Raw genomic sequence first — 1,153,433 nt, forward strand, 5'->3', positions numbered from 1 at the left:
AAAAGACCTGTCAAAACGAAAGGTTCTCAACCCATGAGATTATCCATATTGTCATCGATACTTTTGATCCTTTTGGACACTTACATAAAAAAGATCGATATAACTGATAAAGCAACTAATGGCTTTTTAGTTTTCAAAACAAAACCAAGAATAACAAAAGCATTGTAAATAATTACATTATTAAAAAAATTAAATTATATTTATAAAACTAAAATTAATTAATTGTTTTAATGTAGCAACATGCATTTTTATCCACCTGTTATCTATTTTCTAAAAATAAAAACTTAATCATTTCTCTCTTATTAATTTCTCTCTATCTGTCGCTTTTCGATAAAATAAAAGTACTTAAATGGAGCAAAGAAACATTAGAAAGTTCAAAGAAGCCGCCTATAAAGATCAAGCTTCGTATCATCAAAAGAATGATGTCTTTTCCCGCGACATCTTTACTTCTTCGTTACTTAAGTATTAGTTTTACCACACTTTCGCCTTTTAACATTCTTTCTTTGATCTTTTCTCTATTTTAATCGATCTCTACAGTTTTCTTATTTTTACGCATTCATAACTCACTTATTCTTAATAAATATAATTTTACATTTGCTATTCTATCACAAATGAAAATTGGTTTCGACGAGAAGAAAAAATCTATGGGTTTATTGTTTTGAAACGGCACAAATTTGGTATCGTGTAGAAAATTAATTTACCAAAAACATCCGCATTACTTATAATCGGGGGAATTATACACATATTTCGCAGCGTAAACTAGTGCGCCACTTTCAAAGAAAGGACAAACAAATAAGATTTTGAAGATATTCCTCACTATGATGATATCCATCTGGTTTGGGCAAAAAGGAGGCGAGAGGAGAGAGAGAGAGAGAGAGAGAAAGAAAGAGAATGCGCGAGGATAATCTGTCAGCGGCTTTCGTCTCATCCGACAGAGAAAATAAAGCCATACGCCGCAAAGATAGTGGGTCCCTCTCTTACGTGTTTCCCGCACGCCGTCTTCATCTTAATCCTCCATGTGATTGCACGCCCGATATCAGTTGGAACGCTCACGTAGAAAGAAAGACGAGCGGCACATATCCGAAACCGACGGAGCGTAAACCCTTTACAGCTGCGGGGGTTCTCTCTTCTCTTCCCTTGCTTGCCCCTTATATCCTCCCCCCGGTTTCGCAACTGTCAAATTTTTCATCTTATTTCGACCGTGGCAACCTCCATTCTCGATCAATTTCGCGACCGTCTGAAGCATTGCTGGCTGACTGATAACGCTGCTTAACGTGTCGATCTTAAGATCAAAAATATATTCTTATATCGAGTACATCGTTGGAACGTTTATCAATCTAGCTATCTATCGATCTAATGGATCCATCCTGCGGATACATCGATTGTTAATCGATGCAGATGCGATTACTGCATTTTAATGAAAATTTTCTTCCGTCATTTATGTACTTTAACAATTTCTTAGTAGATAGATTAAATAACGCAACTTTTATATAAATTCCTAAAAATATAAAATTACAAATAATTATTTTGCAGACAAAAAATTTCTTTAGACGGGGGGAGAGTAGCATCCCCCAAAAAAATTTTCTCGTGTTCAAATATATAAAATTTTTAATTTCTTATTCTTTGATGTTTCAAATTTCTCCAAGTAATACAAAATGAATATTGTATGATTTATTTTCAGCAATCAAACCTGTTTCGACTGAGCCGAATTAATTATCGTTCAGTGACGATTGAAAATATTTTTTAGCTCGCGCTATCTTAAATCGGTTTCTTCACGGGGGATATCGAATTGATCGGGGGAAAAGATTCGCTTTGTTGCTAAAAGCTATTAATGGAATTATCAGACAAAACGCATACTTTCTTCTTTACGTGGGGAGTAGTCATTGGAAGTCTTCGTAGCTGTATCGACGTAAGTGATAACGCGCCGCGCGGATCTGACAATGAGTAGAGTAGATGTATCTTAAAGAGAACGTTGCGTCATGTGGATTTTGAAGAGTATTATTCGTGTTCGCAAGCCTCAACAATGTCGCCATTACACGCGTGACACACTCGCTCACGCTCTAATAAAACTCACCGAAAACCTGTCCGAGGCCGACAATGCTTGGACTTAATGCATCGGTCAGTTGGTATGCGCGACATATTTCTTCGTGAGATACATAATAAGCTATCTCAGTCAGCCAAGGTCTTATCCTCTCATGGTAGAAGACACTTGTACAGGCTGTGAAGAATATTTTTACTGGGCAAAGATTTCCTTAAATATTTCTAAATAAAAAAAAAATATTTATACATATAAATCTTTCCTTTCTTTTTATTTCTTACTTATGCTTTAAAGTTTAAATGCTCCGACAACTATTATTAGAGAGTTCAAGCCCTGCTGTGTACGGTATACGTAGTTAACGTCTCTGGTAGCCGATAACACCTGCCATAACCGTACGTTAAAAGTCGCGTATGCCCACGATCTTTATCTCGGGCACGGTGCTATCTGTAACAGTGAATGCGCTCTGTAACAACGCGATCGACTCGTATCGAAATAATCGCGCGTCACTGGTTCTCTATGCACAAGAAAGAGAGAGAGCTGAGAAACTCCTCGAGAAGAGAGATTGTCGATAGGAGAAAGAGCGCGCATACGAGACATAGCCATGGTCCCTTGTACACGCCAAGCCGGTGCTTCCAACGTGAATGCGATCGGACACTCGAATTGACACGAAGCCGGCAGTAGGCTATGCTGTGCCGCGAGCACGCAATTATAGCAAGTCATTGGGTCCATTGTGCCGGGTCCACTGGACCTTCTCAGGGAAAGAGAGAGAAAAAGAGAGAGATATGCCTGTCTTTCTTATTATTCCTTTTTAGCGGATAGTGGCTGTTGTAACGATGCCCCACTGTATTGATAAAACAGATAAACGCGTTAACGATTCTCTATAAGTCTTGGATCGAGAGTACAAAACTCGAACATGTAGATATTCCGCAAAAAAAAACTAGTTTGTTCCCTTATTATGTTTAAGAAACTGTAAATTAAACAAAAAATATTTTAATAAATGCAGTGTGCTTATATATCATCTCTTTCATGATTCAAGTCTTTAGGTCACATAGATTTTACTTTAATTAAAATCAAGTATGGCATGGAAATCAATTCCTTGATATATGAGTTAAACAACTGAATTTTTCGTAATAAATAAATTAAATAAATAAAAATAAATATAATAATAAATAAAATTAATTAATTAAAATAAACTACTTATTTATCTATTACATCCTAAATTCTATTTCTGACATTTGGAAAACTTTCGCGTGCGATATTCTCTCAAGGGTTTAAGAGAGCGAAATGTTTTTCGAGCGATCAATGGTTGTGTGTACTATTGAGCATTGTGTCTACGGCATTTAAAAAACTCCCACGGGGGGAGAATGAGGTTGATTGTGAGTGAGTGGAGAAAAAAAATCCGACCGACTTGCGCGCCAAATGAAGTCACAACTCTGGCAGCGGGTGGCCAACACGGCGCGGCGGATTCCTTCGACTTGGTCGAAGCACACATCACAAAACTGTATTGTATGAGACCGCGAGAGGAGAGAAGGAACGCGTCGCGCCGTGGGATCTTTCAAAGGCGGCGTCTTTCATCTCTGCCAAACCCCCTTTGGACGCGCTGCGCTGGCCGCCCCCGCAAGGTTTTCTCTCGCGCATTATATGCCGCTGCGACACCATCATCGGCCTCTTCGACGAGGACGAGACGCGTGTGTATACATATACGTGTGATCGCGCGCTACCGTGCTCATGATCATGAAGAAAAGAGGGAACGCGAGCGGAAAAATGACACGACGAAAGAGCCGAAAGAGCTTCTATAAAGAGCGAAGGTGTCAAACGCGCCGACACCTAATCATTGAATCTTTCTCGCAGCGTCTCCTTTTCGAGAGAAAAGCTTAGTTGACGATCTCTCAGATATTCTTATATTTTTGTATCGCTCCGCAATTTTATATAATTTTTAAAATTTTTTATGCTTTTTTCACACATAAATTTTAACATATTTAAAACATATTATCTTAATATTTTCAACATATTATATGCACCTCTATTACCGCTACAGAAAAATGTTATAAAATAAACAATTTCTCACTCACCGATACGTAGAGTAGCGGAGTTGTAGTACACAGCACACATCTGAAAACAAAATATTCAAATTATGTATGTACATATGTGCACTAGCGGATCCTGACCTCGATAATGGGGGGGGGGGGTGCAAAATTATTTTATTTAATATTTTTAGTTTCATGATTAGCTTTTATTCCAGGATCAACGACGTCGATAGCTCTTTAATGTTTGTTTTTCTTTATTTATATTTTTTAAACAAATTCAGCAAATCTGTTTCTTTTAATTTGCAAGGGGGGGGGGGGGTTAACCCCAGGATCCGCCAGTGTATATATATATATATATATATATATATATATATACATATATATATATATATATATGTATATATTATACAGATATAAAAAATTTCTCGCCTAATTATTTTCATGCAACGAAATTATCTCATCATTTCGTCCTATGTCTGACTTAATCTATACTTAATTCCTTGAATGCGTAATGAGTGTAATTTACAGTGTATCTTATACATACATATTGTATATATTATACAGATATAAAGAATTTCGCCTAATTATTTTCGTGCAACGAAATTATCTCATCATTTCGTCCTATGTCTGACTTAATCTATACTAAACTCCTTGAATGCGTAATGAGTATAATTTACAGTGTATCTTATACTTATATATATACACTAGCGGATCCTGACGTCGATAGCTCTTTAATGTTTGTTTTTCTTTATTTATATTTTTTAAACAAATTCAGCAAAACTGTTTCTTTTAATTTACCCCCCCCCCCCCCCGGATCCGCCAGTGCATATGTGTGTGTCGAATATCTCAACATATCTCAACATCTCAAATAATGTAGTTTAGAAAAAATGTTTTTATATTGCATACCTTACAGTTGCCCCACTATCGCCCGATGCCTCCCTGGGCCTCCTCCTCCTCTCTTGGTCCATGGTAGCACTCACGACATTCGCGAAAACATGAATAATTACGATTGTCCGACACTTTACGCGGCACTCCCGACACGCGACACTTTACACGGCACTCCCGACACGAATCGCACTATGTACCGCAATGCTACCTGTAACAAATAAAATACATACATATATTAGAATAATCTTATTATTTCGCATTATAACATACACAATATAAATATAAATATGTAAGCTAGAATATTTAATTAGCAAATTTTCGCTTTATTAATATTTTTTGACAGAAATCAGCTGATTAAAGCGTTAATTTGCTAATTAATTTTTAAAATAATAATATATTATAAAAATTAAAATAATATAATATGTTTTAAATAATATACTATATAAATTATTAAATTATTAATATTAAATAATATAATATTTAAATAATACTTTAAACTCGATTAATATTTTTGACAGTTATCAGCTGATTTCTGTCAAAAAATATTAATCGAAAATAAGGTATTATAATATATTATTTACAACATATTACTCTTTTAATTTTTATAACATATTATTATTTAAAAATTTAATTAGCAAATTTTCGCTTTATCAATATTTTTCGACAGAAATCAGCTGATTAAAGCGTTAATTTGCTAATTAATTTTTAAAATAATAACATGCTATAAAAATTAAAATAATACTGTGTTTTAAATAATATGTTATAATACTTTAAACTCGATTAATATTTTTGACAGTTATCAGCTGATTTCTGTCAAAAAATATTAATCGAGAATAAGATATTATATAACATATTATTTACAACATATTACTATTTTAATTTTTTAACATATTATTATTTTAAAATTTAATTAGCAAATTAACGCTTTAATCAGCGAATTTCTGTGAAAAAATATTAATCGAGTTTAAACAAACTTTATATTATTTCTTTTTAAATATGTTTTTAACATAAAACCGAAGAATAGCGCGCGCTTGTGTTGTTCTAGTTATGTAAAATAAAACACATAATTAACGATAGTACAAAGTGACTGTTGTGCCGGGGGGATTTTCTCCGTGATATGACGAGGGAGCTATGTAGATTTCGTAGATCGTGTTCGTAGATCGTAGAGAGCGAACGGGAAGCGTCACCGCGGTTTCTAGCTACGTGTCAGCATGCTCCGATCGTTTATTTATCGGAAGCGAGATCACCACGCAATATGACTGATGGTTCTCTATCCTTGAATTTGTTTCGTCGAATCACAAAGGAGAGGCTTACGGAGGCGCGTGTCGGTGATCTTTGTTGCGCACGCACATATATATACGCTTCCGAAGTTGATCCTAACGATTCCTTACTTCGATTCGTTTGACCGATCGGCTCGTCGTCGAGATATTTTTTTGGTATCGCGCGTTTCGAATACCAACGTGCAACGTCGGTCTAAAGATTTTGTCTCTCGTTTTGAGCTATCTTAGAAAAAAAAATGACAAATAAATAATGCGCGCATCTCTGCTATCTGGATCAGATCTATATAACAGTTACTTGCTATATGTCAAAATTTTATTCATAAATTAGTTATATCAAATAAATAATTAATATATGTATATCAAACACACATGCGTATTACTTATTTAATTTTCTGCAAAGATAATTTTGTGAAAACATGTATTGGAAAATGATAGAAGGCTGCGAATTTTTCGCCCGTCTATTAACATCGATCGTATAATATATGCTTCTGAAAGAAAGAAAGAGAAACAGTATTGTGTGAAACTAAATCATCAACAATAAAACAATACATTGTATCCATGTTTCCACGTATTTTGGTCGCTAATTTTAAAGCACATCACAAGGCTGCACATAAATTCTACCGTTTCTCATGATAATTTTTAAAATGCCTCTTACGTAACTTGCGTCTATCAAAACCGACTGTGAATACCAGCGAGTAATATGTATAAATGTGTTTTTTTTGTCTATGTGGTCTACACGTGCACAGTTACGTAACATCGTCAAAAGTAATATTTTCGTCTCTCGTTCATTGTACGATACATGAACCAAAAGAATCGCTTTCAATAAAGATTTCGCGGTTTTATCTTTGCAATGTACCGGGTATAATATATAAAGTATATTTTACGAAAATGTATTCAGTGCCTTAAAAAAAGAAACAAAATATAAAAATGTGTGACGTTTGCATTTGTAGTTAAAAGAATAATCATTCTTTCACGAGACTTAATGTAGAACAGAAACTTTTAACACATATGAATTCTTGAATATGTTCAAAAATATATCAGGGGATTCACGTTCATAAAGAACGTATTGAGCAGTTAATGTAATCACTTTTATTTTGTTAGACAATTAAAATAAATATTTTTAAATATGCATTTGCATTTATATGTGTGTATATATAATTTTATATTTTCTTGTTTGATTTTCTGAATCCTGTAAGTATATATACACTTTGCATTTATTAATATTTATTAATATTTAATAATATCTTGTAGTAAAAGAACGCAAAATGTCATTTCTTATTTTTTTCATATACATATTTATGTATAAACCCCAAAAGGAATCAGTTGCACAATGCATATCGTTTGTCCTGTACACTTTGTATAGGTACATACGTTTAATATTCATACATAAGTGAGAAAAAAAACTCAACTCAAGAAGATCACGGCACAATGGCGCCAACCTTCGTTTGTCGCCGAAAAACTTTGAAAAATAGCCACGCGAAGACAGAGTGTCTCTTTCATAATATTCCTCTAAAAAGACACACACACTCCGTGCTATTTCTCGATCTTTTCTTTTCTTCTTTTTTCGAATATGCTACGGCATCAACCTTCATTTGTTTGTTGCGTCATCGTTCTATTCGTTTCATAAGAGGGGCCAAGTGCCAAAACATTGATTTCAGCCAATTAATTTTGCATGCCGACGTTGATTAATGGAAAATGAAGATACGGAAGATCGGAAAGGATCTCAATGTATCGGCCAAGATGCGCTACCTGACCGTACAAGACAATATCTTCTAACTGCGTGTGCCGAAACCCAGGTATAAGAAATATTTAATTACTATATTCTTTACCAAGATAAATAATTCCCTGCTAATAAATAAATAAATACATATATATTTATTTATTTATTTTGTGGCAATAAATCAATGTACATATATGTATATAATACATGAGAATTTCGTCATAAATTTCGTTTACGATTCAATGAAACACGTTAAGAGAAACAAATATATTATAATAAATATATTTTGAATGTGTTGCATATTTGTAGAACATTATTGAAATAAAATAGAAGACAAAATCATTTTGCTGTTTTTTTAGCTCAACAGAAGAATTGATTATTTGATGAAAATATCGCTCATTTTTTGCATATTCTTCGATCAAAATAAAAATTTTCCAAAGACTCTAAACAAGTCAAATTACTACTAAAATTGATATAATTATAATAAACACATTGCTTATTATAATTCTTGAATGGCACCATAAATCAATGAGACTTAAAATCGAATAAAAGTCTTACACCTTGATATAATATCTCAAGAATTAAGAAATTAATTTTTATATTTACATTATATCATATCAATTCACACAAAATTGAACTCGTAAGATAAGAATAATTTCTCAATTCGAATATACGATACAATTATATATGAATTTATGTAGAACGGGGATAAGTCTTGATTCGATATAATAATTTGTATGTCGATAAAAAAATCAGTGTTACAATCGTCGACACGTGGTCGGCCAAAGTTCTCGAGGAGCGAAGGATGCCGGAGTGAATAAGTGGTCTCTCTTCAAGAATCGAAGATGGACGAGCCGATAACTGCTTCGCATATACATGATAATGCTCTTGGAGCGCAGCACTCGCACGCGTTTACTCGTGTCCATTATACAATTCAATTTGTTAATAGCGCTATCGATCCATCGTGATCGATAGATAGGTACCTGACTCGATAGAAACAATGGGGCAGTACGATCGGGAATCCTTTTAGCTAGCCGCACTCTGATACAACCCGATCTATCGTCTATTGATGATGATCGATATCTATCGTCTCTCTTCTTTCGTCCTTCTACTATCTGAGATCAAACATACATACTCGATTCTCAATTCCTAACGCTAACGTGTTATTGCAGTATTAATCCAATCTATTGTTGTATTAATCCAACCTAACCGACAACGGGACGAAGGTATCCACCAACAGGACCGGATCCCGACAACGAGCAATATCCACCCTATTGTCCCCAGACGCGGGGGAGGTCGGGGGAGGAAGGGGGCGACATTGTGCGCGTCAAAAAGGAGATTCGCACGACGGTAACCTGATCGACTTATCAATAACCACGTAATTATAGTACCAAAGAGTTGGTAGGGCTCAAAACAAGCCATAATAAGACGTAGGCGTCTTTCCCACAAGTAACCTTATATCCCTGTCGATGGAGACCCGTGCCGCGTCCGATGTCTTTCAGCCCGGAGCCGAAAAAGGTTCCTTTGGAGAGACGGAGGATTCTTTGCCTGGCATACACACGTGGACGTACCTATACGCCAAGTATCTTCCGTCTCTCTTCATCCTTCTTCTTCTTCATCCATCCTTCGATCGTTTCGTCCTCGATCCTTCTCTTCGTGCCCTTCCGTCGAGGAGAGCGCAAGCGATCGAGTTTTGTGTTAGAAATCTCCATTCTTCTGCGTTATTACGCTGCTTACGCGTTATTTCGGTCCCGCTGCCTTTGTGGACGAATTAATTTATTACGACCCAATTATCAGCGCGTTACCTGCGCGACCACATTTGCGGCTCACTTCCTCCACATCCTTCACGTGATAGAGACCACCATCGTGTCCTTTCAAAAGGAAATACAACTCTTCAAATTTTGAGGAAAACTTAAAAAAAAAAAGATAGTTCCTAGAGTAAAAATAGGCCCAAATCTAAAGAATGTTCTGATATAATGAAAAAGATGCGGTCTGAAGGTATTAGATTATCTCTGAATTATACCTAAGCTATTTAAGAGGATATGTAACAAAATTTTGACGCACTTCTTTCTCTCAGGGGGATTAAATAATATTAATTTTGGGATTACAAAACTTAACACTCTTAAAATTACATATCCTCGATAACAAGGTTTCATCGTTATCATAATTGCATTACGAAACATGAAGCAAAATCGACGAGGGTCTCCAAATAATAAAAAGCATGATGCTGCTCGAGCTGCACAGTTCGATGGCTTGTCTATATGTAACGTGAGTGACAAGCTATGAGTCTCATGGAAGCATAAGAAGGCTCATCTCGAGATCTGCGGCACATCAAAGACGCTAATGCTCATTTCTCTTTCTCTCTTTTTCTCTTTTATGTGCTTGGTCTCATACATATACCGTTGCTTTCTCTCTCTTCCTCTCTTTTTCCTTCTCTTTTTGCCTCACTCCTTCCTTCCCCCTTCCTCACTCTTTCTTTCTTTTTTCTCTTCTCCTCCATTTAAATGTCCTTTCACTGAGAATCTATATCTTGCATATCTTTCTCTCTACCGTTCGTTGTTACGTAAATTTAAAGATTTGCAAATAATAAGTATATGTAGATATAACTGTAAATACAATATACATATAATCTTTCTTACACGCGCAATATTGTATAAAAAAATATTTTATAAAAAATTAATTTTTCAAAAAGAGGAAATATTAAGAAACAAAAAAAAATCACAGAATGAGAAAAGATTTTTTTGAAACACATTTCAGTTTTTTTTATAACTTAGATTATATTGTCGACACTTAATATTCGCGAATATTAATATAAATATTTCGAATCAGAGATTTATAAAGACGGCGATAATGGGAAGACGACGATGTTAATAAATGCAGGATCTACATTGGGAAAATAGCGCGTTAATAATGGCTCAGGTACCTATATACAGCTCGTCGAATCGGTTGTCCGACGACGGGCGCATAAGATCGCATTAAATTCCAAGAGAATCGCCGGGCCAATAAATCTGTTTGCAATTAGCATGGCTCTGCACGTGAGCGGAGCTCACATCGACCGTACGTCAGCTCCGAGAATAAATGCCGTCATAAGGAACGAGACCCCCGATGACCGCCCGTAGCGAGGAGACGTTTCTCCCCGAGAGGAACCGGGAGATCGCAAAAAAGCAAAGAGATGTGTTATTCAGAATTCTACAATGTATTTACCTATATATACTCGTAAACACAAATATCTTTGCAATTGAAAATAATCTAGCGAAAATCGAGTTTCCACAAAATTGATAATAACACACATATATATTTTTTCCTCTTCTCTATCTCTTTATGAACATTCCTGTCAATTATTGATCAATTCCAGGAGAATCAGGGGAAAATGTCAAACGTGAATGAATAAAATTTCTATTCTACTGTATCTATAGAAAGATAAACACAAGCTCAACTTTCAAAATGTCTCATTCTTTCTCTTAAAATGTTTTTTACACCGCATCTTCGTCTCATTGATCTCGATAAATATTCCGCGAGTGCAAAAGGGCCCAGCGGGACCTGATCTGCAACACTTGGGAGAATCGATGAGAAGGAAGGATGGAAGGGAAGAAAGAAGAAGAAAGAAAAGGGTGGGTAACGCATGTAATGGAGATATCGCAGTCTCGTGGCGGTAACTTGCGCGGCGCGTTATGCAAATAGGATTACCCTCTACACACCAAGTCGGATCGTAATTGGCTCTCGCAGGCAAGGGTCGGCTTTCGATTTCTCTGCTCGATTCTGCTTTCTTTCGTTCCGATGGTGTGTTGCGGCAGTGCTTCTTCCCATCAATGTCGCATCGTGTTACTCATAATCATGAAACTCTCGTCTCGCACATACGAGATTAATGAACGCGCTTTACAAGGGACGTTATCATCAGTTCGTTCAACACTAATCATCTTTATCGATCTAAGTTGCGTCAAGAGATTAGCGTCAGAAAGGCGTGAAGAAGATTTAAAGTTCCAGAAATGTTTAAAGATATTTCTCGTTGTGTTATTTAATAACTATCCTTTTATATAATTTTTTCAATGTAATAAATTTTTTCAGCACAGAGAATACCTAATGAGAGTGTTTAACATATAAAAGATTTGATAAACACATATGTGTGTTGCTCTAGTATTAAAATATTATAATCATGCATGTAAAAGAGTTTATTCTTATCCTCTTTTCAACAACCCTGCAACAAAAATTAATGAATAAAAGAAAAATTATTTTAACTCTCAGTAATCTCTGAGTTTTTTAAGGCACAAGCAGATTTTCATTTTTTTCTAAATTGCTGTTCAAATTTGGCTTTGTATAAACAATTGGGTTTAATATTTGGCTTTAAAATCTATTGGATATTGTAATAGAGATATTAACAAATAATCCAGAATTTTGGGGGATTTTTTGAAAGTTTGGGACATAAAAATACTATAAGATGAACTGGGAAAGGATCCAGTTTGCTGACGGATGATTAATACAAACAAAATGATGAATTTGTAACTAATCAATCGCGTGAAAGGTAGAAACGTTGACGACTTGTTGATAAGCTTCCGGTGTTATCTTCTAATCGACGCAATTATTATTATACACCTTTTTACCTCGCAGTAGGATAATTACACAAACGCGCCTTTATTTCTGAAATATAGTTATCGCGGTTAACGCAAATAGACTGTTGTTTAAAAAAGTTTCTCGGCGCACGATTATAACGCCGATGGATAGTATCGTATAATATAGTCCAATCACGATATCGCGTGCACTCGATCCGCGAGATCTTAATTAGAACGCATGACTGGCGAATCGCTCTATTCCCTAGGCGGCTGCTGTGCGCTCCTGAATTTTTCCACGGAATGCGATCCAGTATCCGGTCAATTCTCCCGCGCGCAACTTTCTACGCGATGCAATTAAGTCGCACGGGTGCACTTCCGCCGTGAATGCAATTATGGCAGGATCGCGCGAGCGAGGTGTATGTATATACCTACGATCTACGATTAATGATCGAGCGAGTTATGGACACTATTCGCCACTGAAGTCGATAAATAACGGATATTAATTCGTGTACCACGGTATCACAGTATATCACGACACTTTTAACGATCTGATATAAATATAGCACGCATACTTATTAAACTCGCGGGAATCCTACGTCGTGAATACATATAATATCGCACAGATCTATTTTCTAAAGCGTAACAGATCAAAGAGCGTTGGATTAACTTTTATAATTCATCGTATATCATAGCTTATGTTTTTAATTTTGTGCATATTCATTAATGTATTTATCTCTAATGTATTGATTATATATACATATAAATGCGGTGTAAACATATACACGTTTTGTGCATTATTGAATAGTTATTTACTTAGTTGTTTAATTTTATACAAGTATAGCTTTAATTTTAGTCATTTTTTAAATAATAACATATAATATACATATATAATATGTCATTAAATCCATCTAAAACAGCTTCTCTCTCTCCCTATTTTGTTTTGATTTATGGCGTATATTGTGTCTAATGCTATATTTTATAATGGCTTAAAGATAAGTATAATAAATATTTTAAAAAATAGTAAAAGTCAAAGAAACCATTAAACAAAATCAGGCATGTAAAGAATCCTTAAATTATATATGTATATAAAATGTTACATTATTAATCTATATTTTCTTTCTCGCGTGTCATTTGAAAAATATTTTTCTATACTTGATTAAATTAACAAAACAGCACTTTTCGTTGAAATATAAAAAAAGCTTGCTTGAAACAAAAAAACAATTATATTATTAATTCTATTGTTTTTGGCATTGCTATTTCATAAACACTCTTATCATTCAAGAGAGCGGGGGAAAAACGACGTTGATTCGATTGAGGACGCGTGAAAAGCTGGTGCGAAGACTAGCTGCGAGCAAGACTTGTCTCAGGATGGCTTAACATGGTTTGTAATTGCCCGTGGAGATTTTTAATCGATTGGTCAATTTCACGGTGTCAAAAAAGTCGATTTTACGACAACGTATATATACTCATTACACGATTTGCGCCTCGTATATGCAGGCCAGGTGTCGGTTCTTGCTCACCGGGAGTTCGATGCTAACCGTCTAGATCATTATGGATCCGTGGCAAAACAAAGACTCATTTTGCCCGCAGAACGATTTCCTTTTCTTTCCTTCTCTCTCTTTATTTTTATCTTTATCCTCCATCTATCTATATACCTCTCTCTCTTTCCGCTACGAGGCTGGCACCCGACTATCGCTGGCCGAGCTGAGACCCTTTTTCTCATCCCGTGATTTATCGAGATTTCGCCCAGAGTATCGCCAATTCTCCGCCAAGTCTCATAATTCGTCGCAGATCGAAAAAAGATATTTTTATGTATCAAGTATCATATATAAATTATGACTTTATATGCACACGTATATATATATTTATATATACATATGATTAATGCATATGATTAATTCTTGTTAATATTTTACAGTTCAAAGTTCTGAGCTCTATAAGCAAAAGATTGTAAAAAAATGTACATAAAAAATGTACATTGTAATAGATAATTACAAACTCAAAATTGTCAAAATAAATTAAAAGAGATTCTTGCGACATCTGCTTCACCGTGAAACGGTGGAATCGATTCGGGAATCATTGAATAAATTTCTTCATGCACTGTTGAGTTGGAACCATGTGATGTAGTTTTTCAAACAACCATCTATACACGACGAGACTAAACGGCATATGCGGTACGTGCTCCGGCACGTTTTTCGCTCGAGTATTTTGATAAGGCAACTAGTCCGACTCGTCGACTGTATTGTCGCAGAGGAACCCAACAGAATCTAACTAAGGGATTTACATAATTAGAATGCCATTATTTTTCCAAATACTGTCGTCGAGTAACATTGATTTCTGCGACACGTGCGCGAAGAAAATAAAGGACTACTGTCTCCTTTCACGACAGCGCGTGCCATTTGATAAATATTATTTCAAGTACTATTAGACCTCCGTTTTTAATTTTGCAGCTCTCAGTTTTGTTTATTTCATCATCCTGCACAAAATATATATGTATACACACATACAAACACATATGTGTGTGTAATTAAATTGTAAACTAAAATGATCATTTTGGATCTTATCATGACTAAAATTTAGATGTCTTTGAAGGTCGATCCCGAAGGCACAAAAGGATGCTGCGCCTCGGCAAAATGGAGATTTCAGGGTAAAGGGTGTGTATGTACTCGCGCGCGTACAAGAAGTAACAAATCTCCTTGAAGTTCTTCATTGGGTACCACGTGCCCAAGTGGTACCACGACAACGTATATCCACTTCAAGATCTTGCCGGCTCTTGCGCCAATCCGGAAACGGAAGGCGGCCCTTCTGGCTAAGCAAGGGAGAGGAAAGTACTTAATCCTTTGTGAACCAGCGTGAAGGGCAAAGATAAAAGCAACCGAGCTGAAATTCGATCATTACCTTTTCATTGTTCCATACTATCTAAGGCAGTTTATTGCAGCGTTCGAATTTTTATTTACTGATATATTTTTATGAATTTCAAAAGTTACTTGTCAAGTTTTGTCAAATAATAAAAGTGACCGAGAGAAGCCTATGCAATTTATATCCTTTTTTAAAGTCAAAAAAATTTGGATTCTGTCAATTGTTATATTTTTTCAATAATGGTTTTTTGTTTTCTTATTTTCGTTTACTCTTCAATTTTTTATTTCTGCAGATCGAAGAAATGTGTGATAAACATAAATTATTATTTATAGACAATATTATGAATGTAATCTTTTAACATCTTTTAAACAAATATTTTAATATTAAAATAAAATAAAATTTTGTTAATTAATTTAATGAGAGAAAGAGAGAGCAAGTGAAAACCTTTTTCTTATAATATATATGCTATTATAAAAATATAATCTCTGAAATATATATGTATAGAGATATAATAATTAAAAATATAAAGAAAATTTTTATCAATGCACGCAAGTTGTTAGATAATTTATAACAGACAAGTCGCATTTATAATAAAACATGAAAGTTAAGAATATACAATGTTGTATAAAGACATCATACAAAAATTAATAATATCTATGTGAGATTACAATTTATAATATTAGAGTAGAATAGAGTTAGAATAGAAAAATAGCATATAGAGATGGGAGATACTATTAAAAAATATTATGCTAAAAAATCCATTAAATATATACAATTGACGCAACTTGCGTTCAGAAATTTTTCTCTCAAAATATATGTAATGCGGAAATATCCAGCTAACATATTGACTGTCGTATACTCCACAAAATATACCTATATATAGTCATTAATACGGATTACCGTCGGCGTTGCGTTACATTGCCTTAACTTTCCTGCGATCTATTTTCGAATAATCCCTCGCGTAAACCAACAAACAGCAGCAGCTGTTGACATACATATATGCCACACAGATATACATATGCATTTGCTTCGACACATCGGTCAGGCAAATGAAAGAAATGTAAAAAACATGAAAAATTTTGTGACTAGACAACCGATCCAGAATAAATCATAAAATAGTATCTTTCAAAGATGTAGCATAAAACGAGATTAAAGCTTTTGTCTGACTAAAAAAACTTTTAAACTAGTAATATTAAATACTACTAATATATTAAACTACATACATATTAAAAAAATTTTGTCAATCTCTATGAAAGATTTTAAATAAATTTTACGCAATAAGTTGCTAATTTTCATATAAGCTTTATTTCATGAAGACAAAGAGAAAGAAAAATTATTTTAATATAAATTTAAAAATTATAACAAACACAATGTTATCTTTTTTTGTTATTTACTTTGATATACCTTCTGCAGACCTATAGACGGACCGTGAAAAATCTAGATCGGGGGCTTTAGAAGATGGTGACATATCGCGGGCAAAAAGTTTTTCAGCGAACACTGTGTATGACAATCCTTTTCAACCACCGAAAAATACAGAGCCGCATTTTCCGTGCTTTTGAGCCGCTCTCTCGCGTAAATCGTTTTACCCGTTGATCGCCAAGGATCAACCGAGGATCACTCGGGATTCCTTTTGAAGGACGCATCATCGAAAAACCACCTGGCCGTGGGTCGGCTTTCACGCGCAATAAGATCGCCCCTTCAGATTAACGTGACCATTATCTCACTAATCGGAAAAGAGTTTGATCGAAACGCGGTGTAACTGTGTGATAGGTATCGTATATATATTTTTATCTACCTGAAGATGTAAATATTGCAACAACATATATATCATACACACATTTTACTCGAAAGAAAAAAATATATTTATTATATGAATACAAATCATGTGTAGTCATGATGACTTTGATCTTTTTCCATAATTTTCTTCACATACATTACAAGAATAAATAAATTATAAAAAAAATTAATGAAAGAATAAATAAATCATGAAAAAAATCAATGGAGATTATGAGAGTTTAATAAGTCAGATGCATCACAAATGTGTGAAAAAAAGATTATCAAGCAAAGCACGTGATAACAAAAAAAAAACTTGATTTTATTTACAGTTCCATCCATGAATTTACAGATATGTGAGAGTATCGCGAGAGTATGCGTGGAACAGATGCCGAAGAAGCCAGGGGAACGTTGCCAAGGTAGAAAAAAAAATAGTAACAGGAAACGCGATGGGGACTCGGCAGAGGGTGGCTAATCTTACTGGCAAATATTTGGATTGTCGCATTCATGGCATTGATATATCGAGTGGAGTATATTCCATCCCACCTCTCTCTCATAGATCGAACTGAGGAAAGCTGAAAAGTGTAGGAAAAAGCGAGCGAGTTGCCGCGAGACTACCGTATTTACATTGCGTTTCGCTCGACTATTGAAAACGCGCCGGATTCGAGCATTAAGATGCTTGAGATAGGACATCTTTTATCGATCGCAAGTTGCCATGATGAAGCTGTTTTCCGGATATCGATAATCTGCTAATATGGGAATGAGAGCCGCAGCCGGCAGATGTAATTGAAAGTCGAGTCGGGGACAGGAATTTTGCTCGACTGCCGCGATTTGAATCTCTGTATCCTTGTGGGAATATTCGTATTCAAGTATAGCACCGCAAACATAGATAAAATCATATTGTTATTGTTATCGCAAAAAATATTTTACAAAATTTGTAATGATAATAGTGACGTGCGATCGCATTGTAATTGTTAAAACATAATTTCTTTTGTTGGAAACATTTAATAATAATTAATTTTAAAATTATTATATATATATATAAATTTTACTATTAAAGATTTTAGAATGTATTTCGGATTTATGAACTTAGAAGACACATTGGCAAAATAAAACCATAATCTGTCATTAATGCGCATTAAAGAGGAAAATGATCCGTGTCGGATCACTTCTCACAAGTCTCTTTTTAAATCCCACAATTCCTCCACTTTTATAACACGATCAATTTCTGATCTTGCAGGTGAAGGGATAAGGGATTCTCCACGGAATCGAGACTGCAGCTATGCGGACAACTGTCGAGCAAACTCGTTGATAATCAAGCCCCGGATGTACTGAATGGGATCATCGCGCAAGGATGAACACTGATCTGCCTTCCTATGCTGAGTTAAAGGAACCACTCGGCAAAATGAACCAAGAAGAGAAAGAGAAACGAGAGGGAGTCTGTGCCTCTCCTACGCGCGGGAGAAGGAGAATCCGGTCCAAGTTGAGCTGTCACGTGAGAATCTCTCGCCAACGTCCTGCGTCACGACGCATGTACGCACGCATTCCGTGGCCGGGCAGTCGGCAAGGTAAAACGAGGGAAAAAGAGAGGCCGTGAGAGATTAGCTTCTTAACCAAATAGGTCTCGGCTTAGCATCTCCCGTCGTCCCCCACATCGCGTTCGGCTCGTCCTCCTGCTGTTGTCGTCGTTGATTTTCGGCTGTCCGAAGAGAAATCGCTGTGCAGGACGATACGCCGACCACGTTAATCTGTTTAGTTTAAGGCTCGTCGATCACGAAATTCCAAACGTTGCGGTGCATTTCGAATTTCAATTGATATAGAAACGAAGTCAGGCGAGTTTGTCATACACTTTTTATAAAACTAGCGATCTCATTTTCGAAAACATGCAAGTGAAAAATTAATTAAAAGAGAAAAAAAGAATTTGGCAGTTTTTAAAAATCTTCAAACAGAAACACTTTGTGATTCTCATTTTTAGAGTAGGAATATATATTTGTAAAAATATATAACGAGTATAAAAAAATAATCCCAATGTTATTATATGACTTGAACAAGACTGCAAATATTAATACTGCAAATACTAATATTACGAGCACATAATTACATGTTTTGGTAGACTGCAATTTTAGTAGATGTATAGTGCATCGACAATAATATTAGAAAGAATTATTTAATGCGTTATGGTGCATACGAGAAGAAACAAACAAAGAGTCAGAGATACCCCTGATTATTCGAGCTTGAAAGTCATCGCGAGAGTCGAGGTTGTCGTGACGAGTTCCTTTACCTTTCAGGGCGATCTCTGAGAAAAACTGTCACTGACATGGTCTAGGGAGTTATAGTTTCGTGACGATCGCCACGCCGAGTGTTCTTAGGTGGATGAATCATTGATGAATTAACGATGGGATCGTGGGACCTGGCAGCTGCGATTCGAGTCTTCTTTTGCACGATAGTCAAGCCTCCTCTTTCGTCCCTCTTCAATCACTCTTCATAAAAGACCTGATGTGCATTTGCCCCTCTGATCGCTTATGCAAAACACGAGGAATTACGGCCTATTACGATGCGGTTTACCGATATCCGTTGTTGTATTTACATTATGTACACTAAGACACCGATAAGTCGATTCAACTTGCGGAGAGAAAGAGAGAGAGAATCTTTATCTACAATATATTTCCGCTATATGTATATACATACATATACATGTACCTTAGTAAATACGGATACGGTCTTTGACCTCTCTGTCTCGCACGCACGCGCATACACACATAAACACATACACACAACACACATAGGTCTAAGTTGTTTATTTCAAAAAAATATATTTTAAATAAAATAAACAGATAAATAAATAAATATTTATATAATTATTGTGCATATAATAGAAAAAAAATAATTTAAACAAAAGTGTATTAAACGGCAAGTCAATGTAGATAAAGTAACAATAGGTATTTACTTGATCCTTACTAGATATTTCTCGATATATCTCTCTTTCATCCCTTAAAAAACCTATATCGACAGTTACAGCGTTATAATTGATACATTCAGAAGACTAGCCGGGAATTTCTAAGCGATATTATCAAAGTGGAAGAGCTCGATGACATAACTGATAAACCATTCGACCAGTTGATTCAATAAATCCGTGCTGCGGAGCAGGGTTGCGCCTTACGACGACACTGATGATTAATTCGACTGAATTAATATGAACCGTTGACACCGTGCCGCGGGGTTAAGTCATCTGGTTCAAGTTGCGTATAGCGACAAGAGGACGATAAGCGGATTTGCCTGTACTAATGGTCGTTAATTTCTTGCCATGTAGCACCTTTGCGAAACAATCATTCGCATGCATTAATATGCGCGCATCAATGAGAAATATAATTCTAGTTGCAATATACACATATATAATTTGTAAGTATTATAGTTTTTAAAAATAATCCATATCGTGTATTATGATTTATAAATATATGGATGAAATAATAATATTTTTAACTCTCTCTCTCTCTCTCTCTCTCTCTCTCTCTCTCTCTCTCTCTCTCTCTCTCTCTCTCTCTCTCTCTCTCTCTCTCTCTCTGCGTGTATTTTGCAATTACATTTAATCATCAATATAATAATAGTAATCATTTATATACACTCTTTCTTCTCTCTAAAGTATTTCAATATTTTATCAACTCATAAAAATGTGAATAATAACAGGTTCCCGATCAACGTTACAATCTTTGAGATTGTGAGTAAACAAATTTTCGACTTTATTAATATCTTGAAGATTTCATCAATATTTTGAAGATTTTCCTCGGTCTTAATCATTATTCGACCGTGATTTATCTAACAAAGATAAATAAGAGATGTCATACAAGTATGTGACGATGCGTGGGCCGCGGGGTACCACTTGATCGCTTATTGACCACTGTTGACTTGTGTTGACACCGCAGACCTTAGTTAGATGGATAAATATACCGTCGAGGCGCAGGTCAAGTGGATATCTGCACTGCGTTCGCCCACGTCAGGTTTACTCGATTCATAATCGCGATATTATTTTGTAAATCACATAAAAAATGCTCCACATCGAGGAAGTTGCGCCGAATGAAACATTTTTTCTCAGAAAGAGGGAAAGAGAAAGAGTCACATTTTCTTGTTTTTTTCTTCTACTTCTACGTAAATATGTTTAACATTTATTTATACATATATATGTATATACAAAGTAGAATATTAGATTATGTTCATAAATAAGATCACAAAAGATATCGGTTTATATTTTTATTAAATTTTCCTAATTGGATTATCAGAGAAAAAATAAAAATTAAAAAAAAGGATTTATTACAATTTAGATTATATGCTTTGACAAAAAAAATATAGGAACAAAATTTTTAAACTTGAAAAATATGATACAAGTCACAATTTATCTTATAAAATATAAACGATCAAATGCACGAAATATGGACAAGCAAACGAATCAAAAGAAGGCGAACTAGTAAGTTTCTTTAATCTTCACATAAAAATCTTGTTTTTGTCAAAATAATTATCTTATTTTCCAATTTTCAATTAATATTAATTTTACGCATCACTTTGATCCATTTTACTTTGCACTCTCAAACTATTGGTGCTGCTAATAATAATAAAATATTACATTTAAAAAGCTTTAAGATATTTTAAATGACTGGAATACTCTGGAGAACATTGGAATAAATTTTCGATCTCTTTTTGTCAGTCACTCTATTACATAGCAATGTTACAATAATTAGTACCTTGAGCCTTGGCGCGTCGCAGTATTATGAGCCAGCAAGAGAGCATCAATCTATTTGGATGCTTAGCGAAGAAGAGGCAGCAATTATGATATTTGTCCCTATTAGACGAATTAGGGTGGTGACTTGCGTGACCCCAACTGATCGCGGCAGTCCGCTAACTCGCGCAATAAGCCCGGGGTCAAATAAGAGCGCCTTTCTCTCTCTCTCTCTCTCTCTCTCTCTCTCTCTCTCTCTCTTTCTCTCTTTTTCTCTCTCCCTTCTCTCCCTCTTGTTTTCCCTCCTACCGATTCTATTCCCTCACCCTGTGGCATACGGCTCCTCCCTTTTGCGACGATCGTCACAAAAATTATTTGAATGTGTCCTCATGCAACTTATGTATCTCTACAGACTCGTCAGATTCTCATCACGTCTTTGACGGATTCCACGGATACTTGTCTAAATAAATGGTTAATTTATCTAATTGGAGCAAGAGAAGACGTTCCAAGCCTTTCGATACTTATTAGTGTAACGAATCATCTTTTAGGTATATAGATCGTACGCCTCTTATCAAGATGCAATTAATCGATTTCAAACTTCATCGAATTGCAGATATTCTCAATTTATTTATCTTTCTTAGAGATTTAAAACTTGCCTTTAAATTTTTGCGCAAAGCACATAAAATTATTATTATTTTATAATAATAATAAAATTATTATTTATATTTATAATAATAATAAAATTATTATTATAAAATATTGGTATTATTTTTCGTAATAGTCAAATAATCATCTCAATCTGAATGCATATTTCAATTTTCGAATAAATTCAATTTGACTAATATCGTAAATCTTTAATATCTTGATCATAAGTTTTTTAAAAAGAGAGATGAACTTGTTAACTATTACGAACGTGATAAAATAATTTTTGGTAGAAAATATATTATAATTAACTTTATAGTTGAGAGTAAAATACCTGTGTAATATTGCATATTCTAAGAGATTATTAGAATGATTTTTAAAAAAAATTAAAGAGAGAATCAAACCAATTTTTTTTAAGAAGAAATATTTTCGACAAAATTGAAAAATAGTTGTATTACTTCTTTAGAGATATGTAGTCTTTAGATGCATGCATGTCTCATGATTTAAACATCGTAATGACTTCATAGCTGTAAGCGATGCGTTGGATTTGTGAACGCAAGCTCGATCAGATTTTTTTGACAAGAATACAGACAAAACGTGTCAGATCGTACCTAAGAATAGTGAATACAAGAAATTAGAAATGCCAACGTGAAAATTGAGTCCGCTCTGCGAGCGGTAACGAGTGTCGACCATATATACATCCTTTACCACCATATATACATCCTTATACGTTCTTTTTGTAAACGCATGACAAGGATCACAATGCTCGCACTTTGACGCACGTTGATCTAGCGCACGCAACGTGTGCATCTCGGACACGTGTGCTCGAGGCAAGCACGCGTGAATGTCCCTTGTAAGGAGGCATTGTAATAAGGGAACCGCTTGTGACCCGCTATAAAACGTGCTCGAATTTTCGTTCATTTGTCATATACCTTACCATATATGTAAGAGATGTCTTCATAGTGTTAGTTACATATACTTACACGTTACATATTTTATCACGACCTGATGGTAAGGGTTTCTTTAAAATAAAGAATCGAATCTTCTATGTATAAAAGTGACAAGAAAGCCCACGATTGAATCAATATGCAAAGTCACAAAATTTCATTATCTGCTATAAGATATTACACATCGAATTTGAATAGGCTATAAATATTTGTAGACGTATAACTATGATAGTTTTAGATAATAAAATTACAATAAAATAAAATTAATTGAAATAAAATATTAAAATAAAAATCTTAAAAAACACGCTTTTTTCTATATTCTCTACAATTGATAAATATTCACGAAAGATCAATATTGCTCTGCTGATGTAAAAGGTTAAAAGAATTGAACATCTTTCCAATATGTTACACTTAATTGCATACTCATCCTAGAATTGTCCGCGTGATGGATCGGAAGGTAGCCTTGAAAGGTGTTCTGATTTATTTGGCCATGATAATAGAGCGAGAGGGACCGGTGTCGCTGTCACTCAAAGAATACAACAAGAAAGAAGCGGAGAGGAACGAAGAGACGAGAAGAGGAAGTGAAGAGAAGAGGAAGTGAAGAGAAGAGAGGAGAATCCCGCCCGATTCGTGCACCTCGACAGGGGAATTTGTGTCTGATTCGTCGGTCTCAATTGGTGGAGGCGGTGCGGACAGGTATCCATATCCGGTATGGGCTGGGCTCGGGTTTTACCCTCGGTCTCGTCTTCCTGTACGCGAATACACGACTACACAGCCTATACATAGACAACACTCGCAACACCGCAGCTTCCTCATTCCCTACCTCTTGTGTGTGCCGAGTTTCAATATCTAATCTTATACAGAGAGAATTTTCTCTTAGAATTTACCCTGAAAATCATGATAATCGTGGAACAATATGATATAGAAAGAATTTTATGAGAATTTCTCTGATTAATATTTATCACAATAAAAATAATATCTATTACAATAAAATATCAAATATGCTTGATTAATTTTATTATGCAATTTAGTAAAATTAATCAAACATGTTTTATAGTTTATTGTGATAGATATTATCATTTTTATTGTGATAAATATTAAGCAGAGAAATTCTCATAAAATTCTTTCCATATCATATTGTCCCACGATTACCATGATTTTCAGGGTAAATTCTAAGAGAAAATTCTCTCAGTGTACATATATGTATCTTCTTCTGCTTAGTATTTAGCTTCATATAATGACGATTTAAGGTAATTTTCTAACTCAATTATATATCGATTAAAAGTATCAAAATTCTTTTAAAAATCTTGTAAAAAATAAATAAACAACCTTAAAAACTTTGCTTCGTAAAATTTTGAATAAAGATATGTGTGTGCGTTATTAAAAAAAATTTTTGAATTTCTTAACTTAAATCAAAACCAAATTATCTTGCTCATGTATGTATTCATTTTAATATAATTCCGAATAATTTTACAATTTCACACTTTTGAAAAAAAAATTATTATACATATAAACAATTCTCTTAAAAGAAGAGAGTTACAATTTTGTAATGACGATATTTTTTGTTGTCAAAATGACTTGTTTTTTCTTGTATTATTTAATATTTAATATTTTTATATAAATATATATATATGTATGTGTGTGTGTGTGTGTGTGTGTGTGTATGTATAGAGTATCCTAAAATTCACGAATCAAAATACAATAGCAGAAAAGTTCTCGAAAAATTAAGTAAAAAAATTATTTGCGACTTTTTATTCCAAGCAGTAGTTTTTGAGATATAAGGGTTGAAAGCTGGTTAAAAATTATAGACTATGTTTAGAAGGGCCTCTGTTCGTGAGTCGTATGTATAATACATTAGTAACATATGATTTACAAACAGGCGACTGTCTAAATATATCTGATGTGATTGACTAGCTTTAAATCTTATTTCAAAAATTATTTAACATTTACTGGTTGAAATAAAAATTTCGCAAATAATTTTTTTACTTAATCTTGCGACAACTTTTCTATTATAATATTTTAATTCGCGAATTTCGGGACACTATATAATTAATTATCTCTTAGTTATTTGAACCTATATGATTTGATGCTAAAGACATTTTATTATTTTGCTTCACGTAATTCAGCTCAGCAATACATACATAAATCTAAATAGCGATATTTCCAAATATATAAAACTCGTCTTAATTTATGATATTTATTAATAATTTTGCTAATGAGAATTTATCTAATTAATATTTTGTAAGTTATTAAGAAAAAAAAAACGCTATAGGAGAAACAGTTTCGACCAAAACAAGGGCGGGTCGGCGGGTCAGTGTTGCGATTACATAGATTAGCGCCTGCGCGTGCAATATTCATTAGCTATTGTCGATATTCTTGGGAAAGCCCCACAAGGTAGTCGACACGCCCACGTCATTTTCTCTTTCTGAATATTGCAGCAAACGTGACTTCATACAATATCGTTAGTAAAATATCTTTGCAAATTAAATATTTCTTTGAAATATCCTTCAATTCTGTCAATATACATATTGTCTTTTGTCATTTTCAATATTATAAAAAAAAACTCACTTTTTACAAGATATAGTATGCTATCAGAAAGATTCTTGGATTTTTATGATGGCATATATGTATAATGAAATGATTGAGTGAAACTAAAATCTTTATTTCCAATCGTGCATGCCTTTATTCAATCTTTATTTTTATTCTGATATATTTTGCTAAAAAATATATATAAATTAATTAATTAAAACCATTTTAACTCTATTAACTAATTTAATTAATATTATTTGTCCATCTATCTATTGTTTAGTTTACGGTATGCAATTAACTATATCATCGGCCAAAAATTTTGCAGATACATCGTAAAATATATTGCGTATGTGTGCTAATTTTTTTTTAATAATAAATATTCAAGCACTAAATATAAATTTTCTTTATATTAAAAAAAAATATCGTTTTAATCTCTCTCTCTCTCTCTCTCTTTCTTTCTCTCAACTACGAAATATGTATATACCATATTTATGAAACTCATAGACATAATCTTTCAAACTCTAAGGTTAACACGCAGCAAAAAACTTTCAATAAATCTTCCTATGGTTAGACATGTCACATCATTTGCAGTTTGTATGAAAATTTTGCGGTTGCGGCGTCATTGTGCAGCTAATCCTTTCAGCATTTTCTTAAGGTTTATTGTAATATTCAGTAAGCTATCCTGTTTGGCTTAATGTCAGAGTTTCGTTTATGTTGAATTTCGTTTGACTCCGCCGGCACAATATCATATAATAAATTATCTTTATTTTCTTAGTTTCGATCGGCTAGGGTTGAACACAAAGCTTTCATATTACCGGCATCCTTTTGTTGCGGTTAACATTGTTTCTCTAACAGAAATCCTTAAGCCTTTCCGTTTTTACTTTCTTGTCAGCATTTCCTTTGAGTTTTTGGGAAAAATCAAAATAGTGTAACCCCCCAAAAACCCAAAAATTTTATACCTGCCTTGCGGTAGGTAGGTATACACAACAATGACCTAGTGAACAATAAAAGTGAGTGTGTTAATTTTTCTAAAACTTTTGCATTTGCTATGGTTACGGATATAACATATCTAACAGCAAGAATCAGCATTTTCTTATTCGTTAACTATTTGTTTACAAGGTAACTCTGTGAGTTCCAGCTCCACAAACGCACACATACACTTTGTATGGACAACAATGTAACGACAGCATACCCTTTTATATGAATAGACGAGAAAGAAGAATGCGTTATTTTCACCATTTCTTTTTCTCTCCTTCTATTTTCTTTTCTTTTTCTCTCCCTCTCTCTCTCTCTCTCTCTCTCTCTCTCTCTCTCTCTCTCTCTCTCTCTCTCTTTTCTCTCTATCTTCTTTTCTTTTTTTCTTTCTCTCTCCCTCCCTCTCTTTCACCCATCCAGAATCTAGAGCAATCAACATTTCAAAACCACCGAATATCACTGATTGATATGTGAATGGAAAAGAGAAGAATGTTTATATCTATGTGAATGCGTGGAAAATCCGGGAGCCATTAACATTTGGCTTGCACGATATCATGGATCGACCCCTCTCGAAAAGGAAGATGTCATATTCACAATTGTTAAGACGTCATCCTTGCGAAATACAAAAGTGACGAAGAGGCTGGGGTGAATCCAAATAAAAAAATCGGAGTGACATATTCTCATCGTTTTGCTCACCCCTCTATTTTCACATGCTATGTATATCTGCTTGCCCCTGTTTATTCCATATTATTAAACTCATTTATTATTAATTAATATCATGGGGAATATCACGAGGTTATGAATAGAAATGCGATTCAAATTTCAAACTGAAACTCGTTGGGTTGTTAAATAGTTTCAATGTTCGAAGATTTATAGCAGAAAATAAATTTATTCTATTTGCAATGCATTAAAAGATGGATTTCTCAGATTAATATTTTCTTAATAAAAATTTACTTAACAAAAAATTTATTATTTTAATATATGTATAAATATTTATATTATAATTTATATATTTAAATAAATAATTTATTTAAAAAAATATTTAGACTACGATTATTATATCGCGATTTAAAAACATTCATACGAAATTCGAAGTGCAATTTTTTAACTTAAACAATGTGCAATACAAGAATAAAAGGCGCAATAAAGTTGACAATACAATTGGCAATTGCTTGTCATTGCTTGACATAATCCTGTTAAAGCAATCTTGAGCAGCTAAGAGGATGTGCCTTTAGGGAGGAGTCGACAAATTGTACGAAGGGTAGTTGGTATTCGAAAAATATTTCCGACCCTGTTAAGTCTCACGATCGAGACACTCGAAAACCCAAATTCTGTAAAGAATCGCCGCTTTCAGATAAGTGCACGTTTAAAGCTATGCAAGTGAAAACAGAATGGCATAAAAATCCGATTTAACTGCGTGAGATGCTAATACTAGAGTAATTGATCGAATGTTTGCGTCTGATTTAATTTGGACTCTCCAGCGACTCTCGATATCGAGAATTATGTGATTTGCGTCTTTCTCAAATTTCGAAAGATTTAGCCTAAATATGATTCATAAAAGAGTCGCACAATTGAGAATATTCTGTGTGGGAACTGCTCCTCAAAAATTTACATCTATATATAATTAATTAATGTATTCAAATATTTTATACACAATAATTATGAGAGATTTTCAAACGTATTCTTACATTGCGCTTTTTGCTATTTTAAAAATATGTAATACCTACTATAAACTGTTACTAACTACTATTACGATCACTCAAAGTATTATATTATTTATAGCAACACTAAAAAAGCAATAACTTTTCCAATCATAAAAATCTTAAGAGAAATACATATATATATGAATTACATATTATACATATATATAATTCAATTCTGCTTCGCTTTTTTTTAATATGTACCCGTTGAAAACCACAAAGTACACTAAATGCTTAGAAAATCCATCTCAAGATTTCGGAGATTATAGAATTGTCAAGATGAGACTTTATTGGCCGACCTCTTTTTAGCCGTGCAGCATGATTCATTCAAAAAATCTTGACACACAAAACCTACGAAAAGGTTGCCTATTATAAGGTGGAAACAGGAACACACACGAGCAACAAGACACAGAACTATTCCTAACACGCAATATTTTTTATTTAAGAAATATAATCCATATATATTTGAAAAAAATTCTGTAAAAAATTTTTCGCTGTAAATACGATATCAGACAATTTTACAGATGATCGTCTAACATCACACACAGGCAAATAAATAAATAATAAATGTAATTTGAAAGAATATTACTTAACTCTGTGCAGTATAAATGAGTTAACAATATATAAAATGTATTAAAGAGCAAATTTTTTCCACCTATTCCGGAAAATAATTAAATTGCATAAATGTAAATTTATTTTTGATCACTAACAATAAGAGTTACGATTTAATTTTTTTTTTTTTTAAGATGGCAATAAATCATATTTTTAACACATATTCAATACTGAAAATAGTAGCTGTTTAATTTCCATATTATTTCACGTTGAATTCTCATAACATTCACAAATAGATAAGACAAATAGATATTTAATAGATATTTAATTTTATATAAATACATAGTTACATTTAGCGTCAAAATAGATGAGATCTTTTTATTTTTGAAAAATAGCTTATAAGTCACAAAAATTTAAATGTATAGAATATAATTTTCGAGTCGTGTGCAAGGACTCGCAGACAGGAACATCCGATTCGAAATTGGATTAAGGTTTAATCGAGCGTGAGCTGCACAGAAGTACAAGCGAGGAATACGGATCGTCCAACATGTCAATCGAGAAGCACGAAGGCCAGCATTCAACCGAGATAAATAGAGTTATATGTCGCCGAGTTTGCCACACATATATAACCGCTTCCCACATAAGTGGACGTATTGTGGGTCGCCGCGATGGCAAATATTTTCTCTCGCCCGGAGCACAATCCGCGTCGATTCTCGGGGGTGACAAAGGACCGACAGCGGGAAATCCTGTCGATTGTACAGAAGCGGCTCTACGAGAAGAATTGGCTTCACCTCGTGCCGCTGGTAAAACTAGTACAAAACACCATTGCTGGCGCGGAGCTCGAGATTAGTCGATAGACGAACGAGGAACTTCGTAGAAAAGTACAGTAGAGAAGGTCGGTTAAAGTGACTTCGATTTCACCCTTTCGTGCCGTTGTCGGAAAATCGATTCCGGCGAAATATCTTTATAAGAAAATTTCGATCGATAAGAACGCAAGTGTATATCTAGGCGAACAGCTACCGGGACATAGATATAAAATAACGTTTTCAAATAAAATATAGCAATAATTCGACTGAAAATTAAATCTTAGCTATGTCATCGTTGCAAATTAAAAATAATAGAATAAAGTACGAAATTGTGAGAAAGATTTCTCTTTAATATAAGCGAACTTATCAATTATACATCGCCGATCGGTTCTCCGAAATAAAGAGAAATAATTGATTAGTTTGTTATTATAATATTGTCCGATTATTATTGTTGTCCGATTGTTATATGTTACCACAAATGCTGCGCTTCGGAAAAGAAGAACTCACAAAGCGGAAAATCAAAAGAAGAGTGAAAGAAATAGAGAAAAAAAGAAAAAAAGAGGGAGGGAAAGAAAGAGACAGAAAGATAAAAAGAGAGAAAAAGGAAGAGACAACAGCTGTCCCTTTCGTGTGTGGTTACCTTCTGTGCCTTTAACGGTGTGAACCAGTCGGCACTGCGGTCCCGTGATATCATAACACTGAACGCCTATTTGTTATACGATAAATATGTAACTGGAACACAATGTTCCCTCCCCTTTTTCGCTAGCCTGCCAGTTCGTTCTGTCCTGTCCTCACGTCTCGGGGCCGGGGGGGTAAAGGGGGCAAAACGCACTGTATGCACTTTGAACGCGACCGTGTCGATGATGGGAGAGAGCACGCTACGAAACATTAAATCACATACACGCACATACGTAACATGCGCACACATAGTAACGCGCGGGTAGTTTTAAACGTTCACACGAGGCACCCAGGGTGCGAGATACCCCAAACGATAGTGATGGATCATCGCATAAACACGCCCGGAGATTTAGAATTCACAGTTATATAGAGATGTTTAAAAATCGAAATCTGGGGTTTTTTTTAGAATTAGAAAAATTGTTTTACTAAATGTGTTTAGAGTAATAATATTTAACATATCCTATAACAAATTTTTCCTCGGTTTTTATGCCTTTACAAGACCTTTAATAGATAAAGAAGCAAAAAGAATCAGAGATCAAAGAAAATCTTTATAGGGGGGTTTCCACGTATCTTTATCCGTTACTGACAAACACGCTTGTGTGTGTAAATCTTTACTCATGCACGCAAATTCAGGATAATGTATGTAGAAAAAGGGACAGATCGCCCCGCGAAGGCAGATGGCATTCGCGAAGTCAAAAGTTCTCCAATAAGGGTTTAGTTACAATAACATTGCGCGTATTCAGAAAATTAGCCTGTGAATGGCTGCCCTTGTCGACACTGTCAAAATGAGCCGCGATCCACGAATGAATGGCGTTTCGTTAGAGATTGTGTCACGATCAAGACAACGACAAAGAATTCACCATCGGTTGAAGAAATTGTCATCATCTTTGTTACTACTGATGTGGTCAGGTGTAAAAATGTATATCTACATTGTAAACCCAAGACGATATGTAATGATGAAAAGATTCACTTCTATTGTTAAGCAGATCCTGGTCACGGAATCAAAGGTGAGTTAAAAGTGAATCAAGATTTACGATCCTTTCAAGTTGTAAAAATGTCAGTCTTTATAGAATGACAGTGCGAATAAAAAAGTATTTAAAATATATTAATCGTTTATGCATGTTTCATAGTTTTTTAATTACACGCACACATATACACATAAATTTATTGTTTAATTAAGAAAAGAATACAAAAGTCTTTTTTTTTTGGAATAAAATTTAAAATAAAATATTGCTTGAAATCAAGTTTAAATGTATTATAATTTGGATATTTTTAATTAGTTTTGTTTCACAAACAGCCTATATTTAATAATTGTATATATATTATTGTTATATAAAAAAATAGTTATACTTTTATAGATTGCCTGCATTTTCACTTTTCAAACGGGCAACTTATGCGAACACTATGGAGCACAATGCGAATGTTTCTTGAAAGAAAACATCGAGAAATCCAATGCATGCAACGGACGGACTGTCGTCGTCTTTAACATTTCATGTATGCAACTAACGGGTCGTGACTTACGTGATCGATATCGCAACATTTTGCCTCATGTCGTGCTGCTAACAAAACTTCCGCAATGTACATCTATCGAAACAAACTACACATATGCGCGCCGTATTTCTCTTTCTCATCCTACAAAAAATATATTTTATCGTCATAAAATCACGTTACGTGATAATTGTGTAACGTATGTGTTGTTCGTATCTCTAGATATCCATTTTAGTTTCTTTAGACATAGTTTCGCAAGTCATTATAACATATCTGCTCAATTCCGAAATAGGTATTAATAATAGTCAGCATTAATATTTGTTTAACAAAAGTGTGTACGTATATACATATTTATATAAATTTATATACATATATACATATATAAATATGTAATCATTAATATATATATATATATATATATACATATAATAAATAAATATATATACATAAATATATACATTTATTTATTATGCACACACTTTATGTTTTTATGTTATGTTAAAATTTTTGTTCGTAAAAAGCACTAGATAACAAATGACGGCAAGTAAATGAAATTTAACAATTATTTAGAAGAAGAAACTGCTAACAAGTTTCAGAACTAGCGTTATTAAAAAATAAGAACTACAGTATGCGGTTATAATAGTTTGACAAATGGTAAGCAGGAATGCGTAGTTACGCGATAATCTTTCCAACACTTACTCTGTACAACAGTTTCCTTCTGTTACACAACAAAAGTAGTATAGACCTCGTTATACTATTCTCATATCGCCCGTGAACTTTTTATGCGAGACGTATCGATCGGATGATACCGTAAAAGGGACTCGCGCTATACATGCAAGAGGCCTTTGCTTACGACAACCAAGCCGTAAGCCGAATGTAAGCTTACGAATAATTCTGCACCGTTGATATTCTTAGATCGCGAAATCGATAGATAGCAAAGAAATGTGTCACGTTCTTACGTTGTCAATAGTAGATTTAATCAATATACTGCGACACATCTTTAGCAGCTTTTCAAAGTCCTATTATAATTTTTATCCCTTGATGACGAAAGTTTTTTATTGAAGACAATCTCTTTAGCTATTTTCTTTCTTTCTTTTTTTAGCTATACTCCTTCTAGGAAACATATTTACAAATCATCACATTAATTTATTATAGCAATTTAAAAATAAACTGACATTATTTGTATGTTCTTTATTTATAATATTAAAATTTAAGAGTTTAAGATTGATTCTATTATTTATATTTGTTACGCTGCAGCTTACATTATTATTTAGAAAATTAGTTTTATTACACGAGATATTATTACAATTTAGAAATTATTTTAAATAAATTATAAATTTAAAGTTTCATAGAAAAACTTTATTTAATAAATTTAAATGATAGTTTGATAAATTAATTTTTCTGACATATGAGAAAATGTCTGATTATTTTTATAAAAAAAAATCTTTTTTTATTCCTCCTTTCATAAATGAAAATATTCCAAGACCATTATATCTCATTCTAGACATTAACAAATCCTTTAGCTCGTAATATTCGAAACAATGTTCTCCACGATATGTTTTCTCCTTTCTGTTTGTCAACTACTAACCAATATCGACGAAAAGAAATTTCTCGTCGTGAAAGCAGATCGATTTTAATGGAAAAAACGAAGTGTCATCTATGTACAGTCTATAAGCCCTGACAGTGTTACTAACAAACACTTTGTACAGTTGTAACGTGAATGCGTATGTAAATGTATGTGCCTACGCACGATGGACGAAGGTGAACGCGAGTGCAGGTGCAACGACGAGGCATAGACGTCGATGTTCCCGGACTATCATTACACTTCTACCGGTCGTAAGGGCGTATCTATGTGGCATTCGTGCCACATAGAGGCGGTGATCCACGCTGCCCTGGCTGTGGGAGCGAATTCACCTGTGCTGACCCCGCGTATGCGCGCGCGGGTGAGTAATGACGGCTCATCTCTGCCAGCAACGTATTGCTGGAACGAGGTGGTGTCTCGCTGACGTCCGTCGATATAGCAGTACATGTATAAGTATCGCGAGCCAGCCTTCTTCTGAGCGAGAAGGGAAAAAATTAAATTTTTAAATAGTAATGTATAGCGAGCTCTCTGTCGCGCATCTGGCAACTCGCCGTTGTTGCCTCGCGATGAAGGATCAATCGTGTTATTATCAAAGATCTTTTGATTGTAATATATCGTGACAATTCTATCAAGTAGGTGCCTCGCGCAAATTATAACCGTTGGATGATTGTAAGTGTAAATGTCTCTGGTTAATTATCAGACAACTTAGTATTCTGTTAAGTATAACATGCTCGTCAACTCGTCAACTATACGCTATAATATTTCATATTCTGCGAGAAGAGATAGAGGATATATGCATCTTAATAAATTAATTGTCTCGAATATAAATTGAGCGGTAATAATAATTAAAAAAAAAAGATGAAAATTTATTTCATCTTGTTTCAGTCGCGTGATTCGCTTTGCCAGAGAATGCAGATGTCAATTGTGAATTAACGGATAAGAGTGAAAGTAATTCGAGAAAAGTATATATATTTTCTATGTAGGTATACTTGTGGTTCTCCTCCATAAATCTAAAATCAGGATTCGGCACGCCATCCGAGCCGAGCCAATATTCAACCGCTTTCTCTCCTTTAATAACATCTCAATCCCGGGTTCAGGCCGGGACACGACGCTGCTGAAAGTCGGTTCAGTGCGGCGCCTTTGTGTCATTTAATATTTAAAAACAAGCCATAAATATGTCGCATCCGCGTGCAGCCCGCTTAAAACGCGGCCGTCGGATTATGCGTAGAAGAGAACGTGCGAGCCTCCGACACGAAAAGTAAGACGAATGCTATGTTGAAACCTGCAAGGTGTTAATGATATTGCCTCACACCCGTTGACACGCGGCCAGATTTCCCTCCCACGATGTTACACGTGATATCAAAATAAATAAAATACGAAGATAAAATTATAAAGTAGAAAGCAAAACATGAAAAAAAGATAGGAGAATAAGAGAAAATTATATATCCAAAATTTAACACATTTATATAAGTGCTAATACATCCGCCACACTTATATAAATACCTAAAAACAATACAGTAAAAATAAGATCGAATATTCAGCGGCAATAATGAGAGAAAAATTTCAGAAAGCGATTAATCAAATGTCTTGGATAGCAATTTTTTATATTGAAATTTTATATTAATTTATGCGATAAAAATAAATTAAATACGTATTATATGTCGTAATTAAATTGAATAGTTTAATGTGCGGAAAAATTATATGTATAATGATCTATATATACGGATAAAACTTTAAAGCGCACTAGCGAAGAAAGAGAGAGAGAGGTAGAATAAAAAATTACATAAACGTCATCTCATAACTGCGATCCAACAATCATGAGCCCCGAGCGATAGTCTCGCGTGAATCGACGTTCACTGAACGAGTTACATGCAAACCCGAACGACTCAACAGAAACCTGTTTCAAGCAAAATGGAGAAGTAACATGTGAATCATCTCAATCTTACTTTGCTCCGCCTTCTTTCAACAAATAGAAAGACAACAAAAGATTGTACTTTACATACGTGCAAAGATTTAAAAATTTAAAGTATCATATGCGCAGAAATATACTCGCACAAAAGAAAAAACAAAATCTTTTAAAGCATGCGTAAACGACATTAAATTATATTTTAGAAAATCAAGAACTAATTAAAAAAATTAATAATCTTCTAGTCTACTATAATTGCGATAATTCTCATTTTCTCTTCCATGTGCGTAGAAAATAATTAATAGTAACATGAGAGAAAAAATAGAATGTTGACACGTACTTATATAGTAGATTATTATTAATTTTTTAATTTTTTTTAAATCTGCTTTCTTTTAAAGTAAAGAAAATTTTCCTTTCTTTCTTAATTTAAAGCTATCAACGCAAGCTAACGCATGCGGCGAAAGTGTCATATAGAGACATCAATTTGTTGCTTTGCATAGAGAAAGGGTGCTTGAAAACGGGGACGTGTTTCCTTCGGGCACCCTGTTGCGAATGGTGGAATTATTTAGTCTAGAAAATCTATGCACACACATAGACTCTGTACCCACCGTGAAACCGCCCCGCCTAAACAGTGCGTTAACCGATGATTTACGAGCACTATACGCTACATTCCTGCTCCGCTCTTGCCAACCCCTAATCATAACGCGCGGCCAACCCTTTCGTCCTGCTCCAGATCTAGTTATGCCTTCATTGTCAGCGGTACCCATAGTACACGTATGACCGATACTTATTAAAAGCCGACCTCTTTTTCGCTCGAGACTTCAACAAGAACACCATGCAAATCGTTGTATGTGTGTCGAAAATCTTCAAAGCTATACAAACAGCAAATTCTTAACTTTACGCTAATTATCATAATAATATAGATATGTCTTTATGTAAAATATGCTTAAATTATATATTTTACTTTTATTATTTATATATTAATTATATATTTATAAACTTTATATATTTTTATATGGATTTTTAAATTAATATTATAGGATATATATAAATACACATAATATTAATTAAAAAATCCATATAAAAAATATATAAAATTTATAAAAGTTTAAAAGCAGTTTGTGATATATTTAAATCTTTGTAATATATAAAAAAAAAGAAATGTAAATGTGGCACAACATATTGCGTCATTATAAAGACAAAGAATTTATGTAACAATGATTTATGGATTTTGTTAGTTTTCATTCTCGCATCGTCATTACGAAATATGCATACATATAAACATATATCAGTACATACATACACATCCATATATGTAGATTCAAACTATAAAAGGTCCTTATAGGTGCACGAACGGAGTTGTACATCATTTTGACTTATGAGAGGCATTATCGTCCATATGAGAGTTTTGCGAAGCGCGAAAGAAGGGAAAGACGAGGAATGGTGTCGCGAGAAAGTACGGAGGGACACGTATATACCATAGTGTTATATCCGTACAAGCGTTAATATATCAGATCTCAAGACAGTAATCAAGACGTTTTACAATGACAATATATTATTACTCATAGCTGTTGTTTTTTCTTGTGGCTCGAATTTGCTGGACTCGAACGACGTCTTAAATTTTAATTTTTTAAGTTAATTAATCTTTCTTATTTTGTATATGTCACATATATAATATAATATAATATAATATAATATAATATAATATAATATAATATTTATGTTATAATATATAATATAAATAATAATTTAATTATTTTGCACGCTTTTATAGTTGTAAGAAAAATGACGAAATCGCGTGTTTATAAGACTGTTGCGTAAAATACAACAAATCTGGCACATTATTATTATTTGTATGTATATTTAAGTAGAGAGAGAGAGAGAGAGAGAGAGAGAGAGAGAGAGAGAGAGAGAGAGAGAGAGAGAGAGAGAGAGAGAGAGAGAGAGCGAGAGAGAAAAAACTTGCGATATACTGCGAAAGATAATGATCTAGATGTCGCAAAGAATGGAAAGGAGGAAAGGGAAAAGAATAAGAGTGGCATAAAAGGAGCAGCATTGAATAGTAAAAGACGGGATCCAATGCTAGTGTTACTATTATGTTGCCATGATGTTGTTCCGTATTATACCTGCAATTTTCACCCCTTATCTGAAGATCCGATCGCCGCAACTCCGAATCTAAGTTCTGTGGGATACAAAGTATCTCTTTCTAACTATAATCAAGATAGCGATTTATAGGCTAATAATAAAGATTAACGACGTAATAATATTTTCGTGTCGTTATATTTTTAATATATTTTTGATAACTCTTTTAAAATTATCACAATGAAAAATATGTGTGTGTATGTGATTAATAAATTATTAAATGTAAAAATACTTTGTGTTAATGCTTAATATTCAAGAATAAAAAATAAGAGTATTCAAGAGTAAAAAGTTTGATAATTTTTATAGCAACCATTTCGACAAATTTATTATATCAAAGTGTTAAACATACACAAAAATAATTTCTGTTTATAATAAAGAAAGATGATTATCAACGTTACGTGCAATTAAATCGTTTTTCAGCATCGAAAAATTTTAACTTATCAAAAACTGTACCGGCTTTAAATTTTCATCATTTTGATGTGTCTATTACTTGTGCAATATTCGATCGCAAAATATCTATTCTTCGACAACTCTCATATTCCGAAACTCGATACATCTCGAAGCTGCACCCAAGAGAATATGCAAGCGCAACAAGAGGACAGACGGTATTCGGTTTACAAACACATCAGACATTACAGAGAAAGAGGGAGAGAGATAAAAGATAGTGACACCCCCTGTCCCTTTCAACCCCTTTTCTCTTTCTCTCTCTATCAATCTATCTATCTACAATATCTATTTGCCCCTCTTCGCCATGACATCCTTATAACGCGATACGAAGAGATACCTATAATCGTTCCCCCGTCGCGCGCAAACCTCTCCTCATTGTCGACCAAGATTATGCTCTCGACCGCAATGACGCGGGGAGATAACGCATTGATAGAGCACACACGTCGTTTTGGGTTTCACTTTTACACTCGTGCGTGCACGTGCGGCCGCATCCCGTAATCGAGTGCCCGTGCATGGCGCACATGGCTTTTCGCCATAGCATCGCGACTTCCATCCTCTCTTTTCTCCAGTACTTTGTGCTTTATCTTCGAGGAATGCTGCCTCTCCATGTTGTTAGTCGAAGAATAATTCTATGCATACAGATTCATCCTCTAGATGTTACACAGTGAGAATTAATGTCCACGGGAATTTATACTTTGAATAAATCGGTTTACATCTGTATTACACATGATTTGAGCTAAACTACAATATTTAATGCATCTTCGTTTCTTATATCCGTCTTGTTTGTCAACGATGTCGTGTATCATGTCAGAGGGGTTGACTTCAGAATCGTTCTAACACTTACTTATTGACCCAACAAACGAAGAGTATGTAATTCGACTCAACGTCGTGCATCTAGGAAACGCGAAAACAAATCATAAAGATGTTCGTCGTCACGTCATAAAATTTCCCGAGTTAAATGCGTAGTTTTGTCACTCGCTTTTAACGGGGTGAGAATTTATTCGCAGGAGACGGGATTTTGCCGTAGAAGAAAACCGGAGGGTGCAAAACAAATTATAATTCAGTGCCAATCTAAAGAGAGAAACACTTTACGAGCGTCGCATTATCCACCGCGTTGCTCGCATTGTCGTCGTCTTGCTTTATGATGCGGACACGAAGAACGTACGGAGGCTCTCTGACTCGCGTTATTTCCGGTTCCCTGGCCGCATTTAACGTTTGTTTCTGCCTCTGAATATGAGTACACACACATATGTATAAGGGCAACTACCCTTCGGTGAAGAGCCGGAGATCAGTGCGTAATAACTTAAATCGAAGAGCTTGTAAAAATCCGTTCACCATTTAGGGATCAAGCTTTTGAGATAACTTTCTCTCTCTTTTTTCTTTGTTTCTCTCCCCCTTCCTCTTTCCCTCTTTTTTGTAGTAGCTTTTATTTTATTCGTATAAAAATAGTATATATTTATATTGTTAGAATTAATTTTTTGATTGCCATATTTCATCTAATAAATAATGATTAAAATTTTTAAAAGCATAAATAAATACTGTATTATTTTTTCCTTCTTTGTGTAAAAAATTATCAAATTATAAATCAAATGAGCTTTGTGACGCGTTTAATATGATCAAATAATTAATATACAAAATGCAAAGTAGATACTAATTATTTTGAAAGCCTGTAAAGTCTAAAGATCGAAAGTCAAAATGATATTCTAGAAACTTGTGATGTAATTGAACATTAATTCTAACATGATTTTAAATGCGATCATAATATTACACCATTGTAAGAATAGCGCTAACGTTACAACAGTCATGTAGCTATCTTATATAAACGATAGAAATCTTCATTTAAAATAACGATAAATTAATTTTGCTGGAAAGCTAAAAGTGACACAGCACAAAGCCATTGTGCTGTCAATCTATCCCTTTTACGCTGAACCAATCCAATTTCATTAATTATACAACATATACATATATGTATAGTCGGATGTACCCATATATTTGCGTTCACAAGAACATTTTGTGGCAATGATTTACTGATTCTTCTCGTTCTTTGCAAGGGTAAAACAATTGAATTATAGTAATTAATTATAGTAATTAATTTAAGTGAAACAATACAGTTCTTAAGTATTACAAAAGAATTTGATGCCATTGTAGCCATATTTATTGTTATGTGTATGTGTGTGAAAACATTTCAACATTCTCATACTCATGTATACAAAGATTGTTCTCTCTCCCTTTCTCTTTCTCTTTTTCCTCCTTCTTTTCTTTCTTTTTTCCCTTTCTTCCCTCTCACTAAAAAGAAGGCCATCATTTTGGCAGTCGACGAACGACATACGTTTCCTTTATTTGTTTTAGCGCGGATACGAGACGGAAAAAACATAAAAAGATGTAACCCTTTTTCGTTCTTGACTGACAGACCGACAACCGACAACCATGAATTAACTCGTTCCTCTTCTTCCCTTCATAATTGCACCTCGACCCGACGCGGCCATTTTGCATTAAGAAATTGAATAGAAACGTACAGGAAACGCGGCCATGTTGATTGGCTCACTGAACATGTCTGCACTTACGCATCAGCAATCCCGAAAGTGGTATTATCCTCTGACAAGCGTTTCTCTATTTCAAATTTTATTTCCTGATTATTCCTTTGGCGGTTTACTCAGAAACATTTGGTATTTTATGTATCTACATTTTATATACTCGCAAAATTTTGAATTTACATAAACGGGTATCAACTTATGAGCAAAAGGAAGCAAAAATATTAATATAAAAATCGAGCGACAACGTTGTGATACAAGATAGAAGATACGCAGCGAAGGACCTCAATTGTGGTAGGGAAAATGATCTAAAGTATCGTCCGCGGTTCTACGAGAAAGCTTGTCATTAATTTCTACGTTCTCCACGCTCGCGGGTGGTCATCCTCTGTTCTTCCATTTTGTCAGCGGCGTGTCCGATATTAATGTTTCCTTGACAGGGAAAACGACGTCGACCTCTATCGTACGACCTCGAGACTCGACTTAACTTGCCGACCATGCACGAATATGTGTCCGCGGGGTGCTAATGACAATCGATTATCGCGTTTACCGCAATCATCTTCCGCCGCTTAGTTCTTCATGTTCCTCTCGTTCTTTTTTAAGTTTCTCTATCTTTGCGCCGACTGGCGTAAGACACTGGCTATTTATTGCGAGCACCTATTTAGGAGCCCGATCAAAGGTCTTCATATTTCACGGAGTTTATAAAACTGTATATGAGAGAAACAAAACAAATTTTTTCACGAGTAGAACACGATAACGTGAAGAACTATGGCTCAATTCGAGCTTCCATTCTCGATCGAGTATCTATTGTCGTATTTATTAGTTTTATTTTGTAACACTTTATTTGTTTTGTGCTTATCGTAATCCCGATATATATGTTTATGTTTTTAAATAATTATATGGAGGAATACATATATACTGGCTAACTTTACATGTCCTTAAATTAGATACGTATAAATGAAATTATGCAGGCAACCCGAGTTAAATTGTGTTGAATTTCAGTGACTGAATATCTTATTTTAACATAAAAATTATATTCTGTGCAAAGAAATATTAAGCAATCTAACGGAGTAAATATTAATCCTTTTTTAAACTTGAAAAAAATTAATCTTTTTCTATAATAAATATTTTATTAAATAATTGTTAACTTTTTATATGTATATTTCCAGCCACACGAATAAATTGATAAATATAAATATATTCCTAAGAGTGTGTGTGCACGCAAGTAAAAAGATGCGTCGTTGAATGCTACGTCACAATGGCCGATTGAAGACACCCCATCACGGCTTCTGAAACAGTTAGTCAGAAGCGTAACCCGCATTGTAAGGAAATTTTATCGCGCTTCGATGGATAATTAATAAGCGAAACTCATCATCACGAACTATCATCACATCGTGCCCAGAGACTACCGAAGACAGTAATTGTTTTGATTTGTAAAGGCGCCGATCATTGTGCAACGTGCCGACACAATCCACCTGTCTAAAGTCCGAGATGAGATACCTGCTATACTACCTCTAACTATAACTTAATCATAGCCTGAGTCAGCCTCTCAGAATTCATGGTCACTCTCCTTTTTCTTTTTTTTATTTCTTTTCTCTTTTCTTTCACTGCCACAGTCGACCGAGTCGATCTCATGCCCGGTTACTTTTATTCACAAACACGAGTACATAATACGTCATCTCCGTCACAATGAAGGAGCAAAGAGAGAAAAAGAAAAGAGCGAAGAGATGAGAAGATTTTGGTTTCTGTTGCCAACAAAAATTAAATACCAGGCATACCTGATATGTATATCAATCAATCTTATTTTATGGTTTTTTATTTTGTGTGTTTCTTCATACTCTCTCGAAAGATTGTAATCGAGGATGTTTCAAATTTGTAGCATACAATTAACGTTCTGTGAAATGTATCTACATACTTTTACCAGATTTTATTTAAAGAAGAAAGAAAAAAGATGACAAATTCTTTATAATTTGAAACTCATATTCTCATGTAAAGATACTACAATATTTTTATAGGTATAGTTATAAAAATTAAATATAATATAGCATAGAGCATAATATAGAGCAATATGCATTATAAATATTAATAATGTAAATAGATGACAAAATTTTATCCTTTATAATATTTTAAATTTTATTCTAATAAAAGTTTAATTTATTTTATGATTACAAAGATATTACATAATAAAAAATAGAAAATATTTAACTATCCTATTTTGTATTCTATTTCCTATTAGCATTTTTATCGTATTTGAAAATGGGTGTCTCGCGAAAAAAGTTTAGGGCTAACTCCAAAAAAAAATTGAAAGACGGAGTGTTGTGTGTGCTTTTATCTCGGAAAAAAATCTACGCTCTACTCTCAAGCATATTTCAACGTGCTCAGCATCACTCGAGAAAGAGAAAAGAGGAAAGAAGAACCGTGATCGCTAATCCATCAATCAGAAAATTCCTTCACGCAGCAAACAAAGAAATATGCACTGGTTGTTTAGATATATCCACTACTACTAGAATAATAGTAGACCTATGGGATATTGCTTCAAGATAAAACCAGTTATGCCTTTGACTTGTGGGTGTCCATTTACTTCCGGAATCTGCCTACAATTGGTTGATGCCAAAACAACATTCAGACCACTGTCATATAGAACAATATCGTGGTGATGGATGACTCCGACATCGTCTGGATCTTCGTTTATAAACGATTGATATAATCCTCTTATTGTTAGACAGAAAGATAAGTAGAATACACTAGAGAGAGAGACAGATTTTATTTCAGCGCTACCTTCCAAAATACACACGCGCACAATACATATAAATAATCTTTAACCTCTGCGTTAAAAATATATCTAATATGTGATTGCGAAAAATATCAGGAGATGCTAAACGCAATGATTGATTATGATCACTACAATTAGCGATTTAAATCGCGCGAAAGATTAATTCCGGCGATAAAAATAAGAATATCGCGGCGATGATTATTTATTAAAGCGCGCCTTACAAAAAAATTATGTGAAAGCTTTTATATCTATTTTTATTTATAAAAAAAAAAAAAGATACGGGAATTTCTTCATATTTATACATCTATAGAAAAGATGTGATACTTGCAATTTTTTTGTCGAAATTCTTCTAATGTGACTAAAATTAAACTTCTTATTACAGGAAAATATATTATATTTTAAAAGTCACGAATAATATTGTTATATATAAGAATAATATTATCTCAATTATCTATTTCAAAATATTAATAATCAGAAGACAATAATTCTCACATATATAAACCAGGCACGAAATTTTTTGTCTAACGCATTTTTCCTATTCTTTTTCATATTTTTTTTTATATTCGTTTTATTATTCTCGATAATTATATATCGCGCATAAAATTTAATGAGAGGTGCTCAGAAGAGAAATATCATGACAAAATTAATTATGGTGGAATAATGATTAAATAAAAAATGTATTGAAATGCATTTGTATGGTGCTTTTCATAGACTGATTCTCAATGCTAATTAAATTAAAATTTTTTTTCAATTCATCGTTATAGATAATGATAATAGATAATATTACAATATCTTATTACAAATATGTACTAACAAATACACGCATAATGTGACGTTTCAATTTTTTCGGATTTTACACGCGAAATTTCAAAAGAATTAATTAAGCGCCAGAATCGTCCACTCAACTTTTCTTAGGATTTGTTACAGCTCTCATAATCAGTTACGTACATACTTTAAGAATCGACATTTATAAGCCAAGAGTTCAGTTATAAGTTTACTGAATACAATTTACTGAACCCCGTGCAGTTTGTAGTTCGCTATTGTTATGGAGTCGTTTCGTGAAAATAGCACAATAAGGTTAAAGAATTGGCAGGAGATGGACAGTGATCGAAAGTGATGTATTGACAGTCCTTTGACACGCGAGACATGCTACGTGCATAAAATTGCAAGAGTCTTTAAGTCTTCAGTATCCATCAATTCATCGAAAGAATTCATCTATACCACCGTAAAAATTCAAAATCTAACCCAAGATCTGGTATAAATAACATCAATTTTTCAATTGCTCCCATGGGCCACATCGATCGTATTGATATACGACTCGTTCTAGACGAGTTTTTAAAGTGTATTTGTATCTCTCTATTACTAGAGCAATCCGGAACAAAAATAATTTCTAGACTTATCTCGCGAAAAAATGCGAGAATGAAAAGGAATAAAAAATGAATTGGAGTAATCGCTTTTAATAGTAATAAACTTTTTAATTCTAATAAATGATAAAGTAAAATTGCTAAAATATAAGAGAGAAAACAAGAGAGAAAGTAAACAAATAATGATTAAATTAAATTTGAATAAATTAATGATCAAAGATTATGTTGATTATCGATTCATTATTGTATCGAGACAATCCGTATTGCAAGAAACAACTATAATCGTAACCATATATTTTATTTATAAAAATGTTTTAAATATATCAGATCCATATGATTTAAATTGCCGAAACGTATGGAACCACCCCTTGTACGATGCGCGCTTAAATAACGCTCCTTTCCTTCACAACCCTCGAGAAATTTATTACCAGGAAAAATATGGAGTTTATAGACGAGTAAGAACGGTTCGAATTAACGGCCGCTTACTTTAACGTGCGAATTTGTTATTGCATTCTACAAAGCTCTGTGTAATAAATATAGAAAAATAAAGTTGCGCAAAAAAAATAGAAAAATAAAGATGAGAAAGATGTTAAACTTTAAAAACTTATAAACCGAAATTGAATGTGAACAATTGCCGAATATTATTGAGTTTGTGGTGTACCAAATTAATTTTAATTCGGCTATAGAAAAACATTATTCCTTTTGTGTGTGTAATGCAAAATGGAAGTATTATTATATATTATATTATTATTAATAATACGAATATTTTTATTAATACGAAACCTAAAGAAATTTCGTTTAAAAGAAAAATTATTCACGCCACAAGGATTTGCGTATATCGCTTAAACAATGAAGAATTTAATCCTAGATTTGTTCATCTTTAATTAAATATCGAAATTTATAGATATAGAAAATAACTGTAATATAGATAGAAAAGTAAGACTCACATTAATTAAATCTATGCAGACAAAAATTTAATAAGCCGATATAAAATTCTATATTATTAAAAATAATCGCATTCTCTTTGAATGTAACACTCTCATTCTTTCCCTCTCTCTTCGCCATTGCCATTTATTAATTATTATTATCACTATATCTATAATTTTAATTTTTTTATTATATTCTATACTTAACAAGTTATTATTTTCTTAAATCTTTATATGTTTAATCTCGAAAGAGATTGTTTACTTCCTTTCTTTTAAAATTCAAAATTCAGAAAAAATGAAAGATTAATTAACTCTGACTCGAGTTAATCAATATTGATGAGAATGAAATCGATTCTTATTTATACAGTATAATTTTAACACTGTCAATACGATATATGATTTTGTGCGAACTAGCTTAAACATTTTTCTACCCATATATCAACCGTCTAACCGTTTTCCAAAAATGCACAATTCTTCCGAGGGATAATAAGGAAAAAGGATACGTTTCTATGCGGGAGCCTGGTAGGTAGGTCCGCGGGAGATTTTTCCCGAGGTTGTTATCAAAAAATAGTCTGATATGTGGCATCAATGGGTTATGAAATCGAGGTTAAATACGGCTGGGAGAGATATTCGGGATAAAAAAAACCTCGTAATTCTCTCCGCGAAAATCTCGTCGCAGCTGCCGCTCAAAAAGGTCAGATTGTTCATGCACCTGAATCACCCCTTGCTGAGGGGTCATAGGGTAAAGTTCCAAAAAGAGTTCAATGCTCTAGTCGGTTACTCGCTTGATTACGCGTAATGATGGCCGATTGATATCGAAAAAGCTGCGGATCACGTTACTCGCGCAGGTAGACGAAGGAATAAAAAAATCCCCCCAAAATTTTTTACTTTGTAAATTATTGCGCAAATATCTCAAAATAATTTATTTTCTCTTATACTCGCGTCTATATGAGATAAGACAGAGCAAACATATATCGTATATATATAAATTTTATTTTTCACTACTTGTCTCTAATAATTATGTACAAAATAAAGCTACAAACATGCAGATATGGGGTACACGTTAAATATACAACATAATAGAAACGAGATTTCCCCAATCTTCTGATACTTTATCTGATATATGTATGTGCTGAAACAGTCTGATACTATTGAAATGAAATAATTTTATTTTTGCGTGATCAAACTTAATAAAATTATGTAGAATTTCTATCTAACAAATATATCCGCCGAGAGGAGAAAACCGAAGAGGAAAAGATAAAGAAAGAAGTTAGTCGGCATTTCTGAGTTTTACTCTAGTGTACCATATAGTACCCTTAGTTCTCTAAGGAACAATGACTACTCTGATGATGACAAACGCCTAGTAATACGATACTCGGCCATATGCCGCCGTGAACGACCCTCTGGTATCCATACTGATACAATGAAGCGTGTACGCGCGTACATGCCGTGCAACCTTGCGACCAATAACGGAGCGAAACAACATCATCGGCCAACAAAAGAGGCCATGACCTGAAACCCCGCGGCTCGATACAAATGTGCAGATATGCCAGGTTATAGAGTTACATGTTACATGTAGACTACATGGGTCCCGAGGGGGAGGGGGGAGAGGGATGAAAAAAGCGCGGCTTCTCGCGACTCGAACGCGTTTCCTTTACCCCTCGCTGTTATTAGCGTAAAGTTCTCTCTTGTTAGGTCATTAAGAAAAGAGTTATTCTCTTTTCCAACTAATTTCGATTATTTGCAAACAGTATGTATAATGATAAGTATTAATCGTATATAATAGTAAATAATTAATTTTGTAATTAAAACGAGTATATCAAAGAAGAGGTGACGGAATACACGAAATCTTCAAGTTCTCTCTTCCTCTAATATTAACAAGACTATAATAGTTGTATACTTTGATTATAAAAGATGTTATGATTAAACATATGTATATGTGACATCTATATGTATTTAATTATATTGGTATAATTGTTTTTAATATTAAAATTTTTATAATTCCATAAATTTTTTTCTTGAAATAAAAATTCAATAAAATTAAATGTTTGAGACAACAGATGGTTATGTTCTTTTCCATAATATGTGTAAAGCGTTTTCTATTACTTTACAAACTTACTAGTAGCTATAGCTATAGAACAAGAAAAAGAGCGTCGACCAGATGAAGGGGTTTCAGAACAAACCTGTCAGATATAGCCGATGTGCAGCTGTGGCTGATCGTATTAAATATGTAATTATTGAATCGTTAAGTTTTCGTTCTCTTCTGACAAGCGATGAACAGACATATTAATTGACAAATTATCCTTTGTCAAGCTTGCTCTTTCTGTCATAATGAGATGGTAAAAATGTAAACCCGCATATCATTTAAACTACCTGATATTGTGGGGCCATTACTTTTCAAATATTATTCCAATATTATTAACTTCTTGAAATATGTATGCGCTTGATGCTCGTTTGCGGAATCATATATAAAACAGACACACGAAAATGAAAAATTTCCTATTACGCTTGTTGAATAAACGACCGTGGCAAACATGTTGATAACGACTCGATATGTTTCACGCGTATAAGGAATACGATAGAGAAATTGAGAATACGATAGAGTTACTGATCTTTTTAGGTCCACGAACGAGCACAGAAGATTCTCTTGAAGATCTTTCGGACCCTTAAAGAGGCAGTAACAGCTGCATTTGTCATGATTAGCCCTTTTAGTCATGGTGACCCGCCATTATCCTCTCAGGATGCGGCACGATCCTGCAGGAGAATCCGCTGATCACCGTTAATAACGCGCTCGCTAGAGATATTTTCGATCTTGATGTTCTCGCATCGTTGTATCAAATTTTTACCATGAACAAATTAATCCTTTTATGGTCGAAAAATATTAAAGAAAAACTAATCTTTTTATATTATATTAGAAAGTGTATACGTTTTTTTTAGAGAACATACATACATATATGTACGCATCTAATAAATTAATGTCTTAATCTTACTTTGTCGAAAAATAGAATCTTGTAATAAATTTTATTATATACGCTCAGTTACAATATATATGTATTTACGAAGCATATTGCAGTTCGTAAATTAATTCGAGAAAATCTTATACATAATTAGCATATAGAAATTAAAAATAAAAATTTTATTGATTCTAGTAATTTAGATTATTTTTTACAATATATGTAATTAAAATGATTAGTGAAACGTGATTTAAATAATCTGTAATTTCGGTTAAAATGCTTGATTATTAGTCCGTGGCTAATAAAATAAACAGCCTATTATCTGCGAGTTTGAGCTTAATATGTGTTGTACTTTTCGGATATAAAACCCTCCGTGGATAATCCAAAACAATAACAACAGAGAAGAAAAACTGCTTTGTCCGCGTATATACACCTCGGGCTGTGCACCAACTATGCAAATAGCGGCTATGCAACAGCGTCGTTATTCTCTCGTGCGTCTACATAAATTATGCAACGTTTAAAGTATATATTCAGTGAATTTCTATATACAAAATATATTAATTTTTATTGTAGAATTGTAACTAAAATCTTTTTAACGCGCTAAAAAATAATTTATTTTTGCTAGTCGTATGTTAGTTTTCTCACGTGTAATTTCTTATCTTAAAGTTCCATAAGTTTTTTAAATTTTATTTTAACTTTTCACATAATTTTTAATTTTATTCAGAATAGATATAGATTAGAGAAAATAGATATTTTTATGCTGAAAAATTTGCAACACGTCAAAAAGACATTGATCTTTAATAACACTGTGATTCAAACTCAAATCATAGTCATAAAATATGTAGCTGCAGAAAATAAAATAAATCTAAATGAATCAATGTGGTCAAAGATACACTTGGAGCAACGAGCCGAAAACTCTGTTGGTGCTCTCAAACGGAAAACGAGAGTGCAATCATTCGAGAAATTAGGGACGACTCTTAGTGGAGAGTCGACAAGCTGTAGGTGTTATTTTAGGCTTCTCACACAAAGCATTGCGACTAAGTGAATCGAGCTCGAATGAAAAGGGCAGCAATGGATAGAAAACAAACCCCTATTTAGCTTTAAAATTGATACTCCTCTTTGATATACTTTTTTCGCGGCCAACTAGACTTTCCGTCGCCATTTTACGTGCGCAAGATTTAATTTGGACATTTCTTCAAAGCCGCATCGATCTTCATCTAACTAGTAAAATCGGTAAAAAGAAACGGCGATGCAGCAAAAATCAAAATAATGGAAAAGTTTTCATATTTCTCTCTATGGCATTTTAGGCACTCTCACAAACGCGATTAATTGAATTTACTGTTTCTGCAGCTCGCGATTTCAATAGTTATCTTAAAACTCTTGAAAAAATTACTTGCTATTTTGATTTTACAATTAGAACAAAATTACATATGTTAAGAAATTTTTTGTAAAATAAAAGACTCTTTGTTGCTCGATAAACAAGAGTTAATGTTTTTTAAAAAAACTAGTATAGAAAAAACTGATAAGATATCCTTTCTAAAAGAAGCATGTTAAGTCGATTCTTGCAAGTATTGTTGCCTCTTTTCCGCGAAGAAAATCGCAGAAAAGAGGCAACAATACTTGCGAGAATCGACTTAACATGCCTTTTTTAGAACGGGATGTTATAATATTTTAAATTCGATTAATATTTTTGACACTTATCAGCTGATTTTTGTCAAAAAATATTAATCGCGGATAAGATATTATAACATATTATTTAAAACATGTTACTATTTTAATATTTTCAACATATTATATACACCATTATACACACCCATTATCACTATAGAAATGTTATAAATTTCTCACTCACCGATACGCGCAATAGCGGAGTTGTAGTACGCAGCACGTTGATCTGAAAACAAAATATTCAAGTTATAATGTATATAAAATATTGAAATTATGTACATATGTGTGTGTCGAATGCAGTTTAGAAAAAATGTTTTTATTTTGTATACCTTATAGTTGCCCCGATGTCGCCTGATGCCTCCCCGGGCCTCCTCCTCCTCTCTTGGTCCATGGTAGCACTCACGACACTCGCGAAAACACGAATAATTACGATCGTCCGACACTTTACGCGGCACTCCCGACACGCGAAACTTTACACGGCACTCCCGACGCGTGAATCGCACTGTGTATCGCAATGCTACCTGTAACAAATAAAATACATACATATATTAGAATAATCTTATTATTTTGCATTATAACATACACAATATAAATATAAATATGTAAGCTAGAATATTTAATCATTAGCAAATTTTCGTTTTATTAATATTTTTTTACAGAAATCAGCTGATTAAAGCGTTAATTTGCTAATTAATTTTTCAAATAATGTTATAAAAATTAAAATAATATGTTTTAAATAATATGTTATAATACTTAAAACTCGATTAATATTTTTGATAGTTATCAGCTGATTTCTGTCAAAAAATATTAATCAAGAATAAGATATTATAACATATTATTTACAACATATTACTATTTTAATTTTTTACTATATTATTATTTTAAAATTTAATTAGCAAATTAACGCTCCAATCAGCTGATTTCTGTGAAAAAATATTAATCGAGTTTAAACAAACTTATATAATTTTTTTTAAATATCATTGTTTTTAACATAAAATCGAAGAATAGCGCGCGCTTGTGTTGTTCTAGTACATAAAAAAATACAGAATATAAAAAATAAGTTAAATAAAAAGCTCGAATAATAATAATATAGCTAACGATAAACGAATTAATTAAGAACCTGGCGCGGAAACCTATGCTCAAATGTTATATTTGAAAAAAAATTTGTTAATAAATTTTCTTTATTGAATTGAACGTTTCAGTCCTCAGAATTGGATCATCTTCAGCATCGAAAAAGACTGGAATCGACCAACCGTCGGATGGGTTACTAAAGGTCATTGACCGATATAAGTTAATATTATTGATATTCTACAGTCATACGCGTAAATTAATCTCTTATATGTTAAATTGTTATTAAATAATAATTTGTTACTTCATGTAATTGACAGATGCTGAATATAAATAAAATATATCAAACATAACTCTTGAGAGGAGGAAATATATGTTTCTGATCTATTTTGTATCGCTTCTATATTCACTACGAATTTATTATTCTCGCATATATTTATTCTTCTTTTTCTCTAAAATTTTGTATTTTGCTATATATTCTCTTATATTTTTTCTTATATTGCATTTTATATTTATTTGGTTACAAATTTCTAACAAATGTCTTTATATTATTACTGAAAAATATGCGAATTTGAAAATTCCTCTCCGTACTGTGGTAAGTGAAATTATTGCAAGTTTCGTGTGTGTGAAATTTTGTTCGATAAAATTTTGAGCAAAAAAAAACAATTAAATTTTTTATGTCAACTTTGCAATTTCCCACTCTGATGGGAGCGACAGACCCGTGTGTGAAGACTATTTTATTATATTTCTTGTTTATAGAAACAACTGTGCGAAACACGACACCCTCGTGACAACCACCCCATCTCTACGACTCGCTTCTTTGTAAAGACTGCTCGCTCGCAAAATCCCAGAAGCACCTATTGTTGACGCAACGTTGCATTCTCGGATCGATCGTCGAGGAAGAAAAAAACGAAGAAGAAACGTCCGTCCTTCATTATGGAATTACGTAACTGTAAATTGAGCAAATACAACGGGGGCACCCTTGGTCCGCGGGCCCGAGCTTGTATTTTGCCTGTGCTACCGGATCCCTACAGTGTGGCCTGAATATCGAATTACGCGTGCAACCAAAGTAACTCCTATCTGAACGAGACATCTAACGAGAAGAAGTTCCCGGGACATACATAAGCATCACCTGAAAGAACAGGAACGGTAACGTTTGTGTTGCATGCGCATAAGAAAAGATAGGAAACATTGCACGTTGCAAGATATTTTCAAAGTACTTTCTGAGAAAGACTCGCCGAGCAGTAATAATTTAACTATTGAAATCACACAATTCTTCTCTTTTATATATAATAATAATCATGTTTTTTAAATATCGTTCTACAGAAAGATAAAGTAATAATTTTCATCATTGAAATCAACCGAAAATTCTCATAATTAAAATTAAAAAATTCTCATAATAAAAATTAAAGAAGATTAAGCTATAAATGTTGTTGCTGCATCTCCTCAATCCTGAATAAAAATTACATTTGGATGATATCCATTTAAAGGTTTTTAAATCTCTCTCACTCTTTGTCCCCCATTTTTCCTTCGCAATATTCTTTTTATTACGTAACTAAACATTTAATTCCCAGACACTCAAGATGTCGTCGTAGCGAATAAGCACAGCCAGAATAAGATTCAAATCCATATTAATACGAGACATACATCGATCGGCACAAAAGAAACGCATGACATTGTCTGCTAAGTGGAGCATTTACACTCGAAATTCGCGCCATGTCATGCTATTGAGATCAGATTATCCTTAGCCAGGATTACATAGGTCGGATTCTCAACAACGGGAGTGGTGTCGGGATACGAGCTAATTCCTAGGATGCTACAGAAATTACCGATGCGCGTAAGACCGTCACAATGACACCATTGAAAGTGCTAATAGATACATTCAGAATGACGATGGGATCTATCGCGGTGGTCGTGTCAGTTTGCCTTACCTTTTTCGTCTTATTTTTAACACAACTCAAAATGGTAGTAATTATATCATTAATTATCGACGCTTTTTAAAATAATTAATTGCCTACGAATAAACTGTTATACAACAAGCTATTATACATAAGAACATTGATATTTATTGTTTCCACGAAATAATGTGGCGAATACAGAGAAGTAAATTGTACAAGGTGATGGAAGGTATAAATAAGATAGTTTTAAGGAAAAGTGTGTAAAGATTTATGAAAGGCAATAAGATATAATGTGATATGTGATATGTGATAAGAGAGCAGGAGTATGGATAAACTACTATTTATGTAGATTTTGTTAAGTTCTCGGTTAAGTGCTTGTAAATTGTAAATGATAAGGAATTAAAATGAATTAATGATGTAATGATTTAATTAGGTAAGATATTTTTGTTAAATATACACGTTTTCATAGGTATTTAAATTTATGTACAAGTTGAATATTGTAAGAAAGTTTATATAAAGTTTATATAAAATATACATAAGGCTATTAGTCACTTAAAGAGATAGTATAATATAGTTTTGTCTATTATAGGCTTTAGAGGTAGTAATAAGAAACTAGAAGAGAGTATGTAAGGAAGTGTGGATGGATGAGTGTGGTTAAGATAAAGTTATGTAAACCAAGTTCCTTTCCTGGCGATAAGCTGAAATAAACGAATTATATATATATAGAGAAGTAAATTTCTATTTCTAAACAACAAATAAATTCTACATTCTAATTCTACATTGTAATTTTACCAATGTATTGTTATATCTAGATAGATATCTAGATCTAGAAAATAATTTAAACATAATTCCAGCCAGCAATTTAATTTAATATTGACCATTAAGAAGAAACGATCAATTAGAGATCACAATTAAGAATAACTGTAAGAAAAAAATCCCGGCAGAATTAATCAGAATATTTCTGGGCTTTTCTTTGGTAAAATTTTGATGTTGTATTGGTAACTCCGAATATATGATATGTATGTATGAACCCCCCCCCCCCCCGCAAAATGCGCTGTCATGGGATTCCGAAGGATTAATTTACAGGATGACGGTGTAGGATAGCAACGTTGATAAATACAATTGTCAGTTATTGTGACGTGACAATCGAGATATGTGTTTTTATTATCTAGTTGTTTGTGACTTGAATAAACTGCGTCACTGCGCATTATATATTTATCTTTTTTTTACTGATGTTTCAAATCTTTCTCTTTCTCTCCCCCCTTTTCTCTCTCATTAAAAATTTTACTTATATAAAAAACATTTGCAAAATCTCTATAAAAATATATTGCCAAGAAAAAAAAAACTAAATTGGACCTACAATCAAACTATTTACGAATACTAGTTGATAATATGTTTTTTTATTATACACGTCTTGCTCTTAATTGCTTGATCGTGTAATTAGAATACAGAAATTATTTCTTTCATGCGGAAAAAATGCTTTTATATTAGATCTTAATTGAAGTTTCTCGAGTTCAGTTTCTTCGTAATAATTATATATAATGTATACGAAAACCGGATCTGAAGAAAAGGAATTGTAATTAAAACTAATATTTTTCTTCTCAGATATTATCCTTGTAAAATTATAATTATTCATAGCTGTAGCATTAACGGTGTATATCATGTGACGCAAAATATTTCATTGCATATATTTGCATGAGTTAATAAGTTTCTTCGCAGCGCTTAATAAATTAAAAATGAGCTTCCGTGACTTAATTGCAATACTCTAAATTCTAAACGAATCCCACGATAATCGTTTTCAATAAATAAAGTTGTGCTAATTACCATCGTAACGTCATCGCGAAATGAGTACGCCTACGCGAAGCAGAATACAAAATAGTCGGAGCCTTAATAGTAAAGAAAACATGTTTCAGTTTAGCCTACTTTATATTTCCTACTTGTGCTATATATTTTTTTTTCATCGCACGCACACGCGCGCATATGTAACATAATCTTTCAATTTATTAACAAAAATGCAGACAGTTTCAATTTTGCATTTTACGATAATTTAATTTGAATATACATTTAAATATATATCTTATCCCAATATAATATACCCAATAATATGCAGATTTATATAATAAATTAAGATAAAATAATTATTTCTATTTTTTGTACTTTTATATTTTTATATTTATATTATTACTTTTATATTTTTGTATATGTCTCTCTGTAAAGAGCACCTGATTTAATAATTGCATTACTATATGTTTTGACACATAAATCAGATCCCTAGAGAAAAATGTGTATATTTATTTTTTCTTAAAACTTTGAATTTAATATAAGAAAAACATAAATTATATCAGAAACACAAGAAATAAATAAATTTATTAAAAATTGTGTTGCAAAATTTTTATTTATGATAACAACGGATAAAAAAAATGTATAAAGAAATAGAGAACAGCATGAGATATTAAAAGAATAATTCAATATCGTACTGAAGAAGAAGAGATTAAATTACGAAAAAATACGAAACTTCGATACTATTATTAAGAAAGAAGTTAAAAGAGATTATGTTGCCATAAAAGATAAAAGAAGAGATTTAATTCAAAGAGTGGGAAAATTATGCACACTGTGAACATATATATATATATATATATATATGTATAGCTAGAAAAAGAAAACCAGCCGTGCTTGACAATAGAATCGCATAAACTGTACGTCACCCTGTTGTGTGTAAACTCGTGGGGCGCAGCGCGCGACAATTGGTGACAACACGTCGACAAAGCGTCGGAACGAGCCAAAACGAGTCGAAAGAGCAATGTGGTAAATGGTGACAGATTCGAGTTGCACTTGGACTCGAGCGATTACTCGAGTCAACCTTATTCATGATACTTTATTTTTAACCCCTGCCTAACTCAAACAATATTTGCAAGGATATATTAATAGTCAATAATGAATAGTTGATAGTATGATAGTTATTACAAAACGTTTAGATATAAAAATAGGTATTTTTTAAAATATATATATATAAATATTTAAAATATATATTTTTTTGTGTCTAAATTTTTTGTCATTTTTAGAATCTTGGATATCACATGTTATTTAAAAAAAAATTATTAAACAAATACTAAAAAAAATTATGCAACTTTACATATCTTCTTGTACAAATTCGAGAGATATTCTACTATGATACTAGTGGTACGGTTCGTGAACAAGTCATTAATCACGACTGTGGGTCCCCGTTTTTCCATCACGTCAGGGGTAGAAGTGGAGAAAGATAAAAAGAGATCGTAGCACGTTCGCGGCAAGCAAAAGCCTCGGAGGTGAGTTTCTCTATAGCGGGCAATAATAAAGCCGTAACTGTAAGCGGGCGCAGCTAATAGTAGTAATGTTAGACCGAATACTGTAAGCCATGCGACACGTTGTGGGGGCAGTACAACAGATGCGTATGTGTATGCCTAGTGTGTATGCACGCGTGCGACACGCAAACACGGAAATATACTGTCCGAAAACATGGATATCGCGGCAGATCACAGAGAACACATTCAACCAACCGATTTCTTTCTTTCGTCTTTTTTTACTTTCACATTTGTCAAATCCGAACAGCGATGTATCCCACAAACGTTCCATCATACAGCCCTCGTGCCATCGGAATCTCATTCAGAAAGCTCGATTGCTGTTTTATATATATTTTGCTGTTTATTTTTTTTATCTCTAAACACACACTGAAGATTAATTGTCTGGTAGCCCGCTGTTAGATTCGTAATCAGCTAGCAGTACGAACTGTTGAGTGAATGTAATATAATTTACAGCTCGAGCAAATTTATAAAGTTTGCGAAATGTTCGAATGACTTTCTCCGCGTCAAAAGCGTAAATCACACGAGTATTCACACACGTGTAAAGCTTACATCTTTTTCGATTAATACGGTACAGCAAATGCAGGAACCGCCAAATCATTTTTGCGCATACAGAACGTGGCACAATATGGGCAATCGAGCGTGAGGGATGAGAGGTGGATCGGTATCTCTCCCCTAATGTAGAAAAGAGATTCGCGTCCGTCGGTTTCTGTGCGGTAAACACGTTGTGTTAGCGAAAGTAATGACGGTCCATCGCATCATTGATTTGTGGCTCCATTAGTTCTGGGCTCGTCGGGTTCACACCTGGCCACTTTCTGCCTGCCCCCCTCTCCCTTGTGTGTGTGTGTGTGTGTTTGTATGTGTGATGTGTGTGCTGTTCGATAAATCCAAATTACTTCTTCTCGAAGAGCCCGCTAGAGCCGATATGTTACAATTGTAACGCGCGTTTTCACAAGCAAAAAAGTAAATCTTCCCAAACGTAGCGTAGAAAATACACACGTGAATCTCATCGAAAATATACAGTGCATGGATTTGAAATTTGGATTTGGAATTTAATTTGCGAAGCGTTCAAAGAATCTTCCGTAGCTGTATCAACAATTATAAATTACAACGTTAAACATTAAAAAATACGAACAAACTATATATCGTGTATATTATATTTATACATATGAATACATTTTTCATTTCAACATGTTTGTTTTCAATAAAGTAAGTAACTACTAAATAATAGTATGTAACTACTAAAATGAGTTTCGAAAAAAAGAGAAAAAAAGGAGAAAGAGGAAAACAAAGAAATTTCAAAAATTTTGAAAATTATTTTACGTTTTTGTATCATGTATCAAGATAAAAATGGTATTCCATTTATAAATGTATTTAAACATGCTCTACATTCAGACGCACATAATAATTTCGTAGACAAAAATGATTTGTGAAATTAGAAAGAAGTTACTTTTGTGTAAATATTCTTACGCTATTTTTTTTACATTTAATCATAATTTCTTTAATAATTAACATAAATATTGAAAATTTTCTAATTAGAGGAAAAAATCGCTCTTATAGCAAATATATTTCTGCAAAACTTATTAACATTTAATATGTTATTCATGCTCATTTCAAGCATAATATCATATATTTTATTATTGTCTTTTAATAAAAAAATAATGTTTTTATTTTAAAATAACGTACAACTCCTTTTTGTACCGCATATGTATAATATTTACTGTATGCAAATAAAAAATAAAAGATAAGAGGACATTTACATGATACTTGTAAGTTTGATATAGACGTCTTATAGAAGTAATATTTCCTTCTCTGTACGTTTCCTGCCATCGTATTAGAAAAATGTGGGAAAAGCACAGGACACAATCAACATAAAAGATGCCGAAAAAGATGAAAGCACCGCGGGGCCACCCTGAATTTGGCCGGCTATTAGATGAGGACCTATTACGTCTGGTCGAAATGTAGTGTCCATATAAACAACTTTAGATAACTTTCAAGCTAACAAGTTAATAATGAAAGCGGCTTCTGCTGTTTTCTGTCAGTGAGTAAAGAGCTAAAAACTGTGCAGGCACACAGTTCTGGAAGATTGTGAAAACCAAAAAGTCTTATTCATGATTCAGAGAGATTATGAAAACTAAAAAGTCTTATTTGGTGTAACAAGATAATTCTGAAATATTTGATCTTAAAATCTGTTAATTATGAGAAACAAACATATAATGACTTATGGATTATTTCAAATCTTTATGTATTGCTTGCAAATACTTTGCTGAAATTTTAATTTTATATAATGTACCACTAAGGGAAAATATTACACTCACATATTTCTTCCTTCTTTAAATGTCTCTATTTCCTGAATATTTGTTTTGTGCACGTACGATTTTAATTTACTTTTTCTTTGTCTAATATTTTCTGAAAAACACAGATTAGTCACTTCCTCAAACTCTCTGGATGGAAGGGAGTCGGGAAATCGGGGTAGAACCCCTGGTACGAGTAAGGTTTAGGGTTTTTCGGCGTTCTCTCTGTAGTTTGATCGTGGGCGTGGCGTCGTGATGCAGGACGTCGTGTGTAAAAGAAATTGTCAATGAACGATATTGTTGGAGATGAATAATAAATGGCTGTGTTGCCATGTTCCGTAAACGCTTACGCGCGGATATTAGCTGACACCCCTCATTTCTTTCCTTTGGCCATTTGCGTGAATCAGTGCGAGATTTTTTTCTCGTTACTTTTCGACATCTCGCGATCGAATAAAATCATTGACAATATTCGACATAATAAAAATAGAAAGAAAACTTTTGGAATGTGCGCGAGACAGGATTCTTAAACGTGTCTTTTATTGAAATTTTTAATATTGTGCACGGATTTTACCTTTTCATAATTATTCTCTATTTTTGCAATAAAGTTTTATCACATAAATTCATAATTCGAGCAATTGGCCAATTTTTTCATAAAATAATGAATGCTTTATCAATAAGATCGTGGAATCATTGAAGATAATCTGGATTTTCATTCAATGCTCGATGTACGCAATTCAAATAAATAAATCATGTATTGTAAATATATGTATATACATGATTTTCGTATATCTTTGTCAATATCAATTGTCGTTTCTTCATAATTGAATATTAGTGTTTTACGATAACGCATTATATCGATGTCGTTACGCGCATCACTGAGAATCATTGTCGCCATGTGATTGCGAAGAAGGGAAAGAAAGAATGCGACTTATTTCACGGGACATCATCCGACCAACTATTGTTCCTGTACGTCCAAAAGCAAGATCAAGAGCAAGAAGCCGCTGCCACGCAATAGCTTCCGTTCTCGGAAAATCGTATTTTCAATGCCCGTCATCTGATCACAATGAAGATCATTAATTTATAGCGGTGAGACTTCCGTAAAAGATCCTACTCAATTTTTCTTTTTTTTTTTTAAATCAGCACGTTTTTATACAAACAAATTAAATGCTCCAGCACGCACATTTTTGTATATCGTACATATATATATATATATATATATATATATATATATATATATATAACGCTCTCTATACAAAGTATACGTTTAAAAAATACATAAACAAATAAAAATAACTTAAAAAAATTAACTTAATGTATAAAAAAATATTATTGATTTAAAATATACACAAATAGGATTTATTAAAAAAACTTTTTCTAGTGCATCCTAGTATATATGTATAATAGAGAGAAAGAGAGCAGATTCAATTTATATATGCCACCTATACATATAAAATCAAGAATAATTAACAGATGTGTAATATCGTTCGAAATTTTTAGAATTCTCAAAAATTGTGGATGGATCATTCTGCAATTTCTTTTGTGAATCTATGACTTCATCGAGTTTGGCTTTGCCATTTATACCTGGACAGATAAATAAGAAAAGCCAAAAAAGTACCTACCACGATGCTTCTTGATTTCGATAAACAAGAATAAGTAACGAAGAGTATCTTTTTCATCATGTTCTCCACGGTACGTCGAGAATTTTTCCGACCTATACCTGAGCGGATTCTAGAAAATAACATCACCGGCATCTGGGTCCATCGGCAAAGATCGGTCGCGACAAACAAAGGCTCTTACAAAACTCAGCAGCCCCGCCCCCGTTAGAAACGAGTCAGAGGACTCAACAATGGCTGGCATGTTTTTCAATATTTAGCCATCATGACTTTTCGTCAGGCCTTTTGCCCGAAATCTCCGAGTCGAATTGAAAACTAGATAATTCAATTAGACGACAGCTGCCGCCGTAGCTATACGCACACAGGTAGACCCCGCCATAAGATTATAGAACGACCGTGAAGACATACAAGATAGAAGAGGAAGGGAGGAAACCCACCCTCCGTCACGGTAACGGAAGCCTTGATGTGTTTATTTGCACCGCCTATATTCCCGCAGAATAATCTGCGCACGCGCGATCAATCTTTCTTTTTTTTATTTTTATTCTCAAACTGTCTGACAAAAATTAGACTGGAAACATTGAAAGTGATTAAAGGTTTCTGTTTGAAAAAAAATTGAAATATATATATATATATATATATATATAATTATATATATACATATATAATATTAAAATAGCATTTAATACGTCATCAGTTTTATATGAATAGTAAGTAGCCAAAGTGCTAAGTCTTTACATATTACGCTTAGTCATTCGCAGCGAAAAAGCGCTCCGTCAAGTGGCGATTTTCGACGGGTCCAACAATCAAACCACTGGCGACAATAGAACGTTAGAAATGCCGCCGAGTGCGAATGACAATTGACAAAATTCCCGATAGAATTTATATTTGGTCTCCCAGGAAAGAGAAACTTGAACTTTTGATTTTCGCCTATTACAGAGTTTTAGGTAATTTTTCTCACATTTTAAACATTTTTTAACTACGACTTGAAGCACTGTTTTATATTAACTCTAAAAATAGAACTGTTTAAAATAATTATACAAAAATTGCGCATATTAATGGCGGTTTTCTAAAATTTTCTTAATTTTATATGTCTAACAATAAGACAACCCCCTAAGACACGATAAAATACAAAAAAATCGGCAAAGTACGAAACTTGCAACAAGCACTAGATAAATGAATAAATATTTTCGTTATACATTCAACAAAATATACATACATAAGTACGTATATGCATTTTTTTTTAAATATTAGTTTCAAGCCTTCACAAATTAGCCATTAAACAAATTTGTTATCTAAAAAAGATAATGAAAAGAAAAGAACAGAATGCTTTACGCTATTTATGTGAGATAATTTTTAGATATATAAATAAATAAAATGTTTACATTATCAAATATATTTACCTAAAAGATTTAATCAAAAAATATCAGAGATTGTTGACTTTTTAATGTTAAAAATAAAGAAAGAAATAAAGAGAGGTATAATATGAGGATAAAAAATATACAAAGAAAAATTAATATTCTTTAAAACACTAATTAAAACTTCAACAATCTCTGATATTTTTTGATTAAATCTTTTAGGTTAATATATTTGATAATGTAAAAATTTTATTTAAAGATTAACAACAGCATCTTTCAACGAAGAAAATTCTTGTCGCTAAAAAGATAAGTTTTCCTAATATACATATGTAGTTCGGAAAAGAGTCGTTCAGATAAATTTGAGTCTACTGGGTTGTGCACGCAATGAGTATAGATTATCGACTACATAAACTTTCATGGTGGGTGACGAATGCGTTTGAATACGTTGAAAATTTGTCACGAACTTTGCCGGTACGGATCAAAGCAAGAATGACAAGGAAAAGAATGTACAGAAAAAGAATGTGGGCGACTTTCCTCGGCAATCGTCAAGCCAAATCGCCCAAAGTTAGAGGCATCTGTTACTAGCCTTTTCTTCTTCCTTTTTTTATTTTGTTATAATATATGTGCACGCGCTTGTTGGGCTTAGATTTCGGAGTGTCAAAATCTGGATAGAATGTAATAATCGTAAAAAAAACTTTATTAAAACAAAGGAAACCAGGAAAATGCATTAAAAAGCAAATAAAAAACTTTTTAAAATTTTGATAAAATTTTTACATTATCAAATATATTATTCTAAAATATTTAATAAAAAAATATTAAAGATTATTCACTTTTTTAATGCTAAAAATAAGATTAGACAAAATTTCATGGATTTTTTATAAGTCAAGCAATATGTAAAAAATAGATAGCTGTGTAACAAATTTTTGAATTCCAAAATAATAAAAACTCAAATAAAAAATAATATATTTTAACGTTTATCTCATAAATATATTTTTTTTCCTACAAAATAATATACATCTTATTTTTCCAATCAGCAAAAGAGAATGTTATAATCATTAAAGAATAATGCAACTTCTATTCAATCTGTGTGTGTGTGTGTGTGTGTGTGTGTGTGTGTGTGTGTGTGTGTGTGTTTCATTCTATTACATATTTAGTTATGCCATTACAAATTTCATTTCATAGATAAAATAGAATATACACATATATATTTTGATAAAATTACAATCTTTTTGTATTAGCTGTTCTCTTTTCGAGAGATGACTTTTGACTTTTACGATCAAATAATTCACGTCACAAATTTCAACTTAGAACATGTATCCTTAAAGAAAATGGGAATGTTTTTTCGTGAAAGTAAATCGTCGCATGGCGTTTTTATTATGTTGATGTAAAATCCCGAAAAAGTGACACCTACCATAAACTAATAAATAAATAAATAACTAATAAATAACTAATAAAGGCATTAATTAGGCGAGACAAGGTTCCTATCGTCAACAAACCATAATGGCTCATAATATGTGAAAGGAGAGTCTTTTAAAGATTATGAGAGAATATTAACCGATGGCATTGATTTATAGCCGAGTTTAGCCACACTTTTGTTTATTATTATTATAAGGGGAGTAATTAGCTTTTCGAGGTTGCGGAACATTGATACGTGAGGTCAAGTCTGGTCTTACAAATATAATACAGCATCACTGAAAGAATATATTTGTTCTTTGAATATCCTGCACGCATATGTAGATATTATACTTGAATCTATGTAGGTACTTGGATATAAAGATGATAACTTGTATAAAAAACCAATCATATGTATTCCTAAATTTTAAATTTATTATATATACAATGAACAAAACAATTATAAAAAAAGAGACTAAAAATCATCAATGATATATTTATACATATAATATTGCTGTTTGATATTTATCTCTCATCTTGTGTCATCTTGTTATTTTAATTGGTATTAATTTTCTTGATGGCTATTCACTTTTGTTTTACTATAGTTTCTTTTCAAAATTTGCGATAATTATCTTACGAATTTTTTTCGGTCTAATAAATTTGAAACATTTTTTTCTGTTCAATAATATAGACGCTCCAAAAAGAAAAGTGTCCCTTGGTTCACGTGAAGTATACTCGCGCAACTCGGGCGGACAATACCGCTATATTGTGAAAATATTGATTACAATCCACCAACATACACTAAAGACAATGCCATTGGTTTTGTGGCGATATTCTAAAGAAAAAAAAGAGAAGGACCTTGAGTGTCATCTTCTCTGCCATGATGCGACGGTCGCCACGTCAAATATGCATAATGCATCTAGCAAACGAAAGTATCCGAAATAACTTTGATTTATTGCTCATCAAGAATTTCCCGCGAAAAATCTGCATGAAAAATAATGAAATATTTACATTATTACTATGCGTATTTAATAATCAATAAATAATTAATCAACGATTAATAATCAATTAAAATTTTTAAAAAAAATTAATAATCAATGCAAATAAAAATTATACCCACACTCATTGTATAGTATAGTATATAAATCAAATTTCTTTTTCCATAATTTATTATTATTAGGACACAGAAGTTATTGTAAAGTTTTTGACAGCGAGTAGTAAAGTGCACATTTTTTATTTTAACTTTTTTTATTCAATGAGATTTGTATGATTGTTTTCTAATATTGATTATTATTAAGATTTTTGAGAAGATTGAAAACAATTCGTAAAAAATTTATTTTATTATGCAAATTTGACACGTTTTAGACTCTTGATTTAAGCTCGTTTTTCTCGCGGTATTGAATTCGAATCACGATGTGTCGCGACTGCAACATTTAAATATTTTTCTCTCGAGAGAGATCAAGAAGATAGGTAGGCAGTCGACTTCGTGCTCGGCAATAAGCCACGACAGCACTTGAAAGGTCCGGGTATACGTGTGTAACTCAAACTTGCTGACGTGTTTCTAGGCATTCTCCGAACTTTAAACAGAACGAAAAGTGACGAGAAAAAGCCGAAGAGAAAAATTTTCCCCTTGCAATAAATAATAAACAGCAATATATATTAACAAATATGCAGCGTTCAGATTTGAATTTAGATGGAACTATACAATATACAGATATTAAATAAATATTCTCAGAATCTATTAAATATTTAAAGTATATTATAACAAGTTGCTGCATATTTATTAATATGCCGTTATTCTTCTTAATTTATTGTCTAATAAAAAGTAAAGAGAGAGAGAGAGAGAGAGAGAGAGAGAGAGAGAGAAAGAAGAGAGAAAATTAATTAATTAAAAATGACTTTTTGTGATTTCCACTCTGATTATCCAACAAATTTGTTCCACGAAATTACAAATTACGCGTTTTTCAATTAAAAAACTATAACTTACACCCGCATAGAAAATGCCGGCGTGACTTGAAATGTTCGAATCTTTGATCGTGATCGGAAAATCTACAGAAAAAGATAGAAAAAATAGATAAATTTATATAGGTATATAAATACAAAAGAGAGAACACATTTATCATATTTCGTAATCGAGAGCCGCAAACATATACAACAGCAGATGCATTTAATCGTAGTCGCGGACTTGCGGCTCCACTCTCCTTTTCGTGCCTCCACTTAGTTTTGTGCCAGAAAGGATAAGCGGGACGAACAGGAGGCGAACGATTACGTAAAGTGTGGCGGCATTTAGCCCGGCTAATTGCGCGAGAACTACGGCGAAAGGGAAGGCAACGCGCGCATCGCATGTGACGTCCCTTTGACACGCGACGCCAACCTATTAGTAACGCACACGACCAGCATATGTCGCCTCTCTTGGATGACATCAACTCTCTCGATTTATTTCAATACTTATGTGTGCGCACGAAATAATTTCTATAAATTTGTGTTACATGTACGGCATTATTGTGTGTATTTAAAAATTTCAATGGCATTATCTCGCCCATGATAATGCAACGAAAAACGAAACGTCCATCTAAAGCGCGATTACTATAACGTAATATAATATCAAATAATAAAAATAATTACAAAAATAATAATGGACATATTATATAGATTAAACGACACAGTTGTGTTTTGCGCCAAACCGCGTGCGCAGCAAACAGTATCATAATTGTTCCAACAATGATAATACATCTCTACAATAAAATATTTATAAAACAGTTACTTAATAATAGTTTATTACTTACCAATTGATGTGCAGCAGCGGAGTTGGTTGCATCGAAGCTACGTTGATCTGTAACATACAAATAGAACATAAATTAGCAGGCGCTTTAAACTTTAAATAATTATAATATATATCTCTAAAAATTAATATTTTACACATTAAATTTTATATTCGACGTGTACAATAATCAGTAGATATATAATTGAATAATTTTATAAATTATTCAATTATATTTATTTTGTAAAAGATTATTTAAATATTATAATATAAATTTTATAATATTTATACAAAGTTATTTCTCTGTAATTTTCCTTTATTTAAATTATTCAAATATATAAATAGAATATAATGCGTAAAAAAATGCGTGATTTATAACAAGTCAAATATATTATACATACATATAATATTATATAAATATAAGTTTATATAAATATCACGCACAAATATTATATAAATAATAAATACTCACCACAGAGTTGCTCAGCCGGTGCATGATGCCTATCCTAGGCCTGCTCCTCCTCTCAGGTTAGGTTGATCAGGATTGCCCGATAATTGTCGATCAAAGTCTGTTAATTAAACGCGCGATACTTGACGATACTCCCGCACTTGAACGCGCGATACTTATTTATACGACACTCCCGGACTTGAACGCGCGATACTTCGATCTGTAACATATATAAATAACATACAAATTATAGTCCAAAATAATTAATATTTCAGAAAATTATTACTGTATGCATCGGATTTTATTTTCCATGCGTACACAATATCGAGCAAAAATATAATTAAATAATTTTATAAATGTTTATTTAATACAACTAATAAATTTTAATTTATTATAATAACTAATGAATAAATAATAAATACTAACCTTAGAATTGTTCCACCGACGCCTAACGCCTGCCGTTCCACGTCTCCTCCTTCTCTCTTATTTCACCATTGTCGCCCCTTCATCATGGCATTCACTACAGAAAACAATTAATTTACAATATGCACACACTCGTAAAAACAAATAATTACGTGAGATTACGCGCGCACCGGCGCGGCGCGCACTTATCATACTTTAGGTTAGGCAGGCGACGCGCGCACTCGATTATGGCGGAGTAATAACCGGAAGACTCGATACTCACGACCGCGATATCTCGATATCTCGATATCTCGATGTCTCGAAAGAGACTAACTTTACGTATGTACAAATAGCGGAGGTTAAATGAACAACGAAGTCGAAATGATTAAAATATGATTTACTTACCAATTAAATGCGTCGCGATTTAGAATTGATCCGTCCTGCGTTTACGATATTTCGTTGCTTATGAACGATGTTAGCAGCTTTAACATTGATACGATGCGTCAAATATATATATATACTATCGCGCGAATAAAGCGAGCGAAATATTTGCTTCGATACACTTACGAGTTATTTAATCGTAAAAGTTAAATAATTGCACCAAATAATATTGACTAATTATTCAGAGAATTAATCCCGTAATCCGTAATATACTACTCGCAATCGCGGCTCGAAAAATCATGCGTAACATACGGAACGCGGCGCGTTGCTGCCTACCTGTTCGAGAAGAGTCGCCGAATGACAATAACAATTGTCGTAAACAATGAATATGCCGCGCGTTGTTGAACGCCGAGAGTTTACATACTCAGGCTTGAGCAATCTAGAATTATTAAAATACGATTCCAATTATAACTTACTCAACAATTAAATGCGTTGCGATTCAGAATCCATCTGTCCTCTGTCCCGCGACGTTTCGCTCTGTCCTCTGTTTGCGACGTTTCGCTAAACTCCGGAACGACGTCACAGCGTCACGTTGATGACGTATGACAGGAAAAGCTGGAAAAGCGCGCAAAGTTTAATTATGGTTACTCGCGATTTCTAAAGACTAATTTCATATGCGCGCGAACAGCAGAGATTTTAACAAATCATTAATCGCACAAAAACGTTGTATTTATACGATTATATGCAATCAAAAATTATTAAAATATATTTTTAATATTTGACAATAATTCTAAATATATGATATACGATGTCGTATCAAATTAATAGCCATTCAGACAAATAATTAAAACATAACATATTATTATTTACATTACTGTTTTATTTCTTTTAACATATTATTTCAAAATTTAATTAGCAAATTAACGCTTTATTAATATTTCTTTACAGAAATCAGCTGATTAAAGCATTTAATTTGCTAATTAAATTTTGAAATAATATGTCATAAAAATTAAAATAATAATATATTTTAAATAATATATGCTGCAATACTTTAAACTGGATTAATATTTTTGACAGTTATCAGCTAATTTCTGTCAAAAAATATTAATCGCGAGGATAAAGTATGATAATTGACAGAATATTGATAGTACTTTGATAACTATTTAATCGACATCGAATATAAAATAACGGCTGTCCACTTAAAATCAAGTACAAGTATAAGAAGAAAAACGATTGTGGCATATATCAAGCATGCGCGACCACCATGCATTTTACAAAGTGGAAACAACCATCAGGCAAGATGCGTTTTATTCTGCTAGCAATTCTCTCGACATCAACCATCGTGAAAAAGACCAGCCTTCTCTCCGCCCTGATGGCACAAACAAAACGCCTCTCCACAGATTCGCGAAATGCCCTTCAATGGAATCTATGCGCACATACGCGCACCGCAAAAGCGCACGTCGAGTAAAAAGCGCATACACTCGGCCGAACAACTCGAAATTGCTTGCGCGCGATCGCGTTTTTTGTTTGTGGTCACTCTTGAGGCTGGCTAGGACAAAAGGGTGCCCCTCAGCCCCCGATATTTTTGCTTTCATCGAGCATTTTTTTCTATCCGTCTCTTTCTCTCTTGTAACACCCTTCTTTAGGCAGCCGCATTTTTTTCGCGTTTTAAAAACTACGAGAGCATTGTCCCGCTGGTGTTCCTCCGGCTTGAATTAATTACTTATTTTCCCTTATTCTATCGTGCCCAGAAGGAACCATATCTCACAGACAGTACGGTCTGTACCGTAAGTATGTCACCACAAAACGGCTTTTTTATTCAAGTGCGTTCACTGAAAACAAATTCATGAATTGCCGATGCATTCCGCATCGAGAGATTGTGAATTTTATTGTTGGTTCAGCAAAATATCCACAGCATTTATACTTATGCTTTGATAATATACCTTTCTACAGAAAGAACAGAGAGACTAAATAAAAGAGCTTTCTCGTATAACTCTTTATATGACGCGTTTAAACTGATTAAAATGATTAAAAAATTGAAATTTTCGTTACTCGTTAAGCGAAAAATAGTTGAAAAGTTTTTTTGCTCTATATGTTCAAGTGTCATTTTTATTTATTCACAATTTTTTGTAGGAAACAGCTTATATCTACTATATGTGGCTCTTTCTTGATGTTTTAATATTATAATATTATAATATAAAAAAGACAATTAATAAAAATAACTGATAAGATTTAGAAATTATAAGAATTCTATCTAATCCGAATATTAAAATAGTTTTAACAATTTTTAAATATATCGTATAATGTAATACATATTTATAAAATTTATAAAAATAGAATTATAAAAAACTTATAATTAAAGTAGCGAAATATTAGCAATAAAGAGTTTGGGGACGTATTAAAACTTCGATAATACAATAAGCACGGAATTTTTATGTTATCAATATTAATGCAATAAAGTACAAATAAATATTATGCAGTCCCTTATTCTTATATCCAACTTAAAGTTTATATATATATATATATATATATATTTATAAAATAAATAATATATTTATATATAATACGTATTTTGTATTTTCTAGTTACATACTAGTTTGAATATATACATGTTCATATACCTATGTATATACAATAAAAATCATGTACAATAAAAAATATTGTACACATTTTTTAATATAATTTAATATAATTTTTCTTCAAAAAAAAAAAAAAAACAACGTATCGTCTATATATAACTAATATATATAATTAACTATAACTCCTTCAAAAAATTAAATTGATTTTGTAGATAAGAGAAATATTTTTGCTTTATTCTACTGATTAAACTTTTTTTTTGTTGCTATTTTTTGATTCTACGTGTTAATGCAGTTGTGGGCTATTCTATTAATATTATCTATTAATATACTCCCTAGCTAGATCTATATATATATATTTATTTATTTATATGTTACGATTCTTACAATCTGTCAATATATGTTTACTATTTTGATATAGCTTGAGCTGGCTTCATCATTTCATATATATTCTTTCTCTACATCTATACATTCATACATCTATACATTCATAATCTCTATACGAGATATATTTTATACAAATATAAAACCATGAATATCATATACATTTTTTCTGAAAAAATGTTATAAAGATTCGTTTGAATCAGAATCGCAATAACTTTTTGTTTGAAACATTAACACTTTTGTTGATTTAACATCATTATGTTGACTAGTTGCCGAATTCTTAAATTTGTCAGAGATATGTTTACTTTTTGATAAACTGCTAAAATTATTCTTTTCAAGGGAAATATTTGAAAACGTTTTTTTTCGCGTAGTTGTATCTCGTATCGATGTATCATTTATGAAAGAAGAAGACATGTTTTTTCTTTTATTATTAACTCTCGAATTAATATTATCATTAAATTCTTTATTGGCCAATTGTTTGTTTATTTTAGTTTTTTTACTGGTTGATCTTAATCCATTTTTTATATCGTGTATTCGATTGGCGACATTATGATTCTCAAATGAAGAATTTAATGAGCTTGAATGTTTTCTACTGTATATCTTTGCAGAATCATTAACGAGTTCTTCAAAATTGGCATGATTATGATATTGCGATTTATGATGCACGAAAGAATTTTTGGTCGTCTTACGAATAGGTGCAGTGTAACTATTATTTTCTTCAGAATCTGAAGAATTTGTATTAAACATTTTTGTTTGGAAGAATACGACACCGGTGTCATTTTTATAATTTATCCTATCCTTCTTCATAAGGGGGTCATTTGAACATCTTTGGTTATTATTATTTACTATTCTTCTATTGCTTTTGTTGTAGTTAAGAGCAGTTCTTTTCTTTCGTTTATTTAAATTCTTAATGACACTATCACTGTCACTCTCATTTGAGATCAAAAATTTTCCATTTTTACGCATCTCTAAGGAAGCAGTTGTGTTATCGAAAGATTTTTCTATTCTATTTGATTCTTTTCTTCCTTTGCTTGATTCAACAGATTCTTTTGTTTTAGCCTCTTTTGAGGAAAATGTTACTGTTCTTAAGTTTCTGCTGTAACATTTGTCTTTATTAGTAGCAAGATTAGTCTCATTACATAAATTCTTTCCAACGATGTTTGTTTCATTTAATAGCTCGTCATTTTTGGACAATTTTACTCTTTTTTTGGGACGTTGTATCAATCGAACAAAATCATCTTCATCTGATGACGTTAAACTTAAAATTGAATACTTATTATCATTACATTGGTTTACTTTACTATCATTTTTATATTGAAATTGAGAATCCGATTTCGTCTTATCGAAAATTTGATCTTCTGCAACATTATCCGATGTATCACTTATTCTTGGATTATTATATTTCTTAGATTTAGTATCAACTTTATTAACTGTTTGAATAGACGCTTCTACGTTTTCACATATCGGAATTTTAGATATTTTTTCAATTCGATGTCCTCGTTTATTATTATGCAGATTTGTATTTTCCGAAATTATGTTTTTATAATTAAAACATACATTTGGAGGTAATCGTTCAATTGCAATTTTAACTTCTTGAAGTTTTGCATTATCCGTCCGATTTTTTCCATATAGATTAGAAGAATGTGTTTTAAAGTTATTCAATATCTCTTTTTGCTGAGTATCATAGTTATTCAAGATTTCTGATTCCATTGTATTTGTATAATTCTTGTTTATCAATGCTGGTAATCGTTCCAATGAAACTTTGATTTCTCGGAATTTCACGTTATCTATCTTGTTTGCTCCATATGAATTAGAAGAGAGTGTTTTAGATTTATTTAATACATTATTTTGGCTAATAGTGTCATCTTTTTTCAAGATTTGTGATTCCATTGATGATGGTAATCGTTCCAATGTAACCTTAACTTCTTTTAAAAACCTCATATTTGTGCAATCCTTGTTTACTGATAATTGTGGTGGTAATTCTTTTAGTGTAGTATATGGTTTTTTGTTCCGACTGATATCAGTATTCTTCAAACTTGATAGCTCACTATTTTTCTCTTCTGTACTTGAAATGGGAAAGTCGTCTGCAATACTTAGTCTTAAATTAACAGAGCAATTACTCTCTTTTGAAGCACAGCATTGCGAATTCGTTTTACATTGATAAATAAGAATAGTACTTGCGTCACTATCTATCGTTTCTAATTCTACATTTTCGATTTCGCAAGTGTTCAACTTATTAAATTTGTTTAAATATTTGTAATTATGTACACTATTTTCTCGCGTGATGTGATTCTGTATATTCGCGGCAGATTTGGATTCATGTCGTTTAAAAGGTGTGATCCGCTCCAAAAGAACTACTGGATTTATATTAAGGGAAGCTAAATTTTGTTTGCGTGTTTCATTTTTTACAAAAATATTTGCATTAGGCTCCGAAAACAGAATATTGTCTCGTTTATCTGAATTATTACAGTCTGATGAAATCTTAAAAGAACTGTCGATAATATAATTTTGAATTCTGTTATTATTTGATAATTCATTATTAGTATCTGTAATATTTTTGTCAAAAATAAAAGAACGTTTTCTTTTTTTCCTTTTCGTTTTTCCAGAACCAAGATTTCTTTTGCCATAAAGAGACAATTTTTTGTTTTTGCGAACTAATAATGCTTCTCTCCTAGTCATACAATCAGAATCTAAAGCTGGATGTAAGCTTTTCTTTGCTCCTGATGTATTCATACTGAGTCTATTTATACTGTGTTTTTCAGTTAATATTAAATCTACGGGGGAATTCCTACCTGTATACAATTTTTTACGATATAAAGTTGATAGACTTGTATCTTTTGTAGTAATTTCTTGTGAACCAATATTTTCTGACATTCCCTTTTTAGAAACAGTATCTTCTTCTAACATCTCATCTTGATTTGAAGAGCTGTTGTTTACATCATCTCCAGTCAATTGTTTTGATGTTTGGTCGAACTGTAGAACAATGTTGCTTTTACTTTGGATGTCTAAACTTCTTTTGCTGGTACTCAACACATTCAGCTTATCAATTTTTTCATAACTATGTAAATGCATGTTATGCTGTATTATGTTACCAGATGTTACTATATTAGTGGTCGATTGACCACTTGGTTTTGATGCTACATATTCTTTTGACGTCAAACACAATTCATTATCTGGAACATTAGTATTAACATTGCTATTGTCATTGTCTGTCACACAATTAATTCTTGTATTTTCTATGCATTGAATCTTATTATCAAATGCAGCTTTTACATTATTAATACAAATATTTTTTAAAGAATTAATATTTTTGCCACATTTTGCACTCTCTATAATAGCTATAGTATCTGCTTTATTTGTAATATTTGCATTTGATAAAATATAAGCTGCAGTATCTACAGAACTACAGGATGACTCACTCTTATATTCTTGCATATTGCCTTCATTATTTATTATTTTTGCAACTGACGAAGACAATGAGACTGTAATTTCTTTCTCGCTTAGAGATGTTCCAGTTTCAGACAATTCATTCTCATCTAGAAGCGCTTCATAGGGTGAATTGCCTGTGTTTATCCAATATTGTATCAAGTTTCTTGGCTTACGCATAGGTATTCGCTGTTCGTAACTTTCTTCCTCACTATCTTCTTTTTCTTCTTCATCAGGCTCTAAAGTATCAACATTTAGTTCTATATCATCAGACATCTGAAAACAAAATATGTATTTGGTTTTAATTATTATTAATGTGTTGTCAAAAATACTTTAATAAAGACATACAAAAAGAGATACATACATCAGAATATTTGTCAAATAAATTAACCCAAGCCTTTTTTCTGACTTCCAGAAGTTTTTTTGGTATTTGAAAACTAAAGATGTGATCTCTGATTCCTGCAATCCTACACATGAATCAATAAATGTTTATTAAAAATAATTATAATCATACATGTATTTCATATATATATATATATGAAATACATGTATCAAAAATGTATTAACTCACCTTTCGATGCTTTGTGAATAAGATTGCGAAAGGAAATCATTATTGATGCTTTCCACCGTACAATTTTCCATAAATTACGTTTAGTGGATTGCGATTATCATCAGTGAAATCGAATAAAGCATGTATGTAATTTATGAACAAATTCACAAGTACAAGTCAAATACATCTTAATTAGACAATTGTTTTCTTTTTCATTATTTTAATTATTTATTCTTCTTCCTTCTTTAATTATTTGGACTTATCAGCTTGTGTTACTTGTGTATATTTATTTCTTATTCTTCTTCTTCTTTTTGGCTGGAAGGCTTCAGTAAATTTGTGTATATTTATTTTCTCTCACAACCAAAGAGTCATTAATATCTAGACATGTTACGATATGTTAAAGCGTCTAGTCCTGGATAAATTTTTTGACCAATCAGAAATCCTACTTGTGGGAAAAGTATTTCATTGACCAATCAAAATAAAGAAATCTTTGCTTCTTTTGTCCTGATTGGATCATTGGATGCATCCAATCGGACGCTTACTGTAGAGGCTCTAGTTACTTCTAGTAAATTCTAATTTACTGAGTGCTAGTGAACATCTTTGGTTTATCTACTGAATGCAAACGTTAGGCTAGTTTGGTAATATTTTGATAAATACACGTGATATTTAATAAAAATCATGAAAATTAAGAAGAAATCAGGTATGAACATTGAAATTATTTTTCGCTTTTATATTTTTTCCTCACTTTTCAACGCTATAAATGATATGTATATGTATATAAAGATTATGGATTGAGTTAGGTTAAGTCACGTGTATATTACAATAAAAAATATGTAATAAATTTATAGAATGCCAATTTTTTTTACATATTGTTGTTCGAAATATTTAATATTGAAAAGAGAGATGATGATTTGTTTTATAAATAATTTCAAAAATCTAGATAATATAATTTAGAATATTGAAATATATACATGAATATTAAGATAATTGTAGACTGTTAATTTATATTTATTCTATTTCTAGCCGATAGAAATGATCGTGGAAGGAGACTAATTGATAAAAAATTCCCTGGAAAGGCACCCATTGATAAACAAACATTAGCAAAATACTCTAAAGGTCCTGGGCTTGACTTAAAAAGAAAAACAAATCCAATTAAGAATAAAGTTGTTAGAAAGAAACTACAGCGGAAAGAGCAAATTATAGAGGAACAGGTAGAAGCTTCTGCTCGGGCAGAATTACTACTGACAGAAGATCATGGCTATTTGGAAGCTGATGATGGAGAAACCACTACCGAATATCGACAGAAACAAATTATAGACAATGTAGACATAACAAGCGCAGCTAAACGATTCAAATTGGATTTACAATTTGGTCCATATTGCTTTAGATATACTAGAAATGGTAGACACTTACTTTTGGGTGGAAAACAAGGTCATGTGGCAGCTTTTGACTGGGTAACAAAAAAGCTGGCCTGTGAGATAAATGTGATGGAGTCTGTACATGATGTTACATGGCTGCATTTAGAAACTATGTTTGCCGTAGCACAGAAAGATTGGGTTTATGTATATGACAATCAAGGAATAGAGTTGCATTGTTTGAAAAGAATGAATGGTGTGACAAGATTGGAATTTTTGCCATATCACTTTTTGCTCGCCAGTGGATCGAAAGATGGTCATATGGCTTGGTTGGATGTGTCTATAGGCACGCTTGTCGCTCGTTATAACTCGCATCTGGGCAGAATATCTGTAAATTTAATTTTTTTAGCTCCTTGTGATTATATTTTAAATATTTATTCATGTAATTATTAATTCATTATAGGTGATGACACAAAATCCAAGTAATGCAGTGTTATGTGTCGGCGATTCGAAAGGAATAGTATCCATGTGGTCTCCAAACTCTACTAAACCATTGGCAAAAATGCTTTGCCACCATCAATCAATCATGACATGCGCCATTCATCCATATGGAACTTACATGGCAACCAGTAGTTTAGATAAATCTGTGAAATTGTGGGATATTAGGCAGTTAACAGGGCCAGTGAGTCACATGCATCTTTATTCTCCTGCTCATCGTATGTCTTACAGCCAGCGTGGCTTGCTCGCACTTAGTATGGGCAATGTGGTAGAAGTTTTTAGGTAATATGCTGATGAAATAAGTGTTTAATATCAAAAGTTTATATATATATTATATATATATATATATATATATATATATATATATGTATATTAAATATATATAATATAATAATAATGTTCAAATTTATTTTTGTCAGGGAAACATCCGGTGATTTTAAGCCATATTTGCGACACAAGACTGCTCGCAATGTAGGCTGTGTAAGATTTTGTCCATATGAAGATGTGTTGGGAATTTCTACAGCAAATGAATTTTCGTCGCTCCTGGTGCCAGGAAGTGCGGAAGCAAACTATGATGCACACGAGATTAATCCATTCCAAACTAAAACACAAAGACGAGAGGCGGAAGTAAAAGCACTTCTGGAAAAGATACAACCAGAATTAATTACTCTCGATTCGACTGAGATACTTGAAGTTGATGTACCTTCTTACAAAGAAAAAATGGAATCAAAGAAAAAACTTTCGGTAAGTAAGAAATATTTTACATTATAGATTTTTATTTTATAATCGTAGGATTATGTCATTAACTATGCCAATTTAACAATTAATTTTCTTTTCAGTATGTTAAACCAAAACCAATAAACTTTGAACCCCGACGAACGAAAGCTAAAGGAAAGGGTGGCACTGCGAAAATAATAAAAACTAAAAACATACTGAAAGAATTAAGTCGTCGGGTAAGAAATTTTCATATATTTTGAATTATTTTCTATTTAATATTAATTTATCATCAATAATATAAATTATTATCATTTTTAGGAAATGATTGAATCATTTCGCGAAATTCATAAGGAAGCGGCGCCGAAAAAGACTGATAATCAAAATAAAGATTATGGTGTATTAAATAGATTTCTTCCGAAAAAATAAAATTAATTCTGATAAGATTTAATTTTAATTAAATAAAATATTTAATATTAAAATTAAATATTAATATTAAATATTAAAATTATGTATAAAATCATTGTACAGGTATATTTTTAATATACAGAGTATTATTATTTGATGTCTAATTCTTTTAATTAAATACAGTTCTATATTACATGCGAAAATTGAAAATGTGTAAGAATACACGTTTACTCGCGTATGCAAATATCTTCTGTGGGAATTTTTCATAAGCAATTTGATTTTATATTTATTATCTAAGATTAAAATAAATAAGATTTTACTTTTTAATGATCAATATTAATGAAAGTTACGTACAACATACAGTACTATACAGCCTACAACTGACTTGTATGAATTTTTATCGAAATAAAGAAAGTTAAGAAACTAAATTTTTATTTTTTGATTACTTATGAGAAGAAGATTACTTAAAACTTATTTGTCATTGATATTAATGTCCTAAAGTCCTAAATTATATTTTATTATAAATATTAGTTTCATGTTTCTTTTTTTTTTACTTTAGACTAGAACAACACAAGCGCGCGCTATTCTTCAGTTTTCCCTTTCTAAAAAAAGGATGTTATTGACATTGTCGCTTTTACGCGATGCTAATTAGCTGTCTCGATTCGCGTTCTGCGTTATATTCATATAGCATATTAGCATATTAGCATATTCTTATAGCATTGAGCAGCTGTCATCGCGAGAATTAGCAGTTTAAGTTTGTCCAAAATAAAATAAAATAAAATAATATATTATGTTTTAAATAATATGTTATAATACTTTAAACCAGAATATGTATATACATATATGTATATGTATATATATGAATATGTATATATATGAATATCTATATATATGAATATGTATATATATTATATACATATATATATAGTATATGCATTTATATATATATACTCTTTATGTACTCATTTATATATATATATATATATATATATATATATATATATAATATATATATATATATACATATATATATACATTTATGTACACATTTATATACATATATATGTATATATATTTTTAAATATACATATATTTGTATATACATATATCTCTCTTTCTATATATATATAATATATTTTTATTTCCTCATTTCGTTTAATCTAACCGAATATAATTACGCGCGCGAAGTGAAGTTATATTATTCTTTGATAATAAAATCTCAAAAATTGCAACGCATGCATAAAAATATATTAATTAATTAAGCAATGCATACAAATATAATATTTAAATCTTTAACAGGGAACAAAAAATAGGATTTTCTAAAGAATCTTTTGAAATCAAAATATCTGCGCTTTCATTAGACTAACGCATCTAATACACATCCACCGCGCTGCACGTGTTGCGTAAGACTAGACTGAACTGGACGACTGGACTGACCGCAAGACGCTGAGCGAGCAGAGCGAGCAGCGGTGTTCGTGTCGCCACCTGACGGTGATACCTAACTTTACAGCCAAGAGTGAACCGGACCCGGCGAAACATCTCTCTCTTTTTATCCCTTCCATTAGACTAACGCGTCCCATACGTTCACCACGCTGCACGTCTCGCGAGAGACTAATCCCCACCACCGACCACAAGACTCTGCGCAGCGGTGTCGCCAACTAACAGCGCAAGCCAACTTCACAGCCAAGAATGAACCGGGTTCGACATCTCTCTCTTTCTATCCTCTCTATTAGATTAACGCAACCTATACGTCCGTCACGTTGCGCGTCTCGCGCAAGACTGATTCTCGTGCGAGATATCTCGATCGCGAGACGCGAGACTGGTGATCAGTCCCGCGCGAGACGCGCAGCATAGCAGATGTATGTAGAGGTGTGTAAGTCTAATGAAAGCGTAGGTATTTTGGTCAAAAAATTCTGTAGAAAATTATATTTTGTTGTTCGCATTTTCTGTTAAAGATTTAAATATAGTATTTTTATGCATTGCATAATTAATTAATATATTTTCTTTATGCATTAATTGCAATAATAATTTTTATGCTTGCGTTGCAATTTTTAAGATTTTATTATCAAAGAATAATATAATAACTTCGCTTCGCGCGCGTAATTAGTAATTATATTCGGTTAGGATTAAACAAAATAAGAAAAAATATATATATACATATATACACAGGATGTTTCAGGAAGAAAATATGATCAGCATTCTAAGACATGATTATACATATTATTTTAAGCAAGAAAGTTTATATAAACATGTGTCCTATTCTGGTTAGAAAGATACAACATATTCAGTTTTAAGAATGAATACATTCATTAACTTATTAGAACTAAATTCTATGAAATACAAAAATTTAATATAATTGTTTCATAGCATTTGGTTCCACTAAGTTAATAAATGTATTCGTTCTTAAACTTGAACGCGTTGTATCTTTATAACCGTCCAGAATAAGACACATGTTTATATAAACTTTTTTGCTTAAAATGTGTACAATCAAGTACTGGAATGCTAACCATTTCCTCCATTTCCTTCTGAAACGCCCTGTATCATTTATATATATATACAAAATTTTATAAATAGGCTCGTATATTGTAAACGCAAAATTCGAAATCATAGGCCAACTAAACGAGCAATTATTTGGATGGAGATGAAAATAAAAATTAACTAATAATTATAGATATTATGTTAATCATGAGATTTACAATACTTTATTAAATATATACATTTCGGCTTTACTAAACCTTCTTCAGTATAAAAATAGTCGATGCTTTGTAAAAAACAAAAAATATGTGAAGTACATTCGTGTCCGATGACGCTAGTCGTGCGCATTATTACAAAAATGATTATTAGAGGCCCATTAAATCGTTATCTATAGAGCATCGTTGTTGAAATGGTGATGGGTAACACTGTATGACGTTTATCACTCGGTTTGTTAGACACTTCATCGTTGGGAAGCGAAAAATAGCAAGTCCGAAATGACAACGTCCACCGTGTGTGGATTATTTCGAATGGTATAAAGTGTATAGAAAGATATTTAGTTGTCTAGGGCCTCCTATCTCTACAGTTCCATGAACAGTCATGACCTAGACACTTTTAGACTATTTTTATACTGAAGAAGGCTTAGTAAAGCCGAAACGTATATATTTAATAAAGTATTGTAAATCTCATGATTAACATAATATCTATAATTATTAGTTAATTTTTATTTTCATCTCCATCCAAATAATTGCTCGTTTAGTTGGCCTATGATTTCGAATTTTGCGTTTATATATATATATACATTTATGTACACATTTATATATATATACATTTATATGTATTCATTTATATATATATACATTTATGTACTCATTTATATATATATATATATACATTTATGTACTCATTTATATATATATATACATTTATGTACACATTTATATATATATACATTTATGTACACATTTATATATATATATATATATATATATATATATATATATACATTTATGTACACATTTATTTAATTAATATACACGATTAATATATCACGATTAATATTTTTGACAGTTATCAGCTGATTTCTGTCAAAAACTATTAATCACGGATAAAGTATTATAACATATATTATATATTACTTACAAAATATTATTATTTTAATTATAATAATATGTTGTAAATATGTAAATAATATTATACGAGTATAATATATACTTATAATATAAACTTATTTGTCCGCGATTAATATTTTTTGACAAAATTCAGCTGATAACTGTCAAAAATATTAATCGAATTTAAAGTATTAAAACATATATTATTATTTTATTTTATTTTATTTTGGATAAACTGTCAAACTGCTGACCCTCGCAATGATAGTCTATCGATGCTATGAATAAAACGCATAACGCAAATCGAGGCAGCTAATTAACATCGCGAAAAAGAGACAACAATACTTGTGAGAATTGATTTAACATGCCTTTTTTTAGAAAAGGACTAGAACAACACAAGTGTGCGTTATTCTTCAATTTTATGTTAAAAAAGAATTATACAGAAATCAGCTGATAACTGTCAAAAAATATTAATCGAGTTTAAAGTACTATAAAATTTTATTTAAAACATATTTTAATTTTTATGACATAATATTATTTTAATATTTAATTAACGCTTTATTAATATTTTTTGACAGAAATCAGCAGATTAAAGCGTTAATTTAATTTGCTAATTAAATTTTAAAATTAGAATGTTATAAAAATTAAAATAATATGTTTTAAATAATATGTTATAATTTTCTTGAAACTCGATTAATATTTTTGACAGTTATCAGCTAATCTCTATCAAAAAATATTAATCGCAGATAAGGCATTATAACATATTATTTACAACATATTATTATTTTAATTTTTATAATCTATTATTATTTTAAAATATTTAATTAGCAAATTAACGCTTTATTAATATTTTTTGATAGAAATCAGCTGATTAAAACGTTAATTTGTTAATTAAATTTTAAAATAATAATAGTATAGAATAAAAATTATAAAATAATAAAATGTTTTAAATAAAATGTTATAGTATTTTTTAAACTCGATTAATATCTTTTGACAGTTATCAGCTGCTTTCTGTCAAAAAATATTTTTATACATTGTATAATTAATTATTACATATATTTTTTTATGCGTTGATTACAATGCATGCATAAAAATCTATGGATTAATTATACAATGTATAAAAATTCATTAAAAATTTATTTAAATCTTTAACAGAGAACAAAAAAAATAGAATTTTCTACAATTTAGCCTGATCTCATTTATTTAATCGAAAATACGATTTTTTCGTAAAGAATAATTGTTAATAAAAATTTTCTATTTATTTTTATCAAATATACTTTATGGAAGGGCATTGTACATGTATGCAACTGTACGAGAACTGTTTTAAAAATAGCTGAACTCTTGAAATTTAGCCTGATCTCATTTATTTAATCGAAAATACGATTTTTTCATGAAGAATAATTGTTAAGAAAATTTTCTATTTATTTTTATCACATAAACTTTATGGAAGAGCATTGTACATGATTGCCACTGAACGAGAACTGTTTTAGTGAGAAATTGTTGACTCGTACTACTTAATCTATCTACATTCTTACTTTGCGCATAATAAAATTACGATATATAAAGTTCATATAATTTTTTATTATTTTTGATTGGCATTAATGATTTTATGTTAATAATTAAGTAATTGCGCGACGAAAAGACTGAATCCTTTCCTTTTCTAAAAAAGATATATAAAATCGATATTCGCATATATATCAAAGTTTATTGTTGTCGCCTTTCCGCGATGCTCATTGGCTGTCAAGATACGCGTTGTGTGTTATATTCGTAGCATCAAGAAACTGTCATCGCGAGGATTAGCAGTTTGACAGTTTCTTCAAAATAAAATTAAATAAAATAATAATATTAGTTTTAAATAATATGTAGTAATACTTTAAACTCGATTAATATTTTTAACAATTGTTTATAACTTTTGAACCGCTCAACTACAAACGAAAGGAAAATCGCTACAAACAACTACAAACGATTCTAGAGAAGACTGCGCAAGCAGATTCGCGATATCTTTAAAATTAACAAATTTACCTTTTGGACAAATAAACAATTGTTTATAACTTTTGAACCGCTCAACTACAAACGAAAGGAAAACCACTACAAACAACTACAAACGATTCTAAAGAAGACTGCGCAAGCGGATTTGCGATATCTTTAAAATTAACAAAGTTAGCTCTTGGATGAATAAACAATTGTTTATAACTATTGAACCGCTCAACTATAGACAAAAGGAAAATCACTACAAACAACTACAAACGATTCTAAAGAAGACTGCGCAAGTGGATTTAAAAAATCTTAAAAATTGACAAAGTTAGCTCTTGGATGTATAAACATTGCTTGGATTGTTTATAACTTTTGAACCGCTCAATTACAAACGAAAGAATTAATTGAAGAATATGATTTTGTTAATATTTTATTTTTACAAAACTTAGTTTGTGAAAAATCCTTTATTTTCAATTGCTTATAACTTGAAAATTATTGGTGCCTCGACATTTTTGCTGAGGAAAAATCGTCTCCAAATGATTCCAGGAATCTGCCATTAACAAGGTGTACCACTAATTCTGAGACACCTTGTATACAAATCTGCAGAAGTATATAAAAGCGAAATATATCTGGCTTCGTTCAAATGTCGTATACTCTGCAACAATGTGTTTCCTCCATCGATCAATTTTTTTCTGTGCGATATTAATCTATTGCGGTAAGAAATTTACTGATTGTTCACATTATCATCGTTTGTGCAATCGTACACACACACACGACTCTCTCGCTGCTCATTCATTATTTTTTTAAAAATAATAGCACATTAAATTTTAATTGAACAATGATTTATTTAAAATAATATTTAAATTTGTGAAATAATATTTTTCCTTTTTTTTTTGCTCATCTATTCCTCAGTTTAAGGTAAGAACTGTTCAAGAATGTGTTCTTTTTCATAATGTTCAATAATGAATTCTCTTGTAATGCATTACGTACAATATTTATATTTCTACACTTATCTATGTGTGTAAGAAAATATATAAATTAAATAAACATCTGTGAAACAACATTTTATTCAATGTTATGTATGGATCTACGTAACACTTCATTTATTCATTTTTATACAAATGCATTGTTAATCTTGTATAATAAATTCTATTGACAAAATTGCGATGCAAATGTGCTACTTAATATTTAATTAATTAGCACATAAATAAAGAAAGCGGAATCGATTAGTTGCAGAGGTACAATCGCAGATCGAAGATAATGTGGTCCCGGTTAAAGATACGATATCGATCAAAAGTTCTGCGAAGATTTTGAATGATATTTTATCGAGACGTATAATCGGAGGAGTTGATGATGAAAGAAAAAAAATAAAAAAAAATTGTTGGATTAAAGTGAATCCGACATCTAATCTTCCTAATTTATCAAGTCCTCTTGAATGTGCACGTACATGCAACGATCACGAAAAACCCAAGATATGTTATTATCGTTTTGAAGCAGAGGTATATTCTTCACTTACCAGGTGAATAATATTTAATAATTATTTTTTAATAACAATAAATTAATAGTATTATTAGCAATATTATTATGATTATTATATATTACACAAACTAACGTATTTAAAACATTATATTTGCTTGTAATCTCTATAATTTATCTTATCTTTATATCTTATTGAATTTATCTTATAATTAAGCTTATATAAATAAATAATTAAATATATATAAAGACAATTAATTATATTATAATTTATTTTAAATTTATCTTAGTTGCAATTTTTTTATAAAATAACTTTTACACATAATATTACATATAAACATAATATTACATATATATATATTTATATTTAAGTAGCATAGAAAAAGAAAAATAACTTATAATAAATACTTTTGCTGTCTCAAATTATTCAATTCTCGACATTAATAATTTATATATTTATATATTTTAATTTATATATTTGTGTTGTTATGCATACACATGTTTGCATCACAAATAATTCATGTAAGTGTACATATATATATTGATAGGATATAGCATCTATAACATGTAGAAATTTTTAATATGTCGAAACATGAGAATATATATTTCAACGTATTAAAATAAGTAGTCTATCACACATATTTCAGATCTTATATTTCAGAGCTTGCGATTACTGTAAACCAAATGCAACCAACGCCTTTTGCAACAATTGCCAATGCGTACCTGTCGACGGAGTGGACCGACCTATTTTGACGATAAATCGTATGATACCCGGACCTTCTATTGATGTTTGCGAAGGCGACAAAATAGTGGTTGATGTTATCAATAACATGGATGGTGAGGAACTTACAATCCATTGGCATGGAGTATTTCAAAAAGGCTCCCAATATTATGACGGTTCACTTATGACTCAATGCCCTATTCCTGCAAAAAGTACATTCAGGTAATTATTTAATAAAAAAAATATCGAATTGATTTTTTAATGTTATATTTAAAATAAATATGAACGTTTGTATGCAATTATACGAATGAAACAGTACCTAGATTTTTTTGAGAATGGAGAGTTCGCGATTGGAAACTTATAGCATGTTAGTGGTACATTTCTTGTCATTAATTACGTGTTCTTTAATAAGCGCGCAATTGTGTTAGTGAAAATCAGTTGAGATAGAAAACTCCTCGCTGAAATATTATATAAAAATATATAAAATATATAAAAAATATATAAAAATATAAATAATATCTTATTTGAAGCCATGTCAATTTTTAATGAGCCAATTACGACATTAATGATTTTATCTTTGTGAACATAATATTTAAATACTGCGATATCTTAAGATTCTACTTTGGGTTACATATTTCACTGAATATGTTAATTGATTCTGCTATATCTTTTTGCTTTGTACAAACAGCATAATATTGCATGAAACATAAAAAGTTTCGACAGACATCATGTGGATGTTGACTGTAAAAGAGCAACATATAAAAAAACATATAAAAAGACGTAAAAAGAGAGAGATATATATATGCATTTTTTAAATAAAATATTTCTCCAGATATCAATTTAATGCGGATAATGCGGGCACACACTTGTGGCACTCTCACGTCGGATTACAAAAAATGGATGGTATTATTGGAAGCTTGACAATACGCCAATCAGCAAAACGCGATGCAAATAGTTACTTGTACGATTTTGATTTATCCCGTCATAATATCGTAATCAGTGATTGGATGCATGAACTGGCTTCATCACGTTCACTTGGTAGTCTTCATAATACAAAATTTCAAAATCCGGATTCGTTTCTAATCAACGGCAAAGGTCGTTACAAGGTAACCATTTATCTTTCTCCTCTATATACATATATATAAAATTGTGTAATTATTTTTAATAAGAGAAGAACAACTAATTTATGATAATGCAAATTATTCTATCAAAATATGATAAAATAATATAGAGAATGTAACAGATAATTTAATTTTAGTAGATTAAAAATATCATATACAAAGCAATTTTAATTATGTTCAAAATAAAAGAAATAATTAAAATTTTGATATTTTGCCGCAAATTTTTTCAACAATATTATATTAGCAGCATTGACCTAAAAATCCTACAGATTTATTATAAGCGTAATATTTGCAGGATCCGGAAAGTGGTATTGTTATTAACACGGAGATATTCCGTGTGAAACGCAATCATCGTTATCGATTTCGTATGATAAATGGATTTTGTACGACCTGTTCATCACTTTTAACCGTCGAAGGTCATAATCTTACTATTATAGCTGCAGATGGTGTCCCAGTTAAATCCATCGTAGTGGATTCCATAATTAGTGTTTCAGGTATTATACCATATTCAAGACTTATTTATGCAACAAATTAATTAACGAGATAATTAATTATAAAAAATTACGAGATAATTGATTATATAAAAAAATTAATTAATAAAACTAATAAATTCTTCGTATTTTTCGTGCCAGCTAAGATTTGAATATTTTTTAAATTTTATTAATAAAATAACTGCACAATTAACATGTAGTTTTTGTGGATTCATATTTGATTTCGATATTTTTCTCAGAAATATACATGCAATATGCATTAATAATATATCTATACACCTACAAATATAATAATAAAAAATATGCAAAAATGCAAAAGATATTTGCTTTTTAATTTAAATTAACATAAAAAAATAATGAAAGAGAACTAAATAAAGCGCGATCAAAAATTAGTTCAAATATGATGTCTTTTAAACGATGTCTTTTGGAACTTCTATTGTACTTTTTTTTAATTAAATTTATCGATCAATTATCTCTGATATTAATCGGTAATAGATAGGCTATTCGAGCCGTACGCGGATGTCGGTGCGTCGATTACCGATTTATATTTGATATATATCGAGCCTTTATATCCTTATTAAAATTATCTCTGATAATGAATTAAATTTATAAATCAATAATCTTTAATGATGAATCATATCCGGGATAATTATTCATAAATATATGATAAATTACACATATATGCATAAATATGTGTAAAGAATTATTATTATTTTTATTTTCGATAAAACATATGTATTCAATGAAAAACAAATTGTATATTTTATCAGATATTTTAACATGAGTAGATTAAAACGATATTTTATATCAAAAATTAAAAAATATTATTTACTGACTATGTAAACATGCATTATTGCGATAAATATTGTTATCTAAAATAATCTTAAAAGTGATCATCCATTTTGGTAAGCGTTGATTTGCGATTTATATACATTTATTAATTATATACATAATTTTGAATTATAAACATTTTAGTCGTTTTCTAAAAATATTATTGGATTTATATTTGCATCTTATATTCTACTAAAAAATGTTAAATTTTATTAATTCAAATGATGTAAAATAGACTAAATATATATATCTTAAAAGATATAAATATCTTTAAATATTCGAATGATTTTATAGCGGAACGTTATGACTTTGTTATAAACACGAACAATCGAGTTGATTCCTATTGGATTCAACTTCGTGCAGTCGGATCATGCCAAAGAACAGCTATTCAACAATTGGCTATATTACAATATGACAATGCATCAGATATCCCGTCCACACCTCCGCCTACCTTGAATGCTTCACTTCCTGTAGGAATCGTAAGTAGCGTGCAAATATATTTCTCTCGCATAGATTGTCACGATAGAAACATATTTTTGTGCAAATGTAGAATCAGTCTCATCATCTATTACCTCTTACATTCAATTTTAATAGTGAGTCATGTATTTTAACAGCCTCTATTTATTTCCCTTTTTTAAATCGATTAAAATAATATAATTTTGCTACAAAGATTAGAAGTTCAATACATAAATTATTATTCGCTGTTATTTATTTAACTATTTAATTTTTTAATAAATAAACTTCTGAAATATATTTGTGTTGGACCAATTTGATTCAAACTTTTCCTTTATATTCTTTTTTTCTATAAAATTAATAAAAGAAACTAATCTTATTGTCAATAAACTTTCATTAATACAGCTTGATAATATATATAAAAGAAAAAGAACAATATTTGATGTATCTGTTTATTGTTGTATATTTTTTTCAGAATGAGTACCCAAAAATTAATAAGTAATCACTGATTATTAATCACTTCTTTGGAATTTCCGTTTTTGATTAAAACTTATCTTTGACAATTAAATGACTGTATTGTTTTACTTTTTTGATAGGTACTAAATCCACTTGATGATAAGTGTGATCGTTCAAGAACTGATGCGATTTGCGTGAGCAATATGGGCAGTGCAATTCCAGTCGACAAAGGCATTTTTACAAAAAAACCAGATGCCCAATTCTATTTATCGTTCAAATTCTATCAATACGATCTGCAAAATCTCTTTGCGCCTAATCATTTTTATAAATTTATAGGTAAAATTATTTTACAAATTCTTCTCCATGAAACTTTTAATATTGTATTAAATCAGATAAATCTTGATTTTTGAAAAAAAATTATAGAAAAATTGACAATATATATATATACATATATATATATATATATATATATATATATATCAAACTTTTCTTAAGAAAAATTTTATTTTAAAATAGTTAATAAATTTAATTATTATTACATGTGTGATTCTAACAATAAGTATTCTACAATTATATTTTATAATTTTATAACATTGCATATCTGTCATTGTAGTTGGGCCTGGTTTCACACATACAGCTGCTGTTATTAATGATATTATGTTTCAATTTCCGTCGTCACCGCCACTCTCGCAATTGAGAGATATTCCACCTGATACAATCTGTAACGATACCCACAAACCAGATAGCTGCGGGGACATATGCAGCTGTACGCATATCATAGATCTTCCGTACAATGGTATTATCGAACTCGTCATAGTTGATGAAAGTAAGCGTTTTTATCATTTTCGCGTACACATGTCACTTACAAAAAATTGCACGAGATATCATATATGTATATAAATTATATGTATATACTCGAGTCTGTATACTATATTACAATAGATAAATGTGAGTTGATATTAACGCGAGTAGCATTTTTCTTGGTTCTCTCATTTCATTCATATTATTTTATATAAATTATATGCCTACATTTAAAACGTAAATAATTTATTTATATTAAAAACGTAATGTTTAATTGCTTTTGCGGTCTTTTAAATTTTTAATCATCGCATGCTAAGAAAATGCAACTAAATGGATTTAATATGGATTTAATATTTTGCTGAAAACATTCCCAACAAAAAGCTCACATTTTATTTCGTATAATTATTTCTTATTTTCAACACATAGGAAGTTATCATATTATTATTACATTCTGTTTTTAGCTAAAGTTCCCAATTTACATCACCCGTTTCATTTACATGGCTACGCTTTTAATATAATGTCCGCGGGTGCGCCAAATAATGGAAAAGGAACTACTGTAGAGGAAATAAAAATATTGGACGAAAAAGGGCTTCTACCCAGAAGGAAATTCTCACCACCGTTTAAAGACACTATAGCTGTACCAAATAACGGTTACGCAATCATACGCTTCCGCGCGAATAATCCTGGTAAGATCTTTTGTGTTTTATTTTATTTATACGGCCTTAAACATTTTTATTATACAATACTTTTATTCAATCCATCGAACAATAGGTTAAATTAAAAGAGTTGAAGTGATATATAATTTCCATAAATTTTCTATTTCGATACTTGAGTTATTATGCCGATCTATGGCATTCTCAGTGATTTTCTACTTTAAGCATATATATTTTATTTAAACATTACATGATACAATGCACTATATGCGCAATTATGAAGCGTATAAAGAAGAAAAATATAAGTTATAAATGTTTGTAATTAAATTAATGTTATAATATAAGTATATGTATACACTCTTATACATTTTTTACGCAAATTGCGTACAATAATTACATTACAAATGTGTTTATGAATGATTTTTGCCGTAATAAATAATTACAAAAAAGTAAATTATTTTATTTTATTTATAAAAAACTTTTTAATATTATTTAAAATAGCCCGATCAAATTTTAATCAGATATTTTATTTACAGGCTATTGGTTGTTCCATTGTCATTTTATTTATCATTTAACAATAGGTATGGCTAATATATTCCACGTCGGAGGACCAGATCTTCCACCTGTTCCAAAACATTTCCCCAAATGTGGAAATTTTGTACCGTTTATATCTCAGCATTAAATAAACAATAAGAATTACTATTAAGGCTCTTCCGTATTAAATACAAATATAAGTGATAGGCCTTAAGAGCCGAACGCGGATGTTGATGCGTATTCCAACGAAATTTAATTTTTCGCTGGAATTAAATTAATTGTGTACAGGGCACGAATTTTTTTTTTTGAAGACTTGGCAGTATACCAAGTAGTAAAATTCGTGCCCTGTGCACAATTAATTTAATTCCAGCGAAAAAATAAAATTTCGTTGGAATACGCATCAACATCCACGTTCAGCTCTTAAGGCCTATCACTTATATTTGTATTAAATAAACAGTTGATACAACTCCATCCAAAAGTTATCCAAAAGTGTTGATTATTAAAAACATTATTTATTTATATATTTAATTATAGCATTCGCGATATAATCTAAATATTAGTATTTTATCTGAAAATACACAAAATAATACGACTAAAAGAAATTTCATAAAATAAAATTAATATATTATAAAATATGTTATGAAAAGTATAGATTTTTTAACATAATTGTATGTGTAATATTTGTTTTACATACATCATCATACATCCCTTATAAAAAGAGTGATGTAGACGCGAGAAGTGATTGATCGGTACCAGCAAAATAATCTATAGACATAATAATAACAGTTCGTATCATGTCAACTTTATTTCTTTCCCCATAATTTAAAGCAATAGCGGCGATAATTAATTACTTCATAATTTTAAAGTTGAGAATATTGTTATAACATGTCACGTATTTTTTAAATATTTTTTATTATCGAACGGAGTAACATTTTTATCAACATTCACCTATATTTTTAAACACGTTAGTTCATTTTTTAAAAAGTTTAAATCATTAGTGACGATACTTAATCTTTTCATAATTTTAGGGTCGCCATTTAGACATCATAACGTTACGTTAAATCACGTCTTTTAATATTTTTTATAATCGAACGGCAGATTATCTTCTTTTGATTTTAAATGCGCTTTTTCAATTAACTAGACAACGCAAGCGCGCGCTATTCTTCGATTTTATATTAAAAAAAATATTTTTTTAAAAATGATATAAAGTTTGTTTAAACTTTTTTCACAGAAATCAGCTGATTAAAGGATTAATTTGCTAATTCAATTTTAAAATATTAATATGGTAGATAATTAAAATAGTAATATGTTGTAAATAATATGTTATAATACCTTATTCTTGATTCATATTTTTTTTGACAGAAATCAGCTGATAACTTAAGGAATTATAACATATTATTTAAAATATATTATTATTTTAATTTTTATAACATATATTTATTTTAAATTTTAATTTACAAATTAACACCTTATTAATATTTTTTGACAGAAATCAGATGATTAAAACGTTAATTACGATAAGTAAAAAAACGTTAGTTTTATAATACTACATTATATATAGATTATTTTTATACCAAAAAGATAAGAACTTGCAAATTTTTAAATTTAATAAACATAATATAAGTATGCGCCACAAAAAGTCCTCTCGCTTAAATATACAAGAGATGAAGTTTTGGCACGTCTCAAAATATTAAAAGTTGACACTATGTTGCATAGGATCCTAAGCGGTGCGCAATCTTATATTATGTATATTAAATAAAAAAAGTTGTACGCTGGTGTCTGCGTAGAACCAAAATATTCTGCAAACAAATGTATTATCGAAATATATAAGCGATGAATTTTTGGCTCGGCTTAAAATATTAAAAATTGATACGTTGTTAACGCGGACCCTATACTGCGCATATATAAATTATGTATACTAAATAAAAGAATTTGTACGCTGGTGTCTGATTCGTACGAAAATATTCTGTAAACAACGAACTATAAAAATATATAAACAATGAATTTTTGGCTCACCTCAAAATATTAAAAATCGATACTTTGTTATGGCGGACCCTATGGGGCGCATTTTCATATTACGTATATTACCATATTTAGAAAAGCCAAAAATTCATCGTCTGTATATTTCAATATTATATTGTAAAAAGATTATTTTTATATTAAAAAGATAAGAGCCTACAAATTTTTTTATTTTTCGTACATAATTTATGTATGCACAGTAAACAATCCGCGGCAACAAAATGTCGATTTTTAATATTTTAAGGCGAGCCCAAAATTCATCGCATATATATTTCGATATTACATTGTTTGCAAAATGTTTTGGTACCAAGCAAACACCACCGTACAAATACTTTTATTTAATATACATAATTAATAAATAAGCAGTATAGGGTCTGTGGCAACAAAATATCGATTCTTAATATTTTAAAGCGAGCAAAAAATTAATTGCTTATATATTTCGATAGTACATAGTTAGCAGATACATATGGTACCAAGAACACAAGAACCTACAAACTTTTTGATTTAATATACGTAAATTTAATATGCGAAGTAAGGGTTCCGCGGTGACAAAATTTCGACTTTTAATATTTTACAAGCGCGCAAAAAATTAATCGTATATACAATTCAAGAGTACGTAGTTAGCAGATAATTATGGGTCCAAGAGGACAAGAGCCTACAAACTTTTTGATATAATATACGTAATATAATTGTGCGCCGTTCGGGATCCGCGGTTTAAAAATTTTAATTTTTAATCTTTTAAAACGCGCCAAAAATTAATCTTTCATATGTTTTAAAAGTACATTGTCTGCACATTATGATGGTACCATCAGCATAACAGCCTACTAACTTTTTGATATAATATACGTAATATAATAGTGCGCCGTTCGGGATTCGCGGTTTAAAAATTTTAATTTTCAATATTCTAAAGCGAGCCAAAAATTATTCTTTCATATATTTTAACAGTACATTGTCTGCACATTATGATGGTAGCATCAGCATACCAGCCTATAAACTTTTTGATCTAATATACGTAAAATGAATCCGCGTAGTATGGGATCCGCGGTTTAAATTTTAATTTTCAATATTTTAAAACGAGCCAAAAATTAATCTTATATATATTTCAACAGTACATTATATGCACATTATGATGGTACCATCAGCATACCAGCGTACAAACTTTTTGGTATAATATACGTAATATAATTGTGCGCCGTATGGGATTCGCGGCATAAAAGTTTCAATTTTCAATATTTTAAAACGCGCCAAAAATTATTCTTTCATATATTTTAACTGTACATTATCTGCACATTATGATGGTAGCATCAGCATACCAGCCTACAAACTTTTTGATATAAAGTACGTATAATTAATATGCGACGTATGGGTTGCGCGGTGACAAAATTTCAATTTTTAATGTATTTAAACCGCGCCAAAAATTAATCGTATATATATTTCAACAGTACATAGATAGCAGATAATTATGGTACCAAGAGCACAAGAGCCTACAAACTTTTTGATATAAAATGCGTAAAATTAATATGGGACGTATGGGGTTCGCGGTGACAAAATTTCGATTTTCAATATATTTAAAGCGCGCCAAAAATTAATCGTATATGCATTTCGAGAGTACGTAGTTAGCAGATAATTATGGTACCAAGAGCACAAGAGCCTACAAACTTTTTGATATAAAATGCGTAAAATTAATATGGGACGTATGGGGTTCGCGGTGACAAAATTTCGATTTTCAATATATTTAAAGCGCGCCAAAAATTAATCGTATACGCATTTCGAGAGTACGTAGTTAGCAGATAATTATGGTACCAATAGCACAAGAGCCTACAAACTTTTTGATATAAAGTACGTAAAATTAATATGCGACGTATGGGTTCCGCGGTGACAAAATATCGATTTTCAATATATTTAAAGCGCGCCAAAAATTAATCGTATATGCATTTCAAGAGTACGTAGTTAGCAGATAATTATGGTACCAATAGCACAAGTGCCTACAAACTTTTTGATATAAAGTACGTAAAATTAATATGCGACGTATGGGGTCCGTGGTGACATAATTTCGATTTTCAATATATTTAAACCGCGCCAAAAATTAATCATATATACATTTCAAGCGTACCTAGTTAGCAGATAATTATGGTACCAATAGCACAAGAGCCTACAAACTTTTTGCTTCAATCCCCTTTCTAAAAAAGGCATGTTATTGACATTGTTGTCGCTTTTCCGCAATGCTGATTGGCTCTCTGTCGATTCGCGTTGTGTGTTATATTCGTAGCATTGAAAGGCTGTCATCACGAGGGTTAGCAGTTAGCAGTTTGACAGTTAGTCCAAAATAAAATAAAATAAAATAATAATATGTTTTAAATAATATGTTATAATACTTTAAACTTGATTAATATTTTTGACATTCGCCTTATGTGTCATAGTTGTAGCATGAAGAGGCTGTCATCGTGAGGGTTAGCAGTTAGCAGTTTGACAGTTAGTCCAAAATAAAATTAAATAAAATAATGACATGTTTTAAATAACATGTTATAATACTTTAAATTTTGATTAATATTTTTGCGGAAAAGATGCAACAATACTTGCGAGAATCGACTTAATATGTCTTTTTTAGAAAAAGACTAGAATAACACAAGCGCGCGTTATGCCATTCCTCGATTTTATTAAAAAAAGTATGATGTATTTATATAAAGTTTGTTTAAACTTCATTAATATTTTTTTACAGAAATCAGATGATTAAAGCATTACGTTGCCAATTAAATTTTAAAATAAAAATATGTTATAAAAATTAAAATAATATATAATTCCTTAAACTCGATTAATATTTTTTGACAGATATCAGCTGATAGCTGTTATAAATATTAATCGAGTTTAAGGAATTATATATTACATTATTTAAAACATATTATTTTAAATGTTATAACATATTCTTATTTTAAAAATTAATTAGCAAATTAACGTTTTAATCAGCTGATTTCTGTAACAAAAATATTAATCGAGGATAAGATATTACAACATATTATTTACAATATATTGCTATTTTAATTTTTATAACATATAACTATTTTAAAATTTAATTACCTTACTATATTAATATTTTCTAATATATTTATTTAATTAAGAAGTAGTATATTTATTAAGTTAAGAAGAGAAGTGAGACATGAATACAAATTTACAATTAATATTAATTTTTTAATATGATAAACATAAAATAAGGATACGTCGCACAGGGTCCGCGTCAAAAAAGTATCAATTTCTAATATTTTAAGACGAGCCAAAAATTCATCGATTATAAATTTTAATAGTACATTGATTACAGAATCATTTGGTACCAAACAGATACCAGCGTACAAATTTTTTAACTTGATATACATAAAATAATTTTGCGTCGCATGGGGTCAGCGGTAAAAAAGTATCGATTTCTAATATTTTAAGACGAGCCAAAAATTAATCGATTATACATTTTAATAGTACATTGATTATAGAATTATTTGGTACCAAGCAGACACCAGCGTACAAATTTTTTAACTTGATATACATAAAATAAAGTTGCGTCGCATAGGGTCAGCGGTAAAAATGTATCAATTTCTAATATTTTAAGACGAGCCAAAAATTCATCGATTATACATTGTAATAGTACATTGATTACAGAATCTTTTGGTACCATGCAGACACCAGCGTACAAATTTTTTAATACGTTAAACATAAAATAAGGATGCGTCGCACAGGGTCAGCGGCAAAAAAGTATGCATTTCTAATATTTTAAGACGAGCCAAAAATTCATCGATTATACATTTTAATAGTACATTGATTATAGAACCATTTGGTACCAAACAGACACCAGCGTACAAATTTTATAACTTGATATACATAAAATAATTTTGCGTCGCATGGGGTCAGCGGTAAAAAAGTATCGATTTCTAATATTTTAAGACGAGCCAAAAATTCATCGATTATACATTTTAATAGTACATTGATTTCAGAATCTTTTGGTACAATGCAGACACCAGCGTACAAATTTTTTAATATGATAATTATAAAATAAGGATGCGTCGACAGGGTCCGCGTCAAAAAAGTATCAATTTCTAATATTTTAAGACGAGCCAAAAATTCATCGATTATACATTTTAATAGTACATTGATTACAGAGTCTTTTGGTACCAAGCAGACAACAGCGTACAAACTTTTTCATTTGCTATACATAAATTAAGGATGCGTCGCATAGGGTCAGCGGAAAAAAGTATCGATTTCTAATATTTTAAGACGAGAAAAAATTCATCGATTATACATTTTAATAGTACATTGATTACAGAATCATTTGGTACCAAACAGACACCAGCGTACAAATTTTTTAACTTGATAAACATAAAATAATGTTGCGTCGCATGGGGTCGGCGGTAAAAAAGTATCGATTTCTAATATTTTAAGACGAGCCAAAAATTCACCGATTATACATTTTAACTGTACATTGATTACAGAATTATTTTGTACCAAACAGACACCAGCGTACAAATTTTTTAACTTGATATACATAAAATAAGGTTAGGTCGCATAGGGTCAGCGGTAAAAAGTATCGATTTCCAATATTTTAAGACGAGCCAAAAATTCATCGATTATACATTTTAATACAACATTGATTACAGAATTATTTGGTAACATGCGGACACCAGCGTACAAATTTTTTAACTTGATAAACATAAAATAATGTTGCGTCGCATGGGGTCAGCGGTAAAAGAGTATCGATTTCCAATATTTTAAGACGAGCCAAAAATTCATCGATTATACATTTTAATAGTAAATTGATTACAGAATTATTTGGTACCTAACAGACACCAGCGTACAAATTTTTTTACTTGATATACATAAAATAAGGTTGCGTCGCATAAGGTCAGCGGTAAAAAGTATCGATTTCCAATATTTTAAGACGAGCCAAAAATTCATCGATTATACATTTTAATAGTACATTGATTACAGAATTATTTGGTACCAAACAGACACCAGCGTACAAATTCTTTAACTTGATTAACATAAAATAAGGTTGCGTCGCATGGGGTCAGCGGTAAAAAAGTATCGATTTCTAATATTTTGAGACGAGCCAAAAATTCATCGATTATACATTTTAATAGTACATTGAATACAGAATCTTTTGGTACCATGCAGACACCAGCGTACAAATTTTTTAACTTGATATACATAAAATAAGGTTGCGTCGCATAGGGTCAGCGGTAAAAAGTATCGATTTCCAATATTTTAAGTCGAGCCAAATATTCATCGATTATACATTTTAATACAACATTGATTACAGAATTATTTGGTAACATGCGGACACCAGCGTACAAATTTTTTAACTTGATATACATAAAATAATGTTGCGTCGCATGGGGTCAGCGGTAAAAGAGTATCGATTTCCAATATTTTAAGACGAGCCAAAAATTCATCGATTATACATTTTAATAGTAAATTGATTACAGAATTATTTGGTACCTAACAGACACCAGCGTACAAATTTTTTAACTTGATAATCATAAAATAAGGTTGCGTCGCATAGGGTCAGCGGTAAAAAGTATCGATTTCCAATATTTTAAGACGAGCCAAAAATTCATCGATTATACATTTTAATAGTATATTGATTACAGAATTATTTGGTACCAAACAGACACCAGCGTACAAATTTTTTAACTTGATATACATAAAATAAGGATGCGTCGCATAGGTCAGCGGTAAAAAGTATCGATTTCCAATATTTTAAGACGAGCCAAAAATTCATCGATTATACATTTTAATAGTACTTTGATTACAGAATCTTTTGGTACCATGCAGACACCAGCGTACAAATTTTTTAATACGATAAACATAAAATAAGGATGCGTCGCATGGGGTCGGCGGTAAAAAGTATCGATTTCCAATATTTTAAGACGAGCCAAAAATTCATCGATTATACATTTTAATAGTACATTGATTACAGAATCTTTTGGTACCATGCAGACACCAGCGTACAAATTTTTTAATACGTTAAACATAAAATAAGGATGCGTCGGACAGGGTCCGCGGCAAAAAAGTATGCATTTCTATTATTTTAAGACGAGCCAAAAATTCATCGATTATAAATTTTAATAGTACATTGATTACAGAATCATTTGGTACCAAACAGACACCAGCGTACAAATTTTTTAACTTGATATACATAAAATAAGGTTGCATTGCATAGGGTCAGCGATAAAAAGTATCGATTTCCAATATTTTAAGACGAGCCAAAAATTCATCGATTATACATTTTAATAGTACATTGATTACACAGTCTTTTGGTATCAAGCAGACAACAGCGTACAAACTTTGTCATTTGCTATACATAAATTAAGGATGCGTCGCATAGGGTCAGCGGTAAAAAAGTATCGATTTCTAATATTTTAAGACGAGCCAAAAATTCATCGATTATACATTTTAATAGTACATTGATTACAGAATCATTTGGTACCAAACAGACACCAGCGTACAAATTTTTTAACTTGATATACATAAAATAAGGTTGGGTCGCATAGGGTCAGCGGTAAAAAGGATCGATTTCCAATATTTTAAGAAGAGCCAAAAATTCATCGATCATACATTTAAATAGTACATTGATTACAGAATTATTTGGTACCAAACAGACACCAGCGTACAAATTTTTTAACTTGATATACATAAAATAAGGTTGCGTCGCATAGTGTCAGCGGTAAAAAGTATCGATTTCCAATATTTTGAGACGAGCCAAAAATTCATCGATTATACATTTTAATACAACATTGATTACAGAATTATTTGGTAACATGCGGACACCAGCGTACAAATTTTTTAACTTGATATACATAAAATAATGTTGCGTCGCATGGGGTCGGCGGTAAAAAAGTATAGATTTCCAATATTTTAAGACGAGCCAAAAATTCATCGATTATACATTTTAATAGTACCTTGATTACAGAATCTTTTGGTACCATGCAGACACCAGCGTACAAATTTTTTAATACGATAAACATAAAATAAGGATGCGTCGCATGGGGTCGGCGGTAAAAAAGTATCGATTTCTAATATTTTAAGACGAGCCAAAAATTCATCGATTATACATTTTAATAGTAAATTGATTACAGAATTATTTGGTACCTAACAGACACCAGCGTACAAATTTTTTAACTTGATATACATAAAATAAGGTTGGGTCGCATAGGGTCAGCGGTAAAAAGTATCGATTTCCAATATTTTAAGACGAGCCAAAAATTCATCGATTATACATTTTAATAGTACATTGATTACAGAATCATTTGGTACCAAACAGACACCAGCGTACAAAATTTTTAACTTGATAATCATAAAATAATGTTGCGTCTCGTGGGGTCGGCGGTAAAAAAGTATAGATTTCCAATATTTTAAGACGAGCCAAAAATTCATCGATTATACATTTTAATAGTACATTGATTATAGAATCTTTTGGTACCATGCAGACACCAGCGTACAAATTTTTTAATACGTTAAACATAAAATAAGGATGCGTCGGACAGGGTCCGCGGCAAAAAATTATACATTTCTAATATTTTAAGACGAGCCAAAAATTCATCGATTATACATTTTAATAGTACATTGATTACAGAATCTTTTGGTACCATGCAGACACCAGCGTACAAATTTTTTAACTTGATATACATAAAATAAGGTTGCGTCGCATAGGGTCAGCGGTAAAAAGTATCGATTTCCAATATTTTAAGACGAGCCAAAAATTCATCGATTATACATTTTAATAGTACATTGATTACAGAATCATTTGGTACCAAACAAACACCAGCGTACAAATTTTTTTACTTGATATACATAAAATAAGGTTGCGTCGCATAGGGACAGCGGTAAAAAGTATCGATTTCCAATATTTTAAGACGAGCCAAAAATTCATCGATTATACATTTTAATAGTACATTGATTACAGAATTATTTGGTACCAAACAGACACCAGCGTACAAATTCTTTAACTTGATAAACATAAAATAAGGTTGCGTCGCATGGGGTCAGCGGTAAAAAAGTATCGATTTCTAATATTTTAAGACGAGCCAGAAATTCATCGATTATACATTTTAATACAACATTGATTACAGAATTATTTGGTAACATGCGGACACCAGCGTACAAATTTTTTAACTTGATATACATAAAATAATGTTGCGTCGCATGGGGTCAGCGGTAAAAGAGTATCGATTTCCAATATTTTAAGACGAGCCAAAAATTCATTGATTATACATTTTAATAGTAAATTGATTACAGAATTATTTGGTACCTAACAGACACCAGCGTACAAATTTTTTAACTTGATATACATAAAATAAGGTTGCGTCGCATAGGGTCAGCGGTAAAAAGTATCGATTTCCAATATTTTAAGACGAGCCAAAAATTCATCGATTATACATTTTAATAGTATATTGATTACAGAATTATTTGGTACCAAACAGACACCAGCGTACAAATTTTTTAACTTGATATACATAAAATAAGGATGCGTCGCATAGGTCAGCGGTAAAAAGTATCGATTTCCAATATTTTAAGACGAGCCAAAAATTCATCGATTATACATTTTAATAGTACTTTGATTACAGAATCTTTTGGTACCATGCAGACACCAGCGTACAAATTTTTTAATACGATAAACATAAAATAAGGATGCGTCGCATGGGGTCGGCGGTAAAAAAGTATCGATTTCTAATATTTTAAGACGAGCCAAAAATTCATCGATTATACATTTTAATAGTAAATTGATTACAGAATTATTTGGTACCAAACAGACACCAGCGTACAAATTTTTTAACTTGATATACATAAAATAAAGTTGGGTCGCATAGGGTCAGCGGTAAAAAGTATCGATTTCCAATATTTTAAGACGAGCCAAAAATTCATCGATTATACATTTTAATAGTACATTGATTACAGAATCATTTGGTACCAAACAGACACCAGCGTACAAAATTTTTAACTTGATAATCATAAAATAATGTTGCGTCGCATGGGGTCGGCGGTAAAAAAGTATAGATTTCCAATATTTTAAGACGAGCCAAAAATTCATCGATTATACATTTTAATAGTACATTGATTACAGAATCTTTTGGTACCATGCAGACACCAGCGTACAAATTTTTTAATACGTTAAACATAAAATAAGGATGCGTCGGACAGGGTCCGCGGCAAAAAATTATACATTTCTAATATTTTAAGACGAGCCAAAAATTCATCGATTATACATTTTAATAGTACATTGATTACAGAATCTTTTGGTACCATGCAGACACCAGCGTACAAATTTTTTAACTTGATATACATAAAATAAGGTTGCGTCGCATAGGGTCAGCGGTAAAAAGTATCGATTTCCAATATTTTAAGACGAGCCAAAAATTCATCGATTATACATTTTAATAGTACATTGATTACAGAATCATTTGGTACCAAACAGACACCAGCGTACAAATTTTTTTACTTGATATACATAAAATAAGGTTGCGTCGCATAGGGACAGCGGTAAAAAGTATCGATTTCCAATATTTTAAGACGAGCCAAAAATTCATCGATTATACATTTTAATAGTACATTGATTACAGAATTATTTGGTACCAAACAGACACCAGCGTACAAATTCTTTAACTTGATAAACATAAAATAAGGTTGCGTCGCATGGGGTCAGCGGTAAAAAAGTATCGATTTCTAATATTTTAAGACGAGCCAAAAATTCATCGATTATACATTTTAATACAACATTGATTACAGAATTATTTGGTAACATGCGGACACCAGCGTACAAATTTTTTAACTTGATATACATAAAATAATGTTGCGTCGCATGGGGTCAGCGGTAAAAGAGTATCGATTTCCAATATTTTAAGACGAGCCAAAAATTCATCGATTATACATTTTAATAGTAAATTGATTACAGAATTATTTGGTACCTAACAGACACCAGCGTACAAATTTTTTAACTTGATATACATAAAATAAGGTTGCGTCGCATAGGGTCAGCGGTAAAAAGTATCGATTTCCAATATTTTAAGACGAGCCAAAAATTCATCGATTATACATTTTAATAGTACATTGATTACAGAATCATTTGGTACCAAACAGACACCAGCGTACAAAATTTTTAACTTGATAATCATAAAATAATGTTGCGTCGCATGGGGTCGGCGGTAAAAAAGTATAGATTTCCAATATTTTAAGACGAGCCAAAAATTCATCGATTATACATTTTAATAGTACATTGATTACAGAATCTTTTGGTACCATGCAGACACCAGCGTACAAATTTTTTAACTTGATATACATAAAATAAGGTTGCGTCGCATAGGGTCAGCGGTAAAAAGTATCGATTTCCAATATTTTAAGACGAGCCAAAAATTCATCGATTATACATTTTAATAGTACATTGATTACAGAATCATTTGGTACCAAACAGACACCAGCGTACAAATTTTTTTACTTGATATACATAAAATAAGGTTGCGTCGCATAGGGACAGCGGTAAAAAGTATCGATTTCCAATATTTTAAGACGAGCCAAAAATTCATCGATTATACATTTTAATAGTACATTGATTACAGAATTATTTGGTACCAAACAGACACCAGCGTACAAATTCTTTAACTTGATAAACATAAAATAAGGTTGCGTCGCATGGGGTCAGCGGTAAAAAAGTATAGATTTCTAATATTTTAAGACGAGCCAAAAATTCATCGATTATACATTTTAATACAACATTGATTACAGATTTATTTGGTAACATGCGGACACCAGCGTACAAATTTTTTAACTTGATATACATAAAATAATGTTGCGTCGCATGGGGTCAGCGGTAAAAGAGTATCGATTTCCAATATTTTAAGACGAGCCAAAAATTCATTGATTATACATTTTAATAGTAAATTGATTACAGAATTATTTGGTACCTAACAGACACCAGCGTACAAATTTTTTAACTTGATATACATAAAATAAGGTTGCGTCGCATAGGGTCAGCGGTAAAAAGTATCGATTTCCAATATTTTAAGACGAGCCAAAAATTCATCGATTATACATTTTAATACAACATTGATTACAGAATTATTTGGTAACATGCGGACACCAGCGTACAAATTTTTTAACTAGATATACATAAAATAATGTTGCGTCGCATGGGGTCAGCGGTAAAAGAGTATCGATTTCCAATATTTTAAGACGAGCCAAAAATTCATCGATTATACATTTTAATAGTAAATTGATTACAGAATTATTTGGTACCTAACAGACACCAGCGTACAAATTTTTCAACTTGATATACATAAAATAAGGTTGCGTCGCATAGGGTCAGCGGTAAAAAGTATCGATTTCCAATATTTTAAGAAGAGCCAAAAATTCATCGATCATACATTTAAATAGTACATTGATTACAGAATTATTTGGTATCAAACAGACACCAGCGTACAAATTTTTTAACTTGATATACATAAAATAAGGTTGCGTCGCATAGTGTCAGCGGTAAAAAGTATCGATTTCCAATATTTTGAGACGAGCCAAAAATTCATCGATTATACATTTTAATACAACATTGATTACAGAATTATTTGGTAACATGCGGACACCAGCGTACAAATTCTTTAACTTGATATACATAAAATAATGTTGCGTCGCATGGGGTCGGCGGTAAAAAAGTATAGATTTCCAATATTTTAAGACGAGCCAAAAATTCATCGATTATACATTTTAATAGTACCTTGATTACAGAATCTTTTGGTACCATGCAGACACCAGCGTACAAATTTTTTAATACGATAAACATAAAATAAGGATGCGTCGCATGGGGTCGGCGGTAAAAAAGTATCGATTTCTAATATTTTAAGACGAGCCAAAAATTCATCGATTATACATTTTAATAGTAAATTGATTACAGAATTATTTGGTACCTAACAGACACCAGCGTACAAATTTTTTAACTTGATATACATAAAATAAGGTTGGGTCGCATAGGGTCAGCGGTCAAAAGTATCGATTTCCAATATTTTAAGACGAGCCAAAAATTCATCGATTATACATTTTAATAGTACATTGATTACAGAATCTTTTGGTACCATGCAGACACCAGCGTACAAATTTTTTAACTTGATATACATAAAATAAGGTTGCGTCGCATAGGGTCAGCGGTAAAAAGTATCGATTTCCAATATTTTAAGACGAGCCAAAAATTCATCGATTATACATTTTAATAGTACATTGATTACAGAATCATTTGGTACCAAACAGACACCAGCGTACAAATTTTTTTACTTGATATACATAAAATAAGGTTGCGTCGCATAGGGACAGCGGTAAAAAGTATCGATTTCCAATATTTTAAGACGAGCCAAAAATTCATCGATTATACATTTTAATAGTACATTGATTACAGAATTATTTGGTACCAAACAGACACCAGCGTACAAATTCTTTAACTTGATAAACATAAAATAAGGTTGCGTCGCATGGGGTCAGCGGTAAAAAAGTATCGATTTCTAATATTTTAAGACGAGCCAAAAATTCATCGATTATACATTTTAATACAACATTGATTACAGAATTATTTGGTAACATGCGGACACCAGCGTACAAATTTTTTAACTTGATATACATAAAATAATGTTGCGTCGCATGGGGTCAGCGGTAAAAGAGTATCGATTTCCAATATTTTAAGACGAGCCAAAAATTCATCGATTATACAATTTAATAGTACATTGATTACAGAATCTTTTGGTACCATGCAGACACCAGCGTACAAATTTTTTAACTTGATATACATAAAATAAGGTAGCGTCGCATAGGGTCAGCGGTAAAAAGTATCGATTTCCATTATTTTAAGACGAGCCAAAAATTCATCGATTATACATTTTAATAGTACTTTGATTACAGAATCTTTTGGTACCATGCAGACACCAGCGTACAAATTTTTTAATACGATAAACATAAAATAAGGATGCGTCGCATGGGGTCGGCGGTAAAAAGTATCGATTTCCAATATTTTAAGACGAGCCAAAAATTCATCGTTTATACATTTTAATAGTACTTTGATTACAGAGTCTTTTGGTATCAAGCAGACAACAGCGTACAAACTTTGTCATTTGCTATACATAAATTAAGGTTGGGTCGCATAGGGTCAGCGGTAAAAAGTATTGATTTCCAATATTTTAAGACGAGCCAAAAATTCATCGATTATACATTTTAATAGTACATTGATTACAGAATCATTTGGTACCAAACAGACACCAGCGTAAAAATTTTTTAACTTGATATACATAAAATAAGGTTGCATCGCATAGGGTCAGCGGTAAAAAGTATCGATTTCCAATATTTTAAGACGAGTCAAAAATTCATCGATTATACATTTTAATAGTACTTTGATTACAGAATCTTTTGGTACCATGCAGACACCAGCGTACAAATTTTTTAATACGATAAACATAAAATAATTATGCGTCGCATGGGGTCGGCGGTAAAAAAGTATCGATTTCTAATATTTTAAGACGAGCCAAAAATTCATCGATTATACATTTTAATAGTACATTGATTACAGAGTCTTTTGGTATCAAGCAGACAACAGCGTACAAACTTTGTCATTTGCTATACATAAATTAAGGATGCGTCGCATAGGGTCGGCGGTAAAAAAGTATCGATTTCTAATATTTTAAGACGAGCCAAAAATTCATCGATTATACATTTTAATAGTAAATTGATTACAGAATTATTTGGTACCTAACAGACACCAGCGTACAAATTTTTTAACTTGATATACATAAAATAAGGTTGGGTCGCATAGGGTCAGCGGTAAAAAGTATCGATTTCCAATATTTTAAGACGAGCCAAAAATTCATCGATTATACATTTTGATAGTACATTGATTACAGAATCATTTGGTACCAAACAGACACCAGCGTACAAAATATTTTAACATGATAATCATAAAATAATGTTGCGTCGCATGGGGTCGGCGGTAAAAAAGTATAGATTTCCAATATTTTAAGACGAGCCAAAAATTCATCGATTATACATTTTAATAGTACATTGATTACAGAATCTTTTGGTACCATGCAGACACCAGCGTACAAATTTTTTAATACGTTAAACATAAAATAAGGATGCGTCGGACAGGGTCCGCGGCAAAAAAGTATGCATTTCTAATATTTTAAGACGAGCCAAAAATTCATCGATTATACAATTTAATAGTACATTGAATACAGAATCTTTTGGTACCTTGCAGACACCAGCGTACACATTTTTTAATACGTTAAACATAAAATAAGCATGCGTCGCACAGGGTCCGAGTCAAAAAAGTATCGATTTCTAATATTTTAAGACGAGCCAAAAATTCATCGATTATACATTTTAATAGTACATTGATTACAGAATCATTTGGTACCAAACAGACACCAGCGTACAAATTTTTTAACTTGATATACATAAAATAAGGTTGCGTCGCATGGGGTCGGCGGTAAAAAAGTATAGATTTCCAATATTTTAAGACGAGTCAAAAATTCATCGATTATACATTTTAATAGTACATTGATTACAGAATCTTTTGGTACCATGCAGACACCAGCGTACAAATTTTTTAATACGTTAAACATAAAATAAGGATGCGTCGGACAGGGTCCGCGGCAAAAAATTATACATTTCTAATATTTTAAGATGAGCCAAAAATTCATCGATTATACATTTTAATAGTACATTGATTACAGAATCTTTTGGTACCATGCAGACACCAGCGTACAAATTTTTTAACTTGATATACATAAAATAAGGTTGCGTCGCATAGGGTCAGCGGTAAAAAGTATCGATTTCCAATATTTTAAGACGAGCCAAAAATTCATCGATTATACATTTTAATACAACATTGATTACAGAATTATTTGGTAACATGCGGACACCAGCGTACAAATTTTTTAACTAGATATACATAAAATAATGTTGCGTCGCATGGGGTCAGCGGTAAAAGAGTATCGATTTCCAATATTTTAAGACGAGCCAAAAATTCATCGATTATACATTTTAATAGTAAATTGATTACAGAATTATTTGGTACCTAACAGACACCAGCGTACAAATTTTTCAACTTGATATACATAAAATAAGGTTGCGTCGCATAGGGTCAGCGGTAAAAAGTATCGATTTCCAATATTTTAAGAAGAGCCAAAAATTCATCGATCATACATTTAAATAGTACATTGATTACAGAATTATTTGGTATCAAACAGACACCAGCGTACAAATTTTTTAACTTGATATACATAAAATAAGGTTGCGTCGCATAGTGTCAGCGGTAAAAAGTATCGATTTCCAATATTTTGAGACGAGCCAAAAATTCATCGATTATACATTTTAATACAACATTGATTACAGAATTATTTGGTAACATGCGGACACCAGCGTACAAATTCTTTAACTTGATATACATAAAATAATGTTGCGTCGCATGGGGTCGGCGGTAAAAAAGTATAGATTTCCAATATTTTAAGTCGAGCCAAAAATTCATCGATTATACATTTTAATAGTACATTGATTACAGAATCTTTTGGTACCATGCAGACACCAGCGTACAAATTTTTTAATACGTTAAACATAAAATAAGGATGCGTCGGACAGGGTCCGCGGCAAAAAATTATGCATTTCTAATATTTTAAGACGAGCCAAAAATTCATCGATCATACATTTAAATAGTACATTGATTACAGAATTATTTGCTACCTAACAGACACCAGCGTACAAATTTTTTAACTTGATATACATAAAATAAGGTTGCGTCGCATAGGGTCAGCGGTAAAAAGTATCGATTTCCAATATTTTAAGACGAGCCAAAAATTCATCGATTATACATTCTAATAGTACATTGAATACAGAATCTTTTGGTACCATGCAGACACCAGCGTACAAATTTTTTAACTTGATATACATAAAATAAGGTTGCGTCGCATAGGTCAGCGGTAAAAAGTATCGATTTCCAATATTTTAAGACTAGCCAAAAATTCATCGATTATACATTTTAATAGTACTTTGATTACAGAATCTTTTGGTACCATGCAGACACCAGCGTACAAATTTTTTAATACGATAAACATAAAATAAGGATGCGTCGCATGGGGTCGGCGGTAAAAAGTATCGATTTCCAATATTTTAAGACGAGCCAAAAATTCATCGATTATACATTTTAATAGTACTTTGATTAGAGAATCTTTTGGTACCATGCAGACACCAGCGTACAAATTTTTTAATACGATAAACATAAAATAAGGATGCGTCGCATGGGGTCGGCGGTAAAAAAGTATCGATTTCTAATATTTTAAGACGAGCCAAAAATTCATCGATTATACATTTTAATAGTACATTGATTACAGAATCTTTTGGTACCATGCAGACACCAGCGTACAAATTTTTTAATACGTTAAACATAAAATAAGTATGCGTCGGACAGGGTCCGCGGCAAAAAAGTTAGCATTTCTATTATTTTAAGACGAGCCAAAAATTCATCGATTATACAATTTAATAGTACATTGATTACAGAATCTTTTGGTACCATGCAGACACCAGCGTACAAATTTTTTAACTTGATATACATAAAATAAGGTAGCGTCGCATAGGGTCAGCGGTAAAAAGTATCGATTTCCATTATTTTAAGACGAGCCAAAAATTCATCGATTATACATTTTAATAGTACTTTGATTACAGAATCTTTTGGTACCATGCAGACACCAGCGTACAAATTTTTTAATACGATAAACATAAAATAAGGATGCGTCGCATGGGGTCGGCGGTAAAAAGTATCGATTTCCAATATTTTAAGACGAGCCAAAAATTCATCGTTTATACATTTTAATAGTACATTGATTACAGAATCATTTGGTACCAAACAGACACTAGCGTACAAATTTTTTAACTTGATAATCATAAAATAATGTTGCGTCGCATGGGGTCGGCGGTAAAAAAGTATAGATTTCCAATATTTTAAGACGAGCCAAAAATTCATCGATTATACATTTTAATAGTACTTTGATTACAGAATCTTTTGGTACCATGCAGACACCAGCGTACAAATTTTTTAATACGATAAACATAAAATAAGGATGCGTCGCATGGGGTCGGCGGTAAAAAAGTATCGATTTCTAATATTTTAAGACGAGCCAAAAATTCATCGATTATACATTTTAATAGTACATTGATTACAGAATCTTTTGATACCATGCAGACACCAGCGTACAAATTTTTTAATACGTTAAACATAAAATAAGGATGCGTCGGACAGGGTCCGCGGCAAAAAAGTATGCATTTCTATTATTTTAAGACGAGCCAAAAATTCATCGATTATACATTTTAATAGTACATTGATTACAGAATCATTTGGTACCAAACAGACACCAGCGTACAAATTTTTTAAATTGATATACATAAAATAAGGTTGCATCGCATAGGGTCAGCGGTAAAAAGTATCGATTTCCAATATTTTAAGACGAGCCAAAAATTCATCGATTATACATTTTAATAGTACTTTGATTACAGAGTCTTTTGGTATCAAGCAGACAACAGCGTACAAACTTTGTCATTTGCTATACATAAATTAAGGTTGGGTCGCATAGGTTCAGCGGTAAAAAGTATCGATTTCCAATATTTTAAGACGAGGCAAAAATTCATCGATTATACATTTTAATAGTACATTGATTACAGAATCATTTGGTACCAAACAGACACCAGCGTAAAAATTTTTTAACTTGATATACATAAAATAAGGTTGCATCGCATAGGGTCAGCGGTAAAAAGTATCGATTTCCAATATTTTAAGACGAGTCAAAAATTCATCGATTATACATTTTAATAGTACTTTGATTACAGAATCTTTTGGTACCATGCAGACACCAGCGTACAAATTTTTTAATACGATAAACATAAAATAATTATGCGTCGCATGGGGTCGGCGGTAAAAAAGTATCGATTTCTAATATTTTAAGACGAGCCAAAAATTCATCGATTATACATTTTAATAGTACATTGATTACAGAGTCTTTTGGTATCAAGCAGACAACAGCGTACAAACTTTGTCATTTGCTATACATAAATTAAGGATGCGTCGCATAGGGTCGGCGGTAAAAAAGTATCGATTTCTAATATTTTAAGACGAGCCAAAAATTCATCGATTATACATTATAATAGTAAATTGATTACAGAATTATTTGGTACCTAACAGACACCAGCGTACAAATTTTTTAACTTGATATACATAAAATAAGGTTGGGTCGCATAGGGTCAGCGGTAAAAAGTATCGATTTCCAATATTTTAAGACGAGCCAAAAATTCATCGATTATACATTTTGATAGTACATTGATTACAGAATCATTTGGTACCAAACAGACACCAGCGTACAAAATATTTTAACATGATAATCATAAAATAATGTTGCGTCGCATGGGGTCGGCGGTAAAAAAGTATAGATTTCCAATATTTTAAGACGAGCCAAAAATTCATCGATTATACATTTTAATAGTACTTTGATTACAGAGTCTTTTGGTATCAAGCAGACAACAGCGTACAAACTTTGTCATTTGCTATACATAAATTAAGGATGCGTCGCATAGGGTCAGCGGTAAATAAGTATCGATTTCTAATATTTTAAGACGAGCCAAAAATTCATCGATTATACATTTTAATAGTACATTGATTACAGAGTCTTTTGGTATCAAGCAGACAACAGCGTACAAACTTTTTAACTTGATATACATAAAATAAGGTTGCATCGCATAGGGCCAGCGGTAAAAAGTATCGATTTCCAATATTTTAAGACGAGTCAAAAATTCATCGATTATACATTTTAATAGTACTTTGATTACAGAATCTTTTGGTACCATGCAGACACCAGCGTACAAATTTTTTAATACGATAAACATAAAATAAGTATGCGTCGCATGGGGTCGGCGGTAAAAAAGTATCGATTTCTAATATTTTAAGACGAGCCAAAAATTCATCGATTATACATTTTAATAGTACATTGATTACAGAGTCTTTTGGTATCAAGCAGACAACAGCGTACAAACTTTGTCATTTGCTATACATAAATTAAGGATGCGTCGCATAGGGTCGGCGGTAAAAAAGTATCGATTTCTAATATTTTAAGACGAGCCAAAAATTCATCGATTATACATTTTAATAGTACTTTGATTACAGAATTATTTGGTACCTAACAGACACCAGCGTACAAATTTTTTAACTTGATATACATAAAATAAGGTTGCATCGCATAGGGTCAGCGGTAAAAAGTATCGATTTCCAATATTTTAAGACGAGCCAAAAATTCATCGATTATACATTTTAATAGTACATTGATTACAGAATCATTTGGTACCAAACAGACACCAGCGTACAAAATTTTTATCTTGATAATCATAATATAATGTTGCGTCGCATGGGGTCGGCGGTAAAAAAGTATAGATTTCCAATATTTTAAGACGAGCCAAAAATTCATCGATTATACATTTTAATAGTACTTTGATTACAGAATCTTTTGGTACCATGCAGACACCAGCGTACAAATTTTTTAATACGATAAACATAAAATAAGGATGCGTCGCATGGGGTCAGCGGTAAAAAAGTATCGATTTCTAATATTTTAAGACGAGCCAAAAATTCATCGATTATACATTTTAATAGTACATTGATTACAGAATCTTTTGATACCATGCAGACACCAGCGTACAAATTTTTTAATACGTTAAACATAAAATAAGGATGCGTCGGACAGGGTCCGCGGCAAAAAAGTATGCATTTCTATTATTTTAAGACGAGCCAAAAATTCATCGATTATACATTTTAATAGTACATTGATTACAGAATCATTTGGTACCAAACAGACACCAGCGTACAAATTTTTTAACTTGATATACATAAAATAAGGTTGCATCGCATAGGGTCAGCGGTAAAAAGTATCGATTTCCAATATTTTAAGACGAGCCAAAAATTCATCGATTATACATTTTAATAGTACTTTGATTACAGAGTCTTTTGGTATCAAGCAGACAACAGCGTACAAACTTTGTCATTTGCTATACATAAATTAAGGTTGGGTCGCATAGGGTCAGCGGTAAAAAGTATCGATTTCCAATATTTTAAGACGAGCCAAAAATTCATCGATTATACATTTTAATAGTACATTGATTACAGAATCTTTTGGTACCATGCAGACACCAGCGTACAAATTTTTTAATACGTTAAACATAAAATAAGGATGCGTCGGACAGGGTCCGCGGCAAAAAAGTATGCATTTCTAATATTTTAAGACGAGCCAAAAATTCATCGATTATACAATTTAATAGTACATTGAATACAGAATCTTTTGGTACCTTGCAGACACCAGCGTACACATTTTTTAATACGTTAAACATAAAATAAGCATGCGTCGCACAGGGTCCGAGTCAAAAAAGTATCGATTTCTAATATTTTAAGACGAGCCAAAAATTCATCGATTATACATTTTAATAGTACATTGATTACAGAATCATTTGGTACCAAACAGACACCAGCGTACAAATTTTTTAACTTGATATACATAAAATAAGGTTGCGTCGCATGGGGTCGGCGGTAAAAAAGTATAGATTTCCAATATTTTAAGACGAGTCAAAAATTCATCGATTATACATTTTAATAGTACCTTGATTACAGAATCTTTTGGTACCATGCAGACACCAGCGTACAAATTTTTTAATACGATAAACATAAAATAAGGATGCGTCGGACAGGGTCAGCGGTAAAAAGTATCGATTTCCAATATTTTAAGACGAGCCAAAAATTCATCGATTATACATTTTAATAGTACATTGATTACAGAATCATTTGGTACCAAACAGACACCAGCGTACAAAATTTTTATCTTGTTAATCATAATATAATGTTGCGTCGCATGGGGTCGGCGGTAAAAAAGTATAGATTTCCAATATTTTAAGACGAGCCAAAAATTCATCGATTATACATTTTAATAGTACATTGATTACAGAATCTTTTGGTACCATGCAGACACCAGCGTACAAATTTTTTAACTTGATATACTTAAAATAAGGTTGCGTCGCATAGGGTCAGCGGTAATAAGTATAGATTTCCAATATTTTAAGACGAGCCAAAAATTCATCGATTATACATTTTAATAGTTCATTGATTACAGAATCATTTGGTACCAAACAGACACCAGCGTACAAATTTTTTTACTTGATATACATAAAATAAGGTTGCGTCGCATAGGTCAGCGGTAAAAAGTATCGATTTCCAATATTTTAAGACGAGCCAAAAATTCATCGATTATACATTTTAATAGTACTTTGATTACAGAATCTTTTGGTACCATGCAGACACCAGCGTACAAATTTTTTAATACGATAAACATAAAATAAGTATGCGTCGCATGGGGTCGGCGGTAAAAAAGTATCGATTTCTAATATTTTAAGACGAGCCAAAAATTCATCGATTATACATTTTAATAGTACATTGATTACAGAATCTTTTGATACCATGCAGACACCAGCGTACAAATTTTTTAATACGTTAAACATAAAATAAGGATGCGTCGGACAGGGTCCGCGGCAAAAAAGTATGCATTTCTATTATTTTAAGACGAGCCAAAAATTCATCGATTATACATTTTAATAGTACATTGATTACAGAATCATTTGGTACCAAACAGACACCAGCGTACAAATTTTTTAACTTGATATACATAAAATAAGGTTGCATCGCATAGGGTCAGCGGTAAAAAGTATCGATTTCCAATATTTTAAGACGAGCCAAAAATTCATCGATTATACATTTTAATAGTACTTTGATTACAGAGTCTTTTGGTATCAAGCAGACAACAGCGTACAAACTTTGTCATTTGCTATACATAAATTAAGGTTGGGTCGCATAGGGTCAGCGGTAAAAAGTATCGATTTCCAATATTTTAAGACGAGCCAAAAATTCATCGATTATACATTTTAATAGTACATTGATTACAGAATCTTTTGGTACCATGCAGACACCAGCGTACAAATTTTTTAATACGTTAAACATAAAATAAGGATGCGTCGGACAGGGTCCGCGGCAAAAAAGTATGCATTTCTAATATTTTAAGACGAGCCAAAAATTCATCGATTATACAATTTAATAGTACATTGAATACAGAATCTTTTGGTACCTTGCAGACACCAGCGTACACATTTTTTAATACGTTAAACATAAAATAAGCATGCGTCGCACAGGGTCCGAGTCAAAAAAGTATCGATTTCTAATATTTTAAGACGAGCCAAAAATTCATCGATTATACATTTTAATAGTACATTGATTACAGAATCATTTGGTACCAAACAGACACCAGCGTACAAATTTTTTAACTTGATATACATAAAATAAGGTTGCGTCGCATGGGGTCGGCGGTAAAAAAGTATAGATTTCCAATATTTTAAGACGAGTCAAAAATTCATCGATTATACATTTTAATAGTACCTTGATTACAGAATCTTTTGGTACCATGCAGACACCAGCGTACAAATTTTTTAATACGATAAACATAAAATAAGGATGCGTCGGACAGGGTCCGCGGCAAAAAAGTATCGATTTCCAATATTTTAAGACGAGCCAAAAATTCATCGATTATACATTTTAATAGTACATTGATTACAGAATCATTTGGTACCAAACAGACACCAGCGTACAAAATTTTTAACTTGATAATCATAAAATAATGTTGCGTCGCATGGGGTCGGCGGTAAAAAAGTATAGATTTCCAATATTTTAAGACGAGCCAAAAATTCATCGATTATACATTTTAATAGTACATTGATTACAGAATCTTTTGGTACCATGCAGACACCAGCGTACAAATTTTTTAATACGTTAAACATAAAATAAGGATGCGTCGGACAGGGTCCGCGGCAAAAAATTATACATTTCTAATATTTTAAGATGAGCCAAAAATTCATCGATTATACATTTTAATAGTACATTGATTACAGAATCTTTTGGTACCATGCAGACACCAGCGTACAAATTTTTTAACTTGATATACATAAAATAAGGTTGCGTCGCATAGGGTCAGCGGTAAAAAGTATCGATTTCCAATATTTTAAGACGAGCCAAAAATTCATCGATTATACATTTTAATAGTAAATTGATTACAGAATTATTTGGTACCTAACAGACACCAGCGTACAAATTTTTTAACTTGATATACATAAAATAAGGTTGCGTCGCATAGGGTCAGCGGTAAAAAGTATCGATTTCCAATATTTTAAGACGAGCCAAAAATTCATCGATTATACATTTTAATAGTACTTTGATTACAGAATCTTTTGGTACCATGCAGACACCAGCGTACAAATTTTTTAATACGATAAACATAAAATAAGGATGCGTCGCATGGGGTCGGCGGTAAAAAGTATCGATTTCCAATATTTTAAGACGAGCCAAAAATTCATCGTTTATACATTTTAATAGTACTTTGATTACAGAATCTTTTGGTACCATGCAGACACCAGCGTACAAATTTTTTAATACGATAAACATAAAATAAGGATGCGTCGCATGGGGTCGGCGGTAAAAAAGTATAGATTTCTAATATTTTAAGACGAGCCAAAAATTCATCGATTATACAATTTAATAGTACATTGATTACAGAATCTTTTGGTACCATGTAGACACCAGCGTACAAATTTTTTAACTTGATATACATAAAATAAGGTTGCGTCGCATAGGGTCAGCGGTAATAAGTATAGATTTCCAATATTTTAAGACGAGCCAAAAATTCATCGATTATACATTTTAATAGTACATTGATTACAGAATCATTTGGTACCAAACAGACACCAGCGTACAAATTTTTTTACTTGATATACATAAAATAATGTTGCGTCGCATAGGGTCAGCGATAAAAAGTATCGATTTCCAATATTTTAAGACAAGCCAAAAATTCATCGATTATACATTTTAATAGTGCTTTGATTACAGAATCTTTTGGTACCATGCAGACACCAGCGTACAAATTTTTTAATACGATAAACATAAAATAAGGATGCGTCGCATGGGGTCGGCGGTAAAAAAGTATCGATTTCTAATATTTTAAGACGAGCCAAAAATTCATCGATTATACATTTTAATAGTACATTGATTACAGAGTCTTTTGGTATCAAGCAGACAACAGCGTACAAACTTTGTCATTTGCTATACATAAATTAAGGATGCGTCGCATAGGGTCAGCGGTAAAAAAGTATCGATTTCTAATATTTTAAGACGAGCCAAAAATTCATCGATCATACATTTAAATAGTACATTGATTACAGAATTATTTGGTACCAAACAGACACCAGCGTACAAATTTTTTAATACGATAAACATAAAATAAGTATGCGTCGCATGGGGTCGGCGGTAAAAAAGTATCGATTTCTAATATTTTAAGACGAGCCAAAAATTCATCGATTATACATTTTAATAGTACATTGATTACAGAGTCTTTTGGTATCAAGCAGACAACAGCGTACAAACTTTGTTATTTGCTATACATAAATTAAGGATGCGTCGCATAGGGTCGGCGGTAAAAAAGTATCGATTTCTAATATTTTAAGACGAGCCAAAATTTCATCGATTATACATTTTAATAGTACTTTGATTACAGAGTCTTTTGGTATCAAGCAGACAACAGCGTACAAACTTTGTCATTTGCTATACATAAATTAAGGATGCGTCGCATAGGGTCGGCGGTAAAAAAGTATCGATTTCTAATATTTTAAGACGAGCCAAAATTTCATCGATTATACATTTTAATAGTACTTTGATTACAGAATTATTTGGTACCTAACAGACACCAGCGTACAAATTTTTTAACTTGATATACATAAAATAAGGTTGGGTCGCATAGGGTCAGCGGTAAAAAGTATCGATTTCCAATATTTTAAGACGAGCCAAAAATTCATCGATTATACATTTTAATAGTACATTGATTACAGAATCATTTGGTACCAAACAGACACCAGCGTACAAAATTTTTAACATGATAATCATAAAATAATGTTGCGTCGCATGGGGTCGGCGGTAAAAAAGTATACATTTCCAATATTTTAAGACGAGCCAAAAATTCATCGATTATACATTTTAATAGTACATTGATTACAGAATCTTTTGGTACCATGCAGACACCAGCGTACAAATTTTTTAATACGTTAAACATAAAATAAGGATGCGTCGGACAGGGTCCGCGGCAAAAAAGTATGCATTTCTAATATTTTAAGACGAGCCAAAAATTCATCGATTATACAATTTAATAGTACATTGAATACAGAATCTTTTGGTACCTTGCAGACACCAGCGTACACATTTTTTAATACGTTAAACATAAAATAAGCATGCGTCGCACAGGGTCCGAGTCAAAAAAGTATCGATTTCTAATATTTTAAGACGAGCCAAAAATTCATCGATTATACATTTTAATAGTACATTGATTACAGAATCATTTGGTACCAAACAGACACCAGCGTACAAATTTTTTTACTTGATATACATAAAATAAGGTTGCGTCGCATAGGGTCAGCGATAAAAAGTATCGATTTCCAATATTTTAAGACAAGCCAAAAATTCATCGATTATACATTTTAATAGTGCTTTGATTACAGAATCTTTTGGTACCATGCAGACACCAGCGTACAAATTTTTTAATACGATAAACATAAAATAAGGATGCGTCGCATGGGGTCGGCGGTAAAAAAGTATCGATTTCTAATATTTTAAGACGAGCCAAAAATTCATCGATTATACATTTTAATAGTACATTGATTACAGAGTCTTTTGGTATCAAGCAGACAACAGCGTACAAACTTTGTCATTTGCTATACATAAATTAAGGATGCGTCGCATAGGGTCAGCGGTAAAAAAGTATCGATTTCTAATATTTTAAGACGAGCCAAAAATTCATCGATCATAAATTTAAATAGTACATTGATTACAGAATTATTTGGTACCAAACAGACACCAGCGTACAAATTTTTTAACTTGATATACATAAAATAAGGTTGCGTCGCATAGGGTCAGCGGTAAAAAGTATCGATTTCCAATATTTTAAGACGAGCCAAAAATTCATCGATTATACATTTTAATAGTACATTGAGTACAGAATCTTTTGGTACCATGCAGATACCAGCATACAAATTTTTTAACTTGATATACATAAAATAAGGTTGCGTCGCATAGGTCAGCGGTAAAAAGTATCGATTTCCAATATTTTAAGACGAGCCAAAAATTCATCGATTATACATTTTAATAGTACTTTGATTACAGAATCTTTTGGTACCATGCAGACACCAGCGTACAAATTTTTTAATACGATAAACATAAAATAAGGATGCGTCGCATGGGGTCGGCGGTAAAAAAGTATCGATTTCTAATATTTTAAGACGAGCCAAAAATTCATCGAATATACATTTTAATAGTACATTGATTACAGAATCTTTTGATACCATGCAGACACCAGCGTACAAATTTTTTAATACGTTAAACATAAAATAAGGATGCGTCGGACAGGGTCCGCGGCAAAAAAGTATGCATTTCTATTATTTTAAGACGAGCCAAAAATTCATCGATTATACATTTTAATAGTACATTGATTACAGAATCATTTGGTACCAAACAGACACCAGCGTACAAATTTTTTAACTTGATATACATAAAATAAGGTTGCATCGCATAGGGTCAGCGGTAAAAAGTATCGATTTCCAATATTTTAAGACGAGCCAAAAATTCATCGATTATACATTTTAATAGTACTTTGATTACAGAGTCTTTTGGTATCAAGCAGACAACAGCGTACAAACTTTGTCATTTGCTATACATAAATTAAGGATGCGTCGCATAGGGTCAGCGGTAAAAAAGTATCGATTTCTAATATTTTAAGACGAGCCAAAAATTCATCGATTATACATTTTAATAGTACATTGATTACAGAATTATTTTGTACCAAACAGACACCAGCGTACAAATTTTTCAACTTGATATACATAAAATAAGGTTGGGTCGCATAGGGTCAGCGGTAAAAAGTATCGATTTCCAATATTTTAAGACGAGCCAAAAATTCATCGATTATACATTTTAATAGTACATTGATTACAGAATCATTTGGTACCAAACAGACACCAGCGTACAAATTTTTTAACTTGATATACATAAAATAAGGTTGCATCGCATAGGGTCAGCGGTAAAAAGTATCGATTTCCAATATTTTAAGACGAGTCAAAAATTCATCGATTATGCATTTTAATAGTACTTTGATTACAGAATCTTTTGGTACCATGCAGACACCAGCGTACAAATTTTTTAATACGATAAACATAAAATAAGTATGCGTCGCATGGGGTCGGCGGTAAAAAAGTATCGATTTCTAATATTTTAAGACGAGCCAAAAATTCATTGATTATACATTTTATAGTACATTGATTACAGAGTCTTTTGGTATCAAGCAGACAACAGCGTACAAACTTTGTCATTTGCTATACATAAATTAAGGATGCGTCGCATAGGGTCGGCGGTAAAAAAGTATCGATTTCTAATATTTTAAGACGAGCCAAAAATTCATCGATTATACATTTTAATAGTAAATTGATTACAGAATTATTTGGTACCTAACAGACACCAGCGTACAAATTTTTTAACTTGATATACATAAAATAAGGTTGGGTCGCATAGGGTCAGCGGTAAAAAGTATCGATTTCCAATATTTTAAGACGAGCCAAAAATTCATCGATTATACAATTTAATAGTACATCGAATACAGAATCTTTTGGTACCTTGCAGACACCAGCGTACACATTTTTTAATACGTTAAACATAAAATAAGCATGCGTCGCACAGGGTCCGAGTCAAAAAAGTATCGATTTCTAATATTTTAAGACGAGCCAAAAATTCATCGATTATACATTTTAATAGTACATTGATTACAGAATCATTTGGTACCAAACAGACACCAGCGTACAAATTTTTTAACTTGATATACATAAAATAAGGTTGCGTCGCATGGGGTCGGCGGTAAAAAAGTATAGATTTCCAATATTTTAAGACGAGTCAAAAATTCATCGATTATACATTTTAATAGTACCTTGATTACAGAATCTTTTGGTACCATGCAGACACCAGCGTACAAATTTTTTAATACGTTAAACATAAAATATGGATGCGTCGGACAGGGTCCGCGGCAAAAAAGTATGCATTTCTAATATTTTAAGACGAGCCAAAAATTCATCGATTATACAATTTAATAGTACATTGATTACAGAATCTTTTGGTACCAAACAGACACCAGCGTACAAATTTTTTAATTTGATAAACATAAAATAATGTTGCGTCGCGTGGGGTCGGCGGTAAAAAAGTATCGATTTCTAATATTTTAAGACGAGCCAAAAATTCATCGATTATACATTTTAATACTACAGTGATTACAGAATTATTTGGTACCATGCGGAGACCAGCGTACAAATTTTTTAACTTGATATACATAACATAATGTTGCGTCGCATGGGGTCAGCGGTAAAAAAGTACCGATTTCCAATATTTTAAGACGAGCCAAAAATTCATCGATTATACATTTTAATAGTACATTGAATACAGAATCTTTTGGTACCTTGCAGACACCAGCGTACACATTTTTTAATACGTTAAACATAAAATAAGCATGCGTCGCACAGGGTCCGAGTCAAAAAAGTATCGATTTCTAATATTTTAAGACGAGCCAAAAATTCATCGATTATACATTTTAATAGTACATTGATTACAGAATCATTTGGTACCAAACAGACACCAGCGTACAAATTTTTTAACTTGATAAACATAAAATAAGGTTGCGTCGCATAGGGTCAGCGGTAAAAAGTATCGATTTCCAATATTTTAAGACGAGCCAAAAATTCGTCGATTATACATTTTAATAGTACATTGATTACAGAATCATTTGGTACCAAACAGACACCAGCGTACAAATTTTTTAACTTGATAATCATAAAATAATGTTGCGTCGCATGGGGTCGGCGGTAAAAAAGTATAAATTTCCAATATTTTAAGACGAGCCAAAAATTCATCGATTATACATTTTAATAGTACCTTGATTACAGAATCTTTTGGTACCATGCAGACACCAGCGTACAAATTTTTTAATACGATAAACATATAATAAGGATGCGTCGCATGGGGTCGGCGGTAAAAAAGTATCGATTTCTAATATTTTAAGACGAGCCAAAAATTCATCGATTATACATTTTAATAGTAAATTGATTACAGAATTATTTGGTACCTAACAGACACCAGCGTACAAATTTTTTAACTTGATATACATAAAATAAGGTTGGGTCGCATAGGGTCAGCGGTAAAAAGTATCGATTTCCAATATTTTAAGACGAGCAAAAAATTCATCGATTATACATTTTAATAGTACATTGATTACAGAATCATTTGGTACCAAACAGACACCAGCGTACAAATTTTTTAACTTGATAATCATAAAATAATGTTGCGTCGCATGGGGTCGGCGGTAAAAAAGTATAGATTTCCAATATTTTAAGACGAGCCAAAAATTCATCGATTATACATTTTAATAGTACCTTGATTACAGAATCTTTTGGTACCATGCAGACACCAGCGTACAAATTTTTTAATACGATAAACATAAAATAAGGATGCGTCGCATGGGGTCGGCGGTAAAAAAGTATCGATTTCTAATATTTTAAGACGAGCCAAAAATTCATCGATTATACATTTTAATAGTAAATTGATTACAGAATTATTTGGTACCTAACAGACACCAGAGTACAAATTTTTTAACTTGATATACATAAAATAAGGTTGGGTCGCATAGGGTCAGCAGTAAAAAGTATCGATTTCCAATATTTTAAGACGAGCCAAAAATTCATCGATTATACATTTTAATAGTACATTGATTATAGAATCATTTGGTACCTAACAGACACCAGCGTACAAATTTCTTAACTTGATATACATAAAATAATATTGCGTCGCATGGGGTCAGCGGTAAAAAAGTATCGATTTCTAATATTTTAAGACGAGCCAAAAATTCATCGATTATACATTTTAATAGTACATTGAATACAGAATCTTTTGGTACCATGCAGACACCAGCGTACAAATTTTTTAATACGTTAAACATAAAATAAGCATGCGTCGCACAGGGTCCGCGTCAAAAAAGTATCGATTTCTAATATTTTAAGACGAGCCAAAAATTCATCGATTATACATTTTAATAGTACATTGATTACAGAATCTTTTGGTACCATGCAGACACCAGCGTACAAATTTTTTAATACGATAAACATAAAATAAGGATACGTCGCACAGGGTCCGCGTCAAAAAAGTATCACTTTCCAATATTTTAATACGAGCCAAAAATTCATCGATTATACATTTTAATAGTACATTGATTACAGAATCTTTTGGTATCAAGCAGACAACAGCGTACAAACTTTTTCATTTGCTATACATAAATTAAGGATGCGTCGCATAGGGTCAGCGGTAAGAAAATATCAATTTCTAATATTTCAAGACGAGCCAAAAATTCATCGATTATACATTTTAATAGTACATTGATTACAGAATCTTTTGAAGCAACTTTTTGCTTCAATATACTTAAAATTAATATGCGACGTATGGGTTCCTCGGTGACAAAATTTCGATTTTCAATATATTTAAAGCGCGCCAAAAATTAATCGTATATGCATTTCAAGAGTACGTAGTTAGCTGATAATTATGGTACCAATAGCAGAAGAGCCTACAAACTTTTTGATATAAAGTACGTATCATTAATTTGCGACGTATGGGTTGCGCGGTGACAAATTCAATATTTAATATATTTAAACCGCGCCAAATATTAATTGTATATGCATTTCAAGAGTACGTAGTTAGCAGATAATTATGTTACCAATAGAACGAGAGCCTATAAACTTTTTATATAAAATGCGTAAAATTAATATGCGACGTAAGGGTTCCGTGGTGACAAAATTTCGATTTTTAATATATTTAAGGCGCGCCAAAAATGAATCGTAAATATATTTCAATAGTATTTTTTCTGCAGATTATGTTGGTACCAAAAGCACAAGAGCTTACAAACTTTTTGATTTAATATTCGTAAAATTATTATGCGACGTAAGGGTTCCGCGGTGACAAAATTTCGATTTTTATTATATTTGAAGCCCGCCAAAAATTAATCGTATATATATTTTAACAGTATGTTTTTCGCAGATTATTTTGGTATCAAATGCACAGTAGCCTACAAACGTTATTAATAGGTTATAGTTCTTTAAACTTTATTACTATTTTTTGATTGTTATCAAATGATTTCTGTCAAAAAGGAAATATTCGATTTTAAAGTATTATATAACATATTATTTACATTATTATTTTAATTCTTATAACATATTTTTATTTGAACATTTAGTTAATGTTTTAATAATTTGATTTTGTCAAAAAATATTATGAGTTTAAATAAACTTTATAATATCTCTTTAAAAATATTCTTTTTAATATAAAATTGAAGAATGCCACGCGCGCGCTTGTGTTGTTCTAGTATACATAAAAATTAATGCGTAGATTTATTCGGTGTATATTCAGTGCGTAAATACCGGATAGATAATTAAGGCCGTGACACATGTTACATATAAGAACGTAGAGAACCGTAAGTGATAATGATGACTTCTGCACACAGAACTTGGAAACGCTTATCGCACAGCAAGATACGATGCGACAACCAATAAATATGTCGTTTTTCCTTAGGAGCTGTAAGTTTATTGACTATCACTTAAAGAGATGCTTGTATGATATGCCATTTACTTATATAGATACTTATATACATATACATAATCCAATATATCTTATGTGTGTATATGTAGATAGTGTATTATGTAGATTTTCTTTAATAATTCCCATATAGGCATTTATCACTATTCAATAAATCTCATAAATGTAAAAATAAAAAAAAGACATCTTATAGACACATCTGAAATATATATATCCTACCTTAAACATAAATATTAGAAATAAAATAAAAAATGTTTAATGCCTTTGTGTGTATCCTACCTGTTTCTCAGCAGCTTTACGATGTCTCCAAGTATTTTACACATTTATCCACGTCGGGGTAAGAAATTTCCTGAATATCTTATATGAGAATATTTTTATAATTTACTTATTATAATAACATACTGATAATATTTTTAGAAAATTGAGATATATTTCATATATCGTACATCTACGATGATTTCAGTATATTCTACAGATCCCTATTCCCACACAGTAAATGGAAATCTATGGAATTTTGTCAAGATTATCCGACCAGGATATTACAATATCCTAAAGATATTCATGTCTTGGATATGTGAAAGATATTAATAGAATATACTAATGCCCGCTTGTATGATTAAGAAAGCGTATAAAGATATCATAAATTTTAGTGAAATATATTTTTACGTTATTTCTGGATCTCTGATTATTGCCGCTTACAGTAAAATCTTGATGAGTTGTGTATCGCAAGTATATTATAAAAATATATTAGAGATGATTATATGGTAGTTATTCGAAATTTATCTGGGAGAATTTTTAATAATAATAATGGCTTATTATACACTGATTATTTAATATACATATCAACTAGTATATTAGTATGAAATTTGCTCAATAAGTATTTTGTACCAATATACTAATTAATATGAATATTAAAGCGTTCGGTATAATCTAGATACTAGTATTTTATCTTAAATACATTACATAAAATAACACAAAATAAAATTTCATCAAATAAAATTAATATATTATGAAATATTGTATATTATAAAAAGTACAATTTTTTAACAATAATTGTGTGTGCAATATTTATTTTACATACATATGCATAAAAATTAATGCGTAGCTTCATTCGGTATAATTCAGCCCGTGGATACCAAATAGGTAATTAAGACCGTAGCACGTGACACATATATAGAGAACCGTAAGTAATAATGATGACTTCTGCACACAAAAAACGTGCATACTTATTGCGCGGCAAGATACGACGCGGCAACCAATAAATATGTCGTTTTTCCTTAGGAGCTGTAAGTTTATTGACTACCACTCAAAGAGATGCTTGTATGATTAATATGTCATTTACTGAGGGTACTTATACATATATACATAAGTATATATTATATGTAGTATATCCAGTATATTTTGTGTGTGTGTTGTATAGATTTTTTAAATAATTTTTTAATAATTCCCATACATTTATTACTATCCTATAAATCTCATATAAATATAAAATAAAAAAGGGACATCTTAGAGACATCTAAAATATATATCCTATCTGTTTTAGACATCTTTAGGATGTCTCCAAGATGTATTTTACACATTTATCTATCGGGGTAAGATTTCCTAAATATCTTATACAAGAATATTTTTTTTATAATTTACTTATTATAATATACATATATTGATATATATATAATGTTTTCAGAAAATTGAGATATATTTTGTATATCTACGATGGTTTCAGTATATCTTACAAATCTTCATTGCTGTGTGGGATTGTTGTAATATATTGCAATAGTAAGTTGTTGCATGAGAACAGACAATATCTATTATATAATTTACTTGCAAAACATGCGTTGACAAGAAAATATGCATTATCAGAATCTGAGCTTCGGAGATCTTCTATGCAACTCTATATACACACATACACAGATATATACATACTTATACAGATCTTCAGAAGTATATAAAAGCGAAATATATCTATCTGGTTTCGTCAAATGTCGTATATTCTGCAACAATGTGTTTCCTCCATCGGTCGATTTTTTTTTGTACGATATTAATCTACTTCGGTAAGAAATTTTATTAATTGTTCACATTAACATCGTTTGTGCGATCGTATACACGACTCTCTCGCTGCTCATTCATTGTATTTTTTTTTAATTCTAATACATTAAATTTTAATTGAACGTTGAAATGACTTGTTTAAAACAATATTTGAATTTGTTTTCTTTGTTTGTGCTCATCTATTCTTCAGTTTAAGGTAAGAAATTATTCAACGATGAGTTTTCTCATAATGTTCAATTTATATTTTTACACTTGTCTGTAAGAAAATATAAATTAAATAAACATCTGTGAAATATTTCATTCAATGTCATGTATAGATCTATGTAACATTTCAATTATTCATTTATACGAATATATCGTTAATCTTGTATAACAAATGCTATTGACAAGATTGCGATGCAAGTGTACTGCTTATACGAGTATTTATTAATATTTTGTTAATTAGTACATAAATAAAGAAAGCGGAATCGATTAGTTGTAGGGGTACAATCGCAGATCGAAGATAATGCGATCCCGGTTAAAGATACCATACCAATCAAAAGTTCTGAGACCGGAATTTTGACTGATATTTTACCGAGACGTATAATAGGAGGAGTTGATGATGAAAGAGAACAAATAAAAAAAGATTGTTGGATTAAAGTAAATCCGATATCTAGTCTTCCCAATTTGTCAAGTCCTCTTGAATGTGCACGTACATGCAACGATCAAGAAAAACCTAAAATATGTTATTATCGTTTTGAAGCAGAGGTATATTCTTCACTTACCAGGTGAATAGTATTTAATAATTATTTTTTAATAACACAATAAATTAATAATATTATTAACAATATTATTATATGATAATTATTATTACACAAAATAACGAATTTAAAACATTATATCTGTTTGCAATCTCTCTAAATTTATAATTTATCTTATCTTTATCTTATTGATCTTAGTTTATAAATAAAAATATATAATTAAAATATAATTTAAAAAAATTAAGACAATTAATTATATTATAATTTATTTTAAATTCATCTTAGTTGTAATTTTTTGTTATTTATAAAATAACTTATACATAAACATAATATTACATATTTATATATTTACATATTTTTAAGTAGCATAGAGAAAGAGAACTTGCAATGAATACTTTTTGCTATCACAAATTATTCAATTCTTGACATTAATAATTTATATATTATAATTAATATATTTGTATTGTTATGCATGTATATGTATTGTTATGCATGTATATATGTACATGTTTGCATAACAATTAATTAATATAAGTGTACATATTGATTGAATACATGTAATATCTATGACCTATGACATGTGTAAATTTTTAATATATCAAAAAATAAAAATATAAATATAGCGTATTAAAATAAATAGTCTATCACACATTTCAGATCTTATATTTCAGAGCTTGCGATTACTGTAAACCAAATATAACCAATGCCTTCTGCAACAATTGCCAATGTGTACCTGTCGACGGAGTGGAACGATCTATTTTGACGATAAATCGTATGATACCCGGACCTTCTATTGATGTTTGCGAAGGCGACAAAATAGTGGTTGATGTTATCAATAACATGGATGGTGAGGGACTTACAATCCATTGGCATGGAGTATTTCAGAACGGTTTCCAATATTATGACGGTCCACTTCTTGTGACTCAATGCCCTATTCCTACAAAAAGTACATTTAGGTAATTATTTAATAAATAAAATATCGAATTGATTTTAATATCATATTTAAAATAAATATAAACAATTGTATGCAATTATACAAATGCTAAAACAGTAAATTTCGTTGAGAAAGAATAGACAGTTCACGATTGGAAACATAGAGCATGTTAGTGGAAAACATTTCTTATCATTAATTACGTGTTTTTTAATAGACGCGTAGTTGAGTTAGTGCAAATTAGTAACGAGATAGAAAATTCCTCATTGAAATATTATATAAAAATATAAATAATATTTTATTTAAGGCTATGCAAATTTTTGATGAGCCAATTACGTCATAAATGACTTATTTTTGTGAGCATAATGTTTAAATACTGCGTTATCTTAACATATTTTACTTTGGGTTATATATTCAATTGAATATTTTAATTGATTCTGCTATACCTTTTTGCTTTTTATGAAACAGAAGAAGTTTCGATAGACATTATGTAGGTGTTGACTGTGTAAAGAAGCAATGTAAAAGACATAAAAAGATATATATATATATATATATATATATATATATGCATTTTTTATAAAATATTTCTCCAGATATCAGTTTAATGCAGATAATGCAGGCACACACTTCTGGCACTCTCATGTCGGATTACAAAAGATGGATGGTATCACTGGAAGCTTGACTATACGCCAATCAGCAAAACGCGATGTAAATAGTTACTTGTACGATTTTGATTTATCCCGTCATAATATCGTAATCAGTGATTGGATGCACGAACTGGCTTCATCACGTTCGCCTGGTAGTCTTCATGATACAAAATTTCAGAATCCGGATTCATTTCTAATTAACGGGAAAGGTCACTACCAGGTAACATTATCTTTCTCTTCTATAATACATATATGAAACTGTTTAATTATTTTTAATAAGAGAAGAACAAATAATTTATAATAATTTGCATTGCAAATTATGACGTCAAAACATGATAAAATAATATAGAAAATATAACAGATAATTTAATTTTAGTAGATTAAAAATATCATATACAAAGCAATTTTAATTATGCTTAAAATAAAAGAAATAATTTAAATTTTTATATTTTATCGCAAATTTTTTTTAGGAATATTATATTAGCAATATTAATCCTACAAAAATCCTATAGATTTATTATAAGTGTAATATTTGCGCAGGATCCGGAAAGTGGTATTGTGATTAACACGGAGATATTTCGTGTGGAACGCAATTATCGTTATCGATTTCGTATGGTAAATGTATTTTGTACGACCTGTTCATCACTTTTAACCGTCGAAGATCATAATCTTACTATTATAGCTGTAGATGGTGTCTCGGTTAAACCCGTCGTAGTGAATTCCATAATCAGTGTTTCAGGTATTATATCATATTCAAGACTATTATGCACTAAATTAATTAAAGAGATAATTTATTATAAAAAAAATAAATTACGAAACTAATAATTCTTTTTATTATTTCTTGTTCGTACCAGCTGAGATTGTTTAAATTATTTTTAAATTTTATTAATAAAATATTGCACAATTAACATGTGTTTTTGTGGCTTCATATTTGGCTTTGATATTTTTCTCAAAAATATGCATATAAAATATAATTAATATATCTCTATATTAATAATATATTTATGCACTTACAAATATAAATAATAATAAAAAATACGCAAACATGCAAAAGATATATAAGATGTTTAATAGATACTTTATTTAGATTAACATAAAAAAATATATGAAGGAGAACTGAATAAAACGCGATCTCGAAAGTTATTTCAAATATGTCTTTTAAACATCCTATTTCTTTCCATTGTATTTCTTTTTAATTAATAAATTTATCGATCAATTATCTCTGATAATAAATTAAATTCATAAATCAATAATCTCTAGTAATGAATGTATTCAATGAATGAAATTGTTTATTTATCAGATACTATTCTAACATGAGTAGGTTAAAACGATGTTTCATATCAAAAATTGAAAAACATTATTTATTAACTATGTAAATATGCATTACTTTGCAATTTATATTAATTTTACAGTTATTCATAATTTTTCATTATTTTGAATTATAAACAATTTAGTCGTTTTTTAAAAATATAATTGGATTAATATTTGCATCTTGTATTCTACTAGAACGTTAAATTTCATTAATTCGAGGCATTCAAATAATGAAAAATAGACTATATATATATATATATATATATATATATATATATATGTGTGTATTTCTTTACAATAGATATTAATACCTAATATTCGAATGGTTTTATAGCAGAACGTTATGACTTTGTTATAAATACGAACAATCCAGTTGATTCCTATTGGATTCAACTTCGTGCAGTCGAACCATGCCAAGAGACAGCTATTCAACAATTAGCTATATTACAATATGATGCATCAGATGTACCGACTACACCTTCGCCTACCTTTAATGCTTCACTTCCAGCAGGAATCGTAAGTAGTGCAAAAATATTCTCTCGCATAAATTTTCGTGATAGAAACATATTTTTATGCAAATGTAGAATCAATGCCATCATCTATTACATTTTATTTCAATAGTATAAATTATGTATTCTAACAGATGTATCCCTATTTATTTCCTTTTTCTGAATCAATTAAAATAATATATTTTTTTGTCAACAAGATTAAAAATTCTATATGCATAAATTATTATTTATTTAACTATTTAATTATTTTTTAAATATATTTGTATTGAACCAATTTGATTCAAAATTTTCTTTTATACTCCTTTTTTTCTATAAAATCAATAAAATTTCATATAGTCTAGTACTATTAATGTATTTTTTTAATTTTTCTAAATTTAATATTAAATATCTATGAAAAAGAAAGAAAAAAATAATTGATCTATCTGTATATTTTTTCAGAATAATAATCCAAAAATTAATCACTGATTATTAATCACTTCTTTGAAATTTCCATTTTTAATTAAAATTTATCTTTGGCAATTAAATGATTATATTGTTTTTTATAGGTACTAAATCCACTTGATGATAAGTGTGATAGTTCAAGAACTGATGCAATTTGTGTGAGCAATATGGACAGCGCAATTCCAATCGACGAAGGCATTTTTACAGAAAAACCAGATGCCCAATTCTATTTATCGTTCAAATTCTATCAATACGATCTGCAAAATCTCTTTGCGCCTAATCAATTTCATAAATTTATGGGTAAAATTATTTCACAAACTCTTCTCCATGAAACTTTTAATATTGTATTAAATCAGATAAAGATTTTTGAAAAAATTGGCAATATATAAATCAAACTGTTCTTTAAAAAATTCTATTTTAAAATAGTTAATAAATTTAATTACGATTGGAGCATCTCTTACTATATAACATAATTCTAATAATAAGTATTCTACAATTATATTTTCTAACATTGTATATTTACCCGTCATTGTAGTTGGACCTGGTTTTACACATACAGCTGCTGTTATCAACGATATTATATATCGATCTCCATCATCACCGCTACTTTCGCAATTGAGAGATATTCCACCTAATACAATCTGTAACGAAACCCACAAATCGGATAGCTGCGGGGACATATGCAGCTGTACGCATATCATAGAACTTCCGTACAATGGTATCATTGAACTCGTCATAGTCGATGAAAGTAAGTGTTTTTTAATAATAATTTTCGTATACACATGCCACTTACAGTTGTACGAGATATCGCATATATACATATATATAAATTAGATATATTCATCTGTGTACTGTATTATATAATAGATAAAGAAGTTGATATTCATGAGTAGCTCTTTTCTTCGTTCTCTCATTTTATTCATATTATTTTATATAAATTATATAGGCCTAAATTATATAAGCCTACATTTAAGATATAAATAATTTACTTATATTAAAAACGTAATGTTTAATTGCTTGTGCGGTCTTTACAATTTTTAATTATTGCATGCTAAGAAAATGCAACTATGTAAATGGATTTAATTATATGAATTTAATATTTTGCAAAAAATATTCCTAACATAAAGTCACATTTTATTTGTATAATCACTGCTTATTTTTAACACATAGAAAGTTATATTATTATTACATTCTGTTTATATATATATATATTTTAGCTAAAATTCCCAATTTACATCACCCGTTCCATTTACATGGCTACGCTTTTAATATAATGTCCGCGGATGCGCCAAATAATGGAAAAGGAACTACTGTAGAGGAAATAAAAATATTGGACGAGAAAGGGCTTCTACCCAGAAGGAAATTCTCACCACCGTTTAAAGACACTATAGCTGTACCAAATAACGGTTACGCAATCATACGCTTCCGCGCGAATAATCCTGGTAAGATCTTTTGTTTTATTTTATTTATACGGCCTTAAACATTTTTATTATACAATACTTTTATTCAATCCATCGAACAATAGGTTAAATTAAGAGAGTTAAAGTGGTATATAATTTCCATAAATTTTCATCTTTCGATGTTTGAGTGCCGATCTATGACATCCTCAGTAATTTTTAATTTCTACTTTAAACATATATATCTTTTTTAAACATTACATGATTGCTCATACAGTGCAATTATGTAGTGTATAAATAAGAAAAATATGTTTAAGTTATATTTGTAATTTTATAATATGAGGGATACGTATACACTTATATTTTCTACGCAAATTGCACATAATAACTATTATATACATATATACAATGTGCTTACAAATAATTTTTGTCCTAATAAATAATTATAAAAAAATTAATAATTTAATTTAATTTCTAAAGAACTGTTTAATCTTATTTAATAGCCTGTCAAATTTTCATCAAATATTTTATTTACAGGCTATTGGCTTTTCCATTGTCATTTTGTTTATCATCTAACAATGGGTATGGCTAATATATTCCACGTCGAAGGACCAGATCTTCCACCTGTTCCAGAAGGATTCCCCAAATGTGGAAATTTTGTACCGTTCGTATCTCAGTATTAAATAAACAATTAATACAATATATATTAACTTGAATAAAATATTAGTTTTATTAAATATAATTTGTCTCTCAAAATTCTCATTTTGCGATTCTTTATCATGCCTAAAAATCTATTAATCTCGTATTATTATTTGATTGTACAACTATAAATTAAAAAGTAGTTATTTATTAAAATTATATTATTACTTTATTTTATATACTTTTACTATTTTTTCATTATTTTATGTTGAAATTGGTCTTTTTCATGACAAGTATACAAAATAAATATAAATATAATACATAACATATAGAAAAAAAAGAAAATAACACACGTGATAAAAATCTTATATATGTGATAGAGATATTATATTTTTATTTACAATAAAAGATATTTTGTTATATTCAACAATATTTTTTACTAATCAATTATTTACTCATGCAAATCTATGTTACATTAAACAGGTGAATACATCTAAAAATCTTGTCAGTCATATTAACAATCTGACATGCAATGTTTAAATAACTAAAACAACACAGCGCGCTATGCGCGCGCCATTCCTCGATTTTATATATAAAAAAAAAATGAAATGTTTATATAAAGTTTGCTTAAACTTGATTAACATTTTATGACAGAAATCAGCTGATAACTGTCAAAAAATATTAATCGAGTTTAAAGTACTGTAACATTTTATTTAAAACATATTATTATTTTATAATTTTTATTACGTACTATTTTAAAATTTAATTAACAAATTAATGTTTTAATCAGCTGATTTCTGTCAAAAAATATTACTAAAACGTTAATTTGCTAATTAAATTTTAAAGTAATAATATGTTATAAAATATAAAATAGTAATATGTTGTAAATAATATGTTGTAATATTTTATCCTCGATTAATATTTTTTGACAGAATTCAGCTGATAACTGTCAAAAATATTAACTGAGTTTAACGTAGCTAATTTCTATATCAAAAAATATTAATAAATCTTTTCGTAATAAAATCGTAATTAGTCTCGTAGTAATTATCTCGATTATCAAAAGATTCTTGTAGAAAATTCTATTTTTTACTTTCTGTTTTAGATTTAAATACTGCATTTTTATGCATTTCATAATTAATTGTTATATCTGTATATTTTTTTATGCATTGATTGCAATGCATGCATGAAAATATGTGAATTAATTACGCAATGCATAAAAATTCATTATTTGAACCTTTAACAGAGAACAAAAAAAATAGAATTTTCTACTAAATTTTTCGATCAAAATATCTGCGTTTTCATTAAATTCGTGCGTCTGTACACGCACCGACATAAATGGTGTCCGGCGTTAGATGTGTGCGAATACGTGTATGACAGCCGAAAGTCATACGCACACATACGTAACGCGACATACGTATATGACTTTCGGCTGTCATACACATATTCGCACACATCTAACGCCGGACACCATTTATGCCGGAGCGTGTACACATTCACCACGCTGCACGTCTCGCGCGAGACTGACCGCAAGACTCTGAACAGCGGTATCGCCAAGCGCAACCTATACATCCACCACGCTGCGCGTCTGGCGCGAGACTGACGATCAGTCTCGCAATCGCAATGTCTCGATCGAGAATCAGTATCGCGCGAGACGCGCAGCGTGGCGGACGTATAGGCTACGCTTGGCGATACCGCTGCTCAGAGTCTTGCGGTCAGTCTCGCGCGAGACGTGCAGCGTGGTGAATGTGTACAGACGCACGAATCTAATGAAAGCGCAGATATTTTGATCGAAAGATTCAGTACAAAATTCTATTTTTTTTGTTCTCTGTTAAAGGTTCAAATAATGAATTTTTATACATTGCATAATTAATTCACATATATTTATGCATGCATTGCAATCAATGCATAAAAAAATATATAGGTATAACAATTAATTATGAAATGCATAAAAATGCAGTATTTAAATCTAAAACAGAAAGTATGAACAAAAAAATAGAATTTTCTACAAGAATCTTTTGATAATCGAGATAATTACTACATCGAGACTAATTACGATTTTATTGACAAAAAGATTTATTAATATTTTTTGATAGAAATTAGCTACTCTAAACTAGGTTAATATTTTTGACAGTTATCAGCTGACTGCTGTCCAAAAATATTAATCGAGGATAAAGTATTATAACGTATTATTTGCAACATATTACTATTTTAATATATTTTTAACATATTATTAGATTAAAATTTGATTAGCACATTAACGCTTTATTAATATTTTTTGACACATTGCATTGACATTTGACATTTTTGACATCAGTTGATTAAAGCGTTAATTTGCTAATTAAATTTTTAAATAATATTATGTTATATAAATTAAAATAATAGTATATTTTAAATAAAATGTTATAGTACTTTAAACTCGATTAATATGTTTTGACAGTTATCAACTGATTTCTGTATTATTCTTTTTAACATAAAATCGAGAAATCGCGCTTGTATTGTTCTAGTCCCTTTCTAAAAAAGGCAAGTTAAGTCGATTATCGCAAGTATTGTTGCTTTTTAGCGATGTTGATTAGTTGTCTCGATTTGCGTTGTGCGTTATATTCAGCATCGAGAGGCTGTCATCGCAAGGATTAGCAGTTTGACAGTTTGTCCAAAATAAAATAAAATAATAATGTGTTTTAAATAATATGTTTTAATACTTTAAATTCGATTAATATTTTTGACAGTTATCAGCTGATTACTGTCAAAAAATATTAATCGCGGACAAAGTATGTATTATAAGTACATATATATTATAACATATATTATTTACAACATATTATTATAATTAAAATAATATTTTGTAAGTAATATGATATGTTATAACACTTTATCCGCGATTAATATTTTTTGATAGAAAATCAGCTGATAACTGTCAAAAATATTAATTTACATTATTATAACAATTTAAAGTATTATAACATATTATTTGAAACATATTATTTTATTTTATTTTATTTTTAACAAACTGTCAAACTGCTAACCCTCGCGATAACAGCCTCTCGATGCTACGAATATAATGCACAACTGCACAACGCGAATTGAGACAGTCAATCAGCATTGCGGAAAAGAGGCGACAATACTTCGAGACTTTCGAGAATCGACTTAACATGCCTTTTTTTAGAAAGGGATAAAGTATCAATCTCTGCCCGTCGCAATTATGTACTCAACTGTATTATATATACGTGTTTTACTTAATAATAAAAACGCGCGTACAAAAGAATCGTATAAAAGCCGTATTACTATATATTATGCAGCGCCAATTAATTACATTGTTCACGATGCAGCTTGCAACGCAGGTAATTTTATTGTATTTATCAGTTGTGTTTTGTTTGCATCTTTTTTTGCAATCTAAAGTTAATAATAATTAAACAAAATTCAAGAGACTTATCTTTCAATTAGAGCGATTAAATTTTACTCTTTAAAATTTTTTTAAGCGCATTTCTTAAGAAAGTGTATACTTTTCAGGAACATTGCGCGCGTACCTGTAACACAATATTGATATATTACAATTTTATATAATAACAAAATTAACAAGAATATTTTGATTAATATTTCCGAGATGATTGTGATAAGTAAAGTTTGATATTCTGCAGATGGATCAGGAAATGGAGTTTGGCTTAAAAGATGATTTGAAGAAAATAAACTATAAAGGATAATTTATATAATTATAATATAATTTAATAAAATAAAAAATTTTAGGGATACAAATATGTGACTGAAGATGCGCACGTGGATATAATAATATAATTATCATCTGTAAAATAATATAATTTTTGCTTATTAAGATAACATCTATTCTTATTAAGATAACATCTAAACATAAGTATATAATATCCCTCTAATAATTAGTCTTGATTAAATATGCTTAAGTATGTATACACATAATGAAGCATATGCATCTACAAAAACTGAACATATGCTTTGTGAAAAAATCGTGAATAATGTTTGAATCACATCTCGCATATTTTATGCATCATTCAGATCCCTGTGTGAAAGTTAATCCACTTCCTGTAGTGAAATACTCTGGTGAACACATCTGGGTTTCCGCTACCGCATGGAAGCACACCAAAGGACACAAGGCCAATCAGGACATTATCAGCAACGAGCGGACCACCGGAATCACCCTATCGAAACAATATATTTTATACATATATCTTGACGCCTCTGTCAATATTTTTCATCAATATGTAATATTAATTTCTCGGACTCTATATATACAATTGTGTAAATATACGAGATTCAAATTATTTCGTAAGAAGAAAATAATAACTTTATTTATTAAAAGCGATTATTGAAGAAAGCTATCGAAACAATGAAAATTTCCATCTTTCTTTTTTAATATTATTTTATTAGAGATAAAGTAGTCTTCTTATATAAACATTACGACGAAATATACATTATTTTATATGCAATTTATTTTACGATTATACTTACGTTGCACATTCCTTCACCCTGTATCGTAAGAGTACATATTTGGGTTTTTACGATACTTTGATAATGTTTGTTGCATTTCTTTTGAGAATATCCCTTCACCACAATCTGTTGCAAATGATTAGGACTTGGACCGTCCGCCTAAGAAATTATTTTCTATTTAGATGCGCTGTCTCACCTTATGTAAGAAATGCTTATGCTGGATTATCATAACGATTATTGTAGTATAGTATCTTTTCATAACTCTTTTTTAAAAGATTTTTTTCAAAGATTTTTTTTGAAAGATTTATTTTGTATTTTCTTTATGTAAGAAATTTTTGAAATAAAAATTTTTAAAAATCTGCTTTTGAAATTAAAATTGTATTCGTCGGAATTCTGTTTACATCTTTTAAATCATATAATGAATTTTTTTATATTTACCCAGAGTCTTCCCCAGCCAGTAACTACAAGATTACGATTGTCATAATTAGAGTTTGTAAATGGCAAGGCGATCGGTTGGATATTCTTGTTAAATTTGATATCTTTTACTACACGGATTATACCGATGTCGTTAATATACAGATACTTGTCGAAACCATCGTGTCGTATAAAATTTGCAACTTGATGCATAGTACGCGGTGCATCAAGGTAATTGCTTCCAACAGCAACAAGAACATCGGATGGATGGTTGAGACTAATAATCGATAAAGATTATAATCAATTGCATAAATGTTTAATTAAAGAATTAATTTAAAAAATATAAATGTCTGGAATAATATAAAAGTTGGGAGAAATTTTTATCAAATAAAATAGGCTACATTTTTACAGTATATAAGGCTACATTATTACAATATAAGAATGCAAATAACTACATTGTTACTATATTCTCCAGACTTTGCAATTATTAGCGTACGATTGTTTCAAATTACATATAATTAAAAATTATTGCGTATATTATTTAGTATATCTTATATAAAAGTGCAATTAATAATAATTATTTTATACTCACATTTAATTTAAAAAATGTTTTATATATATATATATATATATATATGGAAATAAAAGATATATAAATTTTCCATTTAAAATTTAAATATTTTAAATTTGAAAAGAAAGAGGACATACATACTTATTAAAACAGTGCGCTGCGGTAATAATGTATCTCTTACTGATGATAGCTCCACCGCAAAAATGCCTATTGTTTTTTGAATTTCTCAATGATGTCTGATAAGGATATAGGCCATTTGGAGCATCTTTGCCGCCGATGATTTGTGAAATTGGCAAACCTATTCATTGAAAATATTTTTATTTTATTTTTGCATAATATGTTGTTAAAAAAAATCGATTTGAGATTGATGCAAACCGTTAATTGTTATAACAATATATATATAAGTTTTGTTTTAAAATATAATAAGCATTTTAAGTGATCAGTTTTAGTAAGATTTTTAATATCACATACTCATATTTTTTAATTATACAATGCTAAATGTTAAATAAATTATTTGACAAATAATTGTTGCAATATTAATAAGTGTATATAATATAATAAAAGGAACAAATTTGATAGGCACAGAGATAGTACAATTTATTCGAAGCCTAGATTATTCACGATTGAGTTCACGAGTAACATTGTTACGATACGAGTTCAATTTTTGTATAATAATTTCTGTATTCATCTTTTATCCATCAATAAGATTTTAATTAACAAATGTGCTTACCATGGGCACTGAGCGCCAAGCAGGTTATTATGAGACCGGTGATAGCTTTCATAGCGATAAGCACTGTGGCATATCGAGCGTGTTGTCTTCAATTTATATATGTATCCTGCTGCGTTAATCGAAATCATCATTTAACACATCTCGATATTTAGGATACGATTATCTTATTATGGAGGTAGAATATGAATCGTGTACTAATAGAAATTGATAATAGTATTTAGTATTGATAACTTACAATACTGCTAGCTGTGAAATAAAATATGATAATAATAAATGAGGCAATTAGATAATAATATTTTCTCACATATTTTTTGCTGAAGTTGTAAAAATATCATAACTAGAGTTAATTACATTCTAGTGTAATTTATAATTATTATTTCTTTATAAGAAATATATTTTTATAAAAAAAATTTTTAGAATATTCTCATTTTCCTTTCTTTTCCAGATCATACAAATCTAGATGTACATGTAAATTTCATAATTTTAAATGTTATTTTATAATAGAATTATAAGCATATATGTATGAAAAAATTTTATTTAAATTAAAATTGTTTATTACATTTATCTATTATACATTTTATTTATTATATATATATATATATATATATATATTGTATATATAAGTAAAATATTTTTTACAATTCCATTACTGAATAAAGTTAATTAAAAGCGTTATTAATTTTATTAGCACTATATATTTCTTCAAAATATACTTTTATAACATATTCTTTTTAATATACATATATTTGCATAATTTGTTATACAAAGTTCAAAGTATTTTACATATGTATGTACTATAGCTGTATCAATCTCGCAAAATTTAGATAAAAATCAAGTTATTTGCGGGTAAATATGATAACTGCTGGTATTTAATCAATGATCTTGATTACTCAAATTATTTCGGGGAATTTTACAAATGATGTATCATTTCAGATGATGTATTATTTCATGCAAAATATCGATATAATCAGTCATCTACTATATGCAAACAGCTTATATATATATATATAGGACATATATATATATATATATATATATATATATATAGGAAATTCTTAATGTTTCAAAAGTACCAATAATTATTTATTGCTAGTATTAACTATTGATCTGTTGCATAGAAGTAAGCGATTATATTTTACCTTCCATTCGCTAGATATTTTTTAACTTTTATTATATTTATCTTTTTTTTGTTAAACAAATAAATATTATAATTATCAAATAATTATCTTTTTTTTGTTAAACAAATAAATATTATAATTATCAAATAATATTCATGATTATTATAATAAAAGATTATTATTTCACATTATCTTCTTTGTTTAAAAGTTTCAATTTAATCTTCGACCATATTTTACAATAACATAAATTTATATTAACGCTTTTGTTAATATATATTGGATAATATTTTATATATTTTTTAAATTAATGTAAAAGCATATTTACGTCCTTCATTATAAAACTTTAAAAGATCTTCAATTACTCTTCTTTGCAGCAGTAAAATACTGTCTGTTATGCGATAAATAAGGACATTAAAGAAAATTTTCATTTACACCATTATCATTGAATGTCATAAAAATCTTTATAAAAACAAGCAAAATTTTATGTGTCAAATATTTCCAATGTACAGCCAGATTATGTCAGTATATGTATAGTTTATTTAATTGCCATTCATAAAGACATACATATATCGATTATAAATCCGTAACGACAATAGATCCATAATTGCCTAAATATACAAAAAACAATCTGTACATTTATGAATACATGTACGAAATTACTAAATATATACAAAAATGCAATTCTAAGACATCAAAATAATCAAAAATAATCTAATTATCATTCAATCAATGATATAATTTTTTGTTAAGAACACCTGTGCATCCTGTCGCAAATACGTTATCAATGATTAATCTTGATGATACAAGCATACAAGGAATATACATATCTATATATACATATCTATAAAACTGAATGTATACGCAAATATATTATAAAATGGGAAAATAATATTTTATTGGAGAATATATTTTTAATGAGGTATCGTTATTTGTAAATCAGAGATCCCTTAGTATGGAAGTTAATCCACGATTTATAATAAAATATTCTAGTAGACACGTCTGGAAAACCTGCACCACATGGACCATAACTGTATGACACGAGACCAACCAAGACACCATCGGCAACGAGTGGACTGCCGGCATCACCCTATCGAAAGAATGTATTTAATATACCTATGTTAAGCTATGTTCAAGAATGTATATTATTATTTTTTTAAATAATCTAATGTGTAATATATCCAAATTTCTATTGTATAACGTATAATATTAAAACTATTTTCATAAAAAAGAGTAACCACGTTTATTGGAAGCAACAAGTTCTGAAAAATAATATTCAAATAATAAGAATTTCGATTTTCTGTTTTTTAATGTTCATTTTTTCGTTTTTTAAAATTCATAGATTAAATATATCATAGATATTATGCTATTTTTAAATTATTATATAATAAAGACATTTTATCTCACACACATACACTGTTTATTTTATACGATTACTTACGTGGCATATTCCTTCACCCTCCATTGTAAAAGTGCATATAGTTCTCTTAATGTTATTGAAACTGCTGCTGCTGCTGTATTCTTCTTGAGAATATTCTTTCACAATAATCTCTTGCAATTGATTAGGAATCGGACCATTCATCTAAAAAGAATTGTTTTTAATTTAATTGAGATCTTACTTTACAAATGTAAGCCGGATTATTATAATAATTTTTATTTTAAAACATTGCTTTTATAAGTTATATCTCATAATAATCTATAATTTTATATTTTAATAATATATAAAATTGTTTTTCTTTATTTTTATCAATTGGTAAATATTGTTTTTTAAAATAATAGTTAATATATTGATATTTGTGCTTTTAATTTATCAGTTTATTAAAATAATTGTAGAAATAGAAAACAATAGAAAATAAGTTCTTAGCTTCATACGCAAGATCTGATATATTCTGAAGCGAATCAAACTATGAACTTCTAATACTTATTAAAAAAATTTAATTTCTTGACTTTTATTTTATTGACCATTTACAGTAAATAAATAAGTTTAAAATCAAAATAGTAAAGAAACTATATTATTCTTAACTATAAAGTTCTCAAGATCAAAACTGCATTCGTTAAAGTGTGCGTGAACACAGTTTAGATTTTACAAAATATATCATATTTTTTTACCCAGAGTCTTCCCCAGCCAGTAATTAAAAGAGGATAGTTGTCATAATTCCGATCGGCAGTTGGTAGATTAATCGGTTGTATATTTTCATTAAATTTGATAACTTCTGATATATAGATTAAACCAATATCATTAATATTTAACAATTTATTGTAACCAGCGTGTATTATAAAGATTGTTGCTTTATATAATGCCGAAGGCGTATCAAGGTAATTGCTTCCAACAGCGATTTTAACTTCGTTTGGATTCGTGATTCTCCTAAAATAATAATTATTATTTTACATGTTTAAATAATAATTATTTTGCATATTTCAAATTTCACATTTAATCTGAACGATATAAATGTTTAAAACGTTTTAATTGTGTATAAACTAAATAAACGACGTCTCTAAAAAGTGCTAAAAATTATTGTTACATAAATATTTCTCAAAGTTTAGCATTTCTCATTCTCTATTATGTACAATAGAGCAATATTCAATTATTTTTACAGAATTGAATATACAAGGACTGGGACTCGATTCTTGAATTCATTCGCAAGAGAAACGTATACGCAAATTCGGCTCTTACAGAAAAGTTGCAAGTTGATTGGCTATCGCATGGCTTTTAGCCAATCAACTTGCAACTTTTCTGTAAGAGCCGAATTTGCGCATACGTTTCTCTTGCGAATAAATTCAAGAATCGAGCCCCTGTTCTATTGTGATTTTTGTCTGACAGCTTCAAAAGCATTATCTTTCGACTATCATTGCATATGCAACGTTTTTATATAATCATCATCAATCACTGATAACACAATGAGGAAATACACGAGTAGAATTATAAACATTCATATTTCTACAAATATAGCATTTTGTAACGCTGGTTTGTCAATTTTCGCTATATTTATTGAACGGTATTAATTTATTATTATTTATATTAATTTTGCTCATAAATCTCATTTGATTATATTTGATTATGAATCGGGTAATTAAATATTAAGAAATTAAAATCTTGACATTTTTTTTAAGAAAAAATATACGTACTCAGTAAGACATTGCGCAGCGGTAATGACGTAGTGCGCACTAATGATGGCCCCACTACAAAAATATTTGTTGTTATTTAATGAATCTCTCAATGATGTCTGATAAGGATATAAACCATCCACAACATCCTTGCCGCCGACTATCTGTGAACTTGGCAAACCTGATAAAAAAAAAATAAATAATCTATCAAATAAATATTTATAATATAAACATTCTTAAACACATTCTTAAATTTAAAATTTAAAATTAAAAAAGTATTAAAAATAAATTCAGTACAAAGAAAGTACAAATTCATACAAAGAAAGATAGTACATCTTTTACGATTAATTCGTGTCATGTACGCGATGAAAAGATTACGTATCATGTAATGTTAATATATAATAAGCATTATTAATATTATAAAAACAACTTTGTGTAATGTATTAAAATGTATAATGGATTAGATTTTTTCTTCTTTAATAGTATTTTACGTGAATAGACTTACCATAAGCGTTGAACGCCAGGCACGCGACTATAAGACCAGCGAGAACATTCATAGCGATAAATATTGTGTGACATATTGCACATGTTATCTTCAATTTATATAAGTATCCTACAATGTTGATTGAAATCATTAGTTGACACGTATCTATATTTAAGTTACGTTTATCTTGGCATTCTCAGTATAAAATGTGTGATCGAATTGTCGAGCACGTATACAATGTTGCCATTTATACAATTGCTGTATAAACGATTTGAAGCAAACATCAATATTTAGCAATCACATAATAATATAATAAGTATACAATTTTCAATTGAATTCTGTAATAGAACATATAGCAATTAATTTGAAATATGAATCATAAAATTATATTCACACATTTCCATATATTTTTATCATAATATTATAAAGATGCTTTGACGTAAAATGTGACGATGATTTGTAAAATATTAAAAAAGAAAAGTGTAAGTCTGGCATTTTAATGCATTATATAAAAATCATTTTTAACACGTAATATTAAGACAATAATCGGTTTAAAGTTTCACAATATCGTAACTATAATATAATATATAATATAATATTTTTTCAGATATTAAATTCGTGATAGTTTTTGGATCTCTAAAGTCACGATGCCTTCCAAAATGTATCATCGCATAAAGTTAATTAAATGTATTGTTTAGCATGCGGTTGTACCTATTATTCCTACAACTCTTTAATATTTATATAAATATATGTATTAGTTTGTTTAATAAATTGGTTTTATGATAGTTTTATATTATATATTAACATTATCAAATCATGCGGTTTTAATTTAACTTATCATCACTTAATCGATACATCTATAGATAAAAATTAAATTATCTTTTTACAAAAGATGTATTTATATAAAGTGATATATATCCTTATCACTAAAAATATTTAAAAAAATAAACAAGCGTAAGAGATATATCATTTCACATAAAATATGTATATACTACTAAATATACTACTAAAATAGTAATTCATATAAATTTTTTGTCCCATTTTTATATCATGTTTGCAATAGATGCTTCGTCGCGAAAAACTTTCATAACGCTCTTGTATAAGCGATAAGAATCAAACAACTATATTTGTTATTAAACAATTGCTTGTTTAGTAATAATAGGAAGGAAAAATAAATTAATAAATGTCTTTAAAAAATAATGTTATTAGTTTTTATTATTATGAATTATTATCCTATAGTTATAAATAATTAGCTAATAAAAAAAAAATATATTAAAATATGATATTGAATTAATTTGTACTCTTAAGAAAACGTTACAATTAATTTGATATTAATTAACAATATAAAATGTTCAAAAAAATTGTAAATTAAAAATACAATACGGAAATGCTTATCTTTTTTATAATATTAAAAATCCATCAATTTAGTTAATAAATTTATCGTATAATACTTTTGTCTTCAGACGAGTTATACAAGATTGCTTGTCATCGCGTTTATATAAAAATAATGTCCTATTAAATATTTTTTGAGTTATTAAAACGATGTATCAGTATACAATTTAAATTATTTTATTTCATATTTGATGTCAATGACGTGCTCTTCGAGCCAATCTGTAATTATTTAATACTGCTAATTATGTGATTTTTACTTATATTTCAAAGAATTTTCCTTATTGATCTCAGATACGTTTTTATATAATATCATAAAGATTTACAAAAAAATTTTGACTTTTTGCAATAATAAACCTATAATATGAAATAGATTATTGTGAATAAAGAGGCAATCATTATAAATAAAAAACATTATTTTTATTGTACAAAAAACATAAAGACGTTTTAATAGATTTATTAATTACTCTATCGTGTATTATTTGCATTGACAATTTATTTGATTGATAAGAAAATGTAATACATTTCTTCAGAAATAATTTATACAAACTATATTTAATTTGAATTATGGATTATACATAAAGATCGGCATTTTAAACAACTTAAATAATTTCCTATTTCAAATTCTCTATAATCCAAGTTACAAAACTGGACACTCTCGTGTATACATCTGGATATCCAACCGCGCATGGTCGACCGAAAGAAACAATTCCAACTTGACTTCCATTGACCACTAAAGGACCACCGGAATCACCCTGGAATGACGTTGCGCGATTAATGAGATATCAATATTACGACAATTATAAATTGCTCATTATTGTAAATCATGATTTTAAATTATTATTAGATAAGAATGTAATTGATGTGATTATATATAGAGATTTAATATTAAAATTTTCTTTTTTTTAAATACATTATTATTTTTTTCATATCAACTATAACGACTTACATGGCACGCTCCTTCTCCTGCTTTAGTCAAAGTGCAAATATGGCTACTTATTATTCCTGTGTGTGCTGAGTTACATCGTTGTTGAGAATAAATTGTTAAATTAATTTCTTGCAAACTGTTCGGAGGATTGCCACCCAGCTAAAAGGATAAATGCATTGTTATTTGTTAAGAATAATATCGAAACAAATAATAAATAATTTATGACAAAATTTATTTTTCACAATTTATTATACGCAAAAATAAAAAATTTTTTATATCTTCTAACAATACTGACTTTTTTATATATGTATATGTAACTCGGCATATATGTACACATATAGCGAATTTTTTTTGGAATATTCTATATATTATGAGGGTTCAATATTACCCTAGTAGTTCCCCATCCGGATAACGTACAAGGACTGCCTTCAAGACCTGTATTACTTGTCGCAAGCTTTACCGGCTGCACTACTGTGTTGTAGTTGATAGTAGTTGCAAGATGAACTAGAGCGATGTCATTAATAAGCAGTGCTCTATTCCAATCTTTATTAATAGTAACATTCGCTACTTTATAAGAATATCCTTGTTGGTTCAAATAATTTGTGCCGGCATGGACCGATAAATATTGTAATTGATTTTCTCCCCTAATAAGAAAATTAATTAAATAATATTATATGTTTAATTAATATTAAACTTTATTAATAAAAAGAATGTCAATAAAATTTCTGATTAACATTAAATTATTAGAAGCAAAATAATGTCAGAAAATAATATAATCGCTGTAAAAATAATATATACAGAAAAAAAAGTATATTACAGTTATTCTGTAAATATATACCATAATTCTAGAATTCTATATTTCGTTATTTCTCTTATATAATTCGTAGTTATTTTATTTTAAATAATTTAGAATAATATATTATGTATATATATACACATTTTGTAATTAGTTTTAGGTCCACATTAAAAGCAATATTTTAAATTTATTGATAAAATTTTCATCGAAACCAGCATGATTAGAAAGAATTAAAATTTTTTTATACCAAAACAATTTTATTTTTAAGAGTTGATTATTTCGTATATTGTATATATTTGACATATTAAAAAGTTAGTTAGATTTCAATAATACACTAAAATAAAGATTTTAATAATATTTAAAGTACCCTTCAACACAATGTGCTGCGGTAAGAACGGTACGAGAATTTATGATAGAACCTCCGCATGTGTGTGAACCGAGAAATCTCAATGATATTTGATACGGATATTTGCCAATAGGAGCATCCTTGCCTCCAACGATACGAGGAGTTAGGCCTCCTTTTAACAGGAATAAATTAATTATTTAAGTGTCACAAACCATATTTATATTACTGTACATGTATTCTTTTAATAACGATATCAAATAAACGACATCACGTTAACAATATTTAGAAACTTTACATTCAAATAAACTTTGAGAAAATTACAGATTTATTGATTTTAGAATCAAATTTTCTTTTTCTTCAATAACAATTGATCTTATTAATTTTCTATAATTTATTTACATACCTTGTACTTGTACGGCGTATGTCAAAGCGACGAATAGAAGACAAACGAATGTATACATCTTTGATTGAAGATTTATTGACACTGACTGATGCGAAGATACATTCATAGGTTTATATATATTTCTAAAGTATGTGCAATAAGATATGAATCACGTGTTCGTGACGTTTCTGAATGCTCCTCATTACGATATCGCATATGATAAAATACAATCAATCTTATTTATTTTTAGCGTATACTTCGAACGTTTGTAATATAGATTGAGGTAAAAGTATTAGAGAACTTTAATTAAGATCACATTTATCAACATTATAAGTTTTTTTAAAGAATCAGAAATTACATTCTTTATCTAGGCTATCTAAAGAGTACATAGATATACAGTTAATTTATCATTTATATTATATCTATCACATTATATCTAGCACGTTTTTTATGATAACGTCAATAAAAAGATAATGCCGTATTCTACAATAAATTGCAACTATAAATATTATAACATGATTATAACATGAAGAGTTAAACAAATTTGGAAATAACAAATAACGAATAAAAAATCAAATTTTATTCATTAACAGAATAATTATCTATTTGAATATAAAAAGTTATTTGTAATAATTAGAAATAAATACTTTATTTAAATAAAATTTTTATTTAAATATTATGTGTATTTGAAAATTTATATATGTATGTACAGATACATATATGTATATGTATAATATCTGTATTCATATAATTATATTAATAATTATATTATTATTTAGTTATAAAATAAACAACTTTCAGTACTCTACTATAATAAACTTTCTTTCATTTAAATCATCTGTATACAATTAAGCTTTAAATTTAAATGTTTCTTATGATAAATAATAAATAATAAATAATTATTTCTTTGTCTTTATTTTATTATTATACATATGTATAATATGTACATATAATATTATATATATATATATATATATATATATATATTATATGTAAATAATATATGTATATTATGTATTTATAAATCATATTTAAAAACTTTATTATTATAAATATAAATAAATAAATAAATATAATTTATACTTATATTAAAAAAAGATATATATAAAAATGATATTTATGTGTATCAAAAGATTTGTCTACCAAATTTTTCAAATATTTTTAACGCAATATTTTATACCATGAGAGAATTTATTTTGTATTTTATTTATAATACTAGAACAACACAAGCGCGCGTTACGCGCGCACTATTCTTTAATTTTATATTAAAAAGAATGATATTTTTAAACAAATAATATAAAATTTGTTTGAACTCGATTAATATTTTTTGACAGAAATTAGTTGATTAAAGCATTTAATTTGCTAATTAAATCTTAAAATAATATGTTATAAAAATTAAAATAGTAATATTTTGTAAATAATATGTTATCATACTTTATTCTCGATTAATATTTTTTGATAGAAATCAGCTGATAACTATCAAAAATATTAATTAAGTTTAAAGTATTATAACATATGGGTGGACTTCCGAATACGACCCACGCCCGATTGCTATGAATTTTTGTAGAAACATTGTAAATGATGTCAAATGAATGTCCTTAAGTGGATTTTCACCGATACAAACATTTAATGCTAAAAATATTAAAATAATGTTCTGTATAAATTATTGTCTATTTACGATTTACGAATTACGAAAGACAATATGGCTGATCATTTGTGTGAGTTTCTGTGGAGGCGAGATGTAAAAAAACATAAATTAGATCCATTAAAAAAATTAATTGAAGACATTAAAGATGTATATTCTGGCTAAAAAAAGAATAATATAAATTGTTTCTTGTTGACGTTTTCGTTCTGATATTCTATTTTTGTATTTCTTAGGATTCTTTATATATGTATATTGTATATCTTAGGACGCTTTATATATATTTGGTATTAAATGTGTTATGTTATTTGAATATATCTTTCTTGATTGTCTATTGGAATTCACTGTGTTTAGGCATCTCAGGTGTCCTATTTTAAAGGACCCACTCAAATATCTCATTGTCATTAGCATTAAATGTTTGTATCGGTGAAAATCCGCTTAAGGACAATCATTTGACATCATTTACAGTGTTTCTACAAAAATTTATGGCAATCGGGCGTGGGTCGTATTCGGAAGTTTATCCTAACATATTATTTAAAACATATTATTATTTTAATTTCTATGACATTATTATTTTAAAATTTAATTAGTAAATTAACGCTTTAATCAGCTAATTTCTGTTAAAAAGTATTAATAAAGCATTAATTTGCTAATTAAATTTACAAATAATACAATAAAAAAATTTTTTTAAATAATAAGCTGTAAATAATATATTATAATACCTTATTCTCGATTAATATTTTTTGAAAGAAATCAGCTGATAACTGTCAAAATATTAGTTTAGAGTATTATATCATTTAAAACATATCATTTTATTTTGAACAAACTGATTGATTTTTTCAATAAATATATTGAACATTCATTAAGATTCATCGTTCTGATATTTAAGAATGGTACGAGAAATCGCGATAATTCATTGTCAAAGCGCGTCTTGAATGAACTGACTTTGGTAAAGAACGTTCGAAACTACTACGAGTGCAATCGCGAATATAGGTGACTAAAATGTATGAAAGAAAAAGTTTGTGTAAGTAAATGGAAACATGAATCATGTAGGTATGCGCGAAACAATTGAAGGTCGTTGAAAGATATATTTTTTGCCTCAGTTTTTATCTGCGTATCGAGTATCGGATGCGCGTTTCGAGTTTCCGAGCCGCGCTCACTCCAGCATGAAGAAATTAGAGATAACGCGAGAAGGACACGACGAGAAATAAAGAAAGACGCGAGATGTTAAGTTTCGAAAGAGAAGGACGCGGAAAGGAATAAAGAAGGAAGCGAGATGTTTCGCGAGTCAATGAATCTCTCTCTTCTTTCATTGAATAAAGAATTGACCGATACCGGCAATTTCTCAATGATTTCGCATGTACATAAAAATATGTACATATATATTTTTTAATCAGGAAATTATTACAAATATTGGTTTTGTGTCATTCATTAGAATTAAAAATCAATAGAATATATTAAAATATAATATATTGTTATAATTATCACATTGTAATGATTATCACATTTATTTTAATCATTACTCTATTAGTTTTATAATGGTATTATAGGTTATATAAATGTTATAATAGTCAAAAATGTATATAAGTACAAAAATGTATATAAGTGTAAGATATATCTTATTTTATTTTATTTATTATTCATCATTTTATTTATGCTTCAACATGTGCTTTTAGCCAATCTTTGAAAGCGGCTACTCTAGTATATACATCAGGGGATCCGCGAGCGCATGGTGTGCCGAAAGAGACAATACCAATCTGAACACCATCAGCAACAAGAGCACTACCGGAATCACCCTGAAAATTTAATACAGACAATAATTATTTGCTAAATAAAGATTTCATCCAATTTATATCATTTATAATTCATGATTGATGTCATACATTTAAAAACATGACATTACAACGATATTATATAATATCTACTTTCAATATATTTAAATTAATAAACAGATTTATAATAATTGTGAAATAAATAATATGAAATATATCGTAAGAAAGTTTATACAATTGAATTTATATTTGCAGTCAATGACATATTTAGTATTTTTATATAATATGAGTCTTATATATAGATTTCTAAAACTACTCTGGAACACTCTATATTAAACAAATTATTATGATGATGTACTTTTTCTCATTTATTGCATGCGTGTCTCTCTCGTACAGGCAATATTTTAAATAATTAAATGTTTAGAAAATCAGTACTTACATAGCACGCGCCTTCGTCTTCTTTTGTTAGCGTACAAATATGACTTGGCTGTACATTCTGGTGGGCTGCTTTGCATTTAACTTGGTCGTAAACATTCAACTCGATTTGTTGCAACTTATTAGGAACTGTACCATCAAGCTAAATAATGAATTATATATTATAAAATTATATGTTGATAATAAAATTTTATAAGTATAGATAAATTTTGTTAATATATATGTATATATATATAACTCTTTATATAAGCTTAATAAACCTTAATAAACCTTAATTAACTATAAAACTAAAGTAATATAATTTTTTTTTATTATTGATTCCACTTTAAGATTAATAACTATTAATAACTATTAATAACTATTGAGCAACACAGAAACTCCTTTATTTAATTTTTGACGGATTTAGTTCAATAAATATTAGATAAAGTCAAAATTTGTTGTGTATATGTATGTGTAATTTTATTATATAAAATAATCTTGTTTTATTTGATGAACTTACCGAAGTTCTTCCCCATCCAGTTAAGATGCAGGAATGACCAGCCGGAGCGTTGTCACTTTCTGCAAGTGCTATAGGCTGTACCAGTGGCTGAAATTCTACAGCAGTTGATAGAATAAGTAAACCAACGTCATTGACTAGTTCATAAGGATCGTAATTCTCATGAACGATGGCTTGACTCGCTGTATAAACGACACCAGACTCGCTTAAAAGATTTGTGCCGGCATGGATAGTTAACTGTTTCAAAGCCGCGGGATTATTGGTGTAACTGTTAAACAAATGCATTTTGATTATTAATCGTTTTTCGCTTTTAGGCACTGCTAAATATTTCTCTTTTAGTATTTTTAGGCATTAAAAATCTAGTCGTATCTACGTCGTATCAAATATATGCTGGATTATCAAGTATATTTATAAAAAAAAAATATGGATAGTTACATTTACACGCATATATATAATTTAAAAGAAAAATAAAATTATAATATAATAAACAAATATATATGTATATAATATAAAACAAAAATAAAAAATTCATACCTTACTATACAATGAGCGGCAGTGAGAACAGTGCGATGGTTGACGATGGATCCGCCACAACTGTGAGATCCTGATATTCTCAATGACACTTGATACGTATATTTGCCGGCCGGGGCATCTTCCCCACCAACAATATGAATATTTGGATAGCCTGTGTAATCATATGAAAACATATGTGACATAGCACAAAATGTCTAAAGCAGACTTTTGACCCATAGAAAATTTTCAATTGTGTAAAATGTAAATACTGACCATGGGATGTACATCTCTCATTCATAAATTGTTACTCAATATTAAACTTCTTGCATTTAACAATACATTTTTTCTTTAATATCAAAGAATTGAAATATATACATATGTAATATTTTTATTTCGATATATATTGAATTATTGCATCACTTATATGTATAAGAAGGATACGAAATTTTGTGAGAAATACTAAATACTTTAAACATTAAACATTTTTTTTATTTGGCAATTATTACAATAATTTAAAAAATCCTATACGTCAATTCTAACGTTCTATAAAATATTATAATATAATGTCTTTTTTTAAATAAGAATAATTATATAGAATAATTAAAATATATATATATATAGATTTTATGGATTTTGCTTTAGTCATTACAAAAATAACAAAAATTTAGCAAGTTCGTTTATTTATCAATTTTCTTAATTTGAAGCTCGAAAAGATTAAATAAATCTTTCGAATAATTATGTTTAATAACATTAATTATATTTGTCCTTGCTCTTTTTTTCTCTCTCTCTCTCTCTCTCTCTCTCACTTTTATTCTTCCTCTTTCTTACCGTGAGCGGCTACTGCTAAGCAGGCGACTACGAAAGCAAAAAGTGCGTACATAATGAGACGTTATACTGTAATAATTAAGCTTTCGTTTTATATATACATCACCTAAGCACTCTACTACATAGAAATATATTTTGTATATATACATATTTAATATACATAAATAATGAAATCTCTGCCTAATCTTCGACAGATTTAATCATTAGACGATATTATTTCTTGATATTATAATCTCAATAATTTGTCCTTAATGATCAGATGCGAAGTCAAATTACATATCTGTGAAGATCTTTATCGATTGTGTGGAAGAAGAAACTTCTGAAATGTATTACGTATAATAAATGATCGCTTTGCTTATCAACAATACTTTATATTTCTTTTATCGCAATCATTTCCATTGGTATCAATATCATATTAAAAAAGATCTTAAGACTAATATTTTTAATTCTATGTACAACACATATGTATCGACACGAGAAATAATCAATTTCTTACTCTTAAGAATTAAAAAAGTTTATAGTTTTAAATTTATATGCATAATATATTATCAGTGTTACACATACACTCCTTTCTCTAAAATTAATCTGTCTATATATTTTTTATAAGTATACTTGATAATGCAGTATATATTTTATGTAATTTTTATTATAACTTTTTCAAATTTATTTTACACCAGTTCCGTATTTTTTCATAGAGCATAATAGAAATTAATATAAATTATTATTATAATAATTAATATAAATATGTACGTAATTTTTAATTATTATAAAATATAATTTTTAATTATTCTTACAATTAGTCTCTTTAGTTTCTATACATGATTTTCTCTGCAAAGAAACAATTGATTTTTAAAATTGTAAAATATAATAACATTTCTATCAGTATATTATAAAATATCTTTTGTTTTTGTTGATATTTTAGCACATGATTATCAAAATAAATCAATTAGTCATGCACATGTATATACTTAACAATTAGACATCATGCAAAGCTATTTTGATAAATAATGTTATTAGATATCATTCACAATATCGTTTCCTTTTTTTATCTAAAGCTATAATCAAATGGATTTTCCAACTCGTTATCCAGAAAAAAATTTAATCTATCTACGAGAAATCGTGCCTGAGATGTTATCTACTTTGACAGTCTGTTAAATTTATCATTTGATATCGTAATTGTAAAATTGTTTGGTTTATCACAAAAAATAACGAATAAAATGAGTATTTTATGTGTAATGAATGTACTGTTTAATTATTAATTATAAGCATAATTAATGTTAGAATCTCTCTCTCTTACGATTACATAATAAAAAATATAAATAAATATTATAAAATATTTTAATATTTTATATATATATATAAGTCTAATATAATATAATAATATTAATAAATTATATTAAATATTTAATAATATCCAAAATATTTTTATAATATTAAAATATTTTAATATTATCCTAGATAGCATCACATGTACAAAATCGGGACAAAATCGGGTCTTTAAGACGTCTTTAAAAGATGTCTTTTAGATATCATATCAAAACGTCTTAAAGACATTTTATGTCCCAATTTTAGACATAATATGCTGTCTAAGATAATATTAAAATATTTTAATATTATAAATATTCTAATATTATAAAACAAAAATCTCAAAGGAGAAGTATTTATAAGTATTTCATCATTTACACAACTTGAAAAATTAATATTGTCAAAATTTGTCAATGATTTTATTTCTTCAGTTATTAAAAAAAATTAAAAAAGTATTTTAAACATACAAATATAAGATATTATATATATATTATACGATTTTTTTCGACTGAAATCAATAGAAAATTCGTATCACAAATTCGTAGAACAAAAATCAAATTTGGTGCCGATAATGTATCTTAAGATATACGACAATAACAAATTAGAGTGATTTTATGATGGAATCTCTTATGGTAGAAAAGAAACTGTCGAGCAAAATAATATATAAACATGATATATGTTCGCTTTTAACCTTGATATGGTACATTCTCTCCACCAAAATTCCTATCATGCTTTGTGTATGTAAGACGAAAAGATAATTTATTTTCTCAAGAGATGGCGCCATTTTGTATTCAGTGTTATACAATAACGAAGACAGCATTCAATAAAAAATATAACACACAAAGACAGTAATATAATAATATAAAAATACAACAGCAAACAGTAATGTAGATTATAAAAAAATAACGCATGATGTTATTGTTCGCTGTTGTATAGTTTATTATTACTATATGTCTGTTTATGTTGTATAACATTATTATATATGTACAATATACACATATAACTTTTGATTTATATAATCTATTCAAATTACAAAATAATGCATCTATGATATTATTGTTTGCTGTTGTATTGTTTTATATTATTATATATATGTTTCTGTTTCCATTATATCTGTTTCCATATAACATTACATGTATACATATAATATTTAATTTGTATAATCTATTCAGATTAAAATATTTTCTGTAACTTTATGTAAATTAAAATCTAATGTACGTTATATAATATATACAAATAATATGCAATTATTTTCATGAACTAAAAGAAATGAAAATATTGCAATAATGAAAAATAGAATGTGTTAGTATTTGTATTATTTTAAAATGTGCGAACTATTAGTATTAAAAGTATTAATATTAATATTAAACAGTTTTATGCATAATTGCGCCAATTTCTTATATTTCAAAAGATTTATACACATATATGTAATCAAAAGTAATCTTTGCTTTAAAAAAAAATTCTCTAAATATAACAAGAATAAATTTTGTATTTAAATTTTACATTCAAATAAATAAAATAAAAATAAATAAGATGTTTTTCTATAATAAAAAAATTAATGTAATATGGTATGTGTTTGAATGAAATAAATCAGTGCGTTAATAGATTAACGTGGACTTTTTATAATATGTATTTTAGATTTGTTTACATAATTTCAATAACTTTTTCTGTAGATACGATTTCAGAAAACATTTGCACAAATAAAGTTCGGACAGTAACGTAAACAGAGCTTAAGGTAGCTAAAGATTCTTTTACTCTTCAAAATCTCAAGATGCTTGTCTTGTTCACGTACGACACGCCTTGTGAAAACTTTGTAACAAGAGCGAGCTGAAAGGCACTGTTTGCAAATCATTAGTCTGACGATAGAGGTGCGCTTGAGATGAAGAGGCGGAAGTCTCTTCAACATGATGTCTATATAGAAACAAGCGAATTGTGAAATAGCTTTGACAATTTAGATTCGTCGCCATTGTTTGTTCTGTAAAATTGTAACTTCTAGTACAACTCCTAGAAAACATACTCGCTAAGTGAAAATCTTTTCTTTGATCTTATATAAATATTTGAGAGAATCTAGGCTATTTTTTATTCAGATGAGGGATGAAAATGTTTCAACGAGATTTTTCCAAGATAAAATTTTAAATTACATTTTACAGAGAAAGAGAAAACAAAAGAGTCTGTGTCTTGCAGAGTGAGTATCCACGTATCGCTCCATCTGATAATTCATATTATGCGCATTTATTTATCTCTAATTATTCTTTAAATAATATTAATTTAATTTTAATTAATAATATGTACATTCTATATTAAGATTGTTGAAAAAGAAATAAAATAAGTCATATCATTATGAATCATTTAAATTTACGAATCCTGAGCAATATGTTTCTTTATCTGTTTAATTAAATTAATAAATTTTTTCATATAATATATTATCTAAAATAACTAATATACAATATGATTTAAGTTTAATTGCATAGTTTGCTTGTACATTGAATAAATAAATCATAAAGTAATCCATAATAAAAATAGAATATTTTTTAAATGGAATGCTGAAAACTATGTATACATATACATATTACATATACATACATATATATAGCGAAATAAAAATAAATAAAGAAATAAAAAGTACGCTAAAACAAAATAATTTCTTTTATTGTGTAGCACGCACCGCAAATGAACATCCTACTATTTAGGTTGATTCTTATAGCGTAGCGGGAAATAAATATGAGGGATCAGCAATCCCCAAGGATCGGGTGCGAAGGCGATTGCGAATAACAAGAACCCTTCGTCTAGAGCGAGTCCTGATCCTGTTAACAGGATCATCCCAACATCGTCGATGGAACCGTGAGAGAAAATTAGACGCATTTGGATTTCTTGTCGCGTTGCATGAATATATTATTTTAATGGTTCGATTAAACAAATGCAGATCGCGAATTTGTTGTTCACGGTGCAAGTTCATTCTTGCACTCTGCAATAAAATATACCAAGAATTATTTAATTATGAATTATTTAGAAAAGTATTATTAATTTGATAATTATTTAGTGTAATATAATTTATTATAAAAGAGCGTCATATATTAAAGATAAAAGTTCATGCAACATAAATAATTCTTTAAGACACATTATGAGACAAAAAGCGATCGATTGTAGGATTCTTTTTTTCACGTGAGACATTTATACTGTACGTTAGGGCGATTCACAATATGCAGCTATGATATTTACATATGCATATCATTTATCGTATCACTAGGGAAAAGGCTCCACGCCGATAACATCCCATAGGACTCTCTATATATCCAAATCGCATTACCGTGCTGCCCATTTCGGGCTAAGCTGCGCCCTGAACGATTTGATATGCGTGAGCTATAACTGAGTTAACAATCCGATATGACAGATGGTGTTTCATGCATACCGCATCTGATCCGACCCCATTGCTAACTCGAATTGTTCTAGTCTCGACAAACGTCAAATGACTATGACCAATGTCACATTTCTGCTATATAGATTGCAATTTGATCTTATCCGATAAAAAGTAAAGTATGTATATAACGAAAAAATAATATTTGCATTTCGCAAAAATGTTAAATTATATACTATTCTTTTTAATCATCCACTCTATGGTACATTTATTATATTCTCTACAAAATAGGTAAATAAATATACATAATGATAATTGAAATAAATAAATCTAGGAAACAAAGTCTATTACGGAATTGTTTCGAAGATTACTGCTTTTAGAAAAGATTTGTGAGATCTCTTCCACTCTCGAATCAGGTTGAATCAACGTGACAGTTGGTGTAATTCTAGATTTTTTTCAATATCCACCCTATTCCACATGACAGTCTCTGATAATTTTACATTGGGAGGAGAGGGGTAAAAACCTCGGCTCTCCTCGTAATAAATATCACCGTTTTTAAGGAAAAAATTGCCGAACATCTCGAACCAACTGAGAGACGGATAGGAATTTGCGAGAGTCGTCGTGGGTACAATGACCCTCGAAAAGACGATAGTTACTTTTATGCTCCGTAATTATACATTCCTCTCTGACCGTCGGTTGCGAATTTTAGGGTTGCATTTAGACCCTTCGAAGCAGCGCGAGGCGACTTGTCGGCATTTTACGCGCTTCTCCCACGTTTCACACAGCCGCGGCGTCATCGGGTCGGCGAAACGCTTTGGTTCGCGTTACAATCGACGAAAAAATCCCAACTTATTTGCGAATATTTAGTAAATTACATAATTTTGAAATTATGCAAATTGTACCACGCCTCAACAATTCATTGTCTTGGAATGTCGTCAAAATTGCAAATATTTGTTAAACATCTTAAAATTACAAGGTTGTAAAAAATTTTATTTCGAGAAAGAAATATATATAGATTATTACGATTAAATACAAAGAGAATTGATCCCGTATTCTATCTTATATGTTCTAATAATCTTTCTAGAAAAGCATTCGAAAAACTATTCAATATATTAGCGCATTCATTATTTTTACAGTTGCGAAGAAAAAATGTTGTATAAGAGAAATTAATGATACTGTTACAAAATCAAGCTTTATTAGTTCATCAAGCATCATTAAATAATATAATGCGATATAAATTAAAGTAACTTGTAATTACTACTTAAATAGTTAAATGTACCTAAATGTCAGGTACCTATATCAGTTATAAATCAAACGTTTTTTCCGCCTGATTATCTCATTTAAAAAAATATAAATTAATTTGATTTATCGTAAGAAAATTTTCAGATATCGCAAAAAATATTTACAAAACTTGAGTAATATCACGTGATTTGTGGCTGACAAAATTGCACGAAAAGTGTCTAGAGAGAGATGTCTTCCACGAATTCTATTTTTCGATAATCTACAGGAAATTATGAAATTCGTGATATATGTGCAATGATATCCGTTATCTTCAGTCAGATAACGTTATCGATAAACGCGCCAAGGCGTAGCCACGCGGTATATGACGATAATTATTAGTATACGAGCTACCCTGTACTTACGAAGGACCTATTATTAGTACGAACACGTATTACATCGGGTTCTCCGCTCATGGTCCGTAAGTGATTTTCACCATAAGCGTCCGAGGAAAGTATCGGTAAATTGAGTACTTGAGCACGAAGAAGACGTCAGCATGACAGCTCTTTCTTCTTACCTGCATTTAAGGTTTGTTTTAGAGTTCATTAGGTCATTTGTGCGCGCTTTCACTATCACGAAACGCGCAATACGCTTTCGATGGTAAATTAACATTTCTTTTAAGTATTTTCCATCATCATTGCAATTTTTTAAATATTTTTAGGCAGATAAAATATAAAATGATGACAAATAGATTAATTGTCAAATAATTATATGGAGAATGTTAGGGCAAATTAATGAGGCATATTAATATCATTTTTATTCAATTGAACTAATGCAGAGAAATAAAATTAATTTTTCGATTTAAAATATATAGCAATTGTCCATAATTTAATGAAACATTTTTTGTTATATATTTTTATTTAATCGTTTTAACATTAATCGCTATATAAACCAATAGAAAAGTTGCTTTTTACAAATCGAATATCTGGCTTATTTTACCGATATAAATTTTAATGCATTGGCGACTATCGTAATATTTTGTGTGTACGCGTTATGACTGTTTATTATTTATGTAAATACGGATTATCCTTTGGATTTCATCAATTAATTATTAATGCTGTCGGATTAGCAGTTTTCAGCATCAATTACGCAAATAGCACTATGATTTGTTGATATCATTAAATGTAAATATTGAACGCAGCTAACTGCCCATCGTCACTGTGTGATGTTGTAAGAGCAGCAAATTATTATATGTTTAAATATACATATGCAACATATAAATATATATATAATATACGTATAATATAATATAATATACATATTTAATCAATTTACTGTATTCAATAATACACCAGAATCATCTGATTCGCGATTCACCTCTTTAAACAGCATTACCGCATTTCATTAATTTAAATGAGATAATATTCACAATTAAAATTCTTTTAGAATTTCGTAATATACTTTATATATAAGACACGTATTCGCATAAACATTAATGCCCGAAGAATTAAGTCAGATTAACATGTTTTATCTTTTTAAACATTTTATGTATCTCATATTTTTCTAAATTTGATGTCCGTATTTTTGATGCATATTAAACAATAAAAATACATGGCAATTGAATAAAAAACAAGTTTAGATACTGGAAAACAAAATACACACACATACATATATATGTATATCTTACAGAGCATATTGTCTAGTTTTCAAGTAAAAACACATTGACTTAGCCATCCTTTCTTGTCTAGCTTTCAGATTTCAAGGACGAAGCGGATGTATCTACGCTGTCCGGAAGGGTCACAGCGGCGAATCCGTAGATCGTGATTAATGGAGCGGGCCGGGCAGGATCTACGTGCCGACGAATCGAGGAGCGCTTAGCGTGAAATTTACCCGATGAATTGTTCTCACAATTATCATGATCTACGGGTTCTTGGGGATCCAAGAAACACGAAAGTCTCGAAGCAGTCAGCTAATCTCTGTTCGGCGAACCCTTCACTTTGGCCACCCCCTTCCCACCCTCTCTCTTCCTCCCCGCCAGCGCGCGGTCTTCTCTTCCTCAGCCGCTGGCATCACCCTTTCGGGGCACCTTCTCACCCACACTCGCATTGCGGCGATACTTTTCGGCGAGGAACGGTTTCGCCGACGCAAGAATCTCGGAAATTTTTAAGTCGATCGCGAAACTATAATTATCCTTTAGGCTATGCGCGGAGTATGCAGTGAGTAGGTGCGCGCCGACCTTCACAACACGGTTGCCCGCGTCGAGACGTCTGATTCTTTCTTTTACGATGGGCCACAATATGAATTTGCCTACGGTTTTCTGCAAAAGGTTTAGCGGGAGCTGCCAAAAGCAACAATAGTCTATAATCTTATAAAGATTATTATTTTCGATTATTTAAATTTATGCCGTATGCCTATGTAACGTACGATTCTTCATATATACGTATATATAAAGAATTATTGCGTATATACGCATATGATATAAATTTAAATAATATAATATAAAAATAATAATCTAATATATATGTATATATATATATAATGAAACTCTCTCAAATCTTAAGAAAATTAAACTATTAAAATTTTCTGAAATATCGGATTATATCAAATATCGTTCATAAAATATCGAGTAAAGCAATACAATCAATTTAAGGTAAAATGACGTGAAATGTTTTTATACAGATTTTTTTTCTCTTAACATCATCATCTAAATAGTCCGTTGGGAAGAAAGGGAATTGGTTATATGCCACTGGTTTTATTTTATGATATCTCGCATGTCGATATTATTTTTTTGGCACTAGCCGACGCAAGTGTTTTTTTTCTCCTGCTATAGAACCGCTTTTATTCCGCTTTACGGACAGATTGATCATCGACGAAGACGGAACGCTGTTAGACACTTTCAAGTATCTTCCGAGGTTGCTTCCCCACATTATAGAAGAATTTTGGATGTTCGTGCAAAGTGATTTATGAAGGATTTCTTGCCCGAGCTTCAAAACCATTTTGACCGGTGCAACGGCAATCTCGGTCATGGTGATTTGATCAAATCAACCCTACGTTATTATCTGCAATTAATGAAAATTGCAAGGATTATCGCGTGAGTAATATCGTTTGTGATTTAGAGAAGAAATTTAGTTCTAAATAAAGAAGCACGTCATAACTCAAATAACTTGAGAAGTTGTTCATAATATTGTAATATACGAGTATATGTGCAATTTTACACATTACATATTATTTATATCATTTATATCTAAAACTTAAATTTTTAATATCAATTAAATGTGTAATAAAACATATCACGTAATATTTATAAAGAGATATGTTAATGTCAAACCACAACAGAAAATTTTATCTGGTAATAACATGAAATTAATAATAAAAATTAATAAAATATATAAAATTAATTCATGATTCTAATATATTTGCCATTTATACATCTGCCATCATATGTAATTTATATTCTGCCATTTATATTCTGTTCATGGTAAAATTATATTTAAAATCTCAAAATTATCACACATCGAAGTATTAAATTTAATTATTCGACAAGAATAATGTATCTTTTTTAAAATTTTAGTTTTTTCTAAATGTAAAAAAAATATAAATCTTTCCCTGTGTATGTTATAATTAAATATAATTAATTTGAGAGAACATTAATCAGTCAAATCGATACCTATTATCAAATATCCTCTTATAAAAGACTTGAGCTTTCGGTGGATCCGCGAATAAATCCGTCATCCCTTTTATCGTCTATTTTCTAAACTAGGATTGATTGTTGTCAGACATGGGAGCGAGAATACTCCTTCTTCATTTGAAGGACGACGTCACGCGAGTGTGTGATGCTCAAATTAGGGTTATAATCCCCGTGCCATCTGATGTAACGTCCCCCTCGTCGACCCGGTCACTATTTACCGATAGCATTTTAACCCTCGATTTGTCGTCAACAGCTTTCGAGTCCATTGGGAATCTCACTGCATGATTTTGCTTCACGGGAATAACGTGCATACTCGCGTACCGTTACTCCAAAGTTGCCTACATACCTATGCACGGTGAAACATTACGTGACATTACGATTTATATTTTTATACCAAACTTAACAAGAAACTTGATCATTTGAGACTGGTAATATTGTGCAATTTTCATAAATAAGAAGTAAGTAAAACTTGGAATTTTTTTTTCAAAAGTCAAGTTTGCCGCTATGCTTAAGAATATAGATTTATCTCTCTCTGTTTAAAATACTCTACTTATATATTACATTAAAATGCAGTACATATTTTAAAAGCATTTTCAAGTAGAATAAAAAATGAAGGAATGTACAATTTTCATGTATATGTATTTATACAGTTAATGATCTAAAAAAGACTGTTATATGAAACACGAAAAATTGTAGCTGATGTAGCGACGACCGTAACATTTAATTTGCAAACTAATTTTCGAGTGAGAATGGACTGTTAAATAAGTATCTACAATTTCTTTTTCGCAGTGCCTCATTTTTTTTATATACATAATTGGCTCTTTGTAACGTTGATGCGCACTAAAATCCTTACATTTGCTCGACAACTTTATGTTATAATAGCATTTTGCATAAGTATAAACCGCTCTTCTTGCAATGTTACATTTCATAATATAAATACAAAACAATTTTTCATCAAGAAAAACAAATGATAATTTGAAGATTGGAACTGGAAGTCGATAATTTTTAGAGCTTTCATTGTTCTTATTCATTATGACTAAAAAATAATCTAGCGTGTTAAAATAATACTTTTTTTCTGAACGTGTAAACTTAATACTTCGAGATCTTTCAATATATTTAAAATTTAATTTTATCCTACAATTTTATCATTGACAGAAAACATGGTACTCGATATATAAATGACAAACCTGTCAGAATCGTAAATTACTGGCACATAAATAAAATATGTATGCAAATTCTCGTCGTTGTCTGAAGTACAATGTCACGCGATACACATCGAAATTGGGTCATCATGTATATAATACAAATAACGACATATTATGCGAACTGAAATAAAAAGGTAGGCGTGTCGGGGAAAACATTATATATATATATATATATATATATATATATCCACCAGGGACACATAAAATGGCAAATATATAAGTCTCATTTATTATGCATTTATTATGCAGCTGCTCGATAATTTCGACGTCTTCGATAGCTGTATTATTTGGAAAGTTAAAAAAATGAGTTATACACATAATATTTAAAAATAAGTTGGCTGTATACGCAATGTATTTTGTTACATTGTCGATTAATTTCTGCAAGCTATAGCATAAAACCAGTAGCAATTAAAATAATACAATCATTATAAAGAGAAACACACTGCATATGCGACTTATGACGGGTTATAATAGCAAATGTATAATAATAATAATTGTACATTCACTGTGTCAATAAATATTCATTTAACTTTAATCACATAAATATGTCATACAATAAAGATCCTTTATAAGTTACATGTAATAATAAACTTCTGCAGTACTTAACATGTATATAAATACAAGTATTTATTCAGTAACAATAAACTTACTTGTATTTTTTCTTTATGCGGCAAAAAATAATAAAAAATAGATCGATCAGTTTTACTTGAAGCTTAGAATTATAACTGAAACTCTAAGGAAAATTAAAATGCTATGTTTGATAACATATAATGCGAATACGATACAACACATCGCGGTGGTCGTCGCCTCCGAAATTGCATCGATCCTTCCGGAGCGATAGTCACGACCAGTCGGGATATTTTGATAATTCCCTTTTTTGTGAGAGCATGCGCGTGTAACGCGGAAGAGATCAAAGGCTTGCCAGTAGCACCTGTCCTCTATCCCCGTCTTGTCATCCAGCGGGACTGCGCCAGGGGGCTGGAGAACCCAATGAACTCTCTCTTTCCGTGCCTCCGTTTCTCTGACATTCTCTCCCTTTCTCTCTCTCATTCACCCTCTCTCATTTCTTCTGTCTCTCTTTCCCCATTCTCTTTTCCCCTCTCCCTCTTTCTCTCTCTTTCTCTTTCCCTTGGTCCCTCCGCATCGCTCGTCACAACTACACGCGCTACACAGCTTGATCAGGCTCTCCTCTGGCTGCGAGAGATTGTCTTCCTTTCGCCGTACTTTGTGGCCCCTGTCCGACGATCCCTGGATTAAATTGCAATTACCTTTATTGCGAGCGCGCGGTCTCCCTCGACTCCGCCGCTATGCTATACAAAATAACGAAGAGCTGATGATTTTCGGATCGAAACGCGCGCGGACCTCGACGCGAGATGCGATCCTCCGGCAGCCTCCGGTGTCGCGGGTCGGTGGAGATTCTCCCCCTGTCGCGTCGGAGGGCCGACGACTCGGCGGAAGTGGTAAATTGCTTTTAAGCCTTTCTGCCTCTCTTGCACCGCTCGCTTGATTGATAAGATTATAACGCGCCGCGAATCGAATAAACAAGCGCGCTCGCATTTAAGAGAGAAAGAAAGAGAAAGAGAGTTCTCTCGGTTGTCATCGTCGTCTCCTTATTGCATGCAGATATTAAAGCGCATCTAGTTTAGAAATACGCAAATCTCTGATTATAGACCCTGGCAAACTGATACCACACGAAACGTCAGGTATAATGAATGTAACGTAAAGAGGATAACAGCTGCCAGCTGTTTAATTATATGTGAAGAAGTGTGTGATTATCGCGGTTGTGATTTATATACAATACAAATACAAATACGAGAATTGTTTGCGCATTATATCATTTTAATAGAAAATTGAAGTGCTCTGATTGCAGTATCTATATTTGTCGATTCAACATTTAATTGTAGCTTTTATCAATATTTATCAAAGTTTATTATATTATGCAATTTATATATATAACATATTTATTTTCTTGTGTCATAAATCGAGCTATGTATTTGTTTTGAAAATATTGTAAGATATTAGAGACACTCTTGTTACAATTGATACACTATTGTCATTTCATATACATCCTATTAAAATTTATAATTTTAAAATAGAAACTGTTGTTATTTATATAGAAATTACAAAAGTAAATTAAAACATTTATCCGTATCCACATGCGTTATGTGGATTGAATATACAAAATCATCATTGATAATGCTTAAAGTTAAGTTTAACGATAAATTTAATATATACAAGATAAAGAACTGTCAATATGTTGTATATTTTATTAAAAAAATAAAATAAAATTATACACAAATTGTGTCGGAGTTTTTTTGTTTGTAAAAATAAAAAATTTTATATTTTATATACTTACTTCTTAAGAAATATATTTACTTCTTAATTCAATAAGCCCGATTCTGATTTAAACACACACTTATAGCGTATTAAACACGCAGTTGCACTATGTATGTTACCGATATGTGGCAACAAGAGGTACATGCGGTTTTGAATGCCGCGCACAATGCACCAAGGAGTCCAAATAACTCCAGCGAGCATAAGTCATCCGTAAGGCCCGAGGGGTCGCGCGGGCCGGGTACCCTAGAATTATCGCTAAACGTTATTGCCTAGGCTCTATAGATCTTGCGTATAAAATGCTAGGTTATCGTTGCCGCTTACGCTATGGTTAAAAGCGAGGGTGGACCCGTAGCGGCGAAACCGCCAAAGTCTAGACTTTTGTTAAATCGCATTTTGTTAACCGTCATCTCTCGTACAGCCGATTTAACGACAGTTTCCGGCTCGCATAATTTGCTATAACTTTAGATCATCGCAGCCGGAAATATCTCTCTCGAAGAAAATAATTGATTATAATAAAAATATACTAAATTTAGAAATATTTTAATAAGCACAGAGTCCGATAAAAATTATATTACATTTACAATCTAGTTTAAAAAAAAAAATTCTTCATTTTACATTGCAATTTATTAGGAAGAGCTAAAAGTCTCCTCGTAATCAAGTTGGTCGTTGGAAGTGAGTTTTTGAATTAAATTCACAAGAGTTTTGTATTAATATTAAAGCATAAATATATGAATGTGCGAAATTTTCGTCAAAAAATTTTGTGACTTAATCCTCTCGATTTTATTTTATATATTAATTTTCTATAAATGTAACAATTTATAGTGTAATATTAAATATTGATACATCCAGGATATTTATGATACAAATTTTAAGTTATTTATTTTCTATCGAATCATTGATTTTGTATCAAGTTTTATTTGAACGTTTTGTATGAAATAAGTCATATCTTTTTCGAGAAGCTACCCTGCTCGAGACACTTCATGCTTCATGTCCTCGTGTAAATCTTTGCATTACAATTTTTATATTCAATGTCTCATTAATTTAAACACTTGTATGCTCTATCCTTGTGTAAATCGTTATACACGATAGCTTTTAATACCGGTCGTCTCACTGTCCGCTACGCTACTCTGATGCTTTTAATAATTTGTTCACGATGGAGTTATATTTCCATTCCCGCGCGTGGCGCGCCACATGACGCGACATTAACTCATTTTCATCTTTTTCCAGAAGACATAATGGTTCGGCGAGTCGTAGTAAAAAAGAGGGAGAGAAAGAAAAAAAAAGATAGAGAAAGAGAATGTGAAAAAGAGCGAGAGACAGAGAGAGAGAGGGAAAGATGGAGACACGAGAAGAGCAACAGATAGAACAAAAACCGAGTGAAACCGGGCTTTGTTGTTACACGACAGTGGTTGGAGGGTATAATTCATCGTTGTAACAGACTCTCTCTCCCTCTCACTCTCTCACTCTCCGTATACGAGCACAAAGGTCAAAGCTGGCCTGGACTGGTCTCGGCAACGCGTTCAGAATTACGATATTTTGAACAACGGATTCGGCTGTATGTGTGTTTGTGTGCATCACACGCGAGTGTGCGCGAGCGTTCGTTACTTTTCGAGCGACGTGTCAATACCAGACGATTTCTGTCGGACAGGAGTCGTCACGCGGCTACAGCGTACTATTACCCATGTAGCCATCATATCGATATATATATTTGTGTGTGTGTGTGTATATATATATATATATATACATATATATATTTTTTGCGTATAACAATGCGTGATCGATACTCGCAACGAAGGCTGAGTCCAGTCGCTTTTCCGTGTATATGCAACTTGTTGAGAAATCGGTTAAAATACCGCGCTTTTAACAATCCCTTTTCGTTTCGCGTTAGAATAACTAGATAACCACCAAGCTTAATCTGTAACGGTATGCGTTTTATATCCTGTACTTGGAATGGTCATCTCATTCCTGTGTCATTTCTAGGACGATATTATGGATAAACAAACGCGCGCTCTTGGGAAACTTCACGGCGTAACAATCATTTTCAACTAAATTTTCATGATTTTTATTCGATGTCTACGTGCGTATTATGGCGCAATATAATTGGAACATGACGACGTCATGTCTTTGCACTGAGAAAATGAAAAACCACGCGTATTAATCTATTACATTAATCCTTCTGCCACGATGGTAGTAAGGGGTTTCTCATGGAACGTATGAACGCTGTAACCGAGAGGGACACGTTGACTGATTGTGGTCGCGACGATCTTGACATCCTGCGGCGAAATCTGTCGCTTCTCGTTTGGATTTATTTGAAAGAATAGAATTGATTTTTCATATCATTCGTTTCGCAGGAAACAGAATAATTCGCGTGGCTTCCTATCTTTATAATCTTCGCAATATATCGTTTACGTTTACGATTCTAGTTTCATGTTAAATCAGTTTCATGTTGATCAATCAATCATGTAATTTCCATTTTTTTAAATCCTATAATATACTTCATATTTGTTCACACAAATATTTTTTTATAAAAAAAATTATAAACAGTTTTCTTTTTACAGTTATCTTTAACATATCTAGGTCCATCCAGCGCTTGGCCATTCATTTCCAGATTATGATGTTCAAGATTTAAATTTTATATATTAAATTTTTATATTAAATCATAATGAGTTATTATCGTTTATTAATGAATAATTTGCTAGTTTCATGAAGCATTCCTAATCAAATTTAATACAGCTTAATCAAAAGCATGATTCAGAAGAGAGATGCATCTTTATTTGTTCATTTTATAATGTATAACTTTTTTAAACTTAAAAATTTATAAGAAAAGAATGATACAGTTATAAAAAAATAATATATGAATAGTGTCAAGAAAATTTGATCGAAATATAAACAGAATTTAATTAAATTATTTGAATATAAAATATGAAATATTATATGCATAATTATTGACTATGCCGTGTAAGCAATAATCGAGCTGCGTTATTTAATAACAAATTCGAACCCATTTTGCGACTTTACTTACATACCCTGCGAATGACAGTAGGATGCGACGTGACGATTTGGTCTGCTCAATAATGTACACACTAGCGCTTTAATTCAAGCCATCTCTCTCTCCGCGGGCTTCGTGTAGATATCTCACAGCGCATTAAATTCGCCGCCAACGCCAGCGCAACGCCGGCAACGTAGAACGGAGTTTGACGAGCTATTAATTTATTGTTTCAAATTATCAAATAACGGTCTTCCACGAAGCGGAGATTACGGCGCGTAGGTTCGCTTTGCGGTGCACCGGACCGTGTGATTACCGAAGTTCGGAGGCTATGGTGCCTCAGACATTTCGTGGGCGCCATTCGCTTCAGCGGACAAAGTTACGAGAGAGAGAGAGAGAACAAGAGAGAGAAAGAGAGACAGAGAAAGACAATGAGAGAAGATAGGAGAGAACGAGCACGGCACAGTGCTGGTACCAGATCTCTCCATCAAAATTGCGTGCGCGAAAACTCCCACGATTTTTGACCACGTAATTATTATCTGTTGTAACTTCGACGCCGCCAGCGCGTTAAAGATCGTCTCAAAAGAAGAATGCTGCCGATTCGAGCGTGTTCGAATGGTAGCGCGAGATCTCGTCTCGTGTTCTTACGCAAGGAGAAAGTCTCTTGTCGATTCGAATGTCGTACGCAACAATTTCGCACAAGAATGAATCAAATATTGTATGTAATATAACACGTAGAAATTGTTACGACAATTGAATGAACTCAGAGATAAATCTTAAAAAAAAAAAAAAATAATATGCTTTTGCATTTTTTTCAGGGGTGCATATATTTTTTTTAGTTTTTCAACGTTTAATTTCGCGTTTACGCTTTGGATTCTGTATTACACACGTTTCAATAAATTTTAATATTTTTTTACAGAATTCTACATCATGTCTTGTAATATATTTAACCTGTCTCATATATATATTTTATCTGCTCCTCGATCACGGGAATATAAGAGCTAAATCGCAAGAAATGAAAACGTTTCTTCGGTGAATAATGTATCCACAGAGTTGATGATATAACAGAGTTCGATTTCTTTAATGAACATATGTATATTCGATTCGTTACATGAGGTCGTATTTGAAGCGAGGATCGCGGATTGTTATTCCGGGATAAATAATGTGTTACGCGATCTCGTAACATTTGTCGTCGACCGTAGGGAGATAGCAATTTTATTAAGCCTTTGGCGAATCAATAAGCGCGCCACGATCGAACGCGAAATAAGCGGAACGCGAATTTGACGCGCCCACAACTGTGACGGACCCATCCGATTTATTTACGAAGAGGAGAAGGAAAATGTAAAATCAGGATTCCGACAGATGGCTCGAATCTCAGACCCCGGGCCGTGAATACGTGGGCAGCGTCGCGCGGGGGTAGGAGCACACCCGCTCCCGACCTCACGATTTTACGCCCCCGGGGCATACCGCCGATGGAAAAGTTGCGCGCTCCGAGTACTCCACCTTGTTTTTTTGGAACCCGTGGAATCGTAGCAGCTCTCGAAATTTCCGAAACACCCCGGCATCCCGCCCCCGTTACGTCGTAACATGCTTCTCGCGTTTGCCGCGTACAACCTCTACACGAGCGTTACTTATCTATTTATTAACCGGTTGTGTACTCGGCATAGACATGTGCGCATCCGCGCGTACGTCAATCTCAAGGGCTGCTGAAGCCTTTATTTGATATCATTTGTCTGAGTTAAATTTGTGCAAACTAGAGCTTGCAATTGCAATTGATTTGGTTAAAATTAAGCATGCCAATTTATAATAATGTTTGTAAATATATTTATAAAAATAGCATATATAGATCAGTTTTACTCGATAATAAAGTGAAAATTATTACTTAATAATGCGGGACAAAATATCTGAAAGTTTGAATTAATCTCGAAAAATGAGCGTATTATAATTTTTATTTGTAACATTTTTTAGCGAGAATGATAATGATGAAGTAAAGATATGTATTATAGTAAGATAATAGTGATATATTAATATAAAGACAAAGATAGAGAAAGAGAAAGAAAAATAAAGCATGAGAAAATCTCGCTGGAAAACTGATATAAACATGGAGTACATGATTGGCAAAGAATAATGCAAGTTTTGAACATTAAATTGAAAAAGGAGTCGTCTCGTGTAAGTGTTATCAAAACCTTCCCTTCGCGTGCTTTTTTTTTTCACAGAATCTTTCTTCATTTAACGCACAGAAAGATACTCAATTACCAGCAAAGTTTTACAAATCCATTCGACCGAAGACAAAGAACGGCACTCTCCATCGCCCTTTTGCCAATGTATTTATCCGGAATTAAAAGAAAAGAGTTTTTCTTACGCTCCCGCAGTTTAAAACTTTTTCCTTTTAAAGGCGCGCTTTACCTCGTCTCGTCTCGTTGAGAAATAAACGTCCGCGAGACATTGGAGAAAAATACCGGTTATATCCGAGCTTTGAGAAAGTTCGCTATTAGTTACAATGAAAAGAGTTGTTTTTGCGCCCTAATGGTCGAGATTAAATCGTATAACTTGCAACGCGGAATATATAAATCGACCGGCGCGAAAGTTGGAGTTAGAGTGGGCGAGGCGCAGATCTTTCGCGAAACTCGATGAACAAAATTAGCGACTGTGGGATCTCGGGGAGTTCGTGATTTTTCATCGCGACGCTTCCTATACTTACGAAATATTTTTTGCCCATTATCGAGATGTGACACGTAATAATTCCAGTGTTTAGGCTCTACTCTTATGGATATTAATAAACGATGTAATATATAGTTTCGCGAAACAGGTTTAGCAAAATTAGCGATAAATCGAAAGAGAGACGCGGGTACTTATTTGGAATTAGCGCGTTGTGCCGATGTTAGATAGCCATATTATTGAATAGTATAGTTATTGGATATTAAGTACGAATAAAACGTATAGGATACACGAGTGAATGTTAGCTTGCAAATTTTTATTTGAAACAGAATCACTCTTATACCAATACGATCGAGCTATCATTATCATTTATGCGTGATTCGCATGTGCGTAATAGCATCTATGGGCAGAAACTGTTAATCACGAATGTCCACTTTAATGAGATATCTCTTTCATAGTATAGATAACTACTTCCATGAGAAGAGATAGGCGGCACAGAAATCTTTTTGAAATCCGAAGCTTATGCAACCAACTATTTTCTAATGCCGATAAAGTTTGATTTGTTATAACGCATACAATATTGTATTGTATTTTCAAATCATATTTAACGAATATCAATTAAGCGATTAATATATATATATGAAATGGAAACAGAGAGAAATATAGATATTTTGATTTCAAATCAAAATTGGCAGCGCTATCAATCGCGATTCATATTAATGCAAATTGTGAAACCATCACTTTTAAATCACGACAAATCAAAATTGTGAAATTGTTGAGAGTTATTTCGATGAACTCCTTAAGCTATACTTAGGTCTTTTTTATATACATATAACACAGTAAAGCATCATGTGTGATATAACAATTAGATAACAACAATTTAGAAGCGAAGAAACAAAATAATGTAATAAAAAAAAACTAAATAAAAATAAATAATGTAATAAGAGATAGTTGTGTTTGTGCGAGGAAAAAATATCCAATTGCTCGTATATTGTTCGTACTTTCATCGTAGAGTAAACCGCGAAGCTCACATGAAGTGGCAAATGAAATAACGGCGGTTCGTGCTTCTTTCACGAAACAATGGTCGGACTACCAGAAACGGTTGTCCTTAACTACGTATCATGCGGATATGCGGCTGGTGTAACTGCACGATATGCACGTAGAGAACGCGTGGCGGGCGAGCGTATAAACAATGCAAGTATCTAGCGAGAAAGGGTAAGAGAGAGAGAGAGAGAGAGGGGGTGGTTGGAGCACTTGGCACGTAGGGCTCCCCGCGAACCAACATCCAATTACTAGTTGGGCGCGTATCTTCATGGGGGGTCCCATACGCAATTGTTGTATTTCGCTATTGTTCCGCAGCGTGATTGGATCCATTGTTTTTGCTCCTTATAATTATCAGCAAGCAAGGGAACCCTCAAAAGGATCTGTCTCACAAGTTGCCTCTTCTTTCGATTCGATCGCGGATTTATCACACATTATTTAACGAGCGATGAAGTCGTCTTTTCGTAACGACCTTAGAAATTCTCAAAAAAAGCTGGTGCAAAAAATATAATCGTGTTTTGCCCGAAGAGAAGGACAATGTGTCGCCCCGACGGCCACTGAAATTGTAAATATTATGCCAACGTGAACCTATATTACCGTAATATCATGTATGTTTGATGTTAGATTTTTCCTATCCGTAACATCAATCAAAGTTGTTGCTATGGTGAAGGTAATATCACACATGTGGAGGGTGCCCCAGGCATGTTGCGTATTTTCTCTCGATTATAGATACTAGAGGCTAGACTAAGAAACGTGTCATTTATTTCAATGTCGCGGCATCACTAAATTTTAAGCTATAAGCAATGAATTATATACGAGATTTGTCAAATAAAGTTTTAAGTTAAATAAATTGATTATGAAAACTTAATCCTTGTTTAATTTTAGAAAAGATGGCTATATAGCAGATTTTTTAATTATAGAATCGGGTAAAAATTAATCCGAAATATATTCTAATAATCCGAAAAATTTGCATATATTACACAGAAAGTTTTATCGGTCCTATGATAAATTTAGAAAAATGATTTTATTAATTTATATATATTTTTCACTCAAATATCTATCTAGTATCTTTAAAGTGTAAATTAAAGACAAGTAGTTAACATCTATTATTATGGAATAAACTATAGAATAGATGAAATTCCATGTTGACCAAACATGTTATTGCTTTTAACTCTTTAAAGTTTTTAAAAAATATGTTGACCAGGGTCAGATATGTTTTTTTCACATATTATTTGACTTTGTTTAAGCAAGGTAAACCACCGATATGACTCGCTCTATCGTAAAAGCATATTTTCGCGGCGCCTACTTTTTATGCGCGTAGCAGTTAAAAAGGAGCATAAAAATGTATTTGGAAAAATGCAGTTTCTGCAATCAAATTCATTTGTTATGATATACTGTTGTTGTGTTTTCGTGGAAAGATAATTTCTTAAAGATACGGGATGTGAAAATTTCACCTCTATTAAGCTAGCAGAACCAAATGGACAAAATTAAACGGGACATATCACATTATTTAGTACCCATTTTGTACTAATTTGTACCATTAATAAAAATTTTGTACCCCGTGCCGTTTTCAAAAAAACCGTGGCGCTGCCACCTTGAAAAAAAGCTAGCAGGACCACAAAAAAAAAGAAAAAAAATAATTAAGAGCAGGAAAACAAAGTACTGAATTTGTACTAATTTGTACCATCAAAAAAAATTAAATATTTTTATTTATTTGGCAATAAAACAATCCCAATTGATCTCAGCCCTATTAGGTTCAAGAGTAAAGTATTCTTTCTAATTAGCAGAATCAATCGTTACTTGTACACGCGACGCGGCATAATATGTACCGTAAAAATATAAAGTTTTAGATTTTGTACCCCCGCCGTTCCTTCGGAAACTATCCCCACCCCTATCAGGCTCAAGAGTAAAGTACTCTTTCTAATTAGCAGAATCAATCGCTACTTGTACACGCTACTCTTGAACCTAATAGGGCTGAGATCAATTGGGATTGTTTTATTGCGAATAAATAAAAATATTTAATTTGTTTTGATGACAAATTAGTACAAATTCAGTACTTTGTTTTCCTGCTCTTAATTATTTTTTTTCTTTTTTTTTTTGTGCTCCTGCTAGCTTTTTTTCAAGGTGGCAGCGCCACGGTTTTTTTGAAAACGGCACGGGGTACAAAATTTTTATTAATGGTACAAATTAGTACAAAATGGGTACTAAATAATGTGATATGTCCCGTTTAATTTTGCCTATTTGGTTCTGCTAGCTTAATAGAGGTGAAAATTTCATTTATTCGTCACTATTTCAAAGGATTTAAAGTTTATATTTTAAATTTAAAAGCATATTTTCACGATAAATGTGCAAATCTGTTGGAGTTATAACTATTATCAATCATAATCAGATGCGTGCAAATAAAAAAAATCTGTTATAGTCATATCATTCTCTGATAATATCAGGGAATAAATGTCTGTTTAATTTATGTCTTTAAAATGTTGACAAGCATTTTAATTTTTCGCGATTTATAACACAAAATATATGTACTGATTTTAAAAAATAAGTGCCATACGTTTTATTTTAACAGAGTTGTCAAGAAGTTACACGATTATTTAAAAAAAACACATAAATATGTTTTAATATCAGAATTTTATTAAAATCTCGAATCAAATTTTGATTTGCAAAAATTTAACTTATATTTATTGATTTCTTTTAATTAATAATTATCCCTATTTAAAATAACTAATTAAAATTTAAATAAATTTGTATTACTCCAATATTTATTGCAAGTTTTTCAAAGGATTTATTCGGAATTTTTTTTACATGTCCATTGTCTCATTTTTTCCTTACCTTGCTAGGAAAGTGAAGAAAAGTCGTTCTGGCGACTTGTTCACGATGCAATCGTACGTAACCGAAATTCTGCGCGGTGCGACACTCACTCCGTATCACATTTCCTTTTCGCCCGAGGCGCTATAGTGTATTATACGTCCACGTAGAATAAAGATCCTTTGACAAAATTCTCCCGAGGGACCCTCTTTAGGGACGGCTATATGGCCACCAGGAAATGACTGAACCGCGTTAGGATATTAAGTTATGTTAAAGGCGTCTCTCCCTGTCTCTAAGAAAAATGTGTGTAGGTCCTCGCGGACCTATGATCGAGAGAATCCTGCTGGCTCAGGGCGATTGCAACTGAATCACTGAACTATTTTAGTACTTCCCAAAATTTTACTTCTTATATTTCGCGTTATATATGTATAACAGAATTTTTTTAAACGTAATAAATTTAAAAAAATTGAATATACATTCACATTCAGCCAGAAGCAAGATACAACTATTTACAGTATATTTATTCATTCTCTCTCTCTCTCTCTCTCTCTCTCTCTCTCTCTCTCTCTCTCTCAGTTAAATTATTAAAAGTTTTGCGTAACGTGATATAAAACGTATCACGCAAAATAATCCAAACTTCGATGTATTGTTCTAGCTTGGTTTCGCAGTCTAATAAGAGTGTAATGAAATAAAAATTTCAATAAGTTTAAAATTATATATACGAAGATAAAAAGATTATACACAGCAATATTCACAGTGCAAAGAGTTTCTCTGATACTCAAAGTGTGTTAGGCAGTTAAAAAAAAAAAAGATTGCAAAACACGACATATATATTTTTCCATGTCTATCTATTCTGGCTAACTGGCGTAACTAAATAATTATCCAATGGTTCTCGAATGCAACCGCCGGGCCTATATTTTACGGCTATGGTTCGCGTAACTGGCGGGACTTGCAAAAAGGCGAGAAATATCAATAATAAAGATACGAGAATAACCACATAACGTCAGTTCTTCGGAGACCGGTCGTTGGCTGTAACCAATGAAGACGTAAACCCATGTCCGCGCGTAATTTAGAGTTCTTAAGTCCCAGTAGGTGGTTGGCCACCACCTGGGGCTCGAAACACCTTATCGAGCCCAGGGCTACTACTCCCCATCCCTCCGCTCCTCTTTCTTTCTACGATCAACCAAAATCTAAACAGCAATACGTCTAATTATATTCCGATATCAGCCTAATATCGTGGCTATATAATAAGAATACTACCTACCTGCTCGTTATCTTGTGATATTACATTTAAAACTTTCCATTTTATCTTTGAAATACTTATTTGTTGCAAAATCAGTGGTGACATTAAATGTTAATCTTTCTGTTTCAAATAGAACCAAAAAAATTAAAATTGATTAATGTTACAATGACGCAATGTATCTTAAACATAATATATTTGATTTACATTGTTATCCCCCATGAGCAGTAAATTTATAAATGTCTGTGTCGCATAAAAAACATATATAACTTTTCTATTTTATTGTTTAATTTTCAATTTTAATTTTATCAATATCGCGCGTAAATTTTTCAGATCTATTTGAGATCACAAAATATTATATAAGGTATGATTTTTTGTGTCTTTCTTTATTTGTATTTTCTTTTTTATATTTTCGGCCAAATTCTAGATGCGTGGGTCACGCACGCTCATGAAATGAGATTGCCTTACACAAGCTGCCGTGCTCGAAGATCGTACTACGCGTATTAGTCGACACGCGCGGACATCGCCTAGAGGAGGGAAAAAAAGGGTTCCTCTCTCGCGGCGGCTTTCGTGAGAGGACAACGTTTGCGCCGCAGGGTCAGGATGGTCGCAGCGAGCGGTCAACGGGGCCTGATGCCGCGGCCGACATTCGACCTGACGCTGGTGCACACACCGCGCCCATTACTTTCAATTTATGCTCCTCGCGATCTTTAAATCGGCAAACTTTTGGGGACCGCCCGCAAGGCTCTGCGAAGCGCCACTAAGATATACAGGGTGTTCTAAGCGTCCGTAGACGTTTCATTTTGGAAATTCTTCGATTAATTTGCAATCATTGTAAAAATTAAGTTGACTGTTACTTTTCATAATTTTTCACAATAGATAAATATTAGACATTTATAATAGCTAACCATTTTAAAAAATCCTGCAGTTATTAAGATTTTAATTTCGATGACAAGATTACTACTTAATCTCGGATTAATTGAATATTTTGAAAAATTCTTCAAAGTTAAAAAATAAGACGTTAATAATTATCGATAATTATAAATTCCGGCTTATAAACTTTGCATGCGTGTAGATCTTGCGTGCAACTTTGTATGTGTGTAGATCTTTGTACACAGTAAATCAGCGAATGATTAAATATATTTCAAAGTTGCATATTCACATATTAACCTGTATCAGCATTTCTATTTCGAAGTAATAAATTTCTTATATTTTTATAATTTATAAAAACATTATTTGTGTGTTTATAATATTCTTATTAACTTTAATACTTTTAATTTTCTTTTAATATAATATATATAATATTTATAAGATATATAATAGTATAATATTTTATATAAATACATACATACATACATACATATATATATATATATATAATACATATAAAAAATATATATAATATATATTATATGTATATACACAGAGAGAATTTTCTTTTAGAATTTACTCTGAAAATCATGCTAATTGTGGGACAATATGGTATGGAAAGAATTTTATAAGAATTTCTCTGATTAATATTTATCACAATAAAAATAATAATATCTATTACAATATTGTGATAGATATTATTTTTATTGTGATAAAAATTAATCAGAGAAATTATCATAAAATTCTTTCCATACCATATTGTCCCACAATTAGCATGATTTTCAGAGTAAATTCTAAAAGAAAATTCTCTCAGTGTATCAATTATATATAAAGTATTTTCAATTTTCTTATATAATATATATATGTATAATAATAATTATAGAAATAATTATATGTATAATAATAATTATAAAATCTGAGTTTAAATAAGTTAAGTTCAGATATCAAGCAACTAAATAAGTATAAATAATATACAATATTGTTTTACTGTTGTTTGTTGTTATCATTACACAAATCTATTACTTCGAAATAAAAAAAAAAAAAATAGTTTAACTCACCGGTACGATGCGCAACAGCGGAGTTGTTTCATACAGCATACTGCTCTGTAAAATAAATATATATATTTAATTTAAAACAGTGTATAAAATAATTAAAATAACTCGAAAAACAATATATTATTATGTTCAAATTGATAATTTTTCACTCCTTTGTTCTTAAATCAAGTAATTAATCGAAAAATTACATAACCGCCAAAATGTTTTCTGAATTCTTTCTAAACATCTTTATATAAAATGTGTGATAAATAAATGTATAATTATTACATAATTTTAATGATTATAAATTTTAAGCAATGTCACTTTATATATGTATATGTATATATGTAGATATACTTATGTATATCTATGTGTATGTAAACATATTAATTATTATAAATATTTTATTAAATATTTTAAATATACATTTCGACATAAAATTTAGAATATTTCTTATACTCTCATAATTATATATAATATATAATTATATTAGATAACAATATGTAATAAAATTTATATTATATCCCGAAAATAAACGAACAATTAACTTCACAAATAACAAATAATAAATAATGAATTGCTCACCTCATGGTTGTTGCGTTGTCGCCTGATGCCTCCCCGGGCCTCCTCCTCCTCTCTTGTTTTACTTTGCTGCTTCTTCATGGCACTCACTCGCGAAAACACGTATGTTAACTACGTTCTATGATAACTGCGCTAATTACGTATACTACGATCGCACGACACTTTGAACGGCACTCTCGACATTAATCGCACGCGATGCATACTTTATTTATTATTTCGCGACGGAAAAACAATGCTGAAATTATAATTTGCTCGATACACGAAAATTATGCGGCAAATGCACTTGTCGCGACAGTGCTACCACTATTATGATAGAAAAGTCGATTAGCTGCACTGACGCGCACATAAATTCACTCTCATTTACACCGCACTAATGAATACTAAAGGCTGCTATATATGAAGTATCTAAATGCAATGGTAATGTAAATATTTTTATAATAAAGTAATTAATGTATATATGTATACTAATAAATAATGTGGTAATATATTATATTTTGATTTTTTAATTCTTTAAAATGTTTCTATTATTTTTTTATATTTAAGTAACTTGTACAGTAATCTTTAATATACACTAGTGATATAATTCGGGTAACTGATTCACGATCAATTTTCTATATCCGGTTAATAAAATTGATAGAAATAAATAAATTAGTCGGTCAAATTCTGCACTTTGACTAATTGAAGACGGAAGATCTCTTTGTCCTGATTGGTCGAGCGTTTCACCCTAGGTAAATATACTAGGTAAATATTTGCGAACACACCCCAGATTGCTGCTGCCCACTGGTGCCAGTCTCGGGACGCGCAACACGCAACACGCCAAGATGGCGGAAACGCGGCGTACGTGCGGACGTGTGAGCTCGGCGTCCTCGGCGAATCATTACAACTTGGTGTGTTGCGCGTCCCTAAACTGGCACCAGGACTGCTGCTTCCTGGTGTACTTTCGGTCGCGATCAACATTTTCGTGCTCCGCGCCGGTCCGGGCCGCGAATGTGAGTATAATATCAAGCTGAATCTCGGAATGGCGTCGAGCGTTGCTGTTCGGGCCGTTCGGGCGATCTCGGTATTCGTGGCGGCCATTACGATCTTTATCTATCCGAATTTTAACGACTTTTCGACGCTCAGTTCGGAGATATCGCGCGTCGAAGATATAGCTCGGCAATTACGACGATCGCGTTTTTCTTCCAAATCCGGCCGACAATTGTTTCTCCGAACAAGTAACAATGCTTTCACGTCGTCGAAATACGATACGCGCTCGACAATAAGTGTAGTGGACCAATTCGAATTTCTGAGTGTGTCGTGCCGTCGTCATTCGATAAGGCTCTCCGATAAGTGGCCTTGAAAAAAGCGGCGACGCGAAAACAGAGCGTCGGTTTTATTCGCGCGCGAATAAGCTCTCGCGTTTCTCGCGTTTTACCGAAACGCGTCGAAGATTGTGATAGCTAAAACCCGGGCGTCGCCGCTCGTCGCGAGTCCGTCCTGTGCAAAGTGTCGCGCGATCGTCGACGTGTTTTCGCGAGTGAGTGCCATGAAGAAGCAGCAAAGTAAAACCAAGAGAGGAGGAGGAGGCCCGGGGAGGCATCAGGCGATGGGACAACAGCCGTGAGGTGAGCAATCCATTATTTATTTGATTTGTTATTTTTATTTGTCAGGTTAATTGTTCGTTTATTTTCGGGATATAGTATAAATTTTATTGTATATTTTGTGTGTGTGTGTGTGTTATCTAATATAATTATATATTATATATAATTATGAATATAAGAAATATTCTAAATTTTATATCGAAATATATATTTTAAATATTTAATAAAATATTTATAATTATTAATATGTTTGCATACACACAGATATACATGTGTATATCTACATATACATATATATAAAGTGACATTGCTTAAAATTTATAATTATTTAAATTGTGTAATAATCTAATAATTATACGTTTTATAAAAAGATGTTTAGAAAAAATTCAAAAAAAATTTTGGTAAATGTTATGTAATTTTTCTATTAATTACTTGATTTAAGAACAAAGGAGTGAAAAATTATCAATTATGAACATAATAATTATTTTTCGAGTTATTTTAATTATTTTATACACTGTTTTAAATTAAATATATATTTATTTTACAGAGCAGTATGCTGTATTAACAACTCTTCTGTTGCGCATCGTACCGGTGAGTTAAACTATTTTTTATTTTTATTTTGAAATAATAAATTTGTGTAATGATATCAGAGAGATGCAGCAGTAAAACAATATTGTGTATTATTTATATTTATTAGTTGCTTGATCTACATTTATTTGTTTAAACTCATTTTTTATAATTATATTTTTTTCTATAATTATTATTATACATATATTATATAAGAAAATTGGAAATACTATTTTATAAAAAATAATATTTTATAATTATATATATATATATATATATATATATATATATATATTGTAATAATTGTTAAAAGAATATTTACGTTTTAGTACTTTTTTAGTACTTCTAGCATGGAGAGATTATATAATGTCATAAAAAACGGAATTTTGCAATGTATAGAGCAAAGATCTATATATTATTTACGTTCAATCGTCTTGTTATCATTCACATGATGAGACTGAAACGAGCAGTCGTAGCACAAATCGCTTCATTTGTATATGTATGTTATGCATATTATATTTCTGTTTATTACATCTCGCGAGATGTAATCGCCTGTATGTGAAAATAGTTGGCAAAGCACCAAAACATGATTTCGAGTATTGTGCATTTTACAGATATTTATCATTATCTTTAATGTATAGATTTATTCACTTACGTTATAATGCGAATTATATACTCTTCGTTAACATTATCACAGTAAATGTCTCGTGAATTTTGGCTGCGCGCTTTTTGAGTACCGTGCGAATTATAGTTATTCTTTCGTTGCAAAAAAAAAAATAATAAATAAAATACGTCCGTACGATTAATGTCGAGAGTGTCATGCAAAATGCTGTGGGATCGTAATTAACGTGCTTTCGCGAATGAGCCATGAAAAAGCAACAAAGATAAAGAAGAGAGAAAGAAGACCCGGAAAAAGGTATTAGGCAATAAACAACTGTAAATTATTTGATTTATTATTCGTTACTTTTGTAAAATTGTTTATGCATTTATCTCTACGGTAGTGATTTATTATGCAACATAATGCATCTAAAACATCCAAGAAAATTTTTTACAATACTTAAAATATTTATAATAATTTGTATACTATATACATATTGTGTTGTATATAGAGATATATAAAAAATATTGCATAACATTACATGTTTTAAATATATTTAATAAATTATTTAAATTATTTGTATATTACAAGAATTAGATTTTTATTTATTATGTTTATATTTTATAAACATAGATTATTTTGAAAATTTGGATGCAATTTCTTACATATTTGTTTAATAAATAAAACAAATATAATCGTGTGAAACAATTATTTTCTGAAATCAATCACAGATTTTGGCATTTTGTAGCCTCCAGGCACATAACTTGATTTAACTTTATTTCTAATATTATATATATATATATATATATATATATATGTATATATATTATTCCATTGTTTCCTTTATCTTTCATTTCGTGTAAAAAAAATAATTTCGTATATAATTTTATAAAATCAGTTGCATGTTTATATGAAATTCATCGATCACAAAGAAACTTATATATATGTATACATATATTACAAAATTCCGTTTTTTATTATATGACATTATATTATCTCCCTATGCTAGAAATACTAAAAAAGGTACTAAACGTAAATATTCTTTTTACAATTATTACAATACATATATAATTCTAAAATATAATTTTTATAAAATAGTATTTCGCATTTTTTTATATAATATATATGTATAATAATAATTATAGAAAAAAATATATATATAATTATAAAAAATAAGTTTAAACAAATAAATTTAGATATCAAGCAATTAATAAGTGTAAATAATACACAATATTGTTTTACTACTCTGCATCTCTGATATTATTATACAAATATACACACATAAATAAACTATTAAAATTATGCACGTTCTTCACGAATCGCTCTATATATATGGTATATTTCGTGTATATTTTGCGCAAATGCGTATGTGTGTGCTTGACGAAGGTACAGGCATATGCGTGTCGGAATCGTTTTTCGGGTAGGAAGAGAGGAGAATCGCGCGCGCGTTTCAGGGAGAAAAAGATCGGTTTGGTGGTGAAGGGACGGAAAAGGATAGGGGACAGAGAGATAGCAGCGCAGGAATATCGTGCCTGGTGCGTACACGTGCACGCGCACGATCGCGTGGTGGGTGAGCCGATATCCCCCTCGTAACTCTCTCTTCGGTCCGTATTTTTGCGGATCGTACGCGGGGACGTCACGTCGAGAGTACCCGGGATCCGATAAACAGATTTCTGGAGGACGCGCTCGCGCGTTGCATACTGCGCTCGCTCACGCACACAAGTAGACGAAAAGGACGATCGCGCGGATTGAATTCTTCGTCGTAAAATTTCAGCGCTCGTGATACGGGAAGGGAATTCGTTTTGATTTTTTTTGCTTTTTTTTGCTGCGTACTTTACAAGCGTTTACAAGCGTTCAGCGAATATGTGGAGGAATTAAACGAGGAATGCGTGAAAATTATGCGAGAATTTCTGAAGCTAATAAAATGAAAAATTCAAGCATATGCATTTAGAAATAACGCGATTTTAATATTATTAATTGGTGATTATGTTATGGACAAATATTATTTATAATTTTTCGTAACCAAGTTATTTTTAAGAATTCACTGAATCATTTGCATTCGACTGATTTAAAACGTTTTGTTGACGACAAACTATATCTTAGGCAAAGAGCATGATATAGTATTTTATAAATACAAAAAAAATATTTAGACATTTCTATATATAATTTAAATTTAATTTGAGTCTGGTTTAATAAAAATGCATGTTTGACGAAATCATACGCAATAAATCATTCGTGAAAAATTGTAATCCACAAGATGTAATTTCTCTTAATTTACACACACGTGGTAAAAGCATAAAAATTTCGCGAACGCGTGAAGTATCAATAACAACCGAAATAATTTGCACGTAAGATTTTTTCGGTCACCAAGCAAAAATCGTACTAAACGTTAATCGTCCTCGTCAACGATGTCGTCGGTTTTTAAGAGCTGAAAAAAATGGGGGTAGAAAATGGGACGTTCCTCTTCAAGGGCGTGATCCTTGAACAGGACGACTCCCTAAGAAGGTCGAGCTGGTTTACGTCCATTTCTCGGAGTCGCTTTTACCAGCCGGCAATGCGAGACCCGGCCGGAGAATAAGAGAGTTGTCTCTCACAATGCGATCCCTTCCAACCTGATGGATCGAAGTGAGTTTTGAAAATGTATGCGCACACGGCCAGATTCACAAGGAGGGCTGTAAACCCCGCCTTAGGCCAAGCTCTCGGGAGGGTCCCTTACATTCAGCGCTGAATTTCACCCTATACCCCGCAAACGGGGAGCAGCACCCTTCCGCACACCTCATGTCGCTTCGTTTTCCTCCCTCTTCCTCCGTTGCCTTCCCATTTCTCTCTCTTTTTCTCTCTATCTCTCATCCATATTGCCTCTCTGTCTTCTGTGTACGAGTTTCATGCCAAGGCAGTGACCCACGAACCAACATATTGGCGTTGTTTGAAGAACGAGAATTGCTTGGCGCGCCGCTATAGGGTTGTTCCCGTGACACACACGAATGCCGATCGATCGATTCTGCGACCGCACGATTCTGTAAATCGCCATAAATAGTGGAGGACTTCTCTTCACGTAGTTTCTCGCGTAATAAGAAATACACGTGCGTTGCTCGCGTGCGGATAGAATTCTCTAGCGCACTATCGAGACCCTTAACGAAAGTCACGCGAGAACGCTCAAGTGAGAAACTGGCGTATTCGATGGTATAATGATCGTAGGTATCTACTTATTCGCATATAAAGTTGGAGTTGTGAAAGAAAACGCTTATTATACGTACTTTTATTTATTTATTTATTTTTAACAATAATATGGAATTTTGCTTGTCTGAATTTTGTAAATTTTTCTATACACAATTACGCACAATTATTATTATTATACACAAACAGTATGTGTGAATATATTTGATTAATGAAGATAATAATACTGATGATATTTGATATTGATAGTTAAATTAATATCTTTTTATGAATATAAAAAAATTTTTAGTAATTGCATTTTGATAATAAATGTTAATTGCTTAAACGCAACGTGGTTGTGGCGACAAGCTTTTGAATTGAAAAAATAATATGTAACAATGACATACTCTTCAGAGTATGAAATTGATTGTGGATTTAAGCAAAAATAAAATAGTTTAGCACCATTTACACTTTAGATACAAGTACACAGAGAATTTTCTCTTAGAATTTACCCTGAAAATCATGGTAATCGTGGAACAATACGGTATGGAAAGAATTTTATGATAATTTCTCTGATTAATTTTTATCACAATAAAAATAATAATATTTCGTAATATATATGTATTACAATAAAATATAAAATGTTTCATCAATAAGACAATTTCTATTAAGGCTCTTTTAATATAAATAACTAAATATATATATATATATATAGATGGGCATATAAGAGCCGAACGCGAGATGTTAATGCGTGTATTCCAACGAAAATTAATTTTTCGTTGAAATTAAATAAATTGTGCACAAGGCACGAATTTTTGCTTGGTACACAGCCAAGACTTATATGTGGAATAATCTCTAACTTGAGATTTGATTCCAAAGTTCCCCTCTGACCCCCCTAAAGATTTAAATGCAAGAAAAATCGGGTTCGATTTCCGATTCAGCGATTTTCGGATCTATATTTTTCTCGCATTTAAATCTTTAGGGGGGGTCAGAGGGGAACTTTGGAATCAAATCTCAAGTTAGAGATTATTCCACATATAAGTCTTGGCTGTGTATCAAGCACAATTTATTTAATTCCAACGAAAAATTAATTTTCGTTGGAATACACGCATTAACATCTCGCGTTCGGCTCTTATATGCCCATCTATATATATATTTAGATATGTTTGATCAATTTTATTATGCAGTTTTAGTAAAATTAATCAAATGTGTTATATATTTTATTGTGATAGATATATTATCATTTTTATTGTGATAAATATTAATCCGAGAAATTCTCATAAAATTCTTTCCATACTATATTGTCCCACAATTACCACGATTTTCAGGGTAAATTCTAAGAGAAAATTCTCTCAGTGTATAAATTCGCAAGTTAATTATCCGAAAACAATATTACTCTTAACTTCTTCAGCATTTACATATTAAGAAACTCATCAATTTACGATTATTCAAATCGGTTCCCTTTCTGCGAGAGAACAGCACGTCGATGAGCATCAGTACGTGGCTTGCATCGATTGCGCGCGATTTTAGTCTCGAATTTATCCGCCCCCGCCTCGGTATCCCATCAACGTTTCACCTCCGCCACCGCGGGATTCTTTGATAATTGAGGTCTATGCCGGCGCATGCATAAGGAGGGATATTTGTTCTCTCCACTTAAAATCGAACCGCCTCACATTCCCATATTACGCGGGTTTCGTGCCGCATTTCGCGTCCCGCATACCCCGCATCGGAATGCCGTAGCGTGTGCGCGCCGCCCACGCTGCATCTCGCGCACGCACACGCACACACGCGTGCACATACATAGATGATATGAAGCGAGATTGAGAGAGAGAGAGAGAGAGAAAGGGGGGAGAGAGGTAGAGTATTCACGCACACGCGCCTGCGGCCCGCACAGATTAAACTCACGCACAGTCCGGCCCCGGGGGCGGCGTGCCAGCCAACTAATGAGAGAGACGAGCGACCGCGATGATAAAGTCTCTGGCTCGCTTGTTCCATACTAACGCCCGAATCGTATCCGTCGACCGCTACGAGAAGGGGGCCTTTACTCCTTCTTCAGGGGCACCGCCGGTGTTTCGTGGGTAGAGCGAATTTAACCCTTTAAGGACCCAGTCTCGCAAGTCACTATACTTCTTCGAGAACAATGATAGCGTTGACGAGAAGGGAGGATTACATACCGAAATGTAATGTTTTTGAATCATACAAGAGATGTTTGCAAATCTTTATTCAAATATATTTGTTTAAAATTTACATATACATATATTGTATACATATATGTATGATGTATATAATATATAAGCATATATATTATATAATATATAGCAGATATGCTAATATATTTTTATGTACAAGTATCTTCAAATAAATTTCAATTACGTTCAATCAATTTGAAAATTATTGATTCAAATCACGTTTCTTCTAAAAAATAGGGGATAATTATTGAAATATATTAATTTTTTTAACGTTGCAATATTTCGACATTACATATACCTACACGGAGAGAATTTTCTCTTAGAATTTACTCTGAAAATCATGGTAATCATAGGACAATATGGTATGGAAAGAATTTTATGAAAATTTCTCTGATTAATATTTATCACAATAAAAATAATAATATCTATCACAATAAAATATAAAACATGTTTGATTAATTTTACTAAACTGCATGGTAAAATTATTCAAACATGTTTTATATTTTAACGTGTAGATATTATTATGTTTATTGTGATAAATATTAATCAGAGAAATTTTCATAAAATTCTTTCCATACTATATTGTGCCACGATAACCATGATTTTCAGGGTAAATTCTAAGAGAAAATTCTCTCTGTATATATATGTTTATATAAAATATCGTGTATGTGTAATTTAAATATATTTCAATAACTGTCCCATATTTTTTATAAATGTGATTTGAACCAATAATTTTCAGACTGATTTGACATGATTAAAATTTATTTTTAAGATACTCATTGTACATGTAAAAATATGTTAGCATATATCTGCTATTTATTCATAATTTAAATTTTAGAAATAGATAACGATAACGATAAGAAATAGATATTACTCTGCTAATATTTTACTGGCCAATCAAGCAAATTATGTGTATTGTGCAATCGAGAAGGTCATGACCCAACAAAACGTATTGTATCGTATTGTTTATGAGAGTACTCTCCTGGCAATGTAGAATGCATCACTAAACCGATGACCAAAGAAGCCCTACGGTGTGTTTGTTATTTGCAACAGCCCAATTTGCCCATTGATCCAAGTTTATTGCTGTAACATGTACCGGAACAAAGAGATATCCACAGTAGAAAATTAGAAACTGAGAAAATGCTATTTCTAGTTTAGCGGGTAAATAGAACGCAAAGCGCATAATTGCAATTGAAAAATATTATATTAAATATTATATATTGATTATATAAAAATTTTTAGAATTTCTTCATTTCTCAACAATATTTATTTTGGGTATTGAGTTTTGGCAGAAACAAATTTGATTATATATATATGACTAATAACTAAATCATAATATTATGAAACGAGATCAAATTAACATAAAATAAAATTTCTAAAAAAGGCATGTTATTGCCATTGTCGCTTTTTCGCGATGCTGATTAGTTGTCTCGATTCGAGTTATGCGTTATATTTATAGCATCGAACAGTTGTCATCGCGAGGGTTAGCAGTTTGACAGTTTGTCCAAAATAAAATAATATTATGTTTTAAATAATACTTTAAACTCGATTAATATTTTTGACAGGTATCAGCTGATTTCTGTCAAAAAATATTAATCGCGGATAAAGTATTATAACATATTATATATTACTTACAAAATATTATTATTTCAATTATAATAATATGTTGTAAATAATATAATATGTTATAATATATGTATACTAATGTATATACTTTGTCCGCGACTAATATTTTTTGACAGAAATCAGCTGATAACTGTCAAAAATATTAATCGAATTGAAAGTATTAAAACATATTAGTTTATTTAATTTTATTTTGGACAAACTGTCAAACTGCTAATCCTCGCGATGACAGCTTCTCGATGCTATGAATATAACGCACAATGCAAATCGAGGCAGCTAATCAACATCGCGAAAAAGAGGTAACAAAACATGCGAACCTTTTTTAAGGATGAGACTATAGAACAACACAAGCGCGCGCCATTCTTCGATTTTATATTAAAAAGAATGATACAGAAATCAGCTGATATAACTGTCAAAAATTATTAATCGAGTTTAAGGTACTAAAACATTTTATTTAAAACATATTATTTATAATTTTTATAATACTATTATTTTAAAATTTAATTAACAAATTAACGTTTTAATCAGCTGATTTCTGTAAAAAAATAACAATAAATTGTTAATTTGCTAATTAAATTATAAAATAATAATAGGTTACAAAATTTAAAAGTTATATGTTCTATATAAGATGTTATAATACCTTATCTTCGATTATAATAATTTTTGACAGTAATCAGCTGATAGCTGTTAAAAATATTAATCGAGTTATAGTATTATAACATATATTATTTATAACATTATTTTAATTTTTATAACATATTTTTATTTTAAAATTTAATTAGCAAATTAACGTTTTAATCAGCTGATTTCTGTCAAGAAATATTAATCAAGTTTAAACGAACTTTATATAAAAATATCATTCTTTTTTATATAAAATTGCGTAGCGCGCGCTTGTGCTGTTCTAGTAATAAAAAAATGTGACTTCCTTCTTATAATATAAATTCGCAAATCTCTCTTCGAAGATTAAAAATGAAAATGAAAGAAAATAATAGATTTGACGATGCAAACACGCAATTTTATTAAAGATAAATTGTCCGCCGAGCGTGCCGGTAAATTCAAAATATGACAGATAACGCGCGCATTCTCAGTAGGTTAATCTCTCGTTCCGGTTCCGGCCGTTCCTAAATTCCGTTTCGCCGTAACAGTCGTGTGTGTGTGTTCGCGCGGTGAGTACACGGGATGGATCGGAAGCGAGTTCACGGTCGAATAATTCGGGAACGGCACGAGAAATGTTTTATCGCGAATTAATCGAGACGATATACGACGCGCGCGGTTTCTTCTTTGTTCCCCGCCCTCCGCATCGCGCCGGTTTCGACCAAGTTTTCGAGAATGCGAGGACGACGCACCGACATGGCGCACGCTGACTCAAACGCTACTTGATCACGCTATACGGGGCTCTAGCTACGGGCGATATTTCAGCGAAAAGCAGGTATATCACGCTCTTTCTCCCTCTCTCGCACGGTGGAATCGAAATTGTCGGGAATTGATACGCGATTATTAGTTATTAATATGATTATTAGTATTGGAGTATCAACGGTATAAAGAAGGGAAAGAGGGGCGAGAGGGGGGGGGACGCCGCGGCGGTGCGCCGTTTTCCCGCGCGCGAGAAGTCGCGATTCGCGCGCCATTTTTTTCCGGAAACGCTACCGGAACGCGCTGTCGGCGACGACGCGAGTCGCCAGTTTCTACTTTCTACGCGCCGCGGGGAGAGACGCGAGGAGTGAGGTTATACTACGACGGGCCACGCGATGTTGTGTATGTATACGCTGGTGCGCGAAAAGCACGACGTTATTGTTATTAGAATCGCTATGCGCGCCTCGGAGGGCGTAGAGAACGGACAGTCGGTTCGATCGTTTCCACGTTTCGCTTCGCGAGATACGGACTAATAATTCGGAAAGTGCGTCGGATTCGGCGATATCGTTGGCAGGAGAGTGCTTCGCGAGGATTCGAGGTGAGTCGATTTATTATTCTTGCGTTATGCGCATGTTATCGAGAATTATCTCGTCTCGTGAGATTCACTCTCGATAATTAAGTCACAGTTGATTCCTAACCTCCTTCTCGACGTTAATATTAAGACGTTGGCATTATTTTATTCGATTGGTTTTCTATTTTCGATTATATAATTATATAAATATATAATTATATATGTATACATGTATATACATTTAATAGGATTATAATAGAGGATTACAGTTATTACAGTTAATCTAACCTAACCTTGTTATACATAATTACGTTATCTATTTGAGATTAGATATTTTATTATACGATTGTTGCAACAATAAGTGTTGTGAAAACAATTGATAGTGCGTAAACAATTAAATGCGCGTCTCGTAATCATCGCGTCGTGATTATAAATAAATCTCTGCGATAAAAAACCGTCATATCGATATTCCGCTGGCGGAGATCTACGCGGCCCTCTCTTATAAAAGTACACGGGGGACTTCAAAGGGCGCCTCTCGCGCGCGCCGTTCGGATTCAAAGTAGCACAAGAAATCACATTTCAAAAAGAACTCGCAAAGTCCAGACGTCAGGTAAGCCGGCAATTTGCATGCTATTACCGCGAGGCGTTTGTACTCTTGGGCGACGATGGGGCGCGTTTTGCCGCGTGCGGCAACCGGGACTTGTTTATTGTAATTACGAAAGTTTGGATTCTCTCTCTCACTCTCTTTTTCTATCTCTTTCTCCCAAGCTCTCGCTCCCTTACCGCGTCTCTTTATCCGCGCCTACGCAGCCTCCGCGAAATGAAGTTTCGGGAGGATAAGAAAGAGGAGTCACCGAGTTGTACGCCGGAAAATGGACGTTTGAATAAATACCGATTACGCGCCTTTCTCTCGGAGAAGCTGTAAATATTTATTCGTCGCGTCGCGGAGAAAAAAAAAATCATTCTCAAGCGAACGCGGTATCGTCGCGTCGTCTGGACAATTCGCTTTATATTGGCTATTCCAAGAACGAGGTATGGGATCCGAGATAGAGACGAGTAGATTGACGTAACAATGATGACGGAGCCGCGATACGTATTACGTAGGTGTAATCCCTCATCGATGCGTATCGAGAGAGAAGAGCGTTTGAAAGGGTATCAAATTTGCCACGCGCTTGAGTCAACAAGCTTCTACGTCACGCTTTAAGGATTGGGGGGGTGGAGGGTATATATATAACGTGATCTCTCTAGAGTTTGTGCGGACGTGTTTATAGAAAAATCAGCTCGCGATCTTCACGTTTTCGGAACAAGAATGAGGTCCTGGCACCTGACAGCCCGGAGCGTTCGCTATGTGAAAGGATACTCGGGGGACGCTCTTCGTTTGCGGTCCTCTCAATCAATAGGGGATCGATTTGTGGTAGTATCCTTTTACATCGGGAAATTTGTGGATCACCGGGTATTTATTGATCCGTAGTTCTATTGATTGTTCGTTCTTTTTACTGACGCACGGAAGGATTTGCTATCGAGCTGAGCGATTGAAAAACGTCTCTTCTCGATCAAAGCATCATTTGTCTACTAAGATAATCTCGGATAATATAAATTATAAATCAAGGATGTTTAAGAAATTGTTTTTCGTCGATTTATTATTAATATAATATCAAATTTTTTTATTAATAAAATCTGCAGTAAAAAAAGAATATGAATTTATGCGCAATATTTTTCCATTAATATGTATGAAAATAATATATATAATTTTAAAAAAATCTATATATTACACAGAGAGAATTTTCGCTTAGAATTTACCCTGAAAATCGTGGTACCTAATCGTGGAACAATATATGGTATGGAAAGAATTTTATGATAATTTCTCTGATTAATATTTATCACAATAAAATATAAAACATGTTCGATTAATTTTACTAAACTGCATAGTAAAATTAATCAAACATATTTTATATTTTATTGTAATAAATATTATTTTTGTTGTGATAGATATTAGTCAGAGAAATTCTCATGAAATTCTTTCCATACCATATTGTCCCACGATTACCATGATTTTCAGGGTAAATTCTAAGAGAAAATATTCTCTCAGTGTAATGATAACAAAATAATAATATAAAAGTAAAACGATATATTAATATAAAATAAAATATAAAATATCTGTAATATGTAACAAAAACTATTAATATATTAACTGAACACGTAACAAAAATTATATATATATTAATATAAAATATTCGACATATATAGAATATTTTATATTAATATATAAAATAATAATATAAAAAAATCTATATGCTTGTAACAAAAACTGTGTAAAGAGATTATAATGCTTACGATTTTTATCATATATATAATCGTGAAATTTCGTATATATTTGATATTAGTAAAAAAAATTTCCGTACATCAATGGGAAAATATTATGTATAAATTCATACTCTTTTTTTTATCGCGGATAAGAAATTTGTTATTATCGAGTTTGGATGTATATACAAGGGGATGATACACACGTCAATCGCACTTTAGCAGTTATAGATAATATCGGTCTTCTCGCGACGGGCGCAAACCACTTAGGCGTAGTCGAAGTTAGGCTATCGCCTCGAATTATTAGGTAATTAGGCTAAGATGGTCCTGGTGACCATCCCGATGATGGAGAGGCAAGGTATATGCACGACTACCTACCGATGGATAAACACATGGGCAGATTACACGGCGCTCTCGGCTCTCGCATAGATATATGCAATTTAACTAGTAATTTCGAACTTACAGCGGCTTAACTTCGGGAGTAATGATGTGGTAGTTAAATTGCATCACACGAACGACTTACGGCGTTATAACGTCACGTCCTCTAAAACAAAGTGGATTATAGTGGATTTCTTGGAGAATATCTTCTACGACAGGGGTTGAATATTTCTCTAGAGAAAATGCTTCTTTTCCACTTTAAGAGTAGTATGAGTTTAAACGAGATAAAAAGATAAATCGTTAAAAAATTGTAGAATATTATGTCAATATAATATAAAATGTCAAGAGAATTGTTTTGTCAAAGGAATTTTGTGAAGAAAATTTTATGTTATTAAAAGACCACTCATGTGTTTTCTCTCAATAAAATAATTAAAAAATTTAAACATGAAATATAGAATTGAAAGCAGGATTAAAAATTAAAAAATAAGACTTAAGCATACTATATTTTATCTATTAACATTTTAATTTTTATTTTATATAAATTATTTATACTAAAAAAGATAAGAAAATTAAAAAAGGAGAAATTTTAATGTCAAATTTTTTTACTTCTATTTTTCTTGTGCGTTTATATCAAACTTACTAATATCTAAATCAATTTTTCATTAAAACTTTTTAAATATATTTGTGGTTAAGATATTGTATTCTGAAAATCATGAAGCTGGTTAGTGAAAAGGTAGTAATTTTATCATATATTCGCTATTCATGCAGCAGTGTAGTATTCATAATTTCTAATTAACAGTAAAAGTAAGGAATGACTTTCTTTTTATAAAAAAAGATCAAATCGCGATCGGTCGTCGTACGATCGACGAAAAATGCAGCGAAAGAACTCTGCCTTCTCTCTTCTACGCGTTACTCGGGGGGATATAGATGGACGTGGTAATCCGCTTGGTTGTTTCCATTTATATACGCGAATCGCAATTGTAGCCGGGATATCGGAATGTTGTCGGCACGACAATGTTTGTATGGCACGAGTGACGACTCGTACCACGCGACTCCACTCTCGACTTGACCCCACTCGACCTCTCGCCACACTCGACTTGCGGAGTCGAATCGACGGAGTCTCGTTAATTGCGCAACGCCGGCCCTCGTTGTTTGTCGATCTTTTACTCGCTTCTCTCGCTCCTTTCTCTCCACGGGCGATTCACGAACCGCCGAACCGATGAATACCGACGAAGATCGGCATCAGGTTGTTCCCGGGCGCTAATATAACACCGGCGCTCTTCTTCTTCCTCCTTCTCGATCGAGTCACGATTCAACATAGGCGTGGTGCGCGGCGCTTTCCAACGAGAAGACGGACGGCTTGACCTCTCTCCCGTAACTTAACGTAGAGTTCGATCTGCGGCCGGACGCCACGATCGAGACTCGCGAATGGCGATTCACCGTCATCCGTCCGTGAAATCGTCGTTTACTTAATGCTTGACTACGGTCTCTTTAATGCATTAACGATTCGCGCTGCGTGTAGGATATATATAGCTAAAGATTTAAAATTAACGCGCAAATAAGTTGATAAACTGTCACTATAATTATTCGTACGATAACGTACGATTTATAGAATTGATTTCAAACATTTGATATAAAACAAGCATCTGTTTATTGCTAACAATAAGTATTCGAAATCTCAACAAAGTGTGGCGGATATTAATGGCTTTTTTCAATGAAAATTATACTTGGACATTGAATCGTTACAAAAAACAGTTAATTTATAAATAATAACGGTTAATTTAAATTTTTTTTGCATTGAATCGATTGGGTGGTCAGTCGCGGGTACACATAAATGGATCGGCGAGCGACATGGCGCCCAAGGGCACTGCATCGAGGACCGTTGTATTAAACTGCCATGACATTCGTAGTCTCGACCGAAGAGAATTACATGGAAATGAATCTGTGACATACCGCTATTTATTGGAAATAATCAATATTTAATGTTGTTAAGCATAGCATTGTGGTCGACGATATAGATCCCATTAGGTATATTATATTTGATATATTAAAGATGAATCTCTTAAATCTCTTAAACAGCTGCCGATCGCTCAATATATGATCTTTTGAATGAGGCTGTATATAAAGTACTCTCTTCTCTCTCGATGCAGTGCTAGATTTTATATACAGTTACAGATTGTCAATAATTGTTTCAAAGGAATGTTTGAAATAAATTTCAAATTTAAAGGCATTCTGTCTCTCTCTCTTTCTCTCTTAATGTTTTGTTCATAAATGGTAAAATTAAATGACGCGCGAATAAATTTTTAGAGAAAGCTTGCTGACAATTGCATATTTTATCATGGAAAATGTGTTTTCTTATCTCTTAGCATTTTCCAATCAATCTTAATGAAAAAAATCAAATGAGAAATTTTCGGTTTATTGAAAAACCGTGAGAAACTTTGGAAAAGTTTTTTGCCCATTCGTGAGAAAATATCGACCGACTCTATACACGAAAATACACTTTCCAAATGGTTGCATTCCAACGTAAAATCAGCGGCGCTCGTCACCGCTCGCTCGCCCACCCCCGCAACGTGTAGGGAGCAAACGAGCTCGACGTATAGATACGCGAGACCAAACACTGCAAGGAAAGAAGAAGAGAGAAGCGAGAAAGAAAAAAAAAAAAAGGAAGCCGACTCTAAAAGGCGAAGGGGAGAAGAAAGAAGAGAGGGCGGTAATAACGCCGGTGTGAAAACTCGTCGAAATCTCCGGGATGTAAGGGCAGGGGGGTGAGGGAGAGGAAAGGGGGAGGGAAGGGGGAGACAGAAGCTGCGTCTTGGCGTACTCGTAGAGGAGATTCTCTCTTTCCCTCCATGCCGCCACTTTTTCCCACTTCCACTCTCTTCCTTCTCCTCCTCCTTCTCTTCCTGCGCCGCTCCCGTTTTCTCCTTGACGCGACGGAGGCAAAAGGTACGAGTGGGACGGGCGAGGAGTCGTGGCAGCGACAACAGGAACGAAGAAAGGGGCTGCAGCGTGGTAGCTCTCAGTGCGCTGTGCACACAGCAGCATGGAGGGGTTAACGGAGAGTTGAGGGAGGAAGGGAGGGATGTGCGGTAGTGGCAGTACATCCAAGGAGCAGCTTATGGATCAGAGGGTCGGGGAGGAAACGAAGGGGGAATGAGGGAGGGAAAAGGGGGGCATCGATCGGTCATGCGCAGACTGTGCTTAGGTTCCTGTCGTTTCCATCGTGTCGTGTACATTCGCGTGCGGATGTATTCGTGAATTGTGCGACGCTGCCGAGGTAGAACCGGGATGCTGCGGTACCGTCTCTCTTGTATATACAATCCAAGCACATCGCAGATACGCATCTTTCAAGATACCAGTCTATCTCCGTGTCTTCCCTTTCCCTTGATTTTCTATCTTGCTATATTCTTTTACTCACTGATATATATATATCTGCTGAATTTTTCGGATAGATTTGAATATTGTTTGCGAGAGAAGTTATATATAAAGCAAGTCGAGTAAAAGAGTCGCGAGAAACTAAACTTGAAAAAATTAATGAAGTGATATCTATTGTGTGAATATTTATCAGAATATTTACTACAACAAAAATAAAAGAAAAAAGTTTCGTAAATTGATCAAAGTTTTTGTTTTCTTTTTATTCAATATTATAAACATTTCTTCTTTAGGTATAGAATAAGTAAAGAGAGAGAGAGAGAAAGAGAGGTTCAAAGATATAAAAACCAAATTAATTCTCTATATGCGTGGACTTCAGTTTTTGCAACATCATAATACACTCTTTAAAAGTAGAACTTTGAGTATTTTTCTAAATATATATATTTGATATTCTGTATCATGTTATCTCATTTTGTTTATTCAAACTCTTGTTGAACTTGTTTGACATTGGACAATTTTAATGTTAAATACCCTGCCTTGTTAATCTCATATTCATATAGTTATTACGTTATTGTATATTGTGGTACCTAATATTTATTAGAAAATATATCAAGATAAACAATTATATTAATGTCTAATTATTGTATAAAATGTTTAATTAATTTTTTTAATAAATCAGATATTTTGCCGATATTAATACGACATTGTTCTTGGCATATTTTCTAATAAATATTAAAAGATCAAAATTGCAAGTATTTATTTTGCATAGCGCAATGGTTCGCTCATTGATACGATATAATTAATTACTAATATGTGTATTCTTTTTTAATAAACTAACTTGATATCTCTCTCTCTTTTCAACTTTCTTTTTAATAATCATATAAAAATAAAATTTGTTTTTCTTATCTTTGTAATTCTTATCTTTTTTCAAGTCAGATATAAGATATTTAATAATTACTAAAGCATTCGTACAGAAGTTTTATACTTATACATGCGTATATAAGCTACTAAATGAATTACTTATTGATTAAAAAATATAAAAAGTAACTTTGATTATACGACTTTTAAAGAATAAATTTATTTCTCTAACAAATATATATCTCTGAAATATGAATAATAAATAAATCTGTCCTCATTTATTGATAGCAGTAAAATTTGTTCGCGCCTCTTTTATACTCTCTTTTCGTTTCCGTCCCGGGGACGCGTTCACCGTGAACTTTTCTCGCTAAATCGCCTGCTATTCACATTCGCCGTGGATAAGCAATCCTGACGCTCTCACCCTCGTAGGGTAGGTAGGTAGGTAGGTAGGTTATATCGTGACCGCGTCGCCCCGTGCTCGCAGGGTTAGGTTAAGTTAGGTTAGACCAACCCGTCATCCCTCTCTGGCTCCAGCAGGCAGGTATATGGAATAGAGCCGCGCAGGGTCCGTCATGTGACTGTAGGCGGAGGCACCACACCCCCGCGGGGGCAGGCAGGCGATAGTACGCGCCGCGGGTGGTAGCAGAGGCGCATCGTCGCCACTGCTGAGGGGGTTGCACAGGGGTTGCCGGGTGGAGGCTTGGAAGGGTAAAGGGGGGGGAGGCGCCGCGGCGCCTCTCTCGCCTGGAGCGCAGTGCGACGTCGCGACGCACCACGTGCGGTGCGCCAATACATATCGGAAACATACGGCACGGAGAGACGGAAAACGCAACGCGACGCGAAACCGGAAGTCGCTCACGGTGACTGCGTGCCGTTTTCTCCTTTACTTTCATTGCATCCCCTCGTGTCGCGCGCTTCCTCGGATTCGTCGTCGCGTCGCGTCGTTCTGTACCGGCTCGTCGTCTGCCATCTTCGACGAGCTACCGAGTGATTCCAAGGTGCGATCGAGAGTACCATACACTGTCTGGTGGTATTTGCGACCGGAGGAAAAGAGGGAGAGGAAGACAGACGTAGACCGTCCGCGAGCACACGGTGAAGAAGGTATAAGCGAGGGTGGAGAGAGGGGATAAGAAAAAGAAAGTCATAGAAGGGAGCCGGTTGGTAGGACCACGCGAGAGTAAGAGAAATAAAGAGAGAGACAGGGAAGGGAAAGAAGGACAAGGAGAACGAAGGTGTGAGAGAGGGATGTACTGTGTGACTGACTGCGTTTCGAATTAGCCTCCGATAATCCGCTCGTGGATTAAGTTACGCGTGTGCGTACGTGAACGCACGGTTTTCGCTCGCAGAAACGCATTTTCCTGTATTCATCAGACACTCGAGTCTGGTGCAAAAACGCGAGTTTTCCCGATTACTGTCGTCGCCGTTGTCGCCCGTCGGTGGATCGCTTCGAAACCGGAAATACAAGGCGAGGTGAGTTCGCATCACGTCTTCGAGACGTCGCCGCGTTCGGTTTTAACCCTAACAAGACAACGACGGGGATGAAGTGTGTTTCGGAGAATATATGAAGAATCATATATATGTATATATTTAGTGTCTCGTATATAAGTGATTGCCGTGAATTGCGTTGCAGTGACCTTGGGTTGTTATGTTTCAAAGTGAAATCCTCGGAGCAATCGTAGGCTATACGCATAGAGTTACTTTCTGGAAGGTTTGACAATAGCTATTCTGATCTAGAGTTACTTGGACACATTCTTTCACAAGTATTTTTATCCATGGAGATATAACAGTTTGTTAGAGTCAAATACTTCAAAGAATATATATTATATTGAAGAATCATTAAAAAGTTTATCTTAATTTCCATCTTTTTAATAAATGTGACATTTATTTTTAGTGTCACGCTCTTTGTTTTCAAAAATTATAATTCAATAATCAAGCAATGAAAGAAATAAAAAATAATGCTATTGTTGTTATCACGAGGTATGACCAAGTGATATCAAATTATAATATATTTCTCAATTTAATGTCGAACTTTCTAGCGATTTGGTGTTTACAAATGTATTTTTATTTTATTTGTGAAAGATAAATATAAATAGAGGTAAAAATATAAGAAAAATATTTATAATACGGAGGCAATCTTTCGTTATTTGTGTACAATAATTTTTCAAGAAAAATATACAACTTGTTTATTCTAAAAGCTTACAAATTTTATGATTTAATAAACATCACATTACATTTAGGAAAAATAAATAATGTTCAAAAGTAGTATAACATAGCACAAGACTCGTCTTAATTATTCAATTATCGGGTTTAATTTCAGGAAATTAATTGTTTTCGACTGTGAAAAATATCTCACTTAATTTATGTTTATATTTTTGTATAAAGATGATACGTAAATTTGATATAATAATATCCAATACAGAGGTAGCAATTTATAGGTTAGATTAGTTTGTTTGTTGCATGATATCAAATGTGTGCTAAAATCAATGGTGACGCCGATAATTCGATCGCTGTTTGATGTTTAAATGCAGGAGGATACAATCAATGTGTAAAGTGGCTATGAGGATTCTGATTGAAATTGTACAATACTATACAGAAAATATGTTACATTTCCTGTGTTTAAATAATAATGATATCCTTTGATTCGATGAATCACGGATATAGATATGCGGTGAAAGATGTGGTGTTATTAGGTGTGTTTTAATTTTGAAAGCGAGAACAATGTAATCGCATTCGCAGTAGAGTCTTTTATGAATATAACGTTGATGAGATTTTAATAATAAATTATTCTCTGAAGAGTTTCACTACCATTATTGACTAGATTCATCGAACGATGGAAATATTGTTCATCCGAATACAAATTTTTCTCTCCAATATAAATGTTTTTGCTATTGAAATGGTTATATTTTATTAGTTTATATATTTTTATTTATTTTCGTATCCAAATTGGAACGATATGATTTTTATTACATCTAGCATTAATATTATTCTTTGGAATTTATTATTACTTTATTTACTTACTAAAGATTTTGAAACGTTTTTTGCCTGGAATTTTAAATAATTCTTAATTTTAGCATATTGGCCTTATATAAAATGCTTTTATTTACTAATTTAAATATATATTTATAATAAAAATAGATCTACAAATTATTCTGGTAAAATTATGAGAAGACTCATAAAATTGATGTTAAGTGTAGCTACATTTTTTTTTTACAAAGTGCCGAATTGTGCTTTATAAATATTTCAGAAAGTGCAGATATTTATATTCGTAGACATTTTGTAGCAATAGCGAGAAGAAGGACTATAATCTCCGCTTGCCGAGCGTCTTGAGATATCTTCTCGTTTTGTGAAAGTGTTTGCAATTAAAAAGCGGTCGTGCCACCTCGGGGAGCCGCATTTAACTTTGCTTAACTAAGTTCTCGATCCGTTGACGCGACGCCTCAGGGATTCCGGCCGACGAAAGTAATTCGCATTTTTGTTACTCATCGCAGGAAATTTTCACCAAATCTTACTTTAATATTCACGCCTCGCATGATTCTGATACATGCAAAACTCAACTACAATGAAAATTTGAAGAAACAGTCTCTGATAATGAGAAACATATTTTCTTTTTTCATTCATTACGTACGATTTTATTAAACTCAATCATTTAGTTTTCATGAAAGACATAGTATTTCTTTCGTAATGGGAGAGTAATGGGAAATAAGAAAAAAATTAGATTAAATAATTATTTCATTAGGTATTCGAATTTATTTTATTAATATTTCTATTATAAGAAAAAGCACAATTATTTGCTGGATTATATCCTTCTTAACGTGATATTTTAATTTTAATTGGATGCATCTGTTATTTTTTACACTTAATTTGTCTTTATTGTATTTTAAATACTTTTATGTAATATTTCGATACGTTCTTACATTCTCACTCATCGTTTTAATAATTTTTTTCAGTACAACTTCGTTTTGACGAAGCTGCCGACGGAAGATGTCGCCTGCCGATCATCTCGGTACGTGAGTGACAAGCTGGATCTTGGTAGCGTGTCGATCGGCGAGGAGTTCCTGGATACTTCAGAAATTTTGCAACCACGGAGGACACTAACAACATGTCTTACCTCGCTCTGGACTCCAACGCCTGGCAGGTAAGTGTTATATTTGTATGTCATGGCTTTGTATACTATGTGGTTTGTGCATTTTTAAATAACTGTCATAAATGTGTTTACTGCAGTTCTATATAACTCAGAGAAGTAAAACTCGAAATATAAAAATAAAAGTAAATTAGATAAAATAAAAGATGAATAATATTTAAATAATTCATGATAATTTGGATAATAAAGTGTTAGAGTTTTGCTATATCTATTGAATATAAAAGTCAGCGAGAAGTTTTAACAAATTCTTATTTGTATATTCCACCGGCGTTTGACATAAAATCACGATATAAATGCATATCTTCAATGCTTAACAAGATTCTTAAAAATCTTTATGATCTGCTACACTTTGAGAATAATCAGCATGTGACAAATTAAATTTTCCCTGCTCTATCCATCACATATTTAATCTGCTGATTGTAGCTGAAAAACGCTACCACAAAACTATATAAATTTTCAATTTGGAGGGAAAATTTTTCAACAGTAATTTTTATGGAGAATAAACGTTCTATATATTTTAAATAAATTTATATTTTAAAGCAGATATTATGTACGCGCAGGCTTTTATCAATCGATTTTGAACGATGATATTATAAATTTGCACGTGCATAAATCTTACGTAATAACTTGTTATGTAATGGAATTTTCACTTAAGGCGAAAAAGTTTTACATATTTCTTAAGATATCTAAATTCGCGCGTACATAAATTTTACGTAATAATTTGTTATATAATTGAATTTTAACGTAAGGCGAAAAAGTTTTATATATTATTTAAGATATCTTTCTCACAGTTATTTATAATATGATCGTAAGAATACCAGAATGTACATATCTTCGGGTAATTTTCGCAATGGCTGCGGGTTGAAATATTGAATTTGAAGCTCGTGTTACCTTAGCTAAGGTATCAAGACACGTCGCTGCAGTAAACACATTATCCTCCGTGAATATATTCTGGATATTCAAGCTCTCTACTGCTATGTGACATGAATATTTATACGTGGTACAGAGACACCATGCCACATGAGTATTTAATTCTCCCGTCCGCGAATGCTGCGCTCTCTCATTATTTTATTATTCGAATATGTAATTCTAACGAGGCATTTGCGGAACAGAAAACTGTTTAATTGAAACATTTGTCCGATTGCATCGATGTGCATCGATAAATCGTTGGTTTCTCGTCTGCACCTGGCTCTCCGAGTCGATCAAATAAAATTAATAAAGCGCCAATTTTTTTTTTCACAATTAAAGATTTATGAAATTTGTTTTATGCAATTTATATGCATTAATTATATATGCGAGACAAGCATATTCATATATGCAACAGCACCTGATTACGAAAGAGAGGCATGCCCAAAGTGTTATCTACTAAATTATTATTTCTCTCCCGCGCACGCAATCGCGCACAAAGGTTCTTCTCCCAACAATCCGTTGGACTATCGAAAAAGCGTATAAAAAAGCCGCGTTACCAGTCGCTGAACGCTTCCTGCATACTTCCCTTAATCGCCTTAATCACTTCCGCATACGGAGCCCGCGCGCCGCCGCGAGCAAAGCGCGCGCTAAACGGGCCCTATTTACCGCGAGCCTTTTCTGATAAACGTAGATCACCGAGGACAGATCAATCTACTTTCTACGATCGTGTTACGACGATCGAATCGACACGCGGATCCCACCTCGTTCATAAATCGGCCAACCAGACGTCAGATACGGATATCGAAAGAAAGCAGGCACCCCTCTTTATCTTTCTTCCTTCCCACCTCACCCCTCTCCCTATTTACCGGCTAATTCTCCTCCTCGTAGAGATGCGGTCATTACCGACGCAAATTAGCGACGCCCGATCCACGTTCTGACATTTCGCATGCGATGCATAGAACGAGTTTACGCGATTACGCGCGTGTACCCGCGCTGAAAAACGATGCCAGTGGGTTTTAATACGTGCACGCGATCGCGCGAAGCCCCCCGTATACCGTACGCGGTATCCCTAAAGCAGGAGCCTTACGTGCAACGGGCTCTGTCGTTATCTAAGGAAAAGGGGAGGGTGAGCAAACGCCAAGTTTCCATGTGTACACATGAGACTCTTACGCATATTTATACGAATGCGGGAATAACTGTCGAGACTCTAAAAAATGTCTAATTCTCCTGGAGACAGCGAGCAAATGTGTGTGTAAAAAATATTTATATCTGAATCTCTCTTTCTCGCTAAAATATAGACGAAATTATAAATGCAACTCTATTTTAAAATACGGAGATATGAAAAATGCAGCTTTCTTGTTGAAAAATATTGTTTGTTAATAATATATGCGTCTCACGTGTTTAATATTGATGGAGGTTATCGAATCTATTAACTTTATGAATGGCGCATATTTGGTTACTCGTCCAGAAATCGTATTTTTTTATCATTGCGCCGCACCGTTATTTTATACGAGAGAGAGAATTATTTACAATAAATTTCTCTACACAGTTTACAATTAATCACAATTCATAAAATTATTCAATCTATTTTCTATTGTTTAATAACTCTTGCAAAAATTAACTATGCAACATTTTATGTCCGACAAATATTGCTTGCACATTTCATCATTTTTGTCTGAATTTTCGAAACGATATAATGCGCGAGTCATCAACTATTTTTATTTATTATTAATCAATGATATTGATCGATCCAATAAAATAAAATTTTATCTTTTTATAAGTTTTTCATTAGAAACTTTTACAATATTTGTAATGCGATAATTTACATACTGTTTTTTTGTAATTTAATTATATCATTTCACATAAGTTTGATCATTTTGGGTATTATTACGTTCGGGTAGATCACATATGTCACGATTAACGGAGTCGACATTAATCGTCCGCTCAGACGACTTAAAAAACTTGCGCACAAATGGCGAGGAGACGGATAAAAAGTCTTCGATCGGGTAAAAAAAAACTCGCCGCACTTTGGACACGGTATGGCGCGCATCAGTTCTCCCCTTTGTGATGGTCACGGAAATCACATAGTAACAGCAGGAAATGTAAGTTCTCGAGCATGGAGGATAACGGAAACACGTTTAGGTAGTAGCCCCGTATTGAATTATGTTGTTAGCCGAGTTCGCTAGCTTCGCCTATGTCGTTTGAAAGGCAATCCCGCAACGGTCGACTATTACTTGTCGTCTTAGCCTTATCTGCTGACGCTTTAATTTGTTCCTCTGATAACAAGTACTTGAAGGATGCTTCCTCAGAGAGGAATACTCAATCATTTATTTAAATTGTGTGAAAGAGATTGCATTTAACATGTCCCTAGAACGTTATACGTCCTATTATGGAACGATACTGTATATATAATGATGAGGGGGGGGGGGGTTTCATATTTTCTCTTTTCATATATATTCTTTATAATATAGTGCGTTTGCGCGATTAAATTTCGTTGTACGAATTCCTACAATTCTATCGTTATCTCATATAGTTAATAATTATATGATATATAATTACACACTTATAATTAAACACTAATGAAAGAAATGTAAAATACACTGTATTTTTATATGCTCGAGATAAATTATTTCTGCCATAATGAGTATAGAATAACATGAAATGTTCAAAATTATATTTTGAAATTGGTGATTTATATATACGCGCAGCCACTGACTGGGTTATCAAATAGAGGGAATGTTGGTTCTATTCTACATAAAAATAATTACTGTTGAAATTTTCAGTTTTACCGTTTTGTTTTGTCGTTTTTGTTTACACACAGAAATATACAGGCTTGACAAAACAAAATACATCAAAAACGCTGCTTCATTGGAAACCAGATTCGTCGTTATAAAATTGTCGGGTATTGAAAAAGCTTCGTAGCCAAAAAATATGGTGGAATAATAATACGCGATATATAGAAAGAAAGTCGTCGAAATGCGGGAACACTCGATGCGCGGAGTGACGAGTATTTGCACATTTTCCAATAAAGTATGATCCGGGGTCACGTGCCAAAGCTGAGTGGCGGGTTGTGTCTTTGGCTGAAATAACAAGGGTCGTCGTACCCGTCACGCCAGGAGGATTAATACTTTGCTCTCACGTGCCATCTTTGCCGAAGATCACTCTCGTGTCTTTCGCGTCCCCTTTCTCCTCTCGCTTACCGCAAGTCTCACCGCGGATACGCATTGACAGAGCAACCACGAATAATGTGACATCTCGCGATACACTATCATGAAACATGTGTGCGAGGCACGTATGTGCATTTGAGAGAACGATCTCGTTAAACTGTGTCATTTTATCGCGTCGCGATTCGGTAAAATTTATTTTTCTTTTAATGCAACGCGATTGTAATAAAAAGTATCGTCTTATAATTAATTCTTTTATTGTATGTATAAAAATCAAAATTCTTGTAAGAGGTCTTTGAGAGATCGGAAATAGTCTAAAAAATACGTTCAAAATTTTTGCTTTTTCGTATTTTACAAGCATTTTCTAGCGCGCACAAGCTCAATTAACATTTTTAAAATTCTCGAAGTTTTCCAGAACAGGCAAATTTTATTTTGAAACGTGTAAAAAGAAATACTGCGCTTTAAATTCGGGTGCGAATAATCGTTGATACAATAGTGTTAGATAATATTGAATTGTTTGGCTATAAAATGAGAATATTTTTGTTCTATACTTTCAACTTTCAAATATCAAAGATAAATTTTCGAATATTGTTGAACAAAGACATTTTGCGGATCCGTTTCCTGCTGAAAAAATATCGCTAGATTCGACTGACTTAAAATCGTCTAATCTTGCCCGATGCGCCGCTCGATTTAACGAAAGAAAACATTTTTCTATCAGCTGACACACCGGTTTTGCTTTCAGTGTAACCGAGCGTTACAATCTTCTATCTATCCGTCCAATATACTCGAGTTATTTGTCGCTTTATCTGCGCTTAATGCGTGATTCACTATTTTGCATGGCGGGAACAGTTGGTGGCTACATCAAAAACCCACCGGCACTTCAAAGTTGGTAGATTCGTGCGCGTCCTCGTTGACGGGGATAGAGCTTCGTTTGCGACGATAGGGAGGGCGGTAGAAGAAAGGAGAAGAAGGGTGAACGAAAAATAAATGATACCCGAATTAGCGTAATCGCGTGATGGTTTGCGAGGGAGATACACGGCGAGGGCAACGCGAGGGGGCGGCATGGGGAACGACAAATTGCGTTTCGATTTCATTTCGCGCGGAGACGTCCGTCATCACGGAGAATCGAGGAGTCGTGATCGTAATAGTCAGAAAAAAAAAAGAAATGTATAATTGAAATCATTGTTCACTCGATCGATAGGAACGTTTTGTATTTTGAAAAAATAATGTTATGCTTTATTATTATGTTTATATCATAATACTGATATTTAATGCTAATCATAAATCGATATTATCACACCGTGTCGAGGAAACTGTATTATTTAACGTGAAACATATATGATAATATTTTCGTTAACACGTTGCAGTTATAAAATGTTTATCTCGAAAAATTTTAATTTTATTAATAACGGTTAATCGAAATTATACAAATAATGATTAATCATATTTTTAACACACAAATATGAATTATATAATTTATATAGATAAAATCAGATCTCCAATCTCGCGTTATTACACGAGTGTATGAAACCTGAGAATTATTTTTGAACCAAGCGTGTTTCAGTTTGTACAAATAGCTTCGTGAAAACAAAGTATCGATAAACTTGGAGTAAATTTCTATATAGAAACTGAAATCTCAGCTTCCCATAACTATGAATGGACCCCAAAAAATGATTTCATAAAAAAAATTGTTAGTTATTTTTTTAGAACACGATAGATATATACGTAGACTAGGGAATACATTGCTTTTAATATCTCTTTATTCTCTTCATCGACAATCTTCAAAAATGGTTAGCTACAAACTCTGTAAACTCATCACTTGTTTCTCGTCGATAGAGCATGTAAATAGAGCAGTTATTGACTGGCGTACCTTCGTCTGTCCAAATACACGGGATCGAACGCGAGGCGATTGTAGCGGGAAACAGTCGAGGTAGAATCGCTGCGCTGTATGGCGGCGCGTTGTTAATCATGTAAAAGTGTGTATCTAATACGCTGCAATTACAGTTCCGCCGCGATTCGCGGGGCGTATTCGGATTGAATAAAAGACGGTGGCTGTCGGCGAGCCAGGACGATGCCAAACATCGGCGATAGCCCCCTCGAACGTTGGTTAACCCACGTGACAATGCTGAGAGCGAGGTCCATTGTCACCCCTGGCACTGGCACAAAGGGCTACGGTACTTTGTTCGTACGTGTCTACATGCCGCGCGTGTCGCACGACACATTTCTGCATAATATACAGACGACATATTTGGACGTGCGACGTTTTGCCCTGCAGTGTTGCGTAACCTCGCGATATTAAGACATACGTAATTTGCAAGGATATTTTATATCTTTTACTTTAAAGCATGTTTTCTGTTTTTTTTTTTTTAAGTTTCAAAGTTAAAGCAATGGATGCATTATTGAATGATTTCTGTGATGCAGCTTTCAGATTTTAAGTAATATATTGTGTAGTCTTTATTTCAAAATGGATATTATAATTATGTAATTAGAAATTATATATACATTAAAGTGATATAGACTCGAGCGTAGTTAAGATTTTAAAAAATTAACATTTTTATATGTGAATTTGCAGTACTTTAAATCTGTAAATTCTAATAAAAATTATAATTGACAATTATTTTAAACTTTGAAATAATTAATTTTAAATTATAATATATCTGTCGAGAAAAAATCGTACGCGATTTCTGAGATATCCTTGCAGATACTTATCACGACGCAGTGAACCCTGAAAATATCTGATAGGATTTTTCGGCGAGATTTCGGAACAATGAAAAAACAGGGAGAAAAAAGGATGCAGAATGCGCGAAATGAAGAAGTAGGAATGTGGGGTGGGACGGGGAGGGAGAAGGACAAGGGGAGAAAGGGAGACAGCAGGTGCCACGTATCTTCCGCGATAATAATTTTTCTGGACTGTTTTCATTTGGTATGGCCGTCAGTTGTGACGCGCCATGATCAGTCAGCCGACGTCGGCTTGTGTTTTAATCCTTAACTCGTTCTGCTTCCAGTAATTAAGACTCGAGCTTAAAAAAAAAAGGAGAACGATGAAGCCGTGGGTGGTTAAGGGGGATCCGAGACCAGGGTTAGATTAGAGGTAGGGAGAATAGAAGTTTGAGGAGACAGGAATAAAAATACACCGCGCGCGATGACACGCTCCTTTGTTCCGGCTTTTTGCGAAAGATACCGTAGCGAGTGGCATTTGCGAGCACAAAGAGAAATAATAACTGGGTCCGCCGTTCACAACTAATATTTGCGTCTAACTTTTCTCCCTGAGATTTTTTCCGCTATGGTATATATATATATATATATGACGCGCGTTTTTCTCTTTGTCGCGAAAGTGGGAACGCGGACCGGTAGAACGACATAGATGACGGTGGCGTGCTTGTCAGAGAGACAGACGACGGTCCGCGTGTTTCAAACTGCGGAAAGATATCCCGGCGGTTGCGGAATAAACCAGTGCTTAAGGTGTCTCTTTGTCGTCTTACACGACCGTGTAAAAGCGTGTTCCTGATACTCGTACATTGTGTGTCTGGGCGTTTTTTTTTCCGCGGCTCGCAAGATAGTACGTGGCGCGCGTATACAAGAGTATAGTTCGTACAAATAACAAAGGACTTTTCTATTTTACTGTTAACACATAGAGACATTTTTTTTTACGACATTGTTATATATTTCGTATTTCTTTCTTATCTGCGTTTTATCTTTTTTTTTTGTCTTTGTCGCGAATTCTGTTATACATACCTATATCACGTTTTTGAATATTTTTTGATTAAATTTATTTCACGCGAGAACTTTATTAATTTGCATAATGGATAGATGTTGAATATTTTATTATGTTTTGTACGTTATTTTTTTTTTATTTTGCAATTTTATTGAGATATGAGAATGGGAAAGCATATTTATTTTCGAGTATTTCTTGAGTATTTCTGCACATGGATAACTGTTCATGGAGTTTAAATATTTTAACGATATATTCTCCATCGCATTCACACACGCCCAATACACACATTCATACAATGGGATTTCCATTAGAGCTACTGTTTCGCATTTATTGCTTACCATCGATTGCAATTTATTGGAAGTGCGTCGGTCGTTGTTATCTACCTTCAGTACAAATAAAATTGTAAAATGCTGTGCTATTTTTTATTACAGCTGAGCTTTCATCAACATTATTTTACACAAATAAAAAAAGCAACGAATCTCTGGCGTGTTTTTCGAAAGTTATGATTTTTTTTTCATAATTTTTTGTTAAAAATTATAACTAAAAAATTCGTCCGCTCTGTATGTAAATTTATTATCGTAACGACATCTTCTTGACAACTGCACAGTAACATGTATTTATTCAAAGATATAAATAACCTTGCACATGCACGAGAATTAACTTTCGTTATACCACATTTACTTTATTGATATTTCGCTGAAAGTCGTGTACAAAAGTCGCAAATTATTTTTGCAATCACTCGAATAACTTGCGCAATTCCCGACCGTTTCCGTAGACAAAAATTCGCGAGCAATGCGTTAGGGTGGCCGTTGAATTCACCCTATATGTAGTTTAGTGGCCCTGGTCTTTCGAGGGTGGTGGTGGGTTGGTCACGTTGGTGGTGGTGAAATCGAGTTAGCCAAATTAACCATGAAATAGACTCCCTCCCTAGTGTCTGTCTATCTCGTCAGCCGCTCGTGTCGTTCGCATCGCTCCAGGACCACTAACCAAAGCTAACCAGTCCCGTAGGCCCTTTTAGGGCCACTGCACACAAAATTGAACCTTTGCCTCTAAAGGAAACACGACTCTATCACTGAAGGTGGAAAAATCACCAAGTATCTAAGCATATAAAGCGCATTGAAAAGAAATTTCACAATGTTATAATATTATAACAATGATATTATATCGAATGTGTGTGTTTATAATATATTACCTGATTAATTGTGATTAGAACTCGGTTATTTAATCAAACAGCTTCATTATCGTGTGTACCGACTAAAATTTGAATTTGTTTGTTTGTACATACGGAGTGCGAATCAACACAATGAATGAAGTAATATATAACAATATTTATATACGTACACGCGCACTATAATAAAGTAGTATAAATTAATAGCAATACATATTATATTGTAAAGTATAATTAATAGCAGTATATATATACTATATATATATATATATTTTATGATTATAATTATGATTATTACTACTATTCACTTTCACGAAAGCATAAATATTTTCTTTGCTTACATTTTTATTTATTATATTCTCGTCAGTTCATGATTATTTATTAATCCTGAGTTAATGCATATGCAAACCTGTATTATTGAATGGTCGACTAAATTTCGAATTAGAGACCCCGTTATTCCGCTAAATCAAGAGTATATAATTACATTATATAGATAAATTGGTAAAGGCCGTGTGTATAGGTATATATAGTAAAAAGGAACCATATTGTCAACTTTAATAATCTACAAGTTTTTAATATTATCACACTCAAGGAAGGAAATATTATATCTTCTAGATAAAACAAAATAATTTTATTTCCTGTGCAGTTCTGTTAATGCGCGCAGTTAATCGTGCAAAAATAAAATGTCATGTGCCATATCGTCCGTTCTTTCCCGAGCGAATTCCACCTACAGCATGCGAGATTCGAGGCGAGCGTCTCCCGGCTGTGATTCATGGGTACGATGATCCCATTGACAAATAAGAAAGACGCGGGTCGGCCTTTTTCTCATTAGCGGCACTTTGAACTAACCCGCCCACGTTATGACAAACTAGATTAATTTTCTGTCCAAAAGGTACCGCCTTCGCGATCGTTTGTTATGAAATTTCAACTGTCAGCCGTTACTTTATCGCGCTTCGCAACGTGTTTCAGAAATTGGCATTTAATTCGCCGCGTTTGAGAAACATCATTACGATCGGCAGAGCCACAGGCGCATTAATTCGATACTTCGTATATATATCGTGATATAAAATATAAGAGATACATTAAAATTTTTTACTTTCATAATTATTTATTTAAAAAAAAATTGTGAATGAAGAAGATAACTTTTTCAATTAAATGTAATAATTTAATTAACGCAAAAATGGACATTATGAAATTCACTTGGCCATCAACTCGTAATATACGGTCGTAAAAATCAAATCGCGGTCTGCAGTTACAATTTTTGAAAGCGCGTGTGATGTACTTTGTGCATACGCGATGAATACACCGGTATATATATATGTACACATTTAGGTCGACTCGCAACGCTGTAAAACTCTGGAACGCAGACGCACGACGTTTTCATTGTAAAAATCGAGATACCGGTTAAAAATATTCAAAGAAGGGAGCGATGGCCGAAGAGGGGTTTATAACTCACGTCAGGCAAGTAATTAGCCGCTTTTGCCCAGCTGTAATGGACCCGCTAAGGCACTAAGCGAGACCCTTAACTTATTTAAATGAACCGGTAACCCATGTCCATGTCCAACGTGAGCCAGACACGAGGCAATATAGAAAAACCATTTATAAGGGCACTATTCCGGATGCCTAAGCAACTTCTTTTCCTTTTGCTATACTTTGGACTCTGCAACGCATCAGGCGATCTATTTTTTCATGCCAACAGGTACATGCCAGCGTGTACAATGATCCGTTTCACGGTTATTATGATATATGAAATATTTTAGCACGCGATAGAAATATGAATAAGTCTATCATATACAGAAATATATTGTTTTTTTCGCAATTATAACTTTTTCGATACATTTTCGATATATTCATAAATTTCGATATATTTATATATAAATTAAAATTTTATAATAAATTTAATACATCAATTGAAATACAAAGTATATTTCAATATGCTTATTTATTTTTTAAATATTTTTTAAAATCAATAATATTTAATGCAAAATTTATGAGTCGCGCTATTTGACAGGTAGTATGCTTTATGGAATATTTTAATATTGATAATTGTTCAGATAAAATATCATAGTAACCGTAAAAAAATAAAAAAATATCGTCACATCGAGAGAGGTGAGATGTTGAGTTATTATCATATTGAAACGTCGACTTTAACTGTCAAAAGAACATTGATTTGTTTTCGACGGAATTTAGGGGGGCGCGTCCAAAAGGGCGAATATTGATTTTATGTTCAGCTGTAAAAGTGTGATTTGAATTTTGATTGCGGGCTGGGAGAGATCGCGTAACAGGATAGTGCACGCTTTGCCAGACGCACAAGGGCCCTTCAAACGTCGCTTACTCGACTAGAAAATTGAAGGAATATACGTTTTCAAGTGACGAAACATCGTGGACCTCCTGACCGAGTACATTGATGTGTGTATGTTCACTATGTTTTTAGTGTCGCTTCTCTCAAATAGAGTATCTATCGCTCTATCGCGAATTGAATAAACCTTTAGCCATTTTTTTCACGATATTTTGTTATATTATTAATTATTAATTCATCATCAATTTTGATATTATATTATTAATTCATCATCAATTTTACAAGAGAGAAATGTTTTATTTTTTCTTTAGTATTTTTAAATTTTTAAAAATTTTATTCTGTATATAACTTCTTATACTCACAATATTTATTTAATGCAAATAATCTCAAAAATTGGACTTTACTTTTTTTACTGCATTATTTATTGCATTATTTATTCGCAACAAATAGAAATATTAAATATCAATAAATACAAGAGAAGCGACAAAATATATGGCATTCTTCTCTTTCGATTTGTTTTATTCAAGATTTATTCAACAAGTTTTATTCATTGCGATTGTTTTGTTTGTTTCTCGGGAACATAGTTTTTGCTTAGAAAGTAGAAGAAGTGCCACCTGCATCTCCCTATACATTCTTGTTGCACAAAAAAAGGAAAAAAGACAAATACCGTTACGATGTAGGGTTACTTTCCTAGGCGAATCGTTTTAGTTCGATTACGATCTTCAGCGCAGCATAATTCGATAATGATATGAGGGCACGGATTTTATCATAAAGGCATGCTAATTCTGCTTTTGTCGTAACCCGAGATCACTATAATTTGTGAACGTAAAAATAGGTATTAAAATATCATCATAGGCCGTTTCCAAGTATTCAAGAGACAGGGCGATCGTTTTCGTTGTCAACTCACACTTTGTAATGATAGACGTCTTTGTCTTTTTGGTCTCCACGCCGCTGATTATTACAAGAACGTAATGAATGTTTTTTATTTTCTAATGTTTTACATCTTCAACGCGGTTTCGTGGCAAAATATTATATCATGACCATATGAATTTAAAAGCTTATGGAATGCTGTACATTATTTTTAATTCAGACAACTTTTTAAGTTTAGTATCATTTTCTAATTCATTAGCGATTTTTTAAAAATAGAGAATGAAATTTTATATATATTTTAAGTAAAGTATTATAAAAAGAGGAGCGATAATTTTCTGAGATTTTATGAAATATTTAATAATAATTTTAGTTTAGCAATATTACTCATAACAATTATTATAAAAAAACTTACTTTATTTTTTATTTTAATTTTATTCTAATCCAAAATCAATCATTAAATTAATTATAGATTGTAGACACTTAGAGTAACTAGAATCTGCATATCTTTAAAACAAGCTCTGAACTCGATGCTGCGTATTCTGTTGTATTCTGTGCATTACATGCAAAGAACGGGGAAAATAAGCACCGCAGCTTATTCGAAGCATCATTTAACTTGAGGATACCGGTTGTATTACTAGGCGTCTTGCAATATCGTTAAACAAACTCATAATGTGGACAAACTAGCTGTTAATATGGATATCGGTGGGCTGATCCGCGTACACCCATCTAAGTATTCTCGCAAACACCTTTCTTCCTTTAACCATTTTAACCCCAACCCTTTCTCTCGCTGTCCACCTCGTCGCTTGCACTTCTTCGTCTTCCTTCCGCAAACGCGCCGCTCTGTCCTTCTTCGGCTCTCCTAATATCTCGTGGCTCCAATTAGTTCTGAACGTCGGACTGTCCATCCCGCGTCCGTCTATCCCTCCGTCCATCCGTTCGTACGTCCGTCCATCCGTCGGTTCGTCCGTAGTTGCCGTTTGCACAGTTCGTTCGTTGCCTCTCGGCTCGTTCGTATCCCTCAGCTTCATTAAGAAACGCTAATGCGTTTTGTTTCTCTTTCACCACGCTCTCCACTCCCGAAGGGGAACGAGCTAGGGACTCTTTTAATAATCCCGCAGCACGCTCAGAGATTTATTATTTTCGGGCTACGTTGCTGGATAAGTCCATATGGCTGACGCCCTCTTCTCCCTCCTCCCCCTCCTCCTCCCGTTGCACCCGTCGCCCCCATCGTCCCTCTTTGCGTCGCCTTTTTCTTTTTCTTCTTCGGGCTGCTTCTATACTGCGTTCAGTCGTCCTCCCGGCTCGCGAACTTCTGTACAGGGTGATCTGATAAAGTCAGAACGCGCACTTTTGGGATATTTGATCCGAAGCAAAATACTATTCGAGAGTTTCCATATCTGAATAAAAAAATTAATAATATATTTAATAATATTCTTTAATTGAGATTTAAAAAAGTAATATTATTAAATGGGCGAGTATATGAATTTGGTCTATTTCTCTCATTATTCTCTCGTGGATTTCTCGAAAATAATTTTAAATAATTTTTTTGTAATTTTCACAAACATAAAATACATCTCCCGAATAATGCTTATATAAAAATCACCTTTGCAGCTTGTCGCGAAAAATATATTTGTCCATTTAGATCTTGAGATAGTTTACGCAATTTTATGTAATTTCGAACATACTCTGATTTTATGTGTGATTTTGATATTCACTGAATAATATGATTAAAACAATACATACATTTTTTGGATTTCGACGAATTGCTTTCTCAAATTAAACTATCGCAATTATCGCTTCTGATCGAAGATCTTGTTACCGAGGTACGTCGTTAACCGAGACAATCTTGAATGCAGAAACGGTATAAAATCGATGCCAACTCGCAGACTCGTTACGGAGAAAATGGAAATAGCGTCTGCGTTTCGGGCCCAACCGAGGCGCAGAGGAGAGACGCTTCTTTCCTATGGTTATAATTCTTGGTGAACGTATAAGCTATAAGCATATTCCAGTCCTTTGATTTAACGAGGTGTGGTGGTGTCGGTTATACTATAAACGGTACATTGGGGCCCCTATAAACCAAACGGCCGAGTCGGTAAATTAGGAACTGAGATCTCTCGCAGGAAGCCCCTAAAAATACAATTAACGAGTCGTTTAACGGATATATACCTGGCGCGGAGGTCACCGTCTCTTTCTCCGACAGGACAGGGTTGCATCCGTGCAAAACGAAATAAGCCGCGATTTTTCTGAGCCGCACCCGTGTTTCGGGTGTGCGAAGAAACGACGGGGATTTATTGGCCGGCTGCGTTTAATAGGAGCTCGATTGTGCATTCCAACGCATGTTCTGACCATCACCAATTCCAATTAACTTAAAGGGATATATAATATAAAGCAGTTTTGCATATCTCTAAAATTATTCAATAGAGTCCCGAGATGCTTGTACGTTTTACTACTACTATATTTTTTATAAAAGCTATATATTTTTCAGAGTTCTACTTAAAATAATAATATATAAATTAATTAACTTGTGTTTATCGATGTGGGTACAATTCTATACGTGATATACGTTGTTTTAAATAATTTTAAATAATGACATTACACATTGAAAAAGTTAAAATTTAACTAAGTAAATTATAAAATAATTAGATGATTTAATTAGATAGATTAATTAAAAACAAAGGATAAAAAATAATGAATGATTACAGCAATGAAACAAAGTGAATATATGTATGCTATGTATGCTTACAGCCGCGATGCATTTCAATAAAGTATATAGTCATGCGTCATTGCTCAAGAGAAAGATACAGCTACACAAGTATTCTTTTGTCGCGGAAGACATTTATTATTGAAGCAATAAAAAAAATCGCATTATGTTAACCGGTAGTTACATAAATCGTTATAATAATAATCTCTAGCAATAATAATCGAATAAAAGATCCATATTTATTGTGTTAGTTGACATAAAAAAGCTTTATAAATCTTGACGAGAATATATTTACATTTTCGCATTTTGCGATTATATAAATTATGAAAAAGAAGTAAAAAAATATGTTTTAGAACACTGAAACAAATATATATATTGACTATAATTTGTTAAATTTTTATTTTTTGTTTTTTTATTTGAAAATTTACTTTCCGAAGTATAACGATCGATAAATATTTTACCACCAGTTGCGCGCTTTGTTAAGCGCGTTCTATTTAATAAAGAATATTAATATAATATTTATACATCGCATACATATATATACATCTAGATAATATTTATTTTGTAATTAATATAAAGAATATAATGTTTAACGATTGTAAAAACTTTAATAATATTTCTGTCAGAAAAAGCTAATCGGTATTCAAGAAGTAGGCATTTTATCATACACAGTCGAATGACGATTTATTCGATCTCTCAATTGGCGATTGTTTTTCCAACACGGTATCATCCGTCCGCTAATTTATATCGCGCGCAACTTAATGCTGTGTCTACGCTGTGTGCGCAGGTAGTGGTATACGATAATCCACGATAAATCACCGGTGGAATCTTTAGCTTAATGAGTTTTTAGTAGCGGGTTTCACCGGGTCGTGATTCATTTTGTGTTTTAATCAATTCATTAACGCCGCGCGTAGATAGCTTTTTTCGTGCGTTCCGCTCACTACCACTGCCGGACGTGTTCCGATATTCGATCAGCTTACGTTTCCACCAAAAACGTCCTCGCGAGAATAATATAGCTTGCTAGTTTTCAATTAATTGCAATCACGATATATGTATGTATGCACAATGTGTATCAGATGCGTAAGCACGTTTCAGAGCTCCGAATTTCGTTGTATCTTTTGGATATTTCATTTTTTTTTGCTCGATAATTTGGATTTTCCCGATTACTATACACTCATTTCTCATGCAGCTTTAAATTAGAACGAGAACTACAATCAAAGTAAATCGAGGCTTCTGATTTTAAGATTAAATAAGAGATGTGGAGATAAGAATTATATATATATATATATATATATATATATATATATATATATATGTGACGGATTATAATAAGAGAGGAGAAAAAAGAGAAAATTGGAAAATAAATATTTATAAATATTTGTGATAAAAGTTATATTTTTGCAAAAAAATTATAAAAATATTAAATAACATATAATACATATATATGTACGATGAATAGCATATAATATTTACATTAGTTGCTCATATAGTTAACAGAAATACGAATTTTTTATTATAATTAACATTGAAGGATTTTAGGTCTGGTATTTATTAAAGTTGAAGTAATTTTTGTATCATTTAATATAAAATCGCGCAATGTTCATGTCTAATCAATGATGCATCATTGCATATAACAATCTGTCATTATGCCTAAATATATAATACGAAGTGGTGACATATCTGTGTTCTAATAAAAATGATAAAAAAAGAGAAAGAGGAGAAAGAAAGAGAGACGCGCATGTCGATTAAAAATTTTCTTCGAACTCGGGCTAGACGTTGCGGGCAAATGGAAATTTCACGGAACGACGACGGAGAGCGACGGAGATATTCGTGATTCGAAGGTAGCTCTATCGAGCGGTCGCATCCGTCATGCGTTTTAAGATGGAAGAGATGGGGGGCGAAGGAGTATCCGGGAGAGGGATGGTGAAAGGGAAAGAGAGACAGAGGCAGAAGGTGTCGGTGTTAAAGCCCTGCGGGATACGACCCCCGTTGCGAGCATACGACTCCCGAAAGAGCCTCCGTTCGGGAATCGCGCCTCCTCGTCCAGCGGAGTCAACCTGTCGACCATTGCTCCAAGTCGGCGGTCGAAATTGATGACGAACGAGGCTTGAAAGAGATTATAGATTGCGGCCATTATTAGGTGCCAATATATTACTTTCGCCGACCGGATATCGGTGTTTGCATTTTGCGGTCGGCCGGGCGTTCGAGTTTGTGGAGTACGCGTGCGGATTTACTCTCCGATTGATTTGTAGTATAATATTGCGGCGAACGTCTGGAAATAATTGCGCACAAACGCCGGTAACTAATTTACCACACATGACAGAAAAAAATTTATTGAACGCAGAAGAGGTAGAAACAAAGATAACTCACCTGAATTTGTGAAAATATATTAAACGATAAATTATCTGGAAAAAATAACATATATTATCAATTGTTTTATTATATATATCGAAAAATTATTAATTGATTTTAATTAATAAAATAAGACGTAAATACACTTCAATTAGTAAGACCAAAATATTTTTAAACTTACAGAGACTATTTTTTTTATGCACTATTTTCGAACGATTCTTCGTCAATATTATTTATTATTTTGAAATTTACATTTCTATATATTAGCATACTTATCATTATTGCTCGATTAGAAAAATATATATTAATGAGTATAATATAAACTTTTAATTTTTTTCATAAAAAATTGTATACTGTAGAAAAATTAAAAAGATTATTAGCTTCTCCCCACACAAGATAACGTCCGGTGTTCGTATGAAAAAAAAAAAAAGTTAGATCGTATTTCATCACGTATAACACGGGCCCTTTACTTAATTACACATTCGCCTGCCGCGCGCATGCAGCTTTGTAATTCGTTCGCTCGCGTTTAATCGTCGTCGAAAATTGCATGTGCACGCGGCGGAGATTGCGGAGGCGCGAGCGCGCCGAAAGACGGATCTATTAAGTCTGTTCGGGATACGGTGTAGGGTTAGACCTGTAATTAACCGGTAGCTCTTTTACTCGCGAAGAGCGTAACTCCGGTCGTTTAACGGTCCGCTTTTATTGGGCACTTATTGGTTATTTTTGGGCCCGCAGTGCCCCCAGGCCGTCTCTACGGGCGCCTCCGGCTGGCCGTTGAATACATCCGGAAGCCGGAAGCGAGAGATCGAATCTGTACGAAACGCATTTCTTGATGTAACACTTTCTCCTCTATAATCTTGGACGTAAATTCTCGTGAATAATCTTCGGAGTTGTGAATACAGTGTATCTTTAATTTTCTAAATTCACTAAAAATAAGTACAATAAAAATTAAGATATTTACGAATCTCTAGTGCAGATCGAATTTGAATTTTTCTTTAATTACGTGATATTTTATGATGTAAAAAGTTTAAAATTAAATATTACTTTTAATGTGACTAAAAAATTTCCAAAAATAACAAATTTTATTTTTTTGTTCTTTAATATTCTAATTAATGGAAAATTATTGTAACGGTTATTACAACTTTTGTTAATTTATCAAATCGGTACGTAACAATAATTAGCATTATTATTTTTCAATCTGTGAAACCCACATCTTTCGCTAAATTTGTTCGGACGACCGAAATTATTTGCCTCTTCGTTCTAATGTTGGCGTATCTACTTGAGACGCGATAGTCTCAACTAGGGGTGGCTGTAACAAAAGTGAAGCTTACAGTATCATGATTTTAGCTTAGCACGTGTCCAGTCGATGCGTTATGTTTGCTAAGTGAAGAGCGTTAGAGGACCCTGTTTTGTTTATTGGACGGCACTACTAAGCGTAAGAGCCGCTCGAGTTCGAGTACTCCTTCCACAAATGTTCACCGATTTAAGATCAGAAGTGGACTCGACGATGTATCTTCTTTAATCAACGAACCCTACCTTTTGATTAATTAAACGGGTGTAATAACTGATGAGAAAGAGGACGGGGAATTAAATTGTCGAAGCATATATATGTATAGTATACTAAAATTGTTATTAATTTGTTATTAATTTATGTAGAGATGATGATAAATCTGATTAATTTTATCCATTAATGATATACATTTTTATGCATACGGTGAAAAAATAGAATTGGATTTCTGAAACAAAAAAAAAAGATCATTTTCTCGTGATTTTCTCGATATGATCTATTACCAAGATTCGCGCGCGAAAGTCTTGATAATTTTACGACTATTACTCGGTTCGATGGATATAGCTCTGGGGATGAAGATTATACGTAATTAGCGTTATAACGACCGCCTTGGCCAAATTGGATTATTTTTTTTTCAACTAACATTTCAATCAAGCTCGTCAACGTCCCCTTAAGCTATATCGAAGGATTCGATCCTGCAATTACTTTGCTAATTAAATCAAGACCGTTTCTGTAACCAGATGTTCCTTGGATCGTTTTAACGCATTGAAAAGATCATTCACAAGTCTCTGTTTCATTTATATTTTTAAGTTACATCGCGTATTTTAGGGGGGGAAAAATTGATTTTGTGCTTAGAAACCGTGATAAATCAAAAACTTTAAATATCAGCTGATTTTGAAAGTCTTTAAACAAGCTTCGAAGAGGGAAAACGTTTATATACATTCTTAATAATTAATGAACGTTTGAAGAAATTTTCCTTAAAAATAGAAAATTGAATTTTTGAAATTGAAAGTATACGCGAGAATTTCAAGGCTAACAATAAGTGTTAATCATGATACTGATGCTAGTCAGTTAATTTTAAGCGCACGAACGATAGGTAAGGATCGAGTTACAACGCCTAATTAGTTGCATACACGTTTACCTATTGATCTCACTTCTACTAAACGCACGATTTTTTCGCGGCTCTTTGGCTGCACGATGGCTCTCTTCTCTCGTTTCATCGATCTCATTTATGCGAACTGTTTCGAGCTGTAAAATATATTCCGCCTTTTTAGCTGCTCGTGTCCCTCCTACCGATTCTTCTCTCCCTCCATTCTTTGGCTACGTCGATCCCTTTTCTCTCATTCACCGCCTTTCTCGCTCCGTTTCGCCTCTTGCTGTCTTTCTTCTGCACTCTTTTGAATAGCTCGCGCCACGAGTGCGCGCCGGGTGTTGTTCCTCCGAAGAAACCCAAAACTCATGGTTAATTATATTCGTCCCGCGACTGAACTTGGACTCTCTCGAGAGCACGAAGGGTCTTTTTTAGTTTGCGGCACGCGCCGCCACGTGGCTTCACCGCCGACCCCGTGAAGAGGAAACGAGCAACCAGCTCGGTTCGCGTGGGGCCGAGTTAGTGTTACCGATATGCTCGGGCATCATTCTCTCTTGCCCTGTGTTAGGACGAGAAGTTTCGCGTACGAACGCTCGGCACGATCCTCGTGAAGCAAAGGGCGGCCATTATCGCCCCGTGAGATTAAATAATGAAATCGTCGCGCGGCATTTTAGGCTTGTCCTCTCTCGATGATACTCGTGGTTTTCTTTCTTTTCTTGTTGAGGATCACTATTCTCATGTAAAAGCGATAACTGTCCAAATAACCAAAAGTAATATATGATTGTATATTATTATACATATAGCATGCATAAACGATTTAGAAAACTGTAAATTATACTTGTTTGAAATTGATCAGCAAATGAATAAAAATTAATTTTATTTAAGGATGGGAGCTTTTTTGAAGTTTATAATTAAATTACTTTAATTTTGATATATATTTAATTTATTTGTAACGCATATGTTCGTAAGCGGTTAAATTCGAATTTTATCCGATTTAAAAATCGTAATATTACGTAGCAATAATTACATACACAGTTGGAAAATTTGTGTTTTCTTGTTAAAAACGGTCCCCGTTAAAATTTTTGTGTTAAATATTTAACACATTCATGTGTTAATTTAACATATTGCTGTTATGTTAATTGAATTCAAATGTTAAATTATTAAAACAACTAAAAAAAAGTGTAAAAATAACACAATGTATATCTATTTTTAATTTTACACAATAAATATGTTCCGCATTATTAGTGACAAGATTTATCTGTTAATATTTACAGAAAAAAATGTTAATTTTACTTAATAATATAAGTGGGGATGATAAAATGTAAAATTAACAATTTTTTAGTTAATTTTTACATTAAAACTGTGTTAATTTTACACAAAATTTATTTGAAGTTTACATTTATTTTATGTTAAAATATTAACACAATATCCGTGTCACCATTTAACATATCCGTATTATGTTAAATTAACACAAAAATTTCTGTGGACCGTTTGGGACATGTAATATTTGTTAAATTTAACACAAATTTTTCAACTGTGTAGAGTTACGTGGGGGCACATCTACGGTTTATATCAGTAGAGAGACATATGCGAATGAAAATTGTATATGTCAATAAACTGTCAAAATTGTACATCGATACGGGACACGCATCATGCATATACGATATATGTATATGAAATGTATAATAATATATAGCTGATCTGGCGATAGACATTCATCCGTGAATATATAAAAGCTTCACTCAAGCGATGGTACGATCGACCAATTAAATTCATCGCGCTTCGACAACGGAGAGTACCCATTATCGCCCCGTAAGATTAAATAATGAAATTGCCGAGCGTCGATTTATGGCAGCTTCATACACAAGGTTTCACGTTAAACGAGTAATTAATTGCGGAACTTTAACAGCCCGTTTTATGCATCTAATAGTGAATCTTGAGCGAATATTTCCGATGGATAATTTGGTGCTCTATAATTGCTTCGTTTTTAATCATTAAAAGATTTACGAGATATAGATATTATAAAATCCAAGAAATATATAAGAATAAAATATGAGACATCTAATAATTTTCTAATTCGAAAGATGATTTGTTACATATAAAGTTATTAGAACATTTGTTAATAAAAAGTTTTTTATACGCATGCTTTTATATTTACAATCTTTCAAATATTGACATAAATATATTACGATTAGAATTGCATTCTAGATTATTCTAAATAAAAGATATTTTGGAATATACGATTTAGTGGTAAAGAGCGTATCTTCTAAAGCTAAAGCATAAAATCTTACGTAAATGATATAGGAGACTCATTCTAATTTTTTGCTTATTATCGCTTAATTCTTGTTGATCACATATTACATTCCACGGTTTGCGAAACCGTAATAACGCCGCTTGCTGCGTATATCCGCCATTAGATTCACAAAGATCGGGATCGGGGCAAAATGCCGCTGATGTAGAAAAAAACGTACCCCCCGGACACAAAAGGGGTTCGCGTTAGCCGCACGGAGACGATAATGCCCCGTTGAGTCTGCGCGCCTAAGTACAGACTCCGAAACTGTTCGAAATGTTTGTCCCGCAGCGAAATGCAATCACGGCGCGTGGGATTTGGGACAGCTGCGCGCGTGCTGAGGACAATTAACATGAATTATGGTAAACGCTCGCGGACTGGACCATCCTCCCTCGCTCCCCTTTCCTCCCTCTCCTCTTCTCCTCACCCGAAAGATCCGAATCGTCCGAGGTGCATCGCGGAGCCGCGGTGCATATACGAAACCACATTCGCGGATACGCATTCCGGCGTTGCCCGCGGCGCGAATATATCACAATGCATTTTTTTTTTGCGGTGAATCGTAAGTGTCGATTATTCTTTATTTCGTCCAAGACCGGATCGTTTTCAAGAGTGAATCGCAAAATTGTTCTCGTTATTAATTGTGATTAATTGAATCGGCTAACGATATCTATATATAGACGAAAAATAGTAGAGAATGGAATGGGTGTGATGTTAGTTCGACAAAAGTTTACAAATTATGTCTTTGGGTTTAACATATTGATAAATCTATTTAAACAATCTCTTTGTAAATATTTTAAAGCGAAAAATCGGATTCACAAAATGTGATGTCATTAAAATATATGTCAATTGCGGCTTATTTTCTGTGATGTATTTCTACATAAAAATAGAATTTAAAAACTAGACTTCTAAGGTTATTTCGAAGAATTTTGAAGATATATTAGAAAATTATTTCTTATTCTCTTAATTTTTGTTGCAAACATTCGCCTGGAATTCTGAGTGTGATTATGAAAATTAACGTTGGCTATGGTCGCGGAAGTTACACGATGAATATAAATGGAGCTCTTTCACTTTCGTTTAAGATTTGGCCCGGTCGTTGCTAGTGTGCCAGATGTGCCCGCCAGCACGAATGTTAATCGGAGGAATTTTCGTATGCGATTTGCCCGCAGGTGTTCCTCGTATCGTACGGATGTGTCAAGCGTCGCGAAACGCCGAGATAAACTACGTGCGTGCTTTCGCGCAAAATTCGCCAGATAATCAACAATATCTTACTGCCGTAATAAATATAATTTGCATAATCGTTTCAGGAGATCGATCGAGTTCTAGGTTAATTAATATTTTTCTAATGTCGTGTTAAAGACAGACTACGGGGTGCATTTTATGTACATTTTATCAGTTATGTTTTTATTATTCTTACACTCAGAATTGTGTTGTACATCGAAAGATTGGAAATTTTAATTTGAAAACTGAGAAATTGAAAAAAAATCTAAGATTTACAAGTGTTCAAAAGTGTTAAACAGAAGGTAACAGAACATTTAAAGAAGAAACATATTACGAAAAGCACTTTTAATATCTAAAGATTTATCAAGATCTTACATTTTCAGAATTAAAAATAAACTATAATTAATAATAATTTAAGGATAACACACAACAGATCGGAGATTAATTTTCTTACAATTGAAAATTAAGTCTCTACGTTTTCCTTTTTACATTTATGAATTATGTGAGTTATATTTAGTAATTTTACAATAAAAAATAAAATTGACTTGTAGATATCATAAATTCAAAATTAAGTAACGTGCAACAGCAGGCGCTAGCTATATCATATTCTTTTTGCGGATGATTGGTTGCAGGTGCAATGGTTGCTTGTTTCGAGACTCACATTACGTATTGTATAGCATGCCATCTGATAAGTTAGCAGAAACGGGGTAATGATTTCCGAGGTATAGAAATATTATACATATAGCGCGCAGAATAATTAATATAATGTAGAGCTCGTGCTACACATTTCAAGATTATCTCGAAACTCTACTGATTGTTCTTAGAAATTTCATATTGCATACGGCACGCATACTTTTTATTAATTCTCGCCCACAACCAGTGCGCAGGTGTTGTCCACTCGACGTGAAAGGTAGATCGCTTCAGGAAATTTATTGCGTATATTTGATGAGCAGATAACTAACAGTGTGTGTTGCATATTTTTGAGTATCAGATGACGCTATCGATAATTGACCACTTTCTTAGATATTGTCTCGCCGACTCTCAAATTCATAACAATAATTAAAAATTTACATTTTCTTTATACTTTATTTTTTTTTTACGAAGGAAGATATTGTGTTCATTTCTTTAATAATATTACGTAATACTTCCCTATACACATCTTTTTGTATTACAAAATTTATAAAATCTGTTTGCAGTATTTTTGATATTATTTGTAAATTTATAATTAGCAAATTAATGCTCTATTAATATTTTTTAATGGAAATCAGCTGATTAAAGCATTAATTTAATTTTAAAATAATGTCATAAAAATTAAAATAATATGTTTTAAATAGTATGTTATAATACTTTTAATTTGATTAATATTTTTGACAGTTATCAGCTGATTTCTGTCAAAAAATATTATCGAGGATAAAGTGTGATAACATATTATTTATAACGTTACTATTTTAATTTTTATAACATATTATTTTAAAATTTAATTAGCAAATTAACGCTTTAATCAGCTGATTCCTGTCAAAAAATATTAATCGAGTTTAAAGAAACTTTATATAATTTTTAAAAAAATATTCTTTTTAACATTAAATTAAAGAACGCGTAGCGCACGCTTGTGTTGTTCTAGTTTTATATAAAATAGAAGTTTTCGAAATATTAGTCTCTACGTTAAAAATGCTTCTCAATTCGCAATTTCCTCAGTATAAACAATCGGATATCTCTGGTAATATCAACACTCGATGATTGGCAAGGTTTCCAACGCCGAGACACGTCAATAGTAGACAATAGATGAAAATTAATATTTGTAACGCGGAGCGGAGCTTCGGTAAACGGTGAATTCAATATTTCGAGGGACGGATCGTTTGACGGATGAGAAATCGGCTTCAGTGTTCAACTGTCGATTCTGGCTACGGCTCGTCGAAATGCAACTGACAAAATAATTAGTTTCGGAAGTTCGCCGCGCGCACCAGAGAGAGGTTTTGTTTGTCAAAATCGCGTGTGGCGGAATTTCGACGAGAAAAAAGCGCGCACCACGCACCTGCCTGCCGACGAGCACAGACTGACTGTATCTCGTAATTAGCACGCTCCCTTTAACGTGTACATTATCAATTACGTGCATCGAGTGGAGCAATAATGGGAGATATTAGATCATTATATATACGAAATGTCGGACATTTAAACCTCGAATGTCACGGAACGTGTTCTCACATGATAAACGATTTTAATCATTTTGGCAAAATTAATTCCGATCTGAAATAAAACAAACCAACGCATCTAATAACTTGAATTTAAAATTATCACGTTATTTTTTATCAAGATTTAATAATTTATTTGATATAAATTTATATCAGTGAATATAAAATATATTATAAATGAAAAATTTTTATTGGATTCGGAGAGTTTATTAGAATATAAATTCACATGGTTTATTAGAATTGTTTGAGAAATATGCTAAATTTCAATTTTTGTAATTACAACTGTACAGAGTAAATATTTGACGATAAATTAGTTCCTAATGCAGTGACATTTATCAAATTTAGCGATAATTAAGAAAATTGATATATTCGTTATTAGATACATCTGTGTTTGTTATTCTATATCTATGCTTAATAGATCTATTACATTATTTCCATTTTTGGTTTTGAAAGAGAAGAAACAGAAAGAGAGGAGAGAGATAAAGAGAGAGAGAAGCTTTTAAAGTTTACAAAGATTTTGTATTATCTTGTTATGTACAATGACATCAAAGCCTTGCGAGAAAGATACGTTTGTTTCGATGAAAGCATACTTATAACAGACATTTTTCCTTCACTTGATAGATAACTCGTTGCTATAAGAAGACACAAATGCCATATGCAATGTTGTGTCGAGGGTGGTTGTTCGGATACAGAGCTGATAGCTCCGGGCTGATAGATGTTGGCTAATTATGTGCCCGAGAAGTCCTGGCCAGGAAGAGAAGCCCTTCCTTACATTCGCCCTTTGGACCTCGTCATATCGCTCGCGACCACCCATTGACAATAAAATCGCCTCGTGGATTTCGCAAAAATATCGCAACTATAACGACATAATTACAATTTAATGAACAGACGTATCTTGCGTTAAACTTGTGTGGAGAAAGAGATCAGAACGGAAAGATAAATTACATAAAATTGTTTGATCGTAAAGCAAATCCTTCGTGATATGTAAATTGTATAAATGATTTACATCTAATTTAATCAGACATTTTTCCCAATTTTTACTCAAGGCCGTATATTTAATTACATAAAAGAGGCGTGCGAATTCGTAATGTCATTAAAAATAAATATAAACATTTTCATTGCAAAAGTTTAATATAACGAAAAGATTTTAATTTTTTTAATTAAAAAAGAAAGCCAAAAAAATGAATTTCTTCGAACTTAATTAATTCAGTTTGAAATCTCTTCAATTATTTAATATCGAATAGGATCATTTTGACCATTTAACTTTATTGTTTTATGTAATTTTGTTGAATAATTCCATATATCGGATACTACTCCGGATATCACGCTGCATGTATCTTTTCCACCTTCAGTTTCTGGCGCATTCATTTTATTCCGTGATATAAGCATTTTAATATTATCGCCACCGTCATCCGTGAATAGCTATCATTTCCGCGCGAATATTCCAAATACTCTTATAAAATCGTTAATATTTGTTTCGATAATTGTTACGGGTATGGCACCTCCCACGGTTAATTTACACAATTATATCGCAGTTTCGATTATAATGCATGTTGATTATGTACCTCATTTGCTCGCAATTACAGAAACGCTATCCGTATTTAACACTTTTTAGCGCCAGAATAATTATTGACCCGTCACGAATCTGTTTCATCCAATAACACATTTCATATTTCGCCAAAATTACAATTTCACTTTCGTTTACTAAATTATATCCTTCTAACGTTTGTTGCATTGTGATTTTCCGTATAATGTAATGCGTTAATTAATTAATGTGTTTAAGCTTATGATAGATGTCCCTTCCGAAAATAAATAAATGTTTCTCTAATTTTTTGAAAAACAAAATAATATTCAGAGATAAGAATTTTCCAAAATGAGAGAGTTTAAGGCTTGTGCAATATTATTTTTATAAATATCGATTATTAAACAATCATAATTATTTCTTGTTCATAGAAAACTAATAAATAAATGGGAACACATTAATGTTTGTCTAAACGAGAGTGTATAGCAAAAATGTATTTTAAAAATTTTAAATTGCGTCTATTTCGCGTTTAACTTTTGTTAATAAATTCAGTTCAGTATCAGTTTACATAGATCACTCGATCTGCTTATCATATATGAAAGACAGTAACGATCCGATTATAAAAATAACAGAGAGATGACTCGAATTTTGTTATTATCGTTTATCTCTTTTTCTACGTGGCGGATTCCTTTTACAAATTCCTGTACGCTCATCATTCTGCAGTATGATGAACCGGCGCTGTACATTTATATGCGCGTATACACACATACCGTCGCCGCAATCGCGATCCTCGAAAGTTTCGAAGGTGAAGACGTGCGTTCGTTCGTTCGTTCATTCTTTCTTTCTTTCGTCCGTCCGTCCGTCCGTCCGTCCGTCCGTGCGTCCATCCGTCCGTCCGCTCGGTGGTACTGGCCCTGTAATTGGGCCCAAACTCTTAGCTCCGCTCGACCGACCAAAGATTATACACCCGCATGTCCCGAGGGGCTTGAGCCAAACGTTCTTGTGTGATATATTATGCTGCAGATACCTGTATCTGATCCACGAGGTGAAGCTGGCGTAAACGGAGTAACATTTTCAGTCGTGCTATATAAGAGCACGTTTCTGGTAAGGCCCGACAGCCGCGCGATACCCTCGCCGAGAGGGCCCTATCCTAGACGACCGACAAATAACAATGGTGAAAAGAGGGGGGGGATGAGGAAGGGAGGAACCGCGACGCTTCATTTAAATATAACCCAAAGTGTATCCGACGTTGGTTTATCTCTCGTCTCTTCTCCCGGGCCTCTCGGCGCGCGAGCCTCCCTTTCGCGCGGACCCCGAGAGAGATCCGGACGGCGGATCTCTCGATAACTCTCCGACCGCCCGTTCGATCGATTTCGTCGGGCACGGGATTCGACGGAATTCGCTAATAACACGGCAAGGGCTGCTCTCTGGGTGACCTGATATATTCGAGCTCCGCTCGTTACGTCTTTCGAGTATTACGTAACTAAACTCCACTCTCTGTGTGCTAACTATACATCTCGAATTTATACTTTTCCTCCGCTCCTTCGTCGCTCCTCCGTCGCGTTCTCTTCGCGCCAAGTTTCAAACGAGCTATCTCGTTAGTTTGAATACACTTCCCGATTATTCTCCTCGAAAAGTTTATATTAATCTTTTCCGAGTTATATATGCATTTTAGCTTTTGCAAAATTGTCAATGTTATATGGATTTGCGATTATGGAAATTTTAACTTTAACCCTAAAAGGGGATTGCATTATTTCGATGAAATGATAAGGATATAAGATTTTTCACGACTATCTTGCAAATTCTCGCATCTAACTCGTGGTATCAAGAAATCTTTAATTTTCTCTCTCTTTGTTCTCTCCTCTTTTCCAATTATTAAAATTAAAATTTTCACGTCATTGAATACTAAACATACGCGTATGTAAATGCAAATTGTTAAAGTTTTATACATATATAAATATAACAATTTATGACTCGATATATTTTAAAACAAAAATTTATAATTGAATTTATATTAATATATTTTATTGTCTCTCATACGTAGGTATATAATATAGATATTGAAACTCGTGGTTTACTTGTTTTTATCACATGTTTCGAAATTCATTCGTAGTCCAAACTGCGCGATGCGACGTTCGATTCTTCGATGCTTAACATTCTTTCTCTCCTTTAATTTCGGGGTATTCAAAGTTTAGCGATCGAGGGTGATAATCGCGCGGCGATTCCATCGGAGCGCTTACGTTGTAAGCAGATGATGAGGAGCGATTCGTGACTTGGACATGTGCGTGGCTCAATTATGTTCCTTTGTTGCCGCGATGTTCTCGAGAGAAAATTACGAATTGCCGTGCTTATGTATATGCATATACATATATGTAACATATTTCCTTGGGCGTGCAAACAAGAACGATGTGACCACCGAGTGGCGACATATCATTTATCCACGTGGTCGTGCTGAGGTGTGGGAGGGACACGACATATTGTCTCGGAATAACATGTTAATACGGCAAATATAGTCTTTGTTCCGCGATCGAGTAACCCGATAAGATCTCCGGTCGCGATATCGCGGAACTCGTAGAGAGAAACTTCGGTAAGCTCATCAGCGGGTGGATTGCTCGAAGAGAAGATAATTAGCTGTGCAATTTATACGGTTATCTTGCGATCTATGTCTCGATTTGTATATTTTCGCATAGCTCTGACGTTATATCCTCCTGATCATTAATGAAGGACATATTTATACAGGGTTAAATAGGCAAATAGCATACGTGCGAATATATAATTGCGTTAGATTTATTGCAGGAGGCAAACTGACAGCTGCGATTGTTATAAAATTACATCTATGCGCGGCAATGGCAGTACATAATTGTCCCTTGCAGCATCGCGATTTTTTTAGCAATAAGTGTTTATAAATTAGCAAGAAATATAAATGATAGAAAAAAGTCAATTGATATAAAGTACACTGAGAAAAAAAAGTTGTTAACTTGACTAAATTATTCAACTAATTACTATTTTGATAATTGAATATACATATACATATAAATATTTAAGTCAAATACACATTATGTTAGATTTAATATATTGTACTTAATTTAAATATTTCTACCTATGTTCAATCAATAAAATAGTAATTTAGTTGAACGATTTAATCAAGTCAACAACTTTTTCTTCTCAGTGTATAAGATAGAAAAGTGAAAAATATATTTATTGGAAGATTTCAATATGCTAGATTTTAATTTTAAAGATAATTTTATATTAAATTATTTTGTCATCGGATAAATAAATCTTGAATATTGAAGACAATTTAAAAAATATAAAAATAAAATTTTTTCCCGAGAAGATTAAAGCAGATGTATTAGTTCGATTTTTTAAATTGATATTTCTATAGCTTCTTTTATTTAATTTGCAATCGTATGCATCGATGCAATGTTAATTACAATTAATGATGTTTAATCTGTCTGCAAATTTTCGGTAGATTGGATAGGAAGGAGGTTAAAATATTTTAATTAAACTATATTATTTATTCCCGGAAAATTATTCACCGATTACATAATTTTGATCATACGATAAAGTCATGCTAGAATACAATATGACGAGAGTTGCATGGCTTGGTAGATGCATTTTACAGATGCTAAGGAAACTCGAGTCATATTTCTACGGAGTCGATCGGTTGGGCGTAGCTACATTGAGAACAAAGTACAACTGCAACGCGATTGGTAGCGCGATTTCCATTCAATGATGCCTACATCGTGTCGGGACGAATGATCGACAGATCGATAGGTTTCTATGGCTCGTCGAGCCATTACGTCTTTATGACGGATCGAGGAGATCATTTCTAATCCTATCGTCTCGAACCGAACAAGGTGCAGATTGGTCGCACGTAAATTGTTAGCTGGAAATGGGCGCAATTGCATGTCTCGATAGTGCCTTGGGTCGCAGCAGATCTGTAGTAATCGATGAGATGTACGTAACATGCGAGATTTTGTTGCAAACGCGATAGATCACGTCTAATCTTGCTGCCTGGTACGACGCGTAGATCGGCGAATACGCAGTATCTGGAGAACGTAACTCGTAACCTGCCCTGTAGCGAAATCCGCATGATGAACTTGCAAACATGTGCAAGGCAGTTTAGTATAGGATTTTACATAACTATCCACGTCTTAAAGCTAATTTGCAATATGTTTGATGATAACACGGATTATAATTATATGCTCCTTTATTTTACATCTTGAAAAACAATTTATTAAACATTCTAAAATGTATATAATCTTGGTTTTCTATTTGTGAATTTATTATTTCTTTCATTTTCCTATTTAAAGACTAATGCACATGCATATACAATATGCAGATAGTTATATTAATACTTTCTATCAAAAATTTCACTAGAGGATCGTATAAGATTTATATTAATTTTATAGGTATGTGTTGGCTAAAATGTGTATACAAATTGAAACAAAAATTATATTTCTTTTATATATAATTATAAAATTGTATACCATTTATATTTATTATTAAGGCACAAACTTGCTTCAATTCCATCTATTCGGAATAAATTTTTAATATCTACGTTTTTCGAAGTATATTTATTTTATTTATGTTTCTCTCTCTCTCTTTCTCTCTCTACACACATATTTTCATGAACTTTGATTCCTATAACTATATTTAAGACTGAATGCGCGAGATACGAATATGCAGTATATATTATACATGACTCCCTATACATAGTACTGGATACAATTGGAACCCGCCCTGTGTAGCTCACTCCACAAATCAGCATGCGGCATATACACATACAATATACACGCATGCATCGGCGACTCCGATACTGCACCGGCGGCTCGATATCTGCCCGAGTATCACGCGTATATGCACAACCGGCTCTGTAGGTACCGGTCCATGGTAGTCGTCCATGTATGCACAACTCGACTCTTTCAGCCGAGTCTCAATGCCAGGGTGCCATATCGGAGTGTAGTATACCAACATTGCAATACCATTACGATGATGGCGTATAGCTAGGAATACAGAAAAAAATACTTTATTTCGACATTTTTCTTTCACACACACATCTTATTTCGTCTACGATATTTTTTACTCAATTGCTCGCGTCTCTAATTCATATCGATATTTAGGATCTAATATTGTATAACAAAATTGAAAAAAAGAGAGAGGAAAACGAAAGGAGAGAAAAGTCTTTGATTTAAAAGATTACAGATTTAACAGATTACTATAATAATCAAGCTCTTGTAAGATATGCAAATATTATTTTAATCGTTGGATGCATAAGAGTGGTCTTTGAGAATTCGCAGTGTTTATTATTTTCTAATATTTCCAATACATTTTTTGATCGAACTTTTCCCTCTTTTCTAAGTAATTTTTAGAAGAGTTTTAAAGCTTATCTATCAACAATAATTATATCGATATTTTTGTGTTATTTAAAAATTTCTGCAAACGTTTATTAGGAATAAAATAATTATAAAACACGCATTTTGATTTATGTACGAAATATGTAGTTTTACAAAGAAGCAGATTAACCGCAGTGTGTCGAATTGCTCCGCATAATAGTTGACCGTACTCTCGAGATAACTAAAATATCGCTATTTTTCTCTCCCTGTATGTATACGTGTAATGCCGCGCGCGGCTGGAAAAAAAAGTAGCGACGGGAAGAGAAGAGAACTTCTCTCCGCTCGCGTACTCGTTGATGTAGCCACGCCCGTGGCGGATTCCTCATACGTAACTCGTGCGGTGGCTCGACCTACCAGACCCTTTCTCTCCTTCTCCTACACCTCGCCATCTAAGATTACGGACACGGTGCTTTTATTGCAATTGAATCCCTCTCGGTTTTCCTGCACTCTCTCTCTCTCTCTCTCTCTCTCTCTCTCTCTCTCTCTCTCTCTCTCTCTCTCTCTCTCTCTCTCTTCTCTCTTTATCCTTTCGCACTCTGTACTCTCCCAAATCTCTTCTTTTTTTTGTTTTTCCTCTTTGCACTCGCCTTCTCTCTTGCCCTTCCTTTATATCTGCTTCTCTTTCCCCTTCTTCTATCTTCTCTATTTCTCTCTCTTTCTTTGTCCTTCTGTTTCTTCTTCTTCTTCTTCTTCTTCTTCTTCTTCTTCTTCTTCTTCTTCTTCATGAAGTTCTGCATCTTGGTGCGCTGTATCTTTACTCGTTTCTCTTTAACTTCTCTTTTCTATTCTCTCTCTCTCTCTCTCTCTCTCTCTCTCTCTCTCTCTCTCTCTCTCTCTCTCTCTCTCTTGCAATGCACGTTTCTGCTGTCCTCGCTTTTCTGTGTCGTTCTCTCCTTCTTTCTCTTGGCCTCGTCTCTGTCTTGGCGTATGAAATACTTTGCTCGAGCACACCTTTTTGCTCCTGCGCCCGCGGTTGGCCGTGTGCTTTTATATTACGAGTTTTGCTCTTACACGTTCCGCGCATTGCGCAGCGCGAACGGACGAGCGAACGAGCCGAGCCCGCGGCTCATTAAAGCGCGATGCCTCCTTGATCCCCTAATTACAAGATGGCGGGCGCGACTACATGGCGTCCGTAGAACTTATGCGAGATGAGCCCGTGTATGCTTCTCCGGCCGACTCGTTTGTCCTTTCGCTCCGATATAGTTTCGTAAAAAAAAAGATTGCTCTCCTTTTGCGTCTACATGGGTGGAGACGCAGATTCTTAACGCATTTGGTAATTAAAAGTCTCGCGATTCGAACGTCTTGAATCGCATCTCGCGGCGCGCAAGATAATATTGTGCGCAATATTTTATAATGGAATATTTTCCGTCTAAAGTGTAACTGACAAGAGATAAATTAAAAATGAATACTATTATGAAGACAAAGAGATACTTCTAATTTAAGAATGATTTACGTGTATTTTACCTCGCATCAAAAATCGCAAATATCGAAAGTTGAACACTATTATAATATTTAAATAATTTTACGAAATAAGCTCTAGTGTATCTTCTCAAAGTATATGCGTTTGTAAATAGTTAATTTTGCAGGTCATTTGATAGATGAATTTGTTATTGATCTATTATATGTATATGATGGTGAATTGATAGTGAAAAGATGAAATCTGTTGATGAATGTCTTATATATCATCTATTTAGAAGAAGTATACATATGTATATCAAACTCGAAAAACATGTTGCAAAATTTAAGAACTTATGGTTAAAAAATGTGCATGTTCTTTAAAGTTTTTCTCTGAAGTCGAAAAATCGATTTCATTATATTAATTTGCAGATGAAGGGGACGCGATTAATTCAGCATGATTGTCGATGCGTATTTGAAAATGTATATCTTTTTTATAAACTTGTTAATTAAAAATCGCGCGTATATTTTATCATGCAAGTAATAATTCAATTGAACAAGGAAGCTTTAAACAGTAATGGTAAATAGTAATAGAATGTAAATGTTACCGTACTTATCTGACATTTGAACTTTCATGAATTACTGAGTGAAAGTATGCAGCACGAAAGTATGCCATTCTAAGTATTTTAACCCTGTATCGCAGAAGACTTCGCGGACGCAAACGGATAAGTCTATTAATTTTTTATGGTATACTCTGAAAAAGCGAATGCGATTTACCAATTAAGATTCATCATCAAGAATTACAAGGTTAATGCATACGCTATGCATATCATTATAATAGGTATAATAATTAAGTGTGAACGGACAAGTTAATTTAATCGGTCGATCATAAATAAAATTAAAGCAAAATTTCTAATTTAGTAGTTATTAAAATTCAATTTAAAGATTTTATATTACAAAACATTTAAATTGAAAATACCGTATCTTTAATTTCTAACTAACGCGCTGCATGTAAAATTTTAGAATTTATACCTTTATTTTGAAAGTGAGAATTTATTTTACACATGGACAGATTATTTCTTTATTTTTAGTAAAAAAAATTTTATAAATTTATCAATATAAAAAAATTGTCTTATTGTGTAAAGTCGAAATTTTACAATTTTTCAAAATTGATATACGAAATAATTTTTCAGGGCTCTTTTAAAATTTACATTTTTATTAAAGATATTAAAGATAAAATAATAACGGTAAAATTGATAGAAACAAACTCTATTAATTCTGCATATAAAGAGAGCACAGATTTTTAGTTAAAAATATTCCATTTAGTAAAAATTTTATCGTTTATTTTTCTTGAATATTTTATTATTAATATGATTGATTTTCTATTGTTAGAGAATTATTCTCTAAATCATTTTTATATATAGCCAATAAAAATAGTCGAGAAAGTTTGTGGAGGTGGTTGCTATGTCGAAAATACAGAATCTTGCGTTCCTACGGGATCCGGGAACAAATACATATGGGGATGAATAGTGATGAGACAAGAGAGTTCTAATATGTATATACGTGCATGCATATGTATGAATGCATATTCGACAGATTTTCTACCGAATGAGAGGAGCAAAATGCGGGAGAGAAATTTATTCATCGCGCAGATAATTCACCCAGAAGTAATATATATCGAAAATCAAGATTAATCAAGTAAAAACGTGAACGATGTCTTTATAATATTAAAATGCTCGTGTAAAAAATGTTAGCGCATTATAAGTTGATTGTAATGATGCGATTGTCATCAATTTTTATTATCATTATATATTTTATCTATTAAAACTTCATACGCGAATTTTGTTAATCGTTTTGATATCAATTATGCATATTTACATTTTGTTTAAAAACGTACGAAAATTCGCTTTAATACTTTGGGAAATAATTTCAGTTTCTATCGAGAGCTTTTGATCTTTTAATTATAATCAAATAAATTATAAGATATCATGAATCAAAACACGCAATTTTCCATAAAGTGGCAATTTTGTACCGTCACAAATTATTTACACGCGGAAAATGTAATTGTGCCAGATATAATAGTCAACAATTTAAATTTACGTGTTAATCATACGCGATATGTAATATTTTTGTGCATTATGATTTTAAGTTTAATTACGCGTTTGCTCTTTGCCGATTTTTCATAATACTATAAGCGTACGTATACGAGAATACGCATTGCGTGTGACATTTGATTAAGCCACCCGCGCGTTAAGGTCCTCCTCCTTTTCCTACAATGTAAAATGAGGTGGCCTCATCCGGGGGAGGTGTGCAATGTCCCGCAGGTTGTGGGCATTGTTTCCGAGCGAGTTCGCCCGAAGGGCGCGAGCTTCTTCAGGTTGCTGGCGTCCTACTGAGCGACCCACGCCGACTGCCGCTCATCGACATCCCGACAGCCCCAGGACTCGAATCCAGAACGGCTCTTCGCGATCCTCCCCATGTTCGGACCCGTCCTTCTTCTTCATCTTCTTCTTCTTCCTCTGCAGCTTCTTCCTCCTCTCGTACCACCTTCTCTGCGAATAACCCTCTTTCTTCCTCTGTCCTCGAATTCTCTCTTTCTCCATTACTCTCTCCCGCTTCCCCGTCACCGTATTCCTTTCCTCAGGGTCCGCTTCTCTGACTGCTGGTCCGGTCCGCTGCTCCCTTCTTTTCGTTTGCGTGGCGTGGGTGTGCGTGCCTTCACTTTGCCCGGTAATCGTATGTAAATCGTATAGCAGATCTCTCCCGTCCTGGTCGCGCGACCGCCTGGATGAAGGAGGCCCCGTATAGAATCTGCGGCGAGATGGACCGTGCGGCTTCTTACCCCGCGGCGGATACAGAGGATAGCCGCGTGCGTTGCTCATAAACAAATTATCCGGACTCAAGGGTCGAAGGTCTATTGAACCGAGGCGATCCGTTCTCCGTTCTCATTTACATAGTTAGCCCCGGAGCTGCAGATGCCCTCCCCCACCTTCTACTTTCCTACCTTCGTTGCCCTCTTCTTTGCCTTCTTCTTCTTCTTCTTCGTCTTCGTCTTCTTCTTCTCATTCTTCTTCTCTTTTTTCCTCCTTATTGTTGTTTCTTTTTCTGCTTCTTCTTCTTCTTTTCTTCTCTTGTCGGTTTCTCGTTTTTTTCTACCAATTGACACTTCTGACAACTCCAACTTTGCTGCATTTACTCTGACATTGTTGCATGACGATGATCTTCCGGGCTGAGGGCGAATTGTACACGTACGCGTTTGTTGATATCTCGGGAGATTTCCCTGAATCACTGCTTAGAAATGCTATTGTCAGGTGTATTTAGGAAAATAGTGATAAATCATATACATATATGTATATATCAGAAAATTTATAACATAAAAACAGTCATTTTTTGTATTTATATTTATGTAAAACATTAATTTGTTACATTTATTATATAACAGATTAATAATAATATTCCACGATTTGCAAATAGCAATGTTTTCAATTTTCTGCATATGAGAAATTTGTTAAAAATATTATATCTAAAATATATTTTAACATATTGCATTAAAAAGTACAAATTGTTTTTTTTTGTAATATGTGATTATAAACTGTATAATATTATATAAAATCTTTTTATCTGCGATACATCTTTTTTTAAGCAACTTATATGAGAAATATATTTCTCGTATATTTAATAATCTATCTCTCTATAATTTAATGTTTGTTCTGTTGTTATTTCTTGTAAATTTTCTCGAAAGTTTAATGCAGTCTTTAAATCGTTGTAAATTCGCAAGTAAACTTACGATGCAGATTCGAGTTTCGAGGCTTCTTTGTTAGTTGAAATATCACGACCGCGAACATATTAAGTGCTAAGTGCTACTTCTACATACTGTAACAGTTTTCTGTAACGAAACTATGCGAAGAATACTGCAAAGATAAATCAATTCCAGTTTCCATGGGTGTGTATCGATAAGATGAGTTAACTAACGAATCCTGGGATAGGAAACGAGATAGGTACAGCCTCCGGAGGTAAACTAGACGCGTAGAGGAGCGATCGGTTGTTATGCGATCGGGGCCGGTAATTCTGCTTGTAAACGACTGCGTGGATACATTCATCACAGAGAATGGTATTACGGTTCGCTGATGACGACGTAACTAATACCCCTGCGAATACCGAAGTCGAGTTCGAATAACGAAGCGGGCATCAGATACACGTTTCGCCTATTTCTACTTCGGGGAACGCGGAGCGCAATGTAGCAAATCACACGGGAGTAACAGCTCGCTAATTGCGACGGCTAATTCCACGTGGGCGGGAAATCTGTTGCTCTCGGTTCGGAGCTCGCCGCTGCTATACTCACGAGTGCCGGTGCTTCATGTTCCAGCGATAAACATGTCGACCGGTCGATGCAAATCGTCGACTTTACCGGGAAGGGCGGGGGAGGAAAATGACCGAAGGGTGCGTAGAGGAGCGACAAATCCTGCCCGGACGTCGTCGCTATGTACGCCTCCGACAGCACTTAGGCCGATGCTCATTACGCGAACGGACGAGAGAGAGAACACGAGGGAGGGGTACCCCTTAGACAACGCGCCTCATCGCGCTCGCGTCTCGTTTTGTCGGCGGTGGTCGGTACCTCTATGCAGCGTAATCACAGTGCCCCGTAGCGGTGCGCGCTGGGGCCCTGAGTAACCCACGGGTGCAGGGCAAGGGATGAGGCAGAGTGGATCGAGGGGGTTGTTCGGCCGCGACTGCGTCGGCATTAGCTACGAGAGAGAAAAAGAGAAAGAGAGAGGCAGGGGGATTATTTTTTCCCTCGTATTCTCTCTTCTCGGCGCGCAAAGAAGGGGGCGAAAGAGATGCTGCCTATCAAGGTGGAGGAAGTAGAAGGGTGAAGGGGGGGCCCAACAGGGTGGGGTTGGAGGCGCTGGCTGGCAGGTTGAGGCGGCTCGACGCCACCGGAGGGGGACTTTGCTGCATGTTTGCCGGGGGGGAGGTAAGGGGGTAAATATGGGGGAGGTGGGGCATCGTTGTACGGGAAGAGGGATCCTGCGGAGGTGTAGGAGGGGTAGCGAACAGGGTGGAAGAGCTCAACGTGGTCCCCCTTTCGAGGGCCGCCCCCGCCGCCCGCCGCGTGATTGCTTCCCCGGGGCAGGCATCGCGTGTCAGGCCCCTCTTACACACTACCCCCTCCGGCCCCACTTCGCCGGAGCTGGCGCTCGCTCGTTCGGTCCATCCGTCCGTCCGTCCGTTTGTCCGTCGGTCCCCCTGACCATACTGGCTCTCTCCCTACTTTGATGCTGCGGTTTCCTCGGGCCCCGCCGCCCGCGCAGTCCGTATCCGATCGCAAATGAACCGCCGACTTTTGTACTCGTGCGGATGACATTGTAGGATGGAAAGGATGCTCGGTGTCTCGAAAATATATCTAAGTGTTGCGCGTTAATTTTAGATAGAGATTATTAGCATTTTTTCAATTTGGGTATGTAGGATAATTCCTCTCTGGATGTGTGTTATGGGTGGGAAGGAATTTGCAAACTATCATCTTACATTTTGCAAATTACTCTTTGATACTTTTTTTTGCAATAATTTATTAATAATAATATTTTATATTATACGCGTTTTATATTATCTACACTCGCTTGTAATATTTTCTACGTGATTAATTATTTTTATAATTTGATGTAAAATCTCTATATACTATATTCATTGGTTGGAATTATAAGCGAACATGACATTACATAGTGAAGTTCGAATAATATATGCAACTATATATATATGTACCAAGTTTTACATACAATATTAATATAAAATTTTTAAAATTTATTTATTAAGAATATGCTTAATATAATTTTATTATTAGTTCAATATTTCTGAGCGGCTAAATCATTCTCTTTTGTCGCATAGGCGACATTTAGATATAGCTTTATTTGACATATAATATACATTATTATCTCAGCTTTTGATAACAGCAGACATAAAGACATTATTTTGTTTTTATCGTGTCATTTTAAAGCTTCTAACAGATGGCAGACTTGATAAAGAAATAGACCATAAATTAATCAAGCTTATTATCGTCATAATTCGATAATGCGATGAGCTGGAAATGACAGTTTATTCGCAACGGATGAAACAATAAGCATAATGCACTCTGAAAAACTCTTTACTTTATCTGGAAAATGTAGAAAATAGCACGAAATATTTAATTTTGCCGATTGAATGATTTTATTAAAGCATTTGTTCACGTGTTATTGTGAATCTTGAAACTTTGAAGAGTTGTCGAATTTTCTTATACTTGTTGCACGGAACAAGCGACTTGTGAATTCAAAATAGTACTTTATTGAAATATTTTTATATACATATATTGAGAAGATATTATTGGAAAATGACTTAGATTTAAAGCTAAAAAGTAATATCTGGACTTTTATATAATTCTTATTATAAATTAATTACAAACTTACTTAAATTCATTACTTGATTATCGATTTTTTTGTTGATTTTAAATATAAAATATAATAAAATATAATAAAAATTATATTAATATTAGATTCAAAATCGATAATCGAGATATATATAACTATATATACAAATATGTGGCATAGAGCTTGATTGATTATCGTCGCGAAAAATGAAACATTGCGGAAAAAATTCGATAGCCGGATCCAGCGAGAGAGGACAGGCATCGTGTCTTTCGTTGCTTGGCTTTAATAATAGTCTGGCGTATAATTGGCCTAGACGAACCCACCTGTTCCCGAGAGTTAGTCACGGCATTGGTAACCGTGGCGTATCGTTCGGCGTTTCGGAACTATTACGAAATATCCCAGACGTCGTTTGAGAAAAAAAATAATTTCTTACCCCCGGTCGCGCCTATAATTTTCCAATTTCGGTTTTTCGATAATTTTCTAAATAGTCCACCCTCATCTTCTGCCGTCAAGCTGACATTAATAATGAAACATACATACCTTCGCTCCGTGAGAGATGGAATCATATATTCTTTTCGCGGAACTTATCACGACCGCGTGCGTTCGAAGGTAGAAACATATAATAGTCGTGCTCTACAAAAACGTATTTATCGTTACGCTTGCTAATTCGTGTTGAATCTTAACACATGCTCTGTTTATTCCGGAAAATAATTGTTGTTGATTGTTATATCTACAGGCTGCACCGATTAATAGTAGTATCATTAATCTTAATCGTTATAATGTAATGAAAAGCGATTCTATCCTTGTTGGATATTTTTTCAACAACAATGTGTAAAATTAAACATATTTTTTAGACTAGAAAATAATTCCCAATTTAATAATATAAAGTATGAATTATATATTAACTTGATCAACTTGAATAATTTAATTTAATTATATCTGCATGTGAGATTTATTTAAATTATTGAAATGATATGAGTTGAACTAAGAGATTTGAAAGAGAATAAAACGCGAGATGTTATATTTTATTGAATAATTTGATGTGGGTATCTAGCAGGTATCTTGCAAAGTTCAAATCATATCTGAGTCTAGAAGACAAGTCTAGAATTACCGGTTATAAAGATCGTGTCATTTGCGTGCAGCTCTTATAAACGACTCTTTATTCGATAATAATTGCGGCGTAAGAGCCATAAACACTCATTTTCGAAGATTTATACTTAATACCCGGTATTTCTGTATCCCTGCCTTGTTTTGTCATTTCACCTCCCATTTCGGCGGTATGGCTCACACTATCCCTCTCTCTCTCTCCTTTTCTTCTCTTCCTTCTCCTTTCAGCAATCACACGATTTCGAAACGTTTTTGTCCACAGATAGTTCTCGTCACGCTAACTGGTGTAACGATCAACCATCTTCTAACGATTTCTTTACGACTCTAATAATATCCTTCGCGTCAATGAATTTTTTTTATTTACAAAGGTAAAAAGAATAGATTTGCTGCGCGGTATTTTAGTATTTTTGGGGGGCAAAAAACAATGAAATATAAATATCAGAAAGAATAGAAGCTATGATTTTTTCAATATAATGAATTGTTTTTATTGCTTTATAATTGTTTTTGTAATATATCAATAAATACATCATATCGTGTGCATCGATGATGTTATAAACTCGTTATAATATCACCTTTCAAAGAATCAGACCGCGATGGCATAAAACAATACGAAACGAAGCGCAAAAAGATTTATGAAAAATATAATTAATAGATATAATTAATAGAGTATATATATATGTATATAAGCGCTTCAATATGTTCAACAACTTATGTCTATCGAAATAGTATAATGATTTTTTTGTTCCTTCTCGATAGTAACAACGTTTTTACTCGTTTTGCGAAGTGGTAGAAAACTTTGCTCTGGATCTCTCTCTCTTTTCTTTTATTTGTCTCGTTCCATAATCTTCTTTGCCCTCTCTTCTGTACATACAAGCATCTCTGTCGTTTTAAATCCTTGGCACGTCCATGTAGATTAGTTTTTATATTCGTTTTTGCTATCTAATATCTAATTTATTCTTTCGTTTCCTCTCATTTATGTAAATCGATATTACTATTTCCGTCTTGATCTGGTTTATTTCCTTGGAATATACAATCAATTTTTTCGGTATTTCTTATATATCAAGATTTCTTATATATCAAAGTACCTACATATTATTATTTCCTTGATCCTATACACACCTTTTTCATTCTTACAAAGTCCGTCTTTGAGATCATGTTTTGTAGCTATTATTATTACATCGCTGACACAATAATTAATCCAATTAATCAAATGCGCACGCTTTTCTGAAAAAATGTTTAATTGGTACAATATGTACGGATATGTTTTTCTTCAAACTTTGTCTTATTGTAACATACAACACTATCTGTGAATATTAAGTTATATACAACATTATCCGTGAATATTAAATTATATGATTATTTTTCTTAGTTTTTTTTTCCTTCTTTATCGTTTGTCTGTATCATAACTTAATATGACATTTTTTTATTGTATAATTTTTAACATTAAAACATTGTATGTAGCTTTCTATCCGCGATAAACACTTCTAAGCGTTAAATTTCTATCTCTATCACATTCCTTTTTCTATGCGTTTCTCGCTGTGCTCTTCCTCTCGCTTCTCCTCGATCTGATGCGCCGAGGATCGCAGGAACACACAGTCGCAGGAACCACAAATCTATAATTTGCCTGTTGGGATGCGTATAATCATTGAATACCAGAAATTATGCTATTTATTATTTCATTCGGCGCATTTGCTACCAGAGCGCTCTTTTCGCGAAGACGCGCAATATAAATCCCCCGGTCATTATGCTAATCCGCCAAATGATACAGTCCCCACCTCGATCCTGCGAAGTACTAGCGGGAGATTCGGATCTCCACCACGGACGATACCTGTACGAACTTTTGGCTAAGGTCATTTCGTATTCTCGCGGCCGCTACCATTTCGCAATTCTAATATAGGTTATTTTATATCGATTCTTCATGCGTGAAATCACTGAGAGGTCATGTAGCAGATAAGCTTTTTATATCGTACGGTTTATGAATTTTAATAGCATTCGATTGTTTCGTTTCTTTTCAATTTTTTTTCCGTTAATGGATTTTAATCTTTAATGTATTGTTGTTGGAATTTGTATAAAAAACATTTATTCGCTATAATTAGGCTAGAGAAAATAAAAACTGAAGAAATGTAATAAAAATAGAATTAATTATTTAAATTATTTTGCATTGTTGGATTTTTTATTCTGTTTTATTTGATTTTTTTTATCAGAAGACACTGAAAATTTTTAACAGTAATGCAGATTAATTTTAGTAAATAATTATTGAATTTTTGGATATAAATATTTTTTTATTAAATATTTAATATAAATAATATAAATGAGATAACCGTAATTGTTGAAATTTATATATAATATAAATTTATTCAACTTATCTTTAATATTTTCATAGTTGTTTAAAAGCTATATATATGTAAAATCTTTTTTAGTTGGAGAAAAGAAAGCAGATATTCCTACGAGATCCTTCGCGTTTTGTAATTCCGATCAAAATGCCCCGAATTAAACAAATCTCCGAAACTGAAATCTCATGTTGAAATCCGGCGCTTTGAGAGAGATTTGCTTTATAAGTCTGCGTTTATTCCAACGTTATTAATTAAGGATCACCCACTTAATATCTGAGTTTACACGACTTTCAAAAAATCTCATATAATATGTACGATTGATCGATTCTAAATCTTAGTCCAAACTGACAACCATAGGCCTATAAATGTTCAGGTGTCTTAAAATCGTTCTTCCGAAAACCCCAATTAGGGGGCGGATATCTAGAAGTTATCGATTGTAGCAAATTTATAGTTCGATCGAAGGCTCGAAACAAGACTACGTGAATTGCCTATCGATGGGGGAGTATATTATCCATGATATAAGAAAGAAACGTAATATTATAAGAGTTATGTAATAAGAATTTATGTGGAACAACATACACAATATAACTTATAATTACTTATCTCTTTTGATAGTTATTGAAATAATTTTCGTTTTGCGCGGACAAAAGTTTTTTCAAAAAATGTTTTCGTAAGGAACTGACTAAAGATGATCGATTTTTTAAAGTCGATGCTTATACTAGGAAGTTTTCGCTCCACCATCTGGTAACAGATAAAAGCCACCCACGCGTCGGCTTGTCTGAGTTACGGTCGAATATGCGCGCACCTGATCGCATGATAATCGCTCTCTAATCTTCCACTTTGGCCTTTTGTTGGGCATTATCTCATCTTGCTTAACCGCCAATCCAGCTTGAGTAGCATATAAATCATTGGTGATGGTAAATCACACTCGGGCGAAAAGCGCGGAAAGTTTTTGGGGAAAAAGACTTTACAGTTAAGAGATACCGGACCCTTCGTTCCGAAAAGTTAAAGATTCGCTTTTACATTTTCACCCGCCAGCATTGAAGAGTATGGTTAATACTTTTATCTTTTCTTGCCCTCTTGTACTGTTGAGACTATGATAATCATCGCATTGAAAGCTATTGAAATTTATTTTTATAATTAATTACAATTTATGCCGCGTTTCTCAGTTGCAATTTTATATATTTTATATATTATATATTATATACATACACCAATTTATATGTATATACCCCGTTTATATCATATTTTGTAATATTAAAATTGCATTTGAAATACAAGACATTATTCCATTATTACATTGTGAAAAGATTGCGAGTAGAAAGTATCGGCGCTTTTCCGCGACTGCGGATCTTTTGGCTTCAAGCGACGTTCAGCGGGTTTACTTTTCAGTGGTTTATCCTTAGGTAACTACCACTCGTTCTCCAACCTTGGGGTTCTACGTGGAAACACGTGTAAGACGTAGCACCGCCTACGCACGCGCATTCTGTACCTTCGTCCGTCCGTCCATCCGTCTGTCCGACCGTTCGTCCGTCCATCCGTCTGTCCGTTCGTTCGTCCGTCTATTCGCTCGGCTTCGTCCCTTTGCCGCTACTCTCGCTAGAACGAAGAGCGTGCATGTCCTTAGGGCTCGCCGATACAGGATCCGGCAATTTGCGCGGATACGTACGTACATGTGGGAGCAGTTAAGTGCTTCACGTATGCACGCGTGCTCTCGCTCCATTTCAAGAAAATCAAGCGATGTTTAATTCGCGACTAACTGATACGGATTTCACACGCAGGAAATTGAAGTGTCGACATCGATTTTATTGTAACGGACGTAATTTATTTCTGCCCGGTTTGAGAGGATCTTCGTTTATTTGTAGAAAGTATTTTAATTCTTTCAATTTTTCAATTTTTGCAATATTTAATCCTTAATAAGAAAGATTGCTTTTCTGATGATTGAATTTCTAATTATATTTAATTCTTTTAATATAGACATAAAAAGAAAAATTATGTGAATGATTTTATATGAAAAAGAATTCAGACACAGACTTTACTATGCTACAGTTATTTTTATGCAATATAGGCACACTTTTACATATGGAAACAAATTATTCTCTTTCGCATATTTATATAAATATTATATCGCATATTTGAATCTTTTGAATACATATTTTGATAATATTAATTTTATAAATATGTTAGAATTTCTTTTTAAAAGTGAATAAAAATATATTAACTAATGTTAAGTCGTATCCATCAACTTTAACGACACTTACTGTTAGACTTCGATTCTTAGGGAAGAAGATAATGATTACTTCAAAGTAGAGTCGGGCAACATATTTTAATACGCACTACGTAATTCGAATTTCAATGCGTATTTTTTGCGTGTACCAAGTAGTGCAGAGTGCAATTGGATCTAATATAGATAGTCGATTTGCTATCTTTTTCTGTCTCTCTCTTCACGTTTGCATCGCCTCGGGCAAAGGGCTTGTCTGTCCGTTGTTTGTCTGCTGTTAACTTATCTACTTACGACCATATTGTATAAATGGATATAATTTAATAACAATTGTTAGTTGCAAAGTGTTGCCTCTGTGGCCCCTCTGAAAATCGTGATTTATTATTTATTGACGCGCCCGGTAATCCGCCGTTTTACGTCTGAGCCTTGAAAATATCTTCCGATATAATGCTATAAACTCAAGAAATTGGGCCAAACAGAAAACTGCTTCATACTTATATAATATTAATGCAAAATGGTAGATGAAACTTTAAATAATGCCAATATGCGACAAATCAGATATTGATTTGTGCGAAAGTATTAGCCAAGTTTGTAAGTTCTTTCTGCATTTGCTCGCGCGAAACGAATGGATTTCGCAATTATAATATCGCGAAAAGGCGAACACATACCAGTCCGTATAATTTGCAGGCAATTAGTTTTACGAGCGACGGAAATTGCATCGTTATTGCTTTTTAAATGTTGTCGCGCTTGTGGCCAAGGTAAACTTCTTATTGTGACCGGATCGTGACTAGGTGAGCTTGCACGCATTTACTGATTATGCATAAACGTGTAGCGTTGTTTAACAGAGATATTTCCTCATCGAGGACGGTTATTATCGCGTCGTCACATCATAAATTGAGTTTAACAATATATCCTTCAAAGTTGGAGCTATGAAATTAGCTGTCGATTTCTACGAATATAATTAGGCAAAATTACATTTTGTAAAAAGCGTGACGTGAGTGTAGCAAAAACCTCGCACATAGTACGCTTGTCATTTGCAGCATCGGTTGTCATTTGCGTCTAAAAAAGAAAGAGAGAAAGAGAGAGATCAAGTTTTCTTTTCTTTTTTATAATACAATTGATTCGTATAATGATTACGTTGGAATAGGCTAGTTTCATGAAACTTACAATTAGTATTAACAAACGGTTAGATTCTGATTGCTCGCGTTTTTTTAAAGAAATAGTCTCGCGGTGATTATTTGATAAGCCGTGCGTCAATGTATTATTTTTTTTTTTGCATAAAATGAATTATATTACGTTAGGGATGGGCAGATAAATATCCGAGCATCATGCGTAAAAACGACATACATCGTGTGAAAAAAATCTGAGCGAATCTTATTCATCTGATGCATAAGAAAACTTTGCGTGTCTCCAAGCAATTAAATACGCATGCGTTAAACAGTCACATACAATTTATGTACGATATAAGATCTGAAATCGATTCGAGTCAATATTGGCAATCCGCTATAATAATAATATTGATTAATGAGGTCTTGAATATGCTATGGAGATAACTGCTTGGAGAAGCGAAACGATTCGCGTATTGCACTTTATAACTATACGAACGAATAAATCGATAAGTGAATGGAGATAAAATGAAACCTAATCTTAAAAAAAAGCTTTAGAGAATAAAAATCAGCTAGTATAATACTTGTTAGCTCGTGCAATAAAGGTAATGGAGCGTACACTTAAATATATTCACAATTGGATAGATTGCTTACATAATATTTTACTAAGCGACAAATCTTGATGTTTCGATCTTGAGATGTTGGATTTCTCCATCATATTTTACATTTTCTTCTTGTAGAGAATTTTTTTCGCTCATTAATTCCACGGGCAATAAGGAAAGAATGTATATCGCGCAGAATCTTGGGGATATCGGTAAAGACAATCTCTAATGTCTAGAAAGAAGACGAACAAAACCCCCGATCTATACGGCGTGTTAGTAATCCATAGACGGCTTTAATCGCCATCCGACGCGTGGGTGGAGATGAGACGCGATGAAGAACGAGAGATCGGGGCCCCTCTATCTGGTTCAGGTGATAATTACCGCTCGCGTGTCTCCAAACGCCCGAGTGTTCCATGGCGCCACGAAATTATTAGGCTTATCCGCGGCACGCTGATAATTATATACTTGTCCGTTGCTGCGCTGGTCGGTCCCGTAGGGGATCGCGTCAATGTTTTAGGACTTTATAGGCCGCGGTTGATGCGGCCTGCACGGGGTTAGCTAATGAAAAGGTTAGTTGACCCCGCCAGAACGCCCTGGCGCCTCCTTCTTCTCTAGCCGGGGATCCCCTTTGGCCCGGATATACGTCTACTTGCCGAGAGACAAAAAGGGGAGAGAGAGAGAGAGAGAGAGAGAGAGACCTCCTCGAAACGAAAGGTACACCGCTAATCTGGCTCATGAGAAATTTCGCGGCGGAGTTTCAGGTTTCCGCGAATCGTCACCCCGCCGATCGAGGAAATAGCGTGGTGCCCGCAAATCCGCCGCCCACGTAGATTAAACGCTCCTAGATTCCTATTTTTGCGTAAGCATCTTCGGCAAAAGTCTCTCATTTAATCCCTGCGCTCATCACGTTTGAAATTTATTTGCGTCAAATGAAAAATTATATCCAAGGAAAAATATATTTTTGTTTTTCTGTTTTCATTCAATTTTATTTTTTTGTCACAAATTTTTTAAAATTATTTTTTTAACTAGATTAAATATTACTATTTCATAGAATATATAATATTATGATTCTTATCATATATTAATTGTATAAATATAAAACTCCTATTTCTATAGAAACAATTTTGTTAAAGATAAAAATGGTAGCTTTGAAATAAATTCTGTGATAAAATCGGAGTAAATATGTTATGATTGACGATCAGTGTGGATAACAGATAAATAATGAAGCCGATTATTTCCGTGAATATAATGATTGACCCTTGTCACTCTTGTCATCCTATTTTTACTGTAGGTATCTGGTTATTAGGAATGCTAGTAGAAAGTAGTATAGACTAGTTTAGATTCAATATTGATAGTTTCCTAAAAAAGTGGCGGTAGCAGAAGGAAAACACTCACTTTCAATAAATAAATTTATAGTCTTAAGAAACTAAAATATAATCATTACGTGATTTCGAAAACGATTGATTGTCGTTCAATTAAAGCTCACAGAATTACTGTATAATAAAAGCAGAATAAAATGACTTAAAGGTGAAGTTAATTGTTGATTAATCTGTCGAATATATTTTTTTAGATATATATCGCTGTAATTTCTTATTTACGTCACTTTCTTGGAGCACCTCCGGTTCTCTTTATGTTATCTTATACTAAATCACGGTAACGGAGCTTCGTAAGCAACGAGTTTCTTATCTTGTAACTATACAAATATGGAATAATCATTGCTTTTAATGACGATGCTTCTAGATAAATGCAGCTCTTACCAACATTACGTAATCAATTCTATCGACATGAGAAATAATCTTCCACTAATACATGTCAAATAATAATAATTAAAAAAGAAAACGTATGAAGAAAAATATCTTATTATTATATATTAAGTAATATCTTATTATTATATATGCATATTAAGTAAATACTGAAGGATAATAATACATATGCTAAAGTGAAAGAAAATTTGTAAACAACTTATATGAAAATTATAAAATTAATTCCCCCAAAAATGTAGATATTTTTAATTGATTAAATTGAACATTTTCCTTGTAATTTAGCGCATTATTACTTTTGCAAATTTTCGCTTGTATATTTTACGTTCGCCGCGAACGCGTTAAGTAGGTTTTTAAAAATATTTCAAGGTTTCTTTTCATTCTCCCGGTTTTCGGATAGCGCGGCATGGGAGAACTTCCAATTTGGAATCGCGAATTCGCGGTTTCGTGCGCAATGGCATTTCGGGGCGTAGAGTATCCGCGGCCGAGACTATTCTTCGTGGCGAGTACACACCAAAATCCCTAATGGAAATTACAGTGGTTCCTAAGTGGCGCAAGGATATACTTACCGTTCCTCGTGAACTCCGTTAGCGCTTTTTAACTGAGTTTGACTTGTTCCGACTGCGAGACTGTGTGGGAAGCGTTTCGGTAATCAATGGTTCTGGCAGGTAGGCGCCCTTTTAGTGGCTCTTGAAGAGCATAACCACAGTTTTCGACTGTGTTTCGGCTAGGCAATCGCTCCCTCTCTCTCTTTTTCTCTGTGCCTCCCTCGCTCGCTTTCTGAGATGCGATTCTCTCGGAATCTACTGTATTCTTGTGGGAGAGTTTCATGACCAGCGATGAAACGCTATGAAAGAATGAGAGTTCTAAGAAAATTTGTTAGCGAGAACAATTTTGTTATTTCGATTCGCGCAAGTTTGTCTTTTTTTATTTCGATTTTTCTTTATGTACAGCGGATGAAGAAAATGATCGTGCTTGTACAAGCTTGCCTTGCGATGATTTTTAAATCTACCACACGTACAATATTAATTTTTGTCGTATTCATTGCGTATGCAGATTGCGTTATATCGCATTCATAATGGAATATTGATTTGCAATCTGATTGATTTGCTATAAAGTTTTTCCCAAGTCTTGCTTTTTTTCGATCAGCAAAAGGCGAATGCTGAAAAGATGGAGCATTGTGGAAAAATCTCTAGCCCCGTTCTCTCTTTCTTCTTTCCTATTCTCTTCCGCCGAATTGCGGACAAGATCGATACCGACAAGAATGGGCCAAAGTAAACAATCGCGACAAAGCCGAGTACGATATTAGACCCACTCGCGATCATTGTGTAGGATATTTGTGCATATATATATGTATGTATGTATGTACATGTAAGCGGAGAGATATGTGGACGAAACCAGTATACACACGGCACCTTGGTCTGTTTGAACAGAAGAGCACCGGGCTCCCAATTCAGCTACGCGGCGATCCGTGATGGAGCAAATGTTTCACCGGGCATTCTCCTCTCACTTACTTATTCTAAAAAGGTATATAGATCAGAGGCAAAGAACAATGTTCGTCATTTCGGATAATCTTTAGTGTGCGATGTAGCAAAGTTTATTAAATAGAAGAAAATCTACGATTTCTTATCGAGATTGTTTCGGAACGTTTATAGGAGATATAATTTAATTGTATGTGCAATATTTTTGCAATATATAGAAAAAGTTAATGTCATACTTGATAAATCTTGAATTAAAAATTATTTTTATAGTGAAAAGATTTTTTTAACGAGCGATTGAAATGTCTTTTGCAAATGTGCTGAAATTTCTCGGCGGTCTTTATCCAATCGGATCGTAAATTTGGCATATATTCGCGCGTGCATGACTTCTTTTCTTTTCGGCCCTTCGTATCTTCGTCGGCTCGTTAGATCGACCTCCGACCCTTTGAAGACCCGAGACCCCCACCACGATCGCGTTTTTCGAAACAAGCAAAAGGTGCAAGACGAACTCGAAGGGGGCGTACGATGCGCCACGTCGTAAACATATTTTTATTAAATAATTAGAGATTAGGGCTCTCCTTAATGGGTGGTTAGCCTACTCGTGCCCTCCATTCCACACATTCCACCGCGGTGTACGTGAGATTCCCACACTACGGTATCCCTTTAACTTCCTCGAGTTAAAGTACGTGCAATGTAAGGAATGCTCACGTGATCTCGGAGCACATTTTCTCTATTATTATTATTCGATAATATTTTTTAGCGTTTTGTAATCAATGTCAAATTGTCAAAATTTCATCTTAAAATTACGCTGTAAAAGTATGATGAGAAAATAGATATAGAAAATCATTTAAAAATCGATTTTTAATTTGTCTTGTAATGAGTAAAAAATTATTATAAAAGAACTAAGAATTTTATTCTCTTTTATCTATAAATAACTTTATTCATAAAATCTGATCAAGTTTGACGAGCGGATGAATTACTAAATGATGAATTTAGTAAATGAACGGTAATGTTTAGGCGAAGCGTACAATTACGTGTTTGCTAAACAAACGACGATAATTGCTTCGGTGCTAATAGTAACTGTAACGTAAACGGAATCAATTGCTTGCATTGACTGATTACAATCAAAGGTGTATGAGAGCGAGAGTTTCGCGAAATTCTCTGTAACTCCAGTTACTTTAATTTCCTTTGCAAAAACGAGCTGTTGAAAAGCAACATATATACATATATATTATATATAATAGTAACAAAGTGAGGCGCGCTCTTCAAGATATTTACGCGTATATAACGACGGAGTTTTTAAACCCATCTAGAAATAGCGTCACACTGAGATTGTAGGTCAGGTGATGCATAAAAGGGACTACTTGAGAGGAAGAGGTGAGTGATACATTACAGACGTTTGTAAGAAGACGCAAAGAAAACTCTCGGCGCTTACCGAGTGATGTTTTATTTAAATGTTCCCGGATCAAAGAAGAATTGCCGTCTAGCACGGTAATTGAAATAGCTCCGCAAGAGTTTGTGGAATTAGAAGAGAAATAGGACATCGCGTGCGCGACCGGTTACATTTGCTCTAATGAATGCGAGTCCTGTACAAGGACGTCCCGTTTCACAAAAGACAACTTGCGAGCAACGTCAAAAGCAGCGTGACATGCGAGCGCTCTGGCTGCGCGTTTTTCGTTTCCTAAATTCTCGCGTAGAAAAACTCTCTTTCGCAATATAATTAGATTTTTAAAAATTGACCTTTTTTCAATAATTTTATTTTAAACACACGCCATTATATAAATATTTTTGTTTGATATTTTAAATTGTAAGGGCATTTCTAAATGGGGGAAAAACTTTTTTTTCTAATTTTTAATCTACAAAAGAGATGGTGATGTTCTAAAATAAAGTTTCAAAGCTTTAAATATATATTTGTAATTTAAAATATAACTTCTCTAAATCGCGTAGAGATATAATGTTTCTAAACTTTGTTAGCGCATTTTGACTCAATTCATGTCTCGATTAATTGCATGTAATCCGGAATTAACGCTCCCGGTGTGTTAAACGGTATAATTTCATTGTAAGCTGCATTTACAATCAGTCCAAACTGTCCGACACTATGGAATTTATATAATATATAGAGTATCTTCTAAATATATATATATACATATAATCAACTAGCTGATTTTCGAAATAAATACATTTAAAAAAAATAACTCTTCAAGAATTCGTCGAAAAATTAATAAATAAAAATTATGACAATAGATTTTTGCGAGGTATCTTATTGAAATTTAGCAAAGGTAGCAAAAATTTATAGAAATAACAATCTACGGAATTGAGACGTTACAAAATAAGAAGGGATCTTTGTGTATAAATCCCACGCGCGAAATAGAATCTTCATCAGAGAATTCGCCCTTTATCGGCACGTGACAGCATCGCTCGAATCAGCAGAAACGACCCCACAGAAAGGGGGAGGCTCGAATCGATGAAGGAACGCTCAGGACCAATTCCGGAGCTGACGTGCGGACCTGCGTCCCAGGTGTTCGCCGTTAATTGATCGCAGGTTTAGGGTCCTAAACCCGTGCGCGCGTACCCGCGAGCGGCGGAATTAAGAGCGAGGACAGCGGCGGCGTTTGCTACGGGCACTGACGCAGGTACCGGCCACTCATTCAATTACGTTTCTGACACCAGGCACATCAATCTTACCTTTCCGGCGCTAACACGTTGGATTTCGACGACCGCGGCGGAAGTCGGTACGGGGCGACCTCACGGCACGTGGCTATACATACATGCGCGATTTGACGGGATTCGCGTATAATTCTGCAAAATTTATTGCTTAAGAAATTATTAAAATATAATAAGCGATGAATAAGAGAGAAACAATACGGAAATGGCGAAATTATTTGATGAAAAATGATTCTGTTAAGCATTTAGATCTTATGGTCTCATCAGTTGAACATTTAGTGAAAAAATGTTGTTGACCAAATCTTTCTTCGCTAATTTGGAAATAATATTACATACTTTTTTAAGACTTGGAAAATATATAAATTTTTTACTGTTAATTTTATTTCAAGGCTAAAAGTTTCGTTTTCTTTTTAAAGCTCTTTTTATTTCTAAAATTTTTCATTGTTTAAATTATAGATTTAAAAAAGCATTAAAATTAAAAGTATAAAATTATTAGTGAAGGAAAAATGAACAATAAATAATAGTTTTGAATTAATAAATGTATGTATGAAAATTCGTATTAATTGGATATATTTTTTTGAAAAAATAATTAGGTCACTATATATAATGAATAACAATTCAAAAAATAATTTATAGAAAAGAAATTTTATTTTATTATCATCGATATTAAATACTAAAAAGTTAATTTATAGATACTAAACTCTAATAGTTTCGCGACACGAATTAATAATAATATATATATGTATATATTACATTTATTATATATGTTGTGTGCAATTAATTATATTACATTACATTTAACACTTTAGTATGAAAGCGCGCGCCAGGGCACTCAAAGTTTACTAACGTTGCAGTTCTACCGGCGAAATTTACAGTACTAGAACACGTAAAGGATATTAGCTCAATGATAATCTTCTGAACGCCAAATTAATGTTCTAAACATAATCCTCCGAATTTAGTAATTGCCTGTGTTTACGAACTGTATTATTATTGCTTTGAAATTGCAATAGCTGTGTCAGCTGCGTACCGAACTACAATGTATATGCAGCCTGAGGGAACGAGAGTGTGTACTGTTCCTTTGTTTAATCATTTCTGCTTTATTAGATATTACATCGTGGGCACGTATACCAATGATTAAGCAGTCCGATGATCAGTAGACTCAAAGGTACGAAAATTTGGCCGCGCTCGATGTTTGTTCGCCGACGCCGATATTAATTTTAGATCCACAAATGGGACTATGAGTATTTGTGTGTGCGTATGCAACAACTTTATAATATAATAACGTTGTTCGTTATGCGATACATTGTAATAACAATGCATATATTACCATGTAACAATATCAGAATTTAATATACAGCATCGCGTATATATACTTTACTATATTATAACTTTATAATAATCTATTTTTACGCGCGCGCGTATGTGTATATATGGTTTCTTTAACATCATGATCATATCGAATATGATGGCTCATTATAAAAAGGAAATATATGTAATGATAAAAGCAAATTAAAATATGCATCCATAACCAATCTAGTTCAACTTAAACCAATTTTAATCACTTAAATCATTTATTTATTTATTGACTTATTTATATATTTATATAATGTATAATGATTTTAAAAAGGAAAGAGAAAGGGAGAAAAGGGCATTAGTTACACATCTGTCTCAAGTGTTTATATAATTTATAGTAATATAGAAATTTATTACAAATCAGAACTTTAAATTCTTGTGATAAATGAAAACTATTAGGGTTGAAATTCCATAATATGCAACTCGCATGAGCCATTTTCGGAAGCGTAGAACGGGATAGCCAATGAAAGACGCGACTAGGAAAACGAGGTAGAAATACGAATGCACGGAATGGAAGGGGATAAGAGGGTAAGAGAGACAGTGGTAGAATCATGTGGGGAATGCATCGCGGTATACCATTGATGGCATTGGTCTCGCTCGCTCGCGCGGGAATTTCGCTAACCCGCGGGACACAAAGCGGAATGTAGTCACATCTGGCCCGCTCTCATGCGGCGGCGGATCTCGGTTTACGTTGGGCGTCGATGCGGGGACGGAAAATCACGATTGCCGAATAGCCGGAGAGCTGCGCAAACGGGAGGAAATAGAGAGAGAGAGAGAAAAAGTGGACGGGAGAGAGACGAAGCGAGAGAGATCGAGGGTGGTTCGAACGAGGGGAGAGAGAATGGATAATGATCCAGCCGACATTAGCAGCAACCACCCTACTGGAGAGTATATCAGACGAGAGAAATGACAGAGAGAGAGAGAGAAGGATAGTAGAGAAAAAGAGAGAGATGTGAGGAAGCGAGGGTTGCCGAGAGAGGGACAAGGACGAAGTCGTGGTGGACGAAGGGGTGAAAGAACCGCGCACCACATGCATATTGAAGCGTCATTTCATGGTCACCGCAGACTGAAAGTCCCCACTTGAGGGTGAGTTCATAGGGCATGCTGGTAACGATGCGTATCGTACGCGATCGCCCGGAACGTTTCATACGGTTGGCGTTTGATGAATGCTAAAGACTATCGCCATTTTTTTATCCGTAGCCATTAAAATCAGAAACGTTATATAATTTTTATATATTTCGAATATATTCGCAATTTTTTTATGAATAAAAAACAGGTCAATTCTCTCGTTTTTATATTAATTGTAAAAATAGACATGTGTGATAATATCGAGAATTTCGATTGAAAATGTTAATCAGATTGTTTTACGTAAAAAAAAAATTTTTTTATTTTACAGAAAAAGGTTGATATTTACATTTATATGCAAATAATTATAAATATTTCATTCATCGTGATCGATAAGATATATCGTAGATTTATGACAGATTTAGTAAACATGCATCAAAGAACGCTAGACAGATAAAAAAAGATTTATTCTTTTAAATAATCGTGCGCGATAATATCGAAAATATAAAAAAGCCAATATTGTATGATATAATATACGATGTTCTGTATTTTATGGATGCGCGTGGATCATGACACTTTAATACCGGGCAATCATTGTGGATACCTAGCAATTCGCTTCGCTGTGATGCGATAATAAGCGAGGAAGTCCGTTTTTCCATATGAAAACAAGTTTTAATACTCCTCATCATTATGCGCAGCTGGAAAGTCACATCGCAATTTCAAGAGTAATGTTTACGAATGATTAAACGTTCATTTCTTACCCTAATTTACCGCGTATAGAGATAATTATTCTCAATTATCACGTATTTTGCTAAAGATCGAAATATCCAAATTAATAACGTCTCAAATTAACAGATACGAAATCGGCAAATTAATTTCGACACGTTTTGTAATCTGATTAACGCGTGAAAAATAATAATCATAATAATAAAATGAAATTAATACATAGCTATTTCCACAAATGTTATCAGGCTTAAACGTAAATCGTAATCGTATCAGCTATTTTGTGAATAACATGTAATTGTCATCGACTGCTAACGTTATAATCTCGCTCACAAATACGTACAATCGTTGAGCTCGTACGCGTCAATATTGCAATAGGATATGAACGGTAATTGAAATTTCCGCAGTGCATTTTGCATCTTTGGTTCGTTTCTTTTACTGTCAAAATGCTCGTAAAAAAAAACGAGAAGTACCTGTTTCAGGGCTGTAAAATAAGGCGCACCATAGACGCCGAAGATCGCTGAATTCTTTCGTGAATTCTTGCCTCGCGTTCTCTAACACAACGCAGCAATATTTAAGCCCTATTATCCTGCCCTTTAAGTACAATATAATACCGGTCGTGACTTCGCGATGGAGGTTCGGTGTCAGGTGCGCGTACTCGCATGCACGACATTATCGCTCGTCTTATTATAATCGGCGACTTTGTTTATAGCGTTTCTTAATATTTATGGCGCGGGGATCGAGCTCTCTTTCTTTCTCTCGGGGAAAGACGCGCGCACATCCATTCTTATGCTGTATGTATGTATGTATATGTATGTACAAGCTATGGGAGGCCACAGGCGATGCAATGAGCGTGGAACGTCTGTGCGATCAGACTCCTCTCGAGACATTGTAGAGACGCGCGTCATAATCGATGAAATTTGCAATCTGGATCGAGTCGAGGAAGTGGGTTTCGCTTTAGCTCGTTTGTCAATCTGCGCGGGTTTAATGTCCCTTAAAATAGTATCTTTATTTCTTCAAACTCTGAAAGTGAGGAAATAAAATTCACAAAGATGGTTATAAAGAAAAAAAAAAATTTATCTAAGACTGGAAATTACTGTTTTTAGTTTAATAACAACAATATACACACGAGTATAGTGTGTATATTGTTGTTATTATATAATCATTTTATACTCTTTCGAACTCTTTCTCTCAGTTTCTTCCCAATTCAAAAGAATTTGGTGATGAGAACATAAAAATTTGCATATCAAGTTCAAAATTGAAAAATATATACTTTAAATGTATATATTTTTGAAGTTACGCGTGTTTAACGGCAATCAACGCCTAATACAAATCTCGCTTTGTACATATTATTCAGCATAGCTACATCACATTATTGCGCTTAATTATTTAAGAGCAACTCACACACAGCACAATAATTGTGCAACATAATTCACAATCGGCAGCGTTGTTCCTGATGGACGAACAGAGAAAGCTTTGCGTTCTATACTACGTCGTCTAATCTCGGTAGGCCGCGGCAACCTTATCCGATAAACGGTTACATCGTCAGTATCGGATTAAGATTCACTTTAGACAGGCAGTTTATCTTTAGAGGTTGCACCTTCCGCCTCGGTTGATAATTCGATTCCTTCCGCGCTTGTGACTCTCCTTCGTTCGCTCAGCCAGCCAACCAGCCAGCCAACCAACCAGCCAGCCATCCGGTCGTCGTCGTCTCTTCTAGGCTGAAGCTAGCGAGATTATGCGAGAGAGACTAACCCGCAAGCTCTTCATAGTTCCTCCAAGGTGCATCGATTTCCTCACACCGCCTCGCCGACGCCACGGCAGCCGCCCTTACGTATATTCGCGCATACATATACCCCCTTAGACAAAGAGACCTAGATAGACGGAAGCCTACTCCGTACGAATAGCAAGGAAGGAATGGAAACGCCGGCGGCCATTTTGTAAGCTCTTCCCGGAGGAATCAATGTGACGTCGCCTGAGGGGCGCTTGCGCTGCGGGCGACCCTCCGCGTTCGTCCCTGCAATCCTTCCTCCTCCGATCAATTCCAACTTCGGTGCCTCTCCGACTCGATTCTCCCCCTTTCTCTCCCTCTTTCCCTTCCAACGTCGAACCCCCGAGTTTCTCTCGCTTCGTATGTACGCTTTTCCGCACGCTTCCATCTCTTTCCGCTCGACTCTCCCTTCCGAAGCAATCTTACATCCTGTTTCTTTGTCCATATGTCCCATCGTCCTTGTCTCGAAGGGATATCTTTCATCTTTCTCCCCTTCTATCTTAAGACAGAGCTCCTTCACTTACTCCTGCTCCGAACTCTCTATCTTTGCTTCATTTGCGATTTGGGTTCAGAGTCTTGTCAGGCATTACTTTACATAGGAGATGGATTAAATGACGCGTAAGAATCACCGTATTATATATATTTTTTCATAAGTACTAGATAAATTAAGAAAAATGGCGATTGGATGAGAAATATTAGTATATAGATTTTTTTAAATTATTATACATCGAGTACGTAAGTGATTATAAGTATAATAAGATCTTTATTTTAATTTCTAATAAAATCGCTTTGTTCAAAACTTGATAAAATAGCAATACAGTTATATATAAATATGAACAATTGTTTACGAAAAGTAAACATTCTTTTTAGCACTGACGCATAAAATATAACCAAAACGCAAGGACTATATTTTTGTATTTTTGCTTTCCCATGGATGTGGGTTTATAGATATGAGTAAAAAATACTTTTAGTTAAAGATGACTTCCATTTCCGGTATTTTGTGTTTTCTGCAAAAGCTATAGGATTATATATAGCTTGCAGATGTGATGACAAATCGTACAAAAATAAATCACGCTTTCGTATAATTTTAATAAAATTCTCTTAAAAATAAAGGTGTCAAAAATTGCGATGGGTTGCGAGAGGTGAATCGTTAAAATCGCTAATGAATTGAAATATTCCTTATTGCATACGGCTTATCATTGAACGATCCGCCATTCGTTCGGCCGATCGCCATAGCTTATTTCCGTCGCGACGATCATGAGGATGGCTGGAAAGGACGGCGAGTGAAAGAAGCACCAGTACTACATCTTCGCAGGAGAGCCGAGGGACGGCGGGAGCGACGGGTATATGTGCGCGTCGAGGGCAACTGAAATTTATAATGTCGGGTAATCGTAGCAGGGCGTGCACGCACCTGGGTACCAGGGTACCGGCACGTTATTATGATTAGCTACTTTCGGTCCGGTCCCGAGAAGCGCCGGAGATTCCGATCGGATACGCGATACGCGACGCACACCTCGGATTACGGGCCGGAGAAGATGATCTTCCTGCGGATGCCCGGGGCCGTCGTCAGGTACCTACACCCTACCCACCTCCTACCAAGACATACTTCATTTATTATGACTGTGATCATCGATTATGCACCGACGTCTAACCCTTTGCGTCTCCTTTCCCCCTTCTTCTTCCTCACCGCGATCTACCGCCCCTTCTACGCTTTCGTTCTTCATCGTCATCGTCGTCGTCGTAGTCTTCGTCCTGATCCTCGTTGTTTCGTTCTTTTACTCGTCTTTCTCGCACTTCTTCATGCTTCCTCTTCTTCGTGCTTCGAGAGAACCGCGAACAACGTATTATAGCAACTAGAGGATGTACGAGGTGGATTGTGTCGAGGGAAGGCATCAAGAGTAAGAAAGAGAACGTATAAGTGCTTCTTCATCTCCTTTCCTCCTTTACCTTCTCCCTTCCCTTTCTTTTGATGAAGGTGCTGCGTGGATCCGTTACGAATTTTCGAGAGTTTCGAGAGTAGATATTGCGACTCGTCTTTTTCGCCGCGGTTCGAAACTTACCATGGATTTCGAAGATTCGGTGTCCAGATTGTCTCAGATGTATTAACGACGAGCGATGCTGTTCCCTTTTCATCTTTTTCGTCTATCCCTCTTTATGGATCTTAAATTCCAAAAATGGGACTCGATCTTCGATTGCTCAGCATCAATTTCCGCTGCGATAAATCGATAGATGACATGTGTGAAAGTACAATCCGAATTTTAAATTAAAATTTTTTTATTTAAATGTTCTCATTAACTTTAATATTAATATTTTTAGTTGCAGAGAAAATTTTATTTAACCAACTGATCAATTTATATTGTATTGTTGCAAAAAAAAAAATCTTTTTAAACAATTAAGGTTTTAAATTAATACATGTGTTTTGCTTTATTTAACTTTCACGAGACTTATTAGATCCAGTACGCGTACGTCATTTTGCACCTTTCATTATTAGCTAGTTCCGCTATTACTCGCGCCGTACGTCAATTTCTTTTCTCGAAGTACATATACTTCTCTCTTTTGACGCGAATTATAACCTGCCTCTACGCACAATGTCTTCCGCTTTTTTTTACCACGGCAATCTGTGCACGCACTGGATACGATGGTTCTCCGACGCTTATCTTCGCATTTGTATCTAACGATACAACGCGCCCGATTTATCGGGATACGATAACGATCGCTAGAGAGAAATAGAGAGAGAAAGAGTTTAGAATGCCGCTGGCAAGACTAGAGGTTTCTCTTTGCACGCGTATTATGAGCTACATATCATTGCTACATATTTCTGATGAAAGCATCCAGCACAAAATCTGCTCAATCTATATCTTCCAATATCTGCCTACTTTATTTATTCAGTTTACATCTCCCTTTTTGAGTTACACATTTTTCCCTTATATATATATATATATATATATATATATATATATATTTTTTTACATCTATGAAAATGTAAAGTGAAAATTTGCACGTATATTTTATATCCGGAATATCTTACTTTTATCTTTTCTGAAGAGGAAAATCAGATATTTTCTCATGAATGTGTATCTAATTTTTCTTATAATTTTGTTCACAAATTTTAAATATTTTTCGTTAAAATGGGTGTGAATTTTAATGTTATATTATTATATATTATTAACTTCGAAAAAATATCGGTGATAAAAATAATATTTGAGAAATATCATTCATCGCATTCTATTTTGGCGATTATGTTCATTTTTTTTACTCTCACTTTTCGTCACAATAAATTGCGTTTATGTAATGCGACGTATGTATAAGTTAACGTAGGCATGTTATAATAGATACCGATAGCGGAAATTTTCGATTAACTGCTCCCAATGTATTTACCGAAACCGAATTCAGTACACACAGCAACTGAACTGCCGGAATCGAAGTCGATATTTGCCGAAACCGTATTTCAGTAGGTTTACATCGAAACTAGGTTCGGTAGTTACACGCAGCGTCACTCGATCGGGACGATGAGGATCTTTGCGGGCGATTTGCATTGGAATTCGTATTAGCGTACCGTGCTATCATCGTGTATTTAGTAATACACAACCTTAAATTTAATAAGCAACCGTGCGAAAATAAATATTGGGTGTATGTCCGATACATATTTAGATAATTATGTAGAGCGGAGAGGCGATCAAATTTGAATATGTGAATACGCGTGCTAAATTTTTATAAAGATTCCACGATAACTTTGTAAGCTCGTCGATTGTTCAACAGCAAATAATTCGATTTTTAATTTTTAAATCTTTCAAAAAGCATCAGTTTCGAAGTATTAACTGTCAGTCAATGAATTATTGATAGCATCGTAATTGTTTCGTCAAGCTAGATCTGATGATATACAAACGTCAAACTTTTTACTTTACATTATCATAATTTTACGTTATTTTTGCGCCTCAACACATCAGTATTCCTTTTCAAATAACAAAAAATCACTTTGAAATTTAATATCGACTTCTCCCCGTCTTAATGCGTATTCATTAAATTTGAAAATTTATTTTATTTTATTTTTTTATGTAAGATATCTGATTTAAGCTACTTTTAATAATACGAATACAAAGAAAATTGAGCAAATTTTGCTTATGATTGTGTACCAAAAATTATTTGCTCCTCTAAAGAGAGGAAAACTCTTATATAAATTATTTTTATAGATTCTGTCGAGAAAGAAAAAGAGGAGAGAGAGAGAGAGAGAGAGAGAGAGAGAGAGAGAGAGAGAGAGAGAGAGAGAGAGAGAGAGAGAGAAAATGCAATTTTTCTCTACCGATCTGTTTTAAACTGTTCCGTTTGTGAAGCGGTCTCCGGTCGATATCTTACGATAGGCGCGTCCTGGTGGAAGCGCAACGCGTCGACTTGGACGGTGATTTACGACGGCCGCGCGCGCCGCGGGCCGACGTTTCTTCGAGGCGTAGAAAGAACAAGAAGGGAACGGACTCTCCGAAAGAAGTCCATAACGCGATGCGTGTAAACACGGCGGATAAGTACCAATAGTTAGCGCGCTCGTTAAATATCGGCATTCACGCCCCCGTGCCGTTCGCTCGCTCGCGCGCGCTTTCGCGGAGCAAAGTCTCTTTAATAGCCCATAACGTTATCGCTACGTTAACCCCCGCGTGCGTACGTACCTATATACGTGCGCATACTCTGCGTGAGTCAAGGGTCGCGTCTTTAACCGACTCACCATTCAGGCGTTGAATGAAGACCGGTGTGCGTTCTTTGTGCAAGCAAGGTTTCCTAGAAGCACCGAGTAGGAGTAGGAAGATACATAAGCGTGTTTGATTGATTAGTTACTCCTCTCGTTGTTACCTCGATTAAGACGTGCCCTGCTAATAAAGCCTTCAGCCATTTAACTCTGAGAAACTCTTATGGAATGTAAAGTGTGACTTTTGTAATAATTAAATTTTTGGAGCAATATTAAATTTAAAGATATCTTCATATTTTTTTTAATTTTAACAGAACACTGAATGTAGTTTTTTTATTCCTTAGATCTGCCGGCTTTCGAGAATCTTGTAAAGATTCTTTAATCGAATTTTGAGACTTGTTTATTGTGGAAGTATCACGCAGAATCGAGAATAATGTTTCTCGCACATGCAAATTATATGAAAACTTGCAACACGCGAGAATAATATCACGCTGACGTGAAATAATTCTGCGCATTGGACGAAATATAAATACGCGTAATGTAAATTTGCAATAATTCACTCTTGGAACATGTCATAATGATAAATATCTCGGGACTTAGAGAATATGCGTTTCTGTCGACGATCTTTTCTATGCACGTAAGCGCAGTCTTGCACCTGGTATGTACTCGTCGGTATCGATTACCCACAATAAACTTGCGCCATTTAACACTTCTATACGTCAATAGCTATATAGCCCCCCGGTCTACGGATGTGAGAATGTATCTGGTAAAATTATGACTATTCTGACAGCCGTAATTACGATGTTATGGGCGGGATATCTTTATATGCGCTTGAGCAACTGGTTTAGAGTCGTAGGCGATGCGCATTTTAAATCGTGCGCTTCTTTTTATTTTATGATAACATAGTTAACTCTGTATTTGTACTAACATTGAATGTAGCATCTATTATTTCGCGATACTATTCTGTCAAAAAAGAAAGGAGAAAGAGATTTAGGATTATTTATTACCAAAGCTATACATATATCTAATAACGTGTATTATAGAGATTATGCTGTGCTTATTAATAATAATTAATTAATATATCGAAATCAAATGTTGCAATTTCAATAATTTTGTACAAATCATTGCATATAATAAAAACTATGCAATGAACCAATACTTTTCGATAATAAGATTAAGAACATTTGCGGACGAGTTTTCCGTCGATTCAGTCGCCTCGTCTTCGGGAAATTTTAGAAGGTAGGACATTTGGATAGAGATGAATTCGGAGAGCAGAACAATCACGAAAGAGGGAGAGAATGAGACAAGAGAGAGCAGGCGGCAAATATATAGTTTTTCTCCCCTTTCAAGAGGGAAGTTCTTAGAGGACCCCTCGGCGAAAAGGGTTTCTAGCTTCTGGTGATTGGTGTAAGTTAGCCCTCTGGGCAGAGAAAACGGTTTCTCGGGCGCATGCGCGGCGCTACAGGGATCCCCCTTTGCTTTAGGGTTAGCCGCGGTCCTCCCTGCGGCCAACAGCCCAGGATGACACGCCCCGGGCTACCAGATCAATAAGATCCCTTATACCTACCTACCAACTACCTATCTCTTTGGTTACGCCCTGAGATATATACCGTCGTCGGTTTAAATTCGCCAGTAGAAACTTACGTATACTACTAGAGCAGCCGCGTAGCATATCTCGCAGATACGTCGGGCACCAGGGTGCATCACATGTAAACGGCATCAAAAATCGCCTTCGCGGTCTTGTATTATTTGACATATGAGAGATAAGCGTGAAATGCTGGCCTAAAATATGTTTTACAAGCTCCGGAACTGTGTGACGACTGGAAAAATCTTTATTCGATTTCATCGCGAGCGATGGAGCTTTATCTTACGGGATCATTTTTTTCTGAAAATTCTTCCTATTGTACTATAGGAAGGGGTACAAGTTTGGTGTAACGAAATATTGCTCACAAATATATATACTTTTCAGAAATAATATTTTACATAAATTTGTTATACCTATGAAACTTGAATTTTGTACTGTTTTTGTGAAATGACTAAAAATATCTGGATACATATAATACTAATCATAAAAGGGAGCATATTATTGTGCATTTTATTTCTTAGAGAGACAAAGAGAAACGTTTTTATTTTATTTTTATTCTTTTTTAAATTTTATTTTGAAACTTTAAAATAGCAATACTTAATTATTTCCCTTGTATATTATTGAAATTATGCTGGGCATCTTACTGTTAGAGCAAAATTGTCCCCTATTTTAAAAAATATAATTGTATGGAAATAAGTTTAGCGAAGTCATATTCCTGCATTTTCGGTTCGTTTATTTCATCTCGGTGAAGCAAAACGATTCGATCCTGAAATTTTAGTTGGGTTCTTTCGTTTGACAAACAACAATATGCGCTTATTACTCGTGATTCGCAACGCGTAACATTTTTCATGTCAACTATTCGCGTATGGCCGCGGATACATAGGTATACCTACCCTTGGAACACGATATGATACCGCAGAAAATACGCGGGTTTGTTTGTGACCCATTAAACGCGAACAACAATTTTCCATTGCGAATAGTGCATTCGTGAAAATATACGAACTGCATTACACAGATGCGATACGTTACAAACAGAGTCTGCAAATGGGTATGCGTAAAGCGTAACGGGAGAAAAAATTGCGGCGCGGCGCGGCACGATATAGCGGGTGTGCGCAATTGAAAAGCCGCGGAGATGAAGTATCGCAAAAGTAATTACAATCGTCGGTCGGTTGGTCGGCGAGGGAGAGAGAAGAGGAGAGGGAGGGGGGGGGGAGAATACACGCGTCGAAAAAATGACCGTAAAAAGATGACCACATATCGGACCGCAACGATGACCGTATCTCGTTAAAAGACCTCCCTTCCAATTTCGCCAGGTCGATCTGAAATTTTCTTGTAAGCTCGCGTGCATGCCCTGGGCTGTCACGATTCGGACCTAACTGCCGCGTTCGTATAACCGATTCAGGAATTCCTCGTAAGGCAATTTCATCTTCGGAATTCCTCCGCTGCCCTCGTACGCATACCTCTCGTACCTCGAGCTACTCGTTCATAAGTGCGTCTTAATCTTCTTCACATGTCTATGAAGTGACGAGCGATCGCGTAGAAATTACACGATGCGCTGATGGCGGAATAAATACGAGTAGAAACGAACAGACCTCAACGGAAAACGCATATCATATATAGGATGATTTTACAGTTATCGTTTCGAAACTATGCAAGTTGAAAAGCAAGATGTTTGATTAATCCACATGTAATTTAAACATTTCTGTCCATAGGCTTATGTCAGAAAAAGATTTCACAAAGTAATACGAATGAAGAGAGATATCCAATTTAGAATATTTAATTTCTTTTCAGAATATACTCAAGAGTATACGATTATGTATATGCACTCTCATTTATGTATATAACATTCGCAGGAAAAGATTACAATAAGAAAAGTGGCACATTTTAGATGCACTGTTTAAACTGTATAAACTTTTAAATTAACGAAAAAATAGTATTCTTTGCAAACATTATATAATTATGATGTAAGGGAGAGGATGGAAGAGTTTTATCTAAAATAATTTATTAATGAAAAATTAGGAATTTTTATTATTATTATTCGAAAGATAAAATGTAATTTATAAAAAATATATTGCGAAACAGGAAAGCATCCTTTATGACAGCTTACGATCGTCCACAAATTCAGTTATCACATTTCATTCTTGTAAAAAAGAAAAAAAATAATAAAATTAAACTGCTCCAATAATGGAGCTCCCTAATTCTTCGGCGGTCTGACACAAGGCTAATTAAAAGCATAAAAAAGAGCCATCCGGGTGTCTTCATCAACATCATCTGACGTGCATCTGGGACACCAAGAGCTTAGGCTAAAAATCAAAAAACAGGAAAGACATGTCCTACGGGAATGCCGAAGGAATTCCATTCATTCGTTTATTGTTCAGGTAGCTGATCAAAAATCTACCCTCGAAACCGCCCTCGGCCGAAACCAGGTCGTCGACCAGAACGATGGTCTGGTCACATTCAGTGTGTTTGCGTGGTCAACGCGGTTCGTGTAGATCGAAGCTATACGCGGTGTAATTAGTGAAACGACGCGAGTAATGCTTCCCAGAAATATCGACGCGACAAAATTGGCGTATTAATTTCGTTAACATGTTTGTCAGCATCGTATCGCGCGTAACTTTTGTTTTTAGCGCATAGCTCAATAATCTTCTAATTTTCCAAGATAATTAATGATACACGAAGATAGAAAATAATAGCATTGTATAACTTTTGAGATACTATTTCGTGAATTCATTAATTATGAAGATTCAGCGCAATAAATTAATGGGGAAATACCGTATGAAAATTTGTTTTCTGATATTTATTTTATGTATTTTTCTATAATTTATGTAGAAAATAGATGTGCCATATAGATATATTATATATTATTTAAAAAAATATTTTTTTAAAGAATGATACAATACTTTTATACTTTAGTGATTAATATTACTAATTATTTACTCCGTAATATTACTAAAAAAAACAAAGCGCAAAAATATTATTCTAGTGCAATATTTAATGCACGATAATGCCTAAATATTATTTCAAAGTTTATTTAAACACAGACAGTTTTGCAGAAACTAAAGTTTGTCCAAGAAATATAGAAGCAAAATTTTCACAATATTATCTGACAGGTTTATATATGTATAAGTGATATGCAACAATCCATTGCTCGTTTATCAAGTTCCACATGTATCACTTGGTAAAAAGTATTAATTTTCTACGACAACACGTTTTTCATCGATCACAGATTGTAAAAGAAAAAAATTCGAATTATATATTACCGCGATAATAGATCAAGATTCTGATCCTTGGTCTCGAAATTCGATCGCAGGATCCAGGCGCGATCGCGCGGCGAGATCCTCGCAAGAGGAGGAGACGGCCGGCGATCAGCGATGCAGGCGGAGCGCGCGGAGCAGATGCTCGCGAGATAGAGACCTATTCTTTATTCGAGAAATAAAATCTCCACGACATTATCCGGAGGTTTATCCGCGAGAGCTTGCCCGCGCGAGTTGTTGCGGTGCGCGAGCCAATCCGGACCGGTCTGGGCGTCCCATCTCTTCGCATACTGTGGTGAAAGACGAGGTTCTATTGGGCCTGAGCTCGTACTGGGCAACCAATACGGGCCCAAGCGGGAAATAATCCGGGCCTTGAGGCCCGTCCCAGTTCCTACCCCGATCGTTCCGCTGGTGCGTCTATCTGGTAGCTAAGGCCCCGCGGGCGCAGTAACCCTCGAGTCCTCCTGCGCGTACGACGGTTTAAGGCGAATACCTATACAAAGGTCGAGATATCGGAAAACAATATCCACGGTGCCAGTAACTCGATATATCTCGGACTTACCCATCCTATACCTTTTGCTCTCTTTCTCTCTTTATTCTTTACCTTCTCTCTGTCTCTCTTCTTCTCTTTACGCACCTACTCTCTCATTACTTCATCTCCCTCTCGTCCTTTGCCAATCGCCAAACCCAGGAGGTGTTTAGAGCACTCGGAATAGTCCGTCGAAACCGTGAATTTATATGAAGATCGCGAATCGAGATTCGCCGCCGAGTTACGAAATCTGTGCATAGTGATCGGGCTCCATCCCACGTACTCTGCCCTGTTTTTTGGCGGGCCCGTCGCATCCCAACGCGAGAGCACACGTGACGACGGATATCTTCGGTGTACGCCGAGCCGGTCCAGGATGCCGCTGGCTCGTCGGTGAGAGCATCCGGACAATCGGGATTGATACTGCGAATGATTCGCATTTTACACACCGGTGCTTAGTATCTGCTGGATTCTGAGAGTAGTGCATGTACAGTGGGTGTCATCGAGTGCTTTTGCGGCGGACAGTTTTCGCGCCTCGGGCAATGGACGAGCGAGCGTAGGAGATTCGAGCGGATATATAGATCATATCGCGTTCTTGCGGACCGATGGACGGTCGATCGATCGATAGTGGATCGGTTTGAATTATCGTAAACGTTCTTTACATACAAAGCAGTCGAATGCCGAACCTAGACTACTACAACACCGCGAGAATGCATCAAATGGTAAACTCTTTTCAAAATATAATTAGCTTAGATATAAGTCGTTAGATTTTTTTTATTGGGTGTAATAAAAGATGCAGTTTGTAATAATATATTATGCAAAGAAACATACAAAGTCATTATAATTAATTTTGAGAAAGAAAGAGGATCTTGATTTTTACCCTAATAAAATCTGGAGAGAGAGAGATTATCTAAAAATTAAGTTTACAATTCACTAATATCAGAAAATATTACAGAAAAACGTGATAAATTAATGCAGTAAGATAATTAAATATTTACATATATATATATACAGCTTATAATTTATTGCAATAATTAATTTCACTTTAACTTAAAAAAATTTTTTAATTTTTCATACATATTATTTGTGTCAAATATAGGAACGGAGATCTGTTTACACGCTGCGTTTTCTTGCATTTGAAAGCATATTTTAATGATTGCGTCTAACACAAGAATCTTAATGAGTCGATATTTGGAAATAACGTTAAATTAGAAAGTCCATCCACACACACAATTGACATTATCTTAAATCTGAAACGTACACCTGGTCGCGAGTAATAAACGGCTATGACGACATTACGACACGCAATTCGTCACGCGCCCCGAGGACGCGTTTAAGTGAAATAGATACGTCAGTCTTATGGAATATAAGTTCATAAAATTGAGCGGTAAATCATTGAAGATTTCTTTGGAACGTACCACACGCGAGCGCTTACATACCCGCCGCCAACCACAGATGCCGTATAATGACAGACTTTAAGAGCGACTCGTAAAATCTTGGCACAATGGAATTATTCCGCAACGTGGCCGTTGCGCGATGTTCTTACTATATTTTCACTTTGTACGATCGTTAATAGACACTAAATAGCGAATGCATCCATATGCGTCTGATTCCCTACATATATAAAATATTATAAATTGAGTAATATGAGGAAAAATATTTTTTTTTCTATATTCGCACATACACGTCTTCACCACGATTTGTTTTTCAGTACATTTCTTAAGCGTGATGGCAGGACGTAAATGGTGTTTTGATAGAAAAAAATTAAAAACTAATGTGTGACTTTCTCTTTAAGTTTTCACAAATATCTATACATTTTTTATTAAAAGAAACAGTCTAAAAATTGCTTGATAACAATCTTATATTTTTGAATTTAAAAGGACTAAAAATTTGGGTTTAAATTAAAGGATTAATTAAAAAATTAACATAAATTTAATAAATGCTTTATTTTTCAGAAATATATATATATATAAATTTTTATCCTTATTATATTTGTTTATATATTCATATATTATAATCGTTTATAAATTAGAAGAATATACGTTATAAACTATCAGAAAAAAATATATATGTCTTCTGCTGTGTTTTAATATGTGCACTGCATATTGAGGGAGATATTATATAATTAGTCTGCTAAATTAGTGGATCCTAATTAGTAAAAGAACAAGTATTAAGAAAATGGTTTTCTTCTCGTTATTTATTTGCGATAAGTAATGATTCAAAGTAAAAAATATTTATTGCATTGCATCTTATATTGCACTAGTGTTTTCAGATGCATATACACATACGATTATGTATTAAATCTTATTGTAAATATAGAAGCAAAATAGGCCCGTATTCCCAGCTGAAGTTAAATGTTTGATATCAAATTAACAAGTCCGATCGACTAACGGCTTCAATATTGACAAAGCGAAATGTAATGCTATTACCGCAAACCAACCATTAAATGCTGCAATTTAACAAATTTACTTTAGCTGTCGTAATGAGATATCATGAAGCGAATCTACAAGCGCGCACTTAAAATTTTTTTAAGTATATTAACAAATAAATAGTTTGCTATATTGCAAGTTGCATTTCTTCGATGGAATATATATAATCATAAAAAGATAAAAGTGAACATTTCTGATTATAAATATTTAATTTTTAATATCTAGCTATCCAGATATTTAATATTTAAAATTTGCGACGAAAAAGAAGAAAAGAGGAAGAAAATTGCCGCTATCAATTAAATTCTTTCTTGTAAAAAAACCAATTCTAGATTTATCAAATCAATAGATCTAGATTTAGTATACATTTTACAGAATATATTTTTTTAATCAATAAAATCAATTTTCTTTTCTCTATTTTTATTGAGAAAATCCTTCATTGAATACATTAAAATCCGTTGTCACATACACGCGTCTAGTATATTATGTAATGTATATAATTAAATTATATACAGTATAATATAAAATTTACATTAGCATCGTACTTTACACTAGTTGCAATTCATAATTGGAAACTTTAAGTTGAGTTTTTATTAGATTATTATAGTTCGACTGCGAACGAATGAGTGAATGCGTCTGCAACATTTCTGTTATATGTTAGCACCTTCGATGTTTTACGACCACCAATTACTTGGACGGTGTAGTCAGAACTGTTGCACCGTCGTATGCATCGTTTCACGTGCGTGCTTTGATAAGATTGGCCAAAATGGACTGGCCAAAACGTGAGACGCGGCAGGTGATTCTCGTCGGAAAGAATAACGAAAGGTGCAAAGTATAATATACAAGTATACAATGCCTCGAAATTTAAATGTTTATTAGAGAGAGAAAGAGATTGATTGTCAATTAGTTGAACTCTTGATAACTATACTCATAAATTTCCATGAAGTAAACATTGATAATTTATCTTGGCTTCTTAATAGGATACATTATTCTTTTATTTTTACTTCTTTCATCTTTATTAAATAAATTCTTTTGTTTACAAGTAGTAAGAAAAATATGTATTCTGTGCAATTATGTCGCGACGAAGCACATGATAATGAATCAGTTCGCGACGCGTCTGTAGTTTGTAAATTAAGTATCGTATGCGTGCATATAAATTTTGTATAGTGCGTTCGAAAGACTATACGTGAACTATAGTACATCACAGGCGCATAATTTCTCTTAGCTGACGTTTCAATCAACCGCGCCTCGTCTTTTGCCCTCCTGATTTTTGTTGCACGTAGCATTCTTCTTTATGGTCAGCGATGCTGACTTTGCCACTCGCCGTTGTATTGCGAAGAATATTCTCACAATATTATTTTTAAAAGAATTTTCTTTGTTTCTATACATTAAATGATTAATATTAATTAATTATTTAATTTATAGAAGCTAAGCAAATTCTTTTAAAAACAATTACACGTGCAAACAAATTGAATAAATAAATAAATAAATAAATAAATATAAATTATGATGATAAATTATATTCTATCATAAAAGTTTAAATCATTAATCACCATTTAAGTAATAGACACTTTGAATTCTTTGATTATTACAGAATAATCAATGGTATCTCTTTATTCGATTTTTCTCTAAGTTCGATTTCATTAAATTATTTTCTCTGAATGTATTAGTGTTTGATCATTTTGCTGGCAAACATGATTCATACAATCACACGTGATATCTATATTCTTAGAATTTAAGATCAATTATCTTGATCGATGGAAATACAATAATACCGTATTTAACGATATTCGATTTTAGCGACGGGGAAAATTGATTTTACCGAGACATTTATTTGTTCTGGAATAAACGGAAGATAACATTCGATAACATTTTGAATGCAGATTATTTCGCCAACTCCGGCATCAAGCGCATCGTGTAAAGGAGTCGCTGTCCTGAAGTTATCTATCTATCTCTACGTCGAGAGATTAAAACGGGTGAATCGCGTATGTAACTAAATGAAACGCGCAGTTTGTCGTCAAAACACGTTTCGCAATCTGCTCGCGGGTATATCATCGTGCTCGGACTAATCAAGATTAACTTATTCATTCCCGGACGAGGGGCGTCGCCAAAGTGAAAAACGGAAACGCTCATCGCGCTCGTATTTCCTGATTGGGGATTCGCGTTATTAAACAGCCATAAATTAGCCGGCCGATAGCCGGCTCGCGAGCAAGTACTATTGAAAATGATGTAACGCTCGTTAACAGAACACGGTATTAACGGCAGACTGGTAAGAAATAAGATCGATGATAGACCGTGTTGTCATCGCTATTTAAGCCCGTCTCCTTTAGCCTATGTCCGCGCGGTCTGGATAGACTGTTCTCGGAAATTTATAAGGCGTGCAAATTATAACGAGAACATGCAAATGAAATTCAAACTGGACGTAAATCATGTAACAACGTATACACAAAATAGAAAATCGTATAACAACGCACGATAATAGGGATGCAATAAGAGCGGATGCATCGATATAATGCATCGTCGCTTTTATTCTCTCTCTTTTTTTTTTGGCTTATAAAAAAATATAAAGTGCAGATGGATTTTTGTTGATTGCGAGATAGAATATAAATTACTATTGTGATAGCGAATTAATTAAACAATAAAAATACGGGAAGGATAAATCTTTATAAAATTTATAAAAAATATTTATATAAAATAATTTGCAAACGTATGCATAAAAAAAGTTGTACACACACGTGTGTGTGTGAGTTAAAATTTACATATAATAAAATCAATAAAACAATGTCTAAAATTTATAACATTCGAGATTTTATGTCATACATTTTATTATAGAGTCATGCCATTAGAAGAAGAAAGCATAGATGTGTTTTCAGCAATTTTAGAATTTCAGCAATCTAAAAGAACGATCAGTAGTTGAAATCATAAGAAAACGTATATAAACATCTCGTAACGACATGCTCGTAAAAGTTGATAATTTTCGCTCATGCGCAACAAAAAAAAAACGAGAAAGTATGAGAGAAAAAGAGAATGTGTATGTCGGTTATTGTATCTATTATAATATTTATTTATGATTCTTCTCGCTGAAAACATTCTTCAATAACGAATTGTACATTGAATTAGCACATCAATCTTTTCACTCTAAACGACAAAAAAAAATATAGGATTTTTCTTTTTTTATTATCCAACTTTTTTATATTATAAATTTGAATACGCATATAAATATGTTACACCATCTTCTGCACTTATTTCTTTTTTATCACAAAATATTTATGATTAGTTTAAACATGAGTTTTTTTGGATAACAAAATTTAACTAAAAATTTACTCGATGATAAAAGTGTTAACGATATTCACTTTTTATATATACCTTAAAATATCCTCGGTGAAGAGAGCGAAAATATTTACAATGATCTATACATCCCCTCGTCAATGACATTTCGTTCGTGATGCCGAATGAGACGGTATAGGAATCTCGGCACGTCACATATTTTTTTAAAAGAAAAAGGACGAAAAGGAGAGACACATGCATAGAAAAAGTAGGCGAGAGACGGAGGATGAGGCGAGAAGGTGAGCGAGGCGCGTTTCTTTCACCTGTGCCACCGCGAGCAATAAATAACCGCCAGCTTAGCTGATTTTACTGCCGTGTGTTTGGGTGATCCCAATAACGCCGCCCGACGAAGGGACGAATAATGCGAAGAAAACCAATCTTCGTGCTAACTAGCCATTCAGACGGCAGAACTGCCAGACGTGTACTGAAGGGACCCTGGTTAACCTCTGAAACGAAACGGTTTCAAGCCTATTTCGGTATTAAAAGAATTTGTGCGAGCAATGTCATAACCGCGTCATAGCCGAAACATTACATCGGGAAGACATCAGATTTACAATCTATATATTACATTTAAATTTTTGCGCGAATAAACTCTCGCATTATTTCGTATTATTTCGATTATTCCGAAATCAACGTTGATAATTTTTGTAAATCTTTGTATTTTGCTATGGAAAAGTTATTGATGACGAAGATATTGGATTAATCGAGTATGTTCTTGAGTTATTATCGTCCAGGATGCTGTATTATATGTATATATCGACGTGTATCAGCGAGAACAATATTTTTACGCATACTAAAATAATAGCAAACCGTATATGCGATATGTTGTAATCTCACTCACAGAGCTACTCGCATCTGACGCATTTTTCTTCGTAATGTTTTTTGAGGAATGATACAGCGCAAACAAACGCTTCCGCTGTTGGCGAACGAGCGCGGGGCTTCGTCGGTATCTCGTATCGCATATTTTTTTCGATATCACGTATTCGATATCGCCGAATCTGGCATTTCACGGCGGAACACGGCGCCGCTACTCCCACGTATGAAAACAAACTTCAAAAATTGATATCGGGGGGGGGGGGGGAATGAAAATGTAAATCTCCGCGCGCGCGCGGAGGCGTCGTCGAGAGGTAAGCCATTACAATTTTTTTTCGGCCGCGATATTGCCGTGGCAACGCTACGCATTCGATTGCACTTCAAGCGCCAAAAATTGTGCAGACTCTAAGTCACACTCTTAACAAAATAAATATTTCTATTCGAGACCTATTGTACACAGAGAGAATTTTCTCTTAGATTTTACCCTGAAAATCATGGTAATCGTGGGACAATAGGGTATGGAAAGAATTTTATGAAAATTTCTCTGATTAATATTTATCACAATGAACATAATAATATCTACACATTAAAATATAAAACATGTTTGAGTAATTTTATCATACAGTTTAGTAAAATTAATCAAACATGTTTTATATTTTATTGTGATAGATATTATTATTTTTATTATGATAAATATTAATCAGAGAAATTCTCATAAAATTCTTTTCATACCATATTGTCCCGCATGATTACCATGATTTTCAGGGTAAATTCTAAGAGAAAATTCTCTCCGTGTATTGACACAATCCAAGAGAAGAGCCAATGTCTGAATAAAATGATCGACAGATGATTCACCAGTTTATGCAATTTATTTATTTGAAATTTCAAATTAAAAAATTTTTTATTTTCTGAAAATTTTTCTAAAGATGGAAAAATTGTCTCAAGTATGTATATACAACACGAATATTTATATATTACTTTATTATAAATTTTATTATTGTAAATTTAGATGTGTTCGATTTGACTTGATTATACCCAAAATCCGTCAAGTTATTTCTTATTTGAGAGAAAAAAATGCGAAACAATTAAAATTAGCTAAATTAGAGGAACTCCTCTTTTTATTTTTTTCTATAAAATTTGCTTTTTATATTTATATCTTTTGGCAGTTTAATTTCTATTTATATTTCCTACATATGTATGTATATATATTTTCTATATATATATATATTATACATTACATTATCTTGTATTATTCGTGCGAACGCGTTCTCGATTCAGCACTTTGCGTGGGCAGTAACGCATCGCGCAAGCGAACTTGGCGCAACAATAATTGCTCCGGCATGAGGTAGCTATTAAATCGTGCGATTTATCACCGTAGGCATCATAATTCAAACAAACGCCATGAGTCTATTGTCTTTAATGAAATTATATCGTCAGACATTAATTATTGGCGAAATTGGGAAGACCAGTCGTTACTCGTACATCTCGAGCACATCAGCTTTCTGCTCTATCGCATCTTCCTTCGTTACGATTTTCTTTTCGCGTATTTTTGCAATATCGTTGATAAAGTGCTTTTCAATAAATTAATTTCAAATATGGCTCTCGTCATGTTCTGCAACGGATCGTCCATTGTTTATCGAATTTTCGCTGTCACAGCACAAGAAATTGTTTTTCTATAGTCGAATGCATTTAATATGTACAAAGTACAAGTATTTAACATCGATTAAATATAAAGAAAACATTCTATGTCTGAAAATTTCGAATAATTAAATTAATGTTGATGAGACTTATATATTCTACTTATATAAATAATATCGTCAATTTGTTTCCGATTTTAAAATCTATAAAAACTCTGTTATTTTACTCTTGATACTAATGCAATAGCGCTAATGAAGTGATGTCATTAGTGCGTATGCGAGAAGAATGAATCTTTCAAAGCGCACGCATTAGAAAGGAAGGGAAAAAGGGTTCGTCCACAAACACACACAAAACACATATACATACACGGTCCGTGGTTCACGCGATCAGATAAATCACACGCACGGCATTTACTTTATATAGTTAACGCGATCGCGTTGTCTCAGCATTTTTGTTTTAATAATCGTGTATGAGCAACAGGGCGGATAATTTTGGCAGAACGGCTCGGTCCGCGCCATTTATCTCCGTTAATAAAATGGTTTAATTACTCCGTAAACAAGTGGATCAATATCATCGTCCGCCTCGTTTGAGAGCGTGATATCGTGGCTAAAATTATCGTCATTATTGCCATCGTCAATTCATCTGTCCTCTAACATTTTATCAATTTTGCTATATATTTATATTTCTATTTTCTTCCTCGCGTGACTCAGGCAAGATAGACGACGCGCGACGAGACATCACGTCTCAGGATTGCAGAATTAAATAAAAAGCATAGTGAATCGGAAGTCACCGCTTGCATACCGCACTGAGGTGCAAGAAACCGTGAAATAACGTGAGCAGCGTGCAAACTTTGATTCTCTATGACATAATTACTGACCTGCCGCGGCGCTTCCCATGCAACGCATTCGGCAATCTAATTTTGTGTGGAGCACGTTTTCTTTTAACGCGCCCGTATACGGGCTCTCTCACTCCCGTAGAGAAAGGCCGTATCTATATAATAACTGGTTAAATTCCGGTAGTGGCTATCCTGACGAACGGTAGCCTCTAATCAACCTAATTTCGGGTTCCTTTCCTTCAATGTGGGCCAACATTGGAATTATTCGGTAATTGTAATGGATCGGAATGTTGCGCGTTCGCTCTTTAGGGTAGGAGTTGGTTCTCTCCCAGACCAATTTCGGATCTTGCGCGTTTATTTTATTTTTTTTTTCTTTTTCTCTTCATTCCTCGCGTTCGCCATTATCGAACCCGCTGCAAATCTAATTTTTTTTTTTTCCCCCCCCAATATACGAACGTCTCCCATCACGCATTCCGATTTTGCGATGCGCCGCACGTGGTAAATTTACGCGTAAACATGCCTCTCCATTTACACATAGTGCTCGAGATTTATCTAAAAATATTTCAAGTACAGATTCTTCGGCAAAATTGTTTCTTCTTGACAGAAATATTGAAAAATCGTTTAGCACAATTTTTCAATTTTTAATTATAATATTTTTACGTCTTACAAATTTCCGGTTACACGAACTTACACAATAGACGGAAAAAAGGGGGGAAAAAAAGGAAAATATTTATACCGAACTTCGTATCTACGTGTGATAAAAATATTCGCAGAATAATAATTATTATATTCTTGACGCATAATTTTGTTCCAATAGCAATTTGCGCCATTACTTTGGCGAACCATTACAACCTGTCTCAAAAGTTTTAGGAGGATAAACTCAATACCCTAGACGCGAAGATCACCCGGACGCTCCGCGCTCGAAGTAATAATCGGGGCCAGAAGTAAACTAGGTCCACGCCGTATCGGACAGAAGTAGGGAACACCCGATGTAGTTCAGCCGGTCGATTTAGAAACGCCTTCGGGGCGTATAACCGGCACGGCGTTACGCTCCTACAAGCTGAACCACTCTAGTCGCCTATTCGAGATATTCAATATACCGGCGGCAAAATTGTCGCCGGTCTCGTTCGCAATAAAGCACGACGAAATAATCGGGCGAGAGAAAATCGCGGCGGGATGAAATGAATGCACCGGCTTCGTAAATCATACGGCAATTAAAAGCAGTAACGCGCCGATACAACGTAATTATTATGGGAGATTATCTCTTGAGTATTCGCGTTCCATTCAACCCAGATCCGCGACTATTTTCTCTTCAGCGATTATACCAAGTATTATCTCTCGATAAAATAAGCTCAATTTTAATTCTCAATTTTAATTATTGATTCTCAAATACGTGATCGTGTGTCAAAGAGATTTAGCGTTCGAGATTTGAGAAATGTGTTTATAAAAATTTTATCATACATTTATTTCTATATAATAAAAAAACGGGTACTTTTATTTTATTTTTTACTCATATTTTTCTCTAAATATATTAACGACAAAAATTTATTGAGCTTTTCGCACATATTATACTTTTTCTAGTATTGTTTAAAATCCAAGAGTCTTTCTATAAATCTTTTCATGCATTATTAAAGTATATTTTTTTTACAATGCTTAACTAAACTTATATTTTTTTTTACAATGCCTTTCTCTTTTAGTGCTCAACTTATCCACTTTCACGATATTAATATTTATGAACAACAGTAACAAATGTGTTAAACTTTTTATGGTAATATTTGAAGTGCTCTCTTATTTATCTTTCTTAGCGAGATCGAAAATATAATGTACGAAGGGAAGAAGTAAGATTGGCTCAGCGTCGCGATCGGATAACCGTCGTCTGTAATTATGCGCCTGAAATAAGAGGATGGTAGTGTACCGAATGAATAAGTAATAGAAAAGGTATAGGGTTCCGCGCATTAAATGAAGCTTGGGATAATGGCGGAATGTAATCGTCCCTTTCATCGGACTCATAAATCAGCGTCTCGTGACGTATGATGGTACCAACGAGCTATAAAGCACATTGATGAAATGTGCCTTGCTTATTATTATCGTTAAATAATCGAATAGCTTTCTATGATTTGTGCGTTGCGATGTTCGCTTAACCTTCATAAATCGCGCCGGGTCGGCGCGAATGAAAGGATTATTCTAATGATAACGCGATGTATACTTTATCGCGCTAAACTTGTATTGCGCTAAATTAATTCGGTGCATTCTGATAATATTCAGTTATCCCGGTTATAATAACGATCACGAAATTTATATATGAAATTTATAATTTATTTATTATATAATTTATACATTTATATATCTCAATATTGCTTACTCTTTTATAGAAAATTATAGAAAGTACTTAAAGATGCTTTTCATAACATGTATTCCATCAAATAATCGAATAGATATTTTATAAAGCGTTCAAGGAACCTACTATCAATCAAAATCTTGACACAAATCACATTATTCCTCCACGAAATACAGAATTAAAAATGAAATATAGATTTGCAAGTAATTTAAACAAGTGTCTAACATAGTCTTAGTTGAATGTATTAAAGAAGTCAAGCTGTGGAGAGTCTGTGCGAATTTTGCATTGATTAATTCATTTTCAACGATACACAAATTCCCGTCGAAGAAAGATACTTGGATCTCCTTACTTTAATTGATTCGCCCAAGGATAATCGTCAAGAATGAATTGTTAAGGTGTTCTTAACGATCGAAAGGATCGATGACGGCATCGAATTTCATAGATCTTGGCGAAATAGCGAGGAAGAGACGCGCTGCACTTTGATAAAAAAAGGAATCCATTCTCATTGCGAAACGAACCGAGACAGCCTGTCGCGAAAGTGTCCACGGAAACGTTGCTGTTTTCTCTGAAAGGCCGCGCCGTTTGTGGTTTACCGATGCCGAGGCGAAACGATCGCGGCGGCTAGGAAATAGCTCGGCAAATAGCGCGGCTATCCTCGTTAACTCGATTTAATGGCACGTCGTTAGCAGTCGTATACCCCGGGATCGCTCTGGTGACCATAAAAAACGCTGGTGCATTCGGAATTTGGGATACGGGGAATCGTTAACGCTCGAGAGAGAAAGAGAAGGAGACTCTGGAATCGAGATGCATAACGTGTTATTGTATGTTCCTTACCGGTTTCCCCTTGTATCTCCAATTCTCCCGCGCGCGAACAATATCTATAAAAGATGATAGTGCCGAAGATTGCCGGCGTAAAATTTTTCATTCGACCCCGATATATATTTCGGTTAACTCTGTCTCTCATTAGTGTTGCTCGCGTGCGGCGCCCCATTGCTCATCAGCTGTTTATGACATTTCGAGTGAAGTATTTAAATATTAATTGTGCCAGTAGGATAAATAGTAGGTTTACACTAAAGAGAAATGTCTTAAAATTATTTGATAGGAGCAACTAATTAATTTTATTTAATATAATACGATGTAATATTTATAATCGGTTTGTGATGGAAAATATTATCTGATGAAAAATTTAATGCAAATAAGATGAATGTCAAATAAAATAAATATTTCCCCTTAAATGAAGAGCAGTAAATTCTGTAGGGAGATTCTAGATTTGGTTACAACATTATTATTCAAAATTAGGGATAATCGTTTTATGGCTACTTAAATCGTTCTATATCGCGATTGTACCTCTTCGCTGCATTGTATTGTGAAATAAATTTATATGTTACAATTGACTATTTCATAGTCATAGTCAATAGTCAAGACTATGCTGTAACGATATTTGCATCTCAATCGATGAATTCCAATCTTCATTGCATAGTTCGTGGCTAGTCTATAGTAATTTTGGAATTGCAAGATGTATCTTCAAAGGAGACGCAATCATGTAACTCTAACATATCTTTGAAACATGTCTCACGATGTGTTAAATTTTTAAGAATACTTCTAGTGAAATTATTCGCTGTTACATTAATATTATATACATATTTTTACATGAACATTGGAAAAAAATAATAAGATAAAGACACGAAGCATATTTTTACTTTGTATTTTCGAAAAATATTTTCGCGCTGAAGTCGGATTTGACTCTTTCGTACAGTAGTCGAGGATGAAAATATGTATAACCGAAAGGATGGAAAAAAACGAGAGACGGCATAGAAGAGAAATACGATTCTTAGATTGAAAAATCCCATCTTTCGCAGCAGAGTCGGCTTAAATTCCCGAGCTGGCGCAAAAATTCTCCACACTTGAAACGTATCCCAGATTAAACCTGCCCGCGCAGCTTCGACGATTACACACCGTCGGGTCGCGCTGTAACATGGATGACGAGGGGCGGCACCCTCGTGTCTTCGTGTCCTCTCTGATGAAACGAGACTTGGAGGGATGTGCGAGAGCAGCACAGATCGAGGAGACCCTGGTCGCCTCTCTTCCCTCTGCCTCCCTCTTCCTCTCTCTCTTCCAAACATTTCGCCACTCCTTCCCCTAGAAGAGGGTAGGCGACAGTTTCAATCTGGCGGTCCAATTTCGAGCGAGAGTCGGATGGAAATGCGCGTCTACATACGCAACGCACGCACGTACGTACGCATGCGTGCTCGCGTTTACACGGCGTGTATATTCGATGCTTATTCGAGCGAGTTTAACGCGGCTCATTTCATATTCTAGCGCGGTAGCCACTGTCTCAATGGCGCACTTGCAAAATAAAGTGGTATATGAGAAAATATATCGGAAGGAAGAGGAAAATGTCAAGTGTCACGAAGTGACAGTTCTTCAAAATATTTGTATGAAGTAATTTTATATAAATCCACCTTTTGCCAAATTCCCTCCGTTTAAAGAATCTATAATGCATCTTCACATTTCCTTCCTCAAAATATTATAGGATCACGAAATACGAAATTCCAATTATTTGTCATTTCGAATTAATTGTTCTCCCGTGAAGAAAGAGAAAAAAAACAGATGTACAGAATTTTTATAAATTATTAAAGTGCGTCTGCCAGAGCGAGAAATTCCCGAGTAACGTTACTACTTATTGCGTTGAATGTTGAATACGTAAAAGCACCAATAGTTGATTAAATTTAAGCGTCCCTCTGACTCGCGGCGCTGACCATTGGCATGCGCGGTTTGCCTCTCTCGATTCGGCTCTCGGTTAGGCTGCGGCACACACGCGTGTGTAAGCACGCACGCGAGCGAGCCACGCGTGCAGCAGAGGCAAGGAGCATATGCATCACGCGGCATGGCCAACGAAACGGCACATTCTCTTGCGCACGCGCACACACGATCACACATACACACAGACGCAAACCCGTGTGCGTTATCCTCATGCACGGATGACGTGGAGATGCATTATGAATATTCAATCGAGTGTATCCGGCATGGCCGCGCGCGGATCCATTATTCATTCCCGCAGCGACATCAGCAAGGGCTCGCGCGTTTTCCGCGCCGAAATGCGGAACAGATGACGGAGGATGAAGCGGGAAAGTCTAATTTTTTTTTCAGAATGAAAAAAATTTGCCAGACTATGTGCGAGATTGATTCGATTGAGAGATAAATTAATTCTCAAGCACGTGCAAATTTTGGAAGCTTTTCCCCGACTTCTGTCTCGGTCAGAATTTAATTTATCTCAAAAATTGTGTGTGTGTGTTAAAATAATTTATTTATTTACTTTGTATTGAAACAAATCATCGCTTGGGAGAATGGAATAGGATTCCGTCAGATGAGAGAAAGAGCGTGTGTAGTCGCTGTCCCTTTCTTTCTTGCAGAATCTCATCTCGGCGCGATTCGCCTCTTTTTCTATACCGTCTCTCTTTTACTCCTTCTTCTATAGGTCCACGTAGGCCTCCTCTTCTTCTTTTACATCTCCTTTTCATTCCTTCGGTTCCTCCTTATAGTCTTATTCGGACGCGCGAAAGAATGCGCTCTGCGCTCGGCCTAATAACCCCTTCGAAAGGGACGAGGGGAGAGATCTCCGCTTACGCAACAGTCTGCGGCCGGATTTTTGGGATTCCTGGCCGCGCGAAACACATCGTGATCTCCCCGTATCTCTCTCTCGATTGCTCCTGAATTACTGACATTTCAAACGGCCGATGACGGAATCGCGACTACCTACCAACCGGCCTACCGAGATGAACGCGATGATGATGAAGAACGCGCGATGAATCATGTTCGGAAACACAATGCCGAATATTTCAGAATATTTTCTATTCCTTTCGCTTCTCGAATCTTTTCTTAAATTTCGAATTTTGATTAAATATTGTGCGTTTTTATTAGCGATATCAAATATTGTATAAAAGGGCTTTGAATGAAATTTCTCTATTGTGGTGAGAAACCGAGTTAAAATAATTTCACGTTCCCACATTATTTAATTCATTTAACTTCTATCATTTTCGATATTAAGCAATTTTGTAAAACTAGCGGATATCTCGATGTAAAAGCGTAGAATCACCATTATTTTTTGACGAAACTTTGTTTATTTGTAGTTAAAAAAAATAGAAATTTACGCAAGAAAAGTGAAGAATGCAACAAAATGTGAGCAGCTTTGCAATTTCCTGCGCCGACGGTTAACATACCGTGAGCTACTGAAAATGAGCCGTCGCGACGATTATAGCCTCTTCTTAATGTGTATCACAATAATCTCAATTTACCGCGTAAATGCCAGGCTATATCCGCTTAAAGGACACGCGCGTTCGCGCGCTTAATGAGCCTCGGATAATCGGACCCTTCTACGACGCGCCCTCGCTTATCGCGAAGATCTTTCGGTTATCTAGAAGCGCGATCGCGAAGGGCGCCGCTGATACCGGCGGACTCTTCGTTCTGTGTGCAATATATACATATATACAATATATTGCTCGCACGTATTTTCCGCGGCATCTGCATGACGTTATGCAGATTCGGTACGCCGGGAGATAATCGACGAACGATGCGTTACCAATCGCGCGCCTTGCGGAACGTTCGAATGCAGGATCTTGGAAGCATCAAGGATGGAAGGAAACTTGAAGAAAAGAGAGAGTTACTTACGCGTTTATATCGTAATCTCGCATCGATATCGGAAAGATCGCAGGACGTGAAATATTTCGCAAAAAGGGGAAAGAGGGTTGGGGGGTAGTAAAACTATGCAAATTTTTATATATAGATATACTGTAATTTCTATATTGTATGTTATGTCCCCCCCATAATGAGCAAAATCCGTCTGATCGCTAACTAAGTGTTTCGCTTTGTTCTAGGTAAGTTGTGACCGGAGAACCCCGCGGTCAAGTTTTGGATAATAATTCGGCGGTAGAGCTCAGAATGACGTTCAGATGCATGCCGACCTTTCAGACTCTCGGAGGCGGTGCTGACTGCGGCGCATCTTGGGTGAGTGCGTTGCACTTATGTAAGACAGACACATGCGTGTGATTTGCCGCGATAATCGCGCTCTCGCAAATGCGAGGGTGGCAAATGCGCTCGCGCGCTTGATGACCTTTCTTCTGCGGATTCATGAAATACTTGGGCAGCACCGCCATTATTCGTTGCTTTCGACCACCCTTTTGTGACGTCTTCGCATCCTCGTCGTGTTTCTCTCTGTGCATCGCATGCATCGGCGTTCTATCCACGCGAAAACGTTGAATATATATACGTCGATAAATGCACGCGACACAAAGGACTTGTATATCGACAATATTTGCGTATACATTCGTATTTTTATTCAATTAATAGTCTGTCAAGTTTTTCAAAGCGTTGCTACCGGCTTGACGCGTATCGATGAGCCTTGGTAATTTTATCGAGATTTTCACCGCTGAAATATGCGGTGTAGCGGCGATATTTTTACACGTCCGACGGTACCCAGGGTTTTCTGTTATCAGAATCTCTCTTTCTGTCCCCTTTCTCTCTCTTGCTCGCACATGGAAACTTTTTTAATTATACCGAAAATGTAAATTATTTAATTACCAGCAAACGCTTGGAGTAATGGAAGCGCCTTTTGTATTTTTAATGACTCGCGGTTGAATTAACGATGATACATTATGTATTTGAAAAATTGCTCTCTTTTGCGCGCCACAAACGCGCGGTTTATACGTGGAAAAATCGTAATCGATTAATAAATTTCGTCGCGATAAATTTGTGATTGTACAACAAATATTTATTACCGTAGAAAATATATCCGCGCGATCTCTAGCAGTTTCAGCGATTCCCATAAATGTTTATTACGACGTTTACAGGTATAACGTATAAAACTCGATTATCCTCTCGATAAGAGCATTATAACTGCTAACTGCAACAAAGTTATTGGAACTTACGTGGTTGAAAACAGCATTAACATAATAATTGTTTAGGGATTAGCGACGTTGTAAATCTTTATAGGATGAGAAATTGTGCGAGATGTGATAATTTACGAGATTTCAACGCTCTTTATATATTAAACTTTAATAATAAACGCAAGAATACTACGACGATATTTAATAACGCGATGAGAAATATCGAAAGACGATATAACAATTTTAAATAGCATTTTAAAGGAGAGGTATTAGCTAACAGAAAGCGAGAAGATTTCAGATATCGGTCTCTCTCTCTGTGTTTTCAGACGTTATTATCCGGAAAATCTCCGGAATATATTATTATATAGTACGTATAAGAGAGCGCTCGAACTCTCGTGTAGAAACTCGTACTACACAAAGTTCAGTACGTCTAGACGTATCGATTATATTTCTCGCTCGTGTGAATATATACATTCGAGAGATCTGGATTGATTTATAAAGAAATAACATAGGGAGGGTTGATGTTATAATAACAACGGAAATTGCTGGAAACACTTGTCGGAAACGATATGAACGCGCGCGAGGAGCGTTTAATTACAAAACGGTCTTTTAAAACAAAAACACACGACACACTCTATCGCGAAAATTGAAGCGAATTTTTACACAATACGATATAAACATAGAGAGAGAGAGAGAGAGAAACTCTGTACGCATCAGCAGACAGGTGTTATAATTCGCGCGGCGTGCGAAATTGAAAGGTGCAACCTCGGTGATACACTATGTCCTCGAATTATCCTCGCGAACGAGCCATCGCATCGGTGGTGCGATGAATCGGTACCGTATCTCGTCATAAGCATGACGCTTAATGACGTTGGAAATCACGATGGCCGCGTGTTCCACGGTTTTTCACGGAATTAGACGAGAAACGACGACGACGACGTTGTGGAAGAGAAGAGAGGAGAGAGGCCATTTGCTTTGGATAATAACGCGGCGCGCAAGCAAGCAAGCAAGCAAGCCAAGCCTCCCTCCCTTTAATGCGCCTACGCGACTTCAAACTCGGTACGATTCTCAAACCTTCCTTCTTATTCTCATTCCATTGTTATTATACTTTGTATTCCCTTTCTCCCCTCTTTCCGAGCCAAGTAAATAACTCCTCATCGTTTACTTACCCTACCCCCGAGTTTATAATGGAGATTATCTTATTTGTGTCGAGTCTCGTTTTAGTCCGCGGCAAAAGTCCAAGCTCCTCGACGGTAGAAACGACGGAGGGTGAAGGGGGAGGAGGAAAGAAAAAAAAGGAGAAAAAGAGCGTAAGAAGGAGGAATCGCGAGATAAGGGAGAGCGAAAGAGAGAGAATAGAAATAAGCAGGAGAAAAAGGCGAGAGTAAGGTGAAATAAAGGAAGGATAAAATGGCGGGAGCTCGGTAAAAAAGAAAGGAAAAAAATCGGTATACTGATGTTCTTCATTCTTCACCCCATTCCATATTTTATTTCCGCAAATAGAGATTTTAATATGATAATTTTTCGCAAATATGATAATTCTTTTTTTTTTCCATTTGTAGTAATTTTAAGTGTCGCCATTTGTCGCTAATTAATTTTTGGATCGCTATTTCTTTCGCTCGACTCAACATAATATTTTTAAGGGTTGATCTACTAGTCTTAAACTTTCATTTAAGCCATCATTTAGCTAAATTGGAGATGGTGGAAAAAAGGGTGACTTGGCTGCACCTTTTGTGAATTTTTCGCAAATTTTCTCGAGTGGGGGCTCTCTTTATATTGTTTTGGTAAATTGATTCTTAGCGCGATCATTCGCTTCCTCCTTCGTTTTTAGTTTCCGTATCGTTCGTTCTCTCGTCTCCGCGGCAGTTTTGTCTGAAAACAATCATGCTGCGCAGTCGATTTTAATTTTCAAAGCAAACAGGCATTATCACCCACGGCGAATCGTCCTTTCGTTTCACATTCTTTCTTCGACTCTTGAATTTAAACTCAAGCGCATAGCTTTACGCAGACAAGATTTCTTTCTTCTTATATTTTAGAAAGCTGCTTTACCAGTAGCTGCACATAATCTTCACTCTTTCATTATGAACATTTCTCATGTTTTACTTACGAATTTTTGTAATTAATATTATAGAATGATATGTACTATTTTACCTTTCTTATAAAAGTTGAGAAGAAGCTTATTTTGCTTCAAGCTTTGCTTGGATAACGAATCTAATCTCGAGGAAAACGACAATGTTTTTATTCGATTAGCAGAAATCAACAGGAGAAACGGCGAGAAATGACAATTTCAAATTATACTTTAACATATTTCGAATTCTCTGTCACTAGTGATATATTTACTCAAACAGGATTATTATACATGTCAAAATCATTAAAAGAAAATAATATCTTCAATCATACATCTCAATATATATATATATATATATACATTTCTTTAATCATTCCTTCTACATATAAAACCGCTAAAATATACAAGTTTTCACTATCACAAGTAAAAATAAAACGGCGCTAGCAATTAGCCAATTTTCTTAGCGAGAGCTATCCGAGAAAGAGAAAAGATCGGCAAAGAGTCGAGCTCTACACACAGAAAAAAACTGCGGGGGGAAAAAAGAGAGAGAAATCTCAGACTGCAAAAGTTGCGCGCAGTGATGCAAGAAATTTCGAATCGCATGCAAGATCGCGCTTTAGATTAGATCATCAGGAGGCGAACGCTCCTCAAGACGTCGCGGGACCTCGTGAAGGCGTAGCTGCACCGCGGCTCTCCGGCACGTTAATGAACGGTTAAGTACAAGTCTCGGAGTGTTACACGCGTCGGGATATACCTAACCATTCCCCTGCCGCCGTTCGGAGTCCCTCTCTCTCTCTCTCTCTTTCTTTATACACATATGCACATATATATGTATTCGCGTTTCTCTAGTTGTTCTCCGACATCCACCATTCTGCGGCTCGGGCGAATCGCACGTAAAGCAGCGCGTCCACACCTTGCAATTACGAGAAAAAGGGGGTCCACCCACATCGCGATCCTTTCAACGTAACCGGGGTTGGCGCGGTTCTCTCTCCCCCTCGAGTTTCATTATTAATTATCAGGTCGCCACTATGTTATTAGTACGACTAGGAGAAACCGCCCCGGCTGTTTCAGACTTGAAACGCGACGCTCAATCCTCGCGTCGTGCCTAAGTCCTCGCTGACAAATACGGACGTGCGTATACGTGCGTGTACGTGCGTGCACGTGTATGCTGTAATCTGCCAAAGGGTATCTGCGAACTTTGGCATGACTCGTACGTGTGTAATTACTGTTATTAATTAGTCCAAAGACTGAGGCGTTTTAAACTGCGATAGCGGATAAAAAGTCGGCGTTGTTGCGTTCCCTGAAATAATAGACAATGATGAATATTTTATCTGTGTATTAGGGTCAGCACAAGGCATAATATACGACGACTTGCTAAGAGTTCTAAAAAGAAATTGTAGGAGTTATCAATAATTTTTACTGCTGAAAGCTTAAAAACTGCGATATATATATTATAAGAACTATGAGCTTAAAAATTTTAAAAGATCAATTCCAAATATCCCTACGTCATTTAAAATGTTGTTTGAATTTGTTAAGTTTATAAATTTAAACTTTCATAAAGTTTCAAATTCTATAAGTTTGCAAATTGCCAAAGATCGAACGAAAATTCAAAGATTTACAGATGCAAGAAAGAATGAAATACTCTGATACTGTAATTTATATATGCATTTATGTATTGATCCCAATATTATTAATTTTGTACATTTAAAAAAGAAAATTTCATTTATTATATATATAAAAAAAATAAAAATCTCTCAACTTTTCTTTCATTATCGTAGCAGCTCGAGCATACCTGTTGCATTGTAAATCTGCTTCATTAGGTGTTTGTAACATACGTTGAAAATAACGCAAGATGATGTTGCTATGTAAACTATGTGTGCATTGCATCTCGGAAATCAAATAACCGCAATATTCCATGACTCTTTTAGATTTTTTTATTAATTAATGGGACGCTCTATTACGGAACGATATAAGAGCGAACTAAATAATAATCGATAAAACACAGGTTACTATTATAATAGTTAACAGTATTGATATTGATAATTTTGCTATGTTTTTTTAATTCAAAAACAGATTTTTTTTTATAAACATTCGCGCGCGGACCAAGTATATTATTATTACATATAGATTTATCAATTATTATTTTAGCGATACACGACAAACATCAGATATTAAGCTTGTTTGTACTCTACGTCAATTAAGTATATGCACGTATTTCGACGACAATTCATCCAATCAATTTGAATAACAATTGATAAACATATTTTATGAATAATTTTCATAAGAGTTTATAGAGGAAGATAAAGTGACGCGAGTTTCGTTTATCGTAGTGCAAATTACGCTCGGCGAATCATTGGGTTAATTAAGGGGAAAACAAGGGGGATGGAAAATTCTTTCTGGATAGCAAACTCGTTGATGCGCGTTCATATGTGCTCATTAATGTTTTTCCGCGCGACAAAGACGAGCCGCGCAAAGGAAAAGCGCGCGACTCGTCCCTGTTACTACTCCTTTGGCGATGGCGGGCCGGGCTTTGTGAGAGAGAGGCATTTGCGACTGTTTGTGTATACACACGCTGCGACAGTGCAAGAGTCGATCTCCGACTCTCGTATATACGCGAAACAAAGCGCGCCTCGCTGGCAAACGAGCCCGTCCGGGATCCCCGAGGGGCGGCGAGTATTTCACCAGAATTTACGTTGCATTTCACGCTGCTAATACTCTCGTGGTATAATTATAATTAGCGGGCTACGCCCTTCACACCGCCCCGTTCGAAAAGTTTGCCGCGGATATATACCTGGCGTGTGCATCCTTCCACCTTGATATCTACTTGGAGAGAGAGCAGTCGCTCGTATTCGTTATGTGTGCGTACATGTGTGCGTTTCCACACGGACACGCGGCTATACATGACTATTAGTGTGACATTGCTGTATTATTAAATAACGTCAAGACGAGCGTAGCGCTCGGGGCGGTCGCTGCAGCTATGTTGTTTTGCGAATTTTTGCATATTTTATATATACACTTGTAGAGTCTGCGGAAAATCTAAATATCTGGGGATCTTGGGGAAGATTCAATTATTCAAATAGCGAGAAACTTTTCTTTGAATCTAAATATTTAAAGAAATAAAGAGACGTATAAAACACTTTCTTTATAGCGTAAAAATATTAATCCATCGCTAACTCGATAATCCTCCGGTTCCAAGTATTACAAATTCGCGTATCAAGAGATCGGACAAGAAAAATTCCTCGACACTCAACAGTTAAAAAGAAATCTAAATTCCAAAGATCCAAGATTATCAAAAAATGAAGGAGGCGCGATTTTATAACTAATACGCTATCTCTTCGTGTAAGACTTGGACGAACGAAAAACATAGCAGAGCTTGAGCTAATAATAATATAACGTGAACATAATGTGCGTTTCGATCATGATTTCGAGCGCAACGCGTCAAGCTCAACTCGAACTCCTCGTGTGTGTAGCTTCGCCGACCATGCATTAAAGATCATAGGCAGATTCTGCTCGTTTTCCGAGACGACGCGAAGGGAAGGAACGTGGATGTTGCGCGAAGCAACCACTGTTCGTCTCTCCATCCGCCACTTAACGCAACACATCATGCAGTATGCAGGCATCAGAGCTGCGCGCAAGCAAGCATGACACCAGCCAATCGCGCAGAATTACGTGGCGAGAGCGAGCGAGAAGGGCGCGGGAGGCCTCCCTTCGAGGGTGAGGATGAACAAAAAAAAAAAGAAAGAGAGAGGTAGAGAGAGGAGAAGAGAGAGATACGCGAACGAGAAGGGAGAGGATCCTGCGCGTGCCTCGGGGCGAAATCTTGGGCCTCGCGTGCCCAGGCATGGCCTCGTCTCACTCTTCGGTCTTCACGGTCAGAGGTCATCCTCGAGCACGAGCCACCTTCGGGTTCTCAACTTCCTCCCTCGCGAGAGTCGGCGATGCCGACGAATAAACCCGCGTTAAATTAACGACTCAACGGAGGCTCGAAATTCGCGGCGCTCGACATTAATGAACTCGATAATCAGAATCGCAATCAGTTCGAGTATAGGTTTGTGATGATGTTCGTGAAATCGTGGAAAAGTCGATTTCTTCTTATATTACTAGATTGTCTCTCTCTTATGCATAATAATTGCATACGTTTAATCATGTTTTATTATCTATTATTGAAACGATAACTACTTGGTTTATTTTTTACTTTGATATTTTTATAAGCATCCCCGAATCGAAATTACTTCTACTTTCGATTTTATTTTTCACTCCAACATCTATTTTGATACTTTAAGCAATGATCACTCAGATCACTATATTTTTAATTTACACACAGAGAGAATTTTCTCTTAGAATTTACCCTGAAAATTATGATAATCGTGGGACAATATGGAAAGAATTTTATGAGAATTTCTCTGATTAATATTTATCACAATAAAAATAATATCTATTACAATAAAATATAAAATATATTTGATTAATTTTACTATGCAGTTTAGTAAGTAGTTATGTCACGATTACCATGATTTTCAGGGTAAATTCTAAGAGAAAATTCTCTCTGTGCAGTTTTACCGAAAGTTTCTTTTTTAAATTTTAAGTTATTCATTTCCTGTCTATATTTGAGGTACAAAATTATAAGCTCAAATTTCCTATATAATTTAAACCTATCGAAATTCTCTAGACTTCATAAATATAAGAAAATTTAGATTGAAAATAGAAACAAAATTTCGGGTCACTCAACGACAAATTTTAATAACAACAAATATTTAATCGTGGTTGTATCTTGATGAAAATTGAGTTTATCGTGACATGATAAAACGTCATTTTTAGCGATATTCATTTGAATTTAAAAAAAAAACAATCAGAGAAAGATAATGGTCTATAAATAAATATTTAATTAAATTGTTTATATTTATTTTGTTTGGTGAATTGTAATTGTAACAGCTCTGAACGATTGAACTTCTGATTGAATTATTTGTATGTCGCCAGAAGGTGATAGATTAACGAGAAGTTCAAATAATTTTTTTAGAATAACGGTACATAATTAAAAAATTTTTTTTAATTACACATATACATATATACAATTCGAACGAGAGAAATTTAAGAAATTAAGTCCAACATGCCCGTCTATTAATATATAATATCGCCTATTGCTAGTGCAATCAATTTTTGTAAACGACGCAATCTCCAATCAAGCTTCGATAAATAATTACGCATCGAAATTATCGTTGATGTTTTAGAATTAGAAAAATGAATAAAGAATCGATGGCGTGTATCAGAAAAAGCGCTTTTTGCACAACGATAATGGCAATATCTGCCGCGTTAAACCGAATTAACGATAGGTTGATGCGTCCAGGTACTCTGGCATTTTCTACCTTTTCACGTGAGAAACGGAAAACCTTTATGTCGCCGGAGATAAGACGCGTGGTGATCGCTTTAGCGGTTTCACTCACGAAGATGTCGAGCCGGCTCTCTTCTCTACGCGCGCTTACTCGTAGCCTTCGCTTTACGCGTACTAATTGAGATGGATGCGAAATTTGCGTAATTACATATTCCGAGAGGTCGAAAAAGCGCGGGCCACTTTCGGGCGGTTCGCGCACCTCGTCGATTTACGGTTTGTTTATTATATGAACTGGTCCGCGTATGAGCACGCGCGCGTTATAAAGTCGAAGGTACATTTTGCCGTTAACTCAACGTTATTTCCTATAAACAAATATTTCAATAACTTTGTTTGCATTATCAATTTTTTTATTAAAAATATCCGCCTGGGATGATTTGTATTTATAAACTATCTTTATCAATTTTTTTCAAATGCACACAAATAAATGATTTTGTTTCTATCACTTCTCTGAAATGTATAACATCTCGATATTACAGATTCGCAGACTTATTCGAAATCTATAGGGCAAATATTATCTAAATCAATTTACGGCTTTTGATTTATACGGTGAATCGCATTTACATGTGATTGATTTTCTTTAAATGAAGCTAATAGTATACAACTGAAATACATATCAAATAGCAGTGTAAATGTATCATCTATATGTGCGAATCCACGAATACATATTTTTAAGATCTACCTCTTCAAGAAATATTTTTTGCAATAAACAAACTTTTGCCACGTGTGTATACAATTTTTTTATCACTTGGGATGTAGAATTATCGGGAGATTATAGCGATTGATAGACAGACAGGAATAATAATAATTACGGTATACCACAAAGCGAAGCTTTCAAGAAGACCGCATTAAGCGATTTCGAAAGATCTCTGCGCGCAACAATCATTAACAAAAGTCTTATACGAGCCCGTTCGCAGGATCGAATGCTCATTTATTTTGCTTAATAACCGCAAATTATAGGTTATTGCGACTTCATGGCCTACAACTTCTATAGATTTAAGTGAGGTAATGTGGCATTCCGTAACCTTGACGGCATCTAACACGCGCTTCAGATTCTCATCGACTTTGTATCTTGCTTGAAATAAGCGAAATTATGAGCGTTTCATTTTCCCCTCGTGTCACTCGTATGGAATAATTTAAATCGAGATCAATATAATAATCAATTCGATAATGGAAATGCTCCTCTTTTCATATCTGTCAAATAATCTTATTTTAATTTAATGCATTTTATTTTTATAAGTTTATTATATATATATTAAATTTTCTCATATGTATATTAAAACTATCCATATTGTAGTTGATTTAACAAATCTGATAGATTGGAAAATCTAATTTTGCAAGCTCATGCAAATTGATATATAAAAACGTTTCTTTTTTTATTAATATATAAGTTTAATTCTGTTTCTCTCTCTCTATCGGAAAACTAAAACTAGAATATTTAAAGCGAAGAAGACATCGCTCACCGTAATATTCTACTTTAGCCGTTGCATATCTGTTTTCTTTTTCTTGTCAAGCATGCAGACACACAGAGGAAACAAATTTTTCACATTTTTTACCATGTCTGCTGCTGTTCTTGCAACCATGCTTAAGTAACGTTTTTATTCTCATGTAAAAGATATAGTATCAACTTTAAAATATACTCGTGTGTCAAAAAGACTTTTAAATTAGAAGAAAATGTTTAAAATGTTATATTTATAATTTATACTAGTCTCTCTCACAACCACGTGCAAGAGTTTCAAAATGAATATGAATATACAGAGAAGAAATGCGATATTACATTATATTTATCATATTATAATATATTCACATTTTCTTTAATCATTGTTTATTAACGCAAATAAATTTATATCCATCTATATAACGACACGACAGGGCGTATTATTCATACATATAGATCGTTATTCTCTACGATATCTTCCTTAATGATCAAAGTCATAGTAAATTTCTGGGAAATGATCTTAAATCATAGATCCGGTTTGAGATGATGATAAAACGCTGGGAAAGCTTGAACCGGTTCTCGCGTGATAGATATCCAGTTCTTGTTGGAAAGTCGATTTTTTCTAACGAGTTTCAGCTGGATATAAGGAAAGCGAAACAAACTTCTATGCAATATTGAGATATATATTTGTAAGTCTTAATAATTACCTAAATTAAAATATTTAAAATTTTAACATGTATTCTAATTTCAAAAAAGGAAAAAAGTGATACTGTTCTTGGAAATAATGCTGTTCTTAGAAGTAAAACGTAATTTTCTCAGGATAATGATACAGCTAACATTTGATCAACTTTTCATAGAGCATACGTATCGAATATTATTAATTTTTAACGACAGAATTAATCGTAATAGTAATTATTATTTTATGCGTGTGTTGTCACATATATATTTCTTCTTTTTCGAAAGAATAGCTATTATCCGTCTCCCACAAGATAATTTAAACGTTGAAGATAACAGAAGAACTCTATATCTTCATGTTTCTCTTGGAAACTAACCGGGTATCTTCAGTAGTCGGTAATATAGTCGGTAAGCGGGATTTCTGTTCCATGTAGAAAGATTCAACACAGGAGATCATGTACCATTTCCCAGCAGATGACTCCAGCATCCGCTACTGCTGGCTGGATAGAATGTTGAAGCTAGCTTTATCGACCATAAAAAGATCATAAAAAGCTTTTGGCTACGATATATTTATACTTATATCATCTTCAAACAAATTATCAAGCCTTTTATCTCAAAATTATATAATTAATACAGTTTTTTATTTCTTCTTAATAAAAGTTTTTAAAAATTATTTTAGGATTATAAACAATGCAGGCATTTTTGTAAATTAAGCTTAAATGTGTAGATTAATTTCATTCTTCCAAATCGACTTTACATACTTTAACAGAAGTTTGAACTTCTCTACAAAAACAAATTTTAATGAAGGGTAGGAAGGCCATTATCGTTATTAAAAATCAGTCCATTTTAATTTAATTTAATCTTTAAAAGTCGTCATAAATATTGCAATAGTTTATTTTCGTGTACTTAATTTTATTTAAAATATTATTACAAGAAAGTCCATCGAATGCAAAAGTATTTGATAAATACTGTGAATAATGAGTAAAATAAAATCAATGATCAAGGTTTCGGAATTATTGCGCGAGCGGCTTTTCTTTAAATTATAATAAAATAATATCATATTTAAAATTTAACATTGCATGTGTGATTTCTGATTAAGTGCACTACGTGCGCTATTAATGATCTGCGATTACTGCATCAGCAGTAAAGCTAACATGCAAATCACTCACGACTATTGTGCCTCTTGTAATCCGTCGTCATTTCTTTCATCATCGGATGCAGATAGTAATACAAATGAAGTGAGATATCACAATTTTTGTCTGACCGTCAGCAACGTTGCCCGCTCGACAAAGAGAGATATGCGAAGCTAAGAGGCAAAACATTTAATGAGGCAATTCATCGTACATACATCGCGCATCTCGCAAGATAAGGAATGATAAGTGCAATTATACATATATGTCGATCCAGCATCTCTTTTTCTATGTATTCGTTCAAGTTCATGATTAATTATCGTACAGAAACTAAGTTCTGTATTTCTTTACTACGTTTAAAATTAGATAGTCTTCCCTTCTTCTGGAATTGCAGAAAAGAGATCTTTTTATCGTTTAGAAAGTACGCGTTCAACTTTTTTATTTCGATTCATAAATGAGATAAAATCTCAAAAAAATTATGAATATTATCTTACAGTTTTTACGAAGAATAAAAAATTCTAGATGTATTTTATGAATTGTACTTAATTTTAAATCGCACTTTATAAATATTAATGATATATTTTTTATTTATTTAGAGTCATACATTGCACAATTTATGATGTATTTTAATTATTATCGTTCTATTGACGAATTATCTCTTTTCGGAGCAAAGTATCCTATCTGACAGATAAATGACGTTAGCTTTTTTGGGGGAGCCCTCGATTGTCGACGATATACACAAATATATGTGCGTGTGTGTGACACGTATATCGGCGTATATATGCATATATTGTAGTCGTACAGATTACACGAGCCTATATCGGGACCCTCGGCTGCATTGTGCTCCATCCAGGAAGGAAGGAGCACTATACGTGCCTCATCTCGCCTCACCGAAGGCGGATTCTTCGACGGGTACAATGGCTAACTCAACGTGGATTGAGTTGCACCTTACCAGCGATACCGATGCGACGAAGAATGGTCAATTGTTGGTCGCATTGGCGATGTCGCGTCGGACAGCTCCCTCTCTCTCTCTCTCTCTCTTTCTCTCTCGAGATTTTACACGCAGATATAGTAGCGCGAAAGACGCCTTCCTCTTCTCCGTTGGAGGACTTTTTTTTCCTCGCGTGCGCTGGGATAAGGGCAAAGACATCTTCTACCGTTACCGGCGATGCTATCTCCTTATTGATAGAGGTTGTGCGCGGAACGAAGAATTTTTAATTAGCCTGAAGCACTTCGATTAAATCTTGTCGCGTAATTACGTTGGCGGATTCTGCACACCACATATTTACGAGTTATAAAATTGCGTTTTTTTTTTTTTTATACTCGAGCACGTGTAGAATGAGTACACGTCGCATCTACGAATAAAAGATTGATTATAAATAAAGATTAAGAATTGGTGGTCTTCTCCAAAAAAGACTAGAGACTAGAAAACAAGAAAGAATTAATCTCATGGGTTCCTAAAAAGGCAATCGTCTTTATATTCTATGGTAACATTAGAATCGTATCACCTTTTTAAGATACAATAATTAATTAAGATATATGATACTATGCTTTCCGCATATGATTCCAACGACTTGATTCATTTGATTTATACTAGAAATAACGCATGTGTATTCACGTGTGCTCGCATTATATTCGTTCAAGCGTAAACCCTATAATCAAAGGAATTATTTCTTCATTAAAAATTTAGGAATGAATTGGTGAAATAAAATTTTAATATGCGAACCCGATTAATTGGAGTATGCTGCAGTTTTCGTCTCGCTACATTGCTTATGATATATTTTATTTGAACAGCTGCGTAAGTTAATTTACATTATAGAGTGCGAGAAATCATTGCGTGATCGCCTCTACCGCATTAAAGTAGTCACGCAATAAATATTAAAGAACCGTAAAAATAATTGTAATTTTAATTAATTCACACTCGAGTAGAGCGAATTAACATTCTGCTCTTCGTTACGTGCCTAAAGAAGACGAAAAGTGGAGAGGAAAAAAAACGTCAAGGATAATTTATACTTAAATAAATATCCACCGTTGAAAACTTTTACGAAGATACCAACTACATCCAATTATATAAGAACGCATCGAAACTTACGAGCAGGCAATATCTCGATGGCACGTTATTATAGGAAGCAGCAAAGAGGGATGCAATCAACGAGTGTTGATTTGCGCTTAATGGCGTGACCACTGATCCTTGATGATCCTTGGCATCCAAACATCATATTCCGATAATTAATCCGTCCGGTTTGATACGAGATTTATGAACTTCACGACATGCTGCTTGCGAAATACTTACATTATTTACAATACAAGATCGACGATCGAAGGATTCTGTTTGAAAAAAGGCATTCTATTTTAGCTCCATTTTAGATTTCAATAAGAGAACAAGTCTTCTTAATTCTAAAATGTTATAAAAATGTGAGCAAATTTTGACATAATGCATATATTATAATCCACAAATTATAATTAGATATAAAAATTAATAATAAATTATAATAAGTATACAAATTTTCCTGGCATATTTTATATAAATATTAAAGAAGAGACAGACGTTAATTTCTCAAAAATGTATCTCAGTATGATTTTCTGATTTGGACGAAGTTGAAACTAGTTGTTTGAGTTGAAATGAAACAAAAAGGAGGCGAACATGAAATAAATTAGGACTGTCGTGGGCAGCGGCGAATTAAGGCTGCCAGCGCAACTGAGTGCTCCTTTTTTCTCAACGTGTCACTTCTGTCGTCGATCACCGATCTTAAAAAGGAACGCGTACAATCAAATATTTCACGTTGTCAGCCAGTTAGAAAGTCCTGCCTGTCCACTGAGTGAGTGCGGCGAGTCACTCCTCAAAAATGTCGCACTCTCATGCATTAATCATGTCTGCTCGCGTGATTCTCTAACGACATCCTATCTCAATGACTACCGCGTTATGAGCAAACTGAGTTTGTATCTATCGGGCTCATTGAGCGTTCCAATGTAATTGCCGTGCAAACGCGAATGTAAGATCCTCGAGAGCCAATGCTCTCGTCGCTTAGGCTACATGAGAATAGCTAGAGAAGTGGTTTTGCAATCAATGAGGGGGATAAGCAACGATCAGTACGCATCTGTCAACGAATGCGAACTCCTATGACTAGTAGTCGTTTGTGAATAAAGTAGGATTTTTTCATAACGCGTGTGTGAATATCGTTGGTAACTTTGATCCATATACATGACCCACATAATGCTAAACATCTCCGTGTCTGAAATTGGGAAATTTTGCTCTATATGAAGGATATCAGAAAATTAAATACTGCAAAAGTTTTGTTAGGCTGTTACAATATCGAATACACTGCAGATTTTATTAACAGATTTAGATTTATATATCAAAAATTGTTTAAAAGTTTTATTTATTTATTAGAGATATTAAATAGTTATTTTATATATCGAGAAGGATTTTATCTTGTGATATGAAAAATTTTCTATGCAAAACATATAATAAAGATTGATGATTATTAATAGAATTATATATTTATTTACATATTTATTGTGAAATATATATATTTCTATATTTAAAAAAGAGAGCTAAACGAAAATCTCTAAATTTGAGATACAAATAAATAAATCTGATCTGGTGCATTGAAGATACAAAAAAAAGAAGAATTATTTCCGGTAAAACTTTATTAATAATTGTCAAAGAAAACGATCCTCGGGCTACTCGCGGCGTAATTAAATGTCACGCAAATAATTAAGCCGTTTTCATAATAATTCTTTTATTCGCTCCCAGAGTTTAGATTTCAAGGGGCTTTGTGAATGCCCGTTTATAATTGCAATAAAAGCATAAAATAACAGATTATCAATTGTACCACGCGATGCTTTCACATTTATAAAAAAAAATGCAGAGAGACATGACACATATCTACCATGTAAGTCCGCGAAACGAGACTTTTTCCAGATTTTTTACAATAATATGATTGTGAAAAAAAATGTTTCAGTATAAATTCTGTAAGCTTATTAAAATGACGTTTGCGCTTACAATTAGTGGCATTCGTAACAACGAATATAAACGTATATCGAAAAAATATGGAAATTTTATTTAATTAAAAAACGCAATAATATACAATAATTTATCATCACTTAATGTGTGATAATGATTTGCTAGCTCAATATTATATTAAAATTTTATATAAATAAAATATTCTTTTTGTTCTTTATCTATAATAAAAATTATTCGAGTATACATGCATGTACAATATATGAGTGTTGCAAACTCGTGCGTTTCATCAGTGCATCGATTTGCCGAAACTTTGCATATTTTCCGAGCGTATAAGCTTAGCACTTGTAGTTATTCATACCACTCACTTACGCGATGCACAGACACGCTCCGGCAAGCCATACCATAATTTCCCTAACCATAACGTTCCCTTTTTTCCGCTCGCCGGATCCTGCACATGGGGTGGCCCTAATAACGCCGGGAAATAATCGGTCAGGATCCGCGATGGGGTGGGTGGGCTTTCCTTTCCTCTCTATCCGCTTCCCTCCTCTCTGTTCCGATCTCGAATCGCGGGGGAGCAGACGCGGCATACCATTGAAATTAAAAGCCTTGAGGGAGCGAGCACCAAACGGCGTAATTTCTGTCCCGCCCGTGTCATTGGCGAGGAGAGACCGTGATCTCTGCTGTAGCCGAGTAGTGTCATGGTAAATCCTACGATAATTTTACGATCCTGCGATTATCCTACGTGTCCGATTGTGTGCGACTGATGTTAGAACTCAGCTGATGTATGAGGAATAAGTGCTTGCCACACATACCTTTTAATTTTATTAGGACTGCTTTATCAATATAATATATTGTGTTGATCATTTGTCTTATCAGTGCGATACAAACAAACACTATTTAGAGATATCATTAGATTCCCCATTAAATAGCCATGGAAATTAATACACGAATAAAGATTAAAAATTATGCAATTATTTTTTAAACGTATCTCGCACAATAAAAATGTAATTTATTATAAGTGGAAAAATCTATTTTATTAATTTCTTGCTTTCGTATATCGAGAATTATTCGACAACATGACTTGTACGCATATATCTCTACTTCCTACTGCGAAGCGTTATGATTGAACAGATTTAATTGAAAAGAAACTTAAGTTACTTATAATTGACTTTTGGAAACTAAAAAGAAGCTGCGATATTACATTCTAGCATTAAAGTAAAATGACCATATCTAAGTTTCATTCAAAAGCCAATACAAGAGACGCGATGGCTTTTCATTAGTCATTACAAGTTGAAACATTGATTATATACATGTCTCAGTTGGTTTCGAAAGACCTATTTTCAGAGTCATTTAGAGAAGCACTAATATTCTCTCATACTTACTCATTTTAATAATTAATTATCGGGAATATTTAAAAAATTTAAAACTGTTTTAACTTCAAGATGTATAGCTTAAACCGCGAATGTATAATAGGACGATCAGCTAATCACGATTTTAAGGATCTTACAATCCATAAATTTAAATATTTTTTTTTTTGCTTTTTTACTTCTTACGTCTAATTAATTTATTCTTAAATATTTTTCAATTATTAAGAATTAAAACAAAACGATAATTTAAATTTGATATAAAAATCATCTTTTTGAGAATTGTAGCATTAAAACGCGCGAAGAATATGATTCAATTTTAAAAACTTTAAATTTTTGAAATTTATTTTGCATATCATATTTACTTTTATTTGTCTCACTTAATATTGTCTCTGTTCAAAGTTTCAAACTTATTTAGCACAACGCGATATTTGGGATAGGCGATGATATAGAATACATAAAGAATGTTTGTTTTTTTTATATTCTCCTTGTTTAAAATATATAGCAAAAGTCGTACTAATTGAAGAAAAAATTATATATCTCGTGATTGCGAAACTACAAGTTTTCAACTCTGCTACTGTAACTCGAGTTACTTGGAACTCACAATATTATCCTTCGGGCCAGCTTGCCGTGCTCAGCATGCAAGATAATATTCACGTAATAACATACTTCTCCACCACATCTCTAATCTTTCGACCCTAATCTACAATTCCTACGTAATCTCGATAAAAGCAGCAGGATCTTCACTCTTATAAGGGGAGTTGTACGAACAACCAAAACGCGATTAATAGCCAGTTAAGGCTATTAAAACGAACGTGTTATAAATTAGTTCCTTAAAATTTCATCTCTGGTGTATATAAAAGGAGCGCTAAAAAAAGATGATGCATTAACCTCATTCTCTCTCTTTATGTAAATATTTCTTTCAATTGAAAAAAAGGATTATTTAATTTGTCTATATATTCATCTTAATATTTATATATTTAATTTTTTTGTTATAGTCATTACTTATATAGATTCATTCAGAGTCGAATTTATTCATGCAAAATCTTGATACACAAATTAAATTTAAAATAATAAAGCATGCTCTCTTAAAAAATTGATGGACAAATTAAACTTTACTATCTTGAAGCGAAACTCGTCAGGGGAATTTAACTCTCAAATTCGATCACATACGATACTGTGAACAACAACTCTAATAGGCAACCAATTGTTTAAGACAGTGTTCTCGTCCCGCACGATCACGGGGGCAATTACCGATTATCCATTTTTCACCACGTCCTTCCTTCGGCGCGCAAATGCCTGAGATGGTGCGCACGACAGTCGGAGTGGAACATTGGACAGCGAAATGCACGGAGAAAATGAGGGACGAGTCTGTACGCGAAACGTTGCTTCGTTGCTCGTTTTACAGCGCGACCGTCTGGCAGAAATGATTACGTTGAAAATCCATGTTACCGCTACATACAGAGAGCATACATCATTACAGAATACACCACATACATTAAGGAACATCCTTCCAATAAATCATTACAAATAACGAACTAGTTTATAATCTGGGCAGACGAGGTGTCTAGATGTGCATTGGAAGAATGTATTTACTATTGTCGGATGCTGTGTGAGGAGTCATTTGAATACAAACGAAAAATATTTGACGTTTGTTTACCCGATACGCAATTTATTTTATAATATAATATATAAGCTTACAATAAGTAGATACAGTTAAAGAAATTTCAAAGAAAAAATCAACATTTGACAAAAGCAGACGAAAACAATTGATTACACTCGAAAACTATATGCATAAATTTATTATTTACATAAATAAAAATTAATTTAGTCATCGTGCAACTTAAAAATAAAAAATATTATGAGGACTCAATTTTGCAAACATTCCCGCATAATTCTGACATTACATTTACATGAGTTTAAAATGCTGAATTGGGCTTTGCTGACGGAAATCGCGATTGAAATAGGAAGGATGCCCGACCAAGTCGGCTTCCCGAAATCCATCAATCTTGGGCGATCCATCTCGTACGCGCGATGAATACCTTCTGCGTTTTTCGATCGGGATCTCGTTCGGTTCCCCGATGCCACGACGCGAGTAGATGAGGAAAAAGCTTGTGGCCGCGCGCTCCAGCATCTGCCCGCTTGCCCTAGATTGGACCCGTGCGCGTGCGAGGCGCAAGATCACGCACACGCGCGAGAGGGACAATCACACGTATACACGCGTTATGAACGGACGAACAAGGTGCGTTGGTCACTAGGGCGTTGACCTGATGCTGGGCTGGACCAAACGAGCGCGAACCGAGCGGAATCTCGGCGGACGAAGAAGGGACGAAAGGAGCATGAGATCGAGAGAGAGAAAGCATCGGTATATCGGGAGGGAAAAAAGGGAGAGACCCGGGCAGATACTTGGAAACTTCGCGAAAGAAAGATAGGTGAAAAAAAGAAATGAGGAAACGTGTATAGAAAATATAGGAATAGTATTAATAAGAAAACCAGGAAATGTGTTCTCCAAGGAATTATTATGCGAGCGAAAGCGCGCAGTTTGCGGAAGATAATTAATTGAAGATAGCGATCGAATGTATGCTGAATGTGTCATATTTGCATGTGAAATTTGATTAATGATTAGCTCAGGCAGTTTCTTTCATTAAATTTTTATTATCGATCTTCAGTGTTGGATCTTTCGTATCGATCTATGTTAGAGTGTTAGAGTTTACGTATTTTTTTTTTCTTAGATGATATGACAAATGATCGTGAGATTCTCGTGAGTGAAGATGAAAAAGCTCGACAAATATAAGATATATTGAATAGATCGCTTTATATTGTTGAGGGAAAAAAATAAACAAGTTTTAAATTGAATTAAAAAGAATTTATTTTAGATAGATACCAAACTATTTAAAATTATTTATTTCTAACTGAATAAATTACAATAATTATACTTGATAACTGTCTTATTGATTCGCATCCAGGCGGAAACGTTTTTCACGGATATATTCTCGCCCGGTGATTCTTTTAGTACGACAGGTTTTTCGCTTTATGACTGAAAAACGAAGGCGATTGCCTCTACCTTGGGACACGGAGTCTCGCGCATATACCCGCGTAAGAAGCCGTTCACGTTGTAAAATCGCATTAACACGTAACCGGACATACCGCATTCACCATACGCGTCGTTAATGTTTGCCCTGTCGTTCTCTATCATTCTCGCGGAACTCGGCGCTCTCTCGGTCGCCCGAGATGGCTCCGCCGACAATAAGTTTACGCGCCACCTCGCAATTTATTTTACTCGCCGCCGCGCGCAATGAAAACGAAGTAAATGCGCGTGTGTAGCGCGCGTTTATTGAAGAATTAACGGGGAATAAAACCGGGGAATAAAAGCCCGCGTGTACCGCGCGATTATCCATCAACTCGCACCGCGCGGCACAAATGCCGGTTACCGTAAATATTGATGCTGGAAATAAAATGACGAGTGCATACATATATAGACGTGCGCGCGAGATTCGCGTACGTATGAATTATAGCACCTTGCTTCTTTCTCTGTGTACATACGGTAATTAAGACACACGTTCATAGGCACTCCCGGCATCCGATACAATGGTACATGTGTAAATATGATCGCGAGGCACCGTTATGCAGCTTTAAAAATATTGAATTTTATAGCCGCGTAATTTTTCAACAACGTATCACCGAGGCTTTCGAAAACTCGTACAAGACACGCTTGTCTTATTTCGAATTCTGAAATTGATCGTAAATCGCTATCATTTTCTGGTCGCTGTATCTATAAAGATCGCCTTTATACCTTGACGTACGGCAGATAAAATTTTTGTTTGTTAGATTCTGTTCTATCACGATGACAGGAGCTTTCTTGTTATCACGTTCATGAGAAAAAGGAGGCAATATACGTCATCCTGTAATAATTTGCAAATATATGTGCATCTCTGGCATTCATTACGTCGCCTGATCGTTGACTTATCAACTTTTACAAAATAAATTACGACGCGATCAACGAGGGGACTCTTCGAAAATCGAGAACGACGAGTCGTTCACGACATGGTAGATGATTCTCGGGTTAATCTCTCCATTCACAGCGAATTCGTCTTCGAGCACCGATCGATTCGTTAAATGATGCGTGGCTGGCCTTAAAGCTGAAGCTGCTCGATTCGTGTATTAGGTATGATGCTACGGTACGGAACGTGATTGCGTTGAAAAGCAAAGAGAGTAAACTTGCGAATAACGCAGATGCGTTACGGGCGAGCGCGATATCGCGCGTTCACGTTCGCGACTATCCATCCGGATACTCGCGCAACCACTTCTCGATCGCGAAACCGCAAGCAGTCCACTCAGGACGATCTCGCGGACGCGAGATGCTGCGTGCTCTAATAGCCGAGCTGGATTCTTCTCGTCGTCGTCGTCGTTTTTTACGACGCGGCTGCACTAACAATAAGTCGACGACGTATACGAGATGTTGAACGCAGCCTCCCGAAAGTATCTTCAAGTTTTGAAATTTTATTTCGAAAATTATAATGACGTGGAATCTCGTATGAAAAATTGATCGAAACTCTGCAGAACTCAATTTAAATTTATTATCTATTTTTTTATTTTTACACACGTGGTTAATATGTCACGTGTTAAAATAGCGAGATGCACATTTGGGATGACAAGTGGATATAGAAAAATATAAACATAATAATTGTATAAATATGAAAATTGTATTATTTATATATGTATATACATATACATATAAAGATATAATTTATATTTATAAAATTATTTTGCTTATATTTTTCTATATCAGTGTCAATCAGTTTTATCAGTCAATATCAGTTTTCTAACACACACACACATACACACGATATATACGAGTCTTCTGAATTTAATTACGTGACAACGTGATTTCGTGCATAAATGATTTCATATGACTGATATTATAAACCGGTTAATGAGAGAATTCAATCCATGTGGTTAAGAGATTTTACATTTTCTTTTTGTGATATGTCAACGCGCAAACGACAGTGAGCGCATCGCCGAACAAAGTTAATGATACGAAGAAGGATTATATGATCGTAAAGATAATAATGATTAGCGTGCGTGAACTAATTACGAGAGATATCACTAGCGATTTAGAGTCGTTTTGTGTGGGATCTGGAATGTAAATGTATATTCCGAGAGAAAGAAAAATGCATTTTATAACATAGTATCGATCGCGTGACTGGTCTCGTTATGTTAAGATACAGCATCGACACCGAGTGTGGCAGAAGTCATCCGACTTTAGCATTAACTTATTGTTATCATAGGTGCTACATCTATATTTTATATCGGAGTTTTTTCAAAATCTATTTTACACTTTTCATATCTTAATATATTAAATTTAAAAAATATATTTTTTAATGTATATATATATATAAATGAAAGTAAAAGATACATATTTTGAAGGATATGTCAAGAATGCATAATGTGTTATTAGAAATATAATAAAATTCTTTTTATTCTCTTTTAAATAATTGAAAATATCGTATGTCTAATCGTTCCATAATAATGGTTTATACAAATTATTAGAAAATATATAAGAAAACTCACCGGTTTTGTCATCTCTCTTGATTAAGTGTCATCGAATAAATTTTGTGTCATCAATTAAAATGAACATTAAAAAAGCAAAATTATTGATCTTGAAAGTCGCGATTTTTCGTTTCGATAGGCAACAACTTATTCGAGAATAACGCGTCACAATGCGATTTCACAATCGTGCAGCAGTAACGGCCGGTACTCTCAACACAATTCTAAATCGCGTGATCGAAGACGTGATTGTAATAACAAATCTCTCAACACAAGACACGCCTATCTACCATTATCATTGGTCGAGCTTGTGGGATAAGAAATGAAATAGGAATGGACGCAGCGGAACCGTCGCTGATTGCGATCGCAAAGTCGAATGGCAACGACACGCAATTGGCAGTGTAATTTCTAGTAGTCGACGCTCGCATTTATCACTCGAGTTATCGATCGATTCTCTATTTAAGCGCGCCTTCACCGACTTGTTTAATCCACAGAATTTCATCGTAACTCACGATATGTATGAGGAATAGGACACTATTTCGACAGACTTGACGGGTTGTTTTAATCGCGTCGGTGAATTCTGACAGTTTTCTGTTTTTTAATTCATTTTCAATCACGTGTGACGGTATATATATATTTTTGTCGTATCATGAGGTTTTCGAACTCGATAATGATACAAAGAAAAGCTTCTTGTTACATCGAAGGGGAAACTGCGACAATTTCCGTATTTTAAAGAAAACGAATTAATTGTACACCCTACAAGAGAGAGAGATATACTGTTTGCAATTTCGCTTCGCCAATTTCGCATTTCCATAGAGACCACCTACGACAACGCGACGTCGCTGACGGCGAGGTTGACGACACTGTCGTGAAAATCGAGCGGAGATAAGCGAACGTATGCAGGTATATACGCGCGTACGGGGGAGAGATGCAGGGGTTAGTGCCATTTGTACAGCAATATATTATCCCGGCGAGTATTACATCGTATCGTGCAGGTTGGATGGCCTTTACCATCAGGGGGATATTGTGCGCCACCCATACGTGGCCACACATCCCGTGACACGGCCGCTGCTATCTGCATCCGGCAGAGACGCGCCCTCAGAATAGACGTGAAAATATGCTCCAAGATTTCTCTCGGGAATGCCGGCGCTCTCTGTCGCTCTCACGTCATTCGTCATCTCTTTCGGTGCCATCTAGGTATATACTTGCTCGCATTATCGCTCGAAGAACGGCAGTCCGTTATAATCTGAAAAATGTATCTTCCTCTCGGCACCCTTTCTCTCTCTTTCCCTTTTCCCCTCGCGCTCTGGATAACTCGACGCGACGCTTTTCCTCCCGATCCATCGTGCAGATTTTTTTGCACGTGGTCGACGCGATCGCGTTGCTCAGTAGCGATCGGTTGAACACGTGGGTGGCGGCAAGAAAGCATTCTTAGCATATACGGCGATAAGGATTTGGCTTCTCCAAAAGAAACTGGTGAATGGAGAAAGGGAGAGAGGATTACAAATCACGCCATAGAACTCGTCAAACTGTGCCTTTTAAAATGTGTGTCTGCAAACACTTCACAAATAACTATCGCCGGTAACATCGGTAGCTTTCTTTTAATGACAGCATACATTTTGATGTCTTTCAAAATTTCTTACCTGTCTCACATCGCCCAATTATAGTGCCAGTTTGAATTCTAGTTGATGTCACAACACACAAATAAGACACATACAAATAATAAAATATAATCTATATTTTTTTCTTAAATTTTAAACTATATTTTTAAATATTGTTCCTTTTTATTGAGATATAATTTCACTCGCTTAAAAGTACACGTTTAAAAATGAAACGAGCTATTATCTTTAGTAATTTTCACAATCTGTTCCACTCTTACTAATTGGAGCATGCATACTTATTTCTCGGGAACATTTTGCATCTCGGTGATTAAAGAAAGCATTACGTTTCTTTTTGATAAGGAAAAATGTTATCCGTTAAAAGCCTTTTGCGCGTTTGACTTGAAAAAGAGGCGCCAGCTTTGCTCGCAAGAACCAAGATCGGAATATATCATCCATCCAGTCTGGACAGGTGCACATAAAGCAAAGGGGAACAGAAGGGAGACAGAGAGGGAGGAGAGGGAAGACGAAGGAAAAGAAATGATCTGTCTTGGTATGCCGAGGGGGCCAGCTTCGTGAATCGTCGGAATCATCGGGCCCCGCCGTTGCCAGTCGCTACTCACCTGACCCGAATATTTTCGTTCGTTAAAGGGTATTAATCACCGCAACAAATTCGGTTTTGTGCGCGTGAAAAATTTCCGCGACATCTTTGTCGGCGCGCGTACAATCGAGATGAATCACAAGATGATTATACAAGTCTATCGACACTTTTATAAAATGTCATTAGTTTCATCATCTATAATTCGTCTATTTAAAGCTCTTAATTCCTTCGTTTCTACAGATATATATGTATAAAAGATAAATTGGTCGTGAAATTAAATCGCGAATACTCATCAGACGATATTTAAAACCCTGTTGTGATAGCGAAAAATTGAATAAAATATAGAATGCTAAGAAATGAGATAAATCAAACTTTCTATCGTTATTATAGAAGAATCATCTATGCGATGCTTGTATAATCGAGCGATGTAAAAGGTTGAATTACGCAGAAAATGATAAAAATATTAAAATTAGAATCGATTTAGAGGAAAGAGGGATCACACACATACACATCTGTGCAAGTATATGCATTCAGGCTCGCAATTTGATACAGCCAAAGACTTTTGCACACTGCCAATGTTTCAGTATACATGTGAATTGATCTAATGAAATTCCAATGAGACCGCATACACCGCGTTAATATCGAATCGATGTATTTTAAACGATCGATTATTCAATCTGTAATCCGGGGCGGTGGCGAACCGCGCTTTAAAACCGTTAGTGTCTTGCTCTTTCTCTCTCTCCCTCGCTTTTTGCAGGCGACGCGAATTCAGCACACAGACTATGCGGAAGAACACTCGCCGCTTAGACGAGATTTTATTGCAGTTGAAATTATATATCGTCGCTTATTGCCGCGCGGCACTGCATTCTTTCCTAATGAGCGTCTCATTTCGCCTTCGCTGTTCGCATTTCGGGTAATGGATGAAGGAATGTTCGCGTTCACATTCGTGCGGATTAATCCCGTTGACATTTGCTTGACCAAATTGGTATGGTTGAATGTAACGACGTAACCAGCGCGATCGAGTTTTATTGATTATATCGTGTTGATTTAATTGCGGTATTAATGGCCTGATAATTGAAATTAATTATTTTTATATTATTAATTCCCGTATATAAATAATTAGCTATATATCAATAATTGCCATAGAGAGTATATGAAAGGACGACTTTTCATGATGCAGAAGTCGTGCATAAGCCATATGCGCAGCACTAACATTATTGCGTTTTACTGATTGCACTTTGAACTTGGTGAGCGAATGGTGTCCCAGTTCTATGACATCGGAAATATATGACTAATTAAACACAATTTATTACTCTTTTTTAATTATATATGTATGCCTATATAAGTATTACTTATATTAATACATATTCGATACTTTTTACACGTGTCTTTTTAATTCTTAATCTAACAATGTACATTTTGACATTAGTATTTTATTTCATACACGATCTTTCTTTAATTTATGTAGCAGGATATGCACGAATTATGTTAACGTTAACTATTATTTCAAATTTTATTATATAGAATTTTTTATTAATATTTCTATTTTTTTATGCGCCCGTAAACACATAAATACATTAAAAAACAGTAGATTTTTAAATGTCATCTTTTTCCCTTCTATTTTATTTTTATTCAACTCGTCGCTTCAGAAGCTTCTCAACAATCACTTGTAAATAAATCGATTATCGAATTGTATTTTGCTGCGACGCCACTGGTATTAGATCCGAGTTTGGTTCTCGCTCGCGCAACATCGGGAAGCGTGTGTGCGTATATACGCGCGAAGCTAATTGGGAAAACAAGTAACGAAGATAACGAGAGAAAAAGAGAGAGAAGGAGAGAGACCGGTTCATAGTGATCTGGTGTTAGGTCGGATCTGTGTGGACTGCGCGAGAGTCGACAGATCGTACGTTGTTAGTAACGATCTGCGATTGAGAAAAGACAAGAAGCTCCGATACCTGTTACGGAGATACCGCGCTGCCGTAATCTGAAACAAAAATGAAAATATCTCTTAATCAGAATAGGAAAGAAACGAGAAAAGGCAGAAGGGATAATTAGGCATTATCAAGAAAGAAAGGAATAACATTATTTACGATGCTAAAAGAAAGAAATTAATTGACTACGGACGAGTTTGATTAAATGGGCATATGATAATCTCTGAAAGTTATAAAATCAATAAATAGTACATGAATAAATTATATATATAATATTGAAAAAGAATTTGATCTCATCCGAAATTTAAATTTATCTGACCATGTCTTGACCCTGACATGACGTAACTTGGCCGTCATCCATGAAGGTAGTGCGACAAAGCAATCCGAAATAAACATACACTCAAGTTTTGTCGACAAGCACGTCCTCGCGTCAAATATATCCGGCAATCAGAAAGAAGAGATGAATAAACGAAACGTATAAGAGGGAACATCCTACTGAAAGGAAAACATTAAATTATTCTTATCTTTGTGCGGCGATCCTTGTCGATCCGCAGGACATACCGTATATACTCTTGTATAACGAAACGAGAGAAAGAGAGACACCGAGTGATCTAGCAACAACTGTTGAGACCAACAGAGACGACGAGGATCGAGATCGAAGAGGAGGAACGCTCGTGCGGTGGAGGAAACGACACGAAAGGGGGGCAGGCAGGACAGAGAAGAGGAGAGGAGAGGAGAGAACGAAACGTTTGGAGCGGAAGCAGCATCGACGGAATCGAGATCGCGTAGGAAGGAGACGGAGAACGTGACAGCTGGCATCGTTGATGGTGTTGGTGACGGTGGACGCACCACGTGGTACCAACGACGCGAGAGACGGTAAGTGTGTGATGGTGATGGTCGCCGCGCGAGATGGGATGGTGGTGGTCCACCGAGCATATATCGTGCTGCGGAACCCAACTCCAACACTTGTTCCACGTAAGAAGGAGCGAGGAAAAGAGAGCGAGAGATGGACAGAGGGCGAGAGAAGGAAAGAGGGAGAATGAACAAGAAAGAGGAAAAGAGAGAGACAAATCTGCCCCCTCCTGCCGCGGGCGGCGCTACTCGAGGAGATCCTTTCCTCTTTTCGCCTCTAGGCCATTCTCGAGAGGCGCGCGCCAACGCGGTGTCGTTCGATCGGGATCCTCGCCGACCTTCGATCAATACGCGGACGTTTAAAAAAAAGTGCGTACCGCGATTTTCCACCGAGCGACTTTCCCGAAGGTGACCTCGCGTCGTGGTTCCCGCGGATTCGCCCCCTCCTCCCTGAAATCGCCGGTCGGATCCACGTTAATCAACGACGACGTCTCCTCTTCGCCCCCCACGTGACACAGTGCACGACCACGTGGCCTACGATTAATCGATCGCGGGACATCAACATTTCGAAAGGTTACCAAGCGAGAAAGATCCCGAAAAAGCGATTTCCGTCAGCAGTGTCTTTTTGGAACGCGATTATGTAAGCGGAAATAATGAGATTCATGTGTAATGCACGAATCGAGCGCTGACAGTGAAGGTTTTGAGTATTCGAAATCGTGATCGCTCGACAAGAGATAGATTTTTGCAGCGAAAAAAAAATCGTCATGATTTATATACGTGAAGATTGAATAACATCGGCTTTGTAAGCTGAGAGAGGATATCAGAGCATGTCTACACGTCGTGCGCGTCGATCGATCGGCGGTATTTCGCTACTGTCCGCCGTCTACATCACGATTCCGCGAGTGAAATCTGGCCGGGTCGAGCGGCCAAGCGTGTTGTCGATTGTGAGAACGGTAGCCCGCACCGGTTCGCCACCAAGGAACTAGCCTACGGCCACGTGACTTTCGGTGGTGGCCTCGCCAGTTTCTACGTCGTTTGACACACGCGAGCATACGCCATTGGATCTCCGGATGCTGACCGATCTCGCGTCGATCGAATCGCGAAGAAAATCCCAGAGAGAACCCAGGAGAGTATCGCGGATCGCTTCATCACCCTGATTCTTTTTAAAGTTAGTTAAATTCATTAGTCATCCCGTCGACGGCTGGAGGAAAAGTTTACGGTCTGCGGAACGAATCGCGAATGACGCGCGTCGCTCCGCGTTCGACTACAAGGAAAATCCGCGCGTGAGATATGCCGCTTAATTACGCATCAACGTTCTCGCCCAAGCAGTCGAAGCTACTTTAGCTGTGACTAAGTGCAAACGGGAGGAAGAGAGAGAGAGAAAAAGAGAGAAGCAAATAGGAAGGATTCTATACCGCGCGTTGCGTATCGCGCGCGGAGTCGGAGAGTTGAATGCGCGCACAAGCGCGAGGTCGTCCCTCTCTCGTCTCGATCTCGCCTCCTCGAAACTCGAAGCGTCGAAAACTCGTTCGAAAGCTGACGCATCGCATGAATACGAGACACGGTCCGCAGGCAATCGTGACGCAAGAATCGGGGAGAACATTGAACTGTCTTCCCGCGAGTTTTTTAAAACGCGACGAAATTTCACAAATATCGCGAGATGAAAAATCTCGCAGCGCCTGGGGATCAAAATTCCGCTAAATATTCCGCGAATTATTTTGCGATGGTTATTGCTCATGTACGATTACCTGCGAAGCACGAATCCATCTCGCTCGTGCAGTATTACTGAGAGCTTATTAAAGCGACTGCGGGTGCGTGATTCCTCGTTACACGATCGAGATATCGAAGCTCCGCTGGCAGACAGCGCGCTGACAGCTGTTCGCAAATACCGCAGACGTGTTTTAAGCTCTCTTAATTGAGTGGGATATAACGCGCGCGCCGAGAACAGCACAGTTCCCTCGATGACTCTTCAGAAATAGAGTGAAAGTTACATCTGACAGTAAATTTGCATACAATTATAGCGATGCCATTGCAGCTCGTTACTTTGAATACTTCGACGGATATGTCATTTAATAATGTGCGTTAGTATATTAAAATTTGTCCTTTGCAAAATTTTAAAGAATCTGTCGTACGTTCTTCAGAAGCGCAATAATTGTGTTTCTTAGCTTTAAAATCAGTATTTTGAGAAAATCACGTATTCGTACGCGCTTGAAATTAGATGTAATCAAACGGTAATGATGCGCAGTGAAGCGCATTACCGCGATTGGTAGCAAGTTTAATGCTTGTATCGTACGTGAAAATTAAACGGAGTCAAGGCAAAAACCTCTCTCCAACTTACGAGACATTTCGCTAAATATATATACAATTTTGTGGTTTAACCTGTGCAACCACTTGTTGATATTTCTTTTAAATAAATGAAGTTTATCCGGTTAATGGACGATCATTATACTATCAAGGGGAATAATCAAAAGAGATTACTGCCGACGAAGTAACTTAACAAATATATGTATATACACATGGACATTACCGGCAGTCGTAATTGGCCAAAGTTTCATGGCGAAAGCGAGTCCCCGGCGCATTCCTCTCTCATCAAACGATCATTACCAGATGATATTCGCATCGGTCGTCGAGCATAACGACAAATGTACAGAGAGATATACCGATCGAATTGAAATTTAATCGTATATGAGGCCTCTCGTATTTCTCATTATCGAGACCACGCCATTACTGTCGGAAATAGCAATAGCAAATTGGCACAAACTCGATTTCCGAATTTCGCCGCGATAATGGTACGACTTTATTAAAGCCGAACAATACAGGATTAATTAGTTAATATCCTTGGGGACTCTCGATAATCGAACTCGCGAACACACGAGATTCAACGGTGAAAGGAGGCTCTATGCGTGCGCTTGATTCGTGCTCGCTTGGTCTCTATCGGCGATTATCTCGTCGGATCTGCACGAATTCCGGCGAATGAAATAGCGGCGACATCAGCGGACCCCGATGTCCACCATGTCCGTCCTGGAGACCGGTGACACCGACCGGACCATGTCACCGCTCGACGAAGTCGTGTCCCCGGCAAGTGTCAAATCGGAGCTGATGATCACCGACATGCTAGATGAGCACGAAACCGCGCTTGACGCGCATCGGAAACGGAAGAGAGACACAGATGGCGAGGAGCTGACGCCCAGGAAGCTACCGTCACTCACGAGGAACAACAACGAGGTCGGATTCGTCCTCGAGGAGAATCCTGACGACGACGATAGAGACGACGTGAGTCTATAATATCTTCTCGTCTCAGCAATGTTGAATCTACGCATTATACAAAATTTCGAATCACGTATAATATAGAGATATAATCGTGATCGAGAAAATAATGAAAATATTCTCGTTGTTTTTTTATAGGCGCACGTAGAAAGAATTTCTGAAAGCATCAAATAATACAAATTATTTTCAATATAATTTCATATATAAAATATAACATTATATTATTTGCAACATCGAATTTATCGAAAATATAAATACCAAGCTCAAGTACGCAGATAAAGTTACATAACATAGGATTTTAATTGTTTAACATTGTCTTGCATTACAGACGCACGTATCAATATTGTTATTAATGTTTCTCTTTTTAAATCATAATTAAATCATAAGCGGAATTACGCTTTTCTTTTTTCAAATGTATTTTATTGTAATATTGTGACAAACAGGTATTAAATAATGTTGCGCAGAATTCTCACATGGCAAGAGAGAGAAAGAGAAAGAAAAAAAAAAGAAAAAGAAAGAGAGAGAACAGCTGACGTACCCGCGCCTACGCACGGTTATACCTGTTTCGGAGTCTGTATTCTATTCTGACACTCGGCAACAAATCACACACACGTAGATGCTCAGATCCACGGCTACAATAAAACGTAGTCATTAATGTGTATTTGCGCTTTAGGAAATCTGCATCGTCAGTTGCCCTTCTCGCATAATTATTATTTCTATTGTAAAGACTTGACATGATTCAAAACGTAATGCGTTTCTACAATCACTGATGTTTATCTATGCTTTTTTCTCTTATTGTTAGATTTAGTTCCGTAAATTTAATAACTTTATTATCTATATGAATGTGCTGCGTTCTACAAGCTATTGCTATTCAAAGAAAAGTTACATTTCTCGAACCGAAAATGCAGCTATTTTATTTAATTCGCATTAATTACGTCGTCAATCAATATCATTACAATCCAAAAAAAATAAAATAAAATAAAATAAAATTTTTACACAGAGGATTATCAATATGCTGTCGTATTTTATTTTTATATAGATGAATTATTTCAATTTTTAGACTGAATTTTTTATTTCAATTTTTAGACAATAGAATTTCTGACCAAGTTTTCACTTGAGAATTTCTTTCGAGAAGCCATCACTACGAATTATTTGATAAGATTTTTGCGCAGTAATTGCTGTTACAAGGGCAATTCATCAATCTCTTTGAGCTAAATGATCGTCACGTATTACTTGTCTTTCGTAAATCTTCGTTTCTCGATCTTAGTATTCGTGTCGACAAAAATCAATCGGAAAACGAGGCCGAGCGGATTAACTTGTAAACAGCATCTTCGTTTAAGATATAAGCCGATGGGGTCGCGATACGTGCGAAATGGGTTTCAGGAAAAATCCAGACGTAATTCTGAGATGTGACGATGCCGACATCTCTCAACGTTCAATGTAGCACGTTGTAGCTACGTCGATGATTCCGCTATAAAACCGTAGAACAGCGTCGGAAAGATTCCATTAACCGCGTTTCCAGTCGGCGAGCGCGAGCGCAAAAATTAACCCTTGCTACCGACTCAGGCTCGTGTCGTTAATTATATCCTTGGAATCGGCGCTTTCGCGGTATCTAACGATACCATGAGTTATCTTAGGAAACTTCACGCTTCTCGTGCACGAGATGAGGGAAGATTAGTGCAACATCTTTCAGTGAACGTTTCGTTTAGGAAATGGTGTCTTTCTTCTTTTTTCAGTGAGGAATTTAGTATCTTCTCTTTTTGTTTAGTTTTAATAATTATTAATTTTTTTGCGAGCGGAAATTGATATATATGATTTATTTCATGGAAAATAAGGAAAATGAATCATTAATTAATAAAATATAATATCTTTAATGTTGAATCAAACGAGAGATAATTAAGAGTAATTAAAAGTAGAAAAAATATTTTTATTTTTAAAGAAACTACTTTTAATATGGAATATTGATTAAATTAAAATTTTACTTATGTATAGATTTCATGTAGGAAAGAGAAAGGTAGAAGTCATCGCATGATAGAAGTGTTAATGTTTTATAAGCTTTTTCTAATTGTTGCTACACGAAGCGGCAATAATATGTAAATACGCATCGACAAATTATCAACGATAAATATCTTTGTACACATAGAAAATATGTGTTGTAAGTTCTTAAATGATCAACTTTGCTTAACTTTGATAACCAACTTCTAGCTTAGAATTTATCGCGCAATCTTAATGCCAGCATGCGCAAAGATATAACCATAATGATAAATCATAGTTAGTAATGTAATTTGACAGCAAGATTAATAACTTTTAGTGAGGTAAAATTTAGATTTGTACGATTAACCTCTGTTTTGCGGTGTTTCTTGACACGATCTACCATTGTACATTGAGCTGCATATATATATGTATATATATATATATAATATTTATTTCTCTTCAGATAAAAAATGTGAGGATTCGAACCGTAGTTAGAGATTTATAAATGTATGGAGAAAGCTGTGTTGCCTCGAATGTCGCGTATCGTCAAATATGTCGATCTTCGTTATCGCAATTTTATAAGACGTGCGAATAATCATTTCAATTTCGCGTTGACTGACAGTCGCGGACTCGAGGAAGTGAAAGTACCGAAAATAGTGCGCTAAAATCGGCACGTTGAACTTCGGATCCGTGGATAATGTCGTCCCGTTTAAGAAGTCAGTAAACACCGCAATTGATCGCCGAAAGATTCCTCGGTATGACAGTTTTAATGGCTTTGCAAGTAATCGCCTTCGCGCCAGGAATTTAAAGGTGAAGCTGATGGTGAAGCGCCTTTCACGTGGTTATACCATAAGACGCACGTATATGCATGAAGGCGTGTGTATGCGAATGTATGGCGAAGAGTTTTTCCTGTATGCGATTGCTCATGAGAGCATGATGGGTTGAACTTCGCAACTTCGCACGAGATGCCACTTTAATTCGCGAGAAACAAGGAACTCCTTATATTACATACGTCGGTTGTGCAATAAAATTTCAATAATTAATACTTGGCGGTTCTCTGATCAAGATGGAGTCTTGCACGCAACAATAATTGATACGTTGGCAAATAATTAAACGGGATTTACTCGGTTTTCGTTGGGTAATAACGTTTATATTAAGACGATTATCACGCGCTTATATGTTTTTATCCGCTTCGTCTCTTATAATCATGCTGATGATGCAAAGAAGAGGAATTCTTCCATAACGATGTCTGTCTATCGTGATGATAAATATGTATTTAATACTGATAAATGAATGGCAATTAACCTATTAATAATTATCGACATCTATCTAAATAAATAAAACATTATTGGTTTGATTAATCTTGTCACTGTTGATATTTAACATCACAAGTCGTTGATTTTTATGATTTAATAAATATATAATTGCTAAAATAGTTGACATCCATATCACTAATACGATTTATATCAATATATTTTAATTAAAGAACTTAGTCCTTTTTTTCAAAAATTTATAATTACAGAACATTTCAAAAATAGACTTTTAGTATTAGAGCTGCATATAAGTGAGAATGTTTTTTTACTTTGTTTTTTAGTTAAATCCATTAAATTTGTAACAAATTGTTGTCGTTTAGCATGCAAAAGTATCAAATTAATATTATTCTACTAAAATTATCAAGAATATTATTTAAATTTTTGTTGAGAAAATATTGTCCCGCATATATATGTTATCAGAAGATACCTATATTCTTGTGATGGATGATTTAAATTTTTCAAAGTATTATTTGCATCCGCTGCTTTTTTTATTCTCTGGATATTATTACCAGCTACCGATTATAATGTCCATAGGAGTGCCGTTACCTTGTTCCATTAAGCGGAGAAGCTGCCGCATAACATCATCCATAACGCAATTTATAAAATTAAAATTAGGCATTCTCTTGTAAAATATATTATTATGATAAAAATGCCGTCAATCTTCAGCTGTGCCATGTCTCATATTATCGTGTACGTCTTGATTTCTCGCAATAATTATCTATTACATCTCAACATATACAGGGTATTCCCCAAAAAATAGTCCCGATAAATTTAAAATCAAATTTTAATCTCGAAGGGAAATGTCGAAGAAGATATTTGTTACAGTTTTTAACATTAACAATTTGAAAATCGTTAGTGCTGCTAACAACTTAATTCAGAAAAAAATTGAGAATTATCGTGGATCGTGGGACCCTCTGTATATATACTCAGCGTGTGGTGGGTCGAGTATCGACAACCGGAATTTGCTATTTAAAATCGGAGATCAATCTTCGTGACGTCTTAAACGCTTTGCGTGTGACGAGTGTCCCTGACTTTCGTTCGCGGACCGTAATGACTACCTGTGGAAAAATTTAAGCCCGAAACGCGGTAGTCTCTAAAGACCAGAGATAAATCACCCTTGGCATCGCGGATAATGATAGGTGGTGTAAGACGACCGTGTGATATATTGTTGGCAACTCCTAAAGATAGCGCTTGAAATTCTCGGTGAGTGATAATATACTGTATGCCGCCGATTGCGCATGCGATTTCCGATGCGATCTATCCGAGGATAGATGATTACGGTAACGTCGCTGAAAGGGCGATCGATCAGAGCGAAATGACGCTCTTCCGGTTATTGACGTCGCCCTTTTCGTTGCGCGCATCAACATCAACCGGGGAAAAAAAAGACGTTAATGGGAAAAAGAGAGAATTGCACTTTATACATTAGGACTTGTTTGCAAAAAGAAAGAAAAAAAAGCATCATATACCTGTGGCCTTTATCATGCAACGCTTACATAAACTTTTACAAATTTTATAATAATAATCTGTAAATTGTATTATATTAAAACAAAATATGTATAAATGTTTTAAATTATATATGTTATAAAAGTTAAAATATATGTTTTAAATAATATGTTGGAATTCTTTAAACTCGATTAATATTTTTGACAGTTGATTTCTGTTAAAAAAATATTAATCGCAAATAAGGCATTATAACATATTATTTACAACATAGTACTATATTATATATATAATTTAAAACATGTACGATCGTAATATTTTCTACGAATTTTTTTTTTTTAATTGTGCGTTATTTAATGCATTGATCTGTAACTTTATCTCTATTATTTATACATGCAGTATTTCTTGCAACATAGTCTATTGTTATAATTTCATGATAAGCTAAATATCATTTATATAACTTCGTTTATACGTGAGAGCATTTTATAGTATGGATATTATCGTAATTTTCGCTTGGTTTTTTATAACCTCGCAGTATTTTAACACAAATAATAATGACAGATCTCTGAGGCGTATTAATACAAATCTATGTATTGATACATGTTTGTAACTTTATCTCTATTATTTATACATGCAGTATTTCTTGCAACATGGTCCATTGTTGCAGCTTCATGATAAGCTAAATATCATTTATATACATAGAACTTGGTTTATACGTGCGAGAGCATTTTATAGTGTGGATAGTTTTATCGTAATTTTTTAATGCAAATAAAATTGACAGATCTTTGAGGCGCGAATGAATAAGATAACATTTTTTATTTTGCATACCATTTTTATTTCAGTAATATAACTGTATTGAAATTCACGACGTGAATTCCATGATCATGATATAACGTCACGAGAATCATCAGAGTCATAGCTTTATCTACGCGTAATTAATTTTTATTTATACACGCATCTCTCTCATACCTGTCGCCGGGGACAAGGTTACTAGAGGCTTCATTCGTTAATTCATCTTTCCATTCTACGCTTAGATCTCTCGTCTCTCCGACGAGAGGCGAAGCAAGTTCGTGCAGAGAAGGCGAATCTGACAAAATTAATATCCCGTATCATGGCATCCTATATGCGCTACGATCTTTTTTTTTATATATCAGTTAACCGAGAGGTATACCATTACTCAATCGAATATAAAATCTTCTCGTGCATCGTGAATATATATTGCAACGTGTGAGAGTGTTTCCGCATTTGTCATCGTAACATTATAGTATCATTTGTGATTCTCTGTATTATATAAGATCACTTGCTGCCTCTCATCAGTACATTATATTATCTTCGTAAAATTTTTATTTATCTCTGTCATTAATATTTGACTTTTAAATTCTAATGGAATATTTATTAAATTAATGGAGTATTTATCTTATTTTTTGTTAAAAACATTAGCGTATCATTATACGTCAATATATAAATACATTTTATTTAAACAAATGTAATAATATACTTTTTCTTTATACTTTTTTTTTTTTATTTGTGTCTCCATCTATTAATTTGTATAAAAATGTATGTGTAAATCGCGTACACACGCTTATAAATTCTTCTTGAACAAGAATTGAGTCATTATAGAGAATCTTCTCTCGATACACATTACAAAGGCAACAATGAAGTTGTAGATAAATATCTCTAAGCGGTATCAGAAATGATTGCTTAGTAATATTTTAAAATCTCACGAGAATTATCGTGATTTTAACATTATGTATATAAGGAGGACACGTGTGCCATGTGTGGCGGTTATTGCGGACGATTATCGAAATTGCCACGTTGCGTTCAATTTCTCACGTGGCAACCAGGAAACTCGCTAAGAGGGAATACTAAATAACGCAGATAGACGATAATGAAAAGTGCGTAATCATCGGTTGGAGCTTTCGCTACTAAAATATTCTTTCTGCAAGTTGAAAATTCTGACGATAAATATTATATCGCAGTATGCCATTAAAAAATAAATATGTGCATTTTGACGTATTACTCCATTTAATAAATATATTTTTGTGTCTGAGAAAAAAATGTCTTTTTTTTTTGTTATTAACAGAAATGCAGATATGTAATTTATATTTTTCATGAAACACAATTTTCGTTGATAAATATTATACATGTAAACGTGATAGAGGATCATTTTTCGACAGTCAGATAATATACATTCAAAGCCAAGCGTGTAGGCGGATATTTCGCGAGGACCTCGGACGGTCTCCGCGATTCTCGCAAAATCCTCTTATTTTGTCAGAGTCAGCTGCGGAGGGAAAAAGCTGCGTCGGAATCGAGTCGGAGTCTTGTTTGACAAGCCGGGACAAGGGCGTCGACGCGTTCGAAGGAACGCACCGGTGCGGTTCTTAACGACTGCCGCAGCCCCGCTGTCGCGAGAGAGACGACGGGGCTTTTTCTCCCCGCGAGGCAATAAAGATCTGGATTAAAATCCCACGTCGCGCGGCGAATGCGTAAACGCATAAACACACCCGCGGCGCGCGCCGAGGCGCAACCTCCGGCTCCGGATCCAATAAACGACTACGTAGCCGGCAAATTTATCCGCGTAACAGGCGCTTTACTCTCTACGGGTGCCGTATATTATTACTACGCCCGCCGGTTTATCTCCGCCACGCGGTTGCGCCGTCGTTCGGTAGCTAGGAGTCCAAGTCTTGCTCCACTTGGCTCTTGGTCTTTCTTTGCCATTGCACGCACTTAAGCCAGTGCGGGATATCGGGGTCACTGTTTATCTTTCGATAGTGAATTTCGATAATGCAAGATGAATTTTAATCCTTGGAATGTACAACAAAAGAATTTTGAGCCACGCATTAGAAGCTGTCGCTTTAATGCGGACCAAATTAGGAGAATGTAACGTTTAAATTGATGTCGAGATTAAGATTTCTCTTACTGAGCGTGCTTGTTATATATTTCTCTTTTAGACATTTTGTTAAGTACTTTAAAAAGATTACTCTTTTTCTTTTTGTAGAAATTTGTTGAGTTTTAAAGTTTATTTTATCGCATCCGTTTTTAGGTATTTGGTTTATTAACATTTAATTAGGGAAAAAATATTTTCTTAAAAAATATTGACATTGAATAAAAGCGATTGTGCATTTAAACTGAGAGTCTCTTGCTCTTAAAAGTGCATTATATTAATTGTTGCATTTTTAATTAATCATCTAATTTAGTTTTCTAATACAATATATGGCTAATACAAGAAATACAATACATCACAAAACATATGTAAATACAAGTTATTCATTTCTGATTGAACAATAAATATCTGAATAGATTTTGAAAACTTGTAAAAAATTTAAAATACATTTTAATTCATTAAACGTTAATTAAACTAAAATATTATTGCGTCGCGAATATGAAGCACGCTGATCTCTCGTTGATACAATAATAGTGCCTCATTTACGACGAACTCGGTTGCATTCTGCATCTCGTCGTTGCATCTGGTATCACTTTGTGCGACCGCGACCACTCCGGTCCGCAACCGCAGCGCATCAGTTAAACGCAACGTTAAAATACGCGGTGAGATGCAGCGCGTGTGTCACTTATATTCCTTAGTAGGATCTCTAGTAGGATCTATGGACGGAATTAGGTATACCGGGTGATTTAGGTGTGCGGAGGAATCGGCGAAGATAAATGAAGAGGAGGCCGGGGACGATATATTTAAGTACGATGCATCTCATCGTTTCGCTCCGGCGAAACCGCTCCGTTTCCGAGCTCGGCGATATTAACGAAACGTAAAATATATCGCGATAAGGCATCTGTCGTTTAAATTACCTCTTCTTACCTCGCTCTTATCGCGAGCAGTACACATTCCGGAATGTCCGTTCCACTTGAATCTGCGCGCAGAGAAATATGAAGTCGAGATTAAGTGAATATTCTTTCTCGCCGCAAGGTAAAAGCGCGAGAGAGGCTAATAATCCGATATTTATCGCGAAAGATTTGCATCGATTGCGCATCGACTCGCTATCAATTTCTGAATAGGATTACTTTGTGCAGAAATAACGGTTACAAACAAAGTATATATGTGTATGTACATTGAAGTTGGATTTTGTCCGATGGTCTTTCAGAGAGAGAGAAGAGCCAGCGCGCTTATAAAACGGATGGCGGCGAAAAGGTTACCTGTTTAACTTCGCGTGATCTTTAAGGGAATAATATTGTACTTACATCTCTCTCTCTCTCGTTGTGCATAAAGAATATTCTGGAGTTTTAGCCGAGCAATTGCGCTCGATCTGCAACGCGACGCGAGGAATATTAGCTGAACGTAACTTCGGCCGCGCGAGAGATAATAAACGCGGGGTAAGAGTCGCCGTAAAAACTTTTTGCGGGACTCGGTTTTTCCTTGCCAACCCGCAACCCGACGAGTTACCGCTCGTTTTATTGCGCGCGCTTTGCACTCCATCCTTGTTGAAAGGCGACTAGAAGAGACCCCGGATTTCGCGCGGCGGTTTTTCGTCGTTCCGCTATACGCGAAACCAGGACAGCGAAGCGACCGGGGCACGCGTTTATGAGGGAGCGAGAGCTTTGTTAAAATTGGATAATGAGGTTAAACATGCTGTAAACTGCGTAATGTTTTTAACTATAAATAGCAAAATAATTATTTTTACAGTTAACGTCACGATTTTATAGCATTTGTATGGAAATCACAAATGAATAATATTTTCTGCGTTTTCTGGTTTTGTATTGTTTTCGAATTTCAAGAGTTTAAAGTAAAATTCAAACGTGCCTAGCTCTCCTTTTTTGCTTTTTTTTATTTATTTATTTTAGACATCAAATTTTAATTTCAATTTAGGATGTTAAAATGTCTCTCGGGAAAAACAATTTTTGTCAAATTTATTTAGGAAAAGGGTGATATAAAAATTCAAAGAGCAGAATATAAAAGGCTGCAATGTTGTTTATGAGTCTTTAAACAGCTGTTTTATTATGATGTTGCATTTGTCTAAAAAAACTATATGCTTTTTATGTTTAGTGAGAAATCGGGTTTCCCCTCATTTTTTCCCACGATTATACCATCACGAGAAAAAAGTAAAAACTCTTCTTGTGCTATAAATAATGGAAATATCACGAAATTTTAATAATCATTTAAAATTGACCGAATAAAAAGATTACAAAAAGTAATTCTCCTAATAATTATTAATGATTCTAGATTAAGATTTCTGTGTTGTCGATGTAATTTACAAATTTATTAAAATTTATGGCATCATTTCTCGGTTATTCAATGTATGCGTAACCTGATTGACGCTCGGAGGCATCTGACAGCACGTTACCTTAAAATATGTAAAAGATGAAATTTAACTTTATATTCCCGTACGAGATGAAAAATCCTTCGGCATGGAAGTGTCGCGGAAACGATATTTGTCATTTTCATTTGCACATTATTTTGCGCTATAATATAATTTCCCGTCATATTCAATTAATACATCTAGTTAATACAATGCTGATCATTTTTTAAATGAACTTTATATTCGCCATCACTATTATAATCCCGAAATAATCGCTCCCGATAACTTGCAAATTATACCCGCACGTACAGAATAATTTGGCGGACGTGTTTGTGTGTATGGTATGCGGTAACAAGCACGAAATAAGACGCATACATTACGACCTTAATAAAGCGAAGCCGATTTACATAGTAATTACTAAGTTTTCTGGATCCAAATTACCTGCGTAGCGAGACGTCAAAGAAAAGACGAGCGCCTGACAACGCGTTCAAATAATGAGCAAACGGGACCGACGAAACAAACTGCAAACATTATAAGCTAGAGAAACTGTACAAGTTTTTAATTTTTTTTAAATGCATATGCATTATATCGTAATTTTCTTTAAAATTTACTAAAATGTGTAATTATTTTATAGTACGATAATATCTTTTGATATAACTTGACAGTTATAATAACTATTAAAAATTTTTTTTTTTTCATTATTTCAAATTAATATTATGTGTCACGTATATTGTTTTTAATTTTTTATCAATCAAATGCTATCAGTAGTCGTACGAGAATATATTTGATTCTTCTCTAGTTACAATATTATATCACAACTTCATCTCACTGTTACGAAACCCGAATGTTTTAAATCAGAATAAATTTAATTCAATTTATTCCATCTGAGTCATTATCAAATTTGAATCTGTATCACAAATTTTAAATTTGAATAATTTTGCGAGGAACTAAATTCACTTTTATCACGAGAAGCTCATTATCGGGAAATTTCACGTATTATTCGCGCGATCATAGGCTTATTTAGAAGCTTAATTAACTTTTTAACGATCGGATAGTCTTCTGTGATTGCGGATCAATGTTTCGAATTAATTTCATCACGACGCGACTTTCACGCGACGATTTGGCGATATAATTTCACCTTTCGGCTTCTACTGTTAAGCATTATACGGAATTGAAGTCGTTTCGCATCATCACAATTGGCAGTTTCGATTAGACTTGTTTCAGACGGATCCCCTCAATTTGACACTATCAATAGTCCAACCTATACACACGGATATAACCGTTAACCTTTTGGCGTCCTACTTTGAGATCCTACCGCGAGGATCTTATATACAAATGTGTGCGTATACACATACATAAACATGACTCATAAAGATTCGTGTAAGTAATATGAATTATAAATCGCGAGGGTTTTCTCGTGAGACTCTACAAAATTACCGCTCAGACAGTTAAGACAATATTTTTCAAGACAGCGACGAAAGAAGAGAGAGAGGAGCAATGAGATAGAGATTATATAGATAGGGAGAAAGTGTGCAACACAGTACAAAGGCACTAAAAGTACAAACTCAGAAATATTGCGCGAATCTAACATATTATTTTTGATGCAAGACGACGCTTTTAACAAATGACAGTTATGGTGGAATAGAAATCACGTTGGAAATCGGCATCGTAGAATGTTAGGAAATTTTTGGAGAGCAGGAATGGATTGCGGAAGGGTTTAAGGAGAGAAAAACCAGCAGCTCTATATATCTCGATTTAAAAGTCCACGGATGAAAGCGTATATCGTCGTATAAAATGCAGCCGTGTCGTATACACGAACACGCGTGTCACGTTCACACGGAAGTCTCTCTCTCTTGGTCGTGTGTCCTGAAAAATGCTCTTTCACCTTCGGGAGTGCCTCTCTGATATATTTTATGCGTTGCTGCGAGCGCCTGAGAGAGCCACCTGCGCTTACGTGTGTATGTACACGCATATTCGTCGACGTATTACACACCCGCGAATTCAAGTAGCTCCGTCCAATATATGCCTCGCATAAATAAATACATAAATTCAGATGCCAACGAGCAAAGTGCAGAGACGTACGAGAGATTGATTTGTTTCTTCATACTTTTCTTTTTACTACGATTCAAAATTCTTTTGAACTTGGTATCAAGATGTTCAGGATCCTCGGCATCAGAGATAGGATGCTGCACTTATGAAATATCACGGATCATCATTTAGCATGATATATCTATATTACGTTACATGTTACATCTATATATCCGCATCATAAGCAATGCGCATAAATAAAGATGCGTGTTCTCGCTCGCATTGTTTATGAAGCTATGCTATGTTTGTAGTAGCGATATCGCACACGGAAGAAATCACTCAAGCTGATTTTTAACATATATACATATACGCGACGCGAACGCGGTTTGTCTTCCCTCGTAATGCGGAAGGCGTAATGTGCCACGCCGTTTCGCTCCGAAAAGTGCTCTTTCACCTTCGAGGGTTGTCTCGTTGAGCGCGGGATATACTTTATGTATCGCCGCGAGCACTTGGAAAGCACCTGCGCATGTCGGCCTATACCCGTCGGCATGTTACGTAGGTAACCTGTGCCTATGTTTCGCCGCATGTATTTAAACATGAGGCTGGGTCCTGTCCCGATCCACGTGCACGCACACGCACCCGCTCAGGCCGCTCCATACACAGTGCGTGGATGTTTAAATATTGCGCCCAGGCTGTATGTATATAGGTACGACGCAGGGCGTGGAACCTGTTACCGGTTCGAGTAGGCGGGTGTTGGGTCTCTCTTTCTCTCTCGGTCAAAACCGATCGATCGAGGCCTTCGACGAGGCGCTACATTGCGTGATCCTACGTTGGCGATCGGCACTCGCGAAATATGCTCGCGTGCGGATTTGACTTTTAATTCAATTCCGAATCGAATTCAATTTTCTCTTAGAATTTACCCTGAAAATCATGGTAATCGTGGGACAATATGGTATGGAAAGAATTTTATGAGAATTTCTCTTTAGATTAATATTTATCACAATATAAATAATAATATCTATCACAATAAAATATAAAACATATTTGAATAATTTTACTAAACTGCATAGTAAAATTAATTTTATTGTGATAAATATTAATCAGAGAAATTCTCATAAAATTCTTTCCATACCATATTGTTTCACGATTACTATGATTTTCAGGATAAATTCTAAGAGAAAATTCTCTCTGTGTTCAATTTGATTCTTGATCGGGTATTTTCAAAGAAGCTTGTTTTCTCTCTTTTCGAATCATATAAATTTAAAATTATAGATCTTTAAGGAAAATAAAAATAAAACGGAGATTGCCGAAATTGCGCTCCGAGATCTTACGAAATTTTTTGTCTCGCATTATTACCATCATGATTTTCTAAAGCATTTTGAAATATATATGTTGCGTAAAGTTGACAAGATTATATTGATTCATAAACAGCATTCGTAATTTATTGGACTAGATTCTTTTCTCTGACAGAGTAGAATTCATTATATTCTTTTCCTTGTCAGAAAGATATACATCTCCGAAAATAAAAACATGTATTACGTCATTAAGTGACTATATGAAGTGATGACAAATTAAAAACTGGAATTAAAAATTTATTCGTATAAGAGATTACGGATACTTCCTCTCCAATATATACAATTTCATTATTTATATTTACATTTATATTTTACACTCTCATATATTCTTGTATTTTATTCTGGCATTTTATTAGTCCTTATATTAGCACGAAATTACTTTTCATCGGCGAAACATTATTATCCAGAGATTCCATGAAAGGAATCAAGCGTGACTATAGGCTACAGTAAGAAATATCGATGCATTTTCTGATCCCTTCTTCGATGTAACAATACGCGCCTCTCGCTACACTTCCGTAATATCGTGGAGATGTATATGCAGCAATAACCGTCCACTATCCGATACTATAACCCGTATCAGAAAGTCCGAGACAGACACTCGATAGCAGGATATTCGACTATTATGAATGCGAAATTTAAGAAAAATCGTTGCAATAAGGTCGACGTAAATAATTGTAATAAAATAAATTAATGAGAAAGATAAAAATAACAAAATTCACTGTTAGAAAAAGAATCTAAGTCAATAAATTAATATATTATTGGTAATTTATAACATGAGATATATTATATCCTATATATATTTCCAAATGCTTTAAATTTTCATGGGAAAATAAAGTTTTTTATTTTTAGAATTTTAGGGTTTTCTGAAATTCTTATATATGTATATTACATACATATAATTAATTGTATATTTTACACATATATTACATATGTTTTTGTAATGGAATCACGTCTTCGGAGACAATCTTATTTATTGAACGATACGTGCATGCTCGATCAATTGATTCGATCTATAAATTATTGAGCAAGTTCAACAAATATCTCCGCATTATGCATGATGAATATAATCACTTCAGTTGTCAATGTGACAAACAGCGAACACTGATTACGAAATCTTATTGCTGTCATTTCTTTTTTGCTAAGTTTTGTAGCATGTTGTTTTACTCGAACTGATTCGAGAATGAATATGTATCGTGATAAAATATGGAGATGAGATTACGCTAAGGAATTTCCTTAATACCATTTCGATTTAAGATACAGTGATTGTCTAATATATACCGTATGTTATTATTATATCGACATATGCGTTGCTGTTATCGATGCAATACGATAGAAAACGTGAATTACAGATGCAAGTTAGACACGCAATGTATGCTCGAGCGAGATGATATACTGGAACGCGATCATTTTTTATTAGCATAGCGCTTTTTTAGTACGCAGTTCTCTTATTATAGGATCCGCACGTCTTTCAATGATTCTTGCAAAGTAACCCTGCGTTTCACAACTATCTTCGCTCCAATATATTTTTTGTACAGTATTTTTTAATATCTTGATTCATTTATCTAACGTATTAAAAAAAGTGATGTCGCGGAAATGTGCATGTACATCATGCAACTTGCAAGATTTCACCCCGGAGATCATTATTAATGAAGCATCGATCACAGATATCGACGTAATAGAAATCTCTCGAGTCGGAGAAACGTCGCGATTTAATTAATTGTCCACGCGATAATTATTAAATAATATGAAATGAATTAATTGTATCAACAGGTGCGATTAATCTCTCAAGCTGAACGCCTTTGTATGCAGTGCTTGCTTGCATTGTGGATTGTATTAGACACAGTTTGCAACGGTATTCGCGCACGAGCGAACGTTATCACGATTAAGAGAAAGAGTGCCAGCCGTGAACTTTGGCTCGTCCTGTTCTTCCTGCTCTTTCGATTATCTTGACGCGTATCCCCTTGAGTATCTTTACATCTTGACGCGAACGCAAATGGTGTTCTCTCGCCGTCGATGTTCTGATTATCGCCGATGGCGGTGCAGTCGAGATCGACATTGAAAGTATTTCGGAAAAGTTTAGATGCGAGTTTAGATGCAAGTTTTTTTTAATCACTTTTGAAATCACTTTGTTGAAACTAGCAGGATATGTAATCAAAATTATCCATGATTTTTCGGTAGAATTGATATTGTTAATTAGACTCACTAATCACTTATAGATGATTCTCGAATCTTCCTTGATTTGACATAAATTTATATCTTGCAAGTTTGTATATAAAATATTTAATTTTTAATAAATTTTGATAATCTAATTGAATCTTATATGTGAATGTAAATAATAGAGTTGTCTTTTAACTGAATAAATGTTAACATTTTTTATATCATTTAATTATTATAATTTAGGATAATTTTGGATAAAAAATCAATCTTGTTCGTTTCACGTATTGTCTAAGTTAAAAATTCATAATTCACGTTAAACAGTCGCGAAATATTATATTATATAATTTTATGCAAATATTGAGCGGATGGCTAACACTTACATATACTTGTGTTAACTTTATCAAAGAACATCCGGGCTTCTTTTCCTGCGTATATGTATAACGATAAAGTCCGAGATCCTCCGAACTGCATCCGACAGGGATTCAGTTGGAAGGCAAATCGCTAATCCTCGTAACAATGTTCCTCGCCGCATAACAGACCCACCTACCACGATGCACACCTGTCTCTCTCGCTTCGTCTCTGTCTCCCGTTCCTAACAGCAGCCGTCCACCTCGGATTATGGTAGCCGGCCGCCTACGGGTCGTGAGATGATTGGTCGCCGGTACGTACGTACGTACGTATGGGCGATATTTGCATAACACGATCTAATTGATGCTGGTCGGATTATACGACTTTACCTGGCTGCCTGGCTGGCTTGCTGGCTTGCTGGCTATTGCTGCAACGTTCTGCATATCGAAACCAAGTCGACGTGCAACACACGTAACTTGGTGGACGCGTATATACTGTTCGCATGCGTGTTTACATTTTGTATCGCAAAGCGCAAATAATCCGAAAAACATCACGAATAAATTTATAAATTCGTCGATTCCTCCTCTTTATAGGTTTGTGAACATAAATTCTTGGGGTGTATGAAGTTGACACCCCTATGTTATGCTATCATAGTTCTGTTAAGAGTTCTGAGTTATTTAGAACCATAGGAAGAGTTCTTGATAATTTTTAGAAATAATTCGGGTCATTACAATAACGTAAATCAGTTTCAAAAAATAGGGGTGCCAACTTCACATTTTTTTACACATCGAGTTCTAATAGTTTTGAGCAGAGTTTTAAGGTTCTTTTAAATAGTTATATAGTTGCTGATTTTTTTTTGAAAAAGTTCTGCAGTTTTTAGATAAAAAATAACTATTAAACAATTTAAATTTACTCACCTCACGGTTGCGCATTTGTTGCCCGATGCCTCCCCGGGCCTCCTTCTCATAGAAGTTTCAAAACATACTTGCACTCGCGTTATTTTTTCTCGTTCGCGACGCGCGGCGACGCCCGGGTCTAGCTATCACAATCTTCGACGCGTTTCGGTAAAACGCGAGACTCGCGAGAGCTTATTCGCGCGCGAATAAAACCGAAGCTCCATTTTCGCGTCGCCGCTTTTTCCAAGACCCACTTCTCGCAGGGGCTTATCGAACGAAGATGATCAAGAGAGCGACTTGGCCGCGACGCACTCAAGTCGCCGAAGGATGCAGCGAGACGAACATTGAACGCGATTCACGATCGACGAGATCAATTTCACGTGTGTGATCGCGATTACGATGTCCGTACGTGCGACGCGATCGAATTTATATACGATAATTAACCGCCAAAGACGCTAATTAATACACTCGTCTTTTCGCGAACCGGCAAAAAGCGCGCGACCGTTGATGACGAAAAATCGAAGAAGAGCACTGGAGGTGGAGCTAGACTGGCACTGCCAGGTTCGGAACGCGCAACGATCGTCGCGCCGAGTCGTAGTGGTGGGGCATTGTAGGAGTCGCGACGCAACGTAATACGTGCGAGGTTGAGCGAATCACGTCGCGACTACATGCCCCTACCAGGTCGTAGTGGTGGCGGTATGTAGTCGCGATGTGATTCGCCGAGCTCCCACGTCGCAACCTCTACATACCCCCACCACTCCGACGTGGCGCGCGTGTCGCTGCGCGTTCCGAAACTGGCAGTGCCAGTCTAGCTCCACCTCCAGTGATCTTCGATTGTTCGTGGTCAATGGTCGCGCGCTTCTTGCCGGTCCGCGAAAGGACGAGTGTATTAATTAGCGTCTTTGGTGGTTAATTATCGTATAAATCCGATCGCGTCGCACGTACCAATATCGTAATCGCGATCGCACACGTGAAAATGATCTCGTCGATCGTGAATCGCGTTCAATGTTCGTCTCGCTTGCGTCCTTGGGCGACTTCAGTACGTCGCGGCGAAGTCGTCATCTTCGTTCGGTACGTGCTGCTACATTCTCGTGGTACTTTCCATCGTTCATGATCAACGGTCGCGCGCTTCTTGTCGGTCCGCGAAAGGACGAGTGTATTATTAACGTCTTTGGCGGTTAATTGTCGTATAAATCCGATCGCGTCGCGCGTACCGACATCGTAATCGCGATCGCACACGTGAAATTGATCTCGTCGATCGTGAATCTCGCTCAATGTTCGTCTCGCTGCATCCTTTGGCGACTTGAGTGCGTCGCGGCGAAGTCGCTCTCTTGATCATCTTCGTTCGATAAGCCCCTGCGAAAAGTGGGTGTTGGAAAAAGCGGCGACGCGAAAATGGAGCTTCGGTTTTATTCGCGCGCGAATAAGCTCTCGCGAGTCTCGCGTTTTACCGAAACGCGTCGAAGATTGTGATAGCTAAAACCCGGGCGTCGCCGCGCGTCGCGAACGAAAAAAAATAACGCGAGTGCAAGTGTTTCGAGACTTCTACGAGAAGGAGGCCCGGGGAGGCATCGGGCAACAAAGGAGCAACCGTGAGGTGAGTAAATTTAAATTGTTTAATAGTTACATAGTTCCTGATTATTTTTTGAAAGAGTTTTGCAATTTTTATAGATATTTTAGAAATATCTTCGATATTGAAGGTACGTTTTTTTATCTAAAAATTGCAGAACTCTTTCAAAAAATAATCAGGAACTATATAACTATTTAAAAGAACCTTAAAACTATTGGAACTCGATGTGTAAAAAAATGTGAAGTTGGCACCCCTATTTTTTGAAACTGATTTTCGTTATTGTAATGATTGGAACTATTTCTAAAAATTCATCAAGAACTCTTTCTATGATTCTAAATAATTCAGAACTCTTAACAGAACTATGATAGCATAACATAGGGATGCCAACTTTACACACCCAAATTCTTGTCCAGTTAAATATCCAGTTTGATTGAGAATAATTTTTTCTTTGAATATAATAGATTATGTAGACAAATCAAATGACAAGTTTATAATTGCATAAAATAATGCACGAATTTCTATGAAAAATGTATTATAATTTTTTTAATACATTATATAAGAAGAATATATTTATATATAATACTATATTAAAAAGAATAAGAAGAGCTTATAAGACTAATTGTGAAATTTATTTAATCAGAAATTAACAAACCGTTCAAAATTATTCCATCGTCGAATATTGGCAATGATTGATTATTATCGACTATTCAAGATAATCACGTTAATAATCATCGATGCTGGCACTGACTGTCGTAAAGACTAAATGACTACACTTTCTCTCTCTCTCTCTTTCTTTTTTTCTTCTCGCACTAAGCTACATGATCAAACAAGTGTGCGTGCCATACATTAACATAACACGATCTAATTAGTGGTTGAGAAATCGCTAAGGAATATTATCGACGAAAGCATCGACAAAACCGCGCACCGGCCAAAAAACTCGTCTATGTTCTACAAATCAATACCAGATTAAAGATAAAATTGATTGAAGAAACTAGACTCTTAAGCGTCCGACTTACTGTCTGTTTAATTGTAAATAATAGCGGTCTCTCGTTTTGTTGTTAATACTCATAACGAGTACTAACATTGGTATCTTTTTTTTTTTGTTATAAAATGCGAAACAAGGCACATAGCGATTTTACTTGAATTGCATGGGATCGGATATATATCAATCATGACATGTCCCTCCCCATTGGTTGAAATATTATTATACTATACGTTACGTGAGAAAAGAGACAGTATCTAAAAGCTGCACTCGAAAAATCTACTGTCCTAATAATAGCGAGAAACTCTTACAATTATTTTACAAATATCATGATATTTTATTTATATTCATGGTATTTATTTTTATACGGAAATTAAAAAATAATTTTATCTAATTTGGATTTTAGTGGATTATAATGGTGATAGTATAAAACTTCGCTGTACGTAATTGTTAGCACAATTTTTAGCATAATAACATCATCACGACACAACAAATGTTAAGAAATACATCTGTTGTTGCATTGCAAAATCCCGTTTATTCGCGTCAATAATTGTTAAATGTCAGGACATCGATAAATTTATATTGTCACGTATTTCTACATTTGCATCATATAATGAATTGCAAGTTTGTCACAGAGATACGATATTTTATAATTATATATTTTATATATTATATAAAATATTGCCTATACATATAACCTATAGTTTTCAATCTTAATACACAGTTTGAAAATTTGTGTTTTCTTGTTAAAAACGGTCCCCGTTAAAATTTTTGTGTTAAATATTTAACACATTCATGTGTTAATTTAACATATTACTGTTGTGTTAATTGAACTCAAATGCTAAATTATTAAAACAACAAAAAAAAAGTGTAAAAATAACACAATGTGCATTTATTTTTAATATTACACAATAAATATGTTCCGTATTACTAGTGAGAAGATTTATTTGTTAAAATTTACAGGAAAAAAATGTTAATTTTACTTTATAATTTAAGTAGGGATGATAAAATGTAAAATTAACAATTTTTTTAGTTAATTTTTACATTAAAACTATGTTAATTTAACACAAATTTAATTTTAAGTTTACTTGAAGTTTGCATTTATTTTATGTTGAAATATTAACACAATATTCGTGTCACTATTTAACATATCCATATTATGTTAAATTAACACAAAAATTTCTGTGGACCGTTTGGGACATGTGTTAAATTTAACACAAATTTTTCAATTGTGTAAAAAATTATAAAAGACATTATTTATTAGATAAAAAAATTTAATGAAATGATGATTACCTCCAGTAGTATATTATTGTTTTTATGGTAATTAAATATAATTTGTATTACATTAGTTGTTGCAAGTCATTATTTTTAACTATTTTTTTTTTATTTATATGTCATATTCGCCAAATTTGGCGTTTGCAGCATTTTATATCTCATGAGGCATATATTATATTAAACATTTTTCCGATCGAATATTTCTTTTTAGAATTGACGAGACGCGCGCTCACGTGTGTCTCACGTGTAACCGAGCGTGCGCGCGCGCACAAATACACATACACACAGGTGTAATCACAATCGACTTTAGTCCCGTTAGCTTGAACCCTCTGGACCGGACTCCTGCCTCTGCCTTCTGCCGTATATACGCGAGTTTAATGCGCGCGCGTGTGTTCGTCTCGCGAAAAAAACAGACACACACGCGCGCGCAACATCGTCCATTAACGTCGTCATCGAATTAACGGTGAATATCATTGTTGAATGCCGCGAATGATCGAAGCCCGGCGTATATACGTGCAAAATTTTGCGGACGGACATGCCTGTAATTACAGTTTTAGCAATCAAAAACTGATAAGCGAGTAAATTTCAGATGGCCTAAGGGGAAATATCAGTGATGAGGAAAAGTTTCTTCTTGAATTTGTCAAGAAACGCGACCGTGATAAACACGAGTTATGAAAAAGCATCTAATTGGATATTAATATTAAAAATTATCATTTTTTAATGATGTTATCTAAATCTGATCCTAAATAGCCTGAATTTTTATAAAATCTTTTTATAGGAAAATGATTATACTTCGTTAAAAATTTTACAACTAATCTATTAACAAGCATTTCTCTGCAATATGAGAGATTGTAAAATTTCAATATTTTTGGATCTATTTATTGATTTAAATAATTATTGTGATAAAGCAGCACACACACACACATCTCTCTTTTTTTCTTTGTTTCTCTTTCTCCTTATTTTTCTCTCGGCTTACAGAAACAGTGATATAATTATAACGCTAATTTGATTTAATTACATTTCAATTGATTCGATTCAATTACGTAGATACGTATTCTGCAAAGTTCTTTCATTCTTTATCATTATCAAGAATCTAAAGTCTTTACCTTTTCATTTTGGCGAGAAACGTCCGGATAATAATTCCGGTTTAGCGCGAGCAAGAAAAAAAAAAAAAAAAAAAAAAGAAAGTCACACGAAAAAGATTTCATACTTTCAACAGGATATAAAATTTACAAGGTGCCACTCGTTTATAGCCGTCATAAAGGTAGGATGTCAAACGAGGGACAATTTGGCGGCTGAGCGGTAGCCTCGCGACACCATCCTCCTTCGCTCTCGTAGACGATCCGTTAACTGAAGTAAAGACGACGCACAGGGAAAAGCGCGTGTGGTAAGATAAGGGCGTCATGCGTTGGTTACCGTTGGGTGGCGTTGGATGGTCCGCTTGGAATGCCGTTTAGCGACTTCCCTCTCCTACTATGTTCATCCATGAGTTGTCTTTCTCTCTCCTTCTCTCATTTCACCTTCTCTCCTTGCCCTTTTTTTTCCTCTCCCGCGTGTCTTTCATACTTGCACTCGTGAGTGCGTATTCTCGCAGTCACCGATCGTTGTCCAAGTTCCGATCTCGACTCTCTTCTTCTTTTCGATCGACGCTTCAGCGAAACCATGTACTTTATTTTCTGACAGTAATTAGTCACGGCGGGAGGGTAGGGACATTCCTTATGAAATTTATATACTTTGTAGAGAAAATTTCGCGCGAGGTAATTTTTGATCTTTAATTATGTAGAAGGAAATATGTAACTGTGTAATCTTTTTTTTTTATTCGATGATGGAAGGATATTGTGTCTCGTTTATTCGGTAAATTCTTATTGAAGGCATACGTGTTTAGAATTATCGCGAAGCCTGGATAATCTCTGTCAGCTGCAGGTATATAAAAATTACGGCGACATATAAATCTCTGCGAAAATGCAGTTTTGTTGCTCCAAAGATGTATGATTAGAAATGCGCGAACACTCCCATGTGGAAATTTCCTCCGAGAAAGGCCTCGAGCGCGAACGATTATCGAAAGTTCGTGAAGTATGATGGAGCGGGATAAAATCTCCACGATCGGCGAAAAACTGGGATGAAAAATCGCGCGGTGTATAACTACACCGCACGATGACCTATAAATTTATAATAAGCGCGATATAGTGTAGACAGATATTAACAAAACGACAAAACGATGCATCAGCATATTTCTGCGCTTACCAAGTCTTTTATTCTCCAATAAGAGAACTCGTAATGTATATATGTGCGTTATAGAAATTTTTCTTACGTGGGATTAACGGTTAGCAAAGGCTAATTTGAATCATCATAAATCTCATATATGAGAGATACCCAAGTGATTATTTCAGTCGATGCTTTTGACTGTTCGTATACATACATATATGTACTAAATGAAAAAGTAGTCCCGATGGATGTTTTTAGTTTCAAGAGAGATTCCCCTAAAACATCTTATTTGGATGCGTTAATTTATTGATCCGCCTTATTCGATATTCGGGGTCCGTCAGTCGGAGGATGAAAAAAATTGAGAAGATAAAAAGAAGATCTTACGAAGATTCTCGCGCGCGGCGGATAAACTGGTTCCGAAGAAACTGCTCCAGGAAGACATTTTTGTATCGGATGACAACATTGTGGCCGATCGCGGCGACTCTGCGCACTGACAGTCTATCGATATATTTACAATGTTTCGCCATTTCGTTGCGCGAAGTGGGAGGGAGAGAGCGTGTTTTTCTTTACCTTACTGATTTATATTCATGACTTTTTAGCCGCCGAAACGAAAGCCGTGATTAATCGAGAGCGGTCGTGAACGCGCGCGTATGTCAAATCGAGTACCCATCAACGATCGTCCGGGTGATTAACTACCTATGGAGGTATCGAGTTTCTATCTTTCAATTATGACAAAAAAAAAGAATGAGAGAATCAGGGAGACTCACGCACGGTCCTGTTTCCGGGACCTGTATGTCATAATTAATGTAAAGATAAATTTTCTTCCATAGTGTATCGATAACAGATAGAAAACGTATCGTCGGAATTATATATAACGGTCCTGATCTACCTTGCTTTGAAAATAATAATTACTACCAGGTGGACCATTCGTCATAGTCAAAATGATCGTTTCGATTTATGCCGTATCGGCATTCATCGACGAAAGAGAGCCTCTCGAGAATAAAATATCTCTTTACTTATATTCTCCTCTCCCTCTGCATCCCTGAAAATAATATGCATAATCCGTGTCGCAAAATTACAACACTGTTACATCCTTCTATGTATCGGTGAGCAAGGAGCGAGACATCAGGATCGCGCGGATATTTTTTCCCCCTTCGAAGGAAGGAGCATCCGGGTTTTATACAGAAAGAGCGCGACGCGTTCACATCGGACGTTTAACTTCGGCGTATAAGATCGTGAATGGCGCTTCGCCCCGTAATTACGTTGCAGAATTTACACCGGCATAAATTACGCCCAGAAGTGTCGACGACCCGCAAGCAACGGCTTGGTATCCCCACGTACGGTCTTTTTCACCTTACAAATTAATAGTGACTCCTACCGCTGTGAAAGTTTCCCTCTCTCTTTCTCTCTTTATCCCGTTTCTTCTCTCTCTTTTTCCTTTTTCTTTTTTTCACTATACGCGGCCGAGGATGCATCTATGAATGAGCGTCAACGGGACATTTTTATGCGCGCTTCCACACAAGTCGGCCACGTTTGATTTTGCACCGAATGACCAATTTAAATTCGTTTGGCAGCAAACATTAATCTTGGATCTAATAAGCGGTAGTATTGGCAGTGCGCTCCAATTTCTATCTCTCGCCGCGCGTTAACAAATGTGACGTTTATGCGATAACGAGCTGCAACGATCGCGTGCGGATAAGGTTTACGTTTCTTATCTCTCGCACGGCATGCCAGCATAATACTGTTAGCACAAGATGATTTAATAACTGAAAGAAACGTTAGCACGAATTAATGGGAATATGCTCCGAAAGAGAGAGAGAAAATGATCCTTTTTTGCAATATATAATGTATGCAGATATAGAGAGATAATTTTAAACAATGCAACGATATAAAGTTTCTTTTTAATTGCGCGCACACACCATCTTTTGAACATTTTTAGACAATAAATTTTTAATAATAGCAAAAAAAATATATGTTCCCTGTCATATTGATATTATTTTCTCGTTGCTGCGATGTAAAATGCGACTTAGTTGTATAGTTGATAATTTCTACTAAACGAGTGGAGAATACTGAATCATGAATACTGAAATTATGTGATGATGTATTTGCATACGAAAATCAAACAAATGTGATTCATGATAAATTTGAGAACTCGGAATCTTGACATCTTTAATCTCTAGTGGCTGATGATGAATCATAGCAAACGTTACCTATTGGCACATAGTCATAATCACATACAATTAATTAGGCATACATATTTTACATTATATCTCTTAACGATATTATTCTACGAAGATATTAATGAAGATATAATTAAAATATAAATAAATGACACGTTTTATTCCAAGTTCCTTTAATTTTCTTACGATTTAATTTAAATCTTTATCATCAGAGTGATATTAAATATATAATAATTTAATTAATAAATTTTGAGATCTTTCATCTCTCTCAAACAATCCGTCGTTTCAGTCATAATATTAATTCAGTCAAATTAACTTTACTATGCATCACATGAAAATCCATTATTCCAAGATGTGCTCAGTACACAAGAGACACGGTACAGCACACCCCTATTTAAGCATCCCTACGTAACGTAGGTAGACGAGCACGAGGAGAGCGGGCGCGAGGCGCGCGTTCACCGAGCACCTCGCCGACTATATCAACTCCTATTCGCTCAATCGTGGGACGTCCCATCGTCCATCGGATGGTGGGGACGCCGGTGCTAGGTCTAGTGCCACGTGGTGGCGCGTACCCTGGGGCGAAATTTCGGTCGTCGGTACGCGTGCACAAACGGAAGACCCTCTCGCTCTCTCTTCCTCCGCAGCACCATCTTCTCTCCTTCCCCGGGTGTTCCTCTCCTTCTATTTCTCTCTGTCGCTCCTTTGTCGGCGCTGGGACACCCGGCCGGATGGTAGGGCAGGATACTAAGGTGGTGTTCGCAGTAGGTGGTGGTAGTTGTAGTAGTAACTCTCGGCAAGAGCGCGCCGTAGCACACCTCCCGTTTCGTCCGCGTCGGCCAGTAAACGGCTCTGTTAGGTGTACACTTTCATACGCTTCGCCGACGTCCCCGTCGCTCAGTCGGTCGGCCGCAACACGACGCTCGATCAGCTGTTTCGTTCCCCGGTCGCGAAGAAACCGCGCGAACGCGAGCTCCTCTTCTCTATCTCCCGCGCACGCGAGCTCCCACCTCCCTCGTTCATCACGTTTTCCCGATTTTCGCCACTCGGTTTTCTCAGAGAAAACTGAGAATGTGGAGATAATCTCTGGAGGAATATATTAATAAGTCGCTACATCGCTTCGTCAGAATCGAGATTTTTTTTTATTTTCTTTGCAAAAAGATCGAAGACAAATTGATTAATACGATCGATTTGAAGATTCGAGTCGATTCTAAAGAATATTGTGACAGAAAAATTATCACAAGCTTGTACGCTAAAAATAATAGCAATCGATCAATGAAATTCTACGTGTTCTGATTCAGCTAAGATATTACTACCTTTTTTGTTTTTTTAATTTAAAAATTTACATAATCGTATTTTTTATTTAACATTCTTACTGACAGGATTCGTGCTCCAAATGTCTCACGTAGAAACGTCCTATAAAAGTTGACCTGTAATCTTTGTTAATACTTTCCCTCTGTTTTTCATCCCCCTTTCCTACAATCACTTCTTCGATCTTGTAATAACGACGCGACGCTCCAAATCGTCACGCAGTCTCGCTAGGGATCAAAGCGCAGTGCGAACAGTGTCTATCGTCACAATTTCGTGATTCAATGTGCCCGACTCGACGTAGTGTACAGTGTATTTGTTACGCGGATGCGACGGCCGACGAAGGAACGGAAGTGGGCGTGGGATGCGTTAAGACGTACGGACGAGAAGCGACTTGCGACTGTGCCATGTGTACGAGAAGGTGAGATCCGAGTGTTTGAAGTGCTTCTCGGGTGACGCGAATTCTTCTCGGTCTATAGTGCCGCCGTTCGCGCGCTAAGTTCTTCCTGCTAAGTTCCGGAACCGGCAAGCTGGAGATCCTAGGGATGTTTCCGCCGCGCACGGAAGCGCCGACAGCCGACAAGCTGACACTCTGTTACGCGCCCCACGTTGACATGACCACGGTCATCGAAGTCGAGGTGCGATATGCTTCAATTTTTTCCCCTCGTGTCCCTTGCACACGTGGAACACCTGGTGAAAAACATTCCCCGATTATACGGAGAGTGTCATTATTCTCTTTCCCACAGCTTTGTAATTAATTTGAAATCTCCACGTTGAATTTTCCAGGTGAAATTAAAAATGCGCGAGAGAAATAAGATTTTATTTTATACGTACTTCCTCTCTGTTATTACCTATATTATATTCGCGAGGGATTTCCCTAGGTGCGTTATACGTACGCGTGATAATTATACATAGCTGTTATATGAATATATGGGTCAAAGTGCGCAAATATATGCGGCAATTACCTTTCCACTATAGGGATTATGCAGACAAGGCGGTTACGTATTTTTAATTGTACGTGCATTCATAACGTTAATGATATCCTGTCAAACTTTAACTGATATTAATGCAAAGATAGCGGTAATTATTGTGTACTCTTTCTCGAGGGCATTAATTTCGCTATTAATTTCTTTTTTTTCCCCCATTTACTTGCTTTACGTTATTTTTCACAAGTGCTTGTCTCTCGCGTATGAAATGATTTACATATATTACACAATTACTTTGTCTCCAATTCACTTTTATTCGTTTTTCTAGAGCTAGAGGAACGAGCGGTTTTATTTCTTCGAAACACAGGGCGCATTTTTATCTCTTTATTCGAACGAAACTCGCATCTATTCGTTTCGATACAAGCAATTATTATTATACACAAGTTCGTTTTTAACTCCAGCTAAATCAGCGATCGATAATTTCACGAAAATAGAGAAGGACCTTTTTAGATTTAATCACTGTTTCTAATACATGAAATATAATTTAACGGAGAGCGTACAGTTCTTGAATAAATTTAAACTTTATTAACAAATACAAATTTATTTTTATTTGAATTAAAAAAATATTAAATTTATTATACAATCGTTGACCACACGAGAATTTTGTGTTAGAGAATGTGGTATTAATTTCGTTTAATTACGTTTTCGGTACCGTTACATTTGACATAACTAACGCTATAAAGTCTCCTCTTCTCTCTGTGATCGCAAGATATTCGTGCCGACGAAATAATCGTTAAATAAATCGCCGATGAAAATAGCGTTTATGACACATATACTCCTAGTTTATTTTTCTATCAAATTATTTATACATTTATCTAATCTATAATCGATGTATTTCTCCATACCATAAGTACTATCGACTGTTAATTATGCGTGTGTAGCAACGGAGAACATACTTTCTCCCACCTTATCAACGGTGATCTCAGCAGGAAAGTTCGGCAGTGCTCTTTGCGAAAGAGGCTGCTGTTGCGTTTGCGAATTGTTCGGCTTAAAATATCACGCGCGCCCGCGTTACAGATATATATCGTCATATAGAATTTCCATCATGTCATGTGCTTATACGTCAACGATTTCTCCTCCTCGCTCTCGCGTAACAGTATTACGATTGATATCGGTTTATTTGGCAATGAGTCTGAGAGCGCACAAGTTACAACGTTGCTAGTTTGTAGGCGTCTGAAAACGTCATTCAGCAGCGATTCAACATGCTTGATTGCTCAAAGCGAGGAATGAGTACAAGACAAATACGCGTACACGATATTTAAAATTCATTCTTCTCGACTTTCGACTTTCCTTTCTCGTCTTTAATCACATGTGTATTTATGCTATGTATACTTATCGCGTTTAAATAATCTTTTATTTCTCGCCTATGATTCATTATATATGTATCCTCATATCATTTAACGTATATAAAGTATAAAGTGTGTATACTTTTTTTAAATATTAAATCTGAATTATATATTTGCAATTTCTCTCTGTTTAAAACAACGTGCAAATTGAGCTTCGCGATGAATTATTTTTGATGTAAAAATTACACGGGGCAAACATTACACTTTTCGTGATACATTAACAGTGGTTTTTAAAGAAATACATTATTATAATAATTTATGCAAAGAAAATATACTCAAAATTACAACTTTTATCTTTCACTGAAAGTTGCTTTATATGTATAACAATAAATTTTGTAACGCTTAAAATCGTGACGCAAATTTTCATGTGTCATTGAAATTTTAAATTGTATTTTCCGAAAGCTTAATTTCAGGAACTATGAAAGAAAGAAAGAGAGAGAGAGAAATTTAACAAATACATTGATAAATATACATTGATAAATATACTGATAAAATTTCATTCAGATTAGAATCTCTGATTCATGTAGTGATTCATTTGTTTTCAATGAAACAGTCAGTGAAACATTTTTATTTTGAAATATTAATTATCGTAGCTAAAATAGGCGTGATAACTAAATTTCTGGTGTATAGGAATATCTAAAATTTAGCTATGGTAGCTAATATTTTTTTCCATGTATTAATGTCATTTAATAACTCCAATTAAAAATAGATTTAAATTTTTTATAAATACTTTTAAATTCTATAAAGCACTGTGCAATCATATAACACAAAGTGATCCGGGCACGGAGATTTTGTCTCGAAATATATTTTGTCCATATTTGTTTCCTATTTATATATAGGTAATATATGCAAGAGTAATAAAGTTCTATCTCCTTGTATATTTATAGAGAAAAATATTAAGAAAAATATATAATAATTCATATATTGCACAGCAATATATTTTTTACATAATCATTTACATACACAAACGAATAAATAAAATATCAAACAATTTGTGAATAATATTCGTTTATTAACTTTTGTCGGTATTAATCGCGAGCAATAAAATTTGCAAAAATTCTGCGTTTTCGAGCATTAGTTGTACTTACATCACGGTAGGCCCTATGGCGATTTGTGCGGCAATATTTAAAGGTCAATTATAGGAAAGATAGATACGCATATCTTCGTGTTCCATCATCCTCAACCAATCCCGTAGAATTCGATTCTCTATGGAAGGGTGAGTGGCATTCTGCTCGTGGTCCCCTACTTGTTCCTAACAAATTCAAAGGAATTCGATGCGCTCAGCATCGCACACGCCTTCTCAGATATGCAGATGCATAAGGGTATAACATCGTAAAGGCTGAAACTAGCGGTTGGCCCTTTTGCGGCTTATAGAGACGTATCGAGATCGTATCGTGCGAAGAACGAGAACCTAATGCGATGCCGCAAGAGCCTCTCTTTCCGATATCCCCGAGACACATAACTCCGGATGATATTATCTATGAATCTATGTAATATCGTGCAATCGAGAACTCGGATCGCGAGATTACGCGGACCAGACAAAATGCATTTGCCGCGCAGAAGGTGTCGATGGACTTGGTAAATCGAGATTTACGGATCTTACAATACGGAACTTAAATAATTACGGAAAGATGTAATCGAGTTCTCTCCGTCTATAATTTTCCATAGATAGATCTCTAAATAAATTTTTCCATCGAGCACTCGCTTATTATATTAAAGAACCGGAAACATTTTTCTTTTTCGTCTAATATTTTGTATACTCGATTTAAATCCACAGAAAAATGAAATGTTATATAGATCAGCAAAAGTTTTCAAACATACGCGGATGCGAACTGTAATTACAAATATTATTTTAATCAAATATATCGCAAAAATCATGTGAAAAAATTTAGACATATTTATTGATATTATTAATACGATTTATCAAAAAGAAATGTAATCTGTATCATTTATAAAACAAATGTGATTTTTGACATTTTTTGAAATAATAAATAGAAAAATGTACCTCACTTAAAAAATAGGCATTATATATATAATTATTGTTGTTTGTTATCTTTTATTTTGTTTTATAGAGAACTCTGTTTTATTAGATATTAAGACAAAAGATTATTAAAAAAGCATCAATGTGAATGGATGGGAGTTTAGTTTAGGCAAATAAAAATAAGTGTAAGGTCAGGAATCGGGCTAATTAAGAGCCACGCACTGTAGACTGTGCGCAGTAAGTTCTGTTTAAAATGCTTCTTTATTATTCGATTCGAACGTTTCAGTCCTTATTTCGGACCATCTTCAGCGTCTGTTACAGATACAAATTGGAAATTAAAGTTAAAATCAGAAAGAAGGATATTTCGCAATTGTTGTCGTATATGTCATCTATCCGTCACGACAAATTAATCGGAATTTCGCAAGTGGAGAACTAGGCTACGTACATGTCATTTGTCGGTTCTGTCTATATTATGCAAAACACAACAAATAAATCTGTCGTCACTGACCACAGGTTAATGAATCACGAATTTGGTTGGGATAGAGTTGAAATTTTGGATAAAGAGCACATATACGGGAAGCGATTAGTGTCGGAGATGATCCATATAAAAAAACAGAAAAACAGTCTGAATGACAAACAGATACAAACAATCTGCATCCGGCATATCTAGCGACGGTGGAGAACTTATCCAAAATTTTAACATAGCGCGTTTATAATTGGAATAAATATACAATAATTCGTAACAAAACAACTTGTTTATACGCTCTATCACAATGTCACGCGTCGTTTAAAATAGTCAGTTGCGGCTCATATCTCGTGGCTCGCGGTGGGCTTGTCGGTCGGGCGAAGTGAGTAACCTCCACATAAACGTATTATAGTATTGGGTAACTAAATTTACACATGCATAATTTTCCAACAAATTTCTTCATCCTAGAACATGCATATAACAACAGCATGACTACAACGAAACCTCCGCAACAGGAATTGTGAGAGGCCTTATTTCCCCCTTCATCGCGGAGCACACCGTTAACCAAAAAATGTCGACATTTAGAACCTACGAATTACCTGTACGTAGCCTAGTTCTCCACTTGCGAAATTCCAATTAATTTGTCGTGACAGATAGATTACATATACGACAGCAATTGCGAGATATCCTTCTTTCTGATTTTAACTTTAATTTTAATTTCCAATTTGTATCTGTGACAGACGCTGAAGATGGTCCGAAATAAGGACTGAAACGTTCGAATCGAATAATAAAGGCAATTAATTAGCCCGATTCCTGACCTTACACTTATTTTTTATATTTTGAGCCTTAAATTTATATTATTAGGCAAATAAATTGCCGCAAGAACTTTTCAGCTCTGAGATTTATCCCTTATATTTTATCGAGTTATCAGTTGCAGGGATATGATACTACAACACACACACACACATCGGTCGTAGACTTTTGTAAATCGGAGATTATATTTCTCGCACTATCTAGAGCCAAGACACACCTGTACATTACCTGTAAACTATTTGTGCACGTGTCAATTATCGTGAGATTTGCATAGTTACGCATTTGTATTCGCCTCGATCTGTTATAATAATCGATGCCTTTGTTGTTAGATGGTAAATTTTGGAACACATTTATTTCGCATTTGCTGCTTCCCGAAATTATTAAAGTGATTAGGACGGTTCATAAATGTAAACATATAGAGATAAGATATATGTGATTAATTATATCACGAAAATTTAAATGTACCATTGCAATTTTTTTAAAATTATTATTATTAGTTCTACAATGTTGTAATAATAATAGTTTGTAGTAATAATAGAAATTAATATTATATATGTGTATTACTAACAAATATACATATAACATTAATAGTAATAACCACTATATTAAATAAATGTATATTTGTTATTTGAACTTTGGATTGTTTGATGTTTCTTTTATCTATAAATGTGCCACAATTAGGCAAAGAAGTCAATGAATTAATCCTAAATATAAACTTTGTAAATTTTAATTAATAATATATGAACAACATGATTTTTATGTAGTTTATGTTATAACAAAAGTCAGAATATTAATCTGAAAAAATTGTATAAAATTATTAAAATAGACTTTTCAAAAGAGTCTAAGGATTACGTGTGAGATTTGATCAATAGAGGAAATTTCCGTGTGTTTACTATGTCTGTTGCTATGTTGGTTACCATGTAATTTCGGTCCGCTCTAACTAATGCGCGATGCTTAAGCCTTTCGCATCGGATGCAACGTGCGGTGCGTGACGTATCTCCTATCTCAGATCGATCAGATGTGCGAAGTAAATAGTCTGTAATTACCGTCATGAGAAGTGAATCCTTTTACAGGTGACTGTATGGAAGACTTGTAAATGGAAGGAGATTCATTTTCTTCTTCAGCAAAACTAATTGATTAACCTTTCGGGCTTTTCTAGTAGCAAAACTTAACACGATATTACACTCTAATTTAGTACCAATAAACCAGGAATAACTTAAACTTATTTCTGTTCTTTCGCGATAAATGAAAAATCACCTATTTTATTTAAAATTAGTTTTTTACTTTCTATAAATCTGTAAAATATATATTTAGAATTAGAATTGTATTAATAAAAATGTTCATCTTTTTCTGCTTAATGAATTATACGGAGTTATACAAAAATTATAAATATAAAAAAAAACTTTAATCTTTGTTAAATCTCTTTAAAGTTTTTTTTAACAGAGATTTAACAAAGAATAGCGTTCACTTCTAAAAGAGTTTCGATTAGTACGTGTCACTTCAGGAATTAATATTTATGTATCCAGTAAATTAAGAGAATTCATGTAAAGAAATGAAGAAATCTTAATTGTAATAATTAAATGTTAATATATACATACATATATATATATATATATATATATATATATAGTATATAAAATTAAATTAATAATTGAAGTAATAATTAAATATATATATCTCTTCGAAATGTTATTGTTTACTCTCTAATGTTACATAATAATAATATACATATACCGTTTTATGTGTTTGCAGGACCGTCTGACTGGTCATGGGGGCATCTCCTCACTGGGCGGCGGAAATTCGTCGCCCTATTCCGGTGCCCATCACCATGGACATCGGGGAAACGGAAACGGGGGCGGCATGCCCCACCACGGAGGCGCCTCTCTGCCGACCGCCTCCGACTTTCAACCCCCTTACTTTCCACCCCCGTTTCCCTCGCATCACCACGCGCCCGCTAGCCCCCAGCATCCTGGTCTCGGCCAACCGCAACACCTGGATTACCTCGTCAGCGATCCTTATACGCAAACGCTCAACACACTCCACCAGCACCACTATAATCACCTGAGCGCTGCCGTTACCGCGGGCCAAAGGAGCGGCGATCTTAGGAGAGACGCCGAGCTTCACGTGGTAAGTGCTCTAAATATCTTTCTTGGCAGTCTCTCCCTTTCTAGAATACACTAACATTATGAAAGACCAGAAAGGAATCGTATAATTATCATGTTTTTCGTCGTTGGGGTAGATAACTATATTTGATGCATTATAATACGGTTTAAAAAAGGATCAAAGATGATTTCAGAAGCTTTTCAGCACCTTTATATAAAAATAGAAAAACATGACATTTAGAAAAATATAAGGCTATATAAGAAAAAAATGTCGCATAATTATAAAGAATTATATGTTATGCAAATCTCGGAAATTATTGCTAGAATAGAGTGCACATTGATCGATAAAAATGTTATTCATGCAAGATTAAAAAGTACGAATGAAAAAACGATGACGGTATTTCGCAGTTATATTCAAATTGAAGACTCGGTGCGAATAACATTTAATGACACACGTTCTGCAAGGTTAAAGACAGTCGTATATAACTCTATCGTAAAATATAGTCGACCGCAAAAAAATTCTACAGCCGAGTAACATACTTGACCGATTCGCATATGAGTCTTACATTCCTTAACCCTTTGACTCTGAAACTGTTTGTTCAGCAGTAACATATACATATAATCAATCTTACGCACTCTACGGACAAATGTCAATGTCATCCACTTACATTGAACATTCGAGACTTAAATGAAATTCGATTCGTTAACTTTTTGCACATACTTGATATATCCTTTTTATTACTCCATAATGCAAGAATTATGATCGTTAGTTTTAATCGATAGTTCGCCCATTATTAATGTTACGATTATATTATGAATGAGCTATGAATGAGTTTTGCATGTTTTCTGAATCTAAAATTAAACCTGTTAGTTAGAAATTTGATATTTTCATTTTTAAAAGACTTTCGGAAAGCATTTTGAAAAGTCGAGAAATACAATATCATACTGTTAATTAGACATCTCAAATTTTCTGACGATAATGAAGAGACAAAGAAACAGACAGAGAAAACTTTACCGCGCATGTTTATAAGTTTTTAATTATCAAACTTGATGTACTTTGTAAAAATATCCATTCATATATGTATATGTATTTATAATTAAATATACAATATATATACATATTGTATATTTAATTATAAATACATATACATATAATAAATTATTCGAAAACAATTAAACATACGTTAAATGTGCATGCGCGATAAAAAAACTCAGATTTTTCGTACGTCCAATTGAACAAAGGTGACAATATCTCAGTTTATTTTTGTATATTATCCGATATCGTGTTAATTAAAAAATAATGATTGTCGTGCTAAATTGAATAATGCTTGACTTACTATTCTGGACAAATTTATCTAATGTTATTAAATTTGCAATGTCGATACATTTAATTCAAAAAGAGAAGAATTACATAAAGTGAAAAGCAGAACTCAATTTATTGTATACAAAATGCAAATCAAATTAAATTTTGTTTACATTATATATAAATTATATAATTTAATTTATTATCATCGTTTTTCGTATCTAAATATATTCCAGAAGAATTGTATTTGGAAAGAGATAAGAGTTTTGATTTTGTCATATGATATTTATAAATTCTAATTCAGTTTCAAGTCTCAATCCTCAGTTTAACCGAAGATTAATCGTGGTTCGCCATTAATCGAAAGGAAAGCTCGTGCCTTTAACAAATGCGGTGCAAATCGCGGCGTGTAATCTTGGTTGGGGCGGCATCCTTCTTTCTCGTGGATCTCCGGCGAGATATCCGGCGTGCACTCGGAAGCATATGGAAATCGCGGCACAGTCGGTCGATGGTATTCGTCGCGGGGAAATGAAAACCGGCAGAGATCCGGTCACGTGCGTCGCTCGGATACCTCATTAGCGAACCGTCCGTCCGGCGTGTTATTTGTAGGACGCCGCCGCGTGCAGCGTCTCGAGTTGGACACGTAATGACGGGTGGTATCGATCTATTAGACGGGTCGCGGCCAATAAGTCGTCCCGTGACATCGGTGATTGCGATCGTTGATCCTCTCGCGAGCGCGGCCGGCCGTGGACGACCTCGTCGGCTGGGCTCCGTTGCCGTGCGCGACATTTGCATTTGCCACGGTACGGAATGCCCTGCTGCGTGTAATGCGCCCTTCGTGGACGAGCAACGTGTCGAGCAAACGTGTCCCGTCCTTGAGAGATGTCTTTCATACAAGACGCGTCTTTCACGCTACCCATGAATTTTACGAAGCACTCCTCTATTATTTTTTACACATCTCGTGCACAAAACTTTAATTTTGTTAGTATTGTTTTTTTATTTGCGATACATTTTTAAAATAATTTTTGCTTTTATTATACTCATGCGAAAAATAAATAAAACTTTTTAATATAATTGTTTTCTGCAGAGGCAATTACTTATCTTTTTTTTTAATATAGATATTAAATAATTCTTATATATAGATTACTCTACATACGTTCATCTAACTGAAAAAATATATATCTCTATAATTAGATACATTTAAAATATAAATCAGTTTAAGATAATGGGAGTATAGCATTGTTTAATGGTAATAAAATTCCTTAAGAAATGACACGTTTAATTTAATATACAGTTTGCTTGCATTTTATTATCATATGCTGTCACATGCAGATGTTGGACAATCGGCTTCTCTCTCTCTTAAAGCCTTAATAATTATTATAAAAGTAGTATTTGTGGTCCACCTTGCGCTCGGTATTCACGGAAACACCACCCTAATTACTGCGTCAACACACGCTACTGCCGTCATTTCTATGCGGATTACATTCGGACAATTTCCAAAGGTGTCGTGTAACGCGAAGGAAATACATTCGACGAAATTCGACACATGTGCGACACGAATGCATGCGTTTTTACACAAGTTCGTTCGTTTCGCACACCTCGAATTTTAGAAGAGCACGGTGGTTTGTCGCAGAGAGCATCTGTCCATGCCATATGCAGGCTCGAGTTGCCGTGTCGGCGTTTTATCGAAGACCATGATTATTTTCTGCCCCGTATGATTAAGGGACGTGCATATGATACCGTGTATACGATACTGCTACCGTAATTTAACTGTCGAGCAAGTTATCGTATAAGAACTAAGAAGAACTTAATAACACGGATGTTATCAGTTTGAATTTTTTCCTAATGATCGATCTTATCCTAAAAAAATAACAAAGCTTCTAAAATTTTAAAAATTCGAAATAAATTGTATTTTGTAAATTAATTTTTAGACAAGCAAATATAGATGAGAAAATATTATCCTAAATTTAATATTAATTGATAATCTTTTAATTCAATATTAAATTAAATTTTACTTTAACATATTTTTTTATTTATAATTTATATTGCTGAGATAAATCACGAGGATAAAATATTGTTTTTAGCAAAACTGATAAAATAACAAATTATACTTAAAACTTTCCAATAATAAATAAAAAGTGATTCAATAATATCACTGATTGCAATGTAGGAAAGTCTGAAAACATTTTACCCATCCGCGATCAAAAGTAAGTTATCGATTATCTCAAACATCCCCCTCGATGCTATTTCTTTCTAAGCCGACGGGCATTCTTCTAGGAAGGGTGGATATCTTTGATTTTAATCTCACATTGCCATGCTTTCGATTTCCTGCAATATTGAATCAAGTGCAAAACTAAATTTTGTAATGACACTTTTTGTATTATTTTCTGTATGAGAAAATAATTACAATAATATTATGTTATTGAACAAATTTTGATTTTGAAAAATGCATCAATTGCGAGAGGATATCGAGAAGTTTACTTAACATACACAAATTTTAAACAGGTTGAAATAACCCTGTGAGTTCTTGATAGCCATCTATCATAATTCTTTAATGCATGAAGCCAATAATAATTAATCGACATGATTGAAGGTCATCACTCAGGTTACAAAAAAGATTTTAAAATTCTGTGGTTATTAATAATGGAGTAGCAATCGCGATAAAAGGAGATAATAATGAACAATTTTGAAAAACATGAACAAGAGATTATATCATACGTACAATTATGTACTCGTACTGCACGCATGTATATATTACAAGGATATATGTAGATGACGACATGAATTTTACATCTAAAATGTTTGTATATTAATTCGTAAATTAGTTTATTACGTGTATAATAAATCAGTTATTTAATTGCGATTGAACTGAAATTTCAAAATACTCGTGTGGCCAATAATTTATGTATTGAAACGCAGCTAAAATTAGGGTGAATTTAAAGATAATTTTTGTACTAAAATGTGTCTTTTTAGATTAATGTGTTTTTCTTTTCATTTTCGAAATTTCACACAATAAGCAAAATTCGTAAATTATTTTTTGTCATTTAAATATCATATAAACTTATACAATGTGTTGTATTCATTAATACTATATGATCGAGTTTTCAATCAAATTATTTACAAATCAATAAACGGCGCCGGAGAGAAACTTGTTTCGCAATTATTGGATATCATTTTCAATTCTAATGGACGATTATCTTAATATTTCGATAAGCGTCTTTCAGAACTCGCCGTCTCGAGACTCGCGAAATGAAGTGAAGTCGTAGAAACCGATGAAATCGTGCAGATAAGCGCGACGCTTGCGACAGATAGGCGACAATAAATAGCGCGCGCGGTTTATCGCGAGAAATCCAGGAGGTTTAACGACGGGGAATGCGAGGATCTACGGTTACTTCATGCCCGTCATAAGACGTGACTTTCGGATCCGCTCCGGTGGCAAGACACTTCGGGGAGGGCAGGCAGGAGGTTATTCATGGGACACGAAGTCTTAAGCCCCAGCCAGTTCTCCGGAAACTACATACCCGGTGTCTTTGCATAGTTCGCCATAGTTAGGAAACTTGAGCGTTTTGGGTATTAAACGCGTCCCGCGTCTGCGCGTCTCATCGCGGGTCCCTCCAAGTGTCCCCGTCGTTAATGCTGATAACTAGATCGACATGAGGAACCGCGCGACAATTTGGCGGACGAAATTTCCGTCCTGTATATACATATAATCGTTGTCGCACCGGCTATAATATGTCATCGCGTGTAGATCATTGATTAGAGCCGACCTGTGCCACAATATACATAATAGCGCTCCATTAGGATCATTGATCAGATCCCGTCATACGATTATCCGATTAATGAGCGGTCCGTAATTAGATGTAAATAGCAGTGTAACCACTGTGATACAAATCCACGCTTATTTCACAATTAGCATGCTGTCCGTTTTGTTCTCTCTATTTTTATCTCGTGAAGTTTAGTTTCATAGCTTTTCCAATAAATTTATTTCGATTACGAGAAAATATAAATTAATGTTTCCTAAGTTTGAATATGTATTATAAGTCATACATATGTTAAATAATAATATATAATGTAATCGAAATGCGGTAATATCAATTTTAGAAATTTATAAACTTGTTCGTTAGTAATAATTGTTTCCAATTATTACGGCTATTTCATATAACAATAACGATGAAACAATTAGCTTTTAGTATTAATATCGAATTTTAATTGGCCTATTTTATATAACTAATGATATTATTCTGTTTCTCATAGAGAGAGAGAGAGAGGAAACGTTTTTTTTACATTTTGACAATTCCGCAAAATTCTATAGTATCTGCGAAATAAACTCTTCCCTCCCCCATTCCTCTCCCTTCGTGCGATCCTTCGTTTTCTCGCTGCACCCCGTTAAGTAATTTACTTATTAAATTTTCGGCTGACCTTTGGCATTCCCTCGGGGAAAATGCCATGGACGTTTGCTTTGAGGCAAATATGCTAAGCAGTGCAATGCCTAAGATGATGCTAAAGGTATCCCCAAAGGGTGAACAAACCCGCATCTTGCGTTATTAGTAAATCGCGTTTTACACATAATATCATCTATGCTTTATTCAAAAAATGACGACATTAATAAATCTAATTTACACTTGAAATATATTTTAAGATATATTATTAATTATATAGTTACATAACAGAGAGAGGGTATAATAATTTAATAAAATTTGATAAAACGCTTAATATCGACATAATAAACATAACAAATTCTTTAACGCTCCCCTCTTTCCCTTTCCCTCTTCAATCCTCACCATGTCTTGAACAGAACGAGCGCGTTTCTGAAAGAGATCACAATGCCAATAATCAACCAAGTGGATCGACCGATTCCAATAGCTTTATCCTTGAAAACGTGAAGGCGATGCTCCATCGTATCCTCCCCTTGTGTTTCATTGTGCGCGACGGTACCTTGACTGGGCCCCTTTAGCGTCCTTATGCTCGAGAGAGTAGCATTTGTGATGGAGCCTTTCGACTAAAAGGGGTTTGGATATTCGAGAAATCGGCACCATTGTTGCGCCTTCGCTGCTAAAAAGAGTTTGAGAGCTTGTTGTTTAATCGCCTGCGCGAACAAGTCGGGGTTGGTGGAATTTATATGCAAGATATTTTTTCTTTTTCCTTCTCCTGTGCTTCATTAACTCGGTACTTTATCTCGGTATCTAAAACATACAAAACCAGCCGATGACTCGTTGGAAAATTTATATTCGATATTTTAATGTTTCGCGTAGTATATAGGTATAACACGTTACGTGTAGTTACTTTTTTGCAATAATGCTCAAAGCAGGCATGGATATCTCCGCAACTCCAAACATTCGCGACGCGTTTCTCGGTACGTACTCGCGACGTAAATAATATATTTACTTATAACTGTACATACTCGATATTGCAACATGAAGGAATATTACATAATAGGAGATAAATCGCCGGGCACAAGAATGCAGGCGAAACATATTAGAGACGTCGCTGGGTCCGTCTCGTTGTGTGGCTCGCGAAAGATCTGATCATGCCATCATTTATCAGTATATCGACATTACCGTGGCGGTGATTTTATACGTGATTTTATTTTATCGGAGCGTTTAACGAGAGAAAGGCGATCACATTTCATCTCATTAGTTGGCATAGCACGCGGTTACATCAACGTATAAACTATCGCGGACTCGTCAATAAGTCCAGAAAGCAGTTCCGAGCACGTTAATTAACTGTACGTCGTAACTTTTTTTTATTCGTTCCCGTGAAAGTTGAAGTTCCCGGATGATGAAGTCGGCATTACGCGACACATAAAACGTATAATTTTAAATATCCTAATCACGGGATTCGTATTCAAACAGTCATGACCTTAATGCTCTCCCGCATCTGTCAAACAATTTCCTCCCACTGCGAATGCAAAATAGCGACGCTATCGATCATATCAGGCTCGTTAGACATATTTGCTGATCCGAACACGCATTACGTCTCTCGTACATTAGAATGATGAATCGATCGAATAGCCTCGATCTCACGGAAACGGCAAATTTGAAATCTGAATGAACGGATACGAACTCTCCTCGATGATTGAAATTGACATTTGACTAACCAGTGTTTAAAATGCCGACACACGATCTCCTAATTTTCTCCGCAAATTAATTGAGCGAAATTACACTCGTGCAATACATTCTGAATATCACAATTTTCGATAAAAAATAAACGTGACGTTCTAAATTAATCTCGCAAAGAAAGAGTTTTATAGAATTGCTATTTAAATTATTTGGGATATATATAAAATAAAATTGTCATATTTACACCCGAGTTATCCAGTAATTTTATTAATTTATTTAATTAAATATATTAAATAAAAAAAATTGTTATATTTACACTCGAGTTATCCAGCAATTTTATTAAGTTGTTTTAATTAAATTTATTAAATATCTTTTAAAGCAAAATTAGAAGATTTTTATGCATTTCGAAAATCTTTAAATTATTGCATTATTGAGACACGGACAATGGGTGACAGAATGCGAGCGATAGACGTAAATATATGAGGCAAGAAAGATGCTGATCACATATCCTTCGATCGAGGACATTCGGTCCAGTTTGAGAGCTTTTTCCCCCTTTACATGTATTATATGTTACATGATGATGACAGAACGGAAGATTACAACAGAGGGAGAACAGTTTGGCAACAATTTTGTGAATCGGAGAAATTCGTGATTTCTTCTCCGCGGTACGATGCTCGTATAAGAAAGATGTAGAACAATAGTGGCAAGAATTCGTAATAAAACCGTATTTGTGACACGAGCGACTCGCACAATCTGGATAAAATCACCACTTCTTCCCTTTCCCGGCAATCATGATTAAGATTCTGAGCATATATTCGTTTTATATTCGTTTTATAGTCGTTTTATATTTCTTAGAAGACACTCGCTTGGTCCTATCGTACCCGCTTATCGTTTCTTGTATCGTGCTGGATACACGTTCGTATCTATTATAAATGTCAAAATAAATTTCTACACTATCATACCGTTATATAAATAAATATGATAAATATAAACATTTATATTGCGATTTTTAACAAATAATTACAAAAGTCGGAATTGGATGTGCTTTGAAGAATTTCCAAAATCCGAATGCTTTGAAATTTGCAGAGATGATCACTTATAAAAAATAAGAGATATAAGAAGAGCTGAGGTTTAATAGCAAAAATTCAGTGCTAAAAAATTAAAAGAATTGTCGATTTTATCTGATCAAATTATTGTTTAACATTACTTTGAAGCTCGCCAAATCAAAGTAATTTAGATCTCGCGACTTCTGAAGCATCTCGTATACATATGTATATCAACAAGTATCTACGAGTGATTTTAAATTTAAACAATCGTGCACCCGTATTCATCGGGCATAGATGCTTCATAGAAAATAATTACGATCGGTGGGATTTATTAAAGCCTGGCAACTCATTCATCTTTATCGATGACGCATAAGAGAAGTTTTATAGCGAGAGAATTCCTGCTGGCGTCCTTACGTGCGCATTCGCGACTTTAACTCTATCTTCTCTTCGCTTTCTATTAAAAATATATTGATTGATACAAGCCGTCGCGCGAAATAGAGACTACTTGCGGGGCGAAAAGCTACAAATGAGCTCCGATGAAGAATTCGCGACGAAATAAAGACGAAGAAAATGAAATCTTTCGGATCAATCCAGTTTATCGAGTTTGTAGTTTGTAATTTATCGGTCGACGAAGAAAAAGAGAGAATGATATCGTGATATTTTTAATAATTTTCATTTTTTAAGAATTTTGTTTAAATACAAAGCTTTTATCGTGAGCTTAAATTCGATAATACATTGTTTTTATTACATAATAAAGTTTTTTGACGAGTCATCCATTTCTCAATTTGGCGAGAGTAATGCGAATGTTGAAATTTGTACGCAAGATAAAAAGTAAATCCGTTACCTGAAAGGATAGATTTATATCTTTCTGTTATTCTAATAGGAAAACATTGCACGCACACTCGATGTTGTAATAATTTAAAAAATGTAGTTCTATTTTCTTTATATACTTTTACTATATCTTTTGAATTGATAAGACTTCTTCACAAGTATTAAGATAAATAAAAAAAATCTTTAATTTACTGATATTCATAAACGTCTTAACGACTTGTTTACGTCTTTTGAAACTGATATCTTTATAACAATATAATCTTTGTAATATTTATACACACAATAAATTATTATATATTCGAATAAAAAATATACAATTAGAATTTGTAAACTAAATTTCTTGCGTAAAAAGATATTATGAAGAACTCATCTACATTTTTATTCTTTGCGTCAATGGCAATTTTTTATAATTTTGTATTTTAAAAAGATTGAAGATCGAAAAATATAAATGCTCGCAATTTGTGCCATATAAACAATAACTAAATAACAAACGCGGCAACATCATCCGATTTATTATTATCATCACCAGATATTACGCAGGCATTGCACAGAAATATAGTTGCACACATCACATTCAATAATAAATATGAATAAGAATGTAAATATATTCAATAGACATGTAATTTATACGCCGTGTCTGAGAACTAATTGCGTATGATGTTTCGCTAATGACAGCGCGCGCGATTATGGCTCACTGTTTTCCTCTCTCATTATCATCCTAAATACAGTACAAAATCATCACGCGGGATAGCGAAGATTCCTAACCGTCATGGATCCGTTATACCGGTGATCGAGGCAATTTTTCTCCCGTAAGACGTGGCAACCTTTTACTTCGTTATCGACCTTCGGCCTTTACCTATTTACCACCTATCGCCGCGTGTAGTTCCCCGCGATACTAAATTAACGCTTGCCATGGGTATCGAATTAGATCCCGTCCACGTGGACGTTTACGTCAGCTTCACCTGTAACTTTAACTTCGGTTTTAATCTTCGCATATTATTTCTATATCATGTACTTATGATTGCTTTAGCTTTTCAGTTTTAACCTTAGAGCTTTAATAAGAGCTGAATATTCTATGTTCTGAGGCACAAGTTTCCCAAGTCTCAATTGGCTCGTATCTCTTTAAATCAATTGTTTAAAACTTAATTTGACATTTTAAAAAATTCCCCAAAAATAAAGAAGTCCAAAAAATTAAATGAATTATATATCGCTTTTTTTCATATTCGCAATCACATCTTCAATTGCAGTTTCAGCGTAATAGACACCTTTCTATGTATATCATTCAATTTTTTTTTCGCAACTTTTACAAAATAAGTCTCCCGCTGTCGAGACCGAAAATGTGCGCCAAAAATTAAGTATCACGCTGATCGAAACGTTGTTTCTGATTTCAGAACATGCACGCTTGTCCTTCCCTTACGACTTATACACAAGTTTCCCAAGTCTTAATTGGCTCGTATCTCTTTAAATAAATTATTTAAAACTTAATTTAACATTTAAAAAAATTCCCCAAAAATAAAGAAGTCCAAAAAATTAAATGAATTATATATCGCTTTTTTTCATATTCGCAATCACATCTTCAATTGCAGTTTCAGCGTAATAGACACCTTTCTATGTATATCATTCAATTTTTTTTCGCAACTTTTACAAAATAAGTCTCCCTCTGTCGAGACCGAAAATGTGCGCCAAAAATTAAGTGTCACGCTGATCGAAACGTTGTTTCTGATTTCAGAACATGCACGCTTGTCCTTCCCTTACGACTTATACACAAGTTTCCCAAGTCTAAATTGGCTCTTTAAATAAATTATTTAAAACTTAATTTAACATTTTAAAAAATTCCCCAAAAATAAAGAAGTCCAAAAAATTAAATGAATTATATATCGCTTTTTTTCATATTCGCAATCACATCTTCAATTGCAGTTTCAGCGTAATAGACACCTTTCTATGTATATCATTCAATTTTTTTTCGCAACTTTTACAAAATAAGTCTCCCTCTGTCGAGACAGAAAATGTGCGCCAAAAATTAAGTGTCACGCTGATCGAAACGTTGTTTCTGATTTCAGAACATGCACGCTTGTCCTTCCCTTACGACTTATACACAAGTTTCCCAAGTCTAAAAATTGGCTCGTATCTCTTTAAATCAATTGTTTAAAACTTAATTTGACATTTTAAAAAATTCCCCAAAAATAAAGAAGTCCAAAAAATTAAATGAATTATATATCGCTTTTTTTCATATTCGCAATCACATCTTCAATTGCAGTTTCAGCGTAATAGACACCTTTCTATGTATATCATTCAATTTTTTTTTCGCAACTTTTACAAAATAAGTCTCCCGCTGTCGAGACCGAAAATGTGCGCCAAAAATTAAGTATCACGCTGATCGAAACGTTGTTTCTGATTTCAGAACATGCACGCTTGTCCTTCCCTTACGACTTATACACAAGTTTCCCAAGTCTAAATTGGCTCTTTAAATAAATTATTTAAAACTTAATTTAACATTTTAAAAAATTCCCCAAAAATAAAGAAGTCCAAAAAATTAAATGAATTATATATCGCTTTTTTTCATATTCGCAATCACATCTTCAATTGCAGTTTCAGCGTAATAGACACCTTTCTATGTATATCATTCAATTTTTTTTCGCAACTTTTACAAAATAAGTCTCCCTCTGTCGAGACCGAAAATGTGCGCCAAAAATTAAGTGTCACGCTGATCGAAACGTTGTTTCTGATTTCAGAACATGCACGCTTGTCCTTCCCTTACGACTTATACACAAGTTTCTCAAGTCTAAAAATTGGCTCGTATCTCTTTAAATAAATTATTTAAAACTTAATTTAACATTTAAAAAAATTCCCCAAAAATAAAGAAGTCCAAAAAATTAAATGAATTATATATCGCTTTTTTTCATATTCGCAATCACATCTTCAATTGCAGTTTCAGCGTAATAGACACCTTTCTATGTATATCATTCAATTTTTTTTCGCATCTTTTACAAAATAAGTCTCCCTCTGTCGAGACCGAAAATGTGCGCCAAAAATTAAGTGTCACGCTGATCGAAACGTTGTTTCTGATTTCAGAATATGCACGCTTGTCCTTCCCTTACGACTTATACACAAGTTTCCCAAGTCTAAAAATTGGCTCGTATCTCTTTAAATAAATTATTTAAAACTTAATTTAACATTTTAAAAAAATTCCCCAAAAATAAAGAAGTCCAAAAAATTAAATGAATTATATATCGCTTTTTTTCATATTCGCAATCACATCTTCAATTGCAGTTTCAGCGTAATAGACACCTTTCTATGTATATCATTCAATTTTTTTTCGCAACTTTTACAAAATAAATCTCCCTCTGTCGAGACCGAAAATGTGCGCCAAAAATTAAGTGTCACGCTGATCGAAACGTTGTTTCTGATTTCAGAACATGCACGCTTCGTCCTTCCCTTACGACGGCGGACGTAGTAGCGGCGGAGGCGGTGGTGGCGGAGGTGGTGGCGGCGGTGGCGGAGGGGGTGGCGGTGGCGGAAGGGGTGTCGAATCGTACGGAGCCGTACGTCGCCCTGATGCTCTCCTACCGCCCCCGGGCCTCGACCAAACCGACCTCGTTCTGCACAGCAGCCTCGTTGACGACCCCCAGGTGAGCGACGATGTACGTAATCGCAACATATTTTCTCTATTATCACATCCCTCGATGTCGCCTCTTTCGACGACTCTTTCTCACCCCAAAGAATAGTCGCGAGAATCTCGGAATACGAAAGCGTTATCAAAAACATTATTGGAGAACTACCCCAAGATTGCGTACATCAAGATGCACGCGAGGGTGGTTTAGAAACACGATGTTTTAAATATATCATTAATTTTTGAAGTATTAGTACGTGTAATAATAAAAAATAGTAGATAAAATCGTTCTTTTATTTTTATTTGAATTTTACATGGAGTTTATTCTAACAAGATCTAAATTTAGTAGTATCTAGAAAGTGAAAAAAGTGAGGAAAGGAAAAAGAGTTATAGTGTTTAAAAGCTTAAAATTATCTTCTATGGATAATTTCTATTATTAATCTGTCGCAGAATAAATTCTTGTCGATTCTTTCGCATTAGTTTGTTTTTGCAAAATGATTACAGAGGTAGTTATTTTAACAACAAAAGTTGTAGCATCCATTAAATAGAATGTCATACGCTTGCGGGACGGAATATGCGAAATATGCCTTGCTTTGCTGTGGTTAAAATATTTTTCTTTGTTTTACACAAGCATATATCGTACGGTGCATACGTGAAAAGTATGTGCTTTATGAAAAGAGTATTGTAATAAAGGTGACAGCTATATTAGTGCTATACTAAACTAGCGCAATATTAAAAGTTCTTGCATCAGCTCTTTGATTTTTCTAAAATATACACATATCGAAAATATATATTAAATAAAGATTTTCTTTGAATATTAAATATTAAGACTCAAACTTTTCTTGGAAAATATCTTGCGATTGGTCCGACGTTAGATTGAATGATGTTGGAATATCATAGCATTATGATATCGATTCGAAATTTAAAGTTGGCAAATTCTGTGATCAAACTATATACAAACTCAGTTTTAAGGAAACTTTTCCGAAAAAATTATTTGTAACATTTTATATATATATATATATATATATGTATATGATTATCAAAATATTTAATATAAAAGTTAGAGATTAAATTTTTTATTTTTTAGAACACAAACGTGGACGATGGAGGGTTCATGAACGACCTACCACTACTAAAAAGTGAGTAAAAATACTTATTTTCCTATATTTATCTTCTTATTTCATTCTATGAATCTTAACAAAAACAGAAAAAAGTGTTTAATCATAAAATACTATCAACGATCGTTCTAATTATTTCTGTCATCTATCAAGTTTTAAAAAATAGAGCCAATATTATTTTTTTACATACGTATATCTAACGTATTCCTTAATAAAGCTCGAAATGCGACCCTATAACGCAAAGTTAATAGTATTTTATAATTTGGATATCCGCCTCCCGATCGCGAGGTCATTCGATTCGGAATTTATTCCTCGAGTAAATTTACACATCGCAAGAACATAAAACGCAAGGCGCACGTCTCCGATAAATACGCGCAATAGCAACTCGAAATAGCGAGCAGCAGCATAATCCCAATATAAAATGATCGCTGTGCAGCCGGAAATATAAAGTAAGCGACTTGTCGCCCTTAATTAAAATTTATCTCTCGCTTACTCTCCGTTGTGTCAAGGGCACGCAGACTAGATTTTTAACCGTTTGTGAAAATAAGTTTAAGCGCATAAAAGTGACGCACCGGTACATTCTTATACGAGCGATCGTTCCTCTCGCAATAGAGAGATCGCAAAAAGCTGCACACAAGCTGGACTTTCTGTCGAAGAGCATCGCGTGAATTGCAGTACGATAAATTATCTATACCACAGTCCACATACGGTCAAGTATAATTCTCAGCTTCTTTTCTGTAGAAAGTTTCTGTATAGCAGAATTATACTCCGTGTATATATAGTAAAATTCTTAAAAAAGATTAATCGAGATTTAAATAAATTTAAATATTAATAAAATATATTTTTCACTTGCTATATTAAAAAAAAGAGGAGTTTTCTTAATTTTCATAAAATTTACATGAATGGGAAAAGAAGACAAAATTGTCATCTGACTTGTTTTTCAAATAAGTGATTCCGTAATAGATTTTTGATAGAATGGATCAGATTTGCGTATATAAAAAATTCCACACGATTGCGTAATTCTGAGCGAGTTATTGGTCCGCTGAGAAGGAAGATGTGTTACGAATCGCGAGAGAGGCAGATTATTAAGGAAACTTGCACCACTTCCAATTTTGCGAGCGAGATACACCTCTCGTCGATCCTCGTGTCAATCCGAGATCGAATCGCGGCCAGCGTCTCTTGCGAAAGTATCACGCTCAGCTAAACCGATCGTATCCGATCACTGATCCGAGAAGACCGGTGGAGAAGTCTCGGTTTGTCATTACACCTATCGGTCTAGATATGTAACTTTCGATCTGTGAATTAATTCCGAAATCCGTACCGCTATATCCAAATATGGTAGCAGTAATTTTCGTTTATTTTAGCCGACAGAGGATATCGAAGTGGTCGCACTTTCTCTCGAAACTTTTTCTTACGCGTGACTTAAATTTTGACTTAAATTTTGCATTAAAGCTTCAATTTTTAAATAATTATTTTGGTAACCATCGGACTCTGGAGGAATGAGCTGTGATTTTATCTCAGATGTGAACAAAATTTGCGAAAAAGCTCTGTGTAATCTCTCGTTGCATATTAATATCCAAGTTAGTGGATAGAGAATCTAATTATACATCGATGTAGCGATTTAGCGACGTGATTTGGGAAACGTTGACGGAAACTTTCGGAAGTACTCGACAACTCGTACGGCCCACAAACGTATTACGAGACGACCCTCGTGTTTCACGCGTGTAATTCTTTTCGCCTCTTCGGATCGTCACGTCGCACAATGGCCGAGAGCCTGCCACGTCGCATAGCATAGAATCGCAGAAAGGAACGTAACGTAACATGCGTAGAGGAGGTGCGAAGGAAGAAAAAGAGAGGAAAAAAAATACAGTGCGTGCCCGCGGGCGGATCGGATTTCGCTCATTGTCATTGTAATTTCTTGGCGGGGTGTAGTTTTCGGGGCGTTTCTCACCACAGGGGTATTACCCTACAGATGGCTGTTTGTTCGAATGTCACCGAGGGTTATTATATGCCTCGTTACTCGTCCTGCCGACAGCTTATTTGGCCAGTCTCTTTCCTCTATTCTCGCTTTCTCTCTCTTGCCATCCCATGCTCCTTTTTATTTTACGAAACCGGAATAAGAAATATATGCGCAATGTCAATTTCGATACGCGTGCAATATTATTTCGACGTCTGTACATTAAATATCCCGGTTTAATCCGATTTATGGAACTGGAGAGAAATAAGATAAATAGCATCTGTAATTTATGATGTTGCTCCTTGCTCCGTCGTGATTTCTCGAATAAGATATCTTCGAGATTTTTCCCCCATTGAATTGGATTTGTCTAAAAATTTATATTCGCGCCATAACTTTTTACGGGCGAAAAGAGACGAGAGAGATTTAAAACTCACTACACTTGCTTCTTTTTCTGTCACGTATTCCGATCGGAGACGATATATATCGAGAGATACGTACAGCTAAAAGACGTGTTCCGCTTCTCGGAAGCCGGTTATACAATTATCGCGGCTTACCTTGGCTCCGTCACTTGACGACGACGCGCTCCAATTTAACTTTGCTACGATGGATCGAGGACGAACGGATTCTTTCTATCAGCGACGACGCGCGCTACGAAATTTTGTTGATCGTTAGCTATACATTTAAATTAGCAGTTGCGTCAAAAGACCTTTAATCATCCGCGAACCAAAATTTTTACAGGATATAAAAGAAATCATACATTATTCCTTTTTTATCTCAATATATCAAGTAATACTATAAATTTATAACTTCTTGTTAGGATAATTATATTTGTAATATAGTTTATTATGTATTGTGCTATTATTCTAAATTTTTCAGATTTTTGTATTCATTAATTACATGATTAATCACATATTAATTATATGATTAATATATCATTAATTATTTGATTTGATTCACTAATTATTAATTTTCCTAGAAATATTGTATATGAATGTATTTCTTGCTTAATAATTCATCATTTTCTTTTACTTTGATATAAAAAATGAATTTTGTTATAAATTGATTTGTGATCTTTTTGCAAACAATTCTGTTCTTTAATTATTTGCAGTGAACGTAATGAAAAATATATTATAGTGCGTATACAAAATAAAGATACGATTTGCAACAATATATAATTTATCGAAAGCATTCATTTTTGTCAGTCAGTCATATAGTATTTCTATTTTATTTTAGTTTCGTATCGATCAATATATATGTTTTTATTCCATATCTTCTAAAACAACTATGATATATATAATTCATAGAAATCAATTCGAAAACTATTTTTCAAGAAAAAAATTTATGTAAATCATATGTATAATTCTAAAGAGAAAGTAACTATCAAAATTAATAATCTTAAGTTTCAAAAAAATACTTATGTATTTTTATTTTCAAATTTTTGCAATTTATGAATATATATATTTAAAGAGATACGAATCTGTACTTTACATTTGCTTATCTATTTAAAGCATGTTGTATAACGCGAATATATATACGCGAGATTAATCTATCATCTCTGGCATAAAATCGTAGTAAGTATTGGAAGTAATTAATCGCATTCAAAGAAGGCCAACCAACGACATTACCTCGTACGACTTTAATGGTTCTTTTCGAATTACATGTTCTCTACGTTGCTATTCCTCGAGAGCCGGTGAATGCATTAGTCACCGATTCTTCATTGCTAAATCCATCTGTTTTATCTGCGATATATAGAAGATTAACATTGATAATAGTCTTGACTCCTTTTATATTTACCAGAAATATGGTTTTTTATTAAATATAGACTCGTGAATAGGGTTCGGTTTGAATCTCTTCAATTAACAATCGTCAAAAGAAAATACGCTGATCGATTCCAGGCTTCGATTATCGAAAGGGGTTTTCGAGGTGTACTTCTCGTATTGTTCGCGGATGGGACCATCCTGCGCAATGAATGGAGGGCGGCCACCATCTTTGTATAAAGGCAGCTAAACTCCTAAAATCAACCCCTAATGAAATTAACGATCACCACGTTGCTCGTAGTTGCCCCCGGGGCCCAGGTGGGATCCCCCCGCTTAGCGGAAGCCCACTCCGGCGAAGAGTCCCTTTAGGGTCGAAAAGTCACACCCTAGTCACACACCAGCTAACCAATCAAGGTCGAGAAGTAAGCGAAGTCGTTGCTACGCGTCGATTGGTTAAGTTTCCGGCCGGTTGATTGCCCAGGAAATTGTGCGTGTCCAGGACGCACGTGTAAGCCCCGGCTACGCGCTCAAGGCTATTCGCAGATGGAGATATTTTGTATGGTGACAGTCACGTATAGAGCGGCAATAATTGTTTCGCATGTTGACGCGCGTGCCGCCTTCGAGTTTTGTTCAGTAGAGCCCTTCCAGCTCGAGCTTTATCGTACAAAATCGTTAAATGATGTGCGCAGGCATACGAGAAGATGTTCGATGTAATCGGAAGAATTTTGTTAAAAGCAGATTTAATTCTCTGCTGCAACGTAAACTTCGTATACGAATTATGTGTGTTACAGATAAAATTCGACATAAATACGTGGCTCGTACCTTCGTAATTCCCCTCCCTCCCATGGAATATATCTTATCAATTAATAATTACCGAATTAAAAAGTTGTTATAGAAATATGAATTGTGAAAGACTCAAAAAATAAGATATATACATGCACAGTAATGCTTTTTTAAGGTATAAATCTTTATATATTGCTCAAATTTTTTATTAATCGCTAATCATGTTACTGATTAATTTTTCTAAGAAAACATTGAATATGAGAATTATGAAATAATTAATTTAAAACAGTACTCAATTATAAAAATAATATCTACATTATTTTATAGATAATATATAACTTTTGTTCTATTTCGAGCTTTTTAAATAAACCACAGAAAATATCTGAAGCTAATTGAGTGCTAAGAATTAATTTAAAAAAATATTTCTCTATAATAACATCTATATTGAAAGTAGATTGCTGATATTATAAAAAAAAATTTAAGAAAAATAATGCAAAAAAGTTTTATGAAAGTTACGCAAGATTGCTGGTCCAGCCTTGACGCGGATGCGATCCTCAACGAGACTAGGATCTCGTTGAGACAAGATCGATGAGTACATCCATTTGTAAAATCCACATGAATGTATGCAATAATCGTCTGTCGGTACTTCGTAAGTACCACCGGTTGTATTAATTTTACACCGATATATTGATATATACCTCAATAATAATTGCATTATATAATCACGTCATAAATCATATGTAGATGCGCGCGAGAGTATGCCTCTCATTAAAATTACGGACACGACGCGTTGCATCGCGCACGAAATGATTTCTCTAAACAGCCCGCGGCTATAGATAATAGTGAATCGGCAAACATTAGCATCAGAACGAGAGTTTCTTTTTACTAACTTATGATGTGTGGGTGAATCAACGACCGGCATCGACATGCTTATTTATTCTCAGTTTATTTGTTTACGCCATTTATTGTCGATAGCACATTCGCTTGCTTCCTTTTGTCTCTGCTTCCTACTTTGGTATTCATCAGATATATTTTTATCCGGTATTTCTTTCTATTTCTACTTTCAGTCCCTGTACTTTTAACAGTTGCACATTGAATAAAAATATTATAAGCTTAGTAATCATAGCAATCTGGATGGAATTTAATGGCAAGAGAATCATATATTCGAATACAAAAAAACAATGTACATACATAAAACAAAATACATATCTAGGTATGCCAGAATTTGTAATTAATATTTAAGTAATTTAATTATCTTAAATCTTTAAACTTTTGAATTTCTGATTATTTTTAAACAAAAAATTCACTATATACATATAAGGAAGAGTTTATGTGAATATTAAATACATTTGTTTCTTGAGCAATTGTAAAAATAGTAATTAATATAGATAATCTTTTTTTAATATGTAATATTAACGAACTCTGATATTGCCCATGTAACGCGCTAATTTTAATGCGCCCAATCTGCAAGTCATGAATATATATCAATTTGTGCTATCTGTACATCTAAATGAACATTTCAAGCTGCGTCATTGCTCAATCATTGAATGGCTATATTGATTGCACAGAGATACATGTATACGATTTTGTTCGTTTATTTTTCGGTTGACATATTTTTCATATTTTCCCTCTCTCTAATTTGAAGGAAAAATGTAGCAACGTAGTTTCTTCATAATCTTTCCATCGATATTTCTCAATCTAACAATAAATTACTATATAAAACGTGCGTGCATTTCATACTTTACATACTTTACATATTTTCTCCGTTATTTACTTAATTATTGTCACTCTCTTTCTCTTCTTCTCTCTTTTTCTACACATTATATTATTAATTTGATTTAAATAGCTTTCTAATTAATTCTAGCGCCAATCATAGAAATTATCGACTCATACATTCGATCGAGTCATTAAATACATCTTATCCACACACCTCATGTCGTATCAATAAAAATATTTAATATACTGTCGTAAGATTTTTTTTAATGTTGATATAATTTACTCTCAACTTCTGATGATGCGGAATAATATTTAATTATTATAATTTTAATTTCGAATTTTATTTCACACATGATGAGAATTGGAGAAACATCTTGTAGTTTTTAACGCAAATCGGCATGCATCAAATTGTCCCGCGTTATTAACAGCATTATTATTGTCTTTTTAAAGTCTGGATATTTATCTTTTAAATATTATTTACTATTATTTTTTTCTATGACAATAAAAAATATCATTAGTTTAACAATCGATATAGTGAAATAAAAGATAGATGGAATATGCATCTTAAAAAACGCATTGTATTTAGAGAAATATATTAGCAAAATAAGCTTAGGCAACACGAGAAAGTGACAAGATTCTTACTTTTTTCTTTCTTTCTTTCTTTCTTTTTAAATCTACAATTTCATAATGAGAATCTCAATCGAACATCATTTCCGCTCATCGATGATTACTGATCAAATTGGAGCACAAGCTGTTTTGCCTTTACTGGAACGTATCATTATATTATTATCTCGTTGTCTTACCGGATTCAATTAAAGTACTATATTTAGCATTCGATATTTTTTTATCGCAACTTTAAATGTATCAATTGAATTAACTAGTGGCGAGTTTTTCTCACATCTTATTGCATATGTAACCACAGACACAATTTCATCATACTATTTCATTGTATAATATTATTCTTTAATACAAATACTTGTAAAAAAATATTGATGAAAATTATGGTTTAAGAGACAAACTTTTTTTTATTTGACATATAAGAATTATAAATGAAAAATAAAATACATAATATATTATATTCATTAATAATTCAATTAAGTAACTTCTCTCTCTCTCTCTCTTTTACAAGTAAACTTGTCGTTATCTATTTTTATATTGTAGCAATAATAAAATATAACTTCCGTTTTATTCATGCCGCCCTAATCGCGACTCTCAGATGCGATATTTTAATGACGTAAATATCGTGCTCTTGTATCTGCTGATTCAACTGTTTGATGCACGATCGTAATATCGATGAATATTTTACGTACTATCGCGTGTCTGCATTTGATTCACACGATTGCCGATTTCCGAGATAACCGCGTGTGCGTGTCCATGCGCAATACTGCTTCATCGACGTGTTCAGGCCGCAGTAGCCTCCGCTCAATCGTTTCCGTTGGAATGAAAATTATACCGGCTCGGCCTGCAAGCACTATTAGCTAAGGATAGAACACTGTCACTGCGATCGCCGCACATACATACGTATCTTTTTAGGAATACCAACTTATTAGATCTTAGAGTAGAGATGCGGCCGAATCATCATTAGGAAGCATAATGCGATTAAACGCAAATGCCTAGACTACTACAAAGTGGTTCATCGTAATCGCGAAGAGGCGACGCACCGAGAACATTTCCTCGTTACTCTTCCACGAAGCTGACGAACTCTCGTACGAAGTACAAAGAGAGAAAAAAAACGACAGCGATTTATAAGAGACGGAGTTTGTAATACACATCGTCGGACACGAATCGCTTTCATTTGCGTCGCCGTTGCTACATTTCCTCGTACAGTGCCACGTATTTTTCTACGAGTGTCTACAAGAACGATTAATTTCTTCCTCAGCTGGTCGCAGTTGTTACGACTCCTTGTAATGTAAAAGAAATCCCGGGGCGAGATAAGAGAGAGAGAAAGAAAAGGCAATCGATGGCGCGGTCAGCTCAATGGTAGATGGTGAACGGAGAACAGTCGGCCTCTGAGCGAGCGAATCTCCGCCTTAGACCATTGTTGTTTATGATCTATCTCGTTAAACATTCTATGAAACGCGGCTCTATGACGAAGAATACCTGCGATCAAAACCGGCCGGCGCGTTATGCAACGCGATACGAGCTCTATGTAAGTTCGCTATATTACTTAACCGCCGACTATGAGATCTTTCTTTGAACGCATCGAGCTTTGCGCGAGCAAGTGGAGAATCTAATCTCGAGAATATCGCATCTTTGAACTGTGTCGATGTATACCGTACAAGCATCTTCGAGATGCTTTCTTTTCTCCTTTCACAGATGATTATTTTATTTGTACACAGAGAGAATTTTCTCTTAGAATTTACCCTGAAAATCATGGTAATCGTGGGACAATATGGTATGGAAAGAATTTTATGAGAATTTCTCTGATTAATATTTATCACAATAAACATAATAATATTTACACGTTAAAATATAAAACATGCTTGAGTAATTTTACCATGCAATTTAGTAAAATTAATCAAACATGTTTTATATTTTATTGTGATAGATATTATTATTTTTATTGTGATAAATATTAATCAGAGAAATTCTCATAAAATTCTTTCTATACCATATTGTCCCATGATTACTATGATTTTCAGGGTAAATTCTAAGAGAAAATTCTCTCCGTGTAGATCTTAAACGTGTCGTCTTCTTCAATCAAAACTTAATTTTGTAGGTTTTAGTTCGAATAAATATTGAGATTAAAAAATTTTTTTTTAATTTTAAAAGCTAGATTTTTAAATTGAATTTTTCAATCACGAAGAACCACGTGTATTTTGCAATTATTGTTGCAATATCTCGACGTCTCCTTCATCCTTATTTCAACGAACCGACATTGATTAGCCAATAATTCCGACGACGAGTTAAATCATACAAATGGACTCATTTATCGCGCTGACGGGCGATGAAATCTTTCTGCACTGATTTCATCTGCGCGATTTCGCGTCGTATTTATCTTGTTTAACAAGATCTCTGTCGCTTGTACCTGAACTATAAAATAAAAAACGGCAAACTAACTTCTGTTGATGGCTAAGCAACCACTTATTGTCATCACCTTTGACTCTCGACAATGTTATTGCGCTTTAGCGACGGTTGTAATTGCCATGCTGTTCCCAACATCATATTATAGACTGTGTACTAGACGTACACAGTTTCGCCTTTTATAGCAAACTATAATACTTGACGGACTATTACTCAGCAGCCGATGGCGAAGAGATGAGCCGCTAATTTGTGCGGCTGCATCGATTTATCACTTTTTCGTGCTATTAATTTCAAAGCAGAATTTAATTAACCGTCTCATAGATGATGATTTTAGAGCGAATTGTATAATATCAATGAACGAGGTGCATTTCTTAATACGCGAATTTAATTCTAGATTATCGTTCGTCGTTTGTATTTAATTTTTCAAGCAACATTTTTATAAATAAATAAATAAATAAATAGGCTATATAAATAAAGACAAATCTATCGCGCAATCTTATAAAATAAATATGAAGGAAACCGATATCTGGCGTTGTAATTTTTGCTATTTCCTTTTACATTTAATAATTGGAAATAAAAAAAAAGTTCGTACCTCTAAATAATCAGGTCTTCTTGCGGATTTCTTTGGAACATTCTTTGGAACATTCTTGCAACATACATAAGAATCCGAAGACGAAGGTAAAGTGCTTCCTGTGTCATGGTCGCGCATGATTCAGACTGCTACGTAATCGAAAGAATTCGCAGATGGCTGTGAACAAAGTTTACAAATCAACCATATAGATTGCGTATGGAAACATGTAAAATATTACTAAAAATCTTATTGCATTAGTGGTTGTCCGCCTATAATTTAATCTGGAGACAATTTCAATACAACATTTCGTTTCGCGACATATTCCATTTTCAGTTTGCATATCTATCTACTCATTGATAAATTATCTAATGTTAAAACTTCCTGGACGTTATCTAAATTCTGATTATAGCAACGGTAATTTCACGAGAAAGATATTCAGACGTGTATCATACATCTATGCTGCTCCAGAAGAGAAACATGTCTGGAGCAACATATGATGCTCGTGAGTATTACCGCGATGACTCAGATAATCCTTGAAGATGCAATTCACTGTTGGATAAAATTCTAAATTATCGTTCGTTGCATTTAATTTTTCAATTCTCCCGAAATCTTGAAATGCAAAGGACATCTCTGTTATATTTGTACACTTAATGCTATGAAATATTGCATTTATCAATACATATGAGATAAGAATATTAATTAATATTAATTAATTAAGAATGTAACAATATAATAATACTTTATGTAAAATTTAACTAATCACGATTTATTAAGATAATAAGATATCTCGAATAAAGTCAAGTGGATCTACTTATAGTTTTGCCATAATTATCGAATTATCAGATAAAGTGACACATGAATAATAATTAACCGGTGATAGAGAGGCGGATTAATGGTGGCGATCCGATGAGTGAGACGGTTTCACACAGCGAAAGGTTACGGCAGATCACGATAATTATACGCTCTGCACTATTCGTGTAGACCTTACGGATAAAATAAGCGAAGTTCCAGCCATTCCCATTAAATAAATTAATATACGCTCGTAGAACCGTTACTAGAGAATCGAGATAAGTGTTCGAGATAGTAACATTAGAGAAGACTAGAAATGCTCACAGGACTTATGCGTCTCTAAATGATGTTTTCTAACGACGAATACGTGCTGCCATAACAAACTAAAGCACGCATTGTCTTTCAAAAAATACACTTTCCAGTAAACTAAGATTTCGATCAAAATAATATTTTAATTCTAGATAACGCTAGTGAAAACACACAGTTTCGATAGATTATTTTGTATTATCTATAAATTTCATACTAATTATTATCATTTTATTATTCGGAAAAATATACGGATATAATCATTCGTTAATCTTTAAAATATAGGAAAAATAATGTCATTTGCATAAATTAATTCAAAATGTTAAAATTAAACAAAATACTGCAATAAAATGCATTATCAGCTGTTATTAGTATGACAGAAAAATATAACATAAATATATCATTTTAAATATTTTTTTAATAATATATACTACAATAAATACGTAATTTTTTTAATAGAAAAAATTAAAATTAAAATTTTATATTAATACTCGAAATAAGTTGATAATTATATTTCAGCAAAAATAATCAAGCGAAAAAAATGAGAAAATCAAAGAAAAAGAGAGAAAGAGAAATCAGCATACGAGAAACATTAAGGTCCCGTCGATTCTTAAGTACCAAAATATACGTTGGGGAAAAAAAGAGACGATACATAAAACCCATACTTAACATTCACTGATGTCAGATTTGGAGAAGAATGAAGAGATGTCGCACGCTTGACACGAGTCATGGAAATCGTGTACACGACACCCGTCATTTTTCCTTTTCTCTCTTTTGCTTTCCTCTCTCTTTCTCCTTCTTATCCGACATTATTTCGATGTTACCAAATTGTCCGACTAACACTGCTGCCAGCGGGCAGGACCGTTACGCAGAACCGTTTTCTTCTCTCTCTATCTTCCTCTCGAACATTATAATTTATAAGCGCGCCCGGCACGACAAGAGTCGACCCTATTTGGTAGGTACGGAAATTTATTATCCGTTTGACTCGCTGTGTATTGATCTAGACATCGACCGGAATCGATACTGGCAGTCATAGATAATGCGGACAACTTGTTCACTTTCTTTCTTTGCTCGCTTGCGATGACGTCGACGATGATTTTTTTCCGTACTTGAATGTCAAAGCTGGATCCGTTTATGTCCGAACGATGGTATGTCTTTTGGTTTACAACGGCACCGTCGCACAATCGTCGTACAACGAGTATAAAAGGAAGGCAACCGCATGAGCGAGAGTAAGAATGGTAAAGCGTAAAAGTGCCACGAGATACCTATCGGTTAGATTTATAGAGCCATCCCGTGTATCTGTCATAACACGCTGACATTAACGGGACGATGATGGTGCATCTAATCAGTGTCCCGAGCGATGAATCAAGCGAAACGCAGCAACAGTTAGCTGATGTTAAGACAATAAAATCTGCAATGAATTCCTTCGCTCCTAGCGGGACTACATTCTTTTTCTTCATTATGCCATTCAAATATTAATATGCCATGTTACATCCTTTGACGTGACGTGTACATTATGAGATTTCTCTCCAAAGAGATATTCTTAGAATATTATAGAAAATTATATAATCCTTTTTTTCTTTTGATTTATATATATATATAAAAAAAAAAAGAATTACAACATCTGTGAATTTTGTCTCGCGAAATATCTCATCCAGCGATTCTTTTGTATTGAAACATAAAATTTCGAGGCAAGATACACCCTTCGTGCACTGGCGAAGATGAAGAGTTCCGAGTTATAAGTTGACCAATCTCTTTGCCATGTAATAACGCGCTTTGTCCGGGCCCCAAGGCACGATATTAAGCATTCCAGAGCAACGATGCAATAATGCGGGGCTATCCGATGCATAGGAACTAAAACAGGAACGGTACGGGCGAATTTAAAATATTCGCCGAAGATATTGCTGATCACGGTTACGCACGCAGACACACGTACACATAGAAAGAGAGAGAGAGAGAGAGAGAGAGAGAGATATTGTATAACATAATTTCGGATCGGAAGCTTCGGTTCCGATATTCCTTGCTCCACCGAGTCGTGAATCTCACTTTGACCTATGGAAGAATGGACTAACAGTAGTCTTAACTTGATTATTGCATTCCTTCGTCCGATACTGATTATTATGGAGAAATGAAATTGATAGAGACCGAGTAATCTTGCGAAGTACGCGACATTGATCGATTCGTCGGAATTTACATTTAAATATATAATGAATTATCCATTAATAAAACTCATTTAGAGTTTGCTTGTTCGATGAGGAGAGATACGTTTGGCCACTTGATAACTTCCGGAAATCTTTCCATTCGATCCATTAGAGTTCATTTAGTTATTAAGTCGCGCCGTTACACGATGCTTATCGATAATTTGACGGGAGAAGTTCATTACCAGGTGCGAACTGAAAATATATCTCGACGTGTGCCATCGTGAATAATGTCACGATATCCATTTGCGATATTCGGCAACTTTGTGATTCACGATTACAACCCATCTTGTGTACGCAATGTGCTGAACAAAACTCATTGTGATTAACATATAAATCAAATAGATGATATAAGAAGATAAGAATTTTATCTCGAAGTAATTTATTTTTTATCTTCCTCAGATACAGACAATTTATATTTCTTTCGGTTTTATTAAACGTATTTTATATCTTTAAAAGAAAAAAATATCTATATATTTTTTTTAAATATATAGATATGTATCTATATTTTTTTATGTATACATATATATATATATATATATTTAAAAAAAATATATACATCTGTACATCTAGTCGATTTTTTAGATTGGATCTCACAACTTCTTGCTTCTAAGAGCTACAAATTAATTTTGCAGATCTGAAACCTTCGGACAGGAGCGAGAAGTCTATGTTGTCCGGAAATGCGCAACCGTCGGACGTGTTCTGTTCGGTCCCAGGACGATTATCGTTACTAAGCAGCACCAGCAAGTACAAAGTTACGGTAGCAGAGGTACAAAGACGGCTATCGCCGCCGGAATGTCTGAACGCGAGTCTCCTCGGCGGTGTGTTACGAAGGTAAGGCGTCAATTTATAAACGCTATAATTAACGCACAAATCAATTTCGCGACTCGATATAAAATGTGTAATTACATCGATTTCTCGATAAGAGCTCTCCTCTCTTCTTTCTTGCTTTTCTTCTACGCAATACTCAGAGAGCGGTTCATTCATCCGTCTTTAATCGCGCACACACTTAAAGGCCCTCGGGCTCTCTCAGCAACCCATAAACAAACCGTTAGAATAATTTGGCGAAAGATTAAATATCGTTCCCGTGAGAATCAGCACGGCTATCGGTTAGGAAGACGCCCGATATACGAGCAATACCGTTGTTTTGAGAAAAAGCTGATCACAAGTCATATGTTATAAAATTGTAAATGTTACTGTGTCGATGTCAAAAAATTTTGAGAAAAATTTATTAGCTGAAAGATTTTTCATAAATTCGGAGAAGAGGTATGAGTATATAGAGAGAGATGTTTCCTATATATTGTCTCGTACACTGAGAGAATTTCCTCTTAAAATTTCCCCCGAAAATCATGGTAATCGTGGGACAATATAGTATGGAAAGATTTTATGAGAATTTCTCTGATTAATATTTATCACAATAAAATATAAAACATGTTTGATTAATTTTATTAAACTGCATAATAAAATTAATCAAACATATTTAATATTTTATTGTAATAGATGTTATTATTTTTATTGTGATAAACATTAATAAGAGAAATTCTCACAAAATTCTTTCCATACCACATCGTCTCACGATTATCATGATTTTCAGGGGAAATTTTAAGAGAAAATTCTCTCTTGTGTACAGTGAATGAAAATGGAACTCGATCGCGATTTCCTATGAATATTCCGTCACAGGAGACTAACGGAGGACTATTTTTATTACAAGCATACATTTCCTTACAAAGCGCGATAATCCGTGGGCCACCGGATACCCCAGCTGAGCAGTTGTATCCCGGCCATTGATTCCGCGGGAGAAACAAAATACGAGATACACGGTGTTGCATTAAGCCGACATTTCCGGCCGTGTATCGAAATAATCGATGTAACTGATATGGGTCGCGATCGGGACAATGCGCGAGCTTAAAAGAAGATACAGCGGAATGGAGATCGCGATACGCACCGTTACACGACTTTATATCTATGAGACTAATTAATAAACCCGCGACGTGTTCGGCTCTCGTCCGGTTCGTTTCTTACACCGAGAGCACAGACAGCCACCTGATTTATGGAAGCTTCTCATGGAAGAGATGCACCCTTCTTTATCTGATTCGCGGCTTTTTATCCTAGCCTAGAGAACACTGTGCTCATTGCGCAATCCTTTATCACCGAAGGCGTGGATGAATTACCGTGCAAGTTGGCCAGATATTCTCCCGCGTACTCGTATGTAGATGCGACTTTTCACGCTGAATCCTTCTCTCGCAATAGACGTTGCGAAATTACCGTCAAGCCATCGCAAAATCGCGCTCCGTTATTTTATATTCGCGGTTCTTCAGCTGAATATTGTACATATATGAGAAAATTCATTCGAGATTGTAAACACGCGATAAAGAAAGAAAATCAAAGCCCCACTTCGTTACATAACATTTAGAGATTCATTAGAAAGTGTATATATGAAATTTAATAGAATAATAATAGATTAATATAAATTAAAATCAAAAGAAAATCAAAGATATATCTTCTCACATCCCCTTCGCCGTTCACAATAAAATCTCTCTTAAACAAATGTCTCAATTCTACATTCAACGTGAAATCTGTATTATGAAAGAAACGTGAGGGTTCTGTGTGTAGCAAGAGAAATATTGCGAATATATATACGTACTTTCATGTATCACCCATCGCCCACGAATTGTTTCGCTGTCAAGTGGTGGAGCGCGGCGAATCTTTCGCATATGCACATACATATATACGCGGAATAAACTGCTAATAAAGCGGACCGATCTATCCCCGATGCAAATGAGACATTAATAACGCGGCGTAGCTTCGAGTGTCAATTCTCCTCTCGGTGCGCGAACGGGGGTTTCGCTGCCTCGGGCGAGCGCGGCATCTCGCACCGACGGTTATAATTCATCCGTTCGCATAGCGATCTGACCGATAATTACACGCGTTGGGCTGAGACTTGCCACCATAGATTCTCTCTCTCTTCGCTATACAGTACCCTCCTTTTGTCTCCCTTCCCCGTCACCTTAGCCTCATTCCCGGCTCACATGTGCTCGCCCCCCATATGAAGATCCACGAGATCGTAATACGCCTCGAGAAATTCTTAAAGATCGATTGCGTGGTATCGGACCCCTCGCAAGTGCATTATATGCATGTGCGAACGCTTTTTAACACTCTGAGCGGCATTTCGTCATTTTTCGCGCTTCTCTCGGTGTGCTCTATTTTTTATTTTTATTTCATCGTACATATATGCGTTTTGGATTTATCGTACGATTTATCGTAATATTGGAGAAAATCGCGAAAGAGCTTTCGAAATTATTTTGCTCAATTTATAAATGCATCATCATTTTTTGCTCACTATATTTAAAAAGATATAAATATATGTATATGTTTCTTTTTTATAAGTTTTCTATATATGTATGTATAGTACTCTTTTTATCTCTCTAATATATTCTGAGATGTGCGATCTTTTTGAATTTTAATTACAAAGCACTTTATAATATTGTGTACTCTTTTAATCTGAAAACTAGGGATTACTAAAATCCTCACCTGCTCTACAAATTACTGATACGAATACCTTTTAGGATTGGCCAACATCTGCTTAAAAGTCTAAAAAATATTGCACGAAGATGTCGGCCAAATTAAAATACGACTGATTTTCGTCTTAAAAAACAAAAGCTCTTTTTTCGATTTAGAATTCATTCTTTTTATTTTTCTATACCGTGATGTGTGTCTTTAAGTTAGATAATGACTATGTACGTATCAATTATTATATAAGCAGCAGATATGCTAATATTATATAATTATACTATAGTCTTTATTTTACGGCAAAAAAGTTGTGACAGTGACATTTCATTATCCCGACGTGGCTCTCATTAAATTTGATAACAGCATAAGTATATCATCTTCTGACACCAGATCGTTTAATTTGCTGATTTAATTTATTGCCGCATATTCCGAGTCGATATTACTTCTTTGATCGAGTTAAATGTCCACACAAAAGATATCTTGTTATTTATCAAGTCTAGCATGACATAATTGAAACATAATAACTTGTAGATAAGAAATAATATAAAACAGCAAATTTTCTTCATTATTAAATTTTAGTTTTATTTAAATATTATATTCTTTAATATATATGGCCTCATAGAATCAAGTTTGTAAGTTTTTTTACGAATAATTGAAAAATATATGATATAAATTTTATTCATTATTATTATGATAAAATTTTGAAAAAGCATATATGATAAACCATATAATATATACATATAAATATATAATATATATTATATGATATATACAATATTATTATATATTATATGTATAATATATATAAACAAATATAAAATGTAAAATACTATAATGTTAAACGGAGAATTCTAGATTATTAATATTAATAATATGTAAAAATATATTGAAATGTACACAGAGAGAATTTTCTTTTAGAATTTACCCTGAAAATCATGGTAATCGTGGGACAATATGGAATAGAATTTTATGAGAATTTTTCTGATTAATATTTATCACAATAAAAATAATAATATCTATTACAATAAAATATAAAATATGTCTGACTCATTTTACTATGCAGTTTAGTATCAGATTTAATGAGAGCTACGTTGGGAATAATAAAATGTCACTGTCACAACCTTTTTGCCGTAAAATTAAGACTATAATTGTATAATTATAGTATTAGCATATCTGCTGCTTATATAATAATTTTCAGGGTAAATTCTAAGAAAAAATTCTCTCATTGTCAGCGTATATAGCAGAATATCTGACAAGATTTTATTGAAAATGTTTGATGCTTGATACGAAATTAGCAAAGATATTATAAAGGCGATCAATATCTCAATAAGTCGCGCACAACATCTGATGTTCGCACACGTGTTACGTTAATTGTTGCTAATCATAATTTCGCGTCATTCTCTCGCAAAACGAACGACACGAAGGATATTTGAATGAGCCTTGATCGCGTCAGAAAGTCCTTTCGGTTTACTAATGTTGCGCGGCATCCGTAGACGATTAACGAGGCCAGTCGTTTCGAGTAATTAGGGGGAACAAGGAATCCCGGCGCACCAGGATTCCTATCGACAGGATCGAAGGGGTGCAGAGCCTCGCGGAAACCCTAACGTAGTAGAGAAGAGACGATGCGTCTGATAGTCTGATTGTGAGTGGAATGAGGATCCTTCTCGGGACAAGATTCTGTAATGAGTGCAGCGTCGCTCTCGTCACGTACAAAGACGAACGGCGACAACGATCGTTAAAACGAAAATTCGATTTTGTCGTGCGTTTATTTCATGCGATCAATTAAATTCGGGGCTCGACAGAAATTCTTTCGTCATGCATTTACCATACATATATCTCGATATGCGATATTTGTGCGATAAGTTTATTAATGATCGCGAATTTTCGTGTGTCATTTCACAAAACGCAATCGTGGATCGAAACAAGAGTGCATATATTACTCAGGAGTATAGTTTCAGCAATTCTGTCAATTTAATATCTTATTTTAGATCTGGGTTGTACAATGTAATATACATACAATAAAGAATATAAATTAAGAGATAAAGGATAATTGATTGTTAATAGCATGATTTAAATTCATAAATTCTATATTTAAAAAAAATATATTTTAACGCATTATATTTTGCAAATAAATGGAAGAACAAGATAAATTTTATTCATGTTCACGTATCAGAATAAAAATTTTTGATATATTTATATAAACGAAAAATCTCGCTTTTAATCATATAGATTAAATTAACCACTTTTCGATGTTATGTTTAAAAATAAATATCTCAATGTCACCAAATACATTTTGGAAGAATATAATTTTGAGGAAATAAAATACGGAACGTAAATTCGGAGGAACCGATATATTAATAACCTATAGCGGTAAAACGTATTAATTGCCGAAAGCAAAGCGAAAGATTGTCCGGGCGGGTCGGACAGTCGAATCGAACAAAGGTAGGCGATACGCGTTACCGTTATAACAGGCCAGGATGATGGATGGACAGGGTGTGTTAAAGAAAGAAGTCGCTGCTACTATCGCATGCCTGTTGATGTTGTACAAAAAAAAATTTACTTTGCGGCTTCTTCGTCGTCGGATTAACAACAGGAAATCGCCGTGTGACGATCTTCGCGCGAGTGTGAGACGATTAAAACGCGATTTTCGATGGTGTCTTGATGAACTTTGTTCGAAAAAAACACATGGGACGTATCTACAACACGATTCAGGGGACCAAATAAAAGATTAAACTTTTTTATTCTAAAATATATTTCGCTTTCTGCTCGTCTACTTCGTAGAATCGTCTATTATTTGCTACGATATAAGTTATATTGAAAGATTAACTGAACTGTAATATATCATGGATATATAGTCCTTTTATTCTTTGACAAAGAGTCATTTATTTAGTTAATGAAGCTATCTCTGAAGTCATTCAACACAAAAATATTTTTGATCTAATACATCTCATAAAGTGCGAGATCAAAGTATTAAAATTGTATTATTTCAATCTTAATGCCACTTTATCATCGAAAACATTCTTTGAAGTAACGAAAAAGATGTATCTAATTACACTGAACGAAATCTCACACACATACATAATTATAATGATCCTTAAAAATACTGCCTACTCTGATGTTCGTGTTAGCCTGAATAGATTGCTGTATGAACATAGTTTCAGGCATGATCCTATTCCGCAAAACATGAACAGTGTACGCATCCTTAAACGTGCGTTGCCCCGCGCGAGTTGCTTAATCGCCGATGACACATGCGTAATCGCGGATTATGCTAATTCACTCGTATTTTTTTCTCCCTTTCGTTGCCGCCGTCGCTCTCCTCTCCTCGATTTCATCTTTTTAGAGATCGCGGCGAAATGATTAATGGCGGCGTTCCGTTTCGAAATTCTCATGCGTCGAGATTGCGCGAACACGCGTACGTGGGTGTTCTAATAATAAAAATATTATACGAAAAACGATAGAAAAAAAAATAATTAACTAAACATCATAAATACGACGATAATTGTTCGAATTTTTTTTGCAATATTTTATATAAAATCCTCCGCTGAGAATGAATTGATTGTTCCGCTGATTGATGTACTAGGAATTAATTTTTAAGTTGACAAAACTTAGCAATATTATTTTAAAAATGCAACACGAAATATAAAATAATACTGAAAATGTAAGCATCATTTAAAAATATTAAAACAATATTTAAAAAAATGAATTATGTACAGATAAATATAAAAATCAGAACATCTATATAAAAAATATATAGCTATCTGAGAGAATTTTCTCTTAGAATTTACCCTGAAAATCATGGTAATTGTGGAACAATATGGTATGGAAAGAATTTTATGAGAATTTCTATGATTAATATTAATTTTTATCGCAATAAAAATAATATCTATCACAATAAAATATAAAATGTTTGATTAATTTTACTATGCAGTTTAGTAAAATTAATCAAATATATTTTATATTTTATGATGATAAATATTATTATTTTTATTGTGATGAATATTAATCAGAGAAATTCTCATAAAATTCTTTCCATACCATATTGTCCCACGATTACCATGATTTTCAGGGTAAATTCTAAGAGAAAATTCTCTCTGTGTACTCAAACATTTCTATCAATATAATATCTTTGCGATTATATACGACAATGAATTTATTGTCTATTATCATATATTGTATATGTTATTTAATTGATATTATTAAAGATATGACGAAGCTTTATGCTGAAAGAGATTATTTTATATTTTCCAGGGCGAAATCCAAAAACGGCGGGCGTCTGCTTAGGGAAAAACTGGAAAAAATTGGTTTGAATCTGCCAGCCGGCAGAAGGAAGGCGGCCAATGTCACGCTCTTAACATCTTTAGTGGAAGGTGAGTGTTTTCTCTTATTTCGAAAACTCGATTATATACATATATACAAACTCATTAGGGAATTTATAAAAAACAATATCTATCACTCAAACACATCGATTAGAGATCGATAAGTCTGGTACAGCTCGGACGTTACAAACTTAATAGTGACATATTAATCCTGACATATTAATTAAATATTAATATATCGCGCAATGATTTACGATTTTACTAAGAAGATATGATCAGATCGCCACATACATTATACATGCTCGTTTCTATATTCCTGATTTTCAAGTTTTCACTGTCGCGTTATATATGAATTTCATATACAAGCTGCTGTCCTCTTGAAATGTAATGATAAACAAAAGCATTTCTGTTTGAAATTCCTCCAATTAAAATTCTTATGCTTTAAAAAAACTAATATTTGAGTTTCTAATTAATTTCAACTTGAATTTATCTTAATAGTACATTGAACCTTAAAGTTGAACTTTTTTTTAATACACAGAATTATCTAAAAGATGAAATTATAAAAAATGAGATTCAATGAAACTTTGACAAAAAAATTGAATTTAAATTCGAAAAAATCTGCTAAAAAAGATATGCAAAGGTGCATTTATGTATATTTCCAGAACAATTTATATATATTTAAAATATTAATTTACGTAAATTTCTTCATATTATGTGCATTCCAATGGAAAAGACATGACATTTGTCAGATAAAATAGTTTATAACATATTAAGCTTGTTTGTGAATTCAACAATATTCTATATACAATAAACACTATTGAGAGTTTTTTCAATTTATTTCTCAGAATTATAAGATTATCTATATACGTCTTGTAATTACTTCTATAAAAGATTTCAGTGAAAGAAATCAACAGAAAGCGATACAATAACGCGGTAATGATCTTTTCACAACAAATTAATAACATAAAGAAATTTATATCGTAAAAATGTATCGATCAATATATTTAACTTATTGATACGTTCATGTAAAGTATTGTTCGTTATGCGAATTCTGACGGGATTCTTTACTGTTGAAATCAATAATGACGCATTAACGATAATCCAACCATAATCACGCGTTTTCTCGGCAATTTATCGCGAGGGATAAATATAACGCTTTCCGATTTACTGCCGTCGTAATTTATGCGAAGTTACCTCTCCGTTCGTCTTTACACCCTTCTCTCGTCGCGACTCTGAAGAATTACATTCCTTGTGACGCCCACTTGTCTCGTAGGGCACAGTGATGAAATCATCTCTTCGGAATAGCATATGCACGTTAAGGCAAATTTACACGGTTTATGCTCGATGATGATTTCAGATGAGTCATTCAAGTGGATGAATAAATTTTTGTTTAGACACGCAATACCAGAAAGTCTCGTAAGATGAAACATCTTGTTTGACAAAGTATTATAGGAAAATAAATATTAAAATATACATATATGTATAATTCTCCCTTCTATTCTCTTCCATTTAAAGCTGCATATGTATACATATATGCGTTTGATTAGATTTTACTCTTTTATCTGATACTAGCATAAATTAATTATATAAAATAATATCTCAAAAATTATCCTGTTTGTAATTATTCATATTTCATATAGCTTTTAATTATACCGATTAAAGTTTTGAAAAAGGGGATGAAATTAGAGAAGCTAGTTGCATTTCCTTGATTTTTTGTCAATCAATTTTTTTTATCTATACACAGTTTGAAAATTTGTGTTTTCTTGTTAGAAACGGTCTCCGTTAAAATTTTTGTGTTAAATATTTAACACATTCATGTGTTAAATTAACATATTGCTGTTGTGTTAATTGAACTCAAATGTTAAATTATTAAAATAAGTGAAAAAAAGTGTAAAAATAACACAATGTGTATTTACTTTTAATTTTACACAATAAATATGTTCGATATTATTAGTGACAAGATTTATCTGTTAAAATTTACAGAAAAAAATGTTAATTTTACTTTATAATATAAGTGGGGATGATAAAATGTAAAATTAACAATTTTTTTAGTTAATTTTTACATTAAAACTATGTTAATTTAACACAAAATTTATTTTAAGTTTACTTGAAGTTTGCATTTATTTTATGTTAAAATATTAACACAATATTCGTGTCATCATTTAACATATCCGTATTATGTTAAATTAACACAAAAATTTCTGTGGACCGTTTGGGACATGTGATATTTGTTAAATTTAACATAAATTTTTCAACTGTGTATAATCTCATAATCCACTGTATTTTTGTATCGAATGATTATCGAAAGTGAACCGTGTAAATTCGCCTTTAGGAGGGTCTCCTTTGTTCTTCCGCGTTATGACAGTAACAACCTCGGAGTGCAATCTTGTTGCGCCGAATACAGGATGCGAACGGTTAATCAGAGAGAAAGAGAGACTCCTACGGGATATCCCGAGTGTGTGTTGCGCGAGAGCGGTTAATAACGAGCACACAACAAATGCGTATGTGCGTACAATCGCCCTGCCACGCACCTCGGTCAGCAGTGCTCTAATGACGCGCCTGGAAGTTCGCCGGCACGGACGTTGATTATAATTTATGGCCGGTGGTGAGGCTTTCATAAAACATCAGGGTTCTTGCTTTTCTTTCCTCGACGGCACGCGTACCGTAATCCTTTCTCGGTCGGAGAACCCAAAAACCGAACGTACGTGTATCTTTCACTAAATTGCAATATGTATGCGTACATGCACAATATTTCCAAGAAAATGTTAGATTTTCGAAAAAAAAAAAAATTATTAAGAATTTTAGAGAACTTTCAACTCAATCTTCACATCTCCGTAACAAATATTGAATATGACAGGTACACATGGGACAGTGATTCGTAAATTTGAAATAAATATCTTGGTAATAATATATTCATGAATTGAGCGATAAATTGTGCGATATTCATAAATTATGCATCTAAATTTTCAGATATTTAAATATGATTTATTTAATTGTCTCGTTATACTGATGATATCGTCGTGCAACATAATCCTATTATTGTAGTACAATAAAATGTGCATACATCAATTTGTCGATTTATATCGGTCATTAACCGTTAAACAAATGTTTTAAATGGTTTTCATAATGGATTTTCTCGAGCCACGAACTATGTCACTTTTAATAAAGCGAGATCCGTTCTCAAAATCTCTATCTTACAAATATTTACATGCCTGAATAAAAACAGAAAATAAAGCTGATTAATTGCACCCGCGGCTCAATAATCCCGTCTTTCCGGTTTAATGCAAGGGGAAGAATTCAAAAAGAATTTTAAATATATATATTTTCCATTACATTTGTACATGTGAATCATTTCGTATGCAAGCCTGAAGGTGAAGGCGATCACTATTATTAAGTCACTATTATTAATTGAAATTCATATATATTCATATGATTTTATGATTTTGTGACGCGACCCACGATTTCCTTAATTAAATATCTCAGACTCTATCACGCTTTAATAATGAAGATGTTTCAATAATAGTGATGAACTAATGGCAGTGTGTTTACGAAATTATTTCGAAATTTTTGCACTAATATGCAGTAAACTCGACGAATCTCGTGTTTTCCATATATAAGAACAAGCGTTTTGCATTTCTATAGATTTCTATAGATATAATTCAGAAATTCTAATCTATATGCTTTTGTTGAATCTTAAGATCTATTGTTAAGATAAATATAGAATTAATAGAATTCTAAGTGTGTTTAAAAAAAAATAAAAATTCAATATACAATGCAATGTGTAACAAGAACGTATCTAGCAAAAAAGGAAACAACTCTGTGAATTTGAGAAAAATAAATTTCATGATATTTAAAAGGTATCGTTATTGTTTTAACTATAAAGTAAGGACTAATAAATCGTAAAGAATTAATATTTTTTTACGTTTAATATTACCGATATCACACAATATGATAATTAACTGAGATAATGTAAAAAATGAAGTCTGATTAATAATAAAACGATAAATCAGATTAATAGATTCAAGAATAAATTTATTTCTTCATTTCTTTTCGTGTTCTGCTTACGTCATTTCTCTCATTTGTAAATCACTGTCGTAATGCCTATAATATGCATAGAATCTGTTGGTTAATTTACGAGAAACAGATCATACACGTGCCATGTTTTTAGTCTATTCTAATTATACAATAATTGCAAAAAAATAGAAAGAAAAAATTACGCGAGATATACGCACGTATATATGAGAAAAACTAACACGTTTTACAATAAAAAATAAAACTTATTAGCGTAATGATTTTGTTATGTAATGGCAATTTGTCACACTTTGTCTAATTAGAGGAACTGCAAAATCTTACGTATAGCTGGGTATAAAGAAAACCGATGCGTATAGAAAAAGAATGTTGTCAAAAGCGCTTACAGAGTACAGGCGAAAGTGTGGGAACCTCTGCTCGCGAGAAGCGTAGTTGTGAATATATTCATTATGCGTAGATATATCTATATATATCGCGTAGACTGCGTCATTCATACGTAAATTCGTGTCTGATCGTACACATCAATGACATAATGTGCCTACGCTCAGAGATATAGACGTACGATTTTTAAAAGCTGTATAATATATTAGAATGACAAGATTATTTATTTCGATTGCGCATAGGATATCTGAAGAGTTACTTTAAATAAAACTTCAGTAAAATGAAAATAGAGGACAGCGAAATATAATATTTTTGGAATTTTACTTTTTATTTTCATATACATATATGTAATAAAAAAACGAAACAAGTTGTAATATTTTTATATCCGATATTTTGTTTATCAAAAAATAATAAAATTAATAAATTAAAAATGAAGTAATTAAGAAAATTAATAAAAAATTAAATAATAATAAAAATAAAATGAAGTAAAAAAAGTTGAGATTATTTAATAATAAAATTTGTCTGAGTACTTAAATACTTATATTTAATTCGACGAAAATATTTACCTTAATTTCTCATATTTAACGATTAGTGTAATTAGTGTAATTTTACGGATTTTTATATTATTGTAAGATTTGGTTTAGATTTCATTTCATAATATAACGTATCGTAAAATGTTAGATTAGAACAATCAGGATGCAATTCAGAGTTACATAAGAACAACATGTACACGGTGATCGAAGAATGCGTATTTTAGACACGTTATATATGCCTGTACGTCGACCGCAGCCAACTCGTTGTAAAGTTTTAAACTGGCATGAAACCGCAAGAGAGGTATATCCGAACACGACGACCTCGGGGGTACGCGGAAGAGAATTCCCGAAATCTTTCTCGCAGGTTCGATTATCAGGACGTATAATGGAACGTGATTTGCGGTCGAAGGCCGAGATGAAGCGCATCATATTGATTATCGTTGTAACAGTGTTCTCTGAATAAGGTTACTCTATCGAATCTCTATCTCTATCTTGAAACGGCAAACAAATTTCTATGAACATTATTCCGACGATTCAAATGTCAAATCATATTCGCGATGAGATTCGATTATAAAAAGATATTTACAAGTGAAGATAGAGAACGTCACAAGTTTTAAATATTACGAATATCGTTTAATAGATGCAGTAGCAATTTCTACAACCTAAATTAACTTTTGCAATTTTTTAGAAAATATTATTTCATGTTTATTATGAAAACATGCAAATTGCTTAGCGTGTAAGAAAAAAAAAGTATCGTCGTTCTTAATAATGATTTTTTAATTCTATGTATATGAGATGCATTGCTCACAAGATTTTACTAAAGAAAACTTGAACAAATTCGAATACTCTACTCTACTCTATTTTCTATCTCCTCAACTCCCAAAAAACATAAATACTTTATAGTTATAGCCAACTAAATAGGCTGTTGTAGTTTTTTGCGACAAAAAATTTTGAGAATATCAATATTTATTACTCACCGGCTCACCGGTGCTGAATTTTTGCAAATCTTGTCAAAATTCTATGAATTTCGTTGAATTTCAGAGATAGCCATTAAGTGTCCAAATGTCAGTTCATGTATCTCTATAAGAAAATAATATAATATAAGTTATAATATAAAAATCAGAGCACAAAATTCCAAAAATATCATCAAAAATGTCAATTATAATGTATTTATTTAATAAATTATATCAATAAATTACTTAGACTAATAATAACATACAAATCCAGTTTTAAAAATCTTAAAAAAATTATTACATAAATAAATATATAATAATCGCATCTAGACCGCGATCGTATGAATTAAAACGATAGGCATTGTGATAAATATTACACTCCACTAAAATTACAATGTTTTGAATTATTTGATTAATCAAAATAAAAAAGACGAGGGGATTTTTTTTTTTAATTGGTCAATTAAATGCTTTGAAGCATTTATAATTTTAGATAGAGTGCACTCATATCGTTCGCTGTTTCAACGCGCTGTGTAATCGCGATTTTTAAGAAAATTAGACTTCTACATTTCGTGAATAATTAAAAAGAAAAAAAATGCTTATATATATATATATATATATATATATATACAATATATAAAAGCATTTTTTTTCTTTTTAATTATTAATGTAGAAGTCTAATTTTCTTAAAAATCGCGATTACACAACGCCCGATTACAATCATCCTCGTGTATATATATATATATATATATATATATATATATATATATATATATATGAGGATGATTTATCAATCTGGAACAACTTGTTTTATGGTCCGATTTTTCTGTATTTATTTTATTTCCGATATGCGCACACACTTCACGTTACTCTTGCAAATGCGAGACGCTTAACTTATTGTTAGTACACATATATGTATATACTCGCTACCGGTAGCGCTGTGAATTATATTGTTGCGCCGTACATACATATAATATCGACAAATAAATATGCTATAAATTGTTAAATAATTTTACATTTTCTCATAAACAATGTTATTACGAATAATCTGTTTTCTGTTCGGCTCGATTATTTCTTTGTCGGCGTACCTGAATGGATTATTATCGGAGCTCGATGTTTCTGCGTCTTTACGCCATGGCGGTCCCGCGCGAAAAAGGAATATGAAGTTGCTGCAGAAGCGCGCATAGCATGTTCGACCAATCAGAATAAAGACGCCAAAACTTCCTGCATTCTGATTGGTTAAACAAACCAAGTATTTGTAGCGTTAAGTGGAATCGATTTTGCACAATCAATTTTCAAGCAAAGTAATTTTCGATAAAAACGGCACGTATAGATATTAGACATAGTAAATTTGATTATAAATCTAATATAAACTCGACTCTAAATATACAACACTTAAAAAAAAACCGGTAGAAGGAAAGGATATAATATATGTGCTGAGCTTTAACATCAAAAGGTCTGGCAAAACAATTGTGTAAACTTTAATTAAAATAGAAATAGAAATATGTTGCAAATAATATGTTATACCTTTTCTGCGATTAATATTTTTTGACAGAAATCAGCTGATAGCCTTCAAAAATAACAATCGAATTTTAAGTATTATATTATATTATTTAAAACATATTATTATTTTAATTTTTATAACATATATATATTATTATTTTAAAATTTAATTAGCAAATTTTCGCTTTATTAATATTTTTTGACAGAAATCAGCTAATTAAAGCGTTAATTTGCTAATTAATTTTTAAAATAATATGTTATAATATTTTTGACAGTTATCAGCTGATTTCTATCAAAAAATATTAATCAAGAATAAGGTATTTATTATAACATTATTTACAACATAATACTCTTTTAATTATATTACTATTAAATATATTATACTATTTTTACCATATTATTATTTTAAAATTTAATTATCAAATTAATGCTTTAATCAGCTGATTTCTGCGAAAAAATATTAATCAAGTTTATACAAACTTTATTTATTATTTTTTTTTTAATATTCTTTCTTTTTAACAAAAAATCGAAGAATGGCGCGTGCTACGCGCGCGATTGTGTTGCTCTAGTATGTATAAATTGGACATTTTTCATATATCCAATTAAAACAGCTGATTAACGGAAATATAAGATAATATGCGTTTTTTCTTTAAAAATAAAATCGTTAATATATATTATGTTAATTTTCGAGCTAAAAAAAGATGTGATGATGTTTTATTCTAAAAAATATATCCTAAAAATTAAATTTTTTTTTAAAATAGTAAAATAAAATGATATATCATATGCAATTTATATGGAGTAATCAAATCTGAAAATAAAATGACAGATGCTATAATTTTGATGTAGAATAAAATTTACGAAAATTAATTAGAACATTTTGTTTTAATTAAATTTTTTTCTAACTTTTTAACATTGAGTGTGTGCTGTGGTTGTTAAATTCTATTTAATTCTAAATTAAATAAATCCGAATAAACGCGACAAGAGAACTTTCTCAAAGGAGGAAAATGCTAATAAAGCGCAAGCTATATTCGCATCTACGTTCATAATCGCGATTTTGCATTATACTCATATTGGAAAGATATTCTAACTGATGCTAATTTACCTAAAAGAGATTAGAGAAAGAAGCGGAAAGATACGACACGAGGGAGATATGCAAATCCGCGGAGAAGAGTCGGCTACGAAAGATTAAAGTGCAGCCGATACGACCTGTTGCATCAGGAAGGGTGGGAAGGAAAGAGGGAGGAAGGTTGAAAATTTGCACCATGTCCAACGGTATTGCGATAAGATCGCTGATAGTTAATTTAGAGTCGATTGTGCGCACCTAATACAAGAATTCCGTAGGAAATAGCATTAATATCTATATGTTAATAAATATCACACAAAACTACTTATTCGACTTTCGTGGAATATTCGTTAATTGCGTAAAGGAGTCTTTCTAGATAATAGACGTTAGCTTCGTCTGTTCTTCATCAAATTCATATCGATAAAAAAAAATCAATTAAAATCGAGATCTCACATAAATAAAACTTCCTCAATTATTTTGAATATGAAAGAGCTAATCTATTGTGTTATACATGATATCCACATTTAATTTTCATTCAAAAATATATATTAAAAAAGAAGGGAAAAAATAAGATATTTTCATCTTTAAATAATGTTTATAGATAAATCTGACACTTTTTTGAATAATTAATGATGTATGCAGAATTCAAAAATCACGCTTTTGTCTTCTTCGAATAAATAAAGATGCTTCTAGAATCTTAAACCAGAATATGAATTTTTAACTAACTTTTTTTATGATATATGATATTATTAAAGTCTATTTGTTTTATTCATACTTTACTATCTGTACCTCTCGTTAAGTACATTGATATATTAGACTCGAGTAATTTGCACACAAACAAGTTTTTAATAGAAAAAGCATAAATTATCCTTACAGTACTTTTATATCCGTTCTTATTGAATATATTAGTCGCGAGTGCATAATAGGATTACGTAAAATCAGTGCAAGCAGCACAGCGGTGCAACATTGTGTAACGTCAAACAGCATAAAACATCGGCAGTTTCAAACTACTTACATGCTTTCCATAGCTGTATTAGAAATATCTCGTTTCGCTTAATGTGTGTATACTCGCGTTTGCCATTTTTCCTTTCGTCGCGCGACCGCAGTAAAAACTTTACTACAAAGCATTACGACAAGTCCGCGGCATATAAACACGTGGAATCAATGGCGCGTTCATTAAAATAATGACGGTTGCGACTACGCAAATCGTAATTTATGTCACATAAAATAGAACAACAATATGGAAATGCAGTTCAAACTATGATATAGTTCGCGCACAATATTAAAAATTTTGAAATATTTTTTATTTTATTTTTTAAATCAGATTTGGATATAATTCTTCCTTTCGCGTTTCAATATTTTCAAAACTACTATATCGTAAAGTCTAAAGAAAAAAATGTGTATCATGGCAAAATGCAAATAATAATTATAAATAGAAAAATATATAATGTAATATAAGCAATAAGATAAACAAATTAATATGTAATTGATTTTCGCCTGACTGCCAAGATTATGATAAAATAATGAGCATAAAAAATATCTTTTATTTTAGGAACGAATGCGTTAAAGAAAAATTTATCTATGTAGAAACATATAATTACTAAATAAAACATATAATTTACAAGTCATGATAGAGACAAGAGACATATAAGATATAGTCAGATAAGAGACAAGAGTTGCACTTTGCGCGTAAAGCTAATGTTTTGCGTTAAGTTATTATGAGAACTTATTTTTCGATAATTATTATCGTCTACATTAATCATTTACGTAAATATATATGTGTGCGTCGTAAAAATCTAGAGTTAAAATTTTATACGAATTAGCTTCCGTAAATTGTTCTCCACAAAACAACAGTAACAATAAAAGAAATAAACATTACGTATACGTTCACCATATAATCGATACGACGATTAAATTTTACGAGGTTGTGTCATGCAACTTAAGTGTAACATTATTAGGCAAAAAGAAAAAATATACTATATATTTCAAATATAACTGCTGAAGCGATCTAGGTGATTGCCCCAAGGCTATGTGCGTGCGAGATTCTTGGTCGAGCAACAATCTTGCCGGCCATTAGGTTGAAATCGGTTGAAATTAGAAGGCTGTCAGTCATACACAACGGTCTTGCTAGGATCTCATTATTTCTCACGTCCAAATTGGACCAGCACTTAGGATACCGTTTGTGTGAATTAGATGGTTGTTAATATGTAAAACTTTCCTTCGTTCGAGCTCGAATTAAATGACAACTTAGAACAATCGAATATTCATAGATATATTTGTAAACCAATATGTTTCACACTTCTTTAATATCAAGCCATTTTAAATTTTATATATACATATAAATTAAATCACAGAATTGTGATTTTTATTTTCATTATAAAAAGAGAATATATATTTTATACAATTTTTATATTTTTGTAAAACCAATTTTTTTATATTTGGAAATATTAAGAATGAGTAGAAAATCGTTCGATTTTATTAACAAACAAAATCGTAATTTAGAGGGTTTCATCAGTTCTTTTATATTTTATCGCAAGATTTCTCCACATGTGAGCACGATTGTAAATATTAAATCTTCGCGCATAAAGAGAATATCGCTTCTTCGCGTTAGAAATAAGAATAAGTGTAGACGGAATTGCAAAATATTCGTTAACTGCAGACAATTTTGTTTGCCCATGTTGCTGATCTTTCATAGATAATACACTGCGGGTGGCTTTGCTCGGTTGTCAATAATAATGCTCAGCGGGTTCACTTTCATCTTGCATGAGAGACCCTAATTATAAATACTTAATTACCTGCCACCGCTCGAAAAAAGAAAGCATATACGCCATTTCATTATCTCTAATTAGTTAATTTCGCTCCGTCCAAAAATTCATTCCAATTTATCTATTTCTGCACAGAGAGAATTTTCTTTTAGAATTTATCCTGAAAATCATGGTAATTATGGTAATATGGTATGGGAAGAATTTTATAAATATGTTTGATTAATGTTACAATACTTTTAGTAAAATTAATCAAACATATTTTATATTTTATTGTGATAAATATTAATTTTTATTGTGATAAATATTAATCAGAGAAATTCTCATAAAATTCTTTCCATACCATATTGTCCCATGATTTTCAGGGTAAACTCTAAGAGAAAATTCTCTCTGTGTGATCTTTCAGTCGATACTATATTTCGTTTAATATTATTTTCCCTTTTTGCCAAAGATAATTTAATCACGCTCTTTAAATAAGAACTTAAATATCTATTAAGATAAAATCGCGATAAAATTAATTGAGGAAAACAATTTACATATCAACGTTGAAAAAAGTATCTCGACGATTATAGATCGGTGAAGCTAAGAATTAATTTATTATCAATAGAGATTTACGCAAATTTCGTATTGCATACGAATTTGGCAAGATATCTGTCATATTCGAATCAAACTATTCAGGACATGATGGATTGCGTTTCGCGAATAAAATAAAATTTCGCGATCGTTTTCATCGACCGTTATGTATACCCGTACGTAAGTTTACATAATGGCATCACGCAATTATACGTGAATATTTTATTCCTTTCAGGAGAAGCCATTCACCTTGCCAGAGACTTCGGCTACGTTTGCGAAACCGAATTCCCCGCGAAGCAAGTCGCCGAGTATCTCAGCCGGCAGCATTGTGAACCGCAGGATTCCTATAGGAGAAAAGAACTTCTTCATGCCACCAAGTAAGATGAATACAACGTTATTGCATTCTCTCATTGCGACATTATAATACGGATCATTTAAAAAAAAAAATTTACGACGCTTAATCACATGCAATCGATTTTCTGAAACTTTGCTCGCTTTCAGACAAATCACCAAAGAGCTGATGGATCTTCTGAACCAGGACAGATCGCCACTTTGCAATACGCGGCCACAACATATCCTCGATCCCAGTATACAGAGACATCTCACTCATTTCTCTCTTATATCACACGGATTCGGAAGTCCTGCGATTGTGGCCGCTTTAACGGCTATACAGGTAATGGGATGAGAAGTTATATTCTCCTATATCATCCTCACTCTTTCTTTCATCAGACCTAAATGTAATAACAGAATTTTTTTTTGATAGGACAAAGAGCTGAGAAAATTTTTATTTTTAGCGATATTTTGCAGCTAAAACTCGCGCACGCGACGCGGAAGCTAAAAAAGCGCTTTTGCGATTTTTTTATTACAGAAGTTCCTAAGCGAGTCTTTGAATCATCTGGAGAAGATGTATCCCGGGAACGGCAGCGGCGTGACAAGCAGTCAACAGTCTAATCTCGACACGAATAAGAGCAAGGACGGCACGCTGATGAACGACATGAAGAAGTGACGCACGGAAGACCAGCCTACCTCAAACGTGGTCACGTCTATCAGACACTCTTGGCCGTACAATTGAGCTTCCGAGCGTTCACCATTCTTGCGGAAAGCTCGCAGTGGACCACTGCGTACCAGGCGCTCGCGTCCGCGACGTGTCATCGTACGCCGAGGTTGGCTGGTCGGTAAGCTTCTGTAGGCAATTCGACATGCAGGCTACATTTGTGCGAAATGTGCAATCAGGGATGCCAGTTATAAGAGAAACGCGAAGACAAGAAAATTCTCATTCGTAACAGAGAAAGAGAGAGAGAGAAGGTTAAAAAGAAATTCAAGTTAGAGGAACTCCGCTCCTTGTCGCTGGTCGCCTTTGATACAATTCCTATTCATTTTATACTCTGTATTGAAAATGTTCAAGAACGTCGTAAAAATCTTAACGAAATCTTTAACAGTTTCCTCCTTCATCGGCTTATAATTGCGATTAAAATGTTATTATTGATACGATCTTATAGAAAGGCAAAAAGGAACTTTACATTAAATAGATGAGAATATATATCTGTGCTAAACATGTGCCACATACGAAAACAAGAAGAATTAGACCTATACGTTGTCCAATCGATATTCTCTATTGAATATATAGTTTCAGAAAAATAACACATAATATACTTAAAATAATATACATTTTAAAATGGCATTTAACATATTTTATAATATTTGACGATTCTCAATCTTCGTTTTTAAGTAATAATGTCGAAATTATAATTTAATTATATGTTAATAAATGTTCGCAGAAACAGTGAATATTGCGGAAAAATAATTGCTTGAGAATATCAATTGGATATTTCGTATTACTTGGAAATATATCAAACTAGTAAGCCGTATATACCGTTTTTTGTATCTAGATCTCTTCGGTTTTACTCTCAAAAAAATTATTTTAATTAAATTATGTCTATGTTCTTATAATCATCAAAATGTAGTGATAATACGTAAATAAAAAATATCTCCAATTTTTTAAAGAATACATCCGAAATATCAAAATGATCAAAGGTGTACAGTTACGATTTTTGTAATCTATTCATATGACCCGCTCTTTACATCCCACCGATGATACATCTCAAATACGATAGATCAAGTTAAAGATTTGCGATTTGATATAGCATATGTATAAATCGCATCTATGTTTTTCTCGCGCATCCGAATATTTAACTGATAAAAGTGCTCGAATTATCTGTGCTGAGGAAAGAAAAGCTAATCAAAATTATTAAACGAATCACAAATGCCAAAATAAAGATTATTATTTTTTTGGCTAATTATTCTTATTGTATGTCTTTATATATAATTGCTCTACTTTTACTAATTATAAGTATTCTATTATGACGTGTGCAAATAGATTTTTTTTTTAATTTACTTGCTTATTAGCATTGTCCGATTAATCAAAAAGAATTTACTCAGTACAGAGAAACTGTAATACATATATCAAATAACGAGTGATATAAAAAATACACAGATGTGATAAAAATACACATTTTGACAGATACAACAATATTTCCTCGCATTGTAAATTTTAATCGGAGCTTCACACAGAAAATCAATAGAAAATCATATAAAAAATTAATTTGCAAGATCGAAATAATCGGATAATTTCGTGAAGTACATATATACATATATGATAGTCGAAAAATGCAAGACATTTAGTGCAATTGTATTAATATTAATTCGCTAAATTATTATTAATTAAAATTATTTCTTACTATCCTTGCAATCCAATTATGTATTTATAATAATTGTTAGTAGGCAATCTGCAATAAAGATAAAGAACAAAAATCGTGTCAAAATATGAAAAATAGTTCATTTGCGAAGGCAAAAGCGAGTCGCAATTTACTTCTTCGATTTTCTTTCAATGTACATTTCGAATTATTTCGCGATTTTTACTTTTAATTATTTTTTGTTCTCATTAAAGAAGCTGTGCTTCCATGTGTGAGAGTTTCCTGGACCAGCAGTTCTTTATGTATAAAGCGGTCGCGTGTATGAGTATTAAAGTGCAACTTAATCCTCAGTAACCCTGATGTATCAGTCATCTTTACTGAGATTAATCATAATGGGAACGTCGTGCGATCATCCTTAGCAAGAATATTCTGCCTTTCATAGGTGCACACTCGCGTGATAGTCAGAAACGACGTTAAGTCCAAGGAACTGTCAAGAATAAAGTCCTTCTAACAGGAGTCTATAAATGATTTATCGGAAAATGAGCGATATTAGTAAAACGCATATAACATATAAATTCCATTTTACAATCTTTTAACGCTACTTCTTGATCTAGAAGAGTGCATCATTAATCGACATGTAGTTAATTAAAAAAAGAAAATCAACATAAAGATTATCCACATTATTAAATCCTCCTTTAAGGGACTTTATTCAAGGCTGTTCCTAGGATCATTATCGTGCCAATGCGAAACTTGCCATTAAAAAGATGTGCCAATTATCGATATCGAGCTATTAACGTAAGCAACAGGCGATTAACGAAAAAGAAAAATATAGAGAAAAAGTGCGATAGCATACACACACACACACACACGTACACAGCGCAACGAAACTCGTATTTCGTTGGACACGCACGTAACGAAACGAAAGTCTCGTCGAGAACGAAGCACACGTGCTCGTCGGCCGCATCTCGGACTCGCCAGTCACGAGAGATTGTATGAAGTACAATACCAGGTGAACCTGAGACATATCTAACTTTGTAATTAAATCTTAGGCGTATATATAAATGTAAGATTAAAAGTAAAACGGGGAGAAGAGTAAAAAAAAAAAAAGAAAAGAGGACGCCGGACCGAGGTCTCGTGTCGCGTCGCGTATTATGTACAGAATATTTGAATCTTTCTTGTGATATAATCGTACATTATTAAGGTGTAAACCGATAAAAAAAATACACTATACATTCCATGTTTTTTCATAGAGGTGAAAAGTATTAGAAGTGGTCGTGGACAGAGCGTGTGTGAGAGAAACCGGCTCGTTACTGTAGAATCGGATGTGACAGTGACACGACTAAGACTCACGTCTCATCATAGTGTTAGAGGCGGCTCTAGGATTAGCCAAAGTCTTAGTCAACACTCGTGAAAAACTAATATAACGTTCTTACACGCAGGGCATCTCGCCCTCCTCTTACATTCGCACGAGCTCGTGGATACGACTTGATCCTTGCAGATGTGAAGATGTGTCCCGTATACACGAGAACATATGACACTACGTAGCTCGCTGCATTATAATAGAGAGTCGCCTCTGCACACTACAAGCGTAAAACAGTTTTGTAAATGTTAAAACGCATTCCGACCAAAATCTTGAAATCTGGCGTCTCCGATATTCTATACTTGTTGTATTACATAATTTTACGTTTATACACACATATTTCGCAAATAACTTAATATAGTAAATATATAAATTTTCAGAAAACATCACTGTAGCGCGATCAGTAGTGTGATCTTTATTATGCGCGCCCTTTTATCCTGGCAATCTAATTGCATGAACTGTATCGAGAAGAAAATTTATCAGCAAGTATAAATAAGGATCACTCTAATGGTTGGCCGATGTATCGAATCATCTCAATAAATGTTAGAAAAAATTTAACTAATTTGATATTGTAAATCGTTATAAATAAAATGACGCATATACGTAATAAGTAACATAATAATTGTTTAATTATTATGCGAAGAGTGCAGCTAAAATTAGCATGCGTTTCAACAGATACAAGATGTGGACGCTCCAGCGCAATATGCTTGATTGCACACTTTAAGTGAATAAAGCATCATCTTCCGACTCCTGATTCATACGCAAGGGATTAGTTAGGGAAAAGAAAACTCGGCACCTTATTTTCACTCACGACTACTTACAATTAGATGCGACTTGTTAGAAGCTAAGGTCTCCCGTAAATTAATACTTATTTATAACCCTTATAGGACGGCCGTAGAAATACGTTTTTCTACCAGAATTTCTGTGCCAACTGCAAAGAATGTTGTAGATGATTTTTTTGTTTCAAGTTGAACCATTACTCTAATCTTGTAAGATACTCAGATATATCTTTATTAAATATATATTTGAATTTCGTAGTATATTATATTCTGATATTGATTATACAGTTCATTTTTGTATATTGGTGTGTGATAAATAAATAAGAATATTGTTTCTAAGCAATTCCTCGTGATAAAATAATCACCTGTCATATAAGCGATGCATAAGAGAATCACTATTGGCTTTATATACGTAGCCCATCTTTCTTATATTGTAATATATAATTAATTAGTTAATTTTTTCTATTAATAAAACGGAAGCATACACATGGGATAATATTTGGAAGCATATACATATTTTGATATTTTGAAAAATTGTCCTTTCTAATTTTATTTATTTCTCACGTTTGTATGAACGTCGATAGTATGCTATAAAGTAAAAAGTCACTCTAATATTATATTTTAAAAATAATAGATTCATAAATTTCTAAAGTACAATAATTTTAACTTAATTAAAAAATATTGATAAATAAAATAATAATTGGTGACTTTTTTTATTCCATCTCATCCTATGTATAACAAGTATACTTGAATAGATACAATAACATATAATTATATTTAAAAATTATAATACACGTAAAATTGTATTCACTATTTTAATTCTACTTACGTTCTCTATGAAAAAATCGTCATATATTTGTTAATTTGCTGTCGTTTTTTTGTAAATGCATGTACACATTTACAAAAAAACTGGTATAAATATTTCTCTCAATATTTTATGAAAGCACTTATTAAAAACAAATGCATTTCGTTGTGCTATTTTTTCAATAATTTAAATGCAATTTATCTTTATTTAATTAAATTTATATTCTATAATTATTATTCTTGGACATTTATTATTCATTTTTATGCAACAAATATTAGAGAAAAAAATATAATTTCTCAAATATTAAGAAAAAAGATCGTTATATATCAGCTTAACTTTGCATTTGCTTTTAACATTTATAACAAATAATTATAAATGTACTCACGTCATGCTAAAGTGTATTCACAGCACTTCAAAGTCCGTCACGATTGAAGAGGACTAAAAATCTTTCGATCCACAAAGAACGTGATTCCCACGCAATCTTCATGGCTTTTATCCACCTATATGAAATATACCAATATCAATATTAGAATATATACGATGAAATGGAATTATATACGATATATTTCTGGGGTTTTACAATATTTCAAGTTTGCAATAAAATATATAATTAGGTAACTTTTACAATTTTCTTGTGTCGAATATTTCATATGTATGTATGGACTTATATACGTTGGCTTTGTTCCGCGTGCTATATTAATTAAAATATTATTCAGAGAAAATTACCTATGTAATTAATTTTTTATTCATTTTATATGTCAATAGATTAAAAACAGTATAAAAATATTCATGAAATTATTTTGATTATTGTTATATATTACTTTAACGTACATACATACAATTTTTTTTAAATATAATTCTATAGAACTTTTTATTTTTCATCATTCTTACTTTGTTATTTAATCTCTATTAGTAATCTTTAATTAATTTACATGTGAATATTCTATTACTGCGGTAAGTTTTCATACATGATAAAAATTTTGTAATTTTAATTGGAGCTGAAACTACATATGTATAAAGATATTTTTATTCAGAATGATTAGAATCTTAGCATTTTCATTGGTTGGGGAAGTTCAATTCGACGTTTTTAAAAACAAAATATGTCTTATATTATCTCATTTTTATTTCAATTTATATAGGAGTTACATATTACATTTTACATTTGATTATTATTTTAATGACAGATTTAAGAATTACATTCATATATTTTTGGATATATATTTATATATTTAGAATTAAAATTATACTGATTATATATGGACATTATGATTTGTCATAATTCTGCATTTGTTCTACACACGAAATAATATAGATTATTACATAACTTCTTTAATGTAAATCTATAATATGCATTTTATTTTATAGAAGCTATATATTAAGCAAATAATATAGAATTATAACATAATAATATATAACTGGCTTATACAATTTATCGTCAATTTATAATTTTTATTGTATGTTTGCATTGTATGTCAATAGTTTAATTTGTCCCATTTACAATGCAATTTTATTATAGTATTTCGTCAAATAAAAATATTCAAATTACAATTTGTTTAGATAAAAAAAAATCTTAATGTATAAGCCTATATTAATATATTTGATTGAAGATTATTAAATATTAGTATGTTCGTTTTTAATATTAAAATTTCAAATTGATTTTGAAGATATTAAGTACAAAGGATGAATAAAGAAGATGACTCTAAAATATAGTTAGAATCATTAAGATTGTTATTTATGTATTGACACTTAATTTATATATAACACTGAATATACGATTATATGAATTTCAGTTTCATTTGTGTGCAATATTAAGCGCTTGTTCATTCATTTTACTTATTTCATCCCATCAATCCTCTTGGTCCTTTACTCCTTGTCAATAGTTAAATTCCTTTGTGGTCCAAATTTTAGAAAAAGGACTAAAGGAGCGGAGTTAATGTTTTGTAGACTGCCAGGTATATTGAATTAATAGTGTGATATAAAGTAAATTGTTATTTAAAGAGAATTGTCAATTAAAGGGAATTGTCAATTAAAGGGAATTGTCAACGGAATAAATTTTTATGTATGGTCGATCGCGTATAGCATATATTACTATCGCTCTTATATTTTAATTATGGTTTAGTTTCTATTTATATGTTCTTGTTTATCCAGCGGTCGCGAAAATTGAGAGATCTGAAAATTATCGAATTTGTTATAAAAAAAGTGAAAATAAAATAGTACAGTATTTATAACTAAAGGAGAGTAAAATACGGATAGAGAGAGTAAACTTAGTCTTTACAAGAAATTGACCAACAAATAAATCTCCTGCTCAATTAAAGAGAATATAGCATTTCTATTGAACGTTATTATTTTATTCGTTATATCATGAAAATGAAACAATAACGTTTGCACATCATTACCGTCTTAGCCTCCATCTCTCTGACCGGTTAAGGACGATTTCTTTCGTTTAGCGGTTTCTGCATCATAGGCCGCCGTGCAGCATTAGGAAGATTAGCCGCCATTGGATTCGCAACAACGCTATGAAATAATAATGTCAGAAAAAAAAGTTTAGAGGAATACGGACGATTAAGATAAAAAATTTAACGGATTTTTTTGTAGGTGTTTACTTAGAAGGTCGTGTATACGGGGTGGTGCGGTAGCGCGAGGCTGTGTTTCCTGATGTTGCTGTTGTCTTGTACGATTTCCAAGCGCGGCTCGACGACTCCTCTGCGAATTTCATGGATTGATACGTTTTAATTATTTTTATTTAGACAGAACACGACGTTGCGATCATTAATGGTCTACATGCTAGCATCTAAGCATGGCTCGTCATTTTCATGTTTTTAGTATGAGTTTGAAAGTTTAATCATTAACGTACATCATGCATTTTGTTATACAATCTATAGACAGGGTTTAAATTTAATTGTTATAGCAAACTTAGATTATTATGGCTTCATTTGGAATTGCATGATTCAAATATATTTAAAAAATACAAATTATTTAATATTATTTGCTTTTTATTATCTATACGAGATATAATTTCATCTTGTACGCGCGTAAGTTAAATGAATTTAATCAAAGAGCGAAATTTATGTTAAGTTACATTAAAATTAATTTTTGCATAAGAATTAAAGAATTAATTTTTAAAATACATTATATTATAATAAAGTGTTAGATATTATTAATCGATATAATAAAGGCATATTTTATGTTTTGATTTATCCATTTTGTATATAAATATATTATTAAGGGCTAAAAATATAAATTGCCAATTTCTTCAATATATAATTAAAAATTAAATAATTTTAATATTCAATGCATTTCCATGGAAGCTAATATTAACACTTTTGCTTTAAGGATATTGTGCGCATTTTACTAATAATGTCTCTCCAATAACTGCAATAATTACAGTTTATAGCAATAATTATAATCTTTCAAATTTTCATTATAAAAAAAGAATTGAATGAGAATATTGAATCTTGAGTTAATTTTGAATTTATTTTAAAATGTTTAACAAAAATATATTAAAAACTAGTATATAAAATTTTAGAGTACCATCCATTTAAATTGTGGCATAACACATTTGTGTCGTTATAAAAATTTATAAAATAGTAAAATTAAAATCTTACCTCGCATAAGCATAATAAAGTAAACTCTTTATTACTAAGCGTAATAAAATAAACCTAGCATAAGCATAATAAAGGATTTACATGTAATTAACAAACACTCATTTAAAAATGTATTATTTTATCAAAATAAAATAAAAATAAAATAAAATAAAATCTTTAAAAATCTAGTTTCATAAAAAAATCTTAAAATTTTTAATATTATAACAAACAAATAAAAATGGAATATTTTACCTGGATAATCTGATGATTCGTAATAATCATGTGAAGAATGCGGTGCAGAATCATCGTCGTACTCATAAGTTGTATATCTTGAAGAATAAATGTCATTTCTGTTAATTATGTCAAACCTATCACATAACAAATTGAACAATATGATGAAAATATCTGTATAAAAAAAAATGCGTTTATATAAAAAAAAATGAGTTATAAGAATATTTGCTGTTATGCTATCAAATATTCTCTTGCTGTTATATAAATTACAATATATGTGCAAAAGGCGTTATATTACATACCCAGAATTCGATGTATAATGTCCGCGATCGCCATATCGAGCATTACTAGTTGATGAGCCATGATAATCATAATCATGATGTGATCCAGCACGGTTTGTCGGTGGAGGAGTTGGAGTTTCGTAGCTATAAGAATAAAAAAATGTAAATATATTTAACATAGTATTTGTATCAAATGGAGAAACTATGTTATATGAATAATTAGGCTCACCCAAAATTTTGATCTATAGCAGCTCTTGCACGGTCCAAGATCGAGAACACCTTCGATTTTGGCGGTACAGGTCGAGAAAGTGGGCCACGGTTTGCAGGTGGCGGAGGAAGTATAGCTGAATAACATACATATTAGATATATATATTAGATATATATATAACTAAATCTTTTGTATTATTGATATTGCAAATTCTGTATCTCTTTTTGTATATCGTAACAAATATATTTGTTAAAGAATATTCTATTTAAATCATTCTATGCAATATAAATTTGCATTGATTGACATTGAAGAAATTAATATTATAATCTTGCTTAATTCTATATAGTTTTACATTTTGCATAATTTTCATAAATATGAAACCAACCTCTAGATGTTCTAGGTAATGTCGGTCTTGCAGCAGGTCTTAGTATACCAGGACCAGTTCCAGGACCAGAAGGACCTCTCATCGAAGGTCTTCGATCGTCCGAGATCGGATCGCTAGATACGTTCATTTCCATTTCGCGCATTTGCTCTTGACGTATGTTATCATTGTTGTCAGGGATCAAATATTTCCGTACCTCGGCCAGCGCAAATGCAACACGAGCATAAGCTTCTGCCGGTGGTGCAATAGCTGTGATCTCTACATGCAGATCGTCAGAAAGATGCGAATATTTAGGATCCAAAGAAGCACGACATTCTTCTTCCTGAGATTAAGAACAAAAAAACCAAACATAAGATAAGTCATTTTCTTCGAGTAAAAAAAAGATAAGACTCACATTTCTCACTTACTTTTTGTCTATCTTTCATCGATCCTCTACCTAACACTGCCATTTTGCACATTGTTTCTTCTTGCAAACGTTTCATAGAATTACCTTTCGGACCCAGCAGTTTTCCAACAAAATTAAACTAAAAATAAGATAATTATATAATTGAGATTTACGATAACAGCTTACATTTGTTTATAATTGAGTGAAAAATTGCTATATTAAATATATGTAACAACTTACTTTAGGATGCTCGCGAATAGGTACTAAAACTTTTACAGAAATGCGAACTGGTTTTTCACGATAAATATCCACATATTTTGGATCCCTTAATGGTTTTCCAATAGCTTGAGTTTTTTGGATCTCTATAAAATACGTAATTCTTTTAAAGGGATATCCCATATTAAAAGATTTTTAATAAAAGATTTTTATTAAAAAATAGCAAAAGAGCTTATTCTTCTTTTATATCTATATTGTGACACATAAATGCTATATGAAAAGTCAAACTAGAAGATACGCAATTCAAAAATTACAGAAATATTTAATAGCGAAAATTGAAAAACTCTAAATTATCAAATGTACTCCAAATTACCTTCCAGTAACGTTCAAATAAAATGTTTCACTTTTCACTGTTAGCAGAGTGAGCTTTGTTATATTTGTTACAAAATATCCAAGCATTGATTACATATATGAATTCAATCAAATCTCATTGTGAATAGAAATTTCGTCCTATTGATATCCGGTGCAACGATAATTCGTTAAAATTTGATGGGATTCTTCATTGGACGAGCTAAATTTCACGACCGAGATAAAATAAAAAGGACTCACCATGATCGAGCAATCGGATCGCATTGGGCCATTTTTGATTGTCGAGATCAATCTTCTCTTGGAGAAGCTCGCGTACATATTCGCCCGCCTTGTCAATTTGATGATCCTTGTCGTCGGAGTCTTTGTCGTCCAATATTCTAGGCTTAATATCGACGTCGTCATCTCTCTGATACTTGTAGTCGCCGTTACTCGATCTATCCATATCCATGTTCGCCATAATTCAGATCAACAGATTAGCTTTGACAAGCTTTCCAACTCCTTCGCTGACGATGGACGATGAGAAAAATAGCCTGAACACAACGACGCGTCCCGAAAACGAAGCTGTAATGGCTGCCTTTTCACCGCATGCACGTCCCCCGCAAATCTCAGAACGGTTCGGTTCGGTTCGTTTCGTCGCCGAAACCTCGTTTAGTAACGTCATCTGTATTCATTTAGCAAGTTACGTACAACTATGTACGACTATTTTAACCTTACCGGCTACTGGTAAAAAATCATTATTTTTTTGGTTCGTATCCATACTGCATATTATTTTTAAATATATATATTTTTAAATTATTTTCAGTGCATTATTTTTTAATCGTAAAAATTAATATAAATTTGCAACAGGTTCCTTTCTCTCTTAAAAAAAAAATTAAAAAAAAAAAAAACAATTTTAATATAATACTGAAATTCTTTATACATATATCAATTATATTAATATTAAAAAAATTATATTTCTTTTCATGTAGCTCGTACAATCCATCGTTAAATCGATTAAAAATATATGAAAAATATTTTTTGAAATAACACATTTAATATTGTATAACTTGCGCATTTCAAATAATGAAATATATATATATGTATTAATATATAAACTTGATTCTTATAAGCTATCATATGATATGTGTTAAACACGTCACTTACGATCAAGTTTGAAACTAATCTCCAAGCTAAATGATGAACTTCGACGATGTCAAATGGGTATTGACGTCAGCGCTTGTTATCGCTTTCCTTTCTGCTTCTTTCTTCTTTTCTCTCTTTCTATTTCGTTTCTTTTTCCGGTTCTATTAGTATTTCGAAGCGTATGCATATCGAATACAGTTCTCGTTCGTGCGTTCATAGATCGGCAGCGACTTTTGATCGTTTAATCACAAACTCATGCACGCGTGCACCTCGACTTCGTGGCTATCTATGAAATTTTCACACGAGGTCGAATGTAATGTCTCCATACCGAGATATCGCATTATATGCAAATAGAGATAAGACCTGCGACCTCGTGGGCACGAGCAACTAGCACTTCGAAGAAGAAACGATGCTCAGTAAGTTGGGACTGCGGCTACGAAACGCCGGACGAAAACTACTTTTGTGCCGTGACAAAAATTCCGCCGAACTCGAGCATGTCAGATCGGCGCATTTTACGTATTTTCCAACCGAGAGGTCGAATGACACCGGTAAGTATAATTATTTTATGCATGCATTGACATCGCATAAATCATCATTCGAAGTCTTGCAAAAGCAGTGACATGCAAAATCGGTATAGTATAATATGTATGCCATATAAGCAATAATATAAGATTAATGAGAGATTCGATAAAAAGCGCTTTGCCAAATTTATAATTTATCGAGCATTTAATTAATTAAAAAATTTATATATAGCTATGTAAGATATTATGTGTGTGTGGTGTGTCTTGAACATGAGATATATAAACTCATGTAATTAAGAAGAATATTCAATTATTCATAAAAAAATTGTTTATTTATGTTGTAAAAAGCGTTTTCTTAATTGTCACAAATAAAAATAAAGATTTTCATTTAGCATTGAAATCTAGACTGAATAAAATAGAATAGAAATCTTTATCTACTTTTCGCTTCACAAAGATAACATCTTTCGAAATTTTCGAACATTCGAGTATTCAGGTATTTTTAAGTCCGAATTTTTGATAATTTGACTTTGGCAGTCGTTTCTCTTTCACGTATAAAGAATCGCAAAAATACGCACAGTATGTGTGTCAAGAATGAATCGACAATTAATGAAATATAATGTGGCGATAAATTATCGAGAATTATTTATTTTTTGCTATACCTGTTATACAATGTAATAAAATGCAATATAAATGATTTTGAATATTTATATATGTGAAAACAGAAGAATATATCATTTATTATTATTAAGTCGCAATAGAATGTTCTAGGATTTTGCTCATTTCATAGTACGGAATCACTTAATACTCAATAATGCATTATTCACACGTGATTATGTAAAAGAGATATGCTTTCAGGTAAGACTCAAAAGTTGAATATGTATCAAGCTATAAATGACGCCCTTACTCTTGCATTGGAAAACGATCCACATTCAGGTAAATATCTTGTTCAAAGCCTTTAAATAGAATATACATATACAGGGTGTTAAAAAAGTGGCGGATACGCTGTATAGAGGTGAATTCCTGAGGTTATTTGGAGACGATTTTTCCTCAGTGAAAATGTCGAGGCACCAATAATTTTCTAGTTATAAGTAATTGAAAATAAAGGGCTTTTCGTAAACTAAGTATTGTGGAATTAAAATATTAACAAAACTACATTCTTCAATTAATTTCAAGTCGACTTTAATTTAATAGAATTTTAATTTAAGGCTTACAATTAGTTACCAAGCTATATAATGGCAAAAATTGGGAGCTTGCAAAAAATGATGACTTCTCTCGACATTTTCGTTGAGGAAAAATCGTCTCCAAATAACCTCAGGAATTCACCCCTATACAGCGTATCCGCCACTTTTTTAACACCTGATATAATTTATATAAATATAGAATTATTTTTTCCCTAGATATATACACTGAAAAAAAAAATTATTAACTTAACTAAATTAACTTGACTAAAACTAAATTACTATTTTGTTAAGTGAACATATATTAGTATTTAAGTCAAATACACGTTTTGTTAGATTTAATATGTTATATTTAATTTAAATATTTTTATATGTTCAATTAACAAAATAATATTTAGTTGAACTATTAAGGGCCGGTTTTTAAAATAATAGTTTAAACTTCAATCTAAGTTTAAATCATTATTAAAAAACCGGCTCTTAATCAAGGTAATAAATTTTTTTCAGTCCACCTATAATGTTTAATATATTTATGATATTCATTTTTTTATTTTCAACATCTTCAACGTTCATTACTTTTTTTTATCATAGTATCTTATTCAAATTACTTAAGAAAAAGAAAAAAAAAATAATAAACTTTTATTCAAAGCAAATTCAAAATCTCTAATAAGAAAATATTCTTGCATGTTTTTCAGAACAAATGTTTTATAAATTTTTTCCAACTTTTAGTGATATTTGGCGAAGACGTAGCATTCGGAGGTGTCTTTCGTTGCACGATGGATTTGAAAAAACGTTTTGGCGCTGATCGTGTCTTTAATACGCCTCTTTGCGAGCAAGGAATTGCAGGTTTTGGAATTGGTTTAGCCAACGCCGGAATATCGGCAATTGTCGAAATACAATTTGCGGATTATATATTTCCTGCCTTCGATCAGGTGCTTCATCATTCATGTAATGCATAAACGATAAAGATAGATAATTATAATTGTAGCAAAAAATATCTTTTTTTTATATACATGAAAAGATTCTAAAAAGATTTAATATTCAAAGAATGAAAAATCCTCTAAAAAACAGAAACATTGTTATATCTCGATAACTTCGGGAACAAGTCATATGAAATAATGCGGAATTATATCTTCGTCACGCAAACATTGTCATACATAGAATGGAAAGATTAATAATCTGTACTAAAATTATTAACGGAATTATATGTTAATTTTGTCTGCAGTTAGTAAACGAAGCGGCTAAGATGAGATACCGAAGCGGCAGTATGTTTGACTGCGGTAAACTTACGGTTCGTGCACCTTGCGGAGCAGTTGGCCATGGTGCTCTTTATCATTCTCAAAGTCCGGAAGCTTATTTCGCCCATACTCCCGGCTTGAAGGTCAGTAATACACGTGTGCTTATTTTTTATTATTTATCGAATATAATATCGCTCACTCTTTCCCGTATAATTATTTTGACCGTGTACCGTGTCTTTATTTCTGAATTTATCAGATTTATCTATAATCGATAAAAAAACAATGCTTTATTGAGATAAAGAATTTCGTAATGGAGTCATAAATAAACGTCAATGCTCGTATAAATATTTGAGCTATCAGCTATGCGTTATATTATTGCAGTGTTAAGTAACAAGATTAATATATTATTACGAGTTACGACATAATTGCTGCTTTCAAATAATTCTAATACGCGTGTAACATGATTCGTATACATATATAAAAAAAAAAAGATTCGAATATGAGTAAAAAGAAATTAAATAGTCATTAATATTTAATATACCTCGATCGCGCGAGTCAAGCAAACAAGTTTTGCTATCAAATTTTCATCATCGGGAACATTCTTCGTACCTTCGCTATATTACGCACCAGCCATAGGCATGAGTTCTCAACTTTCTTCAACAAATTCCATGAATATTGTACGACGTATACACTCTATGTATGCATGAAGAAAGTTTTGCTCGCGCACACTAATGCGCAATCGCCGCTATCGTACATCGCGATTACGAGAGAAGCGTGTCGCGTAATATCGCGTCGACATTTCCTGGAGCCGATAAATTTCACGTTTTTGTTTTGCGAAACCGTCGAGAAGAATCGCCAATTATATATATATATATTGACAGGAGAGATCGCGAACTGGGGAAAATCGCGAAAGAGACAATTTCGCGTTCTTGAAAACAGCTGATTTTTTCTAGATCGTTGTGCCTCGCGGAGCAACGCATGCCAAAGGTCTATTGTTGAGCTGCATAGACGAACCAGATCCTTGCATTATATTTGAACCTAAAATTCTATATCGTATAGCGGTCGACGAAGTGCCCGTAGGACATTACAAGATCGAAATTGGCAAGGCTGAAGTTGTAAGAGAAGGTAAATTCTATTAATATAATAATTTAAAAATTAGATTCTCTTAGCGTACTCGGTTATTAATTGAATTTATTAAACGCTACGCTATACTTGTCTATCAATCATCTACATTGTTGATTATATATTTCAAATGCAAATTATAACATAAATTTTATACGTTCGTTTATAGAATTTTATGATTATAATACGAAACGTCTTAGCATAAGAAACACAAATGATCTCTTATATTATTATTTTCAGAGCTTATCTGATATTACTTTTATCAATCCGATTATAACGATACTGATTTAAAAAAGTAATATTTCTGCTAAGTAAACTCTTGTTTAATGCATTTATATTATTGGAATCAGAGACTAAGGCACGAAAATAATAATTATGCAATATGAATAAATACTAGCGATTGCGTAAGATTTTTTTTTTTTTCATAAAATGTTTAAAAGACAAGAAATGCAAGTTCTTTCTCTCTTTTTCTCTACTTTTTACATTCATGACAGATTATAACGTTGTCCAATGAAAATAACATATAAGAGATATTATTTAAAGTCATATATAGAAAGTAACTGTTCGCACTCTCCTCATACACGCGGCTTGGAGTCTCTGTGAATATAATTTACCGAGTATAATCGTCCTTCCATTATCCAATCGCCGGAGCGGCGTTCTCGCTGATGACCGGTCCTGAAACAGGATATAACAGAAGGAGCACGTATACACTCGCTTGTCGGTTATGCGAGTCTATATACACGTGTTTGCCTATATAAGTGTGTTTCGTTGTTGCGTAGGTAATGCCGTGACACTCGTAGGCTGGGGCACTCAGGTGCACGTGCTGTTGGAAGTGGCCGATCTAGTCCAGGAGAAGCTCAACGTGTCCTGCGAGGTGATAGACCTCATTTCCATTCTACCTTGGGACGCGGAACTCGTATGCAAGGTGGGTATAACTCAATCTCTCTCTCTTACTTCATTTTATTACAATCGTTTCCTTGAGAATGAAATCGGTTCAAGAAAACGATCGCTTCAAGCATCCTTCTTTGCCTTTTCCATTCTCGTTGTTTTGATAACGTAAGCATTCGCGTTTGTTTCTTATTTCAAGAATTTCAAGCCGAAATTAATAAATAATCGTGAGCAATCTCTTTCCTTCGCCTTCTCTACGACCAATTTGATTATCAATGACAAACTATGACCATGACGTCGAAACACACGAATTTCGATGTAGAAAATCGTCGGATATATCTATACATAAGGTACAAGAGAGAGACAATTGAGGTATATCCTTCGTATCATTCGTATATTTGTCTCGTTTAGCGAAGTATTCGGATAGTGAATAATCGAAAGACCTGAGATGATTGTCGCGAGGATTCGATATTATTGCATCGATTTACGCTCGACATCCCCTCGTATCGTCGAGGATAGAAGCGGGTTGTCGTTGACTAAGAACAGGAATGAAAAGCAATCATGCGAGCGTCTAAGAACGGGAATGAGAAGCGATCATGAGCGAAATCCTCAGGCCTGGACTCTTGTCCCTTCGGGTTACGGATCTCCATAGACGCTAATATCGCGCTGATTTATGCTAATCGATCTCTGGTCGCCTAATGATATGCCAATCGCACAGTATGCACTTCTCGCGGCTTACAAACCACCGTGATATTATGTAGTGGTGCGCTCACAACAAGACGTTGTACGAGCGTAATTGGAAACCCGTTTTGCCGCAATTTCGATACAGTCGCGGAGATTCGCTGTCTTGTCTACCTGCCGATGCGATGTCTGTCTGCGAAACACGATTTCGTAATGACAGACGGACTCCGTTCGCGAAACAAAATTCATCGGCGAGGAATTTTGCGCGAATAAATAAATTTTTCGCAGTCGGAAAAGTCGTCGACTGCGTTATTAAAATGGAGCAGAGTGACTGATGAATACAGAAAGATGTAGATAATATTGAGGGATTATGATAGATTATTCAGATTATAACTTTGCGCATTGTTCCTTAATTAAATCTTGAAGAAAAATTATCCATGTGATCCAAGTAATATCCATGATATATCTTATTACAAGATTTGACCATTCTTAAAAAATAACAAGCTTATGTATTATTACATAGCATTACATTAAATAAAATGTAAGAAAAGTTTTTCTTTCTTTTTTAAATATTTAAAAATAATCAATTATAAATATTAAAAAAAAAGAATATATAAAAAAATAGTAACTTTTTCCTTAGGTACTGTTTTGAAAGCAATCGAACATTATAAAAAAATTAACGATTCATAATTTAGATACCTGCGCGATATGACAGTAAGTTGTCTATTAATAAAGATTAAAATTGTCATGGCAGTCTTATAAATCTTAATCTTATCAATATTAGTGGAATCTTATAAATATTAATCCGATAAATATATATAAACTAGTAGTAGATTTTTTTACGGGCTGTTTCCGTGACGAAAGATTGCAACTAAAAGTGTTGCAGGGAAGATGAGCGTAAATCGAAAATGTCATACGAACCTGTATTCGAACCTGTATTCAGTCGCGCTTAACTATCTTTGTTAATGATTTACAACGGAACGTACGCACGTGCACACAAGTGTGCCTACCTATCTCGATCGCCAGCGTGTATTTCCATCGGCGATCATGTTGTAGGCCTGTATTTGATAGCCGTTACAAAATGATGACTCGTGCCGTCGTCGCGGCGTTTAATGTACCCATTTAGCATCGCGGTCGTATCTATAAGTTATTATTATACCGCAACAATATGGGACGAGACGTAAATCATGCGCGAATTAAACCCAGCGGCCGACCGATAATAAATTGCCATGTGTGATATGTGCGTAAATGTTACAGTCGGCGAGGAAAACCGGGCGTGTAATTATCGCCCACGAAGCGCCGATGACGAACGGATTTGGGGCAGAAATAGCTGCAACTGTACAGGTAAGGGAATTTTTCAACAAAATCTATTGCGCAAATAACGTGAGGTAAAATGATTTAAAGACACCTGTAATAACGCAATAATCGGATAGGTACGTAAAAATATATTGTATAATCCTAAATATATGAATTAACGCTAAGTCGGAAGTTTTTGATAGCCAAGATACGTCGAGATATAATGTCACGAGATGGTAATATTATCCATAGAAGGTTGTAAACCGGTTTTTAAAGTGACCGAGGTTAATTGATTATTTTTCTCAAATTTTCTCGTATTTACTCCGATTATTAATTGATCAGTATCTGTTCTTTTAATGTTTGAGTTATAAAGTTAATTTTACATAAATAAAAATGTTAATCAAATTAATCACACATATAGATTATATAAAATCTCTATAATGTTTGTTAAATCAGGCGGAGTGCTTCTTGTATTTGGAAGCACCAGTTCAAAGGATTACAGGATGGGACTGTCCCTTTCCACATATCTACGAGCCGTTTTACTTACCGAATAAATGGCGTTGCTTTGAGGCTGTCCGAGATATCCTGAAGTACTGAGAAACTGCGGATGTTGCAATACACCACAGTGGAAAAGGGTTGCAATCTGTTGCCCACAAAGCGTTCACACTGGAAAACATAACATATTTTTTATTATTAACTTTTTATAATTCATTATCCCCTATGTATCATTATCTGAATAAGAATATTTTTACCCTATCTCTTATTTTTCATTGTTTTTATCTAAAATATATTTTATATAATCTCAATCATATATATATTAAAATATTTTTAATATAAAATTATATATATTTTATATATAAAACTTATTTTTTCCAGAATCATATATATTGTTAAGTTATTAGTTTATTTTTGTCTATCTCAAAAGAATATATAAGAAATATAAAAAGTAAAAAATTAAAAAAGATGAATATTATTTGTGTGAAATCTGTAAAATTCGCATTGTATATGTTTATCATACTGCGCTTATAAATGAATAGATTATATATATGTACACAATGTAATTCACGCATTTGCTAGTATTTATAAAGCATTAGTAATAGAAATTATTATATCTAGAAATTTATTGTTGCTAGAAAATCAGCGCATATTATTTTTACCTGGAATAATTAAATCTACAATAATATATTTTTTATTGCTAACAGATAAAGATAATGTGAATCTGTATGGCTTGTGTCTAGCATAAATTGAGCATACGGAGCCATGTCCCTGACCTAGTTTACCGCAACCCACATAAATCCATCCCTCCTGTCTAAATTAATAACGTGAAAGATGATACAAATCGTCGCCGGCGGCAATAATGACGTGCTGGTCGACGAAGATGTCAGATAGGTAGGTATTCGTAATCAGGATGGATCGTCTAAGTATCTATATATCTTTTTTTTTTCATCGATAATCTGGGTCAAGTCCTTCTTTAATAATAAAACTACGCACCGATTGTGCGCACCATGGCAATGTAATATCTCAATCAAGGTTTCAGTCTCAGATGTTGTCCTTTCCAGTCTAAACCTTTAAGATCGTCATGTTCCGCCTGTCAACAGGATGTAAGTTTTCAATATCGAGCTCGAAGGCATGAAAACGAGACTCGAAAAAAGATTGAATTTAAAGCATAACAATAAAGATATTAAATTGAAAAAAATATGGAATTATTATTTATTTTTTCTTATTAAGAAAATTAATATTTGTACAGGATTATTATTTATGATTAATGTCTATATTTAAAAAGATTCAACATTTATTATTGAATATAAATTCACATTACATTCAAATAATAAGTAATTAAACAATTTTTAAATAAAATAAAAAATTAAATTAAAGAAAAGGAAATGTGCTGAACTGTTCACTCGTGGCATATTTTGTAATTTGAAAGGGAAACCACATTCTTTCACTGTATATTATGATACGTGAAAGTTGACAGCGGTATATATACACGGAGTGCAATGAGAGAAAGAGAGAGATAAGAAAATAGTTACGAGAAAGAACGGGAGATCCGTCAACAGTGAAAAAGAGATGGAGAACCAGTCGCCACGAAGCATAGACTATATCGAAGGTCGACGAGTTACCTTTTTATTAGTCGATTTTTGCGAGAATAGAGCAACGGCTTTTACATGCTAACATATGGCACCGATGCGCTCGTAGATATCGAAAGTCGCGAGATTTTCACTCTCTTCGATTCGATAATGATTATGAGATATTACTTCAGAAATATGAGTTAAAATACTTTTACTTTCAGTAGCAATTTACATTGAAATGACACAAGCATAATAATAATATAAAAATGACACAAACAATAAATCTTTGTTCAGAAAAATATTAAATAAATAACGATTATTCACTTTTTAACTCTTTCAAAAATCTCGATTCATTTTATTTTCTTATTGTTACATCAAAGTAAGTTGAAACGTTAAATCTTTTAATCCTCGTTATATTTAGAATAATAGAATTATATTTAGTATATTTTTTGTTATTTTAAAAAATTATACACATGAATATTATTAATCAAGGGGTGTCTCACTCACCAAAAATTTGTACATGTATTGCGAATTATCGGGAATTCCAAGTAATTCCATGTAATGCGCCGTGTAATTATAAGTAATGCGACGGAATTACGTGTAATACTAAACAATATAAAGTAATTCCATGTAATACTATGCAATATAAGACAATATAAAGTAATTCCATGTAATGCTAAAGTAATTCCATGTAATTCTAAAGTAATTCAATATGTTTGTTTATAATTTTTTGTTTTACAAATACAGTAAGTAATATATAGAGTATCTTGCAGTTTTTTCCAATTAAATATTCCTCTTTATTTACTAAAATAAACACTATTTAGAAGTTTTGCAAAATGTCAGAATATTATAGAATATGTAATAACATTTTATAAAATTTTATGTATCGTTTCTGATTTCATCGAAAATAATATCAACTCTTTTCAAATAAAATACAATATATTCAAATGTTAGTACTAAAACTTTAATTTAGTAAAGAAAAATGCAATTAAAATGGAGAAAGATATTAAGAGAAATAAATTTATAAGATATTATTATTAATTATGTAATCGATATACATATTATGCAAAAAATTCAAAATTAATATTTTTTATCATACAAATATTTTTTTAGTTGAACCCCCAAATTAAGATATCCCTATATGTATAATACTTAATATATAACAAGACGTTTCCAATTATAAATAAAAATAAATGAAAAAAAATTATTTTAAACTGACTAAAAAATTCAAAAATTTTTAAAAAGTCAACTAAAAACATTTTTAATAAAAATTTATTTATATGTTTATATTAAATTTTTATTTCTTTTATACGAATTTAAACACAAAATACAAACTTTTAATACTGATCTGATCAATTATTAATGATTTTATAAATTATAATATTTTGTTATACATATATTTGTATAGAGTTGTGTTTATACATATATATATTTTAGTTAGGTAGCATGTTATATAGATAGGTCTATATATTAGTTAGCTTATATATTATACATTTTTATTACATAGTTAGTCATTACAGAGTTAGTCATTATATATTTTCTTTAGTTCTTTGTATTTTTTTTCAATTAATTTTTTTTATATAGTCTTCTGTCTCTTCCTCGCGTGATGGAAAAAGAGACGAATAAAAGAAGCGAGAACGCGTACATGTGCACTACTACCGAAGCACTGAGTGCATATGTACGCAGTACATACAAGAATAAACTTTAATTTTACACACATACAAAACTTATTTTATTAAATTTAAAAAATTATTTTTCTGCGATTATTACCCCTATTTATCTGAAATATTAATAAATAATCATAAATTTGACTCTCAAAAAAATTGTAAATCAATGCGAAGTAATACGTAATGCGAAATAATACGACGTAATGCGAAGTAATGCGAAGTAATGCGAAGTAATGCGTAAGTAATTCCAGAAAAAATGTACATGTATTGCCACAGTGAGACACCCCTTGTTATTAATATTAACATCGTTGGCTTATCTGTGTATATTCGTTTTAATATATCGACAGGAAGCGCAAAATCAAAATATTTTGATGCTACGAGATTATCATTACTCATTAAGTATACAAAAAAATCAAATCATATGTGTTAAGTAATCAAAAAGTCGAATCATATGTTCTATTACATAAATCTTATTTATCGTGGCTGACCAGTTTGTTTTCATTCCCCGATCTCTTCTCACAATCGATTGATCGGATATCGCACTCTTCTTCCACGTGTCAATGTCATACACAAGTGTTAGAGAAAGGATTCTTCGGGCCAAATTAAACATCGATTTGTTATCTTGATTTATGCCACGCAATACAGTGCGATATCTCTACGGTAACAGCACAAAGTAGCCAGTGATGAAAGTTTCCATTGGTCCTATCAGACGCAATATATTTACTGGCACTTTCGAAATTAACAGCTGCGTTTTTATCTTATCTAAAATAATGTTGTTTGCCAACGCGGAGGTTAAATGTGAATAAAATTACGTTCAAATTTAAAAAACACGCAAAAAGAAGATTTTTTATGCAATCTTGTGGTAAATAATTTTGTGGCAATTTTTAGTTTAAAATTGTGATTACGACGTTAATTACCGATGTGCGGCGTATCAAAAGAATTTTAAGTAGAACATGTACATTGACAGCTGATTGCAAATAAGCATTACTCTCTCTCTCTCTCTCTCTCTCTCATTTAATGTATCAAATGTACAAAATATATATAATACATAAAATATACAAAAATGTATATTAAAGAATGAAAAAGAGGAAGAGAGAGACAGAGAGAGAGGGAGCGCTTGAGCAATTTATTAAAGAAAATTAATTTTAATAACTTTTGTATCTATTTTATACTTGAACGCGACGCTCTAATAACAGAACGTTTACGAGTAGTCTATATTCACGTTAACATTCACGTTAAACACCTAAAAATGAGAAGCCACAGAACACTGATTTGCACGAAATTAAAATAATTTGATGCATTGCGCACATCTTGTACAAATCTGTTTCGCGAGCATTTGCCGTTCTTAAAGTACAACGCAGTTTCTAGTATAACTCCCCGAGGGCTTCTTCCTTATGAGCGCGCACACGCAATGCAACTAAGTTGCAACTAAGTTGCAACCGCAATTAACGCGCCGCTCTACCGATGCGTGCGTACAGGTAGCGCCGACTCTTAAGTATTGGGTACACCGCATTTATCATGTCCAAACTAGCGCAACTGATCTTAAAATAATATAGCAGAAGCTTCCATTTTATAATATAAAATTATTCCACACAATTAAATGAGATAAGATAGCAGCAGTACGTCAATATAATAAAGCAAGAATAGATTTTATCATACATTTTTAATACCTAAAAGAATCAATTAAAATTGTATTGAAATTATTGAACTCTTATGTGATTTACTTAAATATGTCAAATACGAACCAATCGCGTAATATATATATATATATATATATACATATACATATTATAATTACAACGCAAAATTATTTCTATGGAGTATTATTTTATTTTAAAATTTATTTCTTTTAAACTAAATATAAAATATCTAATAATGTATCATAAAAATAATAACGTGACACCAATATATTGAATGGCAATTCGCAATGTCGCACGTGTATCTTACACGCGTTTCTTATAAAATGATTAGATATGCGCATATGAAACGCAAATATAATGTATACCGACAAATAACTTTTACGATAAATTAATCGCTGATATACATTTATAGTAATACACATGTGCACACATAATCGTTCTGACCGCGGCCTGTGTCGCAAAAAAAAAAAAATAAAATGTTCATAAATTATATATTTATAAATTATACATTTTTGTTGCAAACATACTTGATGGATTATTGTAATGGTAATGGGCAAAACTGGATTGTGATAGGTTGATTACATGCTCTTTGTTCAATTTTGATAAATTGCTAACACGGCGTAATTTCTTCCAAGAAGTGAATGCCACAGAAATAATTTATCATATTTTGCAATAACTAAAAATAATCAACAATTTAAATAGAACAGAATCTCAATGCATACATTTTTTTATATAATATTTTTATCAAATTGTTTAAATTAAAAATTAATATATTTTAGACAGTCATCGTCATGTATGAAAAGAATTATGATAACAACTGCAAGAGTTTTTTTAACGAGAGCACAAAAATTTTTTAAATTATTATTTCAAACATTTTAAATTATTTAATTAAAAATCTTATCTAAAATCTTATCTAAAAATGTATCTTTATATATACGGCGCAAAAATTGAAAGATATTGCAATTTATTTACTCAAGAGTTAAACTATATATCAGTGTTTAAATTATAAATTAAATAACTCGCACATTAAGATTCAAAAGTACTCAGCATAAAAATGAGCTTATGATTGAAAAAGAGAAACTTTTTAATGAAGTGAACATTATATATGTATAAAAATTATGTCTAAAAATAACACAATTTTAAATAACAATGCAAAATCAAGACAGGATTATTCCGTCGAAATCGAGATAAATATTATTATGTTTAGCATTGATAGTTCGTTGCCTATGAGAATTAAAGGTTGTTGACTCATTCGAATAGCATGTAAGGCAGAGACGAGTAAGATGCAGGTGTGGCTCTAGTTCCACGTCTTTCTCACTAGTTCTCGTCTCATCTCAATCGGCCGCTTTTACTGCAAATTGCTTCCTCTCGACAAGATATATATATAATATATATACACACACTTATCGCGATGCGGTACGTATATATGCATGCACATCGAATGCGCAACCGGCGCTCATTAGGAAAAACGAAGAAAAAGTCGGCCGACTGATGCACGCGATGTGTGCGGCAAACACGGTCAACCTTATGCATCGTGAGCTGCAGCGCGATGCAATAATTATTGTGCCACACATTCTTCCTCAAGAAAGCGGCAAATTAATTCGCTTTACGTTCATCGGCCAATCTTTGCCAACGTCCGGGCTAGCATTGAGCTTTCCATTCCCAGTATATACATTACGATCAACGATATTTTTTTGACGCTGCGGTGTATACAAAGACGTAATACTCGATCGATTTATCATTTGCAGATATACGTTAATTATATATCCCATCTGTGTATCGTTGCTTGATCAATCATTGCTCATTTCATTAGAAAATCAGAAATCATTAAGTTTTACCGCGAGAGTTAATTAGATCGTCAGGAAGAATGAAGTAGAGCGAATCAATTTGTGTGTGTCCACAAGATAATTACGAGACGTAATACTTTTATCAATAAGGCAAAGCTAGATAAACATGTCTAGGTGCAAAATATGTTTAATATCGTTATCGATAGAAAAGACTTCTGATTGCTTCGATAAGCTTCATTCCTTTTACTCTCTCGAATATTAGATAGATACGTAAATCATTGCATTGTCCGAGCAGTTCGAGAGGAAAATTAATTATCTATAAACGATATTGTAACGAGCCTACTCTCGAATCTAATTAATGTTTAACGCAATTTATTTGCACGTTTGCGCGTTATTATTCTCCCCGGCATATTATATAATGTAATACAATGTAACATAATAAATTGCAATGTATTGACACATTATGCAAAAAGAAAAAAAAATACTATCGAATTTCTAGAGCGTGAAAATATTAATTAAGCAATTCTTTTCTAAAAAAAAAAAGCAAAATGTTATTGATATTGTTATCGCTTTTTCGCGATGCTGGCTGATTGGCTGTCTCGATTCGCGTTGTGCGTTATATTCATTGCATCGAGAGGCTGTCATCGCGAGGGTTAGCAGTTTCACAGTTTGTCCAAAATAAAATAAAATAAAATAATATTATGTTTTAAAAATCTAATACTTTAAACTCGATTAATATTTTTGACAGTTATCAGCTGATTTCTGTCAAAAAATATTAATCGCGGATAAAATATTATAACAGATTATATTACTTACAAAATATTATTATTTTAATTATAATAATATGTTGTAAATAAAATATAATATATATATATATATATATATATATATAATATATACTTTGTCTGCGATTAATATTTTTTGACAAAAATCAGCTGATTATTGTCAAAAATATTAATCGAATTTAAAGTATTAAAACATATTATTTAAAACATATTATTTTATTTTATTTTATTTTATTTTGGACAAAGTGTCAAATTGCTAACCCTCGCGACAGCCTCTCGATGCAATGAATATAACGCACAATGCAAATCGAGGCAGCTAATCAACATTGCGAAAAAAAGGCAACAATTGCGAGAATCGAATTAACAAGTTTTTTTTAGAAAGAAGCAACACAAGTGCGTGCTACGCTTATTCCTCGATTTTATGTTATTAAAAAGAATGATACAGAAATCAGCTGATACCTGTCAAAAAAATATTAATCAAATTTAAAGTACTATAACATTTTATTTAAAACATATTATTAATTTTTATAACATAATATTATTTTAAAATTTAATTAGCAAATTAACACTTTAATGAGCTGATGTATGTAAAAAATATTAATAAAGCGTTAATTTGCTAATTAAATTTTAAAATAATAATATGTTGAAAATAAAATAGTAATATGTTGTAAATAATATATAATTCCTTAAACTCGATTAATATTTTTGACAGTTATCAGCTGATTTCTGTCAAAAAATATTAATCGCAGATAAGGCATTATAACATATTATTTAAAACATATTATTATTTTAATTTTTATAATATATTTTTATTTAAAAATGTAATTAACAAATTAACACCTTATTAATATTTTTGACAGAAATCAGCTGATTAAAGAATTAATTTGCTAATTAAATTTTAAAGTAATAATATATTGTAAAAATAAAAATAATATGTTTTAAATCAAATATGTCATAATTCTTTAATCTCGATTAATATTTTTCACAGTTATCAGCTGATTTCTGTCAAAAAATATTAATTGCAGATAAGGCATTATAACATATTATTTACATATTACTATTTTAATTTTTATAACCTATTATTATTTTAAAATTTAGCAAATTAATTAGCAAATTAACACTTGATTAATATTTTTTTACAGAAATTAGTTGATTAAAATTTTAATTTGTTAATTAAATTTAAAAATAATAGTATGTAATAAAAATTATAAAATAATAATATATTTTAAATAAAATGTTATAGTACTTTAAACTCGATTAATATCATTCTTTTTTATATAAAATCGAGGAATTGCGCGCGCTTGTGTTGTTCTAGTGTTAAAAAAAAGAAATGCGCGAATTTTCGTGCTGATATGACCAAGTTATTGGTCAGTGAGAAATAATTAAATGTTTTACGATAGTTCAAAAATTTAAATATATTTAAGTTTATTTTTTTTTGTAAAAAATGTGAAAATAAATTCTACAATAACATCCCAATAAATTTGGAATATTAAAGTGTTTGCGTTGATTACTAAATCTTATACTTTATGATTGACAATGAGATGAAGGTCAGATCAGATAGATTTAACTTTAAGTTAAATTACCGGTTATATTGAAAGACGACAAAGACGAAGACGACAAAGTTTGTCTATGACTTCATTTTTTCGCTAGAGAAGGCCAATTTAAAGATAATAAATTTTAAACTAATTGGAGATAAGTATTTAATATTAATATTAATTAAGACATGAATCTTTTAAAATATTTTTCCGCGAAACAAATGGGAAATCTAATCAATCACAGATAAAAAATTTTTCAACAAATATTACAAAGCAAAATATATTTTTCTTTTTTCTTCTCTTTTATTTTCTCTTCTATTTACGATTTCGCGTATAACTAACAGATATTTCACTCGGTATGTTCGTCGGTCACGTGTAAACAAACACTTTTGTGGTTTCGCAACCGCGTCACGGTCATCTCTTTTACTTAGTTGTTATTTCAGAGGTCTCACGGTATTAGGTCTCACGATGCCTACTGAAGCTTCTTAAATATTATTAATTTGACTACCTTTCAAGAATACATCCTGCGAAGACAATACGACGGCTGTAGAAACACGAGTTTTGTTGCAGAAACAGGATAAGATTATATCTACGTTTATCTTAGATGAACAAATGAAGAAATAAAGCAGAATAATCATTACGCGCTCATACTTTCATTAATTCTAGCAAAAATAAAAGGAGCTGCCAAATGTTTAGCCATTTATATCTCTCATTGATTTACTTTTGTTGCAATTCTTGCTGATATTATAAAAAAAAAAAAACTTTTTTTGTACATTTCTTCATAAATTTAATACATTAAATTTTTAATGTATAACAATACAATACTCTTACCTCTCTCTCTCTTTCTATGTGTTTGTATATAGTATTAGATTACAAAATCTATTTTTGATAATTCAATAATGATATATATTCTTTCCGAGCATTTTTCAAAACTGAATTTATACAGTTGGTATTGCAAGATTTAAATTTTATTTCGATTCGTTCTTATACATATATTGTAATAAGACATAATTGACTTTAGATTGTCGCTGTGTTTTTTTTATTAATACTTGCTTTACAAAATGAATGTTTAGCCGCGTTATTCAGTGGCCGAGAGCGACGCGCGAGAAGTAAAGAAATATATTTGTTTTTAAATTACTAACAGAATCAAAATAGCGCGGCCATCCGCGCAAGCGTTTGTAAAATAATACTCTTTTTTTCTTTTCCCCCGGTTGTGTCTTAAAGCTAGATAGGATTCGGCGAGGTTTATCTTGTGATAGTTTTAAAGAGGAGAGAACGAAAGAGAGCGCGTTCGAAACGCGAGTAGCGAAATAAGCAGTTTTAAGAAAGGTTAGGCGAAAGAGAGCAGCTCATTTGGCAGCGTCCCGCGCTCGTGCCAACAAATGTCGGCTAATTACGGCAAGTGTGGCTAACCTTTGCTCGTCGGCTCCGTTCGGCTCTCTCATTGTCAGACGAGGATGACGAGGATGACGACGACGGATCACGATGATGGAGATGTCGACACGGACGCAACGAGAGACAGATACGGCAACGGAAGCTCTCTCGGATGATTTCGGACAGACGCGACGCGAGGCGACGCGACGCGGCGCAAAGGAGCGAAAGAGCGGGAGGGGGAGGGGGAAGAGGTACGTAGTTGTGCTCGGCATTCGGCTCACTTCGGGTGGGGCGAGCCGGAACGGGCCGAGGTGTCGGGATTCTCGCAGTGTCGAACCGAACCCCTTCGTTCGTCCCGATCGTATCGTCGTCGTTCGTCTCTTCCGTTCGTATATATCGTCCTCGAAACTCCCCGTGTACATCGCAAGCAAGTAGTGTCTAACTTTCCGTGCCTCACTTCATCGCTATCGCCGTGGCATATCGTCGGTCGTTGCGAAGTAAGGTGCTGTCCACCGTGACGTCTCTGTTTTGTGTGTGTGTTTTTCTCCGTGAGTGTCTCTCTTCCCTCCGTCTTTCTCGCCCGCGCGATATTATCCGGTATTTCGATATCGCCACCATCTATAGACTCGTAACATACTTTTACGTCGCGGTTAAGCTCTCGCGAATCGTGACCACGTGACACTCCGCTGCTCTTGCGCACGGAAACGGCCGGGTATACTTCCGCACGAAGTTAGCTCCGCGTCTCTCACTTCCTCGTTCGCGAGACGCGCAACCAAATTCAGACAATCGTTGCAGTTCCCCCGCCCCGGCGCGGCGCGATTAACTCGTCGTCTCTCCTTTTACGGATCTCTCCATCTCTCACGTCGCGACAAGTGAATCGATCCGCGTCTTCACCGGCGGCGAAGAATCATTACGTCGAGATCATTTGAAATCATCCTGGATCCGAAGGCGACCATGAAGGACGGAGCTTGCGACGACGCGCCGAAATCGCAGGAGGTCGCGATTCCCGCGATCGAGGGAAAAGAATCTACCACCAGGAAGCTACCGGCTAGATCCACCGACCTCGCGCAAGTCTCGATACCGCTGATGCAGGTAAGCTTACATAAGTCCGCATATATTCATATGTACGTACGTCGGTTGGCGGCGCATATTTAAACGCTGCCCCTCCCCCTTCTCGCCCTGAGAGTGAGAGTCGAGGGGATGGTTGGCGACGACAAAGTCGTTCAACCCTCTCTCGAGTTGGAGAGTCGACATCCCGCGTCGTTCGGCCAACGATCGATCACGATCCATTTTATTCCCCCCTTGTGTGTTTTTTCCTTCCCCTACATATTCGATTACTGTGACGCGGAAAGCGCAAATCTCTTGCGAAGCGTCGACTAACTTTTTCTTTTTCACGCGTATTGTTTACATCGCCTCTGTTCTTCGCATGTCTATTCTTGCTCGCGTCCTACATCGACTTTAATCCAAACATTATTAACTGTACATGGTCGCTCCGAATTGTCTCTGTTTGCGTTTATACGCGCAATGTATGCAGACACGATATTTTCTCTCGGAGTTGACTTTATTTTCTCTTCCTTTTTTTATATAATTTACGATTATCATCCCTTTAACGAATAATAATGATAATAATAGCGCGCGAATATTTAATAAATGTTTAATATTTAATAAGTACGTTACGTAATTTATAATTGCAATTAAAAAAGTTCTTTCTCGTCTCAATTTTTAAGGCGCAGTCTTGGAATTATAAGTCTTACGTAAACGAATTATATAATCGAAAAACAAAAAAAAACATATATGAAATGCATGATGCGATTCCAATTTTAATTTGAAGATATTAAAAATCCGAAAATTAAAATCTCAATTTAAAGTTGAGGAAATAAATTTTGATGCAAATCGAAAATACAAAACATTCAGTATCTTTTATTTAAACCTCGTGTCATATGAAAGAGACATAACACAGATTTAGCAAGAGAATATTTTAATATAATATTAATTAATGTATATCAATTAATACGTATATTTTATATCAATTAATAACGGTATATTATATGCAAAAAAATTAAATAAAATATATAATAAATTCAATCGCAAAAAATGATAGATTTTTTCGATTACAATGTGTGATTACCATGTTATAATGCCAAAAATTAATTGTTTAAATGAAAACCGATGAAAACTGAATCTACTTTACATGGATCAAAGGATTCGCAAATCAAAGGCTTCTTTATCTATACATATATAGATACATTTGCGTTGATATTTGTATATGCATGATTTATTATTTAATGAAATATGTGAGATATGTGAGATCAATCTATAAATAGAGTAGATCATCTTTCGCCACTTTCGAATGCAGTTATTCTTGAGAGAACATACTTTCTTTACACATATCTTAAAATATATTATCAAATTGGAATTTTTCTCTTTATCGCATGTGCAAGATAATTCATGCATGAGAAGATAATGTCAATTAGATAAATAAAATTGGATAGTCTGCCTAGGAATCACGTATTCGAGCAATCGGAGGTCGTCGACCTTCGCCCGAGTTATTTGCACATGCGCGTGTGAATTGAATTTAGTAGAATCACAGATGTTCTCGAATTTTCTAAATATATTATGCGGTTACAATGCAAAAAGAAAATGCTAAAAATATATAAAATGAAAAATATTCTTCTTTTTTCATCTGAGATCAAGGAATTTAAAAGTTTCAATTCAGCAGAATAGAAATTTTGTTTTCTAAAGATTTTTTCCCTATCGATAGCGATACTAACAAAATAATTATTTATTACTTTTTATTTATAAAAAGAACTGTTCTTATAGCTCTCTTTTTTACGTGTATCAATTATCGTGTTTGAAACAAATTTTTACCTATTGTTTTTTTAATTAAAAAAATTTTATTACATAAATGTAATGATTTTATATAAATTTGAAGCTCATTGATTTCAAAGCGGAAATATATTATTTTATATAATTTGATGCTAAATTATTTATAACAATGATGATAAATTCTGACACTTTTTTTAGAACGTTTTCACAAGATTTTAACGATATTTTTCATATAACGATATGACTCGTATTATTCTCACATAATTTGACCGATCGTGAGCGTGTGGACTCTATAAAGAGTTTCTGTGTAAACGCTGTTTTCCGTTTACGTGCTTGTGAACGCGCAATTGCGCTCCGATTCGATCGCCATGACGAGAAGGGAAGCGAACGAAAAAACGCGAGAATTTATAAGAAACAACACTTATTAAATTAACATAACGGGTGCTCGGCCGGCCACGATCTATACGAGGCGTTGGCCAATCAGTGCCCTGGTATGTATTAATTTGCCGACCGCAGTTTCAACGAAAGGTGACGTTTATCACGTGGTTGGCCACGCGACATTGTCCGCGTTCGCCGCGGGATTTTGCATATACATATATATTCATACATACGTATAAATATATATATATATATATACACGGAAAAAACAGTATGGTAGGTTCACTCATAAATCTGGTTTAATAGTCAATCTGGTTGGCACAATCAGATTTATGTGTGAACCTATACCATACTGTTTTTTTCGTGTATGTACATATATCCTATTTAAATCCGTGACCAATTCGCGATCGCGTTTTTTCCGTGAGTTGTTTAATTATTGAATTTTTGCGGATATTGATAAATATTTTATATCACACGATGTTTTACACATGCTTACTCTGATACCTCATGCATTGTACAATATTAATATTTATTACATGCTTATATGCAGATCAGTTACTGTGTTAATACCTCAAGCGAAACTTAAAACATAAATAAAATTTAAATTGTTTCTCCACTCACGGATGTATATATATGTATATTTTATTAAAGTATATGGTTCTCTTGCGGCTAAGTTTACGTAAGCGAAACATTGTTCGCATTTGTTTCTTACGGGCGTAGGTAGAAATAGATAAAAAGAATTCTTTTTTTTTTTTAAACGAAGTTTTCTTGCTTTTCCATTTTAAACTTGCACGATAGTGTGTTCTTATACATATTCCCCAAGGTTATTTTCCTTATCGTATCGTATAACCTTCTGTATCGTATATAGCTTTCTAATATGTAAAGAAATATTACATAATAATAAATGTTAAAAACCATTGAAATATAAACAATCGAAAAATAACGAACAATCTAGAATCTTTTTTAACAATCTAAATTTTAGCCGACAGCGTCAACATATTTAACAGAAATAATTTCCACGATTGAGAGGTCATACGTGATAAGATAATTATTTACTTACGTAGTAAGAAAGAGAATAATCATATCATATGATATCATAAATGTTTTTTAAATTTGCGTTAATTTAAATCGACGATTCATCGGCTTTTAAAACTTTTGAATAAACAACAGAGTGAGATTTAATAATCGTTGCGTTAACAAATATCGATAGAAACAAATTTTAGCATGTTCGTTAAATAATAAATTATTAATGTTTTTTATAAAAGCTCTCTCTGAAATAATTTTTAATTATATAAATACTAAATTTTATGTATAACAAAAAAGAGAGTAGGTTAATTTAATACATTTATGAAGATATCGCAATAGTTATTATATGACAACTTATTCATAACTTTTTCAAAAAATAGCTTTTATAAAAAAGAAAAATAATTTTTAACTGCCACGTAAATATTGTTTAAAATCAAACTTGTAGTTTTATATTTAAAAAAAATTAATAATAAAACATGTGTAAAAAAATTATTCCAAAGAATTTGGAGAAAGTATTGTTCGTGTGTGAGAAAGATTGTATGACATAACTCATAGGCGATTATAAAGAAAGGCGATAATCATTTATTTTCATTCAAAATTCGGGGGTATTAAGTTACAGGAAAAAGAAATACAAATCTGAAAGAAGCTATTATTCGTATCCTACGCAAGAGAGTTTCTTCCTCCCAACACATATAAATACTACTTTTCAACTGTCTTCGATTTATGATCACTGTGCGATGCATAGCGTCACTAGGGGCGATCTTTTTAATACTCCCACACCACCCACGTATCACTTCGTTCTTCAAAGTAATCACTTGCGTCCGAATGACGTCATTTTTTCCACCCTCTCCTCCCTCTCCCCGGCCTGCATCTTCGAACAAAATTACTCCCGGAGCAATGGCACGGTTATCGATTGGATGTCAGACTACGACGTGATAAACGTGGAGATGCTCTCCTACACAGTATCTTGATAGAAAAGTAATATCAATATCTTGATCTCGATATACTATTTTTTTCAATTCCTGATAAAGATAGCACTTTGCAGAGGTAAAGTACTGGCTAGCTTAAAACACTGAATAATAATAACGTTACACAACATAACAGCCTCTCTGACAGATTAGGAATATACTTTTTTATATTTTTAAAATGTAGTCATAATGTAGTTGCGGCAATTTCTGTTAATTTATCTTTGAAATAAAAATTTTTTCTTTAATTTTCTCCTTCGAATCTAATCGATATTTTTGTAATAATTGAGATTAAGTGAGATAGATAATTATAGCGACGTCTTGTTAAACTTAAGCGTCCCTAATCGTGTTACGTGCCAAACATGTTTATGCGTAATATTATTACGTAATGTTGAAATTCTTGTGATCCGTGCAAAGCATACACACGATAATAGTTTGGCGAAATGCCGAAGGTGGAGCAAACGATCGACTCGTAGAGCGACAAATAAGATTGTAACGTTGACGCTATTAAACCCGAGTTTCGAACTTTCTTACACGGTGCATTTTCTAAACGAATCAATCAATTCAATTCTCAATGTATGTAGTGACTAAATATTTTTCCAGATATGAAAGTCAAAGATTATCTATATAGACACGTGGGAGTGAGATATGAGAGTATGTTAGCGCAAATTACCAATTGATCGACCAATGACGTAAATTTTAAAAAAATTGTACCACGAACTTCCGATAAGCTACGTTGTAAATATGATTAATTTTATCATGCATGTGGAATCTCGTTTAATTTGCATATTTTAAAAAAGACATATCACTATTTATGATTTATGTTACATTTGAAGGCCCTGTATGTAGCATGTTTCAGTAAACACAATATTCACAAATTATATATTTACGAAATAATATTTGTTTTTCAAAATAATATAATGATAATCACGAAGTCGGTGATTCTTTTTTACAAAAAAAATTGTCAACAAAATGTTTAAGATTTTAAATTTTCAAGCTCTCAACGAATTAAAAAAAGAGTAGATTATTACGATTAATAATAAGATTCAGAAGTGTAAGTACTTCAAAATATTTATGTTATAAAATTTTTAATATAACGAAAAGAATGGTTTTATCAAATGCACTTATTGAACAGAATCTACAATATAATAATAAAAGTGTAATATAAAAGAATAATTCTTTTGAAACTTTTGAATTGCATTCAAAATTAATTCGAATTACATTAAATTTATTATCTTAAATTTGTTATTCAAAATCAAATTACGCAATTGCATGACGTAAAAAACGATTACGCGCGAACAGCGATGTGTGCGACTGATATAATATCTATTTTGACGCGTCGCTCGAGGCTAAGTTACAATCCAGATTTTTGTAATGTTGAATAAAAATGTCACGTTTATATTTTTTGTCAATGTCTCGTATTCTGCGTATGCGACATGCGAGATATTACACACATGTATAGATCGGTTCTCAAAAACGTTGCCAAAATTCGACAGCAGTGATTCTCTTATTTATCCGCAATGTAGTAGAAGAAAATCGCACTCTAACATTATAATGTCATACGAAAGCGAAACGAGAGTCAATTAACGGATCCTCCTTTCTTTCTCTCTCTTTTCTTTTTCTTTTTTCCTCTCTCGCTCTTTTACTCTTGTCGGAAAGGTTAACGCGTTAAAGATTATGCATATACACATACGTCATACGAAAACGCTCGTCGCGTTAGAAGCTTTAAGCCGGTCATAATAATTAATCCTGCCAGACACGAGGCTCGACCAGTTAATATATAACATGCGCGGCAAAAGGTGACTCGTGCATTCGCATATTTAGATTACAGTCGCGACGATGGCATAGATGCAGGGAGGGCGATAGACCGCGAAAAAAATTCGTCGATGCAGCTGCCTATGAATGTTTATCCTTAAAAATGGTATAATGCTTTTTTATCGAAAATTAACAACGGTATCCTCAATGCGGCCCAATTTTTAATAGTAATTTATAAGTCGGACATAATGACTTTCAAGAATTATATAGGATGTTATCCAAAAAATGTTTAGTAAGTTTTATCAAAGTATTTTTATTCACACTTCTTGTTTATCTATATTCAACATTGAAATATTTTTATTTAATTATATTTTTATATTATTATAATTATATAATTGAACGATTGAGAGAAATTTTCGTTCATAAAGATATTGCAATAAGCGTAGAAATTAAATACTTAAATTATTTCTTTATGAAAATTATAATTCTATATATGAAAATCCAATATTTACTTCACAATATTATTAATATTTATTAATACTTATTATTATGCAATTAATAATTTTTATTGCTGAGTTTATGATTAATCAAATATTTTCAATTTTAATTTACATAATAATCTGTTTGTTTCGAATTTTAACAAAATACAATTTTATCTGCTATTAATTTTCAGTGTAATTATATGAAGAACTCTGTTTTTCTTTGACTTTTGCATTTATCTTTCATTTTTCATTACTTGAAGCTCATTAATAATATCTGCTTGACTTTCGGAGTCAAATCACAAAGATGAAGTTTGTAGTCTCTCTCTTTGTTTTTTTTCTCTCTTTTTTTTTTAAATACATCGATAAATTAAATTACAAAGAAAATACATTTAATAAGAAAAAAAGGCAATAGTCTTTACATTTCTTTTTTTTTATTAAAGTTCTTATATTATTGCAGAATCCATTAATTATAACTTGTTTTTGCGTTTACTGTCATAGTGAACGGTAATACAATATAATGACTTATCCTCGCGAAAAGTCATAATTTCACTTGGCGCTTGACGATGGGATAAGTTCAATTTTTTATTTAATAAATCCGCGTGTTTTGACATGGTTGTACAACTTGCTTTACGACGTTTCCATTGCGCAGAATTATTGATAATATATAACATTGCTTATCGTATTTTGGGCAGTTGAGTACACACATCGCGGCATTATCTCTTGAGGGATAATTAAGCGAACTTGTTTGTTTGAAAGATTTATGCGTATTACGAGAACTTAAGTTTCTAAATACGCAATGTAAATTTCCCCTTATCATGGCTCGATATAATAACGTGATAATCTGTTTGCGTTATAAAATAACTTATCTTAATGCATGTAAATTATTTTTCAAGAATCCTTAAGTATATATATGAATCGTAAAAATGCCATAACAGCTAAATACATTTGCTGCTTTAGCAGATCTGGTATTTTCTCAGATAATCGAATTTTTTTTGTTTAATAGTTTGCATATAACATAGAGATCATGTTGTGCTATATATTAGATATCCAGAATCAAGAATGAATGATAAATATTTAAAGTCAAGTGAAAGTAATGACTACAACAAACGATTGTAATGAGCAGAATTTTTCTGCAAAATCTGTCAAGATAGGAAAGTTGTTCAGCAATTGATTTATAAGATTAATTATTATCAAGATTCATAAGATGATAATATTACCTGCACCTGTACATCGAGTTTGTCATATTTTTATTATCAGTTATCTCGATGCAATTTATTAATTCGACCATGTCGAGTTAACAAATTCTATCGACATTAATTATTCATATTATACGATAAAGACAGTTAATAGAATTTAGGTAAATTCTCTAATTTTAAATATCTAATTTAAAGCATTTAATTTTCTAAACAAATTGATTTGTTCCGCAAAATAAACAATATTTTGACTGTTTCTATATATGAATGAAAAGTAAGTAGGCTGCATATTGTGTGATAATATCGTTTATCTAAAAATTTACATACCGTTATATAGCGACGGTAACAGGAAGGGGAATAAAATTACGCGTGTACAAATGCTATAAATCACACTTATCGCGGCTCGTGCGATGTAACGACGACAATCGAGTTTCCCGATGATAATCCCCCACGCTTCCGACTTTAAAATCATTTATCAGCGCTTCGACTCAGCTGACATGTACATATAATTCGTGTTTGTGTTTCGACTAAAATTTGACGAGGCCTCCGAGGCTCATAGGAAATACTTTCCCACGTCTACCCTATCGATATTATCGATTCGAACGGGCGGAACATTAGAAAGGCGTCATCGGAAGTGTGCGATATCCTCCCGATGAAAATTTGCTCGCGACATTCTCGCGCGAATACCATAAACGACGATATGCATAGAATAACAAATGACTCTCCTTAGTATGTAACAAAGCGGGCGATCTTATCTTTTTGCGCGTGGAAACCCGATTGCGCGCGTCTCTCTTACATCATGAGATTTGTGACAAGCGATTGTTTCTCGTATGTAACCGACAAGGCTGAGCTCGCGGCCGTCCGGATCCTTAAAATAGAACCGGGTTTTAATCGGCGGGCGGAGTCAAAGATCGGTAATCGTATGTGAAAGTAATGGGAAAGATTAATGGAAAGATATCAGTCACTTTTTGGTGTATCCGAACAATCGTATTACTTTCATCTATTGGAAACTTCAATCTTCTACGTAATCTACGTGATTCTGTCGATTCGTTTTAAAGAATCTACGCATACATCTATTCTATGATATTCTTTTAAGTACTTATTAAGTCAAATTAAGAGAACTTACATTAAAAAATAAAAGAAGTTTTTCAATGGCAACAAATTTCATTTTTTTATTGATATTAAAAATTTTATTTTTGCAAAAAATTTAATTAAAATTAAAAAGAGATGTTTTTACTCTTTTTATGAATGTTTATAATATATAAATTTTAAATAACTAATAACCGCAATATTTTACAAAAATCGGTAACGGTAATTAAATAAAATTTTATATCGGATATTTAGAATAAATCAGTTTATACATGAAATAATCTCAAAAATTTGATAAATAAGAAAAGGCTTATAGTTTGAGTTGAATTTAATAAAGAGAGAGGATATATTTTACATAGAATCTTTTCTCGTTACAAAAAATTATAAGGTTTGTTTTAGGTTAAAGTTTTTTATATAGGCTTATTATTTTATTTAATCCATTTAATCGTACTATTGTAAAATATTAAATTCTCGAGTAAAATTATACTTTGTATCGCAAGATAATCTATTGGTAGAATTTAACAATTGAATGGCAATTATTATATATCAACAGATATACATATAATTGGTGACATAAAATACTTTACAATATTTTTAATATAAAAATACGAATGACGATGGATCATATGTACACATATGTGTGTATTCACAATAATAGATCGATCTATAAATTTAATTAAATCAAATCAAATATATATCTCAAAAGAGATCGAAAACATTGACAATTTTTTCAGTATATGTATTTACAGATAAAGAACTTTGATTACACGGAAGAGATTATTAGAAATCATTCTTTTTATTAAGTGCATATATGAGCGCGTGCTTCAAACTAATATGATTGTTATATTGAAAAAAATTATGAGCAAAAATAATTTATTGCAACGTTTACAACATTATGAATAGCAGACGGATGGGTTAATGAGTCGACGCTCCATTCGTTACTTTGCTTTAGAAGATCATAAAGTACTGGGAAGAAAGCGATAAATTAACAAAAAAATGTACGCCACGTATGCGTCAAGTTATATAGCGAGCTTTGGATCACAATGATTACTGGCAGCGAGGTGCATAAAATGCTTGAACTTTACGTAGAGGAATGTTCAGAGTTTATTATATATACTTTGCGTCGCGTTGCTTCGTGCACGCTCAGTTTTTAATTAGCCCCGATCGTGTACCACGATTATCGCGTTCAATTTTGTGAAAGCATGACGGAATCTCTAAGCGAGCACACACACACACACACACACACACCACACAACATTCTCGTCGTACGAGAGGAAAGAGATCGGCCGAGTTCCGTTGAGAGTGCGAGTTCTCGGCGGGATGACCTTATGAAACCGTAATGCCCACATAGTTTGCATGCAAATCCTTCATCCTTCGCGCGAAAACGCTGGAGGGCAGCCTTGCGTAAACGGAGAAACGCATACCACGTCGGATGTAATACTATCGATACTATCGTACTCTATCGGCGCGTGTGAATCCCGCTAACATTATAAGAAGTGGACGATAGTCTTGCGACACGATTTTACGTAAATCACAATCCTCTTATAGTATATATGCTACTACAATTCACGCGGAGCGATATAGAAATCAATAGCGCGCGCCGGGAGGATAATTTCTTAATGACTGACGCGCACACGACATAAAAGAAAGAAAAACGTATATAATGCGCGCGGCATTATCCAATTTGCCGTGCGATTATAAAAAGCTCGCCGACTAATGCGATAAGTAATATTAACGCTGACTACTTTATCATTATCTATTATACGAGCGTATATATTGGAAAAAAGCTTGACGATACAGCACGCTTTGAAGAAAACTGTTAATTCTGAACTTTTTTGTATATGTATATATCTCTTTTTTTTTAACGAGATAAAACTTATTCCTTTTTTTGCTATATTTTAATGTACATTTAAAATTCTTTAGAATTACCTCTCCTTTTATATGCAAATTCTTTTTGATATAAAATTCATTTTTGTGATTTATAATTTATATATAAACTTGCAAAATATATCTTCTCATAACAAAAGCATTAAAGCCATTTTGATTTTATATTATTTTAACAGATATAAATACAAGAGAGATTATGATATCGCATTTCCTCTAAATAAATCTTCTATTACTCAAGAAATATCAATTAATCTAGACAATGTTATTTCAATCATATTTTATGCAATTAGGCAGATATTTTTTTCTCAAGCGCCATTAAAAACGTCATAATAATTTCATCAGAGGGATATAATTCTTAAAGGAAAGTATCGAAACGCATATTTAATTTCAACTTTCTCGATAGCTTAAAAGATCCTTTAAAATACGCCAGTCGCATTCTACAGGTGCGAATGTACGGCCCATAGAGTCTCACGTTCGCTTTCACGCATGCAGAGTTGCACGTTAGTGGTAAGACGGATGCGGCTTTGTCGTTGTTTTCTCGCGTTCATTAATCAAACGCAAGCGTCATTTAAGATACGACACGTTTGTTCGCGCGTTTTCCGGCATTCGACGGACGTCTAACATCGATATACACGATGCGCGTCCGCGTGCATATTGTCTATTATTAATATCGCGGTTCGTTATACGCGTTAACGCACACGAGCGTTCCTCGATCTAGAGATAATTAAACCGTGGCCTCTCATCAACGTGTATATCGACAAACCGCAGCGGCGGCAAGAGACGATTTGTTTATCCGACCGCGAGTGACATGACTCGCGAACGAAATGATGTGATGATCCGCTCTCTAATTATAGTCATTTAAAGGAAACGACGTCGGCGCGACGAGCCGCTTACTTTCATCTTTCTCGTTAAAACGGAATTGTCACTCTCGCGTTTCGATGTACATACACGGTTGAAAAGATTTCAAACGTGCTTTGTAATTAACGCCTCGCTTAATATCGGACGGAAATTGCGTAGCAGATAGCGAGAACGTCTGGTGGAAAAGCGGGTCTTTTAATAGATACCGAGGTTCCCGCTTTGTTACATTAAATATCCGCGATACGTTAGCCTCGTAATCTCTCGTGGCCGAATGATAAACTTATATTATGCAGGAAGCACGGAAGGATGTACCCAATTCGCACAGGCGATTCGTAATCCGGTGCGGTCACGCCGAGATATATAATGCAAAACAATGGCATTGTTGATACGAAAATCAAAGCCATGATGATTAGCTCTTTCAAAAATTCTATTTCTTCAAATACCTGTCACATTGTTTCTATTATTAATCGTGTATTTTCGATTGTCGTAAAAGGAATCACGAGAATAGCATATCTCATATTATGAAACTTTTAGTATATCTATTAATAACAGATTTTTTTATGAATCTGAAAAAGTTTGTTTTTATTGAAAAGAGCGTTCTATGAACCGCAATTATTTTTGAATGTACGTATATTGCAAGAACATTCCTCGAATGTACACTGCTAAAGATGATGGCGTAACACAAGATACAAGATGTAATCAATACGGTGAGGGAGAATATTGAGAGATGGCGCAGTCGAGATAATAGGGAGAATATCGAGATGAGTTTCGATGATGACAGCCAGGCGTAAATTCTGAGTTATCGGATATTGCTCATAGATGAACTCTCGCGCGCCTATACACACATACACGCGACAAGCAAACACACACATATACATATAAAGGAGATCTTGTATTTTAGAGAAAGTCTCCATGAAGTAAAATCCATTTTGCCGGACGATCGTACGTTTTTTTCCCCCCTTCTTTTTCTATTCACATTCCTTATACCTATCACGGTGCACTGATGCACCCGATGGAATCTTCTCGTAAATTGCCCTCTTCCGTATTGTCAAAGACGATGCTTAAACCATGCAGGGAAAGTTTTTCCAATCTCCGTGACATCGGTGCTGCTGCGCGTATGCTGAGAAGCGTGTAAGATCGCTCGATCCGATCGACGATATATCTTTCCGCGAAGGCCGCGATAAATATCATTTTCCCTGATGCGAAAGAAAAAGAAAGATAGAGAGAAAGAGAGACGTAACGAAATCAGGACTCATAACAGAATTATTACGTCGTGTCCGGTGAAAAAGATGATCGTCTGCGGTGTACTTTCCCTCATCGAGAAATACTTTTTGCTATGAAAATATATTACGTGATTAAAAACTTCTTGTTAGTCTTTTAAAAGATTTTCTTCATGGATTATTTATATAAATCATATAATTTTAATGAAAAGCAGATAAATTGAAAATGAATAAAGCTTCTTACATTTTCTCAAGAAACAATCAGAAATATTCATTAAAATGCAACAAAAATTAGAGCAAATGTCGCATTTGAATGACACTTGGGCGAATCTGATAAATAGATGTGTAGGCGCGTGCATTGTGCAAGAGATAGGCATGTTGACATTAAATGGCATTGTTCCTTGTAAATGCTCGCTTGGTCGCTACTCCTGCTAAGCACCGCAGACACGGGAGCAACGACCCATTGATCCCGAGGGAGAATCTGGACCGTGTTGAGACTAGAGCACAATTCTACTCTGCGCCGTGCAATTTCCAGGAAGTTATCTTCTGTGTAACAGATTTCTCGTTTCCCCCTAACAATTTTTTTCCAATTAGCTTCTAAGTATGTAGTAGTATTGATGGGAGCTTTCTAAATCTGGGATTCATTACTTTCTTGAGATATTTTTATAAAAGATATTTTTATGTCACATTACATACAGAGATATTTTAGAATTTCTAAATAAATAATGTCGAGCTCGTATTTTGTACAAACATATTTTCGTCATTTGACTCTTGCGATGAAATAATGAAATATCGAGATTTTTCTCTTTTCAATTTTTTTTTAAATAATTTTTTTATACACTTTTTTGTCTCTTTTAAAATTGATAGATTTTTAAGATTTAAATAGGTGTGGTTACGTGTTTCATAAAGACATGAATCGTGAGATAGAAGAGTATGAAAATTGTTTCCGCTACAAGCAAATTTTTCAGGATGTTTACTGTGTTTCATGCAAATTATGTAAGGCTTGGTTTGCGCGATCGCTGTGATACTTTACCGCTTGTTATCTGATATTCTGGGAGTGCCTTACAATGAAGTTCTGATAATAACCGAGAGTGAAAGTTCGTGATATTAATTACATCAACATGATTTTTAATTAAATGAGGCCAAAGCGAGCCTGCGGTTCGTCGCCTTTTTTCGCGACGTCCGGAAAAATATTTATCTCACGGAAATGACGTAATAATATCTAATAGTTCTGTTTGATATTCGTCTTTGCCATTTACATATATTATCAGTGGATTATCAACCTCAACAACTTTCCTAATTAGGCCTCGTAATTTTAAATATTATTAATTTTACACTTTTTATGTAGAGTAAAATATTTTTCTCAGAGTTTTTTTGACTCTCTGACAATGAGAAAAGGTTTTATGAGAAAATATTGCATTGCAGCAGAAATTGTATATAACTACATAAATTTTTGCACACTTCAACACTAACTTTCAATATAATTTATATATAATATATTTTATATATATATATATATATATATATATATATATATATATGTACGTTTATCAATAGTTTGTTACTCTGATATATGTATGTACATACATACATACATGTGTATATATATATATATATATATATGTATATCATTGCGAGAAATCTTTCTCTTTCTTTATTTCTTTCTTTTTTCTATATTAAATTAATTATTGTAATCTGTGTTAAAATTTAAATCTGAATATAAAACATTTGTGCAGATTAAGTAGAAGTATCAGATTATAACATCAAAAATTAAGTTTCTACCTTTTTCAAAATTTATATTACATCAAACTCATATATATACATATATATATCGTCTGAGAAAATAAAACCATGTAGAGACCGTCTCAAGGAAACTTTCAAAAGTCGACAAGAAATATGGTTGAAAATTATATATCTCGTTGATACATCAATGGTGTGAGCAAAGACAAAATTACTCGGTTCGACACTCGTGACAAATGTATATCAACCTTGTTCAGTCAGCCAGATGTAATCTCATCAGATCCCGCGAGTAATGGAATTTCGACGGTCCGATAGTCATATGTGAAATGATTGCATTCACATACACATACACACACACACATACGCACACATATGCTAAACAGTTCCGACACACCTGTTCATCTGCGTCAATCAATTATTTTTCCTCGTTCTAATTTAATTCACGATCATGTGAAATTATTATCCAATGATCTTGCACATATTTTTGTAATTGTGTTGTGACCAGCATATTAATGATGCGATTTTTTTCAATTTATTAAATTTTTTAATTGATTAGGACTTTTATCCTTTGCGTTCTTTTGTACTTGATAATTGATTTTTTGCGATATGCAATATTTTAATATGTTTAAGTGACATTAAAAATGATGAGATAGATTTATAACATTAACTCATTAATTTTCATTAATTTATTAAAAAAGTAGAATTTATTTACGTAATTAAATTTATTTTTAGTTTAGATATATATTAAGAATAAAGATGTTGCAAAATGTAATTTTTTTCTTAGCAAAAATATATCATTAATTAGAATTAAAGAATAAATCAGACATAAGGCAGTAATATTTAAAGATTAATTTAATATACACATGCGAATTACAGATAGAATTACATTTATTAGAATCATTATATCATGGAATTTCAATTACCCAGTACAAGTATTTATGTTACGATATATCGTAAAAAATATATGCATAGATTAAACAGACGATTGCGAACTTCCGGCACTTTCCATCCAGAGAAATTAAATTCACAGCATATCTAATAATTGGGTGCTAATTTATTGTTAATTTATTATTCTACTCCGATTTTATTGTTTTTATTAAATGGTAATAATTTGATATTAAAAATAGAGAACGTTGTTTTAATGCATTAAGTTAAGATGTCGATATATAAGTTGGTATAAAAGTAAGCAGAAGGCATCTGACTTACGTGTAGATACGCAACGACACATCGTCGTTACATAATGATTAACTAATCTACCATCGTAGATAATATCTACCCGATTCATGATGTGCACGCACACATGGATATGTAACACATGGTCAATGATCGGATTGATCATGGATCGGCCAATTTCTAGCCTACCTATCGGATTTATCATATCCCGTGCACTCGTGAAAGGTTGTACGATCAGATTGAGTAACAAGAGACGATTTTTTTGCGTGACAGGTTTTGAAATAGGCAATATGATGACAGGATGAGTACAAAGAAAGTTGCTGAAAAAGAATCTCTTTCTCTGATCTTTCCTCATATAAGACGCTTGTGACAAGATGACTCATAAAAATATTTGTAGATTGTAAATATAAAATAAAGAATCAAATCTCGATAATTAAAAAAAGGACAATAAAAGAATCATGTGAAATCGTAAATGTTGTTTCGCAAACGTTTATATCAATATATTTGATTGCTTCGCCGAACAGTCAATCTTTCTTCAGTTTTCTTCATTTTTGAAAAATTGATTAAACGATAAAAGATGGAAAAAAAGAGGATGAGTTTTGCATTAGCATAACTATATTTATATGATAGACAAGGACTGAGACCAACAAGTGATTATAACGAGCAGATTAATCATCGTTTATTGCAACGATAAACTTGATATTCCAACGCGCGGCTTATAGCAATTATTATTTAATACATTAAACAGCTTATCTAGTGTGATCGATTAACACAAATTTATATAGCAAACTCGCTTTATTACTCGTGTTTAATATTTATTGAACAATAAATAAAGTTAGAAAATATATGAAGGTTGATTGACGCTCGTACGAAAAAAAATCTCATTTCTTTATATATTATTTATTGGAATTTGATTGGAAAACAGTATGAATAAAGCTTGTAATAAAAAACATAAGAAACACAATAAATATTTGTGTTATGAACTAAGTTATTTTTTTCGTAAATATATTTAAAAATTTTTAATTAAATTTAAAATTTTAATTATAACTCTCTTTTAAAAGGAAATAAAAAAGCATACACGTGTTTTTAATATCTTCACAATAAATGGTAAAAAAATATTTTTTCATGAATTATATACTATCGTAAAATATGAATTGAGACGTAAGGTCTTTATGCTCTTTGCTGATACATAGGTCATAAGATGTACAGACGTAGAAATTAGCCAGCTGTTGGCGACTAATACGTTCGCTTTCTCAATTGCTATATTATCAAGCGTGATAGTTCCTTACCAGCAATATTTAATATCAGACTTTTTAGTTTTATATACAACTAAAAAGAATATCTTTTATCTACATTACGAAAAAAAATCTTAAAAATATCTTTATGATTGTCAGATTGACAATCATCAGATTTACGTATTACACTGAATTATATGCCTAAAAATATGCAAAACAAATTAAATTGAGTTCAATTAATTATTTAATTTGAATTTAAATAATGAATTGAAATTAAATTAATTAATCATGCGCTGCATTTATACAGAAATTCATGAGTATTTTTGTTTAATAAATATAACATTTTCTCTAGAAATAATAGATATCTTTTTGCGAAAAAAATAATTAAATCATTAATTATATTTAACTATTATGTCCTTGTCATTATTTTTATTTTTAATATTACATTTATAATATTATACAATTTACGTATACCATATTTTATATTAAAATGTATTCATATTAAATTCATTGCAAACCACTGATTACAAATTGCCTGTAGTCATGAAAATTATCATTTTAATTACGTTTGATTAAATGCTATATGCATATAATCAAATAATTCAAATCAAATATCAAATCAGTTATCTCTCAAGGCATATTTTTTCTAAAATTACAAATCATTTAAAATATTCAGGAAGGAATTTACATACATAATATTTTTATTCGAAGAATTTTCATTAGTCTGGTGTGAAACAAAATTATCGATTGCATTTTAATTAATTCGTGAACGTTCACATTCGAAAACATACTATTTGAAATTAAAATAAGAAATGTTAAATATTTGTGTTTTAAATATATAATTATATATATACATATATATATATATTTTTTTTTTAAGAAAGTAAAAATAACGAATAATTTAACTTAATGTTGTCAGCAAACGTTTTAGTAAAAAAAAACCAGTTAGTGTCTAATATTAAAGATTAATCCAATAAAGTTATTTTTGATAAATTAACACGAGATGAATATCTCAAATCTTTGTTAAATTTATATCAAGAATGTGCGAGCGGTGTCAGCGTGATTTAGACATAAAGCAAAATCTTTCATTTCGATTTAAAAATCGCTCGATATCACGATCCCACGAACCTTCCATACCGCTTGCAGCCAAACAACGACGAGATTTTATTGACGCGTTCTGTCGCGAAAAATTTTGTCGATCACGACTCGTGGGCGTGTCCCGCGTATTTCTCGGAGAGAGACGTATGCGCACTTGTATGTGTGTCGCATGTTGTGCACCTCTATCTATATACGTGTGTAGTACCGTACGTACGTACCGTAGAAAGGCAAGACCTTGATATTTCGTATAATAAGCTTTGAGAATTATCTCTTCGGGATTGGTGCACACAGAGAGGCCTGGTATCAATTCCCAGTATCGATCTACCTCACTATCCGTTTCTCCGACGCACGACTGTTGTGAAGTCACGCCGTCCGTAAAACCGGCGACACGAAAGAAAAGAAAAAGAATGCGCACGAAAGAAGGGATGGAGAGAGAAAAAAAAAATCAAACTCGTTTAACCGCGACTAATTATAGAGCGCTCTCGGATCGAAGGGAAAAAAAAAAAGAACGCGAAAGTTTGCGCGGGGAGCGTAATTGCATTCTCTCTGGCGCTAACTTGTGGCAATATGTTGTGAATTTTTATGCGCGCGCGCATTTGCGTATTAATGAGGCTAATCGCTGATTAATCTGTGAGTATAATTCAACGACGATACCTCGTCGCGAAACGGGAAGGTCCGAGTCAGTCCGAGATCAGGTTCTCCTTAAACAGGATAGCCAGAGATTTTGAAACCGCAATATTTTTTCATAGAAATTATATACGCGATATTATTTGTAACTTTATACTTTTAAAGCCGCTTATATCTACACGTGTTACAGGTGTGCGCGCACACAATTTCCGTTTTAAAAAATCTATTTATAAAATATCGCGTACTATTAAGTAAAATGTCAAACCTGCGCATTGCTGCAAATTGCTGGACGGCAGCTGTCGAAAGAAATACCACGCTCAAAATCAATATTTAGCGATTAATTACTATGCGATAAATCTGTGTCGAGAGGGGGTCGCTCTGTTGTCATCATATGTCTTTCCGAAATACTATACGAAACGGACGGGTGATTGAACGAGAAAAAAAGAGGGTAATACTGAAGGAAGCTCCATCCTCTCCAATTTTGCCGAAACTTTACAATATTGTGTATATTTTTGTGCGTAAAACACGAATCTGTAAATTAAAATTATCGCTTTCAAGTAGGAAAAAAGTTACAGTGGAATTTTAATTTACAGATTCGTGTTTTACGCACAAAATTACACAATATTGTAAAGTTTCGGCAAAATTGGAGAGGACGCAGCTCTCCTTCAGTATTACTTAAAAAAGAGCTAACAAGGTGAGCCGCGCTAAAAAAGGAATTTTACTCTGAAAGATTATACACACATATATATATATATATATATATATATATATATATATATATTTTGTATATATTATACACAAAGGAGAAAATGTGCTTGTCACGAAGTATACGAGAAGTATACGAAGTATACGAGACAGATTCAATATACTGGACACGTTCCCTTACATTCTACTAAATCCAGATTCGCGAATGCAATCGTTCCGTGTACGGTCTACTCGGGTAAAATCAGCACGATTAAGCGGTTAGATCGAAAATCGTTGATCTCTCATTATCGAGCACCATTTCGAGACTACCTTTGAGGGCACCTTACATGGACGTAGCCGGAAGGGTGGAGGGAACAGAGGGAAAGGAGGGTTCAGATCTAGCGTTCACCACCGCGCCGCGACAAATTGATCATTGAACGGAATAACTTTGCTTGTCTCCAATCACTTACGCAATGTTATAATGTTAGCATGTGTGCGCTCGGTGAACCGATAAGTCCAAGCGCACACGCGCATATATTCTAGTAGCAACTAGTGATCTCTTTTTTTCTCTTTTTTTAAAGGTTATTTAGTATCCATGCGCCGACAGTCGCGCGAAAACTATTATATATAATCGGTTATATATAATATAATCGCGGAATCACCGATATTCGCGGAATCGTTCGATGATAGAATCGCTGAACGTTATCATGGATTTGCGCGAAGCGTATCGACAAATCTTTTAATATTCTTTATAAAGCTCGTTTATTTAAAACTTTTTTCTTTCTCTCTACTACCTGTTCTTTTTTATAATCATAATATTTCTTAATTCCATTAATTACATATGATTATGTCTCTCTTTTTCTCTATTTTTCAAGACAAGAGTCGCAAATCACGTTGTATATGTCGTTAAATATAATAACATTTTACTTTTACGTCCTTTCAAAAGTTAAGTAAAAGTTACGATACTCGATGTTCTACAGACGACTTTATTTTTAGCACGCGTATCTCGTTTCTGATGAACTCACTACTCCGTCGTGTATTTTTAGTCGCTTCTCATGGACTGGAATAAAGTTTGTTAGCAATTGTCAATTATTAAAGTGATCGGACACATATTGATAAAAAAATGCTATAAGTTGATACATAATATAGATTTCGCGAAAAGATAGAACAGAACTTAAGAGAAAAACATCATGAAATATATGAACGAGGTACGTAAGAAACGAAGGGGAAAAATGAGAATGTTATATGTTATTTTCAATTTTCCATATCTTATCTTAACAAACGATTGCGTTTTTATTGCTTAACTTTTTTATTAATTACTGTGGAATAAATTTCATTATCTCGCAGCAATTTTTCTATCGCACTTCTAATCGCCTCTCAAATAGATAAAGTTTCATCAACATCTCCTCCATGTATTTCTCTCTTCTCTATATCTATTAACGAAAATCATTTGTTTAACAATAAGATAAAAGTGATGAAGGATGAAAGATTTTCGTTGTCGAACAATTTAATTCTTCCCGATCACGGAGAGGGGTTAATCGACAGACAGTAGCAAAAAGCGCTAATTACCGTCTTCATTGGCGATTACACGCAATACTCGAACGGCGACATCGCGACGGTTTAAAAATACAACCACGGACTTCTAATATCGGAGCACAACAACGATGGCAAGACACTTCTACAATAACAACTTTGACAGGGTTGGGGGGGGGGAGAACGTGGAGAAACCGGAGCTCACAAAGAGTGTCTTATACGAGTCGGTTCGCGCAACCGCGTTATTTTATCGGACTTGTTGCACAAGGTAATCGCAAATGAAGAAAGAAAGCAGCGTTACAACCGCACCGCCGCGATAATTGCTAATTAATATACGTATTCTTGCTTATGAACATCCGTCGTTTCTCGAGTACCAATCCCTACGGATTTTAATGAAGAGCGAAATCGCCATAAATGCGGGTAAAGAGAGAAGAATATCTATCGCTGACGTCGTTATCCGCGGATAGTTATCGCTTTCCTGGATTATTAATAGTCGCATCTGCGCGAGACTTGTTTACACAAATTATATATTCTTACGTTTATAATTGTTGTTTGCAATACATGCAGATGTATCGCAAAGCGCTTCACGACTATCTTTATCGTACCATAATTTTACGACTGCTACTTCACTTGACACAATATTGTTCTTTAAATTTTCTTTAGTTTTTTTTTACAACGGTATATACTTGTAGAGTATAGAGTTACTATCTAGAAATAATTTTTTTTTTTTTAATTGTCTTGCACGCATATAAATTATAAAGTGCTTAAACTATGCTGACAATATAAGCAGATTTATTATTTTATTGCGTAAATAAAAAATATAATATACAATAAATTTTACTTACAATGAATATTTTTAAATCAAAAGAGAAACGTATAATAATAATTATCATTGCCATTATTTGGCATGATTAAATTATATAAAAACTTTTACGTAAAAGCTTTCTTTGGATAATCCATAATTCGCCATTATTTAGGACAGAATTCTATGTATATAATTTCTTAATTGTCGTATAAAAATAAAAAACATTTAAAGAGAGAATTAAAATACACACATTAAAAATTCTGTCTTGAGTTTTGTTGCGAATTATATATACAATATGAGTTATATTGTAAAGCTCCATATTAAAAAGATAAATCGTATACATATAATACTTTACACGTTGATTACAGTTTGACGCCGGTCAATCTGTTTTCCGGTTGAATTGACTCTGGATTAAACGCATGTTATACACTGTTTTAAACGCATGCTATTACGCAAAACCAGAAAGGCTCCGAATGATTAGACAGCATATTATTTAGCCGAGCTAAACGAACTTTGTATCCAGTTTTACACAGAGGGCTTTAGCATATTTGTATATTCCAATATCATAATATTCTAATGTAATTACTAAATATATATATCGCATATAACGTGACATTATAAAACTAGTTTGCAGCCCATTAAATAGCAATAACATTGCTATATTAATAGTCATATTCACTTCTCTCTTACTCTTAATCTTTATGACCGCGCGCGCGATTGTTAGGCTTTATTTAATTTTAACTCTCTCTAGAGTTTATTTTAACAGAATCTTATATGTATATATAAGAATATAAAATATATTAATAGGAAAATGTTAACTGGAAAAACATTCAATATTAAAAATTGAAAAGAAGATATAAAAAAATGATTTTAGTTATATTTTTTTAAAGAAAAATTTATTTTACATATTATTAAGAAAAATATTTTAAAAAATAGCAGTTTTACTGAAATATATATACCTTTATAAGAAAAGATTAATTTTCGCAACTGACAAAACTGAGTAAAATGTATGCTCCAAACAATAAATCACAACATCCTTCGCCTTCATCATGCTTGACAACGAATAATCTACAAGGTTGCAGTAGTGTGTGTTCGAAAAAAAAATAATCAGTGTGAATGGCATATAGGTAATGCAGTGCGAGAAGTCGATCAATCATGTTTGTTATGTGTGTTTCGATATTTTTTATATCGTCCTATCCTGTTCTGCAAAATTACAAGATAGTACAAAAATAAAAGCATTTAATTTTGTGATTTGATTTAGTGTTGAATTTTGCACTTGAAATAGGGAACTCTTTTTGAATTGAAATTAATCTTTTCTCATTAGAGATTTTATATATTTTTAGAATTTTTGTTCACAATTCTCTCTCTCTCTCTAGTTCAAAATTCTTCTTCTCTATTCTAATATTTTTAAAAATATTTTAGATAATTCTGTTAAAATACTTTCTGTCTGAATTAAAAAATAAATAACCTTGAATTCTTTGATTAGTAAAAGTGAAATATACGTGTTATAATTTAACTCTTTTTATCCACGAAATTAATATTATGCATTATTTTCTCTCCCTTTTGCTTTCTTCTCTCGCTGTAATGACTGGTGTGTAATTATTACGATGACATCAAGTATGATTTATCTGTTTATTAGTTAACGTGTTTAAATGGATATACTTTATATACTTATTTATACTCTTTCTGTTATCTCTCGCAGCTTGACAAAAACATTGCTAGTATCAAATTAGAATTGGTCACGTTCTCTCTACGTATACGTATATGTATTTATTCATCGAGATAAAAAGGCAACAGCCTTAATACATAATGATTTCTATGTATGATTATCAGCATGCATGATTATTGAATCAAATGATATCATTAGATAGATACAGTTATGCATTTCATCGTTACATTCAATTTGCTCTATTTCTCTAATACATGCACATATAACATATTAATATATGCAAATTTCAATAACATTCTAATAATGTCATTCTATATTCTCTATTGATTTTATGTACAAACACTGATCGCTGATAACCTTTATCATGTTGATATTTACTCAGCTTGCGGATATTTAAGTCGCACAAGTTCGTTGATTATTTTATTTTTTTCTTTCATACTTCTTTTATCTAATATGCATAGATATAAGAGCTTAACTTTCTCGGTTTAATGTTGTTTCCACAATGAATGTCTTCTTTTTGGAAAATTGAGCGCTAGTTTAAAATTTGCAACTATAATATAACTCAAGGTTATTGAGCTAACAATAAAATATCTGTTTTCCTACGATATTTTGTCTCAGCCGCATAACACATATAAAGGAAAAGATTAGCTTCCTGGAAGTGGCGTAGTATAACAATATATCAGATCTGATTGGTTAGATATGGCATAGCCGCAACATGGATAAGATTGAGAGATCACGCGAATGTAAGGAAAAAACTCCCTCTTCTCAAACCGTTTGCTGACACTTGTTGCTACAACGTTGCAACGACCTTTCGCCTTAACAACTAGTATTATCGAATATCGAACGTGCGCGAGGTTACGAGAATCATTATAGACGTTGAAAAATAAATCACCTTATCATATCTGCAAGATTTTCATAATTGTATAGTTTAAAATTATAGTACATTATGTCGAGCGCGCGTTTCTTATTTATTGCAACGATTTACATCAATTACTTAATTTCTAAATGATTACAGGATAACATTACATGATAAGTATTTGTTGTTTATGGGCAATAAAAAATGTAATTATTTAAAAAATTAAATTGTATATAAAATAATTATATTCTAAACTCTAATATATTAAAAACAAATTAAGATTTATAGTAAATATTTTGACATATATATATTAATTGAAATATTAATTATTTTTAACTTATGAATGCGATGGAAGTATAAAGAATTTATCTGCGATTTAAATTATATAAAGTGCAAATAAATAACGAGATTTGATTTTTAATTTCTTTCAAAACTCTATTTTATAAGAAGCCTAAAAAATGTCGGACTAATCTAATTCTATTTAATCTGATTATATGTAATATGATTATATCTAATCTGATGATATTCTAAAAATAAATATATAATTCTGAAAATTCGAGAATGTGCCTAATCAAATTTCTAAAACTTTAAGTAATTTTAATAATGATCGTCAGTATAAAATTGTCTATGATATTTCATACATTTAAATTTATGGTGTTTGGTATTTCATTGCGTTTAGGAACAAAGGAAAAATTGAAGAAATTCTTAGTTAATTTTTTTATCTCCCAAAATTATTACATTGTGACTTGACAGAAAGACATTTCCATTTTTCCGCATTCGTCAATGGTTCATGAATATGATATGATGCAAAACATCGAAATAAATTCCATCTATTTATAATCCACGCTCCGCTTTTAATCGCCTTGACCAAGGCGTTATACTTTCTAGTGCGGGTACCTCGACAATAACGTTACGCATCGCGATTACCTTACGCACAACGTAAAAATACAAATAAGATATAGCAATTGCACATTGTCAATGCCAGTTTTTAAAAATGTTAGTTATTATATCTTTATAATATATTTTTCTTTTTACATTATAATCTCGCTTCTTGCGCAAGACATTGCTTTGTATTTCTACGTATACACACGCATAAGTCCCTTTTATATATATAGCTTTTTTCTTATTTTACAAAGTATATATTCTTACAAAAAGCGTTTTATTCAGAGCATTCTTTAGATATTTGATCAATTTCAAATCAATTTTTTAAAATTTTATTTGTTTAGTAACTATATTTTTAATTATATTATATAATTATTTAATTATTGTTTACTTTGCTTGATAATTTTTTATTTATTTTATACCACTATATTTTAATATTAAATATTTTGATAAATATGCCCAAATTCAAAAACACTGCTGATAAAATAAAATAAAAAATAAAGTTTTATTATAGAAGGAAGTTTGTAATGACGACCAAAAACTGGTTTTATTATATACATATTTCTTAATAATTACTGCATACTTAATTATGGCATATTTTTAAATAAATTTTGCAAGAATGATATTGATTTTGGATTATCTACCATGTGTGGATTCTCTACTATTCCAACTTTATTATGAGCTAGCAGACTTCGAAATAAGAATATTTTTATCATATCTGGCCAGTCACATATCATAAAATCAGCCGCAGTGACATTGTAGGAAATTTATTTAAAATTTCATCGATACGATCGACAGTCGTTTAAAAATCGTGTGGACGTATGCCAAGGTTGCCACCTGGCACTTGAAAAATAGGAAATCGGCACAATGTGCGATGAGAATCGTGCAATGAAACAAAATGCAATATCTAGATTTTGCAAATGTGGTATTGATTTGAGATTTTAATAATAAAAATAACAATTGGAATAAAAGAAATTAAATTTAAAATGAGAGACAAAGAGAAAGAGAGAGAGAGAGAGAGAGAGAAATTTCATTATAATAAATAAAAATGCGCAAAGTGTCTTATTATAAAATTTGATGCATTAAATTCATATTCAGAAAGTACGATGCAATGTTACACATGCGTAAATAAATTTGGTTGACCGACGTCACATAATGTGATGTAATATTTATGCTGTACAAACATTAACAAAGAGAATTGAGTTACTTCGACATTACTAGGAGAATTGATAGCAGAACCGAACTAATTAATATCCTGTGTATTTGCGTCATTACCATTTCACAAGTCATCGATTGTACTCGATGTTATATCGGTCGTAATAAATAGCCATATAATATGTTAGATAGTTGTATATACAAAAATCTTATAACTAACAACAATTTTAAATTTGAAAAATAATTTTAGAAAGAAATGAATCTCTCTCGAAAAGAAATAAATAAATATTTTCGTTAAATAATTAGCATTTATGTATTTTAATATTAAAAAATAAAATATAAAAAAATATCTTGCATACACATAAAGTCAAAAAAATTTCATATTGCGATATTATTAGAGATATAAAATTATCTTTATTATTTATATATTTAATTAATTTAATTAATTAATTTAAATATCTTAAAGACAGGAGAAATTATTTGAAGAAGCATTTTTTTAATTAGTGAATAATACTATCTTTTGTGACATACGTTTTTATTTAATACACATTGCACGCGATAGAAATAATGACTTACAATCAAATATTATCGATATCATACCTTGATGATATCAATAATGTTGCCAAAAAATGTGTGTGTGAGAAATATAAGAAGCATCAAGATTTTTGAAAGAATTTTCATTTCTCCATAATTTTTTATATTATTTTTATATGTTTTTCTCTCTTTATTTTTTCCTTTTTTTATTTTTGTAGCATTTAGACTATTACGTAAATATCTTTCGCGCAGATATCTTACATCTTTTATTCTATTCTCAAAAACGTACAGCTTGTCTTGAATTGAATATTGCAATTTTGTAAATGACATTAAGAAAGAATTATGATTGGATATATATGTATACATATTTTTTCTGTAAATTACAAGGAGAAATAAGACCATTATTCTAATAATAATTCATTGTCAATGTGTATGCCATACGTTAATATATTATCATCAATTAACTTGACTTTTTTCAAACAAGAACGATTATCTATGTTGCAGACAAGTAAGTGTGTTACGGAATACATGATAACGCGATATCCGGTGTTACGACTTTGTTATCGCAATTCTGCCTTGAATAATAGTTATTCAAAGATTGCGCGATTCAATAAATGCTTGTGTCAATATATTATATTTATCATATTCTGTCATATGATAGAAAAAAAGAAGTAAATGGATCTTTTCGCGCTAAAACTTGGTTTATACCATTTTATCAATCTTTGAAATCATTATTTTTATTTTTATGCTAGGGTGACCGCGCGCGTGTTCTCAAAATGAAATCGGGGGGCATATTACGTCAGTAATGAAGAAAGCTATAAACACATGACTACAAATGACACCGGCAATATAGGGAGTTTCGTTCTGAAAAAAATATTTGTATTACAATTAAGAATCGAGGAAAGGAAAGATATTTAACAGACATTCAGAATTCTGATTACTACCCCAGTCGTTTGATCGAAAATGTGCGCCGATACATTCCGAAATTCTAGTACGATTGACGTATCCCGACAGTCTCATGTTGACGTAACATTCCCATTATTGCGGTCGATATACAGAATGTGGCAGTCGCTGTGTAGTGAGTATGACGTCAATGTCGACGCGTTAACCGCGCGTCGAAGCGGGACAGCGTTGTAAGTCGATCGTCTGTCATTTTCATCTCCGTTGCACGTCCCCATCATCCACCCTCGCAAAATTCATCCTGGTTATTGGCGATTGTGGAGCACCGAATGAAATCAGCGACGCCGTCGTCGCGTAACGGAGTATAATAACATAGGAGTTACCATTAGTGATAGAATACGCGTCATTTGTTATACAAGCTTACTAGTGCTAGGCAATTTTATTTCAAGTCTTAAGACAGAAATAGAACTTGTAGAATGAATGAGGTAATGAATTTCCTACTAATTAAAAATATTTTTATATTTCTCCTACGTACTTTTCGTATCACGGGTTAAAATAAAGGATTAAACTTTTGAATGCTGTTAACTTTACGTGAAAAAGTTACGGTATTTAAAATTGATAATAAAAAATATTAAAATGTTAAAATGTTGAAAAAATAATCGAGAAATAAACTTTAATAAAGAATGAATTTATAATTGCACGATAAAAAAGAGAGAATAGTACATCTCGTTTTTAGAAAATGAATAATTATTAATTTATACAATATCGTACAGAAACAAGCACATATTGATTGTAGATTGATTTACTGGAATTACAGACTTATTTACTAGAATCTCTAATATTAATATATTAATATTTTATATATTATGAGAAATTTAAATGTATAATTGTGGGAAAAAATTCAACTCCAAAATATTGTCCAAAAGACTTTTCGGTTACAATTATTTTCGAAGAGAGTAACACGCTATATAAATTTAACAATGTATTTTACAACACAAAGATATCTGAAAATCCAAAAATTGGTAGTTCTGCATAATTACGTTTAATTATCTCTTTTTGTAAAAAATTCGATATAATAGAGAAATTTTGTGTATAAAAAGTATAGAAACTATTTATGAAATTTTTTATGCTAAGGACACAAAAAGTATAAAGAGTAATTAAGATTATTTTAAAAGTAATTTTTAAAGATTATAAGAGTATTTTTGTGTCGCCAGTGAAGAATAAAATTAAGCAATTATTGTAAACGACCCAACTGGCTTAATTGATCTTTATTAATTCGATATCATATATAAATATACAGACTACGTTTCGACCTTTGGTTCAGGTCCTTATCAAGTCTAAAATTAAAGGATAATACTATATAGAAGGAATCATTTTATAAGAGCATAGCACAAACCAAGTTAACAATTATTATAAAGTAAATGATTAAAACATACCTTACTTGAAATTTTTTCTTTTTTCAACATGTTACAATTCTCTCTGTACTAAACGTTTCGTATAGATGGTAAAAAACGAACTAAGTTAGACATCCTTTATTATTCTATATGGTCGAAACGTAGTCTGTATATTTATATATGATATCGAATTAATAAAGATCAATTAAGCCAGTTGGGTCGTTTACAATAATTGCTTAATTTTAAAGATTATTTTACAAAATAAGCTATGTTTCGGGAGATTAGCTTTTTTAAAGACTTTTGTTTTTGACGTTCCGTGAAATCTCTGATAAAAAATTAAGCCCCGTTATCGCTAATAGTACGTGATAAAAACATTGTAGTGAAGATTATAGCGAACTGATGACATTACAGGATCATCTCTCATCGAACAATTATTTTCGCGTCACGGAATCCCGGGATTCCAAGTTTTGGAGTCACTCTGATTTACGCGTATCAGAACGTATGCGTGCTTGCGCACAATGGCGGCCACCCACCCCACCGATCGCCCACGCAATTTCGCGTCGCACCCACGCAAATTCTGTACGACGCAACAGTCTAGCGTAACTGAAACAAGCATAGACGCCAGCGTCGCTCGAAACTTGAGGGCTAAAAACAGAAAGACAGGCGCCACCAGTACATATCCGGAATGTCTCTGAATAAAGTATAATTTCTGCCATAAATACGAAAGTATAAAATAAGAGAACACTATACTCAAACATTTATATATTGTACTTCTATTGATGAATTATATTTTAATTAATGTGAAGTTTAAGTAAACATTTTATTGAAAGATACTGAAAAATTTAAGATAAAAAATAATTTTTATTATACGCTTTTTTTGTTAGCAGATTTTTTTTAATAGCAGAGGTGTGATTAGGACATTTAAAGGCACAATAAATTGTTTGTAAAAAATAATACTTAAACTCTTCTTGATCTTTCTTAATATTTTACAATTTTAATTTTTAATAAGTAAATATTTACAACAGATTTTACCTGATATATATATACTATACACTAATCATTTTTATTATCTTCGATCTGCAATGATTATTTTTTCATGTATAAATATGTATGTATAAGAGATATTTATCATGTTTATATATAAAATTATAGGAATTTTAATGTGTTTGCTATAGAAATGTCTAGGGAAGTAATAATTATGTCTGTCGTGTGATAATGGTACAGGTACGCGTATCTCCTACGCAATAGAAAAACGACGTTGGGATCCAGCAATACGTATAATGTAGTTGGTTGGAGATAATGCGTAGGAAGAGCTTACTGAGTCGTTGCCAGGCAACCAGTTGACCCAGATAGCTTGGTGTCGGTCGTGAACACGGTTGTTCCCCTGCGAACAAAGTTACTTAGGGCGTCTCGTTGTCGCCCAGGAGGCCATAGGGTTTGATAGTCGAAGGGGATGGTAATTCGCGCGATGCTGACGAGAAAGAGAACATTGGGTTGGAGGGTTAATAAAACTGGATAAATTCAATCTTCAATGGATAAAACGTATCCTATATCAATTGTTACATTATCCTATATCAAGTGTTACATTATCATGTATTAACATAGAGATTATAGAGATTATATTCTCGTGTCTATATCGAAATGTGGGCGTCGAAAATAAACGGATATAAACTCTTAATTTTTATAGTTGTTACATTACAGTATCCTTATATAGCTATCGTCCTTGATTACAATTTAATTATAGTTTAATAAAATAATTAGGACAGAAGTATGACTTAATTTATTGAAGATTATTTAATTAAGCATTATCAAATTACCGAATCGATTGCGTAACATTAGAACTCAATAGTTTATCTAGATAATTTAATTTTCGTAGAAAAAAATATGACATTTTATTCATTTATTCACTTATTTAATCCTCTCTCTCTCTCTCTCTCTCTCTCTCTCTCTCTCTCTCTCTCTTATCTCCTGCGCATTTTAGTTTTACATAGTTATTATTCCGCTTCAACATGAAATTGAGGCTTGTAGCAAACCTTTGAACTTTAATCAACTCTTGATCCAACTACACAGGATATATTAAGTTTCACTTCATCCCTTATGTCTTTCATTTCTTTTGATCGAGAGCAGGAGTCTGTATTTTCTCGACGTAGTCAAGAAATGTTGCGGTGAAATATTGTGCGAGAGATAACATTTTTTGCTTAAATTTAATTTCTTTTTCAATAATAGAGAATCGATTTTGATTATTAAAACTATGTTTTATTGTACTCTTTTATTCGTTTTATATTTTATCTCGATAATATATAAATCTACAATTTAGTGACAAATAAGTAATTAAAATCTTGCAAAACACTTGCAGTACTTTATTAAATATGGACTTAATACTTTACATTGCTATTTAATACTTGAATATTGAGTTTCTAAAATTTACGTTTTTAAATTTACATTTTTTTAAAAATTATTCTCGCACAATAGTAAATAATTATAAATATTTATCTTAAATTAAATTTTTTATATCGAGATATAAATTATTTACTTTGCGAAAATAAAAATTGATTATCACATTAGATTAAGTTGATTAAGATTAACATAGGAAGATAAAATATATGATATAAAATATAAAGTTATAACACAAAATATAAATTGATAATTTTTTTTTAGAGACTACGAATGCTTACATGTTAAAAGTTTAAACGAGGAAACGAAATAGCAATATAACAGGGAAATGGATGCGAGAAAGCAATTGCTTTGTAATTATTGTAATAAATGTTTTCGTTTCCGCATCTCACATTGTGCGAAATATTACTATTACTCCGGATAATTACTTTAGCTTAGTCGAAGCGAAGATAAATGCGTTGATTAGATAAATGCCTCGAATCCACTTTCTGTACCTTGTTTTCTTAATTAATCTGGAAGTACTCAGTATATTTTCTAAATCTATGTTATCTCTTTAATATTAAATATAGAATACAAAATGTCAAATGAACAAGTAAAAAATATTGTTTAAGATTGAGAAAAATGCACACAGTATAGAAAATATTTTCTAAATGTACATATAAATAATATATAAAAAGAAAAATGATAAGGGGAAAATTTATTTACATAAAAAAAATATGAAATAAATTGAAGAATATAAATACCGAAGGATAGAAATCTTAAGACTTACAATTCATATTATATTACTTATTTTTATAATATATCTAACTGATAATGAGATAGAAGCGCGAATTAATATGTAACTTATTAAAATTAATATTTACACAGATATAAAAGAATTAAATATTTTCAGAAAAAATATGTTATTTTATCTCTTTTTAAAATTATTTACATAATTTAACATTATCACAAAAATGTATAATATTCATTTTATTAATGCATATTAGACATTTAAAAAATATCCTTAATTATGTGTGCATCTCGTATACAAATATTTCTTTAGAAAGCACTTTCCTTCTATTCTAGCTAAGCTTTCGCGGTAAGTGATGTGCGCAATGCTCGTTCTGTATACCTGGCGTGAATCACGAAGCGAATCCTTGAAAGGAATTCTATGTTGTAATTGTTACGTTCTCACAGATATAATCGCCACGTTCCTGCTGTCGGTCGATAACGCTGAGCGACATCGTTAAAATTCGCGCCGTGATAAAAGCTATACGCATCGTATCTCTTCAAATAGCTCTCCTCTTTTAAGAATGTAATGTCACTCGACAAAGTTGATATATGTAACGGTGAACTTTTTCTTTTAAGTAAAATTAAAATAATTTTATTTAATAGATGGTCAAATTATTCTGTTAAGTTTTTATTTCTTAAATCATGTATGTCTTTTAAAAGATTTTCATAATTTTGACTCTAAAATTATCTCTGGTGTCCTTAACTTTTTTATATCTTGTGGTCTCTATGAAACGATATAGCTATATGATTATGCGATTTGTTCAGTTCGCTTAACATGTTGCTTCTATACGTTAATGTGCCTTTACGTAACATTTCGTGAAACAACGTGTTCTGATGATGACCATCGGCGTCCGCTAATGTGAAAAGCACGGCGCGTCGTCGGCGACGTCAGGAAACTACGACAATACCGCCAGGACGTCGTTATATACTAGAATATGATAACGTCAATTATACTCCGAATAGAATTAGGTCGAAAATGCCGGTGACGGATACTCCGCGTATATATACAACATCGCGAAAAAGTCTTCGATAGTATTTTAGTTAAAAAAATGAGATGAGAGACATTCTAAACTTTTTATATACATACAAAAATAAGAAAATTTTTGTTTATGTATATGTTATGTGTGTATAGAACGCAGATAAATGTTTTTAATTATATAAAAATTTACGAAACTAAAAAATTAACGAAACGTAAGAACACGCGATTTCGACATGTCTATAAAGTTTTAATAAAGAGAGAATATTAAAATTTTTATTTATTCTTGTTTCTATAAAAATTATAATTATATACACGAAAAAGAATTATTATAAATGCCGCACATTTAAATAATTCAAGAAAATAACTTTTATATAATAAAATATATATTAATATAATATACAATAATGAATTTGGATAAAGCAAAATTGCGATGAAAGTCAATTTGATAATATAACGAAGTTCATTCAACTTGTTCAGATGCGATAAATAAACCGATATTTATCCAGATCTGCATTTACCATATTTTTTGTTTTATCTTAACGCTTAATGTACGTACGTTTTACGTCAATTCAATAATATATGCATTTCTCTGTACATTTATTGCCATCAGTTACGCACCGCTTGCGCATGCACAGGTGTTATTACAATATGTTCGTTATCGAAAATGGTACTGACGTTGATCTCCGATTTGCTCAATAATTCTGTTTGTCATACTCAATGATTTCTACCATTACATGGTGATGGAATTACACGCACTGTTCTCGTCAACAATCATTTTTATCGAAACACTGCAAGCGCAGCTGTCGTGACATTATCGTTAACAAAACGCTTCATTATCATTAATTTATTGCTTACTGTCATTTGAACTTAATGGCATACATATGTACGTGTCTTAAAGCAACCCCTATTTTTTTCATTTTTCACGGATTCGTTGAATTTCAAGTTTTTCATAAACACTTGCTTTTGTAAAGTAGATAGTTAAATTAAAATAAAAAATATGGGGGATCTTTATTTATTTATATCTCTCTGAAGCGCGTCTTTACAGTATATAATGTTGATTTTGAAAGCACAGATGGCAAACACAGAGACATCAATTAACGTACATATTATGTAGTATTTCCCCAGCGATAGCGACACAGATTTACCGTAGAAAGTGTGCACACGATTCCGCAAGTGTGCGCCTATTCGTCGCCGTAAATTAATTAATAGTTCGCGCGTCGTTCGAAACGAATTACGCGTGTCCCGCTCGCGACGAAAACAAATTACCGCCTCGTACTTCCGCTCGTTCGTAATCGCGATCCTTCTTCTTCATCGTACTCTTCCGCTTCTCTCGCGTTCGGTCAATGAAGACACGTGATTAGCAGTCAGGGTCCACGACGACGGGCGACGCAACGCGCGGGTGCGTAGGAGGCGCGTAACATTGTGTGCGCCGCATGCAGAAAATCGCATTCGTATGTCCCGCGGACGCCTCACAATCAGCTGCATCCTAAATACGCAGAGGAGGCTGTCGCGCGCGATAATGCGCGCGTGTGCTGAGTGTAGTATACCGGTTGCTCTTGACATTATACATATAGCAACATCATTCGTTCACTAACGTTGACGTGATTTTTACTCGTCTAGGCGAGCCCGAGGCATTTTCGTAACGGGCATACTTGAGGTGTAATGTAATATTTGGCGAAGCCCCTCGTTGATGCCCGACGCACACTAATTTTGATGAATCGTAAGCTAGCTCGCTGCCTCTACGGCCATTACGTGACGAAACGTTAAGACATTAGGCGTGATTTTTTCCCCTCTTTTATTCGATGATAGAAAATTCACGTTAGATGATACTGCATCATCTAGACGGGTCCCTAACACGTATAAATATTACGATCGAGACTTTCTCCGCGCTCTCTAGGGATGCACAATTATAAACTGGTATAATGAGATCCTCAATGAATACTTATACTGACAATATGACTCGCAATTATGCTGTCAAACTACTTGATACAGTCAAACGAAGCTTGTCGATGTTTATTAACGCATTCGTTTTCATAGACATACTTCGTGCTATATATATGGAATGGCCTACAACGCACGATGTGAAGGAAATTATATTCCCACTAAGCTGTGATAGGTGATAGGGTCACGTATTCGATCTTCTATTTAACGAGCAGTCACACACGTCGCCGGGCATGAAATGCGCGAAATCGATTGCGACGTTTTTCTTGAAATATTTATCCGGACTTTCTTAGGACGAACTGTACTGTGGTCGATGTTTATTTCTCACTCTGCTATTATGCAGAAGAAACGCTATTACACCAGCGCACATACACACACATACCAGATGACGGCGCGCGATATATCCCACGAGATGTGACGCTTAATTTTTTAAGAGTCCTCATCGATCCTGTGTTAGTAAGGCAAGGTCATCGTCTCCGTTTATACAATATTGCGAAATCCGCATGTGTGTTCCGCATTCTTTTCTAATTATCTACTTTACATCTTCTACGCAGGAAACGAGACCTACTTATGAATTTTTTTCTAATTTATTTTTCTAATTTATGACAGAGGCGATCAGCTGAAGAACGACTCTTAAGAAAGTTAAATGTTCTCGTATATGAATTATTATTTTCATAAATGATCATTTACTATCACAGTAATGTGTTAATATGATTCTTTGCATCTGCTTTCAAGAGATATTATATACATATAAATTATTAAATAATAATTTCTGAAATACATAATCCAAGTAAAATAATATAATTACAAATATTGTAAGTGTATAAATGGATAAATAAGTATCACTACATTAAAATTAAAATTGGAATATTAATGTGACGATAGAAAACAATGTTTCATTATCTTTATATATTAAAAGTTTTAAAATCTCTCTTTATATACAGTACCCAATATTATTGTGCTTGATATAATTTTAATTCGATTTTAAAGAATATCTCTCTTATAAAAAACCCAAAACAATTTTCAAAAGAAAAATCGCGAATGTCGCTTATTATATCAAAATAATATTATATCAGTTAGTATCTTTCAAATTAATAATAGTATTATATAATAAGGATTGAGAGATTAATTATTGCTAACTTTTTATAAAGAAAGCATCTTTATTATAATCGAATTATAAAAGTTTTATATGTTGATGAAATAAATCGGGAATACGACTTTTGATAGGAAACCTTTTATTTAGAGAATTTTAAGACCTGTTCCTTTGACAATTCGTTCGAGCGGGTAGATAATGGCGTCAGCGTGAATGTAGTCAACCTTGTGCGTTACCTACCACACCCTGATTCTGGATGCAAAATCCGAGAGCTCGGTTTTCACCAGTTTCAAACAGTGGAAGGCCGTAAGTAATAGGAAAATCGATTTTTATTTTTTTCTACGTCACGTCGTTTCGTTATCTTTCTCTTCTTTTTCTCTTTTTTTTGTTTTATTATTTTTTTCATATGAATTTTTTTCATATTGAATTTATTCGCATCGCCTATTTAATAAGCATACGACTTGACATGTTTCGCATTTTATTAAATATATATGATAAAAATATACATATATATACATATATTATGCATGTATCTATTATCTTCTCGCCTGCGCAAATTTAATCAATGTATATATGTATTAAATTATTGGCTGTAATTGATGTGTTTATATCTCTATGGCAATTTATGCCGACTGTGATTTTTAATGATATGGAATATTATTACTTTGTCGACTTTAACATCTGGTTAGCTTAGGGAACTAGTCATATTTGTATAAGCAAACAGCGTAACACCATGCGTGCGTTGCCCGCCATATTCTCACATAATATGTATCGATAAACCAGTGTTGACATTTAGTTGGCATACTTTTTATGAACAAAATTGATTTTGCACTACAATTATACCTTCTAGAGTGAAATAATACAGTATGGAATTTATTAACTTATGAAAACATATTTTGTGCAGATGCTTTATATTTTTCTAAATTACTATTGTATATTGTTTTATTAATCTTGTTTTTCAAACAACTTCAATAACTTAAAAAAATAACATTTTTAATTCTGATATGTCTTATACTTTATTGTATTTAATATGTTTTATTCTAAAGTATAAATTACAGAAATTATCTTATTTAAATAATATAAAATTAACACAGGAAAAATTAATAGGAAAAATAAATTGCGAAATTAATTTTTTTATTTATATACTTTTGAAGATAATAAATTGTACGTAATGTTACTTAAATAACAAATTTTTATTTGACATTTAAAGTAAATTGACATTTTTATATATACACATATATACATATTTCAATATTATATTTACTAATTTAATATTGGCAACTACATTTGCATAATTATAAATGTAGAAAATTATATATTTTTAACTATAATATATTTAAACTTTTTATCTTTCTTCTGAGCAACTTTTCGCGTATACTGATTTTTTTATCAATTCAGGAAGTTTTGCTACAGTATCTTCCTTTATGTCTATATCTAACAGCGTTATCAGTCACAATAATTTGTGACCACGATCTTATTCCGTTTCTTAATCGCACAATCAGCAGTCTAAATAATAAGTCGAATAATTTATTACGATAAATCGCAGAAGTTGTTTACTTCTATGAAATGTATGAAGAGATAAACATTCATGTGTGCTGCGATAAAAAGCCATGTCGTTAACGACAAATGTTTTATTATTATGCAGAAAATGGGGAACATTGTACAGTTTCAACAAGTATAATTTCAACAAGTAAAATTTGAAAACGAGATAGTTATCATTAATTAAATTGCAAATTTAATCAGATCTTTTCATTGAATACGAAAACAATCGCATATTTATCAAAACTGTGTCATTGTAACGAACAGTGCCTCAATTCACGAAACGCATAAAAGTTCGCAGTTTTAAATAATTAGTATACTAGATTTCAAATTTCATCGATAATTTTTTTTGCAATGAATATAAATTACAAAGAAGAACGGAACGCGAAATATATTAAGTTTGAGAAAAGTTAAGAAATTATCGTGCGTGAAACAGGTCCCGAAACTAAATTATACGAAACGTCGCACCAAAAAATGCTAATCGTATAGAATTAAAATGTGACACGTCATGTGTGAGGTTACGCGTTTCGCAAAAGCGGTGGGCCGGATTCGATAATCCAACTTGCTTAAATTATCGTCCAACGATCCGTGTCCGGCGGATTGATTCACGTAGCACATTTCCGTTAGGAAAATTACAATTATATGAGCAACAGGTGTCGTACGAAAATCTACTATTGATAGGTAAATTGATCATAATTGCCCTTTTTTTTTTTTTTTTTTTATAAAAGTAAAAGACCGCAAAATTGCGATTCGTATCGTTTGATTTGCATAGGATGTAATTTTTTTGTTATTATTATTTCAAATATAATACATTGAATACAAGGATCAATATATGTAGATCGAGATACAAAATTAATCTTGTTTTCCGAAAAGTGTATAAGATGTCGTGATTACTATCAAATTAAATTTCAATAAAATTGTTAGTAAATCGATTAAAGGATTGCGTATAGTGAAAATTTATCTAATTAAAATTGTCTAATCTTTCATGTTGCATTTTAATATACAACAAAGTATATCATTTAAAAAATATTACGTTTTTCTTATACATTATTACTAACAACTGTTATTATTCCGGCCATTAATACAAATGTTTTTTTTGTCTTTTGCATATTTTATTGAAGTTTGCTTTTTTTATTATTTTAATTCGTCTAAGGCCCTTCGCGTTTCATTGAACATCTTTTTAATTCCACACTATTTGCTACGTTTAATTATCAGCTATTTAAACAAGTCTTGGATATTTTCGACTTGTTTCGCTTGTGAAATCATAACCCATTTGTATCATCAGGGCGTTAGCGCGTATTTTGTAATTTTCCGCAATTAACCAAACCGACTATCACCGCGAGTGACATCCCGCAACTGTTTGCGTTGCGGCTGTAAAGGTCAATTTAAAGCGATTGCGTTCTTGTTATTCAGCTGCTTATAGTAGGACAATGCGATAGGCGAATGGATCTTTGTTAGGCGCGATAAGGGAGAACGTGATGCCGTGTCGTGAACCGCCCGCGGCAGCGTGTTTGCGAGAATTTCAACGATATCCTTGACACAGAGAGTGTGAAACAGAGTCTCCTTCTAACGCATCGTCGTTTACACGAAATCGGTCCAATCTCCACTAAAATCGTTTATCGCGGCACAGCCAACTTGAAAATTTCATATATTTTAAGCGAGATTGCGCATATACAAATATATGCAAATGCAACTGTACACATTTCATCTTTGACTCGAATCTTTCATGATGAAAATAAACCGTCGAGCTTGACATAATTCATTTTTTTCTGACTTTGGGAGGGCAAAATAATTCGTGCAATCATATGTAACTATGTAATTTAACTACTATATAATTGTATTTTTTTTATTATTATTCGATTATGCAATTAATATTTTTATATTATTTTACAAGGATTTTATATAAGAATTTTATAATTATATTTTTATATGACTTGGGGTCATGCTAAAGTAATTATGCAGGAAAACAAGCGTGTGTATGTGATGTGTGTAAAAATTATATATTTTTATTTATTTTTATTCACACGTCATACACTATTTTGTTTGATGAATAATATTATACACATTGAAGTTTTAAATTCCTCGCGAATTATAAAGACTTATTAATATAAAAATAATTATCATTGTGAAAATTAAGAGACATCGAAAATCTATATTATCTTAAACTATCACCAATCTTAAACTCTTTCTCAACTATCGTAATTCCTATAAATTTAATTAATATAGAATAGTAATATGTGGTTTTCACAAGAAAAATCCGACAATTTTATTTTATAATAAAAGTTGTACGTTACATATTTAATCGATCGCGAGTGACCTTCTGAGGAAAGGTCATAGTCCTCGTTGCCTCGGTAACCACAATAAAGTGGAAATTGTAAGAGCGTGCTGCGCATTAATCCAAGTACTTCAATTTCGAGGAGGAAGCGCAAGCTGCATTCCCTTAGAAAAAAAGTTGATTAAATAAATATTTAGCGAATAATTTAAATAACTTTTCATACAAAATAGATGTAATGCATCGATATTATTAAAACACCATTAACGTTTCTCCAGTTTAATCAATTCTTGAAAGCTTGTGCTATACTACATGAATGTTGCATTAAATGTTATTTGCTTCTTTTCTAGAGAGATTATAGTTAGAGTGAGATTATAATTATGCGAAATTACGTTTTTCATAACGTTTAATACATTTTAATGCACGCCTGTGTAAAGTATAAGAATTTATTAAAGGATTTTATACATTAAATGAATATTTTAAAGACAATCACATTTTGAATGTTTTATTGAAAAAATACAAGAAGAATATTAGGAAATAAAAATATTTATAGATCAGAAAAAAATTATTTTGCATACAAAATATTTATTAAAGATGATATAATTTAATTTATCTTTAATTTATTTTGCATATTTTTACACTGCATTAAAATAATACTTAAAAAAACTGGATTACATCACTTTCGAAATAAGCGGCTTATATGTCTATATAAATCTTCTTTACTATGTGTTCTCAAGTTTTGAATTTATTTTTAAAGCAGCTGCAGCAAAAATACATTAATAATATATTTTGATAAAAAAGTATTTTTTATATTCATTTAATTTTTCTCCTGACGTGAAAAAGCATTGATGAATTAATGCTAAATTGAACTGGTGCGAAATTTTTATTCTTATGGTAATTATTTCGTGAATATTACAATTTTGCAATTAGGAGAGCTCAAGTTTTTAGGTAACGACAAAATATTCGTTGAAATATTACTAAAACTTGTCTCATATTACTAACGTAAATCTGCCGAATAATTATTCGTATATATGCGGGCTTTTATACTCGTGTGTATCATTTGTTATTGTAATAATGAGTATATAAATATATACGTTTCTACCGTTTCGCAATTGGATTTTTTTCAATATTCCAATCGGCATTATCTATGAAAGTGTGGCGGTCTATAGTCACTTTAAACGTAGTGAAATACATGCATTCGCTTATCATCGATTGCATTCCCGCTAACGTTGTACGGTTGTGCAAGATTGTCTCACCTACCGTAACGTTCGCGATTTACAGAATTATCTTACGCAAGGTAGCGCAAGTTACATGTGTGAAATGGTTTTAGTGAAGGTTGCTGAATTGATTTCGGTATACGAACATTAATCAGAGTCAAGTATTTGAGAATTTAATACATATATGTATATCATTAAATCATTACAGAGAATATCGCATGATGCAATTATATTAATAAGTAATTAATAACTATTATTATATACAAATTTGAAAAGAATTTCATTTTTATATTTTCGTAATCTGAAAATATATTTAATTGTAAAATATTTAAAAATAAATATTTTTAATTTTACACATAATCGCCTCTCAAATATTGTTTTAATAATAACAATAACAATTCGAAAAAGAATAATATATATAAAAACAAATATATAAATATGATATATAAATTATTTTATGACAGATGTTAATTAGATTTTTAGTGCAATAAAAATGAAATTCATGAAAATTAATTATATATGATTTATAATACAATTATACATATAAGTACACATATTTTATATATATGAATAGAAAATTTATGAAAAGAACGACAGTTTCTGTTCGATTTCTCGCTACGGGATAATCCGAGTTACTCAGAAAATTTACGATGGAAACACGCGATAGATGTCGAACACCCTGTACAAGTCATTCCGATGACATAGCGTAGTTACTGAAACGATATAAATTCTGAGGACGATAAAACCAGCCGCGGGTCATTGATTTAGTTGACGACCGCGCTCGTATATACCCGCGAGAAGTAGCACCAGCTGTTATACATTATGCAAACCTTTTTCCCAACCGCCTGCACAAGACCCATCCGTCCGATTGGATTCGAAGCGAAAACCATCTGCATATGCTTCTTTCCGTCTGCAAAAAAAATCACGAATGACAAAACTGCTAAAAATTCCGCTTATATTGCAAACGATCTTCACGTAGTTTCCGGTCTCGTTTGCGACATGTAATTGCAAAAACATGATATAAGCACGTGGGTGGCGGACCGTGGTTTCGACATTATCCGAAAGAATTCGCCGATTCGGCTATATTCATTTATTAGCGATTTACTTGCGCGTGTCGAGTCGTGATACAATTGACATTTTTTTTATACGAGTCTATATGCGATCGACGTAGCATTGGTCCCGCATCGATTACTTTACGGTATACTGGTAACCGATTGACCTATACCGACGTGACTATACTACAAATGTTTTTTTTCTATTCGCTTATCGAACGTGTCGGTGGATGTACAGGTTGTCTCATAGATATATGTAGCGTGATTTCCACGCGGTAGATTCTTCGATAGGTAGATTATTCGATCGAATTATATACTGTTGCACCGGGTGTACTCGATAAAAATAAAGTCGTTAACCCTTGGCAAGGAAGTTTCAAAGAGTTAACTTTGCGAAACAAACGTTTGCGTGCGGCTATAGGTGCTTCTCCTAACAGTATTTACGACTTAAGTGTAACTTTTCGAAATGCAATATTAACGGGATCAGAAATATATATATATATTGAGTCTTCGACCGTCGACTCGAAAAAGATTATAAATTAATCGAAAACTTTCACAGGCGATGTTGAATCTTTATTAAAGGGAGCAGCGCGAGAGATGTAACAAAAATCCTAAAATATCGCGATAGGTATCGAATGTCAAGTCGAAAAATTTCTAAGTGTCGATGAATAAAAGAAATCGATATCTCGGAAACTATAACAGGTAGAGCTATGCGGTTTTCACTTTTTTTTCTTGTTTTATCGTGTACAATTCAAAACTCCAGCATTTTCGACCAGAACTCGTGATTTTTAAATGTTTCGTAAAAGTGGATTAATTTAAAAAAATCGATATCTCGGAAACTATAATAGTTAGAGCCATGCGGTTTTCACGTTTTTTCTTGTCTTAACGAGTACGATTCAGAACTCTAACGTCTTTCACCAGAACTTGATATTTTAAAATATCTTCAATATTGAAAGTGTTTTTTTATCTCTCTAAAAATTGCAAAACTCTTTCAAAAAATAATCAGGAACAATAAAACTATAAAACTATTAAACAATTTAAATTTACTCACCTCACGGTTGCTCCTTTGTTGCCCGATGCCTCTACGGGCCTCCTCCTCGTAGAAGTTTCGAAACACTTGCACTCGCGTTACTTTTTTTCGTTCGCGACGCCCGGGTTTTAGCTATCACAATCTTCGACGCGTTTCGGTAAAACGCGAGACTCGCGAGAGTTTATTCGCGCGCGAATAAAACCGAAGCTCCATTTTCGCCGCTTTTTCCAAGACCCACTTTTCGCAGGGGTTTATCGAACAAAGATGATCAAGAGAGTCGCGACGCACTGAAGTCGCCGAAAGATGTAGCGAGACGAACATTGAGCGCGATTCATCACGATCGACGAGATCAATTTCACGTGTGCGATCGCGATTACGATGTCGGTACGTGCGACGCGATCGGATTTATACGATAATTAACCACCAAAGACGCTAATTAATACACTCATCCTTTCGCGGACCGGCAAGAAGCGCGCGACCAAAGAAGAGCACTGGAGGTGGAGCTAGACTGGCACTGCCAGATTCGGAACGCGCAACGATACGTCGCGCCGAGTCGTAGTGGTGGGGCATTGTAGGGCTCGCGACGTGGGAGCTCGGCGAATCACGTCGCGACTACATACTCCCACCAGGTCGTAGTGGTCGGGCATTGTAGAGCTCGCGACGCAACATACGTGCGAGGTACAGCGAATTACGTCGCAACTACATACCCCCACCAGGTCGTAGTGGTGGGAATATGTAGTCGCGACGTGATTCGCTGAACCTCGAACGTATGTTGCCTCGCGAGCCCTACAATGCCCCACCACTACGACTTGTCGCGACGTGTCGTTGGTCGTTGCGCGTTCCGAACCTGACACCACTACGACCTGGTGAGGGTACGTAGTCGCGACGTGATTCGCCGAGCTCCCACGTCGCGAGCCCTACAATGCCCCACCACTACGACTCGGCGCGACGTATCGTTGCGCGTTCCGAATCTGGCAGTGCCAGCCTAGCTCCACCTCCAGTGCTCTTCTTCGATTGTTCATGATCAACGATCGCGCGCTTCTTGCCGGTCCGCGAAAAGACGAGTGCATTAATTAGCGTCTTTGGCGGTTAATTATCGTATAAATCCGATCGCGTCGCACGTACCGACATCGTAATCGCGATCGCACACTTGAAATTGATCTCGTCGATCGATAATCGCGCTTAATGTTCGTCTCGTTGCATCCTTCGGCGACTTCAGTGCGTCGCGGCGAAGTCGCTCTCTTGATCATCTTCGTTCGATAAGCCCCTGCGAAAAGTGGGTCTTGGAAAAAGCGGCGACGCGAAAATGGAGCTTCGATTTTATTCGCGCGCGAATAAGCTCTCGCGAGTCTCGCGTTTTACCGAAACGCGTCGAAGATTGTGATAGCTAAAACCCGGGCGTCGCCGCGCGTCGCGAACGAAAAAAAATAACGCGAGTGCAAGACGTTTCGAAACTTCTACGAGAAGGAGGCCCGGGGAGGCATCGGGCAACAAAGGAGCAACCGTGAGGTGAGTAAATTTAAATTGTTTAATAGTTACATAGTTCCTGATTATTTTTTGAAAGAGTTTTGCAATTTTTATAGAGATAAAAAAATATACTTTCAATATCGAAGATATTTTAGAAATATCTTCGATATTGAAGGTACGTTTTTTTATCTAAGAATTGCAGAACTCTTTCAAAAATAATCAGGAACTATATAACTATTTAAAAGAACCTTAAAACTCTGCTCAAAATTATCAGAACTCGATGTGTAAAAAAATGTAAAGTTGGCACCCCTATTTTTTGAAACTGATTTTCGTTATCGGTTATCGTAATGACCGGGACTATTTCTAAAAATTATCAAGAACTCTTCCTATGGTTCTAAATAACTCAGAACTCTTAACAGAACTATGATAGCATAACATAGGGGTGCCAACTTCACACACCCGGTGATATAAAAAAATATAAAGATGATTTTTAGAAACTTTTGTGTGTTTCACAGAGAGCACACATGACATATAAGCGATCGAAAACATCGGCAATGCGTATCGAGTTACAATTTCAATTAATTTGATGAGAAGGAGATTGCTCTTTTTCTGTATTATATATTAGAAAGGTTCACTCCTTGATCGATAAACCCGATGGCCTTGATACACACGCCAGACTTTTCTAACTGAGTAAAAGTGGGCTGCGGAGTCTGTGAGAACGACAGGCAAAGGCCACCTTCGTGGAGTTTTTAAAAAATTGCGCGTCACCGACAGCGGGAATTTCGTCGCTGTCAAGTGTTTTAACGAGTAAAGACAAAAGAGAGACGTTTCTTGCGATCGCATTTATCTTTCTCTTGTATCAGAAATTGCTACCTCGCAAATGACGAAGAATGTTTGCCGAAGAGGCGCGCGTATTGCGCATTTCGATAACACAATAATGATTGTGTAACGTGATGGATGGAGAAAGATGGATGGATAAGCGAAAAGCTGAACGTGGAACGACAAATATAATTTAACGTGATGTTTGAGATATCATTGAATACAAAACAAATAATATTTCATATACATATATATAAGATTTTATATATTCTATAATAAAAAATTTTTTAAATATCTATAAGACTTGTGAGAATTTTCTAAAATTCTTCTAAGATTCTTGTTCTCTTCATTTTTTAAAATATTTTTTTATTGATGAAAAAGGATAAAATGGAATTCTATTTTCAATAAAATACAATACTTTTATACATTAGCCTATATAGACAATTAGACAGCGAGAACATTGAATATATCGTTATGGAAAGCGCCCTGATAATTGATCTTGCAAAGCGATCCCGCTCCAGCGCTCAAAGATCTCCGACGACGTATTCAAGGCCGCTCGAGGCCGGATTCTGATCCAGAGAGGCTCGAATTCGTTGATTTATCTCGCGAGTGCACGGATAGAGAAGGTTCTCCCTCTCGAGTTCCTCGCACTCTCTTTCTTCTCGCGTTTGCATCTCCTCTCGTTTGCTTCTCTCTTTTGCCAGCCCTTTCCTCATCTATCCTTCCGTCCCGTTCTCGCACTGTCACTCCTCATCTCTTCTGTCTTGCTCTCTAACATTTTCTTTCTCTCGACGTGGCAAACCGAGCGCGAACGTCCTTGACGGTCGCTGCAGCGACGGTGCAATAACGCAGCGCGGCCGTTGCATGCCGTTGCGCTTGTGTGCGCACTGTTTCTCTTCTCTTTTTTCTCTTCTCTCTCTCTTATAGTGCGCACCGCAGAGTCGAACTCTCCACTTCACCATGCGGATCGCAGCCGCTGCCGTGCGCATGTTACGTCATCGACACCTTCACTTCGCTCGGGCTGTCCGAGCGCGACGCGCGGCCTGAGTTCGCGTTCTATTCGCGCGGTTCCAGAATTAGCGCCGTTGTGAGAGCTTCGCGATTGTCACTTCAATTTAATTTCACTCGTTAAAGAGGCACATTTGTGTGGATGGACCGAGATCTCAACATCTTGTCATTGCTCTATGATTTTTTTATAATCTTTGGTACTCAATCAAAATAATGGATATATCCAGAATCTCTCTAAAAGTCATAGTCGCAAAGTTTAAAAGAGAAAAGTTATGAAATGTTCCTATAAAAAAATGTAATGAATAAATTTGCCGGTTCGATTCAAAGAGAAAATAAACGTGAGAAGAATCTGTAAGACGGGACAAAATAATAGAAAACGCGGCGCCAGCTTTGTTGTTTAGCAGAAAAAGGAGATTGCGGACGTAACAAGGAACGTGTGGATATGTGAATTAAAGCTTACGGCTTAACTGAAGCTACTTTCTAAAACATTACGTTATCTTGTTCTGAGAGCTTTATTAACTACGGTGCAAAGTTACCGCTGCAGGTGTAATCCTATCTTGTATGCTCTGGTATCGTGTAAATTACAAATTGAATACGTGCGCTGAGATTTAACTTGTGCGAGATAAGGAAGTTTATGGTGACTTTAGATTACATTATAATATCTGTGTTAGGTATTATGAATTAAAACGCTTAGCGAAATAAATTTTATTCACTCTCACTATTCACGATCAGATGTATAGGATGTTCCAAGATCCCTATGCTATATATATAATATCATAAAGAAAAGTCAAATTAATAAAAATGTTATTTTTTTCAATCAAGGCATCAATACGTAGTTTTCGTACAACAAACGACAAAAAATTTAGAGAATTTTGCAAAATAAATTTTAGATGAAAAAATGGATAGAATCTTATTATATTTCAATTTTAAGGTAGAGACAAAGAGAAGAATCGCCTACTCCCCCCTTTAATTCTGATAAATAATATATTAAACGTCATTTAGCTGCACGATGATGAAAATTAAGAATCTTTAAATCATTGTCGAAATATTTCTCTATAACTTTTCAAGTAAGAAAATTAAGATATTTGAAAATTTTTTTAATGATATTCGCACGATTACACTCTTACATAAACATGATCGCGAGCAATTAAGAGGGGATATCTCGGGGATCTTTTTTACAAACCCTTCTTTCATATGAAGAGACGCGCTGAACGCATCGATCTGTGGACATCTAAAAAATTTATCATCGCTTCCTTACATTCTTTGCCTAACGATGAATGGCAGGATTGTTACATCGACGGTATAGCGCGTCCGAGAATAGATTAACCGTCGCTTCGATTTAAAAGCACGACCAACACTATGACATGAAAGTAACGATCCGTGTGTGATGTCAAGTCAATAACCTGCAATAACTGTTTGACCTAAAAATGTCTTTGGAACCCCCTGCCGGAAGAGTTTTTCCCACGGATAAAGCCGCGGTATTTAATCTCTTATCCCGTGAGAATTGTGTGCTTTCAAATTATTTCATTTTCTGGGCTTTAGCACCTGCTCGAGCTAAATTAATATCTTTTGCGAGTGTGTGTGTGTGTGTGTGTGTGTGTGTGTGTGTGTGTGTGTGTGTGTGTGTGTCTGTCGTAATAATGCGATTACCATTTGTTTCCGCAGATCCGTATAATGCATTCTATTTGTGCACATTATCTTCCTAAAAGCAGTTTTCCTCTTTTCTGTGTTTTCCTTTCTTCAATTGTCAATAGCCATTCATATTAGCAACATTGTGAAAAGATTATGTGTCGATATCAATATCATCGATAATAAATATGAATAAAAATGAGTGTAGCTCGAGAAATTTAGAATTTTATCTCGTAATTTCCTTTTATTATTAACTTGAGATTATAATTTGAGCAACAATGTTGCTTTGATCTTTAAAAAAATGTATTCAATATCTCAATATTGATATTCTGTTGCAATAAAAAAATATATAAATATATAAATAAAATATATATGCATAAGTAAAGATATTTTATCTTTTCTTATATATACATGTTTTTATATATATATATTGGATGATTGCAAAAGTTCGTGCCCGATTTGCATAGATGGTGGTAATAACTTCAAATCGGGCACGAACTTTTGCAATCATCCAATATATATATATATATAATATATATATATTTATGTATTACTTATATATTCTGATATTAAGTATAAACTTAATATCCCTGCTATGTTTAAAATTATTATAATTTTGGTATCAAACTTGCAATCTTTGAGTTTAATATCAAAGTAAATACTCTTGCAGTGAGTATCGGCATTTCTAACAATAACTTCAAATGTTCTACGTTTTATTCATACCATTCTTTGCTGTATTGTTAAGCTCATTGCGAACTTTCATTACGATATTGAAGCGGAATTTCTTATCCATCCGTTATACGCACGAAAATTCACAGTAATACATATAGATATCCAAATGTGTGTTACGGATATTCCGAATATCTGATTATAGACAGCTATTATTAAATCTTTTTCAGAACGATACTTTACAGTTATATACAAAATGTAGGAAAATTATTTTTGTTGAATGTATAGAATTAAAAAGTGATTTTTATGGAGTTATAACTATATGATTTTTTTTAGTATTTATTCTATTACTTTTTGCTGCGAATATAAATTTTTTTTAATTGCACGTTTAATAGTTTTGATGTCACTGCGAGCACACCCGCAGTTAAATCGCATTGGATTAATAAAATTAATATTATGCTATTGCAAATTGCTATATCGTTATATGTTTTATATTAACATGAAATATCTAAATAATTCTTCGAAAAATGTAAAAAAAACTTATCATATCTTAATATTTTTGTACAAAATATAGAGAAAAAATTGATTTATGTAAAAAAATCATGATTCTATTTTTAAAGAAATGAAGACAATCTTTACATTTTTCAAACAATATTATTCACAAAGAAAAACTATAACTGTGTATACGATATTATTTTATACTCTATGACTTTGTTCTGGACAGTTTTTGCATATTTTTAAAGATAAAACAAAAATATATTACAGATACACAAGCATTAGGTGATTTATCTGAATGTCATTCATATATTTATATCTCTAGTAAAAACTAATTGTAATAATTTCTTATCGATATGTCATATTAAAAAAATGTCGACTCAATATCATATCTAATCATCTTCTCTCAAGTGCTTAGATATTAATTATTTTCTATAGCTTTGTCGAGTTGTCGTTAAACAAAATACATAAATGACAATCTGATGGAAATCCGATGGAAAATGCGATAACATAAAGTAGGACGATAGCTCGTGAAGCGCGGAAGGACGTATTTAGCCTATAGGTTACGAGAAACAGATGGCTATAAGCTCTTATCTGACATCGATGTCTATAGTTTGCTGCTTCTAGAAACTCTTAGAAACGGCGAGTACATTTCGAGGGAGCGCGAAATTGCCGCGGCAATGCGAATACGTATAGAATCGAGAAGAGACAATACTATTCGAGAATTACAACAATTTCGAAGATAAAGAGCGCAAACAAGACCGCGTAACAAGTCAAAGTTGTCCTACTTATAGGCAGAAGTAATTGATCCGCTATTACGTAAGAACGGGAATAAGAACGTCGCAACATTGTTTCGTAGCAATATAATGCTCGCTTCGTATCTAAGAATTATTTTAATACAACAAGCCGTCGTAATCGCATTTGATTACCATATGCGAAAACGTACAAAAGAGAAGCTTTCAGGAATCTGTAAAGTTCGTTGTGTATTTTCTCGATATAATTTCATGTTTTATATTTATAATATATTTTTAGGAAAATTTTAAATCACATTGTATTATTATTCTAAAATTTGCTCCAATATATTCATCAGCAAATAATTTCTGTAGCATATATATAATAATATATTATTTTTTCTTCTCTTTAGAAAAATTCTGTATAGGATAATATACAATACGCAAAAAGAATTTGTAACATAATAATTCAAGATGAATAATATTAAGGAATTTTTAATCGCTTCGGAATCATCGGGCAGACAAGATTATGACTAGAAATTAAAAAAAAAATACTAGATGTTGAGAGCGTCACCGGAAAATCGCGGAAGTCTCAGCGCAACGATCGATCGCGCAATACGCTACTTGCGCCTCTAACTCTCTCTTTCGGGCTTGATTCGCGATGAGATCCCACGACTACGAGCGGCTGCGAGGAGAGTTCGCTTAAGCGAGAGAAAGAAGAAAATTCGGCCATTGGAGAAAGAGAATCGAGGAAGGATAAAGTGCGGGGCCGATGCTAGGATAGTGGAACGCGAAGCGTAAGAAGAGAGTGACTCGTGTTGATGAGAGATTTATTATCATTCACCGATCGGTCGTGCGCATTTCGCTCTCTTTTACGTTTTTTTTTTTTTTCCTTTTTTTCGCGTGGTCGCATCGTATTAAAAACGATGAGACCGGGAGATCGGATCAAGTCGCGTTTGCTACTCGTAAACTCGTGAATTTTCTCTTAGAATTTACCCTGAAAATCATGGTAATCGTGGGACAATATGGTATATGAAAAGAATTTTATGAGAATTTCTCTGATTAATTATTTAACACAATAAAAAATAATAATATCTATCGTGATTTTATTGTGCTAAATAATTAATCAGAGAAATTCTCATAAAATTCTTTCCACACCATATTGTCCCACGATTACCATGATTTTCAGGATAAATTCTACGAGAAAATTCTCTCCGTGATCAACAGTCAGCAGCATCACAACGCGTGACAATAGCGACGAGGACACTGACGGCGGCCGCGAGTGCGCGAGTCGCGATCGCGCAAAGTGGGGGAGAGAGATAGAGAAGGGAGAAGAGACTCGCCGCCAAAGTGATGGGGGTAAACGCGGGATGCGTGCGCGCTCGAGTCTTACGCGCCGCTCTGTCAGTGTCAGTTGGTCCGCCGCGGTGAATTGTGGCGTCTCGTTGACGTGCAAATCTATACCTCATCGTTCTGATTAAAAAACGCGTATACATCTGCCCTGTGTGCGACATCGAAAGGTTCGTTTCTCTCGAACCCTTCGGCGAGCTCGCGAGAACCGGAGCGGTGGCTCGTGAACGGACGATCGAGGGAGAGGAAGATCGGCTACGTCGGCTCGCGTGATACGAAACCATCTCTTCTATCTCCTCCGGCTTCGAAGCGGTCCGGTTTGCCCGGAGACGGGCGGCGAGATAACACGACTCATCTCTCGCGGTTCTATCGGACGCAGACGCGAGAAAGTGTTTCTTTTCAACATTGCGCGCGCGAGATTCGATTCCTGGTGACGTACGAATTCGATACGATCGTTGGGAGAAACGCGTAAGTCCCTCTGTTCCATCGAGTATATTACAGTAAACATCGAGGTATACAAATCGGCACGTGCAAGTGTGCTGGCTTCGGAATACGTATTCGCGATAAGAAGCTATTCACCGCAGCAAGAACTGTCGGACCGGATTTATTACATGTAATATCTGTTCGTGTTCGTATATGACAGTACACTCCGAGCTCTCAGAAAATCAGTGAAACGTGTCGTGACCTTAGTGTCCCGACAACAAGAAGGGGAAGACTTGTACACATTGTAAGTACCCAACGCTCCTAGAAATTACATTAATCTCGTTCGCCATATGTTAGCCCTTTGTCTCTCACATTCGCGTATACTCGGCGACAGCGATAGGAAATCGGTTTGAAAAATCCGCGCGAGAACAAAGTTTGTTTATTATCATGCCTGCGATACTTTAATTCGAATCTTGGTGTCTTGGAACGAAATTCACAGTGTTTTGATCGAGTTAAGACTTCGTCGCATTTGTTGTGTCACGTAAGCTGTGATTATCGTTCGTCGTCCGAGACTCGGAAATTATTACATTTTATCTCTTTCAGGTCTGAAAAATAAAAACTCGAGCCGCTTTGCATCTCCGCGCAAAAGTTATGCAAATGAACGATCGCGCTTTTTCTAGAATGTCGCGACGCGCTTGCGCGAGTGAGCGACTTTTCCCCGGTTCTTTTCCTGTTCTTTCGCCGAGTTCAAGCGGAACTTTTCAAGCTTTATACTTGTGCGATATACACACATATATTCCTTTTTTTTTTTGCGCGCGAAACGCAGGGTAAATGTACCGATGGCGAACGATCGATCCAAAAACAATTCGAACAATTCTTATACTTATATTTTAAATGTCAATCGATCTTTAAATCTTGGTGATATTATTCATTTCAAAGGAAAAATGGATTTAATTCATTGTCAGATGGATAATCTTGGAGAAAAGTATTGCAACTGACAGATTTAATTTCAATAAATGATGGCTCAATAAATTTTGATTGATAACGTACGTAACAATCGGATATTAAAATTATTTCGGATATTAAAGTATCTTTTTTTTTTTTTTTCGAAAAGATTGATCTGCTTGATTTAATATAAGCAACGCATGTGGAAATTCGACTTTTATTCACATCGATCGATGATTATCGATTTATTAGTACATCAATCCGATATTGCGTACGAAATCAACTCGTTCTTCTTCGTTCTTCTGAGATAATTATAGGATGGCGGATTCACTTTGCATAGTTCACTTTCACTCTGCAATTTAAATTACCTTATGATGTCTCTCAAACGCGGAACTAATTAGAATCCGCAAAATTTTTTTAAAATAGACTAATGTATGAGTATAAATTATTTATATTCAATATATACAGAGAACAGTTGGTTACTATGTATCTTTTTTTTGTTCTTTTAATTTAATTTTATTGAATATAAATAATCATGTTTATTTGAATATATTCTACAAAATCAGCTATATATCATATATATATACATATATAAAATACTGTAGTCTGTGACATTTACAAACAGTTTATAAAACAATTTTTTTATAATAATATGAAGAAACACTTGTCTTAAACTATACACCTTATATATTCGCAATTTAAATCGTTTAACAGAATAGGGACTAAGGAAATGGAATTATAACTACGAGGTGCTACCTCGAGCGCGCGATTGTCTCTTTGTGTATACATATGTGATATTTCAAGAAATATTTTGCGAGAATAAAGTAGCCAAGGTCGAGATATATCTTACACGCAACGAATCGACGGATCGCTGGCAAACGTAATCTATGTACGTTAACTCATCCGTTACATGCAGTTGCGCACGACATATTAAAGCTGTGCCGACTTGTTTACCGTGTCTTTAACGAGTATCCTCGGCAATATGATGAAATAATTATTACGTCGCAGCGCGAGGACGGATCGCGATTACGCAAAATGGAAAGATTGAGAGCGTCCGATTTATTTTCACGCAAAGAAAATACCGAGATTGCCGCATACGATATAATATTTATCATGTGTTTCGATATGTGTGTCTCCTTACGGCATAAAATAAAGGCCATATAATTTCATCAAAATTTTTCCATCTCGCAATGTTTCAATGTCTCTAATAAATTTATAACATAAAACGCTGCGTGTGTTTCGTGTAGATTAAACAATTAACATGTGTTTTCCTTACGTATAGGTACGGAAAATTCTGTGATTAATAGCTAATCATTTCTAGATAAAATGACTAATTACAAACTGGTAAACAAGTTACAATCTCGCAAACTTAGCATTAGCGCGGATCAAATTACACTTCCGTTTGTAATACATTATTTTCCTCTCTCTCTCTCTCTTACAATCTTACAATTAGTTAGAGGTAGACGCGGTATAGTCGTTTTGTTGTCTCGAAAGAATCTTGATTTCCTAGTAGAATCGACGATTATTTTTTATTTTGTTTCTCGATTGTTGGCGAACGTCGTGAACGATCGAATGGAAACGCATTACGAGCAAATTGATTTACCTCATATCACCGTACGATATATATTTTATATTATTCAGACAATGGGGGGGGGGAGATATCCTGGGAAATAGTCGGAAATTGCCAGAATACTTAAATAATAGATGAGATATTTAAAATATCTCACGACAAAGACATCAAGCCGAAAGCTAAACTTCATCTCAATCGAATCGAGGGTTTTTTTTATTTTTTCTTTTTTTTCTTTCAACGTTTGCGACTGTCGAGACGAGAAATGGCACGAGCGGAATAATTCGCGCGAGCGAAAATTATTGCGACAAAACAGCTGTCTTGCGCGTATTCACGGCCCGTCGTTCCCTCGTTGCGATCTACTCTTAATTGTTTTAACATTGTTTGCACGAAGATAGATGGCATTGTGTCGATTTATGTCAACTGTTTGAGGAAAGTGTCAAAGGAATCTTAAGCAGATTTGTCACAAGACTTTAAACACGCGTGTGCAAATAACACGCGTCACATCATTGATTAGTCAACAGGTTGTTTCGCGCAAGAATAAAAACTCGTTTAATTCAAGTGACGTATATTTATTTGCTAGCTTGCGCGTATAATGTTGGGTGTACCATATCGGAGCTATGCGTGTTCATCTCGAGATTACAACATTGCGCAATCTCACTTGCATAATTAATTATTGGCGCACCACGATCATAATTAATATTTGAACAATTAAAAAGTAGGACAAAAGTGAAAAATAATATCTTAGAACTTGTATAAAAATTATTTTATATACAAAAAGAGAGAGACAAATACAGACAGACATGAGGTTCTTATACACATAAGAATTCATAAAGTCTATCGCAATTTTTTTTAATATTTATGCACTACCAGAGAATAATGAACTTTGAATGAGTAGGAATAAAATAAATTTTCCTTTAATAAAAATGTTATTTTTTAATAATCATTATTTTCTAAAAACAAATTTGATAATATGATAACTTTATTATCACGTACAGCTAATGTGTATAAATAAATGCAAGTAGTTGACCAATGTATAATATTGGAATATTTTTATTTCAATATATACATTTTATTTGGGATCAACTCTGTGATCATACAGTTTGTTTATCCGCTAAATATTGAACGAATGTACAAATGTGACATATTTATACGTTAAACTTTATATTCTCACGCCGATATTACGCGTTACATCATATTTGTTTCGATCCGATAAGTATATATTTGACGAACGCGTCCAGGGAACCAGCTTTATCCCAGTCAGACTGTATTACGGTCCGTATTTAAAGAGCGATACGAGATAAGCAACGTGTTACGTGTGCAACGAGAGAAAGAGAGAGATACGATGTGCACGTACATCGAAGAGTTATAACCTCGTCGTTGATTTTTCTGATCCCGCCTTTCACTGATCCAAGCACTTCCTCCTTTCTTCCCGCGAATCTTCTCGCGGGATCGCATTATGATGCATTCCTGATGTTTTCTTGACCCTGCTTCTCACCCGAATTTCCGGTCGAAGATATCGCACTCGGTTTTTTTTCTTTTTTTTTTTTTTATAGAACGTTATCGTGTTAGAGATTCGTAAGATGCCTTTCGCGCTCAATCGATCTAATTTCCGCATTTCGGTACGACGATACTTTTTTTTTCTTCTTTTTCCGTCGACGTAACGATGCGCCCGCATCGTGATTCAATGTAATCAATTTTTTTTTCCGTCGTCCTCAGGACAATAGAATGCCGTCAATTTGGAACGTGACGTGCTCGTCAATCGACCTGGGCATGGTAATCTTCGCACTTAAACGGCTCAATCCCGCCTTTCACTTCGCGAATACTTCCTCCTTTCTTCGGATTTTTTCATATCTTGCCAATCTCCGCCACACGGTTTTTTTTATTTTCGAATTTCCGGTTAGATACATTAAATCGATTAAATTATGGCGCCGCCCATATAAAGTAAATATAGCGTTTATTCGTTACCCTTTTAAATTATAATAGTCATTAACTACTACAGGAAATGGATTTTAATGGCAAATGTAATAGTGTTTGTTTGTGTCCGCGTTTCTATTATGACACATTTACGCATGCTAATAAATATCAAATAGGTTTCCTTTTATTAACTATTTCTCCTGATTTTAAATTATCCATGTCCATAAATTTATCATCGGATTTCCATATATTACGCTAATTAATTCTACTTTAAGATAATTCTTTTTTCACGGTCACGTAATTTAATTCGATTACATTTCGCGATAAAGTATTTCTTTTGCGGAAAAAAGTACTTCTTTTTTTTTATATGAATTTTATCCCACGTATCAGATAATGTAAAGCGATGTTAAATAATCTCTATACGACAATAAACACGAGTTTATTGCGATATTAAACTTTATATCCTTTTATGCATCCCGTATCTTGTGTCTTTATCGAGTGAAAATCTTCCGCACGTGACCCATGTCACATTTGTGTGTCGTGAACGGAAGATGAAACAATCGTAAATCCTGAAGAAGGAAATCAGCTGATGCTACTGACAGAGCGCTCCCTTCTCAAAAAATTACGTCGCCGAGAAATTCGCACCAAAATTCCCCTCCCTCCTTCCCCTCGGATCATCTTGCTTTACGTATGCGCAAAGATCAAAAGGTTCGCCGTATTTTCATAGGTGAGACAACTTTACGATCGGCGTATTTTTTCGCACAATAAACGCGACGCAGCGTATTTATTTTTACATCCACGCCGTAAATTCGCGTAATTCGATTTTACGTTTGTGGCATATCGTTTTATTGCTGCACCGTCTGCAGCAATTTCTTGCCGGTGTCTTCTATCTCTCTATCTCTCTCTCTCCGCGGGAATATTTAAGCTTTTGTAACGCGCGGCGATTTTCTCTCGGAGAAGGTTCATCGCGCTTTTTCTTCACGATATATCCACCCTAATCGCTGATCGAACTTCGACCTTTGCTTAGCGGACTTCGCGCTCGAACTCTATCGCCGTCGCTTTTGTATAAAACGTGTGACGCCTAGACACGTTGACACGTGACGGTAATTTCTAACAATAAGAGAGATTGTAATCGCTGAACGTGTCGCGATTACGATGTATCACGGCGCGATATATAAGACCGATGGTGTAAAGATTTCTTTCGCATGTGATCTCAAGGTCGCCCGAGTTAGAAGTAGTTCGTCGCAATTAATTTTTCAGAAAGATCAAATCCGTCGAATTCATCGGCAGAAAAAGAGGAGGCGAGAAATCTAGGACATCTCTCTGCTACGCGTCATTACGGATCGCGTTCCTCGTCTGGTGCCGAGATTCAGTGGCCGCGTATAGTTAGTAGCATATAGCCTCTCTTCGCGTTTCTCTTATTCATAATTCCAACGTCCATTATTCATCATTATTAATAGATCACCCATGCGTTCCCCGCGCGCATAACTCTTTTCTGGCGCGCGTAACCTTTCTCCTGCATATTAAGCTTAATAAATCCGACACTGCGGGTAAGCGACACAATGTGCGGCCGACACAGCGTATGTTCCAGAACGTTCCAGAACGATTATATTACGCCAAACAATGGTGCACGCGCGAGAGAGAGACGTTCGTTTGATCAAGCGCGAGATCATTTGTTGCGCGTATTATTGACGTAGGCGTGATAAGTTATGTTTCTCGAAAATATCAAACATGATACTGCATTGTGCAACGGATCTATTTGCAACACGTGTCGCGAGGCCGTGGCTGGATGTCATAGCTTTTATTATCCCCCCCCCCCCCCCCGGCAATCCCTTTCGATATCTGAATCCGCGAATTCCCGCGCGTGCACCACTTTGAGAATTAAAGGAGCAAATATGTATACAGAGAGATATAGATGATACTCTCTTCAATATATGCTTAATCTCCTTCACAAGATCTCGAATAAACAATCGAATAAATAATCCATCGCGAATTGAAGTTAATATTATGAAATATATATAAAATTGAATAATATAAATATATTATAAAAATATGACTAGGTTGTAATATGAGATTTAGAATTTGAAATCATAGACAGTTTTTTTATGGAATATTCTTTTTTTATTAAGGAGAGAAAAATTTGTTTGCTCACAAAAGAACTGTAGCTTATATACTTGAAAAAATTTTGCCGCTTTTTGCAATTGTAATATATTTACGAATACAATGGATACTTGTGAGAAAATATTTAAAAAATTCAAATTAATATCTAGATGATATTGCCATAAATTTTAAGTATGTATGATTTATATAGGCTATTATAAAATGAACAATTCCGGGAACTCGCAAATATTCTAGGCATATGTATTAATTCTAACTCGCAATCTCTTGTCGTCTTCATATCGTTCGATCATCCTCCTTTCTAGTGTTTACATTTTATTCCGATAATCTCTGCTTTCAAGCAACTTGTACACGATATAAGCTTGTCCAAGGTCAAATTTTAGAATTCATATGATTGAACAGTTGGATTAGGCAACGGTTATATACACTTAACTGCGTAGTGTTTGATGAAAATTTATGCGAAACTTTTAATAGCATCCGGTTGTATACATATGTGTGTATTATGTTCGTATAGATACGAAATATTTCCTAGCTAATCGAATCGAATATACACAGAAAAAAAACAAGTGTCAAATCAAAACTTATATACTCAATCTAAGACATTCATTGTTTCATATATACGCAACAATTTATAATCTTCTCATAAGAATTTAATAATCTTAAATTTCAACAATATTACCGTCTTATTTTAATATTATAATTCTCATCTAAAGAATACAATTTGAAAAAGTATATTATTAAAATATATATTATTTTCTATCCAATTATATTATTTTCTATCCAACATTTTTTCTTTTTCATTCAAGAAAATTATTCTTAAACAATAAGAATATAGTTTTCTTAGTTGAACTATATAAAATTGCTTCATTCAAGCAAGTTTTCTTTGTTTAACGCAATATAATTTCATTTCAAGATTACCATGTTGAAACTAAGGTTATTTTCAAAACAAGAATTACTTTTTTTTCCTGTGTAGTAATATATATAACTTATTCATCCAATCTATTAAATGTTTACTACAATAAAATGCGAAATAATCAGAAACGAAAGTCTCTATCAAGATTTACGTTGAGAATTCTCTTAAAGTCTAAATTTGCTAAAAAAAAATTTGTTTTAATATTCATTAGTATAATCTTAACTATCAGTTGAGATCGTAAAATATGTCTGATATAGGTATATATAATTATCGTAAACATATACATATACGAAATTGTCAAACTGTCGACGAAATATGATACATGTTGGATGGCCATACTGTTTGCCCGCAAGGGTTAATTTCTTTCTAGGTCGTTTCAGTATACGAAGTACATGAATATTGTACTCGCTACTGTATTTATCACGGTTAGCCCACGTTCGTATTGTTGCAAAACCGGCGCGCGTTTGCATGTCTTCCTTGACATTAAAATGTGCACTTATGTGCGTTCCATCGTCAAAGCGTAATATCTCCGCGCCCACCATTCTCTTCTTTTTTGATCATCCTTTATTCGCTCTTCTATCTTTCTTCTTCCCTTTTACGCTCGTAATCGCTGTATAATGTACGGCAAGTCAAGTGCGCCTTTTGTTCGCGAGGTCTGTGTTATGAGAAATCACCCCGTTATTTACGTCATTATTCATGTTGCCGTATTATGTGGCAAATAAATATAATAAGCATATATTTGTAGCTTTAAATATACATCCTTAAATTCAACAGGAATAAAAATCGAAATAAATAACATTATATAAGATGTATATATAAGATATTATTGATACCTATAAGGAAATATATTTGATCAAGACAGACAAAGTTGCGGACGTTCATGAATGCGTTGTCTAATTTTCTATTCTTTCGCTATTCACACGCTTCAAACTTCGAGTCTGCGCTCTCGTGTTACTTTTCCCTTGATTATGTGTGACTCCGCATAAATTGATTCGCATTGATTTCTCATTCTTACATTGGTCGAGTGTTCTACTAGCAAAATACGCCGCGCGCTTCAATTCACGTGTTATAATCGAAATATTTTTTTTTTTAATAATATGCTTTTTCTTGTCTTTTTATAGTCAAATAATTACTACTTATTTTACAATTTATTACTTTTAAATTTACTTTTACAAGTTTTTTTTAAGATTAATTTAAAGATTAATTTTCACAAGGCGTTTAGCCAGTTGTATATTAAAAATTTATAAAGAGACAATATTTAATTAATTTTCCATTGAGGAAGAATACTTATTATAGGTTGGTTTTAATAATAGATTCTTCTGGACGATAATATTCTGGGTATATTTATCATTGATATTTATCGAAGCTCGTTTTGATGCATCGCTTGCCGATACATACGATGCTGTATATTGTGATATTTTCTTTATCTTTTCCACGCGATCGAATGTTATTAATGAAGCGAGTTGTATATACATTTTGCATGCTTCTTGTTTACAATCGTGTTTTCTTTCATTGTCGTAATATTATGCGTTTATCGGTCTCTTTTTTATCTTTTATCTTTTAAAAGTGTTTGCTGTCCATTAGATCAAGTATGACTACCATTATACATATACATATGTATATTGAACAGGTGAATATCATTATACATATTTTGTTTCCTATCTATTTTTATTTATTACTCGCACAAATAGAAACAGCACGCATTTGTATTCGTTTTCCGTTGACTCCTTTTATTTCCGTTTTACTCGCTTGTTCAAATCAACTGTATTTTCTCGTTTTATATTCATTTTACCATATCCGTCTGTTCCTTGTTATTTTTTATTACTCAAAAATTTACTTTCCAATCCCCCTTTTCTTAGTACATCAATACACTAAGTCGGTACTTTTATGTTACTTGAATAAAATAAGATTACCGTCATAACCGTTTCGGACAAAACATTCTGACAAATTGTACAAACATTGGAATTAAAATTTCTGAAGATTATTAAAATATATAGTTACAGCTATGGTCTTGTAATCATTCTTTGACATTAGAATTATTTTAAACTTACACTATGATATTTGAATAGTTTCTTTAATTAATTAAATAGTTGATGTAATTTGCCTTTATAAAAATCCTCTCACTCAAAGATGTAGAAACATGCATTTTTTCTTGTAAGAAAGATAATACATCTCAAACTTACATCATTTTAGCGCAATTATTAGAAGAATAAAATTATCAGAAAAAATAAAATGAAAAGTATTTGTTACGCAACATTAACGCGGTATATTAAAGATATCTCTATAGCTGATAGAAATAGCTCACAGTTTGGAAATAATTATGATGTCTATAGTTGTTGGTATTGAGTCTATTTTTTGCCGATTAAAATGAATATCTGCAGATCACATGCAAGTTTGTTCTGTGAAATTACAGATGATTTTATTGTCTTATTGTTAGTCAACTATCTAATTTTATTAATAGAGCTCATTTAAACGCTGTGTTATTACGATAAAGCTATTAAATCTTGGCGTAAAGATTAGATGTTTTCGCGTCTTTATTTTACTCGGCATTTACTATTTAAGCTCTTTTGCATCTGTACATCCCACGCGGAATCCAATTCTATTCGAAATGTAATATTACACGCAAATCTTATCATAATAATAGAAATTATTATGCACTATGGAATTAATTCACTTTGAAACATGCCCTCTACTGGGTTCTCAACACGTACCACACAATTGATATTATAATCTTTAAAAATTTTTATTCTTCCCAAATCTTTTTTTTGATTGTGAAATTGAATCTTTTATTCCCAAAATTGAGTAAGACATGATAAATAAAACATATTTTATAAAAGCAATATATCAATAATATTTTATTATTAATAACAATATTTGATTCTTTTTATAATTCGGAAAAGAAATACGTGATTAAATATTAATGTTAAAAATTACAATTAAATTGCGAAAACAGTGCTGTGGATGCACTAATGAAAAATTCAAAGCCACGTTTCTAGCACAGAAGAAGGTTAATTTCAAATCTCGCTCTCTTTACTTTACTCATTTCACTTGGCTTACTCTCTTAAATTATGACATCAGCCAAGTTTTCTGATTACCAGGAAGTAGTTACATACTTCCGCCTGAGAAACAAGTTGTTTGTTGGAATTAGAATTTATATAATTATTATTAATATAATAATTATATTATTTGATATTAATAATAAATAAAATAGATTTATTCGACGATATGCATATAATTAATATACTGAATGGATTACTCTGTTAACGTCTCTTTCACGATTTTTTTCACATTTAAAGCGAAAGAACTTGTTATATGTATAATTAATATTATATCGAGCCAATTAGAAACAAATATAATATAGTTAACGCAATCAGTTTCGGAAAACATTCTTTTGAGAATCAATCAAAAGTAATAGAAAGTTGTGAAAAAATCTTTCAAACAATTCTTATTTCGATGTGTTGCTTCATATACAGGCTCTGTCGTATTTATCATATAATTGTCATAATAGATTGCTAAAATGATTTTAAAATGTCGAAGCTTAGCTAACTGCTAAACGAAAAGTATCTAAAACTGGCAAATCAAGTTGTCGAAGATCGTGTGTCGAAGCATATTTTAATATTTTTTGCACATTTATATAGATTATATGTAATTATATAATACAAGTATAAGTTATTAAAAAAAACATCTATTTTGAGAAAATTAATACAGATACTGCATAATATATCGATAAACGCACACACAAGTTTTTATCTACCCGAATTAATACGTTTAAATGTTTCGGGTTTAAGATTTATCGCAGTCGGTAGATTAATAAGATTAATTTTGTCTTTATATCATTTCGGAGCAATCTACCGATGACGCCTGCATAAGATAAGACATTCAGTGTATTTGGAGCGCTCATGCCGAAGTAAGATGTATAAGCATGCACATGCACTGACGTTCAAAACAGGTGATGGCCGTCTAAGGTAAAGGTGCATAATTAATGTCCATCTAAATACGGCGACCGAGGCGAAAGACTTACCTCGGTGCTCCGAAGCACGACTTCGTCATGCGCGGCCAATTAGTGGTCGAATGTTGGGTGCGGCGAAAAACGGCCCCGAAAGTGATCAGACTGAATTGCGTTATTGCAAGACTATCTCTTCTCTCTCTCTCTCTCTCTCTCTCCCTCTTTTTTCGTCCTCTCACCAGCCCTGTCACTTTGCGCCTTCCTGCCTATATCCTCTTTCTCGATCGTCTCTCCGGTCGGCCTTGATGGCTCGATACTTATATTTTTCTTTACTGTCGCGCAGTTTCGCCATCGATCGCGATCACATGTCTCACGTATGTATCTCGTAAATGCATGTGTGTGCATTTCTTTTTTTTTTTCCTTCCTTTCTGTAATGCAGAATTGGAGCGTGCAACATCGTTCTGTCGATAGGAAATCCTAGACCGTACGGTATTACATAGAAAGTAGAAATAAGGATGTGTTCTCTCTATCGCGAAGTTGAAACCGACTTTCCCTTATATGCGAACTAAGTACGCGCCAAGTTCTTTCGAGTAACGACGACCGTAGATTATAAAATCCTATTTTTCTCAAGCACAGTTTCTAGTGCAAAAAGATTGCAATTTAGTTAGCAGGAAATTTATCGTGAAATGTCGAATGTCTTGCTGGTTTTTTCTAGAGAGAAAATAATATACATATATTTTCACGATATTTTCATTTAAAATTTTTATGATAAAATTGATTTTACCAAAGAATAATTACTTCTGATTGTCAGATATATATAATATGAAATATATTTCGTGAAATTCTTATTTTTTTCTTACAAGATAATATTTTATAAGATATACCATGTGAAATTAGAATTATAAGTATAATTACTTGAAATTCATCAGCTAAGTTATATCTTATATAGCTCATAAAGTATAATGTTACACCGAAAGCGCATTAACGATTTCGAAATATTTACTATTTGATTAGATCGTTAGTTACAAATGAATATAATAGAATGATTGGCAAAAATATTACGATGTGCAGGTATTGCGAGAACCGCACGATGCATAGATGATAAAAGCAGGTACGTTGCAAGTTTACTATCACAAATTACATTCGTCTAACCGTTAATGACGTTCAATATTGTGCACGATGGCTTGTAACTTCGTTACAAGATCCATAGAGAAGTGGAACATTGCAAGCTGATCGATAAATGAAAACACGAGATATACGAGCGGCTGAATATACCGATCAGCTCGCTCGCTTCTTAGCATCATCGCGTTTTAATGCGAGAATAACGCTCTAGTTTAACCCTGCAAAAGGAATGCGACTAGATTTCAAGGTTCGTACCAGGACGTGATATGCACGTGGAAAACTGCGCGAAAGGTGAGCAATAACCGATCTCGTTGTGATTGGTAAATCGGGTGCGTGAGCGATCCAGCTTTGCATATTGCATCTTTTCGCGGTCGCGTGGTTACTTTTTTTCTTCCTCTTCATTCCTAATCTATCACACGATATGACTAAGACATTTTTTCCCTCTCAGTTTTGACCCACAAAGATAACAGATGTATTTCTTTCGCGTAGCTTCTTTTATCAGGCATCAGCTGTTATTATTTGCTGTAACATTAATTTTTTTTAAGTTATATATAATTGAAAATTAAGTTGAAAAAATAGTGTTCGAGAATGAATTTTTCCAAACTGTTTCATGTTTAATGTTAAATAATAATTCTATTATGTTCTGTCTTTCACAGAAATATTTTTCTATAAAATTCTTCGGAAAAAATTTGACATATAATACATATACATGTCATCGTGAGCGATGAAGATTGAAGAGCAATTTTTCTATATTTCACAAAAATTTCCCCGGGCGTTTGTTTTTATGACTGTGTCTCTTTCGGCGATATTTGACGCGATTATTTCGCAAGAGTCGCTCGCGTTATTGCGTCATCGCGAAACGCCATCACGATCGTTCCCTTCGCTGTTGAAATCCGGCGTGAAATCGCTTGGGCATCTCGGGAGATCTGTTTCGATCGGTCGAATCAGCTGGTCGCGAAAGAAGCCAGCGTGACTCGTGGAAGACGAAAGCCGCGCCTCTATCACTGTCCTCGCGTATTCTTATCGAGGTGGTGGCGCGCGCTAAATACCCTGTCCCACATCAACGTCAACACGAGGTCGCATAATCCGCGACTGGCTACGCTTGACTTAAAGTTACACGTGTAAAAGTCGCGCAATTTACGAAATCCGATTACGCAAGCGCCTTTCTCCCCCAAATAATGTTTTCGTGATTGAAGCAATATATCTTGTTAGAGTGAAAGAGAGTGAGAGAGAGAGAATTGGCTCCGACAATAATCTAAATCAAACTCACGCGGAAGTTTAGAAATTGAATACTCATCGTATTTCCACTTGATTGAGAAACGTAATTGATACGCTTTGTAAAGAGTTGATCTTTTTACCTTCTTCGATTCATATTTCGGTTTGATAGAATCGCCATTGTACATTTTAATGATATTATCATAATTTATCTGTTTTGGTTATCATAAGATATAAAGTTTGACGTCAATATCGACGTAAAACAATGATGTTATTCTTATCGATGCTATTTTTATAGCGATCTGATCAACGCTCGATCCGATTTATTATACATGTGCGGTGCGAAACTTCATCTGTCAATGTCTTGTTTATCGGCATAACGTGTTGAGTCCTTAACGTCGAAACTTTAAACCTATCATGAATCAATCTATACAGATTTTAATATCTATATGTAAGTTACAGAATAATAAGAGATTATGATAGATAAATTTTAAATATATTTGCTTGTGTTTTATTTGTCTGCATGTGCTGATTTTTTTTTTAATTAAAAATGACAATAGATATTTTATTTAAAAATGACAATAGAATTAATGTATAAATGTCTAATTAACGATTTGTGTTCTATCAATAAATGAAACTGAACAACAAATAAAACACGATATTCCATTCATTCATATTAGATTTGCAAGCTTGATAACAAATTCGTTAATTTAAAGCCCATCATTTTACATGAATTTGTTTTTAATACAAGTTTATTTATTGACTGCATTGTGATCACAAACGGGTTTGTAAAATATCGGGATTGTAAATATAATGGAAATTGCTTGTTTTTTTTAAACGACATTGTTTTGCTTAAAAAGTTTATCGTGTGGAAAAATCTTTTGACTTATTATTTCACATTTTATCTTTACATTGCAAACATTTTCAAAAATGTATAAAAATTCTTTCTTTTGCTTATCCACAATCTTTTTCCAGCAATCGATTCGATTCCATTTGTACGGGTATTTATTTCTATTTTTATACGCTTCTATTTATTCGCTCGTTATACGAACGTAGCGATTGAAATTGTATCGCGAGACGGTGAGAGTGAAATGATTTGCACATTCTCAACGACCGGGCGCTTGGAGAACGTCGAATCGTCGAGATCCATTTTCACTCTCGATTGCTCAAGTGCGGTCGAGAATTCTAGGAACAAAGAAGATATCAGGTTCTTTTATTTAATCAAAAGTTTGATTAAATCGTTTAATTCGAAAAAATCAGAACAGTCTAATATATTTTATACCGCGTGTTCTCTGCGAAATAGTCTTCTGCCAAACAAAATATAGCGGTGTAAAGATTAAGAAAACTTTAATAATTTTTTAAACTAAAATTATCATTATCGAATACAATTAAAAAATTAGTTTGCTTCTTTGTGCAATGTATGAGTGAAAATTAGTAAAAAGCAGTCAGACAAAAAAATGAATATAATTTTGTGTTTATATCGAATGGTATTTATATCGAGAAATATATTTCAATTTCGCGATATGAGTATATATAAAGAAGAGAATATTTTTCTTTGTTTCTAACAGATTGTCTCGATACACTTTTCGCCATGGTTGAATTCTTTCTACCATGTCTCTTATACTTTGTTCTTGTACTTTTCGTTGTATCTTACGTGTGTGTATCGAAGAGCTATATTTATCCGCTCTCTCTCTAACTCTCTAACTTCTTCGATGTTGTTCAAAGTATCACCCGGTGCTGTGTGAAGTGCCGTAATCTCGGCTCGCCATGCGACCGTGATAATAAATAAATGGCGACGACGCGATAGGAGCGAAGAAATGGACCACGGGCGGACGAGAGAGATAAACTTCACTCCGCACGCTTCCTCGATATTGTTTCGAGCGGATTTGTAGGCGGGAACCCACTCGCGCGCGCGTCCGCAAATAAGTCTGCCGTTGCCTATTATAGATACGCGATTACGTCCACATTATGTAGTAAGTCGTTGCGCGAAAAGTTTTGCTCCTTGACATGTTATATAACGAGTTTATCCTGTTAGTGACGCGACAGATTGGCGCTACAGCTGCTGCGTTATAACATTGTTGTTTTCTCATGCATTATTTAAAGACACATCTGTAATTTGCAGATGTGGAGGCGTCGGAGATTTCGATAGCAACGACGTTTAATAATCGCGAGTTTGCAGTAAATCTGTTTTGATATTTTTTTTTGTTTTCTTTCTCTCTCTCTCTCTCTAGCAGAAATCTAGCACAATTGACAATAAATTCGTGCCCGTTTTAAAGCTCATCACCGCAAACGTGAGAACATGCTGTTTCACTGATTGTGAGACGGACATTGTTCTGCACTTCACACTCTCGTTTGCAGGTGAAACAAACCTAGTCGTCGAGTGTTGATGTCTGCGTGCGCTCATTAACTTCTCTTATGAGTCAACGAGTCTCGAAAAGCTATTAACCTCTCGCGAAGACGTGCAACGTAAATGTCAAATCTCGCGAAAATTATTACATGACTGTCGTGATAAATGTAACATTAATGAAAACATTTAATTATTTTATTCTTTTATTATTTTTTATATGTTTATAAGAAATATTCAAATTTAATGTTTATATAACATATAGTCATTTAGTAAAAATTTCATTCATATTTTTTTTTTCTTTGTCACGATGTTAAAATTCGATATAAATATTTCCATATAAATAAGACTAGTCATTTATTTTTGACTGATTATTTTATGTTTCGTGCGTAAATTCGTATAATATAAAGAAAATATCGATATTCTTACAAGAAATGTGTAAAAACATTCTTACAACACAGCTAATATGTGAATTTGTAAGATAGTAAAAATTTTTGAAATATTAATTAAGAAATAAAAATAAATGCTACTTATGCTTATGCTAAACAACATAGTAGCATTTATTTAATTATAAATTCTTGTTCTTTATCCGAGAAAACAAATGTAACGAAACACAAACCTATCCTATTAAATGCGAAATTTTCGGAAATATGAAAGGGCTTCGTGATATTATTTATTAACACTACTGCCAATGTATCAATGGTGACAAAAACGGTGGTTGTGCAAATGCTAAACGACGGTGAAAGTGTTAAGCAATTTTGCTGACATTTCTTAATTCCGTTTAAACATAAATAATTATCGTTTCTTGCTTTTTCGACATCTATAATTTTACAATCATGATTTACGAAATGATTTTATAAAAACCTGTTACGATTTATTTCATTACATCGGATTATACAACTATGTATTTGGATTTTATGCGCAAACGTAGTTTTATGTCCTATATCTTTCTTGCCGATGGAGAGTGGAAAATATATAGTTCACGTAGAAATGATCCACGATTAATTTTGCAGGAATGTTTACTCGCACAAAATTATCTCTGATAATTAAGCAATAAGGTCACCTCGTAGCAAGAAAAAAAAACGAAAATAAAATACTAATATAGGAACACGTGAAGAGAGATGCGCTGTCGGCTCAAATGTAAGAATACGAGCGCGTTTATTGCTTAACAAAAAACTTTTGAAATATTTCCCGCCCGTGTAGTATGTACTTACAAGTCATTAAAAAGGCTGTATAAGTCAATTATAGTCCTTATCCTTTTTTTGCATCGATGAGGTATAAATCTATGATAAATATTAGTCTTCAAATCGTGCTGGAATTATAGTTATTTACATGATTAAGTTATTTATTATTTTTATTAAGTTATATCAATATCTTTATTATTGCAATTTTCTATTTAATATGTTTTATATGTCACGTTTAATATATCATACATACATCCATACCATCCATTATATCATTCTTTGTGCATCTCTTTCTCTCCAATGTTGATTCAAAAAACAAATTTCCAAAAAGTATGGAATGCGAATAAAAGAGGATTGTTACAGCTCACGATATATTTTCCAATGCTGTTATGAAACGCTCAGGAATGTGGCATTTTTTTTTTCCGCAATTTCGCGATATGAAATTTTGCAGAGCATATCCAAAAGCTTCTACATCCAAATATTACATCATCGATTATGTATTGATCTCGTTTCTCATTCAAAAACTATAACCGAAACCGCAACATTTTTTTTTTTACAAATACAATTTATATCAATTACGCGATGGAAGCGCGACCAGAGATACTTATATACAAATTCTATTTAATCCTACGCTCTCAAGGTTTTATTTTTATAAAATATGTAGATGAAATTATAGGATAAAAAAATTTTGTTTTCCATAGAAATGTATGAAATATGCGTGATGAAATTTTTATATGCTAAAAATTCTTGTATTTTTTTGATGTGCTATATATATATCAATATATTGCCTCGGTATCGTATAATAAAACATTGACAATTAAATGCTAAATATGTATAAATATATTATATACAATATCTGACACACAAAAATGAAGAATCTCTCTTTGTCGAGAGAAACGTTCTGCTTCGAGAAGGAGGATCACTTCCTGGTTCGCTTTCTTTGTTTCGTTTGAGAGCGAAATCTTCACGAGGCGGGAAAAAGACCTGGAGGTTGGCGCACATTCGAGCGCTCATCGCGTGAAAGTACGAGTCTAGTTCACCTGACCAACAAAGTTGCAGTATTATGGCTGCCAGCAGAACAACCCGATATTTACCGCGAACATGACCTTTTTCTGGTATTTAGAATAGCCAAGGCATTTGCCGAGGATACCCTCGCACGTTCTTTTGCTTACCGTCGAATCAATCTTCCGTGACATTCTTTTCCCTAGATCGGTATTAATGACAATGATGACGAAGAGAGAATGAGAGCGAGCGTCGTCATGCTCACTTGGCGAAATTTTCTACCTGCTCAACGTTTTTAAATTTTCACAATCACGCCTTTGGCTCGTCGACATATGCGTTGCAGGTATCTAACAATTTAAAACGCGGGAATCACTTTTGACATGCATACTTGACTGCTCCGCAATTTTCAACGTCGCACGTTGACTCCACGCTTCGCGATGTCATGATGAATGAGAGAACCGCATACGTAACAAAATCATGCTACGAATGCAAATAATATGATAGAATTCCATTTGAGATAATTGAGTGGTAGTTATTCTCTCGTATCTCTCTTTCTCTTACAATTAGTCTGTATCATTAACGCACTAACGATCGATTACGTAAGATTGTAAATTGTAATGGTCTAGTCGTTTGTTATAACTCGAGCGATTTATATCTTATATACATATATGTTATGAGAGCGATCCGCATAAAAACTTGGGTTCTTTGTTCTTTGTTCTTTTTCTGCCTGCGAGATTTGCTCCTCGAGGGAATTGCTATCATATATTACATAGTAGTTGTAGCATATTGCAGAGATTTTCAAATGGATATTTATTACATTGTGATTGATAGGAAAGATATTTTTAGAAATAGATATATTTTCATTTTCGAAGAAATTGTTTTTTAAAGAATATAATTTTTTTATAAATTACAAACTTTTATTGTACAAATATTTCTCAAAGAGCAAACTGCAAATAAAGACTCATATCGTTTAATAAATTTGTTTATTTATATAATTTTAAATTTAATTTAAAAAATGAATTATTTTGAAAAAATATAAAATTTCCGACAGAATAAGTTAACTTTGTATGTATAAATGGATAACAGGGATGTTTTACATTGTAAATAAGAGATGAATAGTTAAATATGAAAAATGGGGGAAAAAAAGGAATATATTAAATGCTGAAAACATAAATATCTGGAAAGAATTATATACCTATAGAATCCATGTGTAAGCACTAAAGGCTTTAAAAAGTCAGATAGTACTTAATTTACGAAAGAAAAATGTTTACAAATTAAGATTTCGAGTACCGTTCGATAGATCGACAAATTGATAACGACGCAAAGCTACGCAAATAGACTAAATCGTTGACATTCGTAGGATTCCAGTACAATGTCGTCGATAAATCCGTGCTTACGTGCATTCACGTAAGTCTTCGATATCTTTGTGCAACGTTAGGTCATGTAACGATCGCCGGGCTAATTAGGTTGAGTTCGTCGAGTACTTTAATTCATCGCTATACCGGCTATATCGAGGTTTTAATTAGGCTCCATTTTTCGCGATTATTATTGTCGTTTATTTAGCCATTTGAAACTAATAAATAACAGGAACGATCTATGAATGTGTTACGAACGTATACCTATCTTGAGTTTGCACATACTCTGATGATATGATATAATAACGCGTATTTAGTAATTAAGTTGAATAGCTCTGCGTTATTAAATTAGCTGGCACCTATTTTCCGTAATTTTGCATTTATTAGTTAATGGAAATACAATGTGTGCTTTTTACTTTTCATCTTTTAACATGTAGTATATACGTATGTAAATATATACTCGATATTCAATCAAGAATTGCGAAATTCTTGTACTGAAAAATATAATAGGGCAATGGGTGGATATGAATTAGTTTCTCGACCATATATTTGTCGAATGACTCGTGAAATTGCCGAGCGATTTCGCAAATTGCCTCAATTATTTTCAGCCGGTTCCATCGAGAATTTACCCGTAATTATTTCTTATCGAAAGAGATTGCAAAATTAAAGGTGACTACGATGTTTTGTCGAGTGTTTTTTTATTGTTATAATCTATTATATAGCAGATGTAAAAATAGCAATTATTTGCAAAAGTGATAATACACTTAACATAGAGTTTTATATATCACATCATATATACTGTCTCGATATAGCATTACATTTCATTATCGATTCATTAATAAAAATTGAAAGTGTTTGATAGAATGTAATCTTTTATATATTATTACGCGAATCGTGCTACTTGTTGAAGATCGAGGCTGTTGCACCGGAGGTCGTATATACACATCGAAATCGTCCCATCACGTACGATGACATGCAAAATGGAACTCGCGGAGTCGCCTTTCACGAAGTGTTTACGATGATAGAACGTCGTTTTACTTTGACGCGTTGTTTACGGAGCAAGCAATCGGCGATTCTGTTACACCTTCTTAATAGTTTGAATGAAAGTTTAAGCCGATCTCATCTTTGCCTACATTGGAACATTTTTTAATTTTTAATCAGTTTGCAAATATATGTTTGACGTGAATATACTTTTTGTACGTTTTTATAACAGTATAATTATATCGAAGCAATGAGATAACAAATCTGTTAGGAATAGATGCAATTTATATTATATATATAATTACAAATTTAAAAAAAACGGAATCTTAAAAAAATATAATTATTACACTAGCAAAATTTTGACATATTATTTTACTTTTGATAACTATAATTATTACTATGTGTTGTAATATATTTTGTCATTAATAGATTAATTATAAATTTGCTTAAGTCTATTATTTTATAATAATGTCAATTCATAAAATAATTTCGAAGTCATTAAAAAGTCATTACTTTGAGAACGATTTGACTTGCATTTTGCGCATTGTTTGCATTGTGTGTTCGGTTATGTAACTAAAACATCGCGATAAACGTGTGCTGCGACGTTCAAAATATGTGGATTATGTTGGCAATTTAGATAGAAGCACAACGAGAGGCCGTAACAGTGTTAAGCGTATTTCATATTGTTCTTTGTAATTACGCGTATTTCGGTTATTACATCGTGTTTTGCGAAACGTCATAATTCGGTAATCATCAAAATTGCGGATAATTTGCGGATATCGTGAAATTCGTAATTTCTCGCAGAACCGATCGGATTTTTGCGTGTTTCACGTTGCAACATATGGTGCATGCAACTTTGATAGTTGTTTGCCGTGTAAGGTTCACTTGAGTAAAGAAGACTGGCGAGGGAGAATCTCGAAAAAGAAAAGAGAAAAAGCTTCTGTGCATAAGAGTGCAGTCTCGCCTTTCGTTGCATAGAGATTCCGTGATGCACAGCTGCTACATTGTTTTGCGACTTTCTCGTTTGCCAGAAATAGCGTATTTCATTAATGTCGTCGCTAGTTATTGCAATTGACGTTACCGCTATTATAGTGTTATATGTTAACTGTACTGATAAAATTGAACCATCACCAATTTTCTATACATACATATGCGTCTTAAAAAGAAGCGACTGAATTGCAAATACAGTTGTTCACAATTTTTTTTAAACATATATAAATAAATATGCACACAAATAGCATAAAATAATACATGATTAATAAAATTATATATATAATGATAATGTCTTACAAAGATCTTATAAAGATTATTAAATATATATATATACAGGGTGTTACAAAAGCATCGGATTTGCTTAACACCATGCGATAGAGAATGAAAATCTAAGAAGATTTTTCCTCAATGAAAATGTCGAGGCATCAATAATTTTCGAGTTATAAGTGATTGAAAATGAAGGGCTTTTCGCAAAATAAACTTTATGGAATTAAAATATTAACAAAACTGCATTCTTCAGTTAATTTCAGGTCGAATTTAATTTAATAGAATTTTAATTTAAGGCTTAGTTACTAAGATATATGATGGCAAAAATTGGGAACTTGCAAAAAATGATGACCTCCCTCGACATTTTCGTTGAGGAAAAATCTTCTTAGATTTTCATTCTCTATCGCATGGTGCTAAGCAAATCCGATGCTTTTGTAACATCCTGTGTATATATATATATATATATATATATATATATATATTTATTTAACTATCTTCTCTCGTACCATCATCGAGAAGTGCAAAGCCGATTGTAAATGTCTTTGAAGATGGATATTGGAAAGATTTCCAGCGAAAATTACTATGATTAATGTTACTTTGACTTCTAGAAACTGAAATAATATTACATAACTTTCAGGAAGAATGTTAAACGCATTGGCTCGATAAGAAAAAAACAAAATATTATTTAAGTATCAAATTTAAAAATGTACCTTACGTATTTTCGGAAAAAAATATATTTAATAGTAAATAACAATTTATTTTACAAAGATATTTCTTTTTCGTGAACTATTATGGACGAAAATTCGAACTTTTAAACTTGCGTTTTATGTATCATATATTTTATGCATTTTATTTTTTAAAAAACTTTTAGACGACCTATAATTTGCGACAAAATTGAAAACAAAATTCTATTTATAATTTTATGTCTTACATGTTTTTAATTCATACATGTATCCTTACATATACATATATACATATTGATTTATATGTGTATTTTATGTGTTCAAATATTTTCTGTATTACACGACACATAAAATTTGTAGATAGAATACTGTTTGGAATTTTATCGCGAATTATAGATCGTCTAAAGAGGCTTAAAATGGGTATAAATTTTACGATTTACATTTATTTTATACATCGCGCTTATTTTATGCCGCATATTATTCACGATCAGGTCGTTTTTTTCTGTATACCGATTGTCAAGCTCGCTTGGACGGAAGTCTGATAATCGCATATGCGTCAACAACATTATTATGCTTGTGTGCGCCGCTGTTACGCAAGCTGAAGTTTTCAACTGTAAAGACTGGACCTCCGGATAACTACGAGGCTTCGGTTAATCAAATATACATATTTTCTTACGTCGCTGAGTGGATAAAGAATGACGCACTAGGACTATTTTCATCATAGATTCTCTTCATTGATGCTTTCTCGTCAGGTGTTTCAAAATTGCTATAACTATTGTATAAAGAACTTTTCGAAAAGTTCGCACACTTTATTGCAATTTTGATCATCGCATCGAAAAGTTACACGTCTTACAAAAGTTTGCTCAATTATTAATAATTATATTTAATATTAATAAATTATTATTAATATTAATATACTATTAATAAAAGTTCTTAGTTAATAATTACAATAAATTTAGTAATGATATATAGTGTAGTAATAAATATACGATTAATAATTTTCGCTGCGATATATATATCCGTATATTTATCATCACGATTAAGCATTAAACTACGAAATTGTTTTATCACGCAATGAACATTTGTTATATCGGAATCTTTATTGAGTGCTTTAACTTATCATTTCTATAGCATTATACATATATTCATATCTCAACGGAATTCTTTCTTTAACATAGTGAGCATTTTTGTAAATATTCGGGCTTCCGATATGAACGTGTAAAGTGTTCTAATCGCGGATTCTTTAGTCATCAACGCTCTTTTTAATAGGTCCTAAGAATATTGAAACCTCTCTAATACAGACGTCACGAAATGACACAGGAGATTAAAGCGCGAGCGAGATACTCACTGCACTTATGATTGGAGAACAAATGGAAGATGCTAATATTTTCAATGATAATTTTAGATAATGTTAGAGGCACATTAGTGGCATTTTCCATACATCTGTAAGTTTTGTCTTATCTCTCTTTTCTCTCATTTTCTTTATCTGTCACGGAAATGTCGTATACACATACAGGCGTGAGTAAAATGGAAAAGGCATTGACCGTGAAAAAGGAATACCGAAGCTACACACATGCAAAGAAAAGCGATTGATGATCCGCAGCGGATGTCTCCATTGAATCCTTTTTACTGCAATCTATCTACGATAGACCGATACGTCTATCAATGTCTATTACGAAATGCCGTCTAGCGCATTAACGACGAGAGACAAAGCGGAAACAAGCTACATCGTTTACGGAAAATTCTCTTGTGATCATATTTTTAACGTTTGATCATGGTTTATAGTCGCTTATACTATGACGCTCACACAAGTTGTATTTAGACACAATTTGTGTATTTAAAATTTAAACAAATCCCGAGAGTCCTGTAAACATTTAATTTCGGCGTAATTCGTAACTTTAGGATTGCTAATGTTGAGATTTTACAAATATTTGTTCAGTAATGAAAGCTTCTTTATATTTTATATTTTATAAAAGGAAACGAAATGAAATTATTGCTTTTATAAGAATGTATAACTTTATATGAAGCTATTCGCGGGAATATTATACCTTCTGTAAAACTGCCGCAAATATAAAAGTCGCGAATTTCTTTCTTTATCCACACATTCTTTATCCAGCTTACAATATAAAGTTAGAAAAAGAATATTATATGAAGAGTTAGAAAGAGAAGTAAAATACTTCTGCATTTTTATTCTTAATTAGAAACACGAAATAGTTATTGTGTGCAAAAAAAGATGTGCAAAAAAAAAAAGAAAAGCAGAAAAATTTAAGCTTAATATGAGAAGAGAGATAGTAATTAATAGTATTAGGAGCACTAAAAAATCGATTAAGATCGAATTAATCTGTTGATCATTTAGTCCAACTTTATTACTTCGCAATATCCTTAATCACATAACAAGCTGTAGTGTAATAAATGGCAGCCGTTTTATCACTCGATATTTTATTGCCGTTATCACAGGAAATTATCGTCGACTTAAAAACGTTACTACCGATTAATTGCTATTTCTGTCTTTAAGATACTTAAATAATCTGGTCAATCTTAAAAATATATAAGTCTTGGATTAAATGTATTATATATTTTTAATTTTCTACTCAATAAGCTATACGTAAAATAATTTCAATACTCTGAAATTAATTTTTTTATCTATATATATTGATCATCGGATCAGGTATTCTTCCATATTACGCAAACTCGTGATCGTGAAAATAATTTGCGTGTAACGAGCTTGGTCGCGAGAAATTGCGGCTTGTTTTATAATTTGTTTGCTAAGAGGTAGTCGTTAACAGACGCTTCATGAATGTAAATTCATCTAATTGAGTAATATATGCGGCGGCTTTACAGAAACGAGAAACGCTACTATCGATCCTTGACGAGAGAGAAAGAGAGAACGAATATACGGATATACGCTGTTTTTTTTTCTTCCATTGTTTCCTGTCAGCCGTATCTCTCCACAGGAGAGTTCGAGTATCAGCTTCTCTTTTCTGGGAAAAGGTCGCCGATCAACTTCGGTCAGATGCATCCACTGTCTCGCGAGGCGACGGTGAAATTATGCAAGGCTGTTATTTTACAAACCGGTCTCTCTTTCTCTCTCTCTTTTTCTTCGACCGCCGATATCATTAATGCGAGAGGATCTGTTAATTGACTGTCGAATAATTTTCCTCAGTTTGATATTAACTGCATGAATCGTAAAAACTATAAACTTCTATAAATTTCTTTGATCTGATCTTAGAAGGATTTTTACATAAAAATACCCGCTTTTATCTTTTATTCGCACAATTCAAGCTTCTTTGCCTTTTCTCATTCTTCCTCAAATTTAATGTGATTATTTCTTTAAAGCCAGTTTTTCTGATTATATACGAAGAGGTAATAATTAATTAATATATAATATTTTATCATTAGATTTATTATGATTTAAACTTAATATATATAAGCTTGCTTTTGAAAAAATAATCGCAAATTTTAATTTATTTATAACTTAATGTTATATGTGCGATATTATAGAGAGAAGAAATTAATACTTTTCTCGTCAAATTTTTTTTGTTTTTGTATTATATATATTTGAGTGTTTACAATTATTACAATTATTTTGCTAATTTGTTTTTGCGTTATCAATTAAAATGAAATTGTATTATAAATCAGATAGCAGTCAAATTAGATATTTGAATTGAATTTTAATCTTTTTAGAAACACATAAATTAAAAAAAATAATTTAAATATACATATGATTACTAATAAAAATGCATAAAAATCGAATATAATTGAACATAAGAAACTTATTAAAAAACAAGCAATTAGCAGCATTGAGATAATTGTAATTTATGATAATCATACGTTGCATTGAGATTGTTGCATGCACAAGTCGTGGAAATGATTAACTATATTGCGAATATTTTTGAGGAAATATCACTGAAAGAGTGCACGAATGAAACATGTGGTTCTCGTTGTTAACTTCTGACCTTTACATCACAGAAAAAGTTGGCTTCACAATATCTTGTAGCAATGATTAGAAAAATGCGAATATAAAATGCAAAGTATCTGCTATGCGAAAATTGACAGACAATATTGGTGCATAAATATTCTTTCTCAATACATAGCGGTACTATCAAGAATATATTTTTTTCTGCAAAAAATATCACAAATTTAAAATATCTTAAGTTTTCCATATTTTTGTTAAAAATGTGTATCAATTGTTTTTTATTTAGAAAGCACTTGTTAATTATATACAGGTATATTATAAAATTTCAAATATTGAAAGAAAAACATATATTCTAAATATGTATAATACATAAGACTAATAGAGAGATAAATGTAAGAGAGAATCTCTATATTTTGTGCGAGAGAAAGTGTGTGCACATGCTTATATTTAAGCTCAAAATACCATATTTAAGATACTTAAGGTCATAAAATTTATATTCGAATAGTTTCATTATATATGGATATATAAATAGCGGATTGTATTTTTAAATAACAAATAATATATGCCACACTCTTTCCCTGTAATCATAGGTTGCTTAACTGCGATGATTAACACTACATTCCAAACTTAAAATCGCGCCTGTTTAAAGCGAAACACGGTTGCATCATTTGCGCGATGATCGAAAGAAATCGTGCTCATGAATAACAACAATATCGTTAATCTTTTTAAATTAATGGATGTTCAAACATTTATTAACTACAATTGTGTGCCATATTTGTGACCCGAGATTATACGTTTTCGATAAGGAGCAAACAACCCAAAGGTTGTTAATGGTATCGTCATTTGTATCGCTATTTGTTAAAATGCAGCAATAATCAAAAGTACTCGAAATATCGATAAACAATTATTCGTTTTTGATCCCTCTTTAAAACTCTATACTAATGATAAATATACGTAATCGCATGTATAATATATATATATTTTTTAAATAAAAGTTTATATTTTTAACAAAATATTGATGATCTAAATTATTATATATAATAATTTAGAGAAGAGATTTTATTTTCAGTTTTAAAAGCGATTTCTATTTCAAAAATTTCCATTTTATACTCAAAGTAGTAAGAATGATTTCTTTCTACAGATAGATGCTTCTAATCATATATCTATTTATATTTTGAATCGCATTTTATAAGGTATCAAAGTTGACTTTAAGTTGTAAGTGGCTTAGCAGAAGTCAAAGGGGAAATATCATAGGTCACGATGATGTCACATTTTGGAGTGTATGATATAATGGAGAACAATGTTAAAAACATGAGAGAGTTGAATGAATGATATGATTTTCTTTAACACACACATAATAATTTATTATTTGTTAAGAAATATACATGCTTTTTAATATTAAGAAATAAGTAGTTGCAAATTAATGATATTTCTCTATCAAATTTTTGCTAAAAATAGTTCGATTTTGTATACGTAAAAAAATTGCAACGAAACAAGTGCACAAATTATGAAATCGTTTAATTAATTTAAAGAAACATAAATAATTGAAATATAATTAATATAAATATTAATATATAAATATTGAAATATAATTGAGTCTATAATGAGTATATATGATAGTAAAAGAGCTTTTTCAATGATACATAAATATTTGAAACCACATTAGAAAATATAGTTATCAGCAATATTTGACGGCGATATTAAGTTTAAGTTACTTGCATGCACGAATAATCTATATCAATAAGCCACGATTGTGTGACAGAGCGATATAATCATTTGGACATAATAAACTCAATTTACGACGCTATCACAAAATACATAAAACATTACACTATTTTCTATGTTCATTCTTTTTCTACATTGAATCTGAAAATTAGAAAGTTTACTTCGAAAGATGATGCTGGTTTCAAATCACTACTAGAGAGAGTAGGAATGCTGACAATATTGCACATCATATGTCATTCTTTCGCATAGCTTCACGTGCATACTCACTCACGTGATGCATTTTACGTGCATATGTGAAGGAGGGGGAAGATACGAGAAAGAAAGAGAGAGATCGAGAGATGAGAAGTCGAAAGCGGTCTTGGCAAAGCTCATTAGTATTATGTAATGTTGAACTCGGTTCTTAAAGCCGAAGTCTTAGGGGCACGTTGCACGCGAGTGCGTCGTTTAACATTTAATATTTAATACCGTGGTGATGTTTACGACAGCGTGAATCCGTCGCGTGCTTGTTTCACGATATCACCGTATCCGCGTGCCATTTACATGCACGTGATATAGTTGCATACGCGGTGGTTGGCTGATAAAGAGTTGCTAATATTAAGCTCACACTTTTCATTGTCATGGAAATAAAGTTACTTAATATAAAAATGCAAAATGGAAGGATGTGCATAATAGAATAGTGACGTATAGCATCATCGTGCTTGCGAACAATGCGAACAATGCGCAGCAAATGGATAAAACACAAATTTATTCACGGCTAAAGCCATTTGTGCATCGATGACAAAGATATTTTATATTCGTAATATTTTCTCGTCACGCGAAGCTAATGGATTCCCCCGATGTCTTGATACTTTACACTTTTGGTCTTATTATTTTCAATCGTTGTGCAATTATGTGAAATAAATTATCATTTCACTGTATAGCATATTCTATAATGTATTCTATGTTTATTATCTGTTTTATTTATCTTAAGATAATTAAGATTATCTTAAGATGCAAATTTGCACATAATGTTGCAGTTCGTTCTCATTAATTATATATATAATAAACTTTTTAATTTCTATCATTTTCATAATGAAATGTCACCAATTAATTCATGTAAATAACATTTATTTTTGAAACTATCTATAAAATAAAATTATTTTTTAAAACATTGAGACTAAAAAAGTGTGTCGTACATTACGCAATTAATAAATTATTTAACATAATTTCGCGAGATTGCAGTAGCATACTCTATGAATGTCTGCTTACCATAAATGTAGTAATCGTTTAATTTAGTCACGCATATATGTATACCTAATAATTAAATCATGTTGCAAACTGAATTGTTGAAGAAACAATTTGACATTTCATGTGCCTCATATATACATAGATATAATTGTGTGATAATCTTCCATCAATTAAGAGCTAATTAAATTATCAAAAATAGTACAAATTATGTTATAATCTTGTTAATAATAATTACTAAAAAAAGAGATTCGATAGCTAATCGTCGCAAACTTTATACCGAAGCCAAAGCAAAGGTTTGTCTATATAACCTCGGCAAGGTCGGCGCATTTCCTGTAGAAGCGCATAGAGCTCCTTTGGGGTTTCCCCCTCTTTCATTCAACTCTCCTTTTTCTTGTCCCCACCTTCGTACACCCATTCTTTCCTCTTCCTTTCTCTGTCCCATTCGTTTTTTCTCGCTCCAACTTGTCGATACAATGTTGTTTTTCCTCTATTCTCCGTCTCTTTCTCCTTCTCTTCCTATCAGTATTGACGTGAATTGTATTGTATTTTAGGAAAATAACAGAAACGACTTCAATTCAGTGACATCAATGACTCAGCTCGATTAATTACTAATTTAATGGTCGTTGGATTAACTGACTTCTTTTCATACGATCGTCTGTAATCGGTTTTAACTTATTTTCTTTCTTTCTTTTTTTTTTTTTTTACTTGCTTCTGTGCGATATGGTAATTTATTTGTTTATTTAAACGAGTTCTAAATAAATTTATTTAGACTTCTATTTTCATTTTTCCGTTTCATTGAGATAATGGACTTTTATCAGACTTTGAAAAGTACTAAATAACGAACGCGAAGTATATCTCAGTTTCAAATTAGTTTGAATAGATTTACACTTATTGAAAATGGAAATGATTGCGTTTAATACAGCAGCTAACAATTTAAAATACATTGCGATTTATCGTATATCATATTTTCAAAAATAAGATATGATAGTAAATAATGCATATACATTACAAATATATTTTCATGAGCTTGTATTTTTTGTTATTCTTAGATATAGAGAACAAGAATAATATATATACATTTTTATGTATATAAAACATTACTATTTTGCAGAAAATGTACTTCACTCCGTGTTAATTTAATAAAGAATAAAAGACCAAGTTTAATGCATTGTCGCAGATTATCGAAAATTCTTTACAATTTTCATCGAAAGTTTATTCATATTTACGGTTAAATGCTTTGATATGCATAAATAAGGGTTAGAAATTGTATGCTAATTTATGATAATCGTCACATTTAATATTGTGCGACGTCGTTATATATGTTGTAAATCACGTTACATCACAAAGGTCTAATAAAATGAAGTTCTGAGGGGTTGGTCACTAGTGGTTATTGATACGGATTACCTTTAAATTACCTCAGATTACTTAAGATTACCTAATACAAATTATGCCCATCATACTTAGAATTTAGAATGATATCTTTTTCGATTATTCCTTTTTTTTTAATTTAAAATTAATCTTAAAGAATTTTTTAAAATATATATTTTAATGTTTTTGTTGTAAACAGTAAAAATTTTTTCCTATTTTGAAACATTAAAAAAAATTTTTTTGATATATTTTAAAAATATTTTATTATTTCTTAACGCTGTCAATTTTATTCCCAAAAACGTTGGGAATAAAAATTTAATTTTTGTTACTGTTATTTTCTTTGCAATACATCCATAAAAATAAAGTGCGGTAAAAATGAAAATAATACCAGAATTACCGGCAGAATATTCAATACATGAAGATTGTAATATAGGTTTTGTTTTACCGTTAAATGACGATGGCTTATCAAAAGTTGTAGATAAGAATGCATTTCGCAATTTTTAAATGCTCGTGTGTTCGTGGCCTAAGAGGGAAAGACGTGGTACCGCGAAAATCTAACCACGACAATTCTTAAATTATAAAAAAGCACGTTTTTACGAAGCGTCGACTCCAAAAATCGACGACAAATGTATATTATTGTGAAAAGATACAATTCATCAATGACGTTCACTAAGTTCAAAAATTAAAGATTACCTTAGATTACCTACAGATTATTTGATATTATCCTTAGATTACTTAGATTTCCTATTAGATTACCCAAGATTACCTGAGAATGCTAAAGATTATTTAGAATTACCAAAAATTTCCTTTAGATTGCCGCTGAATTACCTAGCCCTTGTACAAAAATTACCTCAGTGACTAACCCCTCGTGAAGTTCAAGGATACTTCGATGAATATCGCAACATATAAACTTTACAGCAATGCACGAGACTTCTGTATATAAATTATAAAACCAATAACATTAATTATATATAATTAATCTGCATAAAATTATCGAATTCTGATCTTAAAAAATAGTAATAACGTATTCGATGTGCGCATATACATATATTCTACATAACGCGTTCGATGAAACATATGCAAAAAATGAAAATTGTCTACTATTATTAACAAATTTAAAGTTAAGATTTCTCTTTTAAAAAATTTAATGTTTTATGTATGAACGTCTCTCGCAATTCTTTTTAAATTTTTCAATATTAAATACTTTATCAATTAACAATTAATAAAAGACGACAATAAACTTATATTTACATATATTTTTATTTTAATATATATTTATTTCTATAATACTTTGTAATTAAACAGATGAGTGTGTCTCACTTTCAATGTTCATCAACGAATGAAGTGTTTATGATTAGGAGAGAATTATCTAGTAGAAAAATAATTTACATAAAAAAGTAAATTACCGCAGTTATGTGATAAATTACAAGCAAGATTGAAAGAAGGATACGACATATGATGCAGGAGTGGGACAGCACACGCTCTAGTCAATGCACCAAAGATCAATAACCAATGACATCACGGTTGGTTCACGTTGCTCGTGCACGTGTGCACGTAACTCGCGTTATATATGTATACCACACACGTCAGAATTGTCAGCATATCTGCATATGCATATCTATCGTAATATATCTTAGCAAAATATGTACAAGAAATGCTTTTATCTCGACCAGCTTTTTCTCAAATCACATAAGGTGTTATTATTTCACCGTCAAGCTCTTGTGTCTTTCTCTTTCTCTCTCTCTCTCGCTCTCTCTCTCTTTTTCTATTTTCTTAAATAGAAACTACACGCATCTATTTTCTTACATTATATATTAGAAAAACGATTCTCACGAACTTATAAAGATACGTGATCTAATCCGGAAGGGGAAAAGAGGAAGGATTTTAGGTATCAATTTGAGAAAATATTAAATATTTATTTATCCCACACTTGAATTTTTATTTGGTTAGTTTGATAGTTTAGGAAAAACTTAAATCTGAGAGTTACATATCTGAATTTTTTTTTTATATTTTATAGATTTTGTAAGTCATCAGGAAAGCGATGACATATTTCTTATTTCTTTTTCTTTAATTTAAATAATTTTATAAATTAATATATATTTTATCATGCACTTAATCGATATATTTTGTTACGTACTAAAATGTTGAAACAATTTGCTCATTTCTCATCTCACGTAGTTCATAGGAAAAAATATAGGAAAAAGATATACATATAAATGATATTCTCATCATGTAGATAATATTCTCCCACGTAGAGAAACCACGTGGACGTAATTTTATAGTCTACAGCAACCCTGGTGAAAACTGGTCGTTTACGTGTAATTTGCGCGTAGATTATGTAAACTATTATTTCATACCAGTCTTGGGCATCTATGCGCAAACAATAAAGTATGCGTGGGATATCTAAGGGGGAACTCCTTGAGGCTTAAAGATGTTGCAGATTAGAGACTTTTTCACTTGCTTCAAAATTAGAGATGTGGCATTTCGTTATCCCGGATATTTCAGACTTACCTACCGCGTTTCTCTTTAGTAGATAAAAATTTATTGCTACGGTACGCGTTCGTCGTTTTATATATAACCTTCCTTCTATTCCAATGGCATGTCGATTTTAATAACATAAGAATATTACTTGTTCGCGTTTCAAGTTATTGATAAGTGAAATACTCAAAGTACTTGAGATACTCGAGATACTCGAAGCATAAACACGAAAATATAGATATTAAGAGAAAGAAATTGGAAGATGTTAAAGGATAGATCGGAGATAGATTCAGTTTCCCATATATTTTATTTTAAATAGTGTTATCTTTAAAATATTAATATATTTAAAATATATTTTTATTGAAATATTAAAGTCGAAGAAAAATTTTATTTTATTATTATTTCACGAGTGTATCTTAATAAGAATATACAGACTTCTCGTTATTTGTGTGAGATTGTCTGACAAAGTAGCTTTTATACTACTTGTATTCAAGGTTTTTTTCTTCAGACAAATGCGCAACATTAACGAATATCTCAACTATATAAGCATTCATATTTGATATGTAATTTAACTTTCTGCCAATTTGTGGTTGACTTATCTGGCAGTACGAGGGAAACTTTCTACTTCATTGTCTCTCTATCTTTCAATCTGACGTAGTTTACTTAATGTTTTCGACACGGCTACGGTGTCTCGTCTGTTTTCCATCGCAACAACATAATTATATAAAGCATGCCCCATGGCACGATACACAATAAAATATAAAAACAAAATATCTAGACATAAGTAGAAATTTATATAAAACTTTAATTGACATTGAATTTTATTTACGCAGTATATATCTTGCTTTTTAAATACAAAAATTAAAAAGAATTAAGAAGACACTAAGCTAAAACAGTAAATTTTTTTTTTATTACCATATTTTTCATTCAACTTTAGATTCCCTTTAATATTTCAATTTTACACATTACATTTTCCAGCAATTTTTCTTCTTAATCCGTAATAAATCTCCGTAATTACTCTATTTGTACTTATATTTCATGTACTTTATTTTAATCCTCATGTTCTCTCTTTGCATTTTATTTTCATATTTCAACGTCTCTCTTCTCTCTCGACCTTTCCATGTGTTGAATGGTGAAACAATGATGAGTGCGATTCCCGGATGTGCGCGCGATCGCGAAATCGAAACGCCACCCCTCTCTCTCTCTCTCTTTCTTTTTCTGGCTCAGTGAGAAACATAGCCGCCAGCGCACCCGATGCACCGGCTGATGGCAGTCGGGTGCAACGACCCCCGCGGCACGAAACTGGGACATCCTCGGCTCTTCTGCGATGTCGTCTCCACTCGCGTATACACGGTGACCCCGTTTTCCAGTTACGGCGACGCTCCTACAACCGCGCCGCGTCCGAACGCGAAGGCCGAATATTCATTTCGATTTTCATCCTCCTCGTCCGCCTCTTATTATTAACTCGTAAGTAGAGAAGCCGCGGGTGCCAAGGACTCGGGCAAAAACAGATCGCTCTGCTCCGGTTTTACCTTTATATTTTAGTATAGAATACTGCTCTCTCTTCTGCGTGTCAATATATACGATGAATGCATTTTCGAAATGTTAATCGGATTATTTTATATAGAAAGTCCATTGTTTCTCATTAATAATTTTTCCAAACAGCTGTGGAGATATTTAACGTCGAAGATTCAAAACTTTGTTTGCGAATTAAGCTTTATGAATAACGAGTATGGAATTTTGATGTGGGATTGGACGAAGAGAAACTTAGAGCAAACAGAAGAACGTTTGTCTACAAAATTATAAATTTAATTTGTTTGTATTTGCCAATTTTTGTGCAGTTTAAAAAAATTGCACGTTTCTCTTATAACAAGTGATATGAAACATTACTCGATGGAATTATAATATAATCAACAGGGAGATTATATTGCGTATCAATAAATTCACTGCATAGAGAAATATCGTGTTTTCATATCGCAATGTATTTTATGTTTAATTGATCGACCTTAATTTTGTTTTGAATAAATTATTTGGATACTCATTATTTCGAAATATGATTAATAGATTTTATTTCACATTTTCAATATTTCTAGCGATTTCAAAGACATCACAGAAATCTGTCGCTCTATCTCGAAAGAATCTTTTCGAAATTTCTTCAGCTGTTCTGCATAATTTTAAGCGAAAGCATTTTTTTTTAAGCATTTGTTTAACCTTTTTCGCGTGGCCAATATACATATTTCTACGAATACTTGAAAGACGCGAGAAAGATGAATATATCCAATTACGCCTTCTTTATGCAGGAGAGAGATTTCAAATTGTTTAAGTACACTCGGTGTCCATTCAATCGAGAGAAAGTGGGCGAATTACCGAAGTACTTGTACATGTCGACTCATTCTCTTGACGCGACACACGACGGGTCAAGTCAACCAACGCAGCTATTGAGCGTTTTTCTTTTCCTTACTTGCACGTCCTTCGTATCGATCGATCCTGTACGCGTCATGGTGAAATCAGCATGCACTCTCACAATCAGTGGTATTTCCGCATTGATATCCGCTGTTATAAAATTCCACCTCGAGCTAGCTAGGCTTGGATAGGACTATCTTCGGACAGTCATAAATCGGAGTTTTTTTTTCGCTATCGTATCTCGAATATATTGATTGGTCGATTATTTGCGATTATATCATCGACATTGTACGACACGACAGGGAGCGTTATTTCTGCGAAATATGTGAAACGACGGAATTACACGAAATGTACATTTTGTATCAAATGTGGCCTATTCTCTCTCTTAATTATAGATTCTTAATTATAGATTCTTTGCTTTGATTGTGTGATGGAAAGTTTAATATAATTTAATCTTCTTTGGAAATATATAAATTTTAGTTATTACAATTTAAAAAATTAATTATATATTGTATATATATATTACTAGAAATAATTAAAAGATATGAAAAAATTATCGCAGATTTAATCACTGAGAAAAAATAATATAAATATAATTTCTATATATTCCCAAAGAAAATTAAATGTTTTATATTACTGAAAATAATTAAAAGATATGAATCACAGGTTTAATAGCTGAGAGGAAATGCGATGGTTCATTGGTACATTCTATACAGTATCGAATTTCTCTATATCGGATTTTACTAATTAGTAACTCTATGCTCGTATTGTTGAATTTAATTAATTGCCGAGAGATAATATTTGAGCATCCTGAACTCGATACGTTTATACTTCGATGTGCCATTTTCGCGCGCAAAAAGTGGAAAGAAACTGCTTATTCGTCAAAATCCGACCGCATTCGTTGTCGGACGTCCGATAAATTCGCGGAGTAGAACGAACGAGGGCGCAACAACTGGATTGCACGCTATTTCGTTGCACGCGAAGTTGCACTCACACCCGACGTTATTATTGTTATTGGAATTGGGCGGCATGGGGCGATGACAAGCGCGACTCGGTGTCGCCTACGTGTAATTTATTAAACTGCGCTTTGCGTGCTACCATGACATTTCTTCTCCTGTTGAAGGGAGAAGGCGGGTGAAATTTGGAATCTGCTCGAGAAATAGAACGTCGAAAGATATCTACACTGAGAAAAAAATCGTTCAACTAATTATTATTTTGTTAATTGAACATATACATATATAAGTATTTAAGTCAAAACACATTATATTAGATTTAATATGTTGTATTTAATTTAAATACTTTTATATCTTCAATTAACAAAATAGTAATTAGTTGAACGATTTAGTCAAGTTAACAACATTTTTTCTCAGGGTAAATGCCGATTTTTGCCCGCAATTTTCATCTCCACGTGCTTAGCCTTCAACTGAATGACACTTCCGTTAAAAGGTGTGTTTATACATATATTTGATTTTAAAGTACATTCACTTCTTATCCCACAAAATTATGGCGCTGCAACGGACGGGCTTAACTTTACAAACGGGAAAGTTTGTTCCGCAAACTATGCCATTGTAAACGATATACAGGAATCATATACGCTTATAATAACTAATAACGTTCTATAGACATGTCATTTGTCCTGCCCACTGCCGTAGATTCTATAGCCGCGACAACTATACATATGTATCTCGCAATCTTCGCGATCTTACTCATATCTTTCCACGGTTTTAGCATGCTATATTAATTTTTATCACGCGGATCATTTATTTTTTCGTTGCACGATACGCGTATCGTCATGTATGATAAATCAATCCTCCGACGTGATATTTTGTAAATATTTTGCAGTCAACATAAAATACATATTTCTCAGAAAATAGTTTATTTTAGAGAGAACAAATAATTATATCTTCTTTATGTAATCTCCATATAATTTATTAGATAATTATACCTCTTTACTAAATGGACTTTATCAAATATTTATATTTGCATTGGAAATAAAATCATCGCGCAACTCGTCTCCTTGATGCTTGAAATTGGATTTCGTTCTGACCGGCTTTCCGATTGAAATCGCTGCTTGATGTATAATCCAAACGTCCTTTCCATTACGGATCGATCGCGGATGATATACGCGAGACATCGCGCGATACACACACTCGACATTAAATTGTCTCTCTCACCCGTGAACCTACCATCTGCATATAAAGACGGGTTACCCGCGTGTGCTCGCGGGCACGTGGTTGGATTGCAATTTTTTTTCTTTTCCAAGCCGCGCGACGTTACATAGCTTCCCGCAGTCCGATGTAGGCCAGCGTATGACGTTTTTACGCTAGAAACGGATTGCGTCTTTTAAATTGTTTAACATGTCAATGCACGATCAATTATTTATCAATTCCTCGCGGCGGATCTTATAGACCCAGGCAGCAGAGCATCGCGTCGATTCGATATACAGCTATAAGCTCTCCTCGCCTCTTGGTGAGGTTCTTTCGTTCAACAACGTGCCGTTGGCTCCTTGCCGCGATCGTTGATCCGCAGCTTTCGTCATCCCTCGATCCCCAAACACTCCCTCTCCCTCGCGTGAAAATGATGCGGGGGCGACGGAGGAAGCCAAAGGTCAGGGTGAAATGGGTGGTGCGAAGTTAATATCGTGAGGAACGCGAGGACGGTGTCAGTAGTATTTCCGATCAATGATTCCGGAGGTATGGAAGCGTATATATATTGTATATGATCGATTAACTCGCAAAAGTCGTAGTTGGTGGACAGATTGGAGAAAATTTCGCCATTTTGACGAAACATCTCGTAGTTCCATTCGATATTCAGTAACGCGATATTGCGCTCTAAAGAAGGCCTTTGTGCGAATATCGGATGACACTAATATACGAGCGGCAATTGAACTTTATGGATTCGAAGTCGATAATCTCGGACTATTACAAATGCGGTGCATCTGTCATATGTCGGTTCACTCTTTTCATTATAATAGAATTCCGATAGATATCGTACGTGATTGATAATGCAACAACGCTACGGTGAGAAATTCTCGGAACAAATGCGGTAAAATAACAAGTTATCATACCGAAAACTTATTCGTACACCGAATTCTCGAATGCACAGAACTATTATGTATAACTGCATGCTAGAATCTGAATCACGCGGAAACGATGCGTCCCGAGATATATGTATATATACACGGAGATACACGAGTTCTCTCTTCGGACAACCGTATCTCGCTGACTGCCATCGCGCTCTTGTCAACAAGTATGTAACGCCGTCGTATATATCGCGTCGCCTACACGTTATAGCCATAAGACGAATGATGTATGTACCGTGTCGGATGTGTGTTGTGTTGCTTACGTCGGTACATATCGCAGGACGAAGGATCGAGTTGCGAGAAAATGGAAGAATGACAAGAGGAGAACGCGAAGAATTAGATGGATGTTATGTTGTGTCCCACGTTGCACTTATTTTAAATTATGGGGTTTTTGAAAGACGATGAAATAAATTTTCCATTAAAGATAAAATGACGGCGTGACATATATCGATAATATACTATCACAATTACAATAAATTGAGAGTGTCAAAGAAAATGAATTCAAAACAAGAGCAAATAACATAATTTAAATAGTCTCGTTTTATTTAAAGTGAAGCTATAATATACTAATAGAATTCTAATTTTAATTTGCGTTTATGGCACGCACGCCTGAATATGTTCAACCAGTGTGCCAAGAATTACGAGGTGCAGCAAGAGAATGTTATACACGCGGATCGGGAGATTGGTTGTTCCTTAACGACAACACATCATCGATAGTCAGACACGACCCGTAATATTCTCGCGATTGCGATACGCGAACACGTGGCTCATTGAAAATAGTGTATTTCGATCCTCGCGTGTCTCAATTTTATGGCTTTGTGAATTTATGCGCGCGATTGCATTCAATAGAGTCATTGCGATTGCCAATAAAATATCTCCCTATCGTGTTCAGAGTGAACTAAAAGTCGTAAACACATACTAGAGACGCATGATTTAGTGTCATACCTTTATCTTGCGGGCAACGAAACATACAGGATGTCCCAAAACTCGCGCTTTTATGACCTCCTTCTTCCCTGCAATTTAAAAATTTCAAATTATTTTTTATAATTATGCAGCGAAATGATTATACTAATTATAGAAAATTTTAGCTTCTTTCTTATTTGCGTTAATCTGTGGAATATATACATATTACATATTCGACATTTGTTTTATGCAAATAATTAATTTAAAGTTATTAGAAAGTTGGGAAAAAGTATGGCGTGCTCAATCAAATTTTTGATAAGAAATAAAGTATTCTAAAATTTGATCAAAGTAAAATAACGTTGAGTGAATTTTAGGACGTCCTGTATAAATAGATATTTCAAAGTACACCTGTCTTTGGTCATAAATTTACTATTTTATTTCTGATAAGTTTTTAACGTCAACACTCATAAAAGCACTTGATTACGTCTTCCTCATCCATCTCATTAAATATAATTTTACGATTTTGCTGTCGTAAGTAGAGTTATAAAATAATCGATAGTTTCGTTTACTAAATTTTTTTGAAATCCTTACGTCACAGAATGAACATGTTATCAATTGAACCTGCTTTACCTAAAATCATTTCGTCTTGTGCAATACAATTACAAGGCAGAGTGCAAAGTCGAGTGTTTCAGGAAAACTGAATTAAAGTTCAGCAGAACTGAATTATGTCTGACTGCCTTCGAAAAGGAGATTACGCGAGCAACGTATGAAATATTTACATTTAGGTAACGCAATTAAAACTGTGTGCCCCTCTCAGCGATCGATAAATAAAAATATACACGTTAATTCAAATTAAGATCGTATATTAAGTAGATATATATGAAATGTAAATCAGTATTTAAATATGCAAATGGCTTTTTTAATGTCAGATCAAATTAGGATAGCTTTCGATTTTCTGTATTGGACATACATTCTTTTAATATTTTTGCTATTTTCTCGTTTACATACTTTTTCGAGAAAAAGAAAGAGAGATCTTATTCAATTTGAATTCCATTACAAATTTTTTATCTATGTATATTATATTTAGATAGACTTTTGTCTCGTTTTATTCTTTTACTTTAATATTTTCAATTGTCACCTTTGAAATTTTATACTCTTCGTGTATTATCCGATAGTCTGATAGTTAAAATAATGAAAAAAAGGATTAGATTTTGAATTCTATTATCGCGTTTGTGTTTGTGTGTGAAATCCCAGTCGTGGAAAAGCGGATTCCAGAAGTGTCCGGAGATCAATAAATCTTATTACGATCCATAAAAATGTGATAGTATGGGAAGTCGCACGTGCGCGCGTGATTATCTTTCTTGCCAGTCTTATGCATGCCGGTGCTATTCGTTGACCCCGCGCGATACTTGTCTGCATTTGACGACGACGACGTCACCGAGTGCAATATTTCCGGATACAGTCGCGGGACGACAGGTAGGACACGATCTTTCCGCATTTTCACGTCGCGCAACGAGAGAGAGAAAGAGACACCTCGGATTTATCGAGTCCTCGGTTAGGATTCACTCGTGTAGCGCGACGAGGAATGCAGATGTTACAAGGAGATGCAATTTGCAGCAACCATTTGGATTCGAATCTCCCATCGACGTGTTACCTGATTGACTGCAGTAATTTTCACACACATTCGTCACTTTCCAATCTCCTTACCGGTGTGTAATTTGTCAAGAGCCAACCTGTGTAACTAACGTGATTAAACATAAATTTGAAACTTGATTTATATTTCTCACAGCGCTCACCCTGCAAGTATCGTTTTACAATTGTTATTATTTTCTGCTTTTTGTATATCTCATTACAAATAATATTACGGAGATATATGTTAATGGAATAATCAAAATGTTGCGCCATGAAATCAGAGATACAGCTTCGAATTTGCAAAATAATTATTAAAGTACCTTTTCAAATAATTGAATAATTTTATCAGATATCAATACTTAATATTTTTAAATTAAACGTGTCTTCTTTTAATCGAAAAAATGTATAATTTTTTTGTATACAAGATTACGTATAGAAATGTTTCGGTATGACGTATGAGATAATTTTACGTGGAGATAATAAAAAAACACGTATCGCGCGCGATTACAGTATATATTATTATATTTATATCCGCGGGGAGAAAAAAGCGTCGGGACGTATCGCAAATAATCAGCGGTGCTCGTTTCGCGGCTGACAGACAGGTAAAATAAGGCACAAAATGCTCGCTATTGACGCGCCGACACGAAGCATAATTCCACGCCCGGGCAATATCGAAAACGTTCTGTCGCGCCATAATGTCACCGAGTCTGCGCGGGATAAAACGGCGTAAAACCTCGGGGGCGCCTACGGTATCCGCGGGGAAACCCCCGGCGATAAATAACATCGCAGAAACTCTCCCTCGTCTCGTGGTGGCGCGAAACGGGGCGATAAAACCGGCTAGGGGAGAAACATTCTCTCTCGTTGCGCGACGAAATAGCGCGCACGTAAACCAGCGATTCTAACCAGTTTCAACGTGGGTTGACGACTGCGGCAAAATCGATAGCACTTGGCGAGTCGCCTCGTTGGTCCAGAGATTGACTCGCTCCCTCCCGACACAAAAGCGCGTAGGTGTCTAGAAATATATATCTCTGTGACGCGTTTATCTACCCCTAACTCTCTGACGCGTTCGCGTAGCTCCGGGTATACATCGGGTGTCCTAGACGTACAAGAAATGGTGAAACCGCCCAGCTTTGATTACTTGGAAACTTGACAATTGTTTACTATTTCTACGAGTTGCGCTCACAGTTTAATCCGCTAACTTATTTTCATTTGCTCCCGCAGTAAACAATTGCAACTTGTTGTATTTCTACTGATAGGGTTCGAGTTTATACGAGTTTTAACTACTTAACTCTATCGGAGTTACACCTAATTGATCCCACATTGAAAAGCATTGAAGAGATAATTATTTTTCACTGGACGTGTAAGATTGTGAAATTTTTATACGGAAATATTTTTCCGATATTCTCCAAAAGTTCTTTAAACTTTTCAATCAAAAGAAGTTCACATATCATCATTGCTTCTCTTATGTCACTGGAGATATTTTAAGATAGGAAAAAGTAATAAATCATGTTAAGTCGTATCTATATCGTGAACAGGCAAGTTTTCTTTTTCACGATGATAAAATATCTCGTAGGAATTTGTGCGTCATAAAATAGACATTTGTTAGTCAAATAAATTTTAATTAAATGTGTATGCAAAATTTTATCGTCCCTTTTACAATCTTAAATTTCGATCGAGTCTTGTCGAAGAGTCTGTTTGATCTTCAGTCTCCAATACCTCTAACTAGACATCTAAGAATGAAATCGAAATCGAAATAATCGTTATTTTATTCATATCCTCGCCTTTCAAACCTACGTGACCTAAAGAGAACACTCGGCACCTCCGGGACACCTCGTGTATCCCAGAGAATGAAAGAGTGAAAGAGAGAGGCAGAGAACCGAATCGACTTTACCCTCGCAAACTACAAGCTTCATTCAGAGCCGCCCCCGCATTCAGCCGAGTGACGTCATAGAAATATCGGAGCATTCACTACTTCGCGCCCGCGCGATAGACGTAGAAGCGGAGAGGAATAAGAGAGAGAAACGATCTAGGATGTGCGCACACGGACCCACTGGTCCAGGATTATATGTCTCCCGCTGATGGCGATGGTAGTGGTGGGTGGCTATAGTGGTAGTAGTGGCGATAGTAGAGGGCTTCGCACTGACTTGTTCTCCTGCACACCCCCCGAGTAACGCCGGTTGCTGCGGCTGCTATTGCTGCGGTTGCTGTTGCTGGTGCTGCTGCCGTTGCCGACGCCACCACCACTATACCACCACCTAACCAGGAGTCTTGCTGCTCCTCCGCCTTTCACTCGCACTGGGCTCAGTTCGCTGGTGTCCCTCATCAGCTGCGGGTCTCTTCGATCGACGCGCAACCAGTCCGACGTAGTTATCTTGCTTGCTTTGACATATCTCCTAGGTACATGTCCAGCGTCTCCGAAAGCGTTGCTGCGTTTTTCGCAGATTCTCTGTTCTCATCTCTACCTGAGCATATTTTTCATAGATAAAGAAAGTTTGCGAGTGTCGCACCTGTAGATCCAACTCCTTCGCGCGTGTCGTTTATTGCGTCTTACGCAGTCTTGCTTACGAAGAATGTCGATCGGGACACGCATTGTTCGGTTGAGGCTCGAGATAGAATTCTTGGAGGAAAAGTGGCAGAAAGTGATCTTTGCCATAATGTGTCATTATTGTTCTCCCTTATGAGAGGGAGACGCTGAGAAGTTTTTCTGTATCGCGTGCCAACATTAAAAAGACATTATCGAAGAAAATAATGGTAGCGTGACCGCTGTGCTGCACATTCCGACTCGCTACAGGTGGTGCTTTTTCGCGGTTGTGTTGTTTCGTACTTTCGAAATACAAATACGTCGTGCGAGTTCGCTTGCCCTTCAGTTTGTTATACGCGATCATTTGAATAAGCGAATAATAGTGCTTGAAAATACAACGGCTTATGTGAGTAGTAATCCTCCTGTTATGATACACACACATGACACGTATCACGAGATTGCGAAGTTACTTTATTGAAATTATTATTAATTATTTAAATAAATTTGCGCCTTTAATTTATTGCTATTATAATTTTATCGTTTTCACAAGTCGTGTTATATAAAATAATGTTGGTAAACAAAGAAGACTAATCCATCAAAATTTTTTTGTTTTGTTTTTATTAATACTCAAAATTATAATTCTCCGTGGAATTTTGACAATTTATATAAACGTAGGCAAATTTTGAAGGCACGTTTCATCGAGAATAAATAGAGTAAAAATGTAATAGAAATACGTGTTTGAAAACGCCACTCTTCCGCAATCTCTCAAGCTCTCGCGTCAATAAGCAGTAATAGCAGCTTACCTTGTGTGTGTCAAAGACATATCCGTGATCTTGATTGTGCGTAGTATCTGATAGAGATGATAGCCAACTTTGTTGTATTCAAGTGTTGCCTATCATCTTCGTAATGATAGCGAATGAAAAGGATTACATTGTAAATCATGCACATTTATAGCATGGTGTAGAACAATTCCATCAAATTTGCGAGATAATTTATTGAAAATAATAATACGAGTAAAATTGACAGAGATATGACAGCATTTATTATCATTATTATTTTATTTTATTTAGAGAGTCAGTTTCTTATATAATACTTTTAATCATCTATATTTGGTGATTTAGTGTATCGCTTCAAAGGATCCCGCACACTTCTTATGTAAAAAGCGGCTTTCCTCAAATTGTCTGATTTATGTTGTTGCTTTCATGATTCTGATCAAGTCTCAATGGACACAATCTTTGAAAATCTTAAGTGATTTCATTATATAGATTTGGAGTGATCGAGTATATCACAATAACGTGTGTGTCTTTGTTCTTTTTTTATAAACACTTCTATAAACACATCTTATCAGAGCTTTGCTAAAAACAACTTCAAGTATAGGTGATTTTGGATACTTTTTCGCACGAAGCATTAGACTCCAAATCTATGTAATAATTAAAAGAAAGAAAAAGTTTTCAAAGATTGTGCCCATTGAGACTTGATCAGAATCATCGAAGCAACAACATATCTAAAAATCAAGCAATTTGACGGAAGTTACTTTTCACATGAAAAGTGTGCGGGGTCCTTTTTCCATATTAATCCTGACGTGCAATTTTCGCTTCAAATCAACGCCAATTTTCTCAGATATATACTGGATATTCCAAAACTATCGCTATCTTTTTTATTTGTGATCTTTGATCAGCTGTGATTTGAGATGTTCTTGATAAAAACTTACTTGACGAAAGCGTCGTTTTCGCAACTTATTAACATTTAATTATTATGATTTATTAAAATTTTATATTATGATTATTTATCGAAATTATATAAAAAATAATCTGTTATCACATTTTTTTTTACGATGTTTAGTAAGTGAATCTGGTTCGGGGAATATAAATGTTTTCAAAAACAAAAAAGTATATCATTATCTAAAATTGTCATTATCTAAATACGATACGAAGAAGTCTGATAATAATCGATAAACTGTTTTTTGGCGACAAGTGGACGCCGCATTAAAGATCTATATAATCCTTAGACGAATGCGGGATACAAGTTTCATTACGAATGACGTCACTATTCATTGTGACAAATAATGACTTTTATTGCCATTTTTGTTAAGAAGAAAGATCGATTTCCAATTTTATATATATTACGAGGAATAAATTCGCGTGCGTTAATTATCTTTCGATAGATTTGCTATATTTTTTTTTTTTATTCTTGTGTTTCCGATATTTTATTGCGATAATTTTAATTGTAAAAAGTATATGTAATATTTTTCGAGCATCGAGTACGAATTGAAATTCTAATAATTAAAAAAGAAATTGAATTTACGTCTCAAAATACGACGCTCTCTTTGACTTTTCTGAAACGAGGCTCGGATGCACTTTATATACGTACGAAAGTCAATAGCCGAGGGTTTCGAATGAATACACGACTGACTCGCGTTGCGCACCCGGACGTAACCTCGTGGCATTTCTCGCTGTGCACTCGTACACTTTAAGTACCATGACATAGATATTTGCCGAAGGGCGCGCTTGGTAAGGCATTCGTTGGAATTACGCGCGATATATGCGGGATGCGAAAGCAGTTTTCACGTTTATTGACCTTTAAACTTGCGGATCATTTTGGGGGTCAGAGTGTGACATTGCAAAACATTATACATCCGATTTTCATAGTATTAGAACGTAAAACAGAAGGAGATATTATCATTATTTTATATTATATATTTGTCAAAGACATATATAATATAACATTATAATGCTTATTTATTATATTCAAATATTTATTTACATTTTTAATAATATATTTATATAATTGACTGATTGCTTGCAAGAAAGAATCGCGTAAAAATTTGGATCTTTTTGTGATTGTTGCAGTGTGGCTCTCTGGAAATCGGCGAGGAACGCCAGCGTCGAGTCGCTATGATGGAGTCGCTCTGCCAGGTGAACGGCAGTAAGACCAACGGCATCAACAATGAAGATCTTAGCAACGAGACCAACAATAACAACTCTAACAACAACAACAACAATACTCACAATAATAACAACAATAATACCAATAACAACGCCACTGATTGTCCGGATCCTCAACAGAGATTGGCGGTACTGAGCTTCGAACAGGTCCGCCGTCTGAACGACGTGATGAACGAAGTCGTGAGCATTCACGGGCGAGGAAACTTCCCCACCTTGGAGGTGCGACTGAGGGATCTCGTGACGGTGGTGCGCAGCAAGCTAGAGACTGATCCGAGCAACGGGGGTGCTGGCATGAGGGTACGCGATATCCGGTTGAACGGCGGCGCCGCCTCCCACGTGCTGGCCACCGAATCCCAGCCCTATAACGACCTGGACCTTATCTTCGCGGTCGAGCTATCAAGCGGCCGTAACTACGACAAGGTCAAGGCCGCGGTGCTCGGCTCCCTGTTTGACTTGCTGCCGGAGGGCGTGAGTCGCAAACGCATCACCACGTGCAGCCTGAAGGAGGCCTATGTGAGCAAGATGGTGAAGGTGAACAACGAGGGTGACCGATGGTCTCTGATCTCCCTCGGCAACTCCCGGGGTCACCGGAACGTCGAACTCAAGTTTGTCGACTCGATGAGGCGACAGTTTGAGTTCTCCGTCGATTCCTTCCAGATCGTTCTCGACTCCCTGTTGCTGTTTTACGAATGCAGCAAGCTGCCGATCGCCGAGAACTTTTACCCGACCGTGGTAGGCGAGTCCGTCTACGGTGATTTCCAAGAGGCGCTCTACCATCTGCACAAGAAGTTTATCTCGACGAGGCATCCCGAAGAGATACGCGGCGGCGGTTTGCTCAAGTATTGCAATCTACTGGTGAAGATGTATAAACCGTCGCAGCCGGATTACATCAAGACCCTCGAGCGATACATGTGTTCGAGATTCTTCATCGACTTCCCGGATATAGGACAGCAACGCTCCAAACTCGAAAACTACTTGTGGAATCACTTTGTCGGACCCGAAGAGGAAGCCCTCAAGTACCAGTACCTGATGCTGTTGCACAGCGTCGTCGAAGAATCCACCGTGTGTCTGATGGGCCACGAGCGACGGCAGACGCTCTCCCTGATTCAGAACCTTGCCTACCAGGTGCTCTGCCAGGAGCAGCAGCAGCGGCTGACGAGTCATCAGCAGGCGCCGCAGGGTCCCCCTGCCACCTATGTCTATGCCAACGGCTATTACTACGCGCCCGTGATACCCACGACGGCGTGCTACACGTGCACCTGCAACTGGATGGCGTGTTCGTCGTGATGCGACGGCATTGACGATAACGCCGTATCCGCAGACGCTGCCGCCACTACCGCCATCGCTATCGCTTCTACTACCACCACCGCTACTACTACAACCAGCCGAAACGTCACCGATTGCTGCGGCGTTAATGAGCCCAACCACGACAATTTCTACAATCATGGTTGCTACCAGAAATACGAGTGCGGGATCTATTATCTTTCCGCTTACGGTGTTTGCTGTCCTCTCAAGGAGCCTGGGGATTTCTGTTGCGCTTATGGTTCTTTCAAAGATCCCGCGAATGTGGAGAACGTGGGAGATTACATCGATCACTCCGACGTCAAAGAATCTAAGCTCCTCAGTTGACGTTCATCGGACGGATGATGCAAGCTTTAAATAACGGAATGGTGTGTAGAAATCTTCGGCGCCGAGGATGATCGCCGGCAGATGCGGGAACAACGAAAACAGTGGATCGAGAAAGCGGCGTTTTCGAGAACGGCGGACTATAATATCGTCGATGATAGATAGGAGGATAGGCAAGGTAAAAACGGGATGCGGAGCTTCTTCATCGCGAGTCTCCGGCCTTCCGTCGCGAGTGTTATTCTTTCTAGACACTCGTAAACACCTCAGTGGCAAAATGCTGCAGCGAAGTTGGGACCAAACGCTGGTACCGGCTACAATTGCGGCGTAACAATTAAAAAGGGACTATAAGAAACTCCGAAAACAATGTGTTGTGCCTAAAAGTAAAAAGAAAAAAAAGGCAGGTCGGAAAACGTTCGGAGAGGATTCAGGAAGACACAAACGGAAGAAACGTTTCTCCGAGATGCGTTAAAAGACAGAAGAAACATTAACAAGAAGGCAAAGATTAGCAGAACGAGTGCCGTTTTCATTGATGAAGCGCGATTTTGTCGGGTGAACAGAGATATCGTCCCGGAAAACGATCGTTGTCGACGGAATGGACGTCGACGTTGTACCACGCGGACTCTGGACGACGCCGTGTTAGAGAGGAAACTGGGAGATAACCGGAAGACGCGAGAAGATGTCAGGGAACTTCGTACAAAACAGGAAAAATAAGAGTCGAAAAAAATTAAGAGTTCACGAGATTCGAGACGCGTCCCTCCCCCCTCTGTTTCCATTATTATTATTTTTCTTTGGCTTTCTTGTTTTTGTTTCTCTCGCAGAATCGATCGCATGTCGAATAATAATAATAAAAGGGTCGCGAGAAGAAAAAAAGAGGGGGAGGGAAATATAGAACGGTGGGAAAGAGAACGCGCGAGCGCGCGGCGCGTTTTTTTTTTTTTTGTGTGGCTACGGAAATATATATATATATAAATATAAATATATTTAAATATACAGATATATGTATAAATCTCTATGTATATAAATAATTAATGTGTGGCTGTGAACACATTTTATTTAGATACTGTGTATAACGTGATAAGATTTAATTCGAGAAGATGATGTAGCGGCGGCACGACCCGAAAGTGCGCCCGGAGAGAACAGAGAAAGGACGAGCGGAGAGTGCGCGCAGATGGAGAAGGAAACGCCGTTTTCTTTCTCTCATTTCTGCGAGAAACGCGGGCGATCGTACATATACACACATACAAACGCGTGCATTTCACATATCTACGTATACTGGACGTGTCTGACCGCAACCGTGCTTTTCTTTGACGATAAATATACTTATGTGAGTAGTAAAAGATAACACATTTCAAGAAAAATGTGGCTGCAATCGCTTTTCAATGGGAGATGATTACAATATCTCGCCTTCTAAAATCCAATACAATTGTGTAACCCCCTGTAACGAGAAGCTGAAGCAAAATAATTTGAAAATCGCGTCGTATTACAGCAAGAAACATTTAAAATTTTAAAATATGCAAGTAAACACTTAGCAATCCAAGAACAAGATATAGAGAGTCACTATCAATTATTATTGTATCGTTATTTTTCTTATACACATTTCTAGAGTACGCTATCCATTGTCTCGACAATCGCACAATCGCGTAGCTCACACGGTAGTTTCATCATTAGATCACACATCTATCTTTGCGTGTGTGCAAACATGAAGACTTTGGTTCTCTCCTATTTAAAAAAAAAATTCGCTGCATCTGTCACATCTTTTTTTTAAAGCGCTTTAATCACTCGTTATTTATCGTTAAAAGAACTTGTAGTTATCAACGCGGCATCCGGTATACGATAAAAAGAAGACTAACTTTAGATTCAACGTGTTCTTTCGCGCGGTTTTGCAGCCTGAAACTCGTGGTGGTGCGCGTTAGAGTTGAAATAAGACAAAGAAAAGGATGATGACGATGATGACTGACTAAGATTGCGGAGGAAGAGAGGAGGACACGATGAGGGGAAAAGGGACGAATGAGAGAATGAGATAGAAGCGCGAAGGCGAAATCACTCAAGATTACCCTGTATATACGTTGGACAGAGATTAACTACGGACTCGTGTATAAAGATAAAGAGTGACTTTCGAGAGAAGATTCGTTTTCTTCGCATTATCGAAGAGGATAACGACGAACGCGAACGCGTCAATATATGTAATAATATCGGCCGTAATTCCGTTCTCAACCTTAAACAGGGATCTGGTGGTAGTCTATCTCGAAGGGGCAACAACTCGGAGGTTTGCATAACGTTCTTTATTAGATATCGTAAATATTTAATAGCCCGAACTCGTCTCTCGACGGTGCAATCGCATCCGCGTATGTGTGTATGTATGTATATACACGTTATACATACACGAAGGCCAATGCGTCGCGTTCTCGAGTCTGTTCGATAAATGCAGGTGTAAGTGGCTATATGTATACGCGAATATACATATACACATGTGTACACCCCTTACGTACGCTTTTCTATCTTCTCTCTTTCTTTCTCTCTCTTTCTTTCTCTCTATCTCTGTCTCTCCTCCCCGATGTCTCTCTTTTTCTCTCACGTACACCCGCACACGTACGTTGTTGTGTCCTCCGTGCGTATCCGTATCGACTGGTGACCCCGTTAGTTAGCTCGCTTGCTAACAGGCCTCGTTTGCCTCGCTCGCTCACTCTTACTTTCAATTCGCGAGCGAAAGTAAAGGCCTAATAAAAAGCCCGCAAACTGGTTTTTCAGGTATATCGCGTGTTAATGCTAAGGAGATCCAGCCATCGGCGAAGCCAGAGTGCCTCTATTGCCGCGGCCTATCGCCTATCGCTCTACTACCACCACTGATATATATCCCACCGTTGGTCCCTTCTCCCTCTTCCTGGACGCCTCGTCCAGGAGGCCGTCGACGCTTGATCGCAACGCGATGATGACTATTTTGCGCCTCGCCTCGCCTCGCCTCGCCTCGTCTTATCTCATCTCGTTAAAAGTCTCGCGAGCCAACTTTTCCGCAAACTCTTCTGGCACGGTGGAGCTTTTATTCGTCAATCGAGGTGTGGGGTGTCGCAAATTGCTGTCGGATTTACTTTATAATACGCCGTGTTGTGGTTCGATTCTAAACTTTGACGAAATCCTACATGTAGGATGTTGTGCAATGAGGGGGAAAAACATTGATGAATATATAGTAAAAATATTATTGTTATATATATATGGTCAGATATTGTACATATTTTTGAAATACAATAAGATAATCGGGGCGATGTAAATCTAAATTTTTTTTGGTATATGATTTATGATCGCGTTCATAATACTATTTTTGGAGTAAAATGTTCTTTATCTCAATATATTTCGATGAATGGAAAACATTTATTATACATATATATATCGACGGTTCGATGTGTTTCGTGATGGAAGATATTTACGCAGTGACCAGCGATTTCGCATCATGAATGCCTCAATTACAAGCGAGCTCTTAAATAACGGTCTTTAATGCAAGTTAACGTCGTACCGTGTCTCCTCTTTTGCGTCACATCCGAGCCACTCGCGGCGAGGCTCAACAGTCGAGGAATTAATCTACGATGAGTCCGAGATGAGTCGACTGTTGGCAGAATTAAGCCTTCAGTTGTAAAAGGTGTAGCGAGTTCGTCGAGCGCATTCTTTGCTTTCTTTCTCGTCGCTTTCTATCTTTTTTCTTTTTTTTTAAATAGCGCCGCGAACGAATTCGCGAATGTTTAGCGAATATTTTTTTTTTTTTTTTTTCTAAGTTATTTCTTTCAAACTATCATTTGTTTTATATGTAACAAATATTGATGTATAATAAATAGGTGACTCGTTTCAAAATTTCGACTTAACATCACGTGAATGATTTTTTTTATATTACGTCACCTGCACTTTGATTGGCAATCGAAAATTAATGTATTGTTAGAAAAAAAAACGGATAAAAAAAGAGAAACATTACAATTATAAACCGCAACTAGCTCGCGGAATATCCGAGGTGGTAGTAAGAAGCAAGGCTGATAGTAATCGAAAAAGTACGAAAATCAGTATCAGCGAATATTTTAGCACAAATGTGTCGTTTAAACTTTGTTGGTGTGTTATTTTTTACATGTGATTTATTTACCTAACCGTTTTCATGTTAGAAGGTAGGAGAGCGAGAAAGCTGTTTTGGCAATTATTATTCGCGCGTATTTACCCTGCGTAAATTTAATTAGAATATAGGAAGATCGTGTTCTTTTTTTTTGTTAATGTTTTGTTAATTGTATTTATGTATTTGATTTAAACACTTGCTTCCTTAATTATGCGAAGAAGAAATTTATACGGAATAGCCGACACATATACATATATACACAGATGCCAAGTTATTGAAATAATTGTAAGCGTCTACAATAAGTCTCGGGGTTGGCTTAATATTTATCAAGGACGCGTACATAATTCAGCGATAAACGAATACTAACTTATTCCAACTTATATAGACCAGGATTATATGTGATTACATCTATAGTAATAAAGGTAATACGGAGTATGAAACACACGAGTAAATAAGGGGTTTCTATATGTATGCGAAAAACCTCGACAAGAGCTTGTAATTAATCAATATAAAAATTAATTTGTTATTAGATTGTGCATTATTCAAAATTTAATATATTAGCGAACATGAGAAAAGAAACAGACACGAGAAATGTGAGCCGAATAATGTTGAAATTTTTTTTCTTTCTTTTGCTTTTATATAGGCAACATTTTAATCAACTCGTACGTTTGTGTCAAATGTAAAAGTTAACACATATGTACAGAGATGTATAGAAGTTAAAATATATTATGCACATAAGGATGTGTGATTATAATTTTCGTCAGATGTATACCTAATGATTGAAAAAAGGTGCCGCGATCTTCAGGCTGCTTATTAATTATCATTACAAGGCAGAAAAAAATACGGTGTCGCGACAACGTCGTCATAATATTTAGGAAACATGACGACGTAAATATATTTTCACACACAATCGAATCAGAAATGTCGCACGCATTTTCATACGCGGATGCATAAACGCACAACGTAAAAAATCATTCACATAAAAATCCATACACGTGCACAGATGCAAAACGCGGAGCGGGATGAAGGCTTTTTCTCTATTCAATCATTCAAACAAGTTTGTTACAAAGCGATAATCGAGGCGTGTATCTCCTTAAAAACGCGAATTCAGAGATGTAAGAAAAAAAAATTATACGTAATTATAAAAATGTTTAACTCTCTTTGTAAATTTTAAGAGAAAATTTGCAATTTGTGAAAAAATAACATAAAATCTTCTTGAAATACAAGCCTCGACGATTATTGCGTTTGCGCGATTGATTTCTCGAATTTCTGCGAGTCGCGCGGACAAGAAGTCGAGTCCTTCACTTTCTTAAAAGATCGACCTCCGTTAAAATAATTTCTCTCATTGCGATTGATCTTTCGTCATCGATCGAGACAGCCGATTTTTCACTAAACATTTTGAAGTCCCACGGTTGATACGTAATTTATGTACGATAAGTGTATATATACATATATATATATATATATATATATATATATATATATATATATATATATATCTTTTGAAAGGTACGGAGAGGACACACGCCCATGTTACATTGCTGTTATATATTTTACTACAGGAAATGCGACATACTCTAATCAATTTATCTCTCTATTAATATATGTAACGCCTTAATGGAACGCTATAACGTAATTACATGGTAATTAAAGGAAACTAGCACAGCCGCAGAAAGGAGAAGTGTATTTAAAGAACGCTACTGTCGTGTTTTAGTGTTTGTACTAGATTACCCGTTATACGATTTTTAATCCTTTAGTAAGTCCTACTACGCGCGAGCGGGAGAAAGAGAAGTGTTCTTCTCACACACACAATATTAGAGGATGCCGAGGGAAACTAGAAACGACAGAATGACAGGGGGAAAGAAAAAAAAGAGACGGATATATATGTACATACATATATTTCACGTACACGTCGATAAAAAAATATATGTATATGTAAAACTATACGTCCAGAGTCGAGTTAAGAATAGCTTTAGACAAATTGCGAACCGGGGTAGATTACAAGTTATCCTAAAGAGAGAAAAAGAGAGAGAGATAAACAAGAAAACCTCGAAATAATCGCAATTGTTTGGATTAACTCGCCTTCCTCAATATTTTCTAATTTCATTCATACAAAGTATTTTTTTCTTTTTTCTTAAAAATACCAGATAACGTCGTCGCGCGCGAGACTTAACTCGCCGCTGGACTTGTCCACACATCGTACGCGTGTGTGTATGGTGTGTATTTGCGTGTGTTTGTGTGTATACCTTGCGTGTGTGCCCACGCGCATCCTCGTACCAAGGTAAACGTGTTGCCTCGTTTATATTACGATTAAAAAAAAAGAGAGAAAGAGAAAGAACTGCGCAAACCCTTTTTGCGTCTTTAGGATAATCCCGGTGAAGTGCGTCCAAAAAAAATCGTGCATATTACATGTGTATATATATATATACGCTCGCGCATACATATACATACGTACTCGAGGATCTTTCGAATCGACGTCGCTTGGAATCTATATGAGAGATATATCGATAATCGATGCTCGTGTCGGCTTTGCGAGCTCGTGTATGGAATCATTCAAATAATGTAAATGGAAGGATAAAAATTAAAAAATAATTTAATTCGGCTAAAGAACGGCTAAAAAATGTTAATTATAATAGGGCCGATAATAAGTTCGGTCTAACTATGAAGCGATCTCAAAATAAGGCTTCGAAATATTTTTTTAATTGGTTGTGATTGTATATATAATTAATCTTTGACTGTGTGTTAAAGTTATCATTGGTGAGATGTAGGTACATAAATCATATATAAATATATATCATAAGTAAATATAGATATAGAGAATTAAATGAGTATAAAAAAAATTGAAAAGTTACTAAAATCACAAATAATACGAGAAATTAAAATTGCTGTTGATTTTCATAACGTTTAGATTCGGAATAATTAAGAATAAAATATGAATTAGTAATTAAGCACTGAAAAAACAGCGACGTCGACTTGACTGGATTCGCGACACACAGGTGAATAATAATATTAATAATAATAATGTAATAATAAAATAATAATAAAGCCTCAATCAACAATATTCTTGCCTCGTCCGTTAATCAGAAGCTACAATGTGGAGTTTTCTGCTTTCTTAAATTGCAAGATCATCTGGAGATCCAGATACTCCGTGAAAAAAAAATCATAAGACTCGTATTAAAGTATGTGTATAATAAAAAGGCAACGCTATTTTTTGTGGCTAGATTATATATAAGATGTAAAATAATAAAAGGAAAACGTTTTACGCGCGAAAACTAAATTCTATCGATCTATAATCGAAAAGTGAGAGAGAAAAAGATAGAAAATAAGTTGAGATAAAGAGTTGATATAAATATTAAAAATCGCGAGAAAAAAAAGATCTATCTATATATAAAATCCAATCGTTCTTTTCTCTTGTACGCCGTCGCCGCTCTGCGATCGTAAGGACAGATTGGCCAAACAATTGTAATAACCGACTCGCCGACCGCAAATAATCAAATAATGTCATTTGATAATTTTGCGCGCATTCGATCATTGCGGATTTATATAGCGAATAAGATATCCGATCCGTGAATATAGCGATTAGTGCCATCGATGAGCGGCGAACGAATCGAGATTGCCTTGCGAATGAAGATGCTTTAATTTGACACAGAAACTGAAAACAGGATGAAAACCCCAGTGAGCTCCGTTACAATAGCGTACATTACTTAGCGCGGAGTCGCACGCGTAGCTAATTAGATAATTACGACTGCAAATTATCGGGAAAATGCGCGAACGTACCTTTACTGGTCGATTCAATCACTCGTGTTAATTGTTCCAACGAGCATTCGGCTGATCGAGAGATTCGGTGAATGATTTCCAAATTCAGTTATCTGGCCATTTTAACCATTATTCGCTATCTATTGCGCGAATTATCCAAAAGATTATCAATACGAAATAACTTTCGTTCGAAAAACAAATATCATTTGTTGCACATCTAAATATATATTAATAACATACATTTACGCGGATGTATCGTTAATCAATAATTTTTATAAATTTCTAATTAAATTGATTTATTTGTTGAGCGCAATATCGATGGATATGTTTTAGGAGCAAATTTATCTTTTTTTTTTTTTATCTTGGTTTCCACATGTTTTGGTCACCTGAGATTTGACGTTCGAGATCGATAATACGCCAGATATTTCCATACTCACTTCCCGAATGCTCGCGTGGATCTTGTCAAATAAGATTAATAATCGAGACGCGTCGCTTGATCTCCTCTCATGCCCGATCGATCAAACTCGATAATCACGCGTCAATCATGACAGAACGTCGTGCCATAAAGGTGATCGTCAAGCATTGTTATGATTTCATTTGTCAATCAGGACTTCAGAATAGTGAAGAGTCGCGCGATAATGAATACCAAGTTTATTAACAACAATGACACGTCTTAATAACAACAAAATAAATTTTCAATGATATGGTGTCGTAGTTTTTGTTAAAAACGGTCAAGTTATAATATCCCCTACAATTTTATATTAATATTCTGATATTATTCAATTTTCTAGAGATTTATACGTAATATATAGAAGTGATAAATATTAATTTAATTTGTGTGAAGTGCGATTTCCCTTTCTAATATTTAGTAAACTATATATATATATATATAATTTTTTTTTTTATCTTCGATCTGTGTATAGATTATGTTTGCCCTTTTTGTAAATGATGAGATATATATCTTCAGTCTTTTCTAATTTAATTACCAAAAATATAATTCTGAAGAGAGAGCATCATACGATACCGAGTCATTGAAGATAACTTTAATAATTCCAAATTTGAATGATACTTATTACACAGAGAATTCCAACAATTTATATACGCAAAAAAATTACGTGGCATGAGGGGCATATAAACACGCGTCACGACGATAAGCATCGACGTTAGAATCGAATTTTTCCGTCGATAGATCCTCTGTGATGCCAGATACTCTTTAAAGATTTAATTTTTTACGAGCCAAATCAAATCTCTCGCGGCGGATCCAAGGAAACGGTTTTCATCGAGAAAATTAACAAAAAAATAGTAAAAAAAAAAAAAGAAAAAGGAAAAAAAAATATACGGAAAAATATTAAAGAAAGAACGAATGAGAACAAACTTGTACAAAAAAGAATTTTTTCTCGGATGTTTACACGATAAGTCTTTCTCTCTTTATCTTCTGGTTCCTCAACAAAAGACACGGGTTGAACAAATGTCGGGGTACTTGATCTGGCATCACTAACGAGGAAGTAAACGGCTTTCGATCCTCCTCCTTCCTTCTCCGGAAGTGTATACCGTTTCCGGTCGCTCTGAAACAATCGACTCGAGAATTATATCAGGCTTTCCCGGCGTTCCTGCACGCGGTTAAAACGATCGATGATGAACTGAACTTCGATCAACACATTACACTGTATGCGATTTCTTCACTTCTGATTGCGTTAATTTGTAAAAATATGTTTTTTTTATCGCGCCGCGCGTTTTCTATTTATTTAATTATCTAACTTTTTTTATTCATACGTGAAATATACCGTGAACATTTTTTGAGCCGGGATCGTTACACTGTTTCTCGCATGAATAACGTTGATTCGCTCTGTATTTCGCAACTCTTGTCGAAGTTGCCTCTGTAATTCTTTTTTAACATTTCGAGAGATGGAATAAAAGAGAATGGAATGAAAGAGAAATTTCGGCGGCAGCAATATTTCACGATTATCCGCGGCGCGCTAGGGAGAGAAAGAGAAAGATAGAGATCTCATCCCTTCAACCATCCATTACAATTAAGTTATTACACTGATTAATGGCTGTAGTAGCCATTACTAGCAGCTCTGGACGAGTATAGTAACCGCATTACGGTATCCCGCATGTTCGAATCCGCGATGTTGTAGTGACATAGCAATATCATAATGGTAGCGACAGACAAAGAAAGAAGCTATTGTAGCGAGAAAATATTGCTGCCAGCCACTCTCGCTGCCGTTCTCTTTTTTTCCAATAATTAAACAGAAATCCGTCGTAAGGGAAACACGTGTATCGATCAACGGCTTTCTTTCGATCTGTACGATCTGATCTCTAGCCAGTTTAAGTCGGAAATTGGTGATTTGCGGAAGATGACGATCTTCGGCAATGGAAAGACCTCGCGTGGTTCGAAGTTTCCGGATCAAGGATGCCGGAAGTTTGTCTCTCGTTTCTCGAGACGCTCTCGAGATTTCTATCTCGATACCCGGCGATCGATTAGAGTATTAGAGCGATCGCGAAGCCGTTAAGCTAGGAGGATCGTCCGTATTCCTTTTCTGCGCTTTCTCCCCTATTTTCTCCCCTTTCCTATCCAGCAGTATCCTTTTTTACTCGAACGTTTCTCATTCAGTCGTTTATTATCGGTTCGCCATCCTCCTCTCTTCGCATTCTCCTCGCGATGACGAAGGTCGATTCCAAGTTCACACACACACACGCATATACACATTCGTGTGTACATATACATATGTATATACGTGCGTGTGGTAGACAAACAATCTAGCACACGCATGTATAAATTATAAACGGTACACACAACACACGTGTGACATAACAATGTATCTGCATATACACACACATACATACACAACACGCGAAAAGAAAAACAACGACGCACGCATATCGCGCGTATGGAATTTATGATTATTACTGTTAACGAATGATTTACTGGTAATAATAATTATAATATTAAAGTTAACATTACCCGTTTGTATTTTAAGAAGGAGAATATAAAATGGAGAGGAAGTTAATGAAAGTGAGAGAGAGAGAGAGAGATAGAGTGTGAAAGAAAGCAAGTGAGAGAGAGAGAGAGAGAGAGTTATCTATTTCGTGCGATATCCGAATGCATAAGTGGGCGCCAATTTGGTAAATTTCTTTTTTTATTTCTTCTGACTTGCCCAGGATTATATATCCTCATATATAAAAATGTTATAAGAATATCTATAAAAAGTGAAAATAAATATCATGTAAACACCGAGAATATAAATCATGTGTCATTTATACTCTATACCTTATTTACATATTCTTCTTGGGATATATCGAGTTTTTAAAAACAAGACCATTTTCGTCTCTAAATGGTCTATGAAATATTTTAAAAATTGCACGATTTCTCAGCAATTTAAATAAAAAAATAAAATTCAATTTAAATTCTATTTGAACTATATTAAGAGTATAGAAGTAAATAATTTTGTCACACTAATTTCAAATTAATTTTATTTCAACAAACATTTGTCTCACTTAATTAACCAAAGTAAAGTTTTAACAAATAAATTTTAGAATCAAATTAAATATTGATCTAACGAAAATTCTTTCACACAACATTGAATTCAATTTCCTAAGACAACTTTTTATTTGTAACTGAAAAAAATGTGAAATAATTACAGAATACAGCTTTTTTAATACGTAATCTATGTGTATCTGCGAATATATGATAATATCATATTAGAATGCATAACTGAAAATGAAATTGGAATCTCTCGAAAATTCTTCGGCTGTAAAAATCGCTCGGACGTTTGAAAACGGAAAAGGATTAAATAACTTGGTCGCTACAATATATGCCCGATACATCAAAATAGCAACTATTTTTTTTCCACTCTGCAACATCTCCATGTGATATCCAGTGAATTTAGAATGCGTGAATCATATTTCTCGAATAAATTCTGCGTGGCGATATAAAGGTCGAATAAATTACGGCGCGATCACACATTATACAATTTCTATATAATTTCTGTCAAGGCAGAAGGCACGTCTCCGCGAATCCTGCATTTGCTGTATTGGGCTCTTGATTTTCAACAAAAAAAAGAGGGAATCCGTTCTAATCACGCTTGTTACGATATTTCCGCTCGATTGGTCACGGCCACTTTCGACCCCGATCAGTCGCGCGATTAAGTTATGCATTTATATATCGTTTTAATTTTTTTTTCTTTCTTTAGCCGCGCAACTTATATATACGTTTGCACGCACAGCTGTGAGAAACTAGTAGTTTATACGAGATAAATCGGCTTCTAAACCGGTATTCGAAAACGAAATCCCGTTTTATCATAACCCGTTACGGTAGCGTGTAATTAAACTTGTTTCTCTCTTGCGGCGGTGGCGATTATCAATTCAGAGATTGATCGAAAGTACAATCGTGTCGTGACATTCACTACTCCGCGACAGTTTCGCAATAGCCGTGCGTGGTAATTAATTACAATATGAATTGTTTTATCCGCTCTACGGTGTACGTATGTATATATCGTGTGTGTCCGGAGGCCGACAACAACGGAGAATAAAATAAAAGCTGCGGCGACCTGTATATCGTGACGCAACGCGCGAATAAATTTCTCCTTTGCACCCACGATTTCCCGAATGCTGCTGCTGCTGCGTTTGTTACCGGTTGCGTAAGCGCGCCGCAAAATTTCGAATGCAACCGTGTCGAAACTAGAATGCTAGAATGCTAGATCGCTCTTTAGTTGTACTTTTGTTTTCTCCTAGGAACGTGAATGCTTTACGAGGCCCCCGCTATTCCTCGAATATCCTCATCTCTACTACAGACCGCATATTTAATATTTTATTTTCATCGGGGTGTATCGTACAAATTTATTTATGTTATTTATTAATGTTTGCTATTATAAAAATTGATATTTCGAGCCCCTAGCGTTGTTGGCGGAGATTAGGGAAAAATATTTATTACGCGATGCGCTAAAAATAAACCTAATGTTTAGGCTACGAACCGGTTTTTGGATGAAAACAAAAAATATCTTTTGTCTGCGCACATATTATGGGCAAAGGTCGATATTTGGGTGTGTCTAGGTCACTGAATTAATTTAAATCCGGATTCTTTCACTATCTTATATCGTAAAATTTCTTATATATTTTATTTTATTTTATAACATTGATATCAAATAAATAAAGAGTTTTAAAATATATTAACACACGAAATAAAAATTTGCAATGATTCATCCTGATGAGTGAAAAATTATCTGTGCTTAAATCAGAAACGCGTTAGAGGCGCTCGCTGAATCAATAATATAATTCTGAAATAATTGCGCAAAGGCAGCACAAAATTTAGACATAACAATGTTGCAACACTAAAGAGGCCCGGAATTCTGCATTCGATCGATCAGTGATTGACTTTGCGAGATTGAAGACTGTCGCGTTAGATCGAACAATCGATCAATCTCTTTAATAAATCGGTGAGCTAATTTATATTCTATATATTGTGCCTCTCGTTTTGATTGCATTTTTATCTATAGCACATTCCTTCTGATATTCTCGAGTTAGCTCAATCGTTGCCAAGAATGTCGATCGGATGAAATTTTATAAGAAGGCGATTTACGATCGAGTATGTTAATAAGCGCAGGAATGTTCCGAATTAACGTTCTTCTTCTCACAATTTACACATAGACATAAATTTAATAACACGAATCGGCAGGATCAAAAAGATCTATCGACACATAGTTCGGTATTATGGTATATCGAGGCATTCCGATGTAAAAACGTTTGGCAAGAACTTTCAATTACTGGAATTCTCGTAATTTAATGATCGCGTGATTCGCGAGCTATTGCCTTTGAGCGGCTAATTACTCCAAATTCCTAGTTTAAAAGTGTGGATTAATAATCTGCAGATATATTTCATGCATTTTAATACGAAAATCGGTATGCGATATCGCGAAAAGTCTCTTTCAACGGATACTGAAAATATCGAAACTGCATTTTAATAATTTTAGTATTATTTATATAGAATTGCATATACCTATGTAAGCACACAAAAAAATATATGTACATTGAGAACAAATTTTCTCTACATTTCGCATTACTTATATGACGTATAAAAAATTATATCTCCCGTAAAATGAAGAAGCGCGAATATTATTTTTGGAACATAATCGGACTCGTCGAAAAGTATTTGAACCAGCACAATCTTATCCAAATAAAATACGCAAACGGTCACATAATGGAGATAAGAGGCTTAATTTAGGTTTATCTTAAATTTGGATTGGCACCGTCGATCCTCGACGGTCGATCGCCGTCGATTAATTCGGCTGCACGATCACGATTACGCAAAATCGACGAAAAGTTTCAGCTAATATTGCGACATCGCGACATAGGAATTCTGAATTCTCCGCGGTCAGTTGACCCGCGGAATGCGTCTGTGCGCGTTGCCGCTCCGCGATCGGGATCGACTCGCGAAATACGCGTTGGCATTTGCATAAATAGCGAGTGGTATCAGGTAAGATGCTATCGCAAGTGAATTTCGCGTAACCGCTAAAGGAATCTAACAAGTTGACTACACGCGTTTGTCGAGTATCGATAAAGCGTCTGTTAAAGCGATTAGACGTTTTCATCTGCACGGAAAACAGTCCGGGAATTTGTGTCGCAATTTATGTGATTTATGTGATTTATGTGATTTATATCTATATTTTTTATATGATATCCGAAAAGAACAATTATATAGATTTGTTGTTAATTAAGTTGTTTTAATTTCGAATAAATTAAAGAACTGTATATCAATAACCAATAACTTTGTAATACATCAATATATCTTAGGAGTTTTATATAAATTTTTCTGTAAATTTTTATATCTGTTTCCCTGTGAAATATAGCAGTCATAATAATGAGAATAAAGACACAAATCTATGAAAACACACGTCCGATCAGATTATCGTTATCGCAGTTATTATTACGAAGAATGCAGAGTACAAAGACGAAATTAAGAAGTGATCAATTGACTAAGAAAATGATGGACGACCTTGCATGTTGATTTAATATCATGGCAGATATATTAATGTTTTTCTACATTTGCAGAGTATCAGTGATTGATTAAACAGTTTTAATTTTCGTTAAATTACACCGATGTTCGTATACGATATGCTTGCGCGCATTTATTCATTTTCATCCGGATTACATTCGTCGGCGATTTTATATCTTAATCGTCTGAAATTAATTCTTTTCCCCAATAGATAAGAACGAGCACAATCATAATCGAGTGCGTTACATAATCGATATTATTATACGCGCGTACATATAAGTTTTGTTTATTAAGATATAAATTCTATTAATAAAATATGTGTGAATTTTAGATTGTAGATAATTTCTTTAAATATACAAAATCTGGCTAACATCTATAAAAAGATTCTTTAAGTTTTTACGCATAATAAGACACATAAATGAAGGTATATATAAGTTTCTCTTGTTATATTAAAATATTATTGATAATAATTAATTATATATAAGCTTGTATTAAAACTAATTATATATATAATACAGGAGTATTAAATATAGGTATATCTTGTATATTTGTGTTGAAAATATTTAAATACAGTATGCGCGATACATGGATAATTAAATAGTACGCGTAAGTGCATGCAGAGAGTGCATCACTTACGGTGTTTTTGTCGGGATACGATCTTTTCGCAACGTTTACTTTTACTATCACCCTTCTGCCTTTCTCTTATCTCTCCGTTTATTTTTTCTGCGCTATAGGAGAAGTGGATTTACGACCACCGCCTCCTTGAAATTTCCAGCGGCTGTAACAAACGCGGAATGTCGATTGCAGATCGGCGGATGCACCGGGAGCGAATTCCACTTTTACCAACGTGCATTTTTACGCCCCCACACGTTTGCGATGTACCGGTTACTTTTATTTACATAACCGACGTTCTTTCTCTATACCTGCAGCGTTTCATGGTAGTTAACTTTAGCAATCAAATCATGTCATGTCAATCATCTATCTATAACGTCTAATAAGCTATTTTCTGTCATTTTTTTAGCGATATAGCAAAGCGCTATATTTGATTATAATAATAGGTTCCCGAAGAAATTTTTATTAAAAACTATTTCAACACACTTAATAAAGTATTGAAATGTCAATGGTTTTCGAGATCGGTTAAACCGAGGGTTAAACATAAAAAGCTTTTAAGAATTAAATAGATAAACAAGCTATTCTTTTCCTTCAATTTGTTCTTTTTAAAAATATTAGATATGAAAAATTTGGTAAATTTTACATTAAAAAAAATCGATTATATAAACTATTTTATACCCTAGAATTAAAATTAGATATGTATATGATATTGTTATAGCTAAATGATGAGTTTGTATTTGCAGAAAATGAGAAATGAATGAAAATTTGATTTATTTCTATAAACTTTTATAATCTGTTTTTATCATTTATTTGTTGATCGTGCAATTTACTTCAGATTTAATGCTTTAGCATTGCTATTCCTAAGAACTTGAAAATATAGTATGCTTCCTTTTAACTGCATGATTAGTTTCACCGGTGCATGGTTGCATTATTTATTATGCCCCCTTCTCTCTCTTGCTCTTTGCTTTCTTGTCTTTATACTTGCACCTTCATAACTCATCCGGATGATCTTTCCTGCAACCATTTCTCTGTGATCATAAATGTCTCCTTCCGCGAAGCTGCGCATTTTATCGCGTATTACCCTGATTAATCAAAGCACAAGCTGGGATTTTTTTCTGATTGATTCGAAACTTTATCTTCGCCAAAAGTTTTCCGCAATTTTCCAGCTTGCGAGTGAAACAGAACTTTATTCGCATTTCTGTTGAGATGCTTTAATTTAGATTCCTAGCTCTTCGGATAACACTTTGTGCACGATTTTATTACGTTACTTCGTAATCGGCTCACGAGAGATAGAGAGAAAGATGTGTATCGAGCATTTTTACTCTCGCTCTTTTTTTCCTTTTCCTTTAAACGGCATTTTTGCATCGATATTCTGCCAGCGACAGTCGCATATGTAAACTCAGCTATCGACTGCGGCGGCAGAGCGTAACTCTGTGGTTTAAACTTTCGAGACAGATTTCGTATTATTTTTTTACGCGAGTCCCGCTTGCACAGCAGACGGGAAAAACGTGTACTTTGCCAAAGTTGCAACAGCTGCGTTCTTGTACGACGGATGCATCGATGCGTGGCAGAAGTTGCGAGTAGAAACCGTGTTTTACGATGTAATCATTCTTATTTTAAAAACATATCTTTATAGTTTAAGCTATTAATCTCAATTTTTTTCTTTTTTTGCTTATTATAAAATTTAGATGCACAATTACTAGCGATTAAATTTTAAGAAAGCCTTATAAGATTAGGAATATTTATGATGTTTATTGACTCAATCCTTACATAATGATAAAATTTGATATATGATTAAAAAATTATTACTACTCTCTCTTTCTTTTATATATTTTGATAATATTAAAATTAAGATAATTGTATATAATATCTAATTGAAAATTTGTTAAAATTTGCTTGTAAGGAGATCTAGGAAAATATTTTATTATTTATTTTCACATTTGACATTTGATGTACCAAAACCAAAGATATATGATTTAATTCATTTATGTCATTCATTGATCTTGAAAAACAATACTATTTTTTATCATACGCTTGAACTTTTGTAAAAGAGAACTTATATTCTAGTCGGCAAAATATCAATCCAATTATCGCGCAAATCACCGATTTGATTTATGAACAAATTGAGAAGTCAACGAACGAGTAGCGCAATGAATTAAATTGATCGAGTATATAATGGAGATAAATTGGAGGAGCATCGAGCCGAGAGAGAGAGAGACTGAGCTGCGGTGTACCACGTTTATACAAATTCGTTTATATTGGTTCGGACAAATCAAAAGTGCACTAAAAGTACCTTAATTATAAAATCAATCTAGATATATATTAATTTACTCTTTAAATAGTGATTAATTACAAAATTCGTTCGGTGCGGTCATTGAAGCGTAAAAAACAGTTTATTGAAATGATCGATCACCAGCAGCTTGTATTCGACAAGAGAAATATATTCGTGATTTACATTTTACTCGGTCAGATTGGCCGCGTAAATAAATTTTAATTCTTCGTTTATTTGATATCTTTTTCCGTAATTATTCCATATTTTTAGAATATCGACAAAATTATTATAAATTTAATTTCAATGGAGATCTCTGTGTATTTCTTCACGCGCAAAACAAATAAAATTATTAATTTAATTTTTTTCAATTTTAAATATATTTATACTATATATCATGAATTACTTTTTTTCTCTCTTTTCTTTTTCGGTCCACCTCATCATAATGTCAATCAATTGGTGGTTAAAGTATATTTTTCGCGCGTTCCTATACATGTTCACTTGTTGTTTCGAGTCGGTCGCCCCGACAATCAATCCGCTGAGGCATAAAACTGTATGGATACCCGAGGCGGATGCCGAGCAACAATATTACGTTATAAGTGGAGCGCAAGGACGTTGTATATCGCGAGATCCATAAGTGTATCGATTATTCACGCAGCTCACCCGGCACCGGGCTTCAAAGCTGCGCGGGAAAATGCATAAATCCCGATCCGCCGGTGGATATTAATAAATTTATAGAGACATCGGGATTGATTTTAGATGCGCGGAATTATTCCTACGACCGCGCGTCCTTGCCGCGATCACACGGGGTTACATAAAATCGAGTAACTACGTGTGAGGAAACTATATATCGCCCGGTATACGCGATAAATCGCGTTGAATTTTTTACACTTTCCTATACGAGCGCGAATTGCGTCGAGAGACTATAAGGAATATCCCGGGGCTACATTTCATCTATATATTAATTCATTCCTTTTTGCTCTGCCAAACCCTTTTTCAATCGATTTTGCTTCGATAAATTTGATATCTCATGCACACATACGAACGTGTGTGTATCTTTTCGAGTTTTTTTTCAAATAAAAGATTAATAGATAAATGAAATTTTTTAAATATTTTTAATCATGTTTATATTATTCTTTTTGTGTCCAAAATTTAAAAAAAATATGTATATAGGCTTTTTAATTTTTTTTAGTGAATTTTATTTAACTAAATAATTTATTAATATTATTTAGTTAAATAAAATATTAATGGAATTTTGATTTTGTAAATATTACTCGCAAAAGATATACATACTGCAAATAAAATCGGCATCCAGATTCACAATCAGGTTTTTTCTTCAGAAAAATCGATCATTCATAAATTAAATAATCCGTCGAGAGAAAATCTTTTAAGAATGCAGATTTAAAGCGTGAGTATATATGAACAAAGTTTTCTCAGTCCGATACTTATTTTACACATATTTTATTTCGCAAGAGCGATACCGCGTCGCGGATCGGCCGAATGCAGTTTCGAACTTCGTGTAAAAGTGAAAGGGGTCTCATCGCGCGTCCTTGATAAAAAATTTAGATTAAAGATTTCTCTGGCCGGGGCATGTCACATCACTCAAGAAATTACGTTTAATGGACTCCATTAAATTAAGATACCTTCGGAACGCGTGGCCGCGCGCATCCGACCAGTCTTGCACAATTATGCAGTTTCTTCGCGAGCAGCGTGTAAGCTAATCGAATCATCTCTTGTGAACTCGCTCATTTATTATGGAAAATCATTTCTCTATTTACTTTGGCGCAAGTACGTTATAAGGGTTCATCATTCATCGCGCGTAACAAAATCTCCTCGGCAGTGATTGGATCAAAATTGAGGCAAACTAAGTGCGATGAATAGTTACAAAACAAACTACCAATTCTGTATACGTGCACACAAACAGATATACTTATTGTAATTAACTTATTATTAAATCATACAGAATGCACCCAGAATTGTCGTTCTATTTTGTCTCAGTAGAATTTTTGTGATGAATTTAAAACATTATTAGACCATTCTCATCACATTTTTTAACATTAATTTTTGTCAAAATTTTTTTATAAAATACTAAAATATTGAAATATATTCTTATACAATATGAATGCCTTTTCAGAAATTTTTCATTAAATTCGATTTTTCAAATTTATCAAAGAATGTGTCAAATACATTTAAAATACTGGCCCCTCGTATTAACATATGTTGTAGTTACACATTTATCATTATTAGCGAAGGCGATAGATTCATAAAATTCTTTATAATGATACAGTCTCTATATTCATTGTATTTGTGAACGTAAATATTGAACAGCTGAATTGAAAGCTCCGTTAGCGCGTAACGTCTAATCATCACGACATGAAATTTATGTTGACTAGAATATTAGAAAGCGCGTGTTACACATTTCCGCACCATATATTTCCTTATGCTATATATAATTTAATAAACTGTAATTAAAAAATCCCAAATTTAAAACAAGAAATATCTCTTCAAAATGAGAAAATTTGGCGTAAAATAATAATATTAAATTAATTTACACACAAATAGCTTCTTGATCAAACTAATTGTAAGATAAATTATATTTTTTAATTAAACGTTAGACTTTATGCAATGTTGGTCCAATAATTGAAAATGTAAGACGACACAGAAAATATTTATCTTAAATTTATATTGCAAAATGTTGAATATTTTTAGGCGGTAATAAATTAATAAATTTCTCGGCATATTACATATTGCTAATTGTAAGACACGAGGTTGTCTTGTTGTCATTTGAGTGACGTGACTCGAGAAAGTAGTGCGAGACGCTCTGTATATTGTCGAACTTATTTTCGAAACGTGATTACGACAAGTATCGAGGAATAATTTGCTGATTATTACGATTAATGATTAATCAACTTTCGAAACAGCATGTAATTGTATCGTATCTCGCGATTTATTCATTTATTTCGAATATCTCGAAACGATAAAAATTATAAATTATTATTTCGTTGCAATCTTTACGAACAATGATTATCTCTTTAACAATTCTTGGAATCAAGTATATTTCGACATTTTAATTTTTTCGTCGATATTTATAATTTTCCATTCGGATTGAGATCGCGAAGTAAGACACTAATCGCAGAATCGAATGATTAACATAACAAAAGACTACGTGATATAATTAATATATAATTCAAGAAACATAGTTTTTTGTATTTCGTATATACATATATATTTTATAACACATAAAATATTTCGACAACGAATTAACGGTGTTCGGCCTTGACAACACAGAGCTATTGTTTATATGGTATGACCTTGTTATCATTCGCTCGATGACCCTTGAGCAATAAAGTTGTGTGTGGTACGATACACTGTATATAACGTCGAATTCCTTTTCTAAACACGCGACAAGTATCGGAAAGTAATTTGGTATGATTATTATATTTAATGATTAATTAATTTTTATAAATGACATAAAACTGTATCACAACAATAGATTTTTATTAAAAGCGTATTCCGTGCTATTATTTATTCAAGTAAAAATCGAAGTAGCAGGAAAAAAAATTATAAATATTATATTAAAAATTGTAAATTATAAAATCTTTTCATAAAAATTATTTTGTAAAATTATAAAGAATTATAAAAACCACATCTTACGATTCTTGACAAAAATTTTCTCTAATAAGGCTAATAAATTATTGTTAAAGTCAAATTGTACATTTCGTCCGATGCTTTAAATTCTTCATCGATTTAAATATTGTATAATTTGTGTTATTTGGATTAAAATTGCGTAATAAAATACAAATTACAAAATCGATTAAAGTAATTAAGTTAAAGGCATTAAAAAATAATGAAAAATCTAATAATATATTAATTATTTAAATAACTTATATTAACTTTTCGCGAATATAACGCATGAATCAACGAATCCTAACGACCCTGATGACCCTGACAACTTGAAAGGAAAAAGAAAGAGACGTCGTCGGAACAATCCTGCGAGATGTGAATATTTATTATTCATATATAATATTATTCATATAGAGTTATTACATAGATTGCGTGTACGCATAGTAATTCGGTTCGTTTCTCAACATTCTCTTTTTCTCTCAAATCTTCTTGCATAACAAAAATAATTATATTTATTATAACCCGAAAAAATCTCTACGCTTGATGCGTTTGAAAAATTTCTAACAGCGAGATTATGAAAGAAGCAACTACATAGTTGTTAAATCAATTCAGATAATAATAGGTGTAATATTTCAGCGTTCGATATTTATAATTATCAGTCAGTGCAAGCTCGATCCGAGAAAAATATCGCGCGTAACATACAGGAAGGATAATAAATTTTGAGAGAGAGAGCAACCGTATAAGATATCGTACGTCTGGCTTAAAGTAGAAGCACCGGAGCCAAAATTCAAAGCAAGATTCTGCAAGGAGAGAGAGCACGTGTACGCTTTCCTTAATCCCGGAGAGTAATAAATTTCTCCCGCCGTTATCGATTATTACTCATTATTTGAAAATATTAAGAAACGTTTCACGATTCATTAGTCGCGTAAGGAGAGTGTCGTAATAGTTATCAGTTGGTTAATAACAAAGTGCATAATTCCGCGTGCGCGTGTATAATTATACTCGTGTATATATTCACACCTGGCCTTTTACCCAGTCGACTTAATAAAAAGTGCTCGACGCGCGATACCATTTATGCGACAAGTGTATACAATTATTCAACAGATTAATTATACGATATTTGCACGGGCCGGTAATAATCGGTTATTTATAATTATAATATAAATTCTTAAAAAAAAAGAGAAACAGTATAAAAAAATACTTCAGTTTTTACCCAACTCTGCATTCCTTCTCAATATTCAATACGATTATTCACTCTCTGAATCGCACATACAGAGTTACAACATTTTAATCATTGATGCAAATAGAATCACTTTCTGAATATTTCTCGTGTCACTATAATATTATTAAGATTAGACCAGTTGTCACTTTATCATCTAGTTCAAGCGATGTAGTAATCCAAGTTCCGGATATTACATCTCCAAAGAGATATCATATCTATTTCTCTTATTTTAATTTAGAGTAACATGATTTTATTTTTGTAAAACCGCGTGAAACTTGATTTTAATAAAACTCAGACCTGCCTCGTATAATTAAGCACGATATTATCGAGACCAGTCTCTCTCTCTCTCTCTCTCTCTCTCTCTCTCTCTCTCTCTCTCTCTCTCTTTTTATCTATATTGCTTAAGAAATCCACCCGCGATCATTGCGCAGGTGAACGCAGTAGAAAAATTTGTTCGCACAGACAGCGAGAGACATAATTAAAGATAACGCGTAAGATAACGCATCGGATGCGTTCAGCATTTAATGCATTTCCCCTCTCGACTAGTTAGTCTTTTTCCTCGTGTTCGAGATATAAGGAGGACGAGCTCATTATGAAACTATCGCTTCTGCGAAGCAAATAAATATCGAGGAGAAATGTGATCGATTTTATAGTTTCTTAGAGTTTCCTTTATTTGTTAGACGCGAAAGAAATCGCGTTGATGCTGAAGGTAAAGGTAATAAAAGCGGGCCTACGTGTTCGTGGGCTATGGAGACCGCCGGGTTTCGCATCCGCGTGAAGAAAGCGCGCGAGAGATCGCGAGAGGGACCGCAGAGATCCGGGATTCCTGAAAGTAACAGTCTTCCCCCCGCGATTGGTCATAACCCACGAGCCGACTTGAAGGACTGGATTGCGGCGCAGACTGGTTTAGCAAGGTTCGCCAATGATGACAAAGAAGACACGATGCTATATTCGTTCGCAAATTAGGACCGATTCCTAGGTCGAAGTCAGCAAGACTCCCTTTCGCTTTGTGAAGGGCAGCTAAAATCGTAATACGAATGAGGACCACAAACAACAAGGTCGTTCGAGATGGCAGTTAGCAGCTTAAAGATGACTAAGAGAAAGAGAGAGATGTAGGTTTTTAATGAACTTGTTTGGATATTTAAATTAGAGAAGAGAAGTAAATTAGAAAGAATTTGTAGAAAAAAATCGATAATTTCGGAATATGAATAGCCGACAACAAGGATCATCTTTTGGAATTTTTTTTAGTAATTTTTAGAGTAATATATTAGTCAAATTGTAATTAAAACTGTTATTGTTATATTTTTTTATTATATTGCAAAATGTTGCATTAATGACTCTGGGAAAAAAGTATTATATACTCCAACTTACTTACTAATTATCTATTCCAGAATTACTTGAAATAAATTGAAATAAATTGAAATAGATAATTATCATGCATCTATTTAAATATTTATATAGATATCGTTCTTTCATTTTAATAATAAATTTGTAGTGTAGTAAATATGTGTATGTTTATAATAGAATTTTGAAAATTAAATATTAAATTAATTAATACAATTAAATATTTTATTAGTTTATTGTCAGAAATTAAATCAAATATTATAAGATTATCAATTTTCAATTTAGCGACCAAAAAGAATTTAATGAAAAATGCAATAAAATCATATAGATGCATGCGTAGGTTTTATACAGCAAGAGAGTTGTATGAACGAATTAAGAATTAATAGAAAATAAATTTCTCGACGAAAATGTTTTCATTTCGCAGAAAAATTGAATTATCCAATATTCTTTAACAATATTCTTTAGCTGGCCATTCACTTGTCATCTGGCCTACGACTCTATTATTGTCCTGCGATAAACATCTCGGGAGCTGCAAGGAGTCTTTCGCTCGAGGAAATAATCCGATTGCGTCCTGAGGAGCACGTGCTCGGCAAGAATTATCACACTCCGAGCGGAGTGTCAAATTTGAACGATCGATGTGCCGGGTCGTCGGGACAAACCTGTTGCTAACGCGACGAAATTCCCAGTTACGTCGATCGAGCAGAAAAGAGAGAATACCTTGGTGCGCGCGTTTTGCTTAAATATTTGTTCGTATAATCGTTGATAAATCACACCACCTTTATCGCGGAGGAGAACATAAGCCGCGGCGGTCAAAGATAAATCAATTCTGAGCCTATCGGCACGAAGATCGAAGAAAAACCGATATGCACTTTGTCGACGACATCGAAATAATTTCTCAACCCAACACGGAGATCCAATAGCGTCATTAATACGGACGATAATCATTGTTTCAAGTGACGCACGCTCATTTCTGTTACACAGGGTCAGTTAAAACGGCTCGAATAAATTTCACGTCAAGGATAGGTTGTATCAATATAAATAATGTCTGCTCGGGCTGGTAACATGTAATTTTTCTTTTTTTTTCGAATGTATAATGCAATTTTTAGGGCCGGTTGTCCCAACTTCTTGGTAAATTTTACCCGACAGATAGTATATGTTCGTCTTTTCTTTTTTAACTTCTGAAAAGAGACGAAGATGTGCTACCTGTTGGATAAAATTTATCAAGAAGTTGGAACAACCGGTCCTTAAACGATTAAAAAATGCTACTTTTGGACGAACGAATCGTGCAGCGAAATTCTATTAGTGCAGCAAGATTTCAAAAATTGAATCATAGATAGATAATAGATTTGTCGCTCATTCTGCATTCTTTGTCATAACCGAATCAAAATGTATCATTTAATGCGATTATCAATATTTTAATTATACGAAGCATGGAATTTATATTGATAATTATAGCTTGTACTCGAATCGACATTGAACGAATTCTTAAATATGTTTTTCTTGTTATTAATTATTAGTCTACTTTTTGTTAAAAAAAAAAAAAAAGAAAAGAAAAAACATTTAAATTACAATAAACTAAAGTATCTATATAAAATAATTAATTAAAAATATAAGAATTTTTTGAGACAATTCTGATATTGACGATAAGCATTTCGCAACATATCATGTAATATGAAGCCTCTCGAATAATTTCAGAGAAAAAATTGCAGATGCCAACGCTGTCTTTCATTCTCGATTTTCATTTGCGTTGAAATAAATAATAAATCATCCGAGAGAAAGAGAGCGACAAAAAGGAGAGAGTTAATTCAGCCTTCGTTTGCACACAGAAACGTCGTGAAATATCTGTCTCTCTCGGCGCGATTACAATTAATTACGTTGATCCAAGTTAAGGCGTGTAATGCGATGTGGCACGTGTAATACGCAGGATTAATTACGTTAATAAGCGAGCCGATTGTCGGTCTGTCGATATCGCGCGGGGGTATCGCAATCGCCGACGAAGGCGAGCGATTATCGGCGTACCTACCGGCACGACATTGCAATATCGAAAAAGTGAAAAGCACGAGAAGCGAAAAAGTTAGCAAATAGCTATTCCGGCCACCCGACGACGACAAGGAACAACGACAATGACGACGGCGAGGACAGGCGCTCTTGAGAAAATGCACCAGAGAGTGAACGGACAATGTTGTTGCAACGTTGTGCGACGAGGATTGCCCGATGCAATTTTGCTGTACACTATTCCCGAGTAAAGAGACCAAAGAGTAGACAAGAGAAATTCCGTTCCAAGAAATTGCGAAGGAAATTTTATATATAAAGGCGTGCCGAAAAAATAGGTCACTTAAATTGTAGCCGACCTTTAAATTGTAGGTGCAGGATAAATGAATACTTATTACGTAATAGAAAATGTATAATATTATTACATAATAAATTCCAATCACTTGCTAAATAAAAATTGTGTCGTCGTTTTTAATTACACGCGTACGTATTTCAGATATGAGACCTTAATTTTTGAATGCTATTAGCTTGATGTAAGAAGATAATATACGTATCTGCTGGTATACAAGATCGACGTTGAAAGAAGAAATCGTTAAAATAACGATGTGATATTATGTAATGACATCGATATCGACGAATCATGCAAAAGGTTAATGATTAAAAATTATAATAGGTCATTGGCAAGCACTTATTAGTCGTCCGATGAATTGTAATGAGAGAATATATCGAAATATGATTAAAATCGCGCGTTCACATAACAATCTCTTCCTTTCTCTAGTATTTAGAAAGACATATTTCAATAGCATATATTGATGAATGAGGAGAAGGATTTGAATCGGCATAATTAATAGTACGACACAAGAGAGAAATCATGATGGGACAAAAACAGTTAAAGAGAATGGGAGTAGGAGGACTCTTCACACCGACACGAGATATTCGCATTCGCGAAATGAGAAACCGTGCAATTCTGTATAACACATGACTTAATTCTACGCAGAGACAAATCGAAACAAGAGGTTCTTTAGTCGTCTACGTGGTATAGATATCCGTCCTCTTAACGAGAATAAATGCTGATGATGCTCCTTTGGCGAATGCTTTCATCCTTCACCTTCGATATTAAAGAGAAAAACAGGAAGTCCACTCTAAATGAAGAATTTGTAATTAAAAACGTACGATAGTTCAAGGACGTTGATGGGAATTGCCAGTCGCTGAATAAATTTATTTGCAAGTATAATCTCGTCTTCTCTTTCTCTTTCTCTCTCTACGACATACAATTCTATTCTTATATTATGCATATAAGGCAAAAGGGGAGAAGCGTTATAATTATTTTCATCATTTTCGAGAAAATATTATTCGATGATCTAATGGAAATAAAATTCAGATAAAAACGTCAATGTCTTCTTTATGAATTACACGTTATTGTAAATAAAATTAATGATTCAGATCGCCTTTTCGAAGGAAATTTTTTGGAGAAAAGTGTATTCCATTTGTAAAAAAAAAGTCGTAGCCATATTTGTATGGCAATTAAATTTATATGCATTCGTTCATTTTGCACGGCGGTTTATCTCTGGGATATGTTGGTTCAGAGAAAGGAACACGAAAGCCTTAATTGGATTTTCACTTTCGTTGGATTCATCGGAGATTCGCTCTTGTAACAGAATTAACTGACGCATAAAAATGTGACGGCGCGGCTTATTATTTGTTTGTGAATTATTTTACGCTTATAAAATATATTGCGACTCTTTAATGAAACGCTCGCGTTCACGTATCGTTTTTGTATCTTCGAATGCCGTAATACAATTAAGATAAACACGTCTGATTATGGCGTATTAGAATATATACGTTTATATATAGATATAAAATTAACTGCAATCTACTGCACATTAATTACTGTACAAGTTAGTCGAGAAAACTTAGTAAAATTATATATAATAAAATTTCATTAAATAAATATTTATAGGTACTGCTTGTACGACAAGTATTATAAAAGAAAGTCATTATATATATTGACAGTTTCAAAGTTGCACGTGCAATAAGAAAATAATATTTACGCAACATTAAGCATTTACAAATAATTTTTACAGTTATGTTTGAAAGTGCGTCAGGAAATTTGAATAATAATTTAAAAAATATACTAAAAAAGATAGATTCATAAAAAAATTCTCTATGTAATATATGTGCAATATACATTTCGTGCTCTCTTCAATTAATTTTTTTAAGAGAGCGCGAAATGTTCAAGATCCTTCTTTTCAAAACAATATGTTATATCAAGACAATGTGGGTTTTTTTAATGCAATTATTGTAACAAGTAAGCCTTCTTATTTTCCGTAGGAAGAATGTGCATTCTGTCAAAAAATTATAACGTAACTTTTGTTCAGACATGAAAGACCAGGTCATAGGTCCAGATCATCGAATAATGTGTCCACGTTTCACCATGGTTTCAATTCTAGAATTAAAGTATTGGGTACGTGTATTGAAAATGACGTGATACGATAGTATATTGATAGAAAGGATCCCCTCGGACAACGATGGTGTGGACCTTTGACTAGGTATTCAGACCGCAACAAGGCCGGCCCGCGTGCACACACGTAAAGTAAAAGTGCAGCGAAATAAAATGTGAACTGTTACATCGCTCGAGGCGTCTCACCTACACGCAATTGCGTGCGCAAAACGCGCATTCATCGCGGATAAGCGCAATAAGCGATGTGCTAGATGTGCACACCGTAAATTATTTTCGCCGCGAGCCATCGTTCTGTAATATTTTGACGCAAATATTTGCATTTTTCGACGGAGAGCACGATTGGAACCGGTATAATTTTCTGGTAAAAACGACGCGCGCGGATGGATAAAAAATGTGGAAAAAGAAAATCTACCGCGTCGTGTTCCCCGCGTTACGAGTAAACACAGAGAAATCTCTCATTTTTCCCTTGATATTTTATTTCACTGAAATATACCAGTTTCTGCTCCTGCTGCAAAACAAGTCTCTCCCGAACGAGTAAGAAATAATAATAAAATGTACGAGTGCGTTAATAGAAAATATTAATACAATAATTGCATTAAACATTTTATACATTTAATTAATATATTCTTGCACAGCATATTATAAAGCTTAATGTTACGACAACTATTACTCAATTGCGCGATATATCGATTGTATATACTTTATATCTGGGCAGACATATCCAACGAATCTATAAAGAACGCGATCATCGATGAACTCTGAAAGCAGATTTTATCTAATTGTTACGAGATGACAGATTATGAATTAGAAGTATACGTCTTATATAAGTGCTTATAAAGATCGAATGACCCGTTTGAATGACCCGTTCTATAAAGCATTAATCTGCCGCATGTATCCGCGTTTATCTGGCCGATCTCAAAAATAGACTGGTGAAAACGTTGAGAGAGACTTCGATAGTTCATGACAGACTTCCTTGAGTAATTTTGAAGACACACAAAAGTAGTAGTTCTGATAGTAAGTATATATTTAAATATGCGATTTGTATTTTTACGTCGATTAAGAATTTATATGCATGAAATTTAATTTTCGATATAAAAAAAATTACGTATATAGATTCTATTAAAAAGGAAAATAAAAACATAATATTAATTCTTATCAATAATAAATAAATAAGCAATAATATTTTTTATTATAATTGAATTAATTATTCCGATTGAAATTAGAATAAACTTTGTTAAAGAGATTTTATTATATTATACGAATTGAAAATACGAAATGTAACTATCTGAGCATAATATTATCTTTATCTACTATCATTATCTTTACATAAAAAATGCGGATATTACAAATATAACTGCGATAATGTTATAAATAGTGTAAAAGTGCATAAATAGTTTATGATAATTGATGGTATATCACGCGATGGGAATGCACGCGCGCATGTTAATAGTGATCACAAGTCAATAAGAATATTTCTTGAGATAGCATTTCCGGTTAAAAGTGGTAAGAATGTAATAATAATGCACATAGCTGTATGGATGCGTTTGCATATCTCACATGCGTAGCTATGCACACGCGATATATGCATACATTGGCAGAATATTTTGCAGAATGTCTCACAGCATACGTGACTTCTTTTAGGATTCCGAGATTTCTTGCTCGCATAATCAAATTGTTTTGCGCACTCAAACTCTTGATGGATAAATATTTTCATTATTATCGCAGATTGTAGATGTTATGTATATTTGAACAATTTCCTCTCCAACTCTCATCGATTCTTCGTGTTTTGCGATATAAAATTTGCTTTTAAATCAACCCCACGACTAGTAAACACATGCTACAATATTTATTAACGTTTCAGACTATGCGCAAACAAACTGGGCTGTTCAAATTGTTTATGACAGTGGTTCCCAAATTTTATTCTTCCGTGAACTCTCTTTTTATTGTACAAAATTTTTTTTTTAATTCGATACAATTTTCGCGTGCCTATCTTTCCTTTGTTATCGATTATAAAATTCAAATTATCAGATGTTATGCTAATTATAATTATAATTTATAATTATATATATTTATTTTATTTATTTTATATATTATATATACTTATTATATGATTTATTTTAAAAATAGATATATATGCAATATTTGTATTTAAACAAAAAATATGTTTCCATATTTTTATATCTTTTCATTTTTACAGAAATATAATACCAAGCATTCTTTATGTCCTCTGTCCCGACACTCTACCAAATTTCTGTTTATACAGCTGGAGACTTTGTTTTATATCACCGCAAACGTTGATCGAGAAGGATATTCGCGTGATACCGCGGGTGTCCATAATAAATTTCGCGGATATATCAGAGATAGGTCCTGTTTCGCGTGTATCAAAGAGAGAGAGAGAAGAGAAAATATTTCTCTTTCACGCATCTTTTTTTTCGCATCGTCCTTGTTTTCGAGGAGAAAGAGACGATACCTGTTGCTGTCGAGGATTGTGATTATGGGGAAAAAAAGAGAGAGGCAAGAGAAAGAGGGATACTTTATATCCATCCACCTCGTAAAACGTAATGATTTAAGCGCGATACAGATATGATCAACACGAAATACAGAATACCGGCAAACGCACACGTCCATATAAAGGATGATCATGCCTGTGGTTGGCACCTAATTTTTTTTTAGGGCTCTTATCATATCCGCGAAAGATTTTATCGTGACGCGACCTCGTCGTTTTCATTCTTCAATAAATGAATTGTGGAAGGACAGATCTTTCGGACACTTAAAATTTCCATATTTGAAAAGTACGTATATGGTATACATGATATATAGTGTTTTCAATTTTCTACATATGTATAGTAAAGGAAATTATATAAATTTGCATGCTTGGAATTGAAGTAAACAGTTTTTAAATATTTGCGGTAAACTCTTACAAATGATATTGAACGATCGCAATAGTGCTACAATAATAGCATTACTTACTGTTAGATTCGATCTAATATCGATATAAAGTGCAGCGATCTATCTATGTTTGAATTCTCTTACAAAGTTCTCGGTGCAACACGGCTCCGGTTTCCACATATTGCGTGATCTATTATTATTGCACAATGCTTTAATTCCCATTCTAAGATCGTGCTTTTTATTTTAACACGTTCAAGAGGTTTTGAGGGGCGTAACTCCGTCATGGTCGTTGATCCCATGTTATGACATCTTATGAATCTTATTAGTCTCGATGGCTATATAGCCGTGCAATTATAACCGATTCAAATTAACATCGACGTTAAATGCATGACACGAGTATGTCTCACAAGGGACATGTCACAACTGTCCGGAACCGATTTGATTCTTCTTCAAATATGTTGTTAAATACACAAATCTAAAAGACACGTATTTTTTTATATGTGCGGATATTGAGTTTTAAGGGGTGAAACACCCCTTTAAAGAAAAACGGTATTTTTCTTTAGGATCGAATATCTGGTAAACTATAAGAGGTAGAAAAAAAAGATGCACAACAAATTTTAATGGCTTGAAGACTACTTTAAAGTTATATGAACAAAATTTTTTTATTTTTATTTCTTTTTAAATATCCCCATCACTTAATTTTTTTTTCAAAATAAAAAAATTTTGTCCATATAACTTTAAAGTACTCTTCAAGCCATTAAAATTTGTTGTACGTCTTTTTTTTCTACCTCTTATAGTTTACCAGATATCCTAAAGAAAAATACCGTTTTTCTTTAAAGGGGTGTTTCACCCCTTAAAACTCAATATCCGCACATATAAAAAAATACGTGTCTTTTAGATTTGTGTATTTAACAACATATTTGAAGAAGAATCAAATCGGTTCCGGACAGTCGTGACATGTCCCTTGTCAGTGAAATTGAGAATATTCTTAAGTGAAAAAGAAATAGAAAATTTAAAAGCGCGCTATTACGAAGTACACATATCACTTTTTCTTCGAGTTGCATGTCGATATGTCAATAAGCTACCGGGTTTTCTCTCGTGCACACACGAAAAGTAAGATTCAATCGTTTCGAGAATATAGGATATAGCTTTCTGCGAAGAGTTTGAGTACGAGATCAAGCATCGTGATACATCTGTGCAGTTTCCGCAACGGCAACGTAAAACGTTTTGTCTATTTCACAAAGAATGCATCTTTGCAGAGTCAGCTCCGCTATAAGGCGAAACTTTCCCCCACGGGTGAGCCGCTAATAATAATAGATCGTCGAGTACAATGGAGATTCGTGTGAAAGGACTGACGTCTGCGTTTGCCTTAAATGCCATATGTATTAAGCGCGGCCGATCACAAAGAAATATAGGAACGAACGTTCCTACACGTCTCGACAGCTGATGGGAAGATGACAAATGCGCTCTTCGGGAATTGCCTCGTTAACGAATTCGCGTGACTCTTATATTTCTCATTTAAATATATAGGTCATCGCAACAAGGCGAGGACAAATACGATCGTGTGCCAAAAACTCAATACCAGATAAGTGGGCATCTGTGCGTAAACAATAACAACACGCGCTTCGCATTTTATAAAATAACAATAATCAAATATATTTATATACGCGTCTTTAGAATGTAATCGAATCGGAATTTAAATTAATTGTTCGACCCATTTTCAACCAGAAAGCCGTCACACATTTACGCCAATTTTTTTTTATTTTAAACTCTAAAAAGTTCCTTCTTTTTATAATCTCATTCATTCAATGGTCATGTCATTATTTAAAAGTAAATAAATATTCTATTACATATAGTGCATATTTGTTTAATATAAAATATGAATATGTTTAGGATCGCTTACGTAAATCATTTTGCTCCGTTTTTCGATAACAAATCGAAGCAACGAGGAACAAAAGTATCTCGCGGTATTTTATTATGATCAGCTGACTACTTGTCAAATGCAAAATGATATGGAACGGAGATAGAGACAGGTTTCGCGGAGAGAAGATTCCCTCGAAAGAGGAAAGACAAGAGAAAAAAAAGAGGCTCGCATTAACTCGCTCTCGTAAAGCAGGCGCAAACATTCACCAAGATATCCGCCAAGGGGAAGGGCATCTGGTGGGGAGTCTCCGGTCTCCGGTTTATACCGAGGGGACCCTCGTCCTGACTCCCGGTTACAAGGAGAGAACGCAAAGGAGGGATACCGCGAGCGATTGCGCAACAATGTGCTCCGCCACCTGCACTCGTTTCGTTTCACAACGACTTTAACAGGCTCGACGGTGGTTGGCCGGCCGGCCGGTCTCTCGCATTACTTTCGCCAATTAAGCCTGCACAGTCGGTCGTTGTAATTTGACTTGCGAATATGAAATTCCAGGATTATTCGGGATTCCAGACCGACGACGGGGAACGTGTCGCCGGCCGCCTAACAATAAGTCGCGGTCGCATAGAAAGGCGTATATGATACGCAAAGTGCATTGGTGAAATGCATTCCCTACACGAATAGATATGCAGTCGATATCTTTTGTTGAACATGCTTTATGTTGGATATATATCCAGAGATTTCCGAATATTTATTAATACACGGAAAGAATTTTTTCTTAGAATTTACTCTGAAAATCATGGTAATCGTGGGACAATATGGTATGGAAAGAATTTTATGAGAATTTCTCTGATTAATATTTATCACAATAAAAAACAATAATATCTATCACAATAGAATATAAAATATGTTTGATTAATTTTACTATATAGTTTAGTAAAATTAATCAAACATATTTTATATTTTATTGTGATAGATATTATTTTTTATTGTGATAAATATTAATAAGAGAAATTCTTATAAAATTCTTTCCATACCATATTGTCCTACAATTACCATAATTTTCAAAATAAATTCTAAGAGAAAATTCTCTCTGTGTATTTTTTTCTTTTATCCTTAATCAAATGTATAGAATAAAAATAGAATTTATTAATTAAACAAAAAATTGAAACTAAACGCAATGTTTATTTTATGCAATATCCTTTGCAATCAATTTCTGTTTAATTTTGAAAATCTGTAAAAAAACTGCAATCTATGCCAAAGCGAGAAAACAAATATGCGCTTTTTTAGGGGCTGCGCACAATAAAAAAAATAAAGAACAGAAAATAAGAGCAAAAAACAGGAATAGGGAACAGTTATTATAAAATATGAGATATAATTTAATAATGTAAGATAGAGGAATATAGAATGGTGCTAAAATAAAGTGATGAAATTTCTCTATTCTGCGTTACTAAATTACATTTCATGTTTTATATTGAACTGTTCTCTATTTCCTGTTACTGTTTTATGTTCTCTATTCCCTTTCTTATTCCGTTTCTTATTCCTTTTATTATGCGCAGCTTCAATATTTGTATATTTTAATACACAGAAATAATCACCAGAAAGTTTTAATCATGTTCATAATATGTAAATGTACATGAACCAAAAAACGAGAATTTTTAATACTTTTATTTGCTTGGAATATATTTTTGAATTTTTTAAAGAAAATTATGTAATTCATTGTTTTAATGAAAAAAAGTTAACATATAATTTCTTAAATTTTTTAAATATATAAAGTTAACATATAATTTCTTAACTGTTTGTTCTGAATTGCGCTCAGGTTAATTTTTGGTGATTAATCTACATATACAGATATAATGTTATAAATGTATACATGCAATACACTCACCGATACGATGCGCAACAGCAGAGCTCTATAGTACAAAGCGCTGATCTATAACATATAAAAAACACAAATTATATACATAGTATACAAAGTTAATATTTTAAAAAGTCAATAATGAGCAATTAAACTTGTATTCGTATCGTAAAATATATTTAATAAAATCATAAAAATTATTAGACCTTTCAATTATATTTTAGATCTAAATTTATATAAAATATAATTTAATTTAATTTTTAAAAAGTAAGTTAAATAATTATAAATTGTATAAAAACAATATTAAAATTATATACATATATAAATAATAAAATATAATTATTAATTATTTAATTATGATAAAGTTTAATATAATAATTTTTATTATCTTTCTGTAAATTACTTTATAAATATCCATATTTATTTTATTTTTTCTCAAATTATTTTTTTTTTTTAATTTTATTTCAAATTTATTCTTAACTTATTTTTTACTTTATTTTAATAAAAATTTAAATAAATTATATATAAATTATATATGTATACATATATGTATAATTATATATTATATATATATATATATATATTTATATAAATTTGTTTTAATTATAATCTGCTTACCGCATAATTGCTCCGCCAATGCCCGATGCCTCCCCGGGCTTCCTCTTCCTCCTCCTCTTTTGTTCGTACTTGTAGCGTCTTTTTGGCACTTACACAGCACACGTTCGCGAAAATACGATCACGCGCGAATTAATTAGCAAAGTAAAATAATCGCACGACACTTTGAACGGCACTCCCGACGTTAATCGACTCTATCTTTCTCTTCCGATTTTAATCACGCGATACTTTGTGCAGAACTTCCGACATTAATCGTACGTAACTTATTTTCATACTTCGGCACTTCCGCTTTTAATTGTACGTGTATTTTATGCGCTTTTGTTAATTATACGCGACGCATATTTGAGAGAACAGCACGCGACAATTATAATTATACGAATAAGCTACGATTCGCGCGACGCACGAATAATTTACACGGAATGTCACCTGTAAAAATAATTATAGAAATTATAGTCTTTCGCGATTAATCGAATAAATTATGTAAATTATATATAAATTATATTTCGTCGAATAAATTACATCTAAATATATATAAAATATGATAAAATATAATTTTCATATAAAAAGTTGGGTGTATTATTATAAGAATTTTATTATAATTTATTTATTAAAAATTATTAAAAGTTATTAAAAATTTTGAAAAATGAAATATCCAAAATCCATCCTATGCATTATAACGAATCGTTATCGCGGATATAAACGAGTAATTATTATAATTTTACAAGTATTAAATAATGAACGAAATAGGTTATTATAATCTACTTACGACAAGGTTGCTCCGCCGTGGCCCGATGCCTCCCCGGGCCTCCTCTTTTATTCGTACTCTATATGCGGAGTCTTTATGCACTTACACAGTCATACACGCTCGCGGAAAACACGATTGATTACGACAATACACGCGCATTTATCAACAAAATAAAATAATCGCACGACAATTTAAACGACACTCCCGATCATTAACGTACGCGACTCTACGATATTTCCAATCTTAATCGCGCGATACTTTGTGCGAAACTCCCGACATTCGTATGTAACTTTTTATACGGCACTCCCGCTTTTAATTGTACGCGTATTTGATTGCGCTTCTGTTAATGATGTGCGACGCATATTTGAGAGCACAGCACGCGATAATTATAATTATAATTATACGAAACTATGACCCACGCAGCGCGAGGCACGATATTTACGCGGGATGTCGCCGAAATGATGCCAACTGTGACAAAATACGCGCCAAGTCGCCGCAGTGATGCCAACTGTCTAATTAGAAATTATCGGTCTTTCGCGATTAATCGATCATTGAAAAGATCGATTAACATAGAGCGCCTTACTCGGCGTGACAAGCGCTTCGAATAATATTTTGAACGACACTTACGACGTTAATCGTACGCGACTCTATCTGGCACTTCCGATTTTAATCGCGCGATACTTTGTGCGGAACTCTGATACGTGATTTTTCTTACGGTATTCCCGATTTTAATCGTACGCATATTTTATGCGCTTTTGTTAATTATACGCGACGCATGTTTGAGGCAATAGCACGCGACAATTATAATTATACGAATAAGCTACGATCCGCACAGCACGAATAATTTACGCGGGATGCCACCTGTAAAAATAATTATAGAGATTATAGTCTTTCACGATTAATCGTATAAATTATGTAAATTATATATAAATTATATTTCGTCGAATAAATTAGATTTAAATATATATAAAATATAATAAAATATAATTATAAAATAAAAAGTTGTGTGTATTATAATGAGAATTTTATTATAATTTATTTAAAAATTATTAAAAGTTATTAAATTATTAAGTTATTAAAAGTTTTGAAAATTAAAATATCCAAAATCCATCCTATGCATTACATTATACATTTATGTAAAATGAAACCGTTAATCGCGGAGATAAACGAGTAATTATTATAATTTCACAAGTATTAAATATTGAACGAAATAGGTTATAATATATCTACTTACGACAAGGTTGCTCCGCCGTGGCCCCGATGCCTCCCCGGGCCACCTCTTTTATTCGTACTCTATATGCGGAGTCTTTATGCACTTACACAGTCATACACGCTCGCGGAAAACACGATTAATTACGACATACACGCGCATTTATCAACAAAATAAAATAATCGCACGACAATTCGAACGACACTCCCGACCGTTAATCGTACGCGACTTTTTATACGGTACTTCCGATCTTAATCGCGCGATACTTTGTGCGACGACTCCCGACATTCGTACACGTGACTTTTCATACGGCACTTCCGCTTTTAATCGTACGCGTATTTGATGCGCTTCTGTTAATTATATGCGACGCATATTTGAGAGAACAGCACGCGATAATTACAATTATAATTATACGAAGCTACGATCCGCCCGGCGAGACGCACGAAAACGCGCGATGTCGCCGAAATGATGCCAACTGTGACAAAATATATGCGCCAAGTCGCCGCAGTGATGCCAACTGTCTAATTAGAAATTATCAGCCCTTCGCGATTAATCGATCATTGAAAAGATCGATTAACATAGAGCGCCTTACCCCATGTTCCGATATTACTGCTAGTACTGAAAATATATAATATACGTAACGTAAACTATAGCTTTTCAGTACTGGCGGTGTATATCGGAACATGCCCTTACTCGGCGTGACAAGCGTTTCGATTAATATTTTGATCGACCAATCAGAAGAAAGAAAAATACTTTTCTCTTGCTTCAGAAGAGTTTTTTTTTTTAATCGGGACACGTGTCTTTGCCCGATCAATAATCTTGTCCCGATTAAAAAAAACTGTTCTGAAACAAGAGGAAAATATTTATCTTCCTTCTGATTGATTTATCTAAATATTATTCGAAGCGTTTTTGTCACTTGTCACGCTGAGTAAGGGCCTGTTTCACCATCTCCGATTAACTCAATCGGTCGATTAAACTATATCCTTGTCTCTTTTTAAGAACGTAGCTGAAAAGAGACAAAGATATAGTTTAATCGGTCGATTGAGTTAATCGGAGATGGTGAAACCGGCCCTAAAGGTGCCTTTTCATGCTGACGCTCGACGCTCATTTTTAGCGTCAAAAGACGTCACGTGACCAAAATTGACGAATTGGTATCTTTATTTTTGGTCACGTGACGTCTTTTGACGCTAAAAATGAGCGTCGAGCGTCAGCATGAAAAGGCACCTTAAGGCGCTCTATGTTAATCGGTCTTTTCAATGATCGATTAATCGCGAAGGGCTGATAATTTCTAATTAGACAGTTGGCATCACTGCGGCGACTTGGCGCGTATTTTGTTACAGTTGGCATCATTTCTGCGACATCCCGCGTAAATTTCGTGCGTCGCGCCGAGCGGATCGTAGCTTCGTATAATTATAATTGTAATTATCGCGTGCTGTGCTCTCAAATATATGTCGCATATAATTAACAAAAGCGCATCAAATACGCGTACGATTAAAAGCGGGAGTGCCGTATATGAAAAGTCACGTACGAATGTCGGGAGTTCCGCACAAGGTATCGCGCGATTAACAACGGAAATACCGTATAAATAGTCGTGATTAATGGTCGGGAGTGTCGTTCAAATTGTCGTGTGATTATTTTATTTTGCTAATTAATGCGCGCGCGTGATCGGATTTTCGCGAGTATGTGTTGTATAAGTGCCAAAAAGACGCTACAAGTACGAACAAAAGAAGAGGAGAAAGAGGAGGCCCGGGGAGGCATCGAACACCAGCGGAATAATTATGCGGTAAGCAGATTATAATTAAAATAAATTTATATAAATAAAAATAAGTATACAATTATATATATATATAAAATTATATACTTATTTATTTATATAAATTTGTTTTAATTATATAAATAAATAAGTATATAATTATATATATAATATACATACATATATATATATATATATATATATTATATAATTATATATATAGTATATAATTATATATATATATATTATATAATTATATATATAGTATGTAATTATAATTATATACTAAGTTTTTATATTAATTTTTATGTTATAGATCAACGCTTTGTACTATAGCAGAGCTCCACTGCTGTGCATCGTATCGGTGAGTGCATTGCATGTATGCATATACATATAACATTATATCTGTATATGTACATTAATCACCAAATATTAACTAGAGCACAATTCAGAAAAAAGAGATAAGAAATTATATGTTAACTTTATATTAAAAAATTTAAGAATTATATGTTAACTTTTTTCAATAAAACAATTAATTACATAATTTTCTTTGAGAAATTAAAAAATATATGCCAAGCAAATAAAAGTATTAAAAATTCTCGTTTTTTGGTTCATGTACATTTACATATTATTCATGAACATGATAAAAACTTCCTGGCGATTATTTCTGTGTTATATATTAAAATATACAAATAATTTACTCTACATCTGCTATGCAATTCATTTCGTTTATAATTGCATATCTTGTCGATAAAATTATCGGTGCATTTAAAAAAAAAATACACTATCTTATTGCATTTTGTGACGCAAAAGAGATATATTTAACATGACAACTATTATAAAGGTTAAATACATTGGTAAGAAATTCAAATTATCTTTTTAAAATGAATTATGATTAATAGCATAAAATTGTAATTACAGAATATTTATCAAATAGTAATGTTGAAGAGTCAAACACATCTATAGAAAGAGAGATGTTAGTGAATATAAATTGTCCGATTAAGATGATACTCAATTACATAAGAAAAGTTGCACATATGACTAGTACATGTAAATAAAAATAAAATAAAATAAAAATCTTTACGATATCGATTAGTGCGAGAAGTTAATCAAATAGCGAACGCATGTCATTTTTACGTCAAATGACTCGCATTTGCTACTTGGAAACTTTCAGGTGAATTCGATTTATGCGATGAAATAAATTGTCAGTTGAAAAACGTATCTCTCTATGGACCTTGCACACGCGGAACAGATATTCTTCAACCAGATTTAACATATTTTATCATAACTTTCGAACGTAAGTAATGTATAACTATTCATCTATTATAGAAGATATTACAAGAGACATATTTTTTAGGGGATGAGAATGGACAGATGATAAATTTTACACCACTTTTAATAGGAAAGGCAGCCAAAAGGTGTTGTGATATTTTATCTAAGGTGCGAAGATCGTCACGGAAAACTTCATCAATTAAATCTACGCCTAAAAAAAATAATAACTAATTAATCTAATGAAATTAATCTTAAAAGCCAATTAATCTGCTGAAAAAATTATTTAATAGCTGTATATTTTAGTGTATATGCTTTGATATAACATTATTTAAATTTTCCTTACATTTTATAAACTGGATCTGATAAATCAATGATGTTCAATGCACACAATGTTTTTATTATGTACAATTAAATTGTGTACAAAATAGCCAAAATAGATTAATAAAATTAACAAATTTATTAAACTTAAAATATTCAGAGAAAGAGAGCTATACTGAAATGGCTATATACATTGTTATATACACGTACTTAAATCGAAATCTTTTATAATAAAGTCTCATCTATTTCCTTAATACTTTGATCTTTAATCGTAATATCATGAAATTTTCCGTGCCTTCCTATTCCGTGATGAATGAATTTCTTGGCACCTTCAACACCTTCCTCCAATATTAAATGCGATGAGTTATCTTTTTCGAATTGCAATGCTTCTTCCATTGGCTTTGCCGAAAACGCGGCAAAATGCGCCGAGGCGCGATCTGCTAGCAAAGTCTTTTGCGGGAATTTTACGAGAGAAGTTGCTAAATTCACCGCTACACCCAAAGCTGAAAGAAATCAGATACATAAACATATATACACAATATATATATAGATCGTGTATTTTTTTTTAAATGCACCGATAGTTTTATCGACAAGATGCGCAATTATAAACGAAATGAATTGTATAGCAGATGTAGAGTAAATTATTTGTAATATATTTTAATATATAAACACAGAAATAATCATCAGAAAGTTTTTATCATATTCATGAATATGTAAATGTACATGAAAAAAACAAGAATTTTAATACTTTTATTTGCTTGGCATATATTTTTTAGTTTTTGAAAGAAAATAATGTAATTCATTATCATAAATATATATAAAATCAATGTTTTTATAATTAAATAAAATAATATATCTAAAATAATGAGAACATGAAGCTGACATTTAAAATGCAAGATTTTTAATTTGCTTGATTTTAATCCATAAATCAAGGATATTTTGAAAAAAATAAGCATTTTATATTTTTTATTTTATAAACCTGCTATATGCATTTAATATATAAAAATTTTACTCTATATAGTGTCTTTCGTTCAAGTTTTCAAATAATTCTAAAGTAAGTTTAATTCATACCTGCACCACACGATGCGTATTTATGTGCAATTCCCCACTTAAATGCTTCCTCTGCAGTAGCTATTCTTCCTGTTAGTATAAGTTCCATAGCTCTGGAATATCCAATCAGAGCAGGCAAACGGACGGTACCTCCACATAAAGTTGGAACACCAAAACGTCTGTTTAAAAAGCCCACCATTGCCGTATCCTCTATAACTCTCAAGTCGCACATTAGGGCAAGTTCAAATCCTACACCGACTACATATCCATTTAAAGCTGCGACCAGTGGTTTCTTGGATAATTCAGATCTATTTGCCTGTTTTAAAGAATTAAAGAAACTTTTAATATTTTAAATCAAATAATCTATTTCATAACTTTTATCGATATAACGTGAATATACCAATGGCCCAAAATGCGGTATGTTTTCCTCACTTTCGCCATCATACTCTGCAATTTCTTTGAGATCATAACCAGCACAAAAATTGCCTCCTACTCCATATAACACTCCCACTGATGTTCCTTCGTTATTTTCAAATTCATCTAATGCTTCTGATAGTAATTGTGCAGTTGCGGTATTTAAACAATTTCTCTTCTCAGGACGATTAATACCAATCATAGTCACTTTATCCACATGATCTACCAATATTATTTTTTCTGAAATAAACGTATCATTAAACATATTTGTAATATTTCGATGTGCGTCTATTGTTTATAGTCTGTTTGTTTCAATCATTTACCTTTGTTCTTATCGAAACTTGCATCTGCATCTGGCTGCGAGGTTAGAGTTCGTCCTACATTATTTCTCAGTGTCCGAGCAAAAGAAGCTAATTTCCTCAGAGAATGCATTTTTCTTTTCTTATTTTCGCTATGGATTTTTTCTGCGATAAATACTTTTAATATAAAATGTTATTAATTTTTATAATGCTTCGAAAACAAGCACTGTCCGTAAAAACACGCTGCCGGCATGACGTTCAAACGATATATCGAATCGTCAATATATCGCTAATCGATACATCAAAATGCGAGATCGTATTTGATTTAAAATTTAAAAGGTGTGCGATATAAAAATATAGAATTTCTTTTTACTTGTATAAATTGAAAACTTGTTATTAAATATTAATAATTTTGTGTGAAGTTAACAAAGATTAATAATATATACTAATTACTATATATAATATATAATATAGTATAGCTTAGTATATAATTATTGCTACTAAATTACGTAATTAATCAGGTATCGATATTAATATTTTTCTCACTTCAATCCTTTACAATCGATCCGCTTTTGACAGTAGCGATCGACGAAATCTGACAACTCAAACCTGACAAACGCGCGACCCAGAGTAATTTAGGCTAACGATCGTCTGAAGGAGAGATGAGGACGGGCCAAGCTGAAGCTGGGAGATGTGGGATCAGCTACCGGAGCTGATACTGACGCAGATATTCGGCTATCTGAATCGGGCCGATCGTGTCAGCGTCAGCCAAGTCTGTCGATCATGGAATCACACATTATCCTCGCCCGTGCTCTGGCGATCCTTCACAGTCCTCATCGATCGTGAGCTACGCGGTGATTTCCCTTTAGCCGGAGAATTAGCCGTAAGAGAATTTTCCGTAATAGAGACTGGTAGATTTGCTTCAAGCGAATTTAAGTCAACAACTCGTAGAATTAAATTCTCTTCGTGTATCATGATCGGAAATATTATTTGAAAGAAAGCTAAGCCATAGAATACATAAGTGAAAAAGAAAAAGAAAATTGATAAATAATAAAATTCGCTATTTCATTGTTGACTGAGATAAATGAATTAATCGTGAAATCTAAAGGCGAAGTATGGACAGCATATGCGCAGTCTGGAGCTCGCTTTTTCGCGGCCGTACATCCTGCCGAGGCAGATGAGAATCACGCGAAATACTCAAGCCGAAGCCGGTGCTGATTTTCTCGCGATCGTACGCGCCAAAGATGTGCAGCTGCGACAACTGATACTGACGAACTGGATGTTCGGTTACAAATGGGGCAACAGAGGAATGCTGTTTTGTGCCCTGGCTAATTTTCTGCGGTGATCAACTTCTGTTCCTTCCCTATCGATCTTGACGTAATCGAAAGGACTTTAGAGAACTGACCTTTTTTTCCTATTCAACTCTCAGCGGTCAACGCAATCTCGAGATCTTGAGTTTGCTAAACGCCGACTTCGGCGTGACCGACGTCTTGCGGCTGTTGGGGACAGTTGCCAAAGGATCTGGCGAACGTTTGGTCTCTTTGGACCTTCGCGGTGCTTTCAGAGAATGGCAAGCTCCTCACGATAACCCGAGGTTCGGAAAAGTGCGAAAAAAAAATAATTTATTAAAATATGCTCAATATAATTACGATAAAATTAATCGTGTAATTTAATTTTAATTATCTTCTATAATATTTAAATTGTTGATCCTAATTATTCTCCAGATATTTGCGATTGCTGGGTCGTTTCCACGCTCTAAGCTTATTAAAATTAGACTATCCAGCTTTATCGAATAATGCTCTGAATGCTCTTGCGAGTGGAGCATTGATGCTGAAGAGTCTGTATATATCTGTGAGAGATTCGGATTCCAGGCAACACATGATAGCGGATGCTGCTTGGCACAACTTGGTGTTAGCTTGTCCCGATTTGACAGTATCCTATATTATAGGTATAACAGAACGTTGCTGTATTCTAAGATCGCATTTTTATCTGCATTAACGTCGAATTTATCTTTGAGAAGAATTTATTTCTTTTTTATTGACAAGATTGCATCGCTTTACGATTACGCTCTTTACGATTTAATTCAATTAATTTAATAATTTTTAAATTCTTTTTACATGAAAAATATTTCTATAAAAGAAAAAAAAAGAAATTTATTTGAACGCAAGAATATATAAGTTTATACTCTAATTTTTATTAAATTGCGCGTCTCATTTCCGGCAGACTTGCGAAAATTTTATTGCACCATTTAGCTTTTCAAGTCTGATTTTCAGTGAATATCTCACACTATGAGGATATGTACTACTTGCTATTACCCAGTATCCCCCTAGCTAAGTTTCACATGTTCAGCGGATACGTATGGGATCAAAGCAGATCTCGGAATTTTAGAAGCACGATCAATCTGCTAATTACTCAATATACGAATACATTAGGTATTTCATAAACTGTAGTTTTTAATCAATTTTCGAAATTGATATTTAATAATAAATAAGAAAATATATTTTCTCTCGCAGTCGAAGTTATGCTGCAACTTAGAAACAATCGTGAATTACTTGACGATTTATTAGTATCCATGTTGATACATTGCAAGCGATTGACGAGATTGCAGTACGATGGAATTATAAGGAATTTCGAGACTTTACGCGAGATATGTCAGCTTCAAGCCGAACAAAAAACACGTAAGGGCATTCATTATAGCATCAATGCGAACTCTCGATCGAATAAATTATGATTGCAGGGTTTAGGATGATACATGTAAAACCTCGGAATATTAATATTCAAAATCGTGCGGTATTGAATGATATTAATTATCAGTACGATCGCAAAATGCACGAGCAAGGAGTCGATTTCCGGGTTGAAGATCCTACCTCGATTCTGTTCTTCTATTGATGACAATTGGTCCTATTTCAATGGTCAATATTTTTGAGATTTTAAAGAAATGTTTTACTTCTTTTGATATCAATGTTTTGTGACATCGTAACAAATATTTTTCTTTTTATTAAACAATGGATTTTAAAAATTGTCTAAAAATGAAGTCATATATGACTGTAATGTATAACAAGATTATAATGTATAAAAATGTAAAAATATTAAAATTTCAATTAAAAATATTGATGATTAATATATCTAGACTTGGTTTCAATCTTGATTTAAAGTAATTTGTTTTTATATACATCTTTGGACAGAGTGACATCTGTATATAAGTATCAATACAAAATTTATTATTTATTCAACATATAATTGTTACAAAATCAATTTATATAAATTCGTCGAATTCATTGATTTGATATAAAAAAATCGATTATAAATATAAATTTTGCATTAAGTCTGTATTTTTACATTACTCGCAAAAACACGAATAATTATAGCAACAATATTAAAATGGCAGTGACTATTTATAGGTAAATATATATCAAAAATGATATTAATTATAAAAATTTGATTGCACTTTAAAACACACTTTAATCTAGTGTGTTCGCGCATAATAATGAATATTATACAATCGAATGTTTCTATTAGTTTTTTTATTATATTAAATGTGATTTTATTAAAATTTGTGTCGTGAATCAACTAAATGCTAAAAAGTTCTTCTACACTGTTATTTTTTCGCAGATTTACAAGAACATGTTAGTATAAGAACGCGTAATATTTGTATTCTGTGCATGTGCACAATAGTTAAAGTAAAAAGAAATTTTACAATATAGGAACGTTGTTTGGCGACTTTACAATACAGACGATCGATTATACAAGTTAAATATTTCGACAATACTTCCTTATAAAAAATATATAAAAATGTATAAAAAAATAACTCTAAATTGTATATATATGTACGTATCAAAAAATGCATCACATTGATCTTCAAATACTTTTAACGAAAGATTGTATCTTTTATCTTACGAGTATAAACAATATAAAAAAGCTACTTCTCACGCTACGATACTACTTATCTTTCGTTTTATGCAATAGTATATATGCGTCATTATATACTACTTATAATTAACAGGAAGCATGCTGTATATTATAAATGCCACGGACGGCTTTATTGTTACTAAAATCACGAGATATACTTATCTATCATTCTGAGGTAAAAAAGTTCATCCTTAATCATATTATTATTTTTTCGCTTACCTTAGTATATAGATTTATTCATCCACACAAATCTATTAAAATCTATTGTCCATTCGGACATATAATAGATATCGCAAAAAGATATTCGAAAGATTATAACGCGTTAAATATCCGTATGATTTTTCAATGTTTGTATGGTCTAGATTTCTCCATCAGAAATTATCAATCCCATAAGTTTTCAACGACAAGACTTCATATGAGTATTAAGAACGGTTCGTGTGATGAAACCCTTACCGCATTGAGGACAAATGTACGGCCTTTCACCCGTGTGATATCGTTTGTGAACGACTAACGTGGACCTCTGCGTGAAAGCCTTACCGCATTGATCGCACGAGTACTTCCGTTCTCCAGTATGAATGACCCTGTGGGTCCTCAGCAAGGTTTCGCAAGCGAAACATTTGCCGCACACTTCGCAAGTGTACGGTTTTTCGCCAGTGTGAGATCTATGATGAATTTCGAGGCCCTTCGCGGTCTTCAGCTCCTTACCGCACTGTGCGCAAAGATACCTACGTCTTTCATAAAAAGATGGATCTCCGTGAGCCTTGATCTTGTGCTGCTTCAGCATCGACTTGTACTTGTAGACCTTGTCGCAGACGTCGCACTTGTGCTCGGATCCGTTCTCGTTGGATTCCTCGATCCTCTCATCCGACATGACCGCGGGATCGTAATGGTATAGACGATTATGCTCCTTCAAGCTAGATAATGGTTTTTTTTTATAATCGGTATCGCACGCTTTTTGCTCGATATCACCTTTATATGGCAAAATTAATTATGATTTTTAATATTTATTAGGATTATTTTTTATCAAAGAGAAAACTCGTGTTTTTAAAGCAGATCAAGTATATAAGCTGTTGCGTATTTTCTGAAATGAAAGTCAAACTATAGGAGATAGTAGATATTTTGATACTGACAATGAGGTATGATTTGAACACTTGGAAAATCTTTTTTATGAATTAAAAAAAAATCGAATTGCCATAAATAAATTTAGACGTAATAGTATGCTGTTTAATTGTCATCAGAAGTTGACATACCTGTACACGTCATTGAAGATGCTACCGCACGCGTTGCATTGCTGGTACTGCATAAAGTTATGCATGGTCGTGTGAGTAATCAGAGCGTCCTTGTCGACGAAATTCTCGCTGCAAATTTCGCACGTGAATTTCGAAGCTCGATGATGTCGTTTCCTGTGTCTCTCCACGTCGGTCGCGTTGACACCCATGAAATCGCACTCGTTGCACGGCACCGTTTTCAGCGTGTGCGATTTTTTTACGTGGGCGTTAAGCATGAATTGTTGGGGATAATTCTTGCCACAAGTGACGCATTTGAAGGGTCGATGTATGCCGTGCGCTATTCTCAGATGAGCGACTAATCTCGTAACAAAGTGGAATTTCTCTCGACACAACTCGCAAATTTTTTCGGTACCTTCGAATCTGTAATCGTTCAGTCAACAGATTCTTTTTTTTATGGAGATTTAATCAAGTGTATTATTTAATTAAAAATGCATTCAGAGATAGAATTGCTGATTATGTTAAAAAAAACCATTATATGTAATTCTCGCATTTCATATGATAAAAGCTATATAGAAAATTAAGTTTAATAATTAAAATAAATTAAATTTTAAGATATATTTAAATTTCTATAATAATTGTAAATCGCTTAAGTCTCTATATTGTAAATATGTGAGAGAAAAGTGTATATATAAGCGCAAAAAATAGAATAGAATATGCAACTCACTTCTGTCCAAGATCGGGTAGGTCCTCATTCTTCATTTTCAAATCGTGATTATTTGTCCATGAGCTGCAATAAAATCGAGATAGATACACATTTACATAAAGCATCACATAGAGATATAACTGCAATTCTACTAACACTCGTTTACTCATTTACTTAGGATAAAGTGGATGCTTTAGTAAATGCGTTTTCGCAGCTAAAAAAAATCCATAAATCATTGCTTTACACGAGATCGAACTTAGCCGCGGTTTGAACGTAATTAAAATCACTTCTCGTTTATATCGTTTTATTATAACAAAGTAATATACAATCACAATCAATCTAAAGTCAGATAAAAATCAGAACATATCAGTCTGTTTGAATCGCTTCATCGTATCTTCGGTTGCACAACCTTCTCGTGCACCTTGCGATGCCTCTTGAGCAAAGCGTTGGACACGAAGCTCTTGCCGCAATCCGGACACTGATAAGGCCTTTGACCCGAGTGATACCGTAGATGTAAGACCAACGAGGTCCTCTGGGTGAAACTTCTACCGCACTGCGGACACACGTGCGGTTTGTCGCCCGTGTGAATCCGTTTGTGGATACTCAGGTTCTCTTTGCTGGCGAATCTCTTGTCGCATGTGTCGCATTCGAAGATCTTCTCGCCCACGTGATTGCGTTTGTGCACCGTTAATCGTCTCATCGATGACAATTCCGCGCCACATAGATCGCACAGGTGTTTCGTCGACGCCTGTTCCGTGAATCCGTGCTGATTCTTCATGTGTCTCTCCAGCAACCTCTTGTAGACGAATCTTTCCGGGCAGAATTTGCACGCGTGTCTCGTCTTCGGGGTCTTCCCGGTCTGTTTGCCCGTGTGATGCGTCATCAGATGCACGGTCAGATTCTTCTTGTACAAGTAATACTTGCAGCAGTGCTCGCAGCGATACAGATTCTTATTCGTATGTGAGTTCTGGTGCTCCAGATATTCGGTCTTGTGGAAAAACCCCTTGTCGCACATCTCGCACTTGAAGCTATAATCCTTGGCGTGTCGACGACGATGGCACTCCAGATTGGACTTTTGATTGGTGCTATACTCGCAGAGATCGCAGACAAACATCTTTAGCCCGGTGTGGATCAGTTTGTGGCGTGCTATGTTCATCGGGCTGCGAAATGTCTTGTTGCACTCGTCACAGCTGAAGGCCCGATCGATATTGTGCAGATTCTTCAGGTGCTCCACGAGTTTTCGCGTGTGTCGAAAGCAAGCTCCGCATTTGACGCATTGGTGCACTGCCCGCGATTTACCCCTTCGTTGCCTGAAATAACGGAGGGTAATGAGAGATATGCGTCTCACGATAAAATCTTGCAAGAATCAAAACAAAAATTAAGTAGAATATATTTTTCTACCGAAAAAAAAGTGCTATACATTTTTAAAATATATACATGGAAATCTTCAATAATTTACTTTTTCTTCTTCATTTCGAGTTATCTATCCCTTTTCATCAATTGTCTTCGTATAAATAGATATAATATGTAAGAAACATTTTTTTTTTTTTAATAAATGTTGATACAAATGTACAAAATATATAAACTTGCAAAGCTTAATTTCTTTTGTAAAATTTCGATGAAATGAGAATCATATCTTATATAAGTTACAAAGTAACTATTTTAAATTTTTTATTCAAAATTCAAACTCATCAAATTCTTTAAGAATTCTATAATACTCCATTATATTAGCTTGTAAATTATTAAATTTGTGTATCAATCTTATAAACAAATATATGTATATATATTACAAAACAATGTATCATTATTTCATAAGTAGCAGAGACAAAATTACATTTAAATTTTGTTAAAATGTGAAAACATAAATTTAAAAAAAAGAGATAAAAAATTATGATAAAATTATACTATTAAAAAAAATAATGCATATGTCGTATATATAATAAATAAATTTATAATAAATTATTATGAATTTTCTAATGGTATTCAAGAATTTAGATATTTAAAAAAAATAATATATAGTATTTTTGTAGTTGTTAAATTTCAGGAGAATATCAAATAATTTCAAAACAATTGTGGACAATGTTTTTTTTTTATTTAAACACAGTCATTGATATACACACCATAGCGTGAATAGAGAAAGAATGTACGTTATATAATTCTTAATGAAAATTTAATATATATATATATATATATATATATATATATATATATATTGTATATATACATATAGAATCTTTGTGTAAAAATTTTCGTGTATTTTTCTGAACTACTCTTCTCTAGTTTTCTCGTTGTTAAAAAAATTATATACATATATTTGCATTCGTGTTTGTGTATATATAAATCAGAATTATGATTTATATAACAGATAATTATAATCATCATTTATAAAAATTTGTCTCTCACTACATTTTAAAATCTTACTTTTTGCCACAAACTACATCTCAGTTTAGTAATTGTATATTTGATTATTATATTGAAAACAAATATATTAAAACTCACTGAACGACAAAGATGAATATTACGTAAATAGTCAAATATGTATAAACTTAAAATTAGAAACTGAAATTATAATATAACTTCTAAAATGTTTAGCATCGATTAATCCAGCTGTTATTTTAGATACAAATTCTATATTTCAAACTAGTTTTAAAAAGATGCGTTTTTAAAAATTAAATTCTTTTCTTATGAGATAATCAAATAATTTTATAATTTCAAAAAACAAGTTCTGAAATTCGCCAATTAATCGCAATAATCGATGTCACATATTCATACGTATAAGATTGTGTGTTCTAAATTTAATCTGAACGAATTTAATTAATCTCGCGCGGTGAAATATCGTCAAACGACGGAATAATCTTTCGAATTGACATTTATTAGCTATCTAGCGTTATTTTATCTTGTAAATGTATTTTCTTGTGAAACTCCCAGTTCTTTCGTAAAGTCCATAATTATTTTTTTAATCGGTACTACAGGTAACGGCGGCAGTGGTCCAGGATGACGCTTCCTATGACAAATGAGTCCCGGCTTTTGCGCGAAAGTTTGCCCGCAAATGTCGCAGATATACGGTCTCTTGCCGGTGTGAATCAATATGTGCTGTTCTTGCGCGGTCTTTCTGGGAAAAGTCTTGCCGCAGACTGGACAGGAGAACGGTCGGATACCCTGATGGATCCTCAAGTGAAGATCCAAGTCCCTCTTCTGGCCAAAGGTCTTGCCGCAAGTGGGACAGATGACCTTCTCCTTCCGTTCGTGCCAGATCAGATGCTGGTTCAAATTCTCTTGCGTGGTCAGACCTCGTTTGCATATCTTGCACTCGTAAGCCGGCTTGTAGTGTCGGTACTTCATGTGCGCCTTGATGGCAGGCAGGTTTTTACACGCGTGTCCGCAGATGCTACAAATGACGGGCGGTTCGCCACTATGTACTTGATTCATATGTTGCTTCAGATCATTCTTGATCTTGAACTGCTTCTTGCAAACCGTGCAGGAATATTGGAAGATGCTGGTGTGTTTCCGTATAAAGTGATCCTTCAGAGTGCATTTATTACTGCTCTTGTACTCGCAAATGCTGCAGGGATAGAGTAAAGGTCCGTGGATCTTCTCGATGTGACGCTTCAGGTCTCGCTTCAAGCTAAAACTCTGGTAACAGGTTTGGCACTGGTACTTGTGCTGGCTCATGTGTTTTATCATGGTAGATTTGTCGCCGAAACGTTTGCCACACGTGGCGCATTCCAGGAAGAGTTCGGGTTTCCTCCTATCGATTTTATTCTGATTTGTATTTTGCTTTTTCGTATCTTTCTTCGTACAATCATTCTCCTGTTTCGACACCTTTCTTTTTCTGGTAATGTGTCGTTTGAGCCTATTTGGTAGCGAATCATACTCGGGCGTGCACTCTATACTTTCAATGGGCGAGTGTTCCGAAATATTGATGTCCACGACGTTCAGGGGGTCCAGACGTGAATCGCTAAAACATAAATTACGATCGAATTAAATTTTATTACACACCGCTCATGATTTATCGCTGGATATTAGGCTTACTTACTTGAGGTATTAAAAATGTGTCGAATCTTTTCCGGTTTTTTTACTCGAAAATATTTTTAATCTACAAAGAGAATGTGGAAAATATAAAAATATCGTTGCATTGAGTTAAATCGTATATATACATAGATTACAATTTACGTAATATAATTACATTTTTTAATGCAATGTTCCGATACATTGATAAAAAATAATTAAATAATTATTTGAAATTGATTTTTGAGTTAATCAAAATTTCATATAGCTTTTTTTAACAAAAATTAAATAAAATAATGAAAAATAATTCATATTTATCTAAAATCTTATTATCGAAATATTTTCTAAAAGTAAGACATTCTAAATAATGGTTAATATTGTTTTTATTTCATTAATCATTTTATATTAAGTTAATTAAATTCGCATTTATAATGGTTAATTTAGCAAAAAAATATAACATCGATATTCTCTTTACAATATTCATTTTAAACTAATAGAATATAGTGTTTTTCAATTTTTCTATGTGCTAAACTCTTATTATTATATATAGGAAGCCACAATAAATATATTCAAAATTTATAAAAATTGTAGATTTATTGCGAACTGAATACACAAAATACAATAGAAAAATTATAAAAAGACATTTAAACTTGGAAACTTGACATAAAAAAGAGAAATTCTGTATATGTATATAATTTCTATAATACATATTTCTCTGTTGAAAAAGTCCGTATATATGTCAAGACTAATGTGTAAAGATATTGTTTATAAAAATATTTATAAGAATTACAAAAATATTATATTTATATCTACAAAACATATAGAAGAAAGTATTTCTCTCTTTTATATAGATAAAATATTTTTTAAAAAAAGCAATTTTTTCTTTTGATTCTTGCAATTGCTTGCAATTTTACCTTTTTTATGTCAAATCCTTAATTATTCTCTCTTTTGTGCAATGACAAAGTATTCAAAATGCACAATTGGTTTTATCTCGTTATACATATATCTACTCGAAATATTAAAAATTATTCTATCTTTATGACTGCATTTTTTGTCGTATACTCTTTCGTAAATTCCGTGACAATATTTTTAATGGAGACTACAGGTAGCGGAGGCAGAGGACCAGGATGTCTCTTCCTGTGGCAGATGAGACCGGGCTTTTGGGCAAACGCTTGGCCGCAAATATCGCAAATGTAGGGTCTCTTCCCGGTGTGGATCAACACATGTTGCTCCTGCGCTGTTTGTCGTCGAAACGTCTTTCCGCAGACAGGACAGGGGAACGGCTTTACTCCAGTGTGCACCCTCATGTGCGAGTCAAGGTCGCGTCCTCGGAATCTCTTGCCGCAAGTCGGACAGAGCACTTTCTCCCTGGTTTCGTGCCACATGAGATGCTGCTCCAGGTTCTCCTGCGTGGTCATACCCCGTCGACATATCCGGCAGACGAATTCCGGCTTGTAGTGTCTGTACTTCATATGCGCTTTGAGGGCATGGAGATTCTTGCTGAAATGACCGCAGACGTCACACACGATCGGCGGTGCTTCGCTGTGATTCTGCTTCACGTGGTGATTCAGGGCTTTCTTGATCTTGAATTGCTTGCCGCAGATGTCGCACGAGTAATCGTAGTTGCTCGTGTGCAAGCGGATGTAGTGATTCTTCAGGGTGCCCTTGTTGTTGCTCTTGTACTTGCACACGCTGCACTCGTACATCTGCTGTCGATGATTCCTCTCGATGTGGGAGACCAAGTAACGCTGAAGGCTGAAAGTCTTCGGGCAATCGGCGCACTTGTGTCTGTGCTGCTTCAAGTGCTCGGCGAGATTGCTTTTCTTTAGGAATTTGCGGCAACAGTGATCGCACTCTACGCACGTCGGCTTTCTTCTGGTCGACCGATTCCCTTCGGTTTCAATTCGCGAACTAGGTTCCCTTGTCAAGTCTACGTTCATCCCTTCTAGCGTTCGTTCTTCGTCTTCTATTAAAGACTTTTCTCTTCTCGTTTGTTCGCATTCCAATGGTTTTTGGATGACAATGGATTCAACATTTAACGGATCCACCACTCTAAAACATAAAAAGGCAAAAGTTCGCATTATTATTAGCTATAAATCGAGGATTCAATTGCTTAAGTTTATCGATCAGAATTGTCGAGAATTCGCTAATAAAGAGGGAAGTGATTGGGAGTGATTTAATGACCATTGGATTTAATAAACAGTCGGATACTTTATTTTGACATCTTTCAAGTTACCTTCCTAACTGAGCGATTAGAAGTCTGCAGAGAATTACGAAAGACACTGTACCGATTTTAGATATTGATGAGAGTGTGGTTTATCGCAATGCAACGCAAAACTTTTTGGCCATCTAAAAAAAGAGCGGGGATTAGTATCATCATTAATTATGTGAATGGGGCAAATGATAACTTACCTGACGCATACAGCGTAAATAAATTCTCTATAAATAAATATATATATAATTATTGAGGAATATAAGATTGATCGAACGATTTGAAAAACACAATCTGGATTAATCGTTAATATATTTTAAATAAATTTACTGTACATACACGATTTGAATCGTATCTCTTCGTTAAAAATAAAACATACTATAACATAAAATCATTAACGGAAAGTATAATCGTAGCCTAATCGTAATATAATCTGAAAGAAAGAGAACAATAAATCTCTTATTTTATAACTGCGATTTGCGACGTCATAATTAAAAACGCTTATAGAAAAATTACTTGAAAAATCTATTTTTACTTTATAAAAATCCTATTTCCTAAACAAAGAACAATTTCGGATGAAATAAATTATTCACTAATACTTTATAAACTTGCTCTTTTAAACTTGCTATATCAAATTCATGATTAAGGATTTGACAGACTCTTGGTACTGTTCAAGTAATCTCTAACAAACTTGCTCACAAGACCTGTCACAGGTATAATCGGCAACGGCCCGAGCGGTCCAGGATGCATTTTCCTATGACTTATTAAAGTAGACCTTCGCGGAAATTTCGCTCCGCAAATGTCGCACGTATATAAGTTATGCATGTGCGTGAGAATATGTTGTATCTGATTTGAACGTTTTTCGAAACTCTTTTTGCAAACCGGACATACGTAAGGATTAGTCTTGCCGTGACATTTGATCATGTGTTCCGTCAAATGTGGTTTCTTATCGAAACACTGTCCGCACGTTGTACAAATGTGCTGGCTCGACACACGTTGCTTATCTCTGTGTCGGCGTAAATGGGTTTCTAATTCGACCACACTGAAGATATCCCGTCTCCCGCAGATCCCGCACTGGAATCCCGCCTTCAAGTGAACGTGTTTGTTGTGCATCCTCAACGCTGTAGAGTTACCGAATTCCCGTTTGCAGAGAGTACAAATTATAGAGACAGTGCTGTGCGAGCGATGCATATGTCTCGTAATGGCGTACATCGTCTGAAATTCCTGATTACAAATGTTGCAGATGTTGCAGAAGGGATCCAAGTGCTTGGTCATAAAGTGTTTCCTCAAGTCCGACTTACTCCAAAACGTGGTGTTGCACAATTTGCACACGTACTTGGCCTCGCCGTGCTTTAGGGCCATGTGACTCTGTAGCTTTTTCGACGATTCAAACAGCCCGTTGCAGATGCTACATGTATGCTCGTGAAGCTGCATGTGTCTTATCAAACTCCCTTTCGTTTGGCACGGGAAGGCGCAAATACTGCACGAATAATGATCATACGATGAACTTCCTACATCCTTATTTTCTTTACTGTTCTCTACGCTGTTTATCTCATTCGCAGCGTTCATAGATGTTGCCATAAACAACGCGTTCGCTTCCCGAAGGCTTCCTTCGATCTTGATTGCATCGATCTTGATTTCATCGAGTTCTAGTAAATCAGTAAACCTACGACAAAAAAAATTTTTTGTCATAAAATGATGAAATCCAAAAATATGATGAAAATGCCTCGTTTCATCTTATTTTAATTCATTTATATCCGACTCACACCTTTAACGATATTTCAATCAAATATCACATTTAAAATATGCACATGAAAAATATTATCTTAACATTTTGCAAAAGGTTTCCAAAAGTATGCGATATTTTATTTGGATATGATTTGCAAATAATGTCATAAATTTATGTTTCAATTAATATTTCAGTATGCATTTCTTTATTTCCAAGATTACGCTATAATACATTTTTAATCAATGGCATTCTTTTAATGAAGATATATAAAACGTGTAAAGATGATTGTTTGAGAAATATATTATAGAAAATAATACAGAATGAGAACAAAATTTAAGCTAATTATTATTTTAACAATTTCATAATTATTATTTGTAATATATATGATATACTAACACAATATATAATACTATAACGAATACGTTGATACAATATAAATTTAGCATATATACTTTTTTGGCGAAATACAATATATATATCAATTGATAGTTTTCAATCTCTAATTTAAAAACTTGAACATCTTCATTAAAAGAAAAAACAGTTAATTTGCGGGATATTACTTATATTATTAATTCATGAATTATGTGTTAGATTAAAATATTTTGTTATGTAGCATGTATATGACATATATATATATGTAAAATAACATTTATATATATATATATATATTTAGATATCTTTAAAAATATATTTGAAACAACAGTCCTGCAGCATTCATATTGGAAACATTCACGGGTTGAGAATTGTTATTCTCTCAATCTGAATATGTGTAAGAAAAATAAAAATATGATATTTTTTTCACGCGAAAGAACATAATTTATTACAATATAAAAAAAATTATTTCTTAATACAAAAAGTGGACACTCGCTCCTCGCTCTTCTTCTTTCTTACGAATTATCTTTTGTATCGTCGCACAATTCTGCTTAAATCCAAAAATAAGTATAGGACACATTGGACTCGCGTCTCGACTTGGCCAAACTCCGTTAAACTTTCTTCTAAAACTCAAACTTTTTCATCAGATGCTGGATGATGTGATCTATCGATATAGTGGGAAGCGGAGGTAGCGGTCCAGGATGTTTCTTCCGATGCACCAAGAGTCCCGCTTTCTGCCTGAATTTCTCACGACACACGTCGCAGACGTACGGCTTGACGCGGGTGTGCCTCAGCAGATGCTGCTTGTACGTGTTATTACTCCTGAACGACCTGTCGCAGATCTTGCAGCTAAACGGCTTAACATCGAAATGGATCTTTATGTGCTTATCCAGGGTGTCGCTGCGTTTGAAGCTCTTGTCACATATCTCGCACATAAAGCTTTTCCGACGATCGTGCAGCTTGGTATGTCGCTCCAGCGATTCCTTGGTCGCGAGCTTCTTCCCGCACACCTGGCAAGGGAATTTACGATCGCTGTGACGTTGACTCATGTGCTTCTTCAGCGCGAACGAGGTCCGATAAGTTTTGTCACAGACGTCGCAGGTCACCTCGCGACCATCACCGTGAATATATTTCATGTGCATGTACAAATTGCTCTTCACTTTGAAGGACTTGTCGCACGTATTGCACACGTAATTCCGATCATGCGTGTGCTTCCTCAAATAGTGGTCGTCCAACGACTGCTTGCATTTGCAGTCGATGTTGCATCTGTTGCAGATGTATGCCTTTCTGGAAGTGTGCACCGTATCCATATGTTTCTGTAATTTCTTTGGACACTGGAAGGTAATCTTGCAGCGTCCGCAATAGTAAAAGTTTTCCACATGATATTTCATATGCTCTCTCAATTGCAAGATCTTAACGAAGTTTTTAGAGCACACGTTACAGGTCCAAACGTTCCCGCTCAGCCTTTGTCTGATCTGCATAGGTTCTTTCTTCTGCCACAACATATATTTGTGCTTTTCAGTAGATGAAGCAGATGCATTAAATATAGTAGATGCAGTAAGCGATGACTTTCTCAGTGTATTTCTCGTAGAAACTTCTTGTCGACTTATTTCTGACTTAGACTTCTCTGTGCGATCTCCTTCCTTGTATTTTAGGGAGCCAGCAATATCGGCGTACTTTTTTTTGTTGGCTTGTGAAGAATCCGTATCAATTACATTCCTGCACGTATATTTGCGTTTTGCAGTGGATGAAGTAGATGCAGTAAGCGATGACTTTCTCGATGTATTTCTCGTAACAACTCCTAGTCGACTTATTTCTGACTTAGACTTCTCTGTGCGATCTCCTTCCTTGTATTTTAGGGAGCCAGCAATATCGGCGTACTTTTTTTTGTTGATTTGTAAAGGATCCGTATCAGATACATTTCTGCACGTATATTTGAGTTTTGCAGTAGATGAAGTAGATGCAGTAAGCGATGACTTTCTCGATGTATTTCTAGTAGAAACTTCTTGTCGATTTATTTCTGACTTAGACTTCTTTGTGCGATCTCCTTCCTTGTATTTTAGGGAGTCAGCAATATCGGCGTACTTTTTTTTGTTGATTTGTAAAGGATCCGTATCAGTTACATTTCTGCACGTATATTTGAGTTTTGCAGTAGATGAAGTAGATGCAGTAGATGCAGTAAGCGATGACTTTCTCGATGTATTTCTAGTAGAAACTTCTTGTCGATTTATTTCTGACTTAGACTTCTTTGTGCGATCTCCTTCCTTGTATTTTAGGGAGTCAGCAATATCGACGTACTTTTTTTTGTTGATTTGTAAAGGATCCGTATCAGTTACATTTCTGCACGTATATTTGAGTTTTGCAGTAGATGAAGTAGATGCAGTAGATGCAGTAAGCGATGACTTTCTCGATGTATTTCTAGTAGAAACTTCTTGTCGATTTATTTCTGACTTAGACTTCTTTGTGCGATCTCCTTCCTTGTATTTTAGAGAGCCAGCAATATCGGCGTACTTTTTTTCGTTGATTGGTAAAGGATCCGTATCAGTCACATTCCTGCAAGTTTGAGAAAAAAAAATTATAATTTCTAAAGCTTCAACAAAACTGATTAATATAAATATATACTCATCTCACAGTATTGTGTAATTTTACGAAATGTTTCGTAAAAATGTAAACTATCTTCGAAGATATTTAAAGAACACGTCAAATCATGCTGTTGCAAGATAACATATAATATCGATATATACTAATTAAAAATATACGTTATTTATAGCTTAAGATAATTACAAAAATTTGTGTCGTTAAAAATATTTATTTGAGACAGAAATTTATATGTTTGTGCACAGATCTTATTTATTTTAATTTTTATTAAACACAATTTATCTTAGCAAAAATAGTTTTGCGCCGTATTTCTATTATGTAAAGCTATTTAATAATATGCTATTATTTATAAATCGATATTAATGTTAATATGTATATTCCAGAAAATACACACGTTATTATGTATAGAGAAACATATAATAGAAATTGCTCGAGATATATCACTTATAATGATATTTTATATAATATTAATTAATATTTAAAAGATTTTAAGATTTTGTGAGAAAATAACAACTTTTACATTAAAAAAAAACTAATTTTATTCTTATATGAATTAAGGGCATTGTGTTATATGTTTCTCCATACAAAATAATAGCAGAGTTTTCCGAATAACAGAACATTTACTGTACAATAAATATAGGAAGTATAGAACAATTACATGTGTGTGTGTTTGTCTTCAGATATCATTAAATATTATATTGTATTGTATTTAATACGACGTATATCTTACTTAAAAAATTATTATTTTGTAATTCTCAAAATATGCTGATCCTAAAGTAGAAAATGAAGAAAAAAGACTTAAGAATATTATTAATATATGTATTTAAAAAATGAATTCTTCTATCAAAGGTCTTATTCGAGGGTAGAATAAAAATGTGTTTAATATTTGTTTCTCTCGTTTTTAAGATTGCATTTTTATAAAAATAATTTTTAATGTTTTTCCCATCTTCGAATTATTTCAATTTTTAAAGTTATTGCTTAATAATAAGAAAAAATATTTATATAAGTTTAAATTATATTGGTCTTACACTTCTGTAAACAATTGCAAAATTCTAAAATTATTATAGAGCTATTTACTTTGTAAATTAGAAAGTGTCAAGTATTATGTAAAATAATAAAATAAAATTAGACATATAATAAAAAATAGTGATAATCAGATAATCAAAAAAAGAAATAATAAATTAATATATATATACACATTAATGAATATATACATTAAATTTATTTTTTGTAAAATAATTCTACACATTGATTGGAAAAAACTATATATATATGTATGTATGTATATAATTTGTCAATTATATTCATTATCATTGATATCACCATGTCTAACATGTTAGGGTTCTTTTTCTACCATAAGAAATCAGCATTCAAAAAATTTAGTATTGAGTAATCATTTTACTGAATCATAATCACTTTTCTGTAACCAATAAAATAGCTTACTTATTTATCAATAAGTTGAAGTTTTATTAATAAATGAAACATATAACTGTAAAATTTATGAAAAGATTTATGCTATCGATGCTATTTGTTATCCATTTTATTGGCTGAAGAAATGTACAGAGTTTTAATTTTACTATAATGATAAACATCAGATGATCTTAAACGGCTGAAAGGCGAAACAAAAATTGAAAGATAACTTCTAAATTTTTGTTATATGCAATTTACAATTCATCATCGTATAATCATCATATAATCTATATAGCTCATATATTCGTTCATATATATATATATATATATATATATATATATATATAATTTTTTTTTTTCACCTATTCTTCAAAATTTATTTAAACTTTGAATACAAATAAGTCATCATAAGTTTCTAGTCTTCAAAAGTAATCACGTTTTTATAGTCAATAAAATGTTTCATATTATGTATACAATATAATAAATTTATATTTTCTTATTGTTTGTTTTATTACAATGAACGAAATATTTGTTTTATTTTAAAATTAAATTCTAATATGAAAAGATACAGAGTGAAGATAATAGATAAAGTACATAAACTATGTTATTCGAATTCATAGTGACGATCAGAGAAGTCAATTTTCGAAAAAAAAAGAGAAGAAAAAAAAGATTAATATTTTGTGAAAATTTATTAGGTTTTATATGTATATTTGAATAATATTGTAAAAATCAAGTTCTCTTATAACCACTTTACGATAAAAAAATAAAAGTTATGTAATCTTACGCGTGATCATAAACAATATGTGTGAACGGAAATTTTGTTGAAAAAATTTAGAATTGCCGTTTTGAGATCTTATTCTTCTATCTCGTAAAAATTGTTTTCAGTTATTTTATAGTTCTTTTTACGCAACGATCGCACATTTTTTGCTACTTTAGAGAAAAATATTAAAAAAAAAAATATTCATGTATTAAATCGAGTGTTCACATCTCTTCATCGATCTTCTCCTCAATTTCTTCCACGTATTCTTTTGGGAATTCGTTTTCTTGCACGTATTCTTTCGTGAATTCGTTAACAAGATCCGCGATCGGCATAACCGGCAATGGTGGATGAGGACCGGGATGAGTCTTTCTGTGACAGATCAAGCCTGGCTTTTGCGTAAACGCTTTCCCGCAAATGTCGCATACGAACGGTCGCTTGCCAGTGTGAATGAGCAGATGCTGGCGCAGCTGCGATCTCCTGGCGAAGGGTTTCTTACAGATCATACAGGAATGCGGCTTGCATCCCGTATGAACCACCATGTGCCTCTTGAAAGAGTCCTTCTTTGTGAACGTCTTACCACATTCGGCGCAGACTATCTTATCGCGTTTTTCGTGCTGCGTCAGCAAGTGCTGATCCAGATTTTCCTGCGTAACCATGCGTCTTTTGCAGATGTGACATTCATATTTCGGCTTATAATGCGCCCATTTTTGATGCACGTACAACGAGCCACTGTTGAGGCACAGTTTGTCACATACATCGCACTTGACCGGCTTCTCTTTATGGTGGAATCGTATGTGATTCGTTAGATCACCCTTGACCTTGAATTTCTTTGAACAAGAACTGCACTGGTGCTCATATTTGTCCGTATGCTTTCTTATGAAGTGGGACTGCAAGGAATGCTTCGATCTACAAATGAATCCGCAGGCGTTGCAAGGGAACATCGTGTTATTGGATCGCTTCCTGGACCAGGTCTCGTGCTTCCTCTCTAGATGCGTGATAAACGAGCTCTTCTTCAAGGTCCTATAGTCGCACACGGCGCATATATATGCGCCGTCTTGCCTTATACACACCTTCTTTTTATGAGTCCACGCCACGTGTTTCCTGAAGGATATCGCCGAGTCGAACATCTCTGAACATAATTTGCACTTGAAAGCTCCGCCGGGACTCTTCGAAGATATTTTCGTAGGCAACGGCGCATTATCGCTGAAAGAAGAATCAAGAATCTCTTCCTCAAGATATTCAATCTCTCCCTCATCGTTATACGCTTCCTCCGCTTCCTCCGCTTCCTCGTATTCGTCCGCTTTTGCATCCATCTCTGTTGATGTAAGTTTCTCGATAGTGACCGTACTTCCTTGCACTTTCACTTGGTATAAATCTCCAGCAGCTTTGTCGTCCGCAGCGTCGCCGTTCAACGTGATCGGTTTTATATTCGATTCTTCCGTTTCCTCGATGTCTCCGTTGAGAATGCTGTCGTCATTATATAATGTTTCTTCCATAGAATCGTAGGTCTTTTCCTCAAAATAATACTCCTGTTTCATATCATCCGCACTGATATGTTCCTCGTCCTCTATTTCTTCATCTATTTGCTCCACTTCTTCCTCTATGTGTTCCGATATATCTTCATCCGGCAGAGGCGCATCGTCTTCAGGTATAAACGCGTAATATGGCTTGCCGTCGAATTCCAAAATTTGCCATTTCTTCATCACCAAAGATTCTTTGTCAAATATAAAAATACCACGAGAATCGTAAGCGTCTGCTTCGTATCTGAAACACCAAGAAATGGAATAATTATTACAAGGAATATATGATTCATTTATGTATATCGGAGTAAATTGTACGCTAAAAGATATTATTTATTCTCGCGTGCTATGTAGATTTAATTATAAAGATCAGATCAACGAAGGTACTCACAAACAAGGAGCTAAAACTATTACCCTTCTTGTTGATCAGCATTGCAGTCCGTTGCGACCTACATTAATTACGAAACTGCCATATAAAATGGGGAAAATTCAAAGTATGAAATATTTTCATAAAACAAAACATTACTATAAACATTTAGCATAGTCAATAATATTTATTTTAACAATTTTAGAAACACATGTATCCATTGTATCAACCCTATTTCTAAATAAGTTATATAATTATATGAGTTTTATTAAGTAAAAAAAAAGTAGAGAAAGAAAAATGTTAAGTAATATTTTTTTAGAACATAAGTAAAACAATAAAATGTTTGTAGATAAAATCTGAATATTATTCATATATAATTAATGTTATTTAAAAATATTGATATACATAATTAAATTATAATTCACGAAATTATGTGTTTAACCCTTAAGTACAAATTAAGTAGCAATTAGAAGTCGAACAAACTTTACAATATAAATTTTATAAAGAGATTTTTCTCAGAGTATGCTTTGCATATTTCTAAATAAAATAATCTATTTTTTGTTAATGTCTTTTTATATTTGTGTATTTGCAATTTAAAAAAAATATAAATTTTAATCAAGAGTTAAATTTTTTAAAATTTCAATATTTTGAATTGTTTAAGCAATTTTTTATTAATAATAAAAAATTATAACCTTTAAAATTATAACGTTTCTCATCTTTTTGTTACTTAAGGGTTATACATACAATCAAATATGCTGCATGAAGTATTTAATATATGTGAAATTGGACATAACACATAAATGAAGTAAAGTATTAATAAAACAAAAGAAAATGCTTTTTATCTGGTAGATAAAAATATTAGAGAAAAAATAAGATTCGCATAACATAATATAATAATTAAAATTAAACATTAAATATAATAATGCATTATTATATTTATTATTATTCATAAGTTTTATATCTTATTATTATTATTATTATTATTATTGCATACTTTCTGATTCTCGCAAGCTGCATTGTTTCGGACACATTCTTAAAAATCACAATTAAAAATATGCTTATTACATTCATTTGATTTTCTCATATTTGTACGCTGTCAATCGTATATTACAAGCAAATCCTATGTTTCATATAGCCGGCTTTCTTTCTAACGAACAATTTTACATTTTATATAGTTATTGCACGCAGACGTCACGAGAAGCATTTTTGATTACCTATCTATTTAATTAAACGTAAAAAAAAAAAAACAATGAAAGATAATAAATATTTGGGAAGGATAAGGCACGACGTTCGGATCTCGCAGGTTCATTTCTTTATAAATTCCTTCAATATGTGATCGATATGTATCACTGGCAAAGGCGGCAACGTTCCCGAGTGAATCTTCCTGTGACAGATGAGACCGGCCTTCTGGGCGAACGACTTGCCGCAGACGTCGCAAACGTAAATACGTTCACCGGTGTGAAGAAGAAGGTGCTGACTAAGGCTGCTGTGCCTGGCGAAGGCTCTGTTGCAGACCGTACAGCTGTACGGCTTGTCGCCCGTGTGAATCCTCATATGTTTCCTCAGATCGTAATTCTCGAAGAAGGTCTTGCCGCACTCCTCGCACACCGACTTCTCCTTTCTCTCGTGCTGCGTCAGCACGTGCTGATCCAGATTCGCCTGGGTAACCAGTCGTCGATGACATAAGGGACACTCGTACTTGGCCTTATAATGAGCGTGTTTCTGATGAGTGTACAAGCTGTGACTGTTGCGACAGGTCTTGCCGCACACGTCGCAGATCACCGGCGACTCCCGGTGATTCAGTCTCGTGTGAGTGGTGAGGTCACCCTTGATCTTGAACTCCTTACCACAGTGCTCGCACGAGAAGCCGTAATGTTGCGTATGCTTGCGCACAAAGTGCGACCTTAGGGTCTCCTTGCGAGCGCAAACCAAACCGCAGACGATGCAGGTGAAGTCGCGTTTATTGTTGAACCTGTCGTTCCCTTCGTGCTTCTCGGCCAGATGCGCGATCATCGTGGATCTCTTGCTACACCGGAAGTCGCACGTTACGCACGAGAGAGCTTCCTGATTTCGCGGCACCAGATCGGTGAACGCGGAGTTCTCCTTCACATCCGGTTTGTACTCGCGTTTTATCATTTCCATCGTATGCGTGAGCTTGTGTCGTTTTAATAAGTACTTGCTCTTGAAGCGTTTAGGACAAACGTCGCACGTGAGATCATTTTTGCGAGCGTCTTCTTCAGATTTCTTCTTCTTGTCTTCGTGTTCAGACACAAATGATTTTTCTCGAGCTTTGTTTGTTGCTACTTTCTCGACGAAGTCCGCAGTTGGTTTCCTACAACATTACGAGAGAGTATCTTTATTACGGTTCTATAATTGGAAAATATATAGATCTTTGACTACTTACATTCGAATCTAAAATTTGTGATGACATTGAGCATACGAGCAGAATTAGGACTATTTCCAGCCCCCTCTGCTCGGGGATGGAAAGAGAAATTGTTGTGCAGGATGTTTAGGATAACAGAATAATTACAATATATTTATTTTTTTTATATAAAATTTTTAAATATAACAAAATACGATATATGCAAGATTGAAAGCATAATTCTTCTATAACAGATTGTTAAATACAGCATACAATAACATAATATCAACATATATTATTCATATAATATTCAAAAATAGAATTGTTATATACATATACATATATATATATATATATATATATATATATATATATAATAGTATAATTTGATATATCTCTTTGTGTTTCACAGATAAAAAAAATTCTTGATCCTTTCAACAATATTGCAATTCTATGAAAATTAATGGCGTAAAAAGTGAAAAACCTGTTGAATTATTTTCGAAAAATTAAGATTTACTCTTTCTAATCTAGCAATTCGTGAAATCTTTACAATTGTTAAAACCCTTTTTAAAAGATACTATTCTTTATATACATATATCCACAAATTATTATATAATTACTGTAACAATGATATAAATTAATTATAGGAGAGAGCATACTTTTAGTTATCCTAACCAGAATTAATCAATACAGCCATAAAAAATGCAGCTATTGATTTTGATAATAAAATCTCATAATCATGAACGCCTCGTTTATTGTTAAAGACCAGAAAGTAAAAATTATTCCAAAGATGTGCATCCAAAATTGACACCTTTTCTTCTAAAATAAAAATAAAAGATTATTAAGAACGAAGTTTGATTCCATAAAAGCAGATCAATCCTGATGTTACTTACGTCAACTGAAAGAAGAAAGAACTATCGAAACAAAAAATTAAAAACAAATAAAAAAAATTTGTTTACTAATATTTATGCAAACAAAAGACAAAATCACTGTCTGCTTCTGATTTCTGCGAACATCTGAAATTCTTTCAATATTATATATAAGTAAAAAAGTTTTTGCAAAAACTGTAAATTATAATCATATGTAATTCATTATACTTACACACAATTGCTCATTAAATTATTTGTACTAATTCATATAAAATAAAACAAATTCCTAAAAACATTTTGAATTGTTTCTCATATCAAATTGGCGACTAATCCGGTTTTACGAATAAAATACTCAGTGTTAACTTGCAAATAAATTGTCTTCATAATTCAAGATATTTTTTATTAAAATATGTTTTGATATTTATCACATTGTCGTAACTTATATATAAACATATATATACTGTTTCATGAATCAATTAATTCGATCATAAAAACAAATATACTTTACAGAATCAAATTGTCATAGATTTATTAAAAAATTTGCGAGAAGTAGTATTTTTAGCTAACAAAAATAAAACATCAAAATTAGATAAAATAAGAATACAAAAAGCTGATATTAGCGAAAGCGAAATTTGTCTTCTCTGTTTTCGTTGATGAAAGAAAAGGAAAATCCCCCCAAAATTTGCTCTTTTAATTCAAGTTTTCGATACTAAATTTTTGAGACTTCATACTTTACTACACAATTATTCCTTCTTCATGAAATCATTGAGAATGTGATCGATGTGCACTACCGGTAAAGGCGGATGCACGCCGGGATGCGATTTCCGATGACAGATTAATCCTGGTTTCTGTGTGAACGCTTTCCCGCATATATCACAAATGTACGGCCGTTTTCCGGTATGGATGAGCAGATGCTGCCTGTAAGCGGTCCTGCGAGCGAAAGCTTTCCCGCAGATGTGACAGTCGTACGGCCGATCGCCGGTGTGGGTCATCATGTGCTGCTTAAGCCGATGATTCTCCGAGAAGGACTTGCCGCACTCTTCGCAGACAAAGCTCTCCCTGCGCTCGTGCTGCAGCAGGATGTGCTGATCGAGGTTCTCCTGCGTGACCATCCGCCTCTTGCAGATCTCGCACTCGTACTTGGGCTTGAAGTGCGCCCACTTCTGGTGGACGTAGAGGGAATTGCTGTTGGAGCAAGTCTTGCCGCAAACATCGCAGATTATCGGGCTCTCCTTGTGCTTGAAACGCACGTGCAGCCTCATGTCGCCCTTCACCTTGAACTTCTTACCGCAATACTCGCAATCGAACTTGTACTCGGAGCCGTGTTTGCGATCCAGGTGTTCCTTCAATCGACGTCGACTCTGACACTTGAATCCGCAGGTGTCGCACGAGTATTCCTGCGGTTCTATAATGGTTCTGTTACGTTTGCTCTTCCGTCTGATCGCGCTCCGATTCGCGGAATGTTTCCTGTTCAGATGCGATTGAAAGGTCGACTTATTGGTACTCTTGTAGTTGCAGAAATTACAACTGTACGTCATCACCGTGTTCTCAACATTTTCCTGCTGCGGATGCACCGCGTCTCGATGATGCTTCAACATTTGGCTCATCGGGAAACAAATGTTGCACTCGTCGCAGGCGTAGACCTTGTCGTCCTCGTTACAGGACTGATCATCCTCGTCCGGGATTTCGTCCATCGACAGTGCGGCATTTTCGTTTTCTACTTTTACAACGTAAAGATTGTTCAACGCGTCCGTGTACACATTGTCGTCGTTTACAGTCGTGAAGGAATCTTCCGCGTTATTGGTCTCGTTTTTAATCCGATCGATCTTGTCCGATTTCAGATCGCGTCGACTCACTTCCATCTTTCTTGCCTGTTTCATTGGAAGGAAGGCATAATAGAGACATCCCTCCAAATCGACTATTTGCCACGGCTGCATCGGAATAGATTCTTTGCCGTATAGAAAATGTCCGTATCCATTTACGATCCTGAAAATTATACAGTACGTTAGTTAGAAATTCTACCATCGAAGAAGTGATAGTTTTAAAATGACATATTCATCTATTCAGCAATTTTATCCTTTTTACGTTTATGTATGGACAATTTGACACTCGTAACTGAGAATAAGGGTTTTTTTTTATATAAATGGATGAGAGGCGTATGTTTCAGATAAATGAAAAGTTTTTAAGAGAGAGAATTTTGATAATTATTTATATATCATTTTCTTCAGTAATCTCCTTCGATCTCTTGAAAATTACAATCGATGATATAGATAGTCACAATTATGCAATAGTAAACCAATAACTTTTTTATAGTGATTTACAAATTCTGTAATATATATATTCGACAAACAGCTAAAATCACACTCGCGATTACAATTAATTATGTATATAAAAAAGAAATTAAGTCTAGGGTAAACACATAAAAATTACTGCACTATACATAGAAAATACAGTAAAGTCTCGTATAGCGCGGTAAAAAAAGATGCAACAGCATGTAGATAAATTTCAAAGCTTATAAAAAAATTTTGTCTTTTATAAAATAAACAGCGTATTTTCAAATTTTGTACAATTCATGAATATCGTATAATGTGAAATATATTCCCCGTGTTATACGGGAATCTACTGTATATACAAATTGAAATCTAAGCACTCTCTTGCAGTTGTATATTTACGAATACAAGTGCATAAAATCTGCAATTTTATGCACATATATTTAGAAATAATGTCTTCAAAATAACGAATAAACAAATTAAATATTTTATTATTTGAAAAATATTTAGGTTCTAATAATTTTTCTGTCATTGACATAACGAATAATAAACAAATAAAGTAAAAATCATTAAGATACAACGCATGACAAAACAAATTAACAATTTTATAAAAAGGATATTTTTTTAATAAAAGAACATGTGCGTTTTGTCGGTCGTGTCGAAGAATTTCATGTAACAAACATTCTTATCGAGTATTATAATATCAAAAGATATGCGTATAATAAAATTCACAATAACATTACCATATAATTAAAAAAACCTCTGTGTGAATAACATATGTATTTTCGATTAATCTTATAATAGATTGCCATAGGCATTTCCTACCTCTAGATATCCCTGAATTAGTAAAAAAAAACTCGTACAACAGAGGAATATCTCATTCGCACAATATGTGAGAATCAATTACACAAGCACAATTTTTTTTTACACGTGTGTATTGTCACCATTTTCCAATTACGATTCATCCCGTAAATCGTAATCTTTCGCGTAACAAAACTTTACGCCGATCGATCGTTGTGTCAAGCGTTCATGACGTCGTTCAGGATATGATCGATGAGGACGCGCGGCAGCGGTGGATGAGAGCCGGGATGCGACTTTCTGTGGCTGATCAATCCTGGTTTCTGCGTGAAGGCTTTGCCGCAGATATCGCACACGTATGGCCTGATGCCGGTGTGAATGAGCAGATGCTGCTTGAGGGCGGTTCTGCGAGCGAAGGACTTGTTGCAGACGGTGCAGCTGTACGGTTTGTCCCCGGTGTGGATCCTCATGTGCACCTTCAATCTGCTGTTCCGCGAGAATGTCTTTCCGCACTCTTCGCAGACCACATTTTCTCTGCGCTCGTGTTGCCTGAGCATGTGCTCATCCAGGTTCTCTTGACTGACCATTCGCCTTTTGCATATCTGACACTCGTACTTGGCCTTGTAATGCGCGAACTTCTGATGCACGTATAGGGAGTTGCTGTTGAGACAGGTCTTGCCGCAAACGTCGCAGATCACCGGCTGCTCCCGGTGGCTGAAACGTATGTGGTTCGTCAGGTCGCCCTTGACCTTGAACTTCTTGCCGCAGGTCTCGCAGGAGAACTTGAAGTCGTCCGAGTGCTTGCGCGCGACGTGTATCTTCAGCTCGTACTTGTTCTTGTTCTTGTAGTCACACTGGTTGCAATAGAACAGTTCCGGCTGGGTGTCGCAGGCGCCTCGCGGCTCCTTGTGCTTCCGCTTGATGTGAGAGTACAAGGACGACTTCTTGCCGGTCTTGAAGCCGCATTCGTTGCACGCGAACACTTCGCCGACTTCGTCCTCCAGCCTGTGTCGACGTTTGTGCGAGTACAACGTGCTCTTCTTCACGCACGTGAAGTCGCAGAGATCGCAGCCGATACTCTTCGGGCTGGATTTCTTAGGGACGTCAGCGGCGATTCCCTCCTTCACCTTGCAATCTTCCTCCATGCAAATTTCCTCCTTAATCGTCAAGTCGGAATCTTCTCGATACGTGATCAACCCTGCCTTTTTGGTCGTTTTGTCCATGTTCGAGCAAGATTTCTCAGAAGACGCGTAGTTGCACTTGGTTATCCTGCGTCTCTTTCCGGCAGTCGGGGGATCTTTCTTAGGTCTCTTATGATTCCGCGTCAAGTGAGACGCCAGAGTGGTGCTCCTTTTACATTCAAAGTCGCACATGTTACAAGCGAAACTCGTCGTACTTTTGCCTCTGTGCTTAGACATGTGCCTGTTCAGACTTGCTTCGCTCAAACACTCGTAATCGCAGATCGTACAAGCGAGTTTCTTCGTCTTCATTGTGTCTTCCTCGTGTTTCCTCTTTACGTGTGCGTTTAAAGTCGCTTGTCTATTACAGCTGAAATTGCAAAACGTGCAAACGTACTTCGCTTCCTTCGAACGCTTTTCTGGTGCTTTTAATCGTCCTCGAGCGTTTATCTTTAGACGTCGTGCATATTTCTCTCTCGAGCGAAAATATGAAAGGAAAATATTTTCTGGTTTCTTGCCAAACCATGAACCCATCTTATGCATTATCTTGTGGCGATTCAGCATAGATTGCATGGGAAATTTCATACTGCATTTCTTACAGGTATGATTATCTATGGCTATCTGATGTACAGAGGAATCCATACTACTGTTGACATTGCTCACTCTCCGATTGTTCGATTGATCCTCGGTCTCTTCGACCTTAATGGAGGTCAATGGCGATACGTCAAGTACACTTACACCTTCCTCAGCTTTAGCGACGCTGTCTAACGCTGGTATCAACGAATATCGCAATTTACCACCAACGTCGTCATGCTGCCACAGTCTCATCGGTATCGACTCTTTTCCGACGATAAAGCAACCGGAAGCGTCCGTCTGCAAGATCTTCCTGCTGCAGTTTTGTTCTCTAAAACATATTAAAATACAACGGTTAATCTCAATGGTGTCGTTAAAGCTCGAAACATCTCAATCACTACTTACTCCAGATTTAAAAGTCGTTTCTATAAGAAAATTTGTATACAATTGAATCTTGTGGAACTATTGCATAGTTAAGTCACACGCATACTTCTTAATTAAATCAATTATTCATTAATATTACGTCTCTTCAGCACATATTGGAAAAACCTATAATTTTATTGAATACTGTAAATAATACTAAAAAATCGATTTTAATAGGCAATTCACATAAAGATATGTCTTTTGTATATATTAAAAATTTCAATATGTACATTTCAGAAACAACTTAGTACAATAACGCCATTTAATAAATATAACTTATAGCAAACGTATTTATAACTAATTAGAGTATAATTTTAATTTATCATCAGTTCACATTTTTTTGTTTTATAACATCAAGACAAGACATATACATTTATTGATTAAATATAAAAGTAAATACATCAGTCGACGCGAAATAGTTTTACTTAAGATTATATATAAAATGTTTTGTTTCTCTTTTTCTCTTTTTTAAATCATCATACAGAGATCACATAATTCTTTACGTTTATGTAATACAATTCTTGATACATACATCATTAATTGTAAGATTCTAAAGATCTTACAGTTGTGTATATACATGTAATATGACACACACATTTATCACCTAAAAGTTATTCTAGATTTGATATAAATGTCTCTTCGAGAGATTCTTATTTATTCTATACTAATATCCAAACTGTTGCGTCTTCTTCTAAAAGGTACAGGTGGTGACGATAAATGTGCATCCGGATGTTTCCTACGATGCACAGTCATGTAGTACCTCCTCTTAAACGTTTGCCCGCACAAGTCGCAGATATGCGGCTTTTCTGCCGAATGTGTGATTAAATGCATGTTCCTCATATGCGACGTCCTAAAACTCTTCTCGCAGACGTGGCACGTGTACGGTTTGACGCCTGTGTGCGTCGTCGCGTGGTTAGTTAAATATCTCTTCGAAGCGAACGTCTTGCCGCACTCTTTACACTCGTAAGTCTTATCGTGTTGCCGCATATGACTGTCCAGGTTTTCCTGCGTCAGCAGCTTCTTATTGCACACATCACAATGGAACTTGTATTCGTTCAAGTGTGCCACCTTCCTGTGTTTGTACAGGGAGTAATTGCTCGTATAGAATCTACCGCAGATATCGCACATGTGCTGAGAACCGTCGTGCGTTCCCAGATGGAATTTCAAGTCCCATTCGATCTTGAAGCGTTTACCGCAATGTTCGCAGGCGAATTTGTATTCATCAGTGTGTCGTCTGATGTAGTGGGCCTTCAAATTGCTCTTCGTTCTACCGCGATAGTTGCACTTGCTGCAGCAATACAGCGAATCGGAATCCATCTTTTGATGAATAAGTCGATGCATCTTCAAATCGTACTTATATTTAAAACTCTTGCCGCAAACTGAACATCTGAAGGGACGGTGAAAGCTGTGTTTGCTCATAATGTGACGCAGGATTTTGCTCTTCTGTTCGAACACTATCTGACAGATATCGCATATGTAATTTCCATTAGTAAGCTTCTTGTAGAGGACGTCTTCTTTTCTGCACGCTTCGTCGATAGAAGACAATTTCTCGACTTCTACATTTTCCATTGTTTTATTTTCATTAAGATGCTTACCGATGATATTTTCCGCTATTTCATTTTTCATTACATCTCTTAATGATTTTACTGAATCAGTGAATATTTTACGAGCTGTCTTCTTATCTGTAGTGTTTCTGGACTCTGATTGCTCTACTTTTGATGCTATCGTCGGCCTTTTTCCGAGAACAATCTTACACGAAATTTCACACTCATCTCTTTGATCAGGAACAGATTTCCTAAAAAATACGAATTATATCTATCAATACAACAAAAACTATTAGAAAAAGTTTTATATCCACAAACATATATAGACACACAGATATTTTTAATCATACTTGTTATAAAGAAAATATAATTTATTTTATAATTCTCTATAAATAACAAATTTTGTCATACAATATATTTCATTTTGTTAAATTAAATACGAAACATTATATGCATATATATTATAAAAAGATTGTTATATTTTAATTAATTTATATGCATATGTAAGTAAAATTTTTTAAAAGAACTTCATATATGTAAATAATTTATATATAATATATATAAAAATATAAATAATATTTAAAAAACTAATTTTTCTTTAGAAACATGATATTAAAAAATTAACAACTACTTAGTTCTATAATCTTACTGATAGACTAGCATGTGTAGCAAGTTTTATAAGATATATATCAAATGCTATCGTGTAGCAACTTTGTGGAACACTTGCTGCCTGAAATTCAATACGATAAAAAAATTGTCATTAAATTTTCTACAATGCTGAAATATCTTATCTCTTTATATATATTTCATTAAACAGAATCTTATCTTAATAGGCAGATATATAATTAGAGTCATTATATATCTTGGAAAATATATTTCCCGATTATTATACAAATGCAATATATCTTCTTATTAGCTCTGTCATATAGGATATTTATCTATATGATCATGTTTACATTCAATGTTTGAATATTCTCTCTCATTTAATGTTCCAGAGAGAGACAACGAATAAAATAATTATTTACACACACATATTAACTTATTATTTAAAGTAAATAATAAAAAATACGTTGTCTCACTATAAAACAAAGCTACATTTAAAATTATATATGTATTATATATATAACAATAAAATACTTTTTATATAATGTGTAATCACATTTATATGTTCAAGTGTGAAAGACATTTGTTATAGTATTTAATCTTCTATTAATCTCTTACGTAAAATAATCATTTGTTTTCATACTATTACGTGTCTTATTCTCGATAATATTCCTTATACAGACGATGGAGCTTCCGTGACATCTGGATGTTTCCGCAAATCGTGCAGATGTAAGGACGAATCCCCAAATGCGTCAAGAGATGCACCTTCCGACTGGTCGCACTCGCGAAAGACTTTTCGCATATGTGGCACAAGTAAGACTTCTCTCCGGAGTGCATTTTAATGTGTTTCTTCAAGACTGTCTTACGCGTCAATTCCAGCATTCCTCGCACATGTATCTCTGCTGGTGCTACTTCACGTGACTGTCCAGGCTCTTTTGAGTTTGCAGCTTCTTCTTGCACACGGGACATTGAAAATTCGCGCCTTTTGAAACAAAATATAACAGGATGTTGAATCTAACGTCATGTATGCTCCATTTTCTTTGGATTTTATCCTGTTAAAATAATTATTATAAAAAATGCAATAAATATCGAATTTGTCAATTGATAAAGATTGGAATCGAATAACAAATAATTCTATACTCTAGAATGGTATAATTATTTGCAGAATTTGATCACTACGCTCACCTGCAAATAGGAGCAATGTATCATGGAGAAGTCACAATACTGACAAGTATACAACTATAGACCTTCACTTTGTGTCTGTTCATGTTGTTCTTATGTTTGAACTTCTTCGCGCAAATGTCGCATTGAAAATTATGATAATTACTATGTTTCAGCCTATGCTTCTTATATTCCGATCCACTTATATCTTTCACCTTTTAGAAGAAGACGCTAAAGAATATCTAAATATTTACAATGTACCTCTTTTGATCATTTATTATTGAACATAAAAATATGTCTATGTATAATACACAGTTTTACCTTTCACATTTTGATTTGAGCATTTTTACTTATATATATTTAATAGTTAATTAATAATATATTAATCTATAATTTGCTATTATAATAATTTTAAGAACATCAAACATTATAATATAACTCAACCTTATTCTATGAACACAATAAAAAAAAGAAATTTTAATTATTGAATAACACAATGCACAGTAAAACAAAAAATATGTTCTACTTTCACATATTTAAACATTTTATAGTAATTATAGTTATTATATTGTACTGTTTATGGCACATATATATTATGTAATTAAACAGGCAATACTTTTTAAAACAAAACAAAATTTTAACAACAAATAGATGTTATAAAATATGTTTAAAATGTATAGTAAAATATTAGCCACAATATTTCCATTATACTGTCTAATGCAATACATAAAAAGAAGTAACACAACAGAAAAATGAAAACAAGCAACACAATAACAGAGTTTAAAATATCATTTCAGAAAGTTATGAAAAGGTATCCTGTGTTCTATATAATATAAAAATTGTTATGTAGTCTAATATAATAAATATGTTAAAAAATAAACTCGTATCATGCATCACATTGGGAACTAAGCATTTGTAACTCAACATACATACTGTGACCACATAAAAACTGGAAAAATGTCTGTGAGTCGCAAGACAATGTATGTATGTATGTATGTATGCATATATGTATGTATATGTGTGTATATGTATGAAGATACATGTAATAGAGTCACATAAAAGTTACATGTAATAGTTTACATGAAAAAATTTCAAGTTCTTCCACACTATAAAATTGTCTACGAGTATTATTTTACAAATTGATATAAATTTTTGTAAAATTGACCGTAGACTAACAAACATAAACTTAACAAAACTAGCACTCATTTTTATGTTTGTACTTGTGTTTAAGAAAACAAGCTCTATATTTAAATACTGCATCGCAATAATCACATTTAAAACTTAACGAATGTCGTTTCAAATGTTTTTTGAGCAATTTTGTCGTTCTAAAACGCCATTTACATTGTGGACATTTGAAACATATTTGTTCTTTGAATAAATTCAAATCGCTGTCCAACTTATCGAGACTTTCATCACTATATTGTTGTAACTCTATCTTTTCAACCTTGTATTTCCTTTCCTTCGTTGCATCGTGTTTCTCCACATCAACTTGACACTTCTCTTCATATTCACGACTATAATTCTTGTCGTTCTGATCATCGTGATGTTTACGTTTGTGTTGCATAAGATGATAATTATCCTCGCACACCTCGCCACACACATTGCAAACAGTATGGATCTTCATATGCTTCAGGAACATTGTCTTAGTTTCGAATAATGTAGCACAAAAGTAGCATCTAAATTTATACACGTAATCAGGGTGCCATCTGATTTGATGGCGTTTAAGACTCGCAGCTCTTCTTGATTTAAAATCGCAATTCGCACAATGAAACAATTTTTTGCCGCCTTCATGCGACGACATATGAAACATGAACGACTGTTCAGTTTTAAGACCTTGATCACAAATTGGACACTCGTATGGATGGACATCGTCGTCAGGAACTATCATGTTGCAATTCCTCTGAAAACTTTTCTGTGAACTTAAAATTTCTTCGCTCTCGGAAGCGCTTTCTGTCGACGTCAACACTAATTCATCTTTTTTATCCTTATATGTATCTTCAGGCTTTTCCATAGATTCAGGAATCTCCACTTTTATTTCCGATGAAAGACACGGCGATTGTAGAATCTCGGTTTCGTCGCCGTCTTTGAAATATTCATTAGGAGATTGCATCGGGACAAGATAATATTGATGATTGTTTTGAATCACAAGGAAATTTTGTTCAAGAGGATCACGTGGCACAGACCTAAAAGTAAGAAAAATCAATCAGTTTAGCAAAACATGATTACATACATACAAACACACATGCTACCTATTATTACTGTATAAAAAATCTTTGAATTTTTTTTCGCTAAAAATATTAAGAAGAAAATTATTAACATATAACATAAAATTACAAATCCTGTTATTATAAAAAGTATATTATCTATACGTACATCAGTAGAATTATAATTGTTTACTGCATTATATTCAAAAAATATATTCATCTTTATTATTCAAATAAATTAATAAATATTATACTTTTCTGCTATACATTTATCATTTATCTATTCACTATTTTATTTTAAAGTTGTATTATACACATTTCTCTATCTTGTTCTAGTAATATCTCAACATAATTAAAACCCTTCTGAAATCTCAAATTGATTTAGCATTATTATTGTAAATGGTGTGTGTGTGAACTTTTAAAACACTATTAATTCTGTAGCATCATGTTTGTTGTTATTATTTAAAAAAAAATTATATTAGCAAAAGTATATATAATATTCCTTAACAATATCTAAACATATATTCTCAATGCAATAAAAAAATATTTTATTATTGAAAATTTAACATCTAGTTAATCAATATAACATATTAATATATTGTTGTTATTATACTTTTTATTATAGGCAACATTATTTCGTCAATTAATTGCGCCACTTTATAATTGTGGATAGCATGAATAAATTCGCGTTTAATAAAAACATATAGTATTTATTTATGTATATTACATCAATTTTATGCTGTACATTGCATCATCCCATAAAATAAAGAAGCCAATCGCACTTAAGATCGCCAAGAATTATTCCCAAATAAAATCGCATATCCTTAACTTTCATTTCAATGAAAATTGAATGGAAAATAATATTTTCACCGCCAGAAATTTAGAATAAAAACGCGAATATATTTCATTAAATAAAATAATATTTTCCAAAAGAAATATATAACTCATTTCTTTGTATTATACATAGATAAAATGTAGTTTTATCACATAAAATTATATATCGTTGATAATAATATTAAATTTTCAGATCTTAAACTACCTAGGCAATGTTAAAAAATATTACAGAAAAATGTTACCATATTTCACTGCATTTTTATGTGTGAAAAAAATATTATCGAATCTAATGATGTGGAAGCAATGGCATATTTTTCATTCAACTCTGTAAATAAGAATTGGAAGACTTAGATGTACAAACGAATATAAGTAAACAATTAAAAAATGCAAGATTCAAGCAAAAATGTCAAAGATAAACTATATATAATATTAGATTTTTATGTGCATCACTCCTCTTACATTATATATATGTATTTACAATACATTTGGTTGGTATTTGCAATATCAAAAAAAGTATTGTAAATAAAAAAAAATATCTATGCATATGTTAAAATTTAGAAAATAACTAGAAAAATAGAGATATTTTTACAATTCCAAAACAGTCTCTATTCAAATGTTTGACATCTATAAGAGTTCAAATATAATAAATACTCGAATGAAGAATTTGGAATCTAATCGTAAATGTCATAATCGCGATAATCCAGCATATTAATTCCTAATTTGTCCTTGAATAAATACGTCGAGTTTCGATAAATATGAAAATAAAAGATCGACATACCAACAAACAGGATCACATAGGATATACTTTCAAGAACCGAATCCTCCTGAACATTGGAACAGGGCGATATACTTTGTCGCCTTATACGAGCAGGATCATCCAAATCTCTCATTACTCTCTATGTTACAAATGGACCGTCAATGAGATATAAAATTCACAATTCACATTTATTTTCACTATCTCGCATATGTTTTACGTTAAAAAGATATAAAAGTACAAGATCCCGGCAACACAAGATAGTGTTCTCTTTTCATTTCACAGTTCACCATCCTCCACACACGCATACACACACATACACACGTACACGAAAATTACTTGACACTCTTATTCACAATAATTTTATCCTGCACACCATGCAACAGATTCGTAATTTTGATGGGCGGTGGCGGTGGATGCACGCCAGGATGCTTCTTCCGATGCAACATCATCGGCGAACGCTGGGTGAAGCTCTGGCCGCAAATGTCGCAGACGTAGGGTCGCTCGCCGACGTGGGTCAGCAGATGGATTTTTTGCGAGCTGAGGCAACCGAAGGTCTTGCCGCATATCGCGCAGAGATACGACTTCTCCCCCGAGTGGGTTCTGAGGTGCTTCGTGAGGCCGTACTTGAACTTAAACTCCATGCCGCACTGCTCGCAGACGTACTTCATCTTGTGCAACTCGGCGTGGTTTTCGAGATTCTTCTGGGTCTTGAAGCGCTTTCTGCAGATCTGGCACTCGAATTCCTTCACCTTGGTCTTGTGCTTGTAATGCTTGTGGAAGTATAAGGAGCTCTTGCTGGGATAGGACGTGCCGCATATGTCGCAAACGCAGGACTCCGTATCGTGATCCTTCATATGCGTCGTATAATCGGATTGTACCTTGAACATCTTGCCGCACTGCTCGCAGCTGTAGTTGTAATCCTCGGTGTGTTTGCGAATGTAATGTATCTTCAGATACGGCTTCGTACGAGCCTTGAATTCACATAAGGTGCATGCATGAAGCTGCGCGGGCTCGTCGTGAATCTCCATATGCCTGGAGAGATAGGCCCCGGTCTTGAAGCCCTTAGAGCAAACCGTGCACTTGTGCGGCCGTGAATTGCTGTGCTTGAACATATGACTAGTCAGCTTACTCTTGCGATCGAATGTGATGTAACAAATCTCGCATATATGCGACTTCTTCTTCTGGTGCTTGCCGGATCGCGTTTTCGAGAGTTCGTTTTTCGTGTGTCGTTTCCTGAAGTCCAACGGAGTATCGTCCAAATCGCCGTCGTCCAAGTCATCGATCACAGTCTTACTCTTCTTCCTGGTCTCGACGCGACCTTTACTCTTTTCGACGCGATTATCTTTCTCTTTGACGTGATTCTCGTCCTTCTTTTCTTTTGCTGACTCGGTCTTGGAACTATTTTTCTCAGCAGGCGGCGGTTCTTTCATCATGAACACGCTCAAGGATTTTGGGATGCGAAAATAATCGTCTTCCAGTTTTACTATCAGATAAGTTGGCGAGAGTGGATCTAGTTGATTGAACCTAAAAAAATTATAAAAATTGTCAGTCCATTTTGTGTAGTAATATATGATGGGAGATATGATCGTGCTGGTTGCACGCGAGCATGCATTAGTGCAACCTCGACAAAAAATTTTACTAAACAAGGACTAAATTTCACGGAGATAATTTCTTATTATTTACAAATATTCTCTTAAATATTTTTTCTTATTACTCTTGATTTTGAAATTTATTCATAAGTTGAAAAATATATAATGCATTTGTTTACTCTTTAATAAAAATATACAAATTTTTAATCTCATTAAAATATAAATAAGCTTCATAAAATAAACACAATAATAAAATATAATTTACAGATAATATTTATTTAGACTGTTTAATTTGTGCAATTTCTATAAAATCAAATTTCTTTCTGTAAAAGTTATACAATTAAATATTTTTCTATTTTATGTGTTGCATAAGAAAAATTTTAAAGAATTTCAAATATCTCACAGATTAGCTGTGCGACAAATCCAGCTGATCGAATGCGCATTTATAATATGTACAAAGTATTATTTCAGTTTAAGTCGTTTATCATAAGTAAGATTTTGCTCCGCTATACTAAATAAATTTTATTATAATTTCGATTTTCAGAAATTTTAGCCTATACAGACTCACAAACTTGCGAGTCTTTTTATGTGATAATTTTTATTCAATGTGATAAGATTTTGCATATCTTTTGGACAGAAATTACATTCGTAGTTTGTAGAATATCACGACATAATTCTCCAACTGATTATTCAAGAAGAACTTATTGCAGATGGAATATATTTCGTATATAATTATCTAACATATTCGAACGTCGTCAACTTGTCGATTCTTATGTGTAAATTGCAAATTTTTTTCTTGCTGCTTGACAAAATATTCTGCAAGAAGAATAAGCACTTACAAATCTAATTGTATTCTTATATTCTTATATCAATCTTTGCAACATTTGCACGAATTATTAATTTATTATATTACTTTTCTTATTCAGTCACCTGGTAAGAAACTGGTTTGATTTTTGTCACTTTGTTCTTTTCTCGTAACACACAATCACTTTTATACTTATAATCATTTCATATAGTCGGCCCCTGAAAAATCAACAAGTTTAGTAAATGAAAGAAAATGTATTAATATTGCTCCGTTTAAGAACCTGATGTCACAATAATTTGTGAAAATATAAATTGTTATAAACAAAGGATAAGAGGAAGAGAAATTCTTTTCCAATATAAAAAATGTATATTAATATTTAAATTGAAATTTTCGTCCAGAAAAATATATTTATCCAAAAGCATAATATTTCGGTAGATTGCATAAATAAAGTTTTGTCAAACTTATTACATATATATATTCGAACTTGTTACTATTCATTAGATTCAATTATAAGAAATAATTTACTTTTCTTTATATAAAATTATATTCTCTTTAGTTTCTTATACATGTTACATTAATTAGAAATTAATTAATTTAGATTTATTTAATATGAGATCAAGAAAATTTTATAACTTATTGTTAAATAAATCGACAAAAGAATACACACGTTATATTTTTTTTATATAAATAAAATCTAATTCTATTTTAATGGATAACTTTATTTATGTATCTATTGAAAGACTATGGTGTGCTATTTTCACAATATTATCAGTAAATCTTATTAGTTATATATAATATATAATATTTACACAAAACATTTATACAGAAACTTCTCGTTTTCAATCTTTTTAACTTTCATTATCCATTCAATGTTTATTTTGCACATATTTAGACAAAAATTAATATAGTAATTATTCGTTCAAAAATATTCGTAATGGCAAATTAAAATTAAGAGTAGAAAGACCATTTTCTATATAGTCAAATTATATCAATCAAATATGCAATAAATTTTTTCTGATATAGTGAAATCTATAATTAACACCAAAATAGCATAAATTATATTTTCCTGACACAAGACAGTTTTAATTGACTGATAAGTTAATGTATATAAAACCTATATAAAAACCTGCAATATATATACCAAAAATATCCTTAAAAAAAAAAAAAAATCGTAGAGAATAGATATATTTTAAAAATGTATAAATATATCTAGCCCTTTAAAAAAAAGTATAATTGAAATTATCATATAAATAAACCGTATTCTTGTAGACAAGAGATATACAATCGCAAAAATATTGTTCATCAATTTTAATATTAATGTAATGTGTCTTATATATATTTTTTAAATAAAATCCCACTCTCAAAATATCATCTTTCAAATAATGTTACACTAATTTTACACGCTTCTGCTGATGATCAGTCACGATCGAGCATCCAACACAAAACTCTTCTCGATATGATTGCTTTCAACTTTATAACTTCTGACGAGCTTGGCTATCTGCGAACGCGTTATCGACGATAACGGTGGCAGTGGTCCCAAATGAATTCTCTTCTGGTTTAATAAAGTTGAGCGCTACGTTAAGTCTTCTTCGCAAATGTCGCACTTGTACGGCCGTATGTCGGCATGAGCACGTGATGATAGAAATTGCTGATGGACCGAAACCTCTTTTGACACAGGATACAGGTGGAGGTGATCGTCCTGGTTGAAACGCTTGTGACTCATGAGTCTGCTCTTATGGTGGAACTTCTTGCGGCACAAGTGACACGGATACTCGTACTTGATGTCACGATTTGACTTCTGATCCACCACTCGTGATTCCTCACGTTCTTGGTCTGCTTGCCGCAGAAGCGGCAGATTTGCAGCTGCGATGTGTGGATCCTCGTTATGTACTCCGCCAGGTCGAGCTTTAATTTGTAACTACGACCGCAGTGATCGCAAACAAATCTCGACTCGTGATCGCTATGAACGCGATTATAATGTCTTCAGTGTCACCCTGCTCTTGTATTTCACATGGTACATCGTGCACTCGAAATAATTCGAACAATGTACTCTCTTGTGCTCTTCCAGCGCTCTTGGCGTATAGAAAGTTTCCTTACATCTATAAGGCTCCACTTTGACTGAAACATCGTTGACAGTTTTTGCAGAATTTGCGAATTTAATGGCAAATCTAAATTAATTGATTTATCAACGTGTCGATACTGAGCTGTAACAGAATTAACTCTTCCGCTTGTCTTCGTGAAATTATATTCATTTTCAACGGACTTCCACGAACCCAATAAAATGAAGACTAAACGAATAGGTCCTTTTCGGTATCGCCCTCCTTTCTGCCTGATAGGCTTTTCCCTGAAACAGGGATAAATTGTATCAGCGTAAAGTATCGATAGCACTTTTTCTACACATATGTTCAAATAACGACGAGCTAATAAGCAATTGTTGCGTAAGAAAGAGGCTTCTGTAAAGAAATAGATATTAATCTCACTATTATTACATTGTTCACTATTGATCACAATCGATTCTATAAATTATCAGAAAACTTTTATACAAATTATAACATCGATAAATTACGCATAGCATCACAGTATGTTTTACATGAAATTGTTACACTTGCATTTTTTTACATCCAGAGATACAGTCTGAAACGAATATACATGTACTTATTGATACTATTTCGGTAGAACAAAATCTATTTTATAATAAAATTGTAATAATATAAACTTACTTCTATTGTAAAGAATGGAGTTGATATTTTTCCTTGAGCAAAGTAACGATGACTGTCATGCAACAAGGAGAATATTGCACATAAATCTTATATAATTAAATTGCGACACACACAGATTAATTAATATATTTGTGATGATATATTTATGATAGTAACTCACTAATTATATAAAAAAAATTTTTTTATAAAAATACAACTTCTTTATTTATTAAATTTCGGTTACAAACAATATTCGGTCCAAAAGTATAATTTATTATTAATATTATTAATATCATTAATCATTATATATCACATACACATTAACTAATCTCGATGTGTAAACATTCCAAATATGTACTTTTATCTTCTGTGTATTCACAAAAAATATGTTTACGTAACTTATAATTAAATACACTTTTTATAATTATCAATTTTTTATCAGAACAATTTCTTTAAAAAAATAAAAAAAATAATTGTATTAATAATTAATAATTGTAAAAAATTTAAATAAGTGTAATTGGGAGTAATGTTTTTTGGTCTATTACAAAAAAATAAATTAATTCTTTCACAGATATATAGGCTATTTCTGTAAACACAGTCTCCCAAATTATATATCACAATTATAACTTTTCTTTTAGTGTATATATATATCTTTCATTTAGTAATGTTGAGTTGTTGTTTTCACATATGTATAATAATAGATTATCACAATATTAATTAAATTAAAATGTATTTACCTTTTTAATATTGTATATCAAAATTTTAGAAAGATTTTCAGTCGACAATAATCTAGAACAGAAATTTAATGTATTGCATTTTATTGCAAAAAATGTACTAACAATAAGATAAATTAATTAATATTCTCTCATATCTTTTTTACATTTATATCTTCACGATTTGATCAAATGTATTTTTTGAAAAATAGATTTTTGAAAAAATAAAAATTATAACAATACATGTTTTCAATCTGGAAATCAGAAATGTTTTCTTTTTTGTACAGATAAGGATATTATATTTTCTAATAAACTATGGTTTCAAAAGTTTCTGTAAAACGTTCTTAGCTAAACTGGCGATGGGAATCTGCGATGTATAAGGCGGAAGAGGACCGGGATGATTTTTTCGGATATGCCGGAAGAGACTGGAGCGCTGGGTGAAGTCTTCGCCGCAGATATCGCAGTTGTACGGCCTGATACCGGCATGCGTAAGAACATGTTGATAAAAATTGTTACCGCTTGACACGAATACTTTCTTGCAAATCGGACAGGTCGTACCCGGCTTGTGCATCCGATCCTTATGATACTGCAACTGTCTCGACGACGTTACGATCACGTTGCACTCGGTGCACTTGTATCCCTGCTTGTGCAACAATAGATGATTGTCCAGGCGAGTTTGATTTTGAAATTTTCTGATACACAAATGGCACGAGAACTTCAAACTGGCCATCTCGGCGCGTTTCTTATGTTTCCATTCGTGGCTGAGATCCGTCACGGACTTTCCGCAATATCGGCATATGTGAACGTTGGTATTGTGCTTCCTCTTGATATGTACAAGTAGGTCCACCCTTACTTTGAACGACTAACCGCAAGAATCGCAGATAAACTGAGCAGCGGTGTCGCTATGTGCTCGTACTTGATGCTGCTTCAACGTCATCTCGCGCTTATACTTCAAGTGACATATGTCGCACTCGAAGAAGTAATCGTCACTATGACTCTTACAATGTTTTTCCAGATTTTGTTTGGTATAGTAAGACGCGCGGCACTTGTCACACTTGTAAGCTCTTTTCTGATGACTCACTATGATATGTCTTCTCAAACGCTTCTCATGATCGAAACGCTTTAAGCACAACGGACACGCATTCCGCACTTCATCTAATACTCGATCCACATCTTCGTTCTTCGCAGTATCTTCAGAGGATATTTCCATCATAAACTTAATTTTTTCTTTATCCGACTTTTGATTTACTTCTAGCGTTGTATTAAACTCTTTCTCTTTACTCTTTCTTTTCGTTTTTGTTGGTCCACCGTGTTTCCAATCATTCTGTTTAGAAGTTGTCTTTGCTACGACAGCAGTGTCACACGATACAATCACTTTCCGATACTTTTCACCATCCCACACAGTAATCCATCGTTTCCTGAAACATCCATTAATGTCAATCAGTACAAACATGGAGCATGCAGCACCTATCGCAACAGCACAAAAGTTTAGAATCTTCAGTGATCACGAAGACATTAATGAAATCATAGACTGACATTTGTTAAAACTCTTATACAATTTTAAACTCATAAATCTTTCAAAAAATTAAAAAATCAAATATTCAATTAAAAATGTATTTTAAGATAGAAATAAGATTACGGTAAGTTTCACTTATAACAATTTCTTAACAATTTTTACATATTTTTTTGTAATCTCTTCAGTAATCTTCTAATTCGAATTCCTACCCCTAATTCGACTTTTGAGTATCAAGCTCGAGTCGACTAAGCAGCAACGGTGGCGGCGGTGGATGACTGCCGGGATGTTTGCGACGATGGACCATCATGCTGCTTCGTTGCGTAAAACTCTGTCCGCAGAGATCGCACACGTACGGTCTCTCGCCCGTGTGCGTGAGCTTGTGCACCCTGAGAGCCGCGGATCTCGCGAAGGCTTTCGCGCACAGCTTGCACTGATAGGGCCGCTCGCCGGTATGCATGCGAGTATGCAGCTTCAGCGCGTGATTCGTCGCGAACTCTTTGCCGCACTGGGCGCAGAGAAACCTCTGCGAGTGCAAATTCGCGTGATTACGTAAACCGTATTCCGAGGCGAAGCTCTTGCTGCAAAGCTCGCACCGATGCTGCTTCGGCTCGGTCTTCCGTATCCGATGAATCACGCGCTTGTGCGCGACCAGATACGATTTCTGCGAGTAAGCGTTTCCGCAGTACTCGCAGACGAAGGTCTTGGCGTCCAGGTGGCTCGCCTTGTGATCCTCCAGATCGTAATTCGACATAAAGCCCTTGTCGCACTGTTCACAACGATACCGAAGATCTCGCCTGTGCACTCGTCGAACGTGAGTTCTCAGAGAGACCTTGTTCGTCGTGGTGAAGCTGCACATTTCGCAAACATACGTGACCCCGTTGTGGATCTGCATGTGACTCGCCACTTCCGATGAACGTTTGAAGGCTCGCTCGCAAACGGTGCACTTGTACGGACGCGCGTCGCTGTGCTTCACCATGTGACGTTTCAAGTCTCCTCGCCGAGTAAACTGAGCTCGACACGCGGAACATTCGTACGTCGTCCGTTTATTTTTTCTCCCAGCGTTAATCAAAGGGTTCCCGATGTCGCTCTCAGGACATGAAATTCGCACTTCTCGACACGTTATCTCAGAGGACTTTTCTGATGTTGCTTCCTCTTCTTCAGTCTTTATGTTTAGCGGGTCTTGGATTATTGAATCGGAATCTGTTTCTAATCGCTCGTGGTTCTGCTTCGCGGATTCCTCTTCTTTCTTGACCTTGGCATCGCGTCCTGTCAACACTCGGACCTCGAGGATTCTGTAAGAAACAATAGTAAGTTTTCAGCATGATATACGCAGTCACGTCACCATCTCGTTCGTCGATACCTCCTCCTCTTGAGAATCTGAAGTGTCTTAGGGGGATACATGACCCAAGGATTAATTTTTCGCAATCTATAGCGTTGGGAAGAGAGTAAATGCTCGTTCAGATCAAGGAACTGATTTAATCGACAAAACAGTTTCGTAGTCAAACAAGTTCTTTGATGTACGAATTATTTTATTAAACGTATAATAACGAATATCATCAATGATGATTAACATAAATTTATCCACATGGATGATGCTTTGTCCACATTTGAACGAGCAAGCTTGGAGTGTTACTATCACGCTTGTATAAAATTAAAAAGAAAAAAAAAAAAGAAAGAAAAGACAGAAAAATTAGAAAACGAATTTTTTTGTTCAACAACATTGGCATTATGTTCGGTTTACAAGTTATATCCTTACCTATCTACACTGAAAAAATAGAACAACAATATATTCGTAACGGAACACTTTGAGCACGGTAGTACAAATACAAATATGTAATTCATGAAGAGTCGAATGAATAAAATCGCGCGTAACATTGTCTTTTAAACGCTGCACGCAAACATTACAACCAGTATACAAAAGATATCATAGAGATTTCGTATCGATAAGTATCATCGAATCAACATCTATTGATGTTGCTTAACGTCATAGTATATATATATATATAATTTATAATAGTCAAAAAGTTCTTCCAGTCTCTTGCTAGTTGTTACGATACGTAAGTAACAACACGTATAATCACGTATACTATCGCACTATTATTCTTATCGTTAAATGTGGTCGTAGTTTAATCGTCAACGCGGCACCAACAAGAGTTTCAAGCACAGAAAAGGAGAAGTTCGTCAACGAGGCTTAGACGCAGGTCGACTTCTGATGGGCTGTCAAGTTACCCTGGCAAGAGAATCCACGATGGCATATCTGGCAGACGTAAGGCCGTTCTCCGGTGTGTCCGCGTCTGTGAATCGTCAACGTCGATCTCTGCGAAAATGCTTTCGGACATTGATCGCACTTGTACGGCTTCTCCCCTGTGTGCACCCTTCTGTGCATCCTCAGATTCTCGGAATCGGTAAAACCCTTTCCGCAGATATCGCAGACGTACGGTTTCTCCCCCGTATGAATTCGCCGATGCTTCTTCAGGTGTTCAGCGCTACTCAAACTCTTGCCGCAGTAATCGCAGAGATAGAGCTTCGTCGGATTGTGGCTCTCTTTGTGTCGAAAGAGTGATCTCTTCGTGGCTAGTACGCGGCCGCAGATATCGCAAGTGGTGCTGGTCACCTTGTTGGCCTTCAGCTCGGGATGCGTGCGTCTACAGTGCGCGGAGAGCTGTCGTCTGAGATAGAAGGCGTTGTTGCAGAGTTGACAGACGAACGGCTTTTCGCCCGAGTGAATGTTATAGTGCTCCTGAAGATCGAGTTTCTTCCGGAAACGCTTGTCGCACTCGTTGCACTTGAACGGCAGATCCGCTTTGTCCATGTGTCGCGTCATATGAATACTCAGAGCCGCTAGAACAGTAGTCTCGTAATCGCACTCCTTGCACATGTAACTCGGTAAGAAGTGCGTCTTCTCGTGCCTCGTTAGGTCGCGAAACAGTCGAAATTTCTTGGGGCAGTGTTTACAGGGGAGATCTCCTACCGTGTGGCGCAGCAAGTGCTTCTGGTAGTTGCTCTTGTGTCGAAAGACCTTGTTACAGGTCTTGCAGAGAAACTCCAGCTCGGACTTCTCTTTCTTCACCTTCTTCAACGACGCAGCAATACGACCGGCGGAGTGGCCCTTGCGACCGCTTTTACGTACCGAATGCATCTTCATGTGCTTGCGAAGACTTACACCAGTTCTGAAGACCCGGCCGCACTGACCGCATGTATTCTTCCGCTTACCTTTGTGCTCGATCTCATGATTATCCAACAAGGATTGCGAGGCGAAGAAGACGCCGCAGAGCTTACAGTGATACGCCAAAGGTAGATCGTCGTCGTCATCCATGTTCACTTCTTGTTTTACAACGGTCACGGGCTTCGTTGAAGCCGCGGCCTCATCAATCGTGTCCGCACTCGGTTCCTGGCACTTCGACGTGGACTTGACGGGCTCGCCATTCTTCTTCACCAAGTCGAGCTTAGAGAACATTTCCATCGGGTAATATTCTTCAGGAAACGGTAGCTGGTTGTACCTGGAATTGAAAAATTCAGGGGGATATCAGTATCGAATACCCTTTCTGCATCGCGACGATCTTTCTTTCATTGCTCGATCTCGTGTTGCCTAGCAAATTATTCTATTCCTGTAAGTAAAATTGCTGACCAAATTTCAAGCTTTGTTAATTATGTAATGTAAAGCGAATAATTCGATAAAAAATTTTTAGTATTGTTTTATTATATACTTAATAAAAAAGTGATGTATGTATGTACTTAAGAAATATATACTGATATATACATAAGAGCAAAAACACTTGAAATGTGAAAGAGAAAACGACACGATTCAGATAGTCATTTAATTCTGAATAACATTTTTATTCATTATAATAATACATAATGCAGAAATATATCTCATATTTAATTTAAAAAAATAATTACTACTCTTATTGCAATATTAATTTCGCATACAAAATAAACACGTTGCGTATTTTTTGTTACTCTTTTTACTGAAAAATTATTTAACATTTAATATAAAGTTCTTTTTTGCATTAATTTTTTTACATAAATTCATTACCTTTTTATCACAATTTATTTTTTGTGATATATTTTTTTATTAAACATACAAAATAAAAGTAAACACTTATGTCAAATTATGATTTAAAAAATCATAAAAAAATGAAAATGTCTAAGTAAATCATTCAAAAGTAATAAAATTCAGATTGATTCTTTAATTCTTGATACCAATTTTTGTAATGCATTTAATACAGAAACTTAAGCTATTCATTCGGTATATTGTAATGTTTCAGAAAAAAAGAAAAAAAATTCTGTTAAATAAAACGGAAAAAATATTAACATTTCCAATTTGTTTATAAACAATTAATTTATAAATATTAGCAATGTTACATTTCTTAAAAAAAAAAAATCATTAATTGATATAAAATATGTAAGCAATTATACACAGCATTATAGATGCAGTATTAAACTACAAGATGGCAGTATACAATTACTAATTGTCTCTATTTTAAGTTTTCCTCTAATCTAAGGTTTTTTCTCTTGCATTGTCTTTTTATTGTTCACATTTGAGTGAAAGCGAGTATTAAGGATAAAGTACGCAATATTTTCTTTCTGCGCATGTGCCATTAGAATAATATTAAAAGAAAATCTTCGAAAAAAATCTTGGAAGAGAAAATGTCCTTAATTTTGATGACTTTAGAATAGAGGAAATCGACTAATATCGGTTCACTTTATCTCACAAAATACATTTGGGTCTATACATACAAGTCTGATGATATCACGCAAGTGTCTCTAACATAAGACACAATTGATCTAATACAATAAAAGTTATCTCTATTTAAAATACAGATTTATAAACTATAGAACTATATGTGTGCGCTGGCTACATGACCATCACGTTAACCATGTGTACTTTATTGTGAGCGTTTAGTAATCCTTTAGATACAAACGATTTGTTACAATAACTACACTGATACGGTCTTTGACCCGTGTGATATCGTTTATGTATAACAAGGGTCGAGTGTTGGGTGAAAGATTTTCCACAGGTGTCGCACGAATAAGGCTTCTCGCCGGTGTGTGTTCTCTTGTGCACAACCAACGTTGTCCTCTTGTGAAAAGCCTTGCCGCATACGTCGCAGACCAATGACTTTTCCCCACCGTGAAGACGTAAATGATCCTGAAGAGATCCCTTAGACGACACAGACTTACCGCACAGATGGCAATCGTATTTATTTTCACCAGTGTGCGACTTGACGTGGACCACTAGCGAGTTCTTGTAAGCGAATGTCTTGCCGCAGAACTCGCACTGATGTTTCACGGGTTTGAAGTTGGGATCGTGGATCTTCAAGTGACGCACCAGAGTGTGATTGTTGGGAAACGACTTGTCGCAGGCGGTGCATACGTGCTCCTTAGCCCCGTGCTTCACGTTCATGTGCCCGTGGAGCTCGGCGTTGGTGAAGAAGCCCTTATTGCAGATATCGCAGTGTCTCGTGTACTTTTCAAAGTGACGTTTGTGATGAGTAGCTAGCTGAGAGGCCTGCACGAACGCGCGACCGCACACGTCGCAGACAAAATTTCTCTCGTGAGTGTGGATTCGTTTGTGTACCGCCAAAGTGTTGGTCCTCTTGAAGGATTTGCCGCAAACATCGCATTGATAGGGTCGAGCGTCACTATGCGCCACTAAATGACCCTCGAACAGATTCTTTGATCTAAAAAGCTTCGTACATACGTTACACTCGTAAAACGTTTCACTGGTAGATTGCTTTTTTAGATTCGAATCACTTTGAGTAATTTCTTCTTCATTTGTAGTTTCTTCGAGCTCTTCTTCTTGCGTTGATGGATCCTGAATGTTTTCGGAAGAATCATGTTCCAAATTTACAGCCTTATGTAGCACGTATGTTTCTGGCTTTACAATTTTTTCTTCTTTAAGGGAAATAGAAACCAACGCAGAATCATGTACAGACAGTTCATTTTTTATACACGTCTCTGCTGGTTTTTCATTTCTGAAAAGAAAATGAAATAATGACTATATATATTTGATTTAAATTGTTACAAAATACTTTTTAATTAGAAGAAGATTTTTATAACTTTATAAATTTATTATTATATATATTCTTTTTCCCTATTAAATATATTTGTGATGTAACTTTCACATTATATGTTATTATAAACAAAAACAGCATTTTTTTTTCATAAAAAAGCTGTATTTAACATGATTTATACATATGTAAAATCATAATTTAATGTATCGTAAATGTTAAAAAGAAAATATCTGCTTTAATTCCTTTAATATTATATAGTACATGTGTTTAGTTATTGATAATTACTATGTAATTAAATTTATTTTCAAGATTCTCAGTTTAACTTTAAATAGGTTTTTTTTGTTAAACAATTTTAGATTTTAAATTGTAATTATAGGTTCTATATACAGCGTTAAATATACATATATACACTTTTTCTAAAAATAAATTTTATATAATTTATTAAATTTTTTTATTATTTTGTACATATTAAAATTTTTAATAACTTTTTCATACTATATATATCCTTTGTTTTAAAAAAATTACAAATAAAATGAGTAAAGATAATACTAAACACTAAACTCTCAGTCTCAAAATACAAAATAATGCGTACCTTTCAGAAATTTGCAGTAAATCTTTATTACAATATTTGCAATCCAGTTGAAGTATTCTCATATTGGTGATCGCGTTCCATCATCTGCATATATTATTCATATATGACGCCTTCACTACCAGTTTTCAATATGCCTTACATAATAATTTTAATAAAGTGCCAGATAAATGTAAAAAATATCTAATATATCACAACTATAAAAAAACTATATGTATGACGTATATTTATTATACATTTTTTATTTCTAATATGGATTAATAAAAATTTCAGCAAAATATATACAATATCAATAAAAAAAGTAATACACAATGTAATATTCACAATTTTACAAAATTATAATAGAAAATAACAATAGTTTGAAAAATGTGTAATGTGTATATGTCCATTTTTTTTAATTACTATCAGTCTCTCTAATGAAAAATTAATATTTTTTACGTGCACTTGATTCGGCGAATATCACAAATTGCACAGATTGAATTCTTCATTTTATTATACTTGATTTGATAATTATATGAAATAATATAGTTCAATCATAAAAACTAATTTAAAAAATCTGATATATGTATGTATAAAAAATTTGCACTTATGCCCTTTTAACATCATGATCATGATCGCACAATCTTCAGTTACATAATAATATACGAGATGCATTTATCGTAACATACAAATTAAATTAGAGATCAAAAGCTCACATTTAACTTAAAAAAGAAGTCGAAAAATGTCCCATTCATTTACTCTCATTATGAGATTTTATATGCGAGTTTAACGAACCCTGCTGCGTAAATCTCTTTTGACAAACTTTACACTCGTAAGGTCTCTCGCCGGTGTGCGTTCTCAGATGCACGATCAGGTACTTCCGTACACTGAATGCCTTGCCGCATATTTCGCAAACGTGTGGTTTTTCACCCGAGTGTATACGCATGTGGATCTGCAGATACGTTTTGCTGCTCACGGATTTGCCGCATACTTCGCATGTGATCTGATTCTCGCCCGTGTGTATCTTCAAATGCACTTTCAGCGCGGCCTTCCAGTAGCTCTCGAAGTTGCAGATGTTGCATTTGTGCTTCTCCCTCTCGCCGTGGGACTTCATATGCATGTTGAGATAGGCTGCGCTCGCGTACGCCATGTTACATATTTTACAGATGAACGGTTTCTCGCCGGTGTGCGTAAGCAAGTGACGCTCCAATGTCTGATTCGTGTAAAAGCCCTTGCCGCACATCTCGCAATGAGTCACGTATTCCTGATTGTGCTTCTTCTTGTGGAGACGCAGATCGTATCCGGAGACCTTTGAGATACCGCATATGTCGCAGGTGAATCGTTTATTGTGCTGCTTCAGATGGATCTTCAAGAATTCCTCGGTCTTGAAACATTTGCCGCATAAAATGCATTGAAATGGTTTCTCCTTCTGATGCACCTTTATCAAATGCTTTTGTAGTTTCTCCTCATTCGCGAAGATCTTATTGCATTCCTCGCAACAATTCTCTTCGGTCTTCAAATTCCTCTTGTGATCCTTTCTGTGCTTTAAAAATTGCAGCTTCTTGAGCATTTGCTTCCCACAAATTTCACACTCGTAAATCGTCGCGCTTTTGCGATTCGATTCAGGTCCAGGAAATTGTTTTATAACGTCTACTTTATCCGATGCAGACTTTTCCAGTTTATCGTTCGATTCGTCGGCCGTATATTCGACCGTTTCCGTAACTATTTCTTGATGACTGATATGATACTCTTCCACGGCAGATACTTCGTCCTGATATCGCACTAACTGTATGTCTTGCAATTCGTCGATCGGTTGCAGCTTTGTGCTTTCTATGTGGATCTCGACGCACCTGTAATAAATAATATTCGTCAACAACGCGTGAAGTATCGTGTATAGAATAAATACAGTCCTTAATACACAATCGATTTACTTGAGCTAACACAGGCAAGACTTTTTCACACTCTTGATAAGTCTTACGGAAAGCATCTTATGGGCATTTCGAGTTAATCGTGACTGTCAATCGACTGTGAGTCATTGTTCGACTTATGATTTTTATATTCTGAAAAGATTAATACATCACGCTTCTAGAAATTATTTCTCGTAATATCAAATGTTGCAATAATCTATGAATTGTTTCAGAAAACTTTTTTTTTAGTCCTATACATCACATACCTTTTTTTAAGACCAAATATTATATAAACTCTTATTTAATAAAATTTAAGTAAACAATTTTTCTTTGAAATATTCATATTATACTGGTGCTTATCACAAAAATGCACTATATACTCGTTTTATTAAAAATATACTTGTTTCATCAATTCAAGTATCAATCAAAGTAATACACAATTCCTGTTGATATAATAATTTTATTAGATACTACTACTATCAGAACTATTAACTAATTATATTATATTAAATTATAAGGATTTTGCTATTATTTGAAGTTTTATTTTTGTAATGATACATTTCATTTTTTTCCATTTCTTTCTATTTTACAAATTAATATTTTGTAAAATTAAATTACTATAAAATTATTATTATTATAAACAATCTTTATTACATTTGAACCAACTTTAAAATAAATAAGCGAAGATAAAGAAAATAGAAAACATTATATATGAATTATAATGGAATAAAGTAGAGAATGCATATATAGATTTATTGGAATATATACATAATATATACAATCTTGCATTATGTTGCATCCGCATTGACAAAACGCATTTTGTGTATAAACGTGTATAATATTCCAGTTTTAAATAAAAAAGAAAAACAAATATTTCTTAATCACACGCAAAGTATTACAGTAATATATGTGTAAAAGTTTTAAGGCTAAATCATGTAGATCAAATATTAAATCGAAAGATAATTAATAAAATAAATAAAGACAAACATAGTAATCAAAAATAATTCTCTATGGTTTACGAAGTTAGTCTTCCAAGTTAGTTTCACCTCTTGTTTCTTTAAAAAAGAAAAAAAAAAAAAAAAGAAAAAGTTTTGAAATATAATCCATAATAATGTAAATTCTCATATTCTCACACAGTTTGTCCTGAAAAACAGAGCTTAATTTTTATATTATTATTATTATTAATTCATGCAATTATTAAATGGAACATATCAAATAACAAACATTGCAATAATAAAATAAAATAATGAAGAATCAAATTACACTAATTGAAATTAATAATTCTTTTCATAGTAAATTACATAGAATAATATTTCAAAAAAACACATGTAATATTAAATGAAATCAACGCTGTGTATAAATGTGAACAGTCATCTGAAATGAAAAGCGTTTCGTAACAAATTTTTAAAAAGAAAAGACAAATGGGAATAAAAAAAAATTATTTAGAATTCTCGTGTCTTCGAAGATGCGCACTAAGTGTGCCACGTTGAGTAAAACATTTCTCACAAATTTTACACTTGTAGGGTTTCTCGCCGGTATGTGTTCGCCGATGTTTAATCAGATACTTTCTGGCGCTAAACGCTTTCCCACAAAACTCACAAATCTCCGGTTTCTCGCCGGTATGGATCCTAATATGAGTCTTCATGTACTGTCGTCTGATTAGCTTGCCACATACTTCGCATGCAACTTGATTCTCACCGGTGTGAGTCCACACGTGCTCTTTGTAATAATAACTATAAAACGTTTCGAAGCTGCATATCTCGCATTTGTACTTTTTCCTCATCTCGGGCTGACTGTGAATCTTCATGTGATTACGAAGGTAAACTTGATTGCCGAAGGATTTGTGGCAAATCTCGCAAGTACAGGGCTTCTCATCGGTGTGCACGCTCATGTGGGTCTTTAAGGTCGCCTTCAAATAGAAACCCTTATTACAAATCTTACAAAACTCCGTGAATTCTTTATTATGTCGCCTGATGTGGATCTTCAGATAATATTCCGACGTCAGCTTCGCGCCGCACACATAACAAATATGGGGCGCACCATGCAATATTTTATGCACGTTCAAGTATCTCTTCTTCTTGAATACCTTATGACACTCGTCGCATTTGATGGGACCCGCTGACAATTCCTTATTGTCTTCTCGATTTTTCTTGATCTTCTGATCAAGACTGACTGTATTCGTGACTGTACTTTTCCATTTCTGCTTCTTCTGCGTGTGTAGAGGATACTCGCATTTGATGGGACCCGCTGACAATTCCTTATTCTCTTCTCGATTTTTCTTGATCTTCTGATCAAGACTGACTGTATTCGTGACTGTATTTTTCCATTTCTGCTTCTTCTGCGTGTCTAGAGGATACTCGCATCGAATGTGACGATGTTTGATTAATTGTAACTTGCTTGAAAATGTTTGTCTGCAAATGTTACACTCGTGTTTCTTTTCTGCTTGACGTAACGCTTCTCGAGTTCTAAGTATCGATTGCTCCGTTCTATGTACTATCAAACTGGCTTCTGTATCGAAATCTTCGTTGCACGAATCACAATTATATGCAGCTATCTTTTGAACAAGAATAGTTTTGTTGCCAATGTCTTGAAAAATAACGTAAGATGCACCTTGATTCTGCCTTTCTACAGCAATATTTTTCGGATTCTTGGACCCCGAATTTTGACTTCTGAAAAAAAATTAAAAAATACAAATTATAAATGTATAATCGAAACATAAGTAATATTTCACTTTTATTTTATTGTTAGTCAATCCACGCGATGCATTAAACGACAATCATCATTGCATTATCCAAAAGATATGGGATCATATAGGCAGGAGAAAAATTATATAATCCTTAATATATCAAGAGAGCAAATCGATAAAATTAATAATTAAGCCAAAAAATATATCTTTATTTTATACTCATAAAATCTTCAAATAACGAAGTTTTAAATTTATGATATTAAATATTAAAATCTTATTACTTACTGTATAAGTGATTTCAGAGATCTGCGTTCAGTAACACATTGTGATTCAGATACTTCATCCCATGAAATAATTATAATATAAATCAAATTTATGCAATATAAAAAGTATACGCAAATCTGGGACAAATATAATTTTTAATTTTATATATTAATTTTAATAGAGAATTTTTCATTTTTAAAAACATTTCTGTAAAGTAAAAATATAGTTTAACAGAACAGAAGTCTTAAATACTTTTCTTTTTCTATACCGTAGAAAAACACACATATATTATTAAGAAAAATTCAATATCCTAGCGTGCATTATTATACACTTATAGAAACATTTTTATTTATTACATAGTTGTAAAAAAAAATAAGGTCTCTTCTAAAGAATTACAATAGGACTTTATTAAAAATAACACTGTAATTGCTTACACAAAAGTAATACTTAATAGAATATAGTAAAAAATTATGTAAAATGGAATGTTTAAGTTTTTGTTTTATAAATAACATTTCGCAAAAAATATAACATCTTGTAAAAGTATAACAAAGCAGACTAATAAAAATTATAAGATTTGACGATTTCAATTTTTTAATAACACGAAAGAAACATTTTCTGCAAATTCTTTGTAAAAGCTTAAATTTCTCTTGATATATATCATTAAAATGTTAAAATAATGTATGATACAATATAAAATACATATTCGAAAATAAAATCTCAAAATTTAGCTGCCATTAAGTAAAAAAAATGCAAGAAAGATTCATATAATAATAATACTATTTATTATTATTTATAAATTAATATTACTATTTTTTATTTTACAATTAATTAATATTATTACTATTTAATTTAATACTACTATTTCTTATAAAGTAATATAAACAAATAAATCACACTTAAAAATTGAATATCTTTAATCTGCATTAATTAATATAAAAATGCTTATAATTAACCATTTTTTATCAATAAGCAATGAGTAAAAACATCTCAATTTCTTTTCTTTTTTTTGAAAGAAAGAAAAAAAAATAAAATAAAAATAATTATTTATTGTCTATAAAAAAATTTCATGGAACAGAATAATAAAATATACATCTCTATTATTATATAAAAACTATAGCATTTTCTTTAGGTTATTATTACATTATAATCACCTGCAGTAGAACTTTATTTTCGTGGATTTTCAAATATATAATAGCTAAGGCACACTATCGGATAGTTCAAAACATTATTCCGATAATTTAAAACATTGTTTAATAGACGTTTGTAACATTTAGGCAAGTGTCACATTCTTGTTAGAAGTGTAAATAATGATTTATGATTAATGATTTAATATATCACCGCGTGAAATTTGATATAAAAATGCGTATAAAGTAAATATCGAACAATAATTTTCGACCTATAAATCCATATTACTATTACACATAAGAATTTTAAAAAAATAGAAGCTGAAAAAATACTATTATAGTATTAAATATACTAAATAATATTAATAAAAAATATTAAATAATACTAAAAATATTAAATTAAATAATACTAAACAATAATACTAAAAATTTATGGACGGTTTGTTGCAATCTGCAAAAGATCTCTTATTTTATTGACGTAATGATATTTGAATGTAATGGACAAATCTCAAAACATTGTGAACAAATCTACGATAATTACAACTATTTATTTACTGCTTCGCAATTTGTTTTGTATAAATATAAAAAAATTCATTTTTTTATATTTATTATTTCCTCTATATAAGATTAATTATATACCAATATTTTACTGATAAAACTTTTAAAGATGCGATTTGATTAAATCTCGTAAAATCAATTTTCAACGAAGATGTTGCATGTATATATAACTTATAAGTTTTATTTTTCAACAATTCTTTTTCATAATTTACTCACAAATTACAATAAATAGCCTGTATTATTTTGTGATTTTTTCGAAGCAGATCTAAGTTAACCATATCATCTGTCAGACTTTTCAAAGGATAATTATAACTCGATAAAGTGTCTCTTTATACTTTAAACGATTAGTGCGTCGCAAACACATCGTCTAGTTTAACATGGCTTAAAATATATTATTATAAAAGCGAGTCCCTGTGCCTTATAATTTTTATCAAATCTACAAAAGAAACTGTGGTACCTAGGGATACTTCATTTTAATTTTTATGGAATTGTTTTTTGTATTTTTAAATATTGTTTATAAATAGTAATTATATAATAAAGTTATAAAATTCTAACAATTAAAATTACACAGAATATTACAGAGTATCCAAATATTTTGTAAGTTTTTAAAAAATTATCAAATATATAAAGTTTAATTCTATTAACATAAAATATATTTGCAAAAAAAGTCCAGAAACAAACTTTATAAAAACTAAACTGAAAACTAAATGATAAATGTATGGAGTATATATAATTATTCAGGTTATAAATTATTAATAAATAAGAAAAGTAGATTAAGTTTTCAATCTTCAAACATTTATTGTATCATTGAAAAAAAAATAATTGGTCTGTTCCAAGATACAATATGACCCTAAGATATCACAGTCTCTCTTCTACTTTGTAACATTCAAAGCTTACCGATATATTTACTGCAGACACTTAACAGTCGTTTCTTCTGCATATTACACGCAAGTACTATCTATATTAATATAAAAAAGTAAATAAGAGAGCTTAATTATATAAAAAAAGTATGGGATCTATCGTTGCCATTTAGTTCTAACTGGGCAACATTATAGTGACAGTATCAAGAGACAGAGAATCTTGTTGTTGCAGCTCGTGTTGCTGCTGCTGCTGCTGTTCCTGCTCCTGTTGCCGCGCGTTTTGTTTTGCATGCGTTTTTAGATGCGAGTTCAACATAGTTTTAGAAGCAAACGATTTGTTACAGCACGTGCAGGGATAGGGTCGATCGCCCGTATGACCTCGCAAGTGTACCACCAACGTAGTCCGTTGTGTGAACCTTTTGTAGCAGTGCGTGCACTGATGCGGTTTCTCGCCAGTGTGCGTGCGACGATGCACACTCAGATAGTTTTGTGAAATAAAGCCCTTGCCGCAGGTATCGCAGATGTGCGGCTTCTCGCCGGTGTGCTTGCGCAGATGCACCGCCAGATAAGTCTTGCTGGACACCGACTTGTCGCATATCGGACATACGTATTCATTCTGCGGACCGACGTTACCATGCGTCTTCATGTGGACCAACAGCACCTGCTTCCGGGAGAAACGTTTGTTGCACAGCTCGCAATGGTGCTTCCTCTGCGGCGGCACGTAGTCTGGCTGATGCAGTTTCGCGTGCAGTCGTAGACCCTGACGGTAGCGAAATGTAGCGTTGCACACGTCGCATTGAAACGGCTTGTCCGGTACGTGCGACAACATATGTACCTGGCAGTTGCTCTTGCTTCGGAATTGCTCGCCGCATGCCTCGCACTGATATTTGTACCCATCGGACGTGTGATACCTTTGATGGACAATCAAGTGCTCCCTATGCGTGGTCACGTAATCGCAATCATCGCAACTATAACACTCCTCGTGTTGCTCCTTCTGGTGCTCTAGCAGCTCCGACATCGTCGAGAAGCTGCAGCCACAATTCTCGCAGACCAATTGGTCGTCCTTCGATCGCGCTCGTTCCTCGGAACAAGATTCGTGCGTTTCTTGATGTAAACTAAGAGCCTGATCGGAGGAAAAACTGTCGCCGCAGAACTCGCACTGCCTAACAGTTTCGTGAACGAGTACATCTGTTGTTTCCATCTTCGGTGTGTTTAATGGGTCCGCTATCAGTAACTGCGTGTGGCCCTGGATAAAGACGTGCTTGATTTCACCGGATCCGCACCGCTGCCGATCCTCGGGCAGCATCGTGAGTTTTGACACAATATATCTGCAAAGAAGACAGACACAAACGGGAGTCAATCAAACGTGCTCGTGCCTCGTCGCCTTTTCGTTCTTTACCGTTGCCTTAACGAGGTAAGCGAGATATTTACAGGGACGATCTGCTGGTCACTCGTGCTCGATTATATGGAAATTGGGTAGTCAATAAAGCGCTTCTCACTAATGATATTTCTAGCATTTTCTTTATTACGCAGTCACCTCCTACCTTCTACCTTTTCTTACTGATGTCTTATCGCTTAAACAATGCTTATTTGTGAGCGAACACCGTCGCTTACTGTTGCACTAATTGTTGTACTAGCTTGTTTATGTGATTTTGTATAGAATAATCCATGACTACAACTAATTATATTCTACATTTACTTAATACTATAATAATTTTTCGTGTTTATGTCGTATTAATTAATAAGAGAGATGTGGACATTTTTACAATATTAATCTATTAATCTATTAATAGTCGCGTACTATGTCCTATAAGTGCACAATTTTATTTTATATTTATTGCTTACAGTACATAGACTATTACTATTGTTTATTGTTTAGTATTTCTATTGTTTATAGAAAACCATAAATTCAGCCTGACAATTTTGATTTTTTTTTGTAGTAAAAATTTGATGAAAAATATTTGTTATAACACTGTAATTGAGAATGTTAGATATTCTTTTAAGCATGTTATCTAAATCAAAAGTTTATAGAATTAATTCAATTAGAACTGTATGAAAAATTATCTTTAATGTCCACTCGTCGAAAAATTTAATTTAAATTTAACTAACATTTTGATTTTCTATTATTTATTATCTATAATATTTAATATATATATAATTCACACTTAATTCGGCTTTTAGCACGATTAAAAAACAGATAACAAACATCCCATATAACACGATTGTATAAATATAGCTTCATTTTCTCCGCGTCTATATTTTACACAATTTAATCATAACTCTCTATAAATGTTATTAATTAATATTGATATGCTTATTAATATTCTATAAATAATAACTTGAAATTGCTTTCCTGTTTGATCTAGAGAATGCAGTATCTAGAAAAAGGAACAAAGAATCAGTTAACTTCAATTAATATTGATAGCAATGGCTTTCATAATGCATAAATTTTATCTTTTAATATGCGTCTTTTATATCAATTAAGCATTATTAATAATTCATAAAGCAACCATGACAATTTTGTAATATTTGGACATTACAGCAAATGATTTAATAATAATATATTAATTATATAATTAAATTTCTAAAAATTCTAAATTATAAAGATTAAAAAATATCAATTAAATAATCGATTGCTGTAGATAAAGTAATAGAAATGTATTATATTGACATTTGCCCTTCTTATCAACCCCGCATTTTATAAATTATATAAAATATTTAAAAAATCTATATATAAACACAATAATTTAACTTTAAAATTAAACGTTTTAACTCTAATATTTTTTTCTAAAACTTTCTACAATTCTCTAATTATTTAAAGAAAAAAAAACAGGTAATTTATTTTTAAATTAAATATAAGACTGGTTCTCAAAAATCTGATAAAAAACACGAGTCTAAAAGATATGATCAATTGTAACTGAATGTTAACGATATAAACATACTTGTTTGCAGAAAAATGTAGTTTACGATATTACACATTAACAGAAAAAAATATATTAATAAGACAATAAAGTTAATGAGAATCTTTGCAAGATTTTATTAAATATTGCTATTTACTTTACCTATCAAAGTTTTATTTTTGAATTAACGAATAATTTTTATAACTAATTCTAAATATTTAAGCGTCTTCATACTTACATTTCACATTTATATAATTAATATTTCGAGTTCTCTTTATTTCTACCCTGTCTTTTATTCTACATTAATCAAAGGCACCTGAATTCAGTTTTGTTTAAATAAAATATTAATTTCTGTATTTTATATATTAGCAAATTATCAACGATTTAATTAATATAATTAAAAATTTAATCTCACAAAGTATAAAAATAATTATTAAGGCTCCTGGGTGCTCACCGCGGCCATATTGGATTGTGATGTCAGAGGCGAGAAAGCACACGCTGAAAATTCTTAGATGCCATTTTTTAATGAAAAGATATTTCGATTAAACAGCACTTCAGATGGCTTTAGCACACTCTTAAAAACCCCCGAAAACTATCCTTTTCCCTTTATAATCAATCAACATCTGTAAAATGATCGAGATGTCAGACTTTGACATGCGGAATGACTGCACATGTGCAAAGACCAGACGGACTGGGCTTCATAATATTACATTTTACAGCTGTTGATTGATTATAAAGGGGAAAGGATAGTTTTCGGGGTTTTTTAAGAGTGTGCTAAAGCCATCTGAAGTGCTGTTTCATCGAAATATTTTTTTATTTCGAAATGGCATTTAAGAAATTTTAGCGTGTTTTCTCGCCTCTGACGTCACGATTTCGACATGGTCGGAAAGGAGCCAGGAGCCTTAATTTACTATTTTCTCCAACAAATTTTATTTAATTTTATTTAGAGAGCTTCTCACACATAATAAATAAAAAAATTTAGAAAATTTATGACTTTTAGGCACTTTTTTCATTTGATTGTGGCGCAGGTACTTTGCTTATTCAAAACTAAATTATACACATCAACTTTATATAGGAATAGAAATTCCGCGTCACATCTAATAATATTAACATTATCCTAAATATTTTGTATAATATACAAACGATATCACAGTGATAACAACATTTATGATTACAGAATATAACTGTCGACTTGTTTTTATCGTGACTAATTCAATCATTAAATATATTTTATCCGAAACTATATTAAGTTTAGATCACACGTTAGACACGTTTGTAAAAAATTTACATATTTCAATGCACTGGTCATATTATATCTAGTTATTTATTATACTGCGATAGTAACTTGAGTATTAATAATTTTAGGCACTTAGACATCAACACTCTAAAACAATTTTTATAAAAAGTGACTAATTCCAAATAAAAATTGATATAATTTCCATATATAGAAATATATTAAAACATTTATACTTTAAAAAAATTATACATAATCATCAATTAGAATTTGTACTTTAACGAGAGCAAAATTATGCAAATATTATTTTAATCTTTTTATAAATCTTTTTTTTTTCTTTCAAAAAATCTTTTTAGATTATATCAGATTTAATATTACATTTAATTTACTGAAAATTAATATAAATTTTACAATATTCTCTTCTAGAATGTTGATGAAAAATTAGACTTTGAGATCAAATAAGATTCTTGATATCGATTCCTTTTTAGAATGTTAATACGGTCAAAAGTTGCGTCTCGAATTGAATCACGCGCAGTAAAAGATTGTATCGATCAACTGACACATCTCAGTGCTTCTTCATATGATTAAGCATAATCGTTCGCGTAACAAATCCTTTTCCGCACAACGTACAGGTGTATGGACGCTCTCCCGTGTGATACCGACGATGTACAGTGAGTGTCGATGCCTGCGTAAACGATTTGCCGCACATAGCACAGAGATACGGCCTCTCGCCGGTGTGGATGCGTTGATGCACCACGTAATACTTGCGATGCGTGAAGCCCTTGCCGCATACGTCGCAGACCAGCGGTCTCGACCTGTGCACCGCCTTATGGGTGGTCAGGGACTCGGCAGTGGTGAATTGCTTGGAGCACGAGTCGCAGGGATAAGAAGTCATGGACTTGGCGGGGATCACGGGATTGCCGATCATAGGATCGACGACAGGCAACACCGCGTTTGCACCGATGATCCTAGCGTCGTTGTTACCTGCCGGCAGCGGTCGATGCGTTTTCGCGTGATGATTGTACAAGTTGCGCGTCTCGAAGCGCATCATGCATCTCGGACAGGAGTAAGGTTTCTCCTGGCCGATCTCCTGATGCATCCTCCGATGACGTTCCAACAGGGTGCGATATCGAAAACTGGCCTGGCAAAGATCGCAGGCGAACGTTTTCTCCATATTATTACCGGACGACGGAATATTGGCGGAGGTCGACGTGCACGAGGTCACAGAGGACGCGGAATGCGTGACTTCGTGCATTTTCAGATGGCTCAAGGCAACGAAAGTCCGCGAGCAGACGGTGCAAGAGTACCTCGGCTGATTCTCGATATTGTGCTCAAACTCCGAGCGCGCGATATGACTCGTTTGCATGTGATAGTTTAGCTTGAGAGCACTTCGGAACTCTAGACCACACGTCGGACAAGGATAGGACTCGGTGAGGATTTGTACCTGATCGAGCAGGGATTGGTCTGAAGGGCACATGGATTGAAAATGCGGGGGAAACGTCGACGATAGCATCGACGACGATTGGTTCGAAAATATGGAGTTGGTCTGTAGAAGATTACAATTGACGGATACGCCGACATCCCCGATCTCGGGCGAAGGCGAAAGAATCTGACGCAGCATCCCTGACAATCCGCCGAAGGTCTCGCCTCCTTCCCTGAAATTGACAAAACCCAAGGACATTGCAACGGAGAACGACCCGTGGACACACACACACAGCTTTTTGTCTTTTCAGATTCTGCTCTTTGTGATTTTACAATATATCTTGCATACAGGCGGTGAGAAGAAAGAGAAAGAAAGAGAGAGAGAGAGAGAGAGAAAGAGAGAGAAAGAGAGAGAAAGAGAGAGAGAGAAAAAGGGAGACAGGACAGAAAAAAGATAGATCTTATGCTTATGTGAGTGCTGCAAGGTGGCCGGTGCAAGGTGCTTGGGCGTTGCTGATATCCCTCGAGACGCAGCGATAATGATGTGTGTACAAGAGCGTACGTGCGAATCGAGAAAGTCGTCGTGATTTGTCGTCAAGTCAAACAGCTTAGGAAGTTTTATCACTCGCTATATATATAATATCCATCAAGCTTTCCGAATTCTTGAGAATCTTATATAATATTTAACTACGATTAAATCATATATAGAGAATATAATTGTAAGCCTATTATCTTTTTACTCTAGTTTAATATTCATTATTAATTATTAATGAATATCGTTCGAATTATAAATAATTAGAGAAATAGTATGTACAACACACAAAAACTGTATATTAGATATTTCCTAACGATAGCAGAAGAAAAAAGTAAAGATTAAGCCATAAAACTTGGCAAAAGAGTTCGAGAAAAGCAAATTTTTACTTAAGAAATCACTCTGAGGCTGGAATAGAAAATATTAAAACGCAAATAAGTTAGTTACAGAGAAATCTCACCTTTATAAATAATCCATTACGATGAGGCATCTTCTTCTCAGCACAGAATAAAACAAAGTGTATGATTTTTTACACATACACACGTATACTTCTTATATTCAACACCTTAACAGTGTTTAATAAATCACAGGATGTATTATGTAGAACAAAATAAAAATGCAGTTAAAAACTGCAATAAAAATAAAAGATAAAGAAGACAATCAAATATATTATTCAGTATTTTACAGCAAAAAATGACAATTTATAAAAGTTTGACACGATAAAAGTATAAATAAAAAATATACAATGTCAAACTTTCATATGTCAGATATTCACTATATTCAAAACTGAATAGTATGATTTTCTTCATTCACAAATGTTTAAAAAAATCCATTATTATAAAAAAATGACATATTCAGAATATGTCTAGAAAATATCAAATACTGCAGCCGATTTGAATGGCGCATAAAAATATTTAATAAAATATGTATATTCCCGCATATAAAATATTTCGAACGTGAAAACCGGCGCAATTATACAATGCAAGCCTGGTCATTATTTACTTAAAAAAAAAATAAATAAATCCTCCATGTTCATAATCGCGATATAAATTTTCTTTTTCGCACTTATGTGGAAGCGCGCGAAATAATACGCGCAATCCAAACAATGTGCATGAAAAAAAATCTATGACTCATATAATTAGCGTTGCATCGAAATACGCAAAAGAATTCATTCGACATCAAAATGGCATCGCTTAAATCTGTCGCGAACAACGATACAAATTCGCGTACCGGCACTATTGTTACAAGTGCGTAATATTTCGATTTGCATATAAGAAGAAACACAGAAAGTCTATGTATAAAATACAGACTGTAAAATGTACAAAAAGAATGATACTCGCCTTTGTATAATCCTCTTGACTCGATGCAGTTTCTTAAGGGATGATTTTTTTTTCTTTCATTTTGCAGAATCTTCAAATTGGAAAACATATGATCCTTGATCTTCTCCAACATCGAGGTACATTTTTAACCGATTATCTTCTTCGGTTATAACTACACTATTTCGCAATTTTTTTCGCTCGAGGATTGTATACCGGCCACGCAAAATTTACTAACGATCTCATGGGATACGTATTTTTATGTCGATTAAATAATAACTCTTAAGATTAATCGCAACACTAATATATAATAATACAGTCCTGGCAATATCGTAAAGCGCAGGCATCGGAAAGCACGAAGATATAAACCAGAAACGGTAGATAGGTAGGTATACGTTGCATCAATTGAAATATCTATCGTCTGTGATTTTTGAATTGGCCGAATATCGGTCATTTAGTGCGGCATTTAGTGCCATCACGTAAGCGTGGGAATATTAATATCGACAACATGTATTTGATTTCTGAGTGGACAGAGAGATGAAACTGATTTCTCATAAATAATAACTGTTGTGAGAACAAGAAATTGTTTCTTTTCTTTTTTTGCATGACACATCCATATGCACATATGAGTAATAATCCATAGAAATCTCTCTGTCCATTTTATTGCACATTTATAAATAATATCTAACACATAAAATCCATTTCGAATAAGATTATATAAAGTTAGTATCGATTATATGTATTAATTATATCTACAGTTTTACAAAAGATATTTGTTACGTAGAGAATATTAATGTTAAAATCTTATTTTATCGAAATGCACTTTATATATATACATGCTATCACATGTAAGAGTAACAAGATGCTTAGCAATTTACACATTCTTGATATTTAAATAATCCTTTCTTTTTTCTTTTTTTTTTTAATATTCATATTATTTAAAATTTTTAAAGATATTAAAAATAAAAAATACTTGTATAAATTGCTAAACATCTAGGACCAAAGATGGTTGTGGGGTGTGTTCAAACTTACCTTGTGTTTTTCTACGCTATATTTTTATGATCAAATATATTTAAATATCATTGTTGTTTATTACCTTATTTGGTATTCAATTCTATTTTATGCAATTTTATACAAAGCTTTTCAAAATTTTAATCAATGTGTATAATTGCAAGCACTTTAAAGCAATATATATATTCTCAACTATGTACTATATGATTAATTTCTCAATAAATAGATATATACATATGCAATATTATTAATAACTTCTATTTTCAAATTTTCAAAATTATATTAATTTTCTATATCAATTTATTATTGTAATGCATCATTAAATTTTTTTCATTATAATCATTAATTTTAATCAAAACTAATAAGTGTATATAATTTTGTTCAGCGCACTTAAGTAAAAAATTAAGTTATAATAATAAAAAAAATGATAAAATCAAACAAATGTTTTGTGTTATTGTTCATGTTCACCACAACAAATAACATCTTTGGCCCTTAAATAATAAATTAAAAACAGAAAACTCACCCAGTTTTTGGATCCACGTCTGTTGTCTGTGACATTACCATCTCGGGCATATCAGCAATTTTTTGTTGTTGCAGTCCAGATGGACCTGCTTCGTCGCACGCCAGAGAAACATTAACAAATGTTGTAGGCTCAATAGTTCTATTATTAGGGTCTTCTTCACTTTCTTCTTTTATAGGTAGGCCTTAAACATAATTAAGTTTTCTTTTTTTCTTTCCTTTTCTTTTCATAATTTCAAATTTCAATTTATCTAATAATATATTAATTATATGAGTTACATAAACGAAATATAAGATGTATAACACAAGTATTTACCTTCATCTCCATCGCATTCATCATCCGAGTTTTCCTCTTCTTCACTACTCTCCTCTTCTTCTTCTTGCTGCGTGGATGCATTTGTTTGATTCTGTGTAATTTGGTCATGTGTCGCTTGTGTACTCGGTCCAGCTAGTGGTTGGACATTTTGTACAGAGCTACCACTGTTGTCTATAGGAACTGAGGTTATTTGTTGTTGGGTACTGCTCGACATCATCATAGTCAGACCCATGTTGTCCATCATACCCATCGTCATATTGTTCTGATGTTCGCTTACTTGTTGCATCACAGTACCGTCTAACCTGTTCTCGTTGCTCTGGTCTGGCTTCATTCCATTCTAGAATTAATGAAAAATAAAATATAATTTTTAGATTTACCAAAAGTTGGAAGTTTCAATAATAAATTAAATTAAAAAAGAAAAAATATATATATTTTATTTCTTAACTAGTCTAATTGAATCTTATTCATTACAATACTTATATAATTAAAATTTCTTTATACTAAATAACTAAACACACAAAATTTTATATGATTTAAAAATATTCGAAAAAACTTACATATGTACAATGTGCAAAATATTGAAACCACTAGTTATTATTTATTATCATTGCTATGGTAAACAGACAAATGAAGACTCAGACTCAGACATAAGACAATCTGTGCATTTATATAATTTGTGTTGCTAATTTTTAAAATTGTATAATGTAACAATTTTTATCTTCCATAAATTTGTGGAGAAAAAGATTACAAAGAAACAAATAGATTTATACAGTAATTACCGGATTGAGAACGTTGCCAACGTAACCCTGTTTGTCTTCCATGTTTACCTCGCCTAGCCATTGTAGTAACTGTTTCTCTGCGTTTGCTGTCGTATGCCAAAATTGATAAGTTAATTCTAGTTTATATACACAGTCGTCACATATCTTCTTGGGTAATTTGTCTTCTCTGGCAACCTATAATAATAAAAAAAAATTTATATAATACTCTAACATTATAAAATTTATATTGCAAAATTTTATTAATATCAAAAATATTTCTGTGATATATTACACGTTTCTCCTCTTAATATTATCTTTTATAAATCATTGTACAAGCATCATGCAAGAGAATAAACAGGAAACATCTCTAAATAGTGAGCTAAAAGCCAATTTATCATTCTAATGATATTAATATAATTTTGATTTTTCCACAATAAAAACCTGTACGTAAATACATATGCAAATTAGCATTAATCGCACGATAATGCGCGTGAAAACAACGTTCCGGTAAACTAGAATTTAAATGAGGAAATATTGATTTCAGGAAACAGCAGAAAGTCAACGTTGTGCATCTCGCGAGCGTAGACAATAATGTCGACGATAAGATGTCGAGGAAACATCGATGACTAAAATTTATATTGATTTCGCCGTGCGCGATATAAAGATATTAAACTTGGCTGCTTCGACAAAGATCATATATAATCATCACGTTGTTGATATCGGAGTAAGCGAGAGTTGAAACACGTTCTCAACCGACTGCATCTAGACAAAAGCGCGGCAAAAGTCCATGGAATAATTAGTGGCGTCGCAAAGCCACCGAGCAGAAATGAAGCTCGATGTAAACCCGGGTACAATAATGGATACCGTAAAGATGTGCTATCTTAATTTGCATTTTTTTTCCTCTCCCCCTCTCTCGTGTACAGGGTGACTCAAAGAAAATGATGGAACGGACAAAAAGCGATTCGCCGCGAGGCGAGGTCAAGCAGTCCGGGGCCGAGGAAGGTTCACAAGATGGCAGGTCGCCATAGTTGTACGTGATGGCGTAGTTGGCTTCTTACCTTGACCGGCAAACAGGCGGTGATCTTCAGAAAGATCTGCCGTATGTCGCCCTCGCCTTCGAAGATCGGCATGGAGACGCGATCCTTCACGAGACACAGCCGACACAGGTCCAGATAGTCGAGGGAGGACATTTTACCGCGTAAAACGCCAGCTCGAGACGCAAAGCCGCGCCCGTCCACGCGAACGCCGTTTGCAACGAAACCGAAGAGGGAACCGCGTTGTTCGCTACGCGTCGCTTGCTCAACTCGCCTCGGCCAAGCTCGGCCGCGCTCGGCCGTCTTCGGCGGGCCTCGGCGAACGTCGGGACGGCTCGGCGGCCGCGTTCGCGTATCGATCCGCTCCGGCCAAAGCCAACCGCCTTCACACACGACAGTCCCGGAACGATGCGAAGGTTCTTTACTTCAACTGTATCGCGAATCGATGATGATGCGGGACGACGCTCCGATTTTCCGCGAGATTCCTTCCCCAAATTCTTCTCTCAATTCCCAGGATCGAACATCCGATGGTTTCGAGGAAGCGATATCTCCCGCGAAAAAAATTGGCATTTAGAAATTATTTTCACTAATTAATTACTCGAGCACATTTTGCACACGCGACAGAGAGATTTTTCTTTTGTAAGAGAATGAAAGAAACTGCTCGGTAATTTCACTCTTTTTCGCGCCGGAATTGATTGATCGGGCAGGTGGCTGGAAAAGGTCGGCCGAGTGCATGCTGCTATCAAGTTTTCATGCTCAATTACTCCCACTTTAGTTAGATGTTCGACGACGCATGATCAAACCGTCGTCTAACGTTTATCGGCAAACCGAGACTGGAAAATGTTGATGTGTTCATATAGATTTTATTTCCGCTTAATTTCTGCAATACAAAAATTATGCATTTATTATTAAGAATTATTTATTTGAGCAATTTTTTTCGCATAATTATCAGTCATTTGAACATTAAATTATAAATAAAGCTTATAAAAAAGGAAGAGCACCGTAAATGTAATTGATTTGTCTATAAATTAAGAAAGTAAATCAGTAAATCCGCAGAATATATATCTTTCAACATTTTATATTAAGAAATAAAGAAGCTTCTTGCTCAATATATCTTATTTTCGGGTAGAGATAAATTGAAATTTATGATACGGCACTGTATGAAATAAGAATAAAAGAGATCAAGAGAAAGAGAAGAGAGACGTAATGTCATGTCCCTTTGTCATGTCGACTTAAGGTGCTTTCATACGAAACTCATATTGTTACATCATAATCGCGAACTTTAATTCATTTTCTTTCGATACAAACGATTTAAAAATATGAAGAGAAAAAGAGAGGCAAAGGAATGACTGATAAAATTAATTTTCGCTTAGGAAAATTCAATTGTCTATAATTCATTTACCGTCTGATTATAATACACAACAGTTTGCTCATATGTGTGAAAGCGACTTTACTCCATCGTAGAAGATATCAATGACCTCTCATGTTCTTCCCTACGCTGTATTGACTGCATTTTTAATGATGCTGTAAATAAAAGTTAATGTTTTTTTCCTTATATTAAAGATTTTTTTATCCAATTTTTGAATTAATATTTATTTAATAAATTAAATGATAAAAAGAGAGAATCATATATTTTTATCAATATACATCTAAAAATTTTCATTTCTGACTTTCATTATATAAGGAAAACTTGTGTAGAATATTTATATATAAAAAATTATATAATTAATTAGAAAGATTTTTGAAATACTTTCTTAGTGCAATATCTCAATTATATCTCGTAGATTATTGTGAATGTAATATAAAAAATTATTATCATTCTTACATATCATAACAGAGATAAATTAATTGCCTATAAATAGGAGAAAAAAGTACTGCGGCTGTATAGATAAAAAAAACTGCTTTATTGTGGCAGAGCACATGTATCATATATTATATATCAGCACATATATATATATATATATACATATATATATACATATATATATGTATATATATACATATATATACACGTATATGTATATATATATATATATATATATAATAGGAAGAGTCCATAATAATTTACAAATTACGATCCATTTAAATGTCATTATACATGGCGGTGTGTGCAGGCAGGGGATTTGAGAACCAATTCTGACCAATCTTTCGCGTCTTATTTTCAAATTTCACCCTTTCTCATTTTGTTCTTACTCTCCCTCAAACTTTTAAACGTCAAACTTTGCGTCTCGATCATGAGTGGCTTTCTGAAGGCCCTTGAAGGATACGCTATTTATAATACATGAAAAACAAGAGATATGTTAGTCTCCTTTCTTTCAGTTATTTCATCGAAACTGTGGCCATAATTATTCGAGGAACATTGTGTATGAATCTTCCCTTGCATCTTACAATATTGTTATTAATATCGCAAATCATAATATATTTCGCATGTATTCAAGATATTGAATTGAAAATCAGCTGTTTTCTGTCAACATGTCCTTGAAAGTATTTCTTCTTTCTTGAAAGAAATAGGCGATCAATTGTCTACTTGTTGAATCATTCGGTCAAATAAAATTTATTGGATGCAATCTCTTTCACGATAAAATTGTTTTACATTCCATCGTTGTTATCGGAAGATATAGCCGATGAATTATCGTAAATAGAATAGAAGCATGAAGTGTTATAAATTTTGAAGTTACAATGTCCGAATACACTTCTGCGTGTACTTATTTTATAAACTTTGTATTTTTTTTTCGCGATTTAAAAACGCGCAATTGATAAGTCGATTAAGATCATGATAAAATTGCAGTATTTCGATGCTTGTAATTAATTAATTAATTAATTAATCGACTAATTAGTTTGTTAAATTCGTAACTATGTACTTACATTTTACGCTATTATAATAATAGCAAAATTGCATGAATGTTTGAATCTTTTTTTTTTTTTAATTCCATATCTCTGTGGTTATTTCATAAATGTAAATTTACACAGCTATTACAAATATTATTGTTATATTTGTGTAAGGTAACATTAATAGTAGTCTCTTCGTGTCCGTTACCTACTTAATACAAAGTTAAAAATGCACGAAGTTTAAATCTTTCTTTAAATCTGCGAATGTGTGTTCCGCTGAGTGTATATGCATGTGCACATCTGCATATGCACGTTACACGTGCATAAAGCACATGGTTGATTTACATCTGGCACTTGCCTGTGCTGTTGCTCCTCTCTGAATTTTCCGGAAACCCAAATTAAAAGAACGAATCAAGGGCTCCACAATTGGTATTAATATAAATTTTATCCCGCATAAAAATATTGTATTAATAACACTTACGTGATACAATAAGCGGAAGTAGTAAATTATATCGTAAACGTTGTGATCAATAAAATGATTATTATTACACTATTAATATTAATATTTTAATTAATACTTTTTTTTACATTCCTCTTATATTTGTAATGTTTTACACATGAGACGTTCTTTTAATTTTAAGTATCCTAGAATTTGGAAGGCCGCTGATGTATCGTTTCAAAAATTTTCAAACCAATTTTTAAACTAAGGACTATAGTCTATCCAATAGAACTAATGAAATAAGCATCGTGTCCAAAATGAGCACATTCTTGCATTTATTCAGAATAAAAGAATATTTTATATTATGTATTTTGTACAATTACTCTCTTGTCACAATAACATGTAACAGCAATCCACGATGCGATTGCAATTTTTAAAGTTAAAGACATTGGTCACGAAAAACAATATGCAAGTAGTTCTCAGACATTATCTCTTATTACGTTCTCATTAACTAGACTATAGTCCAAAAATGATCTTATATCATCAATATTGGGATTAACTAAGTTAGCGTTGGTCGTAAAATCGTTGATAGTTTTAGCATATCTAGTACATTTCACTCTGTATTGATGAAACTTGTTTAGGAAGCTAAACGACAAAACATCAATTGGGAAAGGCATGGAAGTGAACGTAATCCTATAGCAATTTCAACAAAGCGTATGTCTCACTCTATATTGTACAATTTCCTCAAATGTAAGAAGTGTCACACGTATGCTTCGATCTACTTCGACAAAGTTTCAGCCACTACTTTATCATTTCCATATATATGTGTCACTTAAAATGTTATTAATAAAGCAAAATTAATTTCTCTGTTATATAAAAATTACAGATGAAGAAATCGTAAGTGTGTAATCCCGATGGAACATTTGATATATAATTATAAATTCTGTTTCAGGTGACTGTCGTTAAATGAAGATCGTCAAATTAGATGCGAAGCAAAGCGGTTCAAGTGTGTATTTTTTTTAGACAGAAATGCTTTATATATATTACAATATTATTATACAATTAATAAAAATTTTTTTTACGACGAACAGCGTTTTCACAATTTACAATTATTATTAATAGAAACTTCTCATATTCAGTTTTATGGCCATTTATATTATAATAATGCACGAAATTATATGTATATATTTCTGCTTCATTCTTAGCACGATACGCCAATCGAAAGCAATCTCTTCACAAAAATAGGGAAATTGCATATAAATGTACTATCCTACAAATTTGTGAACTATTTGCCATGTTGCTCTGTACGATTATTAATTGTTCGTCGATATTCAAGATTCTATTATATGACAATGAAATTTTTTTTTACTTAAAACAAAATTTATGTTAATGTTTAAATATATTTTATTAACATTTTTTTCATACTTTTTCCCTTATCAAAGTAATACAAGTAATGGCAATTTAAATATATGCGAGAAAATTATAGCACTGCGATATAATTACAGTGACATTATTTGGATACTTTTTTTCCGAACGTTGCATTCACGTTAAACAATACATCATTTCATCCTGCATTTTAGCTAAATCGATGTGAACACAGTCCATTTAACATTTATTTTATTTCGCGAAATGTTTAGATATATAGGCGAATATAAGAAATGTTCTCTTAGCAGCAAAATCATATTCTTTCAGATATATCAAATTTTCGCGATAAGTATATCTTAAGGAGAGAGAAATTACTTCTTTATAGATTATTAGAAGAGATACTAGGTCAATCACGTAAATATAGAATATGACAAATCAAATCATACTGTTATTACTAATTAAGTTATAGTCTGACGATATATTATAGCAGTTTAATATGTCATCTATTTAATTATTAGATCTATTAAATTAAGATCAAAAGCAAACGAGAAATCGTCTTTTGTCCAGCTATAGCTTTCTAATTCTATAACTTCGATTATTATAAGCTCAATTACTTGTTTTTATAGAATGTTACAATAAATATAAAATATTATATGAAAGTGTATATAATCTTTGTATTATCTTAAAAATGCTATATAATGTTCACCTGAGAATTAAAAAAATTGTATATACCCGATTATTCAAAATTTTATTACGTTACGTGAAGACTAGCGCAAAATTCGATATAATAAACTACAAGTTTAAGAACAAATGACGAACGTTGATCGTTTCAAACTGTAAAATACCTATATGTTGTTTTAAAAAGGTTTATGATCGTTACTGCTATTTAGCTTAAACGAGTTGAAATGATGCGTCAAGGAGGGCGAATCAAATAAAAAGTTACATCGACCATCGATTAATACAAGATGCATGGCTAATTATGTGTTCACTTAATTTATTTTCGTTAAATTTATTTTTTTCTCTTATTACCTTTCTTATCTCATAAAAATCCTTTGCGATCTACGCGATCGCATTATTTGTTACTACCTATATAATATATTACAGACTTAATTCGCCGTAATTAATGTTAATGAACGGGAGTAAATTCTAGCGGTTCTTTATCATCTTTTCTTTTTTTTTTTTCTCGTAGAATAAGATATTTATAAGTGAAATGGCGCAACCGATCAACGGTCAACAAGTACGGCTGTTTCATCGTAATTATTCTTGTTTGTCATAAAGCAAAATCAATTTATATTAAATTGTGTAAATAAGCGTCATCTGATATATATATAGATATATCATTATAATTGATTGAAAATTGAAATCAAAAACTCACATGTAAGAGATTGCGCATCGCAGCATCCTTAATCTGATGATCATATATCCGTATAATATTCTCTAAATTGCATTTGGTCGTGATGTGTGAACATCGATGTTTTCAAATTTCCGTGATGTTTGTGACCTAAATATTTAATTTCCTGAAAAATCTTACATCTTATAATAATACAAACACAAGGCTCGCACATTTGATTTGAATGACAAGACAATGACATTTGTCACGAGAAAATTGCCGTACCCGTCGGCGTTTCCTTGTAGACCATCGATTGGATAAAGAAATGTCTTCTATTTATGCTACTTATACATGTGCAATCCAGTATACGTCTTAAAAATATCCGAATAGGTTCTACTTTTCTCGATCAAAAGGCAAGAGAATTGTTCCGCTCGTGTTCATCCTATATAGTATGATAACGCATCTATCGGGAATACGTACTTCTTGTTTCGATGGATTGACTCTTCGTAGGTAAACTGTAAACGATCAATTCGGGGAGAAGCAAATTCGTCAATTTTTTTTCTCGCATACTCATCTCTGCGTCATGTCATCGGCCGAGCATTTGTGTTTGAGAAGAGATCTACGGCAGCTAAAATCTACAACTCTATATATAGCTGTGGCCACTTCGACAATCTCAATCTTTACTTAAATAATAATAAATGGAGAGTCTCGAATTTTTTTTGTCAGGAGAATATATATCACGTATTTCGCGAACCCGCATGATAATAATGTGACGTATCTTACAAGTATGTATTATACACATTTTCTTCGTAAGATCGGAATGCTTCGTGTGTATCGTATACCTAAAATCGTAGTTTTTTTTCTCTATATACTTTATATTATATACAAATTGTAAAATGTCTTCTCTTAATGGAAAAAGTCGTGTCGGTTTGTGTATATCTCCCTCTCTTTGGTGTGTATCTATTTATTTCTTTAATACTTCTCTCTCTCCCATGAGAACGAGAACGTAAGGTGTATATTTAGCGTTTGTATTGATGCATTCTTATATTTTTTTGCACACAGATGCATTTTCATTCGTGCACAACAAGTCACATTCGCTCACGATTTCATGCTCCAGCATGCGTGCCTCGCATTCGCTCCCTTTCGTCCTTGCCATTCGCACTTTATTTTTTCGTATCTTTCGGCTGCAAGATACATGATCACCTCCAAACACACACACACACACACACAGCCTTTTGTATGCGTACAACTTTTCAAGGTCTGCTCACTGCCTAATCGTACTTGCGACGTGGTTCCACAATTTTCGTTCTACTATATTTTAAAGAGACGACTAAATATACTGCGCGAAAATATTAGGAAACGAGTACAAGAATTATATTGCTGAATATTTCATTTCAATAATTAATGTTCAAAATATGAGCTATAAAATATATTCAGCATTAACATTATTTGCAATCGGACTTTTAATAAGAAAGGATCAATTTTCAATTGATAAAAAAAATATATAAATAAAAGAGTATATGCGAAAGAACATGCATTAATTTTTGTGATAAAAAAATATATTATTTTAATAAATAATCTTTATATATTCTTTCTTAAGGAAATAATTTCGACCAATAATAGGGTAAAGATAACTTAGCTACAGGCTAAAAGTAATTTACATGGCTATAAATGTATCACACGTGCAGAATCTCATCGCACTTGATGATGCCAGCGAATGACACAGCCATTTATTCCGAATATCAGAACGGAAAACTTCGTCTCGATCTCTCGAGGATTAATTCTCATTTCTCGCTCATCGATTCCTCATTCCTTACTTGGCTGCGCATACATGTTAGAAATTCATTTATCATTGAGTATTATATCCTAGTATCTTCGGTTATGCGAACGTGAATAAACTTGAACGACAACGGTGTAGATCGCGAGAGAGTGGAAGAATTATGCACCGCATGTCGTGTTACGAATCGGAAACGACAAACATTTTCATCGAGGAGCATTCGGCGCCGTTTGCTACCCCCTCGTAGCTCGATTCGGATTCAACAACTCGAGTTGAACAGAGTCCCGGCGATCCAATTTCTAATCACAATCCAATCTCTTAACTATCTATACGAGAGACCCTACTCTCGTTCGACGAGAGCGGAACACAGATAAGGGTAGAGGGAGAGAGAGAGATAAAGAGAAAGGAAGAAAGAAAGGGAGAAAGAGAAAGATATAGAGCGAAAGAGAACTCGTGGCGGTGATGATAGCGTCTCGACGACGATTAAAATTCGTTGAAATCGGCGGCCCTGGTCGGGCACAAAAAAACTCTCTCTCCTCAGACAGACTCTCGCCGCGGTTGCTCGTGGTAGTAATGCTGCTCTTGATCCAAGAGTACCACGCTCCTCGCGGCGGAGCAACGTCAGATGCTGGCGCGGTGCTGATACAGCGGTGGCAATTGCAACGGCGCGAGCTCAGCTCCAGACTCCAGCTCGTCGTCTTGCACGTTCAACGCCGACAACTGTTGCATCGGTAGCAAGTGCGAGATCTTGCCGGGCGAGCGACGCACCGTGAAACGCGGTCTCCGCCGCTTTCTCTGAAAGCCGTTGCAGCGGCAGCTGCACACCGACGCCTCATCGTCAAACGACAACGCGTTACCGTGATTGCCGATCTGGCCGGATAATATCGAGCCGTTCGCCGTTATCACGTCGCCCTCGAGACGTACCGCGCCCTGGGCCGCCTGCGAGAATATATTCGTTTCACGGTGTATACAGACATTTCTTATAGAGAAAAAGAGTTAAAAAATTGACTCGATAATGCAACATCTGCTACATTAGGCAATTTTTACACTGAAAAAAGTGCTACTTTAAATATTTCTTTATACGTATTAGATATAAAACAATGCAGAGAATTCATCAATACACTACGTAAAGTAGCGTCCACAGTTTGAAGGAACGCTACCTAATAATACGATTTATAGATCTGATAAAAAATACCCATTAAATATACTCGAACGTTTATTTATTCAGCATTAAATATGTGGGAAAAATGGACTCCAATATATCTGATAAAAATGAGTTGTATACCTGTAACGCTTCGGCCTCGTCTCGTCTCTCATCCTCCGTATTCATGGTCACGAATCTCAAAACCAGCAAATTAAGCGAAGCCGCCACGATCGCCAAACCGAAGAGAATAAATATTAGAGCGAACATGACGTACTCGGGCTTCGTGTTGAGCGCGTTGTCCTTTTGCAGCGCGACCATATCGCCGAAACCGATTGTCGTCAGAGTAATAAAGCAATAGTAAATAGAATCGAAGTAGGACCATCCCTCGTATCTGGAGAACGCGGCGGCACCGCCAGCGATGGTCAAGCAGGACAATGTCGTTACCACGCAGATGAGATTTATCTCCGAGGCCTGCAATAACACTATAGATTAAAAAAATAATGCCATATTAAAAAAAATATATTTTTAAAATTATCATATTAATTAAATATCATATTTAAAAAAAAATCAAATCGCTATTTGTTGTTTTGTAAACGGCCATTCATTATTATTCATTATTATTTTAAACACATATTTTTCATACACGTTTAATTAAATTGTAATTCGTGTAAAGTTAATTCGGAAGTTGTCAACAATTTTAATCACATGTCTCATACATTCGGCTTAAGATAGAATGTGTGCACTCCTAGTTTCACGGATTCCGTTTAAATTGCATGTGAAATGTCTGACGATGAATATGGTTCGACTAAGCTATTGTTACCTGGTCGTCCTTACAGTTTAGAAGCTGCTTTACACTCCGTATCACGACAGATGAGAACTTATTCAAGCGTTCTCCTATGCTCTGGAACATTACGAGTCCTAATGGGATACCAATAATTGCATAGCACATTGTGAACAGTTTGCCGTATATAGTATTCGGCGTCGAATGTCCGTAACCTGAAAAATGTAAAACATAAAAATGCGAAATGAATTTTTATTATCTTTGTTTTTGGGGGAACAATGAAAGAGAATGATATTTCGGATCGAGAGTGTAATCCAATATTTCATGTAAAATTTCAAAATGTATACATAATATAAACATATGTAAACATATTCTCTCTGTGACGATTAAACCGATTAAAAGTAAAATACTGTGGCTCAACATCACATTATATGACTAGTGAATATTTTTGACAACCCATTTATGTTGCTTGAACAATCGATTATCGGTTTATTACTACTTTCGGTTTCAAAATCACAGTCAACAAAAAAAAATCGCAAAATTAAAGTACCAAAAGCTCATAAAATCTAAAATTATTTCGATGTATAAAATACTTCATGTATTTGAAAAAATTTTTCATGTATAAAAAATAGATAGTTGTTTAAAGAGTTTCAAAAATTAAAAAGATTTGAAACATATTACAATATCAAATTGCTTTTTACAAACTCACATTCGAGCGTCCGTTAACGCGTTATTAAATAGATTTTGATGGCAATGGGAAGTAATTCAGCAATGGTTGAATATACAGCAGTGGTAGTAAATTTAGTTTGAGTAGCTGACGATATTCAGAGCAACAATAACTTGGCGATATGTACCTATCGTGGTGAGGACCGTTGTAGCGTAATAAAATGCGCCAGCGAACTTCCACTGTTGGCCAGCTTTGTGAGGTTCCGTCTTCAGCACCACTGTTTCCATGATCTTGAAGTCGGCCTCGCTTATATTATATTTTCGTATGACCATTTTTTCAACGGCTGCAATTACACAGAATAAAAGTGCAACGATTAGATTGATTTATCTTGCAATTCAACGGAAGACTCTAAAAGCACTAAGACGCTTGCATGCTGTTGTATGTTATCGGTGTTTCCAATTGGAAGCAGAGATGAATGAATCTCTAAAGCTAAATAAAAGATGATTAATGACTTTTGAACTGTTCAGAGTTTCAGAGCATGCCTTCATATCTGACGAAGGATCCCCACATCGAGATGACGAAAATTTGATATCTTTAATGAAATTGTACGTCAGGTACGCTTTCTCTCGAACAGAGACTAAGACTTGTCTTTGTAAAAAAAAAAAAAGAAAAAAGAAAAGAAAAAAAAGACAGATGTAAGACTCAAGAATCACCACTCCACTCGGCTCCCTTTAAGATTTATAAGACTTGCGGGAGAGGTTTATTTATCAACGAGACAATATATAGTCGTTACATTGTGTAAGGAGATCGTTCCTCTTCAACGATAGTGCACGATGACTTTCTTATTGAGTGCCTCTCCACATAACATATATAGCTCGTATAAATACTAATCTGCTCACATACAAGTACACATATTTCATAGTGTTATTTAATGTCGCTTATATATGTATAGTTTTTTTTACTATGTAACTAAATAGTCTACACGAATAACAACAAAAAAAACTTTTATCCCAGATAATACAAAATAGCTAGAAATATTCTAAAAATGTCTAAGGCCTGTTTCTACCAACGTCGGTTAACTTTAATCTACGGTTAAACTATATCTTTGTCTTTTTTCAGATACGTTCTTAAAAAGAGACAAAGATATGATTTAACCCCAGGTTAAACTATATCTTTGTCTCTTTTCAGATACATTCTTAAAATGAGACAAAGATATAGTTAAACCGGAGATTAAAGTTAACCGACGTTGGTAGAAACAGGCCTAAGGGATATTATAATCTTTCTGACGTTTTTTAAAAGTTTTCAGACATCTGGATTTTTATTTTCTTTAGTCTATTCATTCACAATCAGTGAAATTTTGTCAAAACAAGATTAAAAGAGAGATTGTATGAGAAATTATATAATATACATATAATAAATTTAAAAAAACAGAAACATAAATCAAAAATCAAGAATTTATATAAAATCTTTTTCTGAAAAATTAATTGTAAACTAATTATAATGCATTATTTTTGGCATTATTATTTTCTTCAACATTAAATATTATTATTAAAACGACAAAATTAATTTTGCAATAAACATAACTTATTATTTGTAATTATTATTTAAGCTGAATCGTTTATATCGGTGATAAGCGACGATTCAGCGGTGTAAATTCAATTTTAAAATCATGTTAAACATACAATAATATGCAACACGTTCCGAGATGTTTGTAAAATACAATACGAGCAAAACAATGATTTACCATCTAATGCTTCCTTGCGTAATTTCTCCGTCTCAGACTCGAGTACGTCGAAGATTGCAGCACCGACGAGGAGATAGGTAAGCGTGAAGACGATTAATGATAAAGTCCGGACGTTTTGCTTCTTCATTCTCTAGTGAGCCACATGCTCACTAGCAGGGCCCCGGCCCTAATTACTTGCATCGCTCAATGAGGTACGATTTGCGTCATCGGGTCCATGACGAACCCCCTCTTCCGCTCAGTGACTCTTGACGGGGGCCCTTTTATACCTTACCTCTATGCTACAGACCTGGTACACGATTTCTTATCTTCAGGATATCTCCTTCCTTGCAGTAGCATTCATGCAGTCGCTTCCGTTCATCTGAAACTTTCATGCCTATATATCTGACTAAAGTTTAAAACATAAAAAGATATGTAAAAGCATTGTAATATATAGCAATTTATTAATAAATCGAATTAAAAATAAATCTTTCTCTGATAAAATAAGAAGCAACCGAGATAGTAATTGGAGTATTGAATCGATTTTATGATATCCGAAAGAGAGCCAATGATACGAATGAAATTTACGAGTCCCCGCCGCGCTGCAGCAATACGTTGCGTTATTTTTAAAGATATGGGTCGTTTAAGAAAGCCTACGAAGATTGAAATCGATTTCATCTTATCTCCTCCTCATTTTCGGAATCTTTCTGCTAGCTTGAAATTAAGATGTACGACCGAAAAGATATAATCGTTCCAGCAACTAAGCGAGATGACCCGTTTTAAGGTCCCCCCTTTTTTCCTCGTCGATGAAGCGAGACTAAGCTATTTTCACGATAAGGATTAACTGAGCAAAAAAATGTGCTGATTTAAAAGGGGGCTCACCTGCAGTCTGTTCCGGGTTTTCTTTTAGGTACGACGAAGAGTTGAGCAGAATGATATGGCAGTGCTTTCGCTGCTCCCACTGCCACGTTCCCTCCATTCCTCAGCTTAGCACCCCACGTTTTCAAAGCCGACTAACAAAAAGATGAAATTTTGATGAATGATGAAGCACACATTTCGCGAGAAAATTACTTCCTATAATACATTCGGGAAACAATGGCAGATAACATTTATTTTGTCCGGAGAGTATCTGATATCGTTTTTTCATTTCAAATATTCCAAATATATTATATTTTCCTATCGGAAAATCGAAGCAGTATATACACGATTCAACAATACAAATTATGTTAATAAATTGTTTTACAAAAGCGATGAGAATACTCGAAAACGAAATTTATTATGTGTCATTTTATTATGCGTCATTTTTAAATTGTTATGTTTAACATAAAAGAAATTTGTGAGGAAAATTGTTACAATTATTGCTATCTAAGATAAAATTCTATCGTACCTATATATGAGTATATAATAGCTCTACGCATAAATATATGATTAATATATATTATACAATGTATCCATTATCATTTTCGCAGCTTATTACATCTGACAACGAGAATTTGTGTGAACATGAACGGATATAGCGTTCCATGTCGACTGTCGTGTTACACTTGTCAGTTGACGTGCACATTATACTTCGTAGTTTCGCGTATCCTGGGTACAATTAGTCACGATCATTTGCATTTGTAATTATGGTTCGAAATATCAAATGGAATAAGTTTCATTCACAGATAAAACATTATCAAACTATAGTTTGAGAAGGTTGATTAAAAGATCACATCTTCTTTTTCTGATTATAATTTTAATTTTCTATAGTTTAACACAAAGACAAAATCTTCTCATATCGTTTTTTTTTTTTTTTTTTTAAATACTTTGCCTTATTGAGTGCGTAGAGGAAAATTACTATTATCCAAAATTATTAATTAATGTAAATATAATAAAACAAAGAATAGCGGAAAAAGTAAAAAAAAAGATTAACAAAATAAAAAAATTAATGTAATCAAACAAATAAATGCAGTTGTTAAAGTAGATTTATAGATTTTGCAAATTTCTAAGAGTTTCAATCTAGCTTTTGGCGAAATTAGTTAATCGATCCTAATTAAATGTTATATTATTCATTGACTTCCTAATTCCCTTTAGTTATGTTCAAGGGAGCGAAAGTGTTAAATCCATGTTAGGATTAATGAATAGCAGGTAATATTCTTATGCTGCGAAAATACTAATAATAATGCATATTATTGGAAAATATTTAATGTTAATTGTAAATGATTAATTCTCATATTAAATGCATTTTTCGTACCGTCGTAGTATCGAAAATTAAATGAACACATATGTAAGCAAAATAATTTAAACCGTGGATACGAAAAGTAACGTTTCCATCACAGATTACAATCGGTGAACTGAAATATCAATGCACCATGCATTTATTTATAAAATTGGAAACACAATCGACGAAAAAGATATGTATTTGTAGTATTTGAAATTAAACTTACCGAAATCACACATAACGTTTAATCATTGCTTCAATATCACCTACATCCTAAATTTTTAGAAGACCTTTCTTTTAGCCTATATTTTATGGAAATTCAGCATACGCATATGTTTCCCAAAAAGGGAAAACAAAGCTAAGCGATTTCGTTACGCATTAAATATGCAGAATATATCAAATATATACGTGTGCATGCATATGCGTGCATATAAATGCGTATATATTTTCATTGTATTCAGATGTAGCTTTATATGTATAGATATGCGTTCGCATTTTCTCGATAATCACGCATAAAAATAGTACGTAGTTTATTTTGTAAGTATAATTTGCAATCGTGCATCTAATTTCATTGTAAATTAACTTCCTTTGGTGGAATTTGCCAATTCAACAAAATGCCAGTTAGCAGTGCAATTTCTTGTCTTAAAAATGTTGTAATTTATAATTAAACTTTTATAATTAAAATATATTTCTCTTTTCTCTTTAATCAATATTTTTTAAAAAAGAATAATATATCTTTTTATATATTATACACATAATTTTAATTTATAATTTATTACGGTGAAAATATAACATTCCGCATTTAGTGTCTATTAATTGCACTCATAAAATTTTTAAATTTGTATATATAATATCTGTAATCATCTAAAAAAAGAGACTATGTATAACTTACAGCTTAATATAATTAAGATCATAATTTTAATTTAAATTTAGATTCAAAGAGACATAATAATTATATCAACTCACAAAAGGACACAGAGAGTTTAAATAATATTTATGACAAAATAATAAAGGTCGTTTAGCTATTCTTATCTGATACTTTAACAGAAATTGACGATCGTTCGTCATGACATGTTGCTTGCTTCTTTTAAGCTTTTTAACTTTGTGATTTCTACCATTTTAACGTACATAAATGTGACATTGTGAGATACAATTTAATCAACGTCTATTTGTGAGTTACTGCTTTTCTTCTTATGGATTTGTTCATGATTTTGTATAAATAATTTAATCTAACCATATATATATAAAATTTCAGTATATTCACTCGAAAAGGATCACAACCACATGGTCGAAACGTCGTGAATTGTTAATAAATCATTTTCAAGCTAGTTTTGGTCAATTATTCTAAACTCGTATAATAATTATACATAAGCTCTTAAAATAAGTTTAATAAATATCAATCATTAAACAAATTCATATTTATATATATAAATATTTCGTAATAACAAAATGTAAGAAGCTGAGGAAAATGGAAAAAGAGGGAAGGAAACAGAAAGAGAGATGAATAAGGAAAGAAAGCGAAAAGGAAACTTTGCAAGACAGTATCTGGCAGGGAAATTCGAGATTCCTCATCATCCAGCCAATTCCAGATAAGCTCTGGCAATTCCGAAAGCAACGAGTCTAGCAACGTCGAGTCAAATCAAATCCTCTCAAATCCCCTCTCTCTCTCTCTCTCTCTCTCTCTCTCTCTCTCTCTCTCTCTCTCTCTCTCTCTCTCCATCTTTTTCCTTCTCGTTTAAATTAAGGTTTGCGCGATAGCCGGTTAGATTGGCGTTAGATTGGATATGCCTGTGTTTTATTGAATTTATGATAAATTGCTTCCGAAATTCTCATTCGTGATGCGGCCGATATTGAGAAACGAGAAAAGAAAAAGAAAGAGAAGGAGGAAACCATCTTCGTGCACTTAACCCGTGAAAGAGAAGCCGCAGAAATCCCTTCGTAAATCAAGGTAACGATCGCGATTAGAATCGCGGCGATTTCTTTCACGAGAGGGAGAATCTGTTGAATACATTTAAAAGTGATGCTTCCGATACGCAGTATTAGCGCTGGTAATGATCGATAAACGCACAAATCTGACGTTCTGAAGAGGGTGACTAAATCGGCATTTACGGAATTCGGAGGTTGAAATATTCCGTTTTTGTTGCTGTCAAATGGGGAGACTAAGTTAAATATTTTTAAATGTATTTAAAAATTATAATACATAAACTGTCCTAACATTAAAAATTCTATAATAATATATAATATAATAAACTCTGCTTGCTATATTTTCCTTATTCATTTATGTATTGATAGAAAGAATAGAAAGAAATAAAAAATAAGAAAAAATAAGAAATAATTTAAGTCAATAGCTTTAATAAAAAATAAATGATAATGAACTTCTTAGTAGAATATGAGATCCTCTCCCTGAGAGATGTGAGATATTATGATAGATGTTTTAAAGAGTACAAAGATAATTAATAATTTTATGCTCGCACAAGTTTTACTATTTAGATATTTAGATGTAGGAGAAAGATAAACGTGCTTTCCACAACAAGAATATATTTTGTATCCACAGATTGTCAGTTCAATCGAAAAGGTCAAGGACTGTAAGCTTTGAAGGAAGACATGTTGCAATTCTGCGCTATCCATTCATTGTCTCATGATATCGGATCTTCATTGTTATACCTTTGAATAGGTCACGAGTTTAATAACACCAGTTAGCGCCATACTGTCCACGATATGAATACCGATTATTGTGTGCTCGATCCTAAAGGGTTGTTGCAATAGTGGCTTATTTGCTCTACTGAATTAGCGAGATGGCGTTGTGTAAAGAACGATGTAGCAATCGTTTACACGATTTCACGCTTTCTTCAGAAATAAAGAATTTTCCCAAAAGCATATTAACCGGAATAAGTCTTTCAAAACTTTGTTACGATTTCATGTAATTGTATTTGTTTAATATAAAAATTGCGAAATGTTTTATTTTACAATCAGAGGGAGAGTTCTGTTTCTATAGAAAGAAATGATTTTAATATGGATTTTAAAATTGAGCTGTACGTAGTTTATTATTGAACAAATTGAATTATTTTTTGTAAATTAATATTATATTTGTTAAAAATTATTCAAATATAAAAAAGATACAATAATAATAAAATATTTAGAGAGATTAAAATCATAACTAAAAAAAAACTAGATATTTTACCTCTCTTTGCATTTTTTATAATTTTTATTTTTTTTAATGTAATGATATTATAAACTTTGTACATTTGATGTATTGACAAAATCTGTGAAAATAATGCATTTTATTGATAGATTTATAGATATTAAATCTGATGTATTTTCGCGAATAAATCGTAGAAATTCATTAAAGATCAATAAACGCGGATATATTGGTAGCATGTGCTCTGTAAATAATTATGGACTCGATCGAGATACAGCGGATTATAAGGGTCAACCATATTTTATGTTACATAGTAAGGACTTGGGACGAAAATCATCTTGGTGCTATGAGTATCGCGAAATCTTTGGACATGTTTGTGCCACGTGATTGCGACACATTTATCTTCATATGAAATCGTAAAGTTCACGTGTGGTCATATTTCCCACGAGTGCTGTGTTAGTCAAGGTTGGAGTTGCCTTTGATGGTATATTCTCGCGACCTATCGTTTTATAAATCGAACTTAACGCAAAGTACACAACAGGTTTATGTTGAAGACTTTATGTTTACTTATAACAATATTCTTGTCATAATGTAGAATAGAACTGAAATTTACGTAATTTTTATATTTGTTATTACGCGTATATATAATATAAAACACATATAATATGTATACTCCATAGAATTTAAAAAATCATGATTATTAACAAAAAAAAAATAAATAAATAGGTGGTATATTCTTTGCAAATATAAAAATGTTTAGCCGATAATCAATTTTCTAAAATAAGAAATTACTTATAACATATCTCGGATAGATTATAATGCAGAATAGAATGCCTCACATTGCGTATTTCATAAAAATTTAGTTTAAATGATAAAAATACATTTACAAAAGTACAAAAAATTTTCAGCATTTAGTATGATTGTCCTATCCTAAAATCCAATAATTTGCAAAAGTCTTAAGACTCTCAAGGACTTCGAAATACAAGCTATAATTTAAAACAAGATTCGTATATTTCTCTCGATGTAGAGATTTATAATGCAATTTGTATCTTGTAACGCACTGTAAAAATTGAAACAATCAATCTGATATGCAATATAATATGCAACGATATGTGTGCGATATTATTTGGTAAAATTGCAGTGTGCGCAATCTTCGTACGTGCAACTCTGTACAATTTCTTGAATTTCAAGAAGTTCCCAATGTAATATCGAAATTGCGATGAGTTGCAGCAATCGATCGCGCAGAAATAGAATTCGCTTTTAATTTTCGCGAGCGCAACATCTGGTTTTTAGTAACTTTTGCAGATGTTACAAATAGAGATTTCGTGCCCCTTGGCCTTCATTATTCGAATACATCGATCAATGAAACCTAATATACAGTATATGTACAATTAATCAAAATCCCTACACATATTATCGTCGAAATAAATATAATACAATACGGATATTAAATTCTATTAAAACTCTTATACATATTTTGCTGTTAATTGTGTAAAGAAAAAAATTTTGTATACATATATTCACAAAGCAATGAATTTTATCATTAAATCATTAATTATTAATAATTATTTTGAGAAATTATTACAATTATGCAGTAAAAATTTCTAAGCTGATAACTTAAAAGTCGCATAATTTAATGATAATTATATACAAACCCAATAAACATGAATATAATCGTAATTTTAAACAATAATAATTTTCTAGTAATCACAAAGAAAGCATCTTTTGAAGCTTCACATTTCGCAACTTCACAATAAAAATTCAAGAAAGTTTATACATATGTGTGTAATTACATACATATATACGTGTACACGTGTATATGTATATATTTTTAAAAATATTTAATATACGTAACTCTTTTATACTCTTTTTCATGAAATATGAAGATTTAAAGAAATTTGTAATATTTTCATCGGTTTTGCAGATACATCATAGGTTTCATGATAACGAATGCAAAAGTCATTCCCATAGGTCCTACACCGCGAGCAATTTCGCGGGCTATTCCGCCGATATCATCGGCGCCATGTTCCTCGACAGCTACAAAACTTTTGCGAAACTTCCGTAATGAAACGAGGTCGCAAAGATGAAACTCACGCTTTTCCATGAATCTTCTTTCTCGTCTTTACCTCTCAAGCTTTTCTCGGGCCGACGCTTTTCTAGGCATAATAGTACCTACAACCGCTTGCGCACTCCTTTTCAATTCAATTACATTAAAAGACATCAGGGATCTTTTCCTTCTCTCTTGGATATCGGGACGATATTTTTTTTTATTTCACCTAACCCAATATAGCTGCCCACCTTTTTTTCTCTTTTTTTTCTTTTCATACCTCGCTACCTTTTAAAGTGCCGTACAAATTCACGTATCGTGTTTCAATGAATCACATAAATGAATACATTTTGTTACAACATGTTTACTAGTATTTTTCAATTTAAAAACTTTTCAGAGCTTATATCATTTCAAGAGAAAATATGCGACTTCGATAATTAAATGTCATGGGTTTTCAACTTGCAACATTTAAATAATATTTCGTTGCAAAATCATATTTGCAAAATTTATATTTTTCTTGTTTAAATATTAAAGATATTAGAAATTTTTAATTATTAATTGTATATATGTAACAAACAACTCCTTAATTCTCAATTTGACAATATTTTCTCTTAATGGAAACAATGTCGGATCAATCTTACTTTCTACTACTGTTATTGATTATCGCGCGCAACAGTTCATTGAATTATTTTTCTGTATTATGTATCATATTATTAAATAATAGATTATTTTACGAAAATGGACTAGTTATTATTATAACTTGTATTAAACCAACTTTAAACAATGCAATAAAGTCAGGTGATATTTTTAAAATTATGATACAGCATTATAATTTCAATCAACTTCTATACATATCGCTCTTTTGTCTCGAGAGATATTCTTAGAATCTTAGGCTTCTTCAAATACATGTGGTATTATCGATACAGAGAAGCAGACAGGATTGAAGTAACCCTTGTAAACAGCACGACCGAGTACAAAAAGTACACAGCGTCGCTTAAACGCTTGAAAATTCCATGCGTCATCCCACGCAAATTATACGTATGTCTTTTTGTCGTCGCTATAGGAAAAGCGAGCATGATTTCGGAGAAAGGGTTACTAACCCTTTATACGTGTTTGCTACAACGGTGGGAGGCACTTTAGTCCCTTGTAGGTCGAATGGTAGACCAGTCGAATGATTAATGAGCGAACATTGAAAAAAAGAGCTTTCATCCATCTTTCATCCCCTTATCCTCCACACTGTCCCCCTATATTTCTCTCACTCTCTCTTTCTTGTCCTCTTTTCTTCCTCTACTGTTTCTCGTCCCTTGCCCTACGTTTGTCCAAGGACGCACGGCCACTGGAGAACAGCAAAGAACAAACATGGCGAGATAGACAGATTTATCGTGGGATATCATTTGCAGGGTGCGCTTGACAAATTTTGGATTCCCTTAACCATTCGAGTTCATTCTCCCTTTTCCCTTCACTCCCTACAACCGCCTCCACGACTGACGTTCATCCTTGCCGGTGATGGATAGCAGCCGTGAGAAAATAAAAAAAGTCGTTTTTTATTTATCGCCAACCGATCATCGCGCTATCTTTGAAAGGAACATATATCATAAATACACGTGCCTAAATAACAGAGTTCCAAAGTATCGTTTTCAAATTATCTTGCTACAAAGGGATAATGTGTAATTGCGCGTACGTTAATTACGACTTGGAAATTATTTCAGTTAATATTCTAAAATATTAATGCACAAAACTGTTAAAATAAAGATTTAAGCGACACAAAAAAGATTGCCACGAATTACTTTTTTATTAATTGTAATAAGTGTATTAAAAGCGTTAATTGTTAAACTACATTCATATTGAAACTTTAGTTCTTAAAGTTAAAATTTTATTTTTTTGCAAATAATTACTTTAAAATAAAAATGATCAGACAAGAAAAATGAATAAAATCTTTGTTTTGTTAAAAAAAATTAATACATTAATTTAATAAAATATTGTAGTATTATTTTTTCGAACATAATAAATCTGTATTTTTATGGTGAAATCCTTTAGAAAATGTCATCTCATTAGTAGAAGAAAATAAATCGCAATGAGACCATTAGAAAGATATTACTATATCATATATTTAGTACAAGTGTCTTTTTTAAACGGCTGTCTTTAGAAAAGATCTGGAGCAACGAGAGAAACATATAAAAGGATTCTCCCTAAACCCCTGTAATTTTTTCGCACAATTTCAGATACATACGCAAATATGAGCACTTTACATTTATTCATTTTAATTATTATCAAATTAATTAATGTTCTAGGTATTGTCATCTTTTTCTTGGTTAATAATAATTGGTAGTCTAAAAATAATAATTTTAATAATAATTTTATTCAAATATCTTTTTATTATAAATTTTTCTTTTAATGATAAAAATATAAATTGCTTCCTGTGATCGTGCCTAAAAACGAGAATTTAATTACTCGGAATGCGTTCGAAAATAGTCCCTAAAAAAGTGCACTGAAAGCCTAGCACCACCCAATGCTCGTTTTTCGCGAGACAGTCCATTAATTCACAAAAGAAAAGAACAATTTCGCGACCATAATATTCGTTAGCCTAATAGCTCGAACGTGGTCTCTGTCTTTTTTCTATCTCGCTCACACATTTATACATAAAGCGCAAATTTACGAACAGAGAGAAAGAGAAGGAAAGAAAGCATTGGTAAAATTTATATATTGTATATATACACAATGTATAAAAACTACTTATATTTTGCAAAGTATAATTTTCAATTAAATCACAAAATTATTCTTATAAAATGATATCCAAAGTCTTTCCGAAATAATAAAACATTCTTAGGTAGATACGCAGATAAAATAACATTAGCAAAAGAGGAATTAGAGTACAGTCCATCAATATTATAAATCAAAAACTAATTTGCTTATATGTACACTCGTCAACAAAATTAACGCGAAAAAAAATCGTACGAACTTTGCTTTTTTTTTAAATTTGTAGTAAAAAGTCCACATTTTACGATAGTTATGATAAGATTTGCGAAAAAAATTTATTCCACTCCGTGGAGTGCGTCAAAGTACGCAATTTTTTAGAGACAAAACACGTCCTTACTTTTGAAGCAGTGGCGTACGGGGAGGGAGGATAAATTAAAAATCTGACGAATGGTTGTTGAAGTAGAGACTTCAAGCTTGACAGTGAAAAAAAAATTTTTCAAATCCGATCATTTTTAGCGGAGTTATGCTTATTTGAAATTATGCGAAATTTTGACTTAAAATACATATGCGTTAATTTTGTTGACGAGTGTATATGAGTTATGAATTTTACTGCACGAAATTTGCAGATGTAGTGTGTAAATTTAAAGAAATCAGAATATATTTTTCTTGCCCATTTATTTATCCGTTATCTACAGTTTGTAGTATTTCGAATCTCGGAATTTTTGTCACGTTCACTCATATATCCACTCTGATTTCAGTACTCTTTTCTTTGACATATCCTTCGTCCTATTATGTTGCTGACCACTATTTTAACTGTCGACATGACTAAATTCACTACATGTTTGTGGTGAAACGGTGCAGCTACTTATTAATGGGAAGACTTGTTGCTCCCTCACAACACTGCAGTTGCAGTTTCCATTGTAGTTCGCATAGTTGTCCTCCTCTGAATTTGAAGAGATACATATGTATTTCTCAGAGATATGCGCGTTATGACAGATTCGGAATTGAAATAACTCGCATAATTAACTCGACCTATGTCATTTAGATACAGTAAAAAAAATTGGAGAAATTATAAGATATTTATAAAAATATATCAGAAGTCTTTCTAAAAAAGATTGTATAAAATAATATACATATTGTATGTATATCATTAATTTTAATCATTGATGTTTTTATAATAAAGACATAATTAAAATATAAAAATTTTAAATAAATAAATACTAAACTTTATTATAAATAAATACTAAGCAATAAAATAATAACAAATATTTATAGGTGTTACAACTCTTATTTAAAAATATTATATAAATTTTGAATAAAAAACATGCTCCTTTTTTATTACATTTTTATATTACATTATATTTTCATTATCTTATTGTTTTGTATAAAAGAATAACTGATTGTGAAACTGAAATTTAATACTTAGTAGCTTTAATTTAAAGGGAATGTTTCTTTCTTAAAGAAACAAACGAGCGTCATTTCTTTCTGCTCAAGTATCACAACTAGAATCGTCTGCCGATGCCAGTACATTTTACTAGTATGCTAGTTGCAACAGAGTCGAATGCATTTTTCATGAAGCTGCAATAAAACTTGCAGCGACGAAAGCCAATAACAATAAACCAGTGGCTCATGTAAGTATATACTCGTATACTCTCGCAAAGTAAACGATTCCGCTATATCCTTTTCATTACGACGCACAAAACCTAACGAACAATCTACATACTCTTAATTAATTTAATGATTAATGTATTTTAATTAATTAACTGCGAAAGGTTAGAGGCGCATTTTAGCTTTAATACGCAACAAGTTGCGTGCTTAGAAAATGCGTTTACTGCTTGATTACATTAATGACGTGTTATTTCGTTTTTTATTACTTTAAAATCATCGTACATTATGATTAATATCTCGTCGGCTGTCATCCGCTTAATAATTCTATTTAAGGAATACAACATCATTCATAACTCTTAATGTAACATGTACAAGTTACTATAAAAAAATGTGAAAAAATGATACAGTGTAATATTTTTAAAGAGAAGAGCTGACTATTTTTAGTAAAAATTTAAATAAACACGTTTAAAGAAAAATCTTAAGAAATTTTAATAAAATAAAATTATTTTATATTAAAAATGTTTAAAATATATATTTAAAATTTTATTGTACATATGTATCATATATTACAATATATGTGTATTATGTATTCTATATTAAACATTTTTTTAAATAGGAAAAAAATGTTATCTTCCAATTATGTCTTTATTATAAAAGCATCAATCCTAAATGTGATGATATTGATTTATCACTTCTCTATATTTTAATTCTCTATATTTTAATAGTAGTATAATATAATTATAATAATATAGAATTACATATTTTTTGCACAGCTCAAATTTTGTGAGACATAAAAAGGAAAAACTGATGTCATTTTTATTTATACTTATCAATCTAATAATCGATGTGTTCATAAAAGTATAAGTAAAAAAATAATAACTTTCTAACTTTCTAACATCTTGGTAAGTAACTATCTGAATATGATGTTTTATGATATGAAGAGAGAAAAAATGAAAAAGCGAAAGATAATGAGCCTTTTCTTCGATTCTTTTTGCGAATGACAGAGGCAAGGAGATTTTTCGGGCACGAGAAGAAAGGGCAGAGAGAGCGGAAAGTACGATTGCGGGATAATTGGAAATGATTCATCGACCGACCCAGCAGCGATGCGGCGTATTAATTTAAAATGGAACCGATCTGAATTATTTCCGTTCTATTACCGATGAGATAATTGTGACTTGGCGAGACCGCTAGACGCGCAGACGGCGATTCAAACGAGCGTCCGTCGTTAATTTCATCATAGTATGTCGCGAATCTATATCTGTTAACGAGAGCTTTCAGAATTAATCTCGAATCTGCACGTTTCTCCGAGATTGATGAGTGCTGACCCAGGAATATGAAGATAAATCGAAAATAAGCCAATGTCCAGTCTTATTACTCTAATAAAATTATGCGAGATCATTTTAATAAACGCAGTAAAAATAAACGCAAATTCATAATGCAAATCTATCTATTTTGAATACCTATAAATCACATTGTTATGGATCTCCATATTAAAGGCACTTGCTTCTAATTAGCTTCTAATGTTATTTTCATAACATTACAAATATCAAGTTATATTTAAAAACTTGAATCTATTTTCATCGTATGTTTGTAATTAAACGCATAGCACAGTCTTATTTTTATCTCCTATTTCAATTAAAGGCTCCTTGTGTCAAACAAATATAACTTATAATCAGACAGCCTAATTTAACGTGAAGTATGCATTGAGATTAAGTGTGCATTAGCGTATTTCTTTTTATCGTTAAAAAAGCTCTCGCCGATAGTAGATAATGTTTCGTTGGCCATATCATCACGTCGAAACGATAATAATGGCTTACGTTGCATAATCAGAAGAGTTTAACAGCAACCGCCGAGGCGTGAGAACGAGACGATCGAGACGGCGGCATCAAGACGCCGTGGAAGGTGTATATGCTTGGTTGAAAATACCGAAAACATTCTCGAGAATGACATTAAGGAGAGCTTCTCGCTCAATCTTTTCCTCTCTCACTGAACAAATTCATCCTAAAATCATTATTTCAGATATAAATATTCCAATAAATGTGCAATCGATTTTTGCTCAGGAAAAGCTTGACAAGTGACTTAATTATTAATAAAGATTACATTAAAAATTACCTCTAAATTACCTCTAAAATGTATACATTGAAATATGTAACATCTCGAGAGTGCCGACTTTTTCTTCAAGTAAAAAATTTCTTTCACAGAAAAACATTTCTTGCGCATAAATCTTTCGTAAAAAGAGTTTCTCATCCTTATGTTAAATCTTTTCAAAAAGTACGAATTAAATGATAAAATAAAGAAATAAAAGAATATGTTAAACATCGTAGATAAATGTTGAAACTTATTCAATTAAATCAAAAAAATTGTAATGCATATCCTTCGTCGCTAATATTCCTTAAAACACTGCATAATCGTTTGTAACTCTTCAAAAATATCGACATCTCGATGTCGAAACAACCATTATCTTTCTAGATTGATATTTTTATCACACGGCGCGATTAAGTGTGAAAATACCATGTAAATATGCACACATGTATATTGATATATATCGATTGGGATAAAGGGATGAAGGGAGAGAGAAGCAGGCGCCATGGCGTCCTTCTTGCAACCTCTCCAGATAACAATGACCTCGAATATAGCTTCGCCGATATGGAACTAATGAACCAATTATACGTAATAGGACCGCCGCCTTCGAGGAACGATTGTCTCGGTTTTCTCGGCTGCTTCAAGGACTCTCGCTATGCAAACAATGCCCACGGTAAGGGGACATTGCAACGGCCTGCACTCAATTGGTATCGAATCGCGCTTCTAATTGAAGCTGAGCACCATCGTATGAGCACTATCGCGTAGGGCGTAGAGAAAAAAGCGGCGTTTCCTGATATGCTATGCCTAATAGCATTATGTTATAAATTAATTAAGATGGAAATTACGTTGAGAATTTTTCGACGGAGCCAAAGTAATTGCTATTATTCCATATTAAAAGATTTGGGATATTATTTAGCTGCTTCATATAACAGAAAAAAAATGTTTTCAGACTTACAAAACTATTCTACACATTTTTAGTTAGAAAAGAAATTACTGAAAAAAACATTTTTATGCACGTAGTAAGAAATAAATTAAATTACTATATATTACATAAAATAAATTACTTATTAAAGATGTAAATTATATAATATAAAAAAAGAGAGGTTTTCTCTTTTTCAAAATTTCGTAAAATACGTCAGTACCGATTTTTAAATAAAATCAAATTATAAATGGATATTTGTACTTGATATTGTAACTACAATAAAATTTTTGCAATACATAAAAATAGAAATAATAAAAAAAATGTTAAAACAAAATTACGGAAAATATTCTTGATTTTGATTATCGATAATATCTAGGATCTGTTACGTTCTTTCTTGTTAGTATATCTCTTTATCTTCTCTTATATAGTAATACTAAATTCATATATATATAAACTGCCTAAAATAGTTTTATTCAAAATCTAAATTCTAAATATTATAAAATGTATGTATATATTTTTATTTGATCTGATTATTGCCTATAATAAATTAATGCCTAAGAAAAACGAATTAACCTAATAAGAATGCAATATTCTCAACGCTCAGTAAATCAGATATCAGATCCATATATAGACGTATATATTATAATATATTATACATTTCTGAGCGGATCCTATGATGAAAAATTCGTGTTTCGACTATCCGTCGTCATTCGTCACTTACGGTTTTTATGTTAATTACTGATGGAGATTCGTTTGAATTCTACGAACTAAACTTCTCACAGGGAACCCTAATATAGCTTTCGCAATTTGTGCAATTCCTCTTTATTTAAACTCGGTCGTCACGTCATAGCATTAATTGGTACTTATGCAAAGGGTGGGAAGAATCCATCGACCGAGAAAGAGAAGTCGCAAGTAGGGCGAAAAAATGGAATAAATTATACACAACCAATACAGACTCGCAAAAAGTTCCAATGGATGGATCCCTCCCTCGAATATAGCGAAGCACAAGAGCGGATTCGTCGAAATATATATATCAACTTCACGCACACAAAGTCAAAGCACGAGGGATTCGAGGGTGCGTCGTTACTTTTTATGTCTATGATGTTTCGAAAAGCTTCTGGTAAAAAAACGACACGCGTGCCTGTATGTCTATATTCCTGGCAGGGACATCTGATTGTGAGTGGATGAAATACATTAATGTACAGACGTACACACTGGTAGCTTCACGGCCGCAATATAAAAGACTGTCACCGATTTTTATGGCGATATTAGTTTCATTAATCAGAGCCCGTGGATCATCCCTGAATTCTTGACTAATGTCAACTAAGAATTTTTCAAATTTTCGTTGGAAATCAATTATCGTTAGTTTTGGCAATCTAAAATATTTCTTTAAAAGAATTCTCTATATAATTTTTAATAATAATTAATAAATATATTTTTTATAAAATTAATATATATATATATATATAATTTTAAATAATAAAGTAAATATAACAGTGTTTATCAATAATAGAAATAGCAGTGTTTATTAGAATAAAAATATCTTGTAAGAGATCAGCCATGGTAAAAACAATTTTATAACTAAAATTTAGAAAAAAAATAGAAATTATTAAATTCAAAAAACAAGTGTCACATGTTTGAGAATATTTTTTAATAAAACGCAATAGCAAGATCGATTTGTTTTTAAATAACTCATTTATACTTTTCTCAATATAATTATATATTTTTCACATGTATTATTTGTATGAACTACAGAAAATCAAAATTTCTTCTTCAAATTTGCAAACACATTTTATCTTCTCTTGGGTTTACCAAGCACTTCAAAAGATTTTTGCTTGAAAACGATACTTTTCTAGATACATGTTTATTTAGGCTTTAACGTTTTGATGCGTAGCATTAACCCGGATATAGTGTCTATGGACGCCAATCTTCAATGTTTTATCTATTATGTTTGTGTGGATAAACTTGATCCTTTTATTAACGGCCAAATTTTGCGAGGAAAATTTCACGGTTATATATAGAGTGCTTGAACCAATATATTCATCGCAAACTTTAACTTCCTCCGTCATGTAACAAGAAATAACCTCCTATCATTAGTGCACCTTTTAATAGCGAATTATCATTATCACAATATTTATTCTATGATAATGTTAGTCTATGATCACTTTTGAGCTTTCGCACACACATTTAAAAATTAAAATGCAAGTTACTTTGAAGACTCGTCTCATTTAAATAATAAATACAAATAATAACAAAAAACACGGCTTAAGATAATAATTTTCTAATTTACCTTTGTTTGTTTCTCCGTTAGTTTCTCAATTTCTCTTTTGAGAAATAAACATAAATGTAAGATTAAAACATTTACATAATTCTAAATAAATTTATTTTTGTTTTCAAATTAGAAATAATGAAATGCCACAAATTGCCAAAACAAATACATGCTAATTAAAGATAGAGCTGAAAATACGTAATTAAGCGATCAAGAGCAAATCGTGGGATGATCTGACAAAGATGAAAATGCAAAAGCAAAACAATTATCTTCATATTATTGATATATACCAGGCAGTATTATCATTTTTCTTGTCATTGTCAATTTTTACAGTGAGATAATAATGATGTTCGATATTTACACTTCAGAGTAGGATCCACTCTGGTTAATGAAGCTTTGGAATTATCTCCATTGAGGAGACGGTGAGTCAATCGGGGTCTTAAATGCTCCTTCATATAGTCCTATGGAAGGGCGGATATATTTAGGATATTGCCTCGTGACTACGCGGGCTGCAGCTACTCTCCGAAATTAGTAATCAAGTTCCATTCGATAAAACAGCTTATTCTGTATAATACTTGGTGTTTCTCGGATATGCAATGTACACGATTTTGAGACTTTATCGATTTCATTAAAAATCTATTGTACATATATTAGCGTAGCAGGTGATATAGATGATAATACTTCTTTTAACAATTTGAATAGCATAGCGTCAAAATTGCATATGCTTCTAACAGATTATAATAATTCATATTGTATATGCGATATATGATGCATCATATAGATACAAAACAGATAAGGACACTCTTATTTTAAAGAAATTTCTAGTACGGCTAATGCAACGATCCTGAAATGATGAAGTAAAATATGTTCGCCAAAAATGTAAAAGATAAAATATAATAATACAATGCTATATATTATTTTAATGAATAATTGATATCAATATCCTGCATTTAATAATAAATCTGACAATTTAATTCTCAATTCGAAGTAATATTATCCGAGATCTACATATAAAAAGCGAATAAAAAAAATGCGAAATTACACAATTATATTTAATAAATCTAAATCTAGGACATTGATACATTTCAATATCGTGTATATTTTGCGTCCCATTTCCATTTAACTATCCTTTTCTTGCATTATAATATAAGAAGATATCGACACAACATTCATAAATGAGAATACTAGTTAAAGAATCGTCAGTATATAAAAGCGTTGAGGTACTACTAAAACACGTATTGAAGTACAAGATACTATATACACTAAGCTAATAAATCATATAATGCATGTCGGTCGCGTGTGCGATTGATGAAATAATCGCATTATCTTTTCATGGAATTTAAAATGCAGAATAAACATTAATTCTGTATAGATATAATCAAAGATGCGTGATAATAATTCTTCTTAAAAAAAAAAAAAAAACTGTTATTATCGAGATATCTTACGTTTTCGATATAATGTGCAATGTAAATAATATGTGCTTCGTCACTCTCTGACAGAGCATTAAGATTGCACTGTATTCTTACACTAAAATAATATCGTCCCCGTTTTACTGATTTATATAACTTTGCGCCAGAGAGAAGATCGCCTCCGAAGTTTGTACTAAATAATTCCGTTGAGTGTTGATTTAATTCAATCCCGTCGCGTACCGCTTAAGTACATTCGTTGGAGAAGAATATATATATACGTATACATACATATGTATATACACACAACATACGTGTATATGTCTACACATATATAGACATAATCATATATATATATATATATATATATATATATATATATATGTATGTACACATGTATATATACACGATACTCAATGTCCCATGGCGCGGCGTTTTAGGATCCTGTGGCGCGTACCAGGACGAAGGATGACAAGGAGTCGCGGGGTAGTTGGAAGAGGGTGGTTCAGGAGGCCGTGGCCCATTTTCACGCAATGACGTCAAGCCCGTATCCCCGCGTACGTCACCAGATTCGGTGAATGTAGTTTTACCAGCTATGGGGCACCGCGTCCACTGCACCCGAAGTTTATGCTGCATGCGCACATTTCTGCGGTATATATACATTCAATAGATATACATATGTATACATGTAAGCACATATAACTGCTAAATTTGATTTTATGTATATAGTTGCATGGAGAAATTATCTTTCAAAACTAAATAAAACATATAACATCAAAATTATTATTTATTTATACGTATATTAAAGCAATTATTCACTCTCTATAGAACTATTAATTATTTTTTTAACTTGTTAATCTATTCACATACATATACATATTAAAAGCATTCAAAAAAATTAACTTGTACTCCTGTGTTTTAAATAAAGCAAACCAAGAAATTAGGTCAAAAACATATATATATTTAGGATATAAGTTCCTTAATTCTTAAAAGATTTAAATTCTTTAAATTTCTAAAGGATGAATTATATCTGACAGATGTATGTTATATCAAAAATATTTTTATTTAACAGTAGAATTGAATTCAACAGTTTTCGTTAATCCGCTATTGTATATCTACTTTCTACGTATATATAGTCTAATTGCATATCGACGATCGAAAACAGGTGCAATGGCCGCTGCGGAAATGGTCAGGAGTATCTCGGCGGAAGAAATATAATATAGATGTTTATTGATGTTCCCGGATAGTGTCCTTTCAAGCGTTAAATACGGATTTAGTAACACGGAACAAAAAGTTAGGAACTGTCGTACAATAATGTCTACAAAAAAAAAATAAAAAAAAAGAAAGAAATGTTATCTGAGGAAGCATTATTAAATTAGCATCATGTAAATGTGGCATTACTATAATAGAGTTTGGCAAAAAAAATTATAAAATTGAGATATTAATATATATTTCACATTTAATATTTTTCGGAAACGAGATTTCATTTCTCAAATTTGCGGCGAAACTCTTAAAATTTTTGAGCATTTACCAAATTAAATCGAATTTATAATATAATTTTCCAGAAAAACTCTGATGTCCCGATAGATTGTAGATTTTAATTCAAATGACATAAAATTTGTAGTTTCTAAATGCGTATATTGTTGTGAATATTAAACATGCTACAAAATATTTCTTTCTGAGATCAATTTCTGAGATCAAACTCACATATAGTTAGATATAATAATACTTTTTTATTTTGATTTAAAAAATAAATTTTATAATATAAATGTTCTTCTGTTATCTATGATATAAGTGTTTAAGGCAAAAATCATAATCATTTTCCAATCAGCAATTAATTTTATGTCATCTAAAATTCTTTTAGTAAAGTGAACATCTAATTGTAATTAAAACTCTTACAATGAGTAGTATATTGATATTGATCGCATTATTTTAAATATTCAACAATCTGCTCAACTTGATCCTCCTCTAAAAAGTTTGGAAATAATGCAAAAGAAATAGATCTATAATGCTGTACATGTTAGTACAAAGTATAACTTTCATGAGAAATACGCGGATGTGTTCAATTTTCGCGATTAAAAGTAAACACGTACTATTAAAGTTTTCAGTGCATACTGCATATTGTATCTAATGAGAAGCTTTCTCTATATCGATATATATAATCGTCTTTCTTTTAAGTATAAATTATTTTTTATACATATATATTCTTTTAAGTATAAATATATGATGATCATTTTCTTAAGTAATATTCAAATGAAAAATTCATATCAAGATTTTTTATTTCTTTTATGTTTAACATGCATTTTTCTGCATCTTTTTAATTTTTATTCAATTTCTAAAAATCATGTTTTCAATTATATAATTTTATTTTTTACAATAATTAAAAAGCATTCATGTAAGATACTCATTTAACATTATTTAGAACACATACTTTGGCATAATAAAACATTCTGAGAAAAAATAGATCTCCATTCCATCTTCGTTCTAATACATGTTCAACATGAGATGTATTTGTCACACATATAATGTGCATAATATAATTAAGATTTTTGAACGAATAGAGTGATTAAGATATATAGATAGTTAAATATATAAAAATTACTATAAAAACATAAAAAATAAATAATATGTATCTTATAAAAACCTTTGTCATAAATTTCTGTCAAATTATCAATCATTGATTGCATTTGAGTAAATAAATAACGCTACGTGTGGCTATAAGATAAATACACCGTCCATAGTATCGATAATTTACGGATCAAACAATATTAAAATCATGCTTTTCTACACTCGAAAACATATGTTGGTTATAGGATCGATGTGGTTCGATAGCGATAAGCGAATTGTCCGCTGAATTTTAATTAAAACGCAACACATCTCGTAATGACATTAGTGTTTAGCGCGTAGTCGTTTTGATACACAATGTTTGGTGCATAAATTGAGTTTATGTTGTATTCAGCGATAAATACATTTAGTACAAAATGCAATATTCTTTGTTGAAAATTAAATCAAATGTTTCTTAAGAAAAATATCAAAATGATCATTTTCAAGTTATGACTAATAAAAAAAAAGAAATTCTTTTAAACACATACATTACACAACCTTATTTTTATTAATTTTAATTATTGCATTTAGTACTATGCTCTTTAATAAACTCTTAACCCGAAGAAAAGGGAATTAATTATTAAAATATATAATGTATAATGTTCAAAAAGTGAAGGATACGATGACGTCCAATTAAATTTTGATATAAAATATATCATTTTACAGTTTCTAACAAGAAATATCATTCAGTTTAACAAATATGTTTAGTACTCCAATGCGTTTAGTATACAACAATAACTCATAACGTACTCAATAACTCATTACGTACTCCTACAGCGCACAAAAACCCTATGAAAATTGTAATAAAATGACTGCACAAATTGCGCAGCTGTTGTAAATGAATAAATTCTACGAACGAAGCGCGGATTGATTGCTTGAAAAAAGTGGATTGCGCTGATTGCAGTCATGTCGCAGTTTCGTACAGTATCACGAGCAAATTCAGCGAAGGGACGTTTATATATGTATATGTAACTAGAACAGAGAATTTTATGTGTTAAAGTCTTTATATTTCTCCGTGTCTCCTTATCAATGTATTTCTATGTTTCATGATAAATGTTAATAAGTCAGCTCTATTAATTTGAAAATATTATAATAGTTAACGTGATTTTTGTATACAATCTAATAATTGAAATAAATATCACAATTTTAATAACATATTTTTTAATATAATATATATAAAATTTTTATATTTTATATCATATATTTTAATTTTTACTTCAGCACATATGTAAATTATCAATTCTTATTCAATTATCTTAATGGATGTGCTCTTTCTTCGTATATGTAATCGTAAATCGCTAGATGTAAAAAGACAATTCTATTTCGTTGCAGACATACGTATTCTAACATTAGGAAACAATGCAATTTGTTTCAGTTTACTGTAACTTTTCTATGTGAAGATACATCGAGCGATGGCCGAGGAACTAAGGTCGTTGAAAAGTCCATTGTCGAGCTTGTACCATGCACAACAAATAAAGAACAGCTGAATCATGCTCCGTAGTAACACCTACGCGCATACTATAACCTACAGTAAAACCTATTCGAATTATGAATGAGCTATTTGCTGAAAACTTTAAGACATTATAAGTATTATAACTTGGCAACGAAGTGATATAGCGATATAAAATAAGACCGTTTGAGATTAGTAGTGAATTATATTAATCGAAAAAAGCTATCAGATGATTAAAGATTATTACAAATACATAAAAATATTATGTCATTTATTAATCAGCATAAATTAATAAAATTAAAATTTTGTAGTTTTTACAGACACGGACAAAAATGACGAGGTGTCAAAACTATCGCTCTATCATTCTATTAAATAGACACAAGTTTAATAAATGCATATTTAAAATTTCATAATAAGTACAAGTAATTATTCTTCCTAATAATTAATTTATAATTTCCTATGCAATATTAATTTCATTAGAGATATAAATTTTTATTAGACTTAGAATTTATCTAATTTTTTAATATGACTATTAAAAATTTAATGAGAAGGAAATTAAAACTCCGTACTTTTTTAATCATTTCTAACTAAAGTTAATAATGTAATTATAGTTATCACTTTCTTAATTTTGTTAATTAATTTGATTTTCAATGCATAACTTGCATTTCAAAGGAAATGCCTGATCTCTGTATATATCTGCTTCTGATATACGTCTTGTTGCAATTGCAACTGCTGTTGCCACTGTAACATCGAGACAAGGATAGCCTCGGGACAAAACTAATGAGCCGTGATAGAAAATGGAAACGATTTCCAGGGCCTAATTTAGCGGATGCTGATGGTAGCCGCGGTAACATATAAAAATGAGAAGGCGCACGTAGGAGATGAGGTTCGATGGTGTGATAACGTAGCCGCATTGCGGCACACGACCACCATGCTTCGAGCTGGCTACATCGCCGAAGCGGCCGTATAGACCTCCTATGTGCTCGAATTTTCCCCAGTTGTACTAATACTACTACCACATCGCCGCACGCTAATACATCTCTGCACATCTGCCTCTACTCTGTATGTGTGAAACATACTGCAATCACTAAGGTAGGATTGATATTTCGCGTTAAAAATACATTTTGCAAGACGGATTTCTTGGTGGTGAAATCTCATTTATCTACGGCTTCAAGAAGCCAATTCCATAATACAAAAGATATGTATACGATAGAAATTTCTATCCATTTAGAGAACTATTTAGATGGAACAATTTTTAATATGTATTATTCTAATTATTGTACAAATGTGTTTTATAATATTATATCAGTTTTAACGTACGTAGCCCTTTAATGCGATGCCCGATAACTTATTTCTTAATATCAGGCATAATAAAAAAAATTATAAAATTATAAAATATCATAATATAGTTTTAAAATAGAAAATTAAAAGTGAAAGAAAGCACCATTATTTTTATCAGTATTAATATGTTCCATATTTTTTTCAGTATTAATATGTTCCATATTTTGAACTGCATTCTTTACAAAAAGAAAAAATACATTTACGCCTGTTAAAGATAAGAAAAAAATATATAGTGTTTATATATATTTAAAAAATTTGGAGTACTTAATATTTTTTACACTTTATTTACACGTTTGTGCTAAATTCATACAGCATAACGAATAGCATAACGAGTTTAACAATTACAAGCAATACAAGTATATATATGTTATATATTGTGTAAATTTAAATATCACTTTTAATCAATATATTAGCAATACCTTTAGAAAAGATCAGATTTGTCACTGATTAAAAGACAATTTTTGTTTTCTAATAAAATAAAAGGTAATTCTCTTAAATGAAAGTTATATCTTAATTAATTTAATATTAATATTTATAATATAGTCTCAAATTATTCCAAGATATCATTTGATGATGATTCTGTAAAAATATACACACACACTCTCTCTCTCTCTCTCAGTTCTATTATTATATCTGATTTGTTGTAGTGAACCTACTGATTAATGGACCTACACATGTTGACATATGTATTACTCGACATACAGCTGCTCACCACGCATGTAACACGAGAGTACTCGTTAGTTGTTTGGAAGTATCTTCAACCCCCATATATTCATAAAATCCAAACTGTTTTGTCCCGAAACAAATAAAACGAGGAATTATACGAAAAAGAACGAAAAACCAAACATAATGTCATTTTATTTAAACTCATTTAATGAGTAGAATTTTAATAAGGATAATAAAAAATAAAGAATTTTTTATACGAATATGAGAAGTAAGCTTCTGATATAGATCAAGTAATATAATGTTATTATATGGTAAAATGTGTATCACGCGCTTTTCATACAGTTTATTCACACGTAATATGCTCAACAAGATAAGAGAAAAAGGAAGAATATAAAGAAAACGATAATTTATATATATTATACATGTGCTAGATAAACTATTATCATAATAAGTAAAAGAATTTATCATAAAAAAAAAGCAAATAAATTCTATTAACTGTGAATCAAAATGGCTTGTTTCACTTGAACATTTTATATTAAATCCACATTTCAGAAATAGAGAAAAAAAACTTATTGTTTTAGTCTTTTTTTATTACATAATTGATTATAATTACACGTGTTGTGACAGTCCTTTTTTCTCTCTCTCTCTCTCTCATTTATTAAAACGCAGTGGAGAGCCAATGTAACTGTTACTGTAGTTACAGTAAATTGCAAAATATAAGAGAGGTATAAAAGTAAAATGTCTTGAGTTATTATTTCGTTAGAAATTAAACGATTAATATCTTCCTCCTATTGCAACAATCGAGATGCCGATGTTAAACAGTTTTCTCGCTACCACCTACGACTCCACCTTTCTCAACTCCCACGCGTGACAGTTTTCCTTTCATGCGACAGATGCACAATCGTTTACATGACAACCATAGAAAAGATCGGAAAGCTCGTATTGATCTGAATAGCCTCACATAAAGTTTTCTACAAAAACGAGAGAACTCATCTACATATTTTAAAATCAAAAACATTTTAAAGATTTTTTCTACTTTAAATATTTCAGATGCAGATACTATTTCTAAATAATTATGTATGTGTGTGTGTGCAATCAAATTTTATAAAATATTAAAAGAATTAAATATAACTATATTATATTTTATTATAGGTATTATATAGAGGTATATAGAGGTATATATATATATATATATATATATATATATATATATATAATCGCAAAGAACAGCTTTTACTTTGCAATAATTTTATAAAAGCGGTTAGAAGTAATCCATAAAACCAACTTCATTTATCAAATAAAATCAAAACTTGAAAGTAAAACCTTTCCGCTCCAATATAGTTGAAGTTTAAACAATTAATATCTATCCGCTTATCGCAGATGACGAGTAACGAGATGCGAGCGCGTAATTCGATCGAAGCGATCAGCAATGAATTGAATCTTCACATGTATACACGAGCAGGTTTCCTCCGAGCTCAAATAGGACAGAATAGGTAAATAGCAGTCGATGAATAAAACGAGACAAGTAAAGAGGTGGGCGTATAGAGAACGACGCTATTATCTCTCGTAATTAAACGGACTCAAATTCGCTATCGATCGTGGCTCGTCGAATTAATTCTCGCTCCACATCGATATGTCGCATGCACATATTACAATATATTGTATATATATCCGCAGTATTTTCTTTTATGTATTGTTCCCTCCAGTTACAAAATTTTATTCAAATATGTGGGCAGATCATAAAAAATGAAGAAAATCAATACACGATATTTAAACAATTTTTAAGCACTTTTTAAGACAAAATAGCAATACGTATTGCATACATAATCTTACAATAATGTATATTATAAATAGCTGTTACATAAAATTGCTTTAAATGGTAATAAAATAAATAAAGTTATAGCTTCTTCCCAAAGTAATAGCTTCCAAAAAAGTTACATTATGTAAAATTTTATTAAATTACAAAAGTTATTTTCTATAAAATTAACTACAAAATTAAAACTTTAAAAAAGACTGAAAGAAATTTGAAGAAAATCTTAAATAACTGATTTTTTCTGCGGGAAGATATCAACTTTTCAAATACTTGTTAAAAATTATATTTTTAATAATTTTGTGCATACAATATATAAACATTAAGAATTTTTCAACAATATATAATGTGTATATGTCTAGGTATGTGTGTGCAATATATTATATTCTTCATGGGTCTTACAAAACTAATAAAAAAGCAACATTCCAAATTAGATGTAAAACACGGTATGTATTATCCTTGTTTTCAATTTAAAATCATATAAAAAAAACGAAATTATCGCGGGTCGCGGAAAGAGTCGATCTATGTATTAAGCAAAGGTGTGGGGGAAAGCGCGTCGAGATAATTCGTAAGATGCAATTTGATTCGATTTATCGATGCGAGATAGCATGCTGACGAAAACGAAGATGACCGAAATATAAACAAGTCGATCGTGTCCAATTAATCGCAGCTGCGATGCATATGCATGCACGCGTACGACCCTGGAATAACGTCCGCCCTGGCTATTCCGCGCGCTAGTTATGTATTTAAGCAATGACATTTATGTGCATATGTTTCTCTCTCCGCGCGCGCTTGGCGATTCGCATGCATGCGAGAAAATATTATTGCGGCCTTATCGCCGCGTCGAACGCGCATCGCGAGTATATTCGCACTGGAAAATTCTAGATTGGGGTGGAAAAAAAAAAAAAAAAACGCGACAATTATTACGCCGCAGGAGAGCAAATTTGCACGCGCGCTAAACGAGAAAAATACATTTGAACGTATTAGCATATTTTCGTATTCTCTAGAGACTTTCTATTTTTTTATGAAAATATAACTCATAAATATTGTGTAATTAACTGCTTCGCATTCTATTCGCTCTCCTATTTTCTTTCCTTCAGAAACATTATCATTAACGTAACCGCAATCGTCTGACTCGCCATTGATCGCGTTGACGAACGATAATTTACCGTGATATTTGCCGCAAAATGCTGCAGATTTCCTTGGGGAATCGAACAAGTACAATCGTTCCCGCGCGAGACATCGAAGAAGGAGCTTTAAGGCCAGGTCGTCAGCCAATCTATAGATACACGCCTATATTATTTGGACGGAGAAAACGTATTAAGTACCTAAAAATTATTCTGTATAATGAATAATCTATAATAAATAATAAATAATCAAATGCAATTTTTTTATATTACACATACAAGAAAAAATGTAACTATACATAAAACACAATAAATTTAAAATAACTAGTGCCATGAAATTCTTTAGTCTAAATCATCTAAAAGCCAAATCAATTTAAAAAGCGTTTCAATTATGGACTTCTACGAAACGGAGCTTCTACGAAACTCGATATCTCGTGGATGTAGAATATCATGGTTATAATTTTAAATATATAAATTACTATCTCCATACGAGCAAGTACAAGGAAAGAACGAAAAATTCATTGCTGTCAGAGTTGACGTGCATTGCTCTTATACAAGTGATCCGCATCAATTGCATGTCAGACCAACTGCACGCGCTAGATTGCGCGTGTTAACTAAAAATGATTGCGCTGCGCTATAACGGCGCCGACGATTTCAACTAGATGATCTGAAAGCGATTCGCTTTGGCATAGAAAATAAACGCATTTCCTGGAATTTATTACGTTATAGAGGAAGTTAACCCGAGTGCGATAGCAAAGAAGAAATAAAAAGAACATATATTACTCGCTGGGGGGTATAATTGCCGTTTAGAGAGACTATATTGAACATAAAGATTCTATCTTTGAGAGATTTACAGATACAAAGGAGTCGACTCGTTTGTTTTTCTCTCACTATACAAAATGTGATGACATTTAACAAAGTTTGTTTCAATATTAATCTTATTAATAAATTAAATCATACTATATTAGATTAATATAATTTAAGTAATAAATATATTTCCATCTAAAGAGTGACGACAATTTTGTTGTGATAATAGTGGTAATTAATTAATTAGGTATATAAAAATATAAAATTATCAGTATATCATATGTTAAAGAAAAACTAAAGAACAGGATTATTTTTATAGTTGAATTTCATCGATAGCCAATATTAACAAACTCTTGAAATAGCAATTTTATCCCACCATATTTTTTTTATTATTACAAGTCCATTAGAAATTAAAAATTCTATAATAAAAAAAAATTAATTAATTATTCTGAGATAGTTTTAAATCTCATCTTATTTCGATGCAACTGATCCTACGTTTACGGCTATTTGTCTACAAACGTGCAACAGCGTAACATTGTTATCCGTTGTCTAAACTAATGAACGATACGTATAACTAATCTCCCACTAAGATATGCGCCGCGTAATGCAAGCTGAATGAGAGATAAGATGATATACACCGGCAAGAACCGCTACACAATTTATAATACGTGTAGTAGTACGACGTAATTAACGATGACGTGCTTGCCACACTTACATTTTTAACACGGTCAGATAATTCATCGTGCAGAAAGATTTTCCTTACATATACAGAGGCTTCTCCTTTTTCCGAGTATTAAAACCTTCCATCGCCAACACAACGAGCGTGATAAGAAGTTTTATATCCGCAAACAATTGAAATAGTCGCAGAATTCATTAAACCGCTAAGTAATTATATATAATTATAAAAGCTAATACATAAAATCCGCAATTTTACAAAATACTCATATACAGAACTCGCGTGAAAATTTGCAAAGCGTGAGATAATCATCTTTAAATCCATCTTATTTGGCGGAGCGTTTATTGTTGTATTAAAATGACGTCACCTTTCGAGCGAATATTAAGCCTACTTCATCGGCTTAACGATAGCCGTTAAAAGTGTATTACGAACGTCTACATTCCACACAGCTCACGCTTTATAAGCACCTTTTATAACGCCCGTAAGTCGCGATTGGTATTTACGACCAACAAGAACGTACGCGAAGATGTGCGTCAAGTAATAAAAATATATTTTCGTATCTTAAACGCGTCGGATAATGACTCGACTGCGAAATGCTCGTGACAGTTATGGATGCGTAGTTTCACATTTTATGCACATACATCCTATAGGAACACTTAAAGATTCTTCAATTATTGTAGTACGTGGTATGATACGTTGTATCTGGAGGCGTTATCGGCGTTCTCACACGTGTTTTAACTCGATAAAGGACGCTTGGATATAAGTAGCAGGGAAGTTTCTTGCAAATGGGGGGAAGTACTTAATATAAGACATCTTTTTTAAGAGCTCAAGTATAAAGCGGAAAATGGAAAAAGAGAGGGACAGTCTTTTTATATCTTATTCCCAATAATATTTATTCCTGCGTATCTATGAAACACTGCAATTTAAAATAAAAAATATAAAAATATAAAGAAATAGAAATGTGTGAATGTGTGTGTCTGTGTGAGTGAGAGAGAGAGAGAGAAAGAAAAGCAAGATAAATGTGGCATAACATGTAATCATTTTTTACTGTTAAAAAATTAATTATTTTATAAATTAATAATACAAATAAATGAAATAGAAGAATGAAATAAATGAATAGAGAAAATTAAATAACTACAAGTATGGCTTTTACGTTCACAATTTTCTGCTTTCTGTACTTTTTATCACATATATACCTACTTTTATAATAAAAGATTGTTATTATAACGCGCGTTTTATAGCTTCTTTTATCATAGCTTGGTGCAGAATTAAAGGGGGACAAAGGGACAATCTACGTATTCGAAGCAAGAAATGTCTCGCACGAGAAATCGAACGGAATTTCTCTTTTTTTTTCTTTTCCAAATTCAGAGCCGATTTTCGGAAGGGATGTCGAAACCAACATTTGGTGGATCACGGAAACGCCGCAGCGGAAAAGTCGCATCGTCGAGCTCGCGCGTGCAAACGTGCCTCCCGAGAACCGGGAGAGCTGAATGGGGGATGCATTTCTACGTAAGAGAAAAGTCTCGCGCGCGCGGAGGGGATGGTGTGGCCTGGTTTCATTGAACCTGCCTGCACCGCGTACAACACCACGGTGCCACACGTCGGTTCCGCACACCCGCGGACACCCCCGCGCATCTATGAACGTTCCCACCCCGCGAACATTCGCAGTGCGGAGCGGTGCGCTCGCGACGTGGGGGTCGGCGGTCGACGCAGAGTTTAGGGGAAGAGGGAGGAGGGGGGGGCAAGGGGGTGACTGGGTCGGGGGTTGAAGCTATGCATAGCCCGCGACGGGCTATATATAGGTCGCCGTTTCTATAAATAGAACCTCGGTCGTCCCCCACCAGCGCCCATCGCCACCGTGGAGCCCCGTATAAGCTGCGGCGGCCACGAGGGGCGGTCGGTGTACCACCCCGATGTATAAAAGTTTACAGCTAAATATACAACCACCCCCGCCCGCTCTCGCGACCCAGCCGTCGCCGTTTCTGCTGCGGATCGACGCGCTGCTACTCTGAAAATACTTCTTACCCCCGGCAGCTGCCAGCTAAATAGCAGCCAGGATGATGCTACTCGTACCGCTTGCCATTCGGATAATCATTTACTTCGAAACTTCAACCATGTTCATCTTGAGAAGACATGCCCGCAATTAACCGAATATCAGACAAGAATGAGAGAATGATGATATACATATATATTCTTTTATTAAGATAATATTCTCTCTTATTGTTTTGCTTAATTTTCTTACCGTTAAGAGGGATTTAATATGATATATCGAACAGAACGTTAAAGAATAATATAGAATAATTTGCAATTTCGAATTGACAATAAAGCCAAATAAGAACATATTTAGAAATGTTTAGTTATATACTGTGAAGAAATACATTTACAGTAAGTGTTTAAAAAATATTCTTTATGAAAAATATACATCGATGGTGCATGCTGAGCTACGTCACATTATTCGTTCAAGCTCCATAAATTCGTTACCAAAGTAAAGATTTAGAGATCTGACACTTTACGTAATAGTTCTCAGAAAGCTTTTAGAAGTACTTTTTAGACTTCGTGGGCTATAATCGTATGCTGTCATTTTTATTGTGAGTAAATAAAATGTAACTCGAGCCATGTCAGTCATGAGATCAAGTTTTTGCAATGTTCGACTTTCGAGCAAGCATGGTTTGGGTGATACAGCGCATTTCCGTTCTTGCGATTATAAGAAGTTTCATATGAATTATGCAGAAACTGGCTAATAATAAGTGAAAGTATTTCTCTAACGACACAATTTTTCTATCTATATATTTTTATATCTATTTTATTCTATATCTATTTCTATATCTATTTCGATATCTATTTTTTTCAAGCCTATATAAATTCTTCAAGTTTAGAGGGAAATATTAATCATAAGGTAATGTCTTCATGGTTAAGTTTTAGTCGTGCAGTTACACAATACAATGTATTTTCGTTTGATGTAACTTAAAGAAATGTTTTTAACTGTTGTGCCTCGAATTCTATTGCATCTTTAGCGATTCTTTCGAAAAGATATTTCAGGGAAATAAATAAAATTTATTTTTATATTACATATACATTTTTTTATTTAACTTTTTTTTATTTAACTAATTATTCTAACTGTGATTCAATTTATATGGCAGCTTTTATAGAATATGGTATTTTAAATTTAGTATGTTCCGTATAAACCGAATCTAACAGAAATTGTCTTTAAAACACATCACATCGTTGACATTGATATTAACGACAATCATTAATTATTCTTCAATTTAACAAGCATATATAGATATGATAAGTGTGATATACGTGTGTATAGAAAGGTCTCATAGACATGTGGGTCTTTATATCGTATAGAAGTTTTTTGTTCATATTTATAAATATAAAAATTAATTGATTGTCTAATCTCTTTTTGTCGTATCGAATATTAAAGGGAAACTTGGCGTGTTAATTAATCGTATCGTGCGAAAATATAATACTAAATATATATATCACGCAAGAGAACATGGACATTAATTACTTTAGAAAAATATTGAAAAAAATTCATATTTTTTGTCCTCTACTTAACTAATTTAATCTTTTTGAAATCAACTTATAAAGTTTATATTTTTCTTTTAACAATAATTTAAATAAATCTGCAGATTTTTTAAAACAATTATTTCACATTTACTAAATTTTAAATTAGTATCTTATTTCAGTGCATTCATTTAAATTTAACCGAAGAATAAAATCTCTTATACAATATTAGTTAAATAATCTTATATAAGAGATACATGAAAGCGCGAGTTTTTACCCTATATAAATTGTAATTAGATGGTAGCACGCTACTTTCACAATTTACAGATTCGTTATGTAAATGGATTCATCGTGTTAAAACTATCTCTATTTTTATAATCTCGTTTATATACAGCACACATAACACATAAAACTGATGATAATTGAAATTAACAGAGAATATCATTTTATATCACGCTAGCGTCTAAATATAAGTTAAACAAGGCTGGGATCAAATACAAATATAGCATAACGTGACATAATTTATAGCGATATATAACATAATTTATATATAACTTGAGAGAGATTCTCTCCTCTCATTCTTATATTATAAAAAAATTAAAATAATAAAAAGAGAAATGTGCATTGCGCTTAGAAATTATAAAATAAAATAAAGATAAAGAAAAATATCCATTATCAAAATTTTAATTATTATCAAATTATTTCTATCGCCAATTTCGATTTCGTATATCTATAGTCTATATAAATAATTTTCTCTTGATTGCAATTTTAAGTTATTATCAATTAATCAGGAATTTGTTTAAACAATCATTTGGAGTCTTACTTGTTTGATAACTTGATTGAAACTATATACATATATAGAATATGCAGCATTCTCAACAAGGGGGAGATATATTTAGCAATAAATCATTGAGAGGGGGAGGCACATTCCTCTCCCTTTTTTTAAATAGATTACAAAGAGTGTTTTAGATTGGGACACCAAAATAGTCTCTTTCTATATAAAATAAAATACCCATATTTGGAAATAATAGACGAACACCTACACCTACGATTAGCAAATAGATAACTAATTGTAAGTAACCAGTTTAGAATTTCTATTCTCGGATAATATACGACAAAAAATATGAAAAAAATAAAAAAATAAATAAAATGAACATAATATGCCACACCATCTAAAAAAACGTAGCTAGGTCAATTTTTATAGTGCACATGCAAAAGTTTTTATCAGTAATCAACCAAAATTTCTTCCGGCTCAAATAAGATAGCGATGGCGGTAGCCTAACATTTAATGTATTGATCAACCGCGGAGCAATAAATAGAGATAGAGCGAGGGGCGTCGTGAGCCTGATTAAACCTCATTCTCCGCTAATGGTTTATAAATAGGCAACTTTTTTTTTCTTTGCCTTCCATGCGGTCATCACGACGGACGGGAGAGGTGCTCCTGGAACGAGCGTCCTTCCATTCCGCTGTCCTGCCTCTTCGCCTACACCGCCTGCCGACCTCGTCGACATTTTCCGATATTTCTCCGCCGATTTTCCCGACATGCGGCGCCGGCGTCGACGACATGTTTTCGCAGGAAATTGCGTATCGACACTTTTAATGGCGGCTGTTATTTGATGCTCTCGAATGCAGATGCCATGTGCCCGATACTTGAAATCAAGGCGATGACTGGATTGTCATATATCCAGCGTGCATTGATTTAAGCGATTGGAAAAAATGAATGTAGTTGTACTTTCGTACAGTTATCTTCTCGATTCATTGCCACTTAAAAACATAATTCCTTTGTTATCAATAATGCCTAGTCGTACATTTACAAAAATACTTTCAAATTACAGAAAATAATTTTTTATTATTTCTGTATGCAAATCGCTCAAATGCAACTATCAAACTATATCAAATATACGCGCGTATCACGCGAAATAAGCTTCAAATATTTTCTATGTTCTCGCAGAAAATATTTTTCTTTAAAATATATAGCCATTACACATGCTATTTCAATATATGATATCACCAATTTAACAAATATCTTGAACTCAAAGAGTTATTAAACAAGGTATTATTGTAACATAAGAATGTATCTTTCGATATACTTTAGTAAATATGTACTATTTGAAATATCTAATTATTCGATGTCGGAAAAAAGTTAGTATTATTCGTCAGCACTCCGATAATGAACTATGAACTTTGAAATGTCACGGAGCAGTGCACACGTGCACATAGAGAATTTTCTTTTCCGTCCCGCACGCGGGCCCCACAAATAGCCGTGCATAGGGGCGTAGGTCGGATCGATCGGGGGTAAAAGTGAAAGGACACCCCAAGGGGCGGCCGAGAGGACTATCAAATCGTGCATTGAGTCGGCCGACTCGAGAGAGTCTCGTAATCGTCCGCTGGAAAAGAAACCGGGCATCAAAATCCAGATTTGTCCCGAAAGACCGATCCGTATCGGGACCAGTGTCCGGAAGATAGAATGGACAATATTTATTTCCCACATATGGGAACCGAAAAATCCCCTTACTAAATCCGATTGAAAGAAGATTTTATGCGTTTCAATATCCAAATATCATCAACTGAAAATATTTAATATTTAATAATAGAATCTAAAGATAGAAAAATTTTCATTGCGCTAATGCATTTATTTATATGTACATACATGCACATGTCTGCGTTTAATATGTAGTTTCTTTCATGTAATTAAATGCATATCAAGTAATAAAAAAAAACAGTTGCATTAAAATAATTTTTCATAAAATATATATTTTTGTAAAGTAATTTACAATTTTTTTTTTTGCAGCATTTATTTAATTTTAATAATCAATAAAATTATCGTATTTAATTTATAATTCGATTTTATTATTATAGTCAATTGACAATAAAAATATATGCTTATCTATTTTCAGAATTTTCATGAAACATTATTCATATAATCATAAAAGCATATACATATAAAAAGGATCTTATATAAAAAGGATTTGTATATAGGGATGTGCGAAAAAATTTTCTCTTTACGACATATTTTATCTGCGGTTCGTACCTTCGCGACAATCTAATAGATCTCGGCGAAAGATGAGATTTATACGCCTCGATTATCATTTAGATTTCGGCAGTAAATTTAACTAGATGATATCGAGATATCACAAGATATACAGATATATAGAGATATACAAGCGAAATTGATGAAAAATGTGATATTAAAGATGAGGAGAACCGTTACCTCGATGAACAAATTCTTGACTTGAACACAGTAAGTGAATTACCTTTAAATTTCCTCGGTTATCTTATGTATATAGATAAACATGTAGTATCACAAATCTAAAGTTACATTTGAAAAAAAAGATAAATGACAGTAAAATCTCTAAAGATAAAATCTCTAAAGATATGAAAACAATTACATTTTGAGTTTTAATAAAGTCTGCCGCGTTTTATTCTCTTTTTGTATAGAATATTATTGTATAGAATATTAATAAAGCCAAATTCAAATCGATGCCTATATGTTTTAACAAGATTTTAATTAAATATATTTCTTTTTTTATTATGTAAATTCATGTGTATTTATTGAATACAGAGACCTAAATGTATATTTTTATTTATATAATTACGCATTTTAAAATATATATAAACCTAAATTCCCAATTCATTTGTCCATTATTATTCAAATGACAACGACAAAAATTTAGATTGTTTTTTATAAAAAATATATAATTTTTCCTTAATTTGTTGTATTTTACATAATTTTAAATTTAAATAGTTTAAATCGATTATATAACACGATAAAAACTTAATATTCATGTTCCTCTGAAACGTTTACATATTATTAGTTGCAACTGGTAAGATATACTATTTCACTAACAAAACTGAGAATTTTCAAAAGGGCTATACGGCATTTTCAAATCAAGTAATACCTGCTGCAGTTGCAAACTGCTCAACTAGGTCACCTCCGTGATTTTTTGACATATAAATGGATATAATCCGTTTAATCCATTTGATCAATATAGAAAATATACACATATTTTTAAATCTTCACATAAAATATACAGATCTAAAGTACATAATATTTCTCAAATTCTGAAGATATTCGCCTACTTTTCATAATTTTAGATATAAATGAATAGTGAATATTTGAGTGGAATTACGTATATATGTATATTACACTATGCTATACATTTTGTGTGTTCTGAAAAAATTATATTATGGATATTATTTTATTATATACACGATTTCAATTGTATGTGCAGTATATATAATTGAAATTTGTTTTGTAATGGAAGCGCATTGTCTTATAATTCAAAAATTGACAAATCTGTTAAATCGAAATATGAATAATGCAATTTTAATGCATTAATTTACAAAAATCGTGTATATTAATTCTTATGAATTTTAATGATAAAAACAAGATTAAATAAAACAAAGAAATAAATCTGACGATAAAAAAATAGAAAATAAAGAGTTTCTGAATATAAGATTAAAAGCTTTAATTATATGATGAGACAGACGAATAAATATCAAGAGATATACTGAAATCTTCATATAATATAAAAATGACCAACTTAACCCCAGTTTTAATCTGCTTTACGTCAACATGTAAATGAGATGAATTAGCATTTTCTCTCTCAATTAATAATTATTCACACGATTGAAAAATTCATTATTCACAAATAGCGTACGAAGAAAAATTGCGTTACGAGAGAAAATTATTTCGCTCCGAGAGGATGAGATAAGTGTTGTAGTTATGCAAAAATTTCCTGGTGCGAATCTTATTGGGCAGCTCCTAAAACAAATCACGCAACCATTGTCAAAGTTTATAGTGAAGCACGTGAAGAAACGACCACTCCTACAAAAATATGTCCTGATTCAATTGGGACGTTTCTATTATTGGTCCGAAGACAAGATAGCACCGCAAAGAATTCCAGTTATAGCAAAAAGGAAGCGTGATGACATTCGCACGATGGAGTTAGGAACGAAATTATTAATCGAGGTAATATTAACAATCATGAAATTCTTATACACACATTAATTTTTTAGGTTAATTTATTAACAATTTTTTGCGAAATAAAACTCAGATCTAAACTTTAAGATATTAGTCTTTGGGCTTTTGTGGAGCATAATCATATACGAGACACGTAAAGCTGTAGAGAGATCGCGCATCGCTGAACAGCTAAAAATTCAAGAATTCAACGACTTAGAAGCAGAAAAGAATCGGCTGATGCAGCGAGTCGAGGATGAAATGATCTTGACGAAACAGCTCAAAGATATCATTGTGGAGTATTCGAGACAAGTCGGGTGTACGTTACCGCGCGATCCAGAAAAAGGCGAATAAAATGGTTCGTTTGATTCGAAGCGCACAAAGAGTTGTAGAGAAATCTCATTGTCAGTCATGAAAGAATATTAAAGAATATTACACCTCCAGGTGTCGCGTTGTTAAAATATCTCATTTTCGTACGACGACGAGTCGCGCAATCGGAAAGAATTATCCTTCCATCACCGGTATAATCTCCTTTTCCGAATAAATTGACCGCATTACGTTCTCGGTGAACCACAAATTGACGAGCGGTTCGCGGGCATCTCGCATGAAGTGTTATAGACTCCGATGGTTCAAACTTTGCGCGGATATTCTTCCATTCCCGCCTGTCCGTCACATTTTGGTTAACATTAGCATTCGTTTGCATAACGAACGTTATTTCCGCGCGCGTCCCACTGCATTATCTGACTCGCTGCGACGGATTTCACAGCTTACGCTTGAAAGCGAAATCCAGGCTTTCAGCGTCAAAATCGACAAGGAAAAAAATGTCATTAAAGACAGGTAATATGCAAAATGCACAAGTGATTCGACAAGCGAAAAGTAGATTACCGTACACTTAATTCCTTCGTGTTCATATCATAATAATAATAGTTGAGACTCTATGATATTTAATGATGACAGAATCCACATTGTTGTAAATACATGAATTAAATAAAAATTAAATAATTAAATAATAAAAAGATAATATTAAAAATAATCATGCGTAAGATTAAATCTTCGTTGACAATAAATCAAATTTTGTTCAGAAATCCAATTAAAAGTAAGCTCTGCAACTGTTTATAAATAAATAAAGTCGTCTGTTGTCAGTTTGTATTTATAAACATAAAATAACCAGGGGTCGTCGGAGTTAAAACAATTCGCAGAGGAATGCTTCCGACAAAATATTTTCCAGTTAAGAGAAGAGAAACATTGAGAGGAAGCGAAATATTTCCTCGATTTCCTCCCCCAACAAATTCAGTTCTTGACCAAAACGAAAAAGTCTTTGAAGTTCCATCTCACTCAGAACATTAATACATAATATACGAAGATTTATCTCGCCGTTCCACGCAAACAAGTCTAATACACATTCGCGTCTTATTTACGCTTGAAAAAAATGTAATGCTCCCCTTTAATTTTCTGAGCACTATACATATCTACATCTGAATATTCATATCTTTATATATATTTGGCTAGATATTTATGCATCATTCATTGTACAAATGTGGCAAATTTTTGAAAAATATTTGCATGATTTGAGTTCTTTGAACAAAAAAAAAATTATTTATATATTTATATATATAAATATATATTTACATAAATACTAATAAAACAAAATAAAATTATTCCTCTTTAATCTTTGTTATCAAAATAATCTGAAAAATGTTTGCGATGTAAAACGAGAAGAAACATCTCTACTCCTAACTTTCTTTTTCGAATTATGTCAATTTTAAAGAGATTTTTCAGAATATCTTATTCGTATCAAATATTTTTAAAAAATAAGATAAATGTCATATGCACGACGCGAGAATCTTTAGATACGCCCGTAGGAAGGAGAGATCGTATTTCCGAAACCCTCAAATATTCGTGAAACTCAGGAGAACATTTCGAGTTCGGTTTGAAACAGACGTGAAATTCGATATTGATGTCTCTGTGACATCGCGACCGAGGAAACCCTTACGAGCTGGCTTCTCGCGCCATTTCAAATCGTAACAAGAGAGCGACGATGCACTCTATTGGCGTGCGATGAATATATTGCGATGAATATAAAAATATTGACAGGACCCCTGAGATAAACTTGTACAATATATTTTCGTGGTTTCTATATTTCCGATACGAGAGAATAAAATCTTCAAGATATCTTGTTTGAGACATACTTAAAATACAAAAAGAGAAATATTATATAAGACAGGTTTTTATGTATATAAATGCGTATTTATCCCTTATTATAAATCTTTGTAATCGTAACTTAGTAGTTTTATATTCATAATTATTCGCATAGTGTAAGCTTATTTTAAACAATCTATAATTCGTAGCAAAATTTAAGGCAAAATTTTAAGATGCTTAGTGATTAATGTCTACTCGAGAATAATGCTGCTTATAAGACTAAATAATTGTCTATATCAAATAAATATGTTAAAATAAGTTAGATAAGATAATAAATAAGTAAAAAAAAGATCAACTTCTTATTAATTTTTTCACGAAAAGAAAAATAGTATCACGACTATTTCAAACGCGTTAAATCATAACCAGATAATTTTTGATACTTCATAAGGTGAGAATTTGACGATAAGGCCAGGCATCTACTTCAGATATCGAGATGAATGGAACGCTAATTTCCTACAAACTACTTCCGCTATCACTCTCTAAAGAGTTGTAAGAAGCATAAAAAGTATTTCAAACTGACAACTCACGTAAATAGATCTTAATCAACAAAAGCTTCTCTTTTTTAAACATAAAGTATACAAAAAAATTTTCACGTAAAATGTTGTTTTCATAAATAATTTTTAGTATTTACAAAGCAATTAAAATTAGATTTATATTTATTTGTAATGACTGCTATGTTTCAATGTGCCAGTTTATAATTTTAATACATTTTAATCCTAAATTCAAAAAAATTTATAAACAAGATGCATACAAAAATCTCCTTTGAAAATTATGATGTACTGTCTCGTATCATGATATAATATAATATAGTTTCAATATTTCAATATAAGTTTCAAATTTACAATATAATATAGTTAGTAAGTGTTAAGTTATAAGTTATTTCTCTCTCCAACATAGTATTCTATCTCGATATGGAAACATTAGTTTTCCACCAATTTACGTTTCAATGCATTTAACGTAACTCACAAAAGCATTTTACAAAAGAGAACTTACAAAATGCATCATTTTATATGTAACGACTTAATAGAAGCAAAAATTATTTCAGTTTATCACAACAAATTGTAAATACAATTTTTGAACAGAGAGATGGAAAAGACGACATTGGAACAAGATATATATTTTTACAAAAAATTATTAAAATAATTTATAGAATTGTATGATACAAGCTGTAAATAAATAATACAAGCTAGAAATAAAGAAAATAAGAAATAAATAAATATAAGTTAGAAATATAAAATAAAAGAGAAATAAATAGATACAATTCTGGTAAAGAAGGATTAAATCTATTTCGTTCAAAACAAAAAGCGGAATTAGTATGGATCACAAAGTTTTCGTTAACTAGATTTTCACGAGACAATAATCCCTTTCAGTTTACTTTAATCACATCCGATCTTAAGAACGGCTTCCGCCCAAGTTCTACTGATTAGACCCTTAGGGATTGGTAAGTCGACCAATTCAATTCTTTTCAGGTCTATGCAGCCAGCATTCTTACGCTTCTTGAATGCCTTATTTCGGTCAATAAGCAATGATGTCTGAAATTAGGTCAAAGCTGGACTCAACAGTTCATATAATTTGCGCTGATGCTGTTAGAGTATAATATATTAATATATTAATGAGATATTATAAATATATTAAATATTAAACACATAACAGAGAGACACACACAAAGGATCAATATTGTGTGAAAATAAATACTATCTAATTTCTATTAAAATCCGTTTAAGTATTAAAATATTATTAAAGTATACTTAAATAGATTCAAATAAACATAAAATTAATTAAAATTCTTTTAAAATATGTCATTTACTTTAAAATTCCGTTATTTCCCTTCCTATCTTTATTAGAAATTAAATTTTTATCAGAAATTAAAAAGTTTTAATTTTTCTATAAGTAAATGGCTATTAATATTGATAATAAATTAAAATAGCATGCCTTTTTTAATTATTCTTTTTCTTATTACTCCCGACTGCTGCAAACCGTAGGTTATTAAATTTCCTATACATTTTTTCTCAACTTAATATATGTTCTTGATTTAATATAAACAATATCTATGATTGATGATATCAATTATGTTGCTACCAATTATAGACATTTAATATATTGTAGGTACAATGTAATTTTTTTCTCGAAAAAAAAGTTGTTTGAAAAGACTAATTTCGCACATAGAGCGACGACCTCATTAATGTCCGATTAGTTTTGGTATATATTCCAACGACAAATTTTCGAATAAGATCGATCTCTCCTTTGTCTGTGCGGAACATCTTAAATTAGGCCAAAGCCATTCGGGTCAATAAATTGCCTTCTCCGACGTCATCACGGACGAAACTTAATCTGCTCTCTATATAGAAATATGTAGAACACCTCTTCTTTTATAGTAAAAATGACATTCTATATAATTTATCCCTCTTAAAAAAAAATGTAAAAAAAACTTTATTTTATTCTGTATATTTCTCACGTTTAAAATAATTTATGAACAATAGAAAACAAGAGAGACTTTTTGTTTCAGTTACATAATATTCATTACCTTTAATTAAGTAAGGCTGGATTTCGAATTTCAGTACATTGTAGGAAAAATTTTATATTAATATATTTCATTAACATCTCTTAAAATTAAAAATTGCATATTTCTTGTACCAAGAAATGTGAATAAAAAAAATAACAATTTTTAAAAAATGCTATTTTTTTCCTTACTTAATCGCACATAAAATTCAAAATTTTACGTTTCTTTAAATTAAAGAACAATTATATAAAAACTGATCATATCTCCAAAGAGAGAAAATCCCAAATAATCACTTGACTACTTCTCTGTTTTTTAAGAAATTTTTCAATTAATTAATTTAAAGATTTAATATTTGCTATTATATATGTATATATATATATATATATATATATTATATATATAATTTTTTTAAATATATACATGAGAACCGATTGAGGATGATGTCCGATTCGTTTTAAATCATTCATCGCACGTTACAACCATATAATGATATGGATATAAGGAAAGGAGAAACATCAATCAGCGATTATTTTAACCTTTGACCTTCCTGGTGCCATTCTATGGTCGGGTGAACAAACGGCAAGATTTATGTGTGGCGAAAAGCATTGAGCGCAAAACCGGTCCTTTGATCATGGCATTGCCCTTGGACTAACAATAAGCAGTAGATATTCAAACCACAAAAGCGTCGAGTTAGCATAATGTTGTAATTTGTAATGAGCCGCGGTAACTATATGTGTGTTTATAAAATGTTTAAAAAATGACTTTCTTTTTATTGTTATCAATATATAGCTACAATTGCGATTCGCAGAAAATTTTAATTATCGATTTTGAAGCACTAGATGGTTCAATTAATTACACTCGCGATGCAAGAAACAGTAAGATTAATTAGCAGAATTTAAAAAGTCAACGTCTTGAACAGAGATAAGTGAAAATTCTTCGTAAATGAAACATAAAAAGATTAAAAAGAACCATTATGTGCAACCATATATTAAATAAATAGATCGCGCTCTCTCTTAATAATTATAATTATAATAATTATGTGTGTGTGATTCAATATAGTTATACTGCGTATTATTACTTACATATTTTTGTATTCTCTAAAATATAATATAGTTTTCCGAATAAATAAATTACAGAGTGCGTTGTCGCACTCTTCAATTAAAGCATGACATTAGCTGGTTAATGTATTGAATTATTAACAATACTTTTAATAAGCTTTAACAATGCTAAATTACATTTCTTTAACATTTTATTTGTCCTAAACATTTGTCCCAGAAAAATTGTTCCATAATGACTAGAGAAAAGATTCACAACTCTTTTTAACATCGCATTTAGTGTATTCATCTAATATTGTGTTTTATTTGTGTGACATGACAAATGCGTTCACTGTCAACATGAGATGAGAATAGAATAGCCACATTTAGCGCTAAATTCAAAATATGGATAAAAGAGCGGAAATGAAAGTGTGAAAATGAGAAAGGATGGTTATTTGTCAGCCGAATAATTCGTGGAATTTGCAATGTACTAGACAAAAAAAAGAGCACGAATAAACATAATATAGGATATAACCGAAAGAATTTGTGAATGTTGACCCTTTCCCTTACTGGCAATATCGTAACTTTAGATTTTGTCGTTGGTAAGCCATTCGTAAAATTACATTAGCCACCCTTCAATCAAAAAACAAAAAAAAAATTGATTTACCCGAAATATGCAGGGGGTTAAAATTGAGTACAACATATGTTCTCTTTTTCTACTAACAATAATATAATACACAAATTGATTCGCAATGTTTGCACATTATGTTTTGAATTGAATTTTGAAAAGAAAACATAAGTTTTTCAAAGTTTAGTCAAAATCATTAACATTTTTCGGGGGGAAAAAAAAAATATTTTTCTTTTTTCTATTAAAATTATAAATATAAAATTATTTTCGTGTAAATTACAGAATTAAAAATAGTTTGCATGAAATATGTTATAACTTATTAAAATACATCGCAACTTAAATATTAAAAATGTTGTCCAAAGGTGAGATAGAGAAGATAATAACTTAAATTTAGAAGAATAAACAGGAAATTAGTAAAATGTATCTTTGATCAGATAAGCGGGACTTCTCGATTTCTTGATATAAAAAAGAGTTTCTTTTATCAACATGACATTACGCCACCGGAAATATAAGTTATATCTAAAATTCGTGTTACTGCAGTCAAAAAAGTATGTATATATGTATATATGAGCCGTTCGCTCGAAGAACGACTTAAGTCGACTTAAGTTTTTGCACAAAAAATTGAATTAAAGATTCAACTGTGTGGTTCGAGTTATTCAATATTATGTACCTCAACTTTTATATTTTTGAACATAAAAGTATACTATATAGTAATGATTTATTACCATAAAAACAAATTTTAAGGCAATATAATTGTTTTTACCATGGATTACATAAAATATGACTTAAGCCGTTTTTCTGACGATCGACTACAACAACATATAAAACATCTTTGACGTCCGAAAAAACTATTATTAATATATAAAAGTTGTTTTTTGGCATCAATTTCAATTATACATAAAATAAAACATTAATTAATTTAAAAGAAAACTATACAGTTGTAGATTAATGTAATATAGAATAAAATAAATTTTCGTCCACCGAGATACTAAATTTTCTTTTAAATTAATTAATGTTTTATTTTATGTGTAATTGAAATTGATGCTAAAAACCAGCTTTTATATTATATTAATAATATTTTTTTCGGACATCAAAGATGTTTTACATGTTGTTGTAGTCGATCACCAGAAAAACGACTTAAAATTTTATATATGAGTTTAATGTAATCAATGGTGAAAACAATTATATTACTTTAAAATTTGTTTTTATGGTAATAAATTATTACTAAATAGTATACCTCTATATATTAAAAAAATATAAAAGCTGAAAAACATAATGTTGAATAATTCGAATCACACAGTTGAATCTTTAATTCAATTTTTTGTGCAAAATCTTAAGTCAACTTAAGTCGTTTTTCGAGCAAACGGCTCATATGCATTATATACAGAAATCTGAGCGATTAACTGTGAATTTAACGCGCAATGACATCGACAGCGCACTATTGGCGCGTTGGTGGCGGTGCGCCGTTGAAACCGCGCAATACAAAATATTATTTTAAGACCTTAAAATAGTTAGGAAATTAGCGAAACTGAACAGATTTATTGTTTAGATGAATAGTAACACAGTGGCAAGCAAATTTTAAAAAACGACTTAAGTCGACTTAAGTCGTTCTTCGAGCGAACGGCTCATATATTACAAGATATTGTACTATCAAAATTTTCCTCATTCTCTTCGCTTTTACTTTTTACCAAACATTATTCAATTCTTGTGTCTCACATATATTTGTATGTTGTACTGTTCTACAGATTGCTATCGTATTTCTTTTTCTGTGTATGTGATTGCATATGTAATTAAATCTATTATTTGAAGAACAATGTAAACTAAAAAAATCTTCCTCTTTGATATTGTATTTTTTATAATTTTGAAGAAACTTTCTAATAATTTATATCTTTCCAAGATAAATTATCATTTGTAATTCATTAATCATTATATAGATATACTATATTAATTTGAATAATAAAAAGCATCTTTCTATTTTAAATATTATCAATTATTAATATATGTAAAAAATGTACGATGTACGAATCCAGAATAAATTAATTTATAGAGTTAAAAATAGTTTATAAACTCTTCCTTTTGTATATTTGTGCGATGTTTTACCACTGACACAATTCAAGAAGGAATGATAATGTAATTACTTGAGATTGCATATATGTTATGATCATATTTCAGTTAATAGATGTTAATCGCATTGCTTAAACAAAAATTATCCCTCTAATCGACGTATTCGAGCACGCAAGTAATAATACTGATGGTACCGCAAATGTCGAAGCTTGTGTGCCAGATTGCAAAGAATCGCCCATGCATAATTCAAGAAAATTAATTTGCCGCTCGTGTCGACTGCGCCAATGATTTTGCAACCACATTATTACCCTTCTCTTTACCACCACCACAAGTTCCTCACCGTATTTCTGCCACCACAGATGCAATTTAATTTCATTAATAGTGGGCGTTTCTAACATAACCATTTTCTTCGCTTAAAGGCTGTTCGCTTAAAGGCTACTGTTTACATAGTACTATTTTTAGGCGATGTATTATAAGAGATCGAATTAAACTTGTATATAAAATACGCGCCAATTAAAGCCAATTCTACATTGTGCCATATTGCAACCTGATCTCGAAGCAGTTAAACAAAACATACTATGATGTAAAATGTTATTTAAATAAAAATGTGAAATAAAAAAACAAATAAATAAAAATAGCACTTGGTTATATATAACTGCAAATTTAAATAATTGATTCCTTCAATTATTTGAAACTTTGACATATTGACTAATAAATCTAATTCGCAAAAAAATGTATTTATTTTTTTATATTTATTTTACATTATAAGAACTGATATTTAAAATTGCAGAGAAAATTAAAGTTCACTACAAAAAGGTGAAAACAAAAGAGTTAAAAATAACATATAAGCCTAAGAAATATTTAAAAATTGTCACTTGAAAAAGCGCCTGAACAAGATTAAAATATAGTTTTTTAACATTTAAAAATATTTTTATTATATAGACATATATTTATCATTTACATATTATATCATCATATGTATCATCTAAATAATAATTTTATAATAGTAAATATTATATAATATGAAAAATAAATTTAGAGAAATTATTTATATTATTATTTATATTTTTTATTATCTATCAATTTAAAAAAATACTTAATCAGAATGTCGATTAATATGTCGATTTTTCTATAAAGTTTTGATATCGGCAAATACGTTTCTGTCCTGCATTACGAGAATATCTCTCGATATAACTCGAACATTGCTCGATGAGATAAATCGAATGCTTTTCAGATTCGCTTCCGTGTCCTAAGACGAATTCTCGAGAAAATGGTGAAACTTTAAGCTCTATCTCCTTATAGATAATCTCCGATATTTCGTAGTTATCATATCTATTGTTGTATCTATAGATACTATTATTGACATCGATATTAAAGAAAAATATCTTCGCGTTTTTTTATTGAAAGAACTCCAATATGTCCTCTTTTTGTTGTTTTTACAGAAAATATTTATTAAGCAAATTAATGCGTTAAAAATATTTATTATATTCATAACCAAAAAATTTATTTATATTTTAATCTATATTTAATTTTATCTATTTTTACGATCAAATTATCATCTTAATATTTATCGCGCGAACATGCTATAATCAATGTTATAACTTTCAGGAACTTTTGTATAAATTCATTATTTACGTAAATGTAATGTTAATGTTATTTTACGTTACATTCATTATTTGAATCAGCAAAAAAAATTTCTGTCTCTTTCTCTCTTTTTTTTTCTCTCTTTTTGAATGACAGCGTACATGAAAACTTATAAAGATCTGTCGAGTAGTTAAATGACGAAATCATACTATCGTTGGAATTCGCTGACATCTATTCTCAATTTCTATTCTCTCGTGGCATATTTCGATCTCCGAAATCTATGCATAGTGCATACTGTCGGAATCCCGCGTGGAGAAATTCGCATACGAATAATGTATCCACTCGACCGAATCTTCTCCCGAATTAGCTACATATTCTCGTAGAACACTTTTTCACGGTATAACGATAACAGTCACCACGATCTTGCTGCGGTAACATTTCTTCTGAGGTATGTACGTATATACATATATGTATACATACATAGAAAAATCGCGTATCTCTTTCTTTTTCTCTCTCACAATGATACGCTCGAATGGAACGCGTACAATCGTTTTATCGCTCGTTCCATCGACACTTCGACGGGTTCGTTTGTCTTCCCGCTTTGTCTCTTTGTGACCATTAGTTGAAGAGCGAAATTATTTTACTGCTGGCACATCGTACTATCGTATTTTACTGAAAAATGAGTTACTTTATGTTCGCAAAATATGAAGCACGCGATAATCGATAATTCTATTATCACACAAGTAATTCTATATTCTAGAGCGCAAAGCTTTGGTTTCGTATCCTTTGAACCTGGTCGCTAGATCTGATTAATTCGTACAATTAGAGCAAAACGAATATCAATGCCATTCTATCTAGCCTAATTATTATTTGAATAGCATTAATTTATAAATTATCTGTAGTGTAATGATATTACGATAGACGAGAGGCAAAGAAATTTTTGTTCCTTCTGCATACAACAATCTTGAAATAATTAAAATTTGTATAACTGTATGAGACATATAGTTGTGAAAAAATATAAAGAATATATTTTTTAAATAAGTAAACAATTTTTGGACAACTATCATCATTCACACGACCGATCCTTCTAAACTTGCCTTTGCATTGACTAAAATGTTAAATAAATGCGTTTGTTTGCACATCATCTGTGAACGTGCAGTCCCTTTCTCAATACTGGTTATACCAGTTCATTTGTTCGATTCCTCGTCGTTCTCATCATCCATCCTTTCCACGCGTGCGTCAAAACCGTTATATACGACGAGTTGCAGCATCGACCACGCGGGGTTCCTTTTGTGTGCACGAGAACGGAGTGGCCGGCGTGAAGAGGATTGGATGACGTTGTCGAGAGCAAACTGAGGGTGTTCGACATGGGGAGAGTTAATGCAGCGAATAGTCGGAGAGGGATGCTGCAGTAAGGGGACAAAACAGGAAGAAGATTGTGCTTTAGGACAAAAACACGAATTTTCTGTCAATGATTTATGAACTAATATGATTCGTAGAAGAACGTTCTGCTTTTGCCTCTAGCCTTTTCGGGCCATCAGCTATATTTATTTTTATATCGATTATATCATTGCTGATTTTGACACAACTTAAAGAGGAAATTCAAAAGTCAACAAGTTCGCGTTGCTACTTTAAAAAAGAGATAATAGTTTGTCAAGAATGAAAAGTTGTTGTCTATATTTTTTTCTATATTTTTGCTGAAAGAAAGCAAAATATACTCAACTGTGCTACAAAAAAATATTTTAATATAGAAACGATCTATTTAAAACTCGTATTATGTAAGAATCACTCGAGTTCGATTGAAGTCGCCTATGTCAGATTAACTATCACTGCAATCTATTTATATGTGTAGGTTTACGCACATCCCACGCGATTAATTAAAGATAAAATAAAATACAAACAAAAATATCTCTATTAAATAATATATAAATTTTAATAAATTGATTTTTTAAATAAATAAATAAATAAAAAAAGAATGATTTTATAACATACGTCTTTACACGTAAATATTTATTTTATCAAAACGATAATATCGATAGTTAATCAATTCAATAGTTAATCAAATCAAAGTATAATTACGAATAGAATTTTAGATGATTAATTAGATTTAGATATCCACTAACTAAAAGTTTATATCGTCACAATTCATTTCCGTTCACGCTATTATCGAGGTTATATCGTGAAAAAGTACCTTCTTGTTTCATTATATGTAAACTTCGCTTCTTTCATCAACATATTATACGCAGTGCCAAAAGAAATTAAACAGCGCGATCCATTAAGCATTTGTTGCTCTATCCGCAGGACATGAAAACACAGAACGAATTTATCGTCCCGCTTAAAAGCTTTTAACGAACAAAAAAATTTCCACATTGTTGCTTTCACTAACTAGACTGCACGCGGTATCTTATGTTAGCCAAAATTTATGATGAACTCTCACAGGACCTACTGCTGCTCTTATATGATCAAAGTTTTTTTTATATATTTTTATGGCCACAAAATACAAGAAACTCAATTTAGTTTTTATATAATAAAGTAGATATTTATTTTAAAAAATTGCAAATAATATTGAAGATTCTAATTATTTGTAAGTCTCGGAGGAAATGCTTCTAATAAATTATAAAAGTAATTATAAAAGTAACTATAAAAGTAGCCGATAGTGTTTCAGAAGAAAGAGAGAAAAAAAAGAAAGAGCATGGGATATCCTTGTAATTATAGATTATATAATAAATTTGCAAAATACACTTTCCATTAATGAACATTTAACGCGTGGTTATTGTATTATACGTAACAAATTTTCTAACTTTTTCAACTCTTTGCAATATTTTAACTTAGAATTACATTTTATATTAAAGTTACATTATAAAATAAAAAATATTTGATTATAAAGTTATAACTGAAAAACGGTTATTTAATTCGGAATCTGTTATTTAATTACACTTTTGAGGTTTAATTGTCCAGAATCATGTATGTGTCAAAATTGAATAACTCTGTAACTAAATAATATTTCAGCATTAAAAATAATTGCTTTTTAAGCTTGTTGCTTTTTTAATTAAAACTTTGAAATCCGATTGAAAAGATATCCCGTGTGATTCTATTACAGTTGTTATGATTTCGCGATAAAAATATATCAGTTTAATAACAGAACTTTTTCTATTTAAAATAAAATATGTAAAACTATATACTATCCAAAGAATATCGGATATATCAATCAAGAACTGTCCTCAAAAATGTTGCGAAAAGTTGTGTTCTTTTTGAAATCGTAAAATATCTTTCTAGTGGACGAATAAGAATTACGAGTCGCGCGAGAATTTACGAGCGCAGCGTCTCGTTTGTTTGCGGACGGTCGTAACCGCGACCTTAGTTTTTCTTTAGCATCGGCCGGTTGTAACCGGGTCGATATCGGCCCACCGAGGAAGAGCCCAGCATCCAGTCGAGTGCTATTCGGTCTTCTACACCTCGCTGTACTCTTCCACCACTTTGTTATACCCCTTCACCACCCTAATCTACCAGACTCGAGGATGGCGGTGAGAAAATAGCCATTCTACCTACCCCACTGCGAGACAGATTTAACTATACCCATAAATAATTATCATATATAATATAGCATCGATTCAAATATTAGATACTTTGATCAATTAATTTCATATCGATAAGTGTCGAGTCAAAAAAACAATATTACACAACTCGAGTTATACATATAATTTATATCAGATTAGAATAATCCTTTAAATAATATAAAAATATAGCAACGTTAATGTGTTAAACATGGAGAAAATATATTACATAGTAAAAATTACAATACAATTTTAGAATAATAATTTTTTAATTGTGGAATCTACTGACATGTAAGAGAAATCACGATATTTTTATTCAATAATATTATATGTATAATATGTATATTTTACAAAGAAAATATTGTAATTATTCAAATATTTTGATGTACAAATGCATAATTGTTAATAAACAATCGAAATGTATTTACAATTTTTATAGTAATGAATATCTTAATATCATTATATCAGTTTTACGATAAATGTTGTAAAAGGGAATATATTTTTCATTATAAAATTTTCTCCATGTATATGCACTTTGTTGTATGAAATAAAATATTAATATTAAAAAATATCTTTTCTAAATTTAACAAACTTTTGCCTATTATCTCTTTTTCATCTATATTAATTAATATAATACAGACATACACGCAAAATTAAAATGCATGAACGCAATCCATGTTCGACGTTCCATTATTCACTTTACGAAATGTCGTGATATTTTCAAAACAAACTATTCGCCGTTTGCTGTTTCAATCGTACAGTGCAGACAAAATAATATCTATGTGAATATTTTTTTTCTATGTGATATCTTATAGAAGAGAAGAAAAAAACATATTTTCTTCAATATTATAATCTCTTTTCTCCGTTTATGAGTCACGATAAATTTAAATAGAATACATATCAATATGCGCCTATGTGTTTTTTCTATATTCAAATTTCTCACTATAATGAGAAGAGTAGAACTTGTATGGTCCACGCAATAATGTAAAGATTTAATTTAATAAAGTAGGTATATGTGAGAAGCTCACGTTATATGAACACGCGAAGAATTCAATTTTCCGGATCGATATTAACCACGTGCCTAATTATTTATCTGCCAGACAACCCTGCTATAACATAGATATGGGTGTGGTTTTGTTGGCGAATGACCACACCCGAATCTATCCTTTGTAAATCATCCCTCTTGTATGCATGTGAACATGCAGGCGATCCTAATAGAAAAACAGAATATAAAATAAATATATTCTACGTTAAAATATCGAAGATAAATAAAAAAACATCATTCGTTGCTGTTATTACAGTTTTAGCCTTCGTAAGCGCTCGAATAAAAAAGAACTATGTAAAATTTTAATCGAGTTTACCTATCCTTCATTTACATATCTCTATTTCGCTTAATAAGTTTACCGTTTTATAAAACGTTAAAAATTTTACACGGAAATATAAACTCGCTTCCAATCTAATCAATTGCATTTATCAGTTTTTGAGAGCACGATCAGAAGAGATTACACATCCCTTCATTTACAACGATGAAAAATAAAAGAATAATCTTTTAAGAAAGTTCGCTGTTGTGTGAATAAAAAAAAATTAAATAACGGCAAATAAACAATAGCAAAGTCCGCGCGTTTTCTTTTATCGCTACTCTTTAATTTGGAATATTTTTTTTCTAGATAAATGCTCTTTATCATAGCATTCCGCAAACAGTCGCAATTTATTATGGACTCTGATTCTCATGATTAGACTTTTTTGAATTTCTTATTATATGATAATTTAGTTTCCGAAAACTTGAAGGAGAAGTGATCTATATATAAATCCAATTTTTTCAACTTTGAAATAAAACTTTTAAGACTTTTCAAAATAAATAAATGGGCTACGAATTAATCAGTTATATTCATTCCGTTAACTTTGCTATAAATTATCCCTAAATAATTTTATTCTAAATTTATTAAAAATTTATATTTAATTTTGATTTCTAAAAAAAACAAGTTAAAACTTTTGCAAAAACATGTGTTGAGAAGGAACACATCTACTTTTGACTTTAAATGGTTTATCGATGTAATCTGTCAATGCGTCTACCGATATTCCTCAAGAAAGCCGCACCGTGTCGAGGATTTGGTGGGTATAGAGGAAACGATGGAACTGCAATATATCATCAACTTATACTCGTCCCTTGCGTCGATATTTTCTATTCGTGTAACTCCGCATCTGAGACATGTTATAAATGTGTTACAGATATATGCTCGGTTTCTCGTACTCCCAGCAGATTATCCGCGCACAAAGAACAAGCCAAACTTGTCCCAAATTCCATTGAATATAAGAGAGATACAATAATCGATCAATACTGAAACTTAACTACCATACATATTTATATTCTACAATATATAAGAATTTATATATCGATTAAAATATTATCATATTATAAGAAATCTTCTTTCGTAAAAGTAAATTTTGATAAAAATTTAATTCGCGAGAAAGATATTGAAGAATAAATATGTTAAAAAGTTATATTAGAAAAAATGTCGTCCAATAAAATTTTTGCTAGTTATAAGTCATGTATGATAAGTCAGCTTTAATTCTTAAATTTCATTAAAAAATTACTATTTAACCAATTTCTGGTCAATCAAATTATATAGTTGAATGAAATAGAGATAAAGTATTAATAATATACAGTAATAATACTTTGTGTACCTTTGTATACACTTATATCGAACCTCTAAATGATCAATTATTGTATTCATTATACTGCTGCATCTTGACAATGCGATCTTTAACGAAAGCAACGACTTTGAATTCAAGTAACGCATATTATTACCAAGATTAGTATTAGATTTTGATTTTGTCTTTTCGACAAGAAGACAAGTATTGAAATACTTATACTCAAGTATATTAAAATACTTATAACTTATCTTATGTATATATCACATTTAAAATATTCTTTATCTTAAATACAAAATACAAGTATGTCTTTTTGTATTAAACTTAAAAAAAATTTTTTAACTATTAAAAGAAGAAATTGTGTTTGTGTGTATGTAATGATAAAAACTATATCGTATTAATATTAAGAGATTTTTATAGAGAAATTATTGTATATTGATCATTTTATTTTTGTTCAGAAGTTCTGGAAATCTTTAGAATCTTATTAAAACTACAATTCTTGTGTGAACAAAAAAAAATAGTATAAGTTAAACACAATCACAAGTAACTCAATCACAAATAGCTCAATTATGTAAAATTAACTCACAACCTCGGATAGTTTCTTAGTAGCATAATTTAAAATGTGAGATATTTTCCACTCCGATACTAAAATTGAAAAGAGATCGCTTTGATAAAATATAGGTAACTGAAATCACTTTGAGTTTTTAATAAAAGATTAAGCTCATTATCTCATTTCTTAGTTGTGGGTCAAATAAAAAGATCATTCAGTTATTTGAAGTTATTAAGTTTGATAGCTTTAAGTTAATAAACATTTGCTAAAAAATTTTTTTTAAATTGACAACTAAGCAAAGATTATTCCATGTTCCTTAGAAGCACCATGTATAAACGTGAGAACATCTCTATAACTAAATTACACTGATATCTGGGTTAACTAATTCTGGATTAGCAACACGCTATCTCTGTCGTAGTGGAGAGGGTGACGAGAGAAATTTAGTTAACTAAGTTTACCGCTAACTTGTGTTGGTACGACTCGTTTGACATCAAATGCGATTTTGTGCAACATTATTTCTGAATATTGTGTATAGTATATATCACCTCTAGGTATATCGCGTGCACGTATATTGTTACTAGAACACTTCGACCTTTATAAAGAAAATTATAACTTAACTACTTTATACACCTGCTTTCAATCTTATGTGCATTAATTAATTTCAATAATATTTCAATAATAATCACATTTTTTTTATTTCTATAAATATCTGATCCCTCAGATATTTCACGTTAATTAATTAATTAAGTTTTTGAAAATATGTTTGTATCTACGATAAATAAAGAATAAAAAAATAAGCCTTTTGCATGATGTATTGTTTTCCTGTGACAAAAATCATCAACGGAGGGAATTATTATGGAGAAAAAGATAGAGATAAAGCGGATAGAGGTAATCTGAGCGGATCACTAAGCCGATAAATCTTTATCACATTTCGACACGCCGTAGCGTAATAAATAAATTGGATAAAGGAGAGATATATATCTCTCAGTTATGCGTATAACCTAGTACCATAAACTCATAAATTTTTTTGCATGATCGGGATATGATATTCACAGCAATTGTGTCTCGTTCTTTTTAACATTTGAATGAACAAACACTATAACTGGATTACACATTTTTTCGAGTGCATTCTATAAATTGTGATGTGTTACTTTTCAATTTCGTTCCAAAGTCATCGTATTAAAACTATAATAATTCGAAATTCGTTTTACTAAATTTTTATTTAACTTTAACGCATCTTCCCGCAACTAAATTTTTTTTATCTCAATCAAGAATCCGAGATAAATCAATTCAGTTTAATAAATGATATGTATATGTACGAGCACACCGGGAAAATCGGTATTAAAATCAATTCTTATCTCCTCTCTTTGCATTACATGTTATTATATAGTGCGAATACTTGACAATCAACATTTATGCTTGATAACCAACTTTATTTCACGACAAACTATCCATAGCAAAGGAGAAGAGGAAAAGAGAAAAGAAAGAAGAAAAACGATAGGTCGAGTGGCAACCGACACCTGAAGTTGCCGATATCGTTGTGAAAAGTTGAATGCTCTGAAGAGTACTTTGTGAAGATATCGACACGGTGATCAAGCACCGTCGGGTTTACGAGTTTATACGGAAGCGACGACTATCTCGCGGTAGATTAACAAGAAGTTTCAGTGTAAGATCTAGTGAAAGACAGACCTCCCAACGGGAACCAATAAATAGCTCATTCGTAATGCAATTGATTTACGTCCAATTGCGGACTAAGTGGCTTTAATACAGTTGCTCATCGTTTTCTAGACAAAAAAATAATCGATGTCGCGACGGTTGATTATTACAAATTTAGCTGATTAAACGTGAGAATTACGAAATCGATAGTGAGTGTAAATACAGAGCTAAAATGATGAAACAGTCGGGGTCAAGTCAATTTCGGCAACAATCGTTCAGTCTAAACAAGCTGTACAAAAACGTATACGAGATACAAGAGATGTCTATTTCTGCATTGTCTATTTCTAAACTCTAAATCAAATGCCAAAGTTTCGAATGTAAAACGAAATCTTAAATAAACATGACCTATCTTATCGCATGTAATCGGCGCACTATTAATAAACTTATAAATCGAGACACGGTGTTCATGGCAGGTAGAAATAAGCAGTAGCCACTAGCCCTTTCCTTTGGCGTGCAAGAGGCTGTTGCTTAACCTTCGAACTTTAATATTAGTGGAGCAATGCTCGCGTCAGGTGGAAGCGTTAACGGGTCTCTAATCAAACAAACTCGCGGTTAGAGGTTCAGAAGCTGGAGCAAGGCAAAGCCTTGAACAGTGTTTGCACCACCGGGCGAGGCCTGTTGACATTCGTCCACTCCCTGCTCACTGATAGATAGACAAAGGACATTCTCGGCCAACCAAGTTGTCGAACGAAATGTCTGCTTGACAATAACAAAAAGTCGATTAAAGAGTAACAATGCAGGATCAGCAATCTTTGCATAAAATAGATTTTAAATCAAGCATCGCATGAAAAGTAATCAAATTAATCAAAGTTTACGTTCCAGCACGTGGAAGAAATATTAATATAAACGATATCGTTACACGTGGAACACATTCCAGGATACCATCAATATCAGTTAATAAAATTGAAATATATACGATCTACGTAAAATAATTAAAATCAGGTTATATCTTTCAGAAACCACAGAGATAATGACAAAATTATTTTTCTAAGGTTCATTAAGATCTTTTATAAGACAAATGCGCTGAACTTTCCAGCGGAACAAAAAAATAACTTCGTTTATTATTTTAAATAAACAGTATGTTTTTTTTCTTATATAAATCAATTCTCCTCATTACTTTGTATAATAATTAAAATAAGTTTATCAAAAAATGCATATTTATATATAAATTACAAAAATATATATAAAAAATATATATAAATTACAACAAAAATAAAAACTTGATAAATATATCAATTATACATAACATGAAAAATTTTCACTTGTCTCCTCTCTTTCCTTTCTCTTTTCTTTCTCTCCTACACTTACACAATTCTGAAAGAACCGTTCTATTGCAAAGAAAAAAGGAGTTTGCTACTTTGCTCCCTTAGAGAATCGGATAGCGTTAATCTATTTGTCCCCTAAAAGATCCCAGTAAACCTTAAAAAGAGAATTTTGTCACTATCCGTAATAGTATCCGAGAAAACAACTTGTAACACTTTACGTACGCAATTACCCTGTATCTAAAAAAAATATATGTATATACATATATATTAATATATTATTTAAAAACATTTTTTAAATTAAAAACTGAAGAATATCTCTCTCTTAATTGTAAAATTAAACATTTACTCTAATAAATAAAATACTCATATAAATAAAAGTTCCTTTTCAGTCTCAATAATTATATAATTAAAAGTTGTTAATTTAAACATTGATTCTTCAAACTGCACAATTAAGAATTAAGAATTGATTAAATCTCAATATTGTGTATAAATCATAAATATTTTGTAATTTAGCTTTAAAAAGCTTAAACTTTTTATAAAATGCCAGTCTATAAAAATTCAGTCTTTTAAAAAAGGCTAAATCTGACTTTACAAAAAAACTACAACGAAATGTTTCATTTTGATCTTAATTTTAATAATAGCTTTATAAAAAATTTAAAGTTAATATCTTTAAAAAAAAATCCGCGGACCACTGACACTTAAGTCTTAAAGCAATATTGAATTAATCATAGAATTTATTAGTAAAACTAAAACTAAAAATTCTAAAATCATCTATATGGATTTGTAAAATTGGAACACATTAAGTAAAAAATCATTATAACATGAATGATTAAAGAAAAAAAAGCGATAATGTGACTAATGACTTAAATTGATATACTCATTTCGCCCATCTAATGCATATAATTTTCTTACATCATGAAATATCAGATAAAGAGTGTAAAATGCGACAAAGATATTGAAAGTACAGGACACGAGAATGAATGAAAATCAGGGAGATTTCTATTGAGGTCTATCCACTCTCGGTGTAGCTTGCAAACGACAAGACGCATCACGATCGATCTTATGCAAAGTATAAGGGAATGAGGAAAATATTAACATCAGAGATGGCAGAAAAGCATTACTGCCGCACGAATAAAAATGTAAGTTTTTTTTTCAAATATCAGAGAAATATCTGATACCTTGAAGTAATCTCAATGTTAATCTCAACGAAAAGAAGAAATAATATTTGAGAAATCGTGTTTCTAACAATAAGTGTACACCAATTATAGTGTTAAAATCGTTTAGGTAATGTTTTAAATAATAATAAAACTTATTTAGAATAGAATTTTTTTAGAATTTTCTAGAATTTAAAAACAAGAGCAAAACAACCTCGGCATTACAAATAAAATCTTAAAAATTAACATTTTAGTAGATAAAATCAAGTCGCGAGATATAATTAAATGAAGAATAGAATTTTGTATGATTCGGCGCCATTCATGCTTTCAAACTTTTGAAATATAAGCTCGCATTGAGAATTTATACCGAAATGAGTTATCGTGCGAAACATAATTCAAACGTTATATCTTACATTCTCATTTCGTTTGCGCAACTTGACTAACAGTGTTTCTCAGCAACACTTTGAGAGACAAACTCGTTGACCTCTCGCGATCCTCGCTTCAACATTAAACGCGAACAAGAGTTCCATTTGTGTCGTAGGAACTTCCTAATTGTCGGGGTATAATCCGCGTCGTCGGCGTATTTAGCACAAGTTTATCGACCAGGTCCAACTTCTCCGAGATACATCTGCCTTTTATCCGCCTTTGTTTAGCCGGCTTAACACGCGGTCTTTGACAGAAGTTACTGTCGAAAATGACATTGTCGTTAGAACTTCGTCGCAGTCCGTGAACTTCATGTTTAATGTAAACTATTAAGATAAAATTCATTAACTCATATAGTTTTTTATGAGAAAAGATTTCTAAAAGATCTCGAAATTATAATGGTTTGCGTGACTGCAAATCCATGCTAACATGCTCCGCATAGTATAATCTTAATTTTTATTGGCTCTTAATATAGGATAAAATATAAATATTATTTTATATTTGATTTGAAAAATATTGCGCATTATTTGCGCAATTTGTCATAACTCTTATTGGTCGATAAATCATACAAAAAATTATTCACAAATTCAGAATATAAAAAGTAAGCAATAAATATAAAGCGTAAAATAAAAGATTTAAGAATAATACATATCTTTAAACCGAAATATTAATAATTCATCAGAAAAATATTCTATTCATAGATGAAAATTTTAGTTAGCATAAACAAAATACTAAAATGTGGAAAAAAAATTTTATTAAAAAATTAAATGTATTTCAAAGAAAAATGCCACTAATTAAACTGAAATTTAAAATCATCGAATATTCTTGAAGAATTAGAAATATTATCTTAATAATTATAAAAGTTATGCAAATTATTAATTACAAAAGCATGTGATATTAGCATTGCTAAATTGCTCGTAATTCACATAAATAAAATATATAGGTATAAAAATTTTATGTTTGTGAGAGAATAGAGAAAGAGAAAGAGAGAAAAATTTTCTTTCAATCTGTTGATTTTTACTTTTTCTTATTGGTCACTGGTAGACAAGCTCGATAATCTCAATTACCGTTTTACTTGGCGAGCGTCTATCATGGCGATTTGAAATTAGGAAACTCCTTCGTTTCCTATCGCGTTCGTGATAATAATTGCTAGCCGATTAACAAAAACGATTCTCGGTGATTTTTCTTTCAGTTCAACAATCATCCTTCTTGCAGCGAGATTTACGATTGTATAAAATGAAAAAATAAAATTCACGTTATGTATATTGTATATACATAAAGTATATTCATTTCTTAGCGCACTTTGTGTATAAGATATTTCCTAACGAGAATTACTTTTATTCGGATGATTTAATTGGACACTATCCTTTTCGCAATCTTTGAGAATTTGACATTCATTATTTTCATTAAGCTTTATATAAAAGATTAAAATTCTATGTTACAGAAAAATACGTTTAAAGTCAACTCTGTTCTATCACATAAGATTTTATTATTAAATGCTGAAACTTAATTCATCTCAATGTTCTCTCCTTAATTGTTACTGCATATGTATATGTAATACTCATTACACACATTTTTTATATGCTTTTTTTATTATCTCAATTCAAATCTATGACATCGCACACTGCTGAGCTTTCTTTTCGCACGCTTCGTAAATTAAAACGGTTATCGGGAGCGAGCACCTGCGGTTAATGAGCGCTATCCGTATTGCGATACTGCGACAGTTAACGATCGTAAAAAGTAGCTAAGGTAACAAAATAATATCAATGATCATAAATAGTGATTCAAGTATCAGACAAAATTAATTACTTATATATGGATATATATATGTTTCTCAAAAAAATATATATGTATAACAAAAATTTAAATTTATCACACTTGGACTCCATTCCTCTGTCCCTTCTTCTACACATATCATATTTGTTATTCTAATATATAGCACATATATTATTTGCTCTTATATTAACTTATTAACATTTTGATTTTCTTTTTATCATAATTATATTTTATATAATATCCACATATACATTCTAAACATGTTTTAAAGAACTAATTTAATATTTTATAAAAATCGTTTTGCAATATTTCTTACAAAATTTTCAATCTGATAATAATTTGCTGTATATCATTCTGTTCCAATTTATAAAATAAAATTATATAAATATCTACAAAAATAGAGTAATAACTTTACCTAATCTAATTATCATTTATGAATTCAATTATTTCAACTTTTTAGTATAAAGTTTAACATAAAGTAGCTGTAATTTATTTCTAAATTGTTGCACATTAGCGTACGTTTTCTATTTGTCAGTCAAACAGAAACGCATAACTAATCGAATCAACATCGGCAAACATTTGCGCAATGCAAAATTAAATCGTCAATTCCTTCGTAACATGATTGTTGTCGTATAAAAAACATTTTACAAGGAAAATAGGATGTCTAAAAAAAAGATCGTCTCCCTCAAATGTCCATTAAAGCGATTTTAAGAGGAATTCGCGAGTCCCTTCCGATCGCGTGCACAGCATCCAGATATATAAAGGAAAAATAAACATTTCGCGCCAGCAAAGGCAGGAAAAAAAACAAGATACATTCGACACTGTGCCCATGCGTGTCAACGCGTATCATGCCACACGTTTGACGCACGCGGGTATGCAGATATCGAGAAACGATATCCAAAACTAGCCCTCTGGAGCCGCCGCGGTACATTGATGACGTCACAGACAACGCGCACGCGCGAATCTCAGTTACATGTTGATCGTTACCCACCTTGTGCAACCAGCAGGCTGCTAAAGACGCGTTCACACAAAGACACACACACCGAATCGAGCAAAGATTATGACGTCTTAGATAACACAATGGCACAAATAAGGGAGAAAAAAACCTCTTTAGACTTTGCAAAAGGGGATGCAAAGCCTAAAGAGACGCGAAATAAATTATCTATATTAATCTATATAAGATTGATTGATCTATTAAGATATAGTTTCTAAAAAATTACTAACAAAAAATGCTTATACTATTTTTAAAGATTTTTGTACACAAATAATCAAAAATAGGAGTGTATAACAAATACTACAGCTCTTTGCAAGATATATAGCTCCTTATTTCTCAGAGTCATAATTCTTTAACTATCATAAAGTTGTATTGCTTGCAACGAAAAGGCTGTGTATGGCTAAGAAAAATAAGTACTTAATTAATGTTATTGTGTAATCATCCAATTCCTTAAAGTAACTAGTCAACAATCCTGATTAGTTTGTAAATGTTTCAATTTGCTTGGAAAATGATATAATGTAAAAAATTCTACAAAATTTATGATTATTTTTTTTTTTAGAAAGAACAGAAGAAAGCTAACAGGAATAAAATATGTATAATTAAATAATAAAATTACTTTTAAAATTTACGTCAATTAGAAGATAGTGTTAAAGGACATAATGGTTAAAATAAATGATGATTACGCCGTGCTTAGATTTGTTTATATGTTTACGGCGCCATGATTAATAATAGTGATTTGTTAAGAACGGGATATTCAAGAGGAACAACATTATAAGCAAGATTGATTCGATCAATCTTTCTATAATATTTCAATTCTTTAAATAAACTATGATTAACATTTCATTCGTCATTATTTATAATTATGAGTAAAAATAAATTACATATTTTCGGACACACTTCTTAAAAACTTTAAAATTTGTAAAGCATAATTGACAATTTTTTGAAGATACGAGAGGTCCGAATATCTATTGTTTTACGAAATATAGATCATCCAATCGCAAAAAAGAATGAAAAGAATGCAGATTCCATTTGTTTTTATATTAAAAATATATAATCATATTTCTTTAGCAGAGAGTCATTAATTTTGTCCAAATAATGTTGTGTGCGTATAATTTTGTAATAAAAATTAATTTACATATAATATAATAATTAATCTAAATAAAAAAATTAAATTATATAAAAATATTAAATTATATAAAAAGTTTGAAAAACTTATTCTATTTCATTATTTAAAGAAAAAAGAAGCTTATAAATGTTGCTTAGAGCTTCATTACTTAAGCTAAATTGCGCTTGGTAGCTCATGAGATATTGATTAGTAGTTTATTTATTATAGTATTATCAACTAATATGTAGTAGTATCTGTTAATAGCAATATCCAATACTATTATTATGTATAGCAGTACTCATACTACTTAAATAATAAATAATAAATATGTAACTGACATTCGTATCATATCGTGGACGTAAAAAATTGTGATTGTCCGATATCGTACATCGCGAGAAGTGGCACCCTTCATCGAACTGTGACAGTTAAAGCAGACGCTTAAGGATATCGTGGATCGGATCGCTCTGTCGTTTGGAAATTTCCGCGGAAAATTTTGCCGGCTCCCCCCAAAGGTATGCTCGCCGACGCTCGACTGAATTCCGACTTTGCGCGAAGGGAGCGAAAGCACCATTAATGCAGTTAAATTTGCATCCCGCATACATTATGTAAATCATTGGCCGCTCATAGCGAATATCTTTGGGGCGTATTTCAGCTTCTTCTTCTTAATCTCGAGCCTCACAATTTTTTTCGATCGATCAACAAATAAACATCTTGAAATAAAAATCATCACATTTCACCCACTGTTAAGATCAATCTAAAAACGAAATTTAAGATCATTCTGCTCGCCTTAAAAGTCTATTAATGATATCGAGTATAATCATCGTAAAGTGATGTTAATTGAATGTCGATATTCACTATCGATGTTCCCATCCGAATGCAAATAATAACGGCACGCTTGCAGCGCTCGTGCGTCACATTAAATTCATATATTCATGCAAATATACGCGTAATTTATATTACGGGTATGCAAATCAATATTATTGATGCAGCGAAAAAGTCAATGTTTCTCAAGCCCTACTATTTTAGGATATGATTGATGAATCGCACCCGGCAATTACAGTCCTATTTGCTCGAACAATCGCGGCATATCATACGGATCTCAAATAGCGCGAAAAAGCTAAACTTATTCCCCATGCAGAAGCAATGAAATTGTAACGTTTCACCGATTCGCCATTTGTTCTACTAAATGACGACGGTTAGTTTAGTCAAGTTGGGTCACCGAGCAGAAGACAAGGAAAAGTATAAATGGAAAAAAAGATGTTCGGTCGCGAGGGAAGAGAATTGCCTTCTCTCGATGGTAATGGCTCGCAATTTGTCAAGGATTATCGCGCTGCCAACTACACGTCCTACAAATCCTGTAGCCTTCCATCTATTTTGCATGGATCGATAATTTTGGTAGAGATCACATCGAAATAAGTAATTTTATTTATCGAACTGTCTCATATAATAATGATTTATCTATATAATAAACATTTTCTTCCTCTTTGCAACTCAGCGAATATATACCTATATTATTCATCTTACTACGGCAAACAAGTAATCCAATCAGAAGATGGGAAAAAATTAGCATTTTTAACGCGTGTTTTATACTTTAACTTTAAAAGAACATGTATGCACACTGTTCCAGCATTTGAAAAAGTAATTTTCCAACAAATTTTACACATATACGCACAACGATTTCTTATTTACAAACAAAACATTTCTTAAAAAAAAAAAAAAAAACTATACATTAAATATGAAGCATATGTAGATATAATTTTAAAAAATTTTATACACATCTTTACATAAAAATCTATAAATTTTATATTTTTGATTAGGTAAATTTATTTCTTTAATCATTAAACGATTTCGAGTAACATTTTACAAGAAAATTTTATTGTGATTTAAAATATAATAAAATCTGTAAAGCATAATCTATTTTTAATTTTTCTAAAGTTTCCAAAATATTCTCCCAAATATCAATTAAATAATTCAGTAATTATTATCATTTCGACACTTTGAAATATTCATTTTCTTCACGATTGAAAAAATATTTAATAAGTTTGGAAATCTTCGTATATAATATACACGTGCATTGATTTAAAAAATGTGTGTGCGTATGATTTTCAGCTTCCGTTAACACATTGTGATTTTTCTCACTTCTGTGAACGAATTGTGATACCACATCTACGCACACGTGGATACGTAACGGCATTGATTTATTTCTTATCCTTTGAGAATATTTCCGGTCGCACACCCTCGCAGTTCCCTAGATCATAAAACTTGATAGTAAATAGTAATCGCCCTATATGCAAATTCTTGCAAAAGATTTAGTTTCCGTCGACTGACAAAACCAGAACTTAAGCCCCTTGCACAATGCTAAGCGATAGCGATAGGAATAGCGATAACGATAGAAAAATATCTATTCTCTGTTCTTATTGGTGGAATAAAAAATATTTACCAATAGGAACAGAGGTTAGATATTATTCTATCGCTATCGCTATCGCTATTCCTATCGCTATCGCTTAGCATTGTGCAAGGGGCTTTACGATAGATTAGTTCATATGTATAATGCTCATATATAATCATATAGAATATATATTTCTCTGTAAAGATGTAATTTCTGAACGCGAATCTGAAATCATAATCGCTACTTCGCAGGAAATATTTATTGTTTCCAAACACTCGAATGTTATTTCTTTAATATGTAGTCGGAGAAATATCCATTTAACATTTTACTCATCATTTTACAATGTTTAGAACAATTATTTTTCCATATTAAAGGAAAAATATATAGATATTATATTATTTATAGATAATATATAGAATATTCTTACTATAATATACTAAAAATATTATAATTATATTTTTAGTATAGAAAATATATAAAATATTTCTATATTTTTATATAAAATGTTCTTATGTGCTTTAATAAATTACAATATAAAAGCACGGGCCCCCCTTTTTCTTATTACAATGATAAAAGAGAAATAAATTTTTATCTTGTTTACCTAACAAATGGATAAAGGGAAAGACGAAGAAGAATGTAAAAGGTTAAAGCTCTGAATCACTACAGCCATAGCGGATTATGACGTCAAAAGCAAGAAAGCATATGTATGTAATATTTTCTTACGATATAGGTCGAGTAGAATATCTTTTTTTGGCGTTCCATCATTTACGTTCGATAAAACTGTAAAATGTCATAAACTCATTTTTTTTAGGAACAAACAGATATATAACCTATATTACAGGTGCTCTTTGTTTTAGACTACAATTGATTAAATTTTACAGCAATTTATTAATTAACATGCAAAATAGAATTTTTGCAGAAAAAGAAAACAAAATTTGCGTGTGATTTTTCGCCTCTGACGTCATAATCCAATACAGTTGCGAAAACTGGTCCAGAATTTTAATCGAAGCGCATCAAAGATAGATTTCATTACCTAATGTAAACTCAGTCCGTCCCTCCTTGCACACCCCTTCACCACCCAACCATTATATTAAATTTCATTTCGCCATTTTTATCAGATCGAATCACCGCTATTACTGGCAAGCTACCAAGTCTTTCAAACATAGCAAATCATCTTTCAATGTGAAATATAGTTAAGGAAAGTCAGATAATGGAAAGATAAAATTTTTAGATAATACGAAAAATAATAGGAAACATTTATAATTAGATATTATGTACTTATGCAATGTATCATTTTACATTTCAAAGTTTCTCGTAACAGTATAATAAAAATAAAATCTACGCGTTAAAAAAAAATCAAATATTGTTCGAAATCAAAAACAAACGATATACATGTTTACAAATATCTGAAGATGCTCTCCAAATATTCACAAATAAAGTATAAAATTGCATAAATCTCATACATCATATAAGTTTGTAAATTACATTTAAAAAATTATTTTATTTATAAAAATGATTTTAAAGTAACAATATTATTTAAATATATTATTTTTTCATGTCTTTCTCTTTATCAATATCACATTATTCATTTTTATAATTCATTCTCACATGACTCTATTCCAATTATATATTTTTTAAATAGACAGAAAGCAAGAATAGAGAGAGGATGATGTTAAGAGAAAATATGAACTTTGCATCATAATGATGAACAGCGAAGAACAATTTTTTTGCATCGATCTGTAGATGAGTTATGATGTCAAGCGCGTACTACAAGAAAATGCACTCAGAAGGCAAGTGGTCGGAAAATCATTGGATATAAAGTTGGCCTAAGTTATTTAATGCTATAAGGTAGACATCTTCACTTATGATGATTGTGTCTTCATGAAATGGCAAAAGTTTTCAAAACCACAGCAACTTAGTAGATTTGAAACTGAGTTATTTAATAGATTAAAACTTATTTATCAATTTTTAAAAAATATTCTATTTTTAAAATTGTTCTTTTTCAAATTATAGCAAATCACATATCATAATAAATATATCAAAAATCATGAATTCGGTGTTCAAACGCGGATATTTACTCATAATATACGAAAAGTGATTCATTATCTAATCTATCTTTAAAAATCTATCTTCTATTATTATTCTATTATTAATCTATCTTTTATTATTAACAATTTTTTATTACACGAAAAATGATATGACCAGGATTGATTGTTAAAAAATATAGACGATATAAAAATATCAATCTTATTTATTTTATAACTTAAATAAAACAATATTAATGAAGTTTAACTTTTGCTCAATTTTATGATGTTTATCGACGATGATTCGACATTAAATTGTTCCGGTATGCGATAAATGTATCTGACGAGTTACAAAAGCAAACATTAGCGAAAAAATGAACAGTTAAGAATGTAAATCCACAATGGTCATGAAAATTACATCAAGTAGAAAAGGCTTTATTCAAACGGTAAATTGATGCGCGAATTTACTGAAGACTATTTCGCGTGTTATTTCAAGATCGTCAATTTTTCACTCAACTCAATTGCTCGCGATTATATAGATATAGACATAACCAACTCATTCACTGGCGCTTTAATAGAAAAAAATCTATCATTACAATATCCAATACAAATTTTATAAAAATATAAAATTAGAGTTATTTTTTATGTATATTATAATAATAATAACAACATAGTTAATATGCTTTGCTGTTGCTAGCAAAGTTATTGAAACGTTCGTTAAAAATTTTTATTTTATAGGAGAGTGTCGAGAGTGCATTTTAAAAACGTTTGATGTCGGATTACATCACATCGTTTTGTAAATCCTATCATTCTCATTACGACGAATCTCCTATTTATCGTGTAAATCTCCGACTCGAGAAACTTAATTGACAGAGTGTAAAATTTAACCATTTTAGACTAACACGTGTATCACAATCATTAGCGATTCATAAAAACTTTCACGTGATGTAATACCGTATAATAATATACGTTCGGCCTATCAACAAAATCCGTGTTTAACAATTGAATAAATCAGATAGACATATTTATGTATTTCTTGATTCATTTGCAACAATAACAATGTAAATATTAATAAAAATTATTAATTATTCATGATTTTATAATTAAATCTATACGACATAACGATATATCTTTCGGCCTGTTCAAATATTCATAATCAAGATGATTAAAATTTAACTGTAATAATATGAAAAGACGCACAGTGACACAAATAGCAATTAAATTTTTAAAAAATATTGAAATATACTTGTCAAAAAGTATTTGTCTTGATAGATATATACAAACGCAATTGATCCGATATACATACTAATATACCGCATAATCAAAACAACAGCCACAAATTCTCATTATTTAATACTACAATACCGCAACAGCAAGCAGATTCTATGCTCGTCAATCAAAGTTGTGTTGATTTCTAGAGTTATACCGCAATAATTTATCAAGTGATTGTGTATTGCACTGTACGTGTTTATCTGTCTTTATTAAACCTATCATATATAGCTTAAAATGCACAAATTATATATATATTTTAAAAATTTCTTTACACAGACATGTATGTATTATATATTGTTGTGTATATATATTATAGGATATATGTATAAGATACTTAACAGTTTAATTCAATAGTTTAATTAGCTTCTCCTCTCTTTCTTTCTTAATTATAGTAAATAAATTAATTAATATTAATACTAATTATTAATTATTATTAATTGCTATTATTACTAATTGCTATTATTAGTATTTCTATTATTTATATATTAATTATATGTATATATATATTACTAATTATTAATTATAAAAAAACTCCCTAATGTACAGTCATAATAATAAAGCTTACTATATTATATGTTCTAGGTTTTTTTGCTATATATTCGAGGACAGTAAAATGCAAACAGAGAGGCTATGCTGCGCAGTCTTTTTTAATAGCAGATATAAATAATTGGATATAAAGACAGAAAACAAAATTTCTCTTTGTGTTCTAGAATAATACTGGAAATATAAATAGAAATATATAAATATAATTAATGTTAGAAATTATTAAAATATTGCGAATGTAGAGATAATGTCTAATCAAGTTTTATACTACAAGTTTTAATAATTAAGATCACACAAGCATATTCCCTCTTCTATTTCCCTTTGGGAATGATTATAAATATACGACAGATTTTTCACTAATAACAATTAAGGAAGAGAATGGTTAAAATAAGAAAAACATAAAAAGATAAAAAAAGATTATTGACCCGAATAAACTCTCTCAGTCGATTGCATAGGAATGAGTGAAAGACGGGGTCAGAAAAGTACATAAAAATAACAATGTTTAAAGGACTACTTGCATTCGAGTTGTTTTTGGCAGTGCTTAAAAATAGAAATAAACTCATTTATTTGACAAAGTCATCAACGCGCGCAGAAGTACCTTTTCATAATTTAGTGCAATGCCCAAATATATCAAAGTTTTAGAATCGGTAAAAGATGGCTTGTCAATTTAAAACGTCAGAAAATTAATTTTATTTTTTCGACCTTTCTAACTACGGTACAGCGGATAAAAGACATTGTTGAAATACATTACACGTCTCCACATTATTAGATGAATTTAAAGTTAAAATTGTAAAATTTTACAACACACGACATATCTTATTCATAATAATCAATAATATTTTATATCGACACATTTTATTCGTCGCATAGTTCAACAGAAAAGATTACTCTCACACAACACATTTTTGTTTTCAACCAATTTTTATACCTATGACAGAATAAATTTTAGGAAACTCTCAAAGAAAATCGTAGAAATGAGCCATTTCTATACCCATACATAAGTTAAGGAAAAACGAGTTTTAAACGGAAAAACATTAAAGATCTTACGTAAGAGGTTTTCTTGAAATTCTCTCAGCGTATTTTATACAATATATAAGCTTAGAAGCAAACGATTGATCGTATCTAGTGAATGTTTCAGAATCGTAAGACTTAATATTTACTCGTAATTAATGTGAATGTACAATTCAATATCTGATTTGAGGGAAATAAGAGCAAAATGATGTGTAATTATTGCAATATAATTAATACAAACATTTTGCATTATATTGTACAATTTAATCTAAAAAACCTATTAAAGTAATTTAATTAAAATTTAATTTTAATGCTTAACATAAAATAGATCTCTATAATCACAGAATTTAAATTTTGCTTTTTATACAAAAAATAAATAAATAAAGATATTAATTTCAATTTTTTTCTATTTTGTGTATTCTTAAATAGCTCAAATAATAAAATCTCAGCATTATATATAAAAAATTATTTTTAAAAATCCAACAAGGAAATAAAGAATCCGAAAGATTCCTCATTATCAAATGTCATTTTTTTCTATATCAGTTAAGGTTTAATTTTTTTTAACTTATTATTGCATACAAAATATTCTAATTTTGTCAAATCTCATTGTTTACAAATATTATAAACCAAATAAGGTAATCAAAAATAATAAGGAAAACGAAATAATTAAGAATACTTCAATATCAAAATAGTGTAAAATGTATCAAAAAAAAAAATAATAATAATAATGTTATGCCATTATTCGATATTATAATTGAACGATTCTTGATGCAAATTGTTTTTAATTTATTTAAATAAGATTCGTCTAGCTGTCAAAATATACTTATTACATTTGGGTTTATCGCACTGTTACACTTTATTAAGCATTTGATGCATGCAGAAAGGAGCAGTTGAAGCGCGAGCGCCATGTGCGCGTACATATACAGAGCTTCGTAATGCGAGTTTAAATTCCGGCAGAACAGGCGCCTGATTTCGGATTCCCGTTTTGGTGCAACAACGTATGCTTGACACGCGTTATCAACGTCGCTGACAAGGAACCGAATTGGTGACGATAACGCGGTTAAAGGGCGACAGGCAAGGGTATGTAGACGGTTTAGGACGGCCGCGAATGCGACCGAGTATCGTTTAACCGGCATTCAACTCCCGACGCGACGAAATTAACTGCACACCAGATCGCGAATGGATACTACGTTTCGCGGTGCTGAATCCCGGAAAAGTACCGACAACGATATTTCGACTTGCAATTTTCCATTGCAATTTTCCATCGCCGGACAGACGCGGGGCGCCGTCTGGTCGCCTATACTCGGCATCTGTGCTTTTTCACGGCGAACCTCACACATGGATGCATCCGAATGCACAGCGTGCAGTTTAGCTGTGAATTCATAAATCGCGCATTGCGAGACAGCGCTTTACGTAGCTATATTGTATATATTTCTCTGCGCGAGAACTTATATGTATACCTATATACATATACATATATGTATGTTATATATAAGATATCGCGCAAAGAAATCGATATACAATGACACAAGATCTTTTCGCGTAATTTGTGCTCGATTTCTCGTTAGAATTTAATTACAAAGTTATTGTGACTTTGAAGAAATATATAAGATTAGCTTCAACAAGATAAAAAGTGAATAAAATATAATATATACATATGCTGTACATAAATTGCATATGAATCTGTTTCTTAATACCGAGTTAATTCGGAATTACTGAGCCAAGTAACGACATGAAAATGAGATATATCTATTATGACAAATGAAAATTTGAGTTCCAATTTCAGAGATATTCAATTTACAGTGATATCTCAGTAAACGCAATTTATTTTCAATTAGCTTTTATAGTGGAATAGTGTAGATTAAAATCAGTGATTCAGGCCAATCTAACAATAAGAGACTGATGATGAATATCATAAAATCCAAGGATAAAATTGTGAGACGGGATAAAACAAAATTATGTGGTCGTTCTACTATACGATTAGCTGCATCAAATCTGTTTTCTTGATTTAATGTCACACAACGATAAAGAAGCTCTAAAGAATTACGAGCGCCGCACATGTGTGTGTGCTATAGAAAAATATATATGTATTAATAATATCCAATATAAGTGCACACAGAATTTAATATATGAAGCAAAAATTATATTGCAATTCCTATCATTCTATATCTCGTCTAACTTATATAAATCTTATATAAATCACCTAATAAACAATAACAATAATGCTAAAAAGACAACCTAAAATTTGGATAATAAATAAAAAATAATAAATAAAATAATTTTAGAATCATCAGCATGTTTCTCGATATACTGTTAATAATAATTTTTATAAAATTTATATAGTTAATTTTTATAAAATTGATAATTTTTATAAAATTTTCACAATAATGTAATTTCATGTTCTTTTCAACAATTATAATTGAGTGAAAATGTTCAATTTATTTCTTATTCAATCATGATATCTTCTATATCATACATAAATAACTATAATAAAGATTAATTGCATTTAAACTCAAAGCTGAATTATGTTAGATAATGTTATTATGTGCACGAAGAGGATATTATTATACACGGAACGATTATATTACGTCTCATAAATACTGATAAACCTGAGCGTAAAATGTAAAACAAAACTTTATTCCTATAAATATTCAAACTTTATCTGTATCTCGATGTGTATGAAAATCATTTAAATTGATAAATTTATTTAAAGATTGACTAATTTCTTTTATTATTCAGACTAATAAATTTTCATATATCAATGTTGAAAAATCATGTATATATGTATATTTCAATTCATTGTAGTATTAAATATAAATTAATTCATAGAATAGATATTACCTATAATAAATTAATGTATTAATATTCGCTAATGTTTATGTTTCTTTGAAACTATAACATAAAAAATTATATATTATTTTATTCAAGAAAGAAATGACGAATCTTAAGATTAGAGCCTTAAAATTTTTACATGCTTTTGCCAATAAAATAGATACATATATAACGTGATGTTCCCCTTGAAACCTTTCAATTTTACATATCATATTTGCATATATTGATTATAATGGAAGACTTTATATAATAAACCGAATATAATCAAAGAAATTTATTATTGTGAAAATCGCGGGGCAGATTTCAGAATAAAGACATTCAAAATCAATATCAAGTTAAAAAAAGAATTTTAACGCAAATATTTCCATTCCTTGACAATAATTTTTACAAAAATGTATACAAACATAAAAAAAACACGCTACAGATTCTAATATGTAAAACGTTTCTCTCTTAAATTTATATTAATTTGTGATAATGTTATTAAAGAACAATATATGCTATAAATGTTATTAAGTTAACCTAAATTTTAATTATGAATTATTATAGATATTATTCGCTTAATAAAATACCTATACCATTATTTTTTAATATGCAAAACGACAAAATTGCAACATAGCCGAATCCTTTAATTTTTCATTGTACAACCTGAATTCAAAATTAGCTAAAAAAGAATGCTATGAATAAATATTTTTAAATTCAATTTTCTTCATACGATAAAACAGTGTACTTATCACATAACAGAGAAAAGAACTTCAGATTCACAAAAGAGATTGTATTATACTCGAGAGGATATCGATCGGCGTCACGTGCGATCTTCGCTTGCTATATACACCACGTTTACACCGAAGTATTCTCGTTTATTGAGTCTCGGTCCTTTTCTCTCAGCTACCAATCTCTTGTCTAGATAAATAAGTTCTTTCCTCATAAATAATGCGGTAACGAAACGCGTTTCTTTTTTTTTATCGCTGCGGCAGGAAAGGTGAAATTCGTTAAGTGTGCGGGTGCCAGTCATAAATTTTATCTACGAAATTAAACATTTTCTTAGGAGAAAGTATAGTCAAGCATTTATATTTTAGTGGAACTGTTCATAATTTCTTTATTTTGATTACGCAGCAAGAAAAGAACCTCCCCTTTAATATTATGCCTGTTACATTTAGAATTTAGAAGATACGATATACCTATGCAATATCTTAGGAAAAATAGAACATAAAAATTTTATCCGTACCATTGTAAAAATTGTTACGTCGTAATTTTATAATTCAATACATGTTTTATAAACAGAAAAAAACTAAAGGAGCTATAACTTGTTAATTTCTACTCTTTGAAATTATACGTAATATAAATTAAAGATAAAGTATATTCGCAAGAATTTCATTCGATGCGTAAACTTTCATCAAAAATTAAATGAAATTCATTTTCATAATGAAACTAACATGCTAATTATACAATGCAAAATTATGTCGTTACAAAAATTATTGAACAATTAAAATTTAAATCGCGATAATTGATTGGTCTAACAATTTGCATCAATGTGCATAATTCTGTCATTCGTGAAAAACACGTCGTTTCACTTGGTTTTCCGTATCCTTTCAAATTGATTATATTCGTAGATGAAAATAATAAGTAAAAATAAATTAAGAAATGAAAAATATAATTTTTTCGTCACATGATGGCAACGAAAAATATGTCATTCCGCGTTTCACAAGCTTCAATTTCGCTAAAGCCTTCGTCAACACAATCACAATGGAAGTTTAACATCGGAGCAAGTGAGCTTGGAGCTGTCAGTAGTAACGGCACGCGTCGCGTCAGACGCGCACGCGACAAGACGCACCGCGCGGCTCGGCATCGCGCCGGTCGAGCCAATGGATAATTAATTATTGTCATACTTGATTTCGCAAATTGGAGCCATTAGATGCGACCGGACATGAAACTGCATGATTTTTTTTTACGACCATGAACTTTGAGCGGACACGACGAATGAAATAAGAAAACAATGAAAATAGACAGAGAGCAAGAGACAAGTGTGCATTAGAAGGTGCTCTCTTACCTTGCTACGTCACGGCGAGATACACGCGAAATCCGTCCATGCCATTCTCTATCTCGAGCACAGCACCGCACTGCACCATACACAGAGCACTACTTGAGCAACACCTCCCTCACAGTCGGTCTGTCTCTATATCTTTCTCTATATTCCTCGTTTCCTCCGTCTATATCTCTCACCCCTTTATATCTTCATCCACCTGTCCATTTCTTTCTATCTCTCTTTTCTCCCCCTCACTCCCACCCTCTCTTTCTCCCTCTCTCTCTCTCTCACTCTCTCTCTCTCTCTCGGTCTATTTCTATCTGTCTGCCTTGCCTGTCTCTCTCTCTCTCCCCCTCCCCCTTTGTCACGCCGGCAGGAGAAATCCTTCCTCGTCGGCCTCCCTTTTCTCCGGCACCTTCTCCTTGCTCTCGGGGACGACGATCGGGCCGTGTTAATGAGCGCGACGCCGCGATCGAGAATGATCGCCAACGGCGACGACGACAAGGGTAACGGCGACAACGGCAACGTCGTCGACGGCGAGGGCGACGTGAGACGTGATTAGGAGGAAGAGGAAGAAGAAAAGGAAGCGCCTCCCTGCGGCACGCGCGCGCGCGAGAGAGAGAGACGATCCAGCATCCAGCTACGCCCGTGACAGCGTCTGGGCAACTACTGAAGAGAGGATCTGCGCGGTTCCGGCGCAAGCTTTCGTTCCCGTTTTGACCAGACACGGCGCCACCGTGGACCACCCGTTTCCCCGAGGGAAAAAGCAAGGGATCGGGGTGCGGAGATAAAGACACCCGGTACGGATGATACGGAATAGGGGTGGCCAATGATGTTATCGCGATATTAGAAAATATACATCTTTCTCTCTCTCTCTCTCTCATATTTTCTTCGACATTTACTTCGACATTTACTTGCCGATACTGTAGGTGATATCGATATTTAATAGGAATCATAACTAGCAACATTCTGTGCCAAGACATACATTTTTTATCTTTTATAAGTCATTTAAGAGCAACTATAGTCTCGTAAGCTGCTCATATAATTTGTAATCAACTTCCTTCGATTATGAAATATTTTCCTCGAAATTTAAATGTAACAATCCAATTAGTTATTTTTTATCTTTATTCATAACTAATTTCTATTTATTTCTCAATCTGTCATGTTTAAAAATTAGGCATCGATAACAACATTTCACAGTATCATACTTAAATGTTTAAATCTTATGTCTTTAGATGAACACATTTTCATAAAATATACAAACTTTTTATATTATGGAAAAAAAGTGACAGTAGATTTTACAAAAACAAACTATTCATTTATATTAATTTTAAATGACCATCTCTTGAATATAATTTACTTAAAGAGTTTTAAACAGAAAAGACAGATTATATAAATATATCTTTTTCAAGCGCAAATTTAATATGCTGTACTAGTATTGTAAAAAAATTTGTAAATTTAAGCTATCTCGGATGAGAGAGAGAAAGAGAGAAAGACTTTCTACTATTTAAAAATTTGAATTCATTGAGATCATAGAACCTGCTTCGACAAAGATAATGAAATATATCAGAGCATTGACTTAAAATTTCATTTAATTAAAATTTATCGAGAATAATTCGCTACGCTTCTAGATACAATGCCGATCGAGGCCGCGTAAATTACACCGTTGAGATACGGTATTTTGGCGAGATGAGTTTCGCATGGTCGATACTGCGTTACAATGTCGGAGGCGATATACTAACGCACTAACGTACTGATATCGTACGTCGTTAAAAAGGCGAGACCGCCTTTTACCGGGCGCGGCACGATCCTCAGTAAATTCGACGGACTACGTGACGGGACCTCATTACAATTTACGACTGAGAACTAACGTGTAATAGCGACGAACGGGCGATATTTTAGCGGAACAAAGTTGTGATCGGAATCATGAGCCAAATGTTTCCCTTTCTTGCATAATAATATAATTTACTATCTACTGTGTTCTCCTAATATGTTAATTATTCAAAATGTGAGAAACAATTGCAAATTGCAATCTTATTTCAGTTTCTATAATAATACAATTAAATTAAATAATCATAAAAGCGCGTTGCTGTTTCCAGAAACAGTCTATTCTGTTGCTATGTTAATTTTTTTTATTACTATATAAAAGACAGGAAATAATAAATGTCCATAATAATTTATGGATATGCACGTGAAGTAAAAAAATTGAAAAAAAGTAGTTCATGTTTATATACGTACACTGAGAGAAGTGTTTCTCTTAAAATTTACCCTGAAAATCATAGTAATCGTGGGACAATATGGTATGGAAAGAATTTTATGAGAATTTCTCTGATTAATATTTATCACAATAAAATATAAAACATGTTTGATTAATTTTACTAAACTGCATAATAAAATTAATCAAACATATTTTATATTTTATTGTAATAGATGTTATTATTTTTATTGTGATAAATATTAATCAGAGAAATTCTCATAAAATTCTTTCCATACTATATTGTCCCACGATTACAATGATTTTCAGAGTAAATTTTAAGAGAAAATTCTCTCTGTGTACAAAGATAAATGCCTACAAATTGCAAAAATTGCATAAAAAGATAAACTTGTAAGAACAATAAAATGTAACAAATAAATGCACAAATATATCAATACATATATACAGATATCAAAATATTAAATTTGTGAAGATACACATATAAAAGTTTCATAAAATATACAAGAAAAATATCAGTTTAAAGAAAATATGAAAATGTTTCACATACTTGCATCGTAATTGTAAATGCAAGTATGTGTATAAAAAATTATATAATAAATAAAAATTCGCGACGCGATGCACAAAATGTAAAATTGTTAATTTAACAATGCATGATTGTTCTTTTTTTTCGATGTTGGAAATCAATGCGATTACTACAAAATATTACTACGTGTTATTATGCAATTACTACGTATATAGTATAATCTGTTTTTTTTTTTGTACAATATTCTGCATTATGTATGTATTTCATATTTATATTTTATAAATTTATATATGCAAATAAAAAATTAGATACATTATATAAAATATAATTTTAATATTTGTAAAATTTTTTAAAGTTTATATTGTATAATATATTTATATTCGATATAAATTTCATATATATTTAATGTTATATTTTACTTTTTATTATTACTAGAAAAAAAATTGCAGAGAAAAATATTCAAATTATTTTCATAATTATTGTAATTACTATTATTAATTTCCTTATTATAATATTGAATTATATGAAATAATAATATATTAACTATATGATACAAAGTGCAGAAAAATGTTATTAAAAAACAGATTAATTATAAAATTACTCAAAACTCATCATTTCGCGACGTCCTTCGATGTCCAACGCTGTATCTTCCGCCGCAACTATCAGTCGAATCTAACCAGAAATCTATTCAGAAGTGGTGGAGCAGTCTCCATAATTTAGTCCATACATAGTCCAGCGTCGATAATCCATATTCAATTACATTTTATTTTACACACTCGCGACGCGAATTTCATTAAATCGTAATTTTAACGAATTCAATAATTAAATAATTTAAATGTGCTAATCAACGAATATTAATCATAAAATAAAATTTGCGGATTTGATTAAACAATTTTATATTCTACTTTACTTCAATCGTTATAGTCTTTCAAACTTTATTTCATACATAATATACTCGCGACATGAAAAGACTCAATTTGCAAATTTTTTTAAATCATAGTCTGTTGCGAAATATTTATAAACCGAATTTAAATCATATTTATCGCGGCACATTAAATAAAGATTATAAAGTTTTAAATATAATATAAATTTAATTTTACACATATGTATTTATATACATATATTATACTTCACAATATTTTTATGAAGATCACTTTGTTTCGCAATATCTTTGCGAAGACTATTGTCGCAGTATCTTTGCGAAGATTGCCTCGCCTCGATACATTATTTTGATACTAACTAACAAGCTTAATTTTGCAATTTCTTTGATATCGTTTGACAGATCGCAAAATTAAAATATGCATAAAAAATCAGAATCTAAATATTGGTAACAATATTCAAAACTTGCAAGATAATTGTCGAATGAAATAATCACAAAAATTCTAACACTATCGCGAAATTCTTACGGTTCGCGAATTTAATTCAATGTTATTTATATTAAATAGAAAATTAAACAATAGTAAACTAAAGAAAAGCTAAATCGCGAAATCTATCAATGTATTTATAATAATTATAATTCTCGTGAAATTCTCTCTAATTTATACAAAAATCAAACTATAAAATTCGTAATTTTTTCGCATAATAAATTATCTATGAAAATCTATAGAAAATGGAGAATCGGAAAGCACGTAAAAAATAAAAATTAAAAATCGCGAAATATAATATGTATAAAATCATCACGATTTCTAATTCATTACGATTGCCTCGTAACTTATAAAACTCCGATGTCAATTTAAAGTTTAGAAGAAAAGTTCAAAAATTGAACTATCAAGAGCAGATAAGTGGTATAAGTCAACAATAATATATATATTTATTTATGATTATAATATATATATATTTATGGTTATATAATAATATATATTATAAGAAATAAATGCTCAATTAATTTGGCAAGATATAAAATTTTTAATTATTTCTTGTTTGCAATGTTTTTCTAATATAACGCAATATTGTAAAAAAATATACGTATAAAAATTAAGTAAAATTTATAAATATAAGGTAGCATTGCATCTTTGTTAAATTATGAAAACTTCTATCATAAATTATTTAATTTATTAAAATATTGTTTTGTTATACAAAATATTAATAGAAATTAAATACGTCTTATCGTAGTGAGAATTGTCAAAATAATAAATTATCGAATTATTGAATTATCGAAATATTTGTCAAGATTAATAAATATAGAAAAAAAATATGCGTGTGTGTTTATTACACACATATGTGCGATATTTTTTCATCATTAAAATTCATAGAATACATTGATAAAGTTTAATATAAGTACTAATTATATGACATTTTGATAAAGTTTTTTTTTATATAACAATTATTAAACATTAAATTTTATTTAGAAGTCTTTAATAAAGATACAAAAAATACAAATTTAAAAATAGTTATATTCTACTAAATTATTACATGTGCGATATTGCTACAATGTAATTGTAAATAATAAAACATTTTTCTAATTATTGCAATTTAATAATAAAAATAAAACTTTAATATGTTATAAAATTCATAGAAATATATAGAAAAATTTATAGAAATATTCAATTTTATTTTTATAATAAACCGAAACATATAAGAAACAATTGATAAAAACTGCTAAATGTTGTAAGATTAATTGTTCAATCACGATATTATATTATAAATTAAATCGAAAAATTATTATGATAAAATAATTCTATCTTAAGCATGCTATTTTGTAATATATTTGTTTTTGTAAATATTTTTATTTTTTAGAAGGAAAAAAATATGACTTATACCACTTTTTTGCTTCTATACTACAAAAATCTACAAGCAATACAAATCGCATTGATTTCAAAAATAATAATTTCGGCGGGAAACAAACCATCACCTGTACCCTAAATTCTACTCACCAATACTGCCAAATTGTCTTGCATCGAGAGATCTGTAACAAAAGTATATCAATATAAAGTAGGTATATCGTTTTGTGTACATGTGTATGGATGTGAGATTTAATTAAATAAGTTTAACAAATAAATATTATAAATAAATTAATTTTTAAACTTTAATTTTTTTAAATAAATAGTGATTTTTTAAAATAAAAACTAAAAAGTGTAAATTATTTTTGTGAAAAACATATTAATTATTAAAGTTATTATTATTAGTTTAGAAAAAAATGTTTTTAGGTTTTACCTCACAGTTGCCCCGTTGTCACCCGATGCCTTCCCGGGCCTCCTCCTCCTCTCTTAGTTCATGGTAACACTCACGACACTCGCGAAAACACGAATAATTACGATCGCCCGATACTTTACACGGCACTCCCGACGCGACGCGTGAGACACACGCGTATTTCACGCATTGCACTTGCAATGAGAAAAAAACGATGCGAAAACTATAATCGCACGAATCAACGTCCATTCGACACTCGAGAATCTCGCGCACAGCTTATCACCAATACTACCTGTAACAAATAAAATAAAATAAAACATTACTATTTCAATTTTTATAACATATTATTATTTTAAAATTTAACACATTTTCGCTTTATTAATACTTTTTTACAGAAATCAGCTAATTAAAGCGTTAATTTGCTAATTAATTTTTAAAATAATATATGTTATAAAAATTAAAATAATAATATGTTTTAAATGTGTTATAATTTTTTGACAGTTATCAGCTGATTTCTGTCAAAAAATATTAATCAAGAATAAGATATTATAAACTATAACATATTATTTACAACATATTACTATTTTAATTTTTTACCATATTATTATTTTAAAATTTAATTAGCAAATTGCTTTAATCAACTGATTTCTGTGAAAAAATATTTTAATCGAGTTTAAACAAAGTATATTTTTTTTAAATATCATTCTTTTTAATATAAAATTGAAGAATGGCGTGCGCTTGTGTTGTTCTAGTATTGAAAAAAATATATAGAATATATATATTCATATATTAATTCGTATATTAAATTACAAAAGAAAGAAAATGTGCAAAAAAAAAACAAATAAGAAATTATTTTATTGTATTAAATTATTAACTATATGTAATATATTGCAATTAATTAACTTGTATTAATGAATATAATTTGATTATAAGCTAACAAAAAAAGATACTAATAAATTATACACTGCAATTTAATTACAGAGAAATATTTTTTGATGTACATACAATGTATAAATAATTTATAATGATGTATTATAACAAACTTTAGAACTTCTTAATATATTTAAGATATTAAATATTTATGCAAATACACAATTATTTAATTCTCTCTAAAAAGAATATTATAACCCTCCCCCCCTTATAAAATTAATTTATGAACGTAATTTATTAAAATAAATGTGAAATCTACCTTTGAGCCCATCCTATTTCGAACCAGATCCTCCGGTACTGCAGCCGCTAGATGATAACGAAGAACGTCACAATCGAATCCTAATACTCGTACTTCAGCGTTTTAAAATATTATTCCCGGTACAAGTATCCATATTGTTTTACTCATCACGCATTCTTTCTTTCATGAGTTCACTCAGCGTAGCATACGTTTTTAATCTTCGTGTAACATTGACCGAATGCGCGGCGGTGATGCAAAGGGATGTCCTACTCGAACACTAGATCGGAATGTATATATATACACGACCGATTGTATTTATCTTTTAGAGGATTCCCCTCTCCCTGCAACATAAAAGACAAATAAATATATATGTTTTAAATAATGTTTGTAATTGTATATGTAAATGTGTATATATAATTTATGAAATATAAATTTATTAGATATATTAATATACTAATTCATATATTCAATTACAAAAGAAAGAAAATGTGCAAAAAAAACAAATAAGAAATTATTTTATTTCGTTAAATTATTAACTATATGCAATATATTACAATTAATGAACTTGTATTAATGAATATAATTTGATTACAAGCTAACAAAGAAAAAATACTAATATTATATACTGTAATTTAATTACAGAGAAATATTTTGTGATGTACATACAATGTGTAAATAATATATACAATGACGTATTGTACAAACTTTAGAACTTCTTAAATATATTTAATATTAAATATTTGTACGTATACAATCATTTAATTTTCTCTTAAAAAAACATTATAACTCCTCTATAAAATTAATTTAGAAACGTAATTTATTAAAATAAATGTGAAATCTACCTTTGAGCTCATACTATTTCGCCCGAACCGGATCTTCCGGTACTGCACCCGCTAGATGATAACGAAATAGAAACGTCACAATCGAATCGTAATACTTGTACTTCGGCGTTTCAAAATATTATCCCCGGTATGCGAGGTGATGCTAAGGAGTGTCCTATCCGAACACTAGATTGGAATGCGTACACGGCCGAACTGTGTATTTATCTTTTAGAGGATTCTCCTCTCCCTGCAACATAAAAAACATGTTGTAAATGTATTTGAAATAATGTTTGTAATTGTATACGTAAATGTGTGTATAATTTGTGAAATATAAATGTATTAGATATATTAATATATTAATTCATATATTAAATCACAAAAGAAAGAAAATGTGCAAAAAAAAACAAATAAGAAATTATTTTATTTCGTTAAATTATTAACTATATGCAATATATTGCAATTAATTAACTTGTATTAATGAATATAATTTGATTATAAGCTAACAAAGAAAAAATACTAATAAATTATACACTGTAATTTAATTACAATACCAATAAATTATACACTGTAATTTAATTACAGAGAAATATTTTTTGATGTACATACAATGTGTAAATAATGTATACAATGATGTAAGTATATTGTACAAACTTTAGAATTTCTTAATATATTTAGAATATTAAATATTTATACGTATATACAATCATTTAATTTTCTCTAAAAAGAAAATTATAACTTTAACTTCTCCCTAAAATTAATTTAGAAACGTAATTTATTAAAATAAATGTAAAATCTACCTTTGAGCTCATACTATTTCGCCCGAACCGGATCTTCCGGTACTACAGCCGCTAAATGATAACGAAGTAGAAACGTCACAATCGAATCGTAATACTTGTACTTCGGCGTTTCAAAATGTTATCCCCGGTATGCGAGGTGATGCTAAGGAGTGTCCTACCCGAACACTAGATCGGAATGCGTACACGGCCGAACTGTGTATTTATGTTTTAAAGGACTCTCCTCTCCCTGCAACATAAAAAACATGTTGTAAATGTATTTAAAATAATGTTTGTAATTATACGTAAATGTGTGTGCGTATAATTTATGAAATATAATAAATTTATTTAAAAGCTCATATTCTCTCTCTCACTAAATATAACTGAATATTAAAATCACGAAAAGTATAAATATTCATATATTTGATTAAAAAATTTGTAAAATAACAGGACGCAGTAAATATAACCTATAATAAGAAATATGAATATATATAATGATAAAATATGAATATATAAATATGAATATATAGTTTGAAGAGCTACAGCAATATTTAATAGCTTTTCTTTATATCTTTTACTTTAATCTTTATAACCAAATATTGATGATAAATATTCAATTAATTAAGTTTCTTCTTATTGATTACACTACTGTACATGTATCAAAGATAATGAATGAATGTCGTGCGATTCTTCTCTGCATTCTGTATCATAAAAGTCGCACGAATTTTCTTGGTTATTTGATCCTCGTACTATATATATGTGTGTGTGTGTGTGTTTTTTGATACATCACACATTATTCTTGTATTCGTTAAAAGAATTTCAGAAAAAAATCGATTCTATACTCCCCATAGAATTATTTGTATTATATTTTATTTGTAAAAAGTGCAAGTATAAAGTGATCGAATTCGTACTTTTTCGCAAGACATATTAAATCCTACATTATTGCAAACATCTCAAAATATTTTTGATTTCTTTATCGATTAATCATATGTACTTCAGATATTGTTTCGTTCGAAAAGTATATTTTTGGACAAAAGAACTTTTAATTACCTTTTTTGGTGAAAAATTGTCGAGCAGCGTACGAAGGAAAGAGGCGAGTCGGCCATGTCGCCGCGTTTGAAATCGGCAACGGCAAACGGCAAAACGTCAGCATCACGTCAGCATCACGTCATCGATCGCTTCCATCGCTTCCATCGCTTCCATCAAACATCGAAGGCCGCGGTCGGGAAGACGTTACAGATGCTGCAAAGCATTCCATTAACCAATCAGAATAAAACAATATTTATTCACATTTTGTTTTAATTAATGACATATATATATATATATATGCAGTTATTAAATTCATAAAATCAAATATACATTTAATTTTTTATTCAAAAGATATATATAAATAATATATAAAATACATCAAAACATAATCATTCTCACTCTTTATAATTTACTTGATATTAATAAATAATAATTAAAACAACATAAAACATTTAAATAAAAGTTTTAAATGAATAATATAGAAAAAATTATATATATATATATAAATTAATAGATATTAATTCAATAATAATTATAAAATTAATAATGGGTAAAACTTTTATCATTTAATTTTGAGTTATTTATAATTCCATTATCCATTATTAAAATAAAATTTCACGATACTATAGTTTTAATACATTTTTTAATTATTTCGATACTTATTCGAATTTTTAGAGAGAGAACATGAATCGATTTTTTTTAATTACTTCGAATCAATACATATTACAAAAAAAAGATTTTCCAGATAATCCAGTTTGTTATATATTTTCTTCAATTTGCCTTAGTAAAAATAAAAATTAATTTGCAAGTCATTCTCCATCCAATTATCGATTGGACAAATTATTGTCCAATAAATATTGAACCAATAAATTATGATTTATGCTATTTAAATAAGAAAAATTTTTTAATTTTTTTTTAACTATATAAATAGAATAATATATAAGTTCAATAAGATTATATAAGTTTAAGGAATATTTTTTGCCAAAGTTTATTGCCAAGTTAATTAATAAAACATAAATGATATTTCAAGAGGTGTGTCAACATCAATTGTAAATGTGTCTAGCAATCTTGTTTGGAATATAATGACTAATAATTTATCTAACAAAAAAATTATATTTTTCTTTAGAATTATTCCCATCACATAATTATGGAATATAATCATGAAATTATCTTATTGGCATAGTAATATTCTCTGTAATTTTACTTCCTTTAATATCATGCTTCATATTTGTGTGCGGACAATTTAGTATATTTGCTGCAACTTAAGATACATTCAACATAATCGATATGAATTATGTCAAATATGATTAAAAGATACGCATTCTTGTACTTCGCACTTATCTTATACATATACATTGTAATAAAAGAACAAACGCTGAATCTTAAATAAAAAAATTAATCACATCTTTCGTATTTTTAGGAAATTATAATTTTTGTACCTTTATAATAAAAATTACACAAGAATCTTGCAAAAAATATTTTTTTCCATTTTATTTCCAAAATAATGATATAGTTTTAACTATTAATTAATTTTAGTTAGGACGTCGTAGAAAAATCCCTTAATAACTCCATTCTTTTACAGTTATTAGAAAACTATTAATCTAGAAAAAATGCAAATTTATCACAATAACATTTAACTAAATATGTGTATGTATGTAGTCGAAACTGTATTATATATGTAATATTATTAAAAATATATATTGTGTGTGTGTGTGTCTCAACATTGATAAATCATCAAAATATATAAGAATATTACATACATACTTATATATATTGAAAAAAAAACTAACAAGGCAGATTTCTAAAATAAATCGCCAAATTTTTCAGACTTATAATTATATGTATAATCTTCTCCCATGAGTAAAATGTCAAAGTATATCAAACTTTTGTGATATATCTCAATGAGTAAAAAGAACACATATGTAAAGTAACAAAATAATATTAACTAAAAATATTAGTAAAATATTAGTACTATACTCAACTGTTATGCTCAACTTATATACTTTTTTTCAGTTTTTTATAAAAATAAAAATAAATATAAAAACACTTTCCGTTTTTTATTAATAATGATTTATCATTGCTATATTTCTCTTTAATCGCATATTCTTTGATAAATCTAAAGTCAATTTTAAATCAAAGCTTTAAATCAAAATTTGATTAAAATAGAATCTCTAAAAAGTCAATTAGATAATAATAATAAAGCACTGGTTTACATATATTTATATCCTTAAGATTTAGTTCCGCAAAGAATCTGCGATGCATAAGAAATAAAAAGACACGCTGTAATATATCAACTTTGTAAACAAAAGATTATATTACTAAGAAAACATAAACAAAAGAAAACATAATCTAAATAACTAAAAAATAGTAACAAAACGAATAAAAAAAATTAAATATTAGTATAAAACATACTAACTTATCAAAATATAAAATTATTAATAAAATCTTATAATATTTGTATGTTGTACATCTGTGTATTTTTGTGATGTTTAAAACGATTTTTGCAACTTGTGTAAATTGTACCAGTTCACAGATGTTATATATTAGAAACCAATTATCATTGTTTAATGCATTGCACACTTATTAATCATCATGAATAAGTATGTGTCTTTGAAAAGCACGAAATCTAACATATGATTTCGAACACTTGTTACAAGTATAGTACTTCTCATAAGGACCATCTAATTCTTGATGCACCATCTTCAGATGCTGAGCTAATGATGATTTATGTCTGTAAACGTGTTTATAATAAATATATACTACCAAAATAACAAATAATGTTTCATTATTTATCTGTAATTTTACCTGTATAATTTATTGCAGACATGACATTTAAAATCCTCTTTGTCAAAGTTACAGCGAGTAAAATGTTTTCTAAACTGATGCTTTTCATTAAATATCCTTCCACATTGAGTACAATGAATAACATATAAATCTGAAACAAAAAATTATTTATTTCTATTTATTAAATATTTATTTTGCACATAATTTATATATATTAATTATATACATTATATATATATATATATATATATATATATATATATATATAAATGTATTCTAATTATATTTTTGTTTTTCTTTCTCTTTTATTTACCTTCCTTGTTTTCTTGTAACATTTCTTCAGAGTTGGAAACAGGTACATCAGCTGAGATTGCAGTTTCAACGAGTGATTTATCTTGAGAAATTACATTACTTTCTTTCATTAAACTGTTTTCTAAATTCAGATAATCTATTTCATCAAAAATGTTCATTTTTTCTGGAGATTCAAAAAAATTTATCGATCCATTAGGTTGCTTAACAAATCCTGTAGAACATGATTCTACACAAATATCATGCACTTTATCAATATGGCAAGATTGTAAATTTTGTGGTTTATTTTGTTCCATCAATGACACATTTGCATTGCTTTCAATTAGTTCTGTTATATTATCGCTGCCAGTGCATACATTTTTTTTTATAATATGCGTATCTTCAAGCTTTTCATAAGAAAGAGTTTTCTTATCTAATTCTTCCAACCAATTGTCACCAAGTATATCATCATAATAATCACTAGTATAAACATCATATGTAAAAAGTTCTGTTTCCATGTCGCTATTTATAGAGGTTGAAACTGGCTCTTCATAAAAAATAATATCTGTGTCACGTGACATACAATTTAGGCAGGTACAAGTACACAATACTTCAGGTTTCAATAAAAAATTTGAAGCGTCTCTATTTATCAATTCTTCTTTCAAGTCAGTTTCCATTATTGGAAACTCATAATTTGTAAGATTTTCTTGAAAAATATTTTTATTCTTCATTACATTAACTTCTGTTGAATTGCCAGAAATAATAGGATTATAATTTTTGTCTTGCTTTTTCTCAAGATTGTAAATCTCATTGTTACAGTAGAAAATATTAGACGACTCCACTGCTTTTGTTTCAATATCGTTTGAATCGTTTACGTAGCTTGAAGTGTTAGGTTCACAGATAGATTGAGTAAGTATAATATTATTGGGAAAATTATTAACATCTTGCACTGCAATGTTTTCTTTCATATTTACGTGTGAAATAGTGGTTAATCCAGTATCAAAGTTTGATTTTTTATAAGACTCTTTATAAGATTTTTTATGAGACATTTTCTTCGTTTTGCAACTAGATTTGCGATCTGTCAATTTTCTTGATTTCTTGTTACACAAATTTCCTTTCTGCTTATTATATTTTAATCTCTTCAATGATGCAGTCTTCTTATAGCTTAGCGGAATATGCAACGTATTTAATTGATTAACTTTTTGTAACATATTTTTATCTTTGTTATTATTCCAATCAGGCATATCACAGGATAGATTTAATGGATTGTGTACTTGTTTTCTTTGATGATGTGATTTTGATGATGCAATTCTACTATAATTGGCTTCCATCTCTAAATCAATGCTAGATAATATTGTATTTAGCTCAAAATTAGTATTTATATCTTTCGATACAAAGCAAGTATCAATCTTATCCAATGTAAGTGCTTTATAATTTTTAAATATTCTTGTATTATTATTTCTTAAAATATTAGGCAAATTCCGTATAGGTTGTGTATTATCCAATGTTTGATTTATAATAGTTTCTTTTTTAAGTATATTTAGATCCTCAACAAAAATGGGTTTAGAAGATTCCATAGAAAGCATAGATATTTTAGTATCCTTCATACTTCTTTCAATATTGCAATTATGTGTCTGGATACTCTGTTTCGATATGCATAAAACCTTTAATCAATAAAAAAAAAAAAAATAATAATTGGTGCAAACATTTCTGTAATAAGTATATATGTATCAATCAAATTATATAAACACAGATATAGAAGATGAAAATGTATGCAGAATTATTATTAATAAATTATTAAATCTATTACATTGCATAATTAAAATAATGAAACATTTAATTGGCATTTCAAAGAACATTTCTACATATTTTTACTTTTCCATTTAACGAAATAAAATCTCTATAATATAAATAATAATAAAATTAATTTTTTTCTTATCTAAACCAGTAATAAATGTTAATATAATAAAAGTCAGATACGTCACACATATTTAATATAATATTGATCGTCTATGCATAAATAATGATGATGACGACACAGAGATAATTTAAAACATCATTTTATGTACACACATGCACACAGTAAAAATATATACATATATATAGATTCACATGGAATCTATGTATTTATCAGAAAATTTAAATATTTATTTTATAAATTTTTTAATATTTCTATATCTCTTGAATTATATAATTGAATCAATTACGTATATTATTTAAATATTAACTTTAATCATAAAATGTTTTTTAATTGTATTTTCTACTTCGTTTTCAAAACAGAATATAAACAAGTATAAACAAAGCAAATAGATTCCATCATTTGTTTCTTTTTTATATCTCAAATTTGGAAAAAAAATGTGAGATGTCATTCATAATAAAATTATTATTATGAATAATCAGGTCTTATTCAGTCCTCTTGTAAAGTACATTCTAATTAAAGATTTGTTAGAATTTCTAAGTGTGTGCAATAAAACTTTGAATATCTGTGACTAAAAAAATTGTAACACCTTAAATGTTAAGTAATAAAAGCACAATAAAATATGAGAAAATGATTGCCATTTTTCTCTTGTCCTTTATCGCTTACAGACAGAAATATTAATTAAATTCGAGGTAAAAATATGTTTTTATGTCTTATTTTAATCAACTCTGCACATACTATTGTCAATTAATATTTCTTTCACAGACGTCAGTTTAATTATTAGATAAAAACGTTAATGTCAGACTCACACTATATCGACAGTAAAGAGTATTCTTCACGTCCTATTGTTCCAAGAGATTCGCCAATTTTTCACATCAATATAATTCTCACAGTGCAGGTACACATAAAAGGGAATTCGTCGCTTGCTCGCGCAAGACTAAATACTTAACTAAGGCAAAAGGCAAGCGACATACGACGCGCCTTCTTGGTTACTAAACAGAAAAAGAAACTTGAGAAGTCCTTGAGTGAGCGATAACGCTAGAAAAAAAGACGTCCTACGAACGCCGACATATTATAAACACTGTTGCCCCGAATGCGTCCCTTTTTTCTAAACATATGATCTATAGATGCGCTACGATAATATAAACATTTTCAATCGGATCCAAATATACATATATATACATACTAAAGTCTCTATGTACATACGAAGAAGATGTAGGCTGCTGCGAAGGATCCTTAGCAATTGGCCGTTTCTTCTTACATCTATCACATGTGACGCATTAAACCAGGGGTTCCCAAACTTCTTACCTTCACGTCCCTTTAGCTTATTGTTGACGCTAATATATTTATTCTTCTTGCTCTCTCTTTGATCATAACTCAGTACAGAATTAACGTAAACAGCTTATAATGTGAGATTACTAATTTTTACCAACATTAGCAATCTTTTTTTTATTAAATTATTAATAATTATGTATGTCTTTTGCGATTTGAGAACCAACATATTATGAGTTGAGTTAACCAATCATAACCTTTTTTTTAATTATACTTTATAAAATAAAGAAAGTTTAGTTAACAAAATAACATGAAACTATAAATATTGATTAAATTTTGTGAATTTAAAAATAATTAAAACAATAATTGAGATCGACATATTTTTTCCATATTTATATTGGGAGCTTTCCAACAATGACACAGTGTGACACAGTGTATCGTTCTATCTTTCTTCAATACCAGTGAACAACAAAGATAGAATGATACACTGTCACACTGTGCCCTTGTTGGAAAGCTCCTATTATTAAAAGATACAGCTGGAATTGAAAATATTTTAAAGAATTTGTTGCTTCTAGAAAATAAATCATTTTATAATGCTAATGATGTAACTTTAAATTGTGTATACTATTTTATTGAATAAATAGATAAATTCCTTGTAAATCTCAGGAAAATTAGCATATATAAATGTATAAAGTGAGATATAACATGTTAATAAAATTTTATTAAAATAAATTGCAAAAAATTGTGATATAGCAGTTTCGAAAATAATACTTTTACAAATGTTGTAAACGCATTTATATGTTACAATAAATACATGAAACAAATAAATTGTTAATCTGAATACTTATTTTATATATATAATCACTTGTGTCAATCTCATAATATAAAGTTACCAATCATTAGCATCATCTTCATCATTATTATTCTTTAAAGTTGAGAATAAGACATCTCTGACCTTGGGTCGAGGATCCTCCTTAATCTTTGTTGGTATAGCCTCTTCTTGTCCCAACATCCATTCCAATTCTATAGAACAATAAACAGAAACTCAAAATTTCCCATCTTGTGAATATTATCTTTTCTAGAATACTTTAGATACATCACCTGCTTCGGACAATTTCATGCCACGGAATTCAAGTGGTCCAATAATTTGTTTCACCATATTTCCGTTTTGATAAATGAATATTGTAGGGAGATTGCTGTCAGGCCAATTGGGAATACATGTGGTAGAGATGCTTTTCAAAAACTTTGTGGTAGGAAATTTTCGCGCTAAACTGGCAAGGTGCTGATTGACTAGAGCACAGAGCGGAATGCTAAAAGCATGTTATTCAATTAATATTTTGTCTATGTTTACTGTAAAAGTTTATATTGTTCTTGCGTACCCAGATTTATAAAGATGTAAAATAACCCATACGTCCTCCTCAGCCTTATTAATTTCTTGAACATAATCTTCCGCAGATATCTCTTGTACTTCTCCATATTTAGACTTGTTTGCTAGTTCCTTCATTTCTGCTATCCTCTTTTGTCGATATTCCTCCAGAATCCGTTCATCCTCTTCGTCCTCCAGTTCATCTAACTCGTCCAAAGTTTTTTCTTCTAAATTATTAGAAACTGTAACCAAATAACAATATATTGATAAAAACTATTTAATAAGTAATTTTGAAAAATTAAGAAACATTAATTACCACGTCCTGTTTTTTCATCTATAGTACTCTCCAACAGATTTACAATTTGATCTTCCGTAACTTCTTGCTCCTTCTTCTTTTCAGGTATAATACCTTTCCTTCTGAGAATATCATTCCATTCAGTATCCTCATTTGGATCTTGCTAAAATAGAAAAATAAATCTAAAACTAACTAACGAACAATATAAAATATATCTGAATTTGTTTTCTATATTATGACACGCTTATTAAATATAATCTAAATAAAAATAAAGCGTCTTTCTGCCTACACAGTCATATTACCATATAAGGAGTCACGCATGACTAACCTTTGCTTAACCTCTTCCTCCTTCAAAATGCTCCGATTTTTGCTACTAGTACTTACCATTTTGAAAAATCGATATTAAATGCTTGTATAAATCTGTTTGAAATTGACGATGTTTTGCATTTATTATATATAAATTCCTTTGAATGTACGCAAGAGACAATTATTATAACGCGAGAGATAATACGAAGATGACGTGAGAGAGAAACAGCAACAGCTGATCTATTTTCTACATTTCCACTTCAATGAATTAGTAGTCACGTGTGCAGTGCACATGTGTACTACAATATTATTATTGATTACATATTATATATAAACGAAAATTAATTACATATTATCTCCAAATTTTATTGTACAAAGTAATGCTGCAATGAGAAAAAATATATATTAAATATTAACGCGAAAAGAAATTTATTTATATGTACATATATGCGAAATCTCCTAAAAATATATATATTACTTGTGCATATAAAAGTAGTTAGTCATCTGTTTTATTATTCTCATTCTTTCTTTACATTTATATATTTTATTATTGAATAACTACTTATTATTTTAACTGTAACTAATTAATAAACTATTTATTATTTTAACTTTTTAATCAATGAGGTATTATTCAGAATTCTCATTTTGCATACATCACTGTTGCATGCAAAAGATATAGAAATATTATATTTTGAGAGCATTATAAAATAACTTTTATTTATCATATTTGTTATACAAGTTATGAAAATTGATATTGAATTTTCATATATATAAAAGACATATATCTCTCTCTCTCTCTCTCTCTCTCTCTTAAAACTTAAAATTTGGAAAATGTTCTGTTTTTTTCTTAAGTTGCTTATAATCATTTCTGAAAATAAGATTATGTATATATGAAAATCAAGAAAATAACAAGTGATTAACACTTTACGATCAATCACTTTTAGCACTTTTCTTGGAAGTTACATATCAGTCTTTATATATGTTGCAACCTGTAATTAGCATTCTAATCATAGACTTTTGCAATCAAAAATCTTCTGTTACCATTATACACTATAATAAATAGATAAAATATGTATTATATATATTTATATAACTTATGATAAAAATATGCCCGTTTAATTAAATAATAGATGTAAACATATTGATAATTGTGTGTCTGCATACATAATCAAACATGAATACAGATATGTGTATGTGTATGTGAATTCTTAGCTAAAAGTTGATCGTATATGTACTTGTTATATTATCATAATGTGTAATAAGAAGAATAAGTGTCTTAAATAACATGTGCAATAAAACAAATTTCGGTCAATTTACTAAAATACATAATAAAAATTATCTACTTATTTTCTTGATTTGTCGCTTCATTTGATTGTTGATTTTTTGTTTCTACAGGAAGCGCAAGGGTAGCAATTGCAGCGCACAATGCGGTTGTCGCATAAATGGCCATAGCTCCCGTGATGGACCACTGTAGAAATACTTGCGCTATGTAAGGAGTAACCATAGCACCGATTCGTGCCATGGCACTGCATGCGCTTACGCCTATGCTTCGTAAATGAGTAGGATACACTTCAGGTGTATACACATACGCGGCTTGAAATACACCGGCGATTAAACCTCTCGCTAGGAAAATGGCTATAGTCAACGCTGCTCTGCTTAGCAAGCAGGTCCTACTCAAAAAACAAATCACCATAGCGAACATTACCAACTGGCAGGCCATCGTCTTTCGTCTACCTATTTTCTCGATCGCAAAGACGGTAGAGAAAATGCCGGGAAACTCTGCCAATGTTGTCCAAAGCAAATCGATGTAATCGCCACGTTGTAATCTGCAATCAAGTTGGCACGTACTATCATCTTTGTTCGTGTCTTGTGTGCCACATTGCTCCGAGGATGTGTGAAAAAGTTCAGTAGTCATTAACACTATTCCGTAGTAACAAAATGCTGTACTCATCCTGGAAGAAGTTAATATACATGTTTACTATCAAAACCAAAAAACATTTCTTAACTTTATATATTATATAGTTTGCATTTACCACACAAGCCAAAGTAAAGCGGATGTTTTGAACATTTCTTTGCTTAAAACATCCTTTAATCGAGCATGATGAGCTTGATAAAATCGATCCAAAACTAATCTCCCTAGAGGTAATGATTTTTTATTTTCTCTAGCTACACGTTCCAATGTCGAAATCGCACGATCTGTTTTTCCAGTTGTTATATCAAATATTGTAGATTCCGGTAGCCACTGCAAATATATATTATTTATTATATCACTATTTGATGTAATTCATATTTCTAAAAAAGTTTCTAAAAAATTTATTAAATTTCCTAAGACAAATATATTTAATAATATAGATAAATAATATATACTAACAACTATATAATAATATAGATAAATATTATATACTGAAAATATTTAAATTTATTACAAACCGGCGATATTACAGCAAATATAAATAATGGAATGGATGATAATATAAGAAGCCATCTCCAGCCAAGATTAGGCATAACGATCAATGCAATTGCCACTTCAAAACAAGCCCCAAGAGCCCAAAAACACTAGTAAAATATATATATATGTTTATATTATAAAGATGTTATATATTTAATAAATTATTTTAATCTTCTCCTTCCCCTTATAAACATGATAACTCACATCCAGTAGAATAACACATCTTGCTCGTTGCTTTGCCGGCAAAAATTCTGCATATAATGTCACCCTGAAGAGAAAATGTATCAACGATAACAACATACTGCAAAGCAAACAAGTTGCTCGTCTTTAACAAACTTACCAAATACTTACGATTGTGGTACACAACCAATAGCAAATCCTACAACTCCTCTAAGCAATAGAATCCAGAGAAAGTTTGGTGCAAATGAACTTAAAAATGCGTAGTAAGATAATAACACTGCACACAAAGTTAAAGCTTGTTTACGACCATATCTGTCACTCAAATTATTCCAGAAAGTAGAGCTTAACATCATGCCAAGAAAAACCACCTGAAAATTTGATTTCCAGAGTAATAACTTAATGATTCTCATGTATATATATGTATAATAATTATTGAATTTAACAATTACTGTTGTGGTCAATGCTTGTTGATATCTAGAAATGCCCCAGTCACAATGTAAGGATGGACTTAGGATACTCAGTATTGTGATCTCCATACTATCAACCATCCAACAAAGACCCGTGAATAAAGACAATTTTACTTGAAATTTTCCAAAGCCTAAAGCATTGATAGCTTGTACCACGGTGAAGGTATCTGTCAATAAAATATTATGTAACTTAATTATCATAAATTACTCTTACATTACTTTATGTTCATATTTCTTTTACTTTACATTCACATATAGAAAACATATAAAAAAATCCTTTAAATATTATACATTTTACTTTACTACTACATAAGATTTGTGGAAAATACAGACCTATTTCCTTGTATGCATGCATTTCAAACGTATACCGTTGTTAAAGACATTTTGCAATATCCTGTGTTAACAGTATAACTTAGGATAGTCATTAGTGAAACCAGAGTCCCCAGTGTTATGTTATCTCATGCGGTATTAAATATTTACATAGTATAGGTTTTCTTCTCATCATTATAGATTAAAGTTAGGTAAACCCTTCTGTACAATTAAGAGAAAGACATAAATTAATCAACAAATAAAGATATAATTAATTGACAAATAATCACACTATAATCTATTATATACATTTTCATAACTGTTAATAACTTGATGTAACATACCATCTGGTATAACGACAACGGAAGAAAGTTCCATTGATCGTTCAGTACCATTTTCAAAGTTCGTATGACAACTTGTACTCTGAGCGCAAACATTTAATTCAGAGCCTTGTACTTCATCCAATTGACGATACGGTTCATTGGATTTTTTATCTGAATTCGACATGATTATGCGTCCAATGTAAACGTAGACTTCAACATATAACTAACTACGTTTCTTGATATCAATTTATTTTATTCGCCCAAAGCCTCTTGAAAACGGTGAATCGGACGAAATATGTTTTTCGATTTGGCCAGGAATGTCTTATTAATCTTATGCAAATCGTCAAATCTCGCATACAATTCGCGTCATACATAACTGTCAATTGCGATATCTGATAGCACGGACACGAACCAAGTGACGATTTAACCGACAGTAACGAAGAGCGATTGTGTTTGTAATCAGTGTTGCCAATTTCAGATCGCGTAACCATAGAATATATAATATATACATAATAGCGCGTGTCGGTCGCGCCCGTCGCGCCGGTCGCGCGTCGGAATTCGGTATGTGGGTGGGGGCTAGGTGTTGGCTAGGTGGGTGGTGGGGGGATGCGCGCGCGGCGGTGCGCCCCCCCACTCCGCAGCCCCCACTCCGCGGCCCCCACTCCGCGCACCGAATTCCGAATTCCGATTGAAGGTCAAAAGTCGACTATCGAACGCACCGCGCACACGTCGACACGCGGTCTCTCTGTCTCTCTCTCGTCCCGTGTTGCGCGACCTGAAATTGGCAACATTTGTTTGTAATTCCTAAAAATGGATGTAACGGCGCTATTGTACAAGCATTGAAAGTGCCGACATGACTCTCGTTTTATTATTATTTCGATAAATATGTGTTTCATTTGCCGTTCATTTTTAATTTTAATAAAAATATACTGAATGATTTTTACTTTTCCAACACAAAAAAGGTATCGAATTAGTTTATTGCATGTAAATTACATGTTTGTATACACGTGAATATCAAAAGTCGTTTTTTTGAACTCATTTTAATAGATGTCGCAACAAACGTTGTAAGAAATGCTATGATGTTGTGGTTATGTGCTGTCCAAACCATTTTATTGAATGATTCTGAATTATCGTAGAGTGAACAGAAGTGAATATATGCGATAAATAAAAAAAAAGTGACTGATTGAGTATTAAACATACTACAATCTACAATTGGTAAATTTTTTACACTCGCAAAAATGTCGCGTCGATTCGTTCCCAGAGGAAAATCGAGTTCCTTTGCACAACGTAATAGAGAAGGTAAAAATAGTTATTTTGATGAACATTATTTTTGTTTTTATGTTTTATTTGTTTGTTTTATTTTTTATGTAAATGTGCTTTATATCTATTTCTTTCTTAATAATGTACACAATGTGAATATCGACTATATATGCTTTTGGAGAAATAATGTATGAAATAAAACAAGAGAGATTGGTTTTGTGGATATATATACATATTTTTTTTGTCACGTTTTATTTATAAATTTCTATGATACAAAATCTCTCGATATTAAGAATGACCTAAAATAAATTCTAATTGGATCTTCATTAAATTTATTAAATATCCCACTAATGTTTGATAGATATCCTATTTCTAAAAAAAAACTATTTATTTTTGTAAAAAGAGGTTTTCTTGTTATTATTATAGTTTTAACTTTGACTGATATTATCTAATTATTATATCAGTTAACAAAGTATGTATTTTTTATTATATACATGTACTAGAGAGAGAGAGAGTTTGCTTATATCTATACAATTTGAAATGAATTTTTGGTTTGTATCTTTTAAGTTTTGGATATTAAATATTGTGTTAATTAAATCTCAAATAAAATTTATGTCTCAGTGTATTTTTAATCTAATTTTCTAATTTTTATATCTTTACTTTTAAACACTTTTGCTTAGAATATTAATAATGTTTCAACTATGCAACAACTGTTATCATTTTTGCTTTAGAATATTGATATTCTTGAAAGAAAAGAAAATATTTTTAAAACATAATTTATGTATTTTTCAGAACAACCAATGCAATCATCTGCATCTGGACATGGATGCTCTTACTCACAAAGAGGGGTGCGAAGACCTCCTCCTGGACTTAGAGGAAAGGAAATAGGACTATTTTATAGAGATTTAAACAGAGAGAAAAATAAAAAAAAATCTGGAATTTTCAAATTGTCACCTCACATAGAACAAAAACTTAATGTTGTTTTAAATAATTCTAAGAGCTTTTACAGTTCAATTCTTGACGAAAGGTCTAACTCTGAATATGACAACAAATATAATCATATTCAAGATTCTCAATTTAAAAGAAAGTTTTTAGAAATTGTAAATGGTGATATAGAGCACAATCTTGCCAAGGCTTTGAGTATGGAGTCAAAATTGCAGAGAAATAGTGATGTCGACAGAATATTACTAAATGAATATAAAGATAAGCAAACTCAAGATGATTATCTAAATATGTCAAAATTTCGATCAAAGTTACCAGCATATCATAAGAAATCAGAAGTATTACAATTGATTAAAGATAATCAAGTTGTTGTCATTAGTGGAGAAACTGGTAAGTTGCAAAAATTATTTACTAATGAAATAGAATGTTTTTGTGAACTTTTATCTGCATTTACGTGAGTGCAGTGTAGAAGTAAAAATAAAAACTTTTACTAAACCTTTATTTGCTCTTAATTAAATTTTCTATTTGGATTAATAATTAAATTTGTCAAAATTAAATTGTTCTTTAAACAACAAATTTTAGGATGTGGCAAAACCACGCAGGTAGCACAATTTATATTGGATGATCAATTAGAAGCTGGAAACGGTAGTATTACTCGAATAATTTGCACACAGCCTAGAAGAATTTCAGCTATTTCTGTTGCTGAACGTGTAGCTATGGAAAGAGCGGAAAAACTTGGGAAATCCGTGGGCTATCAGATACGACTCGAAAAGTATATTTATATGAGACAATAATGTTTATGATTATATGTTATTTTATAAGGATAAATATAAGATTTCTAAGTTGATTTCATGTTGATTTCTTTTACTTATAGAACTCCAGTGCGGGAGCAAGGAAGCATATTGTTTTGCACAACTGGTATATTACTACAAATTATGAAGACTGATCCAGCATTAAAAAAATTCTCTCATGTAATATTAGATGAAATTCATGAACGTACCACGGAAAGTGATTTCATTATTACATTATTAAAACAAATTATTCCAAAAGTAAGTTTGAGTATCTTTACGTTGCTATTAATGTTAATGTGGATTTATATTCTGATTGCTTTTTATTGTGTCCTGCATTATTTCATTCAAAAATGTTAAATATACATAATTCTTATAATTTTTCTGTAAATTGTTCAATATTGTATAATTTTTGTAAAACAAACGTTTTATTTTATTTTTTATAAATTCATTTAAATATTATCAAACTATGAAAACAATCCCTACATAGAATATCGCATGAATGCATATCACACATGAATGATATTACTGTATAGTAATATTAAAAATATTTAATAAAAACTAAGAGAAATGTATTTTTTAGAGGGCAGACTTAAAAGTTCTTTTGATGAGTGCAACTTTAAATTCTGAACGTTTTTCGAGATATTATAATGAATGTCCAATGATACACATACCAGGATTCACCTTTCCAGTTCAAGAATTTTATTTAGAAGATGTCTTGTCACTTACGGAGTAGGTATTGATATAATATTATCTAACATATTTGATAAAAGGTTTTTGTAATAATTAGCTATTAAATTTTTAATTAATTTTTAAAAACATAGAACATTTTTTAAAATATATTAATACCTAGTCTTTCTTCAATTTATAGATTTAAATTTCCCGAACCACCTTCAGAACCTACAGGTTACAAAAAACATCTAAAAGGATATAAAGAACAACAGCATAAGAAAGACGAATTTTTAGATATAATACAACCTTACGTTAGACAACTTAGAACTGAGGTAAAAATCTGACTAATATTTTGTACTATTTTTGTGTGTATGTGTGTACGTGCGCGCGCGTGTGTGTCATATTTTGTATATATAAATATAAAGAATGATTTAAAATTATGATGTAGAGCTAGAAATTATTCATATGTTAATGCGGTTTACATTTAATTAGATGAAATATCCAGAACATGTTATTAATCAATTACGGAATTCAAATAGCGAAAAACTTTCATTGGATCTTATAGAAAAGTTAGTTAGGCATATCTGTAATACGAAAGGTCCTGGAGCTATTCTTATTTTTTTACCTGGTATGATGGATATATCACAATTAAATAGAATGATGTTAGATTCTGGATGTTATCCAAGCAGTGAGTATTTATATTAATATAACACTATAACAATGTTATATATAATATATTTAGCATCTTTTATATCTAAATTTTTCTTTTCTTATAGGCAATTACATTATCTATCCTCTTCATTCACGCATGCCAACAATTGATCAGAAACTTATATTTAAAGAACCGCCTGATGATGTTCGTAAAATAATTATTGCAACTTCAATTGCTGAGACGTCAATAACTATAGAAGATGTAGTGTATGTAATAGATTGTGGGAAAACAAAGCTTGGAAGATTCGATGTAGCAAATAACATTCAAACCTTAAACCCTGAATGGGTATCTTTAGCTAATGCTAAACAAAGACGCGGTAGAGCCGGAAGGTGCGATGTTTTACTTTCTATATTTTAAATTCGAACAGAAATAATGCGTATTTTATTGAATTTCTATATTTGTAAAATTAAACATATGTGTTTCATAGGGTTCAAAGTGGAGAATGTTATCACATGTATTGCTTAGCTCGAGAATTGACGTTTGATCAATATCCATTACCAGAGATGTTAAGAACACGCTTAGAAGAGGTAATTTTGCAAATAAAAATCCTCCAATTAGGAAAAGCCAAAGAGTTCCTAGCTAGCGTCATGGATCCACCAGATCTAAAAGCTATCGATCTATCTCTCAGTTTACTTAGAACACTTAATGCCCTCGACGAAGAAGAGCATTTGACTCCTTTGGGTTATCATTTAGCACATCTACCGCTTGATCCTAGAACAGGTAATTCTATTTTTGTTATTGTTACAAATACCATTCTTTTTTGTTATCATATAATATATATATATATATATACAATAAAAAAATATTTTATTAGGAAAAATGATTCTCTGGGCAGCACTGTTCTCTTGCGTCGAACCAATATTTGCTATTGCTGCTAGTCTCACATTTAAAGATGCTTTCTATTGTCCGTTGGGGAAAGAGGAAGAAGCTAATAAAAAAAAGCTAGAACTCAGTATGGGAGAGTACAGTGATCATATTGCTCTCGCAGAAGCTCTAAAAAGATTTGAAATTGCGCGCCGCAGAGGATATGCTGGCCACTTTTGCCGAGAATACTTTCTCTCTTACAACACATTGAAACTTCTCTCCGAAATGAAAACTCAATTTGCACAGTATTTATATGAGATGAAATTTCTGAATAGCGATAATCCGGGCGATAGAAATGCTAATAGAAATTCAAATAACATAGCGTTGATAAAAGCTATTGTTTGTACAGGATTATATCCTAACATCGCTGTTATAAGGTACAGATTTATTTCAACTTTTGATCTGTTTGAATTGTTTAAAATAATCTGATAATTTATACTTATTGTATGCTAAGTCTAATTATAATTATATTCAATAATATTAATTTATTGAGCTTAACGTACATACATTTCTATAAAAGGAATTTTATTTGTATTTTTTTAGAAGAACTACTACAAATGGAACAATGTGTTGGACACCGGAAGATGGAAGCGTACGTACGCATCCGTCGAGTGTAAATTTCAAAGCTTCCAATTTTCCTAATCGATATTTGACATATTTTATAAAGCAGCGTTCCACCGCCATATATTTACATGACACTACGTGTATAAGTGTTCCAATTTTATTATTTGCATCAAATATATCGACAAGTACGTAAATCATATCTATTTGTATGTAAATCATTAATATATTAATTATACATATATGATCATATCTATCTATATTTCAGAACGAGAAAAAGGAAAATGCGTAATTATTAATTTTAATTTTTCCGAAAGTATTATTTGTGAATCACAAACTGCGGAAGTGATACTGGTATGTAGATATGTATGTTCTTACAATTAGAAAAAGAAAAGAATTTTGATACAATTTTTCGCAATACAGGAACTTCAACGTGCTCTAAATTCTTTATTGGAATATAAGATTACACATCCGGCAACAGTAAATTGGTCAACATTTGAAGGACAAATATTAAAGTAAATTTACATATACATTATTTCGTATAAATAAGTATTAATGATTATAATTATGTGCATTTAAATTTATATGTATTTATTATGTTATAGTGCAATCATTGAATTAATATCCCAAAAGGATCAAGAAATGGGTCACAACGAAGATTTTACTTATTATAGTTCCGATTAATATTTATATCGTGTTCATTAATTTATTCAAATGTCAATATGTTATGAAGTCAATTCAATTGTGCAGAAATATTAAAAAGGTAAACCACATTAAAAATTTTATTCTAAAAGAGTTTTTCATCAATTATGCGAAATAATAGTTTTTATTATTATTGCGCAAATATAATGTATTATAATAGAAAAAATAAATATATTATAAATATTAAATACATAATGTTATATTTAACGATATACAATATTATCAAAAAGTTATCTGATAATTAAATCAGGAAATTCCGATTATGTCTTAGATTAGATATGAGATTCAATCTGTCTAATATTTGTAAAAACGAGAATATTTACGCGCGCGTATAATCATTTTTTGATCAATATTCTTTTTGAAAAAATATTTTCTGATTCATGTAATCAAAATAATTTTTTGAATGCAAAGTTAGAAAAAATTTTGTTTTAAGATTATAATAGAAATTGTTTCCATACGGAAATAGTCGAGATTTAAACAATATTCGAGATATGTTTAGTAGTAATATATTGAAGATATAAGCAAGATTAATCAATCATTAGAGTACTTATATCTGAATGTTTTATTTTAAATTAAAACTTTATTATTATATTGAATCAGAAATATATATAGCTTTCCAAGGAGAGAGTGTGTATGTATATAGTTTTCTACATTTTTAGAAATTTATACTTGAGAAAAAAATATACAAATTGCATGTTTAAATATAAATCATATATATGTAAATATAATTCAATTATAATTGCATATTATATAAATAATTACAAAAATCACGAAAAAGATCTGAAGTAGAATACGTGTATTGTTTATTTTTTTTCTGTTTTGATACGAAACGCGTAGATGTTTGAGAAATATAAACTCAAATATAGGATTTCGGAAAAAAATACATTTAATTAAATGTTGGTTTTGTATGCATAAATAACGTAGAGTAGAATATATTATATTCATGCTTTTAAACAATTGAGATAAATAATACTTGCTACTCTTTTCTTTCTTTACTTAGATATGTAAAGTGACGATTTAGATTAAATCAATGAAGATCGTTTAGAGGAGGAGCTGACAACAATGTAACACGACGTACACGATTCTTCAAGCAACCATAATGCAACAGGACACGAACTTTGACCCATTTATACTTCACGCGATCGTCAATAAAATACTATATCTAGCCGCTGCTGCTTTGCACCGCTTTGTCATTCATGAATGTAAAATGTACTGCCACAACTCGGTTGCTTCAAGGGAAGATGAAAATGAGCTTAGAAGATACATTCCGATCACATGTGTTGTGCGATTAAAATATGTAATAATCTATGCAAGATATATTTTAAATATATATCTCTTATTTATAACGTCACAATTCCGAAGCTACTTTGTGAGTACTAAATATTTCATTATTCGTATATTTTAATGCTGTAAATTCTATATATACGCTGCTTTTTTCTTTATCTAATCCACCGCTGCAATAATACAGAATGACTTCAGCAAATTATTATCTTTCTTTTTAACGAAAATGCATTCTTTGTTAGCGCACTCTCTAAAAGAACTTTCTTTCGTCAATATTATTAAAAAAAATATTATAATCTAGAAATATTGAGTAGTTGTAGGATTTGTTTCGAATCGCGTTTTGCTTTTGTATGTGTGTTTTCGATTAAAGAATCGCTCTAGAGATTTCATCTAAATATAATGCATCGATTATGTTTAATCTGGAATTAAATCGCATTTTTCGATTATTTTTTCTTTTGTAAATTCGCAGCGAGATTAAAGAATGAGTCTGATTGTGAGAATTTAAAGTTTGGCACGAGCTGATAACCGCGAGAGTGGCAAAAGGAGCGAAAGAGCGACAGCACGTGTGGTGGGGGAGAGGTGGGGGAAGGCGCGGAGGGGTGGAAGGCTGATACATGAAGTACGGCGAGTAACGTCTGACTCAGTCTACATCCGACGTTCGCGCGCGTCGTGACGCGTGCTAGTCGCGCTCGCAGAACCCAAGTCTTGGAGCCGCGACATCGAAACGAGAACGTGTAAGAAACGCGATCGACGGTGCGGGAACGCGGCGGTAATACGTGTAATATAACCGGCCGACGCGAATCGCCGTCTTATCGGACCTGACGGACATCTTGCGCAAGAATGTGAGAAATTTGTTGAGAAATTAACACGAGAATAATCGGCGCTTTCCCCCCCCCCCCCCTTCGTCGGATTTAGAGAAACGGGATCGGTGCGAGGATCGTCCGGCGTGAAAATCGTTGCGAGAATCGAAAGTGAACGGTAGAGAATAAAGCTCGAGGAGCGGACGATCGACGGAAAAAAGGTTCGTATCGCGAAAAGAGCACGGTTATAAAAACGGGACGCACGAAATGATCCACTGGAAAAAGGGAGAGAGCGATATATCGAATGTCGCGCGAAGACTAGTGTAACGGATAGCGGAGAATATATACGAGACGCGAGTCGCGAAATAAAAACTTTGGTTCTCGCGAAGGAACCGCGATAAATTCGCCGAATATCCGATGACAAGCGGCATCATAATTCTGTCCGGGAGACTAATATGCCATTAACCAGCCGGCCGAGCACGAGGATGTTTAGGAAAGAGAGCAGGAGAAGGAACATAGAGTGCAGGAAACTAGTAGTAGATCGGTGCCGGACTTGCAGCGGCAACTTCACGTTCTTGCGACAGGTGTAAGTTATTACGGCGCTGCCGCCTCGTCTACCTCGCGCGATGATAATAACGTACGCGATTGTCATTATCCCGACCAAGTGCGCGTCGTCGTCCGGAGACATCGTCCATCCCGACGTATCGCCGATCTAAAAAGACATTTTACGTGCGCGAGTATCCGGGAGTTTACCGTTTTCGCGAATTCATCGCTCCGCGGCCTGAAAATAGCAAGAAGAAGGAAAGAAGGAGAGGAGACGAGGTATACACACTTTTCTCTCACTCGACACCCGATGAGCTGTTATCTCTCTCGTCGTAGTTTATTATTCTCTGTGCATTTTGAAGAAGAACGGAAGAGCCGGCGCGCATCTCGACGGACATACGACGAGGAGAGTCCGCTCTCGTTTTTCCCGACGAGAAAGATTGTATCGGAAAATCGAATCGGGCGCGCGAGTGTGTATGTGTATACAGATATATATGTGTGTGCAAAAGAGCTTGTGTCGGTGAGAGCGGGTCAGTGAACGATTGCGCGCCGCCGCCGTCGTCGTCGCGAGAGCAACGAGAAGGAGAAGAGGAGGGTATCTTTCTCTCTCTTTCCCTCCTCTCTCGGACGCTTCGACGCACGTATATATGCACACGTGCGAAAGCGAGGAGAAACGTGAAACGCGCGCGTGCGCCGGCCCGTGTGTACTCGGCGCCCTATCGCACACACACACACACGTACGTGAAACCTCTTCACTCATACACGCCTGACGTCGCGTATGCGCGCTCGCGCGCGATATATAGAACCTTACAGGTGCGCGAGTATGCGCGAATACACGCGCGCGCGATAGAGACGACAGAGCGCGCAGCCGAAGAGGAGCAGAGGAAGAAGAAGGAGAAGGAGTCGGAGAGGAAAAGGAAGAGTAGGAGGTGAGGGCACGAAAGGTGGAGGCAGAGGAAGAAGAAGAGAAGAAGCCAGTGACACCGGGAGGGTCGGTTGTTCCTGGTGTGTAAAGCGGCCACCGGGATACACCTATATATCTGTGTAAGTGAACGCGCGCGCCGAGGAACCGCGTGTGGAACCTCGGAAGAAGATCCGCGGATATAAGCGAGGTTCTCTCTCTCTCTCGCGCCCACGAGCGGAGGAAAGAAAAAAAAAGGGGAAAACAAAAGTTCGGGCGAAAAGAAATGCGGGTTCGTTGACTGCGCCGTCGTCGCGCGATGGCCGCATGCTCGTGCCCGGTGCTGCTGGTGTATTATAGTGTGCGCGTGACAGGAGCAACGACGACGACGACGACGATCAGGGCGCGACCGGCGGTGTTCGTGACGACGACGACGACGACGACGACCTCGACGACAGAGGAGATGCCGGCTGCTGCGAGCTGGCTGCACCACGAGAGCCAAGTCGAGGAGCAGTGAATCTACATCTACGCCTTGTTCGGGGTCTATTCGACGTCTCTCGTCTCATCATCACCACCGGCATCGACGGCAATTCCGAGGAGCACCGGTAAAATCCGTCGACGAGATTTACGAGGTACGTGTTATTTTTTGAAAATTTTCTATTTAATCGTAAGATATTCCGAGTGTCAAGTTTAGGGCGAGAGTTTTGAAAAAAAAAAAAAAAAAACAAAAAGGGTCAGTCTTTTCTTCGTAGAACGAACGACTATATCGAACAATATCGGACTGGTCAGGCCACATTATCTGACTGACGATCTCCGGTCGAATAATTCTTTGAAGAGAGGACCGCTTTTCAGAGAAATAAAATTTAGCTAAAAAAAATATAAGTTGTACAAAAGAGATATCTTAAGAAATAATAAAGATTATATATATTTCTTCCGTATCTGTGCAGACACAGATATTTAAACTGCAAGCAGAAACTATAAAAGAATACTAATCCGATACTCTTGTCGAGAGAAATTCGCGATACTTTATAATAAATAATTTTTAATTTTTTGCGATTAGTCAAATATGTATATTCATGAAGAATGGATTAGGAATAATTTCATTAATTAGCCAACCGTCACGAGATTTTCTCTCTTTTTTTCTTTCTTTCTCTCTTTCTCTTTCCGAAAATGAAAATATAAAATTCGTTATTATAATAGATGAATATTTCTTATTATGCTCACGAATGTTACATATTTATATGTAATATTTTTTTGTTCTGCCTCTCTCTCGATGTTTCAAAAAGAATTCATTAAAATTACAATTTTATTGTGTGCTTCTATTAACAAAATACAGATGTCTATTAGAAATTTTACACAAGTCTGAGTGTGTTTTAATATATTATTCGATTAAAAAAAATTAAACAAATATATTATATGTATATATTAGTAAGATAAATTTTTTAAAGATATTAGTAACAAGAAAGCTCATATACTTAATGAATATTTAATATTTCATGAAATTCCACAAATTCTTCTCGTAATATTTCCATGCACTGCTGAAAAGAGCTTCTTGTAACAAGGATTTATTGTATATGCCTGACAAACGAGTTGCAACTTGGAGAAATAAATGTCCTCGCTTGCCTATGTCAAGCGAGTTACCAGTGCTACAACTTGCATCTCTCTCGTACCGTTAATATCTCTAGGATTATCATTTCCTCGCGGTGCAATGTAAAATCTATTACGCGACATTCAACGAGGCGGTCAAGGCTACGTTCGCTATTCTCCCATAGTACACCGACCTTCGTCGTCGTCGTCACGAAAACGTTAGAATTAAGTCATCATGATAACAATTGGAGAACGATTAATGTAAGTCGCGCGCGCGTGTATTTTTTTGTTTCCTGCGTCGGAAAGAAAAAAATTCTCTCTTGAACTCATAATTTCGTACTGCTATCACTCGCGACGGTCAATTCACTTCGCGAATATCGCGAGTATATAACGTATCGTGACCTTTTGCCATTCAGTCCCCCATTGACGAGCAGACATATATGTATATTTCGCAATCTGTTTGTTCGCGCTCGAAGAATATCCCATCCCCCTAAATACTAAATACGGAGAAGACACTTTTACGTAAATCTGCGTAAATCGTTACGTCTACACATTCAATGTTATTCTGCGAAGCAGCTACAGTAATCTTGAACCTTGATCTTATCGTCGCGCGCGTTTCATCGCGTCCGTAATGACCGCCGACGACATAAGTTTCAAGTTACGAGAGAACAATTAGACGCGCCGACTTTAGCGTCGAAAGGAACAAATTGACTTTGGAACGATTCCAATAGCGCGAGTCGTACATTCTAATCGGATTCGGACAAAATATGCGATTTTTCTCACGTTCTCGCGCGCTCAAGTCCAAGGAAATTGTATAACAGCGTCTTGTACCTACAGTTTATGATCTATCGCGACGATTTTTAAAATTCTCTTCCGATACTGTCTACGTCCGCTTTCGCACATATCTGTTTTATTTATTATATATGGAATCATCTATGTTCGAATATCAGTTTTGTGATAATGAAATATGTGCTGTTCTATCTATATTTATTATAACGAAATTTTCTCATGATATTGTGTGATAATCGGGTCATATCACGTAACGAACTGAAAAGTAATTAAGTAATTATGTTGCGAAGAAAATCGGAGACGATTGGCGAACGCTTTTAATTGAATCACGCTCCCACTTGTGACGATTCTTGATTGCCGAACAAGAAACTACTAGATTAGAAACACTTGTGTCAAAATCTTGGATAGCACAATCGCGAGTGCGACTCATTTATCCGTAACTAATACTTAACAGTTGGTGTGCGAAAATTGGCACGATGCGCAAATGTAAGATGAGTTCTTACGAGTGATACACAAATCGATGTGACATCGTGTTCTATTTTTCAACTAATCTTTCCGTAGTCAATTAGTACAAATGTCACAGTAAATTAATCAAAATATATAATGGTCTATCAGAGAATATAATAAATATTCGATATAATGCAATGAATTGCTTTATAATAATGTGTTTTCGAATGCAAAATTTTTGATTAAAGATGCAAATGGAATTGAAATATATTTTAAATATTTTTTTATTTTTCTGCGTGATCTAGTTGCAATGTCCGGAAAGAACAAAAATAAGAAAGCTTTATTTGAATATTCTTCCTAGGATTTGTTCCGAATACGATTTCAAAAAACGTCTGATTGCTTTAGAAGAGAATTGAACGTAGATATTTATAGGCATTTAAAATCTATTATATATAAATAATAAATTTTCATTCGCGTTATCCCGATGGAAGACATTCATTATTTAAATGTATAAATGAATATTCAAAAATATATAATACATTTTCATTTAATTTATTTTTGACACTATTTCTGTTGTAAATGTAAAAGGTGTTTAAAGTAATATTGAATTATTCATGATGATTTGCATAAGTATAATTTGTTTAAAGTGAACATCTATATATTCAGATTCAGATTATGTGTAATATGCGATGTTAAATGGCTTAATTAAATTGAATACAAATTATATTGAAACAAAACTAATAATTTATCGGTTGTTAGTAAACATAAAATCGATTACGATCATGACTTTGATTGGTCCAAACCGAATGTGTTACACAGTGAAAAACACGTCAGAAAGAGAGAGATAGCTGAAATGTCCTTTATCAAGAAAAATGACAACACAATCAATTTACAAAAGGACACGGATAATTTAAACAACATTTACGACAAAATAATCAAGGTCGTTTAGTTTCTCTTTGCTCGTCGAATGTACCTAACGTATGTGTACCTGACAACAAAATGAATTTTCTGACATCTTAAGATTATCGCAAGTAGGTACTTATTTCCAGATATTGTAACTGAATCATATTTTGACCATTATTGGTATCGCTGTAACCTTCCTGCAATTTAATCATGAGTTGACTACTATTGTAACGCTGTATTTTTCCTCTATAGATCATTTGATAAGGATCTAAATCTATGGTCGAAACGTCGTGATGTTTATTTAATAAAATATATTTACCAGTACGGTCGAGAGAAGTCGGTGTTATTATTTAAAACTAATAAGTTATTTACACACAGAATAATTCTTTTTTAAATCATTTTATTGACAAGAGAGGGAGAGGAGGAGAGAAGAGAGCGAGAGAGAGAGAGAGAAAGAAAATATTTTAATATTATGTATATAATATTTTAACATTTTTAAACTGAGGATCACATATAAGCAAATTTTCTGAATAAATATTACGAAGCAAACTTTAGAATAAGGAAAATTAATAACATTGACGAATAAATTGAATAAATTGTACTTGTAATAATTATACGTGTAACATAATTATATACAAATACGTAAGATTATATCTGTTATAGATAAAATATAATGTACCTATTCCATTTTATATTTCAGAAGAAGTGTCCATCCAGAAGAAACGAAGAGAGATAACGATTCTTGAAGAAAAATTGAGAATAATATTTCTTGATCTATGTGCGAAACTTTGCAATCCTTTCGCGCGTATTCGTTCGTTCTTTCAAAAGTCGACAAACTATCACACTGCTCCTTTAATATATCCACGGAATCTAACGCGTAGTGCAACACATTGTACAACGGGCTTAAAGTTCTGATCTTCAAAGATCGATTGCTTCTGTCAGAGACATCGCAAGAGCTTTCTCGATTCCATCGAGAAAAGGCTTTTCCCAAGAAAACTAACACGATTCAACGAAACGATTGTGTGGACGTTTACTGTGTCCAGAATCCCGTGATCCATGCTCCTCGATCAAGCTCAGTCGTCGCGCTTAGATCGATCGATTCTGCTGAAGGAAACATCACGAGGAATTGCACATCTCATATAGTCGTCCTCGTAGACGCTGAGATCGAGCTGCGATAACCAGCACAATCAAGATTCGATCACGACCGCTGAATCATCCACCTTCGCAGTCTGGATTCCGCTCGGTATCTGCGTTCTTTTCCGAGAAGAGAGACTTGACGATCGCTCGTTCACCGTGTGAGATCAATCGTTATCGGTTCGGGTTTCGGTAAATCGCTCGATTATTACCGTGTTACGCGATATACTGCACGTCTGCTAACGTCGGCGTCGAGTGCGCGTTTTTGCCGAATAGCAGGCTCGTTTTGATCGTCGATGAACGTGATTCGGTGCCGGGAAAGTGAGACTCTAATTAACTCGTGTGTGGCGGCCACGTTGTCTACGTGCCTAAGCGGCGGATCGTCCATTTAGGAGACCGAACCGAAGAGGCAGCCAGCTGTTAATCGGCAGCCACCGCGGTGGACATGATTATTTCAAAGGATCTGTTCCTCCTTGGCGACCAGGATTATCTGCGCCTTCCCGTTAACGAGAAGCGCCAGCAACGGGCAATGGGCCGGCCGATCATCAATGCTCCCAGGTAGGAACCAGCAATAATCCTTTCATTCTTATCTCGATTTTCATTTCAAACGCTCGAAAGGCTAAAAATAAAAGAATTCTAGCGATATTTTTCAATTCTCGGATAGAAATTTTCAAAGTGTTTATTCGAGTTAAAAATTTACTTCAAAAATTTGATATTTTTCTTTAAATTCAAGATAACGTTTCACACAAGAAGATTCTATCGAAAGATGTCGAGTATGATTCATCAATTTTTATATGAAATGAAATATTTATTATTAATTTTTCTCGTTTTATTAATGACGAAAATGACGACAATATCTTAAAAATTCTTATTTATTTTATAGTTTAATTGCTAGAATTCTTTTTAAAATGTATCAAAGGGAGTCTAAAACTCTTTTTGCAAAAGAGAGAGTTCTATAAGTTGTATTAAACTTTTAAAAATGGAATTTTACGAAAATTCTTATATTGTGTGTCTTCGACGCATCGTGCGATCTTTCGAAGCACTGTATTTAATAAAAGAAAGATATATATATACACCAATTATAAAAATAAGCAATTGAAAGTCAAATGAATTGAACGATGAATAATAATTGAATAATTAAATTATTTTTTTTTATCTCTAATTTATTAAATAATCTGCCCGATTAGACCCAGGATAGATAAACCCCAAGAGAAATACGATAAGTTTTCGCAAAAATATCGCGACTTTAATTTACCTAACAGAAAAAGAATTTACTATCGATGCCTGCATAAAATGGCATCTCTTCTGCAATTAACAGTCTCGATTAGGAAAGCAAGTTTATCGTATATACAGGATAACTTGTGTACACAGTGCACAGTTATTCGTTCGCGAAATGATCATTGATTGATTTTTTATTAGGCAGTTTCTTTCGTTCGCGCGCAAAAGAGAATCGGCAAGTAGTAGAAGCGTTGAACATCTCAAGCGTACACGAGATGCGTTAAAAACGCGATGTGTTTGCACGGTGTGTCGAGATCGGGAGATTTATACCGCAACTAATCGATTCACCGCGCTATTATGAGCTTCACGATTTTTACAAGAAAAGTGTGCTGAGCGAACATTCGTCGCTCCGTTTCCTCCTTCCATCGATATAATTTTAATGATGTTGTTACCGATAACAGCAACTGGCGCGAGTCTTATCGCGGCCATGCTATACTTAGGGAATCAATGATACGCGCAATTTGCGCGTGTATAAATAATACGCCGTACGAGTTTTATCATACCAAAATCTGATCCATCCATCAATGAATCTTCCGCAAAATTTGCGCGAGATAATACGCACGTTATCTGAAAAATATTATTGTCCGTCCCATTGAGCGATATTTTTATATCGGCGCGAAACACGTGCGAGACACATGACGTTTGCATTTTGAATATGTAAACAGTGCGAGTGCAACGTTAAAGTGCTTAATACTTTTCCATATTTAACTTTTACATTCGTGAATTATTCATAATCGCGACGTAAAATATTGGGAAGCTACCATATGATTATCATAATAATGATATTTAATTCATATATTTGGAAGATACAATGATTAATTATAATTACACTTAATTATACACCAGATTTATACGCGCGTTTGCATCGGAAAGGAAATGGCTGATTCCTCTGTTTGCCTCTCGACAAATTTGGATGACACTGCGAAAAAGCGTATTTCGAGAATTTTTTTCTTTTTTTTTTACACAGAGAAAGAGAGAGAAGCGCACACACGAGGATTCACGACGCTGTTCGTCTCGTGTCGGCGAAAATTATGTCGCGGAGCGAAAATAGGGAGACATTCCCTTGCGCGATGCGTGCGAACGACGGGGCCGCTCTTATTTACTTGTAACCTAGAAACGTTCGCGATCGAAAGAAAAATCGGTAGTTTCTCCCGCGGAGAAAAATCGAGTCTTCCGCCTGGAGATGAAACTGTTCCAGTTTCCCATGCGTGACCCACTGTTAGGGATTCTCATGCGCCACTCTCGCGATATACTGCTCTCTATGCACAATCTCAATCGCGTACATTCGCCGCCTCTCGAACCGGCAGGAACTCCCTTCGTCCGAGACGGGCGTTTTCTTATTTCGCTTGTGCCGATTTTCTAATCGTAGCCTGTTCGCGCCACACTCTCCAATGTTTTTTACACCTAGCTGATAATTTCTTTTAGATTGAGATATTTTTTAGATTAAGAAATATATCAAACTCTCTGAATCTGATCCTTTCCTCGCTCACGACATGAAGCATACATACCGCAAACGTACGATTGCGATACAAATAATTGAAAATTATCTAAGATACTCGATATTTCTGGCTTTACACTTGAATAAACTTCGTAATTGCATAAAATAATGGTAGATTTATCTATATTACACGAGAAAGAGAAAATTATAAGATACATAAATATCTAATACTCGCGAAATAGGAAGCTTGTAGAAAACAAAGATAAAATAAAAAATATTGAGAAACGAGGATAAACTTCCAATGATTTAAATAGGAATAATAACATTAATAGCCGATATTTTCGAATGAGACCTACTAATAACTATCGCATTATTTTGTTTAAGAGAAATGTCTTAAGTATTATTTTTGTACCCGCACGTGAATCCAGGCAAAAGATTATATAAAAGTTTATTAGAAGAATATGTATATATTTTTTTTTAATTTTAACGCTAACAGTAGATGTTTATTTGTCTCCGCGAAGTAATCGACCTCTTAAGTATGTGTCATAGTTTGCGTGAGAGCGAGAAATTCGCATAGCTACTTTGAAATCTATGGCATTTCGCTGCAGCAGGCGTAGTATTGCCATAAAAGTCTTTCGATAAGTGGATTTCTCTTGATGTTACTCTTACAATATTGCATTTAAAATACGATCTTTCTTTCTATTCATTTCAAGTATGATTTTATATAAAAATAATTAAATATGATAAAATTTTTGCGACCCTTGGAAGTAAAAATTAATTTAGAATTAATTAATTATTTAAAATAAATACATATGAATAATATATTCTAAATTATATGTATATATAATTTAAAATATATTATTCATATGTATTTAATATTTAATATATGAAATATCAGATTATAAAAGTTACGTTTTAACAACGATACTTTTTAAAATAAAATTTGTATTTTTTTTTTGTTGTACTTTATATATGACAAAGACAATGATAAAAAATTACTTATTCCATATAACTTCTTTATGTTGATATAATTATAAAGAAACAAAAATTTGAAATACCTCACATAACAAATCTTGTCATGTTGCTAACGTGTGTCACACACGGTATTAATTTATATACCTATCGTATAGATGCAATGTCCTCGACTTGTAACGTGCAGATATCGATTTTAACGACCTCAATCATTAAATCATATTGAAAAGAGAGAAAGAAAGAAAAAAGGAGAGAGCTAGAAAACAAGTCGATATAAATATCCTTTGTACACATAAGCCTTTTTACGATATGCTGCATGCTATTCTCGAAGAGTTTCTATTAAAATGATAAATTTAGATTGTTATATTACAATATTTTTTCTTCTTTTGTTTATTCAGAAAATTGCAGTTTGCAATTATTATCGATAATTTAAGTATCTGTTCTGTCTCACTTCTGGGTATCTCTTAAAATATTACAAAATTATTATTTCTTATGTATATGTATGAAAATTTTGTGCACATATTATATCATCTCTTTTTTCAAATCGTCTTTTATAGATCGATACGCGACTATAATATATTTTGTGCTATGTACGACTAAAGAGTTTTTATTTTCTTGGAAATAAAGCTTGCAAAGTGCGCGCAAAGCAACTTACAAACTGTCATAAGTCGGCTATCGGAAAACGCATTCTCTTGGCGCACTAAGGAGACGAGTTCGCTTCTGCGTAAAGAATAACGAGAGTATTTTGTTTAAGTGAAACGAAGTGAGACAGAAGTGGAACGAAAAATAGGGAGAAAAAGAAGGAAAACGCGGTATCTCAGTGTCATCGTGTGCGGCGATGATAGATGAAATCGAGGACGGTGGCAGACCATGCTATTAAGCAGATTGAATATTACCCTATATTCGGTAGATGTGCAATCAATAGCCTAGAAAAATGCGCTATTCGCCTTCGCAGCTATGTGTCCTTGAATAAAACCTATCAGCTTCGCGCGTAATTTGCCACGGAATGATGACGCATATACATATATACGTGCTTCACCGTGTTGCGTTGCGTTGCGTGCAAGAAGCTCGCGCGACTTGTTCTCGTAATAATGTATGTATACATATCGAAGATGACTTTATCAATTGACCCGAAAAATAATCCGGGAGAGAATATTTTATTTTTATTTTTTTATTGTAATAGAACGACACATATATCACGTTTATATATTTTTTTTATCAAATTCTCTTTATTTTTATTTGATATTTTCATTAAAAAGAAATTTTTTGGAGACATTTTGAACACAATATTTTTACAGCTATTTTTTATTTCATATTAGAACACTAGAAATCGAACATTTGTGACATTAAATTGTTAATCCCGGATCTATTGATTAATCTACAATCCATGATGTAATTGTGTGAAATATTCCATTATTTGTCGCTTTTATAGTTATCATTTGGCACAAAGAACGGTGATATTTATACGCAAGTGATAAATCAGATATAAAAAATAACGTATCGGTAAAATGTTTTCAATATGCTATAGTCAAAGTATTATAAATACATTATATCGAAAACAAAATGTTGCGAGTATTTTTATTCTTGGACATGAGTTCTTAATAAAGTTTCAATTAATATTAACTTTCAAACATTACATATATCACGTTGATAAAGATACAATACAATCTTTCTCTCTCAGTATTTGTGTACCGAAATCAAAATATTTCGTATCGGAAGCAAAGTATCGCAACTTATAATAGTATAGTGAACATCCCCACACTCCCCGATGATTTCGTCGGCCACGACTTCAATCTTAACGCGCGAATATCACACGCTCGTTGGACACGAAGTGCATCACGCCGCACGTTGCGTTGCGTTGCGTCGCGTCGCGTCTCGTCGCGTCGCACAAACACGAAGGACGAATCTGCGAGGCAACGGGCGAGGCGAACGCATGAACTACGAGGAATGCGAATGGCTTGATCAAGCCCGTTTAAAACGAAGCGCTCCCCTCGTCGCGAGCCGACGTCGCTGACCTGCCTCACGCGAGTCGCTCTACTGTGTGTCTCGCGTTCTGGGTATACTCGTTCTTCCGTAGAAAGACAGCGGGTGAATATACAAGGCATACCCTTCCTAAATTGGTCGCGCTTAGAAAGAAAAAAAAAAAAAGGAGAGAAGAGAAGTGGTATCAAGGCCGATTTTCGAACGGTAAATAAGAAGGTCTGGGTATACTAGAACGTAATCACATGCTGCGATTAATTCCTTCTAAATGAACGATTTTAATTAAAAAATTATATACTCGAGATACAATAACGGTTTAAACTAATCTTTTTTTTAAAGAATTTAAAGAAATATAAATTTTATCTTTTCTCGTGATCTTAAAATTAATCTTGACAAATTTTTAGGAAATTGTTAAAACATTATTGCATCGAGCAGATCTTTCGCAATTGAAATTATATTTATTATATTTTACAAATATACACATACATACACATATTTGTGTGTGTGTGTGTGTGTGTGTGTGTAAATTGCTTGAGGCTTGTTAAAATCACGCAGTAGTAAAGTAGTATTATCTCGACAATTATGTCTCTCGATAATGTTGAGAAACAGTGGAACTTAAATGCATAGAACAAAGTCTAATGGCACAAAATATTATATATTGTGTCTGTATAGTTAATCTGTATAAAATTTATGATACGTAACAAAACCTGAAAATTAATACCTGTGAAGACGTTGTAATCTCCACATAATTGTACATATCTTACATAATTATATATTTTTGTATATAGCTGTTTCTGAACATATCTGTAGGATCGGAATTATGTTAAATTATAATATTATATCGCGTGAATAATTCTTCTTTAGAAAGCGAATCGATAATAAAAGTATTTGTCTCGACCGTTATATTTGCTCGAGACAAACTCGGTATTATAATAAGGACGCAAACAAAACAGTGTAAGTCGACTCGCATTGTTTCGTGAGACAGCTAAGTAAAAACAATATCTCCGATTACCTTGACGAGGTCGTAAGACAAAGTAATAACCGAAAATTCAAGAATAATCTAGAAGTCGAAGCGAAAGAAACAAATACAGCCGATTAACTGTCGGAAAGGACAGTCCTCGCTCGAATTTAATACCGTTGACATCGCCAAATTCTATTGTATCTTGAGCCAAATATATTCTATCTTATTTTTCACTGAGGGACTTAGAACAATTTCTTTGCTGCCGTTCATGTGTTCTTACATATCTATATATTTTTCGACATTATATGTATAAAAATAGATGCAGATTATACTAGTATACTCGTTATCAGGATTTATCTGCGATGAACGCGATAGGGAGGATAGTCACTTTGACCTTGTTTGCAAAGAGCACGAATGTCCGAGGTCGACTTTGAAAGGAATGCAAATGTGTCTCGGCTTAAGACAACCCACGAAGGGTTGGAACGAAGCGGAGCGAGCAAAAATTGCTCTCTATCCGATGTACATATTTTTTTTTATTCGACGAAATGCGCGATCATAGTACGACTTTATGATTAATAATTCACTCGGTGGAAACACGCGGTTGTAGCTATGCGAATTTATAGGATGCCGCCACGAAGTTGCACGGCAACGTGAAAAATTCCGGTAAAGTTTATCGTGTCGCTTGATATAGTATTTGCATACGTTACGAAGACGCGTAGATGGCATTTTTTTCTCTTTTTTTTAAATATAATAAAAAATAGCGTGAGAGAATCATATAAATAGAGGCTCAAAGGCGAACAACTGAAGCGAAGAAATGGGAAAAATTTTTATCATATGATTGGTATCAAAAGGTATAGAAAATATTTGTATAGAGAAAATTGATATAGGAAATACAAATAAAAAAAAACAGAACAATTCTTTTTTAACTGTCATAGAATAATAGCGGAATAGAGTAATATATTGTCGATTGGACACACATATACACACATATCTGCGCGAGTTAAAATAATTGCTTCTGTCCCAAGAAATTGTGCGTGATGATATTGCTGAATTTAACATGCAACACCATTGATCTCAATCGAAAACGCGGTTTTGCTCTCGAGGTGACAATTTTCTCTCTGTAAAAGCCAGGAGTGTCTTCCCGCGAGAAAGAATTTAAATTCGATCCTTCTGCTTTAAGAAGAAAGACGAGATGCCTAGGGAGCGTAACGCTGACCTACCTCACGCGAGAAACGGCTTTCGGAGGTGCGCGCGCGCGCTTATTATCTATCGCGTTGTTATATGAGCGGCTTGTCCTCTCTTCCATTTCGAGTTTGTAAGAAGTAAAAGAGAAAGAGAGAAGAGAGATAGAGAGCCAAGGACGTTCCGTGTGGGCCGGACGACGGGGCCGGAAATCACGTTCCCGACTGTTAAACGCGAGAGTGCGGCCCGTAAGCCGAATTGAAAGAAGCGCACACCGCTGTTATGTACTTTAGATTTAGTGGCCAATTTTACCGGGCGCACTTATTACCGACCATGTGCTGCGATTATGGTTTCGCCAAGGGACATGCTCTGAGCCGGCATTAGGCCAATAACAAAGGCGGCTCACGCTTGTTGCAGTAAATTTACAGCACAGTTGCAGCATAGTCTGTCACTAGCGTTCTGAAAGGAGGGAAGGAGGGTGAAGACTTGAATACATAATTCCAATTTAAACATACTGTTGTTTTATATATTTATCTACTTATATATTTATCTTCTTGCTTCTAAATCACAAAATGACTTATTCAATCTGTGTCTTTATAATAATAAGATTTTGCTATAATTTATATGAGAGGAAATCTAAAAATAATTATATTTTAATTTTCCGGATTATTATTAATTGAATTCAAATATTATGATTAATAGATATTAATGAGTTCAATTTTTTTATACAAGTTTGTATAAAAATATGTATATGTTAGATTTCTATTTTTATGTTAATTCTTTGAGGAATCTTTATTTTAATTATATTTCTTGTCCATATTATATAACAGGTCTATATAGATAATATTTCGATTGAAAAAAGAAAAAGAAACTAAATTATATATATATTCGTATATATACACTGTAAAAAAAAATGTGTTAACTTGACTAAACCGTTCAACTAAATAATATTTTGTTAACTGAACATATAAAAATATTTAAATTAAATATAACATATTAAATCTAACAAAACTTTTGACAAAACGTATTTGACTTAAATACTAATATATGTTCAATTAATAAAACAGTAATTTAGTTGAACGGTTTAGTCAAGTTAACAAATTTTTTTTTACAGTGTATATAAAGAAAAAATCTAATTAAACGAGCGAATGGTGTGAAGTATAAGGAAAAGACGAGATAAAACGATTAGTCACTCATTCGTTTTTACATTTATACGCGCATTTACAACATAAATATATGGATATTATATAGGTGTAAAAAAAGTATCATTATTTCTCTCAATCGCGAAATCTTTGATTAATTCATATACTAGATTATCTTTCATATAAAATAAATTACACGCTATCTTTTCCGGCAAGCTATTTCTTAATTAGACCGTAATTTAAAGTTATGTTAAGGTGAAGTTCACTTCAAATAAACTAGAGATTAAGATTTGTGATTATTTTATCACTTTAAACAAGTTGAAGCTCCAACACATCGATTTTCGATCGTCAATATAATTGTAACAGAAGAGTACTTGTAACAGAAGAGATTGTCGGCGTCGCATTTTTATTTGGAAGAAATCGATTCCGAATTAATCGAAGATTTTTTTCAGACGAAAGAAATGACGAACAGATAAACTCTCCGCATTGTCACTCTGTATTATACGTTTGCAAACGCGTTGCAGTGGCTCCTTTGTTATCGCTCTTGTTGCCGTCCCAGTTTCTTCGCTCCGATACACGCAACGCGTTTCAATACGAAGTACTGCACAATGCTATTTGCTTTGAGTCGCTCTTTGCTGAAACAATGGCACGGTTTGTGTCTTCGCTGTCATCGTTGTTAAACCGATTAAGTCAACTTTGAGAAAGTGGTGGCCACTTCGATCTGATATGCATTCGATCTTGTTGCAATTCGCTTTAAAAACAGTAGCAACATCAATATAGATGATCAAACAAATCGAAATATTTTTCTTGCATTTCTTTTTATTTCAAAATCACCTTAAATTATAATTAGAAATGAATACATACGAAATTAATGTACATAGATGTTTACATTTTATCTTACAACGAGTTATTTTTAAATCTCTGTCTCGTATTGATTCAATATTTACGTTGATGTTTCAATTCCGATGATAATCACTCATAATCAGAACGCTCATTTGCTTAGTCATTCTCGTGGATTTTTTCATTATATTCGCGCATTTAAAATATGTTATTTGTAATTCGTATTATTACTGATAACATTTTCTTGCTATTATGTAAATTATGTCTATTATTATGTCTATTATATGATTTGCTACGTTTGATAGATTTTTAATCCAAGATATAATATACGAGGATACAATAAAAAAAATATAATTAAAAAAGCCCTAAAATACAGAGAAATAGTACAGAAAGAAACTCTAGATACAGAGAGATAGATAAATAGAGGAAAAGAGAGTTTCCTGTATATACAGGGTGACCACCCGTCCACCCCTTTTATTTTGGAAATAATTCAAAATTATGAAAAATCGCGAAATACGTGTTCGATTATTTCGAGGGACTACTCTTTTAAGGGGGTTTCGATAGTTGTTCCCCTAAGGTATCCCAGAGGGACCCCAACTCAAAAATTTTAAATGGAATCACCCATATTGTAGTATATCGTTTGAAAGAGCATAAATAAAGAAACTTTTTGGCGCAAACCGGAGGTTGATACGTTGACTTGTTCAGATGTTATTTAGGATCAAAGTTTAACAAAGGCCAATTAAAAAAAATTATTACTATCATTTGAAAAATTCTAAAAAAAACGTTTGAGGTGTAAAAGTGTTTGTCTTTTTAAGTCCTTTCCATAAAAAATTCAGATTTGATCTTGAAGTTTTTTTTTTCCAATTTGAGAAAGAAATTCAAACAAGACGTGAATTTAATAAGTTGCTTGAATTTCTTTTTTGAACTGAAAATAACATCAAGGTCAAATCTGAATTTTTTATGGAAAGAACTTAAAGAGATGAACACTTTCACATCTCAAACGTTTTTTTTAGAATTTTCTAAATGGTAGTTATGATTTTTTGAAATTGGCCTTTTTCGAACTTTGATTCTAAATAACTTCTGAACGGGTCAACGTATCAACCTCCGGTTTGCGCCAAAAATTTTCTTTTTTTATGCCCTTTTAAACGATATACTACAATATGGGTGGTTCCATTTAAAATTTTTAAATTGGGATTTTCCTGGGGCATTCTCTTGGGGGAACGGACAACCATCGAAACCCCCTTAAAAGACTAGTCTCTCGAAATAATCAAACATGTATTACGTCGTTTTTCATAATTTTGAGCCGTTTCCAAAATAAAAGGGATGGACGGGTGGTCTGATACACCCTGTATATAGATAGATGATATAATCGAAGGTTTCGGAGATGATATTTCGTTTATATTGCTACAGCAATATTTTCATATCAAGCAAACTCCAAAACTTTCGATTATATCTATCTATACAGGAAACTCTCTTTTCCTCAATTGATCTATATCTCTCTCTGTATCTATAACGATGGCGTTGAGATGGTAGTTCTTTCGGAGAAGAGAAGACAGTCGGCTGGTATGAGAGAAGACACCCTCCGCGGTAACTGCTCTTGCGCCGGAGACCGCTTCGCGTTCGTACAGAAATAGCCTTAGGAGCCCGACGACTACGCACGCCGAGACGCATATTATGTAGCGGTACCGCGCTCTCAAGAATGCGATTATTTTCTCGCGATCGTCGATAGCCGTGCGCAATCCCCTTCTCTGCGTCTGCGACAGAAAATCAAACACTGCCTGTTTTGCCCCGTCTTTCAAAACAATGCGATATCTTGGCACATTCTGGCCTCTTAACGTAGAGAGAAAAGAAAAAAGTTTAATTAAATCTTTATTATTGTGGTTAATTTGAATACAATGTAGCTATAATAGACAAAATCTCTTAATGGATCAAGTTACATAAATTATATGAAATATATATAAATTATATATAAATTATATATAAATTGAAAAAATAAATTACTTAAATTAAAAGAATTACTTGATATAGAAAGGTTGCTGTGTAGCATATAAATAAAATATAAATGAAATATTGTTTCCAAGGAGAGGTAAATGTAAAAATTGAAATAATGAGAAAATTATCGCGTACTATTATACGTTTCGATTGTTATCATTTTCATCATGCCTATATTAAAAATATGAAAACTTTCGATTTGGCATTCTGAAATCAAAATGCATCTCGTATGGTATACGGTATTCCCCGACTAGTTCTTGAAAAGTTGTCCAGCTGGAGGCAATAAACATTCTTGCTGACACGATTATTGCAGCCACGCCGACAGGATCTATTAAAAGTCGTGTCGATGATGCGTGTTGTAGGCGCCCCGATCGTAAAAACTTTGTTTACGAGGGCGAAGATACGAGCGGTCGCAAACTCATTAGACTTCGAGCCTGCTCTTAAGACGAGGCAGATGCATTCCGCAAAAGGCAAATTTATTTTTCTCTGATAAGTCTGCACCGACCAGCCAATCAAGAGATCAACGAATATTTTTTTGTCGATCGAAAAAACAATTTCTTCCACTGTGTCCTAAAACGCTATTCAATTGATTGAGTATAAAACGAAATCCTTTTCTATAAAAACGATTAATTTCGTTATATTGTTAATAAAATGTCTTTAGTTTCTTCAAAATCTTTAGTCACATTTACACACACACACACACACACACACACACACACATCGTTTTTGCATTGCATCATGTTATAAGTAATACTTCGATTAAGCAGTCTGTGTGATAATCCTTTGTAATAGCAAATGTATCGCTCATCAAAAAATCTTTGCGTCTCCATTTAGGAAGAAAAAATTACACGAAATTATGAGGAAAAATATCAAATTTCTCGATTACGTAAAATATTTCAAACAATTATTTCAAATATGAAAATAATTTTTGAGATACAAAACATTGAAAATGTAAGAAATTAATTTAGCTTTAAAAAAAAATTAGGTCTCTTTGAAAATATTTTAATTGAAATTCAGTTACATTAAATAAAAATTTTCCGATTAATTTTTGTTGAAGAAAAATTGACACTAAATTTTTTACGGGAAATAAAACTGTAAGTTTGAAACAATTCTTTATAAATCCTGCATTTGCATTATATAAGTTTATATTATTACATTTTGATGTGGATGATTATTTTATTTGATCACACACACACATAAAAGAGAATCTGCTATAAATTTAAATAACGTCAAAATAAATCATATTTTTATCATTTAGCATATTTAACAAACATCATTGGCGAGCTTAAGAGATGGTCCTCGTGATCGACAAATCCGATATAGAATAACGAGGGCGAAAACGAGCGGAGGTGAAGGGGTAGAGAAATGATAGAATTTAATGTCGACGGCGCGCCGTTTGATAAGATGGGCAATATATGCACGTACAATCATGCGGTCATCGAGTCGTTAGTCGTTACTACCGCGTCGCACTGACCTTTAAGCGCGGGGGTCAATTCTGGTTGTGTTCCTTCGTCCGTGTCACGTACTTATGTGGTGATTTTCTCATGATGCGCCGTAATTGACGCGCCTACCTCAATTCCGTCACACTTTCGCCGGATGCGATTTTCGTGGCGTGTCTCGCGATGCGCGTCTCTTGGATGCAGGGATCGAGATGAGTGTAAGTCGTGAGTTTTTCGATATATAATCGCGATTTTGTTACACATTTTGGTTAAATAAAACGTGAGTTTTTTCTGTATTTATAATTTCAGATTTAAAACTTTTAAGAATGACGATCGATATCAACATTCCATATTATAAGAAGTGATTTCTAAATCAATTCGCGAAATTATATTTACGAAAGGATTTTACATTAGAAAATACAAGTTCTTAATTATTGCAATATATATTCAGAAGCTTAAAATATTTTTTATTTGTTTTATATATATTTTATTACATCATTTGTTTCAATAATTAGTTGGAGGAACTAAATAGATCCGAGATAAAGAGTAACATCTTCCAAAATCATGTACTTTGGACGGTTCTCTTACGAAAACGGGATCGGTTCGGTATATATGTGGTATCGCGTATATGAGCAGGTGTAATCGAACTGTATCAGTGTACCGGATGTAGAGAACGGTAGAATATTGCGTCGGTACATATTATACCCGCATTATTCGCAAATGCAATTCGTCTTCGACGTTTACACATGTTCGCATTTGCTCGTCTCGCGCGCACTTGTCGCATAAGCGCGCATACTATCGCACGATATATACGAGAAGTGTCGGTGCGTCTATATACAAAAGACGCGCCGTCACACACAGAGTGCGTATCTCGTAGAACTCTCACTCTCGGCGGTATTTGCACACAAACATACATACATACATACATACACACGCGCAGCATACGTAAACGCAACATGCCTATGCGTAGAGTATAAGTCGTATTGAAATACGCATCTCTCAGGGCGCGCGTCCTCCTAATCATTCTTTCTTATTTATAATTATTAGGTAAGACTTGCCGCACAATTATAAGCTGCAATTTATTTACTAAAAATACATATAAATATATTTTGAAGTATCGTATATTTTTCAAATCGTATAATCTCTATTGATTCAAATGATGAGGAGCGTTCAATAAAATCAAAGCGATGTCACATATTTATAGAGATTTCATACCAATTTTGCGAATATCTTATTCTAGTTAGTTTCATATATCTCTCTCGCGATTATCTCGTCAACTATTTTTGACAAATCTTTCATCAATTTTTAAATCTTTAATTTCGATCTTTTTAAATATCTGGTCTCTTCAACTATATCTCTTGTCAAAATTGCCACAGAGCAGTGTCTGTGTGTAACATATATATTATCACCTCACGTAACGAGTCATATGTAACGTCAGCTCGCATACCGATCGATGAGCGCTCTTTCTCTCTCGTCCTAGTCCATTAATGTCCAACGTTGTACAGTTCGATGCGTGCATCTGCGTCGTCTGCATTGCCGTGCTGTGACCGTTGCGCTAGAGAGAGGAGACGACCGAGAGTATAGATACAGAGGAGGGAACCTGCGGCAAAGAGAGAAGAGTTAGGGGGAGAGAGAATCTATAGGTGGGAGAAAAGGAGGGAAGGAGGACAGAAGGAAAGGACGAGAGGCAGGAAGAGACAGAACGAGATACGAAGTGTCGGTGGTGTTGAGGGGTGCGAGAGAAGTGGCGATACTCGGTGAGAGAAAGATAAAGGGAAAGAGAGAGCGAGGAGAGAAACTACGAGGATCGTAAGATAAAGCGAGACGGTGCGATCCGAGAGATCATTGACCTCTACCAGTGAGCGCAGCAGTCTGTGCTCAATGCGCGGCTGCGTGAATGTGCACCAACACGCGCACGTGTTGGGGCACATCGGTGCATGATGTACGCGCGATGCGGTATCGCGACCGAGAAGGTGCACGATGGGGAAGAGCAGAGAAGGAGGATGTTGATGGCGGTGACGAGACGAGAGACGACGAGGGAGAGCATCGAGAGAGGGAGAGTTGGTGCAGTGGAAAGGGAAGCGTAAGGCCAGGCCAGTCAGTAACGATGTCATTAGTTTAGTCAGTCAGCGAGTCAACAAGTACGGTCTTTCAAGTGGGTCCTGTGGGCCTCTCTCTCTCTCTCTGTCTTTCTTTCCTCTCTCCTCCTGCCCTCCCTTTCTTTCTGCTTTTTATGGGCCCTTCGCGCCGCTGGTCACCGGGGCCTTCGGGGGATATCGCGACTGCGGCTGACCCCATGCGTCGCGATTGCAGGAACACGCATTACCAAGCGTCATGACGACTTAAGTTCGATTCAAGTGCATCTCGCGATTGCTTTTCGAACAATCGACGAAGCGTTCGTTTTTCAAAGCAATTTTTTAAGAATTGTTTTCGTTTAAGAAATGTTTTGCTGAAAATATTAAAAATACAAAACTTGGAAAAAAGTTTATAGATAGCATAGATATAATAAGTTTCGTTTGTTTGGATTGATTACTTACTTTGTTGAAAAATTGATATTAAATGCTTCTCTAAGCGTTTAAAGTTGTAAGACTTTATATTATATTGCACATTATAAATTTTAGCCAATTTTTTTCATTCTTTTTGTGTTTAAAAGTACTTTATTCAATAAAATGGATCCCTTAAACATAGAGATCGAAATCGATGTAGTTTCGATTGTAATTTTGAAATCTGAATTAATCTGAATCTATTTAAGAATTGAAATTTGGGGGGAGCAAAATGCACAAGTATCACTGAAGCTATTTTATTAAGATATTGGTTTACTTAGGCGTTTAAAAAGTATTAGATTTTACATTAAATTATACACAATTCAAGTCTTTATGCATGTAAAATCCTAGGCATCACAGCCATTTCATATACGCACATCACGGTGATTACATTATAATCGAGCGGTGTACCTTTGTCACCGCAGCATTACGTTAACCGCCAATTAAAGTCGCCGTGCGGCTGTGGTTAACTCTGCTGCGCAATTTCTTAATCGTACACATTTTCACGAACAATATACACGCTGTCGTAATAAGGTTTATAGATCGTGTTTCTCTATTCCGCCGACAACTCCCACCGTAAAAAAAAATCTCACTCAGAATCTTTGTTGAAAACTTTCGGAAATGTGTGCGAACGTCCGTAAAACGCACATTGTGCGATCTGATGACATCGTTTAGTTTCGAGTAACTCTAACTTCTAACGAGTCATAATTACGCGATAATTGATACCCACCGTTTTCTCTCTGTCAGCTGATTGCGCGGTGTCATCGTAATAAGAAAATTCGTTCCCCGTACACGAGATTCTCGCAGCTCTTCATACGTTCATAATGCATCTGTTCGTTTGTGCAAATCACATGTAAGATGCTGAGGTTCTCTCGGCCGAACGGTTGAATTAATTTTTCTCATTATCATTACTCGAGAGCATAATTCGCGTTATGCGGTGGCGTTAATATATATGTCGCTATTTAGCACGCATATTTGTAACGTGCCGACATTAAAAGACATTTGGTCGACCTGTTTTCTATTTACGTTCTGAACTGCATTCGAATTTCATTATAACAAATTAAGTTCCTCAACCACATATAACAATATACATATAAAATATGTTAAAGTTATCGCCAAATCTTTTATTTATGGGCCACTTAATCAATTGGAATTATGAAGTAAATAAAATGACATTTAAAAATAAAAAGAACACATTTAGATTTACCCTTAAGAAACTTTAAAGAAATTTTTGGTACATCTTGATATAAAATCTTTTTATTATTGTTACAAAATGTGTAACTATTTTTAATCTAAAAAAAAATATCAAGTTAACAAAATATCATAGAATTTGATCGATATCCTCAATTATATGATAATCCTCAAGTTTTACATTTTTTTTTTACCGTTCATTTTTTATTATTCACCTACTCAAATTTATTTTTTACGCTTTCCTGCATTATTTACACATTTTTCCTTATTGTCATTTTATTTTCTACAGGTTGAAAAATAGGCTCTTATCTATATCTAGTTATACTAAATTCTTGTATCAAATTTCATACAGATTTATTCGTTTTTCATATTCTCAATAATTAATAGATATACAAATATATTGATAACGAGAAATTCTCTTCGCGAGATAATATCGAGCACGATGAACATTGAAAAATGCGCGGTCCGATTCTCCCAAATTCGCAAAACTCTCGGACAAAACAAATTTGTGCTCGCGAGAAAGTGTCCCTGCAGGATGCTGATGCGTAGAATCATACATGTCGGTAAATTCCGTAGCCGGCTGTTCATTGGAAGTTTCCCAATGCGTTTTCACGCAACAATAATAACCACGAGAAGCACACACAATCCCCGCCGCGAACGTCGCGCGTTGTGCAACGCTATAACCGCGACGCGCTGCTGCACCCGCCGTTGCACCCATCGCTGCACCACCATCGTCGGCACCTCTGCCGTCGCCACCGCTGCCGTCGTCGTCGTCGCTAGACGAGAGGACGCGCGCGCGCGCGCGTCCACTCGTTCGCACGGGTGGCGGCAGACGCCTACGTGTGAGTGTTTTATACGCGGGTCAATGACTCGGTCGAGTGCATAGTGCCGCGCACGCGCCGGTATGTATGTGCATATATATGCACGTGCAAGACGACGCGATATTGCGCGCGCGCTGCGCAATGCGCATGTATATAGTGCATTAAATATGTTAATATACAATGAGCTCTCTCTCCCGCCCCGTGCCTTCTGTCTCTCTTTCTGACTCGATAGTGCGACTAATATTCCATTGCCGCGTCGATCCGACAGGAATATTGCATTTTTATCCTGGACCGGTACAGTGCACCTGGAAAAAATCCAGAGGCTGGAGATAGAGAAAAAGATTCTCTCTTATACTCTTTCTCGTGTGTATATCTTTCGCGGAGTTGATAATTAGAGATGTAGAAATAATTTCACCCTATCTTTAATTTTAGTGTTTCTATTTTTTTACAAAACAACTCAGATTATAATTTATATTAATTTAAATTAAAATTAAAATTATAATTAAAATTTTTTTCTTTTTTTCGTAAAGCATCTAATAAATATTGTCTCTACATTTTTATTATTTAATCTCTTAACTCAATTTTATTCACATTGCATCACATTTTTTAGACTCAAGAATTTTATAATTGAAATTGTATGATATACAATCTGCAAGATATATCGTAGTGTAAAAATAAGAAAAATTCTGGTCGTATAATTTAATCACATTTTCTTCATTAAAATTTCGAGTCTTTATTCAATTATGTTTCATCTTTAAATAATCTATGATTGAAATAATAGTTCAACAACATACGATTCTTATACATAAACTGATTTTGCAATTGAAATATTAAAACGTTAATACACGTAAAATATTATTTATAATGGTCTCTAAATACTAGTCAGTACAATTTCTGAGAGGGAAAGAAAAAGTACAGTTTTCTAGACATACGCGTGATATTTTATTTTCTCCGAGATTTCGCTTTCCTTAAATGTTTAACTTCCCAATTTGTCTTACTTTATACGATGGAACTTTCTGCAATTTTCGTATCGTCGCGTGCAGTTAAATTGGTAGAAACCAGATGCTTCTGGATAATAAGAATTTACCGCGTCATTTACTTTGCTTTCCGCTTCGATCCTATTAGAGAGGCGATACGTGTTGCCATTAGAATCTACGATGTCCCTGATATGTATATACCTACCATGTCTATCGCGTGTATACGAACAGCATTTGCGCATACACACACGTCTCTTATGTCACGGTTCATTAAGCAGTTAATTAAGTTGGGTAGTTAATTAGTTTAATAGTGCACGGGTGGTGCACGTGCGCGTGAATTCGGTGCGATTAAAGCTACCGAAATTCATCGTCAATCTTTTCAACATATTTATGACTGGAGTTCTTGTCGATTTAAATGGAATCTAATCGCTTCGCGCTCTGAGCAATCTCATTGGAATTCGATTCCCGTGTTCCATTAACGACTTTCGTGTCGTTCGAAAGTAAAATGTGCGCAAAAAATGACAAAGTAATTATGTCGAACGATACTTTTCGCATTGCGTACTTTTTGTCTTGGAATTATAGTTTATTTGGTAAATTATAACATACTTTCGATCGCAATCGATCATTACGCGAGATGCAATCGTATTATATAGTCTATTGTGTATCGATAAATATACAAAATATCTCTTTTTAATAATGTACACACAGATATATTGCTTTTATTTTTCAAATAATATATAAAAAAATTCTTAGATATTTTTTATAATAATAATTATACATATATAAATATAACTGGTTACTCTCGTTAATTAAGGAGTTCTCACGAATTTTCAACTAGATTTATAATTTAAAATTGAACGGTCACAAAAAAAAATTATTTTAGAGATCTTTTTGGATATAGGTCTTATAACGGCTCATGTACCTTCTCCGAAACACCTTGAATAGATTAAATTCCAGACTGTCCGTGATGCAATCATCAAAGATGAAGGTCGCTATATGTACGGAATTAATAAACCGTTTGTTAGCGATTGCCGTAAGGACATTTATCTCGTGATGTGATTCGTGACATCGAGTAAATTCATTCACATCGATAACGTTTAATGTTTTATACGATACCTAATGAATCTAACCGCTGGAATATACCGTGGAAGGTGAGTGACCTGCTTGAAAGTGCCGAGACACATTCGTTGGTCTAACAGTCACAATGAAATTACTGTTAGACGCATCCAAATATAAAAACCATCGTCATTAGGAAAATCTCGATAAAAAACTGTTACTTTGATGATCGATTTTGAAGTGTATATATTTTTTTTTTTTGTAACTTTTATTTTTATTTTATGACATATTTTTGAAGTTGAAAGGGTATATAAGACTCTTTCTCGTATTATTTTTTTTGTCTATATAAAAATATTATATCGCAAAATAAAATTTAGCAAAATTAGTAATGACATTTCATATAATAAAATATACATTTTGTTATTCTATACATTAACTCAAATTTTACAATTATATTTCGTTAAAATATTTTGCCATAAAGCAAATATACATGTGATAATATAATTTTGTAAAATTTAGTGCTATTATAAAAAACTTTTAGGAAACTATGGTAGAAGAATACTATATACATATTATACGCGACAATAAAATACTGTCACAATAAAATACTAAACAGGACGATCGCTACAAAGCCACATAAAGTTTATTATTAAAGTTGTTTGCATATAAGATTTATGATAAATAGATACATAAAGAATGAATCCGCGAACATTCCCTGTTAGCAGAAAATATTTCTCTGACATTTATTATATTTAAAGCTATTCAAATGAGTAACGCATTGCGAAAGAAGAAGACGGATAGAAATCGAGCCATCGCGTAACGGAGAAACATTACGTTCTACGGTCGCATTTATCATTTTGGCAGCAGAAGAGGCGCTGTAGGAATGTAAATCTTATCGGTAAACGTCTGGCGTCTAACGATCGTGAATATTAGGAACGAAATTGGGCGAGTCGATGGCCTTTTCAAATATTTCGGAAATGTGATCTCCTTTTTCGAGTATCCGCGCGTTATGATAAAATTCCTTTTTGATAGTTATATGACGGTATAATAATCCCCATTAGAGAAATGTAAAATATCGAACTGTCTAAAATTACAATAATAAGGTGAACGAACTCTATGAGATAATGTAAATTAATAAATTAATAGTACTAAGAGACAATAACGCGTGGAAAAGGCAAAAGTTCTTTTTTTTTTATTTATTTACTGTAATTACTTACCTACATAATAAAATGTTTACTTTATCGACGTATAATATACTATTATTAATAACAAAAAGGGATAATGTTATAGGGCAATATAATTGTCGACGACGATCGATGAGCCTCACTCCTAAATTTTTGATCGCTAAATTAGAGTAAATGGTATTTCTACATGGTACCCGATAGCGTCTGACTTGTTTGAGTATTAATACTAATTTCGCTAAGTATCCGGCGACTAATGAAATGAACGTTAAGTGCTTCACGCCGCGCAGCGGTCAGTGACCCGTTATAGTTTAGACTGTAGCGGCGAGAGATATATTCTCTGGTTCAATAGTCACTAATGTTAGATAATGCAGATGTACGTCGCGGAAAGGAGATAGTATATATTCGCAAACTACGTACGAGTATATATATTCGTGAATTTTTATACAAACAGTTCGTAAATATTGCTCGAGAAACCGAAGTATATATACGTAAGCGTGAATCAATAACGAGTATCAAAAAAATATTGTAGAGATATTTTTGGCGATTTAAAAAATATATTCCACATACGCGCGAGGTGAAAAAAAGAATGAATTAAATTTTGATCGAAAGAACGGAATCTCATGAAAGACCACCGATTATAACGAAAATATCACGCAAGGGCGGCGATATCGTGCAGCTTCGTGTTGCTTCTTACGTGGAAATGAAGCCGTTAAGCGCAAGTCTTACCGGAGAATCGATTTCGAACGATGATTCCACGTGTCATTATCGATTCCAAAGATCGATGCATATTGCGAACATATACAAGGGGAGGGGTAAGGATTGACAAAGTTGGCCGGCGTGGGCAACATCCGAACGCTAATACGTGAACTTACTGCGGCAGGTCAGTGGCCTCGTTATTGAAGATTCTCCTGTCTCTAATAGTCATTCTAAAAATTACTGTTAGTTACACAAATTCCGAGATGGTCCTCTAAAACTCTCGCTGTTGAGTCAGGCCTTGTAGGCCGACAAAGGGCTTTGTACCAAGTTGTCATACGAATGTGACGTTATATATATACGTTTCGTATGTATACTGTGTATAAAAAAATCGTTTTCCCAAAGTATGGTGTTTTATGTCAAATTTTTATGCCATTCTGCCGTTGTCTAAATTCAAATTTAGAGATTTAATTTAAAGTATTAGTTTTAATATTGAAGATTGAGCTGTCTAAGTAAGAGACGAATTAAGTTGCAAAGATGCAAATTGATGATAAAACTTTATTTATCATAATTTTAAATAAAAGTTTTAATTCAAGAATAGAATTTTATTTTGAGAAATTTTCAGTTACCAAGATATTTAATACTTATTATCAAGCTGTTTAATATATTGAAATAATAAAGTTTTGTTTTAAGAGACTTTGTCCTAGTAATTTTAGTATCTTCACTGTTTCCGTAAATATTATTTCGTCCTCTTTTCTCTCTCGCTTATTACAGAAATTTTATCCAATATTCGTTGAGTTATATCTTTCTGAAGTTGTGTAACTAAAAATATGAAAGTTATTGATTTTAAGTCGGTGAAATTGTTACGTGTACTTGAAATCGATTTTAAAAGCTTTGTTATAATTTTCATTTATAATACTCATTTTTTTATAAAATCAACTTTTAACTGTACAAGATGTTTGTACAAAAGGGATGCGATAGCGCTGTAGTCTTTTCACATAAAAATTAGTTTAATCTATACTTATATATTATTTTCGAACAAATCGGAAACTATAAATTTAGTTAGATTAATTTAACCCAGAGATTTCGAAAGAAACAAATTTAGAAAAATTTTACTCGATTATGGTTTCAAGTTACAGACTACGTATTCTTTTAATTTTATACTTTATCCAGATAAATGATAGAATAGCGATAAAATCTAACTTTTTCAAAAGGAGTCTCTTATAGAGAATTTGTCGAAACGAAAACTCATTTGCTAGATATCTGAAAGTTACAAAGAGTAAACTATAATTCCAATTTGCTCAGCATATTTTACTTTTTCGAAAATTTGAATATTTTTCGCGCACCGCTTATAACGAAGAAAAATCGATTACTCGAATTTTTCGTTCAAAAGCATTATTGTATCGATGATTATATCGAATGAAAATTTATTCAGGGAATAGAATTTGAGGACGTATCTGTAGAGGAGAAAATAACGTGTAAAAAGCTCTCTTGTCGTAAAAAGCTCCCGCGTGTAAGTACATGGCCGAAACATCGGCGACATCGATCGAGGAGCTACTTTCACCAAGGGTGAATGCCTTTCGACTTTATCCTCGCCTTCATCCGCCTTCGCGGAGTCGCGGGGAGGAAAGAGAGGAAAGAAAGATAGAGAGAAAGAGATAAACGCGCCAAGTACGTCACGTCTCACTTCGTTCTCGAAGTCACTCGCACGATAACGGCGCTCTGACGGAACCTGTTGCTCTTTACGTTTCTCGATCGTTGAACGACGTTCATTTTTCTACGTGACCAGTCACAATCGAGCCGCTAACAATAGTGCATTAACCGGCTGCCCCGATTACAGTGCGCCCGGTCGCGAAGGAAGAGAGCTATAAATCCCCGAGATACAACGCTCGATTGACGATTTCAGCATCAATTCGATTACGACCGATTAATTCTGATGAACGATGGTTTTAATCACGCGTTGCGAATGAATAAATGGAAACATAATCGCGTTTCAGATATTGTACTCCGATACTAGAGATTTATGTTTTTCGTTTCATTAATGTCGGCTAATGTATTAACTTTCATCGATTTTCCATTTCTAAATTAATTTTAGTTCTAAAGAAAGAAGCGAGAATCAATCAAAGAGTTAAAATCTGAAATCACCTTTAATAATGTCTAAAAATTGCATTTTTTGACGTGTATTCTTCAGCTTGATCAATTATTTAAAAATTCATGGCTTTTTCAGAGAGTACAACAATATTAAAATGATTACATGATATTAAGTCGTTATTAGTAGAATTATTTACAATGTAATAAAAAAAAAATCTCTACATACACACACATACACATTTTATACAATATATCTCGATTTATAATTAGATATTTTATTTTGCATATAACTGTGTAGCTACTTGTAAAACCATATCTTTACTGTCGTATCCTTGGATTACCGACTTCACCGTCAAGTGCGTTTCGCGTCGCCATTGTCGCACCGGTTGTCCGTCAAGGTACGATTCCCTTATTAAGGTATATCCAACGAGGTCTCTCTGATTTCAATCGACGAACCTTGCACGGCGCAATCTACTTTCGGGACTCGTTTTTAGGATGGCCCGTACTTGACAGACTAACCGAACATTTTTAACCATCGAAATAACGAGAATAAAACTGTTGCCGTATAATTTTTTTTATTTGCTTATTTTGTATTGCTTCAAATCGCATGGCAAACAGTAGAATATTTCTTGAAAAATTACTTTTTTAGTTTTTCGTTATATTTTTTCACGAAAATTATATATGAATATAAATTATTTAAATTTAGGCAGACTTTTCGTATATAAACGCAATATAATATAGTTTGTTTACAACACATTACTTTATTCGATATTTCGGAATACAAATTTTGGGACAAACATTTTCGGATTATTTACATCTTTGCGCAGCACAGTTGAATTACAATTTATTAATGTATATATATCATCTATAAATCTATATCTATATATAATAAAATCAGGAACGATGCTGATAGGGAAATTTTATTAACGATTCTCGATAAAGGATAATAATCATTAAAAATTGATCTGAAATATGATTGAACTCGTGTACGATCGGTGTCTATATCGATAATTCGATATAACGATGTGCTCCTATATAACAACGCTATAATATTTCGCTCGTCGTCCTTTTGTATCAAGGGTTCGATATTCGATTCTCGTGGTCGCTCGTCGATCAAACGTGTTATACAATGGGATACTCGGGATGATTCGCTGGGTCATAAGCACTTTTCTCCGCCTGTCGTTTGGCCGAGAACGAGGAAAGACGCGATAAGCAGAGAGAAGAAGAGGCACGTGGCGAAAAGAGAGGAGGCGCCTTCGACGTCCGGATCGGTTCGAGAGAGAGTCCTTGACTTTTGGAATGCGGACCATTGGAGCCCGAGCACATCCAGGTAGTCCAGTAAGGTTACAAGTGCGTGTGCGTAATGCATACATGTCGTGCTTGCACTGACACACGCGCATTCTTGCCGGTATCCAAACCGACAAACCGAGATAAAAGGCTCTCGTAGCATAATTACCGGCTCTCTCTCTCTCTTTGCCTCTCTCCTCCTCTCTCTCTGCAACTGTTAAAATTGAATATTGAATTTTTCTTTAATTTCTATGCCTGTATCTTTATATAAGCGATGAATCTCTCAGGAAAGCTTTAAAAGCTTTAAGAATTAATCGAAATGAAGATAAAACGAATTTACTTATCATTTGCTCAAAGGAAACGAATTTATTTATGGTTTGTCTAAAACAGAAATTAATATTATGGATTAAAAAAATTATCGAAATTTATTTCTAAAGAAAGAAGACATGCATTTTGAGTGATACGTGTAAAATTAATCGTTATTCAAAATGAACTGTGTTTATAGTTTTGGTTAATTTTAATTATATTTATGTTTTTGCTATTTATAATTATATTTTTTTCACTTAATTGTCTTCAATTTTTTGCTAAATGACACACGGTTCTAATAATTATATATAGAAAAGTTTAATATACATATAGTATGTACAAAAAAAAATTCTTATTTAATCATGTAATTATGATTAAATAAGATATTTTGATAATTTCAATAATTAGGACTTTAATTGAATAGATAAATAGATAATTATTAATCCATAAACATTGATGAGCTTATTTGATGTCTCGGTAAATATTATTATAGATAATTACTGTCTACATCGATGTCATCTACATGTGACGTTTGATGTATCAAGCTAAATATATCTGAAGATACATCTAATGAGGATATAGAGATTTGATAAGAATGTATACAATGCTCTTCTGTTAACTTTGAGCAAGCGGTTCGAGATAAGAACTTAGTTGATATCAAAAGTGCAACCACTTCTTCAAAAATCTAAAGCTATAAACATGATGTTGAATTGAATATTTCAAGTCTTGTAATGGCTACAAAAAAGATCAATTAGTATGATAGCAATTCTATCACGAAAAAGTTGTTTTTACTTTTTTTAATTAAAAAATTTTTCTAAAGGTCTGTTACAAATTAATGAAAAAAGAAAAAAAAAATCTTTTTGTAAATGTAAATTTACTTCTATACGATAATGTTTAAAATATTTACTACTCGTGTATAAATATGAAAATTTTTAATCATCTAATCATCAGGCTAATAAATATCCGAAATAATCCATTTATTCGATATCGTATAATTTTCTATTATTTATTAATCAAACTCATTTTTAGATTCTCTAATGCATTTAACAATTTTTCTATATTTCATTTATTAAATTATAAATACAATATATACAGTTTGTGCTTGAATGTATTTCTCTCTTCGCCCTTTAATATTCATAAAAAAAATATAGAGATTCCTCTTGAGATTTGCATACTTTGATAAATCGCTGAATTATCAATTGATAGATTATCTCGTGTATTTTTCTGTTAACAATCACGCTGACATTGAAGTTTCTTGCATGCGGATTGAGATTCTACGCGGATTGTTACGTGAATGAAAGTCGCATTACTACGTACAATGAATCAGCTATTTTTGAATCTAGTATGCAGAACAGGCTAATAAATATCATTCAAGGTTTAGTATTTACTCTACATACTTAGAACGCAAAGCACTCGTTCTGCTCTCATTCGCAAACTATATATATGATACAAAAACAATATTTTTATATTCGGAAAAATTTAGAGACTTGGTTGCACTTTGTTATTTACTATAATACATTCTGCACTATCTGTGCAATAATTAATTAATTGGTTAAGCATATTGGAAAAGTTATCTTTGTCATAGTTTACAATCTGTCTTATATTCATCTTTTGAATGAGTGTAGCTGAATTTTATATGAATATTAGTTAATTATATTTCCCTTTCTGATACTGTAATTATAGCTATAAATAAAATAGAAAAAAATAATATTTAATTGAACGAGAATAGTTAAATTTCGGCATATAGTCCTATGTATGTCGTCTTTATGAGACGATATCAAAATATTCTCTTTCCGTCTACATTATATAAACACACTTATAGTATTTACATTATAAATATCACCACGTCTACATCGATCGATCTGTTCATTTTGATCTGAGAAATTTTTCCAAATTTAGATGGTCGATTTAGGACAAAACGCTTTTTAACATTCGGGTCTTCCTGGGGATCTTCGTTTTCTTCATCGGAGAAAAATCTCGTGCGCGCACGGAAATTTTCGATCGAACCATTATTGGAAGCGCGTTGACAAATTGACGGACCCCGCCCTATTGATCTTCGAAAATCAGACGCGAAATTCGAGGTCGTTGGCGACGCGCACCCGAGATACTTCGCGACACCTCAAGGCCTAGTTTCGTCTCGGTCAAGTAGTGCCGAGCTTTCCGTCGAAACGTCGGCAATTTTTGCCAAGATCGCGGACCACGTCATTGCGCGCTCTCGCACGCCACCCGTCCTGTATTCGCGCCCAACAAGCCGCACGCACGCACGCACGCACGCACGCACGCACGCACGAGAGCGTGTGGAAGCAGAGACACGCGCGAACGACCTTGCATTTGCTTTGCATATATACGACATGGCTTTGAGCATGGTCACACGGAACACAACCTTGGCGAGAGCATAAACGACCTGTGCGCCGCGAGAGAGGAGAAAGAGTGAGAAATGAGACGGGGAAGAAGAGAAGGAGAGAGACCAGGAGGAGGGGATCGAAGGGGACGGGGAAGACTCTCGGGGCGCGGACTCCACCACGTCACGCCACTTTCGGTTTTATCGTCGTATATCCGGTCACAATGCGATTTTCTCGCTTCTCCGAGAGAGCCTCCGCCGACTTACAATACATGCGTGTTCTCGTAATAGGCCACCGCGCGATAATCAAACGATCCCGCTTAATCGAAACTTTTTTTACACGCTAAATTCGTCTTACAATTAGAGATACATTGCAGTAATTTTACGCAATTTTTTCTTCACAACCGGCTGCGATGTGAATACCGCGATAGTACGCTATGTACTGTAAGATGTTGCGTAAGCTTGCACACATGATGGATAAAAATCTCTTAAAAATTTATCCTGCAACGAATCTATGAATGTGCGATCTCGACATGAATGCATTGCGAATTTATTTCGAATATGACGAGACGTTAAAATCACACGTTGACAGATTTCTTCCTCCGTGACGTTGAATATCAGATTTTTTTTTATGCACATGCAATTTATTTTGTGCGTATTTACACTTGTTTGAATAAAATCCACTTGAAAGTGTAAATTTATTTTAATTATTGCAGTGCAATCATATACACAATCTACAGACACATACATACACGCAGAGTTGAAATATATTAGTTAAAAAAGGACATTGTGCTTTCTGACGTTTTCTATTGTCGTATTTTCTATTGACCTATTCTACTGTGTCTTTCTTTATAACTTTATAAGAAGATATGTTAAGACTTACAACATTATATAATCTCATTACACCTTTCATAAATCATCGTGTTGACAAGAGCTGTAGATTTTTATCTATTAGATAACGTTATAATTAGTGTTATAAATTATGAATAGTACAAGCATGATTGAGATATATTAATTTGAGATATATCAATCAAAAGTAAAGTATCATTAAAATAATGCGATAATGATTTTCTTATCTTTGACAAAAATTAATAGTTTTTTTTTAAAACTGTCTCATCTCTTACAAAACTTTTATTATAAGAATACACAATTAAAGTGATTTTTATTACAAAATAAATTTCTGATATCATTAAATCTCACAATATCAGCTCTACGATTGAAAAAAAATCTTCAGGAAAGCTCATCTATGGATAGTTTATAGATTTATCCATCATTATATATATATAAACTCATCGTTATTCTAGCATCAGACATTAATTTGCATTTCTCTCAAAACCAATAAAGTTGAATTTAATTTTATTATATCGTCGCCGATATTCTTAGATCTGACGATTGCATGCGGCTAGTGCAGTTAGCCGGGCTAGTGCGAATTTGTCAAAATATGCAAGGCAAACGTCGTTCACACTAATCAATATTACTCAAAGTCGACAAAACGTCTGGCGGACGTGCCGACGCGGAGTTGTTTTGATCGAAAACCGCGTTGCGAATCGCCATTGAAAATCCGGCCTTGCAAATATCCTTTCGCAACGAAAATCGGACCAACGCAAGGCGTTACGCGTGTCACGAATCATCGCGCGCGTAATTAATAATAAACGAGGCGTCGCGCGCGAGATACTCTCTCACCATCCTCGGGATCTCTTGATACTGCGCGCGCGCGCGCGATATGATGAATCAGCGCTCGGAATTTCGGCTAGGTCCGTGCGAGCGGACGTGCGGGCTGACCTCAACGAAATCGAAAGTGAGAATTTTAGCGCCTACCAAGGCTACCCAAACGCAGCCACTCGGATAAACACACACGCGACAATCGTCATTGACATTCAACGCGCAACCACCGTGGACCCACCGTGCGGCGGAGAGGAAGGAAAAAAAAAAAAGAAACCTGTGGCGGAAAACGATGAAGAAGAAGAAGAACCGGAGGAGGAAGGAACGGCGACTGCGCCCGGTGTGGTACATCCATCCATTTCCCTTGACCTTGAAAAAAAGAAGCTGCGATTGTTGTTCAGGATTACTTGCAACTTTTTCGAAAAAGAAGAAGTGGAAGAAGAGCAGGAGGAAAAGACGACGAGGAGAACTGCACGCGGGCTCTGCCTTGTTTTTCGGGCGTCGGTGCACCGGCGCTCGCGAGAATAAGCATCGTAAAGATCGAAATTGCTTCTCGGAACGTTTCGACTCTCGCCAGATGAATCTCTTAAAATATACCCGAAATTCCACGTCCCGCCAATATTTGCACGGACGAGGCGGCAGGATATATATCCGCGCGGGTTGCACCGCGCCTTTAAAACCCCCAAGCGTCTCGACGAAGCGGCGGTACGGGCCATGTGGACGCAGTTTTTATTGTTGCAGAGCAACTCGATCCGGATTGAGGAAAAAAAGTCACGCGCAGCGCGAGATCAAGAGATTTTTTTTTCTTCTGCGACGTTTCGAAGCAGGACTCGATCAGTCGTTTCGGAATCGACACGATAGAGAGAGAGGGTTAATCGCAAAAATAACACCGACGAACGGTGCTTGTTATTTCGACAGAAACACCATCAATAGGATAATAGTTGGATTATAATGCACTTTAGATAAATTATTAAGGTTTATGTGCTTTGGGTGGGAAAAATTCTAATTCTTTATTTTTGACACGTCTGACTCATCATGTATTAGGGTATGATTGGAATGCATCGAATAGTGCCTATTTAAAATACTTTAGAATCGAGTTCTTTTACAGAATGCCCTTGTTAGGAATCAAGAAGAATAAATTTTATCTTCGATATTGCATTATCTTATGTTAGGTTACTGTATTCTCTATCAGCCTCTAAAAATTTAACAATTTATTTATATATGTATAATAAAAATTAATGAGTTATAAAACATTTTAAAATTATTATCATTGTTCATTATTTCGTCTGTCATGCTCAGAAACAATAGTTAATTCTGGAACACGAAAATGCATGAAATAAAAGAAAAGGTCGATTCTAAAGGTGAATAAAATTAGACTATAGAATAAAGAAGTTAATGATATTATGTTATCGGACTAAAATGTTGCACGCATGACTAAATGTTTTTATAACTCATCGGAAAACGTTCAAGTGAGAAACTTTAACAAATCGATAAATAATAATGAGGTCACAATTTATTAAATATAGCATATGTTATTTACATCTTTGAGCCTTAAAATGTAATACTTCATAAATATGCACCAGATATGTCCTGATAAAAATGATGATGCAGCGTCTTCGTGTTGCATAACAGTGCACTCTCTGATAGAGATTTGGCAACGTAAATGCACATACTACTGTCTTTCATACTGACAATGACAATCTCCTCATAGGAAACATATGTATGGACAATTAGTACATTACCGATAACTGCATTAACAAACGTGTCAAGAGATAGCGGTCGACTTTATACCAGAACAAGGACGAACGGACAACTGTCACCGATATAATAAATTTGTGTCGCTTTGCAAAGCTGAAGACGAGGCTTATTACTTTGTACAATACTCGAATTACGCTTATTAAGTTGAATGTCACACAACTGAAAATCTGGGTTAATTTAACTTACGAGTTTACCGGTTCTTTCTAACAATAAGTTACAATCTTGTAGCTTAAATAGAGAAAGAAAATCTAGTTAACTATTTAATTGAAACGATTAAGCAATCTTTAAAATATCATAGTAAGATCTGATCAATCATCTATTTTTATATATAAATATTTTTAGATGCAATAATTTATACCTTTAAATTCGTTAATTGATAAGAACAACTGCTATTTAATGGCTATAAATTTACAAGTAAATTTGTAAACATTATATAACAGTAATTCTGTATTTTGACGAAAATGTCAATTGTATCAAGTTTTGAAATTATTTGCATCGTCAGAAATTAATAATACAATATCCCGAAGAAATTTAATTCGAATCAAATTGCAATTATAATTTGATTATTACATGGTCCAACTTGTACGCTTATTATTTAGCACTTTTAATATGAAAGCAATGAATGAAAACTCGTCGGCCTATTTTCCCGAACGACGGCGAAACGAACAACACCCTCTGCTCCCCGTTTGTGGCTCGAGAGTCCTCAAGTGAAAGTAGAACCTTCCTTCTCTAAAGTAAACTGGTGTGTGCTTGCTTGCAAACAGACAGAGAAACGACATTACCGGGAAAAAAAAGAGAGAGGAAGAAGGAAAGAGAGAGGGGGGGAAAGAAAGAAAGAAAAAGAAAAGCGCATACCTTCTTCGTAAAGAGATAAACTAGTATGCGAAGACAGAGAAACATCATGAAGAAGGTGAGAGAGCCAGAGAGGAGAGAGTAGTTGCATACTTGTGTGGTGTCCTATAACTATCGTTATTCTTTTCTTTTATGAATTTTTTGATGCGAACAGTTGATTTTCTTTGACAAAAAGAGATGCATTTTATTATAATCTTTTAATTATTAATATAAAAATAACAATCATGTAAAAGAATGAAAATAAATGAAAACTTTGCTCTACAATTATTTTTAAGTAGAAAGAGAGAGACAAAGAGCTTTAATATAAGATTTATTAAGATATTTAATGCCGCGTAAAGACAATGTCGAAGTAAGTAAACTTCTCTCTTTTCGTTAGCCAACAAAAAATTATAAATGATGGGAAAAAGATGACAGGACAGTCTATAGATCGATCCCGCTGATCGAAGTCCCAAGACCACACGTTCACATGTCGTGAATTTGCGGCGACTCGGGGCAGCCGTCCGCAGGTATGTACGGACGGATATATATGTATGCGAGCTGCGTTTACGTGCAAACTGATCGTGGCGCACCTGCGGATCACACGACGACAGTGGCCATGATGAAGTTGCGGCTCGTTCGTCCGGTACGTTCTCGGATGCTTGACGAGTTCCCAGGTGACCGGTTGCTCACTTTTCTCTCTCTCTTTCTCTCTCTTTCTTTCTCTCTGGTGTTGGTGTAGGTAAAGGATGCGAGCGCGCGACGATACCGATACCAGCGAGGTCGCCCCGCGGCTAACTGTAGCTCTGGGCCCCGAACGAATGTCATGCGAGGCCCTTATTACCACCGCTCCTTGTTAAGGCCCTACCGCGCATAAAGCTATAGCTAATCTCATAGTTACGAGGTGTTTCACCTCAAGTTTCGAGGTCACGCATTTTTAAAATGTATTAGGGACAGAGAAAGATACACGTGGAGAGCAAAGCCTTACCTTAATTTTAGAAAATAATGTAATTAATAATTAAATTTGCTTTTTTTTATACAAAATATTTTTTTCAATTTTTAAGCTTTTTTTTAAGATACGCGGATGCTATTATACGGAGAGAGATATTATTTCCACACACACACATTCTATACTAATATATACATACAATAAAATTCTCTAGAATATTTTATTCATTTATGCGTGCGTTGTTCAAATAATTATGACGGTAGACCAGTCATATAGGTTTTTTACAATACTTTAGACATATTATATTACACGTAATTGTGTAATGAAAGGAGAATTTAGCATTAAAATGTGCAGCAATAATAACGAACATAATATTTGCATAGAAAAAATTTAGGAAACCAAAAACATATCGTATCCAGCATTTCTTGAATTAATACACGATCCGCTCTTTGTCATAGTATATTTTAAATCCTTGACGTACGGATATGTTATTTATCGTCGGTGAATATACATTTTCCAGAAACGCATGAAAAAAGTTTGAATTATACGCTAATTATATGCTCCTGTGATGAAAGCATAAAGTGCGTTCCGCTGTTATATTGCAGGAATACTACGGGAGTACAGGACACGGGGTCGAGGATAACTGTACACTGTACAGTGATCACATAATGACTGTGCGGTATTAAATGCAAACCAGAGATATAATCGCGTTTCTATGACTCTTCTATGAGTCTTATTGATGCATTGTGGTGTCGGTTTGTGTTAACGTCATGGTATACGCACGATACGTGGCTATTGATATCGAAAATTCAGTCTGAAGATTATACTTTTGTGTCCATAATATATCGTCGAACATTGAGCCGACATCACAGAATTAATATTTTGTTCGTGTTGTTAAATATCTATCTCGCAGACATATCTATCTTGCAGAAGCTTATTTTCTCTTAAAATGTGTTTAAATGAATAAGGGACAGTTTTTAATATATTCCATATGCAATAGATATCTCACAATATCTATATAATCTATATAATATCTCAATATCTATATGATCTTTTATATGATATATTAATATTCTCTTTATTATTGTCATTGGTTTTTATATCGGGAATATAAATAGCTTTCAGTATTAGAATCGGTTCACATTATGCAACACAGCACGACAAAGTATTCTTCTATGATATATGAATGTATTCACATTGAAATACAACAGCATGTAAAGACACACTTATGGAGGAATATTGTGTCGTGTCATCATGTCCTTGTCGCGTATAATGTGAATCAACGCTTATTATTGCAATAGAGGCTACAATATAACATTTCTATTATGGAAACTGGAGCGAATTCGCAGAGAGTAATTATTACGTTTTTTTTCTCTGCTTTAATTTCGAGAATTACCCTACTTCTTCTAACAATTGCTAAAAGATTCAAGAAAATTGACAACGCAGTCTCTTCTTTCCAAGTCTTGAGAGAGATCGATTTTTAAGATTGCATTTATATGCAATACATCAATAGAGTGAGACTTGACTCGTATGAGGTCGTTAGGAACACAGTAGACGAGACAGTAGCTTCGACAATAAGCGCAATAAGCGGCACGATACACACGCAAACTGTGTCACAAGCGCTCTTGAATGCAGGTCTCGAGCAAAGCGGAAGAAACATTTGCTTCGCGGGCGGATGTAAGACGTGGGAAGGTGGGAAATAATAGGAATCGTTAAAGTACAACATCAGCGGAATGACTTGGCAATAATACAATGTTGCAGTGCCTCCTGCGGCCTACTTCCGGCAAGGAATTCTAATCCGTAACGTTGTAGTGCGGCGTGTTCCCGATATCTCGAGCGCGTCGCGAAATAAGATAATATTAACGCCATCGCACTTTCTAAAATAGGAAAAGATACTTTTCTCCCGAGCAATACCATATATTATCGATTAATTAGTTTAATGCCTTTCAACGCAAAATAAATATTATGAATTTAAATAATTTTTTGTTTTTAAAAGATAAATTAAGATTAATTAAACAAGAATAAGACAAAGCGATTTAAAGTCTCTTCCTGAAAAATTGAATTATATATTTAAAAAACGTTAGAATAAATTTTAATGTGTGTTATATATTCTCTATTATTAACTAATTGTAAGTATAACTTGTTTCCATTTAAATATTAATTTGTTAATTTCTTTGTTGAAAAATTTTGGGGATTCTAATGAAAAAAATTTTTTACGAAATCAAATTCATAATTAATATAAATTTTTTTAATGTCTATTTAAATAATTATTTAATGAATTTTGGAGTGACCTAAACGGATGGAAATCTTATAGGGCAAAGTCCGAAAAATAAGGAGAGAGAGGTAGAACCAACTAACAATAAATGATCATATATGGGGAAGATGCACTTTTAAATAATCCATTTTAGGAATTGAATTCTACACTTTAATATAACGATCTGCAACAGTATAAGTACTGATTTGTGAATGATACATTTTTGCAATAAATACAATAATTAGATACCGTGAATAATATATATAATATAATAATAATAAAATATAAACATTTATATTATAAGTGCATATAAAAGGATTAATCGCAATTTCGTGTCACTAGTTTGTATTTTTTCAATTCTCGGGACCACCCGTACGCGGAGGCTTTCGCGAAAAATGATTTACGACGGGCGATCGCGTCTGCCGAAATGAGCGACACCGAATTCGCACACGCTGCCCCGCCATCGAGAGCGCATCTCCATAAGCTGAACCTGTCAAATTCTGACCGGATCGAAATATATTAACATTGGTAGCGAGAACGCACAGATCCGAACCGATCGTCTCGATTCGCGACTCGGTCTCCGACGATTTTTGATACGAGCTTGTCGGTTCGTACATTAGCTTTAAAATAGAAATTCATCAGAGCGAGGACACGTCCCTTTTATCCTCCCCCACGATCTCTCGTCTTCTCCTAGTCGTTCCTAGAGCTCGAAACGATCCTCGGAACTGCAGCCGGGCGGATAGAGAAAAGAATTTTTCCATCGGCGTTGTACGGTGAAGGATCGCGAAATTAACCGCATGTGAGTGCTCTAAACAAGCTATTACCATTGCCAGGGCGTTTACATGGTAGGTGGTGATTATACAGCGCATTCAACGCCGGGCGAGACCAGACACTCCCCCAAGTCCGATCGCGCACATGTACATGCGCAATGCACGTGTGTATTACAGTCGCACTCAATTATGCTCGCGTTGTCCGCCGGTGGCTTGACGTATGCTACATGTATGCTGCATGTTCATCCGCGTCTCCAGGGGTCCGGATGTTCCGCTTTTCTCTCTCTCTCTCTCTATTCATCTTTTCGCTCCGTCTGCAACGCTTTCTCCTTCGTTTCTCCCCCGTCGAACGTCCACCTATCGCGAGTCAGTGACGAAGAATTAATTGCGCCGGAGTCCTTGGAGCTCCTCTCCTCCTCGCGAACGGACCGACGGATGGGGCGATCCTCTTTGTTCGTCCGAACGTGGCTTCCCGTATCGTCGCGCCGAGAATGCACGCGTGTATTTACCTGTGTGCGTTACGCGCGCTCGCGCGGGTGCATCGGGCGCATCGAGAACACGCACATACCCAGCGCGACTCGAGGAGAGTCTTTGGACACAGAATCGGCAAGATTTGTTCGCGGGTCAAGGATGTCGGGTCCTCGCGGGCAACCCGATTGCTAGATAATCGCACGTATATACAAAGAGCTTTTCGCGCGCATGGTATATTTCTTACGGAAGTTATCTTTCGTCGTATCTCAAGATCGGGATAACGTAAGCTTAATGCCGCTGCTTTTATTTATCGCGATTTACCTTATCAATTTACATTTTTAACTCGCTATTATGTAAGGCTGGGCTTATAGCAATATTCAGAAATATCTAAAAATGACGCTTATAATTATGTCATTGCTTGCGATGTCAAATCGCTGAAAATTTGTTGTATTTTTAGCGCTTATTATTTTAATTATCTCTCTCTTTCTCTCTCTTTATATATAGTTAATAACGTAATTAACTTCTTATTAAACGCGAGACAACATATTTTATAAAATATATTGATATTCATTGATATAAATTGCTTATCAAATATTTCGATTTTATTTGCTTAATTTGGCTCAATCCAGGATTGAATTAGTGTGTTTTAAACATTGCAACCATCATTTACATGACTCTAGTCTCTCTAAAATTTTTGATTGACCCTGAAACCAAGGCGGCGGGCTAATGCATCGTCAAAGCATCGTCCGTGAGATCCGTCCAGAGATCCTTCCAGCACCAGAAAGAAGGATCAGAGCGATCCGTTGCAAGGCCCACTCCATTATATCCGAACAATGTAACAAATAACCTCATCAGACTATCTCAGACGCCATTGTGAAGCATCATCCGAGGTTCGTTGGGGAATGCACCTTTGCCCGTTTTGTTTCAAAAAAGAAACCCGCTTAGAAGTTCTGCTTCGTAAAGATTCGGTCGTCTCGGCCTGGCTTTACACACACGCTGGTAGTTTCATAATTCTCTCTTACATTTGTCCAATAACTTGCAGCAGCGCGTTATCTGTCTGCATATCTTTATCCGAAGCCTCAACAGCGAGAATACATATAACTTTAGCTTATTAATTCAACCAACAACAATTAATTCAAATATTTATATCTCACGAGTCTTGTCAGACATTATAACTCATCGCGTTCTCCAGTATAATTCCAATAAGTCTCAGTTATTGAATTTATATGATTTATATATATAAAAAATATTTGATTATTAAGGATAAAATCGGCGAATGTTTCCTCGCAATAGGAAGTTTGCTCGAACTAGGCACTTGGATCGAATGTAACTCGAGAATAGTTTTCGAAATAAGCGAGATAACGTTCGCGTGAGTTTCGCTCTTCGCGGGCCTCGTCACCTTGTTGACTCGGACATTGTTTAGGTCGCCGGCTACGAAGGCGACGTCCGCCCGGGAACGAGAACGACTCGGCCCCGGCCGACTCTTGGCGCGGATCCACAACGTGGCCGGACTAGCCAAGCGGGCTAGTCGCGCGATCAATTCCACCGACACCCACGCGCACCATGTATTCTCCCGCGCTCGTTATCTGACTTCCAACCTTTTACGTTGCCGTGTGTCTCCTTTATGCGTTGCTGGCCGGTCTACGTCCTTCAAATCTCAAGTTTATCGCGAACCGAGAGTGAGAGTCGCTCTCTCTCTCTCTCTCTCTCTCCTCGCTCTTCGTTCCGGGTGGCCGGAAGATCGGGATGAAGAATGCAGGGGGGAACGCGGTTGTAACCACCCGTGTAGGAATTTCGGATAAGTTGGTCCTCTTTCCTCTCTCATCCCCCTTTCTCCTCCCTCTTTTCCTTTCGATGCGACGGCCGATACCCGTTACCTTCTTCGTCCCGTATCAGATCGACTAACGAAACTTTATGGCCCCGTATCTTTTATGTTTCCTCGATCTTAGACTTTACGATCGCGCGCGCTTGCGGCAAGTTGCGGGCACCACGGGAAAGAATAAACAAGAGGGCCACGGTTTTCTATATTTTCTACACATATTACGCGGAAGATGACTTTGCCAACCCTCGAACCTTTAGATAAAGCGGTTGGTAACGATTGGCGGCATTAAATTCTAATCTCGAGGTGATGATAATGTTATTTCGAGCGTGCGGTGTACATTAGCTCGCAGAATACGGTTAAACGACGATGGAGAAGCCGGTTAAGCTGGCTGCTGATGAACCAGCGAGATGAAACGCAAGAGCGTCTCTCTCTCGCTCTCTCTCTTCTTTGACGTTATCGCGAGAAATAGCGTTGTCGCGCCGGTTAGGTGTAATCAGCTAATAAACTGTGCACAAGAAGATATAAATTTCATCGGTGCGTGGTCGCAGCGCGAGCATATAACGTGATCAATGCTTCCCTCCGCCTGTCTTCTTACTGTCGTCGCACTGCCAAAACAGCAGGAATCTTTATAAATTGCGGACCATTTATTACGAAAGCGTCGTTGCACTATGCGACGTTTATTATCACAGTACATCAAGAGCCCCATCCAACGTCTAAGATGAATTAACCGAAACTGAAACATTACGCTAGCCTAGGACATTGATACATTTTTTAGTTAAATTAAGCACTTAAAATATCTCTCTTATCTGACCATTTTTATTTTCGCTTTTCTACTTAACAATCTTGATGCGTTTAATAAAGCGTTAAATAAGTTCTATTATTTTTTTTAATATTCTACGAAACAACTAATTTACATTATACGATGCAACATAGAGATTCGTGTTTAATAGCTAACAAATAGATAAGTGGAACTGAAATATAATAAAAAAATACCCGATACTTTTAAATCAAAATATACAGCTCGCGTAGAGACCGTGCAGAAGATCTCGAATATCGCCCGCCTACACAGAAAAATAATCGAAAATCGATGATTTTGTTTTGACGATGGCGAAATGAATTGAATTTAAAATATCCGCTCCGTGGGAGGTTGTCCAGCGTGTTTAAAAAAATTATACGGTAAAAAGAGATTATCTTTTTGCTTGTGTTTGACAGCTTTGCATTTTTTGCGATCGTCATCTATTGATTCAATAACTAGAAATGAATCCTCATAATTGACATTTGATAATTAGCATTTAATTATAGTTTTATTGGAATTAATTCAGATAGTATTATATTTCTTATATTAAGAAAGAAATTATTTTATTAATATAAAGATTCAAAGATCAGTTTTTAATCGCCTTTATTTTATATAAAAGAAGTTAATATATTCATATATAATTCACACATATTCTTATATATTAAAATTAAAATCGAATTTTGGCTCAAGTTAAAAAGGCGGTCACTATATTTGATTACTAGTTATCTAAATTCTAATAGATAAAAATATTAAATTACATTTTACAGACATTTTAGAGTTTACTATAAAATACATTTATAAGCAGATTAGTTTTATTTTATGAAAATTATCTTCTATCTCATTAATAATTTCATATCTCATTATAATATTAAATATATTACCGATTAATTTCAATTTACAACATCTTTTATGGTAAGCTTGAACTACATGTCTTATTGAAGGCAAAATGTTCTAAGCGTACAATCACAATATGTTCTAAATGACACTATACCACGCACATATTTGTAACTACGTCAGCTCGGTTATTCATGATTACAAGTGTCCGACGCGCAAATGTAGCTGCGTCACAAAATGTAGGACGCGAGTTCGGGTCTAGGCTGAGTTATTCAGATTAATTGTCTTTTAACGTTGCTTGCGTAGAAACGGACGCTGCGCGAACGGGGCCCATTTCGCTAACTCGTGACATTGCTAATCGTAATGTTAATATTCACGATGACGTTCATCGTGGAATACTTTTTCCTCCTTTAACAATTAAACCCTTGGCAACTGAACTGAATTAAATTAGTCATTTGAACTGTCAGGTTAGATAAATAATAGTTATCGATTAGAGGACTGTGCAAAATTACTATGGCAGTTTGCGAAGAGAAGACAAAAATATTTGCATCACGACAAAGAAGTAAATTTTTTAGTCTTTAACTTAATTAAATTATGCTGGCATCATTTTTTTAATTCATGATAGTAATTTGATAAATATTTTCTCAAAGGAAATTCAATTAAAAATTATGCAAAAATATGTTTCTTATCGTGCTTCTCTCTGTTAATATTTTTTTATCTACTTTTCTTGAAATATTAGAATATAATTAAATTATATTTAAGATTTACATACTCAAGTGTGGGTGTGTGAAGTTGGCACCCCTATGTTATGCTATATCATAGTTCTGTTAAGAGTTCTGAGTTATTTTTCGACGTATGTCATACGTCGACTTGACATAGGTACGTCGAAAAATTTCTATGTTCCGATGAATAAAAAAAAATCGATACCTCGAAAACTATAACAGGTAGAGCTATGCGGTTTTCACTTTTTTTCTTGTTTTATCGTGTACAATTCAAAACTCCAGCATTTTCGACCAGAACTCGTGATTTTTTAAATGTTTCGTAAAAGTGGATTAATTTTAAAAAATCGATATCTCGGAAACTATAATAGTTAAAGCCATGCGGTTTTCACGTTTTTTCTTGTCTTAACAAATACGATTCAGAACGTGTTTCACCAGAACTTGATATTTTAAAAATATCTTCAATTTTGAAAGTATGTCTTTTTATCTCTCTAAAAATTGCAAAACTCTTTAAAAAAATAATCAGGAACTATAAAATTATAAAACCATTAAACAATTTAAATTTACTCATCTCACGGTTGCTCCTTTGTTGCCCGATGCCTCCCCGGGCCTCCTTCTCGTAGAAGTTTCGAAACACTTGCACTCGCGTTATTTTTTTTTGTTCGCAACGCGCGGCGACGCCCGGGTTTTAGCTATCACAATCTTCGATGCGCGTTTCGGTAAAACGCGAGATTCGCGCGCGAATAAAACCGAAGCTCCATTTTCGCGTCGCCGCTTTCTCCAAGACCCACTTTCCGCAGGGGTTTATCGAACGAAGATAATCAAGAGAGCGACTTCGCCGCGACGCACTCAAGTCGCCGAAGGATGCAGCGAGACGAACATTGAGCGCGATTCATCACGATCGACGAGATCAATTTCACGTGTGCGATCGCGATTACGATGTCGGTACGTGCGACGCGATCGGATTTATACGATAATTAACCGCCAAAGACGCTAATTAATACACTCGTCCTTTCGCGGACCGGCAAGAAGCGAGCGACCGTTGATCACGAATCATCGAAGAAGAGCACTGGAGGTGGAGCTAGACTGGCACTGCCAGGTTCGGAACGCGCAACGATACGTCGCGCCGAGTCGTAGTGGTGGGACATTGTAGGGCTCGCAACGTGGGAGCTCGGCGAATCACGTCGCGACTACATATCCCCACCAGGTCGTAGTGGTGGAGGTATGTAGTCGCGACGTGATTCGCCGAACTCCCACGTACGTTACGTCGCGAGCCCTACAATGCTCCACCACTACGACCTGGTGGGAGTATGTAGTCACGACGTGATTCGCCGAGCTCCCACGTCGCGAGCCCTACAATGCCCCACCACTACGACTCGGCGCGACGTATCGTTGCGCGTTCCGAACCTGGCAGTGCCAGTCTAGCTCCACCTCCAGTGCTCTTCTTCGATTCTGAATCGCGCTCAATGTTCGTCTCGCTGCATCCTTCGGCGATTTCAATGCGTCGCGGCGAAGTCGCTCTCTTGATCATCTTCGTTCGATAAGCCCCTGCGAAAAGTGGGTCTTGGAGAAAGCGTCGACGCGAAAATGGAGCTTCGGTTTTATTCGCGCGCGAATAAGCTCTCGCGAGTCTCGCGTCTTATCTAAACGCGTCGAAGATTGTGATAGCTAAACCCAGGCGTCGCCGCGCGTCGCGAACGAAAAAAAATAACACGAGTGCAAGTGTTTTGAAACTTATTCTACGAGAAGGAGGCCCGGGGAGGCATCGGGCAACAAAGGAGCAACCGTGAGGTGAGTAAATTTAAATTGTTTAATAGTTACATAGTTCCTGATTATTTTTTGAAAGAGTTTTGCAATTTTTAGATAAAAAAACGTACCTTCAATATCGAAGATATTTTAGAAATATATATAACTATTTAAAAGAACCTTAAAACTCTGCTCAAAACTATTAGAACTCGATGTGTAAAAAAATGTGAAATTGGCACCCCTATTTTTTGAAACTGATTTTCGTTATCGTAATGACCGGAACTATTTTTAAAAATTATCAAGAACTCTTCCTATGGTTCTAAATAACTCAGAACTCTTAACAGAACTATGATAGCATAACATAGGGGTGCCAACTTCACACACCCCTCAAGTATTTCTATTAGATGTGAGAGAATATTTATCTCATAAATATCCAAAGTTTCTTATAATTACTGTTAAATGATAAATCTAATTCTAATCTCAGCAAGAGATGAAAATAAATGTCTTCGGTATTTCTTCGAGAAACAATTATCTTGCCAGTGTCGCGTATAATCAAATATATCCGCAAAAGTACTTTGCACCACCGGGGGGCTGCCGGGATGTAATAATGTCATAATACACGTAAATCGCCGCGAAGGGATTCGGATGTATATCGTATACGCTGACGCATTTGCACCGGCACAAGAAGAACGAGAGTCAGAGAGCAAGAGGGAGTAAGGATGAAACGGGTAGAGAGATGGACGGCGGTAGTAGCGGTTACGAAGATTTGTAGGGACAGGTTCCGCGACTACCTACTACCTATACTACGAGCAGCAGCGCACAGCTGTTGCGTTCTTACCTCCTAGGAGAAGAGGTCTCGTAGTAGATCTTCCTCGTTCTCTCCGCGTCGTCTTCGTCCTCCGCGGTTTCCCGCTTGCTCCACCTTCACCGTACACCCACACTCGCAAGGCACCGCTTTGCACGCGCGTTTTCTGCCTACCTACCTACCTACCTACCAACCTACCTACCTACGTGATCTTGCCCGGCTAACACACTGCCACACTAACAACCGCCATTCTACCTCCGTAACGGTACATCACTCCGCTCCTATGTGGTCCTTTCGGTTATGTCGCAGCCGGGCAGCTGTGGAGAACGGCGACGAAAAGACGGTGGCGGAAGTGCGCGACAGAGAGCGAAAGAGGAGATGTTGCCGCCGTAAAAGTGCAACGGGAGGAAGGGTAACGACGAGAGCGAAAGGCACCCAGTTTGGGCACCCGCTCCCCGACCCTCTGTACATGTTTCGAAGCGCTGACGAAATTTTCGTAAGCGGCAAATGCGAGCGATTAATTATATATAGTTTCCGTGATATTCCGTTTCAATTGGTTCATAGGAATTATGCGTTTGATAAGAGCGTTTTTGTACGATAGGTATCACAGTTCATCTTATCAACGCACAATTCTTCCGATTGACTCATACATACTGCTCGAGGAAAATTCAGTTTTTTTTCCCCCGCTAAGCATGAAAAAGATTTCTATCGTATAAGTTATTTCAATTTAATTTTCTCTAGAAAAATATTCAAACTTATTAAATTATTATATAAACCTGTTTTTCAGATGATCTGTAATTTATGACAAAGTTTAAGACAAAATTCTATTTATAATTTTATGTGTTGCATATCCTAATATATGTTAATCCGTATCCTGATATGTATTTTGTGCATATTTTGTACATTTTACACTTATCCTATTTTCTATATACATATATAACACACGATACACAATATTATAAATAGAATCTTTTCCCGAATTTTGTCGCGATTTATAAGTCATCTAAAAGTTAATCTTTTTACGTTGCATTGAGAAAAATAAATGTTAATTATAATAAATAATATTGTGCTGCAATTGCATTAATGTTAATTAATCAAAAATATCTTTTCATATAAAAAAAATTTGTCTCGATAAATTAATAACATTAGAATGTTAATTTAATAACCAAGTTGCATTATTTTATTTAATATTGTTTTAAGCTTTTTTATTAAGCACATATTGAAAAGAGGGGAGGGGAGCAAAGAATCGAGAGAATACTTTCTTAAATGATATCAAAAGCAAGTACGTTCTCTATTGTAAGCGCACGACATCGACGTACGACGTGCTCCGCGCGACTGCCCACACTTCTCGGCCGTTGCACCGTGCGTCCATCGTGCGTGCATGAGTGCCCGTAGTGTCCGCATCTCTTTCTCTCGTGTGGCAACTGCAACGCGGCGCGAGCGTGAACGCGAGCGCGAACGTGCACGCGTGAAGCGAGCTCTCCTCTACTCACGAGAGATACGTGCGTACGTGCGTGCCGCGCGCGAGTACTTTCACACGGAGGTGAACAACACGCCACGGTATCCAGGCCAGGGGTGGCCAACCACCGCCGTCACTACTCTCCAGCTTCTTTCGAAGATATCGGCTCTCTCGTCGCGCGACGTCTCTTGCGAGAAACGAGAGAGTCTTGTCTTTAGGTCTTTAGGAGCGCGCGGTGTGAGTATATGCATATTGTATGTACGTGTACGCTCATATATGTATATGCACGTATGCATACTGTACTCTAGATGCGAAGCGACACTATCCGCCACCGGCCACCCGTCGTTGCAATCCCCTCGGTTAACATGCCTCGGCGAGATCCTTGGTATTGAGCGCGATAACCTTCCTTCCTTGGCAGCGAGCATTGCCTATTAGGCGTTCCTCATTTGGAACGTTGTGTCGAGGCCGAAGTCCTATCGACTATCGCAGACGGACGGAGGACAGGCACATGCAGATATTCGGACGATGACAAATACTCTTCATTGAAATAACGAAATTTGATTTGAAACCTAGCATTATATCCTTTCTTAATGATAATACTGGATACGACTCGTACCTAAAAATGAATCTATTATTATTATATTCTATGACACGTGCGCGCTGGACGGTTTGACGTTAATTGTGACGATTTTAACGGTGCAAATGCGGTCCAAGTGAAATTATTACGCACGCTTGTCAGTGATATCAATAACGTTGGTTCTCTCATGAAATCACAAATAACGCTGGATGCTAACAAGAGAACAACAGCTGTTTCGTATAATTTTCCTTGACGTGAGATCTCGTTTTACGGTGACGTTAGTGACGACGTGCTATCCCTGATGTGAGAGACTTTAAAGAAAGACGATAGATCGTCGAGTAATAGAATCATATATTTTACAGTCAACTATCCCGAATTTAAAAATAAAAATGATTAAAGATAGAAAACTTGTTTACTTGTATTATATAATCTAACATCTCTATATCGTTACTTCTTACCTCTGCTAATGTATTTACTCTTTTTTAGTAACATACGTTTACAATTTAAAAACTTAAATATTAAAATTTTATTTATTATTTTAATCACATACACACACACAAATAATAAAATGCGGAGATAAACAAGCAGAATATATGTCTGAATTCTAGAAAATTACTGCATAATGTTGGAGGAATAGATGAGAATTAATCCTAGTTAAAAAAAAATATAATATATATAATAGTTTATCATTGAAATTAATTCTAGAAGACAACTAAAATAATAAAATAAAATATTAATAAATAAAGCAAATATAAGATATATAAAAGATATAAATCGACATACACACGCGCGTTTGAAATCTATATATTTACTCATCGGTCATGATCGTTTATCGGGCGGCCGATTATATCGATTAAGAGAGTGTATCAGACTAGCGGGCTGTATTCTTGTTTATTTTTAAAAGTTAGCGTACGATAATAATAATTAACTATCATTGCAGAGTAGGATTTACGCGTGTACTCGCGTGTCTGATATCTTCCTGTTTATTTTTTTTTATCACGACGCGGCAGCAACGAGATACGAGTTCCGCGCAGTTCTCTACGTTGAAATGCATCGCTTGTTCACCGGCGAGAGATCGAGATAATTAGCGTCAAAATCGCGGCATCGCTCGCCGCGACTCGTTTGCGCATCCCGTTATAGTATGCCGCGTCCGTCTGCGACGAGAATCTTATCGTCTATAGGACATCGATATTTTCCGTCGATGACGAGGTCGTTTGTCGAGATTATATACGAAGAATTATCAGCCAACACTGATGATGACTCGATACTTGAATGAAGGATAAACCGGTATTGGGTCAATGAAGATAAGCTTTTCCCAGGTTGCAGAAATTAGAAATTTGTATACTAATGATAGTGATAACGATAAAATGATGAGTTTTTTATATTCCTTTATTAAGACTGTACTCTAATTCAAGCTTTTTTCAGACGACTTTACATTTAATATTCGCGTTTGCATATTTCTTTATTATGATAGGTGCAAACTTCGAGGCTTTACAGTTTAATCAAAATATTTATCGAATTTCTATAGTCCTATATAATTTAAAGTGTAAATTTTTAAAAGTCTGATATAAAACATAATCAATTAAAAATGATTTCATTATTCTTTGCAATCTATTTCGTATGGAAAAAAACTCTTCTTCTTTCACAATAATAATCTGCGCTTATTAAAACTTACACTGAGAGAAAAATCCATGATTTTTCCGATTCAAAATGATCGGATAATCCGATCAAAAGGTAACAAACGGATATTCCCGATCAAGTGCAATGTCCGATCAAGTTGTATATTAATCCGATCATTTTCCGGTCATCTTATCGGATAGGTTTAGATCCGATCGAAAAGTACTGAAAATCGATCGGATACAGTGCTGAACGGTTTTTTCCGATTAAAATTGCTGGAGATTTTTCTCAGTGTATTAACTCGATTTTTGTGAAACATGGACTCTAAATTTATTAAAGTATCTATCGTCAGAATTAAGATATCTGGAATAATATTCCATATGCGCATCGTTTCGATATCAGCAGTTATCGCGATGAGCAGATCATGGCACGGTGCCACCTGAAAATGAGTCCCGAGACTCGCGGCGGATCTCCGCAGGTGCGAGCTTGTTAATTTAACGACGGCGGCAGCGTCGCGTACGGCGTCGGCATACCGAGGAAGACTTAAGGAGCCTTAAGGAACGAGCTAACTAAGCGATGCAAGTCCTCCTTCGTACACTCGCGGTGCAATGCCCTCGACGGACTTAGAGATAGTATCGTCTACACCCACACGTTGACGTCGCGAAGCGTGCGTTTGCGCCTCTTTATGTCACGCGCTCTTTTACGCGCGAAGAATGGGATGCCGAGTCAATATGCACTCGCGAAACTCACAATCAGTCTAGTCCCTCTAATGGTCTACCCCTTTCGCTCGAGTCGAATAGTAATTTGCTGAACGCGACATTGACTTTCAGTCCTCTTTTATTCAATCATTCAATTTATATATCTCTACTCCTAAATTTGGTAGAAAATTACGATACATATTATAATTAAATTTATATGTTTAAAATATATGATATTTTGCATTTCTTCAAAAATTCATGTAAATTATATTTATAAATATCTCTTAAAATTCTTATAAACTAAAAAATAATTGAGACTTTTATTGTCACCATTATTTTCTAGTTTATAAGCGTGTATTCTAAACAAATACATTAAAAGAAAATTAAGATTTTAAAACTTTTATATGAGTTTAGTTTTTCATTATAATGTAATTGCAGATTTGCTTTCTCAGGCAATTTGAGATTAATACACTTCGTGATTATCGAGCGAAGAGGCTTTCAGCCTGATTATATTCCTACAATTGCATTACCATGTTACCGTGGAAAAAACCAATCAACTATAATGAAAAAATTCTATTTTAAAACAAGTCGAAAATGAGGGTGCAAAAAAGAATTTTTAATACGTATAAAAGATCAAATTTATTAAAAATTAATTTCGATATTTTTTATTATTTATTTTTAATTTCAATAAAATAAATCGTGCTTTTGATATCAGAATAAATCATACTTTGTATTACGTTCAACTGAAGAAAAGATTTGCCTTTCTTATTAAGAATGCAGAATATTTATTTTTTTCTGCTAATGTGTGCCCGATATGTGTGGGAAATAAGGCGGTCGCTATGAAAGAAAATACATACTTCACATGTTTGGATAGAGTTAAATGAGTCGTGTCGATATCATCGAAACAGTCATCGGATATTACGCCCGTAAGTGCAATAGTGATCGTTTTAGCAATATGGATATGGATATGACGTACCTATGAGTATTCAAAGATGCAAATGTACAGTCTATATCCGCTGGTCAGGCGAGATCCACGTCCTACTTTTCTTCGTGGTCGAACGACGGAATTTTATTAGCGTCTCCTTGCGAGGCTCTTTGCTGTGTGGAGGTGAAACTAAGTTAGATATTATGGCGTTTTCCACTGATGCAAGTTTTCCACTCTCCAACACTAGATTATAATTTTCATATAAAAGAGAGAAACCTTTGAGCTCTAATACACGCTAATACAGAGTGAACAAACTCAATATTATCTTTTGACGTGCGATAGATTTGTCAAAGACGTGTGATAGATGTCTGGAAGATTACAAGATATCATTTTTAAGATTATAATATTATATGACACAAAAAACTCAAACAATGTTCTTTTATTACATTCTAATCCTAATCACAGTTCCGATATATATGTAGAAGAACTATTAGAAAATTGCAATTTTTACGCAAAAAAGATTAATTCATAATAGCAGTATATCATAAAAATCTAATGTGTATCAATTCTTTAATCTGACATTAAAATTACGGTTAATTATGGTCAAACGTGTAAATTGAATAACATTTATATACTCGTGAAAAATATATTTTATATAAAACATTAAATATATATATGTATATACATATACATATGTATATAATATATGTTCGTAAGAGAATTTCATGGACAAGTGTGTCATCATGATTGCCGTCAAAAAGTTCTTCCCAAGAAGAAAAGCATGTTATCCATAGTTATCCATAGGATCAACTTTTCTAATGTGCGAATCAATTTTACAATTTTTAAAAGCGAGTACAATCCAGATCTCTGTTAGATTAATGGTGAAAGCTATTTCAACAGTGGAAGTAACACACTATACCAGCAGTATGGTACTTTGTTCTACATCATGAAAATATATTTACTGCAATGGAACAACCGCGCGATTAAGAATATCTATGCCTATGTAAAGTAGTATATCCTGTAAATCGTTTCGAAAACCGTTATTCGATTTTTCCGACGGATATAGTATCGTCTATTTCTATATTCTCTTTATATTTTTGTAAACTTTTTACAATATTTTTTTAATATATGAAATTATCAAAGATATGTGATGTAACAGATTTTAAGATAGTGTCCGCTACATTTGCGATTCTAGGAGATTTACACTTTTTATATGGAAGCGGACGCGCGGATTACTCAAAATTTTACAGCATAAATATGTATTTCCAAAAAAAGTCTCACGAGGGATTTCGTCTTTCTCCGTCTATCTCTGATATCTTCGATCTTGTGGGTTATTAACCCGAACGGCGTTAACCGGCTACAGCGCCCGTTATCCGACTAGAAAGTGGATTGAAACGTGACACGCGGCTGCGTGACATTTATTTTATCGGAGCAACGCACGTGCGACCTATTATAATTGACTTTGCGTCGCACCGCACAGTTTCCGTAATCACATAGCAACGAATCAAAATCTATGGCTTGCCGGAAACAGAAAAATCTCAACAGCTCAATGAAGATAATTGAAGATTTGACTTGTTTTAAAATATCTTTTTTCTGACATTTTAATTTTTGATCTTAAGAGATCTGCTTACATCTTTGATAATTTTATGTAACATAAAAAAGTATATTACACACAGAATTTACAAAAATATAAAGAGGAAATAGAAATATAATATAACGCTGCATTAAAGCATTTGCATATATTGCAGAAGAAAGCATGAATGGGATAAAAAAAAAACGTCTTTGATTTACAGCGTTTTTTGCATTTCCAATCTGCAATCGCTCGAGTCTCCACTACTATAAATCATTTCTTGTGTAAAACGCGCGTTTGTTATGACTGCGTCAACGATTTCTACATATCTAGATGTGTATCTTATAAATATGTAAATTCAGATAATTTAAGCCTACGGGGCAGGAATCTGCATCTCGGAATAGGATATACGATTATTGTATGCCGTAAATTCGAATGCGTTAGCGCGTGATAGATAAGCATAATTTTCTGTTAATTCATGTTTTTAGGGCAATGTACGTGATTATGGGTTTGCATTGCGTATATTAAAGTCGCGGCTTTCGTATTTGTATATATATACTATAAGTCTCACGGAACACGTTGACATGAATATAATATTTTGCATTTAGCTTTTAACGAGAGCTGTGCGTCGTTTGATAAGCGATGCTGCGCGAATGCATCTCTGCAAACTCTATTATTTCTCCCCTACAATTATTAACTCCGTCTCCTGATAATTATACCATAGTGACGTATAATTGGATTAAATTACCAAGCCAAGAGCATGACATATTAATTTACCCATTTGCTCTAACTTCCAAATAAAATGCGTATGCATAAACAGACCGTTATAACGTTGAAGAACTCTGATGAACGACGATGAGTACTGAATCTCTTTAATCTGACTGATCTCTTTAATAGGTATCATTGAAATAATATAAATTATATTTTAGTGAACAAAATTTTACATTACTTATACTTATTCATAGATATATCTTAAGTAAATATGAATAAAGAAAAGAAAGAAAATTAGAGAAAATATTTCCCTTTTATTTTTATATTTATTCAAGAATCAAAATGTAAAATAAAACGCGATTCTGTTATTAATTTTTATTATTATTTTTAATATATAATTATTTATGTTATATATTAATACGTGTCCCCCATTATGTTTGATAAAACTTATAAAATGGTATTAAACCGAAATTATATTGAGAAATTAATAAGCATTAGAAATTTAATGCTTAATCTCGAGAGAATTAATGGAGAGTGAAGGGATTGAAATTGAATGAACGCATTAAGTGATATTAGATTTTGGTTACCTGGACAGAGATCTTCTCTTTAAAATCATGAAGCGCAGCGTCGCGCCGCATTAAAATTTACATCGCGCGCGAAGTCGATTATGCATAAATCAAAAGCATAATACATTTTTAAAAGTCAGTAACTCCTTGTCGCCGCGTCTAGTGATTTCGATCAAAGTTTGATCTCGATGACCTGGATTATATCCGCAGCATTCCGCCAGTAGTATCAGTAGATGACAATTTTTGTAGAAACATGACTGATATTTGATGATTTGAGATATCAAGATTATACGTGATAGAGATAGTACTAAATATATAATATCTAACCGAATCTAATCATCTCTAAGTAACAAATAAAAACTTTGACATTTTTCCATCCCACGTAAACATTGTATTATAATTCTGCCTAATAATTCCATTAGCGTCATGAATTTTAAATTATCACTTCATACGATTCGAATAAATTATGGATACTTTTTTAACATACAGATTTTTATCCCTAATAGAAAAGTTTCCTATTTTTCTACGACCAAAAATTGAAACAGTTCGCGCGAGCAAAAAAAAATATCGCTCATCATCGATAATATTCGCAATAGCTGATGACATAGCTTCCTCGAGCAGCCGCGTTTTGGATCCAAATTTTTCCCGACACCGACGACGGTGACGACGACGACGACGACGACGACGACGACGGCGAGGAGGTCGTTGCACCCGTTGGCCGATGAGCGAATTCGAGAGATCGAGGGAGGTACCTCTCTCTGTCCGCCGTCGCTGAGGTTGTGGCGGAGTAGGGTGATGGGTGGTAGGCAGAGAGAGGTTGATGCCCGGGTTTACTTCCTAGTCTGGTTGCCTGTATCGACCGGATAGCGTCCCGCCGTCTATAGCACACACGCTTCCGTGGCGAAGCGAGGCGAGACGCAGACTCTATGTCCGAGTCTCTTTCTCCCTTTCTCTCTTTCTCTTTCGGTCCATGTCTCTCTATTCGCGCGTACGCCGCCGCAGTTGTCTTTGAAGTCGTTTTTCCTTATCTATACTCTTGCCAGTACGCGCCGGGGGTTGCGCACCCAAATCAAATTTTCAGGCTTAACCACTTTCGCTTATTGTCCCACCTGTCCGGATATGGCGTTTTACAAGAAGTCGAAATATACCCTTTGCACTTTGTGTCGATATTTCTCAATTGTTTATAATTATTGAAATAGTTTTGATTGTATTTAAAGATTGATGCAACATTAAATGGAAAACAAATGAGAATAAAGCTACTGTATTAGGTAAATTTGGGTAATATAATAGTTTTACACTCAAAAAAATGGTTTTGCAATTGTAGCAAAAATTTTTTAGGTGCAAAAAATTAACTGAGGTAGACAAATGATTAGCACATATTGCAATATCATATATATTTTGCATGTAATCAATCTAAATGACAAAGACAGAATTAAAAAATTCTATCTGTGACAAACGATAATTCTATCTGTGACAAACGATATTCTATCAGATACAAAAAATAGCGATAATTTTTGTTGCGACATCTAGAAATTTTTTTGCGTGTAATTGGCTGGATTGTATTCTAAAAGAATAAAAAATATATTTTTTTATCTATAAAATATTAGCAAATTGATGTGAGCGCAAACATTGTATGCATTTTTCATTATTTGTCTGCATAATAATAGCAAGAAACGTTGAAAAATTAATAAGATACTTTCCAATAGTTTATAAAACATGAAGTCAATCTTATCGCAATAATTCATAATAAATTTAAGAACATAAACTTTGGTATTATTAAATTAATTAAAAATATGGAAAAATATATATTCTCTCTGACAGATTAACGAAGCGATCTGACAATTTAACGAAGCGAAATACAGGCAGATTTAGAAACACGAACAAGTTCGTATGTAAATCATTGCATGTGCAAGATCTCCAAGTTAATATTTGATAGAATAACACGAGATTAATTTTCAAGTGAACTCTCTATCTCTCGATATGATGAGCCACATATTTAATCGTAGCCAGCGTAACGACTGCATCGCAAACTCGCGATGTAATCCTTTCGAGTAATAACACTGAAAAAAATACCGAATCGTGTGCGTGTGTGTGTGTGTGTGTGTGTGTGTGTGTGGATGTTCATCGTCGTGCTTTTTAAATAATATAGCATCCGAGCGTAGCGAAGAAGGGAATAAATTTCAGGGTGCGGTCGTTAAGTATTATCCGCCAAAAACTCGCTACACCAACGACGATTGAATGCCGCAGAAAGAGCCCGCTGCTCAATCAACGAGAGGTGGAGATCGTTTCGGCGGCGTCGAGCAAGCGGCCGACTTTTTGCTCGGCTAACCGCATTGTTGTGGTCATCCGGTAAGGCTACTTTCGGTAAATTACCGTATTTGCCGGTAATGCCGCACGGTTGCGGACGTGTTATTAGGGGACCGTGAATCGTTTTTGGGCGTCGGTTCTCACGCGCGTCCTAAAAACGCATTCGTGGATGTCCGTTACTTCTGTCGATAAGTCGTTTTCTCCGACAAAAGCGCGTTCGCCGTCTTCGTGAATCATTCTTCAACGCCATTCTCTCTTTCTGACATCTTTTGGCGAAAGATCATTGAAGACTCATCTGATTTTGCACCTAATCTTATTTGACGATCGAAAGTATAAGCAATTGTCAATTGTATGTAATATAAATTGGAAGAATAATTTTTCTCTTGATGAAAGAAAAGTCACGCCATTAAACACTTTTATTTTTACGCGGTGATTAACTATTCCTGTCTTTTGGTAACCGTGGAAAGCATATTAAGCGAGAGCGTGTTCAGATGCGTTTCACGTTGTCGCTTACATATTAGAGTCTAAAATCGTTACATCTCGATGTTGCTCACGTTTCATTCAATTGTGGTGTAATGAACAAAATTACGTAACGGTGAACAAACGCACATACAAATATGCGCGCACACACACACACACACACACAGTAACCCAGTTCTCCTTTAAAACGTATGCGCGCGTCTTATATTTACATATATTTACATGCTAAACAGTACGGCAGATACGTTGATGAGCAAAAGTGGAAAACGGTTCGTACGATAAATAATTTTCACGATGTCAGGGAAATTAATGGTACAACGTTACTTGCGCTTTCAACTCAATTTTCTCCCGGGAATTCTTACCTTATCGTGTAGAATCGTGTTAGTGTCAGTATCATTAAAATGAGCAAGAATGTAATACCGTCTTGGCATTATAATAAACCAGTTAATTTGCATGAGTACACGAATTACTTAATCAGCCAATTTCCTAACAAGATTTTACTGACTTACTGCAATTTTTAAAAGACTTGGTTTAATATTTCATGTTGCGTAATAAAATGCATATAGCATAGTATTTATTATACCTAATAGAATATTAGAATATATAGCATAATATATATTCAGTGTTGTGCTTAGATGATTTTAAAATTAGCTGGATAAAGATGAGATAAAAATATGTAAATTTATCTTATATAAGATAAAGATGATTTTGTTTTAAATGTATCTAGATAAAAGATAAAATTATATGGCGATTCATCTAGATAACTTCCAGATAATATTATTTTTTGACTGATTATGTAAACAAAAAAATGTAAATTTTAAAAGGGATATAAAAATATATTCATACTTTTATTTGTAAGTTTTTATCGCTTACTGTTTAAGTTTACTATTTAAATATTTTTATGTGCTATGACTCTAAATCAAATTATCTGAACATTATTCTAGATAATTTAATAAAGATAACACATTTTTTCATCTAAGATGCAGATATAGATAATACATATTTTTATTATCTATATAAAGATAAGATGCTACAAAAATCTTATCTAGATAATCATCTATATAATTTTATTTAGATAACAGCAAACACTGTATATATTATATCTTAGAAAAAATATATAATGTAAATAAATAATTAAAATATTTTTATCGCAACATAATGTAAATTGCAAAAGATATAAATTATTTGCAGAAAAATCGGATAAAACAAGTAACAGACATAACGGGATAATTATATGGATGGACATACTTATTATCGCAACGATTTTTAGATTTTTTAAAATAATATTATGCTTTTGAGTCTAACTAAATCAACGCAATTTAAGAAACCAATCTTAATATTAATTACATATTTATATTGATCATGAATGATTAAACATAATAACAAAATTTTAATGCCGATTGATATTATTTATTTAAACTGTCATTTAGTTAAATTAAGAAAAATTATTTGGAAACGTTCAGTACATTACGTTTTATTTTTCTTTACCTTTCGGCAAGTGTATACAGCATTTTCGCTACTTCGCTCGTTCCCTCGCCAGTGCACGCGTACGCGCATCGTGCTTGCGAGTCGTAAAATTTTATTACGCGCGTCAGCTTAAGAGATGCAAACTCGGTAAATGAAAAGACACGTCACGCACCAATTTCACTTTTACGTATTTTACAAGCACTCCAAACCGGATCATCAAACATCGAACGTGACGCGACGGTTATCCAGATGCTAGTCTGTCATCATCTCGTGAACAGTGCAAGCAATTTTTAAAAGAGGGGAAAAATAATTTATCGCTGAAACGAAACGTTTAAGAGCACAGAATGGATAATCGCTTAAAAGAAAAAAGATTAATTCCTATGAAAGCATTGCAGCGATGATAATATTTACGGACATTAAAACCGTGAATCCGTAAAAAAAGATCCGTAATATAATCCATGGCGTACATTAAAACGAAAATTCTGTTTAAAAAAAATCTGTGTTCGAAAAACTTTAATTCAACAACGCAAGCAATTAATATAAATAATAGGAATGTAGGAGGATTATCGAAACGAAATTGCGAAATTGTCGAAGCGAAATTTTCGATCGACTTTCTATTTGTCGTAATTGTTGTATCTCCAATTGCAAAATCAGTAAACACATATGTACCTACACAATCGAGTACTAATTTGACCGGTGTACGGACGAATGCACCTGCGCGAGTCGATTGACACAGTCGACAGAGCGGCTCATTCAGTGCATCTACACCTGGCGAATCAATGCACTCGATTGCATCTCGATACAACACCCGACTCAGGGGATAATGGACGTCGTATCCGAGATTGAACTTCTCGACCAACTATTTGCGTTCACTTACCAAAGAGTATTTGCAATATCATACTTCGAAGATAGTAAACGTTGAAGTTTCACGTTCGAATGCGCGAACTCATTAAATTACGAAGTTAGAATCGTATCTTTTGATTTGAGCAGATTATATAATGGAAGGATTATTTAATATCTATTATATTATTTGAAAATAATTTTCAAATGACAAATATATAATTTGAAAATACGGTGATTGTATGTGTGTGTGCGAAGATTATTTTTGTAATTTATTTTAAAAGGATTTCGACAATATGTAAATTAGATAAATTTATTTACTAGCTTTCTTTGTGCAGTTAATATAAAATGTATAAGCTGTAAAAAGAGAGATATGTTTCTTACTTTCAGGAATGGTCAGTTAACTGCAATCTCCCTTTAACAATTTATTCACGAAGCTTTAATTTATTGTCTATATCCAAACTATACCAAACAAATTATATAACTCATGACACTGAATTATATATAATCGTGTCTTTGCTGTATAGAAACAAAGGTATCTAATATTATAGTAGGTATCAAATCTTAGCCTTACATACTTATTACGTTTCTTAGTATAAATTATTCGAGAGAATTTCATAAGCGGATGAAACTTAACTCCGATGGCCAAAACAAATTATATCAGAACATCGCTGCGAATCGATCTGCAATCTGCAAAGTGACCCGTGATGCACCGCGATTTGACACGCGCGAGCAATTTGGGGTTGCGGGCGGGGTTGAGGACAGCTGGTGGCTGGTTGAGAGCTGCTGCTGTTAGTGCGGGGTGGCAGAAAGAGCGAGAGAGAAATAGAGAGATAGAGTGATAGAGAGAAAAAGGGAACAAGGCGGTGAGTTTGCGAGGGACAAAGAGAGAAACAGAGAAAGAGAGTCAGACACACAGAGAGTGGAAGAGGGAGCGAAAGCGAATACGGTAGGGAGGGTTCGCGTCGGATGGAGGTGGCCGACGGAGGGAGGAGGACCGACCTCTCGGTCGAAGGGATGGTGGAAGGATCGGAAGAGGGCGGCGGGTCGCCGGCGATGGTGGCTGAGAAAGGTCGGTGAACTCGGGGTCGATACCCGCAGCAACGCGACCGACCAACCTAACATCCACCCCAGACTCCCCTGCCTCCGCCAGCTGATCTACCTGATCTCCCCGATTAAATTGCGCGCACGCACACACACAGCCTTTCGAGCTCGGATATGCTCTGCACGTGTACATATATATATATATACGACTGCACCGCCCGCGCGCACGAATGGACGGTCGCACATGGTCCACAATGCGAAACTTATTCCGGAGAAGATCGCCGGGAGGTGAATTTGTTGACGGCTATTGGATCCTCGCGTTGCCGGACCCAAGTGCTGCCCGAGAATCGATCAGTTTCTGGGATGCGCTTTAACCCTTTATTGCACACATACAGTTTACTGTCGCGTGACGAGAGACGAGAGAGAGAGATATATTTTTCTACCGGATATATTAAAAGTGTGTCGCGTTCTCCGTCAGTTCTATTCGTATGCTGTACGTGAGATTCATTTATATATCGATGTAGTACTTTGCATCGCGTTATTTCACAGTTTATTTGCATTTGTCGATTTTCGCTTATGTAACGTGTCGCTTTTCATCAAATGGCAAACCTCATTTCCTCTATTACGAATAAGATCACATGAGTCACATATGCACACAGTACAATCGCTTTATTACTTTCTATTTTATTTTTTATATTTCGCATTTTTTATAAGTATATTTAATAAGGTATTTAATATTACTTAAGATATAATAGCACAGTTCATTATTATAGTTTTAATTAATTTTTTTAATCTGGAGATAATTGTTATATATTATGATAATGATAATATAATGATGTAAGAAGAAAATCAATTAGAAATTTTCTGCTTCATAATTAATATATTGAAATTATTAACTTTGTTTTAACTATATTATCATAATTAGATTCATATAATTAGATTCGAAAATAAAAGTTGCTTAAGAAAGTATTAGTAGTAAATTGAATAAAAAATGAAGTTTTATATATACATATATGCATATGTTTCCTATTTAATTTACTCTTTTTAAATAAGTCGATAACTATAACATTAAATGCTACAAGACAAAATCTAACACAAATTATTTCAACATTATATTGGTTTCTATTTGTTTCCACTATATAATATTTTATATTTGTCGTAATATATTGCGGAAAACTTAGATGTTTTTTTAACAATGCGAATGCATACGGAAGAAAAGATGCACGGTTTGCGAGAACGACCGGATAACAAGAGTCACAAGCGAATGACCTGGAAATGTTTTCGTAATCGAAGCGCTTGTCCCGGTATTATTCGTTGCCTCCAATGATCGACAGCCATTCTTCGCGCTGCCATCAGCACATATACGTCTCAATAGAATCGCGCACACGTTAGAATATACGGCGATTGATCCTATCATTCGAAAACGATGCACGCGATGCGGAACGCAAAACCTACTCCAGAAATCTTTTTCTCTCGAGGCTCGCAGATTTATTGACGCCCACTGACATTTAATAGAGTGACGATCGAGTACGATTAACATCTCAATACAATTTTAAAATCAAAATATAATATCTTCCCTTTATGTTTTTTTTTTTCTGCAAATGATAAAAGGAAAACGATACATTTTAAGATATATAATAAAATAAATTTTTTAATAAATAAATATATATAACACATTTTTATAGAGATTCAATATAATATTCTTACGATAAATTTCCTTTGCATTAGTAAAATATAAAATTACAGTGAAAATAAATTAATAGAATATTAAAAAAATAGACATTTTTTATTTTTTTTGGTCTTGCTGGGATTAATTGCATGACTGCTTGTCAAACTCTCGAATTGGCTAGATCTCGCTTCGAGATGCCTTCCATCTCTCGATGAATGTATTAGAGAAAATAAAATCATTTCACACTAATATGATATCTCGCAGATAGCGTTGCTCGTGTATTCGAGAGAGAAATCTAAGCAGCCACTCTATCTTCATCCATTCGGTCGATCGCGAGCGTCGTCATCTCGTATTATATTTAAACGATTATTGACGAGTGATATAACGCCGGGATGTGTGTCGTCCGCATGCCAGCTTATCACTTATAAATGTAATATATGGACCAGTGGCGCAAGAAGTCCAACGGGGTCTCTGAACTCCATAGATACGATCTCTAACGCTACCTATCTATCTTACTTTCAACGGATGGACATACCTATCCATCGTTTCTCTCGTCGTGATTCTCGTATAAAAATAAAACGCACATGCCGACCATGAACATATTCATACAAAAATCAAATAATCACATTTACCCCTAGATCATTTAATTTCAATAATTTTGTCACACTTCAAAAAACCTCATCATTACATTGAACACGATTTCAAATTTTCTTATTTTTTATTAAGGGTTATTATTAGCCGATATCGACAAATTGATTAAAGTTTCGATTATCTTTATGCAATATGTAGTGAATTTTAGAATACATTTTTCGATCACATTTTTTTTTAGAATTTTTTGATTTAAAAATTCTTTTTTTGTGAAGAAAAATTTTGGAGTAAGCTAGGCTATTATTTTTTTTGCAGTTTTTTAATATTCTTTTCTGATAAATTATAACGATCTAGTAAGAATTCGATTCGTTTTATATTTCTTTTAAGATATTTAACATTGTGATTTTTTTTTAATGTTTCGGAATTTAGTGCAAATTTTACATTGTTATTACACTGATGAAGATCAGACGCAAAATGCGATGCAGGTCAGATTCCTTCGTAAAGCGTTTCCGAGGATTTGTTCAAATAGGAGCGAGTTACATCGCGTGACGTTTCGCCTCGTCTGACGTTTTGCCGACACGAGAATCGTACGTGTACCGTACGTCGTGTCAACTTTTCCGTTTGTTTGCGTTTGCGAGCGTGTTGCGTAACACGTTGTTTCGTCATGTCGGATCCATCCAGATTGGAACACGGATACGTCTTAACGCGACGTCGCGTAATTACGTGTAACTGCGTTACTGCGTAACGATAATTTGAAATCGTTGCCTAGCTCGACGACTATTATTTATACAACCAATCGCAGTAGCAGTAGCATGAGCAAAATGGCAAAATATTTTTTTCGTAATTTATTGAATTATCACGAAATATATTATTTCCACCACTATCACATTTCATTTATTATGACTATTTGAGAGAATTGTATTTCACGTGCAACAATTTAACTATTTATGTAATATATTTCCATTAAATCGGTGAATAATTTATTTATTATGGCAAATTATTCTAGCGAATAATTTTGTCGGTGATTAATCATTTCTATCTTATTCTGTGTGTAATTATAAAATTTTTGTGTGAATTATTAACAACGAATTATTGTATAAAATTTTTAATTAATGAAACAATATTTCTTATAATACAACTTAAAATTAAATATTTCTCGAGTATGATTCGAGCTCTCTATTCGGGGATCACTACGAAGCACTTATCTCGTGTCGATTAGCACATACTGCGTAATAAGTTCCAAACATACGCAGATAATTGATAGTTTAGAATTTATGGCGCATATTTGCGCTGCGCGATTGACGATCGATCGCGGTAAAATATTTTCATCGCTCGCCCGTTTCTAGAAAGTTACCCAATGTATGTACATATACCGTCGAGTTTCTCTCGCGTTTGCCCGGGCACTTGTATCAACCTTCGCGAATACGACGCACAACTCGGAGTAGAACAGATAAACGCGCGCGTTACCCGGCGGCATTATCTATTCCCGTCGAATGTAATTTCTAGGCGTACAACGCGAGAGTTCAGTCGCTGCACCCGGCGTTTAGATAACGGGCGACGCTTTGCACGAGAGGACTCTAATCTCGTGATAACATATTTTTCCACCTTTTTTTCGCGCCGCGTTAAAGAGCGTTTACTCTATTGCTTCTACGCGCGTTCCACTTTTCAAGGGAGATTCGCAGGGAGATCGATATTTAGTGTCGATACATTCCGATATTGTGAATATTGTTGAATTCCTGAAGAGTGATTAAATCTAATTTTATCCAATGAAAATTATTAAAGAATTATCCGTCTGTCTGTCTGTGTACATATTAACGAGATGAAAACTTTACATTTTTCGAGAGACAGAATATTGTCGATACTTTGACGACGAATATCGATCGTGTCGGGTTTTTCTTTTTCGTCTGCGGCTCATCGATGTAAGAAAACCGAATTAACCGTAAATTATAGTGAATTTAGATGGGAATTATTTACGGCATCCTTAAACGGACTACAGGATTCATTGAGTTGCATTTCTGTTACGATATAGCACGGAATACGACGCGGTCATAAAAGATAGCGACTATCATAAAGAGTCTTGAAATGCGCTGTCATCTTGTTGTAATTTCCTTTTATTTTGTATCCCGCCGAGAATTAATCCATAAGCGCATTATTCAGAGATATTGCTTCATTAAAGAAACTGATGTCTTTCTAATTAAACCTGCGAAGATACGCGATTTCTCTATTTCGACAATTCTCACTTTAGCGAACAAATAATCTATGAGAACATTTTTGATAATTTCTTAATATTAAAAATTTCTTTTTTCATTCGTATACATATTTCATTAGATTTCATAAAATTAATATCTTTCTGCTATGCTCTTAGTTTCTTCTCGGATTCATTATTATTATAATTATTAAATAATCAAAGTCCTATGAATTCTTATTTAATTATAGATTCATTTAATTAGATATTCCCTTTAATCGATTTCTGAAGCGGCTGAAAAACTTTCTCTCAATTTTTTGTTCGCAAAGATAAGTATCGCTAGAATATTCGTTTCGTAGATACATTAAGAATAATTAATATAATGTCCGAGGAACGAGATATGGATATTTTTAAAGCGCGTATCGTGTGCTCGCGAATTCGAGTTCGGCTTTAATCTCGAAAAAGTACGGCGCACAACCGGCCGACCCTTGGGGCGATGCGTGAGCGATGAGCAACGGGTCGCGATTGAAGCTGGGCCTCTGTGTGTTCCTTCGGACGCGGGCTCTGGCTCGTTAAGCCCGTTGCGAGAGAGGGTCGGATGTGCATCGGCCGGTTAAAATGTGGGGCAGTGCTGTGCGGCTAACGTACGTCCTTGGTATTCGTGCGGTGCGGTTAAGACGTAACTGCCCGCTCGTCGCTCCAAATCGCGCGCTTTACCACTGCATTCCGAGAGATTTTTTCCTCCCCAAGATTTGTACACACAGATCGGTGAAACTTGCGCGCAATAGTTGGCTTTCTTCCTAATAGTTTCACCAATTTTCAATTCGTTCCTAATCTTAACCGTGATTCAATGATCATAGTCAGAAAATTGCATGTATGGGGATAGAAAGAGATACAGTGGAATTTATAATAGTTTGTTCTAACAAAAAAAATTTCTCAGAATTAGCATATATAGGTATATTAAGGGTAGAGAAAATTGTTGGGAAAATAATTTATAATTATTGTAAGTTTGCAATTAAAATTTGATTGATTAGTTGCGAGAATAGATAAAGATGACATTGCAAAATTTTTGGGATAAATTGAGAGATAGCCATTTATTTTTGAAAGAGTCATTTATTCTTAAGTAATCAAACGAATGATTTGCATGACAGAGAAAATTTTGAAGTATGTTACCTACTTCACTATTGCAATTATCCCAGTCGAGTTTAATTTTACTCGTTACTTTACTCGAACGCATCGGGCAAAGAGAGAAACGACAAAAGAAACTGCTGAAGGAGAATGCAAATAAAGCATATGGGCGAGAATTTTACGACAAAACGGTCGATTCACAGTCGGTCACGCATTGCGGTTTTGCGCCGGAGCAATTATCGCGGGTATATTTGTTCGCGCGTAAATCGAGAGCATGCGTAGCCTCCGGCGCACGAAAGGATTTTTGTGCTCGTCTTCGCGATAGAGGCCCATCTCCTCGCTCGCAAGCCACATCGTAATTATTAACCCTGCAGCCGAATACTCGTTTATTAACCGCGATCGTTAACAAACGACTATATACGAACGTTTTATATCGACGTAACTTGATTCTCGTCGCATGCGTACCGTAATGCGTAAATTCTACCCTTTTGGACTCGAAAAATGCGTAACGAGGAGGGAAGAAATGTAAAACAGTGACATTAATTTTTTTTATTTGGTATACGCAGAACAAAAATGTTTACTTTTATTTTGATATACCTGAGTAAAAATTATATAGAATATTGTCCTTATCATTCACGCAACATGGTATCTCGTGTTGATGAGGGAAAAGGAAAACAATATCTTTATATAGATATATTATCGGAATACTAGAATCAGTCATTAAGAAACGAGTGTCAAAATAACATCGTAAAAGTAATCGTGAGTATATGTTGAGGGGGAAAAGCGTTGAAATATACATATACACATATATAGGGGGGAGAGTATATTTTTTATAATTAACCGACTTTTAATTACTATTATTTAACAGGCTCATAAATATTTTTACAAAGTTTTATGAATTTTTAACGATTTATTTTATATTATCGTAAATAAAGTTAAACATTTTTATGTATGTACGTTATAATTTCAAGAGTATTAAATATGCTACATAAATTATTCGACAATTATCGATAAATTATCAAATTTTTTCAATCGTAATATTTTCGCAAGCGATATGCAGAGAGAGATTGTTAAAATTAACTTTATCGAAATTAATCAAATATTTAATGAAATATTTATTTCCTATTATTTTTTTTAACTTACTCAATTTTTTAAATAACAAATTTATATCACTGTAGATTTATGAAATTTTAATTAATTTATTAATTACAGATCATATCAGTCACATAATGTATTAGTGCACTAGTTAATTTAATCTTCATATAATTAACATACACGTACATACATACATGCACTGACGGATCCTGAAGTCGATAATGGGGAAGGGGGATTTCTATAAAATTATTTAATTTAGTAATGAAAATATTTTCGCAAATCGGGTTATAATTATTTCTTTTAATTTGAAAGGGGGGGATTTAAAACCTTAAAACCACCCCCCAGCGCATACATATAATATACATATACCTGTTCAATAAAATATATTCTGGTTAGAATTAACAATTGAAGAAGAACAAATCGATCGACAAATTTGATTTAGTTCTTTATTTACCGCTCGTAATCAAATTGATGATAAAGACATCGATAACAGTATTTATTGGATGCTCGTTTGTGGATTAAGATTATATTCACGATCATTCAACTTCGTATTATTATTACAGATGACCGGTTTTATGCTCGGTTGAGTTAATCAACGGTGAACTATCAATGTTATCATTATCAGATCCGTGAATTATGTAAATTATGTAAAGCTGAATTCACACGCTACACTTTTGAGAATTATGTCAGATTAAGGTTATTATAAGAGTTGTCTTTTTTACATGACTTTTTCACATCAAAAATCTATATTCATATCTAATTTTATCTTTCATTAAAAGGCCTCTTTGCTATATAATATATATGTACGTGATAAAAGTGATAAACTTTTATTTGTGCAAAATTTACAAGTTAACTCTGAATATGCATATATTTCTTTCTAAAACACATAGAAATTTTTGTCTTAAAATATATTAATCGTGCGCACAATATATAGTATATTATATAATATGTAATATACATTATTATATACTATACATATATAAACAATTAAAAATGCATTCTCTCCCGCCCTTTCTCTCTCTCTTTCTTTATCAGGTAACCTTAATCCGATATGACCGGTGAAAAACGTGCGAATTCGCCTCGGGATTGGAAAACCGACCATTACCTCGTCTCTCCATCCGTGTATTGAAAAGGCTATCACACGTGCGCCGCGAACAGGATAATTTGTGTCGAACGCGTGACCGTTTTGTCGTCGATTTATGTTCGGAATAGGCTCGCGCGCTTGATGTTTATCTAAACCGTCGGTCGATCTCTCTCCGAGAGAGGCCAGTTTATTGCACCCGTAAATAATATATCTCCCATATATGTGTGTGTGTTATATGTATACCTGGATCATATAATGTATGCACGCGTCATGAGACTTGAACGCTGTATTAATTCCATACTTGTTTTGTATGATTTCAGGTAAAGACAACGTATCTCTCTAACGTAAGATTAATCGAAATTCGAGATTCATCCGACGTCAGCATTTGATGTCATTTCGCGCGAATATCATTTTGGCTGAAGGTAAGACTGTTGCATTGAACATTTCTGCTCGAAAATGAAATTTCGAAAGTACGAAAGTTCGATCCGAATTTCGTTAAACAGAATCCACCTGTCATAAAAATTATGAGATGCAATTCTTGTCAGTATAATATATTCATAATTTTCGGATAATTAAAATTGAGAGTTATTTACGCGACGTTTCTTTCTTAAACGAATGTCTGGGTGAATTTCATTATGTATAATGTACGTATATGCTATAATATATATATCAAGGGATATATAATTAATAAGCCTATCGCATTTCCTCTCGATCGATTAAAATAACTAATTTTTATTTAAATCGCGGTATCCGTAAATGAAAAATAAGTCGGCGCTCTGTACGTAAACATCTGAAATATATTTCGAACGTTAATATGTCTCCCCGTATCGGAAATATTTATTATCAACAATAATTACCGCGTCGACTTGTACGTAGTTCGGTTCTGCTTCGTAAATCAATGAGATGTCGATCAGATTATAAGAAACTCGATACTACGTACTGCCGGGCGAGCGTTATGCGCCATAAATCGATCTAACGGAACTCGGAGTGAGACGATAAAACCAGCAGAGTGCGACTCTCCCGATGTATGTATAATGAAAATCCAGACAGTCCTAAATCCCCGAGGCAGTAAAATGCGAATATTGAAGAAATTAAAATGTAGATTATTTTACAATAATTTAAATCGTACACCTCTCATATTTCATTTGAATAATAAATTTGGTTTTTCTCGCTGTGTAAATTTTCTCGTTCTCTGGCAAAGAGAGTCTTTGTGACAAAGCAAAAACAGAGGATAAAAGTTTATATTATGACATACCATTTAACATCTGCGTAATACAAAAGAATGAAATTAGATTACATTAGCATGATCGATTTTTTTATCATAGCGTTTTTTTTTACACAGTATAAATTTTATTTGATACTCAGAAAATTAAACCGTCAGTTTTAATTTTAATATTCATAGAGGATTTTTATTAATTGAGGACTGATTATCTTTAAACTGTATATGATTTAAAAAAATTTTTTTGTCTTAAAACTCTTGTGTCCTTGCTGCAGCCATATCGAATTATGATTTCAGAAATCATATGAGTTTTATTCTTCCAAAATATATCGAAATAATTTTTTTTAATGCGACCATTCGTATTCGATAATATAGATTAGCAAAATATATTAAAAAATCTTTTTTTGAAAAATAAAACTTATATAATTTCTCTCTTTTGACTCATAATTCAATATAATGTCAAGAAAGGACCAAGAGGGGAGGGTCTCATGTGTTTTTTCTGCTGATAAAAATTAATATCGTTTCATCAAATATATCATTCGAGTGTACATTGTGAAATCGAATTAGGTTTCTGAAAAATATATCAATGCAAAATCGTAATATCCGGACGATTCTCTCCCGACTACATTTTAGTTCGATCGTGCATAGATCTTTCGGTCGTTCATCTTCCGTTCTTTTCACGTGCTGCCCCAGTAAGAGATCCGCATAAAAAAGTTTAACGAAATACACAGAAAACAGGTCACTCGACTCTCGATAGGATTGTCGTGCGATTTTGCGTCAGTCAACTTTACAAAAGATTTAACTTAAAATGTCGTACGCACTTGTCTGTCACCATAGATAAGTGTAATGATATACACGTTATCATGTTCAATAAAAGATAATTATTCCTAAGCTGTCGAAAGCTGTATATCAAGTGCGAGGCATCGTCAGTGTCGGTGACCCTCACACACGACGTCAACGAACACAATGTTGACGACACCTGCACCTCTAAAGCTTCGTCGAGTGTAAGATGACAGTGAATCTTCGGTTTCAGCTCGGTGTTCGGTTCTCGCTATCGATGCGACGCGAGTTCGCTGAACCTTATAGCGAATGAATTCGCAAGATTACGTACCGATGATGGTACAATACTAGCATATTCTCTAGACTGATCGTCGATGAATTCGCTCGTGTATCGCACCAAGTGTGTCTCCTCGTAAGGATGTCAAGGCCACGACCTAATGGGAGGTCGTTGCCATCAACGTGTGTTTCTCTCTCCCGTTCTCTCTCATTTTTTTTCCGTATCTTTCGCCCGATCCACCGTTAGTGAGTGCTATTCGAAGCATCTACACGACCGTCGTTCTTTGCGCATTCCAAAACGACAGAGTCATACAGCTCCTTCCGTGTAATCCCTACGTAAGCATGGGATCACGGTGTTAAGAACCGAAAGCAATTGACTAAAATATTTTTTAAAAATCTATATTCCTATAAATATAAAAGAATATTTAAATAAATTTTACGTATTTAAGACATATGATTTATTCTATTTCGCGAATTTTCCTTGAACGTGATTTTGACGACGATACAGAACGCCAAGACAGAAAAACACGAAGAGATAATTGAAAACGAAGATACCCAGTAGCGCGACGGGAAGGTAAAGATCGGCTTATCTTCGGTATACACTCAAGCTCACAGGTATATGATTTGTGTTAACCGCTCGTGTCATAAATATTCAGCGCGCGTCGGAAATTCGGTACTTGCCTCGTACCTTTACGATGCCATTTTTTTTTGTTCGCTTTATCAGCTGCATCGGGAACAAATTCGTCACACAAAGTGTCAGATTGATGTCAATGACCCACCCGTCATCGAATCACCCCGACTCAGTAAGTCGAGCTTACAATAAGTCACGTTATAGAAGTCACGTATACAACGCGGCGTCGCGATGCGTATCTTCTCTTAATCAGCGATAAGAATGTGCTGTAATTAAAGACCGATAAGTATCACGTCGCCGTAGACGCGGCCTATTATATGATTCACGATCTTTATCGGTTGTCGTTCCACGCCAGGAGGATAACGAATATCTACGACGCTATATACGACAATATGGTATACACTATTGAGGTTCGCGAGGGAGGAAAAGGATATGTAACGTGTGTAGTTCGCGATAAGAGAATCGTGCGTGATTGTTTTGGCGCTGAATCTGATTAAAAAATATAAATACATATCTCCTGTCATACGGCTCGCGGTAGATGCTGACGTCGGAGACGTCTCGCTATCTTTTGTCAGATTTGTGTCATTGTTGTGTCTCGGAATTTCACCAAGAGATTAGTTTTTTTCCAAAGATTACTTCCGAATCTCTAGCATTTTTTTTACAAAGACTAGTTTATACATGAATTTCTATCTTATCTATGCATTTTCCTATATTATCTATAAAGACAGAACATAGCTAGAGAGAGAGAGAGAGAGAGAGAGTCACAATGACTATATATGTACATATACTTACATATGTATTATACACATACATAATTGTATTTATTTTGAGTTTCATAAATATAGTTTTATATCTATAAATATAATTCTAGTTATTCTTTGAGATCGATTTAACATATTCTCATGTGTAAATATTTATATTTTTTATGAAAATTTTACATCAATAATGCAAATTACGTATCGTTTGAATTTTTTGTATTAATTAGCAAAATGAATGTCGTGCAGCTAAATAGGGTATCTGAAATCGTATCAAAAATTAAAAATTGCTAAATAGTTAAATACATTTTTCCGATTGCAATTTGTTTAAATATGTAAAAATTCATTAAAACATTGCGAGAAGAAAGATTTTACATCAATGTTTTGTTAGCAAAACTATTTTTAAATGCGCAAAATGAGAGAGAATGAAAGATATTAAATGAGATTAAAAAATTAGTATTTGTACGATTAAAGGCTTACGTTTAGAGAATAACATTTTTTCATAAAGAGAATGTTTCTCCTCTTTTAAGAAAAACTGTAAATTATTCAGGATCGAAAATTCCGAATTTTTACAGTGCAATACGTTTCCATAAAGTAGCTCGTTTCTGGCATCAGCCGAGAGGAGAAACAAATTGCATGTAGAATACAGGAGACATGAGAAAGGGCTAGGCACCCTCCTGCACGCATGCAGAATGTCCGAGGGTGCAACAACCTCCCCTGTCTTTGACTAGGGTGAATGGAAGGAACGAATGGTGAGAAGACACGCGAATTGAAAGAAAGAAATTACAATTAAATCTTTGGATGTCATAATTTGCTTATGTCAATACGAATATCGATAGTTACAAACATTATAGAACAAAGTTGAATCGAGAGGATAGTATTGTGTTTTTTTTTAAATTTTTATTAACCTTACGTCGTACGACCCAAGCACGTGTCTCATTTTGTGTCCCTTTTTTCGCGAGGCTGATTTATAGCATAGCCCTCGGGTCGCGTTTACGGGTAACGAGCAACCTATGCGAAGAGATAGAGGTAGATACTATAGATACCGACGTATTTTGCCCTCAATGTCAGACGATAGCGGATGGGCGCAAGGACCCCGGTCAGACCCCGGCGACGTGATGCGGGGGCTAAAATCCTCACGAACGAGCCCGCCGCGCTTAGAACACGCAGCACACATAAACCCAGAGGACAACAGTGCCATAAAACGCTTTATATTCCTACTTCGTGAGCTCGGGTCGGATTATACGCGAGTTTTCTAAGCGTGCCCGAAAGCGAACAATAAAATCGCCTCCGACGATTGTTTCTACCTCGCGGTCACATGTCAACGCTCGTTTCGCTTTCTCTTTCTCTTACTTCCCGGGGATTAACCCTTTCTCGTCCCTTGCTAGTGTTAAACTGTGCCGAACACTACGTCTCACGCACGGTCACACTCGGCAGATAGATAATTTATTCGTAGAACAAACATTTACCTTCTGCTGCAGTCAGTATTGCGAGAAAATAGAAAACCATCTGTTTTACAATTAACAGTGTGATAGTAAAATACATGTCGATGGTTGTTTTGTTAAGAAAATGTAATGGCAGAATTGGCTTTAAATTTTCCTAAATTTTAACTTGAAATAACTTATGAGTACGTAAATAATATAAAAGCATCGGACCTCCTTTCTCAAAGCGTTAATTTCTCATGAGAGCTTTTATAATTTTATAAATCTGTAATTCTTTCACACAGACGCATAACATATTCTGATTCTCTCCCTTTTTCTCTCTCTCTCTCTTTACAGTATTGAAAACTTGCAATCTAAAAAAAAAAATTTTTTTTTTTTTTAAATCTTATATAATTATCTGGAAACATGTAATCTCGATCTAATGATGTTGATCTTGATTTAATCAATTCAGGAGTTAAGCACTATGATAATAGAATCCATTAAGACAGCTTTTACTTAAGGTATAATAATTGACGAGATTCATAAGTGATCCTCTCACAGATGTTAATGCAAAATCGAACATACTGATCGGACTTAAATCATCTCGCAACTCGCTTTACGTAAAGGGATGATACTTAAAGTCACGGCGTAGCTGTAAAGGGTTAACGTACGATCGATTTCGCGATACTTTATCGATCACATTTTACGCGAGCGAGCAACGAGAAACGGAGTCGAAATTCTGAGGTTTTCGTCGGCGAGCAATCATTCTGTCGACCACGAGGTTTACACGCGGATTTATAACATACAGTTGCAAAATGCGTTGCACTTTGAGCGATCTCCGGACTCACATAAAGAGGCGCGCACGCAGTGCGAAGTGAAAGTAACATTCTAGACACGTGATGCGGCATCAACGCTACACACGGAAAGAAAAAAAAAAAGAAGCTGGCGCATCCGTGTGTGCATGTGTACGTACTTTTGTCCAGCAAGTAGTACACGTTTTCTTCGGTGAACAGAATATTCTTTATATTTTTTTCTATTATATATTTTTTTCTATTATATATTTTTTTCTATTATATATTTTTTTCTATTGTCATCGATATACCTATATGATTCCTCGCGATGTGTCATTTCGACAGGGTCTTCTGGTGATTGACATAATATTTTTTTTCTTTATGTGCGATGTACGCGAATAAATATTTTGAGTTTCAAGTTTTTGAATTTGCTCAAGTTATTTACATTTTGTACGATGAAAATAATTAAATTCGATTCTCTTCGATTGTTTCTATCCGTGAATGTGTATCTCAACAACATATATCGCAGATATACGTGCATATATAATTGTTCCAGATGTCTCGATATATAAGCAGCCATATCTACATCTAGATATTTAACAACGTAAATATGTCACAAGTATTTCCCCGAATTCGTACATTCGCGTGTACATACAATGCACCGAGGCGTATACACACATACATAAATACATATATATCTATTTCTTTTCTCTCGGGATACTTTATTACGCGCGAGCACGCGTATCTACATCTCGGATGCTGTCTTAACGAAACACCATGTTTCGTGAACATCCCCAGTCGTTAGCGGCATGCACAGAGTCGCCCACGATCGTGGCGCATTTAACGGGTGTCGACGTCGTGAAGGGGTGCGGAAAGAAGGAGAGAAAGAACGCGAAGCACAGAGGAGGAAGAAAGAGGGGAGGGAGGGATATGTATGCACGTCGACGTCGTGTACGTCGGGAACGACCTCTCCGAGAGTGGAGAACGGCGGGGCGGGAGAGAGAGGCAAAAGAGAGACGACGAGTTGGAAAGGGGAGCGGCGTGGTGCAGAAGCGGCGGTGAAGGGTGACGAGGGATGACGGTGGGGTCAATACACCCGTAATCTCGCTGAAATGCACTTGGATGCAACCGCCGAAGCGCGCTACTATCTCTACACCAGAAAGGGAAAGAGAGAGAGAGAGGCTCTATCGCGCCAGAAATAGAGTTGCTCGCGAATAAATATCGATCTTCTTTCGGGGGATGTTTTAATTTGGCAGGATATTCTTTTGCTCATGGATATATAATTATTCTTGACGAGAGATGAGAGATGATGATTGTGAAAAATTATTGATGAAATAATATATTTTTATATAATATTTTATATATTTCTACTGTGATATAACAAATTTTTGTCTATCTTATATAGAATCAGATATGCATATAGGTAGAGAGATATCGATATAATAAGTACAATTGATGAGAGAATTTAAAAGACATTTTTACAGCAACAAATTAGTGAAAGTCTATGCAAATAATTAATATATAAAAAAAACACGGGATATTTATATAAATGTCATACATGCGAGAAATATTAACAAGATTCAACACGTTTAGATGGAGCCAATATTTTCTATTTTATTTTTATGTCTGATTATTTATCTATACATGCGACGATTATTTAACGATTCCAAATTATAACATCCAATATCCGAACGAGAATTAATTTACGCAATATCGCGTTTTGCGAAGTTAATTGCGCAGAATGTTTCGCGCATGAAGTTGGCGGAGAAGAAATATCTCTTATAACTTTAGCGTGTTTATATTCCCGCTTATAAAATTTTTACTAAAATATTAAGAGATTCATTACGATGTCACGCACGCGCACTTTGCCATCCGCGAGTTGGATTCCGCCGTGAAATTAGAAAGTAGCGCGCGCGAGTGAACGAGCGAGCGAGCGAGAGGCGACTCTCGCGGATATCAAAGTTTTAGTATGCATGTGCATACAACCGACTGCAATTACCGTTGATCCGCGATCGGGCCCGGCGTACGCACGATCGTATCTTCCCCCGGCGGCGCATAAATCGTCGTATCCTAGATAAGACGGGCGCGCGTTTCTTCTCTCTCGGCCGCGAGAAAGATTGTACAAGTCGCATGCATTCGACCGATGCATCCGATGCATCTGTGTGGATGAGCGAGAGAGGAGAGCCCGTTGGTTCGCGCACGGCATCATCATCATCGTCATCGTCATCGTCATCGTCGCGCCTCTATCTCTGTGCAACCTAGTTTATCGCGATATTTATAACGATCCTTTCAGCGTTTCAGCGCCTGCCACTTTCCGAAGGTCACTTAACCCTGGGACGGAAACGTAGAACTAGTCGCAGTACGATCGGCGTGTTAGCTCTTTTTTTTTTCTTTTGTAATCGGCAATTTTTATAAATATTCTATGTAGAATTCTATATAGAATTCAATTAATATTTCCGGTGTATATGTGTGTTATATCGCGTAAGAAAATATTTCTATAATAATAAATAAATTGCCTGTATGTGTCGATATTGAATATTTTTTCAATATTATGATAATTAATTTTTTCTATTTGAATATTAATATCTAGGACAAGAAATATATTATATATATATATATATATATTGAACAAAAAATATTGGTATATTTGAAATGTCAATAGAGACTTACAATTTCTTTAATAAATTTTATATAATTTCATATTAATTACACTTACGTATACATCGATTGATTAATTTATTATAGATGAAATTATTGTTATTAATCATTATCTCTTCTCTCGTAAAATAATATAGTGCAGCAAAATATTGATATTTTAAAGTGTCGACTAATCGTCACTTGAAACACACAAGTAGCGAGTCATGTGTGGAGCGGAAAAAGTTTCAAGCTTCTCATTAGATGATGTTCGATTGAATAAAAAAAAGTATCGATATCCAATTAAGTATCGTGCGTCACAATCGGTAATTAATTAACGCGTAATTTCTATCCGCGTCGTTACTATCCCGTCAGGATAGATATATGTACGCGAGGGCAATGCAACCGCAAGATTGACGCGCATTCCGCCGCAGCTTTTACCACTTTCCAGCTTTTACCACTTTCCAGCATCAGAGTCCAGCTCCGGAGCGCCGATATACAAAAGTGCAACCGAGCCGGAAACCTGTTTCGTCGAGTTCTCGGCAATTTTTTTTTTTTTTTGCGCTTGACAATTAATCGTCAACTTGCGCAATTGTGTCGCGATGAGACTCTATCTGCTTTATCGCCGGCATATTTTTCACGTTCTGTTTAAATCCGCTTATTGGATGTTCGATCCACGATCGCTTCTTCGTGTAACGATGACATAGAGAATATCGCCGGACGATGATATTCGCTTTGATTAACGACGGTATATGATTTGCTCGTAAAATAGCAGGCGTATTTTAGCATTGAACGGCGGTAGAACACATACATTCCATATCGGATATCTCGTCGGAGCTTTAAGAGAGATTAATACAATCGTCGCAAACTGCGCGACGTCAATCGTAAGCAATTTTATTATTTATCGGATTTTCTTTCGGTAAAATCGATACAAGTTGCTTTAAGTGCAGACATAGAACTAGTTTAAATATTTAGCATTATACTTTTCCAGTAATTTGTGTCTACGTTTTTAACGTTTTTAATTTTGCAACATAGTACACATTGTATGAATTATTGTCTCTTTGAAAGATCTTATATAAGGATCGTACAATAACTGGATGAATTTTTGATAGTAATAAATTATCACAATAATTTAATGTCATGCAAATGGCTCAATTATTAAACATTTTGTAAATTTAAATATTATATTGAAATAGGGCAAGAGAATAATATTCGATGACAGTTATAATTTTAGTTAGTTATTTTTTTAGATAGAAGCTTTAAAATGTGTGTGGCAGCTATATAATTGAAATTTTTCACAGCTAGCATTATTTATCTTCTTTTAATCTCCTTTTCAGAACATGAGTCAGTAAAGATAACTTTGTTCGTGAAACAAATAATTTAATCAACTTTAATTTCCTTTATTTGTTAGCAAGCACACAATGGATGTGACAAATAGAACTACGAAAAGCAATATTCCTTAAATATAAACTAAAAATATAATATAATAACTCAATATTTAAAAAATCAAAATGGTTGAATGAAAATGAATTGAATAATGCAGTTTTGCATTTTTTTAAGTTACAACCTTAAATATTATTAAAAACCTAATAATGTGATTTCTAAGAGGCAAAGGTCTTGAATTGTGAAAATCTCAGCAAATAAAATTCATTTAAAGTTATTGGAAGACCAAGTTTTCAAGTACCTGGTTCCCAAAAGTTTTCTTCATCAAAGTATCTTTCGTTTTAATCAATCGCGATTCAAGAGAGAACCATCTCAGAACTCCATGCACATTTATAAGTTAAGAGAGCCGTCGATCTTTCTCTTAGAAAAAAAAGAACCGTTTCAGTTTTTCGATCGATCCGATCGTTCATTCTCCGTTCGCTAAACGCGTCCATGATCGCGTCCATCCCGCATACATTAACCCCGGATAAACGTTCGCGATTGATGAATGCATGGTTATTGCTCTGTAATTTCCGAACAGCCCGATAATCTAGTATCGCCTAATAAGTACCTTGCGCGCGGCTCCCACTAGGTACACGCGACTTTACCTGTTCACACGTGCGGCGGAGGTGACCGTGCGAGTGCATCGAACGAGGTATCCAGGCTGACACCCACGCCGAGCGTTTTCTGGGCCGAAAAATCGCTCGCGCGCACCGCGCCGTTCACTTCCGCGTGCCCTGCCGCCAGCGCTCGCACGTTCTCCAATGTGTGTGCATGGCGTTCTCCGGTGCACACTGGCTGCTGCAACGACGCCGACGACAACGATTATACCAATCGGACCGGCCCCGGGGTTCCGGGTCGCTTTTTCGCCCTGAAAACGTCGCGATTGTCGAGGCCCGCGGCCTGACCGAGCAAGGCGTGACCGCTTGTCCGCTTTTTTTCCCGTCCTTCCGTCTCTCTTTCTCTCTCTTTCTTTTACTCTTCCTCTACTCTCTTCCTTGCCTTCGTTTGACTATCTATTTTCTCTCACCGTGTGTGCCTCTTTGTGCGCACATAAACTCGTGTAATCCACGCGCTATTATCTACGCTAGCATAATTTTGCGCTATCTCTGTGCTAAGCTGGATGAACGATAAGCTCATGTCTTTTAATGCCAAATGCGATTTTATTACTTTATCCCTTCGAACGGTTTATTATCGCACGTATGTTAAATTTATCGAATTTATCGTTTATCGCTTCTTTCTCATTTTGATCTTTATCTTTAGTTGATCTCGTCCTTAAAAAGAATATTCTAATTAACTGAAAAAGGTTTACATGAAAATTTATTTTTCAAAGAGTATATTTTTTTATTACAAACATTTTCAGTAGAACATTCTGTGTTTTTAAAATTATACATTTCACGAAAAAAATTACACACGGATGCAATTTAATGCAACATGACGTTCATCTGAAATGCGATGTTTGAATAATCAATTTTATATGAGGAGGCAAAATTACATATTAACATAAACGTACATTATTTATTTCATAATATTCCATTAATAAAATAAAATATAGAGATAATTTTTTTCCTCACATCCCAAATGCGTGTATTTTATATTACGTATGATGAAATATAGTGATTGACAGAAGAGAGAAAGCACACTATTATGTAAACTGACATACGCATCAAGTATCTCCTTTCCTTCATTATACACCACGTCACTCTATCAATTGAATGTTTGATTAAATGGCATTTGAACAATATTTCTCAAATGTCTCTACCGGATAGAACATAAATATTCTAAACGAATGCAATACACATGAGCTAAAACACGATTTCCTTACAATGAATTATTTATGTATCCGATTTATATCCTCGATTAAAAAATAAGAAACGTTTACCACGAGAAACCTGCAAATTAATACTCGTATCGCGACAAAAAAAAACAGGTATGATTAATCAATATTAATCCTAAATCAAACTTTCGTGACGTCTCGCGCGAAAAAATCTCAGCATCGAGCCGAACATGGAACACGAGAACGTGGAAATAAACGTGAGCGCATGCAAATTCAAAGGACTCGCGTATGCACGCCCCCGTTATGGCTTAATGTAACGTATGCGTTAAGCTCGATCGGACAATGGTCACCCTGTGTGGTAGCCGATCAGCGAACGCCTACAAACACATGCTCCTCCGACGCGCGCCAACTGTTTTCCATTTGACAGATCGTTTCTCCATTACTTGGCGCTTACGGCGCGAAATCGTCTCGTATCCTGTGATCATGTTTCTCGCTATTGTTACATCGTAAATAACTAACAATTCGGCTTAATGCGTTGCGTTTCGTAGAAATTAGTGGCGATTCTCCGAATCGGTAAAAATGTTACTGATTAAAGCAGTGACGAGATTTCGCCAAAGACCACTACTCTTCAGTGCAAACTTTACTCCGCTTTATATTTCGCTGATTAAGGCAATAAGATTCCATTGAAAAATCAACCACTACCATTATTAACTGATTCCTCTCATCGAGAGATTTCACTATTTGCAGTGCTATACTTATAACTTCAAACTGCTTATCAACATTGATTCCATTTAAGAGAGAGAGAGAGAGAGAACGGTGGATCACAAATTTTGACCTGTCACGTAAATATAAATAAACGTTATACTTTGTGACTTTGTCTAAATATTATAATTATTTCCATCTTTATATATCGACTCGTTCTTCCCTCAGATTAATAAATGTATCGTAGAGTTTAACACGACAGGGGATAAAACTGATTCAACCGAAATAAATGAAATTAATTAATATCGTGCATACCGAAGTTGATACAAGATTCTCTCTTCTCTCACCGTAGAAAGAGCATTTCGCGACGAGACACTTCCGTCGCGACGTAAACTCGCGACTCCTTAATTACATTCGTACGTTCTCTCTGTATCTTGGCGCCGGTTCGCGCGCCGTCCGCTCCAAGAGAGCCTTTATCGAACGCGCTACATTATCTGGAAATGTTCGCCCTCGCGTTAAATCACGGTCCATTAATCATTAACCCCCTTCCTTCCTCTCCTTTGTCCGCTCCGTGACTGGTCGGTAGATTCCCGGGAATATTCCGCGACCAAGTATACGCGAGAGAGAAAGAGACGTAGTTGGACATAGGCGATTAAGAAGGCGCGGTTTCCCGCTGCCGGTCTTTGTAGGAGATTAATCACGGTCTTAGAAGAGCGACGTGTTTATAGCAAGAGGAGAAATATAAAGGGGTAAGAAGGGGAGAAGGAACCTTGTGTATAAAGGACCACTTACATAGACATGCTCGCAATCATTAGCGTCGTAATAATTAACCGACACTTTCGTAATACGAAGGCATTCCGCGAGTCTAACCATCCCGCGGCTGTGGTTCCGTTTGCGCGTTTCTGACCCAGTGAACAGTCGAATCAAACACGGGCGGGAAAATATAATATATCTTGCGGATAAGAGGCGGTACGTTCGCGAAAATCCCACAGCAGATACGAATTGCGAAAGAGCGCGTAATACATATGTATATATATACGTGTGTTGTGCGTTACGATGCGTCGTAAATACACACTGAAATAGAATCGAAACCGCTGCTAACCCAAATGCGTCCACTTTGCGAAATCCACTTCTCGTATACTCGATTTGTCCGCGGAAATCGTAAAGTTCCACCAGATAGAGATCCGACAGACATGTATATAATACACTTGGCGTTGACGAAAATTTATCTTTTTGTGTATATATACTCATTTGATTTCACTCGTAGATATTAATCTTTTCTCGGACAGACTCGACTCGCGATTGCGCACACAAAAGCAAACGATTCCGTGTGAAGTGTTACGCGTCTCTCTTTCTCTCTCTTCGTGCGGTCTACAACTTATTGTTAGAGTGAAACTTCAAGTACACTTTTTATGCCGGTATGCCGCGGTCACGATTAACCACCGCGACGAAGCGGATAAACGCGTGACATCCGCGATTCTATGATTAACTAGGCGCAGTTTCCGGCTCCAGCTGAGCTCATTAACGATTGATTGCATCCTTTGGGAAAGGTAATTCGAGAAACTCTATTCTTATGCATCTCTCTTGCGGGACGATATCTCGCAATACGCATAAGTGTGCCGATCGTATGCCGGTCAGCTGTTTCTTTCGATACTGTACTTATTCTGTATATACTTTCTTTTATTGTATTTCAACTAAATTTTTATTTAACACACCGTGTCTTATAATATCTCTTCTATCACTCTTCACTATTCTGTGTTATCAAAAAAAACAAATAACTATCATGATAATTGAATCTTTATCTCTCTTATTTGCTAACAATCAATCAAAGCCAGTAAATTGTGTTTTTCTTTAAAACATGATATCAAGAGGTACGATAGTGCCAGGTGCGAAGTGTACACAGAGAATTATCTTTAGAATTTATCCTGAAAATCATGGTAATCGTGGGACAATATAGTATGAAAAGAATTTCTCTGATTAATATTTATTACAATAAAAATAATAATATCTATCACAATAAAATATAAAACATGTTTGATTAATTTTACTAAACTGCATAGTAAAATTAATCAAACATGTTTTATATTTTATTGTGATAGATATTATTATTTTTATTGTGATAAATATTAATCAGAGAAATTCTCATAAAATTCTTTCTTGTACCTTAATCTTGAATCTGAAATAAAATTAAAGATCATTTGTTTCATATTTTTGTAATTCTGATCTAATAATCTCCATTGATTAAATATTACTATATATATAATTAAAAACATAAATAAAATCAGTGTATTATCACTGATGAACATGAGTGGTTTCAGTTACAAATATAGCACCGCAAACAATGAACTACTGATAATGAGAATATATCAGTTAGTGATAAGACTCTTCAAAATAAAATCTTATATATTCTTATATATATCTTACATACTATTGTAATCGTGAAAAGACGGTAAAACAAAATACTCTGATAAGTAATATCATTGAAGATCAATGAAATACTCATTGAATATTCTTATCATTGTTTTTATTAATGAAAATTTTCACTGATTTTATTTAAGAGAATAGTATCAAGAAATATTAAGCATATCTTATACTATATTGTGCTTCTGTTAAATTAATATCAATCTTTGCCACGGAAACCTACAATTTTAATATTTATTTTATTCTATTGCCCCTCTCACACATCCCCCGATCATTCGATGACCATTATTTCATCAGACGATTGTCAAACAATTTATTCTAATTCTCTTCGCGAAAAATTAACAAGACGATTAACAAAAATCAGGTCAACACTTGGCGAAGATTTTTTGCTCCTTCCTCATCATCTCGACACGAGCTATTAAACTTCGAAACAGGGTAGTCATTGAACTGTTCGTCGAAGATAGAACTTTCGCATATCTGTGTTCGTGCGTGCGTGCGCGCAATATATTCTTGGATAACGCGTTTTAATTTCAGACAGTCGCTGAACACCAGATATATATATACGTATCCATTGCTGCGTAATGCAAAGTATGAACCTGTGGAAATACCAATTGCGGAACGGTCGATACGTGCTACGTGCCGCGCCGCGACTATGAAATTGCTCTTAATCTGCAAAACGGAATGGCGTAACGGTTTGAAACGCAATATTGCTATTATCATCCCGTCAAAAGAAATGCGCCGCGCGCGTGTGGATCTTTTCACTTATCCCAGGTGCGAATAGATTGAGAAACACGCGAAATACGTGTACATAATGATTTTTACACAAGTGTATTATTTTATATATGTGTACATTTGCATCGTGTAAGTCACATTCTCGGCTATTTATAAAAAAAGTTTGTAATATAAAATACAAACATATATTATTGACACTTTTCAAATCTGAGAATAGATTAATTGCGCTATTTACCTACACTGACATGGAAGATATTTTCGTATGCGATTCATCTATTCACATTACATGGATTGATACAAAATGCATTACATGTAATCAAAAATAGTTTTTGAAGTAAAGTATTTTGTAGAACAGCTGTCGACAAATTTGACAGATTTTAATGTCATTTTAATGTATTGAAAAGAAATAATGAAATTGTAATTAAACTTGTGTCGATGCTATTTCTAATGATTTTTTTTTTAATTTTAATTATTGTAAGAATTAAACTAAACTAGATATATTTATCATCACATATGATACTTAATATTGTATAGATATTTAAAATGTTTATAAACGTTTGTTCTGAAATAACAACAACGTACGTTAGATTTAGATTTGAGTGCTTTATATTAGACATTGTATATTATATACATGTAGCTCAGAGAATAATACGTCAAGAAAACACGAGTAAATAATTAAAATAATAGAGAAATTTAATTTCCTCGCCGCTCGTACCTGACGACCTCTTAAAGTACACACAAAATATACGATGCATCGTCGATGTAAACTTCCTGTACCGCGGTTAGGTAAGAGAAATCGGCTGAAAATTAGGCCAGCCGGTCAATCGGAAATGATGAAGCATCCGGATAAAGATATTCTTTCCAAAATGCCCGTCAAAATGATTGACGACATATCGATCTAACGTTCTCGATACTAAAGATACTTTCCTCATCTCTCGATCTTTTTTTCTCCTTCAGTTTTTAAGTACACAAAAGATGAAAAATATCCTGTTTCTACATACATTTCCAATTCAATGTGTGGCTATAAACGTGAGTTACGGGAACGTGCATCCAGTAGCGCACAGTGTATACATATACACACAGTTAAAAAGATTGTATAGCCCATGGTGCCCATCCACTGGTCATTCACCGGCAAAATATTTTGCGCATATACATATATGCGTGTGTGTGTATATATATATATATATATATTATATATAGGCATTTTCTTTTCATTTCCTCTCTCTCCGTAGCCTTAAAGGAAACCGGTAGAAAGCTGCGGCGCGCATCTCTTTGAAAAGTGCATCCCGTGAGCATCTGAGAGATTAGGAACGAACTTTCACGCGTGCGGATATTTTCTCCGCAGTTCCCTAATGCATAATCTACCGACTAATCGATACTCTCCTCGTTAAAAGTCTTTAACCCGGCCGCGCTATCTCAACCAACCGCCACATTCCTCTCTCCCTCTCTCTCATAGAATGCACCTTTGATTCTGAAATCATGTTAATGTCGAGGAAAAAAATATTCGATTTCTAAATAAGTATAGAGAGAAATATACGCGCGCGGAAGAGGAAACGCGCGGAGAGAAAATCTGGGACACTGCGATGCCTGCGATGTCTGACAACGAGAACTGTAGCTACTACGACGTTCGTCTATCGATTTTCTTCTCAAGATTTTTTTCAAACTTATCTGCAAACTATCTCTCTGTGATGAAATTTTCACAGGTATAATTAATATTTTTTTTATAAGTTTTCAATTGTCAATATATCAATTGTGTCTTGGTGATATTTAAGATCTTGGAAAAATTAAGAAAGCTTGTTAAAATTTTTACTTTAAATTAACAGACGAATACGAGATTTCAACCGTTCATATATTATGACTTATCTTATAAACATCTAACGACCTTTATTCCGGCACATCTTAATGCCGATACTCGTTTGACTTCTAGTATTAAATGCGCGACGTTAAACTCAGAGTTTAACCCAGTATTCACAGTAATCCTTTAAACTTTCTTCGTTAGCTTGAGCTTTTCATCTTACTCGTGTCCTCCTCCTCCCTGTTATTTTAAAGCGATATATATGCGTATAGATCTTATCTCGTCGCTGGACATTTGTAAAGATAAACATTATGTATTCACTCGCATCCATATTTTGCATTCAGCGATGTTGGTCTCATTTTAGAATCATATTTGTCCAATAATTTGTCCTGAATTGTGACAAATTAATTCTAAGTCGTATTTATTTAATATTTAATGAAAATCCGTGAAAATCTTATCATTTATAAGAATAATTTCTATGTCAAAGAAGTATTCTATTATTTCGTCTTGAGATTAATTTAACATAATGCTACAAGAGAAGAGGATTATGTTCGAGAATAATTCTAAAGACTATTAATAAGATACGAGGAAGGTTGATTATCTTAAGATACCACAGTAGTAACATTTCGAAGTGACATGTATACCGAAATCACGAACTCAGTGGCACAAGATCAAAGCTAGCTTTATTATGCCTTGTCTTATGACGGAGTATTTTATCAGCTCTCGCACTTGAGCGATCGCTACGTGTAAGTAATCACAGCTCACTTCTCAAGAGTTTTCTCCATCAACGCACTGACGATCGACGAGGAAGTAACACCGTTGTTTATATACAGGGTGTGTCATAAAGCGCGCGTGTTTGGTCCATTTTTGAATTTTGCATCGACTTTTCCTTATCGAAAAATCAGTAAACGATTATCTTCTATAAATTTCCAATAACGATAAATATTTTGCAATTTAGATCTAAATTTCGAAATCGTTTCATGATATAGAGTCTTACTGTATTAAAGTAACATGGTTGAAGAATGAAAAAAAAATTTAATTATTTGCACCCCGGCTCAATTTAATCCGCGTAATGTTTTTTTCAAAGTTTAACTCACAGTGTCATTATTCTTCTTAATTTGTCTTTCAAGGAAAATTCGCAAATCACTCCCCGACAATCTATGTTTGACAATATACGCGACAAACTTTGAATAAGATAATTCAAAAGCTCTGCCATTTGTCGAGAAAGAAAAAATATTTGTCTACTTTCTCCTTTGATAAGGTGTCGCCTAATTTCCGTTTGTACAACGGTTCACCAAACACCTTGTATATGTATGCATATGCGGCACGAGGTCAACGGCACGTTGGAAAACAACCGCGCGCTCGCCGCGAGGCGCGTACATATATATATGCACGCAGAAGAGCGTATACGCGGGTGCATACGCGTGTGCATACGCGTGTGCGGACGTGCGTGTATGCACGACGTAATGTCCGACTGTCTCGTCGATCTGAATGGAACGGTATCATTTTCGAATTCTCTTTTGTCGTTGCACTGTTATATGCGGCCGTATTACGAGAGAGGGCAGAGTTTGGGCGAGCCGAACTCAATTTCTAGTTAGTGCGACGCGACGTATATAAGGTATGTCACACCAAGCTAAACTTTCACTTATAAATATTAGAAATCGAAGTGGGGAAAAAGAAACTATAATTGGAAAATATTATTGCAAGATACACACATGTTATTTTTATATTTAACCACTAACATCTATTTTTTTCAACACTTAATTATTTCTTATACTTTTGGAAACAAATTTTTCTGGATTGATATATTGGACATCGGGAGGTCTTCGTTTCTTTAAAGTGTAAAACTGTTTTGAAAGTTTATATAATCGAACTGTTTTAAATATATTATCGCGCAGATAATAGAGCGGTCGACGATCTAAAAAAGGAGAAGCTTTCAGTGAGATAAACATTAAATCAGTAATGTTTGTGGAGGGAGAGAGAAACTATATAACTTTATCTCATATTTCTTATTCCACATGATTTCTTAACAGTTGAATGATTGATATAATTGCTTTCAACGTTAGAGATATATATTCTTCGGAGAATGTTTATCTTTTCAGACATTGTAACGGTTATCTGAATCATTATGCTTCACTGATAACGCTTCGTCAATCGTACATATATCTATACAGTGTTATTCAAATGAAGTCCGACTTACCGAAATATAACACGTAAAGTGCTTTTTAAATTTTAAATGCACTTAATTAAGGTCAACCTCGCGATACACGCGGGTAGAGAAAGAAATGTAAGGAGAGGAGCCACCGAAATGATGGAGCGCCATTGCGGCGCCGTAAATTACGGTTAGGGATTAAATACCGTTAGGAAGGTCTTTTAATATTTCACGTGCATATACGATTTACGGCAGTGGTATATAGGAGGAGGTGGCTCCTCTGCTCGTTCGACAATCCTGCTTTCAGAAGGACCGCAGAAAACGGCGCCGCAGAGGATTGTAAACGGGTGGACGGACTCTCGTTAGGTCGACTCTTGAAAGGGGGACCGAGAGAGAGAGAGAGAAAAGGAGAATTTTTCCCGTGCGGTGAAACCGTCCCTCGTCAAGGAGGCCGATCGACTTTCCGTGCGACGACCCGGCTCTCGACGCCGACGCCGTCGCCGCCGACGACCTGTCAAGTTGACAGTTGACTCGGCGACGCCTCGCGGCTTGAGCACAATGCTTAATTGAATATTTGGCCGAGAAGAGCGATCGCGCGCTATTCGGAAAGCTCGCATATACTACCACTTTTATCACAATGTTTCGTTTCGTTACATATGTAAAATGTGCAGTGAAGAGAGTAAAAAGAATCTCTATTTTCACAAATAAAATTTGGCAACCTTAAAATCTGATTGAAACATTTAAAGAGAAGCTATCTGTTTTTAGTATATTTTTACGGTATTTGTGTGAAAAAATGTGAACATCTTGAAATGATGAAGAATAATTTATATTTTGCATGCGGACACACGAAAATGTACAACACTTGCGGGGAAAAAAATTAATTACCGAACGATAACTCGGAGTTTTGCATACGCGATACACACGTGCATTTACACACGTGCATTTACATACATACATATATATGGACGTACGCAACTCTGGACATATCTATGCACAAGTTAGACATTGAGCGATCATATTAAGTATATATACGACTGCGTGTCACAGGTCATCGGCCCTTGGATATTCTTGGCAAGCCGCGCTATCTCTCTCTTTCCTCCGCATCATTCTCATATTCTCCTTCTTTTTTTTTTTATTCTCGCTCTCCCTCCTCGCGACGACAACGACGACTTCTCCGGGGCTCTCCTTCGTCCCCTCCTGTCCGCCGTTCCCCTAGACCTCTCTTTTGTCTTCCCTCATTGCGAGAACTCCGACAATTCTTTTTTCTCATCTTCGCCTCTCTTTCTCTCTCTCTCTTTCTTCCTCGCGAGTACACATTCCCCGATCTTCAATTAGTTTCTGGCAGATGCACTTCTAACGATCTCATCAACCGGAAACAATACGACCTCCCGGAACTTCAGCAGACAGCTTCTCCCGGATCGATCGCGTGTTCGCCGACGGTTCGATAAATTTTAGATAATTGCTGGATAGAGCGTCAGACGCGGGCATGTTTGCGAACGATGCAATATTCGACGAACTTTTAATTCTTAATGACATTGAGGACGAAAATTTTCGTTATTTATATACAATATATGCCGAAAAGGGCTGCATCATTTACGTTGCTCTTTATTTTCCGTATCTGAGAGATATACATATATTTTCGCGATATAAATGTTTTTGAAGTAACTTTCTTTTATATATATCCTAATCCGTGTGTCTCGCATACGAATGATATTACTACTTAAAACGAGTAGTCGATGCTTCAGTTATAATATAATAACGATCGAATTAAAAGCGCAAAGGGAATTTCTCGAAAAACAATTTGCTCGAGCGGTGTTTTATACATAATAAACAATTTACCTTTTACTTTTCCCTCGCGGATGCCCTTTTTCGTAAATTTTACCCGGAATAGGTAACGATCTCCCGATAATGCTGCACCGCTAAATTCACGTTCGCAATTTTGCATGTCGTATATATGTACATTTCGTAATCGCGATCTAATCAGAGATGCTAATAACATCTTTTGCGTTATTATTAACATGAATTATCACTACGAGGTAATTATATATATTTTTCCTTTTCCGCTTTAGCGTTTTATTGAGCGTTAAAAATGATAATTGATACTTATTAATTGGTAGTCACTATTTCGTTAACTCGTAGTTCTGTATCAATATGCAAAATACCTGATCCGATCACAACTGCTCTGTTAGCTGCGTGGTTTCCACTGACCTACCCGGGAAATTGATTTCTTTTTCTTTTTCATATATAAATATGTAGGTTTGAGAAGCGTGGGCGCACAGTAGGCAGCGGCTTACGGTGTTCGATGGTGCGTCATCGTCATTTCTCGCGAGGAATATTTAATCTGCTTACCAAACGAAACGAATCTAAGCTATCGCGGCACTTTGACATTTCGATTCGTTAGGCGTAGCAATTGCACACAATCGTAAATATCACCAGTTGCATGTATATTTTTTTTTAGATAATACTAGTCAACAAATAATTAAATTTAATATACATAGAGATTAGATAAAATGGATATTCAAACTTGTTTAATCAAAGTCTCAGTTTTCTACTCGCGTTTCCTTTTGTACGTGTACGTTCTGAAATTACAGCATTTTTAGAGCAGGCAATAATTTGCATCGAAAAATTTAGAGGTGAAAGAAACTACATCTAATTCTATATATATTAAATTTAATATTCTATATTCTTTATTATTCATTTTGTTGCAAACATTATTTGCTTCAAGAAATGTATTGCTTGATAAATGTTTTATTTTCTCAATTAAATGTTGAGAATTGAAACTCAAGACTTAGGATTTGACCTATATATAATGTATATACATATATGTACATACATAGAGGGTAGGAGAGTTCTTACAGTAAAACGTGCTATAGTTCTCGCACGTGCAAAGTCTCGTGTGCACTGGCAGGTCGGCGAGATATAGAGGACTATCGACATTTGAACAGGAAGGCACGAGCGATTTCCATGGGGTTTCCGAGCACGTGTGCGCAGATACGAGATTACTTCTTATACGTGGGGCTTCGGAGCCCGTCTCCGCGTATAGAGGCGGGTAAAGACGGTAAAAACGTTCGATCGGTCGTGCGTCGTGGAACAGTGACCTCCTGGACCAGAGGTATAGTTGTTGCGTTTACTCTCCTTCATGCTCGGCATGAACGAACGCGAGATATATACTACTCACCGGCCGGCGTTGCGCTTCGCTGCGCGTTGCACCGTTGTTCACTGTTGCGCATCATTGCGGCAATGCATTCGACCGATCATTATTATTCGGAAAATTCGCACGACTCGCGAGCAATCCGCGATGTTTTGTCGGGACGTATCGATATATATATATATATTACTTACCAACTTTTATGATGTAAAAGGAATGCGTGGCTTTGCGTCGATATATGCGCGCGTAAACTTTCATCAACCTTCGACTATGAATTTGCATCGATGTTCAACGATCAAACATCTTAAGTCTTGATTTTCGACTCTGCATGATGGACATTCAATCTGGAAAAAAATTAAATATATTAATATAAATCAATTATCAAGCAACGAATTTCTTGAAACATATAAAATGAACGAGAGAATCAGATAAATTTTTTTTCTAATATAATAGAAATGCTTTAATAGAAATTTATATACAATTATGAAAATCAATAGATCGATTAGCTTGGATAATAATATGACTATTCCTATCGCTTTCCTTTCTTTTCTCCTTCACAAATATTTAATCTTATAATGAGAAAGATATATTTACAGTAGATCGCAAAGTATATTCTTCAAGATTTAATTGTTCTGGTTACATAGGATTTTTTTATCGCATAAACTGTTAGCTTGGAGAGAGAAAGAGAGAGAGAAAGATTGTCTTTAGATATATCGTTCGTACGAAGAATCTTACGAACGACAAGCAACATTGCAGAAAACTCGTTTTATTTCGTGCGACTAAACGAAACGAGGTTATCTCGGTACTCATACAGAGTGCGAACGGTGCGTCGCGCATATGCATGTATAACTCGTTCGATTCATACGCATTTAGTTAAATTTGGTTAACGTGTCGAATGTATAAAAGGATGTATAAAAGTTGTTCGCATCGCAATCAATTCGCTATTTCATTCGAATAAAATTCTATTGCAGTATATCAACTATAAAACATAAAACTAAATTGAAAACACTACGATGAACGTACTGTATGTTAAAAAAAAGACCTGTCGATTAATTTTTATCAAGAATTTTTATCACACCTTTCACCTGAAAACGTGATTGCACGAAGTGTGTGATTTAACTGAATAATTAAATATTTAATATTTAACCGTGCTTTACTTTGAAGCAGTCGCGTGTTCAAGTTAATACATTTACAGTTTTACTTGATTATTTAGCAGCATTTGGCAGCAATTCAAGCTTTGTTTTCGACAAGGCTGCGCTATCTCATCGTAACAGAATCGGTCGATTAAAAAAAATGGCGCTTATTACCGGAAATTATTGCATCTACAATAGAGAGATCTTTAATTAATTTTTTAATTTTAATAAATTGTGTATATTATTCTATGGTAGACACGCTTTAAAAATTTTTTGAATATTCTGTAACGCACACAGTCTGATATAAATATTATAAATAAGACATATTATTATATTATAGAACATTCAAAATCTAAAGATATTTTAAAGTACAAATATCTTCGATCGCAGTGCATAAACTGCATAACTGCATGAAATCAAACTTGTCGTTGGAGAAATTTTTACGCACACGCTGTCTTCGCGAAGAATAGCGTAACTGAATGTAAAAATTCTAAAACGATGGACCGTATGTGGATTTGCATATAATCGTACGTTATCTGATTGCTAGTGTTGCTGAAGAATAACCATTAAACGCTTTTCACTACGACGCTTATTGCCAATCATGGACGGACAGTAAAGTGATAAAACCTCGTGAGAGAAGAGCTGGACACACCGTCGTCCTACTTTCCGGCCGAGATAGCTGCATAGATAGCTCACCGTGCGATCTTTAGACGGTTTTCACATGAAAGAAGTGAGGCTCTTCTAGCTCGAACTTGCGTCACTCTCTACCACTATTGTTCGCGTCGTGTACAAGTATATTTTCTCTAATATTTAAAAATATCAATCCTTCAACTGAACGCGTAATGCGAGTCGGGATATAACTGCGATAAAATATGGATAAAGCCTGACTGTCAGATTATTTTTAGAAGACTTTTGATAACTAATGATTAGCAACAAGCTATTGTTAACTATCATTGTTGACTAACTGTTATTATTTATTCTATTTTAGATTAATGGGAAGTTCCCAATATATCTTATCGAATTGAATAAACTCTTGGAAGACAAAAGTTGAACGAAACTCTAAAAGTATAATAGGCAACACCTATAGAGGAGCACCTATAGAAAAAGTACACAGGTGCCATATGCCTTTGTAATACACTATTACAATCTATCACTTTATCTGATTTGATGACCTATTTTTCGAAATCGTTGTTCAAGTATCTTATCCCTTTATTTACATATAATCGTTTGATATTTAACTGTCAAGATTCTTTTAATTTGATGTTTTCTAACTTATACTTTAGTGGTGAAATGATTGAAGTGGAGAGAACCATGATGTCTGATTTGAATAATAATAGCAGTTTTCGGTAAGATTAATAGAATTATTTTGATAATAAATTCGTTATTTGCCGAAGGAAAATCACTTGCATGATATATATTAAATGTAAATGATGTGCAAGAGAATGACAAAATACTTTATGATTTATACATATACAGAAAATCAATCGTCAATTATAAGAACCTTATCAAAATTTTGAAATACTCATCGTACATTTTAATTTTGACATTATAAGAAACGCTTAATCTGCATTAACTTAAATAGTGTTCTGCATTAATTTTAATACAATATATATAGTTCTAGATATAGATATATACTATATTATGAGAGTACTAAAAGAGTATTAAAAGAGTTCGTATTATCGTCGATGTTATAATTTCTCTTTATAATATTTGATTTCAAGCTCTTTTATTCTTTATGAAAGTATTTGGATTAGACATATAAGTTTCTGACGAAAATATTATACTGAGATTTTTGCAAAATTTCCAAATTCTTAATTTATAGAAATCTTCTATATAATTTGCGTCATATATTTCATTTTATAGTTGGCATTCGACGAGGATGCCTTTTAAATCATGCATAAAATCGCAGAGATCCACTTATTAATTACGCATGTATCTTCATATCGGTTCAACGAACTCTGGCAAGATTAATTTGGTAAATTCAACTTCCCTCGATGAGACTTAACCCGGGAGACCTCAACTTGACATTGAAATAATGAACCGCGAAAGTGACAAATTAAATATTACGGGACACTGACAAGGAAACATTCGCACTACTCTTGATTAATATTTAAAGATCTTAAAACAAAATTCATAAAATATTATCCAAATAAAAAAAAATATACAAAACAGTAGTTGCAAACAAAATACTGTAATAATATTATTAAAAAATGCTCGATAATTGTTTAGATATTTTAAAAAAGCTTTAAGAAAATTTTCTAAAAGAAAGTTGTAATTTTTTTTTAAGTCTGAAATAATTTTTTTTGTCTACTCTCACATATTACATTCAAAAACATTCAATCCAAAGATGTATTTCTAAAGAGAGATACGTCACTGCAAGCAGCTTTATGCAATTGCATTTGAAGTTTATTATCGCGAATCCGGGAGGGATTCTCCGCGCGTTCTCGTAATAAACACGGCGACACGTTTTGACGCGTTCGCGAAAGCGGAAAAAGTCCGCGATAGCGCGAAAAAAAGCTCGGCGCGCCGGGTCGACGAACTCGCGTAGGATTAATTTGGCATACGTTCGTAACTTCCTTCAACGAGACTTAACCCCGCGCGATCTCCGCGACTCGACACTCGAGCGAGATATATAAGAGTGTCTGAAAACGAGACCGCGGCGGTTTAAAAAAGATGAAGCGCGTCTCGCGCGTGTGGTACGGTCGCTCGACGAAATCCAGAATTAAACACTTCGCATACCCCAGGTGGCGAAATTAATTCACGCAATCATTCGCGCGTGATTGAACGTCACGCTTCGCGGCAGCCCCTCAATTCAGATAACGGAGAGCCGCAAGATCATCGCCGTAATGGCGAACTGCATGCGCGTTCGAGATTACATCCCTGACGAGGACGAGTTGAAACAGAGACCATCGATTTCATGCCCTCGCGTGCGAGCCCGAGGAGAGGATAATTACATCTTTTTCCCGCTTACGGCATCGCCGCGGCAGAAAATGTCTGTGACACTGAATAAATTACGCGTTATTACGACGGGGTCGACGGGGGGTGCCTCTGACAGAGAGTAGCGAGAGCGATAAATATTGTTCAAACGCGCGAACGAAAAATCCTCGCTTTTCTTCCCTTCATTTTACCCTAACCCAGTCGAGAGCTTCATGTTTCGTTTCTTTTTTTTTTATTCCCTTGTTCGCTTCTCGCGCGCTTTCATCACTTCTCTTCCTGCCTGTCTTTCTATACTGAATGTTAAACGTTGTTATACAGTCGCAAACTGAAACGTCTGAAAAATGAGAAGAGGCCGCGGTGCACTCGCGTTTTAGATGCTGTTATTATTACCGTAAAATCTTTCCATGTAAAACGTGTGCAGCGACAAATGTATATTAATGTTAAATAATAGCCATCGAAAAAATATATAAACTATTGTACATATATCAGAGTATCATCAAAAGAATTAAAATATAAAAATACTCATCTTCTGCTAAAAGAGAAATTGGCTCCAAGTTGAACATAGCATTTAAAATTAAAAGATAATATGTACTTTTGAAATCATATATAAATATACTTATAATAATACTCGTGCATTATTCTTTTAATTACATTTGAAAATTTAATAGAAAATAATTAAAAACATAACAAATAAAATAAAAACATTTTAGAAAAAAAATTATTTCTTCAAATACTCTATATTAATACTTGTGGCAAAACAAAACTCTTCGCATGTTATATCTTGAAAGTGACAAATGAAATCTTTTCATAATAACTCGCGCTACGGAGATTTTCTTAAATCAACAACTTGTTGAGAAAATATGACTCTTGAAGCCCTCATTATATTTTGAATTCTTATTTTTGCAATCTAAATATTACAGTATCATTTTCGTGACCAAGTATTCAGTTTCGGGAATCTCTCGTCCCGGAACGAACAGCGAGAACATCTCGTTTTCTCTTGTTCTTTTTCTTTTTCGTTCCCCTTTCTGCTGCTCTTTCCTCCCTCTGGATACCGTCATGCAACGAACGGGCAGGTTCAACGAACCCGAGATGACGTGACATTGCCATGTCGGGAATTTATTATCCGAGTCCGTTGTCCAACGACCCTCGCCTTTTTTTTCACGTGTGCCACGATTTGAGCGCGTTCTTGGCTTAGTTTCTTCCCGATTTCGCTGGCGCGCCGTCATCATGCGGTCACGGATGACGTCCCGCCATGCCGTCGATTTTTTTGCGATGAACGTTTGTCACGCGTGACTCTTGTATCGCTACGACCGAGCGAATGCATGCTTTACGCAAGTGTCTTATCGTTACGAGTTCGTTACCATTATCTTTCGTGAGGGGAATGATGAAAAATATCCTGAGTACTATATAAATAACATTTTAGTCATAAGGAACAGATGGATGGATGACGCAATTTCGTATAGAAGCGTCCGATATTTCGAATGCATCTGTATTTTTTATAAAAAATATTGGAGTGCCCTTGTGTCATCTGCCATTACGTTATAATGTTTATATTGCGCTCTCTTTTTGTGAATTATTTTTGTTTCCAAATTTTTTTTATAAATTGTAGCTATACATTTTCGATTGAAATGTGATAAATTGTTTTTATTTCGTAGAAGATTTATTTATATCTATTTTTAAAAATTTATATAAAAATTGTGATGTATGTAATTACGAACAACTATTATTATTTCATACTTCAAATATACATATATCGATATAGATACTTTATATTAAATCCTACACCTCCTATGTTTAGGCTCGTCCTATCTTCAATGAAAATTGATGAATCCGCATAGTGGAATCATATAATTAAAAAGAATTAATATTATATAAAATGGATGTTTCCTATTTTGAGATTAAACTTTTAATAATAAAGATTTCTATTTTCCTTACAAATCGATTAATAAATGGAACAGATTCTGTTATTCTCTGAATATCTTAATGGAAAATGATTTTGTTCCCGTGTTTTGAACGACCTCAACGAAATTATATCTTATATGGGAAATATTCCAATTTTTCTTTAGAGTATCTATTTACGACTTTGTTGCAATTTTCAAATACCAGTTTTAATAAATATCAGAAATAGTTTGCCAATGTTGTGTTTAAGAAAAGAAATACGAAATTCTAGGAAAGTAATATGTGCTGTCACATCATACTATCAATGATACGGATCAAGTATATAATCGCGAAATGTGAATATATATATGTAATTAACGTAATGCTAAGAAGATAACGGGAATGGAATTTTGAACGAGTCGTGATTCTCGGAAAATAAAGCAAGACAGGTGAGACAAAAGAGAAAGATTCGCCAGCAGAGTCGCGTACGAGTCTCTTCGATACAACGCAAAATGCCATTTCTCGACGTAACGCACGCCAGTCTTAATTGGCGTCGCGGAATAACTCCCATGAGACGTCATTGTTATTATGAAGCTCTCGCTCCTCGCGATCGTGTGCTCGTGTGGCTCGAAGTGAACGCCTGCCCAGAACCTACGTCATTTCGCTTTAACGATTTCACACGGATCCCACGGCTGAGTAGACCATATAGACGACCGAAATTCGGCTACCTAAATGCGCTAAAGTGAACTTTTATGGGATATTCGTGAACGCTTCGCGGAACGTTAAATTAGGGTTAATCTCGTTAGCGCCACATCTCCGATAAAAACGTCGCGACGTACAACACACTTTTTTTATTATTTTTTACGAACGTCGTATGGTAGAGCTATATAGATCTGGAGAATATAATTAACACATTTAGCGCCGACGATAACTCCGTAGTTTCGCTTGCAGAGTCTGTGCTAATGGTTTGCTGCAACCACGCGAAAAGCAAGAGAACGAAAATGGCCAATAGCGAATATATAAGTTTTGAAATTTTATTACAATCGCATAAAAAAAAGTATATGAAAAAATTCGAAGAAATATCTGAAAGGTACCCTCTGAAAGAATATAACTCCGGTGTTCAAATTTTATATTACTAAAGATATGATTATTTAAAAACGAAATTTTTTTAGATATTTGTATAGATTTATAAATGATTTAAAAAAATTTTTTATGCGTAAAAATTTTTACATTTGGAAAATGTAGGTCAGAAAGATTAACGGAGAAACTATCTTTCCTAAAGGTGCAATATTTTAATGTTTGCAGAGTGGAAAGCTCAGCGCTGCAGTTGGCGTGCCCGCTGGATTCTCGTCCGGTGCAGCTAATCTTCCGAGGATTGCAGCTGGTCAAGGAGAAGCGAGTGCTCCTTCGAGATGTTTCGGGAGTCGTCAAGCCAGGCGAATTATTGGCCGTTATGGGCCCTTCAGGTATGGAATCGTTCCTTGTATTATCTGCTTTCGCACGTATTAAATCTCTCTATTCGCATAAACATCAACCGTGTTGCCAACCGTATTTAATAGAGATATAATTTTTTTCTCATCTCTTAGAATTGTATTTTTTTGATTAATAATATTTAGAATATTATATATTGAATATGTGCGTGTGTATATACATTTATATTTTGAAAATTTAATTATTCGACGAATGCGTACGTAGCAAATTGTATGTTATGTTTGTTGAATATAAAAGCAGACATGTTAAAATTAATTAACAACGGCACGAATGTTGGTCGAATTCTAATATACGAGTTTAACGTTCATACGTCCGAAACTATAAATATTTATATAAATTTGCACATATGTATTATACTTAGTATATATGTAATCGAACGTTTATTGTGCAACGGGTGCAATACGCAGCTTCGAATTTACTATATATGTATTACTATATATATACATATATTCTTGCAATGGTTCTACTTTTTTTCTCTCGCTGAAGCCTTTTGCGAGGGTGTGTCATATAATTACGAGTTCTCGAATATTCTTCCATATTTCACGTTGTTTCTCTCGCGAGTGTCTTAATCGCGCGGTGTTGCGTGGACGTCGCGTGGAATTAAATCTGCGTTTCTATCTTTAACTTCGCTTTTATGCGCACAGCAGTGAAATATGTATATACCAGCCGGCAATTTCGTCCGGGTGGAATATTTATCGTTGCACGGTGAGAAAGGTCTGTTTGCGATCATTTTCGATGCATCGCGCGTCACACGTGCGCGTCTACTACTAGAAATTTACCGAGCTTAATTATGAATTTCGTTAAGCTTCGGCGTTGTTTTCCTAATACGAAAAATAAAACTGAGACTATGCTAGAATTTAAACACATATTCAGTCTGAAAATTCAAAAAATTAAACAGGAGAGACGCTAGAAAGTTAAAAATATTGACACATAAGGCACAACAATTACTCTTTCACTAATGAGAGTACAAAATATATTGTAGAGTCCCTAACTCATCCGCGTTAATAAAGAATATAATTTATCTATAAGTTATATGACTTTACATCATAATTTCTTGTTATTATTCATGTATAAGTGACATTTAACATGACGCGACGTGCGAAAGATATATTCGTTGAAACATAACATGATGCTTCATACGAAGGCGCTAAATTTTTGTCTGGCATATTTGTTACGCAGGCTGTGGTAAAACAACACTGCTGAACTGTTTGTCCGGTCGTGTTGGCTTGGACGGCGGTGAGATTTGGCTGAATCGCGAGAGGCTCACCAAACGATGGCGCAGAAGAATCTGCTATGTACAACAGCAGGACGTTTTTTTTCCCGATCTCACCTTACGACAGACACTCGAGGTAAGTACAATAAAAACATTCATCCTATTACGATGTAGTAAGCAAATACTCAACACACCACCCCATACACGATTTTTTACTTCAAATCAGAGAGTCAAACTAATTTCGCTTCTTTATATATAAATTTAATGATCTATTACGAGTTTAAGGCTCTTTTTCAAATTAAATTTTTAATGTGAAAAATAATTTATTATTAAGGAAAGATATAAAAATTAGCATATACTTGTACACAGTTGAAAAATTTGTGTTAAATTTAACAAATATCACATGTCCCAAACGTCCACAGAAACGGTCCACAGAAATTTTTGTGTTAATTTAACATAATACGGATATGTTAAATGATGACACGAATATTGTGTTAATATTTTAACATAAAATAAATGCAAACTTCAAGTAAACTTAAAATAAATTTTGTGTTAAATTAACATAGTTTTAATGTAAAAATTAACTAAAAAAATTGTTAATTTTACATTTTATCATCCCCACTTATATTATAAAGTAAAATTAACATTTTTTTCTGTAAATTTTAACAGATAAATCTTGTCACTAATAATATCGAACATATTTATTGTGTAAAATTAAAAGTAAATACACATTGTGTTATTTTTACACTTTTTTTCAGTTATTTTAATAATTTAACATTTGAGTTTAATTAACACAACAGCAATATGTTAATTTAACACATGAATTTTAACGGGGACCGTTTCTAACAAGAAAACACAAATTTTCCAACTGTGTATATAAAAAAATTTGGTGAAAGTATGCGCAAAACTACACTATCGAGACGAGACAATCGAGCTGTGAATGCATTTCTGTATACCTGTATCTCGAAATAAGAGACAAAACGCATAACGATCGTGGCGTTTCCTCGTTTTCGTCGAAAATATAGGCACCGGGCGTGTGCCAAGACAGCTTCGCGCGCCTTTCACTCGATATTCATCACGGCCCACGCGCGCACGGTAGGCGGGAATTAGGAGGACACCCTGCACGCAAAGATCGCGGAGAATGCAAATGCGGGCTAGAAGCCAACGCACTCCATCGCCGTTGCACTTGGGGGATTTAAGAGGTCTCGTGGAAAATGGACGCGGACAAATATGTGCTTTGTCGTTTAGCCACTAATTGAATAAATGTGTCGGTATACGTGCGCGTGTACGTGTGCGTGTACGTACTATATGTATGCACACGCGCGAGCGAAAAGCAATAAGTCGCTGAACACATGACTTTTTCTGCTTGAAGAAAAAAATGTATATTTAATAGTTTTTATTTTATACATATTTCGTGGTATTTAAAGTTTTTTTTTTTTCTACTATTTTTAAAACGAGACTTATAAGAAACGATGCAGTATATGAAGAACGTCTCAATAATTCTTCATATAATAAGAGACTGCATATAATAGAGTAATTAGCGACTTTTAAGATAATCACGATTATGTAATCTTAAGTTATAAGTAAATTCAAAATAATAATTAACATTGAAATAAAGATGGATAGATAGAGATGTTCTATTGTAAGAACATTTTGGAAAGAAATATTATTCTGCATAAGTTTAAAATATTTTAATTTTCAAGCTAATTTTTAGCTAAGATTTCAACTAGGAATTTTTAATTTTTATATTCAATTTTTAATATATGCAATTAAATATAGAGAAGGAACGTGAAGAAAAGAGAGCTTAATGACATACAATTTAACGGGAACGCGAGAGTTATTGTTATCATCACCATCATCGCGCAGCCACGTGTTGAGCGAGAATCAATCCAACATTAAGGTTCATATTCTCGATCTTCTGTTATCGAAAAGCGCTTTTAAGCATACAGTTTCTGTACACAGAAGCGCTTTTATGCACACAGAAACTATGCTTAAAAGCGCTTTTATCGATAACAGAAGATCGAGAATATGGGCTTTAATGTTGAATTGATTAAATTGTACGTCATCAAGCTCTCTAAATTAAATAAAATGGATCGACCGATCGATGAATAGAATCAGAAACAAAATTCCATATCTCTCGGCTCATTAAAATTACATATGACAGACACAAAGAGAGGGAGGGAGAGAGGAGCGTGTCACGTGCGGCGCCCACTCGCACGTGTACCCACCTATCTATACCTATCTACTTATCTACCTACGCGGCAAGCACGTGTCACACGCGAAACGGCATACGGCGATACAAGGAACTGTCGTCGTCGCCGTCGTCGTCGTCGTTCGTCTAGTTGCGACCGTTAGAGTCCGGAGAACCAGAGGGGCATGGATCAGAGTGCCCGGGAGAGCAAGGACCGTATCTTGCGATGACGTCATAACTCGGTCAGTGAACCGCCGAGCTCGCGGCGTGCGTCTTACGGTTTCGAAAACATTTGGCGCCGCCTCTCTATACGCGTGCATACCGCACGCGCGTAGAACGGCAAGGCTTCGATGCGGTAGCCCGAGGATATTCCAACAATCAACTTCTATCAACGGGATGACACTTTCTCTCTCCCGACTTTTTTCACGACCACTTCCTCTCTCTTTCCGCGCGCTGATTTCGCTTCTATTATCTAGAATCTAGGGGAACGCGTTCTGTACTTGACGGCGAACTTTTATTAGGTGAACGGATCTGAAAATCTCGAGTTCACGATCAGGCCTGATCCTATGATTTTCCGCTCAACCCTTAACCCCGCAATAATCGTGCAAAAATCGTGCAAAGCAGATGATTCTGTTCGTATCAAAGTTGCGAGATTTTTTCTTTCAATTCAAAGATTGCTTGATCGGTCATTATATTTTTCTTCGTAATTTATGTGTGATATTTTCTTTAATATTTAATAAATTAAATTTCATATAATTTAACTAAATTTTAATTTAATTTAATTTAATATTTATTAAATTTAATCTCATATATCGTATACAAATTTAAATATTTATTATTAAAATAAGCTAAAAAGATTGCTTGAAATTATGAATAAAAAAAACCAAGAACGCGCCGTTTATCCCTAAAGATTGATCGTTAAAGGGTTCTCTAAAAATAGAGAGGTAAATTGTTGGAAGGGACGGAAGAAGGTTCGTGGTCCAGTTCTGTAACCGTGTTGTTCCGACGTTATTTTTATTTAGACATAACTGGTGTTCCCAGCGAGTATAATATCATCGGCCGCACTTTCTCTCTCCGCATAACGGGTCCGCTTGTGTAACGGCACGAGGAGAATGAACGTTGAGAAACGGCATGTCGTCGTCTCGCCCGGTCTCTATATCCGTATACATGCCGTTGATTGTGATCCATAACATCATCGCACGAAATGCCGATGACACATTTTTAAACGGATTTAGAATTGACGTTAGCTTGACGTGACAAATTTTATTTAGACGTAGCATTTTTCTCCAATTTTTTCATATTTCTATACAACTTTAATTATATTTTTGCAACTAATGTGATAATTCATCATTTAAAAGTTTGTTAAAATTGTATAGTGAACTTATATTACATTCACTTAACTTAGTTAACAAGTTTAAATGTTCTGAGCAAGTTTTCTCTAGGTAACAGGCTTAATACGTTGGGAGATACATTGACTGATTGACGTGACAACGTTTTGTTACCAAGTGATTTTGTTGATTAAAGATAAATTGAATTAAGATAATAAAATCGATTTATTCTGACGGATATCACCGACAGAATATACAAAATTGGCAAAACAGTAGACTGTTATTTCAGAAGAACATAATTTGTTACACGAAAAAAATATGTAGATCTTACTATATTGCTAATATTTTCCGATGATAGAATTATTGATAAATGTTATTTGCGAAGACGACAGCAAATTTTGAGAGATTACAAAATTTCACAAATTATCTAAATTCATCATTTTCTCACGTAGCACTATTTTCTCTCCTTGCCATTAGAATCTAAATATTTTATTAGTTTGAAGAACCTCCAGAATTATCTTGGGAGAGTTCCCCTAACAATATAACACTTACCTACCGTAAGCCTTATCGAATTAACGATTTTGCCAGACATTTTTCCGAGATAAAAACAGTCGGCGGTTTCTCAATCGACGCGTCATCGTAATTGACATCGTAACGATTAGATTATCACGGGCGCGCTCTCCTCCCTCTCTCCTCTCCCTCCGGGATAATAATAGTACAAAGTGGCCTGAATATATATTACGAAACGGAAATGCATTCACGTCTCTGCGGTGCATCACATTGCAGCGCGGTTTTGTTTACGTTTGACGTTTAAACGCGCGCACGCGATATTCGCGCGTGCACGCGCGCTCGCGTGTGCAAGCGCGATCTCACGCATCTCTCGCGATCTTTTGCAGTACCAGGCGAGGCTGAGGCTTCCGGACACGCTCTCACACTCGCAGAAGATGCAGTGCGTGGACCATATCATCGAGGTCCTCGACCTCGCGGCCTGCCAAGACACCAGTGAGTATTATAGACATTCGTGCACGCATCGTAAATCCGAGAGATCGATGTCGATGCGCGACGTTTTTAGACGCGGCGCGATTCGGATTCGCGATCCGAAGATTCCACCGATCGTATAATTCGCTTGATTCCCGGTGGAATCGTAAAGTTCGGTTATACGTATACGTGGTGTAAACAACACCGGGGGAGAAAGAATCTTTTCGCCTCTCCATGTTAGAAGTTAGAAGCCATCGTTATTTCCAGGATCTAATGCCTCGCTCGACCGAATTACGCGCTTCTGCGTTTATGATCAAAATCAATTTAACCCCAATTCTCATGAGCTTATGCAGTTTGTTTAAGAGAGGATGCACATGTTGAGGACAATTAGTTGTCGCCTTTTAATATCATTCTTTTTCGTTTAATTATTTTATTTTATTTTTCTTTCAGATAAATATAGACATTAAAGCCCTTATAACTCATCGAAATTCGTTTTTTTCGTCTAAACAAACTCAATCAATCTTAATCAATTTAATCGATAAGTTATAACATTTCCAAATGTTGGAGAGGAGATTACTTTGTATATATAACTAATTATAACTCTTCACACTTTTTTACTGGACCGATTCTTCCAACCTCTTTGTAAATTTTACCTGATAGGTAGCATATCTTCGTCTTTTTTTTAGATAAGATTTTTAAAAAAGACGAACATATGCTATCTGTCGGGTAAAATTTACCAAGAAGTGGGAGCAATCAGCCCATTATGATCCAGATTGAAACAAAAGTTAATTATATCAATCTCCATTGTTGCAATCGGCTTTCATTGTCATCGTAATTACTTGTCTTAGTTTAATTTTGATTGACAATTTTCACGATTGCGAATATTAAATTCGCGAGTAATCACGTGTGCGTTAAACAATGCACAAAAATCGAACAAAGTGTAATATATTCATATAGACTTACATGCTGCATGCTTTATATTATGAGATTTTCAAAATAATGTAGAGTCGATTTTTCATTAACAAAAAAATTTGATTAAACATCATTTTTTTTTTAATATTTATGCTTCCGCAAAATTAAATTCTTAATCAATAGAAATCTGTCTAATTTTCATCGAGAAGAAAGAATAAGATTTCGTGTTTTATTTGGAGGGTCCAAACTTTAATTTATACATTCGATTATTGAACTTTGTTGGTGCCTCGTTATTTATGTTAAAATATAAATCGCTTGAGAATTTTTTAACGGCGACACAAGTCTTACCCGCATAATGTAGACGCGGATTTGCGGCCATCCTGTATCGCTTCACTCACATCAGCTACGTCGAAGTTGAATGCAACGGAAGCGCGGTGACATTTTCCGGAATACAAACTAGGGAAAGTACGGACGCGTATCTCTCTCTCTCTACAAAGTCCCGGGCTCATTGTCGGCTGTTGGTTGATAAACGGTTTCCTCGATCGTTAACCCCCGAGCTCTTCTCGAACGCCGAGAGCGAATGCCTCGGCCGCGTGACGTAAAATATTATTCCTCACACACACACACATCCATACACACACATATATGTACAATTATACGTACATTTCTCTTCCTGTAACCCGAAGGCGTGAGCAACCGACGGCGACGATGAAGTTAATAATTTACTACGCGTCAGAGATCACGCGTCCGCGTCTCATTAGTTCCAGCTGGTGTTGGCAAATTCGAATATTGGCACCCGGGATATTGAACGCCAACGCTGCCGATTCGAGAAAGCATTATCTTTGCTAATTATAGGATTTTTCATCGATATCGACGGTAATTTTGTTATCCGAACGTAGGCTCGTATATGCTCATAAATATGACTTTATTGTTCGATACGTGCCGTATCCTCTAAATTTTTTTAATGTCCTTTCTTTCTGTCCGAATAATTGTGATCGCCCACCTTTTCAATATCTTTCGCATGACAGATCTCTATTGTTTATAGTTTATACAATTGAATATTATTTTCGAATTATTATTCTTCTGTATTATGATATAGTACAGAGTAGTTGCACATTAGGAAATGACAAATGATCCCACAATACTTATATAACTTAAATAAATACGCGATTATCTACAGGTCCATATATCATTAACAGTTATGATTATATTTTTAATAATAATAATTTTTTTTTTTAATACATTTGTATAATATTCGAATATAAATTTTTGATGAATACAAGGATGAGCTATAAATTTTGAGCTTTGAATGTAATATTTATTACGCGAAAAGCGTAATATATATAGGTCAATGCGATCTCTCTCTTGTATAGTTGTTGGAGATTATACGAAACGGGGACTTTCGGGTGGCGAAAAGAAGAGGACGAGTATAGCCTGCGAATTACTCACAAATCCATCATTAATGTTACTTGACGTAAGTTTTTTTTCTCCATATATTTTCTTCGTAAACATATGCATATATATTTTAAATTTTATTCTATTTATAATTAATTCAGTAATAAATGAAATTAATTTTAGAAAGATTAATGAGTAGTGCGTTTGCATAATATATGTATACTATAATTATTTTTAAATATTTATTATACATCAATCTTTATACATACATTTTTTATCTTGTCGAATTTTAATAATTTATATGAAAGACGTGGAAATATAAAATTGTAAATTTAACTTTAAGAAAGAATTTATAACGTCTGTTTTTCAATCCCTTTCGATAATCTATTGATTAAAATTCCCTGCAGAGAAACTGTAAACTAGAAGATTCTTAGAGTGAAATATGTACTTATGGAATTATAGATCTATAAATCTTATGATTTATGCATCGAAAAAATGTTCAAATATTCAACCAAAAATTTCCAAACTCAAGATTCTATTCACGATAAGAGCGTAAATTTATCGAACGAAAAAAAATGTGTAGAAACGTGAATGCTCACAGAGCTGAAAATCCGTAAAACGAAAATATACGGTTTTAATGATTCAAAGGGGGAAAAAGAGTGAACACGAATAAAGAACTCGATATGTATGTTCGAAACACACAAAATAATATATATCCATGGAAATCACTTAAGATATATTTTTAACATAATATGTAGAAGTATAATATCGGATAATAAAAGAGATATAAATAACGTGAATTAATTTTTCACGAAAGTTTATCCGAGAAAAATTGTCCAAAATAACATTCCAATATTATGTTCGCTAATTTATGGAATCTCTCATTACACTTCAGGAATCTACGAGCGGACTCGACTCGCATTCGGCCCAGGCATTGATCTCGCGGTTAAAGAAGTATGCCGAGCAGGAGGGTAAGAGCATCGTGGTGACGGTACACCAACCTAGTTCCAGAATGTTCCACAGTTTCAGTAAGCTTCTCCTACTGAGTCGCGGTCAGGTAGCATACTACGGTTCGACGGCGAATATCAGCAGATTCTTCTCTACGATAGGACTTACACTGCTACCGAATTACAATCCCGCAGACTTTATTCGTAAGTGCACTTTCGCCGACATCAAATCTGATTTTGTGGAATTTCACTCATGAATGATATATATTTTATAAATAGATTGCCTCGCATTTTTATTTTTCTCTCGATATTTTAAACTTATGATCTTTAAATACAAATTCTATATGCACATATCACAAAAACTGGATATCTAAAAGGAGTATAGATACTGTCTAGGATAGTAAGATCTCTAATAATATGAGATTTTATATATATTTAATATTAATATTAAATATATTAAGATATACGAATAACATGAAACAACATGTTTGCAATATTTCGAAAATATAAATCACATTTATTTTTTAAATGAATGATTTCCGACTGCTTATATGCAAATAAGCGAATATATACGGGAAAGAGATTACAATTACACATTGATATTTTGAAATAATTATTTGACGAAATACTGCAGGGGGGACGGAAACAGATGGCCGTTCCCGTGAAAATTCGTGAGAGCACCTAGATCTCACAGCGTTGTACGAAACACTTGTTTCAGTGGAACAAATAAAGGGGCCGGAGGAAGTTCGAGAGCGCATCGTTGCCGCGGCGAGAGCTGCAAGACAGGGACCTGACTGCCCACCGGAACTTTGTCCGGAGTATAATCCCAGCCAACATCCGCTCAGCGACCATCTCATCCATTATCAGGAGCACCTCAGCCACAACGGTATTATATAGTATGCAACCGCCCCACGATATACGTATTTATATGTATGCACACCTAGACCTTCCCCCGACCGCAGGCGGATACCGTTGCGGTTCCGATGTACCCACTTAAAAGCGCGTACTTGTAAAGATCGAATATCTCGGGAACGCTGGAAGGAGGGTCCGCTTTATAAATTGCTAAGATAGGTAACCCGAAGCTGATGTTTAGAGTCTTTAACTCGCGCAGCGCACCGCAACATATTACTCCTTGAGAGTTATTTATTTTTCCATTATTGAGATGGGGAATAAATACATATCAATAGATCCAAGATAGATTACAATTTAAGATTATTTCGCATTTTCTCGCGATGTATACCAAAATAATAAATGAGGTCAACCAAAGAAAAATAGTAGTTGCTTCGAAATCGGGGTCAATTTTTAAACGAAAATAGCGCGTAAAAAACATTCGACAAATTAAATATTTTTTAAAATTTAACATTAAACACACAGTAAAAGTCGCTAAAGCTGCTAAAAATAAATAGAACATCTAGGATACTGTGTATATAATTTCTTTTTAATCCTTCGATTTTATCTCGTTAAAAAATTAAAATTAAACTTTTTTTATATTTTATATATAACTGACATTTGACCGGTTTAAAAATTTTTTTTATTTTAGATTTTCTTAAATAATTATTTTATGTTATCCCCCTTTTAAAATCGGATGTGATATAACCAGAGAGATCGTGTGAAATTTAAGAGAATGATAAAAAACAATAATATATATGTGAAACGTGAACACAAGACTAGTTAAATATTTAAAAATATATATTGCGATAAAATAAACCACGATAAATATACACTTTAGAAAAGTGAGATAATAATTGTCACAGAGGTTTTTTCTCCTTTCATTTATATTTCTGCCTACTCGTATATTTATTGATTCAACAATGCAATTCTCACAAAGCTATTCTAAACATCCATTTCTTCGATGTTTTACAGTGAAGGAAGACGAAAGCCGTACGCTGTGGTTGGATACACAAAGCCACGCCAGCAGCAACGCGAGTTCTGCTGATGACGACTATTCCTGGCAATGGCCCACCAGCTTCTGGTCGCAGTTCAAAGTGAGTATGCTTTGAGAATGTTTTCAGCAATTACCGGATACAATGTCATTCTGCTCGCTTAAGCGTTCTTTAACCCTGTCCGACCACAGCGATTGATATACTATTCTAAGGAGAAGAGGGCGAGAAGCTTAAGTGCATAATTTTGTGTACAATGATACACGTGTCAATATAAAAAAAATATTAATATTAATATAAATAGTATCAAGAACCTATTTTGTCTACAGAAAAAATCCATTTTCATAGACTTTATTTTGGATATACAAAATTAAGAATATTTTATTTCTGACTACATTAATATCAGTTAACACACATTAATTCCTATCTAAATTTAATTATCTTGATTTTTTTTATCTGCGGTATAAGAAAAAGAAAACAGAGAAAATTGTATTGGTATTAATAAAATCATAATTATATTAATTCAAAAATTCAAAATTATCGCAATCAAATCTGAAAATTGAGCGATACAGAATGCAAAGTCTATTTGAAACTTGACTAGAGAGTAATACTTTCTTCTCTATTCGCATGATATTTTTTAAATTTAATTTATCAAAATCCTATTATTTATTTTTTAAGATCAATACTTGGTCCTTGAAACAGTTAATTTTTTTATTTTGGCCCTTAATATATCCGCGTAATTTCGTACAGTAAGTTTTGGACATTCGATATAACATATTGACATGTACGATATTTTCTAAAGCGTATCTCTTGCAAGAAACAAAAGCACATAGACTGATCGAGTAAATGAAATAACTTTATTCATTGTGTAAGAGAATCAGAATATCCGACGTTATCCATCGCGGGCGCCGATTAACGAATGCAACTAGACTAATATCGGATTACTTATTCGCGATCGCGCGTCGTAGGTGGATCGTGGCATCGCCGAGAATCGTCGGGGAGGAGGTAATGAGAAAAAAAGAAAAAAAATGCGTGCATAATGTCGCAAGAAAGAAGACCGGCCGAGTGTGGAGAGGAGAATTAGGTCGCGTTTGCACGATTCACCATATCCGGATAATTACCGCGCGACCAGTATGTCCATTCGTAATCGAATACGAGCGACGGAGTCACTTTTACCTGGCCGGCGGAACCGCTCGTGATTCTTTGTGGCTCTTACAGTAGCGTTCCGTCACCTCGGGATCGCGCGTTCAAGGTTTAATACACTCTGTCAACGACATATTTATCTGTCTAGGAGACATAAATTTCGTTCTCTTTGTTCGGTTAATTGGCGGATGTTTTAGTACGAGCAACGCTGACCCGAAAACATAGCCTTTCACGTGTTATGCCCGAAACATCCTACATATATATACCACGGTTATTGTTCAAAAAGACCTTCGAAACCAGCATTGTGAAACTTTGCGTTCCATTTTCTCACGGACGCTGATATAATCAAGGCGCGTTCCAAAAGTATTAATCTGACGGCCTGTGCGTTAACATCCCGAAGATTGTTGCTGCATCCAGAAAAAATTGCCGTGCCGGAGTTTTAAGAAAGAAATACTAATAGCAATTTCTCTTCCGAACTTTTGACTTAAAAATCTCCATGTTATAAAGTTTTAATTTCGTTTTACACAACGTTGCGCAGCTTATTGCTTAAACATAATTTCGAACTTTTATCAGCAACTTGTATTCTTTGCAACAATATATAGCGGTCTACAAAGTTTCATAAATGCGATATTATAAGTATTCATTATATAGAATTATTCCACATAGTTGTGTTATAAATAGAACGTAATCTTTTTAATTTAAAATACTTGCTAAAGTAAAAGAAAATCGCAAGTAAATTAGAATTGCTCCGCAAGATCTACGTCTATACGTCTTACGAGCTCTACGTCTATACGTCTTACGAAAACGGGATGTTATGTTCTTGGTTTCAGGTATTATCGGAAAGAAATTTTCAAGAGGCACGACCGCGAATGTTGTCTCGTTTGAATTGGTTGCAAACGGTGGCCCTAGGATTACTGGCCGGGCTTTTGTGGCTGGGACTTCCCAGAACTGAAGCAGCCCTTCACGATATTCAAGGGTGGATGTTCTTCAGCACCACGTACTGGATGCTTTTTGCACATTTTGGAGCACTCTCTAGTTGTGAGTTGAATTTAATTTAATTTTCACTTGCGTAATTGAAATTCCGGTTCAAAAAGGATGGAATGTCCATTGCGGCGAGAAACTAGACTGATTATCTCGATATCTACATCAATGTGGTACTTGAATAAAACATAATTACAATTTGTTAAATTTGTGGCGGATCAACAGAATATATTTTAATGAAGGAACTCCTAATGAAAATTGTAATTATATATGTATTTTTTATATCAACATATTAATAAAACGTTTATTTGCAAATTAAGTTTGAAGCGCGTATTAAAAAGCAAAAGCTTATTTTTCCAGCTAATAAAAGATCATATTTTTCTCAAAATTTTGCGATTAAATTTTATTCTAAAAAATTAATAATTTTAAAATAAATTTTACTTCAAAATGCGTTTAATTTGAAATTTGATCAAAATGTTTATTGAAAATTAAGAAACTGCGAGAAATGATCTGTATAATATATATATTCTTAGATTTTAAATTTATCCATTTTATCATATAATTCTCGATATCATCGAGAGTTTATGCTATACCCTAATAATATTTGCGGAATATATAAACATCCAGTTTTGCTCGATTTATGTAAAAGCTCGCGGAAGCATCACGCAAGCATGCAGAAGTAGATGAAGTTGATAGGATAATTGGACGTAACGTGCTCCATTAGTCATTCAGTGGGATTCACTTTTTATCGCAAAAATTTTTAAAGGATCAAAGAACGTTCAATCAAGAATGTGGGACGTATACTATGACCTACTACATGTCCGATAATGGAGGTCCTTAAACTTGCGTCTCTAATAGCTAGCATGCAGCCAGAACGTGACAAATCCCGTGCAGGCGGGCTGAGCCGATTTGATCGATACACTAAAAGTTATTAACTTCTACAAACATAAACGAATGTTGAAGTTGACGAGAGAAAGAGAAAGAATAACTCTAAAAGCAGTAACACAATAATTACACATTTTGTCAACATAATTTCAAAACTGTCTATATCAAATATTCTGTCTCTAATTAGAGAGATGATATATTATATTTATTATTATTTCCTGTTTTTAATTGTTCTATTATTGATGACTTAATGCGTCGGATTTTTTTATTTCAAATTTTATATATTATATCTCCTCTTTCTTTCCTCGACAAATTATAATCTAGACTTTCGATAGACACAGTTAATTAAAATTATTATCATTATTGCAGTTATCGTCATAACGGCACAAAAAAAAATCGTATATGTCTTTAGAATGATATATATCTTTAAGAATGATGTTCCTAAGATTTCCCTCCCGAGTCATGAAATGGCACCATTCGTTCGCGTTGAGAAGAAAAGTACCGATATATAAAATAACAAGATGAAACATTAAGAGGAACACGCGCGCATCTATCGTCGTCTGTCACGCCTGGTCGCGTAATTTACGAATGCCCAGAGAAGAAAGAACACGTAACACGCGGATTGCGATCGCCCGCGATCGTTTTTATAGTCTCTCTCTTACCCCTGGGGGGAAGCGAGGAGATGCTAAGGCGCGCGCTCCTTGACGAGCTGTAAAACCGATTTTAGCATCACCGTAAGCGCGAGGGGATTAATTCTGAAAATAACGCGCACGGGACGATGACGATTTTCCAGTTCCCCCGGAGCGCGAGGTGATCAACAAGGAGCGACTGTCAGGATCCTATCGGCTCTCGGCCTATTACCTAGCGAAGATGGTCGGCGAGCTGCCGCTGACGATAACGCTGCCCGCAGTCTACCATTTAATTAGTTACCCGATGTTGGGCTTCCACAATCCGACGGTCTTCGTCACGTTGCTCGCGTTCTTGCTGCTCAACACCGTGGTCGCACAGGTATGTATTTTATTCATTTCATCCGGTGCAACCGGATGCTTAATCCTCGAAACGTAATCGGGGTCTTTATGTGTCCGAGATCATTATCTAAGCAAAGTCGAATACCTCCCCATATTCTATAATTTAAAAAAACCTCGGTTTTGTTATATTTTTTCAGAGAATTTGTGAAATTAAATATTAAAATTTATATTCTTTTAAAATTTTTCTTTAGTCGGTTTTCCATGAACGATAATTGGAAAAATTAATAACGCACGGTGTTTTATCGGATCAATGAAGAAATCGTGTTACGTTCTGAGGGTGAACTTGTACGGTTTATTGGAGAGATGGGAGTCGATTATATTTGCGAATTTCTGTTCAATCTAATATCCAGAATTTCAACCGAATCAATGCGCACAAATATTGGTATTGTCATATTGAAATTGATAGAAATGAAAAAATTCGATGTATGCCAATCCTTGTGTATAATTATCTTGAGAGGACATAAAGTTTTAAATCTTCTATATATTCGTGAATCTCGATGTATAATCTGTTGTTATTGCTATGAATCAATAAAAATAAAAATTTTTCTTTAAATCAATATCTTTTGGATTTTTATGTAAAATTGCTGCTTATATGATACTCTTTGTTAATATGCTATATAAAGTTTCTAAGTCTAAGTACACGTTATATATATGACAGCAATTCTGTTTTCTTATGATTTTTACACTAATTGTAAGAAAGGTTTGCTACATCTAATATAATCAAATTAAATAGCAAGAAGAAAGCTATTTTTCTAAAATCCTCTCCTAAAATCAAATATTCAAGTCTAAGAAAACTGCTTATTGTAATAATCATATAACGTCATTTGAAAAAAAATCGATATAAACTACTGTACTCTGAAATCCATAAAAATAATGATAAACTATATATAAGCAAATATTTATTCTTGACAATAGAATGTCCAATAGATATCTATGTACCAAGGATACATAGGTATTGCTCTCGCCAAATCTCATGGGTCTGACTGAAAACGCGGATTACTACTCGTCCGGTTTTTAATATTCGTCGTAAGTCGACTTATTGCGACCAGCTTTTCAATTTTACTTCTGTTTGCTTTGCAGAGCGTTGGATTCTTCGTGGGCGCTTGCTGCCTAGATCTGCAGGTGAGCATCACCGCGTCCGCGCTCTACACCCTGGCGACGCAACTTTTGGGTGGTTATTTAGCGACATCGGTCCCACCGTGGTTAGCGTGGGCCAGATACGTCAGCATGGTGCACTACGCCTATCAGAATATGCAGATTCTGGAGTTCGGCGTCGGCGAACCGATCACGTAAGGCTACACTTTTTATTTATCGTCGTCTAATTTTTCGATCATCATCCAAATTTTTACGAACAAGCGAAATTTTGTCGAACGAACGCGGACTGTAAAGTTATTAAAAAGATTCTCTTTCCAATAAATATAATTTATAATTGAATGAAACAAGTTTATAGGACTATATATAATACTATATGATTTAACGATAAAATTTATAAGGTTTTTTCCTAAAAGATATAATGTTGAAAATATTTCGAATAACATAAGAAGTAATATAAAGAGAAAAATAGAGAACCATACAATGTGTATGATTAAATTTTAATTATTTGTATCGAATAAATTGTTTCGTTTTAATGCGGGAAATATTATATATTCAATAGTAGCCGTGTTAATAATATATCAAAAACGCGTATAAGAGTGAAATGATAGATTTGCGTATGTCTTCTGTATGACAGATGCTCGCAGCCGAGTAAATTTGCCGAGTGCAGAAACAGCACGACGATACCAGTTTCCGCGATTTTGGAGAGTCAAGGTGGGGTCAGGGGCTCTAATCTACCACTTTGGGCGAACACGGCGGTGCTCTTGGCGTTTCTGATAGTTTTCCGAACCCTGGGCTATCTCGTTCTGCGTTACTACCGTGTACCAAAATGAGCGTGTCGGGAGTCACGCAAGTAGCACGCAAATTCTCCACGCAACTTTCGCGAATCTTCAGTTTTATTACTATAAAATAAAATATATATATATATATATATAGTTGTGTACCGCGTGTCTCGCTGCTATCGGAAAAATGACGCACGTTTCGACATCGCCCCTCTTCCTCCTCCCCCTCGGAATTCTCTTGTCGATCTGTCGAATGTCTATAGAACTTTTTCTATCTGCCTCGTAAACGCGAGAGAGTGGCGCGAATCTGTTATCACGCAAACGTGCGAGCATTTTCATTTTTCCCAATGGGCATGTATCATGCAAAACGCGAGACTGCAAAAGATTTGGTGAGAACTATATACATATATATGTATACATTATATTGTATATGTGAGACTCTTTACACCACAATAAGGAGGGTGTGTATGTGATATGATAGAGAGAAAGAGACGTGCCAGCGCGTGCACACGCGCGTAAATGTGGAATAGCGTGTTTGTTGTTTGCGGCAAGAAGGGTATAATAGTAGAGAGAAATTTCGTCGCGGTGCCGCGCCGCGAAACCGACTGAAAATTTGTACGTTGGCGATGAATCTTTATACATATACATAGAGAGAGAAATATATATATATACATATATACATATATAAATATAAAATATATATATATGTATATCTATATTAACGTATACATACGCGTATACATACGCGTATACATACGCGAACGATAGAAATTAGATTCTTAAAAAATCGTATTTATAAGCGATACCCATCACGTTTTATTTTTACTTTTATTACCGCCACAATTTTGTGCTACGTTAGTGTTCGTTGATACCAGTAGGAGTTGTGTATACTGCTACTGTTATTATCATTACTTACTATCTTTACTATCGAGAGACGCTGTAATTATAAGAGATAGACGAAGGATTATGCTGCTAATTCTAAAGTTGACAGGAAAGAGGAGAAACGTATATACAGGATGTTCCACAACCTTCGTACAATACTTTAGCATGTTTTAGAGGTACAATAAAATTAAAAATTCTAATAAAAATTTTATAATAGTTTTTACGTTATAGACAAGGAAAGTTTGCCAATGATATTTTAGAACTCCAAACTACAATCATATACGTGTATCGATCTGTCAAATCTATGGATAGAATTTTTGATTGTATTTTATCTCTAGAACACGCTAATATAGTATTGTACGAAAGTTGTAAGACACTCTGTATATATGCATATAAATATATATAAATATGTATATGTATGTTATACATATATCAATACTGTTCTTGACGACTCGTATCGTGTGGGGAACGCGTGTTTTTTCGCGCGACGCGATAATTTCGAAAAGTTTTATGCGTGATGAACAGGATGGCGAAGAGAAAAGACTTTTTACGTCGATTATATAAAATCTGTTGGGATTTCTGCGATATATCTCCGTGATATTACTCGGACGCGTTGCGAGAATGGGGATCCAAAAAAATTAACGAGCGGTGTAATATTCATTGTTTACTTTGTACATAGAGAGGGAGAGAGAGTGAAAGAAAAATATTACGTATATACAAAGTGTCCTACAACCGTACAATACTTTATGAGCGTGTGTTCTAGAGATGAAATAGAGTAAAAAATTCTAATACAAAAATGTTGAGGCTGCAATAGTTTTTGAGTTATGATCGCTTATAATCTATTTCACCTCTAAAACACGCTCGTAAAGTATTGTACGGTGAGACACCCTGTATATATTAGGATGAAATACACATTTCAATTATATATATACATACATACATACACGAACACACTTATGTACCCATATACATAATGATAATGATAGTAATAATAACGATGCTAAGTATTATTATTCCAATTATTATTACTATTATTATCGCGCAATGATTATTTCGGTTAGTTTAATTTTTATCATTATTATTATTATTATTATTATTATTATTATTCTCGCATGTACATTTGTAACGGACTGAACAAGACGCGATGTATTTTTTGTACATGCACAAAAGAGGCGATACACACATTATATGCTGGAGGGCGGGGGGAGGGGGAGGGAATCGCATTATAAAATTACAATTCGCGTGAATCCATTTCGTTAATAATACCGATATCGTGGCATGTTGTTATACTCCTTTCCTCTCCCGAGTTACACAGGAGTCACGGAGAGCTAGTGTTTGTTACATAAGAAAAAAAATAGATTAGATTATTACAGTTATACTATGCGGAGAAAATGTATATCTAACTGCGATAAATAACGCATGTCAGCCAATCAGCGGTGTAATATTGTAAGGAACAAGTGAACTGGACGACTCCAGAGTGGTTTAACAAGTAGGATCGCCGCAAGTATGGTGAATCTCTGATTTTAATCAAGTTTTACGAAAACAGAATCAATGCATATCTCTTATATACGCGCGTTCGAACGCGCGTTGTCTCGATTGCTCGCTTTTCATTATCCGGTAATCATCGCTGACCCCATCCCCTTTACGATAACGAATAAAATCAGTTAGTCAGGAGAATGAACGTTGGAAAGAAAGCCGCATTTGCCAAAGGACTCCGCGAGTCGCGATCACGGAGTATCGTCCAGTACACCAATACATAAGCGCAATATCCACCAAGTGTTCATTGAGTTTGGCGGCGAGAGAAAGCAAAGAGAACGGGAAGAAAGAGGACGCATATACGACGAGGATTATTGCTTCCTAATCACGCGAGGACAGAGAAACACGAAGAGAAGGTAGGAAAAAAACAACGTCAAGGTAAAATAAAAATTAAGATAAACCGAGTCGGTTAGAATCGAATTCCCCGCAAAGTATGATACAGGGGCCGCTGTACATATTAGACAATTGGCCACGAATATATATATATATATATATATATATATATATATATATATATATATAATAGAAAATTTGATAAAAATTGCTTTGCTCGCCAAACTTTAAAAACGACTTTCTTTCCTTCAATATTTACTTTTATCATTTCAACTCTGTAGTTTAAATTACAATATATTGGAAAAATTAAGCAAGATTTTATCTAGTAACTGCGGTGATTACGATAAGCCTTAAACCGACTCTGGCAATGAATAACATCACGTAAATTCGAGAGGGGCAACAGAGATAAAGCAACTGTAATAAACAAAGATTTGGCTGTGTCAATGTCATAACGTCTACTAAATTGATTTGTGTGTATATATCGTTTCTTTTTTTATACCTTTAACGTCTCAATCGAAAGCTCTCAATGAAGATGACGAAAGTGAAAGAAAGAACGAGAGAATGCACATTAGTATCCAAGACAGAGTGAAATATTGCTGAATGAATTAAGGGTAGAGAGAGATAAAGAGCGAAAAAAAACAAAACGAGAGAGAGAAAGAGAGAGTGTATGGGAAGGACTTTTATTATATTCATATTTTTATTGCACATTTAACGTTAAATGGTGGCTAAATGTCAAGAAAGTTTTATTACTAAATTAATAAACTTCCATATAAACGCGTTCTATATATAAACAAATAGCTACTGTATTTCCCGTTAAATTTGTGATAAAATGAGTTTTATTGTTGTAACGAAAAAGAGGAGATAGAGAAAGAGAGAGGTTGTTTCGAAGCCGTACGTCGTTCACCGATCGTGCGAAAGATAGATATCATACAAATTCTTGCATAGATATCATACAATTCTATACATTTTCGATTGCTACGCGCGCGCGAAAAAATTGGAGATTCTTATTTCTATTTCTCAAAAACCAAACACAAAAAACATGAACGAAAATCCAGCGTATATATATATATATATACACCTATATGATGCCGCTTTTATAGGCGTTGGCGGTGATAACCATTTTTTAAGAAAATGCTTATCTGAGAATGCAGATGCGCATCGAAGGTACAGAAAGCGAAGGTTTCTTTCCTTTGCCTCCTCCTATATACGCTATTCTATCGTACGCAGGAAACGCACTTTTTGATGATCATGTAGATGTCTTTTCAAAATTTTGATATCCATATATATATATACTATTATTACTATATAAATGTACACCACTGACGGTTAATAAAACCCGCGCGACTGGACATTTGTATGCGTTTTACAACTTTAGCAGCGAGCTCGGACTAATTGATACTCACAAACGGAACCGTAGACTGCACGAAATCATTTTTTGCCGAATGCCACAAAGTTGGACGGAATGCTTCGTCTCGATAACGCGCGACAAAAGCGTGTGTTTAAACCAACGGGATTAAAATGTGCGTTGGTGTATCATTGTCTTTTGCGGACCAGAATAGATAATTGCGAGGCAACCTAACGATTATCTTCTGTATAGATGTTCAGAAAAGTGTACATCAGTAGGGACAATTAGATTAGATTAGAAGGTACAATTCTTTTTTTACGATAGAAATTTTATTAAATCTATCATCACTTTTCTATTATTTTAACTTTTTTATTATTTTTATTATGGATTATTTTAATGCAACTTGAATTTTATCAAAATTACAAAATGTTGATACTGAATTGATAATAAAACGTAATATTTAAATAAATTAAAATATTCAGATTAAAATGTGTAAATTTTATTTCAAAATTGAGTTATCACATTCAATTTTTGTATAAATAAAATGTTTCAGATTTTTAAAAAAATTCAATTTTTATTATTTTTTTATTGCCATATATAACATGAAAATTTAATATAAATTCTATAAAGTTGCTATTGTTGTACATTTTTTAAAACATCTGTATATTCCTTTATATAATGAAATATTACGAAAGTAAAAAGCACGAGAAGCATTTTTGATTATTCGTCAGATTGGCGAATGACTATTACAATAGCTATAGAATGTGTATGAAATTGATCGTAATTTATAGTAAAGCAACACTATCTTTTTCCGCGAATCTTCCTCATTTCATGATCACTCATGCGATCATCTTTCTCATCTTAACATGATATCCACGCGTATTTCATTCTTCTCGTCGCGAATTATTCGCACAACATTCAGACTTTGAAATATGCAAAAATGTACACATGCTTTTGCAGTAAAACTCTATAAGACTGACAATGTTTTTATATGATTATAAAATAAATGGCAGGATAAAAAAAAGATTTTTCCCTCAAATTAAATTGCGTTTTACATAGTTGTACATACGTATAAGATCGTGTGATACGCTATGAAATTGTAAATTACGAAATTATTTCCTTTTCATAATAAATGGAGAGGAAGAGATTCAAATTTCAAATATTCAACACAGCCAAACTTTTCTATAAAAAAAGCACGACGCAGCTTCGGCTTCGAAAGTACACCGTCTGTGTTAAATTTTCGACAGGTAGATCAAAATAACTCTAAATAAAAAATTCGCCAAAATTCGTAAAAAAAAAACGCCGAATTGAATCCTTTATATCCCCAATATTTTCCATTTGATAGAGATCTGCATGTTTCGCGGAAAACAAAATTAGGATGTCTCGAGCAAGACTATTTCGCTTTACAAAAATAGTGCCTTTTTTACTAAAGACTCTGTTATTTGTGCCAAGTCAAATCCAAAGGATCTGTAAGACACACTGCCAGATTGTACAGAGTAGGAACAGAAAGAGAGAGAAAGAAAGTTTTGGTAGAGAGAATGTGAACTAGAGTGCAAGCAAATGTGTGTCGCGAAACGTTAGATGGAAGACTGAGAATCGGAGAACAAAAAGTCACACACGCGGAACGGACTTGATATGTTATTATAGAAAGGATCGCCGCGATAGAGAGAAAAACAGAGAGATAGATAGAAGAAACTTTGAATGATACAAGGAGCAAGGACTTTTCTGATGATCGAGCTGCGTGGATTGAAAATATACCGAGACAGTTTCCTACGCACGCACGTACATGCGACATTAGATGACACGTACAATGTCGCGCAAAGAGTGTCCTCATTTACATATAAAACTTACCAGAATACCGCGGGACTAAGAAAAAAATGCCAAAAGTGTTCGACTAATTCAATTGCCGCCGGTGGATCCCCGATTAGTATCTTACTATATATGACGGAAACAAATAATCGATGTAAATATGTGCTAAAGAAGTTTAATATATGATTTTAATTATATATATATATACGGTTATACACACATATAAAAATTTATATATGTATATATATGTATGTATGCATATATATATATGAAGAATATATATGTGAATAGAGAGAAAGAGAGCACCGTTCTCTTTATAGTGCTCATTAATAAACGTGTTAAACATCTAACACGACTTTGCAAAACTGAGTATATATTTACGCACACATACAAATACTGTATATTATTTACCCTTACGATACAAACCAGATGTATAACTCTATTCCCCCTTGTATATATACACGTATATATATGTATATGTGTAATGTAACGTTAATACTAACAGAAAAAGCGCCCTATTATTTTATAGAAATTATTATATTAATTAAATGATAGTATTATATTCCTGTTGCCCGAACAGTAGATGTATCGCATTACTGTCTAGAAAAGATAGCTCTGTCTAGTATATTTTTACTTTTTATTTTATCAAGAAATATTAATATCACTATATTAAAATGTGGTAATAATAATAATTATTATTATTATTACAACTAATATTAATGCTGTTTTTTATTATTACTATTGCTATTATTATTTTTTATTATAATATTATTTTATCATCGTAATTATTGCTCCAACTATTACTTTATTACGATTAATTACTCTATTATTAGTATTAATTATTAATTATTATTATTTGTCGTTATTATCAGCAACATCTCCACTATCACCACATACGTCGTCATCAATATCACGTCGTTGTCATTGATATTGTTATAGTATTTTAAAAATATTTTAAAACAAGTGCACGCTATCGATTTATAATTATGATAATTAAAAAAAAAATATTAGTTTTTTTCTATCAATTTTAAGCCATTTCTAAAAAAATTATTCAATGTTCATTCAATCTCATCTTTATTTTACTCTTTTATTATGATTTTTATTCGTTTTATTTTAAGAAATCTTCAAATATAGTAACAACATGATTTAATTAATATTAATTTCTCTTTCTTTTTTTTCGCTTTAAAATCGGAGCTCAGAAAGCAAATGTAACATTCGAAAAAATGTTTTATTTATGTAATATTTTCGACAATATTGAGATTATTAAGTTTTACCAATGCATCTTAAAAATACAATATAGGAAACTATTAACTTTGTATGGAAATACAAATTACATGCGTGATAAAAAGATTTTAACAGTTTTTTTTATCAAACGTGAAGTATATATATATAGTCGCGACAAACTTGCTATACAACACGATAGCTACATGTGTTTTAAGCGACGAAAAAAAATTTTAAAGATTTTAAAAAATGTTTTCAAAATCATGTATTACAGATGTGCTGTAAATATTTTCATATAAACAGAGACACGCTGCTGAGAGGCACATATTAAGCAGTAAATTTACTGTCTCTTCGCATTTTTCATACTTTATAAGAGATACAGATTATTTTTTTATAATTTTTGTCACACATACTTGATCTCGTTTTCTATATACATATTTCTTGGATTTAATATATATGCATTATATAAAATGTGGGGAGTTCCGTATTCAGAATATTAAGGTCGTTTTAATTACCATTCTAATATTTTTGCATGTCTATTGTTGCACCTTAGAGAAAAATATATATTTCTTCATAATCAAAATTTTCTATGACACGAAATTACAGAATAATATGCTTCTCGCTGAAAAATTAGATGTATAAAATTGTTTATGTAAAATCTTATATCATGTTCAGCTAAATATAAATCGCGACTTATACTAAAAGAAAAATTTACAAAATCTGTCAGCAATAAGAGAAACATTCATATGTATATCTATGTAATTCTCAATTTTGTTGGTGCAAAAGTTATTTTAGTTATTTTTACAAACTTATAATAAAATCAAATTTCATGTCGCGGTTATATGTTCTGAGTGCGGATCTTTATTTACAGCTTAATAAATGCCGAATGTAGTTACCGCCTTTCCTCATATCTCTTCCCCATCCCTCAGTACTATCGGATGCGCGTGTGTGTTGACGACACGTTGTTACGTGCCTCAGCAATGCGAGAGAGAATGTATGGTAGTCAATTTATCTCTTGAATGTCAAGATGGATGTCATAATTATCGATCATGGTATAATTTGAAATCTGACAGAAATTTCGTTGCGTTTTCGCAATATAAATCTGTTTCACACACATATAATATATCAATTTTATTACTTATTTCTGATATAATCAAACTTAAAATATAAGACTTTACCTATCAATTATAGAACTTTATTTACTTAATTATGATACAAAAATGCAAAATTTTCTATTTAAAAAAAAATTTATTTATAAATAAATATATATTTCATGTACCAAAATTTTCTTCCTCACATTTATAAATCCAGAAAATAGAGACAATTTGTTTTTATTTATAAATGTTGAAATTATATCATGAGATATTCGATTTTTGGAATATCCATCTCGCTCATGTTTCGCGCACATCTCGGTAGAAAAACAAGCGGGGCATTATACGGCTTTCATGGACAGCCTTTTGCTCAAAGCAAACGTTACCATACCATCGAGTACAAATTGATCTTGTACGCGAAAGCTCAGCTTTCAAACCGGAGAATGGTAGAACCGGCAGTGAAACGAATCAAACACATAGCTTCGTCGAACAACAAAATGCATATACATGCGCGGTTTACGCCTCTGATCTATCTTTCTTTAAATAAAAGCCAATCGGCTCCTAAACAATTAGAGCAGTTGTAAATGTGTGTTAAGGTTTATTTGCTTAACTTCTACGTTGATTTTTTTTTAACAAATTTAATTTTAATTTATTGTGAAAAATCATAGATTCAATAATAATTCCATACATTTTTATACATAGTTAACATATAAAAGTCTGCAATTTTTTTTACAATCGATGATATCGACAAGATTTCATGTGGCGTTCCGAGCATGATAAAGTAAGCCCCTCCTTCCCCCCAAGCAAGATCAGAATGTACGCGATCAATTGTACATTAATTAGCGACTAATATATTGTTGCATATTCGAGATGTCCGCTTCGCGTGTTTATCGTGGTCGTTAAAATCAAGGAGCCTGTTAACTGCAAAGATTTATATAACGTAGTTCTTCCTCGAGCGTGTATATGAGTGACAAGTAAAGGGAACCGATTGAATAATATCAATTAATAAAATGATAAAGATGGAGAGGAATGTAAATAAATGGAGTTGCTGGCTGTGCTGTGTAATTGTTATAATGGCAATATGTTATATAAATATAATAATAATAATAATATGTATAACAGACAGATATATGTACACTGATTTTGCGAGATCGATATTATCTTTAGATCGTGCGGAAATAAAAGTTGCTACTGCGATCTATCAAGCGATAAACTCGTCTTTGATCGAGAATAAAATTTTTTTAACTTATATAAATTAATTTGTTTCTTTTTGCGACATATCGAAAAGTAAATTTAAGACACAGTAAAAATAACATTAAATTATGATCGCAATATATATTGTTATTGTTTGCATAAAAAGTGATAACATTATTAATAATTTTTTATTATTAATAATAAAAAATGATATATTATTAATATTATTATATAAATATTGTTGAAAATATAAAACGTGTATATGCTACAGACATAAATAATAAGCCGTACTCAGATTTTAGAAAACGCGCATGAGAAATGAACATCGCAGAGCGATTGCAGTAGCAATTTTTCCGCGATATGTCGAATTTCTCGAATTAGAAGAGCATTTGGCTTAGTACGTGCGCGAATCGAACTCGATCATACTGTATATTATTCAACATCCGCTCTTTTTGTACCGAACTCAATTTACTTAGCATTCTCATCATCAACATCTGTCACAGCAAAGTCACTTGCGATTTGTATCTTTATAAAAACGCCGAAGACGAGTACAGCATGGCCCCGTAGTTCTCAGTGTTTCTTAAGCTTTTCGAGATCACAGATGGATAATTTTTTATGCCGAATCTCCGTACGACTTTTCTACATAAACTAACTCAAGCGCCGTAAAGACGTAAGGGTACGAAGGGAACGTGTGATGACAAACGTGTTGCAATATACACATGATATACAAGCGCAACACGTTAATTAAATATGATCTAATTATATAGCATAGCAATGAGGGACGACAGGAGCGACATATATATAATACGGTTATCACTGTAATGCATTTTTATCTAGTAAAAGGAAGTTACTCAAACTTAGAAATACTAGAAATATACTTCTTCTAGACCATGGCGAGAACGCCTAAAAGTTTCGACGGAGGTCGAGTTGCGGTGGAAGACGGTTTAAGGAACACTGCCATAGTTAATTACGGAATTTTAACACTAATAGTTAGTTAGTGTTATAATTAAACACTAGCCCGAATCGCGCCGCGCGCCGGAAACGTGAAAAGGCGAATGTGCGAAAGGTTCGCTTAGATAATCAATCGACATTTCCTTTTGCGTCGGAATCTAATCGTACACAGTGAAGAGAAAATTATAGAAACAGACAGGAGAGAGTGTATGTGAGAGAGAGAGAGAGAACGAATTTTATTGAGTTAAATATGAAGTATTGGCATTTTTTATATTACCGAGGAAGAAATTCCTTTACCTCTGTTTTGAGAGACTGTGAATTAATAATCGACAGATATAAGAAAGAGAGATTTACCATTTATTTTATATGCTCAATACATATTTTCTGCGCATTTAAACTGCTATTATTATCGTTGCTCATTCAAGAGCAACCATTGCTCTCATCTGACATCAAATCATTTATAATAAAATTATTAGATTTTCTATGTCGTCGTAACATTTTTTTTAAATAAGCCAAATACATTGATTGATGCAGCATGATTGTCTTTTTATCATTAATACCATGTCAGCATTCATTCATTTATCATGTGAAATAAAATCATCGTCTTTTGAGTCTCTCAACTATTTTAATAATAATAACATTACGAATACGTCCGATGGACGTGAAACAATGTGATGAAGATTGAACGTGTTGACTGCAGGCAGCACGATATTTATCGTTTCGACGCAAAGGGTTAACAGACATCTGCCCGGTTAGCAGATTAAAGGATTAGCACTGCCATTATATCGATAGAGTTATTATCAGATTTACATTGTGAGCGCCTGATGAGGCGACAAGATCGCCTTTAATCGCGAGACTTTCGCGTAAGTCGTGAATAAACAGGTCGAGACCGCAAATTGTTCATTTCAAATGTTTAAAACAGCTGATGGAGTGTGTTCACAACCGTGTGAAAATGTTTGACTCTTCGCCATTAAAATATCTTTTCAATATATCATTAATTTGAGAAGTTATATATATAAGAGCGTTGAGAGAAACTTCACTATCAGTTGATATGCAAAATGCAAATAAACTATATATAATAATATAGTAATGATAAAAAAAATGACAGTGGGGCGCTGCTTTTTATTGATTCGCCTCACGTGAAGCGATAATTGAGCTCATCCGTCTCACTTCAGATATTATACGCGTTAGATTATTGTTGTGCTTTTATGCATATACATGCTAAACCGTGTATAAACTAATACAAATCAACAGCCGATGGAGAAACTGTCAACGACAATATCGCAATGCTGACAGAAGTTTGGCATGACAAAAAAATTTGTTTACCGCTTCGGAATGAAAACGGAATTAAAAAAGTGCTAAAAATAAAGAGAGAAATATGCATGTCGTATATTAAAAAACAGTCATTCATCTCGGAAGCATCAGTCCGTTTTCATTTCGGATTTTCGTTTTGCATTTAGCAAGTTAACGAAGTATCTCATGTTTCTTAAAAAAAAAAAAAAAAAAAAAAAAGACAGCGTATACACAAGCGATCGATCGTTATCGAAGCGATTGTTAAAATCAAATGATAAACGCGGGGGAGAGGTGTTATAGCGGAATTGTTTCTGAACTTACGGAAACGAGAGAGAGAGAGAGGAGAGATATAAAAAGTCGAACATGTATACAAGGGATCCAAGTTCCATTACGTGCAAATCGAGACGTCTTCGTCTATTACTGATCTTGACCGATCGTCCGGCGCGAAATACCGATTTCTTTGCGTAGCGACTTCGCCACGACTCGCAATGAAGTGAAAAAAATTGTTAATTTGCGAAATATAGGCGAAATCGAAAAAAAAGAGGGGAGATCACGAATTGCGAGCAGTTAGTCTTTATATTATGCGCGTAAATGCTTGATAATTAATTTTGTTTCTATGGAATCGAGAGTGAGAGAGAGAAGCGCGCCTGGACGTGTGTATATGTATGTATGAGCGCGCGTATGTGTCGTAAAAAAGAGAGAAAGAGAGAGAGAAAAAGGCAGAAATTTCACAGCAACGGCGTTCATTCTCTTCGACAACCATATGCAATATAAAATTGAGTATACAGAGCAAAGCAGCGAAAACCATCTGTCCTAGTCCTAGTATTCGAACTCTCATCACCATAATTTATAACCGATTTCAATTTAAATCTAATAAAACGATGTTATATAATACCAAATCATTGTTTGTGTATTTTTTCTCACTTCCTAAACTGTTTCCTCCAAATAATTTTTTAGAAATTTATCTTTAAAATAGTCCTATTTACGATTAGCACCTGGAAATTTTTAAAACGAAATAAAAATATCAAGTCTGACTTGATACATGTGTCTATTTTATATCTTGCACAAAACACACTTGAATAGATAATTATTGTTTCTTTTTATTTTCACCAATTTTTATAGGATGTTCAGGAAGAACAAAAGATATACTATTTTCAATAATCCGCGTCTACATATATGTATATAGCACACGAGACTTTCATCTAGATTTACATTTTTTTAAATTCTCTAGTAAAATTGTCACAACAAAATATTTTTAAAAATATTATCATCTAAAATACACAAAGCGATAATTCTTACAATCAAAATCAAGCTTAAAAAATTGAATATATTCAGCATCATAAAAAGATGCGCACAATAAAAGAAATAAAAAACAGGAAATAAGAAACAGTTCAATATAAAACATATGAAATATAATTTAGTAACGAATTAGAGAAACAAATTATTTTAATTTATTATAAATTTCTTTATTTTTATTACAAATTCTTTTATTTAATATACATATTATAAGAATGTGCCGCATAGGGTCCGCGGCGACATAGTGTCGACATTTAATATTTGAAGACGAGCCGAAATTTCATTTCTCGTTTCGATAGTAAAATATTAAAGTATTAAAATATTAAAAATCGATACTTTGTCGACGCGGACACTATGCGGCGCATTTTTATATTATGCATATTAAATAAAAGGATTTGTACGCTGGTGTCTGCTTGATACCAAAATTTTCTGCAAACAATGTACTATTGAAATATACAAATGATAAATTATTGGCTCGTCTAAAAATATTAAAATTCGAAACTATGTCCCCGCGGATACTATGAGGCACATTTTTATATTACGTATATGACTATATATTTAAAGAAGCCTAAAATTAATCGTTTGTATATTTAAATAGTATATTGAAATAAGATTATTTTGATACCAAACAGATGCGAGCCTACAAATTATTATATTTAATATACATAATTTATGTGTGCGCAGTATAGGATCCGCAGCAACAAAGTATCAATTTTTAATATTTTAATGCGAGCCAAAAATGCATCGTTTGTATATTTAAATAGTATATTGAAATAAGATTATTTTGATACCAAACAGATACGAGCCTACAAATTATTTTATTTAATATACATAATTTATATGTGCGCAGTATAGGGTCTGCGGCAACAAAATATCGATTTTCAATATTTAAAGGCGAGCCAAAAATTCTTTTTTAGAAAAGGAATTTTTCCTATTTCCTGTTCCTGTTTTTTGTTCTCTATTCTCTTTCTTATTCCATTTTTTATTCCTTTTATTGTGCGCAACCTTCTTATATTTTAATATATAACACAGAAATATTTGCCAGAAAGTTTTAATCATGTTTCATAATATGTAAATGTTCATGAACCAAAAAAAAAACGAAAATTTTTAATACTTTATTTATTTGCTTGGCATATATTTTTTTATTTTTTAAAGAAAATTATGTAATTTATTGTTTTAATAAAAAAGTTAATATATAATTTAAAAAAATTTTTTTATATAAGGTCAGGTCAGGTTAACATATAATTTCTTAATTCTTATTTCTGAATTGCTCTAATTAATTTTTTATGATTATCTACATATACAGATAATATGTTATACATATATGTATACATAAAATACACTCACCGAAACGATGCGCATCAACAGAGCTCTATAGTACAAAGCGTTGATCTATAACATATAAAAAAACACAAATTACATATATGCATACAAAATAATTAATACTTGAAAAAGTCAATAATGCACAATTAAACTTTTATTCGTAACGTAAAATATATTTAATAAAATTACATCAAAAATAAAAATAAAAATTATTAAACTTTTTAATTATTTTTTAAAATTTGAGAGAGAATTTATATAAAATATAATAAAATTTAATTTTTAAAAAGTAAGTTAAATAATTATAAACTGTATAAACAATATTAAAATTATGTACATATATATATGTATATAATATATAATAAATATTTTATTATTAATAATCTAATTATAATAAAGTTTAATGTAATATTTTTTTTATTTTTCTGTAAATTACCTTAAATATTCCTATTTATTTTTTTCGCAAATTATTTTTTAAAATTTTATTTCAAATTTATTCTTAATATTAATTTATTTTCAACTTTATTTTAATAAAAATTTAATTTAAATAATAAATTTATATATACATATATGTATATGTAATTATATATATAATTATATAAATTATATATATAAATTATATATATATATATAATATTAATTTATATAAATTTGTTTTAATTATAATCTGCTTACTGCATGGTTGGTCCGCCGTTGCCCGATGCCTCCCCGGGCTTCCTCTTCCTCTTCCTCTTTTTTCATACTTATAGCGTCTTTTTGGCACTTACGCAACACACGCTCGCGAAAATACGATTACGCGCGGGCATTAATTAGCGAAATAAAATAATCGCACGACAATTTAAACGACACTCCCGATCATTAACGTACGCGACTCTACGATATTTCCGATCTTAATCGCGCGATACTTTGTGCGGAACTCCCGACATTCGTACGTAACTTTTCATACGGCACTCCCGCTTTTAATTGTACGCGTATTTGATTGCGCTTCTGTTAATGATATCCGACGCATATTTGAGAGCACAGCACGCGATAATTATAATTATAATTATACGAAACTATGACCCACGCAGCGCGAGGCACGATATTTACGCGGGATGTCGCCGAAATGATGCCAACTGTGACAAAATACGCGCCAAGTCGCCGCAGTGAGGCCAACTGTCTAATTAGAAATTATCGGTCTTTCGCGATTAATCGATCATTGAAAAGATCGATTAACATAGAGCGCCTTACTCGGCGTGACAAGCGCTTCGAATAATATTTTGAACGACACTTACGACGTTAATCGTACGCGACTCTATCCGGCACTTCCGATTTTAATCGCGCGATACTTTGTGCGGAACTCTGATACGTGATTTTTCTTACGGTATTCCCGATTTTAATCGTACGCATATTTTATGCGCTTTTGTTAATTATACGCGACGCATATTTGAGGCAATAGCACGCGACAATTATAATTATACGAATAAGCTACGATCCGCACAGCACGAATAATTTACGGGGGATGCCACCTGTAAAAATAATTATAGAGATTATAGTCTTTCGCGATTAATCGTATAAATTATGTAAATTATATATAAATTATATTTCGTCGAATAAATTAGATTTAAATATATATAAAATATAATAAAATATAATTTTAAAATAAAAAGTTGTGTGTATTATAATGAGAATTTTATTATAATTTATTTAAAAATTATTAAAAGTTATTAAATTATTAAGTTATTAAAAGTTTTGAAAATTAAAATATCCAAAATCCATCCTATGCATTACATTATACATTTATGTAAAATGAAACCGTTAATCGCGGAGATAAACGAGTAATTATTATAATTTCACAAGTATTAAATATTGAACGAAATAGGTTATAATATATCTACTTACGACAAGGTTGCTCCGCCGTGGCCCGATGCCTCCCCGGGCCACCTCTTTTATTCGTACTCTATATGCGGAGTCTTTATGCACTTACACAGTCATACACGCTCGCGGAAAACACGATTAATTACGACATACACGCGCATTTATCAACAAAATAAAATAATCGCACGACAATTCGAACGACACTCCCGACCGTTAATCGTACGCGACTTTTTATACGGTACTTCCGATCTTAATCGCGCGATACTTTGTGCGACGACTCCCGACATTCGTACACGTGACTTTTCATACGGCACTTCCACTTTTAATCGTACGCGTATTTGATGCGCTTCTGTTAATTATATGCGACGCATATTTGAGAGAACAGCACGCGATAATTACAATTATATAATTATACGAAGCTACGATCCGCCCGGCGAGACGCACGAAAACGCGGGATGTCGCCGAAATGATGCCAACTGTGACAAAATATATGCGCCAAGTCGCCGCAGTGATGCCAACTGTCTAATTAGAAATTATCGGTCTTTCGCGATTAATCGATCATTGAAAAGATTGATTAACATGTAGTGTGCCTTAGGGCCAATTTCACCAACGTCGGTTAACTTTAACCTCCAGTTAAACCATATCTTTGTCTCTTTGCAGATGTGTTCTTAAAAAGAGACAAAGATATAATTTAACCGGAGGTTAAAGTTAACCGACGTTGGTGAAATTGGCCCTTAAGCCCGTATCAGACTACCGACTGCGAAGGCCGACCCGACTGCCGATCGCGACTGTCGACTCACATTTGGCCAATCACAGCGAGTCGCCGACTGACTGGGTCGCTGTGATTGGCCAAATGTGAGTCGACAGTCGCGATCGGCAGTCGGGTCGGCCTTCGCAGTCAGTAGTCTGATACGGGCTTTACTCGGCGTGACAAGTGACAAGTGCTTTGAATAATTTTTTGATCGATCAATCAGAAGAAAGACAAATATTTTCCTCTTGCTTTTCAGAACAGTTTCTTTTTTTAATCGGGACAAGATTGTTGATCGGGCAAAGACACGTGTCTCAATTAAAAAAAAAACTGTTCTGAAGCAAGAGAAAAATATTTTTCTTTCTTCTGATTGGTCGATCAAAATATTATTCGAAGCGCTTGTCACGCCGAGTAAGGCGCTCTATGTTAATCGATCTTTTCAATGATCGATTAATCGCGAAAGACCGATAATTTCTAATTAGACAGTTGGCATCACTGCGGCGACTTGGCGCGTATTTTATCACAGTTGGCATCATTTCGACGACATCCCGCGTAAATATCGTGCCTCGCGCTGCGTGGGTCATAGTTTCGTATAATTACAATTATAATTATCGCGTGCTGTGCTCTCAAATATGCGTCGCATATCATTAACAGAAGCGCAATCAAATACGCGTACAATTAAAAGCGGGAGTGCCGTATGAAAAGTTACGTACGAATGTCGGGAGTTCCGCACAAAGTATCGCGCGATTAAGATTGGAAATATCGTAGAGTCGCGTACGTTAATGATCGGGAGTGTCGTTTAAATTGTCGTGTGATTATTTTATTTCGCTAATTAATGCCCGCGCGTAATCGTATTTTCGCGAGCGTGTGTTGTGTAAGTGCCAAAAAGACGCTATAAGTATGAAAAAAGAGGAAGAGGAAGAGGAAGTCCGGGGAGGCATCGGGCAACGGCGGACCAACCATGCAGTAAGCAGATTATAAAAGTTTAATTATGCATTATTGACTTTTTCAAACATTAATTATTTTGAAAACTATTTCGTATGCATATATGTAATTTGTTTTTTATATATGTTATAGATCAACGCTTTGTTCTATAGAGCTCTTTGTTGCGCATCGTATCGGTGAGTGTATTTTATGTATATATATATGTATAACATTATCTGTATATGTAGAAATCACTTAATCACCAAAATTAACTAGAGCAATTCAGAAAAAAGAATTAAGAAATTATATGTTATTAATTCATTAAAACAATAAATTACGTAATTTTCTTTAAAAAATTCAAAAATATATGCCAAGCAAATAAAAGTATTAAAAATTCTCGGTTTTTTTTGTTCATGTACATTTACATATTCATGAACATGATAAAAACTTTTTGACTATTATTTCTGTGTTATATATTAAAATATACACTCTTTAATGCGATTTTGTAATTAAATTGGCACTATTAATGATATGAATAATTCTATTATAACATTGCTAATACTTACCCCACATTATTTTATAATAATAATATTTCGAAGATTGTCTGTTGGATATAAATAAAATTCACAATTTATTTATAGTTTATGACTTTTTTATTGAATGATTCTAACTGTTATCAAGAAACAATGTTGTGTCTGTCATACATATTTAAAAACTGGTCTTTGTATATTAAAATTTGTTGTGTGTATATAACCAATGATATATCAGAGTGTTCCTTTTTTCTTCATTTAATTCATAATGCGCATTTCCGTTTTACAGAGAGCAAACTGTAGGTCTGTTCGTTAAGTTGCAGTTCCTATTTCTTTCCTCTTATTTGCTCCCAAAAAGACCGAATATACACATCTCATTTTTTATATAGTAGTACAAAAATGCAGCAACTCATTTTTCATACAGTAGTGCAAAAAATGCAAAAGAAATCAAAACGAATAGACCTTGTGATACGGATCGATATCAATACTCATGATGTATTTGCTAAACGAACTCTTTTTGCATTTATCGAGAAATAGCAGAGAATACATACAGAAACATAAATTCTTTGACATAATTTGAGTTAAAATTCTTGGAACAGTGAAAATAAATTTGTAATATTCCTATTATAATTGTAATAGGTATTCTAAATGCAATTTGATATATATATCGTACGTTATTTAATAATGGAACTCGTGTGATTGGTGTAGCCGATACACCATGAGTCGATACGATTACATAGAATACTTACATGAAAGTACTTTGTTTCGTTATTACAACTTTCCAGGCCTTCGACAAAACAACTCTCATAATCCGCGTTTAATTTGTTCGCAGAGCATTGTAAAATGAAATTATATAGGCCTGTCCTAACGATAGATAAATAGATATTGTAATCTTAGAGCCACAGAGATTTTTGTAGGAATTTCGTTAAATAATAAACAATAATATATATCCACATTCCACATATGCAAAAAATTAATCCGCAAAAAGTAGCATATAATAATTCAACTGCCGGTCCACTAAATTAAAAAAAAACAAGATACAAGAAAATAGTCCCAATGATTGCGTATGATTTTTTGATAGTAATCTACATATTCCTCAAACACTCTGATCATGTTATGTAAATTATTATATAAATGTAACTGACAAATTCTGTTATTTACGTTCGATTTATTCACGTTCTTTAATTTCTCGCGAAATACCTATAAATCTCAACGACTCTCATAAACTAATTGTAAGACAGTGTAGTGTGTATTTTAGGGGTATTATTAGCTAGGTATAGGTAAACATTGCCTATGTACAATCGCAACAATCGCATGTTGCGTATACTACTTTTTCTTGGCAATCCTAAGTAAAGCTTACAGTTTGAATAAACTTTTTTAGGTAATTATGTTTTTTTTATCAAGTAAGTAATAATTCTATTAGAAATAACAGTACAATATTTGACTGTACTTGTTATCGTCAGCCCCATTCATCAGCCATTTACACGTTACATTCTCTAGTTTAAAGTATTCTCATACATCTCGTGTATGTTTTGGTTCTGAGAAATAATTAGGAGAATTATTTTGCTATATTATAACTGGCCAATAAGTATATATCTGCCATTTTTTCTTATATTATTATTCTATTTATCATATATACAAATAATATACAAGAGTCGCGCTTAATACAAGTAATATTAAAATCTAAATCTCAATAATAGTTGTAGTAGTTATATGAATAGAAACTTGACTGTGTTTGTCTCTAATCCTTCATTGTGCGCTAACGCGTTTTGCACACATTGGAATATAAATACATTTTTATATAAAATCTGTATAATCTATACGTGTCGCGTTCTTTAAGTATTATATATATATATATATATATATATATATATATATTCTCTTTTTAATCACAAAAGATACAAATGTTTATAACCACTACACAAGCAGGGGGCCTTGGGCGGTATCACTCTGGCAGTATCTTTTCATATATATATACGGATATATCTCTGATTTATACGTTTTAATACGACAAATCAGGTTTACCGCTAGATTGTGCAAGAAGATATACAGAATTTATTTTCGCATGCTGAATTATTGCAATTGCGATCATTCACGATCCCGTGCAAATAATAAGTTTAAGCGCGCCTGTATATAATTATTCTGCAATATATTTCTCCCATGAAAAGAGTTTTGATTCTTCTTCTCCCTATGTAAAATTTGATTATACGTGGATTATAGTGCATGATTTCTCTTAAGGCCTTGTGTAAATATTGCTATTAACTTTCTGCAGAATTTAAATCTTTCGCTCTTCACGACTGATTTATTTCCTAAAAAAATATCTTATCGAATATCATATAACGAAAAAATTTACTTAGCGGCAATAACCGATGCAATTTACCGCCGCAAATCGATAATAAAAGAATGTTTAATTGTAAAAAAGATACAAAAATATATTAACCTAATGAAAATAGTTCACACCATATAAAAATGTAATTGCGTCTAGCAAATCAATTCAAAATACACATATATTATACGATACACATCAAAATGTGAAAATAAATTCTATATGTGCAAATATGTTGATGTATTTTCAGAGGTTGACAACATTAAAAAAGCGTAGAAAACTTATCTTCCTTCTCCTCATCAAGGTTTTAAATCTTGTTTAAAATAGAAAATTGTGATGTAAAAATTTCATTAACGATAAACAAATTTTTTAAATAAAACACTTTACATATTGAATGTATGTTTCGAAATAAAATACGTATACACGTGTGATATTTCTGCAGCTAGGATTTTTTCAAAATAATAAAATTATTAGACTTTTAAAAGCACTACATAAATCAATCTCATTTCTTTCATTTTATCTTGCATTTTATATATGTAATCTATGTTTATTTTAATCTCTGGAGATACATCATATGTTGTTATTAAATTTCCAGTGTGAAGCCCGATATCCCCTAGTTTTATTCACTTCCATCTGTTCAATTACTACAATCTAAAGGAAAGGAACACTATATGCACAATATCCATCAATAGGCGAGGAATTCCCAACAGATGAATATCTTACTTACTTCGATTAAAATTATTTACAAAAGTAGGTCTGTACAGTTATCTTTCTGTTGCGACATAGGTCTATCATAACCTTGAATGCAAATAGACCGGTTTTCGAGCATAAAGATCTCATTGCATAAACAGCGAATTTAATGTATAATTAAAAAAATGTGTAAACTTTAGTCGCTGTGTTTAAATTAACAAAGAATAATTCTTCTCTCAAATAAATTAAACTAAAATTTTCTCTCAAATAATTTAAACTAAAATTTTTCATTCTTCATTAATTAGTTAATTTATCATTTATAATTTTTATAATAAAAAGTGCACGTATAAAATAAACATAGAAATATGTATTATATATAGATAAATGCACTCTTAAAGTAGATTGAAAATTATAATCATTTTTTAATAAACATTTTCTATTATCATCATGATGATTTACGACATCAACTGAGAGGATATCTCTATTACAATATGAATTATTTAAAAAATGCTGTTTCAAAATTTATTAATTCTAGAATATTTTCTTGGTTTGTTATATTGAATGGACTTATTAAAAATATATTTTTTATAATATAATATCGATAAAGAGTAAAATGCTGTTTATGCAATAATATCTTTATCGCAAGTACTAGTATGGAGTGTTATCGTTAAAAATCGTTTCTTTAATCCTAGAACTTTATCCTTAACTTCAATAGGAATATTATAATTATAATTAAGGTTATTTGTACCATTGATTAGGTGAGAGCACCTAGCCGACCCCCATAAAATTTAAATTTCTTCACCGCAAATGCTCGCATCTAATAAACTTTCGAGAAGTATTTCTCGTATTAGAAAGTCAGAAATTGGGTATTTTGCGCAACTCGTTTAAGGACATAGAATCCTGAAAAATTTGCGCAAAAATAGCCGAAATTACATTTGCAGTGAGATCTCAATCTCTCTCATCACTCTATTACAAAGTGAGAAAGGGGGGGGGGGGTCATAGTTTGATTACATCGTCACAAGATATCCACTCGCCTCTTATTTCTCCTTTTTCTCCTTATTCAAAGAGTGCCAATATGTCATCGCTGGACGAAGGATTTCCACTACTAGCGCCACTACTAGGTGGAGTATTTAGATCCGGTGGATCTAAATACGAGAGCAGTTCCATTGCGTCCACATTGTCTGGCAAGAGCTATAACAACAGATAACACGTTGTTGAATGATTTTTTACAAATATTCTTCATAATCTGATTTAAGAAATATTCCGATTTGTCGCAACAGATATGACGCGACTATTTGACACAGTACAATATACTTACATTTAATGCCTCTTGACCGGTACCTTCCCCGTCTATAACTGCAGCGGGATCGAAATTTAAATCCGATGGTATGTCTGTCGTGGTGTCATTTATATTCGTATTGCCGGAAGTGTTATGATTTCCTGTGGATTCTTGCGATGCAGGCGGAACACTCGGTGGACCGCTGGCTCCACCAGCCGGTGTATGAGGGGTAGATTGCGGAGTGTGTGGCGTATGCGGAGTATGTGGCATCTGTAATAATATATATAAACAACGTCATATTTAACATTGTCAGCTTTTGTCATCATATTTCCTTGCATCACTATTATAATTAGTACAATCGATATTTCAACGAAACATACCTGATCATTGAGCGACTTCTCCATAGCATTGAGAGGATCTAAGGAGTTAACGGATTCATTTAAGTGTGACAGTGGACCCGCACCACTGACATAATCATTATTGCCGATAGTATTTGTCCCAGAGTTTATCTCGTATGTTCCACCCGACGTATTCCTGTGGTTTATGCTATTATTCGCGTAAGGGGAAGATGCGCTGTTCATCATCGAGCCGCTTACGATACTGTTCATATCGGGCGGTATGTAAGGACTCATAGCTTGATTCATGTCCCAATTGTTCATAGTCGGCATATTCATACTACCCGGCGACATAGCCTTGGTCGTTCTTTTACAATCGCTTTCTTCCTCGGACTTAATAGTAGTTAAGTTCTTCGTTGGTTTCCAATTAGCGAGCGCGTCTATCGTCACCTCGTCAACTTCCGCGGTATTTAATGTATTCAAAATACCCCACATATATTGATCAACTTCTAAGCCTTCTAGCTGCGCAGGTTTTCTGTAAAGAACATGCAACAATTTATTTGTGTTCATTTTTTTCCATCAGAATTTTCACCGATTTAGTCATACTTACGTGCATACTGGACATCTCCAGCTACCTCGCTCACAGTTTAATTGCAAATATGATTCCAAATCGAAACACTGTATATGCTTGCACTCGTGTCCTCTAGCTGGCAGTGTAATACGTTTGAAAGTGATAGGACATTTTAAAGGTACCTGCACATAACAAGATGCGCATGACTCTTCTCTCTTGAATCATAATTAACATATCACATTAGAATTTCGGAATTAAATAAAAAAAAAACCTGCAAATCAAAAAGCAATTGTCTTTCTAAATCTTACCTTCAGTGCTGTTTGTTCCACTACATCTTTGTCCGACTGTATACCATTATTCAATGTGTTATTGAAATTCCTTTTGATTTTCGATACACAATGTTCTGCTGGCAAGAGTCTTTTACGTAATAATCCATGTAGTACACTGCGCACACTGGGCCGATGAACCAATTGAAGTACGAATAGATGTGACTGCAAAGTACAGTATATCTACATACAAAAACAATGTAGCAAACCATAAAAAGAAAAGGAAAAAAACAAAAAAAAAACAAAAAAAAACAAATTAAACAAATTAAAAAGAAATAAATATTTATAAAAATATAATAAATAAATAAATATAAAATAAAATAAATAATAATAGATGATAAATAGATGATGTATATTATAATATATTTGATTAAACACATAAAAGTGGTTAGTAATATGAAACGAAAACGTTCCCGAACATGCCGAGAGAATATCTTTGTATTTCCAAATTACGTAAACGCCATCATTTAATTATCGATGTCCTCGAACTTACACAACAACACGCGGATACGGTAATCTGTATTGTGTTCCTTCCTGGCTGACAGACGTCCTTCAAGTAGAGGGGCTTGTGGGAAGTCTTGTTCTCCCCGCGATCGATCACGAGAGGAGTCGCGTTAACGGAGACTTGCACACTCGCCGGCCAATTCGTACTCATTTGCCTGTCCTCATGGTGGAAACACTTGAGCTGTAGCTCAAGATCCGACCGCCACGCTAGCGTTTGATGTACGGTGGGCTTCAGTTGAAACACGTGATTGCTAACAGCCAAATTGTGCTCTAGGCGGAAGGGCGGAAGAATAATGCCATCTCTCACGGGGAATGTTAGTCTCAATTCATCATCTGGAACAAACGATAGGATTTGCATATATAAGCGCGCGTTATCTATTTTACTTAATATAATAAACGTTATAAAATATGTACAAAGCTTCACTGCTTTAAATCCAACACAACAAAAATGATCTCTCGTATAATTGAAAAATAGAAGAATGAATATTATTCTCTGATTATCTGTATATATCCCCTTCATTAATGTAGACCTACACTTATAGAAGAATATCCATATAATTTATGTGAAAAAAAAAAACAAAAAAAATAGTTCTAAATATATGCTTACTTTGAATATTGTTCGACGATTTCATTTCGTTGAAATTAGGCTTGATATCCGGATTCGGGCTGATGTAAGGCGGCATGCTAGTGGCGGGTGTTAACGGAGGCGTCGGATTGCCGGGAATGGGACTGTGCTGATAATTCACATTACCCCCGTTCGTCGATCTCATCGACGCTACATCCTGCTGATATTGACTGGTCGCTACGGTGGACGCGCCGTACGACGCGTTACCACCACCATATCCCGTGTTCGATTGATGACCGACGAATTGATTGCCAACGGAGGTGGGTGGGACCATGCAAACACCGGGAACGCCGTTACCGCCGTAGTTATATTGGTTCGCGGCGGCCGTCTGAGACGCGGTATTGTAAGCCGGTCCTGTTTGCCTCATATTCGTCGCTCGTATCATTGCGCCGGGCCCGAAACCCGCCGCCGTAGGATGCATGTTTTGCATAGGCTGATACTGCTGCTGAAAGGTCGGCCTCGCCGCGGTAGGATAGTTGTTCGGGTATTGCGACGCTGTCATGCCGTTGAAACTCTGCTGCATAGCCGCTGGATTCTGAGTCGGGTACGGAACCTGCTGTCGCTTTTGCGTCATGTGCATGCTCGGGTTCGGGTAGGGCGCTAGTCTTCGCGGGTAGCCTTGATGCGGCTGAGCCTAAAAGCACGAAAGTGTATACATTACTGAGATTCGTTCCAAAGGAGCAAACAAAATCAAGTTAAAAAGACACAAGTTAAAAATAATTTAAGTGTGAAAAATGACGATGCAAGATCTTATTTCAATAATAAGTAATACTTCATGCAGCAGAGAGTATAAAAGTAGAAAAATCTGACTCATGAGTTGTCTTTTAAGGGATCATGCGGTATAGAACAAAAAAACTGCAGTTAAATATATTTAGATTGCCTAGATTGGATCGTTGATAAATACCTGCATTTTGTTCATTTGCATATTGTTGGGTCCCATCATGTTGTTCATGGCGATGTTACCCATATTGCTCATGGAGTTCATGGGTGTCATTCCGCTCATAGCATTCATACCGTTCATACCGTTCATGCCTCCCATTGTCATAGGATTCATCGAGTTCATGCCATTCATACTGTTCATCGAATTCATGGAATTCATAGTATGCATCGGGCTCATCGTGCCCATGCTGTTAAAGTTGTTCATCGCGACTGGCCCCATTCCTGCCATTGGTCCTCTTTGGCCGTACCCCAAATTGTATGATTGGGGGGGCATTCCATGTTGGCTCTGCATCTAGTAGTAAAGATCGACACATTTTTATTTAGAAGTTCATCGAAGTTTTAAACGAAATAAAAATCACTTCACGCGAAGTATTTAAACGCGATATATTTTATTACGGGATTACAAATTCATTTTCTTAGTAGTAGTTTTGTTCAATAATATAATTTAATAAATCATAATAGAAACTATACTCAAAACTTCACCTTTTAGAATATTACCAAATTTTTATTGAAACAAAAAATCTGAATACTTAAAAGTACTTATAATTCATAAACTATATTATTCCATTTCTTGAAAATTCTGCAAAAAAATTACTCATCATAATTGCATCAACAAGATTGCATACATAAAATAAAAAAAATTTTTTAAATATCTATAACATGGATTATTCCTTCAACATTTTTTTTAAACAAAGTATCAGAATAAAATGTAAATTCTCCTTTTTACATATTTTTCTTTTAATTTTACTTAAAATAAAAAAAAAGAACGAAGAATGGAAACATTTGTAAGAAATCTTGTCGATTTCATCTCAATTCGCTCATCTTGCTATATTCTAAATGATATAAACGTCCTACGCATGAATCAAGATTCTCCCTAAAATAAATGTTATTGATAACGTTATGAGAGCTAGTCAAACATTTACTTGATTGAATTGCGCGGGGATATCCTGGCGGTCCTGCATGGCCACCACGCTGGCAGTGGCGGTGGCCGTAGCGGAGGCAGCTGCTACCATCGCCGCGACACGAAGTGGCGAACCACCCCTCCCGTTTTGGGGTGGCACTGTGCTATGATAACCGGATGATAACGGCTGCACCCCGACGCCGATCGCCGCCGTTGTTGATAGGGTCGTATCACCACCAATCCTTTGAGAAAAAGGTTTCTCTCTCTGCCTCTATACACGACGACCAACCTTCACGAGGTAGATGCGAACGCGCGGCTTATTGGCGCACTGAAACAGAGAAAATGACTCATCTTAACCCTCCGTGAGATAAAATTATCTTTTTGGAGAATCACGTTGCGTATGTGTGTATGTATTGATGATCGTAATAGAAATAACTATGTGTTAGAAACTGCGGAGTTGGCGTATCCAGTTGAATAGTAAAGTATGGTGCAAGCATACGATTGACGTTTCAACTCTATATTTTAGTCCTTTCTGTAGAACTTCAATACCAATATTTTATATATTTAATATAGAACATCAATGTATAAATGGTCAATAGTAAAAAATATGTAGGAGTTATCGAAATCAATCATTTTAATATTTTTAAAAACATCGAATTTTCACTTATCGAGTTTTTTGCAATAAAAATTAAATATAAAATATATATTATATAAAATAATTGTATATATTAATGCATTTAATTAACTGCATTTATGCATAATTAAATGCATTTAATTAAAAAGTATTAGCCTAACTTTAATACTAAGCAATGACAGAGATTAATGGTTATTATACAACGTCAACATTTAAAATGATCGGATTTACAACGACATAATGCGCAATGAATGATAATACATCGTCAATCATGCTGCCAAGAGTTTAAATGGCAGTATGAACTTTTGCATTTGCGACAAAAAAATGGTTACCATTTACCAAGATCATACTCATGCAATCGATTCTTGCTAGGAACGAATAGATTTCCGCCAATCGATATATAGTCTTTGGCGTATGGCACGCGATCTTTATTTCATAATCGGCAACGTAATAATAACACATACTAGAATCATTCACGATACTTGAATAATTTGGGAAGGTCAGATTTCTTGTTCGATATCTCCCTTTGTGTAAATAAATTTAAATTTATAACAGCTGTGTATACAATAAGAATTGACGATTTTCGCGAAACCGAACGTATTTGTATTTCATCACAATTATATATTTTTTTCACGAATTTAAAGTTAAGTTCTCTCATAATGCATGAGAAGACAGAGAACTTATTTTTTGATACTTTTGAACGTTCGTACAAGTTGTAACTTGAAAGAATGACTTTTCAAATAAGTAAGCTGTGTTTATAATTAATTCTAATAGTTTTAAATGATAAAATTCTAAGAAATAAAATAATAATTTTCTCCACATTTACATAATTTCAATAATATAAAAAATAATCAGTTCTTATAATCAGTGTAGTCGCATTCGTTTATCTAATTGTTATTTCCAACGCCGTTTCATCGTAGCATCGATATCGCGTCGACAATGATTCGAATGAATAAAATTATCGATATGTTTCTTTTAAAAAAGACGACCATCCCTATAACGCGTACGTACCCTGAAGGAGCGGAGCCGAACCCCGGTCACATATTCCCAGCTGGCCACGCTGCGGCGCGTATAGGCCCCCATTGCTTTTCTGTGGGAAATGCACGTGCTCGCTATTCACACACCGCGCCGCGTCGTGTCGCGCGCGCGTTCATAATACGTGCCTTACCCCGCACATAGGCTGCCGCAAACACGGACGGCCGTGCGAGAGAACCCGGCGGGAAGCGGGAGTTCTTCCACCGATGCACGATTTCCGATGGTCTCGGACGTTACACCGCGCCACAGGATACTCGTACTTTGCGAGGAGGCTCGTCGCGAACACGAGGAAGCGAAAAGAATGGGATACGCCCGAGTAAGCACTTGTATTCGGGGCAAACATGTATATATACGCTTTTTAAATCACGAGAGATCATTTTTGCTACTCAAAAATTTCCGAAATTTTCGAACATTGTTTTAAATTGAAATTTTTATCTGTCCCTCTTAATTGCGCGAAAATAGATATTTTTTTAACGGTAGTAAATTAAAAGATCAAAATGATTTTTTGGAGATAGAAAAGACTCTTCGAATTTATTGTACCATCTGCGAAAAAATGCTAGAAATATCGAAAAGGAATTATTACGATTACATTATAAAGCAACAAATTTTTAGAAAAATTCAAATAATGAAAAAAATATACGGCTGAGAAAAAAAATACTACAGTTTCAAAGGACATTATAACGCAGAGAGGAGAGACCTGTCTAGAAGGGTCCCCTCCAATTGAAATGTTTGGATCAATAACATAAGTCATACGAGCATATTGAATAGGTAGAAGTTTTATACGACTTTCTCTCACACGATCCATGTCTATTGCCTCGAGAATCTATCCTCTGAAAGGAACGAAATGCATCGTTGCAAACTCGAAACGCAAAATGCAGTCATCAACACATTCGAGTCCAATTACGAATGCATTTTTTTTGTCACATATGCGCACCGCGTTTTTCGCGAATCGCGACAGAAATTACTGGCCGCGACCAACAGGTTCCCGGGAGTGTGCAGCAAGCCAAAAACTGTTGCATGGTAACACTATAATAAATGTTGCCAGAGAGACGAGACCACGCGTGTCTTTGCGATATCGGCTTACCACGTGCGTACGGTGAATTTTGTACCTGTTCGTAGACACCCCGTAATATTGGCTTTGCGCAAAAGCATAAACGCGTCCTTATCTGACGTTTCTTGATTATTTTTCGCGCATAAACTTCCACGTGAATCCGCGAGATTACATATCAACCCACACTTATTCGTACATATCGTGTACAAATCGCACATCGAATGTCTTCTTGATCACAGATATTGGAAAGCTAAGAAAAGTAGTGATTTTAATCACAATTAATATGTCGATGGTTATGAAGTTGTTGAACGTTGATAAAATTGACTCTCTGTGATCAATAAATTAATCTTTGTTTAAAAAAAAATAGATAAGAAAACCTTGCTCTCTTTTCAGATGTACTTATATTGCCAATATATGTGCATACAATACGTACATCGTATCATATTGTGTATTTCGTAACAATATAATAATTCGTAACAATATATTTCATAGATTTAACATAATAATTTTAATTAATATTTATGACAAATGAGATATAATAGGAATAATTTTTTTAATATTATCGAAAAAATTGTTCCATGATGTAATATTATGTATGTATATATTTTGTTTATATCTCCAAATATATTTTTTGCTTCTATCTATATAACGGCGAGTGAGATTGGAAAGTAACTCGGATTTTAAATCGAGAGATCTCACTCACAGACTCGCTTCCACTCACTTGAACTTAGTGTACTAACACTCTTTAGTCGCTTGAAAGCAGTTTTCTTATGCTTAGTCATTATACTTTCTCTGTGCACGTTTTTTTTTAAATTTAATTCAACACACTCGCGCAAAGTGATACAAGAGTAATCTATTTAATACGCCCTTTAGATTAATTAAGTTTGAGGGGAGAAATATATTCCTCTGATCCCAAATTCTTTAAAAGTTTTTATTACAAAAAATATCATTTGAAAAACTTTTATAAGTATAATTGCGGATTTATAATGATGCATTCAACTAATTTACATTTTAAACAAATGTGGCGCAATCAATTATAAGAACAATGGGATTGTTGAAAGTAAAGTAATCGATCAATTCGATAAGATATTGATTTTCCATATGTTTTTCGAATTCCCTGATAAGATAATGATCTCTTCTGAAATAATAAATCTCTCTCTTTATCTCCTCTAATGAAAAATTCGAATATTCATGTATTCTTCAGACGAATATACACATCTCGTCCTAATTTGAATTTTATTTGTTATGTTACAGATCAACGTGGCTTCAATGCAATCAACTCCGCTGTTGTGCATCGACCGGTGAGTTTATTATTTTTTCACAAGGTAACGGTTTTGTAAATATTAGATTGTGTGAAGATATGTAGATCTAGATTGTAGATTGTGTAGACTGTAGATTTTGTAGATAGTTCCGTTACCTTAAAATGAATGGATTACCAAAGAAACTTACTTGAGAATATGATAAAGGTTAAGAATATGATAAAGATTTTAGAAAAGGAGAAGAAACATTTTATAATATATAATATATAGTATATTTAACCTAATTTATTTTATAAAGAATTAATTAAAGTTAACGAGATTATTCGCCGCCTTATGTTCACAACAGTCTTATCTGCACTTGATAATTATTAATAGAGTGCTCGAAGGGGAATCGATATCTCGAGTATATATTTAATCGAATCTTTCGAATGTGCCGCGCGTCTAATGGATTAACGTTGTCGCACTCGTCGTCGATAGAAAATCGTGTCTATTTCGTCAACTTTTTAAGAGCACCGTAAATCAGATGTTTTGACAGGTTTTACTATCGGTTTGTTTCACAGGTAACAGATTGACGATTTATTTTACCTCTATCGCGTCCAAATACGATAAATAAATGTGCGCGCGATGAAATGCGCGAGGATAAACAAAATCGGGTTCTTGTTGCGCGAACGAAGCAAACATGCAGCCATATCCAGACGCATATGTCAATCGTTTGCAAAGCAATTTTTTTATTATATACGTCCGCGAGAATTTAAGAGAGCCCCCTCCCCCCTCTCTCTCTTTTTCGCCACAGATTGGCACAAAGGAGGTTCTCCGTACACGCGTTGTCCTCGAGACGCGATTATGACGCTCGAACAAAAACAAATTTAATAGCCTCTCCGTTCAATACGGCGTGGCGGGTACGAGAGCACGGATACACACGCACGTATATATGCGTATCCGTGATCTACGAAGAGGGGGCGAGAATCAGGGACGCGTTCAACAGTCTAGGAAAATGTTGGGGAGAGACCGATCGATCGGTTAACACGTGCGCTTTAAATGTTTGGGAACTGCATACAAAGTATTCGCAGCGATGATCACAATAAGCGACGTTGCTAACGAGACTCGATAGGTTCGTAAAAACCAAATAAAAAAGCGGTTTTAAACTCTCTTTTATTATCTTGATTTACCGATATTCAACTTTACACAATAATTTACTTGATATTCTGATCTTAGCAATCATTTTGCGCAATAAATCAAAAACTAATTTTTTCGCGTGAATTTACAAAGGTTTAATTTATAAATGCAGTTCAAAATTTAAAATGTTTCTCTCGATATTGAACTTTTATTATCAATTGACAAGAGAGCTGACACGAGAATTGGATTTGTAATATCGCGAATAAACGCGTCCATTATTGTATCTTATATTATTGTTTGAATTATTGCAAACGTTGTATGCGCACAGTTTTATCGCATTCGATAAATGCATTGACCTGTCCTGTATACTCATCACTCTCCCGTGTCGATGTACAACATTTTCGATTGGGCGAAATAATTTTTGCCCAATCGCGTCCAGCGTATAATATTCCGTTTGTCACCCGTGCATGTTCGACGTTTATCCTCCCCAATCTGCCGAGCAACGTAGGGCGCGCAACGCAGTGCACGCGTTTTTCGTGCGTGTACAACATACACGCGTACAAGAAAAGACATATACATATACAAACGTCCAGATATAGCGCGCACAGAGAGAAGGAACGATTCGGAGGTTGACGTCATTCACGTCCCACCCCCTTTAAATTCATGCTGAATACGACCGACCCAGCCTCTGCCTTTTCCCTTCGTTTCTCTTTTCTCTTCCCGCTGCTGCTTTCCGCCCTCTCCGCTTCTCCGCCGCTCCATCATTCGATGGTAGAAGAGAGAAGGAGTGAAGAAGAGAAGGGGGGAGGAGAGTGAACCCCTCTGTGGATCCCGCAACGGGTTTCTATTCTCGGATGTCAATATTTCGTCAACTAGAGCCCACTCGGCGCGCAACAAAAGGCTCCGGGTACAGCCGTTGCCGTGGCCGTGTGAGAAAGAAAGAAAATAATAGCGTGCGTGTATATATGCGTTTTATAAGAGGATGCACACGGAGGAAATGCGCGCCCGCGCGCGCAGGGGGATCGTCGGGGGTACCAAGAGCCCCCCCGAAATTGCGTAAGGGCGAAGCATATATACGTGCGTTAAAGCATAATTCTCCGCCGGAGTGTGTTTATATATGGTGTTCGCCAACGAGCGTTGAAATATCTTCTGCCGATGGGGAAAAATACAGGGACGATAAAGAAAAAAAATGACAAATAAGGATAAATGACACATCAAGATTGTAAATATATATTAAATCAAATTAAATGAAATAATAATTTCTCGAACCTCGGAGATTTTCCGAGATCTAATTGACCTTATTCTGTGAATAGTTGGTTCTCGATATACTTGACGTTGCATACAAATTATTTCTCGCTCTTCTCTTCGTGAAATTTTGACATTTGTCAATTTTCGATCGCAAGACGTTTAAACGTCTTTTATACTATCGGATTATTAAGCGAATCGATTGATTATTAACACATAATTATTGCTTCGATATCGAAGAAACGTGGGGAGAAATTTTTCAGGGATCAGAATATCCAAGTCTTTGAAATCGATTCACCGCGGCGTTTCAAACGTTTCGATCGACGAAACGCGTGGATGACGAAGAAGGCGAATAATATCGCACGCCGGAGAATCCTTGTACGAGATAAATAAAACGGGCCCCTCTCTTTCTTACACAGTCGTCGCGTCGTCGTCGCCGACACATAATAGCCGCGTTCTCCTCGGCCGCACTCGCGTATAAACTCGGTTTTAAGGTGAGCGAGTGCGAGCAACATCGTCTTCGAAATATTGGGAGCCTGAGGCATTAAAAGCCAGCGTAAGATGTGTCTTGTGTCAAGATAAAAAAAATTCTCTTATGAGATGCAATGATTTAAAAATAAATAGAGATACCCTTAAAATAAAAATAAAAATCTATCTTTGCAAGAAAAGTGTTTGTACAAGAAATTCTGTTAAATTTAATAGAAATGTAATTATACACTAATAATAATAATTTAAATCTGCCAATTGTTATAATATCTTTATCTCGTACATCATACTCCTCGACACAATTATTTCTCGATACTAAGTTAGCTATTTTATGAAGTAGCAAAGAAAACACCGTGGCAAAAAGCAACTTTCACATGATAGGGCCCCCGTGATGCAGGGGCCCCGAGGGCACTCGCACCGTTTTCACGTGCTAGAAGACGTTACTGAGCGCGAAAGAGAGGAAGGATGGGGGGATCGAGACGAAAGGGGGAGGACAAACGAACGGCGGATGCTGATCGCAACACTTCGCTAAAATCAGGACAACGACGAGGAGGATGAGAAACGGGGATTCGAGAGGGCCTCGAGAGAGATGGAGACGAGACCGTTGAGACATCGAGACCGCGACACGTAAACAGGAGCGAGCGGCGCCCGAGGTCGACTCATGACGAGAGAGAATCGTGGGAGGATTCTCTTTCTCCTCCCTTTTCTTGCTTTTTTTTTCATCCGTCCGCAGTGTGGGTGGGATTAGAGAGGTGTGGAGGGCTATGGGGAGAAATGAAACTCAAGGGAGGGAGAGAGGGCTTTGATCTCTGCATCGTGTCGTTATTTTCGGGCGTATCATCGAGACAAAAAACATTTTTGCAGGACGTCTCTTTTGTGGGCCGACAACGTTACCTGCACATCATCCGGAGAGAAGAGACGTTCTGTTCTGCTCTCGTCTCCGGAATGCGTGCTGACGCATTTCCCATTAGGCTTCATCGATTAAGTGTCGCAGTAGGTTACACAAATTCCGACCTCTCTGGTTATCTTTAATTCTTGTTATCGAGTGAATCGATATATTCAATTGCTTGCGACGAGGGTTTTGATAATTATCTTTAAAACAATTATGGAAATAAGAATATAAATTGATCAATATCCCGTCATTATACAATGTTTGGCATTTCGCAAAGTTTTTTAATATACGATCCCTCCGATTAAAAAAATTATATAAATCTGAGAGAATTTTCTTCCATTTTATGATTAAAATAATTTGTATACACACAATTGTCAAAAACATTACAATAATTAATTAAAAATATAAATTAAAAGATATGTTGCAGTTTATAACAAAGTTCTATTTAAGAATTATATCACAAGTTTTAGAATTAATTTACATAAAATTCCGTATATATTAATTATGCATATAAATATATAGAATAGTACTTAGATGCAGAGAAAGAACATCATAAATAAAATGCCTCAGAAATGTCATCGTAAATACGAGAGGATTGCATATTCGTATATGGACATGGTATATGTACATTTCGAAATAACGATCGAAAAAAAGAGAAACACCGATAGATTATCCTGTCGTCGCAATACCAAACTAGGCGTGAAAATCGCGATACGATGTGGATACAGATCGTTACACATGTGTAGGTGCATTGAGGTGGACATAATAGGCCGTGGCTTTAAGCGACCTCGATATAGCATTTATCATCTTCGAAACTATAATATTATCGAGAGAGAGAGAGAGAGAGAGAGAGAGAGAGAGAGAGAGATATCTATCAAAACATTACCTATCTTAAAAAATCAAGTTTCGATCACTTTTTTATATACAATTTTTTTGCGATTCTGCAGAATACTATTTAATATATATCGTGGTCGAATCAATCATTGGTTCACGTACTTTGCTCTCTTTGTAATTGTAAGACACATCGGTCCGAAACAGTCGTTCAATTCGAGGAAGCTGATTGAATGTCACTTGGCAAATTTAATCACGTGTTGAAGAAGCGCTTTTAAATAACGATGCAAGTCGTAAAACGCGATTCGATCGAGGGAGCTCTAAGTAATTTTGAATTACTGTGAGCATGAGCGTCACCTAATGAGATCTGTCGTCATTATCATAAATAATCTCCTTCTTGGACATCCTCGATAGCATCGATTCGAACGAGTTTATTCGCGGGGAAAGGGACGTCGACACACACAAGGCTTTTCGACGGATGTACCTCTCGCTCGGTAGGTCACACAGAGCCTTCCAAGCATTACACGAAGAACGTACTTGCAATCAGGTTAGCGGCGCATCTGGTGCGAGACCAGCGCGCGAGCCAGTAAATACGGGACAATGCGATGAAAATTGGTGGAACTTTGGTTTTAGCACTGACACCATTCTATTGTCCTACATTGATCGAACACGTGCGTATTATGAGGAACGAATGGGTTAGATAATAAAATCTTTGTAGAATTTTTAAGGACTTGAAATGTAATACTGTTGCATTTTCTTAGTTATATAACAGTACTATAATATTGTTTAAGTTATACAGAGAATAGGAAATTAATGTTATAATATCGTAATGCAAATCACAAAATCTCTGCTTGTCAAAAAAAATTAAAATTAAACACCTTTCTCTATTTTGAAAAATTATTTCTTTTTCGTAGATAAATAATACTACTTGATAGTAAATAACAAGGAATATATTCCCACTTTCATGGCTAGTTTCAAGGACTTAGAGATCTATCATTTTTCAAGTTGCGCAATCTGGAGATGTGTTATTTTATAAAACTACATTTGGAGCTACCGATAGGGCATTAACTCCTATCCGAAATCTTATCTCGAGAGTACCTCAATAATAATCGTGTAAAGACAAGCAATGATTTTGGAATATCTGAATATCTTCGAGAGATATCGTATTGAAAATCGTTACATCTAACAATAAGTTGAACTTAAGTTCAACGAACGTGCGGCCTGTATGAATGCGCGCTGTCTATGCAGTTAGCGCAGAACTAAAGATCGATATATTGTCTTTCTACAAGTACCTATATATCGTAATGCCTAGCCCCTATTATTCTGTTCTCGATCGACGACGACTATATTCTTCTATCCTTCTCGTCGCCGAACCTCGCGCGCGCCATGAGAAGATTCTGTCATTCGCAACAAATACTCGTGGCATTTCGAGGTGACGAGGATAGATTTTTCCCTGGTTGGTTCGCTCGAAAAGGTCGCATGACAAAATACCTTGAATATGAACATCCGCCATAAACGCGTAAACGTATACTCGATGTATATACATATGTATGTGTACACGTGTACGCCTTATCTGCGCATTTGTCATACGAAGATCTCTCCGGTTGCCTCAAAGTGTGTATTAAGCGATCGGAACCGCGTATTTGAATGATTAATTTATCATTTCGATTGTATCGGCGTGCGTCAAATCGATACGTCGATACGCAATAATGCATCGACACAATCGACTTTTCAGTGAAAATTTATACACGCTGTAGATAAAAAATGTCGTAAGAAATTATTCTAAAAATATCACAATTTCTGTATTATTCAGTATATAATGTTGCGTATTGCTTTCTCAATTAATAATCACATATGATTAATAATTGCTAACTTAATGAAATGCACGTATTGAACATCTTATTTTTTTATTCCGCGAAATTTTCACCTTGGGCATTATGTGTTTGTAATGCTAATATTTGAAATAATATCATTATATCAGTATACATCAGAAATCTTTACACACGTGTGCTTTTATTCTGAATATTATTTTAATAATTTTTTGTGTAATAAAATCTCGTGCATTCCACATTCATTTTTACGTTCGCTCGCGGTAGATTGGACAGACAAAAATCACGAGAATCAGAAAGAAAGGCAAATTTCATTGCTTTATTATTGCAGAAGAGAAATACTTTTCCCTACAACTTTCCTGTTTTGACACGATCGAAATTCTTTTTACGGTAACACGTGCGGCACATAAGGCCATGCCCGTGTAAAAGCGGAAATAACATCTGCTCGCAACAGATAGGAGAAACCGAAAACTTATCGAACGCGACCGCAAGACGTAAAACGCACGGTGACTTCCTTCCTTTCGATTCTACAAGCAGGAAAAGAGCGAGAGAGGCTTAACGTATAAAACGACGATTAAAATTATGAGAACATCTGCAATCAATCATATCAATATAAATCATATTTATAATTTTTACTTCCATATTAATTTCTAAAGAGTTTTGATTTACGTTCCGCGAAGCGAGCTGATTTTATCTTTAAGATAGCATAGCGCAATTAAAAATTATTAATAATTAAATCAGATTAATAACAAACGAGTAATTAATGTTAAATACTGGTCGTACACTGGTCATTTAAATTATAAATCAATGATACGTAATAATATAATTAATAAATCTCTACGAAATCAAATTAATAAATTCACTAAATCTCAATTATAAATTGTATTATACAATTGTACCTTGTTTATAATTGTTGCAACTGACTTCCTTTTTGAATCACGATCTAATACAAGATATGTTGAAAAATTATCGGTAGGAAAAATAAAATTACAATACTGAAATATCTTCATTCGTAATCAAACGGGTGCTGATTATCTTCATTATTCATAATGAAGAGGATACGAGAACAAACAGATTATACAACGATGCAATATGCAGCGCATCAACATTATGTAAGGGTCACAGTCCGATTCTACAACAATACTATCGGTATCCAATAATTATGACTACCAGGATACACGATGATGCACTAAAATCTAAAACGCATTGCACGCGTTACGCGATATTTATCGTGTTCTTGAAGAAAAATGATAATACATAAGCAGGTTAATTTTCTCGAGCAATAAACATTAATTAAATCGCAGGGCGGCATTAGGGGACGTCGATATTAAAATACAAAAAAATATTTCAAGGATAAAAGAAGTTTTATATTTCTCTCACGCTGTTTATTCTTCCATTATTGTGGCTGACGATCGAAAAATTATCATATTATTAATTACGATACAATTACCGTATATTTATATTATTATTATATGACAAAAATTTTGGGACGTGATGTCGGAAATTCGTTCGCGTGCTTTATCTGCGTCGAGACACTAAAGAAAAACGTTTTGCTTTATTTAATGAAACTCCTCGCGATTGTACGACAATTATATCAAAAACTTCCGACAGCCTTTATAAGAATTTCGTTAATAAGAGTTTAAATCGATTCAAAATATGAGAATTTGAATCCATTCGCTTACGATTGTATTACAAATTCGTGAATATAATTTATATTCAAAAAAACGCATCGAGCTATGTTTTGCGTATATGATATATCTTTTGCATTGGAAAAATTATGTCAATACGAGCATACGTCGTTACAAACAAATCGTCGAATAATAATTTTTGGAACCGTATTATTTTCAAATATCGAATAGAGGATTAAACGGAAGAAATTTATCAGTGATTCAACCGTGATGTAATATCCGCGCATGAAACCTTCGTCTTTTGTCTGCCAGAATATATACAAATATGTACGAATATGTCGAAATCTGTCATGTACAAATTTGCTGCGTATGTTTCAAGGCTGAAGCTGCTGCCGCATGTCGAACATGGCGCAAGAGAAAGAAATGTCTAATAATATAATTAATATATACACTGTAAAAACATATTATAGATTTATGTAACACTTATAATGTTCATGTAATTTTTACTTTTTTTTTTTTTAAAGTAAGGTATTGAATTGAAAATATTTGGTCGTATAGAAAATGTGGATGCAACAATTTATATTCTGAAATGTATACATATTATATTTTAATATTTACATTTTAAATATTTTTTTCAGTTTACAAGGGTGGCAAAAATATAAAATTAAACTTTAAAAACATTAGATAAAATCTCGTTCCTTGCTTAATTCAAAGCAGGGAATCTTATTTTAACGTATACAATTAGAGATTTAATTGAATAGATAAATCTAATATAGAAAATTTTAGAAAGTTAGTAGTGCAACAACAATAATCATCTATCAAGCTTTCGCTGGACAGAAATAGGTTTTAGCTTCATTAAAGAATCTACAGTTAATACGCAATAGTGGCGAGAGTATTGCATACAATGCAATGATTAGAAGTCAAATATATTCTTTATAAGGTCAACTATTAATTTCTTATTATAATAGCATAGAGATAATTTCCCAGATGATACATAAAAAGCATCTTATGTTCGCAACGCGGCAGCATGCGCTGGTTGTATTTATGCAAATAAAGGAGTGCACAGAGAAGGTCTGTCCTGTCAGGATTCGGAGAAAGTTGTTTCGGGGCGTTGATTGGCAGGTGACGAAATCACGGAAGCCGCCGGCCAATCGTTGCTCTGGAAACTTTCCCAGAATGCTTAACCCCTTTGGCCGTTACATAATAAATATCACCCGATCCTATTGCGCTTGTCTTACACCAACGTATTCTGGACGATGAGATAAAGGATACCAGAGCTCACCTGGCGATCTCTCGTCTCTCGCCCGTTCTCCCACGTATTTAGCTTACTAGCATCGTATACGAGCTACGAAGCACAAAAGTATAGTACAGAGAATTTTTCTCTAAATTTTTATATATTAAAAAAAGATATTTTACTTTTTTTTAATTTTGCAGCTTTGCAACGCGCATACAAGTTTTGACAAATATTCTCATTTTGGATTTAAAAAAATTTGTGAGATGAAAAAATAGTGTGATTGTTGAAATAAGAAATATTTTTAAAGATGAAGAGATCATATTTTGGACACAAGATTCGATATAAATTGATTTGAAAAATTTATGTATTTATTTATAAAAAATTTCAATTTAAAAATTACAATTGGGTGTATCAAAATATATCTATCAAACGACAAAAAAAAACGATGAAAAATGTCTGACAGAAATCTTTAACCAATCTTGAAACAGAAAAATCCGCGTTCGCGTAGAAATCGACGAAACGATAATCTCAACAATCTTGTTAGTGGTGAGATCGGGCGAGTGAGATCAGTGGGTAAGCCGAGTACAACTGGAGAGGCGCATACTTTCTTCGTCGTCCATTTATAGTTTCACGTATATACAGGGTGTCCGGTAATAGTCGCATCAACCGTCGTGTGCAGGTAGAACTAGTTAAACCGAGTAGAAAAGTCCTCTACCATTTTGCGATATTCTCAATAATAAGAGAGAAATAAATTAAAGAAAATCAGCCAATTCGCGCGATGATAAGCGTTCGGCGAGAAGAGACAGCCCACTCGGGGGTCCAGAGTTAGCGCTACTCGTATGGAGTTACTGTCTTTTGTAAAGCGCTCCTCCCCGCTTCATCGCGCGCTTAGCAACCGTGTAACATTATACTGTTTCTTTTCGCCGCATGCTTAGTAACGACATAAAACTGGGCTGTCTCTTCTCGCCGCCGTCACGCGAATTGGCCGATCTTTATTAATTAATATCTCTCTTATTATTGAGAATATCGCAAAATGGTAGAGGACTTTTCTACTCGGTTTAACTAGCTCTACCTGCACACGACGGTTGATGCGACTATTACCGGACACCCTGTATAGAGGTCTGGAAAACAAGGAAGTAGAGAGAGAGAATATGCGCTCTCAGAGCCTATAAGTTAACGTGGAGATACCGAAATAACGTCGTTTAACCGCCGACAGTGATAAAAAGGACGAACGTATGAATCGCGTAAGAAAACTTTTAATATAGTTTGTATAGCACAGTTGTGCGATGTGTTTTTATCTATGTCAGGGTTAAGCTGACTGCGTATCGCGGTAAAAGAAATGATTTCTCAACATTGATTTTATCAAGATATTTCCTTGAAAAAAGGCATCATTTACAAATAATGTATATGTTTATTACATATATTATATATATAATAAAATGTCTTTAAAAAAGATATAAATTTAAGAAACAGATAGGCTGAAATCTAGCTATAATTTCAAATAGAAATAATATAAATAAATTACATCTTTAATAAATTAAATCACATATCACACGCAAATTATTTTAAGTTTAAAATTTAAAGACTCTCTCCTTCTTTTTCTCAAATTTTTTAATATATTCTTAAAATTAATTTCCTAAAGATAAAATGTGCATTTGTTTTTCATCTAATAACTTAACAAGTAGAAAATTATAAAAATTTTATATGAAGTTTCTTCGTAGAAATAGTTGTTTCTTTCAGTATAACTTATGCTGAATGAGACTAAACACGTTCATCTAAACGCAAACAGAGACACGATCGATTCGATCCGAAGATCCTATGAAAAGTGATTGGCAATTGCGCACAGAATTCTATCAGTGGCGTAGCCTCCCCCATAAAAAATTTAAATAACAGACTTCCTGACAAGAAAGTTTAAGATGGAGTGCGAAAATTTCTAGAAGACTCTATTTAGAAAAATATCTACACGGACAGAATTTTCTCTTAGAATTTACCCTGAAAATCATGGTAATCGTGGGTCAATATGGTATGGAAAGAATTTTATGAGAATTTTTCTTATTAATATTTATCACAATAAACATAATAATAATATCTACACGTTAAAATATAAAACATGTTTGAGTAATTTTACCATGCAGTTTAGTAAAATTAATCAAACATGTTTTATATTTTATTGTGATAGATATTATTATTTTGTCCCACGATTATATATACCGTAAATTTTAAGAGAAAATTCTCTCTGCGTAATATTAAAAATTATCAATTAAATTTTGCTAGAATAAGCATTCTTTTAGCTTCGGAAAATATTGAAAAAGAATCGTAATCTGAATAATGTAAAAACTAGGCTAAAAATAGGCCTTTTATCATATTAATATATTCATGAAATATATGACATTGTTTCTATAATTAAGTTTTACAATTCTTCGCGAAATAAAATTCCTATTTCTACAACGTCAATATGTGCGAAAACAAACAAAGCAGAGAAAAAAATAAAAACTTTATTAATCGCATCCGTGGAAAGTGCAATTAGGTGACACGATAACGATAATTCTTTTTGCAGTGAAAGGAAAATGCTTCCAATCCACCGCGTGTTTCTCTTATCTAATTAGCTATGTCGAACGATGTTAATTGGCTATAATAGAGTTCGCGCATACGCACGTATAGTGGGAATGCATACATTGCAGAGAAGTGGAAAAATAAAAATGACATATAGTACTTTCGTAAAAAAAAAAATCCCGTTGAACGTTCGCGTTCGGTCGTAAAATCGTTCCTCTACGTTCCAGTGAAATTCTGCACGCGGCAAAAGCAGGTAGTGGATTTCCACCGTGGAATCATCCGTATCGTATAGAAAGTTGGGTCGCGCGCACAAGTTATAATCGGCCGATTACCGCGTGCCACGACAGCGCGCGCACGCACGCACGCGTGTAGAAATAAACGGTTAATGTACAAGGCGCGAATGACAGCCGATGGTTTACAGCCTTCGCGGTAAGGTGAGATACGTCCTTGCCACGCGCAATCGCCTCGAGCTAATCGACGCGTCCCGTTCCCGATTGTGTCGCGCGCGTTTCCCTTCCCCTCCTTCCTCACTCTTTTCGAACGCGCTGCCGCAAAGTAGCCAACCTCGGCAAATTTTTCCAATTTTTGTACAATTATCGTGTCCACTTGGTAAATGTGAGAATTATTTTAAGAAAGACGGTTTTTCTGTAGAAATTTCATATATATGAGTATGTGTGTGTAATTAAATTAAATGTTATACGTATATAGATGCATAGATAAAAAATTTTATATCTACATTAATTATGTGCACGAAAAAAGTAATATTTTTGACAACAGAGATATAAAGATTTTTGGTGAAAATGGAAAGATATTAATTTGATTTTTAAAGAAGCACACTAACTTGGCACATTTGAGTCAAAATTTGCACATATATATCCTTCTCTGATATTCTAATATTAGTATGTAATTGGATTACTGTCAATGACAAAAAGTATTTTAAGATAATGCGCGCTAGCAGCCATTTGAAATATAATTTTAATTTCATACTAGATTAATGATAATTAATGATAAATGTGATACTAACAATAAGTTAAATATTTTTATCGAGAATCTAAAGCTTGATGAAAATATTTATTAGCTCTTCTAGATAAAATTGTCAAATAAAAGATACCTATAATAAAAAGTGTACACACGAGAAACGTTTTTGATCTCTAAATAGATGTTATATAACATTAATGCTTACTTAATATTTATAAATATCAATCAATAAGGACTTTTTATACTTTATACTGTTCAATTTTATTATAAACTATATTTCTAAATTAATCGATTCAATTTTTGTTCATGCCATAGTTATATTTTTCTTGAATGTGCTTTGTTCACGAAAAGATAAATCGGCAGGTGAAAGTCTGAGTGTGTTTACACGAGTAAAAGTTAATATAGAAATTATATTATAATATAATATTATTCTTTGCTTGTCAAAACGTCGAATCGTCGATAGCCTTGCAGTGAATTCTTATCGCGCGAAATTTTATGTCTTGCCTTCGGAACGTCGCGTAATTGCGCGGTTGACGTTTTAAAGTGTAACACGGGTGTGCAGGCACGCGCGCGGCGACAAAACGTGCATACAATATACGCGACGTGAATGACAGTCCATAGTTAAATCAGCGTCGTGATGCACGATCGCTTTTAATTAATTAATATATTTCGATTTACATGTTTAGTCATTATTTTTAGAATAGATAGACCGAACGATAGATCAACATTCACCTGTGGATCAGGGTAAAATGCGGAGTATCAGTTGCAAAGGATTTAATTTCATAAATATGATTGATATAACGATCAACCAGCGACCAATTTTGTCAGAAATCGGATACTGACTCGGTGAAATATCGAACGAGTACGAATAAATATGATTATTTGTTTGCGATATATATATATTCACGAAAATAGAGGCGATCAATAATACATTTTTTTTTAATAATACAGTTTTTTTTTTAAATACATCCGCTTAACTGATGATATAAAATTATTGAAATAATTTATATGAATAAGACTTTTATTTTAGAAGAAAATAGATCGCATAACAAATAACTAATCATATAATAAAAATCACCGAATAAGATGTTTTCTGATTGCCTATTTCTTGCAGTTAGTTCCTGAATGGCTAATATTATATTTTTTTTCCTACTTATATTATACTTTGTTTTTCTATTCCTGGTTTAAAAAACATAAACAAAAAGAGTATTTGCATCGCAAATTGTCGATGTCATCGCGGTCAACGCGGCCAATTCGAATTTAGAGTGCGAAGCAAACGGTGGACGAGTCTCGCAGTCTCGTCCTCATTATGCAACGGACAATTATGAAAGTTTAATTACACCTCACCTTGAGCGCGCGTGCGAGAATAAAACGTTCGAAGGCTGCTGCCGGGCTGTTCTCTCAATAGTCGGTAAATAAATGTTTCATAAGCCCAACCAGCGAATTTCGACGCCCGTGTATGTTTACAATTTGCGCAAGCAAGTCTTTAGAATGAGTGACAATCTTTATTTCCGAACTTTACGTATTCCAAATAGTGTCATAGTGTAACTAAAAGTAAGAGCTGCTAAAATTCTAAAATTCTATAGCATATAACGATTAAAATAAAAGAAATCGAAGCGTATAATTACAGCTTTATATACATATATCATAGAAATCATTTGAAGTATTTCTTCGTATTATTTATGTATAATTTGACAATGTTTGATCAAAACGAAACATGTCATGTAAATTTCAACAAAACCATGTATTTTATTTTGTAAAAACTTGAAATTTTTCTTGTAAATGACCCAATTATTCACTTATCATTTTTACGATAAGGATGATTTTTCATCAGATTTTTTAAAATTGCATATTAAGTTAATACAGAGATTTTTTGCCTGAAAATTCTTATATTTCTTTTATTATTTTTTTATTTGATTTCTCATAAATGTGCGCTGCTAACACCTTGACATTTTAATTAAGAAAAGTATCAATTACGAACTGATGAAAAAATATATCATTAAAGATAAGAACCAAAATCTTCAGATATTGAATAACAAAAAAAAAGAAGGTTGATATCGTGACGACGACAATTATTGGTACATTAATCAGCGATACGTGGCGAGTAAAAAATATGTTTGCGATTTTCTACGTGCCAACGCGCCAAGGTAAATGTATGTGTCGGCCGTTCTGACATAATTCTTCGTCAGTTCCGAGGCGTCTCCGCCGCCTCGTCCTTGACAAATAAGTACACTCGCCCCGCGAGTAAGCAGAAGTGCGCAATCAAAAGGTGACGATATTCCTGACTCAATGATATTTGCAAATTTAGTAAATAGCTCCATCTCCCCTCTCAATTTCTCTGTTCAGCGCGCTTTTACGAACATCTCGAACTATTAATTCTGCACCTTGTCTCGTAACTCACTCACTCAGATGTCCCTTGACTATTTTACTGATATTAATAGAAATTAAAAATTTTTGATAAAATGTATATTGGATACATTGCGAGAAATTATCTTAGGAATTTCCTAAATAAAATATTTAATAAATATTCCGTTATTCAGTATTTAAAGAAAAATTCTTAGTCAAGTTCCATGTTTTGTAAACAAAATTCAAATTACATATACAATTATATATGTATAAAAAAAAATATGCATAAGCTAAAAAATTTCAGCAAATCAAGTTGATAAATTTTTTTAAATTTAGTTTCATTCAATAATAAAAATCGATTATTGATAGTTATCACGATAGCAAAGACGCAAGCTTCAAAACGACAAATGCTTCAAAATACGAAACAGATTATTCAGGAACTTAAGACATTAATACGAAACGAAAGAATGTGTTTACGTTTTGTGTCTCTGCTTGGAAAAAAAAAATTAACGCGTTATTTTTGTTTTTATCTTTTTCTAAAGGAATTTGCTTCACTTTTAATCATATTACTCAATCTCTTCCCCTCTCGACCTTCATCGTTTCCTGGATCATTAGGTATGAATATAAATATATATCGCTACATATTGTCGCAAGTGCTCTGCATTATCTGTTAACATCCGCCCGCGGAAACAATGTTTTCTTGATTTCGCTTATAGCCGTGCACACCACTTGAAACTACGGCATTATAAAGTATCAGATCATAGATCTGCACCGATACAACGCGCACATTAAAAAGACAGACTGCACATTCCTCTGATGCAATCTCATTTGAGATCTGTTTACAAGTTAATATATATAGTTTTTTTAGTATTGTGCTCTATATCGCGTTATGATATCATTGCGAGATCGATTTCAAATTATTTACCTGCAAAGCGCGCCATAAGATAATCGACGAGAATCTATTGATAGAATATAATCTATAAGACCAATGCAGCAGTCGGAGAAAAAAGAAACATAACTGCATAACATTACAGGAGCAATCGTGCGATTGAATAAAGATTTTAATATATCAGAGTATTTGTAATTATTGCTTATCAAAGAAAGTTTTGAAAAATTCTCATTTTTAATTTTTAAACAAGTTTCAATAATTTTGAAAAATATATATTTTCCATCATGCAATTGACATACTATTTGTCTGAAATATCTTAGCCAAGTATTTTCTTCATAGTGATCCGATAATAAATTATATAAAATACAAAACATAAATTAATCTTAGACGATTCAACGAAAAATCGTGCAAGAAATTATTTCGTTAATAATTTCAAACATATTTGGAACGCACTACTCAAACTAGATGCTGATACGTCCCTGAGTGGCTCTCTGTATACGCGCCGAGTGTACGCTTATTTTAACAAACCTATTTCTGATATTGTGCCACACCGCAACGGAGTCTGTATCGAGATTAGAAGGCTTTAAACGCGAAACCGCTTCGCGGCGACGAGTTCGTAATAAATGCGAACAAATCGCGCTCGCGATTCGCTGCCTGTCTTACTTATGCGCTTATAGCGTACACAATGTACCTATTCGATAAAATCACCCTTTGCACGATAGATCCGTCTTTACAATCTTAGGTGAAAGCTCGACGATCGCAGAAGTGGCTAGTAATCCGAGTTACAAACAGTTATAGCTACTGTAAAGTAAAACGTGAGATTGTGTGCGACATCATGGATTGCATAGAACGGATTGCACGTTACTACTATGTATCAAATTTTTAATCTTTCATTAACAAGATTTCGAAAGATGTCTTTGTCTTTAATCACATATGATGATTATTAACACAAAAAATTTTAAAAATTGTTGAAATAAATGAGACTATGTATTTTTTTCTATCTGGTAAATATATAACCAAAATAATTATAAATTAAATGTTTGATGACTGAAAAATTGTACCTCAAAAACATAAAAAAAGAAAGAAGGAAGAAACACATGATATAAAATTATAAACGTTTTATACATCATCGATTATCTATGTGAAGAATGATTTAACAAGAGACGAAGACATTTTATTATATTTATATGCTTAACGTATAATTAAAAAGAGGTACAGCGCGATTATAGATAAAGGAGCAAGAGTTTTTATTTTTTTGCATTATGCCGGTAAACTAGATTCTAATTATCGGAAATTATATTATCGGATAATGCGAATTGCTAATTTCGATTACAAGTTATATATCTCGGTGTTATCAATTTTTACTGCAAATCGATTGCATCGCCATAACGCCTACACGCCAATATAAGCCGAATAATAAAAGCGAGGAAAAAACAAGCCGCAACAAGGTCGTCGTGTCGAAGCGGCGACACACAAATGTCAAGGGATCCTGACATAGTTTTGGCTTCCTTCAAAGCGAACGATGGTCGGTTCTGCCTTTGTCGATCGCTTATCACGCGAATAAGCAGATACCCCCGCGAAATGCGCGCTTTGATCTGTTCCCGCGAGTTTTTTTCAGATTTTTTCCCCAACAATGGCGAACAGAGTCAAAGATCGATTAATTTTCAATCCCATCGTCCTATTCTATTAATTTTTCTTAGTAATTTAATACAAGTATACAAGATCGCGTTTTGCAGATCGCAATCGTTCGATATGGGCGGCTTTATATTTCGTCACATAGTATATTATTGCCACATACTTGTGGAAATCGATTTATCATTTCTATGCTTTCTCTTTTTTTATAAGATTTCATATTGAAAAGTTATTCATCAACACTTTTTAACGATATATATGTTTCTCCAAAATAACATATTTAAAAGGTTGCGTTATTTAACATTTACAATTTTAAAAGTTATTTTCGAAAATTCGAAAGCAATTGCTTTGATGCAGATTAATAATTAATTCAGCGAATTGTAAAAAATATACAATTAAAAAAAATATATATTTAAAACACATATATGCTTAAAAAATATATACAATTTTTTAGAAAAAATTATAAATATATTGACGAAAAGATATTGACGTACAAATAATTCTTTTATCTTCATTTCAACACAAAAAGAATGCATCGATTCTCGTGCACTCGGATGATTGGATATTGATCACTTTAATGCCCAAAATAATCAGGTAATCAGATAATCTGATAATGGATTGGTTAATTCGGATAACAAGATACGGAATCGAGATATTCAAGATATAAAAATTATCAGCTGTTTATAGCGATACAACACTATCGCAAACTAGCATGAATATTAAAGTTTGATACCGTGGAAAATCGCAATGCAAATATTTTATAAAATTATCGTGAACATTTATCCATGTGTTGACGGTGTGATACGGTGACTCGGCACAAGACTGTCAGTCATAAACGATTAGATAGCCGAGCTACATACAAAGAATACTGCGTGGTTAATATTGCCGAGATTATCGTTCGGTTTCGAATGCCTGCTTCGATATTACTTACAATTAGCGATACACTAAAGTTGGCACGCTAGATACCTTTTATGACTACAAATTATATCATTTCGATGTGCGCTAAGAAGCATAATTATTTCTTATTTTACAAAGACTTTTCATCCGTAAATAATTTGAATCTTTTTTAAAAATAAGTCGTACAAAATTCATACGTAATTTTCCTCTGGCTCGTTTATAATATTATCGTTATATTTTTCAAAAAAAAAAAGTACAAATATTGCAAAAATCATCTTCATTTTTTTTATTTTAATTTTACTCTGAATTAATCTCAATGAACCTAGGTAATGATTCCTAACCGGATATCGTTTAATATCGAAACTTTTGTAGATATATATTCATCGTACCTCGATGAATCGTATTTGAAACACTTGAATGAAAAAAACGTCGATGCTTTTTTTTAAATATCTATAGAAATATCTATATATTTAAATATTTATTTCTTAAATATCTAATTTATGTGCTTAGCTTTGCCTATGCTCATTTTGTTCGCGGCGACTGATAACAGGCGTTGGTGACAATGCCGCAGAGATTATCATCGTCGAAAGAGATACGCAAAACCTTTTCCTTCGACGAGGTCGTATCCCAGTCACGCGATTATCTGATAAGTTTGTGAACGGGCGTGCGTGGTAGAAAAAATGAAAAAAAAACTGAGATTATAAGTGATTCTAAGACTGATATAAATACTTTATAGCGAGTATTAATGAATTATATTAATCCTACGCTGAAAAACACAATTATTTCTCACAAGTTTTATAGATATAATATATACATATACATATATATATATATATATATATATGTATGTGTGTTTAAAGGAGAATATTTTTTTCGATGTAGTCACATAACTACATATAAAAAAATTAATAAAAAATAATAATTAATAAAAAATTTGTTTGAAATATTGGAAATAAATACTGAGTCACCTACGCTGCATTTTGAAGTGAATATTAAATGTGAAATAATAAGGAAAGTCGATCGAAATTGAATTAAATTATATACATAGCACACACAGATGGCAAGAACAATGTGATTATAAAATTCGCGCCTACGTCAGCGAAATAGAAATAAGTCGAATATTATTCGGGGAGCGAATAATTAAGGTCGCACGTTGGAGATTACAAAGTAGCGTTTAAGTAACTCGCTTATCGATAAAAGCGTACGTGCCGTACGAGAATGTGAATCTCGGCAAACAAACGCCGCGGGTTTTGTTTTCGAGAAGTCGAAAAGGTCGCGGACACAATTGAGGGCGCGTTTATAATTCTCTCGCTACGTTCCGACATTTACCGCTAAATCCATCCGTATAATTATATACAAGTTTTATTCATTTAAGTCACGAAACCTCTCCGAGTTCTCCGCACTGTCATCAGAAATATATATATAATTGCTTTTTAATGAAATTATTATATTTTTTTGTTCGCGACGAATAAATTATTATATTTAAATAGATGTTAGACGGATGTGTTTTTTTAAACATATTTTTTTTCTCAAAAAGAGAGCCGCGTATGAAATAATCATGCAAATATATATATCCATCAGGATACGAACTAAAATCGGACAATCGAATAATATACTTATTGTTAGATGGTAATAAAATATTCATCAGACGTATTACAACAATAGCTAAGTTTCTCGATATCAGGATCACTCCATACGTTATATTGCTCCATTTTATCTATTATACTCTGGAGCCTCGATAGCGCGCACAAACAAGGACAAACACCTAAAAGTTGATAACGCCTATATAGATTTGTGTCATTTAGGGGGAAATTCTTAAGGTGCGATAGAGCGGAGTGTAAACCCCCTCGTGACTTATGACCTCTATAGGAGATTCCGGACGAAGGCGTTAATATACATATACATACATATACGTAGAGCGTTAACGCGTTTATGACCTACAGAGAAAAGAGCAGCCCGTCGAAGATTACGGTGGACGTGACTTTCCGATTCTTCTCGTCGACTCGCGCACGCGTCCACGATGGAGATGATCGCCTCGATATCTCCACCTCCCCTTCCCCTTTTACTCTTTGCCGCCGCATAAATCCCGCGCGTCTTTTTCTCGCTCTCGCGCGACTTGACTTGGAGCCCGATGGCCCGGCGCGAGCGGGACGGAATGACACATCTTTAGAACAATCACCCGTTGTGAAAGCGCCTATCCGGCTCGGAATATCCACCGCCGCGATGTAATAACGAGTAAGTAACGGCATCGAGAGAGAAGAGAGAGATCGCGGGCGTTTTCCTGCCGATCGATGTACGACGAGAGAGTCTCCTCGCGCGGAATTTCACGTTGATACAAGACGAGACGTGTAAAAGGAGACTACGGTAAATATCACTAAGTATTCTTACACTCCGACTACTACTACGGTTACTGGTCCTCTGCTGCTGCTACTACTATATATACATATATACTATTACTACCACTAACTACTAGATTAACTACGGAGTCTCGTTTCACAAGACTGCGAGAAAAACACGATACTTGACGTATTTCCGTATTTACAGTATGAAAAGTTGGACTCGAAAAAAAAACAACGGAAGCGAGAATTCGCAAGATTCTTATTCGCAAAGTTCGATCTCTTTTTTTTAACAATAATCGATGAGAAAATAGAGGGAGAGAGGCGCGTCGTATTAGAAGTGATCGTTCAATAGTTTCGATTCACGATTCACGACTAATAATATAACAAGAATCGATGGAACTGCATTATTACTTATTTGCGCAGTCTTTCTATCTTTCTTACAAGAGCAGTTCATTTTTTTTTAACAGCGACGCGCATAAATGAATTCTCCGCACATAATCGTGAATGAAAAATTTTGTATAAAAATTGCAATTGTAAAAAATGCAAAAGTTTACTTTATATATACATATAACAAGTGTGTGTAATTCAATTCGAAAAATCTCAACTAATCTCAGGACGCTAATGTGAAATTATTATGAATGAACGTAACAAGAGCGTTCGATATAATTTCCAACTCGATCGAATTACAATCTCGAGATTATTTTCTACGAATCTACGGACAGAAATATCTCATCCGGGCTATCATTCGAATAAGTTATGTCGAAAAAGAGACACGCATTTGCACCGGAACCGCAAATTCCTAATAATCCTTATTAGCATCCTAAAGTCAAATTGAACAAGTAGAAGAAAAACTCACCGGTCGGACGACTGCAATATCGCATTATCCTTAGACGCGATTGAAGACGACCGCGAGACTGAATCCTTCCCCTCGTCGACGTAGCGTAATCCAAGAATGCAGCACGCCTTATTACGTACATACGCGTCGCGCGTGTATACAAATATATGTATCTCCAATACTCATCAAGTATAAGTACACTAGATCACATAGGAGCACACTGTTTTCCCTCGCGCGTTGTCCACGGACGACCACACGACGGTGTTGCTGTCCGCCCGATTAAACGTCATCGTCCATTGACGACAGGACGACGAACACTGTCACCACGCCTCTCGACACTACGACGCCGGCCGTTCATCACCTCGTCATAGGCACATTACGACGATCACGACGATCACGACGATAACCGACGACGACGACAGTACAAGAACGTGTGCGGGGACCACAAAAGAGGTACGGACAATACGATCGCTCCGACTACGCTCCGCACGAGCCACGAGCCAACTGAAGGCGATAACCGGTCGGTCCGAGTGTTCCACGCGCGTACGACTCCGATGCGATGCGCCGCTTCTCCCTCCCACTCTATATTCTCTTCTCCGTTTCGGAGAGAGGAGGAGGAAGGCGAGGACTTCTCCGCTCGCAAGCGAGGGACGATATACCGGCTGCGAGTCCTTGTGACGGCGCGATCGCGTCGCTTTTCCGGCGCGGGATTCCACAAAGTTATGTATTATACGTACGTGCGTGAGTGCGTGCGTTCACTTGTTCAAACAGTAGACGTCTCTCTCGGTCTATCTGTCTAGCTGTCTGTCTCTCTCGCTCGATGGATCGGCTCTCTCGCGATCGATCGCGCTCTCGCCGGAAGAAGTATATTCAACCAACAGCCGTGCCAGTTGCCGGCGCTCTTCGATCTCCCTCTTCCGCCTTCTCCTTCTCTTCCTCCTCCCGCTGTCCCCTCCTCCCTGGCCTCTTCGTCGCGCGCGCTCTCGCCTCTTTCCTTCTCTCGCGCGCGTGCGAGAGACCGCGGAAACTTTATTTATATCCACCGACCGCAGCGGTCGCGCGCCTCAGTCTGTCACGAGCGCAACGTCGGTGCGGATGCTGCGGGAGCGTTGACTGCGTTGATGAGAAAAATTGTCAACGACGCGGCGACGACGAAGAGAGAAAGGTGCATCTGATCGTTGCCGGCGACGTGATGACAACTGCACGTCTTCTGTCAAATTATGCCGAGTCTTCTGTCTTTCTCTGTCTCTTTCTCTCTCTTAAATCGGTGAATGCCGAAGGAGAGAATAATTAAAGAAAGATAAAAAAATATAGGAGAAGGAAAGAGCGTTTCTTCTGTATTCTATCTTGATGTATTCTCCACGTTGATTCCGACTGCTCGTACTTACTGACTACTCCGCGTGTCGAGTAGCATTGGCCCCACTAAACGGTTGAAAGTAATACTGTCTAGTGAGAGGCTGTTGGAGCCTACGGCGTCCTTCTTGCTCTCGCTCCCTTCGTACTCGGTTAACTAACTCTCTTGCTCCTTCTCACGCTTCACTCTTCTCGCTCCCACCATCGCACCCTTTCGCATCTCTGTCGTGCCCGACGTGTGTCCTTGTCCCACGTCGATTCGTCGTCACGATCGCGCGTCTCTCGTACCACACATACACGTATACATAAATGCGCGGCACGTATACACCGATTTCTCTCTGCTGTTGGGTGGGTGAAACTCGTTGTCGAAGATAGCGGATAGAACGGAGCGCGTCGTCGTTCGTGGTAGTGAGTCACCACACGGTGGGAGAAACGTCACACATACACGCGCGAGCGGCGACAATGCCAACGTGCTCAGACGCCATCTGGCGGAAGGGAAGCGCGAAGTGGGATGGCGAATGAGGGGAAGGTGCGATAGAACGTAACGCGCAGTAGGCGAACGTCAGCGGGAGGAACGAGACGGAGCGGCGGGAGACGCGCAAGGGTTGGACGCGCGTCGAGGGGTCGCTCTCTCTCTCTGCTCCTGGTGCGACCGGGGGATGCCGGTGGGGCGGTTTGACCTGAGAGAGCTCTAGTTCCCCTCCATTCAATCCACGGCCACAATATCGGTTATAGCGGGCCACTGTTGCCAGATTGCGCGCCTCGACGACGACGACGACGACGACGACGACGACGGTGGCGTGTGGGTGGAGCCACAACGATAGAGGGGAAAGATCCCCCTTTGGTCCCCCTTTCCCCTCCTGCTCTACAGTCCTCTCTCTCTCATCTCGCCGCGCCGCCGTTGTCCTCTTCTTCTCTCGTCCTCGTGCTGGTTGCTCGATCCGAGAAACCGGCGGCGTCTGTCGCCGTCTCCGTCCGCCACCCTTGTCCGTCTCTCTTTGTCCGTTCCTTTCCTTCTGCCAGCGGCGTCGTCCTCCGTCTTCCGTTGTGTCGACTGCTAGCCGTGTCGCTACCGGGACGTACATACACACGGATCCCTACTACCCAAACCCTGGCAAAGCCGCATGTGTAGCGTTTCTCCCGTGTGCTGTGCCGCCCAGAACCCTTATGCACCGGCAGGCTGGTAGGTAGGCAGGCAAGCAGGTAGATAGATATGCGTGCCTGTGTGCCGATATGTCTCTCCGATGACACGTCGCCCGTACGGCGACATAGAGATGCGAGTTTGTCGTCTCGAGTAGGACAGCTTCTCTCTCGCGCGTGAACGCGATGCCGTAGATATAGGTAGACGACGTCGAGACGAGCGGAGGCTTATTCGTGGTAATCCGCGTTCCGCTACCAAATTGTCACTGCAACAATACGATTGAACGATTATTCTTTTAATCTTGCAAAATTAAAATTTTTTTGGGGGGGGCCTTCTCTCTCTCTTGTCAAATATATTTTATATGTATAAGAGAAAATATGTAGGGTATCTCTCACCTAAGTGAACATCGGAAATATCTCAGCTGTTATTGATTGTTATGGAAAAATGTATGAGAAAACTTCTTTAGTTCGAGACAAATATACATTCAAGATGAATATGAAAATTTTAACATTCAATGTTAACATCAATGTTGTATATTGGCTGTATAAACAATCCTTTTCTTCTACATATATTCTAGTAACCTTGACCTTCCGACAATAATAATCTTTTTCTTATACATTTCTTTACATAATCAACAACTGTGGAAATATTTCAGATGTTCGAATAAGGTAAATTATTCTCCGTGATTAATAGATATATAATAGTATCTCTCATTGATGCGTAAAATCGATAGAATATATTGAACTGTATAACAATGTCATAGTGTTTAATTGTATATAAAGTTGATGTATCTCACGATAAATACGGAGGTTCTTGCTTCGACAAAGGCAGTCAAAACCAAGCGAGACAGACATTCCAGATTTATACTGTCTGACGTATAGTGAGAAAAATGTACCGAATGTACGCGGTCGCGCGTGTGTACGTTCCGTTAATACATTCCCGAGGCATCTTCTCTCAGCCCTCGGGTCCAGCAGCAGACGTAGATGGAGAACGTCGAAACGGGATTTCACGTTTAGTCTTTGCGCGTGTTCCTCGCGTGTGCGAGCGCGTCTATTAAGCGAGGATATAACGCTTAATTACGCTCGTAAGAAATGTTCACAAAACTAGTCAAATCCAATTGGAAAAAATCTTTCCTCTGAAATAATGATCTTATAAAATATGCTAAATAATTCGAGAATTTGTTCAATTTTTCGTCAGCTCGCATCTCTCTCTCTTTCTTTCTCTTTGAGTTTAGAAAAGAAAACAACTCGAAATATTATTTTCATTTTCTATCTTTGTTAGATATTAAAATTTATTTATTATTTTCATTACATATTATAAAAGTCTTACCATAATTCTATTACAGATTTTATTATATGTATTCTCACAGCGCTTATATATATATATATATATATATATATATATATATATATATAGAATAGAAAAATTATTTATATTTTATATTTAACACGAGACTGTTATGGTCATTGAACAAAATATAAAATAAAATATTATAATCGAATAATAATATTAATATAATACATTATATAATTAATATTAATTAATAAATATTATTATTATCATCAAAAATAAATATTATTTTATTTTAACATTTTATCATTATATACTTATGAAACAAATGAAAATTTCTTTGGCATACACAGTAAGATATACAAAATTCGCTGGACAATTTATAAAAGTTAAATAAATACATATATAAACAGAAAAAAAAAGAAAGTAAAATATTAATATTTTAATGTAAATCGTGGCGTGTTCTTTGAATTCTTTGTAGTTCTGAACTTCCTACTTCCTAAGGCTTTGAGAATTTTCAGGTAAAAACTTTAGGTAAAGAAAACAATACATTTTAATTTTCCATTTCCGGTTTTTTAAGAATTGTGTGCATGGTCAAACTAAATTCCGGCAACCCTAACGGAAAATTCTTTTCTTTCTGACAATACTGGTTACGCACTCGAATCGCCTGTGTGCCTGTCGATGAATACGAGTCGCTTCTCGAAGACCTCGTTACGTGTCACGGATGTTTAGAATGATACGTATGTGTGTGCGAGAGTGTATGTTTCAGACAATCATGCTCATCGAGTGCGAGCGTCTCTCTTCAGCCTCGGCAGCCTCGCAAGAGCGCGGCGTTGCCTTGTCGCGGATTTACACAGGCGTGTATTCATATTATCTATTTTATAAAATTAATCACAACAAACGAGAGCCGAGACGCAAAAATAATCGATGCCGATAATCCCGACGAAAATCCAAATCGAAATAAAGATGGTTATTTGAAAAAATATCGATATTTGCAGTCAGTAATAAAATCGATGACGTTATAGATATCGCTAAAAAAATATCAGTAATCAGTATCTAGCGATGTCATTAAATCAAATATAAAAATATATGAATATAAAAAATTCCGTTACTTTTTTCCAAAGCATATTAAGCAATTTAATTTAATAAAAATAAAAATCACGTACACGTGCGAATATCTGTTATTTGTTAGTTATACAATCTAAAATATTCGCTTGGATCTACTGGTTGAAAATAAGACGGAGAAACGTGTCGTTCCTGATGAAAACCATCGTTGTCACAGTATTCATTCAGAGGCCAGAAATTTTCCGTCACAAGCAAACGCTTGATTCAAAGCACCCTGCTTTACGTCGAGAGCGAAAGGGCCCTCATCCTTACACCACTCCTCCGTCCCACGCCTAAATCCGTGCCTGCGAGTCATTACCTTCCCTCTCTCTCTCTCTTTTTCTCCCTGGTACACGTATAGATCGTCCTTTCCGTCGTGTTTCTTGCTCGCACCATTCTACCTACGAGCAAGAGAAACGTGAAACGATTTCTCTCTCGCTCTCGAATCGAACGCACGCGCGAGATCTCACGAGACACCGAGATGACCAGTGGCGTAACCACAGGACATTGACAGATGTCAATATTAGTATTTTAACCCTCTTATCGCGTTATTAGTTGCGACCACGTAGCTAATAACGGTTAAATTTTCGTCAAATTGCTTTTTAACAGGATTATACTTGGTATAAATAATAGGATTCATTCAATATATACATATAATCATATTTACGAATTAAAAATTTACGAAATAAATTTGGTAATCTCGAAAAAATGCGCTACCTTGCATAAAGTGAAACAATAATCTATGTGTCGAACCGGTTATACTTTCTGAGAAAATTCTTAAGGTCCAAAAATTTTTGGAGTAACAAAGAGACGAAGCTATTCGGACGGTAAAGATACTATAGGAATTAGAAAGTTTGAAAGTTAAAAGAGATACTCTTGTATAGTAGTAATATTGTGTGGATTTATTAATATAACATTCTTCACGTTCTACCTGATGCGACCCTTAAGTAGAGATGCGCATGCATGTCGATTTCTTTCTCTGTTTCTAGAAATTCCAGCTGGTAGCCAGCCTACTACTCTTGAAATTTATAATATATCGTATCGTATGACATGTGGCAATGCGTGTTAGTAATGTCATTTAGCAAACGATAGTGTAATTTTCGCAATTTAGAATGCCGCTCAAAATTGCAAAAATGAGTCAGAGAGAAGGGGGAAGGGGAAGAATCGTCAATAATTAGTTATGGAGCAAGGACTTATTAGTTGTTTGCGGCTTGAAATATACATTGCTGCAATGATGATTCCCGGTCATGCGTATTCAATCGATCGTTTGATGCATACGAAATTACAGGATCGAGATGCGGTTAATCAGAATTTCTTTGATCACGCCGGATCTTAATATCGTTTCCTTCAAGAATTGCGACCATCAGGTCTTCAATCATTGAATATAGGATATGATATGTGTGCTGTCAAGAGAATGCTAAAAAAATAGAAATTTGTAAAAAAAACTATAATAAAAACTAATGCTATTTGTAACTGACATATGCGATTACATGTTGAAAGAAATTATTTCCTCGTAACAAGTCGAAATATTGTAAATGATTATTTATAGAAGCGTAGCAATTGCGTGATGAAATTTTCAACTAAAATGCAATAAATTTTTAATAAAATAAAAAATATGAAGAGAGGAAACGCGTCAGTGAATTTGTTTTGTCAAACAAAGAATCACAGAATAGCGATAAAGTAAACTTTTTAATGTATTTCAGAAACTTCTGTCTCACCCTTTATATACATCTGATAGAAGAAAATTTGTTTCATTTAATAGAATAAACTCTGAACAAGTTGAATTCACGAAGATTTCAGAATCTTTTCTCTCTTTCTCTCTTTCACTGACATTACAAGCTCAAAATGTCACGGATAATATGACGAGTATAGCGATGCAGTATCTTTTCCTGCTAGCATAAATGCAAGCCATGATTGTTCCATCAGCTGACTTAAACCTTCTAATACGTTAATCGTTCCGTCTATCGAGATTGCAGATAGAATTTCATCACTCATACGGTATTGCTTATGGGGCGAGGCCTTAAATGGTCCTTCGCTAGTAGCAATTTGATACTCGACGCTTGTTACACTGGTGTACATTTTCCTTAGTTTCCCTACGTCCATAAAAGAAACGCCGGTTTCTCTTAGACACCATTTTTAGTTCGTTGTAGGTGCATATAAAGTAATGCCACTTTCGATCCTCGCACATTATACAGTTCAGAGCACTTTGCGAATTAATGGTGATTATAGCACGTTTTCATCAACTTTGTGAATATGCAGTATGAATAAGTAAAAGTTATCAATTGTTCTTGAAAAACAAAACTATAGATCCGTTTTACTTTCTCTCATACTTTAGGTATGTTTATTTAGACAACTTTTAAGAAATTAATTTTGATAAAGTTATGAAGATTTTTTTAAATTAAAATACTTCTACATGTCAATTTGAAACTTTATCTTTCTTTGACGAAAGTTTTTGAGGAAATTTTCATAGTTGTAATTATCATGACAAATAAAATTTTTGATTATTTTTTAAATTAATGATATTAATTATAATATTAAATAAAAAAATATATGCGCGCATTTACTTTTAGATTTTATCTAAAATTAATTGAGAATTTTCTACTCTAAGCGTATAGTTTTACTTTGTCGTATAATGTTATAGTATACATCAAGCATGTCTTGTCTTGGTTGTTATATCTTGTAAAAACGTTTTACAGCATTGCGTAAGTATTGTCACATGTCTACTAGTGGAATCTTATCATCTATCCACGTTTTAGTTTTTTCTTTTAACGAGATAAATACGCTATATATTGTTAAGCAGTCTAAAGCTAACTCTAAAAGTGCAATTTAAAACTTCAACTTTTAATTTTTTACAATATAAGATTTTCTGATTAAAATTTAATTTTCTTATAAGTATACGAAACTAATATTAAATAATATTTACATATTTTACTTTGCGATACAAAGACATGATTTAAAGATAATATGTCCCTTCAAAAATCAACTTGATAAAATTTTGATGACGACACAGCAATTATTGAACAATACGATCATTGTTTGAGGAAACAGTAAAATACGAATGTTCAAACAAAAATTTCAAATTGTCGGTTTGTGTGATTTCCGTTGCATACCAGGTTGCGAAAGAATAGAATCGCAAATGATAATGTGTGCGCATTTTCTGCTATTACGTTCTGATAAGCGTATTCGCATAAACGTTCCTACAAACTCAATTTGCAACAAATGTTATCGCGGCTTTATAATGCTAATCGGTCGGCGAGCTAGAATCACGTGACGCCGATTTGCGTAGGTACCTATACATGTGTATACGAGTCGTTTTGCCGATTCCGATGCCATTTCGCGTGCGCTCGATTACGCCAGTGCAACATCCATAAAGATGACATTAAATACGATTATGCGATAATTGCAAAGCATCGGCCAAGGTGACAGAAATACGTCTTAACGCGTACACTTATACTTCATCGTTTTATACATTACAAAATTTATGTTGAAACGAAGGAAACTTAAAAATTATTTATTTATTGTCTCAAGTTACTTTATTTTAATAACTTTTATAATTTAAGAATTTTTTTTTATGATAAAACTATTTTATATTTCGCACAATTAGAATTAATGTGAATAGTATTTTTTTAAATTTTGTACAATATATAAGTTGAAGACAGAATAATCGTTGTGTGTGATATTCATACTGGAAAATTGAAAGGCATAGATTTTTTTAAGAATACTATTTTTCTTTACGGGGGTAGAAGAAATAAAGAAATTGTGCGATGAAATTATTTTTTCGATTAAAAATAAGAAGTATCTTTCCGTCATTTTACGATTGAGCTTAACTATTACAGATTGGATACGTTTATATGGTGACATACAGCAATAAATTGTTTTTTGCGTCTTTACTCAATCTCGCTTGACAATTTTATATGTCTTGTTGATTAGAAACGCGCGACTGACACCTTACGTAAATCTTAAAGGATATAAATTGACAGCACGTTCACTGTTTCGTGATTTTTCCAAATAATAAGTATGTTTTAGAAAACAATGTATAGTATACTTTCAACATATTTTAATTTAAAAATATCATATTATATTAAGGTTCTAAACTATAGTCAACTTATAATCGCATTATCATAAGAACTCATGCTTTTTTTCTCTCATTACATAAAATAAATTTGTTCGTATTGTACGAGTATGTTACGAGAATAGATTTAGAAATTATATATTTTTTTCAAACTCTCTTTTCGATGTATTAATGTGCATAACTATAAAAATTAACTGTTATAAGATCGGATTTTATTCGCAACCATAACACACTTAAATGTTATGTAGCTATTTATTAATTAAAGATAACTATAAATAAAAAAATATATACGATACATTTAATTTAATATCGTCTACAAAAATACACGTGATTTTTACATTTATCTTATACGATTTATTATTGCGAAAAATCTTGAATTTTCTCGTTTTTTCACTTTGAACGATTAATCCGAACTTTAATTATATCTTGGATCGTTGGAAATGCATAAATTCATATTTACCGCAGCAAAAGTACTCGCGGTTGTCCTCCGCGCTTGCCATCTTCGAAGGACACGCACACACGCGCATGCCAACGCACGATGGGGATATATGCACCTCTGTCGCGAGAGAGCTGCGTTCCTTCGAGAAGGCGGTAAAGGGGCGGGTCGTGTCACTCGCGGTGTCGCCTGCCGCGGTTACGACGTGTCAGAGGTCAGTGTCGGAGCCATAAAAGCGAATAGTTCGAACCGTCGCCATTTGTACGCTGTCCATGTGAACCCACCGTAGGCATGCCAGCATGATACCTACTACGATATCATCGAGGTATCGATATCTCAATACTCTGTCCTCTTAGCATATCCGATCGATGGAATAATATTCATATTTACGAGAGAAATTGAAGAAGGAACGAAAGGACTTGAAAAAGAAAATTTTATTGCGCAACTTGTAAGATTTTTTTTTTTTTTTACTTTGAAGAGACCGACTGATAAAAATAATTTTAAATCTAATAACGCGCGGAGATGTATATATATATATGAAAGTATATATTACCGCATTTTTTCCCAACACTAAATATGCTGTCAATACTTTCTTTTCTGCTTCTTCTCAAGAAGTGCCCTGATATTTCATGTTCCTCAAGACCACACACAACGCACAAGGTGATACTCGGCAACAAATTACCTACTTTGACCATCACGGCAATCACGCTATGTTTTTCGGAGGCCTGAGTTTCGTGAGAAACTTGAATAAATACGAGCAATCGGGTCGCTAATTATTACTTGGCATGGAGGAAACACAAAGTAGGAAACGATTATGAAATATCACCGATATACGAAGGGTTCACGCCGCTTTCTCGATTATTGCCAATCGAAATGTTAATTGCAAAGAATATTGAGAAACGTTTGCATATTGCTGAATTAATAAGTACGAATACTTTCACCTGATAAACGATGAAGTGGTAATAATTTCTTTAGAATTCGCTAATTCAATCGATCTCTGCTGATCTACGAAATATATAGCTAATCCAGATATCTTTGAACGTTCGTTGTTGATGCTAATCATCAAAATACTAAGCGTGATTAAACCGAATTTCGAGGAACGATCGTCGCGAACGAATCGGCGGATATCCCTTAGCGAAAACACAAGTACGTAACACTGTCAACGCGTGCAATCTGCATCGGACTGCTCCACACGCAGCCAAATCGATAGTCCATGCTAATGCAGATAATTTAGTGCTTAACACTCTGATTACCATATGAGTAAGGGGTGGCACATAGATAACAATGTCTGTGCCGAAGTGTTTGCACAGTTGCATGTGGCTACCGGTAAGCTCGTAGGTATGCGAGAAATCGTGCACGATGTCCTCATCGCGCAATCCCGAATCAATTTTACATCATGCTATTGTTATCACATGTTTCGTATTTTGATAACAATATTTATTTATGCACTCTGCAGCCGCGATCTATACTATTATATTATTATAAATCTTTATTTATACTAACCCATTTCTCTAAATATATATATATATATATATAAATCAGATATTTTTTGAATTTTATTTTGATGATTTGCTTGAGAAGAAAATTAAAGATTAATGGGTCATCGGCTATGATAAAGGAATAATACAACGAAAGAAATCAAGAAATTGAAGAACTAAATAAGATCAAGAAAGTTCAAGCAAGCATGTATCCCGACTACATTCCAGTCTACCGATGCCGAATGGAAAAATGTGCGGTATTTGACAACATAAGAAAAAAAAGGGGACGGAAAAATGAAGGAATATAAAGAATGTACAAGCTACAAAGAAAAGAACAAACAAAGGTTGAAGAACCATAGAAAAGTATAGAAAACTTTGCCGACTTTGTGGAAAAGAGAGAGAGAGAGAGAGAGAATTTTCAGGTCAAAAGCAGAATGCTTTTTCGAGAAATGGAAGAATGAAGTAATAAATAGAATAAAAATTAGAAAAAATGAATAAAAAATAAAATCGTTTAGGTGCAGTGAAATGAGAAAACGAACGAATATAAGAGAAAAAGAAATTATAAAAGATGATATAATCTTGCGTTTTGATCCAAAAACAATGAGAAAGTAGCGCAGAATACGATTTTTTAATAAAATGGAAAAGAACAATGATTCGATGAAAAAATCTGAGAAAAAACATGAGTGCTAATAATCGGAGCGACAGAAGAGAGAATATAGCCCGATGAAGAAGAAAAAAACAGAAAAAGTTAGAAGATGATGCAATAACAGAAGTGAGAATGATACCCCAAAAATGTGTAGAGCGGAAAATCTTTCACAGATCGAATGTTACGGGGGTGGTAGGTTTCAAGGACAGACATTGGTGGGGAAGACCTCACAGGACGAAAAAGAGTGAGAGACAATGCTTGAAGCCTATCCAAAGAACTGCGAGAAATGAGAAAACGAGAGACGAGGGAAACAAGGGAAACGAAGAGTCGTTAGAACAAGACAAAAGACGCCGTTGGAAAAGAGAAAGCTGATTTCAATCACTATACAAAGTCCGCAAAGAAACGTGCCTAGGAGACTCGAAAAAAAGCACATCCATGGTATTTGCAAACTTATAAAAATTTTAAATATGAATTTGAAATGGTATTTGAAAATTTACAAATTTTATGTTGTACAACACGCTTTTTATCGTATGTAACATTCTCATATAATATTTCCCGTATTGTTATACTAATGTGAAACAAAAAATGTAATTTCAGAATTTCTTTGTCATTTTTAGTTTCTGTGCGACGACTGTGATGTTTTGAAATATGCGCATACGTGTTAACGTATGAAAATTTTTTGTAAAATTAATATTTATTTATAAAATGACACGTTTATATTATTGAGTAAGCTAAATCAACATTTGTTGTGACACAATTGACATAATTCTTCAAATACAAACGATCAGTCAAGTTAATTCGTATACACATGTCTGTGCACGTGCTTCTAGCTCAGTTTAGGAGATTATTGAGCATTCAAGACTCTAGTTTTCCCTCAAAAGCAAAATATAACAGAAAATTATCTGCTAGTAGATTTTAAACAAACTATAGCTACGCGTATTATATAACACAGAAAATACAGTTTTATAGAGTTTTATAATGAGGTGTCATTCGAAGAACTTGCATAATGGAAGAAAAATAAAAACACAATTAAATTCGGCATAAAAGATAGGACTCTGTAGTTTATATAATGCGTTTGCAATATTGTGCATATCTTGCGGTAAAGTAATTTTTGCAGCGCTTCTGTAATTTCTACATGCTTCTATATGGAGGAGAGAGAGAGAGAGAGAGATTCCTGGATTGCTGAACTGAATCGCACATTTGCGGGTGCCGGTCGCTCGCACAATCGCAAGTGACCGTGAAGAGGCACGACACTGTAAAATAAGGCCGCGGCGTCCACCTTTCTACTCGCAGTACCGCAAAGAAACGGTGACCCGCGTCACATCCGCGGCGCGCGTGCATTCCACCTTGTTAGTTTGGACCTCCTCCGACGTCGCTCCGGTTTCTTTTTCCACGTGCCGATTCACTTCGAAATGCTTGAAAATCATCCTGATCCCGCGCGCTACAGACTCGAGAGAGCATTCGCCGGCATTGTTGCGCGACCGCACGATTAACGTACGCAGTCAATTATACTGATACGCGTACGGTACATACACGTGTTGTACATATCTGTCGGACGATGCCCGAACGGGGTTTATTTCGCGGGACCGTGACCGTCTGTGTTTTTGCCAAACTAATCGTATTAGAGCGGTAAGATGATTTTTTAGATCATCTGTTGTTCCTTTATATATAGGCTCAACTGGAGATTCGGTTAATTGCCAAAATTTCTCATTTTTTTGAAACTATAGATACGAAGAATGCAGTTATATTCCAATCGTAGTCCCGAATAAATATGGATCTTAATTCGTATGTTTATAGTAGCGAGAATTGGACGAATCCAAATTGATTCTTTAAATTTAATATAACTGACAATGAGATAAAAAAAAAATTGACAATAAGATAAAATTGTACGGCTAATATTTTGTATTTATATAATAGAAAAAAAGATTTAAATTCTTCTAATGAAAATATAAATAAAATCTAATTTCAGTAGAGATTATTGTTTCATAATAATTTGCTTCATAATAATTTCCATAAATTATTGTAATAAAATATAATTTAAATAAATATAAAAACGCAGACAAAAAGTTTTTAATGAGCATCCTAAAATATTTCTTATCTTATCGAGGTCTCTTGAACATGCGAATCTCAAATTAACCTTTAGCATTAATTAACATTTAGCCTATAGCTGAGTACGATGTTAATTGATAGAAAAAAATTGTTTCGTTATTTCCGCGCGACAACAACACCATAAAAGGCAGAGCCTTATTTGATATGTAAATTATATATACATAATATCAATGTGTTTATGTCACGAAAAATAGATGACCAATAATTCTTATCTCTTATCACTTGACAATGAATCGGGGCTTTGACATGTTTAAAAAAAAACCTTTTGTTTGAAGAATATTTTACTTTAAAAAATATGTTTGAGTGAATGGACTCTTACGGGGACAATGTTTCGTACAAACGTCACGCGCGGTACACAATTATTTTCGATTTGAAGGCAAAATGAAACTCTCACACGGCGGCGCCAAACCTGAGCTCGGGGTCAAGCTCGCTCGCGCGCGCGAATCTCGTGCGAAAGGTCGCCGTGACCGTTGCACGCGTGATCTGCCGATGAGGAGAGAGAGAGAGATCTAGGAGCGGCGGCGTTCCGGATTCTGTCGAACAGATCGACGACACGATCGTCCGTGTCGCGCGCCTTCCTCGAATATCGGAGCTGAGTGAGATACAGAGGACCGGTCGAGCGCGGGTGAAAGAGGAGATTCACCAGCAACACAGACCAGACTCCGGTCGTAAATTATTCTTGGCGGTAGATATACTTACACACAACATATATACATATATATATGCGTGTATGAGTGTGCACGCGCATTCGTTCGTTCGGTAGGCCGTATAGAAATACTTATTCTAATCATAGGAAATTCCTTTAACAAAGTGTGCGCACAGACCCTGACAAGGGAGGCAAGACGAGAATGGTGATTTTGTGGATGAGGAAGGCGCAGAGAGGGAAATAGAGATGAACGGGGGCGACAGGGAAGGATGCATCCCTCCCAGAAATTTCAGCGAGGAGTCAAGACTGTCGACGACGACGCCGACGAAGACGACGACAACGACGAGGACGACGACAACGAAGACGACGACGACGGGGCTATAAATACCAACCCCTCTGGCCTCTCCTTGTAGCTTCTTTCTTCTCGCTTCCCCTCTTTTCTCTCTCTCGCTCTCTCTCTCTCTCTCTCTCTCTCTCTCTCTCTCTCTCTCTCTCTCTCTCTCTCTCTCTCTCTCTCTCTCTTTCGTAAGTGCAAGATGGAGAGAGGAAGAGAGAGAATTGTTCTCTTCTCGATCTTGTGTGTTTCCATCTTATTCCGTCTTACTCAATGTTCTTCTTCGTTACTCCATCTTCTCTCTTCCTTCATTCTCTTACCCGTATGTATGAGGCATCGTTCCTCGACAGCATTGCGTTTTCCTCTCTTGTCTCTCTTTCTCCTTCTCTTTTTCTCTCTCTCTTCTTCGTCCTCCTTACCTCCGTATGGCTCATGCTCGTACGCCTCTACTCTACAATATGTATTTAAAATAGCTGCATGCTGCAAAATAACTGAAATAGCCGTGAAGGGTCGATGATCCCCGCAACTCCTACTTCCTGGAAGAAGCGCATCTTCACGGATTTTCGACGAGCGAGGGCCAACAACGGCCTGTCGCCACCGCGCGCTCGCCTTCGTTAAAATGTTATTTGTCGCCCGTTCCACCTCGAGCTTGCGGCACACCGACTTGACCCGACACTCGATATCGAGGTCGAACGTCCTCATTGTCGTAGCGGTCATAATATACACAAGATCACACCGCTGTTACTTACTCGAATACTGATTTAAACCAAATATTTCGATAATCAAAATAGCGTAATAAAATCCTAATCGTTGATCCAAACAATTGATGCAAAATTACGATTAATAATTTATAGAGAAGTTATTTAATTGAATTTCGAATTTCTTTGCTATCTCTTTCGCAATTTTGAAAAAATATATGAAACGAAATTGTTAAAGTCTTTATTCATTCTTTACTTTAATAAATATAAAAGAATTTCTCTCATTTTATTTAAAAAATAATTCTTTGCAGAAGGGATGAGTCTGTTGGAGATAGAAGATAATGATACTGAGCTTATTGGTGAAAAAATGTTTTTTTAATGTCACAGACTTATTGAGAAGAAACAAAATCTTTTTTGAAAATAAAATCGATTGTAGGACTTCCTCGTTAAGCGCATTCCGAATAAGACGTACAATTTTCACAGGACAGGGATGATGACCTTTATGTCCGAGCGCACCTGAGAGAGGAGGAATTCGCGCAGCGCTCGTCGCGCGCCATGGCTCGCGAGATTTGTTGCAGCACTTGCAGCAGCAGCATGCGACTACCGCCGCTGGCACAGCCTTGACATTGGTCACGTTGCATTTGCTTCGCGGAAGGTTCGCGAGATTCACGCGCGCGCGCGCGTCCGCCTGTGGCCTCGACGTTTATTACGGACATCGGACTGTTTGTCGCGATACAACGGCGTCGTTGTTGTCGACGACTTTTTGCCACTCGCGATAAAATAATTCGGAAAATGAGTCGTCGCGCCTCTGACAAGACGTGCGATCGCGAAAGACGATAGTCCGGACCAGGAAACGTTTCCAACTCCGAAATGCTCGCGTCGAATTTACGACGCACATCATCGTTCCCTTTGTCATTTACGAGTCTATCATATTCGTTTCTCTCCCCCTTTCCCATCCCTTTCTTTATCCCCTTACGTAAATGCGAAAATATATCCATTATATGAAAATATACTCATCCTGTAAACACAAAGTCTCTTTCATACTATCATTGACGTCAATTGCGCTCTGGCTTAATTGCTTCGTGAATCTAACAGTCAGAATCTAAAATTGAACTCGGCGATTACATCGATTACGTAATAGATTGTTTTATTTCATATTTAGATTACATTGATTTTATATATTTTTCTTCTTTGTACTTATCTGTACTGCAAATAAAATCGACATATGTATGTGTTTCGAAATAATCGATTCATTTTGTTGACAGATTTTTTTTAACGGAATTTGAAATTTATTTTCGACTAAACTGTATCGAGATACACAATTTTCGAATAACGGATGATTAAAATAAAATTTTTTTAGCGGATTATATTCATATATATTTGTTTTCCAGTCGGCAAATTAAAGTGAGAAAATTTTGTTTTTTTCAAATAAAAATTTCTTTAATTATCTCAAACTTGTTGAATATAAAAAAACAGCAGCACATAATCCTTTTCTCAAAATGTCTTCGAATGACTTATTTCTCACAATTTCGTCAATACAATTGAATAGTGTCGTAAAAAATTTCAGTCTGTTGGATAGAAATCAATTAAACCGTAATCAATAATTTGTTTTCGGCACATTTGACAATTGGAGCGCTATCATCTCATAGCAATAGAGTAATATCAAGGTTTTTTCTTTAAAGCCCGAGCATGTTATATACATATGTACTCAGAATCTTTCTCTCTCTCTCTCTCAGGAGATTCTCATCCGTGTTCATACGAATCAATCTCGCGCTGACGTAATGTCCCCTCACGCCACAATTTTCGTCCTCCAACGTCGCCCTCGCTAAGCTAAAGAAAAAAGTCACCCTCGTAAAATCGATCCGAGTCTGCGGGGACTAGCAGAGAGACACCAGACGTTGACGACTCGTCGTCGTCGTCGTCGTCGCCGTCGCCGTCGCCGTCGCCGCCCTCGCTGTCGTCGGATTGACGTGGTCGGCGGGGCGCGAACAGAGTCGCGCATTGTACTGGACTCGAGTGCTCGGTCTCCAGCACCGACGTTGGGAATGGTTAAGCGATAATAATAACAGTACAAATTTTTGGAATAGTTTATACCGCGCCGTGTGCGAGAGCGGGTAGAAGGGTAGAAAGAGATGGCGAGCGAGAGAGGGTCCGGTGAGGACGAAGGAGGAAGAGGCGGCGGAAGGAGAGCAGGCAGCGAAGAAAGAAAGAAGAGGAAGAAGAAGGAGGCGAGGAAAAGGAGAGAAAGGAGCGAAACGAGTCGAGGGAGACGAGACGAGACGATACGAAGAAGCGCTTCTCTGTGCTCTTGTGCACGAACGGTCGATGAGAATGTTCGGTGGGGGCGGACGAGAAGAGGAACAGGGAGCAGAGAGGAGCAGGATGAGAACGGCGGAGAAGACGGTGGAGAAGAAGAGAGGGTGAGGTCGAGGCGCGCAAGAGAAGCCGCTGATAAAGAAGGGGGAGGGAAGCCGCGGGGCAAGAGGGATCGCGCGCGCGCGCGCGCGTGTAACGTGAGGGAGACGAAGGGGCGAAAGGCGACCGGGTGTGAGAAGACGGAGGGAGAGCACGGCGAGAGGGAGGCAAAACGAGAAGGCGGAGGGCAAGCCGGTGAGAAGCGCAAAGGGGGAACCAAGTGAAGCCAAGTGAAGTGAAGTGGGGCCGGCGCGGGACGGGACGCGGTGGCATTGACCCCGTATAGTAAGTAAGGTAATGTGAACAGCTAGCGCGGCTCCTCTCTCACTCCCTGTGTCTCTTTCTCTTCTTCCTTCATCTTCTTCCTTCCCTCTCTTTCTCTCTCCGCTACGTCTGTCTTTCTCTCTTTCCTCTCTATTCGCGGCCAAAGGGTTCCCATCGGGATATTGTTCGCCTCGTGGGTACAGGAGGGTGACCTCAGGGTGGACAGCGACCTCGAGAACGTTTATCGACCGGCTACGAAAGTAGGCGTTCGGTTAGGAATCGATATCGATATTCTGTATGCTTGATCTCCCGTATCCGCGTACGAGCAGGATTGCGATCGATTCAATTTTCGCGACACGCAAATTCGATTCGATCCCGGGAGATGAGCAGCGGTGACCTTGGATGTCGGTGAGCAAACGTAAACGTTCTCGCGCGTTCCGTTGTTCCTTCTTCTCCGCGACGGCGAAGCGGTTCTCACAGGATATCGCTCATTCCGTAGCCGTACGCCAGACCGGAAGCTGACCTCCGAGCTTTGTACGTTTTCGCAGCGATTCTTGGTATCGAAAATCGCTCGCGATCTCTATTCTCTTCGGAAATCATATCGCCACATATTCTTGTAAGCAAAACGATATAAACGATATAAACGATATAATACGATATAAATGATTAACGAAAGCTAAATTGACTAGTATGGAAATATTCTTATAGATATTATTTAGCGGTAGAATTCTCACAGAATATGTCGATTGCATACATCGTGTGTTAACTCTTTCCATCATCTCGTATCGTCTGACATTTATATGCATAATTTGTCAAAGTTTCTCAAACACTTTCGTTACTTTGTTTAACAAGAAATAGAAACGTGACTCATCGTATGCGGTGATCTCCCTTGGTCGCAAAGAATCTCCGGAAGGACATCGAACGACCTCGGAAAATATCGGGATACCGTTCGATAACCTTCGACCGAACGGCGATTTAATAAATTGTTCGCCATCCGGAAAGTCAATCTCGATGATATTGTTTTAAATTATTATGAAATTATTCGCCGATGTGAAAGTTCGAGAAATCAATATTCCGAAAATTAAAATATCGAAGCAACGTAAGCGCGCATCTAAAAAAAAGAATATATAAATTCTTTTTTCTTGAATCAAAACTTTAAAGTGTAATTTCGATCGATTTTAGGCGGTACTTTATAAGAGAGAATAACTTTCGTTCATATAAATAATATTATTCACAATAATATATAACAGCAATAGTAGATTTAAATCCAACAGAGAGATCGGAGATTGGTATGACATGTTGCTGTTATAACGTATCAGCGATCGTTTGATCTTTGTTCACGGCACAACCTCGAACTTTCCATCCGTGGGACTATGTTTTCGCGAGTGACACTCTCGCGAGTGCAACTCTCGACGGAAGTTTCCCACGGGCCTATCTCGCTTGCGAAGGAAACGCCACGTGACCGACGTAACTTTACAACCGCTATACTTAATCTACGCTCGTCCCAAATTATTAACAATGTCACGCGAACGTAGTGCGTCATCCAGAACGTGTAAGCTAATTTGAAGCGTCAATATGTCACGCGACGCTTTGAAATTAATAGCAATTATCTGTATTAAAATCCTATTACGCCTTATTAAATAATCATCGAATCTTTCCCTAACACTGTATCCCACAAAAGTACAAAATTCGACCACGAAATTATCCCTCAGTCGATTTAACGAATTAACGGAAGCGTTACGCAGTTTTTACGCAGCGTATGAGAAAATTAGCAGAAACTATTTTTTAAATAAAATAATAATTTAAATGGAAAAATGATTACACAACGATAGAAAATAATAAAAATTCGAGACGCCTGGGGGGAAATTTTAACATACACTTTCTGATTCTTCTTCTAAAAAATAGAGGGAAAAAATTTTACATCTGATTTAATCTTCACACCTCTTCGTGTGATCAGCTAATTTTGCAAGTGGTATAGAAGTTTACAATTTTGAAAACAATATAAATGTCAAGGTGAGATATGACGCAGCTCGGAGTTGACGGGCGCATCAATTTTATAACGAGAAATTTTCCAAGCTGGACTTATCGCACACCGTTCTTAAACGACTGCGCAATAAGAAGAACCTCGGAAGAGATATATCCCGGCAACGGGACCGAGAACGCATCGGGACATGCAACGTTACATCGTCGTCATCCTTCTCCGAGTCGTACTCAATTCGGCATTAAACGCAGAAAGATAAGAGGAACGAGGACGAATAGATCCCTCTAACCGCGGGAGACGCGAACGCGTTCCCGTACAAATACGCGACCGGCATACTTACATCGCTATATCACTGCGCGTGTATACGCATACGCACGTATGCAACGCGTTCCTTACGAGCGAATGATGCATGCGTCACGTGCGAGCGGCATCGCCGATGCCGCATACCAGGAAGAATCTCGCGCTGGACCGCGGTTATTTCAACTACGCTCGCCGATGAGACCTGCGACGTACGTGTGGACACTCGGTGCCTCTCTTGCCAACGGGATGTTTTAGAGGGTAAACAAAATCGAGGAACTTGATGCGAGAGAATCACGTAGTTCCATTAACTCGTTAAGAAACATCCGTATACCTTTAAATTATCGTTGCTAACTGTACCCCGGCTCTTGTCTTACTGTAATATCATTGTCGGGACAATAGCTCACCAGCCTCTCTCGGCGCGTGATAGAAATTTTGCTGCGAGAAAAATTAGTGAATCGCTAATTGGATTTAATTCCAAACTGGCGAGCTTGCGAGTTATTGTTGTGATATTTACCAACTTCATCTACTCTAATTATAGAATATGATAACGTTATTTTTCCAGTGACTCATTTGATAGTTCTTTCTCTGTCTCTTGTTTTCTTGTCTTTGTCAAATCATTTTTGGATTTCGAACTTTGATATCTTATGTATAAAAAGAGCAAGTCTTTAACTCATGAAAAAAAATGCAAAAGAAATTTAATAGAGATGCGAGAAATAAGAGTTCTAATTTCTGTATGTATAATTCGATTAATCAAATACGATTTCCATATCAAATGGACTTTTAATAGCCGCGAGATGTTTTTTTTTCCCTTTTTCATAGAGGATAACAAACTCGTGCCTCGAAGCAAAGTTTCGGTATGCAACCGGAGCGGATAACAGCAGCAGTGATGCAGGCTTTAATGCGGGTTCGACACATATATGCGTTGCTCAAAATCACCCGCGTCCGACAAGACACGCCGGCGTTTTTACGATGCGTTCGAAACCTCGCGCGTCACCTCCTCGTCGAGCCAGGCCCCGGCCGGACTTTCACTTTGTTCTTTCTAGAAGTGCGCCGCCGTATCCGATTGTTCGGATTTCAATAACCCTGCGCTTACAAACGCGGCGGCTCGGCCCGAAACGGTACAGCCCGGAATATCGGGGATACACACGCGCTCGCTCGCTCGCTCGAGAGTCGCGCGAAATGATGTAACCGCGTTCCACGTTCTGGAGTAGCTCGAAACAGCAGGGGTGGTCAACGAGCCGAGCGTGATCGGCCGGATCTCTAAGCGACGCTTTTAATCAACCTACCTATACACACTTGTCATCACATATCTATCTAATTATTTCTATTAATTATTCCTTATTTACTTTTTTATTTATTTGTTTATTATATTTCTTTATTTTAATATATTTCTGGATATTGATATGTTGAGTAATATTTTTAAATTTCGGTAAAAAATAAAATAGTTATAAATTATTCAATGTTATTACATAAACATTAATATTATTTATGGTTAAGAATAATATATAGAGATTTTCTTTACGTAATTTACGAAACATATACTATTACGTATCTATATATGCGCAATAAAAATATTACGCACACCATTACATTAATCAATTATTAAATCGCTAGCATTACAATCCTTGTATATGACAGTCGCGATGATTATTAGTCGCGCTTATCTGAGATAGGCGAGAGAGAGAAAGAGATGTCGCGTGTGACGAAGCTGTGAAGGCGAGACGACGCATATCTCGGGCCGTCTTCCGTTCGTCGTAACGTAAGTATAAACGACGCAGTAAGAGCGTGGCGTAACGGGGAGAGAAGGCGCGAGACGAACAAGATCATTGGTAACTTTCTCGTTCGGAGAGGACCGTAATGCGCCGAAGTCGTCGTCGTCATAGTCGAGTTACGACGACCGCGATAGCGTCGGTGATAACATTATCCGTCAAAGCAAACACGCTGCATACCTTACGGAAAATCGAGATATCCGGCAAGGACGGCGAGATCGAGTTCGACTTATGTTAAAAATTTAAAGAACAGCCGCATATATACATATACACGTGCGTTGCAGATGACATGTGTGGGGAAAGGCACGTGCGCGTCAATGCACGCATACCTTTATCGGCTAGTGCAACCTTGACGATCGAGAGTGACGATATCTGCGCGCCGCGGATAATCCTGCTCCTCTCTCCTCTCCTCTCGTTAATTCCCGCGTGTCCTTAAAACGCGACCTTTTTTTTCCATAAGAAACTTGATCGACGCACGTGCGCGCACATGTTTATACGTATGTATACACGAAGAGAAGGGTGCCCACGCGTGTTACTCGCGTTGGATCGATTTCACAATTATTCGAAACGGAGAGACACTTGCGCGTGCGTTATATTCCGCGTAGTAATAATGGAATCTGTAAATTACTCCACATCGCCGATATTAATGCTATTAATATCCAATTGGCAATTAAATAATTAACTATACGTCAACGAGACGCGTTATGCACTCTCCATCTCCCAACTTATCGAATATGACATATAACAGCTGATGCCGTTATATTATTTAATTCCTCAATCGCATCTTTCGTTAATTCATTTATTAGCGCCGTCATTTGCGTTTGAGTTACCAAAGATATACATACATATGTATGACTTTGCGTTACATGACTCGAGAAGCTGAAAAGAAGATTCGGATACATCACGCGCGACAAGAAGGTAGGTATGTATCACCCGTGGACTGCTCACGCAGCCGGAGAAAACGTTGTCACGTGGCATCGCATTTCGACCCGGGTTCTCCCCCCTTTATTCCGCCGCCCGGAGAGGAGCCTGTGAGACTTGTTGAGGTCGAGGAATTTAATAACGGACGAGGTCGAGTTGCGCGCCAGCGCACACACACCTCGGCAACGAGGGAGCCAGCGCTTCGAGTGTTGGTGACCGGCCGGAGGTTGCGCTCATTCATAGGAATTTTACAGGTTGTCAGGCAGGTTTGACCGGCCTTTGTCATGGGAGCAACGCGGAGGAGAGCCATCCGACAGAGATATCCGTCTCTTCTCTCCGACTTTGGTGCGTGCGACGACCGAATCACGGAATGAATTTAGACGTTGCATGTATACGTATATACCTATCTATATCTACTTGTGTGGTAGATAGACCTTTGGTGCGACCTATGCGAGTTTCACCTCGCCGTTATTACACCGATGTCGATCGATTCGCGACCGATCGGGGATTTTAACGTCACTTTGTTGTGACATACGAGAGTAGAGCGAAGCGCTAGCACTTATGAGAGAAAGAGAAAAGAGGGGGGACAAAGAGAAAGAAAGACGCGGTCGACCGTGAGGATCAGTGCCGAATCAAATAAGATAATCGCGCTCGGGCTTCGCGATAGAAATGTCATTATATCGAGATAAGTTTTATATAAAGATCTGCTTCAATATCAAATGACAATAATATATAGACATATGATTATGTGTATATATAGAAACAAATGTCTACTGAAAATCTGAAATATAATAATATCGAGACCGTCATATCGATACCAATTCGATGTAATCAAAGAATGTAGTGAAAGAAAAAAAATCGATAGCTTTGTTGTCTTATCATTAACATACTACGCGGATCTAAGTTGCCATTCTGTTGTCCGATTTAACGACCGGCGTGGAACCTCTCAGGAGGAATCTCTCCGTTTAGAAGCAATCATCGTACGTATATAGTGCGATATATTACATATGCGCAGTTCGTCAATTTTATTCGTATGTGTATGCCGTGAGATCCGTGAATTTTTAAAACGAAATGTGGAAACTGAATGTTCGACTAAAAATATTTGGTGCTATGGTGCGATAACCAGCGTGTAAGATAAATTGCGCATAAATTTTGAGGCGTGATACGATAGGAATAATTTAACGCCGTTCATCGCCGAATAATAACGCTACGAAAAAATAATGTGGAAACAGAGGTATGTATCGGTCACTCCGAAAATCATCACATGGTGTTTTTTAAAAATTCCTCAATCTTAAATTTTCGATGTCTCGACGAATCTAAAGATTTTTTTTTTAATTCAAAAGATGAATTACCGAGAATGAGTTTCTCGACACGTTTAATCCGTCTCTGCACATGTTTAAAGTCGCGGTGTCCTAATCTCTCTCTCGGATTTCGTCATCGGTGCCGAATAAGCAAAGTCTCGAAGGCAATGATCGAATAGGTATCGACACCACATATTATACGTGCGCGTGTGCATACATATACACGTACGTGTACACGTACATACATCATAGACACACGATATCTCGCGGGCGTCTGATGGAGGACTTGTGAACCGCTCTTTTATCCGGAGCGCAATTGAGTCGCACATACACACGCGCAAAACGGCCTTTCGAAAGAGAGACAGAGAGAGAAAGAGAGAGAAGTAACGGTATACGATTATTACCGAGTCTATACTCACAAACTGAACATTCGCAGCGCTGGTTTATAGATACGTAGACTATAGGTATATCGCTTTAACAAACGCGGTGACAGATCGACGCCTTCGATCCAACCGATTCGCCAAGTGAAACGGGACACATGACCGTATAACTCTTTCGACCGACGTATCTTCCGAATACCCACAGAAAATTATATCAATCTGCAGTTGTGATTATTTCGAGCAAATGTTTTTTGAAGGGGTAAAACAAATTTTTATTTATACGACGTCGATGTGGGGCGAATAAAGTATGATGAGAAGCTTAATAAGCTCCGAGAGATGGAAATCTTTGCTAATATAGGAAGGAATGCGCTACTTTCACGAATCGCGTGAAACTAGGGAAAGAAAGTCCATCTCGATAAACCCGCATATTGTATGTACGTAAAGCAAATAAACAAAGGAAAAAAAAAAAAAAAAAAAAAAAAAGAATCTTGCCTAAGGCAGAATGAGAGTTATTACTTTCGACATACGTGCTTTTTCGATATATCTAGCGATTTCGTCTCCGCTGGGCAAATATATATACCGTTTTGGTTCGCAGCCATCGCGCGAACCGTTGTATTGTTATCCTCATTGTATGATCGCGATATAGTCGATGACTGCGAGTAGCCATGGAGCGAAAGGGGAAATGCTCTCAAACTGCGCGGAAAAAAAGAGAAATCGACGGCTAGATGAGAGATCGATGTCCTATAAAGAGAAATATCTGTTGCCCGAGAGTTCGGTGCATGCGCGTTTTTCATACACGTCATTAATTCATATCGTTTATATTTTATTTTCAGATTTTTGTAATAAGAGGGACTATCTTTCTCTGTACATTATCGATTTAATATGTTCGGATGGAATTTCGATCAATCAATAATATTTGCGCGTCGCGCACTGGTTTAATTATATCTCGTATTTAATACGTTAAATGTGTTTAATATTTTATTGTGTGCTATTATCTTCGTAAGCTATTTTAATTGTTTCTAGATGCATTTATATAACAGTTGATTCTCTCTCTTGGTATCGAAATTTATTTGAAAACTTTAATTAGATTTATATTATCATCTAAAAACTCGTAAATCGATATAATTATTAGCAATATAACTATTAGAAATCGCTTTTATAATGAATGCATTTATATGCATCTGTCATAAGGGTTTATCTCGTTTAATCTCATAATTAAAAGTAATTAATAATTAATACGAGAACGATGAATAAAATTCAATGTCTATTTGAACGCTATTAAAATCCAGCAATCAATAACGATCGAGATTCATCGAGAGTGTCTCCTCTTCATCGAGTTTACAAAACCTGTTTCCGGCTGAATCGGTTTTATCGACATTCGAGTCGTGTAAAAATCTGCATGTGATACGCGCACTTTACGAATATAAAGAATCGCACGGAGAGGAGCATAAGGTGTATTACGCAGTGTGTTTGGCATCGATCCTCTTTGAAAACCGCGTGAATGAAATATACTTATAATCTTCCGCGCCTTTATTCTTTCGCCCTCGCACGCCCTCGGAACGCATTCCACGAGGCCGCGCCGACGATCTGCATTCGCAGAAAAGGACGAGGCAGCCGAGGAAGCGAGCAAAACGAATTAGCATCCCGATCGTCCCGAGTTTCTCCATACGGCCGTTCTTCCCTTCGCCCTCTCCCCTGACGCCCTGTCCCCACCCACTGTCCCTGCTGCTTGAGAGGAACGCACAGTTTCTTCTTATGTACACGTAAGAGAACGTGTATGTATACCAGGCGTAGTCGCCCAAGCAATCACATAAATCACGTGATTTCGATGGCTCGTGAACGATTTCTATAGATGGTAATAATATGCCTCTTCTCAAGAGGGAGAAAGAGAGAGATAGTGTAAAGATTTAAATGGGATGTTATTGATTTGGGAGATATTAGTATGTATGAAATGTTTCAAGCCTCTTCCCCCACGCATCTTTTTTATTATTGTATGCATCTCTGATTAATTTCTTATCAATTTGTTTTCTCGGCGATTTCATTGAATTAAGAGGTACCGCGTTTTGTATCGTACTATTGATTGAAGAGTCACACGTTTCGCATGTTTCCAATAGTCCTATGAAAATAGCAACACATTCTCTAGCATGTTTAAGGGATGGTTGCATGTAGCTAAGCCTATAGATACGACTATATAGTTAAAACTTGGTCTCTGAAAACTACAGTTAGGTTCTCTCCCTGGGATTATAATCTTAAGTAGAGACAACGAGTTACTACTGTGGTAATACCTATGGGGATAGCTAACCCAGTCTATCAACTGATTCTCAAATGATTATCAGAACAGTTAACTTCAATCAATTTTTTCATTTTGAAAAAAATGACATTTGAAAACATTTTTTTAATCAAATTTTTCTGCAGCTTTGTGTATTTATATAGGATTTATATTGTGTATTTATATTAGGAAAAGGTGTGAGTTGTTAGAAACATTCTGCGCAGAGATATCTCATACATCGTTTTGCTGCGAAATATTTGCGATCCGAAACGACTCTTGTGAGCGAGCAGTTCGAATACGAATTCGACATGCGTGTGTTTCATTTTATGAGTGGATCAGCAAAATATGAAATAATCGTCGGTGAATACATATACTTGCGTTAAGAGGTACTTCTGTATAAATACGTTTCCGAATGCATATGTCATACCTATGAAAACTTGCTACACGTTTAAAAACAGTAATTTTATATTCAAAATAATCTTTATATTCACAGGGATCGATTGAAAGTGTGTGTGTGTGTGTGTGCGAGATTCTAATATCTTTTTTTTTTTTTTCGAGAGCGCGCTGAATTTTCCATTTGTCTATCTTGTGTATTTGCAGATTGCATCCACGCGCGAATTCACTCAGTATTTCAGAAAACGATATATTCTACGATATTTTTTTATTCAACCGTAATGTAAATCGCTGTTACATCTTTCGAGAGGATATTGGAGAGAAATTTCATTAAAAAAAAAATATATATAGGTATTTTATAGCTTTGAAAAATTGTTTATTCTCTCGAAAGCTATTCATTTGCGATACAATTTTTTAAACGTTTATTTGCTGAATGTCTGCGACTAGAAAAATGTTTCGAGTTGTTCAATTAATGATGTATCAAATTCCCAAGAAATTTTTCAAATACAATCACACAGTTTGAAAATTTGTGTTTTCTTGTTAAAAACGGTCCCCGTTAAAATTTTTGTGTTAAATATTTAACACATTTATGTGTTAATTTAACATATTGCTGTTATGTTAATTGGACTCAAATGTTAAATTATTAAAACAACTAAAAAAAAGTGTAAAAATAACACAATGTATATCTATTTTTAATTTTACACAATAAATATGTTCCGTATTATTAGTGACAAGATTTATCTGTTAAAATTTACAGAAAAAAAATGTTAATTTTACTTTATAATATAAGTGGGGGTGATAAAATGTAAAATTAACAATTTTTTAAGTTAATTTTTACATTAAAACTATGTTAATTTTACACAAAATTTATTTTAAGTTTATTTGAAGTTTGCATTTATTTTATGTTAAAATATTAACACAATATTCGTGTCACCATTTAACATATCCGTATTATGTTAAATTAACACAAAATTTTCTGTGGACCGTTTGGGACAGGTGATATTTGTTAAATTTAACACAAATTTTTCAACTGTGCAATAATTCACAGACAGTATCAAAGATATACGTGATAGTTGAATGCGCAAGCTAAAACTAGTATAAGCTACATTTGCAACACGCCCATCGTGAATTTGCCTGTAAGCGTCGAGCACATATAGACGATAAGCGGACGCAAGTTGGACTATAACGATTCTCTCTAGGAACACACTCGTACTTGGATAAATGCCCGACTGATATACACCGTTGATTCGAGTATGCGAACACAGCGAATAATGCGCCTTGACAACGGTCTATGTATACGAAAGTACCGAGATTCACGTTCGATGATCTCACGCGTCTGAGCATCGTCTTTCACACGATGAAATATCGTAAGTAATATATACAAAAATTTATATACTTTATGCCAGTATATATGCAATCAATTTTCCTATTTTTCTCAAAAAAAGTTTAGGCTTCAATAGTCAATTCCGGCAATTGAAAATATAAGAGAGTTCTCATCGAATAAGCTTCAGAAATGTAGAAATAAATAGGAGAATCGTATACTATGTTCTTCAATTAATTTTAAGTGAATTATACTTTCGCAGGAATTAAAATTTGAAGTTTAATTATGAAGATACATAATGTTAAAAATAGACAAAAATTACGCTCTCCCTCTTTTGACATTTTGTAAAGAAATAATCGATTCCAGGATTGACGAAGGAATGTGCCATTAAACTCTAAGTACGCGATGGCGGCAAACCTCGTGTAAATAAATATGTTTTTGTATACGTGACTTTGTATACGCGCTTATTTGTACATGTAAATATTTTTTGTATATATTACATATTCGTATACACATATAATATTTACTACGTACTATTGAGTGTACAAGCGTTGACGCGTGTAGTGGCGCGTCGCCGACAGGACAGGCGCGCTTGGCTCGCTCGGCCCGTTAGCCAGTGGTCTACGTGCGGTTTGTCCGTGCGGAGATCACGCTCCCCCGCTGGACATGTAAGTGCTCCGAGTAGGTGTGAGAGCCGTGTAGGAGGCTCTCTCGCTTAGGCGGAGGTCGAGGAAGCGGGGTCGCTGACGTTCCCAGTCTGACGCCGGGGCGGCCGGCCGATCTCCGACCGAACGCAGGAGAACCACACGCTACGTAAGTGGTGGTAAGGACGAAGAGAATACCGGGCACGCGTCACCGAAGCCGAGATTGCGAAAGATCCGGTCAAATTGCTGGTTCGTTTCGCGAACGTTTCCGCTCGAGCGAGTCGCCGGCAGGTCTATTAAAGTCGCGACGTTCGGCTGAACGACGTTGACAAAGAAGTTGCTAATATGCTAATGACACGCACAATTTTTGCCAAGCATGAATATTACCCCTCATAACTCGTAATTTTATTAAACGAAGAGAAAAACATATTTAGAAGAACACGTAATTTTTCTCTCGATTAGATTATCTACACGCCATTAGATTATATACATATAAATTCATGAACTTTTTTATCGTAGAAAACGATAAAAGTAATGTCAATTTTTTTTTAATGAAATTGTGAAAGAGAAATATAAATCATATAATCTATATTTCGTAGAATTTTCTTTTGCTGAAACGATAATGAGAACTTTAATTGTGATATCATGTAGCGAGTCGCTGTTGATTAATACTATCGAAAAATGCATATATCGACGTGAAAAGATGATGAATTTTATTATATGACGCACAGTATGGGACGTCACAACCGAATAGTCGAAAGCTTTATTTTAGGCGATGTTGTTTTTACTTGCAACTGGGCATGTAGCTTAAGTCGCGGCTGATCGGAATTACGAGAGAGAAGCCAGACCAGAGTTGTCGGGCGAGTATTAATAACATGAGGAGTGGGTACGTTGAAATATCGGTTGGTAGTTATTGTGAAATGTGTAATATTAACCCTTGGACAAGGGTATTTTTATATCCTATATATATAGGGAAAATTTTTATAAAACTACAAAATTTTAATATAATTATATATATATATAACTTTGTAAACACACGCGTACATTAAGCCGATGCGCTTCGCATAAAATGTGCAAATTCTTTAATTTATCTGAATTTCTACATTTTTACGGAAAGAACTTTTCTCTTTCATGTAAACCTTATTGTTAGACTGTCGCAGTGTCAACTATTGAAATATTAATGTTTAGAAAAACCATTGAACATTCTAAACATCGTATGTAAACGTCGTAAACTATTTGGGTTTTGTAAGATAAGGTCATGTATGTTAATATAGATTATTATGAAATTTTCTGATTGCTGCTCTTTTATCGGAATTGAGATTCGAATAATTGAAATATCAATCGAATATAGTATAATTTATTGACAATTTATTGTATTAACAATTCAATAATGTTATGACTGGATGTTGCGCTTTCGTATTATGGAAAAGATCGATGACGTGTCGATAGTAACTAAGCTAAGGCGACCTGGGACCAAATATAGCGAGTCATGTCAGAATGCAAGCAAGGAATTCGACCGTACGAAGGTAGGTACTTAGGTACGCAGCCATTACTCGCATTGCCAAACCGTATGCAATTATGTATATACAATGCATGTTTGGATACATATGGTATTTGAACTTATATTAAAATAATAATTTGATCAATTAATGATTTGATATATGAAATACTATGAAATACTTGAATTTCACGAAAAGCTTTTGCTTTTTAATATATTTAAATTTTTTATATACATAAAAAAATTATTTACATGTATGAAAGTAAAAAATAAATAGATATTGGAACAAGTTTAAAATAAAATATGAGTTTAATTTGGATGCTAGAATCGAAAAGCTTGCGACCACAATCCTTTATTTGGGTTTAGCAGCGTTATTATAACTGTCTTCGATTATACAATTAAAATTTTAATGTCATGCGCGATGTGTGGGATACATTTCTTCGTCGCGATATAAAAATGAATTTTATTACGAAAGCGGCAACGTATATCGGACGCGGTTTTTTGCGGACTGTTACTCATTGCATAATTATCAGCGTATTCCCATAAAACCGAACGACTATCCGCAACACAGGCCGTATAAGTGACCTACCTTACGTCGTTCTTTCCTCCAATATCAGACTTCATGTCCCTCGTTAAACTACAGAGTACTGTACGAGCGAGACGCGAAGGAGACTGTCATTCTCATTCGCGATTTTCCTCGCGAGACCAACGCGTCTTCTGTACCCGGGGTATCCTGCGGCGAGGAACGCGAGAAAGAGAGAGAGAAAAATGGCTTGCGGACGTGAGGATTATTTGTAGAATCGTAAACGCGCTGCGTTCCCGCGACGTGTCGTCCGCGATGCCTCATCATCCATTCGTTGTCCCCGGGTATACGAAGTGCGTATATGCGAGAGAGGCTCACGGTCGCTTCATCATACACGACTCCTCCGCACACGGCACGCCGGGAATCCGCGGATATTACGGTGCGATATTTACCACCGTGAATGCCGAATAGCAGCATATATTATATACACGCGGCCCGTAAGTGACGTTCCGCCAGGTAACCCCTCGCACGATCTGAGGAGCCTTAGGTTCCTCGGGCTTGGTACATGCGCTCGCCTCTATCGCGGCTCGGTCTAGAAAACTATCGATAAGGAGTGCTGCTCAAGGATGGGCGGAATGTGGCGAAACCCGTGTTTGCATACATAGGATACATAGCGCGCACGCGAGAGAGAGAGAAATTCCGGAGCCGCGGCAATAGCTTGTTAAGTATACGATGAAACATGGCGGATGGGAATATTTTTTAGGGGTGCGGGGATCGAATAGAGGAATAGCCGAGCCTCATAATATCATACCAGAAAGTCTAAAGTATCTTTCCTCGGATACTTTTCAATATTTTGGTATATACATTTATGGAGATATTGATAAATCGTGTCGATACTTTGTTAGTACTGTGTTGTTACGTTTTTTGTGGGCTGTCCTCTCGCGAATTTTGATATTAATACAAGGCGTTTGAGAGACCTCGGTGTACACAAGGGGGAGCAATATCTGGATTATACGCTTATAATACAATCGAATCCTGAACAATAGGCACACATGGAGCAAGTAGTGAGATGATTCATGATCGCGGAATCAACGCGGCCTTGACAGACGTTAGAGTGAAAACTGATCCGCGTCGAGATTTCCCTTTATATTATATTATAACATAATCATATATAATTATCCACTCAAGAGTGCTCAAATTTAGAAACTTATTATCATGCTAGAACAGTTTAGGAAGTATCTTTAATTTGATTAAATTTCGTATCGCGACAAAATATATATACATAATTACGATAACATGATAGATGAAGAAAATAGATATATCAACCATTTAATGTGGAGAGGTTTAATTATGATGCTTTTTATGAGTTATAATATTTTGTTATATCTTTTCAAGAATAAGTACAATTTTTTAAATATAAATGAAACTTGCAAATCTGATATAAAAATATTTAAAAAATTAAAATACCTATATATTTTTTTTTGGTACGATGAATTAAGATTTACTTCAAATAATATTAATATTTCATCATTAAAAAAAAAATAGTTGCATCTGGCTCCTCTACGTTCTCCACTAAAATTCAATTGAAAGATATATTTTTATTTACATGAAGTAATTATATAAAGTTAGCTATGGAATTTATACATGTGGTATATTGAGGGAGACAATCTTCATATATAATCGACATATTAAAGACTGGAATGCCATCCTGATTGACATCACAGCTTTTCAGGACGACGACTATGATGGTCATCGTCTAAGAGCTATCAATAAACACGGAGAGAGGGAACCATTTTTCCGCTAGCATCTCTCGGCGTCTATCTCACACAACACTCGTAAGGACAACTCGTGACAGGTTTTCGGACAGATTTCTCCGCGCATCGGTATGTATATTGAATGGACTTACGCGCTCGTTTGCAGGTATGCCAAGCATGTAAGGCCTAACGTTGAAACGCCGATCGTTCGGACAAGACGAGTGGGAGGAAGGGCTCTCTCGCAGGTCGAAGAGAGAGAGAGAGAGCGCAAGAGGGTGAAAGAGGGCAGAAAGAGAAAAGAGAGAGGGTGAACAAGGTGAGAGGTGGGAGGAACCGAGACACAAGGGGGGTTTCGAGAAGGAAGAAACGAGAGGACGATGGAGAAGCAAAGAGGCCCTACTTCTCCGGTCCATGCCTTGAACATATACGTGTGTATGCATACGTGCGCCCGCACCCGGGTGAACATAAACGTATATCACGAGGTGCATCTGTACTCTGTGTATAAGGAAGGTACACACACGTTCGTGTATACGTATAGTTACGTGGCCCGGCTCTGACTGTCCCGTCTCGTACTCTGGCTTCACGACACTCTTTAAAACTCGACGTAGAGATACGGTGAGAAGAGACGGAACGAAGAGAACAGACGGGGTCCGGGGGTGAGAGAAGTGGGGAAGAGAGGAGAAAGGAGAGAAGGCAGAGAGTGTGGAAGAAAAAAAGAGAGGACGAGAGGAAGAGAAAAGGATGAGAAGAGAAGAGGAGAGAAGAGGAAATCGCGCGCGCGATGCATACGCTGCCTAGCCGGGGGAGAGACGATGCGATGGGAAGAACGGAGACGGCGGCCAAGTCGAGACAAGAGAGACAGAAGGGAAGAAGGAAAGAATGCATTTGTGGATTGCTCGATAGAGTAGGTGGGCGGGTAAGAAGGCTAGGTCGCGCGCGCGTTGGTGGGAGCCCTGGCCTCACACATACACATATACACACATACATTCATGCACATACACGTACAGAGACTGGACAACCTGAAGCGGTCTCGAACCAAGGAACGAATGCGGCGCAACGAACGGCAATTCTGGATGTATGTGTGCCTACTTATACATATTATAGAATACACCATCATGAGAGGAACTTACACCCCGCACGGAGACACGGTGGGAATTCGCTGCTCTCGCGCGTATGTTAAGTATTCTGGTGCGTATGCATATATATATGTGTATGTGTGCATCTCGAGCACATGCGTACGTGCGAATATAAATATATATATATATATATATACGTGGTGTATGGGAGAAGTCGAGAGATGGTCGGTCGGGTGCGCGTATACCGGTCCATCGGAGGCCAGAAAGCAGATCCTGCAAAATCATCCGCGGCTTCGTGTGCGCTCTCTAATGAAGATGTGGTAGGTGTATGAATAAGCGGTCGCTGCCAACGTGCGCGTACAGCTTTCGCTCTCTCTCTCTTTCTCTACCTCGATCTCTCCCAGTCAGAGAGACACTCGCGATTCCCACCACTCTCGGTGATTTCAAGCGCAATCTTTCGATTCCTCGCTCGATGAATAATAATTACAATTGTTATTTCACTTTTACCGACTTTAATTTGATAATTTGACTAGTTGTCCTATTGTATACGTCATTGCTTGTTATTTGATTCGATTTTTTCTATTTAACATGAATTTTACTTATTTATTTTTATTTTTACCTCTGTTTGTTTACTATAACTATTTGTAATGCTATTGGATGTTTAGAGTTAGAGGATTCCACAGTGCCTATAAATCCCTCTCTCTCTTTCTCTCTACCCCTTTCCTTCCCTTCACTTCCCTCTCTTCCTCTCTCTCTCTTTCTGTGTTCCAATCTTTCGTTGTGCCTCTGAAAATCGCGGCGCAATGTCGGAGAACGGCAGGTGGCACGGTGAAGGGAAAATAATGCCGCGGTGAGAGATATCGCGGCTGCGAAATTCCTTTTGCTTTCTCCGTGCGCCGCGGTGGCTTTAGCCTCGCGGTGGGTGTAACCGCCTCGTTTGTGTTTAGGTCGCGCATTATTTCACGACGTGACGCTTTAATGGCGAACTCTGATTTCTCGCGGTGCACACGCCGCACCGGCGAATCTCCCTCGGAGATGCCCTTTCCTTAACGGGGACAATCGGAAGCCGGATCGCCGATATTAACCGAGCGATACGACCACATTTCCCAGAGCTAAGTTTGGTACACAATTCAGGGTTGCGCTATTACCGGTTTTGCCAAACCGCTCTGTTGGATAACAGAGGTTCTTCTAAAGGACGAGGATCTAAAGAGATCCGTAATGATATATTTTCAAAGAGATTACAAATAAATCGTATTTAAAAAAATAATATGAAAATTTCTGCAAATTTTTCACAATGTGCAATGATCGAGCAAATTTTTAATCATGTGTTGTATTATTTCATTGCAATATAAGCTTACATTGTTATTGAATTAGAAATATCGAGATAATAGATTGATGAAAATGAAATAAAATGCCCTAGAATAATTAGAGGTTGATGATACATAATACGAAATGAAGAGTTTGTCCATAACAAATAACGAGTGGCTAATTTTGATGCGAGATTCGCTCGTGCATCGTTTCGCTCGCGAGCACCAACGATAGGAGCGACAGAGCCGCCGTTTTACAACGTCGCGAAGAATGTTCGTCTCACGGTTGCGGACCAGAAGCAAAATGAACGCACACGCGGGGTCGACCCCCCCGAGATAGCACAATCTGGTTGTGTCTTTACTCCACGCGGGAATGTAAGGGGAGAGAGAAGGGGAGAGAGAGAGAGAGAGAGAGAGAGAGAGAGAAAGAGAAAGGACGAGAGAGAGGGCAGCTGGGTGGCGTAAGGTTCTCAGGTAGGAACATTTAGACGGACGTGCACACGTCGAGATTCGTGGCCGTTCGCCGATCGTTGACACGGGGGCCCGGAGTGCTCGACTGCATTATCGTTGGCGTGCGAACAGGTAACTTCGCGATCTCTCTTTTTCCTTTTTGTTCCCCTCTTTTCATCCTCCTCTCTGTCTCTCTATTTGTCTGTCCTTTTCCCTCTTCACCCTCTCGTTTTCTGTCCGCGCGCACATACGTGCGCAACTATTTTGTTATGCCACGCTCGTCCATGCGCTCTGCGCAAATAGATGGCGAGAAACGAGACCCCTTATCTATGATACGCGAATGGATAGTAATCTATTTTTTTTATGTTAGTATATCGGCGAGATAATGGTTGCGATGTTACGCGACACTTGAAGAATCGATTGATCGATGTGGATGCCAGTTTATTAATATTCTGGAATTTATTTCGAACGTTCCGAATCGATCGTGCCATATTTACGCTATCGAATCGTCTCTCGTCTAAATGTTATTTTAGCGAGTGGTTGGAAAAGTCCGAAGTATCCAAAACAACGGGATTGCGTGATGCTGATTCGAGTTTTAATTGAGCCAAATTTCTTCGCAACATGTATATGTATAGATGAGAGATGTGATTTAAAATAGTGAAATATAACACGTGCAAATTCAGCATATTCGTTGGTCACGAAAATGATAAATTTCTGTCAATCTGATAATTAATTTTATCGCAATAGTCAACATTTATTTCCTTCTTTATCAATCCAATACTTATAATAAACGAAATCTTTCGCAAAATCTACGAACAAAACGTATAGGAAAATGTAAACAATTTATATTTTATATATTTGCATATTCATATTCTATGGATATTTTATTCCTAAACTCGCTCGTGCGTTGTATTTTACAAATTATATGTATCTTATCTCGTTCTATCGAATGTACTCTAGAAAGAATGCGAAAAAAAGTGTAGTCGATACGCAAATGAGCAAAGTAGAAAGTCAAAGCATGTAAAGCACGTACATACGTCACACCGAGCCCAACACAAACGAACGCGCGTTACATCATAGCATCCTTTTTTCCACGTGTGTTATGTATTACTGTCAAAGCGTCCGGCGGCGAGAGATGCCCAAACGCGCTAGGGGAGATCCTGCGGGGGATGATGCCGCGGTGCGATCGCGAATTTTCGCGCGGATTTGTTACGACCCGCCGAAATCACCACCTTCGCGCGGTCGAGAAACCGATTCGGCCGGGTATCTAGGGTGCCATCGATCTCGGCCATGCTACAACTCTAGACACACTCTCCAAGTTTCTCCCCGTTCCATTTTCCCGGATGTCCTTTCACGCGCGCACACCGCCGACCGACCGGCCGGCTGGCTGGCTGGCTCATCGTCCTTCCAATCGGTCTAGAGCGGGTTAGAGCGCATTCGAGGCTGCGCTATCGAGCGCGTGCGCTGCGGCTGCTGCACCGATCCGATCCCATCGAGCGGGAAGCGGTGAGAGGCGGACGTGGACGCGGCGGGCGCTTCGTGTGGCACGGGCCACATTCGACGAGGGACGTCGAAACCGGAAGTGGTCCATCGAGAACGGGAGTTGCCTTGGCAACCACGATCTGCTTTAACCCCCGGTCGATCATCGGTCTTCCGCGTCGTTCAAAAGCGTTCTATTATTCGGAGTCGTTGCATTCTCTCTTTCTTTCTCTCTCTAGTGCGCGTTTGAAGAAGGGTTTCGAAGAAATGAAAGGGAGAAATATATTTGTAAATGTTATAATTATTGCAAAATTTTTTGAAAAAAAAATTAACGAGCGTTAAATGAAATTGTATAGTATAAATACGGTATATCACAGAGTATACGCGTCGTTTGTTTTCCTCCACATTTGATTAAGGTATAAGATTAACAGGGCATGGATGGTAAGATAATAAGTAACCAGGAAACATACACAAGTTATAGTCTACACAGCAAATGTTAAAACCATTACAAACAGCTAATTTATATCTCTGCTATGATTGGGAACATTGTAACAAATGTAAACATTGTTATAAGCAAGAATTACGGTAACCAGACGAACATTACAGATAATTGCGAAAGCGAGATATAAAATACGAGGAAATTATACGAGAGAAACATACATATATACATTTATATGTAAAGAGACAGATTTGACAATCTGCTAAAGGCAGTTTGCCACAAAATAGTTTGAACATTCACGTGGCTCGGGAGAAAAAAAACTGCAGATTGCATTTGCGCAGTGCTTATATAAAAGCGACTAAAACAACCTAAACGGAGATGCAAGTATAAAAAGGTATAATATTGAAAGAAACGCGAAGAGGGAGAGAGAAAGAGAGAGATGTGTATGTGTGTGTGTGTGTGTCTGTATCTGGATGTGCTATTCGTTCGTGATACTCGACAAGAGGACGGTGCACGGTGCACATAGCCGAGTCGAGCAGTCACGAGGATGCACGAAGCTGCAACGACGTCCCACAACAGAGGTCGAACGACGCAACGCGTCGTGTTACGTCGCCGCGCTGACAGGATCGTCGTAAACGCTCATTGAGCCCGAGTCGAGAATCGATTTCGAGTCGTACTTGATGATTGATACCTGTCGCCGGAACATCGTGACACGGACTAATTATTTTTCCAACGATAAGCTTCTAAAATTCCGTCTCGTAAATTACGAACGCAACTTTTTCATCTTTCCACTCGTATCGTTACACACAGATATTTATTTGTTAAATTTTAATTTTTTAACACGTTCTCCACGTTTCTAAAAGAAATCTCTCCGAGAGTCTCTTCTATTCTCCCCGCTCCAAATACGTAAAGGAAAGTTTCTTTCGGCCGTTATAGAAACATTGATACACCGCACCCACACACGTGGAGATGCTGGGCGAGCGAAGAATGCTGCATCGCGAAGAGACAGCGTATAATTCACTTGAACCCAACTATAACGGCTGGAGAAGAGAGAGAAAGAGATTCCGCCTAATTTCCTAGCACACGGGCAACGCCATGGAAAGCGTTCTTCGGCTTCTCTCGCTCCACGCCTGCGCCAGGCGTGGATCAATCCGGCGGAGAACCTCGAACATTTTTTTTTTTTTTGTATTTCGCCTCTATCGAATTTCGAAGATTCGTCGGAGGAGAAATCGCACGCTTCACCGAACCCAACGCCGACCTTCGAACGCAAACTACTCCGCGTTGCGTATATAAGTTGCTATTAAATTCTAAGAGCTGAGTTTATGTTGTTTTTCTCAGCAAATGTACCCCTTCTCTCTTATTTGCATATTCGGAGAATTTAATTGATTTAAATTCGACAGAGAGTTCGACTCCGTATAATAATCGATTCACGAGAATCTCCGTCTGTCCTCTCGTGGCTGATTATCGCGGTTCCCAAGGGCGGCGATGTCTCGCAGTCCGACACTGTACGTGTGGTGCGTCTTGTATGTATGTGTACATGTGTGTGTGTTGGTGTGTGGTATGAGTACCGTGTATTGTGCCCGATGTGTGGGTCGTGCGGGACGCGCTGTGTTATAGGAATGCTGTCGGCAGCCGGCAGCAGGGTCGCCCACTGTTACTCGCTCGGACTTGCTTTTGCTCGCCTCCTCACCGGCCTTCCCGCTCCGCGTCCCGCCGCGCGCGACTCGCGCTCGCTCGATTCCGTTTTAAAACTATATTGGCATGCCCCCTTTGTACTCCCGGGCACACACACACACACATACACTCTAACGTGGTTCACGTAAACGCGCGCGCATATCGCATTACATATTTGTCCGCGGGAAGAGCGAGCGCGAAGAGGAATCGTCGCGATTCGCGCCTCTCGCGCTCACCGACTTTCTAGACGACGATTTTTCTCACTCGTATTTCAGCACAGACGAATCGACGAGTTTCCCTTCTTCTGGAATGCGCGTTACGCGATCGGGGAGAAGCAGGATGAAATCTCGGATAAATGACATACGGTCGCATGTATCTCTTTCACCTGTGTTTACCTCTGTAATTTTAAAAAAACTGAAGGAGATAAGAATGACTACTAGTACGTCGAAGCTAAGAAGCTCTTCTCATTGATTTTTCTTTCGATGTCTCGATATATATTTTATATTAATCAGATTGATTGGATTTAATTAAAGGACAGGATTATTATGAAAATTCAATTGCATTAAATAAATATGCGAAATTGTATAATGAAATGCGTGTACTAAAAGGGGTGACATAGAATAAAAAATATACACGTGTCGAAGATTGTTAATTATTCATGCGAACATATGTTCAATCAAGCAAGTGAAACAAGATAGTTTTAGATAGCAGTGTGCAAGGTAATCAGAAACAATATCATTAACTGCGATAACGGACATAATTATTATATTTTTTATATGATAATGACAGATAAAAAAAGTTACTGTGTCGTATATGACACGTGGTGCAAATTCTTGTGACCAATAAGATTTTAATAATTACAAATTAATATACATTTTATGGATATACATATATATTCAAAACATTACATTTTATTCACATTTATATGAATCAAATAATATTTGTCTCTTTTCGTGAAATGCCTATTGCTAAATGCTTGCTATCACTTATCATGATTTATTCACAATTAAATCATGATTCGATAAAGAAAATATGAATTTTAACGTGCAGGATTTTTAAAGTGTGAAATGAATTTAATTTATCGACCACTACGTTTGTTTCGCTGTAAATTAATAGTTAGTTTCATTTCATCTATCCCATATAATCAGAAAATTAAAATTGATTGAGTACATTATTAACTAAAAAAAATTTTCTAATAGGATTATTGTCAACTTATTTCTTATTTTAATTATAACATGAAAAGAGCACGTGCAAAATTTAGAATTAGGATTTTCGATAATAATTTTTTAAAAATTTTTATAAAGATATTAACGATACGCACACAAGCTGACAATATCCATTATGACGTTAATAAACAGCATGGTGTTTCGGGCGTGTATCTCTTATATAGGCAGACGTATAAGGTGCAATACACCCGCATGGATCTCGCGTCTGGGGCTTCCTCTCCCTCCTGAATTAAATAATAAAACCGGATATGTATGGGGACGCGGATATATATGTACATACGTGTATCGTGTTACTTATTTGTCCGGAAGAAGAGGAGACTCGTCTCGGTATTACTACCGGAGTGCCTTACGTGGAGATGCGCTGGTTTAGCTTGCGCGTTCGTTAAATTTTAAACAAAGAAAATACAAGCGGCGCATGGTTTTCTGTTATGCCATCTGCGTGATCATTATTTTACTTCGTAATTATTTAATAGACATCTAATTTACGATTAGATCATGCATCTGGACAAGCATCAAATTGCGTGCTTTCGATCTAGCTTCCGAAATTATGTATTCTTTCAATTTCCTGTCGTTCCCTTTAAAGATTATGTAATATTAAAATTATTTATGTAATTTTCATCCGTTAGATATGTATTCCTACAGGTGTGGAAGGATATAAATATATAAATTTAAAGAAAATCACAATTTATATAACTAACAATCATGATCGAAATGTAAAAGGTCAAGAGTAGAAGAGCTTAGTACATAGAATTCAACGAACTTTTAAGTAGTACTAAGCAAGATACAAAAATATGTATAGCACGGCAGAATGAATTGATCGATATTTTAAGACGAGCATCTCCTCGTCTTCAATAGTTTTTAAATAAAGTCTTTGTGCTCCTATACACGTCTGTTTGTTCGTTCCTCTGCCTCGAGCATCGGATTTAGGAAAGATGCGTTCCACGATGCGCTTTCGTCTCTCCCTTTTTGCCATTGCTGGCGCGGCTCACATTATAAAATCTTGAAAAGGGCTCCTTTTCAGCGAGCTTGAATTTGAGAATGTGTTTCATTCACGGAACTCGATATCCTCGCGGACCTGCTACTTGGTAGAATCGAAAACTAAAGGCTATATACCGCGGTCGCCAATATCTCTCGGGAATTCCCAGGAAATGCCTGGGAATATTGTAGAAAAAGAGTCTGAGAGAAGAGTTTTTGGTAAGGTCTTCGGTTCGGGATTAAAGCAGGTCTCTCTTTCTTCCCGGACTGTCGGCTCTTTCCACGAAACTCATCACTGTTCAACGGGCTTTATCCTGCCTCTTGTTTGCCTTTTCTTACCAACCGCGCATCCCGCATCTCCGTCTTTCGCTCGGGTTTTCTCTTCTCTTTTCTCTCTTTCTCATCTCCCCCTTTCTTTCTTTTTCTTTCCCTGTAGCTCTCTTCCTCGACCTCTGCCGTCGTCATATTTTTCTCTCGCTTTCTCTTTCTTTCTCTTTCTTTCTATCCCTGGGTATCTCCCGTTCCCTCCACAAACCTTTTGCCGAATGGCGTGCCTTACGGCAGGTCTCCTTCGGCCTGTCTGCCAGAGAGGAGCATGCTCCGTTTTGGTCGTAGTTGGTTCTCGATGGCGTGGCTGGGTTCGTTCTTGATAATCGGTCCAGTCCTACCGAACCCCGAAGAGATCTCCCGAGAGTATTCACTGTCTGCCCCCCGCCACCGTGCCGAACCGTCGCGGACGAAAATCTCGATGCCGCAACGCACACGCTGATTTCACTCTTCCCCGCCACAGGCTCCGATTGTTCGCGCGCGCGTGCCGGATACGAGATCTCGTCTTGGATTTACGAAATCGATTGTCGATTGTAGAATCGCGATGCTAGATAAAAAAAAAATCACGCGAGCCAATTCGCGAACGTAATGTCAGATTCTTAATACTAGCTATTAAATGACATTCTAAAATATCTAATCGCAGATAATTATATTTATAAAATAAAAATCGTTTAAATTTATTTGAGATTTAGTTGAAAAATAATTTTCTAATATATAATTAAAATATAACTTCACAATTATTATTCAATTTTTCGATCAACTATATAATTCAAAAATGTTTAGAAATACTTATGTATAATATAGCATTAAAAAATATATTAGATGCGAAAATTTCCATATAAATTAATGATAAGCTCTGTTGTTAAGCGAATAAAAATGCAAATAAGAGAGAAAGAGATTTTAATTGTTCGAACGGAGATATATACGAGAGCGTAAGAATATCGAGGTATTGTGGATGAGCACGATGCGTTGTCCTGGCTCGAGCCGAAGGCCCAGCATCTGAGTAACGGAATGTCACGAGACGTCCTCCACGTCTCAAGGCTGCGCAGGACAAAGTGTTACAGGGTGATACTGCGCTTGCGAGGATATCAGTTTCTAATTATTGTTCGAAGGTGCATAGTAGATCGCTTCGTTATCGCAGAAGAGGAGGGCGCCCCTCGCGTGGGAAGGGGGGCCGTAGCCTTCGAAGCTCATGCATTTTAAATCGTTGCCTGTCGCGACGCAATTTACGCTCGACAAATTATCAAAGTCACTCGGAGATAAAGCCTAGCTCAGACAAAATGACATTTTCATCGAACCTTCCAGCGAACGGATTTTAATAGGAGGCTTTTTCCTTCGCGAATATATACAGTTGGCCTACATTAAAGCGAACGATATACAGACGCACGGATCTTCGACGCGAGCCGAGTGAACGTAAGAATGATCCTTTGAGTGCGTCTGCACCGCGCGAAATAATGCAGTACAGTCGAGTGCATTAATTTGTCGATGCAAATGCACGGAACGAATACGACTGAATGCGCACTGTTAATGATATATTAATGACATATCATCACTATTAGATGGCTACCGTCTAAAGATTGAGGCTACTTTACTTGAGGAGAAACGCAAAAACTTCGTTTATTATACAGTATTTCTTGTCGACAAAATTTTTAACACTTCAAAAGTGTTCGAAATGCAATCGTATCTCATTTCGCCGTCCTTTGCTGCTTTAATGAATTGATTTTAAATTAATGAAGGAATTTTTTAACGAAAAAAAATCGCGATAGTTTTAGAATTAAATATATATATTATTGATTTGATGCAAATAGATAAAATATTGATATTTCGTTCTCTAATTTTCACTCGAGCGAATAATTCAGTTTGGAGCCATTGCGTTAACGATTGATATCGTTTTTCTCGATTCTGAATAATTTGGGGTCCAGAATTACATTTGGATAAGTGCACATGACTTATATCGATTTCACTACTATTTTTGCGGTCGTTTCGTGCGAAGAACGTTAAAGGGATTTATGTATATTAGAAAGAGTACGAATACGAAATTTGGTAGCGAGCGTATTTCAGTTCGGATGGAAACCCGTTCGATAAAACATGCTCGCATTTGGAAATTGCATTACGTTGCCGAAATCAGCTCCATCGTTTGAAAGGTGGATTAAAATTCGTCCGAGCCATAAATCCAAGTGGGAAATCCCATAAATGTCGCGCGCGGTGGCGCGCGTGATCGATGAGCGCAACGATAGCAGATTTGACGTATAACTTCCAGTTAACTTTATATAATGTTGCTCAAATAAACCAGAACTCTTCTCAATGATTTCAACAAGCAGTTAAAGCAAGAAGTTTGTTATAAAAGTTTGTACGTATAGGGCTGTGTTCAGTCAAACAGGGTATTTCAAAGATGTTTCACAGATCAATTCTCTAAAATTATAACTTTATAATAAAAAAATAAGTATCTTTTTTAATTTTCAAACAAATGTCTTGTACATTTAGCTAAAACAATTTTTATGTGCGCGTTTTACTTGTTTAATCTAAAAATGGAGAAAAAAATGTCATCTTGACGAAGTTTATCCGAGAACTTGAAAATTATAAGTTCGAGGTTTTAATATGACGGAAGGTCTATTTCAAATGATTAATTGTAAGAGTGATGCGTAAATAGCACAGGCCGCACGTTTTGCATATACGGTCCTGGACATCTGTCGCTCGTCGGTGCAGCTTGGCGCATGCGGTTACAGTTCGAACAGAAAAGAATGCAGTGCTTCCCGAAGCTAATAAAACAGGTCGCCCCGTAACTCAACCTCACGATATACCCGGTCGTAGGTGCGCATATAGCGCGCGCTTTCAGAAACGTCCTTTATACACACACTCACCCCTTGTGCAAATGCATCAAGCGTAACCAACCTACAAGGGTTTAACAGATCGTGTTAGTTAATCTCTTTCGGACGTTGAGCTGCGATTAAACAATATACTTCGCAGTTTACTAATTTACTATTTTTTTTGCGTAATTGCGATGTAATTAATTAGATTATAATTATTATTAATATTATACATTATTAGTGTTATGATAGTTCAGTAGATGTAATGATTATTATTAATGTTACCGTAATATAAATTATTAAGATCTTATTAGCGACACGCAAAATAATCAATCGCTTATCCAAGAATTTAGAAAAACTATTGCACAAATATATGTAAAATTAAGAAACAAATTTGTTATATCAAAAATTAGAAATATTGTATGTTTTAAAATATTATTAATAATTATTATTAATTCAATCATATGTATTTCTTACATATAATATTACTTCAACTAAATATGAAAGAGATAGAGAAAAAGAATCGTAATTATTAATTCTAAAGAATAATTCTTTTAATTTGTAGCTATATAATAATTAAAATTGAGAAAAAATATATCTTTAATGAAAAAAAATGTTATATTATATTATTATATTAGCAATTCGCGCTCGTGTATAACCGACGACTTATATAAAATGCGCCAAACTTGGGCAGAAAATATTTAAATTTTTTAAAGGGCGATATAGTCATTTCAAGCTCTTCGGAAAAAAATAGAATGCACAAGACGTTTTGTCGAATTACATAAAGGTTTATCAAGCAGGTTAAAGCTTTTCTCCTTCAGATCCACCAGTGATAAAAAGACGCTCCTTTCGACAAGAAAGTCCGTCGACGGGGGTACCCGTCAGCGAGTTAGTCGATGCGGCGACATCGATGTCGACGTGGGGGGGTTGGTGGATCGCGTGTCGGCGGTGTACCGTCGACGACGGGAAAGGGTTACGGGAGACTTCGGGGCGCACGTAAGAATCCACGCGACGCCATGCTCGTCGGGTGAGAGAGACTCGACGACTCGGAGGCACGGCACAAAGAGAAAGCGAGAGAGAGAGGGAGGGAGGGAGAAAGAGATAGAGAGAGACAGAACTGGTGGCGGAGCTGGTTGAGAGACGAAGAGAGAATGGATCAATACCGTGCGATACACGCCGAAGTAATTTCATTGTCCACTGTTAGCGGCGGCTCACGTGTCGCGTGGCGGCGCGATGTTGGCGTGGCATGGCGTGGCATAGTATGGTATAGTTATAGTATATGGCATGGCATGGCATGGTATGGTATGGTATGGCATGGTATGGCATGGTATGGCATGGCATGGCGTGGTGTGCGCACGCGGTGGCCCTGCTCGCTCCATCTCGCTTCCTTACTCTTTGTTTTCTCCCTTCCTCTCGATCCCTCTCATCATCCGTCTCCTTCTGCGTGTATTTGTATATGTTGCGTGTACGTTTGTATTTGTATATGTATGTATGTGCTGCCTTTCTTTCGCGTTCTCCACCTCGACCGCTCTCGATCGCCCTCCCGGCCCGCTTTTACGGCGGGGCAGAGGGGAGGGGGTGAAAATAGAACCCTTATGGCGCGCGAGTGATAGCCCGTACGTCGCTACTAGCCGTATTGATCACCCTTCGCAATCAATGTTAACTACGTCGGGATCTGTGTGGTTGAGGAGTGTGATCCTGAAATTCGCTCAGCTTTGTTGGAAAGAATAAACTATCGCGAGAAATTAAGTGTATGTATATCGAGAGGATTAAATATATTGTATATAAACGTGCCAATTTTAAGGTTCGCTCATTACATTTTTAGTTCTTCCCTAACATAGAAAATCTGGAAGATCTCAATAATTTAATTATATCTCAATTACGAATAAATTTTTAATCGTATATTTTTTAATTATTTATTATTGTATATTTTAACTATTAATTATTTACTTCAAGAAATAATTATTTTTATTCTAATATTATTCCTCGAAACAATGTACAAGAAATAGAAAAGAATATGTAGAAATTTTTAGAGGGAATAGTGAGAATATTTAAACCTTTCTAAATATATATCAGATTATGTCTGAATAATAATAATCTATATTAAGTTTCCGAATTATTTATTGAAATAATATTCTGATAATATTATTCCTCATTACCTTAATGAGATGCATGTCGTCACGCGTTTAACATGCTGATAACACGTTTCAAAATCAAGGTCGATTAAGCTTCGACAAATCGAGCATATTCTGGGGATAATAGATTTTTTTTTAGGACAGCCGTTATTTTGCTTCAAATTTCGTAAAATTGTAGGATGTTACGCAAAGATCAGAGAAAACTTGAGCAAAATTCAAACGTGGACAAAATTAAAAAAAAAAACAAAGTGATACGAGACAGCTGCCAAAACTTTGCTTGCTCTAACAATAGAAAATTTCCAAATGGCCTTTGTTCGGAAGATATGTTTTTCTAATATAAGAAAATAACAGGCGAATTTTTATTTGTATTTCGTTTCGTTTGAAGGATTGCCGCCGCTGATTTAGACGTAAATATTTTCGTTATCCGATGATTGTCATTGACGAACGAGGACACATGGTTTTATCGCGAGAGACATTTGTCGTCTTTCCGGTTATATGTTTCCAAGATTATATATATGAACGACTTTGTTAACCCTAGCTAAGAATATCTGACGCGAGTCACATCGGCGGCGAACTCGAAAGTGCGAAACTTTAAATTGACGAGGCTTCCTAGCGCAGAAATTAGCGCAAGCGCCTATCGAAATTGCGCATCTCTCGATCGCGAAAGGAACGGAGAATTCGACTGGGCGCAGTTCTCGATCTATGAGAAAAAAGATAGTGGACCGTAAAACACACCGCTTTTACCTTGTTGCGGGCGTTTGCTTGCATAGCGCCGAGACTCTCCCAACACACAACACGAGGAGGCGACTCTCTCACGGGCGATCTTTCACTCTCGGACATTTAGAGCGTTGACTTTCTCCCGTATCGAAACTGTCGATCGTGCGAACCGTGCAGATATGACGAGCGGGGATGCCTACATCGCGGTACGATTTTTTTTCCCGCGATATTTTCGTAACAATGATATATAATCGCTATGATATTCTAGAAATTGTATCACATACTTTTTGATATCTATTGTGACAAATGGTCACACCTTTTCTTATCTTCTTATACACACACAATATACACACACATTTTTTTAGCGTATGTTTAATATTTGCATATTAATCAATGTATGTCAATTTTCTAAAAATGAGTAATGAAAATGGATTCTAATACTAATTCTAGAATCCATTTTTTATTTTTTTATTTTTAGAAAATTATTGATGTACAATGATTTATAAAAAAAATAGTCCTATATAATAATCCTTGTTTCGAGAGAGATATTGTATTCTCGTCACATAAATATTTCAGTATAATGTGATATGTCGTATTATCTGTTGTCTATTACCGCTATAAAAATGTAATAAAATAACAATTTCTCACTCACCGATACGTGCAATAGCGGAGTTGTAGTTGTGTTGCACACAGCACATTGATCTGAAAACAAAATATTCAAATTATGTATATACATGTATATATATATATATGTACATATATATGTGTATATGCCTACTAATGTACTGTGATAATTATTTCAAAGTAATATGCGCAATTTTTTTAAAAAATTATGTGCAAATTTTTTTCGCGTTCTTTAAAGAAATATTTTAACAAATCCGTTTGCAAATAATAATTTATGGATTTCTATCTGAAATAAATTTAATTAAACTGTATTGTCTTCGTTTATAGACATAGAATTGTATATTCAGACATGAAAGTGTTTCGTAGATATTATTATTGTCAATTTTTTTTCTCAATTATCAAAGATATAATATATCAAATATCGACAAAATATCGTTCAATGCAGATACAGAAATTTTATATTTTTTTACGTCGTGACATTCACATACGAAATTTTCGTACGTCGATCGTGCTTAAACGGGGAAAGATGTTTTGCGAAAAAATAGCGATTCCTGCTGACGAAACCTTCGTCGATGACAACGGCACGCGACGATGACCTTGTGTTTATGCGGATTGATTATAATTCAACTCGGCAGCGTCGAATGCAATAACGCGGTGTCGCCGTCTTATCGAGAGGGACCTTGATCGCTGCACAACGCGTCCGTATAAATATTTTTCAGCTCGCGCGATGTGCTTCTACGTCACGATTAAGGAAAACTTTCCTTGTGCCCGATTTGAGCGGTCGACTTTTACGGCGCGGCCCTCTCTATAGCTTTCCTAAGGTGCATCTTCGACATTACCGCGCGCGAGTGTGATAATAAAATTTACTTAAATTCTTTCAGCTGTCAGAAGAACGCCTCTTATATATTGTCATACATTTTTAAATCCGTAAAATTATAAACTAATATCGGGATATGAACATCTCGTATATCCTATATATGACCGTATAAAATTGCAATGAATCTGAACGCGTATCGATAATCATATTTGTATCGAAAATCGAATCTTCTTATTACCTTACTCTCCACTGATGATTCAATTCGTTATTTAATTTAAAAAAATTTATTAACATTTTAGCGAATTAAATTTTCAAGAAATATTCCATTTTTCACATCTATTTGCGTGCAGGATTTTTAGCACACATTCTGAAACGTTCGCGAAATAATTACACGATTCTCCGAGCTGAAACATTTTTTTAAACGTAATGTGATTTTGCATTCTACTACCATCGAAGGCAATTTGCGTGTATTGCGTCGAATCTATATTGCATAATGGGGTCCAGTTTGTAATATCGAATTATCCTCGCACTGTGCTATGCGATGCCATGTTGGCTGGCGGCAATCATCGTGGACGGTGGATGGTGATCGATTTCCTCGTTACGAATAGCGACATGCATTGCGAAACTAACTCGCCGGTCAGAAGATTTTAATAACCCACATGTATAATATGGATAATTAAAATCTTCTGACCGGCGAGGTAGTTTCGCAATATATATATTATATATATATATGGATATAGATAATTAAAATATGGTTAATCTGTATGTATGTACAAATGTCATTGTGCGCATAAACATTGCACTGCGATTCGCCGTGATTGGAAAGTTTCGCGACAATTACATCGGGCATGCCGAATGTTATTTCCGAACAAGCCGCGTGTGGGGGACTTTGCGAGAGAGCCGACTCGGCTGGAATCGGTTATCGCGATCCTAGCCTAGGCTCTCGCATTAGTTAGACGGTAGTTCCTACATGGAAATATGCATTTTCTACCACGCGCGCGTAACGGCCCTGTATGCGTGTGTGCACTTGCGCGGATGAAAATGTTCAAGCGCAGCCTCGGAGCCTGCTATATGTCGGAGCAAAGTCTTTTGCTAGCCGCTGGGCAGCAAACCGCGCGATGGTAGCAACAACCCAGCAACGGTCATTTATGTGTTAACGGCGTTGTACGCTTACGCACACACGTCGCGAATGCATTCTGTATGCGCGCGCTAACAGCGAATCTTAAGATAGGCTTACGCGCGCGCAGGGAGAGCAGGGAGAGCAGGGAGAGCAGGGAAAGACCGACGTTAGGATCACGAAGAAAGAATCCCTTCGTTGGACACATCGCCGCACTGACTGACTGAGTCACGATTCTGATGAGCTAATGACGAACATATGCGCGCACGTATATATTCGAGGAACGTAAATAAAGTCATTGGTATGTCCACATTGTGGACGCGCGCGGTGATAGGAATGTTATCAGGCCCGTAGGTTGTGCCGCAAAATTTTTATATAATTAAAAAAATATATATTTTGACTCTTAATCTATTTAATCTTTGTACAATTTTCCGAAGCTTGCATCCCTCGGAGGAATCGACGAATTTTTCCGAAACACGAATCGATATCAGATTTCTCAAAGGATCGCACTGAACTCGATAAACTATGATGCGATGAAATATGATACATGTTAATTATATGAGCTAAAATTATGTAATTGGACGTAATTTGCTATGGAATTGATATCCTTTTCTTCTTTTATTGTTACAGCTTTGTAAGAAAAATAAACAGGAGATGAAGGGAAAGTGTACCACTTAAAGATTGAGTTTCGAAATCACATGGATGGCGGAAAACGACCGATAAATGCCAATTAAATCGTCATTAGATTATCGACGTCGTTACATTACCCCTAATACCGTATCTAATCTATCGTATTCGGAATATTATGAAATCGATACATTCCCTGCCTTCTTACAAGTCGCATTTTATCGCTCACTGTCCAATTATATCCATCAGGCGATCGAGCCAATCCACGATATTACGGAGAGCTATTCTCGCGTCTCGTGGATCAACTCGATCAGCTACTCCGGTTACAATAACTTCTCCCATCGATGACTCCCGCGTCGCGCAACTTCATTGTTATTCCGATAAACCGGCGTCCTTTCTCCTCGATCTCGCCTCTGGTCATTTTCATCTCTCACCCTCTCCGGCCTCGCTCTCGCGAGGGAGGGCAATGGAATTCGAGTCTGCGGATCTCGGAGAAGCATCCTACTTCTCCCACCTCCCCTCCCCATCTCTTCCTCTGTCCTCCCGCAGCATCCAGCTCGTCTCCTGTCGCTTCCTCGCGTTTGCGCTCTCTCTCTTTCTCTCACACACACATACACACACACACTCTCTCTCCTCTCTTCTCTTTCCTTCTCATGTCCGTTGTGAGGATCCACAGGAATATAGGATACGTACAGGGAGCGGAGAGGGGAGACGACCAGATAGAAACGCTATATTATTTAAATAGTGTGGCGACTACGGTGCGTGACCTTCTCGTCGACGTCGCGCCTGATTCCCCTCTTTAACCTCTTCGGTCCTTCTCTCTCTTTCTACTTGCCTCCCTTTCGCTCTCTCTTTCTTTGCGAACGAGCGAGAGAGCAATCATCCATCTCGCTTCTCTCCCTCTCTCTCCCCGCCAAATGTGAACCCCACTACAATGCCCATGGCTCACCCCTTAGTTTGTTCGGTCCCCTCCAGGTCGGCGTCGAGCGCACGAGTGCATCCCTTCCAACAGGGCCTCCGTCGATCTCCCTCGCACTCGTCAGTCTTCTCCTCTTCCTCATCTTTGCGAGCCCTACCGTGTATTCACGGCCCTCGAAAGACCGATGCCGGCTCAACTCTCTCTTTCTCTCTCTCTCTCTCTCTCTCTTTCGGTCGCGTTGCGACGCGATGTTGCACGATACAGGGTGGCTCGCAAGGACGAAGAATTAAACTAACTCCTTGAGGCGGCGACCTGACGTCACCGCCGTTGGCTTATGTATGAATAAATACATGCATGTATACGAGGAGAGCGCATTTTGTGCGACGACGTGATGGTAGTATCTATAAGCCACGAGACAACTAAGGTATCCAGAACACGACGATGATGCGCGGGAGGGAGGCATACAGAGGGCTCGAGATTCTCTTTGTCTGAGAAACCGTTTCTCTCTCCATGAAAGAACGAGTGTGCACCACGAAGATCAATGAGCCTGCGCGATCTTTTCTGAATCCCTTTTATTAAATACGATTCTAATTTAAGAGACGGTTAGGAACACAATGCAACGAAGCAACAATACCATCGATAGTCGGTTGCCAATTGTTAAAAAATGTTCTACGCACATCTCATGTCTTGTAATATACAATATAAATAATTATAAATGTTTTTCTCTTTACAGGTATACGAAGCAAAGGAAACAGAAAGTGAAAGTTTTTAAATGACATAAAGATTTTTTTTTTTTAGAAAGATAGCACTTGTTCAAGTTATACGAAATGAGCTTGGCCAACGCACAGGAGAAAAGCTATTACAAACCCGAAGCATCTCTTAACGATCGGTTCTTACGATAAGTGAGCGTGAAGATTATAGCGGGCTTGAAGGCGCGCGTCCTTCCGGCCTTTCAAAATGCGTTCCCTTCCATTGCAGGCATTGCACGCACCACAAACGCTTGGTGCATTCATCGTCAGATAGCAGCACGTTTCATCTCGTTTATTCATTCAAGAAATTTCGCGGTATTTAATAATCTTGTCGAGAAATCAGATCTATATTCTATTATAAAAAAATAAACAGTAATATATACAATATATATTTAAATTTTGTCTCTACTATTTATATATCTACTATTTATTCTCTCTAACATCTTGTATCGAGTTTTAATTTCATCAATGAGAAAATATATAGCAATTCAACAACAAATTGATTAATTTTACATGATAAAGATCTGTGATTTGTATCAATATGTACGTGAAAACAATTTATTTAAATAAATTTTCTAGCACGTTATTTTTCGTACAACTCATTCTAATCGCATTCTTAAATAATAAAGGATGTAATAATTATATATGATTTATATTATTATATCTGATTTTTTTTCAACGTCTCACACATATCATATCATCATTATTTTCGAGAGAAAATTCGGTTCGGTGTTTTAGGGTAACACGATAAACGGATTGCCATCGATTGCAATCCGGAACACCCGCTAGAGGGTTGAACGTGTACGAGTGGAAGTGCTTGTAAAGTGTACTCTCGGTACTCGTGTTACCGTCTTCCTTTACCCCCGTCGCTTCCGCGCCCCATCCAGGTCAGACTCTCTTCCACCACTTCCTCCGCGTTCTCTCTTTCCCTAAACCATCTTTCGTCTGCTCGTATACAGAGTCAGCGCTCTATCAGCTTAGTACTTCCTTTCGGAATGATACGTCGTGCGTTGGTTGTAGGGGTTCCGCGCTCCCCTTTCCGTCGAATCGTATCGCTCATGTATTCTCACTCAGTATAATTGTACTCCCTGGTTCACCACTCGACGTTTTAACGCCCCTTTGATCGCTTCTGTAGCTACACTGTGGCGAACACACTGGAGACAATTTTTGTGGACGCGAGATAGCTAGAGATTGATCCACGAGAAGAATATAAACGTTTAAGCTTATTTGTTAATTGAGATAATTTAGAAATAGAGAAAGACTATGCTATATCGCAGTAGATAGTGATGATAAAAAATAGATTAGAATAATTGTTTATAAAAACAATCTTCCTAATGAGTACGATTAAAGTAGTACTGTTAATCCTTTTTTATTGACTATTCAATTGCGTCGCTCCAGCGGCTAGAGAAACCATCAGCAACGGCCGCTTCTCCTCTCAGCTATCTTAATTAATATCGTAATTAATTACTCTATGTCAGAAATGTTATTAGATGCGAGAGATCGCAACACATTGTACTGCCAACTGTAGAGATTATCATAATATACGCGTACATTATACAGATCGATCCTGTATATGTGTGTGTGTGTGTGTGTGTGTGTGTGTGTGTGTGTCTGTGTGTGTGTGTCTGTCTGTGTGTACGAGAGATACGTTTATACCAATTCCGGTAGCGAGCCGCCTGTCTTCCGCGTAACTTTGCGAAACTCGAGCAAAACTTCTCGGCGCAAACATCAAGTTATTTCCTGATACGCTCGGCGCCCGCGGCTTACCCCTTTCGTTTGTGTCCCTCTCTTCTCTTTCTCACCCCCTCTGCGTGCCGGATTACTCTCTCGGCCGACCCGTCGCTCTTCTCACTCCTTCTCACCCTTTCCGGTCCGGAGCAGTAATGCGCCGAAGCGGCACTGTCGTCATCGCGTGTAGATGCCTTCCCCTACGCTCGCAGTATACAACGCTGCTGCGAACGGAGCCTCCAACTGGCTTCGCCTCCTGTGCATCGCGTCGGTGGCAGGCGATAGCGGGTGGTGGCGGCGTCGGCGTTGCCAAGTGTCCTCGACCATCTGCAACCGTTCCTCTCCTCTCCTGTTTATTGGTTTAATATTCAATACGCCTCGCTAGTTCAATGTGTAACACAGCGACAGAGACACGAGTAGAGAGAGAGAGGCACGTCCGTGAACGTATGCATCGTGCATCAGTCTCTGCGCACGGTTGTTCCCCTCTTTCTCCCTTCCCTCCCCTCTTCATCCCTCCGTACCATTGTGCCCCCCTTTGTTTCTCCCTCTTCCCCTATAGCCCTTTTGGTATCGGAATCCCCTCTACTTTCCCTTCCCCCTCGTTTTCCTCCCTCCGTAGGTCGTTTTCTTCTGTCTCTCTCTCTCTCTCTTCTTCCTCTCCCTTCTTCACCCCTATTTTTCTCTCCTTCTCCCCCTAGTCTACCGGCGCTTCGATGTCCTTTTCCTCGTCCTCTCCCCATCAGCGTCCTTTCTCCATCTCACCTTCACGCGTCGCGTTTCCTCGTAGATAATCGTAGCATCTTCTTTTCTCTCTTTCCGCTTTGCTTTTCTTTCATTCTTTACCCTCCCCTACCCTGGCCGTTCTCTCCCATCCCTTCCGCGCGACGTATACAACGCTGTTATACGCGTGTACGCGTGAACGAACGTGTGTGTATATATGCTATGCCGGGGGAACGCCAGCGCGCTGCTGGTCCTCCTCGGGGGTTAACTACGTATAGTCAACTAATAGAGTTTGTCGCGAGTCGACATGCGCCCTTCTTGGCCCAAGGTGTCGGCCTTGCCCCATATTTCTTCGAAACGGCTGGAGTGACGTTCGATATCTCGTAGACGTCGAGTAGCTATCGGCGTCGATACGCGCATAATCCGTCGTCGGCGGATGGCAGAGACTATATACACACACACACACACTTAGCTGCTCTGTCTAAGACTGTCTACAATAATGTTTATAAGACGTGATTCCTACGCAGCGCAGGTTTTACGCGCTCGAACGCATCGGGCAGATGTGATGATGAAGAGTTTGCACGCATCGCGATCTCTGCATGTTGTAAACATTATGATATTCGCAACGCAAATGATACTATACTAACGTCGAATCGTTTATGTAAATAGTGATCTAATATATGTATATGTATATGTCGTAAGAGAGCGTTGTGCAATAATTATTTATCTCGCGCGGACGGATCTCTCGCGTTCTCTTTGGACAATAGATTTTTAATTACGCGCATCCGCGGTATAATTGCATGTATATGCGCTTTGAATAGCGAATGAATTTATTCGCCTCTGGCCTGTTATTTATCACCGGGTACTCCGAATATGAAGAGCGTTTCGATAATGCAATTTCGTGTGCCACGTACGTCGGCTATTTATGTTTTGCAAATAATGCCCAGGCATATACGAGAATCGTGGCCGCACTTGCACCCACGTACCTTCTATCGATTTCACCGGGCGAATTACGCGAAATAATGATGGTTGACGGTGATATACCGTGTAACATTGATTTCTGCGTTACGTCAGACCGATGATGCCCGGTGCGTGAAGTGCTATTGATTCACCCTGCAGGCAGAATGGGTATCCATATTCGATTTTCGAGTGGGCATAGTGGTATCGTTTAGCGTCGGCTCTGACCCGGCATCGAGTTCAAATCTTGATTTATTTTCCTCGATGTTCGAATGAAACGAATTTTCACGGTATCAATTTTGATTAAATTAATTTGTTCATCCGATAATATGTTTTTAAATGCAATTTTTCTCTTCATATGCGTACATGTATAGTTTCTATCTTTAAAAGAATTATTTTGTACCATCTGTAATTTTTTAAAATCGATAGATTTCGGCTTTTCCGACTTAATAAATCAAACTTTAGTGCGAGTATAAGAATTTTTATCAATTATAGATTCGGATTTTTTTATTTAGATCATTTTAAATTTCAGTTTGTTTATTTATATATGTATATTATATGATGCAAGTCATACTGTAGTGTCGATTAAAAGCAATTTAACATGCAACATGGCGATGGTTAAATATAATTTATTCATTCAGTCTGCGCAACCAATAATAGGTCAAACTGAACATGACATAGTAATCAAATTTCAGCAGAATCAGTGATAAAATATAATCAATGATTTAATAGATCTCCATGTAACGTTGAAAAATGAAAAAAGAGAATAAAGAAGCTAAACAAAAAGAAATGTAAAAAAAAGAAAACAATGTGCACAGCGCAACAAATAAACTGATTCACAGAATATGTGTATTTTATGTATGTGCGTGTACGTGTATATATGTGTGTAATATACAATGTTTTTATAGAATCTAAATAATTTTTAAATAATGACGTAAAAAAAATTTTTGAATATTAAATTTTTCAAAATCTGTGAAGTATTGTACTTACAAAAAACATTAATAATATTGCTTAAAAAATATCACAGAAATCAAAATATTTATTTTAGAAGCCCTTATGTCTCATTCATTTTAGAAATTATTTCTTATGTCTTAAATAATTCAAAGAGCTTTCAATTTTAATAAAGACATATTGAAAAATTGTTTGATATAATACAGTGCAGATTGTATGTATGTGTCTGAAATTTTTACTGAGATTACTCAATTGATGTATCTATTTTTAATTATTTTTTATGTTAAACAAATTTGTTTAATTACACGATAATAATGAGCATGAAGAGAGAAATTGGTACATAAGATTATAGATGAAAGATCAGATTGATCACTCTTGAGAATAGTTCAGACACTTCGCTGATTGAGTGTAGATCGGTTGGCAGTAGCGGCTAGTAACTGCTGCAACTACGAATAGTCGGGGCGGGAGCGATGACCAGATGTGCGGATAGCACACAGAACGGCATGGATAAGCCGACGAAGTGGTGTTGAGACGGATAGTACATATTCGGTCGCTTGCCTATTATGTTCAGATTATGCTCCTCATTCTTTCCCTCTATTCTTTTCGGCGTGTAAAGGCGTCCCCCAGCTGCCGTCGTCGCATCGACGACGCAACTTATTTCCGAAAATCGTCAACAACCATTCACCCCTTGGGGTGCTAAAGGAATTATCAAAGACAGTCGTTGAGGCCTCAAAGTAGGTGCTGTGTCTGAATATTTTAAACCTTTAGACTAAGGTAGACAATTTTAAAAGATTTATTTCCAAGTCTCAATGATTTATTTTTGGAATTTATCATCAGACTTATAGTCTTATAATATTATAGTATTTACTTAACTTAACGCGCCTACATTGTCGGCAAGAGAATTTTGAGTATTCAGTTTGTCATTAGTTTGCGAATTGTTTTCTTAAAGAAGATACACATATAAAAGAAATGAGTTTTGTCCATATAATTTTGTAGACCACAAAAAAATATATCTTGAGATATTATATATATTATATATATATATATTATATATATAATATATTTTGATAAGATATTGATAATAGAAACGTTTGTTTAAGCTGACTTATTGCTCCGTTCAAATATAATGTTATAGAAAAACTTTTGTAATATATAGAGAAATAAAAGGAAAGAACAACGCAGCTATGTGCCTTTGGAAAATAAATATATGTATGCATTTGAAATCGTTTCAACTATATATTAATATTTATTATGCGATATACCATTTTATAACTATTTATGATTTTATTGGCGAAAATTCGAAACGATAATAGATTTTGCGCCTTAATTGGATATAACACGGTAGGAGCGTTGTCAATTCCTTTTATTTGTAGAATAACTTCATCTCGAATTTGGTATCTCGATACCCTACTCGCGCTATTTTAAAGCCATGCTTTTCGACAATGTATTAAGAAAATGCTCAAAGATTACTGGCAGCATTCATTCAGTTAAGGGAAGAAAAGGTTCTCGCCGACTTATTGTCGGCAATATGAGCAATAGAAGCGAATATTTTAGTCCTTTACCGACCTTTGTCATTGCCACCTTTAAAGTTTGTCAACATTATTGTCTGGAAAAATCTAAAAGATCGCCGAAAGAATGCATCCGGCATTCTTTCATTTCTTTCTCGTTCCGCTAATTTGAAAACAAGGAAACCGGATGTGACCGGATAATTTATGTTTGCTATTGAAAATGTGACAGGGAAAACTGAACTGACTTTATTTTGGCATGTTCAACAATAAGAAATACCTAAGAAAAAATCGTTGTGTGTGTTTCAGATACAAATACACAATAACAGTGTCACAATAAATATTTCCACGAACAATAATTTGGAATGTCAATTTTTAAAGCTTGAATATGGATAGTAACGAAAAAATTTATAAGTTATTGAAAATAAATTTATTATATACAGATTTTAATGGCATTTGTGTGCAAATGTGAAAAGAGGTAAAAGACAAAAGGTTACAAATTTAAATTTTCAAGTAGCGAAGAAGTATATACTTGACCGAAATACAATACTGAATTAGGATATTTGTTTTAGATTCTTATATAATTCAAATGCACGGTAAATTCAAAACGCACGAGTTGGTTAAAAAGTGACTAATGGTGAACTAAACTTAAATTATTATCCCTATACATACATATTTATAGTTTAAAATAAATGTTCTGGAATAAATAAATTCACTAAATAATATAAAATTAAAAGAACGGCCAACTAGCGAAGCATGGTATCAATACAGCTTCATAATTAAAAAAAAGTAATATAAATAAAAGAATTTCATTAAAAAAAGAATACATTTTTGCAAAAAAAAAAAATGTATAGAGAAACGGATGAAATTGAATGATAATTGATTAAGTTCTGCTTAGTATTAGTGAATTTTAAATTTTCAAAAAAAAAACCAAATATTTTGACTTGCTTGAAGAATTATCAAAATATTTGCGGTTTAAACTTATTCTCATTTGCTTCATTATCTTTGGAAAACATACTAAATGTTTTCATTAGATGTTGTCTCATAGTCATATATTATACACATTTCTCATCAAGAAACCAAAGTGACAGCTTTCATAAATTCTAAGTAAAAATAGATTTTCGCGAAATCAATATTAAGATTGCAAACAATTAACCTTCATTCATTTATTTGTTAAAAAATATTTAATATCGAAAATTTAAAGTTTACCACAAATAACTTCTTTCGACGCACAATCTTACGAAAGAAAAGTTTAAAGAAGGCGTTCTCTCTCATAAAGTACCATGCGGTGGTGACTGATCACCCTGTGCGTACCGTTATGTCGACGCACGTCAAACTGGGATGTGTAACGCGAAAGTAAAGTGTAAACACCGTGTAATGTCGATCTTCTGGTCTCGAAAGGAGTCCGCGGTGAGCGCGAAACGGCGACGCGCAATCGAACGGAATGCAGGAAGATGAACAAACGGAATACTGCACGGCATCGAGGAAGAAGAAAAGATGAGAGAGAGAAAGAGAGAGGGAGAAAAAGATTACAGCGTGATTCGCGAAGCACGCCATCGATCGCACTCAAAGAGCGCGCGATACCTATATACGCGTGTTATATGCTCGGGGCCCAACGCGGGCGAGGAACTATCGTCGATACGTGCCTGTCAGTCGTTAACCGAATAAGGCTCAGGTGCCGAAGCGGTAATCTTCATCGGTGAGCCTCGGCGTCGTTTTGCCATGCTGTAAAGAGGGCCGTGCAGCTCGGCGGCAGGCCGGCCAACCGGGACCGACGCAGTCATTGCCACAACGAGTAGAAAATATACTTTCAAGCCTAACGGGATAATGTCGCCATAGTGACCTGGCAGGCCTATTATCTTTTTCCGTGAACCATAATACAGCGGTAACATAGCGCATAACACGGTATTAGCATTACCTAGATAACTGGTTAATGAAGACGCTCCCCTCCGCCCCCGAATCTATCCGCGGATGTAGGGGTGTGAGTTTTCGCGAAATGCCTATGGATTCATTTGCCTGGTTACAATTAATATTTAAATCTCATATTCACTATAAAAATTTGAAAATTTTTCCTGAAAGCTTTTTGTGTTTTATTATATAAAAATCTTATACTCTGATGTCTTTTGCTTAACCGCGTGATACTAAATGATAATGATATTTATATAGGCGGTGTCATTTTCTCTTAAAAGATTTAAAAAAATATATAAACAAAGATTTAAAAAAATATATAAACCTACAAATTTTTTTTAACACTTATTAAATTGTATAGATACGTATCAAACATTTTAGATAGGAGATTTTGATATCTTTATAATCGATTAAAAAGAATGAATATTTTAATGTAATGCATTTTTTGAGTTTTTTATAGTAGCAGATTTTAAATTAGAACGTTGTAAATATCATATACAGGTACATGTCAATGATTGTATATTAAATGTAGCAAAGTCAATATTTTTGAGAACTCGAGAAATTGTTTGAAAAATTTTTTAAGTATTTAGGTGCAGTGTCACACAATCATCTCAGTGAAAGGAATCGGTAAAAGTAGGCAAGTCTATAATAAAAGAAAGCCTACTTTTACGAGCGAACTAAAGCTATTTGCATTTTCTATAGTATCGACTATTGTCTTTAATGTATAGATTTATGCTCATCTCATCACACACACATAATCTTTACGACTATTAAATATCGCGCAATTGCTTGCTTTGTACCAAAAAATTCCAAAATCCGATTATAGGACGATACGAAAAATTATAATTATACTAAACTTTACAAGTACATATAATATATCGTTTAACTTGAGCTAAAAAATTTTGAATAATTTAAAATTATATTAATCGAACATATAAATTACCGATGGATCTGAATTAACTTCGAGAAAAATGTTTCAATGCAACTTAAGCTTTCAAGTATATTTTTAGAATTTAAATTTTTATTTTATAAATAGAGATAAATTATTTTAATTATTCATCAAAATATTAATTTTAACAAATTAGCCAATCATTTCCTGATATTTTTTAAATATTTTTTATTTACACAATCAAATCGTTCATTAAAAATAGAGATTTGTATTGAATCAAATTTTGGTATAAAAATCGACAAAAAATATATAAATGTTTTTAGATAATTATATACTCTATTTACAGATTAAGTTATATTTTCATAAATATTTAATTAAAAATCTGATTGCCAAAAATATGTATAACAAAACATAAAATAATACAATAAATTTCGATTAAAAAAAAATTAACTTAAAATTAAGTAAGACATCCACAACTGAAAGATTGCGGCATAGGTTCGACACACCCCGTGTATACGAGCCGGATTTTACAAACGGTCCGTGACATATACATATATAGATCACTTCTTAGATCGGCGAAATTGTATCGATTGGAATGCGCACCTGAGAGAGAAAGAGAAAGAAGGAGAGAGAAGGAGAGAAAGCAAGGAGGGAAAGAGAGATATAGCGAAAGAACGTGCAAGAAAACGGACATGCGCGACAAGTATCGCACGTGTAACGACGAGGGCACGCGATTGCCCTCGATGTATGTATGCTGCCTGCCGGTGAACGATGAACATATTTGCGTTATTATTAGGCGCGCGCCATAAGGCGTCACCCTCTCCGGTGTGTGCCGCACGCGCTTCTTTCTCTTTTTACTCCTGAAAGTTGTTTATAGCGCAAGGCCACGCGACGCCTGCGAGCCTGCAGCCTTCCTCTTTCCTCGACTTCCTGCGCACTTCCTCCTCTTGCATATATCGCGCTTAAATAGCATGCCCAATCGACGATACCGTGGTCTCTTCGTGGTTCCGGTTTGCAACGAGACGTGGTTCGCTTCGCGAGGAACGGAATGTGTCGCGATCGCGTCCGAAACGGGCGCTTTTAAATGCCGCCACCGCCTCAGTTTGTTCCCGAGTAACAACCCTTCCTTCGGTTATCTTTCCCTCTCCCTCCCTGAGCGTTGTTTCTATTAGACTTAATACTAAATTTAGTAGTAAACACGTGTTTCTCGTTAACTTCAACGGTTACGATGTGGAAAAGATCCGTCGGCGATGTGAAAATAGTCATCGGATGTTCCTAAAGATATACAGTGTCGTCGTATATAACGATCGTGTTGATTTGTATTGTAATAATCTATTTTCTCCGTCGAACGTTAAGTTAATTTAGTTAGAGCATAACTACGCACAATTGTGAGTCATATGTGCAGATTTTTTTATGTATTCTCGAAGATAAGTTTCTTACTTTTATTTTGTTTAATCTTTACTCGATATTCAAACATATCTAATATGTTAAGAATTGTTTAAATTTTGAGAAAAATTTTCTATTAAAATTTCGAATAAATTTAGGGGAAACAGTAATTATATATTTCAGTCATCTGTTTTTTAAATTAAGTTGAATCATTTAATTAAATTCAGAATTAAATTTTAATGGATAGAGCTTCACTAGAAACATATGAATCAATAATACGATTTCCTTTTTATTTCAATTGGATGTTATTTTAATTGACCTTTATTTCCTATATTAAATTAATGTATTAAAATCTTTAATGATTAAAGGCATGATTTTAATTTTTGCTAAAGGATAATATAGTGCAAGTATAACTTAAAAGATATCGATATTAAAACACAGATGATTTTGGCGCAATTTATATAGCTGAAGCTTTTATAATATATGTGTGCTGAATATATATAAATGCTCAATATATATAAATATAAAAATATTTTGTGAACAGTTGCCGGAAAGGTAAAAATAAGAAAATAAGAGAATAGAATATATAATTAATTGTCATTCTAGATATTTAAAACGTCCCGGTTTCTCAATCGATACAGGAACACAGAACGGAAGTTATTGTAATCGATATGAAAGCTATCATAGATTTTCACAAGAGAGAGAGTCGTCGTGCGATGTTTCATCTTCGCTGGCACGGATAGCGAATCCGGATGCTACGAAAATATTGTGCCTCTGCATTGATTGCCAATGCTAATCGAGAATCAAATATTTTTTACGTACTTTCTAAAGCGACATTTTTTTCAGATGATAGCGATAAACAAAATTCCTCTTGTACGCTATTTCTTTCATCTTACACAGTTTAGTGTAAAGCTGTCGTATAGGTATATAAAGTCATCAGCATTTGCGTGAGAACGCGAACGCGAAAATCTTCCACGTATCCGTGAAGCTATGCGTAAATATGGCCTCATTGGCGCCAAAATTAATTCTGGAAGGGATTTCGTTGATCACCGAAAATAAAGTGGATGCTCCTACGCAGGCGCATTGTGTGAACGCGAAGTAAGGGAGGTAAAAATACATACACTCGGCTATATACACGTGATAGAGAACGACGTCTCGATTCTTGTCCCATGATTATTCGCTTCCTTGGTTCCTCGAATTGAGCCGTCGCTCTCGAGGGGTGCATCCCCCATCCCTCGTGATGGTACACATACGAACTGCACCATTATTCTTGCGATCGAACTGTGCTATGACTAATATGGGGAACGAGTAGTGAAACGAGGTCGCAATTTCTCTATGATTGTACACACATTCGATTATATCATCTTATATTAATTATCTCGTCTAAACCGCGAGACGAAGCTGTTTTCATTCCTTCAGATATATACTATTAATGTTTAAATGATGAAATTTATTCTCCTAACAAAAGTTTAATTAGATGCAATCTTTGTCTATTTTTTTAATAATCACCTTTATCTTTCTAATTATTGTTGCAATAAATTTTTGTTAGAGTAATATCCAGTTAACAATTAAATAAAAAATAAAATTGTTATTTATTTGCTTATATATTTTGATATAGCATAAAACTATACATATAATGACTGAGAAATCATTAGTGCATATATTATATTAAACGTATTTGAGAAAAGATCTCGTTTTGATAATGCATAATTAAACCTAGATTAATTAAGATACGTACAACATTATCTTGAAATTATTCTAACAAAATTTATTACGTCGTAATAAATAAATGTAGAGAGTAATCGGCGTCAAATTAATTAGCTTTATGAGTCTGCGTATTCGGAAGTGTACCATCGTGATTGAGAGCAAGATCTATTTGTCGAGAGCTCGGTGTGATGTTTATAGATCAGGTTTCTCAGCTCGTGCGTCCGATGACGCAGGTTAATTTGACGATGAACACCTTCGTCGATGGCCGTGACGCGTTCGAATTAATACATCGTAATGAATAATTCATGCCGATCGTTGCTTATCGATCGGCGATAATGAAAAACCCGCCATGTCGGACCGTCGCGGCTCGTGCCGATCTTGTTTGATGTAAACGATTCTACAAACGGAGGGGACGCCGGCACACACACATTAGAGATTAGAATAACTCGGTTAATCGAATGAATCGAATGAATTGATAACTATTATCCAATTATCGCGATAATTACCGGCGAGGCTTAATTGTTTGCTTCCAGCCATACGAAGCGAAGTAGCAAAATAAAAATTCTGTTCGCACGATAAAAAAATATGATTTTATTTAAAGCAAAATTAGAAAATATAAATATAGGTCTTCTATGGAAATTATCTGTTTACCGAAATTTTGAAAAGGTCCTTCAAATATACACTGCATATATACTCATTGTCAAACAAAAGCGAACAGATCTGGATAAATAAACGCGAGCGTACGAATAACACAAAAGTCGGTGTACGATTAATTGATGCAATAACCAATTGGTGCATGATTGGTGAACATTGCAGATAGAAGTGACGGAACGATTGGCAGTGGAGCGCATAAGTCGGTCATTATTAATTAAGATCCTCCTCGTAACCCGGATTCGCCGTAAAAAGTTTAGGCGTAAAGTCGGGGGCACAGCCAGTGAAACGGTGGAAGGCGATTGAGTGAAAAAAAAGGGAAAAACGAAGATGAGAGGAGGAGAGAGATTGGAAATCCATGCGGCGTGTATGTACGATCGGTGGGCCTCTCGGATGCACCGGCTTGCAGTTCCGCCACTGATTGGCACTGCGGCGGAGAATGGCTGTGTCATATGTATATGTATGATGCATATATGCGCGTGCATGTGTATGCGGGTACTCAAGCGGGTATTGGTGAAGCTGACGATGTGCACACGCACATGTACACGCGAATATATGTATATATACGTATATACGTAAGCGGTTTGGCAACACGGCCGGTGTAAAACCCGTAACAGCCTGTTGGCCAACATCGCTCTGAGCATTGCGCATGCACATGCGCGTGCACGCCTTCGTGACACTTTAAATAAACCATGGTGGGGTGTAAAAGGGGGGCACCGAACAAAAATGATAAACCGCTATAAAAATACCGATATAGACGAGATCGCGCTGGCGCGGGTAAACGCGACGAGTGCGCGAGCGCGCGCGGATGCAAGCGCGCGCGCTCGCGCGTTGATTGGTCCAGTGGCCGTTTGTCTGTCGGTGTATTTATGGAGCGAGTACTAAGGGCGCAACACACACAGTGTATTCCCTTCGCGGAAAATCTGTGTCACCTATTTAATCAGCTCTTTCCCTCTTTCCACATCTGTTCCTCTACCGCGTATACCAATTAAACGGATCTGCGATGATTTCGCTATTTAGAAAGATAGATATATACTTAACACTTTATATAATAACTGTGTTTTTATCTGGATTTTCACAGACCTATTGCTAAAATGTCAATGATTTTTATCATTTTTATTCACGCATGTATATACCAGAAATATTTCACACATCGTATGCTATATAGCGAATCGAGGGTAGCACGTGACCTCGTAAAAAAGTCAAGCGACCTTTTCATAAGGCGTAGGTTTGAACGAATAATAGATTATTATTAGGCTCGTTTGGTCCATCTATTTACGTAGCTTCAACTGACAATCAAGGAATGATGAGTTAATTATGATCGTGTTTTCAATCATTAATTGTACATGGAAAAGTAAAAATAACACGTTTGTCATATAGTTAGACATGTATAATTTACATATTTTATTAATTTCTAACTTAAGCAGCAAATTCAGTCATCTAATTGCAATATATGTATAATGCTACCTTCTGATATCAGAATACTTTTAGAAATACATCTCTCTTAGAAATGTCTTTCAGAAATGTTGCAAATGGCATGGATGTTACTTTACACTTTTAAACTGCATTAACTACACATAACGTGTAAAATATAAAAAGTCCATAAAAGATAAATTTATGAAATTCAGTTTAGAAGAGAGAGGCACGATATCAAATTAAAATTTCATATTTCCGTAAGAAATTTATCAAGAGAACAACAATTAATGAATTAACTTATAATATAATTGATGAATATAAATAAACAATTTGAAAAGTTAAAGACTATGCGGTTTCAATATATGTCAAATAAAATTAATTCTATCCATTATGGATTTATTAATACTTTGTCTCCGACACTAAATTTGATTGTTTGATAGTTTTCTGTTATATGTATGTGTAATAAAAAGATTGTTCATAATTTTATCATGAGCTGAGAATTATTACAGCTACATTTATATAATGCTAAATACGAAATGGGAATATGAGTTTGAAACAGTTACTTGAGTGAGTGAGAAAGACAGAGAGTCAGAGAGAAACAATTTTACGTAATAATTTTAGTCATTAAAAAATTTCAAATTTAATATATTATTTTTTAAAATTATAAGTCTAACTATTACGAGAATTATTAAGTATATAAGAATTTAATAACAAAATCAGATCAAATCAAATAAATTTACATCTTTCTCGAAAGTCTGCAAATTAGAAATAGATAAACAACAAATGTGCCGTCATCGAGCGAAATGATAGATCGTATTTAGAAAGTACTTCAGCATACACGCATCACGCAATCGTATCAAATCTATGAAAGTCCACCTACATGTACCCTATACACATACTATTCGCAGTTTCACCTCAAGTAGTGAAACCTGAGATGTCCTCTCATGCTGCACTTATATATCATGATTAAATATGAAATGCATTTACACAACCGACTTTATATTTGATCCAAGTCACAATATAATTATTTTCTTAAATATGGCTAATAAATGTAATTTTATTCTGATATCATAATTGCTTCTTCAAATTAGTGGGAACTACTATTTGATAAATTCCATTGCTTTTAGCCTACTAAGAAGTAAGAAGAGACTTAACTATTCAGTCTTTAGTTATTGTTAAAAGCGTTATATGTATTATTATGCTTTCTAAAAAATGTTAAGTCGATTCTCGCAAGTATTGTTGCCTCTTTCGCGATGCTGATTGGCTGTCTCGATTCACATTGTGCGTTATATTCGTAGCATCGCGAGGGTTAGCAGTTTGTTCAAAATAAACTAAAATAAAATAATATAATATGTTTTAAATAATATGTTATAATACTTAAAACTTGATTAATATTTTTGACAATTATCAGCTGATTTCTGTTAAAAAATATTAATCGTGGATAAAGTATTATAACATATTATTTTATTTTATTTTGAACAAACTGTTAAACTACTAACCCTCGCGATGACAGCCTCTCGATGCTACGAATATAAAGCACAATACGAATCGAAACAGTCAATCAGCATCACGGAAAAGATGCAACAATACTTGCGAGAATGGACTTAACATGCCTTTTTTAGAAAGGAATGTTATAATATTTTAAATTCGATTAATATTTTTGACGAGTATCTCAGCTGATTTTTGTCAAAAAATATTAATCGCGGATAAGATATATTATAACATATTATTTAAAATATGTTACTATTTTAATACTTTCAACATATTATATACATATACATCCGCATTACCGCTATAGAAATGTTATAAATAAAATAAACAATTTCTCACTCACCGATACACCGTACAATAGCGGAGTTGTAGTCCACAGCACATTGATCTGAATCTGAAAACAAAATATTCAAATTATGTATATACATATGTGTGTGTCGAATATCTTATATATACAATATAAATATGTAAGCTAGAATATTTAATTAGCAAATTTTTGCTTTAATATTTTTTTTACAGAAATCAGCTGATTCGTTAATTTGCTAATTAATTTTTAAAATAATATGTTATAAAAATTAAAATAATATGTTATAATACTTTAAACTCGATTAATATTTTTCACAGTTATTATCAACTGATTTTTGTCAAAAAATATTAATCAAAAATAAGGTATCATAATATATTATTTACAACATATTACTATTTTAATTTTTTAACATATTATTACTTTAAAATTTAATTAGCAAATTAACGTTTTAATCAGCTAATTTCTGTGAAAAAATATTAATCAATAAGTTTAAACAAATGTAATTTTTTTTTAATATTCTTTTTAACATAAAATCGAAGAATGGCGCGCGTATAGCGCGCGCTTGTGTTGTTCTAGTGTTGTGTCAAATAAAATAAAAGAAATAGATTTATGTCAGTTTTTTTGAAAAATGTAATTACTTTTCATAGTAAAATCAATAATTGTCACATATTTTAATGAGTTTTTTATTATTATTAAAAAAAAATTTTTTTTAGTCTATTTATTTTATAATGTATTTTAATTTTATCATTGAAAATTTATTGTATTGTGTGTGTGTGTGTGTGTGTGTGTGTGTGTGCCCGTATATTTGACAGTTTAAATTATACCGATTGCATCATCTTATACAACTTTTTCTTGAGCGAATTCTATGTGAGAGAAAAAATATCTCTAATCAATTATCGTTACTTTCATACAGAATATCACATTGAGATGAAAATGTAAAATTTTTATATTTTATCACCAGCTTCCGGGATGTGTAGAAATATTCATTATTTTTATGAAGTAATAGATTCTCTAAAATTTTTTATTTTTGCATGGTAACTTAATTTTGCTTATAAATTGTTAAGAAACTCTCACAATTTTATAAGATATTTAAACGGAAACATATCATGGAAAATATTGGCATTTCTTCCGAACAAATATAACCATATAATTCTATAGATAGAAAATATTTTACAAAGTACGAGTCAAGGGGGTTGAAAGAGCTAATGACTACCTATGCACATTGTGTTATTAAATATCGTTAGACGATTATTGCTTATTGTGTTTCGAACACTTTACATATTATGTAACATAGGATTATATTTCCTTTCTTTCCCCATATATAAAGCTTGCCGGCAAACGTTGATTTGGGATGCAGACAAGCGGTGATTTATGTCAATGGACCAACACGCGGATCAGGTAGAACAGTTAGATCGTGTAATGAGCTGTTGTTTGCACAACAACGCGAATAATACAGGTAATTTTCACGCAAAAGTCAACTAAAGTTTTCCCGTCACAGATATAAAATTCCGTTATCGCCGTTATTGTCTAATAGTGACAATTGTATATGTCGCGAAAATCCTTGCGTTCTCCATGTTACTTTACATTCGCGGTATCCATAGCCAATTGCAATGAAATAAATGAACAACCGTAATATTTTCAATGCATCAAATGCATTTGCTTGCTTGCTTTCTCTCTCTCTCTTTTTATCTAGAATTTGTATCGACGTGCATATATCGGACATAGTCTCTCTGTGTCAATGTTTGAGGACAATTTTTAGCAATTTGAAAGGTACGTTTTCGAGCGAAGGAACGCATTCGCGATTCTGCTTATAAACGATCGATTACAGCGGCGGTTATCGTGCCACATGTCGTCCTATTGCCACATAGGTATACGCTCCGCGTTCGCGCGGTTCTGTAATTTTCTAAAGCTATCGTACGCGCGCGCGTGATGTTTGTTACGTGTATTAAATGTCGACGCAACCATCATGCAACGCTTGCGTCATTCTGGTAGAGACAAGCGATTGATTTAGATGCGTCGATGAGTCATCACACAGACAGACCATCAAAAGATATTCGCGTATCCCCAATCGTGCATGACAATTCACAATTTCCTGTACATATACGCAGTGTCATATAAAATGCGAAAAGTACTCGTAAAATAAATTCACACAAAATCTACGAAAATGCTTAAAAAATGTCCATATAAATATGCAGATTTAGCAATTTTTATTTTCTTAATTGTGTGTAGCTTTGCACGTAGTGCAATAACTGTTAAAATGTTACGTCCATCGAATGTAATGAAAACGTGAGCGCATTTTAACACGATCGACTGATTGATTGACTGTCAAAGATCTCGATGATGACATTCAAATGTCAGAGTTCAATATTATTTTTAATTCAGATTATTAATGTGAATCAGCGTACACGGTTGCAACTGTGATAAATTTATTAAATATTCACTTCGATCATGTAATGAATTAATGATTTAGTAAAATGTACATATATATGATAAGCTCGATACGATGGAGATTGTACAACTGATATTTACGGCTTATATTGAAGACACAAAAAAGTAAATTGATTCACTAATTAAATAGCCGTGACGTGCGTGAAATTTTTATACATATAGACCAAAATAAATACTGGTAGGATATAACAGTCTATTTTAATGCATTTAATATAGAATAAAAATTGTGTGGAATATGTGTGTATCTAAAATAGTATTTCTTATTTTGTACTAAGTCTGTCGGAAATTATACTGGTTACTCGCGGTGGTCTGTATCCCTTACTTATTGTTAAATCGATTCGCGCGCGTAGGGCAGGAATTTCCGCGTTCGAAATTCGGCATTTGTTGCACGTTGCGGCAAATGTTGATATACAATACGGAAGCAATTCTCGGCGATTTGCGTCAGCAGTGAAACAATAGATTCTGTAGCTGGCATTTAAACAGCCGCGCGCGCCAGTATCGGTGATGTAAAGAGAGCAGGGGGAGAGAAAGGGGAGGGAGGGGGCCGGGGCGGGGGCCAGGGAGTGTGCTAGCGCTAGGGTGGATATTGGTTTGTTGTCATTATCCTGTAATACATTAATGACGCGTCAAGTCAGCGCATGACAACGCGGTCACCCTCTCTGGCGCAACGCAGCTGAGGTCCATCCATAGTCCTCTCTCTTCTCTCTCTTTCCCTCCGCTTTCCTCTCTACTCTCTCTATCTCAATCCTCTCTAGAATCACCATCTTCTTCCCTCCATCGCTCTTACCCACGCATCAGTCTCTTTCGCTCGTTCTGTTGCTCCCTATCTCCGTGCTGCAACCCCTCCTCCCCTTTCCTCCCTGAACTCTCTGCTACTGGCTCGAGCTCTGTGAGGAGATCAATAGAGATCCTGCACCCCGTACCTTCTCTGACGCGGTGGAGGAGGACAAAGGTACTCACTCTGATGTTCCACTCGCGTTGCTGCCTGCTCCCTACGATACGTACATATACATACATACATATATATGTACATACATACGCATACATATGTGTACGTGAAAGTGTAAGCGCCTCCGACGCAAATTTCGTACGAAAAATGAGAGGAAGTATATAGGAATGCTACATGTGTTGTATGTGAGCTCTGTAGAATAAAATTTTGCTTAAGCATGAAATTTAGACAGTTAACATAACAGTAGTATCGACATTTGTCGCAACGTGCAACTACGTTCTTTTCAGTAGTATAAGTCGATTGTGCGATATCTTTATTTAAATTTATTAACGGTATAAAAAAATGTTTACGATCTTCTTGTAATAAATACAATTCAGTAGTTTATATGACTTTTGCAGATTTTTTGTATTTAAAAATAATTAAACTCGAGATATTAATAACAGCTAATTGGAGATAAAGAAATTTAACATCTATGTAAAACGTCTCTAGCAACATTTTTTTGCAGATTGAATTAATACAAAATTTTTACAAAGAATAAAACCACTTCAATAAAATACAATTAAAGTTACACTTTGAATACGTATATAATTGTACATCGCGGTGCAGTATTGAAACTAGGTAGTAATATTAAAACAATGTCACATATATTTAATACAGTATAATAATACACCGTGATTGTTGATAAACTTCATTTGTCCTTGTTCAGAAATATTATATTATTCCGAATATAATTATTTTTTATCATTTGTGTAAGAACTGGAATATATTATGTGAGACAAAATAACAATAAATTTTTCTCAGTAATTTTAATACTCATGATTTTAAATAAATGATAGATGGATCTAATATTTTTTTTAGTAGGTATAAATGGAAATCAAACTTTTTAGTTTTATCTTTTCCAGGATAAAAATAAAAAAGGAAGTTTTCTGTCATAACGGATTAAATACAAATGAGACTTCGACGTAATGATTTCATCAATATCTTGAATATACAACGAGGTACGTTATGTACAGTAATTCTAAACTTCTAATTATATTGAAATTATAATGTGTTTTAGTTTATATTGGCATCGCGCGTGGGATAAGTGTAACATGGGAACAATTTAATATGCAATTGATAATATGCTTTTATATTATTTAAGATGTTCATTGTGTCAGATGGATTATTTAAGTAAAATATTCTTTTGACTACATATTGGTTTATTCGATATGTATGTTTTATGGTTTATTCAATATGTATATTTCTTGTGTGATCTATCTATTTTGTAACATTTTTTAAACGCGACAGTGAAAGTTTATTTAACGTATTAATTGTTTCTCCTTTCCTGTTTGAAATTATATTGTATCTATTACTATAATTAGCAATCTGTGTATATATCATTATAAACGTTAGATGTCTTGTTAATTTATTTATATTAGACGCGCAGCTCTGTAATTTCACAAATATAAAATCACATTTTTTAAGTATGCGCACTTGGAAAATTCTCTTGGCGAGTCTCCTCGCGTATTTTCTAATTGGATCGCTCGGGATTAGAATGCCGATCGCGAAAGTGTGATACTTCGCGAGTAGAATTTTCCGTTAAAGTTCCACCTGGTAATCTGTCATGCGGAATTCATTAAGTGCTGCGACAAAGTTCGCCGCTCGGTTGGATGAACGTCGATGGACGAACGACGATTCGACTTTCGATTCGTTTGCGCCCGCGGTGGGCCGCGGTTTTGTGGAGCACTCTGTGCAACAAACCGGTGCAACCGCGAATGCACTTTCTTCTCGCTCTCGCGTGTGCGGGCACGTGTGCGCACACAGATTCGGCGGTTTTAACAGACGCGGGCGCGCGCTCGTTGCACGCTCTCACAAAATTTCACCGCCACGCCGCCGCGGCACACGACCGCGGCACAATGTATATGTATGCCGCCTACTTATTGTCGGGCGCCACGCGAGAGACGCCCGAAGGACATCGATTATATCAAAGACGAAAAAAAAGTCTCATGAGTCTCAATTGTGTTACCGCGGAGAAAGTTATTCCCGTTTCTTTCTTCTACGTAAGACAACGCCCACGGTTTTCCCGGCGTATAATTGACCGCGTTACGTAAAAATGCATAAAGATATAATAATTCTGCCATTTAACAAAGAGAAAGAGAGAGGGGAGACGCTTTCTTTTTATCCGAATAATAATTTTATTGATCTTTGATCTTGATAATTTTTTCTCATTGTCAGAAAAATTGAGAAGAAATTTTATAATGCGAGTATACGATCTCTATTTATCCTATACACTAGAATAATTCGAACGTAACATCTCAATGAAAGAGAAAACGCATTTTCAAAGTAATTGAATGACAAAATAAACGGCATCGAATGGGCAACGAAAGATGAGACAGGGCACCCTTTCCCTACCCTTATTATCGACGTTGCATTCCGTGTTTTCGAACTCTTCGCAGGATCTCGGTTGATCGTGAAAACGAGTGACTTCTCACCGTGACGTTTACACATGGCGTGCCTCTGCATGCCCATACACGCCCGTTCTTGTCTTGTCCACCCGATTCCTCTGTCTCAGCGGCCACCTGTTCCCCTTTCAGATGCCGGGCACAAATAAACCGAAAGAACCGCGACAATGTGGCGTGTGTGGCATCGGTGGATGATGGTATGGAACGACGACGATGTGTTGGTGTCGGTGGTGACTTGGGATATAAGGTGGTCATAATAGTCAGCGGCACCTGTCTCAACGAGTCAAGCATCTGAGATCGGAGCTGATGCAGCCGCTGAAGAAGCGCGGAGAAAGAGCGGGAAAAGAGGCAAAAAAAAATGAAGAAGAGGAACAAGAGCGTAGGAGGGATGAGGGCGAGAGGGAAGGGATCAGTGAAAAAGAAGCGGAGAAGCAAAGGATGTGGAGCGAGAACAGAATGGGGGAGGGAGAGAAAGAGTCAAAACGAGAACAACGAGAACGACGTAGGTGAAACGAGTCAGGGAGAAAGGAAGGGTGGGAGGAAGGGAGGGCTGAGAATCTCTCTCTGAGGGCGAACGTGGCAGTCGCGTCGGTAGGGGAGATGATACGGAGGAAAAAGAGGGAGAGATAGCGGAGAGTCCTAGAGAGAGGAGAGATATTCGAAAAGACAGAAAAAGAATGAAAGAGGGAGAGAGAGAGAATACCGGTGCGAAGGAGCGTGCGCGTGCCACTGTTATATACCGGCACCTGCCACAAAACTTGGCTCTACCTTTTGGCGCACACGCACCCACCATATCCGTTCTTCCTGCTACTCGCGCGTTTATCCAGCCTTCCTGCCCGGCGCCGAACATCTTGCCACAAATTGCGTAAAGCGCGTGCACGATTTTGAGTGGCGTGTTACCAATTCTAGGGACGATCGTCGAGATACGATTAACCATTCATTATGTCTAAGGCGATGTTTTCGTAAGATTCGCTCTGCAGAGATGTAAGATATATCAATAATGCTCGAATCGTTTCAAGACAACCGGGATTTTGTTAATAAAAATTGTATGAGTGAAGATGATGCAAATTGTATCAAAATAAAAATTTTGATTAATTTCAATAATATAATAATATAATATGATAGATATCTAAACATTGCTTTACAAAGATGTACTTTATAAAAAAATGCTGTACGCGTCTTTTATATAAGATAACACTTTTTTTTAAGAAGTTCAAATTTATTAATATTATAAAATTGTTATAGGTATGTGTAAAAATATTAATAATCTTAGCATGTACCAGCAAAAGTAGCAAAAATTTCTTGCTAAAGCTTTTCGAACGTCAACGTCAAAAAAATATAAATTGAAAAAAAAAATCAATACATAAAACCTAATTTATTCGATCGATATCTCGTCGATGTGTGGGTGTGTGTGTGTGTAAAATACCGTTCTTCTTAATACAGCAGCGCTGTTCAAGAGCCCGCAGTAGTCAATGGACAACGTGTAAACCACGAAATAGCCAACAACAGGAGGACCGTTGCTGGAGCAGTGGCGTCGGCCGGGGGGGTTGCAGCGAGCGGAAATTTCAATTAACTTTATGGAGGCCGCGATGTAAATTGCGTAGGGGTCAACGGCGTGTCGGTAGGGGCCAGCAGGGTAGGAGCAAGGGTGCCGCTACTGCTGCTGCTGCTATCACCATTGGTGGAACAGGGGGTGACAGCTGTGTCGGTGGTAGTATCAGGGGTCGAGTGGTGGTGGTAGCGGCGGCAGTAGCGGTGGCAGTGGCAGCGAGCGGTGGCAGTGGTGGTAATGCCGAGTTCAGGGGTGGTTTAGAGGTGTAGGTAGATACGGTCCACGGCCCCGTGGGCATAGGGCGCAGGCAGAGGGTTGGATGGGTATTGATCAGCCGAGCGGCCAACAAGACGCCTTTGCAGGATATCTACTATAGCCGCCGCCGCCACTACCACCATCGTCATCGTCAACGTCCATGTCACCCACACATCACGGACGCACCAGCACGCGCTACGGATGTCTACAATATATCTACTACCACATGAGCCGACATAAGCTAACACCATCATCCATAACGCCACCCGCACAGACTCGCTCGCTCCGCTACGTTTATTCCTCGACGCGGCGTAGGCAGAGAAGCGAAGAGAGAGAAGTGAAGGGCGGATAGACGAGGATGACGAGATTGAGAGACTCGCGAGAAGAGAGAGAAGAAGAGAGAGCGACGGGGAGACCGGAGAGAGAGAGAGAATCAGAGGAAAATTTCACGATGCTAGACGGCCGGCAAGACGCTACTGCAGAATGGTTGCTGGTACTAATACCGAGACACCGTTACTCACACCAGTGTCGAACACATTGTATACACACTTGTAACCTCCACGGGCGTAAACTACCATCGTTGTCGTAACGTTACCCTATGCCGTCGAGACTTTCCACATGTATTTTGCGATAAATACAAGGAGACGCGAATGTCGGAGTGTTAGATATGCTCGAGAGGAAGGTAGATAGAGTTTCTGCTATGCTAGACAATCAACAGACTTTGTCCTTGCAAAGATGTAAAATCACCCACGCCTCTCACCTAATATATGCGCGTTTATATAAATAAATTCGCGATATATATATAATCATGATATGATAAAAATTATCATCTTGTATAATAACGTCCACGTCATTCGCAAATTTCCATATAAAAGTTGAGATAAAAAGATGGTAAGAACGGAAAGAATTTTAAATTTTCGAGCGAGAAAAATAAAGAATTATGTTGCTAATTAGACAGCCAATGAGAGAGCCTTCTTGCAGATTAGACATTATACGCATTAGAAGTATCAAGCACCCGCATCGGTTGACCATCGCGTACCGCGGCTCCGTTTTCCCGCTGAGAAAGCGAAGAGGCAAAAGTAGAGAGAGAAAGGAGAAGAAGGGAGGGAGAAGAACTCCAAAGAGAATGTGAAGGGTGGATTTCGGAGGGTTGGTAAGAACAAGACGCAAGGAGTTTCTCGTTGATGCTACCAGCGTGGTCGGCGAGACGCTTTCGTAGGATCCTGATTGTATTCTACACTATCGCTATTTCTCTTTCTCTCTCTCCCATACACATACACTCACTCTGTCTCTCTTTCTCACCGCCGTATCAGAGACGTCGAAGACACGCATAGAATGCCAAACAGAGACGGAGCACGAGTAAGTGGATCGAGAGTGGAGTTTGCAGGGTTTGATGCGTGGGTGGTAGGGGATTGATGGGGGAGGGAAGGGGGAAGGGGAGACAGAGTTCACGTCGACAGAGCCACCGCGACATAGTGCCCCCGATTGCGATATATATCCACCCTCTTTTCAACCAACCCTATGCTTCTACCACCCACGCGTTTCGAGCCTCCCCTCTCGTTTACCCTCCTACACTGCCGGCGGACCCACCCCTCGCATCGACCCCCTACCTTCTGCCTCTTTCACTACAGCCATTCCTCTTCGTGGCCTCTCCACCGCTTTCCATCTACGAAGTCTCACCCCTCTTCTCACCGCCCTTCGCCACCATTGCGCTTTTGCCACCATTCCGCAATGCTCTCTCAGACTACGCGTTGGTGTGGGGATTCGCGAACGCGAGAATCAGGCTGGTGGGCGATTCTCGGCACTACTTCTTCCACGAAAAAGTCTGTATATCGTACTACTGCAAGAAGAGTGCTTCTTTACGTCGTTTTTTTTCTCGAGGGTTGGAGGGTTGGTCGGCATTCGTCGGGTGCGCGTATTCGAAATCCCCCCGCAATGCGATAGATCGGTGGATTGTGCTTGCTCACATTGATACGCACGATTATCGATATATAGAGAATGCTTCAAAACTTCTGTTCGGTTCTGCGAATCTCTTTAATCATAGCTTCCTAATATTCTTGAGAATTAAGAATCGCGCTTGATGATTTATATAATTCTCTTATTTTATATTTTATTAAATTATTTTTAATATATTTAATCGAATTTAATATTTAATAGAATTATTATTTTTTATTTAAGAAAGAAGATCTGCATATGTGTAATCATTTTTATATGATAAAAAATGTTAAATTTTTCTCTGCGAAATTGTTTAAAAATTATCATAATAGAACAAATGGATTTTACATAAAATATTTCTGTAAATTCTATCACTTTTCTTAAAAGAAAAAAAAAAGCATTTATTCAATTCTTTTCAATGGTTTATTTAATAGGAGGAGTAAAACCGCTGTTTAAGAATCAATGAACCGATCTAGTATATCCTGCTTATCGTCCGTTATCTCCGAACAACTAATCCACCCTTCCTCCTTCGACTCTTCACCGCAGCTGTGCTTGTACATGCATTATAACATCGAGCAAATGCAGCGAGGTGACAAAGGGTCGAAGACGAAGAATTTCCGTAATCGGAGATTCGGACTTTCTCGTTTCGGTTCCTCGAGAACGGGCGCCTGCGGTAAAGGGATCATTCTCCGCGACCCTTCTTTCTTTCGAGCACGTGTATTACACACATGTACGTTTGTGTCGATAAAGCGGTAGCAATTGGCGGGTTTCACGAAGCATTCCCACCTGCCGTCACATCGCGCAGACGGACGCACACGCCGCTGCTTGTCCACGTGCCCACGAAGACTCTCCTCCCGAGAAGGTGCACCGCGAGCAGAAGTCGAGCACACCTTCGAGGTAAAAGCAGCCTGTTGAAGGCACCTGTACACGCGGCACCGTGCGCGCAAGATGTCTCGTTGCCCGATCATCGTCGTCATATGTAACCGGCCGGTTGAGAGGCCCTCTCGCATTTCTCCTCAAACGATTAATCGACTCTGCCGCGAAAGTCTTATCGGGCAAGAGACGTCGTCGGCATCTCGCGATTGCAGCGAACAAAGAGCGTTATTGTGTTCTACCCCCGTAACAGATTCGATTATTCAATCGTATACATTCGATAAAAATATTGAGAAAACTGGGACCCCAGAACAAAGCTTCTATTTTATAAAGTATTTTTATTCAGATATGAGATTTGCGGGGATTTAAAAAAATTTTTACTTCATACATTTCGAATGTTAATTACAAATAAAAATATTTATATTATTTGGAAATATATTTTTTGAATAAATAATATGGAAAGTGTTTTGTATTTTCTTCTAAGTAATTGTCAATTTTTAATTGTTCGTGTATGCCCATATTTAGATAAAACTCCTTATTAGCGTTATAGCTATTACTCATAAACATACGTAATAAATCGTAATAAATTATGAAATCCAGCACCGAAATGACCGAATGAAATCGTATCATAGTTATCAAGGGAAGATTCGCCACGCCTGCTCCCAAAGTCTGTCTTTTCCTTTGGAGGAAGTCGTGAAACGAAGAGAATCGTAAAGCACGGATAGAAGTCGCATGAGGGAGAGAGAAGGAATAGAAGATGAGGGTGAGGCTCTAGAGAGCAAGCGAGCAAGCGAGCGAGGGAGAGATACTGCGGAGCGAGTGACTGAGAGAGAAGGCAGGAGACAGAGAGAAGAAGAGAGTGTATGTGTATGCATATATATGTTTGTGTGAGAGCAAAAGAGCGATAGAGAGGGAGGGAAGGAGAGAGAGAGAGATGAGGTCCGCCGCAAAATACAAGTTGGTAGGATATCGACCAGCCGGAAGTCTGAGTAGTTGTTGCCATGGAGACGCTCAAGTCAATTTGACCTGGGCCAACAGTCACCGGCATACTGATGCACGATATGCCATCCCATTATTCATATGGTTTTTACATGATAAAACATATTTTGCGGCGCGATTCTCCCCAACGGCATATAGCGTTTCGCGGAAGCCTTGAAACTCCTGCCGCAAAATGCGACGATCTCGGTACGGGAACCGATAGAAATCCCCATCACTTAAATCTGGTCTTCAAAAAATAGAAAAAGAAAAAAAGAAAAAAAAAAAAAGAAATTGCCTTCACTTTTTTAGTTGACATAATTGCGTACGTTCAAAATACAACGTTTAAGATATTCTTACAAATTCGCATTTATAGCACGCAATATCGATATGCAATAAAAATAGAATCAAATTAACATGAGACTATTCCCCCCATAGAGAAGGCTTTATCTTGCACGCAGTTCTTCTTTCTTGTCACCTTGCAAAAGATATAACGCTACGATAGAATATCGATTCGATTATTAGCAGCAATTTTACAATCGTCGATATATTCTCTAAAATTATTCAAACTGCCGTCGTGTGCGTCGTTTTGAACGTATCACATATCACGCGACGCAAACGATGCTGAAGAAGCGAGGGAGGATGACCGATTGAACAAACTCTGCAGATTCGACGGAGGGTCGAAGCTACTGTCCGGAAATAGTCTTATAGCTCGATGGTAAGTGCGCTCCAAAAATAGCGAGATTCCGCGATCCTGGTTTTTCGTTTTTCAATGTCTGGCTTGCGAGTAAGGTTGGCACGTCCTCCGAAAGATTTGACGAAAAAAATTCTCTGTGAACGTGAATAGACAAGCTTGCGACCTGAGATTTCTGCTGTTTATAAATGCGATTTATAAGCCGGCGTATAAGAGAATCAAGAATTTCAATCGAAATTATGTAATAGACGAAATTATCTAATAGACATCGATCGGGAAACTTTCTTGGAATTCACGGCGTTAACAGACACCGATTAAAGATCTGTCAGACGCCGATCAAAGATCTGTTTCGTTTGAAATGGCATATGTGATGCCAAATTTAATCGACGATCTGATGATTTGACGCGGCATACGTGTGGGACGTGTCGGTCGATCTCAATTTATTCTCCGTTGCGTTTGCCCGCCTACATCGTCCTGCGATTTCCGCTTTAATATAACATCGAAGTTGACAACCTTTGAATATTATTAGTATCCTGAGTTGAGTGAGTATTACAAGATACTGATGTCGGAAGCGTTAGAGCGAAAAGCGGCGTGAGATCTCTATTTATGGAATGGTATTTTCCAAGGCATTCACGCACAATGTATAAGTGTATGAGAGAAATTGCAAAATTGCAAAATTTATATTTTTCTTAAAGATAAAGATGAGGAATAGTTTTATAATTATTTTATATTGTTAAATTCTTGACATACCACACATATATGCATACATGCCCCCATTACCGCTATAGAAATGTTATAAACAATTTTTGACTCACCGATGCACAAGCGAAGTTGTAGTACACTGCACACATTCATCTGAAAACAAAATATTCCAATTATGTATGTATATACATATGTGTGTGTCGAATATCTCATAAACATACACAATATAAATATAAATATGTAAGCTAGAATATTTAATTAGCAAATTTTCGCTTTATTAATATTTTTTGACAGAAATCAGCTGATTAAAGCGTTAATTTGCTCATTAATTTTTAAAATAATAAAGGTTATACAAATTAAAATAATAAGATTATAAAAATTAAAATAATAATGTTTTAAATAATATGTTATAATACTTTAAACTAGATTAATATTTTTGACAGTTATCAGCTGATTTCTGTCAAAAAATATTAATTGAGAATAAGATATTATAACATATTATTTACAACATATTACTATTATATATATATATATATATATATATATATATATATATATAGTATATGTATATCAAGGATCTAACAATATAAAATATATTTTGAAAAGCAAATTGAAGATACTGACTCAAATAAGTAAAAGATAAGTATTCTCAGATAATTTAAATTTAAACTATTAAAAAAATAAAAGAAATTATATAGGAAAATATTTTACAATTTATTTTTGACTAGTTTCTTTTCTGTACCAAATATTCCAATAGTATATCAATACGTATTTAGGATTTTGATTTTGTTTCGGGGGAGAAGGCTGAAATTCTCTTTGTCTTTCTGGGCAAGCTATTACATTAAATCAAATTTAATTAACATTAAGCAATGGACTGCAGTTTTATTTGCTTAATAAAACTATTCTACAAGTGCGAAAATGTTGACTGCTTAGTTGTTTAGAGCTCGGATTTCGGAGGAGGGAGAAGCTGAAACCCAGCAGCCTCCCCCCATAAATACGCCAATGCTATATATCGCACTTTAATAATTAATTCATGAATCCTAATTAGAAAAAATTACTTTTAAGATTAAATTACAAGAATTAATTAAATAAATGAAACATCATTCTTTTTTAATTTAATACTTTTCTATAATATAATAATTTATATATATATACTGTTTTTTTTTTAATACTGTAATATATATGTAATATATTCTAATGCATCCTAATAACTGTTAAATGCCAAGATCATCGTCGAATTAGAGCTGATAAGTGTAAAATTAAGATATATACTAAATAAAGCTCAATTCGGCTGCGGTGAGTTCATTCGATGATCTTGCTTGGTTAAATTAACCCCGCATTAATACGGCATAGGCACCCCTCGAGCACTTCGCCTTCTCGCATGAACTGCTTGGTAATACGAATGTATAGCTGACACCCATGATGTGGATATGTGCATACGTGTGCGCGTGCGTCTACATGATCAGTGTATGGTGGAGAGTGAATCTAGTATATACGAATGGTGATGTAGATTTGATCTGTATATAAGTACGTATTTATGTATATACATGCACACGCGTATGCATTTATATATAGTACACAATCGCGTCTTTGGTTATATTTATATTCAACTAGAATGCATGACACATAAGTCGAAAATAACTCATAGAACGTTCCATTAAACGAGCTACGTGATGAAGTGCTGTCAGATTCGCATAAAGCTTACCGCTATTTTGATTCGCGCGAACGTCAGAATTACTGAAGTTAAGTATGCTCGATTTTCGAAGGAAACATAATCATTATAAAATTATTATGTATAATAATTAAATAATAAAATATTAAACATTTAAGAGATAAAAAAATTCTTCCTTAATTTTAGATTAAAAAATACATTTATATTTGCCTAGATATAACTCAAACTCAAAATAATCATATCCAAATATATACTATACTATAAATATATATATATATATATATATATATATATATATACACGAAAGAAGAATAATTATACATTTAAATCAATGTATTATAATAGAATATTATTTATATAATTTTATATATGACCTATATATCTTCAAAATAATCGATATCGATTAAAATCTGTTTTGCTTGTTTTTACAACAATTGAAATCATAATTTTGATTTGAAGTTACCACTTGAATTACAATTTGTCCTTTATATTTGGTGTTCCTTTATATTTAGTGAAGGGAAAACGACCTTCCCTCTAGCCTTAACTTACTCATCGCAGCTCCGCATGTTCGAGAAAGTAATTTTCGTTTGAGCTATTCTATCACCCCTCGAACGAATGATTACATCATCCAAGGGGGATGCATCGTTCTCGCACCCATTCAGCGATGGATTAACTTGATGCGCAATCGCGTCACTAAAATTCATAATCCGGACAGGCTGTACAAGAAATATATATTTGCAAAATAATCTATGGTTTAAATTTATTATTTTTCTCTCTATATATGTATAACATCTACATCTAGCTTATAAGAATTAAAGTATCATAAATTTTGACAATAGCTCGTGATTTAAATTAACATTTCTGTGCCGAATACAAATATTACTTTTGGTCTTTTTACTTTTGTTAAATTTTTAGAACATATTTTCTTAACACAATTCTAAAGTCGTCCTCATAAGAGTTAAATAATATAATTAAAATAATGAAAAAACTCAATTAAAGTTATTTTAGACTTTTTTTTTTTAAAAATAAATATGATATTTAAAAGTTGAAGAAAAATTAGAGTACTTCGCGTATTAATGTTTTCTCTTAAATTTTAAAAAGCATGAAAATGAGACAGATCTCAATTATATGTTTAGGGTAAGAAATATTTGCATAACTAAAATATATATGATATGTATGTGTGTTGTATAATTATCAATGCATTCATTTAGTTAAACAAAGATAAATTTTTATGTATCATGAATATATTCGTCGCAGCTTTTATGCTAATAAAAAAAAGTGAAATATCTTGAGGAAGATGACATCGCGCAGTACATGCACAAAGAGTAGATATAGAGCATTCTGCTGCTCTTTACTCAAGAAACTATTAGGTTACCGAATAATTCATGCTAGGTCGCAACCCGCCAATCCGGTGGCGCGCAGCGTATACGACGACGCCGAATCCAAAGTTCGTGGGGTCGTGCAGGATGCAACGAGAGTGGAGATGGGGAGGGCGGGAGAGAAGAGAGAAAGAGAGAACTAGGAGAATATAACAAAGAGTGGAAGGGAGAGCAAAACTGAGAGAGGGTATACTCTGTTGCCAATCTCACCCTGACACCCTATATCCTGTGGGGAGCATAGCCACTCCGTTCGCCCCATAATCGTCTCTCTCTCCTTCTGCACACTCTCGACACAGAGATCGTAAGAGAGGGTGAGAAAGAAGATAGACTGAGAAAGATAGAAGAAACGAAAGAACGAGCCAGGAGTGAGAACGAAGGGTAAGCACCAAAGCAAATGGGCAAAAGTGAGATAGTTGATATAAGAAGGAGAGAAATAAAATTAGGAGATGGACGCGAGTGGCGCTGAGAGAGAACGCGACGAACAGCGAAGGGCGAGCTTTCACGAATGTACAAAAAGAAAAAAAAAGAAAAATGAGAGAGACAGGTAGAGACAAAGCACGGGTAGAAAAAAGGCAGTGCGTTGCAAAAATTGGAACAGTCCAAACAGATGTGCAAAAGAGAAAGAGAGAAAGAGGAAAAGAGAGAAATAGAATCGAATCTAGAAGTGAAAGGGACAAGATTAGCAGAGAGATAGAAAGGAGTATGAAGAAAGAAAAAAGAGAGAGAGAAGGGGGGCAGAGGAAGAGAGAGAGAGATAGAGGATTGAGTATAAGGCTGGAGCTGTTGGCGTTCCGACCCGACCTCTCATCCCCATTCCTGTCTCCACCCACCCTTCTGGAGCACCCTCTCGCCGCGCTACCTCGCTTCACCATGGCACAACCACCCCCTATCCAGCCCACCGACCAACCATACCACACAGTAACACCCCAACCGACAGATCAATACCTACCAACTACCAAGCTGCTCCCAGATTATCATTCTATCCGACTACTTTGAACGGCCCCGAAAATTGAGTGACCACGCGCGTCAATCGAGGATTATACTTGATGCGCGTATAAACAACCTTCATGCGAATACTAAACGTAGTCTATGTATAACAAACTATGCGGATTCATCGAGCGCGAGAGAACATCAGTCATAGCCGTGGACGTTCCACGAATTTAATGTTGAAGAAATGTTTGCAATATGCGCAAAATGTTGTAAAAATATTCAATGTCAATTATAGAACTTAGAGATTAATAAGCAATTTTCAACCCTGCATTTACACTTATTATATTTGTAAACTCAAATAATGTAAATATAAAATATAATTTTTCTTAGAGAATGTTAATTTTTAATTGAGTTTTTTTTTTCAGCCAAATTTTAATTCAATATTTGATTACAAAAATGTTTGACATAAAAAATTGAGACAAATATTGTTCGATTATTATTTCTCCGTTTAGAAAAATTTAATTTTAGATTCGTCAAATTATCTATGATTCGCACACACTGTAAAATTGAGATGTTTTTCATAAGATTCCATAACTGTTAAAAGATAATATATCTAGATAATGAAAAATAAAAGTATTTAAAATTTCACGCGATCAGATTAATATAATAATAGAAGATATAGCGATATAAAATTTTATTTAAATATGGATATCATATTTATTGGTTCGCGATAAGAGTCCATGATGTACGAGAAGTCTCGGAAGTGACCTCAACATCAAGCTGCGGAAAGTAGGTCGAATGTCCGAATAAGATTCTCCATTTACTAACCAGAAGGGGAGCGAACGTGCGATTCATCAACGGGAGCTCTTTATCCACTTTTTATCGGCGCGATGAAATTAATCGGATTCCCCGGTGTGAATCGCTTTGATGAAGTGCACTTTTGCGTTCTATGAACTACGTGATTTGGTTAAACAGCGGACGAACGGAGCGGGGAATTATCGTGCTGGAAACGCTACGTGTCCTTTATTGCTTTTATTTCTTGCTGCTCGTTGTATCCATCCGTAATGAGCCGGCAATTTTTCAGAGTCGAACGACCTTATGATCGCATACGCGTTACGTCAAATTAAAGAGCAACAGGTGTCTCTGCTGATCATCCGATGTACTCCGCGTTAAAATAGTAGCGGTATGACGGTGCCGGAATATATTCATTCAGACATCGGAAAAAAACGTGTTGGAATATTATCATGCGAAATTGGATCTCTAAGTTTATCATAGAAGACATCTCAAATATCGAACTGTTATTGGATATTCTGTGATTAATCTAGGTTTGCAAAAACAATCGAGCGAATCTATCGAAAAGTATATTTAAATATTCCGTTAATATCAAGTCAAAAAGTAATGATTTAAGTGAATAATTTATGAATAATTATTTATTATTTAATATTATTTATTAAAATGTTGTTGATTAGAGAGAAGAGAAAAAGAGCATTATATATATATATATATTATATAGATTTCACAATTTCGTTTATAAATTTATAAAAAAATAATATATATAGAATCTTTTTAAATTAGCCAATCTATATATATATATATATATATATATATATATATACTTTTTAAATTAGTTTTGAATTTGAGAGGAATATATAAATCTACATTAAATTAATTTTTCGATTGTCGATTTTAATCTCGTTAAAGGAAGTCGAAAAAATAATCCATGTTCATAAATATCAAAATCGATAAATAAATATCTCTACGATTAAAATTTTTTACTTTATATATACTGAAAATAATATAATGTTATTTTAGTTGCAATCGATATGTATACTTTGTTCCGAATGCTTTATTGCAGTTCTCTATTGTTGGACTCCGGGAATAAACTAATTTCGCTATCAGAGCATTCGTTTCAAAAAGGAATGAGATGAATTCATTATCGATCCTAGCTACAATATAAAAATCGTATATATGCACAGTGCGTAGGAACGTTAAATTACTCCGACCTTAACCATTCTTAGCAAGGACGCTCACCGCGAGAAGCGCAATACGTCACCGACAGAGTCGGCCAACGTCACGGGGGCGCCTCGGATGACGTCAGTGGCATGCTAAATGAGATTAGGCTTGCAAGGGTTTATTTGCGGCCCACGTATTTTCCTTCCCTCGTGGCGTGAGGAAATGTCGTACGTACAGTATGCAGGATGTATCTATGTATTTACGCGGCATTGCGGAGGCGTGCATTATCATTTTGGCACATATAAATATATATGCTGCTCTTTCCGATTAAAATCAAAATTAAATTTATTTACGCATTTATTCCATATTTTATTCATTACAAAAAAACTTCATTAATGTAAGAAAATATAAGAAAAAAATTTATAAAAAAAAGAATGCAAATAATATGAAAAAAGATTTGCATTTAAGACATAGTTACACTTAAAATAAAATGACCAAATTCTTTTGCTAACTTTATTCTTATAAGTTGTGAATTTAAAAAAAAAATTTGATAAATAAAAATAAGATAAAATTTATGTGATGAACAGATAAAATTGTGATTAAACAAAATAAAATAGTTTAAACAAAATCTAAATTAATATAGTCTAGATCAAAAATAAATAAATCTATTATCTTATTTCATACACACACACGCACACACATATATTTTTCTGAATTTTAATTTTTAAAAATAGATTATGATAATTCGTAATTATTATTTTTAAGATTAACTTGACAAAAAATATATAGTAATGTTGAAGTCAGACTATAGAAGAGATTAAGAGAAAAAAATTAATATACCAAGTTAGATATTTTATACATACTTCTCATTGTGTTTTCATTATATTCTCACTGTATTTATATGATGGGGAAGATACGAAGGTCCAAAAACGGGGGAGGGGGGATGTTAGACAAACAAAATAACTAAGGAGAAACGAAGAGAGCGTAGAAAAAGAAATAATGGCAAGTTAACAAAGGATTGGCGGAAACTAGACAAGGACACGAAAGAAAAAGGGAGAGAGAAAGAGAAATAAAGGCAAAAAAAATGTGAAAGGAGAAAAGAAAAAAAAAGAGACTACACCATAAGGATGAGAACTCAAGAACGACAAGGACCAGAGGCAGAAGGACCAGAGACCGAAAAAGAGAGAGAGAGAGAGAGAGAAAGAGCGGTGTCGGGGTAGTAGTACGTGTCGAAGGGAAAGGGACGAAGATTTCCTGGCGGCAAAGCGTTCTTCGCGCCGTTGCAGGCAGCGGCGGCATAAATCGGCCGAAGGAAAAACTTTTTGGGCGCGGAGTTACATACCAGTCGGTATCCGCGCGCAAACGCGCGCATGTGTACGTTTACACATATGTGTATGCGGTTTTATCTGACGGTACTCGGGGATGTTGCGGGTTGATTTATCGCCTGTCGTTGCCATGGAAACCTCGGCGTGACCGGCTTGCGCGACACCCTCATATCCGAGTCGACTCTGGTTTGCTCTATTCCCCGCCGCACTACGCTCGCTCGCTCGTGCTTTCAGCCTCTCCTTCTCGCACCCCCGCTGGATACGCATTACTCCATCTCTTACTCTCCTTCACTCTTCTCCGTCCTTCTCAGCTCCTCATCCTCTTCACCATCTGGCTCTCTCTCCACTGCATTTTACCCCCTTCACCCTCTCATTCTCTCTCTCTCTCTCTCTCTTCATAGTACATTTTCCATCTATGTTTCTCCTTACTATATATTCCGCCTCTAATCTATCCTTCTTTGTCTCTATGTCCTCGTTCTTTTGCCTCTCCAAACGAGTCTTTCTTTCTCTTCAATTCCTTCGTGTTTCATTCTTCTGTAAGGTCGTTCCATCTCGTTTTCGCGTTTTCTTTTCGCTTCTCCTCCATCTCACTATCTCTTCTCTCGTTTATGCTGTTTCTCTTATGTTACATCGTCTCTCTCTCTCTCTCTCTCTCATGTCCTTTAGACATCTTTCTCTCTTCTACCTTCGCTTCCGCTAGTTTCCTCTCTCAGTCAATCTCTCTAGAACCCCTTCATCTCTCTCCATCCCTCTGGACTTCTCCTCATTCATTCCCCCCGTTCCCGCAATTCCTCTCGTCCCTCAGCAAGAACCAGTACCATCACACACCTACGCCACCACCCCATCACTTCCCCGATCGCCCTTTTCCACGCTTCTGATTGGGAGTGCGCCCTCAACTCTCTTTCTCTCTCTCTCACCCTAACTCCCTCCGTCCTTTTTCCCTCTTTCGCTGCTCCATCGCGTCTCTTCATCTATTCGCCCTTCCTCGCTTCTTTTGCCCATTCCCATCTTTCCTTCGATATGCACCCTACGCCGCTATCACCCTCCGTTGCGAGACCGAAACTCCCTGGAGAAACGTCAAGGAGCCGAGTATCGGCGGAATCCTCCGCAAGGAACCGCGCATCTTCCATCGATGTCTTCAATCACACATTTACGACCTACAATCTTTTTATTAAGTCTCGCGACTGACACATGTCTGTCGATGCGAATAATCGACAAGTCTCTTACTCGATTGTACGTGTTAATTTTAAGGCAAGTTTCAAGTGAACGTAATAGTGCTGTTGGCATTACGACATTGCGTGATATTACGAAAATATATGTTAACATTTATTTATTATTTATTTTTTATTACGAATTTTATTTTCTATTTTAAAAGAGTGAAAAAATTAAGTTTTTTAAGTAGAATTTTTTTCATGGATTAAAATTTCTTAATTTTAAATATAATTAATTATAATATTCTCGCGTTAAGAAACAATGATCGAATATTGACTTTAGTAACTTTAATAATCAAGTGCACATATACCTCTCTTTGTTTCTATATCTCTCTTTATCTTTCTTTCTTTTTCTTTCTCGAGTTGATTCATTTAGATTTTTATGCTTTGTAAGATCATATTTTTCGCGATATTATATTAATAATATATTGGCCTAATTATTTATTCATATAATAACAGTTTTATTTCTTTCATTTTTTAAACATCAACGTTTATTTACTTTATATGCATTTATATATTTCACTTTAATAAGTCGTATTGATTCATTAAACTAATTATCGATAGAAAGAGAGAAAAAGAAAGAGTTGTAGAATTGAAATAATTTTTTAATTATTTTTAAAATATAATACAATAATATACATATATAGAGCCCCCATTTGTAATATGTAAATACAATATATAAATTTAAATCTAAAAAATAAAATAATATCTTTTTTGTAGAATTCTATATAAAAATAATATTTTCTTATTTTGCAAAATATGATATAGAACTACATACACTAATTGATTTTTATATTGTGTATTAAATATTTTATATTATATAAAAGAAAACATTAAAATTGTATTTTATAATGTGTCATTGTAATTATCATTAATGGTTCTCCAACTTTATTTCACGGTCAAAATCTAAAATCGAAATAGATTCAAATTCGCGGTTTTGGCGGTCGGTTTTCCGATTCATCGATCGCGCGAACGAAAGATTCATCTTATAAATATCAAGCGAGAGTCATCTGCGCATTATCCTCCCACGATTTCAGCACAAGCGAGTGCGTGACTGAAAGAGGATCGATTGGCATATGCAGATCCAATTAGGGATTCAGCCGAGAATTACGAAAGTACCTTACACCATCGTTAAATTACTTTTCTTGAGAGAGACGAGTTTCATAACGAGATCCCAATTACACTTTCGCGAATAATTCCGCGCTATTAGAAGCGCGGTCGACGATCGCGTAAAACGTTTAATCGAGCAATTGCGCGACATAGCACAAATTTCCGCTGCAACGATGGCTTCCTGATTTTTTCTGAATGCGATTTAAGCACCGAACTAACAATAAAAGAGAGAAAATAGCAAGATTGCGCAATACATAAGAATATCTTTTCATCATCGAATTTATCGCAAATGCAATCGTCTAATTGATTTTATTTTTAATTAAAATCATTTTTAATTGAATTCGATATGATTTCAAAGTTGCAATTGTACGAAGGTTCAAAAATGAACAATAATGATAAATAGTAACTTTTAGATGTAATTTTCGTTTAAATATTTGATCAAGATTTTGAATATATTTCGTTCTGCACGTTGCAGCTGTAAACATCGAAAGAGCATCTAATATAATTAAGTAAATTATTGTATTTGGAAGTGTCGTATCTCTTGTAAGTAAAGTGGAAATTATTACTAAGCATTTAGCCGATGGTAAATTTGCGAGTATGTTTTTGCATTATCGACGTTAGAATGAAGGTTTTAAATGTTCTCTCGAGATATCGATTTATATCGAGATAATTTCAAAACTTATTGAAACATTTCGAGATGCTTTTTAGCGGATAGATTTCTTCTGGCTTTTTCCGGATGCTGCGAGAATGTAGCGAATTGCGGATATCCTTTTTACTGCTGGCATTAACTAATTGAAATAGGAGGGCGGATCGAAAAAGATTTACACGAAGGAATATAAAAGCGAAAAAGAATAAGCAACAAAAAGGTGAGTGGCTGAGCGGGAGGAAAACCGGAGCGCCCGGATTCTGGGACGCTCGTTGTCGGTCTCATTGTTATCGATCCGCTGGGATCTCTGGCATCATTGCTAACGTGATCACGTCGCAGCCATCACCTTCCTACCACACAAGCAGCACCTTCCTACGCCATGACGTAGTTTCGTGCCCTGCTGCGAACTGTCATAACAACCTCGAAATGTATTCCGGTTTAAAAGATAATTTTTACTTTCAGAAAAATCACTAGAAAAAAATTCTGATTGAAATCAGATACCTATTATTTCTTAACACTGTATAAAAAGTATCTATCAAGTTCTGAAATTGTTTTTTAATTCACTTGCGACTCAATACTTATACAGGCAGATAAATAAATTTAATCAAGGACAGAACTTTTTTTAAATTAAAAACTTGATTATCTTAACTTAATAGTTTCAATCCTTGAAACTTATTCTTCTGATAGTTTCTTCTAGATAGTTACAAAGCAGTTACTTTTAAATATTATACATATAAAAAATATATTTTTTTCTTTTATTTAATTCATCCTTATTTTCTATTTGCCGTTTCTTTAAAATGTTTCATTATAATATTCTATTATAACTTGTAATTGAAACAAGTTTCTATTTTTTATTTATCTAATAGTTTTCTTTACTTACAATTAGATATTAACAATAATTTTCTATTTTTTATCATAAATAACATTTTCATGTATTTTTTCCATTATGTACAACAACTACTGGCTATATTTTATTGTATCCTGATAATATTGTTTTAAACTAATAATAGCGTTTTCAATATTATATTTAATATAAATATTTGAATAGTGAAAAATGTAAAATTGTGAATTATATTTAATTTCACATACAAGTTTCATATTTCTTATCGTTTCATAATAAGCAGAAAAAATTTACGTTATACTTGACCAAGGAAAGAACGGGTTGCATATAAATAGGCTGCGGTTGTAAAGATAAATATGCGATAGAGCAACAACTTTCTTGTGCTAATTTGACTAATCGGCGAGACGCGTGTTAAAACACTGAGGATAGTAGATAAAAATAGTTTTGACCTTTTCAATCTTCACAGCGATGTTCTTTTTTGCATTCTAGTCACGTATTGTAATTTTTTATGAGATGAAGTCCTGATAACATCACTAACGTAGTTAGTCACTTTCGTAGTTTCGAGCGATTATGACTATTACACTTATACAATACTGCATATACATATATATATGCAGAATAATACTTTTTATTAATATTGCTCATATAATTAATGTTTTCTTTATTCATTTATAATTGCTATTATTTTCAGAAAATTCTAAAAATGATCTTTTTTCTGATATAATAACATTTAGAATTTGAATAAAGGCGTGTTTTGTGTAATAATATTAAATTATTAGTAACACATAATATGATAAAATATAAAATTTCACTCAAATTATTTTATATTTTATGTGATTTGTTTATGAATCATCAAAAGAGAAATATATCCTAATAAAATATCTCATTGTCAGCTCATAAAGTAATTAAGCATGTTGAAGAATGTATATGTATGTTTTCAATATGTTTAATCACATATATTATATGTATATCTGCAATGTACATAAGAGTAAATATGTGAATGTAATATCTATGTATAGATCACTTGTATAATTGTATCAATAAATTTGAAAATACTGAATAAGCATCAAGTAAGTATCAAGATAAGACATAACTGTGCTTTCTTTGAAAAAATTGAGAATTTTTTAGATGTTTTACTGAAATCATTAAATATGAATAATGTAATTTAATAATATTCTCTTTTGTGTGTAAAATATAATGATTAAATTTTTTTTAGATAGCAAAAAATTCATATAGAAATTGTCACAAATTCAAAATTTTTTTATAAAAGTTTTATCATTACATATGATAGAAAATTCGAACCTACTTTTAATCTGATTGTTAATTTGATTTAATGGATTGAATTAATTCTCTTTTCTCATTTAATATTATAATATGATAAAATGCGTAAAGTGTAAAAAGGTTAGAGAATATGCGTAAAATATATATGCGTAAAAATAAGAGATTTAAGAGATTTAGAAGTGGAACATCTGTGATAATGAAGCGTATCTGCATGTCATGAATCGCATTGTAACGTCTTCAGAATATCTAATATACGAGATAAAGAGCGTGGGCAATCTGTGAAAAAAAATCGCGAGAAGTGAGTAATATGTTTGTATGCAGCTTTTGTCACGTTTGCATTTTTAAAAATATAGATTTCTCGTCTATATAAATGAGCAGAAAATTTGCACGAGAGCATAACGCAATCTGCGCAGCAAAGTGCATTCGATAATATTAAAAAGTGTAATAAGTTCAATAAGTCTAGTACAAAAAAATGTTACTCTTCAGTATTTGGGTGATTAGTCTGTTGACTTTGTTCAGAACAATTTCAATGGAGGTAACGTAAATTTACAATATCTTAATTGATTTTAAGTATTTATAAAGATATCAAAACAAATGTAATACATTTGTGTATGTGTGTATGTATGTGGGCACACGTATGTTTGTTAAATAATATATTTCAGAATTTGATTCAATAAGTATATTCAATGTTTGTTACGCATTACAAATACTATTATAAGCTCATTGTGACTTATAATAATAAAGATTTAGATACTTTTCAAAAAAATAATTATTCATAATTTGCATTATTATATTTTATTTTTTGTCATAAATACTTCCTTATAATTAGATATATTTTTGCATCATTAGTGTAATAGAGATTCTTATTAATAAATTAAATGAGAACTTATATTCAGCATACAGTATAAATTTTATCATATTCGAGATAATCAATTTAAATTTTGCTAGCATAAATTAATTTGTAAAACTCCGTATAATTTAATTTTATTCAAATGAGAAAAATGTATTTTAATATTTTTACGATATTGTGTGTTTCTATGATTATTATGATTGATAAAATTAAAGCACACATACATACACATTGTTAAATAAAATATAATTTATTTATAAGTAATGCACATATATATATGCGTATATATATTACTTAGGATCCAATGTGGCATAACAAGTTACCTCATTATGTTTCAAACGATCGTGTTCACACTTCACGGACCGGAAGATTTGGCTTCGACATTCTAGATAATTTACGTAAACAGATTTGTCAGATATTTTGCATGTCTGCAGATAGTATGCAATATCCCGCAAATCTCATATTTATTTTTAAATGCCCCGAATGGTATCTATCGAATTGTTCAAAAACTACAACACCGATATCAACACCGATATCAACTCCAACATTAACTCCTCCAGGTATAAAAGAAATGTGTATTGTTGTGTGTTGAAAAGAGAGAAATATCTATCCTCAAATATATCCAATATATACATATATAGGTGCATGGGATATAACGATTAAAATAATTAGGAAATAATTAGGAAAAAATAAAAAGTTATCTCTTATATTTTTAAGATCTGTTATATTCCATTTGGACCAATTAATTATTAAATATTAGCACAATTTTTTAATAACTCTTTCTCTCTCTTTCTCTCCTCCTATATATAATTAATGATAATAATAAGCATTTATTACTATCAAGTAATCTAATGCTTTTATCAATTATGAAATAAATTACGAAATCAAATTTGCAACACTTATACGATGCTTTATATAGAAAAATTTAGCAAAATCAAAAATAATTATAAAATTATTATATTAATTAAATTAAAGATAGGTGTTGATAAAATATTTGATTTTTAAAAATAAAACCTAAATTAATTAAGTACTAATCAATTATAATAACGTTAACAGTGCAAACGACAACTACATCGCTAGCACCACCTATAATGGGACCGCCTTCTGGATCTGGTCAGCCTACAGTTGGACCAATTGCGGGCAATCCACCTCCGAGCGGATCAAATATAACTATGAATGTAACATCTGTAAACTCATCTATGCCTATGCAAATGGGATAGATATAATAATAAAAGATAAATTTTATAATATTTAAATACAGTAAAACTAATTATAAAACAGCATCTATCTACACAATATAATTAATAACAAATGTATTAAATATTTGTTGCCGTAGAATTATTAATTGTTTCCCGAAAAGAAATATTAAAGTTATTTTATGCAATTTTTCTATATATATATATATATATATCATGTGTTGCATTTATCCAGAATTTATATATTTGAAAAAAAGTTTCTTTATCGTTTCTGCGATTTCTATACGATTAACAAGCATTGAAATTGTGTATTATTTGATTGTGTAATGAAATATTTATTAGCTTCGAATTGATAAATATTTTCCATGATGATTAAACAATAAATAATATAAAAATACAATTGATTGTGTATAAATACGTTTGTACTTTATACAATAGATGTCGTAGTATTCTTTAGAGATTGCACACAAAAGATTTCTTCTGTGCGTAAGATCATTTATAGAACGTTGATAAAAACGATACTGACATTGTCGGCGTTATTGTTAATATTTCTTGCTGTTGATAATATTTAGCAAGTTTTTTTATTTAAAAAAATTAGTATTTTTACCTCTTTTAAGATATGTATATGTAAATTTATTCTGAATATTTAAAAATAATATATTCAACACAAAATATTTTTAATTAAGAGATATATGTATAACAAATAATTACAATATATATAACAAATAAATATATTTAAAAAATTTAATTTAAAATAATTTTAACAAATAATATTATTTTATGTGTATATATACGTCTTCGTCTGATTTTTCTATTTTTGAATTTACGCAAACTATATTGTAATGAAACTTTTGCGAACATTATCAATATCTTTTAGTATACTTCATCATATTTTATCATAATATTTTCAATTCAATATATAGTTATACTTAAAAATTGTAATTTTTTACATTTAATAGAAAACTTTATAAATTTTGTATAATATAAGATTTTATCTCATTTATACATTGTAAGCATTTCTTTTTTTATAAATTCGATTTATACGCATTACGATAAAATATTCACAAATTAAAAATTATTCAATATATTAAATCGTCATGATAAGGAAGAAAGAGAGAGAAAGAGACATTAAAATTAAATACAGCAATATCGGAAAAGGAAGAGCAAAAGTCATCAATGTAGAAAATAAGACCTTGCTCTCGTTGTGAAAGTAATGTCGGACCCTATTACGAGAAGCTTACGTCCTCTCACTTTCTACGTGTACACACAATAAACTGTTGGCAAATTGCAACAAATGCAGTTTAATGCCATAAAAGGCAAGCGCTATTAACATATCACGTTAGTACAATGAAAACGTGTAACATTTTCATATTCTCATACCAAAGATGCAACTCAAAAATTTCTTGTTTTTTTGTATCTAACTACATATAATATACACATTTATTAAGTTGGGATAAGTTTATATTAAATCCATGTATAAGGCTATTTATACTGTTTACATATTTTTTTCAAAGCAGCATTTTTATTAATAATATAATTAATGATTTTATGCATTTCTTTCACATAATTATTTTTTATTAACAGTAAAATCATTTAAGATATTTAATTTAACAAATTCAATTTTATTTTTGGAATCTAATGTGCTTCTATCACAATTAATGTATCAATTAATAAAAAAAAATTGATAGAAAATATATATACAATATAATCTAAAAATAATCATATTTATCTTAATAATAATTCTTAATTTAATATATAACAATTCTTTATGATTGTCCTCTTAATTTTAACCTATATATCCAATATTAATGATATATGACAAATGCTGTCATAAAAATGCTGTGCTATTGAAAAAAAAATGTAAATAATACGTGTGTATAAGTTGCCTTATATTTAATATAAATATGTATCTTATGTAATTTAATAATAAATCAAATTACATGAGAAAAATGGGGAATTTTTAATAGAATTATTGTAGGCGCTAAAAATGCCCTAAAAACTTTGCAATTAATCAATCTTAGTTTATGCTATGAGTCACTGAGAAATGAGCTCTTAACATGCGGAGCAACCAGGATACAATAATACGAGATACAGACCAGTCTCGACTTGCGTGAATCATGACGGTCGGCATGCGAAAGAAATGGGAATACTGGGTTACAATGTACAATAGAATACAATGGCAAAGTTTAGCTTATATAAAGCAGGATATTGTCTAAAGAATAATAATATATTGTATATGATTATTTAACAATTATAAATTAATATTAATAATGACGAATGTATTTGATATTGAGGGGGGGGGGGGGGGACAAATGCTTTCGTATAATTTAACAGGCGAAGATGATATACATCACACGTTGAAGCAAGATATTTTTATAGGATTTAGTGTAGTCAATCAAAGTTCGCAATTATATATTTAAGTTGAATAAAATACGTAAGCGCACATGGATCACAAATATCTCGTCCTATCTGGTTTTCTATCTAACGTCTCGACATTACTGATCATTTTATTACTATTGTCTGTATCACGTTTGGGGATTTACTTAAGACAAATGATCTACTTAGATTCTTATCGATCAATACGCGGATAAATGTGTTCTGTTTCCTTTTCTTCAGCCGGAAACATACGAGAGAAAGCTTATGAAGAATTGCGTGTGAAAGCGTTCACGGTACAATTCGAAGATATTGGCTGACTATGCAAGATTTCGTGAATGCACGAATTAAATAGTTAAATTAAATATGTGCATATAAAGAGTGTCCGCCGTATCATTCGACAGAGAAAAGAAACTTGATAGTCTCATTAACTGATCAGATGAAACAATTTTAATTATAAACAATTTAATATAATATCAATATAACTATTAAGTTTTTAAATTAAATATTTTTAAAAATTATTTTCAATATTTTAAAAAATCCCTTTTCTAAAAAAGATATGTAAAGTCGATACTCGCATATATCGAAGTTTATTGTCGCTTTTTTGCGATGCTCATTGGCTGTCAAAATTCGCGTTGTGCGTTATATTCGTAGCATCGAGAGGGTTAACAGTTTGACAGTTTGTTCAAAATAAAATTAAATAAAATAATGATATTAGTTTTAAATAATATATTATAATACTTCAAACTCAATTAATATTTTTACTGTTATCAGCTGATTTCTGTCAAAAAATATTAATCGCGGATAAAGTATTATAACATATTATTTAAAACATATTATTTTATTTAATTTTATTTTGAACAAACTGTTAAACTACTAATCCTCGCGATGACAGCCTCTCGATGCTACAAATATAACGCACAATGCGAATCGAAACAGTCAATTAGCATCGCGGAAAAGATGCAACAATACTTGCGAGAATCGACTTAACATGCTTTTTTTAGAAAGGGATATTATAATATTTTTAATTCGATTAATATTTTTGACAATTACCAGCTAATTTTTGTCAAAAAATATTAATCGCGAATAAAATATAACATATTATTTAAATATATAACATATTATTTAAAATGTTACTATATTTTAATATTTTCAACATATTATATACATCCCCGCATTACCGCTATAAAAATGTTATAAAATAAAAAATTTCTCACTCACCGATACGTAGTACAGTAGCGGAGTTGTAGTCCACAGCACATTGATCTGAAAACAAAATATTTAAATTATGTATATATACATATGTGTGTGTCGAATATCTTATAAACACAATGAAGTTTAGATATACATATATAATTAATGCGTGCAGAGCGCGCTTGCGGGGTTATTCTATTCTAGTATATAAAAAAATGTACACGTTTTATATTTAAAATATTGTAATATATATAATCAAAGTATATTAAGTCAGTACGCTATCTAAAAATTAATAGTATTATTATTAATTTGAAAATATTTGCTGTTCGTCATTTAGATAAGATACATATATAGATAAATGCGAGATAGAGAGAAGACAGAGATAAAAATAATTTGTTGGCCTCTTTTTTTTCTTTTTTTTTCTCTCTCTTCTTCTTTCTTTTCTTTATCTATATTTATTTATCTACCTATTTATTTATCTACCTATTTATTTATCTGTATTTTCTCTCTCCGGTCTGAACCAGATTAATTCGCATGTATACGATCTTCGTAATAGACACGCGCGCAATTCAGTTCACCTGCATCTTAGTATTAGGGAAAACACGATTCTCTCATAGAAGTGGGATCGCACATAAGTAACATCAAGATGCAAGATTGCGCAGAGCGCATGTGACGATGGACGAAGCGAAAGTCGATCCTTGCATACGAGTCAGAATGCGGTTCTCGACAGCAGCTCGATCAGGGTCGGTCAGCCGACATATCCGTCGATCAGAAAGACTTGGATTAGATTGCACGAAATTAACGGGAATGGACGCCACGGAACGAGTCAATTTTTTTATAATGTAGCAAAAGAAAATTGCTAAGATGTGTGACAACTCGTCGTTCGATTGCAAAATAATCGTCTGAGAACATTGATACTTCGCTATTCAAAACGCGCATTGCGATATAGGTAGTGATTGATATGATATAATCCATGTTCAACTTTCTGACATCTTCTGCGATATAACGATGTATGATTAATTATCCTGCGTAATTAATCAATTATGTAATACCCGGGTTTAATACATCTTTAGTATTAGATATTTTAAAAAGAAGATAAATATTTCAAATATTATTCTCTGTGTTAGGTAATATCATCATGATTTATATGCGCGATATTATACTACCATGAAATCGATCCTCGAAATCTCTGTTGATAATATATTCAATATTTTATGTCTGAATTTCTAATATACAAAAATATTTCATTAATATTTTAATTGATTAATTTTTCAGAGAAAGGAGAACGGATATTGTATAAGAAGACTGATTTATATGTTTTTTTGCTATATAAATATATCGATTCAAGTTAATATCAAGAAGGAATGAAAAGAACATCTCATTTTCAGATATTAGTTCACATGATTATTGCAAGAAACATTAGGAAAGTGTTATATTGAGTATGAGGTAATTATTAATAAAAACGATTATAAAACGAGTGTGAGATTAGATCATGTAGAGTTAAGAATAGTATATGTCGTTCGCTCGCAATGAGAAAAGAAAATAATAAGAAGATACGTGCAACATATTCACTTTTATCTAATAATGCATCGCGTTTAAATGCACCAATCGATATTTCTGGCTTTCAATTAATTTCGATGCAGTTTTGATTTCTTTTCATCGCGCGAAATCAAAACATTCCTCACAGTGGCATACGTAAAGCAATTCATACATAAAACATTACGTAATATAGTATATATTGCGTCTAATAATAATACGCATGCTCGTTGATCACATATTTCGTAAACATATGCGTTATATAAAATCGATTTCACGGACGAATCGTGGGAATAAAAGCTATTCATATAGAGTTGCCCCAACTATTTAAGCACGTATTATATGTATACTATTGCGTGATATGTTATGACAGTATCTGAACATTGTAAATTCATCATAAAAAAAGTGTGATAAGAAAAAAAGTATTCGCAAAATTTTAGATCGTTTAACTATAAGTTTTTTTACAGATTAAATTAGTTTTCTTCCAAAAAAATGACGCAAGTTTTCTATTTATTGAGTAAATTAAAGCAATAAAAGTGCAATATTTTTGTATTATTTTTCTCTGATTGTTTTCATGGAGATGTGAAAATAGATTATAACAGTGTAATATATCCTATGTCATCTCTATTAAATTGTGCGAGTTCCTAGAGAACTAGAGACGCTCTAACACCTTTTCTCGTCACTATACCTTCCCTTACATTTCACCGTGAACCGTTTCACTTTTCCGCGTCTGCATACTTTCGAGACGTTATCTGCGGCTTTTGTCCCTATTAGCATACGTTAGAATAAGTTATTGCTCTCGCATACGCAAGAGAGTAAACGCTGTAGGCGGCATTCTACTTTTCCAAGCATCGTTACATTATGCCCCCCGCCTTGCGCGAGATTTACATAACTGTAATAGATGTACTGCTGTCTCTAGGAAGAGTCAACGTAATTATCTAACATCGCTAATTGCGTTCGAGTGTGCGTAAGGGGGTTGATATTCTCAATTCTTCGAGATATTAAATTTTTAGTCCGAGAAATGTGTATGTATATGTGTATGTCTGACGATTTCATTATAATTGCATCTTTCTTATTAAAAATTAAATACTGCAATATATAATATTGAAATATAATATACAATATTGCAAATAAGCAAGATTTCACTTAACAACGCTATTTTTTCCAATATTACAATAAACTAATTTAATCGAGTAGATAACCGACTTTTTAAATGAAAATAATTCATTGGCTATAAAAAATATAATAGTAGCCTATATTAGGTAATGTTAATTTTAATATAAATATAAACTATTTAAAAAATGAAAAAGATAACATTTATTTCATAACATATTTAAATTGTCATTGAAATTTAAAAAATAAAAAAATAGTCTCAAAATAATCGACATTGCAATAAAATAATGTGAAAAAATGTTTTTTAAAATAAAAATTGAATTATATTTAATCATTGATCCTTTTCTAAAAAAGGCATGTTAAGTCGATTCTCGCAAGTATTGTTGCCTCTTTTCCGCGATGCACAACGCGACCCTTTTTTAGAAAAGGATTAATGATTAAATATAATTTAATTTTTATTTTAAAAACCATTTTGACACATTATTTTATTACAATGTGTCATTTTGAGACTATTTTTTTATTTTTTAAATTTTAATGACAAAAATGTTATGTATATGAATTGCTTTACGAATGCCACTGTGAGGAATGTTTTGATTTCGCGCGATGAAAAGAAATGAAAATTGCATCGAAATTAATTGAAAGCCAGAAATATCGATTGATGCATTTAAACGCGATGCATTATTAGATAAAAGTGAATATGTTGCACGTATCTTCTTCTTATTTTCTTTTCTCATTGCGAGCAAACGACATATTCCTAGCATCGAGAAGCTGTCATCGCGAGGGTTAGCAGTTTGACAGTTTAAGGGGGGAACCTGATTTAGGAGGCTGAAAAATACTTATAATTTTTAGAATTTTTTTTCTCAGCTAAAATGAAACCAATTAATTCCAAATTTTAGGCACAATTTATTATACATTTAAATTATGTAAAATAATTTTTTTATTAAAAAATATTAAAGTTTTATTTAAAAAATAAAGCTATATTGATAGCGCCCATTTTTCACTGTGTGCAACCTAGCGATCGTAATTTTTGTCTGAAACAAAAAAACCAATTCATTTCTTTAATGTTATATTATTACCTTCTATTTAAACTAAAAAAATTAAAAGAAAAGCAAAAATTGAAAAACTTTTACAACTTTAAAAAAAGAAGTTACAATTTTCACGAAAAAATTGCGACTTTTCTTTACAAAAAAATTATCTAATTTAATTTTTCTCAAAAATATTTTAGTTTAAATAGAAGGTAATAATATAACATTAAAGAAATGAATTGGTTTTTTGTTTCAGACAAAAATTACAATCGCTAGGTTGTACACAGTGAAAAATGGGCGGCGCTATCAACATAGCTTTATTTTTTAAATAAAACTTCAATATTTTTTAATAAAAAAATTATTTTACATAATTTAAATGTATAATAAACTGTGCCTAAAATTTGGATTTTTTAATTGGTTTTATTTTAGCTGAGAAAAAAAATTCTAAAAATTATGTATTTTGTCAGTTTCCTAAACCAGGTTCCCCCCTTAAACAAAATAAAATAAAATAAAATAATGTTTTAAATAATATATTTTAATACTTTAAATTCGATTAATATTTTTGACAGTTATCAGCTGATATCTGTCAAAAAATATTAATCGCAGATAAAGTATTATAACATATTATATTATTTACAAAATATTATTTTAATTATAATATGTTGTAAATAATATAATATATGTACTTATATAATTTTTCCGCGATTAATATTTCTTGACAGAAATCAGCTGATAATTCAAAAATATTAATCAAATTTAAAGTATTAAAACATATTATTTTATTTTATTTTATTTTAAACAAACTGTCAAACTGCTAACGATGACAGCCTTTTGATGAGAAGCTGTCCAAAATAAAATTAAATAAAATAATAATGTTTTAAATAATATGTTATAATATTTAAAACTTGGTTAATATTTTTGACAGTTACCAGCTGATACTGTCAAGAATATTAATCAAGTTTAAAGTATTATAACAAATTTAAAACTATAAATACAATAATTTATTGTAAAATAATTGTAACAACAATGTAAAATTTGAATCATTATCGCGAAGATATAGATAATTTCACAAATAACAAATTAAAAGTTAAATAAATTATAAATTATAATATTTACCCTATGGTTGCTCAGCCGTTGCCCGATGCCTCCCCGGGCCTCCTCCTCGTAGAAGCTTCGAAACACTTGCACTCGCGTTACTTTTTTCGTTCGCGACGAGCGGCGACGCCCGGATTTTAGATATCAATCACATTTCGACGCGTTTCGGTAAAACGCGAGAATCGCGAGAGCTTATTCGCGCGCGAATAAAACCGATGCTCTGTTTTCGCGTCGCCGCTTTTTTCAAGGCCCACTTATCGGAAGGCTTCATCGAACGACGATGATACGGCGACTACTTCACGACGCACTCAGGTTAGGTCAGGAGTCGCCGACATTTCACGAAATGAGCACTGCATTTCACTATGTTTTATATATCACAATTCAACGACGTAGAAATCGGATCGACACGCCGAAAAACTCCGGAAATTCGCGTCGAAAGCGCAACGGTAATTCGATCCGCCCGTGTACATAGTAGACTCGCTCATGAAATGGCGTCGCGTCGCGTAACGGACTCGCCCGTGCAATCGCGATCACGATGTCGTACACGATTTCGCGACGCGATCGGATTTGTACGATAATTAAACACGTAAAAGCAAACGTATAAACTCACACTCGTACTGTCGCGGACCGATGAGCGCGCAAACGTTGATCGCGAACCGAAAATGCATCTAACAACAGCAGGCTTGTGCCATTTACGAGACGCGCAGCACGCCAAGGCCAAGGACGTAGTGACGTAGTGGGAGAAGTCGCGGCGTACGTGCGGCTCGGAGCTCAACTCGGCTCGGCTCGGCTCGACTCGGCTCGGCTCGGCTCGGCTCGGCTCGGCTGGGCTCGGTTCGGCTCGGTGCGGCGGTCCGGGCAACTCCAACTGATAACTGTGAAAAATATAATTCGATTTAAAGAATTATGACATATTATTTAAAATATATTATTATTTTAATTTGTACATTTTTATTTTAAAATTTAATTAACAAATTAAAACCTTATTAATATTTTTTGTCAGAAATTAGCTGATAAAAGAGTTAATTTGCTAATTAATTTTTAAAATAACAATATGTTATAAAAACTAAAATAATAATATGTTTTAAATAATATGTCATAATTCTTTAAATAGAGTTTTAAATAGAGAGAATGTTATAGTACTTTAAAGTCGATTAATATTTTTTGACAGTAAGCTGATTTCTGTCTAAAAATATTTAAAGTATTATATAACATATTATTTATAACATTATTATTAATTTTTTATAACATATTTTTATTTTAAAATAAAATGTTATAAAATATAAATTAGTAATATGTTTTGTAAATAATAATATTATATAATGCCTTATCTGCGAGAAACCAGCTGATAACTGTCAAAAATATTAATCGGGTTAGAAGAATTATGACATATTATTTAAAAAATTATTATTTTATTTTTTATAACATATTATTATTTTAAAATTTAATTAGCAAATTTTTGCTTTATTAATAATTTTTGACAGAAATCAGCTGATTAAAGCGTTAATTTGCAAATTAATTTTTAAAATAATGTTATAAAAATTAAAATAATAAAAAAATATATTTTAAATAATCATATATTTCTCGTTGACGTATTTGATACTAACATTTGATACTAATATTTTTATGATGTGAAGGATATAAGAAATGACGACACTAAAGCGTTAAATTATCTTTGCGACTAAATCCCCACGCTTCGCGTTACGCTTCTATTTCTTTCATGACCGTAGAAAATTATAAGGAAATGTTTTTTTTTATTTCTTTAATTGCCACTTTCTTTATAACTATCTCTCGAGTTAAACAGGTTACAGTCATAATGTATATAAAAACTATAAAAATATTATTACAAATATAAGAAAATTAATTTAGCATAGCATATATAATTCAGCATATAATTTAACAACATATTATGTCATCGTTAATATTAATTTATTCAACAAATTTAATATGTAAATTTTTGGATAGCGAAGTAAAAGAATTATAAATAATGTTTTATCTATATACATAAATATTATTTTTCAACTTTATCTCACAAACCGCGTTTCACAAGCTTAAGAATATATCCCTTCTAAAAATTGCGTCATATTCTTTACTGCAGTATTGCGTGTAATGTGCTAAATGTGTACACTTTATAGTCAGTGACGACTATAAAGTATTCGATAATAAATTAAAAATTGCAAAAAGATGAGATATCGTAAGACCATAACGACTTGCAATCGTGATTGCGTCTGAATTTGCAATGATCTGACTCTGCATGGCTTTGAAAAGTAACACGCAGAATCCGGAGTCACGAAAGCAAGGTATAAGAAGTCATGGAAAGGGAGAATTATTATTCGGGTCACACAATCGCGGGGAATGCCAAGGTTTCACCCTCTTCGCACTTACTTTTCCCTGAGGTTACTATTCTTTTCTTTCTCGTTCATAATAAGCATAACGTAGGTCTTTAGTAGTTTGATATATAAATCGAATTTTCAATATTGTAATTGCAATTTTGCAACAGGTAGGCGAATTTCGAATAAAAATACCTCACACATATTATACAGATTATCTTTTCAACGCGGCTGTATCTCAATAAATGTGTTCTATATTAGTGTATTTTAATGCTAATCATATAAATTTTTGATTGCATAGTAATCTATAATTAAAAAAAAGAAAATATTAAAGATATTCTCTGGGTCCATTAGACTTATATTTATTTCTAAAAGTATGCTTACAAAATCAAATTAAAAGCAAAGATCTATAGTATAATAAATATCTATAGTATAGTAAAATGAAAGAAAAATATTGCAGAATTATTTTCGTATTAGATTATATGAAGCAATTTTACATATAAGATATGTATAAAATCTATTATATTAACTTTATATATTTTCTTTTCTATTGTTAGAAACACAAATTATAAATTATATTAAGATTGTATTTATATCTCTCTTATATAAACAAAATAAATATTCTTTTGTTCAATAACTGATATATGCCGGTTTAAAACTGACGTACAACACTCATGCTGAACATGATAGCTGTCATCTGGATAGCATAGTCGTCTGAATTAATTTAAGTGGATGAGAGTTTTAAGAGAGCGGGAAAATTTCATCGCAAATTAAACCTGTCACTCTTTTTGTCAAGCAGCATCGTTTTATATGCGATAACATCTTAATTGCCCGCCCACATCTTCTGTAATCGTCACGTGTTTTAATGATCAATAAATATGAATAATTAACTTGTGTAAATGCATAACGATTTAAGTTGAAATATTTGTCAAGATTTATGGTCACGCAGACAGATAATGCAAAGTTTTTTTTGTATATTATGTCATCGAGGGTGTACTTATTATGCATTGATTATCCAATTAAATATATATATATATATATATATCCAAATAAAATTTATAAATATCCTATTACTTAATTTATTGAATGTGTATATAATTAAACTTACGTTTCTTGCAAATCAACATATATGTATATTTAAAAAAGTAAAATACATTCGTTTATAAATAAAAAATATGCCAATGATCAGATCAGATATCGATTAAAATTAAAATATTTAACGCGTTAAAGTCTTATAAGACTTTCTCTTATATTACGTTAAAAGTAGAGGATTCGTATATAATTTTATATTATATCATTACCTATTACATCCAACATTATCTGAGTTACAGTATCGAATATGTATATGTATATGTTTTAGACAATCGCATCTATATCGCTGCCATAAATGCAGTAAACATATATGCAAATCTAGTGCTCACTCGTGCGTAAGATTCGTTCAGCTGTACGTATATATGAACAATTATTTATTTATATAAGTACGCGCATGCCCAATAACCATGTTCGATTACGAATATCTGTAACGCGACACTCGTATGCATTGCACGAGTCTTTAATCGTTTGGTTTGTTGTTAAGATTTAAAACTATTAATGCCACTATATTGAAACTATTGAAATATAATAATTTATTTTATTTTCTATATATTCTATTTAATTGCCAATAATAATGTCGACAGTTTGCATTTGATTTGTCTCAATATACAACCTCAGTAAATGAGCAAATAATAATAAAATTTTTTAGAGTGAAAAAGATTTGAATATATAACATGTAATTAATATATTTTAATAATATATTAATTAATATATCTTTTTCCATATATATATTTTCCACATATTATTTTTTTGACTAAATTTCCTATTTATAATGAAATAAAATAGCATATATACATATATACATACTCGAAAATAAACCCTAGCGTATTTTATTTTAATTTGCCTCATATATATCGGCGAGTAAAAATATTTAAAAATTAAATTTTTATTAGCCTCAAGTGTGAGTATATTTTGATATCATCTTTGATCTGTCAATATCTACTTTGATCATTGTGCTTGCGTTATATTATTGTCCCGGATTCAAGTATTCTCACCAATGAACGTGTTACCGTTCACGTACGTAACGATAATGCTTACACCGGTCAAACCTGTTTACAAAAAATCTCTGGGGGGAATTTCCGGCGCCGCCTTGACTGATATCAAGGATATACATTTCACCAGTAAGTTGGCCCACTGACGAAAGATGAATTGTAGGTGATTAACTTTGACGGATTCGAGAAAAAGATGACGCAATATATGATAGCCGAACACGATATATATGATACCTAAATAAGAACAAATATCCTCAAATATAATACAAATCAATATATGAGTAAATTAAAAAATTAACAATTTTATATATCGATTCCAAAATCGAATATTTGTTTTGCAATTCTCATTTTTTGAGTATATTAAATTTTATTCTTATATAATCTTTTATCAAACTATTTTACGTTTAAATATTGTAAATATTCAATTTTAAATATTTAGAGATTTATATAGAAGATTTAATTAGAAGGTAGAATTTTAAATATTGAGAGAGAGATAGAAGCAGAGAGAAAAAATCTGATGCATAGGCAGCATAATTTTTTTCTTAATATAATACGATTCACACACACACACAAATATATACCTAGTTGACCTAATTTTGCAATTTAAATTTTAATGGAAATTAATGCGGTATATTAATTTTAGCAAAATTTTCAAAAAATTAGCAAGACTCAATATTTGATATTAAATAAATTGATTTTTATTATTTTATATATTTCTTTATTAATTATATTTTGCACTTACATATACAAATCATAACCATATAGAAATAATGAATTTCATATATCCAAAATACATATATGTAATGTATATGTATAGTGTAACTTTCGACTCACTTCGAAATGATTGATCAAAATCAAATCGACGAAATATGGCCTCGGGCGACAATAACGTTACTCAATGATGAATAATTTATCATTCTATGATTCTCTTTGACGTGAGAACCGATAAAGACAGTACCGTTTATATGAACCTTCTTTATCACACAAATTCTATACTTCATTCTGTTACAAGTTTATATAAATATAAATATTTGAACAACTTCGTTTCTCATCATTTAATATATATTTTCGTACATACGTTCAGATAATTTTTATAGCAATAGTCAATAATTTAGAGAGTTTATAATATCAGTGATGTAGCTATCTCATATTTCTGTGTAATGTCTAAGTATTGGAAAAAGAGTTTTTTATTTATTTATATTTATTCATTTATATGTTTATTTTTATTCATTCAATGTACACAAATCAATTCTTTATTTTTTCTTTAAATACGCATAAATCTAATAAAAATCTAATATATATATTTTTGTGTAATTATATTTTATTTATGTTTTCTAAATCTATATTTAATTTTAATTGTTTTTAATTTGTGCTATTTTTAATTTGTGCCGAAAATTATTAATTGTTGTAATTGCAAAACTTTATGTGCACATTATTATTTTTATAAATACATACTTTTTTAATCTGTTATAATATTTGATGACAGTAATTTTTGTACTACTAAAGAAATGCTAAAATGTAATCTTGTAACCCAATTTATCTCTCTGAAAAACATGTATTTAATAAAAAATATTTAATTAAAAAAAATTGTGATGATCTATTAGAATTCTCCAATCAGGATTTGTTGTTATGTCATTGCGTAAAATATTACATAAATCCAAACTACTTTTTCAAAATAATGTAGCAATGTACATGGATAACGAAGGCAACAAGGTGTGATAATTCAAAGAACTTTACGAAATGATGAGTGACGTTGAGTGCACTGAAGGCAGACCGCGTTGTCTCATTCATATGCCATCGGTATATGTAACATTTTCTTATTGCCCACAGATAAAATCGTAAAAATGAAGGCCAGAAAATTGCTCATACGGGCCAAGAGAACACCTGACGTGCCAGGTATTGCAAATTGCTTAGTAACATGACCGAGAATTGTATGGAGTGTTCAAAGCAATTTTATTTCGTCTTTGTAAGATCACGAGTGAAATGTGTTTCGCGATCAATGTAAAGCGTGATTAAAAAATAAGTGTAGTGATAATAATAAAATATCTTGTCTGTGAAAAAAAATGTGTTACTCTTGACACGATCTTTAAAGATATTATAATACTAACATAGCACCAATGTATTTTTGTCTTTTTTATAAAATAATTAAAGAAAAAATACATTTACACAAACAATTTTAAAGCGATATTAAATTAGTTGAGATTCATAATATATGCATCTATAAAATATCTTAATAATATAAATATTTAGAAAAATCTACCACTCAAAGTGTGTCAAAGAAACAAAAAATTATATTGCATTTTCTATGCAGTTTCCAATTATTAATTATTGTCAATTTATATAAATTAGATTTATCTGATTAGAGATTAGAAATGCTCCTTTAAAGATCTTGAGTATATTTAAAAACATGCTAAATGGCACGAAATTTCGAACGTTAGCTTTACAGTGATTGTCCACTCCACGATGACCTCATGACTTCTGAACCATTTGTCTGCTTTCCAGTGTGACAGAGAAAGTATGCTTTTTTTAAATCGCCGTCAGGCGACAGCAATGGCAGTTACATTCCAAGCAGTTACATTCCAAGCAAAAGATATTTTATAATATTACTGTTTGTAAAAATTCTGTCTGATTTTCTCGCTATACATAAAAGAAAAAAAAATCTGAGGCACACGCACACAAAAATTTAAACAGTTACTATTATTGGAAAAGCAGTTACAAAATTATTTTTTTGCCAGCAAGCTATACGTTTACCAAGTTATCCAGCAATTTTAAAACTTTATTAAAATAATTTTTAACAATATCAATGTTTTGCATTCTACTCGTTACATCAATTTCTTTAATATTTCCCCTCCTCCCTACGCATAATGCTTTTTAAAATATAAAAATCTCTTTAAACCGATCGTATTTAATATTAAATCTCTATATATCGCGCAAACATGAAATGCAATCATTTTATAGCAATTTTTAATTCTTAACTTTTAAGATATAATGGCATTATTAACTGCCAACGCATTTACAAATGTCAAAAGAATTTCGAAATTGAAAGCCAAGATCCATATGAGATGTTGATTATGTGAAAAGAGGGTAAGACCACCCGAGAGCAGATCGTTACCCTGTGATCATGCAAATTCTCGCACACGCGCCCGCGCGTCAGGCGTTTAATCAAATATGGCTTTCTGTCATTTAATTTAAATTATGGACCACACGCACATTTTAATCGGAAGAACATACACCAAGTTAACTTTTTGCAGTGATGATGCGATTAATCTTGTTTTCGTCAAAAACAAGCTAGTAGAATAAGAAGGATTAAACTTTACTTACAATTAGTATCGAAGTACGAAAAAGAAATTACTCATAAAAAACGCGACACTATATAATCACTGATGCAACATGCGCAAAACGCAATAAGTACTCTCATACTTATATTTCGTTTGTTTCATTATATTTGAAATAATGAGATCAAATTGTAAAAAAATATGAAATAAAATATAGAATAAAATAAAGAGGAAATTTTTAATGTTAAATATGTATCTTAATATTTTAAGTTTTACTACTATTTTTTTATATAATACTAATTATTGTATATATCTATCAAGTATGTATTATGACCGAGATTTCATGCGATATATTTATGTAAAAACAACGCACACTAATATTGTACGAAAGACAGTGAAATTTGCAATGAACTTGCTTTTTGTATCCTTATTAAACTATAAGTGCAATTTTGTCATAAGTTTTGCTTATTCTACTTTTTGTAATTATATTAGAGCACTCTTAAGCTTGTGAGTGAATCTGACATTTTCGCAAGCTTTGATGCATATTGAAATACTGTTAACGATGTTACGTAAAAACAAGTTTGTCGAATTAAAGATAGCACGTTAAACTTTACACCCCGTTCCACATCCATACATTATTCACGTGCGCGAGGAGAGTCAACGCACCGTGTAAATTCTCTCGAAAAGGTGTGCAGCTCTCACTTATTATCCGCGGGAATGCTACAGTTGCGTCAATCGTTTAATTGTTCCCTCTACCTCGTTATAGAAGCATATGAATCTCTTCGTCTGACATACTTATGATTTCGTCGCGCGAACGCGCTTGCTCGTTTAACAATAAGTATTACGCTCGTTCCTTTTTCTATCGGCGGCTTTATAATTACAAAAGCTAGGCTTTATAATAGCAATTACAGATTAAGATTTTCAATCCAGTCAAGTAATTACGCGTCGAGTAAATATTCACGATAGAAAACTATTACGTAATTTGGGAACAAACGTACGAATGTATTTGCATACATCAGACAATTAATATGTGTATACAGAATGTTTTGCAAAATTGTAATAAATTAAAAGAATTTTTTTTGTTAAATTTGCGGGTAATTTTTCTTTTAATTAATATGCTACATTGAGACTTAATTATATAATAGATAGTAATATTGGAAATTAAAAGTCTTTTAATTAAGTAAAGTTTCGGAGAAGCAATTAAACTAATTATAAGAGTAATTTCAAATAAATTTTACGACTAAAAATATATGTCACATTTTTCATCAGAATTTCACTATTAAAAAAACAAACAGTTATAACGATTAAATTCTAATTTTACTTCTAATGAATAGTTTTTTAGGTCATTGCTCTATGTGAGAAATATTCAGTACAGTCAATTTCTTGTTTATTATCGTTTATTCGTGTATGCATATATGTGATAGAAAGGACGCGAGTTAACATTCTGGTTGAATTATTTATTCGCGGACGAGGTCACGGAGAAACGAGATATTAAATCGAGAAAAGGAAACTGCAATTCTCTCTATACAATTTTCTCATATATGCTATTAGAACAATTCAATTCTGTATCAATTCAAGATTATATACAATTGGTCCCTTTGCACAATGTACAATTTATCGTATAAGCTTAATTAATAAGTGACAATATAGAATGTCCATTTCAAAACAAATCTTCACTTTATTTACTGTATTATTAGTAAATTGCGTAATGCGTGTGTGTGTGTGTAATGCATGCCTTAAGATCTGATTTAAAAAAATTACAGTTTATAAAAGCAAATCATTTCATTAACTTATAAATAGCTCATAAAGAATTTGAAAATGCATATAAACATCAACATGGCTATAGAACTTGTCATTTGCTTACAACATCGAATTAATTACATTGTAAGATTTACATGACCAAATTTTATTAATTTTTGCACATGTTTGTCATTTTCTTTAACAAAGCATTATAAAAATTCAAGTTTTGTTAAATTATTTATTTTTGTATTTTATTTTTATCTCTATTATTATGTGTTATATTAGTATTCATTAAATATTTTCACTTAAGTGTAATAATACTGTTTAAAAATGTTTTCTAACTTTCTATATTTCTCGACAAATGTAAAAAAAAAAGTGTGTTCAAATGTTGATAATAATAGAAAAATCAATTTCATTAATAATTTAGTGCAACTGACAATGAGAAAAACAATCATTTTTCGAAATTTGTTTAAATGCTGAGAAATGAGGATTTTATAACCTATTGTAGGTATATGAAGTAGGTATCAATGAACTGCTTGCCTCATGTATCAAATTAATTTTTTTTGCAATAAACGATATCTATAGCCATACATACATGACGTCTCTTTATTATATAATGAAGATAGATATGTCGCCTCGGGCAATACGTTCTAAACATCTCTCTTTCGTAAGTCGTGGACTATCGTCCCGGAATGTACTCTATATACGATGACAAAACTTTTAGTTGAAAAGAAAAGTGAAAGGCGAATAAAAAAATAGATCGATTATTATATTTTATTTCAAGGAAAATATAACACGTAAAGAATGTTATATAATGGAATAATTGTTATGAATTATTTTATATTGATTATATATATTACCAATTTAATCATTAAATTATTTTTTAATTAAAAACCCTATTATTGTTGTTTGTTCTATTGTGAATATAATCATTTAATTAATTAGAGTTTAGTATTGTTAAAAATATTTTTATTTAATTAGAATTAATCTAAATAACCAACATAAAAACAAACAATTGTTAATTGCATATAGTGCGATATAACCATTGAGAAAAGTTTAATATTTTATATCTAAAAGTTTCATAATCATATATAGAGATATATTTAAATTTTAATATTTTTATTTATAAGCAAAGTTGTATATATATATATATATATATATATATATATATATATATTCAGTTTCTGTGTGCAATGCATTTCTAAATGCATTTTAGAACATTAATTGATTTCGTTATCTTCTACTTTCGATATACATTAGCAATAAAATGCAAATTAAGTAATGCAAATGATGTAAATTCTTGTCATCGGAGTTACTGTCACAGTTTCTTGTGGTATTTTAATTTCTGTGATTAATCAGAGAATAAAATTGATTTCAGGTCAGACAAAATGTGCAATACACTTTTCACTGTTACGTTATCATGGTCTGCTGCTTGACAACCGAACATTATCGACCATCGCAATCAGGAATTTATAAAAAAAAATAAAGCGCAACAAATTAATTACCGTGTGATGTGAACGCGATGTGAACGAGAGATCTTGTAAATTATCGATTCCTCATGCGTACTCTATCAATATCGGCCAAATATATATGTATTATACAAATCAATTATGCAATCAATTATATCTAACTGAAATCTAGTACGGCTTTCATAACTTATGTAATGTAATAGGACTAAATATTATGAATAACACTTGCGTAACAAATGCAAAATGTAATTGAACCTTTTACGATTTCGTACTGCGCATCTCGCTTACAATTTTGTAAAGGAAATGTAGCATAAAGAATGCTGCAATGCGCATTCATGCGAGCTGCAGTGCTCAAATTATTTTACTCGAAAAATTATACAAGTTGATTTGTATACAGCTGATAGACAAATTATAATCGTTTAAGCCTGAGAAAATTTATATTATCGAAATGTCGGGATATTGATATTGTATGATTTTTTTTCGGACACCGAACGAATTTACAACGCTTGTCTTTCATATCCTGCAAATTCTCTGCAAAAAGATCTCTGAGCGAGATTACGTGCTGGAATGATCTTACCACGACATCGTTCTTTTTGAAAGCGAAAGGTAACAAAGAGAAAGAGAGTATTCATTGTCGGATTTGCTGAGTGGCGAATTTTCGGCGCGTATTTCGGAGACCGGCGGGACACAATCGATGTCTCGAATCGAGGGCAACAAGCGTGCGGCTCGTTTAGAGAAAGGAAAGTAAGACATGGACGCGAGAGCTACGCCTCCTCCTTCTTCTTTGCGTCTGCCGCTAACTCTTCGTGGTTCTCGCTCACCTGGTGAGCATATAACGTAAGATAAGATAACTTTCCTCCACCTCACTCTCTTTCATCTCCTTTCAACTCTCCCTCTCCCGACTCCCTCCCCTTCTCGTTTCCTTTCCACAAGTCAGCACCATGCTTTTGGGGAGCTTTCCACCACCAGGACGGTGCACACTCTGCACCTCGATAAGGAACTGTGCGGCACGCATGGCAGGATACGATTACGAGTATCACGGTAGGTTGAGGTAGTCGATCAGTGTGAGCCGCTTTAAAACAACCACCCGGGAACAAAATTAGTGGTGACCGATCGCCGCAAGCTGGACTATCCGCGGCAAGTAGAAGTGGTCGATCATTGTATGAACACGATCGAGGAATCGTCAGGAGCGGTGATTATTTTTTTTTTTAACGCGTGCCAATTTTTCGAACGCGTGCATTTGGACAAAAATACCGTTCGCAACATTACACATATTCCGATTGTTCCTTCCCGTTTGTCGCGTGTGTTGAAAGAGTGTATCCCAAAGATCGTGTAAATCGACGAAATTTCAAGACGACAATTTCGTCGCCGCTCTTTGCCGATTCCAAATCGTCGTGGAACTTCAGCAACGTGGAGCGCGTGGTGGTAGAATGCACGACGGGTAAGTATGATGTAATGGAATCGCGGATTAAGGAATTCTATGCGTATCGCGCGCCAAAGTATCAAGGGACTGTTGCCAAGATAGAGCATTGACCGAAAGAATTTTAAGACTCTCATTTACATTTTTTTCTCGACTTTATATAGTTAATGATAAAAAAAATTGCAGACGTAATTTATCAATTCTTGTATATATATATATACACACACACAATTGTGATATTTTGTATGATTGCCTTGAAAGAATACTAAAAATGTAGTAATTTTAACTTAAATGTTTTAATACAATTATAATGCATTACTTGCATAGATGCAATTTTTATATAATGATACATATTGTGTATCATCACAAAAGAAATGCTTGAAGTATCAATTTCTTCATTGCTATTGACTATATATTATTAGTTTACAGATATAGATATTATTGCGTTCCTATCTCAATCTATTCGTATGTACATACAGTATCTTAATATTAATAGCTTTAAAATTAACTGGAATCTTTAGCAAGATTTATCTATATCCATTTATCTTACTTCACTAGTAAAAGTTGATTTGTGTCAGAGGTATTACAAGTAGATATTGAATCTCATATTGCTTGAGCTAAAATAGGGGGAGAAAGCGCCACTTTGTGGATAATAAAGTTGACCGCGTGTGAAATTGAATACATATTTTAATTTTATATATAAATATAAAATTATATATTCTTTGTATTTTATATATACATATATATATATATATATATGTATACATAAAACGTGTAGCATACATATATTAGTTTATTACGCATAATTAGCTTATTATGTTACATAAAAATTATGAAACATGTTTTAATTCCATACAGATATGTAATAGACATATGCATTCTACTTTATTATTTCTTAAAATAAGTGGATCAAGAATATATCGTGACAGTTTCAATGTCACGAAAATTATACTATCGAAACTGAGCATAGGTAGTTTCTTTTCTATATCGTGCTATGGAGCTAGTAATGATATAATGTTTAATGAAATTAATTTTAATCTTTTTCAATTTTAATAGAAATTAAGTTTGTTCCAACATGTGTTGCGCGATTAAAAGAACGCAATTAAATGTCATATATTGATAAATATATATTTCTCACACATCCTTGTAGCTTTCCAAGATTAAAGAGACGCGTTTGCGACGCTATAAATCTCTATAATCATTTTCTATCGGATTTTCTAATCTCCCGTCTTCTTGAACGCGAGAAAGAAGAATTTATGAAGTTTCTTAAGAAAAGCCTCTCGAAAAAAAAATAAAAAAATGATCGCGAGTAATTATGAGAACTAGGTCGGGGTGTAAAATAGGGCGACGTCTCGCGGGAGATGTGCACGTGACTCTTTTCATGTCTGTCATCATCGCGCGGATTGACGCGCATTGGGCGCGAATGTTACGAATAGTGAAAGGAGAATCCGCGTGACGTGCGGATCGAGAAAGCAATCCGCGCTTTATTTCGATCGACTTAACAGACTTTATCTCAGTCGCCCATCACGCGACTTCCCTATCCCTAGGTAAACGCACGAGATGACACACACGAGACCGGAATAGAACTTTGAACCGCACGATATGAAGATGAGATGAATGTTTCGTAATTCAAAACGTTCTTTTGCAAGCCTCGCGTATACTTTTACCCGCTTTCGAATCCTTTCACCAAGCTAGTAAATCATTTGGTTTTTAATTGTCAAATAAAATACCGGTCTGTGTGGCGGCGATTCGCAGACATTCGGGACGGTCGATCACTGTCCGCCTACTTAATGGCAATTATTGTATCTAATCGAGATGCTGCAGCACGGCGCAATGATGGCAGTCGATTAGCGAAGCGTATCGCGAAAGCTCTCATTACAATCTTTCGACAATTATTCCAATTTGTTAAAGTTAGTCGCTAGCCAATTGCACAAAATATGCATCATTGTAATTTATTTGTATAATCAATACGATATCATACATTTTTATCCGAAATTTTAGATTCGTTCTTAGATTGCATCACTTACGAAAATTTTTAATGAAACATTTTTATAATAATTTCCATTGCTTTTAAATAAGTTAGACTTTTATTTAAATAAAATAAGGATAAAAATATGTCAATATATATACTCTCTTTAAAATAATCATAGTTTTATTCTCTCTATCTTTTTCTCTCTCTTTTTCTTTGTATTCTCTATATTCCTGTATTTTATACTATTATAATGAACCGATTTAATTCATAGTGTATGTATTAATTCATAATGTATGTGCTGCCGTATGCATAAAAAATAAACAAAAATAATACTGATTTATGATGTTGAATAATTTGGAAATACATTTAGTTCAACAAGTGTGATGACTATAATTATGTTATAACATAAGCAGAAGACACACATACATATGCAAATTATTAAATTTAATTGTTATTCACTCGTCTTTATTTATAATTTATAGAATGAAGATTATTTGTATAATGTGCAAGCAGTTAGGATATATAGTTCAAAATATAAAGAAAAAATGTATATGCATATTTTTGTATTTTTAATATATTGTATATTGTATTGTAATCTATCAACATAGAAACGAAAAGTATTGCACAAACTTTCTTGCGATATTTTACGGCAGATCTGGCGAATTTTCACTTTTCATGCGCTTCCTGATCACTATTTCGCACGATCAGATTTCACGCGATTAGATACGCGGAATATCAATCCGAATTGACGTAATTCATTCGGTAAGATTGTGGTTTTTGTAAAAAGCCAATCAACAATAAATAGCCATTTAATCAATGAACCATGATCCATTCAATGACCACAAAAAAAGTTATTTCTCCTTTCGATTTCGTAAGATATTTACTTAGCATCGTAAAATGAGTATAGATCGTTTTTAATTAATACTGAATTATATGTGTGATAAAAAAAGAAATATATAACTTCTTTTTCATAAAATCAGGATGTAGCAAGAGTATGTAAAACATACCTATATGAAATTTTTTTTCCACTTTTTTAGAGAGACAATTCAAGACAGAATATTTTACGCTTAATTTAAAGCTTTAGATTAAACATTAATTTTATATCCAATTAAAATAAGAATTGGGATATCTTAATACATATTTATTTCAAAATATTGCTGGTAAATATAGAGAAAAAAACATATTTCTAATCACATAAATTATTGTAGGAAGCAGTTTTACTAATTTAAATGTATAAATTATATTAAAGAAGGAATTATGCCGATAATTTGCATATCAAAGATATTACCTTTAAAATCACAAGTAATTCCCATAAAAACCGATTAATTAGTTGTTACGATTAAGATTACCGAATATACGAGGACTGGTTTATCAGGTTGCGTTGCTCACGTGAGTCGCATATGAGATGTTCGAGATGACCAGCAAGAATAAAAACTCCAGATCGCTTTAAATGTTGATCGATTCTTATTATGTGGAACGAAAGATACTTTCATCACCGGCAAGCTACAAAGCGAACGCGAATACTCGTCAATCATTTCTAACACCTTCAATGTAAACCGCACATTAATGTAATTTCACGACAAACGGTGGTGAATGGAACACAGATGTACGACATTATTAATCTTAAAATTATACTTAACTAAAAAGTTCAAGGTGAAATTTGATTCATGGAAACTCATATTAGCCTCCATACTATATATATATATATATATATATATATATATATATATCGTATTTTGTTATATTTTTTTAACAGAGGTTTTTTAACAAAGATTTGTTAGAAAATTCCGAAATACATATGATTCTCATAATATATCTTAAATGAATATGCAAATAGATATTTAATGGCAATTAATATTCAAAATCTAATTTAAATGTGCTTTCACTGAATAATAAAATTAACAAAAAAATGTTTTCTTTATGAAACTCGAAAATTAAGAATAATATTTATCACGATAATTGTTAGCAACACAACATTTGTAAATATTACATACACGAAATGTGTTCATTATCGTGCAATTGTATCAATTTCACGCTTACGTATTATGTAAATGTGTTGCAGAACATGAGATTACAAAATATAGGAGTAACTCTTATAGACAGAAGGTTCGCGATACTCTTTCGAGTTAAAAAGAATAGCGATTATGGAAGAATTTCGACGTTTGTATCCCAGTTTCTCTGCTGCTCAGAATGCACCGAATGCAATATGCTTAAATAAGAACACACGTACCGTGTAAGAGATATTATCAAGCTATTATGCCAGAGAATGTCCAAGGAGAATTCATTATGATGGACTACCGAAACATTTTATGTGACTTTACGTACAGACCGATTCCACCGAAAAAAATTCATTTTTTCTTTTTATCATTTATTATTAATTTTTTTATTGTATTTAAAATTGTTAAATTCTTCTGTTATAACATCACCAATAAATAATCGTAACGAAAAAATTGATTAATTTTTTATATTATTTTATTCATTATTATATCGCTTAATTATACTATTATTTAATTGAAATATGTATTAATATATGTAAAAAATATTTTTACTAAGTTTCTAAAAATTCATACACGGGAATTCTGCGCTTAATTTCATGCAATGGAATAAAATAAAAGAAAATTTTCACAATATATAATATTTTATATAACTGCTATGTGTTGGACATCCGATCATATCTGACATTAGACATTCGTATTTTCTTTATTGAGATTGCAATTCTGTTGCGCTTGCAAGGCAACTTAATCTACTGCTTAAGAATCTAAATGGATATATATTAATCTGATATCAATCAAATCATTATTTCAATGAAATATTGGGGCTGATTGCTTGCTCATATTGGTATTAGTATCGATATTCAAAATGATCATAAAACTGAATTGTATATATGTATATAATTAATATTAATAATGTTAATATAATAATAAAAGTAATAAATTTTTTTCTTTTTTTTTCATATTTCTAATTTTTCTAAACAGTGCAATATTTATAATCTCCACTGTCCTTTTTTCTCTAATTTTTATTAAAATATGAAATATATGGAATCGCACGTCTATTATAAATTATAATACATTCTGTATATATCGTACATTCACTTTGAAGGAAATATGCGGAAACTGTCGAGGTTTAATATGTAATCATCAACTGCTTCGATTAACATTTGCAATCACAATAAAATATGATTGTTCGCCAATTTTAGCTTCGTGTATTATTACGACAATTTATATGTTATGTGTTAGAAACGAAATAGAAGAAAAATAAAAAAAATTCTATGTTGATTTACAAGCATTTCATTGTCTCAATGTAATAGTACTGTCATCTTTCGAGCAGATTTCAGATCAACAAGATATGAAACAATCCGTGCATAAAGGATGTCGTGATTTAAGACAACATCGAGGCGAGCGGCCTTTTGCACGATACTCTTTGACGTGAGAGAGATAATTGTTTGTACGGGGAATGTTGCAGATTCGCGATAACGTGGACGCGATCCGCGATAATCGGATCGCTGCTGCTGCTGTTGGAAACAGCATATTGCAACGGATTGCAATATCAACCTTTCGACTCTTATGCAAACGGAGAAGAGTGCGCCTTGATCCTGGACGCTCACGGTAGAACCAGCGTTTACGACTACACCTATAATTTACTTCGCGGATCGTTGTAAGTATCCCCATTAAGATCGAATATGAATCCACGCGACGATAGCGATCTTAATTTAGCGAAAGCCAATGCGAAGGTAAGACGACGTATTTCTCCGAAGTAACTGGAGTGAACTTTCGCAAAGTAAAATCGCGCTACCTGTGAATTTTCGCGTCCCACTAATATAAGTGAATTGTATTTTTATATTATTTACGACCGACTAGCTGGCTTTATTTGGTCTTTAGTGTCTATAACTATAGAAGTATCGATTTAATTAAGACATATAGAATACCTGTATATACATATACCTATATCTATCATTCAATCAATATGTATATAATTATTATATATAACTATCAAAATGATATATGTAGTTATTGATAATTGCTGATTAATAAGCACTTATACGCAATAATGCTTTTTATTACACTGCGGCACGGAAAAAAAAAATATTAACCACCATAGATAAATTAGATATCCTTATATTATACTTGAAATTTAAACATAGTAACTAAATTTCAGATGTAATACAGAGATCTAAAATTTAACTATGGTAGTTAATATTTTTTTGTCCGTGCGATTACGAAAGTTTCATAGAAGCAAATAAAAATGATATCTTATCAGTTGGATATCTATTCTAGAATATATTATAACAACTATAAAATGCACAATTATCATTATCAAATCGTGTTCGCCAATTGCATTGAAATTTAGTTTATATAATGAAATCTTCATTCGACATTCTAAACTTTAGAATTTAGTTTATATAATGAAATCCTCATTCGACATTCTAAACTTTAGAATTTAAAGGATTAGAGAAAGCGGGAACTTTGGCCGCCAGGACTTTCACTATCATCCTATTCCCACAGGACTGGTGGATTCCAATGCGTTCTTATACCGGTTTTCTACTTATAGTTATACATATGTATATACAATACATCCTACGCGAAACTTCGAGAGGAAGATTGTTCCGCGCGTGTCTAATATAAGATATGACTAGATAAAGACTACATCACGCGCATTAAAATTTTGCTTCTATTTTTAATATATTAATATATTTAATATATTTTTAATATATTTATAATCTATTTTTTTCATGTTTATTATATATTTTTATTTTCACGTTTATTATATACGATTATGAACTCCGAATGATAGATTTTGATAGGTTTCATTTATACAGGAATTGTATTAAACTCCTATTTTGTATCTCAAGTAAGCAGTTTTTAAACGAAAAGTTTTTCACTTAAAAATTTAAAAAAGTAGCTTTCGAAAAAAACTATAGATTAAATAATTTTAAAATAAGGTGATCTGACTGCTTAAAGCTTAAAGTATCAAAGTAGATGTTAGATTGAATATTATGGAAAAAATTCGATTGGAATTAATTCAGGACTAATCGTAAAACACGTTTTTCTTATCAAACTTTTAAAAGCGGCCATTGCCAGGCAGGATCGCGTTTATGGTATTGAATCGTAAACGCGTCATGTAACAAAAGTAACAATTACGAGTCGCGGTAAAGCCCGCTCTGTCCCATTCATCGCCCGTGTAGAGAATCGTATTTACCGTATCGTGCCACAGTTATAATCTTCGCTTCCAGGTGCCTCGTGCGAAGCAACACGAAACCTGTGATTATCCGCCGTTTTTCGCGCCCAGTAACCGACGAGATCGCGTTTATCGTTTGCGTGTGCTCTCATGAAATCTTCATAAGAACCGAACTCGACCGAGGCGAGGTGCTGATCACGAAGGTTACGGTTGTGGTTGCAAATTATTTACTGGACAGTCAGAATTGAGGAAAAAAAAATTTTTTTTTTGACAAGCGTCAAAACTCGCGTGTCATCTCTTGTTCTTGTTGCAATAAAAAAATGCATCGACGCATATAATTAGTTATAACGTGGTTTTTGCAATAACAGCCCAGAGATTCGACATATCTAAATGCACCGGTTCAGTTACGCGAGAATACGAACGGCGGTGATTATCTAATCCTAATCTATTCGTTCATACGATTCAGCTCGTACGCACAAGAATCTTACCGTCGCTAATTGAGCCTTCTCAAGACTCGCAACTAATGAAATACAAGCAGGTCACGATAAAATCCCTTTAAACTGAATTGCCAAAGATCGTATAGTAGCCGAAATAGTTCGATAATAGCCTTACTAACGAGAAGAGAATCGATTAGAATCACATGTCAACGTATATTATTACTGTTCTTAATTCCGTGTGCCTTCACATTAGAACAGCTTGCATAAACTCAATTTATTTTATAATTGTAAAACACGTTTTCAATTGAATATATATATTTTTTTAATATTATTATTCATGAAAATATTAAAAATAATTTAAAATGTTAAAATGTTAATTACTATTTGTTCCACGCAAAATTATACATATAAATAACTTATAATTCTGAACTCAATTTGTCGAAATCTTTAAAAAGACGAGCAATACTTTCCCTTCATAGAAAGAGAAAGTAATTATCAATTTTAATTTATTCCTCAAAGATTTAATAAAAATCGATGCAACTGCTTTTGCTTATCTGATAATAAATATAGATAGAAATTTAAAATTAATTTCTAAATTTACTTAAATATATTATAAATATTCAAAAATAGAATTTAACAGACAGATGCAGAAAAATTCATGTAATATATCGCAGTCATAGTCGTATGAATAAATTAATAGCTAGCCAAATAGTTACTCAATATAATCAGAAGTAAATATAGTCAGGCATTCGCGCACGCAAGTCGCGTGATCTGTGTCGACCGTTTAGGTAGCCGGTACGACATTGTAACGCCGTCCGATTAGCGATGTCACGCACCTACTTGGACGAAGGCGCTTGGAATGTCAAGCAGGTGCCCGGGGACACGACATAACGAGGGACGCAATTGCACCGCGAAACGACACCGCCGAGATATCTGGAGATCGAAATTGCGCGTGCTGTCCGTCGACTGTGAAAGCGAGTCTTGTTTCGAAAAAGATTGCATTTAAAGAGCGCAAAAAGGAGAGAATTCAGATTCGATGCGCGAAATGATCCGCCTCGCAACCCTGCGCTCGAAACGGACTTAAGAACGTGATCCACGAAACGATCGCGTAGCGGCAAGAGAATAAGGCGGGATTATTTTCGAGAATCGTGAATACCTCGCGTTGCTCGCGACAGCGAGTGATTATTAAATGTGGCATATTAAAGTACGAATGCCGTGAGCTGTAAAATATAATTTATGTGTACCGAGAGGAAGAAAAAGGTATCCCTCCCCCACCCCATCGTCCTCCCTTAGCTTGGCGTAATTCGCATTTATCACCGGGCGGCGAGAATGGGCCTATAGTCGTTGCTCGGACCAGTTATGGTAAGTGCGTCGATGCACGGCATCATTACAGAATGCTTTCGTTATTATTATCGTCGGTTGCAGCATAACGATCGAACCACTCGACCGCAATTAGACACAAAAACTATCTTTCTCTCTTTGCCTCTCTCTCTCTCTCTCTCTCTCATTTTTACATCTTAAATACTTTATAATTAGTAATCCACGCCGCTTGGATCGGATTTTTTTAGAGCATTTCTGTCGATCCCAGAATAAATAAGTCGACATATCAGTGTTTTAAATAGATTAAGTTAAGATCCCGTTATGCTAAATACTGTGTTCGGTAAACGTTCACGGAATTTAATTATGTACCGATACTTCAAAGTAACTATATGTATATCAGTATACGATGTCACGCATGTGTGCGATAGATGATAAAATTAATAAATTTCTAATACTAATTATTTATTTTGCAATCGTTTAATTTCGAACATTTTTCTGAAATTTTTAGTTGGAAATTTTGTTCAAAGATCGTAAAAGATAGTAAAGTAATTTGCATTCACATCTCAATAAAATATGTAGAATTTTAGAATTCGGAATTAACGATGAAATATGACTGTAATAAGCATAGAGATGGAAGAATCGAAGGCGGAAGCTGTGCGGCTAGAGAAACGCGCAAAATCGTTTTAATCAACCTTCGTCGGCAACGAAAGGCATGTCAATGCCAATACATTTCGCGGTGGAAACAGGATATGAAAGTCAATTCACCCGCGCTCATAAAGAGCACATTCTAGGATAGTTTTGGGTTGCCTTAATACGAATATCTGCAGGCGTATACAGACGCTCGTCCGTCTCGGGCAAATCTCACGCAAAAGGCTTTCGAGAGTGTCGACTTCTCACGAAAGTAGGCTACAAACGTTAGGTAATTAACCCGATGCTGCGGAGGAAAAGACGAAAAGAAGGGGACTGCAAATAATACTCGCATTGAAAAAGATCGAGCATGCGGTTTAACTTTCATCCTTGTTCTTTCGCAGCCCCACCACGGGAGGAGCTCAAACCTGTATCACGTACGACGCCGTAAATCATGCTTACGTCGAGGCGAGGAAGCGCATTAGTGAGTATATTAAGTTTCATTTAAAAAGTTAATTGCGCGCTGTCTACATATAATTTCTTGTCGGTAATGATCAATATGATGTTCGCGAGTGTCGCTCGTATGATCGGTCTAATATAATAAATGCATTACGATCGATCGCTATACGTTGATCTCTTATATCACTCATGCATTTCCTTATCTCGTTATGTCACTTAACACGTAATCGTCGTAGACGTCGCGAGACCAAAGTCGGAGATGTGGCGACCTGAAGATCTGGCAACGATCGGCGAGCTGCTTCTCGACATTAGCACGAATCTCGCGCAAACGTAAGTCTCCCTACGACGATAAGTCTATATCTAATGCTCACAACAGAATTTTCCCCCTCCCCTTTTTCCTATTTCCCGATCGCGTTTTCTTTCTTTTTCTCTCGCTCATCTTTTTTTGATATTTTCTAATCATCGGCATTCAGATATGGACTGACCTACGAAGAGATAGACAAAAGTCTACCACTGATCGATACCTCGAAGACGCTCATTCACGAGGTTTGTCCCGCCTTTCTCAGCAATGTGGAATGCAGGCCGGGCAAATATCGACGATACGATGGCCTTTGCACGAATTTGCAGAATCCCACATGGGGAGCTACCTTGTCGCCTTTCGCGAGGTAACTATGATCTTTTTTTTAGTACAAGGGATTACCGCTATAGAAATTTCATAAAATAAACACTCACCGATACCTGCAATAGCGAAGTATACAGCACACTGATCTGAAAACAAAATATTCAAATTATATATGTATATACATGTGTGTTGTGTGTGTGTATACAGGGTATATATACAGGGTGTTTTGAAACGATCGAATATCTCATAGACAATGCGGTTTAAAAAAATGTTTTTATTTTGCATACCTCACAGTTGACCCATTGTCGCCCGATGCCTCCCCAGGCCTCCTCCTCCTCTCTTGGTCCTTCGTAGCACTCGCGAAAACACGAATGATTACGATCGTCCGATACTTTACACGGCACTCCCGACGCGACGCGACGCGTGAATCACACGCGTATTTCGCGTACATTGCACAATGAGAAAACAATCGAAAATACGAAACAACGATTCGTTCGGTACGGGTATTATTGCTGATAAGCTGCGCGAGTGTTTAACTGCGAGAACCTGTGATAACAAATAAAATACATACATATATTAGAGTAATCTTATCTTAATATCTGTAGATATAGGTATAGTAGATTCGGTTCTGTTTATTTTAACTTAATTAATTTTTTTTTTTTTTTACTTTTAAAAGGCAGAACTCTTTTTAGAACTCATGTAGAACTATAAATTTGTTCATCCTGATAATTAGACGCCAGCTTCTCACACACGATAAACGCAACGCCTCCTTTATTTCTTATTCTTGCAGATTGATGGCTCCGCGATTCGCAGATGGCCTATCAGCGCCAAGGATATCCGTGACGGGTCATGATCTACCATTATCCCGAATCGTGTCGCGCACCATGCATCCGGACGAGGGTTATCACGATCATGCCGGCACGGTTATGGTTATCGCATGGGGACAGTTCATGGACCACGATTACACTTTAACCGGCACGCCTCTAGGTATTTTATTCATTAAATTTTTTATACAACATTTGCAACAGGTTCTTTTGCCACAACAGTTGTTGATTTTAACATTTGTACCGTGATTATTACATCTTCGTTAGAAATAAGTCTTCCCTCCCGAAATGATTTGATTATTAATGAGATGCTATATATATTATATAATCAAATAAATAAAATAAAAACTCGGAATTTTATATTTTACACAATTTGCAAAATATGATGAAAATAAAAAAATCAAGTTTTTTAGATTATCGCATATTTTTAGAAGCAATTCTAAAGTTAATGCAACAAAAGAAAAAAATAAACTATATATCTATAAATTAATTAAATAATACAATAATTAATAATTTATCTATATAATTCTTCTTTAAATAGATGAATAATAAAGTATAAAAACATTCAATCATTATTAATACGACAAACGTTTTTCTCAGTGAAAAATTATTTATGAAATTCGTTACAATATATATAATCTCGTTCAATCGTGATATATAACAAATCTTAGAGAAAGTAACAATGAAAAGTTGAAACGACATTTTCGTCAGCCTATGTGCTATAATGATTGAAGCCTGCCGATTCAATCATGCAACTAGAATAGAAATTAGAAAGCTAGCCTCGAATGAACAAACTGACTGCTCTTATTGCAACTGTATCGAGATATTTGATATATATGCTCTCGCGCGTGCATCTCTTAGGTCATTCGCTCTCGTAGACCCTTTTACCGTATATCGAAAGGAGGGTAACTACGAGAGAAAGCGAACAATCATATGTCGGATAAACCAATCACATGTCTATCCATGACGTTTCCGAGCAGCAAAACTCGTCGATTTGAGATCACATTACGCGATATACGCGAATACGTCAACCAGAATTGATAAAACGCTGATTTGTCGTGCTGAGAAATAAGTGCCACAATTTACGTCAATTATTAAATCCTTCTCGAGAAAAGAGAATAATTTGGAATGCAATTCTGTGTGTTATATCGCCCCTTCGGGCGATCCCACGCACGCATGTGTGCGTTTCCTGCAGAAAAAGATAATTAATCGACGTCGATTTTTCCTTCGTTTAACACAATCGAGATTACGACAGAGAAATAGTCGACATTTGTAATGTTCCATTCGATCGAAAACTGATATTCCGCCGGTTCGCCGCATGCGGAATATGTATATGAAGTGTGCGTAATAGGAACGCGCTATCGCTCTTTGTAATCATTATGTATCGATCATCGCGTTTGCAGACCCCTTGAACCGAAACGATCCGGAAGAATGCTGCGGCCGGCCGCCACACCTGAAGAATCCTTACTGCAACGAGATCCTAATACCGGAGGATGACTATTTCTACAGATTGTTCAACGTGCAATGCATGGACTTCGTTCGCGCTTTTCCTGCCGTACGACCGGGCTGCCGTCTCGGTTCCCGAGTGCCTTTCAATCTTCTTACAGGTGTGCTGGATGGTAATACCGTTTACGGCATCACGGAAGCTTTCGCTAGGTAAATTGCATTGATTTGCTTTTAATTCGAATACTAATAAAAAAGAAATTATTTCCGAGTATTTATGCAACGGGAGACGCGCGAATTATCGATCCTATATTTACAGTTAAGATGAAAATTATAATTGCGCGAATTTTTATATAACACGTGTATATGTATATGTAACGATTTATATTATGTTTATGTAGAAAAATTGTGGACACATTAATTTTAAAAACAAAAATGTTTAATCAATAATCACGAATTTTCTATATGTATAATATTTTAGATTCGTCGTCCTTCCTTTTAATAGCAGATTTTGAATTTAAGATTCCATTAATTAAGATTTGATTTTTACCTTGCTGAAAATTTAATCTGTCAAATAAATAATTCGTCAAATATTTTCATTCGTCAATTTCAAATTCGTAAATTATACTTAAGTGTATCTTAAAAGAAAAAGTAAATGTGGGACGACTAGTATATAAATCCGTTAAATAATTATAGCAAACAAAAGTTATAGCAAAAAAGAAATTTAATGAATATTATAATAGTATTTTATAATGTGATATAAAAATAACGGCATGAGAAAATGTATCAGAAAAACTATAGTATAGAGAATAATCGCCAATTATTCTCTAGAGTAAGTGAATTGTGAATTTTTTGTGTGTATACATTTGGCGCGAGAAACGAACTTTATTTTACCTTTAAAACTTTAAACGATATAGACATGTACAATCTGTTACGTCATCGACGACAATAAATCAGCGTTGCGTTGTTTCGATTTTTTTACAACATAGACACGTGCCTTCGCACGTTCGTCGGTTCTTCGCACTTTCTAGCATGTAATGGGATGCAATCTACAAATCTTGTAGTTGCTCAATCTTTGCTATCTTTACGGTCCTTCATGACATCACATGCACACACATACACACATATATACACACATATACACACACAACACACACACACGGTCTGTTATGTATATTTCCTGCTTCTAATATGTATCTTTCCTTTCATTCAGATACATATACATATATGTATATAGGTATTATATTATATCCAAATGCAAAGTAAATTTAAGAATACGCTCGCAATTTATTTTCGTAAAAGTTTCTAAAAAAAGTTTATGTTATCGATTCTAAAGATTAATATCATTATTATTATTAGATTAATATATAGCATATCCTAAGAGAGAAAAAGAAATAATTGTGCGATATGTTTTTATTTTATTTTTTAGAAAACTTCGAATGGGTTATGGTGGATTACTACGAATGAATCCAGTTTTTTCAGAGTATGGTCTTAAAGATCTATTGCCGCTAAAGTTGGACATACCGGATGAAGGATGCACTCGACCAAACAAATCGATGTACTGCTTCGAAGCCGGTAACGTATATTTTATACGCTTAAAAAATATGCAAAATCTAGTAAAAATATCCCTAATCCAGAAAGAGAATATTGTCCCATCCATCTATGTAAAAATAAGATTTAAAAAATCGAAATTTTAGTTTTGTCAAAAAATATTTAATATTGAAGTGAATAATAATTAATATAATATTTTAAGAAAACTGTACAACTTGAAACTTATTATCAATTATTGGGATGTTTTTATTATTAAAAATTGTCTTGCTTGTTCTTAGAAAAAATTAGCTTCAAAATCTATAATTATTTTTCAAGATCTATGATGAAAAAAATATTCAATCGGTATGAGATATCTCTTGTGTGTAATATCCTGTAATATTTCCTAGCATTTTTTCCCGTATCATATAATAGTTGTTGCATGTACTTGATATATTATAGATGATGGTCGTGACAAATCAATCGCTTCGTTATTGCTTTAAATTAGACACTAGACCGATACTTTCGCGAAATAATAAGCGTAACTTTAAAATATGGCATACAAACGCGCGGGCGCGAACTATTAGGTCAATTGTATTCATTTGAATTTACAATGAGCGATACATGCAGTCAGAGTGAATGTAACCGTGCTAATATAACTATTCTAATTTCTGTGGATTTTTGCGCGTCTGATGATACAAGACAATGGAGCAATAAGTCACGCTCGTTACTGCCTTCTCACGCGGCGCCGCTTACTGCCTATGCTTTCTCGAGATGACCGTGATCGACGTCAGATCACCCCATAATTTTGCCCGGCACCCACGTCTTTCTCTTTCCCTCTCATTTACTCGCCCAGAAATTATTTTCCTACGTCAATCCGTTGATTATCCGGGAAACCTCACCGCGACATGTGTACGAGGAATCCGATCGAGAATTTGGTTAGACAAAACAATTCGATCGCGGCAATAATTATATGCACTTATCATGCGCTCCTATGCAGCCCTATAAATCATATATACCTGAAGCCGGAATATAGACAGAAGCAGTCTGAGCCATAAATCTTCTTCGAGTATGCATTCGTGTGAGCATTCGGCGCGGCATCTCACTCATACCCTGTACTTACATTAATCGCGTGTTACGGAAAAATCAATTGCTGCATAAAATTGGCTGTTATTATTTCGGTTTTTGTTTTTTTTTCGGATAGCGAGTAATTGACTTAATGCTCATTTTAACTATCACCAGTAGGCATCGTACCTACATCGCATGATTATCAGTACGTCGAACGATACGATGTGGGTGAGAAAGAGAGAGTGGTTGCGATGCAAGGACATCGACTTCCATAAAGTAGAATATTAAAAAAATATTATATAGTTTACGATATTTGTGGACTGTCTGCAAAATTCATTTATGCAGCATAATAAAAAATTAATATGCTTGGAAACTTATCTCCTTAATAAATATCTCTACAATTAGATCTGAACGAATTAAAGTTCATCGGTATAATAATTAATAGATTAATAAATTGATATGTTATCGGAGCATATCTGACATCATAATTCATGTGTTCCTTATAGATAGTATAGAATAGATTGTCGTCACAGTGCAAAATGCATTATGCAACGGAACGAAAGAATTATCTGATTCTTTATGAAAGTATCGCGAGTTCGTTATCGTCGATCGTGTGTGAGAATTAATCACTTTTTTAAAATTCCAGATAAGATTAATATTATATCAGTCATTTCTGTCCTTACTTTCAGGTGAGATTCGTGTGAATGAACAGCTGGTACTTACCTGTATGCACACTTTACTGGCACGGGAACATAACCGGCTTGCCAAAGCGTTGGCCATCGTGAATCCGCATTGGGACGATGAAATTCTCTTCCAGGAAGTCAGACGCATCGTCATCGCGGAAATTCAACACGTCACTTATAACGAGTTCCTCCCGATATTACTCGGCAAAGATGTCATGGAGAAATTTGGACTTCTTCTCGAGAAGGAGGTGAGTGGCACTGATGATTCTGAAATAAACAGAAAACATAAAACGTGAATTATTTATAATTTATTGTCGCATATAAGTAAAAATAATTTTACTTAGAGACTAAATGGAAATTTATATAGTTATTATACAAATAAAAATTTCTAATAACCGATTGAGATTTAACGACATGGAACATTTAACGACATATGTCTCCTATGCTTATTTTTTTCCGTTCGTCAGACAGCCATTAATAATTAATAATAACCACGTTGACGTTGAAATATTGATTTTTCGTAGAATTACTGGGACGGATACGACCCGAATATAAATCCAGGCGTAATAGATGCTTTCGCCTCTGCTGCTTTTAGATTTGGTCACTCGCTATTGCCCACGGCTGTAGAACGATGGAGTAAAGCTCACAAATTTATTGGTAAGCGACATTGCACAAGATTACATTGCATACAAAGTGTATCAGAACTTGTGTGCTTTTTTTCTATAAATATATCATCAATAAAATTAATAAGATAAATTTTGCAGAAATTTTCTAATTATTTACGATATTCCCTCAAACCTAATTACAAATATTTGTTTTTATAGCTTCGAAGAGATTGTCAGACTTGATAAGACGACCTTATGATCTGTATCGTGCCGGTGTGTTTGACGAATATTTCATGGGTTTAATGAATCAAGTTGCTCAGGCTATGGATGATTCCATAACGCAAGAAGTAAGACAATGATTAGCATCAATAAAATATAGTATTATGCTAAATTATATTTTTTACAGGTGACAAATCATCTGTTCAAAAAAGTAGGGGCAAAATTCGGAATGGATTTGGTATCTTTTAACATGCAACGTGGTCGTGAGTTTGGTATTCCAAGTTACATGGAATTCAGGTGAGCAGAGCTATCACAGATTAATCTTTACTTATACCGATTACCTTGTTTAACTAATTATAATTGCATATCTCTCCATGTTTCGCGCAATTATAATCCTTTATATCTATAGTGAGTATATAATAAGTGTTATAGTAGATAAATGCAACTGATGAGGAATAAAATTGAATGCTAATAAAATTAACGAAGAGTAAGCCATAAAAAAGTTATAAAATTAATTACTTCTTGATAATTGGCAAAAGTAGAGTAAATCTAAATATATTATTAAATAAAGTTTTTAAATATAATTTAGAAAGAAAAGAAATTTAATAAGCCACAGTTAGCGCTAATAAATGCGTTAGAATTAATTTTGAACGAATATAAGAGATTATTTATTTGCATTTGAAAATAACATATATACTATTTCGTGATTTTATAAATTTCAGAAAATACTGCGGCCTTCCCGAAGCGAATACTTTCGAGGAATTGTTCGGTTCCATGCCGAACGAAACTGTCAGACGATATAGCACTATCTTCGAGTGAGTATAATATATCTGGTAAGCGCCAGCGGCGAAAACCTTCGGAAAGGTCGATCGATCAAGTTTTGCATCTCATTACTCAGTTAGTGGACCGATCGCGCGGCGGTTCTAAATATAGCGTATTCAGATATAACGGCTTCATCTCAGCCACGCTCCTTTTCAGACATCCTGCAGATGTCGATTTATGGTCGGGCGGCGTATCCGAAAGACCACTTCCGGGTAGCATGCTCGGGCCAACCTTCGCCTGCCTGATTGCCACGCAGTTCAGTCATTCGCGTCGTGGCGACAGATTTTGGTACGAGCTGCCGAACCAGCCATCGTCCTTCACTCCCGGTGAGAAAGAACCCTTTCGAATTCGTGGGAGTCGCCAGTCGCGCGATCCAAGGACTCGATCGATAATCGATCGAAATACGAAGTGATATTGTACCTTCTAAAATCGTGTTTGTGCTTTCACTTTTCTAGAACAACTCAACGAGATTCGAAAGACAAAGCTCGCCAGACTAATCTGCGACAATACCGATCTTATCGATACGATACAAATCTATCCGATGGTCTTACCCGATCATGAAATGTAAGTGGATATGATTAATATGAATAATATAACGATAAATAATTTACCGAGCATCATAAAATAGCATAATTATTCGTATAAAAATAACGAATAATGATGAATATTCTAATTTATAATTGTGAAAAATATGGAAGCGAAGGAAAAATTATTTTGCAATCAAGTTCAACCAAACATACAGTACAATTTTACTTCATTCATAAAAAAATGAAATTTATAAAAAAATATCTATACATTATTATTTATTATATTATTATTGTTGTTATTATTTAATTATATTTTATTTAATAGATTCACGAATTAAAATTAGTGTATTTTATTTAATAAAAATAATTATTTTCTACTCTAATTTGCTCGCTTATAAGAGTTGCTCGCTTACAAATAATTAAAAACCTAATTTTTACAATTTTGTCGCAATAGAAATCCTCGAGTTCCGTGTCGAAGCGGTATTCTACCCAGCATAGACTTGTCGAAATGGGCCGATTTCCCGGCGACGAGTCACGCCGCACAATACGTGAGTAATCTAGCAGACGAGTACGGGCAGTTGGGGAAATAAAAAAGGGTCTGTTCCATCACTCTAGAAATAAACAGAGTGCCCTTAGGCGAACACCACCACGATCAACCGAGTCACGAGTCAAGAAGCTCAACCCTTAGGCACTCTAACCCGAGACCACCCCGTAGGCATGCACGTGTTGAAGTAGAGCAAACAATTAAATATATTAAGAATCCCACGTTTAAATCAAGAGAATCGATTAAATTATAGTAGAGCATAAAGGTGAAAAAGAAGCATAGAATTGGCCAGTGTCGATCATATTCGATCCTCCGTTTTAAACGGTTCGTAATTTCGATTCACAAACCACGACTTGTGACACATTTGATAATGGCTCATAAATGTCAATGCAATTATGTCATTACGATAGCAAGATCGATTTGATATATTAAACTATTTTTTTTCAACTTGCCATAATTTTCTTTTTTTTAATAGTATTTCACGTCCAATTAAACATAATACTGTGTAACTGCACACACATTACACATTTTGTATATAGTAAATTACAATTCATTGTCAGTCGAATTATTGTTTGCACGTAACCGCCTATCACATTATCCTCTTAATGTCGTGAATTGCTGTAATATTTAGCAATGCTTAATATCTAGTCCTTTCAATACTACTGTGGAATAAGTACATTTTGATTTTTCGATCAATACATATTTAAAAAAATAATCTACTTCGTATTTTCCGTATCTTTTAAAAAATAAATTAATAAATATATTGCTTAATATAAATTTTCTGAAAAAACTGAAACTTCTGTTTTTTTTTAGTTTAATACAAAGCACGATCATGTAATTATGTTATGTATATGTATACTCGATTACAAATTACGAATTGTGAATAATGTATTTTTGTATAAGTTGAAATTTAAACTCTTCTTATCCGGAATATGCTGCACAATAGTGCCATCTTTTTAAATATAATATTTTAAACAATGAAACTTTTTATTATCGTTTTGATTTATATATTTTGCATGTGTGTTTTTCATACGGTTTTGTCAATTAAGAAGAAACTCGACATTATATACATACATTATTTGTTAGAAATGAACAAATGCTGGAATTTGATATAAAGAAATGCAAAAACGCTTGATTTTTAAAAATATTTTTTTCACATTTTTTAGTGCTATTAAAATGATTTCTTATATCGAATTTATTTTCATTGTTTGTCACGGTTATCCCTTTGTTCTTTTACATCGTCTTGCACACATCCCTATACCTATACACTCGGCCCCCCAAATCCAATACCGGGATCAGGTAAAGTACATCGTATGCGCTTGATATTTTTAGAATCAGATAATCGCGTTTGTTCCCAAAAAGTATGTGATAGTATAGTGTCATTTTAATTCCACTCCCTATTTCCCTGCCAACTGCCACACATGCACCACATTATCTACCTACAATTACCTATTGTACTATAGCAATGGGTGGAGGAGCAATTGCTTGACGCGTCGGGAGGTCCGGTGAAACCGGCGATACGGGAGCACTACGACAGACAACAAGCTTATCGAATCTTCTCTGAGAATATTAACGGCATTGCTTCGTATCTGGGCTTCACGAAAAAGTAATCGCAGAGCACCGCAAGAAGATAAATGCCTGATCATAAAATATCCACCGTCTTCATACTTCATACGACGCTCTGAGATGCTATTTAAAGTGCATTACATGAATGGAAATGCGGTTGATCTATACATGTGTGTATGTATAGCAAGATATACATATATATGTATATCGTGTAACGTACGTATTTACGAAATATCTTTCTCAATGCATTAGAAGGACTCGATATTATAAAAGAGTTCCGATATTTCTAGTAGAAATCTTTTTTATCTTCCTTATAATAAAATAAAGTATAATAAAATATTTATATATACTCATAATGTTAACTATATAATAATTAAAATAAAATTTCGCGCAATATTTATATTTATCGTGCTTTAATAACAATGACTGAGCTTGAATTAGTTATCAAATAATAAATTGTTATTTTTCTATTATTATTTTCTATCTTATTATCTTATTGCTTTATAATTTACATTTAGTACAGTATAATGACTTATATTCAATAGTGATAATTTTTTAACGTAATTTATATATGTATTGTATATAAAACTCTTTGTTTTTCTTTCTCTCTCTCTCTCTCTCTCTCTCTCTCTCTCTCTCTCTTAAACGACAGCTTTTTTCAGATGCGTTAATGCATCATAAATATCATAAATTACGATTGCATTATACGTAGTATTTGCTTCAATATATTAAAGTGATATAAAATTTAATTTTTATTTGTCATTGATAAGCCCGCGAACAAATAGAAATATTTATCAATAAAAATGTACATTATTTTATACAATGCTTAATTATTGTTTCAAATATTATTGTAATGAGCAAGACTGTAAATACACACAGTGACTCGGAAATTCGCACGATGTTGATATTTCTTGCTCCATACGAATTTAAACAAATTTATAATTGAATCGTGTATTTTTCTGCGCCACTGTAATAACGTAATTATCATTTTGTATTTTGTACATAATTACAATTAAGAAATAAAGTCACTTCAATAAGAGTGCCATTTATAAACCTGTATCTATTTTTCTGTATTACCTTCGACATGCGAAGCAGAAATTGCACGTAAGTTGGTAGAAATTGGGAGCTCGTTACACGTTTTAAAGCCATCACATGCTTAGCGATCTATTGAAATCAGTAGCATTGTATAATAATGGCACAATGGCTTATTATAATGTAATTTTTATTATATTATATTTTATTATATTTTTTATTATATTTTTCAACAGAATTATATAATAAAAATATATATAAAATAAATATTTTAAAAATATATCGTTATAAAACAAATAACGACAAAAATTAACGTTTATTAATAAGTTTAAATTAAACGTATTTAAACGCATTTTTAGTATTATAGTTATCTCGTCTAAAAATGATTTAGACAAACAATGATTATACATATATGATTATATTGTATATATCTTATTATTTATTATTTAAATATATATTGCATAAAATATATAACATATAATTAAAGCGCGTAAATAATAATAATCTTATTATTATTTTTAATTCTAAGAATTTATTATTATATTTTAAATCTGCTAATATGATTCGATTATTTTCAGGATGCCATAAAGAAAACCGCATCAGAAATTAAACCTGTATTGCAGCGAATATATATTAATAAATTTAATCATAAATCGAAAGATTCGTCCACGGGAAAACATACAACAAACAATTTAAAAAAGAAACCGAGCAAGCTTTGGTGGATTTATCCACGTCATGCTAAATGGAAAAAAATTACACAGAACTTAGAAATGCCTAAAAAAATGTTACAGTTGCAAGAAAAATCTTTAAATAAACAAGTTATGTTATCAAAGTTCTCTCCTGTAAATGATCAAAATAGAAATATAAATCTCTCGCCTGATATGGAGATTGTCAAAATTACAACGATTGTTGAGGCCATTCGGCAAAAGCGGCAAAGAAGCGCGCAAATATCAGAAGCAACAAACAATATACAGAGAATGATTGGAAAGAAACGTTTAAAGCGTTCGTCTCACAAATCGAGATATAACTCAATGATAACTACAGATTCAGGGCATGATCGAGAGAAAAAAACTTTCACTTCGAACAAACGGGCTCGTCATCCAAAATCTCATTATCGGGATCAACAAAAGGAGTCTTTGTCAACGAGAAAACGTGCAATTGATCTTAAAGTAGCGAACAACATTGCGATACCGAGTACTGTATTTTATAAACGTATTTGGGAATACATTAACGGTACTCGTCCTCATTCCGATATCATCGACGACTACAGTTTATTGAAAAATAATTCTGAAAATAATTCAACGTGCACCGACAAAGACCAAATTACAACTTCACAATCACAGAAACATAATTTACGAGTAACAACTCCTAAGATTAAATCGGAACAAGACTTTTATAAACGTATCTGGGATATAATTAATGCAACTCAATCAGCATATGAAAACACAAAAACACGTTCTAAACGAAACGCTAATATCGCGAAAAGTAATATTTTGACTCAATTATGCGTGCAAGGAGGAAAAGTCAATTATACAGAAGACAAGCAAGTGCAAGCGATAAACGATAAAGTGGCACTTGAAACCGCGGAGACGACAAATTCGCGAGAAATATTTGATCCTTATATATCAGACTTTAGGGGCTTTACGAATAAAACTCAATGGCAACCTATAACTCCGATAGTGAACATGATAAAATTAAATAATGATCTGATCTCGTCGCCGAATGTAAGTACTGCAAATGCTTCCGAAGTAGCTGACTTGAATAAATTCCCTGATGATGTCGAAACTAATATCGATTATTTGTCTTCCGATAATTCAACGAAATATGAAAAGCGTAATAGATCACAAAAAATCATCATTGAGCCAAGATTGCCGTATTCTTCTCAAGAACAAGAAAATTCTACCGTTTCGCCATCTTCGCCAATCGAGCATACGATTGATAATACTTCGGAATCGGAAGATCAAACAAAATATACGAAGGATTATTCAATCAACACAACTCCGATTTATGATCCTTTAAATATACCTTACGTAGAGGTGCCAGATTATACCGATCAACAAGAAGAGAGTTTAGATAAAGACAATCAAAACTCAACTGCAGCAAATTATAAGGTATATGATGACAGTGATTATATTGATTTTACAAGAAATTACAATCCTGTTGAATTCTCGTCGAAGTCTCCAAGCGCTGAAATTAAAGTATTACAGAATATTCAAACCGAAAATAACGAGCCGGAGATTTCATTGAATGCAAATACCTCGCATTCACATTGCACAGAAAATAAAGATTCTATCGAATGTACTGATAAGTATGATGTTAAAGATACCGAATTACGGAATAATACCGAAATAAGCGACAACGTTCAACGTTCTAAAGAAGATTCTGTAGAATCTGTGTTAGCCAACGAACGTAAAAAGTCTACTGTAGATTTTATTGATTTTGATATAAATGAATATAGAAAACCGTTTAATTTGGATGATTTTATTAAAAACGATCGTATATTTGAAAGTATACAAACTACTCATAACAAGGAAAACACGAAATACAACGCTAAAGAAAATCCCGCAGATCGCAGCGAAGAATCTGAAGAGTTCGAAATATATGCCACGGATCCGAAAGAAGAATCGTACAATTATTTTAGAAAGAACGGAAATTACGACGATGGAATCACTTTTGACGATAGAGATGAGGCAAAAAAGAATATCCACTCTTCGACGGAAGAGAAAACGGAAGACAGTGACGTAATCAGCGAAGATCATTATCATTATGACGACAAAGATTTTCTTAAGCATATTTTCAGACAGAACAACGACAAAGAATCATCCGAATCGGTCGATACGGAGGACGAATTTTTGTCTCGTTATTTTACAAAGGATATTTTGGATCAACTGCGAGATAACTCAACAGCCGAAGAAGAGAGACAAAAAGAAGAATCGAGGAAAAGAGAAGAAATATATAAAACATTATCAAGAATTTTGGATAAGAAGGATCGTTTCTCTAGATTAGATGAGAATCTCGACAGAACGATTAAAGAAGGTGAAACGATACCGATCAAATATAAAAATTTCTGGAGCTTAGAATATGAATCGCCTCGTAAAAAAAATGAGGCTAGTGAAGAAACAGAAACTTAAAAAACACAAATTATGTTAAATCATGTTAAACCTATATGCTTGTTATTACACAGAGAAAATTTTCTCTTAGAATTTACCCTGAAAATTATGGTAATCGTGGGACAATATGCGATATGAAAAGAATTTTATGAAAATTTATCTGATTAATATTTATCACAATAAAAAATAATATCACAATAAAATATAAAATGTTTAATTAATTTTATTAAACTATATAGTAAAATTAATCAAACATATTTTATATTTTATTGTGATAGATATTATTTTTTATTGATAAATATTAATCAGAAAAATTCTCATAAAATTTTTTCCATACCATATTGTCCCATGATTACCATGATTTTCTGGGTAAATTCTAAGAGAAAATTCTGTGTACATGTTTAAGTTTTTCAGAATTAGATAAAATAAGCAATTAATTGCGATTATTATATATGTTATATAATGGGATCAATTAGCACATAACAGTATCTATTTTGTTATATTATATAGTAATAAATATTGGTTATAATGCACTGCAATGTTACTAGAAATTAAATATAGTTAATATATTCTGTAATACTTTTGATTTAGTATTCATTTTAATTGCGTGATTTATAATAAATATAACGAATTAAAAATATATGGAAATAAATATCCTTGTAGTAAGTATATCCTTAAAACAGTAATAGAAAATATATAAAGACATATAATATCTATATTTATATAAAACTACATATATATTTAAAAAGCTATAAAATATTTTTATTTTTGTAAGAGTGAAATACCTATAACATCTATACCATATATCCAAATGTTGCATGTGTCAAAATTTTATATGAAAATAATAATTGTATGAGCTTCGAGAACAAAGAAAATATAAAAATATATAAAGTAAAACATCGAATATATCAGTATCGAATATATCGAGTATTCAATTACTAGAGCAATTATTTTAAAGCTAAAGAAATAATGCATAACTTATTATGTAAAAGCACTAATAGAAATAAATAGAATACTTCGATGCACTGAGTGCAGGAAATTGAAAAAATCAAATCAAAGGAAGATAAGCAGCGGGGGTTTCCCTAACGCGAGGGTTGAATCCGGCGTTTGCGGATATATAAGACCGTCGAGTGGTCTGTTCAGTGTCATTCGTCGGCGTTTAACAATTCCAACAGTTTCGCCTTCTCAAGCTGCCGCATCGATCAGGTAAATAAATCGTATAAAGAATCTTATTTTCAAAACGTTCCTCTCAAAATGCGCAAACCTTTCTTCTTTTTCACCTCGCGAAAACGCGCATTTTTCCATCGAAAAATTCATTGATTCTTACACGTGTCCAAAAAGATCTATTCAAGCGTCGTTGATCGATTGATCACATTAATCGATCAACGTCATTGTTCGTGCAACATGCGTTAACGTCGGTATCGAATGCTGTCTGCGCAATCCTTGGTCTTGAATCTTTAAGTGCTTCCTGGACGGCGAGAAAGAGAGGAGACGGAGAGGGAGAAAGAGAGAGGAAGACGGTAAACCGAGATACCTTCCATCCATATTTATTATGTTTATGTGTTCACAATGTGGACGCTAAGACGAACGCGGAAGCGCGATTAACAGAGAAAGATTCCGGTTATAAACGACTGTATCTATAAAAAAAAATAGTGACGAGACGCATCTCTTCTCGTGTACGTGGCATAAGAAAAACCTGGCGCAGGATATTCGGCAACGTATGGCTGCAGCACGGTTACATATATCATTTTAATCAGAGAAATAATTATATCCGGTATTTTTTTTTTTTTTTAAATATATTTGTTGTTATGGAAATGTGATTTCATCCGGAGTGATAACGTTCAGTTTCATAATGAATTAATACGATATGAGAACACGAGTGGTTTTAATATAAATTTTTTTATCAACTTTTTATTCATCTTTTATTCATTTTTATTTTTTCTAAAAAAAAAAGAGATACTTTTAACACCCGAGTTATCCCTGAAAGTTCATCGAGTTTAACTGCGGCCATCTCCCTCTCTGTCCTTCCTCTCGAGCGAGTGCTAATTGCAAACCGGAAATGCAAAACGACGGAAAGAACTTTTTCGCGCTGTCTCACTTTTTTCGAAGTAGTTTTTCTTACATGTAATATCGGCTTTGTAATATGGCTAATGTAATTTCGGTTTTAAATTAGAATCATTATACATAATTAGAAAACTCTTCGATTTTTGTGGAAAGTCGGTTAATAAGTTCTTTTTTTCTCGGTATTTGTAAATATAAGCCTTAGTTATATATTGCAATATTTCGAAAGGAACGAATATGAAAACAGATAAATATATTAAATATTAGAAATAAAAATATATGAAATATTAGTCATATAATCTTTTTATTAGGGGAATTATTATATTTGTTTCTACAATAGTAAAAAAAATAGACATCAAACTTATTGTTAGTTAAACACACATGTTAGAGACACAAGAGAAATATCTTAATTTAAACAAGAAATTAGATATTTCTCTCGTGTCTCTAACATGTGTTTAATTAATTGTAAGTTTGATGTCTATTTTAACTATTGTAGAAACAACAAATATAATAACTACGTGATCCAGTAATACGTGATCTAAATTGTTAAATAAATAAATTAAAGATTTATTTAGATTATATATTAATATTCAAACGACATAAGAATAACATGAATAGAATTCAGAATGTAGTTTTAATTTCACATCGTATAGTGTTGCAAAACATCATTTATATATGTTCACTGGCACTTTCTATTCCATCATCTGTTGTGTGTGTGTGTGTGTGTGTGTGCGCGCGCGCGTGTGTATGTGTGTGTGGTGTATGCGTAATATATTAAAATCTTTTAAATTTTTATAAATTTTTATTACCTAACCATTAAATAAATTTTAATTGCAACAATAACATTAACACGTTGCGTAAATTTATATTCAGAAATGTGAATGATGTAAGCAATAATTTTGTATAAATTTTTAAAATAGAACCGTATCGTATAAAAAAATTGATATCTAAATAAATTTTAATAAGAAATCTTTAACTCTTTAGCTGTCGCAAGTAGCAAAAAAATGTATAAAAATGTTAAAATTTAAAACTCATTTTCAAGATATTTTAAAAACGTTAAAATAATTGGTTAAGTCTCTTTTTATTCATTAAAAAAATATTTATTTTAACGTTAATGTAATATAAATATTTATTTAACATTTATTAAATATTTATTTTATTATTATTTCATTAATAAAACATTAATAAAATATTAATAAAATAAATATTAGCCAATAAATATAAATAAATATTAACCAATTATTTCAACGTTTTCAAAATATCTTTAAAAATGAGTTTTAAACATTTTTTTATACATTTTTTTGCTACTTGGGCTGATATGTAACAAAAATCTTTTTGATATTATATAAATATAAATCTGTCATTATATCTCTATGCTGTCTAGATATTTCTTATTTTTATATTAAGTAACATAAAATTTTATTTTCTTTCATTGTAAAAAACTTTATCCTTATTGAACATGTACATTATTGTACATTCATGATTAAAAATTAAGATTAATATATTTACTTTTGTTTCAGCATGAATTTAAATCGAATCATTGTATTATTCGTCGTTGTTTTTACCGTTTGTTGCTTCACGACATCTATGGCTGATACCGAACGAAATATTGGTAAGTTAATCTCTAATAAATCTGTATAAAATTGTACTATTATAAAATTATTAATCAAAAGTCTTAGTCGATCATAATATGCTCCTGTAATCAGCTTTGTGCATACAGGTGTTTGTATTCGGAACTGTGCACAATGCAGGAAGATGTTTGGCTCATTCTTCATCGGCGAAAAATGTGCTGATTTTTGTTTAAAATATAAGGGCAAGCTCATTCCGGACTGCGAAGACGAGTTTTCGATTCGTCCCTTTTTGCAGGTACCCGAGAACGATTATTAATCCACAGAATCGATTAAACTTCTTTCTCATATTTGCATTATAATATTAAACCTCGTAATTGCGCATCACAAAAAATGCAAATCTCAATGAAATAATTTTTGCTATAGATATTATAACTTATTAAAATTTATTATAATCAATAATATAACTGCAAATTTTTATTATTATTTCACGAAAAATATATCTTTTGAAAGATTTAATTTAAAAGTTTGAAGAGATTCTGAGATAAAATCTTTCAACTATATCACATTACAATCTATTTAAAATTGCTGATAAACAAAAGAATTGTATGAGGATATCGATTAAATAATTTTTAATCAATTAATCCTAAATTATTAGTATCGGCAATTGTTATTGTTATATAATTTTATAATAATATTATTTATTTACTAATATATATATATATTTGTCAATATATATATATTATATGTAAACATATTTTTTTTAATTACAGAGAGATATTAAATATTGAAAATATTAACTTAATAACTGCATGTATACGATACTTTATTATCTAAACGAAAAATTTACTAATTTATATATAAAACAGCAAATTTGCTAAACAAATTGTGCGTAATATAAAAAAATATACGGTTTTTATTTAAAAAGAAAAAAATTATTATGAATCTATTGATATTGATATCTTCTCTTTATTCGTCTAAATAAGTTAAAGATATTTCCTGTGTACGGTTAGATTCTTGAAATTTTAATGCATATACTTTAATATTAAAAAAAAATAATTTAATTATTTAGACAAGAAAATTAGTTTCACTTGCTTGAAAAAAATTGCACACAATGCAAAAAATATATGATTGTTATTTTTCGTATCAAATATAAGCCAGAATTAGGCATAATTTCAAAATTTTTATATAGCGGGTCGTCAATAACATTATAGTAATCAGTTGGTAATACCGTGTGCCTTAGTCCAGATTTAAGTTACATATATGTATGCAAGATAAAAATTTGATATATATTAATTGGAATATTAATGATATATCATTTGGCAATGGCAGTATATTAAAAATAAATAAGAAAATATAATTTGAAAAAGTTACTTTCAAACATATATAAAGATAAAAAAATAAGCGTTCCAGGAGATACATATATAGCAATGCATATACATATATAAAGATTTATATGTATTACACTGCTTATAAAATTCAATATAAAATTATAATATATGTATGTGTGTAAAATAACGATTCAAAAATATTATTTTTAATCCTTTCCATTTGTACACTTGCCCAAATAGCAAAAAAAAAATGTATAAAAAATGTTTAAAACCCATTTTCAAAGATATTTTTAAAATGTTAAAATAATTGGTTAAGTCCCTTTTTATTCATTAAAAAACGTTCATTTTAACGTTAATGTAATATAAATATTAATTTAATATTTATTAAATATTTAATATTTCATTAATATAAAATATTAATAAAATATTAAATATTTAATAAATGTTAAATTAATATTTGTTACATTAACGTAAAAATAAACGTTTTTTTAATGAATAAAAAGGGATAAAAAAGGACGTAATTATTTTAACATTTTTTAAATATCTCTGAAAATAAGTTTGAAACATTTTTTATATGTTTTTTGCTACTTGAGTGGCTGCCCTTGGTTTGCTAAATTGCCACTTTCGGAGATTCAAATTATTACGAATACAAAGGAATAATAATAGACAAATGCAAAAAATAGAATGTCGACGTTGTAACTTATTAAACAACGCAAGTATATGTCAACATACCTGGCACAATAATTGCGTATCAGTCGCAGCAAGCAGTCTGCAGTTTGGCGGAAAAATAATGATGAAAAAATACACACACACATACATGTGTGGACCGAATCACCGACACCGAAATCACGATATAATAGCGATCGTACGCGATACTTAACGCTTTAGGCAAATCCGACTTTTATTTATAAGAAATATTCGTAATAGTTTTTCGTGCAGTCTGGCAAGAAAATAACGACGCGAAGTGAACATGAGAAAACATATATGCACCGCCAATCCAGACACATACACGTACGCGGCGGATCGAATTACCGACACCGAAATCACCATATAATAGCGATCGTACGCGATACTTAACGCTTTAGGCGAACATCCGACTCTTTATAAATGATATTCGTAATAGTTTTTCGTGTAGTCTGGCAAGAAATAAACGGCGTGAAGTAAATATGAGAGAACATGCTCCGCCAATCCAGACACACACACACACACACATACATACGTACCGAATCATAGACTGAAGACACGACACAATACGAGCTATTACGAGCGATGCTTTGTGCTTTAGGCAAACGTCCGCGACTTTACGAAAGATATTTGTAACAGTTTATCGTGCACGAGATGCTTTAAACAGTAAAACTTGCGTGAGAAATACGGAGCGGTTCGAACGTGACTTTACCACAGGACCGTTGAGAAACTTCGAGGTTCTCAAGCGAGAGTATCGCACAAGTATCGAAATATCGAAGTATCGAAATATCGAAGTATCGAAAAGCGGCCAATTCAAGAGTAATTATTTAACCTAGAGTTAAAACTCGAAATTCATTTTGATATTAGAATGATGTATTAGAAATATTTGAAATAATTAATTAATTGTACTAACTCATTTAATATATAGCGTCTAATATTTTAATAGTCATATTCTATCGCATATCAAAATATGCGATAGAAAAATGCGAATAGCATAATTTTTATTTAGATATAAGATTGTAAAATTGAATCTCTCTTTAGTCATATAATCGTTTTTGTCAACGAAATTTAGGCTCATTTATTGTAATTTGAAATAAAATCTTTGTAAAATGTCTTTGTTATATGTGCGTAGAATATATCAATAAGAATATTGTCGCAAGAAAAGTTCAATTATAGATTATTTTAAGATTGAATTTATAAATGAGAGAGAAATGACGATATTCTTAAGACACTATGTTAAATTGACAATTGTGATGAACATTGTGCACCTGTGTGTACAAAAATTGATATATGATTATATGAAATTATGCGACAGGAATACTGAATGGAAACAAGGCTTTATATAGTCCACAAATTCTTAATGGACGTATATAAAATAAATATATTTGTCTCAATAAAAAATAAAAATGGTTTTTTTTTTACCATGAATCCATAAACAGTTCTCTCCCAAGCATCCATCATTATTCTAGTGTAGGTGGAGTCACATGATATTCTGGAATTGTTGACAGAGTGTGCTTTGATTCTAGTTGTTGCACCTAATAATCAAATTATATAGATAAGAATTTCTTAATTTTATCTTTTAATGTGGCTTTTAAATTGTGTATTAATATTTAAATTCTTACACGTTGCCTCAATGTTTTTTCATTGATGGCTGCTCGAGTCAATAACTGTTTCACTTTTTCTAAAAGCTCGGATTTATGTATTAATTGTTGCTTCAAGATATGAAAATCTCCATTATCATCGTCCTTTTCAGCCTTTTCTAACATAGCTATTCTCTGTTCAGCTAGTAGTAAGTCTGACTCCAAACTTATCACACGTTTCTGAGATTCCTCATATTGTCTTTGAAGTAAAATGTTTCCATCGGTAGCATTTATCTTTCCCTGTATTTAAAATATAACATATATATATAATTTTTAACATATAATAACATTTATAATGTATATAAAAAAACATAGATATATAATATCGAAGAATAGATTAATTTACTTGATTGGTTAGAATATGATTTTTCTTAGAATTGAATTTCAGTCTTTTATTCTCTGCCTGCAGTTTCTCAATGATTCGCTTCAATGTAAAGATTGTTTTCTCCATTTCAAAGATAGATTTTTTGTTGCTCGTTTCTGGCAATTCTTTATCTGATGATCTAGGAGTAGAATCAGAAGATTTTTCTACTTTTAGTAACTTGATGTATCTGTAAAAATAAAAATAGGATAATATTCATCATTTTTTAAATCAATATTCTCACAATATATGATAATATAATATATAATTAAACATACTTTTCCAAATGTTCGACTTTTTCTCGCAGTCTCGGAGTATCCGAATTCGCCTTTTCTAATTCCAGTCGTAACTCGAAATTTTCACTTTCCAATTTAAGATTCATCTTCTCAAGAATATCTTTAGTCATTTCTAATTTCTCCAATTGACTAATTACACATGTATTACCCTGTAACATAGCATGTAATGTCAATAAAAATATATAATAATATAAATAAAGTATATAATAATGAGAAAATATATATAATAATATATAAGTATATAATAATAAAAGTATATAATAAAATTATATAATAAATATATAATATATAAAATATCAATAAATATTTATTATATAAACTTGAATACTAACCTGAGAAACTGCTTCCAGAGCCGCATTATGCCGTTTTAATTCCGCTATCTCAAGTATCAAATGTTCATTACTTTCTTTCTCTAAACGACCAGTTAATTCCTTAACGCGTTCTCTTAATATTCGACAATCTTTTTCCAATTCTTTTTCTACTGCGTTAAGCTGGATAGTTGAAACAGGTCTTGTCGATAAATTGCCGGATACGATATCGCTTTCAAGTTTAAGCTTGCTTCTCAAATACCATTTTTCTCTTTCCATACACGAAACGACAGATCGAAGTTTCTCGTAATTTGTAAGCAATTTTTCATATTCATTAGTCTTCTCTTTAAGTTTTTCTTTTAACTTTTCTGCAGTTTGCTGCCACTTTTTTTGTTTCTCCCACAATAAAAGTTCCTCCGCAGTCTATTCAAAGGAAAATGTATACATTAAGTATAGTATATATTAGTAAAATAATGTTTTGTTATAGTTTATTCTTTTTACCTTAACTTTTTTAATTTCTTGCGCCAGATATTCTCGATCTAATTGAGTCTTTGCTTTATGCAACTCTTCTTCTAGAGATGTTACTTTGCGCTCGAGTTGCGCTTCACGTTGCGATATTTTTTTCTCCTGAGTTTTTGTCGCCATATATCTGAAATAGATCAAGTATCTTATATCAATAATTCATATTTTTTTCAATTAATTAAAATCAATTTAAAAAGAAATAAAAATTAATTTTGATACTTATAAATTAGCAAATTTACCTGCGACTGAGTTGTTGTTTTAAATCAGTTATTTCATACTTGTACGTTTTTTCCTTTTCCATTAAAGACTGAAGCTGTCGACGTAAAACATCTACTTGATTTTGTTGTTGCATTTGATCGCGATGACTCTGATGTGGCGTTTCGTTTGCTTTTGTATCTCGTACTGTCATTTGCTGAGTTCGATTTACAGACTCTATCAATTCAACTTCATTCTGTATAACAAAAGTATATTTTTTAAGAAATTGAACAATTATATACAATATTATTCAATAACAAATCTAACAAAATTATGATACCTGTAATTGTTGACACGCAAGAGTCAGTTCATATATTTTATCATCTTTTTCTTGTAGCTCCTTCATCAGGGAAATATTTCCTTTTGTAAGTAACATACGATTTTCAGACAACTGTTGTCTAAGTATGTCTGCTTCAGATTGCCACTTATTTGATTCGCTACGATAACTTTCCAATTCAGTTTTATGTTGTTGCTCCAATCTATAAGAATATAAATTATTTATGATATATTTCTCTTATACAATCATTTTTTTCTTTTTAATTTTACAAAATGTTTATTTTGTAAAATTAATTTATTATTTATTTTCAATATTGGGAAGTTGATTAAATATTAAATATTAAAATGACTGAATAACATTTAAATCGTGAAACAAACCTTTCTCTCATACGATCCATATGCTTCAATCTTTCTTCCGCTAATCGATGCCAACGTTCACTCAGTTCCTTGCTGATATTTAATTCTGCTTCAAAGGTAGACACCTTCTCACGTAGTCTTGCAATTTCTTCTTCTTGCGCGGCACTGTTTCTCGGTACTTTCGCTGCGGTTTCATCGGACGTTTTCTCAAAAATATTTTTCACACTTATAACTGGTTCTTCATTTTTTCTGCTCTTACTTTGCATAGCCAAAATATGATCGTGTAAACCTTTAATCTCTTCTTGAAAACGACTTGCTGCCCGACTATGTTCGTCCTTGTCCTCCTTCCATAAATTTTGATATCTCAAAATAGTCTCCTCCTTTTGATTAATTAATTTCTGTAAACTGTTTATTGTCGATTTCAGAACCAATTTGTCAGTACAATCGATACTCGTGGTATGCGGTTGGCTTATTAATTCATCGAGTACATTTTGTTTTTGAACAAGATGCGAATCCTTTTCCTCGATCGCTTTGTTCAGAGTATCCATTCTTGTTCGATACTGTAAATCTTTCTCCTCGATCGCTTTGTTCAGAGTGTCTACTGTTGCTTGATATTGCGAATCTTTTTCCATTATCGTTTTATTCAAAGCTTCTACTTTTGCTTTATACTCCGTTAATTGTGATTCACATTTTACGAGCATCACGGAGCGTTCCGATGCGAGTTTTAGCGCTTGATCTAACTGCTCGTTAAGGATCACCGAACTACCACTCTCATCTGTATTATTTCCCACTTCTCGGAATGTCTTTTTTGTAGTTTCACTTGAGTCAACAGATTTTTGAATATCTTTAACCACTATGTTTTCTCCAGTTGTATCTTGTACTTTTTGATCCAAGCAGCAAGTATAGGAATCTGTTTGAACACTGATCACTTGAGTTTCCGTTGCAGTTTGAATAGACTTTGTCTCAACATTCGGTATGTTAATTTGAGGCTGATTATCTTGTTTTGGATACCAAGCTCTCTGAATATTTATCATGTCCTGTTCCATACTTGTTATTACTGATTCATATTCGTTGAATTTACTATTGGCAATTTGCAGTTCATGCTCTAAATGAGCTATTCTTCGTTTGTATTTGAAATCCTAATTAAAAGAATATAAAAATATAATAAACACTTTTTATAATACAAATTCAACTTGAAAATGCAACGTTAAAGGTATTAAAGTCTATTTTATTATAACTTTTTAAATAAAATATTAAATTTATTAATAATTTAAATAATAATATTAATAAAACCTATAGAATTAAAAATAAAAATTTTGTGCACGTTACGCTAGCTTAATATTACTTTGCCAAATTTCATTATAATAAATTTGTATACTTATTGTTAGTTATCATATAAAGACTTACACTTAGAGTCTGTTGTGAAGATTCGGCAAAACGTTCCATTATAGTTTGGACGCTGCCAGCGCCGATTTGTTGCTCTAATATATCTTTCAAACGTTCAATAATTTCAAGACGAGCAGATAAAAGTTGCTTTTCGTATTTAATATCTTCATGACATTTTTTAGTTTTTTCCATTTTTGTATCAATATTTTGACGATCTATTTTCAATTTTGTAGCAAGTGTAATTACTTTTTCTAAAGTACTTATAGAGGTTGATCCCACATACTGACATTGTAAAAAATATATAATATCTGTATAATACCTGTAACACACATAAACACACAACAATGTATTATAATAGTTTCTATATGCAAAATAATATCTAAATGCAATTTTTAATCATACTTGCAACGATTGTCACATTGTTTCCGATAATCTTCTACATAACTGCGCATCTCTTTAGATTTTCTTCTTGAGTTATCAAGTTCTTGTTGCATGCAAGATAACTCGTTTTGCAATCGCGTTTTCTGCGTAGTTAGTTCCATTTCTGATATTTTCTTACTCGTAAGTTCGAAATCAAGTCTCGAAATAGTGGCCTTGTCTTCACTTACGGCCTGCAAATCTAATATTTGATGCCTAAGACTATCCAACTCTAGTGTTTGTAATGAATTCAATGAATATTGTAAACGAGCTTCATCTTCAGAAATTTGTAGCTTTTTTTTCAAACTTTCGCTCTCTATAATAAGCTGCATTTTTTCATTCTGTAATTCCTGTATACGATTGTCATCCACTTGTGTAGCTTCTTGCAATACTATTTCCTTAGACAATTTTTGATGTATCTGAATCAATTTCTCTTGATTTTCAGAATTGACAATGGAGAGTTGTTTAACATTATCTTCGCACTTTGCTAATTGTGTTTGTGATATTTCATATAATCTAGCCATCTGATCAGCTCGTTGTCTTTCAATTAATTCCTTAGCTTCTACTTCTTTTAATTTTTGTTGCAAATTGTCATCATTCTTGCAATTATCCATTTTTCGTAAATCTTCCACGAGTTGATATTTCTCTTGTCTTATTACTTCTATTTCAGCTTTCAAAGATGATATTTCGCTGGAATCACGAAATATCATTACATTTTCTAACAAAGCATGATGACGTATATTCAGTTCCTCATATTTCTCTTTCAATTCGTTATGCACAGTTATGCTTACAGAATTGCATAAATTACTCTGTAAGAGCGAAATTTCTGACAATAACGTTTTATTGTATTTATTTGCATCGATAAGGGCTCTATTAAAATCATTCTCTTTTTTAATTATATCTTTTTGATATTCATATAATCTGTTAGTTTCCTTATTAAGTAATTTATTAAGACTTGCATTTTTTCTGTTCATAATTATTATTTCATAAGCAGCATCCGTATATTCTCTCGTTTTTACTGCAAATTCTTTCCGAATTTCATCGTCTCCATCTTCTATAATTTGCCAATTTTTCTTATAAACTTCTAATTGCTTTTTTAACCCATCTGTCTCATCTTTCAATTCATTACTCTCTTGAATCAACAAATCTTTCTGCTTTTCCCATTCCTCTGCCTCATTTTTATATGCCGTTTGCAAAGCTTTCATTTCTGCAAGACATGTCATTATTGCTTCATCTTCGCTATGTCTTTCGTACAACTTTTCAAAATCAATATTTTTAATTGCTGCTAAATCTTGTAATATATTATCCTTCTTTAGCAATTCTTTTCTGTAAATTAAGCATTAAAGTATGATTTATTAATTATAATAGATAATATGAAATAATTAATTGCTAAATTATATGCATGTTGCGTATTCATATATTATTTAACAAATTTTTAAAGTAAAATACCTCAGTAATCTAAGTTGCGTTCTTAATTCAGTATTACTGCCTTGTACAACATTAAGATGTTCCTGTAATCTCATAGCTGGATGGTACCAACCAGCTAAATGTCTAACATCCAAAGCTTCTAATAATCGTTCCAATGTACTAGATTGTATTTCCACTTCGCTCTTACCTAAGATATGCAAAAAAAATATTATTTGCTCATTTTTAAAGAAATTATTAATATAATAAAATTACAAAAGAATATATAGGTTCATTTGCTCAAAACAAATAGAGAATGTGAGAAATTAAGCAAATTTAGTGGAGAATTTTATTAATATTTTATATATTAGATAGAAAGGAAAAAAGAAATATAAAAGAAAATCTAAGGTGTCATAGAAATGGAAATGTGTGCAATACCAAAGTACCATTAAAGTTAGCGAAAACCATTCACCATCTTGATTGCGTATACTGTCCATAATCTCATGCATGCCTTTTCTAAGTGCCTCATTTTCTTCTATAATTATTTGAATATTTTGATTAACTTCGAAGGTATCAGTTTTAGAAGATACTTGCATATTTTCTGATTCCATCAATTTAGTTGAATGTAAAAACTGATTACTAGAATCATCTAAATTATCTGAAATGTCTAGTATCTTTTCAGACTTGCTCAATTTATATTTCAACATTCTTATCTACAAAAAATAAAATAAATATTTAATAAATTTATAATATTCTTTTGATATTAACAGATATAAAATATTGCAATTCATATAGTTTAAATAAAAAAGATGTGTGTGTGTGTGTGTGTGTGTGTGTGTGTGTGTGTGTGTGTGTGTGTGTGTGTATGTGTACATTATATGTGCGCATATATATTTTATAAATTAACTTTTCTATAAATTATCTTACATCTGATTTTAATTCTAAATTTTCTTCTATGAGGTTTTTATTTTGTCGAATAAGTTGTTCCATTTTTCTTGATTCTTCTTTACGTTTTGCTATAACACTTTTAATCGATATTGATTCATCTTCTGGAATCCCTAATTTTTCTCTGTTATAAAAAAGTAATGTTATATTTATTTTCTCATTTAACACACGCTATGAATAAACAATTTCTAAAATTTTACCTAAGAGTTAAGATCTCCATTTCTTGATATGAATTTAACATCTCCAATTTATTAACCACATTGGCTAAATGTTCGATATGTTCGTTCTTATGATTTATTTTGATATTTAATTCATTAATTTCGTTCAATGCTTTAGCTAATGTTTGATTTCCATCTTCATAATTTTTTAAGGTAGATAATACCTCGCACAACTATGTAAAAAATATTTTAAAAAACAGTTATTATTTTTAGTATATATAATTCAATAAATACAACATATTCTAGAATTATTGCCACTCTTTTCATTTGGAGATTCATTAATACATAATTAATTTGTAATTGAGTTTCCTTTAACAAAAAGACAAAAATATTAATGCTTTAAAATTACGAAAAATTGATAATTAAAAACATTTTTATTCATAAAATTTTCTGAATGTAACCATATTTATTTATTAAGTATAAAATATTCTATATCAAAAGACAAAAGTTGTAAAAACGAAATATTTAATAAAATTTTCATACTTTTACTTTAAAAAAAAATTAACTCTGTAAATCTGATAAGACTTGTAATTAAAATTAGTGGCAATATAATTCTGTAGTAATCTATATAGAGTTCTTTATAAACTATAGATATAAAAATATGAATGTCTAACTTTACTACTCTGTGATTTGGCATCATCCTGTGCTTGGGATAATGCATTTTCCAAATTAGATATCTTTTCATTTGCAATTTGTATTTTTTTCAGTAAACTTTTTTGCTCTTTCCGTTTGACATTTTTTACCGACCTATGAAATACATCAACTTGAAAACAATAACTAAAAATTATGTAAATTATGTAAAATTACAAATATACATATATAGAAAATATTACTTACTCCTGAACTTCTTGCGCTTTTAATTTTTCTATAAGTGCAGCACTCTCATTTATTTCAACAATTGCATCAGAGAGTTTAGTTTGCAATTCAACTATAATCGTATCTCGACGAGTTATTTCATCATTTAAACGAATAATCTGTGATTTGTTTTCTTCTTGGACTGATGTGACAGAATGCATTAAAGACTGTGATACATTTTTTTTCAAACGTGCAATTTCCATATCCTTTTCATCCAATATGCCCTGATAATATAAATAATGCAAATTTATATGTATAAATACACTTTTATTTTCTAATGTAAATATTATATTAAATTTATATAAAATACCTTCCATTCAGATATTCTAGTGTCAATAGCCACTCCGAATTCATCTAACATTTTGTCTCTATCTATTTGTTGTGCTGTTATCTCTTCGATTTGAATAACCAAAGCTTCATTTTCTTGTTCTAATTTCTGAATCTTATCTGTAATAGCATGTTTATTTATATAAAAAGCATACTATATATATATATATATATATATATATATATATATTATATACAAAATCTATATTATTTGGATAAACACCTTTATATTCCGTGACTTTTATTTGAGTTGAATTAAGTTCTTGTGTCATCTCATTCATTTTCTCTGTTGCATCCTCCATTTCATCTTTCAGTGTTGTTAATTGTCTTTTGAGAATTTCATTCTCCTTATCCAAACCCTAGAAAATCAGAAGTAGTATTAAGAAAACTTTAGTTTATTATATAATAAGAAAAGTTTAGTTTTTTGTTATTGTTACCTCTAACTCAATCATAAGTGTTTTAACTTTTTCATTTGTATCTGTATATCTGGCTTGTTTATCTGAATAAGTAGCATATTCTCTTGTATCCTTTACACAAAATAAAATTATTGATTGTAATTTAAAGTACAATATTTTATTTATGTTGCAAATAATGAAAAACAAACTTACTTTAGTAAAATCATCACTTTCTTGTTTTAATGCAGATACACCATGATCTGTGAAGAAAATTGTAATATAAATATAAATAGAATAAAAACTGTACAAATGATCATATAAACACTCAAATTTAGACAAGCTACCTTTGATCTTTCGTTTGGCTGCCTCTGGACGTAATGAAGCTATCGTTTCTTTCAATTCACCACATTCAAGAAGTAAGGCCTCGACCTAGTATCAATAAATTTCTCTTATATGCAATATATAAATTTATAAAGCGAGGGAAAAAAAGCTTATATATATATTTTTTTATATATATTTTTCTTCTTTCAATATTAATAAGAAGAAATATAAAAATATTAAATATATAATAGCGAATAATTTCTTTACTTGATTGTCTTTGTAAGTCAACATTTCTTGCGATAATCTCACGAGCGTTCGCAGATTATACACGTCAATAATCTCGTTTACATCGCATCGGACTATTGTCGGGAAGAGATCCTCAATTTCTTCGTCGGTTAAAGACGAAGCATTTACAGATAATATTCGGTCCCAGTCGGTGCGAACCATTTTTCGGTATAATAATTAATAATTATCCCAGATGCTCTTTTTGAGACAATAGTTTACAAACATAACGGACGAATATATAAAATTCATATAGTCTTAAACTAATATTTCATGTAGAGTTGCCGTCAACGCAAATATTTACGAACGAATGCAAGCGAAACAACAAGCCAATGAGAGATGCAGAAGCGACATCGTCGACCAATCAAAATCGATCGAAGCTGCTCGATTCTCCAAGTGGCAGAAATTTGATTGGTTGACGACGCCGACTTCTGAAGATTAATTAGCGCGCTATCTTCATACAAATAACCTTGAATTTTTCATCCCTTTCTTCGGCATCTTTTATCTGTTTATGGCTTGATGGATGGATCATTTTGTCATCCTGTTGCCAGTAATTTATAAGAAGAAGAAGAAGATCTTCCCAGTTTCGGTGCTGCCGGACAGCTGATTGTATCATAGCGTGATATATTTCAAAGATCCACAATATCCAAGAGATATTCATGAAATAAAAGGAAAAAGTGTGTGTATATACGTGTGTGAATTAATTTGAAAGTTAGTTGACATTTTATCTAAATACAATATTCTTCCTCTAATCGCGATGCTGTATACTGAATAGTATTAACATAAATTAGCTTTTCGTGGACCGAATAAATGTTATCTCTTATTTCAGATTCTTTCTCTTGGATTATTTCGCGGCCTGTAGGATGAAAACGGTTACTGGTGACGAAACAACTACCGCTTCTGAGGTTAGTATATTTATTTCCTTTCTCATACACGAGAATCTTTTAAGAAATGCGATGTGCTGAAATAAAGTTAAAATTATCTCTATCCGTTTAACCGACAAGAGAACAATTATTTTATATATATGTATTTATTTATATTTTCTCTTTCAAGTATACCTTGATAAAGGTAAATATGATTGGAAAGTCATTTCTTGTTCAGTCTTATGAGATAGTTTTTATGAATATTTATGAGATGTGATATCTCAGAAAGAGAGAAAGAATTCAAAATTTATATTACATATATAACCTTGAAAATAAGAAAGATTAAAATTTGTTAGACTAGAGTTTATATATCAAAATTGAATTCTGTTTTATTATTATTAGTTAATTATCAATGTCTATTTAACAATTTATAATTTATTAATATAGAAAATTATTTTTTATATCACAATCTCAAGACTACATTACTTACACTACTATTGCTTACACATAAAAGAAAACTTTTATAATTTATTATAAATCTATTAGAAAGTTTTATATATATATATATATATATATATATATATATATATGTTGGGAGAAAATAAAAAAATTGAAAATGATAATAAAATCATATTTAAAAAATAAAAAAAGTTAAAATAGTATTAATATATATGTAATATCTCTATAAATAAAATAAATTAGTAATTTTTTCTTTTATTGGAACAGGATAAGATTAGAAAATCTTTACATGAATTGCAGCCATCAGCCAATGACAAAGAAACATTAGTTGGTGCTGATAGGATGATCAAATCTACTCAACAATTGAAAAAAACAATTGAAAAAAAATCAAAAAGGTAAATTATTTTCAAAAAGTTTATTATGAAAATATTATAAAAGACCATATAAACCCCTATATTATATATTTTAGGAATGTATCTCAAATAACAAAAGATGGTCCTAAACATAAAAATGTGAAAAGCAAAGACAAAGCTGTCCAAACTGTACGAGAGGAAAAAGTACAGATTGAAGCTGAAGATTTAACATCCACAGGTACATTTTAGAAGTAGCATTTTTAAATTCTTTGTACTTTTTAAAAGCATATTTAAAAAAATTAAATTTCTTCTAAAATATTCTTTTCATCAGATGTAGCTGGTCCGAGCGAAAACTATTGGCAAGTCTTAGCTGAAAGGCGACGAATAGCACTTAAAGATGCTTTAGAAAAAAATGAGGAACTTGTACAATGTGTTGAAAAGTTAGAAGAAGAAAATCGTATCTATAAAGACATGTTAAGTGAGACAAGGGCACTTGTTGAGGTGCTGCAGGTAATTATCATCTTTATATTGAAAATGGATATTGCATTTTGCATTAATATAATTACTATTTTAAAATTGTATTTTAACGTAGGAAATGGTTGGAGATGACAGAAGTGGCATAAATAATTCATTAGAAGATAGTACCCTTTAACATAGATATATAATTTTTTAATAAGAAAATCAAAAAAAGGACAGTGTAAAAAATTGATAAATTTCCATGTAAAATTTTTGCAAATATATGTTTTCATAAAATTTCGTTTTTTATTTTAAGAGGTTGTTGCATTTGTGAATATGTACCTCCCTTTATAGGACATATATATATATATATATATGTAAAACAGTTTTAAATATATAGTATCATTTAATAATAAAAATGTTAAAATTTTTTACATTGTTCTTTTCTCATGACTTTATTGCTAGTGAAATTAATATCACCTCTAGCATGTTTATTGCATTATAGTATAAAAGTAAAAAAAAAATACTGTTATTTTTCAAATTTGTATTATATATATGACTCATCTAGAATACACAGTTAAGAGCATTAATTAAATTCATAAAAATTATAGAGATTTATAATTTCCGTACAAAATAATAAAAAGAAAACATAATGTAAAAGTCTAGATTAAAATCGTTATTCATTCGCTATATATTTTATATTTACTCACTCTTGATTATTTTTATATATCAATGAGTATATCATCACTCGTAAAAGATATTACATATTTATAATAGAAACGATTGTCATATTTAAATAAAGAAAAATTTAATAATTTGATAAAAAAATTCACTAACAATTAAATATTAATTTAATTGAAGGTTTCTCTTTTAGCCTTTCCTACATTTTAAGAAATAAATTGTGGATTTATCCTTATTTTTTATTCAGAATATTTAATTTTTGCAGCCAGAAAAATATTTTCTTTTTTACAATATAAATCACTTTTATATAATTACTTTTATGTCGATTTAAATATAAGTAAATAAAAATACATACCTATATACATCTGCTGTATAAACATTGCATTTTATCAATTATTTTGTTATATGACACATAATGTCAAATTGACATTCTTTGTCGCGATCTGGATATGCCTCTTTCATAATAGATATTGGACATGGCATATCATGTGGACAGCTTGACAAATATACTGGTCGTTCTTGAAGCATGAATAGAATACTGGGACCTTGTGATTCGCAACTAGAAAGTGTAATTAAAGAATGATATTTATGAAAATGTAGAAAATATATAACACAATTTCGTATTTTTATATAATCTCAAAGTAGAAACATACTCGTATAAAATAAATGCCATGTTAGATGCAAATGTGTCAATAATACTGCTTCTCCAAGCTCTTTTATCTTTGTGTAGTTTGAAAGAATCGTGCATCAAAGGATGTCTGTCTTTAGCTACTCCAAGTAAAGCTAATAATTTCAGAATTGTTCCAGAATGCGTAAAATAAGCTGTTGTTGTTGCCTCTTCTTTAGATCTATAAAATAAATAATATTCTTTTAATATATATACTAATTTCGATGAAATTAAAATATTTAATTGCAATATTACACAATTAAAACTATATAATCTGTCATACCATTAAAAAAACTTTTTCTTTAATAAAATATGATTAATTTTTTTTCAAATTTATTCTAAAAATAAAAGGTCTAAACAACGCTAAATATGAATACTTTTTGTAATATGTAAAATGTTATTAAATTGGATATCTTAAATTGAATTTACTATTGCAATGCATATAAATTTATGCCATACCCGAAAAAATTAAACATATCTTTTAACGCAGGGCATGCTTGCTCATAACTTAATGGATAACCATATCCGTCAATCCAATAAAGTTCTAGATCTTCTGCATATTCAAAGATCTGTAAAATAAATTTTGAATTTAATGTGCAAGTAAATTCTTTCATTTGATAATTTAGGATAATTTAGATTTTACTTTAATCTAAGATCTCACCTTGAAGTCATTCAATGAAAATATTTTACACCAAGGAGATACTGTACTCTGATTCCAAGCACTTTCATAGGCACACATAGTATACATTAAATGTGCAGTTTCTGTAAAAATATATAATAACTATATTCAATATAATTAGTAGTGAAATCTTAACAGTATAATAATTAATAATATTTACATGCATATATTTGATAATAGCGCTAACCATAATCAATATTGCGGCCAATACGCGTTTTAATATTATTTAACATGTCTTTAACAATTTTGCTATCCAAAAATTTCGTTTTTTCTAATCTTGCATTTGAATTCTTATCAACTTCTTGGCGCCAGCGAGGACAAGCCTTGTAAAACTAAAAAAATATATATCAAAATAATCATCTAAAGAGAGAGAAATAGAAGGAAAGTGTGATCAATCATCCGAGAATTAAAAAATAATAAAATAAGATTACTCTTATGACTGGATCTCGATATATCGGCGCTGGGAGCCAAATATTTTGGCTATTACGCCAACCGAATAAACCGACAGCAAAGTGTTTTGCACTCTCCTCTGTACGTTGAGTGGCAGTATATCTGAACTAAAATTCACAGTTGGTAATCAAAGAACATACACACACACACACACATATATATATATATATATATAACATAATCAAATATTTTACTATACATACTCTATAGGTTTGATTGTTAAAAGCTTCTGGCATCAGAGATGGAAATCTTGCCTGATATCTTTCTCCCAGATCAATCATTTCATTCTCTCCTTCTTCTGTCAATTTCATCATGTCCCTTTGAGTAAGTGGCAATTTCCATTTTTCAAATAAAGCTGCATCATCAGCTGACAGACTTGTTATATTATTTTCATAATTTTTTAATATTATACGTTGTAGCTGTGGTAACTCATTTATCATACAAGGTACATCTTTCTTTCCTGGATAACGAGTCCCATGACGCAGAATTAACCAAATCTTTTTTTCCACACAATCTATAAAGTAGATACCAATAAACACATCTATTAATACAAGTTCAATCATAATAAATATATATAAAAAGTAATATATATTATAGGATACCTGTATATTGCAATGAAGAATCATCATAATTAGCTACACATCTGTAAGGAGTTTTTGCTCCTAGTTTACAATCATAAGTATCATTACGCTTGTTATTGAAATAATTAGAGGCATAAGAAACCTCTATAGTCAATATATAAAAGATAATAATTTTAATAATAGATAATTTCCAAAACATTTTTTATACACTAATCGTGTAACTTTTCTATAATCGAAGATATATATAGGAACATATACGTTTCTCGCGCATAAGCATCTCGCGCATATATGTATAATGTATATATATATAAATAAAAATAATTTTTTCTAACAAAGATTTGTTTCCCACATTTTTCGCTGTTATTTTTGCTTTGCATCTAATGTATCATCATTCCGTAAGAGGCGTTGATTGTCGTATCGATTAGCAGAACTAGAACGCACATCTAAAGGTATACACCAATCATAGACAAACTTGTCATTGAAAGTTAGATCGTAAACATCAGAGATTAGAGCAGCAGGTTAAAAACGCTCTAACAAAAGAAAGAAAAAATAGAATTGGTGAGAATCAAGTACTGATTCAATTTTATTTGATATTTATTAATGCTCTCTTTTTATCTGGTATTTTATGTTAATATTTTGTGTTACAGGTATATGAGCGAAAAATGTATCTCGATAGCTCAATGACTGAGTCAAAAAGCTGATTAATTTAAACCTAATGTATGTACAACTTAATTGTGCTTAAATAATTATTCTATGTAGTTTGAATATCACATTAAAAAGTTCTTTTTTTGTTTATAATATATATATGATATATAAATTTTATACTGGTCAAATTTGCTACTGATTAATTAACTACTAAAATAAATCAATGTTATACTAAACATTATTTTAATAGCTCGTATTATATATTGCATTATATTTAACTAAATTTCTATTAACATTAATATACTAACTTTAAACTTCGATGATACGTGGTAATCAGATGGGAAAGAAAAGAAATATTCAACCTCCGCCAATAATGCCAGGGCGGATAAAAGTGGAAATAAAAGATGAAATAGGTAATATGCTTGAAAGTATGATAAAATAAAAAAGTAAGAAAAAGTACAAGCTATTAAAAATGAATAAATATTCGTATTACTAAATTATGAATGTACCTTGGATTATGTTTATATAGGAGATAGTGATGTTTTGGTAGCAAGGGATCGTTTAAAAGGTGCTCTTCGAGAATTATTACAACATAGTGACACAGGTTCATCAGCGGACTCAGGCGAAGAAAGTTCTGCTCAGGATTATAAACATACAATGAGAAAGATGTAAAGTTCAAAGTATCTTATTGTATAAAATTATCTCCATTTAAAATTATTAATCTTTTGGTAATTACAATATACAGGACAAAATCCATTAATCTCCAACAATCACGAAAAGTCAGACGTCGTCGACAGGTACAGACTGATACAGCATTTCATCATACATATGTGATGAAACTATTTGATCGCAGTGTTGATTTAGCTCAATTTCGAGAGGATACACCACTCTATCCCATATGTCGTGCTTGGATGGCTAATCAACCAAGAAATCCTAATTTGGTCCCTAAGTAAGTAAAATTATAGGTATTGCTTATTTATATTCATATTTGCTTATATTACATTTAAGTTTTGAGTAATATCTTGTAGAATATTATTGCATGACTTTCTTATACTGTGGCAGTTGAATATTACAATATTATATTCTCTTATTATTATAATATATATATATATATATATATATATATATATATCTTATAATTTAAACAATTATATATATAATGAAAATAGAACACACACACACACATATAAATGCATGTGTGTGTGCAAACATTTATATTATTATATATAGACCTATATATAAATATTACATCTATATTATAACAATTTAGCTAAATTATCACAAGAGTAATCTTAACTTTTTTCTCTTTCTCTTTGTATACTAACAATTCTATATTTCTTTACAAAAGTAAAATAGATATATTGATTTATATATAGAGTACGCAGCCCAAGTCCAGAAATAGTTAATGAAGTTAACATAACAAATAATTTAATTGATGCTAATGGAGAGCTAAATGATGTCCATTATTTGCCAACTCCTTTGCCTTGTGAGGAGGCCATACCAAGAAATCGCATTCCATCTCCTATACTCGGAGAGAAGGATGATCTGAACTTAGATTATGTGAGTCAATAATTTTGATAAATGTATGAAATTTAAATATTTTAAATATTAAGATAGTATACACATAGATTGAATTTTTTTAATACAAAAGGTATATATATTGCACATATTTTCTTTATATATTTTAATGGATATAAATTACAATTGTAACTATAGGAAGGTCAAACTCTTAAATCGCGGGAGCAATTAATAAAAGAGCATACTACACGGTGGAGTGCTATTCGCAAAAAATGGCATCACCAAGCGCATAAAAATGAACAACGTTATTTACAGAGTGCTACTATACTTGGCACCATATTTACAAAGTTTGTATACAAATTTATCTGTTAATATAAAAAGACCGATTTTTCTTTGATAAATTATGGTAATGTTACTAATTTTAATTGCTTCAGGGCGCAAGCAGAATTTGAATAGCAGAGATATGGCAGTCCAATGACTGCCAGTTCTTGCATCACTGATAATTCCGTTTCTGATAATTTTTATTACGTCATCAAGGAATAATTTCTTATTTTTTCTATATAATTTCATTGGTAAGTGAATGCATAAAATGGGGTAAATATATATTTATACACGTCTTATATGAATGCAGTTTTTATTTATAATGCCCAGAAGAAAGTGGTAATCATGTTTTAATTACAAAATAGAATTCCAACTTTAATACAAAAGGATGTAATACTTGTAATTTTATTCTTTTAATAAAAGTAAATGCAATATATAATTAATTTTTTTCTTTGAATCACCATGTTTTATCAAGAGCCTATGACATATAAACATAATCCTCTAATATAGCGTATCAATCAAATAACATACAAAAATAAACTTTACTTATCTCAAATACAAATAATATATTATTAATCTATGCTATGTATTGTATAAAATCTTGTATAATCAGTTTATTTTTCAATTTATCTTCGTATGAGACTTTGGAAGGGGATGAATATACACACTGATAAATGCTTATTATGTGTAATTCCTAATAGTTCATTATATATATCATTGTATTGAAATATTACATACAATTGTTATTGTAGATATGAAAAGGGATCTTTGTAAAAATGTTTGATTTGATTAAAGATGATGATTTTTCTGTATTATCCTAATTGCAATTACTATGCACTTGCAAATTCATAGAAGTAGAGATTTAAAACTGAGGAGAAAGGACACGAATAATTCTTGAAGGCTTGAGAATTACATGCTTTTTATTGTAGATATTAACAGTCATAACTTACATTATTTACTTTCAGTTAATAGGATTTACACAAACATTGTTTGATTGTTTGTCAATTGTGACTGTATTTTTTTTTAAAGAGCATTTGTAATTTTCAAGACTTCCCTATATACTTATTGAAATGTCTAGATTTTATCGAAGATTTCATTTCGTTTTATATAAAAATGTAGCTAAGAAATAAATAACATAATTTAAATTATTTACTTGCTTAACTATTACTATATTATTTTCTTTTGACTTGCATCAACTATTATACTCCAATAACAAATGTTCATCGTAAGCAACATTATTATTCCTTAATGCGCACTTTGCAATCTATGAATTGTATAAGAAATGATTTTTCGTACAGCCTCAAGACAAGACTGGAAGATTTTTCACGTTTCTGGTTTCTGGAAGTATACTGTATTAAATTTGTTTTTATCACTATTGCACATACACTTTGGAAGTTTACTTGTCTGTCAAAGATAGTTCTAGCACTTGGCGAAACGTTTCTTCTTCTAACAACCGCCGTTGCTCCTCTTCTATTTGTTGTTGCTCGGAAAGTTTCAGTGCTAGTCTCAACTGTTCCGCTGTGCCTTCGAGACAGTCACTATCTTCATTTTCATTTATACCCGCTGAATTCGTAGTACCTTCGGCAGATCCAGCTGTTTCTTGATATAACACCAAACTAGCCTGAATCGCCCTGATAAGAAAAAAAAAGATTAGATTATTTAAACATAATTCAAATTTTTATGGTGTAATTTGACGCAATTTTTCCAGGTTTTTAAAAATATTTTATAATTTAATTAAAGTATAATCACAATGAGATTTATATTAGTTACAATAAATCTGTTGAATATTTTACCTGGAATTAATATTTACAATAAAATCACCCACCTGTCTGAACATTAATTGTAGCACGAAAATACATGCACAAAATTAATAATAAAATATATTTTCTCGATGACAACACTTAATAAAAACATAACACATCAATAACATTCTCTTTAATATGTGTTTATTACATACCTCTGAAGTTGTCTTTCTTCTTCTGTGGTCATATTAGGTGTAGTTGGTCTAGATGGTTTTTGCGCTCTTAATGCTTCCCATATATCAACCTGTGTAAAATAATATTTTTCATGTAATAAACAATGTATTATAGATTATAGATTATAATACAAGTATATGATTATAGATTATAATACAAGAAAATTTTGAGAATTATATAAAATAATACAAGAACAATACCTCATCACGTTCACTGCCAGCTTCTAAAAGACTTTGCTGAATAGCAAACTGCAACAAATCGTCTTCTTCTTCAATACTGAATTGTGTCCTGACTTCTGCACCTATATTCGAAAGTAATATGTATTAAACACAAATTGATATATTGCATATAGAATATATGCATAAGTATTAAACAAAAATTTTACCCAATTTCGCATATCCACTAGGTGCCTCGAAACAAATATCATCGACTAAGCAAGTTACACGATTAGTTTCTTGTAAATGACCCACATTCGATACTTCTTGATCCAAACCAAATATATTTCCAAATGTTATTCTTGCATTGAGAATGTGAAACAATGGAATTTCTAAAGAAAGACTTGATTATTAGTATATTTTATATACAATCATATATGTGTAATTAATACTGCATAATATCTATCATATAATGAATCAAGATTTTACCAATTTTGACGGGAAAACCAGCTGGAAGTTGCATTTGAATAAAATCTTTCAATTTTGCAAAATGTGAACTAGATATAGCCATCAAATCTACAATTGGCATAATTTGTTCTTGAAGACTCAATGGATAATCTTCACTCAACCATAAAGTTGCCTAAATGAGAAAAGTTTAAATTAATACAATTGTATCATATAATAAAAATGTAATAACTTATTTAATTATAATATATTTTTATCTCTAATAGATTTTCATATTAAATTTATAGTACCTTAAATTTTTGAATTTTTGTATTAATTTCTTTTGGTCGACCTATATCCCTCCCATTTAGATCAACATCTGGATCAAAGTATTCCTCAACAGTAATGTTAGAGGGATTACCTATATTATTAAATTCTTCCTAAAATATATAACTTGATTAGAATGTTTGTTTATAAATATATATATATATATATATATATATATATATATATATATTACTGATTAAATATTACTATAGGAAAAAAAATTACACTGGTAGTGACAGCGCTGCAACTCTCCTGTTGTTGCTCTGCGATACCAAGAAATGATTGTAAAGGTGTTCTCGGTGCCCGAGCTCTTGCTTTATCTGTTTCCGATAAGTGCTCCAATCGAGTTTTAGTTATTAATTCCACATTGCTCGCGCTAAAGACTTTACATTCGTGACCATTTATCACTTCACTTTTATCAGAACGCCATCCCCATAGACCTGCTTTATTGCTAATTTAACATAAATAATATTTTAAAAAATGACATTAAAACACATATATATCATATATATTATTATAATGATAATTATACCGTTCAAAACTAATTTTATCCGTATCTATGTACGTCGTAACTATAGGATTAGTAAGCCGAGCTATGACGCCTTCTTCAGATGGGTCCATCAGTTGTATATTATCATCTCCTATAAGTTTCATATGTTCGATATAAACTTTTCTTGTTTCATGGTCTACTTCCATCATCGTTGCCCCATCATCTATAAAAATATATAAATTTCGATAAGATTATGTTTATATTACATACTACATGAATAATTCATAATTACAATAAAATATTTCAAGAAGAATCCATATTAATATCATATTGCATATTATACAAACATGTTTGAGATAAAGAAATAATATGTCATCTTATATTATTTAATTGCCCAATTTATTAGATCAAAATATAAATTAATAGAAACAAATAAGAAAAAAACATGAAAGAGATGAAAAGAATTATACATATAATATTCATAACTCTAAAAACATCTCTTGTATTTATGCATCTTTATGTTTTTATTTAAAAAAAAGTCTAATTATACAATGCCTAAATGAAATGTTAGAATTGTATCACCTGTGTTATGACCACCCACACTGAACACATAACTGCGTTCACATCTAATTGCCATAGGTGGATTTGATGCAGCTTGCGTTAATACATAGAACTTAGTAACAAACAAATAAAATTGTGGCATTTCCGAAACATAATAATCAATCGCAATTTAAAAGAAAAAAATAAAATTATAAAACAATCATGCACAGTTAACAATATTACAATATTACAATATCTATTAAAGATATTGTAACAATATTACAATATCTATTAAAGATATTGATATGCTTACTTTGTCCTTTGAAGACATAGCTACGATTGCCACGTTGCCAATTTGCATGATCAAAGCCTAACAAAGTAGTATCTATCCTCACGTTACTACCTTGTTTGTAAACTTTATAGGTATCGCTTGGGCACATCCGAGATGCAAGAGGAACTGGTCAACAAAAATAATGGCAGTTAATCACATGTGTTATTAAAGAAAAATCAAAATGTTAAGTTAAAATTATTAGTTAAATTCAAATTATGGTCTAGTAAATGAATTGAATTAATCAATGATACAACAGATTTTGAAGATTACAATCACAAAAGACTAGTATTGTTAAATCATTTGTTTCTCACCCCAACTTGCAAACTCCCACTTCATTTCCACATAAAAATCAGGTGCCTGAAAGGGATTTTTGTTATTAGAACTAATTAAATTAACAATCAAGAATAAAATCAATTTTCAATAATCCACATAAAAAAGACATAAGTATAATATATTAATATTAATATTAATAATAATATTAATATTAGCTAATAAAACTTTAAAAAAAGAATTCTTTAGTCTTAGTAAAGTAGTCTTTCAATCATAAAAGTCATATTTGTGAAAAATAAGTATATATTAAATCCCAACAATATATATTTTGTGTTATTAGTTAAATTACATGGTAACTGACCTGTTTAAGTTTGTGAAGTAACTCTGGTATACCAGCAACTCGATTACAATACCTCTGGTAATCTCTCCTAGCGAGCACCAATTTTAGCAATTCAGGATTTCCTGTACCCACTGCTTCTTGGACCACTGTTTTAAAGCAAATTAAACTATATTTATGTTCTGTATATATTTTCTGATGACAGTAAATATAAATTTATTGAAAATATTAAATGTTCTATTAGAAATAGAGTATAAAAGCAAATTACCACTCCAACCCTGAGTGTTCTCTGTATTAACATTGGCTTCATGCTGTAATAGAACTACAGCAGAATCTATATGACCTAAAGTTACTGCTAGCATCAGTGGTGTCCTTCCTCGATTGTCATGTTTTTCTTTATCATGCTAGAAAACACCCATATACATGTGTAAATACTATATAAATAACATTTTATATTACATCAATGTAATAAACAAAATAAATGTAATAAATGTAATAAACAAAAAGAATAAATTGACATGTATTTCAAATATATTATCATATATTATCTAAAATAATAATTATTATAATATTATAATAATTTCTAGCTTCTTTTTTTTGCATAATTATCACGTCATATATCATTTTTTGCATATTTATTATAAGAAATTAAAATGATAAGTGATCATTATTATATCATATACATATTTAAAATGCCATGTTATAAATAAAGTATAAAAGATTGCCTGATTGTGCTTCAGTAATGTAATATCAAAGAGTCACAAGCCTCTACACATATCTAAGGTTTCTCCTCTTTTTATGAAAGGCTTCAGACATTTTTTAAATATAATATACTATACAGACTTAAATCATTTGTACAATCATTACATTAGAAAAATATAATTATGGACTTTGAATTTAAGACATAATAAAATATTGTACAAAGCATTATACATATAAATGCAATACTTTGTCACATTATAAATTTATAATTGATAAAGCTATCTCTATAAGTATCATAAATATAAGCATTTAATCTTACTTATATCTTATCTTATCTATACATATAGTTAATTTCTCCTTTATCTCGAAAAAATATAGCCAGAGTTAATAGAAGCCATTTTTATTTGTATTAACATTAATAATACTTCTTGTAACATGTGATTATTATAATATTTGATTTGCGTGTCTGTCATTCAAATAAGACTATTTTTGTTAAAGTTATTGATATTGATGTATGAAAAGAAAAAAATGTTAATTTCGATAATATATGAAAAAATAAGATATATAATTATTATGTCATATACGCAGAATACAAAAAAACATAGTAATATAAAAAAATCTTCAATACTCTGATATTATATTGCATTATACTTGGTAGAGAGCTATAATTATCGTGATCAGCTGACAGATTCACATAAAACCGTTATTTTTCAAGTATTGTGACACATTTTATCTGGATAAATAATAAAAATAATGCACTAAATAAAGTACTCTGTAATGACAAATGCGTCGTTCAAATTGCCAATAAATGAATATATATCTATTAATGATATCCATCTGCATTGAACAATTACGCAATTATCGTTTTGTTGTAGGATATTAATTATAACGAGAAAAACTTGTTATCGTTTTGATAACTGAACTGTTAACACGAAATACATGTACGGAAATATAAATGACGGTTAGTAAATGTGATTAAATCATATTTCATTAATACATTTCGTCCAATCTTGTACGAAGAATCCAATGTCAAATGAGAAGAGTTTTTATTCGAATGGCAAGAAGTGCATATGCAAACCTGATTTGTGGATAATTCCTTGTCGAGTTCTACACAGCTATTATGCCAGACGAGCCAGTGTAGCGGATAATTCGTTCGTATAGTATCTATATTCACCATTTCTACGAGATCTAATTAACATTAACGTACAACGTTTATTATAACAAATACCACGAGACGAGCGTGCGATATGAAATTTTGACAGCGGAATACATGACATTAGGCGAAAGAAATATCGGTCATTGAATAGGCGGTGCTTCGAAGAGAGACAATTCCAATAGTGAATGGCCAATAGTTTAAGGGTGCGATTTCACTATCAATTTGTCGCTAGCGTCTAACTGATCACGTGATCTGATTTGTGACGCTAGCGTCAAGAAGAAAAAGCTTGATTTGTTCAGCTTTCAGAGAACGAAGAACGAGACGCTTGTCATAGTTGTAACTTGGACGCTAGGCTGTTTTCACGCCAGCGTCAACAGACGCTAACGTCAATTTGTTTTTATTGATGCTTGACGCTGAAATCCAGCGTCACAGCACAGTATACTTACATACAGTAGGGACAGTCCTTTGTTCTCAAATCAGCCGCGCAGATTTGCTTGCGCATTGTAAGCGACCATTTTTATAAGTCATGCCAATCCCGTTCAACATAAAGAACCCAATAACTCCATTACTGTGATTACATTTATAGTAAAATATAATCTGTAAAACTACAATACTATCATTTTGATTTCGCGTTTTATGCAATATTAAATTTTTATTCAGAAAAAATGACTATAAAATAATATATCGAAAATATTTCGCGCAAAATTGTTTTAATAGTAATGGGTACAACAAAAATATTGATACGGTGCTGCAACCTAAAGACATGGCGGACTGCTGAAAGGTCAGCTGAAAAAGATCAAAGGTTCCGAAGCTGTGTGTCCCTACTGTATATAAGTATACTGTGGTCACAGCGTCAAGTGAAAATGCACCCTTACGATACGCCATAAAGATGAAGAAGACAACGAAGGAAAACTCTCTACGCAAAGTTGCGCCGGAAAATTCCGCGATTAGCCTCCATATGTTCTAGGGACTTTAAAGAATGCTCGACTGTGATTCGTCGATTAGCTTACGGCGAGAGGGAGAGAGCGCGTGTCGATATGCGCGCGCGTTCGACTTTAACCTTCAAGTGGCGCTGCGTCACGTGGTCGCGCGGCGGTCGGAATTCGGCGGCGCGGAGTGGGGGTGAGCAGTGGGGGGTGCGCCGTGCGCCGCGCGCGGTTAATATTTTTTGATAGAAATCAGATGATTAAAGCATTACATTGCTAATTCAATTTTAACATAAAAATATGTTATAAAATTTAATATAATAATGTTATAAATAATATGTTATAATGCCTTATCTGTGCGATTAATATTTTTTGACAGAAATCAACTGATAGCTGTTATAAATATTAATCGAATTTAAGGAATTATAATACATTATTTAAAACATATTATTATTTTAAATGTTATAACATATTCTTATTTTAAGAATTAATTAGCAATTTTACGTTTAATCAGCTGATTTCTGTAACAAAAATATTAATCGAGGATAAAATATTACAACATATTATTCACAACATATTGCTATATATTTTAATTATTATAACATATTATTATTTTAAAATTTAATTAGCTCGCTATATTAATATTTTTTAATTTATTCATTTAATTATAAAGTAATAAATTTATTAAGTTAAAAATAGAAGTGAGACATAAATCCAAATTAACAATTAAGGTTCCGTAGCAATTTTTAAGGACAAATATTTTCTAAATTAGAGTCATAAATATATTTCGTCCGACACTTCTCGATAATCTTAATATAATTCGAATTGCGAATGCGCAGTAGAAATGAGTATCGACATCTATTACCGCGATATATGTATATAGTTACGCATAATATTAAAAATTAAAATTTTAAGCCGCTGACCCCATACGGCGCGGATTTATTTTACGTATATTAGACCAAAAAGTTTGTAGGCTGATATGGTGATGGTACCATCATAATGTGCAGGCAATGTACTGTTGAAATATATGAAAGATTAATTTTTGGCTCGCTTTAAAATATTGAAAATTAAAACTTTTTACCCGCGAACCCCATACGGCGCGGATTCATTTTACGTATATTAGACCAAAAAGATTAATATTAGATTAATATTTTTTGACAGAAATCAGCTGATAGCTGTTATAAATATTAATCGAGTTTAAGGAATTATATATTACATTATTTAAAACATATTATTTTAAATGTTATAACATATTCTTATTTTAAAAATTAATTAGCAAATTAACGTTTTAATTAGCTGACTTCTGTAACAAAAATATTAATCGAAGATAAGATATTACAACATATTATTTACAATATATTGCTATTTTAATTTTTATAACATATTACTATTTTAAAATTTAATTACCTTACTATATTAAAATTTTCTAATATATTTATTTAATTAAGAAGTAGTATATTTATTAAGTTAAGAATAGAACTGAGACATGAATACAAATTGACAATTAAGGTTTCGTAGAAATAATTTTTAAAACAAAAATTATTCTCTTAATTAGAGTCACAAATATATTTCGTCCGACACTTTTCGATAATCTTGATATAATTCGAATTCCGAATGCGCAGTAGAAATGAGTTTCGACATATATTACCGCGATATATGTATGCAGTCACTCATAATACGTAATAATGTGCAGACAATGTACTGTTAAAATGTATATAAAATTAATTTTTTGCACGTTTTGAAATATCGAAAATTAAAATTTTTAAGCCGCAAATCCCAAACGGCGCAGATTTATATAACGTATATTAGACCAAAAAGGTAGTACGCTGGTATGCTTATGGTACAAAGATAATCTGCAAACAATACACTATTGAAATATATATACGATGAATTTTTGGCTAGCCTTAAAATATTAGAAATCGATACTTTTTTACAGTTGACCCTATGCGACGCATCCCTATTTTATGTATATCATATTAAAAAATTTTTACGCTGGTGTCTGCATGGTACCAAAAGATTCTGTAATCAATGTACTATTAAAAAGTATAATCGATGAATTTCTGGCTCGTCTTAAAATATTAGAAATTGATACTTTTTTGCGGCTGACCCTATGCGACGCATACTTATTTTATGTATATCATATTAAAAAATTTGTACGCTGGTGTCTGCATGGTACTAAAAGATTCTGCAATCAATGTACTATTAAAATGTATAATCGATGAATTTTTGGCTCGTCTCAAAATATTAGAAATTGATACTTTTTTGACGCGGACCCTGTGCGACGCATCATTATTTTATGTTTATCGTATTAAAAAATTTGTACGCTGGTGTCTGTTTGGTACCAAATGATTCTGTAATCAATGTAGTATTAAAATGTATAATCGATGAATTTTTGGCTCGTCTTAAAATATTAGAAATCGATACTTATTTACCGCTGACCCTATGCGACGCAACCTTATTTTATGTATATCAAGTTAAAAAATTTGTACGCTGGTGTCTGCTTGGTACCAAATAATTCTGTAATCAATGTACTAATAAAATGTATAATCGGTGAATTTTTGGCTCGTCTTAAAATAGTAGAAATTGATACTTTATTGACGCGGAAACTGTGCGACGCATCCTTATTTTATGTTTATCGTATTAAAAAATTTGTACGCTGGTGTCTGTTTGGTACCAAAAGATTCTGTAATGAATGTACTATTAAAATGTATAATCGATGAATTTTTGGCTCGTCTTAAAATATTAGAAATCGATACTTTTTTGACGCGGACCCTGTGCGACGCATCCTTAATTTATGTTTATCGTATAAAAAATTTGTACGCTGGTATCTGCATGGTACCAAAAGATTCTGTAATCAATGTACAATTAAAATGTATAATCGATGAATTTTTGGCTCGTCTTAAAATATTAGAAATTAATACATTTATGCCGCTGACCCTATGCGACGCATCCTTAATTTATGTATAGCAAATGAAATAGTTTGTACGCTGTTGTCTGCTTGGTACCAAAAGATTCTGTAAACAATGTACTATTAAAATGTATAATCGATGAATTTTTGGCTCGTCTTAAAATATTAGAAATCGATACTTTTTTGACGCGGAACCTGTGCGACGCATCCTTATTTTATGTTTATCGTATTAAAAAATTTGTACGCTGGTGTCTGCATGGTACCAAAAGATTCTGTAATAAATGTACTATTAAAATGTATAATCGATGAATTTTTGGCTCGTCTCAAAATATTAGAAATTGATACTTTTTTGACGCGGACCCTGTGCGACGCATCATTATTTTATGTTTATCGTATTAAAAAATTTGTACGCTGGTGTCTGTTTGGTACCAAAAGATTCTGTAATGAATGTACTATTAAAATGTATAATCGATGAATTTTTGGCTCGTCTTAAAATATTAGAAATCGATACTTTTTTGACGCGGACCCTGTGCGACGCATCCTTAATTTATGTTTATCGTATTAAAAAATTTGTACGCTGGTATCTGCATGGTACCAAATGATTCTGTAATCAATGTACAATTAAAATGTATAATCGATGAATTTTTGGCTCGTCTTAAAATATTAGAAATTAATACATTTATGCCGCTGACCCTATGCGACGCATCCTTAATTTATGTATAGCAAATGAAATAGTTTGTACGCTGCTGTCTGCTTGGTACCAAAAGATTCTGTAAACAATGTACTATTAAAATGTATAATCGATGAATTTTTGGCTCGTCTTAAAATATTAGAAATCGATACTTTTTTGACGCGGACCCTGTGCGACGCATCCTTATTTTATGTTTATCGTATTAAAAAATTTGTACGCTGGTGTCTGCATGGTACCAAAAGATTCTGTAATAAATGTACTATTAAAATGTATAATCGATGAATTTTTGGCTCGTCTTAAAATATTAGAAATCGAAACTTTTTTACCGTAGACCCTATGCGACGCAACATTATTTTATGTATATCAAGTTAAAAAATTTGTACGCTGGTGTCTGTTTGGTACCAAAAGATTCTGTAATGAATGTACTATTAAAATGTATAATCGAAGAATATTTGGCTCGTCTTAAAATATTAGAAATCGATACTTTTTTGACGCGGACCCTGTGCGACGCATCCTTATTTTATGTTTATCGTATTAAAAAATTTGTACGCTGGTGTCTGCATGGTACCAAAAGATTCTGTAATCAATATACTATTAAAACGTATAATAATCCATGAATTTTTGGCTCGTCTTAAAATATTAGAAATCCATACTTTTTCACCGCTGAACCTATGCGACGCAACCTTATTTTATGTATATCAAGTTAAAAAATTTGTACGCTGGTGTCTGCTTGGTACCAAATAATTCTGTAACCAATGTACTAATAAAATGTATAATCGATGAATTTTTGGCTCGTCTTAAAATATTAGAAATTGATACATTTATGCCGCTGACCCTATGCGACGCATCCTTAATTTATGTATAGCAAATGAAAAAGTTTGTACGCTGTTGTCTGCTTGGTACCAAAACATTCTGTAATGAATGTACTATTAAAACGTATAATCGATGAATTTTTGGCTCGTCTCAAAATATTAGAAATCGATACTTTTTTACCGCTGATCCTATGCGACGTAACATTATTTTATGTATATAAAGTTAAAAATTTGTACGCTGGTGTCTGTTTGGTACCAAAAGATTCTGTAATGAATGTACTATTAAAATGTATTATCGATGAATTTTTGGCTCGTCTTAAAATAGTAGAAATTAATACATTTATGCCGCTGACCCTATGCGACGCATCCTTAATTTATGTATAGCAAATGAAAAAGTTAGTACGCTGTTGTCTGCTTGGTACCAAAACATTCTGTATTGAATGTACTATTAAAATGTATAATCGATGAATTTTTGGCTCGTCTTAAAATATTAGAAATCGATACTTTTTTACCGCTGACCCTATGCAACGCAACCTTATTTTATGAATATCGTATTAAAAAATTTGTACGCTGGTATCTGCATGGTACCAAAAGATTCTGTAATCAATGAACAATTAAAATGTATAATCGATGAATTTTTGGCTAGTCTTAAAATATTAGAAATTAATACATTTATGCCGCTCACCCTATGCGACGCATACTTAATTTATGTATAGCAAATGAAAAAGTTTGTACGCTGTTGTCTGCTTGGTACCAAAAGATTCTGTAATCATTGTACTATTAAAATGTATAATCGATGAATTTTTGGCTCGTCTTAAAATATTTGAAATCGATACTTTTTTACCGCTGACCCTATGCAGCTCAATCTTATTTTATGTATATCAAGTTTAAAAATTTGTACGCTGGTGTCTGTTTGGTACCAAATGATTCTGTAATCAATGTAGTATTAAAATGTATAATCGATGAATTTTTGGCTCGTCTTAAAATATTAGAAATCGATACTTTTTTGACGCGGACCCTGTGCGACGCATCCTTAATTTATGTTTATCGTATTAAAAAATTTGTACGCTGGTGTCTGCTTGGTACCAAATAATTCTGTAATCAATGTACTAATAACATGTATAATCAGTGAATTTTTGGCTCGTCTTAAAATAGTAGAAATAAATACATTTATGCCGCTGACCCTATGCGACGCATACTTAATTTATGTATAGCAAATGAAAAAGTTTGTACGCTGTTGTCTGCTTGGTACCAAAATATTCTGTAATCATTGTACTATTAAAATGTATAATCGATGAATTTTTGGCTCGTCTTAAAATATTAGAAATCGATACTTTTTTACCGTAGACCCTATGCGACGCAACATTATTTTATGTATATCAAGTTAAAAAATTTGTACGCTGGTGTCTGTTTGGTACCAAAAGATTCTGTAATGAATGTACTATTAAAATGTATAATCGAAGAATATTTGGCTCGTCTTAAAATATTAGAAAACGATACTTTTTTGACGCGGACCCTGTGCGACGGATCCTTAATTTATGTTTATCGTATTAAAAAATTTGTACGCTGGTATCTGCATGGTACCAAAAGATTCTGTAATCAATGTACAATTAAAATGTATAATCGATAAATTTTTGGCTCGTCTTAAAATAATAGAAATTAATACATTTATGCCGCTGACCCTATGCGACGCATCCTTAATTTATGTATAGCAAATGAAAAAGTTTGTACGCTGTTATCTGCTTGGTACCAAAACATTCTGTAATGAATGTACTATTAAAACGTAAAATCGATGAATTTTTGGCTCGTCTCAAAATATTAGAAATCGATACTTTTTTACCGCTGATCCTATGCGACGCAACATTATTTTATGTATATAAAGTTAAAAAATTTGTACGCTGGTGTCTGTTTGGTACCAAAAGATTCTGTAATGAATGTACTATTAAAATGTATTATCGATGAATTTTTGGCTCGTCTTAAAATAGTAGAAATTAATACATTTATGCCGCTGACCCTATGCGACGCATCCTTAATTTATGTATAGCAAATGAAAAAGTTAGTACGCTGTTGTCTGCTTGGTACCAAAACATTCTGTAATGTATGTACTATTAAAATGTATAATCGATGAATTTTTGGCTCGTCTTAAAATATTAGAAATCGATACTTTTTTACCGCTGACCCTATGCAACGCAACCTTATTTTATGAATATCAAGTTAAAAAATTTGTACGCTGGTGTCTGCTTGGTACCAAATCATTCTGTAACCAATGTACTAATAAAATGTATAATCGATGAATTTTTGGCTCGTCTTAAAATATTAGAAATTGATACATTTATGCCGCTGACCCTATGCGACGCATCCTTAATTTATGTATAGCAAATGAAAAAGTTTGTACGCTGTTGTCTGCTTGGTACCAAAACATTCTGTAATGAATGTACTATTAAAACGTATAATCGATGAATTTTTGGCTCGTCTCAAAATATTAGAAATCGATACTTTTTTACCGCTGATCCTATGCGACGTAACATTATTTTATGTATATAAAGTTAAAAAATTTGTACGCTGGCGTCTGTTTGGTACCAAAAGATTCTGTAATGAATGTACTATTAAAATGTATTATCGATGAATTTTTGGCTCGTCTTAAAATAGTAGAAATTAATACATTTATGCCGCTGACCCTATGCGACGCATCCTTAATTTATGTATAGCAAATGAAAAAGTTAGTACGCTGTTGTCTGCTTGGTACCAAAACATTCTGTATTGAATGTACTATTAAAATGTATAATCGATGAATTTTTGGCTCGTCTTAAAATATTAGAAATCGATACTTTTTTACCGCTGACCCTATGCAACGCAACCTTATTTTATGAATATCGTATTAAAAAATTTGTACGCTGGTATCTGCATGGTACCAAAAGATTCTGTAATCAATGAACAATTAAAATGTATAATCGATGAATTTTTGGCTAGTCTTAAAATATTAGAAATTAATACATTTATGCCGCTCACCCTATGCGACGCATACTTAATTTATGTATAGCAAATGAAAAAGTTTGTACGCTGTTGTCTGCTTGGTACCAAAAGATTCTGTAATCAATGTAGTATTAAAATGTATAATCGATGAATTTTTGGCTCGTCTTAAAATATTAGAAATCGATACTTTTTTGACGCGGACCCTGTGCGACGCATCCTTAATTTATGTTTATCGTATTAAAAAATTTGTACGCTGGTGTCTGCTTGGTACCAAATAATTCTGTAATCAATGTACTAATAACATGTATAATCAGTGAATTTTTGGCTCGTCTTAAAATAGTAGAAATTGATACTTTTTTGACGCGGAACCTGTGCGACGCATCCTTATTTTATGTTTAACGTATTAAAAAATTTGTACGCTGGTGTCTGTTTGGTACCAAAAGATTCTGTAATGAATGTACTATTAAAATGTATAATCGATGAATTTTTGGCTCGTCTTAAAATATTAGTAATCGATACTTTTTTGACGCGGACCCTGTGCGACGCATATTTATTTTATGTTTATCGTATTAAAAAATTTGTACGCTGGTGTCTGCATGGTACCAAAAGATTCTGTAATCAATGTACTATTAAAATGTATAATCGATGAATTTTTGGCTCGTCTCAAAATATTAGAAATTGATACTTTTTTGACGCGGACCCTGTGCGACGCATCATTATTTTATGTTTATCGTATTAAAAAATTTGTACGCTGGTGTCTGTTTGGTACCAAAAGATTCTGTAATGAATGTACTATTAAAATGTATAATCGATGAATTTTTGGCTCGTCTTAAAATATTAGAAATCGATACTTTTTTGACGCGGACCCTGTGCGACGCATCCTTAATTTATGTTTATCGTATTAAAAAATTTGTACGCTGGTATCTGCATGGTACCAAAAGATTCTGTAATCAATGTACTATTAAAAAGTATAATCGATGAATTTCTGGCTCGTCTTAAAATATTAGAAATTGATACTTTTTTGCGGCTGACCCTATGCGACGCATACTTATTTTATGTATATCATATTAAAAAATTTGTACGCTGGTGTCTGCATGGTACTAAAAGATTCTGTAATGAATGTACTATTAAAATGTATAATCGATGAATTTTTGGCTCGTCTCAAAATATTAGAAATTGATACTTTTTTGACGCGGACCCTGTGCGACGCATCATTATTTTATGTTTATCGTATTAAAAAATTTGTACGCTGGTGTCTGTTTGGTACCAAATGATTCTGTAATCAATGTAGTATTAAAATGTATAATCGATGAATTTTTGGCTCGTCTTAAAATATTAGAAATCGATACTTATTTACCGCTGACCCTATGCGACGCAACCTTATTTTATGTATATCAAGTTAAAAAATTTGTACGCTGGTGTCTGCTTGGTACCAAATAATTCTGTAATCAATGTACTAATAAAATGTATAATCGGTGAATTTTTGGCTCGTCTTAAAATTGTAGAAATTGATACTTTATTGACGCGGAAACTGTGCGACGCATCCTTATTTTATGTTTATCGTATTAAAAAATTTGTACGCTGGTGTCTGTTTGGTACCAAAAGATTCTGTAATGAATGTACTATTAAAATGTATAATCGATGAATTTTTGGCTCGTCTTAAAATATTAGAAATCGATACTTTTTTGACGCGGACCCTGTGCGACGCATCCTTAATTTTTGTTTATCGTATAAAAAATTTGTACGCTGGTATCTGCATGGTACCAAAAGATTCTGTAATCAATGTACAATTAAAATGTATAATCGATGAATTTTTGGCTCGTCTTAAAATATTAGAAATCCATACTTTTTCACCGCTGAACCTATGCGACGCAACCTTATTTTATGTATATCAAGTTAAAAAATTTGTACGCTGGTGTCTGCTTGGTACCAAATAATTCTGTAACCAATGTACTAATAAAATGTATAATCGATGAATTTTTGGCTCGTCTTAAAATATTAGAAATTGATACATTTATGCCGCTGACCCTATGCGACGCATCCTTAATTTATGTATAGCAAATGAAAAAGTTTGTACGCTGTTGTCTGCTTGGTACCAAAACATTCTGTAATGAATGTACTATTAAAACGTATAATCGATGAATTTTTGGCTCGTCTCAAAATATTAGAAATCGATACTTTTTTACCGCTGATCCTATGCGACGTAACATTATTTTATGTATATAAAGTTAAAAATTTGTACGCTGGTGTCTGTTTGGTACCAAAAGATTCTGTAATGAATGTACTATTAAAATGTATTATCGATGAATTTTTGGCTCGTCTTAAAATAGTAGAAATTAATACATTTATGCCGCTGACCCTATGCGACGCATCCTTAATTTATGTATAGCAAATGAAAAAGTTAGTACGCTGTTGTCTGCTTGGTACCAAAACATTCTGTATTGAATGTACTATTAAAATGTATAATCGATGAATTTTTGGCTCGTCTTAAAATATTAGAAATCGATACTTTTTTACCGCTGACCCTATGCAACGCAACCTTATTTTATGAATATCGTATTAAAAAATTTGTACGCTGGTATCTGCATGGTACCAAAAGATTCTGTAATCAATGAACAATTAAAATGTATAATCGATGAATTTTTGGCTAGTCTTAAAATATTAGAAATTAATACATTTATGCCGCTCACCCTATGCGACGCATACTTAATTTATGTATAGCAAATGAAAAAGTTTGTACGCTGTTGTCTGCTTGGTACCAAAAGATTCTGTAATCATTGTACTATTAAAATGTATAATCGATGAATTTTTGGCTCGTCTTAAAATATTTGAAATCGATACTTTTTTACCGCTGACCCTATGCAGCTCAATCTTATTTTATGTATATCAAGTTAAAAAATTTGTACGCTGGTGTCTGTTTGGTACCAAATGATTCTGTAATCAATGTAGTATTAAAATGTATAATCGATGAATTTTTGGCTCGTCTTAAAATATTAGAAATCGATACTTTTTTGACGCGGACCCTGTGCGACGCATCCTTAATTTATGTTTATCGTATTAAAAAATTTGTACGCTGGTGTCTGCTTGGTACCAAATAATTCTGTAATCAATGTACTAATAACATGTATAATCAGTGAATTTTTGGCTCGTCTTAAAATAGTAGAAATAAATACATTTATGCCGCTGACCCTATGCGACGCATACTTAATTTATGTATAGCAAATGAAAAAGTTTGTACGCTGTTGTCTGCTTGGTACCAAAATATTCTGTAATCATTGTACTATTAAAATGTATAATCGATGAATTTTTGGCTCGTCTTAAAATATTAGAAATCGATACTTTTTTACCGTAGACCCTATGCGACGCAACATTATTTTATGTATATCAAGTTAAAAAATTTGTACGCTGGTGTCTGTTTGGTACCAAAAGATTCTGTAATGAATGTACTATTAAAATGTATAATCGAAGAATATTTGGCTCGTCTTAAAATATTAGAAAACGATACTTTTTTGACGCGGACCCTGTGCGACGGATCCTTAATTTATGTTTATCGTATTAAAAAATTTGTACGCTGGTATCTGCATGGTACCAAAAGATTCTGTAATCAATGTACAATTAAAATGTATAATCGATAAATTTTTGGCTCGTCTTAAAATAATAGAAATTAATACATTTATGCCGCTGACCCTATGCGACGCATCCTTAATTTATGTATAGCAAATGAAAAAGTTTGTACGCTGTTATCTGCTTGGTACCAAAACATTCTGTAATGAATGTACTATTAAAACGTAAAATCGATGAATTTTTGGCTCGTCTCAAAATATTAGAAATCGATACTTTTTTACCGCTGATCCTATGCGACGCAACATTATTTTATGTATATAAAGTTAAAAAATTTGTACGCTGGTGTCTGTTTGGTACCAAAAGATTCTGTAATGAATGTACTATTAAAATGTATTATCGATGAATTTTTGGCTCGTCTTAAAATAGTAGAAATTAATACATTTATGCCGCTGACCCTATGCGACGCATCCTTAATTTATGTATAGCAAATGAAAAAGTTAGTACGCTGTTGTCTGCTTGGTACCAAAACATTCTGTAATGTATGTACTATTAAAATGTATAATCGATGAATTTTTGGCTCGTCTTAAAATATTAGAAATCGATACTTTTTTACCGCTGACCCTATGCAACGCAACCTTATTTTATGAATATCAAGTTAAAAAATTTGTACGCTGGTGTCTGCTTGGTACCAAATCATTCTGTAACCAATGTACTAATAAAATGTATAATCGATGAATTTTTGGCTCGTCTTAAAATATTAGAAATTGATACATTTATGCCGCTGACCCTATGCGACGCATCCTTAATTTATGTATAGCAAATGAAAAAGTTTGTACGCTGTTGTCTGCTTGGTACCAAAACATTCTGTAATGAATGTACTATTAAAACGTATAATCGATGAATTTTTGGCTCGTCTCAAAATATTAGAAATCGATACTTTTTTACCGCTGATCCTATGCGACGTAACATTATTTTATGTATATAAAGTTAAAAAATTTGTACGCTGGCGTCTGTTTGGTACCAAAAGATTCTGTAATGAATGTACTATTAAAATGTATTATCGATGAATTTTTGGCTCGTCTTAAAATAGTAGAAATTAATACATTTATGCCGCTGACCCTATGCGACGCATCCTTAATTTATGTATAGCAAATGAAAAAGTTAGTACGCTGTTGTCTGCTTGGTACCAAAACATTCTGTATTGAATGTACTATTAAAATGTATAATCGATGAATTTTTGGCTCGTCTTAAAATATTAGAAATCGATACTTTTTTACCGCTGACCCTATGCAACGCAACCTTATTTTATGAATATCGTATTAAAAAATTTGTACGCTGGTATCTGCATGGTACCAAAAGATTCTGTAATCAATGAACAATTAAAATGTATAATCGATGAATTTTTGGCTAGTCTTAAAATATTAGAAATTAATACATTTATGCCGCTCACCCTATGCGACGCATACTTAATTTATGTATAGCAAATGAAAAAGTTTGTACGCTGTTGTCTGCTTGGTACCAAAAGATTCTGTAATCAATGTAGTATTAAAATGTATAATCGATGAATTTTTGGCTCGTCTTAAAATATTAGAAATCGATACTTTTTTGACGCGGACCCTGTGCGACGCATCCTTAATTTATGTTTATCGTATTAAAAAATTTGTACGCTGGTGTCTGCTTGGTACCAAATAATTCTGTAATCAATGTACTAATAACATGTATAATCAGTGAATTTTTGGCTCGTCTTAAAATAGTAGAAATTGATACTTTTTTGACGCGGAACCTGTGCGACGCATCCTTATTTTATGTTTAACGTATTAAAAAATTTGTACGCTGGTGTCTGTTTGGTACCAAAAGATTCTGTAATGAATGTACTATTAAAATGTATAATCGATGAATTTTTGGCTCGTCTTAAAATATTAGTAATCGATACTTTTTTGACGCGGACCCTGTGCGACGCATATTTATTTTATGTTTATCGTATTAAAAAATTTGTACGCTGGTGTCTGCATGGTACCAAAAGATTCTGTAATCAATGTACTATTAAAATGTATAATCGATGAATTTTTGGCTCGTCTCAAAATATTAGAAATTGATACTTTTTTGACGCGGACCCTGTGCGACGCATCATTATTTTATGTTTATCGTATTAAAAAATTTGTACGCTGGTGTCTGTTTGGTACCAAAAGATTCTGTAATGAATGTACTATTAAAATGTATAATCGATGAATTTTTGGCTCGTCTTAAAATATTAGAAATCGATACTTTTTTGACGCGGACCCTGTGCGACGCATCCTTAATTTATGTTTATCGTATTAAAAAATTTGTACGCTGGTATCTGCATGGTACCAAAAGATTCTGTAATCAATGTACTATTAAAAAGTATAATCGATGAATTTCTGGCTCGTCTTAAAATATTAGAAATTGATACTTTTTTGCGGCTGACCCTATGCGACGCATACTTATTTTATGTATATCATATTAAAAAATTTGTACGCTGGTGTCTGCATGGTACTAAAAGATTCTGTAATGAATGTACTATTAAAATGTATAATCGATGAATTTTTGGCTCGTCTCAAAATATTAGAAATTGATACTTTTTTGACGCGGACCCTGTGCGACGCATCATTATTTTATGTTTATCGTATTAAAAAATTTGTACGCTGGTGTCTGTTTGGTACCAAATGATTCTGTAATCAATGTAGTATTAAAATGTATAATCGATGAATTTTTGGCTCGTCTTAAAATATTAGAAATCGATACTTATTTACCGCTGACCCTATGCGACGCAACCTTATTTTATGTATATCAAGTTAAAAAATTTGTACGCTGGTGTCTGCTTGGTACCAAATAATTCTGTAATCAATGTACTAATAAAATGTATAATCGGTGAATTTTTGGCTCGTCTTAAAATTGTAGAAATTGATACTTTATTGACGCGGAAACTGTGCGACGCATCCTTATTTTATGTTTATCGTATTAAAAAATTTGTACGCTGGTGTCTGTTTGGTACCAAAAGATTCTGTAATGAATGTACTATTAAAATGTATAATCGATGAATTTTTGGCTCGTCTTAAAATATTAGAAATCGATACTTTTTTGACGCGGACCCTGTGCGACGCATCCTTAATTTTTGTTTATCGTATAAAAAATTTGTACGCTGGTATCTGCATGGTACCAAAAGATTCTGTAATCAATGTACAATTAAAATGTATAATCGATGAATTTTTGGCTCGTCTTAAAATATTAGAAATTAATACATTTCTGCCGCTGACCCTATGCGACGCATCCTTAATTTATGTATAGCAAATGAAATAGTTTGTACGCTGTTGTCTGCTTGGTACCAAAAGATTCTGTAAACAATGTACTATTAAAATGTATAATCGATGAATTTTTGGCTCGTCTTAAAATATTAGAAATCGATACTTTTTTGACGCGGACCCTGTGCGACGCATCCTTATTTTATGTTTATCGTATTAAAAAATTTGTACGCTGGTGTCTGCATGGTACCAAAAGATTCTGTACTAAATGTACTATTAAAATGTATAATCGATGAATTTTTGGCTCGTCTCAAAATATTAGAAATGGATACTTTTTTGACGCGGACCCTGTGCGACGCATCATTATTTTATGTTTATCGTATTAAAAAATTTGTACGCTGGTGTCTGTTTGGTACCAAAAGATTCTGTAATGAATGTACTATTAAAATGTATAATCGATGAATTTTTGGCTCGTCTTAAAATATTAGAAATCGATACTTTTTTGACGCGGACCCTGTGCGACGCATCCTTAATTTATGTTTATCGTATTAAAAAATTTGTACGCTGGTATCTGCATGGTACCAAATGATTCTGTAATCAATGTACAATTAAAATGTATAATCGATGAATTTTTGGCTCGTCTTAAAATATTAGAAATTAATACATTTATGCCGCTGACCCTATGCGACGCATCCTTAATTTATGTATAGCAAATGAAAAAGTTTGTACGCTGTTGTCTGCTTGGTACCAAAACATTCTGTATTGAATGTACTATTAAAATGTATAATCGATGAATTTTTGGCTCGTCTTAAAATATTAGAAATCGATACTTTTTTGACGCGAATCCTGTGCGACGCATCCTTATTTTATGTTTATCGTATTAAAAAATTTGTACGCTGGTGTCTGCATGGTACCAAAAGATTCTGTAATCAATATACTATTAAAACGTATAATAATCCATGAATTTTTGGCTCGTCTTAAAATATTAGAAGTCCATACTTTTTCACCGCTGAACCTATGCGACGCAACCTTATTTTATGTATAGCAAATGAAAAAGTTTGTACGCTGTTGTCTGCTTGGTACCAAAACATTCTGTAATGAATGTACTATTAAAACGTATAATCGATGAATTTTTGGCTCGTCTCAAAATATTAGAAATCGATACTTTTTTACCGCTGATCCTATGCGACGTAACATTATTTTATGTATATAAAGTTAAAAAATTTGTACGCTGGCGTCTGTTTGGTACCAAAAGATTCTGTAATGAATGTACTATTAAAATGTATAATCGATGAATTTTTGGCTCGTCTTAAAATATTAGAAATCGATACTTTTTTGACGCGGACCCTGTGCGACGCATCCTTAATTTTTGTTTATCGTATAAAAAATTTGTACGCTGGTATCTGCATGGTACCAAAAGATTCTGTAATCAATATACTATTAAAACGTATAATAATCCATGAATTTTTGGCTCGTCTTAAAATATTAGAAATCCATACTTTTTCACCGCTGAACCTATGCGACGCAACCTTATTTTATGTATATCAAGTTAAAAAATTTGTACGCTGGTGTCTGCTTGGTACCAAATAATTCTGTAACCAATGTACTAATAAAATGTATAATCGATGAATTTTTGGCTCGTCTTAAAATATTAGAAATTGATACATTTATGCCGCTGACCCTATGCGACGCATCCTTAATTTATGTATAGCAAATGAAAAAGTTTGTACGCTGTTGTCTGCTTGGTACCAAAACATTCTGTAATGAATGTACTATTAAAACGTATAATCGATGAATTTTTGGCTCGTCTCAAAATATTAGAAATCGATACTTTTTTACCGCTGATCCTATGCGACGCAACATTATTTTATGTATATAAAGTTAAAAAATTTGTACGCTGGTGTCTGTTTGGTACCAAAAGATTCTGTAATGAATGTACTATTAAAATGTATTATCGATGAATTTTTGGCTCGTCTTAAAATAGTAGAAATTAATACATTTATGCCGCTGACCCTATGCGACGCATCCTTAATTTATGTATAGCAAATGAAAAAGTTAGTACGCTGTTGTCTGCTTGGTACCAAAACATTCTGTATTGAATGTACTATTAAAATGTATAATCGATGAATTTTTGGCTCGTCTTAAAATATTAGAAATCGATACTTTTTTACCGCTGACCCTATGCAACGCAACCTTATTTTATGAATATCGTATTAAAAAATTTGTACGCTGGTATCTGCATGGTACCAAAAGATTCTGTAATCAATGTACAATTAAAATGTATAATCGATGAATTTTTGGCTAGTCTTAAAATATTAGAAATTAATACATTTATGCCGCTCACCCTATGCGACGCATACTTAATTTATGTATAGCATATGAAAAAGTTTGTACGCTGTTGTCTGCTTGGTACCAAAAGATTCTGTAATCATTGTACTATTAAAATGTATATTCGATGAATTTTTGGCTCGTCTTAAAATATTTGAAATCGATACTTTTTTACCGCTGACCCTATGCAGCTCAATCTTATTTTATGTATATCAAGTTAAAAAATTTGTACGCTGGTGTCTGTTTGGTACCAAATGATTCTGTAATCAATGTAGTATTAAAATGTATAATCGATGAATTTTTGGCTCGTCTTAAAATATTAGAAATCGATACTTTTTTGACGCGGACCCTGTGCGACGCATCCTTAATTTATGTTTATCGTATTAAAAAATTTGTACGCTGGTGTCTGCTTGGTACCAAATAATTCTGTAATCAATGTACTAATAACATGTATAATCAGTGAATTTTTGGCTCGTCTTAAAATAGTAGAAATTGATACTTTTTTGACGCGGAACCTGTGCGACGCATCCTTATTTTATGTTTATCGTATGAAAAAATTTGTACGCTGGTGTCTGTTGGTACCAAAAGATTCTGTAATGAATGTACTATTAAAATGTATAATCGATGAATTTTTGGCTCGTCTTAAAATATTAGAAATTAATACATTTATGCCGCTGACCCTATGCGACGCATCCTTAATTTATGTATAGCAAATGAAAAAGTTTGTACGCTGTTGTCTGCTTGGTACCAAATGATTCTGTAATCAATGTACTATTAAAATGTATAATCGATGAATTTTTGGCTCGTCTTAAAATATTAGTAATCGATACTTTTTTGACGCGGACCCTGTGCGACGCATATTTATTTTATGTTTATCTTATTAAAAAATTTGTACGCTGGTGTCTGCATGGTACCAAAAGATTCTGTAATCAATGTACTATTAAAATGTATATTCGATGAATTTTTGGCTCGTCTCAAAATATTAGAAATCGATACTTTTTTGACGCGGACCCTGTGCGACGCATCCTTATTTTATGTTTATCGTATTAAAAAATTTGTACGCTGGTGTCTGCATGGTACCAAAAGATTCTGTAATCAATGTACTATTAAAACGTATAATAATCCATGAATTTTTGGCTCGTCTTAAAATATTAGAAATCGATACTTTTTCACCGCTGAACCTATGCGACGCAACCTTATTTTATGTATATCAAGTTAAAAAATTTGTACGCTGGTGTCTGCTTGGTACCAAATAATTCTGTAACCAATGTACTAATAAAATGTATAATCGATGAATTTTTGGCTCGTCTTAAAATATTAGAAATTGATACATTTATGCCGCTGACCCTATGCGACGCATCCTTAACTTATGTATAGCAAATGAAAAAGTTTGTACGGTGTTGTCTGCTTGGTACCAAAACATTCTGTAATGAATGTATTATTAAAACGTATAATCGATGAATTTTTGGCTCGTCTCAAAATATTAGAAATCGATACTTTTTTACCGCTGATACTATGCGACGCAACATTATTTTATGTATATAAAGTTAAAAAATTTGTACGCTGGTGTCTGTTTGGTACCAAAAGATTCTGTAATGAATGTACTATTAAAATGTATTATCGATGAATTTTTGGCTCGTCTTAAAATAGTAGAAATTAATACATTTATGCCGCTGACCCTATGCGACGCATCCTTAATTTATGTATAGCAAATGAAAAAGTTAGTACGCTGTTGTCTGCTTGGTACCAAAACATTCTGTATTGAATGTACTATTAAAATGTATAATCGATGAATTTTTGGCTCGTCTTAAAATATTAGAAATCGATACATTTTACCGCTGACCCTATGCAACGCAACCTTATTTTATGAATATCGAGTTAAAAATTTGTACTCTGGTGTCTGCTTGGTACCAAATCATTCTGTAATCAATGTACTATTAAAATGTATAATCGATGAATTTTTGGCTCGTCTTAATATAGTAGAAATTAATACATTTATGCCGCTGACCCTATGCGACGCATCCTTAATTTATGTATAGCAAATGAAAAAGTTTGTACGCTGTTATCTGCTTGGTACCAAAACATTCTGTAATGAATGTACTATTAAAACGTAAAATCGATGAATTTTTGGCTCGTCTCAAAATATTAGAAATCGATACTTTTTTACCGCTGATCCTATGCGACGCAACATTATTTTATGTATATAAAGTTAAAAAATTTGTACGCTGGTGTCTGTTTGGTACCAAAAGATTCTGTAATGAATGTACTATTAAAATGTATTATCGATGAATTTTTGGCTCGTCTTAAAATAGTAGAAATTAATACATTTATGCCGCTGACCCTATGCGACGCATCCTTAATTTATGTATAGCAAATGAAAAAGTTAGTACGCTGTTGTCTGCTTGGTACCAAAACATTCTGTAATGTATGTACTATTAAAATGTATAATCGATGAATTTTTGGCTCGTCTTAAAATATTAGAAATCGATACTTTTTTACCGCTGACCCTATGCAACGCAACCTTATTTTATGAATATCAAGTTAAAAAATTTGTACGCTGGTGTCTGCTTGGTACCAAATCATTCTGTAACCAATGTACTAATAAAATGTATAATCGATGAATTTTTGGCTCGTCTTAAAATATTAGAAATTGATACATTTATGCCGCTGACCCTATGCGACGCATCCTTAATTTATGTATAGCAAATGAAAAAGTTTGTACGCTGTTGTCTGCTTGGTACCAAAACATTCTGTAATGAATGTACTATTAAAACGTATAATCGATGAATTTTTGGCTCGTCTCAAAATATTAGAAATCGATACTTTTTTACCGCTGATCCTATGCGACGTAACATTATTTTATGTATATAAAGTTAAAAAATTTGTACGCTGGCGTCTGTTTGGTACCAAAAGATTCTGTAATCAATATACTATTAAAACGTATAATAATCCATGAATTTTTGGCTCGTCTTAAAATATTAGAAATCCATACTTTTTCACCGCTGAACCTATGCGACGCAACCTTATTTTATGTATATCAAGTTAAAAAATTTGTACGCTGGTGTCTGCTTGGTACCAAATAATTCTGTAACCAATGTACTAATAAAATGTATAATCGATGAATTTTTGGCTCGTCTTAAAATATTAGAAATTGATACATTTATGCCGCTGACCCTATGCGACGCATCCTTAATTTATGTATAGCAAATGAAAAAGTTTGTACGCTGTTGTCTGCTTGGTACCAAAACATTCTGTAATGAATGTACTATTAAAACGTATAATCGATGAATTTTTGGCTCGTCTCAAAATATTAGAAATCGATACTTTTTTACCGCTGATCCTATGCGACGTAACATTATTTTATGTATATAAAGTTAAAAATTTGTACGCTGGTGTCTGTTTGGTACCAAAAGATTCTGTAATGAATGTACTATTAAAATGTATTATCGATGAATTTTTGGCTCGTCTTAAAATAGTAGAAATTAATACATTTATGCCGCTGACCCTATGCGACGCATCCTTAATTTATGTATAGCAAATGAAAAAGTTAGTACGCTGTTGTCTGCTTGGTACCAAAACATTCTGTATTGAATGTACTATTAAAATGTATAATCGATGAATTTTTGGCTCGTCTTAAAATATTAGAAATCGATACTTTTTTACCGCTGACCCTATGCAACGCAACCTTATTTTATGAATATCGTATTAAAAAATTTGTACGCTGGTATCTGCATGGTACCAAAAGATTCTGTAATCAATGAACAATTAAAATGTATAATCGATGAATTTTTGGCTAGTCTTAAAATATTAGAAATTAATACATTTATGCCGCTCACCCTATGCGACGCATACTTAATTTATGTATAGCAAATGAAAAAGTTTGTACGCTGTTGTCTGCTTGGTACCAAAAGATTCTGTAATCATTGTACTATTAAAATGTATAATCGATGAATTTTTGGCTCGTCTTAAAATATTTGAAATCGATACTTTTTTACCGCTGACCCTATGCAGCTCAATCTTATTTTATGTATATCAAGTTAAAAAATTTGTACGCTGGTGTCTGTTTGGTACCAAATGATTCTGTAATCAATGTAGTATTAAAATGTATAATCGATGAATTTTTGGCTCGTCTTAAAATATTAGAAATCGATACTTTTTTGACGCGGACCCTGTGCGACGCATCCTTAATTTATGTTTATCGTATTAAAAAATTTGTACGCTGGTGTCTGCTTGGTACCAAATAATTCTGTAATCAATGTACTAATAACATGTATAATCAGTGAATTTTTGGCTCGTCTTAAAATAGTAGAAATAAATACATTTATGCCGCTGACCCTATGCGACGCATACTTAATTTATGTATAGCAAATGAAAAAGTTTGTACGCTGTTGTCTGCTTGGTACCAAAATATTCTGTAATCATTGTACTATTAAAATGTATAATCGATGAATTTTTGGCTCGTCTTAAAATATTAGAAATCGATACTTTTTTACCGTAGACCCTATGCGACGCAACATTATTTTATGTATATCAAGTTAAAAAATTTGTACGCTGGTGTCTGTTTGGTACCAAAAGATTCTGTAATGAATGTACTATTAAAATGTATAATCGAAGAATATTTGGCTCGTCTTAAAATATTAGAAATCGATACTTTTTTGACGCGGACCCTGTGCGACGGATCCTTAATTTATGTTTATCGTATTAAAAAATTTGTACGCTGGTATCTGCATGGTACCAAAAGATTCTGTAATCAATGTACAATTAAAATGTATAATCGATAAATTTTTGGCTCGTCTTAAAATAATAGAAATTAATACATTTATGCCGCTGACCCTATGCGACGCATCCTTAATTTATGTATAGCAAATGAAAAAGTTTGTACGCTGTTATCTGCTTGGTACCAAAACATTCTGTAATGAATGTACTATTAAAACGTAAAATCGATGAATTTTTGGCTCGTCTCAAAATATTAGAAATCGATACTTTTTTACCGCTGATCCTATGCGACGCAACATTATTTTATGTATATAAAGTTAAAAAATTTGTACGCTGGTGTCTGTTTGGTACCAAAAGATTCTGTAATGAATGTACTATTAAAATGTATTATCGATGAATTTTTGGCTCGTCTTAAAATAGTAGAAATTAATACATTTATGCCGCTGACCCTATGCGACGCATCCTTAATTTATGTATAGCAAATGAAAAAGTTAGTACGCTGTTGTCTGCTTGGTACCAAAACATTCTGTAATGTATGTACTATTAAAATGTATAATCGATGAATTTTTGGCTCGTCTTAAAATATTAGAAATCGATACTTTTTTACCGCTGACCCTATGCAACGCAACCTTATTTTATGAATATCAAGTTAAAAAATTTGTACGCTGGTGTCTGCTTGGTACCAAATCATTCTGTAACCAATGTACTAATAAAATGTATAATCGATGAATTTTTGGCTCGTCTTAAAATATTAGAAATTGATACATTTATGCCGCTGACCCTATGCGACGCATCCTTAATTTATGTATAGCAAATGAAAAAGTTTGTACGCTGTTGTCTGCTTGGTACCAAAACATTCTGTAATGAATGTACTATTAAAATGTATAATCGATGAATTTTTGGCTCGTCTTAAAATATTAGAAATCGATACTTTTTTGACGCGAATCCTGTGCGACGCATCCTTATTTTATGTTTATCGTATTAAAAAATTTGTACGCTGGTGTCTGCATGGTACCAAAAGATTCTGTAATCAATATACTATTAAAACGTATAATAATCCATGAATTTTTGGCTCGTCTTAAAATATTAGAAGTCCATACTTTTTCACCGCTGAACCTATGCGACGCAACCTTATTTTATGTATAGCAAATGAAAAAGTTTGTACGCTGTTGTCTGCTTGGTACCAAAACATTCTGTAATGAATGTACTATTAAAACGTATAATCGATGAATTTTTGGCTCGTCTCAAAATATTAGAAATCGATATTTTTTTACCGCTGATCCTATGCGACGTAACATTATTTTATGTATATAAAGTTAAAAAATTTGTACGCTGGCGTCTGTTTGGTACCAAAAGATTCTGTAATGAATGTACTATTAAAATGTATAATCGATGAATTTTTGGCTCGTCTTAAAATATTAGAAATCGATACTTTTTTGACGCGGACCCTGTGCGACGCATCCTTAATTTTTGTTTATCGTATAAAAAATTTGTACGCTGGTATCTGCATGGTACCAAAAGATTCTGTAATCAATATACTATTAAAACGTATAATAATCCATGAATTTTTGGCTCGTCTTAAAATATTAGAAATCCATACTTTTTCACCGCTGAACCTATGCGACGCAACCTTATTTTATGTATATCAAGTTAAAAAATTTGTACGCTGGTGTCTGCTTGGTACCAAATAATTCTGTAACCAATGTACTAATAAAATGTATAATCGATGAATTTTTGGCTCGTCTTAAAATATTAGAAATTGATACATTTATGCCGCTGACCCTATGCGACGCATCCTTAATTTATGTATAGCAAATGAAAAAGTTTGTACGCTGTTGTCTGCTTGGTACCAAAACATTCTGTAATGAATGTACTATTAAAACGTATAATCGATGAATTTTTGGCTCGTCTCAAAATATTAGAAATCGATACTTTTTTACCGCTGATCCTATGCGACGCAACATTATTTTATGTATATAAAGTTAAAAAATTTGTACGCTGGTGTCTGTTTGGTACCAAAAGATTCTGTAATGAATGTACTATTAAAATGTATTATCGATGAATTTTTGGCTCGTCTTAAAATAGTAGAAATTAATACATTTATGCCGCTGACCCTATGCGACGCATCCTTAATTTATGTATAGCAAATGAAAAAGTTAGTACGCTGTTGTCTGCTTGGTACCAAAACATTCTGTATTGAATGTACTATTAAAATGTATAATCGATGAATTTTTGGCTCGTCTTAAAATATTAGAAATCGATACTTTTTTACCGCTGACCCTATGCAACGCAACCTTATTTTATGAATATCGTATTAAAAAATTTGTACGCTGGTATCTGCATGGTACCAAAAGATTCTGTAATCAATGTACAATTAAAATGTATAATCGATGAATTTTTGGCTAGTCTTAAAATATTAGAAATTAATACATTTATGCCGCTCACCCTATGCGACGCATACTTAATTTATGTATAGCATATGAAAAAGTTTGTACGCTGTTGTCTGCTTGGTACCAAAAGATTCTGTAATCATTGTACTATTAAAATGTATATTCGATGAATTTTTGGCTCGTCTTAAAATATTTGAAATCGATACTTTTTTACCGCTGACCCTATGCAGCTCAATCTTATTTTATGTATATCAAGTTAAAAAATTTGTACGCTGGTGTCTGTTTGGTACCAAATGATTCTGTAATCAATGTAGTATTAAAATGTATAATCGATGAATTTTTGGCTCGTCTTAAAATATTAGAAATCGATACTTTTTTGACGCGGACCCTGTGCGACGCATCCTTAATTTATGTTTATCGTATTAAAAAATTTGTACGCTGGTGTCTGCTTGGTACCAAATAATTCTGTAATCAATGTACTAATAACATGTATAATCAGTGAATTTTTGGCTCGTCTTAAAATAGTAGAAATTGATACTTTTTTGACGCGGAACCTGTGCGACGCATCCTTATTTTATGTTTATCGTATGAAAAAATTTGTACGCTGGTGTCTGTTGGTACCAAAAGATTCTGTAATGAATGTACTATTAAAATGTATAATCGATGAATTTTTGGCTCGTCTTAAAATATTAGAAATTAATACATTTATGCCGCTGACCCTATGCGACGCATCCTTAATTTATGTATAGCAAATGAAAAAGTTTGTACGCTGTTGTCTGCTTGGTACCAAATGATTCTGTAATCAATGTACTATTAAAATGTATAATCGATGAATTTTTGGCTCGTCTTAAAATATTAGTAATCGATACTTTTTTGACGCGGACCCTGTGCGACGCATATTTATTTTATGTTTATCTTATTAAAAAATTTGTACGCTGGTGTCTGCATGGTACCAAAAGATTCTGTAATCAATGTACTATTAAAATGTATATTCGATGAATTTTTGGCTCGTCTCAAAATATTAGAAATCGATACTTTTTTGACGCGGACCCTGTGCGACGCATCCTTATTTTATGTTTATCGTATTAAAAAATTTGTACGCTGGTGTCTGCATGGTACCAAAAGATTCTGTAATCAATGTACTATTAAAACGTATAATAATCCATGAATTTTTGGCTCGTCTTAAAATATTAGAAATCGATACTTTTTCACCGCTGAACCTATGCGACGCAACCTTATTTTATGTATATCAAGTTAAAAAATTTGTACGCTGGTGTCTGCTTGGTACCAAATAATTCTGTAACCAATGTACTAATAAAATGTATAATCGATGAATTTTTGGCTCGTCTTAAAATATTAGAAATTGATACATTTATGCCGCTGACCCTATGCGACGCATCCTTAACTTATGTATAGCAAATGAAAAAGTTTGTACGGTGTTGTCTGCTTGGTACCAAAACATTCTGTAATGAATGTATTATTAAAACGTATAATCGATGAATTTTTGGCTCGTCTCAAAATATTAGAAATCGATACTTTTTTACCGCTGATACTATGCGACACAACATTATTTTATGTATATAAAGTTAAAAAATTTGTACGCTGGTGTCTGTTTGGTACCAAAAGATTCTGTAATGAATGTACTATTAAAATGTATTATCGATGAATTTTTGGCTCGTCTTAAAATAGTAGAAATTAATACATTTATGCCGCTGACCCTATGCGACGCATCCTTAATTTATGTATAGCAAATGAAAAAGTTAGTACGCTGTTGTCTGCTTGGTACCAAAACATTCTGTATTGAATGTACTATTAAAATGTATAATCGATGAATTTTTGGCTCGTCTTAAAATATTAGAAATCGATACATTTTACCGCTGACCCTATGCAACGCAACCTTATTTTATGAATATCGAGTTAAAAAATTTGTACTCTGGTGTCTGCTTGGTACCAAATCATTCTGTAATCAATGTACTATTAAAATGTATAATCGATGAATTTTTGGCTCGTCTTAATATAGTAGAAATTAATACATTTATGCCGCTGACCCTATGCGACGCATCCTTAATTTATGTATAGCAAATGAAAAAGTTAGTACGCTGTTGTCTGCTTGGTACCAAAACATTCTGTAATGAATGTACTATTAAAATGTATAATCGATGAATTTTTGGCTCGTCTTAAAATATTAGAAATCGATACTTTTTTACCGTAGACCCTATGCGACGCAACATTATTTTATGTATATCAAGTTAAAAATTTGTACGCTGGTGTCTGTTTGGTACCAAAAGATTCTGTAATGAATGTACTATTAAAATGTATAATCCATGAATTTTTGGCTCGACTTAAAATATTAGAAATCGATACTTTTTTGACGCGGACCCTGTGCGACGGATCCTTAATTTATGTTTATCGTATTAAAAAATTTGTACGCTGGTATCTGCATGGTACCAAAAGATTCTGTAATCAATGTACAATTAAAATGTATAATCGATGAATTTTTGGCTCGTCTTAAAATAATAGAAATTAATACATTTATGCCGCTGACCCTATGCGACGCATCCTTAATTTATGTATAGCAAATGAAAAAATTTGTACGCTGGTGTCTGCATGGTACCAAAAGATTCTGTAATCAATGTACTATTAAAATGTATAATCGATGAATTTTTGGCTCGTCTCAAAATATTAGAAATTGATACTTTTTTGACGCGGACCCTGTGCGACGCATCATTATTTTATGTTTATCGTATTAAAAAATTTGTACGCTGGTGTCTGCTTGGTACCAAATAATTCTGTAATCAATGTAGTATTAAAATGTATAATCGATGAATTTTTGGCTCGTCTTAAAATATTAGAAATCGATACTTCTTTACCGCTGACCCAATGCAACGCAACCTTATTTTATGAATATCAAGTTAAAAAATTTGTACGCTGGTGTCTGCTTGGTACCAAATAATTCTGTAATCAATGTACTAATAAAATGTATAATCGGTGAATTTTTGGCTCGTCATAAAATAGTAGAAATTGATACTTTTTTGACGCGGAACCTGTGCGACGCACCCTTATTTTATGTTTATCGTATTAAAAAATTTGTACGCTGGTGTCTGCATGGTACCAAAAGATGCTGTAATCAATGTACAATGAAAATGTATAATCGATGAATTTATGGCTCGTCTTAAAATATTAGAAATTAATACATTTATGCCGCTGACCCTATGCGATGCATACTTAATTTATGTATAGCAAATGAAAAAGTTTGTACGCTGTTGTCTGCTTGGTACCAAAACATTCTGTAATCAATGTACTATTAAAATGTATAATCGTTGAATTTTTGGCTCGTCTTAAAATATTAGAAATCGATACTTTTTTACCGCTGATCCTATGCGACGCAACATTATTTTATGTATATAAAGTTAAAAAATTTGTACGCTGGTGTCTGTTTGTTACCAAATGATTCTGTAATCAATGTACAATTAAAATGTATAATCTATGAATTTTTGGCTCGTCTTAAAATATTAGAAATCGATACTTTTTTACCGCTGACCCTATGCGACGCAACCTTATTTTATGAATATCAAGTTAAAAAATTTGTACGCTGGTGTCTGCTTGGTACCAAATAATTCTGTAATCAATGTACTAATAAAATGTATAATCGGTGAATTTTTGGCTCGTCTTAAAATAGTAGAAATTGATACTTTTTTGACGCGGAACCTGTGCGACGCATCCTTATTTTATGTTTATTGTATTAAAAAATTTGTACGCTGGTGTCTGTTTGGTACCAAAAGATTCTGTAATGAATGTACTATTAAAATGTATAATCGATGAATTTTTGGCTAGTCTTAAAATATTAGAAATTAATACATTTATGCCGCTCACCCTATGCGACGCATCCTTAATTTATGTATAGCAAATGAAATAGTTTGTACGCTGTTGTCTGCTTGGTACCAAAAGATTCTGTAAACAATGTACTATTAAAATGTATAATCAATGAATTTTTGGCTCGTCTTAAAATATTAGAAATCGATACTTTTTTGACGCGGACCCTGTGCGACGCATCCTTATTTTATGTTTATCGTATTAAAAAATTTGTACGCTGGTGTCTGATTGGTACCAAAAGATTCTGTAATAAATGTACTATTAAAATGTATAATCGATGAATTTTTGGCTCGTCTTAAAATATTAGAAATAAATACATTTATGCCGCTGACCCTATGCGACGCATACTTAATTTATGTATAGCAAATGAAAAAGTTTGTACGCTGTTGTCTGCTTGGTACCAAAATATTCTGTAATCATTGTACTATTAAAATGTATAATCGATGAATTTTTGGCTCGTCTTAAAATATTAGAAATCGATACTTTTTTACCGTAGACCCTATGCGACGCAACATTATTTTATGTATATCAAGTTAAAAAATTTGTACGCTGGTGTCTGTTTGGTACCAAAAGATTCTGTAATGAATGTACTATTAAAAAGTATAATCGATGAATTTTTGGCTCGTCTTAAAATAATAGAAATTAATACATTTATGCCGCTGACCCTATGCGACGCATCCTTAATTTATGTATAGCAAATGAAAAAGTTTGTACGCTGTTATCTGCTTGGTACCAAAACATTCTGTAATGAATGTACTATTAAAACGTAAAATCGATGAATTTTTGGCTCGTCTCAAAATATTAGAAATCGATACTTTTTTACCGCTGATCCTATGCGACGCAACATTATTTTATGTATATAAAGTTAAAAAATTTGTACGCTGGTGTCTGTTTGGTACCAAAAGATTCTGTAATGAATGTACTATTAAAATGTATTATTGATGAATTTTTGGCTCGTCTTAAAATAGTAGAAATTAATACATTTATGCCGCTGACCCTATGCGACGCATCCTTAATTTATGTATAGCAAATGAAAAAGTTAGTACGCTGTTGTCTGCTTGGTACCAAAACATTCTGTAATGTATGTACTATTAAAATGTATAATCGATGAATTTTTGGCTCGTCTTAAAATATTAGAAATCGATACTTTTTTACCGCTGACCCTATGCAACGCAACCTTATTTTATGAATATCAAGTTAAAAAATTTGTACGCTGGTGTCTGCTTGGTACCAAATCATTCTGTAATCAATGTACTATTAAAATGTATAATCGATGAATTTTTGGCTCGTCTTAATATAGTAGAAATTAATACATTTATGCCGCTGACCCTATGCGACGCATCCTTAATTTATGTATAGCAAATGAAAAAGTTGGTACGCTGTTGTCTGCTTGGTACCAAAACATTCTGTAATGAATGTACTATTAAAATGTATAATCGATGAATTTTTGGCTCGTCTTAAAATATTAGAAATCTATACTTTTTTACCGTAGACCCTATGCGACGCAACATTATTTTATGTATATCAAGTTAAAAATTTGTACGCTGGTGTCTGTTTGGTACCAAAAGATTCTGTAATGAATGTACTATTAAAATGTATAATCGATGAATTTTTGGCTCGTCTTAAAATATTAGAAATCGATACTTTTTTGACGCGGACCCTGTGCGACGCATCCTTAATTTATGTTTATCGTATTAAAAAATTTGTACGCTGGTATCTGCATGGTACCAAAAGATTCTGTAATCAATGTACAATTAAAATGTATAATCGATGAATTTTTGGCTAGTCTAAAAATATTTGAAATCGATACATTTATGCCGCTGACCCTATGCGACGCATACTTAATTTATGTATAGCAAATGAAAAAGTTTGTACGCTGTTGTCTGCTTGGTACCAAAAGATTCTGTAATCATTGTACTATTAAAATGTATAATCGATGAATTTTTGGCTCGTCTTAAAATATTTGAAATCGATACTTTTTTACCGCTGACCCTATGCAGTGCAATCTTATTTTATGTATATCAAGTTAAAAAATTTGTACGCTGGTGTCTGTTTGGTACCAAATGATTCTGTAATCAATGTAGTATTAAAATGTATAATCGATGAATTTTTGGCTCGTCTTAAAATATTTGAAATCGATACTTTTTTACCGCTGACCCTATGCAGCGCAATCTTATTTTATGTATATCAAGTTAAAAAATTTGTACGCTGGTGTCTGTTTGGTACCAAATGATTCTGTAATCAATGTAGTATTAAAATGTATAATCGATGAATTTTTGGCTCGTCTTAAAATATTAGAAATCGATACTTTTTTGACGCGGACCCTGTGCGACGCATCCTTAATTTATGTTTATCGTATTAAAAAATTTGTACGCTGGTGTCTGTTTGGTACCAAAAGATTCTGTAATGAATGTACTATTAAAATGTATAATCGATGAATTTTTGGCTCGTCTTAAAATTTTAGAAATTAATACATTTATGCCGCTGACCCTATGCGACGCATCCTTAATTTATGTATAGCAAATGAAAAAGTTTGTACGCTGTTGTCTGCTTGGTACTAAATTATTCTGTAATCAATGTACTATTAAAATGTATAATCGATGAATTTTTGGCTCGTCTTAAAATATTAGTAATCGATACTTTTTTGACGCGGACCCTGTGCGACGCATACTTATTTTATGTTTATCGTATTAAAAAATTTGTACGCTGGTGTCTGCATGGTACCAAAAGATTCTGTAATCAATGTACAATTAAAATGTATAATCGATGAATTTTTGGCTCGTCTCAAAATAATAGAAATTAATACATTTATGCCGCTGACCCTATGCGACGCATCCTTAATTTATGTATAGCAAATGAAAAAGTTTGTACGCTGTTGTCTGCTTGGTACCAAATGATTCTGTATTCAATGTACTATTAAATTGTATAATCGATGAATTTTTGGCTCGTCTCAAAATATTAGAAATTGATACTTTTTTGACGCGGACCCTGTGCGACGCATCATTATTTTATGTTTATCGTATTAAAAAATTTGTACGCTGGTGTCTGTTTGGTACCAAATGATTCTGTAATCAATGTAGTATTAAAATGTATAATCGATGAATTTTTGGCTCGTCTTAAAATATTAGAAATCGATACTTTTTTACCGCTGACACTATGCGACGCAACCTTATTTTATGTTTATCAAGTTAAAAAATTTGTACGCTGGTGTCTGCTTGGTACCAAATAATTCTGTAATCAATGTACTAATAAAATGTATAATCGGTGAATTTTTGGCTCGTCTTAAAATAGTAGAAATTGATACTTTTTTGACGCGGAACCTGTGCGACGCATCCTTATTTTATGTTTATCGTATTAAAAAATTTGTACGCTGGTGTCTGTTTGGTACCAAAAGATTCTGTAATGAATGTACTATTAAAATGTATAATCGATGAATTTTTGGCTCGTCTTAAAATATTAGAAATCGATACTTTTTTGACGCGGACCCTGTGCGACGCATCCTTAATTTATGTTTATCTTATTAAAAAATTTGTACGCTGGTATCTGCATGGTACCAAAAGATTCTGTAATCAATGTACAATTAAAATGTATAATCGATGAATTTTTGGCTCGTCTTAAAATATTAGAAATTAATACATTTATGCCGCTGACCCTATGCGACGCATCCTTAATTTATGTATAGCAAATGAAATAGTTTGTACGCTGTTGCTTGCTTGGTACCAAAAGATTCTGTAAACAATGTACTATTAAAATGTATAATCGATGAATTTTTGGCTCGTCTTAAAATATTAGAAATCGATACTTTTTTGACGCGGACCCTGTGCGACGCATGCTTATTTTATGTTTATCGTATTAAAAAATTTGTACGCTGGTGTCTGCATGGTACCAGAAGATTCTGTAATCAATGTACTATTAAAATGTATAATCGATGAATTTTTGGCTCGTCTTAAAATATTAGAAATAAATACATTTATGCCGCTGACCCTATGCGACGCATACTTAATTTATGTATAGCAAATGAAAAAGTTTGTACGCTGTTGTCTGCTTGGTACCAAAAGATCCTGTAATCATTGTACTATTAAAATGTATAATCGATGAATTTTTGGCTCGTCTTAAAATATTAGAATTCGATACTTTTTTGACGCGGACCCTGTGCGACGCATCCTTATTATATGTTTATCGTATTAAAAAATTTGTACGCTGGTGTCTGCATGGTACCAGAAGATTCTGTAATCAATGTACTATTAAAATGTATAATCGATGAATTTTTGGCTCGTCTTAAAATATTAGAAATAAATACATTTATGCCGCTGACCCTATGCGACGCATACTTAATTTATGTATAGCAAATGAAAAAGTTTGTACGCTGTTGTCTGCTTGGTACCAAAAGATCCTGTAATCATTGTACTATTAAAATGTATAATCGATTAATTTTTGGCTCGTCTTAAAATATTAGAATTCGATACTTTTTTGACGCGGACCCTGTGCGACGCATCCTTATTATATGTTTATCGTATTAAAAAATTTGTACGCTGGTGTCTGCATGGTACAAAAAGATTCTGTAATCAATGTACTATTAAAATGTATAATCGATGAATTTTTGGCTCGTCTTAAAATATTAGAAATCGATACTTTTTTGACGCCGACCCTGTGCGACGCATCCTTATTTTATGTTTATCGTATTAAAAAATTTGTACGCTGGTGTCTGTTTGGTACCAAATGATTCTGTAATCAATGTAGTATTAATATGTATAATCGATGAATTTTTGGCTCGTCTTAAAATATTAGAAATTGATACATTTATGCCGCTGACCCTATGCGACGCATCCTTAATTTATGTATAGCAAATGAAAAAGTTTGTACGCTGTTGTCTGCTTCGTACCAAAACATTCTGTAATGAATGTACTATTAAAACGTATAATCGATGAATTTTTGGCTCGTCTTAAAATATTAGAAATCGATACTTTTTTACCGCTGATCCTATGCGACGCAACATTATTTTATGTGTATAAAGTTAAAAAATGTTTACGCTGGTGTCTGTTTGGTACCAAAAGATTCTGTAATGAATGTACTATTAAAATGTATAATCGATGAATTTTTGGCTCGTCTTAAAATATTAGAAATCGATACTTTTTTGACGCGGATCCTGTGCGACGCATCCTTAATTTATGTTTATCGTATTAAAAAATTTGTACGCTGGTATCTGCATGGTACCAAAAGATTCTGTAATCAATGTACAATTAAACTGTATAATCGATGAATTTTTGGCTAGTCTTAAAATATTAGAAATTAATACATTTATGCCGCTGACCCTATGCGACGCATCCTTAATTTATGTATAGCAAATGAAATAGTTTGTACGCTGTTGTCTGCTTGGTACCAAAAGATTCTGTAATCAATGTACTATTAAAATGTATAATCGATGAATTTTTGGCTCGTCTTAAAATATTAGAAATCGATACTTTTTTGACGCGGACCCTGTGCGACGCATCCTTATTTTATGTTTATCGTATTAAAAAATTTGTACGCTGGTGTCTGCATGGTACCAGAAGATTCTGTAATCAATGTACTATTAAAATGTATAATCGATGAATTTTTGGCTCGTCTTAAAATATTAGAAATAAATACATTTATGCCGCTGACCCTATGCGACGCATACTTAATTTATGTATAGCAAATGAAAAAGTTTGTACGCTGTTGTCTGCTTGGTACCAAAAGATCCTGTAATTATTGTACTATTAAAATGTATAATCGATGAATTTTTGGCTCGTCTTAAAATATTAGAATTCGATACTTTTTTGACGCGGACCCTGTGCGACGCATCCTTATTATATGTTTATCGTATTAAAAAATTTGTACGCTGGTGTCTGCATGGTACCAAAAGATTCTGTAATCAATGTACTATTAAAATGTATAATCGATGAATTTTTGGCTCGTCTTAAAATATTAGAAATTAATACATTTATGCCGCTGACCCTATGCGACGCATCCTTAATTTATGTATAGCAAATGGAATAGTTTGTAAGCTGTTGTCTGCTTGGTACCAAAAGATTCTGTAAACAATGTACTATTAAAATGTATAATCGATGAATTTTTGGCTCGTCTTAAAATATTAGAAATCGATACTTTTTTGACGCGGACCCTGTGCGACGCATCCTTATTTTATGTTTATCGTATTAAAAAATTTGTACGCTGGTGTCTGCATGGTACCAAAAGATTCTGTAATAAATGTACTATTAAAATGTATAATCGATGAATTTTTGGCTCATCTTAAAATATTAGAAATAAATACATTTATGCCGCTGACCCTATGCGACGCATACTTAATTTATGTATAGCAAATGAAAAAGTTTGTACGCTGTTGTCTGCTTGGTACCAAAAAATTCTGTAATCATTGTACTATTAAAATGTATAATCGATGAATTTTTGGCTCGTCTTAAAATATTAGAAATCGATACTTTTTTGACGCGGACCCTGTGCGACGCATCCTTATTTTATATTTATCGTATTAAAAAATTTGTAAGCTGGTGTCTGCATGGTACCAAAAGATTCTGTAATCAATATACAATTAAAATGTATAATCGATGAATTTTTGGCTCGTCTTAAAATATTAGAAATTAATACTTTTATGCCGCTGACCCTATGCGACGCATACTTAATTTATGTATAGCAAATGAAAAAGTTTGTACGCTGTTGTCTGCTTGATACCAAAAGATTCTGTAATCATTGTACTATTAAAATGTATAATCGATGAATTTTTGGCTCGTATTAAAATATTAGAAATCGATACTTTTTTGACGCGGACCCTGTGCGACGCATCCTTATTTTATGTTTATCGTATTAAAAAATTTGTACGCTGGTGTCTGCATGGTACCAAAAGATTCTGTAATCAATGTACAATTAAAATGTATAATCGATGAATTTTTGGCTCGTCTTAAAATATTAGAAATCGAAACTTTTTTACCGCTGACCTTATGCAACGCAATATTATTTTATGTATATCAAGTTAAAAAATTTGTACGCTGGTGTCTGTTTGGTACCAAATAATTCTGTAATCAATGTAGTATTAAAATGTATAATCGATGAATTTTTGGCTCGTCTTAAAATAATAGAAATTAAAACATTTATGCCGCTGACCCTATGCGACGCATCCTTAATTTATGTATAGCAAATGAAAAAGTTTGTACGCTGTTGTCTGCTTGGTACCAAATGATTCTGTATTCAATGTACTATTAAAATGTATAATCGATGAATTTTTGGCTCGTCTCAAAATATTAGAAATTGATACTATTTTGACGCGGACCCTGTGCGACGCATCATTATTTTATGTTTATCGTATTAAAAAATTTGTACGCTGGTGTCTGTTTGGTACCAAATGATTCTGTAATCAATGTAGTATTAAAATGTATAATCGATGAATTTTTGGCTCGTCTTAAAATATTAGAAATCGATACTTTTTTACCGCTGACACTATGCGACGCAACCTTATTTTATGTTTATCAAGTTAAAAAATTTGTACGCTGGTGTCTGCTTGGTACCAAATAATTCTGTAATCAATGTACTAATAAAATGTATAATCGGTGAATTTTTGGCTCGTCTTAAAATAGTAGAAATTGATACTTTTTTGACGCGGAACCTGTGCGACGCATCCTTATTTTATGTTTATCGTATTAAAAAATTTGTACGCTGGTGTCTGTTTGGTACCAAAAGATTCTGTAATGAATGTACTATTAAAATGTATAATCGATGAATTTTTGGCTCGTCTTAAAATATTAGAAATCGATACTTTTTTGACGCGGACCCTGTGCGACGCATCCTTAATTTATGTTTATCTTATTAAAAAATTTGTACGCTGGTATCTGCATGGTACCAAAAGATTCTGTAATCAATGTACAATTAAAATGTATAATCGATGAATTTTTGGCTCGTCTTAAAATATTAGAAATTAATACATTTATGCCGCTGACCCTATGCGACGCATCCTTAATTTATGTATAGCAAATGAAATAGTTTGTACGCTGTTGCTTGCTTGGTACCAAAAGATTCTGTAAACAATGTACTATTAAAATGTATAATCGATGAATTTTTGGCTCGTCTTAAAATATTAGAAATCTATACTTTTTTGACGCGGACCCTGTGCGACGCATCCTTATTTTATGTTTATCGTATTAAAAAATTTGTACGCTGGTGTCTGCATGGTACCAAAAGATTCTGTAATCAATGTACAATTAAAATGTGTAATCGATGAATTTTTGGCTCGTCTTAAAATATTAGAAATTAATACATTTATGCCGCTGACCCTATGCGACGCATACTTAATTTATGTATAGCAAATGAAAAAGTTTGTACGCTGTTGTCTGCTTGGTACCAAAAGATTCTGTAATCATTGTACTATTAAAATGTATAATCGATGAATTTTTGGCTCGTATTAAAATATTAGAAATCGATACTTTTTTGACGCGGACCCTGTGCGACGCATATTTATTTTATGTTTATCGTATTAAAAAATTTGTACGCTGGTGTCTGCATGGCACCAAAAGATTCTGTAATCAATGTACTATTAAAACGTATAATCGATGAATTTTTGGCTCGTCTTAAAATATTAGAAATCCATACTTTTTCACCGCTGACCCTATGCGACGCAACCTTATTTTATGTATATCAAGTTAAAAAATTTGTACGCTGGTGTCTGCTTGGTACCAAAAGATTCTGTAATCAATGTACTATTAAAATGTATATTCGATGAATTTTTGGCTTGTCTTAAAATATTAGAAATCGATACTATTTTTACGCGGACCCTGTGCGACGCAACATTATTTTATGTATATCAAGTTAAAAAATTTGTACGCTGGTGTCTGCTTGGTACCAAATAATTCTGTAATCAATGTACTAATAAAATGTATAATCGATGAATTTTTGGCTCGTCTTAAAATATTAGAAATTGATACATTTATGCCGCTGACCCTATGCGACGCATCCTTAATTTATGTATAGCAAATGAAAAAGTTTGTACGCTGTTGTCTGCTTCGTACCAAAACATTCTGTAATGAATGTACTATTAAAACGTATAATCGATGAATTTTTGGCTCGTCTTAAAATATTAGAAATCGATACTTTTTTACCGCTGATCCTATGCGACGCAACATTATTTTATGTGTATAAAGTTAAAAAATGTGTACGCTGGTGTCTGTTTGGTACCAAAAGATTCTGTAATGAATGTACTATTAAAATGTATAATCGATGAATTTTTGGCTCGTCTTAAAATATTAGAAATCGATACTTTTTTGACGCGGATCCTGTGCGACGCATCCTTAATTTATGTTTATCGTATTAAAAAATTTGTACGCTGGTATCTGCATGGTACCAAAAGATTCTGTAATCAATGTACAATTAAACTGTATAATCGATGAATTTTTGGCTAGTCTTAAAATATTAGAAATTAATACATTTATGCCGCTGACCCTATGCGACGCATCCTTAATTTATGTATAGCAAATGAAATAGTTTGTACGCTGTTGTCTGCTTGGTACCAAAAGATTCTGTAATCAATGTACTATTAAAATGTATAATCGATGAATTTTTGGCTCGTCTTAAAATATTAGAAATCGATACTTTTTTGACGAGGACCCTGTGCGACGCATCCTTATTTTATGTTTATCGTATTAAAAAATTTGTACGCTGGTGTCTGCATGGTACCAGAAGATTCTGTAATCAATGTACTATTAAAATGTATAATCGATGAATTTTTGGCTCATCTTAAAATATTAGAAATTAATACATTTATGCCGCTGACCCTATGCGACGCATACTTAATTTATGTATAGCAAATGAAAAAGTTTGTACGCTGTTGTCTGCTTGGTACCAAAAGATCCTGTAATCATTGTACTATTAAAATGTATAATCGATGAATTTTTGGCTCGTCTTAAAATATTAGAATTCGATACTTTTTTGACGCGGACCCTGTGCGACGCATCCTTATTATATGTTTATCGTATTAAAAAATTTGTACGCTGGTGTCTGCATGGTACCAAAAGATTCTGTAATCAATGTACTATTAAAATGTATAATCGATGAATTTTTGGCTCGTCTTAAAATATTAGAAATCGATACTTTTTTGACGCCGACCCTGTGCGACGCAACCTTATTTTATGTTTATCGTATTAAAAAATTTGTACGCTGGTGTCTGTTTGGTACCAAATGATTCTGTAATCAATGTAGTATTAATATGTATAATCGATGAATTTTTGGCTCGTCTTAAAATATTAGAAATTGATACATTTATGCCGCTGACCCTATGCGACGCATCCTTAATTTATGTATAGCAAATGAAAAAGTTTGTACGCTGTTGTCTGCTTCGTACCAAAACATTCTGTAATGAATGTACTATTAAAACGTATAATCGATGAATTTTTGGCTCGTCTTAAAATATTAGAAATCGATACTTTTTTACCGCTGATCCTATGCGACGCAACATTATTTTATGTGTATAAAGTTAAAAAATGTGTACGCTGGTGTCTGTTTGGTACCAAAAGATTCTGTAATGAATGTACTATTAAAATGTATAATCGATGAATTTTTGGCTCGTCTTAAAATATTAGAAATTAATACATTTATGCCGCTGACCCTATGCGACGCATCCTTAATTTATGTATAGCAAATGAAATAGTTTGTACGCTGTTGTCTGCTTGGTACCAAAAGATTCTGTAATCAATGTACTATTAAAATGTATAATCGATGAATTTTTGGCTCGTCTTAAAATATTAGAAATCGATACTTTTTTGACGCGGATCCTGTGCGACGCATCCTTATTTTATGTTTATCGTATTAAAAAATTTGTACGCTGGTGTCTGTTTGGTACCAAATGATTCTGTAATCAATGTAGTATTAATATGTATAATCGATGAATTTTTGGCTAGTCTTAAAATATTAGAAATTAATACATTTATGCCGCTGACCCTATGCGACGCATCCTTAATTTATGTATAGCAAATGAAATAGTTTGTACGCTGTTGTCTGCTTGGTACCAAAAGATTCTGTAATCAATGTACTATTAAAATGTATAATCGATGAATTTTTGGCTCGTCTTAAAATATTAGAAATCGATACTTTTTTGACGCGGACCCTGTGCGACGCATCCTTATTTTATGTTTATCGTATTAAAAAATTTGTACGCTGGTGTCTGCATGGTACCAGAAGATTCTGTAATCAATGTACTATTAAAATGTATAATCGATGAATTTTTGGCTCGTCTTAAAATATTAGAAATAAATACATTTATGCCGCTGACCCTATGCGACGCATACTTAATTTATGTATAGCAAATGAAAAAGTTTGTACGCTGTTGTCTGCTTGGTACCAAAAGGTCCTGTAATCATTGTACTATTAAAATGTATAATCGATGAATTTTTGGCTCGTCTTAAAATATTAGAATTCGATACTTTTTTGACGCGGACCCTGTGCGACGCATCCTTATTATATGTTTATCGTATTAAAAAATTTGTACGCTGGTGTCTGCATGGTACCAAAAGATTCTGTAATCAATGTACTATTAAAATGTATAATCGATGAATTTTTGGCTCGTCTTAAAATATTAGAAATCGATACTTTTTTGACGCCGACCCTGTGCGACGCATCCTTATTTTATGTTTATCGTATTAAAAAATTTGTACGCTGGTGTCTGTTTGGTACCAAATGATTCTGTAATCAATGTAGTATTAATATGTATAATCGATGAATTTTTGGCTCGTCTTAAAATTTTAGAAATTGATACATTTATGCCGCTGACCCTATGCGACGCATCCTTAATTTATGTATAGCAAATGAAAAAGTTTGTACGCTGTTGTCTGCTTCGTACCAAAACATTCTGTAATGAATGTACTATTAAAACGTATAATCGATGAATTTTTGGCTCGTCTTAAACATTAGAAATCGATACTTTTTTACCGCTGATCCTATGCGACGCAACATTATTTTATGTGTATAAAGTTAAAAAATGTGTACGCTGGTGTCTGTTTGGTACCAAAAGATTCTGTAATGAATGTACTATTAAAATGTATAATCGATGAATTTTTGGCTCGTCTTAAAATATTAGAAATTAATACATTTATGCCGCTGACCCTATGCGACGCATCCTTAATTTATGTATAGCAAATGAAATAGTTTGTACGCTGTTGTCTGCTTGGTACCAAAAGATTCTGTAATCAATGTACTATTAAAATGTATAATCGATGAATTTTTGGCTCGTCTTAAAATATTAGAAATCGATACTTTTTTGACGCGGATCCTGTGCGACGCATCCTTATTTTATGTTTATCGTATTAAAAAATTTGTACGCTGGTGTCTGTTTGGTACCAAATGATTCTGTAATCAATGTAGTATTAATATGTATAATCGATGAATTTTTGGCTAGTCTTAAAATATTAGAAATTAATACATTTATGCCGCTGACCCTATGCGACGCATCCTTAATTTATGTATAGCAAATGAAATAGTTTGTACGCTGTTGTCTGCTTGGTACCAAAAGATTCTGTAATCAATGTACTATTAAAATGTATAATCGATGAATTTTTGGCTCGTCTTAAAATATTAGAAATCGATACTTTTTTGACGCGGACCCTGTGCGACGCATCCTTATTTTATGTTTATCGTATTAAAAAATTTGTACGCTGGTGTCTGCATGGTACCAGAAGATTCTGTAATCAATGTACTATTAAAATGTATAATCGATGAATTTTTGGCTCGTCTTAAAATATTAGAAATAAATACATTTATGCCGCTGACCCTATGCGACGCATACTTAATTTATGTATAGCAAATGAAAAAGTTTGTACGCTGTTGTCTGCTTGGTACCAAAAGATCCTGTAATCATTGTACTATTAAAATGTATAATCGATGAATTTTTGGCTCGTCTTAAAATATTAGAATTCGATACTTTTTTGACGCGGACCCTGTGCGACGCATCCTTATTATATGTTTATCGTATTAAAAAATTTGTACGCTGGTGTCTGCATGGTACCAAAAGATTCTGTAATCAATGTACTATTAAAATGTATAATCGATGAATTTTTGGCTCGTCTTAAAATATTAGAAATCGATACTTTTTTGACGCCGACCCTGTGCGACGCATCCTTATTTTATGTTTATCGTATTAAAAAATTTGTACGCTGGTGTCTGTTTGGTACCAAATGATACTGTAATCAATGTAGTATTAATATGTATAATCGATGAATTTTTGGCTCGTCTTAAAATATTAGAAATTGATACATTTATGCCGCTGACCCTATGCGACGCATCCTTAATTTATGTATAGCAAATGAAAAAGTTTGTACGCTGTTGTCTGCTTCGTACCAAAACATTCTGTAATGAATGTACTATTAAAACGTATAATCGATGAATTTTTGGCTCGTCTTAAAATATTAGAAATCGATACTTTTTTACCGCTGATCCTATGCGACGCAACATTATTTTATGTGTATAAAGTTAAAAAATGTGTACGCTGGTGTCTGTTTGGTACCAAAAGATTCTGTAATGAATGTACTATTAAAATGTATAATCGATGAATTTTTGGCTCGTCTTAAAATATTAGAAATCGATACTTTTTTGACGCGGATCCTGTGCGACGCATCCTTAATTTATGTTTATCGTATTAAAAAATTTGTACGCTGGTATCTGCATGGTACCAGAAGATTCTGTAATCAATGTACTATTAAAATGTATAATCGATGAATTTTTGGCTCGTCTTAAAATATTAGAAATAAATACATTTATGCCGCTGACCCTATGCGACGCATACTTAATTTATGTATAGCAAATGAAAAAGTTTGTACGCTGTTGTCTGCTTGGTACCAAAAGATCCTGTAATCATTGTACTATTAAAATGTATAATCGATGAATTTTTGGCTCGTCTTAAAATATTAGAATTCGATACTTTTTTGACGCGGACCCTGTGCGACGCATCCTTATTATATGTTTATCGTATTAAAAAATTTGTACGCTGGTGTCTGCATGGTACCAAAAGATTCTGTAATCAATGTACTATTAAAATGTATAATCGATGAATTTTTGGCTCGTCTTAAAATATTAGAAATCGATACTTTTTTGACGCCGACCCTGTGCGACGCATCCTTATTTTATGTTTATCGTATTAAAAAATTTGTACGCTGGTGTCTGTTTGGTACCAAATGATTCTGTAATCAATGTAGTATTAATATGTATAATCGATGAATTTTTGGCTCGTCTTAAAATATTAGAAATTGATACATTTATGCCGCTGACCCTATGCGACGCATCCTTAATTTATGTATAGCAAATGAAAAAGTTTGTACGCTGTTGTCTGCTTCGTACCAAAACATTCTGTAATGAATGTACTATTAAAACGTATAATCGATGAATTTTTGGCTCGTCTTAAAATATTAGAAATCGATACTTTTTTACCGCTGATCCTATGCGACGCAACATTATTTTATGTGTATAAAGTTAAAAAATGTGTACGCTGGTGTCTGTTTGGTACCAAAAGATTCTGTAATGAATGTACTATTAAAATGTATAATCGATGAATTTTTGGCTCGTCTTAAAATATTAGAAATTAATACATTTATGCCGCTGACCCTATGCGACGCATCCTTAATTTATGTATAGCAAATGAAATAGTTTGTACGCTGTTGTCTGCTTGGTACCAAAAGATTCTGTAATCAATGTACTATTAAAATGTATAATCGATGAATTTTTGGCTCGTCTTAAAATATTAGAAATCGATACTTTTTTGACGCGGATCCTGTGCGACGCATCCTTATTTTATGTTTATCGTATTAAAAAATTTGTACGCTGGTGTCTGTTTGGTACCAAATGATTCTGTAATCAATGTAGTATTAATATGTATAATCGATGAATTTTTGGCTAGTCTTAAAATATTAGAAATTAATACATTTATGCCGCTGACCCTATGCGACGCATCCTTAATTTATGTATAGCAAATGAAATAGTTTGTACGCTGTTGTCTGCTTGGTACCAAAAGATTCTGTAATCAATGTACTATTAAAATGTATAATCGATGAATTTTTGGCTCGTCTTAAAATATTAGAAATCGATACTTTTTTGACGCGGACCCTGTGCGACGCATCCTTATTTTATGTTTATCGTATTAAAAAATTTGTACGCTGGTGTCTGCATGGTACCAGAAGATTCTGTAATCAATGTACTATTAAAATGTATAATCGATGAATTTTTGGCTCGTCTTAAAATATTAGAAATAAATACATTTATGCCGCTGACCCTATGCGACGCATACTTAATTTATGTATAGCAAATGAAAAAGTTTGTACGCTGTTGTCTGCTTGGTACCAAAAGATCCTGTAATCATTGTACTATTAAAATGTATAATCGATGAATTTTTGGCTCGTCTTAAAATATTAGAATTCGATACTTTTTTGACGCGGACCCTGTGCGACGCATCCTTATTATATGTTTATCGTATTAAAAAATTTGTACGCTGGTGTCTGCATGGTACCAAAAGATTCTGTAATCAATGTACTATTAAAATGTATAATCGATGAATTTTTGGCTCGTCTTAAAATATTAGAAATCGATACTTTTTTGACGCCGACCCTGTGCGACGCATCCTTATTTTATGTTTATCGTATTAAAAAATTTGTACGCTGGTGTCTGTTTGGTACCAAATGATACTGTAATCAATGTAGTATTAATATGTATAATCGATGAATTTTTGGCTCGTCTTAAAATATTAGAAATTGATACATTTATGCCGCTGACCCTATGCGACGCATCCTTAATTTATGTATAGCAAATGAAAAAGTTTGTACGCTGTTGTCTGCTTCGTACCAAAACATTCTGTAATGAATGTACTATTAAAACGTATAATCGATGAATTTTTGGCTCGTCTTAAAATATTAGAAATCGATACTTTTTTACCGCTGATCCTATGCGACGCAACATTATTTTATGTGTATAAAGTTAAAAAATGTGTACGCTGGTGTCTGTTTGGTACCAAAAGATTCTGTAATGAATGTACTATTAAAATGTATAATCGATGAATTTTTGGCTCGTCTTAAAATATTAGAAATCGATACTTTTTTGACGCGGATCCTGTGCGACGCATCCTTAATTTATGTTTATCGTATTAAAAAATTTGTACGCTGGTATCTGCATGGTACCAAAAGATTCTGTAATCAATGTACAATTAAACTGTATAATCGATGAATTTTTGGCTAGTCTTAAAATATTAGAAATTAATACATTTATGCCGCTGACCCTATGCGACGCATCCTTAATTTATGTATAGCAAATGAAATAGTTTGTACGCTGTTGTCTGCTTGGTACCAAAAGATTCTGTAATCAATGTACTATTAAAATGTATAATCGATGAATTTTTGGCTCGTCTTAAAATATTAGAAATCGATACTTTTTTGACGCGGACCCTGTGCGACGCATCCTTATTTTATGTTTATCGTATTAAAAAATTTGTACGCTGGTGTCTGCATGGTACCAGAAGATTCTGTAATCAATGTACTATTAAAATGTATAATCGATGAATTTTTGGCTCGTCTTAAAATATTAGAAATAAATACATTTATGCCGCTGACCCTATGCGACGCATACTTAATTTATGTATAGCAAATGAAAAAGTTTGTACGCTGTTGTCTGCTTGGTACCAAAAGATCCTGTAATCATTGTACTATTAAAATGTATAATCGATGAATTTTTGGCTCGTCTTAAAATATTAGAATTCGATACTTTTTTGACGCGGAACCTGTGCGACGCATCCTTATTATATGTTTATCGTATTAAAAAATTTGTACGCTGGTGTCTGCATGGTACCAAAAGATTCTGTAATCAATGTAGTATTAATATGTATAATCGATGAATTTTTGGCTCGTCTTAAAATATTAGAAATTGATACATTTATGCCGCTGACCCTATGCGACGCATCCTTAATTTATGTATAGCAAATGAAATAGTTTGTACGCTGTTGTCTGCTTGGTACCAAAAGATTCTGTAATCAATGTACTATTAAAATGTATAATCGATGAATTTTTGGCTCGTCTTAAAATATTAGAAATCGATACTTTTTTGACGCGGACCCTGTGCGACGCATCCTTATTTTATGTTTATCGTATTAAAAAATTTGTACGCTGGTGTCTGCATGGTACCAGAAGATTCTGTAATCAATGTACTATTAAAATGTATAATCGATGAATTTTTGGCTCGTCTTAAAATATTAGAAATAAATACATTTATGCCGCTGACCCTATGCGACGCATACTTAATTTATGTATAGCAAATGAAAAAGTTTGTACGCTGTTGTCTGCTTGGTACCAAAAGATCCTGTAATCATTGTACTATTAAAATGTATAATCGATGAATTTTTGGCTCGTCTTAAAATATTAGAATTCGATACTTTTTTGACGCGGAACCTGTGCGACGCATCCTTATTATATGTTTATCGTATTAAAAAATTTGTACGCTGGTGTCTGCATGGTACCAAAAGATTCTGTAATCAATGTAGTATTAATATGTATAATCGATGAATTTTTGGCTCGTCTTAAAATATTAGAAATTGATACATTTATGCCGCTGACCCTATGCGACGCATCCTTAATTTATGTATAGCAAATGAAAAAGTTTGTACGCTGTTGTCTGCTTCGTACCAAAACATTCTGTAATGAATGTACTATTAAAACGTATAATCGATGAATTTTTGGCTCGTCTTAAAATATTAGAAATCGATACTTTTTTACCGCTGATCCTATGCGACGCAACATTATTTTATGTGTATAAAGTTAAAAAATGTGTACGCTGGTGTCTGTTTGGTACCAAAAGATTCTGTAATGAATGTACTATTAAAATGTATAATCGATGAATTTTTGGCTCGTCTTAAAATATTAGAAATCGATACTTTTTTGACGCGGATCCTGTGCGACGCATCCTTAATTTATGTTTATCGTATTAAAAAATTTGTACGCTGGTATCTGCATGGTACCAAAAGATTCTGTAATCAATGTACAATTAAACTGTATAATCGATGAATTTTTGGCTAGTCTTAAAATATTAGAAATTAATACATTTATGCCGCTGACCCTATGCGACGCATCCTTAATTTATGTATAGCAAATGAAATAGTTTGTACGCTGTTGTCTGCTTGGTACCAAAAGATTCTGTAATCAATGTACTATTAAAATGTATAATCGATGAATTTTTGGCTCGTCTTAAAATATTAGAAATCGATACTTTTTTGACGCGGACCCTGTGCGACGCATGCTTATTTTATGTTTATCGTATTAAAAAATTTGTACGCTGGTGTCTGCATGGTACCAGAAGATTCTGTAATCAATGTACTATTAAAATGTATAATCGATGAATTTTTGGCTCGTCTTAAAATATTAGAAATAAATACATTTATGCCGCTGACCCTATGCGACGCATACTTAATTTATGTATAGCAAATGAAAAAGTTTGTACGCTGTTGTCTGCTTGGTACCAAAAGATCCTGTAATCATTGTACTATTAAAATGTATAATCGATGAATTTTTGGCTCGTCTTAAAATATTAGAATTCGATACTTTTTTGACGCGGACCCTGTGCGACGCATCCTTATTATATGTTTATCGTATTAAAAAATTTGTACGCTGGTGTCTGCATGGTACCAGAAGATTCTGTAATCAATGTACTATTAAAATGTATAATCGATGAATTTTTGGCTCGTCTTAAAATATTAGAAATAAATACATTTATGCCGCTGACCCTATGCGACGCATACTTAATTTATGTATAGCAAATGAAAAAGTTTGTACGCTGTTGTCTGCTTGGTACCAAAAGATCCTGTAATCATTGTACTATTAAAATGTATAATCGATGAATTTTTGGCTCGTCTTAAAATATTAGAATTCGATACTTTTTTGACGCGGACCCTGTGCGACGCATCCTTATTATATGTTTATCGTATTAAAAAATTTGTACGCTGGTGTCTGCATGGTACAAAAAGATTCTGTAATCAATGTACTATTAAAATGTATAATCGATGAATTTTTGGCTCGTCTTAAAATATTAGAAATCGATACTTTTTTGACGCCGACCCTGTGCGACGCATCCTTATTTTATGTTTATCGTATTAAAAAATTTGTACGCTGGTGTCTGTTTGGTACCAAATGATTCTGTAATCAATGTAGTATTAATATGTATAATCGATGAATTTTTGGCTCGTCTTAAAATATTAGAAATTGATACATTTATGCCGCTGACCCTATGCGACGCATCCTTAATTTATGTATAGCAAATGAAAAAGTTTGTACGCTGTTGTCTGCTTCGTACCAAAACATTCTGTAATGAATGTACTATTAAAACGTATAATCGATGAATTTTTGGCTCGTCTTAAAATATTAGAAATCGATACTTTTTTACCGCTGATCCTATGCGACGCAACATTATTTTATGTGTATAAAGTTAAAAAATGTGTACGCTGGTGTCTGTTTGGTACCAAAAGATTCTGTAATGAATGTACTATTAAAATGTATAATCGATGAATTTTTGGCTCGTCTTAAAATATTAGAAATCGATACTTTTTTGACGCGGATCCTGTGCGACGCATCCTTAATTTATGTTTATCGTATTAAAAAATTTGTACGCTGGTATCTGCATGGTACCAAAAGATTCTGTAATCAATGTACAATTAAACTGTATAATCGATGAATTTTTGGCTAGTCTTAAAATATTAGAAATTAATACATTTATGCCGCTGACCCTATGCGACGCATCCTTAATTTATGTATAGCAAATGAAATAGTTTGTACGCTGTTGTCTGCTTGGTACCAAAAGATTCTGTAATCAATGTACTATTAAAATGTATAATCGATGAATTTTTGGCTCGTCTTAAAATATTAGAAATCGATACTTTTTTGACGCGGACCCTGTGCGACGCATCCTTATTTTATGTTTATCGTATTAAAAAATTTGTACGCTGGTGTCTGCATGGTACCAGAAGATTCTGTAATCAATGTACTATTAAAATGTATAATCGATGAATTTTTGGCTCGTCTTAAAATATTAGAAATAAATACATTTATGCCGCTGACCCTATGCGACGCATACTTAATTTATGTATAGCAAATGAAAAAGTTTGTACGCTGTTGTCTGCTTGGTACCAAAAGATCCTGTAATCATTGTACTATTAAAATGTATAATCGATGAATTTTTGGCTCGTCTTAAAATATTAGAATTCGATACTTTTTTGACGCGGACCCTGTGCGACGCATCCTTATTATATGTTTATCGTATTAAAAAATTTGTACGCTGGTGTCTGCATGGTACCAAAAGATTCTGTAATCAATGTACTATTAAAATGTATAATCGATGAATTTTTGGCTCGTCTTAAAATATTAGAAATCGATACTTTTTTGACGCCGACCCTGTGCGACGCATCCTTATTTTATGTTTATCGTATTAAAAAATTTGTACGCTGGTGTCTGTTTGGTACCAAATGATACTGTAATCAATGTAGTATTAATATGTATAATCGATGAATTTTTGGCTCGTCTTAAAATATTAGAAATTGATACATTTATGCCGCTGACCCTATGCGACGCATCCTTAATTTATGTATAGCAAATGAAAAAGTTTGTACGCTGTTGTCTGCTTCGTACCAAAACATTCTGTAATGAATGTACTATTAAAACGTATAATCGATGAATTTTTGGCTCGTCTTAAAATATTAGAAATCGATACTTTTTTACCGCTGATCCTATGCGACGCAACATTATTTTATGTGTATAAAGTTAAAAAATGTGTACGCTGGTGTCTGTTTGGTACCAAAAGATTCTGTAATGAATGTACTATTAAAATGTATAATCGATGAATTTTTGGCTCGTCTTAAAATATTAGAAATCGATACTTTTTTGACGCGGATCCTGTGCGACGCATCCTTAATTTATGTTTATCGTATTAAAAAATTTGTACGCTGGTATCTGCATGGTACCAAAAGATTCTGTAATCAATGTACAATTAAACTGTATAATCGATGAATTTTTGGCTAGTCTTAAAATATTAGAAATTAATACATTTATGCCGCTGACCCTATGCGACGCATCCTTAATTTATGTATAGCAAATGAAATAGTTTGTACGCTGTTGTCTGCTTGGTACCAAAAGATTCTGTAATCAATGTACTATTAAAATGTATAATCGATGAATTTTTGGCTCGTCTTAAAATATTAGAAATCGATACTTTTTTGACGCGGACCCTGTGCGACGCATCCTTATTTTATGTTTATCGTATTAAAAAATTTGTACGCTGGTGTCTGCATGGTACCAGAAGATTCTGTAATCAATGTACTATTAAAATGTATAATCGATGAATTTTTGGCTCGTCTTAAAATATTAGAAATAAATACATTTATGCCGCTGACCCTATGCGACGCATACTTAATTTATGTATAGCAAATGAAAAAGTTTGTACGCTGTTGTCTGCTTGGTACCAAAAGGTCCTGTAATCATTGTACTATTAAAATGTATAATCGATGAATTTTTGGCTCGTCTTAAAATATTAGAATTCGATACTTTTTTGACGCGGACCCTGTGCGACGCATCCTTATTATATGTTTATCGTATTAAAAAATTTGTACGCTGGTGTCTGCATGGTACCAAAAGATTCTGTAATCAATGTACTATTAAAATGTATAATCGATGAATTTTTGGCTCGTCTTAAAATATTAGAAATCGATACTTTTTTGACGCCGACCCTGTGCGACGCATCCTTATTTTATGTTTATCGTATTAAAAAATTTGTACGCTGGTGTCTGTTTGGTACCAAATGATTCTGTAATCAATGTAGTATTAATATGTATAATCGATGAATTTTTGGCTCGTCTTAAAATTTTAGAAATTGATACATTTATGCCGCTGACCCTATGCGACGCATCCTTAATTTATGTATAGCAAATTAAAAAGTTTGTACGCTGTTGTCTGCTTCGTACCAAAACATTCTGTAATGAATGTACTATTAAAACGTATAATCGATGAATTTTTGGCTCGTCTTAAATATTAGAAATCGATACTTTTTTACCGCTGATCCTATGCGACGCAACATTATTTTATGTGTATAAAGTTAAAAAATGTGTACGCTGGTGTCTGTTTGGTACCAAAAGATTCTGTAATGAATGTACTATTAAAATGTATAATCGATGAATTTTTGGCTCGTCTTAAAATATTAGAAATTAATACATTTATGCCGCTGACCCTATGCGACGCATCCTTAATTTATGTATAGCAAATGAAATAGTTTGTACGCTGTTGTCTGCTTGGTACCAAAAGATTCTGTAATCAATGTACTATTAAAATGTATAATCGATGAATTTTTGGCTCGTCTTAAAATATTAGAAATCGATACTTTTTTGACGCGGATCCTGTGCGACGCATCCTTATTTTATGTTTATCGTATTAAAAAATTTGTACGCTGGTGTCTGTTTGGTACCAAATGATTCTGTAATCAATGTAGTATTAATATGTATAATCGATGAATTTTTGGCTAGTCTTAAAATATTAGAAATTAATACATTTATGCCGCTGACCCTATGCGACGCATCCTTAATTTATGTATAGCAAATGAAATAGTTTGTACGCTGTTGTCTGCTTGGTACCAAAAGATTCTGTAATCAATGTACTATTAAAATGTATAATCGATGAATTTTTGGCTCGTCTTAAAATATTAGAAATCGATACTTTTTTGACGCGGACCCTGTGCGACGCATCCTTATTTTATGTTTATCGTATTAAAAAATTTGTACGCTGGTGTCTGCATGGTACCAGAAGATTCTGTAATCAATGTACTATTAAAATGTATAATCGATGAATTTTTGGCTCGTCTTAAAATATTAGAAATAAATACATTTATGCCGCTGACCCTATGCGACGCATACTTAATTTATGTATAGCAAATGAAAAAGTTTGTACGCTGTTGTCTGCTTGGTACCAAAAGATCCTGTAATCATTGTACTATTAAAATGTATAATCGATGAATTTTTGGCTCGTCTTAAAATATTAGAATTCGATACTTTTTTGACGCGGACCCTGTGCGACGCATCCTTATTATATGTTTATCGTATTAAAAAATTTGTACGCTGGTGTCTGCATGGTACCAAAAGATTCTGTAATCAATGTACTATTAAAATGTATAATCGATGAATTTTTGGCTCGTCTTAAAATATTAGAAATCGATACTTTTTTGACGCCGACCCTGTGCGACGCATCCTTATTTTATGTTTATCGTATTAAAAAATTTGTACGCTGGTGTCTGTTTGGTACCAAATGATACTGTAATCAATGTAGTATTAATATGTATAATCGATGAATTTTTGGCTCGTCTTAAAATATTAGAAATTGATACATTTATGCCGCTGACCCTATGCGACGCATCCTTAATTTATGTATAGCAAATGAAAAAGTTTGTACGCTGTTGTCTGCTTCGTACCAAAACATTCTGTAATGAATGTACTATTAAAACGTATAATCGATGAATTTTTGGCTCGTCTTAAAATATTAGAAATCGATACTTTTTTACCGCTGATCCTATGCGACGCAACATTATTTTATGTGTATAAAGTTAAAAAATGTGTACGCTGGTGTCTGTTTGGTACCAAAAGATTCTGTAATGAATGTACTATTAAAATGTATAATCGATGAATTTTTGGCTCGTCTTAAAATATTAGAAATCGATACTTTTTTGACGCGGATCCTGTGCGACGCATCCTTAATTTATGTTTATCGTATTAAAAAATTTGTACGCTGGTATCTGCATGGTACCAGAAGATTCTGTAATCAATGTACTATTAAAATGTATAATCGATGAATTTTTGGCTCGTCTTAAAATATTAGAAATAAATACATTTATGCCGCTGACCCTATGCGACGCATACTTAATTTATGTATAGCAAATGAAAAAGTTTGTACGCTGTTGTCTGCTTGGTACCAAAAGATCCTGTAATCATTGTACTATTAAAATGTATAATCGATGAATTTTTGGCTCGTCTTAAAATATTAGAATTCGATACTTTTTTGACGCGGACCCTGTGCGACGCATCCTTATTATATGTTTATCGTATTAAAAAATTTGTACGCTGGTGTCTGCATGGTACCAAAAGATTCTGTAATCAATGTACTATTAAAATGTATAATCGATGAATTTTTGGCTCGTCTTAAAATATTAGAAATCGATACTTTTTTGACGCCGACCCTGTGCGACGCATCCTTATTTTATGTTTATCGTATTAAAAAATTTGTACGCTGGTGTCTGTTTGGTACCAAATGATACTGTAATCAATGTAGTATTAATATGTATAATCGATGAATTTTTGGCTCGTCTTAAAATATTAGAAATTGATACATTTATGCCGCTGACCCTATGCGACGCATCCTTAATTTATGTATAGCAAATGAAAAAGTTTGTACGCTGTTGTCTGCTTCGTACCAAAACATTCTGTAATGAATGTACTATTAAAACGTATAATCGATGAATTTTTGGCTCGTCTTAAAATATTAGAAATCGATACTTTTTTACCGCTGATCCTATGCGACGCAACATTATTTTATGTGTATAAAGTTAAAAAATGTGTACGCTGGTGTCTGTTTGGTACCAAAAGATTCTGTAATGAATGTACTATTAAAATGTATAATCGATGAATTTTTGGCTCGTCTTAAAATATTAGAAATCGATACTTTTTTGACGCGGATCCTGTGCGACGCATCCTTAATTTATGTTTATCGTATTAAAAAATTTGTACGCTGGTATCTGCATGGTACCAGAAGATTCTGTAATCAATGTACTATTAAAATGTATAATCGATGAATTTTTGGCTCGTCTTAAAATATTAGAAATAAATACATTTATGCCGCTGACCCTATGCGACGCATACTTAATTTATGTATAGCAAATGAAAAAGTTTGTACGCTGTTGTCTGCTTGGTACCAAAAGATCCTGTAATCATTGTACTATTAAAATGTATAATCGATGAATTTTTGGCTCGTCTTAAAATATTAGAATTCGATACTTTTTTGACGCGGACCCTGTGCGACGCATCCT

At 33.4% G+C, this 1,153,433-nt stretch overlaps 40 protein-coding genes, 1 long non-coding RNA gene and 1 pseudogene across 76 annotated transcripts; 16 read left to right on the forward strand and 26 right to left on the reverse strand.

The window, feature by feature from the left end:
- Positions 1-4,125: 4,125 nt before the first annotated feature.
- LOC145936011 (uncharacterized) lies at positions 4,126-66,662 on the reverse strand. The gene is made up of 6 exons (XM_083037871.1): positions 66,635-66,662; positions 66,192-66,238; positions 50,777-50,968; positions 50,632-50,673; positions 4,972-5,161; positions 4,126-4,150 (listed from the first exon to the last, which is right to left on the reverse strand). Exons 1-5 carry the CDS (start codon positions 66,660-66,662, stop codon positions 5,087-5,089), a joined length of 384 nt encoding a protein of 127 aa, XP_082893997.1. The 3' UTR covers positions 4,126-4,150; positions 4,972-5,086.
- Positions 66,663-69,886: 3,224 nt separating this feature from the next.
- Positions 69,887-74,681, reverse strand: LOC145936280 (uncharacterized). 4 transcript variants are annotated; one of them, XM_083038336.1, is made up of 5 exons: positions 74,355-74,681; positions 74,148-74,250; positions 73,777-74,059; positions 73,450-73,530; positions 73,149-73,330 (listed from the first exon to the last, which is right to left on the reverse strand). In XM_083038336.1, the coding sequence occupies exons 1-5, from the start codon at positions 74,423-74,425 to the stop codon at positions 73,296-73,298; spliced, it is 573 nt and encodes a 190-aa protein (XP_082894462.1). In that variant the 5' UTR covers positions 74,426-74,681; the 3' UTR covers positions 73,149-73,295. The 4 variants fall into 4 exon arrangements, with proteins under 4 accessions (XP_082894461.1, XP_082894460.1, XP_082894459.1 ...); XM_083038335.1 differs by having other exon boundaries at positions 69,887-73,530; positions 74,148-74,242; XM_083038334.1 differs by having other exon boundaries at positions 69,887-73,530.
- A 238-nt stretch (positions 74,682-74,919) lies between these two features.
- On the forward strand, positions 74,920-77,460 carry LOC145936365 (WD repeat-containing protein 46). Its single transcript, XM_083038525.1, has 6 exons — positions 74,920-75,033; positions 75,357-76,078; positions 76,152-76,468; positions 76,606-76,930; positions 77,026-77,139; positions 77,222-77,460. Exons 1-6 carry the CDS (start codon positions 75,012-75,014, stop codon positions 77,327-77,329), a joined length of 1,608 nt encoding a protein of 535 aa, XP_082894651.1. The 5' UTR covers positions 74,920-75,011; the 3' UTR covers positions 77,330-77,460.
- A 1,688-nt stretch (positions 77,461-79,148) lies between these two features.
- Positions 79,149-90,548, forward strand: LOC145936146 (multicopper oxidase 3-like). Its single transcript, XM_083038046.1, has 11 exons — positions 79,149-79,177; positions 83,410-83,578; positions 84,094-84,382; positions 85,001-85,282; positions 85,893-86,166; positions 86,477-86,675; positions 87,798-87,982; positions 88,553-88,748; positions 89,026-89,238; positions 89,675-89,899; positions 90,403-90,548. The coding sequence occupies exons 2-11, from the start codon at positions 83,527-83,529 to the stop codon at positions 90,546-90,548; spliced, it is 2,061 nt and encodes a 686-aa protein (XP_082894172.1). The 5' UTR covers positions 79,149-79,177; positions 83,410-83,526.
- Positions 90,549-126,191: 35,643 nt separating this feature from the next.
- Positions 126,192-133,011, forward strand: LOC145936261 (multicopper oxidase 3-like). The gene is made up of 10 exons (XM_083038294.1): positions 126,192-126,298; positions 126,769-127,060; positions 127,705-127,989; positions 128,558-128,831; positions 129,152-129,350; positions 130,257-130,438; positions 130,977-131,172; positions 131,408-131,620; positions 132,090-132,314; positions 132,807-133,011. The coding sequence occupies exons 1-10, from the start codon at positions 126,247-126,249 to the stop codon at positions 132,950-132,952; spliced, it is 2,064 nt and encodes a 687-aa protein (XP_082894420.1). The 5' UTR covers positions 126,192-126,246; the 3' UTR covers positions 132,953-133,011.
- A 3,866-nt stretch (positions 133,012-136,877) lies between these two features.
- LOC145936012 (chymotrypsin-2-like) lies at positions 136,878-139,130 on the reverse strand. Its single transcript, XM_083037872.1, has 5 exons — positions 139,079-139,130; positions 138,490-138,646; positions 137,802-138,054; positions 137,385-137,522; positions 136,878-137,074 (listed from the first exon to the last, which is right to left on the reverse strand). Exons 1-5 carry the CDS (start codon positions 139,128-139,130, stop codon positions 136,928-136,930), a joined length of 747 nt encoding a protein of 248 aa, XP_082893998.1. The 3' UTR covers positions 136,878-136,927.
- A 1,976-nt stretch (positions 139,131-141,106) lies between these two features.
- Positions 141,107-147,795, reverse strand: LOC145936015 (transmembrane protease serine 9-like). The gene is made up of 11 exons (XM_083037877.1): positions 147,645-147,795; positions 147,263-147,413; positions 146,488-146,743; positions 146,121-146,258; positions 145,789-145,926; positions 144,105-144,120; positions 143,804-143,968; positions 143,320-143,479; positions 142,303-142,558; positions 141,635-141,775; positions 141,107-141,283 (listed from the first exon to the last, which is right to left on the reverse strand). The coding sequence occupies exons 1-11, from the start codon at positions 147,748-147,750 to the stop codon at positions 141,122-141,124; spliced, it is 1,689 nt and encodes a 562-aa protein (XP_082894003.1). The 5' UTR covers positions 147,751-147,795; the 3' UTR covers positions 141,107-141,121.
- Positions 147,796-150,884: 3,089 nt separating this feature from the next.
- On the reverse strand, positions 150,885-179,714 carry LOC145936016 (chymotrypsin-1-like). The gene is made up of 6 exons (XM_083037879.1): positions 179,637-179,714; positions 179,076-179,085; positions 152,503-152,653; positions 151,972-152,236; positions 151,477-151,614; positions 150,885-151,061 (listed from the first exon to the last, which is right to left on the reverse strand). The coding sequence occupies exons 1-6, from the start codon at positions 179,712-179,714 to the stop codon at positions 150,918-150,920; spliced, it is 786 nt and encodes a 261-aa protein (XP_082894005.1). The 3' UTR covers positions 150,885-150,917.
- Positions 179,715-180,454: 740 nt separating this feature from the next.
- Positions 180,455-202,318, forward strand: LOC145936017 (uncharacterized). The gene is made up of 3 exons (XM_083037880.1): positions 180,455-180,622; positions 199,458-199,649; positions 202,127-202,318. The coding sequence occupies exons 1-3, from the start codon at positions 180,455-180,457 to the stop codon at positions 202,316-202,318; spliced, it is 552 nt and encodes a 183-aa protein (XP_082894006.1).
- A 68,121-nt stretch (positions 202,319-270,439) lies between these two features.
- Positions 270,440-403,697, forward strand: Tfap-2 (transcription factor AP-2). Of its 4 annotated transcripts, XM_083038599.1 has the most exons (10): positions 270,440-271,229; positions 286,764-286,888; positions 351,209-351,583; positions 364,208-364,435; positions 365,492-365,543; positions 379,259-379,457; positions 386,382-386,500; positions 398,479-398,620; positions 398,745-398,916; positions 399,112-403,696. In XM_083038599.1, exons 2-10 carry the CDS (start codon positions 286,823-286,825, stop codon positions 399,247-399,249), a joined length of 1,491 nt encoding a protein of 496 aa, XP_082894725.1. In that variant the 5' UTR covers positions 270,440-271,229; positions 286,764-286,822; the 3' UTR covers positions 399,250-403,696. The 4 variants fall into 4 exon arrangements, with proteins under 4 accessions (XP_082894725.1, XP_082894726.1, XP_082894723.1 ...); XM_083038600.1 differs by lacking the exon at positions 286,764-286,888; XM_083038597.1 differs by lacking the exons at positions 270,440-271,229; positions 286,764-286,888 and adding an exon at positions 314,617-317,596.
- Positions 305,040-393,743, reverse strand: LOC145936408 (uncharacterized). Its single transcript, XM_083038626.1, has 5 exons — positions 393,431-393,743; positions 392,370-392,472; positions 375,352-375,507; positions 313,496-313,524; positions 305,040-305,211 (listed from the first exon to the last, which is right to left on the reverse strand). Exons 3-5 carry the CDS (start codon positions 375,466-375,468, stop codon positions 305,052-305,054), a joined length of 306 nt encoding a protein of 101 aa, XP_082894752.1. The 5' UTR covers positions 375,469-375,507; positions 392,370-392,472; positions 393,431-393,743; the 3' UTR covers positions 305,040-305,051.
- Positions 403,698-404,084: 387 nt separating the features above from the next.
- Positions 404,085-418,216, reverse strand: LOC145936398 (KH domain-containing, RNA-binding, signal transduction-associated protein 2). 6 transcript variants are annotated; one of them, XM_083038608.1, is made up of 11 exons: positions 410,681-410,816; positions 409,778-410,198; positions 409,193-409,314; positions 408,975-409,091; positions 408,571-408,889; positions 408,206-408,320; positions 407,998-408,120; positions 407,717-407,832; positions 406,484-406,583; positions 406,277-406,394; positions 404,100-404,380 (listed from the first exon to the last, which is right to left on the reverse strand). In XM_083038608.1, exons 2-10 carry the CDS (start codon positions 409,992-409,994, stop codon positions 406,304-406,306), a joined length of 1,320 nt encoding a protein of 439 aa, XP_082894734.1. In that variant the 5' UTR covers positions 409,995-410,198; positions 410,681-410,816; the 3' UTR covers positions 404,100-404,380; positions 406,277-406,303. The 6 variants fall into 6 exon arrangements, with proteins under 6 accessions (XP_082894736.1, XP_082894734.1, XP_082894737.1 ...); XM_083038607.1 differs by lacking the exons at positions 404,100-404,380; positions 410,681-410,816 and adding exons at positions 404,986-406,049; positions 418,128-418,216; XM_083038609.1 differs by lacking the exon at positions 404,100-404,380 and adding an exon at positions 404,986-406,049 and having other exon boundaries at positions 407,717-407,793; positions 410,681-410,813.
- Bckdhb (Branched chain keto acid dehydrogenase E1 subunit beta) lies at positions 410,860-418,177 on the forward strand. Of its 2 annotated transcripts, none has more exons than XM_083038615.1 (8): positions 410,860-411,207; positions 412,036-412,113; positions 413,085-413,287; positions 413,581-413,736; positions 414,547-414,718; positions 415,495-415,640; positions 417,542-417,628; positions 418,037-418,177. In XM_083038615.1, exons 1-8 carry the CDS (start codon positions 411,069-411,071, stop codon positions 418,175-418,177), a joined length of 1,122 nt encoding a protein of 373 aa, XP_082894741.1. In that variant the 5' UTR covers positions 410,860-411,068. The 2 variants fall into 2 exon arrangements, with proteins under 2 accessions (XP_082894741.1, XP_082894742.1); XM_083038616.1 differs by having other exon boundaries at positions 411,086-411,207; positions 412,022-412,113.
- A 10,529-nt stretch (positions 418,217-428,745) lies between the features above and the next one.
- Positions 428,746-538,832, forward strand: LOC145936397 (terminal nucleotidyltransferase 5C). 4 transcript variants are annotated; one of them, XM_083038601.1, is made up of 2 exons: positions 428,746-429,529; positions 527,934-538,832. In XM_083038601.1, the coding sequence occupies exons 1-2, from the start codon at positions 429,392-429,394 to the stop codon at positions 529,314-529,316; spliced, it is 1,521 nt and encodes a 506-aa protein (XP_082894727.1). In that variant the 5' UTR covers positions 428,746-429,391; the 3' UTR covers positions 529,317-538,832. The 4 variants fall into 4 exon arrangements, with proteins under 4 accessions (XP_082894727.1, XP_082894728.1, XP_082894729.1 ...); XM_083038602.1 differs by lacking the exon at positions 428,746-429,529 and adding an exon at positions 480,855-481,581; XM_083038603.1 differs by lacking the exon at positions 428,746-429,529 and adding an exon at positions 524,884-524,960.
- On the reverse strand, positions 469,362-566,421 carry LOC145936409 (uncharacterized). 2 transcript variants are annotated; one of them, XR_014425385.1, is made up of 5 exons: positions 566,003-566,421; positions 565,240-565,662; positions 564,652-564,696; positions 471,438-471,517; positions 469,362-469,557 (listed from the first exon to the last, which is right to left on the reverse strand). It is a non-coding gene; the product is annotated as an uncharacterized LOC145936409 (long non-coding RNA). The 2 variants fall into 2 exon arrangements; XR_014425386.1 differs by lacking the exons at positions 469,362-469,557; positions 471,438-471,517 and adding an exon at positions 519,288-521,041.
- A 3,457-nt stretch (positions 566,422-569,878) lies between these two features.
- LOC145935935 (2,3-dehydroadipyl-CoA hydratase) lies at positions 569,879-572,555 on the reverse strand. Its single transcript, XM_083037742.1, has 4 exons — positions 572,322-572,555; positions 571,985-572,238; positions 571,606-571,900; positions 569,879-571,037 (listed from the first exon to the last, which is right to left on the reverse strand). The coding sequence occupies exons 1-4, from the start codon at positions 572,428-572,430 to the stop codon at positions 570,760-570,762; spliced, it is 936 nt and encodes a 311-aa protein (XP_082893868.1). The 5' UTR covers positions 572,431-572,555; the 3' UTR covers positions 569,879-570,759.
- Positions 572,556-572,988: 433 nt separating this feature from the next.
- LOC145935800 (F-box only protein 39) lies at positions 572,989-575,186 on the forward strand. The gene is made up of 7 exons (XM_083037413.1): positions 572,989-573,180; positions 573,406-573,638; positions 573,727-573,891; positions 574,022-574,245; positions 574,571-574,729; positions 574,811-574,975; positions 575,035-575,186. The coding sequence occupies exons 1-7, from the start codon at positions 572,989-572,991 to the stop codon at positions 575,184-575,186; spliced, it is 1,290 nt and encodes a 429-aa protein (XP_082893539.1).
- Positions 575,187-575,687: 501 nt separating this feature from the next.
- LOC145936406 (uncharacterized) lies at positions 575,688-578,093 on the reverse strand. Its single transcript, XM_083038623.1, has 2 exons — positions 577,457-578,093; positions 575,688-577,120 (listed from the first exon to the last, which is right to left on the reverse strand). Exons 1-2 carry the CDS (start codon positions 577,708-577,710, stop codon positions 576,604-576,606), a joined length of 771 nt encoding a protein of 256 aa, XP_082894749.1. The 5' UTR covers positions 577,711-578,093; the 3' UTR covers positions 575,688-576,603.
- A 4,747-nt stretch (positions 578,094-582,840) lies between these two features.
- On the reverse strand, positions 582,841-585,000 carry LOC145936404 (uncharacterized). The gene is made up of 2 exons (XM_083038622.1): positions 584,383-585,000; positions 582,841-584,198 (listed from the first exon to the last, which is right to left on the reverse strand). Exon 2 carries the CDS (start codon positions 584,084-584,086, stop codon positions 583,172-583,174), a length of 915 nt encoding a protein of 304 aa, XP_082894748.1. The 5' UTR covers positions 584,087-584,198; positions 584,383-585,000; the 3' UTR covers positions 582,841-583,171.
- A 6,037-nt stretch (positions 585,001-591,037) lies between these two features.
- LOC145936019 (uncharacterized) lies at positions 591,038-641,876 on the reverse strand. The gene is made up of 8 exons (XM_083037883.1): positions 641,063-641,876; positions 640,026-640,199; positions 639,247-639,583; positions 638,935-639,115; positions 597,092-598,331; positions 596,370-596,374; positions 594,433-595,446; positions 591,038-592,991 (listed from the first exon to the last, which is right to left on the reverse strand). Exons 1-8 carry the CDS (start codon positions 641,192-641,194, stop codon positions 591,449-591,451), a joined length of 4,626 nt encoding a protein of 1,541 aa, XP_082894009.1. The 5' UTR covers positions 641,195-641,876; the 3' UTR covers positions 591,038-591,448.
- On the reverse strand, positions 601,968-603,861 carry LOC145936400 (zinc finger Y-chromosomal protein). The gene is made up of 2 exons (XM_083038613.1): positions 603,781-603,861; positions 601,968-603,382 (listed from the first exon to the last, which is right to left on the reverse strand). The coding sequence occupies exons 1-2, from the start codon at positions 603,792-603,794 to the stop codon at positions 602,242-602,244; spliced, it is 1,155 nt and encodes a 384-aa protein (XP_082894739.1). The 5' UTR covers positions 603,795-603,861; the 3' UTR covers positions 601,968-602,241.
- Positions 612,158-613,336, reverse strand: LOC145935962 (zinc finger and BTB domain-containing protein 41-like; annotated as a pseudogene).
- On the reverse strand, positions 613,289-615,365 carry LOC145936407 (zinc finger and BTB domain-containing protein 41-like). Of its 3 annotated transcripts, none has more exons than XR_014425384.1 (4): positions 615,055-615,365; positions 614,521-614,572; positions 613,805-613,856; positions 613,289-613,428 (listed from the first exon to the last, which is right to left on the reverse strand). XR_014425384.1 is itself a non-coding variant. In XM_083038624.1 (1 exon), the coding sequence occupies exon 1, from the start codon at positions 615,224-615,226 to the stop codon at positions 614,810-614,812; it is 417 nt and encodes a 138-aa protein (XP_082894750.1). In that variant the 5' UTR covers positions 615,227-615,365; the 3' UTR covers positions 614,608-614,809. The 3 variants fall into 3 exon arrangements, 1 of the variants encoding a protein (XP_082894750.1); XR_014425383.1 differs by lacking the exon at positions 613,289-613,428 and adding an exon at positions 613,437-613,718; XM_083038624.1 differs by lacking the exons at positions 613,289-613,428; positions 613,805-613,856; positions 614,521-614,572 and having other exon boundaries at positions 614,608-615,365.
- LOC145936399 (uncharacterized) lies at positions 620,054-623,344 on the reverse strand. The gene is made up of 2 exons (XM_083038612.1): positions 622,622-623,344; positions 620,054-621,990 (listed from the first exon to the last, which is right to left on the reverse strand). Exons 1-2 carry the CDS (start codon positions 622,681-622,683, stop codon positions 620,871-620,873), a joined length of 1,182 nt encoding a protein of 393 aa, XP_082894738.1. The 5' UTR covers positions 622,684-623,344; the 3' UTR covers positions 620,054-620,870.
- Positions 625,172-631,513, reverse strand: LOC145935963 (uncharacterized). The gene is made up of 4 exons (XM_083037796.1): positions 631,428-631,513; positions 630,177-631,324; positions 628,034-628,100; positions 625,172-627,173 (listed from the first exon to the last, which is right to left on the reverse strand). Exons 1-4 carry the CDS (start codon positions 631,511-631,513, stop codon positions 625,943-625,945), a joined length of 2,532 nt encoding a protein of 843 aa, XP_082893922.1. The 3' UTR covers positions 625,172-625,942.
- Positions 632,971-638,924, reverse strand: LOC145936402 (uncharacterized). Its single transcript, XM_083038617.1, has one exon. The coding sequence runs from the start codon at positions 635,809-635,811 to the stop codon at positions 634,696-634,698; it is 1,116 nt and encodes a 371-aa protein (XP_082894743.1). The 5' UTR covers positions 635,812-638,924; the 3' UTR covers positions 632,971-634,695.
- Positions 641,877-642,935: 1,059 nt separating the features above from the next.
- Positions 642,936-737,505, reverse strand: Task6 (TWIK-related acid-sensitive K[+] channel 6). Of its 4 annotated transcripts, XM_083038619.1 has the most exons (12): positions 737,383-737,505; positions 736,357-736,582; positions 735,581-735,806; positions 734,760-735,079; positions 733,595-733,862; positions 733,315-733,346; positions 653,973-654,103; positions 653,115-653,472; positions 651,558-651,713; positions 650,743-650,918; positions 650,064-650,393; positions 642,936-649,717 (listed from the first exon to the last, which is right to left on the reverse strand). In XM_083038619.1, the coding sequence occupies exons 8-12, from the start codon at positions 653,239-653,241 to the stop codon at positions 649,400-649,402; spliced, it is 1,107 nt and encodes a 368-aa protein (XP_082894745.1). In that variant the 5' UTR covers positions 653,242-653,472; positions 653,973-654,103; positions 733,315-733,346; positions 733,595-733,862; positions 734,760-735,079; positions 735,581-735,806; positions 736,357-736,582; positions 737,383-737,505; the 3' UTR covers positions 642,936-649,399. The 4 variants fall into 4 exon arrangements, with proteins under 4 accessions (XP_082894745.1, XP_082894744.1, XP_082894746.1 ...); XM_083038618.1 differs by lacking the exons at positions 733,315-733,346; positions 733,595-733,862; positions 734,760-735,079; ... (1 more) ...; positions 736,357-736,582; positions 737,383-737,505 and adding an exon at positions 727,728-728,358; XM_083038620.1 differs by lacking the exons at positions 733,315-733,346; positions 733,595-733,862; positions 734,760-735,079; ... (1 more) ...; positions 736,357-736,582; positions 737,383-737,505 and adding an exon at positions 727,728-728,358 and having other exon boundaries at positions 653,115-653,478.
- Positions 676,344-690,893, forward strand: LOC145936020 (uncharacterized). Its single transcript, XM_083037884.1, has 4 exons — positions 676,344-676,478; positions 678,902-679,014; positions 690,096-690,423; positions 690,523-690,893. The coding sequence occupies exons 1-4, from the start codon at positions 676,344-676,346 to the stop codon at positions 690,763-690,765; spliced, it is 819 nt and encodes a 272-aa protein (XP_082894010.1). The 3' UTR covers positions 690,766-690,893.
- A 1,069-nt stretch (positions 737,506-738,574) lies between the features above and the next one.
- On the reverse strand, positions 738,575-744,225 carry LOC145936188 (uncharacterized). Of its 2 annotated transcripts, none has more exons than XM_083038109.1 (4): positions 743,161-744,225; positions 740,459-742,097; positions 740,167-740,296; positions 738,575-740,092 (listed from the first exon to the last, which is right to left on the reverse strand). In XM_083038109.1, exons 2-4 carry the CDS (start codon positions 742,038-742,040, stop codon positions 739,945-739,947), a joined length of 1,860 nt encoding a protein of 619 aa, XP_082894235.1. In that variant the 5' UTR covers positions 742,041-742,097; positions 743,161-744,225; the 3' UTR covers positions 738,575-739,944. The 2 variants fall into 2 exon arrangements, with proteins under 2 accessions (XP_082894235.1, XP_082894236.1); XM_083038110.1 differs by having other exon boundaries at positions 740,459-742,143.
- Positions 744,226-744,358: 133 nt separating this feature from the next.
- Positions 744,359-745,838, reverse strand: Viaf (viral IAP-associated factor). Its single transcript, XM_083038111.1, has 5 exons — positions 745,669-745,838; positions 745,306-745,447; positions 745,003-745,231; positions 744,725-744,933; positions 744,359-744,646 (listed from the first exon to the last, which is right to left on the reverse strand). The coding sequence occupies exons 1-5, from the start codon at positions 745,669-745,671 to the stop codon at positions 744,513-744,515; spliced, it is 717 nt and encodes a 238-aa protein (XP_082894237.1). The 5' UTR covers positions 745,672-745,838; the 3' UTR covers positions 744,359-744,512.
- A 525-nt stretch (positions 745,839-746,363) lies between these two features.
- LOC145936367 (synaptic vesicle 2-related protein) lies at positions 746,364-749,802 on the reverse strand. 2 transcript variants are annotated; one of them, XM_083038528.1, is made up of 8 exons: positions 749,340-749,477; positions 749,020-749,217; positions 748,669-748,853; positions 748,391-748,587; positions 748,244-748,307; positions 748,021-748,146; positions 747,624-747,832; positions 746,365-747,542 (listed from the first exon to the last, which is right to left on the reverse strand). In XM_083038528.1, the coding sequence occupies exons 2-8, from the start codon at positions 749,039-749,041 to the stop codon at positions 746,930-746,932; spliced, it is 1,416 nt and encodes a 471-aa protein (XP_082894654.1). In that variant the 5' UTR covers positions 749,042-749,217; positions 749,340-749,477; the 3' UTR covers positions 746,365-746,929. The 2 variants fall into 2 exon arrangements, with proteins under 2 accessions (XP_082894653.1, XP_082894654.1); XM_083038527.1 differs by lacking the exon at positions 749,020-749,217 and having other exon boundaries at positions 746,364-747,542; positions 749,340-749,802.
- A 234-nt stretch (positions 749,803-750,036) lies between these two features.
- Positions 750,037-757,280, forward strand: LOC145936311 (ATP-dependent DNA/RNA helicase DHX36). Of its 2 annotated transcripts, none has more exons than XM_083038399.1 (16): positions 750,037-750,280; positions 750,366-750,617; positions 751,371-751,910; positions 752,103-752,292; positions 752,395-752,569; positions 752,892-753,040; positions 753,162-753,312; positions 753,473-753,668; positions 753,757-754,021; positions 754,120-754,412; positions 754,507-754,933; positions 755,100-755,305; positions 755,386-755,471; positions 755,541-755,632; positions 755,723-755,880; positions 756,820-757,280. In XM_083038399.1, the coding sequence occupies exons 2-15, from the start codon at positions 750,557-750,559 to the stop codon at positions 755,799-755,801; spliced, it is 2,910 nt and encodes a 969-aa protein (XP_082894525.1). In that variant the 5' UTR covers positions 750,037-750,280; positions 750,366-750,556; the 3' UTR covers positions 755,802-755,880; positions 756,820-757,280. The 2 variants fall into 2 exon arrangements, with proteins under 2 accessions (XP_082894525.1, XP_082894526.1); XM_083038400.1 differs by having other exon boundaries at positions 750,038-750,280; positions 753,180-753,312; positions 756,820-757,276.
- A 457-nt stretch (positions 757,281-757,737) lies between these two features.
- On the forward strand, positions 757,738-878,003 carry E23 (ABC transporter G family member E23). The gene is made up of 13 exons (XM_083037432.1): positions 757,738-759,976; positions 763,771-764,762; positions 859,252-859,412; positions 860,617-860,786; positions 865,066-865,171; positions 867,433-867,533; positions 868,350-868,605; positions 869,120-869,287; positions 870,265-870,386; positions 872,255-872,462; positions 874,084-874,298; positions 875,399-875,607; positions 876,048-878,003. Exons 2-13 carry the CDS (start codon positions 764,650-764,652, stop codon positions 876,241-876,243), a joined length of 2,025 nt encoding a protein of 674 aa, XP_082893558.1. The 5' UTR covers positions 757,738-759,976; positions 763,771-764,649; the 3' UTR covers positions 876,244-878,003.
- Positions 878,004-894,633: 16,630 nt separating this feature from the next.
- Tna (Zinc finger MIZ domain-containing protein tonalli) lies at positions 894,634-931,464 on the reverse strand. Of its 4 annotated transcripts, none has more exons than XM_083037670.1 (10): positions 928,749-931,464; positions 903,041-903,346; positions 902,083-902,409; positions 901,161-901,812; positions 900,543-900,886; positions 900,032-900,232; positions 899,763-899,938; positions 899,198-899,687; positions 898,857-899,087; positions 894,634-898,729 (listed from the first exon to the last, which is right to left on the reverse strand). In XM_083037670.1, exons 2-10 carry the CDS (start codon positions 903,128-903,130, stop codon positions 898,595-898,597), a joined length of 2,646 nt encoding a protein of 881 aa, XP_082893796.1. In that variant the 5' UTR covers positions 903,131-903,346; positions 928,749-931,464; the 3' UTR covers positions 894,634-898,594. The 4 variants fall into 4 exon arrangements, with proteins under 4 accessions (XP_082893796.1, XP_082893798.1, XP_082893797.1 ...); XM_083037672.1 differs by having other exon boundaries at positions 899,763-899,905; positions 928,749-931,463; XM_083037671.1 differs by having other exon boundaries at positions 900,032-900,214; positions 928,749-931,462.
- Positions 931,465-1,022,432: 90,968 nt separating this feature from the next.
- LOC145936462 (uncharacterized) lies at positions 1,022,433-1,024,259 on the forward strand. The gene is made up of 3 exons (XM_083038712.1): positions 1,022,433-1,022,555; positions 1,023,169-1,023,430; positions 1,023,927-1,024,259. The coding sequence occupies exons 1-3, from the start codon at positions 1,022,493-1,022,495 to the stop codon at positions 1,024,088-1,024,090; spliced, it is 489 nt and encodes a 162-aa protein (XP_082894838.1). The 5' UTR covers positions 1,022,433-1,022,492; the 3' UTR covers positions 1,024,091-1,024,259.
- A 20,266-nt stretch (positions 1,024,260-1,044,525) lies between these two features.
- Positions 1,044,526-1,069,358, forward strand: Cysu (peroxidase homolog). 3 transcript variants are annotated; one of them, XM_083037859.1, is made up of 17 exons: positions 1,044,526-1,044,741; positions 1,050,155-1,050,346; positions 1,054,656-1,054,735; positions 1,054,947-1,055,040; positions 1,055,184-1,055,375; positions 1,056,123-1,056,319; positions 1,057,560-1,057,812; positions 1,059,029-1,059,174; positions 1,060,884-1,061,125; positions 1,061,402-1,061,534; positions 1,061,702-1,061,829; positions 1,061,889-1,061,998; positions 1,062,424-1,062,516; positions 1,062,680-1,062,849; positions 1,062,979-1,063,087; positions 1,063,505-1,063,598; positions 1,066,771-1,069,358. In XM_083037859.1, exons 1-17 carry the CDS (start codon positions 1,044,731-1,044,733, stop codon positions 1,069,321-1,069,323), a joined length of 4,797 nt encoding a protein of 1,598 aa, XP_082893985.1. In that variant the 5' UTR covers positions 1,044,526-1,044,730; the 3' UTR covers positions 1,069,324-1,069,358. The 3 variants fall into 3 exon arrangements, with proteins under 3 accessions (XP_082893985.1, XP_082893982.1, XP_082893983.1); XM_083037856.1 differs by lacking the exon at positions 1,066,771-1,069,358 and adding an exon at positions 1,065,058-1,065,434; XM_083037857.1 differs by lacking the exon at positions 1,066,771-1,069,358 and adding an exon at positions 1,063,666-1,064,491.
- Positions 1,069,359-1,070,458: 1,100 nt separating this feature from the next.
- Eh (Eclosion hormone) lies at positions 1,070,459-1,073,377 on the forward strand. The gene is made up of 3 exons (XM_083037861.1): positions 1,070,459-1,070,508; positions 1,072,884-1,072,975; positions 1,073,084-1,073,377. Exons 2-3 carry the CDS (start codon positions 1,072,885-1,072,887, stop codon positions 1,073,248-1,073,250), a joined length of 258 nt encoding a protein of 85 aa, XP_082893987.1. The 5' UTR covers positions 1,070,459-1,070,508; position 1,072,884; the 3' UTR covers positions 1,073,251-1,073,377.
- Positions 1,073,378-1,075,995: 2,618 nt separating this feature from the next.
- Cep290 (Centrosomal protein 290kDa) lies at positions 1,075,996-1,085,753 on the reverse strand. Of its 2 annotated transcripts, XM_083037855.1 has the most exons (24): positions 1,085,497-1,085,753; positions 1,085,253-1,085,337; positions 1,085,122-1,085,168; positions 1,084,951-1,085,040; positions 1,084,737-1,084,872; positions 1,084,497-1,084,633; positions 1,084,169-1,084,410; positions 1,083,946-1,084,078; positions 1,083,314-1,083,504; positions 1,083,096-1,083,237; positions 1,082,641-1,082,881; positions 1,082,214-1,082,379; positions 1,080,750-1,082,090; positions 1,080,369-1,080,666; positions 1,078,983-1,080,100; positions 1,078,609-1,078,807; positions 1,078,313-1,078,524; positions 1,078,053-1,078,200; positions 1,077,576-1,077,974; positions 1,077,226-1,077,392; positions 1,076,933-1,077,137; positions 1,076,569-1,076,826; positions 1,076,369-1,076,481; positions 1,075,996-1,076,214 (listed from the first exon to the last, which is right to left on the reverse strand). In XM_083037855.1, the coding sequence occupies exons 1-23, from the start codon at positions 1,085,674-1,085,676 to the stop codon at positions 1,076,407-1,076,409; spliced, it is 6,210 nt and encodes a 2,069-aa protein (XP_082893981.1). In that variant the 5' UTR covers positions 1,085,677-1,085,753; the 3' UTR covers positions 1,075,996-1,076,214; positions 1,076,369-1,076,406. The 2 variants fall into 2 exon arrangements, with proteins under 2 accessions (XP_082893981.1, XP_082893980.1); XM_083037854.1 differs by lacking the exon at positions 1,075,996-1,076,214 and having other exon boundaries at positions 1,076,314-1,076,481.
- Positions 1,085,754-1,086,012: 259 nt separating this feature from the next.
- LOC145935973 (uncharacterized) lies at positions 1,086,013-1,088,012 on the forward strand. Of its 3 annotated transcripts, none has more exons than XM_083037818.1 (6): positions 1,086,013-1,086,222; positions 1,086,341-1,086,416; positions 1,087,134-1,087,228; positions 1,087,303-1,087,424; positions 1,087,518-1,087,696; positions 1,087,779-1,088,012. In XM_083037818.1, the coding sequence occupies exons 2-6, from the start codon at positions 1,086,375-1,086,377 to the stop codon at positions 1,087,836-1,087,838; spliced, it is 498 nt and encodes a 165-aa protein (XP_082893944.1). In that variant the 5' UTR covers positions 1,086,013-1,086,222; positions 1,086,341-1,086,374; the 3' UTR covers positions 1,087,839-1,088,012. The 3 variants fall into 3 exon arrangements, with proteins under 3 accessions (XP_082893944.1, XP_082893942.1, XP_082893943.1); XM_083037816.1 differs by having other exon boundaries at positions 1,087,101-1,087,228; positions 1,087,779-1,088,011; XM_083037817.1 differs by having other exon boundaries at positions 1,086,013-1,086,188; positions 1,087,101-1,087,228; positions 1,087,779-1,088,011.
- A 546-nt stretch (positions 1,088,013-1,088,558) lies between these two features.
- LOC145936022 (multiple inositol polyphosphate phosphatase 1) lies at positions 1,088,559-1,091,052 on the reverse strand. Its single transcript, XM_083037888.1, has 8 exons — positions 1,090,722-1,091,052; positions 1,090,323-1,090,633; positions 1,090,101-1,090,226; positions 1,089,857-1,090,001; positions 1,089,652-1,089,752; positions 1,089,450-1,089,559; positions 1,088,977-1,089,171; positions 1,088,559-1,088,882 (listed from the first exon to the last, which is right to left on the reverse strand). The coding sequence occupies exons 1-8, from the start codon at positions 1,090,897-1,090,899 to the stop codon at positions 1,088,717-1,088,719; spliced, it is 1,332 nt and encodes a 443-aa protein (XP_082894014.1). The 5' UTR covers positions 1,090,900-1,091,052; the 3' UTR covers positions 1,088,559-1,088,716.
- Positions 1,091,053-1,091,144: 92 nt separating this feature from the next.
- Mip40 (Myb-interacting protein 40) lies at positions 1,091,145-1,093,495 on the forward strand. Of its 3 annotated transcripts, none has more exons than XM_083037890.1 (8): positions 1,091,145-1,091,258; positions 1,091,348-1,091,417; positions 1,091,683-1,091,758; positions 1,091,875-1,092,013; positions 1,092,091-1,092,294; positions 1,092,722-1,092,905; positions 1,093,062-1,093,210; positions 1,093,298-1,093,493. In XM_083037890.1, the coding sequence occupies exons 3-8, from the start codon at positions 1,091,683-1,091,685 to the stop codon at positions 1,093,317-1,093,319; spliced, it is 774 nt and encodes a 257-aa protein (XP_082894016.1). In that variant the 5' UTR covers positions 1,091,145-1,091,258; positions 1,091,348-1,091,417; the 3' UTR covers positions 1,093,320-1,093,493. The 3 variants fall into 3 exon arrangements, with proteins under 3 accessions (XP_082894016.1, XP_082894017.1, XP_082894015.1); XM_083037891.1 differs by having other exon boundaries at positions 1,091,187-1,091,269; XM_083037889.1 differs by lacking the exons at positions 1,091,145-1,091,258; positions 1,091,348-1,091,417 and having other exon boundaries at positions 1,091,475-1,091,758; positions 1,093,298-1,093,495.
- Positions 1,093,496-1,093,662: 167 nt separating this feature from the next.
- On the reverse strand, positions 1,093,663-1,100,325 carry LOC145936021 (ankyrin repeat domain-containing protein 13D). 2 transcript variants are annotated; one of them, XM_083037885.1, is made up of 14 exons: positions 1,099,835-1,100,325; positions 1,098,323-1,098,458; positions 1,098,079-1,098,203; positions 1,097,759-1,097,804; positions 1,097,430-1,097,573; positions 1,097,159-1,097,230; positions 1,096,619-1,096,799; positions 1,096,312-1,096,537; positions 1,096,071-1,096,199; positions 1,095,805-1,095,955; positions 1,095,546-1,095,707; positions 1,095,361-1,095,461; positions 1,095,142-1,095,230; positions 1,093,663-1,094,815 (listed from the first exon to the last, which is right to left on the reverse strand). In XM_083037885.1, exons 1-14 carry the CDS (start codon positions 1,099,931-1,099,933, stop codon positions 1,094,581-1,094,583), a joined length of 1,896 nt encoding a protein of 631 aa, XP_082894011.1. In that variant the 5' UTR covers positions 1,099,934-1,100,325; the 3' UTR covers positions 1,093,663-1,094,580. The 2 variants fall into 2 exon arrangements, with proteins under 2 accessions (XP_082894011.1, XP_082894012.1); XM_083037886.1 differs by lacking the exon at positions 1,097,159-1,097,230 and having other exon boundaries at positions 1,099,835-1,100,323.
- Between the last annotated feature and the right edge of the window lie 53,108 nt (positions 1,100,326-1,153,433).

Source organism: Prenolepis imparis, unplaced genomic scaffold (genome assembly GCF_030444845.1).
Source record: "Prenolepis imparis isolate NDT839.2.m4 unplaced genomic scaffold, iyPreImpa1.0 SCAF_5, whole genome shotgun sequence".
Taxonomy (NCBI): domain Eukaryota; kingdom Metazoa; phylum Arthropoda; class Insecta; order Hymenoptera; family Formicidae; genus Prenolepis; species Prenolepis imparis.

Excerpts from the sequence above, each read along its gene's own strand:
- LOC145936011 (XM_083037871.1), bottom strand. The coding sequence starts at position 66,662 with ATGCACCGGCTGAGCAACTCTGTGGTGA. Across the intron at positions 50,969-66,191 it reads CCGCTGCTGCACATCAATTG|GTAGCATTGCGATACACAGT; the intron begins GTAAGTAATAAA and ends TATTTGTTACAG. Across the intron at positions 50,674-50,776 it reads GACATCGGGGCAACTATAAG|ATCAACGTGCTGCGTACTAC; the intron begins GTATACAAAATA and ends TTTTGTTTTCAG.
- LOC145936280 (XM_083038333.1), bottom strand. The coding sequence starts at position 74,425 with ATGGAAAATTGTACGGTGGAAAGCATCAATAATGATTTCCTTTCGCAA. Across the intron at positions 74,251-74,354 it reads TATTCACAAAGCATCGAAAG|GATTGCAGGAATCAGAGATC; the intron begins GTGAGTTAATAC and ends ATTCATGTGTAG. Across the intron at positions 74,060-74,147 it reads TATTTGACAAATATTCTGAT|ATGTCTGATGATATAGAACT; the intron begins GTATGTATCTCT and ends TTTTGTTTTCAG.
- LOC145936365 (XM_083038525.1), top strand. The coding sequence starts at position 75,012 with ATGAAAATTAAGAAGAAATCAG. Across the intron at positions 76,079-76,151 it reads CGCATCTGGGCAGAATATCT|GTGATGACACAAAATCCAAG; the intron begins GTAAATTTAATT and ends AATTCATTATAG. Across the intron at positions 77,140-77,221 it reads TGAAAGAATTAAGTCGTCGG|GAAATGATTGAATCATTTCG; the intron begins GTAAGAAATTTT and ends TATCATTTTTAG.
- LOC145936146 (XM_083038046.1), top strand. The coding sequence starts at position 83,527 with ATGTGTTTCCTCCATCGATCAATTTTTTTCTGTGCGATATTAATCTAT. Across the intron at positions 86,167-86,476 it reads ACGGCAAAGGTCGTTACAAG|GATCCGGAAAGTGGTATTGT; the intron begins GTAACCATTTAT and ends TAATATTTGCAG. Across the intron at positions 89,239-89,674 it reads ACTCGTCATAGTTGATGAAA|CTAAAGTTCCCAATTTACAT; the intron begins GTAAGCGTTTTT and ends TTCTGTTTTTAG.
- LOC145936261 (XM_083038294.1), top strand. The coding sequence starts at position 126,247 with ATGTGTTTCCTCCATCGGTCGATTTTTTTTTGTACGATATTAATCTAC. Across the intron at positions 129,351-130,256 it reads TTCCATAATCAGTGTTTCAG|CAGAACGTTATGACTTTGTT; the intron begins GTATTATATCAT and ends ATGGTTTTATAG. Across the intron at positions 131,173-131,407 it reads TCAATTTCATAAATTTATGG|TTGGACCTGGTTTTACACAT; the intron begins GTAAAATTATTT and ends CCGTCATTGTAG.
- LOC145936012 (XM_083037872.1), bottom strand. The coding sequence starts at position 139,130 with ATGAAAGCTATCACCGGTCTCATAATAACCTGCTTGGCGCTCAGTGCC. Across the intron at positions 138,647-139,078 it reads CTTGGCGCTCAGTGCCCATG|GTTTGCCAATTTCACAAATC; the intron begins GTAAGCACATTT and ends TTCAATGAATAG. Across the intron at positions 137,523-137,801 it reads CTGGCTGGGGAAGACTCTGG|GCGGACGGTCCAAGTCCTAA; the intron begins GTAAATATAAAA and ends ATAATTTCTTAG.
- LOC145936015 (XM_083037877.1), bottom strand. The coding sequence starts at position 147,750 with ATGAATGTATCTTCGCATCAGTCAGTGTCAATAAATCTTCAATCAAAG. Across the intron at positions 146,259-146,487 it reads CCGGATGGGGAACTACTAGG|CTGGGTGGCAATCCTCCGAA; the intron begins GTAATATTGAAC and ends TTATCCTTTTAG. Across the intron at positions 145,927-146,120 it reads CAGGAGAAGGAGCGTGCCAT|GGTGATTCCGGTGGTCCTTT; the intron begins GTAAGTCGTTAT and ends ACGTCATTCCAG.
- LOC145936016 (XM_083037879.1), bottom strand. The coding sequence starts at position 179,714 with ATGAAGAAGCAGCAAAGTAAAACAAGAGAGGAGGAGGAGGCCCGGGGA. Across the intron at positions 152,237-152,502 it reads GCCGCTCATTGTATAGTAAG|TTACACCAATAATCCCGCGG; the intron begins GTATGAATTTTT and ends TTTGTTTAACAG. Across the intron at positions 151,062-151,476 it reads AAGACGAAGGCGCGTGCTAT|GGTGATTCCGGTAGTGCTCT; the intron begins GTAAGTACTGAT and ends TTAAATTTTCAG.
- LOC145936017 (XM_083037880.1), top strand. The coding sequence starts at position 180,455 with ATGGCGGAAACGCGGCGTACGTGCGGACGTGTGAGCTCGGCGTCCTCG. Across the intron at positions 180,623-199,457 it reads CGCCGGTCCGGGCCGCGAAT|CCTCCGATAATCCGCTCGTG; the intron begins GTGAGTATAATA and ends GTTTCGAATTAG. Across the intron at positions 199,650-202,126 it reads AACCGGAAATACAAGGCGAG|TACAACTTCGTTTTGACGAA; the intron begins GTGAGTTCGCAT and ends AATTTTTTTCAG.
- Tfap-2 (XM_083038597.1), top strand. The coding sequence starts at position 317,327 with ATGTCCACCATGTCCGTCCTGGAGACCGGTGACACCGACCGGACCATG. Across the intron at positions 386,501-398,478 it reads CTTAACATCTTTAGTGGAAG|GAGAAGCCATTCACCTTGCC; the intron begins GTGAGTGTTTTC and ends TATTCCTTTCAG. Across the intron at positions 398,917-399,111 it reads CCGCTTTAACGGCTATACAG|AAGTTCCTAAGCGAGTCTTT; the intron begins GTAATGGGATGA and ends TTTTTATTACAG.
- LOC145936408 (XM_083038626.1), bottom strand. The coding sequence starts at position 375,468 with ATGCGCGACCATGACACAGGAAGCACTTTACCTTCGTCTTCGGATTCT. Across the intron at positions 313,525-375,351 it reads GAAGACCTGATTATTTAGAG|ATTACGGCAGCGCGGTATCT; the intron begins GTACGAACTTTT and ends TTTTTGTTTCAG. Across the intron at positions 305,212-313,495 it reads GCGCGGTATCTCCGTAACAG|ACGGTCGCGCTGTAAAACGA; the intron begins GTATCGGAGCTT and ends CATTTCTGCCAG.
- LOC145936398 (XM_083038608.1), bottom strand. The coding sequence starts at position 409,994 with ATGGCGAACATGGATATGGATAGATCGAGTAACGGCGACTACAAGTAT. Across the intron at positions 409,315-409,777 it reads GATCCGATTGCTCGATCATG|AGATCCAAAAAACTCAAGCT; the intron begins GTGAGTCCTTTT and ends CGTATTTTATAG. Across the intron at positions 408,890-408,974 it reads CGATGAAAGATAGACAAAAA|GAAGAAGAATGTCGTGCTTC; the intron begins GTAAGTGAGAAA and ends TCTTAATCTCAG.
- Bckdhb (XM_083038615.1), top strand. The coding sequence starts at position 411,069 with ATGCTCAGTAAGTTGGGACTGCGGCTACGAAACGCCGGACGAAAACTA. Across the intron at positions 413,737-414,546 it reads CCCATACTCCCGGCTTGAAG|ATCGTTGTGCCTCGCGGAGC; the intron begins GTCAGTAATACA and ends GATTTTTTCTAG. Across the intron at positions 415,641-417,541 it reads ACGCGGAACTCGTATGCAAG|TCGGCGAGGAAAACCGGGCG; the intron begins GTGGGTATAACT and ends TAAATGTTACAG.
- LOC145936397 (XM_083038601.1), top strand. The coding sequence starts at position 429,392 with ATGAAGGACGGAGCTTGCGACGACGCGCCGAAATCGCAGGAGGTCGCG. Across the intron at positions 429,530-527,933 it reads TCTCGATACCGCTGATGCAG|TGTGGCTCTCTGGAAATCGG; the intron begins GTAAGCTTACAT and ends TGATTGTTGCAG.
- LOC145935935 (XM_083037742.1), bottom strand. The coding sequence starts at position 572,430 with ATGCATTCTCTGAGGAAATTAGCTTCTTTTGCTCGGACACTGAGAAAT. Across the intron at positions 572,239-572,321 it reads AAGTTTCGATAAGAACAAAG|AAAAAATAATATTGGTAGAT; the intron begins GTAAATGATTGA and ends CGTTTATTTCAG. Across the intron at positions 571,038-571,605 it reads ATACGCATCGTGTGGTGCAG|CTTTGGGTGTAGCGGTGAAT; the intron begins GTATGAATTAAA and ends GATTTCTTTCAG.
- LOC145935800 (XM_083037413.1), top strand. The coding sequence starts at position 572,989 with ATGTGGGATCAGCTACCGGAGCTGATACTGACGCAGATATTCGGCTAT. Across the intron at positions 573,181-573,405 it reads CTTTAGCCGGAGAATTAGCC|GCGAAGTATGGACAGCATAT; the intron begins GTAAGAGAATTT and ends TGAAATCTAAAG. Across the intron at positions 574,730-574,810 it reads TCAATATACGAATACATTAG|TCGAAGTTATGCTGCAACTT; the intron begins GTATTTCATAAA and ends TTTCTCTCGCAG.
- LOC145936406 (XM_083038623.1), bottom strand. The coding sequence starts at position 577,710 with ATGCTTAACGCCCACGTAAAAAAATCGCACACGCTGAAAACGGTGCCG. Across the intron at positions 577,121-577,456 it reads ATCTTCAATGACGTGTACAG|CTTGAAGGAGCATAATCGTC; the intron begins GTATGTCAACTT and ends ACCATTATCTAG.
- LOC145936404 (XM_083038622.1), bottom strand. The coding sequence starts at position 584,086 with ATGAACGTAGACTTGACAAGGGAACCTAGTTCGCGAATTGAAACCGAA.
- LOC145936407 (XM_083038624.1), bottom strand. The coding sequence starts at position 615,226 with ATGGCCAGTTTGAAGTTCTCGTGCCATTTGTGTATCAGAAAATTTCAA.
- LOC145936399 (XM_083038612.1), bottom strand. The coding sequence starts at position 622,683 with ATGAGAATACTTCAACTGGATTGCAAATATTGTAATAAAGATTTACTG. Across the intron at positions 621,991-622,621 it reads TTACTGCAAATTTCTGAAAG|AAATGAAAAACCAGCAGAGA; the intron begins GTACGCATTATT and ends TTTTCTTTTCAG.
- LOC145935963 (XM_083037796.1), bottom strand. The coding sequence starts at position 631,513 with ATGCTAGAAATATCATTAGTGAGAAGCGCTTTATTGACTACCCAATTT. Across the intron at positions 631,325-631,427 it reads GTGACCAGCAGATCGTCCCT|ATATATTGTGTCAAAACTCA; the intron begins GTAAATATCTCG and ends TCTTCTTTGCAG. Across the intron at positions 627,174-628,033 it reads GTTATTAAAAAATTGAAATC|AAGTCAAAATTCGGGGTCCA; the intron begins GTCAAATCTTAT and ends ATTTTTTTTCAG.
- LOC145936402 (XM_083038617.1), bottom strand. The coding sequence starts at position 635,811 with ATGTCCTTGGGTTTTGTCAATTTCAGGGAAGGAGGCGAGACCTTCGGC.
- LOC145936019 (XM_083037883.1), bottom strand. The coding sequence starts at position 641,194 with ATGTCCTCCCTCGACTATCTGGACCTGTGTCGGCTGTGTCTCGTGAAG. Across the intron at positions 639,116-639,246 it reads TGAATGCGATGGAGATGAAG|GCCTACCTATAAAAGAAGAA; the intron begins GTAAATACTTGT and ends ATTATGTTTAAG. Across the intron at positions 592,992-594,432 it reads GATCACATATTGAAGGAATT|ATACGAAGCAGACGCTTACG; the intron begins TATAAAGAAATG and ends TTGGTGTTTCAG.
- Task6 (XM_083038619.1), bottom strand. The coding sequence starts at position 653,241 with ATGAAGAAGCAAAACGTCCGGACTTTATCATTAATCGTCTTCACGCTT. Across the intron at positions 650,919-651,557 it reads AACGGTCCTCACCACGATAG|GTTACGGACATTCGACGCCG; the intron begins GTACATATCGCC and ends TACATTTTTCAG. Across the intron at positions 650,394-650,742 it reads TAAACTGTAAGGACGACCAG|GCCTCGGAGATAAATCTCAT; the intron begins GTAACAATAGCT and ends GTGTTATTGCAG.
- LOC145936020 (XM_083037884.1), top strand. The coding sequence starts at position 676,344 with ATGCTGATGGTAGCCGCGGTAACATATAAAAATGAGAAGGCGCACGTA. Across the intron at positions 679,015-690,095 it reads GCTCAAATAGGACAGAATAG|ATTCACAAATAGCGTACGAA; the intron begins GTAAATAGCAGT and ends GAAAAATTCATT. Across the intron at positions 690,424-690,522 it reads GAACGAAATTATTAATCGAG|ATATTAGTCTTTGGGCTTTT; the intron begins GTAATATTAACA and ends CTAAACTTTAAG.
- LOC145936188 (XM_083038109.1), bottom strand. The coding sequence starts at position 742,040 with ATGAAGGATACTAAAATATCTATGCTTTCTATGGAATCTTCTAAACCC. Across the intron at positions 740,297-740,458 it reads GTTACAAGAAAACAAGGAAG|ATTTATATGTTATTCATTGT; the intron begins GTAAATAAAAGA and ends TTTTTGTTTCAG. Across the intron at positions 740,093-740,166 it reads GTCTGCAATAAATTATACAG|ACATAAATCATCATTAGCTC; the intron begins GTAAAATTACAG and ends ACACGTTTACAG.
- Viaf (XM_083038111.1), bottom strand. Across the intron at positions 745,232-745,305 it reads AGATGAAAAAACAGGACGTG|TTTCTAATAATTTAGAAGAA; the intron begins GTAATTAATGTT and ends ATTTGGTTACAG. Across the intron at positions 744,647-744,724 it reads CATGAAATTGTCCGAAGCAG|AATTGGAATGGATGTTGGGA; the intron begins GTGATGTATCTA and ends ATTGTTCTATAG.
- LOC145936367 (XM_083038527.1), bottom strand. The coding sequence starts at position 749,502 with ATGTCGAATTCAGATAAAAAATCCAATGAACCGTATCGTCAATTGGAT. Across the intron at positions 748,854-749,339 it reads CGTTGTCGTTATACCAGATG|ATACCTTCACCGTGGTACAA; the intron begins GTATGTTACATC and ends TTTTATTGACAG. Across the intron at positions 748,147-748,243 it reads GATGTGTTATTCTACTGGAT|TGTTTTTGGGCTCTTGGGGC; the intron begins GTGAGTTATCAT and ends ATATTTTACTAG.
- LOC145936311 (XM_083038399.1), top strand. The coding sequence starts at position 750,557 with ATGTCGCGTCGATTCGTTCCCAGAGGAAAATCGAGTTCCTTTGCACAA. Across the intron at positions 754,413-754,506 it reads ACCGCTTGATCCTAGAACAG|GAAAAATGATTCTCTGGGCA; the intron begins GTAATTCTATTT and ends ATATTTTATTAG. Across the intron at positions 755,633-755,722 it reads TTTGAAGGACAAATATTAAA|TGCAATCATTGAATTAATAT; the intron begins GTAAATTTACAT and ends ATTATGTTATAG.
- E23 (XM_083037432.1), top strand. The coding sequence starts at position 764,650 with ATGATTATTTCAAAGGATCTGTTCCTCCTTGGCGACCAGGATTATCTG. Across the intron at positions 764,763-859,251 it reads CCGATCATCAATGCTCCCAG|AGTGGAAAGCTCAGCGCTGC; the intron begins GTAGGAACCAGC and ends TAATGTTTGCAG. Across the intron at positions 870,387-872,254 it reads GCTTCTGGTCGCAGTTCAAA|GTATTATCGGAAAGAAATTT; the intron begins GTGAGTATGCTT and ends TCTTGGTTTCAG.
- Tna (XM_083037670.1), bottom strand. The coding sequence starts at position 903,130 with ATGGTAGCAGCTGCCTCCGCTACGGCCACCGCCACTGCCAGCGTGGTG. Across the intron at positions 902,410-903,040 it reads TCCCCGCGCAATTCAATCAA|ATGCAGAGCCAACATGGAAT; the intron begins GTAAATGTTTGA and ends CTTTACTACTAG. Across the intron at positions 899,688-899,762 it reads TGGAGATGTCCAGTATGCAC|AAAACCTGCGCAGCTAGAAG; the intron begins GTAAGTATGACT and ends TGTTCTTTACAG.
- LOC145936462 (XM_083038712.1), top strand. The coding sequence starts at position 1,022,493 with ATGTTACTCTTCAGTATTTGGGTGATTAGTCTGTTGACTTTGTTCAGA. Across the intron at positions 1,022,556-1,023,168 it reads TCAGAACAATTTCAATGGAG|GATCCAATGTGGCATAACAA; the intron begins GTAACGTAAATT and ends TATATTACTTAG. Across the intron at positions 1,023,431-1,023,926 it reads TCCAACATTAACTCCTCCAG|TGCAAACGACAACTACATCG; the intron begins GTATAAAAGAAA and ends TAACGTTAACAG.
- Cysu (XM_083037859.1), top strand. Across the intron at positions 1,054,736-1,054,946 it reads CGAGGCGAGGAAGCGCATTA|ACGTCGCGAGACCAAAGTCG; the intron begins GTGAGTATATTA and ends TAATCGTCGTAG. Across the intron at positions 1,063,088-1,063,504 it reads GTCTTACCCGATCATGAAAT|AAATCCTCGAGTTCCGTGTC; the intron begins GTAAGTGGATAT and ends TTGTCGCAATAG.
- Eh (XM_083037861.1), top strand. The coding sequence starts at position 1,072,885 with ATGAATTTAAATCGAATCATTGTATTATTCGTCGTTGTTTTTACCGTT. Across the intron at positions 1,072,976-1,073,083 it reads TGATACCGAACGAAATATTG|GTGTTTGTATTCGGAACTGT; the intron begins GTAAGTTAATCT and ends TTGTGCATACAG.
- Cep290 (XM_083037855.1), bottom strand. The coding sequence starts at position 1,085,676 with ATGGTTCGCACCGACTGGGACCGAATATTATCTGTAAATGCTTCGTCT. Across the intron at positions 1,084,411-1,084,496 it reads CTAGAATATCTGAATGGAAG|GGCATATTGGATGAAAAGGA; the intron begins GTATTTTATATA and ends TTATATTATCAG. Across the intron at positions 1,078,201-1,078,312 it reads AAACAACAACTCAGTCGCAG|ATATATGGCGACAAAAACTC; the intron begins GTAAATTTGCTA and ends GATCTATTTCAG.
- LOC145935973 (XM_083037816.1), top strand. The coding sequence starts at position 1,086,375 with ATGAAAACGGTTACTGGTGACGAAACAACTACCGCTTCTGAG. Across the intron at positions 1,087,425-1,087,517 it reads TGAAGATTTAACATCCACAG|ATGTAGCTGGTCCGAGCGAA; the intron begins GTACATTTTAGA and ends TCTTTTCATCAG. Across the intron at positions 1,087,697-1,087,778 it reads CACTTGTTGAGGTGCTGCAG|GAAATGGTTGGAGATGACAG; the intron begins GTAATTATCATC and ends ATTTTAACGTAG.
- LOC145936022 (XM_083037888.1), bottom strand. The coding sequence starts at position 1,090,899 with ATGTTTTGGAAATTATCTATTATTAAAATTATTATCTTTTATATATTG. Across the intron at positions 1,090,634-1,090,721 it reads TTCTTCATTGCAATATACAG|ATTGTGTGGAAAAAAAGATT; the intron begins GTATCCTATAAT and ends TCTACTTTATAG. Across the intron at positions 1,089,753-1,089,856 it reads TGGCCGCAATATTGATTATG|AAACTGCACATTTAATGTAT; the intron begins GTTAGCGCTATT and ends ATATTTTTACAG.
- Mip40 (XM_083037889.1), top strand. The coding sequence starts at position 1,091,665 with ATGATACGTGGTAATCAGATGGGAAAGAAAAGAAATATTCAACCTCCG. Across the intron at positions 1,092,906-1,093,061 it reads ATGATCTGAACTTAGATTAT|GAAGGTCAAACTCTTAAATC; the intron begins GTGAGTCAATAA and ends TTGTAACTATAG. Across the intron at positions 1,093,211-1,093,297 it reads CTTGGCACCATATTTACAAA|GGCGCAAGCAGAATTTGAAT; the intron begins GTTTGTATACAA and ends TAATTGCTTCAG.
- LOC145936021 (XM_083037885.1), bottom strand. The coding sequence starts at position 1,099,933 with ATGGTGAATATAGATACTATACGAACGAATTATCCGCTACACTGGCTC. Across the intron at positions 1,097,574-1,097,758 it reads GTGGGAGTTTGCAAGTTGGG|TTCCTCTTGCATCTCGGATG; the intron begins GTGAGAAACAAA and ends TTTGTTGACCAG. Across the intron at positions 1,097,231-1,097,429 it reads CTATGTCTTCAAAGGACAAA|CTGCATCAAATCCACCTATG; the intron begins GTAAGCATATCA and ends TATTAACGCAAG.